The sequence below is a fragment of the Staurois parvus genome, unplaced genomic scaffold, assembly GCF_062004578.1.
Source record: "Staurois parvus isolate SC_StPar_1 unplaced genomic scaffold, SC_StPar_1.0 ptg000013l, whole genome shotgun sequence".
In the NCBI taxonomy this organism is placed as follows: domain Eukaryota; kingdom Metazoa; phylum Chordata; class Amphibia; order Anura; family Ranidae; genus Staurois; species Staurois parvus.
Window position 1 is genome coordinate 16,113,186 of NW_028317809.1, and position 1,153,433 is coordinate 17,266,618.

Below are 1,153,433 nucleotides of genomic sequence, written 5' to 3' on the forward strand. Positions count from 1 at the left end.
TATATTCTGGAGGTGGACGCATCTGAAAGTGCAGTAGGGGCAGTCTTGTGTCAACGTCTAGGCCTTTAGAACCTGGTCCATCCGGTGGCATTCTTCTCACCAAAACTTACATCAGCTGAAAGGAACTATGATGTGGGAGGTCGGGAGCTTCTCGCAATTAAAGTAGCCTTGGAGGAATGGAGGTATCTATTGGAAGAAGCAGCTCACCTGATATTAATTTATATGGACCACAAAAACCTCAAGTATCTGCAGGATGCAAAACGCCTGAAGCCACGCCAAGCCCGATGGGCACTTTTCAAGAGTCACCTTTCACATCACCTATAGGCCCAGGTCAAAAAACATCACGCCTGATGCATTGTCATGCATGTTTGAAGACCCTAAAGACATGCCAGCACCTGACACCATTCTGCCAGCAGGGAATTTCCTGTTATTTCAAACTGATCTTTTATCACAGTTAAAACAGGCATCTGTGGGTACCCCTGATCCTCTTAGGGTCACTTTACAGACAAAAGACAGATTTTTGTGGAAGGGAGATCAAATCTTTGTCCCAGAAAATGTTCGGGTAACAGTCTTGAGGTTCTGCCATGACCACTCTTTGGCAGCCCACTTTGGCATTCACAAGACAATGGAATTAGTACAGCGTACATTCTGGTGGCCTGATCTAGAGAAAGATTGTAAGTACTATGTAAACACATGTTCCACCTGCAACCAAAGTAAGAGTACCCAAAATAAGGCTTGGTGGTTACTCAGATCCTTATCTGTACCTGATAGGCCATGGGAGATGATCTTCATGGATTTCATAGTGGAACTGCCACCATCTGATGGTTGCACGGGCATTTTTGTGGTGGTTAACTATCGAAAATGGCCCACTTCCTATCTCTAAAAGGCACACCATCTGCCAAGGACATTGCCAAGGTTTATTTCACAGAAATCCTCAGGCTCCATGGGGTTCCTGCAGACATGTTATCCGACTGATGGGTCCAATTCACGTCAAGATTTTGGAAGGCACTATGTGGAACTTTAAAGATTGGATTATCTTATCCTCATCCTATCACCCTCAGTCCAATGGGCAAACTGAACAGACCAATCAGACGCTGGAGCAGTACATCCGGTGTTTTACCTCCTTTGTCCAGGATGATTGGGTATCGCTTCTGCCATTAGAGGAATTCGCTTATAACAACTCCAGCCATTCAGCCACCTAGCAGTCTCCATTCTTTGCAAATTATGGCTTTCATCCTACCTTCCTGCCTGACCTTGTTCTAGAATCTTCGGCTCCTGCTGTTCAAAGTACTTTGGATTTCTTTACCTGCAACAATAAAGTGTTACAGGAAGCTGTGACTAAAGTGCAGGAGGATAATAAGAAGGCATTTGATAAAAGAAGAAGGGGGTGCTAATTTTGCAGTCAAGGGACAGGGTATAGTTAGCCACAACAAATCTGAAGTTGGCTTGCCCCTCAAAGAAGTTGGCACCTTAGTTCATGGGTCCATTTCCGATAAGAAGGAAAATTAATGATGTTTCATATGAACTGTCATTACCAGAATCCTTAAGGATTCATCCAGTGTTCCACGTATCTTTGTTGAAACCTGTAGTGCTGGATCCTTTCCCTGATTGGAGACCAGTATCTCCTGAACCTGCAATCATTAATGGTGATGAGGAATTTGAGGTTGAGGCCATCTTAGATTGCAGGAGAAGAAGGGGTCAGATACAGTATCTCATCAAATGGAAAGGGTATAGTCCAGAAGAGAATTCCTGAGAGCCTGTACAGAATGTGCACACCATGGACTTGATTCATGCATTTTCCTGCAGCCACCCACAGAAGTGCCAGTTGGGCATCCGGAGGCTGCCCATAGGGAGGGGGCAATGTCAGGAAAGGCTTGCTCATAGTGCTTCCTGTCGCATACAAATGCGCATGTGCAAAACGACAACTGGCCGGGCAGATGTGCACATGAATGAGCACAGGCACGCGCACACACACCCTATTACCAAGACTGCCGCAAAACAGCCTATTTAAAACAGCACTACTGCACTGGCTGATTGCTGTTTCGTCTGAAGCTTCTGTGTGTGTTTATCCTGATTCCAGTGCCTGAATCCTCTCCTGCCTGCTGTTTATGCCTGATCTGCCTGTCTGTTGCTGACCCGGTTTGCCTGACCCTGTATTCTGTCATCCAGCCTGCTCCAGCTCCGTAGTCCAGTACGCTCACATCGGATACATCTACCTGCTGTCAGCCAGTCTACTACCAGCTTGCCTGCTGTGACATTTGACTGCTGCCAACCACGTGCTGTCAGCCTGCCTGCTGTGCCATCTACCTGCTGCCAGCCTGCCCTGCTGAGACATCTGCCTACCACTGGCTGCTCTGTTCCTCACGCAGCACTCATACCTCGCCGCGCTCTGGTAGTTACTGTTCCACTATTGGTGAGCCCTGAGCCGGAGCTGTGCGAGAGGCCTTCCTCTGCATGTCAGGCTCACTACCAGGTACGTGACAGGCTATCTATACCCCAACAAAACACAGAGGCCCCAAATTTGTATCTGAGTCCTCCAGTTCTCTGAGTCTTTGTGCTTCGGGGAGACATGGACTTGAATCCAAAGTAAAACTACTCCAAAGGTCCCTCAGGCAAGAGGCTAGCCTGCAGTCTCCTCCGAAAATCCTGTCCTGGTTTTGTCTGTCACAAGTACCTAACACAGTTAGCTATATCCTGGCATTTATGAGGTTTTTGACACTGCGAGGACATCACTGAAGGGATATATGTGCGCTGCTTAATCTATTTCAACACTTGGGCTAAGGGCCACCAAACTCATAGTAATGCCATCTTGAATACATGAGTTTCATTTTTGTTCTTTTAAACATAATGAAATTGAGGGAATCCTGCAGATTCTTTAATTTGACTACTGTGACATTGGCTAAATATATTTTGGTTTATCTCATGCCGGACAGTATGTATATGTTGTTGCTGGATCAGACTTCCATTAAGCCTCCAGGTTGCAGGCTGTAGAGTGAGTTCAGCTCGTCATGACAACACCAGAACTGGTGCATGGTTGGAGAATGGTTCCAGCTCTGAGAAAAATGTCTAATCATATGCTATTTAGCACCAACCATCCACCAAACCTTCTGCATTGATAGCTGTTCTAAGTCGCTGTAAAGTGGCATAGGACATATGCAAGGCCTCCAGGGAAACATCCATCAGTGGATCCAATGCTATGGTCCCTGCCCACTATCCACAGGCCCTCTGCGATCTCAGAAAGCCTTCATTGACATGACTCAATGTAGCCCACCTGACCGATGTTAGGAGCATAGATATTGGCCAGGGTTACCTGTTGGCCCAGGATGAAAACTTTCACCAAGAAGAGTCTCCCATAATTGTCCCGTAGTATATCCCCCAATGACCACGAAATACCCTTCAAGATCAGAATGCTAACCCCCTGTGCGACTTAGAGTCTGGTGAACAACTATAGCTGTGTTCCCCATTTTGTATATATTTTATATACGTATATTGTACATAGTTTACTAGTTAGGCTCTTTTACTTAGTTAAGTTGCTTGTTGGATATTTTGCCATTTAGTTATGGTTCACTTGTATCTTCCTGTTTGCCACTATGTCTATTTTACATACCATTGATAACTGGACAAGACAAATGAAAAAAGACAGGTCTTTGAGGACCCTGTTCTCTTAGAACAATCACAGTGGATGTCCCCAGCCTTACTGTTTTGAGTTGACACTCTAGGGAATGTAATTCACCAAGTCTCTAAAGTGTTCCTTTTCTCTATGCATATGTACAGGGTTCTGTGGCTAAAAGCTTGGTCTGCTGAACTTGCTTGTAAGAAATATCTTCTACATATGCCTTTTGATGGTGAATGCCTAATTGGGGAATACCTTGGTAAATTCATCAAGGAGAGCACTGGCAGAAAAGTAATTCTACCCCACAAGAGGAACTCGAAGTCTCCTGCTTGATGGCTACCAGATCTATCCAGTGAAAGAGGTCTTTTCCTTCTCCCGACTTCAACCTCAAAATCAAGACTTAATATAGTCTTTTGTTGCCGGTCCTGGAATTATAAGTTACCAAGCCTGCCCAGAAGAACTCTTTTTAATAAAAGGACTTCTGTCACCATTTGCTCCAGTATGGACCTGAGACATCCCAGACCTCTGGGTCCAAAATGTAATTTAAAAGGGTAAAAAATACCATTTCTGTTTCTGCCCCCTCTCTGCTTCCTATCCTTCAATTTGCTAGTGTCAGCTCAAAAGCAGACAGACTTAATGACCACCTTGCACCAACTTCAAGGAGTGGTTGTACCAGTTCTTAGAAGAACAATTTTACCGTTTCTGTTCAAACCTATTGACAGCCCAAAAAACAAATGGGGGCATTTGCGCAAGACTGGAATTAAAGTCTCTAAATAAATTTGTGTACTTAAATTCTGGATAGAAATAATAGCATCTGTCATAGCTTCTTTCAGACAAGGGAATTTCTGTCTTCACATCTAGGGGGGTGTTGACAGAGACCATCTGACCAATCATCCAGTCTTAGGGGTCATTGCTGGGATCCTCTGGCCTGAGCACTATATGTTTTGGCAAATCCTTGGAGAGGAGGAAAGGGTTCTGGTGATTCTTATTGCAGCAAATACGGTAAGCCCAGAAGGATGTGGCACACAGACATACTCGCACATCTGGCAGATGAGCTTTGGCCTCTTCCAAATAGACCAGGCTTACTGGTCCAATGTCCCCTATTTTACCCTGCTTCTCAATGGCTGGTTTTAACATCATGGCTGTTGAAACCCAGGTTCTGAAGAGTAAAGGTATTTCCGATTCTGTTATTGCCACCTTACCCAGAGCAAGAAAATCCAAACTCCTGAAAGATTTATCACCGCACACAAAATACTTATTTTACCTGTTGAGAGGACAGAAAGGTGAGTCCTGGAGAACACTCTATCACTCATATTTTGGCCCTAAATACCCCTAAGAGACAGGTTTCTGCCTTATCCATTGTATTCCAGAAACCTCTGACAAGGTGGTTTTGATACCAAAACCTTCCTTTCCACCTAAGGTGGTCTCTTCCTCCCACTTCAGTGAGTACTTTGTTTTTCAGCCCTACACTGCCTGGATGGAGTCAGGTTCTACCTATCAGCAACAGCCTCTGTTCACCTGTAGGTCCACACAGAAGACATCCTGCCTCCCGTTTCACTTTTGCCAGGTGGATCAGATAACGTATTTCCAGAGCTTATTTCACTAGGGCTGTTGATGTCTCTTGGGCTTTTCAGCAAGGTCACTACCTGGTCTTCTATTCATATATTCTCCAAGTTTTACCATGTAGATGTTCAGGCCTCAGAAAATGCTAGCTTCAAGCTGTCATCTGAGTGATTGGGTTCATGCAATTTTTCTTGTTGGCCTGTTTCCAGTTCTGTTTGCTATCTTGTTGCCCACCCCTCAGTTTATTGCTTGGGGACCTCCCATAGTCCATGAATACAAATCCTGTGTCTTGTGATGTACATTTAATAGGAATTTTGATTTACCTGTAAGTTCCTTATCTTGGAGTGCAGAACAGCACATAGCCTTCTCCCCTCTATGTCTTGATCACACTTTATTGCTAAAAACTGGAGTCTTACATAGTGAGTGGGGTTGCATGAGTATACACTAGAGGTGGCTCTAGCAAGTTTTTCAAAGGGTCCAAACATCTGAAGGTAGCCTGCATATATCCCATGATCTATGACAAGTCCCATGTCCTGTACTGTACTCCAAGATAAATTTACAGGTAGGTCAAAATTCTTATTTTTTTTTAAGAGTACAGGCAGTATGGACAAACCTAAAGCTGTATGAGAAACCTAAGGGACAATGATGTGCAGACTAAGAAGCTTTAAGGAGACTGTTAAAAGAATAGCTGTATTGAAACTAGAGCTATGCAGGAACGGTTTTAGACAAAATGGGGTATTTTCACATATGAGTCCAAACCCAATCCATTGATTGGTCACATTCAGAGCTGTCAGAATCCATCTGAATGCAACTGCTGCAATATGAAGAATGGACTTTCTTTTTGTCCTGCAAACAGGGTCTCATAATAAAGGACACTTTGCCTCCGAATCTACTATTGTCATTCATTGTCGGAGCCTATACTCAAAAAAGGTATGCTACCTCCTGTACCCATATGTGCTCATTATACCATATTGGTGGGGGTTTCCTAGGCATTCTGCCATCAGGTGTCTGTTGCTCAAGCACAAATCACTTTTTAGAAGAGACGCAGTCCTTGCTGCTAGTGTAGTAAATGAGCCCTAAGGCTGGCAGGGGTTCTCACAATGGTCACTTTGTATTCATACTGAACCTTCCTAAATTAAAAAAAATGTTGTTTCAGATATTGAAGCTTTTGTGGTGTTATAGTTTGCTCCAACCCCTAACACTGTCAAGTAATTCTCATGGTATAGATTGTTCCAATCCCCATCACTGTCATCTTTCCTGGAAAGCTTGGTCTACATGTAAGTGTGAATAAAAAAAAATTCAAATGAAATAAAAAAGGAATGTATACTAAGTTCTGTTGTTGCATGTATTAACTGTTTGCAGTTATCTAAAAACAGTATTTTTCACAACAGTGGTCCTTTCTTTTTCAATTTTTGTATTAGGAAAAGTTTTGTTTTTAAGAATATAACAAGCTCAAAATACGCCCTCGCAGGGGCAGAGCAGAACAATAACACATAAACAGAGACATCCTGCTGACTTGTATTAGTCAAATAACGAAATGTCCAATGAGATCAAGATGGGATGGCAAAAAAGCAAACCAAATAGCAGCAGTAACATAATATAATATATATAATCCAACATAATATCGGGAAAAAAAGAGAAAAGTAAAAAGGTTGGAAGAAAAGAAAAAGAAAATAAAACAAAAGGGAATCAGAAAGAAAACATGAAAGAAGGGAAACTAAAGGGATCACGGATCCAGGGCTATCACAGGCAGCGACTATAGGAGGCCATAACTAGTAGGAGGCAGGGATGGCAAGGAATAACATATCCAAGGTTCCCAAACCTTAAGGAATCTTGGATGAGAATCATGAAGAATTCTAGACATCTGTTCATTGAACAACATAGCATTCATCCGGGTCTTCACCCCCCTGGAAGACTACTGAAGGGGTTCTCCAAGCTTGAGCTGTAGCACGTTTGGCAAAAATGAATAGGTAGGAAGCCAATTTCTGCTGAGACCTAGACAGACCCAAAATTGGGCAATGCAGGAGGGCCACCTTTGCATCCCTACGGACCGTAAACTGTGAAGCATGATAGGGCTCAAATCCGGAGGGCGCAACTTAGGCGGGAGCCAAAGCAATGTAGTTAAGGAAAGCGGAGCACAGTTGGGTAATTCTAAGAGTACCCATAATGGGATATCTGTCGTGGCATGAAGCATAGACAACTGGGAAATCTGAGCCACCAAGTAGTATCTAGAAACGTGTGGAACTCCCAAACCTCCCTGTAATCTATGAGTATATAGAGTGGCTCTAGGCACTCTGGGACGTTTATGAGCCCAAATAAAACTGAGAATCCGGCTCTGTAGTACATGAAGAAAAGACACAGGAACATGAATAGGGAGAGTACGTGAAAAATGCGGGATCCTTGGCAGGATAGTCATCTTGACAGCATGTATCCGGCCAATCCATGATAAAGAAGGAAACTGCCAAGAATGAAGCAGGAAAGTAACAGAGCGCAATAAGGGATAACAATTAGCCGAAAATAAGGCAGAGTAGGAGGAAGTAAGTGTAATGCCAAGATAAGCCAGAGAATGGGATGCCCAATGGTAGGGAAATTGTGTCTGCAACTGTTCAACCAGGTCGGCAGGGAGCGTAATATTCAATGCCGTGGTTTTAGAAAAATTGATGCAAAGGCCAGATATAGTCGAAAAACGGTCCAATATAACCTGGAGATTAGGGAGAGTGATGAGAGGATTGGGCATCATCCGCATAAAAGTTGGCCTTGTATTGAGTGCCGGCATAGGGGACACCAGAAATATCCGGGTGATTTTGAATGGCTGCAGCTAAAGGTTCAAGAGCGAGAACAAAAAGAACAGGTGATAATGGGCATCCCTGTCTCGTACCGCTGAAAATAGGGAAGGATGAAGAAAAAAACCCTGCTGTCAGGGCTCCCAGGTGTGACCAGAGGTGTGTGACTGACGCAGGGAAACGCAGACTTCAGATATGTGATAAACAATATAATTTATTAACACTAACCATACAAACATAAACGCAGTGCAATACTAAAACATAATACAGTGCAAACAAACCAAACCAACCACCCACAGATAACAGTACATACAAGCAAGCATCGTCAGGCAGGCCGGGTCAATATCAATAGGGCAGGTAGGTACAGGGGGAGCAAGCGGAGATGGGTCGGGGTCACAGGCCAGGTTCAGCAGGTAGCTAGCAGCGTAGTACAGAGGGTCAGGCAGAGGGATGGTCAGGGTCACAAGCCAGGGATCAGAACAGGTAGCAAGCAGCGTGGTACAGAGGGTCAGGCAGAGGGATGGTCAGGAGCGAGCCGGGATCAGAGCAAGAGAAGTCAGCAGCGGTTCAGATCAGGCAGGGTCAGCAAAGGAACAGAAACAGGATGCAGGACAGATACAGGGCCCAGGACAAACACAACACCAAGGCAGAGTCTGCAAGTCTGGCCATCCCTTAAATACACCAGTATCATCAGTTCCAGGTGTTAGCTGGCTGAAAGGTTGAGTCTCTGATTGCTGGGAGCACCCGCTGGCCAGCCCTGGTACTGCAGATCAAAAGGCAGGTGAGTCCCTCCATTGCTGGCCAGTCCATTCCTGACACCTGCATATTTAACAGAGGCCGAGGGAGACGAATATAAAGTAGAGATCCAAGCCAGAAATGCGTCACCAAACCCCCATCTAGACAGCGTATATGTCAAATATTCCCAAGAAAGTGAATCGAACGCTTTATAAATGTCTAGGGATAAAAGGAACCCTGGTATCCTGCGGCCATGTAAAATATGAATGAGATGGATGACTTTACGGATGTTATCCGCAGCTTGTCGCCCCGGAACAAAGTCAACCTGATCTCGATGAATAAGTGAGAGTAGATACTTATTAATTCGGGTGCTCAAAACCTTTCCCAGTCCACGTTTAGCAGCGAGATCAGTCTGAAAGCTTGCGGTTCAAAGGCATCTTCAGTTTTCTTAGGGATTATAGTAATATGCGCCTGAAGAGACTCCAAAGAAAGCCGGGAACCCTGCTTCAAAGAATTGAAAAAGGCGATCAAATGAGGAACTAGAACGGTGGCAAATTTTTTATAGTAGAGCCCAGAAAACCCATCTGGGCCTGGAGCCTTGGAGGCCTTCAAAGATTTGAGAGATATCTGCATTCAGGGCATCTCGGGCTGCATCGGATAAAGAGGGTAGGTGTAGCTCAGCAAAAAAACGATCAGCATGTTCAGTGACAAAGGTATTCGGTTTTTGGTAAAGAGAGGACAAAAAATCCGCAAATCTATGAGTAATCTTCACAGGGTCCGAGGTAAGGCCACCGCCCCTCATTAGGAGTTGAACAGGTTTATGCGTACGACCAAGCGAATTATGTTTCTCGGCCAACATTGGCCCCGGTTTATTGGCGCATGTATAAAACCTATGTCCGGCCCAACATAAGGCCTTCTCAGCTTGTGTAGTGGAGAGAAGATCAAGTTCAGCAGCCACCACATCTCGAGCTTTCCTATTGGCCGTAGTCAGGCAGGCTTTCCAAGTAGCATCCACCACGGCCAATCTTGAGGTCAATTCCAACATCCTCTTCTCTCTGGCCCGTTTCCTGGACGAGGCAATTTAAATCAAATGACCCCTAATGGTGGCTTTGTGAGCCTCCCACAGAGAAACGGCTGAGGATACAGAACCCACATTGTCCGTAAAATAGGACTGAATGTGCAAAAGAAACTGGGAGCAAGAAGCCTGAGTGGTGAGCAGGGATTCGTTGAGTCTCCACAGAAAAGAGGGCCGAGCAATACAAGAAAGACAGTAAAAAGACCAATGGGTCATGATCAGACCAGTGTGAGGTCGAGGTGACAATCTTTTGAATTAAAGATAAATGTTGGAAGGAAATGAAAACGTGATCTATTCTACAAAAGCTCAAGTGTGGGGCTGAATAAAAAGTGTATTCCCGCAACGTAGGATGCATTTCCCACCAGACATCAACCAAACCATAAGCTTGCAGCGTAGCACGCAATTTAGATTCCTAAGAAAGGTCGTGGCTAGGGGTCCCTCCTGTCGGGTAATGGCGATCGACAGAGGAATTAAGGGCAACATTCGAATCACCCAGCAATAAGAGGATACCACATTGGTGGTGTGAAATCACCTTCAGCAAGTGAGAAAAAAATTTGTGTTGAAATCTATTTGGCGCGTAATAAGCCACCAGGGTCACCTCCTGAAACCAAAGGGTACACCGGAGGAGCAAATACCTACAGGTGGGGTCAGCTATTTCCGGGTTGCAAGTAAAGAGCAGATTGCGTCTAAAAGCGATCACCACGCCCCTATGCTTCTCAAGGGCCAAGGCAGAGAAAAAGGTCGGATAATGGTGGGAGAGGTAGCGCAGCGCGGAGGATTGAGAAAACCTTGTCTCCTGCAGGCAGACTACGTCTACGTCTTGGGACTTTAGATGATGGAACACTTTAGAACGCTTGGTCGGAGAATTAAAACCATGGATATTTTAAGAAAAAAATCTTCAAATCTTCAAAGCCATACTGAATCAAGGGAATTCAGCTGCCAAAGTACGCTAAGAAAAACGGGCCACAAATGCAAGAGACAGAAGAGGAACATGTACACTCTAAGGTAGTGTAATGAAACCACAATCAGTGGAAATTGCGTCCCAGCCGTAAGGACACACATAGGGGGTGGCTCTACCACCGGGCACATGGGTGCGTTATAAACAACATAATACAAAAAGAACCTTCATGGGGAGGGGAAGGAAGGGGGGAGGGGAAGGAAGGGGGAAGGGGAAGGAAACGGAAAGAGAAAATGGGAAGGGAAGGGAGGAGAGAAAAAAAAAAGGAGGGGGGGAACAAAACAGGCAAAAAGACATCAAGTACATTACCTTAATAATGCATAATATGCCACCATAATATATAAAGAAAATGTAAACAGATACACAGACATATCAGCAAAATGGAAATGAGGCATTCCGGGTCACGGCCCTGTTAGATCGGAAGCCGGCACCAATCATATAAAGCAAAGGACCATGAGCCAGGGAGGCCCCTGGTATATATAAAGAGGTACAATAACACCCCCCCCAAACAAACAAAAAAAAAACAAACAACCCAAGGAGCCGGTGGGAGCCGGGGATCCACACAACCAAAATCCAAGTATAACCAAAAAATTACCGGAAATAAAGAAAAAAATAAATCAAAAAATGAAAGCAAAATTCAACTTAAAATTGCACCGTGAGGAGCTGGCGGGGAACGAGGATCACCACCAGTACAGACCAGTACTGCATAGAAGAATATTTTACACTGTAAAACTAAAAATAAGCAACATCAAAAACATAGGAAAAGTTCGCCCAACAAAGGCCAGTCAAGGTCTCCGCCCCATCAGAAATGTGGAGAGTCACGGCATTGGATCAAGCCATCTAAAAAGTGAAAAGTCTTACCCATCCAACCATACTCAACCTGAATCGGAGCGGGAGGATCCGGACAACGGAGGGGTACTAGGGAGGGAGCGTTTACGGCTACCAACTTTCTCCCATATATGCCCTAGCTGAGATGAATGAGGATGGGAACTGGAGGGCCTCACCGGGCTGTAGGAGGTATCCCGCAAGGGCAGAAGGTGTAGCGCCTCCAGGGTCCACTTGGCCTCTTCCGGATTGTGGACAACATGGCTCCAACCTTGGTACACGAACGTAAGCTTAAATGGAAAGCCCCATTGGTACTTGGTGTGACGGTTCAAGAGGACTGACGTGAAGGGTTTCATCTGTCGACATTTCTGTATGGTGGATGGTGCCAGATCCGTGAACAGCTGGTACGGATGACCTTGAAAGCGAAGATCCTGCTTGTCTTGAGCAGAGCAAAGGAGCGATTCTTTCGTACGGTAATAGGTGAATTTAATTATGATGTCCCTAGGAGGACCCTCAGACCTCCTCGGACCCAGGGCCCGATGAATGCGGTCGAACTCCAGAAGGTCTATCGGTATCGCCGGATCCAACTCTTGAAAAAGCGCGGTGGCAGTGGACGTAAGGTCAACGATGCCTTCGGGCAGGCCACGCAGGCGAAGGTTACCCCGATTGGACCTATTCTCAAAATCTTCCAAGCGCAAGAGAGCCGCGTCAAGCTCTCTTCTCAGATCTGAAAGGTCCTGTTCATGATTTTCAATCACCGTAGCTGTGGCGTCCATCTGATCTTCAAGAACATCAGTGCGGCTTCCCAATTCACGAATTTCTTTGGGGAGATGATTCGCTAGTCTGGAGGTAGCGGTGTGAAGCTCCTGCTGCAGCGTGGTCTTAAACCTGGCCAGGAGGTCCGCATTCTGCAAGGGGGCTGTGGGAGGTCTGCAGCCCGCAAGGAGGGCTGTGCGTGGTCTGTGGCCCACAAGGGGGGCTGTGGGTGGTCTGCGGCCCGCAAGAGGGGCTGTGGGTGGTCTGCGGCCCGCAAGGGGGGCTGTGGGTGGTCTGCAGCCCGCAAGGGGGGCTGTGGGTGGTCTGTGGCCCGCAATGAGGGCTGTGGGGGGTTGGTGTCCCGCAGAGGGGGCTGTGGAAGGTCTGCAGAGTTGTCTGGCAGGCTTGCCATGTCCGAGAAGGCGTCCGGGCAGCCTGAGGGTAGCCGTGGGGATGCGGCCAAAATCAAGGCCGGGGATTCTGCCGATGAGTAGGCCGCATCGGCGGGCGCTGGAGGCCGCGTTTTTTTTCCCCATAGGTAACGGGGGGGTCAGCAGAGAATGAGGACAAAGGTGGGGGACGGAACCAGCTCTCCAGGTTTAATGAAGAAATGTGCCCGGCAGCGGAGGAACGCGGATGTCAGGCGGCCATTCCCTGCGCTGCTCACGAGCGCCACCCACAACAGTGGTCCTTTAACCATTTTATTGTCATGATATAACTGCCACGTCAGTGGAAGTAGTGACACGTAAACAAATTCACAGGTGGGTCTGCAGGATACCACCTAACACTCTGCGCTCTGAACAGGCGATAATGTCAATGCTACCTTTATATGGCAATAGCTCAATTTGCAAACAAAATGGATTTATATCTGTTGTGGATATTGATGAATATATTAAAATTAGAGTTTCTGTGGCTGGAGCTCAGCTTTAAATTAAGTTCCTTTATACCAAGTGCACAGCAAAGTGTATTTTAAGACTTAAAAACTTAGGGAAGGATAAGTACCCCGTATAGATTTTACTGTTGTCCAGGGCTTGGCCCAGGGACACCAGTTTTCCCAGACAAGAAGTGAGGAAAAATTTGCAACCATTGTTGTAGCCCTATACCACTTATAGTGCCGCTCAAGGTGCTCTCGTATATCTGTAAGTCTTATAGCAATACAAGGGTGCAGGCTGTTTTATGCTTGATCCAGAAAGCAAAGAAGTTTGAGGGGATGAGAGACGCTGCACTCCATTAGCTCTACAGGTGAAGAGAAATATGAACGGCCTCAGTTATGAGCTCCTCCTGATCCTCGTCTCAGGAGGAGCTCATGGCTGAGACTGTTCACATTTCTCTTCACCTGTATAGCTAGTGGCGTGCAGCGTCTTTCATTCTCTCCTACTTCACTGCTGGTGTGTCAGAGGTCACAGGGGTCATAATGGTGACCCTACCCCATGCTTCAGGGGGCTTGTGCGGCCTCCCTGTCACATTTGGTTTTTACATTGTACAGGAGGGCCAGCATATACAGGGACGGATTCTCTCCATTTTTCTCCTGAATGCCTGTTTCTCCTTTTCTCCCTCCCTCTTGCATACAGCAGCTGCAGGAAAAAAAAGGAAAGGATCGGTTCCTGTATATGCCACCCCTGCTGCCCCTCTCCAGCTTCCACCTCTCCTACTCCTGCCGGCTTCTGTGGAAATGTTTCAGGATGTAGAGTGGGGAAGGAGCCGGTAAATATGTCAAATGAATACAGTGAATGATCAGTACCAATCTCTCCTGTGTCCATTCATAAATGAAGTATAGTAAACTGTGTTTAGTCTGATTCAGTTTGTAAATTAACAGGGAGACTGTACAGAGCTCTTCCTATTTATTCACTCTGTGCAGCTGAGACTGTAAAGAATGAGATTGCGGACTGTGTTCTCAATCTCTTTTCTCTGTCTCAAAAGTGAGACATCAGGGGCCTGTTTAGACCCCAGATATTTTACCAAAGACCCCCAACAGGGCTGCTAAATGTTTTAAAAAAAATATTAAAAAATAAATGGTAAAAATTTTTTTAAAAAATAACATAAATATAAAAAACTATTGACACCATCCACTGCTCTACTGCCCCCATCCTCTGCCCTTTTTCTTAAAGAAAGAAAAAAAAAGGATGCCAAACCCTAGTGATCTTTGGCCTCTGTCATGTTGTTCAGGTAGATCTCCATCTCTCAATGGTTGCCTACCCCTGCTCTAGGGTATTCAAAAAAATTCAAGAGGCATGTCAAAATGTGGACAGTTTCTCCAAAATCTTTTGAATTACCCTCTTAATATGTAAATAAATTTCCAAAATAACGCTCTAGTTTCTTGGAATTTCTTGGCGCATAGTGGAAACTGTCGGTGATAGTGGGAGGGCCCAGGTCAACTTTTGCATCAGGGCGTACAAGCTTCAAGCTCTGCTTTAAGTGCTCCATCACACAGCATTGCATGCTAAAACACTTAGCTTTAGCGCATGGCCTGCTATCAGTTCAGGGGCAGTGAGGCTTCAGCGCAATGTGCGTTTCAGTGCCATGCACTGTTTACTTTTTCTTTTAATTTACCTTTATTTGAAATGTCATAAAGTGGCACTTTATTCATGGCTCCGCACAGCAACATGGTGTGCTGTGGTAACATGCAGTGCCTTCTAGTACGCTGCAGTAAAAGGCTACATGTACTGCAGCTCAGTGCACTTCCAGGCTGCATTACAAGGTGAAAACATTTGTTTTATGTGTGCCCTAGCAGTACCATGCAGTCACCACTCTTTGTGAAGGAGCCCTCAATGTTTTTGCCTTGTATTATAAAAAGAAATCACAATGGACTCCGATTCTTATGATAAGTTCAAAGCTTTATGGTTAGTACCATTGTTCATCATCTGATACCCTAAAGAGTTTGGTCTCCACTCAGGCGTTTCTCTGCACCCCCCCCCCCACGCAGTGTGACCTTAAGGCAGATTATGGATGCCACTCAGTCTACAGGTTCTGGTCTATAACCAACATCGGTGAGTGCTGGCCATTGACAGAGCTTGCAAAGAGAATGCCCTTATGCTGCACAGACCGATGTAGAAGAAGTTATAGGCAGCCTCAGCCTGGGCTCCACCTCAATGTGTTTCGCTCCACCCCTTGGAGTTTAGTCACGCAGTTGTTAGCTTGGGCACATTTAGCAGGTTTTACATGGCCATCATTGGAATGTCTAATTTTATTCCCTTTTTTATTGCACACTTTTACATCATCGCTTCTTTTTTGGCAAAACCCAGGTCTATGTACTCTTCTTTATCCTTCATTTTCTTCTATCCAATGGGCAATCAGACCTTTAATCCTGAATTTTCTTGTCTTCTTTCCCTTTTCTTTTGGTTTACTTCTAGTCCCAATAATACAGTACTAATTACACTATCTGAGAGGTTTCCTATCCTACTCTTGCGCATATATCTGGTGGCTATTTTAATTTTTTCCAAGTTAGATTCTGGATGTGTTCTGTCTGCACCAGGGGCGGACTGACCATTCAAGCACTCGGGCACTGCCCAAGGGCCCGGGGTCAGTAGGGGGCCCCATGAGATGCCCCAGGTACCTTTCATTGGCTATTGCCCAAGGGCCCCATGAGTTGTCAGTCCGCCCCTGGTCTGCACTATAGACTTACGTGGACTGTTACCTTGAAATGTAGATTGTACACTTGGAATTGATATTTATCCCTTTATGAACTATATTTAGACAATGTTTCATTGAATGTACATTTCTTTTCTGCTAAAATAATATTAAAGGATAAGTTCACCTTTGGGAACACGTTACATGTTCCACCCGTTCTGCCCGATCCCCCCTCCCTGTGACAGTAGTAAGGGTGATGTTCCCCGTACAAGCTGTCACTTTTTAAAAACAGCGTGGCTGTGCAGAGCTCCGCCCACGCGGCTACATCATTCACTCACAGTGTTTTGTGAATGAATGGACTACAAGTCCCAACAGCCTTAGCGGCTGTTGGCTTGTAGTCTTCAATGAACTATCATGGCGCTGTGAGCACTGTGGTAGTTCCTTGAGTCTTCCTGTCAGCTAATATCAGCTTACCCTACGGGATGTACGAGTAAGCAGTACACTGACAGTGTGCAGGAAACCTGCATGACACCAGTGATCTACTGCTCGCTGGCACAATGCTTTACAGGCTCCTGCATTAAAAAATTTACCTGCAAAAAATGTGCATTTATTATTTTAAGTCAAAAGGTGAACTTATCCTTTAAACAGAAAGAATCTCAGAATCACACTCCACTTGGCTCCTCTTGCAGTATTGTTATTCTCCACTGAAAAGGGAACCTTCCATGATGCATTTCACTACTCCTGGTTTGCTCACAAGGGGCTTCCTGTATCCTTGTGAGCAAGCCAAGAGTAGTGAAACGCATAAAGGAAGTTTGGCTTTTGGGTGGGGACATTACGGAATGCAATCAATTAATTGATTACAGTATTTTAAAAAATACTGCAAGAGGAGCTAAATAGAGCGCAGCTGAGATTCTTTCATGTTTTCAATGGAGATGGACTATGATGAACAGCACCCGCGTTGTCCATGTACAAGAGAGTTTCTTGAGTTTCTGTTCCAATAATAAAACAGATATTTGGCTATAAAGAGAAATCAATGTTACCTTTAACAGTGCACACATTCTCAAATAATTGAGGTGTTCCAAATACAAAGAAATGTTTACATAAAAAAAGGATATTCAATGTTCAATTTATGTTCTTTTCAGCTACACATGAAAGCATTTAGAAAACAACACGGGTAAAGTCTGCTCTAAACAATCTTATATTTCAAAAATGACTTCTATTTTACAACTGAAAAAAGAACCTGTTTCACTCACGTGTATCCATGGCTACATTTTAGAATTATAATGTGCTCTTTTTATAACGATTCCTTTTATAACACCACCCACACTTACCACCAGCCAGGTAACTTCTCTGCGGAAAAGTGGTATTATTGTACTGCTTTATCCATATTTATATATTAATCCCCTTTAATACTGCCAAGCATAATGCCAGCTTTGACCTATGATGTAACAAGTAGTATAAGCAAAGGTGCCCGTATGATATAGCTGCAGGTGTAGGATACAGAGATCCAATTCACTATCAATGGTCATCACTCATCAAGTACATACAAAGGAAGCAAAATAAACATACATTAGTCATTTAAAACATGCAGCATAATTATCCTTCCTACAAACATGCCATATGATGCCACCTATAGAATATATATATGTAGTATACTGTAAATCTATTCTGTATATATACTGTATGAAGCATATGCAAATAGCCTTTTTTATTATGTTTTGCTTCTTCATGCAATAACAGTGGATACAAAGAATAATAATTAAAAAAAAACTACAGTTTAAAGATAAGGGTGTACCTAATGTTTTGCACATTTGTGGCATATCTGTAATAACAGTATGTTCATAACTCGTCCTTAAGTGAAGTAGTGGATTGGGAAGCATTAAGCCAAGCAAGCTGAATTATGTCAGCTAAAGTAATGAACATAATTGACTGATCTAATTTTTTTTTTTACTCACATGCAGAAATAATACCAGCTGGGGACATTCAAGGATATGAATATTGTACAAATGTTGTCTTTGGAGTCTTTATTTCCCTTTGGATTATGATTTCACTTTGTTTATTTTCTGTTATTTTTTTTTACAATGGTGCTGATCTCTATGTAATCACCTTTAAAGGCACAGAATCCTAAAAAAAGGTTTATGCTTAACTATGTAAAAGGGAGTGTATATACAGGTTTAGGTTCTTACTGTACACAAAGTCAAAGGCTTATGACTAAAGTTAGCAATACACTATTAAAATCTTGTTTGAAAATTCAAGAACGTTCATTCCATTTTCTAATCCTATCAATGCTACTCAAAGGGGCAAGATGGAAAATATTTCTTGAACAAAGACATTTCTTACAGTGAAACGTTTTAAATACCTTTGAACGACATTTGTCAAGTCATTGAATGTACTCATGAGAATTTTTGGGAATGAATGTTATATGACTTATAAATATTTGTACGAACATTTGATTAAAAATCTACTAACGTATAGCCAACTTAAGGCTAACCTTGCTTGTGTAGATTTCTCTTGTTTAGTCCCACAGGCTGAACAAGAGAAATCAAAAGATTATCCCATCTACACTATACAATATAGATGAAGGAATCTCTATTATATTCAGGCAGTCACAGTCACAGTTGTCTGAATACCCAAACAGTGGCTGCATCTGAGTGGATGCAGTCACTGATAGGTCAGGAATTTTATACCCAGCTTAGTGGTAGTGACAGAGCCACCCATAACTTGAATTGTAAACAATTTAGCAGGAATCGACCAAAATTTGAGCTGTTTATGGCCAGCTGTACTCTTTCTGGCTCTGTCTTCGTAACATATTGGAAATCTAACTATTTAGGTCACATTACAGTGATGTCAATCAACACATTTAGTTATGTCACCTACTGTATGTAACTACAAATAACCTCCGAGTTATTGTTTTATGGGGATTATCACACCAATTAAAGAGAACTATCAGGTTTCTTGGGAGTAAATAAAGAGTATCCAAAGTTAAAAGAAGGTAATTTATTTTCACACCAGGGTGAGTTTAGAAACCAGTGCTAAAGCTTGGAAACTGGCTCAGCAATGTCACATGGAGGCAGGAAGAGCCCTCAGCCCTGTATTAGCTCTGAAAATTTATATCAGACATTAAATTGATTTAAGCTGGCCATAGATGGATGAAAACATGGGCAGTTCAGCAGACACCAGCTGAATTTCAATTCATATGTAGCTATTCCTGTTCACCGGGAATGCTGGAAAACTATTTTCGATCAGCAGCTGCAACCAATCAGCTCATGATCATTGTATTCTGACAGCAGAAAGTCCTGCACATCACCCCCATACTCAAAAAACCTTCCCTGGACCCCACCGACCTGAACAACCTTAGACCCATCTCCCCGCTGCCATTTACTTCCAAGCTCCTTGAGTGCTTAATCTACAATCGCCTAATCGCCCACCTCACTGACAATACAACCTCCTCGATCCACTACAGTCTGGCTTCCACCGAAACCGCCCTACTCAAAATCACTAATGACCTGCTAACCGCCAAAGCTAATGGCCACTACTCAGTCCTCTTACTCCTCGACCTTTCCGCGGCCTTCGACACAGTTGATCACCCCCTCCTCCTTAATAAACTACACTCCCTCAGCATCAGAGATTTTCGCTCTCTCCTGGCTCTCCTCCTATCTATCCCAACGCTCCTTCAGCGTTACCTATAACGCTGCCAACTCCCCCTCTCTCCCCCTCTCTGTTGGGGTCCCCCAAGGCTCTGTCCTCGGGCCCCTTCTCTTCTCCATCTACACCTCCTCCCTCGGCAAACTGATACACTCCCACGGCTTCAACTATCACCTCTACGCTGATGACACGCAAATCTACCTCTCCACCCCTCGCCTCACCCCTTCAGTCTCCGCGCGTATCACCCACCTACTGAACGACATATCAGACTGGATGTCGCTCCATTTCCTCAAATTGAACCTTTCCAAAACTGAGCTCCTGATTTTCCCCCCAGCCCGCGCCACCATCAGTCCCACCCCGCAAGCCAAAGTCCTAGGTGTCACTCTAGACTCAAACCTGTCCTTCCAACCCCATGTCCAGCCGTTGGCAAACTCATGCAGGCTCCACCTCCGCAACATCTCCAAAATACGTACATTCCTAACCCCAGACACTACTAAACAACTCGTTCACTCCCTTATTATCTCATGTCTGGACTACTGCAACTCCCTTCTCACCAGCCTACTTCATCACAGACTATCCCCGCTTCAGTCTATCCTGAACTCAGCGGCCAGACTCATCCACCTTAGCAACCTCTCCGCATCTGCCACCCCCCTCTGTCATTCCCTCCACTGGCTCCCGATTGCCCAACGCATTAAATTCAAACTACTAACACAGACATACAAAGCCATTCATAATGCTGCCCCAAACTACCTCACCGACCTGATACCCAAATACCACCCAACACGTACTCTTCGCTCCTCAAAAGACCTCCTACTTTCTAGGTCCCTGGTCTCCACCTCCCATGCCCGACTGCAGGACTTCTCCAGGACTTTCCCCATCCTCTGGAACTCACTACCCCAATCCATCAGACTGTCACCTACCCTCCTCACCTTTAGGCGCACCCTGAAAACCCATCTCTTCAGGGAAGCCTACCCCGCCCTCACCTAAGAGCCAATCTCCTCCACTCCTCTTACCACTCCATCCCCCACAGCTACTTCCTCCTGTACCACTATCCCCTCCCTCCTAGATTGTAAGCTCGAAAGAGCAGGGCCCTAGACCCCCTTGTGTTTTGTTTTGTTACTGTATTGTCTCATGTTCTGTCCCCCACTATAATGTACAGCGCTGAGCAAACCTTTTAGCACTATATAAATACTGTATAATAATAATAATTTGTCTTATGCAGTATTGATGGTATAAAAATAGTAGTTATGATTTTTGCATGAGGTTCACAGTATTTTTTCTCCTATTCACAGAATATCAAGTAAACATAAACTAAAGACACAAGTGTTTGTACTTTAATTATCTGGGGTGTACCCAGTTAGTTCATAAAAAGGTATGCATTAGGGTTTAAGAAGGGAAGAGTCAAAGTTGAGCAGAAAGCATATGTCTACCAAGGGCTGCCATATTTCAGTATACTTAGAATTTCCATCTTGTAGTCTGGCCTCGATTTTTTCATGTATCATAGCTTAAGCAACAATGTTTTTGGTTTTGGGAAGGCTGAGTTTAGGAGTCTTCAAGGCCTTGGCTTTGTTTGGTTGCAGTTGGGATTTGTAGTAAGAGTTTGAATTGCACGTTAGTGATATTAGGTTGGCATTAGCTGAGAAGTGCTACGGTTGGGTCCGAAGGGATAGTGGAATCAAGGAGGTTTAAAATGATTCCAAAGATGTTAGCCCAGAATATACTGACTGTTGGGAGTTATCTTATTACATAATGTTTTTTAAGCACATCTATGTTCAGGAGGTGTTATATTATTTTTTATGAGTTGAAACTCTGAAAGGTTTACACAAAAGTAAAAGATTTTTTCATGTCACATCAGTGACCTTTAGATGTGTTTTATCAAAGGAAATTATATGGATGCATATAAGGAATATGACATCAGAGAAAGCCAGAAACAAACTATTTTGAATAAAATTTTCAGTAGCTGGAATCAGGAAATGTCACTAGTAAATAAGTTCCCACTGTTTTACTGCAGTAAAGCAGGCACTATGCATGTTGGTGCACTGCCCTGTCATTCGTTCTTAATAGCACCCCAACATACATAACCAGTGCACCACAATACATGTTAACACACATTACAAATAATACCAATGCACCTCTTTTTTATTGTGTTTTGTAGTCCTCGTCACAACACACATATTAATAAAACAGCGTTAACCAAGCCAGAGTCAGTTTTCTCCATCTATCCATATCAAACTGCTGCTCTCAAAATTATTGTATACAGCTTAAAGGATAAGGCCACCTCTTCGTAATTTCAGGGTATAACATGTTACAAATGGACCGACCCCTGCTTTCCCTCCGATCCCCTATTGTGGCAGCTAGCAGGGGATCTTCTCCCCCCCACTAACTGTCACAATTAAAAAAAAACGTGGCTGAGCAGGGCTTCGCCTGACCGGTCATGTCACTCATTCACAGTACTCTGTGAATGGGAAAATGACAAGTTCCAACAGTCTTTGCAGCTGTTGGCTTGTAGTTCTCAATGATTACCACTGCAGTTTTAAGCTGTAGTTCATTAATTATTCCTGTCTGTGTTTATCTGCTTGCTCGTACGAGGTACGAGCACACAAATACACTGACAGGTCTGCAGGAGTCCTGCATGACACCAGTGATCTGCTGATTGCTGGTGCAATGCTTTCCAGGCTCCCAAAACAAAAAATAGTAAATGCACATTTTGTTTACCTGCAAAAAAAGTGTATTGATTACTTTTTGTTAAAATGTGAACTTATCTTTTAAAGTGGTTCTAAAAGGTAAAGCATTTTTTTTAACCTTTTTGCATTTCCTGAATTAAGGTCAAAACGTTTTACAATTTGATGTGCTTCCCCACCTCCCTAAATACTTACCCGAGTCATCAATCCGAGTCATCAATCAATCCAGCGCTGTACCTGGTTGCATCTCTTCTCTCCCGCTCCCGCTGCTGCCAATCAAATGCTGTGAGGAAGGAGCAGGGGGCTCAGGATCAATTCCGCATCTCTGCCCTCATAGTAAGTGGCTTGCTATGGCGGCAGACACAGAAGAAGAGAAGCCAAGATTGCCTGCGGAGGACCCCAGAAGATGAGATTCAGGGTTACTCTGTGCAATACCATTGCATAGAGCAGGTAGGTATATTATGTTTATTATTTTAATTTAAAAAAATGTGCCTTTATAAAAGCTTGAAAGGGTTAGTTTACTTTTAACCCTTCTCTCAGATGCACCCTGCTTAGGATCAGGCAGTGTTTGTGTCCATTTGGCTTCCTGCTAAGTTCTTCATATGTAACCAGGAAAACCATTATGCTCTATGGCACATGCATGACCACAGATCAGAAACAGCAGCTACTGCATGGGCAAGCTGCTACAGTAAGAAGTCTGACTTGTCAGCATCTTGCATCTAAGTCATGTACTTTGGTATTAACAGCTTCCTGTCCATCATTGCTTTACACCCCATTGACCCAAATCACTGGAGTGTTATTTCAAATTGCATACATGGCTCTATAATATAATTTAATATAATATGATTTACACCTTCTTTACTACTGTAATGCAGTCAGGCTAAATATACAGTAGTAAATATAGTTGTGCTTTTTTTTTATTCCTACTACGTGCTGCAGGAAGTGTTAAAATATTGTGTTTTGGCAGCACGTTGGAGAGTCAGACTGCTGCTCTCACGCACAGTGCAGCAGCACCAGCCCCAAGCAGTCTGCCATCCCCCCACCCCTTTCAGGCAGCAAATAGGAAATTATTACAACATACATGCAAAAAATGCACATTGCTCCAATCAGCTGAATGAGCAGAGCCACCTACTAAGAGAAGCCCTGTACAGGATTGTGCGCTGAAGGCAAAAGTTGTACAAATACCACAAAGCAGGATGCCAGGAAATCAGATTAACCGTGTTGGTTTTCCTAACCCTTTCCTAAAGTGAAATTAAACCCATTGTTTTTCCAAAACAATTACGTGCATTTTAAAACCTTCAAAGTATAGGGCAACAAATAAATGCAAATATTTAAAGCAGAACTATAAGCAAAACTTATTTACATTTCGGATAGAGTAGGGTTATAACCCCTGTCAGAATTTTTTTCACCATCTGTCCCACTGTGGAGATCTCCTTTCACTCCCTGTTCCATAGCCAAACAGGAAATAAGAGGAAATCCCTGAAAATTAAGGGAATTTCTTGGGGATCCTCAGGTCACCAGAACTAGTGTCCCCATTGGAAGATTTCACCTCTATTACGTTTCTGGGGACAACCCAACATTTGGAGTTTTCTTTACTTTCAATGATAACGGTAAACAGGACAAATAGGGAGGGTGATCTCCCTAACAGGGGCATAGACAGCAATAAAAACTGAAATGGGTTCCAGTCCCTCTCAACTCTGTCCAAAACTAAGAAACAAGTTTTGCCTATAGTTATATTTTAAATCCTGATGTGTCAAATCAATAAACGCAATACCCCTCAAAATCTCATAAATGTGTCACAAATAACATAAAAAAATATATATAATGTGAATAATCAATATAAAACTCCAGTCCTCAAAGTGCATTAAGTTCGCAATCTTCTTCACAAATGCCATGCTCTTATTATAATATCTCATGCATCCATTCACATGCATGATAAATGCTTACTCCAGAAAAAAAACCGTGTTTCACCAGTGCGATGCACCCCCTATCAATGAAGCCTCTATGAATTGCCTTCACAAGGGTAATACCGGCCATACATGGGTCGAAATTCGGCCGATTTTTCTTCTGAAAATCGGACCTAAGAATAATCAGCTGATGTTCGCTCTGTTAGTGGGTCAGGGGCACTGTCCGATTTTCGGGGTTCCTCCCCTTTTCGGTGATCGGGCATGTTGGAAAATTCGTGAAAAAACGATCGATTTTCGACTCAATGATGGTCAAATCGTACGATCGTTTTCCCGAAAAGAATATGCGCATCAGCCATGACCTGGAAAGAACAGAAGTTTCAACTGTTAGATGGGGTGAACTTTGTGACTTGGTCAGCCGATTTTCAAAATCTTTGATGGCACCAACGAATTACCGAGCGATTTTCGGAGGAAAAAGTGTTTGAAATTCGACCCATGTATGGCTTGCATAAGACCAAACAGCGCTTTCCGTTTGATCTGGGTCACTATACTACAGCAATCCTCCAATGCATCTAGAAATCAGTCTGCATACCACTCTGCTATTTCGTCCACACTCCAGCCCATTCACCAAAAAAGAAGGAATAAACCTTTTATGGTGTAGTTTAAAAAAAAACCCTTAGCTTTTATTAAAAGAAAGAACAAAAACTACTCACACATGAAGTGCAATTTAAATCCAGTGCATGTAGTTATGTGCATTGCTAACTGTCATAGGTGCTTGTGCTCTCAACTGAACTATCAAGATCATCCAATGGCTGGTGTCATGACTGATCACATATACAACACCATGGTAGATGCAGATCAAACAGAGGCTAGGATGGCTGCTTCATTGGAAGTAAAGGGTAGGAGGATTTAGTTCTATCACTTTGCCCTTAAAGCCGACCCAGCGACCCACTTACACTCACTTTTCCTGCACTCCAGTGCTCTGCCAATCAACCCTGTGTAATACCTGTGTTGGATGGTGTTGAAGCTTACGCAGGGCTGATGACGCTATTGTCATCCTAACATGAGTGTTTGGGCTTGGTGATTGCCCCTTAGACTTCAGTACAGCAGGACGAGAGGAGGTCACATGCTTCCCTATGCCTAGAAGCACTGAAAGGAGAGCATGTATGTACTTATTTGTTTTTTCTTTTAAATTTATTGGAACTTTATTAGAATTTGCTGATACAACACACAATGAGGGAAATTTATCAAAACAGGAGCAGCTGTGCGTGGCAACCAATCAGCTTCTATCTGCAGCTTGTTCAGGTAGGCCCCTTTCACACGGATGTTCCAATCGGGTCCGCCTGCCCATTTTTTCGGGTGGACCCGATCAGAACCTCTATTCTCCTTTATCTGCTTTACTGCTGCCCTGTAGCAGAAAAACTGCTACAGGGCGGAAGGGGTGCACAAAATCATATATATGATTTTGCATCTCTGGGTAGGGGGGCACACGTGAGCAGCTATTTGCGGCATTGGCTGTCAATCACCGGGTCCCGGCTGGTGATTACTCGCCAGCAACCTGGTAATTGTTGAGTAATACTAATGGGGGGAGAGAACTGTATGTAAACAATACAGTTCTCTCCCCTGTTGGCTCCTGCACACTTGCATAGCGGGGCCATGCAAAGTAGTGTGTTTACAGTGAAGCATACACACAGACAACACAGTAAAACACAGCACAGTGTTAACCCTTTCATCTCCCCAGATGTAAACCCCTTCCTGCCCAGTGCCATTAGTACAGTGTCCGTGCTTTTTTTTTTTTTTAGCACTGATCACTGTATTGGTGTCACTGGAGAAGTCAGTGACAACAAGTCATTTCCCCCCAGTGTCAGAATGCCCGTGGCAGTCCCACTATAAGTCGCTGATCGCTGCCATTACCAGTAAAAAAAATTTAAAATTCCAGTATCTATACTGCCATTTGTGAATGCTATAACTTTCATGTAAACCAATTAATTTACATATATTTGGATTTTTTTTAGCAAAGATATGCAGCAGAATACATTTTGGCCTAAATTTATGACGAAATTTGATTTTGTGTGCCCCCTACTTGAAAATGCGAAATCATATATATATATTTATACAGTTGTGTTCAAAATAATAGCAGTCAGACATCACTAACCTGATCAATCATTGTTTTTGGTAGAAATGATATTTCTACATGGCAAATCCAGCAGACCCAACAGTCATGACATGCATGCTACTGATTCTGTGTAATTGAATCACTAATTGAAAGGGGCATGTTCAAAATAATAGCAGTGTGGAGTTCTATTAGTGAGGTCATTCATTCTTTGAAAAACAGGTGGCAATTATTGCCCTTATTTAAGGAAGGAAGGCAGCAAATGTTGTACATGCTGGTTACAGTGCATTTCTCTCTGAAATTCTGAGGAAAATGGGTCGTTCCAGACATTGTTCAGAAGAACAGCATACCTTGATTAAAAAGTTGATTGGAGAGGGGAAAACATATAAAGAAGTGTAGAAAATGATAGGCTGCTCAGCTAAAATGATCGCAAATGCTTTAAAATGGCAACCAAAACCTGAAAGACGTGGAAGAAAGCAAAAAACTACCATTCAAATGGATAAAAGAATAGCCAAAATGGCAAGGACTCAGCCAACAACCAGCTCCAGGAAGATCAAAGAAGGTGTAAAGTTACCTGTGAGTACTGTTACAATTAGAAGACGCCTATGTGAAGCCAAGCTATCTGCAAGAAGCCCCCGCAAAGTCTCACTGTTGAAAAAAAGACATGTGCTGAAGAGGTTACAATTTGCCAAAGAGCACATTGACTGGCCTAAAGAGAAATGGCGCAACATTTTGTGGACTGATGAAAGTAAGATTGTTCTTTTTGGGTCTAGTGGCCGGAGACAGTTTGTCAGACGACCCCCAAACACTGAATTCAAGCCACAGTACACTGTGAAGACAGTGAAGCATGGTGGTGCAAGCATCATGATATGGGGATGTTTCTCATACTACGGTGTTGGGCCTATTTATCGCATACCAGGGATCATGGATCGGTTTGAATACATCAGAATACTTGAAGAGGTCATGCTGCCTTATGCTGAAGAGGAAATGCCCTTGAAATGGGTGTTCCAACAAGACAACGACCCCAAACACTCCAGTAAACGTGCAACATCTTGGTTCCAGACCAACAAGATTGACGTTATGGAGTGGCCAGCCCAATCCCCGGATCTTAATCCAATAGAAAACTTGTGGGGTGACATCAAAAATGCAGTTTCTGAGGCAAAACCAAGAAATATAGAAGAACTGTGGAATGTAGTCCAATCATCCTGGGCTGGAATACCTGTTCACAGGTGCCAGAAGTTGGTTGACTCCATGCAACACAGATGTACAGCAGTTCTCAGAAACAGTGCTTATACAACTAAATATTCATTAAGTGATTCAAAGGAAAGCAAAATCTTCAAACATTTTTCAGTTTATATAGTGAATGTTTGAGTTTGTAAAGAAGAATACAAACACTGCTTTTTTTTGAACAGTCTAATATTCACTTTTCTTCAATTTTTTTTAGAGGACTGGTGCCCTGTGCTTTTCACAGATGAGAGCAGGATCACCCTGAGCATGTGACAGATGTGAAAGGGTCTGGAGAAGCCGTGGAGAACATTATGCTGCCTGTAACATCATTCAGCATGACCGTTTTGGTGGTGGGTCAGTGATGGTCTGGTGAGGCATATCCATGTAGGGATGCACAGACCTCTACAGGCTAGACATTTAGGTATCGGGATGAAATCCTTGGACCCATTGCCAGACCCTATGCTGGTGCAGTGGGTCCTGGGTTTCTCCTGGTGTACGACAATGCCCGGCCTCATGTGGCGAGAGTATGCAAGCAGTTCCTGGAGGATGAAGGAATTGATACCACTGAATGGCCCCCACACTCGACTGACCTAAATCCAGTAGAACACCTCTGGGATATCATGTTTAAGTCCATCTGACGCTGTCAGGTTGCACCTCAGACTGTCAGTGATGCCCTGGTCCAGATCTGGGAGGAAATACCCCAGGACAACATCCGTCGTCTCATTAGGAGCATGCCCAGACATTGTCAGGCATGCATACAAGCATGCGGGGGCCATACAAACTACTGAGTACCATTTTGAGTTGCTGCAAATGAAATTTCAGCACAATGGATTAGCCTGCTGCATCATTTTTTAAATTAGATTTTCGGGGTGTCTTTAACCATTTGATGCCCGGCCTATGGCCAAATGGCGTCCGTAAAAATGTATTAGCTTTCCGGGAGGCCGCCATATGGTGTCCTCGCGCACATGCGCAGTTCGCGCGCTTGCAGAGCCGCGCAGCAGCGCGATCTGTCACCGGCCGTGTACCTTGGACACGGCTGATGACAGATCTGAGTAACGGCCCCCGTTGCGGGTTCCATGTGACCTGCTGTGACCAATCACAGCAGGTCACATGACAGTTGTATACAATGGATGGCTTCATTCATGCCATCCATTGTATACTAGTGTCTAGCTGTGAATGGTCACAGCTAATCACATGCACATGTCATGTGATTAGCCATGGCCAAATCACAGCTAAGCACAAAAAAAAAAACCCTGAATGAATCGATTTCATTCAGGTAAATACTTGCTTATAGCAAAGTAATTCTTTGCTATAAGCAAATTGTGGAAAAAAAAAAAAAATACTGATCACTTTCCCAAAGTAGTACAATGTTACTATGGTAACATTGTACTACTTTGGACATAGTGAAATATGAAAAAAAAATCTTAAAAAAAAGAAAACAAATTTAATAAAAAAATTAAAATGAAAAAAAAAATATATATATTTTTTTTTTTCACACTGTCACCAGTCAGTGTCCCTGATCACCGCCATGCCAGTTATATGATGACGCTGTACTGCACTGGTGACAGTATGTATAAAAAAAAAAATTGTGAAAATAATTTGTTTTATTTTTTCATTTTCCGAAAAATTATGACAAAAAAAATACAACTTCAAAAAACTCGCCATGACACTTATGAAGTACGTCGGACTGTCTACTTTGCAAAAAGTGGTCATTTGGGGGATATCTGTACTATTCTGACATTCTTGGACCTCAAGAAATTAGATTGGCTGTCAGTACTTCAGGATTGATCAATATTCAGATCTATACCATAGTTTGTGAACTCTATAACTTTCCTACAAACTAAAAAATACATCCTAATTTGGGTTATTTTCACCAAAGACATGTAGTAGAATACATCTCGGCCTAAATTTATGAAGAACAATTATTTATTTGCAAACTTTTATAACAGAAACAAAGAAAAACATGTTTTTTTTCAAAATTGTCGGCCTTTTTTGTAAATTTAGCAAAAAATAAAAACCCCAGCAGTGATTAAATACCACCAAAAGAAAGCTCTAGTTGTGTGAAGAAAATGATAAAATTTTAGTTTGGGTACAGTGTTATGACTGCGCAATTGTCATTCAAAGTGTGAGAGCGCTGAAACATGAAAAATAGCCTGGGCAGGAAGGTGTAAAATTGCCCGGTATTGATTTGGTTAAATTCAGTCCTCTGTAGGTTGATAATTTCTATCAAATGATGGGGCATCCCTATGTTCCTAACACATTACCCAGTCCATATCAGTATAGATATCCAGCATGAGATTTTTCCCAGTTGAGATCTGATGTGTTTTCAAAGTGTTCCTTTAATTTTTTTGAGCAGTTTATATACAATAGATTGTAGACTATAACTTTCCTACAGACTAAATAATAAACACTAATTTGGGTTATTTTTACCAGAGAAATGTAGCTGAATACATTTTGGTCTAAATTTATGAAAATTATATATTTGAAAAATTTTATAACAGAAACAAAGAAAAATGTGTTATTTTTCAAAGTTTATGGTCTCTGTTTATTTAGCAAAAAATTAAAAAAAAACCCAGTGGTGATTAAATACCACCAAAAGAAACCTCTGCTATGTAAAACAAAATGATACAAATTTCATTTGGGTACAGTTTTGCGTGACCACGCAATTGTCACTCAAAGTGCGACAGCTCTGAAACAACTGGCCTAGGCAGGAAGGGGGAGAAAGTGCCTGGTATTAAAATGATTGAAGTGTTACTAAACCCAGGACCCTGCATTCACTATATCTGGTCTCCCACAGTACACAGAATATGGAAATGCAAATTTTTTTGTTAATATAAGCTGCTAAATACCTTTTTTCATCAGCAGTTAGAGCAGTCTTGTGACTTCTATCAGTGTCCAGCAGAATATTGGTTAAAGCTTGGAGGAGGAGTTTTCTTTCTGCTCTAGGAGGATGCAGAAACCCTGACCTGTCTGGAACGTGCTGATTGGACCTGTGCTGATCACATGCACTTTCCCAAGAAAAAAAAAACCTCCCTGGCAATACACACCAAATTGAGCATGTGCAGTGTCTCCACACAGTATGTCTTATCAGGAGATAAGAGGAAGACAATGGAAGAAAGAGAGGATCAGAGAAGACAGGATCAAACAGCATTTTTACACAATACACAGGATTAACCCCTTAGGTTCCACAGTGAATATAATGAGCATGCTTTACTGCATATACAGACTGATTTTACTATTTTAGGTTTAGTAACACTTTAAACCATGTGTAAAAAAAACAATTTGTGTATGCCCATGTGATGACTGGCATTAATCAAATCCAGAAAAGCACAGGTCAACACATGTGAATGTACAGTGGATATAAAAAGTTTATACACCCGTTAAAATGTCAGGTTTCTGTGATGTAAAAAAATGAGACAAAGATAAATCTTTTCAGAACATTTTCCACCTTTAATGTGACCTATAAACTGTACAACTCAATTGACAAACAAACTGAAATCTTTTAGGGAGAGGAGTTAACATAAAAAACTAAAATAATGTGGTTGCATAAGTGTGCACACCCTCTTATAACTGGGGATGTAGCTGTGTTCAGCATTAAGCAATCACATTCAAAATCATGTTAAATTGGAGTCAGTACACACCTGTCGTCATTTAAAGTGCCTCTGATTAACCCCAAATACAGTTCAGCTGTTCTAGTAGGTCTTTCCTGACATTTTCTTAGTCACATCCTACAGCAAAAGCCATGGTCCGCAAAGAGATTCTCGTTGTCAAAAGCTAGAGCCCAGACCTGAATCCGATGGAAAATCTATGGGGGTGATCTGAAGAGGGCTGTGCACAGGAAATGCCCTCACAATCTGACAGATTTGGAGTGTTTTTGCAAGGAAGAGTGGGCAAATATTGCCAAGACAAGATGTGCCATGCTGATAGACTCATACCCAAAAAGACTGAGTGCTGGAATCACATCAAAAGGTGCTTCAACAAAGTATTAGTTTAAGGGTGTGCACACTTATGCAACCATATTATTTTAGTTTTTTATTTTTACTCCCCTCCACCTAAAATATATCAGTTTGTTTTTCAATTGAGTTGAACAATTTATAGGTCACATTAAAGGTGGAAAAAGTTCTGAAATGATCTTTGTCTAATTTATTTACATCACAGAAACCTGACATCGTAACAGAGGTGTGTAAACTTTTTATAGCCACTGAATGTAGAGCAGACTTTGTACTAAATATGGTCAGGTCTCAAAACCAGAGCCACTCCCTGGGACAAATCTTCACACCAGATGACACCGACATGTAGTACAGATCTTGCGTGCTCTGTGTCTTCAGCAGCAGATTAAAAGATTCTTCTTCTTTTAAACATTCCTTAACATTAGCAGTCATACTGCCGGTTTAGCTGCCTCTCTCTACGTCCCAGCACACATACACACCAGTCCCTCAGTGTCCTATGTTCGCAGCGAGTGCACTTCCTGTCTGTGTTTCCACACGGACGTTGTACAGTGTGACACCTGAGAGTTCCAGTTCCTGCTCCTAGGTCAGCCTCTTCCGGGTATGCAGCTATCACTCCTCCCTTTCCCCTGCCAGTCTCTCTCCTCCTCTAGGTCATGGCTGCTTCTATGTACTGTCTGCGTACAGGTCAGTGAACACCTCTGTAGCAGCAAGGCACATCTTGTCACAGTGCAGGGCAGCAGTTGCTCTATACAGACACATATAGGACCATTGCCTTCACCATGCATCACTGTCATCTGTATATTCTCATAGGAGATCTACCTGGGGGGGGTGCCATTACTAACCCTCTGGCTTCAGTCTTCTGATTTGGAACAACAAATGAGATTCGAATTTCTTGTCCCAGGTCAGTGAAGCTGGATCCATACAACTTCTGCTGCTATGTTAAGCAAATAACCACTTGCCTACTGGGCAGTTTTACCCCCTTCCTGCCCAGGCCAGCTTTCAGCGCTGCCGCACTTTGACAATTGCGCAGTCATGCATCACTGCACCAATAGGAAATTTCTATCATTTTAATACACAAATAGAGCTTTCTTTTTGGTGGTATTTAATCACCACTGGGTGTTTTTCTTTGCTAAACAAATGGCAGCACAGTGGCTAAATGGCTAGCACTTCTGCCTCACAGTACTAGGGTTGTTGGGTCGAATCTCAGCCACGGAACCTCCTGCCTGGAGTTTGCATGTTCTCCCTGTGCCTGCGTGGGTTTTCTCCGGGCGCTCCAGTTTCCTGCCACACTACAAAGACATGCTGGTAGGTTAATTGGATCCTGTCTAAATTGGCCCTAGTATGTGTATGAATGTAAGTTAGGGACTTTAGATTGTACACCCCTTGAGGGTTAGGGACTGATGTGAATATATATGTAAAGCGCTGCGTAAATTGATGGCGCTATAAAAGTACCTGAAATAAATAATAAAATGAAAAAAGACCCACATTTTGATAAAAAAAACACATTTCTTTGTTTCTATTATAAAATTTTGCAAACAGCTAATTTTTCTCCTTCACTGATGGGCATTGACTGGCAGCACTGATGGACCCTGATTGGCATTGATAGGAAGCACTGATGGGCACTGTTGGGGCTGCACTAATAATCAGGCCACTGATAATCAGTGCCCTGATTAGCAGCATAGATGTCCCCTTTCACACTTGCCAGTTATAGGCAGTATTTTCCTGTGATAGTGTGAGGAAAGTACTGCAAATATCCGGCAAGACCTCGGTCATACTGGATGCGAATTTGCATGCCATGCGACTTGCAAATCGCATGCCAAGTTGCAGCCTATTGTCCGCAATTAGAATAGTCATATCAGACTTGGTCAGAGCTGCATCGATTTCTAAAGTAGTACATGCGCTACTTTTGGTGCGATTTGCATTAACATCTGTATCATATGTCTTGCAAATCGCACCTGAAAATGGCATGTCATCCGACTTTGAAATCGTGCGACTTCACTGTACGGTTTTATGTGACCGGGGGTGTAAATTGTAATCAGCTGTGATTGGACACAGCTGATCATGTGGTAAAGGGCTGTCAATAGACATCCTCTCAGAACATGATGACTGAGCTGTAGCCGTCATTTGGCTTTAGCGCAGACAGCATGTGGTTAAGCAAGGAAAGAAAATTGCTTTATTGCCCCATCCTCGCATTTAGTCTAGGTCAGTGTTTCTCAACTCCAGTCCTCATGGACCCCCAACAGGTCATGTTTTCAGGATTTCCCTCAGATGAAACAGCTGTGGTAATTACTAAGGCAGTGAAGCTGATCAAATCACCTGTGCACAATAATGGAAATCCTGAAAACATGACCTGTTGGGGGTCCATGAGGACTGGAGTTGAGAAACACTGGTCTAGGTTCACACTTGTGCAGTGTGGGACACCACATGTGATTCGCAGAGGAATCGCATTGCATTCCTGTGCACATCACATGCGATGTCTGTATTTTGTATGGCTCAAATCACATTGCACCCACACCAAAATAGTGCAAGACCCTTTTTTATTCCCGACACCTGATTGGTGTTCACACCCATACAAATTAAATTCTGGCAATCGCACTGCATATTGTGATCTGTTTCAGGTTTTCGTTAATTTAACATTGACACCTCCAGCAGATTGCATGGATGCCGTGCGATTGCAATACTCTGCAGGAAACTCACATCCTGCATCATATTAGTGTGAACCAGGTCTCAGTGTTGACGGGGGAATCCTTACCGGGAAGCTTTTTTTATTCTGATAGTAGGAGGTTTCCGATCCATCAGAATATAATTATTACTGCCGGCTGCTATAGCCGCTGGCTGGCAGTGATCGAACATACAAAAAAAAAAAAAACCCAACAGGCTGGTTGTACTGAAGTCGATTGCTGGAACCGCTGAACCGGATTAATTTTGACCAGTCTATGGCTGGCTTAAAGCATAAGTTCACCTTTTGACCAAAAATAATAAATGCACATTTTTTTTGCAGGTAAAAAAATGTGCATTTATTATTTTTGGATGCAAGAGCCTGTAAAGCATTACACCAGAGATCAGCAGATTCAATGCCATGCAGGTCTCCTGCCAGTATGGGCAAGCAAATATACTGACAGGATGATTCAATGAACTACCACAACGCAGCAGTAGTTAATTGAGAACTATTTGCCAGCAGCATGTGAATGAATGATGTGGCCATGTGGGTGGAGCCCCGCACGGCCACGCTATTTTTAAAAAGTGCCAGCTAATGTGGGGATCTTCTCCCCGTATTCCTATCACAGGGAAGGGGGCGAGCAGGCAGCCGCCGCAGCATTGGAAACATATTACGTGTTGCACCCTTAAAATGGGTGGAACATGTAACATGTTCCCAAAGGTGAACTTATCCTTTAACGCATTATATTGCTTTATTTGCCTTTTTTAACACAATGTATTGATCCGTGGGTGTTTTTGTTCACAGCAAGAGACAAAATATTATTTTCTTTTTCTAAGGCCCATTACACATGGGTTTGTTGGTGCATTACATTCAGGCGGTTGAGGTGTGTTTTTAACTCACCTCAGCCGTTTGTGAAACCAAGTAGTAGCTGCCAGACAGACCCATACACATTGTCACATCTGCAAACCTGTGCTTCATGGCACTACAAAAAAAAAAACAGGGCGTGTCACATTCAACAGGCAATACTGCTTGGCATCATTCCCCATATTGGTTAATGGGACTGTGCTGCAACTGCGTCCAGGGGACATGATTATTTTCATGTAAAATCCCTCTATAGAAAGGCATGGGAGAGGTAGTATATCCCCTACCAATTGCCTTCTACCAGCAGGCCAGCTGCTGACCACGTGATCCACTGCGGATGGCCAGCAGCTAGGCCAATGTGAAAGGGGCTTTAGAGAAGAACTTCACGCATGTCCACTAAAAATCGTTTAGTAATACCACTTAACTTTACAGCTTGTTCACAGTGTATGGTTACTGGTGTTTATCTGAACTGGATAATGAATTGTTACTTTTGTCGCCTATTCACCACAGCATTGGTGTGATATGTGGTTTAGTGTGGAAAAATTCAGACATACTGCATTTTTACTTAGCACACTGGATGACACCTCACGCCACTGCAGTGCAATGCAATACACTGCTGTGTGGAGGCATGAATGAAGTGTCATTTTGTGCACTCCATATAACGCAGTATTCTCCAAACTGCTGCCCTTTGCTTGCTTTTATCTGGCCCTTGGGGCACTGTTTCATCCACGGATACCAACAGTGGGGCATAATTCCCCCCCACTGACACCAATGATGTGGCACACTTCCTCCCAATGACACCAACAATGGGCCCCACTGACACAAATAATAGGACATAATTCCCCCTACTGTCACAAATGGTGGGATGGTATTCCTCCATATGACACCAGTTATGGGGCATAATTCCTCCCAATAACGCCAACGATGGGTCACAATTTCTCCCAATGACACTGCTGATGGGGCACAATTCCTCTCACTGACACCAGTGATGTGGCACAATTCCTCCCACTGACACCAAAGATGGGGCATTGTTTTTGCTCCACTGACATCAGGACCTTTTCTACTCTTAAAGGTCACAGTCCCGCCCTCCTAAAGTCTGAAGGACAGTAAACTGGCCCTTTGTCTAGAACGTTTGGAGACTCCTGATATAAAGATAATTTCCAGGCATGGCATATTTTTACATTGGTGTAGTTTGGACCAAGGTAACTAGGTATATACCATATCTGGCTGATGCCCCTGGAAGCTGGAAATCACTCTAGTAGATTTCATTGATCTATCTCCCCTTGCTTCCGGGTCCCATGCTGAGATGTTAGCCTGTCACTTTGTGAACACAGGGGTTGCCCATTTGGCATATGTGCCATTCAGACAATACTTTGCATTTTCTGAATGAATACAAAGCATTCCCTGAATGGACAGTGTGGAGAAGTGGGGCAGTGATGAACAATCAGAGAAAACTTTGCAAAGCATTGTTTGAATGGCGCACATGCTGAGTAGCCGACCTCCTTCATTCACAACTCTGAAGAGTAGTTCCTCAGCGCAGGACCCAGAAGCAAGTGGAAATCACTGCGGTGGCAGTGTCGGCTAAAGTGATTTCCAGCTTTCAGGGTGATCGGCCAAGTATGATGCATATATAGTTGCATTGGTCCAAGCTGAAGCGGTGTAACTATGTTAAAAAATAGACCATACCTAGAATTATTCTTTTAAAAAGTGAGATGCGCTGAAATGTGTATCATTCCATTTCCTCACCACAGTTGGCTGCAGGGGAAAACTGCAGCTTCCTGTACGCTAAGCCCGGGTTCACATTGATGCAGTGCGGCACATTGCATGTGATTCGCACAGGAACCGCACCGAATTCCTGTGCAAATCTCATGCGAATTCTGTGCGGTGCAATTTGAGCCATACATTTTGTATCATTCCACTTCCTCATCATACTTGGCTGCAGGGAAAAACTGCAGCTTCCTGTACGGGTTCACACTGATGCGGTGTGGCACGTCGCATGTGATTCGCACATGAACCATACCGCATGCCTGTGCAAATCACATGCATTTTCTGTGCGGTGCGATTTGAGCCATACATTTTGTATGACTCAAATCGCACCACATCCGCACCAAAAAAGTGCAGGACCCTTTTTTGTTCGCACCAGAATCGGATTGCATGGGTGTTCACACCCATGCTATCTGATTCTGCACATCGCACCGTGTTTTGCAAAATGATTTTGAGGTATTGTTAACTTAAAATACACACCCGCAGTGGTTCGTATGAGCGGTGTGCGATTATGATGCGTTAATGAAATCACACCAATGCGAATTCCGATCCGCATCAGTGTGAACCCTGGCTAAAACTGAGGATTTAGTATATGGGCAGTGTGAATGAACCCTTAGTGTTTGTTTATCCAGGAAAAGCAAACTTATAAGTTCAGTGAATCTTGCCTTGTCCTTTTGCCTCCTGCCACTCTTCCGCTGCACATACTGTCAGCTGCCATCTTCATTTTCTTTATCATTAGGAGCCAGCTGTCCCTTCCTGGTTCATGCAGCTAGCTCCCTGATGTTGTGGCATGAGATGAATGAAGGCTCATTTGACACTGTGGGGAAGCAAATGTCTCCTGGGATATGTGTCAACAGCATCTCAAGAGTGCAGGATGATGACATGTCATTCTCACCTAGATGACATTAGGGCCTGCGGTGGGTGTTTTTTTTTTTTTTTTAAATTGTGGAGAGGGTATAGTTAGAATGCTGCAAAGTTATTTTTCTCTGTGCGAAGGTCTGCTTTAACCTGCATTCCAGCACGCAGTTCAAAGGCAGCAAGTTCTATTTTCACCCAGCATACACCAACGTAATGCCTGTTGGAATCATGAATAATGGAAAAATGAATTTTCAGCTTGAGTTGAGTAACGAAGCCCAAGGCACGTCGTGTGAATGGGCAGTGACTTGGAAAACATAAAAGCCTGTGTGGGGCAGCATGACGGCCATGAAACTAGCATTTCCAGAAGAAAGTAATGGCAGCCCCTAGATATCTCTCATGACAAGTTTAATAAAAGTCTAAATCAAGGTTACCTATGTTTAACTCACCCAGTCAGTGCAGGTATGTGAATATTCATTACTGCCTAATCTACTAGATACAATGGTTCCAATAAACTGTACATGGCACAATGCCTCTCGGTGATGACACACTGTCACTGAGTAGGGAGCAGTGTAACTATAGCTGCGTTTCCACTCTTCCTTGTGATCAGGAAGTGATCAAAACCTGTTGGCCGCCTTCTCCCCTCTGCTCAGCCAGGTCGAGGGAAGAGGCAGTTTCTCCTTTTTCAGTCTTCCTTTGGTAGGTATCTGTTAAGAGACCTGTGACTAATATCTGCACTGTTGTCGCTCATAAACTTCAATGTTCCCACAACAAATCACAATTTGCAATTTTCCAGTTTCTGGGGCACGTTGCAAATTTTCTTCAACATAGGCACACTATATTGTTTGGCGCATGTCAAATGTGCATTACCAAACGACTTTGGAAAACTATATTTTATCAGGTCTGTGTTGTTCTAATGATGCATGTCAGTTAACACTTAAAAGTTCAAATCCAGCTTCACACTAACTAGTCTTAAAATTGCCTCCTCTCCTCTTCCAACACCTATGCTAACTAACCTGTGTAAGAACAATGTATATACCCGCACACTGACGACCTAACTGGGAAAATACGTCATGTTTTTGATGTTTTATACCGGGGTTATGGCTGCACCTAGATGCCATAACTCCAGTATTATTTTTTCCTTTAGGCACCGGTCTTTCTTTTAAAAGTGTTCTAAGTGGATTCGGCGCTGGATCACTTTTAGAAGCAGCAGGAGGGGTAACCCCCCACTTTTCGGTGGTTACCGGGCTTACCTGGATGATCAGTGAGCCTGGGAACTAATCTGGCGCTGGCGGCGGCAGGGTATAGAGATGAGTGAAGGAAAGATGGCCTCTACTCATCTCTATGGCCTAGGAGTACCAGAGCGATGTCATGACGTTACTTCCAGTTCCACAGTTCCAGCCAAATGTCAACAAGGCCATCTTTTGCTTTTAAAAACTTTTTTTTTTTAAGCTTTTTTGCTTTTAAAGGTAGAGGAGAGATTTGGAGGTCTTACAGATCCCAAATCTCTCCATAAAGAGGACCTGTCATGCTGTATTGTTTTCGCAAGGGATGTTTGCATTCCTTGCAATAGCAATAAAAGTGATCCAAAAAAATTTACAGGGACAGTGTAAATATGAAAAAAGTAATAAAATAATCATACATTTTTTTAAAGCAGCCCCGTCCCCCCATGCTTGCGTGGTGAGTGTATACGTAGGTCACGCCCACATATGTTAATGGTGTTTCCACCACACTTGAGGTATCACGGTGAATGTCAGAGCGAGAGCAATAATTCTAGCCCTAGATCTCCTCTGTAAGTCTAAACTGCTAACCTGTAGGAATTTTTATAGATTCGCCTACGGAGATTTTTAAGTACCGTAGTTTGGCTCCATTCCATGAGTGTTTTAAAGCATGACACATAATGTATCTATTTCTTGGCGTAACATCATCTTTCACGTTTTACAAAAAAATTGGGGTATGTATTGTGTTTTTTTGGGGGTTTTTTATTTCATTAAATTGCTTTTTTAAAAAAAAAATTGGGTTTAAAAATCGTTTGTAAAAACCATAAGAAATTGCAAAGAGCACCATTTTACTTTCTCTAGGGCCTCTGCTAAAACTATATATATATATATATATATATATATATATACACACACACACACACAGTGGGGATCGAAAGTTTGGGCACCCCAGCTAAAAATTTGTATTAATGTGCATAAAGAAGCCAAGGAAAGATGGAAAAATCTCCAAAAGGCATCAAATTACAGATTAGACATTCTTATGTCAACAAAAGTTAGATTTTATTTCCATCATTTACACTTTCAAAATAACAGAAAGCAAAAAATGGCGTCTGCAAAAGTTTGGCCACCCTGCAGAATTTATAGCATGCACTGCCCCCTTTGCAAAGCTGAGACCTGCCAGTGTCATGGATTGTTCTCAATCATCATCTGGGAAGACCAGGTTATGTCAATCTCAAAGGTTTTAAATGCCCAGACTCATCTGACCTTGCCCCAACAATCAGCACCATGGGTTCTTCTAAGCAGTTGTCTAGAAAACTGAAACTGAAAATAGTTGACGCTCACAAAGCTGGAGAAGGCTATAAGAAGATAGCAAAGCGGTTTCAGATGTCAATATCCTCTGTTCGGAATGTAATTAAGAAATGGCAGTCATCAGGAACAGTGGAAGTTAAAGCAAGATCTGGAAGACCAAGAAAAATATCAGACAGAACAGCTCGCAGGATTGTGAGAAAAACAATTCAAAACCCACGTTTGACTGCATGATCCCTCCAGAAAGATCTGGCAGACACTGGAGTTGTGGTACACTATTCCACTATAAAGAGATACTTGTACAAATATGGTCTTCATGGAAGAGTCATCAGAAGAAAACCTCTTCTACGTCCTCACCACAAAAATCATCGTTTGAACTTTGCAAATGAACATATAGACAAGCCTGATGCATTTTGGAAACAAGTTCTATGGACCGATGAGGTTAAAATTGAACTTTTTGGCCGGAATGAGCAAAGGTACGTTTGGAGAAGAAGGGGCACAGAATTTAATGAAAAGAACCTCTGTCCAACTGTTAAGCATGGGGTTGGATCAATCATGCTTTGGGGTTGTGTTGCAGCCAGTGGCACAGGGAACATCTCACGAGTAGAAGGAAAAATGGATTCAATAAAATTTCAGCAAATTTTGGATGGTAACTTGATGCCATCTGTGAAAAAGCTGAAGTTAAAGAGAGGATGGCTTCTACAAATGGATAATGATCCTAAACACACCTCGAAATCCACGGGGGATTACATCAAGAGGCGTAAACTGAAGGTTTTGCCATGGCCTTCACAATCTCCTGACCTCAACATAATTGAAAATCTATGGATAGACCTTAAAAGAGCAGTGCGTGACAGACAGCCCAGAAATCTCAAAGAACTGGAAGACTTTTGTAAGGAAGAATGGGCAAAGATACCTCAAACAAGAATTGAAAGACTCTTGGCTGGCTACAAGAAGCGTTTACAAGCTGTGATACTTGCCAAAGGGGGCAGTACAAGATATTAACTCTGCAGGGTGCCCAAACTTTTGCAGATGCCATTATTTGTGTTTTCTGTTATTTTGAAAGTGTAAATGATGGAAATAAAATCTAACTTTTGTTGACATATAAGAATGTCTAATCTGTAATTTGATGCCTTTTGGAGATTTTTCCATCTTTCCTTGGCTTCTTTATGCACATTAATACAAATTTTTAGCTGGGGTGCCCAAACTTTCGATCCCCACTGTGTGTGTGTATGTGTATATATGTGTGTATGTATGTGTGTATGTATATATATATATATATATATATATATATATATATATAAAATATGTTTTGGGGTTCTAAGTAATTTTCTAGCAAAAATGACTGATTTTTACTTGTAGACAATGAGTGTTAGAAAAAGGCCTGCTCCTTAAGTGGATACTTGCCTATTTTCAGCTCACTCTGGTCTGGTTGTGTGATCCTTCTGTATCAGCCGGCACTGGCTGCAGGAGAGTGCACTCCGACAATGGCTGGTTATGCTCGGAGCAGTGATGTCTCTCATAGGCTTTAATAGCTCAACCCTTGATGGCGCTACCTCTTCTCCTCTGCAGCAGTGCTGGCTGAAACATGGCAGCGGGATCATGTGACTGGAATGGTGGAGCCTGAAAATAGGTAAGTATAGACATCTTTTTAATACAGCTTAGTTAACATAGATGTTAGGAATGGGGAGGGGACAGTTTTAGGAGTAGTTAGGATGAAGCTGGAATTCCACTTTAATATGACATTAAAAGACATATTAAAGTGGAATTCCAGCTTCATCCTAACTACTCCTAAAACTGTCCCCTCCCCATTCCTAACATCTATGTTAACTAAGCTGTATTAAAAAGATGTCTATACTTACCTATTTTCAGGCTTTTCACAGAACTTTAGTAAAATGCTCTTTAAAAGCATACTCTAAATATAGTTTTTTTGCACTGGCACATACTGTATGTATTTAGCTACACAGCACTGGGTCTAAATTGCTGAATCCTAGTGGGTGCGATAGTGTTGTTTGATGTACTCATTTGTCAAATGTAGCAGCCACCTTTTAATTTTACCTTATGATTGGCAGAGGCAATATTTTGCTGTCTTTACACTGTATATTGGCATCAAAGTCATATTATATGTAAATGTCATATGTGCTGCATACAGAAACCTTCATTGCTGTAGTAATATGTTTTATCTTTTAGTCATCCATGGCTGTCAAAGGCATATTGTGCAGCAGCCAAGATTGGGCATCCCATCATGCACATGTTCTAACAGAAACTGGGGAGCTTTAAGATTCTATGTAATACCAGCAGGTGTTAAAATGTAAGTATCTAGAATTTATATTTTTGGGTGTAAGTTGTAAACCAATTAAACCATTTTGTTAGGTGTATAAAAAGTGTTTAGTAAGGGAGTGTTATTAAAAACTATACTAAATCCTGGATTGGTCGAGACCAATTGTAAAGTACATGGTACCTTCCAAACTAGCTCGAACATACTCATCCAACCCTTCCTCATGCTTTTGCGGCTGCCCGGACATGGGCATACATTCTGGACCCAAGTCTATGACATTTTGCATAGCAAAAGCCCATACCTATGAGACCACAAGAAGTTCTTTTCAATTTACGACCAGCTGACATCACTCAGAAACAACATGCTCTGATGGTCCATGTCCTGACAGGATCATAGCCTATAGCGAAAGCTTGGTTGTCTGATACACTGTCACTCGCTGAGGTTACAGCCTGCAATGCAAAGGGTTTTAATCAATGAGAAACTCACAGCTAAACTGCAAGGCACTATGCTAAAATTTAGGCGAGTTTAGGACCCCTGGATTTCTCATTGTCCTTTAGGGACTCTTGATCGCCGCTTTAAACAACCAGGTTATACTGGTCGCGGTTTTCTCACTACGTCATGGGTCGTCATGGGACTGCCACCACCCCCTGTCCCTCTTCCTCCTGTGCCGTTCTTTTCTCCTTTCCCTTTTTTATCTACCTTTTCTCTATCTCCTGCTTCTTTACTATCCCATGAACACCTGTACTACTCCTATATATGATGCAAGCCCTACCCCTGGCCTCAGGTTACTGTCAATTTTACAAGCTATTATGACTCTCAATTTTGTTGCGATTGTTCATACATGTTATGTTTCACATGATAAACTAAATAAATGTGGTGCGCTATCCCTTTAAAAGTGTAAATCAATCAACCTAAATCCCAAATAAAATGGTAATGTTCCAATCCTACTATGGTGTCCAATTCTTCAAAACAAAATTCTTCCTATAGTCTATATAAGTCCATCAATTTGTGAACGGCCCCTATAAATGCAATTCTTGCTCACCTTATGACTAGACCTACACGTTAATATAGGTCAGATGCGCTGTTTTAGTTAATGGTTGCATGTCTGCTTCGAACTCGTATTGGCTACTTAATCAGATGATTTCTTCACTAAAGCCTGCCCTTGTGACTCTTAAGTGTGAAATATAACTCAAAAACAAAACAAATATCTCATAGTGCAATACCGTATATACAAATCAATAATAGAAACATAAATGTATGCACTCACTGTAGCAAAAAAAAAAAAATTGCTCTCAATCAAGTGTTCGAGTGCTCAAACGGAATCAATTCAGAAAAGTATATCCTTTATAGTGCTCAAGTGTCCACAATAACTTCCCATCACCTCCATGTGCAATGCACGGTCACCTTTTGTTCTGACCTACAATATAATAGGTCACAAGCGTGTTTAGTTGATCAGTCTATGCACCTCTGCTTCCACTCATTATCAGCTACTTCACCCATACTGTCCCTTTTAAGAGATCAGAATCTGCTGTTTCCACTGGGATAATGAACGCTCAAGAGAAGAAAGAGAGTAGTTCATAGTGCAACCCCATAAAATATACTAAACACTTTATTAAGCACAAACGTTTCACTCACATAACATAAAAGTAGAAACCTATCTCTTCAGGGAAGCCTATCCCGCCCTCTGCTAATACTGGAATCCTCTACTCTTCCAACCACTCCATCCCCTACAGTTATTACCTATTGTACCACTCACCCCTCCCTCCTAGATTGTAAGCTCCAAGGAGTAGGGCGCTCAATTCCCTCTTGTATCGAACTGTATTGTTACTGTATTGTCTCCCACTATAATGTAAAGCGCTGAGCAAACCGTTGGCGCTATATAAATCCTGTATAATAATAATAATAGAAAGGTGGGAATCAATTCCCAACACAGGGTGGTTACTGTGGGGATATGAACATCGCACCAGAGTGCCACATCCTATTCAAGTTATATTGGAAAAAAAAGACCCTTATGGACTTTATAGGCACTACAACAATGATTAATAAAAGACTATCACTTTATCATACACACATACATACATACATAGACGTAAAATGATACATACAATTATAAAATTGCTACAGAGCATATACTACCCCTGTAACATACAATAATGTATAATCAGTGCAGATTCATGTACTGCTAATAGGTCCCACAATGAAACATATACCGTAACTCAGCAAAAATGTTTGCTGAGTTTCTAACAAAACTAAAAAAAAAAAGGTTGGCTTTACATAAACATTGAAGTGTTACTAAACCCAGGACCCTGCATTCACTATTCTGGTCTCCCACAGTACAAACTACATGGAATTATAAAGTGCTAAGTACCTTTTCTAATCAGCAGTCTTGTGACTTCTATCAGTGTTCAGAAGAGCACTGGTTAAAGCTTGTAGCAGGAGCTTTCTTTCTGCTCTAGGAGGATGCAGAACCCCTGACCTCTGTCTGGACAGTGCTGATTGGCCCTGTGCTGATCACATGCTCTCTCCCAAGAAAAATAAAACCTCTGTAACAATACACACCAAACTGAGCATGTGCAGAGTGTGTCTACACGATTTGTCTTATCAGGAGATAAGAGCGGGACACTGGAAGAAGAGGATCAGAGAAGTCCGGATCAAATAGCATTTTTACACAATGCATAGGATTAACCCCTTAGGCTCCATAGTGAATATATCAAGCATGCTTTACTGCATATACAGACTGATTTTACTGTTGCGGGTTTAGTAACACTTTACGTAGGCACCTGAGCCGGCGCTCTAGCTTAGATTAAATTTGTGGGATAGGGAGGGTGATTTTTTTTTTTCTGTAAAGGTAATGTTATTACTTATGAGTATGACCAGCACACTTTGCAGTGCACTTGAAGTTAAGGCATTTTTCCATCTATGCAGTCAAGAGCTTGATCACTTACCTGTCACTGCATTTTTTAAAAAAAATTTACACAACCTGTTTATTACAAAGGATGCTTGACTTGTGTCACATAACAGAATTGGGTGTTGAATGGTTCCCAGAAGTTCTTTGGCTTCATATATTTCAGTGCTTTCAACTGTTTTCATTGTTTGTAGACGGGGCAAAAAGGTCATAAAAAAAGAAAAAGAAGTAAAGATTGTAACAAAAGAGGAGCTAGGAGAGAAAAGAAAAGACACAAGCCGCATCAAGCCCTTTGGTTTTGCAGCCTGGAAACCCACTGATGATGTTTATGTCGCTCGTTACTATCCCAAGCAAAGTATTCAGCCAGAAACGGCAGTAGAGATGCTAAAAACCTTTCAGAAGTTAGATTTTACCAGCCCAGATCAAGCAGTGTATCTCCAACTCAAATTGGACATGAAGCTGGAAAAAAAGGTAATTACTGTGTGTTAATAATCTTGGCATAGGCATTAAAAGAGTGGCCCCCAGTTGCTGCCTAGCTCTTAAATAGTATCCAATTATAATGACTTTGGTTAAAAGGTCAGTACACACAAACCTGTTTTAGCAGTAGATGGGCATTGGTGCGTAGAATCATTCAATCTGTATACCGTACAGTATGCATTGCACACAGAGTCAGTGGCCACTTTACTAGGTACACCTACTCTATTTATTATCCATAGAGGAGCACATGTAGTCTTTCATTCTCTGCTGCCTTCTGCATCTTACATCTTTTTTCTTCCATTAGGTGACCACAGATGCCCAGAGTGGGCTAAGAGCGTACACTGTACTGTGCATAATCTCTAGGCAGTGTACAAACTGCTAAAGAAAAAAGGTTTTGGGGGCAGAAAAGACATACAAGATCTCCTTTACTAAAAAATATCTACCCGCTAGTAACTATTTTTCCAATTTACCTGGCTACTTTATATTACTCTATGGCACTAAACATTTGCTCATTTGTGAGTGATAATTTTAAAGGTTAAAATTTTATTATTGATGTTTTTATAAAATCTTTACCAGTTTATGTGTCTGTGTATAAACATATACAGTATATGTGCTTAAAGACTTGATACCACACATTTTCTTGACATCTACATTTGTTATTTTTAGAAAAAGGTGGACCCTTTTGTTGGTTACATTACTTTCCCTTTCCCGTTTGAGAATAAAGTAAACAAAATCTTAGTATTTACAGAGGTAAGTGCAAAGAAACAGAACATTGCACAATCAGGTTGTATGGAAATTAAATAAAAGCAGCAGCCATCTTTATTTAATTTCCTTTATTGTTTAGTGGTTCACTTGATGCAGGTCAGATTTTTTCACTTTGAGCCTGGGTTCACACTGATGTGGTGCGGCACATGGCACGTGATTCGCACAGGAACCGCACCGCATCCTGTGCAAATCACATGCGATTTCTGTGCGGTGCCACTTGAGCCATACATTTCGTATGGCTCAGATCGCATCCGCACCAAAATAGTGCAGGACCCTTTTTTTATTCGCACCAGAATTAGATTGCATGGGTATTCACACCCATGTAATCCAATTCTGCACATCGCACCTCGTTTTGCGAACTGATTTCGGGTTGTTGTTAACTTAACATACACACCCACAGCGGTTCTGCATGAACAGGGTGTGATCATGATGCGGTGCGGAAGTCACACAGAAACCGGTGTGAATTCCATACCGCATCAGTGTGAACCCAGGCTGAATGTAATTACAAAATAACATTCCAGAAGTTCATAAACTCTATAATAATGAGAATACACACACTCTGTTATCTTTTATATGTAAAATCTTAAGTCTTCTGGATGTTTGAAGTGTATACCACTATCATTACTACACCATCTCTTTGCATTAAAAGCGTTGCAATTACCCACACAAAAAGGTTTGTCATAAGCTCTATTTATTTGATTTTATGCAGTTGTTTAGCTGTGTAGAAAAATCTTTCATATTACTGTAATTCCTTGTTCTATATAAAACCGTGTGTATCAACACTGTATAGAGGTTTTGATTAACCTTCATCAAAAGATAGTAAATAGTGTTTGTAGGAAAAGAGGAGTCTTTATCCCTTTCCCCGTTTAGAAGTGGTCTTTATGCTCCCAAGGAGAACTAACAACAAAGGTTGCTGTCCCTGACTATTCTCAGATATTAGAGAATTGTGAAGAGAAAAAAAGTGACATCTTTGTCTTATATTGGTGGTTTTTGTGTGTGCAACAAAAGAATTCTGTTATATAAAAATGAAGCAACATAGGTAAGATGTTGCACACCCTTAACTTAGCTTGACCCATATCTAATTTTGTGTGAAAACATATTGAATGGTCAACTCTCCCAAATCTCTTAAATTATGACTTCTTATATCATTATGAGTTTAGAACTGGGCTGAGAACTCAGTGCTAGAATTCCTTGTGTGCCTCATTCCTTGCCATGCCCCCCATAGCCACCAAGGGTTGTCACATTTGGGTGCAGTTAGAAACAGAGCTCCTGGGTATCTTAGCGATATCAGTTATTAGGTCATTCAACCCTCCAGCATCTACCCCGAGCTACATTTACTAGTTTTAGGTGGATAGATACTTTAATACCACTTAATCATAATAAAAAATTAAAGATGCTTGCAGGGAACACAAAGTACCTGCTCAGAGCTACATGTGTTGCCACCGCACAGTTTTATATTCCTACTTATCCGGCTGTTATGCTGATGCACTAGCTTAAATGCTTCAAATGCAGTCAGAATTTCTTATTTGCACACTACAGATTGTTGCCTTAAACTGTATTTGATTCTACAGAGTTTTGCCGCATAATGCGGAACTTCTAAAATTAATAATTGTGCCCTAGCAGTACCCTGAAAAATGTATGTTTGGTCTTGAATTCTTGAAGCATTGAAGGAAGAATATCATTGTGACAGCCAATCAACCAGCATTTTGGTACCGATTAGTCAGCATCCACATTCAGGTATAGCTGCAGTACACTGCTGCCTTCTGCCAGTAATCTAGGTTTGTACTACAGAAAAGGTGATCCAAAAAACACTCATTGTAGGCTTCCTTCTGTCTTTGAAAAACCTTTTATGTTAAAGCATCAGTAATGAAAAGTCTCTCACAGTCACTGATCAGATTTTGAATCTGATGTTGAAAGAGTGATCAGAGAAAGTAAGTTACACAGCCCAGGCTTCAGGAGAAAGATACACCAAAAACACATGGAAGAAGCTCTCTGATAGTGGATTAGGCACCATTAGCATGGGTGTTTTCCCACGATGGGAGTCTAGCAGGCACGAATAGCATCTATCTGTCAATCCCATCAGCAGGAATCAGTGGATTCCTGTCGCTGTGAATTGCAGAATGGCAAAACGCCCATGAAAGGTGCCTAATACCCGTTCACATTGGTGCGATTTGCATGCCCTGCGACCCTATTGTCTGCAATTGGAGTGGTCATATTGGTGCTGTTCCAACTTGGTCAGAGCCGCACCAATTTCAAAACTAGTACATGCACTACTTTTGGTGCGATTTGCATTGACATCAGATGTCTTGCAAATCGCACCTGAAATTGGCGGGTCCCCCGAATTTGAAATCATGCGACTTCACTGTAAGTCACACGATTTCAAAGTCGGGCTTGATGTGAACGCCACCACAAGCCCACATTAAGGTAAGTTGAGCAGACTTTCCAATTTACAGCTAGACAGCATTAGCAATTTACTACTAAGTATAATTTTTTTCACTTCTGTTGCTTTTTAAAGGCCACAGACTGTTTCTGTTGTTAATGAATGCAGATAAGCCAAGTCTTCATCCTGATTCTTGTACTTCTTGCACAGGTCTTTAGATGTTCCCCATGTCCAATGATATCCCCAACTCCATTCCTAAAATGATTCCATACAAATATCAGTGCTTTTTGTGTTAACTCATCCTTTTGAAGTATGTGAAAAAATTTCAGCCACGCAGAACCAAATAGCAAAAGATGAGTTTTACTCATTGCTCATTGTGGGCATGTAGGGTGTTCTGTGGTTTGGTTTCAGTAGTAGAGCACAGCTGCTGGTGCTATTTGGCCTTGCAAAGTCATTTTGTGACTGAGTGAATGTTGGCATTAGAAAGGTATGAGGAATGTGGAATCTGAAGAAGTGATGGGATTTCTTTACATCTGCTGTTTCTGTCAGTATTTGGAATTACAGGAAAATAAAAGGAAAGAAAATTATTTTATGTTGATACGCAAATACTGATAAGGAATTGAGATCTGAATGTTTGTTTTTTTTTTTGCTTACCTCTAACAGAATGCAGAAGATATTGAAATTGCAAAAAACAATGGAGCTGCAGTTGTTGGAGGGCCTGAACTCATCCCTGAGGTATTATTTTTTTTTTTAACTCAGAAGCGCATGTGCATAACTGATCATATAATGGCAGTAGGATTCCACTAGTAGATCTCAGAGTAATAACATTAAAACATTGAAAGAAAAAAAAGTACACTGCTTCTTTACCGGTTACCAATTGTCGCTTTCATGCTTAGCAGTTTCATCTGCTTTACCATATTAAATAAGAAAGAGCAAATTCTTCCACATACTCACACAAATCAAAAGGGAATTTCTTAGGAAAACAAACCATTGCTGTATATTGGGACAGGTCAGGGTTGTGTTCTTGCAGACTTTCAGAATTATATTTTCAAAGTAGTGCATGTGACTTACACTAAACATTCAGGGCTAGTTCACACCACAAAAACGCACTCCCAATCTGTTCTGAATGCATACCTGTTTGTAACGTGTTTTTGATGCGTTCCATTGTGTTGATGTGCTTCTGGATGTGCTCTAATTGAAATTTTTTCTTCTTTTTCTGTTTTTTTATCACTGTACTGGGTTTTGGTGCGTTTTTAATGTGTTTTTCCGCATTCCAGTACAGTTTTGTGCAGGAAAAACGCAGCATGTTCAACTTTTTTTTTTTTTTTTCTAGAACTGGGACTGCAAGCACTGGTGTGAACTATGCCATTGAAAACTATGTAATCTACTTTCTATACGTTTTTGATGCAGAAAAAAAATGCACTGGAACGCAGGTGGTGTGAACTAGCCCTCAGTGAGGGTAAATCAGTCACTGCCAATTTAAAACACATGCATCTGGAAGATTGAGCTGCAGTGCATGTTTGCTGAATGTCAGATTCACTGCTTTATAGTCCCTTTTAAATTTGCTTATCAGCCCATGATAACATATTTCAGCTGGTAGGAGAACGTAGAGAAAAATTACAGGTCAAGATACTTATTGAAGTTTTAAAAATATACCAAATGTTTATGAGCTAAATGTACTATGTACTATATGCTTGCCTGGAATTCTGTTTGCTTAAAGTTATGTATAACTTTATTATTAGTATACGGTTGGTGTTGTATATTAGGCATATGGCACTTTGGGGGTTTACCTCAAATACCTGCATATATGTGTAGAGTACAATCTGAGGAATTCAATAACGCAGTAGTGTCACTTTTCTGGTAGTATAGCCTTTTAACATTGCTTGCACCTAATTCCTAAAAGCTTTGCAACAGCTAGTTCCTAAAACCTCCACTTTATTATCTGTCCCTATGGCTGCAACAGATTATAATATAATTACCACCAGTTCTCATATAAGCAAACTGGCAGTAACGAAGACCAAGTTGAAGTTGGCATACAGAAGGAGGGGTGTGGTGTTGTGGGTTCATTACTTTAGTAAGATGATTGAATGTGTTACATTTACTTCATTGGTTGCTATGACTAAGACCACCAGCGTCCCAGCAGCCAATGATGTGGGTCATGCTGAACTAACAGTGGATGGAGCTTGATGCGGAACGTTGAGAGACTAGTTCCCCATTAGGTCTGCCTTGCCTGTGATTCACCCTGGATAGCAGTCAGAAGATATAATTGTCTCTATTCAATCCAGCAGCAGCTTTGGAATCCACCCATTGTCATCTGCTGTCAATTACAAGCAGGGCAGACCTGTCGGGGAACTAGTCTGAGTTCCTCATCAGCCTCTGCCCACCTGACAACTCAAATCTAAGGCCTCTGCACCTGTGGGATGAGCCCGATGGGGAACTCTGAGACCAATTCCCCATCAGGTCAGTTTTCCCTGTGATTGACAGCGAATGCCAGTGGACAGATTACAGAGCTGCTGCTGGACTAAATACTAGCTATGGAATACGCCCACTGCTATCCGTTGTCAGTCACTGGCAAGGAGGACCTAATGGGAAACTAGTTTCTCAGAGTTCCCCATCAATCTCTGCCAATGCCACAGGCACACACGGAGGAATCACAAAATCCAGTAGTGAATGAAGGGGCCCAACAATACACAGCCAGCTCTGCTGAACCCCAGAAGCACATCAGCACCCACAATTGTGCAGGAGCTCCCTGACTTCACTTCCCCTCTTTATCATCTAACCCTGGCCCTACACCCTCCCAAGTGCTTACCTCTGGCACTGTCCCTCCAGCAGCTATACAACAGTCTCCCTGACCTCACTCCTGTCAGTGTGACTAGCATAGTGGCCAGGGAGGGAGTGTACTGAAGAAGGGGTGTCCAATATGAACACTTTAAACCTTAGTGCTGGCCTGCGTCAGGTTCATGTAACGGTTTTTAACATTATAGTGAGGAAGCCCAATACATTTCTAAAGGGTATCTACAACACCATTCCCCCAATATCTCTTGGTCATAAACGACACTTTGTTTGCTACTGGGCACTGCCATCTTGTCCATCATGCCAGCAGCTATGGTTCTGTCAACCAAATGATACTGCACAGGGATCCTGCATATTCACATTGCTATCCCAGCTAAATGCATCTTTATTGTGCTTTCTTCTGCTTGTGCTGTTGTTCAGCCTTGTGACCTCAGCTAATAGCATTGCTGAATAATACTATTGCCAAATGCAGAGGTTCATAACATGGAAATTCAATGCCTCACACAGCTTCTGGGAACAGAAAAAACTGTAAGGACTATGAAAAGAAAAGAAAAGACCGCATTTTCTAGAGAACTGGGGGGCATGAGCAGCAGGGGTCCAGGAGGGTCCTACACTCTTGGTATTGTCAATTTCTGAAGCAGTGAAACTGTCTGTAAGTGAGCTTAAACAAATGAATCTGATAAAAGAAAGGTAGGCTTGGTTACTTCCTAGCACTTCTTGGTGGTCAAAATGAAATGTATGAGTTAGTGACAGGGTGTTTTTAAACTTTATTCAGATTTATACATTTAATGAAATGCAAAACTAATAGGTTGCTGTTTTTTCAGATTCTGAATGATGACATGCAAGCAGATTTCTATATAGCAACACCTGAAATTGTTTCAAAACTGCATCTTCTTAAAAACAAACTGAGGAAAAAATTTCCGAAGAGCAAGAGAGGTATGGAAATGAACAATCTTAGTAGTGTTAGAATCATGGTAGAGAGAGCGTGGCTACACGCAGCTTAACTTAGTAGTGAATGACAGCTACAAAAAAGAGATTTTGTAGTCCTTGTTAATTCCTTTTCTTTTGAGTGTGAATGGGACCAGGGTATGCTCAACTATTGTTCTCTTATCTAATAGACATGGCAAGCGAAAAGCATAAAATCTCCTGTATAAACGTGTGCAGCTCCTATTTTTCTTCAGTGTTATAGTTGCTGAACTAAGACACTAAAAAGCAGTAGTCAATATAATTATCCCCTTGGCGCCTGTGCCTCCTGGCCCTTTAAGGGTTTTAGAAGCCGGGAGGCGGGGCGGGGTTTATGGTCATGTGACCGCCGTGACACGCCATCATGGCGGTCACATGAGCGGGAAAGGTCCCAGTCCAAAGAGGAGATCGGGACCTTTCCGTGAGTACCGAACATGTGTGCTGGGAGCGAGCAGGGCGCGCGCTCTCAGCATATATGTTTTTTTTTTAATAGAACGCAAATGTGCGGCCGCACATTTGCGTTCGGCCGGCGCCAAGAGGTTAAGGATGAACTCCAGGTGTGGTATATTTTTACATTGTTCCAACTTGGAACAATGTACCTATGTATATGCCATACCTAGCCAATGTCCCTGCAAGCTGGAAATTACTGTAGTATTCTACTTGCTTCTGGGTCCCGTGCTGAGTGGCCAGCCAGATGCATTGTGAACACAGGAGGTCAGCATGGGCGGCATTCAGAGAAGGCTTTGCTTTTTTTTTTTTTAAATGAATGCAAACCGCTGTCTGATGGATGAGGTGGAGATTGTGATGCTGCTCTGCCTCTCCACCTTGTCCAATCAAAGAATGCTTTGCATTCCTTCAAGAATTGCAAAGCATTCTCTATATGGCACCTGTGCTGAGCGGCCAACCTCCTGTATTCACGATGCATTAGGCCAGCTGCTTAGCAGGGGACCTGGTCAAAGGAGCAGCGCTGTCTACTTCAGTGATTTCCAGTTTCCAGGGTCATCGGCCAGGTATGTTATATACATAGGTACATTGGTCCAAACCAGACTAATGTAACTATGTATAAAATATCCACACTTGGAATTTATCTTTAAGAAGCTTTCCAGATAGAAGTGCATCAACCAAAATGAATATTATGTGAGCACAACACTCCTTTTTCAGAGAACACTTAATATTATCAGATGCTTGTGACACTTTTCTGCCAAGTAGGCTGTCTCCTGAAATGAGATATTGATCTAATTGAGCTTTACAAAAATGCACCTGAGTCCCGATTATAGACCGTAAAGTTTTTTAAACACTCTTAACAAGCAGTAAATTAGCTTTAAAGCAAGTCATCACTTGCACTATTAAGTAATTCATCCGAATTATCACAAGGACAGTTTCCAGTCAGTTTCTATCAGATTAGCCTACATTCACACCTGAGCAGAGCATATTCCTGGTAATTTTTAGGGGGTTTTTTTTGCATTCTTAAAGTCTTAAAAGTTTTGTAAAATTATATTTGTATCAAGCTTCAGGCATTTGTTTTCTGAGCTGGGCAAGGGGAGGAGAGCAGTTCTAGAAGAAAAAAGTTCTTCAGGTGCGACGTGTGAAAATACATGTGTTGTGAGTTTACAGGTGATTCCGTTGATGTCTTCCAAAAACATGATTAAACTAGAAACTTTGAGCACAGAGCATTGAGCATACCAGTGACTGAGCATTGAACAGGCTTAATTACAAACACAATGATTCTGCATGGTGAGCATAGTGAGGCATAGGGAAACACTCTACAAAATGCTTAGGTGTGAATGAAAGGTTTAGAAACACCTGCTATGTGCTTACATTAGAAGGCTGACAGGCTACCCAGATTTTGTTGCAATAGAAAGTAATAGCAAAAGAGCTAAGATTTCTGTGGCTTTGTTATGAAATTTGAAGATTAATGTCTCCACAATGACTATAGCTACAGAGGTAAAGAATGGCTTGTTTTGCCATTCCAAATATGTGAATACTTTAGTGTGTATAGTCTGGGCATAGATTTACTGTGGATGGTCAAGTGGCTACTTTTGTGATTATACAGAGGATTTCTTGCTGATTAATGTATATAGTGATAAAACCTAGTCCTAGTATGCCCACATTTTTAAAAATTAAAGCAGTTTTAAAGGCATTTTATTTTTCTTAAAATAATAAACATATTATACTTACCTGCTCTGTGCCATAGCATTGCACACAGCTTCTCTTACCTGCTCTTCTGGGGCCATCTGCTGTTGCTGTCAGCTCTTTTTCTTGCACGTGCCCCCTCAACAAGCTGTGTGCTATGGAGGCGCAAGTGTGGACATGCTCCAGAGCCAGGCTGTGTGTCCATAGACACTCATCCCACTCCTTACTCACAGGATTTGATTAACAGTAGCCAATGATTCCTGCTGCTGCCTTTGTTTCCCGTGAAAGCACTGCTGCAGACGAGCACAGTGCTGGATCGAAAGATGAGTCAGGCAAGTGGTAAAGGAGGCTGGGAGGAGCTGATATTGGAAGGTTTTTTACCTTAATGCAGACAACGCAAGTAGGCAAAAACGGTATGCCTTTCAACCGCTTTCAGTGCTAGTTTTTCTATCTTGTGGAGGCCAATATTCTTTCCACTATATTATAATTTTGCTTATCAGGTAGTGTTTTGTCTTCGGGTAGAGTTTAAGAACATAGGAGACCATTTTACCTCGGGTGACAACACACAGAATTCAGGTAGCAGTTGCTGGAGGTAGCTGAAGGCCGACTACCTGAGGTAAGATTTGTCTTGGAATTTGTGGAGTGGGTGGAAAATAAATGGCCAAGGTGACCTTCAGGAAGATTAGTATGACGGCCAGAATGGGCATGGCTGTGAGCAATAGCTGAAGTAGATTTACAAGGCTGTGATTTGGTAATGTTGTCCCTAGAGGGCATAGCATGACAAAATGCTTTCTAAGAAATCGAAGCGTGAGAGCAGTGAAGATTCTCCTTAAAATGACCTAGAGAAATGATTCAGAATTGTCATGCCTTGTAGCTGAATGGAACAAAGACTAATATGAATAATGAAAAAGGCTGGTGAAATGAGAAAACAGTCCAGGGCAATCAATAATAAATTAACTGAATTTCAGTAATGGTTAACTAGTAATAGTTAAAGAAAAAAAAAAAGACAGTTGAATTGCAGCCAGAGGCTAACAATGCTAGCAGAAGATTAGCAAACAACTCGCCAGTGAGCTTTCTGCATCAGGATGCCAAAAGCTTGCTTATGTAAATTTAGCTGAGGCATAGGTGAGTTCTAAATGCAAATGATTGGCTGTGTCATATAAGTAAAGAACTTTTGAGGGTAACTTAACAGATTGTGTGTTGGTAATTAGGACCACTGGCAAGTTCAGGTGCAGGCCAAAGAGCAGTGCGGTGGCAATAGTCGTGTTGTGTCACCAAGACTGGAAATGACTGCAACATTGTACAAGCTTCTGGCACAAATACAGAACATCTGTGCAAGTCTTTCTAGTCCCACACCATGGACATAGCAAAGGGGCATTGTGGTTATGATGCTAAAGACAGAAATAAAGTAAGAATCACCAGACCAAAATTGGATAAAAGGGTCTGATAAAACTTGGATGAACTCAGAAAATAGTAAATTCACAGATCTATATCAGATCTATATTAGAACCAGATCAGACTGCTGGCTGAATGAAAAAAGAAACTAACTTTGGGTCACCAGCTTGAGTTTGGAGTTTCAGTTGAGCAAAATGAGCCTCAAAGCCAGCATCATTTGCTGTGGTTTTGTTTTCTGTTGAGCTCTGGGAATCCTTTGTATTAAATGTTTGTTTTTAAAGCAACAATTGCATACAGAAAAAAAAAGTTATATATCAGCCAGTTTAAAGCAAACTATCTTAATCATACAGAACAGGACAGCAAGTCACAGAACATGGGTTTTATGCCGCTACCTTCAGGTAATTGGACATTGCCAAAAGTTTTGCTGGGAATGCCACCAGTGCACCCTCATATAACCCCACCAACCCCTATGGAGAAGATTCTTAAACCATAGTTTTTTAATCTTTTTTGTCACTACTTCTGCTGACACTTTTATCAAGATCTAACTGCTTATTGCCTCAGGGCTCATCTACAGTTGCGTAATCCGTTGCTTTCAATGTTCATTTTGGGAACCATATCCGGATCCCACAGCAGTAAGGCTGGTCTGTAGTGTTTGTTTTGAGCACTGGATCCTGCATTCGCCACCTGTCATTTCTGCCGTCCATTTCCACCAAGAATGCAAGAAGCATACCTGCTGGTCTCCCAGTTGCCTGCAGTTCCAGAGACAAAGCCATAGAACATAGGTCAGCCCCTGAGTTATCGTGGCTTCTTTCCTGTACACGCTTAAAGCCTTTAATTCTACATTGCTTCATGAGCACTCCACAGGTGATTCTCTCACTTAGCAATGGCAGAGACAAGGCACAGAGGAGCTGAGAAAAAGGGCCTAATCGTAATCGTGCTTTAGACGGTAAAGTTTAGAAGGAAAATCAGCAAGGCGCTTGGGATGATAGCTGCTCTCCAAGAATAGTGCTGTGCTGTCCCCTAGTGACCCAAAAAACAAACTAACAACAAAGACCCTCCTGAGCATCAAATCCAATGTATAAATGAATAGATCTGTGAAACAAATAGTCAGTAGTTAATAAGAAAACTGGCTGAGCCACTAAATCCAAACGATATGTGAAACATATATCAAAAATAAAACACCATCAAGTAGCAATAAACACCTGGCCAACCTATAATCAACACCCGGCTGAGATGAGGAATATAGTGTAAAAAACAAGAACAGTATTACATTTGTGAAACGTATATCAGAAAATAGAACACAATCACAGTACCAGTAAACACCTGGCTGAGCTACAATAAACGCCTGGTTGAGCTGGAGCGCAAAGTATGAAAACTGACAAAAACAGTATTAAATAATTGTAAAACAGTCGCCTGGGTGAGCAGTCTTCCCAGCCTGGTGCAGGTCTACAATTTTGTTTCTGGAGTCCTTCAACAGCTCTTTGGTCTTCACCATAGTGGAGTTTGGAGTGTGACTGTTTGAGGTTGTGGACAGGTGTCTTTTATACTGATAACAAGTTCAAACAGGTGCCATTGATACAGGTAATGAGTGCAGGACAGAGGAGCCTCTTAAAGAAGAAGATACAGGTCTGTGAGAGCCAGAAATCTTGCTTGTTTGTAGGTGACCAAATACTTATTTTCCACCATAATTTGCAAATAAATAATTTCCAAATCAGCCAATGTGATTGTCTGGATTTTTTTTATCATTTTGTCTCTCATAGTTGAGGTCTACCTATGATGCCAATTACAGGGCTCTCTCATCTTTTTAAGTGGGAGAACTTGCACAATTAGTGTCTGACTAAATACTTTTTTGCCCCACTGTATACCTATTTTCAAAGAATTTGTTTTGCTTAGAATTCCATCCCAAGAGTTTGGAGGAAATATTCTACCGGTTTTATCCCTCTGCGATCAAGGACATATCCTGTTCTGTATAGTCCCTTGTCAAGCCACCACAAGAAGCAGTGAGGGGAGAGGTCTGGTGGGGAAGATACTTTTACTGCACAAAAAAAACAAGACTACTGCTACTACCTCCTCTCAGCACCCATGCATCCTTCTCTACAGCTGACCATCCATCAATATGGATCAAAATTAATACGGTTCAGCAGGGACCAGTCAAATCTTGATATGTCTTTGGCCATTCTTGCTCAACAGATGACGATCTAGCAAAACACACCAAGGTTTTTCACTCTACTGCCTGGTTGTGGTTAGAGCATGTAGGGTCTTCCTACAGCTGCATAATCTTCCTTCAGAAAAATTGAGTCCTGTTTGACCTCCCTTAAGGTGCCAAGAAGGGACTTCTTATTTCCACTTCTACCATTGCTAGGTGGCACAGGCAGCTAATTTCCAGAGCTTACGCCCTCAAGGAATGGTTTCCCCCTCCCCTATCAGGGGCCTTTAAGTATCAAATATCCAATTCATAGATTTACAAGGTCACCACCTGGTCTTTTTGTGCATACTTTCTCTAAGTATTACCTTGTGGAGCTTTCAGCCTTTGGGATGTCCCATGGTCTATGACTTCCTGTCCTGCATTGTACAGTTGAGATGGAATTTTGACTTAGCAGCAAATTACATATCTTGGAGTACAGTACAGGAAATAGGTACCTTCCCTCTGTTCTCTGTTTTTCCTAATTGCTTGCTACAAAACTGTAGTCCTATGGAGTGGGTGAGGTTACAGTATATGAGGATGCACTGGGGGCATTTCCAGCAACGCTTATGCCAATGTCCAGTCACTTGAAAGTAGCGGTATATAACTTTTAGTCTATGCTTCCTGTCTTTTAGTATACTTCAAGATATGGTATTTACTGGTAAGTCAAATTTACATTTAAAAAAATTGCTCAGAAATTTATGGTTGAATGAGGAGAATATAGACAGGGTCTTCCATGTTAGTAAAAACAAAAATTTTGAAGCTACAAATGCACGTGCTATACACAGCTTGATGATTTTATGGAAAACGCATGTCTTTTTAAAAAATTACTTAAATAAGACTCTAATATTAAAAAGTAAGAGAATATAAAAGTAAAACTTATTTGGATACTTTCAAAAGCAGCTGCATTCATTGGTACAGGAAATGCAACATTTACCTAGAACACCTATTGACATGAATCCTAACAGAAATGATAAAACTAATTTTAATGAGTTAATGGAGATATGGATTTGTATATTGAATTTTACGTCCTCTATTATCTGGGGAGGCTCACTATAATGGCAGAGATCTGGCCAGTAATGGAGTGCTAGTTTTAATGGCTGCTCAGGATTCCAGTGTGCTAGCAAGTTGGATTGCCAACCAGGACCATAAGGGCTTGTTTACACCATGGTTCAGAGATGTTGTTTTTTCTGCACGCATTCTGCAAGGGCACAACAAAATCAATTGTTCTCTATGTATCCTGTTCACATCACAACATTAGTATCACGTGCAGACATGTATAAAACTCATTGAAACGCGCATGAAAACTTGTAAACTGATATCTCTGCAAGTAAAATCTTCTCGTCAGTTTTCATCAGTTTTTCTGCACCATACATGCAGAACAAGGCCTACATTTTGAAGATATTACCCTGTTTGTTTTTCAGCTAGCTTAGGGTCCAGTAATAACAAAATAATTACAGGAAGCTGTACTGTTGACTAATCAATTGTTTATGAATTTGTGCTTGTTTACTGTTTGCCTGTTTTAGTTTGTTCATCATCTGTTTGTGCAATTTTTTAATGAAGCCAAAACCAGATACTTTTTGAGGCTGCATTGTCATCTGTTTTTGTTGTAGGTTCTGTGGGTATTGATATTCCCAGCATGATTAAGGTGTTTGAACACTGCTATGAATATATTGTGGAACGGGAGTGTATTATCCGGATCAAAATAGCAACAGTAAGTCCACAGAAATGTGTGCCTCTCAAATTTCACACTGCATGTTTCCTGAAGAATACCATCTCCATGTGATAGGCCAGCTGTTTCTTGCAGGATATTTTATTATTCCTAATATCTGATTAAAAATGCTTATGAATATTTATGGGAATATTACACTTAGCAGACCTGACATTTCCTTATAATAATCATAGCCTACTCTTACAACATGATATTCAAGCAATGCCTGAAACATATTGGTTTATCAAAATTACTTTAAACAATTAATTGAAGGTCTTAAAGTCCATTTCACATATTTATTTCTCATATTTATACGTATTTATGTACAGTGGTGGCATATTGCACACTTCTCTTCACAATATACATAAAATAATTTCCAATTCTTTTAGTCTGTTGCCTGTATCACTTACAGGCTCACCCACAAAAAGACATATCAAAATTAAGCTGATGCTCTGAAAGCAGACCTCTAAAGTTTTATATTTCTCCACTCTGCATCCAAAATCCCTCCAAATTCAAAGTCTCCAATAACCTGGTTTACAGAAAGCTTATGCTTAGGCATGTGCCCACTACATGACACAATCTCCCAAATGTGACATTTATGGGAACTTGCATTACGTGAAGTGACAGGTGTGTCTGAGCTTTGACTTTCTAAAATGGATGTATATGGAATTGGGGGTGGGGGTTTCATTAAGATATATATACCAGCAGCTTTCCTTTTCACTTTAAAAATGTGACAGCTGTGCTAAGTATGACTAAAGGTAAAACTTTTTTTTTAACTTTGGATAGAGTGGAGAGGGATTAGAATCCCTGTCAGTTTTATTGCTCTCTGTGCCAGCATTGTGTACAATTATCATTGAAAGTAAGTAAAACCCCAAAGTTTGGGTTTTTTCCAGAAAAGTAATAGAGGAGGATTTTCTTTCTCTTCCCATTTCCATCATCACATCCCTTTACCACACACCTGCTTTTATTTTAGCCAATGGTGCACATAAAAGCTTAGAGCGCCTGTTAGCCTACACTCCTCTGTGATCAAGCCCCGTTGGACGGCGTGAAACACGTCAGTGGGCATGGCCGGCGTGACGGCTGAGGCCATCCTCTACACACGGGACTGCATGGGAGGTGAGAGTGGTGTCTTTTCTTCTCCTTCCATGTAAGCGACTGGACTGACACTGGGGCACTGCTCCCCTATATCTGTCAGTGAGGTTATTCCTTTGACACTCAGCTTCTGAGTGGCGCCACAACGTCTCATGCTTCAGTCGTAAATTTGAGAGTCTCCATATTTACGTATACCTGAAGGCAGCCCATTCCTCCTTAAAGCGGATACCTGCTCCCACTTCTGGTGCGATCGCCTAAGGCGATCGGAAGCAGAAGTTGTCATCCCTCCCCCCCGTAATCTTCTGGGACACAAGACAGGTCCCAGAAAACTACGGGACTATTCACATAGCGCAGTGGGCACCCGGCTGTGAAGCCCACACTGAAGATGCCGCCACCTGAGAGAGAAGAAAACAAATTAGCACTGTCTAACAATTTACTTACCTTAGTGGCAGACTACCTGTAGAGTTTTTTTTTTAAATAAAATGTAGGTTTATAAATATAATTTGGTATTATGCTGGCCTATAATTGTCTATCAATGTATACTTTATTAATCTTACTGGAAATGCTTTACTGTGTTTGCATTGTTTATACCGTATATACTCGAGTATAAGCCGAGTTTTTCAGCACATTTTTTGTGCTGAAAAACGGCCCCCTCGGCTTATACTCGAGTCAACGTCTGCAGATGTCAGGGGGGGCGCGAGGCTCCGTCAAGGGGGGCGCGTACAGGGGTGGGCAGAGGGCTGCTGTCTCTTACCTGGCTCCCACGATGATCCATCCAGGAAGCGCTGCTCCTTCCGTCACTCCAGCCACTCCCTCACTCCTGCCGCTCGGCTCCGCCTCCTCACCGGTGATTGGCCGCCAGAACTGTAGCTCAGGAAAGGTACACAGGCGGCCAATCACGGGCGAGGAGGCGGAGCCGAGCGGACCCGCGAAAATCGAGTGAGGGAAAAGCCGGTAAGTGTGCAGTGCAGAGGTGCTGCTGCAACCACATATGCTGGCTGCAGCAGCACCATACTGCAACAGGGGTCAGCAAGTGTCATTGGTGTCAGTGGGAGGAATAGTGCCGCATCATTGGTGTCACTGATACTAATGATGGGGCATTATTCCTCCCACTGACACCAATGATGGGGCACTATTCCTCCCACTGATACTAATGATGGGGCATTATTCCTCCCACTGACACCAACGATGGGGCACTATTCCTCCCAGTGATACCAATGATGGGGGCACTATTCCTCCCACTGACACCAATGATGGGGCACTATTCCTCCCACTGATACCAATGATGGGGCACTATTCCTCCCACTGACACCAATGATGGGGCACTATTCCTCCCACTGACACCAATGATGGGGCACTATTCCTCCCACTGATACCAATGATGGGGTACTATTCCTCCCACTAACACCAATGATGGGGCACTATTCCTCCCACTGATACTAATGATGGGGCTTATACTCGAGTCAATAGTTTTTCCCAGTTTTTTGTGGTAAAATTAGGTACCTCGGCTTATATTCGGGTCGGCTTATACTCGAGTATATACGGTAATCTTTATTGTGCTGTCTGTGTTTTTTTGACTTGGGAACTTTTTTGCCATTGCATTGGCTGCCTTATATTGATAAATCTGCTCTGTCTTGCTTGCTGTGTATCTTCTTTTACCTACTCCCCTGAGGCAGCAAAAAGAAAGGAGTCACCTTGTGACAACATGGAGTGGAGATTAGTCTGCATCTTTGTGTTTGGCATATTGGTGTGGTTGATTGTGGGACTCTACTTCATGGTTTATGTTGCTACTTGTTACTTTGCCTGCTGCACGTCCAGAACGCACAACACTGAGATTCTGGACTCCTTACGGCATTCTGGCAATGTTATCAGTAATAGTGAAGTGAAGTGCAGCATAAAAGTTAAAATCCTAGTTTTATACCTCAACATATCCATTTTAAAGGTAGGACATTTATGTGAATACATTTTAATCATATTGATGGAGATGACCAATTAAATGTCATGTATAAGCTAACATATTCTCAACCCTTTGTCTTCTGTCTGATATAATATGCATATGTCAGCCCTGAAATACTTACCTGACAATGTCTGGGGATCGTGGTAGTGGTACTGCCGTGCAGCGTGGTATATTGGCTCTCGCTCCTGTCATTCACAACCAGTGAGCTAATGAGAAGAGAGGGGGTAGGGCCAAGATGCAGCTCTGTGTGTGAATTGACACACAGAGCAGCTGCTCGGGAGCGAGTCTGCTTGGGTGTCCCCATAGCAAACTGCTTGGTCTGGGGCAGTTGGAAGGAGGAAGCGACCAGGAGCACTGGTGGGGGACCCAAGAAGAGGAGGATCGGGGCTGCACAGAGCAGGTAAGTCTAACATGTTTGTTATTTTTTTTTAATTAATTTTCTTTAATATCAATTTAATACCTTTTGACCTAGTTTGCTTTCTTTTTTCCTAACAAAAAATAGGTACATCATTTTGACAGATATCCCATTACACATTTGCACACACAGCAAAGCATGAAATGCTGATATTGTGTGATGAGTGCTGACTTTTTATTCCTCGTTTAGACCTACCCAGTAAATACATGAGGGCACGTAAAAATGCCATGACAGGGAAAATACCCCCCAAATTGCTCCTTTTTAGAAAGCTGCTGATATTGAGGGTGTTAAAACATGGTGCTTGGTAAAAGTGCATTAGATACAACAGATACAGGTCATACACAGAGGGAGTAGATAGTGAAGGGGTTATATACATATATCCAAGATGGCGACGGAGCAACATGCCATCAGAGAGCTCCGTCGCCCCACTGCCTAATCCGCTGCCATCCGGGCGGCAACGGACACTACGAGGGCCCCGACACACCTGCGGCCCCTAGTGAAGCATCCGGGAGGGGTCCCGAGCAGTTTTGGCCCCCTCCGAAATCGCGGCCTACTACAACCGGCAAAGCCGCGGCTTCGATTAATTCGCGGGCCGACTTGCGACACCGCCGCCGAATCGCCGCCGCTCCGTCCCTCGGCTCCTGCCCTCTGACACACAGCGGGGTGGTCCTCCCCAGGCGGCCCCTGACCCTCTCCACCGTCTCCAGGGCCACAGCAGCCTGGCGCAAGGTGACAACAACCACCCCACCAAAGATCAGCCTAGCAAGGACCACCAAGCTGACAGCAGCCCAGGACCACCCCAGGATACCTGCACGGCAGCACCACCAGAACGGGTAAGCTGCCACCACCGATCCCCACCGATCTGCCAGCCTCCGCAGGGCCCTCCTCACTAGCCCTGTGTCCATCCCTGACCACCAGGAACCAGCTCAGGCCCACTGATCGCTGCTCCGCTGCCCAGCCCATACATCGGTTCTGGGCCCACCCCTGGACACCCTGCACCCAGCTACCGGGCACCCAGCTACCACCCCTGGACACCCAGCTACCGGGCACCCAGCTACCACCACTGGACACCCAGCACCCAGCTACCGGACACCCAGCTACCGGGCACCCAGCTACCACCTCTGGACACCCAACACCCAGACCACCCAGCGAATCGAGACGTCGCCCAGCGAATCACCCGGACCACCCAGCGAATCTCCAGTCACCGAGCCGCCAGCATCACCAGATGCCGTGCCTATCAACACCCCCAGACATCGCACCCTACGACCCCTCCACTCGCCGATCCACCGGACCCACTGAAGACCCCTCGGACGCCAGCATACTGCACCCACAGATTGCAGCCAGCCAGCTGCTGCCCTTTACTCCCACTCTCCCCCTACAGAAGGACTCTAGTGGACTCCTCCACGGTGATACAGACTCTCCACATCACCTCGCCCTGACCCGTATCCCTTCACCTCCCCTGACCCGAACAGCACTGCACTCACCCCAGCATGCCACCTGCACTTCTCCTCCTCGTTTTCCTCTCCTCCATCCCAAAAATCGCCTCCCTGAACCCTGGCCCCTCACCACCTCACCCCCCCTCCAGGGACCCCCCTGCTCTCTCGGTTGCACTTCTGAAAGCCCGTTCGGTCTGCAACAAACTAACTGCCATCCATGACCTCTTTATCTCCCGCTCCCTCAACCTCCTAGCCATCACCGAAACCTGGGTACAGGCCACTGACTCTACCTCCCCTGCGACACTCTCCCATGGAGGTCTCGTCTGGTCCCATTCACCAAGACTGAGCGGTCACAAAGGTGGTGGTGTCAGCCTGCTCCTATCACCGCTGAGCACCTTCCAGGTCCTCCCTAACCACCCCCTCCCTAACCTTCTCCTCCTTCGAGGCTCACTGCATCCGGCTCTTCTCACCCACCCCCCTAAGGATCGCAGTGATCTACAGGCCCCCCGGATCCATAGCCCGTTTCCTGGATGACTTCGCCGCCTGGCTTCCCTTCTTCCTCTCCTCTGAGCTACCGACCATCATCCTCGGGGACTTCAACATCCCCATCAACGACAACACCCCAGCTACCTCCCAACTCCTCCACCTAACCTCCTCCTTCGCGCTCACACAATACACTCAATCCTCCACCCACATCAATGGGAACACCTTGGACCTCGTCTTCTCCCACCTCTGTACCCTTAACCACTTCACTAACACCCCCTTCCCTCTCTCCGACCACCACCTCCTCACGTTCTCCATCTCCCCTTCCCCTAACTCCCCCCCCCCCCCCCCCAGTGCGCCCAACCATCACCAGCCGCAACCTGCACCCGGCCCCCCTCCACTCGGCTGCTGACCGCTTACACGACAGCATCCTTCCACTGTCATGTCCTGACCTAGCCACCACCGCGTACAACAACTCACTATCAGCTACCCTAGACTCTCTGGCACCCCTAACCACACGCAACATCAAACCCAGACCGCTCCAACCATGGCAGAACGACCATACTAAATGCCTCAAACGTCGCAGTCGTGCGCTGGAGAGACTATGGCGCAAAACCAAGTCCCCTCTTTTGTTCTCCCTCTACAAATCTGCCTTCCTCACCTACACCACCTCCCTCCACGCCGCCAAGCAGGCCTACTTCGTTAACCTGATCAACACCCTCTCCACCTGCCCTCGCCGACTCTTCTCCACCTTCAACTCCCTGCTCCCCCCCCCCCTCCTCCACTCAGTACCTCACTTACCGCCCACGAGATTGCCACTCATCTCCACAACAAGATTGACGCAATCCGCAAGGACATAGTCAACTTGCAATCTACCTCCCCATCTAGCCTCCCCCCTTCCATCACCCCCTCATCTCTCCCCTCCTCTGACCTCGCAACGGCACTGCCCCCCACCACACCCAAGGCCCTGCCTACCGTAAGCCCCCATCACTGCACTCCTTCAGCCCTACTACCACTGAGGAAGTCACCAGAGTCTTCTCAGAAGCCCGCCTCACTACCTGCCCCCTGGACCCTATCCCCTCTCAACTCCTCCGGTCACCCCCCTCTCCCTCATCCGCTCCCTTACCCACATTTTCAATCTCTCCCTCTCTACTGGCGTCTTCCCCTCCCCCCTAAAACATGCGCACATCACCCCCATACTCAAAAAGCCCTCCCTGGACCCCACTGACCTCAACAACCTCAGACCAATTTCCCTGCTGCCACTCACTTCCAAGCTCCTTGAGCGCTTGGTCTACGATCGTCTAAGCGCCCACCTAACTGACAGCAACCTCCTTGACCCACTACAGTCCGGCTTCCGTCCCCTACACTCCACCGAAACTGCCCTCCTCAAAATCACCAACGATCTACTAACCGCCAAAGCCAAAGGCGACTACTCTGTCCTCCTTCTCCTAGACCTCTCCGCGGCCTTTGACACAGTCGACCACCCCCTCCTCCTTAATAAACTACTCTCCCTTGGCATCAGAGACACCGCTCTCTCTTGGTTCTCGTCCTATCTATCCCAACGCTCCTTCAGCGTTTCCTACAACGGTGCCACCTCCCCTTCCCTCCCCCTCTCTGTTGGGGTCCCCCAGGGCTCTGTCCTTGGACCCCTTCTCTTCTCCATCTACACCTCCTCCCTTGGCAAACTCATACACTCCCACGGCTTCAATTACCATCTCTACGCTGATGATACTCAAATCTACCTATCCACCCCTCACCTCACCTCACCCCCACATTCTCCGCCCGCATCACTCACCTCCTAAACGACATCTCTGACTGGATGTCGCTCCATTTCCTCAAGCTCAACCTCTCCAAAACCGAGCTTCTCGTCTTTCCCCCTTCCCGCGCCTCCCCCCCATCCTTTCCATCACTACCAACAACACCACCATCAATCCCGCCCAGCAAGCCAAGGTCCTTGGCGTCATTCTGGACTCAAACCTTTCCTTTCAACCTCATGTCAAATCACTTACAAACACATGCAGGCTCCACCTCCGGAACATCGCAAAGATACGCTCCTTTCCTTACCCCAGACACCACTAAACTACTCGTACACTCCCTGATTATCTCACGCCTTGACTACTGCAACTCCCTCCTCACCGTCCTACCCCAGTGCAAACTCTCCCCGCTTCAGACCATCCTGAACTCAGCGGCCAGACTCATCCATCTCACCAGCCGCTCCACCTCTGCCACCCCCCTCTGCCACCCCCCTCCACTGGCTCCCCATTGCCCAACGCATTAAATTCAAACTGCTCACTCTGACCTATAAGGCCATTCACAACACTGCCCCTAACTACCTCACCGACCTGATTCGCAGGTACCACCCTACCCGTACCCTTCGCTCTTCACAGGACCTCCTTCTATCTTGCTCCCTGGTCTCCTCCTCCCACGCACGACTGCAAGACTTCTCCAGGTCCTCCCCCATCCTCTGGAACTCACTACCCCAATCCATCAGACTGTCACCTTCCCTCACCTTCAGGCGCTCCCTGAAAACCCACCTCTTCAGGGAAGCCTACCCCACCCTCACCTAACAGCCGCTGCCCTTCCTTCCTCCTACCACTCCATCCCCCACAGCCATTTCCTCCTGTACCTCTACCCCCTCCCTCCTAGATTGTAAGCTCGAAAGAGTAGGGCCCTCTTACCCCTTGTGTGCTGTTTGTTGTTACTGTACTGTTTCATGTATTGTCCCCCCCTCTGTTGTACAGCGCTGAGCAAACCCTTTGGCGCTATATAAACTCAATAAAATAAATAAATAAGGGGTTAATGCTCTGGGCACATACAGTAGGAGGATTAGGATTAATGTGTAGATGTGTGAAGGGTTAATATACAGGTCACAAAGAACCTTTATTTAATATACAGGTCACTAAGCTAGCTGGAGTTTAGATGTACAGGAGAGAAGCGGTAGTGAAAGGATTTAAAGCAGTATTAAGCCCAAATGCAAATGTTTATTATATTGCAGTTAATCAATTCTTGGATGTGATGGATGCATTTTTGGTTAGGGTTTCTTTCAGTTAGAGGTGAATAAAACCTGATCATTTTACCACTGACAGGTGCCTACAATGGTCAGATTTTGTTAAGTTGTGTAAAACCTTTATCCCTCAAAAATGAGAAACTGTTTGCAGTACTACATATAAAGTGTTAGCTGGAGTTTAGTCAATTCCATCTAAATCTGCCAGCCTAAGACTACCCTCTCCCCAGAATGACAATACTGCTGTCCAAAGGTGTCTGCTTTACTATTTTGTCCAGAATGCAGACACCCTAAAACAGAAAGTGTTACTGACCAGATCACCAGGTGAAATAAAGGAAAAAAAGAAAAAAAAAAAACTGTAACCATTAAATTTAAGGATTGGTAATCTGCAATACAAGGATAAATTCACCTTTTAACAAAAACTAATAAATGCCCAGGTAAAAAAAAATGTGCATTTTATTTTTTGTTTCTGGAGCCTCTAAATGCACCAGTGATCAGCAGATCGCTGGTGCCGTGCGTGTCTTCTGCAGACCTGTCAGTACATCTGTGTGCCCGTACATCTCGTACGGGCAGGCAGATACAAGACTGAATGAACTACCACGGCATTCCACAGCGCTGTGGTAGTTCATTGAGAACTACAAGCCGACAACCGAAAAGACTGTTGGAACTTATGTTCTCATTCACAGAGTACTGTGAATGAGTGGCGTGGGCGGAGCCTCGAACAGCTGCATTTTTTTTACAGATTGTGACAGCTAGTGGGGAGGGGAAGATCCCCCACTAGCCATCACAACAGGGATTGAGGCGGGTGCAGGGGCCAGTGTTACACCGTTAATATAGTTATGAAAGGTGAACTTATCCTGTACGTTTTTGTTTATGGGTTTAATACTGCTTTAATTTATGACTATGAGCTGTTTAAAGCTACACATAGAGTTAACATAAATGAAAAAATGTTTAGCAATAAATATCTAAAATAATGACCTATCTGTAACAATTTGATTATGGATCTGAATTACTACAGTTCTTGAGAATATGGCTTCAGTCAGCAATTGCAGAACAATGAATCTCCACCTTATCTTTCAGTTGGATTTGCCTCTTGAACACATAATCGCTAACATGAGTACCCTAATAAAGGATGTTTGTCAATACAGGCCACTGAACTATGGTGAGTAGAATGAAATCCCCATATTATTGTGTTCATAATATTATACACAGCTAACATTTTTTTTTCTAACCACAGTTTTCTTTATATCTCGCCAACAAATTATGGAGCACTTAAAAGATCAATTACATGCATTCATACTTAAATGTAAGGTTCATAAAAAATATATACAAGATATTGAATGTTTTGTGGCAGTTGTGCCATTTAAAATATTCAATGAAGAGGAAATCCAGCATCTCAACAGGCTTTTTTCTACTATTAGTCAGCCAGTTTGTATTAACACCTAGAACTGGTTTAGTCCACTATAGGGACCTTTTTCAAACCCTTATATAGCATGTCTGTAGTGCTCCAGATGAACAGAGACAAGGAGAAAAAGGGATAAAAAGCCACAAGAGACATCCTTCTAAGAGTAGTATTTAGTTGTAAAGATGTGAAAAGTATGGGAAAAAGTATATTAAGCATATACTTATATTCATAAGGTTGCTGGATACCAGTCCTAGAGTCAGCACCTTTGAAGTAAATGACTGTCTCAGCACAAAGTATGGCTGGTCAAACTTCGTGTTTGTCAGGGCTTTCTGGAAATTCTTGCACTGCACTAGGTTGCAGTCAGATCCTGTGAACAATGGTAAAAAAGGATGAGGCTAATTTGACTTTTCAGGAAGATTGGCATTTGTTGATCCTAAAAACAGGTTAAAACACCATCAATGCATTTCGTGGCTCTTTAGCGAGTGGCCACTTTGTAAGGAATAGTTGTACAGTACACTGGATAAAATAAACAAAAAAAAAGGACGAAAACCTTTTTAAAGTGAATCCAAAAGGTGGAAAATATGTACAATAAAAAATATGTAACTAAACAGAGAGGCACTTTAGTTATAGTAATTGTAGGTAAAATGTATAAAAATCAAAATTAGGAATTGTAATGTATGTACTAGACTAAGATGGCATAGAAGGTTTGCTAAGGTATAAAGAGTTAAAGTCTAGTGGATCTCACACACATGCAAATATACAAAAACCTCGAAAAATACTTGTCATGTTGATGGAGTAAGCATACACTGTAGGATGTGTGGCTGTGCTGGGACAAATACACTATATTGTCAAAAGTATTGGGACGCTGCCTTTACACGCACGTGAACTTTAATGGTATCCCAGTCTTAGTCTGCAGGGTTCAATATTAAGTTGGCCCACCCTTTGCAGCTATAACAGTTTCAACTCTTCTGGGAAGGCTGTCCACAAGGTGTGTCTATGGAGATGTTTGACCATTCTTCCAGAAGCACATTTGTGAGGTCAGGCACTGATGTCGGTTGAGAAGGCCTGGCTTGCAGTCTCCGCTCTAATTCATCCCAAAGGTGTCCTGGGGTCAGGTGCTGGCCATTCAAGTTGTGGACCTTGTTTTGTGCACTGGTGTACAGCCATGTTGGAAGGAAATTTCACGGATGGACTTATTGCACAGGTGGCAACCTATCACAGTACCACACTTGAATTCACTGAGCTCCTGAGAGCGACCTATCCTTTCACAAATGTCTGAATAAGCAGTCTGCATGCCTAGGTGCTTGATTTTATACACCTGTGGCCAAAGAGGTGATTGAAACATCTGAATCCAATGATTTGGAGGGGTGTCTGAAAACCTTTGGCAATATAGTGTATATTGCATATTGCCTGCATCAAACAATATTTCAAAGCTCTATATTAGTGAAGATCCCTTAAGCTGGCCATACATTATACAGTTTTCTGTACAATTTCCTTCAGATTTACCTTCAATTATGTAGCGCAAGAGCCTGTCTAACTGGATACAGTTGAAAGTGTTGTTTAGGTTTGACCTCATATTATATGGTTTTTGGTAAATCTAAAGGAAAACTGTACATGAAAATTGTATAATGTATGGCCAGCCTTACAGTACAGGCAGTCCCTGGGTTACAAACAAGATAGGGTCTGTAGGCTTGCTCTTTAGTTGAATTTGTATGTTGTAACAGGTACATTTTTTAAAGGATAAGCTCACCTTTGGGAACATGTTACATGTTCCACACATTTTTAGGGTGGAACATGTAACATGTTCCCATTGCTGCAGCCACGTCTGTCCCCCCCCCGACAGATAGTACTATCTATCAGATTTGAAAACAGCTCCGCCCACATGGCCGCATCACTCATTCATAGACTTCTGTGAATGAGTGCCTACAAGTCCTGGCAGCCTTAGTGGCTCTGGGCTTGTAGTTTTCAGTGAACTACCATCGCACTCTGGAGCACTGTGGTAGTTCATTGAAGCTTCCTGTCAGAATAACTGCTTTCTTGTACATCCCGTACGGCAAGCAGATATACTGACAGGTCTGCAGGAGACCTGCATGGCATCAGCGATCTGCTGATTGCTGGTGCAATGTTTTCCAGACTCCTGCAGACAAAAATAATAAATGCATATTTTTTTTACCTGTGTATTTATTATTTTTGTCAAAAAAGGTAAACTTATCCTTTAAGTGTAGCTCCAGCCATTACAATTATTTTAAATTTTTCTTTGGATCGCATAGGGACGGGTTAACACCCCTGTAAATGTTTGTTTTGCTGCCTATATCCCTGTTCAGAAGATTTCACCTCACTTCCTGTCCCTGTGGCAATTGGATTTTGTAAATTTTGGGTTGTTGTGGAAATAAGGATTGGTGAAAAACCTTTAGCGCAGACACATTTTTCCCATGATAACTCTTACAGGAGTGAATTTCCCTTCCTAGGGGTAGATTTCCTCTCACTTCTTGTTTCTCCCTCTGTTTGTAACTCGGGGACTACCAGTACCCTCTGTGGCAGCAGTGAGTGGATGCTTGATTGTTTTTTCCCCTCGGTAATGAGCATCTATAGTGGATATAAAAAGTCTACACACCGCTGTTAAAATGTCGGGTTTCTGTGATGTAAAAAATGAGACAAAGATAAATAATTTCAGAACTTTTTCCACCTGTAATGTAACCTATAAACTTTACAACTCAGTTGAACAACAAACTGAAATCTTTTAGGTGGAGGGAAGTAAAAATATAAAACTAAAATAATATGGTTGCATAAGTGTGCACACCCTTAAACTAATACTATGTTAAAGCACCTTTTGATTTGATTCCAGCCCTAAGTCTTTTTGGGTATGAGTCTATCAGCATTGCACATCTTAATTTGGCAATATTTGCCCACTCTTCCTTGCAAAAACACTCCAAATCTGTCAGATTGTGAGGGCATCTCCTGTGCACAGCCCTCTTCAGATCACCCCACAGAATTTCGATCGGATTCGGGTCTGGGCTCTGGCTGGGCCATTCCAAAACTTTAATCTTCTTCTGGTGAAGCCATCCCTTTGTTGATTTGGATGTATGCTTTGGGTCGTTGCCATGCTGAAAAATGAAGTTCCTGTTCATGTTCAGCTTTCTGGCAGAAGCCTGAAGTTTTTGTGCCAATATTGACTGGTATTTGGAACTGTTCATAATTCCCTCTACCTTGATTAAGGCCCCAGTTCCATCTGAAGAAAAACAGCCCCAAACCCAATGATGCTGTCACCACTATGCTTCACTGTGGGTATGGTGTTCTTTTGGTGATGTGCAGTGTTGTTTTTGTGCCAAACATATCTTTTGAAATGATGGCCAAAAAGTTCAACCTTGGTTTCATCAGACCATGACAGTTTTTCCCACATGCTTTTGGGAGACTTTAGATTTGTTTTTGCAAAATGTATCCGGGCTTAGATGTTTTACTACCCCATAGCCCAGACGTATGAAAAATACGGGAGACTGTTGTCACATGTACCACGCAGCCAGTACTTGCCAGATATTCCTGCTGCTCCTTTAATGTTACTGTAGGCCTCTTGGCAGCCTCCCAGACCAGTTTTCCTCCCGTCTTTTCATCACTTTTGGAGGGATTTCCAGTTATTGGTAATTATATAGGATAACCCACCCGCGTTACCTGCTTGTGTTATTATAAGGGGAGCTGCTATTACCTGACTATATGCCTAGATAGAACAAAATAAAATAAAATAAAATTGGTTGCAGTTATTGGTAATGCCACTGTTGCGCCATATTTACTCTACTTGATGATGACTGTCTTCACTGTGTTCCATGGTATATCTAATGCTTTGGAAATTCTTTTGTATCCTCCTGACTGATACATTTTAACAGTGAGATCCCTCTGATGCTTCAGAAGCTCTCTGCGGACCATGGCTTTTGCTGTAGGATGCGACTAAGAAAATGTCAGGAAAGACCTACTAGAACAGCTGAACTTTATTTGGGGTTAATCAGAGGCACTTTAAAGGATGGCAGGTGTGTACACTTATGCGACCACATTATTTTAGTTTTTTGTTTAACACCCCCCCCCCCCAAAATATTTCAGTTTGTTTTTCAATTGCGTTGTACAGTTTCTAGCTCACTTTAAAGGTGGAAAAAGTTCTGAAATGGATTATCTTTGTCTCATTTTTTTACATCACAGAAACCTGACATTTTAACAGGGGTGTGAGGACTTTTATATCCACTGTAGATCATGCAAGACAGCAGTTTGCATATATGCACATACATGGCCTTTGTAAGAATTGTATGCCAACTGTGAACCTCCTCTAGGAGGTGTCTAAGAATGATACAGAAAGAAAGCAAACTGAGAATATAACATGGAACCAGTGACAGTCCAGCCTAGTCTTTGCCTCTGCATGCATTCACTTGAAGTCTTTTCCTGTGAGACTCAACAGCTGCCATTGCTTTTTTTCAGTCATAGTCTGTGATCAACCTTTCCCACCAGTTTTATAATGCTTGAAGTTACCTATTACTGTACATATGATAGTATTTTCCACATTGCAGTGGTAGGATAAGGAGAGTATCTGAGAAACAGCTCATGGTGGGAGACCTGTAGGTAGATGTGCCAGTGTGGCACTGTTAGTGTATGATATGCAAGAGGGTTTAGCTGACTTGTTCATGCAGATACAACTTAAAAAGAATAATTAAAGGCTACTTTGGTGGTGTAGTTAGACTACAAGGCTAAGCAAAAAACCCCCAAAAAACAGCATACCAATAGCTCATTTCCATGAATCCTGCAAAGCTACATCTTTCAGTTTATGTGTGGAGCATTGATTTGGAGGTGTACTGGTTTTAATGATTACAGAATTATTCTGTTTCTGCTTTATAGCTGTTCTGCTATGCATTACTGCCTGCATTAGCCCAAAAGTAACTGACCACCAATTCTGCTTGCATTTCCAGGTCCTTTTGTGGAAAATGCTATTTTGGCGAGTGCTACGAGTGAATCGCTGTACATAGATTTCCAGAAATTCCTTCCACAAGAACCAGTTAATAATGAAGAAAATCCGACTGATGATTTGTAAAGAGGGCTTGTCCTGCATCTTGATTTGAAGGGGGTCAGGACATGCATCAACTTATTCCAGACACCATTTACACCGCCTGTTTGCTTTGGCTCCATGCGGATCAGAGTAAAACCTCTGCAGGTGGACACATGACATTCATGTGGACCTTAATATTTTGTAATAAACTTATTTACTGTTTATCAAATGTTAGCAGTCTAATACTTTATTTGTGTAATTAAATGCATTGGAAAGCTGCAGCAGAAAGTCTGGACTGTGTATAATTAAAGTGATCCAAAAGTGAAATTAAGATCCCATGTCACCCTGCCCACCTGTCTGCAAAAAATAAATAAAATACTTTCACTTGATGCAAAAAAACTACTACTACACTTGAATTGCTCAAGGTCCAAGGTTGGTAATGTGGACAACTGCAGAGGCATTTGATCACATGATCTCAATTGAAAGGATCCTTTGATTAAACTTTGCAACTGTTCTTCAGTAAAGATCATGTAATCAAAACTATTGTATTTGGTCATGGGACTCGCTTCTCTCGTATCCACTTTCTGCAGCCACATTATTTCCTGCTTTCTTCTGTTTAGTATGATCTTAAAGGATACGTTCACCTTTTGTAACATATTATATGTTACACCCATATTCACGGTGTACCATGCTACAATTGCACCAGTCCCCGCATCCCAGAGCCTGCGCCCCCCCCCCATCCCCCACTGAGTCCCTGTTTGACAGCGAGCAGGGGATCTTCTCCCCCCACTCACTGCCCCTATCTAAAGAAAACATAGCTGTGCCCTGCCCGGCCACGTCATCCATTCAAAGTGTTCTGTGAGTTGGAAAACTACAAGTTCCGACTGCCTTTGAGGCTGTCGGCTTGTAGTTCTCAATGAACTACCATGGTGCTGTTGAGCACTGTGGTAGTTCATTCTCCCTTTCTGTTAGAGTGTATCTGCCTGCCCAAACAAGGTATGAGCAGACACATGCACTGACAAGTCTGCAGGAGACCTACGTGGCATCCGTGATCTGCTGATAAAATGCTTTACAGATTACAAGTTAAAAAATAAATAATTAAGTGCACATTTATCTGCAAAAAGATGTGCATTTATTATTTTATTATTTTTTTTTTTTTTAAAGGTGAACTTATCCTTCAAACACTTGCCCTCCTGAGGATTTACCCCCCTTCCTGACCAGGCCATTTTTTGCGTTACAGTGCTGCGTTACTTTAACTGACAATTGTGTGGTCGTGCAACGTTGCACTCAAATTACATTTACGTCCTTTTTTTCCCCCACAAATTGAGCTCTTTTGGTGGTATTTGATCACCTGTGTGGTTTTTATTTTTTGCACTATAAAAAAAAATTTTTAATAAAACATTATTTTTGACTTTTTGCTATAAACATGTCCAGTTAAAAAAATAAATTTATGCCAAAATGTATTCTGCTACATGTCTTTGCTACAAAAAATCCCAATACATGTAAATTCATTGGTTTACGTGAAAGTTATAGCGTTTACAAATGGCGTTATATATACGGGGATTTTTTTATTTTTACTAGTAATGGCAGCGATCAATGACTTATAGCAGGACAGCGGCGGACATTCTAACACTGGGGGGAACTGACTTGGTGTTACTTACATCCCCAGTGTCACCAATACAGTGATCAGTGCTAACAAAAAAGGACACTGTACTAATGGCACTGAGTAGGAAGGGGTTAACGTGAATGGCGATCAAAGGGTTACCTGTGTGCTTGGGAGTGTTATACTAGGGGGCCGTGTCAGTGTGCTTCACTGTAATCACACTGCTTTGGATGGCTGTGCTGTGCACAGCCATCCAATGCAGTGTGCCCGAGCTGACAGGGAGGAGAACGGTTAGTAAACACAGCAGTTCTCCTCCCCGTCGGAGATCCTCCGAAATCACCGGGTGCCAGCGAGTAATCACCAGCCGGGGCCCAGTGATTGACAGCCGTAGAGGAGTTTTTTAGCTGTAAAAATGCTCTAACATGGTAAAATGCCGCAAACGCAGGAAAACGCCGCTAAACGCTAATGCAAAAACGCAAAAAAATGCTGAAAAACACTTTACACAGCTAACGTTACCAGCGTTATCAAAATGTCCAGTGTGCATGGAGCCTAAAACAAAAATAGAAAATGTTTCATTGTCCTAATTTACTTGTGAGTTTACTTGTTTAGGCCCCTTGCACACGAGCATCATAATTTACTGATGTTCACGCAGGAACTTGTGACACCCGCATGCAAGGGACCGCGATACTGGCAATGAATAGAATGCATACATACAGTTAGGTCCATATATATTTGGACTCAGGCACAATTTTAGCTTTTTTCAGGTATTTACCAAAACACATTCATGCTATAGCTCTATAATTGATATGGGCTGAAAGTGAACACTCTCAGGTTTAATTTGAGGGTATATACATTCACATTGGAGGAAGGGTTTAGGAATTACAGCTCTTAAAAGTAGCCATCCCCCCTTTTTCAAGGGACCAAAAGTAATTGGACATATACAGTTGTGTTCAAAATAATAGCAGTCAGACATCACTAACCTGATCAATCACTGTTTTTGGTAGAAATGATATTTCTACATGGCAAATAATTTACTAGCAGGTGTAGTAGAGTAATAGAAATCCAACAGACCCAACAGTCATGACATGCATGCTGCTGATTCTGTGTAATTGAATCACTAATTGAAAGGGGCATGTTCAAAATAATAGCAGTGTGGAGTTCTATTAGTGAGGTCATTCATTCTTTGAAAAACAGGTGGCAATTATTGCCCTTATTTAAGGAAGGAAGGCAGCAAATGTTGTACATGCTGGTTACAGTGCATTTCTGTCTGAAATTCTGAGGAAAATGGGTCGTTCCAGACATTGTTCAGAAGAACAGCGTACCTTGACTAAAACGTTGATTGGAGAGGGGAAAACATATAAAGAAGTGTAGAAAATGATAGGCTGCTCAGCTAAAATAATCGCAAATGCTTTAAAATGGCAACGAAAGACATGGAAGAAAGCGAAAAACTACCATTCGAATGGATAGAAGAATAGCCAAAATGGCAAGGACTCAGCCAACAATCAGCTCCAGGAAGATCAAAGAAGGTCTAAAGTTACCGTATTTTTCGCTCCATAAGACGCACCGGACCATAAGACGCACCTAGGTTTTAGAGGCGAAAAACAAGAAAAAAAAATATTCTGACCCAATGGACTGCAGACATAGTACAGGAGATGACCAGAGACTGCGGACATACTACAGGAGATGACCAGAGACTGCAGACATAGTAAAGATGACCAGAGACTGCGGACACAGTACAGGAGATGACCAGAGACTGCGTACACAGTAAAGGAGATGACCAGAGACTGCGGACACAGTACAGGGGATGACCAGAGACTGCAGACATAGTAAAGATGACCAGAGACTGCGGACACAGTACAGGAGATGACCAGAGACTGCGGACACAGTACAGGAGATGACCAGAGACTGCGGACACAGTACAGGGGATGACCAGAGACTGCGGACACAGTACAGGGGATGACCAGAGACTGCGGACACAGTACAGGGGATGACCAGAGACTGCGGACACAGTACAGGAGATGACCAGAGACTGCGGACACAGTACAGGAGATGACCAGAGACTGCGGAAACAGTACAGGAGATGACCAGAGACTGCGGACACAGTACAGGAGATGACCAGAGACTGCGGACACAGTACAGGGGATGACCAGAGACTGCGGACACAGTACAGGGGATGATCAGAGACTGCGGACACAGTACAGGGGATGACCAGAGACTGCGGACACAGTACAGGGGATGACCAGAGACTGCGGACACAGTACAGGGGATGACCAGAGACTGCGGACACAGTACAGGGGATGACCAGAGACTGCGGACACAGTACAGGGGATGACCAGAGACTGCGGACACAGTACAGGAGATGACCAGAGACTGCGGACACAGTACAGGAGATGACCAGAGACTGCAGGCAGTGCAGGGAATAACCAGAGACTGCAGACAGTGCAGGGAATGACCAAAGACTGCAGACAGTGCAGAGGATGACCAGAGACTGCTGACCTTTGGGGAGGGAGGGGAAGCGGGTACCTGAATTTGACAGGTACCGGCTCCCACTTCCGCAGAGTTGTCCTTCCCTCTTCTTCCTGCGCCGGCTTCTGTGACAGCCGGGTGCCCACTGCGCATGCGCGAGAAGCGCTGTGCTTTGTGAATGGCCCGGCGCCTTCTGGGACCTGTCATGTGTCCCAGAATACACCGGACCATTCACAAAGCGCAGCGCATGCGCAGTGGGCACCCGGCTGTCACAGAAGCCAGCGCGGGAACACTGTGCAGCGCTGGAGCGAGGAACAGGTAAGGCCCTGCAGGAGAGAACAGCTGAGCGGCCGGCCCGATATTCTGACTTGGTGGCTGCAGAAATACCGGACCGGCTGCTTTATATTCGCTCCATAAGACACACTGACATTTTCCCCCCTTTCTTGGGGGGGAAAAAGTGCATCTTATGGAGCGAAAAATACGGTACCTGTGAGTACTGTTACAATTAGAAGACGCCTATGTGAAGCCAAGCTATCTGCAAGAAGCCCCCGCAAAGTCCCACTGTTGAAAAAAAAGACGTGCTGAAGAGGTTACAATTTGCCAAAGAGCACATTGACTGGCCTAAAGAGAAATGGCGCAACATTTTGTGGACTGATGAAAGTAAGATTGTTCTTTTTGGGTCTAGTGGCCGGAGACAGTTTGTCAGACGACCCCCAAACACTGAATTCAAGCCACAGTACACTGTGAAGACAGTGAAGCATGGTTGCGCAAGCATCATGATATGGGGATGTTTCTCATACTACGGTGTTGGGCCTATTTATCGCATACCAGGGATCATGGATCAGTTTGAATACATCAGAATACTTGAAGAGGTCATGCTGCCTTAGAGGAAATGCCCTTGAAATGGGTGTTCCAACAAGACAACGACCCCAAACACACCAGTAAACGTGCAACATCTTGGTTCCAGACCAACAAGATTGACGTTATGGAGTGGCCAGCCCAATCCCCGGATCTTAATCCAATAGAAAACTTGTGGGGTGACATTATTATTATTATTATTATACAGTATTTATAAAGCGCCAATAGTTCGCTCAGCGCTGTACATTACAAAGGGAGACAGAACATGTGACAGAACAATACCAATACAATGCAAAACATGAGGGGATCGAGGGCCCTGCTCTTTCGAGCTTACAATCTAGGAGGGAGGGGGTGGTGGCACAGGAGGAGATAGCTGTGGGGGATGGAGTGGTAGGAAGAGTGGAGGAGGTCGGCAAGTTAGCAGGGGGTGGGGTAGGCTTCCCTGAAGAGATGGGTTTTCAGGGTGCGCCTAAAGGAGAGGAGAGTAGGTGATAATCTGATGGGTTGGGGCAGGGAGTTCCAGAGGATGGGTGACACCCTGGAGAAGTCCTGGAGGCGGGCATGGGAGGAGGAGACCAGGGAACTAGAGAGAAGGAGGTCTTGTGAGGAGCGGAGTGTGCGTGTTGGGCGGTACTTGGATATTAGGTCAGAGATGTAGTACGGGGCAGTATGGTGGACAGCTTTGTACGTCAGCGTTAGGATTTTGAATTTGATCCGTTGCGCAATCGGAAGCCAGTGGAGAGATTGGCAGAGGGGGGTGGTGGAGACAGAGCGGTTGGAAAGGTGAATGAGTCTGGCAGCCGTGTTCAGGATGGACTGAAGAGGGGATAGCCAGCGGCGAGGCAGGCCAGTGAGGAGGGAGTTGCAGTAGTCGAGTCGTGATATGATGAGGGAGTGGATGAGCTGTTTAGTGGTTTCTGGGGTTAGGAACGTGCGGATTTTGGCGATGTTGCGGAGGTGGAGTCTGCACGAGTTTGTTAAAGATTGGACTTGGGGCTGGAAGGATAGGTTGGAGTCCAGAATGACACCCAGTACTCTGGCCTGCGGGGCGGGTTTGATGGTAGCGTTGTTGGATGTGATGGAGAAATCAATGGGGGGTGGTGTCCGGGCTGGGGGGAAGACAAGAAACTCGGTTTTGGAGAGGTTCAATTTAAGGAAGTGGAGCGACATCCAGTCTGATATGTCGCTCAGTAGGTGTGTGATTCGGGCTGAGACCAAGGGGGTGAGGTGGGGGGTTGAGAGATAGATTTGTGTGTCGTCGGCATAGAGGTGGTAGTTGAAGCCGTGAGAGTGTATGAGTTGGCCAAGGGAGGAGGTATAGATGGAGAAGAGAAGGGGCCCGAGGACAGAGCCTTGAGGGACCCCAACAGAGAGGGGGAGTGAGGGGGAGGTGGTAGCATTATAGGTAACGCTGAAGGAGCGTTGTGACAGGTAGGATGAGAGCCAGGAGAGAGCAGAATCTCTGAGGCCGAGGGAGTGTAGTTTTTTGAGGAGGAGGGGGTGGTCGACTGTGTCGAAGGCCGCAGAGAGGTCAAGGAGTAGGAGCACTGAATAGTGGCCATTAGCTTTGGCGGTTAGCAGGTCGTTGGAGAGTTTGAGTAAGGCAGTTTCGGTGGAGTGTAGGGGACGGAAGCCGGACTGTAGGGGATCGAGGAGGTTGTTGTCGTTGAGGTGAGAGCATAGGCGGGTGTAGACTAGGCGCTCGAGGAGTTTAGATGTAAATGGGAGCAGGGAGATGGGTCTGAGGTTGTTCGGGTCATTGGGGTCCAGGGAGGGCTTTTTAAGTATGGGGGTGATGTGTGCATGTTTCAGAGGGGAGGGGAAAGTGCCTGAGGAGAGGGAGAGATTGAAGATGTGGGTGAGGGAGCGTAGGATGGAGGAGGAGGAAGGTCGTAGGAGTTGTGAGGGGATAGGGTCGAGGGGGCAGGTGGTGAGGCGGGCATCAGAGAGGATCTTGGAGACTTCCTCGATGGTAGTAAGGTCAAAGGTGCGGAGTGTTGGGGGAGCTTCAGTATGAGGAATGTAGGGTGGGGTGGAAGAGGAGGTCAGAGCAGTGGTGGGGCCGTGGGAGAGGGGTGATGAGGGGGTAGCTGAGTGAGGGTGAAGGGGGTTGGAGAGAGTTTGAGCAGCGACGAAATCCCTGCGGGTTAAGTCGAGGGGGAGTGGGGATAAGGGGGTAGCTGTGTGAGAGGGGACAGGTTGAGAGGGCGTGTGAGTTGCGGCAATGTCCTTGCGAATTGTGTCAATTTTGTTTTTGAAGTGATTGGCAATCTCAAGGGCAGTGAGTGAGGTGCTGGGTGGAGGTGGGGGTGGAGAGAGTAGAGAGTTGAAGGCAGAGAAGAGTCGGCGAGGATTGGAGGAGAGGGCCTTGATGAGGGTCAAGAAGTAGGCCTGTTTGGCAGCATGGAGGGAGGAGGTGTAGGTGCGGAAGGCAGATTTGTAGCGGGTGAAGGCTTGTTTGGATTTGGTTTTGCGCCATAGTCGCTCCAGGGCACGACTTTGTCGTTTGAGGGTCTTGGTGTGATCAGTCTGCCAGGGCTGGAGCGGTCGGGGTCTGATGTTGCGTGTGGTTAAAGGCGCTAGTGAGTCAAGGGCTGTTGAGAGCGCGTTGTTGTAGGCGGTCAAAGCCAAGTCGGGGCAGGACAGGGGGAGGATGCGGTCGTGGAGTTGATCAGCTGCAGAGTGGAGGGAGGCAGGATTAAGGTTGCGGAGGTTACGGCTGGTAGTAGTGTGACATTTGGAGGGGTAGGCGTTGGAGGACGAGGAGATAGAGAAGGTTATCAGGTTGTGGTCAGAGAGAGGGAAGGGGGTGTTAGTGAGGTTGTGGGGAGCGCATCGGTTGGAGAAGACAAGATCAAGGATATTTCCGTCGGAGTGGGTGGTGGATTGTATGCACTGTGCAAGTGCAAAGGAGGAGGTTAGGTGGAGGAGACGGGCTGTGTCCGGGTTGTCGAGGTTGACAGGGATGTTGAAATCCCCAAGAATTATGGTGGGTAGCTCAGAGGAGAGGAAGAAGGGTAGCCAGGAGGAGAAGTCATCTAGGAAGCGGGGTATGGATCCAGGAGGCCGGTATATCACAGCAATCTTCAGGGGGGTTGGGGAGAATAGTCGGAGGCAGTGGGCCTCGAAGGAGGAGAAGGATAGGGAGGGGGGGTTTGGGAGGACTCGGAAGGTGCTCTGCGGTGACAGGAGCAGACCAACCCCACCACCTTTACGACCGTTAGGCCTGGGTGAGTGGGTCCAGGTGAGACCTCCGTAGGAGAGTGCAGCAGGGGAGGTAGAATCAGTGGGCTGGATCCAGGTTTCCGTAATCGCTAAGAGGTTGAGGGAGCGGGAAACAAAGAGGTCGTGGATGGCGGTAAGCTTGTTGCACACCGAACGGGCGTTCAGGAGTGCACATGAAAACGGGGGGGAGATTTTAGGGAGCAGGGGGACAGATACTAAGTTGCGGGGGTTGCAGTAGGACGTGGAGGTGGGAGGGTGTTGAGCGGGTGAGGGAGGTGGAGGGCCAGGATTCGGGGAGATGTCCCCCGCGGCTAGGAGGAGGAGAAGGGTGAGAAAGGTGGCACGGGAGCAGGATGTGCAGGAGCGTGAGAAACTCCTAGTGGAGGTGTTGGGGTCAGTGGGAGAGAGGAGTAATAGGAGGAGGTGGTGGGTGCCATAGAGGGGTGAGGGAAGCAGTGAGGACACGATATACAAATGTTTGGGAGGGGCAGAGGGATATAGTGAATGGATTTTGGGAACGGAGGAGAGGAAAATGAGAAGGAGGAGTGGAAGAGACATTTTGGGGAGGTGAAGAGAGCAGTAGTAGGGAGATGATAGCAGTGAGGGGGAGATGTACAGGTTGTGGGGTGGAGCAGAGGGGTAGGGAAATGAGATTTGGGAACAGAGGGTAGTAATATGATGAGAAGAGGGGTGTATTATATAAAGGTACACAGAGTGGGTCTCAGGCATGTATGAGGTTTCCCAGGGTGTTTGCTTGCAGTCTTCCAGCGTGCAGGAGAGCTTCTTGCTGTTGTTGTGTCTTCCTGCTGCTTGAGTTCAACTGCTGCGTTTAACTGCTTCTTCTATGCACTTGTTCGAAGCCGCACTCAATCTGAAGCAGCACCCCATCAGAGACTATGCCCCCCATCAGAGATCTCCCCCATGAGCTGATCTAAATTTATAGGGAGATGCTCAAATGAGCATTCAACTCCACCCCAATTAGAAGCTGATAAAGATCACATGAGGAGTGGGGGATGATTCTCTCAGGAAACAGACACCAGTCGTAAAAGGGTGCAACTGAAGGTGAGAGCTGATCAACATATACAAAAATATAAATACACCATTTGTTCTGAATATAGCAGGAGTCAATGCGTTTTGGAGTTAAGAGTGGAGGTAGGAGAAAGGAGCATTTACCCAGGAGGAAGGCAGCAGGAGTCAATGCGTTTTGGAGTTAAGAGTGGAGGTAGGAGAAAGGAGCATTTACCCAGGAGGAAGGCAGCAGGAGTCAATGCGTTTTGGAGTTAAGAGTGGAGGTAGGAGAAAGGAGCATTTACCCAGGAGGAAGGCAGCAGGAGTCAATGCGTTTTGGAGTTAAGAGTGGAGGTAGGAGAAAGGAGCATTTACCCAGGAGGAAGGCAGCAGGAGTCAATGCGTTATGGAGTTAAGAGTGGAGGTAGGAGAAAGGAGCATTTACCCAGGAGGAAGGCAGCAGGAGTCAATGTGTTTTGGAGTTAAGAGTGGAGGTAGGAGAAAGGAGCATTTACCCAGGAGGAAGGCAGCAGGAGTCAATGCGTTTTGGAGTTAAGAGTGGAGGTAGGAGAAAGGAGCATTTACCCAGGAGGAAGGCAGCAGGAGTCAATGTGTTTTGGAGTTAAGAGTGGAGGTAGGAGAAAGGAGCATTTACCCAGGAGGAAGGCAGCAGGAGTCAATGCGTTTTGGAGTTAAGAGTGGAGGTAGGAGAAAGGAGCATTTACCTGTGAAAGTAGAGAAGGCATAATTAGATTGCTGCGTTTAACTGCTTCTTCTATGCACTCGTTCGAAGCCGCACTCAATCTGAAGCAGCACCCCATCAGAGACTATGCCCCCCATCAGAGATCTCCCCCATGAGCTGATCTAAATTTATAGGGAGACATCAAAAATGCTGTTTCTGAGGCAAAACCAAGAAATAGAGAAGAACTGTGGAATGTAGTCCAATCATCCTGGCTGGAATACCTGTTCACAGGTGCCAGAAGTTGGTTGACTCCATGCAACACAGATGTACAGCAGTTCTCAGAAACAGTGCTTATACAACTAAATATTAATTAGGTGATTCAAAGGAAAGCAAAATCTTCAAACATTTTTCAGTTTATATAGTGAATGTTTGACTTTGTAAGGAAGAATACAAACACTGCTATTTTTTTGAACAGTTTAATATTCACTTTTCTTCAATTTTTTTAGAGGAACAACACAAATTTGATATATTTTTCTTCATGTTTTGATTTGGAATAGAATGTGTAGTGTTCCCAAAGCATTTGTGTGTATGGAAATAAAAGCTATTAGAAGGATTTTGAGCTTTTTTTCACTTTTTTCAACACACTGTTATTATTTTGAACACAACTGTACGCACTTTGAGAAAGCAGCCAGCTGTCAGAGTAGAAGCAACTTTAAGGGTCCTTGCACACTGAATGCAGTTGGCTGCATTTTGAACGGTACTCCAACTGCATAGAAAATCCAAAATCCAGGCAATCTATGAGCACAGTTCACACCAGTGCAGTGCATTTTTCCACAACGCATGCAAATGCACTGCAGCATATCATAGTGCACATAGAAGCCAAACGGAAAGAGAGTGGCTTCACAGGTCAAATACAGTTAGAAAACGCACGTCAACTGTAGGATGCGCAGCAACTGCATACATAGGTACCAGGAAAAAATGCGCAGTTACATGCAGTTTCTGGTGTGAATGGGCCCTAAAGAAGCAATGAGAGGGAAAACACAACAGCGCTATTTGAGTGTAGTAGGTTGGTAAAACATTTTAACATGTTTAATAAAAACAATAGAGCAACTCCCAAACAGAAGTTCAAAGGCTGCTTGTCATATAAATACCTTGTCTCCCTGCAGAGTCTCTGACCAGATTGCTAAGGCTGGTGTGTCACGAAACTCGTTTGGCCGCACTGGTGGTGTCAGAGATGCAGGCATCCAGCAAGGCTGATCAGATCAGTAACTAAAGGGCTAGTTCACATTAGATGAAGTCCAGTGCATTTTTTTCTGCATCAAAAATGCATGCACAGTGTTTTCCATGTATTCCAATGGCCCTAGTTCACACCAGTGTAGAAAAAAAAAAATAGAACATACTGCATTTTTTTCTGCACAGAACTGTACTGGACATAGCAAACTGCATCAAAACTGCACTGGAAAGGAGTATGGTGTGAACTGTAAGCAAAAACGTATCCGGAGTGCATTTTTGTGGTGTGAACTAGCCCTAAGGAATCAAGAATTGGACTGAATAAGTATAAGGTTAAAATATGTTTCACTTCCAACACCAATAAATCATAAACAATGCAAGTGAAAAATAAACGTGCAAAACCCCAAATAACCTTAAAGTGGAGCTCCACCCAAAAGGACCCACTTTAAGGACTGCTCCCCCGCTCCCCATTAAGGATTGGCACCTTTGGGGGGTGGGGGGAGCGGGTACCTGTCAAATTTGGCAAGCGGAAGGTGTCCCCCCTCCCTCCCTGTAGTCTTTTGGGACACGTGACAGGTCCCAGAAGACTACCAGACCATTCAGGAAGCTCAGCGCTACTCGCACATGCGCAGTGGGTACCTGGCTGTGAAGCCCCAAGCTATCACAGCTGGTTGCCCACACTGAAGATACCAGCACCTGGAACACAGGACAGCCGGTGAAACAGGCTGCGGGGGACACACCGAGGGACAGGTAAGTGGCGTTTTTTTAAAAGTAGGTAAGTGGCGGTTTTTTAAAAGTCAGCAGCTACAGTTTTTGTAGCTGCTGACTTTTATTTTTTGACAGGATGAGTGGAACTCCGCTTTAATAACTATATACAAAATGGAGGGAACACACTTGGGCAGGACAAGGTCAGAACAGGGACAGGAGACAAGGGAAGCAGGGAGCAAGAAGGATACAGGGAACACAAGTTCTGACATTTCCCTCCCTTGAGGAGTGGCCTCCGGAGGCTCCATTCTGCCTTTAACCCGAAAGTCCATGTGGGTGCAGGATAAGTCCAAGACGTTTTCCCTTCAGTGTCGGAAGATTATCTTGAACCCTTCAGGCTGGAGTCTTTAACCTGCTGGATGGTATGCCACCCAAGTCTAGTAGCTGGTCATGCTCCCTACCCCCAGGGTCTGGAAGCTGATTGGTTACCTTGCCACTGGGGTCCAAAGGATGTCTGGGTTCCCCATAAGTTAGAGCCCTAAAGAGGTGCAACATCTGAAACTTTCACATCCCAAATGCAGCATTTGTCCCAACACTGGGACCCCCAAGGCTAGCTGAAGGCCTAACACCAGTATCCCTGATCCATACAGTTGCCCTGACACCGAGGTGTTCCATCGCAACTAGACTTTCAACATCTTGGTTGCCAGAAACTGCTCTACACTCAAACAGCCACGCAGGTCTTCCCAAGGCATTGGTCACCGAGCAAGGGTCCCCTTATGCACCTGGGATTGTAGAGGTAGCACCTAGCTTAAGACACGGCTCAGATGGAACTCTGTCCTTTCCAAGAAGACCTCTATTACTGAACAAGAGAATGCAGCTCTTACTTCCAAAGTGGGTATCTGGACTATCCGGCCTTGGCGCAACAGAAACAAATGGCCACAAGAGGGACTCAGGAGAGGCAGCAATCAGGGTCTTAGACCAATCGGGTAGCCCATGCCAGGCATGCAACAAACTTGGAAGTGCAGCAAAATTAGATGCAACAACAAATGAGATCCTATTACCAAAGACTAGCTGGGTGACGGGCACAAAACCATTGGAGGCAGACTGGGCAGCGAGCACAGGTGCATTAGAGGCAGACTGGGCAGCGAGCACAGGAGCATCAGAGGCAGACTGGGCAGCAGGCAGCGGACCATCACAGGCAGGCTGGGCAGCAGGCAGAGGATCATCAGAGACAGGCTGGGCAGCACGCAGAGGACCATCAGAGGCAGGCTAGGCAGCAGGCAGAGAACCATCAGAGGCAGGCTGGGCATCAGGCAGAGCACCATCAGAGGCAGGCTGGGCAGCAGGCAGAGGACCATCAGGCTGGGCAGCATACAGAGGACCATCAGGCTGAGCAGCAGAGGACCATCAGGCTGGGCAGTGGGTACAGGATAAGCAAGGTCAGGTGGGTTATCAGGTTCAGGAAAGATGGATCATTGGGCACGGGACCCACTGGTTGGGCATCAGAGACAGGACCCTCCAGCTGGGCAACAGGAACAAGACCACCAGGCTGGACATCAGGAACAGGACCAACAGGATAGGAATTAGGAACAGGACCCCTCAGGCTGAACAGCACACACAGGTCCACTAAGCTAGGCAACAGGCAAAGGAGCGTCAGATGCAAGCTTGGCAGAGAATAGCAGATCACCAGAGGCAGTATTGGCAGCAGGCATCTGGGCATCAGCAGCAGACAGAACCCTGTTGGCAAGCATAGAGGCTGGTTGAATTCCATCAGCAGGCAGTATAGAGGGGGACTGGATCCCATTAGTAGGCAGCATGTCATTCAGGCTGGCCAATGGTCAGGGGATAATTGAGGTCATGTTGATTGCCAGCAAAGAGTCTATGGAGCCAAACTGGATGGGGGACAGAGAACCAGTAGACTGGATAGCAGGTGATATATTGTTGAGGTTAAGCTCGGTCGTTGGAACACAGGCTGGACGCAGGGTAGCTTGGAGAAAAGCACAAGGGCCCCACTTGGTTGAATAAGGCAGTCTGTTCAAAGAAGTGATGGTACTCCTAAGACAGGTTTGAGCAGATGTAATTGCTGTAGGGTGAGGCCTGGTTGCGGAGAATCCCAGATATGAAAAGGCAGAAAGCAGGATGGAGGATAAGTCAGGAGTGAACTGGTCCACAGTTGAGGTAGTGAGAGGTAGGTCTGAAGCAGAAGGTTCTATTAACATCTGGCATGGTGGCAGGTTTGACCGGAGCAACTGGCACAGTGGTTGGCTTGCCCGGAGCAGACAGTGTAATTTCAGGCTGGATCAGAACAAGTTGCATTGTGGCAGGCGGGAACAGAGCAGCTGGCGCTGTAGCAGGCAACACTGGAATTACTGGCTGAGAGCCTGACTGGACCGGAGCAGCATGCGTGGAGGCAGAAGAAAACAGAGCCAAAATTGTATGAGTTGGGAAAATGTACCTTTTCTTTTTAGGTTTGGACAACGGAATCTTGCGAGTGATTGCAGGACTATGAACGGATTGTGCAGCAGATGGAGGGTTAATAGCACTGAGAGCAAGGGTAAAAGGAGGAGCAGTTACAGAGGAGGATTTCTTGGGGGCTGCCAAAGGATTTTCACAGGATTAAATGCAGGAAATGTGCAGCCAGTGGAGACAAGATACTGACATTACAGTTGGAAGAAAAGTATATTGAACTGAAGTTGTGGTTGTTACGGGTAATGGAGAGGGGGATCTCTGTGCAAATGTTTGTCTAGAGGCAGAAGTGGATTGGTGCATGGTAACTGAAGCTGAATAGGAAATATTGTTAGTGGCTTCTGTATTATGTCAGGGATGCAGACATCCAGCACGGGTGATCAGATTAGTAGGCTGTACCTTAACCCCTTGACGCCGACGTCACACAAATATGTGGCCTCACAGAACTGGGCTTTTTTCCGTGGGGCCGCATATTTGTGTACCTGTCTTCGTGCTGGGAGCGCACCACACTGCGTGCTCCCAGCACAAAGACCGTGGTGTCACTGAGAGTCCCAGGTCCCGTTCTAATGTTTGGGACCCGGGACTCCCGATTCCGGGTCACATGATCGCTGTAATAGCCTCTGATTGGTTGTCAGAGTGATCAGTCACTGTACAGCCCAGCCCCTTGTTTTTTTCTCTCTTTAAGAATGGAGAAGAGAGATATATTGTATCTCTCTAAATCCTGGCATAGAGAGAAATAAAATGTTTGTAAAAAAAAAAAAAAGATAAATAAATATTAAAAAATAAAGAAAAAATACCTAGATGAAGGTTTGATCTAGCTCAGTGCCAGGGTTATTGTTTGGGTCAAGGTCAGGGTCAAGGTCAGGGTCAAAGGTCAGGATTTAAAAAAAAAAATTGGTGTCAGTGTCAGTGTGTTCTAGGTAAAAAAAAAAAAAAGACTAAAACAAGATGCTCACTATTGTTTCTGGGCTGTATTACGGGTACAAACAACAAATAAAATACACATATATGGTATTGCTGCGATCATCAAGAGCTGGAGAATTTATTTTGGGTTGTTATTTGGTGGTAGCAGGAGTGCACTGACCATTCGAGCACTCGGGCACTGCCCGAGGGCCCGGGGTCAGTAGGGAGCCCCATGAAATTCCCCTGGTACCTTTTATAGGCTTTTTTGTGTGTGCTTTGAGTGTGGGCAAGGACACAGATTGCCCGGGGGCCCCATGAGTTGTCAGTCCGCCCCTGGGTGGTAGGTTATGGTAGTAACAAGAAACACACAGCTAAATAAAAAAAATGATTTTTTTTTTTTTACTATTTTACTATTTTGGGCCAGTTTTCCTTTGATAATAAAAAAAAATCAGGAGATATCCATTGCCATTTACCACCAAATGAAAGCCCAATTTGTCCTGAAAAAAAAGCGGTATAATTCACCTGAATGTACAAAGTAGTTGTAATGATATGTACGGTTTTACTAACATATGTCAACGTTACAAAATTGTGCTTAGGCATTTAGATTTGTTTTACCGGTAGGCATGAAGGGGTTAAGAAATCAGGAATCGTACTGAATAAGGTTAAAATAGGTTTATTGAGACAAATGACAGACTTCCAACACCAATAAATCATAAACAATGCTAGTGACAGAATAAATATAAAACCCCAAATAATAACCTAACTAACGATATACATTATTATTATACAGGATTTATATAGCGCCAACAGTTTGCTCAGCACTTTACAATATACCGGGAGACAATACAGCAACAATACAGTTCAATACAAGAGGGATAGGAGGGCCCTGCTCCTTGGAGCTTACAATCTAGGAGTGGAGGGAACACACATGGGCAGGACAAGGTCAGGAGACAAGGGAAGCAGGGACATGGCCTGCAGGAAGAATACTTGTCTTATAACTATCAAGACAACTGTGCTTTTCCAGAGACATCCAGCCAGCATAAATCCGGGTGAATAGTAAAGATTACAAGATGAACAATATATCCTCAAAGTCCCATTCAAGGTACTTCATATCAAGCATAGAGATACTACACCGTCCAGCATATGTCTGATCTATAATATTATTATTATTATACAGGATTTATATAGCGCCAACAGTTTGCGCAACACTTTACAATATAAGGGAGACAGTACAATTACAATACATTTCAGTACAGAAGGAATGTGAGGGCCCTGCTCATGGAGCTTACAATCTAAAGGAAGGGGGAGGCGATACAAAAGGTGATAGCTGCGGGGGATGATCTGGTGGAGATGATTCAAGTACAGTTCTTAGGTGGAGGTGGGGTAAGCTTCCCTGAAGAAGTGAGTTTAATAATATGCACCTAGGTAGCTTCCATGCATGGAATAATGTGAGTTATGATCTATACCTGTGCTCCCATATCAATGACAGGAAGAAAACTCCTTTTCCAGCTGAGGTACAGACAAGTAAGATGACAGGCAATCATTAGAGAACCTTCCTGCATCCTGTCACACTGTGTCCTGTGTTTGGTCACCAGAGACTTTTAACCCAAAAAAGCTTCCTTGATATACACATTTTTCCCATTCAGTACAATGGCAAGCACTCTGATTGGCTGTCAATGTCCTACCTTTCCTCTGGGCTTGTGCTGCTCCATGTGCTGGCATCCATCTTAGGTGTCTGCAAAGCATTGTGGGATCCTGTCTGTTGCACAACAGCAAGCTCCTGTTTAGCTACTCATTGCTTTCCTCGATACCGACTCGGCTTTGGCTAAGACTCCTCCTGGCTTCTGACCCCGGCTCTGGTGACCATTCTTCCTGGCTCCTGATCCCAGCTCTGGCAACGATTCTTCCTGGTTCCTGATCCTGGCTCTGGCGACGATTCTTCCTGGCTCTTGACCCCGGCTTTGGTTATGATTTCCGCTGTTGGACTTGCATAGACTCTTGTCTTATTTTTATATTAATAAACATACCTTTAATTGCACCTCCTTGTGTGTCTGGCTCCTCGCTCCCTGACATTGGCCACTTTTAGTAGCATGTTTGATCTTATGTGTCTAGACCTAGAATAGTTGTATGCATAGATTTTAATTAAAAAGGTAAATAGATACTACTTTCGGTCACCCTCCTCTTCCATCCTATGCTCCCTCACTCACATCTTCAATCTCTCCCTCTCTACAGGTACATTCCCCTCCCCTCTAAAGCACGCGCACATCACTCTCATACTTAAGAAACCCTCCCTAGACCCCACCAACCTGAACAACCTTAGACCCATCTCCCTGCTCCCATTTACCTCTAAACTCCTAGAACGCTTAGTCTACAATCGTCTGAGCTCCCACCTCACTGACAACAACCTTCTTGACCCCCTACAGTCTGGCTTTCGCCCCCTACACTCCACCGAAACTGCCATACTAAAGCTCTCTAATGACCTACTAACTGCAAAAACCAAAGGCTACTATTCAATACTCCTACTACTTGACCTCTACGCAGCTTTTGACATGGTTGACCATCCCCTCCTCTCCAAAAAACTACACTCTTTTGGCCTCAGCGACTCCGCTCTCTCCTGGTTCTTCTCCTATCTATCACAGCGCTCTTTCAGTGTTACCTATAACGCTGCCACCTCCTCCTCACTCCCTCTCTCTGTAGGGGTCCCTGTCTTTGGACCACTTCTCCATCTACACCTCCTCCCTTGGTCACTGGATAAACTCCCACGGCTTCAACTACCATCTCTATGCTGATGACACGCAAATCTATCTGTCTACCCCTCACCTCACCCCTTCAGTTTCCACCCGTATCGCTAGCCTACTAAGCGACATATCAGCCTGGATGGCACTCCACTTCCTCAAACTCAACCTCTCCAAAACTGAGCTCCTATTATTCCCCCCTGCCCGTGCTACCCCCACTCACTTCACCATAACTATCGCTAACACCATCCTGTCCATCCCCTCACGCCAGGGTACAAGGGGTAATTCTAGTCTCCCATCTGTCCTTTCAGCCCCAGATCCAATAGCTGATAAAATCATGTAGACTTCACCTCCGCAACATCTCCAAGATACGACCGTTCCTAACCCCGGAAACCACTAAGTAACTCATTCACTCCCTTGTCATATCACACCTTGACTACTGTAACTCCCTCTTCATTGGCCTACCTCATTGTAGACTATCCCCCCTCCAGTCTATCATGAACGCTGCTGCCAGACTCATCCACTCCACTAACCGTTCCGTATCCGCCACCCCTCTCTGCCAATCCCTCCACTGGCTCCCAGCTGCCCAACGGATAAAATTCAAAACTCTGACAATGACATATAAAGCCATCCACAACACTGCCCCAATATACAATGGGGATCGAAAGTTTGGGCACCCCAGCTAAAAATTTGTATTAATGTGCATAAAGAAGCCAAGGAAAGATGGAAAAATCTCCAAAAGGCATCAAATTACAGATTAGACATTCTTATAATATGTTAACAAAAGTTAGATTTTATTTCCATCATTTACACTTTCAAAATAACAGAAAACAAAAAAATGGCGTCTGCAAAAGTTTGGGCACCCTGCAGAGTTAATATCTTGTACTGCCCCCTTTGGCAAGTATCACAGCTTGTAAATTATTTTTGTAGCCAGCCAAGAGTCTTTCAATTCTTGTTTAAGGTATCTTTGCCCATTCTTCCTTACAAAAGTCTTCCAGTTCTTTGAGATTTCTGGGCTGTCTGTCATGCACTGCTCTTTTAAGGTCTATTCATAGATTTTCAATTATGTTGAGGTCAGGAGATTGTGAAGGCCATGGCAAAACCTTCAGTTTACGCCTCTTGATGTAATCCCCCGTGGATTTCGAGGTGTGTTTAGGATCATTATCCATTTGTAGAAGCCATCCTCTCTTTAACTTCAGCTTTTTCACAGATGGCATCAAGTTACCATCCAAAATTTGCTGACATTTTATTGAATCCATTTTTCCTTCTACTCGTGAGATGTTCCCTGTGCCACTGGCTGCAACACAACCCCAAAGCATGATTGATCCAACCCCATGCTTAACAGTTGGACAGAGGTTCTTTTCATCAATTTCTGTGCCCCTTCTTCTCCAAACGTACCTTTGCTCATTCCGGCCAAAAAGTTCAATTTTATCCTCATCAGTCCACAGAACTTGTTTCCAAAATGCATCAGGCTTGTCTATATGTTCATTTGCAAAGTTCAAACAATGATTTTTGTGGTGAGGACGTAGAAGAGGTTTTCTTCTGATGACTCTTCCATGAAGACCATATTTGTACAAGTATCTCTTTATAGTAGAATAGTGTACCACAACTCCAGTGTCTGCCAGATCTTTCTGGAGGGATCGTGCAGTCAAACGTGGGTTTTGAACTGTTTTTCTCACAATCCTGCGAGCTGTTCTGTCTGATATTTTTCTTGGTCTTCCAGATCTTGCTTTAACTTCCACTGTTCCTGATGACTGCCATTTTTTAATTACATTCCGAACAGAGGATATTGACATCTGAAAACGCTTTGCTATCTTCTTATAGCCTTCTCCAGCTTTGTGAGCATCAACTGCTTAGAAGAACCCATGGTGCTGATTGTTGGGGCAAGGTCAGATAAGTCTGGGCATTTAAAACCTTTGAGATTGACATAACCTGGTCTTCCCAGACGATGATTGAGAACAATCCATGACACTGGCAGGTCTCAGCTTTGCAAAGGGGGCAGTGCATGCTATAAATTCTGCAGGGTGCCCAAACTTTTGCAGACGCCGTTTTTTTTGTTTTCTGGTATTTTGAAAGTGTAAATGATGGAAATAAAATATAACTTTTGTTGACATATTATAAGAATGTCTAATCTGTAATTTGATGCCTTTTGGAGATTTTTCCATCTTTCCTTGGCTTCTTTATGCACATTAATACAAATTTTTAGCTGGGGTGCCCAAACTTTCGATCCCCACTGTACATAACTGATCTTATCTCTAAATAACACCCAAACTGTACACTCCGCTCCTCGCAAGACCTCTTACTCTCTTGCTCCCTTATCTCCTCCCATGCTCGTCTCCAAGACTTCTTCAGGGCGTCACCCATCCTCTGGAACTCCCTACCCCAATCTATCAGATTATCACCTACTCTACTTGCCTTTCAGCATTCAATGTAAAACCTTTCTCTTCAGGGAAGTCTATCCCGCCCTCTGCTAATTCTGGTATCCTCTACTCTTCCAACCACTCCATCCCCCACTGTGACTACCTACTGTACCACTCACCCCGCCCTCCTAGATTGTAAACTCCAAGGAGCAGGGACCTCTAATCCCTCTTGTATTGAACTGTATTGTTACTGTATTGTCTCCCACTATAATGTAAAGCGCTGAGCAAACCATTGGAGCTATATAAATCCTGTATAATAATAATAATAATAATACTTGTCTTGTTTATGGCAAATCTGCTCTCTTCACATAAACAAGCACATCATGAATATTTAAGACTTTTCCCAATCTATTTGCAAATAACCTGTTCTGACTCTCCATATATTTACCCAAAAACAGGCTAACTCAACACAACAAAGGTAGGGTAATTACCTCCTGCATACATTAACATAGTAAGGAGTCCTTTTGGTGTGTAAAGTGGCCTTGTCACTGGCCTGTCCAGTAGTCCAGTATGTGTTTCAATGTCTTCAATATATATACAGTGGGGCAAAAAAGTATTTAGTCAGCCACCAATTGTGCAAGTTCTCCCACTTAAAAAGATGAGAGAGGCCTGTAATTGGCATCATAGGTAGACCTCAACTATGAGAGACAAAATGAGAAAACAAATCCAGACAATCACATTGGCTGATTTGGAAAGAATTTATTTGCAAATTATGGTGGAAAATAAGTATTTGGTCAATATCAAAGGTTCATCTCAATACTTTGTTATATATCCTTTGTTGGCAATGGCAGAGGTCAAACGCTTCCTATAAGTCTTCACAAGGCTGGCACACACTGTTGCTGGTATGTTGGCCCATTCCTCCATGCAGATCTCCTCTAGAGCAATGATGTTTTGGGGCTGTCGCTGGGCAACACGGACTTTCAACTCCCTCCAAAGGTTTTCTATGGGGTTGAGATCTGGAGACTGGCTAGGCCACTCCAGGACCTTGAAATGCTACTTACGAAGCCACTCCTTCGTTACCCGGGCAGTATGTTTGGGATCATTGTCATGTTGGAAGACCCAGCCACGTTTCATCTTCAATGCCCTTGCTGATGGAAGGAGGTTTGCACTCAAAATCTCACGATACATGGCCCCATTCATTCTGTCCTGTACATGGATCAGTCGTCCTGGTCCCTTTGTGGAGAAACAGCCCCAAAGCATGATGTTGCCACCATGCTTCACAGTAGGTGTGGTGATCTTTGGATGCAACTCAACATTCTCTCTCCTCCAAACTGGACGAGTTGTGTTTCTTCAACATAGTGGAGTTTGGAGTGTAACTGTTTGAGGTTGTGGACAGGTGTCTTTTATACTGATAACAAGTTCAAACAGGTGCCATTGATACAGGTAATGAGTGCAGGACAGAGGAGCCTCTTAAAGAAGAAGGTACAGGTCTGTGAGAGCCAGAAATCTTGCTTGTTTGTAGGTGACCAAATACTTATTTTCCACCATAATTTGCAAATAAATTCTTTCCAAATCAGCCAATGTGATTGTCTGGATTTTTTTTCTCATTTTGTCTCTCATAGTTGAGGTCTACCTATGATGCCAATTACGGACCTCTCTCATCTTTTTAAGTGGGAGAACTTGCACAATTGGTGGCTGACTAAATACTTTTTTGCCCCACTGTATATATATATATTACACACAATATACTACATATTCCCCCAATTGAATCTGTTTTTTTTTACTCAAAAAATGATTCACAAATAGTGCACATATAATCAACTAGCAGGGTTGCATTGTGATCTGAGGTATTGAATGCTTTATAATGGCTCATATAAAATATGAAATTGAAAATTGAAACCGGAAGATGGTTAAAGAAAGCCTCCCAAAGTATTAACTTATTTTAAATTTATTTTGCCCAGTCTTATACTACAATACTGAAGCACTGAACCTCTGTTATGGGAGGGATTATATATCTCCCAACAACCCACCTCAGGTGCAGCCTAATTACTCAAACAGCCCAGCTGCTGGGAGACACCCGCTGGTGGCCTCCATAACTGCGTCCTTTAACCACCTCCCGTCCAGCTGTTGTATATAAACGGCCGGACGGTGGCAGTGCAGGGTTGGGTGGCCGTTTGTAAACGGCCTCCCCGCCCCCTGCTTGTGTGCGCGTCCTGGGAGCGCGAAACACCGCGATCCGGTGGAACACCGATCGTCGCATGGAACCTCTGTGCGAGGTCCCGATCATGTGATCACTGATTGGCCAATCAGTGATCACATTCACAGTAGTAAGCAAGATGTCACTTCTTGCATCGTTGCTTACTACGTGTGAAATCTGTGAATGATCACAGAGGTCACATGGTACAAGGCTATTCACAACAGTGTTGTACCATGTGACAAGCTGTGACCAATCACAGCTCACACAGTAGTTCTCAATGGCTGCAAGAATGCAGCCAGAGAGAAGGAGAAATGATTGCTTTTACAGCCTTTACGGGTGTAAAAGCAATCAGTGTAAAAAAAAAAAAAAATCTTCATCACTCCCCACAGGTAGTACAGTGTCACCATGGTGACACTGTACTGCTAGGGTGACAGTATGTAAAAAAAAACAAAACTAAATAATAATATAAAAATGTAAAAAATTTTTTTAAAAATCATAATTTTTGGTCATAAACTAATTTGGGTTATTTATTTTTTTACTAAAAAGATAACGGAATAAATTTTGGCCAAGATTTATGATGAAATATTATTTATTTGCTAAATTTCCTAAGAAAAACACTTTTTTCAACATTTTTGGACTTTTTCATTTACATAACAAAAAAAATTAAAATACCACCAAAATAAAGCTTTATCTGTCTAAAAAAATGCTAAAAAATTCATATGGGTACAGTGTTGCATGACTGCGCAATTGTCATTCAAAGTGAGATAGCACTGAAAGCTGAAAATTGGCCTAGACAGGAAAGGGGTAAAAGTGTCCGGACTTGAAGTGGTTAAGTTTGGGAAGCACAGTGCCACCAGCAGGTGACCCAAGTGATGACACAAGTCCTGACATGATGTCCAGAGCTCCAAGGATCATGGAACTCTCCATCGGGTCAGGACCTCACCGGAAGAGGAAGTAGGAGGAGTAGCTGATTGGCATGTGTTCGGAGCATGTGTGCTTCTTCCTCAGGCACTAGCACAGCCATGTTAGTTGTGGGCTTATATGTGGTACAGATAGGAAGCGGACTACACAGCCCAGTAACCTTACCTGATTGGCACAAAAACTAATATATCATATTCATATGGATACAGATAAAATCAGCAGTTGCTAAATCACATATGTAAACAAGTTGTAGTAATCTGACAGAAACCACCACTATTAGTCAGCAATCACCAAAACAATAATAACTTGATGCAGTTCGATACAATACAGGAAAAAAATGCAAATAGGTGGTATAAGAAACACATTGTTTTCCTACTATTTAAATTAGCTGGATACTGTCAGAAATGTAATGCCTATTATTTCCACACAGTCTTAGCACAAAAACCAGACTGCAATATCCTGTACATTATTTACAGACATGCCAATATTCCCTAAAGCTCTATTCAGCATGTATTGTGCATTGTAATAAAGTGCAATAAAACATACTTACAGTATGTATTGCTAAGCACTGCCTTAATGACGCATTTGGTTTGTTATGTTGTAGTGCTATTCAATTTGAATGTCACCACAATACCCATGGACAAAGCCATTGCATGTCCTTTGAAACCTGCATTGGAATGCATTGGCATCCTATTTAATATGAATGGGCTGCCTCCTGCCACACACAGGTAAGCACAATATACTGTAAAAGTCTAAATCAGCTCTAATTGTGTAATAATGAACTAAACATTTTTTGTAAACTAAATCTCCCACATCATGAAATCACAGGCATTTCTTTAGTGTAGTCCTTGTCTGTCCGCATTTCAATCATTACACCTTTGGACTGTTTATACCCTGAAAACAGAATTATTACCACAATTACCTTTTAGAAAGAGTCTGCACACATGTGGTAGGCATCAGTTTTACTATTGGTTGTCCCCATAGATTGCCCTTTGACATAATTCACTGTTTTCTAAACATAACCTTTTAGAATGGTTTATGCCAGTGCTTTTCAAAGTGGGCAATACCGCCCCCTGGGGAACACTGGACCAATCCAGTGGGGTGGTAGTAATCTTGGGTGCAATTGTGGTACGTTGAAATAAAATAAGGGGGCGGTGGAAACATAAGAAAAGAAGAGGAAAACTGGAAAAACTTTGTACATGTTTCATTTGTTGTATAACATAGAGTTAAAGATATACTGTGGGATTTTTTTTTCTTAGACTATGCATTGCAGGGGCAATAAAGATTTTTGCTCTGCAATGCAATGCTTGCTTTGAACTGTCATGAATGAGTGAATAAGTTCCTGACAGTTCAAAGTACAGTGTTCTGTGATTGGCTCCAGCTGGTTACATGGTACAGGGTGCTGTGATTGGCCCTGGTACCATGTGAGAGCTGTGGGACAATAACAGCTCACCAGGAACAGAATTGATTCATAACAGCTTTGCTAGCATTGTGATCATGATCATAGCAATTACATGATCACCAAGTCCCAATTACTCGGATCCGCATTCTGGGTCATAGTGGGGAATGCTGCGCCCCCAAGTGTTAGTACAGGCGTTTCTGCCAATGTTTATCAACAGCATTGCTCATCTGTAGATGAAGTAAAATAAAAAAGCTTTTTTTTTTTAAATTTAATGCTCCTCTGTTTAACCCCTTATTAACCCTTAGTTTACTCTAATCAGCCCTTATTATCTCCTCATTCTCCTTCTCCAATTATTATTATTTTTCTGGTGATATTTTTGTTAGTTTCTATTTTATTAACTAATAATATTTAAACTTTTTTTGGTTTTTGTTTGTTTTGTTTGTTAAATTTGTACACCTTTAACATTTAATGTACAAATTTCACATTTAAAAAAGCGCAAAAATTAAAAAAAAAAACCCACTTTATTTTATGTAAATAACTTTGCAATGCTTTGTACCAAAATCATAATCTTAGTGTAATTTTGAAAAGAACAAATTACAGAATAAATTTGCAATAACACTATTTATTTTTAAACTAACACTGCTCAAAAAAAAAAGTGCGTTTTGTTACGTTTTGTAATGTTTAATTGTTTAAGGATTGTGAAAAAAATAATCATTGTTGCAAGACAATATTCATGAAAAGAAGGCCTTGTTTGTCCTTAAAAAACAATATATGTATTACAGTTTTATTTTAAGTAATGGCAAAGTTATTGCCGAATAAACAGGAAAATATTATCCTTTATCTTAATGTTCTGTGTGTAATGAGAATGTTACTATGGTTGCATTAAAAAATTATTTTACAATTTCAAGCTTCAAGATGTCTTATGTACAACATCTTTCTTTACAATGGTGTAGGATGTAGGAAGACATATAGATGCATAAAAGAATGCAGCTTTGTCAATGCATCTATTTGTTCTCTTAAAGAAGGCAGATTTTGAGACAGGCACTGAGCATTCTTTCAGAAAAGGAGTGGTAGGCCAAATAAGTTTAGGAATCTCTGGTTTACACTGTGACAGATTTATGCTTCATATACCATGAGGCTGAACTGGAACAGGTCTGGTTTGTGTACTCTTCAAGCCAAACATTTAAAACCATCAGCTCCTCCTGTGAGAGGAGCTACTTGTCTTAGATAGTCCAAACATTAAAACAGTATGTTCCTACCTCATACATGATGATGTTCCAACTGTGCTTGCTCAGATCCACCTACTGGGAGAGAAGATCATGGAAGAAAGTTTCAATCAAGGTTATTTTTATGAAGCATAATCACTTTCATAAGTCCTTTCGAAAACTCGGTGCCCAAATGGTAATTTCTTTCCTGGACACAGAGACATAAAGTCTTATGTTGTACCAACAGAGCTAACAATGATGGCTCTGTGTGCGTTAAATAGTCTCAGAACCACCAAGACCACTGTAGTTATTTGATACATGGTAAACCTTTTAGGTGCCGAAATCTAATCTGGAGGACAGGAGCTTGTCTGACTCATGACTGTATCCCAGGATCCTTGAATGGAAAGCTTGATTGTGTATCTACAGCAGAGGTCTCCAAACTCTTCAAACAAAGGGTCAGTATACTGTCCTTCAGACTTTAGGAGGGCTGGATTAGGGCCAGTGAGGATAGAAACTGTCCTGGCCCCAGCATCAGTGAGAATAAACATGGCTGCAGGGTTGATGGTCAGTAGGAGGAGTAGTGTCCCATCATTGGTATTAGTGGGAAGAATAGTGTCCCATCATTGGTATTAGTGGGAAGAATAGTGCCCCATCATTAGTTTCAATAGAAGTACTGCCCCATTGTTGGTCTTATTGAGAGGAAAAGTGCCCCAAGGGCCAGATAAATGTTAGAAAAGGGCCACATCTGGCCCTCGGGCTGCAGTTTGGAAACCCCTGATCTACAGCAATAACTGTAAATCTGTAGCATGAGTTCAGCAAGAATGTTGAGAAAGGGCTTTAACTCATGGTGCATTTTCTATTTTTAGCAGAAATTTTTAATTATTTATGTGCAGGAAAAATGAAAGTGAGCTCTGACCAAATGTGTAACAGTTACACCTGGTATAAAAAATTTAGTTCAACGACATTATATAGAAAGTGGTTATATCAGAAGCAACTTCTCCAAGCACTGTTTTCAGTGATCAGATCTTCTTATAACTTCAGCCATGTTCCACCAACGTGTGTGGCCAAGTTATGCACTTTCCAGATCACATCGACTAACAGGGTAGCCAGCAAACATATAAACCAAGTCTTGTGTAAATTAGGTGGGACGCCCTGTTCGGCTATCTCCTTGGAGCCTGTTCGCTTCTACAGTATCTCCTCCATTCTACAATATCTCCTCCATTCCCAGAACAAGTCTCAGGAAAAAGCTCAGAGATGTAATCATAATGCAGACATTTTTATTAAAAACATAAATATAAGGAAACAAACTTAATGCACTCTCAGATTACATATTATAGTAATTCAAATGGTTGCACTATGATTACTTCTCTGGGCTTTTTCCTGAGACTTGTTCTGGGAATGGAGGAGATAGTGTAAGGTTGCATAAGTGGACAGGCTCCAAGGAGATAGCAGAACGGGGCGTCCCACCTAATTACACAAGACTTGGTCTTATGCTTGCTGGATACCCTGTTAACCAGTGTGATCTTGTGAGTGCATAACTTGACCACACATGTTGGTGGAACACAGTTGAAGTTACAAGAAGAGCTGATCAGTTCACTTTTCACTGGAAAACGGTGCTTGGAGACTTTACATTCATTGTTTGAATGACCTGATATAATCACCATCTATGTATATGTTGTTGTACTACATTTTCTATAATACCAGGTGGTACTGTCACACATTTGGTCAGAACCCACTTTTATTTATCCTGCATATATTTAAAGTGTGGCCTAGTTTTATTCTATTGTTATATCCATATATATCCACATATCCTCCACTCCTCCTACCACTCCATCCCCCACAGCCACTTCCTCCAATACCACTATCCCCTCCCTCCTAGATTGTAAGCTCGAAAGAGCAGGGCCCTCGAACCCCTCGTATATTGTTTTGTTACTGTATTGTCTCATGTACTGTCCCCCACTATAATGTACAGTGCTGAGCAAACCTTTCTGGCGCTATATACTGTATAATAATAATAATATTGTGTATTTCATTGTTTGGAGAGGGCATTTTTACACCCATAAGTGTCTTAAATTATTTCTGCCCACGTAAAACATTCTTATCAGTCTTGTAAAACAAGATTGCTGGTAGGCTACAAATGAGGAGGATTATAGCAAAAACTTTTTATATATCCTGCCAAGTAAATCATGATGTTTTTTAGTTTGACATTATTTTTACATATCAGGAAGAATAACTTAAAGGCTAAGTTCACCTTTTATTTTTTTTCCTAAGTTCCAGCTCCACTATGTACCAATGATTTTTAGGACAAGGCCTTACCTTAGCCCTTGCTGAATTTCTTAGAAAGCTTTATCACTTGCTGGCATGTAGATTTAGGACAGAAAAAACAGTAATACACAGAGCGGATTGCATCAGCTGACCTCATTAGTACACACCTGTGGCTTCCTTCCTCCCTTCCAGCAGATCACTATGGCTGGCCATATACTAGACAATTTCTGCCCAATTTTCTTTAGATTTTCCTTCAGCTATGTTGTGCAAGAGCCTGCCTAATTGGATACAATTGAAAGTGTTGTTTAGGTTTGACCTCATATTATATGGTTTTTGGTAAATCTAAAGCAAAATTCTCAAGAAAATTCTATAATGTATGGCCAGCCTATCACCCTTTTCCACAAGTGCAGTTTTCCAGTGCATTCAATCAGTGATCACTGTTCTCACTAGGCATCAATTTTTTTCTTAACCACTTGCCCTCCTGAGGATTTACCCCTCTTCCTGACCAGGCTATTTTTTGCGTTACGGCGCTGCGTTACTTTACCTGACGATTGTGCAGTCATGTAACGCTGCACCCAAATTAAATTTACGTCCTTTTTTTCCTGCGAATTGAACTTTCTTTCGGTGGTATTTGATCATCTGTGCATTTTTAAAAATGTTTTGCTATAAAAAAAATAGACCGAAACTTTTGAGAAAAAAAACAATATTTTGACTTTTTGCTATTAAACAAGTCCAGTAAAAAAATGTAAAAAATCAAATTTCGTCATAAATTTATCCAAAAATTTATTCTGCTACACGTCTTTGCTAAAAAAAAAAATCCCAATATGTGTAAATTAATTGGTTTACGTGAAAGTTAAAACATTTACAAATGGCAGTATAGATACTGGAATTTATTTTTTTTTCACTAGATTTACCAGAACTATGGAATAGGAGGACACACCTGAGCAATCCAATCTGTATCAAATCAGACAGGCCCTTGTACTACATAGCTGTAGGGAGATTTAACGGAGATACAATCTGTACAATCAGATTGTATAGGAAGTTGATGGAAGGTAGTATTGTAATGAGGAAGGTGTGGTCCAAAGTGGTGAACACACCCCATCACACCCTCTTCAGTGATGCAAAAAGGAAGTGAGGGCTTTTGGGAGACGTCCTACAGGAAGTGAATGCTCAGAGATGATCTACAGGAAGTGAGGGAATCTGAAAATCATTTCAAAAATTCAAATATACTGACAAGATTTTAAACCTCCTGTGGATAAGGTAAGTGAGAGAAAAGCACATTGGGATGGCTGGGCCAGAAATGGCATTGGAAAATGCTTCTTATTAGGAAAAGGTGAACTTATCGTTTAAAGCAGTGTTTTTCAACCTTTTTTCAGTCAAGGCACCTTTTAAAATTATGCACAATCTCAGGGCACCCCATTCTAAAATGGTACTAAACCCAAAACAGTAAAATCAGTCTGAATATGCAGTAAAGCATGCTTGTTATACTCACTGTGGAACCTAAGGGGTTAATCCTCTGCATTGTGTAAAAAGTCAGTTTGATCCGGACTTCTCTGCCCCTCCTCTTGCTTAAATGTCCACGTCTTATTTTCTGATAAGACAGATAGACCCGTAACCATTCTGCACATGCTCACTTTTGTGTGTATTGCTAGAGAGTTTTTTTTTTCTTGTGAGAGTGCATGTGATCAGCACAGGGCCAATCAGCACTGCCCAGACAGAGGTCAGGGGTTCTGCATCCTCCTAGAGAAAACTCCTCCTACAAGCTTTAACCAGCGCTCAGCTGAACACTGATAGAAGTCATAAGACTGCTCTAACTGCTGATGAGAAAAGGTATTTAGCAGTTTATATTTACTAAAATAATTGCATTTCCATGTTCTGTGTACTGTGGGAGACCAGATATAGTGAATGCAGGGTCCTGGGTTTAGTAACACTTTAACTAATAGTTTTATATAATGCAGCAACATCCACACATGTAGTACACCCAACATTAGAGGTGATGTATTCTTTCAAAGCAAATACACCTTTTGTAAGGGATACCAAATTAAGGTATCCAGCACGGATGACCAGATCAGTTGGCTACACTTCAAGAAATCATGAACCAGATTGAGTATATTTAAATAAATTTTATTAACATAAATAACATCCTTAAACCATTAAAAATGTAAAATTGAAAAATAAAAGTGCAACAAACCCAGAACAACCACCTGATTAACAAACACCATGTACAAAATGCTGGGAGCTCACATGAACAGGGTAGGATCAAGACTGGGACTGAATACGAGGGGAACAGAGCAGGATGCAGGGTACAGGATACAGGGAACAGGGTACTGGGAGCAGGTCACAGGATACAAGGCACATGATCAGACAGAGACACAGCTCACAGGTAGAACACTGATGCACTGATCTTCAGTCAAGGACTGGATTTCCTAGCGGCCAGACTCCTAAACTCAGCGGCCAGACTCATTTACCTCACCAAGCGCTCCACATCTGCCTCCCCCCTCTGCCAATCCCTTCATTGGCTCCCCATTGCCCAACGCATCAAGTTCAAGCTGCTAACCCTGACCTACAAGGCCATTCACAATGCCGCCCCGAACTACATAACTGACCTGATACCCAGATACTACCCTACCCGTTCCCTCCACTCCTCACAGAACCTCCTGCTCTCTAGCTCCCTGGTCTCCTCCTCCCACGCCCGATTGCAGGACTTCTCCAGGACTTCCCCCATCCTCTGGAACTCCCTACCCCAATCCATCAGACTGTCACCTACCCTCCTCACCTTCAGGCGCACCCTGAAAACCCTCCTTTTCAAGGAAGCCTACCCCAACCTCACCTAACACCCGACCTCACCTAACAACTAACCTCCTCCACTCCACCCACCACTCCATCCCCCACAGCCATCTCCTCCTGTACCACCTTCCCCTCCCTCCTAGATTGTAAGCTCGAAAGAGCAGGGCCCTCGAACCCCTCGTGTAGTGTATTATTACTGTCTTGTCTCATGTTATGTCCCCCTTGCTACTGTACAGCGCTGAGCATACCCTTTGGCGCTATATAAATACTGTATAATAATAATAATAATTTCATACCTATCAGCAGCCAGTATCAGGTGCATCCTAATTACTAGGCTAAGCTGGCTGCTGGACGACATCCACTGGTGGCCAGTGCCCTGATGATCGGTGCCCAGCAGTGCCACCCGCAAGTTCCGCCCACCTGTGCCCTGCAGTGCGCCCACTAGCTCCGCCCACCTGTGCCCAGCAGTGCACCAACCTGTGCCCAGCAGTGCACCCACCTGTGCCACTCTACAATTTCACACACCTGTGCCCAGCAGTGCCACCCACCTGTGCCCAGCAGTGCCACCCACCTGTGCCCACCCACCTGTGCCCACCAGTGCCACCCACCTGTGCCCACCAGTGCTGCCCACCAGTGCCACCCACCAGTGCAGCCCAGAAGTGCTGCCAGTCAGTGCCACCAGTCAGTGCCCAGCGGTTGTGCCAGTCAGTGCCGCCAGTCAGTGCCCAGCAGTGATGCCAGTCAGTGCCGTCTATCAGTACCCATCATTAGTGTCACCTATCAGTGCCGCCTATCAGTGCTGCATATTAGTGCCGCCTATCCGTGACACCTCATTAGTGCTGTCTATCAGTGCCGGCTATCCGTGCCACCTCATTAGTGCTGCCTATCAGTGCCCATCAGTGCCGCCTATCAGTGCCCATCAGTGCTGCCTCATCAACGCACATCAGTGAAGGAGAAAAATTACCTGTTTGAAAAATTTTATAATAGAAACAAAGAAACTTTTTTTTTTTTTTTCAAATTTTTGGCAATTTTTTATTTATAGCGCAAAAAGTAAAGCGCCCAGTGGCGATTAAATACCACCAAAAGAAAGCTCTATTTGTGAGAAAAAATGGGTAGAATGTTGCATGACCGCGCAATTGTCAATCAAAGTGCGGCAGCGCTGAAAGCTGAAAATTGGCCTGGTAAATAAGGGGGTATAAGTGTCTGGTAGGCAAGTGGTTAAAGTGATTTTTGACAAGTAGCATCACTGAAGTATGTTCCTTAATAATGCAAAAAATACATTGCACTTTTCATCCTGTACCCAAAGACAGAAAGTCATATACTGTACTCCCAGGGCTAACCATGATGAAACATGGTTAACCCCTTGACACCGACGTCACACAAATATGCAGCCTCACAGAACTGGGCTTTTTTCCGTGGGGCAGCATATTTGCGTACTTGTCTTTGTGGTGGGAGCGCGCCGTTCGATGCGCTCCCAGCGCAAAGACCACGGTGTCACTGAGAGCCCGGGTCCCGTTCTAGCGGTCCCGATTCCAGGTCACATGATCGCTGTGATAGCCTCTGATTGGCTATCACAGTGATCAGTCACTGTACAGCCTGGCCCCATTCTATGAATGGAGAAGAGAGAAAAAACAAAAAACTAAAACAAATTACTCCATCCACCCAAGTGAGGTGGGTAGAGAAATCCTTTCCACTGAGATATTGTATTTTTACTACAGGGACTACTCCACTGTCAGAGTACATTGATCAGTACTGCAGCCAAATTGTTGAAAGCACTGATCGCATGAAAATTTTCCAACATTCCCTTTCCAGAGATGTTGATAGTAGATCGACTTCTCTTAATTTGGAATGGTCATAGATGGATTGAAATTCGTCTAGTCCGGACGAATTTAGATCAATGTATGGCCAGCTTCATAAGATGGAGAGATCGTTGATAAGATAACAGAGAAATAACATCACCCAAACCGGAATTTAACCCTAGATCCGAAGAATAAAAGTCACATGTTCTAACGATCCAACAAGACAAGTCTGAATATGGCAATTGCAAAAATTGGCATCTGGAGGACTACTAGTGGGGAGATTTGTGGCCAAAAAAGGCTTTGCATCTTCCTGTGTAGATGATGTTTGCATTTTTGACATGACACAACATGACCTTTTTTTCTATTTTATCTTTTTGTTCACATTCCCAGTAATCTTGAGATAAAACCCAAAAAAGGCACTATCTGTTCCCAAACAATATCAAGATTGGTTTGTTTGCCTGCAGATGCCCTTGGGTGCCTCCCCATTGCTAGGCAGCAGGTTGACTTTGTCTGCCTTTTCTCCTCTGCTCTGATTGGCCAGTGGTGCTGTGTGGTTTTCTTAAACATCAGCAAGAGCTCTTGGCTTGTGGCAGTTTCTTTCTACACTGTTACTGTGTTCTGTTACTGTGATACTCAGTTCTGACCTAGCTAGCCTGTCTTTGATTTACCCTATTGTCTGCAGCCTGCCCTGACCTCTGCCCATCCCAAGATTACACTACACTTTGCCACTTGCACTTTTCTCTGCCTGTCTCTGGATTATGTTATTGCCCGCTGCCTACCCTGACCTCTGCTTGCCCCTGGATTACACTATCATCCACTGCCTGCCTCAACCTCTGCCTGCCCCTGGATTACACTATCATCCACTCTGCCTGCCTTGACCTCTGCCTGCCCCTGGATTACACTATCATCCACTGCCTGCCTTGACCTCTGCCTGCCCCTGGATTACACTATTATCCACTGCCTGCCTTGACCTCTGCCTGCCACTGGATTACACTATCATCCACTCTGCCTGCCTTGACATCTGCCTGCCCCTGGATTACACTATCATCCACTGCCTGCCTTGACCTCTGCCTGCCCCTGGATTACACTATCATCCACTGCCTGCCTTGACCTCTGCCTGCCCCTGGATTACACTATTATCCACTGCCTGCCTTGACCTCTGCCTGCCACTGGATTACACTATCATCCACTGCCTGCCTTGACCTCTGCCTGCCCCTGGATTACACTATCATCCACTGCCTGCCTTGACCTCTGCCTGCCCCTGGATTACACTATTATCCACTGCCTATAAGAAAAATTAATAATAGCGCCTATGGTCAAAATTATATAACTTACTAATAGTGTACCAGCTGCAAAAAATCACCATATATAAAGTGTACCAATAAATAAATAATTTTCGCTAGTAAATGTGTATAAATATATAAATATATATAAAGAAATCATCAAATCATAAGTCCAGAAAAAAATATATATATGCCAATACCACAAAAAAAAAATATAAAAAAACTTTTAAGTGCAAAAAACTTTTGTGCAAAAAAAGTGTCTAAATATGAAAAATTTCACCAAAAAACCTTGATAATATAAAGGCAGATCATCCATAAATATATCTTCAGAAACGGAAACTCTGCAACACACCGATCCTCATCGATCGAAATAACAGGATGAAAAACTTTGTAGTTAATCGAAAATCCACTTCTCCAATAGATAAAGGACCACCTTCAAACGTATCCATGGGGGGAAATGCCAAGCACTCGAGAGAAACAGAAAGACTTCATGGTGCAATATTATAAAAACCAATTCCTTTATTAGGTACTCATTGCACTTACTCAAGAGGTGTCCCAGCCGACACCAGCATCAACAGCATAACAGCAATCACATAAACGAGCCTGGCTACTCAGCACATGCGCAGTAGCTGGCAGCCAAAAACGTAATGACGTCACATCAATCAAGCTCCGCCCTACGCGTTTCATCATCGACGTCCTCACGGAGCGGATAGATGTGAGACGTCTCAACCTCCTTAAATATTCACTCACAGGAAACGAACAGCTGACATCAATGGGGAATCAAGCAAAGCAAGCCGCCCCACAGATGACAGGAGTCCACAAAGGATATACAATGTATCCAATATATTTGCCATCACAAGCAAAAAAACTTTAAAACAAGAGAACAAAAATAAAATAAAAAGAAATTTAAATAAAACACTAATGATAAATAAATTAAATAAATAAATACATTAACGGGCCAGTACCCTCTAAGACTGTGTTTCAAAAAGGGAACTTAAAGGGCCAGTAACACTTTAAACACAAATAAAGGGGAACTCTAGTAATAATACAAAAATAATGCAGAAATTGTACAAAAAGCATACAATCTCCCATATATCATCTTTAAACAGTTGCCTATATAAAAATATACTTAAAATAACATAAAAATTAAAAATTAAAAATTTGTGAGAAAACAATTCAAATCTATATCGACATTTAACCCAAATGGTTGCAAGGAATTTAGTTCATAAATCCAAAACGTCTCTTTTTTGGAAATCTCATTAACCAAATCCGAGCCCCTCCAATGGGGTTTTACCATCTCGATCCCATAAAAGGGGCATCTGTGGGGCGGCTTGCTTTGCTTGATTCCCCATTGATGTCAGCTGTTCGTTTCCTGTGAGTGAATATTTAAGGAGGTTGAGACGTCTCACATCTATCCGCTCCGTGAGGACGTCGATGACGAAACGCGTAGGGCGGAGCTTGATTGATGTGACGTCATTACGTTTTTGGCTGCCAGCTACTGCGCATGTGCTGAGTAGCCAGGCTCGTTTATGTGATTGCTGTTATGCTGTTGATGCTGGTTTCGGCTGGGACACCTCTTGAGTAAGTGCAATGAGTACCTAATAAAGGAATTGGTTTTTATAATATTGCACCATGAAGTCTTTCTGTTTCTCTCGAGTGCTTGTGTCAGGGATCCCGGGTCCTCGGCGGTGCACGCATGCGCAGACGGCCGATCTGTCCCGGCCGACGATCGCGGCGGCGGCCGCGCATGCGCAGTAGCGATCGCGGCCGCACCAATGGGAGAGCAGGGCGCTCTATTTAAAGCTGCCCTGTGCATCTCCAGGTTGCCGCAAGGTCTTGTTCCTGAACCTGTAAGTACGCTTCCTAGTTGCCAAACTCTGCCTGTTCTGACCTATGCTGACCCTCTCCTGCTCTGACCCCGGCTCGTCCCTGACCATCCTCCTGCCTTACCCTCTGTACCGCGCTGCCCGCTACCTGCTGATCCTGGCTTGTGACCCCGACCATTCTCCGCTTACTTCCCCTGTACCACGCTGCCCACACGATACCGACCCGGCTAGTCTGACCTCGCTCGCTCCTAGCTGTCACCCATCCATCCCGCTCGGATCGGGATCTGGCATCCGTCCATCCCGCTCGGATCGGAGTCTGCCATCCCATCCATCCGCTCAGATCGGACCTGTCGTCCCCTTCGCAGCAGGCTCATCCCGGGCACATACCCCCAGCGGGACCCCTCTACCACCGCCGGGGGTGCCCAGGGGCGCGACCTGGTTCCAGTCTTGCACCAAGTCCATCCCCACCATCAGGGGCCCTGGTGAAAAGGCAGACTGGGGCTTAGACTCCGCGTCCTGGGAAACCCCGTGCTGTGGACCACTAGAGATCCCGTTGGGCGGAGCCTGACAGTACCTTGCGGCCATGACTGAGCCTGGAAGGGGAACGTCCCCTCTGGATGACATCTGCCGACAGATGGAGACCCTTACATTAGGTATTAGGGGTCTACAGGAGGGTTATACTAGATTGGACAGTCGCATGCAGACCATAGCTACATCTACCGGGGGGTCTGGGGAACCCACTAGGGAGACACCAGGGTTGTTACCCGCACCTGAACCCCGTGTCCCCACACCAGAACGTTTTTCTGGAGACCGAAGTAGATTCAGGGCCTTTCGTAGCTCCTGTCAGCTATACTTTGACCTCCAGCCTCGGACCTTTTCCTCTGAATCAGTGAAGGTAGGGTTCATCATTGCCCTACTACGGGGTGGACCCCAAGACTGGGCCCACCGGCTCCTAGAGAATCAAGACCCGCTGTTGAGGTCAATGACGGTATTTTTTGAGGCTATGGCCCTCTTGTATGACGACCCGCTGCGCACCGCAACGGCCGAGAGGGCCCTATATACACTCAGGCAGGGTCAGCAGACAGTGGAGGACTATGCCGCCAAATTCAGGCGTTGGCGTAGTGACAGCCAATGGAACGAGGCGGCTTTGCACCACCAGTTCCGCATTGGGTTAGCTGAATCACTGAAGGACGAATTGGCCCGAATAGACATACCTAGTACTTTGGAGGCCCTAATAGCATTGACTATTCGAATTGACCGCCGGTTGCGGGAGCGCAGGCAGGAAAAGTGCAACCAAGGACGAGGACCAACTGAAACACCCCCTCAGGCTTCAACCCAGTTCCAGCCGGCAAGCCAGAATCAGGATGCTATGGATACACCCAAGACCGGGCCACCGGGAAGGACACGGCTGACACTTGCACCTGAGGAACGCCAGAGGCGTCTTACCAACCATCTCTGTCTATACTGTGGGGGAGCAGGCCATGTGGTACGTACCTGTCCAGCCAAGGGGGGTAAGTGTTCCGCTGTTTTTTCTACGATCAATTCTACCAGTGTGGGCAACACTAGTTATCTAGCGGTACCTGTGTCACTTCAGCTGCCGGGGAGAACGGTGGTGACCACAGCAATTGTGGATTCTGGGGCATGTAGTTGCTTCATAGATTTGGACTTTGCAGTTCAGCAACGAATCCCCCTACAAGCAAAGGAGGTGGGATTGAATATTTTCCTGGCAGATGGATCCCGTATTAAGTCAGGGGTGGTGGACCATGAAACCCCACCTATCCGTACCACTATATCGACCCATCATGAAGAAATCCTTCGGTTAGACGCCATAGCATCCCCATTATTTCCAATTATTTTGGGACTCCCGTGGTTACGAGCCCATAATCCCCAGGTGGACTGGAAGACGGGTTCTATCCAGTTCCTCTCCACATACTGCCAGCAGCATTGCCTCCCTAAGACCTCCCCGATTCCGGAGACCTTGTTGTGTCTAGAAACAGATGTGGAACTGGCGCAAGTCATTCCTTCGGCCTACCATAATTTTTTGGATGTGTTTAGCAAGCGGGGGGCGGACACTCTCCCCCCGCACCGAGGTTATGACTGCCCAATTGATCTCCTCCCAGGGTCGGAGATTCCATTTGGGCGGATATTCCCCTTATCCGAGCGGGAGTTAGGGGTACTGAGAGAATATATCGATGAAAACCTCCATAAGGGGTTTATTAGACCCTCCACGTCGCCAGCTGGGGCGGGCATTTTCTTTGTGGAAAAAAAGGACAAGTCCCTCCGGCCCTGCGTAGATTACCGGGACTTGAATAAAGTCACGGTGAAGAACCGTTACCCGCTACCACTAGTCCCCGAACTTTTTCAGAGGTTGAAGTCAGCATCTGTCTTCACTAAACTAGACTTGAGAGGTGCCTATAATTTAGTCCGTATCAGAGAGGGGGACGAGTGGAAGACAGCATTCCGTACCAGATTCGGACACTATGAATATTTGGTTATGCCCTTCGGCCTATGCAACGCTCCAGCCACCTTCCAGCATTTCATAAACGATGTGTTCAGGGACTATCTGGATGTCTTCGTCATTGTGTACCTAGACGATATCCTTATCTTTTCCCCAACCTTGGAGGACCATAGGGGTCATGTGAAGCGCGTGTTAGAACAGCTCCGCCAACACAGCTTGTATGCCAAGGCAGACAAGTGCTGTTTTGAACAGAGTAGTATTTCATTTCTGGGCCTAACCATCTCGCCCACGGGAATAGCCATGGATCCCCAAAAGGTTTCGGCCATCTTAGACTGGCCAGCCCCCACCGATAAGAAAGCGGTCCAACGCTTTATTGGCTTCGCGAACTTTTATAGGAAGTTCATTAAGAACTTTTCGGGCCTAGTATCCCCTATCACCCAGCTGACCAGGCAGGGGGTCCGCTTCCAGTGGACGCCTGAGGCACAGAGGGCATTCAAAGCTTTAAAAGAGTTGTTTACGGCAGCTCCTATTTTGAGCCACCCTGATTCGTCCTTGCCATATATCTTGGAGGTAGACGCATCCGAGAATGCGGTCGGGGCGATCCTGTCCCAGAGGAAGGGCATCAAAGAGCTTGTGCACCCGGTGGCTTTCTTCTCCAGGAAACTAACTCCTGCTGAAAGGAATTACGATATCGGGGATCGGGAACTCTTGGCGATCAAGGTGGCACTAGAGGAATGGAGATACCTGTTAGAGGGGGCGGTACACCCGATATTGATTTTCACGGATCACAAGAACCTAGAGTATTTGAGAACAGCTAAACGTCTGAGGCCACGTCAGGCCAGGTGGGCACTGTTCTTTTCACGGTTCTTTTTCCATATAACTTATAGGCCAGGGTCTAAGAATACGAAACCTGATGCGCTCTCCCGCATGTTTGGGGACCCCGAAGAGAGTCCCAAGCCAGACACTATCCTGACCCCAGGGAATTTCCTAGCCCTCCAATCAGAGCTTCATTCTCAATTGCAGACCGCATCCGTAGGTATGCAAGGCCCACCCGGTGTCCCCTTACTAAATAGGGAGGGACTCCTCTGGAAGGAGGATCAGATTGTGGTCCCTGAGGAAGCCCGTACATTGGTATTGGGATACTGCCATGATCACCCACTGGCCGGGCACTTTGGGGTACGTAAGACCTTGGAGCTGTTGCAGCGTACCTTCTGGTGGCCTAATATGGCCAGAGAGTGCGAAACTTACGTAAAAACCTGTCCCGTTTGTCAGAGGAACAAGCCTACTAGGAATAAGGCTTGGGGTCTCTTGCGTCCATTACCGATACCCGACAGACCATGGACAATGATTTCCATTGACTTTATTGTGGAACTTCCACCCTCTCAGGACCACACAGCAATCTTCGTGATTGTAGACCGCCTGTCCAAGATGGCCCATTTTGTACCTCTAAAGGACACACCTACGGCCCTTGAGACAGCACGTGTGTTTATTAAAGAAGTGGTAAGACTCCACGGAATTCCCAGGGATATTGTATCTGACAGGGGGGTTCAGTTTACATCCAGGTTCTGGAAAGCTTTATGTGATACCCTGGGAATTAAGCTGTCATTCTCCTCTGCTTACCACCCACAGACCAATGGCCAGACGGAGTGTACAAACCAGACCCTAGAACAGTACCTCAGGTGCTATACCACCTTCCTCCAAGATGACTGGTTTACTCTCCTGCCGCTTGCGGAATTCGCATATAACAATGCAAGTCACTCGGCTACTGGACAGTCCCCGTTTTTCGCAAACTACGGGTTCCACCCTGTATTCCTGCCAGATCTGATCCCGGAGGTCGCAGTCCCGGCCACGCAGGATATGTTGAACTTTTTGTCAACCAATAGTAAGGTATTGCAGGAAGCAATGGCAAAGGCCCAGGGTGACAATAAGAGGGCATTTGATAAGAAGAGAAGGGGGGAATTGAGTTTGCAGCCAGAGGACCAGGTTTGGTTGTCCACCGCAAATTTGAAAATGCCCTGCCCTTCGAAGAAACTGGCTCCCAAATTCTTGGGGCCCTTTCGTGTAAAACGTAAGATCAACGAGGTGGCATACGAGCTTGCACTGCCCGAGTCTATGAAGGTTCATCCGGTCTTCCACGTGTCCCTGTTGAAACCAGCAACTCCAGATCCCTTCCCGGATCGAAGGTCTAAACCACCGGAGGCAGTAGACGTGGATGGGGAGGAGGAGTTTGAAGTTGAAGCTATCTTAGATTGTAGGAAGAGGGGAGGCCGAACTCAGTTTCTGGTTAAATGGAAAGGATATGGGGCGGAGGAGAATTCATGGGAGCCGGCCCAAAATGTGCACGCCCCAAGACTTGTGCGGGAATTTTTTCAGAACCAGCCGTTCGGTAGGGCTCGGTTGGGCATCCGGAGGTTGCCCGTAGGGGGGGGGGCAATGTCAGGGATCCCGGGTCCTCGGCGGTGCGCGCATGCGCAGACGGCCGATCTGTCCCGGCCGACGATCGCGGCGGCGGCCGCGCATGCGCAGTAGCGATCGCGGCCGCACCAATGGGAGAGCAGGGCGCTCTATTTAAAGCTGCCCTGTGCATCTCCAGGTTGCCGCAAGGTCTTGTTCCTGAACCTGTAAGTACGCTTCCTAGTTGCCAAACTCTGCCTGCTCTGACCTATGCTGACCCTCTCCTGCTCTGACCCCGGCTCGTCCCTGACCATCCTCCTGCCTTACCCTCTGTACCGCGCTGCCCGCTACCTGCTTATCCTGGCTTGTGACCCCGACCATTCTCCGCTTACTTCCCCTGTACCACGCTGCCCACACGATACCGACCCGGCTAGTCTGACCTCGCTCGCTCCTAGCTGTCACCCATCCATCCCGCTCGGATCGGGATCTGGCATCCGTCCATCCCGCTCGGATCGGAGTCTGCCATCCCATCCATCCGCTCGGATCGGACCTGTCGTCCCCTTCGCAGCAGGCTCATCCCGGGCACATACCCCCAGCGGGACCCCTCTACCACCGCCGGGGGTGCCCAGGGGCGCGACCTGGTTCCAGTCTTGCACCAAGTCCATCCCCACCATCAGGGGCCCTGGTGAAAAGGCAGACTGGGGCTTAGACTCCGCGTCCTGGGAAACCCCGTGCTGTGGACCACTAGAGATCCCGTTTGGCGGAGCCTGACAGCTTGGCATTTCCCCCCATGGATACGTTTGAAGGTGGTCCTTTATCTATTGGAGAAGTGGATTTTCGATTAACTACAAAGTTTTTCATCCTGTTATTTCGATCGATGAGGACCGGTGTGTTGCAGAGTTTCCGTTTCTGAAGATATATTTATGGATGATCTACCATTATATTATCAAGGTTTTTTGGTGAAATTTTTCATATTTAGACACTTTTTTTGCACAAAAGTTTTTTGCACTTAAAAGTTTTTTTATATTTTTTTTTTGTGGTATTGGCATATATATATTTTTTTCTGGACTTATGATTTGATGATTTCTTTATATATATTTATATATTTATACACATTTACTAGCGCAAATTATTTATTTATTGGTACACTTTATATATGGTGATTTTTTGCAGCTGGTACACTATTAGTAAGTTATATAATTTTGACCATAGGCGCTATTATTAATTTTTCTTATTTTTAGTAATTTCTCTTTTTAGAGGGATTTTATAATTGGCAGCCATGGATATTTTTGGATATATGAAAAAAGAAAAGTTGATCTTAGTGAAGTTTTCAATCCCATGGGTATTTCAAATAGTATGAATTTAGAAGAAAATTTCAAAAGTTTAAAATATCTTTTGGAGAAGCAAATTAAAATATGGTGGGATGTGAATACTTTGGAACTCTATCTAAAAGAGAAAATTACTCCCAGGAGGTTGAGATGGGATATACCTGCCAATGATGGGATGGATGATAGAGAATTAGTAGATGAGTGGTTTCAGTTTTTTAACCATTGTGAAAGCAGTTTATTGGAATTAATTATAAAAAGGCGACAGGTTAAATTGAGGAAAGTAAACTTTAAAATTAAAGAGTTGAAGGATGTGATGTTACCTTTTGCAGATACCAATGATTACAAAGATCGATCAAAGAATTTACAGGATCATATTGTTAAAGTCGATAAGGATACTAAAAACAAAAAGGTTAAAAAATATAAAAGAGACACTGAAGATTATAGGAATAATAGAGTGTATAAATGGCAAGATAAGATCACTACAGATGGGTGTGACTCCCAACTTTCTACACCTGAAAAAATTATTATACCTAATTTAAAATCCCCAACGGTTAATCAAACCACTATATCTTCTCCTAAACAAAAAGTGACATTTCAGAATTCTGGCAATAGAACACCTGAAAATGTTCATGATAAATCACCTCATCAATATGAATATAGTGGTAGACCTTCAAGAGGTTTTTCCAACTATAGAGGTCAAGGTGGATATAGGGGTAATGGATATAGGAGAGGAGGTTATCAAAACCAAAATTTTTTTCCATCGAGGGGGGGTTTTTCATACCATCATCGGGGGTGGAATATGGCACCAAGGGGTTACAGACCACAGGAGAAAGATTGGAGAGAACAAGGGAATTATGGCAGAGAAGAGGGAACAAGAAATACAGAGGCAAAAGAGGAGGAAGGAGACAAAAAGAGAAAAATAGGGGCAGGAATCTATAACTTGAGTGATGTTACTTTTTCTGAAAGAGAAATTAAAGTTTTGGACCTTGGTTTGAAATATATACCTAGGACGAATTTAAATAAATTCGATGTTTTTATTGATTTGCAAAAATTTGTGACAAAACTTAATATTAAAAAATTTTTTGAATTGAATAAATCTCAAGGAAACAATCCTACTTCATCTTCTCATGGTTTTCAAAATAGTGGTTTAAAAAATGCTTCTACATTTAACCCTAAGATTTCTGGTAATGCTTTTCTGGAGGTATTTAAAAATATGGTAGAAAATGAGATTAAGAGTATTAATGTTAAAAATTCGTACTGTATTCCACCAGATATAAAATTGGGTATTGAGGATCTTGAAAAGAGAAAGAATATAGTAATTAGAAGTGCTGATAAAGGGGGAAGTATTGTTGTTTTAAATAAGAATGACTATGAAAAAGAAATGAAGAGATTATTACAATCTGAAGATACATATAAAATTTTGCAAAAAAATCCCACTAAGAAACTTAAATTACTACTTAAGTGTATTATTAACAAAGGAAAAGAGTTGGGGGTATTAACTGAAAAAGAAGCAAAATATTTATTGATTAAACATCCGAAAATACCTACTATATACTATTTACCAAAAATACACAAAAATAAGGAGAACCCACCGGGGAGACCCATTGTGAGTGGGATAAATTCTTTATTTGCAAGAGTTGGTGAATATGTTGATACTTTTCTGAAAAACATTGTTATGACAAATAGGGCTTTTCTGAGAGATGGTGGACATCTTATTAACATTCTTAAAGAATTACATAATGTTGATAATTGTATGTTGGTTACTATAGATGTAGAATCTTTATATACTAACATCGATCAAAATGATGGAATTAATGCGGTAAAATGGGCCCTTAAACATAAATCACTCCTGAAAAGATCGCAGAGGAAATTTGTTGTTGAATTACTTGAATTTGCGATGAATAACAATTTCTTTTGGTACAACAACACTTTTTTTCAGCAATGTAAGGGTGTTGCCATGGGAGCTAAGTATGCTCCCAGTGTGGCAAATCTGGTAATGGATAAATGGGAGGAAGAAAGTATTTTCAATAAATGGCCAGAGATGGCGCTATACAAGAGGTATATTGATGACATTATAATGGTATGGGATGGATCCAGAGAAAAGCTCGATTCCTTTATGGAATATATTAATATGAACAGCTATGGATTGAGATTCACTGTTATTAGTGATTTTGAGCAAATTAATTTTTTGGATCTGGTCCTATATAAAGATAATGGCCAAATTTGTACCAAAACTTACTTCAAGGAAGTGGACAAAAACAGCTATATACCTATTTCTAGTGGACATCATCCAAATTGGTTATATAGCACTCCAAAAAGTCAGTTTACCAGATTAAAAAGAAATTGTAGCGCTAACAAAGATTTTTTCGATCAATCTGAGGTGTTAATTGAAAGATTTATAGAGAAAGGGTATGATAAGACCTTTTTGATTAAAGAGAGAAATTCGATTAGTATTAAAGATAGGGAGACGTTTCTTGGAAATAGAAAGGCTCATTTGGGATTTGAAAATAATGTACCCTTTATTACTAACTATAATATGCAATACAAAAATATTGAACGAATTTTTAAAAAATATTGGCCCATTTTGTTAAAAGATGATATACTAAATAAATTCTTATCTAAAACTCCTAAATTCATTTATAAGAAAAATAAGTCTCTTAGGATGAAACTGGCTCGCAATGTCATCGAACCCCCAAAAAAGTTCGATCTGTTTCCAAATTTAAATGTTTTTTTTCCTTGTAGGAAGTGTAAAGTTTGTAGGACTGTAAAAGTTGGTAATAATAAAAAAAGAAAGTCATTCTGCTCTTCATTTTCCAAAAAAGAATATGATATTAAATCCCTGATTACATGCAATTCTACACATGTGATTTATGTTTTAGAATTTCCATGTCATCTGAGATATATTGGGAGAACTGGGAGATGTTTAAAAACAAGAATAGGCGAACATATAAGAAACATAGTAAAAGGATTTGATAAACATAGTGTATCCAAACATTTCAAATTGGTACATAATTGTGATCCGAGCTTACTTACCTTTTATGGGATCGAGATGGTAAAACCCCATTGGAGGGGCTCGGATTTGGTTAATGAGATTTCCAAAAAAGAGACGTTTTGGATTTATGAACTAAATTCCTTACAACCATTTGGGTTAAATGTCGATATAGATTTGAATTGTTTTCTCACAAATTTTTAATTTTTAATTTTTATGTTATTTTAAGTATATTTTTATATAGGCAACTGTTTAAAGATGATATATGGGAGATTGTATGCTTTTTGTACAATTTCTGCATTATTTTTGTATTATTACTAGAGTTCCCCTTTATTTGTGTTTAAAGTGTTACTGGCCCTTTAAGTTCCCTTTTTGAAACACAGTCTTAGAGGGTACTGGCCCGTTAATGTATTTATTTATTTAATTTATTTATCATTAGTGTTTTATTTAAATTTCTTTTTATTTTATTTTTGTTCTCTTGTTTTAAAGTTTTTTTGCTTGTGATGGCAAATATATTGGATACATTGTATATCCTTTGTGGACTCCTGTCATCTGTGGGGCGGCTTGCTTTGCTTGATTCCCCATTGATGTCAGCTGTTCGTTTCCTGTGAGTGAATATTTAAGGAGGTTGAGACGTCTCACATCTATCCGATCCGTGAGGACGTCGATGACGAAACGCGTAGGGCGGAGCTTGATTGATGTGACGTCATTACGTTTTTGGCTGCCAGCTACTGCGCATGTGCTGAGTAGCCAGGCTCGTTTATGTGATTGCTGTTATGCTGTTGATGCTGGTGTCGGCTGGGACACCTCTTGAGTAAGTGCAATGAGTACCTAATAAAGGAATTGGTTTTTATAATATTGCACCATGAAGTCTTTCTGTTTCTCTCGAGTGCTTGGCATTTCCCCCCATGGATACGTTTGAAGGTGGTCCTTTATCTATTGGAGAAGTGGATTTTCGATTAACTACAAAGTTTTTCATCCTGTTATTTCGATCGATGAGGATCGGTGTGTTGCAGAGTTTCCGTTTCTGAAGATATATTTATGGATGATCTGCCATTATATTATCAAGGTTTTTTGGTGAAATTTTTCATATTTAGACACTTTTTTTGCACAAAAGTTTTTTGCACTTAAAAGTTTTTTTATATTTTTTTTGTGGTATTGGCATATATATATATTTTTTTCTGGACTTATGATTTGATGATTTCTTTATATATATTTATATATTTATACACATTTACTAGCGCAAATTATTTATTTATTATCCACTGCCTGCCTTGACCTCTGCCTGTCTCTGTATTACACTACTGTCTACCGCCTACTCTAACCATTTTCTGCCTCTGGATTTCGCTACAGGTGATACACCTGCTGATACATGTTTCCACAACTGACACTCTAGAGGACCACATGTATTTCTTTGTTTTATCCTTGCCTAGCATCTTGTGCCACTTAGCCAGTGATTTTAGCATTGTGTAATATGACCAGGAGGCAACCAAGTACTGCAAGTCTTGCTTGCCTAACTTTGGCTTATGTTACACAACACACACTTAAGTAAAAAAAAGATGAGGCCCCAAAATGGAACCAATGTGTGGGCAGCAGAGACACTCATTAAATAAAATGATGCTTCCAAGTGGTTTTTCAGGAAGCTTAGTATTTATTGGTCATAAAAACAGGTTAAGACACCATCAACACATTTTGTAGCTCTTTAGTGGCCACTTTTTTAGAAGGTGTACTGTACATAAGTTAAAAAATAGCATAAAAACAATGTGCACTACACATGATCACCCCACATTCTCCACATACCCATCCTTATAGTGATCAATACATTTCAGGTTAATACTGTACCTGCAAATATAACCAAAATGGTGGGCAAGCCTAAAGGCAGGAGTGTGGTGGTAGAATTATTATTATTATAATACAGGATTTATATAGCTCCAGTTTGTGCAGAGCTTTACAGTATAAAGGGAGACAATACGATTACAATACAGTTCAATACAGAGGAAACAGGAGGGCCCTGCTCACAGAGCTTACTATCTAAAGGGAGGGGGAGGAGCTACAAAAGGTAATAGCTGCAGGGCATGATCTGATGGAGGTAGTCAAAGTACAGTTTTTAGGTGAAGGTGGAGTAAGCTTCCTTGAATATATGAGTTTTCAAGGTTCGCCTAAAGGTGGATAGGGTAGGAACTGCCCGGACATACTGGGGTAGGAGTTCCAGAGGAAGAGAGAGGTTCTGGAAAAGTCCTGAAGGCAAGCATGGGAGGAGGTGACGAGGGAGCTAGAGAGCAAGATGTCTTGAGAGGAGCAGAGAGGATGACTTGGGTATTATCAGACAATGTAGTAGTAGGGGTGAGAGGCTCTTTAAGCAGGTCCCATACACAGAAACAGTGGTAAGGCTGCACACAGCAGACATTAGGTGCATATATAGGGCTGCTGTTAGTAACCACGGGGCCCCATACAGCCAACCTGACAGCCCCCCCCCCAAAAAAAAACACAGTTTACTATGATTCAGTTATGAATGAACACAGTGAGTGATCGGTTCTGCTTGTGTACATTCAAGAAAGATAGGGGCTGGTATATGTGACATTTTTACCGGACCCTTCCTCCCACTCTCCATCCTGAAGGATCCTGCTTGTAGCTGTTGGTGGGAAGCAGAGGAGGGAAGCCAGCAGCACTGCAGGGTGGGGGCACACAGGGAAGCCTTGGCAGCAGGGGAAAATGTATGATGTACAGGGATGGTCATGGGTACAGTTGGGGGCAATTACGAGAACCGATCCTCTGTATGGAGAGAAGGAGCCAGCTTTCAGCTGCTGCAGAGGAAGCTATACAGGGAATCGTTCCAGTAATTGCCCCCCCCCCCCACACTGTGCTGACTACTCTCTCTGTCCACATCCTATTCACCATGCTGCCTGGGCCCCCCTGCTGACTCGGGCCCTATAAAGGAGGACTGGTGGCACCCCCTTATCCAAGGCCCTGTGCATATGCATTAAATTCTTTAGCCAGATTGGATGTCTAATCCAGATAATAATAATAATAATAATAATAATAATAGTAATAATAATAATAATAATAATAATAATGTGTCTGCAACTATTGCAATAGTAAATTAATGCTTTTAGTACATTCCTTTTCTACAGCATACCAGCTAAACGCTATCCTTGCATGCAAGTTTCTGTTTCATCAGAAGGTGGCACTGTGTACACATATTTGATCATTACAGTACTCTACAAAGGAAGCAATAGTATACCTTTGTGCTGTGTGCTCTGTAGTTTTTAGGCAAAAGATAAATATACATGAAAAGTTTTTATACATTTTTCAATAAAAAACACATGGATTAAAGGCAGCTTTAATTAAAATGTTTTGCTAAAGCCTGTTATATGGTACAAGCTTTTAAGTAAAAACACACAGTAAAATACATATCTCATGGGTAGAAATTTGCCTAGAGCGTTTCTGTGATCCCATCTGCCCAATTCACATCTGTCTTTATTTAAAACAGTTTGCTTTTTTTGTTTTCTTTTGGAGCCCCTAATGGAGACTTCAAGTAGCTGTGCCAACACCTATTACACAGACAAGGTTTATCATCATCACTATAAGAAAAAAAAAAAACAGTCCAGAACAATGATGTGAAGCCAGTGCTGGAGAAAGTGCATGTCTACACTTGCATGTAGAAGAGGCTGCAGTATACCAGGAGCACTGAAATGCAAATTATTAAACATTTTGTTTACATTTTAATTAAAAAAAAAAGTTGTTCATTATATACAGTGCTTTAGAAAACTAAGTATCACCTAGTTAGTTTACACCTACTTCACCTGTTTTAATGCAATAACATTTTCCTTTTACCTGTACATTTCCAGTTTTTTTGTTTAAAAAATGAACATGAGATCCTTCCCAAAGGTGCTAGTACAACATAAGAGCCATACAGAGTGCAGTATAATAAGCATACAGGGTGGTATTGCCATGACTGTACCACTGTTGTGCAGGTCAGTTGTCATGCTGACACCAGCTCTTCTACCCTTATACACTGGAAAGGTGCTTCAAGAAGTGGACCCTTAAAAAGTGAGCCCCCCTTTTAGGACACCAGCTCAAAAATAACATAGGCTGAGAATTTCCTTACCACTGGAGCTAAATTTTTTTCATCAATCAATTTAATACTCCATGCTACAGGTCTGTTACTATTGCAGCTGCCCCCACTGTGCTTCTATTCTATGAACGAAGACAACCAAGGTAAGTAAAGACAATATGGTGTAATGTGTGCAATACTACAACACAACAACTCCCCTGTACAATAATGTAACTAAATTGTTAGAGGTATTTATATAGTGCTGTCAATTTATGCAGGGCTTTACATATATATTGTACATTCACATCATTCCCTAACCCTCAAAGGGCATACAGTCTAAAGTCCCTATCTTACATATACTAGGGCCAATTTAGGCAGGATCCAATTAACCTACCAGCATGTCTTTGGAGTATGGGAGGAAACCCATGCAGACACAGGGAGAACATGAAAACTCCAGGCAGGTGGTGTTGTGGTTGGGATTTGAACCAATGACTCTAGTACTGCTAGCTGGAGGTGCTAACCATTTAGCCACTGTGCTGCCCTTTGGTGACACAATACACATGGAACTGTATTTCAATACACCTCCCTTAGTTGTGTCCCTGACTAAGTATTATTTATTACAGGTACTTATATAGTGCTGTCAATTTATGCAGTGCTTTACATATATTTATAGTACATTCACCTCAATCCCTAACCCTCAAGGAGTGTACAATCTAAGATCCCTAACTCCCATTCATACATATACATACTAGGGCCAATTTAGACAGGATCCAATTAACCTACCAGCATGTCTTTGAAGTGTGGGAGGAAACTGGAGTACCTGGAGGAAACCCATGCAGGCACAGGGAGAACATGCAAACTCCAAGGAGGTGGTGCTGTGGTTGGGACTTGAACCAATGACCCTAGTGCTGCCAGGTGGAAGTGCTAACCATTTAGCCACTGTGCTGCCCCTAGTTAGCCACTGTGCTGCCCCTAGTTAGCCACTGTGCTGCCCCTAAGTAAAGTGCATGTATCAGTAAAGTGCATAAATCAGTATAGTGATCACTGTGCAATATAGTGCATAAATATTATAAACAATATATTTTGTAAAAATAATATGGTATGGCACTTGCAATACTACAAACCACAACACCCCATACAATAATGTTAATACATTCCGTTCAGTGACACCGTACACATGGAACTATACTACAACGCCTCTCCCTCAGCTGCGTCCTTAGCTAAGTAAAGTGCGTGTATCAGTAAAGTGAATAAATCAATAACACACAATATTTTAGCTATACCAATCACCGTGCAATACAATGCATAAATATTGTAAACAATATAAATTTTGAGAAAAAATCAGTAACTCAAGTCTCTGTGTGATGTATAAACAGTATATCTGTGAAACAGTGTTGAGATTCAGTGTTCATAAAGTGCTCTTTAAAAAAGGTCTTGTACCCAAAGGTAGAAAATCCAGTGTCTTCACTTACTATGATCGATATGTACTCCAATTGTGAATACCGCACTCACCAGATATACATGACCCCCTATAAATGGAAAATTTTGCACTTTAACCACTTGCCTACTGGACACTTTTACCCCCTTCCTTCTCTGGATAATTATTTAGCTTTCAGCATTCAGCATGAATGACAATTATGCAGTCATGCAACACTGTACCCAAACTAAATTTATAATTTTTTGAGACAAATAGAGCTTTCTTTTGGTGGTAATTAATCAACACTGGGGTTTTTGTTTTTTTGCTAAACAAGCAAAAAAAGACCAAAAATGTTAAAAACAAAAGTTTTTCTTAGTTTCTGCTATAAAGTTTTGTAAAAAAAAGTAATTTTACTCCTTCACTGATGTGCGCTGATGAGGCTGCACTGATGGGCACTGATGGGTTGTACTGATGGGCACTGATAGGCGGCACTGATGGGCATTGATAGGCAGCACTGATAGGTGGCACTGATGAGCACTGATAAGCAACATCGATGGGCACTGATAGGTGGCACTGATGGGCATTGATAGGCAGCACGGATGGGCACCGATAGGCGCCACTGATGGGCATTGATAGGGGGCACTGATGGGCACTGATAAGCAACACTGATGGGCAATGATAGGCGGCACTGATGGGCATTGATCCATCACTGATGAGCACAGATAGACGCCACTGATGGGCATTGATAGGCGGCACTGATGGGCACTGATAAGCGGCACTGATGGGCACTGACAGGCTTTGCTGAGGAGATACTAATAGCCAGCACAGATAGGCACTGAAAGCCAGCACACATGGGCACTGAAAGCCAGGACAGAGGGCACTGATGGGCACTATTGGCCACACTGATGGGGCTACACTGATTGGTGATGATCAGTGTAGATGCCCTCCTGTGAAATGTTGCTTACTGGCTCTCCTCACGTGCTGTCAGTGCGAGGAGAGGACTACCGATAAACAGCATTTTCTATTTATACTGTGATCAACTGTGATTGGACACAGCAGGTCACATGGTAAAAGGTGGCTCCGATTGGTCCTTTACTTGGACATGTGATCAGCTGTGTCCAAAGAAAAGCCCTTAAAGAATTAAAAAAGACTAAGAATATTGTAATTAAGAGAAGTGACAAAGGGGGTAATGTAGTGATTTTAAATTAACAAAACTATGTTAGGGAGGTGAAGCGCTTATTAAGTGATTCATCTACCTATAGGAAAGTAGCCACTAATCCTTTTCATATGGTGCAAAAAAATTAAATTCCATCTTAACACTGGGAAAAGAAGTGGGTTTGTTAACTAAAAAAGAGTATGAGTATCTGAGAACTGAAGAATTTAATCACCCTACTTTTTATATTATCCCCAAAATACACAAAAATCAAGAAAATCCTCCGGGTAGACCTATTGTTTCTGCCATCAATGGTCCCCTAGATAAAACAGGGAAATATATAGATCTGTTTCTTAAGGATATGGTCCCTAATCTCTCCTCTTATGTAAGGGATACTAAAGATGTGTTGGCTAAGATTGAGAATATGACTATTAATGAAAATTCCATTCTAGTGGGAATAGATGTGGAATCACTTTACACCTCTATCCCACATGAATGTGGTGTGAGATCGGCCTCTTACTTTCTTGATAAAACATATCCTACTTTGGGAGGACAGAATGAATTTATTAGTGAGTTGTTGGATTTTGCATTACGACATAACTTTTTTCAATTTAACAATACCTTTTATCAACAGACTAGAGGTACTAGTATGGGAGCACCGTGGGCTCCGGCCTACGCATGCCTTCATTTAGGTTTCTGGGAGGAGCAGGTTGTTTTCAGATCATCAAGATTTCTTGTTAATGTCCAGATTTGGTTAAGATATATAGATGATGTGTTCCTTGTATGGCGAGGAACATCTGAGGAATTAAAACTTTTCATGGAAGAGTTAAATCAAAACTCCTTCAACATTGGACTTACATATATATCTGATGAAAGATGTATTTCTTTTCTGGACCTGGAAATTAGACTTGAGAATGGAAGACTCCTCACAAAGACATATAGGAAACCAACTGCTGCCAATACCCTATTAGAGGCTAGGAGCTACCACCCACGTTCACTGATTTCAGGGATTCCAGTGGGACAGTTTTTGAGATGTCGGAGAAATTGTTCAAACATCAATGACTTTAGGATGGAGGCTCAGGACCTCTATAGAAGATTTAGGGAAAGGGGATACTCTCACTCTCAAATTAGAAAGGCTCGGAGACGGGCATATCAAACTGACCGCAAGGATCTATTATCTCCTAAAAAGGATGAGAAGGCCAAATTAAGTGATCAACCTGTCAGAATGATAACTCAATTTGGAGCCCAATGGCAAGATGTAAAATTAATATTAGAAAAACATTGGAAAATTTTAACTCAATGTCCCAAATTGAATAAGATTGTAGGTGAACGCCCCCAGATGGTAGCAAGAAGAGCACCAAATCTTGGTGATCTCCTTATTCATTCTGATTATCAGCCGTTAAAACAAACAACATGGTTAAAATCACGTACTAAGGGGATGTTTAAATGTGGAAAATGTCAAATCTGTAAATATGTGGATCGTACGGATTCTTTTTCTGATTCAGGAAACAACACTCACTATAAAATTCAAAGTCTCATAAATTGTTCTACAGTGAGAGTGTTATATATTTTAACCTGTCCCTGTAAAAAGATGTATATAGGTAAGACCAAAAGACAACTTAAAGTACGAATAGGTGAACATCTTAGAGATATTAGATCAAATGACCCTGAAAGCAATCTTGCACAACATTATGCTAAATATCATGGAGGTAAACTGGATGGCACAAAAGTGAAAGGTTTCTATGCATTGCACTTTCCACAAAGGAGAGGTGATTTTGACAGAGAATTGCTTAAAAAGGAGAAATATTGGATATATAAGCTTGATACATTATACCCTAAGGGGTTAAATGTGGAATGTGATCTCCAAGTATTTTTGGATAAATAGATCTACATAGTTATGTACCCTTATATTTCCATATGTTGACTAACCTATGGCATTTCCCTGTTTTCACTAATAGTTGGAGTATATGCTAAATAATTAAGGTTCATCTTTTTTCGCATTGGGGAACAATATTGATGATCTCATGACATAAGTTTGAGTATATTTTCTCCAAGAATGACTATACCATAAATGGGTATTTGAAATCTGGGTATCTTTGATAAAATAACTCATAATGAGATCCCTTAGTCAATATTGCCATCTTGTGGTGGCTTTGTGGTAACTTATATTGTACTTTTAGGAACTTGATTTAATGAATAGGCCTGGTAATTCTTTCACTAATATTGCCATCTTCTGGTGAGAATGTGGTAATGTCTCTACTGATTATCATATTTAATCTATGGTCTTTCGATCTATATATGTATTGTTAAAATTGCTAAGCCTTTCCTTTCTCTGATACTTCCAGTCACCTGCTTTTTAATTGTATTCAATAATGACCAGCAGCTGTGCTAAGTATTTAGCCCCCTTTTTCTCTCCATTGGGAATAGCTGCAAGCTAATTTTTGCATAAATGGGTGGGTTTTAACCCACTATAAATAGGAAATTGAAATGCAGTTGTCTCATTGGTCCTGACGAAGCTGAGTGAGATACGCCCATCGGCGAAACGCGTTGACGTCATACGTCAGATACGTCACTTCCGGTCATGTGCATTAGGTGGAACGCACGCTGACCCACAAGGAGGAAGCCATTTTCACATGCCATGAGGCAAGCCTAGGCAGCACAGGCGCCGAGAAGAGGCTGGAACCCGCGGTATATCGGCGGATGTCAGCGGTGGTTCCTTGGCCTCCCCGGCCTTCTATGGCAACATCTATGAAGGATATTCTTTCCTCTCCTATTATCCATTGCACAGGTGGTGGGTGGACTGTTGCAGGACACAAGATATATGGTCCTATGTGACATATATGACCTATATATCCTATACAGAGTGAAAGCTCTTTCAGTGACTTTCCACATATTGTTTGTTTCACTACAGGATGGGGACATCATGGTGCTTTGTATAAGAAACAAGATATACCACATGTATTTCAACAGGCAGAAGATCTATTGGGATGTGTCTTGATTTTCTCACAGAAAGTGGTATCTAGTCCACATGCAGTGGTGAAGAAACCATTTCAAGCAGTGCGCTGCTTTATGCATCTATCCTTCCATCCTGGTAAAAAATGGGGCATATTTTTATTCAAGAGCCCTAGGAAACAGCTGGTAATAATCACAGATGAATGGGCCCCAACCACTTGTGTTGCATCATTTACATGACATTTATGTTTTGTCTCATATAGGCCTAGAGGCATGCCTTCTTTTTGACGCATACTGTGCTTGCTGCATTGCATACATGTGATATTTATATCTATGGTATAATTTTTTGAAATTCCCTGTTTGGGATATAACCATTCTGGTAGTAGCTTAGTCTACACATTTATAACACGTGTTATGGTATACCTATGGTATAATTTTTGTATACACCTCCTTTGGGAAGTGTCCACCTATGCGCCTGTGCTACAGGGACTTTAGACTCTTGTAGTCATTGTCCTTGTTGCACATGCATTTAGACCGGTCCTGGTGTCATTTTATATGGTTTTAGGTCTGTGTGTATTGTCTCATACTGAGGTGATGGTAAACCAGGGCGATTGCCCATATGTCAAATTTGTATGTGTAATAAAGCATAATTTTTGGAAATTTTTCTGAGTATCACATTCTGTTCATAATGTAGCCGCTTTCTTTGTGAATTTCTTTTCACAACCCCTCTTTTTTTGCATGCCTTTTTTGGCTACTGAATGGAGACCATTTACTGGGTGATACGGTAATTTATTGTACGACCTCTTAATAAATATCTTTAACTAATGGGCCACATGAGATGCCCCTGGTACCTTTTTCATAGGCTTTTTTGAGTTTGTTCAAGGACACAGGGGCCCCATGATCCCCTATTGCCCGGGGGCCCCATGAGTTGTCAGTCCGCCCCTGGTTGTAATATTGCAAATGCCACACTATATTGTCTATACTTACACATGTTTTTTCATGTTTATACAGTTAAATAAAGTGTAAGCATGTGGTTGCTTTATGATTCTTGTGTGTTCGCATGACTCTACAAAATAATGTCTCTGCAAAAACTCTGACTCTAAAAAAGAACTTTAAAGTAAGTGGACATTTGATAATGATAGATTGAAATGCAGTTTTTGTTTTGTCTCTGTCTATAGATTGCATAGAAAATAAAATATTTGTAATACTATATCACCAAAAGAAAGCCCTTTCTGTAAAAAAACGAAGGGATTAATCCTCTGCATTGTGTAAAAAGGCTGTTTGATCCTGACTTCTCTGATCCCCCCCTTCTTTCAGTGTCCCCCCTCTTATCTCCTGATACAACATATTTATTTATTTTATTTCAGGTCCTTATATAGCGCCGTCAATTTATGTAGCGTTTTACATATATATTGTACATCAGACATATAGTGTGAAGACACTCTGCACATGCTCAGTTTTATGTGTATTGCTAGAGAGGCTTTTTTTTTTATTGGGAGAGTGCATGTGATCAGCACAGGGCCAATCAGAACTGTCCAGACAGAGGTCAGGGGTTCTGCATCCTCCTAGTGCAGAAAGAAAACTCCTCCTACAAGCTTTAACCCGTGCTCTGCTGGACACCGATAGAAGTCACAAGACTGCTCCAACTGCTGATGAGAAAAGGTACTTAGCAGTTTATATTTAATAAATAATAGCATTTTCATGTTCTGTGTACTATGGGAAACCAGATAAAGTGAATGAAGGGTCCTTGGTTTAGTAACACTTTAAGTAATGAGAAATATATTGCCATCTATAGACCCATAGTGGAAGTGTAAAAATTGCTGTGATCCATAAGGGTTATACAAATGCACTAGATGACTTTGCAATGCTCATCTATGGAGTATTTTCAGTACAGGGGCAGCCATCTTGACTGGATCTGGATCAATTCTGGAGGACTGCAATTGGCTGATGCAGCAAATCAAGGAGAAGTGTGTCTGCAAACTGCTGAGAAGAAACGGGAGGACAATCAAAAAAAAAGCTAGCAGGGGTGTTGAAAAGACTGGGCTGCTGGTTAAATGAAACCCTGCCATAGCTGACCACAATCGGGTGAGACCTCAGAGAAGCAAAGAAACTGCTCATCGCACAGTATCTTGTCTAAGGGACCAGGATCCTTATCTCTGGGAGAGTGTAAAGTGTGATTTGGAAGCTTTGTGCTTGTACTAGAGAGCATTCCCACTGCTTGTAAGGAAGGAAAAGAGGGACTGTTGCAGCAAGATTGAAAGAGATATATCACAGCAACTCCTGTCCCTTTCTGGTGACCTGAACTGAATCAAATCACGTGTCCAGAGATCCATAAGAGGGCACCCTGGGTCTCGTAAGAAGCTAACAATGGACAAGTTAATCTCTTATTTGCTGGATGCTTTTGTGCTTTCTTCAAGGGCCCCAACTTTACCAGTGAAAGTTTTTATTTTTTCAGTGTGATAAAATGGGGGCTGCTATAGAAAGTTAGAACTGCCTTCAAATATTGTCTTCATATATGTAAAGGCATTTCAGTTCTGTTCATTACTATTAGTTGGAATACTACAGGTGTTTAACCATATTTATCACGATGTAACATTATGGTCTTACTGATTGTATAAGTACACTTGCTAATCCTTTCTTTTTTATGCTATCCTTGGCCTAATAAATTCTTTGAAATACCTCAGAGTGTGTCAGTAAGTGCTGGGTGAGCAAGGTGTATCATCTTCAGGTGTGCAGAGAAGTCATAAAACAATTCAGAGGTTCCTCTGGGGATAGTGCTACAATGTTATTTGTATTTCAGTGCATACTGTATTTGTAGGATTATAACAAATTTAATTGCCTGTTTTATGCCATTATTTCTTATTAGTTCAGCAGGGACTGGCTGAATTTTGATCCACGTGTGGCCACATCTGCTTGACAGAAGTCGATCTAACAAGCTACTTCTGTCGAATTGGCTTGTTGGAAAATTTTTCTCACTCAGCGGCTGCAGCCACTGATCAGTGTATTTTGACAGCAGAGAGTCCACGCTGTCATCATACAATATTTCAGCAGGAAGGATCCCTCTATAAAACTTGGCTGTGTGGATGGAGGAATCTGTAAATTGTTTGTCATTAAACCTGCTGGCTGGACAAATAAAATGTTCCATCTATGGTCAGGCTTAGAATTGCAGTGTGTGCACTGTCACTTGGTAAACAGTAAAGCAAGCCATAGATTATACAATGTTCTTTCCAGGGGCGGACTGACCATTCGAGCCCTCGGGCACTGCCCAAGGGCCCAGGCCAGTAGGGGGCCCCATGAGATGCCCCTGGTACCTTTAATTGGCTTTTTCATAGTATTTTTTGGGTGTGGGCGAGGACACAGGGGCCCCATGAGCCCCTATTGCCCGGGGGCCCTATGAGTTGTCAGTCCGCCCCTGGTTCTTTCCTTCACTCAGGAGTTGAAGGAAAAAAAATGACTTGATTCCCTAATCACAGCCAGTGTTGATGGAGGAAACCCTCCCACTGCGCTATATTCTGACAGCAGGCGGTTTCCCTTCCTTCAGAATACAATCATCACTGCTGGTGGCTATAACATTTTCCCACCATCCATTGCTATTTACATGTTTTATTTTTGTCAAACATTATTTACAGGCAGCTTTCATACGTTTTCATTTTTTCTTTTTTTCTTTTATAAGGCCACCCCTGCCCCAGTCAAGTAAACATGGTCAGGAGCAGCAAGGCTGAAGTGATCATACCATGGACTACTAGGTAATAAATATGTACCACAGGCTGTATGTGGTCCAGTAGTTGCCAAATCCTGTAACACTCTGCAGAATACACTGCAGTTAAAGCAGAACTACAGTGCATCTGAGCACCATAAACCAAAAGAACTATTTAATTAATTGTAATATTCAAAGCAAACCCACCCATCCATCCATGTCTCCATGCTTTATTTAGCTGAGAAATTACTTAGAAAAACACCCCTAGCATTTTTAACCACGGGAATCTTGAGTAAGAGCAGATGATTGATTTAGCATTTAATTCCTGGAATTCATCTGCCCTTAGCTTAGGCATGCAGACAGAAGGGTGTGCTTAGCTGAGAAAATCCCTCCTTCCCTCCTGAAGACTCCTGGCATGTATGACATCATTTGTCAAGGCCTGGAACCCAGGAAGTAACCAAAGAAATATGAAAAACAGTTTAAAACAAGTAAATATGATATAGTTTCCAATCTATTTATGAATTCTAGCAGCATAAGGATTACATATAGTCAATGTTGATTGTGCGAGTGAAGTTCCACTTTAAGCTATGCAGCCTGGAACAGATTCACCCTAGCCTGTGAGCAGAAAGAGAAGGACCATCCACACAATAAAATGTTTATCTCTATGCACTTCTCTCCTTTGAGCCTGTGCACTGTGCAAAACACCAGAATGTTGATTAGCTGCCCCTCCCACATCTGTTCTGGGTACTGCTGTACTGCTGTGCAGGGAATTAAAGAAGACTGATGTCAGGACAATATAATACTTACATGAAATATATGTAAAAATTACTTTATTGATTGACAAAGTACATAGTTGTTTTAAATGGTGTTTTTATATAAATGCCTTAGAAGTTTAGCTTTGATAATCTTTAAGAAATACTGAACTGTAAAGTACTGATGTCACGTGGTAAAAAATTGCCACCCACTGTTATTATGGCTGATTAATGATGGTCCAAAACACCCCTGTGTTCAGTTCCCAGATGAACGTTTGAACCTAATGAACATTAAACAGCTAATTTCGAACTCAATGCAAGTCTATGGGACTTGAACTTGTAAATTCAAAAGTGCCCATTTTGAAGGCTTATATGCAAGTTATTGGCCATAAAAGGGGTATGGGGATTGAGGTACTGCCTTGTGGGACATGAATCAGTGAAAATTTTTTTTTCAAAAAGTACAGTTTTTAAAGGGGCAGTCATTTTTCATTGCTTAAAGTAGAAAAAAAATGAAAAATTACTTTAAATATCTGCCATGCCTGGGGGGGTCCCCTTAAACTACAAGTAAAGTTGCACATCTGTACAATGTATAGAACCTGCTGCAGCAGGACATACATTTTTTTTTAATGACATTTTTATTAAAAACAAAAAACAAAAATAACAGCTGCTAATGAGCCCCCTGCCCGCAGACCCCCACAACCACTGGGCCAGTGAAGAGGTCCTTGTCCCCATTGGCATGGGAACACTGTCCCCATGCTGAGGTCACATGGCCTGGTAAACCACAGGGCACAATCACCCCCCCCCCCTCTTTTCTGCTTTGCCAGGCCTGTGCTTGGATCAAGGGCCTGGTATGGCTTTTAGGGGGAACCCCACGCACTCCCCCCCCCATTTTTGGTAGGTGGGGTTCCCCTTAAAAGTCCTACCAGGCCTAAAGGGTCTGGTAGGGCTTTAAGGGGAACCCCACGCACTTTTGAAAAAAAAATTGTACTGTGGGGCCCCTCCTAACCTTCCTACCAGACCTAAAGGGTCTGGTATGGATTGGGGGGAGGGAACCCACACTGTATCAAGTAGTCAGAGCAAAAACTACAAACTAGGAACACTTTGAAAAAAAAAATATATTAAAGATCTTTGAAATAGAAATTTCAGCATCTCTATGGATGGTTTGATTTTTGTGGTGATTTGAATGTACAGTATATGTACCACACATTATTTAAAATATATCTAAAAAAAAATCTAAAATTGTAACCCACATTATTGAAACATTCTTCTCACTTCTCCAGTGTTTGGACATCAATAACAAAATAAGCCCAAATATAATAATCTTATGGTAGGCATCACTGGAAGATATTTTACCTCAATATCTAGGCTCTCGGTGCTTGCTAAAACATCCCACCCAAGATTTACTATGCTTGCAAATAGTACATACACACTTCAAATGTATTTTATGTTTAGCAGATGCATGTTTAGGGCTTTTTTTAAATAACATGTGCCTTCAATTGCTCCCCTGCTTCATCCATCTGCTGCTACTTGACAGCTGAAATGATGTATTTTGATTGCATTACTGTGACAATGATAGAAGCTCCATTCTGTAAAACATGCTTAAAGTGTAGCTACAAGAAAACAATCTCTTCTAGGTAAACAATATATATCACAAAGATTTAACAAACATTTTTACTTTCATAATTTTCTGTATTCTGAAGCAATTGCTTTTGTTTCACCCGATTTCAAAATTAAGTGGTCAGTCTGCATTAGTATCACGTAGTGCTGTCCTATTGTTGCAATGAGAAAACCTGCAATATTGCTATCTCTTTAAAAGTGAGTTACACTGGCTATACATTAGCAGAATTTCTTACAAAAGCTTTGTTTTCCGAACATTTGTTCAATGGTCTAATCATTAGTGGGATCGATTATTGTTTTTGACCAAAGTAACAAGAAGATTCAAAGATGGAAACATTTTCTCCAACAAACTCTTTTCTAAGAATAGAGTATAGAACTGTAAGTTGTGGGATTTTCAGAGTGTGAAAACACAAACAAATAACATTTATTAAAAACATTTCTTTCAACTTTATTGGTCAATTTTAAAAATGTGGTTAAATACAGTACTGTTTAAACAACAATACAAACTTGGCTGTTTGCTGCGGCTTTGCGGGATATAACTTCCCTACATGTTTCGCCCAACATGACCTTCCTCAGGAGTAGAAGTGATAGAACCGCAGTACAGTCTACAATATATATGAAAAATATCAATCAGTTGATACTACAACAACAATCTATAATTTTTTGTACAAATGTACCTTTTTGAACTGTTCAGAACAATATAAGATTCCCCAAGATTTGCATGTTTTTTTTCTCTTTTGGTTTTGTCTTCTTTGATACACTTTATTTAATAATTAGTGATAGCTGACTTTTGTGGGGATCCATGGGCAGGATTTATGTCTAAAATGCAATCATCACAAGATGCGAGTTCATTTAGGGAAGCTAACCTTGAAAAAAATCTTCATTAAATTTACTTACATTAAATTAATAGAGAGGAAAGTACGCATAATTTGGCACAAAAAATACTTTGAAAAATATCATGATCAAATAATTATTCCCTGGGGTCTAAGAATTCAGATCTGCCCTAATCTTAGAAAGGTCGATGATACTTTAAAATGTACTTGGGAACAAAATTCACAACAGTGTACTTTGCATATGATTACCATAGTTTGCCAACATGAACAAGAAATTTTTGATTTAGATACCCAAATTCAAAAATGGTATACGGAATATAACTTCTTTATATCATCTGCTCAGTTTATTCAAAAAGAACACGAACTGAAGGAGCATGTTGAACGATATACCATAAAAATTATAAATGAAAAAGAAAATAAGTTTATACGTCACAAACTAGGTTATGACATGGGTTATGCCTATAAGTGGAATCAAAAACCTCACCCTAGGTACATACCTAAACGTAATGACCCCACGCCTAGCAATTTTGATGAATGTGCCTCTAATATGTCTTCTGTTTCCTCTGTGTCCTCTAGCCAATCTACGGTCTATCAAGATCTTACAGGTGACATTAACCCAAAAAAAACATAAAGGGGACCTTGATAATTTATCCACTGATCTCACAACACTTTGTTCAGGTCTGAGTGGCGAACGTAAACCACTATTTACACGTACCAAACAAGCACTCCTACGTTCCCATCACTCTTATTCGTCGCACTTAAAAATGTCGTCCGGCTACATTAACCCGCCAATGGGTAATGTATGCTATAGTTTCCAACACTTTGTCACATTCCCCGTCTGGTGTTTCCAATTCTGTTTCCTCTAAGGGGAATGATTTCACACTGACACCTAACTCTAATTCAGCATCTACGGATGCCAGGGTTGCATCAATTTTTTTAGCAACCCCCAATACCGATTCACGCAAAAACACCTCAGAGAATCTCCCCATACTAATGTGAATGAACAACCTCACTTTGAAATAATAAATTTATCTTCATACTCTCTTACACCAGATGAAATGTAGGTGCTCCAACAAGGCCTAACCTTTTGTCCAGATACTAATATAGATCGCTTTGAAATTATAAAAGATATACATCTATTTGCACGACGCCTAATGTTCAAAGTCTCGTATGATAAACCCTATGATAAAAATCAACTTCAGGCCATTGACCACAGTCTACTGTCTAATCTTACAATTAATGATCTTCGTGCAATGCAAGACCTTATGGAATTGTGGGAGGAGGGTCAAGTGGACTCTATAGAGGGGGAACTACTATCCCTCTGTGACTCTGCTTCCCCCCTACAAATTCAAAACCAAATCAGCTACATTCCCAGTTTTAAGCAACAATCCCAATATTTGGGCATTTGTGCAACAAACCACAAAAGAACTTGAAAAGGTTATTTGGAGAAATGAAAAAACTGACAGTTTGACCTTGGCCCACAGAAAAACACTCCCCTCTTTACAGACCAACTTTAGCATAGTTATCAAACCAGCAGATAAAGGGGGAAACCTGGTCATTCAAGATCTCCCATGGTCATTCAAGATCTACCACAATATGAACAAATGTGTATGTGAATTTTGAGGAACAAAGAATGGTATAGACCTCTTTCGAAGACCGTTATTGACAATTATGCTAGAGGATTTAGGAATTTAATTTTTAAAGCCAACCAAAACAATATCATTGACAAGGATATGTGGCTGTACTTGAATGTTAAGGAACCTATAATTCCTAAATTTATGCACTACCAAAGGTGCACAAACCCTTAAGTTCTCCTCCGGGTTGTCCAATTGTATCCAGTTGTGATAGCCTTACAGAAAATGCCAGCTGTTTGGTGAATAAGTACCTACATCCCCATGTCAAATCTCTTTTTTCTTTTGTTAAAGATAAAATTAATCTATTAATGATCATTGATGGACTACATGTACTGAGCGGCACGTGGTTGGTTGCTATTGATATTGAGAGCATATATAATGCCATTCCTCATGAGAAGGGATTAACAGTTGTGACAGAACATCTATGAGAACGTGGTCAGACAGCATGCGATCAAATACTGTTGTCCTGCAATTATTGAGATTTATTCTGACATGCAATGTGTTTACTTTTGGTTTCTCCCACTACGTCCAGGTGCAAGGAGTTGCAATGGGAACTCGTTGTGCCCCATAGCATGCTAACCTGTACCTGAGGGGTGGGAGAGGGAATTGTTTGCACGAGGGGACCTTGATTATTATCTCCAACATATAATTTTGTGCTATCGTTATATTGATGATGTTCTGATGCTATGGTCAGGTACCCAAGTAGAGCTCACCCAGTTTATGACTATTCTGGGCCTCAATGAATACAATCTTAAATTTACTATGATGTGCCATCAGAAAAGAAAAACATTCCTTGATGTTGAAATATTTATAGAACCAGACGGTTCGTTAGGCTCATCATTATACAGGAAACCATCTGCAGGTAATACTATATTATATGCCCCAAGCTCACATCCTGAACCCCTGCTAAAAAGTATCCCCTATGGCCAATACCTTTGGCTCAAACGGAATTGCACTAAGGATCTAGATTTAGCTAGAAGCTAATTTCCTTTATATTCAATTACGGCAGAGAGGGTATAGCCATAATTGTTTAAAAAACAGGAACTTTGATCACTACTCTTTGGGAAACACAAATTAAAAGATGAACATACTGTACGGTTAATAACCACTTATTACAAACAACATCAACAAATAAAGAAGATATTAAAGAAGTATTGTTAGCCAATTCTGCGGCTAACAAATATATATCCTCAAATCTGACCATTACTTATAAATGAGCACATTCAATCAAGGATAAATTAGTATGTAGCCATCACAAAAAAAAGTTAAGTCCAATTTTGTAGGCAATACAGGTACTTATTTATGCCATAAATGTAGTTTTTGTTGGTTTTTGCCCAACTGTAAAGAGGTAGATCTTCCAAATGGTTCAGTTCATTACATCAAACATAGAATTACTTGTCAAACACCAGCTATAGTTTATTTGATGAAGTGCCAATGTGGCTGCTTTTATGTGGGCAAAACCAAACGTCAGTTTTTTTGAGCGTATAAGAGATCATGGCTCACTCATCAAAAAACATAAAATGGAAACTCCCATTAGTAGACATATGGATTTGTATCCTAAATATAACCTCGGAATTATTAGGTTCATGGCGTTGGAACATATCCCGCCACATGCGTGGAGGTAATTACGATAAAAAAAACTCCTGAAACTCGAGACATGATGGATTTACAAACTTGACACTACTCATTATCCAGGCCTGAATGAGTCATTAAGTTTTAAACCATTTGTAGAATTCTATAGTCTTGCCCTGTATTATTCTTACAGTAGTGACTGAATTAATAGGAGGTCTATATTCTATTATAGATTTTTATGTAATTATCATGATTTTTACTTTTGCATATGCTATTACATCATTTGATGATTGTTGAACATGTGATTTGTTATTAATGGTTAATATTGTTCAGATTCATGACTTCTCCAGCTTACCTAATTACCTAATAGGAAGAATATTAACTTAAAAAATTACAATTTTGTGCCCTATACCAACGTCCTAAGGTGCAATTGTACGGACGTCCAGGGCGTAGCTTCTCGTAATTTCCCGATATGCTCGCCTCAATACGTCTTGCCCGTGAATCCAAGCCCCTTGTTCCAAACATGGTTCTTTAAACACTCTTTATGAATATTATCAGTAGGGTATAAAATTGGACATTATATTTGTTTATATAGAGTGAATGGAGTCTGTTCCTTTTGAGACATCAATATAATTGTCCTTCACTTTGTTTATCCACCAATGACTTGTGGATCTTTTTTAAGTATAACTTGTCACCATTAGATGGCCGGTTATGTTCATAGGATTGTGTGCACACTGAAATTACTCTGGTAACCACTGGTGGTGCTGATGTGGTTGTCTTCATTGCTTCCTTTAAGATTTTGCAATGTTGCTGGGCAGCTTTGGTTCGCGCATCCGAACCGGAGATCTTCGAGCATGCGCGGTCGTATATCGGACGTCTGCACCTGGCCAATGACATTTTACGTCGGCCGGCGTGGAGGATATAAAAGAGGGCAGGCAATAGGATATGGCCTGTATGTGACTGTATGGCCACTTAGGTGGTCTTCTATGAACTATTTCCTAAGTATCTGTTTGATTCTTTATAGCTGGTCTCCTTTGAATTGATGACTGTTACTGACATCTAGTGGCAAACTTTGAGATTGACAATCAGATCTTTCCTATCTTGGTCATTGTAAGTAACATAGAGAGGTGTTAGAAATTTACATGTCTCCGCTCTTTGCCCTCTCTTTTCTTGGGCTGCATTATGTTTATGCATATATATTATATTTAGGTGGATATTTGACCTCTCCTATATCCTCTGCAATTTCACGGATGTTTGGGCCGAAATGACGTCCAATTGTCTATATTGATATGCCTCCATAGCTTTGGGAGCTTGATGCTTATGGTAAGCTGGGGAATCTTACATTGTTCTGAACAGTTCAAAAAGGTACATTTGTACAAAAAATTATTGATTTTTGTTGTAATCTCAATCGATCGATATTTTTCATATATATTGTAGACTGTACTGCGGTTCTATCACTTCTTCTCCTGAAGAAGCCCATGTTGGGCAAAACATGTAGGGAAGTTTTATCCCGCAAAGCCGCAGCAAACAGCCAAGTTTGTACTTTTGTTTAAACAGTACTGTACTTAACCACAATTTTAAAATTGACCAATAAAAGTTGAAAACATCTTTTTAAGAAATGTTATTTGCTTGTGTTTTCGCACCCTGAACACCCCACAATTTACAGTTCTATATTCTAATCTATCAGGAATGTGGTGCAGTGTGCAGGTTTGGTCACTCACTCACCATTTTTTTCTATCCGTTAATTTCTAAGAATGTATGTGAAATTCCATTCATACCAAAATTGGTTGTTAAAAGCAAATTAAATTTTGAAGTACTATCAAAGAACATTGGTCAAGTCTCTGAAGCCACTATCGAATGTACAGACAAGATTTTTCATTTGAATGTACATTCAAAAATCTACCAGCATACGGCCAGTTTTAGAGTATCTCAAGAGATTTTGACTTCTGATAAAAGCATCGTCCCCATCACATATGCAAGAAATTGAGAAGCATTCTGTATATACCAGGACCACTTCAGAATGCCAAGGGAAAAGGTATTTGATTTTTTTATCATTTTAGAAAATTCCAGCATCTGCATATTGGAAACTTACTTATAACATTTAACTTGCCAATTGTATGCATTTTAATGAAAGTAGAATTTCTCTTTAAAGGATAAAGGAAACCCTACATGGAAAATCATGTGACAAAAAATGAGTTGCATTTCTAGTCATTTTGGAAAAGCTCAAATACATAATTTAAACTTTATGGATTTCCTATTTCATTGTCACATTAGATACTCTTAGTACAAGTCACAGATAGTCAAATCCCTGCATTTAATATTGAAACCACTTTTTAATAATTCATTGCATTACACATTTTTGTATTAAAACAAATACAGATAACTTTGCTCAATGTTAAACCCTGCATACAACAATTATTAGGAGTTCATGGTTCATTGTTAATCAGTAATCAGCTCTCTCAGCTTGAACAAGCAGGATTGTTACATATATTTGTTTTTAATACATTTTTAATGCAAAGTATTAATAAAACATGATTTTAGCAATAAATACCTGAATTTGGTTATTCTAAGAATATCCTAGTGTGACAGTGAAATTGGATATCTATGATGTTAAATGACGTATATGTAAAGTGTGGCATACTTAATAAAATCATTTTGTACAATACAGTAAAATATGTTTTAGGAATAACAAGATTGAAACAAAATAAATATCATTGTTAAAGCCCACCTCTGGCCACACTGGGGGACAGTTATGAATCATGTCTCAAAGCAAAACAATTCTGCACAGGAACAGTAAGAAGCATTATCTGTTTATAATAGAAATCAGTCCTATTTTAATAAATCTATCTTTGAACTTTGCAAATAAATAGCAAAACATTTGAAAAAAAAGTTTTTCTTTGTTTCTATTATAAAATTTTGTAAACAGGTAATTTTTCTCCTTCGCTGATGTGCGTTGATGAGGCTGCACCAATAAGCAGCACGGATGGGCACTGATGAGGTGGCATGGATAGGCAGCACTGATGGGCACTGATAGGTGGCACTGATGAGCTGGCACTGATGGGCAGCACTGCTGGGCGGCACTGATGGGCAGCACTGATGGGTGGCATTGCTGGGCACAGGTGGGTGGCACTGCTGGACACAGGTGGGTGGCACTGCTAGGCACAGGTGGGTGGCACTGATGGGCACAGGTGGGTTGCACTGATGGGCACAGGTGGGGGGCACTGCAGGGCACAGGTGGGGGGCACTAATGGGTACAGGTGGGCAGCACTGATGTTCACAGGTGGTTGGCACTGCTGGGCACTGATGATCAGTGCCGATCACTTCTCTAACAATTGCCGGTTATCTGTGACAGCGTGAGGAAAGTGCAGCCGATAACTGGCAACTGTATTTATCCGGTGATCTGCTGTGTCATTTGACACAGCTGATAATGTGATAAAAGGCCGCTGTGATTGGCCGTTTACCGTAGCACATGATCAGCTGTGCTCACCGACAGCACCACTGGGGGCGCGCAGGGGGCATGTTCTGCTTGATTTCTGCACACCTGTGCGACATCACTTCTCACAACCAGACCACACTGTTTATTTCTTAAAGGGAACTTCAAAACTACCCAGGAAAGGAAAACTTTGAACTAATAATGACAATAGCCACAAAAGATAATGAAATAAATGTGGACTTCAGTTTTCTAAATCACTTTCCAATAGTTTTATGACTACCGTTCACCTCTGTGACTTTTCTTCCCTCCCAGTCCATAACTCTCCATGCCTTATCTCACTTATCTAACATTCTGTTAAAATGTTGTGTATTAGTACTGCTTGGACCTTGAAGGAGGGGGTACAACCCAAAGGCTTGTCTTGAAAATATGGATGTTAGTGCAAATAAAAGAAGTATCACAGACTGTAGTCAATTGTTTCTGTCACAAGTGCACAAATACTGCTACAATCACCTCAAGCACAATACTTATATAATTAATTTTATAAGGTTCATTTATAAATCAATTCAGCAATGTCCCCCTTCTTCTTTGTCCTGCTGTTCTTCTCCATTAATTACAGGATTACAGATTCCCAAACAGGGTTTTGCCACCTACTACATTGGGTTCTGGCATAATGACCCTTTCAGGACTATGATCCCACAGAATACATTATATCTCACTGTCTATTTATGTACTACTGAATATCTATTTTGGTACATTGACAAAAGATACGAATAAATCTCCCTGCACTGCCAGTGACTACCCTTTGTGTATGAGTTGCAGCAAGCACCTAATTGTGTTCCCACAAATAAATGAAAAATTAGGAATAAGTTGATTGTAAATAGTAAACACCCCACAGAGCTCTTAATAAATAAAGATGATAATAGTGACAAATGAGTATTCATATATACATATTGAACCTACAGTGACAAAAATAAAATAGCAGAAATACCAATAAACATGAAATGTAAACATAAGCAGCCAGCTGAGGCACTACAAAAAAGTGTGTAAAAAAGTGACTGAACAATACAAATATCTAGAAAAGTAAATAAAGAAATGAATTGAAGTCCTCAGGGAAGTAGCGTGATTTGTGACGCAACATGTATGACAAAAGAGTGGTGATGTCATTTCTGGTTTTGAATGGCAGCCACCATCTTGATACACCCATCTCTACTATTGAAAATTACACATGCTTGTAAGGTCTGTGGACCTGAATTTTGATGTGAATAGTTTACTTTGGATTATCTTTAATAAATTAAGAACATATTACACTATGGGAAGCCCCTTGTGATTTGTTCTCTTGAGCATGGTCCACAAGAGAGGAGTTCTTTGAAGCATCACAGAGGGAACATCCAAGGATAATACCACTGAGTGTATTGATTTAAAGCATGTATGACACTTTATGGGTCTGAGCTGGAGGTGAGTGTGCTTGCTAGCCGCTGGAAGTGTACAAGAGGTGTTCACTGGTGGATTCACAGATTACTGAAGATTTTGATTTATTGCACTTATTGGGATTTTTAATGCATAATTATGTGATTTCACGCTGAGGGTTCAGTCAGACAGCTATTCATTTTGTATGGCACATTGAAGAATCTTGTTATTCTTAACCACTTGCCTACTGGGCACTTTTACCCCCTTCCTGCCCAGACAAATTTTCAGCTTTCAGCACTCTCATACTTTGAATGGCAGTTGCACGGATATGCAACACTGTACCCAAGCTAAATTTGTATAATGTTTAGACAAATAGAGCTTTCTTTTGATGGTATTTAATCACAACTGGGTTTTAATTTTTGCTAAACAAACAAAAAAAGACCCACAATTTTGAAAAGAAAAAGTTTTACTTAGGTTCTGTTATCAAGGTTTGTAAATAAGTAATTTTTCTCCTTCACTGATGGGCACTGATAGGCTGCACTGATGAGGAGTCACTGATGGACACAGACAGAGTGCACTGATAAGTGGCACTGATGAGGCTTCACTGATAGGCGGCACTGATGGGCACTGACAGGCAGCACTGATGGGCACTGTTATGCGGCACTGATGTGCACTGTTAGGTGGCACTGATGGGCACTGATTCAACTTATGGGCACTGATTCAGCTAATGGGCACTGATTGGCACTGATTGCCAGCACATGTGGGCACTAACGGGCACTTTTGGTCGCACTAATAGGGCTACACTGATCATTAGGGCAGCGATCACAAATTGTGCACAGTGCACGCCCAAGGGGGTGCGCGGGGTGTGTGGCTATAGCGCAATCGGGCACCACTTTAAGTCATTTTGATCATTTCAAAGGCTAATCTGCCGATTATATTCAATTAATTTATTTATTTACTTTTCTGGATATTTGTATTGTGCAGTCACTTTTTTGCACACTCTTTTTTGGTGGCTAAGCTGGGTGATTATGTTTATATTTCATTTTTAATGGTATTTCTATTGTTTTATTTGTATCGCTGTAGGTTCGATATGCATATATGAATACTCATTTGTCACTATTATCATCTTTAATTGCTCTGTGGGGTGTTTACTATTTACAATTTTTTGTTGTTTTAGAAGGTCAATTTTTTTAGTAGCGCAGCATCAACTTATTACAAATTTTTCTTTTGGTACATTGTTACTGTATAAGACTGTCAACCTGTTGTGTTTGTACTCACATACAGTATTTGTATCAGGGAAAATGTCCAAAAAATAATTTTAAAAATGCTAATGTGATGTCTGCTGATAATGTTATGTAATAATTAATATATTAACTTTATTCTAGAAAAGTAAATAACGGTGTTTACTTGTACTGTTTACTTTGCTCTGGTTCTTCTGAAGTTATAGCAAAATATATTAAAAATATTTTTTTTTTAAAACGACAATTTCACTTTCTTAAAGCTGAACTCCAGGACTCAACGTATTGCGATTCTGTATTTATTAATACATAATTAAATTAATTTTTTATAATACATGCAATCATGTACCTAAATTTGGCTTCCCATCAGCTTCTTACAATCCACTATTCAGCTGAGCACAGACTAGAGGAGGATAATACACCACCAGCAGCCAGCCAGCTGTGCTGCAGTGCTCCTATGCTAACAAGGAGCATGCTGATAGAAGGGGAGAGCAGAGTGACGAAAAAAATGCCTTCATCAGCAGGGGCAGACTGACCATTTGGAAACTCGGGCACTGCCCAAGGGCCCGGGGTCAGTAGGGGGCCCCATGAGATGCCCCTGGTACCTTTTTCATAGGCTTTTTTGAGTTTGGGTAAGTACAAAAGGGCCCCATGATCCCCTATTGCCTGGGGGCCCCATGAGTTGTCAGTCCGCCCCTGTTCATCAGTATGTTGCTCCTTTCACTGTCCAGTCACAAGCTGTAAGTGTCACCAGACAGGGCTGTACTGTCTGCTAGAACTGTGTAAATCTCAGGACTGTAGAGACAGAAATACAAAAAAAAACCCCTTTAACAGGTAAGATATCTACCTTATATGTATTTCATCTCTGTATTTAACCCTTTTCTGAGATTTCACTTCATATCTCAGAATCAAAGGCATTGAAATTTACCCATTCCATTGCCGGTGCCACCGATTTCTGATGTCTTCACAAGCTTCTTTGGCTGAAAAATATTATTATGATGATTATTATTATTATTGCTATATGAAAACATCAAGAGGGTGCTACCCCTAAAATGATCAGAACATGAAATAATAATACAGGTATTTTCAATATTCATAAATAATATAATAAAAAACACAAAGTTCATCAGATGTGAAAAAAAAACATTTTTGTGCCAAAAATCAACACCAATCCAGTGACTGCTCTCTATCCTGAGCCTAATTGTTCTTAAACGTGCTTCACCACTTGTGCCAATCCAATGCACTCACCACAGATCCACGACCACCTTTATTAAAAGGAAGGTCATATGGTGCTTGTTATTCCAGTCACATTGGTGCTGCTCACTTTTTCCAATCTCATTAACTCTACAGAGTCTTCACAAAGCCTCAGCCACTTTCCACCACCATCGACCATCGATCATAATAAAGGGTATCTCATAGTGTAGTATTTATTAAGATTCACAGGTAAAAAAAGATAAACAATATTGCACTTACAAATAAAGGTACCCAATACCTCAGCACCAATACATTAAACAGAACAGCACCACCACTCCACTTCCTGGATCTCGGCATGCGTTTTAATCCCAGGAAAGGGAAGTGATGTCACTTGTAAACAGGATATGATGATCGTACAACCAGTCTCTACATGTTTCGCTGATTGGCGTCTTCAGGAAACTGTCAGGAAGCGGTAGAGACCCGCTTTTATGTGTCAGTTACAGGCCTATTTCCTTCCTGAACTGTGATGTGAAACTTTCCACCAAAATAATAGCTACTTCAATGCGTCATTTCTTTAGATTAGGTGGGATTTATCAAAACCAGTGAGACCCGGGATAACACTATTAGCACCCTCATCTGTGCCTCCCATTTTTTACGGCCACAAGGTTGGCTATCGGCACATACCTTGCTTTCTAGGTTGCCGCATCCTTCTTTGAACCATTAGAGAGCTCTTCAGCTATCTCATTTTCTGTATTTGTTACCAAATCCCACACTTCTTCCTAGGAAGTTGCATCCTTTCGATAGTGATCCTTTTTCTAGAAAGCGCTACCATAAGTTCCTACTTAAACATTTACTTTCTGCGGCTTGTGCTTGTATCCCTAGTGTGTGGAAATAACAAGCTGCCCTGACGATCACCCAATGGATCGCAAGAGTGAACAAAATTGAGCAAATGGAGGACCTAACCTCGGCCCTTCGGGACAAGACTGAGGAACATAAGACCAGGTGGTTCTACTGGAACCTCTTTAATTTCTCTGACGAATACCCTCAGTCAATGGTGTATGTAGGTTTTGCACTGCCCTAGGCAACACAAAATTCAGCCACCCCCAAATACCCCCCGTGGAGAAAGCCTAACACCGACCATTGACAGCCCTGATGAAGTCACATGACATTGTGACGCAACGCGTCGGCTTGACGTGGTGACGTATTTCCGGCGTGGCGGCCATCTTGGTACACCTGTGGATTCAGCTGTACACCCAAACAGATATATCCTCATCTGAAAGCATGAGGTTTTTTTCTTGAACTGGCTGCTACGTAAGTGTAATGCAAAAAATGCTGTTTGTCCCTATGGTATAATTAAATATACTACACTATGGGAGGATTCCTTTGTCTCATTTGAGAGATTGATACTACAACTTTTCCTGGAGAAGAGCCAGTGTGGGAATATTGGTCTGAGAAAACTGCCCTTGGAGTGTTTCATTGCCTGGAGGATCCGTGAGAGGGATCCACTACTGCTCTTTGATCCGCAAGGGTCGAAGGGATGAGGTGAGAGGCTAATCCAGATGGTGGTTGGATTCTCAGATTTGGACGCACTCAGAAATTTGCACGAGTTTCACCTATGGTCACTAACAGTATTATTTGGAAGCACCATTTACTGTTTTGTCACCATTAGTATATATATTTTTTTGGACTTTGAGATTTCATTTTGTTTGTATTATTATTACCATCATTTCACTTCACAATAGGCACGTGGGATTGCACCATATATATGTGTATTTTTGCTTTATTCATATATATATGGATGGTGTTTTTCATACATGTTTTTCACCAGTTTTGAGCTATTTACTTTATTTGTGTTAATGATATTTAACGAGCACGTATTGATATGTATTATTAATGTTGCCATTGGTATCTAATTTCACTTAATTTGTTGATTTAAGATCCCTCATTCACATAGTTGCATTATTTGAATGTAGCGCTGCATCCCTTATTACTTTCATTGTATATAACACCGACCATTGCCACCCCCATGGAGGAGAGAGCCTGAGACATTGACCAACAACACCCCTGCTCCCCCACCTGAGAGAGCCTTACAATACCATTGCCCCCCCATACACCACCTTCCCCACTCCACAAGAGACAGAAAGACACTCACCTTCACAGCTCTGGGCATCCTTGGGAATGAGAGCCAAGCTCTGCATATACCGTCAAGGAGCCCACAGCCTCTCTCAGATCCCATCTGATCCCCATGCAGCGTGTTCCCTTCTTCAGTCCCTTCTTCCAGGGGACAGCGCTGCCCCCCTGAAAAAAATTTTGCCCTAGGCAAATGCCTTGTTTGCCTTGACGTAAATACTGCCTCATTCACATATATGCGGATTGGATGTGGTTTGAACCATATCCAATCCTCATGACATGTGAAATTACATTGCTTCCTATAGTGCCTAGTCACATATGTCCGGTGCACTGGCAGCACGGATTCAGTGCGGATTGAAAAAGAGTCCTGTCTGATTTCTGAGCATTGCAGTCTGGTTCAGATGCAAATTACAGGCTATTGACTTCTATGGGAACCATTTCTAAACTGCATGTCATCAGTTGTGAACAGGATAAAATCCTGACCTGAACTTGATCCAAACTTTTCCTGAACCTGATGTAAACCTGACCTGAACCGCTAAACAACTACTGTGTCAATTAGCTGTGAAACCTGAGCTTCAATCTGCACCATACATGTGTGAATCAGCTATTAGTTCATATTGGGTTGCCTACATAGTGGTAGTCCTAACTTGCCCCCCCCCCCCTCGTGATGACATCCTCCATCCCCCCCTTTCTGTTCCCTTTTCTCTTTCTTGCCCATGTCCTTTCTTGCATAATTCTAAAACAATATTTTTTGATACACACATATTCAGGCTGGTGTGGACACACTTGGCTTCTGCATACTTTTATTTTTTCATTGTAGGATACTATTTGTGCTCTGACTATTACTCTGTGACCACTATTGGATCCTTAGAGACCTTTCCCAACTTGATATATCAGGTTATATAGCTTTATTTGTTTTGTTAGAAGATTCTTTAGGATATTGGTTTGTTTGTTTGATGCATTTCTTGTGTGCACAATGATACTTCTTTGTATTTGTCAGATGCTATTGTTTACTGTCTTGTACCAACCTAGAATGCGGAATGACAACTGCATGAAGTCAGTTGTCAAGTTTATTGTTATCTGCTGCTAGCCTTTAAATAAAAAAATTTAAAATTAAAAAGAAAATAAGGGAAGGTCAGGAGATACAAAAGGTACAAAAATATTCAGTATATTACACTTACACAAATTAGATGCCCGGTCCTCCTCTGTATGCTGTGGTTCCTTCCTTTTACTCTTACATCACTACATTACACAGACCTGACACCCTGGAAAAGTCAAATGATGAAGATTGCCTTTGACTCTGAGATTTGTCACTTTGGGGTCTATATATAGAAGGTTCACTGTATAAATGTTTTAATTATTGTGAGTAATCCCACAATGGGTCTAATATGTTTATTTTGATTGTCAGCTCCATCTAGTGGCCATAATGTGATATTTCTTTACTTAACATATCTCAGGAAAATACCGCATTATGACCACTAGATGAGACAATAATTTTAGGAAATAAACATATGAGACACATTATGGAAATTATTCACCACAGCTGTGCGAATGCTAAGGCATGCTCACTGTGATTTTTTATATAAATAAATCATAATTGTGTAGAATAGTCATCTATTAATAGACAAAATTAAACATGAATACAATCAAACTTTTAGTACTTGATGTGTTTGATGTTCTTAGATAAAGGAGAGCATCAGGCACTGTGATATAAGTCCAGGTGCGCATAATAATTAATTCTAAAGATAATTAACTCACAAAACGTGTAGAAGATATAAAACAGACAAGATGATTCTGTTGCTTTTTCCTAGGACAAAATGTCATCATGAATTGCGAAAATGAAATAGCCTTGCCCTTGTAACAAATATTGAAATTGCTTTGCCCTTGTAACAAATATTTGCTACAAAGGGCACCTAATAAGTGCTCATGGCTACTTAACATTCAGGAAGACTTGTGTCTCCCTATCAGAGAGACTTACTGAAAGAGTTGAGAGAGAGGCGATGAAATGTACACTCCAGCATATGTGATTAATGTTAAGAAGCTGCAAAGAAAAAGAAAATGTTAGTATGCATTATCCATATACAGAGCTTAAGGGAAATGATAAAACAGCACATGATGGGAGGCTTTTGTGTTAAAGAGACAAAGCATCAAGCTTTGCAGGGTCACTTACAGCATGCTAAAAGTAGCACATTGAGTGATACTATCACAGGCATAATTAACACCTGGAAATACCTATTCATAAATCTTCTGCAATCTGCAAGAAAGCAATTTTAAGTTAATTATAGAGGTAATAAACCCAAAACCAAAAATGTAATATATTGCAGCTTAAAGGTAATTAGATGTGATGGCTGCATTAGTTTTATTTTATTTGGATTTTTTCCTGTTGGTTTTTTATTTTCCTTGCACGTGATTGGGTATTTTTTGCAAAGTGAAATTTTACCACATTCATTAAGCTCTGGGGTTAAGTACCTTGTAAAGTGCAACTTTACCTGCAAAATGAATAGCCTATATGTTTTATTAAATCAACCCCATTACCTATTACATGCCTATTCCTAGAAACTGTAAATGTGCATTATGAATACATATCAGAGCTGAGGAGGAGATTGGAAGATTATTCTACAACTCTGTGCCACCTCAGTTTCTGACAGATTATTATTATTATTATTATTATACAGTATTTATAAAGCGCCAATAGTTCGCTCAGCGCTGTACATTACAAAGGGAGACAGAACATGTGACAGAACAATACCAATACAATGCAAAACATGAGGGGATCAAGGGCCCTGCTCTTTCGAGCTTACAATCTAGGAGGGAGGGGGTGGTGGCACAGGAGGAGATAGCTGTGGGGGATGGAGTGGTAGGAAGAGTGGAGGAGGGAGGCAAGTTAGCAGGGGGTGGGGTAGGCTTCCCTGAAGAGATGGGTTTTCAGGGTGTGCCTAAAGGAGAGGAGAGTAGGTGATAATCTGATGGGTTGGGGCAGGGAGTTCCAGAGGATGGGTGACACCCTGGAGAAGTCCTGGAGGCGGGCATGGGAGGAGGAGACCAGGGAACTAGAGAGAAGGAGGTCTTGTGAGGAGCGGAGTGTGCGTGCTGGGCGGTACTTGGATATTAGGTCAGTGATGTAGTTCGGGGCAGTATGGTGGACAGCTTTGTACGTCAGCGTTAGGATTTTGAATTTGATCCGTTGCGCAATCGGAAGCCAGTGGAGGGATTGGCAGAGGGGGGTGGCGGAGACAGAGCGGTTGGAAAGGTGAATGAGTCTGGCAGCCGTGTTCAGGATGGACTGAAAAGGGGATAGCCAGCGGCGAGGCAGGCCAGTGAGGAGGGAGTTGCAGTAGTCGAGTCGTGATATGATGAGGGAGTGGATGAGCTGTTTAGTGGTTTCTGGGGTTAGGAACGTGCGGATTTTGGCGATGTTGCGGAGGTGGAGTCTGCACGAGTTTGTTAAAGATTGGACTTGGGGCTGGAAGGATAGGTTGGAGTCCAGAATGACACCCAGTACTCTGGCCTGCAGGGCGGGTTTGATGGTAGCGTTGTTGGATGTGACGGAGAAATCAATGGGGGGTGGTGTCCGGGCTGGGGGGAAGACAAGAAACTCGGTTTTGGAGAGGTTCAATTTAAGGAAGTGGAGCGACATCCAGTCTGATATGTCGCTCAGTAGGTGTGTGATTCGGGCTGAGACCAAGGGGGTGAGGTGGGGGGTTGAGAGTTAGATTTGTGTGTCGTCGGCATAGAGGTGGTAGTTGAAGCCGTGAGAGTGTATGAGTTGGCCAAGGGAGGAGGTATAGATGGAGAAGAGAAGGGGCCCGAGGACAGAGCCTTGAGGGACCCCAACAGAGAGGGGGAGTGAGGGGGAGGTGGTAGCATTATAGGTAACGCTGAAAGAGCGTTGTGACAGGTAGGATGAGATCCAGGAGAGAGCAGAATCTCTGAGGCCGAGGGAGTGTAGTTTTTTGAGGAGGAGGGGGTGGTCGACTGTGTCGAAGGCCGCAGAGAGGTCAAGGAGTAGGAGCACTGAATAGTGTCCATTAGCTTTGGCGGTTAGCAGGTCGTTGGAGAGTTTGAGTAAGGCAGTTTCGGTGGAGTGTAGGGGACGGAAGCCGGACTGTAGGGGATCGAGGAGGTTGTTGTCGTTGAGGTGAGAGCATAGGCGGGTGTAGACTAGGCGCTCGAGGAGTTTAGATGTAAATGGGAGCAGGGAGATGGGTCTGAGGTTGTTCGGGTCATTGGGGTCCAGGGAGGGCTTTTTAAGTATGGGGGTGATGTGTGCATGTTTCAGAGGGGAGGGGAAAGTGCCTGAGGAGAGGGAGAGATTGAAGATGTGGGTGAGGGAGCGTAGGATGGAGGAGGAGGAAGGTCGTAGGAGTTGTGAGGGGATAGGGTCGAGGGGGCAGGTGGTGAGGCGGGCATCAGAGAGGGTCTTGGAGACTTCCTCGATGGTAGTAAGGTCAAGGGTGTGGAGTGTTGGGGGAGCTTCAGTATGAGGAATGTAGGGTGGGGTGGAAGAGGAGGTCAGAGCAGTGGTGGGGCCGTGGGAGAGGGGTGATGAGGGGGTAGCTGAGTGAGGGTGAAGGGGGTTGGAGAGAGTTTGAGCAGCGACGAAGTCCCTGCGGGTTATGTCGAGGGGGAGGGGGGATAAGGGGGTAGCTGTGTGAGAGGGGACAGGTTGAGAGGGCGTGTGAGTTGCGGCAATGTCCTTGCGAATTGTGTCAATTTTGTTTTTGAAGTGATTGGCAATCTCAAGGGCAGTGAGTGAGGTGCTGGGTGGAGGTGGGGGTGGAGAGAGTAGAGAGTTGAAGGCAGAGAAGAGTCGGCGAGGATTGGAGGAGAGGGCCTTGATGAGGGTCAAGAAGTAGGCCTGTTTGGCAGCATGGAGGGAGGAGGTGTAGGTGCGGAAGGCAGATTTGTAGCGGGTGAAGGCTTGTTTGGATTTGGTTTTGCGCCATAGTCGCTCCAGGGCACGACTTTGTCGTTTGAGGGTTTTGGTGTGATCAGATCTGACAAGGCTGTCAAGGGTGGTATTTAAGAGCTGTGGCAATGTGAGCCCAGTGGGGGGTGTTGTAAAATTAAAAACACCTCTAGCATGGCTTGTAATACAAATGACTGATTATAAATGTGATTGCTACATTCACCTTCGGGAACATGCTACATGTTCCCATTCGTTTTGAGGGTGGAACATGTAACATGTTCTCGCTCCTGCATCTGCTCTGGGATGCTAGCACCTTTTGTGACAGCAGTCCATACCAGTTGCCACACGGCTGCGTCATTAATTCACAAGAGTTCTGTGAATAAATGAACTACAAGTACCGACATCCTTTGCAGATGTCGGCTTGTAGTTCTCAAAGAACTACCAGGGCGCTGTTGAGCGCTTTGGTAGTTCATTGATTCTTCCTGTCAGTGTGAAACTGCCTGCTCATATGATGTACGGACAGACAGATCACACTGACAGTCTGTTGGAGTCCTGCATGGGACCAGCAATCTGCTGATCACTGGTGCAATGCTTTCCAGGCTTCTTAAAAAAAATAGTAAATTCACATTTTTTTACCTGCAAAAAAATGTGCATTTATTATTTTTTTTAAAAGGTGAGCTCATCCTTTTAAATGGTTTTTCACTCAATGTTAAAGTTATGTGACACAACAAAGGTAAAAGATTAATTTTATCTTTCTACTGGAGCCCATTTTTCTTTTTTTGGAAAAAAACAATATTTTGTTGATTAACTACTTACCAACTGGGCACTTATACCCCCTTCGTGCCCAGGCCAGTTTTCAGCTTTCAGCACTGTTGCATTTTGAATGACAATTGCACAGTCATGCAACACTGTACCCATATGAAATTTTTTATAATTTTTTTTCACACACATAGAGTTTTCTTTTGGTGGTATTTAATTGTCACTGGGTTTTTTTTATTTTTTGCACTATAAACAAAAAAAGAGAAAAAAAAAAGGTTTTCTTTGTTTCTATTATAAAATTTTGCAAACAGGTAATTTTTCTCCTTCATTGATGTGCGTTGATGAGGCACTGATAGGCAGCACTGATCGGCACTGATAGGCAGCACTGATGAGCACTGATGAGGTAGCAGGGATAGGCAGCACTGATGGGCACTGACAGGCTGCACTGATGAGGTGGCACTGGTGGGCATTGATGAGGAGGTACTGATGGTACTGCACTGATATGCAGCAATGATGGGCACTGATGGTCGACACTGACGGGTGGTGCTGACGGCACTGACTGACAGCTCTGACTGATGGCACTGACTGGCAGAACTGATGGGTAGCACTAGTGGGCATTGGGCAGCACTGATGGGTGACACTGATGGGTGGCAGTGCTGGGCACTGGTGGGAGGCACTGCTGGGCACTGGTGGGTGGCACTGCTGGGCAGTACTTCAGGGCACTGATCATCAATGCTCTGATGATAAGTGACAATCTGCTCTGTGACAGCTGCCAGTGTCAACAGTACTTTCCTCACGCTGTGATAGCGTGAGGAAAGTGCTGCCCATAACCAACAACTGTATTTACTCCATGATCTGCTGTGTCATTGGACACAGCTGATCACGTGGTAAAAGGCCGCTGTGATTGGCCTTTTACCTCATCACGTGATCAGCTGTGTCCATAGGCACATTGTGGGAGGACATCATATGACACCATCCCAGAACTGGGTAACTGTGCTGTAGCCATCATTCGGCTATAGTGCAGTTACCAAGTGGTTAAACAGCCCATTTAGAACAATTGATTTCATATAAACAATTATTTTATTTAGCAATTTTACCAAAACTGGAGAGTGCAAAATCTGGTGCAGTTCTGCATAGAAACCAATCCACTTCCAGATTTTATTGCCAAAGCTTAACTGAACAAGCAGAAATTAGAAGTTGATTGGCTAACATACACAGCTGCATCACATTCTGAGTGTACAGTTTTAGTAAATCTTCCCCAATGTGTGTTCATACACATATGGCTAGCATAAATCTGACTATGATAAATTGCAGAGAGCTTATCTCTTGATATGGTTCAGTTCAGATAATTGTACTTCATACCAAAAAAAACCAAAGTTTCTAGAGGTGAAAAATAACTAAAATAGGCTTCATAGCTAGTCACCTAAAATCAGCTTGGTTTAGTGTGTACTTGTTCTTTTTCTAAATCAATAAAAAGAATCAAAGCCTACCAAAAGATTTTCAATATTACAGAACCACATTTCCTACTAACTTAATGAGATCTTATGGATGTGAAATCAATTAGACAGAGCTGTTAAACATTTCTGTTCCTATTAACACAGTACAGCTACTGCCCAAATGATTACATGCAAATTTTAGATGTGAACTTGGATGTTTTAACATTTAGAAAAGTGCAAGACTAATTAAATATTTGTCTTTGAACTTCAGACGTTAATCAAATTTCCCTTATCAACATACAAAACAATAAAGATCACTCTAATTTTGTTAGCTGTTTAATCTGCAAGATGTGTCCATATAATGCATTTTTATATGTGTGTTTTATATGTGTTATTTTTAGATGGACCCAGTTTTATTGCATGGCAAAGAATATGAAAGCATAACAACTAATGTTAAAGCAGTCAAAAGGGAACACGGAAGCACACACACAGGAAGGCTGGCGGTAAGATGATGTGACATATCGGCTTCAGCTTGTCTCCTCCCAAGCCACGACCCTCTAACACATTTCACCCACTTACAGACTTAATCATAGAGGATTAAGCCTGTGAGTGGGTGAAATCTGTTAGTGGGAAGTGGCTTGGAAGGAGACAAGCTGAAGCTGATCTGCCACATCATCTGACTGGGTGGTCTTCCAGTCTACACTTTTGTCTTCCCTTTTGACTTGAAGTGTCAGGACAGATGGACCCTTTGAAAGTCAGCATCCTATGGAGATTAAACTCACCGGGTGATGTTAAGTGGAGCTTTGAGCAGCACTAGATTGTGTTTTAAAGTTAAAACAGGATTACATTTACACTATTCACATGTTAGATGTTATTTCCATCATTTTCTGTGCAATTATTTTACAAAAAAAAAGAGCAAAATGCATTTTCTATTTTTATAGAATGGAGTACAGCAGGCTTGATCCTCTATAAGGTCTTCCCTGGTGTGTTGGAACCTTTTGTGGAAATTTCCTTCAGTGCAGCTGAAACATGCGATGGAGAAGTACAAAAATACATGTAGAAAGGAAAGGTACCAAATGACATCTCATTACAAATGTTACTATTAAAATAGCCTTAAGTCTATTACAAAGTCATGAAAACATATAGGATATTGATGTTTATTGGTTTGTACATAACATACAGTAACTGGAAACCTCCCCATCTAACTCACCATACCCATTAAGCAATTACTAAGGTCAAAGATTAAAAAGCACTTTATATCCTGTTAGGTGAGTTTCATGGGAATGGTTGATGGGAACATGGTGATTCTCTGTACTTTTCTTAAGCCAAAGGTTCACTTTATCAGGAGACAACCAGAGGTAATTGTCTTTAAACACATAGGTATAAATTAATCATAACATAAGTAGAAAGCTCTTGATATACACAACACAAAGTTTGTATAGTTACAAGTGCCTCAATAGAGTGTACAATAGCAAATGTTATAATCCTAGATACTGGTAATATAAGAAACAATGAGTCATATGACTGGGGCAGATGCTACAGGGGATCATAGAGGCGTGCTGTTCACCTAGTCTAAGAAATATAGATGTAATTAAACATTTTATTCTTTGCTACATCCACCAGGTTCTTTATAAATGTTTAAAATGAATTGGGCCTGATTCAGATCCTTGTGAAATACTACTACAAGCTCCAGTCCATTTGGAATATGCCAAATTGACAAGCAGCCTTTGTCTTCTTTACTATAGCCAGTTTCATACACATGTACATATATTTCCCCTTAGTCCCTGTCTATTCAACATCTGTACCAGACTTTGATTTTCAAATATGTATAGTTTTTGGAGTTCCTTGTATAATATGTTATTAAATACCAGCTCAAAAGTTACTTAATTTTGATTGCTGTTGCCCACACGTTCCTGGGTCTGCACATTTGGCATTTGGTCTACAGGATATAGCCTAATCTAGCAGAGCCTTCTATTTTACCCCTTCCCATCAGCCATCTGTATATAGATGTTGCCCCATTCTGTGGATAAGTTTATAAGTATTCGATTAGAGAAGTAGCAGTATCTGTTCTACCACAACGCTGCATCTGCCAGCCACAGAAAAACTAATTACCATGGTTCCGAATCATATAATCACTTGACATTGTTTACTGTTAAAATGTTGCCAACAAGCTGAGTTGTCTGTTATGTGCCCCATTGGCAGTCAACAAAGGCTCACCTAAGGTGGCCTGAGGTGGTCTTCACAAGAGCTCCTAATAAATCAGAGGACACTCCAAGCATCATTTCAGGAAATTCTGGAATTCCTAGCAGGGATTCTACAAGTACAGTGATACTGTGAGTGCCATTGGAAGTTCCAGCAAGGATTCTGGAAGTCCTGGACAACATTCTGAAGATTCTGAGAGTTCTGAAAGATCTCGCAGGAATTCTTAGAGGAGGAGTTCTGGAAGTCCTGGACAACATTCTGAAGATTCTGAGAGTTCTGAAAGATCTCGCAGGAATTCTTAGTGGAGGAGTTCTGGAAGAACTGTCAGGGATTCTGTGAGTATAGTAACATAGCTCCCTCCCTTTCAGGCAGCCTCCAGGTGTTCCCAGGACCGGGCCTCTCTGTATTTGCATGATGAAAGACCTTTACCAATCTGAACACATGGACATTGTTTGCAGTCTTTCAAGAAATTTCTTCCTTGCCAAATCCCTTTCACTTAATGAGGTACTGAAGCCACTCTGTGATGTGCCTGGAACCCACAATAGTCTTGACATCAAGCTCTTCAATGCCATCTATGAGAATAGGTGTAGCTGAGAAGATGATCTGTCCATAAAGAGATCTGGATTTACAGGCTTTAAACAATGGAACACGAGACAGACTGTCAATAAGTCCAGCAAAGCTTAACTGTTACTGGATTGAGAATTTCAATATTGGGAAATGAGCCAATGAACCTGGGACCCAGCTTCATAGAAGAACAATTCAGCTTCAAGTTGGGGGTGGAAAGTCACAGCAAGTCTCCCAGATTCTTGTCAGCTTCAATATTGGCCTGGGGCTGGGCTTAAGCACATACCTATAACATGAAATATAAGATAAAAAAGGCATGTCTTCCACATTAGGATAAGAGATTTTTGGAAGGCAGTTTGGCAAGGTGGCAGGATTAAAAACATAACTGGCAAAGAAATGCCTGTGGTTGGCAGCATGCAAGGTGTTGCATGCAAATTTGACCATCAGAAGTAAAGAGCCCCAACAGTCCTATGTTACTGAGGAGAAACACCTGAGGTATTGTTCCAAAATTTAGTTTGTCCTCTCGAATTTACTGTTCCTGTGTGGGTGGTACAAGGTGGAAAAGGAAACATAGATCTTCAGTTTCTTCCACAACTCTCGCAAGAACTTTGAGGTGGCGTCTTCCAGATACACAATATTAACAAAATGTTGGAAAGTTGCCAGTACATTACAAAGCCCAAACCTGATATGGGAGGATGTCTTCAATTCATCTTCCTTATGAATTCTTATAAACCCCATACAGGTCAAGCTTTGTGAACATCTTAGCAGATCTGAGGTTGTGGAAGAGCTCAGGAATGAGCAGAAAAGGGTAGTGGTCATTGATAGTGACTTTATGTAGGGCTGATAGGCGATGCATCATTGCAGGTATTATCCTTTTACTCAGCGAAGTAGTTACTTGCAGCTGCAGGGCAGGTGCAAGGTCGTATGAATCAATTTTTCAGGTTCTCATTGACTTACTCCTTAAGGGGAACCATTACAGGTTTTAGACAACAGTTATTGCAATGGAAGGCAATTTCTCCAGAGAACCAGTTGATGCTGGGGTTGTTGGCAGGTAACCAGGGTATTCCCAGGATTGGAAACAGGGGTGATAGAATAATATCGAAGCTAAGATACTCTTGGTGACCCAGAGAGGTAGGAATAGGGAGCAGAATAATCTACTGGAACAGGCCCTGACATGATATCAGCAAGCAGGGAAGTGCAAGGGTCTTAGGTTAGAGAGGCAGTCTCAAGTTATGAGCAAGGGCCACACCCAAAAAACAAGTACATATACCCAAATCTATTATGGCTCTGACTTCAGTGGTCCTTTCTCATAGAGAATGAGGAAGAGAGACATGAGTGGCTGAGGGTAATAGGGCCTGGTTCGACTAGGAGGAGTAGCTTGCTTACCAGATGGTTGCATGGGGCATTTGCAAAGAGAGTGAAGTAAGTGAACCAGGAAACCACAATAAAGACAGAGGTTGGTCTGATGGTGATGCAGGTGCTCTTCAGTGGTCAAGGTTGAACAGTCTAAGCTCAATTGGTATGGGTTGTGGCAGCATCTGTCATCACTTTTTTGTTTCCAGTCTTTAAGGGGATGATCAATCTCAGTGGCAAGTCTAGTAAGCTTATTTAGTGTGTTAGGAATTCCAACTCTAGCCAGCTTATTTTTATGTTGTTTCAAATGGCTTAAGTGGAAATGATACTTGAGAATGGTGTTGTTTCTTTTGGACACTCCACCTATAAGAGTCAGAAATATATTCCTCAACAGGCCTTCATCCCTAGTGATGGATTCTGTGAATACCATAGCAGAGATTCTGGACATCCTGGCAGGGCATCTGAGGGGAATTCCGGAAGTCCTGGCATGTATTCTGAGGGGAGTACTGGTAGTTTTGGCAGGGTTTATGCAGGTACTGTAACACTGTTATTTTGCCTCTCACAGAAAGAGGCACCTTGGCAGAAGCAGATGGTCAGCTCCAACTATTAAAGTGAAACATACACACACAAACATACATTAATAATAAACAACAGCATTAAATAAAACAGATTAATACAAGCTGGAAAAATGACAAATAATTTTTTTCATTTGTCCAATTGTCAACTTAAAATAAAAAATGTGATCAGGGAATATACCAAATAAAGGAGATATGGGTCTTTAAAAAAAAAAAAAAGTGTAAATATTTTCATGTAGGAAAATTATTCAGAGATTTATAGTCAAATGAACAGACGCATATTGACATTGCTAAACTTGGCCTGGACCAATCACCACTTGTGTAAGGTAGTTGTCTTGTAATGTGAAAATAAAATCTGTGTGTTTTACAATAACCGCTAGCTTCAACTTCAGCTCAAGTTGCTAAAATCATCTAACTCGATTTGCAGATTTTGCAATTTGTTGCAGCATTCTAACTTCAATGATGTTATTTATGTAAAGTGGTATATACCAAACTCCAATTTGTACTGAATAGTTGTTATTTTTACATGTATATTTTTAACATAATAGGTACTTGTCAGAATGATCAGACAGGGTATAACTGAAACTTACAGTTTACTAAAAAGTTACAATTTGTTTGTTGCAAAGCCCTGCGTAAACTGTTGCCGCTATATAAATCCTGTATAATAATAATAGCCAATAATGCAAAACAGGTTTAAGGTGGTAAAGAACATGCATACACTGCAGAATGTTACAAAACAGACTACTGCATAGCATAGTCTCTATAAGACTTGTATTTATCTTCATAAATATCATCCCTCTAGTGAAATCCAGGGTAGCATTTGGTAACACAGGCAAATAGCTGAAGGTATCCAAGGACCAATGGCCACCCCACTGAAATGGGGGTATTCCAGTAGCACATGGGGAGAGGCCCCCACAGTTACTGTGTTTCTGGAGAAGCTGCCTGCTATTATGCTCAAACCCAGACGCCTGCATGCTGGTTCTGACAGTAGACTACCACTTACCTGGCTGCAGATCAATTGTCCAGCTACCTCTGCCTCATCATGGCCTCTCTGAGGTGTTGAGAGGGGAAAGCTGTGGAACATGTGGAAAATGGAGTTAAAGAGATTTGCATCTGCACCTGAACATAGTGAGTAAATGGGACCTCCACTACATATTTATCTGCACAGACACCTTAATTACAGGTGATCTCAGACAAGGTTTTAAACCTTTGAACATATTCCACCATGTGACTTTATGATTTTTCTATCCATTCTAAATGTGCTGTAACTTTTCATATTAAATATTTAGCCGTGGCTTTCATCACCTCACAATTTATTCCATGTATACTCAATATATTATACTCTAGGTCTTTCATAAGTAACTGCAGTTCTACTTTGGAAGACTTTTGCATTTGCTGATATGCATTTTTATACTTTTGTTACTACAATGTATTTTCTTAGTAAAACACGAATAGGTCTGTCTATAAAAAACTGCTTTTCAAATGTCTCAAGCATTCACACAGACATCACAAATAGTTCTGTCAATTTGTGTAATATGTATACTTCCTATGATCATCATGTTCCTTCTAGTGGACAAAATGCAGCATTTTCTTGATTGAGGTATTTCAGGAAAATACTGCATTATGATCATTACATGGAGCTGATGATCATAGGAAGAAAACATATTACACAAATTATGGGGACTTTCCATAATGGCTGTGCAAATGCTTGAGACATTTGCACATCTAATTTTTTATAATTTGACCCAGTTGTATTCATTTTCTTACTGCCCTTATTAACCCTGCCCTACACATCCCTACTAACCCTTTTCTAGTCCCACTTGCTACCTTCTCAGTTATTTACATATTTTCCCACCAGATCCTAGTTACAAATTCACTCTATACTTTCCTCCAGCATAGCTGGACACTGATTGCTGATTACACAAAGATAAAACATAAGCCTGATAATACTTAATGGTGTTGTAATTTCTTCCCCTGTGTGTTTCACATTTTATACCTACAATATTATACCACTAATATATCATCCCTGGAAATCTCTAATCAGTCTTACACACACTCAATTACATACAGCTGCAAGAAAAAGTATGTGAACCCCTTGGGATTACGTGGAGTTTTGCATGAATTGGGCATAAAATGTGCTCTGAACGTCATCTAAGTCACAACAATAGAAGAACACAGTCTGCTGAACATAATACTACACAAACATTAGATGTTGCCATGGTTTAATTGCACATAACATGTAAACATTCACAGTGCAGGGAGGAAAAAGTATGTGAACCTTTGGACTTAATAACTGGTTGACCCTCCTTTGGCAGCAATAACCTCAACCAAACGTTTCCTGTAGTTGCAGATCACACCTGCACAACGATCTGGAGTAATTTTGGACCACTCCTCTTCACAAAACTGTTTCAGTGTAGCAATATTCTTGGGATGTCTGGTGTGAATCGCTCTCTTAAGGTCATGCCACAGCATTTCAATCGGGTTGAGGTCAGGACTCTGACTGGGCCACTCCAGAAGGCGTATTCTGTGCTGTTGCAGCCATTGTTTTGTTGAATTACTTGTATGCTTTGGGTCATTGTCCTGTTGCATCACCCATCCTCTGCGGAGCTTCAGTTGGCGGACAGATGGTCGTATGTTTTCCTGCAAAATGTCTTGATAAACTCTGGAATTCATTTTCCATCAATGACAACAATCCGTCCAGGCCCTGAGGCAGCAAAGCAGCCCCAAACCATGAAGCTCCCTCCGCCATGTTTTACAGTGGGGATGAGGTTTTGATGTTGGTGTGCTGTGCCTTTTTTTCTCCACACATAGTGTTGTGTGTTCTTTCCAAACAACTCAATCTTGGTTTCATCTGTCCACAGTATATTTTGCCAGTAGTGCTGTGGAACATCCAGGTGCTCTTTTGCAAACTTCAAACGTGCTGCAATATTCTTTTTGGACAGCAATGGCTTCCTCCGTGGTGTCCTCCCATGTACTCCATTCTTGTTTAATGTTTTCCTTATTGTAGATGTGTTAACAAAAATGTTAGCATGTACCAGAGATTTCTGTAGGTCTTTAGCTGACACTCTGGGATTCTTCTTTACCTCATGCAACATTCTGCACTGTGCTCTTGCAGTCATTTTTACAGGACGACCACGCCTAGGGAGAGTAGCAACAGTGCTAAACTTTCTCCATTTGTAGACAGTCTGTCTTGCCGTGGACACATGAACATCAAGGCTTTTGCAGATACTTTTGTAACCCTTTCCAGCTTCATGCAAGTCAACAATTCTTGATCGTAGGTTTTCTGAGAGCTCTTTTCTGCGAGGCATGGTTCACATCAGACAGTGCTTCTTGAATCCAGTAAACCCAAAACAGGTGTGTGTTTTTTAAGGGCAGGACAGCTGTCAGCAACACATCCAATATCATCACACTGATTGGAGTCAAGGTTGGCTCACTCCTGGCTCCAATTAGCTCTGGGAGAAGTCATTAAGCTAGGGCCTCACATGCTTTTTCCTCCCTGCACTGTGAATGTTTACATGTTATGTGCAATTAAACCATGGCAACATCTAATGTTTGTGTAGTATTATGTTCAGCAGACTGTGTTCTTCTATTGTTGTGACTTAGATGACGTTCAGAGCACATTTTATGCCCAATTCACGCAAAACTCCACGTAATCCCAAGGGGTTCACATACTTTTTCTTGCAACTGTAACATGCTGGGCATTAAATATCACTATTTTATTTGTGGCTGCGATACTTCTCTATTACCTGGTTGATACTGCCAGTGCAAGCGCACAATGTGCCTGTATCTTCTGTGGTCAGTGTAAAATCACGCCCCTAGCCAGCTGTTCCTCCTCCTCTTTGTGAAGTGTTTAGTGTGATTCCCTGAGCTCTACATGCCCACTGCAGATCTGTTAATAGTTCTGGCATGAACAGCGATCATGTGGCCTTCACTGTGCAAGCAGGAAATCAAATAATTGGCAATATTTTTTAAAAAATAAAGTTGGAAAAAATATATATTTATTTATTTAAAAATATATTAAAGAACTACTTTAAGTCTTACCTGTAAACTATATCGGTGTATGTAAGTGGGTAAAGTTTAAGTTTACAAAGGAAACAAGACTTGTGGTATCCAGCAACACAAGTCTACGTGATAAAGACTCTGCTTCTGCTTATACCAGGCTCTGGATGTGGGATCTTTGGGATTCTGTTCTCTACAGCACAACTTCTCAAAATATATTCCTGTACCTAAAGTGGAGTTCCAGTTGAATACAAAAAAATAAAAGTCAGCAGCTACAAAAACTGTAGTTAAAATACAGACACTTACCTGTCCCTCGGTCCAGCTGTGTCCTCACCATGGTTGGTTTCACTGGCCGTCTTCTCTCCCCAGCACCAGCATTTTCAGTGTGGGCACCCGGCTGTGACAGCTTGCGACTTCACAGCCGGGTGCCCATTGCGCACGTGCAAGTAGCACTGCACTTTGCGAATGGTCCCATAGTGTTCTGGGACCTGTCACGTGTCCCAGAAGACTACGGGGAGGGAGGACAACTTCCACTTCTGATTGCTATAGGCGATCACACTGGAAGTGGAAGCGGGTACCTGTCAAATTCAGGTACCCGCTCCCCCCCACTCCCCAAAGATGCCAATCCTTAACAGGGAGCGGGGGGACAAAGTCTTAAAACAGAACTTCCACTTTTGAGTGGAGCTCCACTTTGACAGAGCCTATCAAAGCAATACATTTTTCTAACAACCCCAAATGTTAATAGGGACGGGCATTGGGCTTAAAAATTACATAATGTTCTTCCTGGTTCGATGTATTATTTTCAGTTTGTGCTAAATAAAATTAGTACTGTAAAGGGAAACCAAAAAATGGTGATGATGCTTTTTTGAAATAAAAAGCTTATAAGAAATAAACCATGCTCCATTCAAAGTTCAATAATGCTGTTGAAGCAGTAAAGCAAGCCAAAGCTATCAGGTCAGTTGGAATTGGAATCCTTTTGATAATTGACTGTGTTAATCATTCCCTGTAAATTAAAATTGTTCACCACTAATTTGGAAATTGTACGAGCCAAATTTATGCGTAAGAACTCATACTTTACAACTGTTTAATTCCTTTCTTAGTATCTTGAATGTAGTAATTATTTCCCTCTTTAAATTTTACTAGTTTCCATATACTATATATTCATAGATTACAGTTATCTTAATGTCTATTGCTTCCAGTAAAAGCCTGCTTGTGTTGCACATTTGAATATAAAATTGCAAAACATGGCATAATTAAAATACTGTATAGAACTATGTAAAGGATCAGAGGGGTTGCTTAAGTAAGAGCAAATACTGGCTGGTTGATCCGTGTTTTGAATTTAGCAAAATTTGTATGGCTTTTCAAATTGTTACTATAAAATCAAAGTGAAACTATCTTCTTTTATGATTTATAAACCTTTCTTTTAGTATGTGTTATGTGTATAGGTGAATGTTACAAAACAAGGTAAAGGTTCATGTTGAGGGGTGTTCCATTTAAATGCACGCATTTTCAATTCAAACTCATGCAGCTGCATTTGAATGGAGAACACAGCGTATAAAAAGAAAAAATTTGCATTTTGTGTAAAAAAATGCGTGACTCTTGCTCATTAACAAAAATGTAATCAAAATTTTTATCTATTACAGGTACTTATTTAGCGTCGTCAATTTACGCAGTGCTTTATATATTTATTGTATAGTCACATCAGTCCCTAACCCTCAAGGAGCTTACAATCTAAGATCCCTAACTCACATTCTCACATACACATACTAGGGCCAATTTAGACAGGAGCCAATTAACCTACCAGCATATCTTTGGAGTGTGGGAGTACCTGGAGACCCAAGCACAGAGAGAACATTCAAACTCCAAGTAGGTAGTGCTGTGAGGTGGAATGCCAGCCTTTTAGTCACTGTGCTGCTAAATGGTTAGCATATCCCAACACTAATATACATCAGATAAATAATAATAACGTGTCATAATGATACCAAATTCTCAAAATATAGTACATGTGCTCACTTCCATGAATAAACTTATAACCAATAAATAAGAACCGAACAAATACGTGTCAGGTGACCTAACTTCGGATGCGAGTTCGGATATGAGAATTCAATCTCATTATCATACTTTATTTATTTATTATTATTATTTATCTGATACACATTAGTGTTAAGATATGTAATGAGTTAATATTTTGATTACATTTTGGTTAATGAGCAAGCACCACATTTTTTTTACACACGTTTTTATTTACTTATGTGGGGACACATATAACTAATGTATGCTGCTCATAGTGACATAGCTTTTCATCTGTTTACGTATCACTATTTTTGATAATTATATGCACTTTTTGGCACATTAGTGGTTAGCACATAGGTTCAATTGGTTTAGTTAAAAAAAAGCATTGCCTACAGTTCAAATGTACCCTTGTAGGATATGCTGTATCCATTAAAATGCAAGGCAATGTAAAGCAGGCCAAATGCAGCCTCTGAACTACCATGTGTACTGCTCAGTCAATATCACTTTGATGACTTGTATTTGAGGTGCGTTCCAAACGTACATCCTAATACAGTGAAATTAGGGTCATATTCTGTTTACCTGTGGCCTCCGCAACACATAGAAACAAGTTGATAGAAGTATATCATTTAGAGTAGCACTGGCCTAATCCCAATCACTGGATGAACACAGCTACTAGAAAAAAGTCTCTTGACAACAGGAACATCTTGTCCTAAAGCTTGTCCATGTCAGATAAACCACCCACCACACTTTATGAACTTCCAAGATGCAGGACGCTGACTTTCCTGTTACATGACTCTAGCTCCCACTTCCTAGTATGCGGACATTTTTATCAGAAACAGATATGACCGGGGAAGCATTTAATGATTACAGCTATGCCCTGTGGCTCTCCATTAGGTAGTCATTTAATCACTATATCACCAATGATAACAAGGAACGGGGGGTTGGTAAGGGGGTAATCTTGCAGGTGCACTTTACACATGGCTGCTATGTGCCAAAGATGTTGACCCTGCACATATGGCTGCTATGGAAGAGGGGTGACCTTACACATGTGGCTGCTATTGAGTGGGGGGATTAGAAGACATGTTGTATATGCAGCTGCTACAGGATGGTAGGAATGCTGAATTGGCTTCAAGTAGTGGGTTTGAGAACTGTATATATGCCTAGTGTGAGGGTGGAGAGAAGTGTAAATATGGCAGTGGTAAAATGTGTAACTGGCTGCTGATGTGTACCATAAATAGGGAGGAAAGTGCTCTCCCAACCAGCAAGCGTGACACAGAAATGTGGAGCGGCCTCATCCTACATGTCTCTATCAAAAATCCATGCCCCCGTCATGTTTTTATGCACTTATCGTACACATTGCTTTGGATGAGCACATCAGTACGCCTGCACCCATTTTGTTCTGCGGATCACTGGAGCAGAGTCCTTAGCTTTGAGCGGTACTCCAAGTTTACATTGAGGTGGTTGCTGATCTGTGTTTGTGTTTGATGGAGACTTTATGTATGGCTGCTGTAGGAGTGGAGGACAATGTACATCAGGTCAAAGCAGCAAAGTTCTTTAACATTCTGAGCTGGCTTTTAACCAAAGTTGTCCATGTCTAACTTAGACAGTTCACATTCCCTTACTGATATAAAGTATAAATTCTCCCTAAACGGATTCTGACCATTGTGAAATCTTTATTTAAAAAAAAATCCAATAATGCAGGGTGCAATGAATCTTGGTTGGTAAAGTGGGCACTTTTACATATTCATTTTAAAAGCATAATACATTCTGTATGTATGCAAAGAATCGGTATGTATGTAGATGAAACACCAATCTATCTTTCTAGTACTAATCTCTATTCCATAATGTAAGAGGTGCTGTGTCTTGCCATTTGTTCACCAACTCCTTTTCACTTCACAATAAATGGCCTTTTGCTCTTTACAATTTTACATGAATCACACGGAACCAGTTAACTTACTGTCATGTAAATCTACTTCTTTGCATAGCACAACTGTCATCATTGACTATATTCTAGTCTCCCAGTTCCTTAAAATAGCTAATTAGGGAGCGTCATTTTTTTAATTCTTGTCACACATTCAAGCAGTAATAATGCCCTGTCTCCTTCAGCTAAAGAACATTTCTTGCCTCCATCAGAACTACAATACTGGCACATGCTTCATCATGCTTCCCTGGTTCAGCAGGGACATGCCAAATTTTGATCAGTGTGTGGCCATCTTTGCTTGACAGCAGTCAATTGTTTGATCGACTTCTTTCAAAGCGGTAGAAACGGGGATTAATTCAGACTTTACTGGTACAGATCAGACCATGTTTATATTAAAAGTTTGAAACATAGCTTTATTTAATAAACAAACATCCCTTAAACCCAAAAGTAGATTGATTTGATCCTAAAAATAGCATTATGAATACATTACATCAGATAATCTCCATTACTAACAGAAGTGACTGCTAGTTATCTTACACAATCTAGACCTGTATTATTTACATATTATATGGTCAGTGACATATGTGGTGATGGATCCCCTTAAGTCATCACATTTCTCAAACAGCTTCTTCAGAACTGAGGACAGAGCGAGGAGGTAGCAACATTTACTAAATACAGAGAAAAACTTTATTAAAATATGCTTACAGTCAAATTGTTAGCTATCACATATTTAACCACTTCAATACCGGGCACTTTTCCCCTCTTCCTGCCCAGGCCAGTTTTCAGCTTTCAGCGTTGTCGCACTTTGAATGACAATTGGGCGTTCATGCAACACTGTACCCAAACTACATTTTTATCATTTTTTTCACACAAATAGAGATTTCTTTTGGTGGTATTTAATTACTACAGATTTTTTATATTTTTGCAAATTAAAAAAAAAATTCACAATTGTTTTTGTCACATACTGTTACCATGCAGTACAGCATCATCATATAACTGGTGTGGCAGTGATCAGGCACACTGACTGGTGACTGTGTAAAAAATATTTTTATATATATGTGGTTTTCTATGTTTTACATTTTTCATTATTACATTTTTTTTTTTTACAGTTTTGTTTTATTAAAACACTGTGACCAGAGTAATATAATGTTACCATAGTAACATTGTACTATTCTGGGGAAGTGATCAGTGTTTATTTCACTGCAATAGGCAATCATTTAACTGAATGAAATTGATTAATTCAGTGTTTTTGTTGTGATTAGCTGTGATTGGCCACAGCTAATCACATGCCACAGATGGGCTGTGATTTTCCCAGTCTGTACATTTGATCGCTGTGACCAGTCACAGCTAACAACACAATTATATACTATGGATGGCATGAAAGGAAGCCATTCATTGTTTACAATTGTCATATGACCTGCTGTGATTCGTCACAGCGATCACATGGTACCAGCATGGACACAGCTGGTGACAGATCCCGCCGCAGTGCTCCCTGTGGGCGCATGCAAGTGGAATTGATACATTTTCCCCACCGTGGAAGGGAAGCAATGTAGAATGGGTAGCAGGGAACGTCGGTGGAAGGTACTGTGGATGAATGGCAGCCAGTGGTGGATGATATGTAGAAAAACTGGTACTGAGTATCACTTCTTAAGAATGGATGTCAACTCTGTGCAGAGGAATATGAAACAGGAAGGCGCTTCTAAGTGCAGTATTCCAAGATCAATAACAGGCTCATAAGTAATCCGTCAATTGCAGAGCATTTCCTCAAAGCAATAGAGCTGCTGTGCCGACCAGCAGCTGCAGGGGGAAGTTGAGAAGAGGTGTCAAAGATTGCCACCGCTCTATCTGGACCACTGGAGCGCACGCTGGAATGCACGCTGTCCACAGACCGGAAGTTACATGAGCATGGAGCGGTAATGTGTTTCAGAGCATGCGCAGAGCTCCTTACTCAAAACCGATGTCTAGGTTAAGCAAGAGCCCATTAAATAGGGTGAAGAGGCGGGAAAGGGGTGGTCTATCAAAAGGAAGATACACGCCTCCCGAAGACCAAGCGTGGTGTGGGAGCGGAGTGGACTGTATAGAGTGACAGATGAGAAACTGGGGAGGGTGGAAAAACGAAAAAATCCAAGTGAACAAAATGAAGATGAAACAGAACTATATAAATATAAGGGCTGTGTGGAGGTGTATATCATATTAACAAATAAAAAAAATGGGGGAGAGATTATTGTATGAAAAGATATATAATAATAAAAAGAAAACGAAAAAAGAAAAAATGAGTGTACAGATGGATTACTGTTGAGGTATGATAAATGGTACATACGGGTAACATGAGACATATTCTATAATAAAGAGAATTGAATTGAATACAGGGGGTTACACTAATGGAATGTGAACCATGGTCAAGAGGTACCAGCATAATCATGACAAGTATATACAGTTATGTGAGTGATACATAAAGTAAACAAGAACCAATATAAATAGAAACCAATATAAGCATGTGCATTTGCACGCTGACACATGTACATACCTATATACAAATATATATGCCCAAATAATCCCAAATGATGATGATATCATCTTTGTACCTCCTGTAATATATGATGTGATGAATGTGGGTTATTGTTCCAAATGTATAGTGACTTCCAGTACCCCTTGGTAAGGTTAGCATTTGAAGGGGCAAAATTGCTCACATGGCTGTGCCTTGGATTTGGAGATAATAGTCACCATCAAACTGGAAATAGTTGTGTGTTAAACAGAATTGCGTGGCATCTATTATGAACTGGGCTTGCTTGGGATTAATGATGGGATCTTCAGACAGAAAAGATTGTAGAGCTCTAATACCAACATCATGTGATATCGAGGTGTATAGGGATTGTACAGCTAATGAGACCCAAAGATAGGTCTATTCCCAGAAGTACAGAGTGATTTGTTCTAACAGGTGTATGTCATCTTTGATATATGATTGTAGGTTTTGGGCCATGGGTTGTAAAAAGATGTCTATATAAAATGAGCACCCACTGGTGAAACTGTTCATAGCTGCTACTATGGGTCTGCCGGGTGGATGTGTGGTGTTCTTATGTATTTTTGGTAGATAGTAGAAGTAGGGAGTGTGATAACATTCTTTGATGAAGGAAGCTTCTATTTGGGAAATAACCTTGTCAAGGCTTGCCTGACTAACTAAATTCAATGCCTCTTTTTGGAAGACAGCCAATGGATCACTTCTTAGTTTTATGTAGGTGTGTGTGTCAGATTAAAGGCATGTGGCTTCTGTAATGTAGTCTGTTCTGTTAACCTCCCTAGCGGTATGATTATTTCAGATTTTTGGTGCTGAAAGCGGTACCATTATTTTGCATGGAAATATGTAGTTGTTTTATTGTAGGCTGTAATTTTTAGGAATAACTACCGTATATACTCGAGTATAAGCCGAGTTTTTCAGCACATTTTTTGTGCTGAAAAACGGCCCCCTCGGCTTATACTCGAGTCAACGTCTGCAGATGTCTAGCAGGGGGCGCTGCTTCTAAAGCTAAGGTTTCCATAACCGCGGCTGCAGATATGGAAACCTTTGCAGTGATGTGCTGGGCATTCCTACAGTGTGTGCTGTGCCTGTGCGAGCGGCGGGTGCTAAGTTGTCACCTGCCGCCCGCAGAAGTAGTTGTAGTAAGCATGGACCCTCCCTCCCCTCCCCGACTTCCCCCGCAGAGGTACCTGTAGTTGAGCAGAGTTGGCCCCCCCTCGAGCCCGCAGCAGCACATCCTGGACAGTGTGACAGGCTCGGGCTGTCACAGGCAGCGTTAAGGAGGCTGGCACATCACACAGAGGCACAAGCTCCTCCTCTGTATGTATGTGCCAGCCTCTCAGTGAAAACACACACATAGCCCCTGTAAATTCAGCAGATTGAGCCACGAGGAAGGGGAAAGTAAAATTAAAACGTGCTATATTACAGGTATTTTTATTTAACATGATAGTTGTGTTGCCCATGTTTAAGGTGGTTGTCCTAAGTGGGAACGTACTGTCCAGTGCCTAATGTACTATCTACTGCAGAGTGAACGTACTGTCTAATGCCAAGCGAACGTACTGTCCAGTGCCAAACGTACTGTCCACTGCCTAATGTACTGACCTCTGCCTAATGTACTGACTACCTAAGTAATATAGGGACTGATTTATAAAGCCAAATGCAAGTTAAACTTTTCAAGTGGAGAAAAAGGAGGGACGGGGCATGACGCCCCCCTCGAAATGGATCCCAATATCGGTGCCAGTACTTCTAATCCTGGACCAAAACAAAAACGCAGGTCATACGAAGCTGCTTTAAAACTTAATGTTGTGTCAAGAGCAGAAGAAAGCAATAACAGTATTGCAAGTAGGGAATTTTGTGTTGACGAAAAACAAGTAAGGGAGTGGCGGAAAATGAAAGCTGACTTGGAAAAGATTCCAAAGGCAAAAAAAGCTCGACGTGGTTTAACGACTTCATATGGGGCTCTAGAGACTGAATTGCATAAATGGGTTATGGAGTGTCGTCAAAATGGTTACTGTGTAACACGCATGGGAATTCGCTTACATGCCCTTCAAATGGCTAAAGATGAAAAATTTTAAGTACCAGGCACTAAAAAATTTGTTGCATCAGCAGGATGGTGTACCCGCTTCATGAATAGGTTTGGCCTATGTTTGCGGCAAAGAACAAAGATTGCACAGAAGCTGCCAAAAGACCTTGATGAAAAAGTGATGTCTTTCCATTCATTCATCATAAAACAAAGAAGGATCCATAACTATGACCTTCAAGATATTGGGAATATGGATGAAATGCCTATGACCTTTGATCTTCCAAGCAACAGAACTGTGGCAAGTTTAGGAGACAAAACTATTTTACTAAGAACCACAGGAAATGAAAAAAAAACATTTCACAGTCGTTCTGTCATGTTTGGCTAATGGAACCAAGCTGCGGCCTGTTATTATTTTCAAAAGAAAGACCTTGCCTAAAAAGGTCAAATTCCCACCACGAATTACAGTGCGTGCACATATTAAAGGCTGGATGGATGAAGACGGAACAAAAAAATGGATGGAAGAAATTTGGAATGGACGACCGGGAGTAGCCTTAAAGAAAAAACCATCATTGCTAGTTTGGGATATGTTCAGAGCCCACACATCTGATGACATAAAAAAATTGGCAAAGTCTTCTCAAGTTACTTTGGCCGTTATTCCAGGTGGGCTTACATCTGTATTGCAGCCCCTAGATGTGTGTTTAAATAAACCTTTCAAAGACCGTGTGTGAAAGATGTGGCATGAATGGATGTCATCTGGTCAAGCTCAACTGACAAAAGTTGGAAATCTGAGAAAGCCAGACATAGAATTGATAGCACAGTGGGTTCGTGATACATGGGAAGATATTCCAGAGGACCTGGTGCAATGCGCCTTTAAGAAATGTGGCATTAGTAATGCTATGGATGGCAGTGAAGACAGCGCATTGTATGAGAACGACAGCAGTGATGGTGATGACTGTGAAGTCAGTGATGATGACAATGTGTATGCTGATAACATCACAGGAGCTGAAGCAGCTGAAGCTCTGTTTGGACATACCGATGATGAGGAGGAGAACTCCAGTTTTGAAGGATTTTAGCTCTTGTGTGTTAGCTTGGTTGCTGATTAAGCTAAGGTTGATGTACTTTTAAAGATACGGTATTTTTGATACCATATTGTTTTTGTTGACCCCATTTTCCACTTACAGAGCTATTTTACTGTTTTTCGTTTAAATAAATATTCATGTGATTTTATTGGTCTCTATCTTTATTTTTTACATTGACTAGTAGGTGCCTCATTTCCCACCCTCGGCTTATACTCGAGTCAATAGTTTTTCCCAGTTTTTTGTGGTAAAATTAGGTACCTCGGCTTATATTCGGGTCGACTTATACTCGAGTATATACGGTAACTGAAATCTGTCCGAACAAGAGTCTATTAAACATCCCGGGTATGATAAAATTTGAAACACAAAATCATAAATTATAATTTAATAAATAATCATAAAAATAATAATATAATAATACATTTAATTCAATAATATAATTAAACAGAAAACACTGAAATTTGAAATAGAGCGCCAAGTTCCTACATTGCTGAGCAAAGTCGCAAAATCATTTTCAGTGTCTGATGACGAATTTCTCCACGAATCATTATCACTCAATTCTGCAAGTGGTTCTGATTTACTATTGCTGTTCTCTAGCTGATCTAAACCTGCTTTTGACCTAAAGGGACACTTTTTGGACGCCATGGACGTTTCTCAGTTTCCAGGCAGAAAGAACAGACAAAATGCAGGCAGGGCACAGGACAAAGCACTAGGGACAATATGTATGTGAAATGGGTTGAAACAGCAATGATTTACTATGAAAAATTTGTTTTGAAAAAAATGAAATTTTTTAAAATTTCCAAATTTACCGCCGCTGCCGCCGGCGCCCATACGTCCCGACATCACAGGGACCGGAACACAGAAGCCGGATGCCGGCATCGGCCGGAGGAGATGGCCGGGGACGCTGCAGGGGACACATCGCGGGAGCGAAGGAAAAGGTAAGCTCTGCAGGGACTCCCTATGCAGCGCCGCATGGTAAGCCCGAGTGTAGCTCGGGGTTACTGCTTTTGGCACTGACATTTTACCCCGAGCTACACTCGGGAATACCGCTAGGGAGGTTAAGGATAACTATACTGCCCCCTTTGTCAGCGGGTTTGATGACTATGTTAATGTTGTTGGTGAGATTCTGCGAAGTTGTCGTTCAGGGGTGGTAAGATTATGTACCTTTATGTGTGGGGTTTTTTCCTGCACTACCAGTGCAGAATCAAAGTAATGTATTTGATACTTATCATGCTGCAGCCATGGGTATCTTCAGTGTATCAGTGAGTGTGGATGAGCCCTTCCTGACCGGTTTCGCTGGTACAACCGGCTGCCTCAGAGGTCAGCTTAAATTATTTTGATCCTGCTCTGGTACCTTGAACTGTCTATACTTTAAAGAATCCATGCACTATATGCATTAAGGAACTGTTGCTTTTTTCCACTAATATGCCCTGCTGGTAGCCACAAGGAGACAGACCCTATATATGTAAGATGGAGGTCCTGTTCATCTGAATCCTCCCTGCAACGGTACCCCTAAATTATGGGATACCAGAGGGAGGTGAAGACTACCATCATCTATGTAATACCTTGGTTTGTTCCCTCCTCTGTGGATGAGAGAAGGAGAGAAGCGCCTCTAAGTGCAATATGTCTCTTTATTAAAGTAGATATGTGTAGGAACACTCACATAAATAGGATATATATAGGCATAAAAACCGTGGTAAAACAGTAGGGTGGTCTCCAGGGTGAAGAGCCGTCATCTGCTGCGGTGTGGAGCGGTCAGCTTGCCGCTGGAGCAGCGTGGTAGCTGGAGGAGAACAGCGGTGAGGCCGGCCGGCGTGCACGTCCTCCCCCTGAGCTTGGTGGAACGCACGCTGGAACACAGTGGCGGTGTGGCCGTGATGATGTCAGATACCCAGGGTGCACTGCGACGTGTTTCGGAGCATGCGCTGGCCGTGGAAGGCGGAAGTGCGCTCCTTTTTCAAGCAGGGGGAGGTGGAGGTTAATGTTGAACATGTAGCATTCCAAGAATTTCCTACTCTGGACGGCACAATACTTCTATTCAATATTTCTCCTTTGCAATATATTTTTCATGTGGAAAAGCATCAAGTTGCCCTTCAAGGAATGATCCTTTATGAAGACTATATTTTTTAGCACTTTGGAGTTTCAAATGCGGACTTGTACTGGTCATCATGCGACATTAGCGATGTGTATACAGAGTCTAATTATGCCCCCCAAATCCTAAGGGGGAACAGTGTGAGATCTGTGGAGTGTGTTGATGTTTTTTGTTTTGTTCTTTCATGTTTTTAATGATGTTTTCATTAAAAAAAAGTCGTTTTTGAGTTCTTTGACCATCTGCCTACTGATTCACGTTTAGATTAACATAATTATTGAAAACCTCGAATCCTGGTTGAGTCCATAACCAATTATTTTAGTGTGGTTTGTTATAGGATTTCCTGTTTGGGACTCCCGGGGTAAACATAGTCTTTAGACCTTAAGGTTCTTTTTTCTTGGGAGGTATTTTGTAATGTACACAATTAAAGTCCGGTATTAAAAAAAAAAACACATTGTACACCCTTTCATTAAGCAGAATGATGTGGTGAGAAAGGTAAATGCTAGTTGGAACTATGAGTTTTCAGGAGCCATTTACAAGCTTGGGAGATGATGAGTCTCTGGTGACACAAAGATGAGAGTTCAAGAGAAAGGGGAAGCAAAGGAGAAATCCTTGAGGTATGAGTGTGAATATTTGATCATGGAAAAAGGGAGAGAATGGGAGAGAGAGGCAGACAGACAGAGTAATTTGAACTTAACTGACTTTGGTAGTCATTTGCATATCACAAAAGTTTTATATATCAATGATTTAACATATTTTATTGGACTGCACATACAAAAGTTTATGAGCACACACTAAGGTTTAATCCAACACAGTAATTAACATTTAGTAAAAACTATTGTTGCAACAGTTTTAGGAGTACAAATTTTAGAATAAGCAAATAGAAGTTACTAATGTTTGTGTGTAGTGAATCTACAGTTTTTTTTTCTTTAATATTCCATAATTTTGGTTTAACATGTTTCCTTTTTTGTCTCTAAGAACTAGTTTTGTTCTGTTAGCACCTCTCTGATTTTAAAAGCATCCTAATTAGAAGGGTATATGCTACAGGTTTCCTACCTGCTATAAATGAAAGCAGCTGGCTAATTTCTGAACTTTTTAGCAATTACTGTTTCAAGTGGCTTCTAGTATAAAAGGGGTTATAACAGCAAGTCCTGAAACTGCAGTCATTGCACAGTCTCTAATTACAAGGAATGAGTCAGGATAATGACATAAAAGCTGGACATTTTTTTAAGCTCTTGGGCAGTCATCCTTATACTTCTTTCAGTAACTGGTGTGTCAATGACCTCATGTTCTAGGGCAGTCATCCTTATGCTTCATTTACTAACTGATGTGTCAATGACTTGGAGAAAGCATGTTCATATCAGATGATTCAACACTTCTCTGGTAGCATGCTATTTCCAGGTTAGCATCCAGTGGCATAAGTATAGCCTCTGGGGCTTAAGGATGTGAGGTTGCAGTTGACACTGACCTTAACCTCCTATGAAGTCTCCAGTCAAGGAGATATAAGTAAAAATGCAGCGCTCCAGCAGAAACAAAGTAACTACACCTGTGAAAATTATAATCCTGCCCATAAACAACTGTATCTATTAAATGTCCAATGGTATAGTGATCCCCAAGGTGATTTGTGGCCAGTCCTTCACCATACAGTATTATCTACAGATTTACAAATAGATTGTCACTAGTTAGGGCTCTCTGCTGCATGCACCATAAAAGTGATCTGTAGAGCTGCCCTGATCACTTTTACAGGAAAGCTCAGGGCCGAATGAAGTAAAAGCTCATGGCTGCTACTGTTACTGGGCTTACCGCTGGGAATGCCAGCTCTCACAGACATCCTGCACACCCGCTGAGACCTGCAGGAGCTGGCTGATCCATAGCTGACACAAGGTGCTGTTTTAAAAGGATCCTGGAATGAATAGCCACTATCCCAGTGCCATTTTAAAAGAGCACTGAGGACTCAAGTGGTCAAGTAATGATAAAGTTATTGCCAAATCCGTAAGCCCACACGCACAGCAAAAAGGGAAAACATTCTGCGATCCATACAGAGTGTGCAGGTGTGAGAGCTGAAGAAGTAAAGGGTTGAAAAGGGGTTAAATAGAGTACAATCTGTATGTAAAATAAAACATGCCAGTTGCTTTACCTAAAAAAAAGCAACAATTTTAGCGTCTCTGATCAGTTATGAAAAAAATGGGGAAATACATGTGTAGCACTACCACTGTAGATGTACATAGGTCCTTTCTCTAATCAGTGCAGAACAGCCAGGACACACTACTGTCATCCATCCATTCTGGCTCAGGAAACAGTCTAGGGGTTTCTTTTTTTGTATATTTATTGCTGGTAAAACTTAGGAGGGGAATCTGGGAGTGAAGCAGGGTACTCCATAATGGAACAGATTGCTAATGAAGGACTGCTTTATCTTGAAAGTAGCACAAGAAATCACCAAAGTGATATTAATCAGCTAGGACAGTCTATACAGGCACAGCTGGGAGCAATACACCAAAAATATAGAGGAAATCTTAGAGGACTGAGGTAGTCCACCTTCAGGGCCGGAGACCATGAAAATTTCAGCACAAGACGGGGAAATTTACTCACAGGATCCATAAGCAGGGCCCCAAAGGTATGATTCAGCATCCAGCCCAGAAATACCCCAGGCAAGCAGCCCTTGGATCCATTCCCACACGGGGGAAAGACTCTCCCATCTGGACTCCAGCCTTTTTAACAGGAACCCATCCACTATTTGAGCACACCTCCCCAGAGATTGGACAGGTCCTACTACATATCCAGGTTGGGTATTTGAATCCTCACACTCTAATCTTCAGAACCTTCTCCTAGTCAGGGGGAGGTAATCAAACTCCCAGCCTGTGGAGTCTTGAGCAGACCAAACTAAACAAATCTGGCTCCTGTGGCTACAGCAGAAGCCCCATACAAAATGTATTTAAAAACCTATGTAGGAAGGCACTACATCCACCCCCCTCTAATAAAAAAGGCCCTGTCCTCATGGGCTGTAACACAAAAAGATCTCTTAAACAAAATATGTGGCATTCCACAATAGCAAAAAAAAAAAAAAGACTACTTAAACAATGTAAAATTTTAAGGCAAACTATATACAACATAAGACAAGACTGGGTAAAAGGTCATACCAGGACCAAATCAAGTGTCAGAGCTCATACATCATCTATAGACATAAATACACAACCTAAATGGGTAGAGCCCTACCCCTAGCTAATACAAATGGTTAATGTACCTTGTAAAATATCCAAGGTGCAAATCTTGATTGCTATTCACCTGTGTAGCTCTCCTCTAATTAGCCAGGGGGAGCTAGTTAGTTTTTTTGTAGCAGAGTAGCAAACTGGGATGAGTCAGCCAGGTAACTTCAGGTAAGGGTTGAGGGCCTGTAGGTTAGTTCCCTGATACCTTCCCCTGCTCTAGCTTGAGAAGTTTCTAGAAGGCAGTGGGTGGGGTTGAGGAGGGGCTGATCTGCATACTCAAGGGATTCTGACCTATCTCCAAGCAGGAGGCTTGACATGGGTCAGAACAGCCCTCAAGTCTGCTCAGCAGGGAGAGTAATGTTGGGTGGAAGATGGAGTGAAGGCTGGAGTGTAAAGCCTGGGAGAGGGGCCTACCTACAGGCAGGAGCTGTAAGTGAGGATCTCAGAACCTCAACTGTCCCCTGAGAGAGGACTGCCTGGGAAGGAAGGAATGAGCCAGTGCAGCATAAGGCCTGAAGGCAGCCACCAACCCACAGGTTTGCAGGACAGGACTTAGTAATTACTTAGAAATCCCACACACCCTGGGCCAGATAAGGGGAAGGGGCATTCTGGTGGGAAACTTAACTAGCCCCCATCTGGGACTGTTGATTTAAAAGTCACAATTTCTGGGTCCCCTTGCCCAGGGATTCCCTTAGGCAGCTGGGTGAAGAGGAGATTTCATCTGGGGTCTGAGGTGGTACACCAGGAGGGCTGGAGAGCTCTCCAAGAAGAGAATCTTTGTCTATGAACTTGTACAGAGTTGCTAAGGAGTTGTCCTTAAGTTGCAGTTTCCTTGGGCATCCCATACACCCCTCAACCCTATCCAAGTTCAATACCCCTTAATAAAAAAACAAAAAACAAAAACAAGCTCAAGGACTGTTTACTGTCTCCAAAGTGCAAGGTATGAAAGAAATGCGTGTTGCCTGGCTGTGCAGAACTATACGGGGACCCAAACCTCAGCGACTCCTAAGGGGGTAATGCTACACCTGCAAGAGAACAGAGTTAATAGAGCAACTTAGATAGTGTGAGACAGGATTTGAGAATTATCTCTTTGAAGATCATCCTCTGGTAAAATCATTACAGTAACAACCTGTTTTTTAATACCAATATTGCGCTGCACTCCTACTATTCTATAATGTGTTTGTAGTAATAAAAATGAAAAAAAAATTAAAAGTCTAGGAATCAATCAAAATACATCACTCACAATATATGCATGCACATATACAACATTTACTAAAAAAAATGTCTGTATAATAAAGTCCCAAATGAATTTCCAATGCTTCAAATCATAAGGTTTCTTCTTAATCATATAAGTGAAAATCACCAGTCAGTGCTCTTCTTCTGTGTTAATACTGTGATTTTCCCACCTGGTTTTTTCACACCGGGACCAGGTACAATACTTACAGAATTATCTCCAATCTCTCCTCTCCTCTATTCCACATGTTGCAAAATTCCGTCACTCTTCCCTTGCTCAATTCAGCCAGATCATATAAAGGGGAGAACAAAGAGTGCCAACATAGAGCTTATATCGTTATAAAACAACCTTTATTTGCCACAAAACCATAGGAAAATAACTCACATTAAAAAGGGGCTTGCAGCGCAGCACACATATCAAGCATAAAAATCAACAGAGCCGTCAATTGCGCATATCAGATCGATATAGTTACCACTCGCATCTAATCCTAGAGCATCGTGACATCACATGCCTCTCCCTTACATGTTACGCCACAGGGTCACGTGGCTTCCTCAGGGGGATTCTATTGGACATCACCTCTCTCAGTAATATATACCCGTCTAATTAGCACCAATTTTGTAGTCTGCACCATTTTCTTATGGGTCAAAACCATTTAATGGGCATAGTAGCTTAACCCCTATGTAATATAGATTCTATTAATACCAATATGCATTATTCACAGATAAATATATCCCATAAGGATAAAACAATGATCTATTAAACCACCCTCTATAATATAAAAAATAATTTTTATACAATTTTAAAATATTAAAATACACAATAATTTCCTCTATACACTGAATCCCATTCCTCTCTGATTATATTCCCTCCCTCCTCCACAGCTCTACTAATAGTTACTCAGGAAACAAGTTAAATCAAATACTTTATTTAATCTTTTTCTGGGCAAAGAACCCATTTCATAAATCCCCCACAATAATTTTTTACTTAATTCTCTAATTTTATTACTACCCCTCCAGTGGTTCTTATTTGTCTCTATGCCCCACAATTGTAAACCCTTATAGTCTTTATTATGTACTTTACGAAAATGTGATTTTATCCTGTGGGACAAAAAGCGTTTACTGATCATGCTCTTGTAGTGAGATCAGATGCATTCAGGTAAGAGCACACCCTGTGGGTAAATCACAGTATTAACACAGAAAAGAGCACTGATTGGTGATTTTCACTTATATGATTAAAAAGAAACCTTATGATTTGAAACACTGAAGCAGACATTTTTTGAGTAAATGTTGTATATGTGCATGCATATATATTTGAGTGATGTATTTTGATTGATTCCTAAATTTTTATTTATCATTTTAGAATAGTAGGAGCACAGAACAATATTGATATTAATTTTATCCACATTAATATATGGGATTGTGTTTGGTGCTAGCAGCTTTCAAATTAGAAATAATTGTATAGCAGCTCACAAGGTTTTCACATATACAGTAACAACCTGTTAACTTAGACACATGACAAGACCTATTTTTGAACCATTCAGAATAGGTGTGATGTTCTTAACACATTGCTTTCTTCTAGAATGAAAGAAAAAAAAAAACATATTCTAACTATTTTAATCCCTATCTAACAGTGGCGCCCATAGGGGGGTACAGACTGCACCGGGTGACACCATCACAGGGGGTGCAGGCAGTGGTGTATTTATGTTTTGTGATGCCCTAGGCAACACAAAAATTGCCGCCCCCCCCAGTGCACCCCCACGGTCTCTAGTACACCAATGTTTGCTGGGTGGAACTTAGTGGTCGGCCACATCTTTCTGTGAAGGTTTCATTAGTGGTATGAGCGGCGAGAAGGTGTCATTAGTGGCATAAGTGGCAAGAAGGTGTCAGTTAGTGGTATGAGCGGTGAGAAGGTGTCATCAGTGGTATGAGTGGAGAGAAGGTGTCATTAGTGGCATAAGTGGCGAGAAAGTGTCAGTTAGTGGTATGAGCGGCGACAAGGTGTCAGTGGTATGAGCGGCGTGAAAGTGTCAGTTAGTGATACGAGCGGCGTGAAGGTGTCAGTTAGTGGTATGAGTCAGTCACCTGGCAGTCTCCCTCTGGTCAGTCTCTGTCAGCTTTCCGCCCCCCCCCCCACAATAGTATACATGGTATACAGAGTAGCAAGATGGAGATCACTCACCAGGCCTGGTGGAGGGGTGGAGACCGAGGGGGTGAGCCATGTACTGCCGGTATGTATCCTCCTCACAGCCGCATTTCTCTTCCCTCTCTGTGACAGAGATCCCTGCCTCCGCTGGACACTGCCGTCCTCCTTTATCATCACTCAGCCCTGGCTCCTCACCGCCATCCACTGTGGAGAGCTCCAACCCTCAGAGCAGCCTACAGCCTGTCCAGGCACACTGGATGCTGGGAGTTGTAGTCCTTCCCCCCCCCACACCCTGCCGGGTATGTAGTTTGCTCCTGTGGAAGCGGCAGGTCGGAGGCGGGGGAAAGACTACAATTCCCAGTATGCAGTGCGCCCGGCCAGGCTGTAGGCTGCTCTGAGGGTCGGAGCTCCCAGAGCTCTCCTCAGTGGATGGCAGTGAGAAGCCAGGACTGAGAGATGATCCCGGAGGACGGCAGTGTCCAGGGAAGGCCTGATACTCCCACTCCTCACTGGATTCCTTTGCTGTAGTGACATCGCTTGCCGAGGTGCGGCGCCGCCCCCCTGAAAAATGCCACCCTAGGCAAGAGCCTTGTTTGCTTTGCGGCAAATACGCCCATGGGTGCAGGAGCAGGATGTCAGCAGAGCTTCTGGGCTCTGTGAAGGTTCTGGCCAGTTATTGGGGTGATCCTGGATTCCAGGCACAGTGACAGCTGCCCCTGGTGTAGCAGTAAAATGAGTATCCCGTAAAGATATGTATCCCCTGAAGCAACTGCGCATGTATCGGTTTCAGGCCGAAGAAGCCGATCAGCGACTTTAGCACAGGGCTGAACCCCTTAACCCCTTACAGGATGCAAACCGCTGAAGCTGATCCTGCGGATCACTATAGGTTGCAAGATCAGTTAACCCTGTATAGGTTGAACCTACATATCTTCACGGGATACTCATTTTACCGCTACACCAGCACAGCTCCTTCCTCTCTGGAGGGGTGACACCACGTGTTACCGTACCGGGTGAACCAACCCTAGGGAGGCCTCTGCTATCTAATTCAGTAAACACATGTCCTGCTCATCAGCACAGATCCTCAAGCAAGGATATATAAATATATATACAGTATATACTTTTTTTTTAAAGTCATTCAATTTACCACTGCATGCATAGATCAAATGAGAACATTGTTCTGCCATTAGCTCTGCGAAACTGAAGTCCAATGGGCCTATGTGTTCTCTTCCAATAACTCCAGCATGCAGGTATAAGGGCAGAGGGTCCCATCTGCAGAATGATTAGGGACAGATAAAGTCTCCAGCTGAGGGTTGCCCACTACTTCAGGCAACGGTTCAGTTCAACTCTCAGGAACAGTAACCACAACTTCAACAACATCAAGAACACATAAAGCAAACAATCCCCTCTGCAGGCTTCAGTGAGGTTAGGGAAGAACTGAAAAGGTTAATTGTCCCCTTTAGGTGGACAACAGTTCAGTTCTCAAACTCAATCTTCCCTGGCAGACCACAAAACTGATGAATTGGCTTGTAGCATAAGTAACCAACTAAAGTGAAATAATATTGAAGCTTATCTTTGGAAGCTCAGGTCGGGGACCTGCTCCATCTTCCCATCAGGCCCTCACATGCTGGCTGACCCCTCTTGATCCCTGCACCCAGCTTTCTTGATAACTACCTTATCTTTATGAATAAAGTAGCCTAAACTCCAGCTGTCCTTAATATCCAGGAACGTTCTGCAATAGGGTTGCTGGGGTCTCTACAGGGCTTTGTCACACAAAGGTAATTCCATACTTCCTCCTCACAACACTCCAGTCTCTTTTTCTTCTCCATGATAGCCTTAAGCACATAAGGATATTCCAATGATACCCTCCTTTGCACTGTTCTCTGAAATCTGGAGAATCGGTGTAGATCCTCCTTAATTCCTTAGCCAGGCACTGCACAGGCATCAGGGGCCCTCCTAATCACTTCTTTGTGGGCCTCATTTTCACCAACATTAGAGTAAATGTGTGTGGAGGGGAAAGATCCAGCCTGCCAGCCAGCCTCACTGTAGGTCATGTCAGGATGCAGTCACTTAGTGCTGGCTAGGATCAGCGTAAGCATGCTCTCGGTGGCCCAGCTCCCCTGGACTTCCTCCAGGAGACAGCTTAGTTCCTTGGTACTCCTGACAATCCCCCAGGACCAATCTGAGTGAGACGACTCACCCTCACTCTATTGGTACTGCTCAACCTCCTCATTCGCAATGCCAGCTCCAAACTTGGGTGGCCCCAGGTCGGTATCTCCATCCTCCTGGTCTGTCTAGTCTTGGCTCAGCTCCTTCAGCTGTCACACATGTAAAGCCACACGTTATCACCCATAGTAGCTGAAGATCTTCAGTGTGTGTTTGCACCATATCGGAAAAAAGCAACAATGCTTTGTACACTTATCCCCTTTTATGCCAGTGTAGCGGTTACCCCCAAAGGGGCTGCTGAGAATATGCCCAGGTCCTTCCAAATAGTACAGGGTCTTGCCAGTCACACAAGCATAGTCCCACACACATCGACAACTCAGGATTAGCCTAGGGTATGCCTTTTTAGTATTTACTGCTAAAGAACTTCAACAGGAGAGTGGTTTAGGGTCACAGGATACTCCAAAATCATTAATAGCAATAATGGGGAACAAACTTATCACTAATCTTTTAACAGAAGGTAACAGGAAATGACCAGCATATCTAGGACCCTACACCAGCAGTCCATATAGCAACCTCTGGCATTTCGTTCCCTTCTGGCTCTTGCACATCTAACAGAACGGAAGGTCTGGTAAGCCGGGCCACCCTGCAGGAAAGGAGGGCTCCAGGGACATGCTTTATTATACCCAGAGGATTACAGGGTCATTGGACCCGGATGTTCAGGGGACTCCCACCCTTTCTCCCCCTGTACGGCCTACTACACCATCGCAGCAGCAACTTTTGGGAGAAGAGGTGGACATGAGGGCCAAGCAGGGTGCTGAGAAAGACATTGATAATATTGAGCAGGAACAACCCACTTTAGTGGATATCCTCAAGGCTGTGCGACACTGTACTGCATCGGTGCACTCTGTGAAGGAGCAAGTGGGGGGTCTGAGAGAAGAGGTGAACTTTCTCCGTTATGATATTCAGAAGATTAGAGACAGGACCACAGCTGTAGAAAGTCGCATAAGTGATCTGGAAGATAAACTCCCCCCGTTGCTCTCGGATACCAGCTCCACTGCGCATTTGGCTAAAGCTAATAGTGTTAGAATGGACGACCTTGAAAACCGTCTGCGATGCAACAACGTGCGTATTGTGGGCCTACCTGAACATACTGAGGGTGGTAATCCCGCGCATTTTATTGAAACCTGGTTAATTGAGCTTTTTGGCAAAGAAGTATTTTCTCCTCTTTTTGCAGTAGAAAGGGCACACCGTACCCCTACTCGATCACTGCTGGTTGGACAACCACCCCGGCCTGTTCTGGAACATTTACTCAACTACAAGGACCGTGAGATCCTACTGCATCTTGCCAGGGAACGGGCCGACATTTAATTTAATGGGGCCAAGATTTCCTTTTACCCTGACTTTTCTGCAGAGGTGCAACACAAACGGGTCAAATTCCTTGAAATCAAAGGTTGCCTCCGGAACCTTCAACTGACATATGCTATGCTGTATCCTGCCCGCTTGAAAATCATTGCCAATAATCAATCACACTTTTTTGATTCTGCTGCCACAGCCTCAGATTGGGTGGATGCGCATGAAGCTTAACTGTGTTGTCGCCCACGCAATCCGGATGATTAATCCCTGCTATTATAATCCTGCTAGTATGTGGGGATCCCTGATATGTTCTGTTCCTATCTCACCAGGAAGAGACATTTATGGACTGCCGCAATTTTGAGCTCTGATTCTGCTTATGGTACCAGTGTGTGCTCATGGTACAAGTCCAGTGGCAGTTACCATTATTTGATGTCGTCTACTCGCACTTGGGGCCGGTTGCCTGACCTGAGTGGATATGCGAGCTATGGGTTCACTAATTGTTTTTTGGATATGTTTTGTTAGGCACTGTTGTGTCTCAGTTTTAATTGATTTTTCCAGTATTTTTTCCAGTGCTCAGTGCCTTTTATGCCATTTTTTTTCTAAGAGTCATGTAGTATTCCGCAGGATGGTGTATGCCCCTTGCCTACTGTGGGGGAACCGGGGGGAATTTGCTGTGGATTTTCCCCTTATCAATAATTACCCCTTCCCTGACCCATTTACTTGGCTATGGAGGGCATCTCGTTGATTTCTTGGAACATTAGAGGCCTCATTGACCCCTTGAAGAAGATTATGATATCGACCATACTGAGCAAGCATCACCCTGTTATCTATGGCCTACAGGAAACTCATCTCACTTTGGCTTTGGAGCGGTTTTCTTGGGCTGGGCGTGTGTATCACTCCACCCACACCGCCTATTCCCGCGGGGTGTGTTGATACACAGGGCCATACCTTACAGGGAGTTGGCATGTGAAACTGATCCTGAGGGTAGATGTGTGTTTTTGTTTTGCATGATATATTCTGTTACCTGTGTGCTAGCTGTGATTTATGTGCCACCACCCTTTTCCACTGCTATTTTGAGAGGACTTGTAGAGTTTTTGCTGGACAAGCCTAATGTACAATTGTTTGTCTTGGGTGATTTTAATGTGTACCTGGACCCTATTTTGGATAAGCATCGCCCTGCTGTCACGGGCTCAGTTTTTTAACTGAGATGAGCTGGGTGGTTTTCTGGCGGATATGGTACCCGTCTACCCGTCAGTTTCCTGTTTTTCCAAAACTCATGGTACCCTGTCCTGAATAGATCTGTGTGTAGGTAACTACTTAGCAGTTTCATTTGTCAAAACAATTTCCTATAGCCCACAAAGTGTGTCTGACCACTCCCCCTTGGTGCTCCAGCTCCGTGTTGGTCATCCCTCCCTAGGGCCTCGTGGAAACAAAATGCTTTTTGGTTGCAGTTGATTCCTTCTCATGAATCGGTGACAAAACAGATTGACCATTTTTTCCAAGATAATGACCTTTCCTCTGACCCTCTACTTATATGGGATGCATTTAAGCATTTCTCAAAGGCATATTCATGTCTGAGATCTCTGCAATTAAAACTAAAACAAGGAAATTTGAGGCTCACTCATCAGGCACAGCTAATGGAGTGTGCTTATATAGATGATCCCACTGACTCTAATAAGGGTGGTTGTTGGCGCAGGAGGTTCTCCTGTGTATGACTAACTCTCAGGCTGAAAAACAACATTTCTTCGCCAAACAATCATTCTATGAGGAAGGTGACCAAACTGGGTGTCTGTTGGCTAAGCTGATTCAAACTCAAAATGCAGTGCGGCCCATCGGGTCATTGCTCTCCTCTACGGGCTCTTTGGTAAACACTCCTTCAGATGTTATGGAAGACCTAGTCCACTATTACACTAATCTCTACTCTTCTAAATCCACGTTTACTCTAGAGGCCCTAGATGAATATGTTGGAGATACCCCTTTACCTACACTAGCTAACTGTATGCTGACACCATTCTACCGCGACTTTTAACGGTGCTTCAGATGGCATATGACAGGGGATATCTACCTGCTTCTATGACCAAGGCAATGGTGGTCTTGCTACTCAAGCCGGACAAGACGGCCACTGACCCTAGCTCCTACAAACCCACATCCCTATTACAACCTGACGTAAAGATTCTGGCCAATGTGTTAGCGCTTTGTTTAAATAAAGTCATTACCACTATCATCAAACCTGATCAGGCAGGTTTCATGCCACATATGTCCACTGCTGTTAATCTACGCAGACTGTTTATTAAGATGCAGACACCGGCTGACAACAGGGTTCTAGAGCACTTCAGTCGTTGGATGCAACTAAGGTGTTTGATAGCGTGGAATGGGATTACCTATGGCGGATTCTTGTGAGATTCGGTTTTGGTGACCGGTTTATAAATTGGGTGAAGCTTCTATATCACTCTCCCTGTGCTGCAATTACACAGGGTGGAGCAATTTCCACAACTTTTCACTTGGCCAGAGGCACCCGTCAGGGATGCCCCCTTTCCCCTCTTTCGTTTGCATTGGCCATCGAGCCTTTGCCGGCACGAATTAGGGCTAGTATAGATGTACATACACCTTGCTATGTGACAGTACTAAATTATCATATAGTGCATATTCCGTGCTTCCAACATATCTCCTTATATACCATAAACTCACTTAATATCATATACATTCCCCTATTGATCATGCATTTACCAAATCTTGTTCACTGTGCATTTACATATTAACAGTATCCCAATTCAACAAAATGATATATTGTGAACTGCCACTTTAAGGCTCTGTGCTCCACGTGCTCATGTGCAATCGCTTCTCTTTAAATAACTTTGATCATACGTTTACCAAATCCTGTTCACTGTGCATTAACATAATAACAGTGTCCCAATTTGACAAAATGATATACTGTGAACTGTCCCTTTAAGGCTCTGTGCTCCACGTGCTCATGTGCAATCGCTTCTCTTTAAATAACCATCCAGTGTATTCGTGCGACCCCCAGTGTTGTAACCACCTCTGACACACTCATGTGCTCACCTTATGGTTTGACCCGAAGCGTCAGGTCAAACCTAGCCTTTCCCTTTAACCTGGGCTGGTATAATGGTATGCCAATCTCCAATTCCTCCTGCACCTCCAAACTCCACAACGCACCATTTAGAAGTGGGCCCGAACCGTTTGGTCAAAGAACGCTCCTCTCCATTTCCCCAGGTGGGTACGCTGGCACATACAATCTCCAACTCCTCCTCCACCTCCACACTCCAAAACGCACCACAGAAATGGAAAAAATGCTTACTAGATGTCTTCAGGCCAGACACATGCTGTACAGGGTCTTCACCCTCTTCGGTCTTTTCCTAGTGGTGGGCAACCAGTTTTTCATTTTGTCGAATTGGGACGATGTTAATATGTAAATGCACAGTGAACAAGATTTGTTAAACGAAAGATCAATAGGGGAATGTATATGGAATAAAGTGCATTTATGGTATATATGGAGATATGTTGGAAGCACGGAATATGCACTGTAAGATAATTTAGTACTGTCACATAGCAAGATGCATGTACATTTTGATGATTGGATTACACACTGTTGTGCTGCATATATTTTATATTATTATAAATACCATTTTTCGCTCGTTGCTTTGGGGGGGCATTCACCTAGGCTTTGACTGGAACAATTTCAGCATCCAAAGGATACAGGGAGGATAGCTTTGCCTAACCCATGGTTGTACTACCTTGCTAGTCAGCTGCAGCATTTTTATAAAGGTATTGCGCAGGGAGGGGTTGACACGGCTCCGGTTGCTGACCCTATGCTAAAAGTGATGCTGCATTGCACTGCCTCTGGCTCTTTGCCTGAGGGTCTTGAGGCCCAATCTTTTTGTAAATCTTATAAATCCTTCCCTACATATCGCCTAATGCAAAAAATTTTGCTTAAGGTTAAACAATTGCAACAGATTACTGGCTATACGGTTTATAGTCCCATATGGAACAATGCGACAGTACCAGAATTGGCCAAATTACAATATGTTGTTAAATGGAAAGCTTATGGCATTACTCACCTGAAACATATATTTTGCAATGGTCAGCTTCTCTCCTTTGATGCTTTGCGGTCTAGGTATAACCTCCCATCCACAATGCTATTTTACTATTTGCAATTGAAACATGCAGTCACTGCTCAGGGCCCATCTGCCGTCTGGCACTTCTCCCCGATCCCTATTTTTAGTTACTTATAACCTGCTACGGTGACCAGGGGGCTTATCTCTCGTTGCTATAGCATGCTTTTGACAGACTATTTGGAAAAACTCTCCTAGATTGTAAGCTCCAAGGAGAAGGGCCCTCCTATCCCTCATGTATTGAACTGTATTGTTCCTGTATTAACTGGGAATGTCCTCCTGCGCTCAATATGAATCAATCCCTATCCTAACAGCTGCTATCACTCTGCCTTAACCAATAAGTAATATAATACCACACACTGAAATAGTGAAGCGCTAAGAAAACCCTATATATACATGATAAATACCACCAAACTGTTATATTTACAGAATACCATCAATCTAAAAATATTAATAATATATCCGTGAGATATCTTAAATAAATAAATATATTATAAATAAACGTGACATAAATAACTCATAATGATATAAACCCGTGATTCAAAATATATAACAAAATTAATATTCCCTTGATTCTTCTTCAAATTAATCAGTGATATGAAATCAAAAACCGTGATTATGATATTCAATAATGCAAAAATTAATATATATATCCGTGATCAATTGTGACAGAGCTATAGATTGGAATTAATAAAACTGTGATTTTTGATCAAATTGCGTGATTATTAATTAATGTGACGAACCATATATCAAAAATTCAATAAAAAATAAATTATATATTAAATCCACTATTTACTTGTGATAAATAAATACATAAAAAAAACACTGTGTCTAAAATCAGAAAAAAAGTCCATGCAATGTTGTGAAAACACACAGTGATCTTCACTTCTAGTGCTCAAAAAGGAATCCTCCAATGGCAGAAATGCCTGCTCACCTCCCCACCTTGACCCACACAGGGCCCCAAGGCTATAACTCTCCTCAAAGGTAATCCTTTGCCATTCCCAGCTCAGAGATACGTCACTTCCGGTCACGTGGGGACGCATGTCCGGACGCAGCGGCCATATTGGTTTCCCTCCCTGTATGTGAATACACCCAAGGAAAGAGGTGGAAAGCGCTTTGTATAAAGAAATACATGTGAGTGGGAACAATATGTTGTATCGAGTGTCTTATTAAACAGTATTACACTATGGGAAATTCTGTTTGTGTCCTATATGACGTTTAAGAGGAGGTGGAGTGGAAGTCCTGTGATCCCTTGCTGAGCTGCCTGGATTAAAGGATTACCTTTGAGGAGAGCTATAGCCTTGGGGCCCTGTGTGGGTCAAGGTGGGGAGGAGAGCAGGCATTTCTGCCATTGGAGGATTCCTTTTTGAGCACTAGAAGTGAAGATCACTGTGTGTTTTCACAACATTGCATGGACTTTTTTTCTGATTTTAGACACAGTGTTTTTTTTTATGTATTTATTTATCACAAGTAAATAGTGGATTTAATATATAATTTATTTTTTATTGAATTTTTTGATATGTGGTTCGTCACATTAATTAATAATCACGCAATTTGATCAAAAATCACAGTTTTATTAATTCCAATCTATAGCTCTGTCACAATTGATCACGGATATATATATTAATTTTTGCATTATTGAATATCATAATCACGGTTTTTGATTTCATATCACTGATTAATTTGAAGAAGAATCAAGGGAATATTAATTTTGTTATATATTTTGAATCACAGGTTTATATCATTATGAGTTATTTATGTCACATTTATTTATGATATATTTATTTATTTAAGATATCTCACGGATATAATATTAATATTTTTAGATTGATGGTATTCTGTAAATATTACAGTTTTGATGATATTTATCATGTATATATAGGGTTTTCTTAGCGCTTCACTATTTCAGTGTGTGGTATTGTTCCTGTATTGTTTCCCGTTATATTGTAAAGCGCTGAGCAAACTGTTGGCGCTATATAAATCCTGTATAATAATAACACCCTTTCGAGAATGACCAGTGGGAGGCTGCTTTGCATTCTGTACATCTTAGTTCATTGACGGTTTCCCATTGCATTTCTCAATTGTATATTCTGCTTAGGGTTCATTATACCCCTGCAAAATTGTGCAAGATGGGACTTTATGAGGACCCCCTTTGTGGTAGATGCAAGCGGGACCATGGGGATCTGATCCATATGCTGTGGAGATGTCCAAAACTTCATAGGTATTGGGAGGAGGTGGTCACTACCCTTAACTTGGTGTTTTCAAACTAACTTAGTGTTGGATCCTAAGCAGTGCCTTTTGGGTATTTTATATTCGGTAACGCAGGATACATTTATATTGGAGGCCCTTTCCAAGGCCTTATTTCAGGCGCGCAAGGCTCTTCTTGTGCGCTGGACCTCGAATACTCCTCTGACTGGAAGCAGAATATGGGAATTTTTTTACAATATGATCGCGTAGTTTACCAGCATAGAGGATGTTTGGGTACATTTTAGAAACTTTGGGATGCTTGGTTGGCCACTCCATTGTTAGCCCCTTTTGATTCAATAATGCATAGGCTGTTGTAATTGTCCTTAATTGTAATTTGATTATCACTTTCTCATGGCTAGCCTATGCCTCTCCTGCATTCTCTGGTTGTGGGCGGTGGGTGGGGTGCTCTCTGTTTCCTGTGGGTCTACTGTTGTGAAGATACTCCTATTGTCTTCTGTGCGCAAACTACCATGTAATGTGTTAGCATTGTAATATGTTCTCTCTGTAATGATGCAGAAACTCTTGGATTTCTTGTCTAATTTTTCTTTATTACATTGTTCGGTTTATTAATGATTGAGTCTTTGATATCATTCTGTATTTGCTTTGTCATTTTGAGATTTGTATGACTTCAACGTTAATAAACGTAATTTCTGATTTAAAAAAAAAAGATGGAGAAATTAAATGTGGCTTAATTTGATATTCAATTCTTGATGCACTAGTGAAACAAAGCAAATCAATGAAAATTACAGCTACCATCCCCATACCCCCCATCGCACTCCTAAGAAGGCAGGAGTTTTATTGATAATAGCTGGAGTAAAGGAACAGAAGGCACATAGAAACTAGATGTAAGCTTTAGTCACCCTGCAACAGCTGGATTCTGATTGACAATGTAAACTAAAGGAGATCCTGTGATAACCTTCACAGGATCAACAGCACTCATCATACCAGCCATCTGTGAAAGCTGCCCAACCACATCAAAAGATAGATGATGAAATGAATGAAACAGGTAGTCAATAGGATAAATTGTACAAACATAGAAAAAAAATGTGTGTTTAGTACAAAACAAAGGTAATGCAGTAACCTATATTCTGGTGACCAATAGAAAAATATGTGTTTGAAAAAGTAAAGTTTACTCATAAAAAAACCCATAATGATCAGTGTGTATCAAATAAATGGTGAAAAAGCAGTCCCATGACCTATAATTCACTTATGCATAGCAAAGAAGTAAACTTCAAAGTGAAATACATAAAAGGCCAAATGTGAAATCTTGAATATGATGAAAGTACACATGTAAGAATCCCAAACCACCTTACAAGCAAGTGTAGCACTACCCCCTTAGGGGTTGCTGTTGATTTGGATCCCCCTATAGTCCTGCACAGCCAGTCAGTTAGTTTTTACAACACAAGCTTTCATTCGTAGACAGAAATCAGTCCTAGAGCATTGGTTTTGTTATTTTATTGAGGGGATTAAACTTGGATGGGGTAAGGGCTGTATAGGATGCCCAGGGGAACTGAAATTTGAGGACAAACTTCCTGGACTATTCACAGCTTCTTTTCTCTGACACAGTCTCTGCTAGTCAGCAGTTCCAGTTGTACTACCCCAGACCCTAGATGGACTGCTCTTTACCCAGCAATCTGGAAACTCTCTTCCTGAGCAGAGGATGTGGCTCCTGTTTCTTTTAAATGGGTAACAGGCACTAGTAGAGGGCTAATCTGGTTTACCACCAGAGTGCTCCTTCCCCTATATGCCCAGGGGGTGCACGTGTACTCACTCAGATCCTCTCCTGTACAGCTTGCAGAATGGCTGCTGCTACCAGGCCTATCAGCTGGGCTGCTCCTTCCCTTCCATTCAGGTGGTCCTCTTTAAGGGGGCTAGTGAGTCCTGAGTTTTCCTCCTTTTTAGCTCCAGGCTCGCAGGCAGGCCCCTTCCCACTAGGCATCCTGGCAGCCTTCTTCCTCCAGCTTCATATCTTCCTGCTTCTCACTCCTCTCCCACCACCACACTCCTGCTACTGAGCAGGCTCTTACACTTTTTAAGGGAGTCAAGCCCCTTGCCAAGCCTCCTGTTGGGGATTGTCTGATGATCCTCAAAAGTGCAGCCAACCACTCCCCAGATCCACCCACTGCCTCCAAGGCCCTCCTCTGAAAGCCTCAGAGCAGGGGGAAATTCCAGAGGGTCTGGCCTGCCGAGTCTCTTAGTCCTGACAAGATTTTGACCCCTCTGATCTGAGCTTCTAATCAGCTCCTCACTAGCCACCAGGGCCAAGCTCCCCCTAACTAAACTAGGAAGGTTCTATACAAGTGTGCCAGTTCCTTTACCAAACGCTAATGATCTCCAAATGATAAGAAATTGACAGCGCAGAAATCATCCAATTGGGGGGGCCACCACTCGGGATACCACCTCCTCCACCTCCTCCACGGTCCTTCACTGGTTATCCAAAGCCAGCACCTCAAAGTAATAATGGGTAGGAGAAAGAACTGGAGAGTAGTATGTTAAAACTAGCGATGTAAAATTTCCAGAAATTTTGAAGCCATGAGGAAAAAATGTTTGGAAAAATTTTAAAAAATTCAGTGTGGAGTAGCTTTACAAATTGAAAGTCGCTGTGTTACATTGGTATTGTGAAATGCAGTCTATATACTGTATAAGTATTATGCTTGAAATAAAAATACAGATTAGTCAGTAAATAAACTAAACTTGCTTTTTAAATTTTAATTTTTTATTACAAATGGAATAACAAGGACTGTTTAAAAACATTTCCATTCATAATAATGTAAAAGCTTCCTGCCAAAATAAATTTTCAACTATTGATAATACTGATCCAGAAGTATATATTGCTCTATGAAGAGCTTGATCAATGTTCTCCTGATTTTCAGGATTTTCATTTTATCTATAAATTAAGGGATTGTTATTTTTGTGAGGCAGTGGTTTGTAACATTTCCTTCCTTGAAGATGCTGCTGTTGTGAAAAATCACTTTGTGATGATCCAGAGGCAGCGGAAAGGGTGTTTCTGGAATGAGAACTCTGGACGGAAAAGCTACTTGCACTTTCTTTCTAGTCCTCATCATTTCAGTTCATAAGGAATTTTTAATGTCTTTAGGGCACCTCTGACATGTAAGGACGTGTTTTGTCATCCTTGTAGCATTTGGAAAAGGATATTTCTTATATTTCAAATTGCAGCTTTGCTCTAAGCAGCAATTGCACTGTGGAAATGTTTCCAAACTCTAGATGCTGGTCTCACCATTTTACTGAGAGGGGGAAAAGAAAAAACTATTTTCTGACACCACTATAGGTAATCATTATGTTGTGATCTTGGAAAACATTAACAGAAATCATTTAAATGTTATAAGATAAACTAATTTGTCAGACAAATTTACTCTCTTACTTGTCAATGAAGGCTTGAGAGAACTATAATTTACTGTATCCCAATACTCACCCAACTGTAAGAGGTACAAAATGGAGCCCACTAGCAATCTGGAGCCTTTTTTCCTGCAGTGCCCCTTAGTAGCAGAAATGCATATTTCTCTTGTCTGAGAACTGTATTAAGATGTACAGTGTTACTTGAACTGTATTCCAGGATTTGCTTGTCTTCAGCTAAACTTAATAAGCAATCATTTAAGACATATACATTACATTTACATAAAGTCTCATAAATCTTTCATTAGGGTCTTCATCTTATATAGTTTGAAACCCATGTCATAGATATATTATTTATTATTGTAAAGAACATATTCCACGCTGCTTTCTTTTTTTTCCAATTTTTCTGAAAAAAAAATGGCTTTGCAAAAAATTGAAAAAAAAGTTTTTTCAAATCTTTCTGTTTTTTTTTCCAGGCATTCCCTCTCTAGTTAAAACTACATGATTTATTAAAAGTAGATATAGTTACAAAAGTTACAGAATAACACAGGCAAAACACACCGCACCAGGGATCAACAGTGGGTGTACAACATCACAGGCCACTGGTTTTGCCCTATGCGTGTTTCGTCTGGTGCAACGGATGTCTTCAGGGGATAAAGAAAATAAAAATTGAACACAACCTGAGAACACATACAGTTGTGTTCAAAATAATATCAGTGTATTGAAAAAAGTGAATAAAGCTCAAAATCCTTCTAATAGCTTTTATTTCCATACACACAAATGCATTGGGAACACTACACATTCTATTCCAAATCAAAACATGAAGAAAAATATATCAAATTTGTGTTGTTTCTCTAAAAAAATTGAAGAAAAGTGAATATTAGCCTGTTCAAAAAAATAGCAGTGTTTGTATTCTTCTTTACAAACTCAAACATTCACTATATGAACTAAAAATGTAGAATTGAACTGAAATGAAGATTTTGCTTTCCTTTGAATCACTTAAATAATATTTAGTTGTATAACCACTGTTTCTGAGAACTGCTGTACATCTGTGTTGCATGGAGTCAACCAACTTCTGGCACCTGTGAACAGGTATTCCAGCCCGGGATGATTGGACTACATTCCACAGTTCTTCTCTATTTCTTGGTTTTGCCTCAGAAACTACATTTTTTATGTCACCCCACAAGTTTTCTATTGGATTAAGATCCGGGGATTGGGCTGGCCACTCCATAACGTCAGTCTTGTTGGTCTGGACCCAAGATGTTGCACGTTTACTGGTGTGTTTGGGGTTGTTGTCTTGTTGGAACACCCATTTCAAGGGCATTTCCTCTTCAGCATAAGGCAGCATGACCTCTTCAAGTATTCTGATGTATTCAAACTGATCCATGATCCCTGGTATGCGATAAATAGGCCCAACACCTTAGTATGAGAAACATCCCCATATCATGATGCTTGCGCGACCATGCTTCACTGTCTTCACAGTGTACTGTGGCTTGAATTCAGTGTTTGGGGGTCATGTGACAAACTGTCTCTGGCCACTAGACCCAAAAAGAACAATCTTACTTTCATCAGTCCACAAAATGTTGCGCCATTTCTCTTTAGGCCAGTCAATGTGCTCTTTGGCAAATTGTAACCTCTTCAGCACATGTCTTTTTGGGACTTTGCGGGGGCTTCTTGCAGATAGCTTGGCTTCACATAGGCGTCTTCTAATTGTAACAGTACTCACAGGTAACTTTAGACCTTCTTTGATCTTTCTGGAACTGATTGTTGGCTGAGTCTTTGCCATTTTGGCTATTCTTCTATCCATTCGAATAATAGTTTTTCGCTTTCTTCCACGTCTTTCAGGTTTTGGTTGCCATTTTAAAGCATTTGCGATAATTTTAGCTGAGCAGCCTATCATTTTCTGCACTTCTTTATATGTTTTCCCCTCTCCAATCAACTTTTTAACCAAGGTACGCTGTTCTTCTGAACAATGTCTGGAACGACCCATTTTCCTCAGAATTTCAGAGAGAAATGCACTGTAACCAGCATGTACAACATTTGCTGCCTTCCTTCCTTAAATAAGGGCAATAATTGCCACCTGTTTTTCAAAGATTGCATGACCTCAATAATAGAACTCCACACTGCTATTATTTTGAACATGCCCCTTTCAATTAGTGATTCAATTACACAGAATCAGCAGCATGCATGTCATGACTGTTGGGTCTGTTGGATTTCTATTACTCTACTACACCTGCTAGTAAATTATTTGCCATGTAGAAATATAATTTCTACCAAAAACAGTGATTGATCAGGTTAGTGATGTCTGACTGCTATTATTTTGAACACAACTGTAGGTGTCTGGGTAGTCCAACACTAATTAGGAAAAACTGATCAAGTTAAGCATGAAATGCTGTTGGGTGATCTGCAGGGGGAACTCCATCTAATGAAAGAAAGGAGAGAAAAAGGACAAAGCAAAACCTGCATAGTGTATCAAAGGATAAGTTCACCTTTGGGAACATATAACATGTTCCACTCCATTTTAGAGTGGAACATGTAACATGTTCCAGCTCCTACAGCCACTCCCTGATCCCCCTGTAACAAATGCAGGTCAGACCACTGCCTGTTTCATCAACTTTTGACAAATGACTGGCCAACCTCACACCACACGACAATGACACTCTTATCCTCACACTGCACAAATATTTTCCAGCTTGCGGGTCCACAATCTAGGTGCCAACAGATTTAGAGCGAATGTCACTGGGTTCAGTTACCTAAGCAATTAACTCTTTACACTGCGACCAACTACTTTTTTCAAAATAGTAAACATTCACAAAATTAGCAATAGCAACTATGACTTTAGAATAAACATCTGTAACACACACTGTCAGCACAGACAGGTATATTCAGAGATTTACAATACAGTGTTTTGCATTAGGGCATTGGAAACAGTTTTAACACTTTAATAATAAAAAGGTAAACAAAAGCTTTTGCTCGGGGAGGGGTGTGAACAGGGGCAGACTGACAACTCATGAGGCCCCCGGGCAATAGAGGATCATGGGGCCCCTTTGTCCTCTCCAACACCCAAAAAAAGCCTATGTAAAAAGCCAATGAAAGGTACCAGGGGCATCTCATGGGGCCCCCTACTGACCACGGGCCCTCGGGCAGTGCCTGAGTGCTGGAATGATCAGTCCTCCCCTGGGTGTGAACATGGCGCTCAGAAGCTGCAGGTGTCAGGGGCTCCAGACACCCACGGTACAATGTTGCACAGTTAGCTCTCACCCTTCCAGAATGTGCCCTGGTTGAGGAGGTCTGGCGTGCCCTGTCCGATGTGCCCTGTGCAGGTGGAGGCCCCGGTTGCTGAGAGGAGCCTGTGGGCTGCTGTGCGGCTGGAGGTGGTCCGGCAGAGGAGCGAAGTATGCCAGGAGTGCCCACATGACCGATCAGGTGACGGAGTGGTGTTCTCCATGTAGGGTGGCCCCTGAACATCAGTGGTGACCCCCTGAGACCCTTGAAGGCATACACCCAGAATCGGAAGCTCAGTCGTAGGATGCAGAGCACAGGTGGAGTGGGTGAGTCACCACAGGAGGAGGTAAATCCCCTGTGATCCTGTTGATGATGCATCCCTTTTTTTTCTCTCTTTGCTTGCTCCCCCCCCCCCCCTCACTTCTTCAGTATCCTTGTGGTGAAGGTTTCCCTCCTTGATATAGATTAAATGGAGTTCTAGGGTTCAGGAAAAAGAGAATATCAGACAGGTTGAAGGGCTGAGATAATAAGAGGAGGAGGAAGGGAGGGGAACATTTTTTGATGAAGAGAGACAGAAAACAACAGTGGGTTGTCAGGAAGCAAAACACGCTGCCGAATTTCGGACACAAAGATGAGAGATTGAGGTCTGTCTGGGTGTGTGTGTTTAGAGCCGTACCCTGGGATAGGAATTGACCGTGATAATAAATCACAACTGATTTTAAGGCAAAAATTAGACCAGTAGGATTTTAAAGGAGGGGATTTGGGGGGGGGGATGTGAAAAAAGGGGGGGAGGGGGGATGGAAGGGTGAGGAAGAGTATATGGGGCATGTTTATACCCTATAAAAAGGAATATAGATGTCAGAGCCTGGGTCCGAACTTGGGCCTTCTGTGCTGAGTGGCCATGTTTCTTCTTGCTGAGCCACCTGGAATGCTGGACAGCTCCCTTGATAATTATTTGGATGATCCTACCTTGACCTTGTTTGTCATGAACCTTGAACCCCTTGCTCCTCCCATGAGCTTCCTGATATAAGCCATGTCTCTGCACTTCCTGTTTGCCAGAATATTGTGCTCTCCAGCCAGTATCTTGCTCCTTGCCTTCTCTGCTGTTATCCATATTTTGCTACCACTCGTTACTGACCCTTGGCTTGTTCTCGACTACACTCCTGCCTGATCCCAACCTGTGACTGCTCCTTACTGACCTTGGCTTGTTTACTGATCACGCTTCTCTTTCATCCTTACCTGCTTAATACGCTACTGGACCTCCGCTTGCTCACCTCCTTTACCAATAAGATGGGCAAAAGGAGTAGCAATTGGGTTTGGGAAAAATCTAAGATTTACGGTGAAGGAACGTCTGGTGGACCCAGAGGGGTGGTCTTTATTTTTGAGAGGAAATCTGCAGGGTATGGAGTGTACTTTAGCAAATATTTATTGTCCTAATACAAATCCAGTGGTATACCTGGAAGGGATATTAATAAAACTTGCAGACTTTAAGATGGAACATCTGATTGAGGCAGGAGATTTTAATTTTTGCATGGACATAGAGATGGATGAGACATCGTGTGCACGGAGGGAGGGAGGCAGGAGTTTAAAGTATTTTAAAAAGATCTTGCATCAATGTCAACTGATAGATGCATGGAGAGTTAAACACCCAAGGGAAACAGGCTATACCTTCTTCTCCTCGGCACATAAGATGTACTCACGATTGGATTATATAATGATGGAACATAAACTTTTGGAGTCTCTGGTGAAAGCAAATATAGATGTAATATCTATATCAGACAATGCTCCTGTCACAATGAGACTACTGTTTGGAAGCGAGCAGAACACTTTTACAAGACCCTGAAATGGAAATAAGATTAAAAGAGGAAATCGAACAATATTTTAGGTTTAACCACTTGCCTACCAGGCACTTATACCCCCTTCCTTACCAGGCCAATTTTCAGCTTTCAGCGCTGCCGCACTTTGATTGACAATTGCGCGGTCATGCAACATTGTACCCAAATGAAATTTTGATCATTTTTTTCTCACAAATAGAGCTTTCTTTTGGTGGTATTTAATCGCCACTGGGGGCTTTACTTTTTGCGCTATAAATTAAAAATGTGCAAAAAATTTGAAAAAAAAAAAAAAAGTTTATTTGTTTCTTTTATAAAATTTTTCAAACAGGTATTTTTTCTCCTTCACTGATTTGCGTTGATGAGGCGGCACTGATGGGCACTGATAGGCGGCACTGATGGGCACTGATAGGCAGCACTAAAGGGCACTGATAGGCAGTACTAATGAGGTGGCACGGATAGGCGGCACTGATAGACAGCACTAATTAGGGGTCACGGATAGGCGGCACTGATATGCAGCACTGATAGGCGGCACTGATAGGTGACACTGATGATGGGTACTGATAGACGGCACTGACTGGCATCACTTCTGGGCACTGACTGGCGGCACTCACTGGCACAACCCCTGGGCACTGACTGGTGGCACTGACTGGCAGCACTGCTGGGCGGCACTGGTGGGCGGCACTGGTGGGCGGGCACAGGTGGGTGGCACTGGTGGGCACAGGTGGGTGGCACTGGTGGGCACAGGTGGGTGGGCACAGGTGGGTGGGCACAGGTGGGTGGCACTGCTGGGCACATGTAGGTGGCACTTCTGGGCACAGGCAGAGTGGCACAGGTGGGGGCACTGCTGGGCACAGGTGGGGGCACTGCTGGGCACAGGTGGGCGGGGCTAGTGGGCGCACTGCTGGGCGGAACTTGCGGGTGTCACTGCTGGGCACCGATCATCAGGGCACTGATCATCAGTGCCCTGATGATCGGTGCCGATCCCCGCTCTGACAACTGCCGGTTCTCGGCAGTACTTTCCTCACGATCTGACAGCGTGAGGAAAGTGCAGCCGAGCACCGGCACTTGCATTTCCCTGTGATCAGCGTGTCATTGGACACCGCTGATCACGTGGTAAAAGGCCGGTGGGATCGGCCTTTCACCACATCACGTGATCAGCTGTGTCCGTAGGACACAGCGATCACGGAGATCGCCGGGTGCACGCCCCCTGGGGCGCGCAGGAGAGCGCGTTCTGGGAGGACGTCATATGACGTCCACTCAGAACTGGCCGGCCGCGGTGAAGCCGTCATTCGGCTATGCGCGGTCGGCAAGAGGTTAATGAGACTGAGGGAGTTTCTACTGCTACAGTACGGGAAGCACATAAGGCCTACATTAAGGGAATCCTGATTTCGATAGAAGCGGAAAAAAAGAAAGAACGGGGTAAGAAAATCAGGATAATAATGGAAGAATTATATAAGATGGAACAATCGCATAAAAAGATAATAGATACAGATATACAGCAGGAGATAATTTCAAAAAGAGAAGAGCTAAAAGATCTCACGGAACAAGAAACTAGTTAGATTTTTAATAAGGTTTCAAAAGATAGATATCAGTGGGGGAATAAACCAGGGAAATATTTAATGAGAAAGTTAAGGGACAATAAATTGAAGAAATTTATTGAAAGAAATTAAAGCTGAAAAAGGAGAAATGGTTTATTCAACCACTGATATCGCTAATACATTCCAGAAGTATTATAGTAGTTTATATGGAGCAAAATTTAAGAACCAAAAAGAAACAGATGAAGAAAGAAAGGGGAAAAGGCAGACATATTTAAATGAAGCTGGTTTACCCAGATTGGATGAATTCAGATTAACAGCTTTAGTTAGCGTAATTTCACAAGATGAAGTCAGTTTAGCATTGAAGAGTACAGCTGCAGGTAAGAGCCCCGGTCCAGATGGATTCACAGTGAGATATTAGAGGACAACTAGTCTCTTAAATGAGCACATATATGAATGCATCAGGAGAAGAGACAGAGATGAGGGAGGCTTCACTATAGGCATACATTACAGTTATACCTAAGGAGGGGAAAGACTGGTCGGATTGGATACACTTAGATCACGTAGGATTCATTCCAGGCAGAGAAGGGAGGGATAATGGATTAAAATCATTGCTCCTCCTGCAAAAAATAGAAAAGGAAAAGTCCCGGGGGTTATCTTATCAATCAACGCTGAAAAGGCCTTTGATAGAGTAAATTGGGGATTTATGATAGATATTGTCAGGAATCAGGACTGCGCACGCGCAGATTACCTAGGTGCCGCAACATGCGGGCGCTAGGACCTAGGCACCCGTGGCAGCAATTGCGGCCACGCATGCGCACTCATGCACACGGGCGCGTGCCGGGCACCAATGACAGCGCAGTGCACACTATTTAAACGGAACCTGGCAATGCTCACATTGCAGTTTGGTCTTATTCCTGCTGTACCTGTTCCTAGTTCCTGAGATTGCCTTTGTTGCCGAACCTGCCTGACCCGGATTGTCGTGACCCTGATCCCTGGCTTGTCTGACCATTCTTCTGTCTTCTCCTGTTTGCCTGACCTCCTGTTGCTCAACCTGGCCTGTGACCCATTTATCCTTTTGCCTGCCGCTCTGTACCGCCTGCCTCCGCTGTTACCGACCTGGCCTGTCTGATTACGTTACACATCACCTCTTCACATCTGACTCTCACCTGCTACTTGCCATTGGCGGCTAGCTCTACCACAGCTGGTTGTACTCGGGGGTCGCGACCCGGTCTCAGGCTGCTTCAAGTCCATCCCCACCATCGGGGGCTCTGGTGAAACAGCAGACTGAGGCTTAGACTCCGCGCCCTGGGGAATTCCGGGCCTGTGGGTCGCTAGAGGCTACCGCCGGTCGGCTCCTGACAGATATGTTGGAGACGCTAGAAACTGGGCCCAGAATGTTAAAGTGGATTAAAGAGTTATATAGGTGCACGTCAGCTGCGGTTAAGGTTAATGGATCACTGTCAAACGTTTTTAGAATGTACAACGGAACAAGGCAGGGATGCCCACTTTCTTCCCTGTTTTTTGTAGTTTCTTTGGAACCGCTATTGGCAACTGTGAAAAATAGTGTAGATGTTAAAGGAATTTGGATAGGAGACGTTGAACATAAAGTTGCAGCTTATGCCGTTTTATATTACAAACCCCAGACTAACATTACCTAATTTAATGAGAATTTTAAAAGACTATGGAGAGTTATCAAATCTGAAAATCAATCCCTCAAAATCAGAGATATTAAATATTAACATTCCAGAGAAAGAGAAACAAATTCTTCAAAGAGTATTCCTTTTTACATGGAGGGAAAAAGAATTAAAATACTTGGGAATATAACTAACCCTGTCCTAAAAAATCTATATTAGATAAATTATATCTCACCAGTAAATGCAATAAACTTCAATGGGAATGTTGTCCTGGATAGGTTGTATAAATATGATAAAGATGATCATAGTACCAAAAGTCTTGTATAAGTTTAATATGCTCCCAATACATCTACCAGGGTCTTTTTTGTGACCCTTAACAAAATAATACTCAGATACATATGGGCCAATAAAAAAACAAGAATTAAATATGAAATTTTGTGTAATAATGACTTGAAAGGGGGACTAAATATGCTGGATTTTAGGAGATACTAAACCGGAGTTTGGATATATAACTCATGGGAGAGAAGTTAAAATGGAGAGTACACTAAGTAAGGCACAGATAGGATTATCTGGATGCCACATAAGTTTGTGCATTGGACGAAGACACTAGCACTTTGACACAGAATGTATTGAGGATTTGGGATGTATTACACAAGCAGATGGACTGGAAGTATAATTCACTTTTAATTTCGTTGGTGGGAACAAAATAGTTTCCACCCGGGAATTATAATATTTTGGGAAAATAGATAAAGGATAGTAATGCACATTTGAAAGATATTGTAGATAAAGAGGAATTATGTTCTTTACACGATTTAAAAAATAAGAAGGAAATATTTGTTACATTAGATGAATGGCGGTACTATCAATTAAGACATTTTGTTGCAATGCTTCCACAACCATTAACCTCCCTAGCGGTCTGATTATGTCCATATTTCTGTGCTCAAAGCAGTACATTTTTTTGCATGGAAATATGTATTTTTTTTATTGTAGGCCTGTAATTCTTAGGAATAACTCTAGTAAACATTCCGGGTATGTTAAAATTTGAAACATGAAATCATAAATTATAATTTAATAAATAATCATAAAAACATAATAATATAATAATAATAATAAATTTAATTCAATAATACAATCAAACCCAAAACATTGAACTTTGAAATAGAGCGCCAAGTTCGCACATCACTGAGCAAAGTTGCAAAATCATTTTCAGTGTCTGATGACGAATTTCCCCACGAATCATTATCACTCAATTCTGCAAGTGGTTCTGATTTACTATCGCTGTTCTCTTGCTGGTCTACAACTGCTTTTGACATAAAGGGACGCTTTTTGGACGCCATGGACATTTCTCAGTTTCAAGGCAGAAAGAACAGTGTAAATACAGGCAGGGCACAGGACAAAGCACTAGGGACAAAATGTATGTGAAATGGTTTGAAACAGTAATGTTTTACTATGTGATTGTAGTGAATTTAGTGAATGTCACTTTTAAAATTTCCCGCCAGTTCCATCTCTGTACGTCCTGATGTCGCAGGGAATGGAACCCAGAAGACAGATGCCGGCATCGGCTGGAGGACATTGCCAGGGACACTGCAGGGGGGACATCGCGGGAGTGCAGGACAAGGTAAGTGAAGAAGAGATCCTGGAGCAGTGCTGCAGGGTATTCCCGAGTGTAGCTCGGGGTTACCACTTTTGGTGCTGAAACATTACCCCAAGCTACACAGGAAGGTTAAGGAGAGAGGAGGATATGTATCCTTTAGAGCAGCATCACTAAATGGCAGACCGGGTTCTGTATACGGACCAAGTCACTGTCCCATCCGGACCTATGTAGTACAGCCATTTAAGAGCCTTTTCTTCCCCCAGCTGTCTCGCAGTCATCCTCACAGAGCTGACAGCAGGAGGCAGGACAGTTCTGGATGGAGGGTGGGAGCGTCCCGAGGTTAACAAGCAGGTTATGGTTGTAAGGATGAAGGGCAGTCCTAGAAATCAATCACTGTCTGTGTAAGGTAGGACAGTGGGGGGGGGGGGTGAAGTTAAAGGGACTTTGTTTGAAGGGAGGCTGAGGACTGAATGTGGTAGAGATGAGGACGGACACAGTAATGTGGGGGGCTAAGGAGTGTGGTTTGTGGGGGCTGAAGACATGGAAGTGGTAGGGGCTTAGAACTGTGATGTGGGGGCTGAGGACAGTAATGTGGGGTGGGCTGAGAACAGTAACATGGAGGGGGGTTGAGGACAATAACATGGAGGGGCTGAGGACAGTAATGTGGGGGCTGAGGACAGTAACATGGGGGGGGGGGTCTGGGGACAGTAATGGCTGGGGGATGATGTAAAAATGGGCAGGGTACTCTTCAGTGAAGGAAGGGGGCAAAGGAAAGTACTGTTGGTGGGGAGGGTTTGATGTCAAGAAAGTGTGAGAACACTACTTTGAAAGGGGTGGTGGGGGGTGATGTAAAGGGGGAACTGAGGACACTCATCAAGAGGGATTTGTTGCGAATGAGGAGGGGACTGTGGTGTGCAGTGGGGATTGAGAACACTGACATAAGAACAGGTTCAGATGTGTACATGTGCATTTGGTGCACACGTTGTGGGTAGGCCAGCACTACCTGCAAGAAACCTGAAGTCCCCAACCTTTTTTTTTTTCAAAATCGCACCACAGCAACACGTGGTTTAACACACACGAAAATGCACTACAGGAGCCTATGTGAGACCTCTGATGCAAGCAAATTTTACTGCCCGGACCTTGGTGAATGTTAATTCAATACCCCTGCTTTAGAGCATATGTTTAGTTAAAACAAAATACAAAAACATGCTACGTCTAGGATTTATAAGATCCTTACTGGATTATCTGGATCAGAGTCCCAAGTGTTCTTAGATAAGTGGGAAAAAAGAGCAAGGAACAAAATTGAATGAGCAACAAAAAAACAAAATGTTTAGATTAACACATGGGGCGGTGAATATGAATATAACTGAAATAAATTATAAATGTATTGTAAGATTGTATATTACACCTAATATCAGGGGCGGACTGACCATTTGGAAACTCGGGTACTGCCCGAGGGCCCGGGGTCAGTAGGGGGCCCCATGAGATGCCCCTGGTACCTTTTTCATAGTCTTTTTTGAGTTTGGGCAAGGACACAGGGGCCCCATGATCCCCTATTGCCCGGGGGCCCCATGAGTTGTCAGTCCGCCCCTGCCTAATATAGCACATAAGCAAAGACCAGAGGTATCACCTTTGTGTTGGAGAGGGTGTGGGAGTAAGGGAACAATGGCACATATCTGGTGGGATTGCCCTAAAATACAGGAGTATTGGCGGGCGATAATTCAATATATATAGGAGGATTCGTATACCGTTAGACTCATGAGTTTGTCTTTTTCACACACCTGAGACATCTGTGAAGCATTACAAAAATACAATACTGTTTAATTTAATAAATGCAGCCAAAGGTCTTAAATTCTGACACCCAATACAGCCCCCTAAAATAAAAGATTTGATAACTAGAGTTGATTTTATATATATATATATATATATATATATATGTTGGTAAGACTTAAAAATCAAAAAGGTATATAGAAGTGGTTAGAGTGTAAAGAATGAAGAAGAAAAAGGAAAAGAAATAAGAGTATGTAGTACGATAAGACAGAAGGAAAAGGATAAGAGGGTTGGAGAGGAGAATATTAGAAGAACAAGCAGAAAATGAAAAGAATAAGAGGATAAAGGGGTAACTGATGGGGGGGCGGTTAAAGGGAGGTAGGGAAAAAGTAACATGTAAGTGGAACTTGTGTTTTATGATGTTTGATATAAAGTGGATTTTGTATTAAAAAATTAATAAAGATATAATGAAAAAAAAATAATGAAAAGGTAAAAATGGTGCAATTAAAATATTTACAGAAAAAGATATACAAGGGTAACAAAGATACAACAATGCAACAGCAAAAAAAAAAAGGTTGAAAAAACTGAAAATACTTATCAAGTCCTGGTTTCAACAAAGTTCAATAAATGAGCAAAGTGGAAAAGTGGCTCTCCTAAACTTGACAGATCCAGGGCTGTCTTACTGAGAGGGCACCCCTTGACACTGCCCAGGGGCCCCAAGTGCTCATGGGACCCCATCAGGTCTGCTCCAATCTAGGGGGATGTAGTATGGAGATCAGGCGGCATGATAAATGTACTATCTGCGTGCCATCTTCAAGTCCATGGCTGGGAGCATATCTCAGGACTGAGCTGTCAGGGTCACCTCTTTTCGATTATTTCTAGCTTCGCCTCCTTCTGTCTCCCAGCCGGTAGTCTGTGGCTGGGAACAAGTGCACTATGCTGTTTGTGGCTGTGTCCCGCCCCCTTTTGGACTAGCCAATCCCTGCTGTGCCTGTGCTGGCAGCCAGACCAATACTCCACCCCCTGATGTGGACACACATTCAGCACTGTGCTAATTTGCAGGTGGCAAATTGGAGGACATACACACTAGAGGCTGCAAAATCTGTAATTCCAGTGCACAAATTGACACTTGGCAATGGCATATGTCCCTCCCTTTGCTACTCCGAGCCTCTGATTGAAAAAGACTGACACTCTCCTGAAAAGCAATCCACATATGGATTGCTTGTCAGAGTCATTTGACAGGAGGTGAGGAGGCAATATATTGCCTCCTCACAACCTGCTTTAACCCTCTACATGGGGGGTTGGCAACCCATCGATCACGATCTACCCGTTGATCACGGCCAGGTAATGGACAGATCGTCTATCCTGCATGGCTGACCTCTAGACTGATCCTCTCACATTGCAAAGCAGTGCAGGGAAGGAATTACCTTATATGCTGCTCTGATCCCAGTCGGCTGTGCTCTCATGTCCATCACATGCGCTTGTGTGTGACGAGAGAGGAGGCCTGGCCAGGATCAGCACACTAGGAGAAAGAAGAGTCATGTGTCTCCAGAGGTCACCTTCTCTGCACATGAGAAAAGTTTCTTCTCTCATGTGAACCACTGTACACATATCAAGCCTCTACTGACTGACATCATCTACCCTACTAACTGTCACCATCCTTTGCCCTACTAACTGTCACAATTCTCTGCCTTACTAACTCTCACCATCCCCTGCCTTAGTGTAACCATCCTTTGCACTACTAACTGTCACAATCCTCTGCCTTACTGACACCATCCTTTGCTTTACTAACTGTCGTCATCCACTGCCTTACTAACTGTCATCATCCACTGCCTTACTAACTGTCCCCATTCTCTGTCTTGCTAACTTTCACCATCCGCTGCCCTACTAACTGACACCATCCACAGCCCTACTAACTTTCACCATCCTCTGCCTTACTCTCACCATCCACTGCCTTACTAACTGTCACCATCCTCTGCACAACTGACTGACACCATCCTTTGCCTTACTAACTGTCACCATCCACTTCCTTACTAACTGTCACCATCCTCTGCTTTATTAACTGTCACCATCCACAGCCCTACTAACTGTCACCATCCTCTGCCATACTTACTCTCACCATCCACTGCCTTACTAACTGTCACCATCCTCTGCACTACTGATTGACACCATCCTCTGCCTTACTAACTGTTACCATCCTCTGCCTTACTGTCACCATCCACTTCCTTACTAACTGTCACCATCCTCTGCCTTATTAACTGTCACCATCCACTGCCCCACTAACTGACACCATGCACAGCCCTACTAACTGTCACCATCCTCTGCCATACTTACTCTAACCATCCACTGCCTTTCTAACTGTCACCATCTTCTGCACTACTGATTGACACCATCCTCTGCCTTACTAACTGTCACCATCCTCTGCCCTGCTAACTGTCACCATCCTCTGCCTTACTAACTGTCACCATCCTCTGCCTTACTGTCACCATGCACTTCCTTACTAACTGTCACCATCCTCTGCCTTATTAACTGTCAACATCCACTGCCCTACTAACTGACTCCATCCACAGCCCTACTAACTGTCACCATCCTCTGCCATACTTACTCTCACCATCCACTGCCATACTGTCACCATCCTCTGCACTACTGATTGACACCATCCTCTGCCTTACTTACTGGTCACCATCCTCTGCCTTACTAACTGATACCATACACTGCCTTATTTAACTGTCACCATCCACTGCCCTACTAACTGACCAAAGAATCTGCCCTACTAACTGACACCATCCACAGCAATACTAACTGTCACAATCCACTGCCCTACTAACTGACAACCTCCACTGCCTTGCTAATTATCACCATCCTCTGCCCTACTAACTGTCACCATCCTCTGCCTTACTAACTGTCACCATGCTCTGCCTTACTTACTGTCACCATCCTCTGCCTTACTAACTGTAACCATCCTCTGTCTTACTGTCACCATCCACTTCCTTACTAACTGTCACCATCCTCTGCCTTACTGTCACCATCCTCTGCCTTACTGTCACCATCCTCTGCACTACTAACTGTCACCATCCTCTGCCTTACTAACTGACACCATCCTCTGCCTTACTTACTGTCACCATCCTCTGCTTTACTAACTGTCCCCATCCATTGCCTTACTAACTGTCACCATCCACTTCCTTACTAACTGTCACCATCCTCTGCCTTACTAATTGTCACCATCCTCTGCCTTACTGTCTCCATCCTCTGCACTACTGTCACCATCCTCTGCTGTACTAACTGACACCATCCTCTGCTTTACTAACTTCCACCATCCACTTCCTTACTAACTGTCACCATCCCTTGCACTACTGATTGACACCATCCTCTGCCTTACTAACTGACAACATCCACTGCCTTGCTAACTGTCACCGTCCTCTGCCTTACTAACTGTCACCATTCTCTGCCCTACTAACTGTCACTATCCTCTGCCTTACTAAGGGCTCATTCACACTTGACTGTTTTTGCAACTCTTGTCAAACGCCCCTATAGCGTTTGACAAGCGTTGGTCCGGCATTTGCGGAGTGTTTTTTAACGCTCCGCAAAATATCCTCAAATGCCGCATGCACGGTTTAGCTGCGGTTGCTAGGCGTTTGCAAAGCATTAAAAACGCCCCACAAATGCCTATAATGAAGTTTGAATGGTGTTAACGCTCCGCAAACACCCAGCAACTGCACCGCAAACGCCAGCTGGGCATTTGCAGAGCAGCACCATGGACTTGAATAGGAGGCTTCAACTCCTCCTGACTCAACCAGAGGTGTCCGTTTTGCCGTAACGCAATGCGACGATAACGCTCCCGTGTGAACAGCACCATGTACTGCAATGTGCAGAATTTTCACAGGCATTTAGGAAGAGGTAAAAACGCTTCCCAAACGCCTGTCTGCCGTTTGCAAACAAGGCTAGTGTGAACATAGAAAAAAAGAGAGGGGTTGTGAAAAGAAATTCACAAAGAAAGCGGCTACATTATGAACAGAATGTGATACTCAGAAAAATTTCCAAAAATTATGCTTTATTACACATACAAATTTGACATATGTGCAATAGCCCTGGTTTACCATCACCTCAGTATGAGACAATACACACAGACCTAAAACCATATAAAATGACACCAGTACCGGTCTAAATACCTGTGCAAAAGGGACAATGACTACAAGAGTCTAAAGTCCCTGTGGCACTGGCGCAAAGGTGAACACTTCCCAAAGGAGGTGTATACAAAAACTTATACCATAGGTATACCATAACACGTATTGATGAATGTGTAGACTATGCTACTACCAGAATGGTCATATCCCAAACAGGGAGTTTCAAAAAATTATACCATAGATATAAATGTCACATGTATGCAATATAGCAAGCACAGTATGCTTTTTTAGACCAACAAAATGGAGAACTTCCTCGCACCAGTCAATTACAGATGGGAAGAGGATCCAAAAAGAAAGTAGAGGAATCCTTAAAAAACAAACATCAGGAAGACAAGGGCAGAACAAGAAGTCAGAGGAGGTAGTAGATGAAAATATTCATGATAAAAAGGTAATCAATTTGGCTAATTTTCCACTCAGAAGGGAACATATTACTTTATTAAATAAGGGTATGTCCTTTTCACCAGTGACCCCCATGGATGAGTTCGAGGTATTTAAAGATGTTAACTTATTTTTAAGAAAAGTTTTCTTGAGAATGATACATGGCAATCCCACTATGTTGGAGGATATGGCCTCCGACTCGTCCATGGAGGATCGCAAGATGCTCGATATGTTGATATCTCTCATGGAGGAAAATGAGGATGGTGATGAGAGTGAAATAGATCTGGATAATCACAGTAATGTGATTAGAAAAGTCGATCTGAATATTAGATCGACGAAAATGCCGAAAATTCGTTCCAACATGAGGATCTCGACATTTCTAGATTTTGTTGCTGATGATCTTAAAAATCTTGAGTGGAAAATGCCAATTGGTGACAATCTTACTAAAAAAGAAAGAAAAGCCCTTAAAGAATTAAAAGAGACTAAGAATATTGTGATTAAGAGAAGTGACAAAGGGGGTAATGTAGTGATTTTAAAAGAACAAAACTATGTTAGGGAGGTGAAACGCTTATTAAGTGATTCATCTACCTATAGGAAAGTAGCCACTAATCCTTTTCATATGGTGGCAAAAAAATTAAACTCTATCCTAATACTGGGAAAAGAAGTGGGTTTGTTAACTAAAAAAGAGTATGAGTATCTGAGAACTGAAGAATTTAATCACCCTACTTTTTATATTATCCCCAAAATACACAAAAATCAAGAAAATCCTCCGGGTAGACCTATTGTTTCTGCTATTAATGGTCCCCTAGACAAAACAGGGAAATATATAGATTTGTTTCTTAAAGACATGGTCCCCAATCTCCCCTCCTATGTAAGGGATACTAAAGACGTGTTGGCTAAGATTGAAAATATGATTATTAATGAAAATTCCATTCTAGTGGGAATAGATGTGGAATCACTTTACACCTCTATCCCACATGAATGTGGTGTGAGATCGGCCTCTTACTTCCTTGATAAAACATATCCCACCTTGGGAGGACAGAATGAATTTATTAGTGAGTTGTTGGATTTTGCATTACGACATAACTTTTTTCAATTTAATAATACCTTTTATCAACAGACTAGAGGTACTAGCATGGGAGCACCGTGGGCTCCGGCCTATGCATGTCTTCATTTAGGTTTTTGGGAGGAGCAGGTTGTCTTTAGATCATCAAGATTTCTTGTTAATGTCCAGATTTGGTTAAGATATATAGATGACGTGTTCCTTGTATGGCGAGGAACATCTGAGGAATTAAAACTTTTCATGGAAGAGTTAAATCAAAACTCCTTCAATATTGGACTTACACATATATCTGATGAAAGATGTATTTCTTTTCTGGATCTGGAAATTAGACTTGAGAATGGAAGACTCCTCACAAAGACATATAGGAAACCAACTGCTGCCAATACCTTATTAGAGGCTAGGAGCTACCACCCACGTTCACTGATTTCAGGGATTCCAGTGGGACAGTTTTTGAGATGTCGGAGAAATTGTTCAAACATTAATGACTTTAGGATGGAGGCTCAGGACCTCTATAAAAGATTTAGGGAAAGGGGATACTCTCACTCTCAAATTAGAAAGGCTCGAAGACGGGCATATCAAACTGACCGCAAGGATCTATTATCTCCTAAAAAGGATGAGAAGGCCAAATCAAGTGATCAACCTGTCAGAATGATAACCCAATTTGGAGCCCAATGGCAAGATGTAAAATTAATATTAGAAAAACATTGGAAAATTTTAACTCAATGTCCCAAATTGAATAAGATTGTAGGTGAACGCCCCCAGATGGTAGCAAGAAGAGCACCAAATCTCGGTGATCTCCTTATTCATTCTGATTATCAACCGTTAAAACAAACAACATGGTTAAAATCGCGTACTAAGGGGATGTTTAAATGTGGAAAATGTCAAATCTGTAAATATGTGGATCGTACGGACTCTTTTTCTGATTCAGGAAACAACACTCACTATAAAATTCAAAGTCTCATAAATTGCTCTACAGTAAGAGTGTTATATATTTTAACCTGTCCCTGTAAAAAGATGTATATAGGTAAGACCAAAAGACAACTTAAAGTATGAATAGGTGAACATCTTAGAGATATTAGATCAAATGACCCTGAAAGTAATCTTGCACAACATTATGCTAAATATCATGGAGGTAAACTGGATGGCACAAAAGTGAAAGGTTTCTATGCATTGCACTTTCCACAAAGGAGAGGGGATTTTGACAGAGAATTGCTTAAAAAGGAGAAATATTGGATATATAAGCTTGATACATTATACCCCAAGGGGTTAAATGTGGAATGTGATCTCCAAGTATTTTTGGATAAATAGATCTACATAGTCATGTACCCTTATATTTCCATATGTTGACTAACCTATGGCATTTCCCTGTTTTTATTAATAGTTGGATTATATGCTAAATAATTAAGGTTAATCTCTCTTTTTTCGCATTTGGGAACAATATTGATGATCTCATGATATAAGTTTGAGTATATTTTCTCCAAGAATAACTGTAACATAAATGGGCATTTGAAATTTGGGTACTTTTGATAAAAGAATTCATAATGAGATCCCTTAGTCAATATTGCCATCTTGTGGTGGCTTTGAGGTAATTTATATTGTACTTTTAGGAATTTGATTTAATAAATAGGCCTGGTAACTCTGTCACTAATATTGCCATCTTCTGGTGAAAATGTGATAATGTCTCAACTGATCATTATATTTAATCTATGCTCTTTTGATTTATATATGTATTGTTAAAATTGCTAAACCTTTCCGTTCTCTGATATTTCCAGTCGCCTGTTTTTAATTTTATTCAATAATGACCAGCAGCTGTGCTAAGTATTTAGCCCCCTTTTTTTTCTCCATTGGGAATAGCTGCAGCTAGTTTTTGCATAAATGGGTGGGTCTTAACCCACTATAAATAGGAAATTGAAATGCAGTTGTCTCATTGGTCCTGACGAAGCTGAGTGAGATACGCCCATCGGCGAAACGCGTTGACGTCATACGTCAGATACGTCACTTCCGGTCATGCGCATTAGGTGGAACGCACGCTGACCCACAAGGAGGAAGCCATTTTCACATGCCATGAGGCAAGCCTAGGCAGCACAGGCGCCGAGAAGAGGCTGGAGCCCGCAGTATATCGGCGGATGTCAGCGGTGGCTCCCTGGCCTCTTTGGCCTTGTATGGCAGTACTAATGAAGGATATTCTTTCCTCTCCTATTATCCATTACACAGGTGGTGAGTGGACTGTTGCGGGACACTAGATATATGGTCCTATGTGACATATATGACCTATATATCCTATATAGAGTGTAAGCTCTTTCAGTGACTTTCCACATATTGTCTGTTTCACTACAGGATGGGGACATCACGGTGCTTTGTATAGGAAACAAGATATACCACATGTATTTCAACAGGCAGAAGATCTATTGGGATGTGTCTTGTTTTTTTCACAGAAAGTGGTATGTAGTCCACATGTAGTGGTGAAGAAACCATTTCAAGTAGTGCGCTGCTTTATGCATCTATCCTTCCATCCTGGTAAAAAATGGGGCATATTTTTATTCAAGAGCCCTAGGAAACAGCTGGTAATAATCACAGATGAATGGGCCCCAACCACTTGTGCCGGCATAGGAATGTACTGCATCATTTACATGACATTTACGTTTTGTTTCATATAGGCCTAGAGGCATGCCTTCTTTTTGACGCATACTGTGCTTGCTATATTGCATACATGTGACATTTATATCTATGGTATAATTTTTTGAAACTCCCTGTTTGGGATATGACCATTCTGGTAGTAGCATAGTCTACACATTCATCAATACGTGTTATGGTATACCTATGGTATAAGTTTTTGTATACACCTCCTTTGGGAAGTGTTCACCTTTGCGCCAGTGCCACAGGGACTTTAGACTCTTGTAGTCATTGTCCCTTTTGCACAGGTATTTAGACCGGTACTGGTGTCATTTTATATGGTTTTAGGTCTGTGTGTATTGTCTCATACTGAGGTGATGGTAAACCAGGGCGATTGCCCATATGTCAAATTTGTATGTGTAATAAAGCATAATTTTTGGAAATTTTTCTGAGTATCACATTCTGTTCATAATGTAGCCGCTTTCTTTGTGAATTTCTTTTCACAACCCCTCTCTTTTTTGTATGCCTTTTTTGGCTACTGAATGGAGACCATTTACTGGGTGATACGGTAATTTATTGTACGACCTCTTAATAACTATCTTTAACTAGTGTGAACATAGCCCTACTGTCACCATCCGCTGCCTTACTTACTTTCACCATCCTCTGCCTTACTAACTGTCCCCATCCACTGCCTTTCTAACTGTCACCATCCACTTCCTTACTAACTGTCACCATCCTCTGCCTTACTAACTGTCACCATCCTCTGCTTTACTAACTGACACCATCCTCTGCACTACTAACTGTCACCATCCTCTGCCTTACTAACTGACACCATCCTTTGCTTTACTGACTGTCACCATCCACTGCCTTACTAACTGTCACCATCCACTGCCTTACTAACTGTCACCATCCTCTGCCTTATTAACTATCACCATCCACTGCCCCACTAACTGACACCATCTACAGCCCTACTGTCACCATCCTCTGCCTTACTTACTCTCACCATCCTCTGCACTACTAATTGACACCATCCTCTGCTTACTAACTGTTACCATCCTCTGCCCTACTAATTGTCCCATCCTTTGCATTACTGTTACCATCCTCTGCCTTACTGTAACCATCCACTGAACTACTAACTGACATCATCCTCTGCCGTACTAACTGTCCCCATTCTCTGTCTTGCTAACTGTCACCATCCTCTGACTTACTCTCACCATCCATTGCCTTACTGTCACCATCTTCTGCCTTACTAACTGTTACCATCCTCTGCCCTACTAACTGTCACCATCCGCTGCCTTACTAACGGTCAGCATCCTCTGCCTTACTGTCACCATCCTCTGCACTACTAACTGTCACCATCCTCTGCCGTACTAACTGTCACCATCCTCTGCCTTACTAACTGTCACCATCCTCTGCCTTACTAACTGTCACCATCCTCTGCTTTACTAACTGACACCATCCTCTGCACTACTAACTGTCACCATCCTCTGCCTTACTAACTGACACCATCCTTTGCTTTACTGACTGTCACCATCCACTGCCGTACTAACTGTCACCATCCACTTCCTTACTAACTGTCACCATCCTCTGCCTTACTAACTGTCACCATCCTCTGCACTACTGTCACCATCCACTGCCTTACTAACTGACATCATCCTCTGCCTTACTAACTGTCCCCATCCACTGCACTACTAACTGACATCATCCTCTGCCCTACTAACTGACACCATCCGCTGCTTTACTAACTGTCACCATCCTCTGACTTACTCTCACCATCCATTGCCTTACTGTCACCATCCTCTGAAAAACTGTCACCATCTTCTGCCTTGCTAACTGTTACCATCCTCTGCTTACTAACTGTTACCATCCTCTGCCCTACTAACTGTCACCATCCGCTGCCTTACTAATGGTCAGCATCCTCTACCTTACTGTCACCATCCTCTGCACTACTAATTGTCACCATCCTCTGCCTTAATAACTGTCCCCATCCTCTGCCTTACTAACTGTCACCATCCACTTCCTTACTAACTGTCACCATCCTCTGCCTTACTAACTGTCACATCCACTGCCTTACTAACTGTCACCATCCTCTGCCTTACTAACTGTCAACATCCTCTGCACTACTGTCACCATCCTCTTCCTTACTAACTGACATCATCCTCTGCCTTACTAACTGTCCCCATCCACTATCTTACTAACTGTCCCCATCCTCTGCCTTAGTTACTTTCACCATCCACTGACTTACTAACTGTCAGCATCCTCTGCAAAACTGACTTACACCATCCTCTGCCTTTCTGTTACCATCCTCTGACTTACTGTCACCATCCACTCTTTTACTACCTGTCAACATCCACTGCCTTGCTGTCATCATCCTCTGCCTTACTGGCACCATCCTCTGCCTTACTAACTGTCACCATCCTCTACCTTACTTACTTTCACCATCCTCTGCCTTACTAACTGTCACATCCACTGCCTTACTAACTGTCACCATCCTCTGCCTTACTAACTGTCACCATCCTCTGCACTACTATCACCATCCTCTTCCTTACTAACTGACATCATCCTCTGCCTTACTAACTGTCCCCATCCACTATCTTACTAACTGTCCCCATCCTCTGCCTTAGTTACTTTCACCATCCACTGACTTACTAACTGTCACCATCCTCTGCAAAACTGACTTACACCATCCTCTGCCTTTCTGTTACCATCCTCTGACTTACTGTCACCATCCACTCTTTTACTACCTGTCAACATCCACTGCCTTGCTGTCATCATCCTCTGCCTTACTGGCACCATCCTCTGCCTTGCTAACTGTCACCATCCTCTACCTTACTTACTTTCACCATCCTCTGCCTTACTAACTGTCCCCATCCACTGCCTTACTAACTGTCACCATCCACTTCCTTACTAACTGTCACCATCCACTTCCTTACTGTCACCATCCTCTGCCTTACTGTCACCATCCACTTCCTTACTGTCACCATCCTCTGCCTTACTGTCACCATCCTCTGCCGTACTGTCACCATCCTCCGCCCTACTGTCACCATCCTCTGCACAAATGACTGTCACCATCCTCTGCCTTACTAACTGACGCCATCCTTTGCTTTGCTAACTGTCACCATCCACTGCCTTACTAACTGTCACCATCCTCTGCCTTATTAACTTTCACCATCCACTGCCTTACTAACTGTCACATCCTCTGCACAACTGACTTACACCATCCTCTGCCTTACTGTTACCATCCTCTGACTTACTAACTGTCACCATCCACTCTTTTACTACCTGTCAACATCCACTGCCTTGCTGTCATCATTCTCTGCCTTACTGGCACCATCCTCTGCCTTACTAACTGTCCCCATCCACTGCCTTACTAACTGTCACCATCCACTTCCTTACTGTCACCATCCTCTGCCTTACTGTCACCATCCTCTGCCTTACTGTCACCATCCTCTGCCGTACTGTCACCATCCTCTGCCCTACTGTCACCATCCTCTGCACAAATGACTGTCACCATCCTCTGCCTTACTAACTGACACCATCCATTGCTTTACTAACTGTCACCATCCTCTGCCTTACTAACTGACACCATCCTCTGCACTATTAACTGTCACCATCCTCTGCCTTACTAACTGACACCATCCTTTGCTTTACTAACTGTCACCATCCACTGCCTTACTAACTGTCACCATGCTCTGCCTTATTAACTGACACCATCCACTGCCCCACTAACTGACACCATCCACAGCCCTACTAACTGTCACCATCCTCTGCCTTACTTACTCTCACCATCCACTGCCTTGCTAACCTGTCACCATTTTCTGCACAAATGACTGTCACCATCCTCTGCCTTACTAACTGACACCATCCTTTGCTTTACTAACTGTCACCATCCACTGCCTTACTAACTGTCTCCATCCACTGCCCCACTAACTGACACCATCCACAGCCCTACTAACTGTCACCATCCTCTGCCTTACTTACTGTCACCATCCATTGCCTTACTGTCACCATCCTCTGCAAAACTGTCACCATCTTCTGCCTTGCTAACTGTTACCATCCTCTGCTTACTAACTGTCACCATCCTCTGCACTACTAATTGTCACCATCCTCTGCCTTACTAACTGTCACCATCCTCTGCCTTACTAACTGTCACCATCCACTTCCTTACTAACTGTCACCATCCTCTGCCTTACTAACTGTCACCATCCTCTGCACTACTGTCACCATCCTCTTCCTTACTAACTGACATCATCCTCTTCCTTACTAACTGTCCCCATCCACTACCTTAGTTACTTTCACCATCCACTGACTTACTAACTGTCACCATCCTCTGCAAAACTGACTTACACCATCCTCTGCCTTTCTGTTACCATCCTCTGACTTACTGTCACCATCCACTCTTTTACTACCTGTCAACATCCACTGCCCTGCTGTCATCATCCTCTGCCTTACTGGCACCATCCTCTGCCTTACTAACTGTCACCATCCTCTACCTTACTTACTTTCACCATCCTCTGCCTTACTAACTGTCCCCATCCACTGCCTTACTAACTGTCACCATCCACTTCCTTACTGTCACCATCCTCTGCCTTACTGTCACCATCCTCTGCCCTACTGTCACCATCCTCTGCACAAATGACTGTCACCATAATCTGCCTTACTAACTGACACCATCCTCTGCACTATTAACTGTCACCATCCTCTGCCTTACTAACTGACACCATCCTTTGCTTTACTAACTGTCACCATCCACTGCCTTACTAACTGTCACCATCCTCTGCCTTATTAACTGTCAACATCCACTGCCCCACTAACTGACACCATCCACTGCCTTGCTAACCTGTCACCATCCTCTGCACAAATGACTGTCACCATCCTCTGAATTACTAACTGACACCATCCACTGCCTTACTAACTGTCACCATCCACTGCCTTACTAACTGTCACATCCTCTGCACAACTGACTTACACCATCCTCTGCCTTACTGTTACCATCCTCTGACTTACTAACTGTCACCATCCACTCTTTTACTACCTGTCAACATCCACTGCCTTGCTGTCATCATCCTCTGCCTTACTGGCACCATCCTCTGCCTTACTAACTGTCACCATCCCCTCCCTTACTTACTTTCACCATCCTCTGCCTTACTAACTGTCCCCATCCTCTGCCTTACTAACTGTCACCATCCACTTCCTTACTAACTGTCACCATCCTCTGCCTTACTAACTGTCACATCCACTGCCTTACTAACTGTCACCATCCTCTGCCTTACTAACTGTCACCATCCTCTGCACTACTGTCACCATCCTCTTCCTTACTAACTGACATCATCCTCTGCCTTACTAACTGTCCCCATCCTCTGCCTTAGTTACTTTCACCATCCACTGACTTACTAACTGACACCATCCTCTGCAAAACTGACTTACACCATCCTCTGCCTTTCTGTTACCATCCTCTGACTTACTGTCACCTTCCACTCTTTTACTACCTGTCAACATCCACTGCCTTGCTGTCATCATCCTCTGCCTTACTGGCACCATCCTCTGCCTTACTAACTGTCACCATCCTCTACCTTACTTACTTTCACCATCCTCTGCCTTACTAACTGTCCCCATCCACTGCCTTACTAACTGTCACCATCCACTTCCTTACTAACTGTCACCATCCACTTCCTTACTGTCACCATCCTCTGCCTTACTAACTGTCACCATCCTCTGCACTACTGTCACCATCCTCTTCCTTACTAACTGACATCATCCTCTGCCTTACTAACTGTCCCCATCCTCTGCCTTAGTTACTTTCACCATCCACTGACTTACTAACTGACACCATCCTCTGCAAAACTGACTTACACCATCCTCTGCCTTTCTGTTACCATCCTCTGACTTACTGTCACCTTCCACTCTTTTACTACCTGTCAACATCCACTGCCTTGCTGTCATCATCCTCTGCCTTACTGGCACCATCCTCTGCCTTACTAACTGTCACCATCCTCTACCTTACTTACTTTCACCATCCTCTGCCTTACTAACTGTCCCCATCCACTGCCTTACTAACTGTCACCATCCACTTCCTTACTAACTGTCACCATCCACTTCCTTACTGTCACCATCCTCTGCCGTACTGTCACCATCCTCTGCCCTACTGTCACCATCCTCTGCACTACTAACTGTCACCATCCTCTGCCTTACTAACTGACACCATCCTCTGCACTATTAACTGTCACCATCCTCTGCCTTACTAACTGACACCATCCTTTGCTTTACTAACTGTCACCATCTACTGCCTTACTAACTGTCACCATCCTCTGCCTTACTAACTGTCACCATCCACTGCCTTACTAACTGTCACCATCCACTGCCTTACTAACTGTCATCATCCTCTGCACTACTGACTTACACCATCCTCTGCCTTACTGTTACCATCCTCTGACTTACTAACTGTCACCATCCACTCTTTTACTACCTGTCAACATCCACTGCCTTGCTGTCATCATCCTCTGCCTTACTGGCACCATCCTCTGCCTTACTAACTGTCACCATCCACTTCCTTACTAACTGTCACCATCCACTTCCTTACTGTCACGATCCTCTGCCTTACTGTCACCATCCTCTGCCCTACTGTCACCATCCTCTGCACAAATGACTGTCACCATCCTCTGCCTTACTAACTGACACCATCCTTTGCTTTACTAACTGTCACCATCCTCTGCCCTATTAACTGTCACCATCCTCTGCCCTATTAACTGAAACCATCCTTTGCTTTACTAACTGTCACCATCCACTGCCTTACTAACTGTCACCATCCTCTGCCTTATTAACTGTCACCATCCACTGCCCCACTAACTGACACCATCCACAGCCCTACTAACTGTCACCATCCTCTACCTTACTTACTCTCACCATCCACTGCCTTGCTAACCTGTCACCATCTTCTGCACAAATGACTGTCACCATCCTCTGCCTTACAAACTGACACCAGCCTTTGCTTTACTAACTGTCACCATCCACTGCCTTACTAACTGTCACCATCCACTGCCCCACTAACTGACACCATCCACAGCCCTACTAACTGTCACCATCCTCTGCCTTACTGTCACCATCCTCAGCAAGGCAGAAGATGGTGACAGTTTTGCAGAGGATGGTGACAGTAAGGCAGAGGATGGTGACAGTTAGTAGGGCTGTGGATGGTGTCAGTTAGTGGGGCAGTGGATGGTGACAGTTAGTAAGGCAGTGGATGGTGACAGTTAGTAAAGCAAAGGCTGGTGTCAGTTTGTAAGGCAGAGGATAGTGACAGTCATTTGTGCAGAAGATGGTGACAGGTTAGCAAGGCAGTGGATGGTGACAGTTTTGCAAACTGTTACCATCCTCTGCTTACTAACTGTCACCATCCTCTGCACTACTAATTGTCACCATCCTCTGCCTTATTAACTGTCACCATCCTCTGCCTTACTAACTGTCACCATCCACTTCCTTACTAACTGTCACCATCCTCTGCCTTACTAACTGTCACATCCACTGCCTTACTAACTGTCACCATCCTCTGCCTTACTAACTGTCACCATCCTCTGCACTACTGTCACCATCCTCTTCCTTACTAACTGACATCATCCTCTGCCTTACTAACTGTCCCCATCCACTATCTTACTAACTGTCCCAATCCTCTGCCTTAGTTACTTTCACCATCCACTGACTTACTAACTGTCACCATCCTCTGCAAAACTGACTTACACCATCCTCTGCCTTTCTGTTACCATCCTCTGACTTACTGTCACCATCCACTCTTTTACTACCTGTCAACATCCACTGCCTTGCTGTCATCATCCTCTGACTTACTAACTGTCACCATCCTCTACCTTACTTACTTTCACCATCCTCTGCCTTACTAACTGTCCCCATCCACTGCCTTACTAACTGTCACCATCCACTTCCTTACTAACTGTCACCATCCACTTCCTTACTGTCACCATCCTCTGCCGTACTGTCACCATCCTCTGCCCTACTGTCACCATCCTCTGCCTTACTAACTGACACCATCCTCTGCACTATTAACTGTCACCATCCTCTGCCTTACTAACTGACACCATCCTTTGCTTTACTAACTGTCACCATCCACTGCCTTACTAACTGTCACCATCCTCTGCCTTACTTACTCTCACCATCCACTGCCTTGCTAACCTGTCACCATCCTCTGCACAAATGACTGTCACCATCCTCTGCCTTACTAACTGACACCATCCTTTGCTTTACTAACTGTCACCATCCACTGCGTTACTAATTGTCACCATCCACTGCCTTACTAACTCATCCTCTGCCTTATTAACTGTCACCATCCACTGCCTTACTAACTGTCACCATCCTCTGCACAACTGACTTACACCATCCTCTGCCTTACTGTTACCATCCTCTGACTTACTAACTGTCACCATCCATTCTTTTACTACCTGTCAACATCCACTGCCTTGCTGTCATCATCCTCTGCCTTACTGGCACCATCCTCTGCCTTACTAACTGTCACCATCCTCTGCCTTACTTACTTTCACCATCCTCTGCCTTACTAACTGTCCCCATCCACTGCCTTACTAACTGTCACCATCCACTTCCTTACTAACTGTCACCATCCACTTCCTTACTGTCACCATCCTCTGCCGTACTGTCACCATCCTCTGCCCTACTGTCACCATCCTCTGCCTTACTAACTGACACCATCCTCTGCACTATTAACTGTCACCATCCTCTGCCTTACTAACTGACACCATCCTTTGCTTTACTAACTGTCACCATCCACTGCCTTACTAACTGTCACCATCCTCTGCCTTACTTACTCTCACCATCCACTGCCTTGCTAACCTGTCACCATCCTCTGCACAAATGACTGTCACCATCCTCTGCCTTACTAACTGACACCATCCTTTGCTTTACTAACTGTCACCATCCACTGCGTTACTAATTGTCACCATCCACTGCCTTACTAACTCATCCTCTGCCTTATTAACTGTCACCATCCACTGCCTTACTAACTGTCACCATCCTCTGCACAACTGACTTACACCATCCTCTGCCTTACTGTTACCATCCTCTGACTTACTAACTGTCACCATCCATTCTTTTACTACCTGTCAACATCCACTGCCTTGCTGTCATCATCCTCTGCCTTACTGGCACCATCCTCTGCCTTACTAACTGTCACCATCCTCTGCCTTACTTACTTTCACCATCCTCTGCCTTACTAACTGTCCCCATCCACTGCCTTACTAACTGTCACCATCCACTTCCTTACTAACTGTCACCATCCACTACCTTACTGTCACCATCCTCTGCCTTACTGTCACCATCCTCTGCCGTACTGTCACCATCCTCTGCCCTACTGTCACCATCCTCTGCACAAATGACTGTCACCATCCTCTGCCTTACTAACTGACACCATCCTTTGCTTTACTAACTGTCACCATCCTCTGCCTTACTAACTGACACCATCCTCTGCATTATTAACTGTCACCATCCTCTGCCTTACTAACTGACACCATCCTTTGCTTTACTAAATGTCACCATCCACTGCCTTACTAACTGTCACCATCCTCTGCCTTATTAACTGTCACCATCCACTGCCCCACTAACTGACACCATCCACAGCCCTACTAACTGTCACCATCCTCTGCCTTACTTACTCTCACCATCCACTGCCTTGCTAACCTGTCACCATCCTCTGCACAAATGACTGTCACCATTCTCTGCCCTACTGTCACCATCCTCTGCACAAATGACTGTCACCATCCTCTGCCTTACTAACTGACACCAGCCTTTGCTTTACTAACTGTCACCATCCACTGCCTTACTAACTGTCACCATCCACTGCCCCACTAACTGACACCATCCACAGCCCTACTAACTGTCACCATCCTCTGCCTTACTTACTCTCACCATCCAATGCCCTACTAACTGTCACCATCCTCTGCCTTACTAACTGTCACCATCCTCTGCCTTATTAACTGTCACCATCCTCTGCCTTATTAACTGTCACCATCCACTGCCTTACTAACTGTTACCATCCTCTGCACTACTAATTGACACCATCCTTTGCTTACTAACTGTTACCATCCTCTGCCCTACTAACTGTCACCATCCTTTGCATTACTGTTACCATCCTCTGCACTACTAACTGACATCATCCTCTGCCCTACTAACTGTCACCATCCGCTGCTTTACTAACTGTCACCATCCTCTGACTTACTCTCACCATCCATTGCCTTACTGTCACCATCCTCTGCCCTACTGTCTCCATCTTCTGCCTTATTAACTGTTACCATCCTCTGCTTACTAACTGTTACCATCCTCTGCCCTACTAACTGTCACCATCCGCTGCCTTACTAATGGTCAGCATCCTCTGCCTTACTGTCACCATCCTCTGCACTACTAACTGTCACCATCCTCTGCACTACTAACTGTCACCATCCTCTGCCTTACTAACTGACACTATCCTCTGCCTTACTAACTGTCACCATCCTCTGCCTTACTAACTGTCACCATCCACTTCTTTACTAACTTTAACTATCCTCTGCCTTACTAACTGTCACCATCCTCCTCACTACTGTCACCATCCTCTGCCTTACTAACTGACATCATCCTCTGCCTTACTAACTGTCCCCATCCACTGTCTTACTAACTGTCCCCATCCACTGCCTTACTAACTGTCCCCATCCACTGCCTTACTAACTGTCTCCATCCTCTGCCTTACTAACTGTCCCCATCCTCTGCCTTACTAACTGTCACCATCCTCTGCCTTACTAACTGTCACCATCCTCTGCACTACTGTCACCATCCTCTGCCTTACTGACATCATCCTCTGCCTTACTAACTGTCCCCATCCACTATCTTACTAACTGTCCCCATCCTCTGCCTTAGATACTTTCACCATCCACTGACTTATTAACTGTCACCATCCTCTGCACAACTGACTTACACCATCCTCTGCCTTACTCTTACCATCCTCTGACTTACTAACTGTCACCCTCCACTCTTTTACTACCTGTCACCATCTTCTGCCTTTTTAACTGTTACCATCCTCTGCCCTACTAACTGTCACCATCCGCTGCCTTACTAATGGTCAGCATCCTCTGCCTTACTGTCACCATCCTCTGCACTACTAACTGTCACCATCCACTGCACTACTAACTGTCACCATCCTCTGCACTACTAACTGTCACTATCCTCTGCCTTACTAACTGACACTATCCTCTGCCTTACTAACTGTCACCATCCTCTGCCTTACTAACTGTCACCATCCACTTCCTTACTAACTTTAACTATCCTCTGCCTTACTGTCACCATCCTCTGCACTACTGTCACCACCCTCTGCCTTACTAACTGACATCATCCTCTGCCTTACTAACTGTCCCCATCCACTGTCTTACTAACTGTCCCCATCCACTGTCTTACTAACTGTCCCCATCCACTGCCTTACTAACTGTCTCCATCCTCTGCCTTACTAACTGTCTCCATCCTCTGCCTTACTAACTGTCTCCATCCTCTGCCTTACTAACTGTCCCCATCCTCTGCCTTACTAACTGTCACCATCCTCTGCCTTACTAACTGTCACCATCCTCTGCACTACTGTCACCATCCTCTGCCTTACTGACATCATCCTCTGCCTTACTAACTGTCCCCATCCACTATCTTACTAACTGTCCGCATCCTCTGCCTTAGTTACTTTCACCATCCACTGACTTACTAACTGTCACCATCCTCTGCACAACTGACTTACACCATCCTCTGCCTTTCTGTTACCATCCTCTGACTTACTAACTGTCACCATCCACTCTTTTACTACCTGTCAACATCTACTGCCTTGCTGTCATCATCCTCTGCCTTACTGGCACCATCCTCTGCCTTACTAACTGTTACCATCCTCTACCTTAGTTACTTTCACCATCCTCTGCCTTACTAACTGTCCCCATCCAATGCCTTACTAACTGTCACCATCCACTTCCTTACTGTCACCATCCACTTCCTTACTGTCACCATCCTCAGCCTTACTGTCACCATCCTCTGCCGTACTGTCACCATCCTCTGCCGTACTGTCACCATCCTCTGCCCTACTGTCACCATCCTCTGCCCTACTGTCACCATCCTCTGCACTACTAACTGTCACCATCCTCTGCACTACTAACTGTCACCATCCTCTGCCTTACTAACTGACACCATCCTCTGCACTATTAACTGTCACCATCCTCTGCCTTACTAACTGACACCATCCTTTGCTTTACTAACTGTCACCATCCACTGCCTTACTAACTGTCACCATCCACTGCCTTACTAACTGTCACCATCCTCTGCCTTATTAACTGTCACCATCCACTACCCCACTAACTGACACCATCCACAGCCCTACTAACTGTCACCATCCTCTGCCTTACTTACTCTCACCATCCACTGCCTTGCTAACCTGTCACCATCCTCTGCACAAATGACTGTCACCATCCTCTGCCTTACTAACTGACACCATCCTTTGCTTTACTAACTGTCACCATCCACTGCCTTACTAACTGTCACCATCCACTGCCTTACTAACTGACACCATCCTCTGCCTTATTAACTGTCACCATCCACTGCTATACTAACTGTCACCATCCTCTGCACAACTGACTTACACCATCCTCTGCCTTACTGTTACCATCCTCTGACTTACTAACTGTCACCATCCACTCTTTTTCTTCCTGTCAACATCCACTGCCTTGCTGTCATCATCCTCTGCCTTACTGGCACCATCCTCTACCTTACTTACGTTTACCATTCTCTGCCTTACTAACTGTCCCCATCCTCTGCCTTACTAACTGACACCATCCTTTGCTTCACTAACTGTCACCATCCACTGCCTTACTGTCACCATCCACTGCCTTACTAACTGTCACCATCATCTGCCTTACTAATTGTCACTATCCACTGCCCCACTAACTGACACCATCCACAGCCCTACTAACTGTCACCATCCTCTGCCTTACTTACTCTCACCATCCACTGCCTTGCTAACCTGTCACCATCCTCTGCACAAATGACTGTCACCATCCTCTGCCTTACTAACTGACACCATCCTTTGCTTTACTAACTGTCACCATCCACTGCCTTACTAACTGTCACCATCCTCTGCCTTATTAACTGTCACCATCCACTGCCCCACTAACTGACACCACCCACAGCCCTACTAACTGTCACCATCCTCTGCCTTACTAACTGTCACCATCCTCTGCCTTACTAACTGTCACCATCCTCTGCCTTACTAACTGTCACCATCCTCTGCCTTATTAACTGTCACCATCCTCTGCCTTATTAACTGTCGCCATCCACTGCCTTACTAACTGTTACCATCCTCTGCACTACTAATTGACACCATCCTTTGCTTACTAACTGTTACCATCCTCTGCCCTACTAACTGTCACCATCCTTTGCATTACTGTTACCATCCTCTGCCTTACTGTAGCCATCCACTGCACTACTAACTGACATCATCCTCTGCCCTACTAACTGTCACCATCCGCTGCTTTACTGACTGTCACCATCCTCTGACTTACGCTCACCATCCATTGCCTTACTGTCACCATCCTCTGCCCTACTGTCACCATCTTCTGCCTTATTAACTGTTACCATCCTCTGCCTTATTAACTGTCACCATCCACTGCCCCACTAACTGACACCATCCACAGCCCTACTCACTGTCACCATCCTCTGCCTTACTTACTCTCACCATCCACTGCCTTGCTAACCTGTCACCATCCTCTGCACAAATGACTGTCACCATCCTCTGCCTTACTAACTGACACCATCCTTTGCTTTACTAACTGTCACCATCCACTGCCTTACTAACTGTCACCATCCTCTGCCTTATTAACTGTCACCATCCACTGCCCCACTAACTGACACCACCCACAGCCCTACTAATTGTCACCATCCTCTGCCTTACTTACTCTCACCATCCACTGCCTTACTAACTGTCACCATCCTCTGCCTTACTAACTGTCACCATCCTCTGCCTTATTAACTGTCACCATCCTCTGCCTTACTTACTCTCACCATCCACTGCCTTACTAACTGTCACCATCCTCTGCCTTACTAACTGTTACCATCCTCTGCACTACTAATTGACACCATCCTTTGCTTACTAACTGTTACCATCCTCTGCCCTACTAACTGTCACCATCCTTTGCATTACTGTTACCATCCTCTGCCTTACTGTAGCCATCCACTGCACTACTAACTGACATCATCCTCTGCCCTACTAACTGTCACCATCCGCTGCTTTACTAACTGTCACCATCTTCTGACTTACTCTCACCATCCATTGCCTTTCTGTCACCATCCTCTGCCCTACTGTCACCATCTTCTGCCTTATTAACTGTTACCATCCTCTGCTTACTAACTGTTACCATCCTCTGCCCTACTAACTGTCACCATCCGCTGCCTTACTAATGGTCAGCATCCTCTGCCTTACTGTCACCATCCTCTGCACTACTAACTGTCACCATCCTCTGAACTACTAATTGTCACCATCCTCTGCACTACTAACTGTCACCATCCTCTGCCTTACTAACTGACACTATCCTCTGCCTTACTAACTGTCACCATCCTCTGCCTTACTAACTGTCACCATCCACTTCCTTACTAACTTTAACTATCCTCTGCCTTACTAACTGTCACATCCACTGCCTTACTAACTGTCACCATCCCCTGCTTTACTAACTGTCACCATCCTCTGCATTACTGTCACCATCCTCTGCCTTACTAACTGACATCATCCTCTGCCTTACTAACTGTCCCCATCCACTGTCTTACTAACTGTCCCCATCCACTGCCTTACTAAGTGTCCCCATCCTTTGCCTTACTAACTGTCACCATCCTCTGCCTTACTAACTGTCACCATCCTCTGCAGTACTGTCACCATCCTCTGCCTTACTAACTGTCACCATCCTCTGCCTTACTAACTGTCACCATCCTCTGCAGTACTGTCACCATCCTCTGCCTTACTAACTGTCCCCATCCACTGCCTTACTAACTGTCCCCATCCACTGCCTTACTAACTGTCCCCATCCTCTGCCTTAGTTACTCTCACCATCCACTGACTTACTAACTGTCACCATCCTCTGCACAACTGACTTACACCATCATCTGACTTACTAACTGTCACCATCCACTCTTTTACTACCTGTCAACATCCACTGCCTTGCTGTCATAATCCTCTGTCTTACTGTCACTATCGACAGCCCTAGTAACTTTCACCAACCACAGATCTAGTAACTGTCACCATCTTCTGTCTTACTAAATGACACCATCCACTGTCTTACTAACTGTCACCAACCTCTGCATTACTGTCACCATCCTCTGCCTTACTAACTGACATCATCCTCTGCCTTACTAACTGTCCCCATCCACTGTCTTACTAACTGTCCCCATCCACTGCCTTACTAAGTGTCCCCATCCTTTGCCTTACTAACTGTCACCATCCTCTGCCTTACTAACTGTCACCATCCTCTGCAGTACTGTCACCATCCTCTGCCTTACTAACTGTCACCATCCTCTGCCTTACTAACTGTCACCATCCTCTGCAGTACTGTCACCATCCTCTGCCTTACTAACTGTCCCCATCCACTGCCTTACTAACTGTCCCCATCCACTGCCTTACTAACTGTCCCCATCCTCTGCCTTAGTTACTCTCACCATCCACTGACTTACTAACTGTCACCATCCTCTGCACAACTGACTTACACCATCATCTGACTTACTAACTGTCACCATCCACTCTTTTACTACCTGTCAACATCCACTGCCTTGCTGTCATAATCCTCTGTCTTACTGTCACTATCGACAGCCCTAGTAACTTTCACCAACCACAGATCTAGTAACTGTCACCATCTTCTGTCTTACTAAATGACACCATCCACTGTCTTACTAACTGTCACCAACCTCTGCTCTACTTACTGTCACCATCCTTTGCCTTGCTAACTCTCACAATCCACTTCCTTACTAACGGTCACCATCCTCTGCCTTACTGTCACCATCCTCTACCCTACTAACTGACACCATCCACAGCCCTACTAACTGTCACCATCCACTGGCTTACTAACTGTCACCATCCACTGCCTTACTGACTGTCACCATCCTCTGCACTACTGTTTGACACTATCCTCTGCCTTACTAGCTTTCACCATTCTCCACTTTACTAACTGTCGCCATACAGTGCCTTATTAACTGTCACCATTCACTGCCTTACTAACTGTCACTATCCTCTGCCTTACTTACTCTCACCATCCACTGCCTTACTGTCACCATTCTCTGACTTACTAACTGTCACCATCCACTCTTTTACTAACTGTCAACATCCACTGCCTTACTGTCACCATCGACAGCCCTACTGACTTTCACCAACCACAGATCTAGTAACTGTCAACATCCTTGGTCTTACTAACTGACACCATCCACTGTTCTACTAATTATCACCATCCACTGCCTTACTTACTGACACCATCCACAGACCTAGTAACTGTCACCATCCGCTGCTCTACTAACTTTAATCATCCACTACCTTACTTACATTCAACACCCAGGGACCTACTAACTGTCATCATCCACTGCCCTACTAACTGACACCATCCATAGCCCTACTAACTGTCATCATCCACTGCCCTACTAACTGACAACATCCACTGCCCTACTGTCACTATCCACTGCCCTACTAACTGACACTATACACAGCTCTACTAACTGCCACCATACACTGTCCTACTAACTGTCACCATCCACTGTTCTACTGACCCCTATAATCTGTCCTACAACTTGCTGAATCTTGTACTCTGCCCTACCTATTACTGACCTCTATACGCTGCCCTGCATTCAGGCCTGAAACTAATCACTCAATGAGGTTAACTTTTGAGGTAGGCTAAGTTTATATTTTTGCAGTAACATTTAGTTAGGCCTTGCTAGTTCATTTCTTAAAAATCAAGGCTGCTGAACCCCAGTGATCTTTGATCTCTTTCATGTTATTCAAGTAGATCTCCACGTCTCAAGGGTTGCCTACTCCTGTTCTAAATGCTGCTTCACCCCCACCACAACTACATGCATTGCACATGATTGTGGGAAAGTTGCAGTGTGGACACTTTTATTTGAATGGGTTTGCGTTTGGTGAGTGGTAGTGCAGGTTGATGCCTGGAAATGGGTAGATTATTGTCCAGCATTGAATTTTGTGTCCAGAGATACTAAACACGGGGTCTCTCAGATCTCGGATAGGCCTGTCACCCAGGAGGTAGGAGACTGCTATCTTGCCTTCTTTATAGTATAGCTTAGTCATGTATGACCTCAATTTGTTTGGTATGATATTCTCCATTCAAATATATACTTAAAGCGGAGTTCCACTCACCTTGTCAAAAAATAAAAGTCAGCAGCTACAAAAGCTGTGATAGCAGAGTTCTGTGAATGAATAAACTACAAGTACCAACAGCCTTTGCGGCTGTCTGCTTGTAGTTCTCAATGAACTACCAGGGTGCTGTTGAGCACTCTAGGTAGTTAATTGTTTCTTCCTGTCATTCTGTAACTGCCTGCCCATACAAGGAACGAGTCGGCAGATACATTGACAGTCCTGCTGATTGCAGTTGCAATGCTTTCCAGGCTCCGTAAAAAAATAGTAAATGCACATTTCTTTTACCTGCAAAAAATGGCAATTTATTATTTTTTCTAAAAGCTGAACTTATCCTTTAAGTCAAATCCGGAAAATGTGTAAAAAATGTAAGAAATGCACTCACAAGGCTTAAAATGACAGATGGATGGTGGAATAATGTTTCAATATAATAGATTTGTGCAATATATATATATATATATATATATATATATATATGGCATTGAGATCTTCATGCAACCTTCACTCTGCAGGATATGTTTGTCCCAGCTGCTGAGGTACACAACTTCGGTCCCTGAGGGCTAGAAAAAGGCCAGGATCTAGGAGAGCTTCTTGGAAAATCCTACTGAAACCCTATAAAGATCTGGACCCTCATGAATTTGATCTGTGTCCTTCATAATTTGTAAGACACATATACTTCAGGGTTGTCTCGGAGGGTTGCAGGACCAAAAATCACCATGTCTAAGAACACTTATGCTGACAATAGATGGTTTGAATCTCAGCCGGTTCAGCAGGGACTGGTTGAGATTCGATTCATGTACAGGCAGGCTGATTTCCTGCATGTTATTATTGTCAGTGGATAGTGGCAGCAATAGCCACTAGCAATAATCATTGAATTTTCCCAGCAGGGATGGCTCCCCATGCTGCCAAACCACGAAAACACATTACCTCCGTGAGTGGGATTCCCCCATCAACGCTGACTGAACTGTGGTTGCAGGAAAGAAAATTGCATAATCTCTGGCCAGCCTAAAACAATGGGCACCGGATGGGTAATACAAGGGTGCATACTGTACATAACTATTAATGCACATTGCATAGCTCTGGAAATCTCTTCCACCGAAAGCACATTTCTTATCTCTATTCACTGATCTGTCCAGAGAAGCTCAGCAAGTCTGTTTTTTCATGGACGGATGACAAAGGCCCACCAAGTCAGGGGCTGCACTCTGGATTAAAGAGGACCATGTTAGTGCAAGCTCTGCTTATCTTGCAGGCCCCAAATAAAAACATTAGCTGAAATCAATAATTTAGAAACATTTGTTTTTTAATTCACACATAGTTACATAGTTAGTGTGGCTGAAAAAAGACAAAAGTCCATCCAGTTCAAACATAAAATAAAAAGTTATAATCCTTCACCCACAGTTGATCCAGAGGAAGGCAAAAAACCCAGCAAAGCACGATCCAATTTGCTCCTGCAGGGTAACAAATTCCTTCCTGATCCCCCGAGAGGCAATCAGATATTCCCTGGATCAACTTTACCTATAAATGTTAGTAGCCAATTATATTCTGTGTATCCAAAAAAGAATCCAGGCCTTTTTTAAAGCAATCCACTGAGCTGACCAGACCCAACTCTTGAGGGAGTCTATTCCACATTCTCACAGCTCTTAATGTGAAGAAACCTTCCCATATTTGGAGATTAAATTTATTTTCCTCAGGACGTAAAGAGTGCCCCCTTGTCCTCTGTGATTACCTCAGGGTGAATAACTCTACCCTGAGTTCATTATATGAACTACTGATGTATTTATACATGTTGATCATATCCCCCCTTAATCTCCTCTTCTCAAGAGAGAATAAATTCAGTTCCTCTAATCTTAACTCATAGCTGAGCTCCTCCATGCCTCTTATCAGTTTGGTTGCCCTTCTCTGTACTTTCTCCAGTTCCCCAATGTTCTTTTTGTGAATTGGTGCCCAAAATTGAACTGCATATTCCAGATGAGGTTTTACTAATGATTTGTACAGGGTTAAAATTATATATCTCTGGAGTCTATACCTCTTTTAATACAAGAGAGGATTTTGCTCGCTTTAGAATGAAACATGACAGATTTTGCTGTCTTATGGTACTCAGAAAACCTAAATGAATAATGTAATGAATAGTAAAGTTCCATCCATGTTCAATCAGCTGACTGTATTTTATATTTGTGGCAATGGTCGTGTGATTTGATGATCACAACTGTTTTAAGTTAGAGACAATATTGTCTGCAGCCCAAAAAATATAATTAGAAAGTGAAGTACTCAGATCAGTATCCGCCATTATTTTCAAACCGCCTCCAGAACCCATATCACATTGCAGCAAATTTCCACAGCATCTAATTATTCATCTTGGCACAAGTGTGTCTTCTTGTACAATAGAAATTCCACAACGGATAAAACATATGGGATTGTACACGCCATATGGTGAGAGGTCTGTTGTCTCTACATACACATGGTACACAAAGTGCTGCTATGCTTGATATTCTGGAAGCAGAGATGGCAAAAAAAAAAACAGTGTGATCTGTGCGCAAATGCTAAAAAAGGTCCATACAGGTAAGTTTTGGGAATGCTTAGTTTTCAACAGTGCCCTGCACCAGTGAAGCTTTGCCATCCTGTGGAAGAGGGTGGTTGCTGCCTCCAGTTCTATGTGAGTTGCCACTGGATACCATCTTGTCTTGCTGGGGTTGTGTATCTCCCTCATTTTCCGTCACTACTCTATTGAGCACCCATACATGGAGACCTCATCATAATCCCCTCTCTCCTCATCGCTGTAGCCAACTTGGCAGCATGTTGTGGCTGCAGGAACCTCACTACAAACTGGTTCTCCCTCCCTGGTGTCCCCACCATATACAGTGCTCAGCATAAATGAGTACACCCCTTTTGAAAAGTAATATGTTAATCAATATCTCAATGAACACAAAAACAATTCCAAAGTTTTGACAAAACTGAGTTTTATAGACCATTTGTTTAGCTCATTACATGTAAGTAAGGTTAATAATATAACTTAGATTACAAAATCTTCAGTTTTACTCAAATCAGTTGATGCAAAAATTAATACACCCAACAGAAAAAACTACTACATCTAGTATTTTGTATGACATCCATAATTTGTAAGGACAGCACCAAGTCTTCTAGGCATGGGATGAACCAGTTGGCGACATATTTCAACATCTATCTTTTTTCATACTTCAAGAATGACCTTTTTTAGAGCCTGGATGCTGAATGGAGACCAGTAGTTGAATTCGTGTTAATTAGGACTTTGTTGTCTAAAATTTAGCTTTGCTCCTAAGACTTTCATTGTGCTATATTCATTTTTTGCAACATGGTCTTGAATTAATTTGTTAGGAAAAATACTTTTTTGTGTGCGCAAATTAACAAATCTTGTTTGCAATCAATGTCCCGCATTTGTGGAAGAATTTTGTGGTATAGTGTCCCATAGAAAACATTGATTCTGAAAGGAAAGTAAAGGTTTTCTGATAAATCTGTTGGGGTGTACTCATTTATGCTGTGCACTGTAGGTTCCTGTTACTGTCGTCCTCAAACTTGGTGCCCATTAATTGTTATGCACCTTCTTGAAGCAAGTAGCTCACACTGTGCTCAAATAATATAGCAGGCTCCTCCGTGACAGTTGGAGTCAGGTGTAGCTGTTGATAAGGAGACAGAATATGGTACTTTGGCAGCTGAAGTGGACTGCAAGCTAGTCTTCACCTGGGTGAAAGAGGAAGAGCACAATGAGGGCTTGGTTTGCCGCTCCACCATCTCCTATGTGTGCTCTGACTGTATAGCTCACCCTGCACCCAAAAGAAAACGATGCTCTGCCTGCAGATTATATACGATGATGTAGGACCACAGCTTTTGCCTGTGGACACAGAGGTTGCTCGCCCCTCATAGCTACATGGGAACTTTTGTACAAAAATACAAAAAATGTAACTTTTGCCTCTCCCTGTAGGCCTGCCAAACACGATGCTGATAATGTTGGATTAACTCCCTACTATTTACAGCTATTAGAAACACTGTATGGGGGGAGGTGTTGCTTAGGTGGACTATAAACTGTGGGATTTTGGTACACTGTAAACTGTGGTGCTTGATTCCACTGCAAACAAAGGGCAGCTGTTGAGATGACACCAATGGATTCATGACGCTGTTGTTGCTACAGACCCAGTAAAAAAATGAATAAAATATCCTAACAAAATAAAACATAAATAAATCCAACCTCAGACACAAAAGAATTTAACAATAAAACCTCAAACATCCATCTGAATATACTACATGCAAAGCAAAACCTGAATAAAGGTTGGGACGTTTGCCATTTTTTGTGCAGTTGGCTAATTTGGATGCAGGGATGCACTGAATGCCTTTTCTGTCATTTTGGTATAGCTGGGTGGCATGTGCATCGCTGTACCTTTAAGGAGGAATAGGCTCCACTAGGCACACCTGCCCTTAACCTATCTATTGATATATGTGCTCCTACTATGGAGGCTTTTGAAATTTTAGAGTTAGGTTCACAATATAAAGAGGACCCTTGAGGCAAGACTGTGGCTTACACATGTATTTGCAAATGTGTGCAAACAAAACCCTCTCTTTTTAACACAAACTGTTAGACAGGGCCAAATTGGTTCTTTTGCAGGCTGGCTGGTAAGTGTTGCTGGGAAATCCTTTGTTTGTTTCTGATCACTTAAAGACAGCCAGACTAAGGGATAGCCAGACAGATTTAGGTAAAGAGTTCCAGAGGATAGGAGAGACTCTGGCAAAGTCCTGGAGACAAGCATGGGAGGAGGAGACAAGGGAGCTTGACAGCAAGAGATCATGAGAGGAGCAAAGGGGAAAGATAAGAGGATCTTAAGAGCACAACACTGGATCCGTTGAGTGGGTAAGTATGTGAACTGTGCAGAACCCACAACCCAGTAAACAGGAGTTAAAAAAAAATGAGAGGGAGGGTGAAAATCCACTTTAACCCACACTGCTTATGCATACCTTCCATTTGCTTACCTATCACTCCATTCAACCACCATAAAGGAATTGCAATACCCAGTACTTTCAGATAGGGGAGGGAGTCATGTGCTTACCCTTTCTCCCATTAAGAAGTGCTGGGTGCTTGAGCAGCTAATTACCTGGCAACAGTCAGCCCCTGGCAATAGGGAGAGAGTCCCTAGCCCTCTGTAAGCTCCGACAAGTGGGACATCACACGGTTTCTTCTGCTCATTCACATGGGTGAATAGAATGTTTTTATGTATTTCTTGGTGGAATTACATATGGGTGTAAATTACCAAAATATGATATAGATATCCTTTTAATAAAGCTTGCAAAAAAAAATATTTTTGGATACACACACACACACACACACACACACACACACACACACACACACACACACACACACACACACACACACACACACACACACACACACACACACACACACACACACACACACACACACACACACACACACACACACACACACACACACACACACACGGCCAAAAATATTGTCACCCCTGCATTTCCTGTCAGATAATGCACGACTTCACTCAGAAAAATTGTTGCAATTACAAATGTTTAGGCATTCTCATGTTTATTTCTTTTGTTTGTATTGGTATGACACAAAAAAAGTGGAAAAACAAAAAGCCAAATCTGATACAGTCCACGCAAAACCTCACAAATGGAAAAAATTATTGGCACCTTCTCAAATTTTTAATTTGTAAGTAAACTCCCCTGTATCAATTAACAGCTGCTGACAATATAGAAATCACACTTGCAACCAGTTAAAATGGTGAAAAATTGATTCAACCTTTCTGTTGTGTGTCTCTGTATGCCACATGGAGCTATGAAAAGGGAAAGAGCAGCAAAGAATTGTCTCAGAATTTGAGAACAAAAATTGTGGAAAATCATGGACAATATCATGGACAATATCAAGGTTACAAGTCCATCTCCAGAGATCTTAATGTTCCTGTGTCCACTGTGTGGAACATTGTCAAGAAGTTTACAGCTCATGGCACTGTAGCTAGTTTCCCTGGACATGGACAAAAGAGAAAAATGTATCAAAAATTGCAATGAAGGATTGTTTGAATGGAGGATAAAGAACTTCAATCAACATACAGACAAATTCTAGCTGACCTTCAGGCACAGGGTACAACTGTGTCAGCTTGCACTATACGTTGCCATCTGAATTAAATCTCTGTTCTCACTCCGCAGTCCCTTTCTGTGTCTCAAAAGTGAGACATCAGGGTCTGTATAGACCCCTGATAGACCCCCCCAACAAGGGCTTCTAAACAATATTGTAAAAAAAAATAAAAACAATTGTAAAAAATAATAAAAGTAAAAAAACTACTTCACTGCCTTATTGACACCTGTAAGCCTTGCTAGCAGCAGAGCACCACACCAGAGTACACCACACACTAGCTGGGCAGGTGAAGTCGTCAGGGGTCCTCGGTAAGGCAGGCAGACTGGCAGGTAACTGAGCAGCAAGACTGGCGACAGCAGGCAGATGAGGCAGTGGCTGGTAGCAGACTGTATATTGGCAGGAACAGCAGAGTTTTAGGCAGGTACCAGTGGGAGCATGCAAGTAGCAGAGTCAGACAGGCTGGGTCATACATAGGCAGGATGGATCAGGTACAGAGCCCAGGCAGGTAAAAGCCAGGCCTGGAAGCCGATCAGTGGAGCAGAAGCTAATGGAGCAGACAGAAGCACAGGTTCGAGGACAAGCCAAGGTCAGTGCAAGCAAAGTTCAGGAGGTAGTCCAGACAATTCGGGTCAGCAACTGGAATCAGGATACAGGGTCACAGGAACGTTTTGGCGCCAGCACCTGCGCGCACAGGTAGGAGCACCAATGTGTGTATGGGCATATTAACATGTGCCCACTTTCTGGCAACACAAGAGGGAACATGTATTAACCTGTGCACACAAGTCCATCCAAAAGAGCCATCTTGTCTATTGATATGCCCTTCCTGAAACCACCCACAGAATGTGAAATGCTGTTGTGGTGCAATGGTGTGGGCTTTGGGGGGTTAAAACAGATGGTGAGGAGGCAACATAATGTCTCCTCATCACCTGTCAAATGCCTTCTAAAGCAATTCACCGGAGATCGCTCTTCAAGGGGTGAAACATGTATAAACAAGCCCTTAGACTAGTTTTACATTTAAACACTTGGGACCAAATGTGTAATATTTTCTCCCAATCTGTACAATGGATCAATTAAGAAAGGTTTAATTTTGCATGTTACCATAACCTTTTTGACACAACCTTGTAATTTTTGAAACATACATTAATTAATATTAACATATAGAAAATCAGAAGAGGAAGACAAAGCATAAGAGAACCTTAGTCTTTAGACATCTTGTCTTTATATGTAATGCACTGCAAACTATCTCAAGGCAGCATTATGATGTGAACAGGGTGCCTGGAAAACAATGGTTCTCTATGTGCTCTATTGGTGAGCATGAGTTCATATGTGCAGATTATTGCAGGTCACCTCACATAATGTGAATGAGCCCTCAAATGTAAGATGCACTGAAATCATAATTTTTCCCCATTATTTACTTCAGAAGCAGAATCTTGGCAGCCTGCCAACTTTCTAATGTAAGCACATAGCAGGCAATTTTAATACAGCCTTTCTCAACCAGGGTTCTGTGGCACCTTATGGCTCTTCCAGAGGTTGCTAAAGGTAGTAGTTAGTAATTTCTGCCTGTAAGATAAGTAACCACTGAAACCAATAATTTTTTTAGGTACCTGTGAGTGATTTTTCCCACCACTACCAGTGTAAGGAGCATTCTTCCCAATGACCATCACAGTATGAGCTGTAGATATAGTGATTATTAGTAGAGGTTCCCTGGGGCTTGTAAGTTATTTTAAGGATTTCTCCTTGTTCAAAAGGTTTAGAAAGGCTGTTCTAACCTGTTCGAAACCAAATAAAACACAACTTTGGAGGTTTTTTTATGATCTTTGAGCATCTTTGACAATGATTACTAAACACTATATGCAATTAGAGAGGTGAGGATGGCTTTAAAGCTTTTTTACTGCTTGTAAACACTTTATTGTGCAAAGTCTGGGCATGGGTGCTCTTTAAATGCCCCACATTCTTGCTTTGCTGATTCACAATATTACGTCAACTCAGAGAAGATGCAGCTACTAGATAATTGCTCCTATAACCTATTCTTGATTTCTGCATCTCTGGTTTTTGAATACTGTATATTCCTCTTTAAAGTTTGCTTTCATTATCTGTCCATTACCATGCTTTAGCTATTGGCTTCCCTCTGGCTGATAGATCTTTTCTGATTTTTTGACTGCTCTGCACCACAAAACACTTTTACTAGGTAATACCTTCTGTTACTTTATTCAGTTACCCATGCATGACTGAAAATAGTTACATATACTGTAAATTAAATCATAACAACTTCCCTCTCCTAGAAACACTCCTGGATAAGAGTAACAGTGTATTTTTTATAACCTAGTTATGACCCTCATTTTTTATATTAAATATTGTTATGTGTACAGTACATGCCAAGTTTCATATTTGATAGTTTTAACATTTTTCTAAGCATGCATCAGTAATCTTTTTGTTATATTTTTAATTGATCAGAACTGGTTCTACAGCCTTGATGAAGAGGATGCAATATCAATATCCAAAGAATGTTACATAGGTTAAAAGAAGATACGTGTCAATTGGCTTCTGCTTATAGATTTTGTAAATAGAAGTTATATATTAACTTAAAGCGGAGCTCCACCCAAAAGGGGAAGTTCCGCTTTAAGGCTTTGTCCCCCATTCCCTGTTCAAGATTGGCACCTTTGGGAGCGGGTAACCAAATTTGACAGGTACCCGCTCACACTTCCAGTGCAATCGCCTAATGCCTGACAGGTCCCAGAAGACTACGGGACCACTCACAAAGCGCAGCACTGCTCGCACATACGCAGTGGCAGGGGTGGGCTGACAACTCATGGGGCCCCCCGGGCAATAGGGGATCATGGGGCCCCTGTGTCCTTGCCCAAACTCAAAAAAGCCTATGAAAAAGGTACCAGGGGCATCTCATGGGGCCCCCTACTGACCCCGGACCCACGGGCAGTGCCCGAGTTTCCAAATGGTCAGTCCGCCCATGTGCAGTGGGCACCCGGCTGTGAAGCCGCAAGCTGTCACAGCTGGGTGCCCACACTGAAGCCAGAGCTGGGGAGAGAAGATGGTGAAGACTTTGCTGGATCAAGGGACAGGTAAGTGTCTGTATTTTAAAAGTCAGCAGCTACAGTTTTTGTAGTTGCTGACTTTTATTTTTCAGGCAGACCCAATCAGAACCTCCATTCTCCTCTATGGAGTGGCAAGCATAAATAGACATGTATCCATTGTGGGGTTAGCTCAGGTGGGGGATCTCCTTCCCTGGGACAAAGGTAGACCGCACAGCAGGCTTTTGTCAAAATCTGACTGGTTGTCAGCTTTATTTAAAAGGTTTGCAGAAAATAAACAAAACATGAAAATAAACCCTTGCCATCCAGGCACTAACTAAACAAAAGGCGTTTCCTCTCTCAGAGGTGAAGGGCTTCTCCCTGTCACCAAAATAAAACAAAAGCAAACCTTTTCTTGTAGGTATCGTCCATACACACAGCTCTCTCAGAATACCTCTCTGAGTCCCAGGCCACGAGCAACTCCTTGCTCCAGCCCTGCCTTATTTATACCACCTGTTGGTGGTCATCAGTGGAGCCCAAACTCTGGTCCGGACCCACCTGCTTAACTGTGGCCCCGAAAACCCGGAGTGGACTCCACCTAAATGGTCAGGTATGAGCATATGCGATGTGACACATAGCGTCCCTCTATCACCTCGCCGTTCATCCTGTCATATATCCCCCCCTCTGCTCAAGCCCCTGCGGCTGAGCAACTGTCCCAACCAGACAATGGACCCGGGAGAGGGCATCTACATTACTTTGCAGTTTCCCCGCTCTGTGTTCCACTGTGAATTTGAACACTTGTAGCGCGAGAAACCACCTTGTCACTCGACTGTTTTTCTCCTTATTATCACACATCCATTTGAGCGGGGCATGATCAGTAACCAACTTGAATGGTCTTCCTAACAGGTAATATTTCAGGGCCTCCAAGGCCCATTTGATGGCCAAACATTCCTTCTCCACAATGGCATAGTTTCTCTCATGTTTGTTGAGCTTTCTACTTAGGAAGACCACAGGGTGCTCCTCCCCATCTCTGATTTGGGACAGTACCGCACCTAGTCCCACGTCAGAGGCATCAGTCTGTACCACAAACTCTGTTGTGAAATCTGGAGTCACAAGCACAGGTTGAGCACAGAGAGCTTGTTTCAGCCTTTGAAATGCGGTCTCCGCCTCAGGATTCCACTTAATCATGACTGACCCCCTACCTTTTGTCAGATCTGTCAGTGGGGCTGCAATGGTGGCAAAATTGGGGATAAACCGCCTGTAGTATCCCGTGATTCCAAGAAATGCCCGAACTTGTTTTTTATTTACAGGTTGGGGCCACTTTTGAATTGCCTCAATTTTATTGATCTGAGGCCTAATGAGACCTCGACCAATGATGTAGCCAAGATATTTGGCCTCCTCTAAGCCAATGGCACACTTTCTGGGGTTGGCGGTAAGACCTGCTTCCCGCAGCGAATCTACGACCGCTTGCAAGAGGGACAAATGAGATTCCCAGTCGGGACTGTGGATGACGACATCGTCCAAATAGGCAGCTGCATATTGGCGATGTGGTCTCAACGTCTTGTCCATCATCCTTTGGAATGATGCAGGAGCCCCATGCAAACCAAACGGCATCCGCTTATACTGAAAGGATCCGTTAATAGCTCCTTTGGAATACCTACACGACTAAACACCCGGACAAGCTCTTTGGCGATATTTTTAGCGGAGGTATTACGCAAGGGGATGGCTTCAGGATACCGGGTGGCATAGTCAAGTATAACCAGTATGTGCTGATGGCCCTGGGCAGACTTTACTACTGGACCCACTAGGTCCATGCCCACTCTTTCAAACGGTACTTCAATTATGGGTAGAGGTACTAGCGGACTGCGAAAATGGGGTGAGGGCGCAGAATATTGACAATCCGGACATGACTCACAATGCGCTTTGACGTCTCCATGTAAGCCTGGCCAAAAGAATCTCTGGGTTATTCTCTCCTTTGTTTTCTCTACACCCAGGTGTCCACACATTATATGCCCATGGGCTAAATCCAGTACCATCCGGCGAAAGGGTTTGGGGACCACTAACTGTTCTACCACCTCCTCCCCTTGCTTTACCACTTGATACAGCAAGTTATTGTTAAGAGCCATGTAGGGAAAAGACACCACTACATCATTTTCCACTGGTTCCCCATCAATCATTTTAATGTTTTCACGGGCTCTATTAAGTGTGGAATCTTTCAGTTGTTCCGTACAAAAATCCTCTTTTCTGACCTCTAGGTCAGGCACCACATTCTGTCCACTCTCACTAGAGCCAGCGATCATCTCTTGTTCTATATCCTCAGTGTCTGGGGTTGTATCCAACTCCTCCTGCTCCCCAGCCATTACAGAGAAAGGAAAAAGGTCTAAACCTTCCTTGGACACACCAACAGTTTCCCCTTCCACCTTGCCGTCAAAGGGGTCAGGAGTGAGTTCAGGAGTTTTCAGTGTTTCCCCAGCAGGGGGAGCTCGGTCCTCCTGACTCCCCTCCTTATCCCATAACTTCCAGAAATGGGGAAAATCTCTCCCCACTATGGCTTCATGAAGCAGAGAGGGCACCACCCCCACAGAATGGGTCACAGGGCCCCAGGGAGTACCAATCTCCACCAGAGCAGTCTGGTAATTACGTGTATCACCATGAATACAAATAACTCCAATAGTGCTAGGGTGTAAGCTGGCAGGGTTTACCAAATCACTCTTAACTAAGGTCACAACACTACCCGAGTCTAGCAGAGCAGTTACTGGCTTTCCATCAATGGCAATCACACACATTTGCTTTTCCATGCGTTTCTGACATGCTGCAGTACATACCACCTGTGCAAAAAGAGACATGCGTTTTCCTAGATAAGCATTTTCACATTGCATAGGTTCATCATTTAACGGACAGTTTGCAGCAATATGACCTAACGCATGACAACGATAACATATTATATGTTCAGTGCTTAGACCTCTAAACGGCTTTGGGGACCTTCCTGAACTATTTGGCCAGTCTCTAGGTCCTAAGCCTACAGTCTCATTATCTGACACAATAGTCTTATCATTTTTTCCTGAGCCTTTGGCCCATGGAACAGTCTTACCGGATCTTCCGGATAGTTTTCCACCCCTAGTGACATTGGGGTACGGCCCAGGTGAATGAAAAAAGTCCTCAGCGGCTGCATATCTCTCCACCAGGTCCACTAGCTCGTTTGCAGATTTAGGGTCTCCACGGCCGACCCACTTCCTCAAAGTGGCAGGGAGTGCACGCAAATATTGGTCCATGACCACACGCTCCACAATCTGAGGGCCTGACAATACCTCTGGCTGGAGCCACTTTTTGGAGAGATGTATCAAATCAAACATCTGAGATCTGGGTGGTTTGTCAGCCCTGTAATGCCATTGATGCACCCGCTGAGCCCGGACTGCAATGGTGACGCCCAGGCGTGCAAGGACCTCAGCCTTCAGTTTCTCATAGTCCTGGGCATCCCCTGGTTCCAGGTCATAATAGGCTTTTTGGGATTCACCTGTCACAAATGGTGCAAGCAGTCCTGCCCATTGCTCCTTTTTCCATCCTTCCCGAACAGCAACCCTTTCAAAAGTTGTGAGGTAGGCCTCCACATCATCCGCAGGTGTCATCTTCTGCAAAACATAGCTGGCCCGCGCCATTTTCTGCTCTACTGGCAGCGGATCTGCCGATTCCTTCTTTAATTCTAATAAGTGTTGGGCCACCTGCTTAAGGAGCTCTCGGTCTGCTTCCTGGGCCTCCGCAAACTGGCGATTTGTCTCCCGTTGTGCTGCATTGGCCTGCAGCAAGGCTCTTATTATTTCCTCCATCTTCCCACCTGCTCAGGAAGTTGCCCGCATCCTCCACCATATGTGGGGTTAGCTCAGGTGGGGGATCTCCTTCCCTGGGACAAAGGTAGACCGCACAGCAGGCTTTTGTCAAAATCTGACTGGTTGTCAGCTTTATTTAAAAGGTTTGCAGAAAATAAACAAAACATGAAAATAAACCCTTGCCATCCAGGCACTAACTAAACAAAAGGCGTTTCCTCTCTCAGAGGTGAAGGGCTTCTCCCTGTCACCAAAATAAAACAAAAGCAAACCTTTTCTTGTAGGTATAGTACACACACAGCTCTCTCAGAATACCTCTCTGAGTCCCAGGACACGAGCAACTCCTTGCTCCAGCCCTGCCTTATTTATACCACCTGTTGGTGGTCATCAGTGGAGCCCAAACTCTGGTCCGGACCCACCTGCTTAACTGTGGCCCCGAAAACCCGGAGTGGACTCCACCTAAACGGTCAGGTATGAGCATATGCGAGGTGACACATAGCGTCCCTCTATCACCTCGCCGTTCATCCTGTCACACCATTTACACCAGCCGACATCTGATCCGCCAAAAAGGAACAGATGGGGGTCCAATTCCCCTTCTGTCCATCAGAACGGATGAAAATGGACAAGCGGTCCGTTTTCATCCGACCGCCCATTGAGAGTGAGCAGTTCTACAGCAGCGGAGCGGACACAGAACTGTCATCCGCTTGCTCAGTGGGGATCAGTGGAGAGATCACCTGCTGAGCAAGTGAATCCTCTAAACAGGTCCACTCCATGTGAAAGGACCCTTATAATAATGAATGCTGAGTTTTTACTTTTTCTTATTTTTTTGTACAACCCAACTTGCAGCTTTTGATTATAGTATGAATATATTCAGTAAATAGGAAGTTATGAATACAAATCAGGGATTTGCTTTACACCCAAACAGCCCAGCAGGAAAAACAGATGATCTGATCAACAAATATATGAGGATTTTTTCACAATTAATCTATATTTTGCAAATACCTTGACCATTGTTCATAATCACAAGTAAATAGTCAATATCCTGCGCTCAGGACTATTATAAAGTACTTGTGATATGTGTAAAAAAAACTATGTACTTAACCTGTGTGAATAATTATTTACCATTAAGAATCCATTGGAGTCAGTGAGCTTGTTTCTTGAGCCCCAGAGGATTTACCCCCCTTAATGACCAGGCCTTTTTTTGCTGTTTGGCGCTGCACTAATTCAAATGATAATTGCGCGGTCATGCAATGGTGTACCCAAACGAAATTTACGTCCTTTTTTTCACACAAATAGAGCTTTCTTTTGGTGGTATTTTATCACCTGTGCGCTTTTTATTTTTTGCGCTATAAACAAAAAAAACACGAAAATTTTGAAAAAAACCAATATTTTCTACTTTCAGCTATAAAAAATATATCGTAAACTCAAAGTTAGTCAGAAATTTAAGCCAAAATGTATTCTGCTACATGTTTTTGGTAAAAAAAATCCCAATAAGTGTATATTGATTGCTTTGTGTGAAAGTTATAGCGTCTACAAACTATCGTATAGATGCTGTAATTTATGCCTTTTTTTGCTATACAGCGCTGCACTATTTCAAATGATAATTGCGCGGTCATGCAATGCTGTACCCAAACGAAATTTACGTCCTTTTTTTCACACAAATAGAGCTTTCTTTTGGTGGTATTTGATCACCTGTGCGCTTTTTTTTTTTTTCGCTATAAACAAAAAAACCACGAAAAGTTTGAAAAAAAACAATATTTTCTACTTTCAGCTATAAAAAATATATTGTAAACTCAAAGTTAGTCATAAATTTAAGCCAAAATGTATTCTGCTACATGTTTTTGGTAAAAAAAATCATGTGTATTAGCGGGCAAACTGGCGCTATCTAGGAGGGGCGCTAACACTATCGGAAGTTACCAGTGACACTAATACAGTGATCAGTAAAAATCTGTTCACTGTAATCAATGACACTGGTGACAGGGCAGTGAAGGGGTTAACTGGGGGGGGGGGGAGGGGGGCGATCAAGGGGTTAAATGGGATTTCTGGTGCACTAGCGGGCAAACTGGCGCTATCTGGGAGGGGCGCTAACAATATCGGAAGTCGCCAGCGACACTGATACAGTGATCAGTAAAAATCGGTTCACTGATCAGTGACACTGGTGACAGGGCAGTGAAGGGGTTAACTGGGGGGGGGAGATTAAGGGGTTAAATGGGATTACTGGTGTACTAGCGGGCAATCTGGCGCTATCTGGGAGGGGCGCTAATACTATCGGAAGTCGCCAGCGACACTGATGCAGTGATCAGTAAAAATTGGTTCACTGATCAGTGACACTGGTGACAGGGCAGTGAAGGGGTTAACTGGGGGGGTGATCAAGGGGTTAAACGGGATTACTGGTGTACTGGCGGGCAAACTGGTGCTATCTGGGAGGGGCGCTAACTCTATCGGAAGTCGCCAGCGACACTGATACAGTGATCAGTAAAAATTGGTTCACTGATCAGTGACGCTGGTGACAGGGCAGTGAAGGGGTTAACGGGGGGGGGGGGGGCGATCAAGGGGTTAAACGGGATTACTGGTGTACTGGCGGCAGTCTGGCGCTATCTGGGAGGGGCGCTAACACTATCGGAAGTCGCCAGCGACACTGATACAGTGATCAGTAAAAATTGGTTCACTGATCAGTGACACTGGTGACAGGGCAGTGAAGGGGTTAACTGGGGGGCGGCGATCAAGGGGTTAAACGGGATTACTGGTGTACTGGCGGGCAAACTGGCGCTATCTGGGAGGGGCGCTAACACTATCGGAAGTCGCCAGCGACACTGATACAGTGATCAGTAAAAATTGGTTCACTGATCAGTGACACTGGTGACAGGGCAGTGAAGGGGTTAACTGGGGGGGGCGATCAAGGGGTTAAACGGGATTACTGGTGTACTGCCGGGCAAACTGGCGCTATCTGGGAGGGGCGCTAACACTATCGGAAGTCGCCAGCGACACTGATACAGTGATCAGTAAAAATTGGTTCACTGATCAGTGACACTGGTGACAGGGCAGTGAAGGGGTTAACTGGGGGGGGCGATCAAGGGGTTAAATGGGATTACTGGTGTACTGCCGGGCAAACTGGCGCTATCTGGGAGGGGCGCTAACTCTATCGGAAGTCACCAGCGACACTGATACAGTGATCAGTAAAAATCGGTTCACTGATCAGTGACACTGGTGACAGGGCAGTGAAGGGGTTAACTGGGGGGGGGGAGATTAAGGGGTTAAATGGGATTACTGGTGTACTAACGGGCAATCTGGCGCTATCTGGGAGGGGCGCTAATACTATCGGAAGTCGCCAGCGACACTGATGCAGTGATCAGTAAAAATTGGTTCACTGATCAGTGACACTGGTGACAGGGCAGTGAAGGGGTTAACTGGGGGGGGCGATCAAGGGGTTAAATGGGATTACTGGTGTACTGGCGGGCAAACTGGTGCTATCTGGGAGGGGCGCTAACTCTATCGGAAGTCGCCAGCGACACTGATACAGTGATCAGTAAAAATTGGTTCACTGATCAGTGACACTGGTGACAGGGCAGTGAAGGGGTTAACTGGGGGGGGCGATCAAGGGGTTAAACGGGATTACTGGTGTACTGGCGGGCAGTCTGGCGCTATCTGGGAGGGGCGCTAACACTATCGGAAGTCGCCAGCGACACTGATACAGTGATCTGTAAAAATTGGTTCACTGATCAGTGACACTGGTGACAGGGCAGTGAAGGGGTTAACTGGGGGGGCGATCAAGGGGTTAAACGGGATTACTGGTGTACTGGCGGGCAAACTGGCGCTATCTGGGAGGGGCGCTAACACTATCGGAAGTCGCCAGCGACACTGATACAGTTATCAGTAAAAATTGGTTCACTGATCAGTGACACTGGTGACAGGGCAGTGAAGGGGTTAAATGGGGGGGGATCAAGGGGTTAAACGGGATTACTGGTATACTGCCGGGCAAACTGGCGCTATCTGGGAGGGGCGCTAACTCTATCGGAAGTCGCCAGCGACACTGATACAGTGATCAGTAAAAATTGGTTCACTGATCAGTGACACTGGTGACAGGGCAGTGAAGGGGTTAACTGGGGGGGGGGCGATCAAGGGGTTAAACGGGATTACTGGTGTACTGGCGGACAAACTGGCGCTATCTGGGAGGGGCGCTAACTCTATCGGAAGTCGCCAGCGACACTGATACAGTGATCAGTAAAAATTGGTTCACTGATCAGTGACACTCGTGACAGGGCAGTGAAGGGGTTAACTGGGGGGGGGGGGATCAAGGGGTTAAACGGGATTACTGGTGTACTGGCGGGCAATCTGGCGCTATCTGTTAGGGGTGCTAACTCTATCGGAAGTCGCCAGTGACACTGATCAGAAAATATCGCTTCACTGATCAGTGACACTGGTGACAGGGCAGTGAAGGGGTTAACTGGGGGGGGGGGGGCGATCAGGGGGTTAAATGTGTCCTAGAGTGTTCTAACTGTAGTGTAGTGCTTGTGTACTCACTTTTTGGATGTCTTCTTCTCTGTCTGGAACGGAATGTGTCCAGGCAGAGAAGAATGACATCATATCCTGCCATGTGTATTTGTCAACACAGGACAGGATAGGACAGGGACCGATCATGTGATTTCAGCCAGAAATCACTGGCTGAAATCTAATGATTGATCCCTTCTGGATCAAATCGTGTCACCCGCGGGTCGGCGGGAGCGTGCGCGCGCGCCCCCTGCCGGCGAAAGTGTCGGGAGCTTGGAACCCGTTTTAAAACATGGTTTTGCGCTCCACTGCCGCCCTGCACACGTATATACACAGTGGCAGGGCGGCAAGCAGTTAAAGAAGATTGACATGACCACGAATGTAGAGACTGCACCATCTGCACCAATGTTGTGGATTATTGACAAGTTATTATACAGATGTATTGTGGACTACTGACAAGTCACTTTGCAGATTTATTTATTTTGTTTATGTTTTAGGTATCATAGGTAGTGCTCTTCCACTTGTGTTTTTAGTAATTGTTCATAATTGCCTTTTTATTGAATAAGCCAGGTAAAACAAAAGAACAGATGTTACAGAGATAATATCTGCATGAACCTAAATATAGGTTGGAACAACTTAGAAAGGAAAATGGGGGTAAATGATCTGGGATCCATACCCCATCATCATTTTCTTACCTATGTTTGCAGAAGTCTTATGATTCTAGCTTTCCAACCAATTAGGGAGCTTGGCATATAGTCACACGAGCTCCTTGCAGGTGTGCTAATTAATTGTAAAGCCAGTACCACTCTCCCTTGCAGCACTCTAATGGTCAGAGAGGAGACCTTTCTGATCTGCCTGCCAGCACATTATCTCCCTGCCTGCAGATTCACAGTGAAAGAGAAGTTCTGCTTTCCACACTTCTCTTATAAGCAGAGCTGGTCAGAGGGATACACAGAGCGATAATCAGGGCTGCTGTTAAAAATCACGGGGCCCCGTACAGCCTACTTGACAGAGACCCCCTCCTCCAAAAATATCAAAATATATTTTTGCTAAAACTACTCTAAAATAACTATTAGTGGACACAAAAACAACATAATTCCTGCTAAAGCTAGGAGATAAAACTGTATTGAGTTAAAAAAGAAGTAGGGCTTTTTTTCTCTATATGCTTACCTAGGTAGATGCAGCATTAGTCCAATACTGCATCTGTCCCCAGCCAGCTCTATGTGTGAGAACTCAGCAATCACATGACCACTGATTGCTGAGTTCTCACAGCCGCTCTGAGCAAAGAGTGGTGACTGTCAATAGTGTGCAGACAATCTAAAGCTAGCTGACACTGGCTGGGAGGGGTGCTAACTGACCATGAGAATATCTGATGTTGCTAGTGGTAGTAATACAGTGATCAGTGAAAAATTATATATACCGAAACAGTACTAGTGGCACTGGCTGGTTGACAAGGGTGATCAAAGGGTTAATAGAGGTGATCAAAGTTTTAAATGTGCTAATCTAATGTATTTAAAATGTAGTGCTTTTACTCACAGTGTGGTGTTTTCTCTTCTCTCTCTGGACAGATAGGGGGCATTGGGGTGCACTCATACACTTTTACACCCAGAAATAAGGGGTACGCACTTTGCCCAGAGCCGCTGCTCGCCTGCAGAAAACCCTAAAAAAAGTAAAAAAAATGTTCTCAAAAATGTATTTACATTATTTTTCATTTTTTTACTATTTTAAAAGAATACTTTCATAAGAGTAGTTCAATGTCACCCTAATAACATTGTAATACTCTGAAGGGGGTTATCGGGGATTTTTTTTTCTTACACTTTGCATTGCAGGTGCAATAAAGATCATTGCACTTGTAATGCAATGCTTGCTTTGAACTGTCATGAATGGGTTAAGTTCACGACAGGTCAAAATACTTTGCTCTGTGATTGGCTACAGCTAATCACATGGTACAGAGTGCTGTGATTGGCCCATGTACTGCGTGAGAGCTGTGGGTAAATCACAGCTCCCCAAGAAGCGAAGCAAAGCTATTATGAATCAGATTGATTCATAACAGCTTTGCTAACATTGTAAATATGTGATGGCATAGCGATCACATGATCACTGGGTCCTGATTACAAGGATCCACATTCCGCTGTGTGCGGTGTTAGTACAGCCAGAGTGCAATACCAGTACGTTGCTTTGCCTGCCCATGCCACCAGCCCGCAATACATGCATAACAATTTTGTTTGATCATAACAAGCATGTTATGCCTTCACTTGTGCACACCATCCACTACCGCCAGAATAGGGTTGGGGGGAATCGATTGACTTGGGCACAACCAGCATGTCGGATTTTTCATTCGATTATTGCCAGCAGCTATAGCTGCTAGCAATAATCACTGGGTGTTCTCCCAGCAGGGATGGTTCCCTGTGCCCCCCTGCCAGGAAAACACAATTGCTCCACGGTAGGGATTCCCCCATCAACACTGACCCATGGTAGCAGAAAAGAGAATTGCACCATCTATGGCCAGCTTAAACCTTTAATTAAAGCATTGAAAGTAACATAAAAATATTGAAGGGTCCTAGGTTATAGGGCATATATGTTGATCTGGACAGAAATAATTCTAAAATGATTCATTTACCAGCAAAAATGTCCTTTGATTTTTTAACACGTTAATCTTCTTTGTATTATTAATAAGGTTTAGTCGGAATATGTGAAGTTCTCTAAGTTATAACAGCAATACCTGACAACATTTTGATGCCTCTATGTACAGTACTGTGCAAAAGTTTTAGGCAGGTGTGAAGAAATAATGTAAAATATGAAAACTTTAAAAAATATATATTTTACTTGTTTATTTTAAACAAATTAAATAATACAAAGTGAGCAAACAGAAGAAAAATCTAAATCAAATCCATATTTAAATACTGTTTGGCTTCAAAACAACATAAATTATTTTAGGTACACTAATACACCTGTGGGGTAGATATGCTAAAACGGGAGCGTTCAGAATCTGGGGCAGCTGTGCATGGTGGCCAATCAACTTCTAACTTCAGCTTGTTCATTTAAGCTTTGGCAATAAAACCTGGAAGCTGATTTCTATGCAGAGATGCACCAGATTTTGCACTCTCCAGTGTTAGTAAATAACCCCCACAGTCTTTGAATGAAATCAACAAGTCAGCAAAATGTTTACATTTCAAATTTGATTTGAACTCGGATCATTCGTTATTTTGGACGAAATTTAGTTTTGCTATTTCAGATTCGTTTAAATTCATTACTATTTTAATTTGGAAATTCAGATACATCTGAATCTCTGAATAACAAACATTTCATCCAAATTTCGATTCAGAATTAAACGAACCACAAATGTCTACTATGTTATGCTATGTTGACACAGGCATGTGGGTGCAGGGTATGGCCCTGAACACAGGCCACTCACCCATGCCTGCACACCTGTCAAATTAGGACCTGCAGCTGTGTTTGTACAGCCAATTCATCCCCGTAGGGCCGGTTCACACCATAGAATTGCAGTCCAGATGCTTTCTGGATGTGTTTCCGCATGGGCGTTTTTGACATGTTTTTAGTGCGTTTTCAATGTGTTTTTGACATGTTTTTAATCTGTTTTAGCTTTTCCCCTCTCTTTTTCTTCAATTAAAATAGGAACATTTGTGTTCCAGTGCATTTTTGGTGCGTTCTGGTGTGTTTTTGATGCAGGCTGTTCTACTTTTTTTCTGTAAGCGGAACACAATGGAACTGCAAGCACTGATGTGAACTATGACATTGACAACCATATAACCTACTTTCGGAGCATTTTGCTGAAATGCATGTAGTGTGAACTGGCCCTTAGAGTAACAGGTGGCTCCAGCCACATGGACAATCCTCTCATTCACACAGCCAGAGTAACTTGATGGATGAGTCCTTAGGGCTCATTCACATGTGTGTTTGAGGGGTGGTAAAACCCCAAGGTTGAGCTGCACTTTTACTGCCCACCAAGAAGCAGTAGATTTGGGTATACACAGGCTATGGCTGCGATGTTATGCTTTGCCATGGCAGAAATTATACCCCCGTCAAACAAGACCTATTCAAATGAATAATGCTGCTCTGCAAGTGCCCCACAACCACGTGCAAAGCGGCGCGCTAGTGCAGGGTTGAAGCAGGTGATTGTGAGATGATATACCTCCTCACTACCTGTCAAATGCTCTCTGGAGAGCGATCCAAATACTGACTGCTCTTCAGTGAGCAAAGCACACGTGAACAAGAACTTAATTTTTCTTTAATTATTTTTTAGATTTTTTTTAAACTTTTTTTTCAGCATTCTTGTTAATTGATTGATTTTAATTTTTTTAGCTGCCCTGTTGGGGGGCTTTGGTGAAATATAAGGGGTCTAAATAGACCCCTAATGTCTCACGTTTGTAACACATAAAGGAAATTAAGATATTCCTCAGTCCCTTTCTCTGAAGCCTCAGCTGCACAGATAAATGAATGGGAAGCACTCTGAGGCTTCCTTGTCATTCACAAACTGCAGCATAGTAAACACAGTTTACTATGCTTCAGTGATAATTGAACACAGGAGCAATCGATCACTCACTGTGTTAATTCAGTAAAGGAAGGAGTCAGTAAATTTGATATATTTACTTCACACTCTGCCCCCCACACACACACACACACACACACACATTCTCCATCCTGAATCTGATCCTCCTGTACCTTGTAGCATCCAGTGGGAGAAGAGGGAAGCTGCCAGCGCTGTGGGGAAGGAGGGGTAACACAGGTGTGGCCCGGAAAGTGGAAAACTGGCTCAGATCCCCCTGAAGCACAGCTGGATGGAGAAAAGGAGAGTTGGAATCAGGTTGTCAGCAACAAGGCAGTACATCGACAAGTGCCTATGCCCCCCTTTGGAACTAATGGGGTCTGGGCATTTTACAGGAGGGACAGCTGTACTGCCTTATCAGTGTCCCTGGCTATAATGTTAATTTGCACAGTGTTATTATGGTGTTCCCAGACACACCGGCACACCCCCTGCACATGCCTATGGATAGCTATATGAAGTTAGAAACAATTGGAGTTTGTAATCTGTCATATTTTCTACAGGATTACAAACAAAATTACCTTCTACAGTCCTTACAGAATTCAAGCAGCCTGAAATTTTTTTGCACCTTAAATGAAATGATGTTTATTATAGCTAGGCACATACAGGCTAATGGTATGTTACAGGTAAAAGCATGGAATTTATATATATCTACAAATAAAATTATAGGATAACTTCACCTTTGGTAATTTAGGGTGTAACATGTTACTAAAGAGCACCTGCCTGTGCCCCCCCATCTCCCCCTATAACGGTGGGAGCTTTTCCCCACACCTGCTGTTACAGTTTAAAAAGAACGTGGCTGTGCAGGGCTCCACCCACGCGGATCATTCTTTCACAGGTTCCTGTGAATGAATGAACAACAACCACCATCTGCCATTGTGGCAGACAGCCTGCAGTTCTCAATGTATGGGAGGTACAGGCTGAAAGCTGCAGGAGATGACACTGCAATGCACTGCAGACCTCAGAAAAAAAATTAACAATTTTTTTACCTGCAAAAATATGTGCATTTATTTATTTATTTATTTTTTAAGGTGAACTTAGCCTATAAGGAATAAAAAGAAAGCATACATATAAACAGTAAAATAAGAATTGCCAATGAGCAAAAAAATAGAAAAGAATTAGAGAACATAATAAAATATGGTTAAAAGAAAATACAAAATAACATACAGTATTTATGAAGAAAGCTTGAAACCACTGTTTACCAGCCTAATTCATATAAAAACTGTTGTACATGTTTCTGAAATACCAAATGGGAAATGACTGAGATACTGACAGCTGGATCCCTCTAATTTTAATGGCAGAGTGAGCTTGGTGAAAGGCAGGTGGATCCCTAAGGTACACTAAGATCTTTGGATTTTTTTTTGTTTTTGTGTTTTTTTATCATGCTTCTTTTGCTAAATGTAATTAACTGCTTAAGTGTGCACAAAATCAATGAAATAAGCTATTGCCACTTCCTCTTATTTTTATATAACACCAGCAAATATAGTTGGATGAGTCATTCCTATAAATAATATGCATACCTACAACAAAAGAAGAATACCATGGTAGAACATTCACTCAAACTGACAAATAAGTATATTAGCATAAATAAACAATACTCTATTCCCTTTATTCCCCCACCTTCCCCAAGACATACAAAATGAAAACTGACAATTGTCTAAACCCTAGCCGGAGACTATATCAGTTAAACAGACATAATGAGAAACATGTCCATTAAACTGTATAACAAAAAAAATAAAGAATACATAATCAAATATTTCTAAACAGATTGTTAAAATATCTATATATATTTCTAAACGGATACAGTTAACCCTATCTGTTTATGAATATTCAATTATGTGAGTAAGGGTGAGCTATAACCCCTGTCAGTTTATTTTTTGCCATTTGTGTCCCATTGTGGAAATTTCCCTTGCCTTCCTGTCCCATTGCCAAAACGGGAAATGAGAGGAAATTCCTACAAATTAAGGGAATTCCTTGAGGTCACCAGAACTAGTGTCCTCATTTGAATATTTCCCCTCTGTTACTTTTCTGGGGACAGCCCAAAATTTGGGATTTTATTTTACTTTCACTTTCAATAATAATAGCAAACAGGACAAATAGAGAGTCTGAATTTCCCTAATTGCTGCACAGACACTCTACCCAAAACTAAAAAAAAAAAGTTTTGCTTTTAATTATACTTTAAGTGTATCTTTTTTGTTAATGTTTTTCTCCCTGGTTTCTCTTGCCAGGGAGAGCCAGCAAAAAGATACATTGCAAGTGACATGGGGAGTATGTATTCAACTTATCAGATCAGGAGCAGGAGAGCAATGAAGCAGCGGAATTTCAATGCCACCAGTAGTGGTGAGTTAAACATACTTGCAAAAACATTTCAGCAATGGCCATTTTCTAGGCTAATGGGCAAGGGATTGTCAATCAAATGGCATGGAGGGCTGCCCTGGGGGATATATAATAAGCTCCAAGAAGCAGGGCCCTCCTAAACCTCTTGTATTGAACTGTATCATTGCTGTATTGTCTCCCTTTATATTGTAAAGCGCTGAGCAAACTGTTGGCGCTATATAAATCCTGTATAATATTATATAATAAAGGAAAAACATTTTTTTTAATTTAATGTTGTGTAATGGTTGTGCAATTTTTGTTCCATGTTCAGCTTTTAAATTTTGCTTGTCATTATCTTTTGCGCTGAACCAGAGACAGTGACCTTCCTTCTCCTTCAATTCATGAAATCCATAGCCTTAACTTAGTCACATTTCAAAGAGCCTGTTATCCCAACTTAGGGACAGCAGACACCAGTACACAGACATTTAGCAGAGCTGTAAATATATAAGTTCTGGCAGGATGTTTGTTAATTTCTGTTGATCATCTACAGATTAACACTTTCCTCTGACCTATCATAAAACTATAGCAAAACCCTTCAGTTGTCACCTGCGGTTTTTAGGGCAATTAAAGCCTTTAGGATATATACCATGCCATAAAATGTCTACCCAAAACTAATAGGTATTGTAAAAAGGCAGTCAGGGCCAGATTTGACCATTCAGAGACCTCTATCTCATTCACAATTTAACAAAATCTGCACACAATTCCTACCTCCTGGGTGACAAGCCCATCCCATACACTTTGTGTTTGATATCCCTGGACTTGAAATGTAATGCTGAACAATAATCTACCCATTTCTAGAATGCAACCGATACATTTTGGAAGATACTAATATTATTATAACACTGCGCGTAAGGGGGTGGGGGGGCATGATACGATCATTAACATGGTGACATGCCAGCAACCACCCCTTAGAACAGATGACTGGTCAGATGGTCTCTGTCAACACACCCTTTGATGTGAAGAAAAGTGGAATGCAACCACATTTTGACAGTTCTCGTTTAACATCAAATTAAGGAACACCTAACTGGACTTGAGAGAGCCAGTGTACCATCTTTGCTCATCTATTGGAATCTGCTGAAACTAGGACATTGTTAGGTATTCTCACCCTCAACTCCTTTTTATTTCTCTGTTGCATTTACATCTCTTTGTTTCTTTGCAATATATTTTTTTGTAAATATTTATATGCACCATTTTAACCTTTTCATTATTAAGCCCTATTTTGAAAAGTGTTAAAACTATTCCTAAGGCTTTTAATGCAAAATAAAATAATCCCTGTCTCTCGAATAGTGTTACTGTATATGATAAATCTCTAAATATACCTATCTGTGGTGAAATTGTGTGTACAGACATTTATTTTAAAATCCTGTTATTGCTAATCTTGTGGAAGTTTCATACGCTTCTGTAAAAGTCGGTGGTGACAGTTAGAAGAGTTAATTGCTTAGTTAACTAAAACTTAGTTAACTAGCGACAATCGCTCTCAGTCTGTTGGCACCTGGATTGTGGTCCTGCAAGCTGGAAAATCTTTGTGCAATGTTAGTCTGAGAATGCCATTGTTGCTTAAGTGACAAGTGGGTGAGGTTGGCCAGTCTTTTGTCACAGCTTGGTGAAACGGGCAGCGGTCTGTAACAGCTGGGAGCAGCAATTTGAATAATGCTTAAAGTGTTACTAAACCCACAACAGTAAAATCAGTCTCTATATGCAGTAAAGAATACTTCTTACACTCACTGTGGAACTTAAGGGGTTAATCCTCTGCATTGTGTAAAAATGCTGTTTGATTCTGACTTCTGTGATTCTCCCCTTCTTCCAGTGTCCCCCTCTTATCTCCTGATAAGACATATCGTGTTGAGTCACTCTACACATGCTCAGTTTGGTGTGTATCGCTAGAGAGTTTTTTTTCCTTGGGAGAGTGCATGTGATCAGCACAGGGCCAATCAGCACTATCCAGACAGAAGTCAGGGGGTACAGCCTACAAGCTGTAACCAGTGCTCTGCTGGACACTGACAGAAGTCACAAGACTGCTATATACCGCTGATGAGAAAAGGTATTTAGCAGCTTATATTTACTAAAATAATTGCATTTTCATGTTCTGTGTACTGTGGGAGAACAGATAGAGTGAATGCAGGGTCCGGGGTTTAGTAATACTTTAAAGTGCAACATTAAAAAGCAATATTTCTGTAAAAACCATGCCTGGGAGATTCCCTGATTTACCTGTATATTATAGCATCTGTGCAATGTATACAGTCTACCACAGCATCCATATATTTACAAAAGAAAAGGTGTCTTTAAACTTTCACTTTATTCTGTTTGTAAAAAAAATACAGAAAGGGATTCCATAGAACCTTATCCTAGATGAGAGCCTCATATAAACGTTTGGACAACCTCCTATACACACACACACACACACACACACGCAAATATGGCTCTGTAGATTCCTGTATGAATTTTAACCACTTTACTACTGCACTATAGCCGAATGACAGCCACAGCGTGGTAGTCCAGTTCTGGGAGGGCGTCATGACATCCTCCCAGAACACGTCCCCAGTGGCATGCACCCGGAGATGTCTGTGATTGCTGTGTACTTTGGACACAGCTGATCACATGACATGGTGAAAGGCCAATCACAGCGGCCTTTTGCCACGTGATCAGCTGTGTCCAATCACAGCTGACCACTGTGTAAATACACTTGCTGGTTATTGGCAGTACTTTCTTCACGCTGTCACAGCATGAGGAAAGTACTGTCAGTAACTGGCAATTGTCAAAGCAGACATCTGCACTGAGAATCAGGGCACTGATTACTGGCGCAGCCCCAAAAGTGCCCAACAGTGCTGCCCATCAGTGCCCCACAGTGCTGCCCAGTAGTGCTGCCAATCTGTGCCCATCAGTGCCACCAGTTAGTGCTGCCAGTCAGTGCCCATCATTGCCGCCTATCATTGCCCATCAGTGGCGCATATCAGTGCAGCCTCATCAATGCCCACCAGTGCCGTCTAATCAGTGCAGCCTATCAGTGCCACCTCATCTGTGTCCATCAGTGCTGCTTATCAGTGCCCATCAGCTCACCTATCAGTGCAGCCTCATCAATGCACATCAGTGAAGGAGAAAAATTACCTGTTTGCTACATTTTATAATAGAAACAAAGAAAACCTTTCTATTTCAAAATTTTCGCTCTTTTTTCATTTATAGTGCAAAATATAAAACACCCAGTGGTGATTAAATATCACCAAAAGAAAGCTCCATTTGTGTGAAAAAAAATTATAAAAATTTAATATGGGTACAGTGTTGCATGACTGTGCAATTGTCATTCAAAGTGCGACAACACTGAAAGCTGAAAATTGGCCTGGGCACGAAGGGGGTAAAAGTGCCCGGTAGGCAAGTGGATAATGAGAAGTGGGGGGGGGGGGGCCCTCCTCCTGAACTATACCAAGCCATGTGCCCTCATGCCCTCAGCATGGGGAGGAGCACTCCTAGATTGTAAGCTCCATGGAGCAGGGCCCTCCTAACCCTCTTGTATTGAACTGTATTGTTGCTGTATTGTCTCCCGTTATATTGTAAAGGGCTGAGCAAACTGTTGGTACTATATAAATCCTGTATTATAATAATAACTTTGCCAAGTTAGCCCCCCTTGTCCTCAACTCCACAACCCTGGCCTGGTGATTGAGGTGTCTGCGGGCGGGGGTCTTATCAATCTGGAAGGCCCCTTTACTCATTTACAAAAAAAAATGTAAAGTGTAAATAAAGACAGAGACAGTCTTTGACAAGTCCTTTAATTAAAGAAAAAAAAGTCCCACAATGTACATTCATTGTCAACTACAAGGGTTAGGCAAAAAAATGGAAACAATAGATGATTTGCAGGTGTGAAAGTAATGATATGTTTCGTGTTGAAAGCAGAAGTGATATAACTTTATTTTGCTTCTGCTGTGTGATGAGACACCTAGCTATCAGGTAGGAAGCCTCATGTTCATCACTGCTAGTAATATGGAGTCATGCTACAGCTTACTTAGCTTCAAGGAGAGCAAATTGTTGGTGCTGCTTAGCTGGTGCCTCTGTGACTGAAGTTGACAGTTTATTTGCTGTGTCGTGAGGTACAGTATCAAAGGTTATGACGGCATATACAGTTTAGGGGAAAACATTGTCTGAGTGCAGTAAACATGGTCAACTGACCAAAAAAAGGCAAAAGGACATTGTGCAGGATTGTGACCCAGAATAAAAACAACTGCTGCAAAAGTGACTGCAGAACTCCTGTGAAGACATGTCGACCACACTTATGCTTATCAGACAACGTTTTCCCGGAAACTCATGACCTGTGAAACTGTACCTCGTGATACGGCAAATAAATTGGCAACTTCAATCACAGAGGCACCAGCTAAGTGGGCACCAATAATTTGCCATTTTTGAATCTCAGTAAGTTCTGACATGACCCTATATTACTAGCAGGGCATACAATGAATGACAAAAGTGAGGCTTCCCACCTGTTAGCTAGGTTTCTCATCACACAGTGGAACCAAAAGAATGTAAGGTTATTTATGCTTCCAAAGCGAAACATGTCAACACTTTCACACCTGCAGATGTTTAGCGTTTCCATTTTTTTTTGTCTAACTGCTGTATGTCCTCCAGCAATGTGGATCCATGTCCATCACAATGCCTAAGGCCCACTGAAAAGAAAAAAACCCTGATGCTGACACATTTCTAGCCCCATCATCACAGGTTCAACAGCTGATATAAACAAAGGGAAGGTGTCTCCCAGGTGACATACGGTAATTACCACCATCTGATGCGGTTGGGCGGGGAATGGGGGGCATGGTTGAGTTCCTGCACCTATACTCAGAGAAAAGAAAAGCCCTAGATAAATTTATGCAGTCTTTTAGATACAACTGGCCCTTTGAGGGCAACCAAAATGCTGTCATTATTATCAAAAGGGCTTCTATATTTTCTAATAAGTACCCTGCCCACAGACCTCCAAAACCTCTGGGCCAGGATTGTGGGGAAGAGGTCCTTATCCTCATCAGCAGAACAGGATAAGGGTCTGGTATGGGTTTTTGGGGAGGACCTCATGCTTTTTTTTCTTGATTTTTGCATGGGGTTCCCTCTTAAAACCTATACCGGACCGCAATGACATCTTTAACAACTATTGACATTGTATAGTACCTTTTTTTCCTTCCCAAGACAGGTATTGTTTGTAAGTGACTCTGTAGTGACGGTCAATTTAACTACATGCTTAGAGTCACTTAAATAGTGTAGCGCTCCACAGCAGATTTTTAGTTGCTCATGTGTGCTTTAGCAATTGATTGCAAAACATGTAGTTTCCTATAGAATAAACTATACAAGTAGTATTTAGTAGCATGAAATAGCAAATAGTCTAGCATAAGCCCTCAAAACTCCAGCCTTGTTTAATTGATCACTTCTAAATTCTGCTGCATTCTGTTTGTGTAGCTTACTCTACAGGGAACAATTAGTTTAATCTGCTTAGCAATCTATTGCTACTTCTAGCAATTGATTCATGGTGAATACAATGCTCAAGGTACTAAAAGCTTTCATGCTGTTGCTCAGAGGACAGTAACCCCATGCAACTGCTCCCAGGTGGGCATGTGATGCCTTTTTTTCACTGCAGTTGCTGCCATTGGCTGCTATCCATTCTGCCCCAAGGACACATTCTACTGTCAGATAGTACAGCAGCACCCTCTAGTGGTGGCTCTGGCTAAGCACTAGGCCTTTAGAAGGCCATGCTGCTGGTCTTAACTTTTATTTACAGAATAAGTTAAATACGTATGTTTTGTGATATTTAGTGCTTACATTTAGTATGATTATTTACACTGTTTTATCGCATTTTTTATAGGTTTAAGCTGCTTTTACAGTGATCCGTTTTTCTTCCACTTTTGCGTTAAAAATGGGTGACTATGTATTCCCTAGGAACTCTTCACACTGATCCTGGTGCATTTTTTCAAAGTCCTGCTTGCTGCATTTTTGGTGCAGGTTCGGTGCATTTTTTTTAACCTCCACATTGAAATCAATGGAGAACACAGCAAAAACGCATAAAAACCGCACCAGGTTGCGTTTTTTGGTGCAGTTTTTGAGTCAATTGTCCTTTAAAAAACACACTGCAAAAATGTATCAAAAGCGAGGATAAGTGAAATTAGTCTAACACTACACCAGAGAGATATTGTTCTGTGAACGATGGCAAGAAAAAATATTGTGAAACTATGAAAAATTCTAGTGTGCTTCCACAGAATGATCTCTCTCTAGTGCAATGTTACAAATTATTTCCATTCCTGAGCATAAGGGTATAACATTTCCACACTGATACATTGTTGTCTTTTAACTTACTGGCCAGTACAGAGTTCCCCTCATTGTTATTTTCTACACTCCTAAAATATGGACTATGTATACCATGACGTAAATCATATATTTTTTTTTTTTGTGAATTGACTTTAATGATTTCTTTTTTTTTTGCTGTAATTACCGCACACATTTACCAAATTTGTAGTATTTACAGCAAATTCAATATTTACTTTGATTATTATTATTATACAGGATTTATATAGCGCCAACAGTTTGCTCAGCTCTTTACAATATAATGGGAGACAATACAGTAACAATACAGTTCAATACAAGAGGGATGGGAGGACCCTGCTCCTTGGAGCTTACAATCTAGGATATTCAATATTTACTTTGATGAAATGACTCCTTTATTATCGAATGCAACATTAAAAAAAAAACAATTATTGCATGCTATACTCGTTGCTGAATTGACCCCATTGTCCTAGTTAAGATCAGAAAATGAGGGGAAATGTCTGGTTGCCAGCAACAACTCACATCGGATTCATGACATGAAATGATAAATGTGTGAGAAGAAAAGTCTCTCTGGGATTTGTTCTTTAAATTAACAGATATATTGTATAGCTGTGCTTCATGGCTCCTGAAAAGAAAACTCAATTTTCCCCAAAAAATTATTATATAAATTGACAGCTCACAAGGCTACAATAGTCTACCTATTTACCTGATGTCACTGAAAGCAATTTCTAGCCGGAGGCTAAGGACATCAGTATGTGGAAGAAGGCCACCACATGTCTATATTCTTTCTCCTCCACTATTCCCTCTGTGTTTCCACATGTGCAGGGTTTGGGGCTGACATGAGGTCTGAGGGAGTAGGTTTTGGAGCCTGATCTGAAGGTGCATGCATTGGGGCTTATCAGTGATCTGAAGGGACAGGAATTGGAGCTGATATGCGGTCTGAAGGTACAGGAATTGGGGCTGATCTATGGTCTGAAGGTGCAGAAATTGGGGCTGATCTGTGGTCTGAAGGTTCAGGATTTGGGGCTGATCTGAGGTCTGAAGGTGTAACAATTGGGGTTGATCTAAGGTCTAAAGATGCAGAAATTGTGGGTGATCTTTAGTTGGAAGGTGCATGGATTCAGACTGATCTAAGATCTGCAGGCGCATGGATTGGGACTGATCTGAGGTCTGAAGAAGCATGGATTGGGGCTAATCTGTGGTCTGAAGGTACAGGAATTGGGGTTGATCTAAGATCTAAAGATACAGCAATTGAGGTGATTTGAGTTCTAAAGGTGCAGGAATTAGGAGTGACATAAGTTTTGAGGTTCATATTGAAGTCCATGAATTAGAACTGATCTGAGATCTGAATTTTATGAAATGGGGATGAACTGAGTTTTATGTACCAGGTAACAAATATAATGTTTAATGAGTTTAACTTGTCATTAGCAGTACAACTATGAGTGCAACAAAAGGACATATAACGTGGAAAAGGTTGCTAATCCCTCATTTACCATAATATGCTTACTTCCAGCAAGAGCCTACTTAGTAGCAGTGTAGCTTAGCCCTTTGTAGGGCTGCTTATGAGAACTATCAGACACTTCCAAGTTTGTCAGGCTAGTTTTCAGTCATTTATTATATATTATATTCATATATGGCATTATATTATGATTTTCAAATATTTTCTAGCCTTTAGGTTCATTTTGAGAAATGCTGGACTACATCTACTTTCAGCAAGAGTTGGGCATTATTTTACACTACTTGTATTTAAAAAGTCTGTTGTATTCCCACCTGTGTCCCAGACACAAATTATACAGTATTCATGATAACAGTCTTTTTGTTGTATTTTATTTTAAAGAACAGGTTTTTATGAAGATTTTCACTGTTCGACTGACAATACTGTAATACTGACAAGGCCATCTACAGCTCAAATTTTGCCTGAAGGAATTATTATTTTACAGGATATATATAGCGCCAACAGTTTCCGCAGAACTTTACAACATGAGGGCAAACAGGATAAGGAGGAAGTTGCAGTAGTAGAGGTGAGAAATAACCTGGGAGTGAATTAGGAGTGTCATTGGTTAGGAATAGGAGTGTTTTGGAGATGTTGCGGAGGTTGAGACGGCAAGCTTTAGAAAGTGATTGGATGTGGGGCCAAAAGGAGAATTCAGAGTCAAGGGTTACAACTAGCATCCTGGCATGGTTGGTGGTTGTGCCAATGATCTAGACAGAGAAGTCAGGGGAAGGGGCATGTGGGGGAGGAAATATTAAGAGCTCCGTTTTGGATAGATTGAGTTTGAGGAATTGGTGTGACATCTAGACTGATATGTCTGTCAGTAGGTTAGTGATGCATGAGGAGACTGATGTTGTGAGCTGAGGGATAGAGATATAGATTTGGATATCGTCAGCGTAGAAATTATATTGAAAGCCATGGGAGGCTGGTCCAGGGAAGAGGTGTAGATCGGGAATAGGAGAGGTCCAAAAGCAGAACCCTGGAAGACCCCAGAAGAGAAAGGAAGAGTACCCCCTCTTTTAAAAAAATCAGAATGCTCACCCCTCTCCCTCCATTTCCTATATCATAGTCCTCAGTAAATCAGACATTTCGCATCAGAGTTCTCAGCCTCCCCAACCCTCTCTCCCAACTTTTACATCAAAATCCTAACACATCAGGGTCCTCAGTTTTTCCCTATCTTTGCACATCAGATTCCTCAGTTTTTCCCATCTTTGCGCATCATAGTCCCCAGTTTTCCCCCACCTTACAGATCAGAGTATTTGGTTTTCCCCCCATCCTTGGACTTCAGACTCCTAAGTTCCACCCCCTCTCTTTCACATCAGAACCCTCATTTCCCACCCACCACCTTTTCAAAGTTCTACACAGCATGGCAGTGGGGTAGGGAGGTGGAGCAGATTCAAACGGAGACAGACTTCTGTCCTCTTCTAAATGCTGGGGCTGCCCTGAATGACATTCACTTTGGATAAGCATCATGGTTTTTCATGGTGTTGGTGACTGACCTGCCTGCACCATGGAAACACATGACGCTGTGCAAAGACATCCCAAACAAGCTGCTGACAATGCCTGTGCTTGTAACTCACACTGGAAAAAAATACTGTTGTAGGTCCAGATCATAGTTACATAGTTAGTCTGGCTGAAAAAAGACAAAAGTCCATCCAGTTCAGCCATTAAAAAAAAAAAAAAAAGTTATAGTCCTACATGCACAGTTGATCCAGCGGATGGCAAAAAACCCCAGCATAGCATGATCCAATTTGATCCTGCAGGGGAATAAAATGCTTGCTGATCCCCCCGAGAGGCAATCGGATATTCCCTGGATCAACTTTAGCTATAAATGTTAGTATCCAGTTATATTCTGTGTATCCAAGAAAGAATCCAGGCCTTTTTTAAAGCAATCCACTGAGCTGGCCAGAACCAACTCTTGAGGGAGTCTATTCCACATTTTCACAGCTCTCACTGTGAAGAAACCTTTCCGTGTTTGGAGATTAAATTTCTTTTCCTCCAGATGTAAAGAGTGCCCCTTGTCCTCTGTGATGACCTCAGGGTGAATAGCTCTACACCGAGTTCACTATATGAACCACTGATGTATTTATACATGTGTAAGACGTGTATCGGGGTGGGCTCCCCAGGATACTGTGAAGTCACGAACGAGGAAAGCAACCCCAACACCAGCTTTTGCCACAACAGAATTTTACTTAGATGTGGCAAATAAGCACAACCACAAATGCTGGAAACATACCATAAATTTATATACACCCAGCCCAAAGGCTAAGACCCTTGTGCTGCACAGCACGGCGCCTTCTGATGGATGAAGGTAGAAAGTGAAGTAATTTACCTACTGGCGGGCACAAATAAGCTGTCACACCTTACCTGTTATTACCCTAAAAGAGCAGGAATCAGTGTATGGGTGTACGGTATGGGCTAGCCTGCGGTGCAGCACAACAGCTTACAATCTTACACAAATCTACAGTATTCCCCCTCCCATAACTGGTCCTGTAGCACGTGCCTGAGTATTCCTTCTGAGCAAAACTCCAGTCTGGCTTGAGTTTGTAGGATTTTATCAGCTCTCCAATGTGAAATGTCACTTTAAGTTGTGGAGTCCTTCCAATAATCAGTAACAACACTTGTGGCCTGACACAAACAGAGACCCTAACTAACTAACTATAGGCATGGACTCAGTCTCAAGGTGCCAACACTGAAATGAGGTGCGTGCACCATCTTACCGACCCGGGTCTGCTTTTTATCTGCTGGTGACTCTGAACAGAACAAATGTCTCTCCAACAAACATGCGGTCTTGCTGTATATGTTGCTTAGTTCCTCTGCTCTCATCAGCCTTCCTGGCAGCAATCTCATCAGCATTCCTGGCAGCAATCTCATCAGCTTCCTGGCAGCAATTCACACGGCCCCTTATTCACCATGCTCCAAAACATGGCTTCCCCCTCTCCTTCCTGTTCTCTCCAACTCTGTGTGCAAAACCCCACCTCTTCATGAATATACAAATATCTATGCAGTCTGAGGCTGTGTTAGAAAAACAGTGACATCTTGTGGCTAAACTGCAGAATGTCAGTCAAAACATTAATTTACTTCCACGCAGTGTTCAAACAATGAGAGCTGTTTCCTCAGCTCACACATGTTGATCATATCCCCCCTTAATCTCCTCTTCTCAAGAGAGAATAAATTCAGTTCCTCTCATCTTTCCTCATAGCTGAAGAACTGTACTTTCTCCGGTTCTTTTTGTGAATTGGTGCCCAAAACTCAATTGCATATTCCAGATGAGGTTTTATTAAATTTGTACAGGGGTAAAATGATATCTTTCTCTCTGGAGCAGGGGCGGACTGACAACTCATGGGGCCCCCGGGGAATAGGGGATCATGGGGCCCCTGTGTCCTTGCCCAAACTCAAAAAAGCCTATGAAAAAGGTACCAGGGGCATCTCATGGGGCTCCCTACTGACCCCGGACCCTCGGGCAGTGCCCGAGTTTCAAAATGGTCAGTCCATCCCTGCTCTGGAGTCTATACCTGTTTTAACACAAGAGAGGATCTTGCTCGCTTCAGAAACCGCAGCTTGGCATTGCATGCCACTATTAAGCTTGTGATCTATCAGAACTCCCAGATCCTTCTCCACCATTGATTCCCCCAGTTGTAACCCCCCCCCAGTATGTATGATGCATGCATATTCTTAGCCCCCAAGTGCAGAACCTTACATTTATCACCATTAAACCTCATTTGCCACATAATTGCCCAATTAAACAGTGTTTTGAAGTCTGCTTGTAAGTTGGAGACATCCTGTACGGACGTTATTCCACTGCACAGCTTGGTGTTATCTGCAAAGACTGAAATGGGATTTATAATCCCAGACCCTATATCCTTTATAAATATATTAAAAGGTAAGGGTCCCCAACTCTAAACCTTGGGGTGCCCCACTGACAGCCCTAGACCATTCAGAGTATGAATCATTAACCACTACTTTGAATACGATCTTTTAGCCAGTTTTCTACCCATTTACATACAGATTTTTCCAAGCCTGTAGACTTTACCTTACACATAAGCTGTGTGTGGGGAACTGTGTCAAACGCTTTTCCAAATCCAAGTATACTGCGTCCACATCCAGCCCTCTGTCCAAAGTTTTGCTTACCTCCTCATAAAAAGAAATCAGATTTATTTGAGAACTTCTGTCTTTCATGAATCCATGCTGTCTGTTGCTTAAAACATTTTTTTCCAGCAAGAACTCATCTATGTGGTCTTTTATTAAACTCTCCAGTATCTTCCCAACTATAGATGTTATACCAACAAGTCTGTAATTACTTGGTAAAGATTTTGACCCTTTTTAAATAATGGCACCACATTGGCCTTACGCCAATCCAATGGTACTATGCCAGTCATTAAAGAGTCCCTAAAAATTAGAAACAATGGCTTTGAAATGACAGAGCTCAATTTTTTAAAGACCCGCGGGTGTATGCCATCCGGTCCAGGTGCTTTATTCACCTTTATTCTGTCTAAATATTTCTGGATCATATCAATTGTGAGCCAATGTGAATCATTTGGGTCTGTGTCAATACCATGCCCATTATGGACAAGAACTCCCCCATGCTCCTTTTTATACACAGAGCTGAAGAAGGTATTTCATAAATTTGCCTTCTCTTTGTTCCCAGTCACCCACTCTAGATTATTTTGTAAAGGACCTACATGCTAGAACCGGACCTTTTTATTATTAATATGTTTGAAGAATTTTTTGGGGTTGGTCCTGCTATCTTTTGCAATCTGTCGTTCATTTTCAATTTTTGCGGCCTTTATTTCCTGTTTGCATATTCTGTCATATTCTTTGTAATGTTTAAATGATGATAGCGTTCCTTCATTTTTATATTTAATAAAATCCCTTTTCTTATTATCTATAGCTTTTTTAACTTTAATCCACATAGGTTTGATTTTTAGCCTTTTAAACTTGTTGCCCATGGGAATATATTTTGCAGTGTGTTCACATACAGCCTATTTGAAGAACTCCCATTTCTGTCTTGTGTTCATTGATGCCAATATTCCCTCCCAGTCTAAGTCTTGGAGAGCAGCTCTCAGCCGTGGAAAATTAGCTCTCTTAAAATTGAGCGGTTTTATTTGTCCCATATGTGCTTGCTGTTTACAGCTAACAATAAACAAAATCATGTTATGGTCACTGCTACCCAGATGTTCTTTTATATGGACATTCATAATGAGCTCTGCATGGTTTGAGATTACCAGGTCCAGCAGAGCATCATTCCTAGTTGGGGCCTCTATGAACTGTACCATAAAATTGTCCTGTAGTAGGTTTATAAATTTTTACCCTTTAACTGTTCCAGCAGTACCATTACTCCAATTAATTTCCAGGTAGTTAAAATCCCCCATTATTATCACTTTCCCAGCCCTTGCAGCCCTTTTGACCAGAAGTTCACTTCTGGTTTGTTCATATTTTTGCCAGTCAAGCCCTGATAAAGGGGGCACTTGGACCCCTGAAACGTGTGAGCTACTTTCTTGGATTGTACCCCTAAATTTTAATGGAATAAAGTGGTATCTGGACCTCTTAGCAGTGATATGGTGCTTCAATTTCAATTCTCATTACATCCTATTTGAGAAAGGCTGACTTGGACTGAGAAGAAAGCACCCCAAAAGCTTGTCCTGAACATTTAACTGTCAGAGCAAATGAAAAAGCATCATGGGCAGTCCTTGGGTTGAGACCCTATCTGCTAATATTGACTCATTTTTTGACTCTTGACTTGTGTAGTCCTATTTTTAGTTTTGACTAGGCATGGTTTTTGTCCAGACCTTGGCTATAGTTTAGCTGCTGTGAGCATCTTGATGTATTTTTGATACTTATAACGCCCATATTTTAAAAATAATCAAGAGGTACACACATTATGTAGGCAGTATGTAAGCAATGGAAATGGCCCCAGTTACATGAGCCAAAAAGATTTAATAATCAGAAACTGATTGTTTAAACCACACAAGTGCTTTTTCAGCTTGCCTATATATTGGATTTTCAAACTATTAAAAGAGAAGTAGGGTCAAAGTGTTTTGCCACTACTTCTGTAGGTCAAAGGAGTGCACAGCGGTCAGAACTCCTGTGACCCGTATTCAGCCATCTGTGGGCTTAAGTCTGCTGCTGGCTGACATAACTCAGCCGTTCCAGACTCTGGAAAGATCTTTAATGTCAGGTTCCACCCAGACTCTTGACTGGCAGCTAGCTCAGCCTCTCAGCACAGGGCTGAGAGCCTGAGCCAGCCACTCCCACCTCCTCCACAGCCCAGCACTCCAGTGAGCTCTAGAGAGGCACAGCAGAGAGCCAGAGACTGACAGTCACTACTCTGTGCTCACTGAAGACTGAGTACTGAGTGATCAGGGGTCTTTGATCTCTCAGTTCTCAGTCTTACAGCCAGTGGGAGACAGATGCAGCATCAGACCAATGCTGCATTCACTTATGTGAGTATAAATGTTTGTTTTGTTCAACCACTTGCAGACCGCTTCTCTTAGAAGTGCAGTGGCAAAGCAGCTATTCTGCACTGGATCATGTATCTGATATGTGATCCAGCTCTTCCAGGTAGGGGGTGTGCAGACATGCACCCAATGCCTTGGCTTTAATGTGATTAGTTAAAACTGATCAGCGGGTCCTGGCCAATGAGTGATGTCTGGGAAACACCAATCAGGGAAGTGGATGACCGGACAGAGCTCTGTGATTATAAACAGCATGGAGCTCTGTCTTGACAGTGGGAATGTGCCAGTTTTTGTTTCCCTGCAAAGCAAGGAATAAAAACTGGCACATCTCTTACTAAATCAGCATTCAGTAAACAGATCAAGCATTGTTAGGCACCCAGTTAACCCTTTGATTGCCCCTAGATGTTAACCCCTTCCCAGCCAGTGTCATTAGTACAGTGACAGTATATATTATTAGCACTAATCACTGTATTAGTATCACTGGTGATGTCAGTGTAAGTTAGCCAGTTCCCACAAAGTGTCATTTAGTGTCAGATTGTCCGTTGTACTATCACAGACCCCTATAAGTTGCTGATCGCTGCCATTACTAGTATAAAGAAAAACATTCCAGTACATATCCCATAGTTTGTAGACACTATAACTTTCATGCAAACCAAGTAATATACACTAATTTGGATTTTTTTTTACCAAAAATATGTAGTAGAATACATTTTGGCCAACATTTATGCAGAAATTAGATTTTTTACAGTTTTTATTGGATATGTTTTATTGCAAATAGTAAAAAATCTTGTTTTTTTCTATATTTTGTGGGCCTTTTTCACTTAAATAATAAAAAAAAAATCTCTGGGGTGATCAAATACCACCAAAAGAAAGCTTTATTTGTGGGGGAAAAAAATTATATAAATTTCATTTGGGCACAGTGTTGCTAGACCATGTACTTTTTTAGTTAAAGTAGCATAGTGCCAAATAGCAAAAAAAGGCCTGGTCTTGAAGGGGGTAACATTTTCTGGATGGCAAATCCCATACTACTATTTGAAATGCAGCAATATAGAGGATTGATTAAAAAAGGTTTAGTGCACACATAAGACCAAACAGAGGGAGAACTGAGACTGCAGAGTGACAGAAGGATTTGGTCTGAAAAGAAGGATAATCTCTCCAAATGAGGGTCAGTTAGGAGTTACAGTCATGGCCAGAAATATTGGCACCCCTGCATTTCTGTCAGATAATGCAACACTCCGCCCAGAAAATTGTTGCAATTACAAATATTTTGGCATTCTCATGTTTATTTCTTTTGTTTGCATTGGTATCACACAAAACAGTGGAGAAACGAAAAGCGAAATCTGACACATTCCACGCAAAACACCAAAAAATGGACTAGGCAAAATTATTGACACCTCAAAATTGTAAGAAAAAATTGCATTCCAAGTTTGTGATGCTCCTGTAATTTGTAACTAAATTCCCCTGTATCAATTAACAGGTGCTGACAATATAGAAATCACACCGGAAACCATGTAAAATGGTGGAAAATAGACTGAACCTTTCTGTTGTGTGTATCTGTGTGCCACATTGAGCATGGAGAAGAGAAAGAGCAGCAAAGATTTGTCTGAGGCTTTGAGAACAAAAAGTGTGGAAAAGCATGGACAGTCTCAAGGTTACAAGTCCATTTCCAGAGATATTAATGTTCCTGTGTCCACTGTGTGCAATATTGTCAAGAAGTTTACAGCTCATGGCACTGTAGCTAATCTCCCTGGACGTGGACAAAAGAGAAAAACTGATCAAAGGTTGCAATGAAGGATTGTTTGAATGGTGGCTACAGAACCCTGATCAACTTTCAGAAAAATTCAAGCTGACCTTCAGGCTCAGGGTACAACTGTGTCAGCTCACACTATATGTTGCCATCTGAATGAAAAGGGACGCTAAGGTGACCCAGGAGGACCCCACTGCTGACACAGAAACATAAAAAAAGCAAATTAAAGTTTGCCAAAACATACCTGAGGAAGCCAAAATCCTTTTGGAAGAATGTGGACAGATGAAGCAAAATTACAGCTTTTTGGTAAAGCCCATCATTCTACTGTTTTCAAAAGCCACAATGAGGTCTTTAGAGAAAAGAATACAGTCCCTACGTCACACATGGTGAAGGTTCACTGATGTCTTGGGGTTGCTTTGCTGCTTCAGGCACTGGATGTCTTGGCCATGTACATGGCATTATGAAATCTGAAGACTACCAAAGAATTCTGGGGTGCAATGTTGGGCCCAGCGTATGGTTGCCACCTGATCCTTTTAAAACCGAACACATATTATACAAGTTCTGTGGCTGAGTAAGGTGGTAATTAAACTCACGGAATACCTTATCTGCATTAAATTAGCCCCAGAACCTGTGTAATTAATGTGTTCGATATTAAAGGGATGAGGTGGCAGCCCTAGCCCAGTGTCAGAAAGCTGGGTCTCTGCCAGAGGTCATGGGTCTTACAGCAGGATAATGACCTAAAACACACATCAAAAAGCACCCAGAAATAGTTTCAGACAAAGCGCTGAAGAGTACTGGCCAGCAATTAGTCCAGATCTCAATCCCATAGAGCCTATCCCATGGAGAGATCTCAAAACAGCAGTTTGGAAAAGGAACCCTTCCAATCTGAGAGACCTGGAGCAGTTGGTGAAAGAAGAGTGCTCCAAAATTCCAGCAGAGAGGTGGGAAAAACTCATTGATGGTTACAGGAAGCCATTGATTCAGTTATTTTTTTCTAAGGGTTGTGCTACCAAATATTAAAATGAGGGTGCCAATAATTTTGTCCAGTCCATTTTTGGGGTTTTGCCTGGAATGTGTCAGATTTGGCTTTTTGTTTCTCCATTTTTTTGTGTCATACCAATACAAACAAAAGATATAGACATGAGAATTCCTAAACATTGGTAATTGCAACAATTTTCTGGGTGAAGTGGTGCATTATCTGACAGAAATGCAGGGGTACCAATATTTTTAGCCATGACTGTATGCTTCTAGTCACCTCCATGCATTTGAATTTGTCTTCGGGTCTGTGCACACGGGCGTTCCGTTTTTTTCATCAGTTCAGTCATGTTTTTTCCAAGAAAAAACGGATCAGTTCACATCAGTTATACATCAGTTCACATCAGTTATGCATCAGTTCACATCAGTTTTCATCAGTTCACATTAGTTTTTCATCAGTTCAAGCCAGTTTTTCATCAGTTTACGTCAGTTTTTCATCAGCTCACATCAGTTTACATCAGCTCACATCAGTTTTTCATCAGTTAACATCAGATGTTCATCAGTTCACAACAGATTTTTATCAGTTTCCGTCAGTTTTTCATCAGTTCACATCAGTTTTCCTCAGTTTTTCATCAGTTTGCGTCAGTTTTTCATCGGTTCACATCAGTTTTTCATCAGTTTATGTCAGTTTTCATCAGTTTACCTCAGTTTTTCATCAGTGTGCATCAGTTTTTCATCGGTTCACATCAGTTTTTCATCAGTTTATGTCAGTTTTCATCAGTTCACAGCAGTTTTTCATCAGTTTACATTTGTTTGTCATCCATTTTTCATCAGTTTACATCCGTTTTTTTTACATCCTTTACCAATGCAAAAACCGACTGTATGTCCGTTTACATCAGTTTGTCACCTGTTTACATCTTTTTTTTTCGTCCATTTACATCCATTCCGTTCCGTTTTTTTTTTCATGGAAGGAAATTAGGGTTTTCTTCAGATCAAAAAAATCGATGTTAACGGATGCGGACATTAACGTATGTTAACAGATGATCACCCGTTTACACCTGCTAGTCCATAAAAATACATGGGTGTCCCTTTTTCATCCATAAACAGACAGATGAAAAACGGACATATGGAACGCCTGTGTGAAAGGGGCCTTACACACAGTCAGGTGAGGAACAGTCCTGTGAGTTTACCTCAGAACATAGGTGTCATTGCTGAGTAAGACACAGGTTAATGGGCGGGAAGGAGAGTCTTTGTGACCTGCACACTGGACTGTTTCTTCCTGCACACTGGACTGTCTGTCCTCCTTTTTTCCTCAGCAATTGCTTCTGTCCTCTTTTCCTCAGCAATTACTGAGGTTCAGCCCCAGCTCTGGGAGCTTTGATCCGTGCTTCACCGACAACAGCCGAGCCTGAAGTCAGCACAGCATGGATAAGGAGATCAGGTTGCTGTTCCCTGCCTCACGTGACTTTGTGGAATCTCTCCCTCAGCTCTGTGTGTCCATTTACACTGTGAGAGGGGGGAATGTGAGCAATGTACACACAGGGAGAAGTGTATATGTGTGTGCATGCCTCGTCCACACAGCACACATTCCTTCCACATAGTCATCCGTCTCAGTAAACCACCCTGACCCGGTCGGCACTTTTTATTAGGGTGTCTATTGTAGGACATGTGAGTATTGGCACCTGAGGTGAGTGTGCACCCGGCCTGCAGGCGTCCCCACTCCCTCCCTCAGAGGAGGGGAACAAGTGTAGCCCCCGGGCACGGACTCTGTGCTGGCACACGCCTCCCTATTTATAGAGGAGGGACAGCGCTGTCCCAGTCCCTGGAGGACAGGAGTTTCTTCAGTCAGTCCCCGGAGAGGGAGGGGAGAAGAGTGTCCTGGCAGTGCGGGCAAAGTTGAGGGGAGGAGGAGGAGTCCCTTTCGGAGAGTGTGCCTGGGCAGAACACACACAGGACCGGCGGCTTCTCCTCACAGCACACTGCGCTCACACCTCTGGACACACTGGGATGACTGGCTGGTCTGGGAGCCCGCACTGGACACTGCTGTGAGGGAACAAGCACCACCATGGACCCGGGGAACGTGTGACTGCTCCCATTATCTCCTCCACTGATATCTCATCGCTGACCTTTGGATGTAGTGTGCTCCTGCCTGGAGGAAGACTTCTCTCCACCATGGACTTCAGGAAGAAGGAGACCATGCACACCTTTATAGTCTATGTGTTGGCATTGGCAGCTTTCCTCCACACAGCAGAAGGTCAGTACTCTGATCACCTCCTATACATGACATCTGGATCTTCTCCATACACTCTACAATCTGATTGTACAATCTCTGCGCCGTTCCCTTTCCTGCCACAGTCCCCGCATTCAGTGTACGTTTCCACATATGTGCTTAAACGCGTCTGGGCGGCTAATCCAGCGCAAGACAAAGTGTCTCATGGTCTATTACTACATCACACTAGTATTTTTTTATGTACAGAACCATCCCCTGCACTGCACAGCGGCCAATAGAACGTCAAGGGCCAGTCTACACCTGAATCGCGCAAGAACGTGGACCGCATTCCTGTGCGAATCAGTGCGGTGCAATTTTCAGCTCATTCATTTCCTCCATTTGCTCCAAAAGTACTTTTCAAAAATGCACTGCACCAGATGTCACGATAATGCGTTACCACTGCGTTTGTAGTGCGAACAGCCTGCCCATAGTTGGATCGAAATTCGTCCAGTTCCTGCAGACTCAGCTGAATTTCATCTATGGCCGGCTTTAGGCAGCACTTTATGGGTGTGCATTTCCTCTGTACTAGTTATTTATTTATTATTTATTTCAGGTACTTATATAGTGCCGTCAATTTACGCAGCGCTTTACATATATATTGTACATTCACATCAGTCCCTAACCCTCAAGGGGTGTACAATCTAAAGTCCCTAACTCACATACATACATACACATACTAGGGGCAAGTTAGACAGGAGCCAATTAACCTACCAGCTTGTCTTTGGAGTGTGGGAGGAAACCGGAGTACCCGGAGGAAACCCACACAGTCACAGGGAGAACATGCAAACTCCAGGCAGGCGTTGGCGTGGCTGGGATTCGAACCAACGACCATAGTACTGCCAGGCGAACGTGCTAACCATTTACTGTTACTGTTAAAGTGGTGGTAAACCTCAAAAAAACAGCATATTGTGCTAGTATGCATCGCATTCAAGCACATTATGAAAGACTTACCTGAAAACGAAGCCCTCCAGCAGTGTGCTGGAACTGCTGTAGGCGCTTTCATCTTCACCTGGTCTTCCTTCTGGGTTCACGGACTTCGGCTGTTTGACTGGCTGGAGAGCTGCGGCATGGCTCTCTCAATGGAGGGCATACTGTCTATTGAGAGCGCATTACACATACGCCGGTGACATCACCAGCTGCTTACTATAGTAAATACCTCCTAAATGGTGCACATTCAGGAGAGATTGACTGTACGCACAGGTAAGCCTTATTTTAGGCTTACCTGTAGGTAAAAGTAAACAATGGGGCTTAACTACCACTTTACGAGAGATTTTCTTTCATGCAGTCTTTCCTGCAGTCATTCGATTCCCCCATCAACACAGTGTTGATGGAGGAGTCCCTCCTTTGGAGACATTGGGGGTTATTTACTAAAACTGGAAAGTGCAAAATCTGGTGCAGCTCTGCATAGAAACCAATCAGCTTCCAGGTTTTATTGTCAAAGAATTGAAAAAGCTGAAGTTAGAAGCTGATTGGCTACCATGCACCACTGCACCAGATTCTGAGTGATGCAGTTTTATTTATTTTATATATTACATGTACTTATATATCACCGTCAATTTACGAAGAGCTTTACACATACAGTCCCTAATCCTCAAGGGGCTTACAATCTAAGGTCCCCATCTACCCCATACACATACTAGAGCCAATTTAGAAACGAGCCACTTAATTTACCAGTATGTCTGGCATGTGGGAGGAAACCGGAGTACCTGGAGGAAACCCATGCAGGCACAGGGGGAACATGCAAACTCCAGGCAGGTGGTGCTGTGGAATTTTACCCTAGGTTCACATCTGTGCGGGTGGTGCCACTGCGGATCCACACGAAAATCCCTGCAGCCTCACCACCCGCACAGAGAAATGCGGAGCCCCCGGGCTAGTGCTGTTAGTTCCAATGGCATGCCGCTTGTACTAGAAAACACAACTGTACTGGGAACTGAGGTTCCTGTGCGGGCTGCATTTTCCGAGGAAGTGCAGGGACTTCTTCCCTGCGTATCATGGGCACGGGAGTCCATTCAAATGAATGGGCTCTCGTGCCCGTGCAAACCGCGGCCCACGCGGCCACATATATGTGAACCGGGGGTTAGTAAATCTACCCCATTCCCCATTGTGTTTTCCGGGGGGGGCATCTCCACCTGGAGAACACAGTGAGAACACATAGCGGCTATAATAGCCACTATCAATATCGCATGTAAAATCCAACAGACCGGTTGTATCCAGGTTGATCGATCAATCTATTTGGGTACATTCAGCCTGCCCATACATGGTTCGAATCTCAGACGGTCCCTGCTGAATCGGCCAAGATTCAAACTGTCTATGACCAGCTTTAAGCCGGCGATAGATACACATTCAACTATGTAGTGCAAGGGCCTGCCTGATTGCATACTAATTGAAAGTGTTTAGGATTGATCTCATATTATATGGTTTTGGTAAATCTAAAGAGAAATTGTACAAGAAAATTGCATAATGTATGGACAGCCTTTAGTGTGCTCATGGAAAGTCACATGAACATGAAAACTGTTGACATGTATGCAAGCCAGTTCACATCTGAGCAATTTGGAGCGTATTTCCTGAAGCACATCAGTGCTCATTTACCAAAATTCCCATTTTATTCAGTGGTGCTTGTCGCTTCAAGTTGTAAAATAGTATTTGATCTGGTTTAGGACAGAGCCATGTGTTTTTGGTCCTTATAGACTTCAAAGGGAGTGCTTGAAAAACACCTGATAATGCATGATTTCTTGCTTCTAGCAAGCAGCTTTTCATTGTCAAAAAGAAGAATGCTCATACTTGAAATTGCCTATAAATGTCCCAAAAAACAGCATGTACTAAAAAGCTCCAAAAGCATTTAAAGAAGCTCAAGTGTGAACCTAGCCTAAGCTTAATGACACCAGCCCCATTAGGCAGCATTACCCAGTGCACTCCCAACCTATAGACAAGGCAGTTTGCCTAATGTCCTGTCATTTGAGTTCACACCAACATGCTGCATGTGAGCTAAAAAAAAAGTAGGGCAGGTTGCATTTTTACACAACGAAGAACATTGCGACACGCTACAATGCATCCCAATTGCTGCAGTGCATAGTGTTGCTCGAAATTGGCATTTGAGGACATTTGAGTGAAGTTAAAAAAGGAAACAGTGGAACAGTGCATCACACTTCCCTTACACAACGCACACCAGTAAGCACACAGTATATAGAGCATAACATGCGCCCACTGGTGTGAATGAGCCCTAAGTCTGTTTTTCCAGTATGTCTGACGTCATAAGGTTGATTTACTAAAACTGGAGAGTGCAAAATCTGGTGCAGCTGTGCATGGTAGCCAATCAGCTTGTCACTTCACGTTGTTCAGTTAAGCTGGAAGACTATTGCTTTCTATGCAGAGCTGCACCAAATCCTGCACTCTCCAATTTTAGTAAATCAACCTCATACCTCACTGTCATAGTTTTCTAGGAAAGGTATATGTGAATCTGTTGAAAAATTTCTTACCTAGAGATCCTGTCATTAACAGCACTTCCCGTTGCAGGGTTACAACATTAGGCTACTGTCTTGCAGTTAGCAGCAGCATTGTCAGCCTGCCGTGCAGCATAATCAGCTTGCCGTGTGAACTTCTTTAACAGGCCACCTGTGTGAAGGACCCCAGCGGTCAGCTGATGGAGGGCATGCAGGAAGTTGACAGTGCTTAAAGTGTTACTAAACCCACAATAATAAACTCAGTCTGTATACGCAGCAAAGCATACTTGTTATACTCACTGTGGAACCTAAGGAGTTTATCCTCTGCATTGTGTGGAAATGCTGTTTGATCCTGTCTTCTCCAATCCTCCCCTTCTACTGTCCCCACTCCATCTGCTGAAAGCACAAAGCTCTATGAGTCACTCTGCACATGCTCACTTTAGTGTGTATGTCTAGAGAGTTTTTTTTTTTCTTTGGGAGGGTGCATTTGATCAGCACAGGGCCAATCAGCATTGTCCAGACAGAGGGTAAGGGGTTATGCATCCTCATAGGACAGTCAGTGCCGAATGAAAACTCCACCTATAAGCTTTAACCAGTGCTTAGCTGGACAGTGATAGAAATCACAAGACTGCTATATACTGCTGATGAGAAAAGGTATTTAGTTTATATTTACTAAAATAATTGCATTTCCATGTTCAGTGTACTGTGGGAGACCAGATATAGTGAATGCAGGGTCCTGGGTCTAGTAACACTTTAAATATATATTCACGAAAAGGCAGCAAGATGTGCTTGCAGTACCATTATTTCTTAATGACACTCCAAACACAGTACAAGGCAAAACACATAAAAATTAGCGCAAACCACGGAGTCACCAAATGTGCCTGGCTCAGTGCCAAAATTTGGCTCCTGGTCTTCTTTGGTGCGTTTGTTGTGCATCGAGCAGCCCATTCTAGTGAACGGGCTGCCCTATCTGCGATGTGCGAAAAACATGCAAAAAAAGCGAGGGATAATGCGTGTTCCCGCCACTCGAAGTGTGAAGCCTGCCAGAGGAAATGCTGTTACTGGCAGGATCTTCAGAATTAAAAACTTTAAAGTCTGCAATTCTTGCCGGCGGAGAAACTATTTCTATGCACACTCTGTTCAAAAAACAGCCGCACAGACTGATAGGTAAGCTGTACAAATCAATGGGCGGGTCCATTGCTGTTCACATGTAACTGTTCTTCCAACTCTGGCTCTGGAGGCAGATAGTTTACATTCAGGGAAAGTGGTTCTGGCCACACATAAACTGGTTGCAGCTTTCTGTCCAGTTTGTATGCAACCAGAGCATAGAGTGCTGCTGCATCCAACTCAGAACACTGCAATTCAGCTGTCCATCTGAATAAGCACTAAAATCTGTCCAAAGTGAGACATGATGTCAAATGTGCTAAAAAGTACTTTTTGGGTTTGCATACACTTTAATCATTTATTATACCCAGGGCTTTTTTTCTCATAAAATAGGTGCAGGAACTCACACTCTGCATGCAACCCCCCCTCCACTGCCCCCATCTTTTCCCTCCTTAAAAGTTCCATCATCTTCCATGCTTTACTTTTGGTGCTGTGTTAAGCTGAAGCACCCAGTCAGATTTAGTAACTCCCCTCCTACAAATGGTAGATAATCCAGTAGGGGTGTTGGCATCTGCACTGCGCCCTGGGCACCTGCATCTCCCTTGTCCCTATCCTTCACTCAGTGGGAGCCGCTCAGGGATCAGATCTATGAGAGCCCTTGGGAAACAAGCTGTCACTTGTAAAAACAGAAGACAAACTTCTGTCTTTACAAGTGATAGTAGTGAACAGGGAGCAGAGGGCCTGAGCCAGAGGAGTTCCAGCTGAAAAAAAGCCCTGATTATACTTCATTGTGCCTTTTCCATTTCTTTTGTTTTGTTGCAGTGTACTGCAGAACTGCTGGTAAGGAGTTAAAGTATTACTAGAACACAGTAGATTTTAATGTTCATCGAAATACAGTGCTGTGGCAGAGAAAGACTTTCTTATCATGATGTAGCCATGTCAGTGTAGTGATGATCTTCTCAGATTGTAAATGAAGTATAGTTAGCACTCACCCCCCACACATCTTTCTTGCTCTTCCATCTGCTGGGGTCATTTTATAGAATTCAGTTAGTGAGATCTGTGCAGCTATAAGTAGAAGTGACAGGGAAGTTGTGTATTTTATATACAAGAAGTGCTTGTTCACTATGATTATACCAGCACATTTCTTCAAGGTTATATGTCAGAGTGTGACTGTTAGGCTACTTTCACACTGAGGAGTTTTTGAAGCACTTTTGCATTAAAAAAAGCGCATGAAAAGTTCAAGAAAAATGCTTCCCTATGTATGTTTATGTATGTCTATGTATGTTTTCACAGTGGGGTGCTGTGCTTCCATTCCGTTGTAAAGTCCTGCTTGCAGCATCATTGGTGCATGTTTTTTAAGTTAAAAAAAACCTCTCCAAAAACACCTCTTCCCATTTAAATCAATGAACAATGCCTCCAAGAAGCGTTTTTGGTGCAGTTTTTAAGTCACATGTCCTTTAAAAAAAATGCTGAGAAAGCGTGGCAAAAGCTTGGCAAAAATGCATATGCGTTTTTGCCGTGTTTTTGCGGTGCATCAGTGTGAAAGTAGCCTTACATTGTAACTTTTCTGCAAGTATCAATATCATTAGTTCACTGCACCCACAATAATGTCACTCCTGTGTATACTGATCATGCAGTCAGCACTGTTCTAGAAATTGCAACCAGCTTTTGATCGTAGCAATTACTAATTGGATCAAGTCGTGGCTACCACCAACTGCACTTTTTTTTTGCAAATAAGCTGAAACATGCCCTTTGAAAGGTCAGAAATTGAGCTACTCTGGCTCTAATTGATGAAAAGTCCTTACCCTTCTACATCTCACAGCATAGAATGCATGAAGGTAAAAAACCTTCAGCTTTTACAACCACTTTAAAGCTTGTAGGAAGAGTTTTCCTTCTCCTCTGACTATCCTATGAGGCTGCATAACCCCTGACCCTCTATCTGGACAGCGCTGATTGGCCCTGTGCTGATCACATGCACCCTTTTAAAGACAAAAAAAAAACTCTCTAGCCATACTCACTAAACTGAGCATGTGCAGAGGGACTCCTAAAGCTCTGTACTATCAGCAGATGGATTGGGGACAGTAGAAGAAGGGGAGGATCAGAGAAGACAGGATCAAACAGCCTTTTTACACAATGCAAAGGGTTAACCGCTTAGGTTTCACAGTGAGTATAACAGGCATGTTTTACTGCATATACAGGCTAATTTTACTGTTGTGGGTTTAGTATCACTTCAAATGCAAAGTGTTCCATTGATTTCAATGCAAAACTGTGTCCTATTGACCTCAATGCAACATTGCTTCCCATTGACTGCAATGCAAAAACGCCCCCTATTGACTTCCATGCAAAAACGCCTTTATTTAAGTTCTTAAATTTTATATGTATTTCATTTTGTTTTTTGTCCAATTTTTGTGTGTTACTTTCAATAAAAGTTAATTTACGTTACTGGATTGTATTTTTAAAATTCATATTTATTTATTTATTTATTTATTTATTACAGGTACTTATATAGCACTGTAAATTTACGCAGCACTTTACATATATATATTGTACATTCACATCAGTCCCTAACCCTCAAGGAGTGTACAATCTAAGGTCCCAAACTTACATTCATACATACACATACTAGGACCAATTTTGACAGGATCCAAGTAACCTACCAGCATGCATGTCTTTGGAGTGTGGGAGGAATCCCGAGTACCCGGAGGGAGTACTGCCAGTTTAAATTCATAATATTAATTAAAAACTCGAATATAATACAATTATATATAAAAAATAGATATATTTTTTTAAACTGTTTATTCTGCTTTCAGTTTTCGGACACGTGCATCCTGAATTTTCGGTTTCATTCTAGATTTTTCATTTCGGTGCAGTACTAATTAGCAGTCCTGATATAAAACATCCTCTGTGTGAATTTGTCAGCATTTGCACAACTATCACAAATAATCCCCATCATATGTCTAATATGTTTATTTCCTATGATCGTCAGCTCCATCTAGTGGCCATAATGCGGTATTTTCCTGAAACACTTGAATCAGGAAAATACTGCATTATGGCCACTAGATGTTGTTGATGATCATAGAAAATAAACGTATTAAGCAAATTACAGAGGTTATTTGGAATGATTGTGCCAACGCTGACACATTCATATAGCAATTTTTTATACATAGACCCCTAAGTTTTTGTTTAGAGCAACTGCCAATGCAATACTTTTAACATATATTCATTTTGTTTTGTTTTGTAAACCAATGTCTGTTTTGGGTAGAGTTTACAGCCAGTAAACTGGTAGATGCAGATATATATAATTCCTCTGTGTGGCTGGCCCTTATGGCCACTGCACAGATGATATGGCTCCATGAATTTGCTAAGCACTCTAGGTCTGTAAAATGAAATGTGTCGAATTAATAGGCCTGTGCACCTGAAGCAATTTCTTCCCATGGTTTGCCTTGTGGAATTCTATGTTTATACATGATGCGGAGGCTGAATTGTCAGACTGTGGAGAATGTGGGTGGACCTTTTCATACATAATGCTACAGTGCAAATTTCAGGATAATAAAAAATGACTTGTCTTTTTCTTTGCGTGTCACAGGGTAATATAAATAATTTTGTTGGTCTAATTGTGTTCATCAGTAGGACAGCCGTATCTTCCTCACCATGGTCCATAGCAGCTTTAAAGAAAGTTCGGATGACAGAGGAAGAAATAATGTAGTGCAGTTGTCCAATGTATGCAGGTTTATTGCATATTTATGTATTTTTATTTTATTTGATCTATAAAAATATTTATTGTATGCACAAAAGAAAAGAGGCTTATTGCACTAGGTTAACACTTAAAGTGAAACTCTACTTTGCTCGTTCAAGGCAAGTAACAAGCTAGCAGGCCCATTCATTGTTGTTCCTGCACTCTAACTGCCTCAGTTCCCTATCAGAGCCCCAACAAAAAGGGGACTTGTGATTCTTTCCCAATCCTTCCACTATATACAGTGGGGCAAAAAAGTATTTAGTCAGCCACCAATTGTGCAAGTTCTCCCACTTAAAAAGATGAGAGAGGCCTGTAATTGGCATCATAGGTAGACCTCAACTATGAGAGACAAAATGAGAAAAAAAATCCAGACAATCACATTGGCTGATTTGGAAAGAATTTATTTGCAAATTATGGTGGAAAATAAGTATTTGGTCAATATCAAAAGTTCATCTCAATACTTTGTTATATATCCTTTGTTGGCAATGACAGAGGTCAAACGTTTCCTGTAAGTCTTCACAAGGTTGGCACACACTGTTGCTGGTATGTTGGCCCATTCCTCCATGCAGATCTCCTCTAGAGCAGTGATGTTTTGGGGCTGTCGCTGGGTAACACGGACTTTCAACTCCCTCCAAAGGTTTTCTATGGGGTTGAGATCTGGAGACTGGCTAGGCCACTCCAGGACCTTGAAATGCTTCTTACGAAGCCACTCCTTCATTGCCCGGGTGGTATGTTTGGGATCATTGTCATGTTGGAAGACCCAGCCACGTTTCCTCTTCAATGCCCTTGCTGATGGAAGGAGGTTTGCACTCAAAATCTCACGATACATGGCCCCATTCATTCTGTCCTGTACATGGATCAGTCGTCCTGGTCCCTTTGAGGAGAAACAGCCCCAAAGCATGATGTTGCCACCCCATGCTTCACAGTAGGTATGGTGTTCTTTGGATGCAACTCAGCATTCTCTCTCCTCCAAACACAACGAGTTGTGTTTACACCAAACAATTCTATTTTGGTTTCATCTGACCATATGACATTCTCCCAATCCTCTTCTGGATCATCCAAATGCTCTCTAGCAAACTTCAGATGGGCCCGGACATGTACTGGCTTAAGCAGGGGGACACATCTGGCACTGCAGGATCTGAGTCCCTGGCGGCATAGTGTGTTACTGATGGTAGCCTTTGTTACGTTGGTCCCAGCTCTCTGCAGGTCATTCACTAGGTCCCCCCGTGTGGTCCTTGGATTTTTGCTCACCGTTCTTGTGATCATTTTGACCCCACGGGATGAGATCTTGCGTGGAGCCCCAGATCGAGGGAGATTATCAGTGGTCTTGTATGTCTTCCATTTTCTAATTATTGCTCCCACTGTTGATTTGTTCACACCAAGCTGCTTGCCTATTGCAGATTCAGTCTTCCCAGCCTGCTGCAGGTCTACAATTTTATTTCTGGTGTCCTTCGACAGCTCTTTGGTCTTCACCATAGTGGAGTTTGGAGTGTGACTGTTTGAGGTTGTGGACAGGTGTCTTTTATACTGATAACAAGTTCAAATAGGTGCCATTGATACAGGTAATGAGTGCAGGACAGAGGAGCCTCTTAAAGAAGAAGGTACAGGTCTGTAAGAGCCAGAAATCTTGCTTGTTTGTAGGTGACCAAATACTTATTTTCCACCATAATTTGCAAATAAATTCTTTCCAAATCAGCCAATGTGATTGTCTGGATTTTTTTTCTCATTTTGTCTCTCATAGTTGAGGTCTACCTATGATGCCAATTACAGGCCTCTCTCATCTTTTTAAGTGGGAAAACTTGCACAATTGGTGGCTGACTAAATACTTTTTTGCCCCACTGTAGAGTTCAGTGCTTGGAAGATAAGTGCCAGCATGCTAAGGGGATGCTTGTAGTGAGCTTGTTGCTTTGGCCTTGATGGGCAAGAGGGGTCTACAATAAGGTATGAGTCGTTTCGGGGCCACCCTTCTTCAGGTGCAACTCTGCATGGACCCAAAGTGTTGTTTTTGTGACTGAATAAAGGAAGATATTGGAACTATATATTGTATAGCAGATGCCATTCATACTTCTATTGGTGGTAGTAATAAAAAAATAAGGGGAACAAGGGTCACGAGGACAGAAAAACATAAGACAGTAAAAAACTCTACAGAGGTTTTATTCTTTCTCATCACCTCTGTCCCTCAGACATAGACAGCTACAAAAACCTGTCAGAGTTCCTAACCCTTCCCAATCTCTATAAAGAAAAAATTGACCTGGAGATGTAGAACTCTATTGTATGCCACCATAGCATAAATACTGAATTTGAATATACAGTTTACTGCAATCTGTTTAAGTTTAGTATGAAATCTGGTTGCTATGGTTTTCTGCCTTATGAAGTATATTTTCCTACCTTCATCTATGACCCTGTGCCTACTCGATGAGTGAAATATTGAAATGTACGACGTGGAATGCACTCATTTAGTGTTACAGTGACATACAGGGATCACTAATTAGGAGTGTTAACTTATGTCTGTTCACTTCTATTGCATCGTCAGAGAGGAATGAAATATCAGATGAAAAAATCCAGCTCACCTGACAGTTAGCAACGCAAGTCTCCAGCAGTCTTCCGAGATCGCTGATAGTTAATATAACACAGTACTGCAACAAGAACTTGTACCCTGCACTATTTACCCACTCATAGCCAGCTAAAGTCTTCTGTTTTTTATGGCTTTGCAAATTCCTACAAAAAATCTGCTCCATGTTAGAAGTGTGCATTATTTATGTGATTATGGTAGCGAAATAGTACACTTAAAGTTAACTCATGCTTTGCCCATACAGAGCAAAGCAACAGGTTCTCATTAAAGCCCAGTTATAACCAGTGACAGCATATTCACTACATGTCATCAAAATACCTATTACTTCCAGGTATAAGGGCTCATTCACAGGTGCTTCCATGGTGGATTGCTTTTTAGAGGGCATTTGATACAAGATGAGAAGGTGATTTGTTGCCTCTTCACTTCCTGCTTTATAACCCTCAACATATCACTCCACAACTGTGTGCATTGCATGTGGCTGCAATGCAGTTGCAGTATGGGCTCATGCATCTGAATGGGTTGCATTCTGTGGCGGTACTGCCTGCTAAAGGTGACATGCATTTATTTTGGCCACAAAGCAAGGCATTGTGGCTGCAGATATTGTACTGCCCTGAGCAGCTGTATACCCTAGTTTAGGTGGGTGGTCAGGAGTGGTAAAACCACAACTAAGATTTCTTCCTACCACCCATTTTGTTGGAATGAGCTCTTAGGAAGCTTATTACTTACCCCATGTGACAGTACTTGTCTTTGCCCATGCAGAGCAAGGGAACAGGTTCTCTTTAAGGCTCAGACTTTCAGCTTATTTACTACATGATACAAAATACCTATTAATTCCAGGTACAAGGGAGCATACTCTTCATTCCATGAGACAACACTTGTCCCATGTATAGTAAGGCCAGTTCACAGCACATGCAGTTCATTGTATTTTTTTCTGGATCAAAAACACATGGAAAGTAAGTTACATGGATTCCAAAGGCAAAGTTCACACCAGTGCAGTGCATTCCAGTATAGTCAACAAAAGTAGGACAAAACTCATTAATAACACACTGGAACACATTACATCAAAATAAATAAACAGGAAACTTTTTAGGGAAAAATGCACTGGAACACCATAAAAATGCATAACAACGCACCAGAATGCATCAAAAACGTGCATGAGAAACACATCCAGATTGCAGCTCTAAAGTAGCTCACTTTATAATATAAACTGCCTATTCCTAAGGCAGCTTGTGACTCACTCTATGTGACAGCACTTGTCAGCTGTCACATGAGGGTATGGTCAACCCTGTGTACCCACAGAATGGAAATCTGACTTGAGCTTACCTACAGCTGTCCCCTGACTCTCTGCGCAGCACAGATTCACTTTAAGTAGAAACTGATGGCAAATTGTAATATGTACAGTATATTTCATGAAACATTTAAGATTGTATACCAGTTTTGCACAGATACTTAATACAGACTTATACATGCAGGTACAGTTTGTACGTATACGCATGCTTATGCTTGGAGCTGCTATTACCTGCGTACAACCCTCTACTGTAATTCATTTGTACAGGTGGCTGTACACAACACATTTAGCTCCCGGGTGCTGGAATACAGCTGTATTTTACATTACACCGCATTCCAAATTATTATGCAAATTCTATTCAAGTGTCACAAAGATTAAATATTTTTCAGTTTAACTCATGGATGGCATTGTGTGTCAGGGCTCTTTTGATCCCTGAAAACAATCTTGGACACCTGTGATAATTAGATTGGCCGGTGAGCCCAATTTAAGGAAAAACTACTAAAGGACGGTGTTCCACATTATTAAGTAGAGCACCATTTTCAAGCAATATGGGGAAGAAAAAGTATCTCTCTGCTGCCGAAAAGAGTGAAATAGTTCAATGCCTTGGACAAGGTATGAAAACATTAGATATTTCACTAAAATGTAAGCGTGATCATCGCACTATTAAGAGATTTGTGGCTGATTCAGAGCACAGACGGGTTCGTGCAGATAAAGGCACATTGAGGAAGATTTCTGCCAGATCCATGCATCGGATCAAGAGAGCAGCTGCTAAAATACCATTACATAGCAGCAAACAGATATTTGAAGCTGCTGGTGCCTCTGGAGTCCCACGGACATCAAGGTGTAGAGTCCTCCAGAGTCTTGCAACTGTGCATAAACCTTCTATTTGGCCACCAATAACCAATGCTCACAAGCAGAAACGGCTGCATTGGGCAGAAAAATACATGAAGACTAATTTTCAAACAGTCCTGTTCACTGATGAGTGCCGTGCAACCCTGGATGGTCCAGATGGATGGAGTAGTGGATGGTTGGTGGACGGCCACCCTGTTCCAACAAGGCTGCAACGTCAGCAAGGCGGTGGTGGAGTCATGTTTTGGGCCGGAATCATGGGAACAGAGCTGGCCGGCCCCTTTAGGGTCCCTGAAGGTGTAAAGATGACCTCTGCAAAGTATGTGGAGTTTATGACTGACCACTTTCTTCCCTGGTACAGAAGGAAGAACTATGCTTTCCGTAATAAAATCATCTTAATGCATGACAATGCACCATCTCATGCTGCAAAGAATACCTCTGCATCAATGGCTGCTATGGGGATAAAAGGAGAGATAGTCATGGTGTGGCCTCCATCCTCCCCTGACCTCAATCCTATTGAGAACCTTTGGAGCATCCTCAAGCAAAAGATCTATGAGGGTGGGAGGCAGTTTACATCCAAACAGCAGCTCTGGGAGGCTATTCTGACATCTTGCAAACAAATTCAAGCAGAAACTGTCCAAAAACTCACACTTGTGAAGCTGCTATCAAATAAGGGGTCCTATGTTACAATGTAACGTGACCTGTTAAAATGTTTAAAAAGCTAAAATGTTGTTAAAAGTTTGATTGAAATGGCTTTTGATTTCAGTAAATATTCTGCAAACACAACAAATGACAATTTTCAGTTCTTTACAACCTATAAAGTGTTTTGAAACTTACTGTGCGTAATAATTTGGAACGGTGCATTGTAAGTTTTTTATGTTTAACAAAAATACTGTTATCATTAGGAGGTTTGTTCAATAAAATTTGAATTGTACTCTTAATAGTTGATAACATGAGAATTATGCTGACTGTTATTTACATCAATTATTTAGGTAAATGAGAAAAATATCATTTGCATAATAATTTGGAACACGGTGTATATGTCCCAATACTCATGAGTTCTAACAGTTGCTCTAAGCAATTGTTCATGTTTGGCCTGTGTAAAGAGGGGAGGCACACTGCAGACACCCCTATTGCTGGCTTTTCCAGGAAAAGTAGAAAGAAAATCAAATATGGTCACATGTTATGAATGTTTGGAAAAGTTTAGATTAGCATTCTTAACCACTTGCCTACCAGGCACTTATACCCCCTTCCTTACCAGGCCAATTTTCAGCTTTCAGCGCTGCCGCACTTTGACAATTGCGCGGTCATGCAACATTGTACCCATATGAAATTTTGATCATTTTTTTCTCACAAATAGAGCTTTATTTTGGTGGTATTTAATTGCCACTGGGCGCTTTACTTTTTGCGCTATAAATAAAAAAAGTGCAAAAAATTTGAAAAAAAAAATTTTCTTTGTTCCTGTTATAAAATTTTTCAAACAGGTATTTTTTCTCCTTCACTGATGTGCATTGATGAGGCAGCACTGATGGGCACTGATAGGCGGCACTGATGGGCACTGATAGGCAGCACTAAAGGGCACTGATAGGCAGTACTAATGAGGTGGCACGGATAGGCGGCACTGATAGACAGCACTAATGAGGTGTCACGGATAGGCGGCACTAATATGCAGCACTGATAGGCGGCACTGATAGGTGACACTGATGATGGGTACTGATAGACGGCACTGACTGGCATCACTGCTGGGCACTGACTGGCGGCACTGACTGGCACAACCCCTGGGCACTGACTGGCAGCACTGCTGGGCTGCACTGGTGGGTGGCACTGGTGGGCAGCACTGGTGGGTGGGCACAGGTGGGTGGCACTGGTGGGCACAGGTGGGTGGGCACAGGTGGGTGGCACTTCTGGGCACAGGTAGGTGGCACTTCTGGACACAGGTGTGTGACACTGCAGAGTGGCACAGGTGGGTGCACTGCTGGGCACAGGTGGGTGCACTGCTGGGCACAGGTGGGTGATCTGCTGGGCACAGGTGGGCGGAGCTAGTGGGCACACTGCTGGGCACAGGTGGGCGGAACTTGCGGGTGGCACTGCTGGGCACCGATCATCAGGGCACTGATCATCAGTGTCCTGATGATCGGTGCCGATCCCCGCTGTGACAACTGCCGGTTCTCGGCAGTACTTTCCTCACGATCTGACAGCGTGAGGAAAGTGCAGCCGAGAACCGGCACTTGCATTTCCCTGTGATCAGCGTGTCATTGGACACCGCTGATCACGTGGTAAAAGGCCGCTGGGATCGGCCTTTTACCACATCACGTGATCAGCTGTGTCCGTAGGACACAGCGATCACGGAGATCGCCGGGTGCGCGCCCCAGGAGAGCGCGTTCTGGGGGGACGTCATATGACGTCCACCCAGAACTGGCCGGCCGCAGTGAAGCCGTCATTCGGCTATCTGCGGTCGGCAACTAGTTAAATGAGTTTATATACTCATTACTGCAAGTTGCTGGTCACAGTATAAGTATTTGTTGGGTCAGGTCAGCCTTTCTCTACCAGGGTGCCACCAGAGGTCTTCAGGGGTGCTGTGGGGAGAATGGCTGTCATTTGAGCCCAAGTTCCCGTTTCCTAGCCGCACTGTACATCAGCACTGGGAGCCGTCACACCGCTCAGCAAAGTGAAAGCAAAGGGAATGGAAGTGTCTGCTGAGCTCTCTGCTTCCCCCTAGAGTGCGGTACCCGACTGTGTGATGGAAGCTAAGATACTGTAACTTTTCATAATGCTGTGTGTGTGCACATGTGTATGTGTGTCTGTGTATGTCTGTATGTGTGTGTTTGTTTTTATATGTGTGTATATGTATTTTACTTTTAATCTCGACCCCTTATTCCTGTCCTTTCAGAATTGCTTTTTTAGGACTTGTTCGTAATAGCAGCAGAAATGCTTCTCCTCTGAAAACCAATCCATGCTCTGATCACTTTTCAGAGGCATTTGACAGGTGGTAAAAAGGCAATATGTTGCCTCCTCACCACCTAGTTTAACCCTGTAAAAAGCAGCATCAATCACCACACCACAACTGCGTGCAATGCGCACACAGTTGCGGGGTGGCTGTAGTTCAACCCTATTCACTTGGAGGTATACTTCCAGCTGCGGAAACAGCATGTGTATACCCCCAGCTGCTGTTTCTGCAGCTAAAGGGGGAGCATTCGGGGTTGGTAAAAGCAGCTTAATTGCGTGGTTTTACCGCCCTCCAACCTCACAGGTGAACAGGCCCTTGGTTCACATCTGTGTGGCTTTGTGTAGGGCAGCCCATTCATATCAATGGGCTGCCTTACCTGCAGAAATGCAGGGAAAGTCATCCATGACTTTAGTTGACACAATAAAGTGAACCAAGCCTTGAACATGGTACCTCATGACTGAAAATACTTTTCAAGGGCATCCCAAATGGGTTAGGTAATAGACTGGTACATCGCTACATCTGAGCAAATTTGTGAGGGTTTAAGCCTAGTACACACGATCAGAAAATCGTGCGAAAAATACCGCTTTTGAAGGAATCACACAATAATGTGATCGTTAATACACAGCTCTCGTCCGAAATTATTTGAAGTGACAAGCAAGAAAGTGTTTATTGTACGATACCAGTTCGTATTGTTTATGTTTAATCAGCTGAAACTACAATACAATTACATTACATTTTTGATAACTTTAGAAACCTCTTCACTTTTGATATGAGACTAGCATGCAAAAAAAAAAAGGACGATCATTTGTACAATATTCGGCCTTACAGGGGCACTTCTGTAACAAAGGGTATGAAATTTTGCCTAAAAGTTTAAAGATAAGAGCACATTGCTTCATGATTTCTATTGCCCCTTTTCTAAGTTACTCTTTGTTTTGTAATTTGTTTTCTATATTTGTCTGATATAATAAATGAGGTATAAAAGATTTTCACTGTTGCTTGCAAATTTGTTAGAATAACTAATTAGGAGCACCTTCTCTTATTGATCCACTGCAACTTGATAAATGTCTCTCATCCAATGTAGTAGCAGTCCTAAATATTCAGCTGATCAACATTTCCATAGAGTGAGCCCCTTACTGTAAAAGTATATTCCAGTCAAAAATGTAAAGTGTTGTATTTAAAAAGAATAACTTGACTTGGATAAGATACTGTGGCTCCTAATGTATGTGCTGGATTTTGTTTGGGCTAACATGGTGTTTATGTGGTTAACGCCTTTGCTTTTAGTCCTGGGTTTGTATCCTACACTACTATCTGTATGAAGCTTGTAGTGCTCCCTGTTTATGTATGGGTCTTCTCTTGTTTCTTCCCCCAAGGGAAAACATACTGACAGGTTAATTGGTTTACTTCCATATTACCTCTAGCGTGTATTACATAAGTGTGGTAGGGACTATAGGATGTGAACAACTTCAGGGGTCCTATGCAGTAGAGCCATACACTTTGCATATTATATCAGTGCTGGTGACTACTGGAAATAAATAATATTCAGTCTAAACTGCTCCTCAGTCTAAACGTTTAATTCGTGCTGATTGTGATCCTGCAAAACAGGCAAAGTGTTCCCTGGTTTTTCTCCTGCCAACTGCAGCTCTGTAAACTTTAGAGCATGGTCGGACCTTTGCAGAGCTCAGGAGCCGTGTGAACAGCCTGATTAATGTGACTGAAGTTGGGTATTATATAAAGCATACGTTGGATGAATTGCCCAGCCTTAGAGCTCTCCTCGTATTGATTTTAAGTTGCCTACTAGTATCAAGAAAAACCATGGGGTATTACCAAGAAGCGGCAATCTTTTTAGGTTGACAGGGTTTATACACTGTAATTTATGGTCACAGTGCAATAAAGTTTAATATGCATTGAATGCAGTAATTCAAATTTTACATAATAATGTATTTTAAGCAGACTTAATTATGTTACTAGAAGTTCTGTGCTTTTTATATTGACAGCTGCTGAGGAGGATAAATTTAAGATGAAGTCTATTTGTGCTGCCTGTGTGTGTGCTGCCAGGCTGTAGGAAGGGTACCACCTGTTGTGTAGTGCTCTTTAAAGCTGGAGCCAGAGAGGAATGCAGGGAGCTGTGCTTCCTGGAGATACTAATACTCCTATGTACAATCCCACACCACAATCTATGGCTGTGTTCTGCTCCACAAAGAGAAGGGATTAATGGAGCTGAATATTAGGTACTGCTAGGGCCTGCAGCTCCCTTAGCATACCATTTTCCTAACTGAGATTTCCATCCCCCAGAGAAACTAAAGGGGGAGGGGGGATGTTAAGGTCAGGTCGGAGACTGTGCTAAAGTTTTTTTTTTTCCCACCTTTTTAGAGGGAGTTCTCTGTAGTTTGTTTTGCTTGTGAATTGAAGTAGATTAAGGAAGAGATTACACCAGCATTCTAGCCTGATAATATTTCTTTCTCCTGTTTCACTGTTCTGGAGGCAAAAAGAAAAATTAATCTGTGAAAAGACATGCTTAAAAACTTCACATGATGGTGAAAAAAGTGAAAACTCTGGGTCAACTATCTTGATTATTTATCAAACCTGTAATGATATAGCCAATTCCTGAAATTTGATTTAATAGCAAATGTTTTAACATGTTTAATAGCAAAAAGTAAAAAATATTGTCTTTTTTCTCAAAATTGTCGGTCTTTTCCTTTTAATAGTGAAAAAATTAAAAAATGCACAGGCGATCAAATACCACCGAAAGAAAGCTCAATTTGTGGGGAAAAAAGGATGTAAATTTCATTTGTGCAGCGAACTGAGCTGAAAGTGGGAGCGGGTACCTGTCAAAAACAGGTATCTGCTCCTCTCTCCCCCCTAAAAGGTATCAAATATAGCAGTGGAGGAGGGGGGAGGAGGCAAATTTGCTTTTGAGTGGAACTCTGCTTTAATGGAACGAGCTGAAGTTAGAAGCTGATTGGCTACCATGCACAGCTGCACCAGATTCTGAGTGCTCCAGTTTTAGTAAATCTCCCCTAGTGCTTCTAATAATGTTTATTTGGTGACCTCTATTACTCCTGATTTTTTTTTTAATTTAGTGATTAAAGTGATTGTAATATGACTTTGATTTCAATGGTCATTGGATGTTGGGACTGGTTTGCCTTTTTAAATGCTTTCAGAGGACATGAAACAGCTGGATAGTGGTGTCCAGTAGCCACAGAAATAACATCCATTAATAAGAATATCCTGTGCATTGGGGCTCATTCACACCATGCCTGTTGACCTGCCTTTTTCTGTGTATAAAAAAGCAAGCTCAATGTTAAGGACACATTGAAAACATTTGCTATTTTTATGTGCCCTGTTCATACCATAACAGTGCATTGCGTAAAAATTCAGCATATCTGCATCTTTATGCAGCACAATGCATGTCATTGCATATCAACGCACCACGGCATGTCTCAGTGTGCTGCTGTGCATAGAGTTGACTAAAGTTTCATTTTGTGATATGCCAATAATTTTAAAAAAGAAAAAAGTAAACCATGCAATGAGTTGCAACAACACAATGCCTGACAGCATGTGCACTTTATATGAAGTATAACGTGTGATCAAGTGTTAACAAGCTCTAATGCAAACAGTTAAGAGCAGTTTTGCGCTTATTAGCATCTGTCTGTAATAAGCTCACCTCTGTCCATGACCTTTTTGTCTCCCGCTCCCTTAACCTACTAGCAATTACAGAAACCTGGCTTCAAGCAGCAGATTCTGCTTCTCCCGCAGCACTTTCCTATGGAGGCCTCCTCTGGACCCACTCACCCAGACCCAGTGGTTGGAAAGGTGGTGGAGTTGGTTTGCTTCTATCCCCACTGAGCACCTTTCAAGTCCTTCCTAACCCTCCCTCTCTATCCTTCTCTTCTTTCGAGACTCACTGCATCCGGCTGTTTTCTCCCACTTCTCTGAGGATTGCAGTGATCTATCGGCCTCCTGGACCGCTGTCCCACTTTCTTGATGATTTCTCCGCCTGGCTACCCTACTTTCTCTCCTCTGCACTACCCACCATCATTCTCGGAGATTTTAACATCCCTATTAATGTCAACAACCCGGCTACATCCCTAACCTCATCTTTTGCATTAGCACAATGTATACAGTCCTCCACTCACTCTGATGGGAATACATTAGACCTTGTTTTCTCCCGTCTTTGCACTCCCTACAACCTCACAAACACCCCCTTTCCTCTCTCTGATCACAATCTCATCACCTTCACAGTCTCCTCATCTTCAAACACCTATCCCTCCAAGCGGCAAAGAATTATCCGCAGAAACCTTTACAACTTGAACCCTGCTCCTTTCCACTCTGCAACTGACCAACTCTATGACAGAATCTCTCCCCTGTCCTGCCCTCACCTGACCACTGCTGTCTATAACAGTTCGATTTCATCCGCATTAGACTCACTTGCTCCTCTAACAACACGAAGCATCAGCCCACGACCGTTACAACCTTGGCAGACTGACGACACCAGAAATCTTAAACGACATAGTCGTGCGCTGGAGCGATTGTGGCGTAAAACCAAATCTCAACAAGCATTCACCCTATATAAATCTGCTCTCTTAACATGCAAGTCCTCCCTTCATGCTACCAAACAAGCCTACTTTGTCACTCTTATTAATACCTTGTCATCCAGTTCTCGTCGTCTCTTCTCTACTTTTAACTCTCTACTTTCTCCACCTCCACCCCCACCCAGTACCTCACTCACTGCTCACGAGATTGCAAATCATTTCAAAAACAAGATTGACGCAATTCGTAGGGGCATCGCCACTGCACAGACACCCATCCCACTTAGCATACCTTATACTAAACCTCCCTCAACACTTTGCTCTTTTGACCTTGCTACTACCGAAGAGGTCACTAAGGTTTTCTCAGAAGCCCGTCTCGCTACCTGCCCCCTGGATCCTGTCCCCTCACAACTACTACGGTCACCCTCTTCTTCCATCCTATGCTCCCTCACTCACATCTTCAATCTTTCCCTCTCTACTGGTGCCTTCCCCTCCCCTCTAAAGCATGCGCACATCACTCCCATACTTAAAAAGCCCTCCCTGGACCCCACCAACCTGAACAACTTAAGACCCATCTCCCTGCTGCCATTTACCTCTAAACTCCTAGAACGCTTAGTCTACAATCGCCTGAGCTCCCACCTCACCGACAACAACCTTCTTGACCCTTTACAGTCTGGCTTTTGCTCACTCCACTCCACTGAAACTGCCCTACTAAAACTCACTAATGATCTACTAACGGCTAAAACCAATGGCCACTACTCTGCACTCTTACTACTTGACCTCTCTGTGGCTTTTGATACGGTTGACCATCCCCTCCTCCTTAAACAACTCCACTCTCTTGGCCTCAGAGACTCTGCTCTCTCCTGGTTCTCCTCCTACCTATCGCAGCGCTCCTTCACTGTTACCTATAACGCTGCCTCCTCCTCTTCACTCCCTCTTTCTGTAGGGGTCCCTCAAGGTTCTGTCCTTGGACCCCTTCTCTTCTCCATCTACACCTCCTCCCTTGGTCACTTGATTAACTCCCATGGCTTTAAGTACCATCTCTATGCTGATGACACATAAATCTATCTTTCTACCCCTCACCTCACCCCTTCAGTCTCCTCTGGCATCACTAACCTACTAAGTGACATATCGGCATGGATGTCACTCCACTTCCTCAAACTCAATCTTTCCAAAACTGAGCTCTTAGTATTCCCCCCAGCCCGTGCCCCCTACCTGGACTTCTCCATCAAGATCAATAACACAATCATCATTCCCTCCCCTCATGCCAGGGTACTAGGTGTAATCCTAGACTCCCATCTGTCCTTTCAGCCCCAAATCCAATCACTGTCCAAATCTTGTAGACTTCACCTTCGCAACATCTCCGAGATACGCCTGTTCCTAACCTCGGAAACCACTAAGCAACTTATTCACTCCCTGGTTATCTCTCGCCTTGACTATTGTAACTCCCTCCTCATTGGCCTACCTCATCGCAGGCTATCCCCTCTTCAGTCTATCATGAATGCTGCTGCCAAGCTTATCCACCTTACTAACCATTCTGTATCTGCCACCCCTCTCTGCCAATCCCTCCACTGGCTTCCCATTGCCCAACAGATAAAATTCAAAACACTAACAATAACGTATAAAGCCATTTATAACTCTGCCCCAAATTACATCACCGATCTTGTCTCCAAATATCACCCAAACCGTACTCTCCGCTCCTTGCAAGGCCTCCTACTCTCTAGCTCCCTTGTCTCCTCCTCCCATGCTTTTCTCCAGGACTTCTCCAGAGCTTCCCCCATCCTCTGGAACTCTCTACCCCAGTTTATCAGACTATCGCCTACTCTGCTCACTTTTAGGCGATCTCTGAAAACCTATCTCTTCAGGGAAGCCTATCCTGCCCTCAGCTAATGCTGGAACCTTCTACTCTTCCAACCAGTCCATCCCCCACAGTTACTACCATTTGTACCACTAGCCCCTCCCTCCTAGATTGTAAGCTCCAAGGAGCAGGGCCCTCAAATCCCTCTTGTATTGAACTGTATTGTTGCTGTATTGTCTCCCGTTATATTGTAAAGCGCTGAGCAAACTGTTGGCGCTATATAAATCCTGTATAATAATAATCTGTGGTAATTAGTCTTTTCCATAGCTTTCACACACTTCATTGTATAAAACTCTATAATACAGGATCTTACAAAAAAAAGTATCTTTGTGTGAGCAGTGGATATGAGAAGGAATTTTTTTAATAATTAAATTCTTCATCCTTTGTTGTTTAACTGATTGCTGCATGTCACACCTATAATTATTGTCAAGCTGGATAGAAATGACAAATTCAATCAAATATAAGCAGTTTAAATAAAAAAAGCTGAAAGTGGCAAAAATTATTGAATGAGAAAGTGCAGAATGAATCAATATTCATGTTGTTACCACAATGGGAAAACCATAACAATGTATCTGCTTTTGACTGAATCAGTGTCCGGAAATAAAATTTTTATTAGATTATAGATTTTTATAATGGAGTTTTATGTTTGGCCACTGTTTTCAATAAGATCTTGATGGGTAGATTATGATGAATATGTTTTATTGACTAAATGCAGTTTTATCGTGATATCTCAATGCTTCATCTTGAAAATATAATGCTTTGCCCTGATACCATATTGTTTCTAGTTCTTTTATGATGAACATAACATGTCTGTCTATTACATTTTTTTTATTCTTTAAAAGAATTTAACCCCATACTTTTTCTTTAGGATGAAATTCTTCTCCTAGTACTAAGCTTGTATAAAGGTATTATGGCAGCCATAAAAGCATAGTTTATAAAAGCAAAACTTTTTTCTTCTGGATTGAGCATGGACGGGTTAGACACTCTGTCAAGTTATTTTCATACCTGCATCCCTATTGGGGAAATTCACCTGCTGTTTATCCTGAAGACCATTGTCTCCAAACAGCAAAGGGGGAGATTTACTAAAAATGGAGATTGCAGAATCAGCTCTGCATAGAAAACAATCAGCTTCCAGCTTTTATTGACAAAGCTTAAAGTGATACTAAAGCTTTGTTTTTTTTTTAAATAACAAATATGTTATACGTCTGTACAGTAGTTTCGCACAGAGCAGCCCCGATCCCCTTCTCTTTTGGTACCCCGCCAGCGCTCCTGGCTCCACACAGCTGCACCAGATTCTGAGAGCTTTAGTTATTATTAATATTATACAGGATTTATATAGTGCAATCAGTTTGTGCAGCACTTTACAATGTGAGGGCAAACAGTGCAATTCAGTTCAATACAGGAGGAATCAGAGGGACCTGTTCATTTGAGCTTACATTTTAAAATATTTATTAGTTTTAGTGAATCTCCCCCAAAGTGGAGGAAATTGAAATTTTTTGAATTGTCACCAGAGCAAGTTGCAGGGAAGCACAAGGTTCATATAAAATGGATGAAAGGTGAGATTTCCTGCCATTTGGTCCTAAATGGTCATGATGACAGGGTCTTTTTGATTCATACTTCAGCTCCATTTTAGGAATGCTGATCTTAAGATCATAAAGTAAAAAGCTGCTGTTGTATTAAACAAGCTTCACTGACACATGCTAAAAGCCTAAAAAAGTTTAAAAGTAGTGCATTTAGCATTCACCAGCATGAAATTAAAATAGTTTTAAGGGCGTCAAAATAAGCAATAAAAATAAGACTGTGTGTATAGGGCCTTAAGCAAGGATTTTATCTTATTTATTTTTGTAGATTAATTGTCTTAGTACACACCATGAGAATATCGGACAAATGATGGTCCATTTTTTTTTTTGCATGAAAATGAAAAGGTTACTTAAGTTACAAAAATTCTCGTACGACTGAATACAACTTTGGAATGATGTAACGTGTTGTATGGTATTGTAAGAGAAAAATGTTCGCGTTTGTCCCTTAGAATAATTTCTCATGAACTGTCATGATCAGCTCTTGAAAGCTTTGCAACTAACGATCAGATTATTATACAAAAGCGGTATTGTTCGTTAGATTTTTTTCATTATATGTACTATGCACTACTCTGTACTCATACTGTTAGATCTCTCTGCTGCCCTTGTGACAGTCGACCATCACTTCCCCACAGAAAATTCCACTCTCTTAGCCTCTGGACTCTGCTCTTTCCTGGTTCTCCTCCTACCCAGCTAAGTGTTACTTCAGTGTCACCTACAACTCTATATCCTCCTCTCTTTTTTTTCTTTATGTAGAGGTCCCACAAGGCACTACTCTCGGACCCCCTCTATTCTTTCACTGCAACTCCTCTCTTGGTCCCTTGATGACCTCCCTTGGCTTACAATACCACCTTTCTGCTGATTACACCCAGTTCTAGCTCTCTGCTTTTCACCTCACCCCATAAGTCTCCTCTCACATTACTAGTTTACTAACTGACATATCAGTATGGATTTACACCATTTCTAAAAATGAAGTGTATTTAAAACTGAGCTCATAATATTTCCTGTCCCATGTACCCCCCCCCCCCCCCTTAACTTTTCCATCAAGATTAATAAAAAAAACTATCAGTCCCTCCCCTCATGCCATGGTGCTAGGTGTAAATCTGGCTTCTCCTTTCAGTTCCATATCCAATCACTGTCCAAATTTCACCACCTTAACTTCCATAACATTTCTAAAATATGCCCCTTCTTATTCAATTAACCCAACAAGCTACTGTCTCACCTTGACAATTGCAACTCTGTCTTCATTATCCAACCTCTGCTCATCCTATACACTCCTAAATCTTTTGTAAATGCTGCTTCCAGATATCCACATTACCAACTGACTCTTCTCGAGATCTCCTGCTCTTTAGCTTCCTTGTCACCTCCTCCCGTGCTCACATCTAGGATTTCTCCAGAGCCGCTCCCATCCTCTGGAACTTCACCCCAATCTGCCTGTTCTTTTCTTACTCTGTCTGCTTTTTGACAATCCCTAAAAACTCATCTCTTCAGGGAAACCTATCCCACCTCTGCTTAAAAAAGTTAACTTTTCTTTCTTCGTTAACTCATCCCTACACTTTTGTTAACTTTTGTAACACTTAAAAGCAATAAGCAAAAAGGAACTGATTGTTTAGCCATGCATGCCCATGCCATCACACTGCCTCCACCATGTTTTACAGATGACGTTGTGTGCTTTGGATCATGAGCTGTTCCAAGCCTTTTCCACATTTTTTTCTTCCCGTCATTCTGGTACAGATTAATCTTAGTTTCATCCAACCAAAGAGTGCTTTTCCAGAACTGGTCTGGCTTTTTTTGATGTTTTTTGGCAAAGCCTAATCTGGCTTTTCTATTCTTCAGGCTTATGAATGGTTAGCACCTTATGGTGAACCCTCTGTATTTGCTCTCGTGAAGTCTTCTCTTGATTGTAGACTTTGACAATGATACACCCACCTCCTGGAGAGTGTCCTTCACTTGTCTGGATGTTGTGAATGGGTTTTTCTTTACCATAGAGAGGATCCTGTGATCATCCACCACTTGTCTTCCGTGGACGTCCATGCCTTTTTATGTTGCTGAGCTCACCTGTGCGTTCTTTTTTTCCTCAGAATGTACAAAACTGTTAATTTGGCCACTTCTCATGTTGCTGGTATCTCTCTGATGGATTTTGTTTAATTTTTGAAGCCTTACAATGGCATGTTTCACTTGCATGGACAGCTCCTTTGAATGCATGATGTAGGTTCACAGCCATAGATTCCAAATGTAAATACCACGCTTAGAATCAACTCCAGACCCTTTACCTGCTTAATGGATGAAGAAATAATGAAGGAGTAACCCACACCTGGCCATGAAACAGCTTTTGATTCCATTGACCAATTACTTTTGATTTCTTGAAAAGGGGGGGGGGGCTACTTTTAGAGCTGTAATTCCTAAACCCTTCCTCCAATTTGGATGTACATACCCTCAAATTAAACCTGAGAGTGTGCATTTTCACCCATATCCATTATATAACTATAGGTTGAATATGTTTTGGTACATACCTGAAAAAAACTAAAATTGTGCCTGTATCCAAATATATATGGACCTAACTGTATGTCTAAATAAGTATCATTAGGATACACCTGTGTACAGTATAGAAAAGTACAAGTTGTTTTTTATGAAAAAAAAACCCCCAATACCATTTCTTAGCCGCAGCGGCAATGGTGCAGTGCGGCTGGTGTGCAGTACGATCTGGCTGAGCTTAGCACAGTGAAGATCGCACTGTTTCCTTTTTTTTTTTAAATTTAAAACAAACTTTATTAAGATGTCACAGTTACATCTCATAAAGTTAATTTGCCAACCGTGTGGTGCATTGCCTTTCTGTATGCAGTACTTTTTCTCAGTGCACCATGCCCCATCAATGCACTGGTGTGAAGTGGGGTTATCCATGCCTAGAACTGTGCTGGAATAGCCACCCAGTGCAAGCCCACCGGATCTAGTGTGAATATATTCTTATATCTAAAAAAAAAAGAGTTTTTTTTTTTAATTAGTTGTTCCAGCCTTCACCCTCTCATATCTCTGGAATATCCCTAAGTATGTATGGAGTATTTTGTGTCCAATGTTAAATGAGTGTTGAATAGGAATGAGAGAAAGAAAAAGTGAGAACAATATTATTGGTGACAAATCATTTTCATTTGTTATTCTTTGAAAAGTAGTACAAAGCATCTGACTGGTGACCATGGGCAAATTCCCATTTCTTTCTGTTTTGTTATGTGTTATTTTCCGGGATATGTAGTTCTTACCTATTTATTAACAACGCAGTAATTTCTTGTTTTATATAACTATACATTACCATACTGAATATTTGAACCTGGAATATGTCCTCCTTTAGTTGTCTATTTATTTTCCATGCATGCTTTAAATAGGATGTTTTGACTAAGCTATGCTAGATAGTCATCAGGCATGTGTGAACACTATTCACATGCCCTCTCTATTGAGCATGATCAGCTCCACACAACTTATTTACATCTGCAGGGCAGGGCTTATTATGATAGGTGAAAAACTCAGTCTGGAAACCAATTAGCTGTACAGGAAATTGTTCCGGTGTACTTAAATAATGGATGGCTTTTATTGTGTTTTTATGGTTTGTATTGTGTACATTGGAATGTTGTGTTCTATGAATGAAGCACCATCGTTAAACATGTTTTCATTTGTGGTCAGGAATTGGCTGAGGTGCAATGGTGAGAATATGTGCCTTGCCTGGAGGAATAAAATTTCAGCACATACTGGACCATATCTGCATTTCATAAAACTAATCATATTATCATAACTAACTGGGTTGTTTTATAGATATGCTGCAGCAGGTGCAGTCATTAATTACACAGCCCTTTTCGTGAGTGGTTGTCATTTTCCAGTGCTTCCAGCATAAAAGATATTTGGAAGAAATTCCAGTATTATTAAATTTTTTAGATATGTTGTTGTCAGTCATGTCATTATTTCATAACATCCAAAAAAAACTGTCCTGATACTTTCTTGTAATAAAAGGCAATAGACTCGATAGAAAAAAAAAATATTCCCCCTATACAAAGTATTGGCCAAACCTCATCTTGAATACGCAGTTCAGTTTTGGCTCACATTGTTAAACAACCCTTTCAGTTTAAAATAGAAATTAAAGGAAAAACATTTGTGTATACATATAAAAAAGAGTATAAATAACTTCCCCCCCCCCTTTATATAAGTGACCACATACACTCTGTTCTCAGCTGCATAAGAAGCTCAGATAACTGGGGGAGGAGAAACAGCAGTAAACTGATCTTCCTAGTGAATAGCTGTGCATGGGAAGGGGGGGGGGCAAGCACAAGCCTAATTATTGGATTAACTCCAAGCACAGCTAGAATACTGACCATGCTGTGCTCTCACACCTAGTATAGTCAGTTTTTAATAGGAAAGCAGAGGAAGCAATACAAAGAGAACAGGATACTTTTTCATACAAGTACATGGTACAGCAGGCACATATTGGGTTTATATATTCAATAAGGAAAATAATATTGTGGAGCTGGAAAGAGTGCAGAGAAGGGCACCTTAAAGCGGAGTTCCAGTCACTCCGTAAAAAATAAAAGCAGCTACAAAAACTGTGTATTGCTAGAGAGGTGTTTTTTTTTTTCATTGAAGAGTGCATGTGATCAGCACATGGCCAATCAGCACTGTCCAGACAAAGGGTCAGGGGGTTTCACATCCTCCTAGAGCATAAAAAAAACTCCTCAGCTGGAGTCACAAAACTGCTATAACTGCTGATGAGAAAATGTATTTAGCATTTTATATTTATTAAAATAATTGCATTTCCATGTTGTGTGTACTGTGGGGGACCAGATATAGTGAATGCAGGGTCCCGGGTTTAGTGACACTTTAAGGACCCCCTAGCAACCTCTGGATGAGCTAGCAGTGTGTACAATGTATTAAACTGATGTCTGCACCTGATCAAAAATAAATTGTACTACACACTTGAAAAATTTCATATTCTTAGATCTTTTAACATTTTCAGTATGGGTAGAAATTGCAGCAAGTTCCCCAATGTGTAGACTTTTGCTGTTTACTTTAAAACCACCATTCAGAATTGCCTGATCAAGGATCAGGGACACATTTACTAGTGACATGCATGTAAGAGAATCTACCTAGGCATTTCTATCATATCCCTAATGTCAGAAGAAAGGAGTGAACTTTTGCTTATGATGTAGCATAAGACAGAGATCAAGACTGTAACTTATTTTCAAAGTACTCTGAAATCCTCCTTCTTATGTCTGTCAATATGTTGATTAGTAACACATTTTCTTGATTTCAGCATTAATGTGTAAGACTAGGCAGATTATTTGTGCAGGAAGAAGTATTATAGCTTCTACTGACATTTTAAAGTGTTACTAAACCCACAACAGTAAAATCAGCCTGTATATGCAGTAAAGCATGCTTGTTATACTCACTGTGGAACCTAAGGGGTTAATCTTCTACATTCTGTAAAAACACTGTTTGATCCTTTCTTCTTTGCTCCTCCCCTTTTTCAATAAACCACCACTTATCTCCAGGCTGAACAGTAGGCATGCACATGCTCAGTTTGGTGTGTATTGCTAGAGAGGTGTTTTTTTTCTTGAAAGAGTACACGTGATCAGCACAGGGTCAATCAGCACTGTCCAGACAGAGGTCAGGGGATTTGTATCCTTCTAGAGCACAAAGAAAACTCCTCCTACAAGCTTTAGCTAGTGCTGGACTGGACACTGATAGAAGTCACAAGACTGTTCTAACTTCTGATGAGAAAAGGTATTTAGTATTTTATATTCACTAAAATAATTGCACTTCCATGTTCTATGTACTGTGGGAGACCAGATATAGTAGATGCAGGTTCCTGGGTTTAGTAACACTTTAAAGTGTCTTCTATGTTTTTTTTTCTTTTGTGTTCTTTTTTAGGCTGGTTTTACATTAATATTTCGTATAGCTTTTTGAAAACTGAAATTGGTTGTAAAGGCTGAAGGTTTTTTACCTTGCATGAAGGTAAAAAACCTGTGTGCAGCATCTCCCCAGCCCCCTCAATACTTACCTGAGCCTCATCATGATCCAGCTGTGTGAATGACAACCTCGGCTGTCCTGGGCCTCTGCCTCCTCATTGGCTATTGGCTCCTGCTGCTGTCAATTACAGCCAGTTAGCCAATGAGGAGAGGGGGGGGCAAACTGCGGCTCCGTGTTTGAATGTACACACGTAGCAGCGGGTGTCCCCATAGCAAGTTGCTTGCTTTGGGGGAACCCGATGGACAGGAGGAGCCAGGGGAGTCTGCGGGGGACCCGAGAATAGGAGGATACAGGTTGGACTGTTTAAAACCACTGCACACAGCAGGTAAGTATAGACATAATTGTTATTTTACAAAAGAAAAAATTAACCTTTAGAATCGCTTGAAGCTTGATATCAGAGCCAGTATGGATGCAGAATACACTCCTCACTTTTTGCCAAACCTTGGCCAAGGATTCAGTACTACTCAACCTGTCCACTCCAATATATATACAAATCAATAAATAAAAGGAATGCGCTAAATAATTACAAAATAGATGTGAAAAATATATAAAAAATTATATGAAAAAATTATTATAAAAATTGTTCATAAATCATTAAATATTCAAAAAGTCTTCAAATAATGTCCATACTGTGTTGAAGCCACCACCAAAAAAATTTGAATCACTCACCAGAGCTAAATGCTGAACAATTGAACTAGCAACAAGCACTTTTTGCTCTGGGGCAATATATGGCAGTCCAATTCCTGAATATAATGCTGTGCAAATAAACGAACTCTCCTCAGATAAATAGCCACCATTCAAGGATATAGGAAATTTCCAGGGATACAGCTCATCTTTCTTTCATACACCTCCATACCATTGGGACCATGTTTAAAAGGTAAGAGAAAAAAATCATGGTGCAGCAAGTTTCACACATGTAACAAATTTTTAATGAACAAATAAAACTCTCAAGTAAGGTGTCTGCACCGACAGCAGTGTTACAAGCATGGATTTAGGCAGCGGTACACGAACGTAACTTCGTTCACCATGAATCACCTCCTTTCAGATTCATAGACTGTCTCAGACGTTGGCATCCAGTAGGCCACGTCCTACGCATTTCGTCACCAACTACGTCATCACGGGGCGGTCTTGAACAATTTTTATAATAATTTTTTCATATAATTTTTTATATATTTTTCACATCTATTTTGTAATTATTTAGCGCATTCCTTTTATTATTTGTTTGAGCAAAAAATTAATTTGTGATTTTTTGAAGTGGAATTTGCTGCTTTAGAGATTTAGGGTGTGGCGCTTTTCTAAAAACACTATTGATATATACAAATATTTTCTGGTCCCCGCACCCACACAACAACCCCCAATCATCCTCACTCTTTCTACATTCTAAAATGCTAATAAATGCGCATTCCAATGTGCCCAAGTGCACTTTTGCTAGAAAGAAAGAGTGGCACCTATTAAAATACAAATATCCAGTATGAACATGAAAGTTAATTTACTCAAATGTTTATATAGTTCTCAAAAGTTTAGTTCCAGGAGCACAATGAAATTTATGCATATGTGATACTGTACCTGATGGGCTGCTGAGCAAGTTGAAAATCACTGTGAATTTACCCCAGGAATGTTCGATTCCTATCGCCCGATGCCCAGGACATGTAGTTCCAGGCGTCAGGCAGGTAGTTTTTTTCTACCTTTAGCCCTGCTGTGCTCTCCTGGGCTCTGCTTGCCCATCTGCGGCCCGGGACTGGCTCACCCACATCAGCTAGAGGGGAAGGAGGAGAACGGACACGTCCTCTCCTCTCCCCTTCTTGTCCTGACCCGGAAATGATGTTACGATGTCACCTCCGGGTCCCAGAGAGATTCCTGGAAGCCGGGAAAAAATGTAATGCGGTGTGATGTGTACCGCATTACATTCAGTGGAGCACAGGGCAGACATGCAGGGTCTTTTAGACCCTGGATGCCTCACTAAAGAGGACCTGTCACCAAAAAATCATCACATTTGGGACTTTGTCCCCTATGTGATGAAAAAGAAAAGTAAAAAAAGGGTTTTTTTTATTGTAAAAATTGAAAATTACACCCAAGCACATACCATCCCCCCCTCCCCAACAGTCCCCTCTACATATATGCACATACAAATGTAAAAGCACACTCTGGCGCACTTATGCATGAAAACGTTGATTGCGATACACATGTTACATATCGCCGCCCACGCTAGAATGGGAGCAATAATTCTAGCACCAGAATTCCTCCATAACGCTAAACTGATGACCTATAAGGGGCTTTAAAAGTGTCTACCTATAAAAAATATAGGGTACTGAAGTTCGTCGCCATTTCACGAGCGCACACAAATTTAAGGTTTGACAAGTTGGATATCTATTTACTCGGTGCAACCTCATCTTTTATATAATACAAAAAAATAGGGTAATTTATTGCTTTTTTGTGCCCGAAAATTAAATTACTTGTATTTTTTACTGAAATTTCATGTGACATAAAAAATTGTAACTACCACTATTTTATTCTCTAGGGTCTCTGCTTTCAGAAAATATATCATGTTTGGGGGTTTTGTGTAATCTTCAGGCCTAAAATAATTTTTTAAACGTGTGCAAAAAATGCAAAACCGGCTCTGGCAGCAAAAGGGATAAAGGATAAGCCTGACACTCCCCTTTCCTGAGGAGAAGTCAATCGGTGCTCTCCCCTCCCTGCTAGTCTCCGGGTGCGGTGCAGGAGAGGGGAGGGGAGGAGGAGATAAACAGCGCAATGGTAAAAATATTAAACGTTTAAGTCACCAAAAAGCCCCCCCCTTTTTTTTTTAAAAGCCCAAGACATTCCTAAAATCACCTCCGATTTAAATATGGTTTTGGTTAAAAAAACTATTTTTATCTGGACAAGAAGATTGGGGCACCGATTTAATCCCTGGACAAGTAGTTTTTTCAAACGTTTCCACACTCCTGCACCCCCTCCCTCTCTTCACTTCATCCAAACAGAGAATGTCTGTTATTCATTGAAAAACAACAGACAGGGTATCCTGTTAATGGTGGCAGTGCCAGGCAAGTGACCTCTGTGGTCAGTGTGTAGAGGAGAAGCCACTCACATAGGACCTGGAAGATCACGGCTATCACTGTAGAGTGCTTTTCAATTTCCCCAGCAGCCCATCAGATATTACATATACATACTTTCATTGTGCCAAGTTGGACCAGTGTAACTACAGAATGTACATCATTCCTGAAGTTCAGCTTTAAGCAACCAAATAGTTTCCTTTTCCCCAGATGTGAATGACCCAGAATGAAATGATCAGCCACTAACAGATTGCAGTTCCCTGTTGTCTGTTTTACTACTGCCAAGTCAGTAAAGCAAGGATTCATAAGATATTGTGATGGTCTATCATCAGCTCTTAGTTTGCACTTTGCACTTTTCCACTGAATGAACCTAATTGTAAGCAAACCCTTACTCATATGGTTGTTGTGGTTTAGTTTTGCTCTTTCAGCCTGGGTGAACCACAAACCATTGCGGGTGTGTATTTTAAGTTAACGACACCCCGAAATCAGTTTGCAGAATGTTGTGCAATGTGCAGAATCAGATTGCATAGGTGTGAATACCCATGTGATCCGATTCTAGTGCGGACCAAAAAAAGGGTCCTGCACCTTTTTGGTGCGAATGTGTTGTGATTTGAGCCATACAAACTGTATGGCTCAAATCGCACTGCACAGAATTCGCATGTGATTTCCACAGGAATGCAGTGCGGTTCCTGTGCGAATCACACGCGGTATGTTGCACCGCACAAGTGTGAACACAGGCTCAACCTGATAAATACATGTGATATTTGCCCTAATTAAGGATTTAGCAAGCTTTCTAAGCGGGAATATGGCTATGCTTTTGGGATTTGCTCTGTGTGTCAGTATTTTTCTGTCTTTGTTTCTGCTTCTGTTAGTATAGTTCTCATCTATGACCCTGACATTGATTTCTTGGTTTTGATCTGTGTTTTAGATACCTAAAGGACAGAAAGAGCCACTTGAGTTTCACTTGTCCTTTAACTCTGATGGAGAAGTTACAGAAACAAAAGCTTCTATTTCATGCATATAGTATGTCTTTATTTACTCCATCCACAATGTTTAACCCTTTCACTGCCAGAGCCATTTTTGCACTTTTTTTTTTTTTGCACACGTTTAAAAAATAATTTTAGGCCTGAAGATTATATAAAACCCCCAGACTATATATACTATATGTACTCTCCGCTCCTCACAAGACCTCCTACTCTCTAGTCCCCTAGTCTCCTCCTCCCATGCCCGTCTCCAGGACTTCTCCAGGGCTTCCCCCATCCTCTGGAACTCCCTACCCCAATCCATCAGACTATCACCTACTCTCCTCTCCTTTAGGCGCTCCCTGAAAACCCATCTCTTCAGGAAAGCCTACCCCACCCTCAACTAATTGCTGATCTCCTCCACTCTTCCTACCACTCCATCCCCCACAGCTATTTCCTCCTGTACTACTATCCCCTCCCTCCTAGATTGTAATCAGGGCCCTCTAACCCCTCGTGTATCGAATTGTATTGTTACTGTATTGTCTCCCATTTTAATGTACAGTGCTGAGCAAACTATTGGCGCTATATAAATGCTGTATAATAATAATAATAATAATAATAATATATATTTTCTGAAAGCAGATACACTAGGGAATAACATAGTGGTAGTTACAATTTTTTATGTCACACTATATCACTGCAAAATTTCAGTAAAAAACACACTAAAGTGAATTTTAGGGCAAAAAATGCAATAAATTATCCCGAATTTTTGGCAAAATATAAAAAATGGGCAAGTGGGGCCCGTAATACATGGAGGGGGCAACGTGGGTGGTGGAAGGCAGCACCATTACCAGGGTGTGTGGAGCGGTAGCACAGCCATCTAACTGCTTCCACCTGACAGGCAGGGTTCTGTCTGTCAGTTTATACATAATCCAGATGGCCGCAGCCACCAGATTATGTGTACCCCCTGTGTTGTCAGGTTCGTAAAATAAAACTAGCAGCGAAAGGGTTAAAAGCTTCTTTTTATGCTATTTTTAAAGAGAAGCAGTCACAAATTAACATTTAAAAGGGAACTATATTGGTTTTAGGGTCAATGTATTTTAAATGTTTGCAGTCATTTTTTGTTTACATGGAACATTTATTTAATAAATAAACAGTTAAAGGATAAGTTCACCTTTCATAACATGTTACATGTTATACCATATTTAAGGTGTAACATGTTATGAATGCACCGTCCCCCGCTCCCCCACTTTGATAGCCTGCGGGGGATCTCCCCCTTGCTAGCTGTTAAATTTTTTAAAAACATGGCTGTGTGTGGCTTCGCCCGCCCAGCCGCTTCGCTCATTCACTGTGTTCTGTGAATGAGAAAATACAAGTCCCAACAGCCTTAGTGGCTACTGCTGTGTAGTTCTCAGTGAACTACCACAGTGCTGTGGAGCTCTGTGGTAGTTCATTGAGTCTTCCTGTCAGTACATCTGCTTGCCAGTATTATTTATTTATTTATTTCAGGTACTTATATAGCGCCATCAATTTATGCAGTGCTTTACATATATTGTACATTCACATCAGTCCCTAACCCTCAGGGGGTGTACAATCTAAGGTCCCTAACTCACATTCATACATACACATACTAGGACCAATTTACTTACCAGCATGTCTTTGGAGTGTGGGAGGAAACCAGAGTACCTGGAGGAAACCCATGCAGGCACAGGGAGAACATGCAAACTCCAGGCAGGTGGTGCCGTGGCTGGGATTCGAACTGCTGACCCTAGTGCTGCCAGGTGGAGGTGCTAACCATTTAGCCACTGTGCTGCCCCAGTACATTCCATACAGGCAGGCAGATATACTGACAGATCTTCAGGAGACCTTCATGGCAGTAGCGATCTGCTGATTGCAATGCTTTACAGGCTTCTGCAACAAAAAATAATAAAGGCACAATTATTTACCTGCATTTATTATTTATTATATAAAGGTGAACTTATCTTTTAATGAAGAGTGTACCCATGGGTGCCTGAGAGCCTTACGGCCCTTATTAATACAGAGGACAGCTTGGCTTCTTACTTTGAGATGGTCTTTCTCTATGTAAGTTTCTTGGAAAACATGGAGGTATGGGAAAAAGAGTCACATCTCTGCTCCTTGAGCTTAGTATTTATTTTGAGCCTCAGCTACATACATTTGTAAGCAGGCTTTTTTCAGCAAAATAGCTAGTGTATTGTGACAGTGCAAGGGTCTGTCATTGTGGCAATGGTTAGGAAAAGGACACAGAGTTTGCATATTTGCTGAGTGCAGGTCTATGGAGCATTTTTTTTTTGAGAGAGTGTCTCTGTGTGGAGATAGATGCTGTGTGCTTTAAAGGTCTCAAAGCTGTGTGCATTCAAGAAGCCCAAGACTGTGTGCATGGAATACCCAGTGGTACTGCTGACCAGAGAGAGCCAGGTGGCTTGGTATTTTCATGTGTATTTTGGCTGGAGAAGAACCCCTGTGCGGGAAAGCTTGAGTTGGACTTTTGTTTTGTTTTTTTTGCCTTTTTTTTAATAAACAGAGATTGTCAGGCTCTTAAACATAGTTCCTGTCTGCCGTGGACTCACTCTTAAAAATGCATCTACCACTGGGTTAACATCCCCCATGTCACAGCATATAAACACTAACAATAAACTTCTCTTACTCCCTCCCTTTTGGTCTGTTAAGTTTATAACTGAAATTTTATTATATTTATTTATTTATTTCAGGTACTTATATAGCGCCATCAATTTACGTAGCGCTTTATATACATATATTATATATATTATATATGTTGGATAACTTATCACAGATTACTTGTTAGTCACCTCAGAAATTTAAAGCTGTCCCGTGTTTTCTCAAGGATAGTAAATATCCCTACCTTGGATATTGGTTATAACAGAACAGTTAGTCTTTTTGTTGTGGAGATCAGATGGGTTAGTCTGAGTAGTTTGGCAATAGAAAACTGGCAATGCTGTCAACACTCAGTCCACAAAATGATGTATGTTATCAGCCCACAAAAAGACTATTAAAGCAGTATTAACCCAAAAAAGAAAAATGTAATATATTTCAGCTTATCTGTTTTTAAATGTGGCTGTAATTGTTTTTTTTTTTTAATCCTTTCCCCTTATTTTCACTTGGTGATCCAGCCAGTAAGTCTGTTATTTTTCAGTTTCCTTTAACAAAACAAACTGTCCAACAAAGGTGTCAGTTAGAATATTGAGGCAAACCATTTACCATTGACAGGGATGCTTACAATGGTCTGCTTTTATTTATGAAAAACCTTTATTCTAACTGTAATTCCTGTATATTTAGAAAGTTTGTCTAAGCTGGTGTAAGTTATTTAACCATTTGTCCTCCAGAGGATATACCCCCCGGCATGACCAGGCCATTTTTTGCTGTTCGGCAGTGCGCTATTTCAACTGGTAATTGCGTGGCCATGCAATGCTGTACCCAAATGAAATTTATGTCCTTTTTTCACACAAATAGAGATTTCTTTTGGTGGTATTTGATCACCTCTGTGGTTTTTACTTTTGGCGCGATAAACAAAAAAAAAAGACCAAACATTTTTAAAAAAAAATATTTTTCACTTTTGGTTATAAAAAATATCCAAGAAGCTCAAAGTTAGTCATAAATTTAGGCCAAAATGTATTCTGCTACATGTATTTGGTAAAAAAAAAAATCTCAATACATGTATATTAATTGGTTTGTGCGAAAGTTATAGCATCTACATGGTATATATATTGTGATTTACATAGCATTTACTTTTTGACTGCCTTTTACATTTCTTGAGGTGCTAAAATGCCAGGGAAGTGCAAACCCCCTCCAAATTACGTCTTTTTGGAAAGTAGACCTCAAGGCATGTTGAGTCCATGGAACAATTTATTTTTTGCCACACATTTTGTGAAAATGGCACTTTTTTTTGTATTACACAAAGTTGTCACTGTAATGATATATTGCTCATGCATGCCATGGATATATGTGGAATAACACCCCAAAAACATTCTTCTACTTCTCCCGAGTATGGGGATACCACATATGAGAGACTTTTTGGCAGCCTAACTACATACAGGCCCCCAAAATCCAATGACCACTTCCAGGCTTTCAAAGGGCATATTTCCTCATATCACTTCCCCACTACCTATCACAGTTTCGGAAGCCATAAAATGCCAGGATAGTATAAACACTCCCCAAATGACTCCTTTTTGGAAAGTAGACACCCCAAGGAATTTGATAAGAGGCATGGTGAGTATTTTACAGATAACATTTTTGTCACAGGGTTTTGAAAAAGAAAAGAAAAAATAACTTTTTTCCAAAAACGTGGCAACAAATGAGATCTGCAAAATACTCAACATGCCTTTTAGCAAATACCTTGGAGTTTCTACTTCCAAAAAGGGTTCATTTGGAGGGGTTGCTTCTACTATCCTGGCATTTCAGGGCTAACATTAGAAGCTTATGCAACACATCAACCACTCTTGGAAGACCAAGCCTTTTCTGACACTTTTTGTTCACATGAAAAAACAGTTTTTTTTACTAGAAAATTACTTTGAACCCCCAAACATTATATATTTTTTTAAGGCAAAGGCCCTAAAGAATAAAACAGTGGGTGTTGAATTTTTTTACCTCACACAGTATTTGTGCAGCGATTTTTCAAAGGCAAATCTTTTGGGAAAAATACACTTTTTGCACTTATAATGCACAAAAACACAATATATTGCCCAGTTGTTTGATCAAATATAAAATATGATGTTACAGCAAGTAAATAGATACCAAACGTGACATAATTTTGTTTTTAATATTGCGCATGCCCGTGCAATGGCAACAAAGTATATACATTTTTATTATCGATAGGCTACGCTTTAAAAGCCTTTACAGGTCACTGATTTATATTTACACGGGAGATCTAGTGCTAGAACTACTGCCTTCAATCTGACGTTCGCGGTGATACTTCACATGCATGGTGTACCCGCTGTTTACATACCGTCACGGAGTCAACGCTTGCACAATTTTTTATTATTATTATTATTTTTACAATGTCCCTTTCTTTTTTCTTTTTCTTTTTAATCACTTTTATTGCTATCACAGGGAATGTAAATATCCCCTCTGACTGCAATAGACATTTGCAGGTATTCTTTTTTGAGAAATCTGTGGTCTATTAGACTCTAGATATTTCCTCTGCCCTTACATCATCTGATCTAACCAAGATCGGATGCTTTCCCAATTTACTGTTTATATCCTTCGAAACTGAAGTGATGAAATGCTCGTAGCTTCCGATTTCTTAGACTATAGAGATGTTTGGAGCCATTCCGGGCTCTGATCAGCTCTATGGTCAGCCAGCGGATCTGCCGGCTGCATTCTCGGATTCCCAAGAAAATTGTGGAAAGCGGCGGGGGTAATGTCCCTTCTCACTGCTTGTAAAAACAATTCAGCAGCTAATTGGCCATTAGGATTGCTTTTACATGAAAGCCGACCGCCAGCTGAAAAAAACTATACCAGGATGATGCGTGTAGCTGCAGGCATCATCCCGATATAAAGACTCAAAGTTCAGCGATGTACCAGTACATTGTTGGTCCATGTTGGGCATATATGTGACAGCAGAGAACATGGGCATATGATGAATCGGGTCTGTGGACCAATAGGACCGCTGTTCATTCTTTTTTGTAATGCCCATGGTGAGGGTTAGGGCCAAAAAGGTTTTAAATTCAGAAACCATGATTGGTTTCTATGCGAATTGTCTGGCAAGAGCTAAATTTGGGTGGGCGGCGATGTATTGTTGTGCGTATAAATTGCTTTGGCCCACAATCAATTGCTACAAATCTTCCGTGAAAAATAGTGGAAGGGCTAAACACTAGTGCTGGCAGCGAACGGGGCCAATCCTGCTAACACTGAATTTTTGGGGTCACTATACTAAGCAGGCACTACTTCTGTTCATGATCATTATATTGATCCGTAAAAACACTATACTAGTGATGGGGGCGATCAGCAACCTATAGCAGGAGTGTGATAGTGTGGAGGCAATCTAACGCTAGCTGACCATGGCTGGGTGGGGCGTTTACTGACCCTGATGTTATCTGATGTGAAAAGTGGCAGTAATGCAGTGGTCAGGGAAAATTTTTATATACTGACACTGTATGAAATGATTTAATGTTATAGTACATACCAACTTTACATTTATACACTAGACTCGGCATATGGTCCTGTGTCTGCAAAACTGATTCCTCAAGCCATGCGGAGTGCTATTAAGCATACTCAGTCTGCCGACCAGACACAATTTTCTGGAAGCCCTAATAGGATATATTTTAATGCATTCCTATTTTTCTTCAGCAATTAGTTAGAAATCAGTTTTGCCGACACAGGACCATATACCGAGTCTAGTGCATAAATGTAAAGTTGGGTATGTACTATAACATTAAATCATTTCATACTTGCACCATGCGGACATGGAGTCTCATAATGTATGATCTCCATGCCTGGCTTCTAAAAAATGGTGCCATAGCATCCCTATATAAAGAATACGTGCGGCATGTCTTCCAGTCATTCCCCCTGATGAAGCCACATGACTGATGGCATAACGTGTAGGGGAGGGGCTTTGACGTCACAACGCTCGATGGTTCCATACTGACACCAGCTGGCATACATAGGATTTTCACAACTGCCAAAACTCAGGAGGATATATTTTCTGTACAAAACGGTTTATATACAAGATATCATGTGAGTGCACTACCTTTTATTAATAAAATGTTATCGAAGGATAAAACACTATGATCTGATTATTCCTTTATACAAACCACCATGGGAGGAGAACCTATTGATGAAGTGAAGGGGATCCCATTCAGCAGGATACCATCCCATCCACATTTGGTCCAATTAAAGGGACACAAGCCTTTTATGACCTCACTTAACGGTTTGGTCATATTTTTGAGAGCACAACCGGTGGGGTTGCACGCAGTTTTAAGTTATTTCACACAAGAGGTGAATTAAGAAGCAATTAATTTATTCTTTATTGCACTAATTGTTAATAGGAGCATGTGTGCATATATAGGTGAATAATTGATTTGATAATAATATTGTTAACAAGTGGAGCTCATCACATTCTTGAAATTTATTATTGATTAGACACACTGGTATGAGTATGTGTTAGGTGCAGGCGATCCACTAATTAACACATTGTATTTCTTAAATTTATTTGAGTAGCTCACAATTTCTGATGATATATTTTGTAAAATGTAGTGCTTTTACTCGGTGCATATAGTGCTTTTACTCTGTGCCGTGTTCTCTCTTCTCTCCCTGGACTGACCCGGGAGGGGGGGGCGCAGGCGCATTCACACCCCAACACAGGAAGCGACGTAAGATTACATCGCTTTGCCAAGAGCTGCTCGCCCGCAAAATGTGGGTAAGCGGTTGGCAAGTAGTTAAAAACAAAAAAACCTTTAAAAAATAACAAAAACAAAAGTCTCGATATGATATATTTTTTTTTTAACATTCTATTTTTTTAATACCTTTATCAGAATAGTACAATATTACCACAGTAACATTGTACTATTGTGGGGGTGATCAGGGATTTTTTTTTAAATTTTTTACACTTTGCTTTGCAGCAGAAATAAAGATCATTTCTCCTGTAATGCAAAGCTTGCTGTCTTGAACCTAACTCATTCATGAACTGTCATGAATGAGTTAAGTTTTTGACAGCTGAAGATAGTGATCTGTGATTGGCTGGAGCTGGTCACATGGTACAGGATGCTGTGATTGGCCCCATGTATCATTTGACAGCTGTGGGACAATTACAGCTCACTAGGAGGAGAAGCAGAGCTGTTATGAATGAGATTGATTCATAACAGCTATGCTTACATTGTGATCATGTGATCATATAGCGATCACACGATCACCGGGTCCTGTTCACCAGGATCTTCATTCCGCTATGTCAGCAGGGGGAGCAATGCGCGTCTGTGTTAGAACAGCCAGAGCGACATACGGGTACTTCACTTTGCCTTTAGCTGTCTCCCGGTCGCAGTACAATGCGGGCGGTTGGTCGGGAAGAGGTTAACTTATTATTGGAGACAAACATAAATTCTCAGTTAAAATAAATCTGTGGGTGGGATTTACTAAAGCTGATTCACTCAGAATCTTGTCTTGTGCACCTGTGCATAGTAGCCAATCATCTTCTTACCTCAGCTTGTTCAATTAAACTTTAGCAAAAAAAACCTGTAATTGATTGAATAAATGCAGAAGTGCACGAGATTCTGCGTGTACCAGCTTTAGTAACTAAACCCTTGTGTAAATTATCAGTTTGCTAAATTGTTGATTTTCTGTTAAGCCAGCCTTGTAATCCAGATACCCTTGCCAGACAGCACAGTCAGAACTCTGATCTTAATTTTCTCTACTGATGTTAAAGTGTGACAGCGTCTATGGAATATATATAATAAAACGTCCAATGCTGGCAACCCTCCCCCCCCCCCATCCCTTGCCAGTCTTTTATTTACCTGTCCTCAATCCAGAAAGATATTACCCATAAAGGTGCAAAACCACTTGTCAAAATCTTTATATGAGCTGTTACTTTATAGTAATAAAGCTTGGTCAAGGACTGCCCTAGTCTGTTATTGTATTATACGTTGCAGCAGCTCATTGATGAGGTCATCCTTGTGCTCTCTCCTCCTATCTGCAAGCTCACTTTGTTAGATCGACAGCCCTGCAGTAGTGCAATTCAGTAGAGCCTGTCTGGCTTAGAGTTATGCCCCTTCCTCAGCTGATCTGGGTTTGCTGTATAGCTGTATATAAAGTCAGATGAAGATAGTATTTAAAGATACATTTGTTTTTTTTCCCCAATTAATGCATAATTGCTATAAATAATTGTTTTTATATCCACCCACATAATATTGCCTTATTTTATCAGTTTGTGTATTTTAAAGTAAGTTTTGTTTTGGTAATAAAGACAGTGACACATTCATCCATAAATTCATTGCATTAATTTAGTAGCTTGAGTTAATTAAAATTATTACTATTAGTATTCGTTTTGTGTTCTCCCCCATTCTTGTTATGGCCATGATTTGTGACAGTAGCTGTGCTTCTGTAACAGTGACAACCTGAGATCAAATATATCTTTGGCTTACTGAAAGCAATTTTGAAAACAAATACCTCTTAAATCTGGATAAATGCTGTCAGAGAGGGCTCTGAATAACCCATTGATTGTGGTCTGCACCTGGCTGACTGCAGAACATAAAAGTAGTGAAATATGGGGAATATCTACTAAATGGTGATTTAGGGAATATGTTCGCATGCCGTCGTTACAGTGTCCTGTTACAAGCCAAGTCTCACCAAGGCACTGATTTTTCCATACCTTTGCCAATATATATTTTCTAGAAGATCTGCGTTTAAAAGAAAGCAAAATGAAGAGATGTCATTGTCAATTCTATATTTAACTTGTGTTTCAAATGATGTACACCACACCTTTATTGAGGAACATTTTTAACTTGTAACCATAATCCACAATCTAAATTCCCAAAAAGTTGGGACACTTTAAAATCTACATAAAAACAAAATGCAAGTATTTGAAAATCTCATAAACCCATATTTTATTCACAGTAGAAAATAGAAAACATATCAAATGTTTAAACTGAGAAAATGAACCATTTTAAGAAAAAAATAAGGTATTTGGAAATTGATGGCCACAACACATCTCATAAAAGTTGTGTAGCATCCTCTCTTCTTTTAACAACACTGTAAATATCTGGGGAACTGAATAGACCAGTTGCTGAAGTTTTGGGAGAGGAATGCTGTCCCATTCTTGCCTGATAAAGGATTTAATCTGTTTAACAGTCTACTGTCTTCTTTGTTGCATTCTTGGTTTAGGATGTATCAAATATTTTTGTTTAGTGAAATGTGTGGACTGCAGGCAGGCCAGTTAAGCATCTGGACTCTTCTACTACGAAGCCATGCAGTTTTCGTAGGTGCAGTATGAGATTTAGCAGTCTCCTTTTGAAATATGCAAGGCCTTCCCTGAAAAAGACGTCTGGATGGGAGCATATGCTGCTCTAAAACCTGGATACATCTTTCAGGATTGATGGTGCTTTTACAGAAGTGCAAGCTGCTCACTCCATATGCACTAATGCACCCCATACCACCATGCAGGCTTTTAATCTGAGCACTGATAACAAGCCAGAAGGACCCTCTCCTCTTTAGTCTGGAAGATGCGGTGCCTATGGTTGCCAAAAAGAATGCCAATCTTCAATACGTTTGACCACATTATAGTTTTCCACTTTGTAGTAGACTATTTTAAATGCACTTTAGCCCTGAAAAAGACAGCTGCGTTTCTGGACCATGTTTAGATATGGCTCCTTCTTTGCATGGTAGCATTTTAAATTGCATTTATGGATGGCACACCAAACTGTGTTAACAGACAGTAATTTTTGGAGGTATTCCTAAGCCCATGCAGTGATGTCCATCACAGAATCCTAACTGTTTTTAATGCAGGGCAGTCTGAGGGCCTGAAGATCATGGGCATCAATGGTATTATGTACTGTAGATTTTTATTTCTGTTTAGGGAATTTATTAACATTTCTAAAAACTTTTATTTTCCCCACAGCCGCCAATCAGATTCATACATGCCCTAGAAAATAACAACTGAAAGCTAAAAGTTTGAATCTGATTGAGGGCTGTGGGGAAATAATGTCGGTTCTTTGTAGTATCTTTACAGATGGAAAGAATCTGGCAAGGGTTATAACCCTCCCTTACTTTATCCAAAATGAAGAAAAAAAAAAAGTGTTGTATTCAGTTCTATTTTAAATCTAAGATGAAATATATAGATTTTATAGTGTGGGAAGCAATGATTGAATGCCAGGATGTTTGAGAGACAAAGATTTGAACGGGCTGTGCCTGAGACCCGGGACATTAGATGCTTATACTACTGAAAGAAGTGTGTAGCTCTAGTGCTGTTTATTTTATGTCTTTATTCAGTGTATGACTGTCAGTCTTTCCTCAGCACTTTATGGATATGTTATTGAATCAGCTCAAGGATGTTAATACTCTCCTTTCATTATCTTGTGCATCTTTAATTGGGTCATGTTTATTTCTGTTTTATGCAGCAGTTGTTTATTTTAGAAACAGTATTTTGTATTTTATATTTGCATTCTGAACATGAATAATGTTTTTGAATATGCAAATACAACAAATATATTTTCCTTTCCAAATAGTTACTGTACTATGGTGGGATGTAGCAGAAAATGAGTTTGGAGCAATTTATAACAAGTCATCAATGTCTTAGTTATACTTTTTCCAAACATCTTCCTGTTAGAAATACTCAAAGCCAGCATAAAGAAATAAAGGCTTATATACCCTCAGAGGGGAATGTTGTAAATAGGCTAACCAGCTAAGTGACCTTTAAATGGCAAGTCACTTTACTTCACCGTACCTTGGGGAACACACAAGATCCTTTTGTCTTGAGTGATAGTATAAGTAGTACAGAATCACAGATAAAGCTACCCATAGAAGAAAAAAAGATAATCATTTGATATAACTGATATCTATATAAACATAAATCCCATATAATGTATCCTTACATGGTCAGTCATGTTGAAAAAAGACACAAGTCTATCTAGTACAAATGACAGAAAAAAAAGAAAACCTCCATATACAGAACTCTATACCCTCAATTGATCTAGAGAAATTAAGAAAACACTGGTCCTATTTCCCCCAGCAGGCAAAAAACTCCTTCCTCATCTCCCAAAGGTAATCAGATATTGCCTGGATCTACAATCTCAGGTGTTATTACTGCCTAAATAATGCTATTATCCAGTTGTATTTTGTGCATTTGGGGAATGTATCCAGCACTTTTTAAAACAATCTTATCAAGGTGGCCAAAACTAGTTCTTGAAGGAGTCTATTCCACATTTTCACAACTCCTACTGTGAGAAAGCCTTTCCATATGTGGAGCCAATATCTATTTTTCTCCAGGCATAAGAGTGCCCCTTTGTTCTTTGTAATGAACTTAAAGTAGATAACTCAACAGCAAATTCACTATGTGGACCACCTATGTATTTGTACATGGTGATCATATCTCTCCTAATCACTATTTCAGCTAATCCAGTTCAGCTAATTTTTCATCATAGCTGATCTCCTCTATGCCTCTTATCAGTTTGGTTGCCCTTCTCTGAACTTTATCCAGTTCTGCAATATCCTTTTTGTGAACTAGTATCCAAAACTGAACTGTATATTCCAGATGAGGTCTTACTAATGCTTTGGATCATTTTTAAGCTCATCTTTTATTCATCTTCTATTAACTTGGACCACCGAACACCCACCAAACAATAGCCCACCACCAGCCTGTGGAATTCATTTCTGCTTGTGTGAGCTCTTATAGCTTTGTTAAAAAATGTTGTTTTTAGGTGGGTGTTCAGTGTTGGAAGCTAATATGTACACATTATAGCACCCTACATTACACATTGCCCTTCTCCAGCAGTGACAGGTTTACCCTCTAGTCACCGTTCTGTCCAACATTACCACCATATTCCCCACTGCTTCTTTCCGCAATGATCCTCTTTGGACAGCCATGGAAGATTTAACCCCTGTACGCATACACTTATACTTTGTCCTCTGCACCCTGCTCTTGTCTTGGCATGCCAGCAACTTAAAAACATAACAGCTATAGACAACATCTTAATTGGTAATGTGCAGCTGCTCGATGTCTCGTTAAAAGACTTTATGAAGCGCAGCACAGCCGCATGTCATTGCACTGCACAGTTGTGATGTTGTATATGGCTTTTATTGTTTTGACATTTTATTAAACACACTAGATGAGGAATTTTCTCCATGCTATTTTTTCTCACACAGCATTTTAAGTTTTACAACTGAGCATCTGACCAGAGACCTCAAGTTAGTAGCAGCTGAGAGGAGATGGAGATTGCTTGTGATAAGAGTCATGTGATCTGGAGGATTATGCTCATACATGGTAAAGTCATGGACCAGAAGATTTATGAACTGGCACTGAGTGCATTGAAACCAACCTGTAAGTAGGCTTATACCCTTGGTAAGCAGAATTTAAGTGGCAGTTTGGTGGTGAAGGATAGAAGATGTGGAGAAGCACAGATCAGAGTTTTCATTGTTTGTGGACACTTTCTTACTTTGGTGTTTCTATCCACAGTTGAATGTAATAAATCAGAGGGAAAGTACAGTGTGATACCAGTAGGGTCCCATGCACACTGGCATCAAAATACATGCATTCAGATGTATTTCAAGCCAATTTTTAACTGCATAAGAAAGCATACAATATTTTGCAATGACTGAATTCACACCTAAATGTTCAGCATCTTCAATCTGCATTCAGTTTAGCTGTGTTTACATAAAGAAGACATTTCTGTGTTCCAGGATCTTTTTGTATGGTTTTCTGCAACTAAACGCATGTAAACGCAACTACATCTTTTGTTTATCAATTTCTCCTGCTTAAATACGTGTTCATGAGGCCTAGATGAATGAATAATACATAGCAAGAAAAATAACTGAAGTTAGAAAGGGAACTCCCATCAAGATATAAATAGTCAGGAAACTTAGGTCATGTTATATAGTTATAAAGTTTTTATTTACAATGCTGTGAAAAAGTATTTGCCCCATCCTGATTTTTCTTTTTTTGTATATTTGTCATACCTAAATGATTCAGATCATCAAACAAATTTTAATATTACACAAAGATAACCTGATTAAATACAAAATGCGTTTTTTAAATGTTGATTTCATTTATCAAGAGAAAAAAGCTGTCCAAACCTGCCTGGCCCTATGTGAAAAAGTAAGTGCCCCCTAATGCTCATAACCGGTTGTGCCACCCTTGGTGACAAGAACTGCAATCACGCATTTGTGATAATTGGCAGTGAGTGTTTCACATCGTTGTGGAGGAAGTTTGGCCCACACTTCTTTGCAGAATTGTTTTAATTCAGCCACATTGGAGGGTTTTGGAGCATGAACAGCCCGTTTAAGGTCATGCCACAGCATCTCAATCTGATTTAAATCCAGACTTTGACTAGGTCACTCCAAGACCTTAATTTTGTTTTTTTTAGCCATTCAGAGGTGGACTTGCTGGTGTGTTTCGGATCTTTGTCCTGCTGCATAAGCCAAGTGTTTTAGGATTATGTGGTAGAGCGCAGAATTCATGGTTCCATCAATTATGGCAAGTCGTCCAGGTCCTAAAGCTGCAATGCAGCCCCAGACCATCACACTACCACCACCAAGTTTGACGGTTGGTATGATGTTCTTGTTATGAAATGCTTGGTTAGTTTTATGCCAGATGTAATGGGACGCACACCTTCCAAAGAATTCAACTTTTGTCTCATCAGTCCACAGAATATTTGCCCAAAAGTCTTGGGGATAATCAATATATTTTTTGCAAATGTGAGACTAGCCTTTGTGTTCTTTTTTGGTCAGCAGTGGCTTTTCCTTGGAATTCTCCCATTGTTGCCAGTCTCTTTCTTTTTGTTGAATCATGATCACTTACATTAACTGATACAAGTGAGGCTTGCAGTTCTTTAGATTATCATTATTATTATACAGGATTTATATAGCGCCAACACTTTGCGCAGCGCTTTACAAAATGACGGTAGACATTACAGTTACAATACAATTTGGTACAAGAGGAAACAGAGGGTCCTGCTCGTTAGAGCTTACAATCTAGGAGGAAGGGTTGAGTGATACAAAAGGTAATAGCTGTGGGGGGGATGTGGTTCTGGGTTCTTTTTATGACCTCCTGGATGAGTCATCATTGTGCTTTTGAAGTAATTTTGAGAGGCCAGCTACTCTTGGAAAGGATCACCACTGTTCCAAGTTTTCTCCGTTTGTGGAGAATGACTTTGAATTCCTTTAGATCGCGACATGATGTGTTTCTTTTTTAGATCTTTTTGTGTGCTTCACTTTGTCAGAAAGCTTCTATTTAAGTGATTTCTTTATTCAACAGGTCTGCCAGAAATCAGGCCTGGGTGTGGCAAGTGACATTTAACCAAAAAACGTGGTTAATCACAGTTCATTTATGATTTAGCAATGGGGTACTACTTTTTCACATAGGGCCAGGCAGGTTTGGACAGCTTTTTTCCCTTAATAAATGAAGTCATAATTTAAATACTGCATTTTGTATTTACTTGGGTTAACCAAGTAACTAAGAAAAAAAGCCAAACGATGGCTACAGCACAGTCACCTAGTTCTGGGAGGGCATCCATGGTGATTAAATACCACCAAAAGAAAGCTCTATTTTTCAAAAATAATTTTTTTCTAAAAATTTAGTTTTGGGTACAGCATTGCATGTCAGCGCAATTTTCATTCAAAGTGCGACAGCGCTAAAAGCTGAACATTGTCCTGGGAAGGGAGGGGGTTAAAGTGCCCGGTAGGCAAGTGGGTAAAATTTCTTTGATGATCTGAATCATCTAAGTGTGACAAATATGAAAATAAAAACCAGGAAGGGGGCAAATATTTTTTTCACTGCTCTGTAGAAGTGCTAAAATATGCCTGCAGTGAGGGTTGAAAAATTGGATGGATGCCGCTGCATGTGTGGATGACAAATTGTTTGATCAATCTCCATTGTGTACTGCAGCGTATAGAATTCACCATGAGGAAGAAGTCCAGTAGCACAACAGAATGATGATATAACTATATCACATATACCTAAAAACAACAGTGTTCTAGTCTACGTAAAAAGAACTTCTCAATCTGGTGCCTTGGTACAGTATACATACATAGTCTAATTAAAATTCAATTAAAGAAGAATTCCGGGCAAAGTTATTATTTTCCCATGCAGCGGGGATGTGCCCACACTGCATGGGTTAAATGCTCGTTTTTGTCTATGGGCTCGGAAAGCAAACATGTACTTGGCTAATCCTTTTTAGATTGTAAGCTCTTCTATTTCCTACTGTATTGAATTGTATTGCAATTGTACTGCCTGTAGGGGGGGGGGGTATAGTCATTTACATTAAGAACAAATGTAATTGTTCAATGTTCATGTCTAAAAAAAAGATATACTGTATAATTTAGTTCCAAAACTTATATGTCGTCTTTACTCTCTTACAGGTGCCTGTGTCTTCCAGGGATCGCTGTTTGCGGTACGTCAGCTTACATATCAGCTCTTGTCAATTTTTTGGTTTGCTCAGTGGTATGAAAACATTTTTCTGTGCTCATTATGCTAGATTATTTAGGTGATATTAAGAATATTAGGAACATTTGTTAGATTTAGATTAGAATTGGATGTAAATTCAATTCATCTGCAGTTTCTAAAGAACAGAATAAAGTCAGAGGATAAAACAATGACCTGACTGATGTTTTTAGGGAGTTGCATACCCATTTATGTGCTAGCAGAAAGCAAGTCATGTTTTGCTTTTTAATGTCCATATGACTTGGCATTCAAAGTGAACAAAGCTTCAACTAACAGTTACTTTGCAAGCGAGGTGAACAGTGACCATAGTGCTTGGGTCTATGAGACCTGCAGCATTTTCATTTGGGATAGTCAGACAGTACAGTGGCATGAAAACATATTAATGATCTGCAGGACATAGAAATATGCCTTCATGACAACGAGGTCCTCTTGAGGAATGAGAATGTTTGCCTGCCTGAAACCTGATTTAAACTGAGAAAAAATAACACAGACAAGAACTCGCCATGGACTCAGAATCAGCTGGATATAGGCTTGTTTCACCTCCCTACAATTCAGCTCATATAAATATGCAGTACTGTGTTAAAGTCTTAGGCAGGTGTAAAAAATGCTGCCAATTAAGAATGCTTTCTGAAATAGAAGTGTTCATAGTTTCAATTAACAAAATGGAAAGTAAACGAACAGAAGATAAATCTAAATCAAATCACTATTGGGTGTGACCACCCTTTTCCTTCAAATCAGCATCAATTCTTCCAGGTACACTTGCACACAGTTTTTGAAGAAACTGGGCAGATAGGTTGTACCAAACATCTTGGATAACTAACCACAGACCTTCTGTGGATGTAGGCTGCCTCAAATCTTTCTGTCTTGGCATGTAATCCCAGACTTGATGATGTTGAGATCAGAGCTCTGTGGGGGCCAAACCACCACTGCCAGGGGGTTCTTCTTTACACTGAAAGTAATTCTTAATGACTTAATGACATTGGTTGTTGTTCTGCTGCAGAATAAATCACAATCACATAAATTTATGATGGTATGGGATAATGGATAAGTATCTGCCTGTATCTCTCTGCATTGAGCACACAATTGATCCTGACCAAACTTCCAACTCAATTTGCAGAAATGTAGCCCCAAACACGCAAGTAACTTCCTGCATTCTTCATTATTAGCTGCAGGCACTCATTGTACCGCAATCCAGCGAACAAACTGCCTTTTGCTTTAGCTAAATATTTCAAATTAATTTGACTCATTGGTCCAGAGCACCTTCTGCCATTTTTCTGCACCCCAATTCCTATGTTTTCATGCATGCAGTGTCACTTAGCCCGGTTTCCATGACCTATGCAAGTTTGGGGCCGCATTTCTGCAAATAGAGTTGGAGATTTGGTCAGGAAGAATGGTGTCCTCAATGCTGAGAAATACAGGAAGATACTTATTCATCATTCCATCAGGGAGCTTGTGATTGGCGCCAAATTTATTCTGCAGCAGGACATTGGCCCCAAACATACAACCAATGTCATTAAGAACTATCTTCAGCGAAAAGAAGAACAAGGAGTCTTGGAAGTGATGGTTTGGCCCCCACAAATCTCTGATCTCAACATCATAGAGTCTGTATAAAATTACATGAAGAGACAGAAGGATCTGAGGTAACCTACATCTACAGAAGATCTGTGGTTAGTTCTCCAAGATGTTTGGAATAACCTACCTGCCAAGTTCCTTCAAGAACTGTGTGCAAGGGTACCTAGAAGAATTGATACTGTTTTGAAGGCAAAGGATGGTCACACCAAATATTGATTTGATTTCGATTTCTTTTCTGTTCATTTGCTTTCCATTTGTTAATTGATAAATAATAAACTATGAACACTTCTGTTTCTGAAAGCAGTCTTCATTTACAGCATTTTTTCACACCTAAGACTTTTGCACAGTATTATATATGTTTTATTAATGTATTAACCTGATAAAAATGTCTTTGAACTGCAGAAAATTCTGTAGTAAAACTGAAACTTGTTTCCATATTAGAAGGTATTATGTTGCTATACAAACGTTTAAAGATAGTAGAAAAATGCCAGAATTCTGTGTGCATATATATTACTTAAGGAACAACGAAAAGGTCACTTAAGATAACCTCATCAATAATTCTATGTGAAATTCATGTTCAAGGACTCTTCACATTACAGTCTTGAGAAATGACTGCCGATTAGGATAAATATTTTATACTCCCATGCATCGGCTTTGTGCAAAGTCTTTATCAAGTTTTGCCCTTTTTCAGACAGTTCCCCATGTAACAGGAAGCTGGTGTCACAGATTTTATTTGGTTTATAAGAACTCTCTCTGCTTATATGAGCATGGCCTTGTCTCACTAAACTATGGTAATATATGCTGCACTATTGGCAATACCACTTGATTTATTAAAGTGAGATGGGTCAGACTTTAAAGCTGAAAAAGTTAATGCAGTTCTGTATTCAGTAATATATAATGAAATAAATGATAAAAAATGCAAGCAACGCAAGAACCCGAATTTGGTACCAGCCTTGCAATGTTTTGCTCAGCAGCATTCAGAATGTGAGCGGGAGGAGCAGTATAAAGTGTTGTCCAGTTCTGCTGCAGTGGTCTTGTGCTAGCAAGGAACATGCTGATAGGAGGAGGAAGCAGAGTGACAGAGAGAGAATATCATTGGTCTGCTGCTTCTCCTTTCACTGCCCACAAGCTGCGTGAAGGACAAGTCCTGCAAATGTGTTAACTTCTGCAGAGAAAAATCGAGTCCCAGAACTGTATGGGCAGATATACAAATCTATTGGCAGGTAAACTGCTATTTTGTTTTTATTTCATCATTATTTATTTCTGATCTCCAACTTTTTGTGAAGTTTACCTAGTTTGTTTGGACCAAGCTGTTTCAGATGAACTATTACCTTCACTAACAGATGCAGCGGCTGTCAGCGCTCTGTATAAACTGTATGCAGCCACTGTTCTATACAGTATGCAGCACTGTATTCTAGCAATGAGACGAGAACTTTCCGTTACACTTCCAGAACAAAATCGAGTTGGGATGAGCACTGCTCAGCCATTCACAGGAACCTTTGTATTCTATAAATGAACACAATGTTTCCTCTGATTGGCTGAGGTGGAGAGGCGGGCAGATGATGTCACGTTCTCTAACTCAAACAGTCAGAGGTAGCTTTGTATTCATTCACAGAATACAAACGTTCCTCTGAATGGCCAAGTAGCACTTAGTCCAACTCGATATTGTTCCAGGAGTGGGACGTAAAGTCTGCATCCCACAGCTGGAACACAGCGCTGTATACTGTATATAGCTGGTGCTTCATACAGTTTAGAGCCAATTCACACTGACTTTCGCTAAAATGTATGGAAAATGCATGATGTTGATGTCCGTTGACATGCATGTGCAGCGTTATGGTGTGAATAGGACACACTTTTTATTTTCTTTCTGTTCTGCATCTTACAGCTGCACTAAAGCGTAGAGCAACACACTGGTTGCCCTTATACAGTGCACACAACCATTGCATCGTTAGTGTAGTAAATAGATAGTCTGGAACAGCTTGTTCCAAACAAACTATGTAGACTTCAGCTGGAGATCAGCTTTAAGAGAACAAAGTAATACATGAAAACTAATTTTATTTTCTGTGCAATCTATAGACAAAAAAATTAAAAACAAAACAAACACACACCTTTTTCTATTTTGATTACTGATAGGTCTAAACATAGCATTACTGAAGGTATATAAATTTTATTCTATAGTTTTTCCCACTTTGATGCCACTAAATTTCCTTTCTGTTGCAAAGCATTGCAAAGATAATAAAAACATTTTGAAAATTTTTTTAACACTTGTGTACATTTTGTGACTTTAAAAAAATGTGTTGAAAAAAAGGTAAAATAATATTGGTTTAAAGAAAAACTATAACTGGAAAAAACGCAGAAAAATAATAGTGAAAGGAGGAGTTACAGTGACTAGAACTGATAAGAGGTTAAAGAGAAACAGATTTTCTAAAAGAAAAACTTTTTTTTTTTTACTTGTGAGATAGTTTTAAAAGACATCATATGCAGATCAAAGATCATCCCTTTGATCTGTTGATGAATAAAACTGAGTAAATACAAAAGTAACAATAGTATATCTGAGGCCCCGTTCACATATGGACATTTGCGATCTTGGCTGCCGCGGTCCTAAAGTGTTCTGCAAAAATGAAAAATCACATTGCATGTGTTCTGGTGCCATTTATGTTCAATGGCACCAAAACGTGGTTCAGTTTTGCCATTATTGTCACGCAATAAATTGTGCTGTAATTGTGGCAAACCACATTGCGTGAAGCTTGACTCCCAGAAGAAGCTCCTTCTCCTTTTTGAGCGACAAACCTCATGCAATTCGCCATGATTGCAATGCAATTGATCGTGTGACAGTCGCATCAAAACCGCACAGCATTTTGGTGCCTTTGAAAATGAATGGCACCCAAACATGCGTGGTGCAATATGTAATTTTTGCAGAGAGGTTTGGGATCACAGGCAGAATCACTACGATTCTGCTTGAGATTGCAAATGCCCATATGTGAACAGGACCTGAATCACAATGGGCTTGATTTACTAAAACATGCATAAATCTGGTGCAGCTGTGCATGGTGCATGTTTATTTTTAACAGCAGTTAGCTGCTGTAGTTACACAGTGTATTTTGGTGAAATAATAGTTTACGTAGCACACCTATGGTACAAGACTGGTTAGGTGCATCTCTAGCAAAACTTAAAAAAAGTCAAAAATAAAAGGAAAGCTTTATTTGGAGTTACACTTTCACATGAATTTAGCTTTTCTTTAGGTACAGTCTGGAAAACGTTCAGTGTTCATGTCATGTTGAAAAAGTAATACTGGACAAAAAAACAAAAAAAACTTGTGGTGCATCTGAGATAGCAGGCCAGGACACTAGCATAAAGGCTGTTATCTCCATGGTTAAAGTATAACTGAAGGCAAAACATTTCTTTTTAGATTTGAATAGAGCGGTGAGGGGATAGAACCCCTGTCAGGTTTTGTTTTTGCTCCCTGTAATTTTCCTGATCACCATTGTCAATTTTGAGTTGATAACCAGAACAGGAATAGAAAGAAAATCTTTCAATGGGGACATATGTTCCCATGACAGCTGTTTAAGAGGGATTTTCCTGCTTTGGAAATAGGTCATCTCACCTTCTGGTTAGTATACAGGACAGCATATGAAGCTAAATATCACTACTGGGACACAGCTAGCAAAAAAACAAAAAAAACAAGTTAAAGCCCATATGTCCATCAGAATAAAGCTGTGCTTCAAGAGGAAGGTGAGATAAAAAAGACCCTCTTTTAACCACCAGGCTGGTGCTGAGGGCCTGTGCATTCCTCTGTTGTTGAGATAAAAAAAGGGGGGGGGGGCGAGGTTGCAGGACACCTTGCAGACACACAATGTCCCTGTATTGCATAGTCTGTTCAGTCTGAGGCTGTGTTTGAGCAGGGAGTGTGTTCAGTAGGCAGGCTGTGATCGATTGGTAGGGGTTGTGGTGGCTGAATAAACCATCCAATATAGGCATGCTGTCTGTCCACACAATGTCCTCCAGTATCTCTGAATGGCCAGCCAAAAGATGAAAACTGTCCATGTTAAGGCTCCAATTAGATGTGCGGCTGGGGGTGGGGGGGTGTATTTGGGGCAGTTGGGACACATTTTGCTACACCTGTCATTGCTGGTATATTAAAGTTTGTGCAAGCTAGGGATCTGCTATATATGGTTTTTCTACTTTCTCCTGCACATAATTGGATAATTAAAGCGAACACAGCCTCACTGGGCTAACTAAGCTCCAGTGAGGACATACATTGCAAAAAACCCACCTTTTTTAGTAAAACAGGGAAGCATTAGAATATCTTTGTTTTATTACTATTAAAGTGATACTAAACCTAAAAACATGTTTTAACTTAAAGTGATACTAAAGTCTTGTTTTTTTTTTTCTTTTGAAATAAACGTGTCATACTTATCTGCTCTGTTCAGTGGTTTTGCATAGAGCAGACCAGATCCTCCTCAGGTTCCCTGCAGGCGCTCCTGGCCCCTCCCTCCTGTCAGGTGCCCCCACAGAAAGCAGCTTTCTATGGGGGCACCCGAGCAGGAGCACTCCCCAGCCACAGCTCTGCTTTTCCATTCACACACAGAGCCGCTGCTTGGCCCTACCCCCTCCCTCTCCTGATTGGCTCACTGGCTGTGATTGACAACATCCGGAGTCAATGGTTCCCGCTGCTGCCTCAGCCAATTAGGAGTGACAGTCCCTGAAGAACCGAGGCTCTCGTCCTTATCGCTGGATTGGGATGGGGCTCAGGTAAGTATTGGGGGGGGGGACTTTTTTACCTTCATGCATAGAATGCATGAAGGTAAAATACCTTGAACCTTTAAAACCACTTTAATGCATTGCTTACATTGGGGTAAAACATTTTTTAGTTTCCCTGTCCTCTCCCCTCCCTGTGTGAAGGGGAAGAGATGGGAAAAAATATCAGCACTGTGTACAGCTGTATCTCTTTTCCCCTCGCTTTCTCTTCATACAGGGACTCGAACAGCATCAGGAGCCATTAGCTCTTGCTGCTGTCAATCAAATGCGGTGAAGATTAAGTGGGGGGCACTGTGTGTGTCTGTGGAGCACGGCTCTGTAGACACACAGGCTAGGAATGAGCACACAGCGCATGTCCCCATTGCAAGCAGCTTACTATGGGGATGCACAAAGAAGAGGAGGATCGGGGCAGCTCTGCAATTCCACTGCGCAAAGCAGGTGAGTATAACATGTTTGTTATTTTAATTTAAAAAAAATCTGCCTTTAGTAACACTTTAATATTATTATCTGTAGCTATCTGTGTCACTAACAGTTGATGACTTCAATGAGCAGATCTCCACAGCAAGATCTTGGACAACAATAACTGATAACAGTAAAAACTTGACATATATTTACTCTAGGTCTACCCAAAGTCTCAACAACGGTTAGTGTTGGAATTTAAAAAAGAGTATTTATTACATATATCTCATTCTTTAGTAACAGACAGTACACTTTCAATAGTTCCTGAACCTTACCCATGTTTTACATTTTCTTTTGAATTCTGTAATCAACGAGCCAACTTCTTTGCTCTGTGAACTATAGCTACTTTTATAGCAGTATGGAAATTGCAGACTCTTATGTCTGTATATATATTACATCAAATCTCTGTTATTAGAGAAGTTAATAAGAAGAGCAGCATGAATACAAAAAAATGACTTTGATGTGCAGTGTCTGGTTGTTCCTTGTGTGGTTTGGGGTTGTGTGATTTTAGACCTGCACTAGAGAACAGGAAGGTAGATGTTATACATCTGTTATACATTATAAAGGAGCTCCTAAAAGTCACAGGTCTTTCTTATCTACATTTTCTGGGATCAGACTTTTAAGGGTTAAAATTTTTTATACATGGAGTATTTGCACAAAATGAAGAGTAAATTAGAAAGGTGCAGTTGTGAATATCTGCCTTAAGAAATACACAGTGTGAGCCTTTTCTAGGTGGAAGATGTAGTGACATCTGTAGTGCCACACTGTTTAGAACTACACTGCATTCTTAATACAGCATACATTTATATTTTTGAAATATTAATACAAAACATACTGTAACTTTAAAGAAACATCTCAAGTACCATTTCCAAAAAGATGTCTATGTAAAATGTCATGCACATTTAAAAAACAATATCTGTATATTATCAGATTGCTTTCAGAAAAATTGTCGTATTTTGTACTGCTTTAGTGGATATAGATTGAGATATTTAAATGTGCTAACACAGCTGGGGTGGGAGCAATATATTAAATTACAGTAGCATCTAATTAGCAGATCAGCCTATAAAGACACACGAGAGCCTGTGAGAGATAAAATGCCGCACAGAAAAACAGCTGTCTGCAGGATATATTAATTGTAGGACCTGTTTTATATGAAGACTACACAAGGTATAGATTAGCACATACTTGTTGCTTAGGGCTGATATCAGCTGTGTGCCTCAAACTGGTATTTGAAAGTCATAATAAAACCACAGTGGAAAATTCCATACCATTGTCATAATGTTATTAGTGGGAAGACTTGCCTATATATGGGCATGCTGGGTAAGTACATGTGCTTAAAGTGATTCTAAAAGCCTAAACATTTTATACCTTAATGTATTCCCTGCATAAAGATAAAAATTTAGGTAGCAGTATGTCCTCTCACTCCCTCTTATACTTGCCCGAGCCCTCATTCGATCCAGCACTGTGCCTATCTGTAGTGGCTCTCTCCCTGCTTTGGCTTTTGACTTGCCTGTCAGTCAAATACTGTGACAAAGGAGCAAATTCCACTGCACTGAGAAGCTAAGTATAAACCTGTTTATTATTAAAAAATAAAAACTAGGGTTTACAACCACTTTAATTCATCACAACATATTTCATTCAAACTGAAATACCTATGGGCCTTATAATCATCTCTTATGACAATTTATAATCTAAAATGGAAACAGCATTTCTAAATAGAAAATCTAATACCACAATGAATGAGCTAAAATGTGCAAAATGTAAGGTATGTTTGTAAATCTGGAATTTTCCTTTTGCAAGGGAATTTTCCTTTACCTTAATGAGGTGAAGCTCTGCAGATTTCCATCATCCAGTCGTGTACTAGCAAAAATATTGTTTTATTTTTATTTGCCTTGCACATGGTATTCTTTGCAAAGTGAATTTTCACAGCATTCACTAAGCTAAGTGACAGTTCCCTTGCAATTGAAACAGCCTGTTTGTCTTTAGTAAATCAACCCTTTTTGTTTTCCTTTTGGTCACTTGTGGAATCAAATACTATGGGATAAAATTTGTTTGGCACTCCTTCTGGCCTGTAGATTACTTAATTTGTGTGACATCTTCCCCTCGTGACTGGCCCGAGTTTTGTGGGGAGCTGCTGAACCTAAGCCATCAGGCAAAGCTAAGGACTGCTATTTGCATTGGTTGGAGGTCCATGCTCAGAGACTTGCTACTACCTGTGCTGGGGATTGTTGTAATGCAAACATCATAGGAATATTAGCGCAGATCTCATGAAGGTGGATGCTTGCAAATTTTATAGTGCCCATTCCAGAATCATAAAAGCAAAGTTACCACTCTGCATTGGTAAAGCGATAGCTCACATGAAAGGTTAACCACTTCCTTACCACGCTATAGCCGAATGATGGATACAGCGTGGCTCTGTTGTTATGGGATCACGTCCGTGGACATCCTCCCGGATCCGTGTCTCCTGTGGCGCGCTCCTGGCACTCTCTGTGATCGCTGTGTCCTTTGGACACAGCTGATTACATATCGTGGTAAAGGGCCAATCAAAGAGGCCCTTTATCATGTGATCAGTTGTGTCCAATCACACTTGCCATTTATCAGCAGTACTTTCCTCACATGCTGTCACAGCATGTGGAGATGAGAGCCAGTAAGCGGCAAGTGTGATGGGCATGCACACAGATAATCAGGGCACTGATCATTAGTACTCTGATTATCAGTGCTGCCCATCAGTACCGCCTCATCAGTGCCTCCTATCAGTTCCTCATCACTGCCTCTTATCACTACCCATCAGTGCCTCCTCATCAGAGCTCATCAGTGCCGCCTCATCAGTGTGGCCTCATCAGTACCCATCAGTTCAATCTATCAGTGCCCATCAGTGCAGCCTATCAGCGCACATGAATGAAGGGAAAAATTGCTTATTTGGAAAATGTTATAACAGAAACAAAGAAAAAGGTTTTTTATTTATTTATTTTTTTTACAAACGTTTCTATCTTTTTTAATTTGGTGATTAAGTACCACCAAAAGAAAGCTCTATCTGTCTCAAAAAATGATAGCAATTTCATATGGGTACAGTGTTGCATGACCACACAATTGTCATTCAAAATAGCACACCCAAGTAAAGATTTAAAAATTTAGACAGTGTGTCTTTCGCTAATGGGCGACAAACGTGTTCAAAGGCAGTGAGTGTCAAAGGTAAATCTGTGTGTTTCAAAGTTGATTTAATGTAGTTATGAATTTGAAGATATTGAAACAGCTCCATAGCAGGGATATGATTAGATGTTCGTAGCACATCAAAACGTAACACATCTTTCAGTGTCAAGATGTTGTATACTTGATGAAAACCTGAATTGTTCCACCACTGAAATATCCCAGGATCCTCACAACCAGTAAGAAAGGAAGGGTGGTAATGTATGGTAGCCAAAAGCATGAGTGGTGACAATAGCCTACCTGAATATTTCATCTTGTCCCATATTTTCAAAGAATGTCTAATGATAAGGTTCTCTATGTGCTTTCGAGTATCATGGATAGCCCATAGAATTGTATCAATCACTATGGGGGCAATCAGGTAAGCTTCTAAACGTGCCCACAAAGGGGTATTAGAGGTCCCATGGTATGAGGCTAAAGTTTTCAAAGCATTTCACAGCTGTTTATCAGCATAGTAAAATGATTTTAATGATGCATCTCTCCTGTTTATAAACGAGTACAGTAACATTTCCACTTCCAAAATTTTGCCTATTACCTTTGATCAAGTGCTATTCATTTTAAATTAAGGAAAGCAATAGAAACAATTTTCTCAAGGTAGCGCAACCTTTTAAAAAAAATCCCTTTTTTTCATTGCTGTATTTGCCATGTCTCACTTTATAAACTAAAATTACTTCACAAATTAAACAGCCTATGGCACTAACAGAGGTTGAAATGGTCACCTATTATTCATATAAGTGTTACTATGCCCTAACCATTTAAACTCTGCATCTACCCCAGCTTTCCAGACAGATCTTGCATTAACCTCTTTTTTTCCTTGTAGATTTTTGCTGTGTGACTAGCTGGGTGCCACACAGCCACCTCACAAAAGATCTCCTGGTCAGGCTGCACATTAGAATCCATAATAATTTCTATGCAAAGGTTGTCCATAATTAGGACTGGGAGGGAGGGGTACTAAAAGTACTGTTATCCTTTAGGAAACTGGTGGTAGGTATCCATTGTTACCTCTGAAGCTATTAAAACACTTTAGATTTGTTTGAAAATATGGTAGGTACATTGGCTAGAAAAATGTTAGTAAGCACATTGGATACATGGCAATACGCATTTGTAATATTTAAATGTTTGTATTCTATTAGATAATATTACATATTAAACATTTGTATTTAATTTTTTTTCATTCCTTTTGTATTTTCCATCGCTGGTTTCCTGTAGTACAGTTTGAAATGTCAGCTGGTTTTGCCATTAATCAACATACAGTTTTGCTTTTTCATGTCATTTGCAAGAAAAGAAAAAAATGGGATTGCAAACAAAAAAAAATTAAACAGCAAAGAAAACAAAATAGAATTCAAGTGGTCACTAAGGATCAGTTCACAGAAATAATTTTTTTTATCACATTTATGAAAAATGTATGCTAATATCCCCCTGGCCAGAACTTATTAAAGAAAATAAGACATCTGCTTGTATAATTGCAGTTTTGGCAAACCCCAAGTTCCTAATTCATTTAAACTGATACTTTGTTCCAGTTTCTCCTGGGCATCTGTTCCCTGATATGAAGATAAAGTTAGATTAAGGGTTCATGTACACTGCAGCTGCTAAACTGACGTTCAGGTGCTGTTGAGTGCTTTTTTCAGCAGCCCCTGAACTCTCCTTTATGTTTTCCAATGTGTCCCTGTATACAGTCGTTTACAGGCAGTTGAGTTTACAGTCGTTTTTTTTTAATGCACCAAAATTGCATTCAGTAGTAGATTTTACTGGCGTTTCAAACGGCAAACGCTTGTAAATGCGGTTCACCGCATGTACAAGCATTCGCGTTTAGACACATTTTGATAGGTCCATATCCAGATGCTGTCCAGAGCCTATTTTCTTCATCAAAAACGCATGCAAAGCTTTTTCCATGTATTCAAATGGACCTAGTACACTAGTGCAGTCAGTACCAGGTTTCAGGTGAAAACATGCTGCATTATGCTCATGATGGGATCCGTAGTGAATACAACCAGAAAAGACATGTAATTTCAACATATACTGCTCACGCTGCTTTTGCTCTCTCTATTTCTCTCAAAATGTCTGAAATAGTAATTATTTACTATTTTTCAGTGCATTCTGGGCATTTGGGAGGGTCTCTTGCGGTTATCTTTTAGAAACAGTTCTAAACGCAAACGTAGCTAAGCGCTCACAAACGCGGTATGCAAGTGCAGCTAAACTGACGTTTTTTTAAACTACGTTTTCTAGCAGTCAGTTTCCAGCGGTCAGAAGAGTTTTCCAAATGTCCTGTGTACATGAGCCCTAAGTTAGAAGTTTTATGTTCTATGTGCTAACAAATAATAGTGTTCTTTAGCCACTTGTTGTCCAGGGTAATTCTGACATTTCTCACATGCATGCAAAAACCAGCATTTGTTTGCTAGAAAATCACTTAGAACCCCCAAACAATAAATATTTTCTGAAAACAGTCCCTGTAAAATAAAATGGTGGATGTTGCAATTTTTTATGTCACACAATATTTCTGCAGTGGATAATCAAATGCATATTTTCAGGAAAAAATACATTTTAATGAATTTTAGTGCACACAAACAAATATTCAAACTTTTTACTAAAATATACAAGATGATGTTACGCTGAGTACATAGATACCTAACATGTGGTGCTTTAAAATTAAGTACACCTGTGAAACGCTGAGAAACTATGGTTCCTAAAAATCAATATAGACGATGCTTTAAAAACATTTACAGGTTACCAGTTTAGAGTTACACAGGAGGTCTAAATCTAGAATTATTGCTGTTGCTGTTTGTGATGATACCTCATGTGTGTGGTGCAATTGCTGTATGCATGCGGGACCTACATGCACATTTACATTTGCTAGTGAGCACAGGAAAATGAGGCACTTAAAAATTTTCTTTTTTACACATTTTTTTAATTGAACTTTATTGCATAGGTCATGATGGGTCCCCTTTACGGAGAGATCTGGGGTCTATGAGAAGTATACACATACGCCAGACGGGAGGTGATTAAAAGATATTTGTAGGCTGCAGTTGCTGTGCACTTTTTTAGGAAATGCTTGTTGCCTGATTTTCATGCTGTGATGATACTTTGACTTTAATGCCTTAAAATGTGTTTTATGGAGCAAGTATACAGATTAGCAGTTTCCGTTTCATTCTAAAGCTGGCCTGTTCCAGATGAACTGGACTAAACTCACTTAGTGGGTGGCCCTGTTGACCACCTCCCACTCCCACTCAACATAACTGCCCTTCCTTTGCACGTCCCTGTTCCTCCATAGCTAACAGGTATTGGGAACTTGTGACCTTCTAACCTGTGACTGTGCCTGAGCCTGGCAGCCAGTTAGTGCCCCATGCATGATGAGCACAGTGACAGTGTTTCTTTAACAAATAAATAAAATATATTGAGTGGACTTTCTGATTTTAACACAGTTGCAGTGTTTTGTGGATATATTTCACTTGATGCCAGAAATGCTTCTTTATATAAATTCCACACACTTATGTATAAGTACTGCACAGCTGGCAGATGCGTTGGTGGTTAGAATAGATTTGCTGTGGAACTACAGATATTTAAAACCAGGCTTAGCATGCTGCAAGTAAAACCAGTGGGATTTTGTTACTTTATTTAAAGCATACCTATCTTTATAGCAGCATGCATGTAGTATTCTTATCTTAGTGGCCTATTTTTGTTTTTCATACATTACTCTGAAGCTGAACTTGTATGTTAAAGCTGGCTGCTTGGGAATCTATTTTGTGCAGATTGATACTTGTAATAGAAAACTATACATTTGCTGACATATGTCAGCATATTGGTAATTTCACGTTAGTTAGATGGATGCATGGTTATATTAGGTGTGGAAAATTATTAGATTTTCTTATTACTTGTGTATAAGATATTTATCACCTGGACCTTTGGAATTGGTTTATTAAAGGATTAGAAAATAATTACTTACTATGTTCTTCAATCACCCAATCATGTGCAAAGGAAATTTGCCCTTTCTGAAACACTCCTGCATATAATTGTGCATTGACAATGAAGACAGCTAATCTTTAGCCACTAAGCTAGGGGAACATTATCCTTTCCTTTTAGTAAACAAACCAGTTTATGTTCTTGTTGGAGGACATATCTAGCACACCTAAGCCAATGAGGTATTTTATCTCATAAGCTATACAGTACTGTTGTTTATTTTATGTTTAGTTGTCTAATATAAAGAAAGACAGCTATACGATTTTCTGTATGCATTTACCCTTATAATAAATGGAAATCCATGACTTTTAAGAGAGATTATTTCCTATAGAGAATGTTTAGCTGTTTTGTGAATATTGTCTTTATTTATTGTGGTTAGGCTAAAAATATTTTTTAATAATATATATTTTTTGTCAGATAAACATTCAACATTGCATATTAGTTTCATGTATTCTAATTTTTAGTCAGAAAGTGGTGCTTTAGGCTCCTTTTTACATGTCTGCTTATCTTCTGTTTAGAGAGCTCAGTGGCTCAATCAACGTCTCATCTTCTCCCTCATTCTTCCTTCATTTGAATGGCTCCATCCAATGCAATTTAAGATGTTACCAGAACATAAATAGACAGAAAATCTTCCAATGGGACTCTTGTGAAAAATATCTAAGAGGAAATTTCCCTCACTTTGGAGAGATTTCCTCATTTACTGTTGTGTCGGGATGGGGCGGGAAACGAAGAGTAATCTCCCAAAATGGACATACGCTCACTGCCCACTTTATTGGGTACACCTTGCTAGTACCAAGACAATATCCCCCACACCATTACATTACCACCACCAGCCTGAACCGTTGATACAAGGCAGGATGGATCCATGCTTTCATGTTGTTTACACCAAATTCTGACCCAACCATTCAGGGGCGGACTCATAACTCATGGGGCCCCCGGGCAATAGGGGATCATGGGGCCCCCGTGTCCTCGCCCACACTCAAACCACACCCAAAAAAGTCTATGAAAGGTACCAGAGACATCTGATGGGGCCCCCTACTGACCCCGGGCCCTCGGGCAGTGCCCAAGTTCTCCAATGGTCAGTCCGCCCCTGCTACCATTTGAATGTCACAGCTGAAATTGAATGCCTGTTCTCCTCTTACCTCTGACATCAACAAGGCTTTTCATCCACTCAACTGCCACTCACTGGATATTTTCTCTTTTTCTGACAATTCTGTGTAAACCGTAGAGATGGGTGTGTGTGAAAATCCCAGAAGATCAGCAGTTTTTGAAATACTCAGACCAGCCCATAAACAACCATGTCACATTCAAAGTCACTTAATTCTCCCTTTTTCCCCACTCTGATGCTTGGTTTGACTTTCAGCAAGTTGTCTTCACCACACCTGGATGCCTAAATGCATTGAGTTGCTGCCATGTGATTGACTGATTAGCAATTTGTGTTACCAAGCAATTGAACAGGTGTACCTAATAAAGTGGCCGGTGAGTGTAGACCAAAATGAAGAAAAAGTTTTGGCTTTAGATACAGATTAAATCATTTGTTTGGCCAAAATTAATTATAAACATTGGAGTTAATTTACTAAAACTGGAGAGTGCAAAATGGTGCATAGAAATCAATCAGCTTTCAGTTTTTTTTTTGTCAAAGCTTAATTGAACAAGCTGACGTTAGAAGCTGATTGGCTACCATGCACAGCTGCACCAGATTTTGCACTCTCCAGTTTTGGTAAATCAACCCCATAGTGTATATCTGCAATTTACAATCAGGTCCATATATATTTGGACACAGGAACAATTTTAGTTTTTTTCAGGTATTTAACAAAACATATTCAAGCTATAGTTATATATTGGATATGGGATACAAGTGCACACTCTCAGGATTCATTTGAGGGTATGTGCATCCAAATTGGAGGAAGGGTTTAGGAATTACAGCTCTTATGAGTAGCCACCCCCCCCTTTTTCAAAGGACCAAAAGTAATTGGACAATTAAATAAAAAGCTGTTTCATGGCCAGGTGTGGGTTACTCCTTCATTATTTCTTCATCAGTTAAGCAGGTAAAAGGTCTGGAGTTGATGGTGTGATGGGGTATTTGCATTTGGAATCTATTTCTGTGAACCTACATCATGCGTTCAAATGAGCTGTCCATGCAAGTGAAACAAGCCATTGTAAGGCTTCAAAAATGAAACAAATCCATCAGAGAGATAGCAGCAACATTAAAAGTGGCCAAATCAACAGTTTGGTACATTCTGAGGAAAGAAGAATGCACTAGTGAGCTCGGCAACATAAAAAGGCATGGAAGTCCACAGAAGACAACAGTGGTGGATGATCGCAGGATCCTCTCTATGGTAAGTAAAAACCCATGCACAACATCCAGACAAGTGAAGTACACTCTCCAGGAGGTTGTATCATTATCAAAGTCTACAATCAAGAGAAGACTTCACAAGAGCAAATACAGGGGGTTCACCACAAGGTGCATACCATTCATAAGCCTGAAGAATAGAAAAGCCAGATTAGACTTTGTCAAAAAACATCTAAAAAAACCAGACTAGTTCTGGAAAAGCATTCTTTGGATGAATAAAACTAAGATTAATCTGTACAAAATGACGGGAAGAAAAAGGTGTGGAGAAAGCTTGGAACAGCTCATGATCCAAAGCACACAACGTCATCTGTAAAACATGGTGGAGGCAGTGTGATGGCATGGGCATGCATGGCTTCCAGTGGCACTGGGTCATTGGTGTTTATGGATGATGTGACAGAAGGCAGAAGCAGCCGGATGAATTCTGCAGTGTTTAGAGATATACTGTCAGCCCAGATTCATCCAAATGCAGCAAAGTTGATTGGGCGGCGCTTCACAGTACAGATGGACAATGACCCAGAACACTGCAAAAGCAACCCATGAACTGTGGAAGGAAAAGAAGTGGAATATTTTGCAATGGCCGACTCAGTCACCTGATCTCAACCCAATTGAGTATGCATTTCACTCGCTGATGGCAAAACTAAAGGCAGAAAGACCCGGAAACAAAGAACAACTGAAGACAGCTGCAGTTAGAGCGTGGCAAAGCATCAGAAAGGAGGAAACCCAGTCTTTGGTAATGTCCATTGGTTCCAGACTTCAGGCAGTCATTGCCAGTAAAGGATTCTCAACAAAAGTATGGTGGCATACACAGCCAAAAGTATGAATATTGTGCCTGTGTCCAAATATATATGGACCTAACTGTGTCCAAATATATATGGACCTAACTGTATGCACATTTCCCCAGTGTTTTGTCTTGCTCCAAGTACAAGGGGCATTCAAATCAAACTGGGACTTTTGAGTTTATATAAATAAAAGAACAATTTTCAAGGAATGGAAACTACATTTATTTTTCCACATTACTCCCCTGCTACATCTATATACTTATCCTAGCGTTTAACCAATGCCTGGAAAGCTTTGGCATAGAAAGATTTGTCAGTACGCCTGAACCATCCTAGAACAGCCTGCTTCACTTCGTCATCATTGTGTTCACCATTCCCACAGAAAGATTTGCCTCTTGTGCAATTTCACGACAGGTTATCCATTGATTATTCAGGATTAGGTGTTCTATGCGCTGAATATTCACAGGAGTGACTGCTGTGGGCTGAGAACCACCATGGCTGAGATTGCCACTGACAGACATACGGCCATCTTTGAAACGTTTACACCATTCAAATGTCTTACTGGGGCTGAGTGTCTCATCACTGTACTGTGCTCAAAGTCTTCTGTAGATATGTTTTGTGTATGTAGTACTAGCATTCCTTTTTATACCTGTGAAATAAAAGTCCAGGTTTGACTTGAACGCCCTTCATACAAAAAATACTCGAGGGTTCTGCCAGAAATCCATTGAGCTTCAAAATTCCTATAGAGAAATGATGAAGCTGCCTCTGATGCAATGAAATCCAAAGCAGTGTTGTCAGCCCTGCTTAGGTCCTCCCTTCTGGAATACAGAACCCACTTCCTTCTTTATAACATAAATAAGGGGGGGGGGGATTATGTAGTCCAGCAGGTGAGACCTCATACAGGATTTTAATGCAGCAGGGACAGGATTGTCATTTCACCTTGGGAAGTTAGGAGCTCAGTAGATGTGACGGGCATTTTTCTGTACTTGCAGTTGTGTTAGGGACAATACTTCGAGAAATGTGCATGTATTGTATAGATGTACAGCATAGTTTTTTTAGTTTATCCAGGCATGCACGTTAAAAGAAGTATGGACTTAAAAAAACCCAAACATTTATACTTACCTAGGTGTATGAAGCATTGTTTCGATGCTGCATCTGTTCCTTTGCCGCCTCTGCAGTGAGAACTGAGAGATCAAACACCACTGATCGCTCAGTTCTCACCTCCGCTCTGAGCAGAGAGCAGTGACTGTCAGTCATGGTCTCTCTGTTCTGCCCCTCCAGCATTAACGAGAGCACTGGGCTGTGGAGGGGACAGGAGGGCTGACTGAGGCTCTCAGTCAGGATCGTTTGGGATCTTTTCAGAGCCTGGACTGGTTGAGTGATGTCAGCTGACAGCAGGGTTTAGCCTGCTGTTGGCTGAAAACCGGTCACAGGAGTGCAGAACGAAGCACTCCTGTAACCTACTGGAGAAGTAGGACCAAAATAGCTTTGGCTATACTTCCCCTTTAATGCGCACTAGAGACTCATGTGCCTAAGGCCTTATTACGTATAAATTATTTAGTTGCTTCATAAATGGTTTCAGCACTTTTCTACTAAAGACAATGTGGGTATTCAGTTGTCAAAACACAGGTCTTCTTATCAATATTCTATATGTATACATAGTTTGCAAGGTCTCCTGTCTGTTCTGAAACTAATTTTCACATACTTCAGGAATTCATTTTCAGGTTTCTAGCAAATAAATTGGAAAGCACTGATGACTCACAAACTCAGTCTTCATGGGAAATCTCTCATTTCATCTAGCAGTTTTATGATGTTTAAGTAAACCTGTTATGAGAGATGTACTGTATATGGCCTGCCATTGCTGACTTTTTTCTGAAAATACTAGCTGCCTGGCTGTTTTGTTGACTTTCTGGCTTTAGTACTTGAGCACAAATAAATAATGTCAGAGAACTTAGATGTCCATTTTAATATGCGGGCTGGTCTCTGTTGAGTGCTGGAGGTGTAGATTGGTGCCATGCATTGTTACAATGCAAGGTACAGCTTATTTTTGTTTATTTTTTATTTAATTTTACGTTATTGAAATGTAATAGTGACATCTTATTAATTTTTTTGCAAGGCAGCTGAGCTGTGGTGCTGCGGAAACAGATGTTGAATTCAGGTGAGCTCTGGTGCGTTGCAGAGAAATGTAGTAGGTCTGCATTTTTACACTATGCACTGCAGCCCAAATCAAGGCATGGTTGTATTGTGAACAGGGCAGATAGAAAACAATTGTTTACTATGTTCCCTTGTAGTGCCTGGCATTGATCAGGTGCAGAAAAATGCCAGTCACCCTATATAGAGTGAATGAGCCCTTAACCTCTTCCTGTCCAGCGCATGCCGATAAACGGCCGGAGTGCTGCTGATCTGTGCCTGCTGTGTCCACCAGACACAGCGGAACACAGATTGCTGTACAGGACCTCTGTGTGAGGTCTCGATTCATGTGATCACTGATTGGCCAATCAGTGATCACATGAACAGTAGTAAACAAGATGTCACTTCCTGACATTGTTTACTGCTTGTGAAATCTGTGAATGATCACAGAGGTCACATGGCACAAGGCTACCATGTGACAAGTTGTGACCAATCACAGCTCTCACAGTATTTCTCAATGGCTGCAGGAATGCAGGAAAATGATTGCTTTTACAGCCTGTGTGTGTAAAAAAAAAAAAAAAAAAAAAAATCTTCATCACCCACCACAAGTAGTACAGTGTCACTATGGTGACACTACTGCTAGGGTGACAGTATGTAAAAAAAAAACCAAAAACATAAATAAATATAAAAAAATAAAAATGAAAAAAATTTGAAAAATTATATTTTTTTTATAAACTAATTTGCGGTTTTTTTTTATATAGCGAAAAAATAAAAATCCCAGTGGTGAATAGATACCCCAAAAATAAAGTTTTTTAAAGAAAGCTCTATCTGTCTCAAAAAATGCTAAAAAGTTCATATGGGTACAGTGTTGCATGGCCGCGCAATTGGCATTCAAAGTGGGATAGCACTGAAAGCTGAAAATTGGCCTGGGCAAAAAGGGGTTGAAAGTGTCCGGACTTGAAGTGGTTAAGGTATTAAAGTAGGCAGGCAGGCAGTTAGCTTTTTCAGAGAGGTTGTCAGCCTACATGTCTCCCTCATGACATATTTACTCAATGTTTCTAATAAAAAATTTTGTGAGATAAACATTCAATATTAGTGAATGAACACTAGTGAATAATTTTTCAACTTGGAAAAATAACAGCTGAAGATGCACTGAGAACAAGCTTGGATTTGAGACATATAGATTCAAGTAAAAGAATATGACCCAAGGAAAACTGTGCTGAGGGAATTGAGAAGCTGCCTTCACTGACCTCTACCTCTGCATATTCTAGTTCCCTGGCTGTCATTATGATTCTCTGACCTCAGCATTTTTTAAATCACTAAATTTGGAAATCAGGAACTCATTCGCTCTGACTTCATGTGCTTTATGCTATATTCTTATCAGTGACTCAGAAAGTATGGATGTTTATTAAAGTTGGAAAGATGACTCTTGATTGATGGCAGTGATTGAGTGCACCTTCCATACTGTTGTCTGCATTACTGGATGAGCCCAGTGGTATTAATAATGGCCCAGTTTATTCTAGATATGTGTTACAATGCAATGAGGTTTATAGGCCTTGAAAATTGATAGCTACAGACACTGTGGGGTTTATTTACTAAAGCTGGAGAGTGCAAAATCAGGCTTACTTACCAATCAGCTTTTAACTTCAGCTTGTTCAGTTAAGCTTTGGCAATGAAACCAGGAAGCTGATTGGTTTCTATGCAGAAGTATGCCTGATTTTGCACTCTCCAGCTTAAGTAAATAAATCCCTGTCTGCTTTAGATGTGAAATATCACAATTTTACATTGCAGCAGTAATTCTGCTTACAGTACAACTGTGGCCAAGGTAAAAACGTACACGTATTTACATAGCAAATAAGCTTTAAAACAGGCCTTCACCGCCCTCTGTAGTTACATCCACTGTGCAGCAATTCATCCTCAAAGTTGATAATTAAAGTATTAAGTCATAAAGTTGAAAGCCAGGTGTCAGCTCTTTTTTTTGTCAGCTCTCCCCTCTTCCTGTACGGTATGCAGCTCTGTATCTATATTAGAAATGAAAAGATTGGTAGGAGGTCAGCTCACTGCTATTAGAGGGGGGGGGGGGCCTTTGAGGTACTGAGAGAAAGGGAAAGCTAAAGCTTTCACTGCAAACTGTAAAGAATAGCTCCAGTCATCAGGGGTTTTGAAATTTTTGAAAAAACTACTTGTCCAGGGTCTAAATTGGGGTTCCAATCTACTTTTTCCTCATGACAATCTACTTGTCCAGATGCCAAAAAATAATTTTGAACCAAAACCGTATTTAAATTTGCACCGCACCCGGGGACTAGCAAGGAGGGAAGAGACCTTGCAGTGTAATTAGCACCAATTGAGTGCTCCTCAGGTAAGGGGAGTATCGGGCTTATCCTTTATCCCTTTCGCTGCCAGAGCCGTATTTGCGTTTTTTGCACACATTGACAAAATCATTTTAGACCTGAAGATTACACAAAACCCCCAAGCATTATATATTGTCTGAAAACAGAGACCCTAGAGAATAAAATAGTGGTAGTTCCAATTTTTTTTATGTTACATGATTTTTCCGATATTACCGCAAAGTTTAAGTAAAAAATACACTTGTTATTTTTAGAGCACATAAAAGCAATACATTACCCTATTTTTTGGTAAAATATAAAACGAACTTCAGTACCCTATATTTTTTATAGGCAACACTTTTAAAGCCCCTTATAGGTCATCAGTATAGTGTTATGGAGGAGCTCTGGTACTGGAATTTCTGCTCTTATTCTGGCATGCACGGCGATATGTAACATGTATATCGCAATCGATGCTTTCATGCATAGGTGCGCCAGCGTGTGCTTTCACATTTGTACGTGCGTATATGTGGGGGTGGGGAGGCCTTGAATATTTTTTAGAGGGGATATTATGTGTTTGGATGTAACTTTAATTTTTTACAATTTAGAAAAAAACTAACTTTTTTTTTTGTTTTCATCACATAGGGGACAAAAAGTCCCCTTTGTGAGGATTTTTGGTGACAGGTTCTCTTTATTGAGACATCCGGGGTCTAACACCCTATATCTCCCCTTGTACTACACTGAATGTAATGCAATGCACGACGCACTGCATTACATTCTTTACCGGCCTCGATGGCTGGCAAATTTCTCACCGGGCACCGGAATTGACATCATAACGTCCCTTCCGGATCAGGACAAGAAGGGAAGGAGAGCAGATATGTCCACTCTCCTCCCTCTCTTCTAGCCATTGACGGTGAGGGGGGAGGTGCACGCAGGGGGCAGAGGCTGGCACTGTGGGCTGTGTGAAAGCAATCGGGCAGTAGCGCTGCTGCCCAACTGCTTTCACCTGACAGGTAAGCCCTGCTGATTGCCCGCAGCAGGGCTAAGGGTTGAACAAACTACCTGCCCGGCGCCAGGAACTACATGACGATATAAATTCAACATCCTTGGTCGTGTTTGTGTTTATTAAAAGTCAGCAGCTACAAAAACACACTCACCTGTCCCAGGATCCAGTGATGTGCTCACCCCAGCCATCGCTTCTCTCCCTGGCACCAGCATCTCAACTGTGGGCACCAGTTCACATTGGCAAACTGAGCTGGAAGTGGGAGCAAGTCAAAAACTAGGTACCCCTCCCCCTAAAAAAGAATAAAATAAAATTGCATGCCAAATGTGACAGAGGAGGGATACTTAAATCATAACTTCCCCTTTTGGGTGGAGCTCTGCTTTAAAGATAAAATATTCTACAGTGGCTGCAGCTACAGAGGTGAGTGAGGGCTTGTGGTTAAAGCAACCTTTGGGGTAGGGGGGTTAAAACTTAAAGCAGCAAAAGTGTTAGGTTTGAAGGAAATGATGACTCATAAACCTTACCCTCCCCTGTACTGTAGTAGTCATCCTACAGGAGATGTGCAAAGACTGCAGATATGCTATAGGTGTGTTTGGAGACTGAGGACATGATGCAGGAATATGTGAAAGATGAGGACATGTTACAAGAGACTGCTAGAGATCTTGGCTATTACAGCCTTTTTACAAGTTGGTGTTTACCATTAGAAAAGTTCATAGAAAAAAAATACACAATAAGTGAAGAAAGTATGAACAGCACACAAAAAGTAAGAAAGTGAAGGATACAAACCAAATCATTTAGCTAGTAGAAGCCAGTATAATAAATATTTTCCATTGCTGTTCCTGAGCAAGTACATTGACAAACAAAACAATGGACTACTAGTTGCAGGGTTCCAAGGGGAAAACAGTAAGTACCAAAGGACCACAGGTTGGATACCATGGCTTGAACAATTCAAGCCATGGTATCCTTTAAGGGTTTCAGAAGCCGGGAGGCTTTAAGCGTTTCAGAAGCTGGGAGGCGAGTCGGGGTATTAGGGTCATGTGACTGCCGTGATTCGCTGTCACAGCGGTCACATGATCGGGAAAGGGGAGATCGGGACCTTTCCGTGAGTACTGGACATGTGTGCTGGGAGCGCGCAGGGCACACGCTCTCAGCACATATATTTTTCTTAATTGTACGCAAATGTGCGGCCACTCGGCGTCAAGGCCCAGACGCTGGGAGGCCTCACATTTGCCTGTGGCCAGCTCAAAGAGGTTAAACATACTCTTTAACATATCTCTATATAGACATCTCTTTGTCTCCAGATTATCTCATACAACTATTACAGCAAAAATTGGTTGTCATTATTTGGGCAATAAAGGGTTTTGTGAATCCTCTGATCAGGGCTCCCCCTTAGTTGTGTTGCTAGATGTGCCCGCCTAAAATGTCAAAAGGTATTTATAAAGCAAAACTAGAAAAATAAGCTGTGTAATACTTTAGTATGTTTACAAAAGCTTGTTTGAGGGTCATGTTGGATATTTATATTTGTTTGAAATTCCCAGCATTTAAAAAAGCTTGAAAAATAGAGTGTAAGTCAAAAAAGTAGCAGAATGACCATGTAATTATAACAATGACTTTACCAGTTTAAATCTCTTCCTCCCAGTTTCTTTTCTATCTTTTTTAGGTCTCCAATCAGAATATGCTTTATAACCACTTCAAGTCTGGACACATTCACACTCTTCCAGTCAAGGGCATATTTCAGCTTTTGGCACTGTCACACTTTGAATGACAATCACTCAGTCATGCAACACTGTACTCAAATGAAATTTGTATTCTTTTTTTTTTTAGACAGCTATAGCTATCTTTTGGAGTTATTTAATCACTACATGGGGTTTTTATGTTTTGCTGTCTAAATGAAAAGAGACAGAAAATTTAGAAAAAGAGAAGTTTTTCTTAGTTTCTGCTATACAATTTTGCAACTAAATAATGTTTCTTCATAAATTTGGGCCAGCATGTATTCTGCTACATTTATTTTGGTAAAAATAACCAAGTTATAGAGTTTATAAACTATGGTATATATTTGAAAATTGATCAATCCTGATGTACTGACTGTCTATAGTATCTCACAGCAGTGAGTACACCCCTCACATTTTTGTAAATATTTTATTATATCTTTTCATGTGACAACACTGAAGAAATGACACTTTGCTACAATGTAAATAGTGAGTGTACAGCTTGTATAACAGTGTAAATTTGCTGTCCCCTCAAAATAATTCAACATACTGCCATTAATGTCTAAATCACTGACAAGAAACGTGAATACACCCTTAAGTGAAAATGTCCAAATTGGGCCTAAAGTGTCAATATTTTGTGTGGCCACCATTATTTTCCAGCACTGCCTTAACCCTCTTGGGCATGGAGTTCACCAGAGCTTCACAGGTTGCCACTGGAATCCTCTTCCACTTCTCCATGACGACATCACAGAGCTGGTGGATGTTAGAGACCTTGCACTCCTCCACCTTCCATTTGAGGATGCCCCACAGATGCTCAATAGGGTTTAGGTTTGGAGACATGCTTGGCCAGTCCATCACTTTTACCCTCAGCTTCTTTAGCAAGGCAGTGGTCATCTTGGGGGTGTGTTTGGGGTCGCTATCATGTTGGAAAACTGCCCGGTGGCCCAGTCTCCGAAGGGAGGGGATCATGCTCTGCTTTGGTATGCCACAGTACATGTTGGCATTCATGGTTCCCTCAATGAACTGTAGCTCCCCAGTGACGGCAGCACTCATATAGCCCCAGACCATGACACTCCCACCACCATGCTTGACTGTAGGCAAACAAACTACTTTTTACTCCTCAACTGGTTGCCGCCACACATGCTTGACACCATCTGAACCAAATAAGTTTATCTTGGTCTCATCAGACAACAGGACATGGTTCCAGTAATCCATGTCCTTAGTCTGCTTGTCTTCATCAAACTGTTTGTGGGCTTTCTTGTGCATTATCTTTAGAAGAGGCTTCTTTCTGGGACGAAAGCCTTGCAGACCAATTTGATGCAGTGTGCGGCGTATGGTCTGAACACTGACAGGCTGACCCCCCACCCCTTCAACCTCTGCAGCAATGCTGGCAGCACTCATACGTCTATTTCCCAAAGACAATCTCCAGATAGGATATGTGCACTCAACTTCTTTGGTCGACCATGGCGAGGCCTGTTCTGAGTGGAACCTGTCTGCGGATTGAGCATAATGGATCGGAGTCCGATCCATTATCCTCCCCAATCCGCAGATCCGATCTATCCTGCGGGGATCGTCGGCTTGCAACCTAACTGGTCTCTCCACCAGCTCCACACAAAGGTAAGTTTTAAAGCAAGCCCCCCTCCCCCCCTGCCTTCTCTCTCTCTGCCCTCTTTCTCCTCCCCCCCCTCTCACCCCTACCTACTACATGAAGCTGCAGGGCTGTCACCAGGGTAGGGGGATTACATACTTACCTGCTGCATACTCTGCCCGCCCCTCCAGCACTCCGACTTCAGCACCCATGGCAGGGATATGAACCCGCCCCTCTGCTGAAACTCTGAGGAGGAGAGGTGTCCGAAGTGCCTTCCTCACTGTCCGTCCCCACAATTCCTGCTTATTTCAAAAGCTGCACATTCATGGACGGACTGAGCCTCTTATGAGACCCTGCAGTGACCCCGGGTCTTCGAGGTAGTGTCCGAATGGTCAGTCCGCCCCTGGTGGAGGTAGGTCTTATTTTCGGGGGAGGGCTTATATTAGCGTTACGTCAAAAAGTACAGCTAGGTCTTACTTTCGGGGAAACACGGTATATATATATACACACACACATATATATATATATATTGTTCTCCCTGTGCCTGCGTGGGTTTCCTCCGGGTACTCCGGTTTCCTCCCACACTCCAAAGACATGTAGGTAGGTTAATTGGCTCCTGTCTATACTGGCCCTAGTATGTGTATGAATGAATGTAAGTTAGGGATCTTAGATTGTACGCCCCTTGAGGGTTAGGGACTGATGTGAATGTACAATATATATGTAAAGCGCTGCGTAAATTGATGGCGCTGTATAAGTACCTGAAATAAATAAATAAATTGTATATAAATTGTATACAATTTATTTATTAAAATTTTTTACTTACTGGGCACTTATGTGGTATGGTAAGGAAATTGTTGATGATTACTGCGTTTAGGACTGTGCTCTTTGTATATTTTTTTAAAAAATATGTCTGTTTATGTTCATTCATGGTATCTCTCATTAGGTGCATTCTTGGAATAGCTAACTCTGGTGGTTTCATGACCGTGTGTGGGAAGAAAGTTGTACAGAGATTAAAGAACAGTTTTCCATGTTACAGGAAGCCTTTGTTATCAGTTTTTTTCGGAAGTGTAGGTATGTTTGATGTTCTTCTAAATGCCAGTGGCTTTGATCATTGATGAAGGGTTGGGATTTCTTGCAGGTGGAACCAGGACACGTTTTAACACAAATAGAACCAGACATTTTATGTGTCTCCTGTATGCACTGAGAACAATGCATACAGGAGGCAAAGCTGTAAGACTACAACACCTGGAAAAGCGACCCTAATGGCTCAAATAAGAAAGCTGTGAGCCTCTGAAAAGACAAAGAAAGGCCTTTGTGCTTTAAGTCTTAACCACTAATTATGGTTTGATTACACTTTTAGATATAAAGTGCAAGGGGACTCCTATACCTTTGCTTGAGAACATTAACGTAAACATGAAAGGGCTCGTACTCTTCTTTCATGTGCAGCAGCATGAAATCTTCTATTAGAAAGTACTCTCAAGCTGTTATTGCCATGTAAACCTGACCTAGAATTTTTCTAGTTGATTTAAAAGAAAATCATCCAAACTTTGTCTTTTTCCCACAGTAACTTATTCTATCTACAAATGTTTGTAAGTGAAGCTAAAAGAATAACTAATACTGTAATAAAATGTTTCTCTGATACAAATGATAGTATGTGGGCACTTCCTGCCTGAAGTTTGCATGTCCTTCCTGTGCTTGCTTGGGTTTCCTACGGGTACACTGGTTTCCTGCTACACTCCAAAGACATGCTGGTAGGTTAATTGGCTCCTCTCTAAATTGGCCCTAGTATGTATCAATGTGAGTTAGGAACCTTAGATTGTGAGCTCCTCTCCTTGAGGGTTAGAGACTGATGTGAATATGTAATATAAATGTAAAGTGCTGCTCAGATTGACCACCTGTGTAAAATAAATAAAATAAATAATTGTTGAAGGAGTACAGAATGTTCACTTAGGAAGAGGATTGTTTAGTAAGCTAGTCAATAAGGTGAGGCTGTGTTCACTTTAATTATCCAGTCTATGCAAGAAAAAGATACTATTTTTTTTCCATGCACCTGTTTGGGTATTTAAAGCATACCTTTGCTTATGTTTGCAAGATACTCTCTTCTGCCTCCTACCGCACCCGCCCTTACACATTAATAAAAACAAATTCTAAAAGTAAAAAGTTTTAATAATTTTTTCTTTTCTTGACAAGTCCTGGCTTAGACCAGAATGACATTATGGTCCCCAGTTCCCTGCTAGACCAGAGGACAGGCAGATCCCAGTGACATGTCTGTACATGTGTGGGGGATTTGGCACATGTGCAGATACACTGCAGTGTCTCTGCCATGCCCCATAAATCTGGCAGAGACTTTCAGCCTTACTGTGCATGCACTGGATATACATTAAAGATTGCAGCTCTAGAGAAGAAGGGCAAAGGGAAAACTTCTGCTTCAAGCAAGACAACACTGAACTCCATGGTCTAGAACAGGGGTGTCAAACTAAAGGCCCTCCAGCTGTTGCAAAACTACAAGTCCCATCATGCCTCTGTCTTTGGGAGTCATGCTTGTAACTGTCAATCTTGCAATGCCTCATGGGACTTGTAGTTTGGCAACAGCTGGAGTGCCACCAGTTTGACACCTGTGGTCTAGAAGTATATGTTTTTTAAGAACAGGTGTTAGGGTTGTTTTTCTTTTTTTTTTTTTAAGAAGGAGGGGTAGGCAGATTGAAGTATATCTTTAATGAGAAAACATCTTCATCTTATTTACCAAGTTCAGATAATGTTCACTTTGCAAAGTGAGCATCATTTTTCTAAGTGAGCAGGCTCTAAACATTCATAAATCGACCTTTATCATTTTTTCTTCTTCAGTCCCTATGGGGGTTATTTACTAAAACTGCATGGTGCAAAATCCGATGCAGCTTGGCATATAAAGCAATCAGCTTCAAGGTTTTACTATCAAAGCTTAATTGAACAAGCTGAAGTTGGGAGCTGATTGGCTACCATGCACAGCTGCACTAGATTCTAAGTGCTCCAGTTTTAGCAAATCTCCCCCATAGCCTCTGTTCGCAGCTGCATGTGAGCTAGTGGAGGAGAAACAGCAGCACACTGATCTTCCCAGTGAATAGCTGTGCAGGGGGAAGGTAGGTGTCAGGACAATTCTAATCATTGGAGAAAAGCTTCCTGAGTTCCCAGCATAGCTAGAGAACTGACCACGGTGTGCTCTCTTGTTCAGTGTGGTCATTTTGTGTTAGGAAAGCAGAGGGACTGACAGGAACACCAGGGATTTCACACAAAGGAAGTAATACAAAGAGAGTAGGATACTTTTTCATACAAGTACGTGGTATAGCAGGCACATATCAGGAATACAAAATGTTGGGTTTACATACTCTTAAATTGTTCAGACATTTTACAAGTCAAACACCAATGCACCACATCCCAAAATATTTGTTTTTTAAGGTACAATTAAGATCACACTCATATTTAAAGGAAATATTTTAATAATACAGATTAAAAATAACAAGTATACATTAAAAAGCACTAGCTACAGTCTATATTCAGAATAAACATGTGATACAGTCTTACATATATTTCCATATGCAGGTGTCCTGTTATCACTAATGTTTTCTTGCATTGTCAGGTATTCAAACATTTAATAAAATTAGTAAATATACAAGTTTATCAAATAGCCAAATTATACAGTGGGAAAAAGAACACATCCTCTACACCTTTCACACAATTATGCTTCCTTAGGAGGTGTGGAATGAATATCAGAAGTAATAGACTAAAACTGTAGCTGCATATGAATAAATACATTTTTATTTCTAGATTTCTATTTTAAAGTGAGAACTATGAAAGTAAATTGAGATACTCTTATTCTTCTAAAATGAATGATATTTTTATAATAAAGTCGAAGAGGAAGTTTGTTACGTGCTGTTAGAATCCAAATTTACCACAAAGGAGATCCCTTGTGCAGAAAAATAGCTTATTTGTGAAAACCCTTACTACTTATTGAGGTCCCATGTCTCCAAGGGCCAGGTTCTTGTAGAAGAAATAAAACGTAAAAAATAAGACTGTGTGGCCACCTTCTCTTCAGCAATTATAGCTGAGCAAGTCTGTAGCAGGAAAAGCTCTTCCCATGATGCAGTAGGAGCTGCAAAGCTTTTCAGGATGCCAGCTCTCTGTATGTTAGGTTGGCTTCCATTGTAAATGAATAGGGGTGCTAATTTGCTTTGTCATTAGACCATAGTTTAGGATTGGACAGTTGTCCTGCTAAATGCGGTAGCACCAGTATTGCTTGTGTGAGAATCCACACTTTGGGTTGGGCTTCCAGGTGGTACAACTGCCCAAGTGAGCATTGCAATACAGTGGACTTCAGTGCATAGACGCCACACGTTCCAGTGATGCTAAACATCTAACATTTTGCTAAAACAACTAATCTGTACCAGGTCATCAGAATTGTGACCTTCTAGATTCTGTCAAATGTGTACTTGCAGCTTGGACATGCATATTCTTGGGCTGGTTTGTGAAGAATTTTGAGTTTTCTCCAGCAACCTGTGAAGTTTTAGTTTTCAAGCTACAGATTGCACTACAAAAATAAAACATAGAATCTTAGCTACTTTAGGTGAAATTGTCATGTTTTCCTTGTGCCAATTTTTGCAGAAGAACTAACTTTTCTACTATATTTATATTTTAGTGCATATCCTTTTGCCAGCCATATACTGTAGATGTTTGCCACCTTTCAAATTAGTTTTCTCTCCCTTTTCCTATTCTAAGTCTGAAAATCTGACCTTTAAAGGAGATTGGCTTTAGACATCATGCTGTGAGGATTTAGTTATAACGGCCAGGCTTAGATTATGCTACACAGTTGGAGCAATCAAAACATGTATTTACACATTAAGAATGAAATATTTAGAGACTGCTGGTTCTGTAATGGCAGAGCAGAGCTTTAGAGCAGAAAGTGGGGCACTTTGCACGTGCTTTTTTTATAGATTTATTTACAAAAAAACTGACTCCTGCATTAACACACAGTTAGCTAAAATGTGATTTTTTTTCTTGAACAGACTCTTTTTGTAAAGAATAAATACAAACCTCAGTTTGTTTAACAACACAGAAACTACTAAGAGTAACATGAATGCACTGATTGGCTGCACTCTGTACGAATTATCTTGTCCATGTGATTGGTCAAATGTTTTAAAATTGATGGTTCAAATGTAAATGGTTTCTGTACAAAAATGTGACTTGTTTGGTCATTTTATCTTCACAAAAAGTGGTAGACCATTAACTTGGTGTGCAATACATGGTAAAGCCTAAGGGTTTTACAACACAAAGCACATCTCAAGTCAATTATTAAACAACAGAGCTTATCTGCAACAACTGTTTCCTCTTGTTGGCAATAAGTAATAGAATTTAGTTATTTTTTAACCATAGCTTTAATGTAGGTTTTAGCTAGAACATAGTAGATGGTTTAGAGTGACCAAGTTTTAAACTGATCAAGCTTTAATTTATTTACAAGCAAATGAAACAGCTGTAAGTTTAAAACAAATCTGTCAGGCTGTATTAAACCACATGTATTGTGCTTAGCAGACATTGATGTGTGTTGTATGCACTTGAGTTTATATACATTAAACTCCCTTGAGTTGATGTGTGATGACATTCATTTTTTTAAATGCATTTTGTTGTTTTGATGTGTATTTTTTCCACAACAAACAAGGAAATACTTTATTCTGTTTTGCTTAACACATGCTGTGATGTGATGAGCTGCAGTGTGTTGAAGCTTGTTGCACTACGTTTAAATGCAGCATGTTTCATTTTCACCCAGCACAGAGCTATAGGATGAACTGAGACTTTTGAAAACAACAGATTTCAGCTTGTCAATTGCATTGGTAATGTGTTGCGGCACAGCCCAGAAGAACCCAATGGACATTGTGTGAATGGGCTTTCAGTTTGCCACAAACCTGTACATAGCAGCTAGGGTAGCAAATTTTCAGTAGTTGCTCTATTCTGAGGGGATTATATAGTATAGGCCTGCTAACTGGAAGACTTGCTGACATAAACAAGTATTGGAGCATGTTTGTTTCTTTTGTAAATAGCACACAGCACCTAATACAGTTGAGTGAAGTGTTAAAGCCCGGGTGGGGTAGATTTACTAAAACTTGATAGTCCAAAATTTGGTGCAGCTGTGCATGTTAGCCAATCCGCATCTAACTTCAACTTGTTCAGTTAAGCTTTGACAATAAAACCTGGAAGCTGATTGGTTTCTTTGCTGACCTGCACCAGATTTTTCACTCTCCCGTTTTAGTAAATGGACTCAGTTGTGTTTTGCAGGTACGTTTGATGCTAGATGTATGCTGATTTAGGGGTAGTGACATTAGTAAATATTTTATATGCCACTGATTTCAGAAGATGCTACTAAATATGAACCATTCAGCTTATAAACAACAGGCCTGTCCCCAGATACCCAGTGCTGGATTCTGCCATTTTGCTTTTGGCATGGTATATTGCCAGGCTGGCAACTCTAGCCCCAATGTCAAAGTCATATTTTTCCAGTCATATGTCTCTCTATAGAAAGCACACATCAGAGTTCTGGGGGTAAAGTCAGAGATAAAGAACAGGGCTAAGCTGTTGACTTTTGACAAGAAGTCAGATTTTGCTTGCCAATACCAGCGTTGTTTGATCAATCTATGCTGCACATTCGGGGGTTTAAAAAATGCATTTGAAACAGCTATAGGAGCAGATCATGAAGGTGCCACCTTGTGTAAAGTTGTCTGTATAATTAATCTGTGGAGTAAAATGGATCACGCTTGGAGGATTTTGATAGGGTTTGTCTGTACCATCACTTTTCATAAAGTTTATTGCAACACTGATTACATATAGTGAGTGGTTATACATTCTGTCTTATAAGAGATATTGTAGGAAGTTGAGACAAACCATGCAGACCAGATATCAGCCACTGCTGGTCATCATTCACTCACTTTGTGTTCGATTGGGATTACTTTGTTTATATCCTTGAGGAATGGAGAGGTTCACTTTAATGGTAAATTAATTATAAGTCTTACTGTAGTATTTTGATAATGCTGCTGGATCCAAGTAAAAAAGTAGTATCATTCACAATGATATGCCTATCTATGAAGTATAAAAGAGAAGTATCCACAAAAAAAGCTTTTTACTGTGGCAGAAGGTCAGTAAGTTATCATTTGAAAGCTGTAACATTTTTCATGCCTAATGATATGTTAGCATACTATTCTAAAATATTGAAATAAAGAAGTCACAGAAGTCAAGTCTACTCTACTTCGAATTCTGACCCATGTGACATGGTTATGTGCCTGCTAACTTATTGGCTTTTTTACCTTTGATCCAGCTGCTGATGTCAGTGTGTTTCCTGAACTACCACTTTTAAAGGAAATGTTCTTTAATGTTATTTCTAGAGGTAATGCCACACTAATGCTTAACTCCAGGCAGATATAAATGTAACAAATGAATGCAGATAGTTATTTATTAATAAATAAAGGTATTTTTCCGTTCAGTAAATGTTTATTATTTTAAAATTAAAGAGTAACTCCACTTTTGTTGAGTAAAAATTCCCCTCAGGATGGTCTATCTACATCACAAGTATTCTAACAACCTTTGCTGCAGATGCCTACCTTTTGTTATTCTGAAGAAGGGTAGTAAGGCAGAAAGAGGGGGAAGAAGAATGAAAGGAGCCGTGGGTCGGAATTGCACGCAAAATCTTTGAGGGGAACAAGACACAAGTTAAGGAGGACCTGGTAGTTTGCTTCTATAGCCAGCACGTTAGGGGAGCTTTTAGTTGCTAACAGCCACATCCTAGCCCAATCTTCCTCTAAAGTGTTGTGTTTCAGCTCAACATCTCATTTGACCTCATAGAAGGGAAGGACAGTTGCTGCCAATGCAGACAGTAAAGAATTTACCAATGAAATAGGGTCAGGGCACCCCAGTTTGTTTAGGAAGGCATGTTCAAAAGCAGTCAGCGAGGATACGTCATCAGCGTGTTGCATGCTGGTTTGCAGAAGATACTGGAAATCAGCTTGAGCAACAAGCTTATATTTATGTTTGAGGGTTTCAAAAGAAAGAAGATTGATTTAACCCTGTGTAAAAAATGAGTGACCAGGTATTGCTTGCAATGAAGCCAGTTATGGATTGCAGAGGGAAAGGTAAGTCCTGGAGGAAAGATGGGAATAAATACATGTATTTTTAAATACAAGTAAGTACTTGTATTCAACTTGGTAACAGTCCCTTGAAATCTCCTGTACAGCAGCACTCTGGGGGTGGCTGGGAGCCAAGGTTTGCTTTGTGCAAACGTGTTGCAATGGAGCAGGTTTATAGGAGGAAAGAGTCCCATGTCCCCATCATTTTGCTGCTGCCCTTTCACTGTCTAGTCTGCAGGTTGGGGGTGGAGAGAATGCACCACTGTATTCCTTATACTACCTCCCCGTAAAGAAGAAAGTAAACAGCACTCCCTGTGCCCACTCCACAGAACTGGTCTGATGATGAGTAATTACCAACTATAATCTTTATAAACCAACATTTCTCAGTGTTGATCTCCTTGTCCCCCATTGTGCCCAGTGATTTCTCCCTGTCACCCCTATGTCAATCAAGGACACAGTATTGATATGGAGTTTTGTAAGAGGAACCAATGAGTGCAGAAGGGGACCAGTAAACTAACACAGAGTTGTTTTGACTGGAAGTGGTATTTTACACCTGGTTGTGGGTGTGATCAGGCTGTGTAAATCTCAGGACCTGATGGTATGTATATCCAAAACTCAAGATCTGGGAAATACGCCTTAAGCACATGCGTGACCCTTGATGCATGGGGACATTGGTGTTTGCATGAGTACAGCCACATATAGCCATGCACTTGCATGGCTGACTGTACACGCTACCTGCCACTCCTCAGTCATGCAAAAGCCCCAGGCATGTTACACTTTAGAGTGAAATAATGTCAAAAGCTCCTGTGAATGGGTGTGGAAGACTAGGAACAGAAATATAAACGGTGGAACTCAGATGTGTGCGAAACTCGAAAGGGTGGGCCATGCCTTTCTGCTCTCATATAAGATGGGGAGTCCAGATGCAACTGCAGTAGGAATTAGACACTGACCTAGCTCATTATCCCAGATAACTGTTTATTAAAACGTGGATAAAATATTATACTCACAAAGAGGTGGCAGATCGCCTATAGGTAGATAGTTACAAGTTGCATTAATTCATAATGAGCCAAAGACTCTGAAGTCAGTGAAGTACCATCTAGGGGCCAAATCCTGCTGCCACAGTTCGAGGGAAACCCTCTTCCTCAGAGTCACTGAGGAAGAGGGTTAACCTCGAAATGCGTACGCAGCATTGTTTGTAAGTATAATAATTATTTCTTCTGCATGTTACGCTTTAGCACTCTGGAGCCTCTGAACATCTATATGTGAGGCCTAATAATCCAATCATGTTCATGCATAAATCTTTTTTTTTTAATTCACTTGCACAGTTGGGAAATTTTAACATAGCTTTACCCGATTCATTAATCTAACTGAATATCCTTTTTGCAAATTAATCATTCTGTACACTTTTAGCAAGTGAGTAAATAGGCAATATGTTTATAAATGGTAACACTTCTATCTGAAAGTACCTTGAATGGCTGTCCAATTTTTATTATTGACTGTTTTAATATTTATACTGCAAGATGCAAGACATTTCTTTGTCAGTGTAGTCTGTCCAAAGCTCCAGTGAAGAAAATATATTTGTATGTTGTGTTCTGAAAAATAAATACATGCTTTTTAACAAATCAAATGCGTGAAACTTTCTGCTGTTTTTAATCAAATATAGTATATGAATAAAAGGAGTCCTAGAAGGTTTAGTGTAAATGCTGAAAAACTGTAAATTTAAAATTTAGTTATGTGAAATAGAAAATTGGTTAATGGAAAGCACTACCAAAGGAAACATGTAGACTGCTTTAGTCTGAAAATGCTAATCATAGTCTACTTTTATACACACATTACATCTCTACAAGGATTAAATGTAGCTAGGAGCTAAGTACATGTCCTTACATGTTTAGATGTTTAGATATGTCAGTAAGTAGACTTTTATTAAATATGGAAAACCAGTAATTATGTTATGTATAAATTAAATCTTACGGCATTCTTTTAACACTCATCTCAGAAATTCAGGTGCCAGCCAATAAATTCTAATTCAAGAACTGTGCTGTGGGATTTTAAAATACTAATAGTACATACAGTGAATCCTCCGGAGGATTTCATTCATTGTTTCCTGTAGTCAACATGTCAAAACTGCAGCATGCAACATATATCTTCATTGCAGCGCTACTCAGTTCTGCATTGTGAATAGCAATGCTGACAACATTGGGCATATTTAGTTGTTTTGTGCAGCTAAACCATGTGGGAACTAAGAAATCATCAAGTGTGAACAGGGGGGCACATTTTTAATAGGTTTATTCTGTGATATTTTCTATTTGGGATGTTTGTGGGCTTTTTTTTAATGATCATATAACTTTATGAAATGTAGACACCTGAGAAGCCTAAATTCACGCTGCATGATTCCCCCATACATCATGCCCCCCCTTTCCCTTGTGGCCCCCAGCGGCAGTACTTTATACTTTGTATGTTTTAGCACTCACCGTTTCTGAAGCCCCCAGGCTGGTCACATGAAACATATGGTCTTCTTCCTTCTTCAGCCTCTGTCCCAGGTGGCCCTCACTAAGGCAGAAAGTGATCAGCACTGCTCTCTACACCACTACATTGTGAATGAAGGGCACTGTGGTATTTCCCCTTCAGAGGGTGGTGCATTTTGCCCTGTGCCCTGGAAAATTAAAGTGGTTCTAAATGCTAAAGGTAAAAAACCTTCTGTGCTCAGCTCCCCCCTGCAGCCCCTCCTAATACTCACCTGAGCACCATCTCAATCCAGTGATGTGCACAAGAGCAACGGCTCTCCCAGATCTCTGTCTCTTCATTGGCTGAGACATTCAACCAAGAAAAACTCCCTCTATGGGTGGGATTTTTTTGGCAATATATGAACAACATTTAAAAAGACAATTTTGAATACCGTATATACTTGAGTATAAGCCGAGTTTTTCAGCACATTTTTTGTGCTGAAAAACGGCCCCCTCGGCTTATACTCGAGTCAACGTCTGCAGATGACATGCCGACCCTGTCATCTGGACACACCCCCGGGATCAATCCTCGCCGGTGATTGGCCGCCGGAACTGTAGCTCAGGAGAGGCACACAGGCGCCCAATTACCGGTGAGGAGGTGGAGCTTGGAGAGGAGGAGCCGAGCGGCACCGCGAAGATCGAGCGAGTGAAGAGGAGGAGAGCGGCCGGAGAAGGAAGACATCTGACCGGTAAGTGTGTACCATGGGAGAGGGAGGGAGCAAGTGAGCCCAGGCTGGAGCAGGGGTCACCAACGATGGGGCACTATTCCTCCCCCCACTGACACCAACGATGGGGCACTATTCCTCCCCCCACTGACATAAACGATGGGGCACTATTCCTCCCCTCACTGACACCAACGATGGGGCACTATTCCTCCCCCCTCGGCTTATACTCGAGTCAATAGTTTTTCCCAGTTTTTTGTGGTAAAATTAGGTACCTCGGCTTATATTCGGGTCGGCTTATACTCGAGTATATACGGTAACTTTTATTACATAATATCTAACAGGTAAAACATAGAAGTTTCTACATATCAGACAATTATTGTTACAAAAATAGTATACAGTGGTTTGTCATACAAGCAGAGACTCTAGACTGAGTATCCAACGCGTTTCGGAGGCACTGCTCCTTCTTCAGAGGTACTTTGCATACAATACGATAAAATCTATGGCAAGATTGAAGATATCATTTTTTTAGTTGTACAAAGAAACTTTTCTCACATAGTATCAACACAAATATTTTTATACTCGCAGCACAATCAAGGTAAGAAATTATTGAGAACAGTATGACTATGTGTCACCATGTTTAATCACCCCTCCTTAAGGAGAAAAGGAGCGAGGGTAAAAATTTCCCCGTGGGAAACCACTGCAGGCGGACACTAGAATTACCTAGGAGCCAGCAATGGGAAAAAAAAAAAGTTTTTTTTTTGGTCTAATTTGATGTCTATAATTGTGAAAAAAAAGGAAACAAAAGGGCAAATGTTTAATTCATATCAAAACCCACCTAATTGATAAAAGGGAGCAGAAAAAACCCAAAATGGAAGAAGTGGAATTTTGTACATTCCACAGTTGAATAAATCTTCCTCACTATGTATCCCCCGCAATAGGGTCTGCAAATAAATACAATACAATAAAAAAATATGATAATAAATAACGTAAAAATATTCATAGGTCCAGTGGGTGATATCTCACTAAAGTCATATAATCAGTCTTATTTCCCCCAATAAATGTTCCCAATATTGAGCAAACATTCAGGCGTACATGAAAACCAAAGATATTAGACAAAAATGATCCAAATGCTCCCCCAAATGAAGAGAAGAAAAACTTTTTTACCATATCTAATGTTCCTGCTTACCTCAGTGGCATAGAGGGTTAGAGTAGGAAAGGCAGGTAAAGCTCACCGGTCAAAGAGGTAAGACAGAATTAAAGGTCTAGTTATATAGAGGTATGAGTAACCAATGTCTTGCACCTGTTGCACACCAGGGGCTGCAATTAAGGTGAATAATTTACTATATCCCAATGCCGGCAAACACACAGTGGTCCCCTGGACGAGTGGCGCGCATCAGATGTCCACCGGCACATGCAGATCCGAAAGAAGGGGGAAACATGCCGCAGAAGCAACCCAAGCAGCCGAAGGATGCCCAGCACGTCCTTGGGTCCCTCCCCCCGGAACAAAGGAAGGGTTGATGCCCAAAATAACGTCAGCATCGGCCTGTGTGTGCCGGGCGCCTCCAGCAGGAACCCGGAGAGAGCGAGACCCTTAGTGGTGAATAAGAATAATGATCACACTGATCACAACAATCATCAATGCTCACTGAAAGTCAGCAAACAACAATGCAAACCGACTGTCAACATTCATGATTCTACTACCATGATGAGTACATGTACTAATTGCCACAAACTAAAGGACATGATAGGGAGTGGATCAAAAACAAAAAGGAATAAGAGAAAACATAATAAGGATACTATAGGATAGGATCAGATAGAATAGGAGCAGATAGAATACCCCTATTGTTTTGCAATTGGCACAGTGTTTGGGTTTATATAATTAGCCATTAGGGAGTCTAATTTGTGAATTCGTACACATATAAGTACATTACTGGCAAGAGCCACATATGTACGTCCTCCTTGTGTTTACAGGCCCCCTTCTTATACTCACTTCTAGTAACTCGATACCTAATAGAAGTAGGTCTTCTAAAGGTTATTTTAAGAGTTGGAGATATGCGTTTACCAACTGAGGGATCCATGGAAAGTAAATATAAGTATTTCTGTATTATGGTGTGAATATTTTGGTGTTTGGAGAATTAGAATTATCCTAGCCAATTTTTTCCTGTTTCTTATAAAGCAGATCATGGCTATTAAAAATCAATGCTCATTTATAGGCTCTTTTTAAACATGATTTTGTGTAACCCCTTTCCAAAAGTCTTGACTTTAGGGCCGCAGCTTCTGTTTTAAAGGAGTCATTGTCTGAGCAGTTTCTCCTTACTCGTAAGTACTGGCTGTAAGAAGTGGACATAACAAGATGTGTGGGATGGAAACTTGAAGCATGGAGGATGGTGTTGCCAGCTATAAGTTTGCGAAACAAACAGCTGGCTAAAACACCATCCTCTTTTTTATCAATAACCACAGCGAGGAATGTCATCTTGTGTGTGTTGTAAGTTATAGTGAAGGCTAAATTAAAATCATTCCTATTCATTCTATCTAGACATTTGGTAAGTAAATCAACAGAGCCATCCCACACAACCAAGATGTCATCGATGTATGTGTACAACATGCAAATGTGGTCAGTATACATCACCAAGGCCTCATCCGCCATGAACATGCGCTCCCACTCTCCCAGGTACAGGTCCCCATCGCCACACCGCATTGGGAGGCTCCCACTGCTGTCAGTCATAGGCATTAAGGAGGAAGGGGGCAAGACTGAGTCATGCTCTGTGTGTCCCATAGACACACAGAGGCGGCTCAGTAGAGAGCACACACAAGGGCCCCCAGAGCAAGGAGCTTGCTCAGAGGGCACTCGGCAAGGAGGAGGGACCAGGAGCGCTGGTGGGGGACTGCAGAAAAGGAGGGTCTAGGCTGCTCTGTGCAAAACCACTACACAGAGCAGGTAAGTGTGATGTGTTTATTATCTTAAATTTAAAAAATCGAGCCTTTAGATCCACTTTAAAAGCTGTATTTTTTGCTTACACATGATTCGATGATGGAAGTCATCGGAGCTTCACCTCTTTCACTAAACTAAGGGAAAATTACCTTGCAAAATGTAAATTTCCTTGCAAAGCGAACAGCCTATTGTCTTTATTAAATCAACCCCTTTGATTTCAGTTGCCTCTAAGGGAATTTAAAAGAATCAGTGAACAAATCAAAGCTCTAAAATTACTTTCTGTGCTGGTGAACCCAAAAGTAATGAAACTAGCCAGGCAATGATCATTTTGCAAATAAGGTCAGCAATTGTAGCCAACTATGACAGGTGTCCTTTGCAGTAATTTATGGAAGACATAGTTTGTGTGATATTTTATGGATGCTTTTTTGTTTTTACATTTGGAATGGCAGCACTCCAGATGGAATGTATTCTAAAGTCTATAGTGTTATATCCTTTGTCATTCCTATATTCAGCATACAAAGTCATCCCCAAGTCCAAAAAAAAATTGGATTGATGAAAGTATTTGATGTCTCTATGATTAATGTGATTTTTGTCACCAAGCAGTAAAATATCATACTTGCTCCTGTCTTTTGTTCTGTTCTTAAACTCCTTCTACAGTTTGTACTGTGTGTTTAATGTATAAATATTTTATGCAAGAAATATAATTACATACTCTAAGAGTACTGAAGTTATTACATTTGCTCATACCATTAAGAAGTGAACTCATAACAGTACAGCTTTACATAATTTATTTGTTGAAAATTCAGATGGCTGCTTGCACAAACACCCACATCAGTATGCACCTTGTATTTTCTCTGTTTTATTTTCACATGAATAAGAAAATATGTTGAGGGCACCATCAAAATGAGTTTTCAAATGTATAGGACAAAGTATTTTTGTGCACAAAAGTTCCCTTTATCAAATGATGATTTGTTGGTTTGCTAGCCAGATGGAGAGCTTGACTGTGTAGGGAAATTTGAAATATTTGATACGTATGTACGGATTTTTGTGGTCATGAATTTTGGTTGCAGAATTCTTGTGCTTGATAGTCAAGTACATCTGGGAAATTTGCAAGCAGATCATATATATTAGGGTTTCTGAACCAGGGTTCCATGGATCCCTATGATTTCCCCGGAGGTTGCTAGGAGGTCCTTGAGCAATAATCATTTTCTGCCTCTCAGATAAGTTCCCACTGACATCATTGATGTTTTTTTACATCTGTAAGGGGCAATTCCTCCCAATGACTACAAGCGCAAGGAGCATTCTTCCAACTGACCATCACACCATCATGAGTATCATGAGTTGTAGATATAGTTATTTTTAATAGGGCTTCCATGAGATCGGACAGTTATTTCAAGGGTTCCTCTGTGTTGAAAAGGTTGAAAAAGGCTGATCTCTATGCTACTGACTTGTGTGCTGTTAGATTCATTGCTCTTTTGGTAAATTGTTAGACCTGCAGTTGGATGAACATTTTGGCAAACAGTTACAGCAAAAAATAGATGATGTACTGTATTATGAGAACTCTGTTACCAGTAGTTAGCAATCTGTGGTCATCAATTATTAAATGCTCAGTGACATGCATTCTTTATTTTATTTATACATTTATTTAAATTATTACATTTCTGCACCGCATTATATTATTCCCATCAGTTTCAGCTCCCACAATACAGATTACAATCTAATGTCCCTATTTCACAGACACACCTAAAGGACAGCTGTGCCTTTAACAAAACTAGCAATAACTCACCCTCCCTAGCTGTTTGGGACTAAATTTAAGCCCTCACCCTACTTGCTTTTATCAGCTGCGTATTTGGAAATGAGGTTGTCCAGGTGAAGTATTTTTTCTTTTTTTCATACCTATCAATCCTGCCAGCATTACAATTCCTGTCCTAGGGTTAGAACATTCACTCACTGTACTGTATAAATGGAGGAGCAGTATTGTCACCCTTGACCTTTACTATAGAATACCTCTAGAACACCTTCTTCTCTCCTGTTCTCCATAACTTAAAAGGTAGGTGTTTTGTAGTCCAGAGGGATAACTGGGAACAATGAAGCAATTAAGAGTTCATAGAGCACAGGAAGTTACTAGCTCATGAAATGTCTGGAGGAATTAGGTTGGTTCCAGCATCCAGCAGTGATCTCTGCAGGTAATCAGTGGCTATGCAAAAAGCTGCAGCCGCCAGCGATCTGTCATTATAGAGAACGAGTCTAGCAGGACACATCTAGCCGCAGCAGGAATCAGAAGATCCCTGCTACAATTAGCACCGTCCTTAATCGCTGGTGTTAATGTAACCTTAGGGGCTTTATCTTCAATATAACGGCACAAAGAGCAATGAATGTTTGCTAGAAGCCATGAACCAAAGTGACCAGTCTGAGTTTTATCTGTGGCTCTAAAATGCAGAGTTGAAATATGAAATTTGATTGCTACATTTTGTACATATGCCTTGCACTTTGCATTAAATGTGTATGCTGGTCTCCAGAAAATAATCTGAAGCTTCTTGTACATAAAAGTCTGGCCTGAATTTAGTAAAATAAATAGTTGTGAGGTTAATACATGAAGTAGGAAAGTTCTTATATAATCTGCTATCCATTTCTTTACAATTTTAGAAGGAAATTGCTTCTTTAACTCCCAGAAGATCAATGTGATACAGAAACAAAGAATCGGGCTCCAGCTGCAAATTGTAAAGATGACACAGAGAGATTAGTGATCTTTAAAAATATTGGAAGTTAAATAAAATATAGCAATACAAAGCTGTGAATTAACACTGGAGATAGTAGATCAGTCAGAAAGAATGGTTCTAAAGCGACAGAGCTGTTGGATGTTATTCTGAAAACAAACAAGAAAACATACTTATATAAATACTTGTATATATTTATTATGTTCTACAAAATAAAAAATATATATGTATGTAGGCAAGTAATATGAAATATGTTACAGACTTTTATTTCATATTTTTCATATTTACCATTTGCAGACAGCAGGTGGCACCACTTAATGTTTTCCACCACTTTACTCTTATGTCAAATATTGCCAGGTTTGACCTCTTATTGTTCACGTAACATATGCAACAGTTAGCAGAAGGGTACACCACTTTCCTCTCTAAGCTTACTTAGAACCAAACAGACAGTGCTGTGTTTTCTTAACAGAAAGCCTAGTATGTTTTGAAAAAACAATGTTGAAGACTCCTATAGTAAATTTTTTATTGTTGAACAGTTTACATTAGTAATAGAAACAGTGAAATGAAAGAGCAGTTTTAAACCTGTAAACATTAAAAAAAGAAACATTTATTATAGTTACTATTCAGAAGACGTTTGGTAGCTTCCTTTTTTTGTGTAGTAGGTGATATAAATATCCCTGCTTACATACAGAGTAAGTTATCTCTCAATTTGAGACGAAAAATAAAGCTGACGTATTTATCTGATTCTTTTACAGGATGGCCACAGTTTAGTTTTGTCACTGTAGTAAACAATCTTATGAATGTTGAATAAAACCATTTTGCCTATAAAATATGCAGAATGTACTTCCTATACAGTGACTGTACTTTACTGTTTCTTCTGTCAGTACAAGTATATCAGCCTTTTTAGGCAGATTGAAAGTAATTGTCTGTGTAGTTAGTTTTATCTAAAATAAACTGCTGATCACACTTCTTAGCATACATGTAGGCAATGTGTATGATAGCTAATTTAAAAATATAGAATTGCAATTGTGTAAGTATGAGAAAGCCATATAAAAGAGGTAACAATTAGAATAATTTAGTCAAATGTATTTACCTATTCCTATGGCATATACTATAAATTGGAATTTTGGCAATTGCATCCCAAGGAATTATTTTTATCACTAGCTGTGAGGCACAAGTACTTATCATTTTTTTAATCAATTGGTATTATGATTGATAGTGATTTAGTTTGTTTGTATTCCGAAATAGAAAACAAAGTTACAAAAGGAAGAACATAAAAGCACACTATGAAAGAGATTACAATACAGCTTTAAAATGTATAAATGCCATAGAGGTTAACAAAGAATGGTTGTACTTGCAGAGCTAACACACTACATTGACCTACTTTGTATAGATTCTCCTTCTGACTTACTCCACTCAATAACTGTGCTGTTTCCCTCGAAAGCTGTTTTTTAATGTTTTTTATTTTTTGTTAATATACCCTAGCAGTATAAATTGCATTTTACTTCCAAAGGATCTGATGTCCTAATTTATTTAGGTGGCCATATGCAATTACTAGAGTGCTGGCCATGAAACATTTGATCACCCTCCAAGTTACGGAGACTGGCCATGAATTAAATCACATGCATGTTACATGCATTGCAGACATATCCTTCCCATTTTAAGCCTGTTTCACTGACATGTTACAATGGACTGGGAAATTTCAATGTGTGATAATGAATACCTCAAAATAAAGTCTAGCTTGAAGCCCACCAGATGCTCATTTTTCAGCACATTTGTCTTTACGTGATGTCACTTTTTGTGCTGTCCATAGTCTTCATTAAGTATGGTTGTTATGTTGTAGGTATGGTGGATTGCTATTTAATCTAATGGCCATACTTTATGAAATAACCCCCCCCCCCCAAAAAAAAAAAAGAATTATAAGAGTTGCATAATAGTAACCTGTATGCATCCAAGCATAACAATACTGTTGCTATGGGGCCTATCAGCAGAGCAGATGTACAGTACAGAATAGCATGTGCAGAAGCACACCTATTAATGTTGCTCTGTAAAGGTATCAATAGAGTCGATGTGATTAACACCAACAGACTAAATCCATTTTTTAAATCAGATAGTTTTTACTGTTTTTTTATTTGTTATAGAGTGGTACAAACACTCAACTCACACTTTCCAGTTACAACAATATGTGGTACATGTACAGATCTCTCCAAATACAGCTGGTTGAAGGACAATTCACATCAATGTTGCATAGGCAGTAACAAAAGCTTGTAGATTGCATATTATTAAGTATGTTATCACTGTCATGTTCATGTTCAAAAGTAGAAAACATAATATGTAAGTAACCTATAACATGTAAGCAACCCATGAACACAATAAAGAAAAACAAAGCAAATAAACATATCCTGTCTTTCTGTGTAAAGTGCACTTTTAATTAGTCACAGACCTTTCACCAATAAGACGGTCGCCACGAGCTAATGACAAGCCAATAGTCATCAGTATGAGAGTATGCCAATCAGTTAATAATCTATGTAAGATGAGTGAAGTTGGGGCTAGGCCCGGTGTAGCTAACCACATGTCCCAATTTCAAATTTAGCAGGGCAATTCCTGTGCTGGTAGACCACCTTTTCCCTTATTAATGTATAGTTAATTTGTGTTTTAAGTTCTTCCATGGTTGGAGAGTGCGGAGACAGCCATTTTTAAGCTACTAGATTGCAGGCATGGAATAATATCCTGATAATAGCGGTGTCCGTGTTTTCTGGCAGTGTGATTTATTAGGCAAATCTCTGGATCTTCCACTTGAGAAATGCGAAGAACTGAATTTACTAGAGATAGGGCGCCTCTCCAATATCTATGGAGTTTGTGAGATTTCCATAACATGTGGCTGAGATTATTCTTTTTTTCCATTGCACTTGGAGCAGAAGGGATCTTCTTTATGATGACAAGCAAACAGGCTTTCAAGAGCAGCCTAAATCTTTGGACCATTGTTCTTTGGTTGATACAGGTAACAATGTTTGAACTTTGGTATGAAGGATAGAATAAAGTTGGGATATGTCTTTTTTGGGAGTCACCACTGGTCAGAAAAGAGACAACAGAGGACTTTTGAAGTTGCATTGTATGTGTGCAGGTTTGGGACTGTCAGTTAAAGGAATTGAGAGAACTTGGAATATTATACTCTTCAAATGATTTAAGAGTGTTCTTATTATATAATTGTGTCATGTACCTTATGCCTTTAGTATACCACAGTTCAAAACCCTTAAGTTTGTTCAGCTCCCCATAGTCTATATTGTGCCATATACGGGTATCAGAGGTGAAACCATTAATACCGTTGCTTCATATAGTTTGCCACATCTTGTCCAATAAAGCCCCCATGTAAAAGTTAGTGTGTAATTTCAGGCTTCTGGATTCCAGGACAGCCAAGGGAGGGTATCTATCAGAGTTGGCCAGCAGAACCCCCTTTATTGGATCTTCTTTATTGACTGCTTCTCACCCCTTCAAAGGCTGCAATTGGGAAGCAAGAAAGTATGATTTAATGTGGTTGACCGCTAACTCTTTTGTGTCTTTGTCCAGCATCAGCATCCTCAGTTTAATACATTGATGCTTTTTCCTCCATATCAAATCACGACAAAAGTGTATCAATTTTTCTAAACCAGGAAGATACAACCTATACAGGAGAATTATGGAGAATATACAAGAGCTGAGGGGTCAAGATAATTTTAACAAGGTTGACTCTACTTATCACTGAGAGAGGTAACCTACACCAGGTCGAACTTTTATCTTTGAATTGGTTCAGAAGTGGTTTAAGATTAAAATTTTACTAAACCAACAACAGTAAAATCAGTCAGTATATGCAGTCAAGTGTGATTGTTATACTCACTGTGGAACTTAAGGGGTAATCCTATGCATTGTGTAAAAAGGCTGTTTGATTCTGGCTTCTCTGATCCTCCCCTTCTTCCATTGTCCCTGACTCTTTTCCTGATAACACAGAGTCTTTGGAGTCACTCTGCATATGCTTAGTTTAGTGTATCTGTGCTAGAGAGTTTTTTGTTTCCTTTGGGAGAGTGCATGTGATCAGCACAGGACCAATCAGCATTGTCCAGTCAGAGGGTCAGGGGTTATGCAGCCTCATATGGCAATCATAGGAGAATGAAAAGTCCTCCTACAAGCTTTAACCTGTGCTCAGCTGGACACTGATACAAGTCACAAGACTGCTCTAACTGCTGATGAGAAAAAGTATTTAGCAGTTTATATTTAGTAAACTAATTGCATTTCCATGTTCTGTGTACTGTGAAAGAACAGATATAGTGAATGCAGGGTCCTGGGTTTAGTAACACTTTAGGAGGTACATTGAAAGTTTGCACTATGTGAATTTGTTGACCTGGTAAAGGGTCATGGATATCGCATACTGGAAGAAGAAACTATTTACCTCAATTTTTGCGGAAACCCGAAAAGGCCTCAACTGCTGTATTGAACACATTAATGCTATCATTGATTGGTGTGTTGACGCCATTCATTTTAGGTAGAACTATTGATTGGCCATGTTGCTTTTTGTGGTGGACCTCTATTGTTTCTCCCAAATGACACTTGGGCCAGGAGTGGCTGCCTCATAACCTCCCGTTCACCTCTGTGGACATAATAATATAATTTTGAATTACGGTCTCCTCATGTCTGCATGTCTATGATCTGATATCTCTGGCAAGCTTAAAATTGCATTTAGGTCTTGTGGACTGATTACTTTTATAGACCCTATCTATTCCTAAAAGGGATCTAATGGTTGTCCATGTCCACTATTTATGGTGGACCACTATTTTTGCCTCCAGTATAACTGCTGACCAGGTGACTGCTTGTTATTCACCTCTCATACCTTCCTTCACCATGGCCATGACAATTATTACTTGGATGACCTTTATTTTTAATTTTTACAATGTAATTTTTTTAAACGTAACACAATTTTGGTAGTCTTGTCACGTTTGCATGTCTATGATTTTAAATCTGTGGCCAGTTTAAGATGACATTCAAGACATGTGGCTAATATGTCTGTGTTTCACTTCTGAAGGTTTTGGGACATTGTAATTCTACAGGCAGGCTTTTGTTGTACACTACTGCTCCAGTATGTGAACTAAACATACCAAGAATCAGCAAAGCCAAAGCACAGTTATAATGAAAAATTTCATTTTTAATAATTCAATATACTTCTTGCTCTGTTACCTGCAATAGTTAAGGTGCATTATCAAGCTTATGTTCTCATGAGTCAGCTTATCCTGGATGACTTTTTTCAAGTAGTTTGGTAGTGAATATATATGTGGAACAGGCAACTGTGTTCCAAGGAAAAAAGGAAATATGTCACTACTGAGGGACCTGTTAGTTCTAATAGTAGGTAGGACCTGCCTGTTGTAATCCAAGTGAAATGTGACAGAGTGGAGAAGAGATCAGACTTTAAAGTTAAGAGCTATCACATGATGATTGAAAAATGGTTGACTGGTACCAAGTCACACTACAATGGTTCATTCAATTTCCATAGTTAAATGAAACATGGATATCAGTTTATTTTATTTGAAAATTAAATTTCAGTTTTGTTGTAAATATTTGAGACAGACTACACTGTAGTAATAGTAAACGATACATTAATTTTTAGTATGGTGAATTTTAGCTCTATTTTTTATTTTTACAGTTTAATGGTTTTGTTGCTATATAAACAATTCATCTATTTGTATGAAAACTCTGTAAAACTAGCCTATTTATTTCAAACTGCTGGATGAATAATATTCTGCATTTTCCATCTGTGGACTCTAAATGTTAGTGTTGTATAAACCCAATTGTTTGCAATCATTTGGCGTTACTGAGTACTCTGATTGGCCAACCAGGCGTCTTGCCATAAATATAATGGACATGCACTTGCCACTTCAATTTCCTCCTCATAAGTAGATTATGATTTTATTGTGCCTGTGCTATGAACTGAAAAAATGGTTCCCTTGACTTGGCATGTTACCCTTACAGAACTGTCATTTCATATTTAACAGATTGGCTACATAAATTCTAAAGTGTGTGATTATTTCCTGATTTTCACCAAGGGAGCAATATCCCCCTAAGTGCCATTAATTTCCAAGCACATTGTACAGAATTGTACAGAATAATTATCTTGTCTTCCAATAAAAGGGAACCCTTATCTCTTAGTCTCATATAGTCCTGGTGTTGTAACTGGGAGGAGAAGGTGAAACTTTGGAGGTAAAAGAATGAACCTTACAGATTTTCTCAAGTATATCACAATAGACATGTTTTGATTCTTTACAGGATTGTCGTGTACCTATAATGGTTGCAGTTGTGCTGTATATTGGTTGAATTGATAACTAATTTCAAGACTTATGGACAGAGACACTAATAATTTCTTTATTAACTTGTAACTATATATAGTATAAACATATTTCAGAAACCTCTATATGTTTGCTATAAAAGCAATATGAAATCTACGTCACTAAAGGAATTGCCTTTGTATTGGAGATATGAGAAAAGGGAGCCCTGTCTGGTTTTGAGATTGGGAGCCATCACACTGTTATGCTTTGAAAATGTTATTGCTAATTGGTTATGATGTAGAAAACATGTTATATACTGTACAGTCCAGTAGATCCATATAACTGAATCATTAAGCTTATGGGAATGTGGGAAAAATTAATAGAAATCCTGTATCCAGTTTTAAGTACAACATTGTATTGCTTTAAATATGTTCTTCTCTAAATTATTTTTCTTGATATTTTTTTTCTTCGCAAAAAATGAAGGGGGGCAGAATGAAAAAAAAAATTAAATGATGAATAGCAATGAAACTAAGTGCCATTTTGAAGCCAGCCAGAACGTTAAATCTGTTCTAAAATACTTTTATTGAAAAACAGATACAAAATACAATGTAGCAAAAAGCTGTGCACTTCTTTGAGATTAGATCTGTGTTTTCCTCTATGGTGTGCCAGACTAAAAAAGAAGTAATGTTCTGTAAAACCACAATATGTCTAGCTCTGGTGGCCCAGACACAGTAAACATTTAATGTCAGAAAATGACTCTGCACGCACATTAAACAGTGAGCAATAGAGCTTTCCAGCACATAAATCATTACTACAATGCCTGGATCATAGGACAGCAAAAGTGTAATCTTAATTGTCCAACAGCTTGCAGCAAAGGTCTGTACTTCGCAGGTTATTTCATTGAAATATTTCCATGTTGGGTGAAACCTTTCAGACATAGCTTGTCAAACACAACAGGCTGATCAATTAAAATGTCTTATTACTTATGACCAATTCACTGTTATAAATAAAGATTTGATTTTCCAGTAACCTATCCATACTCGGGAAAGAATATGTCTCCTACTGTGTAAAACACAAGCTGTTATCTTGAATACTAGCACAGGATAGGTTTCCCAGGTACGTTAAGTCTGCCTAATTTGAAACTTCATCTAAAGTATATAAATATATCTTTTAGTCGGCAAATATGAAATATAACATAAATATTTTGCATTCTTCTGTTGAGCCAGCCAGTGGGTGTTTTGGCTCCTTTCCACATTTTGGAGGCTCTCAGTTTGCTCCTTTGATGAAAGAAGCTTATTGTTTTCACAGGTCTGTGACCCATCCCTTTTACACAGCATTTATTGGAAGGTTTAGACTGAAGTTTCAGTCAAACGAGCTGTGCCTTTTTTTGTCTTTCTAGCTAATTTTTAGTGCCCTGGTAATCATTTTCATGCATTACATGTTTGTAAAATGACTGGACACCTATAGTGAAATAATATAAAACAACAGTTTATTACAATAAAACATTGGAAAAAAATAAAATAGACCCCAAACTTTTAAAGTTTTCTTTTAATATGATTAAACCCCTGCTTGTTTTTTGCTGCTAGATGCTTTTGGATATAGGCACTTCTGCTATGACATTTCCTTAGAAAGAGTGACTATTTATCTATTTTATTTCTTTTCATATTGTCACAGCCAGCAAGAAGCTGCTGGATGTTTTTGCCAGTTTAGGAAGCTTCTGGAGCGGAGTGACCTGATAAAAGTAGCCAACTAGAAATCTAGGGCAGGAACGGAAACTAGAGCATGGTGCAGAGAACAAGGTACAGGTTCAAGGGATACAGATAACAGTAAAACATAAATAGTCCTCACCAAACTTAAGAGATCAAAGGGTCCTTGTCTTTGCCAAAGCCATTTTATTGTAAGGATAGTGTGGCAGGTCAACTTCCAGCTTGCAGTCTGACAGACAGGAGCAGGCAGAGTGTCAATATATAGACAGACATAACACGTCATAACCAGGAGCAACATGGTACATATACAAACAGACAGGAACAGAAGCCAGAACCAATACAGACAAACAAAAAGAGCATACAATGTAGAGGGACCCAAAAGCAGGGCTGAAGTGCAATAGTCAGTACAGACTATCTCTTCCCCCTACACTGGGTGGTTAGGGAGATGCCCCTGATTAATATCAAACACAGGACAGACGGGATTCGGGGAAAGACATCCTAACAGAGGATCCTCACAACACGATTTGTGACATTTCTAACTACTCTTCTTTTAGTGGATACGGCCACTTCTAGGCATAAAAAATTGTGTGAATATTTACTTCTGTTATCCAGTCGTGTGCAGATGAAATAATTAAACAAGGCATTTTCTTTTACTATGAGTATATAATTGCAGCATATTTATTTTGTGAAGATTCTCAACTCCTTTAGTAAATCAGACTCATTACACAGGTCTGCAAAAAAATTTTTTTCAAGAGCTGTTTTGGTTATTCCACATAATCTTTATGTTTTTTGGTGCGCTGAATCCGAAAATGACCATTTTGTCATAGGACATCACGTTTCCTGACAATTTAGGTAACTATGTTAAAAAAGGCAATAGCTCAAAATAAATGGAAATAGACTTATAAAATTAAAGTTTTATTACAATTTTTTCATGAAAATCCTTTTTTGAACTGAAATGAGCTCACCTACACACACTAAACTTGATTCTTCTTCCCTGTGAGGCTCCTCTTGGTGCATTTGCGCTTGTGAGTAACATCTGGAATGTCTCTCTGAAGCATCCAACAGTAGTCTGTCATCATTGTAATGCTCCATTTTCCCTGGTATCTCCTTTCCATCTCTTTAATGTCTTGGTGGAATCGTTCACCTTGTTCCTCACTCACAGCTCCCAAATTTTCAGGAAAGTAGTCAAGGTGGGACTGGAGGAAATGCACTTTCAAACTCATCAGGCAACCTAAAGCTTGAAATGCTTTCAGCATTCGTCCGACGATCTTTTTGTAGTGAGGATCTTTGTTATTGCCTAAAAATTTCTGTACGACTTCTTTAAATGCAATCCACCCCTCTTTTTGAGGATCCGTCATGGTATTGACAAACTATTAGCCTTCTAATGTCTGGTCCGACGAACACACCTTCCTTCAATTTTGCCTCCGACAGGCCTGGAAACTTGGTGACCAAGTATTTGAAGCATACTCCATCTCTTGGAAGTGATTTTACGAATTTGCTTCATCAACCCCAATTTTATGTGGAGAGGTGGTAGAAGAACTTTATGGGAAGGTACCAAAGTTTCTCGGAGGACATTTTTTTCACTGACTGTTAGCACCCTCGGCTGCCAACTCTTCTTGGTCCAGTGATTTTGTCGGTCTTGACTGTCCCATAGACACAGAAAACAAGGGTATTTGGTATCCCACCCACTGGATTCTTCAGGAGAGATTAACCCCCTCTACCATTAGAAGCACAGTCTCAGGGCTGAGGCTTACACATACAGCATGCTGCTGAGTATCCCAGTAGTCAGAAATGTCACTCAGAGCAGCACTTGTTTTCACCCCCTTTGCAGGGGGGGGGGCAGAGATTGTTTACCTGCAAATAACAACAAAGGGCCAGAAGAGAACTAGGGAAATGAGGAAATAGAATTTGTTTTCCCTAAAACTTGCTTAGCTTATGTATATATTGCTGACCATCAGATTTACAGTGCTGTATTTTTTTTTACATAACTCGGACAACCCCTTTAGGGTTTTTTTTTGGCATTTTATATCTTAAATGCACTTATGTGAATTAATTTATAGCAATTTGGACTTTAAATTTGGTTAAAAACCCATAATATAAAACAAATACCAAAAATTTATATAATTTGATAAATTTGAAGAAAATTTTGCATTTTGTGGCCAATCATGACGTCTAGGAGTTTTTTCAATATTTTATTTGTTTTCAGCACACCAAAATAAATGCAAATTAGATTAAAATAATCAAACAGCTTTTTAGTCGCAGACCTGTATCTGTGTGCTTGGAGAGTCTTCCAATTACCCCATTCACAACATTTTTTAAAAAAAATGTTTTTGTTTCTGTAGATGTAGAGTACTTAAAACTGCCTTTTGTTCAAGCACGTGTTGCAAAACCAAGTCAAAAGTTGGTGTCTTAGAAATTTGAACTTGCATATACATATTAGGGACTTGATTTCTGCCCGATGTAAAAAAGCAATAGTATAATCCAGCAAATGCTTTAAATACACACTCTGCTGTTGTTTACTCGTTGCGAGCTTGTCTAATAACACTTCAAATTTGAAATACATAGATAAATTGCAGTGCATGACTTTGTTAGTATAAATCACAGTTTCATCACCTCAGTGTTTAGAGTTCCCAGTTAATTTTCTCTCCCAAGAACATATCTTGTAATTTATCTTTATCTTGTATCATCCAGAGGAAAGGAAATATAGAAGAAACACTTTGATGGTCCATTAATTCTGAAATTGTCTAGGCTTCCTAAGAGAAGCCTTCTTCCCCCCTCACTGTCGAAGAAACCGGTCACACATTTAACACAGCAAATATTATTCAGAGCACACAGCGAAATAGACCATTCGCAGGCATAGAGTGATATATCTTCTGCAAATAAGAGATGTGATAGAGAAAAGTATTACAAGAGAATGCCTACCAAATAATTATCCCCTTTTATGCTTACATTATTACCCCAATGGTAGCAATGCCACAGCAAATTATGTTTGACATTTTATCAAATCTGCATTAATCTGCAACTTTGTATAGCATTTTAATAACAATATTGTTACAGAAGTGATAGGACACCAAAAAATTCTGCATTGCAGTCAAGGCTAAACATGGCCATTTATCTCCTTGAGAGTATTTGTGGACAGATGTAACCCAAGAATAAATGTATCACAGAAACTTTTTTCATTTTATCTGCAATAGTTTACTAAGCTAACATTGGCAGTGATACACAAATATTATTGTACTGCTTGGCAACAAGCACAATTTTGTACACCAATATAAAATGGAATGCCTTATGAATTCAGATTTTTCATTTCTGGTCTGGCATTGCTAGATCTTATAGGTAAAAATATACAGGTCTTCCCTTGTCTAATTGATGTCTAATTGTCAAAGAAGCCAGTGATAATTGTTACCAGACTTCTAAATGCCAAAACAGAATGTATTGTGTGTAAAATAAAAAGGGTAAATACATAGGTCACTGTCTACCTGCAATCTACCACTGATTTGTTTACTTCTGGATTCTGAGACTCTTTAACTTTAGGGCGGTCTTTTCAAGCAGTATTAAACCCAAAGCAAAACATTTATTATTTTGCAGCTTACCAACTCTTCATGGTTGCATTCGTTTTCCTATTTAAGCTTTCTTTCCTCTATTTTATTATGTATCAGTTAGAGTGTTGATACAAACCATTTACCACTGACAGGGATGCTTACAATGATCAACTTTTCTTTATTAATGTAAAACTTTTATTCCACAAGGAACAAAACTATTGCTGTAACTGCTTCTATAACTGCAGTGTGAGCTGGAGTTTGGCTTCAATGGCTCCACTAGGTTCTCTTGCATGACAAACCGCTAGGAATGCCGACAAAGACAGAGCTTTTTCCAGCTCAAAACATCCAGTAGGAAAGGGAGTCCTAGAAGTCACATATCACAACAAAACCCTGTGAGAAAGTGTATGACAGCCTCAGCCCAGGCTCCAAACTTCCTCACAGGGTTTTGTTGTGATGTGCAACTTCTAGGACTACCTTTTCCCATTGCATATCTAAATCTCCTAGCACACATAACACTCCTTACCCCCTGGACTGACAATGCTGCTGTCCAAAGGTGTGTTACTGGCCAGATCACCAGGTAAACAAAGAGTGGAAAAGTGAAAAAAATAAAACTAATGCAGTTTCCACATCTGACAACTGGTAAGCTGCAATAAATTACACTTTCAGGGCTTTAGAATTTGGTCACAGTCAGTTTTGAACTGGTACATATCAAACATACCAGGCCATTTTTAAAACGGAAAAATATTTACATACCTTCACTTCCATGACAATGCAAAAGAAATAGGAGGCTTTTTTTTACAAATTCTATTTTTATTGAAAACAACGGAACAGCAGAAGACACGTGTCTTGTATACATATAAGCATATGTATATAAAATACAGAGGTAGACACTAAACAAAAACGATACAAACGTGGGGATTCGAGGATATGACTGGGAAGGATACCATCCCAGGACAAAATACAAAACAACTCAAAAGAAAAAGGCAGGAAAAAGGAAAGCAATAGGATAGAGCAGTGAGTCAGATAGTACCATAGAGTAAGAAGAGGAGAAAGCACAGAGAAAGAAAGAAAGAAAAAAAAAAAAAAGCGGGGGTGCACGGGAACCATGGAAAGGCCAGGAAGGAACAAATCATTCCTACCCTGTCTCAAGGAGCGATTTTCCCTCATCAGAGTAAACAAACAAGTTCCATAAGGTCTACGCTTTAGAGTAAATTTCCCTCTTATGCTGATGTGTAAGCATCAAATCCTCCATATGGTTAATTTCTTCAACTTTATGTAGCCATAGTCCCAGGGAGGGAGGATGCGGCTTCTGCCAACACAGAGCAATGCAGGACTTGGCTGCATTTAATAGATGATGTACAATCGACCACCTGTAAGCCTTAAGTGACATATCGGTGACATGGAACAGAAAAAAAAGGCAGGGGATGGTCTGTGAATTTTTGAATGATACAACGAACTCTCTTGCAGTAGTGCCCAAGCTGAGGGCATGACCAAAATATATGGAGGAGCATCCCCTCCATCTCGTGATATTTTGTGCAAAACTATTTTTTAGTGCATAAGTAATTGAAATAATTAAATCAGTGAATATAAAAATTGTCCAATTTTGAATTTCTTCAAATGTCCAAACAAATCCTTTTCAAATTCAAATGCTCTCAAAGAAATTGTGCCAAAATCCACCACCAAAGTAAAGTTGGGTAACTCACCAGAGCTCCATGCTGATCAATCTCTAGATCAGCAAAAAACGATTTTTGCTCTGGGAGCAGATGCAATAAATCAACTTCTCAGGTGTGATGATCAATAGCTACACAATCATCCATAAGGTAGGTATCCACCACTCAATATAACAGTTCCAGGAGCATTATATCACTCTCTCTTTTTATATCTCTCCACCGAGGTCATGTTTTGGAATGAAAGAAAAAATCATGGTGCAGCCAGTTTTTTTTATAAAAGTATCCAACAATTTAATAAAGATTTCCACTCACAAAAAAGGTGTCTTCACCGACACCAGTATAACAGCATAAAACAGCAAATGGTATAACAGTCTCCTGTTCCCCGCACACTCACTACAGCGCTCGTGACTCAATCCTCTCCACAGACGTCGGCATCCAGCAAGCCAAGCCCTACTAGTTTCGTCATAAATTACGTCTTCAAGGGGCTCTTAATAAGGGGTGTTTAATAAGAATCCCTCTGATCACAGCCTTATGGGCTTCCCAGGTTACTATCTGGTGTGTCATTGATGGCAAAATACATGTCAATGTCCCAAGCTACATCTGCCAAGACCACTGGATATTGTAGAAGGCTTTCGTTCAGTCTCCAGAAGGAGCATCAAGGATCCCGAGTCCCGGACAGCGAGTAACAGATCGGCATTGGAGAGTGATCTGACCAAGCAATATTACCGATAGTCGCCAAGGTTATCCTGTGTAGTTGTTTCTGGGGAATCAAAAGTAGTCACAGCCGGGTGCCCACTGCGCATGCGCGAGTAGCGCTACACTTTGTGAATGGCCCCGTAGTCTTCTGGGACCTGTCACGTATCCTTGTCTGTCAAAGTCTGCAATTGAGAAGACTTCACAAGAGCAAATACAGAGGGTTAACCACAAAGTGCAAACTATTCATAAGCCTGAAGAATAGAAAAGCCAGATTAGACTGTGCCAAAAAACATCTAAAAAAGCCAGACCAGTTCTGGAAAAGCCTTCTTTGGACGGATGAAACTAAGATTAATCTGTACCAGAATGAAAAAAAGAAAAAGTGTGGAGGGGTTGCATTTAAGGAATGGCCAGACTCACAGTCAGGGCCTTGGTGTGTGTTTTTCCATGGGCCCCTGTATCTTGTATTCCTGTTCCTGTTCCTGTCTGACTTGTTGCCGACCCTGCCTGATCCTGACTTCTCCTGTTTGATCCCTGGCTTGTGACCCTGACCATTCTCTGCCTGACCCTCTGCACCGCGCTGCCCGTGAGTTACTGAACCCAGCTTGTGACCCCGACCACTCTCCCGCCTGTTCCTGATACTCCGTTTGCCCGTTTGCTACTGGCCTGGCCTGCCTGATGACTCTTGCATTGTATGTATTGTTATCTGTGGGTGGTTTGGTTTGTTTGCACTTTGTTTAGGTTTAGTTTTGCACTGCGTTTTGTATTGTTAGTCTTAATAAACTATATTGTTTATAACATATCTGAAGCCTGCGTTTCCCTGTGTCAGTCCACACCCCTCTGGTCATACCTGGAGCCCTGACAACTACATAGTTGATGGTAAATCTAAAGGAAATTGTATAAGAAAATTGTATAATGTTTGGCCAGCTTAACAACTTGCAAGATCTTAGGTGCTTGTTAACATTAGATGGCTTGCTGGCTGCCATAATGTTATGCTACCCACAGAAAGTAAAGTGAAAGAGAAACAGATCTCTGGGCTTCTATTTTAATTTTAACGATTAAAACAGTATAATCCCCAATCAGGTCCCCATGATAAAGTCACGTGATCGGTGATGAAGCGCGTCAGTGAGGAGCTAGCATATGACGTCCCAACGCAACGGAAGGTCAGTGTTTATCACAGCAGAGGCTCCTGAACTCTGCAGATCCTGACTTGGAAAGAACAGTTTTCTTGGGTCCGTGGAGATTCTCAGTGGATGCTTTTTATATTTGGTGCGGTCTGGCACCTGTCACATGTGAGTGCATAAGTGGAAGTCTTTGTGATAAATAAAGTTTTTAAAGGGTAAACACTACGTTAAGTTTTTGTTCATGAGGATTACTACTGGTCACAGGGGTTGTTTGGAGTGAGCTATTAGGATTTACTATTCATCAAGCTGATCTTCAGAGTACAAAATTGGGACCAAAAGTGTGGTTAGACTAAGCATTATATGATGTGAGGTCACACTGCTGGAGGTGAGCACACATCTGCTGGAGGAATTGTGCACTATCTCTATGTTTTGCAGGTGGTTACAGGAGGAAGGATATTTGTTAAGAAGAAATTCATTGGGACTTTTTCATGTTTTATCGTATTCACATATCTATGCATTTATAATTGATGTGTAGCGCTGCACAGTTAAAATTTTGCTTTTCTGAAAACCTGGTAGCTTTGTAGGCTTTTTTCGTTTGTTCCTAGTAATCCGTTCAGTTACACACTTTCTGTTCTAGGGTTGCTCCAATCTGAAAGGAGGAACAATGGAGACACCTTTGGACAGCAGCATTTTTAGTCTGGGTAGAGGATAGCATTAGATGCACTAGGAAATTTAGATGGACTTGAATAATAAGTTAAAGCCACAAACCTCCTTTTTAAGCTGTTACAGCAGTTGCTTTCTTTTCTTTTGGGTTAAAAGTGTTGCAAAAATGAATAAAAGCTGACCATTGTAAGCACCCCAGGGTTCTTTAATCTCTGCATTCAGAAAATATATGCCCTATTTTTCACTCCATAAGACGCACTTTTTTCCCCCCAAAAAAGGGGGGAAAATGCCAGTGCGTCTTATGGAGCGAATGTAAAGCGGCCGGTCCGGTATTTCTGCCGCCACCATGTCAGAATATCTTCTCTCCTGAGGACCTTACCTGTTCCTCGCTCCAGCGCTGCAGTCTTCCCGCGGCGGCTTATGTGACAGCCGGGTGCCCACTGCACATGCGCGAGAAGCGCTGCGCTTTGTGAATGGTGCAGTGTCTTCTGGGACACATGACAGGTCCCAGAAGGCTCCGGGCCTTTCACAAAGCACAGCGCTTCTTGCGCATGCGCAGTGGGCACCCGGCTGTCACAGAAGCCGCCGCGGGAAGAAGAAGGAAGGACAACTCAGCGGAAGTGGGAGAGGGTACCTGTCAAATTCAGGTACCCGTTCCCCCTTCCTCCCCAAGGGTCAGCAGTCTCTGGTAATCTCCTTTACTGTCTGCAGTCTCTGGTCATCCCCTGCACTGTCTGCAGTCTCTGGTCATCTGTACTATGTCCACAGTCTCTGGTCATTCCCTGTACTATGTCCACAGTCTCTCGTCATTCCCTGTACTATGTCCGCAGTCTCTGGTCATCTCCTGTACTGTGTCCGCAGTCTCTGGTCATCTCCTGTACTGAGCCCGCAGTCTCTGGCCATCTCCTGTACTGTGTCCGCAGTCTCTGGTCATCTCCTGTACTGTGTCCGCAGTCTCTGGCCATCTCCTGTACTGTGTCCGCAGTCTCTGGTCATCCCCTGTACTGTGTCTGCAGTCCATTGGTTCAGAATATTTTTTTTCTTGTTTCTCTCCTCTAAAACCTAGGCGCATCTTATGGTCAGGTGCGTCTTATGGAGCGAAAAATATGGTACTTTTTTTGGAAGTGGGGTTTAAGATAATTTGTAACAAAAAATGCAGATTTTAACGTGTGAAAAAAAATTGAGAATTTCCCCAGTAGGCAAGTGGTTAATGTGCATAGTCTGGGAACAGATGCACTTTAAAGTCCCACTTCACTTATGTCACCAGCTTTAGTGCCTGTATCAGTCGTTAGGGTCCTTTCACATGGCCATTCCGTTTTTATTCATCAGTTCAATCATGTTTTTTCTAAGAAAAAACGGGTGAGTTTGCATCTGTTTTGTCATCCATTTACATCCGTTTTTTCATCTGTTTTACATCCATTTTTGGTCTGTTAATACCCCATTCACATCAAGCTCGATTTTGAAATCATGCGATTTTGAAGTGGCACAATTTCAAAGTCGGATGGCATGCTGATTTCAGGTGCAATTTTCAAGACATCTGAAGTCAGTTCACAAAAGGAAATATATAATTAAATGCATGCGGTAATTAAGTAGTGGTCCAGGCATGCACTATGTACTGTATTTGTCAGTACTGTCATGGGTTGTTAAGGAATGGGTGGTTGCTGAGTTCCTAACAACCTATAAGTCATCAGCTGCCAGCGGGGTTCCCCACTGACAGCTGAATGTAACGAAAAAAAAAAATTGCTAGCAAATAAAAAATAATTAAAAATGGCGTGGGGTCCCCCCCTCCATCCATACCAAGCCCTTTCTGATCTGGTTTGGATTTTGAGGGGATCCCCCACACCAACATTTAAAAAAAATGGCGTGGGCCCCCCCTAAAATCCATACCAGACCCTTATCCAAGCATGCAGCCTGGCAAATCAGGAAAGGGGGAGAGGAGCGAGTGCCCCCCCTCCTAAACCATACCAGGCCACATGCCCTCAACATGGGGGGGTGCTTTGGGGCACGGGGGCTTCCCCCCAAAGCACCTTGTTGTGGGGGCCCAGGGTTGTGGGGGTCTGCGGGCGGGGGGCTTATCGAAATCTGGAAGCCCCCTTTAGCAAGGGGCCCCCCAGGTCCCCGCCCCCCCCATGTGAATGAGTATGGGGTACATGGTATCACTACCAATTCACAAAAAAAAACCTGTAGTGTGAAAAAAAGACAGGAGACAGTCTTTGACAAGTCCTTTATTAAAATAATAAAAATAAAACAATGTCCCCCAAAGTAGATCCAACGTCAATCATGCTGCCCGCCACCGCCACCTGAGAATAGAGAAAAAAAGAGACTCTGCTCCCGATGCTGGCTCCCGCCGTCTGACTGCTCCGCTGGATTGACAGTTCTTAAACTGTAGCCCCCTACCCGCACCTCCATTCGTGGCTGTCAATCACCGGCAGTCCCGTTGTGCCTCTATAAGTCGCTGATCGCCGCTATTACTAGTAAACAAAATCCTTCCAGTATCTATACCGCCATTTGTAAATGCTATAACATTCATGTAAACCAATTAATTTACATGTATTGGATTATTTTTTTTAGCAAAGACATGTAGCAGAATACATTTTGGCATAAATGTATGACGAAATTTAATTTTTTTACTGGTTATGTTTAATAGCAAAAAGTCAAAAATATAGGGTTTTTTTTTTTTAAATTGTCAGTCTTTTTTTTATAACGCAAAAAATAAAAAACGCACAGGTGATCAAACACCACGGAAAGAAATCTCAATCTCGTGGGAAAAAAATAGCATTTGGGTGCAATTTTGCATGACCGCGCAATTGTTAGTTAAAGTAATGCAGCGCTATAATGCAAAAAATGGCCTGGCCAGGAAGGGGGGTAAATCCTCAGGAGGGCAAGTGGTTAAACTTTTCAGTAATGGTTACTAAAAATAGCCTGACACTTGTTATGTGCCAGAAATATGTCCAAAATGTAACATACTTGGTTAGCTTAAAACCAAACTCAAGCCAAAACATTTTGTTTTGTACTTAGTGGGTAAGGTTTAGAACCCCCATTTTTATTTATTGTCTGTGTTCCCATTGGGCAGATATTCCCTACATTCTTTTTGGAAACAGAAATGATAGGAAACCTCTCCAGTGGGGACATTTTTCTCAGTAAATTGGTGAGGTATAATAGACTCTGTCAGCTTATTATTACTGTCTGTGTCATCCAGCCAAAGTTACAACTGCTCCCCTTATTGCCGACACAGCGACAGATTGTAAAGTGAAATCTCCCCAGTGGGGTTATGGATAGCAAGATAATGTAAACTGACAGAAGTATTTGGTCTCACCAAGTATATGTTAAGCTAAAAAAAGTTTTTACTAGAGTTGGAATTTAGGTCTAACTGAATATAATCATATTGAATATGTTTTGTTCAGTGCTTTACCACTATTTTAAAAGGCAATCAAAGTAACAATAAAGGCTTATTGTTAAATTCATCATGGGCTAATGTGAACAGGCTAAAGGATTACTGTAACTATGAAATATTTGTTTAGACAAAATAAACACTTTTCAATGCATTGTAGAATATTTTGTTGCCCACAGCGGACAGCTCGGTGTTTGCCTTTGGATTAATCTGGAGATCTTAGTTCATGGTAAGCTCATAGTGACCTTAGGCAAATAAAATTATGTCTCAAAGCACATTATCGTTTCCAAGATTTCATCAATCTTTCTAGCATGTGCTGAGCTGCAGAATTTATCCCCGATATGCTGAGCCGTTCTAATTTATCCCCGACAGAAAGTAAACATTACACTTGCACATTGCTTCTTTCTAGTAAAAATGGCATTTTTTACTGCAGAGTTCAGAATGTCAGCAGACACCAGTAGGCTTCAGACATAAATACACTGTGGGCAGTGCCTCCAGTTGGTAAAATAGTGATGTATTAATACAGTATATGACATTGCCATTGATTATAGTCAATAAATATAAAGACATAGTAGCTGAAGTAGGGATTAATTAACAGCCTTTTCCCCATAATGTTAGATCCTTGACTCTTTATCTTGGAACGTTTAAGGGGAAACATCAGTATGCTGCAGAGCGATAGCCAAACGGAGAGCGCAGTAGATTGAAATTTAACAGAGAATAATAAAAGGTGTTAGTTGGCACCATAAAGTGTCTCATCATCAAGCAAGCCAATTATATTGACTTGAGGCCTGTAATTCTTCAAGCTCTTGGTTTGAAGTGCTTGTCAAGAGTGTCTTCTGCCCTTGCTGTATTAAAATAGATATGCTCTATTGCTGCTGGCTGCAGCCTGCAAACTAGGGGCACAGAGCACACAGGCATTTATGACACATACATGTATTCCTTACAATGACATCATTTGATACCTGCATTAAAGGGGATTCCAGGCAAAACAAAAATTACAACCAGTGCAATCAGTTGTCACTTGTATGTACTGTATATTACATTTCCAGTTTTTGAAAGAATCGTCTGTGTATTTTTGGTCATTTAGCAGAGAATAAAGCCCATATCTGATTATGTGAGTTTTGGACAACAAACAAGCCATTACCCACAATGCATTTCCATCCAGAGCAACAGACAATTTAAGCTGAACTAGATTTTAAAGAACTTTACTAAATTTACTAAAACTGGAGGGTGCAAAATAAGTCGCTGATCACCGCCATAAGTCGCTGATAGCCGCCATAAGTCGCTGATCGCCACCATTATTAGTATTAAAAAAATACAAAATTCCAGTATATATATCGCCATTTGTAAATGCTATAACTTTCACGTAAACCAATTAATTTACATTGGGATTTTTTTAGTAAAGACATGTTGCAAAATACATTTTGGCTTAAATTTATGATTAAATTAGATTTTTTTAAAAATTTAAATGTTTTTTAGCAAAAAGTCCAAAATATTTTTTTTTCTCAAAATTGTCGGTTCTTTTTATTTGTAGCTCAAAAAATAAAAAACGCACAGGCAATCAAATACCACCAAAAGAAAGCTCAATTCGTGGGAAAAAAAGACATAAATTTCATTTGGGTGCAGCTCTGCATGACTGCGCAATTGTCAGTTAAGTTAACGCAGCGCCATAACACAAACCACTTCCTGACCGCCCTATAGCAGAAATACTGCTACAGGGCGGCACTGGTGCGCCAAATCACATATATATACGTGATTCATGCTCCCTTGGTTTTCACTCCCCTCCCAGATAGCGTCACATTGCCCGTCAGTACACCAGTAATCACATTTAACCCCTTGATTGCCAGGAACATGCTCATACACAATAAAGCTCCATTGCTAGTATAGTGTCAGAACGGATCAATATATTTGATCAGAGCAGCACTATACCAACATTCAAAAATGCAGCGTTAGCGGGATCAGCCCTGCCAGAACCTGCATTTAGCCCCTAGGCTTATCCCCTCCCTTCTTCCCCAGCAAGTGCAGTATCAGTAGGTCACTGTTACTTGATACATTGCACACAAAACCACAGTGTTTGCAGAATCAGGCCTGATCTCTGTTAGCACTTGCTGGTAAATTTTGATGACTCTCATATGCAGTAGAGTGCCAGTACTAGTTCCACGCTACCTTTTAGCGAACTAGTGAGCACCAGTGGCCTAGTACATCCTGGTCTTTTACATACCAGCACTGCAGTATCACTTGGTGACGTGGCGAGTCCCATAAGCGCAGTACAAGCTGGTGCAGTGGTGAGCACAAGTCCCGCAGCCCACGAGAATTCGCAAACAGGCCTGTAGAGCCCATAGTATCCTTCCAGATGTACTTGCAAATCCCGATTGGTAGCCCACAAATTCTGCAGCACCCGTACTTCCTCCATTCACTGGCCAACCCGGAATTCAGGTGGAAACAACTAATTTAACCACTCCCCTTGATTTTTTGGAGCTGTTTTTCACGAAATGTGATGGGCAGTCAGAAAATAAAAGCTGTGTAAATTCCATTTATACCATAGTTTGTAGATGCTATAACTTTAACACAAAGTTATCAATATACACTTATTGGGATTTTTAAAAAAAAACATGTAGCAGAATACATTTTGGCCTAAATTTATGAAGAAATTTTAGTTTTTTTGGATATTTTTTATGACATAAATGAGAAAATATAAAATATATGAAAGGAAGCCATCCTTTGTATACAACTGTCATGTGACCTGCTGTGATTGGTCACAGCAGGTCACATGGTACTGGAAACGGGGCCGGTACACAGATCTGTCATCGGCCGTGTCCGAGGTACACGGCCAGTGACAGATCGCGCTGCAGAGCGGTCCTGCGGGCAGGCACACTGCGCATGCCTCAAAGGACACCATATGGCGTCCACCCGGAGGGACGAGGTGTTTTGCCAGCCGCATTTGTGCTATTGGCCGGGCGGGAACCAGTTAAACTAGTGCAGCGCTGTATAGCAAAAAAATGGCGTAAATTGTAGTATCTATACCAAAGTTTGTAGACGCTATAACTTTCACACAAAGCAATCAATATACACTTATTAGGATTTTTTTACTAAAAACACGTAGCAGAATAGGATTGGCACCTTTGGGGAGCGAGGGGGGGGAGCGGGTACCCTAATTTGATAGGTACCCGCTCCCACTTCCTTCCTCCCCGTAGTCTTTTGAGATACGTGACAGGTCCCAGAAGAATACAGGACCATTCAGGAATTCAGGACCATGCGCAGTGGGCACCCAGGCTGTGAAGTCGCAAGCTGTCACTGCCGGGTGCCCACACAGAAGATGCTGGCGCCCAGGGAGAGAAGACGGTCGGTAAAACGGGCTGCAGGGGACACACTGAGGGACGGGTGAGTGTGTGTTTTTTAAAAGTCAGCAGCTACAGTTTTTCATTGAAATGGCAGGCCCATTTCAATGAAAGCTGCAGATTCCACAATGCTAAAATTTACATGGTAAGGTTTTTTTTAGAATTTAGTAATTGGGTTTACCTATGCATTTAGTGTTCCTAAAATTCTGTGCATTGTAACTAGTAGAAATAATTGACTCTGTCTTGATATCAACTTCTTCTCTGCTGCTGCACACAGCTCACACGGTGTTAGGGAGTCCAATAATGAACAGTCATCATCTGTCGTACTTACATGTGGTAACAGTGAACATAGCAGGAGGAGAAAGAAGAGTGAGCAGAGTGATGTCTCAGAAAAATCCTTCATTGTCTACTTAGCAAACTGTTGGTTGTTTTGACCGAGGTGTTCTGCTGTAGTGAAGATAAGTCACCAGCAAAAGCATCACTCTATAGTCTAAGCAGAGTAGAGTCATACTGCCCTTCTTCCTTGTATCAGACTCTTGCTGGCCAGATGAAAATGTCTCTCTCTCTCTCTCTCCCCCCCCCTCCCCCCTCTCTCCCCCCTCTTCCCCCCCTCTCTCCTTTCATCCCCCTCTCTTTCTCCCCCCCCCTCTTTCTCTCTCTCTCTCTTTCTCTCATTCTCATTTTGCATTTACCAATTATATGGTAAAATGCCTTGAATGAAAAAACAAACATAGTACTGTATAACAAATATTTTCAGTTATCTAAACTCATTTTTTAAAAGAGGACCAGCACTGTGGAAAAAAAATTCAACAAAGAACAAGTCACCAGTATTGTTTTGTTAATCCTTTTTCTTCAGTGTATATCTGTGTGAGGGCAGCCATCTTGGTAGATGAGCAGTGAGTTAGCTTCCCTGTGTCAGAGCTGCCCCCTGATTAATAGCAATCTGATAACTAATTTTCAAAAGGCAACAGGAGAGGTGTAACAGCACAGAAACAGTGAATGAATGAGGCAGAAGAAGATATATTCTTGCACTGCAGGTCCTCAGTTACAGCTTCCTGTCCACCAAAAAGAGCAGTGAGCAGCACATTAGTAACATTGTCAAACCTCACTCCAAACCTTGTGATAATAGCAGTCAGGGGGAGCATTGCTTAACATCATCACACACTGCAAATATACAGATTTTAAAAGAACAGGGAGATTGTGTGCAGATATTTTGCAGGATGAACTCAAGACATAAGGTATTTTCTTAGGATGCTGCTTAGGCAAAATTAAAATTTCCAGATGTTTTCTGTAAGACAGAAAATCTTCACTTTTTCTTACCCTAGGCTCCATGCACACTGAGTTAAAAAAATGCCAGTTCCCTCGGCAGAAGCAAACGCTGACATAGAGAGTTTTTGTACACAGTTTAGGAGAATTTAGCATTTTTTTCTGCCAGAAAGCTCCAATCAAAAACACAAACCAGGAGGGTTTTTTTTTTTCTTGCCTGTAAAGATTGAGCTTAAATTATGCCTCTAATGTGCATGGAAACATAGGATAACACTGAGCTGCTTCTACAGGCAAAACAAAAAACTCCTGTAGAAGCAGCAATTTTTAAGCCAGTGTGCATAGAGCCTAATACAACTGAATAACTCCCTGTGTGTAATTATTATAATTAAGTGTATCTGCAACCTAACATGTTTTTATACCTTCCTTAAGACTTGGGGGGCAGGGTGGAAAGAGCGTTCTTGAAGTCCTTTTCAACAGTGCTGCTTTTGTATTGTATGATTGCTCCGTAATCCCTCCATAATATAAATCTGAGCCTGGCCTAATATAAGTAGAACGTCAAACATGATTGTGTTTCCCATTCCTTTTATTTATTCTAGTGGGGTTTCCAAATGTATAACAACATGTTACACATTTATTGAATATTAAAATTATAACAGTAAATGCATTTCATTTAGGATTCTTTTACTTTAGGAATTTGCAAACTATCAGAAAGTTAAAATTATTCATCTTATTAAATGGGTTTGACTTGCTTGAAATCTACTGAAGTAGGAATTTTAAATGGCTTGTATAGGTTACTGTATTTTGCACATTGTTTTTTTTCCCATGTGCTTTTATGTGACTTTTTGTATTTTAAAGGGAACTTACTATACAGGGATTTCATTTATATATTTCCTTTTTATTATATCAGGAAATCAATATGCAAAACATACACAGTTTGTCTTTATACTCTGTTAACTATGAAATAGTTAACTTAGCTGGCCTTCTTTTGCATAGTGTTGTAAAACATCTGCTTGCAGAGTTGAACTCTTTTGCTGCCTCCGTTGTAACTATTAAGCATAGTTCAGGTACAGCAGAATGCAGAGCTAACATTACTGGTCCAATAAACTGCTGATATCTCCCAATAGAGAACATACCACCTGCACCTGCTTGCCATCCTCCTTGTGATAACAATAAAGTTTATTTAAAAAAAACCTAAAAATAAAAAATGAAGGTTTTAATAGCCCTCCACACTCACATACAAATGTAAAGATGCATGTTGGATACACACACATACAGAAACAGCCATTTTGCCACACAAATTAGGTATTACTGTGCCCGCTGAGAGCAATAATTCTAAGATCATTCACTGTTAACTCTACAGTGATGACCTGTAAAGGGTTTTAAAGTATTGCCTATGGACCAGTTTGGGTACTGCAGTTTTTTTTGGTGATTTTCAGGCAAACAGAGTGTTTGACACATTTGGTATATATTTAAGCCACATAACCTATTCTTTTATATTTTAGTAAGAAAAAAAAAGTGATTATATTGTGTTTGCATGCACTAAAATTAACTAGTAATTAATTGGCTGGCAAAGAAGAGGTTAAAAGCCCTAGCTGACATTCCGACTCACAAGTGAATGAGTAGTGACTCCTACATTTTTAAATGGATATGTCTGAAGTTCCAGTCAGACAAAGTGAGCCTCAAGGGAGGTAGCTTCTGTGGCTTCTTTACATTTCTCCCAGTGTTCTGGGAATTCTCTGTGATGTACACAATGTTTATACAATTTAAGATTTATGAATAAACATATATATAGTGTGTGTATATAAAAAAATATATTTTTTATAGTGTATACAGAGAGAGAGCGCGTAAAAAACATATAAAGCAGCAGTTAAAAATTATAATTGGCCATAGTATAAGGTCAAAATTTAAAATCATATGTTCATTTTTTTCTGAATTTCAATTATCTCTAGCCTATGCCTAATAAACTGAATGATTTTGAAGTTTGTACTTTTTGTGAAGATCCCCACACATTTAATTATTTAAAGGAGAAGTATAGCCAAAGCTTTTTTGGCTATACTGCTCCTATGGATCACAGGAGTGCAGTTAGTTCTGTACTCCTGTGACCCAGTTGATGTCACAGAACTGGTCCAGGCTCTGAAAAGATTGCATCTATATAATCGGGATCTATCCAGAACCCTGAACTCAGCCTCTCAGTAATACACTAAAAACCTGAGCCAGTCCCTTGCATCCCCTCCACAGCCCAGCGCTCCAGTGAGTGCTGGAGAGGCAGAGTAGAGAGCCGGAGTATGACAGTCCCGGCTCTCTGCTCAGAGCAGAGGGGAGAACTGAGCAGTCACAGTCTTTGATCGCTCAGTTCTCTGTGCAGAGCCAGTGGGGGACAGATGCAGCATCAGATTGATGCTGCACCCACCTAGATGAATATAATGTTTGTTTTTTTTAACAGCCCATACTTCTCTGTTAAATTCTGTGACATGTATTCACTAGGTGCTGTGATTAGGCACTGCTATGTCACACATTTCACAGAGCCTGCCTTCTGACTACAGAGGTGATGGGGGGAGGAGTTTCAGGAGGTGGAGACAGTACAGGATTCACTGCCTGCAGGCATCAAGGTACCATGGAATATGTCATGTTTAAAAATTATTATTGTTATTCTACAGGATTTATACTATATAGCACCAACCAGGTTGTGCTTTACAACAAGAGGGCAGACAGTACAGTTACAATACAATTCAATACAGGATGAATCAGAGGGCCCTGCCTGTTAGAGATTACAGTCTGGAGGAGAAACTGTAAAGCATGCAGGGACTCCAGAAGGTTGTGGAAATATAACCAGCAGACAGGAAAAACTCCCAACTTCCCAACATAAAAGGAGATTTTTCAAATACGTTTATATTGGATTGTTTATATTTTTATTACAATACTGATGTTATAAAAAGAAAGAATATGTGGTGACTATCTGTATATTTTTATTACATACACAAATATATCCAGGTCAAGTATTACACAAGTGGACCCATACCAAAGATAGTTCTGATGGGTCATAGTCTGTATGCAAAGCGCCTACACTAAGCAGAAAGTAAGTCTTGTATTTTTCAGATAAAACGTATCTTTTGTAATAAATATAACAGACCCAGATTGACAAATGATGTTTAACGTTTCAAAATAGCTCTCTTGGTTTGCTAGAGCACCAGGAGGCTGAGTTACTGCGCAATATGCAGTACATCCTCGGTAAACCAGGCTTGTCTAAGAGTCCATTTAGTATAAAGTTAAGTCATTGTCATTGATATGTATTAATTTGTATTGTAATTAAATTGTATTGTTGTGAAGTGCTGCGTAAACTGTTGGTGCTATAGAAATCCTGTAGAATAATAATATATATTTTGTATTTTTTTACACAGTCACTATCCTTATGTTTGATAATCTAGTAGTTTGTAAAGTTGTTAAAGTAGAAATATTATGTTAGAAGCCAGCTGTCTCTTGTCAAGTGTCAGTGTTGCAAAGCACAGGCCTTTCTGTAGTGCAATTCAGCATTTATATGGTGAGGAGGATAAGAAAGTGTACAATCCAGCAGTATGCTAGGAGCATTTACATTCTCCAGCAAAGCTGAACAAAGTCATAAATCACACATGTTTCATCCTTGGGTTATAAAGTTTTACAATTTCTTTTCTTCCCTGAACAATATTTGCACCTCTCTTCCAAGATGTTTGGTAATGGAAGGCTGGGGCTTCCTTTCTGATCTCATTCTGTAAATTAGAATATGTCTCCCTCTGATCAGGACAGAAAGCGTTTACTTTTACAAGGCACTTTAACAAGGAAGAGAAATGAAGCGCCAGACCTATATATTTTCTCACCTTCTACACGCTTCTCTGCATTGAAAGCTTAGAGGTTGTATAGACTTGTAACAGATCAAGTCTGCATAAACAGATTTTCTCCTTAAAGCACTGGCAGAAAGTTTTCAAGGTCATGTGAAGCTTTAAAATACTAGAACATGGATAGTACAGTAGCTGTCAACAAGCCTTGTGTGCTTTGGAGGACTGTAGAATCTGACTGGTATACACTTCGATATCCAGTGGCAGTAACCATCATTGGCATAGAGTTTAACCAATAGCCGTTTGGCGGCCGGGAGAAGGCTATAGATTTCCGGGTGGACGCCATATGGTGTCCTCCTGCACATGCGCAGTTTTCGCGCTTGCAGAGCCGCATAGCAGCGCGATCTGTCACCGGCCGTGTACCTTGGACATGGCTGATGACAGATCTGAGTACCAGCCCCCGTTGCCGGTACCATGTGACCTGCTGTGACCAATCACAGCAGGTCACATGACAGTTGTATACAATGGATGGCTTCATTCATGCCATCCATTGTATATTAGTGTCTAGCTGTGAATGATCACAGCGATCACATGCACATGTGATTAGCTGTGGCCAAATCACAGCTAAGCACAAAAAACCCCCCTGAATTAATCGATGTCATTCAGGTAAATACTTGCTTATAGCAAAGTAATTCTTCGCTATAAGCAAATTGTGTTAAAAAAAAAAAAATACTGATCACTTCCCCAAAGTAGTACAATGCTACTATGGTAACATTGTACTACTTTGGACATAGTGAAATATGAAAAATAAATCTTAAAAAAAAGAAAACAAATGTAATAAAAAAATGAAAAAAAAAATATATTTTTTTTTCATACTGTCACCAGTCAGTGTCCCTGATCACCGCCATGCCAGTTATATGATGATGCTGTACTGCACTGGTGACAGTATGTAAAAAAAAAAATAGTGAAAATAATTTTTTGAATTTTTTCATTTTCCGAAACGTTATGACAAAAAAATACAACTTCAAATAACTCGCCATGCCTCTTATGATGTACGGACTGTCTACTTTGCAAAAGGGGTAATTTGGGGGATATCTGTACTGTTCTGACATTCTTGGACCTCAAGAAATTAGATTGGCTGTCAGAACTTCAGGATTGATCAATATTCAGATCTATACCATAGTTTGTGAACTCGATAACTTTCCTACAAACTAAAAAATACATCCTAATTTGGGTTATTTTCACCAAAGACATGTAGCAGAATACATCTTGGCCTAAATTTATGAAGAACAATTATTTATTTGCAAACTTTTATAACAAACAAAGAAAAACGTGGTTTTTTTTTCAAAATTTTCAGTCTTTTTTTGTTAATTTAGCAAAAAATAAAAACCCCGGCGGTGATTAAGTACAACCAAAAGAAAGCTCTAGTTGTGTGAAGAAAATTATAAAATTTTAGTTTGGGTACAATGTTGTATGACCGAGCAATTATCATTCAAAAGTGTGAGAGTGCTGAAACCTGAAAAATGGCCTGGGCAGGAAGGTGTAAAAGTGCCCGGTATGGAAATGGTTAAGAGGTTGACTTACTAAAACTGGAGAGTGTAAAATCTGGCGCAGCTCTGCAAAGAAACCAATCAGCTTCCAGTTTTTTTTTTTTGTCAAAGCTTAATTGGACAAGCTAAAGTTAGAAGCTGATTGGCTACAATGCAGATCTGCACCAGATTTTGCACTCTCCAGTTGTAGTAAATCAACCCCAAGGGGTTTATTTACTAAAGCTGGAGAGTCCAAAATCAGACTCCCTTCTGCATAGAAACCAATCAGCTTCCAGGTTTCATTGCCAAAGCTTCATTGAACAAGCTGAGATTAGAAGCTGATTGGTTTCTATGCAGAAGGGAGTCTGATTTTGGACTCTCCAGCTTTAGTAAATAAACCCCCAAATGTCTATTACACAATCTGGAAGTCTTGCTTGTTCACCAGATATCTGTGATGGTCACATTTGTCCATTTCTGTGTATGGACTGTTAAAGAACAGGCCTCTTTAAATAAAAATAATTTACGTCAGATCAGGAGGCCAGATCTTTTTAAACAAGTATGACCACCCTTATACTACTGACAATTGGCAACTAATTAAGTGCACACAGTAAATGCCATCATTTTGCAGTAATATGTGTAACCTGATAGATTAGCCTAGAGTATGTGATAAACTCCATCACTGAGATTGTTGGTGGAATGGTACTGCTTTGCATCTTGAGGCGTGATTCTGCTTTGAGGGTTACCTTACACCAGTGGTCTACAAACTGTGGCCCAGAAGCTGCCCTTTGCTTGCTTTTATCTGGCCATTGGGACATTTTTCCTCCCATTGTTACAAGACATTATTACTCCCACCGACACCAAAAATTGGCATAATTCCTACCATTGACACCAAAAATGGGGCAACATTCTTCCCCCTAATATCAAAGATGGAGCACTGTTTACTCCTACTTGCACCAGGACAATTTCTACCCCCACTGGCCACAGTCCGGCCCCCCTAAAGTCTGAAGGACAGTAAACAGGCCCTTTGTTTAGAAAGTTTGAAGACCCCTGCCGTACACTAAAGAGTAAGAGAGTATTCTGTAGAACCAGCTGTCCAAAACTGGGGAATAGCAATACACTTCTAGGGACAATGTAAAGATACAGATCTATAAACACAACTTCTTCACCCTCCTCTATTTTTGAAAGATTATCCAGGAAAGCTAAGGGACAGCATCAGCAGTAGTATCCCTATCCCCAGCATGTTCTTCCATTTAGAATACCTTTAAGAGCTTTCTTGAATATTCTTTTCACACACAATATATAATAATCAACTATGTGGTTAAAAGGGTGCTGCAGTGTACAAAAAGAGATGACTCCAGTACACCAACAAGCTTGTTTCAGAGTGCAAAGCTGTATATTCTTATGTGGTCACTGAGAAAAGCAATGTTTCAGGTCCGTATAGGGACTCTTCCTCATCATCACATGCCCCAGGTATGGTTCTTGCACAGTCCAGAAAAGTTACTTTTCTCTGTGATCATACAAGAATAAGGAAGGATTTTGCACTATAAAATAAGCTTGTTGGTGTGCTGGTGAAAGCTCTTATCCCTTAAGAGCTTTCTGTCTCATTATTTTCATGTCATCAATAAGAGTTCTGTGCAGAGACTGGAAGTGTTCACGCAGGGGCTTAGCATTTGTCACCACTGCTCCTCTGTGCACGTACCATTATAGATCCTGTCCCATGTTAGTTTTGTTTTGTGTTATGCAAGGTTCACTTTAAGGGCTTGTGACATTCAGGTATTTTCAGGTTACAGAAAGAAATATTACTGTATTCTAAAACAAAATGTGAATTTCTACTCTGCTAATTTATTTTGATGTTGTCATTATATTGGAAGTTTTCATTTGTTTTGAGCATATGTTTGCAAATTAACGAGTGTTGGAACAATTTCCCAAGAGCATCATTGAAATAATACCCCACTGTAAACAATGGTTGTAATAAGCCACCCCATCACTGTTATTTTTGTATCATCTCAAAAAATACAGCACGTAGCTGGGTTCTCAATTCATTTGTTTTAAATATGATAGATTTTGTGGAGAAAATATAATGTGTTAATAACAAGCAATGGCATCTCCTGCTGTATGATAAATGACTTGCTGGGGAAGAATTGGAACTTCTATTATAATCTGTTGAGTATAGTTGATGTGTGGGTGAGCTTTGTGTGCTATTTTTTCAATCAGTCATATCTGGTAATTGTCACAACTCGCAGTAAAAAATGTTCTAGATAAAACTTTTAGGACAGCATTTGTACTTATTGTATACTTACAGGTGAAACTCGAAAAAGTTGAATATCAGGCAAAAGTTAATTTATTTCAGTAATGCAACTTAAAAGGTGAAACTAATATATGAGTTAGACTCATTACATGCAAAGCAAGATAGTTCAAGCCGTGATTTGTCATAAGTGTGCTTACAGCTCATGAATACCCCAAATCCACAATCTCAGAAAATTAGAATATTACATGCAATCACTAAAACAAGGATTGTACATAGAACAATATCGTACCTCTGAAAAGTATAAGCATGCATATGTACTCAGTACTTGGATTGGGCCCCTTTTGCAGCAATTACTGCCTCAATATGGCGTGGCATGGAAGCTATCATCCTGTGGCACTGCTGAGGTGTTATGGAAGACCAGGATGCTTCAATAGCTGCCTTCAGCTCTTCTGCATTGTTCGGTCTCATGTCTCTCATCTTTCTCTTGGCAATGCCCCATAGATTCTCTATGGGGTTCAGGTCAGGCAAGTTTGCTGGCCAATCAAGCACAGTAATCCCACGGTCATTGAACCAGGTTTTGGTGCTTTTGGCAGTGTGAGCAGGTGCCTGGAAACTGAAGTCAGCATCCCCATAAAGCTCGTCTGCGGTAGGAAGCATGAAGTGCTCCAAGATCTCCTGGTAGACGGCTGCGTTGACCCTGGACTTAATGAAGCACAGTGGACCAACACCAGCAGATGACATGGCTCCCCAAATCAACACAGACTGTGGAAACTTCACACTGGACTTCAAGCATCTTGCAGTGTGTGCCTCTCCATTCTTCCTCCATACTCTGGGTCCTTGGTTTCCAAATGAGATGCAAAAGTTGCTCTCATCAGAAAAGAGGACTTTGGACCACTGAGCAACAGACCAGGTCTGTTTTTCTTTAGCCCAGGTAAGACGCTTCTGACGTTGTTTGTTGTTCAGGAGCGGCTTGACAAGAGGAATACGACATTTGAAGCCCATGTCCAGGATCCGTCTCTGTGTGGTGGCTCTTGATGCACTGACTCCAACCTCCGTCCACTCCTTGTGAAAGTCCCCAACACTTTTGAATGGCCTTTTCCTGACAGTTCTCTCCAGGCTGCGGTCATCCCTGCTGCTTGTGCACCTTTTTCTTCCACACTTTTCCCTTCCACATAACTCTCTATTAATGTGCTTTGATACAGCACTTTGGGAACATCCAACTTCTTTTGCAATTACCTTTTGAGGCTTTCCCTCCTTATGGAGGGTGTCAATGATGGTTTTCTGCACAACTGTCAGGTCAGCAGTCTTTCCCATGATTGTGATTCCTACTGAACCAGACTGAGAGACTATTTAAAGGCTCAGGAACCCTTTGCAGGTGTTATGGCTTAATTAGCTGATTAGAGTGGGACACTTTGAGCCTAGATTATGGCACCTTTTCACAATATTCTAATTTTCTGAGATTGTGGATTTGGGGTTTTTATGAGCTGTAAACCATAATCCTCACAATTATGACAAATCATGGCTTGAACTATCTTGCTTTGCATGTAATGAGTCTATCTCATATATTAGTTTCACCTTTTAAGTTGCATTACTGAAATAAATGAACTTTTGCACGATATTCTAATTTTTCGAGTTTCACCTGTATATAAAGGTCATATAGAATAAAGCTGTGTACTAAATATGATGGGCGTTCAAGTCAAACCAGGGCTTTTGAGTTTATATAATAAAAGAACAATTTTCAAGGAGTGGAAACTGCATTAACTTTTCAACATACTCCCCTGCTACATTTATACACTTATCCCAGCGGTTAACTAATTCCTGGAAAACTTTGGCATAGAAAGATTTATTAGTACACCTGAACCATCCTAGGACAGCCTAGTTCACTTTGTCATAAATGTATTCACTGTTCCCACAGAAAGATTTGTTTCTTTTGCAATTTCACGACAGGTTAAGTTTTGATTATCCAGTATAAGGCGTTCCACGTGCTGAATGTTCACATGAATGACTGCTGTGTGCTGGAAACCACCACGGCCAAGATCGTCACTGACGGACGTACGGCCATCTTTGAAACGTTTACACTATTGAAATTTCTTACTGTGGCTGAGTGTCTCATCACCATACTATGCTCAAAGTCTTCTGTAGATATACGTGGGTTTTACGCCTTCGTTTACAAGAAGTTTCATCACCGTATGCTGTTCCATGCACGCACTGCCATCTTGATTAACAGTCTCAGGACTGGTCCGTGACATGTGCACCCTCTATCAGTAGTAGGACACTAACAACTGCGTGTAGTACTGCCACTCTAGCATCCCTTTTTATACCTGTAAAATGAAAAGTCCCAGTTTGACTTGAATGCACCTGGTGGCTTTGTCTGTGTATTTTAAAGTACACTTTACTCAAATGTAATCAGATAACTATGTTTTAAACTGGCTTGCTGGAAATAAAGCTTTTGTTATCAGTGCACTTGTTCTTTTTGCCTCTTTTTCCTAACCTGAATGATCCCACCCTTCCCCTCCACAGATGTACAGTATACTTACTGAAATAAAAAAGCTGGGACCTCTGTTGTTTGTTTGAGCCCAGAGGTAAAAAAGACTTCTCATCTCGGATGCACCTGGTCAGTGCAGCTCCATCGACTTCTATGGGGCTCATCTACCTCCGTCTCCTGGCAGGAGAAATAACCCATAGAAGACTATGGGGGTGTAATGTAGAGGTGTGGCTAGGAGAGGGAGAATTTCAAAAAAGGAGAGGTTAATTGTAATGTAAGCAAGACAGCTAAATTCAAGTACATTATGCAAGACAAGTCGGCAATGATTTCAGAGTTATAACCGAATATAACCTCTTATAAAGATGTGTACTTTCTAAATGTTAACAGCTGCACAATGGTTGTTAGCTCTAACCATGGCATAGCAAGACTTACTAACTGCAACAGGTGCAATGATAAGGAAACCTGTATTTTCTCTATGTTGGCTCTCACAAAACTTTGCAGTTTATTTTAAAATGGTAATTACCTTAAAAACAAAATGTAAAATACTGCAGCCTACCAATCCTTAGAAGTGTTGGCAGCATTAGGTTTCTTTTTTAGCCTTTATTTCCTTTATTTGCACCTAATGATCCATGCAGTAACACATGTCCTGTATTAGGGTGTCCCCACTCTAAATAGAGGAGCAACGTGGACACTTTAACACCCTCCCGCCCAGCCTATAGCAGATTGACGGCTGGGCAAGACACTCACTGTTATGACGTCTTGTCAAAACGAACTGCTCACGCAGCCGCAGGGACGCACAACAGCACGATCTGTCACCAGCTGTGTCCACGGGACACAGCCGATGACATATTACTACACCGGCCCATTGCCAGTGTCATGTGACTGCTGTGACCAATCACAGCATATCACATGTCAATTGTATACACATGTTAATTGTATAAATGTTTCTATTATAAAATTTTGCAAATATATTTGCAAAATTTTATAACAGAAACATTTTTTTTAAAAAGTTTCAGGTGTTTTTTGTTTTATTCAGCAAAAAAATAAAAAACTCAGTGGTGATTAAATACCACCAAAAGAAAGCTCTATTTGTGTGAAAAAAATTATAAAAATTTAATATGGGTAAAGTGTTGCATGACTGCGCAATTGTCATTCGAAATGTGACAGTGCTGAAAGCTGAAAATTGTCCTGGGCAGGAAGGGGGTATAAGTGCCCGGTATTGAAATGGTTAAACAACAGAATTGTCAGTCTGGGAGAAGGGGCGTGGTGTACTAACAGATTTAGATGGACTTGGTTGACAAATTAAGGACTCATTTACACTTGCTTTGACTTCAACACACATCCTAATGCTTCAACGTGCTTTTTTGATGTGTTTTTGGTGCTTCAATGATGCTTCAGTGATGCTTTGATGATACTTTTTTGAAGCTTTGATAAAGCTTGGCAAATGCCCTGTGTGTGTTTGTTGATGCCCCAGTTCAGTAGTACACCCAGTCAGCAGATCCCTAGTTCTCTCTATTCAAGAGATCCACAGCTCATTGGTACCCTTGTTCAACAAATCCCCAGCTTATTAGTACCCTCGTTCAGCAGATCCCCAGCTTATTAGTACCCTCGTTCAGCAGATCCCCAGCTTATTAGTATCACTTGCTCAGTAGTGCTCCCAGCTCTGTTGAACCCCCACTTAGTATTAACCCTCAGCTCTGTTGATCCCCTGTTCAGTAGTAACTTCCAGCTCTGCCGATCCCCCACTCAGTAGTAATAACCCCGAGTTTTGCTGATCCTCTCTGTCTGGTCCCTGCTCACCTATCACTATAATGCTCCCACGCTGTGCAGCACATGTGGCATTGCTAGTTTCTCTTACTCTGGTCCCCTAGCCATGCTGATCCTCTGCCACTCAGTCCTCCCTCTCTCTCTGGTTCCTGCTCAACTTCTGCTATAGTGTTCCCATGTTGCACAGCATGTGTGCCGTTTGCTCAATTGTGGTCCTGACCCCCCACTCACTTTCCTGCGGCTCCTTGCTGCACACCAGATGTGACATCTACACTAGACACTCACAGAATATATACACATGAACTGGAAGTGACTGCTGATGACGTCTTTCTGAGAGTCAGCTGTTGTCGTACAATATTAGAAACACTTTAAAATCTCATGGGAAGCCTTTCTGAAGAATGGAGGTTGTTATAGCCACAAAGCCAGAAAGGGAAGGGGTTAACAGCAACATGCCCATGATTTGGAATGTTATGTATAGGTATTATGGTCAGTTGTCCATAAACCTTTAACTATACAGTGTATGAACTTGAAATATATATTATGCTGCTTCTGAAAGTACGACCTGTTAGGGAGACAGAATATACTTTTATTTAATATATACTGTATAAATATTGCATTTATTTCCAATCTATTATTTTCCTCAGTAGTACACATATTTTGAAATTAAAAGTCCATTAGTGGCTCTATTATCTTTGAATCTGGATGGAAAGGTTTGCATTTTGGTCTCCCATTGCTTCCTGGGATATCTCATACCTGCAATACCTCAAAAACAAAGCGAAGCGAAAGCTGAATAAGAGCCTCTCAAAACCTGCAGGTGCTGCAAACAAGCTTTGTCATAGATTTCTATGGAGGCTTCAGAGACACTTTGAAGCACCAAGAAAGCGACATGGGGTACAATTTTTTAAGCAAAGCAAAAGCAACGTGTAAACAGGACTGTAAGCTAACCATTTTATTTAGTGACAGGAGCTTTATTTGGCATTCAAGCTTTCAAAAAGCTTGTCCAATGCCACATTTTGAAGCACATGTAAACAAGCCCTAAAGGTGACCTCCAGCTAGCACTCATTAGGTAGTTACAGCAGCAGTTTTTTTTCCCCCATTTTAGGATAAAGGTTTTACATAAATGAACAAAATCTGACCAGTGTAAGTCCCTTCTGAGTGGTAAAGGGTTTGTGTCAACCCTCTAACTGCTACGTTTACTGGACAGTTTAGACTGTTAAAAAAAGGTGAAAAATAACAGACTTTCTGGCCAGATCACCAGGTGATATATTGGAAAAAAATCCTTAAAAAAAAACTAATGCAGCCACCACGTCTAAGAATAATAGTAATAATAATGGTAAACTGCAGTATAATAACTGTTTTGGGGTTTATTGCTGCTTTTAAATTGCCAGTAAATGGATCTCACTACACAACTATCACTTGTGATATTAATAAATTATATTGGAAAAATACCATGGCATATGGACAATGTAACATTTAATGTTAATCAGTACATAATAAATACAGCACCATCCTATCTTTTCTGCTAGAGTACCTTGTAAAGCTGGTATAAATGAGCAATAAAAACTATTTCTTTCAAAGGTGAGTTTCTACTCTGGTTAACGTACACCATATTTAGCTGCTGATAAGTCTTGCTTTTTCTTTTAAATTTCTTTACAGCACATCTGGCTGTCTGCAAGTCCGCAGTTTAAGGTTTTAGTTGTCAAATGCTAGACTGTGAAGCATCAATAATTAATCACTTCACACTGTTACACTGCAGTTAGCTGTAGTGCCATGTTTGTATGTATCGGTGAGGAAGGGAAAACGCAGCATCTGCTGTTTGTATAGTACATCACAGAGGTATATGTGTAAATTAGTACAGGTGGGCCACTTTACACTGCTAGGAATCACAGTGAGCTTCTGCTACATCACAGTGCATTCATATTTAAAGTCTCTAATGTTCTAGCAGATTTCACAGTGCAAGGAAAAACAATGACATGGCACACTTTGCAAGTGGTATGAAACTATAGGAACATTTTACTTTGAATTTAGGCAATAATCTGCATAAGGCGCTAAATACAGTTAGGTCCATATATATTTGGACTCAGGCTCAATTTTCATACTTTTGGCTCTGTATGCCACCAGAATTAATTAAAACGAAACAATCCAAATGAATTTGAAGTGCAGACTTTCAGGTTTAATTCAAGGGGTTGGACATTGATATCAAGTACAAATTTTAGGAACTGCAACCATTTTCATACACAGTCCCTCCATTTTCAGGGGCTCAATTGTAATTGGACGTATGAATATAATCATATTCATGTTCATTTTTTAATATTTTGTTGAGAATCCTTTACTGGCAATGATTGCCTGAAGTTTGGAACCGATGGACATTACCAAAGATTGGGATTTCCTCCTTTCTGATGCTTTGCAGTCTGCACTTCAAATTCATTTGGATTGTTTCGTTTTAATTAATTCTGGTGGCATACAGAGCCAAAAGTATGAAAATTTGGAATCTGTTGCTGTCAACTCACAAGATGAGATCCAAAGAGCTGTCACTATCAGTGAAGCAAGCCATCATTAGGCTGAAAAAACAAAACAAACCCATCAGAGAGATAGCAAAAACATTAGGCGTGGCCAAAACAACTGTTTGGAACATTCTTAAAAAGAAGGAACGCACCGGTGAGCTCAGCAACACCAAAAGACCCGGAAGACCACGGAAAACAATTGTGGTGGATGACCAAAGAATTCTTTCCCTGGTTAAGAAAACATCCTTCACAACAGTTGGCCAGATCAAGAACACTCTCCAGGAGGTAGTTGTATGTGTGTCAAAGTCAACAATTAAGAGAAGACTTCACCAGAGTGAATACAGAGGGTTTACCGCAAGATGTAAACCATTGGTGAGCCTCAAAAACAGGAAGGCCAGATTAGAGTTTGCCAAACGACATCTAAAAAAGCCTTCACAGTTCTGGAACAACATCCTATGGACAGATGAGACCAAGATCAACTTGTACCAGAGTGATGGGAAGAGAAGAGTATGGAGAAGGAAAGGAACTGCTCATGATCCTAAGCATACCACCTCATCAGTGAAGCATGGTGGTGGTAGTGTCATGGCGTGGGCATGTATGGCTGAAAATGGAACTGGTTCTCTTGTATTTATTGATGATGTGACTGCTGACAAAAGCAGCAGGATGAATTGTGAAGTGTTTCGGGCAAAATTATCTGCTCATATTCAGCCAAATGCTTCAGAACTCATTGGACGCCACATCACAGTGCAGATGGACAATGACCCAAACCATACTGCAAATGCAACCAAAGAGTTTTTTAAGGGAAAGAAGTGGAATGTTATGCAATGGCCAAGTCAGTCACTTGACCTGAATCCAATTGAGCATTCATTTCACTTGCTGAAGACAAAACTGAAGGGAAAATGCCCCGAGAACAAGCAGGAACTGAAGACAGTTGCAGTAGAGGCCTGCCAGAGCATCACCAGGGATGAAACCCAGCGTCTGGTGATGTCTATGCATTCCAGACTTCAGGCTGTAATTGACTGCAAAGGATTTGCAACCAAGTATTAAAAAGTGAAAGTTGGATTTATGATTTTTATTCTGTCCCATTACTTTTGGTCCCTTAACAAGTGGGAAGCACATATGCAAACTGTTGTAATTCCTACACCGTTCACCTGATTTGGATGTAAATACCCTCAAATTAAAGCTGACAGTCTGCAGTTAAAGCACATCTTGTTCGTTTAATTTCAAATCCATTGTGGTGGTGTATAGAGCCAAAAATGTTAAAATTGTGTCGATGTCCCAATATGTATGGACCTGACTGTACATATATTTTGGTGTGCACCTCAACACAGTCTTACCAACCATATGTTTACCTATGACAGATAAATCAGTCATCAGCAGCCAGTCAAAGAATGAATCAAGACTTATCAGCAGCTAAATATGGTGTACGTTAACCAATCAGAGTAGAAACTAACCTTTGAAAGAAATAGTTTTTATTGCTGTTGTCTTTCATGGACAGCCATGCCTTTTTATGTTGCGCTCTTCTCTCCTCAGAGTGTACCAAACTGTTGGCCACTCCTAATGTTGCTGCTATTGCTCTGATGGATTTGTTTTGTTTTTGAAGTTTTACAATGGCCTGTTTCACTTGCATGGATAGCTCCTTTGAACACATGATGTAGGTTCACAGGTTCACGGCAATAGATTCCAAATGCAAATACAACACTTAGAATCAACTCCAGACCTGAGAAATAACGAAAGAGTAGCCCGCACCTGGCCATGAAACAGCTTTTCATTCAATTGTCCAATTACTTTTGGTCCCTTGAAAAAGGGGGGATGGCTACTCTTCCTAAACCCTTCCTCCAATTTGGATGTACATACCCTCAAATTAAACCTGAGAGTGTGCATTTCAGTCCATATCCATTATATAACTATAGCTTGAATATGCTTTGGTAAATACTTGGTAAATACTTGAAAAAAACAACAATTGTTCCTGAGTCCATATACAGTATATTTATATAATGTAGGCTAATTATATATAATGTAGGCTAATGTTTACTTTAGCTGTTCACTTGTCCTGTTTTCCCATATCTAATTTGCCATAAAAAGTAGTATTGAAATATGACTTCATTATGGCCATTTTTGTTAAAGGTGAATTCTATCTTTTGTAAAAATAATAAATGCATTCATATTGAAAAAAGAAAACAAGTGTGCATTTTAGCTTTTTTTGCACTGGTGCCTACAAATCATAGCAACTGTGATCAGTACTTGTTGGGTGTGCTGCAGATGCCCCTACATGTTATACTAAGGTACTGACCTTCAGTTTGGGACCTGGAGAAAGTCATCAGTGGGCTACAAGTGTATGTATTCAGAGAATGCTTTACATTTTCTAAATAGTTGCAAATCATTCTCTAATTGGATGAGGTGAAAAGCGTGACATCACTGCCCCACCTCTCCACCTCATTTAGTAAGAGAACACTTTGAATATATTCAGAAAATTATTTCCAGATTCCGGGGGCATTGGCCAGGTATGGTTTATACAAGGTTACATTGTTCCAAGCTGGACCAATGTAACTATGTAAAAATATACCATACCTGAAGTTAATTTTTAAATGAAGTCCAGCCAGGGAAGGATATCCCTGGACCAAATAAGAGGGAGGAATGAAAACTCTTAAACTGTTGTGTGGCCAAATGCCTCTTCCTCTTTCCTGACCTTACATGCGTGGTTAAATTTGTTTTTCAGTCACTTTTGCGTGATAAGATCTACCAAAGCCAACACTTGGTTATTGAAGAGTATGTATGTGTTTTATGTACAATTATTTCTTTACACATTATTTTTAGAGATAAATAGTACAGTATCTTTTCATTTAGCCAGGTTAATGTTAAATATTGCATGTAGTTGTCATAGATTTAGGCCCCTTTTAATGGGATAAACTTAACTGTGCTGCTAAACCCCCCCCCAAAAAAAACCTGTTTACAAAATTGAATAGCTGAAGTTCAATTTACACACACAACTAAATGACTCAGAGGAATATGTTCTCCTTCCTCCCTTACCCTTCCTTTCCTGCTTTGTAGGGCTTCATTCAGAATTTCAATTTGAAAGACCGAATCTAAGGAAAAAGCTTTGATGTGTTCTCATTTTTAGAAAACTCAGAATTCTCTGAGAAGGCTGTGTTGTGAGTCACCTTGTATTAAACGTTTATTTGTTCTTGTACACATGATTTAACTGATATTTCAACTTCAGTCCTCATTGTCACGGATCGCACGATCGCCGCCCTCAACATGCAACGATCGCACGACCGTGACGTCCAATATGTCACGATCGCGGCGTCAGAACCCAGAACTTCTCACCAAACTTGTGACTGAAGGACTGGCCGATCTAAAACCATGATGTGACGTGCGTAAAAATGCTACACCCAGCTGCACCCTGCACAACGATTTTCCAGCTAATGGACAACCGATCGATGTGCCGTCAGCCTGAGCGATTGTTACTGGGTCGGGTTAATTACGCAACTAACCCTTTCACACTGCCACCACCTCCTTTTTATCAGAGAAAGAGGAAACTCGGGGTTCAGCTAATACACTATAATGATTGAAATAATTGTCTGTATAAAACGGTCTGCAGGCCGGTTATACAGAGGTTAAAACAAACAGTAGCGTTCTCTTAAAAGGCAGGGATTCGTAAATTGCAATTGAGAGCTTATAGAAACAGTTCAACACCTTCAGAAGGAAAGATTTATTACTAAAAGGGTCAAACAGGTGCAATAAAAATATTTACAGAAAAGATGTAACTAAGATATATATATATATATACATAAAAAACAACACAGCACAGCAAAGAGATAACAGGGAGAAGTTAAAGGGTTAAAATACTTGCCATTTAAGCCTTGAATGGAAGCAGATCACGTTTCAGAGCGAAAGGTCTCCCCAGGTGGTATATTGATGTTAAGAATGGGAGAAGACTTTAGCTTAACTTACTTAGGCCTGCTAGCCTTTTTTTAAAATGTCCCAGCAGGGGGGTGGCTCTGAGTAACTGACCAATACTCTGTTTAGGGAGGGATCGTCGGGCGGAACCCTAAATTAGAACCAACATCTTTCATAATTCATATTCTGGTCTATAACTTCTCAGCTGCAGGAGCGATAGTCTACCCACGGGTATATTAATAAACAGACAAGTCTGAGGATTATTTAGATATGAATTATGAAATCATGTGTTGCACGGTTCACGAGTTCTATGTTTCGGCTTCCCTGATCGCCCGAGATAAATGAGTGACCCATCAAACTGTCCGTCTGCTCATTGGCCATCTGATGAGGTGCCCGGTTTTTGTGTAAGTCTTCCATATTTAAGATATGAGACATAGGGGAAAAATTGATTTGAGAAGTGTTCATCTAATTCTGTCACCTATGCTGCTCTAGGTTCATCAGGTCAGCATTTCTTTCAACTTCTGGGAAGGCTCCTTATCTGTTTTACGATGTGTGAAACTACACAGGTTCTCCAGGCAGTGCTGCACTACGTGGCTCCCTGCTGGTATCTGGCCTGTGACACTTTTAACACACACACATCTGTCACTGTGCCTCTCAGGAAGGGAGGGGTAGGAGAGAAATGGATACCCTTAGCAAGATGGAGTCTGAAACCAAAATGGTTGAACCGCGTCCATCTCGGATTCGTGCGTTTGCGACACTCATGCACACTGGACGTTTTTACAGCTGCTGTTTTTGGCTTTTGACGTTTTTTTCTACAGTCAATAAACTCCCCAGCATGTTATCCTGTGTCCATGCACACATAGACTGTAATCAGCGGTTTTTGGCAGGGGCATTTTTTAGCTGGAAAAAACCCCCAAAAATAGTGGGTTTCTTGTGGAAGTTTTTTAGCTGTAAAAACACTCTAACGTAAATATTGGCAAACCAGCGTTTTAGATGTTTTTTTTATTTCTCTAAAAACCGCTAAAACCGCAAATGCTAAAAAATGTGGCAAAACGCTGCTAAACGCTAATACACAGCTTTACACAGCTAACGTTACCAGCATTGTTAAAATGCCCAGTGTGTATGGAGCCTTAATGTTCCAGTGTCCTAGTCAGGACTCTTGTCTTGGAATGCTATTAAAATGTCATTTGCTCCTCAAATTATCTCCTAAATTTGTGTAAGTGGGTGGTCCTAGAGCAAGGATTCCCATGTTTTAATGGACTGCATTCACATAAAGCAGTAAGCCATGTCATTTGCAAAAAAAGGACAACTTTTTTTTTTAAATAGCTCTTTGATAGTATATACATTTCCATGATGGGATTTGCTCCTAGCTTAGTCTTTTTGTGGGATACCCATTTCCCATCATTTGATTCACTTCATGCTTACGTTTGGCAAAGAGTACACTGTAGTCAGATAAATCTGTTTGTATAAAATGAACTCTGCATAACTGAACACTTTCGAGTGAAATGCTGCAAGAAACGCCAGAAAATGTTAAAACCATGTATGCTGCCAGAACCACTGACTGGAAATCACTAAGCTAGTTGTTTTTTTCAAAAGAGCCTGGCTAGTTACCTTTATTTACTTCATCATTGGTTATAGTATTAACTTTCAGTACATCTGTCATATGTAATTAGCCAAAACAATAAATTTCTTGACTTTAAATTCATGTTAGGTGCGTTATTGAACACTGTATAACATACTTAAGCGCATCAAAGATGCAGCAAGCAGGACTAAAAAAAAAAATCACCTAAAATGTGTGAATGGAGCCTTACTGTATCTTTCTGTGGTACAATTGTTTCCAGGATTTACCTGATTTTGAGGATTTTAACTTTTCTAAAATACAGTGATGTACAATATGTTCTTCTCAGCTATGATCATTGGGACAATTTAGAAGCAGAATAGCTTTTATTATTGTTACATAGTTACAAAGCTTGTCAGGTTGAAAAACAACAACAAATCCATCTAGTTAGGCCAACAGAAAAAAAAGAATGAAGAATAAATAGAAAACCCTCATATACAGATCTTCTTGTTATATCTTTTCTTATTTAAAAAAAACGAACATCAATAGAAAAACAGTAGCCTAAATGGTTTTAAAACTACAGTAGTGACTTACAGAAATTACCTAAATATTTACCCTGAAAAAGTGAAATAAAACACATTTTCTGAGGATATCATGCAAATTATAGATGTGGGTGCGATTAACTGGAATACAGGAATGGAACTAATCAGCATGCGCTGTCAAGAGGCTCTGATAGGAGACTGAGAATAAATGTCTTGTTTAGGTCTTTGGCCAGTCTTATCAGTATTTTTAAATACAAGGTCAGTAAGACACAAGGCTTTTCAAATCCCTGCTATTGGATTAAAATTATAAGGGTCACTATATGTATTTTTATATATAGATAGTCATCAGTTGCACATGCTTGTCACTGCAAGTGACAAAATAGTAACATAGACACTGTATCTCTGTGAATATATAAATATATTTATATGTATGCATTTATGTGTGTAGGTATCTGAAGGAGAAGGCAAGGTGACCCGATAATCAAAAGCAATGCTCAAATTTTATTTTGCTTTTATTGCACAGTTTATGGCCAGCCTAAGGCTGCCTTTAGACATTATGAAACAGTGGGACATGCAGGCACAATAGACTTACTGCACTTACTATAGCTACACATGGGGGGGTCCATAACATTCCCCCTACATACTCCCCCCCGACCCCAGGTAAATTTATGTCAAAGAGCTGCAGTGGCGAACTCTATACTATACAGATATGATGTAGCTCTTTGTGATTGCTGTATGTTTCCTCATGTCAAAGATTACCCCTCACTTCCTGTTCATAGAGATTCAACAGAAAGTGAAAGATAATCTTCCCAAGGTGTGGGGGATGCCTTTTTTTGACAGTGCTTTGCAGCTTTAAAATATTGGATTTCCCCTCGATGGGGAAACAGCCTGACACAGGATCTAATCCTTTCCTACTTACTTAAAACCAGAAAAGAAGTTTTGGCTGTTTATTCTTTAACGTGTTCTACAAAGCTTTATAACAATTCAGCTTATTAGCTTTCATACTCCTAAAATAAAGCAACAGTAAAAGGAATTTGGAGGTGGCGGCCACTGCTGAACTCTTTTTGAAAATGCTAATTGTGCTTGTCAATGAAAAGATTCCTGGTTTGCTCCAGAACTCTTGTCCGAAATTCTTATGCCTTTCCATCCCTGAATTCCTCTAGCCTTAGGTTTTTGTAGTGCTTTTCTTTATTTTGGACCTGAGCCCCAGGGGACCCCCCCCAACCCTTTCTTTGCTTCTCCTTACCCCACCTCTGGCCAATCTCCACCCCACCCCCACCACCTGTCCATGTTCTCTTCCATTCTCACCCTCCCAATCCTGCTTTTACCTCTCTTTCCGAATTTCCCTCCTTTATGTCCTTGTAAAAGAACTACCCCCTTAAAAGTATGCTACAGTGACTTTGTAAATTTGCCCTAGACACTAAGCCACTGTTTCATGCCATTTGTGTCTATGGTGCTGTTTTTGTATGTTTTATTGTATGCATTACATTTTTGCCTGTGCATGGGCTACACAGTTATCTTACCTCCTAAAATCAATTAAAAAAATGAAACTGAAAATACATGGTGGCCAAATGTATCTAATGATCCATTAACCCAGAACCATTATGCAGATCAGGAGCTATGTCTTTATCCAGACTTCAGTTTAGTTTTACTTGTTCTGGATAAATTACTCAGTATTGAAGTGATTTGATTAGGAGAAAAGTCAACAACTAGCATTTCTTGAAGGATCCATCAATGACAAATCCCATATTTTCGTAAGGGCAGATTGCTGAAAATGGTATTTAATAAAATGGTAACTTTTTAATTGTTTTGCAGCATTTAGTTCAGGCAGGTTTGGCTTGAAATTTGTTTACAGGCATAGTTGGACATCTTTGCAGCTCATAAAAGTGATTTCATTTTGTGTTCATAAATCTATACACAGCACATTACAATCAACTCACCCTCCGATGACCTCTGTGCACCATCTAAGGTTCCCAAAAGTAGTTTATATCAAACTCTGACTGGCCACATTTCCAATGATGCTGTCAGTGAGTATGATGCTTTAATTGGATCCTGCTACCTGCCAGCTTGTGACTGGGGAGTCACTTGTTCTCTGGAGGCTGTATTTTAGTCTTTTTCACTTCTACTAGAGAGTTTCATTTCTGCTTCCAGGATGCTTCTGATATGATAAATACCATCTCTCTGACACCTGTAGAATGCTCTCAAAAAATTTCATGACTGTAAATTAAACAGTGTCTGGTGATGCGGCCAGTCAGAATACTAAATATTTTCCAAGTGAGTGACCAGGTTTCTTTGCTTGAAAAGAGGACCTTTTTTGCTATCCTTTGTAATTTTTAATGAGGGACTGCTCATGTGAGTTTAGTAAACAAACCTAGTTAGTGCTCACTACGAGCAAGTGCACTGGCATAGTCAGAATCTCAGTATTCCAGTATCTTGGTCATTTACAGGGGTTACACAAAAAAAATTGGAAACGCTACTTGATTTACAGGTGTGAAAGTGACCACATGTTTTGTGTTGAAAGCAGAAATGATGTAACATTTTTTTGCTTCTGCTGTGTGATGAGACAGCTAGTAGGAAGCCTTACTTTCACCATCCACTGCGTGCGCTGCTAGTAATACGGAGTCATGTCAGAGCTTACTGAGCTTCAAAGAGGGCAATCCACACTGTCCAGACAGAGGATCAGGGGTTATACAGCCTCATAGGACAGTCAGAGGAGAATGAAAACTCCTACAAGATTAACCAGATTGCTATATACTGCTCATTAGAAAAGGTATTTAGCTAAAGGTATTTACTAAAATAATTGTATTTCCAGGTTCTGTGTACCGTGGGAGACCAGATATAGTGAATGCAGGGTTTAGTAGCACGTTAAATAAAAGCAGACTGTAAGTAACTTTGGAAAGAACATTATTTTACATCACATAGGCTACATGCTACCATCCAAGTGATGTTCCTAAATTTGTTCCTGAATGATCACACCCTCAGAGGACTCTTTTCCTTATCAATACACTGTATGTGGCTGGAGAACATCCCTTAGGCCAGTGGCTATCAACATATGAAATGTGGCCCCTAACTTGTCAAAGGGCAGACATACTAGAGGAAATAATGGCCTGAGACTAGGAACATGCAACAGGTGTGAAAACAGTGAACAATTAGGTGCATGTTACATGAATCTTGTGGAGATCACTGTTGTTACCGCCTTTACAAATCAATGCTCCTACAATGGGTCGCACCGCAAGTACTGAAAGATTTGACCAGCGCCTTAAGTTGGTCATAGATGGATAGAATTTCAAATGAAAATTCATTCAAGTTATTTTTCTAATCATTAGTGTGTCAAATTAGCATTCGTTTTCAACCGGAGTGATGGAAAAATTGGAAGGTGTTGGTTTGATAAAGTCCATTCATTATAAAATCAAATGTTAAAATCCAAAGAAATCTTTTGAATGATAAATTAATATTCTGAGAATGTTCTGAGAATTTTCACACAAATTATTCTAAGACTTTTCCTAAGAATTTTTGTTCAAAATTCTATCCATCTCTGACAGGCTTTAGGTTGCGGGGCCATCGCATTATGCTCAATTTGCAGAAATCAGTCAAGAATCAACATAAAAAAGCCAATACAGGGCATTTTATGCAAATGGTCCACTGGTTTACTGAAATTTTCTGATATTAGTAAATTCCATGCATAGAGTATTGCAAAAGACAGTCTGTGGTCAACTTTATTCCAAGGATTTTGAAACTTTGAGTGCGGGTTCACAGTATTGCAATGCGGGAAAGCGCATGTGATTTGGACAGGAATCTCACTGAAATCACATGCGATTCTTTGCAGTGTTATTTGAACTGTTCATTTTGTATGGCTCAAATTGCACTGCAAATCGCAACGCACCTGTAGGAAAGGTGCGTGCACTTTTTTGCACTAGAATCGGAAAGCATGGGTGTTCACATCCATGCAATCTGGTTCACCTAACCGCACTGTGTTCTGCGAACCTGCAGTAATAAGTGTAAAATAACACATTAAAGTGTAACTCCAGGCAACAATGATAAACTGTCTGTTACAAGGTTACCATTATCTATGTACATTAACATTATGTTAATTTTTTTAACATTACAGTATATAAAGTTACTATCTGAAGATCCTGCTGTTCCCTTCCATACAACCCTATTTCCCTTTGCCAGGCCAACAACACTATTCAGCCAGCAATCAAATGGCTGACCCCCCAAACATTCTCGGCATTGTTGGTTGAGCTGGAAGCAGTACGGCCTCATTTTGTATCCAAAAGTGCTGTGCACCTTGGTGACTTTCTCCAGTGCGCATGCTCTAAAATGTAGACCGAGCTCCAGTACCACTTAATCTGCAGTCTATCACATACTGATGTCAGCACTTGTGGGGAAAAGTTTTGCCTGCCACTGAAGTTGAAGGACATTTATTGAGGCTTAATGGTTATGCCACCATGGTGACCACAATTATACAGTAAAAAAAAAAGTATTTATTTGGTGAATTCATATAGATAAACACCATTGAGGGATATTAAAAACTAGTAGGTACCATATGTGCTGCTGTAAATGTAATGACTATAAATCTACTTTAAGTGTTTAACCCTTAAATGTAAGCCATAGGAGTATAAGCACTGTGCATTTAATAGAGTTAAAGCTGAACTGCTGAACTGAAGCAGATGAATGCACAGAAAACATAGCTGGGCTCCGGACATTCATTGCACAGCCTACAGATTGTACTGCGAAAGAGATTCAAAGCATACTACATATTAATACATTATCACACAGCTTGGTGTTTTTGGCATCCTCCTGGAGTTCGTCTGCAAGCAGGAGACTGACATAGCAGAATATGGATCTCCCCTGCAGTATGTTTATCCCATACCTGTGCTTCTGCATTACAGAGCTCATTCATCACCAAAGTATACCAATAATAAATCCTGGGAAAACTGCAATGTAGCAACTGAATTATTGCATTTAGGAAATGTTTTTTTTCTAAATATATGTTATTGGTCATTTCATATTTGTCATTACAGCTAAATTTATTATTTACTTGTTTGATATTTGGTTGCTGTTCATCATAAATTAAGAAAAAGGTTTCACCATGGAAACCTTCCAGAATGGCCTTTGGCACACCAAGCTTCACTACAGGGAGGCTGAGGAATGAAGGGAGCTGTATCTACTTACAAACATTGGCTTATCTTCAATGAAAAACATATCTGTAAATTATGAATGCAGTCAGAGGGCTGCAGTGTTTTATTAAATCTGAATTACAGGCAGATATAAAACACAATTAACTGTAGTTCTGTAATCAGGAATGCATCATTACGTTTATTTTTAGATACAAGCAAAGTAAGTACCTGCATTTTGCTTGATATCAGTCTCTTGTACAGTAATGCTAGTGTGTCAGAGACAGAAACACTATAAGGAGCCAATCATGTGATGACAAGAAGGATGCTCCTGGAGAGGAAAGCACTGTGTCTAAGAGATTAGCATATCAATGTGCTGCTTTTCCTTTCAATATGCTGTCACAGTCTAGAATAGTTGACCTGGTCTCAAAGGAAGTGGGATGAGTGATGCTGGCCATCAGACTGAGGACATCTAGTGGCAAAAAAACTTACTGCAGGTGAAATCTTTGGATTAAAGCTGAATTATGCAGAAAAAGCTGATTTTGATAGTTTCACTTTTAGTGAGCTATTAATTTATATCTTGGTTTTGGCTGTTGTAAGGATAGTGGGGTCCAGTATTCTGTTATGACTGATGGATATACAAATATCAAACAAGTTATTTGTAACAATATTCCTGTTCAGTATGTTCTACAGTACATTCTTTCTACCATTCAATTAAAATGAACCTACTCTATGTTTGGCTTTTTATTGTGGATTCATTAGTATAGTTTGATGTGATAAATGAGTATAACATTGTTGGCTTACTCAAATTCCTTTTTAATGAATTATTCATTGGCAATAAACCCACACAGACGAGTTGGATGGAGGAATCCTCCTTGCCGGGGCATTGTATTCTGAAAAGCAGGTCCTGATCAGCAGCTGATTGGCAGCAGCCACTGATCGACAAAAGGGTTTGGAATTTGTTTGTTCAACAGAAGTCAAACTATTGACTTTTGCTGAAAGGAACAGCAATACACGGTTGAATTTCGAAAAAAAAAAGTACAGTAGATATTCCTGAACTATATACACTTTCAAGCTATGCTAACCACTTGCATACTGGGCACTGTCACCCCCTTCCTTCCCAGGCAAATTTTCAGCTTTCAGTGCTGTCGCACTTTGAATGACAATTGCGTGGTCATGCAACACTGTACTCACATGAAATTTTTATCATTTTTTTCACACAAATAGAGCTTTCTTTTGGTGGTATTTAATCACCACTGGGTGTTTTTTTTTGTGCTATAAACAAAAAAAGAGCAAAAAATTTGAAAAAAAGGTTTTCTTTGTTTCTATTATAAAATTTTGTAAACAGGTAATTTTTCTTCACTGATGTGCGTTGATGAGGCTGCACTGATAGGCAGCACTGATGGGCACTGATAGACGGCACTGATGAGCTGGCACTGATGAGCTGGCACTGATGAGCTGGCACTGATGAGGTGGCACTGATGAGGCTGCACTGATAGGCGGCACTGATGAGCACTGATAGGTGGTACTGATGGGTGGCACTGACTGATGGCACTGATGGGCAGCACTGCTGGGTGGCACTGCTAGGCACTGCTGGGCACATGTGGGTGGCATTGCAGGGCACAGGTGGGTGGCACTGATGTGTACAGGTGGGTGGCACTGATGGGCACAGGTGGGCGGCACTGCTGGGCACTGATCATGAGAGCAGTGATCATCAGTGCCCTGATGATCAGTGCCGATAATTTCTCTGCCAATTGCCGATTATTGCAGTACTTTCTTCACGTTGTGACAGTGTGAGGTAAGTGCAGCAGAAAATTATGGAATATATATTCCTAAAAAAACAATGCAAACACCACATCTAAAAATTGGTGAGGTGCCATATATATATATATATATATATATATATATATATTTTCCCTGGGGGGGGGATGTGTTTAAAGGATAAGTACACCTTTTAACAAAAAACAATAAATACACATTTTTTTACAGTTAAAAAGGGTGCATTTACTGTTTCTTGTTTGGGGATCGTGGAAATCATTGATCACTGGTGCCATACAGGACTCCTGCAGACCTGTCAGTGTATCTGTGTGCTCGTACCTTGTACGGGCATGCAGATACAGACTGCCAGGAAGCATCATTGAACTAACACATCATCACTGTGAATGAACTGCCGGGCGGGCAGAGCTCTGCACAGCCATGTTTTTTTTTAATTGTGACAGCCAAAAGTGGAGGGGCTGAAGATCCCCACTAGCTGTCAAAATGGTTGATCAGGGATGCGCAGGGGGCAGTCCTTTTGTAACATGTTACACCCTGAAAATGGGTGTAATATGTAACATGTTACAAAAGGTGAACTTATCCATTAATACTTTAATTCTGTCTAAAATTATTTTGGAACTTCTGTTCATACCAGGTATTATGCAGCCACTCTGTGGTGTTTGTGTGCCTAAAACAGACACATGGTCTGTGATGGCTATTCTAAAGTCTGTACAAAATGATTAAATGTCATACCAGCATCTTGTATCTCTTGGGCACTCTGGCTAGCACATTTTTATATAATTTACATTGCAAAGAATGCAGCCAGAGGAGTGAGACAACCCTTGCTGTAACAGAAAGAGGAGTGATGGTCCATGGCCATAATGCAAGGATATCTCTTGGGAAGATATCACTGCAGAAGTCATTAAAGCAGAACTTCACTCTCTCAATCAACATGGACTATTTTTAATCCTTATGTTGCTAGCATTAGTAAATAGAGAGGAAAGTATGTCATATTTACTTGAACTTTTTTTTCATTGCTCCAGTTACTTCTAGGCTTCCATGCCTAGGCAAATGATGCTATACATCCCAGCAGTCTTCAGAAGGGGAGGAGGGGTTCTCAGCTCAGCCACTGCCTGAGCTAAGGGCAGATGGGTTCCAGGAAGTAAATACTACATGAATCATCTGCCCCTGCTAAAGATGGCCACTGCCAGAAATGCTAGGGAGTATTTTTCAAAGTGATTTCTCAGCAAAATAAAGCAAGGAGACATGAAGGGATGGGTGAGTTTGCTCTGAATATTAACAATGAATGAAATTCATTTTTGGTTTGTGGTTCTCAGATGCAGTGCAGTTCCACTTTAAGATATACAGTATAAGAAACCAATGGGTGACCAATGACCACCAGTAGCTGGAATATTGATTGCTATCAGATTGACATTTTAAGCCTTCACTTACAAAACATAAATAGCTACATAGTGAACTTCGCTGAAGAAATACACATTAATATCAGGTACACATATCACAACACCTTTCACAATGCAGGACAGAAAGAAAAAAAAACTCATAGGCAGCTGTTTGCTTTACAATACATTCCTTATCCCTATCCAGACTAGTTTTTGTTTCCTTGGTATTGTGCACTGTATAATATTGTGTATGGTTGTATATAGCTGAAAAATGATGGGGAGATAATGTTTTTACATGCTTTTTGGTGCACTGCCTTAAATGACAGCTGACCCCGCATTTGTCTTATGACAGCAACACAGTTTACTGCCCAGGAGAATAACACATGTGACTGACTCTGCACCTAGAGCCTCAATGTGTATATTATGCTCCAGTGGTTTGCTCAGTGGGCCGGAAGACAGACATTTTACACCAAAAATACTTTACATTTTTAGGATTAATTGGAAAGAAGCATACAAAAAAAAATAGCAGCTGCCCTGCAAGAATAAACTTAAAGTACCTGTCCTTAAACAAATTTCTGACTACAATGTCTATTCTAAGGGAAAATACTGGGTTTATGTGGTCTTTTTATTAAGAATAAAACTGTAATACTTTGGCAAAAGAAAACTATGCATTGTCAGTAAATTTTAAAGTAGATTGCTTTATAATTAATTCATGTTTTTGATATATATATATATATATATATATAATGTTTTTGATATTTTTATATATATATATGTGTGCGTATTAAAGTGTATGTATAGCCAAAAGAAAGTTAAAACTCCTGCAAGTTTATTTTTTACTGTCTGGGTACCAGTGGGAAATTTACATGCGCCTCCTATCCCAGAGGCGCAACAGAAAGTTAGAGGAAATCTCTCAAAGTGAGAATTCCCCTTTTATACTTCTTTCACACCACTGTGCAGAGAGAGACATCAGTTTTTCTGCACACGTTCCACAACGGCACAAAGAAAAAGGTTGTTCTCTATGTACCCTGTTCACACCACAACACTAGTATCACGTGCAGATTTTTTCTGTGCAGGAATCTACAACATGTATAAAACACATTGTGGCGTGCATGAAAACAGATGTAAACTGATGTCTGTGCAAGTGAAATCTGCTTGTCAGTTTCCATCAGTTTTTCTGCACGTTCGGTGTGAATAAGACCTGTATGACAGTTGCTGCTGGGAAAAAATCCCCTTACCTTTTGTTCTGGTCACAACTGTGACATTTTAAATTTGTCTCCACTCTCTTTATCAATGGCAATTGTAATGAGTACAAATTTTACTCGAATTGAAAAAAAAAATGTTTGCCTATACTTACAGATTAACATATTAAATGTTCAATATTATAGTGGTTTTGATATACTGTAAATATACACTGGCATGTGTGAATAAAATGGGTTTTAACACACTGGGGGAAAAATTACACGTATACACATATATAAAAAAGAAAGTCCCAATTACTAGCATTGCTTGGATTAGGTCTATGTACCTCTAGTGAAAGCTAAATTCTCTACGGCTAATAGAATTGTATTTATTATTTAAAGCTGAAAGTGGTTCTAAAGGCAAATGTTTTTTTTTACCTTAATGCATTCTCTGCATTAAGGTTAAAAAACCTTTCAATAGCAGCTCTTCCCAGCCGTACCATTTAAAAACATACTGAGTGTTCTAGCACTGTGCTGTTTGCAGCAGCTTTTCTCCCCTCTTCCTGGTCTCACAGTCTTTGCTGAAAGCAGCCGGAGCCATTGGCTCCAGCTGCTGTCAATCAAATCCTGTGATGAGGGAGCTAGAGTTGGGGCTGAGTCGAGCTGTGTGTGTCTATGGATGCACATAGCCCAGCTTAGGAACACGGCTGCACATGTACCCCTATAGCAAGCAGCTTGGAGAAAGGGAGGCAGGGGAATCTCCAGAAGAGGAGTTAAGGGGTCGCTGTATGCAAAATCAATGTACAGAGCAGATAATTCTAACCTCATTTTTACTTTAGGAAAAGAAATTAAGGTTTATAACCAGTTGAAGTTTAATTGGGACATTAGTTAGGTAACAAGAAGGTACCGCCAATGATGCATGGTATGTCCCACTGCTGGATTCTGCAACCAGTGGGACATACACTGGCATTCTGTGATTTGACAAGGGGACATTGTGACGTTCACACACCCACTGTCCAATCACAGAATGCCTTGAATTCCTTTAAAAGAATACAATATGTATTCTGACTGGAGGAGCTGCACAGTATGATCATTTGTGCTCCATCCTGTACTGTCAGTTTTACAGCTGAAACTTCAGTGGTGACATCACCGTCAAAGGCTGCTTGGAAGTAACATCCTTCAAGAAAGAAGAAGCAGGGCACACATAATTAGAAGTCACATTTTGGGTACCTAGCTAATGCCCCAGTAAAGTTTTTGGTTGCAATTTACCTTTAATGCTGTAAAACTTGCAATTTCAGTTTGGATTTGAATAGAAAAAATGTGATACCTCCAGTTACCTACAATCTGAACTATACTAGTATCATAAACATCACTAGCCTAAAGCAGGGCTCAGTTTAAACCTCATGCAGCCCCTGCAAACCTTAATAATGAAGTCCTTTGTATAGGCTTGACTGCTTGTCCTGTGTGATAATTTTAGTAAAAACTAGTGCTAGAATCTACTACTGGAGACAGCATACATCAGACATCATATAGCTCTGTTTCAGCTGTAGAGACCATCAGACAAGAAAACAGAGAGATGATTTTATGTTTCCTGAACTATAAAGAATAATCTGACTCCTCTTAACATCCACTGCACCCCCTTCCTCCTCATTGGGGGTACATTTCTCTTGCTGAAATTAGCAACAAGTATCTAGAATTTCACAGGAGGGAAACACAATAAGGAAAACATTAGGAAAAGGTGTACATTTTAAAGCCTTAAAAGTCTGCATCCACTGGCTTACGATGCCTTGTCGTAACTATAACCCTGGCTTCAGCTGTCAGGTTTAGTTACTGTGGTGGTAACTGGTCTTTGTTGTGATCCACAAAAACACATATGCAGTGTGTTTCAGCAGAAGTTGTCCTAAACACATATATTTCTTTTACCTGTTGCAGCATGACAAGACATGATGTATGTAGCAGGCATTATGTATGTAGCGTACTAACTAACATCTTGCACCTGCCTTCAAACAAAGGCAACTAGAATAACTATGACAGAAGTGTACGGTGATATAGGATTGTGCAGGCAGGCTGCTACATCAGAATTATACATGTTGCTTAGCAATGTGGATGTTTATAAAGCATCATTGACAGTTAAGGTCTAAAATAATACTGACAATAACTGGACCCTGTGTGAACGCATTGTTTTTTTGTTTTCAGCCCAAGGTGGTTTTCAGGTCATCCAATTGTTAGAAATCTATTACATTCTGTTTTATATGGACTGGCTTAGCAAAGACAGATTATGGAATGGAAAATGATTTTCTGAAACTGAACCTAGCTGAAAAATTGTTGAGTATCTTTCAGATTTGTATTATTTCACTGGGAAGACTTACAGCAAACCTCTGCTTTGCTTAATGCAAGGCAATGAAAGAGGATTGTGTTCTCCTAGCAGCATATGTATTTGCATTGTATTTAATCTCCTGCTTCTTCATTCAGTCACTGGGAGCATGGGACAGGATCATTATTCTGGATATTGAAGGGGTATGTGTCTCATTTCATGTGACAATGCTGGTGCTTGGTGATTGGTCCAGCACTATGTAAGCTCTAACTGGAGATCCAGCACACAGGGCTAATCAATCACACTCCAGGCAGCTGAATGGGGGCAGCAGGGTAGGAAAGAAGATAAGTATATGCTTCTGGTAAGGGGGGCATTAAAGTGGTTCTAAACCCTACACATTTTCTCCTTAATGCATTCCCTTAATGTTCCAGTACTTGTATCGCCACTTCCCCCTCTTATACTTACCTGAATCCTCACTTGATCCACCACCATGCTTGTCTGTAGCAGTTCTTCCCGCTCTCACGAGCTTTGTTCCCCAGGCCAATGGCTATCAGTCAAATCCTGAGACATGAGTGCCCGTGGTGGGGTGGGGTGGTGTAGAGTAGCCACAAACTGCTCTCTATGTCTATGGACACAGGCAGTGTGATTTGGGAGCCCTCAGGTGTGCCACTATAGGAAATATCTTCCCATGGTGGCACACCAAGAAGAGAAGCCAGGAGCACCAGCAGGGAGCCCCAGAAGAGGAGAATCGGGGCTGCTCTGCGCAATTCACAGAGCAGGTACGTATAACATGTTTGTTAGTTTAAAAAAAATTGACTTTCCAATCACTTTAAAGTGAATCCATTGTTTTATTTTGCAGTCAAATTTTGTGATGAAGGAGTAGGGATGGGGCCAATATGTGCTGTCTGTGTCTATGGACTCAAACAGCATGGCTTGGGAGCCTTCAGGTGAGCCACCGTAGGAAGCAGCTTCCTATGGTCGTACACCAAGAAGAGAAGGAGCCAAGAGCACCAGCAGGGCACCCCAAAAGAGGAGGATCGGGGCTGCTCTGTACAATTTACAGAGTAGGTAAGTATAACATTGTTATTTAAAACAAAATTTGACTTTGCTATCAGTTTAAAGTGAACCTATTGTTTTATTTTGCATGGGAAAGACATAGACTTACTTTATTGCTTCCATACTCAACATCCATTTTGCTACTCAAAACATACATAAAGCACAATTTGGATTTTGTGACAATGAAAAGTGTTGTATAGCATTGCAGTGGATGCTTTGTAGTCTTACACTTACCCCCTTTATATATTACTGTCAAGGCATTTATCTAACAGCTTAAACACACATAGCTTTCCTGCTCAGAGCACGTATGATCAGACAATTTTGTTGAATGCACATTCCTTACATTGTTCGCAGAAAGGCTTTGTTTTTTTCTGCCCACCTGGTGGCTTTATATAACACGGCTAATAGGAATATTTGTGTGGTCTTTCAGTCTGTACTGTCTGCTTGTCAATGGATCTAGAAGACTAACATCTTGTTTAAGCTTCATGAAGACCTGCACAGGTGTTGTCACTAGCAAACAACAGAAAATGATGATTAAACGCGTTTTATTTACTTTGAAAAGATATAACGATTTAAACTCCAGCAAAAGCACATGCTAATTAATTACTGATGAAATTTAGGTATGGATTTTTTTGCAGCTTGGACCAATATAATTATTTATGTGCAATATCTAGCCAATCCTTGTGGAAGCTGTAAATCACTGTAGTAGACACCTCTTCTACAGTGACAACCTCTAACTTTCAGTCCTCATGCCAAGCAACTGCCGTGCTGCTTAGTGAACACAGGGGTTGCTTGCTTTGATGGGTACCATTTAGAGAACACTTTTCATTCTCTGAATGAATGCAAACTGTTCACTTATAGTATGAGGAGAAAAGGCTGGGTGGTGACATCATAATCTTGACCTCGTTCAATCAGTGAACAATTTGCATTTATTGAGAAAATGCAAAGGATGGAATCCTCCCTCTTAGATTGTAAGCTCCAAGGAGCAGGGCCCTTCTAACCCTCTTGTATTGAACTGTATTGTTGCTGTATTGTCTCCCTTTATATTGTAAAGCGCTGAGCAAACTATTGGCGCTATATAAATCCTGTATAATAATAATAATAAAGGATGGAATTTACTAAAACTAGAGCAGGCAGAATCTGGAGCAGCTCTGCATAGTAACCATTTAGCTTGTAACCTCAGTATGTTCTGTTAAGCTATGAAAATGAAAGGGGCTTGGTCACAGAGCTACCTCTGTGACCAAGCCCTGGTGGGCGAGGCAAGATGCATCAGAGGGCGTGGCCAAAATGGTGATAGGCCATTTTTCAACATTGGACTCCTGGGGTCGGTTGAGCAGGTTCCCTCCCTTCACTTGTATTGATTGACACTGGAATCACTCGGACTCATGCTCCCCTCTTCTCACATGCCGGTGGGGTGGTCTTTTATCTTCTATCCAAAGCTTGGAGCGGCGCCATAAGGTATACTTTTGATTAAGTATCCAAAACAGCCATACTAAACTTTTCCTTTAAATGTGAATCGTTTCTAGCAGACAATGATTCCTATAATTGATTGATATGCAATTACAAAATGGGTCCATGGTATTTTATATGCTAAACCCATATTTATTTTTTTAACTTACTACATTGACTTATTTATAAGCCTAAAAAATATAATTATTCTGGAAAAAAACAGATAAATAGGAGCTGCTGTTGCTGACTTGTTTGAAAAGGTAAATTTATTGAAGCTTTCTTCCTGCTCCTGGCTTCACAATTGTGAAGTTAGTGAGTTACTAACCTGGAATGTATGCTAATAGTGTCAACTCATATGTACCTGCTTGCTCCAGATTAGAAATTCACTAAGCATTAAGGAAACTAAGGATGAAAGCCAGAAAGCTTATTTTGCGTAAAACTTCTTTTTTCTTTGTTGCTGTGATTATTTTCTAGTGCAGGTTATCAATTAAGCTCCTGATTGGTTGCTATAGGATATACCACTATGCTACTTTTTCGGATTAATTAAAACTCTGAACTCTGCATGACAATTCTATGCTAGCCTTTTGAACAGTTTAGCGTGATAAGGTTTTCTCTGCTAGAGAGGTGGTAAAACATTTCTGTATTATGAAGCTGGTGTGACTAAGTAAGATGCATTTATACATCCTAATGATGCAGAGACATGAATGTACATGGGCCATTACCATAACATTGCGTGGTGTCTGTATTGTGTCGTATTTCTGTATTATCGGCAGCCTGTGGCACAATGCTAATGTTGTCAGCAATCCCTAGATCCTAGCAGATGATAAATTTAAGCTTGTCCTGGCTGCTGAAAGCACATTATAGGGCAAAATAAACACGTGCAAAGCCTGAGCAATGGAATATTTCCTAGAATATTGTCAAGTATTTATTCAGTACTGATTGTCTGTAAATCTAATCTAGATTCCATACTAGTATACCTTTGATATTATTGTCTTATAGTCTTTTATGCCACTCACACAGGGGACTGCAAGTTTGACAAATGATTGTAGATTGTCTTCATGGCTAATAGGTTAATAGCTTGAAAGTAAAACTCATAAATGCACAATTTATTCACATGTATTTATCTTTGCAGGAAGGGTGCAATAATATCTACAAGTAGGAACGTTGCAATACCTTATTCACTAAAAGACCATATCACTCATTTATATAAAGGGAAGATAAGATGCTGAGTAATTTAACACAGTAAAAGCTTTGCTTGGCTCCTGATTTATAACTGATGCATTTTAATGGGCTGCAGTGCTCTGATTTATAGTTTTTATTGAAGGTGAAGCCCATATACATATGCATGGTACATTTTTCTATCCTAGGCTAGGGATAGATATTCTGCACTATACTACATACAGTGTGTACCTAGCCAAATGGTGCCAAGCCCACTGAAACTAAATTGTTCCATCACTAGTTGAAAACTATATATTAGTGCATAGCAGCTGAAATGGCCTCACAAATACTCTTAAACAGACCACCTTTTTGGTAAGCACCAGAATTGACAATCAATGATTTACAGTTCAACAGACATATCATACAGTTAATACAAATCTGTTCTTTATCCATGCTCAGCAAAGCAGCTCGTTCTATTTATGGAGGCTCCATCAGCAGCACATGCTCACCTCTCTTTTGGTCTCCCGCTATGGAGTTAAGCTTCTGGGAGTGAAGAGAAATGATGCTTCGTGATTGGATTCCCAGACATTCAGAGTCCTTATTCCTGTGCAAGCTTGAAGGGTTACTCTCTTTGCTGTGCAAGGAGTTTCTGAAGAGCAATGGGAAGATAAGCATTTACAGTGGATGAGATCACTACTAAACTAGATTTCTTGCATTGCCCTGCACAGGTTAGCTATTTGCATTTGACAACTGAACTACAAGTTCCTGCCAGCCTGCATACTTCCCTGATTGTAGCTGTACTCTTAAACACAGCCAATACATGATCCATAAAACTCATGCTGTGTTTAGTAGCTCTATATTCTAGCTTCATGTTCATGGAGGAACTGTTATTTCAATGGCATGATCCTCTTCTGAATATTTTGAAATATGGAAATTCACCATCTTGGCATTCATTTCTCCTTCTTTCTGTGTTTTAATTTTGATAACCATAATAGTTGACAGGCTGTAATGTATGAAAAAAGGTAACACTGGTTTTAGCCATAAGGCCCCATTCACATCTGAGCATTTTGTAGCTGGGAGCTCCAAAATGCTTGAGGAGCAAAAATCAATTATTCTCAATGGAGATGGTTCACATCTCCACTTCAAGTCACCTGAAACCAAACACCTGAAGCTCAAACAAGTTCTGGATCTTTTTTGTAGCTCAAATTAGGCAGATTTAAGCATTTTTGGCATGTTTTTATTCCCATAGAAGTGAATGGTAATGCGCATTGTGCATTTTTGCACGTTTTGTCACACGTTTTTGCGTGATTTTCAGCTCAAATGATAATAGTATATGTAGTCATAGGTAATTCAGTGCTTGTGGTCATTGGAAAGAATTGCCCCCTTAAAAATAGCTAAAAAGATCAATGGTGTCAGTGGGAACTTATCTGAGAGGCAGAAATTGCTCAAGGAACCCCTACCAACCTCTGGGGGACCCTGAGCACTTACTGATTATTTGGGAAGCTGTCTGAGGAGCGTCCATCCATGTGAGCCACTGGAACATATAATCTTCATATAGAATGAAACTGATGTGAAATTTGCAATTTTGTGTTAGACAAAAAGTCATACGGAACTATGGGGCCAATAGGAAATGCCAATGATTTGTCCCAACCAATCTGAAAACCCGAAGCCTCTCCAAATTCCTCCACCACACACATCAGACCAGAAAATGATTCAGCGGAGCCATCCAAATATACCAGGGCATCATCAGCATATAGTGAAATTTTTCCCTCTAGTAAACCAACACGAATGTCCTCGATCGCCACCACCTGTCTTATGCCCCTATGCAAGGGGAAGGCCGAAGACACATCCCTATTAGTACGGACCTGAGCCCTGGGATTGGCATACCGCAGTTGAACCCAGCGTATAAATTTGGAACCGAACCCCATCTGGGACATGGTTTCCCATAAAAAAGGCCAGCGAACTGTGTCAAAGGCCTTTTGCACATCCAAGGATAACACCAACCCACTCTGCCCCTCAACAGCAGCTCTATGTATATGTAAATATTGACGTCGTATATTATCAAAAGTGCTCTTTCCAGGCATGAATCCAGACTGGTCCGGGTGCACTAGCATCAAGATCACTCTGCAAATGGGTGGTTTATCCAAAATTTTAACATCACTATTAAGCAATGAAATTGGACGATACGACCCACACAGTAACAAGTCCTTATCAGGCTTGGGTATTAGCACTATGAGAGCTTTGTTCATAAAATCTGGAAGTGATCTATCCTCAAAAGCTGAATTAAAAAGGTATGTAAATGCATAGCCAGATCCTCCCCGTATGTTCTATACCATTCAGAAGGCAACCCATCTAACCCCGGTGTCTTATTGGAAGGCAGGAAACAAACCGCTGCCAATATTTATTCCACTGTTAAGGGCGCATCAAGGAGAGAACTTTCTAATTCACTTAAGGTGGGAAATTCAAGAGAAGCAAAAAAAACCTACAAAGGAGTCCTCAGTCAGAGCTCCTACATCCGAATATAACGTTTCGTAAAAATTAGCAAAAGTCTGGTTAATAACAATCGGTTCAGAGGAAATTGTACCATCATACAATCGAATTTCGGGTATAGAGCTATTGGCAGCCTCCGTGTGGGAGAGATAATCTAACAACTTACCACTCTTCCTACTATGCTCAAGCAACCGAGCCGATAAATAAAGTTGTTGTTTATGAGTTAAATCAACTAGATGGAGCTGCAGGGCACGATGAGCGTTGATTAAAGCACCCCGAGACTCTGGCGAGGGAGAATTATATCTATAGATTTAAACAAGCCCTAAACATTCAAACATGCGGCATGGTTGTGTGTTTCTCACGGTTCCTCTTGATCCGCCATACATTTATGACCACCTACGTAATATTGAGTAGGTCCCCTTTTGCCCCCAAACAGTTCTGACCTATTGAGGCATAGACTCCACTAGACCTTTAAGGGTTTGCTGTGGTATCTGGCACCAAGCCATCATTATCAGACCTTCTTATACCTGTAAGTTTACTGGATAGAAAGCTGGAGAATTTGGAGGCCAAGTCAACACCTCAGACCCGTTGTGTTCCCCAAATCATTATTGAACCATTTTTGCAGTGTGACAGGGAGCATTATCCTGCTGAAGGAGTCAACTTCCATCAGGGAATACCATTTCTATGAAGGGGTGTATTTGGTCAGCAACAGTGTTTAGGTAGATGGTACATATCAAAGTAATGTCCACATGAGTGGCAGGACCCAAGGTTTCCCAGCAGAAAGTATCACACTGTCTCTGCCTGCTTTCCTTCTTCTCATACCACATCCTGGTGCCACCTGTCTCCCAGGTAAGAGACGCACACATATACCGGGCCATCCACATGATGTAAAAGTAAACTTGATTCTTCAGACCAGGCCACCTTTTTCCATTGCTCTGTGGTCCAGTTCTGATTGTCATTATGGGCATTTTTGGGTGTGGTCACGGGTTAGCATGGGCACCCTGACTGGTCTGCAGCTATGCAACAAACTGTGATGCTCATTTTGTTCTGCTTTCAGCACATCAACTTCATGGACAACATGTTTACATGATGCCTAATATATCCCACCGACTTTCAGATGTCATTGTAATGAGATAATTAATGTTTTTCACTTTAACTGTCAGTGGGCATGAAGTTATAGCTGATCGGTGTATATATATGCTAAGGTCCAGATTGCCCATAACCCCTAAATTCTATATGTCCTCTGCATACAAATGGCAACATCATATTTTAATCAACTTAACATTAGCATCCTTTTAATTTGCTAAAAGTTTCAACTGTTAGGAGAGATACTGCATATTCATATTATTATTAGGTTCATTAGGTTTCCTTGAATTTCAGGCACTTCAGATTTTAAAGGCTAGGGAGCTGAATTTTTAATTTATATGTATTCATGCAATTTTTAATGTTCCCTCAGCCATTGGCAGTTTGTGGTAATACATTTTAGTGTACTAGTAGTTTTCTGCTCAGAGTTCTTGCAAACACTGATGCCTTACCCTAAAGCCATCTTTACACTAACCTCCCCATAATCTGATATATATCACCCTACCTGTAATCCTAAAATAACCCACCCTTATGTAACTCTAAGGCTATCTTTACCATAGCCTCCCCATAACCCAAAATACATCACCCTACCTGTAAGCTTAAAACAACCCCTCGCTTATGTAAATGTAACCCTTGTTTGCTTACTCATTTAGATCTTCCCTGCTGAAGACCATCCTTTGTTATGCTAGTAGATGCCAGTGCTGAAGTCTCAGTGCTGGAATCTGCTGAATTGATTTTAGGTTATGTGCATGTAGTTAAAATACATTCACTAAAATGTATAATTAAAATAAGTGTGATGAACTGTTTAATTAATATTGAAAATAGATGCAAGAACATAATTTAACAGAGGTTTTCCAGACTATTTAAAAGGTCATAGATGCTCCTGGTGGCTGTTATTGGACCCTGATTGGTGGGATATATTATTCTCTTTGATCACTGTTCTGTCTCAATTCTTCAGCATAGTCCATTGAACAATGTGAATAACACTAGGACCTTTTTCCTGCTTGGCTATAAAGCAGCTATAGGATAAGGATCTCCATATGTACAAAGTATTGAAGAGTCAGAAACAGTGTGTTTTGTTCAGTTAGTAAAGGGCTTTTTGAAAAGGGATATACAAAATTCTCCCAAAGAGAGGTTGCCTCTGTTAGCTCAGAGGAGAAACTGTGATTTGATCAGCCTCTATATTACAGTTTGTATGATTTGACTGATTGTTGCCTTCCTGTTTTACAATGCACTCCAGTTCCTATCCAGTGTGATACTTGATACCTCTTTTTTGTGTGGTGATGTTCAAGCAAGTTTGAAAAAGATGCAATTAATCCTCTTCATTCAATGAAAGAGCACAGTATATTACACTACATGCACAAATGGGGGAAGACTTTGTCAATATGCAATTCTTACAAAAATTGGCAGCTAATTTCAGTGTGTGCTAGAAGAATACATGTTCCCCCGGGCAGAGGAGAAGATTAGGCCACGTGCTGTTTGTGGCCTGCATCCAGGATTTTCTGGAAAATCAAAGACGATTAAAAAAAAGGAATAAAACTGGGAAACATATTAAGCAAGGCTGCAAGGAAGTGCTTTTTACAGGGAAAAAAGACACAGATAATTCACACCATTAACACTGATTGCTTATGTGTCAAAACAACTGCCAGGGGCAACTATTTTTAAAAGTGTAAAGTTTGCAAAAGCTGATTGGCATCATCCAGTGCTAAGGAACTCATTATTCTGATGATGCTTGATGCTTCTATGAACATCATCATTGAAAGTGTTTTTTATTACATCTATATCTATTTAGAAAAAATGTTTATTTAGTAAGGCAGAGAAAAAATGATGTGTTCCACTTCAACAAATGTTTAGCTAAAAGATACACGGTCCTGGTTCAAAAGATAAAGGGGTAGATTTAATAAATGGGGCACCCAGATTCTGATGCAAAGGTGCATGATCGCCAATCAGCTTCTAACTTCAGCTTATTCAATTAAGCTTTGACAGTAAAACCTGAATGCTGATTGGTTTCTATGCAGAGTTGCATCAGATTTTGCACTTTCCAGCATTAGTGAATAACCCCCAAAGTGTCAAACCGAATATGCCTTCAGTTTTGATAGATCCTGGAAAGTTAAACCTGACATTTTCTTATAACTCTCTGGGACTCTTATTGAGAAGACCTCTGTGCTTGAGCTCCTTGGTGGATAGTATGAGGGGTTCCTGCTGTCCCCACTGGATTTTAATTTGTTTTTGAAAGAATGAAACAGATGGAGCTGGAACATTCAGACGTGGGTAGAACATCCAAATCTTCCTGGTAGGAAAGGTCAGAATTGGGAATTATGTCAGGGCTGTTGTAATATATAAGGCATATACAAATCCAGAGGCTAACGTACCCTACCAGGAATACATCTATATCTAATAGGTCACTTTTAAGTGGACAGACCCTTATGGCTTTAAGGCTGCTAGAGGCTTAAACAGAAGATAGAAATGAAAAGCAAAGTGAAAGCAAGCCAAATGGTGCTTTATTCTTGACAGAATGCATGTGATCCCACAAATGATAAACAGGACCAATAGTTAATATACTTTGTCACCTTGACCCTATTGTCTCTGAAGTAGATATACCCTCTGTGTTACCTATGGTAGCAACTCAGATTTCTGAGTTATATATTAAGATGAGTGAAAGATGATTTGGCTGGTTGTCTTAGAATACTGAAGTTTGCTGTAAGATGCTCTTAGACATAAGGCAGTCTTTAGTAATGTACAAAAGATTTTTACTGGATCGCAAAAGAACTGAAATCAGATTTGTAAAGCTAGAATTCTCTTTCTATTTCAGTTTAATGAATCATCTTTTATTCCCTTCTTCCATTTAATTTTTTTAGAACATATGGCCCATTGACGTGCATTTTTGAATAAACATTATTTTATTGTATCTATAAGACAGAAGATGGGTCTGGAATTTAATATATGTACCCTCGGTGTGGCACCATCCCAGCATATGTCTAGAACAGAAAACAGAAAACTGGAGTATACAGTTGCATCCGGTGAAACCAGGTGGTCCTGTTCTATCTCCAGTGAAAATGGGACTTTATTTGTGTCAGCCACTGGGAGGATAAATCTGTAATGTCACATCGAACAACATTAATAAAAAATATACTTTGATTGGTTCATCATTAAAAAAACGAAGTCACACTTCTCATTTTAAAAATCAAATGATCTTTGAAGATGATATCAGCATGTGTTTACATTCAAATAGCAGTAAGATGCACAATAAGCATATAGGATCAACACATTTTGCTGCATTTGCTTCCTCAGGATCCACGCTTTAGATAAACTACTATAACAATAGAATTACACTCATAAAATACAGCAAAGCTAAGGTAAGAGTATTGAGAGAAAGCAGCATGTTCATTCTGACAGTAGAGAGATCTGTGTTGTTTACACACAGATCTGTCCCCTCTCAGCTTTAGCAATGATCAGAGAGCGCCAGCCGAGAATCGCTGGCTGGGACCCAGTGACTGACATCTGCTGAAACCAATGGCAGCACAGATAGGGCGCCGCGCACCCTCTACCCGGAACTGCAAAATCATGTGTGTGTATATATATATATATATATATATATATATATATATATATATATACACACACACATGATTTTGTGCAGAGTGGCCGCTTTGTAGCAGTATATCTGCTTTAGGGCGGTAGGCAAGTGGTTCATTTTGAGTATGCTTAGACTTCAAGTCAACCCATTATAATGACAGTATTAAATGAATATCATATTTAAAGACCTCAATACCTAAGTGAATAATTCTCTCAAATATCATTTTTCACTAAACTCGAGTCTTGAGTACCCAAGTGAAGAACGTGATCTATGTGTTCTCTCTAATCAAGGTCTCTTGTGCCTACTCTGATAAGTACAGATGCAAAAGCTGTTCTTATTAAATATGCTAACTATCAGATCATTGAAACTGCTGCTATTAGTTGACATATGAAGTCGAATGAACTTTAATTAGCAATGGCGAAAACAATTACTCATATACAGAGCTGTTGGGTTTTGCTAAATAAATTAAGAAAATTAAACTGTCAGCACAGATACTGTAAGAAATAACAGACATTTTGTTCATTAGCTAAACTGAACAGTTGTCACAAAATGTGTTTTTGTTTATGTTAAAGGGCTTCTTTCTCCAGCTGAAGATTCATTTGTCTTTTGTTTGTTTGTCTCTTGAAACAGTTACAAGATCCTCCATGAAATCTGTAAATGTTGCATTTGTCATTTTTTACAAACTTTGCCTTATGGATGTCATAGTTATTTGTCATTTAGGCTAGTCAGTGTCATAAAGCAGAGAAAAAGACAGGATCATTTGTTTTTTTTTAACCTTTGTTTTGCAACTGCAAATCTTCAGATTGCTGTCAGCTGTAAAACAGTGTCAGAATGCTGGAAGGTTTCTAAAGCTTTCTCCATACACTCCTTGAACTCCGAACATATTGTTATAAATTACTGGTCATACATTAAAATACTTGCGTTTTACCATTAATTCAACTAATCACATGAATCTTGATATGCTAAATCAGGGCTTGACAAATCCCAAGTGCAAGGTTGCCATGGCGACTAGAAATCGTGTTCTGGTGCCTGGGTTCACACACTGCCTCCCATTGACTTCAACGCAAAAACACTTCCCACTGAGTTCAATGCAAAAACTCCTCCTATTGTCTTCAATGCAAAAAGGCCTCCGATTGACTTCAGTGCAAAAAGTCCTCCAATTGACTTAAACGCAAAAACTCCTGTCAATAGCAATTCTGTGTGAACACTTATCTCCGCATGCCACTCTATCACTTGTGAGTCTGGAATGCACCTTTAAAAACTCACACAGGACCCTTTTCATAGTCACACTCAAAGCGCAATGCGTGTGGATCGCATCTGTGTGAACCACGTCAGTAGAAACATATAATATCTAGCCTGTCATGTGAATCTGTGAATTTGAAAAGGCATCCAGAATTGTATGTGTGTGAACCAGGGCGGCTCCATTAACACCTGAGCGTTTTGGGATTGCACCAGGATCGCTGTGATCACAAAATGAAGGTTCAGGTGCCATTATTTTCAATGGCACCTAAAACGTGCACTTTTGCCATGATAGTCACATGGCATATCACATCGCATGAAGCTTGTCACCAAAAAGTTGACTTATTTAACAAGATTGTTATACTATAAACACTGATTTTTGGTTTAAACTAAATTTCCATTATAAGGAGATTACAGTTAATGCTGAACTCCAGGATAAATAAATATTGTCTAAATATAAGAGGCATGTATTTTTATTGGAATCTTGATGGGTTATTTACTAAATCTGCATGCAGCTCTGCATAGAAACCAATCAGCTTCCAGGTTTTATTGTCAAAGCTTAATTGAACAAGCATAAGTTAGAAGATGATTGGCCACAATGCACAGCTGCACCAGATTCTGAGTGCTCCAGTTTTAGTAAATCTCCCCTTTGGTGTTCTTTGTGTATTGTTATCCAGATCTGTGCAGTAATCTATTATGAAACTTTACCTCTGTGAAGGAGCTTCCTGTAATAAAGACCGGTTTTGGCTCCACCCTCTCTCCTTGTACAGGGTGACTGGAATTGTATGTGCCCCCCTCCTGTAGTTTTCTGTAGGCAAGGCAGCCAATATTGGGTGGGCCTGCTGGGTCCCTCACACTGCTCTGTTCTTGCACAGTCTAATATAACACCACTGCTACTTTTTCTAAGTAAAATATGGGATTGAAAAGGCATTTGGAGCATACACAGTGGAATTATAGCCTTTGTGGAATTGAGAAATACACTTGAATTGTTGTTTGTGCCCCTAGTACAGCTTTAAAAATGAAAGCCTGTGAGACTGCGTTTGCTATCGTCATTCAATCATGCACAAGCAAAAATCTTGGCTTTTCAATTTCCTTTGTATGTGACTGGGTATTGAAAGTGTGCACAGCTTGCAAAGAGAACATTCTCTACTCCCTACTATAGCAAATCAGCCCAAGTGAATAAGATAAAGCTTAGTATGATAACCAGGCAGCTAGCATTTTCAGAAAGAATTCTGCTTTAAGCATAAGCCAGTGTTGGTTGCTGCATAGCGATTATGGGTTTCTGTACACAGGAAAAGCTATTCCCATATCAAGGGCAGCTGTCTGGGTGTATAATGCTTTTTTATATAATCTGAATGTCACTCACTAATTTATCTTCTGTTTCAACAGGCTCTGCTTTCTAGTGTTAACTAGTAGCATGGTATTGACCCTATGCTATCTGCCAAAATGAGCTGAATGATAGCAAGAGCTCAAGAGCAAGCAGCTGTACTAAGCCTCAGATCCCAGTGTTATGTCTGTCTTGTGAGCGTTATTTTTAAACATTTCACATCAAAGCTACATGAACAAGTGTGCGGCCCTCTGCAACCGGATAAAAGAAAATGAGGATTACTCAGCTCTATGCAGTAACAGAATCTAATTTTTCATGGAATATGTAGGGCCAACAACATCCTTTTATTTAGTACATATAATGAAATGATACACTATTTAGAACAAACTTTTAAGCACCATCTCACAGGAAAATTAGTAACAGTATTGTCAGGGTGGCTAATGATCAACCTACCATTTCCATTAGTTCCTCTGTTGTTCTATTTTAGGATACGTGTGGCCAGTGTTGAGCCTTTTTGAATCTCTGGGTAGATTTATATTGGGTTAGGCAGTCATTAGCCACTTGACAATCGGGCTATAGCCGAATGATGGCTACAGCATGGTTGTCCAGTTCTGGGAGGGCGTCATATGATGTCCTCCCAGAACGTGCCCTCCCAGAACCCAGAAGCCCCAAGTGCGTGCACCTGGCGATCTTCATGATCGGACACAGCTGATCACATGATGTGGTAAAAGGCCAATCACAGAGGCCTTTTAGCACGTGATCACCAATAAATGCAGTTTCCGGTTAACGGCTGCACTTTCCTCACTCTGTCACAGCAATTGTCAAAGGATGGATCGGCACCGGTCATCAGGGCGTTAATGATCAGTGTCCTGATGATAAGTGCCCAACAGTGCCACCCATCAGTGCCGCCCACCTGTGCCCAGTAGTGCCACCCAGCTGTGCCCATCAGTGCCACCCACCTGTGTCCAGCAGTGCCACCCCCAGTTCTCAACAGTGCCCCCCATCAGTGCTGCCCAGCAGTACCACCCATCAGTGCCCAGCAGTGCCGTCAGTCAGTGCCCATCATTGTTGCATATCTGTGCCGCCTCATCAGTGCCAGCTCATCAGTGCCACCTATCAGTGCTGCCTATCAGTGCCCATCAGTGCTGCTTATCCATGCCACCTCATCAGTGCCGTCTATCAGTGCCCATCAGTGCTGCCTATCAGTGCAGCCTCATCAATGCACATCAGTGAAGGAGAAAAATTACCTGTTTGCAAAATTTTGTAATAGAAACAAAGAAAAACTTTTTTTTTCTCTTTTTTTGTTTATAGCGCAAAAAATAAAATACCCAGTGGCAAGTAAATACCACCAAAAGAAAGCTCTATTTGTGTGAACAAAATGATAATCATTTCATATGGGTGCAGTGTTGCATGACCGCGCAATTGTCATTTAAACTACGACAGTGTTGAAAGCTGAAAATTGGCCTGGGCACGAAGGGGGTGTAAGTGCCAAGTAGGCAAGTGGTTAAGAAATTGGACCACTGGAGAAACGTTAACTGCAAATCAGATTTAGGTCACCATCATTGTGCTTCAGTAAAAGGGATATTATGACTTATGTGTCAGATAAATAGCCTGAATGAAATTTACCAGCCTACTGTAAAATATTTACTTGAGCGTCCATAGGTTATGGAACCTTTTTATTAAGATAATGTGAAGAGATTCAGCTTCCCAATTTCTGCCTTTTCCACTTTTTTGGTAAATTTAGCAGAATGTTTTTGCAGGTGTCTATAAATCAAAGGAAATTGGGCTATGGATTTTGTAATCTAAAGAGGAATTTAAAGAGGAACTGTCACCTGTCTATTTGAAATGTTCTGCAAATTAAGGATTGTTAGAGTGGGGGACCCAAAACATAGCAAGTTATTTGAGAGAGAGTTATATATTTGAAATTGCAGTCAGATTTAGTTCAGAAGGGAGTTTAGATATAAACACTGAATCCTGGAGATACAGTTAATGTTAGAAGTGAGCACTGTAAAAAAATCTTGTTTTCGTTTTCTGTCTACATTGCAGAACATTGTCTAATGATTTAATCAATAAATAGATTTACTTGCTGATCTTTTACAAGGCACGGGTTACTTTGTATTTTTCCCAGGGAAAGATATAACTGACTATAATCAGTGATGTTTTAACGCTAGACAGAGAAAAGCCATAATTCAAAGACATTTGTTAACCCTCTTCCAAGTGTAATGTGTGCTCTGTTCTAGCAGCTACTGTGCAAAGAAGGCCTTAAGGCTGCTTTGCACATAGGGGACAAGACAATGATCTGACCACTTAAAAGGCTTCTCTGTTTTCTACAACATTGCCATTCAAATGCAAATGCATACCCTACAAATGTGCTTGAGTTATGTGTGCATGTGATGTAGCACTAGCCCTGATCTTTATTATTGGCAATGAAAACCAAAGAAAATCTGTGCAGACATTTCCAGCCTAGATTTTTTGATGATGTTCCAATGTAGTTCTCATGAGGTTATTTAAAGTGTTTCATGCATTAAATGACTCATGAACCTCATGCCTTTATATTCCCAGAGTTGGCTTTTTTTTCCTATTCAGTGCAAAACATTATGTATAAATACTACATTCAACTGGAGTTATTTTAATCATAGTCGGCAGCTATGGATTTACTATTATATATACACCGTGTTCCAAATTATTATGCAAATTCTATTTAAGTGTCACAAAGATGAAATATTTTGTTTTTCAGTTTAACTCATGGATGGCATTGTGTGTCGGGGCTCTTTTGATCACTGAAAACAATCTCGGACACCTGTGATAATTAGATTGGCCGGTGAGCCCAATTTAAGGAAAAACTACTAAAGGACGGTGTTCCACATTATTAAGCAGAGCACCATTTTCAAGCAATATGGGGAAGAAAAAGGATCTCTCTGCTGCCGAAAAGAGTGAAATAGTTCAATGCCTTGGACGTAGTAGGAAAACAGATATTTCACGAAAAATTAAGCGTGATCATCGCACTATTAAGAGATTTGTGGCTGATTCAGAGCACAGATGGGTTTGTGCAGATAAAGGCACATTGAGGAAGATTTCTGCCAGATCCATGCATCGGATCAAGAGGGCAGCTGCTAAAATACCATTACATAGCAGCAAACAGATATTTGAAGCTGCTGGTGCCTCTAGAGTCCCACAGACATCAAGGTGTAGAGTCCTCCAGAGTCTTGCAACTGTGCATAAACCTTCTATTCGCCCACCACTATCCAATGCTCACAAGCAGAAACGGCTGCATTGGGCAGAAAAATACATGAAGACTAATTTTCAAACGGTCCTGTTCACTGATGAGTGCCGTGCAACCTTGGATGGTCCACACGGATGGAGTAGTGGATGGTTGGTGGGCGGCCACCCTGTTCCAACAAGGCTGCGATGTCAGCAAGGCGGTGGTGGAGTCATGTTTTGGGCCGGAATCATGGGAACAGAGCTGGTGGGACCCTTTAGGGTCCCCGAAGGTGTAAAGATGACCTCTGCAAAGTATGTGGAGTTTCTGACTGACCACTTTCTTCCCTGGTACAGAAGGAAGAGCTATGCTTTCCATAATAAAATCATCTTCATGCATGACAATGTGCCATCTCATGCTGCAAAGAATACCTCTGCATCAATGGCTGCTATGGGGATAAAAGGAGAGAAAGTCATGGTGTGGCCTCCATCCTCCCCTGACCTCAATCCTATTGAGAACCTTTGGAGCATTCTCAAACAAAAGATCTATGAGGGTGGGAGGCAGTTTACATCCAAACAGCAGCTCTGGGAGGCTATTCTGACATCTTGCAAACAAATTCAAGCAGAAACTGTCCAAAAACTCACAAGTTCAATGGATGCAAGACTTGTGAAGCTGCTATCAAATAAGGGGTCCTATGTTACAATGTAACGTGACCTGTTAAAATGTTTAAAAAGTTAAAATGTTGTTAAAAGTTTGATTGAAATAGCTTTTGATTTCAGTAAATATGCTGCAAACACAACAAATGACAATTTTCAGTTCTTTACAACCTATAAAGTGTTTTGAAACTTACTGTGCGAAATAATTTGGAACAGTGCAATGTAAGTTTTTTATGTTTAAAAAAAATACTGTTATCATTAGGAGGTTTGTTCAATAAAATGTGGATTGTACTCTTAATAGTTGATAACATGAGAATTATGCTGACTGTTATTTACATCAATTATTTAGGTAAATGAGAAAAATATAATTTGCATAATAATTTGGAACACGGTGTAGTGGGCTTGCGTCTATATGCAGCAGTAGCTGCGCTGATTATCCACTTTGTAGTTATTGGTCACAGATATTTTATGACATCTTTGATAAAAATGTGTTAATCTCACATAGGTTTATGTATACATTGTCACAATGTTCTAAGCCAGTTTAGGAGTGTGACGAACGCATTGTCCAACCCCTGCCCTTCTCACCAACTCGTGACAAAGGACTGACCACTCTCACACCACGCTGTCACGTAACAATGCCACTCACAGCTGCACCCTACACAAAGATTTTATAGATCTCAGGACCAAACACTAGGTGCCAGCAGTCTGTGAGTGATTGTCATGGGTTAAGTTAATTAAGCAATTAACTCCTTCAGCTACCACCACCACCTTTTGACTGAGAAGGCAGAATCTCGCAATCTTAGCAAGAACAAATATGAAAAAATAAACATCTGTACACATACTGTCACCACTGACATGTATATTTAAAGATTTATCATATACAGTAACACTCTTCAAGAGACAGTGATTCTTCTAGTTTGCATTAAAAGCCTTAGGGACAGTTTTAACACTTTTCAAAATAGGGTTTAATAGCGAAAAGGTCAAAATGGTGCAAATAAAATATTTACAAATAAACAAAGATGTTACAAAGAAATAAAGAGACAATAAAGCAGCAGAGAATTGAAAAGGAGTTGAAAATTAACAATACTTGCAAAGTCCTTGGTTTTAGCAGAGTTTAACTGATCAAGCAAAAATGGTAAAGCGACTCTCTCAAGTTTCAAGTGTGTTCTTTGGTTCAGGGGCGGATTGACCATTTGGGAACTCGGGCACTGCCCGAGGGCCGGGGTCATTAGGGGGCCCCATGAGATGCCGCTGATACCTTTTTCATAGGCTTTTTTGAGTTTGGGCAAGGACACAGGGTCCCCATGATCCCCTATTGCCCAGGGGTGTGGCAGGTGCAGCACCCTTTGGTGCCTAGTGCGCTGTGGCATTAGAAAAATTATGCAATTGCTGTTTCTTTGTTTGATTAGACTGACTTTACTCTGTAATTCCTCCAATGCCGCTCTATGGATGCAGTAGGTTTAAAGAGCACACCGAATACTTTAGTTAACTTCTTTAATAACTTCAATCTTCTTCATATAACTGCTTACAATGGCTTATTTCTTTCATATTACAATGGTTTAATTCGTATTACATTGGGTTGATTCGATAGCTTATCTCGATAGGTTCAATAGATTTGATAAATTCGTTCTGTATATTTCGATAGATTGATAAATTCACTTGGATTTATAAATTCGTTAGATTACTCTACAGTGACTTGATTCGTAAGTTCGTAAATTCAGTGGAACTACAAATAAACACATACAACAGTTTTTAGACACAGATCTACCTGCACTGTTAAACAATAGAGGAACACACAAGTGCATTAAATACCTATTTGGCCTTCTCTACTTCCATGGAGCTTCTCTGATTGGAACTTTGTCTGTTTCCTCCTCTGTCTGGTGAGCATGTGTCTCTAGAAAATCCTAGCAGGGAGTTTTACACAGGCACAAATGTGAAACTGGCTGGGATTGGTTAAGGCTCTGTACAGTGTGAGGCTGTCTGTGATTGGCTCACCTTTAACTAACTCTTAAAGGCATATTTTCCTTTTCTGCTTCTGCTAACACAATGAATATAAAAATGTCATATAACAATCAAAGACATAAATTACAGCAATGATTCTGCTTTTGGCTTTAACATATGCACATATATACTGTACTGAGGTTATTGGCAGGTTTGGTATACACATATATGTGAACCATATTAGCAACCTAGGACTGGTCTTAGCTGGCCAGCTACAAGGGGCCCCATGAGTTGTCAGTCCGCACATGCTTTGGTTGATGTTAAAACAAGAGCTGTCAAATCTGCTTGTAATCTCTTTTTTATCTGACATCAAGGGGGATGTTGACAGAAATCATCTGACCAATCATCTGGTTTAAAGGGTGGGTGCTGGGAGGTCACCTCGTTTATGACCAAGTCCCAAATACAGTTCTTATAAGTACTCATATTTCTGCATACCTACCATTTACAGTCTGCTACCATGCAGATTATTGTCCAACATGAAATTGGTTTCAAAATGGATATAGATATTGGAGATCTATTCCTCATAGGAGGGGTGTGGAGGCCTACTCCACTCTGATACCTCCTAGCATAGGAGTGTATGGGTTGAAAATGCTACCCAATAACTGATAAATGTGAATACTACTTTATTCTGGCTATACTGTAATAATTTCAGAATGTATTAAACATGCTGACATTTTAGAGTCTCCACTGATAATCAGTCAATCAGAAATGTGTATTACACAGACTTCCACTAAGGTATTTATGACCCAATGTCTGTTATTTCTCCAGATTGCTCAAGCTTGGGAGGGTGACAGTTTTACTAGGGTTTCCAGACTAGAATAGTGGATTGGGCTAATATGCATGAGAGGGCCTGTATCTGTCCTGGTCCGATAAGAAGGATCTGGCATCAGTTAACAGTTTGTGTATTGCACCAGAGGCTTCCCGGGGGATGAAGAGAACCACTGCTGCCAATCACCAACTTGTGTTACAAACTGTTATGGCTGAAGTCTGAACAACATGGCTTCCTTTCCCTTTCACACAACTTTGTGAGAGCTCAGTATGCGTTAACATTGCAAGAAGCAATAAAACAAAAAAATGTTCTTTGTACAGAACATGATGCAAATACAGCCAAAAGTTGTGTACCTAAAGGCTCCAGTGAGGGAAATCACTGGACTTAAAACAGTAAGAAACCCAAGTGCAATAATGTAGTATATTGCAGTTTACTAATTCTTAATTGTGGTGGCTGTATTCGTTTGCCTTTTTAATTTTTTTTCCCATGGTGGTCCTTAGCACCTAGCAACCACACACATGTGACCATGGGGCCTTGAGATTCTGTTCTAAAAGTGTGCTCACTGAATAATTTATTGTGAATGAAAAAAAAAGAAACCTGCAAGTTCCTGTATATGTAAAATTTTCCATCAGGCTGGTTGTACACAAGCCGGTATATAGATGGATTGAGTTTTGGCTGGTCCCTACTGAACTGTCTGAATTTCAATCAATGTATGGCATGTATAATAGGCAGGTAATTGGTTTCCTGTCAGCTTTATGTGTATCTTTTAAACTTTAAACCAATGTTTCCATGTTGGGATAGATTGTTTCTTCTCTTAGGGATTTTCTTAGAACAAATCTGGCAACTGCCTATTTTTAGACAATGTACTAAGCAAGCAAAAATTAAGCAAAATTCACAACACAACCCCTTTTTTTCAATCAGCATTTGGCATAAAATTAGAGATTGAAACAGAATGTGATCTAAATGGCTAGCACTGGCAAGAAGCCATCTCTACCATCTCATGTCTATTCTGCATCCATGATGTTGAACTCTAGGAAATCTAAGTTCTTCCCTTGCAGTGGGGGTGCACCTGCACTGTAAAGGTTTCTGTCTAAGAGGACAAGAGTAGTTCATACTTCCCAGTCCTCTGCTCCTGCAGGCTCCTTCACACTGCTAGACTGTTCCCTGAAGCATCTTCTCCACTATGGGCTGGTGGTCTAACATCCTCTGATGTCATCAAGACAGATGCAGAGACCATAGCCCTGCTGTGGACTTGCAGAAGGCGAGGGACAGTCCACCACTAGGTCATGGGGGAGTGCCATCTGCTTGGGAATGGAGAATCAGGTAAGTGGTTTAACTTGGGTAGTTAACCATTGCAGTGTGGCACAGTCCCAGTGCAAGGGAGGAATTTTAGTTTTACTGGAGCTGGGCTTTACGGTAAACACCAAGTTTATATTTCCTCTAAGACTCAAATACCAACACTGGATTCTAATTGTTGGGAATAAAAATCTTTAACTATTTGTTATGATAAAATCTTGTTCATAGCAACATGAGATGAATATGCAGATTTTAGATATTTAATTTGTAAAAATAATATAATATAATACAGCATAAATTGTTACTATTTAGCAGCCATGGGGACTCATATGCATAAGAAAAGTTGGAACATTTACATAATTTCTTTGCAAAGCCTTTGCTGGTTGCGTGTTTGATATTCAAGAAGTTACTTTGTCTTTACTATGGATCCCAGGGTAGTAGTTCTTTGTTTGACCTGGAGCCTACTGTAATTTAGACAGCCCCTGCGTAGATGTTAATAATGATTCACATTTAGAAGTACATAATAATCTGTATAATCTTACAATATTGAGTCTCTATTCAAAGCTGTGAAATAGTATTGTTCCTTACATAAGGGCTGCAGGTTTTCTCTGAAGGAATATAAACATAGTGTCCTTTACAGTGTGATTTCTGGAATGGAAATCATGATCTTGGCAATATTTTACATCTTGTGTATTCCACATTCCACATTCATATCTATATTATTATTAGACCTCGTTTCAGTTTTAAGGGAATAAAAATGACTGACTACTCTAAATGTTGACTGAGTAGGAGATACAGTATACAACCACCAGTTATGCTTAGCATAGCTATTTATTAAGATCCAGAAAAAAAATTAATATTCAAGATGATCTACAGCGGGGGTCAGCAACCCGTCGATCACGGTCGATTGCAGACAGGTGACAGGTAGATCGCAAACAGGTCTATGCGCCGATCTGGGCTAATCACAGCCCATCTGTGTCATATGATTAGCTGTGGCCAGTCATAGCTAATCACAACAAAACAAACAATTAATTGATTTCATTCAGTAAAATTCTTGTTTAGTGTCAAATTTGGCTTTTTTTTAAATCCACCTTTTTGTGTCATACCAATACAAACAAAAGAAATAACCTCCCCTACACTCCGCTCCTTCAGCCCTGCTACCACTGAGGAGGTCACTAAGATCTTCTCAGAAGCCCGCCTCACCACTTGCCCCTTTGACCCTGTCCCCACACAACTCCTCCGGTCACCCTCCTCCTCTATCCTACGCTCCCTCACCCACATCTTCAATCTCTCCCTCTCTACTGGCGTATTCCCCTCCCCCCTAAAGCACGCGCATATCACCCTCATACTCAAAAAACCCTCCCTGGACCCCACCGACCTGAACAACCTTAGACCCATCTCCCTGCTGCCATTCACATCCAAGCTCCTTGAGCGCTTAGTCTACAATCGCCTAAGCTCCCACCTCACTGACAACAACCTCCTCGATTCACTACAGTCTGGCTTCCGTCCTCTAAATTCCACCGAAAACCGCCCTACTCAAAATCACTAACGACCTGCTAACCGCCAAAGCTAATGGCCACTTCTCAGTCCTCCTACTCCTCGACCTCTCCGCGGCCTTCGACACAGTTGACCACCCCCTCCTCCTTAATAAACTACACTCCCTTGGCATCAGAGACTCTGCTCTCTCCTGGCTTTCCTCCTATCTATCCCAACGCTCCTTCAGCGTTACGTACTACGCTACCACCTCCCCCTCTCTCCCCCTCTCTGTTGGGGTCCCCCCAAGGTTCTGTCCTCGGGCCCCTTCTTTTCTCCATCTACACCTCCTCCCTCGGCAAACTGATACACTCCCACGGCTTCAACTATCACCTCTACGCCGATGATACTCAAATTTACCTCTCCACCCCTCACTTCACCTCTTCAGTCTCCGCCCGTATCACCCACCTACTGAACAACATATCAGACTGGATGTCGCTCCATTTCCTCAAATTGAACCTTTCCAAAACCGAGCTCCTAGTTTTCCCCCCAGCCTGCGCCCCCCCATCCTCTCCATTACAACCAACAATGCCACCATCAATCCCACCCCGCAAGCCAAAGTCCTAGGTGTCACCCTAGACTCAAACCTATCCTTCCAGCCCCATGTCCAGTCACTGGCAAATTCATGCAGGCTCCAAGATGCGTATGTTCCTATCCCCAGACACTTTTAAACAACTCGTTCGCTCCGTTATTATCTCACACCTGGACTACTGCAACTCCCTTCTCACTGGCCTTCCCCAACACAGGCTATCCCTGCTTCATTCTGTCCTGAACTCAGCGGCCAGATTCATCCACCTTACCAACTGCTCCACTTCTGCCACCCCCTTCTGTCATTCCCTCCACTGGCTTCCGATTGCCCAACGCATTAAATTGAAACTACTAACATTGACATACAAAGCCATTCATAATGCTGCCCCAAACTACCTCACCGACCTGATACCCAAATACCACCCAACCCGTACTCTTTGCTCCTCACTAGACCTCCTACTTTCTAGCTCCCTGGTCTCCTCCTCCCACGCCCGACTGCAGGACTTCTCCAGGACTTCCCCCATCCTCTGGAACTCTCTACCCCAATCCATTAGACTGTCACCTACCCTCCTCACCTTCAGGCGCACCCTGAAAACCCATCTCTTCAGGGAAGCCTACCCCACCCTCACCTAACAGCTGATCTCCTCCACTCCTCCTACCACTCCATCCCCCACAGCCATTTCCTCCTGTACCACTATCCCCTCCCTCCTAGATTATAAGCTCAAAAGAGCAGGGCCCTCGAACCCCTCGTGTATTGTCTTGTTACTGCATTGTCTCATGTACTGTCCCCCACTATAATGTACAGCGCTGAGCAAACCTTTTGGCTTTATATAAATACTGTATAATAATAATAATAACATGAGAATGCCTAAACATTTGTAATTACAACAGTTCTCTGGGCAAAGAGGACTGACAGAAATTCAGGGGTGCCAATATTGTTGTCCATGACTGTACAATAGGTTGTGGACTCTATGACTTTCCTACAGACTAAATAATATATACTGATTTGGGTTATTTTCATCAAAGAAATGTAGCAGTATACATTTATGCCTAAATTTATGAAGAACAATTATTTTAAAAATGTTATAACAGAAACGAAAAAAGGCTTATTTTGACAATTTTCCGTAATTTTCCATTTATTTAGCAACAAATAAAAAAGCTAGTGATCAAATACCACCAAAGGAAAGTTCTGTTTGTGTGAGCTAAATGATAAAAAATGAGTTTGGGTACAGTGTTGCATGACTGCGCAATTGTCATTCAAAATGCAACAGCGCTGAAAGCTGAAAATTGGCCTGGGCCAATGAAGTAGTTAGGTTAAAGTGATACTAAACCTAAAAATGTTTTTTACCTTAATGCATTATTTGCATTAAGGTAGAAAATGTTTTAAGTTTCCTGTGTTCCCCCTTCCCTGTGTGAAAGGGAAGAGAGGGGAGAAAAGATCAGTGCTGTGCACAGCTGCATCTGCTCTCCATTTGCATTCTCTTCACACAGGGACTCAAACAGCAGCAGGAGCCATTGGCTCTTGCTGTTGTCAATCAAGTGTGGTGAAGAGGAAGTGGGGGGCAGGGCTAAATCCCACTGTGTGTGTCTATGGAGCGCAACTCTGTAGACACAACGGTCAGGAGAGAGCACGCAGTGTTTGTTCCCATAGCAAACGGCTTGCTATGGGGACAGACAAAGAAGAGGAGGAGCCAGGATCGTTGGCAAGGGACCCGAGAAGAGGAAGGTCAAGGCCACTCTGTGCAATACCACTATACAAAGCAGGTGAGTATAACATGTTTGTTATTTAATTAGAAAATCATTTTTGCCTTTAGTAACACTTTAAGTAGATTGTTGAGCATTTGAAATTCAACACATAAATGCAATACTTATATCAGCCATATACACCATATCAGGTTTTTAGCATCTGCCCTGAGGAAAGTAAAGCAATAAATGACTTCCAAAAGATATGTTGGAAGTTTGTAGGAAAGAGAGAATCTCTCTCCTAGGAATGAGAAAGTATTATGGAAAGAATTTTTGTTCTTTCTTATCATCCTATTGCCAATTTAAGGGCTATTCCCTTCCTAAAAGTGAATTAGCAATTATAATCGCTATTATAATCTGTTGCCCTATGATTTTCCAGAGGTTGCGAGACATTTTTCAATTGAGTTCTTACTTGTAATTGAAAAACTGTAGCTGAATGCTTTTAATGTTTGTGCTCCGTGCCGTTTTGTAAGAATATTTACTCTCCCCAAAACATTGAAACCTGTAACTGTTGTCACAGAAATGATGGATTGAATAAACCCGTTAAATCATGAATGAAAGAAAACAGTACAGCTGTTCAGACTGCGCAGTATAACTATACAGAGATTTGGAAACTGTATTTTAATTTTTTAGAAGATGCTATGTGTTTTATACTGCTGGCGGGTGTGTATAATTAACCATACAGCCCCCAGACCTAGTATTTATATCATTCAATTGTGAACTAATGTCTAAAATTAGATCAATTACCGTATAATATTATCACCTTCAACATATGAGACTCCCAAAAACAACAATTATCAGTGCAATTTTACTGATGTAACCTGTGATCAGAATTAAATATTATATTAATAATATATGCCCATAACTTACAGCAATCCTACCCTCTTATGTGTTCTGCTTACCATTGTTACTTGTTCTGAACGATATAATTCAGTTTATACACATCCAAGTAGTATTGGCACACAGGGCTTTCTGCCCCAAACCCAGACATTTTTCTCCATTATGCATTCTGGGAACACTGTATGTTTCTGTATACAGTCCTATATGTGGGTACTGCACAAATGTGTGTACAGCTGAAGTATATTTCAGTTATTTTTTGACAGGCTGCTGTCAGCTGACTCTACCTTCTTTTCCTTTGGGGTTCCAAAATATGCCCCTTTTTTTTACACTTTTCAGGAGAATTCTCCCCTGTGCATTATGCCTTAAGCTGGCCCTAGATTTTTTTTTCGATCAGCCAGCTGCTGATCAACAAAATTTTCTCCACATTCCTAATGATCAACTGTCCAACAAGGACACCTACACTTGGATCTAAATTTTACCGGGTCCTGCTCAGCTAACCAAATCTCAATCCATCTATGGCCATCTTTAGAGCATAAATACAGCCAAAATATTTTTGTTAGGTTTAGATGTAGAGGATTAGAACCCCTATCACGTTTTTACTACTCTCTGGGGTCCCTTAGTGAGATTTTCTCCCATGTCAGGAACCATGAACCAGGAAGAGACAGAAAGTGCAGTTAAAATCACGCCTTTAATGAAATAGCGAATATGACATAGATCAGAAACGTAGTCAAAGCAGAAACCAGGGTATGGATGCCAGAGCAGGAAATCAGAGGAGCCAGAGTCAGGAAACCAGAAGTCAGCGTAGATGGGAGCCGAAAATCAGGAACAGGAATCAGAAGAGAAGTCAGCCAGACTGAGTAGTACACAGGAACACAGGCAGGAACACACAGGAGATCATAGACCACGCAAGGGCAAAGAGGAAATGAGCTAAGCTGCGAAAATAGCAAAAAGGGCTGGCTGTAGTCTGGACTAATGAGGCAGGTAGTAGTATCCAGGTGAGTCACTGTGGAAACAGGTGGCTGGTAATTAACTGACAGCTGTGCAGCTTCTGAGCACTGCTCGTTAAGTAGCAGGAACCCAGCCCTGACAGCCCAACAGGAAGTGAAGGAAACTCTTCAACAGCAACAGAAAAAAAATTCTTAAAGTGGTTGTAAAGGCTCAAGGTTTTTTACCTTTGGACATTCTGTGCAGCAGCTCCACCCCCAGTCCCCTCAATACTTATCTGAGCCCCACCGTGATCCATCGATGTGCTCAACAGCCTCGGTTGTCCCGGGTCTCTGCCTCCTCTTTGGCTGAGTCAGCAAGCGGGAGCCGTTGGCTCCCACTGCTGTCAATTACAGCCAGTCAGCCAATGAGGAGAGGGAGGGGGTGGGGCTAAGCTCTCTGTGTGAATGGACATATGGAGCAGCAGCTTGCGAACATGCCTGCTCGGGTTCCCCCATAGTAAGGTGCTAGCTATGGGGGGCACTGGTCAGATAGGAAGAGCCAGGAGCACTGGCAGGAGACCCAAGAAGAGGAGGATATGGGCTGCACTGTGTAAAACCACTGCACACAGCTGGTAAGTATAACATGTTCATTATTTTCTAAAAAAAAAAAAAAAGCAAACCTTTAGTATCACTTTAAGTATGGTACAGGAAGGTTAAAACCTCAGATAATTTTTTCATGCTATGCATGCCCCTGTTGTAGAATTGTCCTTCCTGTGTGGTTTTAATCAACTTGTTGTAAATGATTGCTTCATCATTTTCAGTAAAGGTGAATTTCAGGCAAACAGCTCACGACATGGTTGCAGTATATATAGCAAAACGTATTATCCTGCAACAATCCACAGCCAAAAGGATGACTCCTATATGTCCTGTGTAAGTTTACAATTTCTGTAGTCATCTTCCTGCATGTGCATTCATTCAGAGGTGTATGTGAAGCACAAAACTGGCTGAATAGAACCACCAATCTTTTGGTAGGTAAAACAGTTTCCATATACCGTATGTTTCAGTTAGGTATTTGCAGCTGTTTAAAAGCCAGCGTCTATGCATATTATTTATTCATACCTGTCAATAAGACAGTTATATTTGCTCATATTGCAATAATTTACAAGGCAAGCTTATTCTGATTACTTGTTGACACTGCGTGAATATGCATGTAAAGTCTAATGGATTTCATTGCCTCTGCAATACAGGGAGGAAGCAGAGAACAACATTGTATCCTGATTTATTTCCAATTTGTACATGAAACATTGCTCAAGTACTGTACAGTAATGCCATAGAGCAGTCAATATACATAAAGCACTTGAGACTCATAGTTTATTGATCCACTGGTGAAATATGTAGTGTGGCTTGCAATGGGGCTGATGGCCTAAGTCTTGTCTGAAATAGTGCCTCTATCTTTTGCTGGCAGAAATCCATTGTTCATTATCACAGACTTAAAGCACGGATTCCAGGGAGCACTAAGACAGGAGTACAGTACAGGACAGGGATCTGATATTTTTACAGCCAAGAAGCTTTGGTTGGTATTAATGTAGCATTTCATTATGCCACAGATACAGATAATTCCCAGTCCTTTCAGGGTTGGCTTTTTATCTAAGTTTTCTTCTTAAAATCAGATTTTTTATTTGTTTAGAGGTTTAGGAGGCACTATATATATATATATATATATATATATATATATATATATATGTACATTTATTACAATGTTTGTTCATTGTTATGGAAATTGAATTCTGCTTACCAAGCAGTTCTGAAAAATGTAATAATATTAGTGCAGCCACAGTAAACGTCAAATTGTAATGTATAGTTATTAAAACACATAACAAATCAATTTTACAGCTCTGCTGTACTTTCTTCATAAATGCCTTAGCCATTATTTAAAATACTCGAGGATGGAAATAATAGCTCCATTAACACTAGGCTTAGGGCAGAAATGTCTCCGAAGCTCACAGGAACCAGTCCTATTTTTAGTTTCATTTTCTAAGCAAACCAACTAGCCTCTCCTGGAACCTTGAAAGAGAGAATTGGATGGGTTGTTGTGAACAGGGGCGGACTGACAAATCATGGGGCCCCTGGGCATTAGGGGATCATGGGGCCCCTGTGTCCTTGCCCAAACTCAAAAAAGCCTATGAAAAAGGTACCAGGGGCATCTCATGGGGCCCCCTACTGACCCCGGGCCCCCGGGCAGTGCCCGAGTTTCCAAATGGTCAGTCCACCCCTGGATGTGAATAAAAATGTTGTGTTGTGGTCTTTATTCTTTACTGTAACTCAGTGAAAATGTGTACATTAAAAACTTAAGGTAAACCTGTCTCTAACCCAAAAAAAAATCAAACCTATTTCTCCACAGGGTCTTAACCTACTAATAGCATTGCTGACCATCACCCTGTTCCCTGTTGTCACCAGTTTTAACATTTGAATACTTCAAGGTATAGACAAAAGCATGACAATAATGTGTCCTACCACAATGATGTGCTTGCTACTTGAGCTGGCTGGAGAACAGGTGGTCATAGCTAGCAACTTCCAGAAAAATTCCATTTATGCACAAGTTAATTTCATAGACAGCCAGTGCGGCCACCTGGTTCCCTGTTGCTGCTTATTTTAGAAAACAAAGTACTTGCTTCCTGGTATAGGGGAAGACAAGACCCCTTTTTGTCCTCTTACAATGTGATGCTAATTGTTTGAGCAGCTAATTATTAGACTGCTGGAATATGGAGGGAGGTGGATGCTTAGTAGTGTTCATGAGTCGACCTTTGGGAAAGGTTCATATTTGCACAGGATCTCCGCAGGGGCAGCAGGTAGTGGCTAGTGAGTTACTGTACTGGAAGGTCCCTAAACAAAAGGATACAAAAGGCCTGCTTTTTAATACCTGCACATGAGCAAAGTATCAAGACCCTGTGCACTTTTATCAACCAAGAAAAAAAAAAAAGGAAAAACCCACCCTTTATTATGTAATAGAGTGGGTTTTTCCTTTTCTTTTTTCTTGGTTGATAAAAGTGTACGGGGTCTTGATGCTTTGCTCATGTGCAGGTATTAAAAAGCAGGCCTTTTGTTTCCTGAGCTGTACAGCTAAGCAGTTCTAAACCAGAAAAAAAAGCAGTTTTCTAGACCAGTAGAGTTATCCCATGTTCTGTGCATGCTATGTGATTAGTCAACATACTGGAGTGTAGGGGGTGGCCAGAGACACACAAGTTGATTTAGGCAGGAAGTATATTTTTTGTTTAGCTAAGTAAACCCATCATGGGAGGACTGAGAACATGTGGCCTGGGAGGCAAACAGAACTAAAACTAACTGGCCCTTTCATGGTAAGGATATTTTTGTGGGCTAAAGAAAGTGCACCACACAAAGTGTGCCACAGTGATTAGTAAAAATTATATGGATGAAATACTAAATACCAAGGCATAATAACAAATAATCCTTATCATACAACTTCCTGTAACAAATGCACACAACACATTTTTTTCTCCCATCATTGACTTCCTTTGGTTTCCTTTGGTCTGATAACATCTCAGAGCCACAAAAGACGTTGATTCCGGAAGACTTCACCCTGCCTGTTGTGATTGCAGGTCTGGACAGGGAGCAAATATCTATATAATGTTCTGTAGCTGTCACTGACTACTGATGCCACTTCAAGTGAGGTCTGAAAAGAGAATTGTGTCTACTTAGGATCCCTAGGTCAACATATATTATTTTATTTAGCCCTCTTGCTCCACTCCGACCAACTCATCTATGATTAACCCGATCCAAGGCTGCCTTTGTGGTGCATGATTTGTTTGCTTTCAGTTATCCAATGTCTTTCAAAAAGATGATTAGCATCCCTGATGTAATGTAATTAATGCATTTTAGCCTTTACCAGGTCTTTTCCAAGTTCAGCTAAAATAAAATCTATAGTAGATTTAGATGTCTTTAATCTGAATACCCTGCTCTTCCAGTTACCTTCATGTACCAATCACAACCAGATCAGTGTAGAGAAACTGGTTGTGATTGGAAACAAGGACAGTTCATCTATGGATACACAGAAGTAAAAGAAGCATCACAAAGTGCAAAGCAGCAACACTCATAAATACAACATATACCAGCATACACATATTCTGGCTGGAGTGCGATATTACCTCACTGGTTTCTAAAGCATTTATTCAAAGAATTAAAGTTCAGCTTTTTATGTTATGTCAAAGGTGCTCATCATCTTTTGAAATATATGCAGGATATGTTCAGAAATGGATATTTTCTTTGCACAATTTGACTATTTAGTTGAATACAGCATCATTGAGATAAGTACTTTATTAGGTCAAACCCAAAGGATTTATTTACCAAAAGCAAATAGAATGTTCACTTCGTCAGATAATTTTCCCTCTAGCTTAGTGAATGAGGCAAAGCTTTGCTGACTCCCATCATCCAGTCAAATGCAAGCAAAAAAAATATATATATATTTTTATTTTCTCCCTGCAGGTGATTGGGTATTCTCTGCTAAATAAATGTTTACCATGTTCACAAAGGCAGACCATACGATAGCAGTTCTCTTTCCTTCAACCACGTGCTGAAGGAAAGAAAATTGGTCTATTCTGCCATCAACACAGTCAGTGTTGATGGGGGAATTCATCCCGCAGCACTATTGTGTTCTGGGGGAGAGCCTTCCCCACCATGAGAATACAATGATTACTGCTGGTGCCTATAGCTGTAATGATCGGGCAAATTTTGATCTGTCTATGACCGACTTAAAGTGGTTGTAAAAGCTGAAGGTTTTTTTACCTTCATGCATTCTATGATTGAAGGTAAAAAAACTTCTGTGTGCAGCAGCTCCACCAGCCCCCTCAATACTTACCTGAGCCTCATCGCAATCCAGCGGTGTGAATAAAAGCCTCGGTTGTCCCGGGTCTCTGCCTCCTCGTTGGCTGAGACAGCAAGCGGGAGCCATTGCCTCCCACTGCTGTCAATCACAGCCAGTCAACCAATAAGGAAATAGAAGGGGCGGGGCCAAGCTACAGCTCAGTGTATGAATGGACACACGGAGCAGCAGGTACCCTCATTGCAAGCTGCTTGCTGTGGGGGACCCCTACAGACAGGAGGAGCCAGGAGAGCCTGCTGGGGACCCGAGGAGAGGAGGATCCAGGCTGCTCTGTGCAAAACCACTGCACACAGTAGGTAAGTATAGATATGTTTATTTTACAAAAAAAAAAAAAGTTACCCTTTAGAATCGCTTTAAGCTTTGCTAAAATTACCTTGCAAAGTAAACAGCCTACTTGCCTTTAGTAAAGCAAATCTGCAGTTGTTTTATGGAATACGCTTAATTGTTTTAGCAGTTTTTGTTAAATTTATGAAGACAGCATAACATATAGGCATTATTTAGAAGTATGCATGTGCCTAGTGGTCCCTTTTTTAATTGTGTTACACAGGTAAATTGTCATGCATTGTGGTACATACAATGATCATCAATACAATGAACAATAATATTCAGCGCTCACACAATATAGAATAGGATGGTGACGAATGGCTAAAATTAGAAGGAAAAGTTAGGACTGACTTTACAATGGATGTGCTGACGGTGGTCAAGGAGTCAATGCTTCCATAGGATGGGCAGAATGAGGAAGAAGCGGACCACGGAGACAAGGCACATGGGATCTAACCGGCAGCTCCTTGTCAGGAATGAGGCCTTGGCTGTCAATCATCAGGTCCCGGCTGGTGATTACTCGCCGGCACCCGGTGATCGATGAGCATTACCGACGGAGGGAGAGAACTGTAAGTAAACTCCAGAAACTCCAAAATACAGTTCTCTCCCCTGTCAGCTCCTGCACACTGCTATGCATGGCTTTGCATAGCAGAGCCATGCAAAGCAGTGCGCTTCCAGTGAAGCTCACACACACAGCTTACAGTAAAACAGCACACAGGTAACCCTTTGATCGCCCCACATGTTAACCTCTTCCTGCCCAGTGCCGTTAGTATAGTGTCAGTGCTTTTTATTAGCACGGATCGCTGTATTGGTGTCACTGGGGATATCAGTGACACAAAGTCAGTTCCCCCCAGTGTCAGAATGTCTCCGCAGTCCCGCTATAAGTCGCTGATCACCTCCATTACTAGTAAAAATAAAAAAAATTAAAAAATCCAGGTATATATAAAGCCATTTGTAAACGCTATAACTTTCACTTAAACTAATTAATTTACACATATTGGGATTTTTTTTTTTAGCAAAGACATGTACATTTTGGTCTACATTTATGAAGAAATTTGATTTTTAAAATTTTTTTACTGGACATATTTAATAGCAAAAAGTCAAAAATATTTTTTTTTTTCTCAAGATTGTCAGTCTTTTTTTTATAGCGCAAAAAATAAAAAACGCACAGGTGATCAAATACCACCAAAAGAAAGCTATATTTGTAGGAAAAAGGGCGTAAATTTAATTTGGGTGCAGCGTTGCATGACCGCACAATTGTCAGTTAAGGTAACGCAGCGCCATAACGCAAAAAATGGCCTGGCCAGGAGGGGGGAGGGTAAATCTTCTGGAGGGCAAGTGGTTAATAAGTACAGTATTCATCTAAAAAAAATTGAGCAAGACCATGCATGCTAAGAAAGGAAAGAATACATTACAATACAATAAAACACACTACATCACTTCTGAAGTTGTGCAAAAATTTTTGTAACTTTAGTAACCTCTTCATTTTCAATTTGAGAATAGCATGCAAAAAACTGTTGATCATTCATCCGATATTCTCATCGTGTGTACGATATTGTAACAAACTAGCTCATCAGAGCTGGAAGCGGAGTTCTTCTTTTTCTTGTTCTTTTCTGTTATTTGAGGTATTCCTCGATCATTCCTCACATCCCCCCTTTCCAGTCCTGAGAGGCAAACGTTATCTCCTGACAGATGGTGTAGGTCAGTGGTCGGCAAGCCGCGGCTCGCGAGCCACATGCGGCTCTTTACACACTTTAATGCGGCTCTTCTATGTGCCGGGCGCCCGCTCCCCTCCCTCCTCTCGGGCGGCCGCCCCAAAAGTCAGGACTCTGACGGCGAGAAGAACGCGCGGAGCAAAGGTAAGTGAATTGACACAGGGGGGACTTGGCTTACTACTTGCTACTTACTTACTTACTACTACTATATGAGGGATGAATTAATATGGGGGATGAATTACTATAGGGGGGATGAATTACTATAGGGGGGATGAATTACTATGGGGGATGAATTACTATGGGGGATGAATTACTATATGGGGGATGAATTACTATATGGGGGATGAATTACTATAGGGGGGATGAATTACTATGGGGGATGAATTACTATATGGGGGATGAATTACTATGGGGGATGAATTACTATATGGGGGATGAATTACTATATGGGGGATGAATTACTATGGGGGATGAATTATTATGGGGGATGAATTACTATATGGGGGATGAATTACTATGGGGGATGAATTACTGTGGGGGATGAATTACTATGGGGGATGAATTACTATATGGGGGATGAATTACTATGGGGGATGAATTACTATGGGGGATGAATTACTATACAAACTTATTGAAACTAAAAACAGTGTACCATCCTATGTATTTTCAGTTTTAAAAATGTGGCTCTCAAAATAAATTTCAATTGTGGTTTTGGCGAGATTTGGCTCAGTTGAAAAAAAAGGTTGCCCACCACTGGTGTAGGTCAACCAGGTTAAGACATCTTGAGTTTGCCGCCAGCCGTCTGGGAAAACTGTCACCTTTCTCACCTACGTTCTGATAAGGCAGCAATTTTTAGAGGGCTGGGAAGCATTGACCCAAAATGGCGTAAGCCCACACATTATCAAACTGACCAGAGAAATTGCACATTCCTCAGGTCAACCGTATGTTTCATGTCATGTATTATGAAGCTGTAGTTAATACAGAGTTTCCCACTGACCACTCCCAAAACGTGTAGTCAGAGCCCCTCCCTTTGAGAGGGACGTTTAAGAAGAGACAAGTGAGCTAGAGCTTGACACACACAGAGATCTCCCAGCAACATCGTAACAAAAGGAGATCAAGAAATCACCCTGCTCTACAACTTGGATCTGCAAACCCAGGCATATGGGCAAGTAACTTAACCCTGTAATCTTCTTCCTAATTATCTCTTTGCTGTGTCTTTATATACATATATATATATTTTTGTGACATCTCTTTGTAAATATTTTATCGCACCTGTTTTGACCCTTTTAGTAATAAATCTTTCTTTCTGAAAGTGCTAAACTGTTTCCAAGCACTTACTTGCAATTCACGAATCCCTGCCTTTGAGGAGATGCTACTATTTGGTATATCTCTGTATAACAGGTCCGCGGGCCGTGCTATATAGATCAATATTTCAATCATTATAGTGTATATTTGATAACGGGAGTTTCCCAGTCTCGGACAAAAGTGGTGGTGGCAGTAGAGGGTTAGTTGCGTAATTAACCCGACTCAGTAACAAGCGCATTTAGGCTGCAGGCACCGATTGTAGTCCATTAGCTGGGCAGTCGCTGTGCTGGGTGCAGCTGAGTGTGGCCTTGTTACGTGCGTCACACCGCGGTTTTAGATCGGCCAGTCCTTCGGTCACGAGTTTGGTGAGAAGGTCTGGGGTCTGACGCCTTGGGCGTGACGTATTACTGTTAGTCGCGGTCATGCGATTGTTGCATGTTGGTGGTGGCGATCGTGGATCCGTGACAGATATATATATACACACACACTATATTGCCAAACGTATTGGAACACCCCTCCAAATTATTGAATTCAGGTGTTCCAGTCACCTTCATGGCCACAAATGTATAAAATCAAGCACCTAGGCATGCAGACTGCTTCTACAAACATTTGTGAAAGAATGGGTTGCTCTCAGGAGCTCAGTGAATTCAAGCGTGGTACCGTGATAGGTTGCCACCTGTGCAATAAGTCCGTCCGTGAAATTTCCTTTCTACTACATATTCCACGGTCAACTGTTGCTGGTATTACAACAAAGTGGAAGCAACTAGGAACAGCAGCAACTCAACCACGAAGTGGTAGACCAAATAAAATGACAGAACGGGGTCATTGCTGATTGCAGAATGCTGAAGCGCACAGTGCACAGAAGTCGCCAACTCTCTGCAGGGTCAATAGCTAAAGACCTCCAAACTTCGTGTGGTGCGCTCCCAGCACAAAGACAGGTCCGCAAATTAGTGGCCCCACCGAAAAAAGCCCAGTCCAGTGCGGCCACTAATTTGCGTACGCTCGACACCACGGAGTTAAAGTGTTGCTAAATCCACAACAGTAAAATCAGTCTGTATATGCAGTAAATCATGCTTGTTATACTCACTGTGGAACCTAAGGGGTTATGTCTCCACATTGTGTAAAAGGTATGTTTGATCCTGTCTTCTCTGATCCTCCCCTTCTTGCATTGTCCCCTAAATATCTCGTGGTAGAACAGAGGTTTGGAGTCACTCTTCATATGCTCAGTTTGGTGTGTATTGCTCGAGAGTGCTCCAGTTTTAATAAATCAACCCCATACTCTTTGAGGAAGTAAACACTGATACATGAAATGTTTAGTATTTTTAAACTGATGATAAAAGGCCAATGTTTAAGCACAGCTTGTTCTAGATTTCTTGTGTACAGACAGTAAATATATTTTTATATTTTTTTCATTGCAGAATGGCACTGAATGGAAACCAGAATCTTGTCAAGATTGTATTTGCCATGACAACATAGCAATATGTGAAAAGACGTTTTGCAGGGATCCACAATGTGACTTCATAAAGGTATTGTGAACGTTTGGGAATTTCCCATTCTATTTTTGGAGTCTTTTTTCTTGAAAAAAATAGTAGTAATTTTCATAGAAAATAGCATTATGCATGTGTTCACATCCATTTGTTCAATGACTTTAGAAGTAAAAGAGAAAAATAGTCTCACTTGTTCACACCCCTCATTGAGGTAGGAATATTCATCATAATGTAACTTTATGTAATGTAACCTCCTGCTCTCTAGCTCGCTTGTATCCTGGAACTTTCTACCTTAGTCTGTCCGAGTATGTTCTACTCTGGCCACCTTTAGGCGATCTTTTCAGGGAAGCCTATCATGCCTCCAACTAACAACTGAACTTTTAACTCTTCCATCAGTTCATCCCCACAGTTTATTACCTTTTGTACCACTTGCCCCACCCTATTAGATTTTAAGCTCTTATGTGCAGGGCCCAGTTAACCCTCTTGTATCATTGTATTGTAAGCGTACTGTCTCCCTTTAGAATGTAAAGCACTGAGAAAACTGTTGGTGCTATATAAATCCTATATATATATATATCTGTATATACAGTCATGGCCGAAATTGTTGGCACCCTTGATATTTTTCCTGAAAATCAAGTATTTCACACAAAAAAGGTATTGCATTAACACATGTTTTGCTATACACATGTTTATTCCCTTTGTATGTATTGGAACAAATATAAAACAGAGGCAGAAAAGCAAATATGACATAATGTCACACAAAACCCCAAAAATGGGCTGGACAAAAGTATTGGCACCCTTAACTTAATATTTGGTTGCACACCCTTTGGAAAACATAACTGAAATCAGTCGCTTCCTATAACCATCAATAAGCTTCTGACACCTCTCACCCGGAATTTTGGACCACTCTTCCTTTGCAAACAGCTCCAGGTCTCTCTTATTGGAAGGACACCTTTTCCCAACAGCAATTTTAAGATCTCTCCACAGGTGTTCAATGGGATTTAGATCTGGGCTCATTGCTGGCCACTTCAGAACTCTCCAGCGCTTCTTTGCCATCCATTTCTGAGTGCTTTTTGACGTATGTTTGGGGTCATTGTCCTGCTGGAAGACCCAGGATCTTGGACGCAAACCCAGCTTTCTGACACTGGGCCCTACAGTGCGACCCAAAATCCTTTGGTAATCCTCAGATTTCATGATGCCTTGCACACAGTCAAGGCACCCAGTGCCAGAGGCAGCAAAACAACCCCAAAACATCATTGAACCTCCACCATATTTTACCGTAGGTACTGTGTTTTGTTCTTTGTAGGCCTCATTCCGTTTTCGGTAAACAGTAGAATGATGTGCTTTACCGAAAAGCTCTATCTTGGTCTCATCTGTCCACAAGACGTTTTCCCAGAAGGCTTTTGGCTTACTCAAGTACATTTTGGCAAACTGTAGTCTTGCTTTTTTATGTCTCTGTGTCAGCAGTGGGGTCCTCCTGGGTCTCCTGCCATAGCGTTTCATTTCATTTAAATGTCGACGGATAGTTCGCGCTGACACTGATGCTCCCTGAGCCTGCAGGACAGCTTGAATGTCTTTGGAACATGTTTGGGGCTGCTTATCCACCATCCGGACTATTCTGCGTTGCAATCTTTCATCAATTTTCCTCATCCGTCCACGACCAGGGAGATTAGCTACAGTGCCATGGGTTGCAAACTTCTTGATAATGTTGCGCACTGTGGACAAAGGCAAATCTAGTTCTCTGGAGATGGACTTGTAACCTTGAGATTGTTGATATTTTGCCACAATTTTGGTTCTCAGGTCCTCAGACAGTTCTCGTCTCCTCTTTCTGTTGTCCATGCTTAGTGTGGCACAGACAGACACACAATGCAAAGGTTAAGTGAACGTCTCTCCTTTTTATCTGCTTTCAGGTGTGATTTCTATATTGCCCACACCTGTTACTTGCCCCAGGTGAGTTTACAGGAGCATCACATGCTTGTAACATTCTTATTTATCCGCAGTTGTGAAAGGGTGCCAATACTTTTGTCCAGCCCATTTTTGGAGGTTTGTGTGACATTATGTCGAATTTGCTTTCTTTCCTCCCTTTTTTTGTTTTGTCCCAATACACACAAAGGGAATAAACATGTGTATAGCAAAACATGTGTTAATGCAATACGTTTCGTGAGAAATACATGATTTCCTGGAGAAATATCAAGGGTGCCAACAATTTCGGCCATGACTGTATATATATATATATGCCTCAGAGTTTGGAAACCTGACCATCACACCCCTATGTGAGCATTTTTCCATGTATCCCTACCTGAATCAACAGTTTGGATCAGGTAACTTTGCAGGGGGCATGTCAGACTGCGAGAGTTCTGAATCTCTGTGCTCCGTATGGGAGCTGAGGTAGGACTCTCCTGCTTATGTCAGCACAGGGCAGCATAAAGATAAACTCTGGGTGAATAGCTTAATACCTGAGCTGTTTTGCCTGCCAAAGAACTTATATTTTTGTCTGTCTAGTCCAAAGAATGGATGAAGGTAAAAACCTTGAGCCTTTACAACCATGTTAAAGTAGAAGTATAGGCAAAACTTTTCTCTTCATTTTGTATAGAGTAAAGGAGGTGTATAACCCCTGTTAGTTTATTTTTCACCATCTATGTCCCATTGGGGAGATTTACGTTCACATCCTGTTCCATAACAAAAACAGGAAGTGAGGAAATCTTTGCAAATTAAAGAAATTTCTTTGGGACCCCCAAGTCAATAGAACTAGTATCCAAATTGAAAAATTTCCCTTCTGCTACTTTTCTGGGGGCAACGCAAAGTTTGGATTTTCTTTTACTCTGACTTTCGATTATAATGGTAAACAGGACAAATAGAGAGGGAGAATTTCCTTACTGGGGGAACAGACAGCAATAAAAACTGAATAGGTGTTTCATCGCCACTTTGTCCAAAAAAAAAAAAAAGGTTTTGCCTTTAGTTATACTTTAACATTTGTGTATTAATTTATACCTAGAAAAACATTTACAAAACAACACATTTAGCACACCTCAACATATGGGAATCCTTTTGCAGCTACTTTAGGCATGGGGAAGGCCATTTTGTGAAAGTTGTATTACTGGTTAAATAATCAGTAATACAGAAAAAAAACAGAATTAAGCAGTTACAAAAAGTTTTCTACCTGTAAGACTGAGCCATCTGGGAAATTTTAAGGTGTGAATTTTACACAGAGCAATTTTAGATTTTACAACCTGCATCAAACTCAAATTTGTTTTATCTGCAGTAAATGAAATCCAAATGTGTTATATATTATTTCTGTGTAGTAAGAACGTGAAAATATACAAAACATAAGAGATAATGCATTTTTAATTCCCCTGGCTCAGAATGATTTACAAATGTTTCAAGGTATACTGCACAATGCACTGTGTATTACATTATATTTTATTATATTATATGCTTTGCACTTTTGCAACTGCATTCAGCACACCAGCCTAGCTTCTATTATTTTCAAGATCACTTTAGATGAAAAAGTTATTTCCCAAAGATTGTTTGTTATGCTTTTATTTCAGAGCATACATTGTAAAGCTAGCTGAAAATAAGTTTTTGTTGTTATTTAGGGAGAAGTCTTTCGAATAGAACATAATAAGTGCTGTCCAGAGTGTGCTTCAAGAAAAGAAGGTGCTTGCCAGTATGAAGGACAGGAATATGCTGTAAGTGCTGTTTTTTGGTTGTATACTTTAACTATCATGTTGACGCTTGATTTTATAAAGAGAGCCTGATGTCAGTACATTGGCAACACAGTGATCAGCAGGGGTAAAAGGGATCCATCTTGTCCTGCACATTACACCTTTAAAGAAGAATTCCAGGAAAAAAAATGTTCTCGTGCAGTGGGGCTGTGTCCGTATTGCATAGGTTAACTGCCCGTTTTTGTCTAGGTGTGAGGAGAGTGGAGATACACTTACCTAATGCACCAATCCACTGAGCGCAAGACCTGTCCCTGCCGTTCCTGCTCCCCATCACGAGAACGGTCTTGTGACTAGACTGTTCCTGATGCCATCACTCCCATAGACTGGCTCTGGACGTGAGGATGGCAGGAACAGTCCAAAAAAAATTTTCATGGAGTTCTGCTTTAAAGATATATTTTTTTCTTGCTTACCACCATGCCACCTCATTAGTGCCCATCAGTGCTGCCTATCAGTGCAGCCTCATCAACATACATCAGTGAAGGAATAAAATACCTGACTGCAAAATTTTATAATAAAAACAAAGAAAACTTTTTTTTTTAATTTTTTGCTCTTTTTTTGTTTATAGTGCAAAAAAGTAAAAACCCTAGTGGCGATTAAATACCGCCAAATGAAAGCTCTATCTCTGAAAAAAATTATAAAAATTTTATATGGGTACAATGTTGCATGACTGCGCAATTGTCATTCAAAGTGCAACAGCACTGAAAGCTGAAAATTGGCCTGGGCAAGAAGGGGGTAAAATTGCCCAGTAGACAAGTGGTTAAAGAAGGTTTTGCATAACCACAGACTTTTGTGGGAATGCAAAGTTCATCTGACATGAATAAAAGCTGATCAACGCAGGCCCTGAAGGCAAAAACCACGCAAGAAATCCATGTACCTATCCAGCTGCCAGTTCCCTGGAATCTTCACTCTCTTGTAGATCCGCTAACAGAATATTGTGCTATTTCCTGTGGTAATGTAATGGACCACAGCTTATGGCAGGGGAAACAGGCATTGGACACACCCTGAAATGTGTTAAATGCTGAAGATTCTGCTAGCTGCTTTCCACTGGAACAAGCAAGTATAAACACTTTTCTTTTGCTGGGTATACTTTTCATTTTTTAAATCATACTAATCTAACTAATCACACTGAAAGAAATATAGGGGGGTGCCACTGCTGACCTGCTTCTAAAAACACTAGTTATTTTCTGTCTCTGGCATCAGTACTTCAAGATAATAACTATGTTCAGGCATGCAGGTTGGTAAAGACAGCATGAAGGCAGAACCTTCTCTATATGCAATACTTGTTTTCTTGTTTCAGGTCAGTGAGTCATAAAACACTCAAGTCTTTGTCATCATGAGAGTCAGGGAAAAAGCATTCTCAAAAGAAGTGGTCAGCGTTGGTTAGCAGCAGTTCTACAGACTTATCAGAGTGCTGTCTACCTTAGTTCAATGTGTAAGCATACGTAAATGTAGGCATGCAGTCAAACACACAGGGATTTTGACAGGTGAGATGTCAGTGCTTTACAGGTGTCAACATATCAAGTAGCCAGCATTGTTTTATAGCATAGGTTAAAATTGAAGCCAATAATACTTTACCCACCCAAATGTGAAAATTGTGCTTTTTTGACCCCACTGTGGAAGGCGCAACCTTTTGTGAATCTGTAGTGTGTGCTTTCATTGGAAGTTAACAAATTGTTTTTATTTACCTTTTGAAATTGTAATTATTCTTTGGTCGAATCCAGTGCTTGCCTTAGGGAAGTGCATTTATTGTATTCTAATTACATGCATTCATCAAAATCTGATTTTAGCATTTATATGTTTGAGATGAGTACAATTAAACTGTTTTCATCAGAATGCCTGGAGAACAGAGGAGAACAGTTTTCTTGATTATAAACTAACTCTTCCTGAAAGACATACCAGAAAGGACTGCTAATAATACACAGAACTCATGGGCCTGTGCCTATGACAGTAGGGTTAGAAGGGAGAGCAGCAAGTCCCAAAAATGTACAGATTCTACAGATAACTTTTTCCTAATTTTTGTTTCTTTCTTCTGTCCACCTCTCGTCACTTGTGTGTCACTAAATTCAAAAAGAACTGTAAACTTGGGGGTTTACTTTTCAAAACAGCAAATACAGTAGATCTTGAGCCTCACACACAGTACATCCATTGACAGCAAGATCCCAAAAAACAGGTCTTAAGATTTTATTACGCTGGTACAGAGTTCCTTTACTACTCTATAATATGTTTCCAGAGTGCTCACCCCTATGCTGGAGGTATCAAGAACACAAGGGATCTTTGTTACACATATTTGGTCTTGCCCTGTGTTGCAGGGTTTTTTAAATGAAATGAAAGAGGTTTTCTCCCAACTCAATGTTATATGGTTGGGAAATGACCCAGCGGCTGTCCTTCTCCATCTCATGCACCTGTCAATGAAGTGCTGAAAACAGTCACTCTGCTCACTAAAACTCTCCTCAATAACACTCTTCTCATTAAAATTATGGAAGTCGTCTTCTGTAGTAGCAGAAACATTTTGACCTGCTAACCCATTACACCCTATTCTATTGCTTAACTCGAAGGGTAAGACAACAATTATGGGGTAAGGAGACAACTTTGCTCTATTTCCGTCCCTAGCTTTCCCTGCTCCCCCTTCCCCCCTTTCTTCTAAACTATGGTTCTTTTGTTTTGTGGATACTCCTAATAATCCTGCCTGAACCTATTGAAATGGGGCCCTCCTATGTCACCACTTCCCATTTTGGGGACTCATTAAAGTATGAAGGCATAGAGAAGGCAAACAAGAACACATTTTTAGTCATCAGGGGGGTCCTTGTATGTACTGATTTATTTGATCACATTCACTGTAACTAGGAATAATGAAACTTTCTCTCCTTTCTCTTTTTTAGTGGTCTGTACATTTAAAGAGTATTTGTGCATATAACTGAGATGCTCTAATTGCATAATTGCTCTAATTTTCTTACATTAGGTTTTACTAATATAGTCAAAAAATGCAGCAAGGAGAGCTTGTAAAAAGAACATCATTATTTCAGTATTATACTGTAGGTAGACCTGTCATGATTTGCAGAGCAGTTAAAGAAGAACTGCAGGATAGGCAAAAGAAATCACCAATTAGTACACCTTCCTACACAAAACACTAAACAGTTAAAGAAGTACAGCCAAAAGCTCTGTTCTGCACTCCTGTGACCTATTTTCAGCTGACAGCGGGCTGAAGTCCACTGTCGGCTGATGTCACTCAGCTGGTCCAGGCTGGGGATCCACCCCAGAGTCTGAAGAAGCACCTGGCTCAGGCTCTCAGCGCTTCCAATGGACACTAGGGGGGCTCAGAGTGGAGAGAACTCAGCGATCAGCAGTCATGTGATCGCTGAGTTCTCACCCTTAGAGTCGATGGGAGACAGGTACAGCATTGGACCAATGCTGCATCCACCTAGGTAAGTATAAATGGGAGAAAAAAAGCCCTACTTCTCTTTTAATATAATTTAAATCCTTACCATTTAGGAAATAAGAATTTTCATGGCCTCATCTCTGTAATTTAAAAGATAACAGCATCTGCTCTGCCAAGGAGTTGTAACAGCAGGGATTACATCATATTCTCTCCTCTCTCTCTGCAGTAAAAAGAAACTACAATTCCCATCAACCACAGGGAATTGTAGTGAATGTGGGTGGATACACTAGGCCTGCACATGTTGGGTGTGTCTGAGAGCCCTGGTCCACCCACCACTGCAAGTGAAGCTAAATGACATCACTGCTTCCTGGAGAAAGGATTACAGAAGGGATGTGCCAAGACCAGTGGCTGGGGGAATAGATGACATAACAGTCACTAGTCTTACAAACAGAAAACCAAAGAGAAGTAATGGTTTGATTTGAAAAGGAATAGGCTAATTCAGAGCAACTACTACAGTGAACCAGAAGATGGCTGACATATTCAGTGAAGGTAGGAAATCAGTAACAAGGACATGTAAAGACATTTTTGCCCGGAGTTCTGCTTTAGTTATAGAAACTTATGCCCTGTAAAGATATTTTCTAGAATCAACATATAGCTCATGATTTTAATTTGTTATATAGTCTGTATGTGTCATGAATCATGTCATTCTAAAAAAAGAAAAAAAATCAACATCTGTTAGCAATTTGTTATTTGCTCAGGTTGAATTATGGAGAGAAGAATGAAACAGTTGTATTAGTATGAGTTCTGTATTTTACATTACAGCCCCAGGCAGGTGCTCAGCAAAGAAAGGATATGAGACATTACTGATGCTAGTGTAAGTCTCAAGCATTCTGTCAGGAAGAAGATGTAAAGTGGCTGGTTTCTATATTTTAAAGTGTATTTGTTACCTACAGTGCTCAGCATAAATGAGTACACCCCTTTTGAAAAGTAATATTTTAATCAGTAGCACAATGAACACAAGACCAATTTCCAAATGTTGACAAAACTGAGTTTTAAAGAACATTTGTTTAGCTCATTACATGAAAGTAAGGTTAATAATATAACCTAGATTACAAAATCTTCCGTTTTAAATTAGTTGATGCAAAAATTAACACACCCCACAATAAAAACGACTCTCTAGTATTTTGTATGACCTCCATGAGTTGTAAGGACAGCACCAAGTCTTGGAATGAACAAGTTGGCGACATATTGCAACATCTATCTTTTTCCATTCTTCAAGAACAACCTCTTTTAGAGCTGGGTGATGCTTAGCTTGTCTCTTGAGAATTCCCCATAGGTGTTTGATTGGGTTCAGATCAGAAAACATACTTGGCCACTGAATCACTTTCACCCTGTTCTTCTTCAGTGATTCAACAGTGGCCCTAGATATGTGTTTTGGATCATTGTCATGTTGGAAAAGTGCACGATGACAAAGGGCACAGAGTGATGGTAGTATCTTCTCTTTCAATGTAGAGCAGAACATCTGTGAATTCATGATCCCATCAATGAAATGCAGCTCTCCGACACCAGCAGCACTCATACAGCCCCACAGAAGAACACTGCCACCACCATGTTTCACTGTAGGCACCATTCATTTTTCTTTGTACTCCTCAGCTTTGCGACATCATACAGTTTTGAAGGCATCGGTTCCAAAAACATTTATCTTGGTCGCATCACTCCAGGGTACAGAGTCCCAGTAGTCTTCTTCTTTTTCAGCATGGGCCCTGGCAAATTCTAGGCGGGATTTTTTGTGCATGGGCTGTAGGAGAGGCTTCCTCCGCATGCCATTCCTGCGCAGTGTGTGCCATATTGTGTCACGGGACACAATCACCCCAGTTTGGCTTGCTACTTCTTTAGCTAACTGCAGTGAACTTGCATGGCGATTTTCTTCAACCAGCATCAGATGATGCTCCTGTCGAAAATGTTCACTTCCATGGACAGCCTGGACATCTCTGAGATGGTTGAAGTTCCATCTTTGTTAAATTTTTTTATCACTTTTGCTACAGTATTCTGACTGATAAGGAAAGCTTTGATGATCTTGTAGCCTTCACCTTTCTTGTGTAAATAAATTCTTTTCTTTCTCAGGCCTTGTGACATTTCTCTTCCTTGTGGTGCCATTGCTGACAACATGGGTTTTCTTTGTTAAGTAACAACCTTTTATAATCAACTGTCTGCTGGACACCTGTTTGATGAATTGACTCACCTGTAGTTGAATTCTTGGGTTTCGTTGTCTAAAATGTAGCTTTGTTCCTAAGACTTTCATTGGGTGTATTTATTTTTGCAACATGATCTTGAATGAACTTGTTAGGAAAAATACTTTTTTGTGTGTGCAAATTAACAACTCTTGTTTGCAATCAACGGCCCGCATTTGTGGGAGTATTTTGTATTATATTGTCCCGTAGAAAAAGTTCATTCTGAAAGGAAAGTAAAGGTTTTCTGACAAATCTGTTGGGGTTTATGCTGAGCACTGTATGTTTCAATGGACACAGGCAGTTTTAAAACCTAAAATTATTTGCAGCACTCCCTCGCCCCATAATTACATGACTGACTCATATATATGCAAAATATGAATATATGAAAACATGAATATATGCAAAACAATATATGCTAATATACATATATTCAAATTATCCGAAGGGCTGAGTGCCTATGAAATCTGTGTAGACAAATTAAACTACAAGATGGCCGCATTCAGGAGACAGGTACCCTTTGAAACTGAACTCAACCTAGGCAGAATTACTGGACTAGAGCAAAAAGACTGCTTTTTAATGGTAACAGGCATGTTTTTCTTCCATTGTTTTTTTTTAAATTATTCTAGTTGCTGTATATTGTGACATGTCTGGGATGTACTCATGCAGCCTTGCAAAGTTATTGAAAGGTCCACTTTAATGTGTGAACCCTTCAAGATTAAACTAGCACAATAAATGATTGCAATAAATGTTTTTCACACAGATGTTATCTTGTACAATGGTTATTTGTCCCTTCTTATTCATTGCTCACCAAGCAGCTTTCCATCTTCTGGTTTCCAAAAGCCTTTGTCATACGCCTGTTTGAATAATCACACATTTGTCAGTAAAGGTTTTCAGAAGTGACAAATTCAAAATAAAGGATATCAATAGACCTGCACGTCACAAGCAAACAGCTGGTATGCTCAAAGCACCTTTTGTACTGTCAATAGCAAATTAAATGATAATTTATTATTTTTATATAATGTTTTCATTTGAAAGGGGCTATGAATAACAACCATAGCTTGAAAAACCTATGTTTAGATCCGTGTTCACTATTAATGAACACAATTTGTTCTATATATTTCTTAGTTCTTATTAAAAGTTATTTTTGTACTGTAAAGGCAAAAACATAGAACCATAAAAAGTTTCAAGTACATTTTGTTAAAAATATCATGTAAAAAATTACTAACATGCTTTTAAAAAGCCAGAAGTTCATCCAGTTAAACCTAAAAAAAAAAACCCAGCTACATTGACAGAGTATTCCACATTTTACCAACATAAAATGCCTGCCTGCAGTTTCCAGCTTTTCAGAAGGAGAGGAAGTTAGTGAAGCTTCATTAATGGTACTTATAATTGGAAGAGATGTGTGCTTTGCTTAGAACAAGTGTCCTTGAAATATGTGTACTTCCAAATATTTTATTATCAAGGTTTTACAGACTCTGCTATGTGTTATTTGATAAGAGGCATTTTTCAGCTGGTAAGGACATACCTCCCAAGATTTTAAAATATCATTCACAAGCATTTAGGATCTGCTCCCTACATACTCAGGTTCTGTTTCAAATTGGCCATATTTGTCCAAAAAAGAAAGGGGAAGACTGTTTTTTATCGTTCTCTACTTACCCAAGCCTATCCTTCCCCCTCTTCCTATCTCTTTTTTTGTTGCTCCCCAACCAGCCCCCCCAGCCCATCTTTCCCCCCTCTTCCTAACCCCCCTTCTTTGCCATCCCCCCTTTTTTTGTTTTTTTTCTTCTCTACTTGTTTTGTAGGTGTATTATCTTACATGTTTGCATTAAACCAGAAAATTGTGGTTCTTCTAACCAGTCAAACGTTTGGTGACCTGCACCATGATTGATGAGTACTGACTTTTTTTTGATGGATTGGCAGAGTTTCTTTCTGTTTCTGCAGATTGAATTTGGCACTGTACTATGATTCTTTCTGACCACTGTGGGGGCAGGGACACGGTCATGTGATGTGTATTTCTTTTTGGTATTGTTCGACCCTGTGTAAGGATTCAAGAAAAAGATTAACAATTTAAAAAAAAAGGGGGTGGGTGGATGTTCATTCTAAATAGGATTGGTGAGGCTCCAAATGCATCTGTCCTGTTCACAAAGACATTTCAAGTAGTGCAACGTATACAGCATCACTTGCAACAACCTGGCAATTTAGTGATTAAACACCTAGACATCTAGTTAGAAGGGTCTGTTTATAAATGTTTTCACACAGGATTCACACAACTTTCACCCAATATTCATATTTTTCTTGTTAGATTCTTGTTTTCTTTTCAGGACAGTTTGAGCTTTCATTTAGTGGTAAATGCTAATAGATATCTCCAGATTTTGTTTTATTATGAAATGAAAACTGGCCTAAACCCCTGACAATCTTGGTGATATCACATATGTGTGTTTTTTGTTCTTGTACTTATAGTAGGGCCAAGAAACAATAGTATGCAATTTGTTTTGTGTTTTTTTTCCTACCTAAACACCAAATATAAAGCCCTCTTTTTTTAACCTAAAACACTGACACTCCTTGATGCTAATACTGCCAGTAACTGACTCCAGCTCTGTGTAGAGAGAGGAGGTTAAAGTGATTGTAAACGGGGGGGGGGGGGGGGGGGCTGAATCATGGCTCAGTGAGCGGCACAGCTGAGGAGCTCTGGACGCCAATCTGTGTCCATGCTCTAAGCTGATTGGCGCCTACCTGGGCCCTGGTGTCGAGCTGTCGGTGGGTCGAGGGTCCGCTGACTGGTGCTTCACCAGGAGCTGGTGCAGCAGAGGTGCCTGAGCGGCGAAGTTGTCCGAGTGATGTCCTTGGCTTGTCCCCTGGGTCCCGCGAGGTCAGCAGAGAACTGACGGGGATTGAGGACCGGAGGCCGGAGAAGAGGCGAGGACCCCTGGAAGACAGAGGGAGCCGAAAGTGACTGGAGACTGCCTGTGCAACGGGGGCCTTAGAACCTGGAAGTAGGGGGGAAGAAGGAATCGAAGTCGGTGGCTATCATATAGAGAGAACTCCATAGTTCCCTTGCAACATGCCACAATATTTTTTTTACCAAACCTCACCTCAGGAGACATCACCAGTTACCCCAAGACCCCTGGCTTGAGGGGGACCCCCCAGCAGGTGAAGTGCAGCAAACACTACAAACCAAGAATGGCTGGAACAGCAGCACACACGCAGCACGCAAGTGAAGGGTGAGTTGCCGCAATTCACGGGTAAAAACCTTACAAAGAACTGTCATTTTCTACAATATACTAGTATATAGAGAGATTGCTGTGTGGGAAGAGAAGAACACAACTAGGGATCTGGTGGTCTTGGGGACTGGAGGGGCCATTCATCATGTACCGCATATTATCTAGTATTGATCATTTCAAAAAATAAAGAGACTGTCTGGGGCTAATAGCGATAGTAAAAGAGGGCTTTCTTGGGTGCAGTTTTCCTGATATTTAGACAAAGAGGAAAACGAACTGTAAAGTTCTAGAATAAATGAAGAGCAGATCGACTAAAGGGGGGGGGATCCAAAACCCCACAATCAAGTGCAAATACTAGCACTATAAGAAAGTACTTGCTTTCACAAGAAAAAAGCCCTGAGTCGCAAACACGCGAGAATCACTATGAAGGACCAAAAAAATCTGGCGGAGATCAATCCACATTTTCATTTGGAATACTGGAAGAGAACCAGGAGAAAGAAAGGTTAAATAGGGAAACTGCCGGAGAACAAGGAAATATGGAACAGCAAGGACTCACGTCACAATTACTTTTAAAAAATGAACTGGCGGAAATGTTTGCGAAATTAGAAATGTTCATGAAAAATTAGATCAGGATACTTTGCGCTGACCTGGGTCAGATTTTAACCAAATTGAAGAAGCAGAGGGAAAAATGGAGGGATATGCACAACATATTAATAATCTGGAATTGCAGGTGGAGGAGATGATGCAGAAAGTACAGAGAGTCATTATTTAAAGTAGAAGATCAGGAGAACCGCAACAGAAGGAACAACTTAAGGATCAGAGGACTACCAGAAGAAATAGGACAGGAAGAGGCTTTACTGCAGAAAATGAAGAGAATCTGCAATTCAATCATGGGAAAACCAGTGACAAATAAATTGTAAAACGAGAGAGTGCATAGGGTTAGATGGCCAAAAGGAATATTGGCAGAAAGCCCCAGATATGTGATTATTAGGTTCCATAACTTAGGAGATAGGGAACGAATATGGAAAGGGTTATGGGATCGCACTGAAATAAAATATGAAGAAAAACCCTAGGGAGGGTACAGGGATTTTATAATGAGAGAAGGAAGAATGTCCATATCCTGTATCTGCTTTCACCTGAAGGAAAGCCAGCAGGTCAATGTAACTATAGTAGAAATTAGCTTTATTAAGTTTATGACCTACAACGTGAAAGGGCTGAACTCCCCAAAAAAGACATAAGATACTCAGGAAAATCCATCAATACTGTCACATACCTGATTGGAGACTGAAATGACGAGGTCGGCCTCACTTGTGTTCCACTGGAAGTGGAGCAGTGGGTTTCTAGGGACCAGGGGGACAAGAGCGCCAGCAGATGTTGTTTGCAGCTCTTGCAGCTGGAGGCTTTGGAAGACTGATGAACCTCCGATTCAGGAACAGTTGTGATATGCAGAGCTGATATGGTAGGTCGCCAGGTGTGCACCAGAGTAAGACAGGAAGCTGAGATGGGAGACAGGAGTAATGTCATAGGAATAGCCGGGGTCATCAACGGGCGGACAGCGAGGTACCAAATCATAAGCAAGCCAAAGTCAGGGGCAGAGCCGAAGTCAGGAAGTATCAAGCAGGAGAGTAATCAGGTCAGGAACAAGCCGGGTCAGCAACAAGGAAATCACACAGGAAGGAGAACAGGTAAAGACCAGTCAGCACTCAGCACATGCAGAGGCACCTTTTAAATTGTCCGTCTGGCGCCAATCTTCACCGTGCGTGTGTGCGATCGCGCATTCCTTTGGGCATATGTACTTCTATTTGCTAATCGTCTCCCAGGGATTCCCTTACAATTACTCTATAGAAGTAACAATTCTTCAAGAAATACATTTAACTTAAGATACAAATGTCAAACTATACTCAAAGTATTATCCAGTGTGGTATTATGCTGACTCACCAGTTAAAGAGGCCAAAGGTGTATCAGCTGGGCTCTCAAAAAATTAAAATTTTTCCCTGGAAGGTAGACTGGAAGATCCAGAGGATCGGTTTCTATTTCTCTGGGGAATGTTACAAGGATTGGAATATACACCAGCTAATATTTATTGTCCGAACAAAAACCCTGTGATATTCTTAAAGGGGGTGCTAAGGAAACTCTGAATTTAAAAAGGGAAGTCTGGTCGTGGCTGGAGATTTCAGTGTGTGTTTGGACCCTCAGCTGGATGCGTCATCATGTACACTGAGAGAGGGGGGTAGGAAATTGAAATTATTGAAGAGATTATTATATAAATATCAACTGGCGAATGTGTGGAGAGTGAAACATCCAAGAGAAAGAGATTATACCTTCTTCTCTCATGTGCATGGTTTGTATTCAAGACTGGACTATATAATGATAGAACATAGACAGTTGGAGTCATTGGTTAGTTCCAACATAGAGGTCATGTCCATTTCTGATCATTCTCCCATCACGATGAGACTACAAGTAGGGGGAGGCGAAGATAAAACAACCATATGGAGATTAAATGAAATGCTCATACAGTATCCCAAAGTAGAGAAAAGGTGAAGACTGGAAATTGAACAATTTTTTGAGCTCAATGAGACTAATGAGGTTTTGGTAGCCACAGTCTGGGAGACACATAAAGCTTACATTAGGGGAATACTGATCTCGATAGGAACAGAAAAAAAGAAGGAACGAGGGAAAAAAATAAAGATGGTGATGGATTATAAGTTGGAACAGCTACATTAAAAAAAAGAATGGAACAGATGTATATCACAAGATAATACTTAAAAGAGATGAGTTAAAAGATCTTATGGAACAAGAGTCGAGGAGGATATGTAATAGGGTCTCAAAGGAAAGATATCAGTGGGGGAATAAACCTGGAAAATACTTAATGAGAAGGTTAAAGAGTAAGAAATCCAAAAATTTTATAGAAAAAATTAGAAATGGGAAAGGAGAAGTAGCGTATGCTACTTCTGATATTGCTAATAGGTTGCAAAAATATTATAGTAAACTTTATGATGTGAGCTGTAGTGATAAAAAGGAAATGGAAGAGGAACAGAAAAGGATTAGGCAGAAATATGTAAGTGAGGTGGAGTTGTCACGATTAGCGCAAGAACAATTAGAGACCCTTGAGAACCCTATTACCCCGGAGGAAATGAACTTAGCCTTGAAGAACATGGTTGGAGGTAAAAGCCCAGGGCCAGATGGATATACAGTGAGATTCTTTAAAAAATGTAGAGATCTTCTTGTCCATAAAATGTGTAGACATATGAACGCACTGGGGGAGGGGTTGGAAATGAGAGAGGAGTCACTGCAAGCTCATATAACAATTATTCTTAAAGATGGGAAGGATAGCTCACAGTGTGCCAGTTATAGGCCTATATCATTATTAAACATAGATACTAAACTATATGCTAAGGTGCTGGCAACGAGACTGAAGGACTTGATGGCGGAATAGGTACATCTGGATCAGGTGGGCTTTATCCTGGGAAGAGAAGGTAGGGATAATAGTTTGAGATCCTTGATTCTTCTATAAGGAGCCAAGAGAGAAAAAGTGCCGGCAGTACTTCTATCGATTGATGCCGAAAAGGCTTTTGATAGGGTTAATTGGGGATTCTTGTTTGATACACTAGTGGCACTGGAAATAGGGCCTAAAATGTTAAAATGGATAAAGGGACTATATAGTAACCCGTCAGTGGCGGTCAAGGTTAACCATTTCAATACCGGGCAATTTTACACCTTCCTGCCCAGGCCATTTTTCACGTTTCAGCGCTCTCACATTTTGAATGACAATTGCGCGGTCATACAACATTGTACCCAAACTAAAATTTTATCATTTTCTTCACACAACTAGAGCTTTCTTTTGGTGGTATTTAATCACCGCTGGGGTTTTTATTCTTTGCTAAATTAACAAAAAAAGACCAAAAATTTTGAAAAAAAAAACAAGTTTTTCTTTGTTTCTGTTATAAAAGTTTACAAATAAATAATTGTTCTTCATAAATTTAGGCCGAGATGTATTCTGCTACATGTCTTTGGTGAAAATAACCCAAATTAGGATGTATTATTTAGTTTGTAGGAAAGTTATAGAGTTCACAAACTATGGTATAGATCTGAATATTGATCAATCCTGAAGTACTGACAGCCAATCTAATTTCTTGAGGTCCAAGAATGTCAGAATAGTACAGATATCCCCCAAATGACCCCTTTTTGCAGAATAGACAGTCGGATGTACTTCATAAGAGGAATGGCAAGTTTTTTGAAGTTGTTTTTTTTTTTGTCATAATTTTTCGGAAAATGAAAAAATTAAAAAAATTATTTTCACTATTTTTTTTTTACATAGTGCAGTACAGTGTCATCATATAACTGGCATGGCGGTCAACAGGGACACTGACTGGTGACAGTATGAAAAAGAATATATATATATATATTTTTTATTTTTTTATTATTTTTAATTTTTTATTACTTTTTTTTTTTAAGATTTTTTTTCATATTTTACTATGACCAAAGTAGTACAATGTTACCATAGTAACATTGTACTACTTTGGGGAAGTGATCAGTAGTTTTTTTTTTTTTTTTTTTACACACAACTTGCTTATAGCAAAGAATTACTTTGCTATAAGCATTTACCTGAATGAAATCGATTCATTCAGGGTTTTTTTTTTTTTTTGTGCTTAGCTGTGATTTGGCCACAGCTAATCACATGACATGTGCATGTGACCGGCTGTGACCATTCACAGCTAGGCACTAGTATACAATGGATGGCATGAATGAAGCCATCCATTGTATACAACTGTCATGTGACCTGCTGTGATTCGTCACAGCAGGTCACATGGTACCGGCAACGGGGGCCGGTACTCAGATCTGTCATCGGCCGTGTCCGCGGCTCTGCAACCGCGCGAACTGCGCATGTGCGGGAGCACGCCAAATGGCGTGCACTCAGAAAGCTGAAGCATTTTTGCGGCCGCCAAACGGCTATGGGCTGGGCGGCTAATGGTTAACTGATCTCTTTCTCAGTTTTTTTGAATGTGCAACGGCACTAGACAAGGATGCCCCCTTTTTCCCTTATTGTTTGTACTGTCTCTGGAACCTGTCCTGGCAAGGGTAAGGTAGATATAGTGGGAATAAAGATAGGTGAAGTAGAACATAAGGTAGGCAGATATGCAGATGATATGTTGTTTTAAATTGTTAATTCCAGAATAAAGTTGCCTAACCTAATGAGAGTAAATTAAAACTACGGTGAGCTATCAAACCTGAAAATAAACCCGGTAAAATCAGAAATATTAAATATCAAACTTTTAATGTCAGAAGTTGAGTTTACAAAAAGAGTTCCCATTTATCTGGAGGGAGAAAGAAATAGGTTACCTTGGAGTAGAATTAACCCCCTCAACAAAAGGTATATATCAGGCAAACTATATCCCCCTAATAGATTAAATTAAGGAAGACTTGAGGAGACTTTCAAAAGAAGGAGCCTCTTGGATAGGACGTATAAATCTGTTAAAGATGGTGATAATGCCAAAAATCTTGTATAAGTTCCACATGCTTCCAGTTCACCTTCCAGGTTCTTTTTTTGGGGTAATAAAAAAGATGACTATTAAGTTTATATGGGCAAATAAGAAGCCGAGAATCAGTTACGAGGTCTTGAGTAGAGTAAAAGGGAATGGGGGTTTGGGTTTACCCAATGTGAGGAATTATTATCTAGCAGTGATTTTATAATGAGTAGTAAAACATGGAAGGGATTCTAAGTAAGGCACAGCTAGAGAAGATAGTATGGATACCACATTGGATGTTTCGCACATTGGATGTTAATAGTAATTCACTGACGAGGAAAGTTTTGAGTATATGGGATAGAGTATATAGTCAAAAAGGATGGAAATTTGATTCAATATTGACTCCCTTGGTGGGAACAGAGTATACAGGGAAGGATAATATTTGCACATTTGAAGGATAAGAATGCATATTTGAAGGATATATTGAATCAAGGGAAATTGCACACTTTTCAAAATTTTTTATATTGGGGTAAATGGAAATATGTATATGTGAATTTTTTTTTGCAATTCAGTCTTTTTTGTACTAGAAAATCAGATAAAAGTTTAAATAAAGAAAAAAAAAATACTTCTACTAACTGATACAATGACACAAATTGACACACCAACACTAGCTGACATGCCAACACTATCTGACACTACACTAAAGCTGGTCATTTTTGGATAGAAAATAATTCGAGCACAAGCGCTCTTCCAGCACAAACACTAGAACACACAGTATGTGCAGCTGCCATGTTTAAAGCCTACTTCTTGGACACCGCATATATGGGTTAGACAGTCGTAAAGGTGTTAAAAATATTGCCTAGCCCCTTTTTATACAGTATCACATATATGCTGTTTCTTTTACTAATTAGGTTTCTATAAATTATATTTAACCTGAGACCTTGCATCACAGTTAAAGGTTAGACATTTGCTTTCATGCTGCGTTCGCTCCTCATTATTGTCCAGCATGTGGTGATATTTATATTAAAACCAGAGAGATAGATTTTTATAAAGGCCTTCTTATGAAATATATGAGAGATTAGTGAGGCATCATTGTTTATCTCTCATAGATATCAGGTCAATGCAGGTTAGAGTTATTATTTCCACATGACCTACCTTTAGATGAACACTTTGCCCCAGAAGCTGTGAGGCTGGGAACTTGGCACAGTGCTGCAGAGGTTGTCATGCAGGTCATGGAAACAGCCCTAATCACTGCTGTGAATGTTATCCTCATGCTGCTAAGGTCTGTATGCAGCAGCTTTCGGAAGGCCCAGCACAAGGACCATTAATCCTTCTGTCAAGAAAAGTGTATCCAATTTAATGAAAGGGTAAGGTGACTGTAAACGTCACCTCCTCTCTTATCATGGAGGCATAACACACAATTCGTGCTGGAGAAATAAAGGCCACTGTTAATTACTGCCAACCAGCACTACCCAATACTGCTGATGGATTTTTTTAACCCCGTACTTTTAGCACACTATTGTCTTTTTTTACTTTTTAGTTTAAGCTTGAATACATGTCAGGGTACATGAAAAAGATACTGATTAGATAGTATTTGCAATACTAGAATTGGTTACTGTTTTTTGTTATCCTTCAGTTTAGGGAAAAGGAAGTTTACTAGAGGATGCTGGCAGTAGTCTTATAGACTTGAATTCAGCTGTATGTGTTTCAGTGTATACAGGTGAAACTCGAAAAATTTGAATATCGTGCAAAAGTTCATTTATTTCAGTAATGCAACTTAAAAGGTGAAACTAATATATGAGATAGACTCATTATATGCAAAGCAAGATAGTTCAAACCGTGATTTGTCATAATTGTGATGATTATGGCTTACAGCTCATGAAAACCCCAAATCCACAATCTCAGAAAATTAGAATATTACATGCAATCAATAAAACAAGGATTGTACATAGAACAATATCGGACCTCTGAAATGTATAAGCATGCATATGTACTCAATACTTGGTTTGGGCCCCTTTTGCAGCAATTACTGCATGGAAGCTATCAACCTGTGGCACTGCTGAGGTGTTATGGAAGACTAGGATGCTTCAATAGCGGCCTTCAGCTCTTCTGCATTGTTTGGTCTCATGTCTCTCATCTTTCTCTTGGCAATGCCCCATAGATTCTCTATGGGTTTCAGGTCAGGCGAGTTTGCTGGCCAATCAAGCACAGTAATCCCACGGTCATTGAACCAGGTTTTGGTGCTTTTGGCAGTGTGGGCAGGTGCCATGTCCTGCTGGAAAATGAAGATAGCATCCCCATAAAGCTCGTCTGCGGAAGGAAGCATGAAGTGCTCCAAGATCTCCTGGTAGACGGCTGCCTTGACCCTGGACTTAATGAAGCACAGTGGACCAACACCAGCAGATGACATGGCTCCCCAAATCAACACAGACTGTGGAAACTTCACACTGGACTTCAAGCATCTTGCAGTGTGTGCCTCTCCATTCTTCCTCCATACTCTGGGTCCTTGGTTTCCAAATGAGATGCAAAAGTTGCTCTCATCAGAAAAGATGACTTTGGACCACTGAGCAACAGACCAGATCTGTTTTTCTTTAGCCCAGGTAAGACGCTTCTGACATTGTTTGTTGTTCAGGAGCGACTTGACAAGAGGAATACGACATTTGAAGCCCATGTCCAGGATCCGTCTGTATGTGGTGGCTCTTGATGCACTGACTCCAGCCTCAGTCCACTCCTTGTGAAAGTCCCCAACACTTTTGAATGGGTTTTTCCTGACAATCCTCTCCAGGCTGCGGTCATCCCTGCTGCTTGTGTACCTTTTTCTTCCACACTTTTCCCTTCCACATAACTTTCTATTAATGTGCTTTGATACAGCACTTTGGAAACATCCACCTTCTTTTGCAATTACCTTTTGAGGCTTTCCCTCCTTATGGAGGGTGTCAATGATGGTTTTCTGCACAACTGTCAGGTCAGCAGTCTTTCCCATGATTGTGATTCCTACTGAACCAGACTGAGAGACCATTTAAAGGCTCAGGAACCCTTTGCAGGTGTTATGGCTTAATTAGCTGATTAGAGTGGGACACTTTGAGCCTAGAATATTGCACCTTTTCACAATATTCTAATTTTCTGAGATTGTGGATTTGGGGTTTTCATGAGCTGTAAGACATAATCCTCACAATTATGAGAAATCACAGCTTGAACTATCTTGCTTTGCATGTAATGAGTCTATCTCATATATTAGTTTCACTTTTTAAGTTGCATTTCTGAAATAAATGAACTTTTGCATGATATTCTAATTTTTCGAGTTTCACCTGTATATGAAATAAAAAATAATTGTGTATAGATATAAAAACAGTATAAATACCTTTATTCTCCTTTTTTTAAAAGTGATTACATTCCCTCTGTTCTCAGCTGCATAGAGAGCTGGGGGAGGAGAAACAACAATACACTGAGCATCCCAGGGATAGGAGGGGAAGGGGGGCAAGTCAGGACAATTCTGATCATTGGATGAGAGCAGGCTGAGTTCCCAGCATAGTAAGATAACTGAAATGTTGGGTTTACATGTTCTTTAAGCTTACACCCATATGAGGGCCGTGTTTTGCCTGCATGGAATGCACAGGTGTTTTGTGCATCCACGTGTAGGCAGTCCCTGTCATGTTAATTGAGTCACAATTTGACATTCATGTGGGTGCTTGTGGGTTTTCCCAAACTGCCACTGTCTGTGTTTTGGGACAGACACCCACACTGGAGCAGAAGTCAAATTGGGAGCAGTGTCCATGCAGCCACTGCATCTCAATTGACTTGAATGTGACTGCCTGCCTGCCTGGGGGTCCACAAAACTCCTGTGCATCCTGTGTGTGCTAAAGTGGTCCTCACATGAGTAAACGCTTAAACACGCCCATGTTAGCAAGGCCTATCAGATCTCGTTGTCAAACATGTTTACATTTTGATCACTAAATGTTAGTAAGCTATTTTGAAGGTGATTTTAAGTGTACAAGAATATTTGACATTTACATGCGATCTTACAGTTTATGTCTATATAGTAACTTGGACAAGGTCCTACTTCTTACAGCCCACTTGTTAACATCAGTGGAGCCTTTGCTGCTCTGTTAGTCCTTGCATTTGTTAGAATAAATTCAACCATTAAAATAAAATATTTGTATTTTCAAGAGTTTTTTGGATCAAGATCTTGATCTCCATTACCTGCAGCCTTTTATATAATCTCAATAGGGCTATCTTCATGCATCTTGCTGCCCTAAATGATGGCACTTTTTTGTACAAGGTCCTCTTACAAGGACCGTTCCAAAAGTTATTGGTCAAACTTAGAAGAATGTTTCTGATGTCAGTGAGTAATATTATTTTTTTAAAAACTCTCCTCCAATGTCTGCACACTTAGACCAATTGTGCTCCAGTGCTCTGAGCCCTGTCAAAAAGAAATCTGAAGTTTGGTGATCCCAAAAAAGTAGTCATGGCATCAATGCCGTCTTCGTTACTGGCAAAATGAACACCAGACAGTTACTTTTTTACATTTTTGGAAGTAATAATCTGATGGTGCAAGATCTGGTGAGTATGGTGAATGGATAACCAGAGAAAAGCAACAGGAATGGGTGGCATCCATTTCCACAGCAGATCAGTGTGGCGTCCTGATGGACCAAGAGCATACTATGTCTTTGGCCTAGACTCCCTTCCAGAGCATACCATGTCTTTTCAGTTTGATGGCATCATGCAAATGATGAATGAAGGTTTCATAGTAGTTGTCGGTGATAGTCTGTCCTTTCTGCAAATAATCGATGAGCAGCATACCCTCGGAATCCCTCTAAATCTTCTTTGGCAAAGGGGAGGATGTGTGTTTCCACTGTTTTGACTGAGATTTGCTCTCAGTTTGGAAGTGTCACTCCTTTCACATCAGGCTGTAAACTCTTAGGACACCCTTCATACAAACTAGCAAACTAGAGAAAGGAATTTTTTAACATCCCTTGTACTTTTGCTTAAAGTATAACTACAGGCAAAACCTTATTTAGCTTTGGATAGAGTTATGAGGGATTAGAGAACCTGTCAGTTTTTTTCTATCTATATTCCCAGTAGGGAGATCCCCCCTCACTACTTGTCCTGGTGACCATTATCACAGAAAGTGAATGTAAATAGAAAATCCTTAATTTTGGGTTGTCACCAGAACAAGAGGACCATAGGAGTCTTCTATTGGAAACACTATTTCTGGTAACCTTGATAATAACCAAAGATTTCTCTCACTTTGGAGGGATTTCCTCTCACTTCCTGTTGTGGCTACGGGGCAGGAAGTGAAGTGAAATTTCCCCATTGGAAAACATGATAAAAGAAACTCCCCAGTGGAAAACAGATGGTAAAAAAAACTAAAAGGTCTAATCCTCTCTTATGCTAACCAAAATGTATAAATTGCCTTTAGTTCTACTTTATTTCAGCAGTACATCACTAGAAGTTATAGAAGTGGAAAGAAAGGGCTTGGTGTCCTTTGTGTGGTTTGTATCCTAGCTGCTCTAGTCATTGGCTCGTGAGTACCATTTTGGTAAAAACAGACCTGCATCTCATTCCTTGTACTACAGTAGCAGCAAGGTTTAATGCACATCTGTCTTCTCGTGCTGTATTCTATAGGTGCAAATATCGCAATATCACAATCTCTGAATGGTATTAGAAGCTGGAAGCTAGTGATGTAATAAAATGTACATAAAACAGGTACTGACATGTTGAACTGGCCAACCCTTTCTAAGACCTTGAGTGGAAAGATAAGACTTTTATTTTAAAACATGAAAATGGACCATAGAGAATTGATGCAATATAATCTTGTGATTTCAAGCAGATAAATAAAAACATTTGGCAGCTCTGTGGAAGCTATTTATTCAAAGCTGATTCATCTAAAATTTATTTTAGTGCTAATGCATCTAGAGGTTTGGGTTTCTATGTTACTTTTAAAGATTTTAGTTTATTATGTATCAAAATCAAATACTGGTGAAGCGCTTCCAATATGACATAACAAATCAAATATCATACAACCTCATAACATAACCCTTTATCATAAACAGATCCCCCCAGTTTTCAGTATCCTTTTGTGAATGTGCAAAAAAAATAAAAATAATATATATCCTCTTAAGAGCTATATACAGTTGTGTTCAAAATAATAGCAGTGTGTTGAAAAAAGTGAATAAAGCTCAAAATCCTTCTAATAGCTTTTATTTCCATACACACAAATGCATTGGGAACACTACACATTCTATTCCAAATCAAAACATGAAGAAAAATATGTCAAATTTGTGTTGTTCCTTTAAATAAAATGAAGAAAAGTGAATATTAGACTGTTAAAAAAAAAAAAGCAGTGTTTGTATTCTTCTTTACAAACTCAAACATTCACTATATAAACTGAAAAATGTTTGAATATTTTGCTTTCCTTTGAATCACTTAATTAATATTTAGTTGTATAAGCACTGTTTCTGAGAACTGCTGTACATCTGTGTTGCATGGAGTCAACTAACTTCTGGCACCTGTGAACAGGTATTCCAGCCCAGGATGATTGGACTACATTCCACAGTTCTTCTCTATTTCTTGGTTTTGCCTCAGAAACTGCATTTTTGATGTCACCCCACAAGTTTTCTATTGGATTAAGATCCGGGGATTGGGCTGGCCACTCCATAACGTCAATCTTGTTGGTCTGGACCCAAGATATTGCACGTTTACTGGTGTGTTTGGGGTCGTTGTCTTGTTGGAACACCCATTTCAAGCATAAGGCAGCATGGCCTCTTCAAGTATTCTGATGTATTCAAACTGATCCATGATCCCTAGTATGTGATAAATAGGCCCAACACCGTAGTATGAGAAACATCCCCATATCATGATGCTTGCGCAACCATGCTTCACTGTCTTCACAGTGTACTGTGGCTTGAATTCAGTGTTTGGGGGTCATCTGACAAACTGTCCCAAAGACCCACTAGACCCAAAAAGAACAATCTTACTTTCATCAGTCCACAAAATGTTGCGCCATTTCTCTTTAGGCCAGTCAATGTGCTCTTTGGCAAATTGTAACCTCTTCAGCACATGTCTTTTTTTCAACAGTGGGACTTTGCGGGGGCTTCTTGCAGATAGCTTGGCTTCACATAGGCGTCTTCTAATTGTAACAGTACTCACAGGTAACTTTAGAGCTTCTTTGATCTTCCTGGAGCTGATTGTTGGCTGATTGAGTTCTTGCCATTTTGGCTATTCTTCTATCCATTCGAATGGTAGTTTTTAGCTTTCGTCCACTTCTTTCAGGTTTTGGTTGCCATTTTAAAGCATTTGCGATTATTTTAGCTGAGCAGCCTATCATTTTCTGCACTTCTTTATACGTTTTCCCCTCTCCAGTCAACTTTTTAATCAAGGTATGCTGCTCTTCTGAACAATGTCTGGAAGGACCCATTTTCCTCAGAATTTCAGAGAGAAATGCACTATAACCAGAATTGCTGCCTTCCTTCCTTAAATAAGGGCAATAATTGCCACCTGTTTTTCAAAGAATGAATGACCTCACTAATAGAACTCCACACTGCTATTATTTTGAACATGCCCCTTTCAATTAGTGATTCAATTACACAGAATCAGCAGCATGCATGTCATGACTGTTGGATTTCTATTACTCTACTACACCTGCTAGTAAATTATTTGCCATGTAGAAATATCATTTCTACCAAAAACAGTGATTGATCAGGTTAGTGATGTCTGACTGCTATTATTTTGAACACAACTGTATATATATATATATATATATATATATATATATATATATATACATATACAGTATAGCTCTTAAAGCATAAAAAAAAAAAACAAAATGTATAGTCCAATGTGAGAGTCTCATACACCAACCAGTCTTTATGCAATCTTCAATCGATATATTAATTCTTGTCAGAACAACAAAATGACTTTCTTCAGCGTGAACAAACAACACCGTGCCCTTCACCACACCTCATGGGTATCTCAGCACCTTATATCATGGACCCCACTGCAAAAGGAGGGTCAATTGCGCTTTCGTATTAGAGACCACGATCTTGTTCAGCATTCACTTGGTCATTACCGATCTCCCAGGAATAGATATATTAAAAGGAAGCAAAGAAACATCCAATAGTGCAGACTGCTAGTTTATTTCCATAAGAAAGTTAAAATTCCACTCTCATTTTAAAAAGTTCATAGAGGCATTTCACAGGCTATTAGCATACTTGACTTTTCAAAATGGCATCTAAGCTTTGCCCAGCGTGATGAGCTCCCTGCTGCTGACGCGTTGTGCCCCAGTCTGCTATCTCAAAGGCTCAGGCTAGTCAACAACACCATACTCTTATATATTTTAAATTATGTATTATGACACCAGAGCTTGACATTGCATGCAAGTTGATTTAAGATAGTCCATCTACTAGAAATGCTAATTATACTTTGTGTTATTGTTGTTGCAGCATGGCACGCAGTGGGCACCATCCAAGTGTACTATGTGTTCGTGTAAGCATGGCAAGGTATCGTGTGCCACCAAGCCTTGTCCCAAGACACATTGCGAAGAAGAAGAAGTAGGAGTAGTGGCTGCAGGAGAATGCTGTCCTTTATGTTTTGGGACTGGAGGTGTGTAGCATTCATTGTATAGATCTATCTGTGTGCCCAGCTTAAAAAAGTAATTATTTGTTGCAACAGAACAAATTCTACATTTGGAAAAGTTCTATTTTTTCTATGGTTAGTAAAAACAAACTCAGCAAGGTTTACAAGAAAAGTAACCAATCAACCAATCATTTGTTATTTAATAAGTATTAAAGGTAGAACTAATGTAAAAAAACCAAAACAAAACAAAAAAAAAACCTGTGAGCAGTCAGGTTGTTTATTGCAGGTGAGACATGTTATATCTCTCTTGCAATAAAACAAACTTACTTACCCATTTTCAATCTTCTTTAGAATGTATTCTTAGCTGTGGGTTCCCAGATTAGAGTACATTCTCAGCATTCCTTGGTGCTGGAATGAATGAACTCCTGTGCTTGCCCCTGGCTGGCCAATCAAGACAGCCAAAGGCCCTGCACCCAGAAAAAGCAGAGGAGAGGATGTCAGCACTGGGAAGAGTATTTAGTTCTGCTGTAGTTCTGTTTAAATACAGAACATAAAAATGTTGTCTCCTATTGGCCAAGAAAAAAGCAATCCAGGATATGAGAGAGCAGCATAAATTTAACTAAATATTGCTGCAACTAGTGGATGTGTATGGGGTCTGACCAGATTTAGATGAAGATGTCTGCTTCAGTTGCACGCAGGAAAAAAGCAAGGTTTGATTTAATTTGATTTTGGTTACATTATTGTGTATATGTTTTTAATAATATATATACACACATATACAGTGGATATAAAAAGTCTACACACCCCTGTTAAAATGTCAAGTTTCTGTGATGTAAAAAAATGAGACAAAGATAAATAATTTCAGAAGTTTCTCCACCTTTAATGTAACCTATAAACTGTCCAACTCAGTTGAACAGAAAATTTAAATCTTTTAGGTGGAGGGAAGTAAAAATAAAAACTAAAATAATATGGTTGCATAAGTGTGCACACCCTCTTATAACTGGGGCTGTAGCTCTGTTCAGAATTAAGCAATCACATTCAAAATCATGTTAAATAATAGTTCACACCTGCCATCATTTACACCCTGGTCACATTGGGTTTGACTTGGCATGCAATTTGCATGCCAGGTGACTTGCAAATCATATGCCAAGTCGCACCCTATTGTCTGCTATTAGAGCGGTCATATCGGTGCGGTTCTGACTTGGTACATGCACTACTTTTGTTGCGATTTGCATAGACATCTGTGTCAGATGTCTTGCAAATCGCAACTGAAATCGGCAGGTCGACCGATTTTGAAATTTCTTCATAAATTTAGGCCAAAATGTATTCTTCTACATGTCTTTTGTAAAAAAAAAATCCCAATACGTGTATATTAATTGGTTTATGTGAAAGTTATAGCGTCTACAACTGGCGGTTTATATACTGGAAATTTTATTAAATTTTTTTTATACTAATAGTATAATAGTGGTAATCAGCGACTTATAGCAGGGCTGCAGGACTGCAGTGGGCATTCTGACACTGGGTGGGAACTGATTAACTGCCACTTGCATCTCCAGTGACACTGATGCAGTAATCAGTGCTAATAAAAGGCACTAACACTGTACTAATGACACTGGGCAGGAAGGGTTAACATCCGGGGCGATCAGAGGGTTAACACTGTGCTGTTTTGTGCTTACTGTATGCTTTTTTACTAGGTGACTTGCTGATTTCTATCTCTTTGCTGTGCAGAGATAGAAAGCAGCACATGCCTACTGACAGGAGAGAGACCTGTGCTGTTTACACAATTTGATATTAACAATTGACAATTAATTTTTTATTTGATATGTTTCATAGCAAAAAGTCAAAAATATTTTTATTTTTTTTTAAATTGTCAGTCTGTTTTTGTTTATAGTGCAAAATATAAAAACCGCAGAGGTGATCGAATATCACGAAAAGAAAGCTCTATTTGTGGGGGAAAAAAAGACATAAATTGAATTTATTTGTGTCAGAAAGTAATGCAGCGCCGCAGCGCAAAAAATGGCCTGGTCAGGAAGGGGGGTAAATCTTCCGAAGGGCAAGTGGTTAATGTAAGTGACTTAAAATTTTAAAAAGCCAGAGGTTCAGCATCATAGCCTGGCAACTATCATTTTCAGATGGAGGTCAACAATGACAGTCTCTGTGTTATTTGGTAAAAATTAAATATGCAATATTTCATATGTAGCTGACTGTTGAATAGAAAATTAAACAATTGTTTCTAGTTAATTTTTTTTCCTGGTTATAATAAACAAAGGGAGAAAATGTACAGCTGCTAGCTGTGTTAAGCAGAATTGTTTTACAAATTTGTACAATTGGTTCGATAAACGTGTTATTGAGTTGTTGATGTTATCTATTGGATAGCCTACCCTTCATACATTAAAAATGCCACATGGAGATTTTAATATATTTGTAAGATCACATATAAAAAAAATACTTTTTAGGTTACCAAAATCTTTACTAAGATGACACACCCATTACAGATAATGCATGCTAGGCACAGAAAGATAAAGTACCAAATGTAAGTTTAAGTTTAAGGTTTAGGAACCTTATATTCTGCATCATTCTTCCCATATTTGAGCAGACAGCAACAGTGGAATTTCTTTGAACAATTGCCTATCTGATTGCAGGAATGCCCTCAGTTTCATAGTAATAAGTCTAATTTGGGCTGATATTGCATAGTATTTTGATGGTATTCATTTCATAGTATGTTTGGCCTTAGTTTTTAGGAGCTCATTCCTACCTACCAGTTTGATCTTATCGTATATCTAATCCTTTGTATTTTTTCACTAGAACCTTTTCAGCAAATGTGTCTTCACAATTCTTTGTTGCTATATCATAAGCCTTATCCTTCTACATTAAATAACTGGCCCTCACAAGCCAGCCTGTGCCTGGCAGGTCTCTAAACTATGCTGTTAGAATTGTATAATTGCTCAGCCTTAAGTGAGAATAAAAAAATCAAATTTAATACGGGAACGAGCAGGAAGAGAAGAAGGAGTTAATGTCTTAAGAGGGCAATTTTCAGAAAGAAACACTAGAAAGCTGTTTCTGACAAAGTAAAGATATGTTACAATATGCTGGTCCTTTTTCAGGAAGTGCTTCTTTTTTAGCTTGAATATATAGGAAAAAAATACACACATAGACACACACACAGTATATATATATATATATATATATATATATATATATATATATATATATATATACATACTGTAAATGTGCTATTAATATGTTACTAAACCCACAATAATAAAATCAGTCTGTATATGCAGCAAAGCAGGCTTGTTATACTCACTGTGGAACCTAAGGGGTTAATCCTCCGAATTGTGTAAAAAGGATGTTTGATCCTGTCTTCTCTGATGCTCTACTTCTACTGTCCCCAATCCATCTCCTGATAGTACAGAGCTCTAGGAGTCACTCTGCGCATGCTCAGTTTAGTGTGTATTGGTAGAGCGTTTATTTTTTCTTTGGGAGTGTGCATACAATCAGCACAGGGCCAATCAGCACTGTCCAGGCAGAGGGTCAGGGGTCATGCAGCCTCATAGGACAGTCAAAGGAGAATGACAATTCCTCCTGCAAACTTTAACCAGTGCTCAGCTAGACACTGATAGAAGTCACAAGACTGCTACATGCTGGTGATGAGAAAAGGTATTTAGCAGTTTATATTTACTAAAATAATTGCATTCCCATATTCTGCGTACTGTGGGAGATCAGATATAGTGAATGTAGGGTCCTGGGTTTAGTAACACTTTAATTGTACATGTGTAACTCTGCAACATTCACTGGAAAGCATAAAGGATTGCAGCACATCCTGCACGTCTAAGTTCAGAGTTAAAAACATTTATTGTCATATGCATAAAGCACAAGTACTGAGTACAATAAAATGCTTACTTGTGTATATTCATTTTACACAAAAGTAGACAACACAAAATATACAAACGTTATACTTAAACTGCAGCAGTTAACTAATAAATCTTAAATAATAATACATAAAAAAGAAAAATGCAATCACTGCCCATTCAAAAATCTTAGGGCCCATTTAGATTTTTCCATTCTGGTGTGTAGCATTAGCACAAATGTGTTAATGTACATTTTTCTGTGCATTAATATGCATTGTGTTTGGGTCTGCCATTTAAATGAATGGGCTGGCAATGCATCAGAATGGGCAGAAAATTGGACAAGCACCATTTTTTCCAGTGCAGCACACCACAGTGCATGGTAATGCACAACATGCTAACAAAAATAATATGCATTAATGTTCATAAAATACATTGATGTGTGTTGTGGTAACTTTCATGTTCCTGCAATGCATCACACTGGAGAGGTCTGAATAGTCCCTTATAGCTGTACGAAAAAAAGTTCCCTAAACCTAGATGTATCTGTGTTGATATACCTCAGCTGATTACAAGAAGGGAGAAAAGTGGCTGTGTGGGGTTAGAAAAGTCCCACCTTTAGACCATGTTTCATGGCACATCTAAATTCAGGTTGTAATCTGAACCATAGTCACATACAACATCCCCAAAAACAAACTGCCATCCCACTACCACAATCACAAGATGCTTCTTGATCCCTAATTCTGTTCATTTATAATTCAGTGTGGCTGTGCACACAGTCGCATCATCCAAGTACAGAATCACTAACACTAGCTCTCTCTCTGCTTCCACTCCCTCAAATGACTCCACCATATGAACATATGCAGCCAGTTGCTTGTTCGTGTGTGCCAGGTGCAGTCTAGCAGTGAGGCAGGGCTGCTAGCTGCGACCTGTCCCAGTGCATGTTCTTGGGGAAGAATTACAGTTGTGTGTCTAGGTTGGAGCCTCATAACAGATGACCCATATATTTGTATGAACCTGATACTGGAGAAAGTTTTCAAAAGCCAGAGCATTGCAAACACAATGCACTGATCAGAGTTGCAGTGCTTTGCAGGCCTCAATGCAAACATTTAGTGAATGCACATATTCTACTATTGCAATATTAATGCAATTATTTTCCTTTAAACTACTGCCTGTAAATATCCAGGATTATTGGAAACAGTATGCTGGCAATACTCTGTGCCGTTTTCACAACCTACTGCAATGCTCTGTGATGTCACTATATAGTGATGTAAAACATCCAGTAAGGATGGACTCTCCAACACACCCATAGAAGCTAGTCATGGCTACATATGACATCCAAGCCTTCCTTAGTCTACTGAAGAAATAAAGATGTTGTTTTGCTTTCTGTACAAAGTCTTCTACATTGGTTGACTACTTAAAGTTATCAGAAACTTAAAGCTGTTAATCCTTTCCACAAAATCCTCTACAATATTAATAGGGTTGTACATTGTCACCTAAGGCTATTTCTTCACACAAATCTACCATGTGCTTGAACACAGACAGTAGTCTTACAGCATCTATCTGTTAGACATATGCTTGCATTGATGCATGTACAACTATGAACAAAATATGTAATCATGGACTTTTTCCAGACTTATAGAAGATTAGGAGTGGGTTCCAGTGTACTGATTATGTCACATGAAGAAGTACTCCCGAAACGTGTTGTGTCCACATGTGAATTGTAATTGGAAACTTTGCATGTTGTGAACCCCTGTGTGGAGGGTAATTTGTAATGTTGTGTAATAGATTTTTAATAATATATAATAAAGTTGTTTTTACACTACTCAGTTTCTCTTTCCACACAAAGTCCATGACTACATATTTGTGTATGATTTGCTGGGATGTGGACAAATAGCACACACAGTCTGGGTTTCTCTCCTGTACTGATAGCATGTTTGACCAGATCTGGTGTCCAAGTCGGATGATGGCATAGTATTTTCAATTGTCTAGTATCACTATCGGTATGACCTGATAAAACCCAACAGTGCAAAGCTTGTAGTCAAGTCATTAATCACCATGCCTTTGACTATTAATATTATTTAAAATAGCTTTTTTCTAAGAGATTATTTTTGGATGGGGGGGAGGGGGGTAGTTAAGTGAGAGTGTCATTTACAGTATGAGCAGTGGAGCATTTGCACTGTTGGTAGTATCCATGCTACCTTATGTGTATCACCCACTTACCCTCCAGAGGATTTACCCCACTTCCTGACCAGACAATTTTTTTCGACACAGCGTTGCATTATTTAAACTGACAATTGTGTGGTCATGCAACACTGTACATAAATGAAATGTGTGCCTTTTTTTCCCCCCAAATAGAGCTTTCTTTCGGTGGTATTTGATCACCTCTGTGGTTTTTATTTTTTGTACTATAAACAAAAAAATTTCAACAATTTTGAAAAAAAAACAAAACAATATATTTGACATTTTGCTATAAAACATATCCAATAAAAAAAAATGTAAAAAATCTAATTTCTTCATAAATTTAGGCCAAATTTATTCTGCTACATGTCTGCTAAAAAAAATCCCAATATATGTAAATTAATTGGCTTACGTGAAACCAGAGAGATACAAAGCAGTATGTCCATTCTGACAGCAGAGAGGTCTCTCCCCTGTCAGCTTTTCCAGGTAGGCGCGCCCCCTACCTGGAAATGCAAATCATGTCATATCAGTTCTTCTGCTATAGGGCGGATGGCAAGTGGTTAAAGATGCATGGAAATTAAATTAGTGTACATTGTAACATTAACTACCTGCCGACCGCAGATAGCCGAATGACGGCTGCACTGCGGCCGGCCAGTTCTGAGTGGACGTCATATGATGTCCTCCCAGAAAGCGCTCTCCTGCGCGCCCCAGGGGGCGCGCACCCGGCGATCTCCGTGATCGCTGTGTCCTACGGACACAGCTGATCACGTGATGTGGTAAAAGGCCAATCACAGCGGCCTTTTACCACGTGATCAGCGGTGTCCAATGACACGCTGATCAGAGGGAAATGCAAGTGCCGGTTCTCGGCTGCACTTTCCTCACGCTGTCAGATCGTGAGGAAAGTACTGCCGAGAACCGGCAGTTGTCAGAGCGGGGATCGGCACCGATCATCAGGGCACTGATGATCAGTGCCCTGATGATCGGTGCCCAGCAGTGCCACCCGCAAGTTCCACCCACCTGTGCCCAGCAGTGCGCCCACTAGCTCCGCCCACCTGTGCCCGGCAGATCACCCACCTGTGCCCGGCAGATCACCCACCTGTGCCCAGCAGTGCACCCACCTGTGCCACTCTGCAGTGTCACACACCTGTGCCCAGAAGTGCCACCCACCTGTGCCCACCAGTGCCACCCACCTGTGCCCACCCGCCTGTGCCCACCAGTGCCACCCACCTGTGCCCACCCACCAGTGCTGCCCACCAGTGCCACCCACCAGTGCAGCCCAGCAGTGCTGCCAGTCAGTGCCCAGCAGTGATGCCAGTCAGTGCCGTCTATCAGTACCCATCATCAGTGTCACCTATCAGTGCCGCCTATCAGTGCTGCATATTAGTGCCGCCTATCCGTGCCACCTCATTAGTACTGCCTATCAATCCCCTTCAGTGCTGCCTATCAGTGCCCATCAGTGCCGCCTATCAGTGCCCATCAGTGCTGCCTCATCAATGCACATCAGTGAAGGAGAAAAAATACCTGTTTGAAAAATTTTATAATAGAAACAAAGAAATTTTTTTTTTTTTCTAATCTTTTGCATTTTTTTTTATAGCGCAAAAAGTAAAGCGCCCAGTGGCGATTAAATACCACCAAAAGAAAGCTCTATTTGTGAGAAAAAAATGATCAAAATTTCATATGGGTACAATGTTGCATGACCGCGCAATTGTCAATCAAAGTGCGGCAGCGCTGAAAGCTGAAAATTGGCCTGGTAAATAAGGGGGTATAAGTGCCTGGTAGGCAAGTGGTTAAAGCAAGAAGCACTATAAAGCAATGGAGTTGATTTACTAAAGGCAAATATACTATGCACTGCAAGTGGACTTGCTCCAGAGCTTAGCAAATGAGGTAAAGCTTCACTTTACAAAGAATACCCAAACACATACAAGGAAAAAAAACAAAACAACATTTTTGCTTGCCCATGGTTGGATGATAGAAATCGGCAGAGCTTCCCCTTGTGACGATTGCGGCGTCAGACCCCCAGCCCTTCTCACCAAACTTGTGACCGAAGGACTAGCCAATCTAAAACCGCGCTGTCACGTGCGTAACAATGCCATGCCCAGCTGCACCCTGCACAACGATTTTCCAGCTAATGGACCACAATCGATGCACCTGCAGCCTGAGCGCGATTGTTACTGGGTCAGGTTAATTACTCAATTAACCCTTCACACTGCCACCACCTCCTTTTTGTACAGAGAAAGAGGAAACTTGACAGTATCAGCAATAACACTATGATGTTTGAATAATCGTCGATATACCACTGTCACCGCAGGCAGCGATATACCGACGTTTAAAACACACACACAATAGCCCTTTTCAGAGGCAGGGGTTCTGAGTTTACATTAAAGAGCTTTAGAAACAGTTCAACACTTTCAGAAAGTAAGATTTATTACTAAAAGGTCAAAAGGGTTCAATAAAAATATTTACAGAAAAAGATGTAGCCAATATAAATATATAAATATACAGAAAGCAATAGCACAGCAAAGAGATAACAGAAAGGAATTTAGATAGATAAAGTACTTGCCAAAAGCCTTGGGTTAAGCAGCTTTCAAGTTTTCTGAGCAAAAGGGCGTTTTCTCCCAAAGTTGGTTCCGATGTTAAAAAGGGAGAACTCTTTAACTCTTGTCAACTCAGCTTAGCTTAGCTTTTCTAGGAACTCCACAGGGTGTCTCCCTGACTCAGAGAACCAATCACCTCATTTGGGGAGGGGGTTGTGTAGGCAGGGAGCTCAGGCTTTGACCAAAGCCTTCTCAAATTATACTATGGCCGATAACTTTTCCTCGGTACATATAACATTCTATCCACGAGTAGATTAATACCCAGAATCATCTGCTGAACGGTTAGATATGAAATATCTGCTTGAATGGTTAAGGAGATATAATTTTCTGCTCTCCTGTGTATGTCAGATAGGGGGTGTAATATACCCGGTTACTTGTCTTACAGTGAGCCATCCGAATATGTGTACCATGTTTGCGTAATTATTTCCTATTTGGAGATATAAAATTATATGGAAAACTGGGTTTTAAAATGTAAGTCTGTTTTTATGACCACCTGGAATATCTGTGAACTCAGTGAAGGACTTGGTTTATGGTTTTACGATATCCCAGATGGCGAAGCTAACAGGCATCAAACACAGCTCGGCTGGGGGTTTTATAGCCATTGAGCTCTCCCACTGGGGCCTGTTGCCTTTTGAACTCTGCATTAAACAGACCACATGTCACTCAACAGAGAGGGACGGGGGATATCGGAGGAATCTGATTTGGGAGAGAGAGATACAAAATGGAGGGGTTTGGAGCAAAATGGATGATCGCGCCCATCTCTGTGTGCATGATTGCTATACCCCTCATTTCAAAGCTCCCCCTCAGATCTAGAGCAACTGCACTTGCAGTGGATAGACTATTTGCCTTTAGTAAGCCTTGCTGCTGTGTATTCTGAGGACTGCAAATGGTAAGTATTTTTGTACTTCTGATATTCATCAACATTAACTTGATATCACATTTTTTAATAATCATAATGCTGTAACATAATGTCTTTTTTATATGACCGTATTAATAGTTTGGAGTATCAACATTATTTGATTGTATTTCAGTTTTTCAGTATTTCAGTCAACATTTTTCAGTCAAGGCACCCTTTAAAATTATAGACAGTCGGGAGGCACCCTTTAAAATCTATGGACAGTCTGGAGGCACCCCATTCTAAAATGGGGTGCCTCCAGACTGTCCATAATTTTAAAAGGGCACCCCAATCTAAAATGTGACAAACTATTCTAATAGTATTATGTAAAGCAGCAACATCCACACACGTAGGACACCCAACATTAGAGGGGATTTATTCTTCCAAAGCAAATATACTTTTGCACACTAAATAGTATTCCAGTGTTTCTCTTCTCCCTCACTGAGCTAATGTGACCCCAACACTGATGGAGAGGGGCAGGGGTGGGTCAAACTAAGATACAGTGCAGGCAGCTGACATCCTCCTTAGCAACTGAAGATGTCATTAGTTGTCAGGACGCCGGCAGCTAGAAGGTCATATTGGTGCACAATGAAAACCTGTGGCTTTGTGTAACTAAAAGGCAGGCTTGTTCCACTCACTGGCTTGTATGCAAGTTTTGGGCAATTTTTAGACACTTTGCCAAGGCACCCCTGAAGAAACCTTAGGGCACCCCAGGGTGTCTGGGCACCCTGGTTGAGAAAGGCTGGTCTAATCTACCCATTCCTTTTTCTAGTAGTTAAAATCCATCCCCTATTCAGTGCAAGACAGTGCTTATTTAACAGTGTTTTTTTTTTTTTTTACAAGTAGGACAGCATTGTTTTTTTTAGGCCAGCTGCTTTTTGTACTAGCATGATCACAACCATGGTCATATCTCCAGACCCTTTAAAGGAGAAGTACAGCCAAAGCTCTTTTGGCTGTACTTCTCCTGTGGATCACAGGAGTGCAGTTCATTCTGCACTCCTGTGACGCGTTTTCAGCTGGCTCGTCCGGGTCAGGCTGGGAAAAGATGCTGACTTTAAAGTCAGGATCCACCCCAGAGTCTGGAGCGGCACTTAGCTCAGCCTGTCAGCAATCTGCTGAGAGTGTGAGACAGCTGCTCCCTTCCCCTTCACAACCCAGTGCTCCAATGAGCGTGGGGTGGAAGGGTGGGTGGGGGCAGAGCAGACGGCGGTGACTGACAGTCACTTCTTTCTGCTCACAGCAGCGGTGACTGCTGATCTCTGAGTTCTCACACTTAGAGCTGGCAGGGAACAGATGCAGCATTGGACCGATGGTGCATCCACCTAGGTAAGTATAATTTGTGGGAAAAAACCTATACTTCTTTTTAAGGCTGTAGTGAACTGCAGTCGCGGACTGCTTATTTTGTGCTTCCTCTTATTGCAGCTGGCTTATGCATCTGTAGGCAGTTCCACTATCTGCTGTGTGTGGACCCACTTCAGTAACTCACCTTAGAAAAGAACTTAAAAAAAAGTTGGTGAGCGTAATAAGCTCCAAGCTTGAGAATCTTATAGCCACAGAAGATTTTAATTTATATAAGCTATTAACCAATTTGTATTTTTTTCAAAACAGCTCCATTAAAATGTTAAATAAGCCTATTAGAAGTAAAATATTTAATTTAGTGTGCTTTTCATACATACCTAAGGGCTTTCTGTTTTTTCTACTAGAGTATTTTCAATTTTGCATATACACAGTATCAGAAAATATATGCCAGTTCTTCTCTATGACATTGTTGATGCAATGTGAAATTGAGTGTCATTGCTTTATATTTACAGATATGACTAGGAAAACAGGATAGAGTGCGCACTGCAATAAAAATAATTTGAGTGTTTATAGAGTCAGAAAAAAAAGCATCTCATGGGTGAAAGTATATAGTTTAGAATTCTGCTGACTGCTTTTTTTTAGCTCTCCACATAATTTGGGGAAGTTAAATCATATCCAAGTGAAGTATCCACATCATTCCTTTGAATTAAATCTGTAAATGACTCAACTGCCAGTATAAATTTCACCTTTATTTACTAGCAAGCTGTAGCTATTGCATTTTAAGGTAGAGAGGCCTGTATTTAAACTTGGTTCCTTGTCTACCCAAGGAATACAAAGCAAGAATCTCTAATTAAAATGTTTTCTTTTTGTTCAATTTTATAATTTCACCTTGCTTATCTGGTCAAGTCAGCGTGATATTTGACAGCGCTGTCTAATTAGGGACACAGGAAAAAGCCCAATTGTTCAAATGAGACTGTGAATCCAATTAAGTACATTTAGTGTGATGCCTTTACTGACATTTACTATCAGCATAAAAAGACTGTATTCAATGGAAGGGGTCTAGTGTGCATTATTTCAAGTGGCTTTAATGAAAGCTTAATTTGCTATACAATGTATCTGGGGTGCATTATTTGATTTGGCACTAATTGGTCGCAGTATTACATGCCCTTAACTAATAGAAGCACATTAAATCCAGTGCAGTAGAGTGTAAACAGGGATTGATTTACTTTACAATTAACAGGCTATATTTTAACATGCCCATAGACAGGAGATGACTGTTGCCCAATCTGGGCGCCGGTTGACTGCTCCCTCAGGGAGCGATTGATTGGTTATAACTTTTGGTTTAAATAGATAATATAATGTATGTCACATGGGTGTAACTAGAGGGGCCTTGGAGGGTGCAACTGCTTCTGGCTCATGAGGTTGGGGGACCTGACCATTACTACTGCTTTCCCTTACTTGAGTGCTGAGGAGTTAGCAGGATTGTAAGTAGTCAGCTTTGTAAGTTACTTGTATTACCAGCTCCATTATGATTTCTCAGGTTCCTGAGTTATTAGTTGTGGGAGATGAGAAATTATGTTGTTTGTTGTATAAACAATGTTCAACTTTGCCCACAAGTCTATCCATTGTGAGCATTAGACAAAATGGAGAATACAAACATTTTTCTGAGGAGACACTGAACTAACTGCTTTTTGCTTCCATTTATATGTTTAAAATATTTTATAAATATGTCTTTGTATTCCATTTTTTAAAAGTAACTGTTAAAGGAAGAAATTCCACATTTGTAAGCCTACAGTACATTCTTCTCATTAATTCCTAATTTCAAAGATATCTGACAATACGGAAAGGGGACCTTGATTTTTCCTGAACCAGAAAGCCCCTTATTGTTTATCCTTGCTGTTGGGTAGGAGTGAGAAGATGGATGACTGCTCAAGTCCATGAACAGCCATGGTTAAGTCTTCCTCTCTTTGTATTGCAGAATCTTGCTCTCTTAATGGTCATGTGATGAAGGATGGAGCAGAATGGAAGCTGAGTCAGTGTTCTAAATGTACCTGCAAGAATGGGGTGACTCAGTGCTTCACAGCAGACTGTCTCCCCATGCTGTGTGATAAGGTAAATACCACTAAGCTTTTAATGTTGAGTGATTTATGTGTGTCTATGATGAGTAGCCAGGTGCTTAAAACATATGTTATACTACAAATAGCAAGTTAATGGCAAATAAATCAAACCGATAAGTAATAGATAAGCTACCAAACACTTAAAGGGAATCACATAGTATTCTCTAATAGAGAAGAAAATCAGCGTGCAGGTATTTTTTATCCATATCTCAAAGTCTATAGTGTTTTTTAAATTTTGCTGCTTATTACCTTGCTTAGCTTTTTTTTTGTGTTGGGCATTAGGAGTGAAAGAAAAAAAATTCATGTTGTTGCATGTCACCTGTTGCATAGATTGGTCACACAATTTCATGTGCCTAAAAAAAACCCAGCAATATTTCACATTTTTTCATGCATACCAATGGAATAAGTGAGCATGCATTTATTGACATATCTGAGTACAAACATAGACACACACAGACACACCCAGTGGAGGCTTGGTGTTTGTATACCAGCGTGGCTTATATTGTAAGTTCATTCAGATAATTCAGCTATGAGATAGTTGGCTAAAACTGCTCATTTTAGTGTTTACTCCATCCCATTGGAATGTATTTAAAGAAAATTGAATTTAAAGGATTAGTCTATCCAAAATGACTATATACGTTTGGTGGATGCTGATGAATTGAATTGTCACTTGAGACATCTGTTAATTTGCAAGGTCTGCCCATTTCCACCAGTCATATCTAGTACAAAAAAGGTGTTACTCTCCCTGTTGTATTTTTATTTTTTTATGCTTTAAAAGATACAGTCTGAGATGTCAGAGAGAGGGTTGACTAATCTTTTGAAATGAGTGACCTGAAGCAAATGAAAGCTTTCCCTTTAACCCTAATCTCAGTTCCAGCAAATTTATATTTTTATGTACATTATGATTATTTATTTTGCCACTTCACCTAGTGGCTTAGTGATACTGAGAGACCTTTGTGTTGTGAAAAGCTGTTAAGGGTGATATGGATTACAGGAGGTTCTTGGAATTTGCTGGGCCTCCCATCATGTGTGTGTGTAGTAAAAAAAAGTATGTCACTCTAGGCCTGTCTACACAAGCCTGATAGTCAGTTGCTGATTGAAAAAGTGTTTTTGTCTGCATCTCTTCCTTTCTGTAGCTGAAAGGTAAAACATATAATTATATTTTTAGGATGAAATTTTGGCTGTTGTTCCTGGAAAGTGTTGTCCTGAGTGCCTTCCAAAGTCTTGCACTGTGGCTGGAAAGATATATGAGGTAATTTCTAAGTTCATTATAGTAAAACAACTTTATGACTCATATCTTCTGAATGTTCAATAAACTGAGACTGTTTAATGGTAAAACAAGTGTAATGGAGAAAATAGCTGTTGACAGCTGGTTGTAGGCAGGTGTTAGCTTCAGTATTATGACCGGAACTAGAACATTGAATTACATTGGCTTTTAGAGGCAGGATCCCAACCACATTTCTTAGCACAAGGATGTTAACACCAAAAGGTGTGAACTAAAATGTGTGCTCCTATGCAATCTATCTGATCATAAAATTAAGGGCTAGTTCACATTAGATGCAGTTCAGCGCGCTTTTTTTCTGCATCAAAAATACATGCACAGTGTTTTCCATGTATTCCAATGGCCCAGGTTCACTAGTGCAGTCAGTTCCAGTCAGTTTCTGATGCAGAAAAAAACTTAGAAAATGCTAAATTTTTTCTGCACAGAACCATATTGGAACATAGCAAACGGCATCAAAACTGCACCAGAATTGCGTGTGATGTGAACTGTAAGCAAAAACGTATCCGGAATGCATCTGGAGTGCATTTTTGTAGTGTGAACTGGCCCTAAGGGCTAGTTCACATTAGATGCAGTTCAGTGTGCTTTTTTCTGCTTAAAAAATGCATGCACAGTGTTTTCCATGTATTCCAATGGCCCTAGTTCACACCAGTGCAGTCAGTTCCAGTCAGTTTCCAGTGCAGAAACAAAAGTAGAACATGCTGCATTTTTTCTGCACAGAACCATACTGGAACATGGTAAACTGAATTGAAACTGCACTGGAACAGCGTGTGGTGTGAATTGTAAGCAAAATCATATCTGGAATGCATCCGGAGTGTGTTTTTGTAGTGTGAACTGGCCCTTAAGCCTATGCCACCTGCAGGGCACCTGCCCTTGCAGGGCAAATCAATAGGTTCACTTAACGTCTGTCTTTCTGAACTGCATCTCTCTACCTTCCCACCACTCTGACTGTCCAGAGAGGGGAGAAATACCCAGTACTTCTAGAAAAGGAGAGCATGTGATTCACTTTTTTTCATTGTGATAGAATAGGTTGATTAATTACAATGTAGTTGATTAGTTGGTTTATTGGTGAGGCAAGCATACAGCACATATGGAAAAGAGAGCGATAGTGTTAAGCCCTGTGTAGGCCTCACATTGTGACTGAGAGCTTACACAGGGCTACTTCTCTATGCTTTTAGCCGTTGAGTGCAAAAGCTTTTATTTTTTAAGGGGGGGGGGATTCAGTGGAGTAAACCTGTATGTTATATTCACCTCTGCTTTCATGTCACTGAGTACTTTTCATGAGTCAGTAATTTAGAAAGTATTAAAGCCATTAAGAGCCTGGCAGCTAGCATTTTTCAAGATGGTGAGAAATGGTTGTTTCAGTATTTCTCTAATGCAAGATCATTTCATGATTAAAAGAAATCTTTAAAAGAATCCTTAAATTCAAACCTTTAAAGAGTTCAGTTGGCCAAAATAAGAAAAGGTTAATTAATTAATGTTGTGCTATACTGCACTTTCCCCATGTTTTGTCTCATTATAATTGCTGCAAGTACAGAAAAATACCTTGTTGATCAGCCAGAAATCCAGTGAACTGTTAACCTCTGGTTGTGAACTGACAACATAGTACATCTGCTGCATTAAAATCCCAAGCAAACAAATTATCAGCCCTCACTGAGTTCTTCTCTGCTAGACTACAGAATCCTCCCTTCAGCCCATCTCTATAACACAAGGATGGTGTTGTGTAGACAAGCAGGGGAGCAAGGGCAGTGTTGTCAGCTCACCACAGGCACTTCAGCACTGCACTGGATTTTTGGCAGACGTGTAATTCTGTACTTGCAGAGTTTATAAAGAGACAAACATGGGAAAATCATTTTCTTTTGGGTTAAAGGTCTAACTTAAATAAATGAATCATTGATCAGTTTAATCCCCCCTGTCAGTGGTAAATGGTTTGTCTCATCCCTCAAACTGTTACATCTGCAAGATAGCATGTTATTCTGAGAAACAACAAACTTACTGGCCAGATTACCAGGAGAAAATAATTATTATACAGGATTTATATAGCGCCAACAGTTTGCTCAGCGCTTTACAATATAACAGGAGACAATACAGTTCAATTTAAGAGGGATAGGAGGGCCCTGCTCCTTGGAGCTTACAATCTAGGAATAGAACTCATAAAAAAGAAAATTAATGGGTGTTACCATATATAAGAATTGTTAACGTGCAATATAACTGTTTGCTTTTAGGTTTAATACTGCTTTCAAGTGTAAACTTTAAGTAATGAGTTTACCATAAGCTTTCCCCTAAAATTAACTGTTGACCATAAATCTAACCAATAACCCTTAGCCTACTCCCTAATACTAAATTTTAACTTATAGTGCTGGCACCGAAAGCTCACATTACCCACCCACACTGAGATGTGACAGAAGGGAGATTATGGTGAAGATAGTAAGATAATAATTGTTGCAAGATACATAACAGCAGAATTCTGGCAGCTAGGGTTTGATTACGGTAACTAAAAATTGTTTTGTGTCTTATACTAAGAGTCAATTAACAACCATATCCATTAAGATATATATGTGTGTGCGAGAGAGAGAGAGAGAAACAACCTTTGTGTGAAAAAGGTCCCTGTCTTGCATGCATATACACACAAGGGACAATTTAGACATAATTGTTAGCTGTTGTATCTGGCTATTCTTCCACTTCAGGCTGTCACCATTGACTAAATCTGAGTCAGAAAAAATATTGTAGCTCCCATCACGTAGGCTGTGTTGCCATTCAGCTTGATTTAGTGGAGAGTTTGTACATAAAGTAGGAATTGCAATCACTTGGGGTGAACATAAACATTAGACATGTAGGTATTATCCAGCTGCCATCAGGCTAAACACTCTGTAGGGCACTGCAGAAAGCAGCATAAATATGTACATTCAGCCGAATGTACCTTTTTATGTTAGTGGAGAGGGGAGGGAGACAGCAGAGTGAGGAGCAGACAGATGTTGCCTGTGCCACTTTTCACTGGGGAAATAATATCTATCATAAAAGGTTTCCTCACCTGTCACATTGATCATTGCCCCTGAGATCTGGCCAAAAATGGCTGGATTGGTAAGTGTCATCTCATGTACAAATGGCTTTACTGAACTGAAAATGACCTGTCCTTTCATTACAGGTAAAATAGATAGAAATGATACATGTTTATATCACTGATCTCAACATGACATTTCCAAAAATATCCCTTTCTAACCACAGATTTTAATTCATTAATTAGGTTAGCATTTAACATCACACTAAACTCTGATTTAAAAAAATATATATTCAAGTATGTATTCTTACCCAGAGAAGTCCCTTCTATTGCACTTAGTCTCCTATAAATCTTCATATTCCTTTTGTGCTGTTGTGATCTGGCTTAGAGGGTAGCTACGTTCATTCTGCATTGTCACACCGTATGAAGGAATGTAGCCACCCTCTTTTGCTTGCTCCCGAAATGAACTAGAGACTATGGGATTTGTATTATGCATTGAGCAGTGCATATTAGTAGCGGTCATGTGCACTGCTCACTCCAAACAAACAAAAGTAAGTTGGTGAAGGAGAGGTTCAGGATCTTTCAAAGGACAGTAAAAGGAGGCAGAAAAACACAGTGGAATAATTTTCATACAAAAGTAGATTACAGGGCCATAAAGTAGTGGATGTGTATGGATTATTTTCGAAGAATGAAGCATTGTTTAGTGGCACTTTAACTTAAGCTGTCCAAAATTTCAATTCATGCATGGGCAGGCTGGCTGCACACAAGTTGATTATTATTTTTATACAGGATTTACATAGCGCCAACAGTTTGCGCAGCATTTTACAAATGGAAGGTAGACATTACAGTTACAATACAATTTGGTACAAGAGGAAACAGAGGGCCCTGCTCGTTAGAGCTTACAATCTAGGAGTTGATCTATTGATCAACTATTGATCAACTGTGTACAAATAGCCTGTCAGGTTTTTGATAAAAGATCAGTGCTGCCAGCTATAACCGGCAGCACTAATGACTGTATTCTGACATGTATAACTGGCTTCAGTAACATGTGAGCATCATTATGTGTAATTATATTTTACTTAGTATCTTAGCTTTGAAAAAGTTTTGGGGGATATATATATATATATTCACTTAGGTCCATATATATTTGGACACAGGCACAATTTTAGCTTTTTCAGGTATTTACCAAAACATATTCAAGCTATAGTTATATAATGGATATGGGCTGAAAGTGCATACTCTTAGGTTTACTTTGAGGGTATATACATGAAAATTCGAGGAAGGGTTTATGAATTACAGCTCTTAAGAGTAGCCATCCCCCCTTTTTCAAGGGTCCAAATGTAATTGGACAATTGAATATAATCATAAATAAAATGTTAATTTATAATATTTTGTTGGGAATCATTTACTGGCAATGACTGCCTGAAGTCTGGATATTACCAAAGACTGGGTTTCCTCCTATCTGATGCTTTTCCAGGCTCTAACTCCAGCTGTCTTCAGTTGTTTTTGTTTGTGGGTCTTTCTGCCTTTAGTTTTGCCTTCAGCGAGTGAAGTGCATACTCAATTGGGTTTAAATCAGGTTATTGACTCGGCCATGGCACAGTATTCGACTTCTTTTTCTTCAAAAGCTCCTGGGTTGCTTTTGCAGTGTGTTTTGGATCATTGTCCATCTGTACTGCCCCATCGTATCAATGTTGCTGCATTTGGCTGAATCTCTAAACACTGCAGATATCATCCGGCTGCTTCTGTCCTCTGTCACATCATCAATAAACACCAATGACCTAGTGCCGCTGGAAGCCATGCATGCCCATGCCATCACACTGCCTCCACCATGTTTTACAGATGACATTTTGCTTTGGATCATGAACTGTTCCAAGCCGTTTTCCACACTTTTTTCTTCTCGTCATTCTGGTACAGATTAATCTTAGTTTCAGAACTGGTCTGACTTTTTATTAGATGCTTTTTGGCAAAGTCTAATCTGGCTTTTCTATTCTTCAGGCTTATGAATGGTTTGCTCCTTGTGGTGAACCCTCTGTTTTTGCTCTTGTGAAGTCTTCTCTTGATTGTAGACTTTGACAATGATACGCCCATTTCCTGGAGAGTGTCCTTCACTTGTCTGGATGTTGTGAATGGGTTTTTCTTTACCATAGAGAGGATCCTGCGGTCATCCACCACTGTTGTCTTCCGTGGACGCCCATGCCTTTTTATGTTGTTGAGCTCACCAGTGTGTTCTTCTTTCCTCAGAATGTACAAAACTGTTGATTTGGCCAATCCTAATGTTGCTGCTATCTCTCTGATGGATTTCTTTTTTGAAGCCTTACAATGGCCTGTTTTACTTGCATGGACAGCTCCTTTGAAAGCATGATGTAGGTTCACAGCAATAGATTCCAAATGCAAATACCACACTCAGAATCAACTTCAGACCTTTTACCTGCTTAATTGATTAAGAAATAACAAAGGTGTAGCCCACACCTGGCCATGAAACCGCTTTTGATTCAATTGTCCAATTACTTTTGGTCCCTTGAAAAGGGGGAATGGCTACTCTTAAGAGCTGTAATTCATAAACCCTTCCTCTAATTTGAATGTACATACTGTCAAATTAAACTTGAGAGTGTGCACTTTCAGCCCATATCCATCATCTAACTATAGCTTGAAAATGTTTTGGTAAATACCTGAAAAAAATTAAAATTGTGCCGGTGTCCAAATATAGATGGACCTATACAGTATATCCCAAACAATTTTTGTTAAAACCCCTTTCATTTTATTAACTGCTGTCTTTGTCCTTTGGGAAAATTTCACTTTATATATATTTTTTAAATACAACAGGCAGCAAGAGAACATGCATTCTATTCATAAAAAAATTTGTTTTCTATACATCTACTTTTATACTTAGACCCCCCCCCCACCCTTGAGATGTGAGATACCTTAAGGCAGGGCAGTAATGTAACTCTGTAAGTAATATTATGTTCAATTATTTTTCTGGAGGATTTTGGAATACGTATTGCCATTAATCAAGTATTAGCACAGCTGCGTGGTGAGAAATGTTCCTATAAAACTTTGACATCTTGGTTCCCCAGCACATAACAACAGACAATTTCTTGGCCTTAATTGAAGGACTGGCAGTGTTAATGTGTACGTGTGTTTGTGATTAATATATCATTCAATTAAAAGTATAAACTAGGACAGAGTACTCCCTTGCTGCCATCTTTAATTTAGGATATTTGGAAATATTACTGTGATGAGATTAGCCAAGTAGGATAGCCCTTTGAAAACTGCATTCCCTGGCAAGCTGCATTTTTAGAGATAGGAATGCAGTGGGGGTATGTGGTGTCCACAATGCCCTCACAGCTTCAAAAGCCTTGTGTCGTTTGCTGATAAAGGTCATATTTCTAGCTATTTTATCCTCCCTAGAAAATATTTAGTGTATTTGTGCTCTGCAATGATGACTTCTGTATTTCACTGCAAAATGCAAGAGATGCCAAAGTATCAAGGAGAATGATAAGTAAGTCACCTGAGATTTCAAGCTGAAAGTGTATTTCCACTTTTGCAGTCAAATTTGAGACCCCCCAACACACACACACTATGGTTGTTATGTTTTCCCATTCAAACATCATACCTACAGATAATTTAAATATAAATATCTCTTATCTTTCTTGTTCTTAGGAGCGGGTTTTTACATAAGACTCTATAGGCAGCTTTTATTGTTTGGAATAGCTATAAATAAGAGACAGATTGAGTATGTACAACCACTTCTCTTTGTTAGGACAGACAGTGTGAACATCTAATTTACACCTGATTATAAAGTTCTGCCAGCACAGTAAAGATGAGGTTAATTATGGTAAACATAACAGCAAAATTGGAAACACACCTAAAGCAGAATTACGCTCGGCTAACTTTTTTTGAATGAGACCTCAGGGAGTTTATGCCGTAATGTGCTAATATGCCCTGCATTTAGAAGCTATGGTCTTTAAAAAGTTTATATCTACTTTTTTTGTTCAGCATGGTGTACAGTGGAAGAGAAATCCTTGTTCTACCTGTATTTGTGATAAAGGAGAAGTCAAGTGCCACACTAAGACCTGTTCATCACTTACATGCTACAAGGTAATGCACCTCAATGCTTTTTAGTGAGAACTTATTACCATGGCCTGGAGACATGGATTGTGAATTTTGATTTGTAATGTAAATGTGTGCCCTGGCCCTATGAAATCCTAAAGTTTTCATAATTAGTTGAACTAAAGTTACAGCAAATGGGTGTTTTTATCTGCAGTGTCATTGGAGCTGAATAAAAAAAACATTGTATTTAGTTTAGTGTAGAAAAGATACAGTGATCTTATTACAAAACCCAATAAAATGTTCTATAGACTCAATTAAGTCAAACAGCAACAAAGGACGGTAACAGACAGCGATGCATCAGAAGCTGCAAATCGATAATTGTTTTTCGCACATTATCATCGCTGTTTATACATTCTACATTATAAGTAAGTGAAATAAATAAAATACATTCAGATAAGCCCACTAATGTGTGTAATTAATCCATCTAAAGGTATCCGTTACCTTGACTATGTTGGTGGACTGTTACCCAACATTCAACTGCAAACACACCTTTTTTCCCTCCAAATATTGTGCACACACACACATGTATAGGAAAAAACGATCAGCACATCATTACCTGTGTACTGACTGAGATCCATGTCCATTCCCTGGATTGAACTTTCCTACGCACTGATGTCCAAAGTTCATTGGTTAATTTTTGCCCACTTACTGCCAGACAATCAAGTCAACGCATTAGAAGAAGCTTACAGACATTTTTTTGTGTATGGGTATTCTTAGCTTCAGTCAGGGAAGGCCACATATATGGCATACTGCCAATATTAATGGTCATTAATAATATATATTCATTATAAAATTTGCCTTGGGAAAAAAGTTCCACAGCTCAATTATTGCTGAACTGTCCCAAATTCAAGCTTGGCTTGCCCTATAAGCAGGGTAGAAAATTGTTGGCCCGAACAATCAGATGCTGTCACATTTGAGGCATTCAAGCAGTTGCAGGTGTTGTGGCAGTTTGAATAGATGAATGGACAGCAGAGACACCTTCATCCACGCTGTTTAGTGAGGTTGGGAGAATCTGTCGATTTCAATTTATTATGATTTATGACTGGCATAACATCAAAATGCCCATTTATTAAAACTGACTATCATGAAGTCGGTGAGTTTGATGTACTTTATTATTATTATTATACAGGATTTATATAGCGCCAAAAGTTTGCTCAGCACTTTACAATATAAAGGGGGACAATACAGCAACAATACAGTTCAATACAAGAGGGATAGGAGGGCCCTGCTCCTTGGAACTTGCAAGGTCATATATATATATATATATATATATATACTCATGTTGTGGTTTGTACATGACACCAGTTATTTTTCATTCTCTTATGTTGTTAGGGTCAAACCAAAATAAAGCAACCAGGCCTGTGCTGTGAGGAGTGTGTGTCCACAAAAGGGAGCTGCACAGTGGATGGATCCATCAGGCACCATGGAGAGCTCTGGAATGGAAGTCACTGTGACTACTGCTTGTGTGACCGAGGGAAAGTGCTTTGCTATTCAGCACAGTGTTCCAAAGTAGAGTGCTCATGGGTAAGTTTGATTTTGACACCTAAAGACCAACTTTAAAAAACAACATCAGAGGTAGCCAAAAGTGCAATATACACTTGCATGGCAATGCTGTAAATCTGTGCAAATATGTTGTCATAACTGTTTGCCATGTTGTGATTTAGTATGACAACAAACTCACTTGTCTTACAACCACAATAATCAGATGCACATGCATAAAGAATAACTTGTCTGTAAGGAAAAGTGTTGCTACATGTAAGCTGGCACCCTCAGCATTCCTGTTACAACATTTTCCCCTATGTTATTCAGATCATATATTTCCTTTAAGCGCATCTTCTAGTGGCTGAATGGGACAAGGATAGCTTATCAATCTTGGAAGGGATGCAGGGAAAGCCAGATTTCATATACAGTATTTTGTGTGACTCAGAAACTCCAGCTATGACAAGAAGAGGATGAAGAGCAGCCATACAATAACTGTCATAAGAATATGGATCCTTAACAGCAAGTGTTTTAACACAGACGATTGTTGTTTTGTATGAAATTGTGTTGAGATTCTTTATAGATAGAAATAATCCTTCTTTCTTTAAAGTGTTAGTCTACCAGAAATAAATGAAAAGGCGGCGATGCGCTTTCAGTGTCCACACATCCGTTGTAGAGTTCTCAGGATTTAAAATTCCTGCTCCTCTCCCTCTTCATTCTCTAGGGCTTCAGGGATAGATTAGTACACTTTTGATTGGTCAGTGCCAGATCAGCTTGCTGAGCCATCCTGGAAGCCTTGCGGAATGAAATCTTCAGAACACTACAGCGGATGCATGGGCATTGACAGGTCATCACCCACGGAAGGAAAGGACAGTGGGGCTGAGGGGTGGGGAGGGTGTAGAGTATAAGTTCACCTTTTCTTTTTTTCTGAAAAGCTTAACTAACACCTTAAGAACATGTTTCTTATTTGTATCTGGTTATGTTAAATGCTACATTTTTGTGCTGATTTAACAAAGTGCAAAACCAGGTAAACTATGATAACCATATTTTCAACCACCCAATCACTACGCAGTAGAGTACCAAAACTTCCCAAAATATGTATATAAAAATGTTAAGAAAAATGTTTTGTAAAGACAAAATGACTTATCTAAAAAATAATAAGCAATAGCGTTTGCATTAGGCTCTGTGTCCCCACTCCTTCCATACAACTTCCACGCAGTGGGTCGAGGCAACACGCACTCGATGGTAAGTTCTATTAGATAGTGAATACTCCATAAAGGACAGAAAAAGACCAATAGTGTAACTCCACTAAAAACAAAAATTTATTCAAACTCCAATAAAATGCTACACACAAACATATGTAATATATAAGAATGTGAATGGTCACACAGACATCCCCGAAATGTACAAGTGCCACATCTGCGGTGTCTCACCCGGTCCCCCTCGCTGGACACGTGCAGTACTTCTGGCGGAGACTGTGAAGTTACGTCCGGTTGCCATAGGGTTGGGTTCACTGAGTGGGTGAGTATGCTATTTCAGCTGAACCCAGCAGATAAGGTAACAGAAGGATGAGATCAAATTTAATAATGGAGGTTGGGGTGTCGGTTACATTTTTAAGTAACAACATTAAATTAAGTTTGGCTGGTTGTTATGGGTTATCACTTCTTGTACAAAGTCACCCTTTGCACTAAGTGTTTAGTTAGAATACAGCTTTCGTTGCTAAGTAAACATTTCTCAGTAAGTTGTGTCAGATTGTGTAGCAATTCTATGCAGCTTTATGTAGTTATGAGAATAATGCCAATTTTAGCATAGCATAGGCAGCATTCATAGCTTGCCTTCTCTGCAACTCTTTAAAAAGAACAGCGGTCCTCTGAGCAGCTTGCCAGAAATATTTTAGGTAATATGTTGAAGAAATACTTCCCCACAGCTGTCAAGAAGGATTTTCTATTAATATTTTATAAATGAATGATTACCATGATATCCTAATGATGGTATAGGAGGACATCTGTACACACATACTATACAGGTTGTGTTAAATTCAACAGCTTATAATGTACAGGGTGTCCCTGAAGTCTGGACACATAAGCAAAATGCCTATTGAGAAAAAAACATATACAGTCATGGCCGAAATTGTTGGCACCCTTGATATTTTTCCTGAAAATCATGTATTTCTCACGAAACGTATTGCATTAACACATGTTTTGCTATACACATGTTTATTCCCTTTGTGTGTATTGGGACAAAACAAAAAAAGGGAGGAAAGAAAGCAAATTCGACATAATGTCACACAAACCTCCAAAAATGGGCTGGACAAAAGTATTGGCACCCTTTCACAACTGCGGATAAATAAGAATGTTACAAGCATGTGATGCTCCTGTAAACTCACCTGGGGCAAGTAACAGGTGTGGGCAATATAGAAATCACACCTGAAAGCAGATAAAAAGGAGAGACGTTCACTTAACCTTTGCATTGTGTGTCTGTCTGTGCCACACTAAGCATGGACAACAGAAAGAGGAGACGAGAACTGTCTGAGGACCTGAGAACCAAAATTGTGGCAAAATATCAACAATCTCAAGGTTACAAGTCCATCTCCAGAGAACTAGATTTGCCTTTGTCCACAGTGCGCAACATTATCAAGAAGTTTGCAACCCATGGCACTGTAGCTAATCTCCCTGGTCGTGGACGGATGAGGAAAATTGATGAAAGATTGCAACGCAGAATAGTCCGGATGGTGGATAAGCAGCCCCAAACATGTTCCAAAGACATTCAAGCTGTCCTGCAGGCTCAGGGAGCATCAGTGTCAGCGCGAACTATCCGTCGACATTTAAATGAAATGAAACGCTATGGCAGGAGACCCAGGAGGACCCCACTGCTGACACAGAGACATAAAAAAGCAAGACTACAGTTTGCCAAAATGTACTTGAGTAAGCCAAAAGCCTTCTGGGAAAACGTCTTGTGGACAGATGAGACCAAGATAGAGCTTTTCGGTAAAGCACATCATTCTACTGTTTACCGAAAACGGAATGAGGCCTACAAAGAACAAAACACAGTACCTACGGTAAAATATGGTGGAGGTTCAATGATGTTTTGGGGTTGTTTTGCTGCCTCTGGCACTGGGTGCCTTGACTGTGTGCAAGGCATCATGAAATCTGAGGATTACCAAAGGATTTTGGGTCGCACTGTAGGGCCCAGTGTCAGAAAGCTGGGTTTGCGTCCAAGATCCTGGGTCTTCCAGCAGGACAATGACCCCAAACATACGTCAAAAAGCACTCAGAAATGGATGGCAAAGAAGCGCTGGAGAGTTCTGAAGTGGCCAGCAATGAGCCCAGATCTAAATCCCATTGAACACCTGTGGAGAGATCTTAAAATTGCTGTTGGGAAAAGGTGTCCTTCCAATAAGAGAGACCTGGAGCTGTTTGCAAAGGAAGAGTGGTCCAAAATTCCGGGTGAGAGGTGTCAGAAGCTTATTGATGGTTATAGGAAGCGACTGATTTCAGTTATGTTTTCCAAAGGGTGTGCAACCAAATATTAAGTTAAGGGTGCCAATACTTTTGTCCAGCCCATTTTTGGGGTTTTGTGTGACATTATGTCATATTTGCTTTTCTGCCTCTGTTTTATATTTGTTCCAATACATACAAAGGGAATAAACATGTGTATAGCAAAACATGTGTTAATGCAATACCTTTTTTGTGTGAAATACTTGATTTTCAGGAAAAATATCAAGGGTGCCAACAATTTCGGCCATGACTGTAGTTAGAGATATTTCCTATGTGCCCAGACTTTAGGGACACCCTGTACAGGTGAAACTCGAAAAATTAGAATATCGTGCAAAAGTTCATTTATTTTAGTAATACAACTTAAAAGGTGAAACTAATATATGAGATAGACTCAGTACATGCAAAGCAAGATAGTTCAAGCCGTGATTTGTCATAATTGTGATGATTATGGCTTACAGCTCATGAAAACCCCAAATCCACAATCTCAGAAAATTTGAATATTACATGCAATCAATAAAACAAGGTCCTTGGTTTCCAAATGAGATGCAAAAGTTGCTCTCATCAGAAAAGAGGACTTTGGACCACTGAGCAACAGACCAGGTCTGTTTTTCTTTAGCCCAGGTAAGACGCTTCTGACGTTGTTTGTTGTTCAGGAGCAGCTTGACAAGAGGAATATGAGATTTGAAGCCCATGTCCAGGATCCGTCTGTGTGTGATGGCTCTTGATGCACTGACTCCAGCCTCAGTCGACTCCTTGTGAAAGTCCCCAACACTTTTGAATGGCCTTTTCCTGACAATCCTCTCCAGGCTGCGGTCATCCCTGCTGCTTGTGCACCTTTTTATTCCACACTTTTCCCTTCCTCATAACTTTCTATTAATGTGCTTTGATACAGCAATTTGGGAACATCCAACTTCTTTTGCAATTACTTTTTGAGGCTTTCCCTCCTTATGGAGGGTGTCAATGATGGTTTTCTGCACAACTGTCAGGTCAGCAGTCTTTCCCATGTTTGTGATTCCTACTGAACCGGACTGAGAGACCATTTAAAGGCTCAGGAACCCTTTGCAGGTGTTATGGCTTAATTAGCTGATTAGAGTGGGACACTTTGAGCCTAGAATATTGCACCTTTTCACAATATTATAATTTTCTGAGATTGTGGATTTGGGGTTTTCATGAGCTGTAAGCCATAATCATCACAATTATGACAAATCACAACTTGAACTATCTTGCTTTGCATGTAATGAGTCTATCTCATATATTAGTTTCACCTTTTACGTTGCATTACTGAAATAAATGAACTTTTGCACGATATTCTAATTTTTAGAGTTTCACCTGTATATTAGATACAGAGCATACAGTGTGTGACCTTTTTCACAGGTGAATGTACATTTCAGATGAACACTGAACTCCTGATTTGGGGGTAAATTGAGTTGAACTACTCAGTACATCCTGTGCATAGGGAATAATTCAATAAGAAGAATGTATCAAAGCAAATTAGTGGCAAATTTAGATACAAATCAGGCTGTCAGTAAACAAAGCCTATGCAACAGTTTTTATTTACATTTTGATAGTTAGGCTCCATGCACACTATCGTTCTTTTAAGCTCCTGGAAGCTTTTATTAGCATTTTTTTCTGCTCCTAGAAGCTAAATAGTGTTATCCTATGTGTCCATGCACACTACTTTAGGCTATTAGTGTTTTTTGAGCTTCAGCATCTAGGAGCAGAAAAAAAAATATGTTTTTGTAGTTTTATTGAGCTAAATATTACTAAACGCTACTAAAACACACTTCTAACAGCTTTTTTTTTTAGCTTTTTCTTACATGTACTGTAAAAATGCTAATAAAACACTAATGCTCCTAAATGCTACTAAAATGCTACTAAAAATGCTATTACCAGCATTTTTTTATCCAGCATTTTTTCCAGTGTTTTTTTAGCTTAAAAAAACACTAGTGTGCATGGAACCTAATCCTGTGCAGCAAACTATAACACAATTTCACAGGTTTATCACTGAAGATAGAATAGATTGTTATCGGCATGAGACAATTTTCACTCAAAACAGATGCACAACTAAGAAGTGGTCAGGGGCGGTTCTTATTCTTCTCAGTACCATTTTAGAGCAGATGAGAGGAAACGTATTAATTAAGTTCCCTAATTATACTAAATCTGCCTCACTGCTCCTGCTTAGCATGATTTAGCTGTGATGGAATTGATAAATGTGTTTTATGCTGCCTGGTGCATTACCTGCAACAACTGGCTTGCAATGGACATCGCAAGCTCATTGAATGATTTGCTGTCTCTGAGGGACCAATGACAGAAGATCATTTAAAACCAGGATGGAACACTGCCTAAAATCTCATAGGTGCTGATTAGGCTTAACCTGTCTAAACAAGGCGTTAAATGTCAATCAAACTTTTATCACCTTTCTAACAAATTTGAAATTGTGTGGTAGGAGTATGCAATACGTTTGAAAACAGCATTTATTACCTGTTTTACTTCATTATACTTGGAATAGTACATGCTAATAAAAGGTGTTTAAGAATTTCTTATTTCTGTGAGGATCAAACATATGCATCTTCCAACAGTTGTCAATAAATTGTTTATATAAACATAAAATGGCATTTAAAGATTTTACATGTTAGTAGGTAATTCTTTAGCATGGGATGTATTGGATTATTCTAGGGAGCACAGCCCAAATTCTGGAAAGATTCATGTTATACTTTAACAAACAGTTTTTCCTATCAGTTATTACTATACAGTATGTATGTGCTGATGATGACTCCCATAGAAGAGCACAAACTACACAACGTGTAACTATTTTCTCTTGAGCCATCAAGGTCAGTTTTAGCAGTTCCAGAATTATACTGACATAGCAGAGGAATATCTCTAAAAATACATAGGCTCATTAAAGCATTTCCTAACTTTACTTGACACTATGGTTTATTCAGTGGAATATCAAATTGTAGTTATTTTAACCACAAATTCTAGATTCACAAATATGAGTTTCCATAAGGGGTAAATGATATTGACTTCCAGGATGAGAGTGGCAGGCCATTCATGACACATTGTTACCATCTGAGTTTGTGGTTCTGTTTTCCTAAAACGATTGTATCTTGTTATTTTGTATATTGTTTTATTTCTTTTTGTTCAACTATAAAATTACATTAACCAGTTCAGTTCTTTATACCTGTATACCCCATATAGACTAGAGCAATTTTAACATTTCTGCTTTGAGATTGTTGATTCATCAATATCTTTGTTATTGCAATATATATATATATATTTTTTTTTTTCTTTTTTTGGGGGGGGGGTTCTTTTGGTAATAATGGGGGATATGTACTAAAACTGGTGCACACAGAATCTGGTGGAGCTATGTATAGTAACCATTCAACTTATAACTTCAGCTTGTTCAATTAGGCTTTCACAATAAAACCTATTACTTCCTAATATTTTCTTCCTAAAGACTTAATAAGAAAAATAATAGAACAAAGGGCATGCTAATGCTCCCCAAAATTTTACCAGGGCCTGAACAAGAGGTGAGCAGGAGGGACGGCTGCCCTAGGCACTGTGGTATCATGTGAGGTAGGGAGGGTACCACAAGGAGATTGGGGGGAGGGGACTTGTGTTGGTGGGGAATTTGGTGGAAGGCAGGAGCTTAGAATTGTTCTAGGAGGGGAAATTTGGGAAGTGTTGATTTGGGGGAATTTGTCTTGGGAGGGGGTAATGGGGGAAGAGGATTTGTGCTAGGAGGGAGGATTTGGGTTGGTTATGCTAGAAAAGGTGATAGTAGAGGGGGAGGGGATTTGTGCTGGGGGGAAATTTTTTTTGAGGGGGGGGTTTGTGCTAGGATGGGGGATAGATGGAGAGGAATTTGTGCTGGGATGGGGATTTGGAGTAGGGGTAGAGGATTTGTGCTTGGAGGGAAAATTTGGAGGGTAGAAGATTTGTGCTAGGAGGGTTTTTTTTGGGAGAATTTGTGCTGGGAGCATATGGGTAGAGAGAGGATTTCATCTGGGGGGAGGGGGGCAAAGATTTATGCTAGGAGGGGGGGATTTCAGTAGGGGGGCATATTTGTACTTGGAGGAGAGGGTAATGTACTGTAGGCTTAGAGGGTAAGCATGCATATTATTGCTTGATTTTTTTTTTGTGGTCAGATTTTTGCTGACACATAATGCTCATACATCTTGGAGGGGGGCGCAATTTGGCATGTTCACCCTGGACTCTAGATGACTTTGTCCAGTCACTGCATTTACCAATTTAGGCCTCTAACCTATGTTGCTTTTTCAGAGATCTGGGCCTGTATGCATGGCCTATTATTTCATTTCTGAAACATAAAGAGGAACTTCACCCTACCTAGTTAAAATTTGTTTCTTGATAATTGTCCCGGTATGTAAATGAAAAAAACATAGTTACTTCTTTAAGGAGTGCAGCATTGTCTTCCTTTCAGCCCAAAATTCTTCTTCACCACTCTGCTCCTGTACTGCCATTTTGAAACAAGAACCCACATATGTGCAGACACACTGCAGGTCTCTGGCAGGTCTCCCACTGATCTCTGCTAGTATCCAAAGGCTGGCAGAATTAAATGGTTATTAGTACACCATCACAGGGTAGTACTGGGGGTGTAGCAAAATATATACAGTGCCACGTCCTAATTCATATGTGGATAATGGCAAGGACTAAGAAAACACTTTATAGGCACCTAGTACATTAGAAGTATACATTTTATTGAACTACATATATAATTAAAAAAATCATTTGTATAGATACAATTTAAAAGACAGATATTTTCAAAGCATCAGGTTTAGAAATTGTTGTTTAGCAAGGGTCAGGTAAACCCAAATGTATCAGTAGTTGGAACGATGAATGCTTGGGGTCTAGTAAGACCCAGACTGACGTAATGGCAGCCTGATGTGGCTCAACATGTTTCGTGAGTGATCACTTCTTCAGGAGCTTGGATACAATTTCTAAATAGATAGATACATACAGTTATGGTAAAAAATATTGGCACCCCTGCATTTCTGATAATGCACCACTTCACCCAGGATATTGTTGTAATTACAAATGTTTAGGCATTCTCATGTTTGTTTCTTTTGTTTTTATTGGTATAACACAAAAAAAGTTGAGAAACAAAAAGCCAAATCTGACACATCCCACGCAAAACTCCAAAAATGGAAAATGATTGGATCCCTCAATTTAATACTTCGTAGCACACCATTCCATCTGCTGATGGTACAGAGTTCTAGCTCATTTTGCACATTAGTGTGTATGACTAGAGATTTTAATTTCTCTTTGGGAGGGTGCGTGTGATCAGCACAGAGCCAATCAGCACTGTCCAGGCAGAGGGTCAGGGGTTATGCAGCCTCATAGGACTGTCAGAGCAGAATGAAAACTCCTACAAGCTTTAACCAGAGCTCACAAGAGTGCTGCAACTGCTGATGAGAAAAGGTATTTAGCAGTTTATATTTACTAAAATAGTTGCATTTCCACGTTGTGTGTACTGTAGGAGACCAGATATAGTGAGTGCAAGGTCATGGGTTCAGTAACGCTTTAGGTATTGTGTAACACTTAACCCTTTTTCCTTCCCTAATCTGAACCCATGCAGGGCAGAACAACAGGTTCACTTAACTTCTGCCTTCCGGAAATGCACATACTTACTTTCCCTTCACTCCACCACTGTCCCGAGAGAAGAGAAATATTCAGTATTTTTGGGAAATGTGATTCATTCCCCTACCATCAAAGTGACAGCACTGGTTGATAGTGATTGTCTAGCCAGGCACTCAGCACACGTGAAGACGAGAGTCTTCTTCTTTGCCCCAAATTGCAGCGTACATGGGGCTTTTTCTCTTTGCTCCATCAGGTAAATAGATGTGCGGGGTGAGTAAAAGGAAGATAAGTATAGCCATCATTGGCCTTTATCTTTTTTTTTTTTTTTTTAAGGTAACAATAAGCTTTCCATTTGTGATATATGCACAAACTGCACTTTATTTCCCTCTGCTAATCATAAAGCCAGTACCATTTGTTTATGTTACGTGAAGGCACCTTTATGTATGTGGAAAATTGGCTTGGTGCTAATGTGCTGAACTTGCTCATTTTTCGTGGCGAGTCTAGCAGACAATTCTTAAGACGGGTAAAGTGAAATCTTTACATTCCACAATTTAAACACTGTTTACACAGTGAATAGCATTACCTCAGCAAAAGTACATTCTTTATACTACAATAATCTGCCTTTCTTTATCAGGGTGAAGAATTAGTCCATTTTGAGGGCAAGTGTTGTCCAGAATGTGTATTGAGCACTAGCTACTGCCTGCATAAAGAACATGACAAAGAGGTGAGAATTACAGCTTTTGCTGAATCAATATTACACAACTATGGTGGAAATTAAATATTACAAAAATATATTTTAAAGTAAACTTAAAAAAAGGGGACTCTTTGGTGTGTTTTGTATGTATTTATGTGCTTGAGAAATATTTTATGAGTAGTTTCAAAAACTATTTATTCTAATTTTTTGCACACACATTGAACTATTTATATTACTGTTTTTATTGTTTTAATAGGTAATTTTGTACTAGATGATGAAATATAAGGGCATATTTATAATTCATCAAATGTAACATTCACAGCACATACAGTATGCCAAGACATTAGGCATTTATAAAGCACATTTGCCACTTACATGTGTAGAAGAACTTCAGCAATGTCTGTTAATGTGAAATAATGCTTACTTTATTAGTTGCCTTCTTTATAAGTAGCAAATGTCACATCTATGGCAAGTATGCCAGACTGAATTATCAAATACATGCATTTTACTTGCTTTCTAAAGTGCTGTACCTATGTTTTAGATTATGGGAGCAGCAGATAGTATTTTTATTATATCAATTTATACATACATGTCACACTAGACATATGGGGTGATGTACCCAGACCAAAACACAGACAATGTGCAACACCCTACCATGCTAATACCAGCCTACATACTCTTTAGTTTTTGTGGTTTATAACTGCTAGCAGGTCCATGGTTCCAAAGCTCTACCTGTTTCCCATTCATCACTGTGTCCAGGTCTAGAAAGTGTTAAAAAAGTGTTAAAATTCACAACCATTAGTTAAAATTTATATTACCAATAACATCCTGTGACATCCCAAGTAGGATCATCACCGGGTCCCATGTTCACCTGTCACCCTCTGAAATCCAGTATAGATGGTTCATGCTCAGTAGTGCTGCACTGTGGTTGTGCCTTGGTAATCTTGATGTTAGTCTTTTATATGAGCCTTTTTGAAATCAATAGGCTTTCTGCAGTCTCTAATCATGTCAAATATCTACATTGTTCCTGGTGGACAGGCTTTAGCTCACAATGGAACTTTGGAATCAGCAGTTATATTATTCAGGACAAGGGAGGTTTAATTTTCATTGAAATAGTATGTGATATGTATTGATTCTTGGGAAGTGTGAATTTTACAGATAGGTCCACTTTAACATGAAGTATTGTAATTTTATGCTATTTTAATCCTGACATTTTACAGCTGTATTTTTTAAGCAAGACGACTAATCTTTTACTTTTTTGTTAATTTGACTGCGTGTATGATTCCTAAATCTAGATTCATGTAAACATTATGTCAGGAGACCTTTAAATCCTGCCAGGCAGCTAAAATGGCTGAGTTTTGTAGCTCTTGGGACTGAGTATTAGATAACGCTGGAATGTGCTTTATTGGAATGTTTGTAATACATCTGATAACCATGCTTACAGAACACAATCTACTCATAGAGGTATTTTTTTTTGTGTGCAGGAATCTCCTTCAGATTTGAGTGGAGTTAAACATTTGATGGTAAGTAGTGATACTATAAGGATCCATTTAAATTCAGATTCAGCACAGATTACCCAATGTCATAAAAGCATAAAGTGAAACTTGGCTGCTGTTTGTTTTCAGTATGCTACTGGGATAGTTGAACATGATCTCTATACCTGCTAAGGATTCAATGATGTTTTTAAAATGTAAAAACATACCTCAGTAGACTTTAACAAGGCTTAGTGAAATGAAAAATCAGATAGATATTGGATAAAAGCGATAAAATAATGTTTCAGAAAGAGTAATAAAATAGCTTTAAATAAAACAGATGGCAGTGGAAACTTGTAGTGGCATATACCCTTAGCTTACTGGTATCTCTAGAACAGTTGTACAGAATGCAGTCAGTTTAGACAGAGACAGCAAATATCTGTCAGTGCTGCTCATAGCTATTTAAAGTGTCAGAACTAGAGCTATTCAGACAGATCTGGGTGTTTGAAGCTAGGGGAGGAGTCTTTAGGCAATGAGATTCAATGAAGAATGGTACCTTGTTTTATGTGAGCAGCCTTTCCAGAGCAAATCAGCTTGTTGAGTAGATTTGGTTTTTCTACCCAAATAATTGCTGAATTTCCAGCACCTCTTGATGTCTTTCTGGTGGATTGCAGTCCAAAATAATGCATTGTCTCCCCCCTTCAAAATTACAGTGGTCATTTTCAGTGTACTGATCAGTACTAAGACAAAGTCATCTATAAATATTTGACACAGATGCTTTACCACCTGTGATATTTTGGTGCATGTTTTTCTCATTCAGTCTAATATTAGAGGCTTAGCCATTGTAAGGACTCATTCACACTGGCAATGCCAAACCAATTTATATGCATTTAGAAGACATTTCAGCATTTCAGGAATAAATAACATTTCCAGTTAGTGAAGATCCCCTCCAAATCGTATTCCATAATACAGTAATTCCAGTTAAAAAGTACAGGAATAGCGTATTACTTTTTCTCTTAAATGCAGCGAAAAGCCTTATACTGCAATATTAGAGGAGCGATAAATGCCCTACATTGCTTGATTGGAGGTTAGAGGTAGATTGGATTATGGAGGCAGAATGTTGGGTTCACAAATGCAAAGGAAGTTATGATAAATTATTTAAGACATGGCCTACATGGATCCATTATTCTTCACAAATGTAACTTAGAGAGAATGCATAAAATAGTTGAATTTTATTAATGATCGTTTATACTCCACCAGTGTGGAAGTTACTTGTAGGGGTTAAAACAGCTGTTTGTATACCCCCACAATTGGTGGAAAGTGCAATATATCTATAATGAAAAAAATCTAAAAATTATGTATTAGCTGACTACATAGTGGTAGTTGTAAATCTTTATTTTGAAGACGAGGAGAGAAGACATCTTTTCTGTTTTTACTGCTATCAAGGGCTCCATTAGAGAGGTATTCACAGAGTTGAAATGACAGACTGTGGTTTTGGAAAGTGGTGTGCAAGACGGAACAGCAGACTGACATGATTACTTTGATGAAGTAGTAGTAAGGACAGGGTTTCTGTAAAAAGATCCTGGTACACATTAAAACTTATCAGCAAAGGGCCTATCTGGAAAGAAGAGACTGAATATGTAGCCCTGCTGCAATCTGCACAACTGAATGCTGCTCCATTGCAGAGAATTTGCCCTTGAATTAGGAAACTGACACAACTATAAGTGTTGATCTCCATGGTCCGCAGCAGCTCTCACTGGTTCCTTCTAATTCCTCCATGTCATTGTAGTAACATTGAGATCAGCAGGAGGAACCAGTGAGAGCTGCAAAGGACACAGGAGATCAAATTCTTTATAATTAAAATGTGAATATATTTGTTTTCTAATATATATGGATTAATACATCTTATTTTAGTATATTATGAACTGAAGCCTTTCTGTATTTATACTGTTTTGTGAATGGGTAGGTTTTTGCTGTATTTTAATTCTGTCTGACCCAGAAGCACCTGAAGCACATTGACTTAAGCAGAACTTCTGTAGAAAATTGCAAGACCAATTAAAGCCCTTTGTAAGTCACATGACACTTGCCCTTATCAGTGATGTGAGAAAAATTAGGCCCGTGTTGCATTTAATAGCGTTGTGTTCTTTTTCTTAACGCTTTTTGAGATAATTATGTTTAGAAGAATTTTCTCCTTTATTTAACAAGCTTTTTGCCTCGCCTCTTGACAGTCATGAAGTGTTTTAGGCAGCGAGGGAAGGAGAGTTAATTAACATTCAGTTAAATCGCATAGAGCAAATGGGACCATTAGAAACACCAAAGTACACAAACTCATTATATCTCTAATAGAGGTGTTATTTTAGTGCTGAGCACAAATCAATTTTCCTGGAATTTGCTTGATTAAGAGAAAGTTCATGCTATATTATATATAAAAACAGATGCCTTCTGATGCATTTATTCATTAACGGAAAGACAGGTGCATAGTGTTTGTGTAAAGGGAAGGACATTAGGAATCTTGCTACCTTTGCATCTTTTCAGGGTTGGCCAGCCCACTGAACCTAATCACAGTCGAAAAAGTGCCGGATGAGAAATCTTTGTGAAGCAAAATCTTTTTAGAAGGCAAATTGTTTCTTCTTTTATACCTTTTTAATCAGAACCATATAAATATAAATATAAATATAAAGGTAATGCCCTACCAAACAGAAGTGACGACCCCAAATAAGAATATGAATCAGTAATCAATGTGATAATAAGTAAACACCTTACAGCCCTTCAAACCCAATAGGGTGACCACACTTGAATTCAAAGATATCTCATAAAGAGATAATTAATAACTGAATAAATATAAAATCTGTAGCCAAGGTGCTAGCAGGGCTGTCAGATTTTTATTGCCTTTTGTTCAATCTGATCACCTAATCTTTATATATATATATATATATATATATATATATATGTATTTTTTTTATCTATATTTGTTTATTTATTCATTCATTCATTCATTTGATTTGTCTCATGGATTATTGGACTGTTTATGCTATTTACTTACTTACACCTTGGCTACATGTTTTATATTTGCTCAGTTATTAATTTTCTTTTTATGTGATATCTTTGAATTCAAGTGTGTCCACCCTATTGGAGGTAAGGGGTTGTAAGGTGTTTACTTATCACATAATTTATTGATTCATATTCTTATTTGGGGTTGTCACTTCTGTTGAGATTTGTTTGGCAGCATATCATCTTTTTATTTATATGTTTTTTGTTTATGCGGGAACACAGTTGGTGTTTGCAGCAGCCTCTGATTTTTATTATTATGGAGAGTTGGCAGCGCACTTGAGTCTTTTGGTTTATTTTTTAATCAGAATGTATCTGCCTGTCTCACATATAAAAATCCAAAAATTAAGGAATTATTCCTCAGGATAGTGGGTAGAATCATGTACAGTTGCAAGAAAAAGTATGTGAACCCCTTGGGATTACGTGGAGTTTTGCATGAATTGGGCATAAAATGTGCTCTGAACGTCATCTAAGTCACAACAATAGAAGAACACAGTCTGCTGAACATAATACTACACAAACATTAGATGTTGGCATGGTTTAATTGCACATAACATGTAAACATTCACAGTGCAGGGAGGAAAAAGTATGTGAGGCCCTAGCTTAATGACTTCTCCCAGAGCTAATTGGAGCCAGGAGTGAGCCAACCTTGACTCCAATCAGTGTGATGATATTGGATGTGTTGCTGACAGCTGTCCTGCCCTTAAAAAACACACACCTGTTTTGTGTTTACTGGTTTCAAGAAGCACTGTCTGATGTGAACCATGCCTCGCAGAAAAGAGCTCTCAGAAGACCTACGATCAAGAATTGTTGACTTGCATGAAGCTGGAAAGGGTTACAAAAGTATGTCCAAAAGCCTTGATGTTCATGTGTCCACGTTAAGACAGACTGTCTACAAATGGAGAAAGTTTAGCACTGTTGCTACCCTCCCTAGGCGTGGTCGTCCTGTAAAAATGACTGCAAGAGCACAGCGCAGAATGCTGCATGAGGTAAAGAAGAATCCCAGAGTGTCAGCTAAAGACCTACAGAAATCTCTGGCACATGCTAACATTTTTGTTGACACATCTACAATAAGGAAAACATTAAACAAGAATGGAGTACATGGGAGGACACCACGGAGGAAGCCATTGCTGTCCAAAAAGAATATTGCAGCACGTTTGAAGTTTGCAAAAGAGCACCTGGATGTTCCACAGCACTACTGGCAAAATATACTGTGGACAGATGAAACCAAGACTTAGTTGTTTGGGAAGATCACACAACACTATGTGTGGAGAAAAAAAGGCACAGCACACCAACATCAAAACCTCATCCCCACTGTAAAACATGGCGGAGGGAGCATCATGGTTTGGGGCTGCTTTGCTGCCTCAGGGCCTGGACGGATTGTTGTAATTGATGGGAAAATGAATTCCAGAGTTTATCAAGACATTTTTCAGGAAAACGTACGACCATCTGTCCGCCAACTGAAGCTCCGCAGAGGATGGGTGATGCAGCAGGACAATGACCCAAAGCATACAAGTAATTCAACAAAACAATGGCTGCAACAGCACAGAATACGCCTTCTGGAGTGGCCCAGTCAGAGTCCTGACCTCAACCTGATTGAAATTCTGTGGCATGACCTTAAGAGAGCGATTCACACCAGACATCCCAAGAATATTGCTACACTGAAAAGTTTTGTGAAGAGGAGTGGTCCAAAATTACTCCAGATCGTTGTGCAAGTGTGATATGCAACTACAGGAAACGTTTGGTTGAGGTTATTGCTGCCAAAGGAGGGTCAACCAGTTATTAAGTCCAAAGGTTCACATACTTTTTCCTCCCTGCACTGTGAATGTTTACATGTTATGTGCAATTAAACCATGGCAAGATCTAATGTGTGTGTAGTATTATGTTCAGCAGACTGTGTTCTTCTATTGTTGTGACTTAGATGACGTTCAGAGCACATTTTATGCCCAATTCATGCAAAACTCCACATAATCCCAAGGGGTTTACATACTTTTTCTTGCAACTGTACAACCTGAAACAGCTGTATACAATTTGAAATAAATGTCCCTGTACTAATATGTTGTATCTTTACTATAAACTAGTAGTTCTCAATGCACACTTGGCCACAGGGTAAAAAATGAATGATTGGCATGGCTCCACCCACTATCCTAAAAGTATGAATAAACCCCTTGTATTTAAAAAATGTCAATTAGCACCAAAGGCACTGGTTCTTTTACATTGGAATCATGCCTTAACTCTTTTGAGTAGTCTCATGCAACTTCGTTTTATACTTTGGCATTTTAAATACAGAGATGTTGAGGAAGGGAGATACTGTATTTCACAGTTACGTTTTCATGTGAAAAGTACTGTACATGTGACAGTACTATATATTTGACACTTTAAGATTTACATTGTGCATTGTGTAAATTTATACCACCTTTGTAAAGATAGCTGTGTGTAAAGGCTAGGTGCTGTTTATATAAATATATTGACTCTATATGTGAAGCAGATCATTAGGTAGAGGAATTATTGGCAATTTACAGAGGAGGAATTATGACTCAGAACACTACATACAATAAATGACCTGGAATCCGGGTAAAGCCGATGACACGATAAAGAACAACACAATAAGCCATTCTGTCTGCAGGCTGATGATGTTTGGAAGCTGTTAAACTTATGTCAAGCTTCTTGATGCATGGATATATCTCTGACTTACTGTTTCACATTAAGGGATTTATCTATTTTACACTTGAGAACTGCATTTACCCACGTTTTCTGTACCTAAATTAACTATTTTGTTGTAGACTTTACACAACCATTGCCATCAGGTGCCAAGACTTTACAGATACAGATATGCTTTGACATAAAAGTAGCAGGACATAACTATTCAAAACACAAATCATGCAATGCATAAAGCAATGCTGCAATAAGGCCTATTTAAAAAAAAGGTATTATAAAAGCAGCAAAAAATTCCTTTTCTCCTGGCAGGAGAAAAGTAGCATACAAAAAACGCCTACAGCCGCCATTTGCAAATGCATTCAGACACGTGTTTGGGCATTCATTCGTTTCATTAGCCAGAATATTAATTATTAATGTTTCTCTCCTGAACACGCAAGTGATATGTTTTTTTAATGCCTCTAAATGCTTCTACCTGTAAATGTCTATGTGTGCAAGGACACAAAGGCTAACATGGGAGGTTTAGAGGCAGAAAAAAAAGGGCTTTAAAAATGGGGTTTTTGATGCCTTGTGTGCATGAGGCCTCAAAGTGGTTGATACTGCATATCAGATAACTAGGTAGTTGCTTGAACCTAAAAAGGGTATAATTGGTGATCTATATGCAATTTTATTGAGGGCAGATAGCTCTAAACCAGGGGTGGGCAAACTTTTTGACTTGAGGGCCACAATGGGTTCATATATTAGACCCGGGGGCCGGACCAAGAGTAGATGAATGATGTGTATGTGTCATCCATAGTAAGTATAGTAATATTCCCCCATAGTAAGCATAGTAATTAATCCCCCATATAGTAATTCATCCCCCATAGTAATTCATCCCCCATATAGTAATTCATCCCCCATATAGTAATTCATCCCCCATAGTAATTCATCCCCCATATAGTAATTCATCCCCCATATAGTAATTCATCCCCCATAGTAATTCATCCCCCATATAGTAATTCATCCCCCATAGTAATTCATCCCCCATAGTAATTCATCCTCCATATAGTAATTCATCCCCCATAGTAATTCATCCCCCATATAGTAATTCGTCCCCTATATATTAATTCATCCCCCATAGTAATTCATCCCCCATATAGTAATTCATCCCCCATAGTAATTCATCCCCCATATAGTAATTCATCCCCCATAGTAATTCATCCCCCATATAGTAATTCATCCCCCATATAGTAATTCATCCCCCATAGTAATTCATCCCCCATATAGTAATTCATCCCCCATAGTAATTCATCCCCCATATAGTAATTCATCCCCCATAGTAATTCATCCCCCATAGTAATTCATCCCCCATATATTAATTCATCCCCCATATAGTAATTCATCCCCCATAGTAATTCATCCCCCATATAGTAATTCATCCCCCATAGTAATTAATCCCCCATATAGTAATTCATCCCCCATAGTAATTCATCCCCCATATAGTAATTCATCCCCCATATAGTAATTCATCCCCCCTATAGTAATTCATCCCCCATATTAAGTCCCCAAGTCCCCCCTGTGTCAATTCACTTACCTTTGCTCCGCACGTTCCTCTCGCCGTGTTCCCGCGCCGTTGGGGTATGGCATGAAAATCTGTCTCCTATGAGGATCTGTCCCCCTCGACGTATCTGCGCATGTGCCAGTTTCAGGCATTAGCAGCCGATCGGCGATCTCCGGCACATGCGCAGATACGTCGAGGGGGACAGATCCTCATAGGAGACAGATTTTCATGCTACACCGGTCTTCAGGGCGGACTGTGAGAGGAGCCTCGCGGGCCGGATTAAAAGGTCTGCCGGGCCGTAGTTTGCCCATTGCTGCTCTAAACCCTTGATTAAATGCAGGCAGATATGAAGTCAAGATATAGGCGATCTAGATGAGGATCAGTGGATAGAGGCATTCCAGTGGATAGCGGCATTCCAGTGGAGAGCTCTGTCCAGAAGTTTTGCTTCCCCCTCTCACAAACTGAGATAGCTTTTTATACTCCACAGAGTCTATTATACTCTTCAAAAATTGCTTTCTTGTCGTCAACCTTCATCTCGTTGTAGCATGCAAACAGGCACATTAATTCATATGTTATGGCATTGTTGTAAATTATTTCAGGATTGGAAAGATATATTTCGAATCCTATCAGAATTTTGTTTAATCGAATTGACTCCTGACCCTAAATTTTGCTCTGTTGGGCATATTTCTGGAGGATTGGCCATTATTTACCCAGAACATTTTATTTACCCGTTTGTTATTTCTTGCCCGTAAGTTGATTTCTCAACATTGGCTATCTCCTAATGGTGGTGAAAGCTGTGCTGGATAGAGATAGACGTATTTATAAGCACAAGGGTTGTGTGAATAAATGTATTAAGATCTGGTCCTCCTGACTATCTTCCCTATATTTTGCTTTCACTAATGTGGATGATCTCCCTAACTCTGTCACTAGTTTTGCTACTCTATGATGGGTCTTTGGTGCACGGAACCTAAAGTGATACTATACCTAAAAATGTGTTTTTACTTGGGATGCACCGATACTGAGTCATGATACTTTGCGGTGTGATTTACATTAATGGACACAAATTGCACTGCAAAGATTAGCATGTAATTTAAACTGAAACGCAATTCCTGTCCAAATTGCATGTGGTTTCCCCACTGCTCCTGTGTGAACCCAGGCTTTTCATAGCCCAAGTTCACACAGGAGCGGTGCGCGAAACCTTCCTGCAGGCATCCCATGCTTAGTGTCAGTGGTATGAGAGGAGAGAAATCCCCGCCTCTTTCTTACCTCTACTTGCAGCGATGACAGGTTGGGCTAGCAGGCATGTGACTGGTCAACTGTTACATATTTTTGCTGACCTACTGATTGGTCAGCTGCGAACCGGCTTTCTCTCCTCTCCTACCACTTTCACTAAGCATGGGATGCCTGCAGGGGGGTTTCCCGCACTCTCCTGTGTGAACTCGGGCTATGATAAGCCTAGGCTCACACAGGAGCAGTGGGGAGATTGCATGCGATTTTGACAGGAATCTCATTACTGTTCAAATTGCATGCTAATCTATAGTCCATTAACGCAATTCGCACCGCAGGTATCAGTGGTATTTTCAGGAGCATGAGCACTCATGAAAATACTCGGTATTGGCACCAATACTAGTATCGGTGCATCCCTATTTTTTACCTTAATACATTGCTTGCATTAAGGTTAAAAAACATTTTTAGTTTCCCTGTACGGAGGGTATGAGAGGGGAGAAGAGATCAGCGCTGTGCACAGCTGCTTCTCTTCTCTCCTCGCTTCCTCTTCACATAGGGACTCGAACAGCAGCAGGAGCTACTGTCAATCAAATGTGGTGAAGAGGAAAGGGCGGGGCAGGGCTAAGTCCCGCTGTGTGTGTCTATGGAGCGCAGCACAGTTTGGGAGCGAGCATGCAGCGTGTGTCCCCATAGCAAACAGCTTGCTATGGGGACACACAAAGAAGAGGAGGAGCCAGGATCTCCTTTGGGAGACCCGAGAAGAGGAGGATCGGGGCTGCTCTGTGCAATACCACTGCACAGAGTGGGTGAGCATAACATGTTTGTTATTTTAATTTTAAAAAAATATCTGCCTTTAGTAACACTTTCATTGAATTACTGACTGCGCAGTAATGTTAAACATTTCTCAGCGATGACTGCTATATGCCGGAATAAATTATTGTTATATTTATTTATTTTTTTCCCCTTGTTCTGTATAGATATTTGTGTCATGTTTTGTCTGTAAATGTGTAAAAAAAAAAAGGTAGTTGATTTTGTATACAATGATTAGTATGTTTTGTTCTACTTATTTCTTTTCCAAATACTTGCTACCTGAAGAATGGAGAGAAGTGGAAAGAAGGCCCATGCACTGAATGTGAGTGTCAGAATGGTCAGGTGACCTGCTTTTCTCCGTCTTGCCCCACATGTCCTGTTGGAATGCTAGCATTGAATGTTGAAGGCCAGTGCTGCCCAGAATGCAAGCCAGGTATGTTTGGGTATTATACTTGTGTTTTTTTATTGAAAATAACCTTACGTGAATGCTATTTTATTACTACATTTGGAAGTTATTTAAAAAAATGATTTGCTTTATTGATTTCAAGCAAAAATCTCGCCAGTGGCTGGCGCAGTGAAGTAAAGTAAACAGTAAACTCTGGACAGGAGAAGTGGCAGCAGTTCAGGCTGAGCTGTGCTCTCTCTCCTGTCATAACAGCGATCCTTCATCATACAGCAAATAACACTGGATTGCTCTAACATCGGACTATGCACTGTATGATTACTCACCCAGTCTCCTCAACGGACTGCTGTTCTCTGGCAGCAGGAAATGTGGATAAGTAATCATACAGTGCACAGTCCAATATTAGAGCGATCCAGTGTTATCTGCTGTATGATGAAGAATTGCTGTTATGACAGGAGAGAGAGCACAGCTCATAATACAGAACCATGTAATTACCATTTGTAATTTTTATAATATGAATAATGATATAAAAGAATATGAATACAAAGTAGTTTCTGGTAAATTAATGCTGGCAAAACTAATGCTGGTTTCCAAAGCTGGCCAAAGATGGATCATTTTTTTTTGTTCAGCGTCTGAACAAAAGAAAAGGAATTGATTGTTCTGTCCACATATTCAAGGTGGAAAGGGGAATCTTCCCCACTGGGTCATTGCATTCTGACAGCAGGGACTCTCAACTGTCAGAATACGCTGGTCAGTGGCTGCGGCTGCTGATTGAGAAACATTTTTTATCATGCCCATTTGACAGAAGTCAATTGTTAGATCGACTTCTGTAAAGCAGGAGCAGCCACACACAGATCAAAATTTGTTCAGTCCCTGTTGAACCAGCCAAATTACAATCCATGCTAGCTTTAGACCACACTGCAAGTGATAGGTTAAAATTGTGATACAATGATTGTAACCATGCTTGCTTTTGCTAACACATTTAAAGTGTTTGCTAGCCAATCTTTTATATCATTCATAAAAAACAGAAATGTTGTAGCTATTGTGTATATCTTATAGCTAAGAATTTTGTTATAGACAGTGTGCTATGACAAATAAGACACCACTTTTTCTTGTAATCACTGTTTTCCTTTTGCAGAGTCATGTAATCCAGACTGTTTAACCTGCTCTCAGTCCGCTGACCACTGCGACCTGTGCCATGATGAAGCTTACTTTTTGCAGATGGGACGCTGTGTGCACAGCTGTGATCCTGGATTCTTTGTGGATGGCCAAACATGCCTGGGTAATGCACTCTCTGACGGCACCAAATAAAATGTGTCTTATGTTTATTCCACATTAAAAAAAGATACAGCAAAATTGACAAAGCACAGTCTTTCAGGTTGGCTGCTGTTGTAGAAATTGTTTCTTTTTCATTGTTCCACACAAGGTGAATATTACAGCAACCATAAAATATATTCTGTAAAAAATATTTACTGCATTTTATACTGACTGACTATATTAATTCTGACCAAAGACACAGCATTTTGTTCAGTACTGTTAACTAACAATGGCACCTGTGGCCAATTTTGTCACATAACAGCCAGAAATGTAGAGGCAATAGGGTTGTTTTACTAAAGGCACATAGGTTGTTCACTTTGCTAGGGAAGTGGCACTGTGCAAGGGAATTTTCCCCAGAGGTTAGTTAATGTGGTCAAATTGCACTTTGTATGCAATACCCAATCAAATGCAAGGAAAATAAACAAAAAAAAAACATTTTTGCTTGCACATGATTATTTGATGGAAGTCAGCAGAACTTAATTAATTAAACTCTGGGGAAAATTCCACTGCAAAGTGTAACTTCCCTTGCAACATGAATAGTCTATTTGTCTTTAGCAAATCAATCCCAAAGTAACGTTTTACATCTTTAGATTATCTTTTCAGTATGATGGGCATTTATTTATTTACCGTCACTTATTTTTCAGCTGTGTACTGTAGGTCCAATTTAACCAATGATACTTAAATCTAGTTGAATCTGGTTGGCTGGAAATGAGACCTTAGTACAAGATCATCAGCCTACCATGTATAGAAAAGATGGTTTTAAAACATTCATTTATGCAGTGCTACTTATGTCAGAACAAGCCTTCTGAACTACCTTTATTACAAGTGCATGATCATGAGATCAAATTCTTATTTGGCTTATATCAGCCAGACAAGCTATATTCTCTTGGTGCTCCACCAACAGAGTTCACTAAACCTTATGACCGGTACCTATGCTCTTGCCTTGTGTTCATTGTGGATTATACATTTTGGTAAAAAGAATTACAAACCCTTTGACTGGTACAATGTGCATGTATTTATACTGTGTATATCACTAGAATTCTGCTTTAAACCTGTGCCATCGGAGGCCATTGAAACCTAGATGATTAAGTCATATTTATCTGTGTCAGTAAGCTTTGTCTAACGTTACTACAACGCTATGAATAATTTGCCCATTCATACATATTTTTAAAAAGTGTTTCCCCTCGAGTCCCCATGCCACTTTCTTCCTAAACTCTCTTGAGTACTTTAGCATACCTTTAGCGTTTGTAGTCTGTTTTTGGGAGCAATAGGGCTTTAATTTGGTTCCAGATTTGGAATATACAGGTGAAACTCGCAAAATTAGAATATCGTGCAAAAGTTCATTTATTTCAGTAATGCAACTTACAAGGTGAAACTAATATATGAGATAGACTCGTTACATGCAAAGCAAGATAGTTCAAGCCATGATTTGTCATAATTGTGATGATTATGGCTTACAGCTCGTGAAAACCCCAAATCCACAATCTCAGAAAATTAGAATATTGTGAAAAGGTGCAATATTCTAGGCTCAAAGTGTCCCACTCTAATCAGCTAATTAAGCCATAACACCTGCAAAGGGTTCCTGAGCCTTTAAATGGTCTCTCAGTCTGGTTCAGTAGGAATCACAATCATGGGAAAGACTGCTGACCTGACAGTTGTGCATAAAACCGTCATTGACACCCTCCATAAGGAGGGAGCCTCAAAAGGTAATTGCAAAAGAAGTTGGATATTCCCAAAGTGCTGTATCAAAGCACATTAATAGAAAGTTATGTGGAAGGGAAAAGTGTGGAATAAAAAGGTGCACAAGCAGCAGGGATGACCAGAGCCTGGAGAGGATTGTCAGGAAAAGGCCATTCAAAAGTGTTGGGGACTTTCACAAGGAGTGGACTGAGGCTGGAGTCAGTGCATCAAGAGCCACCACACACAGACAGATCCTGGACATGGGCTTCAAATGTCGTATTCCTCTTGTCAAGCCGCTCCTGAACAACAAACAACGTCAGAAGCGTCTTACCTGGGCTAAAGAAAAACAGACCTGGTCTATTGCTCAGTGGTCCAAAGTCCTCTTTTCTGATAAGAGCAACTTTTTCATCTCATTTGGAAACCAAGGACCCAGAGTATGGAAGAAGAATGGAGAGGCACACATTGCAAGATGCTTGAAGTCCAGTGTGAAGTTTCCACAGTCTGTGTTGATTTGGGGAGGCATGTCATCTGCTGGTGTTGGTCCACTGTGCTTCATTAAGTCCAGAGTCAACGCAGCCGTCTACTAGGAGATTTTGGAGCACTTCATGCTACCTTCCGCAGACGAGCTTTATGGGGATGCTGACTTCATTTTCCAGCAGGACTTGGCACCTGCCCACACTGCCAAAAGCACCAAAACCTGGTTCAATGACCGTGGGATTACTGTGCTTGATTGGCCAGCAAACTCGGCTGACCTGAACCCCATAGAAAATCTATGGGGCATTGCAAAGAGAAAGATGAGAGACATGAGACCGAACAATGCAGAAGAGCTGAAGGCCGCTATTGAAGTATCCTGGTCTTCCATAACACCTCAGCAATGCCACGCCGCATTGAGGCAGTAATTGCTGCAAAAGGGGTCCAAATCAAGTACTGAGTACATATGCATGCTTATACTTTTCAGAGGTCCGATATTGTTCTATGTACAATCTTTGTTTTATTGATTGCATGTAATATTCTAATTTTCTGAGATTGTGGATTTGAGGTTTTCATGAGCTGTAAGCCATAATCATCACAATTATGACAAATCACGGCTTGAACTATCTTGATTTGCATGTAATGAGTCTATCTCATATATTAGTTTCACCTTTTAAGTTGCATTACTGAAATAAATGAACTTTTGCATGATATTCAAATTTTTCGAGTTTCACCTGTGTGTGTGTATATATATATATATATATATATATATATATATATATACATATACACACACACACTGTGTATACATATATATATATATATAAAAATAAAAAAACCTTTATTGGATTTACTCATGGCATTATCACAATTCAGCATTTACGTGATTAGCGTGCCATGATCACTTCAATACACCCATTGAGGAAGTCCTGCTCTGGGAAGAAATGCATTAGGAGCATGCGAGATTGTGTGTGCTCCGAGCTTCATCCCTAACCTATTCAATACCTCAATGAGCGTAGAGACTTTGACTCTTATATCGAAAAACAGTGCAGTTGAGTACCATGGGATTTACGTCCTTCAGTTTTCTACCTGTCTTGATTTTTTTTTTTAAATGGCCTGGTGCTTGTATTATATATGACTCTGTATGTCAGTGAGACACATATCTGAACTACCCTAATGATCAGTATAAGGCTACATTTGTACCAGCGATTTAGGCCAGTGCAAATTGTAGCAGCAGGAATTTTCTTACTTCTGGTTTTCCTGTGGGTGCATTCACTACAATGACAGAGCTCTGGTGGGTGCAGCTATAGTTGCAAGTCTCCAGTGGCCGCAGCTATTCGCAGCTCTCCGAACAGCCAGTGATTAGCTCCAACGATCACTGCTGGCTGCTCCTTTTCGCTCACAGCAGCAGCAGGATTCAGAAGATTCCTGCCAGGGCAATTTTGCATTGGAATAAATCGCCTGTGTGAATATAGACTGTGAGCTGATTCACACGTGTGGTGTGGATTGAAGCTCAGGTTTCACAGCTAATTGATACAGTATTTGTTCAGCGGTTCATGTCAGGTTTACATCAGGTTTAGGACAGGATTACCTCAGGGTTTTATCCTGTTCTCACATTTGTGGTTTAGAAAAGTTAGTAGCTTGTAATCTGCACCTGAACCTGAAGGCACTGCTCAGAAATCATACATGACCCTTTTTCAAACCGCACTGAATCTGCACCACCAGTGCACCGGACATATGTGAACAAGGCACCATAGGAATCAATGTTTTTTCACGTCATGCGGATTGGATGCGGTTCAAACTGCATCCAATATGCATACATATCTCTTTGCATACATATCTTTCTGTGTATGATGAATCTTTATAATATATGAGTTTCACGTTTTGAGTTGAATTACTGAAATAAATTAAGTTTCTGGTGATATTCTAATTTATTGAGATGCACCTGTATATGTAAACCAGCACTAAATCATTTAGTGATTTTTGAACAAGATACGTTAGCAACTAGTTGAGTGTTATAAGCGTCTATGATACATTGTAACATTTTGGCTCTGAAAATACTTTATCCTCGTGCCATGTGATGCATTTATAGATGGCAAGTATTCATGGAATTTTAGCCACACCTAAAGGGCCATACAGGTGTGTTATGGCACAAGGTCCACATTATGCTTCAATGATCTACCATGGATATTATCAATTGATAAATGTGGATTATGCTCTTGAGCACATCTGATTGCCTATAGTGCCTCTGGAAAATAGAAGCCTGTACTGCTAGAGGGTTTATGTAGGAAGACAGGACAGAACCATGTAAAGCAGTGGCAGTTTTTCCTGGCAGGCTTCTGTTATTGTGAATATGGTCCACAGGTTTGTTACCAAAGGAGAAGCATGGTTGTAAAATCTGATTAGCATAGGGTGCTGCTAAAGTGTAGTGCGACTGCATAGTGAGTTTTCTCATTGAGGTCAATTAACCTTTCAGTTCCCTTTCTGCACAATGTGTCTATTTATTGCAGTGTTTTTCTCTTGTGATATTCATTTTTATTTGTGTTTACTTGTGCTAATAGCTTGTAAAGACACATGTTCCACCTGTAACAATGGATTTGAGTGCACATCCTGTACGGTATCTCTGTTACTCAAAGAAGGACAGTGTGTGACGTCTTGTGGATCAGGATATTTCGAAAATCATCTCGTTTGTTCAGGTACAACGTCAAACTACTGTATGTGAAATAAATTGCATTTAATTATACGTTTTGTATTTTATTTTAATCGTATTATCATATTCTGTAACACTTTAAAGTGAATGGACTGAAAACATACATACATTGTATCAACACAGAACCACTTTTTCTCACTTTTGGCCTGGTAAATACAGTTGTGTCCAAAATTATTCAACCCCCACTGAAATTGAGTGTTTTGGCCAGTTTGACATTGCTTTTGATCATTCAGTCATCTTGCTTACATTTACATTAAAGAGGCACTTGTAGGTCAGACAAATATAACATAACAGTTATAATGAAATAACCACAAATGTCTTTTCTGTGCTCACAGCATTATCAGTTTTATTCAACCCCCAAGTGACATTCAATCTTAGTACTTAGTACAGCATCCTTTTACAGTTATAACAGCTTTTAAACGTGAAGCATAGCTTGACACAAGTGTCTTGCAGCGATCTACGGGTATCTTCGCCCATTCTTCATGGGCAAAGGCCTCCAGTTCAGTCACATTCTTAGGCTTGCGCACTGCAACTGCTTTCTTTAAGTCCCACCAGAGGTTCTCAATCGGATTTAAGTCTGGTGACTGCGATGGCCACTCCAAAATGTTCCAGCCTTTCCTCTGCAACCATGCTCTAGTGGACTTGGAGGTATGCTTGGGATCATTGTCCTGTTGAAAGGTCCAACGTCTCCCAAGCCTCAGGTGTGTGACGGACTGCATCACGTTTCCATCCAATATCTCCTGGTACTGAAGAGAATTCATGGTACCTTGCACACGCTGAAGCTTCCCTGTACCTGCAGAAGCAAAACAGCCCCAAAGCATGATTGACCCTCCACCATGCTTCACAGTAGGCAAGGTGTTCTTTTCATCATAGGCCTTGTTCTTCCTCCTCCAAACATAGCGTTGATCCATGGGCCCAAACAGTTCTAATTTTGTTTCATCAGTCCACAGAACACTATCCCACAACTTTTGTGGTTTGTCCACATGGCTTTTGGCATACTGCAGTCGACTCTTCTTATTCTTTGGAGACAGCAAGGGGGTACGCCTGGGAGTTCTGGCACGGAGGCCTTCATTACGCAGTGTGCGTCTTATTGTCTGGGCTGAAACTTCTGTACCCACATCTGACAAATCTTTTCTCAGTTCCTCAGCAGTCACACGGGGACTTCTCTCCACTCTACGCTTCAGGTAGCGCACAGCAGTCGAAGTCAGCATCTTCTTTCTGCCACGACCAGGTAGCGTTTCAACAGTGCCCTTTGCCTTGAATTTGCGAATGATGCTTCCTAAGGTGTCTCTTGGTATGTTTAACATCTTTGCAATCTTCTTATAGCCATTGCCCTTCCTGTGAAGAGAAATCACCTCTTCTCTTGTCTTCCTGGACCATTCTCTTGCCTTCACCATGTTTGTAACCACACCAGTAAATGTCTAGAAGGAGCTGAGTATCACAGTCATTTTAAAGCTGCCTAATTGGTGCTTATTATGCTTGATTGCTGCTCGGTGACATCCACAGGTGTTTTCAATACCTGATGGAAAGCACCTGTATGAACCTCTGTTCTTCAGAGTGGTAGTCTTTAAGGGGTTGAATAATTGTGGCAATGAAGAAACCACATAAGAACCATTTACTACTGTATTACATAAACAATTGATGTCATTTTAGTTGCATTTGGGTAGTTACAACGTCCTTGTAGGATTTGATTCTGAATACAATTCCAAATGTACACTATAGTCCCTAAACCCCTTTACAGCATTGGGGGTTGAATAATTTTGGACACAACTGTATACCATTGAAAGCATTTTAATATATCTGTTCAATAACTGCAAATAAATATCTATTGTTCATGTCAGAAATTTAGAGATGTCCTATATATACTTCCTATGTTATCTCAAGGAGAGTAATTAGCCTTCCTAGTTCTTATTTTTGGACCACAGAATGATTTGCCTCTGTGTTTTGGAAACGGAAAAATCAGACTGAGTTTTTAGGCCACAGCATTAGGAGTTGAACTCAGTTCTGTCAGATCAACAGGTTTTTTTCTGCAATAATTAAAAGGTTAATAAAAATGCAGAAATGGATATGTATTGCAGAGATATAGTGCATATGTTTTTATCTTATTTTATCTACACTTTACATTGATGATAATAAGAATAATAATCTAGATACATCATTGAACGCTTTAATTGTTTTTTTTAGCTCCCCAGGGGGTCAAGTGTATATAGCATTTGGTTCTGTTAAAATCCATCACCTTCAATTCTAACCAGTGTGGTCTAGCACTTCCCCCCATATGACCATGCTGCTAGGAAGAAGACAGATTTGTGATTGACAGCTCTGCTCTCTGGTAGTAGAGGCCAGTGCTTCAATTCACAAAAGCAGATAACACTGCTGGCAGCACTGTGTGTAACCGCAGCTGTACACATACCCAGCCTAACAGATGGATGACAGTACCGTGTGAGCTGTCAGTTTTATGAATGAGCGGTCAGCAAACTTATTTATTTCAGGTACTTATATAGTGCTGTCAGTCTACACATATATATATATATATATTGTACATTGACATCAGTCCCTAACCCTCAAGGAGTGTACAATCTAAGGTTCCTAACTCAGTCATACATACACATACTAGGGGACATTTAGAAAGGAGCCAATTAACCTATTAGCATGTATTTTGAGTGTGGGAGGAAACCCATGCAGGCACAGGGAGAACATGCAAACGTCCAGGCAGGTGGTGCCATGGTTGGTATTTGAACCAACAACCCTTGTACTGCCAGGTGGAAGTGCTAGCCATTTAGCCACTGTGCTGCCCATCTTGGGTTGTGTTATACACAGCACTTGACCGACATCACTGATTGCTCATTAATAAATAGTGAAAGCTCACAGAGCAATGCAGCACTCTGTGATCCATCAGCCGGGTTGTGGATATGTACAAGCAGCCCTGATACACAGAGAGTTGCAACTCTGAGTGATCTGTCACTGTTGTGAATGAATGAGCAGCGCTGCTTGTTCATTCATAATAGTGCTGTGTCTCTGTGTAATTTATCTGCAGCTGCTTGTACACAGACAAGACAGATACTTTAAACAAGGCCAAACCTCTGAGGGATTTTGGCTTCAAAATGGGTTGGAGCAACATCTAGCATATAAAGGTGTTTTTATAGGATAGTCACTGAACAGAACAGGACCAAGTGCTTTATGCACTTGGTCCCCTACGAACTCAAATAAATAAATAAACAAATGATAGTTCTTTTTTAAACTCAATTTTTAAAAAAATTAATTTAAGGAAGTCCAGACTTAATAAGACATAAGATGTAGAGTCTTCCGTCTGGAAAATGCGCCTTTCTTTGTTGTCCTCGAACCACTGACCCTGCCTCCCTGTTTTCGGATGTCTTCTGTAGCTAGCCAGCTGCTAAGGAGGCACCTGTGCATGCTGTCAGGAATCAAGGAGTGACCAGAAAGGTGTGGACTGACACAGGGAAACGCAGGTAATATAATAGTTTATTATTAGCCACCCAGATATATATCTATATAAACGCACAGTGAACAAACCAACCTTCCACTAATCTTTAGGAGGTGCAGGAACACAGGCGTAGTCAGGGCTGGAGAGGTGGAACGGTCAGGCCGGCCGTAGGGTTCTGTAATGACCGTTTGGTGGTACCTCTAGCGGTCCTCAGGGCAGGATTCCCCAGGGCGCGGAGTCTAAGCCCCAGTCTGCCTTTTCACCAGAGCCCCTGATGGTGGGGATGGACTTGGCGCAGGACTGAGACCAGGTCGCGGCCCCTGAGTACACCTGCTAGTGGTAGAGGGATCCGCCAGAGGTATGTGCAGGTACGACTGGATCCGTGCAGGATGGATGGATGGCAGAGTAGTTAGCGTGGTCAGACAAGCCGGGTCGGTAACGGTGGAGGCAGATCAGTACAGAGCAGCAGGCAAAGAGTAAACGGGTCACAAGCCAAGGTACAGTAACAGGAGGTCAAACAGCATAGGAGTAGGCAGAAGAATAGTCAGGGATGAGCCAGTAGTCAGAACAGGAGACGGTCAACAGAGATCAGGATCAAGCCGGGTCAGCAACGAAGCAGGAACACAGGGTACAGAAGCTCATGGGAAAACATACACCAAGGCCCAGAGCACACGCCAGGTCATGCCTTATATACACCTTTCTACAATCAGCCCCAGGTTTGGCTGATTGTGAGCTTCTGGCTGCTAAGAGCACCCGCTGGTCAGCTCTGGTACTGCAGCCCACACGGCAGGTGAGTTCCACCACCAGTGCTGAGAGCACCCGCTGGTCAGCTCTGGTACTGCAGCCCACACGGCAGGCGAGTCCCACCACCAGTGCTGAGTCCATTCCTGACAGTACCCACCCCTCAAGGAGCGGCCTCAGGACGCTCCAAACAGTCCTTAGTGGGCAAAATGTTCCACCGCCCGGGTCAGGTAACTGGCTGAATATCCTACTGCCGGAGTAAACCGGCTGGCTGGGTTTCCTGCTGGTAGACTTCTCTTTGTGTAGGAGAACCCAGGAAGGCAGGTCACAGGGCACAGGATTTCCAGGAGCAGGCTGGGTATCAGTTATGGGCCAGTTTAACTGGACATCAGGGGCTGGCATGTCGGGCTGTGCAGCGGACAGAGGCACGTCAGCGGGAACCAAGCCATCTAGCAGAACCGTGGGTACCGGGTCACCAAGCTCGACAGCAGGCACCAAATTAACTGGCACAACAGTGGGCACTGAATCAACTGGCACGACAGCGGGCACCAAGTCATCAGGTATCAGGTTATGTGGCTCAACAGCGGGCACTGGGTCCTCAGGCATCAGGTCATCTGGCTCGACAGCGGGCACAGAGTCAACTGGCATGACAGCGGGCACCGAGTCATCAGGCATCAAGTCATCCGGCTCAACAGCGGGCACCGAGTCAACTGGTACGACAGCGGGCACCAAGTCAACTGGCACCGAATCATCAGGCATCAAGTCATCTGGCTCGACAGCGGGCACCGAGTCAACTGGTACGACAGCGGGCACCGAGTCAACTGGCACCGAGTCAACTGGTACGACAGCAGGCACCGAGTCAACTGGCACGACAGCGGGCACCGAATCATCAGGCATCGAGTCATCTGGCTCGACAGCGGGCACCGAGTCAACTGGTACGACGGCAGGCACCAAGTCAACTGGCACGACGGCGGGCACCAAGTCAACTGGCACGACGGCGGGCACCAAGTCAACTAGCACGACGGCGGGCACCAAGTCAACTGGCATCAAGTCATCTGGCTCGACAGCGGGCACCAAGTCAACTGGCACCGAGTCAACTGGCACGACAGCGGGCACCGAGTCAACTGGCACGGCAGCGGGCACCGAGTCAACTGGCACGTCAGCGGGCACCGAGTCAACTGGCACGGCAGCGGGCACCGAGTCAACTGGCAGGATGGTACAGTGAGTGGGAGCAGGGTACTGACATGTGGTAGATTGCTGGGTATACTGGGCTGTCACTGGGGGGGCTGTCACTGGGGGTGCTGTTGGGAATGCAGGAAAAGAGCTTTGAGCAGAGGACAGATGAGAAACAGGACTGGTTCCATGCAAGCTGATTGAGGCTGGGTGTAACAAGTCTGACCATGTCTGCAGTAAGGGTTGGACAACGCTCAGCTTACACAAGGCCTGTCTGGTCAAAGATTGCACTGCGTTTATACACTTCTCTAGCACATGTGGTGAACATGCTGAATAATGCTCCAAGAAGCAATCCGGATCATCTTCCAACAACCATACCAGTGATATTATTTGACTCGCCCTGAATGGAGGAAGAAATTCATCCCTGCTTTCAGGGGTACTAGATGAAGCCAACTCAACACAAGCCTGAATCAATGGTTGCACCTCAGAGAGCTCTAGGTCCTGACCTACTAGGGAATGAGCGACCCGTATGCACTCTAGCAGCTGATCCCTGGGATACTCCCGCAGAGTCTGATAGGCATATTCCCTGTCATCAAAGACTAGCATAGACAAATATATAACCTCATCAGGATACATCCTTCACAACAAGTCAAGATGGCTTCCCTGTGCAGCCACTTCTGGTCAGGAAAGGCCTTGGTGTGATGTCAGGAATCAAGGAGTGACCAGAAAGGTGTGGACTGACACAGGGAAATGCAGGTAATATAATAGTTTATTACACTGTTCAACAAATTTTTATTTTTTGCCAGTTTTGGAAACAAAAGGATCCATTTGTTAATGAATTTCACATTCTGAGTTCAAATATAACAATGAAATTTGTCAATTGGCTCTAGTTTTTCTGTAAACGGAAAGTTTTCTACTATAGGCATAATGACTACATAATGCACAATAATTATATAGATAGATGTCTTTCCACAAATATAAAGCAAGTGATATTGACTACATAACAAAGCCTAAATGGCATAATATATTGCATAGGATTACCAAGAAAAATTATAGCCATAAGCTAAGTTGAATCATTTTAATACTTAGGATTCTCACTAGTTTTGTCTTCAGTTTGTGTTGGTTTTGCTTCTCTTGGCTTTTCTCTTGTATTCGAGGAAAGGGCTATCTCTTACAACTGCACGTGACTACACGCTTCAGGTTCTTCCTCACTTGACTCAACCACGAAGGATTCTGGTGCTTTAGGAATTGGTAGCCCCTCTCCATGAGGAACTGGACTTATTGCCGATGGAATATTTGGATAGTGCACAGATAACTTTTTCTTCCTATTTAGCCCTTTTACAATTGGAGGCACCATACAAAAGTAACAATTACTAACATGATCTGTTGGCTCTCTCCAAATCACTGGCACAGCGAAAGGCATAGATGCCTTTTTTCCATTCAACCATTGCTCCAGTGCCGTCCCACAAGAATTGCAGCATATATGTGGTGCCCAGCTCTTGTCCTGGTCTCCTATCTTGCAGCCAAAATACAAGTTGTAGGCTTTCTTAATCATTCCTGTTATCCTCCTTTTTTGTGAGATAAAAGTTATTTCACCGCAGATATAGCAGAAATTATCTGCTTTATTCACACAAGTTCGAGGCATTACTGAGTAGCCTATATAAGCATAAAACGAAATGTAAAGACGCTGTCGAACTACAATCAGCTACAGATACTGCAGCTTTTATGCAGTGAAGTGATGCAATTAAAGGCTAATATTGCATCATCTCAGTATACATGCAATTTTCTATTGGTCACCAGTATCAATTGCGCAATATGCAGCTGAAGTTGCATCATAATTTTGAATGGCTTACGTCATTAGATGGGTGAATATATCATGGAAACTAGAGCCAATCAACATTTTTTAGGGTCATTTTCGTTTTCAGCACCCCAAAATTATGTAAGATTAGTTAATTTTATGCCCAAAACTTTTTACCTGTTGAACAGTGTTATTAGCCACCCAGATATATATCTATATAAACGCACAGTGAACAAACCAACCTTCCACTAATCTTTAGGAGGTGCAGGAACACAGGCGTAGTCAGGGCTGGAGAGGTGGAACGGTCAGGCCGGCCGTAGGGTTCTGTAATGACCGTTTGGTGGTACCTCTAGCGGTCCTCAGGGCAGGATTCCGCAGGGCGCGGAGTCTAAGCCCCAGTCTGCCTTTTCACCAGAGCCCCTGATGGTGGGGATGGACTTGGCGCAGGACTGAGACCAGGTCGCGGCCCCTGAGTACACCTGCTAGTGGTAGAGGGATCCGCCAGAGGTATGTGCAGGTACGACTGGATCCGTGCAGGATGGATGGATGGCAGAGTAGTTAGCGTGGTCAGACAAGCCGGGTCGGTAACGGTGGAGGCAGATCAGTACAGAGCAGCAGGCAAAGAGTAAACGGGTCACAAGCCAAGGTACAGCAACAGGAGGTCAAACAGCATAGGAGTAGGCAGAAGAATAGTCAGGGATGAGCCAGTAGTCAGAACAGGAGACGGTCAACAGAGATCAGGATCAAGCCGGGTCAGCAACGAAGCAGGAACACAGGGTACAGAAGCTCATGGGAAAACATACACCAAGGCCCAGAGCACACGCCAGGTCATGCCTTATATACACCTTTCTACAATCAGCCCCAGGTTTGGCTGATTGTGAGCTTCTGGCTGCTAAGAGCACCCGCTGGTCAGCTCTGGTACTGCAGCCCACACGGCAGGTGAGTTCCACCACCAGTGCTGAGAGCACCCGCTGGTCAGCTCTGGTACTGCAGCCCACACGGCAGGCGAGTCCCACCACCAGTGCTGAGTCCATTCCTGACACATGCGCTCTGCCAGCCGGGATTGTGTGCATCCATTCTAACATACATCTCCCACCAAGCCTCTCTCCTGCTCCCTCCTCAGGGAACGACATAGATCCTCCCAGACCTGACAGCGGTGACAAGGGTTAGTAGGGGGAAGCGTTTAGGGATGGCAAGGGGGTGGGAGGAGAGGTTATAAATATTATGGATAATTTTTTACTCTAAAGAGCCTTGGCATAATTAAACTTTAGCAGCTACAAATACCGAAGCTGCTGCGTTTTAATAAACAGATACCAGCCCATGAAGTCCACCACTGTCTTCCCAGTGCTGCAGATTCATAGTCATCTCCCCACTGTACATGTGTGAGATCGAGCAGCGCAGTGATACTGCAGCCTCCCCGGATGTGTGACATTATCCCAGAAGGCTGTGCGTGGCTGAGGTCATGTCATCCTCACCTAAGCAAAGAACAAGGAAATGGAAGAGGGTACTTCTCTCTCCCACCAAAAAAAAAAAAAAAGAAGAAGCCGTAAGAGGGAGGAAGAGGATGAAAGTAATTTTAAGTTTGGGGTAAAAGTCTTTATTGCTATAATTTATTAAGGTAAGAAACGCTAGTACTACTTTCACTAAAAACATATTTCTAATCCTAACAACCGTTCCTTTTTAGCACTTAACTCCCTTAACATTTTGTTCAATAGTTAAATTGTGTTGAGAATCCACTTAAGGTTAAAGTTGTTGTAAACCTCAGATAGTGTGTACTTGTCTCAATTAGGAGCACTAAATGTCATTTCTGTCTGCTGCTTCGTTCATCTGCTATCAGCATAAATCACTTCTGACCAATTTCCCTGACACCAAGAGAAAAATTATGACAGGGAAGGGAGCACCAGTACACAACCTGTGAGTGATAGCCTCAGTTCTACTCCTGTGAGCTGCGTGGAGGGGGTGTGTCTCTTTCATCTAATCAGCTCTCAAAGCTCTCCTTACTGAGCTCTCTGTCCCCTTTTTCCTGACAGCAGTGGCAAAGCATTATAAATTCTGGACTTTGAACAGATGTAGTGAAGAGGAGACTGTAGATAATCAGGTACAACATATTTAGGAGGATTTTTTTCATCTCTGTGTGTCATCTGAGGCCAGTCACTTCACTGGGTATATGTAAGGAGGTTTACAACCACTTTAAAGGGAAAATAGCAGAAATTATCTCCAAAATATTTTCTGCTGCCTTCCCTCTTTAAAAAGTCATATTTTGCATGTAAAGTATATAATAAACAATTTCAGAGATGGTTGTGCTAAAAACCAGGTTTACACTTTACGTGAACAAGTAGAGCACATATCGGTATTACAGAAATACTATTATACTATTACTATTATTATTTGGCTGAATATAAAATCTATTGTTATCACCCCCACCCCCCGCAGAGGCAACCTAGATCACATCACATGGCTACTAGTCATTACTGCAGAAAGTCTATCGTTTTCAAATAGTATAAAAATAAAATAAATCAGGCTCTGTAGGAATAAATAGTTACAGGCCATACCAAGATACAATGCAGACGAATCTGTAGTTCTCAATGGAATAGGAGTGCAACAACCAGTGCTCTCATGGTCCATTGACACTTCCTCCAGATCTCCAGTTGAAATCCTGTACAGATATACGTGATTCTGCTTAGAGTGGCCGCCCTGTAGCAGTAGATCTACAGGACCCTGTCAGCATCTGGTTATATGGTACTGTCCACAGAATCAGCATAAGTCACATTTCTTGAGTTACACAGAACAGTACTGGGCATATACAGTTGCGACTTTGGGACAAGGGCACAGGCCCCTGATAAAATGGTGCTTTTACAGGAATTGTCTCATTTGGTGTCATGGTGACATGTCTGGGAAAGGAGTCACATGGAGAGGATGGTAGCTGTGGTGTGTCTAGCCACAGGGATCCTCCTGCTGCTGCTGGAGCCCACACATAGGTCTTCCCTGGCTCTGTGTGCCTTGCTCCCCTCAGACCCTGCCAGGCTCCCTGTGTACCAATATGACTGGGATGCTCTGCCCTGTCCGTTTCAGTGTGGATTGATCTGTGCATGGTGGAATCACTGGATATTCACTGCTGTGAAATCCTTATAGTAGAATTGCCATGTGCCTCTTCTTTCACCAGCACTGCCAATCACTGTACCAATGTATACTACTGTCTCCACCACTGCACCAATACACATGTCTTCTCTCACCACAGCTGCACAGACACACACTGACTTCTCTCTGTACCACTGCACAGATGTGCACTTGTCTCACTGACCACTGCAATGCATAGTTTTCTCATTACTACTTCCATGACATGCACTTCTCTTTTATTGCCCAACCATCTACATTCAGTGTAAAAAAACTAAACCATCTAAGACTGCAGCAACCCAAGATACACAGAACTTATTAATAAAAATGGATGCGCTGTCACCTTAAATCATCTGTAAAAAAAGTGACAACTCAATGAATAAAACTCAATGCAAATATATATGTGACAAATCAGTAAATAATAAATTCTGATGTGTAATGTGACAACATAATATATAAATGATTAAAATCAATGCAAATTCATAAACCTCAAAACCACATGTGAAAATAAATAAATAATACATTTCATACACTATATAACATGAAAAAGTGCTCAAGTGCATGAATAAACATTCAGTTAAAAGTCCAACCAAAAATTCATAGTCCACAAAATATGCCAAGCTAGTGCTGTAAAATTTTATTAACTTTGTCAAGTGCCTCTTGAAGTACTCCACCACCTAATTCTCTGGACTTCTCTTGTAACTACAGCACTGATGCGCACTACTTTTTTCCCACCACTGCACAGATGCAAGCTTCTCTCACCACCACAGTACTGATGTACTTCTTTTTGCCACCACTACATTGATGCACATGTACAGTATGTTGCCACCACTGCATTGATGCACACTTTTCCCCTTGCAGCAGCTGCAAAGATCCACCCTTTTTGTTTTGCCACTGCTTCAATGCACACTTCTGTTCTTGCCACCACTGCACAGATGTACACTACGCCTCTCAGTAGCACTGCACTAAAACACACTTCTTTAGCTTCCACTGCACTGACACTTTCCTCCCTTGCTACCACTGTACCGACCTGCACTTCCTTTCACATTGTTACTCCAACGATGTGCATTTATTTTCTTGCCAGCACAGCGACTTGCCATTTAGCAAAGAGGCACATTTATATATACAGTGGGGATCGAAAGTTTGGGCACCCTAGCTAAAAATTTGTATTAATGTGCATAAAGAAGCCAAGGAAGGATGGAAAAGTCTCCAAAAGGCATCAAATTACAGATTAGACATTCTTATAATATGTCAACAAAAGTTAGATTTTATTTCCATCATTTACACTTTCAAAATAACAGAAAACAAAAAAATGGCGTCTGCAAAAGTTTGGGCACCCTGCAGAATTTATAGCATGCACTGCCCCCTTTGCAAAGCTGAGACCTGCCAGTGTCATGGATTGTTCTCAATCATGGTCTGGGAAGACCAGGTGATGTCAATCTCAAAGGTTTTAAATGCCCGGACTCATCTGACCTTGCCCCAACAATCAGCACCATGGGTTCTTCTAAGCAGTGTCTAGAAAACTGAAACTGAAAATAGTTGACGCTCACAAAGCTGGAGAAGGCTATAAGAAGATAGCAAAGCGTTTTCAGATGTCAATATCCTCTGTTCGGAATGTAATTAAGAAATGGCAGTCATCAGGAACAGTGGAAGTTAAAGCAAGATCTGGAAGACCAAGAAAAATATCAGACAGAATAGCTCGCAGGATTGTGAGAAAAACAATTCAAAACCCACATTTGACTGCACGATCCCTCCAGAAAGATCTGGTAGACACTGGAGTTGCAGTACACTATTCCACTATAAAGAGATACTTGTACAAATATGGTCTTCATGGAAGAGTCATCAGAAGAAAACCTCTTCTACGTCCTCACTACAAAAATCATCGTTTGAACTTTGCAAATGAACATATAGACAAGCTGATGCATTTTGGAAACAAGTTCTGTGGACCGATGAGGTTAAAATTGAACTTTTTGGCCGGAATGAGCAAAGGTACGTTTGGAGAAGAAGGGGCACAGAATTTAATGAAAAGAACCTCTGTCCAACTGTTAAGCATGGGGTTGGATCAATCATGCTTTGGGGTTGTGTTGCAGCCAGTGGCACAGGGAACATCTCACGAGTAGAAGGAAAAACGGATTCAATAAAATTTCAGCAAATTTTGGATGGTAACTTGATGCCATCTGTGAAAAAGCTGAAGTTAAAGAGAGGATGGCTTCTACAAATGGATAATAATCCTAAACACACCTCGAAATCCACGGGGGATTACATCAAGAGGCATAAACTGAAGGTTTTGCCATGGCCTTCACAATCTCCTGACCTCAACATAATTGAAAATCTATGGATAGACCTTAAAAGAGCAGTGCGTGACAGACAGCCCAGAAATCGCAAAGAACTGGAAGACTTTTGTAAGGAAGAATGGGCAAAGATACCTCAAACAAGAATTGAAAGACTCTTGGCTGGCTACAAAAAGCGTTTACAAGCTGTGATACTTGCCAAAGGGGGCAGTACAAGATATTAACTCTGCAGGGTGCCCAAACTTTTGCAGACGCCATTTTTTTGTTTTCTGTTATTTTGAAAGTGTAAATGATGGAAATAAAATCTAACTTTTGTTGACATATTATAAGAATGTCTAATCTGTAATTTGATGCTTTTGGAGATTTTTCCATCTTTCCTTGGCTTCTTTATGCACATTAATACAAATTTTTAGCTGGGGTGCCCAAACTTTCGATCCCCACTATATATATATATATATATATATATATATATATATATATATAATTTATTTCTTTTTTTCTACAGAATTCCATAGGGTTAAAATGTCAATTAACAATAAACAGTTTCTACAACTAAAAACAATAGGCATGCAAAGTCTAATTGGCTATGTTAGAAATCTTCAGATTCATAGTACTCCACCATTTAAAGTCTGTTCATTAATGTAGAATGTGAAAAGTTGTCCCGCAAAAGGTTGACATAAGATTTTACTCATGAGCAAAGACTCTGATAACTGTAGCAAAAGGTAGAAAGAGTAGCTACGTTTAGGGTTATGAATGTTTTTTTTCAGATATTTGAAGAAATGTAAACAGCAATGACATCTGGCCCTTACTTAAATTTTTTTATTGTTTGAGCCATATTGGATGTTTTTATGAGTGCCTTCTACTATATTGCTTTTACATTTGTGTGGGCAAATTCTCCTGTTACAGTAAGGTTCTGGGAAAATGTCTTCATTGGTTCTCATGGGAATAAATCCAATTTTCTTTAGTTCAGCCTGGCTGCACTGATTGCCTAATACAGGGCTTGCGGAGAGAGCTTCAGATTTCACTGTGTCCATAATTCATTTGCAACATCCCAAAGAAAAGTACATCCGGTTAGTGCCTTGTAGCTTTTCATAGGAAAGATTCAGTGAGCATTAAGTGGCATTTCTTGTTAAGGCCCAGAAAACATCAAGTATAAATAAATGATTTACCATATGATTAGTTCTACGTTGTGTTTTACTGCACACTTGTAAAGATACCCATACATTATGGATTCTGTTCCCTTTTTTTTTATCTGATATCTGATAGGGTAACTCAGAGAAAATGTACATGCTGAAATATGTACAATTCCAGTTTAATTCTGCTTAATCAATAGAGAACATTAGAAGTTGTCTGATGACATTTCAGTTCAGCGCATTAGTGTCTGCTGTGGTAGTTTTCTACCCATATATGCTTAAATTGGCACACAGCTGGGTCTGAATGGGCACCTTTAGATTTATAGCCCATAATGACTTTGTTTGTCATGGCTAGTCTTACAGCATATGAGCTAAATTCTAAAATCTACTCCTATAGATAATCAAAATTATATATTTTCATCTTACATTCTTGGAGCTACTAAAATATGTTCATGGTACTAATTTTGGGCTAAGCTTGGATGGTATACAAAACGAAAAAAGAAAGAAAAACAGTGCCACTTTAAGATCTCTGTATGCTTAAAAAACTACTACGGGAAAGGCTATTTATATTTACCCTATTGCCTTGACAAAAGAGAAACAACAGACTTCTCTGCATAAAAACATTTAGGCTCCATTCACACTTGTACGACTCCAAAGTTGCGCGACTTTGGTGCAACATTGATGCAACTTTGTATGGGTGCAACTTGGATGTTACTTGTCCCTCTGCATATTCAGACCCACTGTTACTCCACTGTTGAATGTAGAACATTCAGGTATGACTTTCATGCAACTTTTGAGGGTTAAGCTTGAAGTCTGTAGCCTTCACGTTACATGAAAGTGGGACCAAAGTAGTGCATGAACTACTCTGAAGTTGCAACAACTTTAAGGCACACATATATGAATGGTTATCATTGGAAATATGGGGGTACAACTTGTCATGCGACTTTGATGTCCAAAACCACATGACAAGTCGCAAAAGTGTGAATGGGGTCTTAGACCTCATGCAGACAGTTGCAAGATGGCCATACAGTGTACATTCCAGCCTAATGCTCTGCATGGGAGTCACGGGGCAGCGCATGCATCCCTGTATGCATATACTGCTTGTATGCGCTTATATCTGCGTAAATCTGCTACTGCTTACATCAGCCTGGCATTGATTTTGTCAGGCTGCTGGCGGTGGGCTGTATGCTGTACCTGTGACTTCTGGTCAGAGAATTATATCCGGATGTACGCTATAAAGCCCTCTTGGGGCCATGTGCATAAAGCCTTATTGATTTGTGGGTCCTCATGGCTCTAATGGGTCTATTTATAAAGCAGAGAGGGTCGCCTTTACCACATTTTGTAAAAGAGAATCAATCACTGTCATTTAATACACATGGATCTGGAAGAATCTTCACCAGAGAATGTTTGGTGAAAGTCACATTCTCTATTTTATGAGTAGACTAAAAATTGACTCTGAAATGCAGAAAAGTTCAAACATGCTCATATCTGTCTGTTTCCCCCTCAATTTTTTTAAGGCCCTTCAGATAGATCTACAAACCCATTATAAACCTGATATGCCTTGCTTCCTTACATATGGGAATTTCTCCTTTAATCTTTAGATGCTGCTATGCATATACCACATACATACCTCTGAAACATAAATTAAAAACTAGCATATACTAGATATGCTGGGATTTTACTGTACATGACTCTCGTTCTTCATCTCCCAAGAGAGAAGCCATGATTTATATGCCAACTACTACTTGTTCTGGTTGGTGGGTTTGTTAGGGGATCTCATTTGCATACTTAGCACTTTGACAGTTTGATAGCTTTAAACCAAGGCATATTCATACTTATTTACAACATGGTAATATAAATGTGTATCACATTTTGGCTGAATCTGGAGTTAAACTGTAAAACAGAGGCTGTATTGGACAGAACACATACAGTTAGGTCCATATATATTTGGACACAGGCACAATTTTAGTTTTTTTCAGGTATTTACCAAAACATATTCAAGCTATAGTTATATGATGGATATGGGATGAAAGTGTACACTTTCAGGTTTAATTTGAGGAGATTTACATCCAAATTGGAGGAAGGTTTTAGAAATTACAGCTCTTAAGAGTAGCCACCCCCCCCCCCCCTTTTTCTAGGGACCAAAAGTAATTGGACACATGAATATAATCATAAATAAAATGTTCATTTTTAATATTTTGTTAAGAATCCTTTACTTGCAAAGACTGCCTAAAGTCTGGAACCCATGGACATTACCAAGGACTGGGTTTCCTCCTTTCTGATACTTTACCAGGCTCTAATTGCAGCTGTCTTCAGCTGTACTTTGTGGGTCTTTCTACCTTTAGTTTTGCCTTCAGCAAGTGAAATGCATGCTCAATTGGGTTGAGATCAGGGGATTGACTTGGCCATTGCAGAATATTCCACTTCTTTTCCTTCAAAAGCTCCTGGGTTGTTTTTGCAGTGTGTTTTGGATCATTGTCAATCTGTACTGTGAAGCGCCGTTCAATCAACTTGGCTGCATTTGACTGAATCTGGACTGACAGTATATCTCTGAACATTGCAGAATTCATCCGGCTGCTTCTGTCCTCTGTCACATCATCAATAAACACCAATGACCCAGAGCCACTGGAAGCCATGCATTCCCATGCCATCACACTGCCTCCACCATGTTTTACAGAGGATCATGAGCTGTTCCAAGTTTTCTCCACACTTTTTTCTTCCCGTCATTCTGGTTCAAATTAATCTTAGTTTCATCCATCCGAAGAATACTTTTCCAGAACTGGTTTGGCTTTTTTAGATGTGTTTTGGCAAAGTCTAATCTGGCTTTTCTATTCTTCAGGCTTATGAATGGTTTGCACTTTGTGGTGAACCCTCTTTATTTGCTCTCGTGAAGTTTTCTCTTGATTGTAGACTTTGACAATGATACTCCCACCTCCTGGAGAGTGTCCTTCACTTGTCTGGATGTTGTGAATGGATTTTTCTTTACGATAGAGAGGATCATGCGATCATCCACCACTGTTGTCTTCTGTGGACGTCCACGCCTTTTTATGTTGCTGAGCTCACCAGTGTGTTCTTCTTTCCTCATAATATACCAAACAGTTGATTTAGCCACTCCTAATGCTGCTGCTATCTCTCTGGTGGATTTGTTTAGCTTTTGAATCCTTACAATGGCCTGTTTCACTTGCATGGTCAGCTCCTTTGAACGCATGATGTAGGTTCAGAGCAATAGATTCCAAATGCAAATACCACACTTAGAATCAACTCCAGACCTTTTACCTGCTTAATTGATGAAGAAATAACGAAGGAGTACCCCACACCAGGCCATGAAACAGCTTTTGATTCAATTGTCCAATTACTTTTGGTCCCTTGAAAAGCGGGGACTACTCTTAAGAGCTGTAATTCCTAAATCCTTCCTCCAATTTGGATGTACATACCCTCAAATTAAACCTGAGAATGTGCACTTTCAGCCCATATCCATTATATAATTATAGCTTGAATATGTTTTGTTAAATACCTGAAAAAAACTAAAATTGTGCCTGTGTCGAAATATATATGGACCTAACTGTATATATCTGTTATATGTAGAAATATATCAAGGCAAAGTCCACCACATGCTGGACATTTTGATATATTTTGGCAAAATGTGTCTTAAAGCAGATGTTTACTTTTGAGGTAACTGTGTCAAAATCCATAATTTAAGGTTCCTAATATGTGCACACCACTGCCACGGCCCTTACTGATACATGCTGATTTCCCTAAAAAAAAACAAATTCTGTCATGTCCAGTTTGAGACTAACAGTAATGAGAAGCACAGTGGCTACGTGGTTTGCGCTTCAGCCTAGCAGCACTGGGGTCATTGGTTCTAATTGTAACCATGTCACTACCTGCCTAGAGTTTCTATGTTTTCCCTGATCCTGGTGGGGTTTCTCCTGGGTACTCTGGTTTCCTCTCACACTCCAAAGACATGCTGGTAGGTTACTTGGCTCCTGTGTAAGTGTGCCCTTGTATGTACAGTGAGGAACAGAAGTATTTGAACACCCTGTGATTTTGCAAGTTCTCCCACTTAGAAATCATGGAGGGGTCTGAAATTCACATTGTAGGTGCATTCCCACTCTGAGAGACAGAATTTAAAAATTCAGGAAATCACATTGTATGATTTTTAAAGAATTTATTTATATTGCACTGCTGAACATAAGTATTTGAACACCTAAGAAACAGCAAGAATTCTGTCTCTCAAAGACCTGTTACTGTGCCTTTAAACATTCCACCTTTACTCCACTCATTAATCTAACTTAGTATCACCTGTCTAAACTCTTTAAAGACACCTGTCAGACGCCAACTACTACCATGGGCAAAACCAAAGAGCTGTCAAAAGACACCAAAGACAAAATTGTGGACCTCCACAAGGCTGGAAAGGGCTACGGGGCAATTGCCAAGCAGCTTGGTGAAAATAGATCAACTGTTGGAGCAATTGTTAGAAAATGGAAGAGGCTAAAGACGACTGTCAGTCTCCCTCGGACTGGGGCTCTTTGCAAGATCTCACTTTGTGGGGTATCACTGATGATAAGAAAGGTGAGGAATCAGCCCAGAACCACAAGGGAGGAGCTGGTCAATGGCATGAAGAGAGCTGGGACCACAGTTTCAAAGGTCACTGTCGGTAGAACACTACGCCGTCATGGTTTCAAATCATGCATTGCACAGAAGGTTCCCCTGCTCAAGTCATCACATGTCCAGGCCCGTCTGAAGTTTGCCAATGACCATCTAGATGATCTAGAGGATGCATGGGAGAAAGTCATGTGGTCAGATGAGACCAAAGTAGAACTTTTTGGTCTAAACTTCACTCGTCGTGTTTGGAGGAAAAAGAAGGATGAGTTGCATCCCAAGAACACCATCCCTACTGTGAAGCATGAGGGTGGTAACATCATGCTTTGGGGTTGCTTTTCTGCTTTTCTGCGAAGGGGACAGGACGACTGCACTGTATTAAGGAGAGGATGAATTGGCCCATTTATTGTGAAGGTTTTGAGCAACAACCTTCTTCCCTCAGTCAGATCATTGAAGATGGGTTGTGGCTGGGTCTTCCAACATGAAAACGACCCAAAGCACACAGCCAGGATAACCAAGGAGTGGCTCCGTGAGAAGCATATCAAGGTTCTGGAGTGGCCTAGCCAGTCTGCAGACCTAAATCCAATAGAACATCTTTGGAGGGAGCTGAAACTCCGTGTTGCTCAGCGACAGCCCCAAAACCTGACAGATCTAGAGGAGATCTCTGTGGAGGAGTGGGCCAAAATCCCTGTTGCAGTGTGTGCAAACCTGGTCAAGAACTACAGGAAACGTTTGACCTCTGTAATTGCAAACAAAGGCTTCTGTACCAAATATTAACACTGATTTTCTCAGGTGTTCAAATACTTATGTTCAGCAGTGCAAGACAAATTAATTCTTTAAAAATCATACAATGTGATTTCCTGAATTTTTTTTTAATTCTGTCTCTCAGAGTGGGAAGGCACCTACAATGTGAATTTCAGACCCCTCCATTATTTCTAAGTGGGAGAACTTACAACATCGCAGGGTGTTCAAATACTTCTGTTCCTCACTGTATGAATGTGAGTTAGGGACCCTAGATTGTACCCTCAAATCCTTGAGGGTTAGGGACTGATGTGAATGTACAATATATGTAAAGCAGTGTGTAAATTGCCAGCGCTATATAAGTACCCATAATAAAATATATGTGATCGATAGAACTCTGAATGGGCACTATGCAACATATGATATTCCTCCAAATTCAAAATTTACAATGTTTGATCCATCCTTATGATGTATAAGAGAGTACTGTGACTAGTGGGTTGATGGCACCATTATGCTTAGTTTAAAATCATATCCTTTAGCATTATACATTGGTACCATGGTGTGATTATTGGAAACCTTAGCAGTCACATTGCTTACACAAGAAAGCCTTGTTGACTTCCCTACAGTAAAGATATTGGAAGAAAGGGGGTCCCTCTTCTCACACTGTAATAATGTGTGTTGGCTTACTGCCTGTACAAGAAATGTGTCAGAACAGGCAACTTGGCAACATGGCATCTATCCAGCACTTAGATCCTAGTTTGTCTATTAACACTACTGTATGTTCTATACATTTCAAAATGCAGTTTGTTCACCCTTAAAATTCTCCCCATGTGCCTGACCATATTAACTACATCTTTTTATGCCCAGTTACTGTATTTCTGAAAGGACCTACTCCTAAAAATATATTGGGTGCCATTGCTGACATTTTGAAAATACTTGTTGCCTGGCTGTTAATCCACAGGCTTCAGCATTTTCAGAGTCACTAAGCTGGATGCAGGAGTAAACACTTTGCTAACATCAGTGGCTGCATGCTACATCTGTGCCAGTAACTCAAAAAGTCTTGAGGCCAGAGTCAACTAGGCGACTAGTATTTACAGAAAGAGGTCAAAAATGGATTCCTCCTAGTTTCTCCCAAGGTTCCTAGATGTTTAAAGTGTTCGGTATGCTGCTTTCTATACAGAATTTGCAAATACAACTTGGCATTGTAAATATTGCTGACATTTCGCTGTAGACCTGTCTTGGTGAACAAGATATAAGCCTGAACTTAAAGTTTTCACTATGTAAGCTAGAGCTGACAGTCATCTTGTCAGATAAATCAATACAAGAAATGGCCAAGTCCATGATTAATGTGAAAATTTAAATGTCCTCTATCTTTCAATAAAATATAACATTCAGTTGAAGTCATAAGATATGCCAGGCAGTCACAAGTATTATTTTGTTCCAGTAATTGAAACTTCATATGTGAAGCCTGTTTATAAAATGCAATGTTCAGTACTCATTTTAGCAATAGATCTCCCATCATTAAGTGCCTGTGAATTTTACAGGTTTAATCAAGCAATGTGTTGCATACAAGCACTAAACACACCTTAACACACCTTGTACAGAACCACAGAAACATGATGCTCTCCTGCGCACTTCTGAATTATAGCTCCCATTTGCTATAACTTCTTCCCCTTGCATAGTCTGATTATTTTGCTTATTATTAATGCTAGATTGTCCATTTCGGGACAGTATGTCTTGATTTCGGTTGTAGAGACGAAAAACAAGTGGAACCAGAGATATTTCAATGTTTTCTGAACTATAGTGCATCTTCTAACTGTTAAAAACAACCCTACCCCCCCCCCTTTTCTTACAGTTTTCTTCCTTAACTTATTGTATAACTAAAGGCACATTTCTTTATCCTTTTGGGGAGGAATTTGAACCCCTGTCAAATCTTATTGCTGTCTCTGCCACCGTTAAGATGATTCAGCATCTCTATTTGTCCTGTTTACTGTTATCATTGAAAGTGAAAGTAAAAGAGAAAATCTCACATTTTGGGTTGTCCCCAGAAAAGTAATTAAGGGAAATCTTCTAATGGTAACACAAGTTCTGGTGGCATGGGAGTCCCGAAGGGATTACCTGAAAGTGATATTAAAGGCAATTTAAAAGAGATAACAATACTCACCTCTGTGCAGTGGTTTTGCACTGAGCAGCCCAGATTCTCTTCTTCTTGGGACCCTTTCTGGCACTCCTGGCCCCTCTCTCCTGGCGAGCGCTCCCAAGCCCCTGCTCTGCGTGTCCATTCACACATGGAGCTGTGGCTCGGCCCCCCTCATTAGCTCACTGGCTGTGATTGATATTGGCTCCTGTTGCTGTGTGAACCAATGAGGGAGTCTCCCGAGAGCCAAGGCTCTCATGCACATCGCTGGATCGCGATGGGGCTCAGGTATTACGGGGGGCTGCTGCACGCAGAGGATTTTTTACCTTCAGCCTTTTCAACCACTTGAATTTGCAGGGATTTCCTTTCGCTTTCTGTTTGGCTATGGGACAGGAAGTGAAGGGAAATCTCAGAAATGGGACACAGATAGCGAAATAAAAAAATCTGACAGGGGTTTTTACCCTCCCTTGCTCTATCCAAAATGAAGAGAAGAGTGAATGAAGAGTTTTGCCTACAGTTCTACTTTAATCACAATTATATCTGCTGCCCTGGGCACTGGACCACAAGTTTAAATATGGTAATAACAGTTCCGACATTGAGTAGAGCTCAGCCAGAGCAAATTTGGCTGCTGTATTAGAAAATATTTCTGCAGTCCTTCCCCTCTGTCTTTGTCACAACATTCTAATGTCTACGGATGCATTATATCCCTACTCAGTTTCACAATCCCATTCCAGAAAATGGTTATTTAATAATATAACATGGTGAAAATAAGGTTTAAATACATGGCTGTACTTTTTTTTTGCTGATATAATTTGATATGTCACAACTGACACAGCCAATAATTAACCATTAACCTCAAAGACAAAAGGCAGAATTATTTTTTGTTAAGTTAGTCATGCACATTAGGGGGAAATTTACTAAAACTTGTCCACACAGAATCTGGTGCAGCTGTGCATAGCAACCAGTCTGCTTCTAGGCTTTATTGTCAAAGCTTAAAGAGATACTAAAGGTTCAGTTTTATTTTTTATAACAAACATGTTATACTTGCAGTGGTTTTGCACAGAGCAGCCCAGATCCTCCTCTTCTCGGGTCCCTTGCTGGCGCTCTTGGCTCCTCCTTCCTGTCGGGTGCCCCCAAAGCATGCAGCTTGCTATGGGGGCACCTGAGCTTGGGATATCCCGAGCTGCTGCTCCGTGTGCCCCGCCCCCTCTGTCTCCTTATTAGCTCATTGGCTGCGATTGACAGCAGTGGGAACAAATGGCTTCCGCTGCTGTCTCAGTCAATGAGGAGGCAGAGACCCGGAACAACCGAGGTTCTCGTGCGCATCGCTGGATCGCAGTGGGGCTTAGGTATTAGGGAGGCTGGGGGGAGTGCTACACACAGGTTTTTTTTATCTTGATGGCATAGAATGCATGAAGGTAAAAAAAAACCTGGAGCCTTTACAGCCACTTTAAAGTGATTGTAAACCCTCACCTTATAAAACAACCCATTCAGTTTAACCCTTTCGTTGCCATAACCAATTTTGCATTTTTAGCACACATATTTAAAAAATTATTTCAGGCCTAAAGATTACACGAATCCCCCAAACATTATATATTTTCTGAAAGCAGACAACACAGAGAATAAAATATTTTTTAGGGGGGGGATGTTGTGTGTTGTGATATGGGGGATGCATAGCTCAAACAGTAGATGTGTTTTTTAGTGAGTTCATGCCAGACAGGAACTAAACCTAAGGGCCTGGTAGCTCACTTTTATTAAGAAGTAACTAAAAAGTCCTTTCAACACAAGGTTTCCCACGCAGGGGGTTTCAACTTCACTCAAAATAATACACAATAAAATGCAGAGCCCCTAGCTCTCTGGTTATCAGTACCTCTGCTTGGCTTGGTCTCCCAGACCATTGACTATTCAAGATCTCTCAGCCAAGGTAACAGCTCCTTGCTGTTCAGGCCCCACATAGCCTCTTGACAGAGTTTTCCCTGTACCTCAGCTTGCTTCCTCCAGAGACTCACGGATTCCCTCCAGCCCCTTGGACTCACTGGCCTCTGCAGCTTCCTCAGCCTCCCAGACCCTCTCTTGGTCCCCCAGTCTCTCGTAGCCAGCCAGACTTTCCCAGTCCTTGAGCCCAGAATCCCCCTCACAAGGGTTTTAGTCTCCACCAGCTCTCCTGACAGGGCTCTGTTTTCAGGCTTGTAGCAATAGTAACTGCTATTCTACCTTCACCACTTTTATCAGATCTGCTATTATCAGATCTGCCTTATAACGAGTGTGTGCACCTGGACACACACACACCCTTCAGAACTTCTGAAAAACCTGGACACAAGACTGAAGACTCCATCCCACCCAATACTCTTTGGAGCCTTCAAGCTTACAGCCCCGATCCAGACTTACCAAATCCAGGGAAAGCTTAAAACATAACTTTCTCTGCTTGCAAAACATTTGTTGGAGCCTCTCAAACTGAGTGTTTGAGAGTCCTGTGTCCTGTTCAAACACATTTCCACAGTGACAGAGTCTCGCACTGTCACAGTACCTGAGTGTAACTTTATTTTTTTGCAATAAAAAAATATTCTTTTACTTAATTTTTTTTTTCATCACACAGGGGACACAAAATCAAATGTGATTATTTTTAGGTGACAGGCCGTGGAAGCGTTTGGGCAGCCACCCAACTGCTTCCACCTGACGGGCAGGAGTCTGGCTGTCAGTATTATACACAACTCTGGTGGATTCAGCCACCGGATTGTGTATAAAACCCCCTGCTGTCAGGTTCGTATGATGTATAGACCTGGTGGTGAAAGGGTTAAAATAGAAATGAAAGGTAAAAAATTTATGTACAGATATACACTCACCAGCCACTTTATTAGGTACTTGCTAGTTCCAGGTAAATATCCCCCACACCGTTACACTACCAGCCTGAACCATTGATACAAGGCAGGATGGATCCATACTTTCATGTTGTTTACGCTAAATTCTGATCCTACCATCTGAATGTTGCAGCAACCAGTCTTCCCATTCTACTCTGACCTTTGACATCAACAATGCATTTTTGTCCACACAACTGACGCTCACTGGATATTTTCTGTTTTTCGGACCATTCCCTGTAAACCCCAGAGATGGTTGTGCGTGAAAATACTCATACCAGCCCGTCTGGCACCAACAACCATGCCACGTTCAAAGTCACTTATATCCCCTTTCTTCCCCATTCTGATGCTCTGTTTGAAATTCAGCAAGTCGTCTTCACCACGTCTAGATGCCTAAAGGCACTGAGTTGCTGCCAAGTAATTGGCTGACTAGCAATTTGTGTTACCAAGCAATTGAACAGGTGTACCTAATAAAGTCGCCGGTGAGTGTAAAAACATTATAAACCTATAATAAATTATAAACCTAAAACCTAATATTATATACCTTTTCCCCCTTTTTTGTAAGTGATCACATTCCCTCTGTTCTCAGCTGCATAAGAGCTGGGGTAGGAGAAACAGCAGAACACTGATCTTTCCAGTGAATGGCTGTGCGGGGGGAAGCAGAGAGACTGGCAGGAACACCAGGGATTTCACACAAAGGAAGGAATACAAACAAAGAGAACAGAATGCTTTTTCATACAAGTACATGGTATAGCAAGCACATATCGGGAATTTGAAATGTAGGCTCTACATATTCTCTAACCATTTACAGGCTGGGCCAATTTTGACATTCCTCTTCTACATGTAAAAAACATATTTTTTTAGCTGTATATTTAAATTTATTTTTTATCTGTTTTATTGCTATCAGAAGGGATTAAACACATCCCTTGTGATAGCATGGACTATGGACTCCAGATCTCTTGTTCAAGCCAGTAGCATGAGACCAAAACCGGAAGTGACTAAATCTTTGTTGCTTCCTGTATCTGATGTCACACAGTGAGAGGAACAACATTAGTAATGTGTCCTTACCGGGCTCCCTATTCACAGGAAAACCTAGTAAAGGCAGTGGGAGGGGGGCTGAACCCTCTTTTGCTGCCTGTAAAAGCAATTCAGTGCCTTCTTAGCCACTAGGATTTCTTTTACATTGAAGAGAATTGTTGGCACTAAAAGATTATATCTCGATCATTGATGCAGCTGCGGTATTAGAGCTATTACTCATCCTATCCAGTGCCTTACCAGTAGGTCCCTGGATGGGAAGCGGTTACTTGAACAAGTTCCAAGCTGATTAGTTACTATGCACAGCTGCACCAGATACTGTTTGACCCAGTTTTAGTAAATCTCCCTCTAGATGTCCTTGATAATTACAAAAAACTTTCTAGCTTGTTTCTAGTTCCAGCACTTACATATACATGCATTCTTTTTCCAGCAAGTATAGCAGGTGGCACAAATCTCCTAAGGTTCCCACTGTAGTTTTTTGCAGTTCAAGCCCAATCCATGTTTCCTATGAACCTGTCAAAGTTACAGGTATCCTACAATATACATTGTACTGTACTGAGTTATTTCATAAAACTTTAGTAATGTTTTTCAGTCTCTGGTTTTATGTGAAGAGCTACTAATTTTAAATATACCTAGGTCATTTTCACATCATACAGCTAATAGCTTTCTAAAGTGATAACTTTTTACATTAGTTTTTTGGTGACAGTTGGTAAAAATGTGGATTTTTCATCCCCTTATGTCTTAATGACAATAGACACCAGGAAACATAAGGTTTGATTTACTAAAACTGGAGAGTGCAAATCTAGTCCAACTCTGCATAGAAACCAATCAGTTTCCAGGCTTTATTGTCAATGCATAATTGAACAAACTGAAGTTAGAAGCTGATTGGCTACCATGTACAGCTGCACCAGATTTTGCACTTTCGAGTCTTAGTAGGTCAACACCATAGTATAATAAACAGCAAAACAATCCTGACAGAAATTGTAATCGTTCACTGCTCTGTACAAAAATTATAAAACAATCATGCATGATAAATTCTGTGCTCTCCTGCATAACCCCTGCTGACCGCTGCCCCAGGAAAGACCAACATCTGCCTTATGATAAATACAGCCATAATGGGATGCAGAACTATTGTAAGTCTGTTCAATCTTATGTATTCTTCTAATAAAGAAGGACTTGTATTCTGAGTTTGCACATGAGAATATACAGTATGTTTTCTTAAATCTAAATCTCACTACTTGCTTCCATATGGTTATCCGTTGTTAAATTATAGCTCCACCATCAATATTTAAGGCCTTCTATTTATAGGTAGGGTCAAGTGTACTTTCCTGACAAGAGTAAAATATATTTATAATGTATTCAGATAATAAGCTATTTCTGAGTGTTAGGGGAAAAACATGAAAACTCCTCTAAGCCTCAATAAATGACATGTCAGCAACATTGATACACTTCTTCAAGCACAGGCCATTATGTTATAAAGACTAAAAGTCTACATCATTTTGATCTCTTTAATACCACTTGAACAAGAAGGTGCACGTTTGCCATCTTGTCTCACTGAGGTGTCACGGCAAGAGTGTGCATGTTTTTTGTATGATATTGCAATGGAGTTAACTGAGGACAAGCTAGTAAGATTATATTTCAGTAATTTAAATGTTTTTTTTTAAGGTCTGCCAGCTTTTGTAGTAGAGTCACTGAATGAAGAGCTGACTACCTACTTGAGATTTGTAAAATGGGTTTCAACCTAGTCAGCTTTTTTTAACACTGATCTGTTTCCAACTTGAAATATTTAAACTTAGCTTCCATAAATTGTTCAGAAAAATGGACTGCTTATTATGGATAGTAGAATAACTTTTTAAACACTGTCTTTACCTGGGGATTGAAGGATACTTAAATATGATTATTACAGTGTATGATTTTGTAGACTAATGATATATGTTAGATTGATGGATTAATATGTTATTTTCAGCTAGTCTGATTCAGGAACAACGTACTAATCTTTTAACCCTTATAATGAATTCTTTTTTTCATTTCAGCCCAAAAAAACAGTGTCTTGTGTCCAATACCTTTGCATACATGCCTAGTCTGGGCATTAAATGAATGTCAAGTGGGGGTCACATGAAATAAAGGGGAGGGGAGAAATTGTGTTTGGCATTGGGGGTTTTTTCATATCTCCTTCCAACCCACATACCTCTTCTGCTCACCTCCATTCTAGGAACCTTCCAAATCCTTAACAACCAACATGCCCTGTCTTATCCCTACCTTTAGACACACACCCCAAGTGTTCCTCTCCACTTTTCAGATGAGCTGTCTAAAGTGACTTTCCTTTCTGTCAATGCAAATGACTGAACTAGTGTGACTGAGGCATGTGTTGTATAACCACCAGACTGTGCTTTCCAAACTGTTCTTTACATGTCACTAACATGCCATATTTTCATTACTTCCATGGAAAAACACAGAACTTGTTTTGTATAGGACAGTACTGAAGAGAAAAATGTATAGTGTGCATTTCCTTTCTTGGCACATACCTGGTAGGAGAGTCAATTGATGAGATTGGCCTCTCTTGTATGTCCAGCCTAGACCCCATTGAAGGTGAAACAGATGGTTCCCAAGAACAGGAGGAACATGAGTGCCAGCATGTGTTGATAGCAGAACTTTCAGCTGGAGGTGTAGGCTCAGAAGGTCAGGCAGGCCATCAGGTCAAGAACAGAGACGATGCAGGGCAGACCAGCTGAAGTTAAAGATGCACTCTGCAAGAATTGCAGGTGTGGGTTGTCGGAGATCCCAGCAGACTTGAAGCAGCAACACACTACACACTATGAGGTACAGAAGCATCAGGCAGAGACATGGTCAGGAATAAGCCAAGGTCAGACACAGATGAGCAGTAGCATAAACAGGATCCAGCGTCAGGTCAATAACAAGCTGGGTCAGCAACGGATATAATGTAGGATATTAGCAAGACACACAGGAATAGCTGAACACCAGTCAGCACTAAAAGTGAGCAGGAGCATTACTTCAATAGCTCCGTCTGGCGCCAACAGGAACTGTGAAAACACTCTTGCGGGCACACATGTGTACACATATCTGTGTGCCCAACGTCTGTTTCCTGACACATAGCCCCTCCAAAATTGCACACATTCCCAAAAGCAGATATTGGTAATTTTTACTCATTTTACTAATTTTTACATTTCTAATTTAGAAAAAAATGGAAAGTCTAACAATGGAATTGTATAGAGTAATACCATCTTTTGCTCTGGGGACTCAGCATCTATTTCAGTTTATACAATGTGATGAGAAATAAAATTATGATATTAACAATGATATATATAAAGTACGCATAGTGTCAGGAATGATACAACATGCTAAACATACAGTAGGCCTTTGTACATACGTGCCAATAGTGTGTGTGTCTGTGTGTGTGTAATATTTAATCATGGTCTCTTCTGTTCTAGTATGTCTTGAAACCTGCTCAGAGTGTCACGGGCCTTCCGAAAATGACTGTGTAATATGCAAGGACCCACTGCAGGTGAAACATCAGGGACGTTGTGTAGCCAGCTGCGCCCAAGGATTCTTTGAACAGAATGGAATTTGTGAAGGTAATTCTGCTCCTGAGCCATGTTATCAGTTACCTTATATGACCTCAGTAAGGAAACATGGGTATGTGTGTGCAATAGCTGATTGCATCTCCCAAGAATAAATAACACCGTTAATAGAGCATGTTGCAACATATTGAAGTTGAAGGAGAGTGCCAAGACAAAAAAAAAACTGTTGATGTATTTTTGGTTGACATTAACAGAAAAATTTTCACTTCGTGTTCTGACCATTTTCCTAGCTACAGTTGGGCTCTGAAAGGTGATTTTCAGCCTTGTGGGAGGACAATGCTGGAAAAGCAGAAATGACTGTGATGGCTGTTTGATGAACAATTTATGGGAACTGTACAAAGCAAAATGGGTCATTTATATGGTCCATTATTATACAATATCACCATTGATGCATATTTCAATAACATAATAGTTTGCATTTTATTACTTAGTGATTTTCATTTAACATATTATAAGCATTTTTAGCTAGCCATTTATAATTTTATAGAAGAATATAGAACATTGATTCAGTGATGTGTCTTCACAGAGTCACCTGTCTAGAAAGACTAATGGGCATTGCCCCACTTAAAAGTCATATGCTAAACATGAAAACTGTGTAAAACGTCAAACAGCATCAATAACATACAAAACAAAATCTATATATCAAATTAATATGGACACGTATGACAGCAACAGACTGTATTAATCTAGCGGCTATATTAAAGTAATTTGAGCACTGTGCTTGGAATTTGCAATCAATAAAGGCTAATCAACACTATAGCTAGCCTACTAATGTTGTACCTAATGCTTTCTGCTTGATTCATCTAAATGTAGTGTGTACAACAGAACCTTTTCATGCAAATGCCTGTGCGTTGCCTATGATTTCAACTTACCTCAGGTCTAAGTGGTGTAGTACAAACAATCAGAAGATTCTGTTGATATTCTTTAAAACCAAACTCCTGGCCGATATAATAGACACAAATAAATACAGCAACTTTTTGGTAGGAAAAACAGTTTTTGAATATGTATTTCATTTGTGTATTTAAATGTTTGCTTAGAGTTCAGCTTTTAGCTTTTTGACTCCAAGACCTTCTTCTTTCTTTATTTTAGAGAATTCCATGAAGTTGTCAACAAAACAATAGTTGCTATTATATAGCTGAAAAAAATGGACTACTACTAAATTGCTTATAAAGTTGGGAAGATGCTAACATGTAGTTTTGTACTGACATTATATTTATACATGAAAAGTTTGTAGCATACAACTTCCACAATTTGTGTGGATTATTTTGCAGTCATTATGTTTTCTGAGTATGCTGTACTGGACATTTTTTGTTGACTGCAAAGATCGCAAAATATCTGGCCTGCACAATATTTTCCTGCACCAGATGTCAACAATAACAGCATGCTAACAAAATTTCTTTCACGTAAGGTTATTCATTTTAAAAAAAAGAAAATTGTTACCAAAATTTCCTGTTGTGTCAGTGTTTCTCCAGTATCAACAGTTAAAATACTAAAACAGGCTTCGAAAAAAACAAGCATTTCACACAAAATCATATTTTGTCTAAACCTACAATTAGATTAAATTAGTTATGTGAACTAGGATTGGATTGCTTCCATTAAGTTTAAAAAATCAATTTCTCACTCTTCTGGGCCCATTAACCCTAAAAAGTAATGTATATGTACGCTTAGGAAGAGCTGGTGTTACTGAGAAATATAGGTGATATTTAATCACACATGAACATTGCACTCTCTATTGCCAAAGCACTTTCAACAGATGAAGCAATTACTGTACTAAAGTACTTGCTTGAGTATGTTGCTCACAGAAAATGTTTTGTATTTATTCCTTCTGCCTTTGAAAGTGAAAAAATAAATGCCTGATATATTGCTTTGCTCTACGCTTAGCAGTGTAATGGCCCTTGTATATGAGTTGCAATGCCTTTTTCTACTGGTAACACTTTAACTGCCTGGACACACTTAGCCATAGCTGTTCATACACCTTGACATGTAACATAGGTACCAGAGGACAATATAAGTTTTTGACTATCAAAAATCAGGACATCTAAGTCTTAATTTGGAAGAACCAAACCACACTGCAGATATGTTTGTAGTCATGACAATTCTACTCCGCCAAAGTGGCAAGTTCTTACCCCTGACTGGATATTAGGGATGCAGTGCACCTAGTGTAATAATTGGTAGTGAGTGGTTGCCGCAGTGCTGAGCTGGATTGCCAAAAGAGACATACAGGTTGGCAGTTAGTAAAATGAGAACCAAAGGTAGTCAAGTAAAGGTAAGGTAATATGAATTTAATAAATGTCTGTTAGTTAGATACACATTCTTTTGACTGTGCTTATGTTTTGAATGGGTGCTAAATGACACAGGTTTCAGTAGTCAGCTTATTTTGGATAGTAATTCATTTATCTTTAAAGTGGAGATTGTGTAGACATAGGGTCCTATAATAATTGTTCTACTGAATTTTATGATATAATAATATTATTTTTGGATGTGATTGAGTATTCTTTGCAATGTGAATTTTCAATAAAATCACTAAACCAAGGGAAACTTTTCCCTTGTAAAGTGAACAAATTATTTGTCTTTGGTAAATCAAATCCTAAATGTTTAATTTTGACCCTTTCAAATATTTTTGTGGAAATTATACTAACATTCATGTGTGACTAGATTGTTTAAAGAAACCTCAAGCCAGTTTGCTAGCTAAGAGCGATAATAGACTGGGAGCATTTTGTCTTCTTTATGGCTATTATTTGGCTCAGTAAGCATACAGCTCAAGACTGAAAAGATCCAGAAAACTGACACAGCCACTTGTCTGCAGTAAAGGAGGCAGCATGTGCTGGCTGATTGCTTGATACTGTGGTGTAGTCCATCAGCTGAGCGAATGAACCATGCTGCCAAACAATAATGCTTCATGGAAGCACTTAATTTCCTGCTCTATGGGCAGAGCTGACAGGAGAAACTCTCCTGAATTTACAGAGGCAGCAGGTGCATTCATAGAGAAGTTTTGTGGTTCTGTTATAGGTGTTTTCAGCTGTTAGACTTACACTAAACATTGGAAACATGAGAATTACTCTAAACATTGGAAACAAGAGAAAGGCGAGAAGTGACTTAGGTGGCTAAAAGCTAAAAAAAAGTGTAAGCCAATTCAAAAGTGCTATTTCAGTTACAGGTGACATTGGATGAGCTTAGTCACCTGTTAGCTTCTTAGGCCTCATTCACACGTAAGTGCGTACTACAGCGTATACCCAAGCGAGGGCTATGTTTACATGCACAGGGATACACTGTTGTTCTGTGAATCCCCATGCAGGCAGTTCCATTCATGTCATTTGGGACGCAATGGCTGCACAGACACAGTGCTCCCAAATTGACACCTATGCAGGTGCAACTGCACAGCACCAAATGCAGATAGTGTGGAAAAACATGGCCCTTGCACAGGTGTATACAGTAGGTGTACACAATGTGACATTGGGGCAGGTACATGTCCCCAAACACACTAGTAAGCAGAGGCAGATTTGTTTCCTCTGAATTTAGCTTTTACAGAGATTTGCGTAATGCTTGTTACACAAATGGATATAGAATCATTTTGGTGTACTGAAAATAAAAACAAGGAGGGAAAAATGTGTTGGCACTTTGATAACATTTACTTTTATGGTCAATTAGCTATATTAGAAACTGACACTCATTTCTTCATTTTCTCTAACTTATTACTACGTGTTAACAGCAGGAGTATCTCACTGTTACCTACTGCACTGGCTATGTAACTAAGGCCTCATTCATAGGAGGTGTACTGCTGTGCATATAGAGTGTGTATCAACATGCATTTTGAAACTTTGTACCAAATACACATGTTGATACACATTTTTAACATTGTTCTATAAATACTGTAGTAAAAATGCAAGTGCAAATACGTTTCATGCATTTACTCAATGTATGAACACAAATTAAAAAATAAAAGTGAAGCAATCAAACTGATCCCACTATCCGTTAATCAAAAATCTATATAAATCCTAGTGTAAATCAGTGACAGATCTGTATAAAACAAATATTATGCAACAAATATGCAAAGTAAACAGGTGCCACATATAAATGATATAATTCACATTCATAGAAATTCATCAGCCCCAAAAAAATGTGTATTCTTAGTTAATATGTGCAATTGTTCAGACACGATAATATCAGTTCCAATATACCATCCAATCTTCATGTGATAAAAGGCATACAATTTCTTCAATGCATCACCAGAAAATCACACTTTTCACCACTTTGAAAACACTGTTGTGACCACCACTAACATACCACTTGTTACAGATGTATCAGAGCTTGCATCCAAAAGACTCTGTTAGTGGTCACTAGTTTCCCCAGTATAGGTATCATGTAAGGCATAAAGTGAAGAACACGCAATGCAGATCGCAAACCACTAATTTTATGAAAAATATCCAATATATACTTACATGATGAAGACATCAAATATGCTTGTAAAAACACACAATGAACTTCCAACAAGATGGTGTCCTAGCTCTGCCCTGCGTGATGATGTCACTGCCCGTTTGATGCATTGCATCCAGTCGGCTTTCTCAAAGGCTAAGGCATGGGACTGTCATCAGCTTTAAATACACTGCTAACCAGTATCCATAGTAACATATAAACCACAGCATAAAAGTCAAGTAGGATATTTGGCGCACTCCGAGACAGAGTAAAGAGATAGATGCGGCATACAGTAGTATGTATAAGCATATATGGTGATGGGATTAGGGAAAGTAAATCATGAACAATATACTGTGATAAATATACAAATAAAATGTCCTTAGAAAGAGTCCTATAGGTAATTCTGATGCACCATGGAGTGGAGGCAGCTGGCCAATACAGAGCTAGAGAGGCCCTGTGGAAGATCAGGAAGAAAGAAGCAGCATCCTCTAAGTGCAGTATGAAAGCTTTTTAATGGATAAAAAGTAATATAGGCCACTCACAAAGCATAAGTAGGTTTGTACTTGTAAATTAATCAGCATCCACTGTAGTGAAGGAGTGTGAAGCCTCTGGATGAATGGTGGTCACCAGCATCTGGCGGTGGTGCTGGTGGCTTCCAGCATGTCCTAGTTCCGGGATTCCCTCAGTTGAGACGTCACTCTGGTCATGTGATGGTGGGGGTTGGCGCGCATTCGGAGCATGCGTGCTCCCTCATCAGGCCGTTGACCACCATCCATCAAAAGGCTTCACACTCCTTCACTAAAGCAGTTGCTTATTCATTTACAAGCACAACCTACTTATGCTTTGTGAGTGGCCTGTATTACTACACTTTTTATCCATGAAAAAGCTTTCATACTGCACTTAGAGTGCGCTGCCTCTTTCTTCCTGTAAACCACAGCAGCCATCTTATTGAGGATCAGGAACGTATAATAAACCGTGCTCGGATTACAGATCACTAAAAAGACATTAATATATAAATACACTGTTTGTATAGTCACTAACTTTTTTGGTAACCCCACAGAATTCACCGTCCTTTATAAAAGCATAAAAAACAAAAAAGAGTTGAAATGCTTATATATATATATATATATATATATATATATATATATTTATTGAAATATATTTTGAACTGTATTGAATATGGCCAAATTTGTAGTAGTTTAATTATGTCAATATATTTGGGAAGAATATTTTTAAAATATATTTCAAATATATTTTTCTTCCATGTGGGATCTTGAAATATGATTTTATTATGACATATACATTTAAGCTTGGCCTTGCCCTATGCACCTCCTGGTTTTTAATGTAACAGGTATCCTCACTGACTCTGGATGTGAGAAAGGAAGGTCCAAGCTTGACTTTGATAGGAAAAGTAAACATTTGCATTTGGTTATAGGTCCACAGATCTAAGGTAAGTATATATACTTACCTGAACATAACCTCTGGAATTGATCACCAACTATGTTGGAATATGCTGTACATTAAACTATACATTAGATTTTGTATTAATATATTTTTTTGTTTTTATGAATAAAGATTTACATATGTGGCTGAAAATGTCATACATACTGTACATTTTTGGATGTAGCATTCTAATTTTGTAAATGCCTGTCTTGTAGTCCAGAAAATAGCTAATCAGCAATTTAAACCATCACGTTTTTAAATCACATTGTACTACCTCCCAGGATAATTAATCTTAGTTGCACTCCAGCAATTACATTTCATATAGAACTACCCTCCTCTTTCATTATGAGGTTTAATTAGCAGAACATTGTTTAGATTAAACAAGATTGAAATGTGGCATTTCTCTGCACATGGAAAGGTGTTTCGTCTGGTAAAACATTGTAAATGAATGGACTGAACAGTTATGACCTGATTTTATGGTAGCCTGGCCAGTTCTCTGTATTCTTTAAAGTGGCCATCTGTCGCATTGCCTAATGCCAAGTGCAGATTGAGACCCAGGTGAAGTGTTCACATTTGGAAAAGAACAAAGTACAGTTCTACTTTATCTATAAGTCTGATCATGTTTGTGAGTATTGGCTGCCTTGTATTTATGCATTTTTTTTATTTCATGTATTCTCTTTCTTTGTTTAAGCCTGTGATGCTTCATGCCAGACATGCTCTTTGGACAACAGCAGATGTGTAACCTGTTCCAAAGGCAGAAAGTTTCACCATGGCAAATGTGTCCCACAGTGTCCGGCTGGCTATTATGCTGACTCCGATGCAGTGTGTACAGGTAAGATGTATTGTCTCACTGGCCATCTTAGTCAAGATAAGTGACAAACACACAAAATAAATCTTACCACAGATGTTTTACATATACACAAGGGGGAGATTTGCTAAAACTGTAACACTCAACTTCTAACTTCAGCTTGTTCAATTAAGCTTTGACAAAAAAACATGGAAGCTGATTGGCTTCTATGTAGAGCTGCACCAGATTTTGCACTCTCCAGTTTTAGTAAATATCCTCCCTAGATGGTTAAAAAATAAATTTAAGGTTAAGTAGACTTTTTAAACTTTGTAGCGGATACTGATAGACTAAAGCAGTGGTTTTCAAACTGTGGCCAGGGGCCAGATGTGGCCCTTTACTTGGTTTTATCCGGGCCTTGGGGCACTATTCCATTCACTGACTCCAACATTGGGACATCATTCCTGCCACTTAAACCAACAATGGGGCATTTACACGAATGATAGTATACAATTCCACCCAGTATCACCAACAATGGGGCACTATTGCTCCTAATGACATCAACGATGTGGCACCATTTCTTTTGCTGGCACCTACAATGAGGCACAATTCCTTCCAAAAACATAAACAGTAGGACACACTTCCTTCCACTGACACCTACAGTAAAGCACAATTCATCTCACTGACACCAGTGTTGGGATACAATTCCTTCCAATGACACCAACCATGGGGCACCATTCTTCTTATTAACACCAATGTTGGGGCACTGTTCCTCCCACTGACACCAATGACAAGATACTGTTCCACCCACTGACACCAGTGATGGGGGGCACAATTCCTCCTACTGATACCAATGATGGGGCAATATTCTCCCACTGGCACCATTGATGAGGAACTATTCCTTCCACTAACAACAACGATCGGGTAAGATTCCTCCCCTAATTGCAAAGATTGGGTGTTGTTTACTCCCAGTGAAGCCAGTACATTTTCTTCTCTGACTTTCCGCAGTCTGCCCCCCCCCCCCCCCAAGTCTGAGAGACCGTTAACTGGCCCTTTGTTTAGAAAGTTTGGAAACCCCTGGACTAAAGTGTTAATAATCCCCAAAGAACACAAATGTATTATATTGCAGTAAACCAATTTTTAGATGAGGTGGTTTCCTTAGTTTTCTTTTTTCCCCTTTCTTTTACCCATCGAGCTGGCAAGTAAGTCTGTTGTTTTTTATCTTCCTTGAACAGACCAAGCACACACGCAAAATGGAAGGTAGAGGCTGGAGACAAACCAGAATGTTACTGGCCCGATCATGCATGTTCTGTGCACTCTGTTTTACTCCAATGAAAGCTGGTCCAGAGTATAAAGTTGTACTCTGTTGCTCTCCATAGACATGAATTAATGTTCAGAGCACATGCAGGGGGCTGCTAGATAGATTTTAAAAAGCAGCTGGGTGTTGGTGATGAGGTAGTACAGCAAATTTCTCACTGGATGTGGCAGAGGTGACTGAAAGAATATGTGGCAAGGTTGGGGGGAACTACAGAATACCACTCTAACACATGATGTCATGGTGTAGAGGCTGTTAGTGTTAGACTGCATTGACCTGATCTTTTCAGGATTGAAAACAGAATAAAATGGTTGAATTTGTCAGAACAATTGTTTATGGGACGAAACCCTGGGTTATGCAGTTAAGTGGAAGTCAAGAGATTATGCACGGCAAAGAATTTGAACAGTTTTGTTGCTGGTATCATACATTGCAGTAGATTAATTTCAGGAAGATGTAATGAGTACAGTACTTATATGATTTTCCACACTTTCTAAATGGTAAACAACTTAATACTGGGGAAAATGCAAAAATAAGCAAATAAATGTACTGAACATTTAATAGGGAGACAGTTTCATTTAGTACATTTTACAGATGTTAAGCAGCCATTATGTATTGATATTCATATGACCAGATAGTACTTAGAGCTTATTATTAAACTGCAATCTGCATTATGAGAGTAAAGGGACTAAGTCAGCAAGAAAAAGGGACATTTATTTCTCCTTCCAAACTGCTTCACGTTCAATCTTTGTGTGAAATAAAGTACTAGCTATCTTGTATTTCTTGAGGCATGATTATGCTAGAAAGGAAAATAGTATCCTAGATACACAGCTCTTCAAAAACACATGGACACATTCTCAGCCAAGCTTATACCTGACTTTGTAATGGAAGCGATATATTGCACCGCTGTGGCAATCATTCTGTAGTCTAAATAGGCTCATTTATACCCTCACTCTCTAACATCTTTCCCTAAGCACTTTCTTGTTTTCTATGTCTAATTAGAAGCAGGGGTTATAGGGAACAATATATTAACATTCAGTGTAAATGAGGCTCAGGGATATTAGAGTCAGAGCGCCACACTGTACTCTGGCTGCATGTTGATGGTAGCATTAGGTCTCTGTATGAAGAATGTGAGACGGTAATATTTATCCTGCTAAATTGAGGATTCTTGAGTAGCAGTCATTTGAGTCCTAGTCGCTTTTTATTAAATTCCTTTTTTTTTTTGAAGAGTAGGAGTAGAAATCAAATTCGTGGAGATAAGATTGTGATTGACAAGCAATAAACACCAGCTATTACCTCTAATTTAATGTCATCTGTAAAGATGTAAGTGACAAGGCACAGCTAACATAATTTGAGTGTTACATGAAAGGAATTTATGAGAAGTAGATAGTTTTTTAGTACCATAAAACTTAAGTTTCTATAGTATCTTTAGTTGAGATAATCTCAGCTGTTTGAGAATATGAAAGTGCAATATTCAGTTCATGTGGAAAATACATGAACATTATAGCCTTTTTTGCCCATTAAGTTACATTTTCTGGTATAATAGCAGATCTGTTCAGTTTGACATGTAACAGTGCACATGGCTGCACATTGCATGAATTAGATTGGTTTCATACATATGCATTTCTTAAAGTTTAACTTTGCCTCTCACACCTCTCTGGACTCTCTCAATATTATCTGCTTACATCTGGTAATATGGAGAGATAAAAAGATGAAGAAACATTTGATGAGAGTTCCCAGTGGCTGTTGATATTTGACCATTCCTTATTTATGAGATTAGGCATCCTTATTTTTAGATTAAGCATACAAGCATTTTGGGGGGAAATACGTGCTTAATTCATAGGACTGCAGTAAGTGTCTGTTTTATTCAGTTCTATATTCTGTGAAGATTTTTCACTCACATGCATTTTTTCTAAATTCGATCAACTTATGAAATACCTGCAGTATTTTCCAGATGTTAAGAACACCTTTATAGAGAGAAAAGTGTATAAAGATTTTTTTAGGCACCAATATGACTCTGTGTGAACAAATACATTAGCCTCTCCTGAGTTTCAAGGAGAAGTGTGGGTAGAAAGAAGAAGCGTATATGTTTTATAAGTTACAAGGAGAGCAGAGGAAATAAAAAAAAAAAATCTAAGCATCTGGCTCAATGTACACGAGCCTACCCTGACCGCCGGCCGTGGGAAAACGCAAATCGTGGCAAATGCGGTACAGCAGTTTTGCGGCGTTTTGTGTTTTTCCACGGTCAGCATTCAAAACATTCCTATCCTGAACACGATTCTTCCGTGTTCAGGAGAGGGAGGTTTAACTTCACCTAAAAGCGGCAGCTCCTAAACTCTGCTAAAAGCCTATCTGTACTTGGACACATAGACTTTTATGGAGTTGAGTTTAGGAGCTTTGGCAAAAAAATACCAAAAGCTCCTAAACTCGAGCTTAGCAGCTGCTCGTGTACATGAAGCCTAAAAGACGTTTCATAAATTTGTTTAAATAAATGTGTTGGCTATTACAAGAATGTGTGAGGGGGGTTGACACACAGGGTATGCTCCATGCTGCAGCTAATTTAGCGTGTCCTAGCAAGACACTACTAAAATGCTGGGGAGTACTAGGCCATTGATTAACAATGGGAATGAATGCTGTCTCTGCCTGAGAGAAATTGAGCTGTGTGCTGTAGGCTTGAAACATAAAATGCACTAAAATAGTTGAATGCATATATTTAAAGTGAGACTAAATGATATACTTATTTCCCATTAATAATTCATGCACATTCACTACTTACTGGCTCTGTAATCTATTTTTTAGAGATAATTTCTTACTGTGTTTTTTTGTCTCTTGCAACATAAGCCCTCAGACCTCTTCTTTCCCTCTCACTTCCTTTTGTTTGGAACAAGCAATGCACTTTAGTTGCAGTCATATGCACTGCTCTATGCACACTACAGATCCCATAGTCCATTGTTCCTAGTTCATCTCAAGCAAGAATGGGTGACCACATTCCTTCATACAGCGGAACCACGGAGAACAAATGTAGCCACTCTGTAACAGGAAGTCGGTTCAAAGTAGTATAAAAAAGAATTTGGAAATTTGGAGGAGGCTGAGAGCAATAAAAGCTACTTTTCTAAGCTAAAAGAGAAGAACAGCCAAAGGTCGTTTGGCTGTACTTCTCCTGTGGTTCACAGGAGTGCGGTTTGTTCTACACTTCTGTGACCACTATTCAGCCAACAGCAAGCTAAAGCAGAGTTGATCTAGGCTGGGTAAGGATCACAAACATATGGTCGGGATCCACCCAGGAGCCTGGAGCGTCATGTGGCTCAGCCTCTCAGCGTGCTGCTGAGAGCCTCAGCCAGCCGCTTTCGCCCCCTTCACTGCCCAGCACTTTAGCGAGTGCTGTGGGGACAGAGCAGAGAGCCAGAGACTGACAGTCCTGACTCTAAGCTCAGAGCTGTGGGGAGAACTGAGTAATTAGCGGTGTTTGATTGCTCAGTTCTCAGGCTTAGAGCCGACAGGGGACAGATGCAGCATCGGATCAACGCTGCATCCACATAGGTAAGTATGATTTAAAAAAAAAAATCCAATACTTCTCTTTTAAGAATACATATTTGAATAGACTTTTCTTTTATTTTAAATCAGAGTTTAGTGTCATTTTAATATACATTTAATATCCACAGCTTTTTTGCTAACAGTAAGGGCTCATACAAATGTTAATGGGTGCAGCCATTCCCATTCAAGTTTTGCAGAATTTGGCTCACCCGACTCCAAAAAAACCCCCAAAACATTCAGACATGGTCATGAGTTTAATTTGTTGTGGGAAATGCGTGTAACCCTCTTGTCCTGAGAAGGGGCTACTATAGTGAATTTATGTAAATATATACTGCTGGAACCATACAGAACGGCACCAACATCTCTGCAACTTTAAACAAAAGATACACAAGATACACAAGAAGTGGGATTTTTTAGGTGCATAACAACATATATATGTAATAATATACACTGCTATTAAAAGTATACAAATTTATTCAAAAAATACAATGCATTAGTGCCACACAGGGCTTATTTACAGATCCACAATGTATCGGTGAAATCACTGTTTACTTCCATGTGTGCTTCCTATGTACACATTTCCATTAGTGGGTGTGTGCAGGGTGATGGAGTGCTTTTGAAACTTTTTATTGTTACAAATTTTATTTTTTTTTTCATTTAACTTTATTGCGTTTACAAAGGGAGACAGCATAAGTATCATAAAAGTGATCCAGTGGCTATACAGCTGCCTGGATCACTTTTACATTACAACCAGGAGCCCAAAACAGATACAAGCTCATGGATTCTACTGCAACTGTGAGCTTGTTTTAAACCTTTCACACTCTGGACATACTACATAGATCCAGAGAGCTGGAGTAGTTAACAAAAGTGTCAGGAAGTCCACAACTGCTCAATCACTCTTTATAATAGTGGTGTGTGAGGGGTATCTTGGAGAACAAGACATGTCAGTCATTTTAAAAAGATAGCAAGAACACCATGCCAGGTTCCACTCTTTTCAGCTTAGAAAAAAAATGTGACAACACCAAAACTGAGCAGCTGCATACCGGGCTGCTAAATTTCTATTTCTGCTGCAACATGCAGAGCACAGTGCGATAATGTTGCATATATATCATAAATCCTTCATAATGAGGTGGAAAGGAAGGCTTGCAGTATGAATGTTTAGGCAAAATTGTGCAGAAAATGTGAATCAGCTTGGACCAAGATCCCCGAGAAACATTTCCAGCACCTTAGCGGATCCATGCTACAATGCATTCAGTCTGTCGATAAGGGAGTCCTACCCAGTACTAGATATGTGTACCTAATACAAAGACCACTGAGTGTGTGTTCGCCTTTCTTCTTTTTTCCTCTTATCTTTTCTTCTCAGTAGTTTTATGTTAGGTACTACTATTTCTACACAGAACACATATTGAATAATACATAATACATACAGCTGATGTATTAGAGTAGTCTGCCAGTTTTCAGCTATATAGTACATTCCGTTTCTAGTTTTCTTCAAGTACAGAATAAATCAAGCACTTGCACAACCATTTTTTATATCTCTGCTGGAATACTGTAAAATCTTTTTCTGTAGTTTTTAAGGGAGTTTATCTAACCATCGTTTGTTATAAAGTCTGAATACTTATAGACTTGGCTGGTCAGGGGTTGTAGAGAACTCTGCAAAAGTTAGGTCCATGGGAGATAAAGTTCATGTAAACAATAGCACCAGGGCTGCATATAACAGTCGTCTTGTTAGTTAACAAACATTATCTAAAAGCACAGCTGTACCTATATTATTTATACATGTACAATGGGGGAAATAGTTATTTGATCCCCTGCAGATTTTGAAAGTTTGCCCACTTACAAAGAAATTAAGGGTCTATAATTTCTATCATGGATGTAGTTTAAATGATAGAGACAGAATATCAAACAAGAATCCAGAAAGAAACACATGATACAAATGTTATACATTGAGTTGTAGTTCAGTGAATAAAATAAGTATTTGATCCCCAAGCAAAACATGATTTAGGAAGGATCTCAGGAAGGATTTTGGCCCACTCTTTTTTTACAGATCTTCTCCAAATGCTTAATGTTTCTTGGCTGTCTCTTGGCAATTCGAAGTTTCAGCTCCCTCCATAAATTTTCTATAGAATGAAGGTCTGGAGACTGGCTAGACCACTCCATGACCTTAATGTGCTTTTTCTTGAGCAACTCTTTTGTTGCCTTTGGGGTATGTTTTAGGTGATTGTCATGCTGGAAGACTCATCAACGACCCATCTTCAGTGTTCTGGTAGGAAAGAGGAAAGAAGGCTCCCATTCAAGATTTTACAATACATGGCCCCATCCATTGATCCCTCAATGTGGTAAAATCGGCCTGTACCTTTAGCAGAGAAAAAACATATTTTGTTAATGTTTCCACCTCTGTGCTTGACTGTAGGGATGGTGTTCTTAGGGCCATAGTCAGCATTTTTTCTTCCTCCAAACATGGCAAGTTGAGTTAATGCCAAAGAGCTCAATTTTGGTCTCATTCTTCCAATCCATCTCTAAATCATTTAGACGTTTATTGGCAAACGTCAGGCGGGCTTGTACATGTACCTTCTTGAGGAGGGGGACCTTGCGGGCAGTAAACGGTCTCAAAACCTCTACAAAAACTTTTTTTTTGCATAACTTTATTAGCTTCTAGGAAAAAAAATGCTCATAATAGATTCTAGGAGCTTTAAAAAAAGTTTGTGTGCATGGAGCCTAAAACTGGTACTCTCAGAATCTGTTCATGGTAGCCAATAATCTTCTAACTTCAGCTTGTTTAATTAAGCTTTGGCAATAAAACCTGGAAGCTGATTGATTTCTCTTTAGAGCTGCACCAGATTTTGCACTTGCCAGTTTTAGTTAATATTCTCCTATTTGTCGACCAATTTATTTTGTAGCTATATAGGCTCTTATTCCTCAGAATTAGAATTGTGTTCACATGTGCACCCAAAGATAATACAGGAAAACCATCTTTATGTATTGATATATCATCACTTCTGAACATAGTGCATATCATGAGTGTCCCCTTATATTTTTCTGCTTTGTTTCAAACTTAAGACAAAAGTTCCCACTAGCTCCATAACATTATGTTTCTAAATAAATAGTCTTCTGTTATTTAGAGTGTAGTCTGCTGATTTTCCCAACTAATTTAATTTGTGTAATTATTATTATTATTATATACAGTATTATTCTTTGTGGTCCTACGTGACATTTCATTAGGTTATCATCTTGATAAGGGAATGAACTGAAGCATATAGCAATATAGTCTTGATCATGAAGCATCTGTTCTAATGTTCCTTGTTTCTACAGCTTGTCACAAAGAATGTGCATCATGTTCCGGACCACTAGCCAACCAGTGCACCTCCTGCTCCCCTCCATTGGCCTTGCTGAAAGGACAGTGTATCAGCAGTTGCGGCATAGGATATTATTTTGACGGAACAGTCTGCAGTGGTATGAATACCTTTATATATTTGTGGTTGTGGAGATTTGTACAGTATATAGCATTGCAGTGATGTATCTCTGTATATTTACATATTGGTTAACTGCATTACACTTAGTAATTGTATGCAAAATCTACTTTATTTCGTATATTAACCACTCGACCAAAGGTTTCCTGACTGTCAGATGGTATTTTCCTTTTCTGACCTTAACCACTTCCCACCTGCAATGTACTGTGACCAGGTGGCAGCTACAGGCAAAGCGACGTACCCGTACATCGCTCTGGCTGTACTGACACAGGGGAGTGCTGCACGCAGTACTCCCCCCCTTGCGACTGCTGTGTCCAGTAGACACAGCAGAATAAAGATTCCCAGTGAACGGGACCCGGTTGTCATTTGATCGCTATGCGATCACATGATCACAATGTAAGCAAAGCTGCTATGAATCAATCTCATTCATAACAGCTCTGCTCTTCTTCCTAGTGAGCTGTGATTGGCCCACAGCTGTCAAATCATACATGGGGCCAATCACAGCACCCTGTACCATGTGACCAGCTCCAGTGTTTAAAAAAGGTTTTGCGTTAGATACTCTAATTGGTTACAGTAGTGCATCATTGCCTCTCATAACTGCCTATAAGCCTTTTGTCAGAGCAGAAATGTCATCTCACTGGCAGGATGTGAGGGCCTCATTGAGAATAACTTGTCTCCTGCCTGGGCTCAAGGCTGGTGACTGACACTCTTCCTGGGATACTGAAAAACTGTCATTTAACAAATAATTTAGTTTTTTTTAACGCAGTCCTAGCAGAACCTTTGTGATTTGCTCAAAGCTCAAGCAGGAGATAGGACAGCATTACAGCCTTATACTCAGCCAAACAATTTTGCTCTGGCTTAAAGAGAACAGAAATAAATAATAAAAAAAATGTTAATTTATAAGATAACATGAATTGAATTAGCAATAATTTCTGAAAAACTAAGACTACAGTAATAAAACATTCAAATTAGAAATTTAGATTACTACAAATTCCCGTTGGTGACTTGTTCTGTTTAAGGTTGGTATACAGTTTAAATGCAAAGGTTGGTTAGTAAAAATATGTATAAGTGACTCAGTGCCTCGCAGTGCCAAATCTTCCTAGTGGTAAATTCACATGGGCCATACATTATCACATAAAATCATATAATAAAGGGAATTAGGTGGACATGCTTATAGCCTATGCGTTTATGTCCAAACATAGAACATGCATAGAACAATAACTAAACTGAACCTTGTAATAAGGTATGTTCTGTGGACATGCATGTATCATAGCTGTATATGTCAAAACATAGAATCATAAAATATATGCATTTAATTCATCACCATATATCTGAAACAATCCACACCCATAACTACAAAACATAAAAACCCCCATAAAACTAGATCTTATAATAAAATATGTTCAGTGGACATGCGTGTATCACATGCGTCTATATAAAAACATAGAATTATGCATAAAATATATGCGTTTAAATCATTATATATATAAAACTATCCACACCCATAACTACAACACATTAAATAATGGTAAATTCTAAATGTCCATATATATTCATAAGAATCCTCTTTGTCCAAAAATCCCACCATGCAATCAATCAAATATGTACTACATGTTATGCTCTTCAATTCTAAAATCTTCGTTTATATGATCACCACATGTAGACACCCATCCACCGACAGTAAAATGCTCTCACCTTTTTGATAGACCTCACAACAAGGTCTCATGCACCTGCCCCTTTTAGTGGGGTCACCTGTATCACAAGAGTAATGGTTTCCTCCAAGTCACTGGGGCTTCGCAAAGCATCTCCATCCTCAGCAATCCTTGGTGGAATCAGGGGTTCCCTGATGAAGTCACATGACTTAATGATGTAACGCGTAAGGAGGAGCTGTTGACATCATGCTGCACAAACAGGAAGTACACAGTCGGCCATTTTGTTGGTTGGTTTTAACCACACTAGCCTGTATTCCATGTGCACTAAATCTGTGCACCAAAATAGCTGAGTGTATTATTTTTTTTCAATAAATAGTGAGTTTTGAGTGGAGAGCACTATATTTCCGTCTTTGTTCCAAATTATTGAAAACATTCCACCAAGGATTGTTGAGGATGGAGATGGATTTAGGAGCCCCAATGACCTGGAGGAAACCATTATTCTTGTGATATAGGTGACCCCACTAAAAGAGGTTGTTGTGAGGTCTATCAAAAGGGTGAGAGCATATTACTGTCAGTGGATGGGTATCTACATGTGGTGATCATATAAACAAAGATTTTAGAAACGAAGAGCACAACATGTACTATATGGACACTTAGAATTTACCATTATTTTATGTGGTGTAGTTATGGGTGTGGATTGTTTTATATATATATGAGGATGAGTTAAAACGCATATATTTTATGTTTTGATATATACGCATATGGTACACTCATGTCCATTGAACATAATTTATTATAATACCTAGTTTTATGTTTTTTTATGTTTTGTAGTTATGGGTGTGGATTGTTTCAGATATATGGTGATGAGTTAAATGCATATATTTTATGCATGATTCTATGTTTTGAGATATACGTATATGATACATGCATGTCCACAGGACATACCTTATTATGAGATTCAGTTTAGGTATTGTTCTAGATATATATGTAACCAGGCTGCATTGAATAGTCTGATATAAAATATGCTGCCCCACAGTAGCATTTGCAGTTATTTATCAGAGAGTTATGTATGTGTTAAAATATAACTTTGCATTATAAGAAGAATGATGGTGTTATGAGACACTGCACTTTAAGAATTAAGCTTCATTTATTATCATTTTTTTAACTGTTTGATTTTATTAAATTGCCGACAGACGGAAAATATAGCTATGCATTGAAAAAATTATGTTGTACAATTAATTTATAAGCTTTTTTTTTTAGATCCAAGACTTAATTTGGACTACATTCTATATAGAAATATAACTTGTGTCAAATCCAAGTCCCCAAACCTACACATTTCTTAATTGCTACTTGTCATGTAAAGATTGATTTTCATATATCTAACCCTTGGGTAAGAAAACTGACAGATTCTATTTAGCATTACTGACCCATGGAATGATCAGAGAATGATTTGGCAGCATAGGAGACTGCCATTTATCAAATATACGCTTAGGTACATAATTAAAACGCACATTGGTATATCTTCATCAAACATCTCGAAGTAAATGAGGTTGGCTTGGGAATCAGTAATTCATGGCCAAGCAGGCCTTTAAGAAGTTAGCTAATCTGTTATATAAGATATAAGCATTAAGATTTGGTATTAGGAAACTTGGTATAAAGAGCAGGCTGGAGCACTGGTCTTTTAGCTTATATTTTGTCGCAGAAAAATGTGTGTGGAATTAGTTTAGCAAAGAGGCAATTTTTATTGGAACTGATTTGTTTTAATTTATTTGTAGTTTTGTATTTTTTAACATTCAGTCGACCTCACTAAATTCTCTTTTTCACTTCTAATCCCTCAGGGCCAGAATAAGACATTCATTTTCACTTAAACTTGAGATCCCCTTTAACATTTTGTGGGAGCTTTACTAAAACTGGAGCACTCAGATGCTGGTGCAACTGTGCATCGTAGCCAATCGGCTTCTAGCTTCAGCTTGTTCAATTAAGATTTGTCAATAAAACCTGGAAGCTGATTGGTTTCTATGCAAAGCTGCACCAGATTTTGCACGCTCCAGTTTTAGTAAATCTCCCCCTTTGTGTCATTGAGCCCAGTGCACCTAAACTACAGCTTATTGTATATAAAAATACTATGATCAGCCAGAATTGATAGCGGGACAGAGCGAACCTTCTGCAGGGAACTAGCAAGTCAGATCTTTCCTGTTAATGCTCATTTATATAGGCATAGAGATCTGTACACCCAGGTAGAGTGCCGTGTTTTTTTGCCAAGGAGGAATGGGTGGTCTGTGCAGTAAGACTGTTTTTGAAACGGTATTGGTCCTGCATAGGTGCACACTCAGGGATGTGTGTGAAGATCTGAGCAGCCACTTGGCCTGTCATTGATTTTAACAGGCTCACTTCATGCAGCTACATGGATCACCTTTGCCTCCCAGGCCGATCAACATGGTTATCTGCACGCGTTAACAGATTTGTGTACTCCCGTTATGACCCCTCAACGTTTATATTGAATGTTTATATATTTTTATAACTATTTAAAGGAAGATCTTTAAAATAGAGAAGAGGTCATATAATTGTATGTATTTGTGTGTGAGATCATTTATTCAACATGTACAATCCAAAGAAATCTAAAGTAAGAACTACTACAAAACCTGAAAATTTTTTAGCGACATTTATAGTGTTACTTGACCTTAAGAAAGTTTATGCCTACTGGCCACTCAGTAGATAATGATCACTAATGACTCCAGGGACACACGAAGAATTGCAATTACTTACTGCTGTTTCTGTGCGCAGTAACAAAATGAAATGACCTACATTTCAGCCCTTCAGTATAGACTTGTGAAGAAAATAAAGTGGGCTAAATTACCACAGATACTTATCAAATTATGTTGAATGCTGTGGATGTAATCATAAGGACTAAACAACACCAGTACTTCCTAATGCGTTATATACTGGACACTTATTTACTGAAACTGGAGAGTGCAAAATCTGGTGCAGCTCTGCATAGAAACCAATCAACTTTCAGGTTTTATTGCCAAAGCTTAATTTAACAAGCTGAGGTTAGAGGCTGATTGGCTACCATGCACACTAGATGCTGAGTGCACCATTTTTTGTAAATCTGTGTGTGTGTGTGCGTACATGTGTGTGTGTGTTTGTGTGTCTAATGAAAAGTAAATGCGGACTAAACAACTGTAGAGTACTTCAGTTATGTTGAACAGCTTGGATGTGCTAGAAATAATCAGCTGCACGACTGTAGAGCACGTTCTCAAAGTTATATTGGACAGATTATTTGTATCCAATAGGTGTTAAATGAATTTAGCAATTTTGAACAGCATTGTATTGAAATAGAGGACAGGAAAAAAAAAATATACTTTTTGGAGAATTATTGGCTGGTTGTTTTGCAGAGCAGGGGAAACAGATTAGAAAAAAAGATGGGAGGGGTGGTGGAAACTGCAAGAAAAACAGGAGCAGCAGATTAGGCCCAGGGTTAGCTAAACCTAAATTACATTTCCACATTTGCAGCCAGATTGGGATATCACCTACTTTTTTTGTCACATGTTCTCATTTACTTTGCATAACGTTTAAATCATTAAAATTGCTGTTTAGGCTTTTATTTGCTTAAAGCAGATTTACACATAAAGGAAACATTTATTATATTGAAGCTTACAAATTCTTAAATGTGGTGACTGCATTAGTTTTCTTTTTTAGTCCTTCTTTATTCTGGTGATCTGGCCAGTAAATCTGTTGTTTTTCAAAAGAAAAAGCTCTGTTGCAGAAATATCACTTATAGGGACAAGAAAAAACATTTAACACTGGCAGTTGTGCTTACAATTACTTGCTTGCTTTTATTTATGTAAAGACCTGTATCCCAAAAGTAAAACGTCTGTTTGCTGTAACTGCCTTCAAAGTGTGAGCTGCAGTTTGGCTTCAGTTTGTTAGTGTATTCAAATCTGCTAGTACATCTAACACTCCCCTCCCCCTAGACTGACAATGCTATTATCCAAATGTACCCATCCTGTGCTCATTCATCCAGAGTGGGGCACTGTAATAAAGGAATACTGATGCTGTCACCACTTCTAATGATTAAGCTGTAATATAATACATTTTTGGCTTTGGATTTAACACAGCCTGAACTAACTTCTTTTTTTCACACACGTTAAAATCTACAGTTTTGCTATAAAAGTACTTAAAGTTCCTAGAAAAGTAATTATTTTCTGAAAGCAGAGGGTTTCTGTACAATAGCTGAAATTTTTGCATAAAATCTGTGCAGCTGTTTAGCAAATCTATATTTTCAGTTAAAAATGCACTAAAATTAATTTTATTGCACTCAAACACAACTGAATCCCAGATTTCATGCACATAAGTCCTTGACACTCACTCATACCTTTGGCATGTGTTGAAGGATTTAATAAAAAAAATAAATATATATATATATATATATATATATATATATATATATATATATACAGTGAGGAACAGAAGTATTTGAACACTCTGCGATTTTGCAAGTTCTCCCACTTAGAATTCATGGAGGGATTTGAAATTCACATTGTAGGTGCATTCCCACTCTGAGAGACAGGATTAAAAAAACAATTCAGGAAATCACATTGTATGATTTTTAAAGAATTTATTTGTCTTGCACTACTGAAGATAAGTATTTGAACACCTAAGAAACATCTAGAATTCTGGCTCTCAAAGACCTGTTACTGTGCCTTTAAAAAGTCCACCTCTACTCCACTCATTAATCTAACTTAGTAGCACCTGCCTGAGCTCTTTAAAGACACCTGTCCACCCCACAGTTAGTCAGACGCCAGCTACTACCATGGGCAAGACCAAAGCTGTCAAAAGACACCAGAGACAAAATTGTGGACCTCCACAAGGCTGGAAAGGGCTATGGGGTAATTGCCAAGCAGCTTGGTGAAAATAGATCAACTGTTGGAGCAATTCTTAGAAAATGGAAGAGGCTAAAGACGACTGTCAGTCTCCCTCGGACTGGGGCTCCATGCAAGATCTCACCTCGTGGGGTATCACTGATGATAAGAAAGGTGAGGAATCAGCCCAGAACTACAAGGGAGGAGCTGGTCAATGACATGAAGAGAGCTGGGACCACAGTTTCAAAGGTCACTGTCGGTAGAACACTACGCCGTCATGGTTTCAAATCATGCATTGCACGGAAGGTTCCCCTGCTCCAGTCATCACATGTCCAGGCCCGTCTGAAGTTTGCCAATGACCATCTGGATGATCCAGAGGAGGCATGGGAGAAAGTCATGTGGTCAGATGAGACCAAAGTAGAACTTTTTGGTCTAAACTTAACTCGTCGTGTTTGGAGGAAAAAGGATGAGTTGCATCCCAAGAACACCATCCATACTGTGAAGCATGGGGGTGGTAACATCATGCTTTGGGGTTGCTTTTCTGCGAAGGGGACAGGACGACTGCACTGTATTAAGGAGAGGATGAATGGGGCCATTTATTGTGAGATTTTGAGCAACAACCTCCTTCCCTCAGTCAGATCATTGAAGATAGGTCGTGGCTGGGTCTTCCAACATGACAACGACCTGAAGCACACAGCCAGGATAACCAAGGAGTGGCTCCGTAAGAAGCATATCAAGGTTCTGGAGTGGCCTGCAGACCTAAATCCAATAGAACATCTTTGGAGGGAGCTGAAACTCCGTGTTGCTCAGCGACAGCCCCGAAACCTGACAGATCTAGAGGAGATCTGTGTGGAGGAGTGGGCCAAAATCCCTGTTGTAGTGTGTGCAAACCTGGTCAAGAACTACAGGAAACGTTTGACCTCTGTAATTACAAACAAAGGCTTCTGTACCAAATATTAACACTGATTTTCTCAGGTGTTCAAATACTTATGTTCAGCAGTGCAAGACAAATAAATTCTTTAAAATCATACAATGCGATTTCCTGAATTTTTTTTTAAAATTCTGTCTCTCAGAGTGGGAATGCACTTACAATGTGAATTTCAGACCCCTCCATGATTTCTAAGTGGGAGATCTTGCAAAATCGCAGGGTGTTTAAATACTTATGTTCCTCACTGTGTGTATATATATATAGAAAGATACCAAGTGTGTCAAGCTTGAAAAATAGTGAAAATTACAGTACCCAAAATTATCAGTAGGCAATGGTTTAAACCATAAATGATGGTCCTAGAGTTATTGAGCAGATTGTGCTTGATTAGCTGTTTCCCCCGACCACAGCAGTTGGGGGAATGGCAGCTCTGGAACTGTAAATGCTCAGAGATATACACTTCTGTCTTCATAGACAGCAGAAGAGATATGGGAATGGATGTTTCCCAATCTCACGCTTTCCATCCTGAGCACATTTTGTTTTGTAGCCTAAGGCTCTCAGGACAACCAGGAGCTGGTATAAGAAATCAAATACAAGGTCATGGCTACTACTGCAGCCGGGAGCTTATTGTAAACCCTTCTTACTCAGAGCATACTTCTAGAGTGGTGAAGTGGTTAAACATCCCACTTAACTTTCTCCTTCTACGTAATGTTAAGCAGGAGCCAAGTGAATTTTTTTTTACCGTAATTAACTTATCTGTATTAGGCTGGAAGATCTTCATTGTCAATTTTAAACTACATGTGCATTCTGTCTGTCCTAACAAATGGTTAAAGATCTAAATACTTAGGTGGTACATTGTATGTTAATGCACTGCCACTTAAAAAAAACTTCCACTATATCTGTCCCCTAAATGCACAATTTAAGCTATTCTGAGCCATACAAGCTGTCCTATGTAAAAACCTTCTCCAAAGAAAAAACTAGAAAGGTAGGGAAATGTTTTTAATTATTTTTAGGTATGCTGTATGAATGGGAACACATAACAAACATTTAATGGGAGGTTTCTCAAATCTGAGCGCAAAAGTAAAAATAGACTTTAACACCGGATTCACATTAATGTGGTGCAGGACATGGTATGTGTTTCACACAAAGACCCTTTTTTTTGGCGATCGCATCACATTTTCCGATCTGTTTCTTGGTGTCATTAATTTAATATTGATACACGCACCGCATTGCAGTTGCATGGCAAACCCACATGATTTGCAGTGTTTCCCACACCGCATCAGTGTGAACCCAGTCTAAGCAGAGAAGTAGAACTAGAAAAGTAGAAAAAGAAAATATACTTTTAAGGACTGTAGGCCTAATCACTTGACCAGGCCAATTCTGGCACTTTTTGTTTACATCTAAAAATCTATATTTTTGCTAGAAAATTACTTAAAACCTCCAAACATTATTTTTTTTAAGCACCTAGAGAATAAAATGGTATGTGTTGCAATTTTTTGTGTCACACAGTATATGCGCAGCAGTATTTCAAACACAATTTTTTGGGAAAAAATACACTTTAATTAATTTTAATGCACAAAAACAGTATATAATACCCAATTGTTTGGTAAAAAATAAACAATGATGTTACGCTGAGTAAATAGTTAGCTAACATGTCATGCTTTAAAATTGCGCAGACTCATGGTATGGTGACAAACTATGGTACTTTAAAATCTCCATAGGCGCAGCTTTAACCGCTTCCCGACCACCCTATAGCAGAAATACTGCTACCCATGCAGCCATTCACAGCCACGGCTGTCAATCATCGGGTCCCGGCTGGTAATTAACTCAACAGCGCCTGGTGATTGCCAAGCATCTTCAACAGGGAGGAGAACTGTTTGTAAACAAAACAGTTCTCCTCTCTGTCAGCTCCTGCACATTGCTTTGGAATACAAAGTGAAAATCCCTTCAATGTAATACTGTTTGTAGCATTGGAAGGCTGGAGAAACAACAACTATAAAAAAAGAGGGAACACATGAAAACCACTTAAATTGGGAGCTGAAGTGATCCCCAAAAAAAAGCCAGGGTCAACAAACTGGGGGGATACAAACAGCAAGGCAAAAAGGAAGCACGATCATTTATGAAATACTTACCCACACCAAAAAGATCCAATATTATAAGAATATGGAGAGAATGCACCCAGCGTTCAGAAAGTAGATAGAGTCCAGCAATAAATTGGAAATAATTATTAGTAGAAAAGTGTTAGATGGTCAATGCCTAGATGCCCAACAGACACGCAGACCTACCAAAAGTGGAGAGCCATATTCAAATTAACAATCTTAGTATCCAATAAAACATACATTACAGTGAAAATTCAAATGAATACTGAGATAACTGCCCCAAGGCACTTACCGAGTAGAATAACACTCATAAGAAAACCAACTAATTTCAAAGCATAAGAATATAAGTAGACTGATAGAGAAACAGCCCCTGTCAGGCAGTAATAATATGACATAGGTTGGATGGAAGCCTGTTCAGCTGTGGATCAATAGAAAAACAAAGATCTTCATTTTCAAATTCACTGAACTCTATATGAACTTTTTTTGATTTTACTGATTTTTATGATCACATCATTTTTAATATATATAAAATAGGTTTTATGTCTTACTTATTATTACTTTCTTTTTTTTGTGTATTTGGGCTCAAAAATCCCCATTCTCCACACCTCTTCTTCAGAGGGAGATTGTGATATTTCCCTTTTGATCAATGATTCTTATTGGGGATTGTGCCATTGTTATTTGAGTAACAAGTTCTCCCACCCAATATTCGTATTTAGTTTCTTAGTGAATGTAATCAATCAGCACACTATATCCCTCCCCCATAGTGTTTAGCAATAGGAGGTCACGTAGGAGGAGGGAGGGGAGTGTCATTTGCCACTGTGTTGGACTCTATAGTGGCTACACAGATAAGAAAAAGAAGGAAATGATGAGCTTAGAAAGGATCTGAAATTAGAGTATGCTCAGTAGAGGACACCAGCTGGTCTATACAATCTCCGGCTGCAGTGGAGACAAAGAGAAGATGGGAGGGACAGCTGAAAGAAAGATCAACCAGGTATTTTTCACTCTACACAAACTGAATGTGTTAGTGGCTTTGTGAGTATGCACACTCTCTTATACAGCATGTAATGAGAGTTTTCATAGTCTGTAATCAATGATACTGTAAAATTATGATCTCCTGAGGTATGTCCATAATAAATGGAAATAGTAAATTGTTCTAATTAGTAAATCCCTTAGCTGTGAGATGACAAGGCTCATCATTGTTAGAATGAATAACATAAATGAACAGGGAATAGGCTAAAATATTTTACAAAAGGCACAGTGGGGGTTATTTACTAAAGCTGGAGAGTGAAAAATCTGGTGCAGCTCTGCAAAGATATCGGTTTCCAGGTTTTATTGCCAAAGCTTAACTGTACAAGCTGAAGTTAGAAGCTGATAGGCCCATGCACAGCTGCTCCAGATTCCGAGTGCTCCACTTTTAGTAAATCTCCCCCAGTGTGTCTAATAAAATATTTATGTTATACTATGAAGCTTGTTTATATACAGTATGCTTCTTTTCCTGATCTAAAGGAATGATCATTTGTTTTCAGTAGTGCCATATCATGAAGTTAATATTAAATTTGTTTGTTCTTTTCTTAAAATCATCTTGAAACCTCACTGAGGCATTCTGTTCTCTGCTTCTTACATCACCAGCTTGCCATCCATCTTGTCGTAGCTGCCTGGGCCCAGAGGACTCCCACTGCACACAGTGTATAAAACCAGTGGACTCGCTTCAGGCAGTTCAGGAGTACAGAGGAAAGCCTTATGGGACATGTCAGTCTCATTGCAAGCCTCAGTTTTTTGTGGACAGTACCGGAATATGCCAGGGTAAGTATAACGGTATAATCCAAACTTTCTCATTCCTTGTTTCCATAATATGACCATGCTGAGGTAAAGCTGCTGATTAGAACAACTGGTAATCAAGATAACGATTTGGTTAATGTTTTCTAGGGCTGCTTGCACAAGACATGAATTAGTTATGTGTGCACCTGAGTATTCATTAATGTAGTCCACAGTGTTATTTCAATTCCTTTTGCTCTGCTACTGTATATTGTAATAGATATGATAAGAAAGGTGTAGCGTGAATAATAGGGGTTGTACAAGATACTGTTATTTTCTTATAGAAAATCAGTACATTTCTGAAATATACTGGCTTATTTACAGTATACCTATCACCATACCTCCCAACTTTTTGAGATGAGAACGAGGGTCACTTATTAGCAAAAGTGTGTAGGCATAGGACACACACCTCTGCCACATCCCCTTAAAGGAGAATTATACAAAAAAATTTTAGTTAAGTGCTTTTTTTAAGCACTGCTGTACCTTTATGTTGGCTTTTGAAATGTACAAATGCAACAATTTAGAAACTGGATGAAAGGTTTAGCACAATGAAACACTTTTAGAAAGATAAATAGTGCATTTTATATACAACTATATAGATCGGTCCAAAATGAGGGACAAATGAGGAGTAAAGAGGGACAGAGGGACTTTGTGCCAAATCAGGGACAGTCTCTCGAAATCAGGGACAGTTGGGAGCTATGCTATCACAATGGAAATATGCTGGCTACCATCGCTAACCTCCTTTAAAAGTGCTAGTTGTCTGGCTGTGCCTGGCTTCAGTATTCCTGAGTCATAGGTAGGAAACAAGCCTGTAGAAAGTTTAAGCCAGGAAAGTCAGAGTCCCTTACCTTTAAAATTGTTCCAGTGACCCAGACAGTACTGATGCCATTGAATCAGCATGACAGTAGGGAAAATTAGGTGCACGTCTGCATAGAAACCAATCAGCTTCCAGGTTTTATTGCCAAAGCTTTATTGAACAAGCTGAAGTTGGAAGCTGATTGGCTACCATGCACAGCTGCACCAGATTCTGAGTGCACCAGTTTTAGTAAATCTCCTCCAATATCTGCTGTGGCTGATGAAAAGTGAAATGTAGTTTGAATGGTTTTATTAAATATACCTGACTGTGCCTTGTGATGGGAATAATTTCAATGATTTTCCCCCTTAATCCTTTTATATACTGCCCAATAACCACAGATGTTTATGATTACATAGTTCCATACACATGCTACCGTATAAAATAAATCTATAATTGTTCATGTAATGAATTAATAAGCTTTAATCATTTAATTAATGCAAATCATTCATAAGAAAGTAATATGCTAAGATAATCAAAAAGGCAGCCTAGCTAAAATGTTGCCACCCTATGCCTTATTGTATGTTGCTTTTCCACAAATTCAAGCCTAGTCATATACTGTTTCTGCACCACAGTTATACATTGATAAGCCAAGCCATTCTGCTTCTCTTGTTGGTGTGCCATCAATTTAAAGCTGTTCATGTTGCTGTTAATTTGTGTTTGCAGTCCGTACCTAATAAAGCTTTGATCGTCCTATCTCATGATTAGAGAATTTGCAAAAAAAACCTGAAAGTGAATCTGTGTCCAGGCTATAGGAATTCAAGTATTTACATAATTTTAAGAAACAATAAATAAGACTATCCTAAAGGAAGATACCTTGGAAGAGAAGAGATATTATATGCACCTCTCTCCGGAGGCCTGTGTGTCCTACTTTCCTTTCTCCGTCTCCTACATCTCTGTGCAATCTTTTAGTGCTAACGGGTCAGAAGGTGAATCATGGCATGCAAGGAGGAACACAGGCATCCGACACTCCTGGAAATGTTCAATACCAAAGAGACAAACATTATTGGAATGGATGTAAATTAAGAGACACAGGTCCCCAGAGAAGTTAGTATAATGCCCCTTCTATTGCAGGTCACCTTTCTTTAGGATGGTCTTTTACAATTGCCTACACTTTAAAACAAACCCTGACTTCCCGCTGCAGGACTGAGAAGCAATTCATTTTCAAAGTTCATAAAACAGCTAGTCGAGCAGCTTTATTTCACTGTGTTCTCTCCCATCAGCAGTTTGGCAGCCTTCAAATGTAAGCATTGCGCACCTGCTCTTTGTTTACATTAGAAGGCTGGAAGCCTGCCAAGTGATCGCTGGGAGAGAGAATACAGGTTTGCCAACCATATTATGCAGTAAATGGTCAGAGGCAAAGGGTAGAGCTGAATGGTTATGTGCATTAAAGTAAGCAGGTCAGCCAAACACCAAGGCCTAGGCAAAAATTAGTCCCTGGGTGAGGTAACGCTATTAAAAATCTGATTATTATTCCACCACCGTGCTGTTAGGATTATGGAGGATGAATGGATGCACAGTGCCTGCTGCTAGTTATATGTCCATAGTATGGCCACAGATTTACTTGAAGTTCTAAAATACACATGAAAAAATAATTCAGGTCACCAGAATCATTGGTGGTAACCCCCATAGCAATCAGATGTTTACTTCCAGAAGAATAATCATTGGGGTCATTTTTCATGTTAGCATCACCAACTTTTTATTTTCCTACTTTGTGTGTGTCATCTGCCTTGTCAGATTTATATTTTTCCTTTTCATTGTTTGGGGCATTTTATCTAAGTAGTTATTTTTGACTATTAGAATGAGAATCTTTAAGAAATAGAGATTTGTTTGCACAGTACATTTTTTTCTAGAAACAGTGGTGTGATTCTTTATGCTCCTTTTGAAAGATCCCTGCATTAATATTTGTAGAAATCATGCAGTTTTTAGAACACACAATCAAGAGATTTCAAAACGACCCTAAGGACAGTTTTCTGGCGGTAGTTCCCATTAAGTATTACTAAGCCCAGGACCCTGCATTCACTATATTTGGTCTCCCACAGTACACAGAACATGGAAATGCAATGACTTTAGTAAATATAAACTGATAAATACCTTTTCTCAGTAGTTAGAGCAGTCTTGTGACTTCTACCAGTGTCCAGCTGAGCACTGGGTAAAGCTTGTAGAAGGAGTTTTCACTCTCCCCTGATTGTCCTATGAGGCGGCATGACCCCTGCCCCTCTGTCTGGACAGCGCTGATTGGCCCTGTGCTGATCACATACATCTCCCAAGAAAAAAAAAACTCTCTAGCAATACACACCAGACTGAGAATGTGCAGCTTGCCACAAGGCTTTGTTCTATCAGCAGATGGATTTGGAAAAGTAGAAGAAGGGGAGGATCATAAAAGACAGGATCAAACATTCTTTTTACACAATGCAGAGGATTAACCGCTTAGGTTCCACAGTGAGTATAACAAACATGCTTTACTGCATATACAGACTGAATTTACTTTTGTGGGTTCAGTAACACTTTAAGAATTACCTGTGCCTAATTCAGGAAAGTATTTGTGCCAGTGTTGGTAACATTACCATCATGTAAAGCAAATTCTGATGGTTGTTACTACCGTCACTTTAACCTCCTTGGCGGTATGATTCTTTCCGATTTTTGGTGGTGAAAGCGGTACCATTTTTTTGCATGGAAATATGTAGTTTTTTTATTGTAGGCCTGTAATTTTTAGGAATAACTCACTGAAATCTGTCCGAACAAGAGTCTAGTAAACATCCCGGGTAGGATAAAATTTGAAACACGTAATCATAAATTATAATTTAATAATCATAAAAAATAATAATATAATAATAATACATTTAATTCAATAATATAATCAAACCAAAAACACTGAAATGTGAAATATAGCACCAAGTTAGCACATTGCTGAGCAAAGTCGCAAAATCGTTTTCAGTGTCTGATGACGAATTTCCCCACAAATCATTATCGCTCAATTCTGCAAGTGGTTCTAATTTACTATCGCTGTTCTCTAGCTGATCTAAAACCGCTTTTGACCTAAAGGGACACTTTTTGGATGCCATGGACATTTCTCAGTTTCCAGGCAGAAAGAACAGACAAAATGCAGGCAGGGCGCAGGACAAAGCATTAGGGACAAGATGTATGTGAAATTGGTTGAGACAGCAATGTTTTACTATGTAAAATGTAAAAAAAAAAAAAAGACATTTTTTAAAATTTTTAAATTTCCCGCCGCCAGCGGCGCCCGTACGTCCCGACGTCACAGGGACAGGACACAGAAGCCGGATGCCGGCATCGGCCGGAGGAGATGGCCGGGACGCTGCAGGGGACACATCGTGGGAGCGCAGGGTAAGGTAAGTGAAGAACAAATGCCGGAGCAGTGCCGCATGGTATTCCCGAGTGTAGCTCGGGGTTACCGTTTGTGGTACTGAAATGTTACCCCGAGCTACACTCGGGAATACCGCCAAGGAGGTTAAGAATCTATCACTATAGCAGCGACAGATTCCTAAACAATTACCTCCAATTGTCAGTGCAGGAAACTGGCAGTAATCAAGACCATCTCTTGTCTGGGGTACAAAGGTAAGCCAGTACTCAGAGTGGGACGTGCCCATATATATTTATGACAGCTCCCCGCACAGGGCTCCATCCCCTGCCTCATTTAGCTGTCAGCCAGGAGATTCCCCAGCAGAAAGCTAAATGTAAACAACAGGGTGGGGACAGCTGATGTCGTTACCTAAATATGGGCGATGCCCATATTTCGATAATGACTTGTCACTGGTTTGGCAAAGCCTGATGGTGAACTGAGAGACTGGTTCATCATTGGGTCCACACAACTTTTGAGTGACAGTGCACAGCAGTGGGTGGATTCAAAGTCGGCTATTGGACTGAATAGCTGCTATGAATCCACCCCCTCTTCAGTGCGCTGTCAGTCAGAAGTAGAGTAGACCTGATGCGGGACTAGTCTCTCAGTTCATCATCAGGTTCTGCCCTTCTCTAGTATAAAACTCTTCAGCCATGTGCCCATCGGTGTTATGGGTGCAGTGGCCAGGTAGGGAGGGCTAGAGTGAGCGCACTGGGAAGGGAGTGTCCAGTGTGGATTAATTTATCCTGTCTGTTACAGGTACATGATTTAAGAGCAAACACCAACACTTTCAGATCTGTACCCCAACGGAATTCTAAAGGGTGTATAGAATATAAGTAAAGTCTACAGTTAGGAGGCAGACATATAATACTAACAAGGCAGGTATATATACTGCTAAGAATTGATTGTAGTGGGTATCTGTTTATTGCATTGACTTGTAATTCAACAGCACTTAGAAATATATTGATGAAAAATGTACTTCCCTGGGAATTCAGCCAAAAAAGAAACACATATCAGATGGCAAAATCATATACCGTCACCAGACCCAGAGTAGCTTTACACAATAGCTTCCTCTGACACTTACTGGCAATAAATACCATTCCTACAAATCCTAGTGGGAACAGAAATACAGTTTCAAAAAGTAAACTGAAAGGTGATAGGCACACACATTTATTTCACACATTTATTTTGCACCTTTTCAATGTGTGCGTAATACATAAAACATGTTTGAATAAATTAATGATTATGTCAGTGCTTCAAAATATCCATTCTGCCTAAATTATTAAGCTCAGGGTTACATCAAAGAAACGTATATACAGTGGGGATCGAAAGTTTGGGCACCCCAGCTAAAAATTTGTATTAATGTGCATAAAGAAGCCAAGGAAAGATGGAAAAATCTCCAAAAGGCATCAAATTACAGATTAGACATTCTTATAATATGTCAACAAAAGTTAGATTTTATTTCCATCATTTACACTTTCAAAATAACAGAAAACAAAAAAATGGCGTCTGCAAAAGTTTGGGCACCCTGCAGAGTTAATATCTTGTACTGCCCCCTTTGGCAAGTATCTGTCAAGGTCCTACCTTTTCCCTGAGGTTATGTTACTCCATGTGCTGGCGTCCATCTTGGATTCTGCTGTGCATGATGGGAATCCTTTTTATGCCTTCAGGTCTCTGAGGTCCACCCCCCAGAGGGGCGTGGCTGATGACATATAAGCCTGTGGCCCGCACATGCTCTTGGCACTTGTGTCTTTGTGTTACTATTACTCTGTTCTGACTCTCGTGTCTCTCCTGGTATTCTGATTCGGCTTGTGACTTGACTATTCTTTGTATTCTCCTTTGATCTGACCCTCTGTTGCTGAACCCGGCTTGTGACCTGTGATTCTCATCTGCTGTCCTGTACTGTTTTGTCCTGTTGTTGTTGACCCCGGCTTGTCTGACTACTCTTTTGTTTCTTCCACCAGCTACACGCCATTGGCGGCGGCCATTACCGCAGCTGAGGTGTCTCGGGGGCCGCGACCTGGTTCCTGGCTGCGTCAAGTCCATCCCCACCATCAGGGGCCCTGGTGAAGGGCAGCCTGGGACTTAGACTCCGCGCCCTGAGGGACTTCGGTCTGTGGGTGGTGGTTGTCGTCAGCCAGTGCGTTACATTGTTAGGCCAGCCTGTCTGTTCCTCGGCTCCTGCCCTGACATTACACAAGTGCCATGAACCCTGACGGTGCAGGCACGCCTTCGCTCCCAACGCTAGTCGCCAGACTCGATCAACAGGATCACCTGTTGGATCAGTTCGCTCAGGCGTTGCAAACTCTGCTTGCACGCACTGCACACCTTGCTCCTGGTGCTATTAGGCCGGTAGTCACTCCGGTGGTCTCTCCCGCTGCTTCTCCGCCTATTGCGTCCACCACCTCGGTGGCTGCATCAGCGGCACCCAGAGGTATGACTGGCTCTGCCCCTCTTCCACAGCGCTTTGGGGGTGAGCCGAGTCAGTGTCGTTGGTTCCTCAACCAGGTGGGTATTTATTTTGAATTAATACCCCACGCCTTCCCGTCTGAGAGGTCAAAGGTTGGGTTCCTAATTTCACTACTCGCAGACAAGGCCTTGGCCTGGGCAAATCCCTTATGGGAGAGGAACGACCCGGTGATTCAAGATTTTTCCGGTTTTGTCGATGCCTTCCATAGGGTATTCGATGTACCGGCTCGTTCCGCCTCGGCGGCCAAGCTGCTCATGACCATGCATCAGGGTTCACGGACCGTGGCCGAGTACGCCATAGAGTTTCGTACCCTGGCGGCAGAGGTCGGTTGGAACAATGAGGCTCTGGTGGCTGCGTTTTCCCATGGTCTTTCTGACACACTGAAGGACGAGATTGCAGCTAAGGAACTGCCTGTGGTGTTGGAGGAGCTCATCTCTTTCCTGATCCTGATTGACACCAGGCTCAGGGAGAGGCCTTCACTCAAGGAACGCCTGCGGAGGCCTTCCTATCGACTGGCACCTGCGTTTTCTGTCCCACCCGTTCCTCCCTCTCCTCCCACGCCTCCTGGGGATGGATTGTCTGGTGGTGAGCCCATGCAGCTGGGGTTTGCTCGCCTTTCCGAGGGGGAGCGGGCCGCTCGGCGTCGGGAGGGTCGCTGCCTGTACTGTGGTCTTGGTGGGCACTTTCGGCAGTCCTGTCCGGTCCGTCCGGGAAACGCTCGCACCTGAGATCCTGTCGGGGACAGATCTTGGGTGGAGTCTCCTCGTCCCCGGCGTTCCGCAGAGATAAGCCACTGATCACCGTTGTCCTCTCTTGGGCGGAGGGCTCGGTGACGGCCCAGGCGTTGGTAGATTCTGGGGCCAGCGGGTTGTTTATGGACAGCTCGTTTGCTGCCCAGCACTCCATTCCCCTGCAGGCTCGAGTTACCCCATTGGTTCTCGAGGCGATAGATGGCAGGCCCCTGCAACCACCGCAGGTTACCCACGAGACTGTGCCAGTGGAAGTAGCTATTGGGGCTGTTGACAGGGAGTTGGCCTGTTTCCAGGTGATTTCTTCTCCGCACTATTCGGTGGTTTTGGGGTATCCCTGGCTCCAGAGGCACAATCCAACCTTCAATTGGCAAACAGCCGAGATTCTCTCGTGGTCTCCACAGTGTGGGGCCGGGTGCATCAGTGGGCCGGTTAAGGTGTTGTGCTTCCTCCTCGGACTCTGCGTTGCCCTCTGATTATGGGGAGTACCAGGACGTGTTTGATAAGGTATGCGCTGGTGCCTTACCTGCTCATCGTCCTTACGACTGCGCCATATCCTTGCAACCTGGTGCCACTCCTCCGCGTGGCAGGGTGTATCCTCTCTCGGTTGCGGAGAATAAGGCCATGGAGGAATACGTTGCGGATGCGCTTTCCCGGGGGCACGTTCGTAAGTCTACTTCCCCAGCAGGAGCGGGCTTTTTCTTTGTAAAGAAGAAGGGTGGTGAATTGAGGCCTTGCATTGATTATAGGGGTCTTAATCGAATCACCACTAAGAATGCCTACCGGATTCCCTTGATTACTGAGTTATTCGACCGCCTTAAGGGGGCAACAGTCTTTACCAAACTTGACCTTAGGGCGGCGTACAACCTTGTACGGATCAAACAGGGGGATGAGTGGAAGACCGCGTTTAACACCAGAACCAGTCACTACGAATACCTGGTGATGCCCTTCGGGTTGTGTAATGCGCCCGCAGTTTTTCAGGAATTCATAAATGATGTCCTTCGTGACTTGTTGCAGCAGTGCGTGGTAGTTTACTTGGATGACATCCTGGTTTACTCTGCCTCCATGGAGTCCCATATCCAGGATGTCAAGCAGGTGCTGCAACGATTACGTGAGAACGAACTTTTTTGTAAACTTGAGAAGTGCGAATTCCATCGATCCCAAGTTGCCTTTTTAGGCTACATCATTTCTGCGGAGGGATTCTCCATGGACCCTCAGAAGGTTTCGGCGGTTCTGCAGTGGCCTCGTCCCAATGGTCTTCGGCCCATTCAGCGCTTTTTGGGTTTTGCCAACTACTATCGGAAGTTCATCCGGAACTTCTCCACGCTGGCAAAGCCTCTCTCAGACCTAACCAAGAAGGGCAGTAATCCTCACGAGTGGCCACCCGAGGCCATCGTAGCGTTCGAGGCTCTGAAATCCGCCTTCGCGTCGGCTCCGATACTGTCTCATCCCAATCCTGGATTGCCCTTCGTCCTTGAGGTTGATGCATCCGAGACGGGAGTAGGCGCTCTCCTGTCTCAACGTCGGTCGCCCGATGGACCCCTACTTTCCTGTGGGTTCTACTCCAGGAAGCTTTCCTCTGCAGAGTGCAACTACCAGATTGGAGATAGGGAGTTGTTGGCAATCATTCTGTCTCTCAAGGAATGGAGGCACCTGCTCGAGGGCTCCGCGGTTCCAGTCCTCATTCTTACCGATCAGAAGAACCTGACTTATCTTTCGGAGGCCAAAAGATTGACACCCCGCCAGGCCAGATGGGCTCTGTTCTTGTCACGCTTCAACTATGTGGTTTCATATTTGCCTGGTTCCAAGAATGTCAGGGCTGATGCGTTATCACGGCAATACTCTGAGTTGTCCAGGGAAGACTCTGAGCCAATCTCAGTTATTCCTCCAGATCAGATCCTGGCTGCCATTCGCACCAGTCTGACCTCTCCTCTTGGGGAGCAGATTTTGGCGGCTCAATCTGATGCTCCCTCCGGGAAGCCGGAGGGTAGATGTTTTGTACCCGAGGGATTGCTCACCCGCCTACTGCGTACCTACCATAACGCCAAAACTGCCGGGCATCCGGGGAAGAACCAGCTGTGTTGGGTCGTCTCTCGCTTATTCTGGTGGCCAACCCTCCATGCCGACATTGCCTCTTATGTAGCGGCATGTTCGATCTGTGCCCAGAATAAGTCTCCACGGCATCTCCCTTTGGGTCTTCTGCAACCCATTCCCAATGGGGAGCGTCCTTGGTCACATCTAGGGATGGACTTTATTGTAGACCTCCCGGTGTCTCGGGTCATACGGTCATCCTCATGATCGTCGATCGGTTTTCCAAGATGTGCCATTGCATTCCACTCAGGAAATTACCAACAGCGCAAGAACTGGCCACGGTCTTTTCCAGGGAGATTTTTCGCCTGCATGGGTTGCCTAAGGTGATTGTCTCGGACCGCGGGAGTCAGTTCGTGTCCAGATTCTGGCACGCCTTCTGCTCCCAGTTGGGTATTAGTCTCTCCTTTTCCTCAGCCTACCACCCGCAGTCCAATGGGGCTGCGGAGCGTTCCAATCAGGCCTTAGAACAATTCCTTCGATGTTATATTTCAGACCATCAGGACGATTGGGCCGATCTCCTGCCTTGGGCAGAGTTTGCCAGGAACTCGGCGGTCAACTCCTCCTCCGGGATGTCGCCCTTCACGGCCAACTATGGGTTCCAACTCGCAGTATTACCTGAGAGGTTCTCACCACAGGACATTCCGGCTGTGGAGAACCATCTTGCTGCCCTGCGTTCTTCATGGGGGCAGATCCAGAGGGCCTTGAGGGACTCAGCTCAGCGCCAAATGTTCCAGGCTGATCGCAGACGGTTGCCCGCTCCTTCATACCAGGTCGGCGATCGGGTGTGGTTGTCTACTCGCAACTTCAATCTTCGGGTGCCCACACCCAAACTAGCTCCCCGTTTTGTCGGTCCTTTCCGCATTCTCCGCAAAGTGAATCCGGTGGCCCATGCCCTTGCCCTTCCGTCTGGGATGCGGATCTCCAATATCTTTCATGTTTCCCTGTTGAAACCTCTGATCTGCAATCGCTTCACTACCTCTCTGCCTCGGCCCCGTCCTGTCCGGGTTGACGGTCATGAGGAGTATGAGGTGAGCCGGATCCTGGACTCTCGATTGGTGCGCGGTCGATTACAGTTCCTGGTTCATTGGCGCGGTTATGGTCCTGAGGAGCGTTCCTGGGTTCCTTCCGCGGATGTCCATGCTCCTGCCCTCCTCCGCGCTTTTCATACCCGCTTTCCTCAGAAACCTTTTGTTGAGCCGCGGAGGGGGAGGGGCCCTTGAGAAGGAGGTACTGTCAAGGTCCTACCTTTTCCCTGAGGTTATGTTACTCCATGTGCTGGCGTTCATCTTGGATTCTGCTGTGCATGATGGGAATCCTTTTTATGCCTTCAGGTCTCTGAGGTCCACCCCCCAGAGGGGCGTGGCTGATGACATATAAGCCTGTGGCCCGCACATGCTCTTGGCACTTGTGTCTTGTGTCTTTGTGTTACTATTACTCTGTTCTGACTCTCGTGACTCTCCTGGTATTCTGATTCGGCTTGTGACTTGACTATTCTTTGTATTCTCCTTTGATCTGACCCTCTGTTGCTGAACCCGGCTTGTGACCTGTGATTCTCGTCTGCTGTCCTGTACTGTTTTGTCCTGTTGTTGTTGACCCCGGCTTGTATGACTACTCTTTTGTTTCTTCCACCAGCTACACGCCATTGGCGGCGGCCACTACCGCAGCTGAGGTGTCTCGGGGGCCGCGACCTGGTTCCTGGCTGCGTCAAGTCCATCCCCACCATCAGGGGCCCTGGTGAAGGGCAGCCTGGGACTTAGACTCCGCGCCCTGAGGGACTTCGGTCTGTGGGTGGTGGTTGTCGTCAGCCAGTGCGTTACATTGTTAGGCCAGCCTGTCTGTTCCTCGGCTCCTGCCCTGACAGTATCCCAGCTTGTAAACGCTTTTTGTAGCCAGCCAAGAGTCTTTCAATTCTTGTTTGAGGTATCTTTGCCCATTCTTCCTTACAAAAGTCTTCCAGTTCTTTGAGATTTCTGGGCTGTCTGTCACGCACTGCTCTTTTAAGGTCTATCCATAGATTTTCAATTATGTTGAGGTCAGGAGATTGTGAAGGCCATGGCAAAACCTTCAGTTTACGCCTCTTGATGTAATCCCCCGTGGATTTCAAGGTGTGTTTAGGATCATTATCCATTTGTAGAAGACATCCTCTCTTTAACTTCAGCTTTTTCACAGATGGCATCAAGTTACCATCCAAAATTTGCTGAAATTTTATTGAATCCATTTATCCTTTTACTCGTAAGATGTTCCCTGTGCCACTGGCTGCAACACAACCCCAAAGCATGATTGATCCAACCCCATGCTTAACAGTTGGACAGAGGTTCTTTTCATTAAATTCTGTGCCCCTTCTTCTCCAAACGTACCTTTGCTCATTCTGGCCAAAAAGTAAACTTTTAACCTCATCGGTCCACAGAACTTGTTTCCAAAATGCATCAGGCTTGTCTATATGTTCATTTGCAAAGTTCAAACGATGATTTTTGTGGTGAGGACGTAGAAGAGGTTTTCTTCTGATGACTCTTCTATGAAGACCATATTTGTACAAGTATCTCTTTATAGTGGAATAGTGTACCACAACTCCAGTGTCTACCAGATCTTTCTGGAGGGATCGTGCAGTCAAACGTGGGTTTTGAATTGTTTTTCTCACAATCCTGCGAGCTATTCTGTCTGATATTTTTCTTGGTCTTCCAGATGTTGCTTTAACTTCCACTGTTCCTGATGACTGCCATTTCTTAATTACATTCCGAACAGAGGATATTGACATCTGAAAATGCTTTGCTATCTTCTTATAGCCTTCTCCAGCTTTGTGAGCGTCAACTATTTTCAGTTTCAGTTTTCTAGACAACTGCTTAGAAGAACCCATGGTGCTGATTGTTGGGGCAAGGTCAGATGAGTCTGGGCATTTAAAACCTTTGAGATTCACATCCCCTGGTCTTCCCAGACGATGATTGAGAACAATCCATGACACTGGCAGGTCTCGGCTTTGCAAAGGGGGCAGTGCATGCTATAAATTCTGCAGGGTGCCCAAACTTTTGCAGATGCCATTGTTTTGTTTTCTGTTATTTTGAAAGTGTAAATGATGGAAATAAAATCTAACTTTTGTTGACATATTATAAGAATGTCTAATCTGTAATTTGGTGCCTTTTGGAGATTTTTCCATCTTTCCTTGGCTTCTTTATGCACATTAATACAAGTTTTTAGCTGGAGTTCCCAGCCTGGACAACTACTTAATTACCGCATTCATTTAATTATTTATTTCCTTTTGTAAATTGACTTTAAGGTCTTTTTATGTGGTATTTATGTAGTGTTTTTTCTATTTTCAGTAAATACCACTGTGACGGAGCAAAGGCAGGACAGAACACACAGAGTAGATCTCAAATGCACAAAGCTTTATTGAGACAAACAGACGGCAGTCCTTCAATAAGGGGGTTGGCAGAGAGGGTGAATACGCCACTAAAAGGGGTAACAAGGGGGCCCCACCCACTTATAGTCCACCAGGAGAGCCAAGGGGGTGTTCCTGTAACAGGGATAGTCCGACAAAGGAGGGGGGTGCGAGGGGTCACCACAGCAACAGTTCAGGTAACACAGGGGGGAAGCAGGTACTCACGGATCCAACAGGGTGCCTGGTCTCCCAGGGTTAGAAGCAGAACACAGGTACCTGTGGAGTCCGGATCAGGTGGGTGGTCTCTGACAATGGCAGGCAGACTACGATAGTCTCTCCCCCTTCTGTAGGGTCTCTGGCAATGGCAGGCAGGCTGTGATAGTCTCTCCCCTTCTGTAGGGTCTCTGGCAATTGCAGGCGGGCTGTTATAGTCTCTCCCCCTTCTGTGGGGTCTCTGGCAATGGCAGGCGGGCTGTGATAGTCTCTCCCCTTCTGTGGGGTCTCTGGCAATTGCAGACGGGCTGTGATAGTCTCTCCCCCTTCTGTGGGGTCTCTGGCAATGGCAGGCGGGCTGTGATAGTCTCTCCCCTTCTGTGGGGTCTCTGGCAATGGCTGGCTCTGGCCATCTCTCCCCTCCTGTGGGGTCTCTGGCAATGGCAGGCGGGCTGTGATAGTCTCTCCCCCTTCTGTGGGGTCTCTGGCAATGGCCGGCAGGCTGTGATAGTCTCTCCCCTTCTGTGGGGTCTCTGGCAATGGCAGGCAGGCTGTGATAGTCTCTCCCCTTCTGTGGGGTCTCTGGCAATGGCAGGCAGGCTGGCTCTGGCCGTCTCTCCCCTCCTGTGGGGTCTCTGGCAATGGCAGGCGGGCTGTGACAGTCTCTCCCCCTTCTGTGGGGTCTCTGGCAATAGCCGGCAGGCTGTGATAGTCTCTCCCGTTCTGTGGGGTCTCTGGCAATGGCAGGCAGGCTGGCTCTGGCCATCTCTCCCCTCCTGTGGGGTCTCTGGCAATGGCAGGCGGGCTGTGATAGTCTCTCCCCCTTCTGTGGGGTCTCTGGCAATGACAGGCGGGCTGTGATAGTCTCTCCCCTTCTGTGGGGTCTCTGGCAATGGCAGGCAAGCTGGCTCTGGCCGTCTCTCCCCTCCTGTGGGGTCTCTGTGAGGCTGGGGGTGGGCTGGCAGAGTCTAGTCACAAAGGTCCCGCCATAGCTGGGGATCCTTTGATGCCTGCACAATGGAATGCGCCCAGAGCGCCCGGCACCAGCCTCTTAAGCTCGTGCGGGACGCTTCCGGTCAGGCCAGCGCTGGCGCCAGCTAGACTCTGGAGCCTGGGCCATCCCTGTGGGAGGTTTGCACTTCTCCTGGAGAGGTGTGAATCTTGCCACCTCCTGGCTGCCAGAGAGGAAGAGACAGGAAGGGGTGGTGGAAGTCTCACCTCTCATCCTGTGGCCACAGGATGAGAGGGGGAGGGGTGAATGCTAGACCCCAGGGATGAATCAGGCTGGTGACAGGGACATCCTGGAGGCAGGGATGATGTCGACCTAGATGAAAGGCAATTTGGGAGGTGTGTGGCGAGCTGGCAGGGCAGCTGGCCAGGAGGGAGGGGGGCCCACAGTAATTGAATTAGGCCATTGAGTTAGGCCATTTGGCTGAGGGACACAGGGGACAATTGGAACGATACAGAGCAGGATGCTGAGGGCATGTGATACAGGGCATTAATGGCATTAATAAGGGGATTAATAATTGGCAGGCCCCTATACCGTGACAACCGCATACTAGCAAATAACATTTATTTGTCTGACTAAAACCTTTAGAACAAGCAGTGCACGTTAGTTGCAGCCATGTGCACATGTATAATAACTGCAACTCCCCACCACCACCACTATCACCAAAAACAAAAAAAAGATTGACATGTGGTTCAAAATGCAGAACACTGCAAGAAAAAAGACACTAAAAACACATATGAATTGTTGGTATGCTCAGAAATGTGCCATTTTGAGGTTTTTTTTTTTTGGTTTGTATTTCTGTATTGTACTTTTGCACCTGCTTTATATTTGTTACATGTTCTCATTTACATAGCATAACTTAGAAAAAAATGCTACTAGTTTTGTTTGTTTAAAAGGGGGCTGGGGAGCTGTGTTGAGCTTCTCTATTGTGTGGTATTTTAATATAAAAAAGGTATGCTGTGTAAATAGAAACATAAAAAAAATATGGATTTTTCTCAAATTTGACTGCAAAAGTGAATATATAATTTAAAGTGGTTTTGTATGAAGGTAAAAAACTTTCAGTGTGCAGCTCCTTCCTCAACCTGAGCCCGATCGTGATCCTTCAATGTGCACAAGGGCAAAGGCTGCAACAGCACTCTCTCTCCTTACTGGCTGAGACACAGCAGCGGGAGCCACTGGCTTCTGCTCTGTCAATCAAAACTAGTGAGGAGGGAGCCGGGCCGAGCCACGCTCTGTGTGCCCTATGAATACACAGAGCGTGGCTCAAGAGTGAGCATGCACGAGTGCCCCCAGAGCCACTATAAGAGAAGGATCGGTGCTGCTCTGTGCAAAACCATTGCACAGAGCAGGTAAGTATCATATGTTTGTTTGTTTTTTAATTTTTACCTTTACAATCACTTTCAGCACGGAAATAGGACTGGGCCCTAAAAAAGCACATTGCCTCTCTTCCTGCTAATGCTTGAGACATCCTTCTTACTTGTCTTTTCTAGGCATTACTTCTTTCATGTTGTGCCAACTCTTTTTATTACTGTGGAATTTACTTGAAACATATTCTTGATCTAAAACGTGACAAGAAAGTGGTAAATAGAAATCTTATAAAAATATTATTTTTCAAATGTGTGCGTGCTGAAAATACACTATAGTTTCTGTTGTAAACATGTTTAGATCACTGTCTATTAAAACAGTACATTACAGTACATCTTGGTACAGTATGTTACAGTAATATTTGTTACAGTGGTTCCAAAGCTCACATCCTATTATTCGTGTATGTGTCTTCAAAAATTGTTAATGCCAAAATATCAGAATAAATCACTGAAAACTGCATCCAGGAGCATAAGGCCTCATGCACACGTGAGCTCATAAATGCTGCTTTTGACATTTCTTTTCCCTGCCTCTAATCTCCCCTTCATGTTAACATATGTGTCCATGCACATTATAGGCGGTTAACAGGAGTTTAGAGGTATAACTCTTGTATGTTCAAGAATGGAGGGTTTTGGCAGAATAAAACTCCTGACATGTATAAACGCACATTAAAGTTAGGCGCTTTTAACACAAGTGTTTTATTTTTTCATTTCAATGACCAGAATAAATTAATATTCTGGCCAATGAAATGGCTCAAGTGCTTGACATACCTAAATGCATCTGACAAAAATTCTTATGAGCGTTTTTGTAGCTGCTTTTCTCCTGCCAGGAACAAAGAATTTAGAAGAGCCCCAGTGTGCATGAAGCCTAAGTGTTTTATTTTTTTTTTAAATTTAGTTTCACATTTTAAGAACTGTGCTAGCTTGGCTCTATCACTCATTTACAATATTTTATTGGATTTTGAGAGAGAAAGTATACTGGTCATGGTACAAATATGGGGCATGTGTGCATAATTGTAACACCCATACAAATGAAACAGTCATTTATGCTTATTGTTATTGGCAATAGAGTAAAACTTGTTATAGCACCTGTAGACATTTCAGTAAAGTGAGCATGTGCTAGTTTTGTATTTTATATATATACAGTGGGGCAAAAAAGTATTTAGTCAGCCACCAATTGTGCAAGTTCTCCCACTTAAAAAGATGAGAGAGGCCTGTAATTGGCATCATAGGTAGACCTCAACTATGAGAGACAAAATGAGAAAAAAAATCCAGACAATCACATTGACTGATTTGGAAAGAATTTATTTGCAAACTATGGTGGAAAATAAGTATTTGGTCAATATCAAAAGTTCATCTCAATACTTTGTTATATATCCTTTGTTGGCAATGGCAGAGGTCAAACGTTTCCTGTAAGTCTTCACAAGGTTGGCACACACTGTTGCTACGCTCTTGTGATCATTTTGACCCCACGGGGTGAGATCTTGCGTGAAGCCCCAGATCGAGGGAGATTATCAGTGGTCTTGTATGTCTTCCATTTTCTAATTATTGCTCCCACAGTTGATTTGTTCACACCAAGCTGCTTGCATATTGCAGATTCAGTCTTCCCAGCCTGGTGCAGGTCTACAATTTTGTTTCTGGTGTCCTTCGACAGCTCTTTGGTCTTCACCATAATGGAGTTTGGAGTGTGACTGTTTGAGGTTGTGGACAGGTGTCTTTTATACTGATAACAAGTTCAAACAGGTGCCATTGATACAGGTAATGAGTGCAGGACAGAGGAGCCTCTTAAAGAAGAAGGTACAGGTCTGTGAGAGCCAGAAATCTTGCTTGTTTGTAGGTGACCAAATACTTATTTTCCACCATAATTTGCAAATAAATTCTTTCCAAATCAGCCAATACGATTGTCTGGATTTTTTTTCTCATTTTGTCTCTCATAGTTGAGGTCTACCTATGATGCCAATTACAGGCCTCTCTCATCTTTTTAAGTGGGAGAACTTGCACAATTGGTGGCTGACTAAATACTTTTTTGCCTCACTGTGTATGTATATATATATATATATATATATATATATATATATATATATATACAGAGAGAGAGAGAGAGAGATGTTTTTTTCTCAAAATCATTCAACAGTTTTGTATGTGTATAGCTTTGCAGAAGATTTGGCTGAACTAGGTGTTCATTTTTTGATGAGTTACTTGATCGACTGCAGGCATTACAGTTGAAATGTCAGACCTGTGTGATTTCAGCTAGAACTTAGAATTTTGATGTTCCGTTCTTGGAAGCACATTTTCTGACAGGGAATCATATAGTAAGCATAATGTTATTCTGACAAATGAAAAAATACTATACTTATTCCTGTTTCCCAAAAGAGAACTGCAAGAGCAGTAAGAATCAGAAATTCTTACATTCTATGATATAGCAAGTCAAAAGATTTTGGAGTGCTTGGTCTTCTAAATAGTGTAAGTGTTTGAAACTTTAGAACCCAATTTCAGGAAAAACATATTTAGTTTGTTTTAGTTAAACTAGAGAAAATATAGCTGTCTATAACTCGTCTGATGAAATGTAAATCCAAACTTTAGGAAGTCTGAAAATTCTCCCGTTGCAAGGGTAAAAAGCTTGTTTAGGTCTAGGTGACAGAAAAGCATTTTTCCATACCATACAGCACTCCTCCATGGACTATTCCTTGGCATCCTCACATAGAATGTGAGTCTGTGGACTCTGTATTGGTCTTGATGATGTCAGGACCTTAGACGACTGAATTGCAGTAGAGAAGATGCTGTGGGAACAGGCCTAAAATTGTGGAGGAGCAGGGAGTTGGGTAAGTAAATCTATTTTTCCGTGCCCCTAGACCTACATGGGCACTCATCCCTTGCAAGTTTCTTCGAGTTGGCCTTTAAAGCTGAATTCTAGGTATTAATTTTTTTGCATATTTACATTGATCCAGCTTGGACTAATGTAAGTGTGCATGTACTATACCTGGCCAGATCACCAGATGCAAATGGAGGGGGAAAAGGTCTAAAAAAGGAAACTAATACAGCTACCACAACCAATAATTAGTAAGGTGTAATATATTATATTTATGAATTTGGGTTTAATAACGATGTAGAAACTGACTTCCCAGTGATTCTCCCTGCAAGGTAGTAGTAAAAGATTTTTCTTGTTACATGAAAAACATAGAAAAATGTATCAGGATCATGTCTATATAAATTCTTTAAAGGCCAAGTAGTATTTTTTGAAGAAGGCCAACAATGGCAGCCTTTGTATTTTTCTTGGTTACCTTCTTTTTTTTCATCGGCACCAGGAAAGTTACTTACAGCGAATCAAAACTGTCTCTTGTGCTGGTGGCTGCTATGTTTGTTGAAACCTTCAGTCCTCTGCCCCCCAGGTACCCCTTCAGCTTTTTGATCTTCCAGTGCTGCAAGGATTAATATGAATGGCTGGACTTGTTACAGACACTCGTCTAAAGTACCCACTATGCTTGCTCTTTCCACCAATCTGCTCCATTCATAAAAGCTGTGCTATGATTTCCTGAAATGAAAAGCTTCCTATGAATGAAAGAGGTGGACCTTTCATTCATTCATCCATCATTCATTCTTTCATAGAACACTTTTCATTATTGGAAGCAATAGTATAGCTTTTGTGAATGAAGCAGGAGTTAGGAAAAGGCAGGCATAGTTAGCTCTTTTGAGAGGTGCCTGTGCCAGGTTCAGTCGCTCATATTAATCCCCAAAAGCCTTTTTAACTGAAAAAAAAAAACATAATATGTACTAATTTGTTATCTAAGGTTATGTAAACATTGCAAAGAGAACTGCCCAAAAGGCGGGCAAAAAGTAGTTACTATGGTGACATATCATATAAGCTGGAGATTCTAAAAAAATCAATCCTTGATACCAAGTATCTTAAAACATCAGTTTTATTAATATTATTATTTTATTTTGGAGTGGAATTTCAGTGTGGACTTAGACAACTTACATCGTGAGATCAATTTGTGTAAACAACACACAACGCACAAAAAATTCAAAAGTAAATAAAAATATCCACGTCCGGACTCTTATTTGTACTCATATAAAAGCAGCATACCGCGGCAATTTGCTGCCTAGTAGTGTAACGTATACAGATCAAGGTAGCCCTTATATATGGGTGTGGGATCCCATGAGGACCTAAACCATGAATGCACATTAACTCATAGGCTCAATAAAAATGGAGTAGCATAAAACAATTTCCATTATGGGCTGGACCCTATATGAGTCAGTGAGGCATATTAGTAAACGGATGATGTATAAAGGGTTAGGTCCAATTCGAAGAGTTGACAAGCCTCAGAGAGGACAGATATCCCCGGTAGTCCGTTGGCAGATAATGAAAGCCACAATTGGCATGTAGAGAGTTCAAGTAAGGAACTTTGAGTAGCATGGAGGTTGAGACATGAATGCAGCAATTAAAGTTATTAAAGATAGATGTGTTGTGGAGAGCTTGGTTCCAAGAAATTAAATACTGTTGACACTGGACTTATGGCTCCAAATCTCTTCAGGTCACATGGACCTATGTTGTGAAAAGGAGAGAGAAAGTCCCAGTGTCTCCTAATAAGTATAACACAGCAGAATGCGACTCATACATTACCGCCACTACACTGCAGCTCCGTTCATCCTGATGTCACTCTGGGTCATGGAGTGGAGTAAATGCTGCTTCAGACCGATGGTAGATGCTGAATTGGTCTCAGTGGGTTAGAGTTGCTGCTGTTGGCTGGACCTTGTGGGTACAATGTCTCTCCGTGCTTCTAACTCAGTGATTAGGGTACCGTCACTATGTACAGAAGGCGCCAACTCAGTGGATTCCCGGATGGAAAAATGGCGTCACTGGACGTGCATTTGATGTCAACGTGTTTTGCTGCATGATAGCATAGCTTCATCTGGACGTCGGATGGTGTTCAGGTGGTCCCTTTTATCTACATTTACTCCACCTACAGGCCACCTTTTTAATTGATTAAAGGTAACGTGTCATGTTTGTCATTCAAACAGTAATCATGTTTAAACTATATGGTTCATTAAAGCATGGATTAAGGCCTATGTCATAGCTTAAAGGATATCAAATTTTACAGCATACCTATATCATCAAAAACCCGGCCTACAATAAGGATACTTAAGTAGAGAGGATAATCAGGAATATAACTAATATAACTTATTCACAACCTGCTCTACTAGCTTGTTTGTCCAGAAATACTTGTAAACTAATTTCAACGTGGAACCTCAGTGGTATTAAAGCTTGTAACTTATAGATCCAACTTTTGTCCTTTTGTAACAAAATGCGGTCAAAGTCCCCTCATCTTTGGGGGATCTTGAGCATATAAATGCCTTTTACTTTCATACCAGTCAATTTACCCTTATGGTAGAGGGAAAAATGTCTAGCTAAGTGTTTTTCAGGGTTCTGTTCTCTTATTTCTTTCATATGTTCACCTTTTCAAAATTCCAAGCGGCGTTTTGTTTTTCCTATATAGAATTTATTGCAAGGGCACATTATCATATATACAATTCTTGTAGTATTACAATTAATTAAATCTTGAATGAGAAACTTGCTCTTCCCCAAACTGTCGTAAAATACATCTTCCACAAATGGACAGATTTGGCATTTCCCATAGGCAAACATGCCTTTTGAATGTGGATGTTTAGTAAGCCAGTTTGGAGTAGGATTTTTAGTAAATGCTGATTGCATAAGGATTTCACCCAGATTATTTGCTTGGCGTGCAGTCATTTTTGGTGTGGGTCCTACAATTTGCAGCAAGCTTGGGTCATTAATTAGTATTCTTCAATGCTTCTGAAGAATATCTCGTACCACATTCTGTTGGGCTCCAAATTGAGTTATTAAATGAACAGAGTTTCCTTCATTATTAACTTCTTCTTTTTCCCTAGTTTGTAGGAGGCTTTCCCTATCGCGTTCAGCAGCATTTTTCCTTGCTCGTCTGATTTGTTTGTGGGAATATCCACGTTTACAAAATCTTGCATTGAGCTCTCTTGCCTCTTCCTTATACCTCTCTGGGTCTGTGCAGTTGCGCTTAATACGCAAGAATTGCCCTACTGCTATTCCATTCTTTGTCCAGTCTGGATGATGGCTGTCTGCTTGCAATAACGTATTTGCAGATGGCTCTTTCCGAAAAGTATGCGTCTCCAATTTTCCGTCTTTTACACCAATGCACAAATCCAGAAAGGGAATTCGGATTTTAGTAAAGGAATAGGTTAACCGGATGTTTCGCTCATTAACATTTAATAATGCAATGAACGTATGTAATTCATCTAAAGAACCACTCCAAATCATGAGCACATCATCAATGTACCTTAACCACGTTTTTACGTGGTTTTTAAATATTGGAGAGATGTATACTTCATCTTCTTCCCTGCATCCTAGATGGAGGCATGCATATGCTGGTGCCCAAGCTGCCCCCATGGAGGTGATGTCTACAAGATTTGGACAGTGAATGGATTTGGGGCTGAAAGGACAGATGGGAGTCTAGGATTACACCTAGTACCCTGGCATGAGGGGAGGGACTGATGATTGTGTTATTGATCTGGATGGAGAAGTCAGGGGAGGGGGCACGGGCTGGGGGGAATACTAAGAGCTCAGTTTTGGAAAGATTTTGAGGAAGTGGAGTGACATCCATGCTGATATGTCACTTAGTAGGATAGTAATGCGAGAGGAGACTGAGGGGGTGAGGTGAGGGGTAGAAAGATAGATTTGTGTGTCATCAGCATAGAGATAGTACTTAAAGCCATGGGATTTTATCAAGTGACCAAGGGAAGAGGTGTAGATGGAGAAGAGAAGGGGCCCAAGGACAGAACCTTGAGGGACCCCTACAGAAAGAGGGAGTGAAGAGGAGGAGGCAGCATTGTAGGGAACGCTGAAGGAGCACTGCGATAGGTAGGAGGAAAACCAGGAGAGAGCAGAGTCTCTGAGGCCAAGAGAGTGGAGTTTTTTGAGGAGGAGGGGATGGTCAACCGTATCAAAAGCTGCAGAGAGGTCAAGAAGTAAGAGTACGGAGTAGTGGCCATTGGTTTTAGCTGTTCGCAGATCATTAGTGAGTTTTAGTAGGACAGTTTCAGTGGAGTGGAGTGAGCGAAAGCCAGACTGTAGAGGGTCAAGAAGGTTGTTGTCGGTGAGGTAGGCGCTCAGGCGATTGTAGATTCTAGGAGTTTAGAGGTAAATGGCAGCAGGGAGATGGGTCTTAAGTTGTCCAGGTTGGTGGGGTCCAGGGAGGGCTTTTTAAGTATAGGAGTGATGTGTGCATGCTTTAGAGGGGAGGGGAAGGCACCAGTAGAGAGGGAAAGATTGAAGATGAAGAGAAGAGACAACAAGGACTGGATGACAAGGTATTAATAAGAGTGACAAAGTAGGCTTGTTTGGCAGCATGAAGGGAGGAAATGTATGTTAAGAAAGCAGATTTATATAGGGTGAATGCTTGTTGAGATTTGGTTTTATGCCGCAATCACTCCAGCGCACAACTATGTCGTTTAAGATTTCTGGTGTCGTCAGTCTGCCAAGGTTGTAATGGTCGGGGCCTGATGCTTCGTGTTGTTAGAGGAGCAAGTGAGTCTAATGCAGATGAAAGTGAACTGTTGTAGAGAGTAGTGGCAAGGTCAGGACAGGTGAGAGATTCTGTCATAGAGTTGATCAGTTGCAGAGTGGAAAGGGTTCAAGTTGTGAAGGTTTCTGCGGGTAATTGTTTGCTGCTTTGAGGGATAGGTGTTTGAGGGTGAGGAAAGTAAGATGGGAGTGGGATGTACACGAGTGCACACGCCTTCCAGTCCTGGTGTTTGGGTCAGCAGGAGAGTAAAGTATCAGCAGGAGGTGATGAGAGCAGTAGTAGGGAGATGGTAGCAGTGAGGGTGAGATGTACAAGTATTGGGGTGGAGCAGAGGGGTAAAGAAGTCAGATTTTGGGAACGCAAGATAGTAATATGAAAAGGAGTGGAGTGGGACTCAGACTTGTAAGAGATGTTTCCCAGGGTGTTTGCTTGCAGTCTGTCCAGCGTGCAATAGAGTTTCTTGCTGTTGTTGTGTCTTCCTGCTGCTTGAGTTATCCTGCTTTAGTTAAACTACTGTGTTCAACTGCGCCCATCAAAAGCAGCACTCACGCAAAAGCAGCACCCCATCTGTGACTATGCCCCCCCTATCTGTGACCATCCCCCATGAGCTGATCTAAATTTATAGGGAGATGGTCAAATGAGCACTCTTCTCTGCCCCAATTAGGAACTGATAAGGATGACATGAATAGGGGGGGGGGGGGATGTTTCTCAAACACAGACCAGACACAGGCCACAGTCATAAAAAGAGTGCAACCATAGGTGAGGACTAATCAACATAGACAAAAATATATATACACTATTTGTACTGAAATTAACAGGAATCTAAGCATTGTTACAGTTTAGAGTGGAGAGCAGATAGCAGCATTTACCCAGAGATAGCAGGAGTCTATGCGTTGTTACAGTTTAGAGTGGAGAGCAGATAGCAGCATTTACCTGTGAAAAGCAGAGAAGCCATGATTTGACTGCTGTGTTCAACTGCGTCTTAGCACTCCATCAAAATCAGCACTCATGCAAAAGCAGCACCCCATCTGTGACTATGCCCCCCCCCATCTCTAATCCACATTTATGTGGTATTGAAGTATAGAGTGACTCTACGTCTACCCCTACCAACCAATTACCTGTCTCTATTTTAAGTTCATTGATTTTAAGGAGTACGTCCCTACTGTTCTGCACATCAGATCTTAATTTGACTACCATATCTTTGAATAATGAGTCCAAATAACAGCCAATCCTTTCCAGGGGACCTCCTATTGCTGAAACAATAGGCCTCCCTGGCGAATTTTCACAATTTTTATGTACCTTTGGTATTATAAAAAAGGTTGGTATATTGTACTGATTGATCAGAAGGTAGTCAAATTCATATTTAGTTAACAATCCTTCTTCTTTTCCCCATTTTAGTTTTTCATTAAGAGCGCTAGCTAGTTTTGGAAATGGGTTATGATCGAGACACAAATAGGTAGTTTCATCACCTAGTTGTCATTTTACTTCTCTTTCATAAGCACTCTCAAGAGTATGACATTTCCCCCCTTATCACTCTTTTTAATTACTACCAACGACCACCTGAACACTGCCCGACGTCCAGATGAAGCTACGCTATCACGCAGCGAAATGCGTTGATGTCACCCACACGTCCAGTGACACCATCTATCCATCCGGGAATCCACTGAGTTGGCGCCTTCTATCATAGTGATGGTACCCTGGTCACCGAGTTGGAAGCAAAGAGGGACATGGTACCCACATGGTCCAGCCAATAGCAGTAACTCCAACCCACTGAGACCAATTCAGCTTGTGCCATAGGTCTGAAGCAGCATTTACTCCTCTACGTGACCCGGAGTGACATCAGGATGAGCTGAGCTGCAGTGTAGTGGCGGTAATGTATGAGCCGCATTGTGCTGTGTTATACTTATTCGGAGACACTGGGACATTCTCTCTCCTTTTCACAACATTCACGACACTGTCAAGGTCCTACCATTCCTCAGAGCTTGTGTTGCTCCATGTGCTGGCATCCATCTTAGGTTTCTGCAAAGCATGGTGGGAGCCTTTATGCTTTCAGGCCTCTGCGGCTCCTCCTCCAGAAGGGTGTGGCTGATCACATTTAAGCCTTCTGTCTGCAGTTGCTCTTTGCATTCGTGTCCTGTATGTTACATTGCAGCAAGCTCTCGTTCAGCTCTCGTGACTTTCCTGGAAACCGACTCGGCTTTGACAAGACTATTCTTTGCCTTATCCCATTACCTGACCTCCCGTTGCTGAACCCGGCCCGTGACCTGAGTATTCTTGCCTACCGTCTTGTACTGTCTGTTCCGCTGTTATCGACCCGGCCTGTCCGACCACGCTATACGTCTTCCCATCTGGTCCCACCAGCTATACGCCATTGGCGGCAGCCGTTACCGCAGCTGGGGTTACTCGGGGGCCGCGACCTGGTCTCAGGCTGCATCAAGTCCATCCCCACCATCAGGGGCCCTAGTGAAAGGCAACCTGGGGCTTAGACTCCGCGGCCTGAGGGACTCCGGTCTGTGGGTGGTGGCTGTCGCCAGTCGGTGCTTGACCTTACCATAAGGCCTGCCTGCCCATTCCACCGCTCCTGCCCTGACAGACACAGAGATTTGGAGCCATAAGTGTCAACAGTACTTCTTACATTCTTGGAACCACGCTCTCCACGACACATCTATCTTTAATAACTTTAATTGCTGCATTCATGTCTCAACCTTCATGCTACTCAAAGTTCCTTACTTGAACTCTCTACGTGCCAATTGTGGCTTTCATTATCTGCCAACAGATAACCGGGGATATCTGTCCTCTTAGAGCAGTGGTTCTTAACCTGGGTTCGATCGAACCCCAGGGGTTCGGTGAGTCAGTCTCGCGGGTTCGGCGGAGGTGAAGACCCACACCCGACTCATATGATTCGTGATGACATGCCCCGCTTGTGCATCATTGGCTGCAGGTGGTCACGCAACATCGCTTAGCCCAGTAGTCGGCAAGCCGCGGCTCGCGAACCACATGCGGCTCTTTACACGCTTTAATGCGGCTCTTGTGTGCCGGGCGCCCGCTCCCCTCCCTCCTCTCGGGCGGCAGGGACTCTGCAGCGTGATCCAAAAAAGAAACCAGCCAGGGCAGCGCGCTCAAATGCAATGATTGGCCAGTCTCGCTGCCACTCACATCCTGATAGCCAGTGATTGGCTGTCAGGATGTGTGTAGGCGGGGCAGCGTGACGAACGTGAGAGGAGCTAGGCTCCTCTCACAGTCCGCCCTGAAGACCGGAACGGCGCGGGAATACGGCGAGAGGAACGCGCGGAGCAAAGGTAAGTGAATTGACACAGGGGGGACTTGGCTTACTACTTGCTACTTACTTACTACTACTATATAAGGGATGAATTAATATGGAGGATGAATTACTATAGGGGGGATGAATTACTATATGGGGGATGAATTACTATATGGGGGATGAATTACTATGGGGGATGAATTACTATGGGGGATGAATTACTATATGGGGGATGAATTACTATATGGGGGATGTATTACTATGGGGGATGAATTACTATATGGGGGATGAATTACTATATGGGGGATGAATTACTATATGGGGGATGTATTACTATGGGGGATGAATTACTATATGGGGGATGCATTACTATATGGGGGATGTATTACTATGGGGGATGAATTACTATATGGGGGATGAATTACTATATGGGGGATGAATTACTATGGGGGATGAATTACTATATGGGGGATGAATTACTATGGGGGATGAATTACTATATGGGGGATGTTTTACTATGGGGGATGAATTACTATATGGGGGATGAATTACTATATGGGGGATGAATTACTATGGGGGATGAATTACTATATGGGGGATGAATTACTATGAGGGATGAATTACTATGGGGGATGAATTACTATGGGGGATGAATTACTATATGGGGGATGAATTACTATGGGGGATGAATTACTATGGGAAATGAATTACTATATGGGGGATGAATTACTATGGGGGATGAATTACTATATGGGGGATGAATTACTATGGGGGATGAATTACTATATGGGGGATGAATTACTATAGGGGGGATGAATTACTATGGAGGATGAATTACTATATGGGGGATGAATTACTATGGGGGATGAATTACTATGGGGGATGAATTGCTATATGGGGGATGAATTACTATAGGGGGGATGAATTACTATATGGGGGATGAATTACTATATGGGGGATGAATTACTATGGGGGATGAATTACTATATGGGGGATGAATTACTATAGGGGGGATGAATTACTATGGGGGATGAATTACTATATGGGGGATGAATTACTATATGGAGGATGAATTACTATGGGGGATGAATTACTATAAAACAGTGGTTCTTAACCTGGGTTCGATCGAACCCCAGGGGTTCAGTGAGTCAGTCTCGCGGGTTCGGCAGAGGTGAAGACCCACACCCGACTCATATGATTCGTGCAGTAAATATTCATTATTATGTTTTTGTTTTTGTGTGAAAATCATGTTTTAATGGTTTTGTTCTTTGTTCTTAACGGTTTTGTTCATTTTGTGCACCTATGTATAAATATATACCTATGTTTTGAATTTTAAAAATCATATTTTTTTTTTCCAATTAAGAAGGGTTCGGTGAATGCGCATATGAAACTGGTGGGGTTCAGTACCTCCAACAAGGTTAAGAACCACTGTCTTAGAGGCTTGTCAACTCTTTGAACGGGACCAAACCCTTTATACATCATCCGTTTACTAATATGCTTCAATGACTCATATAGGGTCTGGCCCATAATGGAAATTGTTTTATGCTACTCCATGTTTATTGAGCCTATGAGTTAATGCGCATTCATGGTTTAGGTCCTCATGGGATCCCACACTCTGGTATAAGGGCTACCTTGATTTGTATATATTACACTACTAGGTAGCAAATTGCCGCGGTATGCCGCTTTTATATGAGTACAAATAAGCGACCAGATGTGTATATTTGTATTTACTTTTGAATGTTATGTTTGTTTTGTGCATTCATGTTGTTTATACAAATTGAACTCACAATGTAAGTTATCTACGTCCACACTGAAATTCCACTCCAAAATAAAGTAATAATATGAATAAAATTGATGTTTTAAGATACTTGGTATCAAGGATTGATTTTTTTAGAATCTCTAGCTAATATGATATCTACCACCATAGTAACTACTTTTTGCCCACCTTTTAAGCAGTTCTCTTTTCAAGGTTGTACCTTGGTTATGGTGACAGCGCTTGCAATTAAGCGATAAAATATGCTGGTATATATTTACATTTGCCTTAATTATTATTATTGTAATATGTAAACATTGCAGCCAAATTGTTAGGATCTTATCTGAAATGTAAAAATTATTGTGGTCGGTAACAGGAAGGAAAGCACAACTAGTTAATGACCATGATCATTTGGATCTTTTACCACTAGAGAATAAAAGAGTGTTCTATTTATATAATATAATGGGATTTATCATCACTATATTACTTTTTACAAACCTTATAGTTAACCTACCTAATAATCCAACTGTCCCTGGAAATGGTTTTGTATTACTGGAATTTGATGTTTAGCTTTACGTTAAAGATATGCTAATAATGACCCTTTAACCTACATGATCATATTTGCATATTGATGTTAATTAAAATTAATTACATCATTAAAATTTAATTAAATCAGCTCTGCTGATTTCTTTCATCCAATCATGTGCAAGCAAAAACACTTTTTTTTAAATTTTCCTTGCATGTTTTCCTCAGATCTAGAGAAAATGCACTTTCAGTGCACTTCTGAGTGCACTTGGAGTGCATGTGCAGTGCACAGCCTGTTTGCCTTTAGCAAATCAACTCCTATAAGTATTGCCTGCACTTATGTATTAAAAAGTCAATAAATATGTAGGCCACTACTCTCGATGTTAGTCAGAGTCCGACTCTACAGTCACTTTCATTTAGACCTTGGATGTTTGTTACAGCATACAATAGGACAATTTGTAAATTGTCCCTGTCAGCCACTCCAATCGACAGTTACTCAATATGAGGGCCTACGGTATGTTGACCCACATCAGGCCACTTTTCTTTTTAACAGCATTACCCCACTAATATGCCTCTCTGCTCAGGCTCTCCAAGAGGTGGCTTCTCCAATGTTGTCACAAAAGTTAAAAATATGAGGACACGTTTAGTCTACAACTCCTCTAGTCTCTCCTAAGTTAGCATGTATACAGTAGCATTACCAAAAAAGGAATACATTTATTTCAACTTGCATTTATAAATCCAAATGCATCTCTGTGTAACTGGAAGGCTAAGCAGACTTATATCTTTCTTACCTATATTCTTCCTGAAGAGGTCCAGTAACATTGGATAAAAACAAAAGTATTCAAAGGGAAACCAAAATTATATTAATATTTCAAAGATTTTTGCATTACATTGTTTCACTGCTTCCCTGTGTATTTGATATTGGACGTTGGTTTTGAAATTGATGAAATAGAATAAAAAGACAGATGTGAAACTCGGCATTTGCTTTATGAACTGTGGAGAGCTAAACACACAAAAGACCAATTAAAAATTAGAGAGATACAGTGGCAAGTTAAACATTTTGCAAGAGAAGTTATACTTTCTTTTTCATGATAATTTGCATGCACAATCTCATTGCTACATATCTACTACTCATCTACTGTGCAGATGGTCAGGTACAAAATGAACTCATGTTTGTATTCTTTGAGTAATAAAATGCATCAACCACTTAGTACGTTGGAAGACACTTGCATGTACTCTAAAGTAACAAATTCTTCACTTTTTAATGTAAATGAATGCTAAAATTGTTTTTGCATTGGATGATGTAAATACCTAGAAAGTTAATTCAGAGCATTGCAACTACAGTAGGTACAGATTTGTAGTAAATTAAAATAGTGTGGCATGTAGTGCATAGTACAGAAGATCATAATTATTTATTAGTTTCTCTTATATGTTGATGGTATAATCTTCTTTATATTTACCAACAACTAAGAAGTATGAATGCCCACTTTAATGGATTTACATTAAAAGGAAGTTTTGCTTTTGCACAACATAATTAATGGTAACTATAAAGAAGACTGTAGATTATAAATTCGGATTTTAACATACAGTGGAGCAAAAAAGTATTTAGTCAGCCACCAATTGTGCAAATTCTCCCACTTAAAAAGATGAGAGAGGCCTGTAATTGGCATCATAGGTAGACCTCAACTATGAGAGACAAAATGAGAAAAAAAATCCAGACAATCACATTGGCTGATTTGGAAAGAATTTATTTGCTAATTATGGTGGAAAATAAGTATTTGGTCACCTACAAACAAGCAAGATTTCTGGATCTCACAGACCTGTACCTTCTTCTTTAAGAGGCTCCTCTGTCCTGCACTCATTACCTGTATCAATGCACCTGTTTAAACTTGTTATCAGTATAAAAGACACCTGTCCACAACCTCAAACAGTCACACTCCAAACTCCACTATGGTGCAGACCAAAGAGCTGTCGAAGGACACCAGAAACAAAATTGTAGACCTGCACCAGGCTGGGTAGACTGAATCTGCAATAGGCAAGCAGCTTGGTGTGAACAAATCAACTGTGGGAGCAATAATTAGAAAATGGAAGACATACAAGACCACTGATAATCTCCCTCGATCTGGGGCTCCACGCAAGATCTCACCCCGTGGGGTCAAAATGATCACAAAAACGGTGAGCAAAAATCCCAGGACCACACGGGGGGACCTAGTGAATGACCTGCAGAGAGCTGGGACTAATGTAACAAAGGCTGCCATCAGTAACACACTATGCCGCCAGGGACTCAGATCCTGCAGTGCCAGACGTGTCCCCCTGCTTAAGCCAGTACATGTCTGGGCCCGTCTGAAGTTTGCTAGAGAGCATTTGGATGATCCAGAAGAGGATTGGGAGAATGTCACATGGTCAGATGAAACCAAAATAGAACTGTTTGGTAGAAACACAACTCGTCGTGTATGGAGGAGAGAGAATGCTGAGTTGCATCCAAAGAAAACCATACCTACTGTGAAGCATGGAAGTGGCAACATCATGCTTTGGGGCTGTTTCTCCGCAAAGGGACCAGGACGACTGATCCATGTACAGGACAAAATGAATGGGCCATGTATCGTGAGATTTTGAGTGCAAACCCCCTTCCATCAGCAAGGGCATTGAAGATGAAACGTGGCTGGGTCTTCCAACATGACAATGATCCCAAACATACCGCTAAGGCAACGAAGGAGTGGCTTCGTAAGAAGCATTTCAAGGTCCTGGAGTGGCCTACTCCAGGACCTTGAAATGCTTCTTACGAAGCCACTCCAGATCTCAACTCCATAGAAAACCTTTGGAGGGAGTTGAAAGTCCGTGTTGCCCAGCGACAGCCCCAAAACATCACTGCTCTAGAGGAGATCTGCATGGAGGAATGGGCCAACATACCAGCAACAGTGTGTGCCAACCTTGTGAAGACTTACAGGAAATGTTTGACCTCTGTCATTGCCAACAAAGGATATATAACAAAGTATTGAGATGAACTTTTGATATTGATCAAATACTTATTTTCCACCATAATTTGCAAATAAATTCTTTCCAAATCAGCCAATGTGATTGTCTCATAGTTGAGGTCTACCTATGATGCCAATTACAGGCCTCTCTCATCTTTTTAAGTGGGAGAACTTGCACAATTGGTGGCTGACTAAATACTTTTTTGCCCCACTCTATGTGGCAAGATAGCATCTCTTTATAAATGTTTTTTTTTACATGCAAATTTTTTTTCTAGTTATGTTTGACATTCATTTAGTATTAATTAAAGCCTCTTTAAAACAGCATCTTTATATGAAAGGGTACCATAATACCCTAATTAGCACCCTGTTTTTCCAGAGCTTGCTGGACCTGTGTAGGTTTCTTATTATTAGTAGGGACAAAGAAATTCCTTGCAAACCTCTCTAAACTGAGCAATAGCATATGTTGGCTACCATTTAATAGCAGCAACAGTCTAATGAACAGTGTGTTTTGAGGCTAGATTAACCATTCTCCTGCCTTACAAGATCACCTTAATGTGTTGGGCTATGGATGCAAATTCTACTAAAGAGTACTATAAATTTAGATTGGGCTATGTTTTTTGGCCTAAAGTATATATAATCTCTTACCTTGTAAAACAATCCATTCAGTTTAAAAGAAAAGCAAGGTCAAACATTTGTGTATAGATATAAAAAATTGTTTGATTAGAAAAAATTTCACTCTTTTTTCATTTATAGCGCAAAAATGAAAAACCCTATGGTGATCAAATAGTACCAAAAGAAAGCCCTATTTGTGTGAAAAAAATGTCATTTGTGTACAGCATTTCATGACCATGCAATTGTCAGTTAAAGTAACACAGTTCCAAAATGCAGAAGGGGGGGGGGGGTATTGTTAAATCTTCCGGATCAGCTTTTATTTATTCATGTAAAACCTTTATCCCAAAAGGAAAAATAAAAGTTTGCTGTTTATAAAGTGTTTTAAAGTGTTAGCTGGAGTTTGGCTTCAATTTGTTATTTGTATTCTGCTAATACATTTAACACTGCCATTCCCCAAGAATGTCAGTGCTGCTGTGTCCTGTACTCATTTCTCCAGAGTGATGTCTCACTAAGGCCTGGTTCACACCAATGCAATTTGCGTTTTGCTTAAGTCTGTTAAACCAAAAACGCAACGTTTTCCGTTTAAAAAGTCCCTGACCCTTTTTAAAAACGCTGCGGCTGAAAAACGCATAGATGTGACCGTTTCCCATCGGAAACTACGTTAAGTGGACTGTAGTGCATTTCTGCAAAAGCACTAAAAAACGTGTTGGAGTGAACCTGGCATAATAGAGGAGATGTGTTACTGGCCAGATTACCAGGTGAATACAGAGGGAAAAAAGTCATAGAATTAAAACTGATGCAGCCACCACATCTAATGATTGGTAAGCTACAATTTAATACATTTTTGGTTTGGGATTTAATACCGCTTTAAAGTATTGTAGGAATAAGTTATGTTTACCACCACTTCTTTTGTCAACTTTGAGAAAACTGAATCAAAATCTCCTAATATATGGCAAAGGTGTAATATATACAGTTGCAAGAAAAAGTCTGTGAACCCCTTGGGATTACGTGGAGTTTTGCATGAATTGGGCATAAAATGTGCTCTGAACGTCATCTAAGTCACAACAATAGAAGAACACAGTCTGCTGAACATAATACTACACAAACATTAGATGTTGCCATGGTTTAATTGCACATAACATGTAAACATTCACAGTGCAGGGAGGAAAAAGTATGTGAGGCCCTAGCTTAATGACTTCTCCCAGAGCTAATTGGAGCCAGGAGTGAGCCAACCTTGACTCCAATCAGTGTGATGATATTGGATGTGTTGCTGACAGCTGTCCTGCCCTTAAAAAACACCCACCTGTTTTGGGTTTACTGGTTTCAAGAAGCACTGTCTGATGTGAACCATGCCTCGCAGAAAAGAGCTCTCAGAAGACCTACGATCAAGAATTGTTGACTTGCATGAAGCTGGAAAGGGTTACAAAAGTATCTCCAAAAGCGTTGATGTTCATGTGTCCACGGTAAGACAGACTGTCTACAAATGGAGAAAGTTTAGCACTGTTGCTACTCTCCCTAGGCATGTTTGTCCTGTAAAAATGACTGCAAGAGCACAGCGCAGAATGCTGCATGAGGTAAAGAAGAATCCCAGAGTGTCAGCTAAAGACCTACAGAAATCTCTGACACATGCTAACATTTTTGTTGACACATCTACAATAAGGAAAACATTAAACAAGAATGGAGTACATTAGAGGACACCACGGAGGAAGCCATTGCTGTCCAAAAAGAATATTGCAGCACGTTTGAAATTTGCAAAAGAGCACCTGGATTTTCCACAGCACTACTGGCAAAATATACTGTGGACAGATGAAACCAAGATTGAGTTGTTTGGGAAGGACACACAACACTATGTGTGGAGAAAAAAAGGCACAGCACACCAACATCAAAACCTCATCCCCACTGTAAAACATGGTGGAGGGAGCATCATGGTTTGGGGCTGCTTTGCTGCCTCAGGGCCTGGACGGATTGTTGTCATTGATGGGAAAATTAATTCCAGAGTTTATCAAGACATTTTGTAGGAAAACGTACGACCATCTGTCCGCCAACTGAAGCTCCGCAGAGGATGGGTGATGCAACAGGACAATGACCCAAAGCATACAAGTAATTCAACAAAACAATGGCTGCAACAGCACAGAATACGCCTTCTGGAGTGGCCCAGTCAGAGTCCTGACCTCAACCCGATTGAAATGCTGTGGCATGAGGTTAAGAGAGCGATTCACACCATACATCCCAAGAATATTGCTATACTGAAACAGTTTTGTGAAGAGGAGTGGTCCAAAATTACTCCAGATCGCTGTGCAGGTCTGATCTGCAACTACAGGAAACGTTTGGTTGAGGTTATTGCTGCCAAAGGAGGGCAACCAGTTATTAAGTCCAAAGATTCACATAATTTTTCCTCCCTGCTCTGTGAATGTTTACATGTTATGTGCAATTAAACCATGGCAACATCTAATGTTTGTGTAGTATTGTGTTCAGCAGACTGTGTTCTTCTATTGTTGTGACTTAGATGATGTTCAGAGCACATGTTATGCCCAATTCATGCAAAACTCCATGTAATCCCAAGGGGTTCACATACTTTTTCTTGCAACTGTATGCTGACTTATGCTGGTGAAAGCACTGTAGTTTAAAGTGCTGCTAAAGGCAAAAGGGTTTTTAATTAAAATAATAAACATGTTATATTTACATGCTCTGTGCGAAGTTTTGCACAGAGCAGCCCAGGGCCTCCCCTTTTGGGGTCCTCCACTGACAATCTTCCTTCTCTTCTCCATGAGCTCCATAGCAAGCCACTTGCTATGGGGGAACACAGTGCATGTTCCTCCCGAGTTGTGTGTTTTTATGGAGCTGTGCTGTATAGACGCACACATCAGGACTTAGCTCGGCTCCCCATTTCCTCCTCACAGAATTTGATTGACAGCAGTTGGAGAAAAAGTCCCTGTGTGAAGAGGAAGAAAGGGGGGCGCGAAGAGATGTTGGTCAATTGAGGTAAGTATTTAGGGAGGTGGGGGAGGCAGCTAGCTGTAAAACGTTTTTTACCTTAAAGTGTTACTAAACCCAGGACCCTGCATTTACTATATCTGGTCTCCCACAGTACACAGAGCATGAAATTGCAATTATTTTATTAAATATAAACTTCTAAATATCTTTTCTCACTGGCAGTATATAGTAGTCTTGTGTCTTCTATAAGTGTTCATCAGAGCACTGGTAAGGCTTGACTTCTGTTTGGACAATGCTGATCACATGCACTCTTCCAAGAAAAAAAAAACCTATCTAGCAATACACACTAAACTGAGCATGTGCATATGGTTATGGGTTCAGTCTGTCTTATCAGGAAATAAGATGTGGACATTTGAACAAAAGGAGGGGCAGAGAAAACAGGATCAAACAGCCTTTTTACACAATGCAGAGGATTAACTCCTTAGGTTCCACAGTGAGTATAACAAACATGCTATACTGATTTTACTGGTGTGGGTTTAGTAACACTTTAAAGCAGGGAATGCATTAAGTTAAAAAAACATTTTGGCTTTAGAACCGCTTTAATGACCTAAAGCAACCACTGCAATTACTGTAGATATATTAGATATATAAGTGGGAAAGCATATTTATCAACATACACATATGTTGATAAATAAATAAAAAAATCATGTTTCAATTGGTTGTGGGGATTTGAAAAGAAAGGTTTGACTCCCTGCAGTAGGTAAAGTTAAGTCAAGGCTTGTTTGTTCCATCTACCTTTGTTGTCCATTATGTCTCTTTTCCAGTGTATAAACACCAGCGCCTTTTTGTATTCACACACTTTTATGTAGGATGTTTGCTCAAGGTGAGTTTGAATCAATTCCTGTCATAAGTAGATGATTTGATATCCTTATATTTACTGCTTAAAAGCCTGAAGGTATCATATGTGATTCAATCATTTCATAATAAAAGGGCACAATAACCTTCAGCCAATTTGCTTGGAGATGAGGTTAATGTTTCATTCACAACTTTAATTTCAATATGCTATTGCTGGAAAATTACTAAATAGGAAAAAAAAACACTTGAATTTGAACAAGTTGGGTAGTAAATGCATTAATTAATGTATATTTAAAGCAGAACTTTACCCATAGCAGTTTGATAACAATTAATGTTCTTTAACAAAAGAACACACATTTCACATTATGCTACCAAAATTAGTGAGTGCTTGAACACCTTCCCGCCCGGCCTATAGATTGACGGCCGGGCAGAACACTCGCCGTTGTGACTGGGCATCATATATGAGGTCCTGTCAAAACGAGCCGTTCGCGTGGCCGCGTAGCGTCACGATCTGTCACCGGCTATGTCAACGGAACACAGCCGATGACATATCACTACATCGGCCTGTTGCCAGTGTCATGTGACCACTATGACCAATCACAGCAGATCACATGTTAATTGTATACAATGGATGACTTCTTGTCATGCCATCCATTGTATACAATTATGTTGTTAGCTATGACTGGTCAAAGCAGTCACATGATACAGACAGGGCCATTCACAGCCCATCTGTATCATATAATCAGCTTTGCCCAATCACAGCTAATCACAACAAAAGACTGAATGAATCAGTTTCATTCAGTAACAATGATTGCAAATATCAATGAAATACACTGGTATTAGCAATCATAATGTGTTTAAAAAAAGAGAAAAATCCTGATCACTTGCCCAGAGTAGTTCAATGTTACTATGGTAACATTGTATTGCTTTGGTCGCAGTGTGTTGAAAAAAAAAAGTAAAAAAAAGAAAAAAATAATAGAAAATCTGAAAAAAAAATACAAATTAAATTATTATTCTTTTTATTACTTTCACAAAAGAAATGTAGCAGAATACATTTTGACCTAAATGTATAAAGAAATGTTATTTATTTGCAAAATTTTATACCAGAAATGAAGAAAAGTGTGTTTTTTTTTCAAAAGTTTCAGGTGTTTTTTGTTTTATTTAGCAAAAAATAAAAAACACAGTGGTGATTAAATACCACCAAAAAGTGAAAAAAATGATAAAATTTTCATATGGGTACAGTGTTGCACGACCAGACAATTGTTATTCAAAGTGCGACAGCGCTGAAAGCTGAAAATTGGCCTGGGCAGGAAGGGGGTATAAGTGCCTGGTATTGAAGTGGATAAATTACCTCCAGTATTGCTCCTGTTTCTTTTTTCTGGAAGGTGGCATTTTGTTTGCTAAAAAATAAACTTTGCAGTTTCGACCAAAGTTGGATAATGCCCTTGCCCTAGCGCTAGGCCATATACATGCCTCCCAAAGTCTGGCTGAAAAACTGCCTGGGATGGCACCCCCCCCATCGTGTTTTATTGCTAGGAGGTTGCCAAGACACTGTAAACCACTATTGCACACCCTCATCATCACAGGAACAAGCTCTCAAACCCCCATACACACACAGTTCACTGTCTCCTCTGTCACAGCATTGCTAAGCTCAGATCTTCTACAAAGGGGGGGGGGGGGAGAGAGAGCATGTGTGAGGGAGTTTGAGTTGGAGAAAGAGCTCATTCCTGTGAGAGTGAAGGTGAGCAGTAATTGCTGGTAGTTTTTTTTTTTTTTTTTGCAACATCCTACCAACAAAGCAGGACTGGGGAATTCCATCTCTGGGAGTATTTCAGCCAGGCCTTGGGGGGTATTTAAACGACCTACAACTATAGCAAGGACATTATTTAGCTTTAGTCAAAGCTGCACAGTTGGTTTACTCTAGAGGTGCCCCTTAGCTGCAGTGGCAGTTTTTTGTAAAGGTGAACTAACCCTTTAAAATCCATTTTTGCGCCATCATTATTAGAATTATAACATATGTGTTTGATTAGTAGTCCAGCACATAGCACTGACTCTTAAAACCTTGAAAATACTAAACTCCTGATATTGCCATCACCTTTTGGATGTACTATATAGCTTTAAATATTTAGAAACATTTGAGACCTTTTGTATTTTTGGTGCTAATATAATGATGGGTAATCCTGCAGACTACATCTGATAATATGCATCGGTAGGTTATTTAGAACTTCAGGATATAACATTAAAAAAATTAGAATGAGTCTTATTTGACAAATACACTCAGTTTTGCAGCAAAGTGTGATAGATGTATTCTGTGTTCACGGCCTGGCTGTTTAATGGATGCATATTGTGGAAAGTACGCAACAGCAACTGTCTAAGTCTCTCATCCGTGGCAAAATACACAGTTGGTATACAGTAAAAATGGTGGGAAGGGAATGATAAGCTGATGACAAACACGTTGTGCACCATAATGTTATACTAGCCTAGATAATTACACCCTAAACGCCTCATTTGACTTCAGTGCACAGGAATGAAAAGATGGTGAAAGCCATAAAACGCATGAACTCTTTATAAGGGCACCTCTGTGCGTGTCTCTCCCAAAATGGCTTCTTAAATGGCTGAATATTTTATGTGAGGTTTTGAAATTAGCATTTTTGATTAACTGCAGCAAAACTGTAGATAGAAGGTAAAACTGATGAAACATTGCAGGGAAAATGGTTGATTTTGTGAATTGAAAACTTTACTTTCCAGAAAATACTTTCTTATGGATGGTTCATGATGTTTCATTGTGGCTTGGATAGTAAACTTTTACCTTTTACCTTGAGTAAACAGTACTGTATCCTGCTTGTCAACTTACCAAGTAAGGGCCCAGCAACTGTTCAGAACACATATACAGTTGTATTTTTGACCAGGTACTGCTTGGACTTTGAAAAAGGGGGCATACACTGAAAGCTTGTACTGAAACATTGTGTTAGTGCAAATAAAAAAGTATCATGGACGGTACTGTTATTTTTGACTATAAACATAAAAACTACAAAAAAAAGTCTATCAGGCTTTAGTTCTGGACTTTTCAAAAAATAGTGACAGTCATTTGAAGATTAAGCCTAGATCAGTGGTATATGAGCGGCTTTTAAGGTCTAAAAATATGCTGTAGATAAACTTGGGGACTACCATGGATGGGTAAAGGGCTAGCAGTTAGTCTGGCATCTTTGGAAAAAGACCTTTCATATTTTCAGTTCAGAAACAATTGTTTTTGTGGCTCACAATGTGAGGGTGTACACAACATCAGTCGGGATGGCACTTGTCATCCAACCCTTGTCTTATATATAAATACATTTATCACTTGAACCTAGCAAACTGATGCAAATGTATGTAGTCTGCTGGTCATTAAATGATGATTTTACGGGCCTATGTATGTAGCTGTACTTTTTAATTTCTGTCTTTGCAGAATGCCACTCCTCGTGTAAAAGCTGCAGTGGAAAAAATCATTTAAATTGTACTGGCTGCACTACTCCAAATGTTCTGCATTATGGGGCATGCTTGTCAGTCTGTCCTGAGGGATTCTACAAAAAGGATACCGTTTGTCATGGTAAGTAATTTCAGAAGCCTTAAGTGAAGCCATGCAACATATTATAATATTTTTATATTTAAAGTCTCGGCTGGATTGAGCCCTCTTTCCAGCCTGACCAAACTTCCCCTGTATGGGCATTCCGTGAATTAAGTAAGTTCCATTTAATTTTTTGTGCAACATTGGTGTCTATGGGCTCCATTCACAGAAGCAGATTGCATGCAATATTTAGGTGTCCAGACACATTTTGCCTAAGTATTGCATGCGATCCTGAAACTGTCAATTCCCTATACCGTTTTGTGGTATTTACCTCAAAACACTCAGTAAATACCGCATTACAAAGGCGTTAAACTCAGTTCACAGAAGAAACGAAATAATTAAATTTTTGCAGTAATTAAGTAGTGGTCCAGGCATTCGATATTTAAGAAATGTAAAAATATAATAGCCAATTTTTATTAGTTTCTGCCTTTTTGGATCAGTTCTCTCAACAGTAATGCATAGAAATTTAAATTGAGGTTGATTTAGTAAAGAAAAAACTTTTTTTTAGTCTTGGATAGAGTGGAGGTGGTTTAAAACACCTGTCAGGTTTATATTGTTGTCTGTGCCTCCATTAGACTGTCTGGGGTTGTCCCCAGAAAAGTAATAGAGGGGACATCTTCCAATGAAGACACAAATGGCAATAAATTTAAAAAAAAGAGCTGACAAGGGTTTATAACTCTCCCTTATTCTATCCAAAATGAAAAAAAAAACTTAGCCTTTAGTTCTACTTTAAGGCAAAAAGTCTTTTTTGTGAATATACAAAAATATACATCATTTGCTTCAAAAACCTCCCAGTCACGCCAAACAATGTCCATGTGTGTAACCAGGCATGTCACAATGGTCTAATCCCTTGTAAAAACATATATGTAGTGGGGATACTTTACTTGTTATCACAATTATTTTTAGAGATTTCTTCCAACTGACAAGTTCCCACTGACATCATAGATCTTATAACTATAAAGGGGAGATTCTTCCCAGTGACCACAAGTGTAAGGAGCATTCTTCCCACTGACCATCACACTAATGTTTCATGAGTTATAGATATAGTAATTTTTAGGGGTTTCCTGAGACTGGAAAGTTGTTTCAAGGGTTCCTCTGTGTTGAAAAGGTTGAGAAAGGCTGCTTGAAAGTGTAACTAAAGGCAAAATGTTCTTTTTCATTTTGGATAGAGTAATGGAGAGTTAGAATCCCTGTCAGCTCTTTTTTTTTAATTTATTGCCATCGGTGTCCCCAGTGGAAGATGTCCCCTATATTACTTTTGTGGGGACAACCCAAAATTTGGGAATTTCTTTTCATTTTACTTTCAATGATAAAAGTAAGCAGGACAAATAAAGAGGGTGAATCTTCCTAATGGGGGCACAGACAGCAATAAAAACCTAATAGGTGTTCTAATACCTCTCCACCCTATCCAAAACAAAAAAAAAATGTTTCCTTTAGTTTTACTTTAAGTAAATACAAAATGTCTTTATAAATACCAAAAATTGCAAGAAAATAGTATCAAAAATCACACACATTTATAAATACCCTTCTTCCACCAATAAAAAAAGACTGCATTGTAGAAGAAAGGTATTTATATATTGTGTGATTTTTAAAAAATTTTTCATTCGATATTTGACATTTATTAAAATATTTTGTATTTACTTCATTTAACATAGTTATTTTGATACACCACGTGTGTGTTGTGAAAACATCTTCCCTTTGACTGATATTTCAGTCACCTTTTTTCTTTTGTATTAATACATATGCTACAAGGACCACTCGAGTTGGCATATTTCTACGGGTTTAAACCATTTTACCTCTTTATTAGCAATAAATCCTGATAGAGGTTCTAATTCTTCTCCACTATATCCATCCCACTGTGAATACAAAAAAAAAATGTTTAAAAAGCACGGAGCCTTTTTTTTTTACTATATTTCTTAGAGTACCACGATACGATATGATACGATACGATAAGATGCCACTTTGTGAATGGAGCCCAATATTTGTATAAACAATAGTGAAAAGTAAATTTAGTAATCAATATATTATTCATCATAATGTGTGTTTTTTTCAGCAAGTTATAAAAACAAGGGAACCTAGGACTGATTCGGCATTTATAGTTTTGAAGAACTTGGGAAGCAGCCATGGCTTTTTATTTGTTTTGAACCATACCACACGTCAGTGTCTGCCACCTATATTTAAAAATTATCCATTGTGCTCCCATCCATTTGGCTACAACAGCTTCAGATAAAGTATGATGAAGAAGAGCACTGTGCAAGCAAACATCAGCTGTGGCCAGCCAGAGCTGCTTTAGTGCCGGTTCATATATATGCAGATTGCATGTGGTTTGAACCGCATTCAATCAACATGATGTGAAAAAACATTGCTTCCTATGGTGCCTGTTCATATATGTCCAGTGCACTGGCGGATTCAGTGCAGTTTTAAAAAGAGCCATGACTGATTTCTGAGCAGTGCGATCCAGTTCAGGTGTGGATTACAGGATGTTGACTTCTATGGGAACCGTTTCTAAACTGCATATGTGTGAACAAGATAAGATCTTGACTTAATCCTGTCCTGAACCTGATGTAAACCTGACATGAACCAGTGAACAACTTCAGTATCATTTAGCTGTGAAACCTGAGGTTCAATCTGCACCACACATGTGTGAATCAGCTCTAAGGCTCCAGAACAACACATACAAGTAGCTCAAACCATAGAAATACATCACAAAGCACCACGCACAAACCGAATAAGTGTTCAAGATCAATTTAATTATTAAAAACATCATATAAAAATATGCAACGTATTTTGGAAGCCAGTATTATACTCTGCTCATGGAATAACAATGTGACAACTGGTTGCTGAGCAGCAATAGATGCATCAATTGCTGCTCAGCAGCTAGTTGTCACGTTACTTCATGTGTTGAGCTCTGTTATCCTGTGTTAGGCTTTTATGAAAGGGCAGTGTTGCCTCCGAGAAGCGGTGCCTGTTTTTATATAACTTATTTAACCTCCCTAGCGGTATGATCATTTCATATTTTTGGTGCTGAAAGCGGTACAATTATTTTGCATGGAAATATGTAGTTTTTTTATTGTAGGCTGTAATTTTTAGGAATAACTCACTGAAATCTGTCTGAACAAGATTCTAAATCATACATTTAATTCAATAATATAATCAAACCAAAAACACTGAAATTTGAAATATAGCGCCAAGTTCGCACATCGCTGAGCAAAGTCGCAGAATCGTTTTCAGTGTTTGATGACGAATTTCTCCACGAATCATTATCACTCAATTCTGCAAGTGGTTCTGATTTACTATCGCTGTTCTCTAGCTGATCTAAACCCGCTTTTGACCTAAAGGGACACTTTTTGGACGCCATGGACATTTCTAAGTTTCCAGGCAGAAAGAACAATCAAAATGCAGACAGGGGACAGGACAAACCACTAGGGACAAAATGTATGTGAAATGGGTTGAAACAGCAATGTTTTACCATGTAAAATTGTTTTGAAAAAAATGACATTTTTTTAAAATGTTCAAATTTCTCGCCGCTGGCGGCGCCCGTACGTCCCGACGTCACAGGGACCGGAACACAGGAGCCGGATGCCGGCATCAGCCGGAGGAGATGGCCGGGGACGCCGCAGGGGACATATCGCGGGAGCGAAGGACAAGGTAAGTGCTGCAGGGACTCCCTATGCAGCGCTGCATGGTAAGCCCGAGTGTAGCTCGGGGTTACCGCTTTTGGTACAGACATTTTACCCCGAGCTACACTCAGGAATACCGTTAGGGAGGTTAATAAGTATTACAATTATCTTGGACCATTTCATCTGGTTTTAGTCTGGTGCTCCTTTCTGTATTTCTATGTTTAGAGCTTTAGAGGCAGTCTTGCTCTCTTGTTTACATAGCTGCTAGTACAAGCACTGTAGAAGCAGAACTTCGGCTGTAATCAGGTAGTCATGATCTGTATACCTAGCTGCGAGCACCTTTACTCTTCTTCTAGTCACTTTGGCATTCCTCAGTGGTTAGAGGAAATTCCATTTTAAAGATAACTTGAGTGTATACTCAAGATGTAAGCGCTCTCCTGGTTTCGTGAATAGAATTGGCAGTTCACAGTGCATTTTACTTTCTGGCGTTCCTCTTTATGTACACAAAGTAAAACCTGCAAGTATATTTGTTTCACCTACGTTAATTACAAAATCTTTAAACAATGGAAAATAGATTAATAGTAAGTAACTATATTTTTACCAAGACATTGAATTCTTATGAATCTTTATTTATGCATGTTCACCTGTTACTTTTGCTAAAAACATCCTGCTGTTCTATTTTATCTGGTACTGGGTTATTGAACAATCAACTTTATGAATAGCATAGCATGGGCATTGTTTGTAATGTTTTATGGTGTACTATTACTCACCACAGTTTTTTCTCCATTGCTGCAGCATGCCACCCATCATGTAAGGAGTGCAGTGGTTCTTCTGATGCTGAATGTCTAACTTGCCACCCTCATGCTAGTCTTAGTGCTGGTAGCTGCAAAACCTCATGTTCTGATGGACAGTACCTTAACCTAGTAGGCTATTGTGTTGGTAAGTGTTATTTCTCATATATCTCTTTAGTCAATAAGACCATCAATTGCAAACAAAAGTGTATTTTAGTTTTGCAAGGTTGCTTGCCTGACAGCTTCTCAGAAGCAAGTTATTTCCACCAGAATCCCCACTTATGGTTGATTACTACTTTTCATTACAAAAACAACTGATGCTATCATTTGCAGGATTCTTCATAATTAAGGATAGAAAAGCCCACTTGCCTCTCAAGAGCAACGTTTTTATTATAGCTTAGTGGAAGGAGATGGAGACATAACCACTGCAAGGGAAAAGAAGCAGTTGAATATTAAATAATTCAACTGTCTGTTTGCCATTTAAAGTAAATCTATCAGTGCGCATGCGTGGGCGGCCGGTTTCCATGTCCCGGGACTAGCTCCGCACACCCCCCAGCACTAAGAATGGCCCATACAGGGCACCGAACCCCCACTGCTCCCGGGACTCACCCCGGACCTAGCCCGGACCCCGGGGCTCCGAACAAATGCCGGGACGGATAGCAGGGAGGAGCCACGGTGGCTCCCAGCCCTCTATCCCTGCGGGCAGCAGAGGATCCAAAATGGTGCCCTGCTCAGCGTCCACAGCCCCTGCCACCCTCTCTGCCTCCACCAAATCAGCAGCTCTCCCTCAGAAGGCAAAATCGGGCCCTACCCTCGCTCCTGGCTGGGTCCGGACAGCGGAGGCTCCACCATCTGGGGTGAGTTATTCACCATGGCCCCCCCCCCCAGTCACCCTCCAGCCCTGCAATGCCTGAGTCCAAGGCTTCAGCGTGTTCTTTAGGCCACGATTCCCCTGCTTCCTCCCCTTTGGATGGTGAGATGGCGGCCATCTTTTTTAGCCAGAGTAGCAGCCTGGAACCTGCACCTGAATCTGACAGCCCTGCTCATTCACCAGCAATCCTTCCGGATCCACCACAATACTTAGGTGGTGCAACCCTAATAGCTCGGTTTGCTGATTTACTGCAACTGGATTGGATAGAGCTACAACAAAATTGGCGGCTGACCTTAAACAAGAAAATTCAGGAATTAGGCCAACGCCTGGACAATATCGAGTCTAAAGTTGATGCGACAGTCCATAGTGTATCCCAAAATTCTAATATGATTACCGACTTGCAAGATCACTTGGAGGAAGCTTATTCTAAAATTGATGATTTGGAAAATCGGGCCCGGCGCTACAATTTCCGCATTCGAGGGCTCCCTGAGTCAGTTAAGGAGCTCACTAGCTGCACACAAACCCTCATGCGGTCTGCAGTACCCGATATTGACGATCTTCATACAGAAATTGATCGTATACACAGAGAATTGATCCTCCCTAGACAGGGAGGCCCTCCTAGGGATATCATTGTCAAGCCACACTTCTTTCAGGTCAAGGAAGCGGTTATGAAGTATAGTAGGGAGACTCTGGATTTGGAATTTGCGGAACCTAAGATACAAATATTTGCAGATGTCTCTCCGACCACTATCCAGAAGCGGCGATCTCTTAAGCCACTACTTTCCCACTTAGTGCAGAAGGATATCCAGTATCAGTAGGCCTACCCTTTTCACCTACAATTTCAATGGAAAACCTTACGGGTTCTCTACATTTCAATATGGCGAAGAATTGTTACTTCAACTGGGCATTATTTCCCGAAGCCCTAGATCCCATTCCCCAGCAAGGTCTACATCTTGGCCTCCGCTGCTTTCACCATTGTGGACTGCTCCAAATTCTGGGAAGACGAAGTCACCGAGATCACCCAGAAAGAATTCTTGAGGTTAACACTTAATTTTGTGGGGGGTTTTTTTTTGTGGTTTTTTGACATGTGGTGGCTTTTCAGGGGTTCCCCATGAACATTGGCTACTACTACTCGGGTGCTTTGGGAGGATTGGGGGGGTGAGGGCGGGAGGGGTGCGAGAGGTATTATCTTTATGTACATATCTGTATACTATAACAGGGGGGGTTTGTTTTTTTGGGTTTTTTTTATCTCTTCCTCTCCCCCATGCCGTCCATGAGGTTGCATCAGACCCGTCTGCTGACTACAGTATGAGAGGGCTCGGTTATTCTTATATTGCACTATGTTATTAATGGGTTATTGTTCTTGTTGGTGTCGGGGAGCGTCAGTGGGCCCTGACTCTCCCCTGAGTTGTCTCTTTGGGTAGATCCATTCCTTTACAGGGCTATAGCCCTGATACTACTGGTATATTGTTTGAATTGATTATATTATTATGTTTATTACCATTGGTTACTCGACAAGTAACCATTGGTTACTTTTTACTTCTTTTTTTTGTTTGAACTCTCTTGCTTTTTTTTTCTTTCCTTTTTTTTCAAGGGTCAGCAGTCAGTATCCCTGGATTCTTTGGACTTTTCTTATGCTCCGAGAGCGGATGGTTTTCATTATATATAGTTCCTTAGTTGTTGATTATGTCTTCTCCACGGTCTAATAGCAGATCTATCCATTTACTATCTCACAACGTTCAGGGGCTCAATTCCCCCTCCAAACGTATAAAGGCCTTTAATTCATACCGCTCTTTTGGGGCCGACATTGTTGCCCTACAGGAGACACATTTTCCCCCTTCATTCACCCCAAGCTATGTTCATAAAGATTACCCTGTTTGTTATTTTGCTAATGCTACAGAGAACAAACGGGGGGTTGACCTTTGCTTGTCTCGCCATCTGTCATTTGCTGAATCTAAAATTATCCGGGATAGAGAGGGGTGATATCTTCTGGTGAAAGGTCACTTAGGAGGACACCTATTCACTTTTTAAATTTACTACACTCCAAATACCAATCATGTGGACTTTTTTTCAATTTTTATTGAGCTCCATGGCCTCTGAATTTGAAGGTGACGTTATTTTGGCTGGTGGCTCTAATTTAGCTTTGGATCAGATTTTGGATCGATCGTTCCCGAACCACCATGCTTCAGCCCCCTACTAGACAGAGTCATAAGTTTGCCCAGCTATTGTATTGTTATGATCTTGTTGATGTTTGGAGAGAAGCTAACCCAACTTCTTGAGATTATTCCCATTACTCTAGGGCTCATACTTGCTACAGACTCCTTAAAGCTAAAATTCTTTCCACACCTTGGTCTGACCACGACCCGATTTCTATAACACTTTCATCCTGGATTCATGGTAAGACTGCTTATAACTGGCGCCTTAACGAATCTATTTTGGGCAATGTTTCATATTGTCAGGACATTTCCTCACATCTACAAACTTACTTCCTACTCAATAAAGCAGAGGATACGAACCCGGCTATTAATTGGGCAGCCCATAAGGCATTGGTTAGGGGGTTTATTATTCAACTCTCTTCATGACTCAAAAAAGCCTGAAATGATCTGCTTCTCACTAAAACTCAAGTATATACTGACCTGGTTACCCAGCATAAACGGAATCCCAATCCAGACCTGTTGGTTAAACTTGATCAAGCCCGATTGGAACTTAATCTATGCCTTACTACTACCGCTGACATACAGCTATGATGGTCCAACCATAAATTCTTCACTTGAAGGGATAGACCAAGCACTTTATTGGCACGCAAGTTAATCCCTAAACACTCCCAAACGTCTCTCCCTAAACTCAGACTAGATAATGGCACTTTATCTCAAGATCCCAGTAAAATTCTCCAAAAATGTCATTCTTTTTACAAGGATCTGTATTGCTCATCTCAGAGAGATGTTTCTTCTTCTCCCGACAACTTTTTGAGCTCTGTTGCGCTTCCTTCCCTTCAGGAGGCCCATAGGGAGTCGATGGAACAGCCTATCTCTTGCGAGGAGATTCGGAATGCCTTGAAAACTCTTGCCCCTCATAAATCCCCAGGACCAGATGGTCTTTCTCATAACTATTATAAAGTCTTCCCTGATATCGTGATTCCACATATGGTCCATTATTTTAATTTACGGAATGGGGGACTTGTGCCTCCTGACGAAAACAAGGCATTCATCAGTGTTATCACCAAACCCCATAAGGATGCTACTTTTAGTCTCCAATCGACCTATCTCATTAATTACCTGTGATCTAAAGATTCTTACTAAAATCCTGGCTTTACGCCTCCACAAATTTTTGGCTCTTTATGTTCATGACGACCAATCAGGATTCATCAGCGGTCGACAAACATCGGACCAAATTCGTCGGACTTTGGCTTTATTGTCAGCTGTACAATCCAATTGGGATAAATCCTTACAGAGGGAAGTCTTATTGTTATCACTAGATATTCATAAACCATTTGACAGTTTATCATGGGACTATTTATTTCAGATGTTGGGTAGGGTAGGGTTTGACCCTTGTTTCACGACATTGATACGGGCTCTATATTCTAACCCTTCAGCTCAAGTTTCCATTCGTGGATATAAATCAGCCTCCCTGTCTATAAAGCGAGGTACTAGACAGGGATGCCCCCTTTCTCCCTTACTATTTGCTTTGGCAATGGAACCACTCGCGATTGCTATCTGCGCTGATCCCACTATTTCGGGCATCCTCCGTGGTCAACGAGATCATAACTGTGCCTTATTTGCTGATGATGTCCTCATGTATATATCTAACCCTTGAACGTATTTACCTGGTCTCCTCCACTTGTTTCATTGTTTCTCTGTGGCCTCTGGTCTCACTCTTAATTCCTCTAAAACAACTGCTTTATATATATCTCCTTACCTGATTCGGAGGTCCAATATCTGCGGGACAACTTCGACTTTCAGTGGGCCTCTCGTTCTCTCCCTTATTTGGGGATTCACCTCACGAACTCTATCTCGTCGTTATATAGGACCAATTATCCCCCGCTATTTAAACGACTCAAAACTGACCTACAAGACTGGGAGGATCTTCCCCTATCCTGGTTTGGTAGAAGTAGCTCTATTAAGATGACCTTTTTACCGAGATTGTTGTACTACTTTAGGACGTTTATGATCATGGTACCCAAATGGGAATTGTTGCTATTACAAGCAGCAGTCTCTAGATTTATATGGAAAGGAAAACGTCCTAGGGTTAACAAGTCAACTCTATTTTCCCTAAAAAAGTATGGCAGTTTGGGACTTCCTAATCTTTTGATTTTTTTTCAGGTGGCTCAAATGGCACAGCTATCTTGCACTACCGCTAGGGGTTATGTTCCCCAGTGGGTTGGCATCGAGGCCTTATCTTGTCACCCTTACGCTATTGGTGCTCTCATGTGGCTCCCTAGTCGATTGCGTTCTCCTATCCTATGTCCTACATTGTCCTATTCATTAATCGTGTGGGATAGATGGCGGGCACGCAAACCTCTCTGCCTCTACATACCCCATTAGCTCCAGTTTTTTATAACCCTGAATTTGTTCCTGGCTTATCACCATCTGCATGTCAATAGTGGATGAATAAGGGTTTACTGCGTATTGGAGATTTCCTGAATGGACTTCGTCCTCATTCTCTCCAATGCTTTTTGACAAATTATCAGATGCCCTCCAGTGAATTTTTCTGCTACCATCAACTTATATCTTTTATTACTAGTAAACTCAAATTACTCGTAGAACCTTGCACACTTACTCCTGTAGAGATCTCCTGTGGGGCTACTGGGATGATGAGAGGTCGTTTGTCTATTATCTATGCTTCCCTTGTCGATCCACTTACTAAATTATCTTACATGACTCAGTGGGAAAGGGATTTGAATAGCTCACTAGACCTGGACATTTGGCGGAATATGGCCCATACTCTATCAAAGATTTCGATTAATGCTGCTCTTATCGAATCCAATTATAAAACACTACTTCGCTGGTATCTAGTTCCTATATGCCTTGCTAAAATGTTTTCATCAGTATCACCTAATTGCTTTTGAAATTGCGGACAAGAGGGCACTATGCTCCATATCTGGTGGAAATGTCCGGTAGTGAATAGATTTTGGATCCGAATGTTTAACTTCATTTACTCGGTAACAGGAATTAACATTCGTAGATCACCGGAAGTAGCTTTATTTCATTTGCTCAAATTATTTTCTCCAATGAATAAGAAGACTAATAATTTCAGAAAAAAATTGTTTTGCATAATAGAATTTAGGTTTACATAAATATGTAAATCTAAAAAATGAATAAAACAAATAATCCAGGATTATTTCTAAAAAATAAGGTGCCATAATCAACCTTTTAAAAAGGTTATCCTGGTTTTTTAATTTGTTTTTCATTTGCAGTAGTAAACAGACATTGTGCAAGGACAGTGCCATTTTATGCAGATGTATGCTAATCACACTTTTTCTCTTTTAATGGGAAAATAATTTAATCTAACACTTCTATTATAGACAAATTAGCCAGATCTCTTAGCCCTCTCATAACTAAGTGATATAAGCTTTCCAACCACCTTACCCAGGCATGCCATGTGTTTACCAGCTAACACTGTATGCTATAGATGTGCCTTTCTCAGCCTTTTCAACACAGAGGAACCCTTGAAATAACTTTCTGGTCTTTGCAAACCCCTGCTAAAAATGACTATGCTTCTTACACTTGTGGTTATTGGAAAGAATTTCCCCCTTACAAATAACTAAACAGATCAATGGTGTCAGTGGGAACTTATCGGAGAGGCAGAAATTGGTCAAGGAACCCCTCCCAACCTCTGGGGGAACCCTGAGCACTTACTGATTATTTGGGATGCTGTCCGAGGCGCGCTGGAACATATTATCTTCATATAGAGTGTGTTTTGACTTCTCAAAGGCTAAGAGTCACATTCATTGTGTTTAAGCACATAAATGTGCCTTAGTTGAAGGAGCGCTTGGGAGTTTTACATGTTTCAAGAGCACCCTCTTTTGGAAAGGATTACACAGTGGTGGAAATGTTTGCATGGACTTTGTATTTATGTTGGACTTTCATTTATATTGATCACTTTATTAGCGTGGCATATGTTTTATATTGTTTAGATATGTAGGGTATACCCTGTACCCCTAACAGTGTCTTGATAGAGTATTCATACCCCTTGAAATTTTCCACATTTTGTCATGTTACAACCAAAAACGTAAATGTATTTTATTGGGATTTTATGTGATAGACCAGCACAAAGTGGCACATAATTGTGAAGTGGTAGGAAAACGATAAACGGTTTTCAACATTTTTTACAAATAAATATCTGAAAAGTGTGGCATGCATTTGTATTCAGCCCCCTTTACTCTGATAAATACAGTCCGCCCGTGTGCAATTTAATCTCAGTATAAATACAGCTGTTCTGTGAAGCCCTCAGAGGTTTGTTAGAGAACATTAGTGAATAAACAGCACCATGAAGGCCAAGGAACACACCAGACAGCTCAGGCTTAAAGTTGTGGAGAAGTTTAAAGCAAGGTTAGGTTATAAAAAAATATCCCAAGTTTTGAAAATCTCACGGAGCACTGTTCAATCCATCATTCAAAAATGCAAAGAGTATGGCACAACTGCAAACCTACCAAGACATGGCCATCCACCTACATTGACTGGCCAGGCAAGCAGAGAATTAATCAGAGTAGCAGGCAAGAGGCCCATGGTAATTCTGGAGGAGCTGCAGAGATCCACATCTCAGGTGGAAGAATTTGTCCACAGGACAACTATTAGTCGTGCATTCCACAAATCTGACCTTTATGGAAGAGTGGCAAGAAGAAAGCCATTGTTGAAAGAAAAAATTATATTATGACTGTAGATTTAGAAGTATAATTCCACTTTGACTGAGAACGAGCTACCAGCGTAATTTTAATTCCCTAATTTCAGAGTTACTGCTGAAAGATTAATAAAGGGGGGTATTTTTTTACTGGGTGTAATTACATATTCTATGTGAACTAGACAGTTTAAAAAATTTAAACTACCTTTCAACTTTCAAGGCAAAGCAATTTTAGTTTTGCAGCATTTTGTTTACTAAGCTTTATATCATTTTAGCTTGGTTATTACTAATAAATGCTGTGTATTACATTACAAATGAAGTGGATTTGTGTATGCCAATATTTGAAATTTATTTCATTAAATTGATGTACTTGTCTAGAGTACTGTATACCAGCGCAAGTGAGCAATCTGCTAATATGCTGTGCATTACGTTTTATGCACGCACATTACCTCTCTCATATCTGTCATTATGCCTTCAGTGATAATAGGAATTACTTTCTTCTGCTTAGAAGATGTGAAAGTCTTGGTTCCTTTATAATGTAATCCATAGGGGGAAGTATTGGAACTGATGACAGTAATCTTGCCTTCTGGAATAAATTCTAATACAAGCTGTAATTTTTCCAAGCACTAGCAAGATGTCTTATATCAGCATGCATATTCTCTGTGAATGGTTGCATGCTAAAAGAAAGAATACTATAAATTACATTACATTTACCGTCACTTAAATTGTATCTCTATGCAAATTATTCTCTATGTTTTGGATAGTGAAGGCATGGGTTAGACCTTCTGTGAAGGTTTTATAGCTTTTTGTGTCCATACTGGGGAAATTGACCCATCTTTGTGTACTGGTGACCATATTTAGAAAGAAAATAAGAGGAAATCCAAAACTTTAAAGCTTTCCCCAGAACAAGAGGAACAGGGAAAACCAATAGGGACACTTGATCCAAGAAGTTTTGAAAGAGGGGAATTCTACTACCTTTGGGAAATTTCTTCTACCTTCCTCTGGGACAGTAAGTGAATGGATATTTTCCCAAAGGTACACAGACAAACAAAAAAAACTGTCAGGTATTTAAACATTTCTCTACACTATCCAAACTTTAAAAGTACATTGTGACATTACATACACTTTAATAGATGGTTTTATTTGCCTTTCTGTACAAAAGTAAAATTTATTGAATGTTAAACTAACTTTCTATTTCATGACTACAATACTCCACTGACTGGGGATGCTGGCACTCATAACTGAATAACAGCACGTCTTCACTTTCAGTGAGATTTCCAAATCATTAGTTCATCTTTATGAACACAATTATCTAAAAAATCATTTTACTATTGGGATTTTTTTAACTTATAAACTTTTCTATATGTGAAAATTGCTTATGCTTTCTGGCATCAGAAATGTATTTGTTAACACCAGAAGACCAAGAATACACTATAGATATGATGAATACAAGCTGTGTTGATTTTATTTTTTCTTATAGTATCCTGCTCGAGTAATATTTCTTTTTTCTAATAGTCATTACATATATTTTTATGTATTTTTATTGATATTTCAAAAATAGCAAAAACAACAAAAATACAACTTGGCATGATTAACATAATGTAGTACAGTGCTTACATAAGGGCATAAGCATGAAGAAGATGTGTGAAAATGACACTAAAAGTATGAGTATTACCATTTCTCAGGCAGTGCATTTTACACATGCTCTATCTGACGTGTTAACGTGGGAACAAAAATACATAAATAATACATAACTAAATGGTTCATGAATTAAAATACAGAGAAGTACAATGTTTATGTTTGTTGGAACTTGAAACTACATGAATGAAATCTGATGAAATCTATCAATTTGATAAATATATCCATTCCAGCAGCTATGTATTGAACTGCTTGCACTGGTTCTTTCCCCCTAAGGGCCTTATAAGCTAATCTCCTTTCCACATGTACATATGCACACATAAAGTGTGAATAGTGGGATGGCCTTGTTAAAGAGAAACTACGCTGTTGCCATAATGTACAAGTTTGTACAGCATAAATGCACATTATGGCATTACCTTCAAGTGTGCCCTTATCCAGCAATGCAGCATCCTCAACCTCATCCTCAGTATGCTCATCCTCACAGCATCCACGAACACTGACATGTTCTGCCAGTCATCTTCTGAATCTGTCAGCTTCTGATTCCATCATTGAGCAGCCACTGATAATGTAGGTCCTGTGCATTTTTGTTGGAGTTGCCTGGCACATTTCTCAGTGTCTTACAAGGGACTGTGAAAAAAATTCTGATTGTTCTTGAAATAACACACAATTTTGAATTTTTTCCCTTACTGAACAAAGTACTGAAAGACCAGCCCTATAAAAAAATTATATTTCAAACTTGAAAATGATTCTGGTTCCTAATATATGTTGGGAACTCCAGTGCCCCAGTATCTCTATTTCCAGTTTTACCAACAACCATAACCATTACAAAGGCAGTTAACGGTGTTGCCTTTTCCTGATATTCTTCATTATACACATAATAAAGAAATAATCCCTAATAGCAATGAGGAGGGGGATAGAAAAAAAAACTTCATCAACCAGTGAATACAAAACACTAACAGCCTACTTGCACATTTTCTGTGTGCTTGTGCCTATCTCAACTACACCTTGAGGAGTGAAAGCTCAGTTTACATATAACAGATTTAAAGTGTAAGTCGATGCAAAGAAAAAAAGAGAAAAAAAACATATGCAGTACATCTCTGCATTGCGTGCGCTTTGTCCTGTGTTCTGTTAAAAACCTTTCAAGTACAGTACCTGTGGATCTGTCAAAAATGAACCCAACTTTTAAAGCTGAAGTTTAGGCCAGTAATGACGTTTGTACCTTGTCATGCAGACAGCTGGATTGTAGAGAAATCTTAACTGTAGGACTTTCAGTGCCATTGGATTAATAGCTTCAGGCTGCCCCTCTGTCCTTTCCCTCCATTGAGAAAACAATGAAAGAACTTTCTTAATGGAGGAGAAGCAGCAGCTCAACCCAGTGGCCATAGACACACAGCATGTCTTGGTCCCATCCCCCTCTCCCTCCTTACAGGATTTGACAGTGGCTCTCTCTGCTCTCAGTCAAGCCTGTGATGTAGGACTCAGGTAAGTATTTAGGGGGGGAGGAACAGCTATTGAAATTTTTTTAACCTTAATGCATAGAATGCATTAAAGTGGAGCTCCATCCAAAAGGGGAAGTTCCACTTTAAGGACTGTTCCCCCTGCTCCCTGTCCCCCACACATAACAGGTCCCAGAAGACTATGGGACCATTCACAATGCGCGGCACTACTCACGCATGCACAGTGGGCACCAGGCTGTGAAGCCACACGCTGCCACAGCTGGGTGCTCACACTTAAGATTCTGGCGCTGGGGAGAGAGGACGGCGTGTGCGAACACAACGCTGGATCATTGGACAGGTAAGTGGCGGTTTTGTAAAAGTCAGCAGCTACAGCTTTTGTAGCTGCTGACTTTTTTTTTTTTCTTCAGAGACTGGAGCTCCGCTTTAAGGTAAAATAAAACCTTTTGACATTATAACCTCTTTAACAGTTCTTGGGTGGGGTTTGGAGCACTCACACTACACAAACAACCTGGACTAAGGGGGTGAACCCTGCCTGGACTCATTTAAAACTTCTAGTGTTAGTGCATAATTAGTTTTCTTCTTTGACAAAGTAAAATCAATACTGTTACTAAAGGACCATCTGTTTTTTGCGGAGAGATCTTCAGTAAGGGTCCAATTAGTATTTACATCGGAAATTCCATTTCAGGTGAAAAAACACTAGATTGCAATCAAAGTGTGCCATGTTATATCTTGTAAAAGAAAACTCTGCTATGGTAATAAACATGATATACAGTGGCATGTTGCAGTGTCATTCATTTTGATTGATGCCCCAAAACACTAATACAGTAGTGGACAATACACCTGCTCTGCAGTGCACCATGATGCACAAACTGTGCATTGTGTTGTTCAGAAAAAATTGTGCTTATCAGTTTTTTGGCTGCTCTGTGGTATGTTGGCAGACCATTTAAAAACACCACAATCCAAAAATAAAGTGAATGTGTCCTAAAGGTAACCTGTAGGCAGAGGTTGTTGGAGGTGGCACTGCTGGCCTTCTTCTAAAATTATAGACTAGTGGCTTGGCTAGCACCGATCTGAAACAAGCATGTAGATCTGAAAAGTCAAATCAGTTCGTCAATGGCTTAGAAAGTACTGAAGGCACAGAGATCAACAATGACAGTCTCCATCTTTGTTCAAAAGCTATTCAATAACCCACACTATATACATTTATGTTTTCTAGCACAAACCACTTTTCACTTCACTTTGCATATAAAGAAGTTATGTATGAAGTAAATTTACATAAATCTGAAAATTATAACTGCTGTTTTCTTTTAGATTGTCATCCACAGTGTCAATACTGTGTTGCCAATTTACATGATACTGGAAGTGTATGTTTAAAATGCCAGTTCTCCCGATATTACTTTCTTGGAGACCGCTGTATTCCAGAATGTCCTGCTGGGTTTTATGTAGAGGGAAGAAACTGTAAAGGTAAGACACAAATGTAAAATGGCCATTCATCTTATGTATACCTTCAGTGAGCCCTACAGACATGAGAATCTTAACTACTTCATCCGGTCCATTCCCCCTGGACTTCAGCTTGCATAGAGCACAAAAAGTTCCAGCACTGATAAAAGAAAACAATTATGACTCTGGGCATGGCTAAGGCCTCAAGTACACAGATGTGTAAAGGCTCCAGAGTCCTCTAGTATAGAATCCCTGGTAATCTTCAGGTGCCTTAGACAGATACATATGAATGGCTATACATGGCCATACTTGTATAAATTGAGATGGTTTCTGAATTAGCATTTGTTTGTGCATGCATGTAAAATCCATATTTCCCCAAGAGCACAAGCGTCATACTTGGTGAAATACATCGAACATGCTTGCATTGGTTAACATGGATGGATTTTATGCTGGAGAACTTTGAAGCCTCTATAAGTCCATGTGCCCTTTGACAATACATTACTATTCTGCACTTTGCACTATCTGTATACACTGTGTGCACAATTATTAGGCAAGTTGTAACTACATTGCTCTCAATCAATCCAAAATGTTAATAAGCCTCAAACCTGAATACTTAAGAAAGTAAAAGTGAGATTTTGTCTTACTTAGGAGAATATCCATGTGTGCACAATTATTGTGCAACTATTAGCATGCACAATTATTAGCAGAATTATTATGCAACTAAATCAAAAACTAAAAATTTTCCCATCTCACTTGTTTATTTTTATCTGTTAAAGTGAGAATAATAAACAATTCAAAATTTACAGATAAACATTCCTGATATTTCAATAAAACAATCAGTGACCAATATAGTCAACCTTCTTTTCAATAACAGTCATAAGCCTTCCATTCATGGAGTCTGTCAGTTTCTTGATCTGTTAGTGATCAACTTTTTGTTCAGCAGCAACCACAGCCTCCCAGAGACTGTTCAGAGAAGTGTGCTGTTTTTTTCACCGTAAATACCCCATTTAAGAAGGGCCCACAAGTTCAATAGGGTTTAGGTCACGTAAGGAAGGGGGCCATGTCATTATTCTTTCATATTTAAGTCTTATAATACTTTGATGCATACGATGGAGCATTGTCCTGCATAAATACCATGGTCTTCCTGTACAACTTCTTGAAGAAAGTATCTTCTATAAACTAGCAGTAGGTTTGGGAGTTGATTTTGAGTCTATCTTGAACCCAAAAAAGTCAAACTACCTAATTTTTAATAATACCAGCCCATACCAGTACCCCACCTCCACCTTGCTGGTGTCTGGGTCGAAGTGGAGCTCTGTGCCCGTTACTGATCTAACCACGGGCCCATCCATCTGGTCCGTCAAGAGTCACTCTTATCTCATCATTTCCTAAAACCTTCTTCAGATATTTCTTGGCCTAGTCTTGACATTTCAACGTATGTGTCTTGTTCAGTGATGGTCGGGTTTCAACCTTCCTTACCTTGGGCATGTCTCTGAGCTCTGAACACCTTGTTCGTCTGGGCACTCCAGGTAGTTTGCAGTTCTGGAATATGACAGCACTGGAAGATAATGGGTTCCTGGTAACTTCACGTTGATTCTTCTCGAATCTTTAGCAGTTAATTTGCGTCTCAATGCATTTCTTGTGACCCCATTGACTATTTTCAACAAAGCGTTTGATGGTTCTGTGATCACACCCCAATATCTTAGCAGTTTCAAGAGCTCTGCATCCCTCTGAAAGACTTTTTACAATTTTTGACTTTTCGCAGTCAGTTAAATCTTTTTTTTGGCCCATTTTGCTTGAAGAAAAGAAGCTGGTTAATAATTATGCACACCTTCATATAGGGTGTTGATCTCCTTAATCCACACCCTCCCTCATTAGACAAATACACTTCACCTGATATGCTTAAATTCAATAAGCATTCAAGGTTATACAGCTTGGAGTTGGACAACTAAAATGCATAAAAATGATGAATTGGTCAAAATTTTCACTTGCTTAATAGTTGTGCACAGAGTGTAGTTTAAAATATACCTAACACATTAAGCTTATGTTTGTATAACATAAACACCATTTGACTATGTAATGAGAATATCAAATGCTGTGTGTTACAGGTGTTAATTGCAATGCAGATGCAATTGCTTAATTATAATACATCTAACCTGTTTAACCACTTGGCAACCGTGCTATAGCCAAATTACGGCTACAGCATGGTTGTCCAGTTCTGGGAGGGCGTCCTATGAAGTCCTCCCAGAACGCGCCCCCAGTGGCGTGCACCCGGCGATCTCAGGGTAAATACAATTGCTGGTTATCAGCTGCCTTTTCTACTGCCGATAACTGACAATTGTCAGAGAACAGATCGGGACTGATGATTAGTGCCCTGATGATCAGTGCCCAGCAGTTCTGCCCAGCAGTGCCACCCACCAGTGCCCAGCATTACCACCCACCAGTGCCCAGCAGTGACACCCACCAGTGCACAGCAGTGTCCCCTATCAGTGCCACCATCAGTGCCGCCCAGAAGTACCTAGCAGTGCCACCCATCAGTGCTGCCCAGCAGTGCCACCCATCAGTGCCCAGCAGTGCCACCAGTCAGTGTCACCCATCAGTGCTGCCCATCAATGCCACCTATCAGTGCCCATACGTGCCGCCTCAACAGTGCTCCCTCATCAGTGCTGCCTATCAATGCCCATCAGTGATGCCTATCAGTGCAGCTTCATCAACACACATCAGTGAAGGAGTAGAATTATCTGATTGCAAAATTTTATAACAGAAACAAAGAAAAACTTTTTTTTCAAATTTTTTGCTCTTTTTTTTGTTAATAGTGAAAAAAATACAACACCCAGTGGTGATTAAATACCACCAAAAGAAAGCTCTATTTGTGAGAAAAAAATTATAAAAATTTCATATGGGTACAGTGTTGCATGACCTCGCAATTGTCATTCAAAATGAGACAGAGCTGAAAGCTGAAAATTGGCCTGGGCACGAAGGGGGTATAAGTTCCCAGTAGGCAAGTGGTTAAGTAAACTCTTGACTTGCTCAGTCTACAGAATAAGAGCAGAGTCTGAGAGTAGAAATAAGAATGCAAACTAGGTATTGACCCTGTAGCTGGTCAATAAGAAATAACAGAGCCTATGGCACACACCAATCAATGAGGAACAAATCATTAATCAAAAATCATGCTTGTGCAATTTAGTGTAATTTGCCAGGTCTAAAGGGTGGAACTGATATGTTTATGCAAATATCATAACTAGAATGTATTTTTGCTAATTAGTATCTTTATTGCTTAAACTTCATTTTCTTGATTGCATTTTTGTCTTCTTGCATCTTGGATTTTGGTGATACTTTATCAATTATTTGTCTCTGTTTGCTTCAGGTTGTCACCTGTCTTGTAAAGCCTGCAGTGGTCCAGACCTAAACTCGTGTACTTCCTGTGAGGATGGTCTTGTTTTGTCTCACAGTGGCATGTGTACTCAGATTTGTGCTCAAGGTTACTACCAGGATGGAAATGTGTGCAAGGGTGTGTATCTCTGCTGTTATTAGCAGCCCAGATTTAAATAATTTTGTAGACAGTATTTAAATTAAAAGACTCATGCAGGAAAAGGTAACTGCAAAATGTATCTTAGCAGCCAATCAGAATTCTTTTAAGTACATTTGCTTAGAATACGGACATTAATCTACTTAAATATTCATGTTTTAAAGGGGAACTAAACTGCATCTAAGCACCACAAACTAAAAATGCTATTTAATTTGTTTTTAATATTCCATCCATCCATGTCTCTTTATTTTGTTTTGCTGAGAAATCACACTGAAAATCACCCAACTTAGCATTTCTGGTTGATGCCATTTTGAGTAAAAGAGCAAATGATTCATGTAGCATTTACTTCCTGGAATCCTTAACTCAGCCCTTAGCTCAGGCATGCAGGCAGGAGAGTGTGCTTTAGCTGAGAAAACCCCACCTGAAGATTCATGAGATGTATGACATAATTTTGCTTAGGCCTGGAAACCAGGAGGTAACTGAAGAAATCTAAACGAAAGTTTAAAAGAAGTAAATATAGTATACTGTACATACCTATCTACCTACAAATGCTAGCAGCATAAGGACTAAAAATAGGCAATGTTGATTGAGAGAGTTTAGTTCCGCTTTAAACAGTAAAAGAGACCATTCTCTGCACAATCTCTCTGGCTTCTTGTACTGCAAAGTAATTTGTTCTCAAAAATCCTCAGATGACACATCAAAGAATTAAAGTTAGGTTTTGGTTGGTGTATAGCAGCACAGAAACACCTGCTGGAGAATGAATTAAGCTTCCTACACCATTAACTGTCAGGAGTAGCATGAGCCACATTAGCAGAGCATACAGACCTGTTTCAGAGTAAAATAGAAACTAGGTCTGCACCTGATTAAAGAAAAGAATATGGCAGTTTTCTATATAGAAAAACTGATGCAGATTCCCACCAGATAAGACCCTGTGGTACAGGATGAAAGCTGTCAGCAGACAGCTCATATCCCTCTCTCTCTGCCTGCCTGTGATTACACAGCATAAGTAGAGACTACAGGGTTAACAAACCTCTTTCTCCCTCTGCTCTGAGCTGAACGGGAGGTTATGGCAGGGAGGTTGGAGCAGGCTGCTTCAGCCACAGAACAGAGAACTGAACGCTGCTTATAAACAAAGGGGCTCTGCTCCATGTTCTAAATTTAGAAGAGTTGTGCAAGTTTGTGCTTGCACGACTCTTTGTTAATCCCCCCTAGTGATTATTTATAGTAGAAGGCTGTCTGGCTGACTAGATTCTGGTTCAATAGAAGGTTATGGGGGAAAAAAACTAAGATTTCAGTGCCTCTGTTGTCATCTTTAAAAAATAATTTCTCCGCCATGCCTATAGCTACAAAGGTAAATGAGGGTTTTTTTTTATAGTGCCTTTATAGTTTGTTTATAATATGTAAATATTTTATTGTACATAGTTTTGGCACAGATTCCTTTTAACTGAAGTGATAACAATTTTCTGTTTGACCCTGATTGTCTGCTGTTGGCAAACTTTGCTTTCTACAGATTTATTGCTTGAATCACAGCTGCAGTCAGCCTTTTTTATTATATTTAGTGAAGGAGAGTGAGCAATAATACAAAACCCACATAACCAATTACTTTTTTCCTCTTTATGTAAGAGCAGTGCCACTTTTTAGGTAAGGAAATGAAACTTAGCACCAGGCTAGCAGCAACAGTAGTAGATTTGTACAATTAAAAAAATTAATTCGCTTTGTACATATATGACATTAATATTTTGGAATCTTCCTGTAGATTCAGCCAGTAGATTGAGCTTCAATCTCCTCTTCACATTGCTAAGCTGCAAATAGCCCCTTGATTACAGGACTCAAAGTAGTTCATTCCAGTGGTTCATCCTTTATGAGACAGTAAGGAGGTTTCACTCAGATAAACAAAGCCTTAAAGGGTTACTTTGTGTGTAAAAAATAGCATATAGAAAAAAGTAATATAACATATACAATTGCTACACAAGCCATATTGTAATTTATGTTATGAAAAATCCTCTTTCCTTTTCAACTTGCAGTGCCTTAGTTTTCTGTAAAATTCAATGCAGTATGGCAACCAGGAGGTGTTCTTTACACAATGCCTCCATACATGTAATTTCCAGCTTGCATGATTAACTCTGCTTTAAGTCATGCTTTGAGTATTTTCTTCAATAAAAATTTCATTTTTGGTGAGATACTCCCTAAGGGATAATCCCTTCAAAAGGGATGTAGACATTGTAACTTTTTTCATCAGAACACAAAGTGCATCAACAGATTCAAATGCATTAGTCACTCCCATGCAGAATTACTCTGTTCCGGACATAGTCTAACATAGAACTATTCTTTTAGAGCAGAAACAGGTAGGAATCTACAACAAAGTTTGTTAAAATCCTTGCAATGTACATTGATAACCCACATGGGATTGTTGTTTCTATAAAAAAGCAAGCTATGCTTTTTGTCACTTTAGCTTGTTTCACAGTCGTAATTATTGTGTTGCGTCTTTGAGAAAATTGTGCATCAATTTTGTCTTTAAGTTCTTCTGGAACAGATATTTAATACATTTCCTTTACTCTCCAAACTTCTCCAAATATAATATCTTCTCTGTCTGTAATACTCTGCCACTTTGTAGGAGAGGTGCTTGCACCATTGCGCACCTCACCAACACATACATAATTCTGTCACTCTGTTCTGCCATATGCCAAAAAACAAAAGGACACAGCGCCTCTAAGTGTAAACTGTGTGACAATATTTAATAAGAAGGTAAGTATAACAACTCACATCTTGGATAATAAAAACAGGCTCATAGAGAAGTAATGTAAAATGTCTGTAGCCAGATGTAGATGACTGATCCAGAGAGGATTGAACCTTGGTCCGCCAGTAGGTGGTGCTTCATCAAGTAGAGCATGGATGGTGAAGCCTGGCTGGGTCTCCAATATGTCCGGAGTTAGTCACGTTGGGCGTCTGATGTCATCGGGGTGTGACACGTTTCTGAGCATGAGCGGGACCAGAGTCGGCCGGCGTGCTCTTTCCTCAGGCAGGCAGACGTCTACAGAGGTTTTACATCACTTCCCTATGAGCCTGTTTTTATTATCCAAGATGTGAGTTGCTATACTTACCTTCTTACCTCACAGTTTACGCTTGGAATTGCAGTGTCCTTTTGTTTCTTCTATTGCAGAGTTTTCTTCACTCCATCGCAGCCTGCCCTTAGTGCCTACTGGATTACCCCTGCCCACATCGGAACTTATCTTACTATATACATGGACTGCTGAACCATGTGCCTGTCATTTTCCTTGTACAGACTTTTTTTATGCCATATGTCACACTACCACATTTCAATGAAATTTCAATGAAATTGGAAGAAAAAGTAAACAGTGCAACTCATCATTACGACATCGGAGCAGCTCCTTTATGGTGCACACCGACAGTTGAGGTATAACGCAGGTGTGAACAAGTCCTAATACACATTGATAGGATTATTCCCATTGAGTTAGTATTTTCAATATATTCCTTTGAATGTCTATAGTTCCTTTGAACCAAAAACATTTGAATGTCTGTAGTTCCGCTTTCAGAAAACCTTTAGAGATCTATAGTTCCCCTTTCAGAAAACGTTTGAATGTCTATAGTACCCCTTTCAAAATAACTGTCCAGCCCTAAAGTGTTTCTAAAGGTCCAAGTTTTTTTTTTACCTTAATGCATTCTATGCATTAAGTTAAAAAACCTTTGGCAAGCAGTTCTTGGCCTCCAGCACCCCTTATACTTGCCTGAGCCCGATCTCGATTCCACAATGTGCACGAGAGCAAAGGCTCTCTTCATTGGACAGAGAGGCAACAGCGGGAGCCATTGGCTCTTGCTGTCAGTCACAGCCAGTGAGGAGAGATCAGTAAGAGGGTCCAAGCTGCCTCTATGTGTCAATGGACACCCAGAGCCGGCTCAGGAGTGAACATGCACAAGTGCCCTCATAGCAAGCGCCTTGCTATGGGGGCACTCATCAGAGAACAGGAGCTAGGAGCGATAACAGGAGACCTGAGAAGAGGAGGATAATGGTTGCTCTGTGCAAAACCACTGCACAGAGCAGATAAGTATGACATGCTTGTTTTTTGTTTTTTTGTTTAATTTACCTTTAAAATTACTTTAAATTCAGTAGCATCCAGCCATTATGCCAGAGAAAACCTGGGATATAAAAGACCATTAAAAATAAATTAAAACTTAGTTCATTAAAAGTATTATTTTCTGTGCATTCTGGAGGATTTTCACATGTATTGTATGCAGCATGTCAGTCATAGTTTTTCACATAGAATTACCTTATTGTTTTATGGTCTTTAAAGGGCTGACTGAATCCATGCCCTGCTTCCCGTATATATTGAAGTGTACTACTTTGGGTTGTGATTTTTTTTTTTTGGAAGATTTTTAGTAGCAAATCAACAGTAAATATGACTTTCTGCATCTTGTATTGTAGTCTTGCCAATAAAGAATACTTTATTGTAAGACATACCGTGACTCCTACCTGGAACCTTTGTTATCTGTTTCTTAACAGTGCAGCTTATTGTTGCCTGAAATAAAAGATTTATGTTTTTTTTTTTCTGAACTGCTGTTTTCAGGTTTGTTCTTTTAACTGAAGTGTTCTTCCATGAACCATTAGTTCTGAAATACCTTTTTGTCGACAATGAGAAATGTGGAGTATGAAGTTAAGAGGAATAGCCAGATCTTATAGTGTTGAAAGACAAACCAAGAATTTCATCATAGAAAACCAGTTACTGCACGGATTTAGATTAACAGTGGCAGACATCTGAAAGACTCCAATATTTCTGTTTGCTATATGACTGCAGATAATTGTTAGTTTGTTCTGTGGCTAATCTAAGAAGCAAGGTAACCTTTGGCTGATTTGCAAAGTTCTTAAAAAGTGAACATTTTTTAAAGTTAATTTCTGAAATATGTTTCAACAATATCATGTTTTATGGGAACGGTTGACAGCTTGGTCCCAGGTTCCATGTCTTTACATGCAGAGCAATTCAATTTCTGTCCCCTGTTATATTCTGTCCTCACGTTAGATTTCTGTGCCATGCATTTCAGCTTAAAGAGTAACTCCACTTTTGTTCATCAAAAAACATTCCCCCTCTGAGAGACCAATGTACATTGCAGGGATTTTAACAAACTTTGTTGCAGATTCCTACCTTTTGTTGCTTTGAAGAAAAGCCATCTGTGTCAATGTGCACAGTGAACATGAATGGAAATGACTTTTTCATTATTAATCAGCTGATGCAGTTGCAGATGAGGAAAGTTGCGGGGTCTAAATTTGTTTGGATTTGATTAACCGTTTGGGAATATTTCACCAAAAATGAACTATGTGCTGCAAAGGATGCGTAAAATCTGACTTGAATCTTAGTGCAGACTTCTGGGAAAGCAGCAAGCCAATCACACATGCAGAAAATTACATTTCTGAGGGGCATTCTGTACACCAACTCTCTGGAACGTCTCTAGGTCGCCATATTTTATTGAATTTTAGAGAAATTTACATGCTGCAGATTGAAAAGGAAAGATAATTTGTAATAACATTAAATAACAATATGGCTTGTGTAGCAACTCTATATTCTATACAGTATATATATTTTTAATTTGCTGTTTTTTTTCCCAAGGAAAGTGGCATTGCCCTTTAAGGTATAAGCACCCATTGCCTTTATGCTTTTGTTTACCCTGTTTGCTCATTTTATAGCAATGTTTTATATCTGTTCTTTATTTCCATCACCCCTTTTCGCTGCTCTGGCATTTTGTTTTCCTTTTATTTTATCTTTTCTTTATCATCTGATTGATTTCTTCTGCCTCCACCATTATTCTTCTTTGATACCATGGTGATGGTGTGTCGACTCAAGATGGTCTTACATGGGCAGATTGGCTCATACTGAAACGTCTGCATCTAGGTTGTAGGATCTACTGCTGGTTTGTCCATCCTTTGTGATGTCTGTATCTGACAGATATGGTCATTCTGTGGGTATGTTAAATGTTGTTATCATACTGGAAACAACAGCAGTGATTGTTCAGAAATGAACAATAATACATACAATGAGAAAATTGGAAAAAAAATAACGCTTTCGAAGAGATCATCTGATAACCCCATCATTAGTACACGGCTTTAGGGAGCCGATCAGGATATTTCATGCGAAATTATCCAAAGGCACAAGCATGAAAAATTTTCATGTGTGATGACAGAACAATTTTTGTTTAATTAGTAGAGTATTTGTCCATAAAAATTGAGGGACCAAGACCGCCCATGCTCATAAATGAAAGAACACATTACAATACAATATAATACATTGCATTACTTCCGAAGTTGTATACTCTCTTTCGAGAATTTTCATAACTTTAGTAACCTCTTCATATTTGATATGAGACTAGCATGCAAAGAAAAATGGCCGTTTTTTCGTCCGATATTCTCATCATGTGTATGAGGTTTAAGGAACCATGGTTAAACCATAAATAGTTTGTTCTACCATCTTAGCTGTTTGATATGTGGGTTCAATTCATTAAAGGATACCACATGCGATATAAAGGTCATGTGACCCTGTCAAGAGAACCGGAGAGCGCACAGAGGCAGATTGCACATAACCCAACATGCTTTTATTGGGGGGGGGGGGGTTTGGGGCTCAGACAACAGTTCCTTTAATCCACAGATCCACACCAGACACAGCAACACAGTACAGTTCTCTGGAAGGCAATATGGAACAACAGGGGTATTTTAATCCACAGGGTTAGTCCACACAGGAGGCTCCAGGCAGGGATGGGTTAAGTCCAGGCAGGTTCACGGAGAACAAGGGGTTAAGTCCAGGCAGGTTCACAGAGAACAAGGGGTTAAGTCCAGGCAGGGGATAGATCCAGGCAGATTCACGGGGACAGCAGAAGATTCCTCCACAGTGCAGGGATTCCAGGCAGCACAGACAGTCCGGGAGATGATGAGGAGGACGGGGGATGGTCGGGGAATTGTCAGATGAGAGAAACTGGCACTCCGCACAGCCTTCCCTCACATACGCAGCCAGGAGAACACACGGGGGTTTTCCTTGCTCTCTCAAGTATAGAGCTATGTGCCTTGTTGGTAACCGGAGATTTCTTGTCGGGTTACCATGGCAACGGGCCCTGTCTCCCAGGTCTCCATACCTGCCCAGGGAGCTCAGGAATTTGTGCATGAGGGGGAAGGGAGGAGGGGGCCTGTTTATGGATTCCTTCAGCAGGAGGTCAGACTGCAAGCCAGGGGGGTGAAGGGCTGCTGAGGGCTGCCTGTGTCAGGGACACGGAGGACTAGAAGTCCCAGCATGGACAGGACAGACGAGTGAGGGGCTGCTGAGGGGTGGGAGGTGGCAGCCAGCAAACCTGGAGGATGGGGAAGGAAGGACCAGCTCCGTGACAGACCCATTTTTCAGAAATATTGCATGAGATAATAAGAGTCAATTCATCAAAGTAAAATATCAGATGTGAGAAATCATTAAACTCAATTCACTAAAGAACACACACATTCATTATCACCTGACAGTAGGCAGTCAATAGTTCAATGTACAATGTACAAAATAACAATGAGGGTAACTCTGCACTGGCCAGTAAAAAAAGCATACAATGTATTAGTGTGGAAATGTTCTTTCCTGAGCTCAGGAATGAAAATAAATTGTAACATTTCATGAGGGAGATCATTCTGTGAATGAAAGCACACTAGAATGTTTTCAAAGTTATATTTCTGTGTGTATTTATTTCTTTCTCTGGTGCAGTGATAGCATGTAAAAAAAAATTGTGAAAAAACAACACCAAAAATAACACTACATTTAAGTGATAAATATAGCAAAACATAAATATATAATGCATTCCCTAAATAATGCATTTTTGCTACTTTTGAGATAAATACCGTATGAGATATTTCAGTGTTTTTCAACCTTTTTTGTGCAAAGGCACACTTTTTTCATGAAAAAAATCACGAGGCACACCACCATTAGAAAATGTTAAAAAAATTTACCTCTGTGCCTATATTGACTATATATAAAGTAATTCTCTTGAATAGGAATCAAACACAAAGAAATTATTTTATAATTACTTTATTATGAAATAATAAAGTATTTTATAATTGGACCCGGGGGCCGGACCAAGAGTAGATGAATGATGTGTATGTGTCATCCATAGTAAGTATAGTAATATTCCCCCATAGTAAGCATAGTAATTCATCCCCCATATAGTAATTCATCCCCCATAGTAATTCATCCCCCATATAGTAATTCATCCCCCATAGTAATTCATCCCCCATAGTAATTAATCCCCCATATAGTAATTCATCCCCCATAGTAATTCATCCCCCATATAGTAATTCATCCCCCATAGTAATTCATCCCCCATAGTAATTAATCCCCCATATAGTAATTCATCCCCCATAGTAATTCATCCCCCATAGTAATTAATCCCCCATATAGTAATTCATCCCCCATAGTAATTAATCCCCCATATAGTAATTCATCCCCCATAGTAATTCATCCCCCATATAGTAATTCATCCCCCATAGTAATTCATCCCCCATAGTAATTCATCCCCCATATAGTAATTAATCCCCCATAGTAATTCATCCCCCATATAGTAATTCATCCCCCATAGTAATTCATCCCCCATAGTAATTCACCCCCCATATAGTAATTCATCCCCCCTATAGTAATTCATCCCCCATATAGTAATTCATCCCCCATATAGTAATTCATCCCCCATAGTAATTCATCCCCCCTATAGTAATTAATCCCCCATACAGTAATTCATCCCCCATAGTAATTCATCCCCCATATAGTAATTCATCCCCCATAGTAATTCATCCCCCCTATAGTAATTCATCCCCCATAGTAATTCATCCCCCATAGTAATTCATCCCCCATATAGTAATTCATCCCCCATAGTAATTCATCCCCCATAGTAATTCATCCCCCATATTAATTCATCCCCCATATTAAGTCCCCAAGCACCCCTGTGTCAATTCACTTACCTTTGCTCCGCGCGTTCCTCTCGCCGTTCCGGTGTAGCATGAAAATCTGTCTCCTATGAGGATCTGTCCCCCTCGACGTATCTGCGCATGTGCCAGTTTCAGGCATTAGCAGCCGATCGGCGATCTCCGGCACATGCGCAGATACGTCGAGGGGGACAGATCATCCTGACAGTATCACGCTCCGCGGGCCGTAGTTTGCCCATTGCTGTTCTAATGATTGGTCTATTTGTGAGCCGAGGCCACATGTTACGGATGAAATTGCAATTTTTCCCACGGCACACCAGACAATATCTCACGACACACTAGTGTGCCGCGGCACAGTGGTTGAAAAACGCTGAGATATTTTTCTCAAAAATTCATCCAGTATTTATCGCTTAGTTGAATTGACACCATGATTAGGTATCTAATCGCCTTGAATATCAAATGCAACCTATTTATCGGCCAACTACTAGCATATCTTCCATGTAAGACCTTCAGTTCTGCACTTCCTTGTCTTTTAGCCCTTTGTACGTCCCTTGTGTTGTATAGGGAAGATTCCAAGAAAATTAGAAAGATACCCTTTCAGAAAAGGTCGCAGATATAAACTATGTAGCTTATACACAACTTACCAGCGCACAACCAATGAACAAAAACCCTACTCGTCTATCCCCAGAGGGGAGCCATAGTTATTTCTTCATTGGATACTTCCATATTACCTCTTGTACAGCATAGAGAAATTAAAGCCAGACTTCCAATCACAGCCCACACTTTAAATACACTTTAGCTCCTGTAAAAGTTGTGTGTCTCAACACTTTACATGTCAGTGGCTTTTAACAAAAGTTGAAGCGCGGGTTGCTTTCTCTACTTTGCTTACACTATGCATATTCAAGGAGACAAGGACTAAAGCAGTGTAACTTTGAAAGATCGGGAGTCATGATAAAGTATAATTGCAAACACGTAAGTACAAAAAATGCATTAGAATATTTTGGTCTGAATAAATATCTTTCACAAATGTATTAGTGAAGTGATAGACACTAGGAAACCTCTGTTTGACTTTACTGATATGCTAATTCAGGTTTTTAGATAGATGTCTGCTGAGACGATGCTAGGAATCACATCAAAGTGATCGAACTGAGACGTAACTCCTGATCCAGCAGTTGGTACCCACCACTCTATAGCATGCAGTATTTTTAATTAAAGCATAAAGTTTTAATGGATGATTTGTTATTCTGTTAAGTAGTCTGTCGTTAACTGTCATGTTTCCTCTCAAACAGCGTGTAACAGCCAATGTTTAAGTTGCAATGCAGCAGAGGGATGTTCTACATGTAAAGACCCAAATAAAGTTTTGCTGTTTGGAGAATGCCAGTATGAAAGCTGCACACAGCAGTATTATCTTGACTACAGTACCGGATCATGCAAAGGTAAAATTAGTATATTAAAGTCTTTTGAAAATATACTTGAGACTGCAATGCACTGATCACTGATTGTTTCTGCTGTCTTGCTTAAAGTATAACTATATAAAAACTTTTTTTTTTTTTAGTTTTCGATAGAGTGAAGAGGGATTATAACTCACCAGTTTTTATTGCTGTCTGTGCCCCTGTTAGTGAGATTTACCCTCTCTATTTGTCCTGTTTACCATTCTCATCAAAAGTGAAAATAAAATAAAATCCCACAGTTTGAGTTGACACCCTAACACTAAAAGAGGGGAAATCTCCCAATCGGGACACTAGTTCTGGTGACCCTGGTGACATCCCTGGATTCCCACACTTTAGAGGCATTTCCACTCACTTCTTCTTTTGTCAGGGCAGGAAGGGAAATCTCTTCTATGGGACACAGACAGGGAAATAAAAAGATATGGGTATAGGCCCCCACCATAAGGCCCCTTTCAGACGGGGTGGATCTATCAGAGTAAGATAACAATAAAAATGAGCGCTCTATACATAAAACCTGCTGAACATTCGAGGAAACCAGATAAAGCCTTGTGCAAATAATGTAAACAATAATATGCAGCGCTGATAGTCAATGAAAGATGCCTGATAAGTAACGCAGTAAATAATGGTGAGTATCAATCAGTCAGTGACAAATAAAGTTGGTAGTGAAAACACATTAAATTCCAGTCCTGTGATGGTGCTCCGCGTGCATATGATACAAATGCGCACTAACCAGAAACGTATTTGAAATATGCAATGGATATAAATCTCATGAAAATCCCTCTTCTCTGGTCAAGGACTGGACTGGAACTTATGGTGAAGTACTGAGATCTATCAGAGTGATCTCTCCGCTGATCCCCGCTGAGCAGGCGGATAACAGGTGTCTGTCCACTAATTTCAATGGGACGGTCTTTTTCATCTATTGTCTGCTGACACCCGCCGGTCCAAAGAAGTCTATGGATGGACCAATTGGGTCTGCCTGAAAAACGGAAAGCCGAACCCCATCGGTCCGCTAGTATGAAAGGGGCCTTAAAAAAATTTGACTTTAGTTCTACTTTAATAGCTGAAATTTGTGAAAAGTAATTTTGTTTACCCTCAGAAGAACAGCTGCCTTACCTGTTCAAATAATTTTATAACTAATCCGTATGATACATTTAGGAAGGCATAACAAAAGCCAGATTTTATCATAAAGCAACAGTAGTTACTAGTTGAGCTCAAATTAAGGTAACCGATAGTTAGGCATGGGCTGACAAACATATGCCAAAAGTAATTTTGTGTTTGTGAGGTTTTTTTTGACCGTCATGAGTCTTTGAGAACTGCTTAGTCACAGTCACCTGCCTTTTCAATAATAGTAAAATTGACAAGCGTATATACACTTTCCAAACCTAAGCTGTAATTCTTTAATGAATAGGCTTTGGTGATTATACATGAGGATTATTGTGTAGGCGAAGTTGTCAAAGCCTCATAATATAGTTAAATGTTGGATGGAAAGCATTACAGCTTAGTTTATAGATTTTGTTAAGAGTTTCTGAAACTAGCCTATGATATTTTCCAGATAAAATTACTTCAGGTAGAAATAACTCAGTAAACAAATCATTCAAATCATTTTGAATTCTATATTTCCATGTTTTTTTAATACCAGTACCTGTATCAGGCTGTGAAACCAGAGGCCTAAAGAAAAGGTGGACAGGTTCAATTTATAGTGTATCTAAATCCCAAAACAGAAATATAATATACTGAAGCTAACCAGGCATTTCTTCCTTTATTTTCACCCAGCAATCCTGCTAGTAACACACTTTCGGTCTTAGGGTGAGAATATTCACTCACTGTGAGTGCTACTGGAATAGCAGCATTGTCAAACTTGGACAGCACTAAAGTATACCTCCCCATTTCCTCTTCTCCATAATATTGGAGGAGGTGTTTTGTAGTCCACGGAGATAACTGACAACAGTGTAATTGAACAGAATGCAGCATAGACAGAATTAACAGGAAGTTATCAGCGCAAAAGATTTAGTTTTTAGCTAGACATACAGGCATTGTTGCACTTCTTAACCGCTTCCTGACCGCCCTATAGCAGATATACTGCTACAGGGCGGCACGGGTGTGCAAAATCACGTATATATACGTGATTTTGCATTTCTGGGTAGGGGGCGCTGGCGCCCTACTTGCGCCGCCATTCGCAGCTGAGGCTGTCAATCACCGGGTCTCGCTGGCACCCGGTGTTTGCCTAGCATCTCCGACGGGGAGGAGAACTGTTTGTAAACAATACAGTTCTCCTCCCTGTCAACTCATGCACATTGCTTTGGATGACTGTGACCTATTAGTTGTTTCCCTCAGAGAAGACTCAGCCAGTGGTGAATGCATGTGCCATAAACAAGAGAATGTTGTCTAGTCCAGCTTAAACTGATTATTTTTCTGCTGTCAGAGGGGGTGGTGGAAATCAGAATAATTAGAAAACCTTGTATAATTACTATTTTCCTTGAGTTAGGCCAGCACAAGTGTTTGCTGCCTGTTTTTCCACCTCCCAGACAATTTAAATGTAATTATTCTAAAAATTGCAGTATCTCTTGCAACAATCAAGCTGTGTAGGATGTGCTAATGAGCATTTTTTGGAAAGTTTCTGTGACCAATCCACATTTATTACTCCCTTTTTTTCAAATAAAGGAGCAAATATGTCACCATGCATGCACTGAATTTTGAAGTCATGAACCAGGAAAGCTTTGTCTTTGTCCAGGTAGATGAATTGAGAAAAGGTTTTTTTTTTTAAAATATATATTTTTTATGACAATATTTTAGAAAATCCTGCAAAGTAACCTATTACTTTTTAATAACAGGATTTGCTTCCATACAGAAAGTTTTGGTAAAATGTCAATGTAATTAAAGTAAGTCTACTGTACTGTAGTAGTAATCATCAAACGTCTTCAACTTTTGCATGTATACCAACTATGTGCTTGACCTTCATTTACCATTTGGCTTATTCACATATCACTTGCAATAATTAGCTAGTGTATTGAAGATCAAACCTAAACATTTCAATTTGTGATGTTCTGGTCAGATAAGTTCCAGTCTGACATATGCTGGAAATGCTACTCTGAAAAATCTGGGCTTGGTCTGGCAAAAAAATCAATCTGCAAACCTTTATAAAAGTCCACTGTTTGCATGCAACCACTCATCTGAATCATACAGCAGCTCTATTACGTGTATTGCAGGTCAGTTGCATCTCGACCCATTGATCTCAATGGGTCAGTTTGACAGGCAGTGCCTCTTGTCAAACTCTGCAGTCGGAGCAGCTCTGGCATGTGAACAGCTCTGTCAGGCTGTAATGTTAGGATTTGGGTGGGTGGGAAATTATTAATATCACAGCTCAGTGATGGACCTAACAATTAAATAAAGGTCAAACAAGCTTTTTGCACTGTTGGGAACATTGCTCAAAAAATAAAATGTATAACAGCATGGTTCTTCTCTGCTTTAATATAAATTGATTTAAAAAAATAAATAACACCACTCACATTTTTCTGTGTACTCCACATGGTTACAGTAAACAAGGCTCAAGTAATATAAATCTTTAATAAATCTGGTGAGTGCTGTATTGTGGCTAGACAAGGACTTTAAAGATTGTTACCTTCTCCTGTTTTATGTTCTACTAGGTACTAATTAGTAACGTGTATGTCTGCAAGGGGATTCAGTCAAAGATTGCCTTCTGGAGCAAAACTCCAGTTTGTGAGTACTGAGATTCAGTCATGTCAAGTTAGTAGGTATGTTCACTACCTGAGGAGCCCAATGATATTGGAGAGGCATGGCCAGACTCAACTTTTACAGGCAAAGTTGAGATTCACTTATACATTTACCAGATTGTATTCTTAGATTTACTGATAGTTTTCACACAAGGATTTTATTGAAGAGGCAATCTGATTACGATTAAAAAAGATAATCAAAAGATTACATGCTCAGTTTGAATTGCCTGGGATTATTTTTAACACTGACAAAATGGTTAACTCTTACATAGTGAGATTTTAGTTGCAGGAGGCTTGCACACCATGTGTCTACTTAGTGGCATTTGCAGAGCGTTAGTAATCTGCTAAGGCAAATTGAAGGTCTTTATTGAATATGATTGCAGTTTTTTCCTATGTGACTCTACAAAGGAAATGAAAAAAACATGCAGTGTTAAGAGGACTACACAAACTGAAGTTGAACAACACTGGATTCAATACAAGTTTACTTTTAAACATGTAAAAAAACTGTAATTTTCCCCCCAAAAATTCCTCAGAAATGTCCATGGTTCTTTTTAAGTATAATTTAGTTTTACCTGTTATATATCAAATATGTGTCTTAGATTTGAAATACACAATAAACAACCTATATAGTCTGTACAAATCCGGCTTTTGGCCTATAGTTTTTACAGTACCTGTTATATATGCAGCAATACATCTTCTAGACTGTGAATCTAAGTTTTCATACTGTACATATACAATATATACAGCAGGCCTCAAAATTTCCACTCGCCTGCTTGCATTGGCGAGTGGAAATAAGGTGGGGGCGAGTGTGTCTCCCAGGGCGGTCTTGCTGAGCAGGCTGGGAACTCAGGGCCGGCTCAGTCACTCGCACTGGGAGTCGTCAGACTGCTCAATAGTTGAGCAAAGTGAAAGCAAAGGAAGTACTGCAACATTTTATAGGGCTGTATATATGTGTGTGTATGTGTGTGTATGTACATGTGTCTGTGTGCATGTACATGTGTTTGTGTGTATGTATCTGTGCGTATGTACATGTGTATGTGTGTGTATGTACATGTATCTGTGTGTATGTATCTGTGTGTTTATGTACAGTACATGTTCCTGTGTGTAAGTACATGTATCTGTGTGTATGTATCTGTGTGTGTATGTACAGTACATTTGCCTGTGTGTATGTACATGTGGGTGTGTATGTATCTGTGTGTGTCTATGTACATGTGTATGTATCTGTGTGTGTATATACATGTGTCTGTGTGTATGTATCTGTGTGTGTGTGTGTGTGTGTGTGTGTGTGTACATGTGTCTGTGTGTCTGGGTACATGTGCATTCTGGCCTTCCTGCAAATAGGTCTTGACCAGAACTTGGCCATAAGTAGTTTTAAAGACTAGGTCTCTGCCTCATCCATTCTTTTATAAAGGTCCCCACTTCACTCTCTGTTATAAGAACCTTTCTTCAAGGCATATCTCGTTTTAAGCACCCCTTGCAGCATCATGTGCTTCCTTGGGATCTCACATAGTTATTTCTGCCTTGCATAAACCACACTTTAAAACTATCAGGAATATTCTTTTGGCAGATCTCTCCTACAAAGTGGTCTTTTTTGTAACAACCATGTCTGTCAGACAGCCGGGTGCCCACTGCACATGCGCATTCTGATTGGTCAGGAGACTGCGGGAGGAATTAGGGGGCCGAACTTCCAGCTCAGTTCGCCGTGGTGAACTGAGCCGGAAGTGGGAGCGGGTATCAGTCAAAACCTCCACTGTCATATTTGGCACCTGTTGGGAGGGAGGAGGCAAACAAGCAGAGCTTCCACTTTTGAGTGGAACTCCGCTTTAAGACAAATTCCTTTTGTCTTTTTTTTCGGACATGGAAGGTTTTGGAAAAATGTATCTGTATCTGATCTCACTAAGGTTGAGAACCAGTAAGGTAAGGAGTTTAAAATACTGATGCTCTTAAGTGGTGTTTTTCATGCTTGGATACTTCCATATGATAATTATGCATATGTGTGTGTGTGTGTGTGTGTGTGTATATATATATATATATATATATATATATATACAGTTGTGTTCAAAATAATAGCAGTGTGTTGACAAAAGTGAATAAAGCTCAAAATCCTTCTAATAGCTTTTATTTCCATACACACAAATGCATTGGGAACACTACACATTCTATTCCAAATCAAAACATGAAGAAAAATATATCAAATTTTTGTTGTTCCTCTAAAAAAATTGAAGAAAAGTGAATATTAGACTGTTCAAAAAAATAGCAGTGTTTGTATTCTTCTTTACAAACTCAAACATTCACTATATAAACTGAAAAATGTTTGAAGATTTTGCTTTCCTTTGAATCACTTAATTAATATTTCGTTGCATAAGCACTGTTTCTGAGAACTGCTGTACATCTGTGTTGCGTGGAGTCAACCAACTTCTGGTATTCCAGCCCAGAATGATTGGACTACATTCCACAGTTCTTCTCTATTTCTTGGTTTTGCCTCAGAAACTGCATTTTTGATGTCACCCCACAAGTTTTCTATTGGATTAAGATCCGGGGATTGGGCTGGCCACTCCATAACGTCAATCTTGTTGGTCTGGAACCAAGATGTTGCACGTTTACTGGTGTGTTTGGGGTCGTTGTCTTGTTGGAACACCCATTTCAAGGGCATTTCCTCTTCAGCATAAGGCAGCATGACCTCTTCAAGTATTCTGATGTATTCAAACTGATCAATGAGCTGTAAGCCATAATCATCACAATTATGACAAATCACAGCTTGAACTATCTTGCTTTGCATGTAATGAGTCTATCTCATATATTAGTTTCACCTTTTAAGTTGCATTACTGAAATAAATGACCTTTTGCACGATATTCAAATTTTTCGAGTTTCACCTGTGTATATATATATATATATATATATATATATATATATATATATATTATCTCACAGAAGTGAGTACACCCCTCACATTTTTGTAAATATGACAGCATTGTGACAACACTGAACAATGACACTTTGCTACAATGTAAAGTAGTGAGTAGTTTAAAGTAGTGAGTGTACAGCTTGTATAACCGTGTAAATTTGTTGTCCCGTCAAAATAACTGAACACACAGCCATTAATGTCTAAACCGCTGGCAACAAAAGCGAGTACACCTCTAAGTGAAAATGTCCAAATTGGGCCCAATTAGCCATGTTCCCTCCCTGGTGTCATGGGATAATGTTACAAGGTCTCAGGTGTGAATGGGGAGCAGGTGTGTTAAAATTGGTGTTATCGCTCTAACTCTCTCATACTGGTCACTGGAAGTTCAACATGGCACCTCATGGCGAAGAACTCTCTGAGGATCTGAAAAAAAGAATTGTTGCTCTACATAAAGATGGCCTAGGCCAGGGGTAGGCAACCTGCGACTCTCCAGCTTTTGCAGGACTACAAGTTCCATCATGCCTCTGCAAGTCATAGCTATAACTGTCAGTTTTGTAATGTTGCAATGCCTCATGGGAAATGTAGTTCCACAACAGCTAGAAAGCTGCAGGTTGCCTACCCCTGGCCTAGGCTATAAGAAGATTGCCAGGACCCTGAAACTGAGTTGCAGCACAATGGCCAAGACCATACAGGGGTTTAATAGGATAGGTTCTACTCACAACAGGCTTTGCCATGGTCGACCAAAGAAGATGAGTGCATGTGCTCAGTGTCATATCCAGAGGTTGTCTTTGGGATATAGACGTATGAGTGCTGCCAGCATTGCTGCAAAGGTTGAAGGGGTGGGGTGGTCAGCCTGTCAGTGCTCAGACCATACACTGCACACTGCATCAAATTGGTGTGCATGGCTGTCGTCCCTGAAGGAAGCCTCTTCTAAAGATGATGCACAAGAAAGCCCACAAACTGTTTGCTGAAGACAAGCAGACTAAAGACATGGATTACTGGAACCATGTCCTGTGGTTTGATGAGACCAAGATAAACTTATTTGGTTCAGATGGTGTCAAGCGTGTGTGGCAGCAACTGGATGAGGAGTACAAAGACAAGTGTGTCTTGCCTACAGTCAAGCATGGTGGTGGGAATGTCCTGGTCTGGGGCTGCATGATTGCTGTCGGCACTGGGGAGCTACAGTTCATTGAGGGAACCATGAATGCCAACATGTACTGTGACGCTGAAGCAGAGCATGATCCCCACCCTTTGGAGACTGGGCCGCAGGGCAGTATTCCAACATGATAATGACCCCAAACACACCTCCAAGACGACCACTGCCTTGTCAAAGAAGCTGAGGGTAAAGGTGATGGACTGGCCAAGCATGTCTCCACACCTAAACCCTATTGAGCATCTGTGAGGCATCCCTCAAATGGAAGGTGGAGGAGCACAAGGTCTCTAACATCCACCAGCTCTGTGATGTCGTCATGAAGGAGTGGAAGAGGACTCCAGTAGCAACCTGTGAAGCTCTGGTGAACTCATGTCCAAGAGGGTTAAGGTAGTGCTGGAAAATAATGGTGGCCACACAAAATATTGACAGTTTGGGCCCAATTTGGACATTTTCACTTAGGGGTGTACTCACTTTTGTTGCCAGCGGTGTAGACATTTAAGGCTGTGTGTTGAGTTATTTTGAGGGGACAGCAAATTTACACTGTTGTACAAGCTGTACACTCACTACTTTACATTGTAGCAAAGTCATTTCTTCAGTGTTGTCACATGAAAAGATATAATAAAATGTTTACAAAAATGTGAGGGGTGTACATATATAGTTAGGTCCATATATATTTGGACACAGGCACAATTTTAGTTTTTTTCAGGTATTTACCAAAACATATTCAAGCTATAGTTATATAATGGATATGGGCTGAAAGTGCACACTCTCAGGTTTAATTTGAGGGTATGTACATTGGAGCAAGGGTTTAGGAATTACAGCTCTTAAGAGTAGCTATCCCACCTTTTTCAAGGGACCAAAAGTAATTGGACAATTGAACCAAAAGCTGTTTCATGGCCAGGTGTGGGCTACTCCATTATTTCTTCATTAATTAAGCAGGTAAAAGGTCTAAAGTTGATTCTAAGTGTGGTATTTGCATTTGGAATCTATTGCTCTGAACCTACATCATGCGTTCAAAGGATTTGTCCATGCAATTGAAACAGGCCATTGTAAGGCTTCAAAAATGAAACAAATTCATCAGAGAGATAGCAGCAACATTAGGAGTGGCCAAATCAACAGTTTGGTACATTCTGTGGAAAGAAGAACGCACTGGTGAGCTCAGCAACATGAAAAGGCATGGACATCCACGGAAGACAACAGTGGTGGATGATTGCAGGATCCTCCCTATGGTAAATAAAAACCCATTCACCACATCCAGACAAATGAAGGACACTCTCCAGGAGGTGGGCGTATCCTTTTCAAAGTCTACAATCAAGAGAAGACTTCACAAGAGCAAATACAGAAGGTTCACCACAAGGTGCAAATCATTCATAAGGCTGAAGAATAGAAAAGCCAGATGACTCCAAAAAAAATCTAAATAATCCAAACCAGTTCTGGAAAAGCATTCTTTGGATGGATGAACAGCGCATGATCCAAAGCACATAACATCATCTGTAAAACATGGTGGAGGCAGTGTGATGGCTTCCAGTGGCACTGGCACTGGCTCATTGGTGTTTATTGATAATGTAACAGAAGACAGAAGGAGCCGGATGAATTCTGAAGTGTTTAAAGATATACTGTCAGCCCAGATTCAGCCAAATGCAGCAAAGTTGATTGGACGGCGCTCCACAGTACAGATGGACAATGATCCAAAACACACTGCAAAAGCAACCAATGTTGAAGGAAAAGAAGTGGAATATTTTGCAATGGCCAAGTCAATTACCGGATCTCAACCCAACTGAGCATGCATTTCCCTTGCTGAAGGCAAAACTAAAGAGAAAGACAGACCCACAAACAAAGAACAACTGCAGTTAGAGCCTGGCAAAGCATTAAAGGCTGGAGGAACTTGAATGGCCTGCACAGAGTCCTGACCTCAACCCGATAGAACACCTTTGGGATGAATTAGAGCGTCGACTGCGAGCCAGGCCTTCTCATCCGACCTTCACAAATGCGCTTCTTGAAGAATGGCCAAACTTTCAGGTCAGGCACTGATGTCGGACGAATACCTGGCTTGCAGTCTCCACTCTGCTTCATCCTAAAGGTATTTCAAGGGGTTGAGGTCAGGAGTCTGTGCAGGTCAGTCAGGTTCCTCCACCCCAAACTCACTCATCCATGTCTTTATGGATCTTGCTTAGTGCACTGGTGCACACTGTCGTTGTGCTAATCTGAAGGACACACAAAGTTTGGAGGTCTTTAGCTTTTGACTGCAGAGAGTTGGTGACTTCTGTGCACTGTTCGCTTCAGCATGTCCTGACCCTACTTTGTCATTTTACGTGGCCTACCACTTCGTGGCTGAGTTGCTGCTGATCCTAGTTGATTCCACTTTGTTATAATACCACTAACAGTTGACTCTGGAATATTTTGTAGCAAGGAAATTTCACGGATGGACTTATTACTAAGATGGCAACCTATTACAGTACCACGCTTGAATTCACTGAGCTCCTCAGAGTGACCCGTTCTTTCACAAATATTTGTAGAAGCAGTCTGCATGCCTAGGTGCTTGATTTTATACACCTGTGGCCATGGAGGTGATTGGAACACCTTAATCCAATGATTTGGAGGGGTGTCCCAATACTTTGGCAATATAGTGTATATATGGTTACCCCCTATAATACTGTTAACTAACAATTTATGTGCAATTATTTCATGTCTTAATACCTATATTTGTAGTGCAATATAGATTTAATGTTATATGGTGCAAATGTATGTACTTTGTCAAACATATTGGCAATCCAGAGCTCTAAAACCTTTTTAAGTTTGGCACTTTTATAATTATGATCCGGAAATATCTTAACAAAAGTCTGTTTTGGCTTTTACTGTATTTCGAAATAAAAAAAACCCCCTACATTCTTCAATTTCTATTTCAGTTGTTATTTGTAGGGAATTTCTATATAGTGAGTATATAGTGGTGTACTTTTTGAGTCCAGTGTATGATGGTGTCGACTTCATTCTCAGATCTCTATTGATAGGAATAGGAACCGGGCAGAGGCTCTATCTCTTCCCTACTCTATCCAAAGCTAAATATGTTTTGGCTGGAGTTTAAAGCTTTCCAAATATATTTGATGTATAACTCAATCACTTTCAGTAAGATTAGAAAACAATTTCTAGGTTTCAGCAGACGGCCAGTGTCACAAGAGATTGGTATGTTACAAGAAAGAGTGCTGTGTTTCCTGAAAGACTGCTTTAAGAGACTTCTGAGTTAACATAAAGATGCTCTTCTTAACCATGTGTCACTCCATATTAATGAGAACTTTTATTGAAGAAAGCATGCAGATGACTGAACACAAGTAGGTAGTATAATTTGATATGTTGGGCACAATATGAACTTGTCTGTTTGTGTCAAACTCTAGAATGTTGTATCTGCTAAAATACTGAATTTGCCTGTCTAGATTTGCTCTCTGAATTCTTGTATGTGCTGTTATTGAGGACTACTTAGAACAGGCTTCATCTTATTTTCCACCAAGAGAGGTGATTACTACTGAACTTCAATATGTTCAATCAATAACAACAAAGTAAAACGGAGCCTGATGCCCAGGAGTACACATGGAATTTGTCTTATTTTTATTTTCTTGTAATACTAAAAAATGTTCTTGAATTTAGTTTTCTTCTATATTATTTATGGTATTTGTGTTTTTCTTACCCTCCCTTTCTTCATTTTTCAGAAATAAAACAACTGTTTACTGTAAATTAATTCACCAATGAAAAAACTGATTTACATAGTTTCCCCATTTAAATTAACAGTGTTGTTCTTTTGTATGTGGATACATTGTTCTACACATAATCCTTGCCACATTATATACAACATTGACAGTGGCACTGCAGTAATAGTGGTTTGAATTATACTGTATGCAGTATCATTTCCAAGCTAAAAATATATATTTTTCAGAACTTTGGCTTCCTTTATCATATCACAGTATTATAGTGCCTTGAAAAAGTATTTAGCCTTAGAGACAATTTCAACACTTTTCAAAATAGGGTTTAAAAATGAAAAGGTCAAAATGGTGCAAATAAAATATTTACAGAAAAAGGGTGTTACAAGGAAATACAGTGCCTTTAAAAAGTATTCATTACCCTTTAAATTTTCCACATTTTGTCATGTTACAACCGAAACTTAAATGTATTTCATTGGGATTTTATATGATAGAGCAGCGGTCACTAAATGGCGGACTGCAGTCTGAGAAAGGCCCCAGCAGCGCTCCCTTCTGGACTGCCAGCCTGCCAGTCCGCAATGAGAGATCAGCCGCTGAGCAGGGCGGTCGTCACAGTAACATGACATCACGTGTGCGCCCCCACCCCTTCGAGCTCACTGCCTGCCTGTACACAAGCATCCTTCAGTGAGGATCCCGGCACAGCTCCTGTCTGCCCTCATGGTAGGGTATAGTCTTAAAGGGGCCTGTCCCAAAGCAATAAGAAATTTGAGGGGAGGGTGACACCATGATAGCCACCATCAATAATACCTTAGGACCTACTCAGCCACTCGTAAAACACTTCAGAATCCTCTGCGGTTATGACATCCACCTGGTAGAATCTTGTGCATGTCTGAACCGAAGACCATGTAGTGGCCTTGAAAACCTGAGCCACTGACACTGATGGCGGATTGCCCAAGATGCACCCACACTGTGTGTGTGTATGTACGTGTGTGTGTGTGTATATACATGTGTCTGTGTGTGTATGTACATGTGTCTGTATGTGTATCAGTGTGTGTGTATGTACATGTGTCTGTGTGTATGTGTGTCTGTGTGTGCGAGTATATGTGTGCACGTGTGTCTGTGTGTGTGTATGTACATGTGTCTGTCTATGTATGCGTTTAAGCATACATGTATGGGTGGTTTGGTGTGTATGTACATGTGTGTACATGTGTTTCTGTGCATGTGTGTACATGTTTCTGTCTGTGTGTGTGAGTGTGTACATGTGTCTGTATGTATGTGTTTAAGCATACATGTATGGGTGGTTTGGTCAGGTTCAGGACGATGTGGTTATGATGGGTGGTAGAGGATGGGGCATTTGAGATATTGCTGGGTTGAATAGAAGGTAGGCTATGCTTGGTAGAGTTATGGTTTGGTGAGTGAGAGATTATGGGGGGTTATGGTTGTATGCGGTGCATGGTCTAAGTATGATGTAGTGCTTAGGGGGATATTGGAGGCCCTGATGTAATATGGGGGGACTTTGGGGACCCTGATGTAATGTGGGGGGACTCTGGGGACCCTGATATAATGTGGGTAACATTTAACAGTGTCATTTCGTGAGATAATTTACGAGAGCATGTTTAGGGGCAGAATTAGGGGCGGGAGAGGGTAGGGGTTGGGTGGGGCAACTGGTGGCGAGCAACTCCTAAGGCCTGGCTAGTAGCTCAGGACTTGAAATTTTGAGCCTTGCTTTGGGACATCCTACATGTCCTGAAGAGCCTGCTCTGTGAATTGGATTTTTTCTACATACTTACCGGTAAAACCCACTCCTCTTTTGGGAATGTCATTGCTTGCTACAAAAACTGAGGTACTTCCTGTATAAGAGGGGTTATATAGGGGAGGACCTCTTATACAGGGGAGGACCTCTTATTGGTAACCCACATAGTCATGAATATCCTGCTCTGTATCCCGTGATGTGCTCTGAGAAATGGATTTTACAGGTAAGTATGTAGAAAAATCCAGTTATTTGCAGGATTACCAGGTACAAATAAATTTGAGAAAATCCTGAAAAAAAAATATCCTAGGACTGGAATGCTGTAACGTGAAATTTCTGTTTTTGGTTTTAAATATGCTTTAATGGTTGCAAGAAGGTACAAACCAGTCTATATTTATAAAAGTGCTCATGTGCTATTGGATGTGCTATAAAAAGCTAAACAAAAAATAAACTATTGCAGCAGTCTTATACTTGTGTTAAATACCACAATGCATATAAATTAAAAACCAGGTGGACCGCGCATAAATATAATCATGTGCATCGTACAACAAAACCAAAAAAAAGTCCCAAATTAGTGAAGGTGCACGTGCTTGTGCTCAGCTCAATTGCAATATCTTGATTCGTAAATTATCTCAAGAGTGCACCACTGTCCTCCCACCAAGGTCCACCATTTTGGTGATGGTATTTATACCCGTCAACCGGATATTAATTTGATATATGAAAACCGCAACATTGCTGAGTACATTCGGTGTTACACATTAATGGGCTTCATAGTACTTATGCTGACATTACTATGCCATACACATGTGTTTAATTTTTAACAAACCAGTCTATGTCAATCCACCCCTGCTTTAGGGGTCTCTAGGTGCTTGGTAAGTTAATGAAGGTTATGCGCATGACTTAAGAAAGCTTCTTTTAATACAGATAATAATTTAATGATCTATTTACAATTAAAGTGATTGTAAATGCATTTTCTTTATTTTGTTTCTAAATAATAAACAGGTTTATACTTACATTGCACAGATCAGCCCTGAACATCTTTTTTTCGGATCCCATGCTCTTGGCTCCTCCTCTCTGGCTAGTGCCCCCATTGGAATATGCTTTCTTTGGGGGCACTTGTATGAGCTCGCTCCCAAACCTCGCTGTCTGCATCTATAGACGCAGACAGTGGGACTCGGCCCTGCCCCCTCATCCCTGGCTTTGATTGATGGCAGCCAATGGCTCCTGTGGCCTCAGCAAAGCCAGTGAGACTAGGAAGTGAGGGGAGAGCAGAGCTGCAGGCAGGCATAGCACTGGATTGAATGTGGGTTTGTGTAAGTATAAAGGGGGGGGGGTTGAGGGGGTGATAGCATATGAGCATATCCTTGAAAATATGAAAACATAATGTATAAATATATATATAGGATCAAAGTGGCCTTTTTTCTACGTGAGCTTACACTTTAAAGTGTTATTAACCCAAAACCAAAAATGTAATTTATTGCAGCTTACCAATCATTAGATGTAGCTGCATCAATTTTCTTTTTTTTTGTCTTTTTCTGTCTGTTTTCATCAAGTGACCTGACCAGTAACACATCTGTATTGGTGAGACACCAGTCTGTAGCAATGAGGACAAGTGGCACAGCAGACAGCAGCATTATCAATCTTGGGGGTGGGGAGGGGAGTGTTAAATGTATTAGTAGATTTAAGATCAGTAACTAAATAAAGCCACACTCCAGCTCACACTTCATAATCAGTTACAGCAGTTGTTTTCCATTTGGGATAAAGATTTTACATGAATAAATAAAAGCTGATCATTTTAACCACCCTTGCCAGTGTCAAATGGTCTGCCTTATCCCGGTAACTGATACATTCTGCTGGAGAGTTTGAGCTTTTATAAAACAACAAATTTGTTGTCCAGATCGCCAGATGGAAGTAGAAGAAAGCCTAAAAAGAAATTAATATAGCCATCACATCTAAGAATTGATAAGTTGCAATATAATAAATGTTTGCTTCGGGCTTTATGCGATTTTAACCTAGTGCACTGGATCTTACTTTCCATATGGATTCATTTTCAGCCAGTCCCTTTATCTGCCCCTGAGCAACTGTTGTCAGTGTTTGAGGTTTCCAAACAAAACATGTCAGAGGCATAACCTAATGTTGAGGGATGTATGAAATCAGTGTGGGCACAAGCTCATTTAGGAATATAAGCAATGTGCCTATTCCCTTGGATACAGTGAGTGATTCATTTGATATAATATTTAGTCTGTTTAGAATATGAAATTCCAAATTAAAACGAGAACTGAAGGTTTTCACATTGTTAATAATATTTCCTTTATTAATGCAGAGTGTGACTGGAGCTGCAATGCCTGCAAGGGCCCTTTGAACACTGATTGCCTGCAGTGTATGGAACACTACATCCTTCATAATGGAGCTTGTGTTGAGCATTGCCCACCTTCCTACTACAAGCATCGGGACACGTGCAGAGGTACGTTTTTATGTGTGCCTTGTAATTTTTGAGGATGGAGAACCAGCCAAACTACAGGTACAGGTTGTTTGTGATATGATATAAGAATTTTCTGTTTCTTACAATGGAAACTTAGAAAGATATAGAGGCTGCCATTTTCTGAACTGATTACTGTTGAATATTTGTTGAAGCCCAATGGCCTAATGTATTAAAGACAAAGACAGACAGACAATAGGCATTTTTAGAAGAGGACAGCAATGCCATGATTTGAAACAATATCCAATACTTATAAGTGCAGGGAACATGTGACCCTTTCTATCTCCTTCCACATTGCATCAATGTCATGTGGTGGTGGGAGGAAGGTCCTTAGCTTTGTATAAGCCCCCACCAGACTGATTTGGAGCCTATACAATTGTTTTTTACTTTTCTCCAGCGGCTGAATGGGTCAGCAGGGGTAGCAAATATATCTTGAGTACATTTAAGCAAGGGGGGGTGGCTCATTAACTACTTGCCAACCGCAGATAGCCGAATGACGGCTACACTGCGGCTGGCCAGTTCTGGGAGGGCGTCATATGACGTCCTCCCAGAACGCGCTCTCCTGCGTGCCCCCGGGGGCACGCACCCGGCGATCTCCGTGATCGCTGTGTCCTACGGACACAGCTGATCACGTGATGTGGTAAAAGGCCAATCACAGCAGCCTTTTACCACGTGATCAGCCGTGTCCAATGACACGCTGATCACCGGGAAATGCAATTGCCGGTTCTCGGCTGCACTTTCCTCACGCTGTCAGAGCGTGAGAAAAGTACTGCCGAGAACCGGCAGTTGTCAGAGCAGGGATCGGCACAGATCATCATGGCACTGATGATCAGTGCCCTGATGATCGGAGCCCAGCAGCGCCACCCACCAGCTCCGCCCACCCGTGCCCACCAGTACCACCCAGCAGTGCCATCTACCTGTGCCCAGAAGTGCCACCTACCTGTGCCCATCAGTGCCGCCCACCAGTGCCACCCAACAGTGCCCATCAATGCAGCCCAGCATTGCTGCCAGTCAGTGCCACCAGTCAGTGCCCAGCGGTTGTGCCAGTCAGTGCCCAGCAGTTGCGCCAGTCAATGCCTAGCAATGCCACCAGTCAGTGCCACCTATCAGTGCTGTCTATCAGTACCCATCATCAGTGCCACCTATCAGTGCCGCCTATCCGTGACACCTCATTAGTGCTGCCTATCAGTGCCACCTATCCGTGCCACCTCATTTGTGCTGCCTATCAGTGCCGCCTATTAGTGCCCTTCAGTGCTGACTATCAGTGCCCATCAGTGCTGACTATCAGTGCCGCCTATCAGTGCCCATCATTGCTGCCTCATGAATGCACATCAGTGAAGGAGAAAAATTATCTGTTTGAAAACTTTTATAATGGGGACAAAGAAACTTTTTTTTTCAAATTTTTGGCAATTTTTTTGTTTATAGCGCAAAAAGTAAAGTGCCCAGCAGTGATTTAATACCACCAAAAGAAAGCTCTATTTGTGAGAAAAAAATTATAAAAATTTCATATGGGTACAATCTTGCATGACCGCACAATTGTCAATCAAAGTGCGACAGCGTTGAAAGCTGAAAATTGGCCTGGTAAAAAAGGGGGTATAAGTGCCCGGTAGGCAAGTGGTTAAAGCTAAACTGAAGTCTTCAAATATTGCTAGTAGACAGAGTTTTTGGTAAAGGAGAATATCGGGTTGATTTACTAAAACTGGAGAGTGGAAAATTTGGTGCAGCTCTGCATAGAAACCAATCAGCTTCCAGGTTTTATTGTCAAAGCTTAATTTGATTAGCTGAAGTTATATGCTGAGTGGCTACCATGCACAGCTGCACCAGATTTTGCACTCTCCAGTTTTAGTAAATCAACCCCTGTGTGTGCCTCATCTGCCCAAAAAGTCCTTTCCCTTTTACTAGTTTTTTTTAATACCTACATTGCCTGTAACCCACAAACCTTGGCATCTGTTAAATTCCAAAGAGTGAAACGTAGTAATGATATAATTCTGCTCCATCACAGTTATGCAGGAGTTGTTTTATCACTGGTAGCCCTATGGCTGAAAAAGGAAGACGCTGGCAGCAAAAAGATGTTCTGTAAAGATGGCAGTGGTGGCTGTTGAGTGGTGAGGGAAAGTTTGGAACAATCTTCACTAGAGGATGGCAAACTGAGAGTTGAGTTGTAATAATGTGCAAGTATGCCATACATAATTGCACACTATAGCAAGTGCTCCTGATGAACCCCGATCTTTAAGTTCCACTGTATGTAATCTTGCATGGGTACAGAGCAAGTACTTTAAATTATGCTGCATAATCATATCATTACCCTCTTTATCCTTACACACTGTCTTTGGCACACTTACATCTGTCCAGCTCCCCACATACTCTATCAGTTTATGACTGCTGATTATATGTTTCTATTGCCATTGGGACCTCTTTGGACTTTCTTACTGTACACTGCAGTATTCCCCTTAGTGTTTGACACATGTGGTTTCAGTTTATTTTCAATCTGGAATTGAAAAACAGTGTATATTACCACACAATAATATGGTTATAGCCAGGTGTGCAGCAGAGAGCTTTAATTTGTTTATATGTACCTCCATTCCCGACAGCGAGTGCCACATTTCACGGCCTCCCTCTTCATTCCTGTATGTATAACTGACTGCCAGAGCAACTCCATCTGTATAGCTAACGTACTGGAAATTGAATTTGCATACATTTATTTACTACGCAGAGAAGTAATGATGCTCTCGTTCTGGAAATAAACATGAAATACTAGATTCACAGACGTTTTTACCTCCCGCAGATATAACCTTGGCTGACTGACAATCCATTATTTATTAACTTCTCATTGATGACCTTTTACAATGTACTTCTTCTTTCCCCTGTTTCCTCCCTAGCCATGAGATAATCAGGTCATCAGCATCTCCTATATAAATATTAATGCATTCCACTGTCATCTAAAGGCTCATTTCTTCCCTCCTTCTCTGTTATTTTCATTCATCTTAACATCCTCCTCATATTACTATTGTCTCTTGGTAGATTCATCATTTTTTAATATGCTTTAGCTCTGCTTTATTCTGGTCTCCTCCCTAAGTTGTTCTTCTTGTTAGTTCTAAGTGTATCCCACGTGCATTATAATTATGATCATGTGCTGATATTTTTTATGTGGCTCTGTTGTCCATATAGTAAACATAGTACTTGAAATTGTATATTGCCTAATAAAAAGATTAATATCAATGGAAAACTTATAGAAGGAATTTGAGCAGGGAATTTATTAAAACACTATAACAAATTAAAGTCTTATATGTCCCTAAAGTTTAACTGAGCCCTCTTGATATACAATGTATTAGTGTAATGCTCCAGGACAGCATATAAAGTAATAAATATGCTTCCCTTTTAAATTTTTTTTAACTGCTGACTGCTTTAGAAAGGTTTCAAATACTCTGTGCTGGCAGCTCGTCAGAGTTGGATCAGTGCTCAGGTGAACATGGCAGACCTCTGGAGATTCAGGTTGCTGCACTGTGTGTGAAAACAGCGATATGACTCTCATATGTGCTGCCAGCACAGGGTATTTTAACACTTACTGTGACACCTAGCGGCAATCTGCATTTTGAAATAACAGGATGACAAATGGTAAAACTGCGGTTTTATATTTTTTACATTTTTATTTTTTAAAAAAGCATGTTCAGTACATCTGTACAGTACATGACTGTTTCCCTAGGTTTTATCCAAATACAGAAAATTACCTGTTTATGTCAGAAATGCACTGAGCTCCTACTTGTGGGCTGATTGCAAACAGCTTTGTGGATTAAGTGGTGCCAGTCCTGCCCCGCTGTCATTTGCCACACTACTCAAACCTCCCCCCTATGCTATTCCCAACAACATACATGCAGTCCTAAGATATGAACTGGAAGGAGGCTAAATGGGCTCTTTGGGATATCACAGGAAGTGTATACAGATTTTGTACCTCTGATAAGATCCACAGGTATTTTGTTGCATTTATCAAACAGATATAACAAAATGTTTGAGTTATGTTTGTGGACTGAATATTGCCAGCCCTGCCCAGTGGTCTTTTGCTATACTGCTACTAAAATTTTGTCCTATCCTATTTCTCCTAGCATAGAGGCTGTTTGTTCTATAGTTCCATTATAACAACTGGGAGGACTAACTGGGCTGCTTGAGATAACAACATAAGAAGTGTACACAGGTTTTGGATGTTTGTCGAGACCAGCAGATATTTTATTGCACTTATCAAACAGATACAACAATACTTGTGTGTTTAACCATTTGCCGCCCGCCCTATGGCCGAATGGCGGCCGGCAAATGTCATCAAGATTGCTGTGATATACCGGCCTCCTGGATCCATATCCCGCTTCCTGGATGACTTTTCCTCCTGGCTACCCTTCTTCCTCTCCTCTGAGCTACCCACCATCATCCTTGGGGATTTCAACATCCCTGTCAACTTCGACAACCCGGCCACATTCCATCTCCTCCACTTAACCTCCTCCTTTGCACTTGCACAGTGCATACAATCCACCACCCACTCTGACGGTAATATCCTTTATCTTGTCTTCTCCAACCGCTGCGCTCCCCACAACCTCACTAACACCCCCTTCCCTCTCTCTGACCACAACCTGATTACCTTCTCTATCTCCTCGTCCTCCAACGCCTACCCCTCCAAGTGTCACACTACTACCAGCCGTAACCTCCGCAACCTTAACTCTGCCCCCCTCCACTCTGCAGCTGATCAACTCCACGACAGCATCCTCCCCCTGTCCTGCCCCGACTTGGCTATGACTGCCTACAACAACTGCCCTTGACTCACTAGCGCCTTTAACCACACGCAACATCAGACCCTGACCGCTCCAGCCCTGGCAGACTGATCACACCAAAACCCTATGCGTCTATGGCGCGAAACCAAATCCCAACAAGCCTTTACCCGCTACAAATTTGCCTTCCACACCTACACCTCCTCCCTCCACGCAGCCAAACAAGCCTACTTCCTGACCCTCATCAAGGCCCAATCCTCGCTGACTCTTCTCCACCTTCAACTCTCTACTCTCGCCACCCCCACCTCCACCCAGCACCTCACTCACCGCCCTTGAGATTGCCAATCACTTCAAAAACAAGATTCACACAATTCGCAAGGACATCGCCGCAACTCACACGCCCTCTCAACCCGTCCCCTCTCACACAGCTACCCCCTCATCCCCCTTCTCCCTCGACATAACCCGCAGGGACTTAGTCGCTGCTCAAACTCCCTCCAACCCCGTTCCCCCTCACTCAGCTACCCCCTCATCCCTCTCCTACGGCCCCACCACTGCTCTGACCTCCACTTCCACCACACCCTACATTCCTCATACTGAAGCCCCCCAACACTCCGCACCTTTGACCTTACTACCATCGAGGAAGTCTCCAAGATCCTCTCTGATGTCAGCCTCACCACCTGCCCCCTCGATCCTATCCCCTCACAACTCCTACGACCTCCCTCTCCCTCCATCCTACGCTCCCTCACCCACATCTTTAATCTCTCCCTCTCCTCCGGCACTTTCCCCTCCCCTCTGAAACATGCACACATCACCCCCATACTTAAAAAGCCCTCCCTGGACCCCAATGACCCGAACAACCTCAGACCCATCTCCCTGCTCCCATTTACACCCAAACTCCTCGAGCGCCTAGTCTACACCCGCCTAAGCTCTCACCTCAACGACAACAACCTCCTTGATCCCCTACAGTCCGGCTTCCGTCCCCTACACTCCACCGAAACTGCCTTACTTGAACTCTCCAACGACCTGCTAACCGCCAAAGCTAATGGCAACTATTCAGTGCTCCTACTCCTTGACCTCTCTGCGGCCTTCGACACAGTCGACCACCCCCTCCTCCTCAAAGAACTACACTCCCTTGGCCTCAGAGATTCTGCTCTCTCCTGGCTCTCATCCTACCTGTCACAACGCTCTTTCAGCGTTACCTATAATGCTACCACCTCCCCCTCACTCCCCCTCTCTGTTGGGGTCCCTCAAGGCTCCGTCCTCGGGCCCCTTCTCTTCTCCATCTACACCTCCTCCCTTGGCCAACTCATACACTCTCATGGCTTCAACTACCACCTATATGCCGACGACACACAAATCTATCTCTCAACCCCCCACCTCAGTCTCTGCCCGAATCACACACCTACTGAGCAACATATCAGACTGGATGTCGCTCCACTTCCTTAAACTAAACCTCTCCAAAACCGAGTTTCTTGTCTTCCCCCAGCCCACACACCACCCCCCATTGACTTCTCCATCACATCCAACAACGCCACCATCAAACCCGCCCCACAGGCCAGAGTACTTGGTGTCATTCTGGACTCCAACCTATCCTTCCAGCCCCAAGTCCAATCTTTAACAAACTCATGCAGACTCCACCTCCGCAACATCGCCAAAATATGCACGTTCCTAACCCCAGAAACCACTAAACAGCTCATGCAGTCCCTCATCATATCACGACTCGATTACTGTATCTCCCTCCTTACTGGCCTGCCTCGCCGCTGGCTATCCCCGCTTCAGTCGATCCTGAACACGGCTGCCAGACTCATTCACCTTTCTAACCACTCCATTTCCTCCACCCCCCTCTGCCAATCCCTCCACTGGCTTCCGATTGCGCAACGGATGAAACTCAAAATTCTAACACTGACGTACAAAACTATCCACCATACTGCCCCAAATTACATCACCGACCTAATATCCAAGTAGCACCCAGCACGCACACTCCCCTCCTCACAAGACCTCCTTCTCTCTAGTTCCCTGGTCTCCTCCTCCCATGCCCGCCTCCAGGACTTCTCCAGGGTGTCACCCATCCTCTGGAACTCCCTGCCCCAACCCATCAGATTATCACCTACTCTCCTCTCCTTTAGGCGCACCCTGAAAACCCACCTCTTCAGGGAAGCATACCCCACCCCCTGCTAACTTGTCAACCTCCTCCACTCTTCCTACCACCCCATCCCCCACAGCTATCTCCTCCTGTGCTACCATCCCCTTCCTCCTAGATTGTAAGCTCAAAAGAGCAGGGCCCTCGATCCCCTCATGTTTTGCATTGTATTGTTGTTGTTCTGTCACATGTTCTGTCCCCCTTTGTAATGTACAGCACTGAGTGAACTATTGGCTCTTTATAAATACTGTATAATAATAATAATAATCAGCATTCGGGGTGGATGCCATATGGCGTCCTCCCGCACATGCGCAGATCGCGCTCCTTCACAGCCGCGCAGCCTGTCACCGACCGTGTACCTCGGACACGGCCGATGACAGATCTGAGTATCGGCCCCCGTTGCCGGTACCATGTGACCTGCTGTGACCAATCACAGCAGGTCACATGACAGTTGTATACAATGGATGGCTTCATTCATGCCATCCATTGTATACTAGTGTCTAGCTGTAAATGGTCACAGCTAATCACATGCACATGTCATGTAATTAGCTGTGGCCAAATCACAGCTAAGCACAGAAAATAAAAAACCCTGAATGAATCAATGTCATTCAGGTAAATGCTTGCTTATAGCAAAGTAATTATTTGCTATAAGCAAATTGTGTAAAAAAAAAAAAAAAATACTGATCACTTCCCCAAAGTAGTACAATGTTACTATGGTAACATTGTAATACTTTGGTCATAGTGAAATATGAAAAAAAAATCTTAAAAAAAAGAAAAAAAAATTAATAAAAAATAATAAAAAAAATATATATTTTTTTTTTCATACTGTCACCAGTCAGTGTCCCTGTTCACCGCCATGCCAGTTATATGATGACGCTGTACTGCACTGGTGACAATATGTAAAAAAAAAATAGTGAAACTAATTTTTTTAATTTTTTCATTTTCCGAAAAATTATGACAAAAAAAATACAACTTCAAAAAACTCGCCATGCCTCTTATGAAGTACGTCGGACTGTCTACTTTGCAAAAAGGGGTCATTTGGGGGATATCTGTACTGTTCTGACATTCTTGGACCTCAAGAAATTAGATTGGCTGTCAGTACTTCAGGATTGATCAATATTCAGATCTATACCATAGTTTGTGAACTCTATAACTTTCCTACAAACTAAAAAATACATCCTAATTTGGGTTATTTTCACCAAAGACATGTAGCAGAATACATCTTGGCCTAAATTTATGAAGAACAATTATTTATTTGCAAACTTTTATAACAGAAACAAAGAAAAACATGTTTTTTTTTCAAAATGTTCGGTCTTTTTTTGTTAATTTAGCAAAAAATAAAAACCCCAGCGGCGAAAGAAAGCTCTAGTTGTGTGAAGAAAATGATAAAATTTTAGTTTGGGTACAATGTTGTATGACCGCGCAATTGTCATTCAAAGTGTGAGAGCGCTGAAACCTGAAAACTGGCCTTAGCAGGAAGGTGTAAAATTGCCCGGTATTGAATTGGTTAACAGAGCATGTACGAGAAGTTCATTGTTCATCAAGGTGATCATAAACACAAGCATTTAAAAAAAATAAGAAACAGGTCTATGCTTTCCTGTTCTGTGCAATAGAATTGGACAGAGCGACCCCAAACATCCTCTTCTTGGGACCTGAGCCGGCACTCCTGGCTCCTCCTCTTCTCAATGGAACCCTTGGGGGCTGTTCCCAAGCCCCGCTGTCTGCATCTGCAGACACAGACATCGGGGCTTGGCCCCTCCGCTTTCTCCCTCATCACCGGCTTTGAATGACAGCAGCGGGAGCCAATAGCTCCCACTGCCTTTAGCAAATCCTGTGAGACTAGGAAGTGAAGAGAGACAAAAGCTGCAGATGTGCACAGCGCTGGATTGAATGAGGGCTCAGGTAAGTGTACGGGTGGGTGAGGGGGCAATTATCATGCCTTAGCATTTTTTACCTTAATGCAAGGAATGTAATAAGGTAAAATTGTTTAGGCTTTATAACCACTTTAAAGCTTAACTCCAGCTTTCTGCACTTTAAAATAGTTTGTTTTGACTAAGCTGATCCGAACGAACTATGACCTTCACAAACAGATGTGACTGCTGTGAGCGCTTTATAAACTTTTTGTAACCTCAGTTACATACAGTATACAGTTTTGTGTTCCGGAAGCCATTCAGAGGAAGCTTTGGATTCTCTGAATGAGTGACACCATTCACTCGCCTCTCCATCTCAGTCAGTCAGAGGAAAACTTGAAGCGCATTGCTGAGCCTGGCCCAATTATGTTTTGGCAGCCTGAAATTTGCTGCTTCCTTGTATATATTTATTCACCAATATAACACAGAAATTAAAGTTTTTTTTTTTTCAAGATCAAGTAGATGAGACTGGTGAGAGAAAAGTGATCTGGGAGGCATAAAAATTGTTTATACTTCCTAGATGACTTATCTTGCGCTTAGAAAAGCTTAACTCAGGAAAGCCAGTGTAAATGAAGACTAAGGCAGCCCACAAATGAGACAATTTTTCTCATTCAACCAATGAATTGAACATAAAACTGACTTGATTCCCCCATTCTCACACTTGGTGTGGTATGGGGATTCCTCCCACTGAACTATTGTTTTCTCACAGCAAATATACTTTCCTGCCTTCAGAATACACTGATGAGCGGATCTTCCCTGAGTGGAGAGAATTTAACAAGGTAGCTTCACAGTGCCCATACATGGATCGAAATTCAGCCCGTCCTTGCTTAACCGGATGAATTTTGATCCATGCATGGCTGGCTTTGGAGTGCTTTTTAGCAACCTAGGCCAACACAGTGGAGTTGATTTGCTATAGGCAAATAAGCTTTTCACTTTGCAAGTGTAGTTGCACTTTGCAAGGGAATGTACCTCAGAGCTTAGTGAACTTGTTTATGATTTGGTATTCTTTGCAAAGTGAAACTTCACCAAGTTAAAAAAAACTGCATTTTTTTGCACAGGAGTAGATAATGGAAATCAGCAGAGCTTCACCTCATTCACTCTACTCTGGGGAAAATTCCCTTACAAAGTGAACAGCCTAATTGCCTTTAGTAAATCAACTCCACTGCATGCACATTTTATTTAAAGAAAAAGCGTCATAATAACATTTGTGACATCTGCACTTAGAGTAGCCATATTTTAGAAAAGAGCTGATCTGACTTCCCAGCAATAGATTACTATAATAGTGATCTGTTATCTGCTGATAACAATGAGCCACGCATCACTAGTATAAGCCTCTTTTGCAGTAGACAGAGGTCAAGGGGGGGGGGGGGGGGGGCAGGAACTGGTATTTTCTGATCTAATCCTCTGCAGAAAAAAAGTGAAAAAACAAATATTAAAAATGTAAAATCAATATACAACATCTCCTCTCTGCATTAGCTCCCGGGCCTCAACAAATACGCTGGATGCTTTGGATGACATTTGTGTTTTTAATGCCTGAGCTTCACACATATTTCCATATACAGTGTTTGGAGTTTTACTTATCGCAAACCTACAGTATATGCTTATTTGTGTCAGCACAAACTCAGCTTTCAATTTACAAAACAGATTATTTCCAATATACATTGCAATGTAACGTCAAAAATCATAAATTAAAAAGTGAATATTGGCTTTGTATTTTACAATCTTGCTGTTACAGTACAAAACGATGTGATATCCTTTTAGTCAGAAGGTTTTGTCAGTTATAATTTTAGGTAAATATGTGGACTTGCAGGAGTGAAGTAAATGTTTGTATTACAAAACATTACAGAAAAATGCAATTTTTTACCTTAAACTTAGGTAATAAAAATATGTATCTGTCTCAAAAAAAGTAAAATATTGTAATAAAGTAGGCTACAAAAGTTAAAAAAGTATAGGGTACAAAACTGAGGCACCTTTGAAGTAAAAAAAACCTTGGGAAAATTATTGTATACTATTATTATTATTTATTATAATATAATATTCTAGACTGATAGATGAAAACAGTTTACTTGTGCTCAAACCTTTTTTAAATCCTTCTAGTTTGTTTGTGTTTTAGGCTCCATGTACACATAGGCGTGATTCTTCCCCCGATTCCAAATCACACAAAAATTGCAGCAAAAAAAGGCATCTTTGGCACCCAAAACGTGGTGTAATTTTGCTACGATTGTCACGTGACAAAACGCATGGCAATTAAGGCAAAACACATTTGTAATAACTTGCATGGCTCAGGGCCAAAATTTGGCCCTTGAACTTCTTTGCTGCAATAAATGAGCATATTGTAGCCCATTCAAGTGAAAAGTATATGATGCTATGGCATATGTAAAATATTTATTCTCTTGTTTTGTTTATTACAGAGTGTGGAGAACACTGCCTGTTCTGCACTGATACTAGTCATTGTAGTCAGTGTGAGGCCCCATTCTACCTGCTTGATGGACAGTGTGTTACTGAATGTGGAAAGCACCATCTTGTGTCATACTCTGATCAAAGATGCCTTGGTAAGGACACTTTTATTTTATCCACATATATAGTGCTGATATATTCTACAGTACTTTATGAAGACCATAATCCACTCATATAAGTCCCTGCCTCCGTGGAACTAACAATCCAATTTAATTTTTTACAGTTAAAGATTTTGTTCTAAGCCATTTATGGTAGAGAGTTTACCTACTGTATGTTTTTGGATTATGGGAAAGAACAGGAGCAACCTACTCAAACACAGAGAGAGCATTTACCCACATGTAGCTTGCCTGGTGGGAAATGGATTGGTGACCCCAGTAATGCAAAATCACACTGTTAACCACACTGTTAACCACTAAGAATGGGCATACACAGGGAAGATATCTTCCTCAGAATCATTTCCCATCTATATCTGCATTAGGATCACCACTGTACTCGTGCAATTCACCAAACAGTTTGAATCAGCACATGTGCTTTTCGCTACCTTCTTTTCCAAGTATAGCTGTGCTATCATTTGTGTTGGTGAGAAATATAGTGTCTCGTATCAGTGGGAGGAATAGTGAGGCCCGGATAAAGGCCGCATGAAGCCCATAGACCACAGTTTGGAGGCCACTGGCTTAGAGGACTAACATTTAGGCATAGAAACACATTATATTGCTTTGTCTGAACTCTATTACTCCCCCTTCAGCAGAGATTAATGACCAGTATTTGTGCATTTTGTCACAATGGATTTTATATAAGAGAGATAAATATATCAGGGTTTATCTTAACACCTACCATTTAAAAAGGGTGTGTTTGCTATTTTGCTTTGTATTTCTGTTATTAAAATGAAATCAACACATTATTCTCAATGTAAAAAGTTAACAAACCTAGATAAGGACACTTATTTTCAACAGTTTTTTAGTTTTCAGATTTGAAAATTACAGTCACATAGCAAAAATTAAGAATCTAGTCAATGTGTTAAAGGGTTTTCACTGCCATACATGGGTATTACTAAAGTATCTTTATTTTATAGACTGCCCTTCTGGATGTCTTGAATGTGATCACTCACGGCAATGTAAAATCTGTGACAGCCAGACATTTTTAAAGAACCACCACTGTGTGCCTCACTGTGGGATAGATTTTCTGGGAAATATTAGGACCAGAAGATGTGAAGGTGAGAAGCTAAATGTTCACATTTATTCATTACAGAGATATTGTTCTTAGTTTTTACACAATGTCTTTCAGCAGCATGATTCACACACATTTGATATGGTATACCTGTTATTAAGCTAGTGGTCGGTCTGCTTTGCACTGAAAGCATAATGTCTTATTTTATAAATGGTATGTAGTGATGAAAACTTTGAGCTAATTACGTAGGCTGTATTTAAACCTATCCATTCGCTTGACAACCCAGGTTTTTGCACAAAATATTATAATGCACTCAAATTCACAAAATATTTGCATGAAAACAGCAGGGTGTAGGGCTTATAAGAAAGTGTAAAACACTAATAGTCGTGATATGATAAAAGAAACCATACATCATATATCACATATCGAGACTTAGTAGCAACTTATAAACATGACGTTTAAAAGCATCAATATATTAGATGACAGTTCCAAAATAAGTGACAAAAGTGACATAGTGCAAATGCATGTAAAATAAATAGGTGTAATGCGTCACTAATCAGTGACTCGCCATGTGCACGGTGTCAGATAGAAGTCCAAATATTAAGGTGCCTAAAAGTCTTCTGAATCCAAATTGCTGGTCCTAATGATTGGTGATGAGGAAAAGTGTAAAGGCTGCGCACTCACCAGATACGCAATCACACTGCGCATTTAGAGATATCAATCTCAAAGAACCAGTGTGTCCCCTTTAAAGGTCTGGTCAGGTCTGGTGCCCCTCTTAAATCGACATCAACTGCCCATGGATGGCTCGCCTCCTCTGTGGATTGTAGGACCTCGAGGAGCTCAGAAAAAAGGAGGCCCATAGCGTGATACCGTATGAACAGAGGGTGCTTTATTAGCCAGGTAAATAAACAAAAACCACTGACCAGTATGGTGATCCAAGATGGCTGCCGGGACCGATATGGTGCCGGCAGCGTGACGTACTAGTGCTGTAGCCCCTTACTGACGCGTTTCGTGCGATGGCACGTACTCATAGGGGGGCCTGCATAAAATATTTGCATTGCTACCCATTATGAATGACACCCCAGCACACATATACAATGTTATCTAGATGCCTGCACTTCAGTATACTACAATGCATGTATGTAAATGTACAGCCCTGGCCAAACGTTTTGAGAATTACACAAATATTAATTTTCACAAAGTCTTCTGCTTTAGTGTTTTTAGATTTTTTTGTCAGATGTTACTATGGTATACTGAAGTATAATTACAAGCATTTCATAAGTGTTAAAGGCTTTTATTTTAATTACATTAGATTTATGCAAAGAGTCAATATTTGCAGTGTTGACCCTTATTTTTCAAGATCTGTGCAATTCACCCTGGCATGTTGTCAATCAACTTGTGGGCCACATCCTGACTGATGGCAGCCCATTCTTGCATAATCAATGCTTGGAGTTTGTCAGAATTTGTGGGAGGTTTTTTTGTTCACCCGCCTCTTGAGGACTAACCACAAGTTCTCAATGGGATTAAGGTCTGGGCAGTTTCTTGGCCATGGACCCAGATTCGATGTTTTGTTCCCCAAGCCTCTTAGTTATCACTTTTGCCTTATGGCAAGGTGCTCCATCATGCTGGAAAAGGCTTTCTTCATCACCAAACTGTTCTTGGATGGTTGGGAGAAGTTGCTCTCAGAGAATGTTTTCGTACCATTCTTTATTCATGACTGTGTTCTTAGGCAAAACTCCCTTGGCTGAGAAGCAAGCCCAAACATGAATGGTCTCAGAATGCTTTACTGTTGGCATGACATAGAACTGATGGTAGCACTCACCTTTTCTTCTTCGGATAATGTTTTTTCCGGATGGCCCAAAGAATTGGAAAGGGGATTCATCATAGAAAATTACTTTACCCTAGTCCTCAGCAGTCCAATCTCTGTACCTTTTGCAGAATATCGTTCTGTCCCTGATGTTTTTCCTGGAGAGAAGTAGCTTCCCTTCTTGACACCAGGCCTTCCTCCAAAACTCTTCACCTCACTGTGCGTGCAGATGCACTTATACCTGTCTGCTGCCATCCCTGGACAAGCTCTGCACTCTTGTCAACTTATCTTTAAATTTAAAGCGTTACTAAACCCACAACAGTAAAATCAGTCTGTATATGCAGTAAAGCATGCTTGTTATACTCATTGTGGAACCTAAGAGATTAATCCTCTGCATTGTTTAAAAATTCTATTTGATCCGGACTTCTCTGACCCGACCCTAATTCCAGTGTCCCCCTCTTATCTCCTGATAAGACATTGTGTGGAGACACTCTGCACATGCTCAGTTTGGTATGTATTGCTAGAGAGGTTTTTTTTTTTTCTTGGGAGAGTGCATGTGATCAGCGCAGGGCCAATCACCACTGTCCAGACAGAGGTCAGGGGTTCTGCACCCTCCTAGAGCAGAAAGAAAACTCCTCCTACAAGCTTTAACCAGTGCTCAGCTGGACACTGATAGAAGCCACAAGATTGCTCTAACTGCTGATGAGAAAAGGTATTTAGCAGTTTATATTTACTAAACAAACTTGCATTTCCATGTTCTGTGTTCTGTGGGAGACCAGATATTGTGAATGCAGGGTCCTGGGTTTAGTAACAATTTAATAATTGGTTTGAAAATGCTGGCTAGCACATTTTCTCTTCACTTTTGACTTTTTGTACAACTAAAAGTACAAATGTCCCTTAAATTCTGTAAGTAGCAGCAACCTTTTGTAAGGTTTTCTTTAGTAAAGTTTTGATGTGAATTTCTAGTCTTATGACTTTAAAATATAGAACAGCACACTCAAAATGATTATTATTTTATATATATATATATATATATACACAATAATCCTTGGAGCTTACAATCTAGGAGGGAGGGGATAGTGGTACAGGAAGAAAAGCTGTGGGGGATGGAGTGGTAGGAAGAGTGGAGGAGGTCGGCAATTAGCAGGGGGTGGGGTAGGCTTCCCTGAAGAGGTGGGTTTTGAGGGTGCGCCTTAAGTAGAGGAGAGTAGGTGATAGCCTGATGGATTGGGGTAGGGAGTTCCAGAGGATGGGTGATGCCCTGGAGAAGTCCTGGAGGCGGGCATGGGAGGAGGAGACCAGGGAACTAGAGAGAAGGAGGTCTTGTGAGGAGCGGAGAGTGCGTTTTGGGTGGTATTTGGATATTAGGTCTGTGATGTAGTTTGGGGCAGTATGATGGACAGCTTTGTACGTCAGTGTTAGGATTCTGAATTTGATCCGTTGGGCAATCGGAAGCCAGTGGAGGGATTGGCAGGGGGGAAATGGTGGAAACGGAGCGTTTGGTGAGGTGGATGAGTCTGGCTGCCGTATTCAGGATCGACTGAAGCGGGGATAGCCTGTGAGGAGGGAGTTGCAGTAATCAAGTTGTGATATGATGAGGGAGTGGATGAGCTACTTAGCAGTTTCTGGGGTTAGGAATGTGGGTATTTTGGCGATGTTGCGGAGGTGGAGTCTGCATGAGTTTGTTAGTGATTGGACTTGGGGCTGGAAGGATAGATTGGAGTCAACAGTGACACCAAGTACTCTGGCCTGCGGGGCAGGCCTGATGGTGGCATTGTTGGACGTGATGGAGAAGTCAGTAGGGGGTGGTGTGCAGGCTGGAGGGAAGACTAGGAGCTCGGTTTTGGAGAGGTTCAGTTTAAGGAAGTGGAGCGACATCCAATCGGATATGTCGTTCAGTAGGCTTGTAATTCGGGCGGAGACTGAGGGGGTGAGGCGAGGGGTCGAGAGATAGATACAAATGCTTCTCTACAGTGAAGGTCTGTTACATGGATGAAAGGAATCCCAGTGACAATATTTGCACTGGAGACATTGAAGTGTTGTATACATGTTTGTTCTTCTGAGAGGAAGAACTTAAAAGAGATGCATGGCTTTTAAAAAACAACAACAATATATTCACCTAGGTGAATATATCTGTCTCCCGCTGACTCTGTAATGAGAACTGAGCGATCAAACACTGCTGATCACTCAGTTCTTCCCTTCTCTCTGAGCAGAGAACCGTGACTGTCAGTCAGCGGTTCTTTGCTCTCCCCTCCAGCGCTCACTGGATTGCTGGGCTGTGCAGGGGGCGAGAGGGACTGGCTTAGGCTTTGAGTGGATTTCTGAGAGGCTGAGACAGATGCTGGTCTAGGCTTCTGGGTGGATCCCGACCATGATCATGATCTTTTCAGAGCCTGGACCGGCTCTCTGACTACATCCGACAGCTGGCTTCAGCCTGCTTTTGGCCAAAAACAGGTCACAGGAGTGCAGAACGAACTGCACTCTTGTGATCCATAAGAGAAGTAAGAAGTATAGCCAAAAAAGCTTTGGCTATACTTTTGCTGTAAAGGAAAACTACAGTTTTTAATTATGGACTTGTTTTTAGTTATTACTATGCTGGAAGTAGAACCTACATCTGTAATAATGCTGCTTCCCTGTACATACATATTTACAAATTATACACCAAAACCATCAGATCTTTATTACTTCTAAGTTCATGCAGTGCACACTCTGGCAGTCCAGCTCCATCTTTGTTCAGGCATCGTCCAGCGTCGACGTCTACTGCTGGACTTGGATGCTGGCACACAGATAACAGAGTAATGTCAGTCCTGCTATCTCTGCATTTCTTAGTTTTGTTAACAAATGTCCCACACAAACCGGCTCCCTATTCCTGCTTAATACCTAATGAACTACTACCGAGTTACAATGCCACAGTGTCACGTACCTGATTGGAGACTGAAATGATGAGGTTGGCCTCACTTGTGTCACTAGCCCTGACCCCACTGGAAGTGGAACAGAGGGTGTCTAGGGACCAGGGGGACAAGAGCGCCAGCAGATGTTGTTTGCAGCTGTTGCAGCTGGAGACTTTGGAAGACTGATGAACCTCCGATTCAGGAACAGTAGTGATATGGTATGGTATACCTACCTACTGGTATGGCAGGTCGCCAGGTGTGCACCAGAGTAAGACAGGAAACTGGGATGGGAGACAGGAGCAATGTCATAGGAATAGCCGGTGTCATCAACGGGCGGACAGTGAGGTACCAAATCATAACCAAGCCAAAGTCAGGAGCAGAGCCGAGGTCAAGAACAAGTATCAAGCAGGAGAATAATCAAAGTCAGGTCAGGAACAAGCCGGGTCAACAACAAGGGAATCACACAAGATCGAGCAGGAAACGGGGAACAGCTGAAGACCAGTCAGCACTTAGCATAGGCCGAGGAACCCTTTAAATAGTCCGTCTGGCGCCAATCTTCGCCGTGCGTGTGCACGGTCGTGCATTTCTGTGCGCATGCGCACGACCGATCACTCTTCTCCGGACATTTCTATGTGCATGCGCATTTCTAGTCGCCAATCGTCTCACCGGGATTCCCTTACACACAGTCTGATCATTGAGAGAGAGGAGATTGAGACAATGTTTCCTCCTGCCTGCAGCAGAGTGATAGTATTCCAGTATAGGTACAGTCATTGACTAGGATTTAAAGACTGCCTTTAAATGATGATAGTGCGCTTGATCCAGCATAGCCTGTATATCATAGTTTTCGACAATGGTGGACTATGCCTGCATGATGTGTGTCCATACTGCTTTCTGTAGTTTGAATTAAGGGTGCATGGGGCAGGGTGACAATGTAGGAAACATTTACAGACAGTTGTCTCCCTGTTACAGGCAGTGACTTAAAAACATTTCAAAAGTAATTTTCAATGATTGTAAATATGCAGCTTTCATTGAAATGATATCATATTAACTTGCAATGAACAACCTTTTTAACACATTAAAGTGACACTAAACAATATTGCTGTTCTCCATAAATATTACATACTTTGCCACTACTTAATGGTCCTGTAATCTATTTTTCATGAAATTGCATCTTAGGCCCCTTTCACACAAGTGGTCCGATAGGGTCTGTCCGTCCGTTTTTCAGGCAGACCCAATCAAACCCTATATTCTCCTCTCTGGAGCGGCAGTTGTAAACGGACTTGTGTCCATTCACACCTGCCTACCTCCTATCCGGTCCACCAAAAACAAACGGAAGGGCATCCATTCCACTCCATCTGGATGGATTCGATTGGAGGGCAGTAGGGTGTAAATGGACAGCTGGTCCGTTTACATCTGACTGCACATAGATAAGAGTGGGCTTTGTCCGTGTCCGCTCTGCATAAGTGGAGTGGACACAAACTTGTCTTCCACCCGCTCCATTCTGCTCAGCAGGGGATCAGCGGAGAGATCCCCTGCTGAGCTAAACGTATCTGCCCCATGTGAAAGGGGCCATGCTATTTTTTCTCCCTCCTTGTAATGTCCTCCCTGAGCTCTAGAACCTTTTCTTTTCACCCTCATTTCCATTTGTTTGGAATGAGCAGAGGATGTTAGTTGTGGTCATGTGTACTTCTCTATGCACACTAATAATCTAATAGTCCCTAGTCCATCTCAGGAGCGAGCAAGAGAGATTAGCTATAATCCTACATAGAGTGGGACCATGAAGAATGAATGTAGCCACCCTTTAACAGCAAGCCAGATCACAGTGATAAATAGAATCAGTTACCAAACTTGTATTTTCAAAAGCAATCTCAAGATTGTCTATAGAATAAGCAGAAATCAGGACAGGCAACCCAATGTTTGGGGCCATGCACCTGCACAGATGTCGCATTGGGTGCAGCAGCTGTGTCTGTGCATCCCAATTGACAGCTGTGGGACTGCCTGCACGAAGGTGCACGCAACAACTGTGCATCCCTGTGTGGCTATATATGGCCCTGCATAGGGCATGGATTGAAACACCCTATATGAATGAGGCCTGTGTGCAGAGCTGTGTTGTTCATACAGCCACCAATACAAGTGAATGGCTGTATGCAGCCATGTTCAGGCAGACACCAGTGCCTTTGCATCAGCATATAACTTGGTATGCTTGTACAGTGCTACTTCCCAGATGCACCACTTTTGCATTCATGCTCAGATATGTTGATGCAGAAGCCATCAACATTTACCCAAGCATGGCCACATGCAGCCATTCACTTGTATTGTCAGCTGTACATGGCTGGTAAGCCTCTGTATGCATGAGGCCTAAAACTGAAACATTTGTAAAACTGCAAGACCAAAAAGGACAGGATGAAAAATTTTGCTAAGTGAGGGCCTAGTGGCAGCATGTGGGTTTGAATCACCAAAAAAGGGCATGAAAGTTTTCTTTGGAGAAATGAGAACCCTTTTTAGGTCTATAACTTTTTCTGTCTACAGAAAAATTAGCAAACTTGTTTTGGATGTTATGAGGATTCAGAATCTGTGTAACTACTTCAGTCACAGAGCCTCCCTTTCCCCCACCCCATAAAACCAGATTTTCTCTTTTGTTTTTAGAGATTTTACACCATATAACTTTTTATATCCTAAAAGCTGTACATTTTAATATATAGGTTTTTAATTTGGTTACATATTTTATTTATCTAACAGTTCTTCAGTATCTCAGTGATAATGTTTCAGATCATGGTTGGTCATGTAATTGGTAATGGTCTTATGAGCTAACTAGTACTGCAAAAGAGTAATATACAATACATTGGGGTTGATTTACTAAAGGCAGATAGACTTTTCACTTTGCAAAGTGCAGTTGCACTCCGCAAGTTCAATTGCTCCAGAGCTTAGCAAATGACCAAAAGCTCTGCTGACTTTTATCATCCAATCATATGCAAGCAAAAATACTCTTTTTTTATTTTCCTTGCATGTGATAGGGTATTCTTGGTAAAGGGAAACTTTGCTTCATTTACTAAGGTCTGGAGCAACTGCCCTTTTCAAAGTGCACAGTCTATTTTCCTTTAGTAAATCAACCCCATTGCATGCTACTTAAAGCGGCGTTCCACTCGACCTATCAAAAAATAAAAGTCAGCAGCTACAAAAACTGTAGCTGCTGACTTTAAAAAAACAGCCACTTACCTGTCCAAACAGCCACTTACCTGTCCCTCGGTCCCATGGTGTGTCCCCCGCAGCTCATTTCACTGGCCATCCTGTATTCCAGGAGGCCCTCATCTTCAGTGTGGGCACCCGGCTGTGATAGCTTGCGGCTTCACAGCCGGATACCCACTGCGCATGCATGAGTAGCACTGCTCTTCGTGAATGGTCCTGTAGTCTTCTGGGACCTGTCACGTGTCCCAAAAGACTACAGGGAGGGAGGACACCTTCCACACCTAGGCGATCGGGCCAGAAGTGGGAGCAGGTACCTGTCAAATTGGGTACCCGCTCCCCCCTCCCGCTCCCCAAAGGTGCCAATCCTAATGGGGAGCAGTCCTTAAAGTGGAACTTCCCCTTTTGGGTGGAGCTCCGCTTTAAATATTTCCAAATACATATTTTTGCAGTTATATGGTTTATATTTTTTTGTAGGTCTGCTTTAAATAAAGTTATTAATTCTTTTACATCCAGATTGCTGAAAATATATTTATTTTGATGTTTTGGTATGTTAAAACAATTCAGTTTTCGTTGTTGCAATGAACTTGTATATAACTATACAGTCATGGCCGAAATTGTTGGCACCCTTGATATTTTTCCTGAAAATCAAGTATTTCACACAAAAAAGGTATTGCATTAACACATGTTTTGCTATACACATGTTTATTCCCTTTGTATGTATTGGAACAAATATAAAACAGAGGCAGAAAAGCAAATATGACATAATGTCACACAAAACCCCAAAAATGGGCTGGACAAAAGTATTGGCACCCTTAACTTAATATTTGGTTGCACACCCTTTGGAAAACATAACTGAAATCAGTCGCTTCCTATAACCATCAATAAGCTTCTGACACCTCTCACCCGGAATTTTGGACCACTCTTCCTTTGCAAACAGCTCCAGGTCTCTCTTATTGGAAGGACACCTTTTCCCAACAGCAATTTTAAGATCTCTCCACAGGTGTTCAATGGGATTTAGATCTGGGCTCATTGCTGGCCACTTCAGAACTCTCCAGCGCTTCTTTGCCATCCATTTCTGAGTGCTTTTTGACGTATGTTTGGGGTCATTGTCCTGCTGGAAGACCCAGGATCTTGGACGCAAACCCAGCTTTCTGACACTGGGCCCTACAGTGCGACCCAAAATCCTTTGGTAATCCTCAGATTTCATGATGCCTTGCACACAGTCAAGGCACCCAGTGCCAGAGGCAGCAAAACAACCCCAAAACATCATTGAACCTCCACCATATTTTACCGTAGGTACTGTGTTTTGTTCTTTGTAGGCCTCATTCCGTTTTCGGTAAACAGTAGAATGATGTGCTTTACCGAAAAGCTCTATCTTGGTCTCATCTGTCCACAAGACGTTTTCCCAGAAGGCTTTTGGCTTACTCAAGTACATTTTGGCAAACTGTAGTCTTGCTTTTTTATGTCTCTGTGTCAGCAGTGGGGTCCTCCTGGGTCTCCTGCCATAGCGTTTCATTTCATTTAAATGTCGACGGATAGTTCGCGCTGACACTGATGCTCCCTGAGCCTGCAGGACAGCTTGAATGTCTTTGGAACATGTTTGGGGCTGCTTATCCACCATCCGGACTATTCTGCGTTGCAATCTTTCATCAATTTTCCTCATCCGTCCACGACCAGGGAGATTAGCTACAGTGCCATGGGTTGCAAACTTCTTGATAATGTTGCGCACTGTGGACAAAGGCAAATCTAGTTCTCTGGAGATGGACTTGTAACCTTGAGATTGTTGATATTTTGCCACAATTTTGGTTCTCAGGTCCTCAGACAGTTCTCGTCTCCTCTTTCTGTTGTCCATGCTTAGTGTGGCACAGACAGACACACAATGCAAAGGTTAAGTGAACATCTCTCCTTTTTATCTGCTTTCAGGTGTGATTTCTATATTGCCCACACCTGTTACTTGCCCCAGGTGAGTTTACAGGAGCATCACATGCTTGTAACATTCTTATTTATCCGCAGTTGTGAAAGGGTGCCAATACTTTTGTCCAGCCCATTTTTGGAGGTTTGTGTGACATTATGTCGAATTTGCTTTCTTTCCTCCCTTTTTTTGTTTTGTCTCAATACACACAAAGGGAATAAACATGTGTATAGCAAAACATGTGTTAATGCAATACGTTTCGTGAGAAATACATGATTTCCTGGAGAAATATCAAGGGTGCCAACAATTTCGGCCATGACTGTAGCTGTGTTAATGGAAGAGAAGTAATTCACTGTAAGAAAAGGTGACAGTATAAATAGGCCACCACATCCTTCCACTGAAGTATTCCCACCACATAAAATATTAATCTGTAGAGGAATCTATGGTAGAAATTCCATCTTGTCTAGTGTATGTATAATGTGGGAATAGCTGAATCACTAAGCAGAATGCAAAGGAGACATCTTCACATGCCGTAATTAGTCTTTCATCTTTATTGAGTTCTCATTATACAATAATGCTCCTTCAGTGGTCAGATTTGTTTTGAGTGCACACCAAATTATAGTATGTATGAATCAATTGCATATTGAGTGATTTAATTATACTGATATAGTTGTTCCATCGGAGAAGGCATGTATTATACAACATAAAGTCTTTAAGGGAAATGAAGGTTAAAGTATATTGATAAAAGAGGATTGGCACCATTTGAGCATAAGCAATGTTACTTTACACGTAACCTTCATTTTGTACAACACTTAGCCACTTTTATTTAACCACTTCAAGACCGGACACTTTCACCCCCTTGCAGTCCAGGCCAATTTTCAGCTTTCAGCACTGTCACAATTTGAATTAAAGTTACTATGGCATGCAACACTGCATGCAAATTACATTTTTATCATTTTTTGAGATAGACAGAGCTTTCTTTTAGTGATATTTATTTACCACTGGGTATTTTATTTATTGCTATATAAACTAACAGATACCGAACATTTTGAAAAAAAAAAAACATTTTCTTAGTTTTTGTTATCACATTCTGCAAATAAATATACTTTCTTCATACATTTTGACCAGATGTATTCTGCTAACCTTTTTTGGTAAAAATAACCCAAAAAGTATATATTATTTAGTCTGTGTGAAAGTTATAGAGTACACAATTCATGGTATATATATTTGAAAATTGATCAGTCCTGATGTAATGACTACCTATATTATTTCTTGGGGCCCTAAAATGCCAGGACAATAAAAAAATACCCCCCAAATGCCCCTTTTTGGAAAGTAGACAGTCTGAGGGATTTTTGCCAACATATTTTGGAATATGATGAAAGCCAAAAAATCTTCTTTTTCACAAAGTTGTCATTTTAACAAGTTATTTCTCTCACACAGCGTAGGCATACTTACAGTTGCACCGCAAAACACATTCTCTAACTCCTCCTGAGTATGGGGATGACACGTGTAAAACTTTTTCACACGCTAGTCACATAGAAAGGCCACACGTCCAATAAGCACCTTTAGGCGTTCTAGGGGCAAAAATTACATATCTAATTTTTTATTACCTAACACATTTTTGGAGGTCTTGGAGCACCAGGACAGTGGAAACATCCAAAAAATGGCCACATTTTGGAAAGAAAACACCCCAAGGTATCTTCTAAGAGGCATGTGGGGTCTTCTGAAGGCTTCATTTTTTGCCACAAGTTTTTGAAAAATGGAAAGAAAATGAAAATGTTTTTTTTTTATGCAAAGTTGTCGATTAGTAAGATATTTCTAATACACAGCATAGGCATACTTAAAATTACACCTCAAAACACATTCTGCTACTCCTACTGAGTATGGCTATACCACATGTGTGACAATTTTTTACAGCCTAGCCACATAGAGTGGCCCCAAATCCAATAAGCACCTTTAGGCACCTTTAGTAGTCCTAGGGGCAAAAATTACGCATCTCATTTCTTGACCGCCTATCACATTTTTGAAGGCCATGGAGCACCAGGACAGCGGAAACACTCATAAAGTGACCACATTTTAGAAAACAAACACCCCAAGGTATCTCAAAAAAGGCACGGCGAGTCTTCTGAAGAGTTCATGTGTTTGCCACAAGTTTTTGGAAAATGAATGAAAATGCATTTTTTTAACGCAAAGTTGTCAATTAATGAGATATTTCTAATACACAGCATAGAAATCTTTAAATTACACCTCAAAATACATTCTGCTACTCCTCCTGAGTATGGTGATACCAGATGTATGATACTTTTTCACAGCCTAGCCACATAGAGGGGCCCCACCTCCAATAAGCATCTTTAGGCTCCCTATGGGCATAAATTACACATCTAATTTCTTGACTACCTACTGTTATGTGACTGCCCCCATAGCACTATGTTCACTGCCCAGAAAGTACAAGAGGTTGAACAAAGAGTAAACTAAAAAGTACCTGTGGTTTCAGTAGTGTAGTTGTCTGCAGAGGATAGGTGGCACTGGTGCTTCGCACGAACATAGCCTGCGGGATGTGCAGAAGGGTTAGTACTGGTGCCAAGCAGAGACATGGTCAAAGGATTGGTCCAGACAACCCTTGTATTGTCTTAAATCATACTACTACAGTGGCAGGGCAAAAGATCAGTCCAGGCGTCAGGCAAAAGTCATGGTCACTTAACAGGCCGAGGTCAGTTCAGATGGCAGGCAGAGGCATGGTTGGTTAACAGGCCGAGGTCAGTTCAGGAACAAGGCAAAAACTTGGTGGATAAGCAGTTCAGGTGTCAGGCAGAGGCATGGTTGATTAACAGGCCGAGGTCAGTTCAGGAAGAAGGCAGAAACTTGGTGGCTAAATAGTTTAGGCAGCAAGCAGAGGCGTGGTCAATTAACAGGCCGAGGTAATTTCAGGAGGAAGGCAGAAACTTGGTGGATAAACAGTTCAGACGGCAGGCAGAGGCATAGTTGGGGAACAAGCTAGGGTCAGTTCAGTTGGAAAGCAGAGGTAGGCAAATGGGTCCAGGCATCAGGTAGAAACATGGCAGGGAAATGGCAGGTAGTACTAAGGGAAATATCATCACCATGACTACACCAATATTAAATTGAAGTGTGATATCGACGGAAGCACTCTCCTGTACAGAGGCCAGGCTGGTCAGGGCATTTGGGACAATAGTATCGGGTGTCACAGCAAATTCTGTTTTTGGAAGAAACACAACATCTTCTTTGGGGTTTGCAGACTGTTCGGATAGGGGGGGATAATATTTTGGAAAATGTCTTTCGTGTAGTCTACTCACTGCATCAGAGCAAATTTGTTGAGGTGCAGGTCTCTCCTGATAGATGAGGGATATGACAATCTCTTCCTGTTAGTGTAAGAAGGTGAGGGAATTCTAATAAACTACGTAAGAATTGTACAGGGCCAGGTGAAAAAGGTATATGGATACTTTTTTTTACCAGTGGATTGATCTTCTGGTGGCTAAGTATGGCTGTAACATCTGATCATTTAAATCCACTCCCTCATGAACTGGTTGTAATCATGTATCCACTGGGGTTTTTGGATGGGACCCTGCCTTGTTTGAATTTCCAATGAGCTGCTGTTGTGAATAGAGGAAAGGACATACACATCTCGTTTGTCTCACCACTTAAGAGCCAAGATTTCATCATTCCTCAGACTAGCTGACTCCCACTTGTTCAGCCTGGTGGCAGCTAGTTGCGGGAAGCCCTTCCGAGTGGGTCGAACTGTACCGCAGGCTACAGTTTTGTTGAGGTAAAGGTGGCGGAAAAGGGGAAAGCTTGTTTACAAATTGTCCACGTAAAGGTGGTCACCCTTCTTGAAGAGGGGGAATACAAGGTCCCAGACAATTCTGCTGCTGGTCCCCATATAGGTTGGGCAGTCGGGGGTTCAGCTTGGTGTCCTTTCCTTCATAAACCTGGAAATAGTTTCACAGGATTTGTACATCTTTTCCCCATATCTGGCCCGTTTGCTTGGGATGTATTGTTTTATGTCCAGCCTCTCGGTGAAGTGGATTAGTGATTCATCCACATAGATGATTTTGGCAGGACAATATATTTCAGGAAATTTTTGGTTAAAAAAATTGACCAGTGACCCTAATTTTATTAGGATGATTTCTTAGAGGGCACTGGGAATTATCTCTAAAGTGTAAAAATCGCGTAATTATTTTATAGCATGTTCGGAACATAGTGGCAGAATAGATTGGCATGTGTTGTATGGGATTTGTGGACCAATAAGCGTGCAGTAAATTTTTTTTTGTTAGTCCCATATTTAGCGTGAGGCCAAGAAACTCTTGTATGGCCAAGGGTTTCCACTCAAAGGGATGGGCATAAACAGAGCTGGGATTTTGGGTAATATACTGCTGGGCATAAAGGTTGCATTGATCTACAACTGAATTAAAAAAAGCTGCTGTGAAAAATACATTTAAAAAATCAATGAGACCAAAATTTTGAGTTTCTACCTGAATGCCTGACTGGACTATAAATGGGGGATTATAGGTGCTCTTGAATCTGAAGGTAGCCACACAGAGTTTAAAAGTGCCTCTGGGACAGCCGTATGGGCCCTCATCCTTGATGGCTGATGTGGATTTGGTGGATGAACTGCACTACTAGTGCTAGCCATGTTACAGGGATTTATTGAGCTGCTGAATGTTGCTTGCTGCTCCTTGGAATGATTCATTCTTTTAGTTGGAGTCTGTTCTTCTTCTGAATCAAATTCTGAACCGCTGCCGTCTACAGGTTCATATTCTGAATCTGAGTCTGACAGTGAGAGTTCCCTGCTACTCTCATCTGTCATGCTCAGAATTTGGAACGCCTCCTCACTGGTGTGGGTTTTTTTTACATGGTGTTGACACTAGTGTGGTAGTGATTAGGACCCACTGGTATGGCGATGATCAGGACCTGCTGGTATGGTTCACACTGAGCACTGTTGACAGGGACACCGTGAGCTGGTTGGCAATGTTTTGTGTGTGTGTAAACTGTGTTCAGAGGCTGAAAATTACTCACAGTTAGCTGTAATCGCTCTCTGTCATCACAGAAGATAGTGGTGATCAGGTATGCAGTGATCAGGACCTGCTGGTATAGCGGCGATCTGGACCCACTGGTATGGCGGTGATACCTGCTGGTGTGGTTCACACTAGACACTGTTGGGCAAAGATCAGGGGTACCATGAGCTGGCTGGCAAAGATTTGTGTGTGTGTGTGTAAACTGTGTGCATTGGCTGAAAATTACTCACAGTTAGCTCTAATCACTCTCTCATCACAGACAATGGTGTTGATCAAAATCTCCCAGATATGGCAGTGATAGAACCCCCTAGTATGGCGATGATCAGGACCCTCTGGTATGGTGGTGATCAGAACCTGCTGGTATGGTGGTGATCAGGACCTGCGGGTATGGTTCACACTAGACACTGTTGTGCAAAGATCAGGGACACCATGAGCTAGCTGGCAATGTTTTATGTGTGTGTAAACTGTGTGCAAAGGCTGAAAGTTACTCATAGTTAGCTGTAATGGCTCTCTATCATCACAGACGAGGGTGTTGATCAGGACCCCCTGGTATGGCGGTGATCAGGACCCCCTGATATGGCAGTGATCAGGACTCGTTGGCATGGTAGTAATCAGGACTCATTCACACTAGACACTGTTGGGCAAAGAACAGGGCCACTGTGAGCTGGCTGGCAATGATTTGTGTGTGTGTGTAAACTGTGTGCAGAGGCTGAAAATTACTCACAGTTAGCTGTAATCACTCTCTCATCACAGACGAGGGTGTTGATCAGGACCCCCTGGTATGGCGGAGATCAAGACTCCCTGGTATGGTGGTGATCAGGACCCGTTGGTAATGTGGTGATAAGGACTTGCTGCTTTCGTTAACACTAAGCACTGTCGGGCAAAGTTCAGGGCCACCGTGAGCTGGCTGGCAATGTTTTGTGTGTGTGTGTGTGTAAACTGTGTGCATTGCTCACAGTTAACTGTAATTGCTCTCTCTCGTCACAGAAGATGGTGTTGATCACATATGGCGGTGATCAGGACACACTGGTATAGCGGTGATCAGGACCTGCTGGTATGGTTCACACTGGACACTGCTGGGCAAAGATCAGAGATACCGTGAGCTGGCTGGCATTGTTTTGTGTGTGTGCAAACTGTGTGCAGAGGCTGAAAATTACTCACAGTTAGCTGAAATCATTCTCTTTTCAGATGATGGCGGTGATCAGGACCCCCTGGTATGGTGGTGATCAGGACTCACTGCTTTCGTTCACAATTGACACTGTTGGGCAAAGATCAGGGACACCGTGAGCTGGCTGGCAATGTTGTCTGTGTGTGTGTGTAAACTGTGTGCAGAGACTGAAAATTACTCAGTTAGCTGTAATCACTCTCTCATCAGATGATGGAGGTTATCAGGATCCCCTGGTATGGCGGAGATAAGGACCACCTGATGTGTTGATCAGGACCCAATGGTATGGGTGGCGATCAGGACCTGCTGGTATGGTACACACTAGACACTGTTGGGCAGAGATAAGGGACACCATGAGCTGGCTGGCAATGTTTTTGTGTGTTTGTGTGTGTGTAAACTGTGTGCAGAGGCTGAAAATTACTCACAGTTAGCTGTAACGGCACACAGATGATGGTGGTGATTAGGAGCCAGCTGGTGTGGCGGTGACCAGGAATCCGCTGATGTGGTGGTGATCAGGAACCGGCTTTCGTGGCGGTGATCAGGAATCAAACTGGCGTGGCGGTGATCAGGAACTCGTTGGCGTGGCGATGACCCACTGGCGTGGCGGTGATCAGGAACCGGCTGTCGTGGCGGTGATCAGGAACTGGCTGGCGTGGCGGTGATCAGGAACCCGCTGATGTGGTGGTGATCAGGAACCAAACTGGCGTTGCAGTGACCAGGAACCGGCTGGCGTGGTGGTGATCAGGAACCGGCTGGCGTGGCGGTGATTGGAAACTGGCTGGCGTGGTGGTGATCGGAAAGTGGCTGACATTATTATTATTATTATTATACAATATTTATAAAGTGCCAGTAGTTTGCTCAGCGCTGATCACATGGCAGTGATCAGGAACCAAGCTAGCCTGGCAGTGATCACGAACCAACTGACGTGGCGGTGATCAGGAATCGGCTGGCATGACGGTGATCAGGAACCAAGCTGGTGTGGCAGTGATCCGGAACCAAGCTAACTGATGGCTACAGCGCAGTTGCCCAGTCCAGGGAGGGCGCCATTGTCAGGGCAGGGGCCGAGGAACGGACAGGCAGGCCTAACAATGTAACGTACTGGCTGACGACAACCACTACCCACAGACCGAAGTCCCTCAGGGCGCGGAGTCTAAGTCCCAGGCTGCCCTTCACCAGGGCCCCTGATGGTGGGGATGGACTTGACGCAGCCAGGAACCAGGTCGCGGCCCCCGAGACACCTCAGCGGCGGTAATGGCCGCCGCCAATGGCGTGTAGCTGGTGGAAGAGACAAAAGAGTAGCCAGACAAGCCGGGTCAACAACAACAGGACAAAACAGTACAGGACAGCAGACGAGAATCACAGGTCACAAGCCGGGTTCAGCAACAGAGGGTCAGATCAAGGGAGAATACAAAGAATAGTCAAGTCACAAGCCGAATCAGATACCAGGAGAGTCACGAGAGTCAGAACAGAGTAATAGCAACACAAAGACACAAGTGCAAAGAGCATGTGCGGGCCACAGGCTTATATGTCATCAGCCACACCCCTCTGGGGGATGGACCACAGAGACCTGAAGGCATAAAAGGATTCCCATCATGCACAGCAGAATCCAAGATGGACGCCAGCACATGGAGTAACATAACCTCAGGGAAAAGGTAGGACCTTGACAGTACCTCCTCCTCAAGGACCCCTCCCCCTCCGCGGCTCAACAAAAGGTTTCTGAGGAAAGCGGGTATGAAAAGCGCGGAGGAGGGCAGGAGCATGGAAATCCGCGGAAGGGACCCAGGAACGCTCCTCGGGGCCATAACCGCGCCAATGAACCAGGAACTGTAATCGACCTCGCACCAATCGAGAGTCCAGGATCCGGCTCACCTCATACTCCTCATGACCGTCAACCCGGACAGGACGGGGCCGAGGCAGAGAGGTAGTGAAGCGATTGCAGATCAGAGGTTTCAACAGGGAAACATGAAAGATATTGGAGATCCGCATCCCAGACGGAAGGGCAAGGGCATAGGCCACCGGATTCACTTTGCGGAGAATGCGGAAAGGACCGACAAAACGGGGAGCTAGTTTGGGTGTGGGCACCCGAAGATTGAGGTTGCGAGTAGACAACCACACCCGATCGCCGACCTGGTATGAAGGAGCGGGCAACCGTCTGCGATCAGCCTGGAACTTCTGGCGCTAAGCAGAGTCCCTCAAGGCCCTCTGGATCTGCCCCCATGAAGAACGCAGGGCAGCAAGATGGTTCTCCACAGCCGGAATGTCCTGTGGTGAGAACCTCTCAGGTAATACCGCGGGTTGGAACCCATAGTTGGCCATGAAAGGAGACATCCCGGAGGAGGAGTTGACCGCCGAGTTCCTGGCAAACTCTGCCCAAGGCAGGAGATCGGCCCAACCATCCTGATGGTCTGAAATATAACACCGAAGGAATTGTTCTAAGGCCTGATTGGAACGCTCCGCAGCCCCATTGGACTGCGGGTGGTAGGCTGAAGAAAAGGAGAGACTAATACCCAACTGGGAGCAGAAGGCGCGCCAGAATCTGGACACGAACTGACTCCCGCGGTCCGAGACAATCACCTTAGGCAACCCATGCAGGCGAAAAATCTCCCTGGAAAAGACCGTGGCCAGTTCTTGCGCTGTGGGTAATTTCCTGAGTGGAATGCAATGGCACATCTTGGAAAACCGATCGACGATCATGAGGATGACCGTATGACCCCGAGACACCGGGAGGTCTACAATAAAGTCCATACCTAGATGTGACCAAGGACGCTCCCCATTGGGAATGGGTTGCAGAAGACCCAAAGGGAGATGCCGTGGAGACTTATTCTGGGCACAGATCGAACATGCCGCTACATAAGAGGCAATGTCGGCACGGAGGGTTAGCCACCAGAATAAGCGAGAGACGACCCAACACAGCTGGTTCTTCCCCGGATGCCCGGCAGTTTTGGCGTTATGGTAGGTACGCAGCAGGCGGGTGCGCAATCCCTCGGGTACGAAACATCTACCCTCCGGCTTCCCGGGAGGAGCATCAGTTTGAGCCGCCAAAATCTGCTCCCCAAGAGGAGAGGTCAGACTGGTGCGAATGGCAGCCAGGATCTGATCTGGAGGTATAAGTGAGATTGGCTCAGAGTCTTCCCTGGACAACTCAGAGTATTGCCGTGATAACGCATCAGCCCTGACATTCTTGGAACCAGGCAAATATGAAACCACATAGTTGAAGCGTGACAAGAACAGAGCCCATCTGGCCTGGCGGGGTGTCAATCTCTTGGCCTCTGAAAGATAAGTCAGGTTCTTGTGATCGGTAAGAATGAGGACCGGAACCGCGGAACCCTCGAGCAGGTGCCTCCACTCCTTGAGAGCCAGGATGATGACCAACAACTCCCGATCTCCAATCTGGTAGTTGCACTCTGCAGAGGAAAGCTTCCTGGAGTAGAACCCGCAGGGAAGTAGGGGTCCATCGGGCGACCGACGCTGAGACAGGAGAGCCCCTACTCCCGTCTCGGAAGCATCAACCTCGAGGACGAAGGGCAACCCAGGATTGGGATGTGAAAGAATCGGAGCCGAAGCAAAGGCGGCTTTCAGAGCCTCGAAAGCTATGATGGCCTCGGATGGCCACTCGTGAGGGTTACTCCCCTTCCTGGTTAGGTCAGAGAGAGGCTTTGCCAATGTGGAGAAGTTCCTGATGAACTTCCGATAGTAGTTGGCAAAACCCAGAAAGCACTGAATGGGCCGAAGACCATTGGGACGAGGCCACTGCAGAACCGCAGCAACCTTCTGAGGGTCCATGGAAAATCCCTCCGCGGAAATTATGTAGCCCAAAAAGGCAACTTGGGATCGATGGAACTCGCACTTCTCGAGTTTACAAAAGAGTCCGTTCTCACGCAATCGTTGCAGCACCTGCTTGACATCCTGGACATGAGACTCCATGGAGGTAGAGTAAACCAAGATGTCATCCAGGTAAACCACTACGCACTGCTGCAACAAGTCACGAAGGACATCGTTTATGAATTCCTGAAAAACCGCGGGCGCATTACACAATCCGAAGGGCATCACCAGGTATTCGTAGTGCCCGGTTCTGGTGTTAAACGCGGTCTTCCACTCATCCCCCTGTCTGATCCGTACGAGGTTGTACGCCGCCCTAAGGTCGAGTTTGGTAAAGACTGTTGCTCCCTTAAGGCGGTCGAACAACTCAGCAATCAAAGGAATCGGATATGCATTTTTAATGGTAATCCGATTGAGACCCCTATAATCGATGCAGGGCCTCAATTCCCCACCTTTCTTCTTTACGAAAAAAAAACCTGCTCCTGCTGGAGAAGTAGACTTACGAATGTGCCCCTGGCAAAGCGCATCCACGACGTACTCCTCCATGGCCTTATTCTCCGCAACCGAGAGAGGGTACACCCTGCCACGCGGAGGAGTGGCCCCGGGTTGCAAGGATATGGCGCAGTCGTAAGGACGATGCGGCGGTAAGGTACCAGCGCGTACCTTATCAAACACGTACCGGTACTCCCCATAGTCGGTGGGCAACGCAGAGTCCGAAGAGGCACACAATACCTTAACCGGCCCCCGGATGCACCCGGCCCCACACTGTGGAGACCATGAGAGAATCTCGGCTGTTTGCCAATTGAAGGTTGGATTGTGCCTCTGGAGCCAGGGATACCCCAAAACCACCGAATAGTGTGGGGAAGAAATCACCTGAAAACAGGCCAACTCCCTGTGAACAGCCCCAATGGCTACCTCTATCGGCAGAGTCTCGTGGGTAACCTGCGGCGGCTGCAGGGGCCTGCCATCTATGGCTTCGAGAACCAATGGGGTAGCGCGAGCCTGCAGGGGAATGGAGTGCTGTACAGCAAACGAGTTGTCCAAGAACAACCCACCGGCCCCAGAGTCTACCAACGCCTGGGCCGTCACTGAGCCCTCCGTCCAAGCAAGGACCACGGTGATCAGTGGCTTATCCTTGCGGAACGCCGGGGACGAGGAAACTCCACCCAAGATCTGTCCCCGACATGATCTCAGGTGCGAGCGTTTCCCGGACGGACCGGACAAGACTGCCGAAAGTGCCCACCGAGGCCACAGTACAGGCAGCGACCCTCTCGACGTCGAGCGGCCCGCTCCCCCTCGGAAAGGCAAGCAAACCCCAGCTGCATGGGTTCCCCACCAGACAAGCTATCCCCAGGAGGCGTGGGAGGAGAGGGAGGAACGGGTGGGACAGAAAACGCAGGTGCCAGTCGATTGGAAGGCCTCCGCAGGCGTTCCCTGAGTGAAGGCCTCTCCCTGAGCCTGGTGTCAATCAAGATCAGGAAAGAGATGAGCTCCTCCAACACCACAGGCAGTTCCTTAGCTGCAATCTCGTCCTTCAATGTGTCAGAAAGACCATGGGAAAACGCAGCCACCAGAGCCTCATTGTTCCAACCGACCTCTGCCGCCAGGGTATGAAACTCTATAGCGTACTCGGCCACGGTCCGTGAACCCTGATGCATGGTCATGAGCAGTTTGGCCGCCGAGGCGGAACGAGCCGGTACGTCGAATACCCTACGGAAGGCATCGACAAAACCGGAAAAATCTTGAATCACCGGGTCGTTCCTCTCCCATAAGGGATTTGCCCAGGCCAAGGCCTTGTCTGAGAGTAGGGAAATTAGGAACCCCACCTTTGACCTCTCAGACGGAAAGGCGTGGGGTATTAATTCAAAATAAATACCCACCTGGTTGAGGAACCCACGACACTGACTAGGCTCACCCCCAAAGCGCTGTGGAAGAGGGGCTGAACCAGTCATACCTCTGGGCGCCGCTGATGCAGCCGTCGAGGTGGTGGACGCAATAGGCGGAGAAGCTGCGGGAGAGACCACCGGAGTGACTACTGGCCTAATAGCACCAGGATCAAGGTGTGCAGTGCGTGCAAGCAGAGTTTGCAACGCCTGAGCGAATTGATCCAACAGGTAATCCTGTTGATGGAGTCTGGCGACTAGCATTGGGAGCGAAGGCGTGCCTGCACCGTCAGGGTTCATGGCACTTGTGTAATGTCAGGGCAGGGGCCGAGGAACGGACAGGCAGGCCTAACAATGTAACGCACTGGCTGACGACAACCACTACCCACAGACCGAAGTCCCTCAGGGCGCGGAGTCTAAGTCCCAGGCTGCCCTTCACCAGGGCCCCTGATGGTGGGGATGGACTTGACACAGCCAGGAACCAGGTCGCGGCCCCCGAGACACCTCAGCGGCGGTAATGGCCGCCGCCAATGGCGTGTAGCTGGTGGAAGAGACAAAAGAGTAGTCAGACAAGCCGGGTCAACAACAACAGGACAAAACAGTACAGGACAGCAGACGAGAATCACAGGTCACGAGCCGGGTTCAGCAACAGAGGGTCAGATCAAGGGAGAATACAAAGAATAGTCAAGTCACAAGCCGAATCAGATACCAGGAGAGTCACGAATGTCAGAACAGAGTAATAGCAACACAAAGACACAAGTGCAAAGAGCATGTGCGGGCCACAGGCTTATATGTCATCAGCCACACCCCTCTGGGGGATGGACCACAGAGACCTGAAGGCATAAAAGGATTCCCATCATGCACAGCAGAATCCAAGATGGACGCCAGCACATGGAGTAACATAACCTCAGGGAAAAGGTAGGACCTTGACAGCCATATGACGTCCTCCCGAAACATGCCTTCCCATGTGTCCCCAGCTGCGCGCACCTGGCAATCTCTGTGATTGCTGTGTACTACGGACACAGCTGATCATGTGATGTGGTAAAAGGCCAATCACAGCGGCCTTTTTCCACTTGATCAGCTGTGTCCAATGAAACGGCAGATCACCGGGTAAATACAGTTGCTGGTTATCGGCTGCACTTCCTCACGCTGTCGGCTACCGGCAATTGTCAGAGAACAGATTGGCACTGATGATCAGTGCCCAGCAGTGCCACCCACCAGTGCCCATTAGTGCCACCCACCTGTGCGTAGCAGTGCCACCCAACCTGTGCCCAACAGTGCCCCCCATCATTACCACCCATCAGTGCTACCCATCAGTGCTGCCCATCAGTGCCACCCAGCAGTGCCGCCAGTCAGTGCCCAGCAGTGCCGCCAGTCAGTTCCCAGCAGTACTGCCCATCAGTGCTGTCTATCAGTGCCGCCTATCAGAGCGCCCATCATTGCTGCATATCAGTTCAGCAGCATCAGTGCCAACTTATCAGTGCCACCTATCAGTGCCCTGTAGTGCTGCATATCTGTGCCATCTCATCAGTGCCTATCTGTGCCACCTCATCAGTGCTGCCTATCAGTGCCTATCAGCGCAGCCTCATCAATGCACATCAGTGAAGGAGAAAAATTACCTGTCTGCAAAATGTTATAATAGAAACAAAGAAAAACTTTTTTTTCAAATTTTTTGCTCTTCTTTTTTCTTTATAGTGCAAAAAATAAAACACCCAGCAGCGATTAACATATACTGCTGCAGGGCAGCACCGCTGCGCAAAATCATGTACATATTCGGTGTTTTTGCATATTGGGTAGGGGGCGCACGCCCACCCTACCCGCGCCGCCGATCACAGCCGTGTGTGTCAATCACCGGGTCCCGGCCAGTGATTACCCGCCAGAGCCAGGCGATTACTGGCAATCACTGACAGAGAGGACAGCTGCAGTGTTTTCACTGTATCTCTCCTCCCTGTCAGTTTCCAGCACACTGTTCCGGAGAGCTGCTTTTTGGACCAGTGTGTTCCTGTGAAGTGCACCCCCCCTGCCCCCTAGTGAAACATTCCCCTCACACAGTTAACTCTTTGTGCCATTAGTACAGTGTCAGTGTTTTTTTTTGCACTGATCACTGTATTGGTGTCACTGGGGATGTCACTGACCCTAAGTCAGTTCCCCCCCAGTGTCAGAATGTCTGCCGCAGTCCCGCCATAAGTCGCTGATCGCCGCCATAAGTCGCTGATTACCGCCATTGTTAGTATAAAAAAAAATTCCAGTATATATATCACCATTTGTAAACGCTATAACTTTCACATAAACCAATTAATTTACACGTATTGGGATTTTTTTTAGCAAACACATGTTGCAGAATACATTTTGGCTAAAATGTATGACAAAATTAGATTTTTAATTTTTTTACTGGATATGTTTTATAGCAAAAAGTCCAAAATATTGTTTTTTTTCTCACAATTGTCGGTCTTTTTTTTTATAGTGCAAAAAATAAAAAACACACAGGCGATTAAATACCACCAAAAGAAAGCTCAATTCTTGGGGACAAAAGGACGTACATTTCATTTGGGTGCAGCATTGCATGGCCACGCAATGGTCAGTTAAAGTAACGCAGCAACGTAACACAAACCGCTTCTGTAACAGCTTCCTGACCGCCCTATAGCAGAAATACTGCTACAGAGTGGCACGGGTGAGCAAAATCACATATATATACGTGATTCGCACTCCCGTGGTTTTCACACTCCTTCCAGATAGCGTCAGATCGCCCATCAGTACACCAGTAATCACAATTAACCCCTTGATTGCCAGGAACACGCTCATACACAATAAACCTCTATTGCTAGTATAGTGTCTGAACGGATCAATATCTTTGATCAGATCAGCACTATACCAACGTTCACATTAGTATAGCGTCCCCAAAAACGCAGCGACGCAGGGACAGTGTAAAAATAATAAAAAAAAATCAAAATAACTTTAAAAAAAAAACCTCCCCCCGCGCGCACACCTGGGTGCACAAGCGTTGACCCTGTGCCGGTTTGTAAACAGCAGTTGCACCATGCATGTGAGGTATCACCCTAAACGTAAGATCAAGGGCAGTAATTCTAACACTAGATCTCCTCTGTAAATCTAAAATGGTATCTTGTAAAAGTTTTTAAAATGTTGCCTGTGGATATTAAAAACGTATGCAGTTTGTTGCCATTGCACGGGGCATGTACAGTTTTAAATCATGTCATGTTTGGTATCTATTTAATCGGCATACCATCATCTTTTATATTTTACCAAATAACTGTCCAATATATTGTGTTTTAGTGCATTAAAAGTAAAAAAAATTAACATTTTTTTTTAAATTTGCTTTTAAAAAATCGCTTCGCGAGTACTATGTGGCATAAAAAATTGTAGCACCCACCATTTTATTCACTAGGGTGTCTGCTTTAAAAAAATATATAATGTTTGGGGGTTTAAATTAATTTCCTAGCAAAAAATAAATAAAAAAAATAGACCTAGAAAAAAGGTCAACAAAAAGTGTCAGAAAGGCTTGATCTTCAGGTGGTTAGAAGAGTGAGTGATTTATGGCATAAACTTCTAATGCTGGGCATAAAATGCTGCCACCCCCCAAAACTACCCCTTTTTGGAAAGTAGTTAAAAAAAGTTATTTTTTTACCACAAGTTTTTGGAAAATGACATTTTTTTTTTTTTTACACAAAATTGTAACTTAAATGATTTACTGCTCACACATGCTATGGGTATATGTGGAATTAATCCCCAAAATACATTCTGCTACTTCTCCCAAGTATGGAGTACCACATGTGAGAGACGTTTTGGCAGTCTAGCCAAGTACAGGACCCCAAAATCCAGTAAGCACCTTCAGGCTTTTAAAGGGCTTTATTTCCTCATTACACTTCCTGACTACCTATCACAGTTTCAGAAGCCCTGAAATGCCAGGATAGCACCAAACCCCACAAATGACCCCTTTTTGGAAAGTAGACACCTCAAGGAATTTGATAAGAAGCATGGTGAGTATTTTTCAGATCTCATTTGTTGCCACAAGTTTTTGGAGAATTAAGAAAAAAAAAAAAAAACATATTTTTTCTTTTCTTTTTTTATATTTCAAAATAAACAAATAAATGCTGCTGCTCATCAGTGCGAACCCACACCAAATATTTAAACCATAAAAACAGCGCAAAAAAATATATAATAATAATATTAAAAATATATAATATAAAAAATATCTGTATATCACCCCAAAATATTGTAATAAAAATGAAATATATATATACATGAAATTACATTTTTTTTAATACCTCAAGGTCCTCTCCAGTCAGATAGATAGATTCCCTGTTTGTCCTGTTTTTTCAATCTCACAAGGGGCACCCTGCTCTAAAGTCCATCATTGCACAATGGATATGAAATCTGGTTGCATGAGCTTACATTCTGGGCATTTCAGCACCAAGCCTCTGTAGCACATTTATATAAGGCTGGCATTCTGTTCATATTTTTTCAAAGTTTTGCCAGGTGGAAAGCCAATCCTCTGCTGATTCAGTTTTTAGCTGCAGGGTTCTTCCAGTGGCTTTCTGAAAATAGGTCTGTTAGCACAGTTCTGTTTACCTCATTGTTGTTCATCCTTCCTATTCGTTACTTGATGATGTCTCATGGTGTATGAATATTCTGCCTGTTCCCTGTACTGTATGATTACCATAAGATGAATTTTGACTTACCTTTAAATTCTTTTTTTTTTTATACCATAACTTTTATTAGAATCAAAAAGACAAAACAAATCAAAATTACAACATGAAGGAGATAGCAGTAGGATCGCAATGATCAAGTTAGATAGAAAGACACCATGTTTTAGATGGTACAATTTGTCCGAAGTTCACAAAAATGAACAAGATGGGATAATGGGGACTGAAGGGGATTACCTCCTGAATAACATAGATCAAAGGCTATACCTAGTTGCAGTTTTGGGTGAGGGGTACTCGAGAAGGCAAGGATCTCTAACTGATCTAGACCCAGTATACCCTAGAGTCGATAAAAGGTCAGTGAGCGATGGAGCGTGACACAGATCCAGGTAAATCTGTGTAGGAGGGGATTGCGGATCAGGATCTATAGTGGCCTTATAATAAGTCAAGGAGTATGTGTCTTGTTTACCATAATGATATATGTGTATATCAGGATCAGCCGATAAAAGTAAGTGAAAAAGTGCAAATGATAGTGTGAGTTGATGGGGAAGGAAGAGAAATAGGAAGATAGCAGAAAGAGGGAGAGGTGGTGGGAAGAGTCGCAGGCAGAAGGTGACTAAGAAAAAAAAGGGGGGGCAGGGCGTAGGGATAATTCAAAGGGATCGAGGCTGTAATCAGATCGCCAGGGGCCAGGTAAGTGGGCAAGTAACGTTTCCTTTATCCAATATTAAAGAGAATGGCACTCAGTACCAAGGGGGGAAGTCAAGTAGGTAAGTCAATCGAGAAAGCGGATAGGGGTTCCAAGGTCGAGAGCTGTCAAGGAGGAGAGACCAAAATTGAGCGGTTTTCCGAGGTCGATTGGAAGTGGAGTGTTGGATTTTCTGAGACAGTTTTGCAAAAGAAAGAGCCGGTGAGATAAAAAATAAAGTGTGATTTTATTTTATCACACAATGGCTTAAAATAACAATGTAAAGTGCATCATGAACAGTTCCATGTAAATGTCAAAGCAGAAGTTATAAAGATGTGTCACCATTATGTCCGTTGTCTCATGTGCTTTTTGTCCTGTTCAGTGCAGTTGAGTCTGACCACGTGGTGCTTGTCCTTCATGTAGTCTTGTCTTGTGAAGCTTCTTCTTCAGAGTCTTTCCGGAAGTAGACGTTAGTGACTATTTCTTACAGCATGCACCTGTTCCAGCTTCTCAGAATGTGCTTGTGTGTGTCTGTTTGGACAGATGTGTGTGTCTGTGTCTCTGTGTGTGTATGAGTGTGTGTCCCCCAGACTGTCCCTTAGGGCCATTTTATGAAGCAAGTAAGCGTCATAATTTGTGATCTTAAGACCTTTTATGGCAAACAATACTGCTTAGCAGAGCAATTTAATTTAAGGGAGGGAACGCTACATATATGGTCTTTTGATTGACAGGTACATATGTAGTTACCATAAATTGACCATATTACATCGGCCTGCTCATATTTAAATGATAATATAAATTAAGAATGTATCTTTACAACATCTCAATAATGTTGTATAACCACAAATCTACATATGTTACATTACCAACATATAAAACATAAGCCAAATACACACAGATACTATTAGTATACATTATGTAATACTCATTCTATTCTAATTCACTTCTAACACCCTTAACATTCTACACCAGAGTCCTTTAACTAGCTATGCCCTAATATAGAATACTCAGCTCTCATCTGGTTAGCTAGCTCAGCTTAACTCCCGTCATATTTTTCTGTCTCAGCTATAACTGAAGAAATGTAACACTATCATTTGTCCAAGGCCATTCACACATATTAATATTAATTATGATTAATCATAAAAACCAAATATTTAGCAAGCTTGCCATCAATATAATATAAGTGCCGAATTATGAATTTGATATAATTAATATTTATCATGGAGCCAGCAGGCCCACCTTTAAATTCTGTATTATGAAGTACAGTACAGGACACGGGCCACCCTCCCTTCCATTCTTTGGTTTACTCTCTATTGCTTGCCACAAAATTGAGGACTCACAAAGTGGGGTAGAGTTATAAGGGAGGCACCCAGGTAGTATGTCCCTAAAACGTTGCCAGTCTCCAGTCACCTGAAGGTACAGGCCTATAACCCATGGTGTATGAATATTCTGCCTGTGTCCAGTACTGTATTCCCAAGCTATGGAATTTACAGGTAAGTCAAAATTCCTTGTTTTTCAGTGGCCAGTTTAAATTGTTATTACCATATATTTTAATCTCATTTGGTTTTCTTATGGGGCCAATTTCAGTTATATGCCTCTAAGGCTACTTAATTTGGCTATTACCATGACTGCAAGTCTTTGACTGCACAATTGTAACACTCCGTGTAAAAAAAAAAAAGGTAAAGTACATATAACTGAAACGATAGCAGTTTCTGTCTTATTCTTACAAAACAGTTAAGTAAAGGAGACTCTAGTCTCATTGAACTTTACTTGCCTAGGCTGAACCTAAATGGCCTATCCCTGATTCTAGACTTGTTTATTGAGGAAATATTTTTTAGCAGTGTGTTATGTATGTAATTAAGTCATATAGTGTTATTACGAATTTTACACCTATGCAGACTTGATAAGATCCCATAGTTGTGCACTGCATAAACACAGTATTCCTTTTATCAACATGTCTAAAGGAAGATCAGATGTTATGGCTTGCAGCAAGCATTTAAATTCCCCTTTAATCCTGCCATTTTATAGCAGATGAAAGTAAGGGATAACCTGATTGGTTGTTTTAGTCAATTCAGACAATTCTTTTTTTCTTTGATAAATAAGCTGTCATATTGTTTAAAAATACCTAGCTTTGATCTTGTTTTCTTTTTTATTTAGTTTTTTTTTTCACTAAGCAGAGGAAATCTTGTTGATCATAAATACTAATGCTGCAACAATCAGCACATGTACAGTATATGTACAATATACAGTATGTCACCACACACCATTATTCTTGCTTCACTTTCCTGTACATTTGATTTCCTACAGTGCATACATTTGTATAAATATGATGGTTTCAGGTGTCCCTGTTCTTTATCAGGTACATAGGTAATTTGTAAAATTGCCAAGACTTGTAAATATGTAAATTGAAGTATATCTACGTAGTTGCCAAAACACCCAGGTGCCCCCTTAGCAAACCAACTTCAATCATAACTTAGTCCATCACAAAATATATATATATATCATTAGTCCAACTTGCGGAAAGGAAACTACTGGAAGGTAAGTTTAATGATCTGGGAAATTAAAAATGAAGTAGCAAGTATGAAGAAAGTAATGGTTACATAAAAGCTACAGATCAAAATCCTTGTTTAATCCATCTGGACGAAGAGATTATAATCTAATAATTTACACCACCTTTCATTTTTTAAGGGATATCATTCTATATATTTCCCTTCTTTTTATGAGCACATCATCTAAAACTCCAATCCTGTGAAGTGTTTAGATATGTGCAAAGGTATCGGTCATTTTTGGATTTAGTACCTGTGCTGTTTATAGACTTGGTTCTTGATTTTTTGGGTCCTTTCCCCTACATAGATAAGTTTGCAATATCACATTTATTGCATACTTGACAAAGGATGACTGACATGTGAAGTGTTGTTTAATGGAGTAATTTTATCCAGTGATAGGATGCAAACAGCTTTTTGCCTTTAATCATCAGGGAGCACTAAATACATATCAGACATGGGTAAGAGCCTGTACACTTATGGCCAGAATGGAATGTTTAACATCCAAAGTCAGAGTCCCAAACACTGATTTAACCAACCAGTTTCTTAGGCTGGGATTCCATTGAAAAGCCTGAAGTGGTACCAATTGTAGCTCGGGAATCTCTGAATACATTTGAGCCAACTTATGACAATGTTTTTTGATTAGATGGAAAATTCTTTCACTGCGCGGATGGTATTGGGATAAGAAGGGAATCCTCATAGGTTTAACCCTTCTTTTTTTGCAATATTTGCTTGCCTTTGTCTAAATTAGGGATATGCTCCAGGTTAAGCTGCCCAGAATACGCTTTTGGGTGTTCAGATGTTCAGAGAATGGCTAAATTAAATGGGTAGTCAGCTGTGCTGATTTTCTGGCTGCAGGAGGAAGTGAAACATTTAGCCTTGGTATTACTACCACTGCTAAGGTCTTTCTCAGGCCTCAAAATGAGGAGGGTACCTATGAGGGAAAAAGGGGGGCTGTCAAAGCACCTTGTCTCCATGTTGATAAGGACAAGGGCCTCCTCCCCACAATCCTGTTGTGACTGTGGGATCTGTGGATAGAGGGCTTATCTGGATATGGTAGCTGCTTTCAAAAATAATGCAACCCCCACATATCACATCTTTTACATGAATAAAAAAGAGGCCCACAATACCCATACTCATTCATAAAAAAAAAAAAACGATTTAAAAAAAGACACACTTTTTGAAATAAGTCAGTTTATTACAAAACATTAAAAAAAGGATCAAGGATAAGGATTTGGTTTGTATTCCTAGGGGGAACCTTATGCATTTTTTGTCTGGTTCCCCTATTAACATCTGTATCAGGCCCTCATTTAGAAGAAGTATCCCTGGCTGCTATGTTTATAAACAAGGCAAATCAACACGGAGCTGCCATTTACTGGCAATGTATTATAAATAATTTATTTAGACCAATTACCAGCAATTTAAACTGCATTTATTTCTTTGTAAATGTCAGTTTTGTTGTAGTAGGTATACAAGATTTATATACAGTGCCTTGAATAAGTATTCATACCCCTTGAAATTTTTCACATTTTGTCATGTTAAACCAAAAACGTAAATGTATGTTGCAAAAATTAGAGTTATTCAGTCTAAAAATGTATAAAAGGACTATTACAGGGGAATTGTGGAGAAAGTAAAGTAATTGAGGCATACATACGGTGCCTTGAAAAAGTATTCATACCCTTGAAATTTTTCACATTTTGTCATGTTACAACCAAAAATGTAAATGTATTTTACTGGGATTTTACGTGATAGACCAACACAAAGTGGCACATAATTGTGAAGTGGAAGGAAAATGATAAATTAATATCTGAAATATCTGAAAAGTGTGGCCTGCATTTGTATTCAGCCCCCTTTACTCTGATACCCCTAACTAAAATCAAGTGGAACCAATCGCCTTCAGAAGTCACCCAATTAGTAAATCGAGTCCACCTGTGTGTAATTTAATCTCAGTATAAATACAGCTGTTCTGTGAAGCCCTCAAAGGTTTGTTAGAGAACATTAGTGAACAACCAGCATCATGAAGTCCAAGGAACACATCAAACAGGTCAGGGATAAAGTTGTGGAGATATTTAAAGCAGGGTTAGGGTATAAAAAAATATACAAAGCTTTGAACATCTCACAGAGCACTGTTCAATCCATCATCCAAATATGGAAAGATCATGGCACAACTGCAAACCTACCAAGACATGGCTGTCCACCTAAACTGACAGGCTGGGCAAATAGAGCATTAATTAGAGAAGCAACCAAGAGGCCCATGGTAACTCTGGAGGAGCTGCAGCGATCCACAACTCAGGTGGGAGAATCTGTCCACAGGACAACTATCGTGCACTCCACAAATCTGGCCTTTATGAAGGAGTGGAAAAAAGAAAGCCATTGTTGAAAGAAGCCATAAGAAGTCCTGTTTGCAGTTTGTGAGAAGCCATGTGGGGGGGGCACAGCAAATATGTGGAAGAAGGTGCTTTGGTCAGATGAGACCAAAATTTAACTTTTTGGCCTAAAACCAAATGCTATGTGCCGGAAAACTAACACTAAATATAATCCCAAACACACCATCCCCACCGTGAAACATGGTGGTGGCAGCATCATGTTGTGTGGAAGCTTTTCTTCAGCAGGGACAGGGAAGCTGGTCAAAGTTGATGGGAAGATGGATGGAGCCAAACACAGGGCAATCTTAGAAGAAAACCTGTTAGAGTCTGCAAAAGATTTGAGACTGGAATGTAGGTTCACCTTCCAGCAGGACAATGACCCTAAACATACAGCCAGAGCTACATGGGAATGGTTTAGATCAAAGCATTTTCATGTGTTATAATGGCCCAGTCAAGGTCCAGACTGAAATCCAATTGAGAATCTGTGGCAAGATTTGAAAATTGCTGTTCACAGACGCTCTCCATGCAATCTGAAAGAACTTGAGCTATTTTGCAAAGAAGAATGGGCAAAAATGTCACTCTCTAGATGTGCAAAGCTGGTAGAGATATCCCCAAAAAGACTTGCAGCTGGAATTGCAGCAAAATGTGGTTCTAGAGTATTGACTCGGGGGGCTAAATACAAATGCATGCCACACTTTTCACATATTTATTTGTATAAAATTTTGAAAACCATTTATCATTTTCCTTCCACTTCACAATTATATGCCACTTTGTGTTGGTCTATCACATAAATTCCCAATAAAATACATGTATGTTTTTGGTTGTTACATGACAGAATGTGGAAAATTACAAGGGGTATAAATGCTTTTTCAAGGCATGTTATTTTTTAGGAATTTTGTACTTTTAATGTTGCCCTATATGCATTATTACAATTGCTGCTCACTGCCTAGTGGAATTTTTTGGAAAAGAATGTTGTATTGGTAAATGTGTAGCCAGGTGCTTGGCTAGAAGCAGAGAGTAATTTAGGACACTCTCTGTGCTCCCAATGAAGTTCAGCTGAATGGGTCAACACTACCTCACCTCCATACACCAGGAGTATCTGACAAGCACAAGGAGCTCAAGAGAATTGATGGTTGGCAGGATTAACTCATGGGAGATGAAGTTTGGGAAATAAACTTTACCATGGCAGCCTTTAGACCATTGGACTACAATTCCCCATGCGAGCCAAGTATAAAGGGAAAGAGAGAACTGTATTTTCACAGGCTAAATTTAATTAAGCCTGGGGTAAATAATTGTATAAAACACAGAAGATCATATAATGGTAAATGCAGATTAGAAATTTTACTTAAAGAAATATTTCTGTAATGGCCTGTTTAAAGAATGTTACAGAATTTATTCATGGATACAAAAATCCCAGCATTTTTCTCTTTATTTCAGCTAACATTCATCACCCAGTTCTCCTTGTGCATGGATCATTTACGGTTGGTATTGGGGCAGTGAGACCACTGGATCTCTCCTTTATGAGTGTAAAAGATGTGGACACTGAAGAGGTCAGTCTTACTTTTCATGTTGTGAATGCTCCAACCAATGGCCGCCTTGTGAAAATATTACATGGTAAGGAGGTTCTTCTCAACAAAGACACATATTTCAACTGGAAGGATCTGATTGAGCAAAGAGTGAGGTTCAAACACAGCAAAGAGAAGTCAAGGTAAGAGAAGACACAAGACCAATTACCCTTTTAATTCAAAAAGTGTTACCAATTAAACCTGGTTTATAAAGCAATAGTACTGTTTTATTACCTAAAATACATTTGCCGAGATGTAGAATTATTTTGACTGGCCTCAGAAAGCAAAGGCAGGTACCCCAAGTGCCTGCATGTGCCTCTGTGGAGCCTGATTGACCCAATGGCCATGATATACACATTATCACTCTTCTTCCTAGCAGCGTAACAAGCTAGGTTGCAGTCTCTTGCACCATGTTTCTGACTCATCACTATGTTAGGTAGCCTTCCAATCCATTAGGATGGTTTGGAACGTGGGTAGGGATGAAGCAGCCTACAGCACTGTAAAGAAGCATGCAATATTTCATGCAAGAAACCCAGGGTACCGCTGAAGCTACACAGTGTTCTGTAGTATTCTGATTTCCAGGGCCAGTTTATCTGCTTGACCATTAATAAAGGTGTACTTTAAAGGGGAAACTTCACTTTTCTTAGTTATTTTTAATAATAACCTTTTTTAAAGTGCTTGCTTTTCTATATATTTATGGTGTCAGTGTAAGTGGTAGTGGCAGCCATCTTAGTCCCATAACCAATGCTCTTAAAAATACTATAGTAAGGTCTTCTTTCTCTAATAGCTGCAATTGCAATTTGAGTAATCAGCCTCAATGGAGGATGTACAGTGATTGGACAAAATTATGGAAACACCAGGTAAAATAACAAAATTGTTACCTAATATGGTGCTGTGCAGCCTTTGGCATTCAAGATGGCCTGAATTCTCCTGGCAATTGACAAATATAAGTCTTGGATGGTGGACAATGGAATCTCATACCACTCTTCATGTAATTGATGTAGTTGTTCCAGATCTCACAGAGATGCCAGAGGAAAAATACAAGCCCAAAACTTGTTCTCCAAAATTGACCATAGTGGCTCTATAATGTTGAGATCCACGGCTGCGGGGCCCAGGGAAGGTGCAAGACTTTGCATGCTCGTCAAACTACAATTTGACAATGCCAGCTGTGTGAATCAGAGCATTATCATCTTAGTAGATAGTGCTGTCTTTGGAAAACAATGTCTGCACCATGGGGTACACATGGTCAACCAAAATTTACTCTACCTTTCAAGGTGATGATGGGGCCTGCAGAATACCAAGATATGGCTGCCCAAACCATGATTGCGATGCCACCATGCTTTACCGATGGCACAAGACAGTCCTTTTGGGATGGTGTTCATCACACGTAGTTGGTTGGGAACCGTGTAAAGCTCAATTCATCGGAACATGTTCCATCAATCGATATTCCAGGATTTATGGGTGATGTGTCGTTCTCTCCTCTTCTGAGCATTAATATCGGTCACTAGTTAGTTGGCAATTGCAGCTCCTCCGTGAATGTTTTGCTCATGGAGATCCCTCCACACAGTTTTTGTGGACACAGACTTTGGAAGATTGAGATTGAGCTCTGCAGTCACTTTTGCAGCAGTTATTTTCTTATTCCTGGTCACAATCCTGTGCAATGTCCTTTTTTCTCTTTCAGTCAGTTGACCAAGTCGACCACGCTTATGCTTATCAGATGAAGTTTTCCCGGTAACTGTATATGGCGTCATAACCTTTGATACTGTACCTTGCAACACGGCAAATAAATTGGCAACCTCAGTCACAGAGGCACTAACAGCTAAGTTAGCACCAATCATTTGCCCTCTTTGAAACTCAGTAAGCTTTGACATGACTCTGTATCACTAACAGCACACCCAGTGAATGACCAAAGTGAGGCTTCCCACCTCTTAGCTAGGTGTCTCATCACACAGTGGAAGCAAAAAGTGTTACATCACTTCTGCTTTCAATGCGTAACATGTCACTTTCACACCTGCAAATCATGTAGTGTTTCCATATTTTTGTCCAACCCCTGCATGTTCATTTACTACCGTTCTTGATATTATAAATCCAACAAACGTTTGTTCTGTTTATACAAGTCTGACATAGAACATACTTTTTTAAAGACTCTTCTGTAAGTAGTGAGCGGCAAAGCATTTGATTAATTTGTTTCTATGCATAGTAAATCCTGGCAGATTAAATTGATTAATCACAACCTTACATTTTAATCCTAATTTTACATAATTATTCTCACATTTGTATTTTCTCTTAAATCTCGTAGCTGTCAAATCTGCATTTAAGTGCTTTTCACTTTCATCATAATATTACTTTAAGCTCAACAAAGGAATTAAGTAAGCATTCACAATGTCGCGGATTTTATGAAGCATGTAAAATGTCTCTGCTGGAATGTCCACTTCAGATAAAATTGTTATTATTTCTAAACCAGCTAATATACTTTGCACTGTCTGGAAGGCTTGCCTGATCATTTTATAAAGCATACAATAAAACACTCCTGTGCTGACCATAGCAGAATGTCTGATTAAGAAACAACACTCTGGGTGAATAAAGGAATTTCCTGAAATGAAAAGCAATGCTAATCATACAGCATGTAAGGAGGGGCGACTGCTGTGCATATCCTAAACATTGTAATTTAATAAAAACTATGACAAAGATCACTTTTTTCTTGTAACCTATTTTAATGAAACATTGTACTCAAAGATACATCAAATATGTGCGTATGATTTAAAGGTATTCTTGTTTCTGTTTTAACTAAATCTGGTCAAACGGAAGTCTGAAACTCTTGAGCTCTTGGTATAACACAAATAATAAATTAAATATTCTGCTTGAGGGGTTAGTTGAGTTTTTAAAGGTATCTAAACCCAAAAACAAAAATGTATTATATTGCAGCTTACTGTTCCTTAGAAGTTGAGACTGCATTGGTTTTCTATTTTTTCCAATGTTATTCTCCTGTGATCTGCCAATAGCACATCTTTGTCCTTGTGACCTAGTCTCCACCCACTTTGCTGTATCTATGTATGTATGGAGATACAGGGTCGTCACCCTAGACCGATCTCCTGTTTTGGACTACAACCCCCCCCCCCATGGTTACTACATAGAGAAGAGATGTTTTATAGTTCACAGAAGATAGCTTTGAAGGCAGGTAACATTGTTCAAAATTTCAGTTCGATGCATAGGAACTCACAAAGGAAACACATTTTCTAGCAGGATCAACATGGATTAGTACTTGTAGAAAAAAAATACTTCAGCCACCACCTTTGGTCTGGTAAGCTGCTACATGGTAAAGGTTTTGTTAATGGGTTTAGAGAAATTGGAAAAATTATTTTAAAGGGTTGGGTTATCTTAGTGTTTAAAACAAGGTTATATGGGTTAAATTTAAATGTTAAGGTTTATGAGTTTCTGGTTTGCAGGAAAAAAAGTGGAACTTAAGGAAAAAGTGGATCTTAAAGTATAGCTAAAGGCAAAACTTTCATGTGCACTCCTGAACGCCCGATCGGTGTGCAACAAGCTTACCGCCATCCACGACCTCTTTGTTTCCCGCTCCCTCAACCTCCTGGCGATTACGGAAACCTGGATCCAGCCCACTGACTCTACCTCCCCTGCTGCACTCTCCTACGGCGGTCTCACCTGGACCCACTCACCCAGGCCCAACGGTCGTAAAGGTGGTGGGGTTGGCCTGCTCCTGTCACCGCTGAGCACCTTCCGAGTCCTCCCAAACCCCCCCTCCCTATCCTTCTCCTCCTTCGAGGCCCACTGCGTCCGACTATTCTCCCCAACCCCCCTGAAGATTGCTGTGATATACCGGCCTCCTGGATCCATACCCCGCTTCCTGGAAGACTTCTCCTCCTGGCTACCCTTCTTCCTCTCCTCTGAACTACCCACTATCATCCTTGGGGATTTCAACATCCCTGTCAACCTCGACAACCCGGACACAGCCCGTCTCCTCCACTTAACCTCCTCCTTTGCACTTGCACAGTGCATACAATCCACCACCCACTCCGACGGTAATATCCTTGATCTTGTCTTCTCCAACCGCTGCGCTCCCCACAACCTCACTAACACCCCCTTCCCTCTCTCTGACCACAACCTGATTACTTTCTCTATCTCCTCATCCTCCAATGCCTACCCTTCCAAATGTCACACTACTACCAGCCGTAACCTCTGCAACCTTAACCCTGCCTCCCTCCACTCCGCAGTTGATCAACTCCATGACCGCATCCTCCCCCTGTCCTGCCCCGACTTGGCTATGACCGCCTACAACAATGCGCTGTCAACAGCCCTTGACTCACTAGCGCCTTTAACCACACGCAACATCAGACCCCGACCGCTCCAGCCCTGGCAGACTGATCACACCAAAACCCTCAAACGACACAGTCGTGCCCTGGAGCGACTATGGCGCAAAACCAAATCCCAACAAGCCTTCACCCGATACAAATCTGCCTTCCACACCTACACCTCCTCCCTCCATACTGCCAAACAAGCCTACTTCCTGACCCTCATCAAGGCCCTCTCCTCCAATCCTCGCCGACTCTTCTCCACCTTCAACTCTCTACTCTCGCCACCCCCACCTCCACCCAGCACCTCACTCACTGCCCTTGAGATTGCCAATCACTTCAAAAACAAGATTGACACAATTCGCAAGGACATTGCCGCAACTCACACGCCGTCTCAACCCGTCCCCTCTTACACAGCTACCCCCTCATCCCCCCTCCCCCTCGACATAACCCACAGGGACTTCGTTGCTGCTCAAACTCCCTCCAACCCCCTTCCCCCTCACTCAGCTACCCCCTCTACACCCCTCTCCCACGGCCCCACCACTGCTCTAACCTCCTCTCCCACCTCACCCTACATTCCTCATACTGAAGCTCCCCCAGCACTCTGCACCTTTGACCTTACTACCATCAAAGAAGTCTCCAGGATCCTCTCTGATGCCCGCCTCACCACCTGCCCCCTTGACCCTATCCCCACACAACTCCTACGACCTCCCTCCCCCTCCATCCTACGCTCCCTCACCCACATCTTCAATCTCTCCCTCTCCTCCGGCACTTTCCCTTCCCCTCTGAAACATGCACACATCACCCCCATACTTAAAAAGCCCTCCCTGGACCCCAATGACCCGAACAACCTCAGACCCATCTCCCTGCTCCCATTTACATCTAAACTCCTCGAGCGCCTAGTCTACGCCCGCCTATGCTCTCACCTCAACGACAACAACCTCCTCGATCCCCTACAGTCTGGCTTCCGTCCCCTACACTCCACCGAAACTGCCTTACTCAAACTCTCCAACGACCTGCTAACCGCCAAAGCTAATGGCCACTATTCAGTGCTCCTACTCCTTGACCTCTCTGCGGCCTTTGACACAGTTGACCACCCCCTTCTCCTCAAAAAACTACACTCCCTCGGCCTCAGAGATTCTGCTCTCTCCTGGCTCTCATCCTACCTGTCACAACGCTCTTTCAGCGTTACCTATAATGCCACCACCTCCCTCTCACTCCCCCTCTCTGTTGGGGTCCCTCAAGGCTCTGTCCTCGGGCCCCTTCTCTTCTCCATCTACACCTCCTCCCTTGGCCGACTCATACACTCTCACGGCTTCAACTACCACCTCTATGCCGACGACACACAAATCTATCTCTCAACCCCCCACCTCACCCCCTCGGTCTCCGCCCGAATCACACACCTGTTGAGCGACATATCAGACTGGATGTCGCTCCACTTCCTTAAACTGAACCTCTCCAAAACCGAGTTTCTTGTCTTCCCTCCAACCCGGACACCACCCCCCATTGACTTCTCCATCATGTCCAACAACGCCACCATCAAACCCGCCCCGCAGGCCAGAGTACTTGGTGTTATTTTGGACTCCAACCTATCCTTCCAGCCCCAAGTCCACTCTTTAACAAACTCGTGCAGACTCCACCTCCGCAACATCGCCAAAATCCGCACGTTCCTAACTCCAGAAACCACTAAACAGCTCATCCACTCCCTCATCATATCGCGACTCGACTACTGCAACTCCCTCCTCACTGGCCTGCCTCGCCGCTGGCTATCCCCGCTTCAGTCCATCCTGAATACGGCTGCCAGACTCATTCACCTTTCCAACCGCTCCGTTTCCGCCACCCCCCTCTGCCAATCCCTCCACTGGCTTCCGATTGCGCAACGGATCAAATTCAAAATCCTAACGCTGACGTACAAAGCTGTCCACCATACTGCCCCGAACTACATCACTGACCTAATATCCAAGTACCGCCCAGCACGCACACTCCGCTCCTCACAAGACCTCCTTCTCTCTAGTTCCCTGGTCTCCTCCTCCCATGCCCGCCTCCAGGACTTCTCCAGGGTGTCACCCATCCTCTGGAACTCCCTGCCCCAACCCATCAGATTATCACCTACTCTCCTCTCCTTTAGGCGCACCCTGAAAACCCATCTCTTCAGGGAAGCCTACCCCGCCCCCTGCTAACTTGCCGACCTCCTCCACTCTTCCTACCACTCCATCCCCCACAGCTATCTCCTCCTGTGCCACCATCCCCTCCCTCCTAGATTGTAAGCTTGAAAGAGCAGGGCCCTCGATCCCCTCATGTTTTGCATTGTATTGGTATTGTTCTGTCACATGTTCTGTCCCCCTTTCTAATGTACAGCGCTGAGCGAACTATTGGCGCTTTATAAATACTGTATAATAATAATAATAATAACTTTTTTTTAGTTCTGGATAGAGTGGAGAGGTATTGGAACCCCTGTCAGGTTTTATTACTATCTGTGTCCCCATTAAGAAGAATCGCCTTCTCCATATGTCTGGTTTACTGTTATCAGTGAAAGTAAAAGAAAATCACAAATTTTGTTTTGTCCCCAGTAAAGAGGGGAAATCCTCTAATAGAGACACAAGTTCTGGTGACCTGAGGGTCCCAAAGGAATTCCCTTAACTTGCAGGGATTTCCTCCCACTTCCTATGGCTATGGGACAGGAAGTGAAGGGAAATCTCCACAATGGCAAAAAATTTCAATCTGACAGGGGTTATAACCTTCCCTTGCTCTATCCAAAAATGAAAACAAAAAATGTTTTGCTTATCGTTCTACTTTAAGGGAAAAAATTAAAAACCTGCAAACACTCAGCCTCTGTATTGTAGAAGAGAAGTGCTACGTCTTTTCTGCAATAAAACATGCGTACCTGCCTGTTTGGAATGTTCTCCAGAATATACCCTGAGCTTTACATGCACAGCTAAATGTATATTCTCAACACCAGAATGAGTATACACTCATGCATATGCACACAACTTGTGTCATTCTCCAGCCAGCCAGTCAAGATGGCCAAAGACCCAGCCCCTAGGGGAACCCAAGGGAGAAGATGTTGTTGCTACCAAGGGACATTCTCATACTCACCTACGATCCTGCGATGCACTGTCCCTGAGCTTCCTGCCCGGCCGCTAACATCTTTGGGCGGTTGACTTCCGGGTCCCAAGCTCCGGCCAGGTGGGGATGACGTCACTTCTGTGCATGCATGGAAGTTCCGTCAAATTCAGCATTGACAAATTTGTATAGTGAGCTTCGCCTGCATGGCTCACTGTATAAGGGTGGATAGGCAGGTTGGTAGCTTTAATGCAGAAGAGACAAAGCATGTCTGCATTAAAAATCCTGCCTGTTTGCCCTTTTTTATGTATTACTTAATGTTCCACATTAAGTTTTAAGGGTACATTTTTTTAGTATTGGTCAGTGTTAGGTTTGGGTAAGGGTTTTAATTTTTTTTTTTAATGAAATAGGGAATGGTTAGAACCCTTGCCTGTTTTTACTGCTATCTATTACTGAGATTTCCTCTCATTCACTATCCTCTGGCAAGAAGCTCTGCAGAGCCTGGGCAACCATCCAGCAATAAAGTATTATTCTAATTATATTTTTCTTGTATACAGGAGTGGCTTCTTCTCATTAAAAGTCAGCGATGGTCAGCTGTTATCCCAAACAAAAGCCATCAGTGTACAAGCTGTGTCAACAAAGGTGATAAAAAAACACTTAAATACTAATATAGAGCAACCATCTTAACTTTCTCTCATTTAAATTATGTTAGCTCAGAACCTTTCAGCTCATTGTTTAAAAAAACGCTCAGTGAAAGCCATAAGGGCTCATGCACATGGAAAATGTATTTGCAGGTGTATGCGTGTATAGCCGCTGTGTAATTCTGACCATTGGAAAGATTACAAAATATGCTGTATGTGGGTTTTCTCATGTAAACACCAATATTTCCGCTTACAGTTGCACATGGATTTGGGATAATAGGTCCATACATTTGTATCTGTAAGTGCAAGCATATTTTTAATTCTTTCAAATAGGCAGATTTACGCTAAAATTGGGGTTTCTGGGTGTTGCAAATACAGACATAATTTAGGCAGTACAGCCATATGTGCATAAGCCCTAAAATAAATGTAAAAAACCCCACAAAACTTGCCTTACCCCATCTTCCTGTAGCCTCCTGTAGGCACTTGAGTGATGTTATTGCAGGATTCTGGGAAAGCTTGGGATCCCAAATCTTACTAGAAGATGCTCCTAACACTGTGCAGGAACACATTCTCGTAGAATCCTTAGCCTTCCCAGGACACTTCAAGAAGGCCAGGGAATATCCATAGCTGGGATGTAAAGTATTTTTTATGTTTTTCTTTCAGTTTTCGTTTTTAACCCCTTTCAGTTTAGCTATTTATATTGTATTATGGGGGAATAGCAAGATAAGCGGACCTTGCATTGTCATGTGTATGTAGCATATAAGCAAACTATACAGTATATCCAAGCTGTATAGTTTTTTTCTTTAAAGGCTAAGTTAGCCTTAATGTAATACTTTGTATTAGTATATTCATTCACAGATCTCTGTAAATAAATGACATGGCTGTGCGTGCTATTGGGGAAAGGGGGGGGGGACTTGGAACCATGTTACATCCTAAATATGAGAACAACATGGTCTTATAGCTGGAGTTATCCATTAAAATCTTATCACTGTTGTGTTTTATGGTTTATAATCTCTCAATTGCTGATTATGTTGCATTTTGTTTTACATTAGGCACCATACATACTGCGAAAGGAGGTAATGCTAGTTGGCAGAGGAGAAATTGGAGCTCTTACCAGTTCCGTTCTAGACCTGAGAGATGATGATAATCCCCAGGATGTTGTAGTTGTCGTTCTTGAGTCTCCTAAGCATGGACAGCTGGTTATCCCCCCTGGGAATACACCCATCCATAAATTCCGGCTTGATGATATTAAAAATGGAGTGCTACATTATAATCATGATGGCTCAGACAGTCAGGGTGATATCATTCTCTTTCAATTTAATGATGGATACTACTTTCAAAATATTCTCTTTCATATCAGAGTGGCTGAAAAGGTATTTGTTTTAGGAAAATAAAACTGACTTGTACTACCAATGCAATTTAAATATATTTTTAATATATATTCTTAAATATATTAATGTTTAATTTTATATAGTGACATCGAGAAATCTGAAAAAAGCTAAGCAGGTGAAATCTGTGCAAGAACTACATTATAGGGCTTATTTAAAGTGGAACTGAACTCAAAAAGTGAAGACTTGCTATGTTATAAAAGTTGGTATTTTATTTTTTGGAATTGCTGTGTTATGTAGAATTGTTAAGCAGACCTCTAAAAATGTACGTTTTTCTGGAATGCCTCCTAAAAAATAGCAGTGCACTTCCTGGTATGTGAGGGTGCCTAGGCATTCCTGTGCCTACTGTATTTATGCTGTGCATCTGCAATGTGAGATGTAAAGTACTGATGTCTCTGACAGCTTGTATCAGAAGATTTAAGTAAGATTTAGTGTCACTACTGTGCTGCTCATTCTTATTTTTTGCTGGAGACTCCAACATAAGGAAACAAAAATACTTTTTATCAAGATGGCCGCATCCACACAGAGACACAGTGTTGGAATAGGGCAAAGATTACCTGTAGCTGCAGGGAGACCACAGGCAATACTGGTTACTAATCCCTTGCTCCCCCCAACCTTATTTGAATTTAGGGCACAGCTTCCAGAGTTCAGTTCCATGTGCATTCAATAGTCTAACTGTACTAATTTTAATATACTTTAATTTTCCATTTACTGTATTCTTTGCTTTAGATACAGGAGACATTTAAATTTTGGCTGGTACTTTTGTTGACAGGCTTTTGAAGGTGTGTACTACAGCATTGTTATCCTTATCATGGCAACTTCACATGAGTACTGGCACCTGATGTGCACGTGTTTAGTGAGTGATGCAGCAGTGAAGCAAGGATAAGGATGACCACACTAGAGGATGCACCTTCATAAATAAGTCAGTAATGGCAGCTCCCATATATCTATGCTTTAAAAAAAAAAGACATAAAATCTTTACAAAGTAAAAAAAAATACAGTTTATGATATGACTAATGAAGTGCTGAAATGATTCATCTGTAGTATTTATGTTCCATATTTCCCAGAGGCACGTTTTAATGGATAAAAGTAAAAACTTTTCGTTTATTCCAGGCATACTTTTCCTTAATAATATAATCTTAAACCATGGCATGGATTGTGACTACTTGAAAGAAATTGGATTTATACTCAGTGAACTTGAAGAGTACTTTCAGTTGATAATGGTTTAATGAAGGTTTATGAGTGTGTCACTTGAGAAAAATCTGGACAGAGCACTGTATATTCGATGGTGTTCTTGCAGAGTGTTTATGTTTCACATTTATAGATACTGTTACTGGGTTAAGCTCAGATGCACTGAAGCAATCTATCAGGATTTTAGAAATGAACATACAGGATAATCAATCCATGCGTTCTACACTATATTGTTTACTGCAACGGTAATAGAAACTTGTAATAGCATCAGTTATGATGATGGAAATATCCTTTGTTTCTGTTCATAACTGTCAGGTACCCCAGTGCATTGCTGTTTGTTTTAGTGTAGATCAGTATTACAAAGTATAGGGCTAGGGCATCTAACACAGCTTAAAAATATACGGTAATTGTTTGGGTACTTCAATTGCGCCAGTTTATTGACCCCTTTGTGTGTAACCTTGATTCCCCTAAAACACTTATAGGATTTGAGTCCCTTTGCAAGGCGTCTGCTACGAGTAAAGGTACTCTCTCACATTTATTTGTCAATTCGTAATCGTATAGCTGAATCTCTACTTACCTATTGTACCCAATGGAGTCGGACTTACTCAGGGGTCGCGACCTGGTCTCAGTCTGCTCCAAGTCCATCCCCACCATCAGGGGCCCTAGTGAATAAGCAGATTGGGACTTAGACCCCACGCCCTGAGGAAATCCGTGCTGTGGACCGATAGAGACACCGCCAGGCGGATCGTGACAGTACCAAACGTCCAGATGTCGGAGTCTGGAAGAGGACCATCCCCGTTGGAGGACATATGCCAGCACCTGGCGGCACTAACCCAGGCAGTAAAGACTCTGCAGGAGGGGTATACCCACTTGGGAGGGACGGATCCAGACCGCGTCCGCTCCGGCACCCCAAGATTCGGGTGTTTCCTCGTCGGTTGAGAGTCTTCCGGAACTTCCTGCCGGAGCCGCGGCCTCTATGCCCTTACCGGAACCCCGGGTACCCACACCAGAACGGTTCAATGGGAACCGCACAAAGTTCAGGGCCTTCCGCAATGCCTGCCAACTTTACTTTAAACTGCAGCCGCGGACATTTTCCACAGAACCTGTGAAGGTGGGGTTTATCATCTCGTTGCTACAGGACGAACCCCAGGCTTGGGCTCACCGGTTACTGGAGACCCATCAACCACAGCTGGAGTCGGTTTCAGCCTTCTTTGAATCAATGGCACTCCTCTACGATGACCCACAGCGAACAGCCTCGCCCGAATCGGCCCTACAAACACTCAGGCAGGGTCGTAGAGCGGCTGAGGAGTATGCGGCAGAGTTCAGGCGCTGGATGGGAGACACGCAGTGGAACGACGCGGCCCTGTGCCACCAGTTCCGCATTGGTTTATCTGAGCCTCTGAAGGACGAACTAGCCAGGGTAGGCATACCAGCCATATTGGATTGGAAGAACTCATCACTCTGGCCATCCAAATTGATCGGCAGTTGCGGGAACGCAGGATGGAAAGATCCGGCCAGAGTCAGAGGCCTACATGGGTTTTGCCCCGTGTGCCAGTGCAGACCACCTTGCCTACTGTGAACCGCTACCCAGAGACAGTGGACGCACCCGAACCTATGCAAGTAGGGTTAACCCGTCCCTCATTAACGCCCGAGGAACGCCAGAGACGTCGGGTCCACAATCTATGCCTGTACTGTGGGGAAGCGGGACACATGGTTCGTTCTTGCCCAGCAAAATGGGGTAAGTGTTCATCTGTTTTTTCTGCCACATCTTCCACTGACATTAATAGTTCTAGTTACTTAGCAGTAACTGTCTCGTTCCAGCTTCCCGGGAGGTCCATATCAGCGACAGCCATCGTTGATTCCGGGGCCTGTAGCTGCTTTATTGATCTAGGGTTTGCGAAACAATATCAGATTCCCCTACAATCCAAAGAATGTGGATTGAACATCTTCCTGGCTGACGGGTCTCGAATCAAATCAGGAGTGGTAGACCAAGAAACCCCACCTCTCTGTGTCACAGTGGCAGGGCACCACCAAGAGTTCCTTCGTTTGGATGCCATTGCATCCCCTTTGTTTCCAATTATTCTGGGGCTTCCTTGGCTACGGGCACACGATCCCCAGATTAGTTGGAAAACCAGAACGCTCCAATTCAGCTCTCCATACTGTCAGGAGAACTGCGCTCTCCCGGCATCTTTGATTCCACGCTCCCTGTTATGCTTAGACACTGACACAGAATTGACGAAACTGATTCCCCCGGCCTACCGCAGCTTTCTAGACGTGTTTAGCAAACGAGGAGCGGATAACCTTCCCCCACATAGGCCCTATGACTGTCCGATTGACCTGCTCCCGGGATCTGAGGTACCCTTTGGGTGAATTTTTCCCTTATCAGAAAGAGAATTGGGGGTACTCAAAGAGTATATTGAGGAGAATCTGCAGAAGGGGTTCATTCGTCCCTCCACGTCCCCGGCCGTGGTGGGAATCTTCTTCATTGAGAAGAAGGACAAATCCCTGAGATCCTGCGTGGACTACAGGGAACTCAAAAAGATCACGGTAAAGAACCGCTACCCATTGCCCTTGGTACCAGAATTATTCCAGAGGCTTAGGACAGCGTCCATTTTTACTAAATTGGATCTAAGGGGGGCCTATAATTTGGTCCGCATTTGGGAGGGAGACGAGTGGAAAACTGCCTTCCGGACGAGGTTCGGACATTTTGAATGTCTGGTAATGCCTTTTGGTTTGTGCAATGCCCCAGCAACCTTTCAGCATTTCATTAATGATGTGTTCCGAGACTTTCTGGATATCTTTGTGGTCATCTATCTAGATGACATCTTAATTTTCTCTGCGTCCCTAGAAGAGCATAGGGGCCACGTTAGAAAGGTGCTAGAACGGCTCCGTCTACATGGGCTATATGCAAAAGCAGAAAAGTGTAGTTTTGAGCAAGAAAGCATTTCTTTCTTGGGGCTTATCATTTCCACCACTGGGGTCGCCATGGACCCCCAAAAGATCTTTGTGATTCTGGAATGGCTGGTGCTGGTGGACAAGAAGGGTGTGCAGCGATTCATTCGCTTTGCCAATTTCTATAGAAAATTTATCAAGGGCTTCTCCGGCCTTGTATCCCCCATCACCCAACTCACCAAACAAGGAGTACGTTTTCGGTGGACACCTGAAGCACAGATAGCCTTTGAATCCTTGAAGAGGCTATTCACTGAAGCCCCCATATTGAGCCATTCGGACTCGTCACTACCTTACATTCTGGAAATGGACGCATCCGAAAATGCAGTAGGAGCTGTGATATCCCAAAGGAAGGGCGTCAAGGAATTGATGCACCCCGTGGCATTTTTCTCCAGAAAACTGTTGTCTGCAGAGAGGAACTATGATATTGGAGACCGGGAACTTCTGGCCATCAAGGCAGCTTTAGAGGAATGGAGGTACTTACTGGAGGGGGCTCTGCATCCAATTCTGATCTTCATGGACCATAAGAATTTGGAATACCTGAGGACGGCAAAACGCTTAAGACCACGTCAGGCTAGGTGGGCACTCTTTTTCTCTAGATTTGTGTTCCACATAACGTATAGGCCTGGATCAAAGAACACTAAACCTGACGCCCTCTCGCGTATGTTTGAAGACCCTGAGGAACCCCATAAACCAGACACCATCCTGTCTTCTGGGAATTTCCTCGCGTTACAGACCAAGCTACGGTCCCAAATACAGGATGCATCCGTCGGAATGTCGAACCCACCAGGAGTATCGCTACAGAATAAGGAAGGACTTTGGTGGAAGGAGGGACGGATCATGGTACCCAAAGAGTCCTGCACCGCAGTTTTGGGTCACTGTCATGATCATCCTCTGGCGGGCCACTTTGGGGTACGGAAGACATTGGAACTGCTGCAACGTACGTTCGGGTGGCCCAGCATGACTAAGGATTGTGCAGCGTATGTAAGGACTGTGCGGTTTGCCAGAGAAACAAGCCTTCCAGAAGCAAGGCCTGGGGTCTGCTACGACCTTTACCCATACCTAAGAGACCATGGGAGATGATCTCCATCAATTTCATTGTGGAGCTCCCACCATCCCAAGACCATAACGCCATTTTTGTGGTGGTGGACCGCCTGTCTAAAATGGCCCATTTTCTGCCCCTGAAAGGTACACCATCAGCTACCGAGACAGCACAAGTCTTTATAAAGGAAGTAGTAAGACTTCATGGGATTCCGAAGGACATCATCTCAGACAGAGGAGTTCAGTTTACCTCTAAATTCTGGAGAGCACTATGCGAGACTCTGGGAATCAAACTGTCATTATCATCAGCATACCACCCGCAGACCAACGGGCAGACGGAACGTACAAACCAGACCCTGGAGCAGTATCTCCGATGCTACACTTCATTCCTCCAGGATGATTGGCTGACTCTCTTACCACAGGCTGAATTCGCTTATAACAATGCGAGTCACTCCGCTACTCAGCAATCCCCGTTCTTTGCCAACTACGGATTCCACCCTACGTTTCTACCTGACTCTCTTCCTGAGAGTCCAGTACCGGCTACACAGGATCTGTTACAATTCTTTTCAATAAATAACAAGGTGCTTCAGGAGGCGATCACAAAGGCTCAGGAAGATAGTAAGAGGGCCTTCGATAAAAGAAGGAGGGGCAAACTTGTTCTGCACCCAGGGGACCAGGTCTGGCTGGCCACAACAAATTTGAAAATGTCTTGCCCATCAAGGAAATTAGGACCAAAATTCATGGGTCCAATTAAGGTGAGACGGAAAATCAACGAGGTGGCATACGAACTCATACTCCCCGAATCCTTCAGAATACACCCAGTGTTTCATGTGTCCTTGTTGAAACCCGCGGCACCGGATCCATTCCCGAACCGGAGATCTAGACCTCCGGAGGCCATAAACATTGATGGGGAGGAGGAATTTGAGGTGGAAACAGTTCTAGATTGCAGGAAAAGGAGAGGCCAGACCCAATTCCTTATTAAATGGAAAGGTTATGGCCCGGAGGAAAACTCGTGGGAACCTGCCCAGAACGTTCATGCCCCTAGACTGATCCAGGAGTTTTTTCGTAATCACCCACACAGGAGAAGACAGTTGGGCATCCGGTGGCTGCCCATGGGGGGGGAGGCAATGTCAGGGATCGGTGTCCCTGCCACAATACGCCGGGCGGCGCATGCGCAGGACACCGATGCGTTTCGAATCAGCGGGACCCGGGCGATCGTGATGGCCGCGCATGCACACTCGCGAACGCGGACACGCGCCTGGCACCAATGACAGCGCAGGGCGGGCTATTTAAATGGGAATAGAGGTATGTCAATTGCCGTTTGGTCTTTTGTGCTCTGTTCCTGATACCTGATCCTGTGTTACTCCGTTGCTGACCTCTGCTTGTACCTGACCCTGCTGATTGTATCCTGCTTAACCCCTGGCTTGCCTGACCATCCTTCTGCCTGACCCCTTGTACCGCGCTCTCCGCTAGTTACTGAACCCGGCTTGTGACCTCGACCATTCTCTGCCTTCTCCTCCGGTACCTCGCTGCCCACACGTTGCTGACCTGGCCCGCCTGACTACGCTTCCAACCACCCAGACAATCCATCCATCCCTCAGGGATCGTCCCTGGTTACCAGGTCTACCAGCCTCTTCACAGCAGACTCCTTACCCTGCACTCCTCTGACGGTGCTCTCTACCACTGTCGAACGTACTCAGGGGTCGCGACCTGGTCTCAGTCTGCTCCAAGTCCATCCCCACCATCAGGGGCCGTGGTGAATAAGCAGATTGGGACTTAGACCTCGCGCCCTGAGGAAATCCGTGCTGTGGACCGATAGAGACACTGCCAGGTGGATTGTGACAAGTGTAAAACAGTATTTGGGAATTGGTCGTAAACGTAGTGACCTCCCAGCACCCATCCCTTAAACCGGATTATTGGTTAGTTGGTCTCTGTACACACCCCCTTGATATCACAGAAAAGGGACTGACAGGACTTGTTAAATCTCTCATTCAACCAAGGAACACCCAAAAGAGCCACGGCAATGTTTTTGCTCGGACTATAGTACTCTGCTAAAACCAAGGACTTTGCAAGTATTCGACCTTCTTAACTCCTTTCTTTTATTTCTCTGTTGCTTTATTGTTCTCTATATTTATTTGTAACATCCCTTTCTGTAAATATTTTAATTGCACCATTTGACCTTTTCATTAATAAACCCTATTTTGAAAAGTTAAAATGATCTCTAAGGCTTCTAATGCAAACTAAAGAATCCCTGTCTCTTGAAGAGTAGTACTGTATATCATAATCCTCTGAATATACCTCTCTGTGGTGACAGTGTGTGTTACAGTCATTTATTATTAACATTTCTTCTTGCTAACATTGTGAAGGGTTGATAGTCCCAAAGCTGTCTGGTGGCAGTTTGGAGTTTGAAGGGTTAATTGCATAAATAACCTTTCCCAGTGATAATCGCTCTCAGGTTGCTGGCACATAGATTGTTGTCCTGTGAGCTGGAAAATCTTTGTGCAGGGTGAAACAGAGTGGCATTGTTACGCAAGTGACAGCGTGGTGTGAGATTGGCTGGTCCTTTGTCACGAGTTGGTGAGAAGGACAAGGGTCAGGCATCTCGTTTGTCACAGTGTCTGTTACGTAGACCCTTGCACGGGTCATTATTCATGCTATGCAACTGGATACTTTTTCCTCGGCCATTGTATGTATCTCTCAAAATCCCATGTCTTGTCAATCCTTTAATTAAAGCTCTTTTGGTACCAAAAATATACAGTAATTGTTGCATTTTATATCCTGTAGTTATGTCATGCTGTAATTGGAATTGGACTCATATAGATATATAGATACATAAAGACAAGACTAATAGCCCAAAAGTATGCACACTTAAAAACAAGTCAGCAACTTAGGTTCTGGTCTCAAAGGTTTATAGATGTCAACAGGGAAATAACAGGGAACCTCTGTCCAACTGTTAACCACTTGAGCCCCAGAGGATTTACCCCCCTTAATGACCAGGCCTTTTTTTGCTGTTTGGCGCTGCACTAATTCAAATGATAATTGCGCGGTCATGCAATGCTATACCCAAACAAAATTTACGTCCTTTTTTCACACAAATAGAGCTTTCTTTTGGTGGTATTTGATCACCTGTGCGCTTTTTATTTTTTGCGCTATAAACAAAAAAACCACGAAAATTTTGAAAAAAAACAATATTTTCTACTTTCAGCTATAAAAAATATATCGTAAACTCAAAGTTAGTCATAAATTTAAGCCAAAATGTATTCTGCTACATGTTTTTGGTAAAAAAAATCCCAATAAGTGTATATTGATTGCTTTGTGTGAAAGTTATAGCGTCTACAAACTATCGTATAGATGCTGTAATTTATGCCTTTTTTTGCTATACAGCGCTGCACTAATTCAAATGATAATTGCACGGTCATGCAATGCTGTACCCAAACTAAATTTACGTCCTTTTTTTCACACAAATAGAGCTTTCTTTTGGTGGTATTTCATCACCTGTGCGCTTTTTATTTTTTGCGCTATAAACAAAAAAACCACAAAAATTTTGAAAAAAAACAATATTTTCTACTTTTAGCTATAAAAAATATATCGTAAACTCAAAGTTAGTCATAAATTTAAGCCAAAATGTATTCTGCTACATGTTTTTGGTAAAAAAAATCCCAATAAGTGTATATTGATTGCTTTGTGTGAAAGTTATAGGGTCTACAAACTATGGTATAGATACTGTAATTTATGCCTTTTTTTGCTATACAGCGCTGCACTAACTCAAATGATAATTGCGCGGTCATGCAATGCTGCACCCAAACGAAAATTACGTCCTTTTTTTCACACAAATAGAGCTTTCTTTTGGTGGTATTTGTTCACCTGTGCGCTTTTTATTTTTTGCGCTATAAACAAAAAAACCACAAAAATTTTGAAAAAAAACAATATTTTCTACTTTCAGCTATAAAAAATATATCGTAAACTCAAAGTTAGTCATAAATTTAAGCCAAAATGTATTCTGCTACATGTTTTTGGTAAAAAAAATCCCAATAAGTGTATATTGATTGCTTTGTGTGAAAGTTATAGCGTCTACAAACTATGGTATAGATACTGTAATTTATGCCTTTTTTTTCTATACAGCGCTGCACTAACTCAAATGATAATTGCGCGGTCATGCAATGCTGCACCCAAACGAAAATTACGTCCTTTTTTTCACACAAATAGAGCTTTCTTTTGGTGGTATTTGATCACCTGTGCGCTTTTTATTTTTTGCGCTATAAACAAAAAAACCACAAAAATTTTGAAAAAAAACAATATTTTCTACTTTCAGCTATAAAAAATATATCGTAAACTCAAAGTTAGTCATAAATTTAAGCCAAAATGTATTCTGCTACATGTTTTTGGTAAAAAAAATCCCGTGCATTAGCGGGCAAACTGGCGCTATCTAGGAGGGGCGCTAACACTATCGGAAGTCACCAGTGACACTAATACAGTGATCAGTAAAAATCTGTTCACTGTAATCAATGACACTGGTGACAGGGCAGTGAAGGGGTTAACTGGGGGGGGGGGCGATCAAGGGGTTAAATGGGATTTCTGGTGCACTAGCGGGCAAACTGGCGCTATCTGGGAGGGGCGCTAACACTATCGGAAGTCGCCAGCGACACTGATACAGTGATCAGTAAAAATTGGTTCACTGATCAGTGACACTGGTGACAGGGCAGTGAAGGGGTTAACTGGAGGGGGGGTGATCAAGGGGTTAAACGGGATTACTGGTGTACTGGCGGGCAATCTGGCGCTATCTGGGAGGGGCGCTAACACTATCGGAAGTCGCCAGCGACACTGATACAGTGATCAGTAAAAATTGGTTCACTGATCAGTGACACTGGTGACAGGGCAGTGAAGGGGTTAACTGGGGGGGGGGGGGTGATCAAGGGGTTAAACGGGATTACTGGTGTACTGGCGGGCAAACTGGCCCTATCTGGGAGGGGCACTAACACTATCGGAAGTCGCCAGCGACACTGATACAGTGATCAGTAAAAATTGGTTCACTGATCAGTGACACTGGTGACAGGGCAGTGAAGGGGTTAACTGGGGGGGGGCGATCAAGGGGTTAAACGGGATTACTGGTGTACTGGCGGGCAAGCTGGCGCTATCTGGGAGGGGCGCTAACTCTATCGGAAGTCGCCAGCGACACTGATACAGTGATCAGTAAAAATTGGTTCACTGATCAGTGACACTGGTGACAGGGCAGTGCAGGGGTTAACTGGGGGGGGGGCGATCAAGGGATTAAACGGGATTACTGGTGTACTGGCGGGCAAACTGGCGCTATCTGGGAGGGGCGCTAACTCTATCGGAAGTCGCCAGCGACACTGATACAGTGATCAGTAAAAATTGGTTCACTGATCAGTGACACTGGTGACAGGGCAGTGAAGGGGTTAACTGGAGGGGGGGGATGATCAAGGGGTTAAACGGGATTACTGGTGTACTGGCGGGCAATCTGGCGCTATCTGGGAGGGGCGCTAACTCTATCGGAAGTCGCCAGCGACACTGATACAGTGATCAGTAAAAATTGGTTCACTGATCAGTGACACTGGTGACAGGGCAGTGCAGGGGTTAACTGGGGGGGGGGCGTTAAAGGGGTTAAACGGGATTACTGGTGTACTGGCGGGCAAACTGGCGCTATCTGGGAGGGGCGCTAACTCTATCGGAAGTCGCCAGCGACACTGATACAGTGATCAGTAAAAATTGGTTCACTGATCAGTGACACTGGGTGACAGGGCAGTGAAGGGTTTAACTGGGGGGGGGGGGCGATCAAGGGGTTAAACGGGATTACTGGTGTACTGGCGGGCAATCTGGCGCTATCTGGGAGGGGCGCTAACTCTATCGGAAGTCGCCAGCGACACTGATACAGTGATCTGTAAAAATTGGTTCACTGATCAGTGACACTGGGTGACAGGGCAGTGAAGGGGTTAACTGGAGGGGGGGGGGGCGATCAAGGGGTTAAACGGGATTACTGGTGTACTGGCGGGCAAACTGGCGCTATCTGGGAGGGGCGCTAACATTATCGGAAGTCGCCAGCGACACTGATACAGTGATCAGTAAAAATTGGTTCACTGATCAGTGACACTGGGTGACAGGGCAGTGAAGGGGTTAACTGGAGGGGGGGGCGATCTAGGGGTTAAACGGGATTACTGGTGTACTGGCGGGCAATCTGGCGCTATCTGGGAGGGGCGCTAACTCTATCGGAAGTCGCCAGCGACACTGATCAGTAAAAATCGCTTCACTGATCAGTAACACTGGTGACAGGGCAGTGAAGGGTTAACTGGAGGGGGGGGGGGGGGCGATCAGGGGGTTAAATGTGTCCTAGAGTGTTCTAACTGTAGTGTAGTGCTTGTGTACTCACTTTTTGGATGTCTTCTTCTCTGTCTGGAACGGACTGTGTCCAGGCAGATAAGAATGACATCATATCCTGCCCTGTGTATGTCAACACAGGACAGGATAGGACAGGGACCGATCATGTGATTTCAGCCAGAAATCACTGGCTGAAATCTAATGATTGATCCCTCCTGGATCAAATAGTGTCACCCGCGGGTCGGCGGGAGCGCGCGCGCGCGCCCCCTGCCGGCGAAAGTGTCGGGAGCGCGGAACCCGTTTTTAAACGTGGTTTTGCGCTCCACTGCTGCCCTGCACACGTATATACACAGTGGCAGGGCGGCAAGCGGTTAAGCATGGGGTTGGATCAATCATGCTTTGGGGTTGTGTTGCAGCCAGTGGCACAGGGAACATCTCACGAGTAGAAGGAAAAATGGATTCAATAAAATTTCAGCAAATTTGGATGGTAACTTGATGCCATCTGTGAAAAAGCTGAAGTTAAAGAGAGGATGTCTTCTACAAATGGATAATGATCCTAAATACACCTCGAAATCCACGGGGGATTACTTCAAGAGGCGTAAACTGAAGGTTTTGCCATGGCCTTCACAATCTCCTGACCTCAACATAATTGAAAATCTATGGATAGACCTTAAAAGAGCAGTGCGTGACAGACAGCCCAGAAATCTCAAAGAACTGGAAGACTTTTGTAAGGAAGAATGGGCAAAGATACCTCAAACAAGAATTGAAAGACTCTTGGCTGGCTACAAAAAGCGTTTACAAGCTGTGATACTTGCCAAAGGGGGCAGTACAAGATATTAACTCTGCAGGGTGCCCAAACTTTTGCAGATGCCATTTTTTTGTTTTCTGTTATTTTGAAAGTGTAAATGATGGAAATAAAATCTAACTTTTGTTGACATAATATAGGAATGTCTAATCTGTAATTTGATGCCTTTTGGAGATTTTTCCATCTTTCCTTGGCTTCTTTATGCACATTAATACAAATTTTTAGCTGGGGTGCCCAAACTTTCGATCCCCACTGTAGTTTGCTCCTAAGACTTTCTTTGGGGTGTATTCATTTTTGCAACATGGTCTCAAATTATTTTTTTAATAAAAATACTTTTTTGTGTGTGCAAATGAACAAATCGTGTTTGCAATCAATGGCACACATTTGTGGGAGTACTTTGTAGCACAGTGTCCCATAGAAAATGTTGATTCTGAAAGGAAAGGAAAGATTTTGTGACAAAGACAATATACTCTGTAATCTGGAAGGATATGAAACATCCTCCAGTGCTCCTGGTTGCAGAGACCATGGATCCTAGCCCAGGGTGAGAGAGCTTGGAAGCTGAATTTTAATAATAGGTCCGCCATCTACTTTAGCCTTATTTTAGAGCTTGAGTTTTGATTAGTATTCATATAAATTGAAGCTTAAAGTTGTCCTTTCACAAAGAAGAAAGTACTAAGGACAGTTACAAGTTATTTTAATGTATTTACTGGAACTTGCTATGGCTGTATTAGCAAGGATTACAGAAAAATATTATAATTAGCATTTTAATGAATTCATTTTTTATATGTAGAAATGCCTGAATCAGCGAAGTTAACATAGTTAAATGTGAATGATGAACTGATTTCTCTTTTTCTCTTTTTCTGACAGATAAATGGAGGACTTCAACTTGTATTAAACTCTGCTGTATGGGTTCCAGAGGGAGGAATGCTTCAGATTTCAAATAGACTGCTGCAGTCTAGGGCATTTGGTGCTGCTGACTCTGAAATCTTATACACAATTACAAGTGAACGCCCAAAATATGGTAACTACTGATTGTGAAGTTAATGGAAGATTTCAGGGATCTTCAAGTGTATTCATACATACCGTATTTTTGAGGTAGAAGTATAAGCAAAATCTATTTCTCATTTTGGATCGAGTAAGGAAGGACTCTAAGCCCTGTAAGGTTTATTTTTGCCCTCTCTGTTCTATTGTGGATATTTACCTTCACTTCCTGTCCTAAAGCAAAAATAGGAAGTGAGAGGAAATCCCTGCAAATTAAGCGAATCTCTTGGGAACCCCCAAGTCACCAGAACTAGTATCCCCATTGGAAGATTTCCCCTCTATTACTTTTTTGGGGACAGCCCACAATTTGTGAATTTCTTTTTCTTTCACATCTAATGATAATGGTAAACAGGACAAATAGAGAGATTGAATCTCCCTAACGGGGACACAGACAGCAGTACAAACTTACAGGTGTTCTAATCCTTCTAACCTAAACTAAAATAAGTTTTTCCTTTAGTTATACTTTAAACCAGCCTCAACAACATTGTTACCCCTGAGGAACCCTTGAAATAATTGTCAGGTTCTCGGGGAACCCCTGCTAAAAAAAATAATGTCTACAATTCATGATACATTAGCATGATTAACAAGTCAAAGAAAGTTTTAGATATAAGAATAAGTATTGTAGCATACTTAGTGTTCATTCTAACATTAGTGGTCAGTTTAGAAGCAGTGGGAAATTACCCCTTGCAATGGTGATTAGTGAAGGTGGGAGTTCAATCCACCATTGCTCTAAGTTCAAGGAACCCCTAGCAACCACAGGATGAACCCTGGGGTTCCATGGAACCTTGGTTGAGAAACACTGCTTTAAATGTTAGTAACTAGAGATGGGTGAGTGTGCCTGTTTTCAGCTTGCAGGGTGTTCATTGACTCCTGCACAAATGCAGAAAATTCCAAACTTAAAATCAAACCCCTTTCAAGTCAGTTTGGGGAGGGGGCAATCTTAAAAATCAGTTGTCATTTACAAGGCTTATAGGCAAGTTATTTGCAACAAGGGCGTGTAGAGTTGAGCACTTCAAGCAACTTGGTAAAAACAGCACACCTATAAATTACATACTTAGGAGATTCCCTTAAGCTGCTTTTTATGTTACAGAACAGAAAGATTCTTATGAAGAGCATCAGCAACACTGTATTTTGGCATCACAAGTTCTGGATGCGTAATTGATTTTTTTCACTTTTACATTCTTGCTTGGCTTAAATACAGCAACATCTCCTCAAAATGGCTTTTTAGGTAGTTTTAACTGCTACAGCTGCATGGTTATCTAGCAGTAATCAGCCTACACTGAACAGTAAAAATAGCAGTCACAATAGATCTTAAAGCTACAAAAAGTGTACTTTTAAAAAAACAAAGCTGTAAAAATATAGTTTGTGAGCTTCTTTTTTGAAGTACCACATTGTGTTGTCGTAAACATTTGATAAAATGTTAAAACAGAGTGCACAAAAACACTTTAAAACCAAAACCTCACATTCTCCAAACCCCCTCCCCATCCCTCTATCCCTAATTATTCTCAAAATATTTAAGAAATAGACTTATGGTATGTGTTTGGTAGGAATTTGCTAGCGTCAGGACAGTATACAAGCACTTGAATAGGCAGAAAATTAAGAAGGACAAGGCAGTTTTTGTCTTGCAATAAAAATTGAAGTGTATTATATGAGAAACAGTAATCACATACATTGTACAGTGGCTGGACAGTATGTAAACAGCTTCCTTAGGCTGCACTATAGGAGGGAGAGGCGAGACAGGTTGCATCCTGAAATAAACATTAGAGCGTATTATTTTAGAGACATTAGCCACACGTATTGAACATTGGTTGGTTAACCCCTTGTGTAAGCCACAATAGGGAGAGGCACGTTTTATCCTGAAATATAAATGAAAGTATAGCCACATATTTTGTACAGTAGAAAAACACCTTGGTTAGGCCACAGCTTAAAACGTAGGGACAAGGCAGGTTGTATCATTAATTAGGAATTTGAGTGTATTACTTCAGAGACAATAGACACAAATAGTGTACAGTCACTGCACAATATGTAAGCACCTACTTTGGGCCACAATATAAGGAGAAGGAATGAGGTAGGAGTGTATATTGCTTCGGCCACAAATAGTCTACAATGGCTGGATAGTAAGGATACAGCTTCTTTATGCTACAACATTATAAATAAATAAAAATTAGAGTATATATTTTTCTGTGGTTAGGCCAAAATGTAAGAGAGAGTTAAAGCAGGTTGTATTCTGAAATAAACCTGAGGGTGTATTTTTTTACAGACAACAGCAACACATATTGTACAGTGGCTGGACAATATATAAGCAGTTTCTTTAGGTCACAGTGTAAAAGCAAAAGACAAGACAGATTTGATCTTGAAATAACAATCAGAGTGTATTGTTTCAGAGAAAAGAGCCACAAATAATGTACAGTCTCTGGTCTGTATGTAAGCAAAAGGGAAATATGAGGCAGGTTTTATCTTCAAACAAACATTAGGCTGTATTATTTCAGAATCAATAGCCAGACATAATCTATGGTGGTTGAAGAATGTGTAACAGATTGATAAGGCCACATTGCAAGAGTGAGAAATGAAGCAGGTGCAAATAAGCATTAGAGTGTATTATTTCATAAGACAATTAGGTCACGTATTGTACAGTGACTAAACTGTATGTAGACAGCTTGGTGTGGCTGCAATACAGGAGGGAGAGTCAGTTGTTCTTGAAATAAATACTATAGTGTATTATTTTAGAGACAGTAGCCACACATTTTTTTTGGTTGCTAGAGCACTGGACTAGGCCTCAAACTTGGAGACACAGAGCATGACTAAACCTGCAGCAAACATTACCTTTTTTGCAGCTGTGGAAAGATTATATTTGGCATCTTAAAGTGCTCAAGCACCATAATAGGCCATACACTTTATTATGTAATGCAAGATTTACCATGCAGCAAAAAATACATTTTTTTTCAGCTGAGGTCCTGCTACATTACCATATATTAGTGTGGCATAATTACAGTGCCAGAGCACCAATGTAGATCAGAAGAGATGGCAGGAGCTATTAATGGTTGCAGACCAACAGAAGTTCAGTAGCTGGTAATGAAGAAATGCCAGCAGGGATGGCAGGAACAGGTAATGGTGACAGGCCAGCAGAGGTGGCGGAAGCTGGTAATGGTGGCAGGCCAGCAGAGGTGGCAGGATCTGGTAATAATGGCAGACAAGCAGAGGGGGTACAGTTGATAATGTTGGGAAGCAAGCAGAGATGGCAGTAGCTGGTAATAGTGGCAGGCCAGCAGAGGCAGCAGCAGCTAATGATGGTGGAATGTACTATTTTCTGTGGGGGGACTGGATAAGAAAGAAATATTAAGTTGCTAATATCAGCTACAGGAGTTCGTAATCATTGCTGATCTAGGACTGGTTCATTTTTATGAAAGTCAACAGTGTTAGGTTACAGGCAGGCCTGTATCACTATAACAAAACCACTTGCTGCGCTGAAGACTGCCTCAGACAGCACACAGCATACCAGAAGATTCAGTATGTGCTGGACCCATAGGGTTATCTCACTGGCATTATTACCTTAATGTATTGATGTTGATGTAAACAATCTGGTTCCCGGGCAGGCAACTTCTACACCCCAGAGGATCTCCACAGTCTTCTTGGCTTGTAGTCTAATATAACAAAAATTGAAATTGAGGTACCACACCACTGCTAAGAAGTCCAGATACAACTTCCGATAAAGTTCAGGGATACAACCCAAAAAGTATGTAACACATTTTCGGGGTCCAAAAATACCCCCTTCATCAGGACTTGATTGACAACAATTTGAACAAACCAGAAGTGAGCTGGACCTACGGTGGTATTTGTTGCAGTGTGAATTACATACAGGACTTGTCAGCAGCCTATTTGGCAGCCAATTTTTTCGTTTTGCCATCATTGCTTAGTCAATCCTACCAAATAGTTGTTCTCCTAGAGGGATTTAGTTGCTAATTCCTGCCTCATTACTGCTCACCCCTCTGGTTGCCTTTTCAAATGGTAACAAGATGCTGCATGTGTCCTGAAATACATATAGTTAGGGTACATAGTTGGTAAGGTTGAATAAAGACACCAATCCATCTAGTTCAACTTGTGTGTGTGTGTGTGGGGGGGGGGTGTATATGTGTGTGTGGGTAGGTGGTAGAACACTACCTGCCTGGAGTTTGCATGTTCTCCCTGTGCTCACATTTTTCCACCTAAACTACAAAGACATGCCAGTAGGTTAATTGGCTCCTGTATAAATTAGCCCTAGTATGCTTAAGCATGGCTATGTGGTATGTACCTTAGATTTTAACTTTAGATTTTAACTTCCTTGAGAACAGAGACTGATGTGAATGCACACGATGTAAAGTGCTGTCTTAATTGCTGGTGGTATTTGAATACCTGTAATAAATATTTTTTATTCAAAAACGTTAGACCCATAGATGATTTGTGAAAATTATTTTTGGTAAGGAATTCATATAAATTAGAAGAACATTGTTTAAATTTATCCTTGTGAGCGGTACAAAATATAACAGGTGTTTAAAAATGCAGAAATTAGGAAGCTGGTGTTCCAAGGAACTAATACATAACAGCGGATAAAGTAATACCAGAAAACAGCACTCCCATCCATCACTACATTCAGGTAAAGTGGTTAAGTCTATAAAGAATGGGAAAGGCAGGGAGGAAATACAATAATAGCAGTAAAATGTTCACTCTTTCCCTCATTGGGTAGGCAGTAGCATCAGACCAGAATTCTATCTAGCACCAGGTCAGTAAGAACAAAGCCTGGGACAGCTAACCAATCCTCCTATAATTTGTTGAATTTTCCTGGGCATCCCCTTTGTTTAAAAATACTTTTTTCCAATTTAACGGTGTCACCTATGTGTGTGACCCATTCTTTAGGTGGGAGCTCTGTCAGACTTCCACTGTTGGAGGATAAGCTGTCGAGCTCGACGCAAAGCTCTTTTGACAGCAGCTTTCTGAAAATCAGTGGGAGGTCATCCAGTTTACCCAAAATACAGTGATTGGGTTCAACAGGGATATCAGTTTGGAAGATTGAATTAATGGTAGTAACAATGTGTGACCAATAACGATGGAGCTTTGGGCAGTGCCATTAAAGGTGAATAAGGCCACCCTGTGCAGCAGCACACTTAGCATGGAGGAAGGACTGCAAGGTACCCATCAAATGGAGTTTAAGAGGTGTATAGTGGGCATGTAGAACTATATATAACTGCAAGAGCCTTTGACTGGTATTAAGAGTAAAACTGATTCTAAGGCATCCTTATCCAATTGACCTACGTCCTGCTCCCATTGTTCTTTAGCTTTAAAAGGGTACCCCTTTGTGTCCTGCACTGATTGAATGTAGTGGAAAATGGGTGTAGGAGATAAAAACCAATTAGTCATGGGGCCTTGAGCACGGCCAGCATGGAGCAGTTGAAGGACCCTGAACTGTCCTCGCCCACAGCCAGACCTTCTGAATTAAAGAGTATGCGAGGTACATCCTATTGGAAGACTTCAAAGAGGAGGATTCCAGGGTGCCAGGAATGTCTAATGTTTTCATATGGTTTTGCTTTATAGAGTGGGCAGACGAAGATATCTGGTTGGCAGCATTTGCCCGTAGAGTAAAGGCACCAATAAGATCTTGCAATTGGGCAGCCAAATAGTATAGCCATGCCATGGGTTGAGCAGAGCTACTTCTCCTCTATAGTATAGTAGAGTGCGAAAATTAGAGTTAACCAGTCTAAAAATGTATAAAAGGATTATTACAGGGGAATTGTAGAGAAAGTAAAGTCAAGATGCATACATACAGTGCCTTGAAAAAGTATTCATACCCCTTTTTTCACATTTTGTCATGTTACAACCAAAAACGTAAATGTATTTAACATGACACTTTTCAGATATTTCAGATATTAATTTATCATTTTCCTTCCACTTCACAATTATGTGCCACTTTGAGTTGGTCTATCCCATAAAATCCCAAGAAAATAAATTTACGTTTTTGGTTGCAACATGACAAAATATGCAAAATTTCAAGGGGTATCAATACTTTTTCAAGGCACTGTATTTTAATAAGGTTGGCTCTGCCAATTAAAGACAGCCATAGCTTATTCCAAATCTTAATGTGTGCCCTTAAAATGGTGAAGAAAGGGTATAATATTAAGCAGTAATCTGTGATAGATTGGGATATATGTATTCTCAGGTACTTAAATGACTGTACCGCAGGGACAGGACATCTAATGGTAAGAGGGCAGGTTTGGTCCAATTAATCGTTAGACCTGAATATAGGCCAAAAGAAGTTATTACAGCTATGACCTCTCTGAGAGAAGCATCTGTGTCACATAAAAATAGGAGCATGTCATCAGCATAGAGGCTTACTTTCTCATGCAGTTCCCCATACCAAAAGCCCACTATCTTATCATTTGCTTGAATCATCGCCACCAAGGGCTTGATAGCAAGAGCAAATAATAGAGGGTATAGAGAGCACCCCTGCCCAGTCTGGTTTGTGAGGTCCTGCCTCCCTCCCAAATGGAAGCAACAGGTGTGTGGTATAACAATTTGACCAAGGAAATAAAAGTGTGCATGTTCAAAAACTCTCTGAATATTAATGGCCATGGACTTTAATGGCATAAAGCCAGATTGGTCAGAATGTATCATATTAGCAATGTATTTATTTAGGCGAGTAAGGAGTATTTTAGCCAAGATTTTAACATCTGCTGGCAATAAAGAAATGGGCCTATATGAGCTTGGGTCTGTGGCAGATTTACCAGGTTCTAATAGTAACACAATGTTCGTTCTAGTCATCTAGTCATAGAATCAGGAAGGCAGTCCTTTTCTAGAGCAGTCTGATGTACCTTCAGTAACTGCAGAGCTAAAGTGTCAGCATAAAGTTTGTAAATCTCAATGGGAATCCCATCCTCTCCCAAGGCCTTACAATTTGGAAAAGAAGCGATGGCTTTTACTATCTCCTCCTCTTTGATAGGGGTGTCCAGAGAACATTTGTGTGCCATGTAAAGTTTCAGGTGGGTAACCTGATCTAGGAAATTCAGGAGTTCAGGCAGAGAGGGTTGTGCCTTAGGCTGGTTTAAATCTGTATAGAAACGCACCAGTTCGGTCATGATCAACTCTGGACAGTTGGGCAATGTGCCATCGACGGTGCATAATGCAGAGATAGGAGATACCCCAAGTTGTGCATTAACAATACAATTTTAACCAGAAGGCATTCTGTCTGCTCACCCTTCTCATAATAAGTCAATTTTTTTAACCACCTCCCACCCGCCATATAGTACAATGACGGGCGCAAGGTGGTTCTCTCGTTCTAGGAGGATGTCATATGACGTCCTCCCATTCTCACCGCGCATGCGCAGCTCAGAGAGTGCGCAGCGCGGCTATCAGCGGTGCGCTGTGTCCCTTGGACACAGCGGATAACCGATCCACAGAAAGAGCCGAATATGTCGGCTCGGTCATGTGATCACCTGTGTCCAATCACAACTGATCACATGTAAACAGGGAAATGCCGGTTATCAGCATTTCTCTCCTCTCAAGCTGTCACGCTGACAGCTCGAGAGGAGAGGAGAGCCGGTAATCGGCATTCCGCGGAGGGGGCATGTACACTGATCATCAGGGCACTGATGATCAGTGTAGCCCCAGCAGTTCCACCTGTCAGTGTCCATCAGTGCCACCTGTCAGTGCTCATCAGTGCCACGTGCCAGTGCCCATCTGCCTCAGCAATGCCACATATCAGTGCCTACCAGTGCACATCAATGCCACATATCAGTGCAAATCTGAGCTGCCTTTCAGTGTCACCCGTCAGTGCCACCTATCAGTGCCAGTCAGTTCCGCCTGTCAGTGTGCATCAGTGCCGCTTATCAGTGCAGCCTATCAGTGCCAGTCAGTGCCACCTAACAGTGCCCGTCAGTGTCGCCTATCAGTGCCCGTCAGTGCCGCCTATCAGTGCCATATATCAGAGCTGCCTTTCAGTGCCCATCAATGATGCCTGTCAATGCCCATCAGTGCCTCCTACCAGTGCTTCCTCATCAGTGCCACCTATCAGTGTCCATCAGTGCAGCCTATTAGTGCCCATCACTGCAGCCTCATTAGCGCACATCAGTGAAGGAGGAAAATCGCTTATTTACAAAATTTTATAGCAAAAACTAAGAAAAACATTTTTTTTCTAAATTTTCAGTGGTTTTTGGTTTGTTTAAGAAAAAATAAAAAACCCAGAGTTGATTAAATATCACCAAAAGAAAGTTCTATCTGTCACAAAAAATTATAAAAATTTCATATGGGTACAGTGTTGCATGACCGCGCAATTGTCATTCAAAGCGTGACATGACTGAAAGCTGGAAATTGGCCTGGGCAGGAAGGGGTATAAGTGCCCTGTGGTTAAAAAATCTTTTCCACTCCGCTGCAGTGACCTGTAGTTGTTTAAGCACATTTTGGGATGCCAATCATGTCTCCTGGTGTGTTTAGAAGAAAGTTTATCTAGCTTAGGGCATGTATTGTAACAGGCCCAGACTGTACTGTAGTGGGTAAATGTCTTCTGTCTCGTTGCAAAACGACCATGCTATGGCTTATTGGAGCGGTAGAACCTAGATAATTGTTACAATCAGCTTTGAATATATTTTATATGGCCCTTAAACACTTGCTGCCCCGCCGCTGTACATTTATTGTGGTCATGAAGGGGGTAAAACCTTCCAGAACTCAAGGGGTTATTGTAATGCCAACAATTATGTGTATACTTTAGAGAGCTGCATGCTATGGCTGATCAGTCCACAGCCCCTGTTCCTTATAATGTATCCCTTATACCAGTGGTATTGAAATAAAGTGAATTTCTATTTTCTCTTCAACCAGTCAATTAACATAGTATTGATTTTTCAGGTGAAGTTGTGCTTTTGTCCCCAATGTCTGCTGATGGACCAGCAGACAGCTGGCAACGTTTGCCTGATGGAAGATTTGCCACACCAACCACTTCCTTCACACAAAAGGACATCAATGAGGGCCTGGTATGGTATCGGCACTCAGGGTCCCACTCACAAGGAAGAGACTCATTCAGCTTCCAGGTACATAATAATGTGGGGTTCATAGAAATATGATACATACATCTCTTACCAATATCCAAGGTTGATATCTTTGTACATATAATGTATTTTGGTACTCATAATTCTTGGAAAGGCTCCAGTCTTTTCAGGGGGTGGTGCTAAAGCCTAACTTTGTAAAGGAGGTGGAGTTAGGAGTGAAGCAGTGGGGGTGCAGACAGGTCCCACTCTGATGATGTATGCTGGTCCATACAAGCAGCTTTGACATGCCTCCATTGCCATGGATGTGGTGTACTCCTATGTGTGAGTGTAGTTACTGAAATTTCACTCATGTCTGTTATCCCATGTGTTCGGGAATTCAAATCCTGAGGACACAGAGTATCCAGAATAATGGATCCAATATATTTTATATGGGAAAAAGAGTATCAATGATCAAATGATTATGATGATTATATAATTATAGGTAATTGAAAGGGAGTATCTTACTGAGGCATGTTGGGATATGGAAGACAGTTTAAAGGTATTCCCAGTGTGGGCGAGTTGACTGTTAAAAAGGTTACCCCTTGCAACACATAAGCCTGGATGCAGGATTGAGGTAGTGCTTATGTTAAAGGTCTGATGAAATGATGAGCAGAAAACTGTTCACACTGGTTGGAGAAATTTTGTGTTTTATGTTGGATTTAGGTAAAAGACATTAGGACATCATGCGCACTAGCTGTTTTAACAACGCCAATATCGTTAGCTGAGTTTTTTAGTGTTTTTGCATTAGTGCTTAGCCACGTTTTGCAGCTTTAGTGTTTTTTAGCATTTTTTAATTAAACGTTTTTGTTTACGTTTGGCTCAAAAACACCGGTTTGCTACATTTTACCACTTTTTACCAGCATTTTTACAGCTAAAAAAAAACTCCTCTTGAAACCCACTAGTTTGGGTTTTTTTCCAGCCAGAAAACTCCCCCTGCCAAAAACGCTGCCTAAAACCTATGTGTGCATGGACACATAGGGTAACATGCTGGGGAGTTTACTGGCTGTAGCAATAAACACCAGAAGCCGAAAACAGCAGCTGTAAATACGCCCAGTGTGCAAGAGGCCTAAATAAAATTACAATGTTATTGGAGATTATACACTATTGGCAGTGTGCTCTGTGTTCATATTGCTCCATCACTGAGTTAACTATGTTTGGATCTGACTGAAAATGGTTATATCTTGTGAAATACCTTTTTGCTTTCCTGTGCAATTGAATTAAATGGTTCTGTACCCTTACAGTATATGACTGCATGTTCATTTCAACTCCTAGCCAGCAAATTCTCGATCCTCCTAACTCACTCAGTTAGAAAGTTCAAATTCAGCAATTGTCACTATCATAACATGCAAAACTACTGTAATTGTAAAATCAGGTCATCATATAAACTACAATCGTTATAAATCAAAATATGTAGAGCCTTTAAAAATTACCTTTGAAAAACTAGAATATCGTGCAAAAGTTCATTTATTTCAGTAATGCAACTTAAAAGGTGAAACTAATATATGAGATAGACTCATTACATGCAAAGCAAGATAGTTCAAGCCGTGATTTGTCATAATTGTGATGATTATGGCTTACAGCTCATGAAAACCCCAAATCCACAATCTCAGAAAATTAAAATACTACATGAAATCAATAAAACAAGGATTGTACATAGAACAATATCGGACCTCTGAAAAGTATAAGCATGCATATGTACTCAGTACTTGGTTTGGGCCCCTTTTGCAGCAATTACTGCCTCAATGCGGAGTGGCATGGAAGCTATCAGCCTGCGGCACTGCTGAGGTGTTATGGAAGACCAGGATGCTTCAATAGCGGCCTTCAGCTCTTCTGCATTGTTCGGTCTCATGTCTCTCATCTTTCTCTTGGCAATGCCCCATAGATTATCTATGGGGTTCAGGTCAGGCGAGTTTGCTGGCAAATCAAGCACAGTAATCCCACGGTCATTGAACCAGGTTTTGGTGCTTTTGGCAGTGTGGGCAGGTGCCAAGTCCTGTTGGAAAATGAAGTCAGCATCCCCATAAAGCTCGTCTGCGGAAGGAAGCATGAAGTGCTCCAAAATCTCCTGGTATATGGCTGAGTTGACCCTGGAATGAAGCACAGTGGACCAACACCAGCAGAGGACATGGCTCCCCAAATCAACACAGACTGTGGAAACCTCACACTGGACTTCAAGCATCTTGCAGTGTGTGCCTCTCCATTGTGCCTCCATACTCTGAGTCCTTGGTTTCCAAATGAGATGCAAAAGTTGCTCTTATCAGAAAAGAGGACTTTGGACCACTGAGCAACAGACCAGGTCTGTTTTTCACTGACTCCAGCCTCAGTCCACTCCTTGTGAAAGTCCCCAAAACTTTTGAATGGCCTTTTCCTGACAATCCTCTCCAGGCTGCGGTCATCCCTGTTGCTTGTGCACCTTTTTCTTCCACACTTTTCCCTTCCACATAACTTTCTATTAATGTGCTTTGATACAGCACTTTGGGAACATCCAACTTCTTTTGCAATTACCTTTTGAGGCTTTCCCTCCTTATGGAGGGTGTCAGTGATGGTTTTCTGCACAACTGTCAGGTCAGCAGTCTTTCCCATGATTGTGATTCCTACTGAACCAGACTGAGAGACCATTTAAAGGCTCAGGAACCCTTTGCAGGTGTTATGGCTTAATTAGCTGATTAGAGTGGGACACTTTGAGCCTAGAATATTGCACCTTTTCACAATATTCTAATTTTCTGAGATTGTGGATTTGGGTTTTTCATGAGCTGTAAGCCGTACTCATTACAATGATGACAAATCACGGCTTGAACTATCTTGCTTTGCATGTAACGAGTCTATCTCATATATTAGTTTCACCTTTTAAGTTGCATTACTGAAATAAATTAACTTTTTCACGATATTCTAATTTTTCAAGTTTCACCTGTATATGCAGTAGACAAGTACATAGATTTGTAACAAACTAGGGTATAATTATACCCTAGTTTGTGATTTATTTTCATATTTTGCTGAACTCCTTTTTTGGATTTAACAATTTAGACCAGGGGCCTCCAAACTTTCTAAACAAAGAGCCAGTTTACTGTTCTTCAGACTTTAGGGGGGCCGGACTGTGGTCATTGGGAGTAATAAATGTCCTAGCATCAGTTGGAGTAAACAATGCCCCATTGTTGGTGTCAATTGGTAGTAATTGTTTCCCATTATTGGTAGGAATTGTGCCCCAAAATTTGTAGGAATTGTGCCTCACTGGGCACCATTGTTGGTGTTATTGGGAGGAATTGTGCCCTATCACTGAAGTCAATGCGAGGAATTGTGCCCCATCACTGGTGTCATTGGAAAGAATTGTACCCTGTCACTGATGTTATTGGTCCCCATTGTTTGTGTCATTGGGAGGAACTGTGCCCCATCACTGGTGTCATTCGGAGGAACTGTGTCCCATCGTTGGTGTCAGTGAAAAAGCAGTCCTCCAAGGTCCAGATAAAAGCGAGCAAAGGGCCACATTCGGCCCCCAGACCGCAGTTTAGACACCACTGATTTAGACTATCCTGTCAGTTGGCAGTATGTTAAAAGCAATGGTCCAGATAAACTATTGTCGGTGAGTCACATATTTGGTGCAGGGAAATTAGCTTTTTTTTTGGATGTGCCAAATAATAGTTTTGATTGAAGGGCTTGAAATGAAAGATGTGAATAGTGCGGCAATTGTATTAAAAAAAAAGAAAAAAAAATTCAACGTGAATCTACACCAAATAAATAATGGCACACAATATGTCAATATTTATCAAAAAAGAGCTGTGCAGTAGTGTGCCAAGAGGATGATACCAAAAAGAAAGTACAGATTCTACTATGTGCCAAATAAACTATATGCGCTGTGACATGATAGCTTAATTGACAATTTGGCTAAAATAAGATGACACATTCAACAATTCACATTGCACAGCCATTGCCAATGTAAATTTATCTGGTCCCCTTTTTTTATGGCTGGGTTTTGGTTTTAGCTGGGTACTTATTTAATTTCATGGAAATATATTTGCCTTGTCGTAAGTGCTGCTTTTGCTTTCTCTTCACTTGAAGACAGCCCCATGTAGAGGATTATTTCCTGTTTACAAAAAGCAAGGTTTTTATGGAGCCTTGACAGCCCACTTGTTCATTGCTAAAGGGGTATGAGTAATTTGCTGTAGAACCCAAATTAATCTATTTCGATTTTACTTGTAAACTAGAAGTTTGCTATGTTGTGGTTGTGGAGTATGGACGTGAACAGTGACTTGCAGGCTAAAAGGGTATTACTTTTTTCTAGTTATTTAAAGTTAGCACTTAGTTCCATTTTGATTATTGTCTTGTGACCACATTGGGGAAATTTCTGCTCAAAATGCACCCCATGGAGTTTCTTGCCAGTTCTACTGCAACTTAGTGTTTTGTTGCTGTCTGCCCCCATGGAGATTTTCCATTGTCTCCTCTTCAAGCTAATATAATCTTCAACACTCAGGCCGTGAGTAGATAGCTCTAGTAGGTTCTAACACTGATCTACTGTATTCAAAACTAAAAAAAAAAGTTTAGGATAGGCTTGGGTTTTAACTCTGCATGTGAAAATACATTGAGATTCCTTTGCAATTTACACTGAGAAGAAGGGAGAGATATATACTTGGCTCTTGTGCCTTCGTTAGTTCATTGCAAGTATTAGAAAGAGATAAGTGTGTTTGTTCCAGAAATTGAAGCACACAGAGTTCAACCTAGTCATTATCACAAGGACCTTTTTGATTATTGTACTCTCATAATCCATCAGTTTGGGTGATTAAAGCATTCTGCAAAGTAACGCACTAGATAACTCCGACAGATAAGGAGTGACCTGGGAATGTTTCATGCAGATGTAAGCAAATCTTCTGTAGAGTGCCCCTAAATTACTGCTGTCTTCTCTTAATGAACTTACTACCCATTGCTCTCAGAGGAAAATTATCTTTAAATGAGAACATAAAATCAACTTGCAAAACACACCTGCCACTATGTTTTCTAAATAACTTGAGGTTGGCTATTTTATTATTTAAATAAAGCTGGTTAATTTAAATGTCAAATATAAAACATGTCTGGTTCCGTGATAACTCATAGCTCCTGTCAGGCGATGCAGGAGCATCTTTCTCTCTTTTTGTCCTCAAGCACTCTTTCTCTTTTTTGTCTTACATCCAAATTATACACGCTTTCACAGAAAAAAGTACTGTTTTCATTGACAAAGCTGTATGTTTTGATGGTAACTCTATGTGAGCATGTAACCAGTAAATTAGTTTGTAGCTTAATTTTCAAACACTAGTATAAAAGTGAATAAGTGACTTTGCTCATTGCAGCTGGTCAGATGTGTGTGTTTTTTTCATGCATATATCAGCGATAGCACTGATTTGATTTTTTGTTATGTTATTGCTACTGGAAACACAGCTTTTAAAGCCCCAAAAACTGTTTCTTTGTTATACACACTTATGGCACTTACAGTTTAACACCAAAGTGTGAACATATTGGCAAGGGAATCATTTGACAGTAGATCCTAACTCGCTAAAGGCTGGTTCTCTGTTGTGAATAACTCTCCAATGCTATGAGAGGGAAACCTTCTTCATCATGGGTCTGTAAGGACATGAAGATTTGTACAGGAAGCAAGCCAGTGTGACTGTTTTCCCTTTTCTGTATGTAACAAGGTACATATAAATGAATTCGTGGCATGTTTTTTCCAAGACATTTTGGCTCTTATTGTTTTTCTTTTAAGGATTTGCTTTACAGTTGTAGGCTGCATTCACACTTGAGCGGAGTGGATTTGTTTTGCAGGCTTTTTTTATATACAGTATTATATATAAAATGCCTGGTCTGTGCGGTTTCCTGCATTTTTTTACACATTTTTTCACTCATTTTTTTTCAGGTGCTCCTAGTCTTTTGGGGCAAAACATTAATGTTTGAAGCTGGTGGCTCCAAAAAAGCTCATATACCTTTTGGAGCTTCACGCGACAGCTAGCGATGCCTAGATGAAAGCAGATTCAATTTAAAACCATGTGATTTTGGATGTTGAGAGTATATAGCATATAATATATAGACAGCACCTACAATTCTATGCTGGATGAGGGTGCGTGTCCCTACGCACCATCTGGCCAATTGATGAATCTAAAATATAACCTTTATTCACATATATAAAATGTATGCTCAGCTGTAATTAATGCCTATTGGAGTGGAATGTACTGCGCACAACAATCTGACTGGATACCATTGCAATTATTTACCTTACATCCAAATGGTTAATAATACCAGACCAAAGCAAGTACCATACCGTTTTAGATGAAGTGACAGCAGAAAAAGAATCACTGTAGTTTGATCATAAGCCTATCAGCTTGAATATATAATCTCTATTAAGGAAATGGAGTTACCCCATGGACAAAACTAATTAGATAGTATAATCTGTCTTGCTACAGATATGTAATACGGGTACACTCATCCACGGGCTTGAATGTCAGCCTCTCATGGACAGCCCCATACATCACCATATCCAGACAAAAATATCTCACTCTCTTGAGGAATGCAAATGATGCACTGTAAAACACAGTACAGACCTCTGCAATAAAAGAGAAGGGGAGAGGAATGAATACCATGTGCATTCAAAAAGTGCTCCCAAAGAAAGACCCAAAAGAAAAAAAGAGATTCTGCATATTTCGCTCCAAAAAAACAGAGCTTTGTCAGGAGTATAAAAAATGTAAATAGTGGCTGGAAGTTGTGCTTAGCTTCACATGGTGGCAAAATGGCACCTATCATTTGTTTCACCTCTATATATAGAGATGCTGGCCATCAAAATGGCCCCCACACATGCTCAGTTCCTCAACAGACGCCATGTTGTGGAAAAAACCTGCACATGCTCAGTACCTCAACAGACAAACATTTGTTTGACATACAATTTAAAAACCCAGTGATGATTAAATACCACCAAAAGAAAGCTCTGTCTCAAAAAAAATTATAAAAATTTCATATGGGTATATGACTGCGCAATTGTCATTCAAAGTGTGACAGAGCTGAAAATTGGCCTGGGCAGGAAGGGGGTGAAAGTGCCCAGTATTGAAGTGGATAAAGTGAGATGGAAATTAAAAGTAGTCTAATTTAGTTATACTTTTTCTGGGATATCACTGGCTGCTTGGGGCAATACCTACATTGTTGCACTCTATCATTTGAAAAATAGTTCTAGGGTACGTCAGTGTATAACTGAAGAAGCACTGTATAGCATATGTGAAATAATGTAATTTCCTGACTGCTGTTGGGTATTAGGCACATATATTCATGGACTTTGAACTAATCCTATTATTGGCTCAACACCCAACATGCTGACTGTGCTGTTTATGTGCCATTAAAACTGGCAGCATATTAAATAGTTTAAAAACAAAAAGTAGCCAAAAATACTTTCTCTGTTGACTTTGTTTCTTTCTTTTTTGAAAATACACAATTCACGCAGATATGCTTAAAAACAAGATACAGTTCACACATAACAGTATCATAAATTATTTCCTTAACAGTTAATACCTTTTTAGTAACATTTTTAAATTTAATGTAAGCAGTGTTAAGTCATTCTCGCAAGGTATTATCATTAGGAAAATGTCTTAAGTAGACTTTTATTTTTAAATATAAAAAAGTAATTCTTTTTTTCTATATATTGTATTATAGAATATTATTTTAAAAGGCTATGCATTCTAAAGTTTATTAGATCATGCTGTGGTAACTTATAAGCTGGTAATATATACTGCAGTTTTTAGACAACTGAAAAGGCTTTCAAAAAGCTTTGATTGTAAAAGCGGCAGAATAGATCAAGCAACCTATAACCAAGAGCATAAAATAGAAATAGTTGATGAGACCTTGAATAGACCATTTTGTTGTTTATGCAATCAAAGCTGCTTAAAAGAGATTGAAAGTGTATGAGAGTGCCTGGATTTTTGTGTGTATGGTCAATATACGTCATGTCATGTTTTGATACCCAAAAGCTGGCAGGGCTACAGGATGCCATAACTGTCACCCAGCACACTACTAGCCAGTTACAATGTGTTAGCTGCTCATTAATAATGAAGGCTGTTATAAAAGTGCCCATCTTTAGAGGATACGATCACTGGCTTTATAATTTATTTTTGGTGTATTTAAATAGCATTACTAAATACAATCATGTTTACCTTACAAAACTGAAAACAATTGTTCTTCAAATATATTTTTGTTGTATGTTATGCAGTAACCGCATCTGTTTTAATTGATGTGAAAAATTATGATTATATGCATTTCTATCGACTTTCAGATTTCCAGTGCCACAACAACTCAGGCACCCCAGGATAGGCACATGTTTAATATTGGCATTCTACCAAACCACCCTGGTGCACCACAGCTTTCTCCTGGAGCCTCCCTTCACATGACTGTAAGTTAAAATAAACCTTCTCAAAGAGAAGATAGTCTTTAGATAAAATATAAATTATGAGTGAGGTTGGATTAGGAGTCTTTTTAAAAGATGGAAATGGGACATATGCGCCTCCTATCAAAGCACATAGAGTACCTAGAGATCAAAAGGCCGCAAAGCAAAATATTTATGGGTTCCCATCAGAGGTAGCCAGCCTATAATTTACCCCTGTAGTACTTCTATTTATGTCTCTTAAAGTGTTACTAAACCCACAACAGTAAAATCAGTCTGTATATGCAGTAAAGCATGCTTGTTATACTCACTGTGGGACCTAGAGGGTTAATCCTCCACATTGTGCTAAAAGGCTGTTTGATCCTGTCTTCTCTGATTCTCCCCTTTTTCCACAGTCCCCAATCCATCTGCTGATAGTACAGAGCTCTAGAAGTCACTCTGCACACTCTCAGTTTGGTGTGTATTGCTAGAGAGGTTTTTTTTTTCCTTTGGGAAGGTGCATGTGATCTGCACAGGGCCAATCAGCACTGTCCAAACAGAGGGTCAGGGGTAATGCAGCCTCATAGGACAGTCAGAGGAGAATGAAAACTCCTCCTTCAAGTTTTAACCAGTGCTCAGCTGGAGACTAATAGAAGTCACAAGACTGCTCTAACTGCTGATGAGAAAAGGTATTTAGCATGTTCTGTGTACTGTGGGAGTCCAGATATAGTGAATGCAGGGTCCTGGGTTTAGTAACATTTTTACATTGATGGCCACTGTAATGGAATATTCATAGGTTGTAAACAGACAGCTCAAATGATATTTTAATGCAGGAAAAACTAATTAATATAATAACTCTATTTTTTACAATCCCTTTCATGCCAAACCCCAAATGATAAGCTTCTTGAATCATCTTGCACTCATATACAAGGATAATTAGTCTAGTACAGACTCAATTTGTAAATACAGTATATATAATCAAAATTATAATTATCATTGCAATATTACTCAAGTATAACAGGATTCCTCGAGGCTAAAAATGTAATGAGCTAATTTTGGATAATATTTTATTATAATTTGAAAGATATTTGAAACAGAATGCCCATTTTTTTAAGTCTAATTCTAGAGAGGTTAGGCTGAAGAAAACTATTGCATGTCCAGCTGATAAAGAGCATTTGTTCTCCAAGATTTATTTTTTTAAGTGAGTACCAGAATGTTGCTGGATTTAATTGAGTAGTGCCCAGATTACATTCTAATACAATACTCTGGCATACAGGCAGTATAACGGAACAATAATTGATATTATGTTATGAATATGACACATGATTGGTTCCCAGCATCAGCTTCAGGGCAGAGGAGGAACAGCTGACAATAGATGCCCCATAGTAAGCCTATGGGTGACATCACCACATAGGCATTACAGCTGTCAGTGCTCTCTCCTCTTCACTGAAGACAGCCGCTGGGAAGATTACATGACCAGACCGGAGCACCCAGGGAATAGGTAAGTATACTTATCTTTCCTCTACAAGCTAGTTAGTATAGGGCTTAGAGTGGGGATAGGAGCAGGTTTAAGTTTATATAGGATGTGAATGGACTTCTAAGTTTATCAGTTGAAATATAAAACAACTTGTGTGTTAAAAGGTGTTTTTGTCACCTACCTTGACCAAATCATCGAATAGATTGTTTTACCTACAAAAAAGTTATGCTGCTCTGCAGGAATCCCTGACTGGAAGGTCTCAAAGCAACTTTATCCAACAAATTAGTAAAAGAAAGACTTCCTGACTTGAGTTGAGAATGGGTATTACTAGCTAAAAAATATCAGGCCTGTGAAATATTGTAGGCTAATGAGATTCATCTTTATAGTTGAAATTTAACAAGCAGATTCTGAAATGAATGCATGAACTTGTATGATATAGCACTGCCTGAATTGATTATATACAAGTAACTTAATCTTTCCTGCAGCCTTAGAGAACTTGATCCACTAAGTGAAAAAATAACTGTAAAAAAGGAAACTTCTATCTTACGAACTTGGAGTAAATAACCTGAAATTGTTTGCCAAGCAACAATATATAAATATATATATGTATATATTACAGGCCCTTGAAGACCGCATGACAGTGATTGGATCCCATTATCTTTCATTTGTTGATGCTGAGAGCCCAAGTGAAAAAATAGTCTATAATGTAACTGTCCCTTTACAGTCACATGAAGGTGAGTTCAGAAATGACTGTTTACCTATCAAGTTGATTTCTTTCTACTGCATTCACTGGAACTAATCATCCTTAAATGGAAACTCTTGTAATTGGAGGAATGGAATAACTGTTTTGTAAATATCACGCTTATGTCATCCGTTTTCTGTGTTGGGTGTCCAGTATGTAAATCTAGGTATTGTTTCCAGCATCTAAGCATTATATTTAAAGTGGTTCTAAAGCCTTAACATTTTTTACTTTAATGCATTCCCAGCAATAAGGTGAAAAATGTTCTTGCACCAGTATTGCCTCTTATACATACCTGAGTCCTCACTCAATTCAGCACTGTGCCTGTCTGTAGTGGCTCTCTCCTCTCTTCCCACTCTCACAGGCTTTTTTGAGGTCAAGGCAAATCCTGTGAGAAGGGAGCGGGGATCAGTGCTGAACCACGCTGTGCGTCTTTGGATGCAGGCAGTGTGGCTTGGGATCGAGCTTGCATGAGTGCAAATATAGCAAGCGGTTTGCTGTGGGGCACCTGTAGAAAAGGAGGACCCATGAGTACCAGCAGGGAAACCCAGAAAAGGAGGTTTAGAGCCACTCTGTGCAATTCCATTGCACAGAGCAGATAAGTATAACATGTTTGTTATTAAAAAAAATAATAATAAGACTTTTTAAATTACTTTAACACTTCCTAGACCTAGATGATAGCAATTTGTTGCAGATATGTACAGATTGTACAACTGCTAATTAATATTTACAGTCAAAACTCTGAAAAAAATACTTCCATTCTTATCACCACGAACCTAGGGATATCTGGACCTATTAGCTAGGCACCTGAGTCAAATCTGTAATCTGACCTGAAGTGTGTTTGCATTCAATTTCAGTTGTTATAATAACCACCTAAAGAACATTAGTTACCAGCAAGCTCATCCACATGCAAAGAAAGATAAAACAGTTAAATATATCCTCCCTCAACTATTGTATAATAAAACTTAAAAAAATTAAAATTGCACAGAAGCAGTTATTAAAGACTTTGATATTTTCAGAACTGAATGCCATGTATTAGGCTACGTTCACACTAGCGTTGTATGCAGGCAGCAGAGAGGCGTTTGGGAAGCGTTTTTACCGCTTCCCAAATGCCTCTGCTAGAGATGAGCGAATCGAACATGACGAAGTGGAATTCGTTCCGAAAATTTGGAAAAATTCTAATCGCGACGAATCCGAAGATTAGCAAACTTCGGATGCACGAATCGAATTTTCCCAAAAATGGCGGCGACATGTGTGGCGACAGGAGAAAATGGACAGAGAAGATGGGGCGGGGATCTCTGGGAAGGCGCGCAGACAAGGCGTGCTGATCCATAATGCATTCATGAGTCATGAATCATGACATGTGATCGCATTAGCCAATCAGCAACCAGCCAGCCAGCACTGTGTAATGGTGGAGCTATAAATCGCGGCCATCTTAGAATTCTCCATTAGCCTCCGGTCATTCAAGAGAGACAGACCTCTGTGTATTGAGGGACAGAGTTAGGGCCACAGAGACTTTAGGGCCACAGAATCGTTACTCAGGGACACAGAATTGTTACTCAGGGACACAGAATTGTTACTCAGGGACACAGAATCGTTACTCAGGGACACAGAATCGTTACTCAGGGACACAGAATCGTTACTCAGGGACACAGAATCGTTACTCTGGGACACAGAATTGTTACTCAGGGACACAGAATCGTTACTCAGGGACACAGAATCGTTACTCAGGGACACAGAATCGTTACTTAGGGCCACAGCTATCAAAGAATCGAAAATTTAAAGTGACATACACCCTTTTTTTTTTTTGGTGGCTGTCGTGCACAGTTGGTGCTGCAGTTTGCCGATTGTGCAAAATAAACTGACTTTCTGCTTCACAACCACTATTGTACGTTCAAAGAGTTAAATCCATTTACACGCCGGCTGGCGGTAATATTTTTTGGGTGATTAGTGCATTCCAGTGACACAAACGTACAGTTTCCAGCCAACGGCAAGCTGCAATTGACGGATTGTGTACAATAAACTGACTTTCTGCTTCACAACCACTATTGTACGTTCAAAGAGTTAGATCCATTTAGACGCCGGGTGGCGGTAATATTTTTTGGGTGATTAGTGCATTCCAGTGACATAAACGTACAGTTTCCAGCCAACGGCAAGCTGCAATTGACCGATTGTGCTAAATAAACTGACTTTCTGCTTCACAACCACTATTGTACGTTCAAAGAGTTAGATCCATTTCCACGCCGGGTGGCGGTAATATTTTTTGGGTGATTAGTGCATTCCAGTGACATAAACGTACAGTTTACAGCCAACGGCAAGCTGCAATTGACCGATTGTGCTAAATAAACTGACTTTCTGCTTCACAACCACTATTGTACGTTCAAAGAGTTAGATCCATTTACACGCCGGGTGGCGGTAATATTTTTTGGGTGATTAGTGCATTCCAGTGACAGAAACGTACAGTTTCCAGCCAACGGAAAGCTGCAATTGTCCGATTGTGTACAATAAACTGACTTTCTGCTTCACAACCACTATTGTACGTTCAAAGAGTTAGATCCATTTACACGCCGGGTGGCGGTAATATTTTTTGGGTGATTAGTGCATTCCAGTGACATAAACGTACAGTTTCCAGCCAACGGCAAGCTGCAATTGACCGATTGTGCTAAATAAACTGACTTTCTGCTTCACAACCACTATTGTACGTTCAAAGAGTTAAATCCATATACACGCCGGGTGGCGGTAATATTTTTTGGGTGATTAGTGCATTCCAGTGACATAAACGTACAGTTTCCAGCCAACGGCAAGCTGCAATTGACCGATTGTGCTAAATAAACTGACTTTCTGCTTCACAACCACTATTGTACGTTCAAAGAGTTAAAGCCATTTACACGCCGGCTGGCGGTAATATTTTTTGGGTCATTAGTGCATTCCAGTGACAGAAACGTACAGTTTCCAGCCAACGGCAAGCTGCAATTGACCGATTGTGTACAATAAACTGACTTTCTGCTTCACAACCACTATTGTACGTTCAAAGAGTTAGATCCATTTACACGCCGGGTGGCGGTAATATTTTTTGGGTGATTAGTGCATTCCAGTGACATAAACGTACAGTTTCCAGCCAACGGCAAGCTGCAATTGACCGATTGTGCTAAATAAACTGACTTTCTGCTTCACAACCACTATTGTACATTCAAAGAGTTAAATCCATATACACGTCGGGTGGCGGTAATATTTTTTGGGTGATTAGTGCATTCCAGTGACATAAACGTACAGTTTCCAGCCAACGGCAAGCTGCAATTGACCAATTGTGCTAAATAAACTGACTTTCTGCTTCACAACCACTATTGTACGTTCAAAGAGTTAGATCCATTTAGACGCCGGGTGGCGGTAATATTTTTTGGGTGATTAGTGCATTCCAGTGACACAAACGTACAGTTTCCAGCCAACGGCAAGCTGCAATTGACCGATTGTGTACAATAAACTGACTTTCTGCTTCACAACCACTATTGTACGTTCAAAGAGTTAGATCCATTTACACGCCGGGTGGCGGTAATATTTTTTGGGTGATTAGTGCATTCCAGTGACATAAACGTACAGTTTCCAGCCAACGGCAAGCTGCAATTGACCGATTGTGCTAAATAAACTGACTTTCTGCTTCACAACCACTATTGTACGTTCAAAGAGTTAAATCCATATACACGTCGGGTGGCGGTAATATTTTTTGGGTGATTACTGCATTCCAGTGACATAAACGTACAGTTTCCAGCCAGCGGCAAGCTGCAATTGACCAATTGTGCTAAATAAACTGACTTTCTGCTTCACAACCACTATTGTACGTTCAAAGAGTTAGATCCATTTAGACGCCGGGTGGCGGTAATATTTTTTGGGTGATTAGTGCATTCCAGTGACATAAACGTACAGTTTCCAGCCAACGGCAAGCTGCAATTGACCGATTGTGCTAAATAAACTGACTTTCTGCTTCACAACCACTATTGTACGTTCAAAGAGTTAGATCCATTTACACGCCGGGTGGCGGTAATATTTTTTGGGTGATTAGTGCATTCCAGTGACAGAAACGTACAGTTTCCAGCCAACGGCAAGCTGCAATTGACCGATTGTGTACAATAAACTGACTTTCTGCTTCACAACCACTATTGTACGTTCAAAGAGTTAGATCCATTTACACGCCGGGTGGCGGTAATATTTTTTGGGTGATTAGTGCATTCCAGTGACATAAACGTACAGTTTCCAGCCAACGGCAAGCTGCAATTGACCGATTGTGCTAAATAAACTGACTTTCTGCTTCACAACCACTATTGTACATTCAAAGAGTTAAATCCATATACACGCAGGGTGGCGGTAATATTTTTTGGGTGATTAGTGCATTCCAGTGACATAAACGTACAGTTTCCAGCCAACGGCAAGCTGCAATTGACCGATTGTGCTAAATAAACTGACTTTCTGCTTCACAACCACTATTGTACGTTCAAAGAGTTAAATCCATTTACACGCCGGCTGGCGGTAATATTTTTTGGGTGATTAGTGCATTCCAGTGACAGAAACGTACAGTTTCCAGCCAACGGCAAGCTGCAATTGACCGATTGTGTACAATAAACTGACTTTCTGCTTCACAACCACTATTGTACGTCCAAAGAGTTAGATCCATTTACACGCCGGGTGGCGGTAATATTTTTTGGGTGATTAGTGCATTCCAGTGACATAAACGTACAGTTTCCAGCCAACGGCAAGCTGCAATTGACCGATTGTGCTAAATAAACTGACTTTCTGCTTCACAACCACTATTGTACGTTCAAAGAGTTAGATCCATTTACACGCCGGGTGGCGGTAATATTTTTTGGGTGATTAGTGCATTCCAGTGACAGAAACGTACAGTTTCCAGCCAACGGCAAGCTGCAATTGACCGATTGTGTACAATAAACTGACTTTCTGCTTCACAACCACTATTGTACGTTCAAAGAGTTAGATCCATTTACACGCCGGGTGGCGGTAATATTTTTTGGGTGATTAGTGCATTCCAGTGACATAAACGTACAGTTTCCAGCCAACGGCAAGCTGCAATTGACCGATTGTGCTAAATAAACTGACTTTCTGCTTCACAACCACTATTGTACATTCAAAGAGTTAAATCCATATACACGCAGGGTGGCGGTAATATTTTTTGGGTGATTAGTGCATTCCAGTGACATAAACGTACAGTTTCCAGCCAACGGCAAGCTGCAATTGACCGATTGTGCTAAATAAACTGACTTTCTGCTTCACAACCACTATTGTACGTTCAAAGAGTTAAATCCATTTACACGCCGGCTGGCGGTAATATTTTTTGGGTGATTAGTGCATTCCAGTGACAGAAACGTACAGTTTCCAGCCAACGGCAAGCTGCAATTGACCGATTGTGTACAATAAACTGACTTTCTGCTTCACAACCACTATTGTACGTCCAAAGAGTTAGATCCATTTACACGCCGGGTGGCGGTAATATTTTTTGGGTGATTAGTGCATTCCAGTGACATAAACGTACAGTTTCCAGCCAACGGCAAGCTGCAATTGACCGATTGTGCTAAATAAACTGACTTTCTGCTTTACAACCACTATTGTACGTTCAAAGAGTTAGATCCATTTAGACGCCGGGTGGCGGTAATATTTTTTGGGTGATTAGTGCATTCCAGTGACATAAACGTACAGTTTCCAGCCAACGGCAAGCTGCAATTGACCGATTGTGCAAAATAAACTGACTTTCTGCTTCACAACCACTATTGTACGTTCAAAGAGTTAAATCCATTTACACGCCGGGTGGCGGTAATATTTTTTGGGTGATTAGTGCATTCCAGTGACACAAACGTACAGTTTCCAGCCAACGGCAAGCTGCAATTGACCGATTGTGTACAATAAACTGACTTTCTGCTTCACAACCACTATTGTACGTTCAAAGAGTTAGATCCATTTACACGCCGGGTGGCGGTAATATTTTTTGGGTGATTAGTGCATTCCAGTGACATAAACGTACAGTTTCCAGCCAACGGCAAGCTGCAATTGACCGATTGTGCTAAATAAACTGACTTTCTGCTTCACAACCACTATTGTACGTTCAAAGAGTTAAATCCATATACACGCCGGGTGGCGGTAATATTTTTTGGGTGATTAGTGCATTCCAGAGACATAAACGTACAGTTTCCAGCCAACGGCAAGCTGCAATTGACCGATTGTGCTAAATAAACTGACTTTCTGCTTCACAACCACTATTGTACGTTCAAAGAGTTAAATCCATATACACGCCGGGTGGCGGTAATATTTTTTGGGTGATTAGTGCATTCCAGTGACATAAACGTACAGTTTCCAGCCAACGGCAAGCTGCAATTGACCGATTGTGCTAAATAAACTGACTTTCTGCTTCACAACCACTATTGTACGTTCAAAGAGTTAGATCCATTTAGACGCCGGGTGGCGGTAATATTTTTTGGGTGATTAGTGCATTCCAGTGACATAAACGTACAGTTTCCAGCCAACGGCAAGCTGCAATTGACCGATTGTGCTAAATAAACTGACTTTCTGCTTCACAACCACTATTGTACGTTCAAAGAGTTAAATCCGGTTTTATTTTTGGGGTGCTTATTGAATTAAAGAGTATGTCAGACAACACGCAGAGGAGTGGCAGAGGAGGCAATGTTTCAGGAGCGAGCAGACGTGGCAGCAGAGGAAGGGGTCGAGGCAGCACTAGTCGCAGCCAGAGGCCAGTGCTCCCGGTGTCATCCAGCAGTCGTGTCTCCACCGACAACCCTGCCGTCATCGATTGGTTGACTCGGTCGTCTTCCTCTTCCCAGGTCACCTCTGACACCTACAGCCAACGGTCGGTGGGTACGTCAGACACAACCGTTAGTTGGCATGGCCCGGGAGCAAGCCCACTGAAATCACGTGTCCTCTACCTGCCCCTGTCCTTTGGTGTTCCCTCACCAAGCGAAGTATCGCATGCTGGGGGCTCAGCCCCACTGTACAGTGAGGAAGAGCTAACAGAGGGCGGTCAGGAACGGGGGGAGACATCCGCCTCTTCAGCAGCCAGGCGAAGAAGTACTGGCGAGGAGAGTGGCTCGGTAGCCGGTCTAGAGACAGGTCTGTCTCCTGACCCACACGCAGCCGAGGGGGCTAGTAGTGACGCGGAGACCCTAATTGATGATGATGAGGCTGATCGCACTTGGCAGCCTCGTCGTCATCAGGCTATTGCTTCCGCATCATCAGGAGAAGAGGGTGCCAGCTTGCCAGCGAGCAAAACAGTCGGTGGGTTGCCCAGGAGGCAGCAGGGTCGCAGCAGTGTCAGTGGAGCCAAACGGCCACGGAGTAGAGCACCAGCTCCACTGCAGCCTACCACCACGGCCAGTAGTGGTGCCGGTGTGCACGGAGGAAGTAGCAGTCAGCCAGTGAGGAGTAGCGGGGGCAAAGTTTCCTACTCGGCGGTGTGGCAATTTTTCGTCAAGCCGCCCGAGGAAGTAAACGTAGCCGTATGTCGACTATGTGGCCAGAAAGTCAAGCGTGGCCAGGGGGCCAATGTTGGGACTACAGCGTTGCGTCAGCATATGCAGCGTCGCCATTCGGTGGCCTGGGAAAACCGTGATAAAGATACGGCGGTTCTGCCTGCCCCAGCCCCCGCTCCATCACCCGCTCCGTTACTTGCTCCGTCACCCGACGTCAATCGCCCTCTATCAGCCAGTCAAGGCTCCAACACCTCTGCTGAGGGGAGTTGTCGCTTGTTGGCATCTTCCGCTCGTTCAGATGCTCCTTCTCCTGCTACTCCTCTTCACGGATTCCGTCAGCAGTCTTTCTTGGAATCCGTTTCCAAGAGACAACAGTTTGCGAGCACGCACCCGACGGTGCAGAAGCTGAACGTCCTCCTGTCCAAGTTGCTGGTGCTGCAGTCCCTCCCTTTCCAAGTGGTGGACTCAGCACCTTTCCGAGAAATGATGGCTTGTGCCGAGCCGCGGTGGAGAGTGCCAAGCCGGCATTACTTCGCCAAAAAGGCAGTGCCAGCCCTGCATTCACATGTAGAAGAGATGGTGGGCCAGTCTTTGAGCATGTCGGTCTCTGCCAAAGTGCACGGCAGCGCCGACGTGTGGAGCTGTAACTACGGTCAGGGACAGTACATGTCATTTACGGCCCACTGGGTGAACGTGGTGCCGGCACAGCCGCACCAGCAACTTGGACAGGTCACGCCGCTTTTGCCTCCACGTTTGCACGTCCTTGGTCCAACAAAGATGTCCGCCTCTACCACCTCTTCTTCCGCCGTGTCCTCAGCCGCCACCCCCGTGCCAAGTCCCATTACCCGACCGGCATATCACATGTGCAGGGCGCAATGGTGTCACGCTGTGCTGCACCTGGTATGCCTTGGGGAACGTAGTCACACAGGGGAGGAACTTCTGAGTGTAATGAACAGAGAAATCGACAGATGGCTGTCTCCGCGCAAACTGAAAATCGGAACCATGTTGACCGACAACGGAAAGAACATGGTGTCTGCTCTGCGTCAAGGAAAGTTGTGCCATGCGCCATGCATGGCTCACGTGTTCAATCTGGTTGTCAAGCGGTTCCTAAAATCCACCATCCCACTGCAAGACATCCTTAAAATGTCACGTAAACTTTGCATGCATTTCAGCCATTCCTACACCGCAAAGCACACCCTCCTTGAGCTGCAGCGGCAGAACGGAATTCCACAGCATCGCCTGATCTGCGACGTTGCAACAAGGTGGAATTCAACCCTACATATGTTAGACCGCCTTTACGAACAGCGAAAGGCCATCACCGATTTCCTGATGTTACAAGCGGATAAAGGTACTCCCCTGTGTAACTTAGATGTCAGCCATTGGCAGCTCATGCGTGACACCTGCCGCTTGCTCAGGCCCTTTGAGGAGGCCACGCTATTCGTGAGTCGGCAGGACTATGGGATGAACGACGTCATTCCTCTGTTGCACGTCCTGGAACAAATGCTGTTAACAATGGCTGGTCAGGGTGCGGTAGACGTGGCGCACAGATCTCAACGCCACATGACCCCTGTGGGGGCAGGACAGGAAGAAGAGGTGGAGGTAGAGGAGGACATTGGTGCTCAGGAATTATTGAGTGAAATGGGTGGTTTTTCCACTCAGTGGACAGGAGTGGAGGAGCAGGAGCATCTGGTAGAGGAGGAGGAGGAGACAGAGGACCCAGACGCACCGTGGCAGTATGCTGTGGAGATGGAGGCAGGGAGTCCCTCGCATTCCTTGGCACAAATGGCCCATAGCATGCTCGCTTGCTTGCGTAGCGACAGCCGAATAATAACCATCAGACAGAGGGATGACTTTTGGCTGTCCACCTCGTTGGACCCTCGCTACCGTTCAAAAATGGTGGCCTTTTTCACACCTGCTGAGAGGGAGGCCAAAATAAAGTACTATAAAAACCACCTATGTAGTCAGTTGGTCTCTGCCTTTCTGCGCCAACGTCCATCCTCAGACACTGTGGGCCCTGTGCGCTCGCGTTCCGCTGCCATGGCAGCAGGGGAGGGGTGGGGTGGTAGGAGCAGTGGCAGCTCCACCAGCAGCGGCTGCCTCAGTCTGCAGTCGATGATGAGTAGCTTTCTTCACCAGCGCAGTGAGGAAACTACCAACCAGCCGCAGCAGCAGCAGCAGCAGCAGCATCAGGTGGACCTGGAGCAGGACCTCAAACAACAGGCTTGGGCCTACTTGGACAGCACCCTGCCAACCGAGGTAGACAATCCCCTTGACTACTGGGCAACAAAACTTGACCTTTGGCCCCAACTAGCTGAATTTGCCCTTGAAAGGCTGTCATGCCCGGCCAGTAGCGTGGCATCGGAGCGCGTGTTTAGTGCGGCAGGAGGTATTGTAACTCCGCGGAGGACACGACTGTCCACCCAAAGTGTAGAGAGACTCACGTTTGTGAAAATGAATCAGGCGTGGATTAGTCTGGATTTCAAACCACCAGTTCCTGACACAACTGACCTAATAACCTAGCCGTTCAGTCCGCTCCCTGAACACCTCGGGAATTGCTTTGTATATCTGTCGCCTTAGAGGCCGCTGTCTGAACAGCTCATGAATTGCTTTCTATATGTGTCGCCTTTGAGGCCGCTGGCTGGACAGCTGATGAATTGATTTGTATATACAGTTGCAAGAAAAAGTATGTGAACCCCTTGGGATTACGTTGAGTTTTGCATGAATTGAGCATAAAATGTGCTCTGAACGTCATCTAAGTCACAACAATAGAAGAACACAGTCTGCTGAACATAATACTACACAAACATTAGATGTTGCCATGGTTTAACTGCACATAACATGTAAACATTCACAGTGCAGGGAGGAAAAAGTATGTGAGGCCCTAGCTTAATGACTTCTCCGAGAGCTAATTGGAGCCAGGAGTGAGCCAACCTTGACTCCAATCAGTGTGATGATATTGGATGTGTTGCTGACAGCTGTCCTGCCCTTAAAAAACACACACCTGTTTTGGGTTTACTGGTTTCAAGAAGCACTGTCTGATGTGAACCATACCTCGCAGAAAAGAGCTCTCAGAAGACCTACGATCAAGAATTGTTGACTTGCATGAAGCTGGAAAGGGTTACAAAAGTATCTCCAAAAGCCTTGATGTTCATGTGTCCACGGTAAGACAGACTGTCTACAAATGGAGAAAGTTTAGCACTGTTGCTACTCTCCCTAGGCGTGGTCGTCCTGTAAAAATTACTGTAAGAGCACAGCGCAGAATGCTGCATGAGGTAAGGAAGAATCCCAGAGTGTCAGCTAAAGACCTACAGAAATCTCTGGCACATGCTAACATTTTTGTTGACACATCTACAATAAGGAAAACATTAAACAAGAATGGAGTACATGGGAGGACACCACAGAGGAAGCCATTGCTGTCCAAAAAGAATATTGCAGCACGTTTGAAGTTTGCAAAAAAGCACCTGGATGTTCCACAACACTACTGGCAAAATATACTGTGGACAGATGAAACCAAGATTGAATTGTTTGGAAGAACACACAACACTATGTGTGGAGAAAAAAAGGCACAGCACACCAACATCAAAACCTCATCCCCACTGTAAAACATGGCGGAGGGAGCATCATGGTTTGGGGCTGCTTTGCTGCCTCAAGGTCTGGACGGATTGTTGTCATTGATGGGAAAATGAATTCCAGAGTTTATCAAGACATTTTGCAGGAAAACGTACGACCATCTGTCCACCAACTGAAGCTCCGCAGAGGATGGGTGATGCAACAGGACAATGACCCAAAGCATACAAGTAATTCAACAAAACAATGGCTGCAACAGCACAGAATACGCCTTCTGGAGTGGCTCAGTCAGAGTCCTGACCTCAACCCGATTGAAATGCTGTGGCATGACCTTAAGAGAGCGATTCACACCAGACATCCCAAGAATATTGCTACACTGAAACAGTTTTGTGAAGAGGAGTGGTCCAAAATTACTCCAGATCGTTGTGCAGGTCTGATCTGCAACTACAGGAAACGTTTGGTTGAGGTTACTGCTGCCAAAGGAGGGTCAACCAGTTATTAAGTCCAAAGGTTCACATATTTTTCCCTTCCTGCACTGTAAATGTTTACATGTTATGTGCAATTAAACCATGGCAACATCTAATGTTTGTGTAGTATTATGTTCAGCAGACTGTGTTCTTCTATTGTTGTGACTTAGATGACGTTCAGAGCACATTTTATGCCCAATTCATGCAAAACTCCACGTAATCCCAAGGGGTTCACATACTTTTTCTTGCAACTGTATGTACTTATTGTCCGCTGTCCGGACAGCTCATGAATTACTTTTTGTATATAGCCTTCCAAACCACTCTCAGAATAAGTCATGATATTCATGCTGTGTATAGCCTTATAGGCCAATGGTCAATCAAGTCATGATTGTTATTATAGTGTGTATAGCCTTATAGGCCGCTGTCTTTAAAACTTTATAATTCCATGCAGTATATAGCCCTATCGGCCACTTTCTGGCATCCAGTTGCTGTAGCCCCCATCACCACACTGTGCCACGGGCCCCTGTACCGCCTTCTCATACTGCTGCCAGATCCATCCTCTGCCATGTGCATCTTTGTCGTCTGCTCACGCTGCTGGGTTCCAGTTTTAAACCTAGGCCTGTGTATGGCTTCCGAATACTGCTGCCTCCACCGCCACCCTGCGCCATGTGCCTCTGTCGTCTGCTCACGCTGCTGACGGCTTCCGCTTTTTAACCGAGGCCTGTGTTTGGCTTCCGAATACTGCTGCATCCACCGCCACCCTGCGCCATGTGTCTCTGTCGTCTGCTCACGCTGCTGACGGCTTCCGCTTTTTAACCTAGGCCTGTGTATGGCTTCTGAATACTGCTGCCTCCACCGCCACCCTGCGCCATGTGCCACTTTCAGGTCTCCTTACACTGTTGGTGGGTTCCATTTTGTGATAGGGTGCTGTATGGCCTTCCATTGCTGCTGCCTCCACCGCCACCCTGCGCCATGTGCCTCTGTCGTCTGCTCACGCTGCTGACGGCTTCCGCTTTTTAACCGAGGCCTGTGTTTGGCTTCCGAATACTGCTGCATCCACCGCCACCCTGCGCCATGTGTCTCTGTCGTCTACTCACGCTGCTGACGGCTTCCGCTTTTTAACCTAGGCCTGTGTATGGCTTCCGAATACTGCTGCCTCCACCGCCACCCTGCGCCATGTGCCACTTTCAGGTCTCCTTACACTGTTGGTGGGTTCCATTTTGTGATAGGGTGCTGTATGGCCTTCCATTGCTGCTGCCTCCACCGCCACCCTGCGCCATGTGCCTCTGTCGTCTGCTCACGCTGCTGACGGCTTCCGCTTTTTAACCTAGGCCTGTGTATGGCTTCCGAATACTGCTGCCTCCACCGCCACCCTGCGCCATGTGCCTCTGTCGTCTGCTCACGCTGCTGACGGCTTCCGCTTTTTAAACTAGTCCTGTGTATGTCTTCCGAATACTGCTGCCTCCACCGCCACCCTGCGCCATGTGCCACTTTCAGGTCTCCTTACACTGTTGGTGGGTTCCATTTTGTGATAGGGTGCTGTATGGCCTTCCATTGCTGCTGCCTCCACCGCCACCCTGCGCCATGTGCCTCTGTCGTCTGCTCACGCTGCTGACGGCTTCCGCTTTTTAACCGAGGCCTGTGTTTGGCTTCCGAATACTGCTGCATCCACCGCCACCCTGCGCCATGTGTCTCTGTCGTCTGCTCACGCTGCTGACGGCTTCCGCTTTTTAACCTAGGCCTGTGTATGGCCTTCAATTGAAGCTGCTTCTACTCCGCCACTCTGCCATTGGACTCTTGATAGTCGTCTCCCCACGCTGCTGCTGGGGGGACTTTTTAACATAGGCCTCTGTATGGCCTTCAATTTTAGCTGCTTACGCTCCGCCACTCTGCCATGGGCCCCTGTACCGCCTCCTCATGCTGCTGCCAGGCCCGTAATCTGCCATGGGCCCCCGTACTGACTCCTCATGCTGCTGCCAGGCCCGTAATCTGTCATGGGCCCCTGTACCGCCTCCTCATGCTGCTGCCAGGTCCAGAGTGTGTCATGGGTCCTTGTACGGCCTCCCATTGCTGCTGTCTCCATCGCCACACTCTGCCATGTGCCACTTTCAGGTCTCCTCACACTGCTGGTGGGTTCCATTTTGTCATAGGGTGCTGTATGGCCTCCCATTGCTGCTGCCTCCACCGCCACACTGTGGCTCCACACTCTGGTTTTGGCCCCGTGACTGCCCAAATGAGTGAAGTGTGCGGTGATTCTAAGATCGACGGCACTCATCTGCATGTCATACTGACTGACAGTATTATTTCTCTTCCCTAGCAGACTCCAAGGGCATTTAAATTAAAGGTACAGTGTTCTGCACTAATATAAAGGCTCTCTGAAGCCTAGAAACACCCTTTTTATAAGTTAAATTTGCAGCGAATATATTCGGCTCGAAGCGAATTTTTTCCGCGAATTCGGCGAATCAGCCGAACCGAATTTTTGAATAATTCGCTCATCTCTAGCCTCTGCCAATTCTGCACATTACAACACATGGTGCTGTTCTAACGGAAGCGTTTGCGTCGTGTCGCGGCAAAACGGACGCCTCTGGTCGAGTCAGGAGGCGTTGAAGCCTCCTATTCTAGTCTATGGTGCCACTCCGCAAACGCCCGGCCGGCATTTGCGGTGCGGTTGCGACGCGGTTGCGGGGCGTTTGCGGAGCAGTAACACCATTCAAACTGCATTATAGGCATTTGTGGGGTGTTTTTAACGCTTGGCAAACGCCTTGCAACCGCCGCTAAACCGCGCATGCGGCATTTGCGGAGCGTTAAAAAATGCTCCGCAAACGCCGGACCAACGGTTGCCAAACGCTATAGGGGTGTTTGGCAAGCGTTGGTAAAACAGCCAAGTGTGAGCGAGCCCTTACAGTGTATGTTGCCAGTATAAAATAATGACTTCATGACTGATTCAAATACTTAAGAGAAAATCCCTGCAACAACATAGTTTTTTCAGAGCTTTGTGGCAGTGGAGTCAGGCAACATAACGTGTCTGTAAGCAACATCTAATAACAAGGATTTATACAAACTCATTCTTTATTAAAGTTAATTAAATATCTGCCTAAAACATAGGGGATTAATAAAGTTATGGAGGATCACAGTAGGAAGTTTATAGGATATGTCATTCATGTGTCAACTGAATTAAATTCTTCTCACATATCACATTCTCCCATTAAAGCCTCACCAAAATAACCTTACGCTTAAATTAACTGTTTCTCTTCTGTGTCATCACTAGCCGAACCTGTCACATAAGAAACATAGTCAAGGGAAAAAAACGTATTGGCTTATGGTATATTACTATTATCACAAGTTGTCAATAATGATATGTTTTCTCTTTTTTTGCGGTGGTGGCATTAGCATAGGTGCAACGGATGCAGTTGCTGTTAGACCTATAAAGGTGGATGATACTTGTGCAGTGCCCCCTTTGCTATATTTATTCAAAACTCCAATTTACTACAGTAAATTGCCATCAATATCCATTTGTATTCAGTAACCCATATCAATTGATTCTTTTGGTAACAATATAAGGGCTGATGGAACAAAGAGCAAACTTTATAGATAGTACCTTAAGGTAGATATTCTTCATCGCTATACAAACCTTATCTATGGGTTTCAATCTAGGAGCCTTTCGCCAATGTTGATTGGCAGATTGTTTGTGCCTTTCGACTGCTTTCAGTTGTACTTGGTTCTGTAGCTATTCATTTCCCTCTGCATGGAATTCAGAGCCTGAATTTCTGGAGGCGAAGGTATTGACAAAGGTATACATGTGTGTGCTGTATACGATGAAGACTGGAGACTCCAGGGTGCTGGCATTCTGATGATTGTTATGGACAAACTTCGTCCAGAGCAGAAGAGAGACCCAGTTGTCCTGTATATCTGACACAAACACTCTTCCAGTCTACCCATTAGATTGTGGGTGATAGGCAGAGGAAAACTGTAAGGGAGACTTACAGGGATTTGCAGAGGCCTCTCCAGAATTGTGAGGTGAATTGGACCCAGCTATCGGAAACATGGGAAGTGGGTATACTTTGAAGATCACTCGAATAACAATGACCACCAAAGTAGCAACTGAAGGTAGCAAGGAGAGAGGTACAAAATGTGCCAATTAGTGAAGGCCCCTACCTTTTCAAGGTCCATGGAAAGTCCATCCTTAGAACACAATGTAGACTAGAAAGGGTACTTGGAGAAGTTCAGAAGGATGGTTCTGTGCCTTAGCATAAAGGTCATTATCCCAAAGGCCCTGCAGAACTGCACAGATATGTTTCCTGTGTGTAGGGAGAAAAAAATTGGTATGTCATCCAGGTAAACAACTACACAGATGTTAAGAAAGGTCATGAAAGATCTCATTCATGAAGTACTGAAAAAAATGCAGAGGCCAAAAAGTAATCACCAAATATTCATAAGGCCAGCCTTGGTGCTAAACGCTGTTTTCCATTCATCACCTTCTTTAATGCAAATGAGAATATAGGTCCTGTGCAGACCTAGCTGGGATCCCCAGAGTTGGTCAAATACCTCTGTAGTGAGTGCTAAAGGGTAGCAGTTCTTCATGGCAATGGCATTCAGGCCCTGATAGGCTATACAAGTTTGAAGAGAGCCATCCTTTTCTCAAAAAAGAATCCTGCCTCAGGAGGAGGATGCACAGATGAACCCCTTTTGAAGATTTAACGCTATGTTTTCCGACATTTCCTTGGCTTAAGGGATACCCCTGACCTCATTGTATGCTGGCATCCAGAATGAAGTCAATAGTACAATCATAGGGTCTGTGGGGTGGTAGCTGGTCTGCCTTGTGTTTGCAGAAGACAATTAAGAAGTAGGTGCTATGTTCTAAGACTCATAAGCAATTAGGAGTAAAGGGTTCACTGGGTTTACCTCGATGAGTCACCTAGAGTGGCAAGTCCTCAACACTCATTGGACTAGGGCGGGTGTCGGCAACCCGCGGCTCCAGAGCCGCATGCGGCTCTTTTTCACCTTGGCTGCGGCTCCGGAGCACACTGCCCACCAGGTGACAGGCAATAGGGCAGCAATGGGCAAACTATGGCCCGGCGGACCTTTTAATACGGCCCGCGGAGCTAGGCTCCCGCTAGGCTCCTCTCACAGTCCGCCCTGAAGACCGGTGTAGCATGAAAATCTGTCTCCTATGAGGATCTGTCCCCCTCGACGTATCTGCGCATGTGCCGGAGATCGCCGATCGGCTGCTAATGCCTGAAACTGGCACATGCGCAGATACGTTGAGGGGGACAGATCCTCATAGGAGACAGATTTTCATGCTACACCGGAACGGCGCGGGAACACGGCGAGAGGAACGCGAGGAGCAAAGGTAAGTGAATTGACACAGGGGGGACTTGGGGACTTAATATGGGGGATGAATTACTATAGGGGGGATGAATTACTATAGGGGGGATGAATTGCTATGGGGGATGAATTACTATGGGGGATGCATTACTATATGGGGGATGAATTACTATATGGGGGATGAATTACTATGGGGGATTAATTACTATATGGGAGATTAATTACTATGGGGGATGAATTACTATATGGGGGATGAATTACTATGGGGGATGAATTACTATATGGGGGATGAATTACTATGGGGGATGAATTACTATATGGGGGATGTATTTTCAGTTTTAAAAATGTGGCTCTCAAAATAAATTTCAATCGTGGTTTTGGCGAGATTTGGCTCAGTTGAAAAAAAAGGTTGCTCACCACTTGCCTAAGGCTATGATTGTGATTATGACGATACACTGTGGCCCTGATTAACCCTTTGCTTACTGGGCCCTTAAACCCCCTTCATGACCAGAGCGCTTTTTGCAATATATGCAGTGTCGGATTTGTTTTAAATGTTGCAATGGTTTTGCGGCTCCCAGTCTTTTTTTCCCTCTCGGAAACGGGTCCAAGTGGCTCTTTATGTCTTAAAGGTTGCAGACCCCTGGACTAGGGAAATTCCTGACCGCTGAGGGCGATGTTTAACCACTTCAATACCGGGCACTTTTACCCCCTTCCTGCCTAGGCCAATTTTCAGCTTTCAGTGTTGTTGCACTTTGAATGACAATTGAGCGGTCATGCAACACTGTACCCATAAAAAAAAAAATATGATAATTTTTTTCACACAAATAGAGCTTTCTTTTTGTGGTATTTAATCACCACTGAGTTTTTTATTTTTTGCTAAACAACAAAAAAAACAACTAATTTTTCTTCGTTTTTGTTATAAAATTTTACAAATAACATTTCTTCATAAATTTAGGTCAAAATGTATTCTGTCACATGTCTTTGGTGAAAATATCCCAAATTAGTGTATATTATTTAGTCTGTAGGAAAGTTATAGAGTCCACAAACCATGGTATATATATCTGACAATCGATCAATCAATATACTGACAGCCAATCTCATTTCTTGAGGCGCAAAAATGCCAGTATAGTACAAATACCCCCCAAATTACCTATTTTTGGAAAATAGACAGTCCAAGGTATTTAGTAAGAGACATGGTGAGTTTTTTGGAGGTGGTTATTTTTTGTTACAATTTTTTGGAAAATTTAGAAATTGAAAAAAATAAAAAAAATCACAATTTGTTTTTTAACATATTGTCACCAGTCCAGATCAGGGACACTTGACTGGTGACAGTATGTAAAAAAAAAAAATAATAATAATAATTACTTTTTGTTTTCAAAATTCTCTATTACATAATTTTTTCTTTTTTTACTATTTTTTTCTTCAAAACACTGTGACCAAAGCAATACAGTGTTACCATAGTAACATTGAACTACTCTGAGCAAGTGATCAGGATTTGTTTTTACACATTATGATTGCTAATATCAATGTATTTGCAATCATTGTTACAGAATGAAACTGATTCATTCAGTCTTTTGTTGTGATTAGCTGTGATTGAGGAAAGCTCATCACATGATATAGATGGTCTGTGATTGGCCCTGTTTGTACCATGTGACTGGTTTGAGCAATCACACCTAGCAACACAATTGTATACAATGATTTGAATTACTTTATATTGTAAAGCGCTGAGCAAACTGTTGGCGCTATATAAATCCTGTATAATAATAATGACAGGAAGCCATCCATTGTATACAATTGACATGTGATCTGCTGTGATTGGTCACAGCGGTCACATGACACTGGCAATGGTCCGATGTAGTGATACATCTACACAGCCAGTGACAGATTGCGCTGCTGCGTGAGCTGCTGCTTTTGACAGAACATCATATGACGCCCAGTCACAACGAGGAGTGTCCTGCCAGGCCATCAATCTGCTATAGGCCTGGCAGGAAGGTGTTAAAAAAGTTTTATTTTTTGGCTGCAGTAAATAGAGACCTTGAGAGCTGGTTCTTTCCCCTAAAAAAAGCACAGGCAGCCCAATTGTATAGAATGCTCTAGGGGATGCAGAGGGGTGACCTTAGGTGGTTTGAAGGGACACTGGAAATTTGGAACCAAACAAGCCATGTAGGCTTTGCACTGCTGGGCACACACTTGGAAGTGATTGTCAATCTGGATACCCAGAGAGACAAGATTATCCACATTGGTAGGAATTTCTTAGTCTGCCAGTTCATCCTTAATGCATTCTGCTAGGCCTTGCCAGTAGGTAGCTGTGAGAGCTTCATTGTTCCAGGAGAGCTCTGCCACAAGTGTGAAATTGAATGGCAGACTGCCCCACTGTAAGGGGACCTTAACGGAGCCGAAAGAGGCACTTGTTGTGGAGGAGGCTCAAGCAGCTTCATTGAAAACTTTCCTGAAGGAAGTTAAGAATGCTATTATGCTGTTAGCAACTGGATCAAATCTTTCTTATAATGGAGCAGCCAAAGCATCCCCAGAGAGCAGGGACACAGCATAAGCCACCTTAGTATGGTCAGAATGGAAATGCTGTGGCTGTAGTTCAGAGTGGATGTTGCATTGGTTCACAATTTCGTGACAGGCCTTCTGATACCCACAAAAGCATGGAGGTGACACGCCATCTGAACTTGGGTGGTCTCATAGGCAGAAAGTCTTTAGAAGCGATTGGTGTTTGGATCCGCAGGTTGATGTGAAGACTTAAGCATGTTGGTCTGAGAAAACTGTAAATACTTGGGAATCTGCTTCCACTAGGGGGCAACAGAGCAGATAGTGGCAACAGCTACAGAGATGACACAGAGGGGGATATTTACTAAAACTGGAGCACAGAAGATCTGGTGCAGTATGTTCAATTAAGCTTTGGCAATAAAATCTGAAAGCTGATTGGTTACTATGCACAGCTGCACCAGATTCTGTGTGCACCACTTTTAGTAAATCTCCCTCATAGAGTTCGGCATGCATGCTCACTTAGCAATAGTGAGAGTCCTGAAAAGGACCGAGGTGCAGAATCTAAGGTACAACCTGGTCTTCAGTAGAGCTCCTAGAAGTGGAGATGTTACGGTGCAGGTGACACCGATGTTGTGGTTCTTCAACTCACCCAAGCTGGCCACAGCTATGCAGGTGAAACTCCCTTGCAGCACTGGAGAACAGGATTCACAGGGCAGGAAGCGGGCTGGGACACACTTGGAACACACTAGAAAATGTAAAAGATAACTGGAAGCACAGGAAAACACTTTAAAAGAACACTGGGAGTCCTGCTGCTAGTGTGTAGATGTGTTGCATAAACAGCCCATGCCCACTCTGCGATCAGCTAGAGCCTACGGCTACACACAGAGGGAAAATCCTGGTACTTAAGCATGGAACAGGTAAGTGAGTCAACAATCAATCAGAATTCACTTTAGTGCTCTTTCTTGATTTTTTTGCAGGATATTCAGTCAGTTTTGTTTATTGTATGGTGCTAGCATTTACAGGGAAAAGTCATGACAAATATAATTTTCTTCTCTGGCAATCCTATTCCCCACTCAATGTACTTTACTATTTATACTGTTCTATTCAGCCAACATTCTTGGTGTCATTCTTAGTAGCATTTCCTGTGGCGTTTACCTGTGGCATCATAGCCATTCTGCCAGTTCCAGTGTTGCAACAGCTCAAAGTGTGTATGGGAGGTGCAGTCCCTGTAGTAACTTTAGCAAGTCTTGTTCTGATTGGCTGCAGAATTCCTGCCTGTGACATTTTTGCAGAGAATAAACTCCCAGTATCAAGTAACTATATCAAGTTATAAACTTTTGATATAGGAAGCAAATCAAAAGAATCAATTATAAAAATAAAATATAGTATTACAGCGCAAAAATCAAACAGACAATGGTGATGAAAAAATTAAAAATTAGTAGTGATGAAGCAATAAAAAGTTCACTGTCCCAAATAAATGGTGATTAAGTGCTCCAATAAAAAACAGTGCCAAAACGAAATGTGTTCTTTAAATGATATCCCCACACCATCCGTGATCACCTTCCAGTACAATCCACATTCACCAGAGTCAATGGACTTAGCTTGTAGGGTTTAAGAGTCAAACAAGCTTTTATTGGTGAAGTGTGTTCCCAGGAATAAACCAGATTCAGAGTAGAAAATGCTTGCTTTATAATCTCCAAGGACCATCACATGGACAGATGAGATGCAAAAAACAAGGGGGACACTAATAGTGTAATACTCTTTTATTCGGTTAAAACAAAAGTATTATTGCACTATTATTATTAGACCGGCAACACTTTGTAGTTCCCACATCAATAGGAAATAGACTGGCAACTGTGTGATTCCCAAATCAATAGGTGATAGACCGGCAACAATGGCTCCGGAGCTCCACTGATGCATGCATTCCACTCACCGGACGTGACGTCACAAAGCCCTCGCCAGAACCAGAATTATGTCGACGCGTTTCTCCCCTCCGCCAGGGCGTTCTCACAGACAACCATCTCCGGTTCCTGCTCACAAGATCTACCCAACCACTAATCTTCCCACCTTTGTGACTCGCTTCTCATTAACTATAACGGCTTCACAACCTCCCACCCTCACGACTCCCTTCCTATTTGAGCATACCGGCTTCAAATCCTAAATTAAACATCACTTCCTGACACTCTCACTATGGCCAATATACAAAAAAATATATACAAAGAGTATATACTTTTAAAATACATAAATGAATATAAAAACTACCAATTAATACATGAATTAATATAAAAAAATGAATCAATCATAAAACTAAATTAAAATTAACAAATTAAATTAATATATATTACCAAGAAATAAGAATAAACCCCCCCCCCCTACTATTTTATTGCTAAAATTATGTATACTCCAACAAAGATATAATGAATAAAATCAGACCTTAAACATAATTCAGGTACACATAATAATTTGATTACCAATTTGACAAAAAACTATTTAAGTCTATATCTACATTTAACCCCTTACGGGCTAAAGTATCCAATCTGAGGATCCATTTTATTTTATTCTGCGAGATTGCCTTCCTTAACCGCTTGCCTACAGGGCACTTATACCCCCTTCCTGCCCAGGCCAATTTCCAGCTTTCAGCGCTGTCACACTTTGAATGACAAATGCGCGGTCATGCAACACTGTACCCATATGAAATTTTTATAATTTTTTCGTGACAGATAGAGCTTTTTTTTGGTGGCATTTAATCACCCCTGGGTTTTTTATTTTTTCTTAAACAAACCAAAAACCGCTGAAAATTTTGAAAAAAAAAGTTTTTTCTTAGTTTTTGTTATAAAATTTAGTAAATAAGTGATTTTTCTCCTTCACTGATGTGCGCTAATGAGGCTGCAGTGATGGGCACTGATAGGCTGCACTGATGGACACTGATAGGTGGCACTGATGGGCACTGATGAGGAGGCACTGGTAGGTGGCACTGATGGGCATTGACAGGCATCACTGATGGACACTAAAAGGCAGCACTGCTATATGGCACTGATAGGCGGCACTGAAAGGTGGCAATGACTGGCACTGATAGGTGGCACTGACTGGCACTGATAGGCGGCACTGACGGGCACTGATAGGCGGCACTGATGCACACTGATAGGCAGCACTGACTGGTACTGATAGGTGGCACTGATTGGCAGCACTGATAGGTGGCACTGATTGGCATTGATAGGTGGCACTGACTGGCACTGATAGGTGACATTGATGTGCACTGGTAGGCACTGATATGTGGCATTGATGTGGCACTGATGGGCACTGGCACGTGGCACTGTTCAGCACTGAAAGCTGGCGCTGATGGACACTGACAGGTGGCACTTCTGGGGCCACACTGATCATCAGTGCCCTGATGATCAGTGTACATGTCCCCTCCGCGGAATGACGATTACTGGCTCTCCTCTCCTCTCGAGCTGTCAGCGTGACAGCTCGAGAGGAGAGAAATGCCGATAACCAGCATTTCCCTGTTTACATGTGATCAGCTGTGATTGGACACAGCTGATCACATGACCGAGCCGACATCTTTGGCTCCTTCCGTAGATCGGTGATCCGCTGTGTCCGAGGGACACAGCGCACCGCCAATCGCCGTGCTGCGCGCTCCCTGAGTTGCGCATGCGCAGTGAGAATGGGAGGATGTCATATGAAGTCCTCCCAGAACGAGAGAACCACCTTGCGCCCGTCATTGGAATATATGGCAGGCCGGAGGTGGTTAAATCCCCACCACGCCAGTGAGGTTCAATCCTGTCTATCCCACAAAATTTCAACAAAGATGGATCCCTATTGTGGAATTTCCTACAGTGATAAGAAAGGCTATGGTGTTTAAAACCTTTTTTTGATGTTCCATGTATGTTCACTAAGCCGTGCAGCAAGCTTTCTAGTAGTTATCCCTACATACTAAAATTGGCAGGGATATTCTAGAAGGTAGGTGACGTGAGTACTTGCACATGAAACACATTTTTTTATTTTAAAAGTTTCACCTTCGGTATAGGACTGAAAATTCGTTTTTGTTTTTTTTTTAATTATTATTATTCCTCAATGTGCTACACGTAGACACCTCCCACATTTAACGAAACCCACTTGATCTAAAAAAGTAGCCTTTTTACATGGAGGATCAGGGACATTTCACAGGTTTATTCCTAAGAGTGGGTGGTTATTTATAGATGAACCTGGGTTTTTTGGGCAAAATCCTTCCCAGTATATAATTCTGCAATAGAATCGGCCAATGATTTCTAAATATATTTTCAACTAGCCTATATTGTTTAGAAAATCCTGTAATAAAGGCCAACCCATAATCATCTCCTTTCTTCTTTTTCTTTTTTAACAGTTCCTCCCTATCTATATCTTTTACCTGGTCTCTTGTTTTCCTAAGATTTATGATTGATTCATTTTTTTATATTAATTCATGAATTAATTGGTCATTTTTATATTCATTTATGTATTTTGTAAGTATATACTCTTTGTATATATGTTTTGTATATTGGCCATAGTGAGAGTGTCAGGAAGTTATGTTTAATTTAGGATTTGAAGCCAGTATAGGAAGTGAGTCGTGAGGGTGGGAGGCTGTGAAGCCGATATCGTTAATGAGAAGTGAGTCACAAAGGTGGGAGGAGTAGTGGTTGGGTATATCTTGTGAGCAGGAACTGGAGATGGTTGTCTATGAGAACGCTCTGGAGGAGGGGCGAAACGCCTCAACGTAATTTCTGGTTCCGGCGAGGGCTTTGTGACGTCACATCCGGTGAGTGGATTGCATGCCATCAGCGGAGCTCCGGAGCTATTGTTGCTGGTCTATCACCTATTGATGTGGGATCACACAGTTGCCGGTCTATTATCTATTGATGTGGGAATCACACAGTTGCCGGTCTATTTCCTATTTATGTGGGAACTACCAGTCTAATACTTATTGATGTGGGAATCACAAAGTTTTATACCATTTAAAGCCCTTATTGTCTTATGACATGCGAGTGCAATAATACTTTGGTTTTAATTGAATAAAAGAGTATTACACTATTAGTGTCCCCCTTGTTTTTTGCATCTCATCTGTCCATTTGATGGTTGTTGAAGATTAAGCAAGCATTTCTGCTCTGAATCTGGTTTATTCCTGGGAACACACTTCACCAATAAAAGCTTGTTTGACTCTTAAGCCTTACAAGTCCATAAAAGTCCATCAAATCTGGTGAGTGTGGATTGTACCAGTAGGTGATCACGGATGGTGTGGGGATATCATTTAAAGAACACATTTCTTTTTGGCGCCATTTTTTATTGGAGCACTTAATCACCATTTATTTGGGACAGTGAATGTTTTATTGCTTTATCACTATTGGTTTTTAATTTTTTCATCACCATTGTCTGTTTGATTTTTGCGCTGTAAAAGAATCACTTGACCAGATTTTAGAAGACGATTTTATGGCACTTTCCTCAGTTTAAAACAAAAATAGTGCACAGTGCTGATATAAATGGGAGTAAATAATACTGGCAATAAACACTGGTAATGATGAAGAATTTTACTTGTCTACAGTATACTGTTTTGTACCTTTATGCACAATTACTCAACATTATTCAAGTTCTTTACACACAGTTTTTTTTAGTAGATTATCTTGAAGCTTTATCCTCCTGTAGTCGTGAATGTGTCTGATTGCCTATAGATAGGTACTTTCAGATTATTTCCAAGTCTTTTAGGTTGATTTACTAAAACTGGAGAAAAAAGTGGTGCAGTTCTTCATAGAAACCAATTAGCTTTCAGGTTTTATTGACTAAACTTAACTGAACAAGCTAAAGTTAGAATGTGATTGGCTACCATGCACAGCTGCAACAGATTTAGCACTCTCTGGTTTTAGTAAATCAACCACAGTGTCTTCCCACCTTCACAGAGCAGATTTGTCTAAATATGTCTATAACTTGACCTAAATGTTGAATTCTTTCACTACTCTCCACACCTGCTGTTTACAAAGCTCAAGAGAAGCATTTTAAAATAAATTAGGAATACTGACTAATTTAAAACATGTTAGGACTTTATCCTTTCAGAATGTTACCACTATGTGTGGTAAATGATGAATTCTCCTTCCTTTCAGTAGGGTATGAATTTTAGAAAAAGGCAGTCATAATAAAATATTCAGATTTCAAGCTGAAAAGGATTGATTAAAAATGTTCCCTTCTCTTTCCTATCAATTTGAAGGTACCTTGGAGCACAAAGAGAGGCCACAATTCCCTGTAAGGTACTTTACACAAGCTGACATAAATCAAGGAAATATTATTTACCGACCACCAAGAGCAGCACCACACATGAGAGAGATTATGGACTTTTCTTTCACAGGTAAAATTACCTTTCTGTTAACCTATGAGGCATGTGAGTACTATTAAGCATAATACAGCAGATTGTGATGACTTCTGGATCCAGAACAGTAAATCCAGCAAGCTCCTATCAGGCATCACAAAGTTCAGAGTCTATGCCAAACTAGTAGTAGAATTAACCTTTTTCAGCACAATCTACAGTCAAAAAAATTGGAGTATTGGTAATAAAAAAAGAAAGTTTGTTTCCTGGCATTTAATGGTTTGTAATATGTTGTAACTGAAGGGAAAACAGCTCATTTTTTATCATTGCTTACTGAAGTTACTGAGATGATCAGACAACACTGGAAAGAGTTGCTCACATAGCTCCATACCTCCTTAAGCTGGCCGTGCATTATACAAATTTTTCATTCAATTTCCTTAGATTTACCTTCAACGATTTAGTGCAAGGGCCTGCCTGATTACATTCAAATTGAAAGTGTTTAGGTTTGACCTCATATTATATGGTTTTGGTAAACCTAAAGGAAAATTGTACAAGAAAATTGTATAACGTATGGCCAGCCTTAGTTACAACACTACAATTTAAAGCGTTAGTTCACAGAAAAAATGTAAAGGTGTACTAACACCAGACACCCTCTCCCCTCCAGGTCCCTGCTGTACTTGCCTACAAGGATTTGAAATACCTGCTGTTCTCCCTTTTTCTCGTGCCACAGCACCAGGGATGGGCCGGATTGATTAATTGTGACAGCGCTAGCCAGTCAGAATCAATCTGGTGCACCCGCTGCATGGAGAAGATGAAGAAGGGCAGGGATTTCACAGTCTCTGGAACACTGGACCAGCTATGGAGATGCTGACAGCCTGGAGGCAAGTACAGCAGGGACCAGGGGGAGAGTTGTCCAGTGTCCATGTTTTTTCTGTAAAGGTGAACTACTTCTTAGCGAGTTGCCATTTCAAAGCCTAAATCGTTGCCGGTGTAGACTTTAAAGAAGCAAATCACTGAAAAGAGGTTATCAGTAGTTGGAATTTTAAATTGGAATTTGAATATAGACTGTGTCTACTGTGAGTTCTTAAAAGGTAGGCTGATATAAGCTGAAAGATTGTGTTTGTAAGTAAATAGACTCCACCCATTATTATAGTTTACGCCTCATTTCTTTATTTATTTCTACTATGTTTTCTTTTTGCATGATTGTATTGCATACTATAGCTTTTTTCACTTCTGTTGCCACTCTAAATCTAATGTCTGTATTTTGTATATTGTAGGACTCCCAGAGACTGTCAATTTCTTCTTCACAGGTAATTCAAACAGTGCAATATTATTAAAGTTAAGGGTTCTTTTACATTGGAATCCTCAGTTCAATCATGTTTTTTTGCTTACTAAAAACGGATGAATACTTACACATCTGCTTTTTACATGTCTTTTGTTTTTTTGGGGTTTTTTTTGTCATAGTTGAATAAAAGTATAAAAATAAATGTTTTTGCATAAAAAAAAATACAAAAACAGAATGGAAGTAAACGACGACATCAGTTTACATGTGTTTATGTCCCCAAAAAATTAGGCAGACCTTTTCCATTTGTTTTCTGCGGACATTAACGGACTGCCTGACTCAGATGTAAGCCATGCCCATTTACATCTGCCTGTCCATTTGCATCTGCCTCTCCGTTTACATCTGCCTCCACATACACATACATTATGGTATAGTCTAGATCTGTCTGAAAAATTGACAGACAGAACCAGACTGAATTCACATCTGTAAAGGGCCTTAAAGCTTAATTTAAAAAGCTTTAGCACAATGATAAGGCTCTTTGTTTTAGCCATGTGCCGGATATTGCAAACCTTAATTTACTCCGCAGATGTTTTACCCATGTAAATTGTGTCTATAGTGTTTAAAAAAATCATAGTTATTAGCAAGGAAACTGTTGACATAAACTTCCACAATAGGAAATGAAAGGGAACCTTGGAGGATAGATGTATTAAAACTGCAATTGTAGATTTGGCTTTTAAGTGTATAGCTACAGGACCTCTTGATCCTTTTAAATTAAATATTACTTGTGAGCCACTTGTTATAGTTATATGAGGTTCTCTGACATCAAACACATCCTCTGACCATGTGTGTATACAGTACAAAAATATATTGAGTGAATGTCGCGCCCCTAATCTTTTAGTGATAACTGAATAGTAATAGTCCCAAACACATAATGTGATCAAAAAAACAAAATGTGATCAAAAAAACATATATCGTGAATACAGAAAAAAAAAGTCTCTGGTGATGAAAAACTTGACAAATCCCAATAATGTGATTCAAGATAAATAATTGCAATTTCCAGTGATTCCTTATTGTGATTAGGTTATGCGCTCACCTCCTTTTCAGCTTATAAAAGGCTCACTGCGCTTTTTGTTCACACATGGAACTTTGAATCCTGTGTTGCACCGTATGAAGAGTGGTGGGTATCTCTCAATTGTTTCCCAGTACTCCTTTCCTCATTTGCCACTATCCCCGCAGGGATTTCTCACTCCTTCTGCTACTCTTTACCTCCTCCTTAGATGTTCCTCAGTAGGAAAGAAATATAAAGATAGTGCCTTATCCTTTTAAGGTTTCAAATGCTTTATTTTGTGCCCAAATGCACTCACATTAAGTCAAGTATAAAATCGCTTTTGTTAAAAACAATATAGATCACTGTGTGCGCCGCACAGAGTGTAAACTCGCCGTCCACGGGTGCTGAGTGACGTCGTAGCCCCTCCCCTACGCGGTACACCGCAGGTCACACGGCTTTATCGGGGTTGTGATTGACAACCTCCTGATGAAGCCGCGTGACCTGCGGCGTAACGCGTACAGTGCAACACAGGATTCAAAGTTCCATGTGTGAACAAAAAGCGCAGTAAGCCTTTTATAAGCTAAAAAAGGAGGTGAGCGCATAACCTAATCACAATAAGGAATCACTGGAAATTGCAATTATTTATCTTGAATCACATTATTGGGATTTGTCACTTTTTTCATCACCAGAGACTTTTTTTTTCCTGTATTTATGATATATGTTTTTTTGATCACATTTTGTTTTTTTGATCACATTCAGTTATCACTAAAAGATATTATGTTCTATTTTTTCAATTTTATTAAATTGCTTTAGTGATAAATTGTGTTTGTTCATATTTGCAATAACTTTACAATAATATTAATTAGGGGCGCAACATTCACTCAAAATATAATTTTGTACGTTTTGATCCTTATTTTACCACCTAGCAATTTATTGGCCTAAAACAGGTGCTAACACAGCAATGGGCAAACTACGGCCCGCGGGCCGTATACGGCCCGGCGGACCTTTTAATCCGGCCCGCGGAGCTAGGCTCCCGCAAGGCCAGTGGTCGGCAAGCCGCGGCTCTTTACAATAGATGCGGCTCTCCTGTGTGCCGGGCGCCCGCTCCCCTCCCTCCTCTCGGGCGGGCGGGCGGGCGACCTCCTCTCCTCCTCTCCCCTCCCCTCCTCTCGGATGGCCGCCCCCCCTCTAGGATGGCCGCCCCCTCCCTCCTCTCGGGCGTCAGGACTCTGCAGCTGTCAGGATGTAGGCGGGGCAGCCAGGATGTAGGCGGGGCAGCGTGACGAACTCTTCTCTCACAGTCCTCCCTGAAGACCAGAACGGCGCGGGAATACGAGAGGAACGCGCGGAGGAGCAAAGGTAAGTGAATTGACACAGGGGGGACTTACTATATGGGGGACTTACTATATGGGGAATGAATTACTATATGGGGGACTTACTATATGGGGAATGAATTACTATATGGGGGACTTACTATATGGGGAATGAATTACTATATGGAGGACTTACTATATGGGGAATGAATTACTATAGGGGGGACTTACTATATGGGGAATGAATTACTATATGGGGGACTTACTATATGGGGGATGAATTACTATATGGGGGTCTTACTATATGGGGAATGAATTACTATATGGGGGACTTACTATATGGGGAATGAATTACTATATGGAGGACTTACTATATGGGGGACTTACTATATGGGGAATGAATTACTATATGGGGGACTTACTATATGGGGAATGAATTACTATATGGGGGACTTACTATATGGGGAATGAATTACTATATGGGGGACTTACTTTATGGGGAATGAATTACTATATGGGGGACTTACTTTATGGGGAATGAATTACTATATGGGGGACTTACTATATGGGGAATGAATTACTATATGGGGGACTTTATGGGGAATGAATTACTATATGGGGGACTTACTATATGGGGAATGAATTACTATATGGGGGACTTACTATATGGGGAATGAATTACTATATGGGGGACTTACTATATGGGGAATGAATTACTATATGGGGGACTTACTATATGGGGGACTTACTATATGGGGGATGAATTACTATATGGGGGATGAATTAATATGGGGGATGAATTACTATGTGGGGGATGAATTACTATGTGGGGGATGAATTACTATGGGGGATGAATTACTATATGGGGGATGAATTACTATGTGGGGGATGAATTACTATGGGGGATGAATTACTATATGGGGGATGAATTACTATATGGGGGATGAATTGCTATATGGGGGACGAATTGCTATATGGGGGACGAATTGCTATATGGGGGACGAATTACTATATGGGGGATGAATTACTATGGGGGATGAATTACTATATGGGGGATTATTTACTATGCTTACTATGGGGGAATATTACTATACTTACTATGGATGACACATACACATCATTCATCTACTCTTGGTCCGGCCCCCGGGTCCAATATATGAACCCATTGCGGCCCTCAAGTCAAAAAGTTTGCCCACCCCTGTGCTAACACCTTTCTGACTTCATGTAAGTTCCAGGTCATTTACCCACTAGTCAATAAAGTCAGGATAATGATGACAACTCTGAAACTTGGATCTTTACAAACCAGGTTATGGTAGCTACCAAATTGCTATCCTCACAATTTCTCTTTCAATCCAAAATGTACAGAAATACATTACCTGGCCTGTGCTGTATCTAGAGATAGATTGATACATGGGTACCCTCTCCCCTTACACATCTACTGCATTTATATTCAATAATACTACAATTGCGTCAAATCAATGATATTTCTTTTACTTTTTTACTCTCTCACTTAACTTTTATGCCATTCGCAAAGTCCAGAGAAAAAAAACATGCTTACAAATATAGGACCATAGTTATAAATGCATTTACTGCCTGAAATGTATGCTTAGGCCCAGTTCAATAACAGTGACACTTTTAAATGTCATATATTGAAATATTTTATTGCTAGGAGCAGTGAAATAAAATATAAAGCACATTGTTTTGCAGCGTTGACCAGAATGAATTATGTTTTGTATGCTGTCATAGTATAAATTAAGTACATAAAGTGAGATAGTCTGACATTTATATTGCATATTAAATCTTTTGAGTGACATTAAACATTCTTCCCTTCAGTTTCAGATGGAGAGTTTACTACAGCTGAGATGCCATTTACTATCCATTTGCTTTCAAATGATCAACAGCCTCCGGTGTTCCAGATCACTGCTCCTTTTCTTGAGGTCACGCAAGGAGGAAGAACTCCTATTGGTTAGAGACAAACAGTTTACTTCTAAATTCCTCTACGTCCTATCAGACATGTGTTTAGCCTGAAAGGGTGAAAAGAGACACATACAGTATCTCATAGAAGTCAGTAGACCCCTCACATTTTTGTAAATATTTTAATATATCTTTTCATGTGACAACACTGTGACAACACTGAAGAAATGACACTTTAGTACAATGTAAAGTAGTGAGTGTACAGCTTGTATAACAGTGTAAATTTGCTGTCCCCTCAAAATAACACACAGACATTAATGTCATAACCGCTGGCAACAAAAGTGAGTACACCCCTAAGTGAAAATGTCCAAATTGGGCCCAAAGTGTCAATATTTTGTGTGGCCACCATTATATTCCAACACTGCCTTAACCCTCTTGGGCATGGAGTTTCGCAGGTTTCCACTGGAGTCCTCTTCCACTCCTCCATGACGACATCACAGAGCTGGTGGATGTTAGAGACCTTGTGCTCCTCCACCTTCCGTTTGAGGCTGCCCCACAGATGCTCAATAGGGTTTAGGTCTGGAGACTTGCTTGGCCAGTCCATCACCTTTACCCTCAGCTTCTTTAGCAAGGCAGTAGTTGTCTTGGAGGTGTGTTTGGGGTCATTATCATGTTGGAATACTGCCGTGGCCCAGTCTCCGAAGGGAGGGGATCATGCTCTGCTTCAGTATGTCATAGTACATGTTGGCATTTATGGTTCCCTCAGTGAACTGTAGCTCCCCAGTGCCAGCAGCACTCATGCAGCCCCAGACCATGACACTCCCAGCACCATGCTTGACTGTAGGCAAGACACACTTGTCTTTGTACTCCTCACCTGGTTGCCGCCACACATGCTTCACACCATCTGAACCAAATAATCTTGGTCTCATCAGACCACAGGACATGGTTCCAGTAATTCATGTCCTTAGTCTGCTTGTCTTCAGCAAACTGTTTGCAGGCTTTCTTGTGCATCATCTTTAGAAGAGGCTTCCTTCTTGGTCGACAGCCAAGCAGACCAAATTGATGCAGTGTGCGGTTTAGACATTAATGGCTCTGTTATAAGTTATTTTGAGGGGACAGCAAATTTACACTGTTATACAAGCTGTACACTCACTACTTTACATCGCAGCAAAGTGTAATTTCTTCAGTGTTGTCACATGAAAAGATATAATAAAATATTTCCAAAAATGTGAGGGGTGTACTCCCTTATGTGATATACTGTATATATTAAGCCAGATAAACAAAAAAACATCATAGCAAAAATAATTTCTTCTGTGTCACAGACTCTTGTATAAGCATACAGAATTTAATAAAGTAAGTCAAAGGAAATTAAATTGAGACTGTCCATAGCATTCACTTAGATCCAAGCTGGCACTTTTCATTGCAGGTTTGGAAATTAAAGCCATAATCTGATGTGTGTCTGTATTTCATCCATACAGTTTTGAAAACATTTTGCTCTTTAAAGAAGTAAATTCATTTTGTACATTATACTGACTGGCATCTGTACCTGATTTTATTTTGGTTGTTTTTAATTTTTTTTTATTCTTTGAATGCATGTATAGTTGAGTGAGTAAAAGGAGAGCCCCTGTGCTGCTACAAACTCTCCTATATCCCACGAGAGAAAAAAGAAAAACACTGCTGCTATCACCAACTTGTGACTCTTACAATTGATTTCTACCTTAATATAAATCACTACGAAGAACTAACCAAATTAATTTGGGCAACTCACATAGTGACCCAACACCAGTGAAAATACATGTACTCCTCTTGCGAAATAAATAAATCTTATGAAATCCTAATAAATAAAACATTTACCTAAATAGCAATATATATATATATATACACACACATATCTTTATACTGTATATATACACACTATATTATATTACCAATATATAGTGGTGTTCCAATCACCTCCATGACCACAGGTGTATAATGTCAAGCACCTAGGCATGCAAGCTGCTCCTACTAACATTTGTGAAAGAATGGGTTGCTCTCAGGAGCTCCGTGAATTCAAGCGTGGTACCGTAATAGGTTGCCACCTGTGCATTAACTCCATCAGTGAAATTTCCTTACTACTACTGTAAATATTCCATGGTCAACTGTTAGTGGTATTATAACAATGAGGAAGCAACTGGGAACAACAGAAACTCAGCCACGAAGTGGTAGGCCACATAAAATGACAGAGTGGGGTCAGCGCATGCTGTAGCGCACAGTGCGCAGAAGTTGCCAACTTTCTGCAGAGTCAATAGCTAAAGAACCTCAAACTTCATATGGCCTTCAGATTATCACAAGAGTGTGTAGAGAGCTTCATGGAATAGGATTCCATGGCTGAGCAGCTGTATCCAAGCCTTACATCACCAAGTGCAATACAAAGCATCAAATGCGGTAGTGTAAAGCACACCGCCACTGGACTCTAGAGCAGTGGAGATGTGTTCTCTAGAGTAACAAATCTTGCTTCTCTGTCTGGCATTCCGATGGATGTCTTTGGGTTTGGCGGTTGCCAGGAGAACGGTACTTGCCTGACTGCATTGTGCCAAGTGTAAAGTTTGGTGGAGGGGGGATTATGGTGTCAGGTTGTTTTTCAGGGGTTGAGCTTGGCCCCTTAGTTCCAGTGAAAGGAACTCTTAAGGCGTCAGCATAGCAAGACATTTTGGACAATTTCATGCTCCCAACTTTGTGGGAACAGTTTGGGGATAGCCCCTTCCTTTTCCAACATGACTGTGCACCAGTGTACAAAGCAAGCTTCATAAAGACATGGATAAGCAAGTTTGGGGTGAAGGAATTTGACTGTCCTGCACAGAGTCTTGACCTCAAACTAATAGAACACATTTGGGATGAATTAGAGTGGAGACTGCAAGCCTGGCCTTCTCATCCAACATGTGCCTGACCTCACAATGGCAATAGATTATTATTATTATTATTATACAGTATTTATAAAGCGCCAATAGTTCACTCAGCGCTGTACATTACAAAGGGGGACAGAACATGTGACAGAACAATACCAATACAATGCAAAACATGAGGGGATTGAGGGCCCTGCTCTTTCGAGCTTACAATCTAGAAGGGATGGGATAGTGGTACAGGAGGAGATAGCTGTGGGGGATGGAGTGGTAGGAAGAGTGGAGGAGGTCAGCAAGTTAGCAGGGGGTGAGGTAGGCTTCCCTGAAGAGATGGGTTTTCAGGGTGCGCCTAAAGGAGAGGAGAGTAGGTGATAATCTTATGGGTTGGGGAAGGGAGTTCCAGAGGATGGGTGACACCCTGGAGAAGTCCTGGAGGCGGGCATGGGAGGAGGAGACCAGGGAACTAGAGAGAAGGAGGTCTTGTGAGGAGCGGAGTGTGCGTGCTGGGCGGTACTTGGATATTAGGTCAGTGATGTAGTTCGGGGCAGTATGGTGGACAGCTTTGTACGTCAGTGTTAGGATTTTAAATTTGATCCGTTGCGCAATCGGAAGCCAGTGGAGGGATTGGCAGAGGGGGGTGGCGGAAATGGAGCGGTTGGAAAGGTGAATGAGTCTGGCAGCCGTATTCAGGATGGACTGAAGCGGGGATAGCCAGCGGCGAGGCAGGCCAGTGAGGAGGGAGTTGCAGTAGTCGAGTCGTGATATGATGAGGGAGTGGATGAGCTGCTTAGTGGTTTCTGGGGTTAGGAACGTGCGGATTTTGGCGATGTTGCGGAGGTGGAGTCTGCACGAGTTTGTTAAAGATTGGACTTGGGGCTGGAAGGATAGGTTGGAGTCCAGAATGACACCAAGTACTCTGGCCTGCAGAGCGGGTTTGATATTGGCGTTGTTGGATGTGATGTAGAAGTCAATGGGGGGTGGGGTTCGGGCTGGGGGGAAGACAAGGAGCTCGGTTTTGGAGAGATTCAGTTTAAGGAAGTGGAGCGACATCCAATCTGATATGTTGCTCAGTAGGTGTGTGATTTGGGCAGAGACCGAGGGGGTGAGGTGGGGGGTTGAGAGATAGATTTGTGTGTCGTCGGCATAGAGGTGGTAGTTGAAGCCGTGAGAGTGTATGAGTTGGCCAAGGGAGGAGGTGTAGATGGAGAAGAGAAGGGGCCCAAGGACAGAGCCTTGAGGGACCCCAACAGAGGGGGAGTGAGGGGGAGGTGGTAGCATTATAGGTAACGCTGAAAGAGCGTTGTGACAGGTAGGATGAGAGCCAGGAGAGAGCAGAATCTCTGAGGCCGAGGGAGTGTAGTATTTTGAGGAGGAGGGGGTGGTCAACTGTGTCCAAGGCCGAAGAGAGGTCAAGGAGTAGGAGCACTGAATAGTGGCCATTAGCTTTGGCGGTTAGAAGGTCATTGGAGAGTTTGAGTAAGGCGGTTTCGGTGGAGTGTAGGGGGCGGAAGCCAGACTCTAGGGGATCGAGGAGGTTGTTGTTGTTGAGGTGAGAGCATAGGCGGGTGTAGACGAGGCGCTCGAGGAGTTTAGATATAAGTGGGAGCAGGGAGGTGGGTCTGAGGTTGTTCGGGTCATTGGGGTCCAGGGAGGGCTTTTTAAGTATGGGGGTGATGTGTGCATGCTTCAGTGGGGAGGGGAAAGTGCCGGAGGAGAGGGAGAGATTAAAGATGTGGGTGAGGGAGCGTAGGATGGAGGGGGAGGGAGGTCGTAGGAATTGTGAGGGGATAGGGTCGAGGGGGCAGGTGGTGAGGCGGGCATCAGAGAGGATCTTGGAGACTTCCTCGATGGTAGTAAGGTCAAAGGTGTGGAGTGTTGGGGGAGCTTCAGTATGAGGAATGTAGGGTGGGGTGGGGTGGGAGTGGAGGTCAGAGCAGTGGTGGGGCCGTGGGAGAGGGGTGATGAGGGGGTAGCTCAGTGAGGGGGAACAGGGTTGGAGGGAGTTTGAGCAGTGACGAAGTCCCTGCGGGTAATGTTGAGGGGGAGGGGGGATGAGGGGGTAGCTGTGTGAGAGGGGATGGGTTGAGAGGGGGTGTGAGTTGCGGCAATGTCCTTGCGAATTGTGTCAATCTTGTTTTTGAAGTGATTGGCAATCTCAAGGGCGGTGAGTGAGGTGCTGGGTGGAGGTGGGGGTGGAGAGAGTAGAGAGTTGAAGGTGGAGAAGAGTCGGCGAGGATTGGAGGAGAGGGCATTGATGAGGGTCAGGAAGTAGGCTTGTTTGGCTGCGTGGAGGGAGGAGGTGTAGGTGCGGAAGGTAGATTTGTAGCAGGTGAAAGCTTGTTGGGATTTGGTTTTGCGCCATAGTCGCTCCAGGGCACGACTGCGTCGTTTGAGGGTTTTGGTGTGATCAGTCTGCCAGGGCTGGAGCGGTCGGAGTCTGATGTTGCGTGTGGTTAAAGGCGCTAGTGAGTCAAGGGCTGCTGACAGCGCGTTGTTGTAGGCAGTCATAGCCAAGTCGGGGCAGGACAGGGGGAGGATGCGGTCGTGGAGTTGATCAGCTGCAGAGTGGAGGGGGGCAGGGTTAAGGTTGCGGAGGTTACGGCTGGTAGTAGTGTGACATTTGGAGGGGTAGGCGTTGGAGGACGAGGAGATAGAGAAGGTGATCAGGTTGTGGTCAGAGAGAGGGAAGGGGGTGTTAGTGAGGTTGTGGGGAGCGCAGCGGTTGGAGAAGACAAGATCAAGGATATTACCGTCGGAGTGGGTGGTGGATTGTATGCACTGTGCAAGTGCAAAGGAGGAGGTTAAGTGGAGGTGACGGGCTGTGTCCGGGTTGTCAAGGTTGACAGGGATGTCGAAATCTCCAAGAATGATGGTGGGTAGCTCAGAGGAGAGGAAGAAGGGTAGCCAGGAGGAAAAGTCATCCAGGAAGCGGGGTATGGATCCAGGAGGTCGGTATATCACAGCAATCTTCAGGGGGGTTGGGGAGAATAGTCGGACGCAGTGGGCCTCGAAGGAGGAGAAGGATAGGGAGGGGGGGTTTGGGAGGACTCGGAAGGTGCTCTGCGGTGACAGGAGCAGACCAACCCCACCACCTTTACGACCGTTAGGTCTGGGTGAGTGGGTCCAGGTGAGACCTCCATAGGAGAGTGCAGCAGGGGAGGCAGAGTCAGTGGGCTGGATCCAGGTTTCTGTGATCGCCAGGAGGTTGAGGGAGCGGGAAACAAAGAGGTCGTGGATGGCGGCAAGCTTGTTGCACACCGATCGGGCGTTCAGGAGTGCACATGAAAACGGGGGGGGAGATTTTAGGGAGCAGGGGGACAGATACTAGGTTGCGGGGGTTGCGGTAGGACATGGAGGCGGGAGGGTGTTGTGCGGGTGAGGGAGGTGGTGGAGGGCCAGGATTCGGGGAGATGTCTCCCGCGGCTAGGAAGAGGAGAAGAATGAGAAAGGTGGCATGAGAGCGGGATGTGCAGGAGCGTGAGAAACTCCTAGTGGAGGTGTTCGGGTCAGTGGGAGAGTGGAATAATAGGAGGAGGTGGTGGGTGCCATAGAGGGGTGAAGGAAGCAGTGAGGACACAATATACAAATGTTTAGGAGGAGCAGAGGGATATAGTGAATGGATTTTGGGAATGGAGGAGAGGAAAATGAGAAGGAGTAGAAGAGGCATTTTGGGGGGTGATGAGAGCAGTAGTAGGGAGATGATAGCAATGAGGGGGAGATGTGCAAGTTTTGGGGTGGAGCAGAGGGGTAAAGAAATGAGATTTGGGAACAGAGGATAGTAGTATGAAGAGGAGTGTATTATATAAAGGTACACAGAGTGGGACTCAGGCATGTAAGAGATGTTTCCCAGGGTGTTTGTTTGCAGTCTGTCCAGCATGCAGTAGAGTTTCTTGCTGTTGTTGTGTCTTTCTGCTGCTTAAGTTCAACTGCTGTGTTTAACTGCTTCGCACTCTTTCGAAGCCGCACCCCCATCAGAGACTGTGCCCCCCATCAGAGATCTCCCCCCATGAGCTGATCTAAATTTATAGGGAGATGCTCAAATGAGCATTCAACTCCACCCCAATTAGAAGCTGATAAGGCTCACATGAATAGTGGGGGATGTCTCATAGGAACCAGGCTACAGTCGTAAACTGGGTGCAACTGGAGGTGAGGACTGCTCAACATACACACAAATATAAATACACCATTTGTTCTGAATATAACAGGAGTGAAAGCGATTTTGAGTTAGGAGTGGAGGTAGGAGAGATGCATTTATCCAGGGGGAAAACAGCAGGAGTCAATGCGTTTGAGTTAGGAGTGGAGGTAGGAGAGATGCATTTACCCAGGGGGAAAACAGCAGGAGTCAATGCGTTTGAGTTAGGAGTGGAGGTAGGAGAGATGCATTTACCTGTGAAAGTAGAGAAGGCATAATAGATAGATATATAATGAGCTAAACAAATGATCTATACAACTCAGTTTTGTCAAAATTTTGAAAATTGTTCTTGTGTTCATTGAGATATTAATTAAAATCTTACTTTTCAAAAGAGGTGTACTATATATATACAGTGCTCAGCATAAATGAGTACACCCCTTTTGAAAAGTAAGATTTTAATCAATATCTCAATGAACATAAGAACAATTTCCAAAATTTTGACAAAACTGAGTTTTATAGATCATTTCTTTAGCGCATTACATGAAAGTATGGTTAATAATATAACTTAGATTAAAAAATCTTCCGTTTTACTCAATTCAGTTGATGCAAAAATGCATACACCAGTATTTTGTATGACCTCCATGATTTCTAAGGACAGCACCAGGTCTTCCAGGCATGGATTGCACAAGTTGGTGACATATTGCAACATCTATCTTTTCCATTCTTCAAGAACGACCACTTATAGGCCTCTTGCACACGGTATTGACATTTGAGCATCTGCTTTTTTTTTTTTAACGTAATTTCAGGTGCTTGTTTTGCATGTATTTGTGGTCATAGGCAGTCGCACAGTTGTGCGCACAAGATATTCTTAGGGAAAATTAATTAAATTATTATTCATTCTGATTTGCGTGCTTTTGCATATACACGGTGTAAAGTACTGACCAAAAATGCAGATTTTCCTATTTCTTTTTACTGAGGGATATCCTTATCACTTATTTTTGCACCTGTGTGCAAAGGCACATTGTGAATAATGGGCTATATTTTACCTCAGTAAAAACAACCGCTGTGCTGAGCTTTTTCAAGCTGCAGTGTGCAAGAGGTCTTAGAGTCTGTATTCTGGATGGAGTGTTATGCTCGACATCTCTCTGTAGAATTCCCCATAGGTGTTTGATTGAGCTCAGATCAGGGAGACATACTTGGCCATTGAATCACTTTCACCCTGTTCTTCTTCAGAAATGCAACAGTGACCTTAGATGTGTGTTTTGGATCATTGTCATGTTGGAAAAGTGCACAATGACCAAGGGCATTGAGTGATGGTAGTATCTTCCCTTTTAACATAGAACAGTACATCTGTGAATTCTTGATACCATCAATGAAATGGAGCTCCCAGACACCAGCAGCACTCATGCAGCCCTACAGAAGGACACTGTCACCATCACTGTAGGCTCTATACATTTTTCTTTGTATTCCTCACCTTTGCGACGCCATACAGTTTTGAAGCCATCAGTTCCAAAAACATTTCTCTTGGTCTCATCACTCCAGAATACAGAGTCCCAGTAGTCTTCTTGTTCAGCATGGGCCCTGGCAAATTCTAAGCAGGCTTTTTTGTGCATGAAGTTTAGGAGAGGCTTCTTTTGTGGACGACACCCATGCATGCCATTCCTCTGCAGTGCACACCGTATTGTGTCACGGAAAACAATCACCCCAGTTTGGCTTTCTACTTCTATAGCTAACTGCAGTGAATTTGCATGGCAATTTTCTTCAATGCTTCTCATCGGAAGACGCTCCTGTCGAGGTGTTAACTTTTGTGGACAGTCTGGACATCTCCATGAGATGGTTGCAGCTCCATCTTTGTTACATTTTTGTATCACTTTTGCTACAGTATTCTGACTGAAAGGTAAAGCTTTGCTGATCTTCTTGTAGACTTCACCTTTCTTGTGTAAAGAAATAATTTTCTTTCTCAGACCTTATGACATTTCTCTTCCTTGTGGTGCCATTGCTGACAGCATAAAATAGGAATGGGTTTTCTCGGTTAAGTAACACCCTTTTATAATCAACTGTCTGCTGGACACCTGTTTAATGGCCTGTAGTTGAATTCTTCTTAATTAGGATTTAGTTGTCTAAAATTTATCTTTGCTTCAGACTTTCATTGGGGTGTATTCATTTATGCAACATGGTATTGAATGAATTTGTTAGGAAAAATACTTTTTGTGTGTGCAAATTAACAAATTTGTGGGAGTATTTTGTAGTATAGTATAATATAGTATAGTATAATATAGTATATAGTATAGTTATTTGGCCACCCCATTTAGTTTTCAAGAACTTTTTTGTTGTTGATGATTCCTCTTGTTCTTTTTCATTTCTAAAGAGAAAATGGTACAGTTTATTTTAACAAGGCTATCTTTCTGTTAATGAATGACTCGGTCAACCAGACATTTACACAGGTCTTATGCTGTTTGAGCCCCATTCTTTCCACCAACTGCTGCCTTTGATAGCTATCACAGTTAGATCTCTATTCATCTCTAGGAAAATGGGAGTTTCTGCATAGCACATTTGTCCTAACACTCAGACATAAGTGAATACAAAATGCAGACAGTTGTATTTTATGTCAGTGAACATAAGGCCAAGTACCTACTCTGTTTTCCATGGAGTAACCTCTGTTCCTTACAGACTGGAAATGTGGCATAAACTGTTTTGTATTTCCTCTCTCTTGAAACAAAAAATGGTAAATAAAATCCTGTAACATGAGAGTAAAAAGTTATGGTTTGAAGATGGACAGCATGCCAGTAATCTTTTTTTATATATGATAGGGCATGATCCCAGCTAACCTGAACTGACTACATTTTATACTGGTAATATAAGAAGATAAGGCCTTACGAATAGAGAAAAAAAAACTGCATGATTGATGTTATGCATAAAATATTAGCTTACTAGAAATTACAATGAATTGGATTAGACCAATATCTTAATCACTGGAGTCTGTAGGTACACCACCTTTGGTGGCCCAAGCATCACCCCTCTTCTGGATCACATCATTGTCCTTAAACAAGCTTGATATATTGTGAAATGTGTAGTTGAGCTTATTTGTATTTCTACTGATAGTGGAAGAAAATGTGTCCAGTAACTATGCAGGGTAAAGCCTTTTGCTTCAGCTGTCAGTAGGCACAGTTCTGCAGTATCTAATAGTAAACACAGCCCTACATAAAAGACCTTGTAATACAATGTAATTTCAAATTTAATTTTGCACAGGAATGCAGCTAACAGTGAGTGATTCTGACACTGCCCCTGAAGATCTCTTGTATGAACTGGTGGAAACTCCTCGCTATGGGATTCTTATGAAGTCTGAAGATGGCATACAAACCTCTATGAGTGCAGGTAGACATGCAAAATATGTTACATGAATACACTGCATGTTTTGTCATTTCATATGGTAACACTGGTGTATAACACAGTGCGATATTATGATATTATATGCAATATTAGGATTTTATAATTGATTATATAGGTAGATGGTCCTGCATTTGTGAGAACACAAAGGTTTGGGTGTAGTCCTGCTGGATAGTCAGTGGTACATCCCTGGTGGGAGTGACTGATTTCCCATACATCTAAGCTTTGATATGTGCTATTTCACTGCTGATAAGTAGGCATGCAAGGGTTAAATTGTGGAATCAGTCCTTCCCTAGTGCCTTCAGTATTAGTAATGCAACTGACTAAATGAAATAACAGAGAGAGACATTATTTCTAGGTCATTAGCCTCTTCAGTACCAGGCACTTTTACCCCCTTCCTTCCCAGGCCAATTTTCAGCTTTCAGTGTTGTTGCATTTTGAATTCAATTGTGCGGTCATGCAACACTGTACCCATAAAAAGATTTTATATTTTTTTCAAATAGAGCTTTCTTTTGGTGGCATTTAATCACCACTGAATTTTTTATTTTTTGCAAAATAAAAATAAAAATCTTTAAAAAAAAACGCGTTTTTCCTCGTTTCTGTTATAAAATTTTGCAAATAAATAAAATTTCTCCATAAGTTTAGATCAAAATGTATTCTGCTACATTTCTTTAGGGAAATACCCCAAATTAGTGTATATTATTTAGTCTGTAGGAAAGTTATAGTGTCCACAAACCATAGTATATATATAGATCTGGCAATCAATCTATGTACTGATGGCCCATCTCATTTCTTGAGGCCCGAAAAATTCCGGGATAGTACAAATACCCCCCAAATTACTAATTTTTGGAAAATAGAGAGCCAAAAGTATTTAGTAAGAGGCATGGTGAATTTTTTGGAGGTTGTAACTTTGTTACAATATTTTGGAAATGTAGAAATTTTTTTTTTTTTAACATATTGTCACCAGTTCAATACAGCATTATTATATAACTGGTGTGGTGGTGATCAGGAACACTGACTGATGACAGTATGTAAAAAAAAAATTTTTTTTTTTCAGCACACTGTGACCAAAGCAATATAATGTTACCATAGTAACATTGAACTACTCTGGGCAAGTGATCGGGATTTTTTTTTTTTTTACACATTATGATTGCTAATACCAATGTATTTCATTGATATTTGCAACCATTGTTACTGAATGAAACTGAGTCATTCAGTCTTTTGTTGTGATTAGCTGTGATTGGGCAGGCTCATCACATGAAACAGATGGGCTGTGACTGGCCCTGTCTGTACCATGTGACTGCTTTGACCAATCACACCTAACACAATTGTATACAATGGATGGCATGACATCCATTGTATACATTTGATATGTGATCTGCTGTGATTGGTCACATGACACTGACAACGGGCCGGTTTAGTGATATATCAGTGGCTGAGTCCTGTGGACACAGACGGTGACAATTAGCGCCACTGCGCCGCCCCACGGCCGTGTGAGAGGCTCCTTCTGACAAGACATCATATCTCCCCAGTCAGAAGGGGGAGTGTCCCACCGGACCTTCAGTCTGCTATAGGTCGGGCAGGAAGGTGTTAAAGACACCACTTGAGATGAGCAGGACCTGTAAAAATAAGTATAGGTGTAAAACCTATGTACTGATCCATCTCAATGTCACAAACATTTAGATTAAATAACATTTTAACAATCTTTTTTTAGGTGACACATTTACATACGAAGATGTCAACAGAAATGCATTACAGTATGTACATGATGGTTCTGCAACTACAGAAGACAGCATGGAGATAGCAGTCACTGATGGTGTTACCTCCACCACAACTCTTGTGAAAGTTGTCATATCACTGGCAAATGATAATGGTCCTCGTCTTGTCCCTGGTTGCCTGTTGTCCATCACTGTGGTTAGCAAAAGTTCCGCTATTATCACAAGGACAAACCTTGCTTACATGGTTAGTTCATTTTTTTTAATATTTTTGTACAAACATTTTGTAACACACTATAATGCTATAAAGAGAACAACTAACAATGAAACCTTAGTAAAAATATATACTTTATCTGTGCTAAAAATCCACAAACATAATATGCATTGACATTAATTGAGAAGAGCTGCTTTTTGTCATACATAAAATCTACATAAAACCCCCAGAAGAGTACAGCTCTCTCAATTCAATTCAAAGAGCAAATATCATGCAACAATCACAATAAAGCTGTTCATTTGAGTTTATAAAGTGTCCAACAAATAAAATGCATAAACAATAGGTGAGTTAAAAAACATAAAATTTCCAGAGGAGTAACAATCTCTCATTTAAATTGAAAGTGCATATCATGTGCAACAATCGCAATAGGCAGTACAGATGTGCTCATAAAGTGTCCATTTTAAAAAATTGGTGCTCCACTCCAGAGAAGAAGGTATTAACTCCCCCACCACAGACACTCTTCTTCATAGACAGAGACCTGCTGATCCAAAGTGACCTCCTAACCTAATAAGTAGGTCTTAGCAGGCTTCTGTATGAGTCTTGAGGGGAAGGAAGAAGAAGACCATCATAGCGCAACCACTCTTTTGAGTTAAAAACAAAATCACTCACTCAGGATAAGTGGCCATCTAGTACTAAAGTATGTCAGCTCATTCTCTTCCAGACTGCACACACAATGCGTAAGACATCACAGTACTGTAGTTCTGCCCAGGGGCGGACTGACAACTCATGGGGCCCCCGGGCAATAGGGGATCATGGGGCCCGTGTCCTTGCCCAAACTCAAAAAAGCCTATGAAAAAGGTACCAGGAGCATCTCATGGGGCCCCCTACTGACCCTGGGCCCTCGGGCAGTGCCCGAGTTTCCAAATGGTCAGTCTGCCCCTGGTTCTGCCCAACTAGTTTCATCAAAGCCAGACTTCCATTTTTGAATGCTGTATTTTATGGCTCAGTGTGCAGTCAAAAGAATACTGCTGGCAGGCAAAAAGGAGACAAACAGAGTTTCAATGATAAAAGCCTGCCAGCATTTTGTAACCAGCAGCTAGTTCACGTTTTGGCTTTCTTTACGTGGGCATTGGGGGTGTTAAAAACAGGTGGATAAACCAGAGTTTTACTGTCAAGCATGCAGCCCCTGAGGGTTGTACACAGGCAAGGCCACAATGCTTTTGCAGCTGGCAAACATTATACCCCCTGCCACGTTCGTTAGGCAGTACCGCCACCAAACGTGCAATTTAAGTTAATGGGGCTGTGCTGCAACTAGAAGCCAAATGCTTGGCACAGGGTTGCAGGGCAGTATTTACATGCACAATCCACATTCAGCTGTGAAAATCAAAAAAAGGTGGCATTCACAAGGCTTCGCTATTTCTATATTGTTTCTTAGCGAAAGAGAGCTAAGATTTCATTGGTTTGATGTGTGATATCCTTGCTCAGTTTGCTAAAAATCAATCCTGTTATTTTCCTGTCAGTTTTCAGTTTTTTTGGCTCTGCGACCAAGCATTCACAAAATAATCTGCAAAAGAGTGAGAAAGTAAGCAGTGATAAACAACACAGTTGATGTTGGTTGATTTCAGGCCATTATTTATGACAGGCAAAAATGTGTTTGAAGCAAAGACCGCAAACCAGAAGTAATTTAATCTGATATTTATTAAAGCGGTTTTGTTGTTTGCTCTTGAAAGTGTTTGTTACGTTAAAAGTGAAAGTTCCATCATGTTTGACACTAAAAACACACCTATATGTCTTGTTAACCTTTATGTCTTGTTAAGCAGAATTTAGATTTAAAAAGATAATAAAAGCAATGGCATTATTTATTACATTGCATCACCTCAACACCCATTTGAGACACATATAGCAATTAAATTCTAACAAATATTCTAAAGCTGGCAATATACATTTATATTTCTTTTGTTCAGCTTGTTAACAGTGTGGGTGGATAAACCCCCTTCCTAGGCAATTGTATTCTGAAAGCCACCAGTGCCTTGATTGGATCTGCATCTGATTGGATGCAAGTGCTGTTTGGCTGACAATTTTCAGACAGGCTCCTTTGACAAAAGTCAATTAAACAATCTACTTTTTTGAATGTAACAGTGCTAGGAGGGCCATACACTGCTTAAATTCCTGCTGATTCTGCCGAAATTCAAGCAGAGTATAGTCAGCTTAACACTTGCTTGCTTAATCCAAAAAAAAAAAGTTTTGACTGGAGTCTGCAAATCTTTCTGCTTTTCGTATCTGTTAGACACCATGGATATGGACTTTTAGCAGCTCCTGTTTTGAAGCACAAAATCCCTGATGCTTTCCTACCCCTGGGGAGCATGTGCCACATACAGCCACCAATACAAGTGAATAGCTGTATGCGGATGTGCTCAGGTAACATGGTTTTCTGCACTCCATCCCCTCCCCTTATGCGAAGCACCCCATGCATGCTTGCTCAGGTAAACGCCAATACAAAAACAATTGCATTTACCCGAACATGGCCCTGTGCAGCCATTCATTTGTATTGGTGGCTGTGCATGTCACATATTACTTACAGGGTGAAGGAAAGTACCAAGATTTTTACACTTCAGCATACAGGAGCTGCTATACATCCATGTGCATGAGGCCTTAATCCACTGAATGTTGCATGGTGGTTTCTTGATAATAACCTTTATGTATTTTTGCCATCATATACAGGTTGAAATATTGAATTGGTTTGTCACTGGTTTAGGACTTTGGATAAATGCATCCTGCATATGTAAACCTATTCTCAACCTATTTGAAAGTACAAAAGCATATTATTGTCAAGCATGGAAGTTGACTTCCCATGCTGCTGGATGGGATTGCTTTAACACTGTGCTCTAAGGCTGAATTTGTGCTGAGCTGAGCATCTTTGGTCATTTTGGAGCATTTGTACAGGCATTGCTGTGGGCATCTGAGGCTTGAATTTCTTTTTTTTTCAGTTTTTAAAAGCTAGTTACTAGAGATAAGAAACAAGGGGAAGACTTCCAAAAACTGGAGTGTGCAAAATCTGGTGCAGCTTTGCTAAGAAACCAATCAGCTTCCAGGTTTTTTTAATTGAACAAGCTGAAGTTAGAAGCTGATTCGCTACCGTGCACAGCTACACCAGATTTTGCACTCTCTAGTTTTAGTAAATCAACCTTAATATGTGATATGTGCATTTTTGCACATTTGCTCATTTTCTGGCATTCCAAATGAAATCTATTGGGGCCAAAAATGTGTGAAGCTTGAAGTCTGTAGCTCACAAAAAAACTCATATACTTTTTCAAGCTACAAACTTCAAACAACATTACACTCAGGTGTGAACAGGCATAACTGAAAACCATGGGATTTTGGATGGTATGCATTTTGAAGCTGCAAGCTACAAAACACTCAGGTGTGAATAGGGCCATAAATTCAAAGACTGACTGGTGTACAAGAAATATATGTAGCAAACAGTTTATTTGCAGAAAATAGTAAGAATGCTGATACATTTGTTTAAGTAATGCAAACGAAGTGAAATGGAAGTTGTTTCCAAACAGGACAAAAACTCTCAAGATTCCAAAATCCGAATCCAGCTGATTTCCCTTCCAATGTACGGCGTTCTTACAAAGAGCAAGTCAGGACAAGCAGCAGAGGAGCTCTCAGAGTTCTCCTTTTTTACCATGGAGGATATCAACAACAGAAAGATCAAGTAAGCTGTGCATTACACAGACAGTGCATGCTCATTGTTAAATCTTTAAGTGTAACACTAGGCATGTTAATAAGTCAACTTTTTTTTATACATATTTGTTTCTCCTGCCAAAAGATTTGTACAGTAATTCTATAACTCCAAATACAAACAAGATTAGTTATGGACTCAACCAGGATGTGTTTTTTTTTATATTTCTAACAGCTGTAAATAATAATAAATTAGGTTAGGACATATAAATTGTTCCTTTATTAGCACAAAATTAGACATACAGCATATTTAAAAAACATCCCCATGAATCTCCAACATTCTTCAAATGCACACTTATTGAAAATCTTAATGATGCCACTACTCAACATACAGTTGTGGCCAAAATTATTCAACCCCCAATGCTGTAAAGGGGTTTAGGGACTATAGTGTACATTTGGAATTGTATTCAGAATCAAATCCTACAAGGACGTTGTAACTACCCAAATGCAACTAAAATGACATCAATTGTTTATGTAATACAGTAGTAAATGGTTCTTATGTGGTTTCTTCATTGCCACAATTATTCAACCCCTTAAAGACTACCACTCTGAAGAACAGAGGTTCATACAGGTGCTTTCCATCAGGTATTGAAAACACCTGTGGATGTCACCGAGCAGCAATCAAGCATAATAAGCACCAATTAGGCAGCTTTAAAATGACTGTGATACTCAGCTCCTTCTAGACATTTACTGGTGTGGTTACAAACATGGTGAAGGCAAGAGAATGGTCCAGGAAGACAAGAGAAGAGGTGATTTCTCTTCACAGGAAGGGCAATGGCTATAAGAAGATTGCAAAGATGTTAAACATACCAAGAGACACCTTAGGAAGCATCATTCGCAAATTCAAGGCAAAGGGCACTGTTGAAACGCTACCTGGTCGTGGCAGAAAGAAGATGCTGACTTCGACTGCTGTGCGCTACCTGAAGCGTAGAGTGGAGAGAAGTCCCCGTGTGACTGCTGAGGAACTGAGAAAAGATTTGTCAGATGTGGGTACAGAAGTTTCAGCCCAGACAATAAGACGCACACTGCGTAATGAAGGCCTCCGTGCCAGAACTCCCAGGCGTACCCCCTTGCTGTCTCCAAAGAATAAGAAGAGTCGACTGCAGTATGCCAAAAGCCATGTGGACAAACCACAAAAGTTGTGGGATAGTGTTCTGTGGACTGATGAAACAAAATTAGAACTGTTTGGGCCCATGGATCAACGCTATGTTTGGAGGAGGAAGAACAAGGCCTATGATGAAAAGAACACCTTGCCTACTGTGAAGCATGGTGGAGGGTCAATCATGCTTTGGGGCTGTTTTGCTTCTGCAGGTACAGGGAAGCTTCAGCGTGTGCAAGGTACCATGAATTCTCTTCAGTACCAGGAGATATTGGATGGAAACGTGATGCAGTCCGTCACACACCTGAGGCTTGGGAGACGTTGGACCTTTCAACAGGACAATGATCCCAAGCATACCTCCAAGTCCACTAGAGCATGGTTGCAGAGGAAAGGCTGGAACATTTTGGAGTGGCCATCGCAGTCACCAGACTTAAATCCGATTGAGAACCTCTGGTGGGACTTAAAGAAAGCAGTTGCAGTGCGCAAGCCTAAGAATGTGACTGAACTGGAGGCCTTTGCCCATGAAGAATGGGCGAAGATACCCGTAGATCGCTGCAAGACACTTGTGTCAAGCTATGCTTCACGTTTAAAAGCTGTTATAACTGTAAAAGGATGCTGTACTAAGTACTAAGATTGAATGTCACTTGGGGGTTGAATAAAACTGATAATGCTGTGAGCACAGAAAAGACATTTGTGGTTATTTCATTATAACTGTTATGTTATATTTGTCTGACCTACAAGTGCCTCTTTAATGTAAATGTAAGCAAGATGACTGAATGATCAAAAGCAATGTCAAACTGGCCAAAACACTCAATTTCAGTGGGGGTTGAATAATTTTGGCCACAACTGTATCTGATTATAACATTTGGGATTATCAATTGACCAATTGGACATGTCTTGAAAGATCAAACTTTTAAAGTCTTGATGCTATTCAAGAGATACAGCTTGATGATGATGACAGGAATCGCCATGCAAAATGTGAAGGTGTGTAATCCAGGGGAGGATGTTAGATTTCATGTTATATTGTATTCATTTCCATACTAAACCTCCCTCATCCAGACAAAAAAGTGATCCAGGGGAGGAAACCAATATGACATAAAGTCCCTTCACCTCCCTCCAGCGTCTACTGTATGGGCACCATCCAGGGGAGGATTCAGCACATCTGACCTCCCTTACACATTAAGACGTTGTGAACAGTCTGGGATGCTTGCCTCGAGCTGTATTCCCCTAGATGGGTATAGGCCACATAACAAGATAAACAGTCTACAGTTCAATGGCCAAAACTCCCTCCAAAGTTATAGTGGTTGAGGTGGTCAAGATCGTGCTCTGATAGAGTAGGCATATGTATACTTATTGTCCTTTGGCACCAATAGGTCATCAGGCTGAGAGGTCATGGGGAGTGAAAAAGCCATCCTGACTGGTTTTGCCAGGAGACCCGGCTGCCTCAGAGGTGGGCTTGTGTTCGATGACCTATTGGTGCCAAAGGACAATAAGTATATATATTTCACACAAATGCGGTTCACCTAATAATAATCACGCTAAAAAACCTAAATCTCCCTAGACGCAAAAGTTCCACTTTCACCCCTGAAAGTTCAAAAGTCAATATAATAATCTTCCAGCTTCTGTGATATCCTCAAAAACTTTTTTATAAACGTGCTCTCAGATTTAATCCACCTTCATGAAGATATTCCTTTAATCTGTGAAATCCTCAAAAAAAGAAAACTCAATATAGTGCATTATCCCACACAAATGTAAAATAACATATAATCACCCTGTGGTTACTGACGTGCCACCCCACTTAGTGTCCACATCTAAATGGCTGTACCCTTACCCTATCAAAACTTGCTTAAAGCTCTCAATATCATATATTCCAAAACCGTGTTCCACTCCGTCTTTTCTTTCTTCAATATTTCCTCAAAAAAAAAACAATAATAGTGCAATGTCCAGATAAAACACTTTAATAAGCATGAAAAAGCTCTCCTTATCCGACCATCCCTGCTCAGATCACTCTCCATGTGGTAGCATATTAAGGTGTAGTATATCATATTCAAAGGAATTAATTTTAATAAAGTTATGTTTACAATAAAATGATATAGAAAAAAACTTTGTGATCCTTCTTTATAGTAAAAGAATTTGAATCCTCTGTAAAATCTTATTTTGTGAATGAAAAACCTCAGTCAAGATGGCCGCTGCGCAACTTCCGGTTGTGCATCTACATTCAACGTCACTTTCTTGACGCATTTCGTCACTTCCAACTTCTTCACAAAAAAAGTATACATATGTCTACTCTATCATAGCGTGATCTTTACCACCTCAACCACTATAACTTTGGAGGGAGTTTTGGCCATTGAACTGTAGACTGTTTGTCTTGTTATCTGGCCTATACCCATCTAGGGGAATACAGCTTGAGGCAAGCATCCCAGACTATTGACAATGTATTAACTAGTTGCCGACCGCAGATAGCTGAATGACGGCTGCACTGCAGCCGGCCAGTTCTGGGTGGACGTTATATGACGGCCTCCCAGAACGCGCTCTCCTGCGTGCCCCAGGGGGCGCGCACTCGGCGATCTCCGTGATCGCTGTGTCCTACGGACACAGCTGATCACGTGATGTGGTAAAAGGCCGATCACAGCGGCCTTTTACCACGTGATCAGCGGTGTCCAATGACACGCTGATCAGAGGGAAATGCAAGTGCGCTGTCAGATCGTGTGGAAAGTACTGCCGAGAACCGGCAGTTGTCAGAGCGGGGATTGGCACCGATCATCAGGGCACTGATGATCAGTGCCCTGATGATCGGTGCCCAGCAGTGCCACCCGCAAGTTCCGCCCACCTGTGCCCAGCAGTGCGCCCACTAGCTCCGCCCACCTGTGCCCAGCAGATCACCCACCTGTGCCCAGCAGTGCACCCACCTGTGCCACTCTGCAGTGTCACACACCTGTGGCCAGAAGTGCCACCTACCTGTGCCCAACAGTGCCACCCACCTGTGCCCACCAGTGCCACCCACCTGTGCCCACCCACCAGTGCTGCCCACCAGTGCCACCCACCAGTGCAGCCCAGCAGTGCTGCCAGTCAGTGCCACCAGTCAGTGCCCAGGGGTTGTGCCAGTCAGTGCCACCAGTCAGTACCCAGCAGTGATGCCAGTCAGTGCCGTCTATCAGTACCCATCATCAGTGTCACCTATCAGTGCTGCATATTAGTGCCGCCTATCCGTGACACCTCATTAGTGCTGTCTATCAGTGCCGCCTATCCGTGCCACCTCATTAGTACTGCCTATCAGTGCCCTTTAGTGCTGCCTGTCAGTGCCGCCTATCAGTGCCCATCAGTGCTGCCTCATCAACGTACATCAGTGAAGGAGAGAAAATACCTGTTTGAAAAATTTTATAATAGAAACAAAGAAACTTTTTTTTTTTCAAATTTTTTGCAATTTTTTTATTTATAGCGCAAAAAGTAAAGCGCCCAGCGGCGATTAAATACCACCAAAAGAAAGCTCTATTTGTGAGAAAAAAATGATCAAAATTTCATATGGGTACAATGTTGCATGACCGCGCAATTGTCAATCAAAGTGCGGTAGCGCTGAAAGCTGAAAATTGGCCTGGTAAATAAGGGGGTATAAGTGCCTGGTAGGCAAGTGGTTAATGTGTAAGGGAGGTCAGATGTGCAAAATCCTCCCCTGGATGGAGTCCATACAGTAGGCGCTAAAGGGAGGTGAAGGGACTTTATGTCATATTGGTTTTCTCCCCTGGATCACATTTATGTCTGGATAAATTTTGATATTGCTTGGGACTCTTGTCTTGTTTAGTCTCTATTGGAGCACTGTACATTTACATCAACTCCAAGAATATCAAGTTTAGTGTCACTTTAAATTACAGTAAAAGCAGTTGAACAATGACCTTGGGGTTGTCTTAGAAAGACTTAGCGATCTATGTAGAAAAAAATGTGCTTTGCGAATGTATCAGCATTCATGCAAAAGTCATAAATAATACCCATAATGTCTGTAATATTCTCGTAATGTTAGTTTCTATTCGTTGCCTTTTGCCAGGCTAATGTAACATTTCCTAACATTGTTCCTATAAGAGAAGAGCCCCAAGAACATTCAACCAGAAGAGTTACAGAACATTCAACCAATAAAGAAAATACCCTAGCACCAGAGGCTAAGAATATTCGACCAAACGATGAAATAAAATGAGGGAGGCCTCTGCAATATGTGCAAAGTGCATGGAAATTCCTGTGTGAACAGCCAAAGAATCTCCAGTTTCAGTGGGAAGAGAAATATTTAGCAACGTTTACTACCCTTGCTAAATGTGAGCTTCCCATCTAGGGCTCCTGGGTGTTAGGGACCCGTTACTCACCGATTAGCTATGACTATGTTAGGTCAGTGACATTGTGGGGATCCCTGTGACATTAATGACATTGTGGCAGGGACTGGGAGATATAATTCAGTGGGAGTGAATTGACAGGATCAGATTTCTTGGTGGGTGGTGGTATTTTTCTTTCTGCAGGTCAATAGGTGTTGTTCATTGTGATTGATCTGCATCGCTGGGCATCAGTGTATTTACAATATGGGACCTCTTCTGGGTTTTGTGTCTGTGTGTTTATTTACTACTTAAATTTTTTTGTGAATGACTAGGTGTAGTATGTACCCCATACTTATTCATATTTGAGTGGACCAGTATCTGGGGGCATGTTATTTTTAAAAGGGGCTTCCACATTTTGATAAACCCATTGACTGCAGACCCTCACAATCCCCAGGCTGGGGTTGTGGGGAAGAGCCCCCTGTCCTCATCAACATGGGGACAAGGTGCTTTGGCAAGGTACCCCTCCCCCATGTTGAGGACATGTGGCCTGTTTCGGGGACAGAAGCTTATTCCCCCTTACCTGGTCAGCCAGGCTGCATGCATGAATTAGGTTTGATATCGATTTTGGAAGAACCCCGTGCTTTTTTGTGTCCTTTTGCATGTTTTTCTCCCTTAAAACCCATACCAGACCCCTCCGCATTTTTTTTACTTATTCTTGTTATTCTGTTTACATCCATCTGTCATGTGGGGAATCCCTCACTTACAGCTTAGTGTGCCAGGCAGGGATTCACTGGTTGTTAGGACTGTGGTGGGGGGCTGGCTTTTCTTGCTCTGTAACAGATAGGAGCTCTAAGCAGGAACATTTAGCAGAGGTACAGTATATACAGTATAGTGTTACACTATTTCTCTAATGGTTGAATGTTCTTCACCTCTTCTTGTTCAATATTTTTAAAGCTATTTTCTCTTAGGATCGATTGTTTGAGAATGTTACATTACCCAACGAAAGGCAACAAATGGAAACTGACGTCACACATATATTACAAACCTTACAAATATTTGTGACTTTCATGTAAATGCTGAAACATTTGCAAGGCAAATTTATAGACCCCTATTTTCCTGCTTTATGGAAAAATACTTTTACCTTTAAAGTGTATCCAAAAATAAAATAGCACTCACTAATGAAAGATTATTCAAATTAAGTTTTTTTTTCGTTTTATTTATAGTTTTTGCCTGATGCTTTTTAAACTTTAGCCATTTGCTTATATTATGTATTTTCTGCAAGCGAAATATTAAAAAAAGTGTTTTTCCCCAAGTTCCCTGACCTCAAACGTTAACATAGCCCCTATGACCTAACTATATCTACATTCAAACTCTGAACGCATGGTCCCTGGTGTGCACTTTTGTTCAGGAACTTTATTAAAATGTCAAGTGAGTTTTATTCCTCACGCCAGCATTGTGTTGGGCGTTGCAACCTACTGCATTGCAAAAGACTAGGAAGCAAGGCATTTTGCTTTGTCTGTGTGTTGGAGTGCACTAGAAAAGCTGCATCTGGTCTGAATGGTCCCTTAAACCTAATATAACCTCAAAATGACTGCAGGGAAACCCTCTCCTTGTGGTGCAATCTCCCAGTTTGTTTCCAGATCCCCTTCAGAGAAGCATCTTAAGCTCTAATTTTTGACTGCATTCAGCTGCCAGTTCAAAGTCCTAGCCTCACATATACACTATATTGCCAAAAGTATTGGGACACCCCTCCAAATCATTGGATTCAGGTGTTCCAGTCACCTCCATGGCCACAGGTGTATAAAATCAAGCACCTAGGTGTGCAGACTGTAGACAAACATTTGTGAAAAAATGGGTCGCTCTCAGGAGCTCGGTGAATTCAAGCATGGTACCATGATAGGTTGCCACCTGTGCAGTATGTCCATCCATGAAATTTCTTTGCTACTAAATATTCCACGGTCAACAGTTAGTGGTATTATAACAAAGTGGAAAACTCTGGGAACAACAGCAACTCAGCCACAAAGTGGTAAGCCACGTGACAGAGCGGGGTCAGCGCATGCTGAAGGGCACAGTGTGCATAAGTCGCCAACTGTCTGCAGAGTCAATAGCTAAAGATTGCCAAACTTCCTGTGGCCTTCAGATTAGCATAACAACAGTGCATAGAGAGCTTCATGGAATGGGTTTCCATGTCCGAGCAGCTGCATTTAAACCTTACATCACCAAGTGCAATGCAAAGCATCAGATGCAGTGGTGTAAAACACGCCGCCACTGGACTCTAGAGCAGTGGAGACGTGTTTTCTGGAGCGATGAATGACGCTTCTCTGTCTGGCAATCTGAAGGACGTGGCCCCTTAGTTCCAGTGAAGGGAACTCTTAAAACATCAGTATATGAAGACATTTTGGACAACTTCATGCTCCCAACTTTGTGGGAACAGTTTGGGGATGCCCCTTCCTGTTCCAACATGACTGCGCGCCAGTGCACAAAGCAAGGTCCATAAAGAGATGGATGAGTGAGTTTGGGGTGGAGGAACTTGACTGGTCTGTGCAGAGTCCTGATCTCAACCCAAGAGAACACCTTTGGGATGAATTAGAGCAGAGACTGCCAGCCAGGCCTCCTCATCTGACATCAGTGCCTGACATCACAAATACACTTCTGGAAGAATGGTCAAGCATTCTCATAGACACACTCCTAGACCTTGTGGACAGCCTTCCCAGAAGAGTTGAAGCTGTTATAGCTGCAAAGGGTGGGCCAACTCAATATTGAACCCTACAGACTAAGACTGGGATGCCATTAAAGTTCATGTGCGTGTAAAGGCAGGCATCCCAATACTTTTGGCAATATAGTGTATCTCGCATCACGCTTAAGCAGCCTGCAGCTAGGAGATGAGAGTAGGCTTTCTCTTTTTTAGATTGAAGCCCTCCCCACACAGGATATCTTGAGCAGCATCCATTAATGTAATTTCCCAAAAACCACATCGCATGTTAGAAATTCATTCATTCAAGAAAAGTTTCTATCCTGCTCCTTCAAAGTTTCTTGTCGTTGTTTAAAACAAACAGCAGTTTGACCCCACTAAGGATTTGAAAATCAATCAAATGTTCCTGAAGCAAAAGTTTTCGACAATAATTGACTTTAACACTTAAAGTGGTTATAACCCCTTACATATATGCAGTGAAGTGACTGGTCTGAAGTGATACACAGAGGTGAAACAATTCCTCCTACATAAGTTGTACATGTTTCTCTTCTCTACAGCTGTTCAAAGTCCAGTCTGTCACCTTTTTTTTCCTTGGTGTCAGGAAAACTTGGTAGAAGTGACTCATGTAGATAGCAGAAGAATCAAGCAGCAGACAGAACTTACACGTAGAGCTCTGGATTGAGACAAGTGCACACTATAGAGGGATAAGCTTTGTTCATATTTCATGTCAGAGGTTTACAACCACATTAACCTTACCTTATCCCTAAACCAATTGATCCCTAATTCTCCCTAGGACTGCACTTACTTTATTGTTCTAAAAAGTGTCCTGTACCAAATCAAGACAGCTCCAAAAATATAATTATTCTGCTACAAATAGAGTCAATGCATACCATTTAGATTAAAAGTTTCCCTTTTCTTAGAGTGTCTTTGATTTCCATTAATATTGTTTCTCTCTACTTGATCTAGGTATTCTACGATAACAGAAACAGATGCCCTGGCACTTACTGACTTCTTCCATTTCACTGTCTACAATGTGGACAATGACCGTCTGGACAACCAGATCTTTACAGTTATTATTACATCTGTTGAAAAAAGTCTTCCTATCATCAGTTCTAGAGAAAAGATTTCCATACGTGCCCTGAAGGTATGCATATAATAAAGTTATAAAAATACTTGTGGAACCACACTGCATCTGAATATCACAAACCAGAAATAATGTTTAATTCACTTTTAATATTCAAAGTAAACTCCCCCATCTATCCATGTCTTCATGATTTATTTTTCTTAGAAATCACTTTGAAAAACTCCCCTAGCATTTTTGGCAGTGCCCATCTTAACCTCCCTGGCGGTATTCTCGGGTAAACTTTCAGTACCAAAAGCAGTAACCCCGAGCTACACTCAGGAATACCCTGCAGCGTTGTTCTGGGATCCCTCTTGCACTTTCCTTGTCCTGCGCTCTCGCGATGTCCTCCCTGCAGCGTCCCCGGCCATATCCTCCGGCCGATGCTGGCATCCATCTTCCGGGTTCCGTTCCCTGCGAGCGTTGGGATGTATGGGGGACGGAACCGGCGGGAAATTTAAAAATGTTAAAAAGTGACATTCACTAAATACACTAAAATCACATAGTATAACATTACTGTTTCAAAGCATTTCACATACATTTTGTCTCTAGTGCTTTGTCCTGTGTCCTGCCTGCATTTTTACTGTTCTTTCTGCCTGGAAACTGAGAAATGTCCATGGCATCCAAAAAGCGTCCCTTCAGGTCAAAATCTGTTTTAGACCAGCTAGAGAACAGCGATAGTAAATTAGAATCTCTTGCAGAATTGAGCGATAATGATTTGTGGGGAAATTCGTCATCAGACACTGAAAACAATTTTGCGACTTTGCTCAGTGATGTGCGAACTTGGCGCTATATTTACAATTTCAGTGTTTTTGGTTTGATTACATTATTGAATTAAATTTATTATTATTAAATTTTTTTTTTTTCTTTTTCTTCCAAAATATTTTTATTAGAAAGTAAAGTATAGCAGTATACATACAAATACAGATCACAGTCCGAACATAGACACATCATGTAGCATCCCGTTACACAGACGGGTCATGGGTTTAAACAAAAGTACACAGCTGGTTGAAATATATCCTTAATGCAAATGTATATGGCAAAGAGTATAGTAGATAAATCAAAATGGGTATAAGGATTACTGTCATATGTACTGGTGAGCCCTTATGTCGGCCGAATGTGAAGTGTTGGGTAGTGCTAGCACAGGATGACTTATATGACAAAATTTGTGTGTCCATTTCGGGAGCGGTTGAGCCATGTGAAAGCAGGCACATCTGTATGAGAGATGAAATGCCATATTTGTTGGGAGTATATGAATAATGAAGTCGTAAAAAAAAAAAAAAAAAGCTTGAGAGGAAGAAAAGTCATAAAAGAGAAGAGCTAGCGAAAGAGATGGGAATGTAACGTGAGGTAGTGGGGGGGGGAGGGGGGGAATAAAACAAAAAGGGGGGGATAGGGGGAATGGGTAGGGAGGAAAGGGGATGTTAAAGTGGGTAGAATAATTTGTATAATTTTGTACAAGCCACAAAGATAGTCATATATGGTAGGATGCAATACATGCAGGATCGGTCAAAAGGGTAGGGCGTGAATCAAGAATCCGAGACGAAGGCCACGATGCCGAGTCTCAGCCCATCCAAATATACACGAAATGTGTCTTCGGAGAACAGGGCGTTCCCTAATATAGCATAGTGTCTGGTCATTCAGTCGGGGGGTATAGGCTGTTCATGAACTAAGCAACGATAGGTAGTGGTGGTTTTGAAATGGCTCCAACAAGCCCAAGTTTTTCTGAATCTCTCGGGATGTTCTTTTGATACAGAGATCAGTTCCTCCATTTCCTAATTATTATTTTTTATGATTATTTATTATATTATAATTTAGGATTTTGTGCTTCAAATTTTATCTTAATCGGGATTTTTACTAGACTCTTGTTTGGACAGATTTCAGTGAGTTATTCCTAAAAAGTACAGGCCTACAATAAAAAAACAACATATTTCCATGCACACAAATGTACCGCTTTGAGCACAGAAATATTGACATAATCAGACCACTAGGAAGGTTAAGTAAGGGCAGATGATTCATGTAGAATTTACTTCCTGGAGTGCATCTGTCTTTAGCTCAGGCATACAGACAGGAGGGTGTGCTTAGCTGAGAAAACCCCTTCTCCCCTTCTGAAAACTCCTGGGATGTATGACATAATTTTCCTAGGTCTAGAAACCAGGAAGTAACTGAGTAAATATGACAAGTAAATATGACATACTTTCCTGCCTATTTACTAATGCTAGCAGCATAAGGTTTAAAACTAGTCAATGTTGATTAAGAGAGTGAAGTTCTGCTTTAATACTGCAGCCCTTAACTTCCTAAAACAGGGCTGTTTTATTGTCTTGGGTACCAGGGCAGTTCATGCAAGAGGTTATTTATGATGACTTGTTTCTTGGTCAGAGGCATAGGGGTCTACTTATAAAAAAAATGACCCGTGTGAATGCCTCAATTGCTGTAAAGTGTCTAATATGTTTGTTCCTTATGATTGTCAGCTCCATCTAGTGCCTATAATGCAGTATATTCTTAACATAGGAAAATACCACATTATGGCCACTAGGTGGAACTGACAATCATAGGAAAAAAACACATTATGCCAATTATTTGTGAGGACTGTGTGAATATTTGAGGCATTGGCACAGCAAATGATTTATAACCCATAGTGTCTAAAGTACAACATAGATTCTAGACATTAAGGGTGACCACAGAAATAGGAGTCTAACACCAACTAACTACAATCTTTCTTACTGACTTGGCCAATGTTTTTTTTCAGCTTTGACTCCTTTCTTGGCACACTGAATTGGTGTTTGCTTTCGAGCATATTAAATGGCTATTTATATGAAGAAGAGACAGTTCTTTTTCTTTTTAAAGAAGCAGTACATTTTTGGGTGCTCACTATTATAGGACAATTGTTAACAGCCATGAACCAGTGTAACTGGTCCCTAAGTTTTAACACAGTTTATTATGCAAAGATACTCAACTCCTTTAGTAGGCTATACTTCTCCTCCTCACAAAGCAAGACCACAAGCCCACCGACTCATTGAATACAATGACACCCTATATGACTAATATCTTAAGAATGAGTCGGTGGGCTTATGGTCTTGCTTTGTGAGGAGTAGCAGTAAAGCATAAACAGCACTGCAAAGTTGGAAACAGAAGTTGCATATATAATGAACACATTTGGTTTGTATATTGAAACAAGTTTTTTTTAAACATTAAAATGTATTTTATATATATATATATATCTCTAAATATGTATATCTAAAAACAAGTATGTACGTTCTTCAGAGCTTCTGATTTCCTCGATAGAATGTTGTCCCTACTTCATTTAGCCATTAAATTATTCTGTGCTGGTAATACTATGTGACAAGATTATACTTCATTCTCTGCAACTGATGATCCATAGCTGAGGCTTTTCCCTAGCCTTATTTTACATGCAGGATGGCTCATATAATTAAAAGCCACCTTTCATTTCACCTCTCACATCTTGGTAAATGTCTTATTCTTATGTTGTGGTATTTTAAGCTGGGAAAGCATGTTGATCTATTTTTTTTGTAAAGTAACTTTATCTGATCTAATGTGCAGGTGGAGGAAGGAGGGCGAATTTCTCTGTCTTCACGTGACTTGTTGCCCCTAGACCCTGTAACTTTAGGACCTCGACTCAGGATATATATAGTTGCTGGGCCAAAGTTTGGTTATCTGGAGAACATTAAAAATGGTAATATTTTTTCCAAATTCTGTAAGGACTGAAACCAGATGGAGATGTATAAATTTCTTTTTATCAGTATGGATCTACCCCATGTTTCCTTGTTGAAAGTGCCTAAGGGTAATCCTTAACTTTATTTGTACATTGCCACATCAATATTAAGCTGGTGTGTACATATTCTTCATGGAGTACAGTTAGGTAAAAAAACATCTTCTATGAAAGATTGTTCTAAACCAGTCTGAGGCAACATACTCTACTTGTGCCATGTGCTAGCTTTGACAATGAGCAGAGTACCTGATAAATATATTTTACGGTAGAGAGATCTGTATGTTGCACTGGTAAAATCACTGTAAGATCAGCCTTGCCTCCATGTAAAACTGCAAAGTTTTCAAAAGTACTGAGAGAAGGGTTAAAATATAAATATTTATTTTGTAAATCATAACACTGGGCAAATAGCTAAGAACACATTGTTATATATTTAGGAGCTGATTTACCTGTCAAATGATTGGTTTATTTTGTCCAGCCAGACCTGAGATTTACATATCCTGGTCAGACAACACTTCCTTTCAGACCTGACAGTTCTATGTTGCAGTTAGGCAAATTAGCCTGGTCACCTCACTGCTCCCAGTCTGTGATTTAACAGTGCAGTAGCTGCAGGAAATGTATGTTCATGAATGCAAGTTCATCTCTCTCCCTAAACTGAACATACATGGGTCAGTTTTTTTCGTTCAACCAGTGACCTGAACAAAAAAATCTGATTCACTCATCCACAGATTCGATGTGGATGCAAAAATGCTCCCCGCTGTGTCATTGTATTCTTTCTGACAACAGGATCCCCCTGCCGTCAGAATACACTGATATATTGAATGGATGTTTTCCAGCAGGACCATTCATGAGAAGTCAATCGATAGATAGATTGACTTCTAATAAGCAGGAGCATTCATAGATGGAACAAAATTTGTGCAGTTCCTGGCGAACCGGATGAATTTCAATCCATGTATGGCCAGCTTTACTTTAATCTTTCCTTTTTCTTCTAACAAATTGTGATGCATGTCCCCCTTGATTTAGAAAGTTAAATATAGCATCTATTCCAATCAATAACAACACCAGTAGCTTGTGACAGCTAAGTCAGCCACATAATATGTAGTAAGTCTGTTTAGATGGTATATAGTCATTTTCAGATATGATTCTAAGGTACTGTACTATGACTGCTTTGTCCTTTCATGAAAAACTATACAGTAAAGATGAATGCACATAAATGTATTTGGGAACCAAGGCAATTCAACGTTTAATGGCATTCATTGAATAGAAGACATAAATAAATAAGTAAAGGCAATTTACAGCAGACTGCCAGAGGGGGTGCAAGCATTCATGGTCAATCAAGCTCTACTGCATGCAGCTGTGCTGACGGGACATGCAAAGAAAAAGGGAAAAGAGAGAAGAGAAGAAAGAAGCAGAGTGGACAAAGGAATGACCTTGGTCTTCTGCTGTTCTTCATTGTCAAATCAGCACGCTAGGGGAGTGTTCTTCAATTTTCAATAAATTGTGTTGTTGCAGTGGACGTTAAGGGCATGATCTGATGCTGTCTTTGGCAGCTAATACAACTACAACATTATGTGTGTAGAGGTAAGCTTTAAACAAATTTCTTTTGTTGTTAACAGTTTTCCTGAGGTGTGTGTGCATTCTCTTCAACAGGTGGCCGAACTTCTCTGGGAGGTCAGATTGGCTCAGACTCTTCATTTCCAATTCAGGATATCATAGAAAACCATATATATTATGTGCAAAGTGTTCATGACAGCGTGGAGCCAACTGTTGACTACTTTAGTTTCTTTATGACAGATGGAAGCAGCCAGTCTGAGGTTCACAATGTCACCATTACTATAGAGGTTGGTGTTATACTGCTGTTTGTAACAATGTTAATTGCAGTCTGTTGTAAGGTGATATACACATAAAAATGTAATCTCAATTAATTATAACAAGTAGTACAATTATAAAGAATAATAATATTATGTATACTTTAAAGGAGAAGTCACTTACTCACAACAGCACATTAAACACATATTTGACTAGTCTGTGTGCAGCTCTATTCCTGCTAGCAGGGACCAAAGTGAAACAGCATAGGCATTCCAATTCTGAAATTCCTGAAAGAGGGAGCAGCAAGAGGCTAGGAAAGCACCTTGTCTCATGCCATCCCTAGAGATACTGACTCCAACCTTGTTTGTTGCACTGTCTGAGTTTGTTATTTGATTCTTTATTTAGTTGCCTCTTACAAGTTTGTAAAGTACACACGTTTGTCATCAACTAGACGAATATGAACATTAAAATGCCCACCCAATCAAACCTGATTTTTCATTCTTGGATAAATACCAACAGATTGAATCAACTTTATGAATCTTATATGCATCGACAAGACCTCTGCTACTGAATTGCTTGATTTACCCATTTGCCATAGGTATTTTGCTTGGGTTTTACCCTCCAGCAAGGGCTTTTAATTTGTTTTCATTTTTAGAGGATGCAGCTGGAGTAAGAGTTACTGGAGTAGAGGGCATAGCTGAAAATATGGTGAGAGTTTAAAAAACATATAAGGGCTCTTTCACACTATAAAACCTGTGCATGGTAGCCAATCAGCTTCTAACCTCTAAACTTGCGTTCAGGAGTAGATTTTACCAGCGTTTCAAACGCCAAATGCTTGTAAACATGGCTAACCGTGTTTAGAAGCGTTTGCGTTTAGAAGCGTTTTTTGACTGGTCCATATCCATAGCACAATTCACTAAACAGTATCCTACCACATCCGAGTATGTGGTAGGATACCGCATAGAATTTTTAAAAAAGAACCCATTTGAATCCACTTACAAAGGCTACTAAAATACCGCATGATTTTATCAAGTCATGCGGAATTTTAGTAGTGAAAAGCATGCATCATGTTTCGGCTGTCAGCGGATTTCCCACTGACAGCTGAATGTAAAAGAAAGAATTGCCGGCAATAATACTTTGGGGGGGCGGGGGGAGCCCACCTGCCAGGCTGCATTTTCGATTAAGGGTCTGGTATGGATTTTGGACGGAACCCCACACCATTTTTTTTTTGTTTTGGCGTGGGGCTTCCCCCAAAATCCGTGTCAGACCAGAAAGGCTTGGTATGGATGGAGAGGGGGACCCCACAAGTTTTTTTTATTATTTTTTAATTGCCGGTAATTCTTTCTTTTACATTCAGCTGTCAGTGGGAATCCTACTGATAGCTGAAACATTAATGCATGCTTTTCACTACTAAAATTCCGCGTGACTTGATAAAATAACTTGTGGTATTTTAGTAGCCTTTTTTAGTGAATTTACTATTTTTCAGTGCATTCTGGGCATTTGGGAGGGTCTCCTGAGGTTATCTTTTAAAAACGCTTCTAAATGCAAAAGCGTATAAACGCAGCTAAACGCGTTACGCGAACGCGGGTAAACTGACGTTTTTTAACCTACGTTTTCAAGCAGTCAGTTTCCATTATTCAGAAGAGTTTTCCAAACGTCCCGTGTACATGAACCCTTACAAGTAAAATGATACATGTTTTAACTTTTATTTAAGAATGTAATAATAATAGTGGATGTACAGTGTGTAATGGAATATAACAGTGTGAAACTGTTCAGTAATTATTGTTTTCCTTTTGCTTTGCTTTTATTTGTATTTTAGGGCAAAAATGATGAACCACCAAAAATATTTTTACTTCCTGTAAGTGTTCAGGATAATGCGGGAGCTGTTATAAGGAACACTTGCTTAAGTGTTCAGGACATAGATACACCAGATAATGAGCTGATTTTCACAGTGACTAAAACACCATTATATGGTAAGCCTGTAGCCATAATGATGTATATGTTACATACTGTTACAGCTGAATTTCACACTTTAATTAGTATTTTAAAACTTTTCTTGTATTATTTATTCAGGTTGGAATCTGATGGCTGGCTATAAGACAACAAAATTATTGTTTGTGACACATTGATAAGTAGGCTTAAAGTATGACTAAAGACAACATTTTTTTTTAGTTTTGTAAAGAGTGGAGCGGGATTAGAACATCTGTTAGCTTTTATTGCTCTCTGTTTCTCCTGTTTATATTATCATTGAAAGTGAACGTAACAGAAAATCCCAAATTTTGGGCTGTCCCCAGAAAAGTAATAGAGGGGAAATCTTCCAATAGGGACACTAAGTCTGGTGACTCCAAGGAATTCACTTAATTTGCAGGAATTACTTCCTGTTTTGGCTACAGGATAGGGAGTGAAGGTAAATCTCCCCAATGGGATACTAAGCTGTAATGGATGTGCAATTTGTTAAAATATTCAGTAACTTAAAGTATAACTAAAGGCAAGACTTTTTTTAAAGTCTTTGATAGAGTTGAGATGGATTAGAACACGTCAGGTTTTTATTGCTCTCTGTGCCCCATTAGAGATACTCACCGTCTTTATTTTTCCTGTTTACCAATATCACCAAAAGTGATATTTAAAAAATCCCAAATTTTGGGTTGCCACCAAAAATGGGGACACTGGTTCTGGTGACTCAGATGACAACCATTATCAAAAAGTCAAGTATCTGGTTGCTCGTCCCTAATAGATGTATGAAAGAAAAAAAAACCCTATAGGACTTTCATGCAGCAAGCTACAGCATTACACATTTAAGCAAAGATCTTTCTTTAGAAAGGAATATACTTTATTAAAAAGATATACTCATGAGAATACATGATCTTTATATTTGCGAAAAATACATAATCTTTAAAAACACGCTCTGAGAAATATTGCAAGAAAACTTTCTTCACAAAATGAAAAACCACCCATAAAGGGAGGAGGTTATCCTGACGCGTTTCTATCATTCCACATTTTTGATCTTCTTCAGGAGTGTGGATACAAAGAGAGTTTCTAATGAGCACATAGAAAGGGAGTGATAATATGCATATATAAACAGTGCTCAGTAGCATTTATGCCATTGCTATAATGATACTTGCAGAAAATCAATATTGATCAGAGCAATTGTAAAATATGGACATCCAGGATGAAACCGCATGGACTGAGGCCCCAACGTAGTGGACTCAAGGAGAGCAAGAGTGGTCAGATGTCAACCCCATGGATCCAACAGCACCTGGGAAACATCAAATCACCCTCTAGGGTGATTTGAGAACAGGAAATTCGTGCTCACCAAACCAAGGAGATGAAATGAGAGACCATCTTCAAGGCAAAAAGCCAGAAGCCAACTGCAATAATGCATCCAATAAATAGGGTTCAATGTAAAGTAATTGTCTCATCAAAGGGTGATCTAATGAACCTGTGCCATCAGCTCAGAGGAAGGGGCAGCAAAAAATAACAACCAGGGATTTCCTCACATTGGAGGGATTTTCTGTTTCTGATTTAGCTATGGTACTGGAAGTGAAGGGAAGTCTCCACAAAGGGACACAGACGGCAATAAAAATGACGGGTTATATCCCCACTTACTGTATCCAAAACAAAGTTTTGCCTTTAGTTATTCTTTAGGTCATATGACCCTTATTTTTAGGACTCAATAGGACATGTTTCCTTAAAGTCTAAAAGGTAAAATTGTTAGTGTTAGATACACCTGTGTTGTGTTAGTGTTAGATACACTTGTGCATATGCCTGGAAGGATGAAAACCTGTTATTGTTTAATATTAACAAAAGCAAAAAAACTATCTATTACTCCAATCAAGGGTATCTGCTGACATATTCTACTTTAATTTTTTTCCTTTGATAAATTAATAGCATTAATAAATTATCTACATATCAGTTGTGTTTTTATTTTTGTTTCAAACCTGTTTTCTTTCTTTTAATATGGATACTGTGAAAGTAACTGTTTCTGTGTTGCACGTTGCCATAGGGAACTTACGGAGGAGGCAATTCTACTCTGAACCACTGGATAATGGCCGTATCCTGTTTCAAGACTCCTTCTTTACTTACCAAGATGTACTGGATGAACTGATTGTATATATACCTGAGGTTGGAACTACACATTCAGATGAATTTAGGTTCTCTCTCTCAGATGGTCGCTACACCGAGAGTGGAAGACTGCAGTTTAATATTGAGCCACAGAGGAAGGCATCCCCAAGGATGGCAGTAAACAGAGGCCTGCAGATCTCAGCAGGTATCTCAACTTTTTTTTCCTCAGACATACAGACATTAAAGTCAACAGTATACTAACTTTATTTGAGGAGGTAAATCCAATCTGAAAGTTTTTAAAGTTGGGATGCTACCATACAATCCAAACTATTACTACTATACATTCCAAAATACATTTCAGTTAAATGTTTGATAAAACTAATCTTGGGGCCCATGACCTGTTCTAAGTAGACTTCATAACAATGAAGTGATAACATCTTAATATGTACTTTAAATTGCTCATATGTTTTATACAGCAACCTAGAAAATGAACTGTCTAGTTAAATCATTTTAATTTACCTTGCCATATATTCTAACTTTTTCAAGTTTGACCTGTTTTCTATTTTGTGTTGCCTTGGCTAAACATAATATAAGAGTAATATCATACACACCCTGTATGCCTATGCCTGTTGTTCTACCTATAAAATATTTATATATACAATATGTTCTGATGTCAGAATACCATCACACACTTTGTCATGATGTGTCCCAATTTGCTGTAGTCTGTGAATCTCAACATCAGTCAATTAATGTCCATCAATGTCTGTCAAAGCCCCTGTGTATTATGTTTACTCTCATAGCAAATTTTTAAGGATGTTTGAAATACCCATACACTTTCCTGTAGATATACATTCAGTCCTAAGTGACTGAAAACATGTAAAAAATACAGCTATTTATTAAATGATCCTTTTTTATAATGGCATCGTTTGTTGCAAAACCAGATAGCTCAATAACTTACTTTTTTCTGTTTTCCTGTCAAGGTTCTACAGCTACCATAACTGAGAAGAATTTAAAGGGAACTGACACAGATTCAGATAATGAAAAACTGCGATATGACATCAAGAAAGACCCTGCTGTGGGACAACTGCTGATATCAAAGAACAGTAATCTGCTACCCATTTCTGTAAAGGGACCAATTGCCAGTTTTACTCAGTCAGATATTAATAAAGGTGATAAATAATTAAATATGTAGTATAACATTTTATATTACATTTTTAAAGATTTTAAATGTGCACTAATATTTACTTAGACAAAGGAGCATGTGTGTCCTAAGATATGTTGCTGTAATTATAGTATAAAAAAATTGTAGGAGGCTACCAAGTCACAGTGCAAGGCTTACCATAATGATACTATTGATTCAGATCCTAGGAGGTCAGTCTGAGAGGGCATCACAAAGTCTTAACATTTTCAAACCATGATAACCTTTTCCTTTTTGTTTCTTTCTTCTGGCTTTTTCTGTAAATGTGTTATTCAGTTCAGAAAGAAATCTGTGGGAAGGGTGGGGGAACCTCTAGGTGTACATTTTATTAAACATTAAGTGATACGTTCGCTACGTAGACTATAAGCTAAGCTTTAAATACTGCAAATGTTGACCAAAACATAATGGGGTTTATTTACTAAAGCTGGAGAGTCCAAAATCAGACTCCCTTCTGCATAGAAACCAATCAGCTTCCACGTTTCATTGCCAAAGCTTCATTGAACAAGCTGAGGTTAGAAGCTGATTGGTTTCTATGCAGAAGGGAGTCTGATTTTGGACTCTCCAGCTTTAGTAAATAAACCCCAATGTGTCAGGTCGCAAATGTACAGCAAAATCCTTCATAAACATGTCTCTAGTCTATTTTCATTCTTTATATAAGTAATATAAACACATTGACTAAAATTTTAACAAAGTGACAATAAATTGCCCACTGGCATTATGAATGCTGTATGTTGTCTTTCATAACTGGATATATTTTCTCCAGAAACCACATATTGGGGATCAGTGTTGTTATAAAAAGGCACCAATCTTAATTATTTTGCATTCTTTTAATAAATGTGCCCTTCTTCTATGATTTTCTCTCTCCTTTATCTTGTGACTAATGTTGTCTCATCTGATTTTAAAATAAATTGTTCGATTAACAAAGCACATCTGTAATGCTGTATTTATCTTGCAGTAATAAAGAAAAGCAATTGTCTGAAATATGCCACTTGCCAAGTGATTACTTTGCAAATACAGCAACAGTATGGTTGTGTGATAGAATTCTTAAAGTTTATTTATAATTTTGATGTTTTTAGGATACATTCAGTACAAGCACAAGAAAGGAGAATCGGGTGGGAGCTTTGCTTTAAAATTTGATGTGGTTGATACAGAAGATAATGCATTGATAGACCAGTCTTTCTATATAAGCATATTAGGTAAGTTATGTTTATGATAATATCCTGTTCTTGTCCTATCCTGTTCTCTAACAGTATCCAAAGCCCTAGCATTTCTTGTTTTGGGTAGAGAGGGGAAAGATTACTGGGACAGAAACCAATGTGAAATTCATCATTATACATTTGTCACCGGAACAGGAAGTAAAAGAAGTCTTTCATTGAGGACATTTGTTTGAGTGACAGCTGTAAAGGAAGCCATTTTACCCTATTTTGGGGAGATTTCCTTGCGTTATTGGGCGTTGTGGTGCACTGCATTGGAAAAAAAGGGCCAGGTCTGGTTTTCAGTATGTTGAAAATCTATTTGAAATAAATAGGTTGCCTATATGCAGTGCAAGGTAATGTTCAAGCTCATTAACGAGGGTGTAGAAATATGTGGAGGGACAATAAGTGTTTTTACCCATGTGACTAATCTACTATGTAAATAGGTTTTGTGACTCCTTGCTCACATTGGTTGCATATGGATTTGATAAAGCCCACTGTTTTCAGTAAATTGTGTTCACACCAATGTTTTGTGTTACAAAAAAAACCTGAAGGTTGCCATTCAAGTTAGTTCAAATTAAGTATTTAACAACATGAAAAACACCTCTAAAGGACTTCAACAAATGTTAAAACAGTAAGTATTAACATGTGCACTTTGGATAGGATAAGGAGTGCTTTTTCATGACTAGTCTGGAGACAGTTATCTGCCATCATACACATGGAATGGATTAGAGTCAGTTAAAAACTATTGTATTTTTTTTTTAAATACAAAATTGTATTTTACTATGCATTTCATTATGTTTGAAATAAAATGCTGCTCTACTTTATCATACAAAAACCCTCAACTGAAGCATAGGATCTGTTTTCAAAGTAGCTACATTTGCATCCTGTCTTATTTGAACACAGGTCTTTCGGAGGGGGGTATAAGTTTAGCAAAAAAATGCAGAGGGTAATTAGAGGGGGATAGACTATGGGGTAGCTGAATAAAGGGGGGGGCAGAGTTTAGGAATTAAAGACTAAGGACCTATCACACCTAAGGTTTTAATGCATGTACACATTTTAGCTATTGTCTTAAAATGCGATAATTCACATCTGTGTGATGCATTGTTTTGTTATTTTTGGGGCCTTGTATAGATTATTGAAGACAATAGCAGTGCATAAAATATGTAAAAAACTTTTTGTGCTGCTACTAGAAAAGATGGGACTATAGGAACAGCAGCACACACCTTGCTTTACCACTAGCAAAAAAACAGCAAACAGAAAATTGATGTTGCGCTAATCACAATAATGCCACAGACATTCCAAAATAAATAATGAGATGAGAAGACAATAGATAATACACCATAACATAATCAGTAAATGGAAGGAATATGGGAGTAAAGGGAAAGGTGAAATAATAAAGGTCCAAAAAGAGGACCAAAAGGTGTAACAGACAATAAATCGTGACCGTGGGCAAAACGCACAGAAATGATCAGGGAGAAATAAAATATTAACTAAATCACAGTAATAGTGGGACATATGAGTCCGTCACAACATAAATGAAATAACGTGAATACAACTGGTGAGAAAGTGGAGCAAAATGTGAAAAATACAAAATGAAGTGCTGAATATTAAAAGTGGACAAACCACTTATCACAGAAGAATGACAATAACAACGCACAGTGAGGCCAAAAATTGTGACCATGTGACTAAAGAATCATACCACAATGTGCATCAAAAGGCCGTGTAACATAAAACGACTAATAAGTGACCATATAAATACTATAAATAAATGTGGCAAACATATATAGAGTGCAACTAGTATAAAACAAAATGGTGATATAAACGCACAGTGAAACCAAATGAATATATTACTGTGCAACGTAAAATACATAAGAAATAAATAACGTGACTAAAAAAATTGTAAATACGACATAAAGTCCATGTGCAAAAACGTCCAACAAAAACGCATTAAAAAAAAAAAAACACAACGTGGATAGGTAAATGATTGTTGAATCCCACACCAGCTAAATTGCCTCCTCATCTCCACTCCCAGACCCCAAGGGGCCAAAAGGCTTTCAGGACACTCACGGCAAGGGCTCTTTAAGTGGAATCCCAAACGGCAATGTAGGGATGATATCTCCCTCAATGGAGGACCACACTGTTCAGCGGTGGTAATATATCTTTCACCTTTGGACACGGAAATCCGCCATCGCACAGAACTCCTTCCAGGGGTTCGTTGGACCAGAAAAAACAGCCAGCTCTCAGCACTCCCAGGGAGACAAGAAAAAGTGCTTCCATAGTGCTATATTGTAAATGAATCAAATGTAAAGACAAATGCGCACTTACATAGGAACAGATTAGGGGGTGAAGTCACGTGACAGTGATGTAACGCGTAGGTCGGAGAGTGGAATGTGATGATGTCATTTCTGACACAAACGGCTGCAGCCATATTGGTACACCCAGTACACCCATATCAACACGTGATTGATGCCTTGTTTGATCTGTTCCCATGTAAGTGCACATTTGTCTTTACAATAAATTTGATTCATTTACAATATAACACTATGGAAGCATTTTTTCTTGTCTCCCTGGGAGTGCTGTGAGCTGGTTGTTTTTTCTGGTCCAACGAACCCCTGGCAGGAGTTCTGTACGCTGGCGGATTTCCGTGTCCAAAGGTGAAAGATATATTACCACCGCTGAACAGTATGGTCCACCAGAGTGGGAGATATCATCCCTACATCACCGTTTGGGATTCCACTTTAAGGGCCCCTGCAGTGAGTGTCCTGAAAGCCTTTTGGCCCCTTGGGGTCTGGGCGTGGAGGTGAGGAGGGAATTTAGCTGGTGTGGGATTCAACAATCGTTTTTTTTTTATGCGTTTTTGTTGAACGTTTTTTTTAGTCACATGTTATTTATTTCTTCATTGTGTTATTGTATTTTACGGTGCACAGTAATATATTCATATGTCCCACTATTACTGTGATTTAGTTAATATTTTATTTCTCCCTGATTATTTCTGTGCGTTTTGCCCACGGTCACGATTTATTGTCTGTTACACCTTTTGGTCCTCTTTTTGGACCTTTATTCACGTTTCCCTTCACTCCCATATTCCTTCCATTTACTGATTATGTTATGGTGTATTATTTATTGTCTTCTTATCTCATTATTTGTTTTGGAATGTCTGTGGCATTATTGTGATTAGCGCATCAATTTTCTGTTTGTTGTTAATAGCGGTGCATAAAAATTATTTATAACGCACACAAAACTATGAATTCAACCTAACAGGTTTTCAGTGACATAGTGTGGGGTTAAGTGTTAAAATGGATCTAAAGGCAGAAGTTTTTTTTTTACCTTAATGCATTCTATGATAGGAAGGTAAAAAAACCTTCTGCAAGCAGTTCCCCCTTATACTTACCTGAACCTGATCTCAATCGAGTGATGTGCACGGGAGCAGAAGCTCTCTCAGCTCTCTCCTTCCTCAATAGCTCACACACAGCAGCAGGAGCCATTGGAATCAGCCTGTGAGGAGGGAGCAGGGGTCCAAGCTGAGCCGTACTTATGGACACAGAGAACTGGCTTGGGTGCGAGCATGCACAAGTGCCCCTATAGCAAGCAGGTTGCTATGGGGGCACTCTGCAGGGAGTAGGGGACAGGAGAAGATGATCAGGGCATTTTGCAAAACCATTGAACAGAGCAGGTAAGTATGACATATTTGTTATTTAAAAAAAATAAAACTGTGCTTTTGGAATCACTGTAAGAAAGAGACAGAATAAAAAACTAAGAGCTTGTGGACACAATGTGAAAGATAGATAGCTGCTGTGAAGTTTAAGGGACAAGTGACAGTGAGGCCTGAAGTTATTTTTTTAGGCAGGGCATCATTTGCTATGGCTTGCGAGGCATAGTGTGGGTTTGGTGTTCTAAGTGACTTTTACTCTGATTATGACAGGTTCCCTTTAACATTCAAGCACATTTCCAAGAGGTTTCTGAAAAGTTAAAACACCCTGCAAACTATGCCGATAATTTAAAATGTAACTTTTTTAACCTTTAGCCAGCCAAGGCATTTATTGAGTGGCTTGTAAATCTGACTGCTAAGCATGCTTTGTTGTACTCATTATTCTTACAGAGGACAGGCAGCCTCCATCAATTACTGCCAACAAAGGTCTCACCTTGGATGAAAACTCCTGGAAGAAAATCACCACACAGCAACTGTCAGCCACAGATCAGGACAGCGAACCCAGAGAGCTTCTGTTTCACATCACCAGACAACCTAGTCTGGGACGCCTGGAGCACGTGGGTTCCCCAGGTACAGTTTCTCCTTTTCAGGTTAAAGCAGGGGAATGCGAAACACATTCTTAAAATGAGTTGTCTTAAATTCTAGATGATTTATTTGGTCTTAGTTGATTTTAAAGGCCAGCTCTATTCAAAACGGATACTGTAGTTGATGCAGTGGTTTAAATCACCTACAGGTAAACTATGTCATACAGATTCTAGTAATTATTATTATTATACAGGATTTATATAGCGCCAACAGTTTGCTCAGCGCTTTACAATATAAAGGGAGACAATACAGCAACAATACAGTTCAATACAAGAGAATTAGGAGGGCCCTGCTCCTTGGAGCTTACAATCTAAGAATTGTTATTATCTTCAGCATTTAGTATCTCCACCTCATCCCATATGGCCATAACAAAGATGCCTGTAGAAGTTGGAAATCCAATGATGTGTTCATGCTGTATTATAGAGAATACATCGAGCAATCATATAGCTGTAGCAGGTTTGTGGAACTGTAAAATCTGCCCATGTGCAATTCAACTAAAACAACAATATCACTTTTAGGTAGACATGGCCATGTAAAATGTGAATAAACCTAGTGAAGATATAGTGTAGTTCCTGTGCGCTACCACTTAGGTTGGAGGAAATAATTGATCAAAATATTTATACACTATACTGCCAAAAGTATTGGGACACCTACCTTTACAGGCACATGAACTTTAATCCCAGTCTTAGTCTGTAGGGTTCAATATTGAGTTGGCCCACCCTTTGCAGCTATAACAGCTTCAACTCTTCTGGGAAGGCTGTCCACAAGGTTTAGGAGTGTGTCTGTGGGAATGTTTGACCATTTTCCAGAAGCGCATTGTGAGGTCAGGCACTGATGTCGGACAAGAAGGCCTGGCTCAGTCTCTACTAATTCATCCCAAAGGTGTTTTATCGGGTTGAGGTCAGGAATCTGTGCAGGCCAGTCAAGTTCCTCCACCCCAAACTTGCTCATCCGTGTCTTTATGGACCTTGCTTTGTGCACTGGTGCGCAGTCATATTAGCACAGGAAGGGGCCATCCCCAAACTGTTCCCACAAAGTTGGGAGCATGAAATTGTCCAAAATGTCTTCATATGCTGATGCCTAAAGAGTTCCCTTCACTGGAAATAGGTGCCAAGCCCAACCCCTGAAAAACAACCCCACACATAACATCCCCCCTCCACCAAACTTTGCACTTGGCACAATGCAGTCAGGTAAGTACCGTTCTCCTGGCAGCCGCCAAATCAAGACACATCCATCGGATTGCCAGACAGAGAAGTGTGATTCGTCACTCCAGAAAACACGTCTCCACTGCTCTAGAGTCCAGTGGCGGCGTGCTTTACAGCACTACATCCAACGTTTTGCATTGCACTTGGTAATGTAAGGCTTAAATGCAGCTGCTCGACCATGGAAACCCATTCCATGAAGCTCTCTATGCACTGCTGTGCTAATCTGAAGGTCACATGAAGTTTGGAAGTCTATAGCTATTGACTCTGCAGAGAGTTGGCAACTTCTGCGCACTGTGTGCTTCAGCATGCGCTGACCTCACTCTGTCTATTTACGTGGCCTACCACTTCGTGGCTGAGTTGCTGTTGTTCCCAGTTGCTTCCACTTTGTTATAATACCACTAACAGTTGACCGTGGAATATTTAGTAGCAAGGAAATGGACATACTGCACAGGTGGCAACCTATCACAGTACCACACTTGAATTCACGGAGCCCCTGAGAGCGACCCATTCTTTCACAAATGTTTGTAGAAGCAATCTGCATGCACAGGTGCTTGATTTTATACACCTGTGGTCATGGAGGTGATTGGAACACCAAAACCCAATGATTTGAAGGGATGTCTTTTGGCAATATAGTGTATATGGATATGAGGGAATGTTAAAGCGATTCTAAGGGCTCGTTCACACTTGACTGTTTTTCCAACTCTTGCCAAATGCCCCTCTAGCATTTGACATGCGCTGGTACGGCGTTTGCGGAGCATTTTTAGCGCTTCGCAAACACCGCATGCACGGTTTAGCGGTGGTTGCTAGGCGCTTGCCAAGCATTAAAAATGCCCCACAAACACCTATAATGAAGTTTGAATGGTGTTAGAGCTCCAGAGCGGCACCATAGACTTGAATAGGAGGCTTCAACTCCTCCTGACTCGACCAGAGTTGTCCGTTTTGCCGTGACGCAACGCGACGCTAACGCTCCCGTTTGAACAGCACCATGTGCTGCAAAGTGCAGAAGTTTCCCAGGCGTTTGGTAAACGGTAAAAACACTTCACAAACGCCTGTCTGCCGCTTGCAAACAAGGCTAGTGTGAACGTAGCCTTATGGTTAGTTTTTTTCTTTTTGTAAAGTAACAAACATATCTATACTTATCTGCTGTGTGCAGTGGTTTTGCACAGAGCAGCCTGGATTCTCCTCTTCTCGGGTCCCCTGAAGGCTTTCCTAGCTCCTCCTGTTTGTGGGGTGCCCCCACAGTAAGCAGCTTGCTATGAGAGCACCCACTGCCCTGTGTGTCCATTCACACATGGAGTGTGGCTTGGCCCCGCCCCCCTCTCTCCTCATTGGCTGACTGGCTGTGATTGACAGCAGCAGGAGCTAATGACTCCTGCTTGCTGTCTCAGCCAGTGAGGAGGCAGAGACCCAGGACAGCCGAGGCTGGCATTCACATTGGTGGATCGCTATGGGGCTCAGGTAAGTATTGAGGGGGCTGGGGGAGCTGCACACAGAAGGATTTTTACCTTCATGCATAGAATACATGAAGGTAAAAAACCTTCAGCCTTTACACCCACTTTAATCTTTGGAGTAGGTGCTCACATCAAACGTGTTCCCAAATGGAAATTTTATATACAGGTGACTGTGGCGCTCGCTCCTATATGTGTCATTCTACTGTTGTTAACTAATTAATTGACATACTAATTAGGTGCAAATAAAAAAAAATTGAAAAACTAATAATAAAATATTTTACCCCTAGGGTAATAGCATCAGGATATTGCTATTTGTATATCACTGTATAATTTTTATGATTTACAGCTTCATTGTTGTTCACAGTACCCAGTAGGGATAAAATATTTTATTCTTAGTTTTCCTTTTTTTTTTTTCTTCCACCTAAACAGTATGTCAATTAGTTAACAGCATTAGGATGACACAGTGAGCTAATATAGGAGTGAGCACCACATATACCTATTTATAAGAAATCCTAGTTAAGGCTTATGTTTTAAAAATATTGTAAGTATATCTACACATATACCATATTTGTATATCTGCATCTTTACAGTCATAAAATTAACCCTGAATGGCAAAAACAAGGTGTTCACTTTAATGCTCAATCCCGCAACATCACCTTATTTCTAAAGTCTTTAACCACTTGCCCTCCTGAGGATTTACCCCCCTTAATGACCAGGCCTCTTTTTGCTACTCGGCGCTGCACTAATTCAACTGATAATTGCACGGTCATACAATGCTGCACCCAAACGAAATTTACGTCCTTTTTTTCACACAAATAGAGCTTTCTTTCGGTGGTATTTGATCACCTGTGCGCTTTTTATTTTTCACGCTATAAACAAAAAAAGACCGAAGATTTTGAAGAAAAACAATATTTTTTACTTTCAGCTATAAAAAATATACAGTAAACTCAAAGTTAGTTATAAATTTAGGCCTAAATGTATTCTGCTACATGTTTTTGGTAAAAAAATAAGTGTATATTGATTGCTTTGTGTGAAAGTTATAGCGTCTACAAACTATGGTATAGATCAGCAATGGGCAAACTACGGCCCGCGGGCCGTATACGGCCCGGCGGACCTTTTAATCCGGCCCGGCGGACCTTTTAATCCGGCCCGCGGAGCGTGGCAAACATCAGCTGTCAGAATGTGTGTAGGCGGGGCAGCGTGAGGAACGTGAGGGGAGCTAGGCTCCTCTCACAGTCCGCCCTGAAGACCGGAACGGCGCGGGAACACGGCGAGAGGAACGCGCGGAGCAAAGGTAAGTGAATTGACACAGGGGGGACTTGGGGACTTAATATGGGGGATGAATTAATATGGGGAATGAATTACTATAGGGGGGATGAATTACTATATGGGGGATGAATTAGTATGGGGAACCCATTGCGGCCCTCAAGTCAAAAAGTTTGCCCACCCCTGGTATAGATACTGCAATTTACGCCATTTTTTTGCTATACAGCGCTGTGCTAGTTTAACAGACAATTGTGCGGTCATGCAATACAGTACATAAATGAAATTTATGTCCTTTTTTTTCACACAAATAGAGCTTTCTTTTGGTGGTATTTGATCACCTGTGCACTTTTTATTTTTGCCGCTATAAACAAAAAAATGTTTGAAGAAATTTTTTTTAAAAAAAAAACAATATTTTCTCATTTTGGTCATTACAAATATTCAAAAAAACTAACATTTTGCCATAAATGTAGGCCAAAATGTATTCTGCTACATGTTTTTGGTTAAAAAAAATCCCAGTAAGTGTATATTTATTGCTTTGTGTGAAAGTTATAGCGTCTACAAACTATGGTATACAGTCAGGTCCATAAATATTGGGACATCAACACAATTCTAACATTTTTGGCTCTATACACCACCACAATGGATTTGAAATGAAACGAACAAGATGTGCTTTAACTGCAGACTGTCAGCTTTAATTTGAGGGTATTTACATCCAAATCAGGTGAACGGTGTAGGAATTACAACAGTTTACATATGTGCCTCCCACTTGTTAAGGGACCAAAAGTAATGGGACAGAATAATAATCATAAATCAAACTTTCACTTTTTAATACTTGGTTGCAAATCCTTTGCAGTCAATTATAGCCTGAAGTCTGGAACGCATAGACATCACCAGACGCTGGGTTTCATCCCTGGTGATGCTCTGTCAGGCCTCTACTGCAACTGTCTTCAGTTCCTGCTTGTTCTTGGGGCATTTTCCCTTCAGTTTTGTCTTCAGCAAGTGAAGTGCATGCTCAATCGGATTCAGGTCAGGTGATTGACTTGGCCATTGCATAACATTCCACTTCTTTCCCTTAAGAAACTCTTTGGCTGCTTTTGCAGTATGCTTTGGGTCATTGTCCATCTGCACTGTGAAGCGGCGTCCAATGAGTTGTGAAGCATTCGGCTGAATAAGAGCAGATAATATTCCCGAAACACTTCAGAATTCATCCTGCTGCTTTTGTCAGCAGTCACATCATCAATAAATACAAGAGAAGCAGTTCCATTGGCAGCCATACATGCCCACGCCATGACACTACCACCACCATGCTTCACTGATGAGGTGGTATGCTTAGGATCATGAGCAATTCCTTTCCTTCTCCATACTCTTCTCTTCCCATCACTCTGGTACAAGTTGATCTTGGTCTCATCTGTCCATAGGATGTTGTTCCAGAACTGTGAAGGCTTTTTTAGATGTCGTTTGGCAAACTCTAATCTGGCCTTCCTGTTTTTGAGGCTCACCAATGGTTTACATCTTGTGGCGAACCCTCTGTATTCACTCTGGTGAAGTCTTCTCTTGATTGTTGACTTTGACACACATACCCCTACCTCCTGGAGAGTGTTCTTGATCTGGCCAACTGTTGTGAAGGGTGTTTTCTTCACCAGGGAAAGAATTCTTCGCTCATCCACCACAGTTGTTTTCTGTGGTCTTCCGGGTCTTTTGGTGTTGCTGAGCTCACCGGTGCGTTCCTTCTTTTTAAGAATGTTCCAAACAGTTGTTTTGGCCACGCCTAATGTTTTTGCTATCTCTCTGATGGGTTTGTTCTGTTTTTTCAGCCTAATGATGGCTTGCTTCACTGATAGTGACAGCTCTTTGGATCTCATTTTGAGAGTTGACATCAACAGATTCCAAATGCAAATAGCACACTTGAAATGAACTCTGGACCTTTTATCTGCTCATTGTAATTGGGATAATGAGGGAATAACACACACCTGGCCATGGAACAGCTGAGAAGCCAATTGTCCCATTACTTTTGGTCCCTTAACAAGTGGGAGGCACATATCCAAACTGTTGTAATTCCTGCACCGTTCACCTGATTTGGATGTAAATACCCTCAAATTAAAGCTGACAGTCTTCAGTTAAAGCACATCTTGTTTGTTTCATTTCAAATTCATTGTGGTGGTGTATAGAGCCAAAAATGTTAGAATTGTGTTGATGTCCCAATATTTATGGACCTGACTGTAGATAATGGAATTTACACAACTTTTACTTTCTGACTGCTCATCACATTTCTTGAGGTGTTAAAATACCAGGATAGTACAAACACCCTCAAATGACCCCTTTTCGGAAAGTAGACACCCTAAGCTATCTGCTGAGAGGCATATTGAGTCCATGTAAGATTTATTTTTTTCCAAAAGTTTCTGGAAAATGACAAAAACTTTTTTTTTTTACACAAAGTTGTCATTTAAATGATTTATTTCTCTCACAAGCCATGGGTATATGTGGAATTACATCCTAAAATACATTCTGCTACTTCTGCCGAGTATGGGTATACCACATGTGTGGGACTTTTTGGGAGCCTATCCACATACAGGAGCCTGAAATCCAGTGACCACTTTGAAAGACTGAAGGTGCGTAACTTCACTTCCTCAATACCTATCACAGTTTTGAAGGCCCTGACATGCCAGGATAGCACCATCCCCCCCAAATGTCCCTTTTCTGGAAAGTAGACACCCCAAAAAATTTAAAAAGGCATGGTGGGTATTTTGAAGATCTCATTTTTTCTCACAAGGTTTTGAAAAAAAAGAATAGAAAAAATGTTCTTGTTTTTTGTTTTTTTTCTTCATTTTGCAGAAACTTGTGGCAACAAATGAGATCTGCAAAATACTTACCATGCTTCTTATCAAATTCCTTCGGGTGTCTACTTTCTAAAAAGGGCTCATTTGGGGGGGGTTTGGTGCTATCCTGGCATTTCAGGGCCTCCGAAACTGTGATAAGTAGTCAGGAAGTGTAATGAGGAAATAAAGCCCTTAAAAAGCTTGAAGGTGCTTATTGGATTTTGGGGTCCTGTACTTGCCTAGACTGCCAAAACGTCTCTCACATGTGGTACCCCCATACTCGGGAGAAGTAGCAGAATGTATTTTGGGGATTAATTCCACATATACTCATGTCATGTGTGACCAATAAATCATTTAAATGACAATTTTGTGTAAAAAAATAAAAAAAATTTTGTCATTTTCCAAAAAATTGTGGTAAAAAAATATATTTTTCTATTGATTCAACATGCCTCTCAGCAAATAGTTTGGGGTGTCTACTTTCCAAAAAGGGGTCGTTTTGGGGTGGGGTGGGGACGTTTTATGCCCAGCATTAGAAGTTTATGCCACACATCACTCACTCTTCTAACCACCTGAAGATCAAGCCTGCTCTGACACTTTTTGTTCACATGAAAAAAATCTGTATTTTTGCTAGGAAATTAATTGAAACCCCCAAACATTATATATTTTTTTAAAGCAGACACCCTAGTGAATATAATGGTGGGTACTACAATTTTTTATGGCACATAGTACTCGCGCAGTGATTTTTCAAAAGCAATTTTTAAAAAAAAAATAAACTTTTTTTTACTTTTAATGCAGAAAAACACAATATTTTGGCCAATTACACCCTGTTCCAAATTATTATGCAAATTATATTTTTCTCATTTACCTAAATACTTGATGTAAATAACAGTCAGCATATTTCTCATGCTATCAACTATTAAGAGTACAATTCAAATTTTATTGAACAAACCTCCTAATGATAACAGTATTTTTTTTAAACATAAAAAACTTACAATGCACTGTTCCAAATTATTACGCACAGTAAGTTTCAAAACACTTTATAGGTTGTAAAGAACTGAAAATTGTCATTTGTTGTGTTTGCAGCATATATCAAAAGCTATTTCAATCAAACTTTTAACAACATTTTAACTTTTTAACATTTTAACAGGTCACGTTACATTGTAACATAGGACCTCTTATTTGATAGCAGCTTCACAAGTCTTGCATCCATTGAACTTGTGAGTTTTTGGACAGTTTCTGCTTGAATTTGTTTGCAAGATGTCAGAATAGCCTTCCAGAGCTGCTGTTTGGATGTTAACTGCCTCCCACCCTCATAGATCTTTTGCTTGAGGATGCTCCAAAGGTTCTCAATAGGATTGAGGTCAGGGGAGGATGGAGGCCACACCATGACTTTCTCTCCTTTTATCCCCATAGCAGCCATTGATGCAGAGGTATTCTTTGCAGCATGAGATGGTGCATTGTCATGCATGAAGATGATTTTATTCCGGAAAGCATAGTTTTTCCTTCTGTAACAGGGAAGAAAGTGGTCAGTCAGAAACTCCACATACTTTGCAGAGGTCATCTTTACACCCTCGGGGACCCTAAAGGGGCCGAGCAGCTCTGTTCCCATGATTCCGGCCCAAAACATGGCACTATTACCGCCTTGCTGACGTTGCAGCCTTGTTGGAACAGGGTGGCCGTCCACCAACCATCCATCCATCTGGACCATCCAGGGTTGCACGGCACTCATCAGTGAACAGGACTGTTTGAAAATTAGTCTTCATGTATTTTTCTGCCCAATGCAGCCATTTCTGCTTGTGAGCATTGGTTAGTGGTGGCCGAATAGAAGGTTTATGCACAGTTGCAAGACTCTGGAGGACTCTACACCTTGTTGTCCGTGGGACTCCAGAGGCACCAGCAGCTTCAAATATCTGTTTGCTGCTATGTAATGGTATTTTAGCAGCTGATCTCTTGATCCGATGCATGGATCTGTCAGAAATCTTCCTCAATGTGCCTTTATCTGCACGAACCCGTCTGTGCTCTGAATCAGCCACAAATCTCTTAATAGTGCGATGATCACGCTTAAGTTTTCGTGAAATATCTAATGTTTTCATACCTCGTCCAAGGCATTGAACTATTTCACTCTTTTCGGCAGCAGAAAGATCATTTTTCTTCCCCATATTGCTTGAAAATGGTGCTCTGCTTAATAATGTGGAACACCCTCCTTTAGTAGTTTTTCCTTAAATTGGGCTCACCTGCCAATCTAATTATCACAGATGTCCGAGATTGTTTTCAGTGATCAAAAGAGCCCTGAGACACAATGCCATCCATGAGTTAAACTGTAAAACAAAATATTTAATCTTTGTGACACTTAAATAGAATTTGCATAATAATTTGGAACAGGGTGTATTTGGTAAGATATAAAAGATGATGGTATGCCGAGTAAATAGATACCAAACATGACATGCTTTAAACCTGCGCATGCCCCGTGAAATGGCGACAAACTGCATATATTTTTAATATCCATAGGCAACACTTTAAAAGCCTTTAAAATCTACCATTTTAGATTTACAGAGGAGGTCTAGTGTTAGGATTACTGCCCTTGATCTGACGTTCACGTGTCATGCTCACATGTATGGTGCATCCGCTGTTTACATACATACCGCCACAGTCATTTTAGTCATTTTGATTTTTTAAATTATTTTTACACTGTATCTTTCTTTTTTTTTTTTTTGATCACTTTTAATGCTATCACAGGGAATGTAAATATTCCCTATAACTTCAATGGACATTGTCATATATTCTTTTTTCAGAAATCTGGGGTCTATCAGACTCTAGATATCTCCTCTGCCCTTACATTATCTAATCAAACCAAAATTGGTGTGATCAGATGCTTTCCCAATTTACAAATGTTTATATCCTGCAAAACTGAAGTGATGAAATGCTCGTAGCTTCCGAATTCTTAGACTATAGAGATGATTGGCACCATCCTGGTCCACAATCAGCTCCATGGTCAGCTGGCAGAAACACCGGCTGCATTCTCAGGTTCCCCCGATGGCGCAAGACTGCCCAAGAAGGCTGTGGAAGGCAGCGGGGGAGGGGGGGCATCATTTCCCGCTGCTTGTAAAAGCAATCCTGCAGCTAATTAGCCAATAGGATTGCTTTTACATGAAAGCCGATCGCCGGCTGAAAAAAACGATACCAGGATGATGCCTGCAGTTGTAGGCATCATCCTGGTATAACCATTCAAATCCAGTGATGTACCAGTATGTCGCTGGTCCTTGTTGGGTGTATATGCTATGTTCTTTTTTTTGTATGCAGCCTGTGGGCTGAATGAAAAAAAGAGAAGAAATTTCTGCCAGAAAAAGTGTGTGGTATGCCCACCATTAGAATATACTGCCTTGCATCCACCCACTTCTAATGGTGGGCACACATTAGGTCACACTTTGCCACATGCGTCAGTTCCAAATTGTACAAATGTCTAAACAGTGGCACGCTTGAATAAAAATTGTCCACGTATAAGTGGTACCCCGTATGGAAAAAGGATGACACCAAGTCCCAAACTATCTTGCCACTACTCCCCATGTAGTCTGGGCATCCGGGGGGCTCCACGTGACTATCTTTTCCCCCATAAATCTGAAACTTATAAGTATAGCCTGTTGCCCTCTCACAGGTCTTCTACATCTTGACCCCATATCTGGCACGCTTGCTGGGGAGAAATTGTTTGAATGCAAGGCGGCCAGAAAAATTTACTGAGGGACTCATCAACGCAGATGTTTTGCTGGGGAGTATAGACATCTGTAAATTTTTGGCTAAGGTGATTTGCGAGGGGCTGAATTTTGTGGAGCCGGTCAAATTCAGGGTTACCCCGAGGATGACAGAGTGTGTTGCTGAAATGCATAAAACACATTATACTCTCATATCTATGTCTGGCCATGGCAGCGGAGAACACGGCATTTGATGAATCTGGTCTGCGGACCAATACAACTGGAATTCATTTCTTTTAGTAATGCCCATGTTGAGGGTTAGGCCCAAAAAAATGTAAATTCGAAAACCGGAATGAGTTTCCATGCGACTGGTCTGGCAAGGTTTGAATTTTGGTTGGCGGTGATAAAATGTTGTGCATATAAATTGCTTTGATCCACAATCAACGCATACAGATATTCTGTGAAAAACAGCTCCAAAAATCAAGGGGAGTAGTTACATTTGCTATTTCCACCTGAATTCCAGGTTGGGCAGCGAAGGGGGGAAGTACGGGTGCTGCAGAATTTGTGGGCTGCCAATCGGGATTTGCAAGCACATCCGGAAGGATACTAGGAGCTCTATGGGCCTGTGTACGAATTCTTGGTGGCTGCGGGACAATACTTGTGCTCGCCACCGCACCGGCTTGTACTGGACTTATGGGACTCGCCACGTCACAAAGTCATACTGCAGTGCTGGTATTATTATTATAATACAGGATTTATTTAGCGCCAACAGTTTGCTCAGCGCTTTACAATATAACGGGAGACAATACAGAACAATACAGTTCAATACAAAAGGGTTAGGAGGGCCTGATCCTGGGAGCTTACAATCTAAGAGATATGTGAAAGACCAAGATGTACTAGACTGCTGGTGCTCGACAGTTCACCAAAAGGTAGCACGGCACTAGTACTGGCATTCTGCTGCATATGATAGTCATCAAAATTTACTGACAAGTGCTAACAGAGACCAGGCCTGATTCTGCGAACACTGCAGTTTTGTGTGCAATGAATCAAGTGACAGGGACCTACTGACACTGCACTTGCTGGGGGAGAAGGGGGGGGTAAGCGTAGGGGCTAAATGCAGGTGCTGGCAGGTGCCGGGGCTGATCCTGCTAACGCTGCGTTTTTGGGGACGCTATATTAATGTGAACGCTGGTATAGTGCTGACCTGATCAAAGATATTGATCCGCTCAGACGCTATACTAGAGGATTATTGTGCATGAGCGTGTTCCTGGCAATCAAGGGGTTAAATGTGATGACTGGTGTACTGACGGGCAATCTGACGCCATCTGGTAGGGGTGTGAAAATCATGGAAGCGCAAATCATGTATATATATATGTGATTTTGCGAACCCATGTCCGCCCTGTAGCTGTTCTGCTATAGGGCGGTCAGGAAGCGGTTACAGAAGAGGTTTGTGTTACGGCGCTGCGTTACTTTAACTGATAATTGCACGGTCATGCAACACTGCACCCAAATTAAATTTACATCCTTTTTTTCCCACAAATTGAGCTTTCTTTCGGTGGTATTTGATCGCCTGTGCATTTTTTATTTTTTGCGCTATAAAAAAAAGGCTGACAATTTTGAGGAAAAAAAAACAATATTTTGGACTTTTTGCTATAAAACATGTCCTTTAAAAATCAAATTTCGTCATAAATTTTGGCCAAAATGCATTCTGCGACATGTCTTTGCTAAAAAAAAAACCAATACGTGTAAATTAATCGGTTTACGTGAAAGTTATAGCGTTTAGAAATGGCGGGAAAGATACTGGGATTTTTAATTTTTTTTATATACTAATAATGGCGGCGATCAGCGACTTATGACGGCGATCAGCAACTTATGGCAGGACTGCGGGACTGCGGCGGACATTCTAACACTGGGAGGGAACTGACTTGGGGTCACTCACATCCCCAGTGACACCAATACAGTGATCAGTGCAAAAAAAAAAAAACACTGACACTGTACTAATGGCACTGGGGAGGAAGGGGTTAACTTTTTTATTCAATGAAAGGCTGAACTGTGTGAGGGGAGTGTTTTACTAGGGGGCGGGGGTGTGTACTGCATGGGAACACGCTGATCCGGAGAGATAAACTCTTCTCTCCTGATCAGCATGTCAGGAGCTGACAGGGAACTGACAGAAAGCAGAGCTGCTGCAGCCATGCTCTCTGTCGGTGATTGCCACTAATCGCTGGGACCCGGCGACTGACACCTGCGGCCGCGATCGGCGGAACAGGTAGGGCAGAGGCGCGCCTCGTGCGTGCCTCCTACCTGTTTTGCAAAATCACGTTTTAAAACGTGGTTTTGCACAGCCGTGCCGACCTGCCACCGTATTTCTACAGTGGCTGGTCGGCAAGTGGTTAATAAAATACATCTCCACAATAAGGCTACACAGCATCCACAGCTTACTGCTCTGTTGAGCTGCTGGGAGTAAAGAAAATACAAAGTAATTCCAAGCATGTAGGAACATGTGACTCACTTTCTTTTCTCTTATGTGCCAACATTGGTTCTTGGTGATGGGCCCAGAGTGTTTTTGTAATGGCAGATAGTGAGTCCTCAGCCTTGCTTATGCTGTGAGCTACTTTGGCTGCCTTTGTTCACACCTGGTGGCTGAACAGAGTTGCAAAAGAGAGCAGCAGAATGAAGGAAGGTGAGATTGCTTTTACCCCTTCTTGGCACCACCTCCTGGCCCTATAAATTAATTGGGGATTCCAATCATGTGACCACTGTGATTGGCTGTCACAGCAGTCACATGATCGAAAGCTCATGATTGCAAGTATGTATCGGGAGCTTTCCATGACAGTTTAGTTACTGTGCTTTAAGCGCGATTTCAGCACAGTAAGCTGTGTACAACTAAATGCATATATGCCATTGGTTAAGCAATGGATGCTAATCATGTTGCTCAATATACTAATTAACTTCAGAAGGAGCATTTATATATCTGTAAATGGAATACAGCAAATACAATTTGGAAGAGCAAGCAAGCTAAAATGTGAAGTCACAATAAAAATTTCTTTCACATAAATTCTACAATAATATTTAAAAATACTGTATGTACACACTGAAAATACAGTACTATGGCTTCCATATGAACTCATTTGCTGTCCCTCACCCTCTAAGGTTTAGATCAGACATTTTGAGGGTTCTGAATGTTCCAATGCACAAGCCCAGGCAGAGTTTTAATCTTTTAGATGTCAGTGTCAGTGAGTATTGAAACCGTAAGCCATCCAAAGTCAACTTTTGATGAATAGGACTAAGATTATGGAATATGTTTAACAAAAGTACAGTGTTTCTTTAAAGCAGAACTCCGGGCAAATTTTTTTTCCATGTCCTTGCTGCTGATCTCCTACCTTCACTAAATATGTCCTCCATCTTCTGGTTCACTCAGTAGTTTCTCTGAAATAAGCTGATGATTTTCAAATAAAACTGTTAATCCCCTGTGGTTTCCTGTTTGTAAGACTGGTGGCTGCTATTCCTCCTATTCCCCCAGCCACTGGTCTTGGCACAGCTCCTCTGTAGTTCTTCTTCTAGGAAGCTGTGATGTATTTCCTCCCTGCTCACTGTAGTTGGAGGAGTCAGACTCCTGGTCTTTACCTCCCACCTAGGCAGTGTTCTAAGAATTGCAGCTCAGGACACTCAGGACAATCAGCTTCTAACCTCGGCTTGTTCAATGAAGCTTTGGCAATGAAACCTGGAAGCTGATTGGTTTCTATGCAGAAGGGAGTCTGATTTTGGACTCTCCAGCTTTAGTAAATAAACCCTTTGGGTCTGTCCTGCCTCCCATAGCTTCAGCTAAGAGTCTCTGCAACTCCTCCACTAGTAACAGTGTATACACTATACATATTAGGGATGCAACAATATATCGGCCAATATAATGGCCACCGAAAATGCAATTTTACACAGGAATTTACCTGCAATTTTGCTGTGTTTTTACTCCTGATTTTCCCACAATTTTACCCGTGATTTTACCGTCTATTTTTCCTCATTTTTACCTGTGATTTTACCCCCGAATTTTCAGCGATTTTAACCAGAATTTTGCTTCAATTTTACCTGCGATTTTGCCACAATTTTACTCATAATTTTGCCAAGATTTCACCCGTAATTGTGCTGCGATTCTACCTGGAATTTTACGACACTTTTACGCTGAATTTTGCCACTATTTTACCTGTGATTTTGCTGCTATTTTACCCAGAATTTTGCTTTGATTTTACGTGTGATTTTGCTGCAATTTTACAAGCAATTATGCTACAATTGTACCCGGAATTTTGCTGCGATTTTACCCGGAATTTTGCCCATGATCTTGCCATGAATTTAGTAATTGCAGTAATTTTACCCAGAATTTTGTCACGATTTTACCCCCGTTTTTGCTATGGTTTTACCTGCAATTTTGCCATGATTTTACCCGCAATATTACCATGTTTAGGCTGCGTTTTTCATAGGTCATGTGATTAAACAAATGCATAAAAATTGCAGCATGTGTGTGTTTTTCATGTGTTTATCCTGCCTTTTTCAATGCAGTTCAGGCCTGGTTTACACCAATGCAGTTTGCGTTTTGTCTGATTTGCAGTGCGTTTTGCATTTTTGTACGTCCGTTTTGACACATTTTTTGATGCATTTTGCGTTTTTGTAATTTTATTTCATTTTGCCCAACTTGCTGGGAAGATAAAAAAACGAGCATTGAGCCTCCCTCTTTCCCTGGTTGGCACATCTGTTTGCTTTTCCTCATGTACCTTAAATGCATGTCATCAGTGATTTGCACTGCCCTAGCCTCTCCATCAGTTACCCAGTGTTGAGTTATCACTTCTCTGTAATGCTTCACATTTTGGGCCCAGCCATAGAGTATAATGGCCCCCCTGAGTACCAAGTTAAATAAGATGCAGCTACTTCACACTATGGCTCTACATCCAATGTCTAGGCTGGGTCAATGCATCTAAGGTCTAATTTCCTGATATGCAAAGGGCTGATTCTAATTTCTATATTTTTTCCATAAAAGTACAGGACAAAAAAAGGACATTCAGCACTGTCTATGACAAAAAAAACACATGTCCTACAATTATTTAGTTACAGTTGTGTTCAAAATAATAGCAGTCAGACATCACTAATCTGATCAATCACTGTTTTTGGTAGAAATGATATTTCTACATGGCAAATAATTTACTAGCAGGTTTAGTAGAGTAATAGAAATCCAACAGATCCAACAGTCATGACATGCATGCTACTGATTCTGTGTAATTGAATCACTAATTGAAAGGGGCATGTTCAAAATAATAGCAGTGTGGAGTTCTATTAGTGAGGTCATTCATTCTTTGAAAACCAGGTGGCAATTATTGCCCTTATTTAAGGAAGGAAGGCAGCAAATGTTGTACATGCTGGTTACAGTGCTTTTCTCTCTGAAATTCTGAGGAAAATGGGTCGTTCCAGACATTGTTCAGAAGAACAGCATACCTTGATTAAAAAGTTGATTGGATAGGGGGAAACATATAAAGAAGTGCAGAAAATGATAGGCTGCTCAGCTAAATGAACGCAAATGCTTTAAAATGGCAACCAAAACCTGAAAGACGTGTAAGAAAGCGAAAAACTACCTTTCGAATGGATAAAAGAATATCCAAAATGGCAAGGACTCAGCTCCAGGAAGATCAAAGAAGGTCTAAAGTTACCTGTGAGTACTGTTACAATTAGAAGATGCCTATGTGAAGCCAAGCTATCTGCAAGAAGCCCCGCAAAGTCCCACTGTTGAAAAAAAGACATGTGCTGAAGAGGTTATAATTTGCCAAAGAGCACATTGACTGGCCTGAAGAGAAATGGCGCAACATTTTGTGGACTGATGAAAGTAAGATTGTTTTTTTTGGGTCTAGTGGCTGGAGACAGTTTGTCAGACGACCCCCAAACACTAAATTCAAGCCACAGTACACTGTGAAGACAGTGAAGCATGGTTGCGCAAGCATTATGATATGGGGATGTTTCTCATACTACGGTGTTGGGCCTATTTATCACATACCAAGGATCATGGATCAGTTTGAATACATCAGAATACTTGAAGAGGTCATGCTGCCTTATGCTGAAGAGGAAATGCCCTTGAAATGGGTGTTCCAACAAGACAACGACCCCAAACACACCAGTAAACGTGCAACATCTTGGTTCCAGACCAACAAGATTGACGTTATGGAGTGGCCAGCCAATCCCCGGATCTTAATCCAATAGAAAAATTGTGGGGTGACATCAAAAATGCAGTTTCTGAGGCAAAACCAAGAAATAGAGAAGAACTGTGGAATGTAGTCCAATCATCCTGGGCTGGAATACCTGTTCACAGGTTCAGAAGTTGGTTGACTCCATGCAACACAGATGTACAGCAATTCTCAGAAACAGTGCTTATACAACTAAATATTAATTAAGTGATTCAAAGGAAAGCAAAATCTTCAAACATTTTTCAGTTTATATAGTGAATGTATGAGTTTGTAAAGAAGAATACAAACACTGCTATTTTTTGAAGTCTAATATTCACTTTTCTTCAATTTTTTTTAGAGGAACAACACAAATTTGATATACAGTGGGGATCGAAAGTTTGGGCACCCCAGCTAAAAATTTGTATTAATGTGCATAAAGAAGCCAAGGAAAGATGGAAAAATCTCCAAAAGGCATCAAATTACAGATTAGACATTCTTATAATATGTCAACAAAAGTTAGATTTTATTTCCATCATTTACACTTTCAAAATAACAGAAAACACAAATAATGGCGTCTGCAAAAGTTTGGGCACCCTGCAGAGTTAATATCTTGTACTGCCCCCTTTGGCAACTATCACAGCTTGTAAACGCTTTTTGTAGCCAGCCAAGAGTCTTTCAATTCTTGTTTGAGGTATCTTTGCCCATTCTTCCTTACAAAAGTCTTCCAGTTCTTTGAGATTTATGGGCTGTCTGTCACGCACTGCTCTTTTAAGGTCTATCCATAGATTTTCAATTATGTTGAGGTCAGGAGATTGTGAAGGCCATGGTAAAACCTTCAGTTTACGCCTCTTGATGTAATCCCCCGTGGATTTCGAGGTGTGTTTAGGATCATTATCCATTTGTAGAAGCCATCCTCTCTTTAACTTCAGCTTTTTCACAAATGGCATCAAGTTACCATCCAAATTTTGCTGAAATTTTATTGAATCCATTTTTCCTTCTACTCGTGAGATGTTCCCTGTGCCACTGGCTGCAACACAACCCCAAAGCATGATTGATCCAACCCCATGCTTAACAGTTGGACAGAGGTTCTTTTCATTCAATTCTGTGCCCCTTCTTCTCCAAACGTACCTTTGCTCATTCTGGCCAAAAAGTTCAATTTTAACCTCATCGGTCCACAGAACTTGTTTCCAAAATGCATCAGGCTTGTCTATATGTTCATTTGCAAAGTTCAAACGATGATTTTTGTGGTGAGGACGTAGAAGAGGTTTTCTTCTGATGACTCTTCCATGAAGACCATATTTGTACAAGTATCTCTTTATAATGGAATAGTGTACTGCAACTCCAGTGTCTGCCAGATCTTTCTGGAAGGATCGTGCAGTCAAACGTGGGTTTTGAATTTTTTTTCTCACAATCCTGCGAGCTGTTCTGTCTGATATTTTTCTTGGTCTTCCAGATCTTGCTTTAACTTCCACTGTTCCTGATGACTGCCATTTCTTAATTACATTCCGAACAGAGGATATTGACATCTGAAAACGCTTTGCTATCTTCTTATAGCCTTCTCCAGCTTTGTGAGCGTCAACTATTTTCAGTTTCAGTTTTCTAGACAACTGCTTAGAAGAACCCATGGTGCTGATTGTTGGGGCAAGGTCAGATGAGTCTGGGCATTTAAAACCTTTGAGATTGACATCACCTGGTCTTCCCAGACGATGATTGAGAACAATCCATGACACTGGCAGGTCTCAGCTTGGCAAAGGGGGCAGTGCATGCTATAAATTCTGCAGGGTGCCCAAACTTTTGCAGACGCCATTTTTTTGTTTTCTGTTATTTTGAAAGTGTAAATGATGGAAATAAAATCTAACTTTTGTTGACATATTATAAGAATGTCTAATCTGTAATTTGATGCCTTTTGGAGATTTTTCCATCTTTCCTTGGCTTCTTTATGCACATTAATACAAATTTTCGATCCCCACTGTATTTTTCTTCATGTTTTGATTTGGAATAGAATGTATAGTGTTCCCAATGCATTTGTGTGTATGGAAATAAAAGCTATTAGAAGGATTTTGAGCTTTATTCACTTTTTTCAACACACTGCTATTATTTTGAACACAACAGTATGTGCCAGGAATGGCAATTTCAGATAAAAACAGGAGAACAAGGTAATGCGAAAACCTGACTAGTATTTCTTTGTATCTGTTTGTAGATATGACTTTTGCACGTAAATATGAAACAGTAACATTCCATTGCTTCTCTTTTTCCAGGTATAAAAATTAGCAGCTTTAGCCAGGCGGACATAGAATCACGAAGCATCCAGTACATTCACACTAGCACAGAGGAGAAACATGCAGATGACTTCACATTCACTGTCTCAGATGGAGTCAATGAGGTAGAAGCAAGTTTTGTATTTCTTGGTTTTGTGTTTGTGATATCATACAGAATATGTGAATATAGTCTAAAAACGTATTTTGAGGCAGATTTCCCTAGGCGCATACATGTACTACACAGTCTCACTTTTTCTAGTTTTTTTTTTTTTTTAGTATTTATGTCTACACACATTATGTGGACTCAGCTAAACACATTCAATTTTATTTATAAGCTATCTGCCTTGTAAATTATTATGCTGCTATTCATGAATATTAAAAGGTATACTTAAAACAGCCTATAATCTTCCTGGCTTTATAAGATGTTATTTGTCCAGGTACTGGTACAGTTTAAATAGACTTTATACATACAGTTTATTTTTTTTCTCATTTTAATGGTGGTTCATTAGTTGCCTTTCCTTCACTTCCCAAATGCTTCATTCAGTCACTGTGAGTGAAGAAAGGAAGCCCTGTGTGAACTGAGGACTCTCCCACAGCCCCTTGTGAATTACTTTATGCCTAAGCATGCATTTGCAAGCATAAGTACGGTAATGTGGAAGTGAAGGATAGTAGTAACCTACAGTGCATCCAGAAAGTATTCACAGCACTTAACTTTTGCCACATTTTGTTATGTTACAGCCTTATTCCAAAATGGATTAAATTCATTTTTTTCCTCAACATTCTACAAACAATACCCCATACTGACAACGTGAAAGAAGGTAATTTTGAAATCTTTGCAATTTATTAGAATAAAAACCGAAAAAGTGCATAAGTATTCACGGCCTTTGCCATGACACTCAAAATTGAGCTCTGGTGCATCCTGTTCCCACTGATCATCCTTGAGATGTTTCCACAACTTGATTGGAGTCCACCTGTGAGAAATTCATTTGATTGGACATGATTAGGAAAGGCATAAACCTGCTATATAAGGTCCCACAGTTAGTGCATTTCAGAGCACAAACCAAACCACGAAGTCCAAGGAATTGTCCGTAGACCTCCGAGACAGAATTGTATCAAGGCACAGATCTGGAGAAGGGTATAGAAAAATTTCTGCAGCATTGAAGGTCCGAATGAGCACAGTGGCCTCCATCATCCGTAAATGGAAGAAGTTTTGAACCACCAGGAATCTTCCTAGAGCGGGCCACCTGGCCAAAATGAGCAATCGAGGGAGAAGGGCCTTAGTCAGGGAGGTAACCAAGTACCCAATGGTCACTCTGAAAGAGCTCCAGCATTACTCTGTGGAGAGAGGAGAACCTTCCAGAAGAACAACCATCTCCGCAGCACTCCACCAATCAGGCCTGTATGGTAGAGTGGCCAGACGGAAGCCACTCCTCAGTAAAAGGCAAATGGCAGCTCACCTGGAGTTTGCAAAAAGACACCTGAGGGACTCTCTGGCTGTAATTGGTGCTAAAAGTGCTTCAACAAAGTATTGAACAAAGGCTGTGAATACTTATGTACATGAGGTTTTTTTATTTGTTTTATTTTTAGTAAATTGCAAAGATTTCAAATGAACTTGTTTCACGTTTTCATTATGGGGTATTGTTTGTAGAATGTTGAGGAACAAAATGAATTTAACCCAGTTTGGACTAAGGCTGTAACATAAAATGTGGCAAAAGTTAAGCGCTGTGAATACTTTCTGGATGTATTGTATGTACTTCTTTGTAAAGTTAGGTACCAGATATTCCTCCCCGTTACTCCCACAGCCATATGTGATTCTGGTGGGAAAGTTATCAAAGTAAATCCAGTTACTTTGCCCTGCAAGTATAACAGGGTTTATAAACCAGATTACATTTTTATAAAAAGATGTTTTGAATATTTCGGAATAATAAAAAGTATAGCAGGGTCAGACAAATAAAGCAGAATTCATGAGCTAGGCATGGCAATTTAGGAGCCAGCATGAACTTTCAAAGGATATCTGTGTCAACAAGAATATGTAGTCTTCCAATGCTGATCACTCTCTTTAAAACCAGGCTGCCATGCTGATCCCATAGTTTCAATATGTTTTGATAAACTGGAAAGAAGTATGCAACCCCTTCAACCCTGTATTGTAACGGTAGTCTTAAAGTGTTACTAAACCCACAACAGTAAAATCGGTCCGTGTATGCAGTAAAGCATGCTTGGTATACTCACTGTGGATCCTAAGGGGTTAATGCTCTATATTTGTGTAAAAGGGTTGTTTGATCCGGTCTTCTCTGATCCTCTCCTTCTACTGTCCCCAATCTATCTGCTGATAGTACAGGGCTCTATTATTATTATTATACAGGGTTTATATAGCGCCAACAGTTTGCGCAGCGCTTTACAACATAAGGGAGATAGTACAATTACAATACTTTCAGTACAGAAGGAACAGGAGGGCCCTGCTCGTGGAGCTTACAATCTAAAGGAAGGGGGAGGTGATACAAAAGGTGATAGCTGTGGGGGATGATCTGGCGGAGGTGATTCAAGTACCGTTCTTAGATGGAGGTAGGGTAAGCTTCCCTAAAGAAGTACATTTTCAAAGATCGCCTAAAGGCAGCCAGGATGGAGGCTGACCGGACATGCTGTGGTAGGGAGTTCCAGAGGATGGGAGAGGCTCTGGAGAAGTCCTGGAGGTGAGCGTGGGAGGAGGTGATGAGGGAGCTAGAGAGGAGGATATCATGGGAGGAGCGGAGTGGGCGATTTGGGCGGTATCTGTGGTATCTAGAAGTCACTCTGCACATGCTCAGTTTAGTGTATGGCTAAAGAGGTTTTTTTTTTGGGGGGGGGGGGGTGCATGTGATCAGCATAGGGCCAATCAGCAAAGTCCAGACAGAGGGTCAGGGGTTATGCAGCCTCATAGGACAGTCAGAGCAGAATGAAGAATGATAAAAGGTATTTAGCAGTTTATAGTTAATAAAATAATTGCATTCCCCTGTGTACTGTGTACTGTGGGAGACCAGATATAGTGAATGCAGGGTCAAGGGTTTAATAACACATTAAAGGATAAGTTCAGCTTTCTCAACGTTACATGGTATTCTTATATTGAGCTCAACATGTTTGAGCACCCAGCACCTCACCCCCCGATCCTCCCCCCCCCTTGTAACAGCGGGAAAGGAACCTTCTCACTCGCTAATACAATTTAAAAACAGTGCAGCTGTGCAGGACTCTGCACACACAGCCAATTCATTAATTCACAGAGTCATTGTGGCTTGAAGTTGTCAGTGTCAGGGGGTTGGTGAGCACTCTCAAAGTCCATTGAGCTACCTGGACACCAGTAACTCCCTGCCAGAATGAAAGGTACGGGCAGCCAGTGTACTGACAGTCTTCAAGAGCCTGGCACTGCACCTGCGAACTGCATATCGCTGGTGCAATGCTTTATAGAATCTCAAGAAGAAGAAAAAATAAAAACACATTATTTTACCTGGAAAGACTCTCAGAAATGTGTGTATTTAAACAAAGGTGTTAACAGGGAGTAGCCAATTCATGAAACAGCTAGGATCCAATGCAGAAAATATATTAAATATTACCACTGTCACTTTTAAGCTTTCTTTAGTCTAAACGGCATCTGAGACAGAGGATAAAATGAAGATAATGTTCTTAAATTTAGTGTTCTGTACAGGTCTCAATGTCTAAAAATTGGGAATGTTGTAGGCATTTTTACACTTTGGAGGGGGATTAATAAATTCTTTTGAACATACCAATATGAAACAAGAGCAGGTAAAAAGATTGGGGTTGATTACTAAAACTGGTGCACTCAGAAGCTGGTGAAGCTGTGCATGCTAGCCAATCAGCTTCTAATGTCAGCTTGCTCAATTAAGCTTTGGCAATAAAACCTGGAAGCTGGTTTATGTGCAGAGTTGCACCAGATTTTCCACTCTTCAGTTTTAGTAAATAACACTCATTGTGTGACATATGTTTGTAAGATTACAGTTTGATTCATAAATCCCCCCTGACCATTTCTTAATTCTGTCTGCCTCATCCACAGTGGTAAATTTGTCACCTGCCTTTGCTGAACTTTCTCAATTGGCTTTCCAGGATTTCACGTGTATGGCTACAATTACACAAAAAATGTTGGATATGCTTTGTTGTTGGGCAGCCTGATCAGCAATTGATGTTCATAAGTTTGTTGCTAATTTTCAGGAAATACTAATGTTTACCAGAACATCATTTTATTATTATAATCGTGTCCTTTATTCATAAGTGCAAAGTCCTGTGATGCCTGTTGCTTTATGTGAATAAAGGACAAGACTACCAAGCTGTTCTGGTGAAGAATTGTATTTCCTCCGGATTGCATGGTGGTTCTGTCCACCCGTTCACTACAGCAACCTGCGTGAAATAAGGGCAGGCCTGAAGAGTGTGAAACGAGCACAGTACAGCTGTGCCAAAAATTTTGAAAAAAAAACAATATTTTTTACTTTCAGCTATAAAAAATATATAGTTAACTCAAAGTTCGTCATAAAGTTAGGCAAAAATGTATTCTGATACATATCTTTGGTAAAAAATCCCAATAAGTGTATAATATTGATTGCTTTGTGTGAACGTTATAGCTATACAGCACTGTGCTAGTTTAATTGACAATTGTACGGTCATGCAATACTGTACATAAATGAAATGTACCGTATTTTTCACTCCATAAGACGCACCTAGGTTTTAGAGGTGAAAAAAAAGAAAAAAAAATATTCTGAACCAATGGACTGCAGACACAGTACAGGAGATGACCAGAGACTGCGGACACAGTACAGGAGATGACCAGAGACTGCGGACATAGTACAGGGAATGACCAGAGACTGCGGACACAGTGCAGGAGATGACCAGAGACTGCGGACACAGTACAGGAGATGACCAGAGACTGCGGACACAGTACAGGAGATGATCAGAGACTGCGGACATAGTACAGGAGATGTCCAGAGACTGCGGACACAGTACAGGGAATGACCAGAGACTGCGGACACAGTACAGGGAATGACCAGAGATTGCGGACACAGTACAGGAGATGACCAGAGACTGCGGACACGGTACAGGGAATGACCAGAGTCTGCGGACATAGTACAGGGAATGACCAGAGACTGTGGACATAGTACAGATGACCAGGGACTGCGGACATAGTACAGGGAAAATGCCAGGGACTGCGGACATAGTACGGATGACCAGAGACTGCAGACAGTACAGGGGATGACCAGAGACTGCAGACAGTACAGGAGATGACCAGAGACTGCAGACAGTACAGGGGATGGACAAGAGACTGCGGACCTTTGGGGAGGGAGGGGGAGCGGGTACCTGAAGTTGTCCTTTCTTTAGTGTGGGCACGCTGGCTTCTTCCCGCGCCGGATTCTGTGACAGCTGGGTGCTCACTGCGCATGCGCGAGAAGCGCTGCGTTTTGTGAATGGCCCAGCACCTTCTGGGACCTGTCATGTGTCCCAGAAGTCGCCGGACCAATCACAAAGTGCAGCGCTTCTCGCGCATGTGCAGTGGGCATCCGGCTGTCACAGAAGCCGGCACGGGAAGACTACAGCGCTGGACAGAGGAACAGGTAAGGTCCTGCAGGAGAGAAGAGCTGATCGGCCGGCCCAGTATTCTGACACGGTGGTGTCGGCGGAAATACCGGACCGGCCGCTCCATATTCGCTCCATAAGACGCACTGACATTTTCCCCCCTTATGGAGCGAAAAATACGGTATATCCTTTTTCACACAAATAGAGTTTTCTCTTGGTGGTATTTGATCACCTCTGTTTTTTTTTTCTGCGCTATAAACAAAAAAGACCGAAAATTTTAAAGAAAATGATACTGTATAATTTCTGTCATAAAAATATCCAATAAACTCAAATTTCATCATAAATGTTGGCCTAAATGTATTTTGCTATATGTCTTTGGTAAAAAAAAAATCCAATTGGTGTATATTAATTGGTTTGTTTGAAAGTTATAGCATCTGCAAATGGTGGTATAGATATTGGAATTTACGTCATTTTTTGCTATATGCAATACTGTACAAATATAAAATTTATGTCCTTTTTTCACACAGATAGAGCTTTCTTTTGGTGGTATTTGATCACCTCTGGGTTGTTGTTTTTTTTTTTTCAGTAAAAACAAGAAAAGACCAAACATTTTGAAACAAAAATTATATTTTCTCATTTCTGTCATAAAAAATATCCAAAAAACTCAAATTTCGTCATAATATAGGCCAAAATGTATTTTGCCTAAAAATTCCAATAACTGCATATTAATTGGTTTGTGTGAAAGTTTTAGCATTTACAAACTATGGTATAGATACTGGAATTTACACAATTTTTACTTTCTGACCGCCTATCACATTTCTTGAGGTGTTAAAAATACCAGGACAGTACAAACACCCCCAAATTATCCCTCTTCAGAAAGTAGACACCCTAAGCTATCTCCTGAGAGGTATGTTGAGTCCATGGAAGATTTATTTTTTTTCCACAAGTTTTTGGAAAATGACCAAAATCATTTTTTTTTTTTGTTTACACAAAGTTGTCACTTAAATGATATATTGCTCACACATGCCATGGGTATATGTGGAATTACACCCAAAAATGCATTCTGCTACTTCTACCGAGTATGGGGATACCACAGGTATGAGACTTTTTGGGAGACTAGCCACATACAGGAGCCCGAAATTCAATGACCACTTTGAAAGACTGAAGGTGCGTAACTTCTTTATTTCACTTCCTCACTACCTATCACAGACCCTGAAATGCCAGGATAGCACAAAACCCTCCCCAAATGACCCTTTTTTGGAAAGTAGACACCGCAAGGAATTTAAAAAGAGGCATGGTGAGTATTTTGCAGATCAATTTTTTTCTCACAAGGTTTTGAAATATAAAAAAAGAAAAAATATGTTTTTGTTTTCTTTCTTCATTTTCCAAAAACTTGTGGCAACAAACAAGATCTGCAAAATACTCACAATGCTTCTTCAAATTCCTTGGGGTGTTTACTTTCTAAAAAGGGTTCATTTGGGGGGGAGGGATCGTACTATTCAGTTATTTCAAGGCCTCCGAAACTGTAATAGGTAGTCAGGAAGTGTAATGAGGAAATAAAGCCCTTTAAAAGCCTGAATGTGCTTATTGGCTTTTGGGGTCCTGTACGTGGCTAGATTGCCAAAAGGTCTCTCACATGTGGTATCCTCATACTCGAGAAGTAGCAGAATGTATTTCGGGGAGTAAATCCACATATACCCTTGGCATGTGTGAGCAATAAATCATTTAAGTGACAATTTTGTGTAAAAAAAAAAAAATATTATTTTTTTGTCATTTTCCAAAAACTTGTGGTAAAAAAATAAATTCTTCTATTGACTCAGCATACCTCTCAGCAAATAGTTTGGGGTGTCTACTTTCCAAAAAGGGGTCGTTTTGGGGGGTGGGGGAATTTTATGCTCAGCATTAGAAGTTTATGCCACACATCAGTGGGAAACTAAGTATGGCTTCATCATCTGGTCATTGAAGTCCACCCCTCCCATGTTAAAATTTTAGTAGTGGACACAGAGGGGCTTCTCAACAACACCAGCTGCCGTGGCAATATGGATGGTCGTGTCTGCATGAATGGAAGACAGAAGGAAAACATCCCGTTTGTCCTTCCACTTCACTGTGAACAATTCATCATTTCTCAAGCAGGCTTTTTCCCCCTTTCTAAGACGGGTATTTACAAGGCGTTGGGGGAAGCCACGGCGATTATGTCGCAGGGTGCCACATGCGCCAATTCCAAGATTGTACAAATGTCTAAACAGTGGCAAGCTTGAATAAACATTTTCCAAGTATAAGTGGTACCCAGTATGGAAAAAGTTACATCAAGTCCCAAACTATCTTGCCACTGCTCCCCATGTAGTCTGGGCAACCGGGGGGCTCCACGTGACTAGCTTTTCCCTCTTAAATCCAAAACTTATATGTATAGCGTGTTGCGCTCTCACAGATCTTATACATCTTGACCCCATATCTGGCACGCTTGCTGGGGAGAAATTGTTTGAATGCAAGGCTGCCAGAAAAATTGAGGGACTCTCAACACATGTTTTGCTAGGAAGCAGGTCTGCTGTTAGAAATCATGGGGCCCTGTACAGCCTACCTGACAGGGGCCCCCAAAACCCTGCCCCTGACCCCACCCCCCTGACCCTGCCTACCCACCTAAAAAAAAATGCAGCTTAGTCTTTATGGGATAGTTTTTTTCCCCCAGCCTGTTTTAGGCAGGCCATACATGATGTCATGTTCTTTCCTACAACCATGGGTTGCCGGAAAGAAAATCGCTCAATTCCCCCATCAACATCTGTGGCTGGCTTAGGGATGCATCTGACTGTCCTTCCTTCAGCCCTGGCTCACACCAATGCAGCTTTGAAACTGCGCTACCTCAGCGCAATTTCAAAGCAGCAGATCAGAGAGATTTGTAACTACGATTTTACTGCGGCTTGCGACTCCATTTAACAAAAGTCAATACAAGTTGCAATGAAATGGGAAAAAATTATTGTAGGAACCTTTTTGAAAGTCGCTGTGACATGAGTCGCAGCAATTTGAACGGTTCCATTGCCAGCAATGTGGTGTCACTTGTCATGCGATTTGGAACTGTCAAGTCGCAAATCGTACTGGTGTGAACCAAGGCTCAATAATCATCATGATTATCATGATCATCACACAATGCAGGTGCTGCTCCTCAAAGCACCTGTACTGTGTGACTATCATCATAATGATAATAATTATCACATTTGGCTGCTCCCTGCTGTATAATTGCACGTAGCAACAGGCAGGGCATGGGGAAAGGTGTGTATGTGCTGTCATTTCATTACTGTACCTTTCCTGTGACTTCTGCTGCTGCTGGGATCCCTGTCTTTACAGTGCTGGGCTGGCTGCTGAGCTGAGTAGAGGGACATAACACATGGACTCTGCTGCCTGCACAGGTCCCTTCCAGTTGCAGCCAGCTGCCAGCTCTCTTTTTCTGCCTGATTTCCTCAGCACTTACTTGCTGAAGGAGGCAGGCAGTGTGCAGGGCAACTTAGGCAAGCTGAATTACTCCGCCAGCCAGCAGCAGGGACTGAGAGAGCCGGGACTTCATCTCCTCAAATGTGGACCAGCCCAGGATAGTGCAAGTCCGCAGGTGCCCACAATAGAAAAAAAAGTCCCCTTTGTCTCCTGGCCCTCTGGATGAACTGATGGGGCCCCCCACAGCCCGGGAATAATGTTACCACCACCCAGGAGCCATGTACACAGGGGAACTGTATGTATGCACTGACTGTAAACATGATCCTAATACATGATCCTACATGAAGACTGAAGCTGCTGTCCGGGCCCCCCTGTTCTGTGATGGTGGCCGGGCCCCCTACAAGAGGTCCGGTCGTACCCCCTTATCAATGGCCCTGCTGGGGAGTATAGACATCTACAAATTTTTGGTTAAGATGATTTAAGAGGAGCCAAATTTTGTGGAGCTGGTCAAATTCAGGGTCATCCCGAGGACAACACAGTGAATTGTCATTGAAATGCATACATCACATTATATTCTCCTATATATGCCTGGCCATGGCAGCAGAGGACACGGGCATCTGATGAATCGGATCTGTGGACCAATACAACTGCAATTCATTTTTTTTAGTAATGCCCATGTTGAGGGTTAGGCCCAAAAAAACTTTCAATTCGGAAACCGTAATAGGTTTCCATGCATATGGCCTGACAAAGTTTGAATTTGGGTTGGCGGCGATAAACTGTTGTGCATATAAATTGCTTTGATCCACAATCAATGCATACAGATCTTCCGTGAAAAACAGCTCCAAAAAATTAAGGGGAGTAGTTAAATTTGCTATTTCCATCTGAATCCCGGGTTGGGCAGTGAATGGGGGAAGTACGGGTGCTGCAGAATTTGTGGGCTGTTAATCAGGATTTGCAAGCACACCCAGAACGACACTAGGGGCTCTACAAGCCTTTGTGCAAATTCTTGGTGACTGCGGGACACTACTTGTGCTCGCCACTGCACCAGCTTGTACTGCACTTATGGGACTCACCACGTCACCAAGTGATACTGCAGTGCTGGTATGTATAAGACCAGCATGTACTAGGCCACTGGTGCTCGCCAGTTCACCGATGGGCGTATCTCACTCAGCTTCGTCTGGTCCTGACGAAGCTGAGTGAGATACGTCCATCGGCAAAACGCGTTGACGTCATATGTCAGATACGTCACTTCCGGTCATGCGCACTGGTGATACGCACGCCGACCTATAAGGAGGTAGCCATTTTCACATGCCATGAGTCATGCAAAGGCTGTACAGGCGCCATAGAGAGGTCGGAACCCGCGAAATGTCGGCTGACGTAAGCGGTGGTCCCCTGGATCAACACGGCAGTACCTATGAAGGATTTCTCTTCTTTTTTCTACTATCCATTGCACAGGTGGTGAGTGGACTGTTACAGGACATTTGAAAAAGGCTCCTTGCGATCTATATGATAATATATATCTACTATAGAGTGAAAGCTCTTACAGTGACTATCCTTATATCGTTTGTCTTATTACAGGATGGGGACATTATGGTGCTTTACATAGAAACAAGGCATACTACATATATTGCAACAGGCGGAAGATCTACTGGGCCTTATCTTGTTTCTAACACTAAAGTGGTTTGCAGTCCACATGCTGTGGTGAAGAAACCATTTAAAGCAGACTTCTGCTATTTGCATCCATTTTTCCATCAAGACAACAATAGGGACTCTTTCAATTATAAGAATCCTCACAACTATTCACGTTTATTACAGATTAATGGGCCCCAACCACGTGTGCCGGTATAGGGTTGTACTGCATATATATTATGTTTTACCCATATTGCCTTTCATAGGCTCAGGGTTATGCCTCTCTTTAGACGATTACTGTGTCCGTCGTTTTGCATGCATGTGATATGATATACCCTTGGTATAATTTTTGGAAAATCCCCTTCATGGGGTGTAACCCCAACGGTAATGATATATGCTTACATATTTAGCATGTGATATTGCATACCTATGGTATAATTTTTGAATATACCTTCTTTAGGAAGTGTTACCTATGTGCCAGTGCTGCAAGTGCTTTAGACTATTGTGGTCATAGCCTTTGTAGCACATATACCTAGACCGGTCTTGGTGTGATTTTAATGGTTTTAGGTCTGTGTGTATTGTCTCATACTGAGGTGATGGTAAACCAGGGTGATTGCCCATATGTCAATCATTAATGTGAAATAAAGCATAATTTTTTGGAAATTTTTCTGAGTATCGCATTCTGTTCATAATGTAGCCGCTTTTTTGTGAATTTCTTTTCACAAACCCCCTTTTTGTCTGCATGTTTTTTGGCTACTGGATGGAAGCCATATATTGGGTGATACAGTAATTTATTTTTGAACCTCTAAAATCTACCTTCCCCTTCACTCTCACCTGACATGTAGGCCTCTTCACTAGAGTACCTTTCATTGGACATTTTGGCCACAAAATTTATAGGTACCTATGTGACTCATGGGAAAAGAGCAACTGGTTGGAGGTTTATTGTGTATGTGAGTGTGTTCCTGGCAATCAAGGGGTTAACTGATGACTGATGTTGTGACGGGCAATCTGATGTTATCTGGGAGGGACGCTAATGCTATCTGAAGTTGCCGGTGACACTAAAACAGTGATCAGTAAAAAAATCTGTACACTGTACGAATGACACTGGTGACAAGGCAGTGAAGGGTTAACTGGGGGGGGGGGGTGATCAGGGGGTTAAATGTGTCCTAAAAAGTGTTCTGTGTGTGTGTGCTGATTTTACTTTTGTGGATCTGCTTTCTTCTCTCTCTGGGACAGAATGTGCCCACAAAGAGAACATTTCATCATTTCCTGTACCTGTGTAAATGTAAACACAGGTACAGGAATATCTCTGATAGGGCAGGGATCGATCATCAGATTCAGGGCCAACATCACTGGCCTAAATCTGATGATTGATCCCTTGGGCAATAAATCATGGCACCCGCGGGTCGGCATGTGCGTCCCCGGCCCAAGGTCACCGTGGGAGCCCAAATCATGTATATATATGATTTTTGTGCACCCGTGCCACCCTGTAGCAGTATTTCTGCTATAGGGTGGCGCGAAAGCGGTTAAATAGCCCTCTAATTATTTTTCAAAATTGTCTGCCTTTGACGACATGGAACCTTACGACCAAGTCTTTCTGAGTTCTTGCATTTTGTTTATATTTTTTTTAGGTGTCACAAACATTTTACATCACTATCAATAAGGTGGATGACTCATTGCCTGTGGTCCAAAATTCAGGAATGAGGGTACAAGAAGGTGTTCGGAAGACTATCACAGAGTTTGAGTTGAAAGCTGTTGATGCTGATACTGAGGTATGAGAATGTTGACTGCTACAATTATAACCTGTGGCATGATAGCAGTAAGCGGCTTGAGACACTGTATCATTTTATATTATGTAAACCCTTATTACAGACTGACACAATAATTTTATGTTTTACAATGATTTGTAGCAATAATTTAGTTCTTCCTTATCTTTAATTTTCACACCAACTTTATAAATGACAGCCTGAATCTGAAAAATCATTATGGGCAAACTTTGCTCTTTAAACATACTGTATATAACAGTGGCAGTGACAGGCTCACTTCTGAACAAACAGAAGCCATATTGCAGTATTTGGTATTGCAAGATGGATGCGCCTATCTGAAAATAGGCTCATGGAAAAGGTCCATCCTCATAACTAGATACTGAGGTAGGAGCCAATGTATAGTATAAATTGTGGCATTAGGAGTTTAAAGTATATAAGAAAAATAAATGTCCCCAAGCTACATCTATAGGATCATTCTTTCACTTTTCTCAACCTGCTATATTACTGCAAAAACTGTAGAAAAAAATATCAGGATAATGATAATCTAATAAAACTAGCAAATATGTGCCCATTCATGATAGGTCTTTGTTTAAGTGGTTGTGTTAATGAAAGGCTGCCCATAATCCAGCAGTTGCCCACTCATAAAACTGTGGAAAGGCAGCATTTGGAGAATAGTCTATTACTGTTCGGGAACTTCAGTACATTGGTGTCCTAATGCATGCTATTAAAATGCTCAGAGACATCATGTGACAGAGTAAATTATTTCAGGACACTGGTAAAGAGCAGTTCTTGAACAGTGATCCAATTTAAATGGATTGTGTTTTGTGAATGGGCATCCAATGTATTATGGATTGCACTTCTCCTTTGACTTACCATTGCACTAAATAAGAAATACTTTGACGTCACTATTTACTATTAGTTACTATTCGTTATCAACTTTAATGCTGAATGACTGGGAATTTGAAGTGTAAATCATTATATATATATTCAGTGAAAGTGCAGATGTAGTTTGATCAAGAGAAATGTGGCAGGTGTGTATTCATTTTGAACTGGGAGACTATGTAAGCTGCATAGGGAAGGGGCACTGAGGACAGTAAAAAGTAGCAGTTTATTCCTGGACAATATAGGTGAGATCACTATTGACATGAAGTGAATACAAGACTGATGTTTGGAAAGTTGCATTACATAGGAGTGTAGGTGGTGGTGGTGGGGGCACAGTAGGTGATGCTGTGTTTCATGGTAGAGATTGTGTGAGTAGGACTGGGGTTGCATAATTGTAGACACAGGAGGAGTTGTGGAGGCAGGAGGTAAAAACATGTATTCATTATGTGGATAGTAAAGTTTTGAGCAGAAAATGTGAGTAACAGCTGCATCTGATAGCATCTGCCCAGTTAGCATAGGGGTGCTGGTACATAGGAAGGAGTGATATTAATATTAGAACATGCATAACAGAGAAAATATCTGGACTGGAGGCACAATCCCCCCAAAAAATCCAAATGTGACAATCTGACTTTAATATATAGGATATATCTGTATACAAGATACAGATGTATGATTTGATAAAACATATAACATAAAGGAAATGTTCAGTAGTTCATAGTGATCTATCAAGGCTTTACAACATGACTAAACATTTCTAAAAATGTAACTTCTGGAATCTGATTATTTTCTACCTAAGGTCCCTTCACTTTTCCTTTCCTACAGTTTCTGTGCATTATCTCATAATTCTCTTTTACATTTACAGTATTCTCTTTTCTCAGATCCAACACAGTCAGTATGATATATTTTCATTTCAGACTTTGTTGGGTGCCATGGCTAGTAATGTTGCAGAGGTTGGTGTTATATCATAACTGTGGTATCTACTTCAGTTTCCTGACAGTGCTCCTGTTTTTCGCTAACAGGCAGAATCAGTCACATTCACCATTGTCCAGTCACCTCGTTATGGATTGATTGAACGTAGCAGCAATGGGCAGAGCTACCGTCAGACCTCTACTTTCACAATGGATGATATCTATCAGAATCGTATCAGTTACAATCATGATGGAAGTAATACTCTCAAGGATAGATTCTCCTTTACTGTGTCGGATGGAACCAACCCATTCTTCATTGTAGAAGAAGGAGAAAAGGAAGTAAGAACTGTAATTAACTATTAATATTTGGGGAAAATGCCTGTGCTTTCATTAGTATTTTTACCAATATTCTTTTAGATCATACACCACACAAGTGACAGCTTTCATTGGCTATTATTTTCTGTGAGAATGAAATTAAAATAATACAGTATCTAAAAAATTAATTTTATGAAGTAATTTTGCATAGCAGTAAAAACCTTCTATTTTGCTTTTTTGACCTTTTGGGAATCAGTGTACTTTATAGCTACTTTGTCACTCTAGATTGCTTCTACAGTTTGTTTTTCAATTGAGTTGTTTACATTTCTGTATGCTTTTCATGCTGTCTATTCTTCATGGCAGCAATCAGTTTCCATTCAAATAAATAAATAGTATTAATTTTTGGTTTCAGATAGTAACAGCAGCTCCTCAAAGATTTAAAGTCGATATCCTCCCAGTGGATGATGGTACACCTAGAATTGTCACCAATTTGGGTCTCCAGTGGCTGGAGTACATGGATGGCAAGGTAATATTTAAAGATTTATTTATGGAATTGGTGGCTCATGAGAGATTAGGTGTTATTCTGGGGTAATGGGTTCATGTTCCCAATGGACCTGTTTGTCTGTCACCTTATGTTGGTGTGGATTTCTTCTAGGTGTTCTTTTACGGTCTTAGAAGTATTAGATTTTAAGTTCATTGGAAGAAGAGACTGCTGAACGCAATTTTGTATATTCAGTAAATGTAACTATAGAAAATAGAAAAATAATAGATGAGCATATGTCTTTTATACTTTTGAGTAAAACTGTTTGTATGTGTATAGACGAGTGAAACTTTATATGACTAAAATGTAATTTTCTGACAAAGCGGCAGATGCCACTATACACATGGAGTCTTTGTCTACTTGCCCAGCTCTACACATTTGGCTTATTTGCAGACCTAGGAGTAGCACCACCTTTAATAGCATGCATATAGTTGTAATACACAGGTTGTACTTCATGCTCACTTAGAGGAATATAGCTCACAGCACACATTTTATTTTATATTCATACATTTTACATTTCACTGATCTTTCTAGTATTTGTTGAACCATTTATGTATTTAGTGTTGTGGGTTTCTTTAACTGTAGATTATTTTCAAAGAAGGATTTATTTTTTGTTTTCATTTACCATATATTGTTTGTTTACTACACACCTTCTTTTACTACACACCCACTGGTGCTGGTCTTTTTTGTCTTTAGTTAAAACTTCACATTGCTGTTCAGAGATACAATCATACCTTAGTATGCAGCTACATACTGCTCAGGTTGTTGGAGTTACTGTATATTCTTGTTGTTCCTGTGCAGCAACTTGCACATAAACTAAACCTGATAGGCTTAGGGTGTGCAGCTGTGATGATGTTCTTGTGGTCAACATGAGGAGCAGCATATGATAGTGGTCATTGCAATGTTATTGTGGTATTTGGGCACAGAGGATGACAGTCTTCCCAGGATAGGTCTGTGAATGTACCTTTAGTCATGAGATAACTGTTGTGCACAAGGTATGATCTCACACTGAAGAAGATCCATTGCTAAGCATCAACTTTTCCTGGTCCATTGAGCATGGGTTTAGGTGTTTGTTTTTTCCACAGGCCTCTAATTATATTACAAAGAAGGAACTGATGACGATAGACCCAGACACAGATGACAAACAAATTATTTATGAAATTTTAAGTGGACCTAGCCATGGTTATCTGGAAAACAAGCTAAAGCCTGCTGTTATCCTTTCATCCTTTACACAAGGTATTAGGTGTGAAAGAGACAATACAGTGTACTTTGAATGACAGCACATTTTGTAGCAATATTACAAAATGTACCTAAAAGTAATCACTTTCATATGCATTTCACATTTTTACATCCCCACCATGCTTTACGTTTATTATTGTATTTCATATCTGTATAACTTGTGTAATTTAGGTTTTTGTTCTAGTTCCTGACTGTTTGCTGTCAGACGAGACAAATAGATTAAAAAAGAAATAACAGTAGAGCAGCAAATGCTGTGTTGCACTGCTAAGAATGCACAACCTGAATATGTAATGAGCAAATATGGTTGCTCACATGGTCAGATTATTTATATATTTATACGCTTTATACATTTACTTCCAGTATTAGGATTGTGAACAAAGGGGTATTATACTCATCTGAGGATTTAGTTGTATTCATATCATATGAAAAGGATCTGCACGTGTGTTTTCTTGTTTTTTTTACATATTCTACTGTTTTTTAAATTCCTAAAATTAATGATTATGGATATTTCCTGCCAGAGGAAATAAACCTTGGCCTGATCCGGTATATTCTGCATGAAGAGAAGTACAAAGAAACAATGGATAATTTCAAGTTTCTTGTGAAAGACAGTAAACCAAATGTGGTCAGTGACAACATGTTCCACATCCAGTGGTCTCTGATGAGCTTCAGTCATGTTAGGTAAGTCTGTTCCTGTACCTTCTTCTCACCACTACACATTTGCTACATTACAGTTTTGCTTGATAATTTTCCACACTTTAATAAGAAATGAGATGGGAAAATCTGCTTGTGCTTTGCATTGTTAATTTAGGGTTTTGTGTATTAAATGATTGGTACTATTGGAAGGATAACTTCTCCACGTACTTGTAGGCACTGCTTATCACAAGCTGAAATATTTCAGTAGCTAAAAGATCCCCTATTACTTATAACTTCGGACCATATATACTGTATATGCAGTGATTCTTCAAAATACTAAATATTTTAATGGAATCCTGGGAAAATCCTAGTAAAAAGGACCTTTTATTAACATATACAGTTGTGTTCAAAATAATAGCAGTCAGACATCACTAACCTGATCAATCACTGTTTTTGGTAGAAATTATATTTCTACATGGCAAATAATTTACTAGCAGGTGTAGTAGAGTAATAGAAATCCAACAGGTCCAACAGTCATGACATGCATGCTGCTGATTCTGTGTAATTGAATCACTAATTGAAAGGGGCATGTTCAAAATAATAGCAGTGTGGAGTTCTATTAGTGAGGTCATTCATTCTTTAAAAAACAGGTGGCAATTATTGCCCTTATTTAAGGAAGGAAGGCAGCAAATGGTGTACATGCTGGTTACAGTGCATTTCTCTCTGAAATTCTGAGGAAAATGGGTCGTTCCAGACATTGTTCAGAAGAACAGCATACCTTGATTAAAAAGTTGATTGGAGAGGAGAAAACCTATAAAGAGGTGCAGAAAATGATAGGCTGCTCAGCTAAAATGATCGCAAATGCTTTAGAAAAAGGCAACCAAAATCTGAAAGACATGGAAGAAAGCGAAAAACTACCATTCGAATGGATATAAGAATAGCCAAAATGGCAAGGACTCAGCCAACAATCAGCTCCAGGAAGATCAAAAAAGGTCTAAAGTTACCTGTGAGTACTGTTCCAATTAGAAGACACCTATGTGAAGCCAAGCTATCTGCAAGAAGCCCCGCAAAGTCCGACTGTTGAAAAAAAGACGTGCTGAAGAGGTTACAATTTGCCAAAGAGCACATTGACTGGCCTAAAGAGAAATGGTGCAACATTTTGTGGACTGATGAAAGTAAGATTGTTCTTTTTGGGTCTAGTGGCCGGAAACAGTTTGTCAGACGACCCCCAAACACTGAATTCAAGCCACAGTACACTGTGAAGACAGTGAAGCATGGTTGCGCAAGCATCATGATATGGGGATGTTTCTCATACTACGGTGTTGGGCCTATTTATCACATACCAGGGATCATGGATCAGTTTGAATACATCAGGATACTTGAAGAGGTCATACTGCCTTATGCTGAAGAGGAAATGCCCTTGAAATGGGTGTTCCAACAAGACAACAACCCCAAACACACCAGTAAACGTGCAACATCTTGGTTCCAGAGCAACAAGATTGACGTTATGGAGTGGCCAGCCCAATCCCCGGATCTTAATCCAATAGAAAACTTGTGGGGTGACATCAAAAATGCAGTTTCTGAGGCAAAACCAAGAAATAGAGAAGAACTGTGGAATGTAGTCCAATCATCCTGGGCTGGAATACCTGTTCACAGGTGGCAGAAGTTGGTTGACTCCATGCAACACAGATGTACAGCAGTTCTCAGAAACAGTGCGCATACAACTAAATATTCATTAAGTAATTCAAAGGAAAGCAAAATCTTCAAACATTTTTCAGTTTATATAGTGAATGTTTGAGTTTGTAAAGAAGAATACAAACACTGCTATTTTTTTGAACAGTCTAATATTCACTTTTCTTTACTTTTTTTAGAGGAACAACACAAATTTGATATATTTTTCTTCATGTTTTGATTTGGAACAGAATGTGTAGTGTTCCCAATGCATTTGCGTGTATGGAAATAAAAGCTATTAGAATGATTTTGAGCTTTATTCACTTTTTTCAACACACTGCTATTATTTTGAACACAACTGTATATTTTTAAAATAAGTAAATAAGTGAATTACTGTGTAAGTGAAACACTTACAGGTAATTGTGAATACAGCCAAGAACTATGCAGGCACCAGGATTTAAATAAGTATGTCATCTTTGAGCCAGCACCTTCACCAGGAGGTAGTTGCTGTCTCTGAGTGATGCTTGAACAACTATGGTTCTGTCTTTCAGGAGAAGGCATTGTTAAGGGTAGAAAAAATAAAAATATCCAGTGCAAAGACTTGTAGTGTAGAAATGTAACACAAAGAAATGTATTAAATCAAATAATAAAATGCCCTCACAAACTCTGTGTAATACAAAGGTATTTAATCTACAAATGGGGTGGCACTTGGATTACTCAATCCACATGAGCACAGGGATACTTGAAGAGAGACTGGCCAGGCTGTGGTTGGATTGCGTTGTAGTGCACTGTGGAGATGCTGGTTGTTGCAGAGGGGGAATGAGGGAGACAGCAGCCTCTGTCATTTGTGGACTTACCCACCTGGGTGATGTCATTGAATGGATATGCCAATCCCCTTTCATCAGGTTTTTTATTGCTATCAGGGGCTACATTAGAGAGACTTCCCCTCAGTTTCTGTCCTGCTGACAATGGTGTCACCAGACAGAGTGAGGGATAATCTGAGACAGGGACACAGACAAAATTAAGTTAAAAATCTGACAAGGTTTCATGCCTTCCCTTAAGCCGGCCATAGACGGTTCCAATCTCGGCAGGTTCAGCAGGGACCGGTTGAGATTCAAACCATGTATGGGCAAGCTGAATATACCCAAGTTTGATCGATCGACCAGCTTGGGTACAACCAGCCTGCCAGATTTTACATGCTATTATAGCCGCCTGCAGTAATCACTGTGTTTTCCCAGCAGGGACGGCTCCGCTCCACGCCGGGAGAACACAATGGCTCTACGGGAGGGATGCAAGAAATAAAATTGCTCCTTTTATGGCTGGCTTTACTCTACTAAAGAAAATCATTTTTATATCTTTATGTGCTGCTGTTGCAGAATTATTCTCACTTCCTGTCAGAACAGAAATTGAGAATAAATCTGTCTAACTGAGCCTTGTCAATTTTTACCCTTCTCCAATGTATTACAAAAAGTTTTGGCTGAACATACACTTCAACAAGTTAAAATATACCTGATTTTTGTATGACTTATTCTTGAGAACTGTGGGATGCCCATTCATCATAAGCTAGTGCCGTGTAGCATATTACTCCAAAGACCATAATAAGCTTATCTAACAAATAGTAAATAATACTGGGTGAAGAACAGACATCTCATGGTTTCAAGCTTTCCCATTTCTCTGTGAATGGTTAGTATTAGAAGTACACTACAGGTACCCAATGAGGAGTTGGGAAAAAAAAAAAAAAAAAGAGTAATCATCATAGATCATCATAGATAGAAAATTTTGTAAGCTGTGCACTGCTTTTGTAAGAAATATTTACATACTTATTAGTCCATGGGAGATACATAATGCAATAATACCCGCTGTTGTTATTCTGCATCGTCCTTCGCCTCACCTTCTTGCATTTTCCTCTTCTGATAAATCCAGCAACTTGTTAGGAATCACAATATGTGCTTCTGATGCTTGAATCAGTCATTTGTCAGGGAGATAAGACAGAATGCAGAAAACAAAGTAGCAGTTTAATAGAGATGTCTGCCTTACTCTTTAGTAGAGTCGTGCACACACGTCTAACTATTTACATTAGTTGCAGCAGAGGCCATGTAGATATTGATAAATAGCTATATATGCACTACCAAACAACAGAACACAGATGAAGTTTTATACTGTATATTTAAAAGATAGAATATTGAGTTGTTTTACATCATTGATTTACTACAAGGGGAATTTCATGCAGATCTCAGGCTGAAGTCACTCATATCTGCTGTCACTTAGTTCAGTAGTTCATTGAAAGCTTCCACCCTACTTACTTATAACTCACTGTCTATAACATGAAATACTTCAGTATAGTGGTATAAGTCTTAGCACATACTATAGCTGTGTGGAACTAGATGACAAGATTGTGCAATGTGCTCATGCTGCCAGCTCCTGTATTAGGGGCTGAGAATCTGATGTTATACATTTGCCTATTTATTTAGTTTTTTTGATATACACAGTAAATCAAGCAAATATGGCTCTGGCCACCAGGACCACATGTCTGATATATATTCTAAGCTCATTTACACACATGCATTTGTGATTACCTAGTGTTCATAGGATTTTACCATGAGCACATCTTAAGGTTTTCTAAAATATGCAGCATATTTGTCAAAAAAGTTCTGACACTATAGATACATATATTATTTTATCTGAATATGAATGATGTTGTATATCTCACTTTTAATAGTATAAAATAACTCATAATTAGATGTTTTTGTGTGAACACAGAGGTTTCTTTCTATTAACAGCTACAATGTGAGTGAAAAGGCAGGGTCAATCAGTGTGACTGTGAAAAGGACTGGGAACCTCAACCAGTATGCCATAGTATTGTGCCGAACAGAACAGGGCACTGCCACATCCAGCTCAGGTGTGGGCTTCCAACCAGGACAGCAGGATTATGTGGAATATGCAGGCCAGGTAAATATTTGCAAAATCTTGTTCATGTTTTCTACCTTCATAATTGTCACCACTGTGGCAAGCTAAGTTGTTTAGCCTTAACAGGGAAACATACTGATTGCATATAGATAGTAAAAACAGCATAAAACAACAGGTAAAATGTATAAACATAAAAAATAAAATAAATTTGATCCAAATGTATTATGTTCCCCTTTCATTATTTTAAGGATTTCAGAGAACTATAGGTTATCTAGAGAGACCGCACAAAAAAAAGCAGAGAAGCTTCCTTTGCAGCTTCCATTATCGGAAACCTCAGACTTAGCTATGTGAAATGAAAAGAAGTCACTGCTCTGATGTTTCATTGGTTTACTGTAAGCAATAGGCTACAATCAGCACAGCTGAAAAGTAATCTTCCTATGATCTGAAAAGTAGCATAGAGCACCACCTGCTTGCTGAGTAGAAAACTGCATAATATAGTGATGTGGTTTTTTGTTTAAATTATTCTTGATAAAGAGATTGATTTGCTGCAAATTTACCATTTTTGCCCTTGCTGAAATTGCCATAATATTAGCCTCTTACTTGACCACCTGGCTTTCTTAGCGAATTTTGCTTTAAAAAATGATCTAACATTAAGAAAGTCTTCTCATATTGCTTTGGAAACCCTGTGATGCCCCTAAGTCACTACCTAAAACAGTGGCTTAGGGGCAATTGTGACAATATGTAAGCAGTTGGTGCAATACATGGGCAAGAAACAAGCAAATGGGTCAATAGGCAGGCATCTAAATGGTCAATCCTTTCATAATGTAGGCAACAAACTGGCAATCATTATAATATGTAATAAGCAAATTGTCCATAGCTACAAAATTCCAAGTTCATTACAGTATCTGAAGTCATTTTCCCAGCAAACGAGGGGCATTTTTTGCACAAGAACAGGTCAAGGTTAGCAAACCTCAATTGCGCCCTTCAAAACCAGTAAAAAACAGATTTTTGCCTTCCCCATCAACATCAATGCTATTCATTATATGGTTAAATTTGAGTGGCCTGAATCAGTGGCCTGATTTTCTGGTGAATTTTTGTGTTTCACATCCCTAAAAACAATGATAAACAAAGTAGGAAAAAAAGAAAATATGCGGCAACAAGTTGTTATCTCCTTTAAAGGATGTTTACCAAACTTATGTTATAGATAAGGTAATGCATAAAAATTAATAAAAGAAAGGGTTTAAAGACAACTTCACCTTTAACAAAAACCCTGAAGTGCAGCTCACCCATCAAAAATCAACCCCTACAGCAATCTTTGCTCCGAGTTATACAGCCTTTGCTGCATCCTCATCACACTGTGCACCCATGCCATGGCCCCATTTATCCTTATGAATGAGCTGTACTCTGCTGGATAGTTGAATGCCACCATAAGTACTTCTCATCCAAAGGCTGGCCATACATTACACAATTTTCTTGAGAATTTTGCTTTAGCTTTACCAAAAACCATATAATATGAGGTCAAACCTAAACAACACTTTCAATTGTATCCAATTAGACAGGCCCTTGCACTACATAGCTGAAGGTAACCCTAAAGGAAATTGGGCAGAAATTGGACAGAAAAATGTAAGAAAATTGTATAGCGTATGGCCAGCCTTAGGAATAATTATAGCTTTATAGGGAGAACAGGAGGTAACACAGGTATGGTACCCGATTAAAGGCTGAGGTAGCTGACTGTAAAAGAGTTGGCATTATAAAGCCTTCCGGCCATCATATGCAAGTGTGGGTAAATACCAGAGGCATAAAGGTGGTGGCTATTGAAACACAAGCTGCTGGCTGTTGAAGCATAGTGTCACCAGGTGATAAAAATGGAACAGTAGGTTTGTGTAATGGTAATAACAAGTTTCCACTATACAATGGTGAAAAATGTCCCTCCAGCAGCAAGGATCCTACCTTGGCTAGGGCAGGATCTTGCTGCTAGAGGACCTCCTTTCATACGGTACAGTTCACTATCCATTACCCTGCTTTAGCATTACTTTACATGAGTGCAATCTATGATGATTTTAGTTAATAGCTGTTTCTAAATATACTACACTATAGATGGTTTCTGTACTACTCTTTTTAGGGAAAGCTCTGTTCACTTTCAATGTCTGATTTAAAAAAGGAAAATTGAAAAGAGGATTTTTTTCCTACACTTGACTGGATAATTGTGAAGTAAACACAGCTTCACCCTATTCATTTTGCTAAGTGAACAGTCTTTCCTCCTTTACCACATTAACCCCAGTATGTGAGGGTTTTTACTCATTTCATTTGGGGTTCTAGAATAATAGGACACTCACTGTCAACTGCTATCGCAAATGAAAATAAAAATAAAAAGGACAGTTGTGCTCTTTACTAACATTGACCTTCGATTTGTGCAGCAGTACAGCAGTTTCTATTTTCCATCTCGTGTCTAAAGTGTTTGTACTTGCTGCAATGTAATTTTCTCTTTTTTTGCCATATCAATGGAAGAAAACTATGAAGTAGATTGCTAAGGAAAAATAATATAGATTTTTGTGTGGGTGTAATTAGAAGAGTTAACAATAGTAGTGAAATTGCAATGACAAGTAAGCACAGAATGAGATAATTGAAGTAGCCCTGCTGTCTCTCTTAGTGGTGAATATTTTAAATACGATAAAAGAAATCTATGTTAATGCAGAGTGATGTATCTAATATGTTTAATCCCATCAGGTGCAATTTGATGAGCGAGAGGACAGCAAGGCCTGTACCATTATCATCAGTGATGACCAGGTGTACGAGGGCATTGAACACTTCACAGTGGAACTGAGTATGCCAGCCTATGCACTTCTGGGACAGATCACTAAAGCCACTGTTAATATTAATGACACAGAGGACGAGCCCACTCTACAGTTCGATAAGAAGATATATCGGGCCAGTGAGAGTGCAGATGTTCTGTCTATTCCTGTTGAGAGAAAGGGTTAGTCAACTTTTCTGCTAATAACTGTGTTTATGCTTCATAGTTTGTACGTGTAAGAAATATATTTCTGTAAACCCACATATTGTTAGACATGTCCTTGCATATGAATAGCAGACACTTTATTTTGTACCTTGTTGGAACTATCACATTGTGGCAACAGATTTGAATTCAAATGGTAGCAATATCGTTTTAACAAACAGCAGTAGCAATTTTACCAGTTTTTGAAACAAGATGTAAATTGATCATATCAAAAGTGTACATCAGACTAAAAGCTAGGCAGTTGTCCCACAGAGGTATTCAATACCGATTTGCAAAGCATGGAACCTGCCTGTTTAGAAGTATGACTTTGTTATTGGTACAAAATCTGGAGCAATGTTCCTCATGCTTGCTTTACTACTGAGTCACTGACCCATTACAAGTTGAAGAGTAAGGAAGGCCATAGACTATGCAATTTTGTTTCCTTCCACCACACAGCATTATGTTCTGCTGGTGGGGAGTTTTCCCTGCTGGAAAACACGACTAGTTTCACCGGCAATAGCCGACAGCACTAATCATTCAAGAAAGACCCGAAAGTCTGGTTGTACACAAGTCGATCAGTAGAGATGCCCATGCATGGATCAAAATTAAGCTGAACCGACCAAATTTCGATCCATGTATAGCCAGCTTAACTTTCAATTCTTTAGCATTGATTCCCATACTTGATAACAGTCGCTGCTTTCTAATTTTTCTGACAGGTTCCCTTTAATTCAGTACTGGAGGGATATTATAGTGCATATTTTGATTTCATTTTGTGGTGTTTTCTTTAAAACAGTTTTTGACATGCATCTTAAAAGCTTGTGGTTCCATATTTTTGTTATTAAAGAATAATTTGTTATTGAAGGATAACAGTACATTTAGGCCGGCCATACATGGGTCGAAATTTGACTGATTTGTCATACGAACATCAGACCTAAGAATAATCGGCTGATTTTTGCTCTGTTAGTGGGTCAATGGCACCGGCCAATTTTCGTGGTTCCTCCCCTTTTTGGTGTTTGGGCATGTTGGAAAATTCGTGAAAAAAGACCGATTTTAGACTCAATGATGGTCAAATTGCACAATCATTTTTCTGAAAAGAATATGCGCATGAGCCGTGACCTAGAAGGAACAGAAGTTTCACCTGTTATATGGGATGAACTTTATCACTTGGTCAGCCGATTTTCAAAATCATTGATAGCACCATCGGATTACCGAGTGAACGTTTTCGGACGAAAAATCGTTCGGAATTCAAACCATGTATGGCCTGCATTAGTATAGTTATCTTTTATATGGCTGTCTCCACCAACACAGAGTATTTGTGAAAACTCTTTTTAGTGGCTAATCTTCAAATCACTAATTGTACTTTGAGTACAGTCAGTCTTTATAAGCCCCCATAATCGACACCAAATCTTACACTTACCTTTCCCCGCTTCCACAAAACTTTCTGTGTGTGGCCCCCTGGATGCTGCACACAGCATTTTAAAAAAAATTTCCTCGCTGGTCCCTGCTTCTTCTGCGCATGCTTGTTACAATCTGAAATAGATTTTTTCCTAATTTGTAACTGAACGTCAGATAGCCTGTCCAAAGAAATTTATGAAGCTTGCAGTGCACATTCAAAAACGCACAGCCTGTGGTTTTTTCCAAAACACAGCAAGTTCTGCTTAATTTTCCCTTCATACAATCAGAAAATGTTTGCCAGCTGCCCTCTAGTGGATGGTTGGAAGAATGACATTGCAATCTTCACAGACTAGACATGCTAGCCAGCAATGAAATGCGTATGATAAAAACTAATTACTGTTCATATAAGACTTTAATTGAAATATGTTTGTAGGCATGACAGCAAGTAATTGGGCAATTTATACATAACATATTCAATATGAATGCAGATTTGCAGGAAAATCTGATGACACAGCACAACCACAGTGCACATTAGTCTATAAAACATGGTTTAGCTTTGGATTGCATTTCCAAACAGCTTGATTTGTATATTTTTGTAATAGAGAAATGATTTATTCATCTTTCCCAGCCAGAAAATTCATAAGTGATTGGGGCTTGTGCCAGTCAAGGAAACCAGTGATGTACAATATCTTCAGTAATAGCCACTTAACCGCCATTATTGTGTACTTAAGTGGCTACATTTCTGAATGGAAGTCCAAAAGATTCACAATTCAGTTACTGCTTTTCATCATTGCCTAAAATGTCAGCATTGCAGGTGTGCAAAAATGCAATTCCCTTCAAAAGCAGCAGTTTGTATGGTGTAGGTGTATACATTTTAGAGATTCAATTTTAGCATATATTGGGAAGTAACATACAACAAGAGCAGCAATCAGTCAGAGTTTGACTTTCAGCAGTTGGTTGTTTTTGATTACTGCACACATTTTGAACTATGCTACTGTTTGGATTTACAAAGTTGGGCTTTTGACATGAAGGCACTATATAAAGTGTTACTAAACCCAGGACCCTGCATTCACTATATCTGGTCTCCCACAGTACACACACCATGGAAATTGAATTATTTTAGTAAATATAAACTGCTAAATACCTTTTCTCATCAGCAGTTAGAGCAGTCTTGTGACTTCAGCAGAGCACTCTTTAAAGCTTGTAGGAGGAGTTTTCTTTCTGCTCTAGGAGGATGTGAAACCCTTGTGTCTGGACAGTGCTGATTGGCCCTTTGCTGATCACATGCGCTCTCCCAATAAAAAAAAAAAAAAAACCTCTCTAGCAATAAACACTGAACTGAGCATGTGCATGTGACTATTCCAGGTACTTTTTTTTCCAGGTACTTTTATAGCACCATCAATTTACGCAGTGCTTTACATATATATTGTACATTCACATCAGTCCCTAACCCTCAAGGGGCGTACAATCTAAGGTCCCTAACTCACATTCATACATACACATACTAGGGCCAATTTTGACAGGAGCCAATTAACCTATCAGCATGTCTTTGGAGTGTGGGAGGAAACCGGAGTACCTGGAGGAAACCCACGCAGGCACAGGGAGAACATGCAAACTCCAGGCAGATGGTGCCGTGGCTGGGATTCAAACCAACGATCCTAGTACTTCCAGGTGGAAGTGCTATCCATTTAGCCACTGTGCTGCCCTATGGATTCAGTCTGTATCAGGTGGTCATTTCAACAAGAGGAGTGGCAGAGAAGAAAGGATCAAACATCCTTTTCACACAATGCATGCTTACTGCATATACAGACTGATTTTACTGTTGTGGGCTTAGTAACACTTTAAGCACTTTTAGATTTAGATTATACCATATATGCAAAACCCACAGACATGTGATGGGTAGAGAATGTTCCTGATGTCTGTGAATAGTGGTAGATATTCTTGGCTAACATTTCATGTGGGAATAAGTGATCGGTTAGGTTGGGTATTAGGGTCAATATCTGTTTCCCCAACAATATCTCTCTATTAAACTATTGTGCCCCTTCCAGTGATAGAATTGTGTAGGTTACAGTGATGATTGTATTTATGTGTGTATATATATATCTATCCATTCAGTTGTATCTGACCCTTGGCGATTGCATGGACTGTCACTCGTAAGTGACTTTTTCCATGAATTCTGTCAGCAATTATTTTTATAGGGTAGGTTGCCAGGTCTTTCCCCAACCCCTACCATGCAGGAGATCCCACATGGCCAGGGATGAAACTAGGACAATTTAGAGAGAAGCCATTTAACCTACAAGCATGTGTTTGGAGTGTGGGAGGAAACCGGAGTACCTGGAGGAAACCCACGCGAACACAGAGAGAACATGCAAACTCCATGCAGGAGGTGCCATGGTTGGGAATTGAACCCATGACCCAATTACTGCAAGGCAGAAGTGCTAACCACTAAGCCACTGTGCCTTATCAGACAAGTTATACCTTGCCAATACTGGGTTTGAACCCCTTTTGCCTTCAGAACTGCCTTGATTCTTCGTGGCATAGATTCAACAATGTGTCAGAAACATTCCTTAGAGAATTTGGTCCATATTGACATGATAGCATCACGGAGTTGCTGCAGATTTGTTGGCTGCATATCCATGAACCATTGATACAAGGCAGGATGGATCGATGTTTTCATGTTGTTTACGCCAAATTTTGACCATCTGAATGTCGCAGCTGAAATCGAGACTCTTCAGACCAGAACGTTTTTCTAATCTTCTGTCGTCCAAGGTTGGTGAGCCTGTGTAAATTGTAGCCTCTGTTTCCCATTCTTAGCTGACAGGAGTGGCACCCGGTGTGGTTTTCTGCTGCTGTAGCCTATCTCCTTCAAGATTCAACATGTTGTGTATTCATAGATGGTATTCTGCATACCTTTGTTGTAACAAATGGTTATTTGAGTCACTGTTTCCTTTCTATCATCACAAACCAGTCTGCCCATCTTTCTCTGACCTCTGACATCAATATTGTGTTGCTCTCATGTGATTGGCTGATCAGCAATCTGTATTACCAAGAAATTAAACAAGTGTACCTAATAAAGTGGCCGGTGAGTGTGTGTGTGTATATATATATATATATATATATATATATATACACACACTGACCGGCGTGTGTGTGTGTTGATTTACTGAAGGTAAATAGACTGTTCACTTTGCAAGTGCAGTTGTGCTCTGCAGGGGGATTTGCTCCAGAACTTAGTAAATGAGGTGTATCTTCTCTGTGCAAAGAATACTTAATCACATGCCATAAAATTTAAAAAATGCATTTTTGCTTCCAAATGATTGGATGATTGAAGTCAGCAGAGCTTCCCCTCATTTACTAACCTCTGGAGCAAATTCCCCTGTAGAGTGCAACTGCAGTTGCAAAGTGCACAGTCTATTTGCCTTTAGTAAATCAAACTCATAATGTTATTGCAAACACTCCAAGGAGAATCTAGTTAATCTAAAGCTGGATACCATACTGTGTATGTATTTTTTTTACATCCGTCCATAGCTGTTAATTCTTATCCATTTGACCCATACCTATATATACTGTACATAAATATTCTGTCAAAAAGAAAAAAAAGGAAAAGCACAATATTTTACTTTTTTAGTTTAATAAATTAAAACATGTCATGAACTATCTCATATTTACCATTTTGCAGCCTACAGGTACAAACCTAGTATTCTATGGTCTCTGAGAACTGTTTTACTGTTGAGATGTACAGTAACTACAGACCTGATAGAAGAATCTCAGGTTGTTGTACAAACACAGATAAATGATTTAGTGGAGGGGACCCCCCCCCACTCTCCTATAGGAATGATGCGGTCTAGACCTTCAGTCTGCAGGATACAGATACAGCCCGGGATGCACTACTTACATTTAAACTTATAATTGATGTTTGTAAAATGTATATTGTATACATATAGTAAAAATGCTAAACATATTCCTTTTCATAAGCGGGAATGTATGAAATAATCCGCAGAGATGGTCGCAACATTTTACCAAAACAGTGAAACAGATGGTAGTGTTAGCCCACCCAATGTGTTTGATATTGGACTTCAAACCTCTAGATACACATTGATGTTGCACTGTCTTTTTTTTTTTTTGTGTCGTTTTCACATGTTTCCGTGCGTCTCATATAGAGCAGCCCATTCAATTGAATGGGCTGCCCTATGCACGAAAAACGTGCCAAAAAGGCACCAGAACCTTTTTTCGGCATGGAGCATTGTGCTTTTTTTCAGCACGTGTTTTGGCTGGTTTGTAGTGAGTTTGCCACACAACAAAATGCTCACAAAGCGCATGTCTCTTAACTTTGTTTGGGATGCCATTAACAGTTTTTGGCACCGCAAGCAAGATGTGTGTTTGCAGCGCAATCCCAAAATGCACAGCAAAACACGTTTCATGTGCGCTTCTGAAAAACCCAAGTGCAAATGTAGCCTAAGAGTAGGGAGTCCAATCTCTTGTGGAAAGTCTGGATTGTCCAGATTGGAAGAAAGATAGATGCATGGTTGTTCAACATACAGCAGGTACAAATTTTATGCCATGAAAGCCAGCTAGTATATAGGAGGGGGTTTATGGCCACAGGCAACAAGGAGTTCGTAGTCATAAGGAAGAAAAAGCTCCTTGTGCATATAGAGAACATATAATAAATGAATGTGAAGTAACTTATTCTGATTGAGAACTTTTATATAGATGAAACATCTTACTTTCATTGCTAGAGATAAATACATTTGTACAAACAAGAATGGTACATTACAAATAAAAACAGCTCGATTCAGACCACATAGATACCAATCTAAGTACATTTTCTGCACATATATTGCAAAGGTTTTCATTCTGTTTTGTGATACTTTCCAAATAAAATAGAAGTGCTTTCTTATATAGATATCTCCTATGGGACTTCTATTAAAGTTTGTAGATTATGGGAACTCCACAACTTCACATCTTGCTGAATCCACATCAATAAACAATTCTGTGATTGCTTTGGCTGTGCCTCTCATTTGTTTGACTATCTGTATCCTGGCGATTGTCAGATCTAATGGAAATTTCTAAACAGGCAGCCCACGGCAGTATTCCATTATAGATATCTACACCGCTGCAAGCAGAGACCTTTTTAATCTAAAAATGTACTGTGGTCTAAGACAATAATATCTGGCACCTAAACATCTACCTGCTATTTTCTCCTTTAGTTTTTCTTATGATATGTCTGTGTATGCAAATTTTTCACGTCATTGTTTATCTTTAGAGTCTTCTAAATTACTTTGATTACTGCTTTTCTTCACAGGATTGCTTTGTAACCTACAATGAATTTAAATAAGATTTTAAAAGTAAACAGTTTGCAAACTATATACAGCATTTTGCTTTTTCATATATTGGGCATCATGGTAAAATATTTTGGGAGGGCCCAGTAGGCAAACAATGCTACTGTACAAGGGCCTGGTAATAATTAGAAACATAAATTACTGGTGCTATGGGAATATTTATTCAGAAATAACTGTCAATACTTAAGATAGCAACATGCATACATACTGTGTGTTGTTGGTTTTTTCTTTTGGTGATTTTATCTTGCAGACGTTTTATATTTATGTAATACAATAGACATAACAAAACTACAAATTATTTCTTTTTCTAATTTGATCAGTGTTAGTTTAAAATAAATACTGTTGATAAAAAAGTATGTTATTCTTTAATTTGTGCTGTTTAAAATGATGCTACAATTATGATTCTGGCAAAAGTGTTGCAAAGTTATGTACAAATAAAATAAAGGTTTTTTAAAGTAATTCTTTGCTATAAGCAAATTGTGTAAAAAAAAAAAAAATACTGATCACTTCCCCAAAGTAGTACAATGTTACTATGGTAATATTATACTAGTTTGGTCATAGTGAAATATGAAAAAAAATCTTAAAAAAAGAGAAAAAATGTAATAAAAAATTATCAATTTTGTTTTTTTCGTACCGTCACCAGTCAGTGTCCCTGTTCACCGCCATGCCAGTTATATGATGACGCTGTACTGCACTGGTGACAGTATGTAAAAAACAAATAGTGAAAATTATTTTTTTTATTCATTTCCGAAAAATTATGACAAAAAATTACAACTTCAAAAAACTCGCCATGCATGTTATGAAATATGTCGGAATGTCTACTTTGCAAAAAGGGGTCATTTGGGGGATATCTGTACTGTTCTGACATTCTTGGACCTCAAGAAATTAGGCCATCAGTACTTCAGGATTGATCAATTTTCAGATATATCCCATAGTTTGTGAACTCTATAACTTTCCTACAGACTAAATAATAAATACTAAGTTGGGTTATTTTCACCAAAGACAAGTAGTAGAATACATTTTGACCTAAATTTATGAAGAACAATTATTTATTTGCAAACTTTTATACCAGAAACAAAGACAAACGTGGGTTTTTTTCAAAATTGTTGGTCTTTTTTTGTTAATTTCGCAAAAAATAAAAACCTCAGCGGTGATTAAATACCACCAAAAGAAAGCTCTAGTTGTGTGAAGAAAATTATCAAATTTTAGTTTGGGTACAACGTTGTATGACCGCGCAATTGTCATTCAAAGTGTGAGAGCGCTGAAACCTGAAAAATGGCCTGGGCAGGAAGGGAGTAAAAGTGCCCGGTATGGAAGCGGTTAAAGATAGGAGAATAGAGAGATAGATTGCCAAAAGTATTGGGATACCTGCCTTTACACGCACATGAACTTTAATGGCATCCCAGTCTTAGTCCGTAGGGTTCAATATTGAGTTAGCCTACCCTTTGCAACTATATCAGCTTTAACTCTTCTGGGAAGGCTGTCTACAAGGTTTAGGAGTGTGTCTATGGGAATATTTGACCATTCTTCCAGAAACGTATTTGGTAGGTCAGGCACTGATGTCAGACAAGAAGGCCTGGCTCGCAGTTTTCACTCTAATGCATCCCAAAGGTGTTCTGTCGGGTTGAGGTCAGGACTCTCTGCAGGCCAGCCAAGTTCCTCCACCCCAAACTCACTCATCCATATCTTTATGGACCTTGCTTTGTGCACTGGTGCGCAGTCATGTTGGAACAGGAAGGGGCCATCCCCAAACTGTTCCCACAAAGTTGGGATCATGAAATTGTCCAAAATGTCTTGGTATGCTGACATCTTAAGAGTTCCCTTCACTGGAACTAAGAGGCCAAGCCCAACCCCTGAAAAACAACCCCACGCCAAACTTTACACTTGGCACAATGCAGTCAGGCAAGTGCAATTCTCCTGGCAACCGCCAGACCCAGACGCATCCCTCAGATTGCCAGGTAGAGAAGCGTGATTCATCGCTCCAGAAAACATGTCTCCACTGCTCTAGAGTCCAGTGTCGGCGTGGTTTCCACCACTGCATCTGATGCTTTGCATTGCACTTGGTGAAGTAAGGCTTAAATGCAGCTGCTCGGCCATAGAAACCCATTCCATGAAGCTCTCTACACACTGTTGTTGTGCCTAACTGAAAGCCACACAAAGTTTGGAGGTCTTTAACTATTGACTCTGCAGAGTTGGCAACTTCTGCTCTGCACACTGTGCACTTCAGCATGCGCTGGCCCCACTCTGTCATGGTGGTTTAGTTGGTTTGTGGTTTAGTTTCTGTTGTTCCCAGTTGCTTCCACTTTGTTATTATACCACTAAAAGTTGACTGTGGAATATTTATTAGCAAGGAAATGTCATGTATGGAGTTATTGCACAGGTGGCAACCTATCACAGTACCATGCTTGAATTTAGTGAGCTTCTGAGAGCGACCCATTCTTTGTAGAAGTAGTCTGCATGCCTAGGTGCTTGATTTTATACACCTGTGGCCGTGTAGGTGATTGTAACACCTGAATCCAATGATTTGGAGGGGTGTCCCAATACCTCTGGCAATATAGTGTAAGTCACTCCTCTTATTTACTTCTTTTTGTACATGTCAGATTAGGCTGTTGAGCTATGTAAACAGGCTGTACACCAAAGGGTCAGACTGCAATACAGAGCAGATATGGATAGCATGTAAAACACCAAGAAAGGAGCTAAGGATAATCCTGACATACAGTATACCCATTGGTGGATATCATTACAAAATGGGGTTATACACTGCTGTACATCTCTAACTTCCAAGTGGTATTTCCACCCTTTAAGGGGTAACTTTTTTTATTGCAGCAATTTAGCAATTTCAAAGTGAATTCCCATAAATCATTTGTGTTAGACATCACCCTACCCCAGGGTAAACAATAGCACCTGGCCAACTCCTTCCCCTTCAATGGGCCTTCACCTTTATTCCATACCTTGGAATTTATATTCTTGTGAACCTGTGTGACCTTTATTATTTAAATTTGTGCCCCCCCCCCCCAAGCAGATACACTTAGTAAACTCAAGATCTGGTCCCTTAAACGTCACTTGTGATTTTGATTGATTTGTAAGATGGATGTTGTGTCCCATTTACTCTATTTCTATTTCTTTCAAACAATTCTTATAACTTTGCTCTGGCATTGTTATGCTACACCTGGGCAGTATGCTTCAGCTAGATTATGCTATAATGTCTGGTACTATGGAAATAAGCTGATGGTTTGAGCCTTACACATAGCGAATTATACCATAAATCATCCCTTTTAACGCACACTTTAGACTGGATATTCCATAGCGAGGATAAAGTATGAGTATCCTTGGAAGAATCTCGATCGCCTTTTTTGCATTGCAGTAACCAAGGAATCACAGCTGTGAGCCCATAAGTAACTTCATACAAGTCGCTTCTGAGTTTATTAGTTGCAGGAGGGGTGGGTTAACGGGTGATCCTTGGTCACTTCCTGCTCTTAGTTACCGCCATTGGCCGTGGTCCTGGGCTCCCTGGAGGAATAGGAGTGCCTGGGAACCACCTCTGTAACCTGTGAAAGGGGGAGGCTCTAGAACCACACAGAGCAGAGAAGGGTTAAAGATCACTTTTCATGTTAACTCATTAACACCGATCCTAGGGAACCCAATGTTCACCTTAGGGCTGATTTGCACTCTCTTTCTTACCTGGTCCCAGAGATCACTATCTTTAGTCTGAAATGCACTTTGCAATGCCTAACTGAAATAGTTATATGCCCTTACCTCTACTTTTGCCTCTTTCCTAAACACTTGCAGTACATACAAATTTGAGCATTTGCCACATCCTTTTCCAAGCTGTTTTCATATAGAAATCTCACCTCATTTAAAACCCTTATGTCTATATAGAGACAAACCTACACATCTTGCTTTATAACTATACACCATCTTGTTGTCTCACACATTCCCCAATGTGCCCTTCTTTGCATAGGAAAAAGATATGCATAGGAAAAGGAATTAGGCCACAAGTTTTCTGAAGACAACCTGGTAAAGACATTCGTCTTGATCCATAAAGCTATGAACAAGAACTATAAAATTCTCACGCGCAGATACCGCTATTGTGCTACCATTCATACCAGTTATTCATCTGTATCAAGGCTTTCCTATAGATACTACTGAGAACCTGGGACCATGCTACAGTATATATATGGTGGGATTGCCCCTGATCAATCTGACCCCCTCTCAGGATTGCCCCTGATCTGATTGACCCCCTCTCAGTAGCCAAAAAAGGACTCCTGTGCTTCTTTCTTTAGGCTGCTAGGAATGTAATTCCAAGACACTGGAATTCTACCTATGCCCTTACCATGGTCGAGTGGAGTGCTCAATTGGCCCGCTTACAGCACTTGGAAATACAAACAGCAAAACATCATGGTACTCCGCATACATCGTTATATGGACCATTTGGATTGTCTTCTTAAGTTTGTTGTGTTTTTGTGACATTATTTCTTAAGTGAACATGCCAGAACTGATGGAAAGGGGCTGTTCGACATTACTTACCCACACTATGCCAACAATATCTCTGCTCAAATGTACAACATAATTATGCCACATCAAGCATCGATAGCTGTATCTTGTACTGTGGCTCCCAATTTTACTTGGGTGGCACCCTGTTTTCTATAAAAAGGAGCTAAAAAACGTACCCGGTGACTACATAGAACTATTTATATGGAACATTTTATATTTACCTGATTTATTGTATTTTTAGTATCCAATAAAATAAAATAACAAATACAATCCCCATTGAAATCACCTTAATTTTGTCATTAGCATTACATTAGATAAACTGCATGGAATATAACACAATTGTCTCTTTACTACTGTGAGCTAGAAGGCAGGACTTTGGCTGCTTAGTAATTGCCATTTAACACCTAACATTTAATTTTTGATGCTTATGAACCATGTGTACCTGTTCATCAATGCTGGCATGTATGCTTTATCTCAATGTTTTTTGTTTTTTTGTAAAGATTTTTTATAGGTTAAAATAGCAGGGGAAACTGTGGAGTGTCCTCTTGTGTGTTTTATATGGGTTATTAATTTAACTAATTGCGTGCTTGTTCTTTATTGTAAATAGGTGATCCTGGAAGTGTTGTTTCTGCTATTTGCTACACAATACCAAAATCCGCTAAGGGGAGCAGCCCTTATGCTCTTGAATCAGGCTCAGACTTTAAATCTAGGGCAATGACCAGTGAAAATCGTGTCGTTTTTGGGCCTGGAGTTACAATGTCCACCTGTGATGTCAAAGTGATTGATGACAGTGAATATGAAGATGAGGAAGAATTTGAGCTAGCCCTTGCTGATACGTCTGAAAATGCAAGAATTGGCAACATTGCTGCAGCCAGAGTTGTTATCGAAGGACCGAATGATGCTTCAACAGTCTCATTAGGAAATGCCACCTTTACTGTTAGTGAAGACATAGGTATAAATATGCTTTTGTACACTGAAATTATTTGGTTTCTCTTAATAAATATCAGTATTTGCTGGGATTTCTATCCTGACTACCTTAAAAATGTACAGTTTAAATCTATACATACTAGTAATCCCCCTTTGTATATTGTTTATATAGCTTTATTGGGGGGGAATAGCTTTCCAATATTCCAGAAGGTTGTGGAATGACCTTCATGGTAGAAGTGAATCTTCCTGCTTTCTTTTTAATTCTTTCCTGCTTTCTAATATTTTCTTGCTGTGGATGCCAGTTTTATGGTGTAATGGAGATGCCTGCTCAGATGCGGCCTAGGGAATGCCAGAGAGAGGAATTTTATAGCTGAGTGAAGTACCCTACAAAGATGTCTTTTAGGGGTTCTACTGCATTACAGTGTATACCAGTGTGTTTCTCCTTGTATTAGTAACTGCACAAGGGAAAATTATGCAATGTCATAGATTATGCTGTTGAGCATATTTGACCTGCTGCATGTCACAATTATAACTGAGCTGTGTTCTGGTTGTGTCATTTTATATGTTTCACTCTCTCTATTTTGTATGTAATATCTTACAGAATTCTGCTAATGGCCAAAAATGTACTCTTCTCCTACAGGCTCTATTGACATTCCCGTTCTTCGAAGTGGACCTGACCTTTCAGTGCCAACATCAGTATGGTGTGCCACTCGCCCTTCAGATCCACCCTCGGCTACTCCAGGCATTGATTATATCCCTAGCTCCAAGAAAATTGAATTTAGACCTGGTAAAACAATTGAGGTATGTAAAAACAGTATCTTTTAAGATTTTGATAAATTCATCTGAAAAAATAGTAGATACATTAGAAATAAAAACATACAAAAGGAATTATTTGCACAAAGACAGACTTGTTGTGTACATGTATCTGGCACTACTGTGCATGGTTCTCAAGGGCATGGAACCTGTCAAAGCCACCATTACAACAAACAAATTGAAATTTCCATGGCTGCAACTATCATTCTCCTCAGAATGCTTCCATAGTCTTTCTTCTACACTAACTTCAAGCCTGGGAGAGATGTTGCAGCTGAATGAGGAAGTGGAGCCAGATTCTGCAGAGCAATTAAATTTAATCTAGTTCCAAAATAAAAAGCCCTTTAAACATACATTTGAAGTTATTTTATGCAAAAATGTTCACAAAATTCTTAGATATATGTTTAAAAGTTGCAAAATATTTTGTATTAAGGCTATCTATGTCCAATTGGGAATATGTTCCTTCATTTGTCCCAAAACCACAACAGGAAGACAGTGGAAATCTCTCTTAAGTGAGTGGCAATCTCCTTTCAGATGGTTTTCAGCAGAACAGGTTTCCTCACTGGAAAATTTCCCCTCCTAGAACGGGACTAACAGAGAGGGTGAATCTTCCAGTGGGGAACTAGACAGTAGTAAAAACCTGAAGGAGGTTTTATTATCCAAAGCTAAAAAACAAAAAATGAACATAGAGATACAATTTACATGAATTTAGTTTAGTAGAGAGCATAGCTTAAAGTGGAATGCCAGTCAAAACCTCACTAACGCTAAACCTACTCCCATCTCCATTCTAAGCCTATTCTATCTAACCCTGTTATGAAAAGATCCCTATACTTACCTCTTCTGATGCCACTTGTGTCCAGTCCCAGGCTAAGCTGTCAGCAGTGGCTGCTGTGTAGAGGAGAGGCAGTCAACAAAGGATGCCCCATAGTATGTCTATGGGTGATGTCATATCCTAGGCATTTCCCAGCTGATGTCGGCTTTCTCCTGTACACAGAAGCCACCAATGAAGACAGGACTGGAGCAGCTTCAGAATAGGTAAGTATTGCAATCTTTTTTTTTTTTTACAAGCTTAGATAGAATAATCTTAGAATGAGGGTGGGAGTAGGTTTAGCATTAAGTGAAGTTTTGACTGGAATTCCATTTTAAGGAAGCTACCAACTGTTGCTTTTGGCTACCATAAATTAGATAAGATGGTTCCACTAGAGTTATAGAAAAGTTAAATTTTTCTTTTTTTTCTTGGGGTGGGAGTAATTTTACATGCATACCTATTAATATTATTGTAACCTTGATAATTCACATTAAAAGATAATTTCACCTTTAAGAAAAATGCAATCTCAGGCCCCTACAGACTCCGCCTGCAACTTGCCTGCCCATACCTCCATACAGGCAGTTACAAAGCTGGAGGAAGTGTGAATGAACTATGAGAGCCCTCTCAGTTCATTGAGAACTACAAGTCGTCTGCCACAGTTGCTGGAAGGAATAACGCAGCTGTGTAAGTGGAGACCCGCACAGCTGCGCTGATTTTGAAAATTGACAGCAGGTGTGGGAGGAAGATCCCTGGGGAAGGACATAGAGTGTGTTCCAAACATTCATTATATTGCAGCTTAACAATTCTTAGGTTTGGTGGCTGCATTAGCTTTCTTTTTAGGCTTTCTGTCCTTTATTTTTATTTGGCAATCCAGCTAGTAAATCTGTTATTTCTCTACAGAACAGGCTGTCCCCAGATGTATCAGTTTAGTGTTGAGACAAACCATTTACCAGTGAGAGGGGTGCTTACAATGATCAGCTTTTAGCTGGTGTAACTGCTTATAAAGTATTGGCTGGAGTGTGGCTTCAATTTGTTAGTTCAAAAGACTGCTGTCCAAATGTGCCCCTGTGCTCCTTCATCTAGAATGGGGGCACTCTAATACAGGAGCTGTGTTACTGGCTACATCATTAGTTGAAAACAGTTGAAAACAGAGGGAAAAAGCCTAAAAAATAAAACTAAATCAGACACCAACATTTAAGGATTGGCAAGCTACAATATATAAAATTTTGGTTTGGAGTTCAATACCCCTTTAAGTTTAATGGTCCTTTAGGTTATTTTCTGGTTAGTCTAATTTTTGTAATGGATTATAAGCTTCCCTACTTTTAAGGAATAAGGTCTCTTTAAAGAAAAAATCCATTACACTATGAGTGTGTTCTTGTAAACCTCTAATTTGTTTAGAACATTTAAAGAATACAGTAGAGACATGCCTAGCTTTACTCTATGACAGCTTTAATTAAAGTGTCCACATTAAAATGCTGTGGAGGTGGTTAGGAAAGCACTGCACTTTTTGTATAGCATTAACATTTTTATTTTAAAGTTATTTCATCTGGTAAAGTTATTTTGAATTGTTATGTGTACAATCAAATACAGTTGTTAGGTTTTAAACCTGTTCACAGTAGGTGAGTACTGGTAATAATGTAATGAATAGAATATATGTGACTTTTACTTATTTCTGTGTTACAGCACTGCACTCTAACAATCCTTGATGACACGCAGCACCCAGTTATTGAAGGACTGGAAACCTTTATTGTATTTTTAAGCTCTGCACAAGGGGCTGAACTGATCAAACCATTTGAAGCCACCATTACCATTAACGATACCTTTCAGGATGGTATTATACTTTGTTTTGTTGTTTAAATTAATTATTTTTATCTCACTGGATATTCTGTTGCTGTTCACAGAGCACATAGAACCACTTAGATCACTCCTCACCCTGGAGGCTGATTACAATATATGCACCTATCACAAACAGAGGGCAGTTTTGAATAGAAACAAATCATCATATGAGTAATTCTTTGAACTGAGGGAGGCGACGTGGCTAGAACAAACTCCATGCATATCGTACCACTGGTAGAAACTGCAAGCCCACAGTTTTAGCCATACAATCACTACACTACCCATATCAAAAGAATGTCCCTGAGATTGTGTGAGAAGCAGAGGTGGACTGACAACTCATGGCGCCCCCGGGCAATAGGGGATCATGGGGCCCCTGTGTCCTTGCCCACACTCAAACCACCCCCAAAAAAGTCTATGAAAGGTACCAGGGGCATCTCATGGGGTCCCCTACTGACCCCGGGCCCTCGGGCAGTGCCCGAATGCCAGAATGGTCAGTCCACCCCTAGTGGGAACATGTAAAAAACAAAGAATGTTATCTGGGACAGCATTTCTACAGTGGACAAGAGAATTATTAAACAAGAGGAGTATTAAACCAAATGCTAGCTAGCTTTACAGTTAGTTGAATTACATCTTTTGGTTCTCTCCCCTGCCTCTCTCCTATCATGACAATCCTAGTTAGCTCTGCCACCAGTGAAAACGTGGTATTTTGTTGTCTTTATATCCTACTCAAAAGAATAAAATGATGTACCAAATGATTGTCCATACTGTTAAAGTAGATGTAGGCTTAATCATTAAGGTCCATAAAGGCTTTATGTTATGTAATTTCAATGCTGAGTATCTAAAATCTTGCAAGATGACACTTTAAAAGAGAAGTATTGGATTCTGTAAAAAAAATTAATTTTATATATATGTATATATATACACACTCTCACCTAAGTCAATCAATCCAATGTTGCATCTGAACCCCCCCCCCCCCCCCAAGACCGCTGATCTCTCGGTTCTCAGTCTTCACTGAGCAGACAGTCGGTAACTGTCAGACACTGGCTCTCTGCTCTGTCCCTTCAGTGCTCACTGGAGTGCCAGACCAAGGAGGGGACGGGAACAGCTGGCTCAGGCTATCCGTAGCATGCTGAGTGACATAAGTGCACTCCTGTGATCCATAGGAGAAGTGGGGCCAAAAAAACTTTGGCCATACTTCTTTAAATTATTAAAAAATTATTATTTAGCTACAGTTTACATGTATTGTATTGATACTTTTAGTATTTATTATCATTTTAATTCATTTCATAATGACAAATGATAATTTAATATACGTAGGCATGCAAAGTTTAGGCATGCCAAATAGGACATTTACTACATTTATAAAGAAATGGTGTTTTTTTTTTTATATGGATGCAATCCACACACAACTGCTTGGTATCTTTTAGACTCAAGTTAGAACACATAGTTAGAATAAAACCCTTTACCCATGTTAGGCTGTAGATAGTGTTCCATTTTAACTTCTATGTTATCTTTTGCACTTGAACCGCTTTTATCCTCACTTTTTAAGAAATTTTATGTTATTTGTTTGGTTGTTATGAACACATTTTTATCTAATTTTTGGTTTCCTTATAGTCCCCAGTATGCAGTTCAGTAAGGATGTATTGACAGTGAAGGAAAAGGATGGATTGCTTCATGTTCCTATTATACGTACTGGGGATCTGAGTTATGAATCCTCGGTGCGTTGTTACACGCAGTCTCAGTCTGCACAAGTGATGGATGACTTTGAAGAGAGAAGAAATTCTGATGATTCCCGCATTACATTTCTTAAAGGAGAAAAAGTAAGCATATAAATGACTGCTGGGTAATCAAGCCATCCTTGTTTGTATGCCACACCATACCATAGCCCTATTCATGTAACTGTTTTGAGATTATTTATTAAGGCAAAGAGCATTGTGAAAAGTAGAGTAACCCATAGCATCCAATCAGAATTCATCTGTTATTGTTCTGACTAAAGAAAACTGAATTGTTCTTTGCATTCAAGTATTAAGTGTGCTTTTGTTGAGGTTAACAACTCCATTGTTCCTTAGTCATAGCAACTGTCCTTTATAAGCAGATGGAATGACCATAATGCTTGTCACAGTCTATGGTTACGTGCATTCTTTTACATGAGACAAAGCAGCAAGGGTGCACTAGTCTAGTAGTTTACCAAAGGCACCATTTATTAAAAGAATACTTTTTAAAGCAGCAGTTGCACCTTTAAAACTTTATACAACCTGTGGCACAGACATATATATTTTCTTGATCTAGTTATTCAAAGGGTTAGAATCAATATACCGTATATACAGTCAGGTCCATAAATATTGGGACATCGACACAATTCTAACATTTTTGGCTCTATACACCACCACAATGGATTTGAAATGAAACGAACAAGATGTGCTTTAACTGCAGACTGTCAGCTTTAATTTGGTATTTACATCCAAATCAGGTGAACGGTGTAGGAATTACAACAGTTTGCATATGTGCCTCCCACTTGTTAGCGGACCAAAAGTAATGGGACAGAATAATAATCATAAATCAAACTTTCACTTTTTAATACTTGGTTGCAAATCCTTTGCAGTCAATTACAGCCTGAAGTCTGGAACGCATAGACATCACCAGACGCTGGGTTTCATCCCTGGTGATGCTCTGCCAGGCCTCTACTGCAACTGTCTTAAGTTCCTGCTTGTTCTTGGGGCATTTTCCCTTCAGTTTTGTCTTCAGCAAGTGAAATGCATGCTCAATCGGATTCAGGTCAGGTGATTGACTTGGCCATTGCATACCATTCTACTTCTTTCCCTTAAAAAACTCTTTGGTTGCTTTTGCAGTATGCTTTGGGTCGTTGTCCATCTGCACTGTAAAGCGGCGTCCAATGAGTTCTGAAGCATTTGGCTGAATATGAGCAGATAATATTGCCCGAAACACTTCAGAATTCATCCTGCTGCTTTTGTCAGCAGTCACATTATCAATAAATACAAGAGAACCAGTTCCATTGGCAGCCATACTGCCCACGCCATGACACTACCACCACCATGCTTCACTGATGAGGTGGTATGCTTAGGATCATGAGCAGTTCCTTTCCTTCTCCATACTCTTCTCTTCCCATCACTCTGGTACAAGTTGATCTTGGTCTCATCTGTCCATAGGATGTTGTTCCAGAACTGTGAAGGCTTTTTAGATGTCGCTTGGCAAATTCTAATCTGGCCTTCCTGTTTTTGAGGCTCACGAATGGTTTACATCTTGTGGTGAACCCTCTGTATTCACTCTGGTGAAGTCTTCTCTTGATTGTTGACTTTGACACACACACACACCTACCTCCTGGAGAGTGTTCTTGATCTGGCCAACTGGTGTGAAGGGTGTTTTCTTCACCAGGGAAAGAATTCTTCAGTCATCCACCACAGTTGTTTTCCGTGGTCTTCCGGGTCTTTTGGTGTTGCTGAGCTCACCGGTGCGTTCCTTCTTTTTAAGAATGTTCCAAACAGTTGTTTTGGCCACGCGTAATGTTTTTGCTATCTCTCTGATGGGTTTGTTTTGTTTTTTCAGCCTAATGATGGCTTGCTTCACTGATAGTGACAGCTCTTTGGATCTCATCTTGAGAGTTGACAGCAACAGATTCCAAATGCAAATAGCACATTTGAAATGAACTCTGGACCTTTTATCTGCTCATTGTAATTGGGATAATGAGGGAATAACACACACCTGGCCATGGAACAGCTGAGAAGCCAATTGTCCCATTACTTTTGGTCCCTTAACAAGTGGGAGGCATCACCAGGGATGAAACCCAGCGTCTGGTGATGTCTATGCGTTCCAGACTTCAGGCTGTAATTGACTGCAAAGGACTTGCAACCAAGTATTAAAAAGTGAAAGTTTGATTTATGATTATTATTCTGTCCCATTACTTTTGGTCCGTTAACAAGTGGGAGGCACATATGCAAACTGTTGTAATTCCTACAACGTTCACCTGATTTGGATGTAAATACCCTCAAATTAAAGCTGACAGTCTGTAGTTAAAGCACATCTTATTTGTTTCATTTCAAATCCATTGTGGTGGTGTATAGAGCCAAAAATGTTAGAATTGTGTCGATGTCCCAATATTTCTGGACCTTTCTGTATGTGATTTACAGTTGCAAGAAAAAGTATGTGAACCCCTTGGGATTACGTGGAGTTTTGCATGAATTGGGCATAAAATGTGCTCTGAACGTCATCTAAGTCACAACAATAGAAGAACACAGTCTGCTGAACATAATACTACACAAACATTAGACGTTGCCATGGTTTCATTGCACATAACATGTAAACATTCACAGTGCAGGGAGGAAGAAGTATGTGAACCTTTGGACTTAATAACTAGTTGACCCTCCTTTGGCAGCAATAACCTCAACCAAACGTTTCCTGTAGTTGCAGATCAGACCTGCACAACGATCTGGAGTAATTTTGGACCGCTCCTCTTCACAAAACTGTTTCAGTGTAGCAATATTCTTGGGATGTCTGTTGTGAATGGCTCTCTTAAGGTCATGCCACAGCATTTCAATCGGGTTGAGGTCAGGACTGTGACTGGGCCACTCCAGAAGGCGTATTCTGTGCTGTTGCAGCCATTATTTTGTTGAATTACTTGTATGCTTTGGGTCATTGTCCTGTTGCATCACCCATCCTCTGCGGAGCTTCAGTTGGCAGACAGATGGTCGTACGTTTTCCTGCAAAATGTCTTGATAAACTCTGGAATTCATTTTCCCATAAATGACAACAATCCATCCAGGCCCTGAGGCAGCAAAGCAGCCCCAAACCATGATGCTTCCTCCGCCATGTTTTACAGTGGGGATGAGGTTTTGATGTTGGTGTGCTGTGCTTTTTTTTTCTCCACACATAGTGTTGTGTGTTCTTCCCAAACAACTCAATCTTGGTTTCATCTGTCCACAGTATATTTTGCCAGTAGTGCTGTGGAACATCCAGGTGCTCTTTTGGAAACTTCAAACGTGCTGCAATATTCTTTTTGGACAGCAATGGCTTCCTCCGTCGTGTCCTCCCATGTACTCCATTCTTGTTTAATGTTTTCCTTATTGTAGATGTGTCAACAAAAATGTTAGCATGTGCCAGAGATTTCTGTAGGTCTTTAGCTGACACTCTGGGATTCTTCTTTACCTCATGCAGCATTCTGCGCTGTGCTCTTGCAGTCATTTTTACAGGACGACCACGCCTAGGGAGAGTAGCAACAGTGCTAAACTTTCTCCATTTGTAGACAGTCTGTCTTACCATGGACACATGAACATCAAGGCTTTTGGAGATACTTTTGTAACCGTTTCCAGCTTCATGCAAGTCAACAATTCTTGATCGTAGGTTTCTGAAAGCTCTTTTCTGTGAGGCATGGTTTACATCAGACAGTGCTTCTTGAAACCAGTAAACCCAAAACAGGTGTGTGTTTTTTAAGGGCAGGACAGCTGTCAGCAACACATCCGATATCATCACACTGATTGGAGTCAAGGTTGGCTCACTCCTGGCTCCAGTTAGCTCTGCGAGAAGTCATTAAGCTAGGGCCTCACATACTTTTTCCTCCCTGCACTGTGAATGTTTACATGTTATGTCCAATTAAACCATGGCAACATCTAATGTTTGTGTAGTATTATGTTCAGCAGACTGTGTTCTTCTATTGTTGTGACTTAGATGATGTTCAGAGCACATTTTATGCCCAATTCATGCAAAACTCCACGTAATCCCAAGGGGTTCACATACTTTTTCTTGCAACTGTATAACACATAACACACTGGTATGGGGTGTAGCCTACTTGTCAGTTTTAACTACCTACATAATATATAAATCAGCAATGGGTAAGCAGACATTCAGATCTGAAGAGGGGTTACCATCAAAACACATCAGCGTCTGCTACACATTTATGTGCGATGCCATTTGTGCCAATCTGGGGCCATAAGCAGTGGCTTTAGTTGAAGCTTCTTCTGCTTAATATTAAAAGCATAAAACTCATTTATGCTTGTGTTCATATTTTATCTATTCATTTTTATTAAATAGTGCCTTTGGTGGTGCACTAGGCTGGTTCACCCTTCTTGTTTAGAGTCATGCAGTGTTTTGGATTGACCCTGTCTGATGAGGGCTGCAAGGTGTAGTGGGTACCTGGTAACCTACAGAACGTCTAAGTCAATAAGAGCAGTAGTGGTGAACATTGATTGTCATTCATCTACCACACACACATCACGCTTGAGTGCAGAAGAGTTTCTTGTATTTTTGACATGCATGCAGAAACATCTGTTGACATGCTGCAAAAAAGTATATATAATATCTTACAGTTTTTAATAGCAGTAAAATAATAAATGAAAAAATAAATAGTATTTTATGCATAGGCTTAATCCACACCCCATAATGTCGTGTTGTAGTCAAATATGTACCCCTTGGTTTCATGGGCCCCTTGCTTTTGCACACATATAATAACTAACATAGTTACGTATTTTTGTGAATAGGTGAAAAACTGCACAGTTGTCATCAATGATGACTCAGTATTTGAACCAGAGGAACAGTTTAAGATTTATCTTGGCAATCCACTTGGCAGTCATTGGAGTGGAGCCAGGATCGGGAAGATTGATATGGCCACCATTACTATCTCTAATGATGAGGACGGTAAGTGCTGAATATAAATGGAATCCATTACTAATACAGGTGTTTAAGTTATATGCAGTAAATAACTGTATTCCTAGTTAAAATAAACATAACCCTTCTGTGCCAAGTAAAAATAAATACCCCAAAATGAAAGTGTGAGACACATAACTAATCAGCAGCTATATATATATATGTATAAATCAAACCTAAAAGATATAAATAAAAAAACAATACAGCACTAATAAAAACAAATAATGAATAAAGAATCTATAAACTCCTTAAGTGATGCGTTTAAATGTGAATGCAACATGCACAGAAAAAAATATATGTATGTGCAACAAACGTCTAATGGTGTACAGTCCTTAAATTTCCTCCACTAAACAAATTAAATAAATTAATACTGTATGTGCATCGATAAAAAACATTAAATGTTGTATAGTCTTTAAATTTCTTCCATCACGTGATAATGCAGGAAAATAATATTCAACACCAAGTGCCCTCCACCGCACTCTGGAAACACACTTACCGAAAGTGCATCACTTAAGAGTTTATAGATTCTTTATTCATTACTTGTTTTGTGACCACTGTATTGTTGTTATATTTATATATTCCTAGTTAGATACTGCTTAGCTTATCATTAATCTGTTATAGTAGACACACAGAAGACATTGGGGTTGATTTACTAAAACTGGACAGTGCAAATTGTGATGCAGCTCTGCATAGAAGCCAATCAGCGTCCATGATTTTTTATCAAAGCTTATTTGAACAAGCTGAAGTTAGAAGCTGATTGGCTACAAAACACTGCTGCACCATATTCTGAGTGCACCAGTTTTAGTAACCCCCCCCCCCCCCCCCATAGCCACAAGCCCTATTCAAATAACACAAATCAAAACATTGTGGTATAGCAAGGCTACCCTCATTGTTTTTCATATATGTACCACACAATGGGCTTTGCCAGAATGTGCTATAGTTATATTATGAAAGTACTAAACTGTTAAACAAAATGTAGGTTAGATTTTTGCCAAAGTTTCTGTAGATGTGTTAAATGTGTAGTAAATGATCACTAAATCTGCTTATAAATTAATAATAATGAATCTCAATATGATTTAAACTTTAATATTCGTAGCACCAACTATTGAATTTGAAGAGTCTACTTATCAGATTCGTGAGCCTCAAGAGCCAGATGGAGTGGCTACTTTGAACATCAAAGTAATCAGAAAGGGAGACCAAAATAGAACATCCAAAGTCCGCTGCAGCACACGAGATGGATCTGCTCAGTCTGGCGTCGATTACTATCCAAAAAGCCGAGTTCTTAAATTCAGTCCCGGTGAGTTTTTTGCCAAGAAATTATGGCAACAGGTGGCAGTAAACTTGTAAATTAAATAAAGTTTACATAATTCTATAGATCTGTGTTCAGATGAAGTAGACAGCTGCAGGAATGCAGGGGGGATCCAGGGTCAGAAAAAAAAGTTGGAAGTAATGGACAAATTTAAATGTGTCCAGAAAAGTTAATGTGGCCAGCAATAAGCCCAGCACTCCTTTCGGAACTGTGGAAATCTTCAGCCACTAATTATGCACAGGGTTTCCCTTAGATGTCATTGGGCTGTACAGTTCCTTTGCACTTTGCTGGAAAGATGCTGCGCTGCTGGAATGATGCTGCACTACAGCAGAGTTGCCAACCATGCAAAACTTTTGTTCTTCAAAAAATTTACTGACAGAGCACTGACAACCTGAAATATGACACATTTTATCAGACACTAAGCAGATTAGGCCTCTTTTATGTGGCCAAGTAGCTGTGGCCGCCGGATTCCTGGAAAAAGGACCAGCTGCATACAGCTATCTGTATGCAGCTACAGTTGGAAGTTGCACGATTTCAAAACCGCATGTCAGTGAGACTTGGCAGACATCTGTGCGACCTCATGCACAAATGTCTGTGCAAGTCGCACCTGAAATCGCAAAAAATAGTGCAGGACCTTTTTTTCAAATTGGTGCAGCACCACAAAGTCAGAGTCCCACCCATTTGAATGATTCCATAGCTCACAATAGGGTTCAACTTGTCATTCGATTTGAAACTGTCAAATCAAATAACAAGTTGCACTGGTGTAAACAACCTTTAATGTTTAAACAGTATAAACTTTGCAACATTGTAACAGATACCCTTAACAAGTAATCTACCTAGCTTTACAAATAAACAGTCAAATTAGTATGACAAAATGTAAGCATGACTAAGGCTGGCCATACAAGGTTATTTTTTATTCTTTTTAGCCAAGGAACAGATTCTTCAATCCACACAAACAAGGTGGATGGGGGATTCCCCCCGCACTTAAATGGCTGATTGTCCGAAAATATTCTAATATCTTCTAATAATCAATTTCTATCGAGCAGGGGTGATCACACATTGATCAAAATATGTTTCGTCGCTGATGGACCAGCCAAATGTCAATCAGTGTATGCCCAACTTAAAGTAGAACCAAAAGAAAGCAAAACTTGTTTTTATCATTTTGGATAGAGTAAGAGAGGGATTTACCGCTATCGATTTTGATTGGGGGAGATTTCCTTTCACTTTCTCTCTCAGCCAAAACAGTAAAAGGAGAGTAAATCTCTCCAAAGTGAGGAAACCCCTGGATGTCACCAGAGTAATCAGGACTAGTGTTGCTATTGGACGATTCCCCCTCTATCCCTGTTGTGGTGACAACCCAAAATTTGGTATTTTATTTCATTTTCACTCAGTGAAACTCATAGGAAGCTGCTGCAAATGGCGGGCATGGTCTAATTTCACCTAAAAGTGGGAGTGCCTTAAATCAGGATGATTAAACAAAACATGTACACTGCATGTGAACCACAAAATTACTGTGCCAGAAGTGACTGTCAAGGACGTATATAAATCTCAGGACAAAGGATAATTTTTAATGCTTTCACTACATATGCTCTTCTGCACAAAAAAAATCAATAACTTTGTCGAAGCCTGTCTTAAAGAATAATTTAATGAAATCCAGCAGCTGATGGGACAATTAACACTATAGTCAGAATTGTGTAACGTTCAATATAGCATACATAGTGCAGTTGTCAGCAGGAGTTGGTCACATACAATAGGGAATATGTACAGCAACAGTCAAGATTAAGAGAGGAAAGTGAAAGTGGGAGCAAGAGAAAGTGAAATGGATTGAGGGAGGAGGGGAGTGAGAGAGAGGAAGGGAAAGAGAGCATAGCAGGGAGGGAGAGAGAAAGTAAGATAGGCAGAGCCCACCTTTCACATCAAAGCACCATTCATATAAGAGTTTCCCCTATACATTGGAGTTTCCCCAATACATTGGAGTTCCCCCTTAACATCAGAATCCCCTATACAGTACCTTTAAGCCCCACATACATCAGAGTCCTCCTTTTCACATCAGTAACCCCACTTGACATCAGATTCCTCCCTTTCACTTCAGGACCTTGTTGTCTTATATCATGTGGAGGTCCACACAGAAATAGTCCATAAGACAGATATGTTGTCATATATCACACACGGATGATGACGAGTGCATTTATAAATGTATTTTCCTGCAGCAACAAGTCCAACAGTTCTTTTCCAGAGAGATGTGTTTAATCAGAAGTATACAGTGAGGAACATAAGTATTTGAACACCCTGCGATTTTGCATGTTCTCCCACTTAGAAATCATGGAGGGGTCTGAAATTGACATTGCATGTGCATTCCCACTCTGAGAGACAGAATTAAAAAAAAAATTCAGGAAATCACATTGTATGATTTTTAAAGAATTTATTTGTCTTGCACTGCTGAACATAAGTATTTGAACACCTGAGAAAATCAGTGTTAATATTTGGTACAGAAGCCTTTGTTTGCAATTACAGAGGTCAAACGTTTCTTGACCAGGGTTGTACACACTGCAACAGGGATTTTGGCCCATTCCTCCACACAGATCTCCTCTAGATCTGTCAGGTTTAGGGGCTGTCGCTGAGCAACACAGAGTTTCAGCTCCCTCCAAAGATGTTCTATTGGATTTAGGTCTGCAGACTGGCTAGGCCACTCCAGAACCTTGATATGCTTCTTACGGAGCCACTCCTTGGTTATCCTGGCTGTGTGCTTCGGGTCGTTGTCATGTTGGAAGACCCAGCAACGACCCATCTTCAATGCTCTGACTGAGAGAAGGAGGTTGTTGCTCAAAATCTTACAATACATGGCCCCATTTATCCTCTCCTTAATACAGTGCAGTCGTCCTGTCCCCTTTGCAGAAAAGCAACCCCAAAGCATGATGTTACCACCCCCATGCTTCACAGCAGGGATGGTGTTCTTGGGATGCAACTCATCCTTCTTTTTCCTCCAAACACGACGAGTGAAGTTTAGACCAAAAAGTTCTACTTTGGTCTCATCTGACCACATGACTTTCTCCCATGCCTCCTCTGGATCATCCAGATGGTCATTGGCAAACTTCAGATGGGCCTGGACATGTGATGACTTGAGCAGGGGAACCTTCTGTGCAATGCATAATTTGAAACCATGACGGCATAGTGTTCTACCGACAGTGACCTTTGAAACTGTGGTCCCAGTTCTCTTCATGTCATTGACCAGCTCCTCCCTTGTAGTTCTGGGCTGATTCCTCACCTTTCTTATCATCAGTGATACTCCACGAGGTGAGATCTTGCATGGAGCCCCAGTCCGAGAGAGACTGACAGTCGTCTTTAGCCTCTTCCATTTTCTAACAATTGCTCCAACAGTTGATCTATTTTCACCAAACTGCTTGGCAATTGCCCCGTAGCCCTTTCCAGCCTTGTGGAGGTCCACAATTTTGTGGTGTCTTTTGACAGCTCTTTGGTCTTGCCCATGGTAGTAGTTGGCGTCTGACTGACTGTGGAGTGGACAGGTGTCTTTAAAGAGCTCAGACAGGTGCTACTAAGTTAGAATAATGAGTGGAGTAGAGGTGGACTTTTTAAAGGCACAGTAACAGGTCTCTGAGAGCCAGAATTCTTGCTGTTTCTTAGGTGTTCAAATACTTATGTTCAGCAGTGCAAGACAAATAAATTCTTTACAAATCATACAATTTGATTTCCTGAATTTTTTTTTTAAATTCTGTCTCTCAGAGTGGGAATGCACATACAATGTGAATTTTAGACCCCTCCATGATTTCTAAGTGGGAGAACTTGCAAAATTCGCAGGGTGTTCAAATACTTCTGTTCCTCACTGTATATATGATTTTGCATCTCCGGGTTGGGGGCGTGTGCAGCTGCATGCCGCTATTCACAGCCACGGCTGTCAATGGTGATTACTCGCCGGCGCCCGGTGATTACCGAGGATCTCTGATGGTGAGGAGGACTGTTTTGTTTACTAACAGTTCTCCTCCCTGGCAGCTCGGGCACACTGCTGTGGATGGCTGTGCACAACACAGCCATCCAAAGCAGTGTGCTTACAGTGAAGCACACTGACATGGCCCCCTAGTAAAACACTCCCTGTACACAGTTAACCCTTTGATCACCCCTCATGTTAACCCCTTCCTGCCCAGTGCCATTACTACAGTGTCAGTGCTTTTTTTTTGGTGTCACTGGGGAGATCAGTGACACCAAGTTAGTTCCCCCCAGTACCAGAATGTCCGCCGCAGTCCCGCTATAAGTCACTGATCGCCGCCATTATTAGTTTAAAAAAAAAAAAATTCCAGTACCTATACCGCCATTTGTAAACACTATAACTTTCATGTAAACCAATTAACTTACACGTATTTGGATTTTTTTTTAGCAAAGACCTGTAGCAGAATACATTTTGGCCTAAATTTATGACGAACTTAGATTTTGAACATATTTTTGCTGGGCATGTTTAATAGCAAAAAGTATCAAAATTGTCTGCCTTTTTTTTTTATATCACAAAAGATTAAAAACCGCACAGGCGATCAAATACTACCGAAAGAAAGCTCAGTTCGTGGAAAAAAAGGAGGTAAATTTCATTTGGGTGCAGCGTTGCATGACCGTGCAATAGTCAGTTAAGGTAATGCAGCGCCGTTACGCAAAAAATGGCCTGGTCAGGAAGGGGGGGTAAATCCTCAGGAGGGCAAAAAAGGGTGGTTAAAAAGGCTATTTCTCATAAGCAAGAGACTCATGAATATTTAAGACCTTTACAAATCTAATCAGATAAACTTTCATTTTACAATGCTGGTAGATTTACAAATAATCTGCTCTGAAACTCCCCCTGACTCTCCACATATTTATCTAAAAACAGGTTAGCCCAACATCACAAAGGTAAGGTAATTATTTACCTTGTGCATGAATTAACATAGTAAGGAGTCCTTGGCTATCATTTTGGTCAATAACATGAAAATGCACTATATATACAGTGGGGCAAAAAAGTATTTAGTCAGCCACCAATTGTGCAAGTTCTCCAACTTAAAAAGATGAGAGAGGCCTGTAATTGGCATCATAGGTAGACCTCAACTATGAGAGACAAAATGAGAAAAAAAATCCAGACAATCACATTGGCTGATTTGGAAAGAATTTATTTGCAAATTATGGTGGAAAATAAGTATTTGGTCAATATCAAAAGTTCATCTCAATACTTTGTTATATATCCTTTGTTGGCAATGACAGAGGTCAAACGTTTCCTGTAAGTCTTCACAAGGTTGGCACACACTGTTGCTGGTATGTTGGCCCATTCCTCCATGCAGATCTCCTCTAGAGCAGTGATGTTTTGGGGCTGTCGCTGGGCAACACAGACTTTCAACTCCCTCCAAAGGTTTTCTAAGGGGTTGAGATCTGGAGACTGGCTAGGCCACTCCAGGACCTTGAAATGCTTCTTACGAAGCCACTCCTTCGTTGCCCGGGCGGTATGTTTGGGATCATTGTCATGTTGGAAGACCCAGCCACGTTTCATCTTCAATGCCCTTGCTGATGGAAGGAGGTTTGCACTCAAAATCTCACGATACGTGGCCCCATTCATTCTGTCCTGTACATGGATCAGTCATCCTGGTCCCTTTGTGGAGAAACAGCCCCAAAGCATGATGTTGCCACCCCCATGCTTCACAGTAGATATGGTGTTCTTTGGATGCAACTCAGCATTCTCTCTCCTCCAAACATGACGAGTTGTGTTTCTACCAAACACTTCTATTTTGGTTTCATCTGACCATATGACATTCTCCCAATCCTCTTCTGGATAATCCAAATGCTCTCTAGCAAACTTCAGATGGGCCCGGACATGTACTGGCTTAAGCAGGGGGACACGTCTGGCAGTGCAGGATCTGAGTCCCTGGCGGCGTAGTGTGTTACTGATGGTAGCCTGGTCCCAGCTCTCTGCAGGTCATTCACTAGGTCCCCCCGTGTGGTCCTGGGATTTTTGCTCACCGTTCTTGTGATCATTTTGACCCCACGGGGTGAGATCTTGCGTGGAGCCCCAGATCGAGGGAGATTATCAGTGATCTTGTATGTCTTCCATTTTCTAATTATTGCTCCCACAGTTGATTTGTTCACACCAAGCTGCTTACCTATTGCAGATTCAGTCTTCCCAGCCTGGTGCAGGTCTACAATTTTGGTTCTGGTGTCCTTCGACAGCTATTTGGTCTTCACCATAGTGGAGTTTAGAGTGTGACTGTTTGAGGTTGTGGACAGGTGTCTTTTATACTGATAACAAGTTCAAACAGGTGCCATTGATACAGGTAATGAGTGCAGGACAGAGGAGCCTCTTAAAGAAGAAGGTACAGGTCTGTGAGAGCCAGAAATCTTGCTTGTTTGTAGGTGACCAAATACTTATTTTCCACCATAATTTGCAAATAAATTCTTTCCAAATCAGCCAATGTGATTGTCTGGATTTTGTTTCTCATTTTGTCTCTCATAGTTGAGGTCTATCTATGATGCCAATTACAGGCCTCTCTCATCTTTTTAAGTGGGAGAACTTGCACAATTGGTGGCTGACTAAATACTTTTTTGCCCCACTGAATATATATATATATATATATTCATCAGGCTTCTCCCCTTCACATCAGGAGGAGCCCCTATACATCAGTTATCTCCTTCACATCAAAAACACCCCAATACATCAGAATCCTCCCCTTCACATCCTGAGCCTCCCCATAATCAGAGTTCTTCTCTTGATATCAGGATCTCCCATTTCAATCCCCTTTGCATCAAGAGCCAACCTATACATCAGCGTTCTAATTTTCACATTGTGAACCGCCTATACAGCAGATTCATCCACATTACAACAGAAGCCCCCTTTACATCAGAGTCCTCCCCTTCACATCAGATGCTCCCTATTCATCAGAGGTCCCCCTTCACCTCAGGAGCTCCTCTATACATCAAAGTCCTTCCCTTCACATCAAAAGCCCTCCTATACATCTAAATCATCCCTTCACACCAGGGGCTAATCTATACATCAGAGTTATCTCCTTCACCTCAGGATTTCCCCAAAACATCATAGCCTTCTCATTTGCATCAAGACCATTTCTTATACATTAGAGTTCTTCACCTGACATCAGGAATTCCCCTATTCTTCAGAGTCCTCCCCTTTACATTAGGAGCCCCCTATATTTAAGAGTCCTCCCCTTCAACTCAGGAGCTCTCCTATATATAAATCCGAGTTCTCCACTTCAGATAAGGAGCCCCCTATACATTAGAGTCTTCCCCTTCACTTCAGGAGCTCCCCTATACATCAGAGTCCTCAACTTCACTTCAAAAGCTCCCCTATATATCAGTGTCCTTCACATCAAGAACCTACCTATAGGATATATTCACAACAGGAGCCTCTTATACATCAGAGTACCCCCTTCACCTCAGGAGCTCTCCTATACATCAGAGTCTTCTCCTTCACATCAAGAGCTTCCCTAAACATCAGAGTCCTCCCCTTCACACCATGAGCCCACCGATAGATCAGATTTCCCCCCTTCACATCAGGACCCAAAACATAATAACCCTCCCCTTAGCATAAAAAGCCCCCTTATACAACTGAGTCCTCCACCACATATCAGGAGCCCGTCTATACTTCAGAGTTCTCCCCTTCACATGAGAAGCCTACTGTATATCAGAGTTCTTCCCATCACACCAGAAGCCTACAATATATCAGAGTTCTTCCCTTCACATCAGGAGCCCCCCTATACTTCAGAGTTCTCCACTTTACATTAGAAGTCCCTTGTATATCACAGTTCTCCCCTTCAGCTCAGGAGCTCCCTTATACATCAGAGTCCATCCCCTCAACTCAGGAGCTCTGTACATCAGGGTCAGTCCCTATAAAATGTTCTCTGGCTGAAATAGGTACGGGTTTCCACAGACACACTCCAGAATCCTGTGAAAAGTCTTCCCAGATGAGTGAAGGCTGTTGTAGCCATGGATTTGAAATGGAATGTCCAACATGCTCATCTAGGCCAGGTGTCCAAAAACATATGGCCATCTAGTGTAAATTTAATTACTTATCTATTTAAAACAATATATTTTGAATGAAACGTGCTTTATGGAATTTATTCTTAGAACTTATTTCAGTCATCTGTGCTTTTATACTGCTATGCATGGGTATTTTGAATAAAAAGTTAAATGAAAGGAAACCTTTCATTTTAAAAGCTATGACGTGTAACATTATAGAGTAGGACAAATTAACTTGATGTAATCTGTTGTTTCCAGCATCTCATGGTAATATTTTTGCTTAATGCATCATGGATATTTTTATTTGGTAAGGTTAAATTACATAACATTTCTCATAAAAGACACAAACACATTTATTTGTCAGAAATAAAATACAGAAATGTATTAATTAACCAGTTTATGGTTTATCTGTCACTATTTGCAGGTGTTGACCACATGTTTTTTAAGGTTGAGATCCTATCAAATGAGGACAGGGAATGGCATGAGTCCTTTTCAGTAGTTCTTGGTCCAGATGACCCAGTTGAGGCCATTCTTGGTGATATCACAACTACAACAGTAACAATTCTGGATCAGGAGGCAGCGGGGAGTTTGATTTTACCATCACCACCTATAGTAAGTACTGTTATAGTTAGTAGTGAAATATATTTTAGTTTAAATATCTTTTCAGGTAATTTTGTAACTCATACCATAGGAGCGCAAAGTAATTTGATCATTTTTCCCTAAAGCTGAACTTCAAGCAAATAGCTAAATACAGTTGGAATATGTTTATCTTATGAGAATCTCTTAGATTGTAAGCTCCAAGGAGCAGGGGCCTCCGAACCCTCTTGTATGGAACTATATCATTGCTGTATTGTCTCCCTTTATATTGTAAAGCGCTGAGCAAACTGTTGTTCTATATAAATCCTGTATAATAATAATATAATAACATTTTTTATCTGTCAAAGGATATGCAAATATGTTTAGGCAGTCTAATGATACACACACCCCAACCAGATAGCACATCCAGGTCCTGGACCTTTCTCTAGACTACACTGCATATAAGCAACAGAGCCTGGCCTAGAAACCTGCATTAATTCACTAGTGACCAGAATCCATATGTTCTTCTTTCTTGTGTGTTCAGTGTTAGACTTACTGCACTGTGCAAAAAAGAGAGCCCCAGTTGGCTCAGAGTGCTGACTTGTACTGATTTAGTATGAGTGCTGCTACAGGGGTTTACTTGAAGCTAATATTAAGATACAGTAGGATTTTTATACTTGTCATAAAATTATTTTCTTGAAGTCCATAGAGAGACACTAAAAGTATTTAACCTTTGGGTTATACTGCTGCCTACAGAATATTGGACATGGACAAACAAAAAAAATCTGTTTTTTACCAAAGTAGTATAATTATGATAATAAACACATGGGTGGGACCTGTATCACCAAATAGATTGCAAGAAAAGGATTTTTCAGAGAATACATATTCTTATTTTCTTGTCTACTGAGGGACACAGGAAGTCTTTAACCTTCAGGATATCCAACAGCAGTCCAACTGAGGGGTGGACAACACAGCAAACAAATACTAACCGGCCCAAAAAATAACAAAATAAAACTGGGCACTATCTGCAGCTCAAAGACCTGCTTAAAGGACCTTACATTTGAAGCTGGCATAGATGAGACTGAAACATTTGCCTGGTAGAACTTAAATAAAGTGTTGTCAGAAGACTGGGTGGCACTTATGCAAATCAGAGAAACAGATGCTTGATGCTGAAAAGCACAAGAATCACTTGCAGATCTAATACAGTGTCCCTTGACCGGCAAGGGTGGTATCCAATCTTTTAGGCGATAAGCTTGGCCTTGCTGAGCCACATAGAGATGGTCAAGAGAGAAGCTGGCCATCCTTTTGGGGGCCATATGGGATGACAAATAGGGAATCATATTTTTCTTAAAGAAGTAGTAGCTAAGAGACAGACTTCCACAGCCTGAACCACATCCAGAAAATGGAGGGAAATTCAGAACAATGTCCTGCAGAAACTACTTTAGGCAAAAAAGGACACCACCTTACCCTTTTGCAGAAACAGAAATGATTCCTTGTAGGATTTGGGTGCCAGTTCAAACACACAGCTTGCAGTTGTGGTGGGTACAAGGAAAACCATGTTGTGGGTGAAAGTAGAGAGGAATATATACAGTATCTCACAGAAATGAGTACACTCCTCACATTTTTGTAAATATTTTTTTATATCTTTTCATGTGACAGCACTGAATAAATTACACTTTAGTACAATGTAAAGTAGTGAGTGTACAGCTTGTATAACAGTGTAAATTTGCTGTCCCCTTAAAATAACTCAACACACAGCCATTAATGTCTAAACAGCTGGCAACAAAAATGAGTACACCCCTAAGTGAAAATGTCCAAATTAGGCCCAATTAGCCATTTTCCTTCCCCAATGTCATGTGACTCCTTAGTGTTACAAGGTCTCAGGTGTGAATGGGGAGCAAGCGTGCACTCACTACTTTACATTGTAGCAAAGTGACATTTCCTCAATGTTGTCAGATTACCAGAATGGCTTCCATCTTAATCCTGAAAACCAGACAAAAAAGAAGTTTCAGGGTAGAAAAATAGATCAGGGTGTACTGATCTCAGGGAGCCACCAGAGCGTTTGCTAATGGATCCCTGTATCTGGAGACAAACTGCTGCTTGTTGTTGAAACTGGAGGCCATGAGGTCTACATCTGGTTTCCACCACTAGACAAGGCTGGAATGTGAAGTTCTACCCAGCACAGGATCCGATCTACCCTTCTTACTATGGGGAGACTTCTGGTTCCTCCATGATGGTTTATGTGCCCCACCATTGAGGCGTTTACAGACTGAATCCGTATTGAATGACCTATTAGCATGGCAAAATTACCTGAAGCTCCAGGATGCTGATCAAGATAAAAGACTCCTCTAATGACCAACTTCACTGCACCAACAAGGTGCTCAGGACTCCTCCCCAGCCCGACAGGGTGACATCCATTTTGAGGCCCCATCTAAAAAGATGAAAAGGAAGACTCCCCTGATTCCTGAGCCAGGCACAACCTGGTCTTCAATGTAAAACAAATCAGTCTGTCCAGGAACCTGTTTGACTTATCCTTTGACAGCAGACCATATAGAGGTCCAGAGTGAACCTGGACATATGCAACTGCCTCAAAGGAGGCTATCATCTAACCCAAGACCCTAATGCAAAAGCAGAGTCAAGCAGCTCCTGGACTGAAGAGCTCAAATCTGTTTAAAGAAACACTTTGGTTTGAGCTGTGTGCAGGACATGACCAAGATATTTCAAATGATGAGTCAGTTCCCGGAGGATCTTGAGGTGCAGGGTCACAGACCAGTAGTGTAAGGGCCACACAGCAAAACATAGAAAAAATATGTCATTGCAGGTGTGCAACCTTAATGTCCACAGAAGCCTCCCTGGTGAAGGAAGGCAATGACAGATTAGGTGGATTCCATGTGGAATTTCTGTGCTTAAATGCAGACCTAAAGAGTTTTGAGAACCAAGATGAGACAGATGGCTTGTTTGGGCGTTTGTACACAGTGAACCTGTTGGGGTAAAATCCTTGAAAATTGTCTGCCAAAGGAACTAGGGTGATGACATTCTGGTCCAGAAGACCTGTGTGGGCTCAATGGAGATCTTCTAATCTGTGTTGTGATACAAGAAAGTTGAAGGTGAGAAACCAAAGAGGGGCCAGGGAACAAAACATGTTTATAGCCCTGCGATACCCCTGCACCCAAGCATCAGAAATGCATACTATTCAAATGTCTATAAAAGTTAACAAACATCCCTCCACTCTGAAAAGTGGAGATGCACCTTCATGCAGAGGAAGGCTTGTTTGAAGATTTTGATGAAGAGTCAGTCCAAAGAGATGTTGTCCCTCAAAGACCATATGGATCAGTGCTTTCTGCTCAAGGGCTCCATACTCCAGCAAGCACTTCAACCAAAGTTCCCTACACATGTGTATGGAGCTCCATGTGAAAGATGAGACAGGAAGCTTTCTGAAGACTGTTGCAGGTTAAATTTAAAGCTTCAGCCATTTGCTTCATACAGTTAGTATTCTACAGATTATCCTCAGCAATGGAAAGTTCTCTTTTTGGATTTTGACCAGCTAGCCATGATTTCACAAAGTAAAGTCATGGCTTGAAAGGGTTAAAAGGACAGAACTCACCAGCGGGAACAGAAAAGGCTTCTAATTGTTTATCTGTTCTGCCTTAAAGACAGGCACATCTTTTGTTAGAACAGTAAGTATCTTGTTAGGCCACAGTGGGAACAGTCTTGCACAAAATACTCCAAAAATTGGTACAAGGCTAATAAGCCTTATCAGGTTGTTCCCAATCTCTGTATAGAAAGAGTTGAAACTGGTGCAAGGGTAAAGTCCTGGGAGCTCATTGATGCTTTAATGGATCTGAAACTGGAAACAGCACTGGCAGAAGCAACAGAGCGCTGCACACCACATCAATATTGATCACTCAAATCAATAAGAACAACAATGGAGTAATAGTGGTAAATTGTGACTTTTCAGGGGAAAGCAGTCTCAGATGCTGGAATGACTCAGAATCAGACAAAGTCACTGTGGACAATGGTTAGCAAGCTTCTAAGGCCATGGGTAAATCACATACTGAATCTGTGAGAGAAGGCATGGGAGCGTGTATCTGACCTCTGCTACAACCACAATTGATGGGGCTAAAAAGGATTCTGATGATGGGATAAACTTTTTGAGGTCAACATGATTCCAGGTAGCAGACATCAGCCAAATTATTAGGCACCCTGCAAGCAGCCCTTGAGCCCTTAGTAAAGTGAGAGCTTCGGACAACCGATAGTGGTACTGTTCCCGCTACGTATGTCTACAATCAGACCACGTGGTATTAAAGCAATGTAAGGCTCACAGTAAGAGGCAGAACCCCAGATACTCAAGAAACCCATAAAGCTGGTAGCAGATGAGAACCAGATGGCAGGAGGTGACCAAGGTCACTGTAGGTAGGTAGCAGGAATGGATTGAAGATTGAAGTTCAGCATGGCTCTTTGCAAGCAGGAGTAGCAATGCAAAAATGTTTCTTTGACAATGTATTGAAAGAAAGCAAGCATGAAGTGTGCACACGCAACACTTCGCACAGTGGCTGATACCAGCGCTCAGTTCCACAGTGTTAACGGTTTACATGGTAGAGACCATGGAATAAGGAATTTAAATGTCCTGGGTGACCTATGCAAATAGGGCAGCTCCTGGAACTTGGTCCAATTTCTTTACTCAAAAAGTGAATCTTCAGAGGTGAGGTAAGTGCTTAGGTAATGCTGGCAGCTCCACAGCTAACGTTTAGCAGAACAGAGTTTGCCCCTTGCAGAACCCAGTGCCTGAAGGTGCCTTTCAAGCTAGCCTTGCAATTTCCTGTCCAACAGGGTCTGCATACAACCCTCCTGAGGTCAGGTTGAGATACCTGCATTTGAATTAGAAAAAAAAAACTCTGCCAGGGATGTAGAGAAGATAATTAAAGAAAGAAATCAAAGAGTAAGAAAAAAGTGCCAGCAAAAAAAAAAAAAAAAGGTTAGTCTTTAACACAGCAGCTGAAAATAAGTAGTTATCCTGGCCTGGCCTAGCCTACATTTTTTTGTTTTCCAGTGTCCAATCTTTCTGTAGGTGGCAGTATAACCCAAGGGTTAAATACTCTTTTGTGTTCCATAATATACACTAAATAAATTGTGTTTTTATATCTGCCTGTAGTTTGGCTTTAACTTTGGACGCAGTCTTCCCTATTGAGCTCTAGTTCATGTTCAGCCTTTCCTCATACATCTTAGCCTCTTTAGATTGATGTCACAGTATTTATAAATGCAGTGTTACGCAGGCTGAGAAATATATAATTTAAAAGCTAATTTAGCAGGCTATTCTCTCCTGTGGAGAACTATGGTCCAGATCTATTTAGGCTTATAGAATGAAGCCGAATTTGTGTTAAGCTATTTTAGTAAAGAAGCTATGCATTCAAATTGCATGGCTACTAGTCAGATTTCAGCTTATTAGTCAGATCAATAGAAAACTAATATCAGATTAGTTGCTATGGGTTACTGAAATTTGAACAGTCATAGTACTTTTTACTTATATGTAATGTCCTAGTAAATATGCCTGGTTGTTGCTTTCCACTGAAAGTCTGTAGAAAGTCTGTATTCATACAGTTGAGTGAAGAGTGTAAGTGAGATTTACTGTGCAAATTTGATTATATGGTCTGTTCTTCTGATCTTTTATTAGAAAAGTATATATCACTTCTGAGCCATCAGCCTGTATTACAGTTTCAGTAGCTACTGGTAATCCCTCAGTTCTAGCAGTCTGACATGTTATGAAATCAGAAATACAGACTAATAGGGCTCGGATGTACAACTGTACTGAAATTTTCACTCAAAAGTATTAATATTATTATTATACAGGATTTATATAGTGCTAACAGTTTGCTCAGCGCTTTATAATATAAAGGGAGACAATACAGCAACAATACAGTTCAATACAAGAGGGTTAGAAAGGCACTGCTCCTGGGAGCTTACAATCTAAGAGGGAGGGACTGGCGGTACAAAAGGTAATAGACCAGATGCGATTTCTCCTGCGCTCTAGGACCCAAGTCAGTGGCGAGTGGATGGAACCAAAACCAGAAAAAGCGACCACCAGTTCATAAAAGGTTGTGCAGCTCCAAACAAGGCAGGGGAAGCCCGACCAATACTGCAAAGTAAAACAAAAAAGAGAAGCGCACCAACCTTGTGCATTACCTCAGTAACTAAAATGTATTAATTAAAGAATGGTACTCACAAACAGCGAATAAAATCAGGCGTGTAAGTCCTCTGAGGGACTTCAGAGATAAGCAGCCAGCGAAATACAGTTCAATACAAGAGGGTTAGAAAGGCACTAATCCTGGGAGCTTACAATCTAAGAGGGAGGGACTGGCAGTACAAAAGGTAATAACTGTGAGGGATGAACTGATAGGAGAAAGCTGAAGGCAGGATAGGCTTCCCTGAGGAGATTTTCAGAGATCACCTAAAAGTGGGCAGAGTATGTGATAGTCGGATAGGTTGGGGTAGAGAGTTCCAGAGGATGGGGGAGGCTCTGGAAAAGTCGTGGAGACGAGCATGGGAGGAGGAGACAAGGGAGCTAGAGAGCAGGAGGTTGTGGGAGGAGCAGAGAGGACAGTTTGGTTGATATTGGAGACAAGATTGGTGATGTAATTTGGGGCAGAGTTATAAATGGCTTGAAATGTTATTGTTAATGTTTTGAATTTTATCCGTTGGGTAATGGGAAGCCAGTGGAGGGATTGGCAGAGAGGGGTGGCTGATACAGAACGGTTAGTAAGGTGGATGAGTCTGGCAGTAGCATTCATGATAGACTGAAGAGGGGATAGCCTGTGATGAGGTAGGCCAATGAGGAGGGAGTTACAATAGTCAAGGCGAGAGATAACAAGGGAGTGAATAAGTTGCTTAGTGGTTTCCGAGGTTAAGAACGGGCGTATCTTGGAGATGTTACGGAGGTGAAGTCTACAAGATTTGGACAGTGATTGGATTTGGGGCTCAAAGGACAGATAGGAGTCTAGGATTACACCTAGTACCCTAGCATGAGGGGAGGGACTGATGGTTGTATTATTGACCTTGATGGAGAAGTCAGTGAAGGGGCACGGGCTGGAGGAAATAGTATAAGCTCCATTTTGGAAAGATTCAGTTTGAGGAAGTGGAGTGACATCCATGCTGATATGTCACATAGTAGGTTAGTAATGAAAGAGGAGATTGAAGGGGTGAGGTGAGGAGTAGAAAGAAAGATTTGTGTGTCATCAGCATTGAGATGACAGCCATACAAACCATGGGAGTTTATCAAGTGATCAAGGGCAGAGTTGTAGATGGAGAAGAGAAGGGGTTCAAGGACAGAACCTTGAAGGACCCCTACAGAAAGAGGAAATGGAGAAGGAGCGTTGCGATAGGTAGGAGAACCAGGAGAGAGCAGAGTCTTGGAGGCCAAGAGAGTGGAGTTATTTGAGGAGGAGGAGGGGATGGTCAAAAGTATCAAAAGCCGCAGAGAGGTCAAGTAGTAAGAGTATGGAGTAGTGGCCATTGGTTTTAGAGTAAGTAAATCAGTGAGTTTTAGTACGGTAGTTTCAGTGGAGTGTAGTGAGTGAAAGCCAGACTGTAAAGGGTCAAGAAGGTTGTCAGTGAGGTAGGAGCTCAGGCGATAGTAGACTAAGCATTGTAAGAGCTTAGAGGTAAACGGGAGCAGGGAGATGAGTCTTAAATTGTTCAGATTGGTGGGGTTCAATGAGGGCTTTTTAGGTATGGGAGTGATGTGTGCATGCTTTAGAGGGGTGGGGAAGGCACCATTAGAGATGTGAGTGAGGGAGCATAGGACAGAAGAAGAGGATGACCGTAGTAGTTTTGAGGGGACAGGATCCAGGAGGCAGGTAGCGAGACGGGCTTCTGAGAAAACTTTAGTGACCTCTTCAGTAGTAGCAAAGTCAAAAGAGGAAAGTGTTGAGAGAGGTTTAGTATAAGGTTTGCTAAGTGGGATAGATGTCTGTGTAGTGGAGATGCCTACTCCACACTCCAGTATTTTATGGCGAGTGCATTCTTCCTATAATGTGACTTTTATGCAATAGCACTTGATATTCATTTTTTACAGCTATAATTTTTTTTCCAGTACTGGCTTATAAATATTATGCTCTTGTGGGAATGAAAGGAGGACTGGTTGACTCCTTAAAATATGAATTACTAGTAGAAACTGCTCTGCAATTAGATATGTGTTACCTGTGCCAAAAGTAATTACATGAAAAGTATGTTTATTTTAGTGTATTTAAAATTTCAGTATGAAATGAGCCTGCTAAATTTTTGTTGGAAAAATAATTAAATAAAAGGCCGTGATTTAACATGATATTGTCACTGTCAGACAAGCTTGGTCACCCTTTGCAGGTTCTATTTTATAGCTGACATGTTAGTTAACTAGTAAAATTGTTTTTGTGTACAAAACCAGCTTTCTGTAAAAAAAATTAACACAATTTCACTAAGTGGTGAGCATCACTGCAGAACAACATTTTAGAGCTTTCTGATATGTGAAGTGAAACATACTCCTGGCAAATATTATTCAGCCCTGAGAGCATTGGAAGGCATTTATCAAGCAATTTAGCACCAAAATTAGTTGCAAAGTAGCCTGGGTCTCAGTCATCAAAGTCTGTGTGACAGCTTTAGAGACCTGTTCGTCTGTGTTTCTGAATAGCTAAGTGCAACAGTTTGAAACTTCAAAGACAGATTTATTATTGAAGATGAGACAGATTTCCACTCTAAACAGACACATAATTAAGAAGTGGTGAGGGCAGGTTTCATTCAGTTGCAGTGCTACTTTAGAGCAGCCAAAGGAGGAATTTATGACTAACCAATGCTGTAACCTTGTAATAAATCTGTCTTACAATGCGTCTCAGTGCTCCTGTTTAGGATCACTTTGCCTTAGGACGGGATTGATAAATATACCCCATTGTGTTTATAGTTGCCAAATCATTTACCTAACTTGGATCTGGCTAGTCACCAGCAACAAACTGTTTTCATATACGCCAAATCCAACAACTGTCCACAGGCAGCCAGAGTCTCAGTGCAACTCATCCAGTAACTCAAATATGGGAAAAAATCAGTTAGTGCAGTTACTGTATATAATGATGATGAAACCAAAAACAGTGAATGCTGCTAAAACATCACCCAGTGTTTTTCACTACAACTCTACATACATATATCATACATTTCGATGTAGTGCAATGCAAATAAACAAAAAGTGAACAAAAAAACATCTTCAAGTAATATCAAGTGTCCATAAAAAATCCTCCACTATTGTGGTGTGATCTTAATGCTCCCTCTCAACTTCTAAAGAATCCCATCCAGGTGTCACATGCTCCACCCTGTGCTCCATTCACATGCTTATCTCCTTATGTTGACCCCAATAATAAATTAAGGTCATAACACACTTTTCACCCCACCATGGGCTATTAGGTATCTGCTCTCCTTCAGGCTTTTGTTCCCCATTAGCAATATTTCACTCTCCAATAATTATACAGGCAAAAACAAAATGGGACCAGAAATAGTGCTCTCTGTATACTCTTATTTTATTTCATTAAGAACTCACACATAAATACACCCATATTAAAAAAAGCACCCCAAGTGCTATGGTAACGGCATAAACCGGCCAATGTATCCGCATATCCATAATGATCTATCTCAACAGTGTGGCTTCTGCTCCTATAGTATCACCCAGAAACTCAGTTCCATTATACTCCACCTCACACTCCAGTGGTACTGTATGATGTGTGAGGTAATGGCACTCAGAGCCATTCACAGCCGAGGGCAGATAAGGGTAGTATGTAAATGCCCATGGGGGGAGGTGCAGTTCTGGCAAGAGGATCTATATGTGAACCTACTTAAAGTGGAAATTTAGTCAGAAATTTAAGTCCTGGGTAAAGTTCTACTTTAAGAGCTAAATAAAGCTGGTAGTGTTGGAGGCTAGTCATCTTTTCTGGTGGCAATGACACCCTAGGGCACAGCCCATGTGGCCTGTGAGAAATCCTTTCCTCAACCTAATCAACATGTCTGTAATCGTGTAATTCTTTTTAAGTGTTATGAATACCAAGAACATGGGCCTGGTGGTAGCTACAAACAGTACTTTTGCTAATTTGCAGTCTGTTTGTAAGTGCAAGTTTACATTAATATTTGCATTGCTATCTTCAATCCATCAAGTACTTTATTGAACTATATTTTGTTTGTCTTTAGGTGGTATCTTTGGCTGACTATGATCATGTGGAGGAAGTCAACAAAGAAGGTTCAAAGAAATCCCCATCTCCTGGGTACCCATTAGTATGTGTCACACCATGTGACCACCACTTTCCTAAATACTCTGTAATGAGGGAGCGATGTGAGGAGGCTGGCATCAACCAGTCCACTATCATGTTTAGCTGGGAGGTGGCAGCGCCCACTGATTCAAGTGGGGCCCGATCTCCGTTTGAGACAATAACTGATACTACCCCTTTCACAAGTGTCAATCACATGGTGAGTACCCACAGACAATTCCATCCTCATATGGTTAAACATGAAGTGATAGGTGACAACAAAATGCAGTAATGGAGTTTAAAACTTTATTAAACACAAAAATGTAATATTTTGGAGCGTATATATCATTAAATGTGGTGAATGCATTTGTTTTTTCTGTTTAAGGCTTTTTGTCTTTATTTCACCTGGTGATCCAGACACTACGGGGTTTATTTACTAAAGCTGGAGAGTCCTAAATCAGACTCCCTTCTGCATAGAAACCAATCAGCTTCCAGGTTTCATTGCCAAAGCTTCATTGAACAAGCTGAGGTTAGAAGCTGATTGGTTTCTATGCAGAAGGGAGTCTGATTTTGGACTCTCCAGCTTTAGTAAATAAACCCCTACGTGTCTTATGATGTCTGCATTCTAGAAGATATGGTACAGTAAGCACCTTTGGAGAACAGCATTGTTAGTCTAGGGGGAGAGTAGTGCTATACTAGCAGATTTAGATAGACATGACCAACAAATTGAAGCTGAACTCCAGCTAACACTCTATAAGCAGTTACAGCAAACAGTTTTGTTCCTTTTGGGATAAAGGTTTTACATAAATAAAAAAAAGCTGATCATTGTACACACTCCTGTTAGTGTTCAATGGTTTATCTCAACCCTCTATAGCTACTTTGTCTGGACAGCTTGGGCTGCTAATGGAAGTTGAAACATAACAGATTTACTGGCTGGGACACCCGGTGAAAATTAAAGAAACGCCTTAAGTGATTCTAAATGCTTATTTTATTTTTTTATTTTATAAAAACAAACATCTCTATACTTACCTGCTGCGTGTAGTGGTTTTGCACAGAGCAACCAGGATCCTCCTCTTCTCGGGTCCCCCGCCAGCACTCCTGCCACCTCCCTCCTGTCGGGTGCCCCCACAACAAGCAGCTTACTATGGGGGCACCTGCTGCTCCGTGTATCCATTCTCACACAGAGCCGCGGCTCAGCCCCGCCCCCCTCAATTCTCATTGGCTCACTGGCTGTCATTGACAGCAGTGAGTGCAAATGGCTCACACTTCTGTCTCAGACAATGAAAAGAGGGAGTCCCAGGATAGCTGAGACTCCAGTGCACATTGCTGGATTGACAGGGGGCTTAGGTGAGTATTACGAGTGGCCAGGGGGGATGCTGCACCCAGAAGGTTTTTCTATGCATGAAGATAAAAAACCTTGTGTATTTAAAACCACTGTAAAGTGTTACTAAACCAACAACAGTAAAATCAGTCTGTATATGCAGTAAAGCAGGCTTGTTCACTGTGGAATCTAAGGGGTTAACCCTCTGCAATGTGTAAAAAGGCTGTTTGATCCTGTCTTCTCTGGTCCTCCCCTTCTTCTACCATCCCCAATTTGCAATAGTTAGAGCAGCAGTGGCAAGTCTTCATATGCAATATATATTCATTGACTTAAACCCAAAAACCCACAATTATAGTGAAAAGATCAAAACCCAAAGAGATTACCCAAAAAATAAAAAATATCAAATATATATAAAAGAACAAAAATAAATAAAGTCCCAATATGCAAAGTGTCCAAATAATGTGTCCAAACAAAGATCAATTTCTTGATAGGAAGACGCTTCCTACTCCACTGAAGAAGATGCAAATCAATCACAGGTGCTCTTCAAATACATATAAAAACGATAAGATCAGCAAGACAGCATCCAACTCCTCATGCCCAGTATGCGATCCCCTTTCCGTGTGTAGAGGGTCTCCCGATCACCAGGTAATTCCCCCTTGCTACTCCTATCCAGCACTATCACTTTGTAGCTCTGGGGGACACCTGAAGTGCACCGTTATTCTCCAGACCTCCAACACACAGGGATTCCAGAATCCAAAATGGCTGCCGCAGCACTTCCGGGAACGTCACGTGCCCTGGACACGTTTCGTCTCTTCTGGACTTTGTCAACAAGGATACGGACATAAGGTTCCAGTTCTTTAAGTACCCACTCCTAACCTGGCGGAAATACCTCAGCGGCCATCTTACAAAGTGGAAAATTGAGATGAATGACTACCACAGCTGATATACCATGCTAGATAGTCATCCCCACCCCATAGCTCTCATCCCTAAGTTAACCTCAAGCCATACTTCAGTCCCAAGGATAATAAAACCACCTGCAGCCATTTTGGAAACTGAAAGAACAATTTTAAATAACCATAAGGTCGGGGGTAACACCACCCCTTCACCATTGATTACAAAAATCTACAAATAATAAAATCATTCACAAAAATTATAAAATATTAAAGAATATAAGAAGTACATGCTAAAAAATCTAAATAAAAATAAAAATAAAATAAAATGAAGATAAAAAAAAAAAAAACTAAAAAAAAAAAAAAATTCATTTCATTTTATTTTATTTTTATTTTAATTTAGATTTTTTAGCATGTACTTCTTATATTCTTTAATATTTTATAATTTTTGTGAATGATTTTATTATTTGTAGATTTTTGTAATCAATGGTGAAGGGGTGGTGTTACCCCCGACCTTATGGTTATTTAAAATTGTTCTTTCAGTTTCCAAAATGGCTGCAGGTGGTTTTATTATCCTTGGGACTGAAGTATGGCTTGAGGTTAACTTAGGGATGAGAGCTATGGGGTGGGGATGACTATCTAGCATGGTATATCAGCTGTGGTAGTCATTCATCTCAATTTTCCACTTTGTAAGATGGCCGCTGAGGTATTTCCGCCAGGTTAGGAGTGGGTACTTAAAGAACTGGAACCTTATGTCCATATCCTTGTTGACAAAGTCCAGAAGAGACAAAACGCGTCCAGGGCACATGACGTTCCCGGAAGTGCTGCGGCAGCCATTTTGGATTCTGGAATCCCTGTGTGTTGGAGGTCTGGAGAATAACGGTGCACTTCAGGTGTCCCCCAGAGCTACAAAGTGATAGTGCTGGATAGGAGTAGCAAGGGGGAATTACCTGGTGATCGGGAGACCCTCTACACACGGAAAGGGGATCGCATACTGGGCATGAGGAGTTGGATGCTGTCTTGCTGATCTTATCGTTTTTATATGTATTTGAAGAGCACCTGTGATTGATTTGCATCTTCTTCAGTGGAGTAGGAAGCGTCTTCCTATCAAGAAATTGATCTTTGTTTGGACACATTATTTGGACACTTTGCATATTGGGACTTTATTTATTTTTGTTCTTTTATATATATTTGATATTTTTTATTTTTTGGGTAATCTCTTTGGGTTTTGATCTTTTCACTATAATTGTGGGTTTTTGGGTTTAAGTCAATGAATATATATTTTATTAGTACTTCAGGGGAAGGATATTGATATGACTTTAAGGGATTCTTGAGGATTTTATATATATATGTGTGCTGAGTTATATTTATTAAGTCTTCATATGCTCTGTTTGGTGTGTATTGCTAGAGAGGGTACATGTGATCAGCACAGGGCCAATCAGCGCTGTCCAGGTAGAGGGTCAGGGATTATGCAGCCTCAAAGGACAGTCAGAGGAGAATGAAAACTCCTCCTACAAGATTAACCAGTGCTCTGCTATAGAAGTCACAAGACTGCTGTAACTGCTGATGAGAAAAGGTATTTAGCAGTTTATATTTACTAAAATAATTGCATTTCCATGTTCTGTGTACTGTTGGAGACCAGATATAGTGAATGCAGGGTCCTGGGTTTAGTAACACTTTAAGTGGCAATAGGCAACGGATGGGACTGATTACATGCCATGGCCACGATGCTTACAAACAAGGTACAAACATGTCCATTTACATAATGGTCTGCTACTATTTCCTTCACCAAAGGTGCACAGATAAGTACTTGGTGCCTGGGCACAAAAAATGACATTGGTGAGTTAAGCATGCAGTCCTACTTTTCTTAAGCTTAATGCTTCATTTGTGTTCATGTACTGGCACCCTTACTAACTCAGAAATGTATCCAGGACCAAGTGAAGAATGAAGCGACACTGAATCACCTTTAGAAGTTCTCATTTGCCTATATACTTCCAGTAATATCATCCACCCCTCCCCCCAGCTAATGCCAGAGTTGCCGTATAGCCAGTCTATACATGTAGGCATTACTTTATTTTTTGTTACTATTCTCTTTCCACCCATTAACAATAATATTGTTTTCCTCATTTAACTGACAGGCAACAACTATGACATTAACGTGTTAATAAATGTATACAATTTCTGTTGCAATGTTTTCATTATATATCGAAGAATACCTTAATGGATGCGTTATTTAAAAGTGATATCTATCTTCTGTGTCCTCCCAAGGTGCTGGATAGCATTTATTTCAGCAGGCGTTTTCATGTACGCTGTGTAGCCAAAGCTGTGGATAAAGCTGGACATGTGGGCACACCACTGAGAAGCAATATTGTGAGCATAGGAACTGACAGTGCCATCTGCCATACACCAGTAGTAGCAGGCACAGCTAGAGGATTCCAAGCTCAGTCTTTTATTGCAACTTTGAAATATTTGGATGTCAAACATAAAGAACACCCCAACAGGTATGTCCTATACTCCTGTAATTTTATTATAAAATTAAATTAACCCAAAATAAAATATTGAAAAATATCCAGTTACAGCTAAAGAAAGGAATCCTTGGCCTTCATTCCATATCTTTACTGTGCATTATTTTTTCCCATTAGAATTCACATCTCAGTGCAGATACCACATCAAGATGGCATGCTACCTCTCATCTCTACTATGCCTCTGCATAACCTGCACTTCCTTCTCTCTGAGTCTGTTTATCGCCACCAGCATGTGTGCTCCAACCTTGTCACTATCCGTGACTTGAGAGGCATTTCAGGTATTGTATGCACTTTAATCGAAAAGCTAGAGAAATAACATTCCAAAAACATTGGAGAACCAATCTATATATTTTAATCATACAGTACAGAACACAAGACTTGTATTCATAGACCATGGGTTATATGCATGCTACCTTCAGATGATTGGACACTGGCAGAAAACTTGCTAGAGCTGCCCCTAGCTTACACTCATAAAATCCAGTCATTTCCATGAAACGTGTACTTAGCTGCAGGTTTCTATACAGGTCCAGCGCTGTGGTCTATTTCTGTGGTTCCCTGGCCCTGAAGAGCTCTTTGAGGCTATGCCCACCATGTTGGACGAAGCCTGACTCAGCATTGTAGTTAAAGCAGAGTTCCACCTGGAAAAAAAAAAAATAAAAGTCAGCAGCTACAAAAACTGTAGCTGCTGACTTTTACAATACAGCCACTTACCTGTACCTCGGTCCAGCAGTGTCCTCGCCACCGCTGCTTTCACCGGCCGTCTTCTCTCCCTGGCGCCAGCATATTTAGTGTGGGCACCCAGCTGTGACAGCTTGTGGCTTCACAGCCGGGTGCCAACTGTGCATGCGTGAGAAGCGCTGCGCTTTGTGAATGGCCCCATAGTCTTCTGGGACCTGTCACGTGTCCCAGAAGACTACGAGGACAACTTCCGATTGCCTAGGCGATCACAGCAGAAGTGGGAGCAGGTACCTGTCAAATTCAGGTACCCCCTTTCCCCCTGCTCCCCAAAGTGTCAATCCTTAGTTGGGAGTGGGGGACAAAGGCTTAAAGCGGAACTTCCCCTTTTGGGAGCTCTGCTTTAACTTAAAACAGGGTTTCTCTATATGTTGCCACTGGTTCATGGTTTCCTGGCCAAGCTGCAGTGCTTATCACACAACACAGTTGTATAGGTGGAGGAATTGCCAGTTATTCACCTTATTGTGGTACCCCCTGCCATTTTGCCTCCAACATATTTCAGTGAGAGAAACATTTTCTTCTCCTCCTTAGTCTCTGGAGAATGATGCAGTTAGTGAAACACCTTCTAAATGTGCCGAATAACATGCATCCTGCAGACAACTTACAGGAAACTCAGAACATTGCTTAGATTGATAGCTATTCCCTTGTTTCAGAGCAATGCCCTATTATAATAATGCAAGTGTGCACCATGTAGCCTCTTTGACAAAAGCAGATTTCTATTCTATTATGTCTGACTTTTTTTGTAAAACTTTCAGGGCTTCTTGAACCTTTGGTTTCCAGAGGCCAGAAAGCCTACACTTCTCCTATCCCCCTGACCCTCTTCAGGAATTGAGGACACTGAATTTGTAGCAGAGATAGCAGAGGTTTTTCCTTACCCTGGATTTTAAGAGGCGCAAGCTAGCAAACACCTAGCAAAGCATCCTAACAATGGATAGTATGGACAGTGGACAGAGCTGTTCACATTTGAAAAACATTTAGTCTTTGCATTGCTTTGCGTTACTGTGTGGCAGAAATGAAGCTACATGTTGAGTTTGCAATGAGTTAAATCTGGTCACTTCCTTCGATTTAAGTCTATGGTAATATGCCATAAACACGCCTAAAGCGTTTACATCATATTTAACAAGCGTTTACCATATATCAGGTGGAAAAAAACACTTCCCCCTTAGGCTACGTTTAGATGTGTGTGTGTGTGTGTGTGTGGTGGGGGGGGGGGCAATAAAACCTTCCCCCTTAAAGTGTTACTAAACCCACAACAGTAAGATCAGTCTGTATATGCAGTAAACCATGTTTGTTATACTCACTGTGGAACCTAAGGGGTTAATCCTCTGCAGTGTGTAAAAAGGTTGGTTGATCCTGTCTTCTCTGATCCTCCCCTTCCTCTACTCTCCCCAGTACATCTGCTGATAGTATAGAGCTCTAGGAGTCACTCTGCACACGCTCAGTTTGTGTGTATTGCTAGAGAGTTTTTTGTTTCTTTGGGAGAGTGCATGTGATCAGCATAGGGCCAAGCACCACTGTCCAGACAGAGGGTCAGGTGTTATGCAGCCTCATAGGACTATCAGGGGAAAATGAAAACTCTTCCTACAATCTTTAACCAGTGCTTGGCTCGCTAAACATCACAAGACTGCTATATACTGCTGATGAGAAAAGGTATTTAGCAGTTTATATTTACTAAAATAATTGCATTTCCATGTTCTGTGTACTTTGGGAGACCAGATATAGTGAATGCAGGGTCCTGGGTTTTGTAACACTTTAAGCTGCAATAGGCAACGGATGGGGCTGATTACATGCCATGGCCACGATGCTTTGCTTAGCGTCTGCTGCAAAATCTACCATATAGTGATCAGCAGCAAGATAAGGAATTTATAGGCCAGTCAAAATGCCTATTTTTTATCTACACTATTGACCTAATTTTTTTAATTATAAGACAGTGCCTCTCATTATTCTTCCAGCATACTACTAGGCTTATATCATTTAAGATCTTAAACTAGCAATGAGTAAAGTAGGTGAAAACAGTCTCTCTACAGCAGACATACTGGACAGGAAAAAGCTTGTGTTTGTATAGAGAACCACAACATTTTTCTTTACATTTTTTTGTTGGAAGAAGCACAAAACTGTGTCTAGGATATGCTCTCCAATTTTTTAAAGTTGGGACAGACATCTTATTTTTATTGTGTTGATAAATGTGCCTTTATATAGGCTGTGTTGAGATATTCAAGTCCCTTATCTAATACACTGAGTTTGTTTTTCAATCTGTTAAATAAATACCCTATGACCGCCTTCTGTGCAAACTTTGCGACAGTCAACCACAGGCAACTAAACACAGCATTTCATAGTCAACGTTTTTTTATCACTTGCAGTATGTCATTATTTCAGGTGCCTGTGCACCAGGTTATAAATAAATCAGTAAGTAGTAGTATATGTAGACTATGTTCTCTGCGCTTATTACTATATATCGCTTGATTGATATATTATATGAAAGGCTCAATACTAAGAGGTAACAAAGCTTTTATTTTTGGTACCTAAATATTTTTATATGTTTTCAGAGGCAGGATTCTTAGATGAGGTGACATATGACAGCATTGCTGTGGGACCTGGCTATGACCGACCTTACCAATTTGATCCTAATGTAAGAGAGCCAAAGACTGTGCAACTATATAAACACCTGAACCTGAAGAGTTGCATTTGGACCTTTGATGCCTATTATGACATGACTGAACTCATTGATGTTTGTGGTGGTGCTGTTACAGCTGACTTTCAGGTATTGTTCTGTCATGTTGTTGTACATATGTGCAGCAGTATACACTAGGAATGCATGTGTCCAGAAATGCAAGCATATACATATATTGAAAGATATTATTTCTCATGTCTCCATAGCGAAAAGTCTATTTTGTGTTCAGGTTTGCAATGTTAGTGTGGTTCCCCCACCTCCCTCCACCAGATTTATTAGGTTTAGATACTTTAAAAAGTGTAATGTGAGATATGCCGATTGCAGCTCTGAATGGGTTTATGTAACCAGAGGGTGGGGGTACACCTGCCAGCCACTCTGCTCTGCACCAAGTGAAATGTGCTGTGCTACGTAATGACAGTTAATAATTACCGTTAAGTGATTCACTAAGGGCCCATTCACACCTCAGAGTTGCAGTAAAGAATGGTAAAATGTGCAAAGCATATGCACTTTGTGGTGCCGTTTATTTTGAATACATTGAATACGTTGTGGTTCATTGGAGGCCCATTCAAAGTAATGGACTGCCTTAACACATGTCAGTGCAGTACAGTAATACAATGGAAAAATATGAACATGCCCTTACAAATTACTTAGCATGCACCTAAATTTACAAAAAAAAAATAAAAATATATATATAGTATTTCTGATGTTTGGTTCATTATATGCTAAGGCCCTATGCAATAAAATGAAATATGGTTTTACAAGTTGTTTCTTCAGCTTATGTGATTTATTAACATATGCTATTACGATATGGTACTAAAAATATAGATTTGCATTTTACTTCTGCTGTTCTGTAACCTGTGTCACAAGTAAATTGTAATATTAGATTATATGTTTAATGCCACAATTGTCTTTATTCATAACCCTTTAAAGGTGAGAGACTCGGCCCAGTCCTTTTTAACTGTTCATGTTCCACTGTACGTATCATACATATATGTGACTGCTCCGAGAGGGTGGGCATCATTGGAGCACCACACAGAGATGGAATTCTCATTCTTTTATGACACAGTCCTCTGGAGAACTGGTAAGATTTATTGTCACTATGAAGGAATATTAGGATGAATGTTGACTACTCTAGAGCCCAAATCAGGTTATTAGCAATGCAGTGTTTGTGTTCAGCTAGTTTGAGAAAAAAAGAAGTATAACACAATGCATATATGGGTCTTTACAGAAGTACTGGGAATATTCAAATACATTTTTCTGCCTGAATTTGCTTCCATTTTCTGGCATTAAAGGGTAAATGCAATGAAGATATTGGTGAATGTGATGTGAATGTTCAGTGATTGTGCTTTGGAAATGAACAGTGTGGACATTGATAAGGAATTATTTGAAATTACTGAATGCAGCAGTTTACAGTGCCAAAAAGTTAACAGGGGATATTGGCAGAAATCATAACATTTTCTACTCTGTAAATATTGACACTTGTTTTTGATTTAACTTACAGGTATACAGACAGACAGTGTTCTGTCTGCCAGGCTGCAGATCATTCGCATATATATCCGTGAAGATGGACGTCTGGTGATAGAGTTTAAAACTCATGCCAAATTCAGAGGTAACACTCATATTAATGTAAAATGTTATCAGGGTAAATTCACAAAGCTAACATACCAGAATAAGGATCCTTTTCTGCAAAAGTTGCAAATATTTTCAATGAGATTTGAAAAAAACATCACAGGGCTGGAAAAAAAGATCCTTATTCTTGAGTTAAAGCTTTGTGAATTGAGTATCTAAGCTCAAATGTTTTATCTACGGTATATATACGTGATTTTGCACACCCGTGCCACCCTATAGCAGTATTTCTGCTATAGGGCGGACAGCAAGCGGTCAAAACAAGCCCTCACCTACCCCGCTAGCTGCATGTGCTGTAAAGTAAAGAGTCCATAAAGATCACCACAAAGACTCAAAAAGCTGGTTTCAGTTGGGTTCTAACTGTGATTACATTAAAAGGCTGGCAGGCTGCCAAAATTATGGTGTAATAGAAAGGAATAATACGATTTCTGGGTGAACATTGAAGATGAATTTCTCAACAATGCCTATATCTACAGAGGTGACTGAGAACATGTAAATACTATTGTGTGCACAGTCAGGGCACCAAAGAATGTGTGAGAAAACAGATTTGTTGTACCTTCAAGAGTAGGCGATATAATAAAGGAATTGAGAATCATCATTCAATAAATAGAGTAATGATCCAATTTAAATATCTAATCATGTGAAAATCTAAATATTGCATAGTTATTTAATCTGCACACGATTGGGTATGCAAAGTGAATACGGCTTCAATTTATTGAGTTAAGATTTTCAACTGCTTTAGTTAACCATCCTCAACGTGTCTGCCTTCCTTCTCTTTCCTTCTTTCTACTGACATACACTGATTTTAAGGCCCATTTCACCTATGTATTTTATTGTGTGTGTTGTAATGCAAAGGTTGGCCATTGTTTTAAATGATGATAGTTCACATTTATGTAATGCATTGTTGACCATTATAAGGCTTGCTGAAGACAAAAAGGACACATTTAAATGCACTATTGTTGATAATGTACATGAAAACACATTAAAACTTGTAAAGAAAGGTATGAATCCAGCAAATCTATCTGCTCACGGTGATGTCATACCCTCTTACTCTTCCCCAGCATTTGATTTTAAATTTACATCCTAACATTTTATATTGTGAATAGAAAATATATGCATACTCCAGAACAACCAAGGGGGATATTACAAATAATACTGGGCAGATGGATAACATCACGAATAGATGAGAGACATGGATTATGGAGAAAGAAAGATAACTTTAGAAGTATACACACTGCATCTTACAAGTATACAAAGTAGGACAATCATGCAATGGGAAAGTGTTCTAAAATAAAAGTTAAAAATGTGGGAAGTGGTTGTCCATTTTGCCACGCAGGGAAGAAAATCTTACCTGGATCAAAATGTTCCCGTATTTTCCTTTAACAAATAAAGGCTAACTGTGGATATCATTAGTTGTAAGAAAATCACTCAGTCCTTTGTTAAATTCTGTGTTTGTGCACAGTCTAACCACTCTTAATGTAAAAATCTTCTCCCCATGCTAATGTAAAAATCTGCTTTATATGTATTACCGCTGCTCAAGGTAGAGAGACTCCCAATCTCTAAGCACAACTCCTCCTGTAGGTGCTAGCCCAGCTCGTGTGCTGCATAGATGAGCACAAAGGATGTCCGATTGGCTGTACTCCAAACAATCCACTTTATTGAACCAAGATACAGATAGTGGAAATACAGAGGGGGGACTGGCAGGTAACGTTTTTCACTCAAAAGACAGCGCTTATTCTTTACCCCAATATGGTAATGAATAAGTTCTGTCTTTAGCGTGAAACGCATTTGCCTGCCAGTCCCCCTCTGTATTTCACTCTCTGTATTAGTTTTATCTTGGTTCAATAAAGTGGATTGTTTGGAGTGCAGCCGATCGGACGTCCTTTGCTCTCATAAAAATCTGCTTTCTTCCATGCACAACTGATGTTTACGTATCCTTATCAAATTACGTTTCATTTTTTCCACAGGTCAGTTTGTTATGGAGCATCACACATTGCCAGACATTAAATCTCGTATTATTGCACCTGATCATTTGGGCGGCATTGAGTTTGACCTTCAGCACTTGTGGAGCGCCCAGACCTTTGACTCACCATACCAGTTGTGGAGAGCAACCAGCTCCTATAGCAGGTGAAAACAATAGTATAATGTAAATTAGATACAACTGCATGTTTTAGGCTGTTAACACTTATTTTGTTTCCAGGAAGGACTACTCAGGGGAGTATACCATCTATCTCATCCCTTGCACAGTACAGCCTACCCAGCCTTGGATTGACCCTGGAGATAAACCTCTGGCCTGCACAGCCCATGCTCCTGAAAGGTCAGAAAATGCATCTGATATTGCTTAAATATTCTCTTAAAGAATTTGCTGGAAGAATCTTTTACTCTTCAAGTGGTTTACGGAACTGTGTTATTACATTGTAATAGTACAGCTGTAGGGACAGAGATTCACATTTTACTGAGTATTGTGATACTTGGAAAGGCATATGTCAATATCATGTTCAGGAACTGTGGGAGCTCACGCATTCAGCAGTTTGGGAGGTCTTTGCAGAGGGTGCAGTGATTGGCATTCTTCAAGGATGCTTGCCATCCCTGTAAATCCTTACTTTGGAATCTGCAAGTCCATTTGACCCACAGTTCTAAAAGCCACATAAAGATAGCATGGAAAACAGAAATGTTTGTTACAATATGTAGCTGCGTAAAAAATGTACAGAAGCTTTCCTGACAAATTCCTTTGTAACTTAGTTCAACTCTGTGCTACCTAAAGAGGTCTTAGTCGCTTGGCTACCAGTCATTAGGAATACTCTGATAACTGCACACCAGGTCACTTTTCTGTTCTGTACACAGAATTACAGGCAGGTAGGTCAGCCTATTAAAGCTTTCACTTTGTTTTGAAATGTCCACTTTAACTGTTCCTCTCTTAGCTATTTCCCAAGTCTGTCCCTTTCCTTTATGTTTATTGCAGGTACTTATATAGTGTCATCAATTTGTGTAGCACTTTACACATACATATATATTTTGTACATTCACATTAATACCTGCCCTCACAAAGCTTTTAATCTAAGGTCCCTAACTCATGTTCATACACATACTGGGGCCAGTTTGAACAGGAGCCAATCAACCTACCAGCATGTCTTTGTAGTGTGGGAGGAAACCCACACAGACACAGCAATAGTGCTGTGGTTGGGATTCAAACCTATGACCCTAGTGCTGCTAGGCGGAGGTGCTAACCGCTTACTCACTATGCTGCCCATTTTTATTTGTTAATTTGTGTTCTGTCAGTTTCTGCTTTGGTTGGTTTGGGGATACGAATTTATAATTTTTTTCTTTTTTACTGCTTTCTGTATCCCTGTTGAGGGAATAAAAGTATTACCATCTGCCGGAGAGTTTCCTTTTATTTTCTGTGTGGTACCAGTGACAGAAAAAAAAAAGTATAAGCTTCCCATTGAGGATTGAGACAACAAACGGATTCTAAACCTTATTCACTCTCTGCAAAATTAAAAGAAAAAGTTGTTGCTGATTTTACATCTAAAATTAACCTCATAAGAAGTTTTGCTGTGAATCATAGGTTCACATTTTTCCTCTCCATTTTTCATGTCTCAAGTACATAGTGTATTAACTGTGGATTTTAACCACTTGACCTCCATAAGCTTTTACCCCCCTTCATGGCCAGGGCATTTTTTGCAATTCAGCACTGTGATACTTTAACTGGCAATGGCACAAGTAGTGATCAGAGACTTTTAGTGGGACTGTGATAGTGTGGCCAGCAGTCTGGCGCTAACAGGCCCTCGCTGTGAGGTACACTGACTAACACTGACATCAATAGTAAGACTAATACAGTGATCAGATATAATACTGTACACTGCCACTGTACTAATGACACTGACTGGGAAAGTGTTAACATCAAGTGGCAATTAAGGGGTCAACTGTGTCTAACAAACGTATTGTGTGTAATTTGTGCTGCTTTTAGTTACAGATTTGGCTGTTTTTTCTCCCTGCTTTGCAAGGAGAAGAAACAGCCAGATTACTCCTCTGTGTACAGAGCCCTGTGTGTTTGTAAACACAGGACTCTGTGCTGTGATTGGACACTGCAGATCAGCAGGTCTCAGTCATAAATCATTAGCCGAAACCTGTTGGCAAAACTGCACTGTGCCCAACCACAGCACGGGTCAGCAGTATTTACATTGCTGAGCTTTCAGCTGCCTCTTGGTCACAGTAAATCTACTGTGACTGAGCAGCAAATGGTTAAAGGATAAGTTCACCTTTAGTAACATGTTACACCCATATTTAGGTTACTAAATACAGTATGTGTTACTAACTGAGCAGCCCCTGCACTGAATCTGTTTAGTTACGGTTTATATTTTGAGTAGATCTAATAAGAATATGTAATGTTATATGCATAAATAACCAATGTCTTTCAAATTTTGCCGCCTTAGGTTTCTTATTCCCATTGCATTCCAGCAAACAAACCGCCCAGTCCCAGTGGTATATTCATTAAACACTGAGTTCCAGCTGTGCAATAATGAAAAGATCTTCTTGATGGACCCAACTAAGACTGAAATGTCCTTGGCCGAGATGGATTATAAAGGGGCCTTCTCCAAAGGTAACAGTGTCTGATATGCAAATATCATTTTTGTGAGTAGTATATTTAACATGGGCGGCACAGTGGCTTAGTGGTTAGTAAGTCTGCCTTGCAGTAAATGGGTCATGGGTTTGATTCCCGACCATGGCGCCTCCTGCATGGAGTTTGCATGTTCTCCCTGTGCTTGCGTGGGTTTCCTCTGGGTACTCCGGTTTCCTCCTACACTCCAAAGACATGCTGGTAGGTTAATTGGCTCCTGTCTAAATTGTCCTAGTTTCATCCCTGGCCATGTGGGATTTCCTGCATGGTAGGGGTTGGGGAAAGAACTGGCAACCTACCCTGTAAAAATAATTGCTAAGAGAATTCATGGAAAAAGTCGCTTATAAGTGATAGTCCATGCAATCGCAGATAGATAAATATTTAACATGCCGCTGTGCAATAGTAATACAAATATCAAAATGAGTATAATCAAAACTATAAACATGATCCAAAATATACAGTAAGGCCTTGTTCACCCTGGATGATTACATGTGCATCCTCTTCAGGGCTGTATTTTGCTGGCATGCTGTTTAATACATCCCCGTGCCAGCTGTCCCATTGTTGTCTATTGAAACGCAGTAGCTGCATGGACACAGCTGTTGTGTCCCAATATGACATCCAAGTGGGTGCGGGCATGGGGATGCATGCAGTACATGTTGCGTGCATCCCCATGTTGCTGACAAAAACGCAGCCTTGCACGGGGCACGCATATAACTGCCGTGTGTGAATGACACCTTATAATCTTGTTGAAATCAGTGGGACAATTTTCTGACATGACGGGAAATGCTAACATCAGGCATTTATCTTTTTGTACACTAATCTTGCACAAACATATCTCTGTTTAGAGGAGAGGAAAATCATCTCAGCCAGTTCATCCACACACAGGTGATTACACAGAACCTTTAGCAGAATGAGATGGGCAGCTGTTGGGGGGATTCATCATAAATTCCCAGTTCAAGCCAAAACAATGTACGCAGTGGATAACATCCACCAATCTATTATCTTGACGTTTACTGAGAAGAGGTTCATCACAAGCCACATACATAGTGAACTGGTTATCAAAACTCTCGAATTTAACAAGTTCTTGAGTTTGATTAATTACTCATACTTTAATGAAAATGCAGTACTCCATCAATTATGTTGTGCCAAAATATGAAATCTTGCTATCCATATAGGCACAGCATGGGGGATATTGCTTCCACTCATGCAGAGTAGTTAAAGTTTTCTTGCGTGTTACATATTTACATTTTCATTTGTTTCTAAGTAGGGCATGTTTGATTTTAACCCATTGGTATGACATGTTAGCTAAGAGGTTTACTGCCTGTGGAAAAAAAGGAAGATTGAAGCATGTTATGAATCCAAATGAAAGGAACCTGTCTGAAACCTAGACATTGCAAACTAAACATATAATGGCGAATATATAGAGGCTACCTTCAGTGAAAAGTACATTTTAAAACTATTCATACAGAGAGGTACAGATAAAGGCAGCTTAATTATCTTCAAATCTTATATACAGCGAGTATAGAAATGAATTGCCCCCCTTTACAATAATCACATTTTGATGCTTTGCAACCTGAAATGAAGACAGACACATGTTTTGTTTTATCCAGTTGTATTTACTTAGTGCAACTTAGAACATCCAAATTAAAGATATAATACCAACATGTCAGAAACACATTTTAAAAAATCAAAAACAGACACACTGATTGGGAAAAAGGATCAACTCCCTCCTAAAAAATTACTTGTAAACTCAATCAGGTGTAGCTAATCACCTCAATGGTATACAAAGCCATTTGACTTTCAGCTGTGATCAGCTGTGGTAATTTTGATTAGCTCAGCATGAAAAGAGCTTTCCTGGAGCATTTCAGTCCCTGGCAGTGCAACTGAGGCAAACAATCAACAGTGGGTAGCAAGGCACTATCAAAGATATGCAGGGTAAAGTTGTGGACAGGCACAAGGAGATGGATACAAAAAAATTCAAAGGCTACCTCAATGCCTAGAAGCATAGTGAAGTCTATTATTAAGATGTGGAAGGTATTTGATACAGACCCTCCCTGGATCAGGATGTCGCTCCAAACTGAATGAATGAGTCAGAAGGAAACTGGTCAGAGAGGATACCAAAAGGCCAATAGCCCTACAGAAACTCTGAAGCAGTTGCAGGAATTTTATTGTGTGCATGTGACAACAATATCACAAATTATCCACAAATGTGGCTTGTATGGGAAGGTCACAAGAAAAATGCAACAAGAAAGGCCAAATGCAGTCATGATTAAGCTTTGCCAGAATGCACCTTGAAGATTCTGGGGCCATATGGAAAAAGGGGTTATGGTCAGATGAGACTAAAATTGAATTATTTGGCCTCAACACGAAACAATATGTCTGGTGGAAATCCAATACGGCTCACCATCCAAATAACACCATTCCTACACATGGAGCTGGTAATATCCTGTTATGGGGGTGTTTCTCTGCAACAGGGACTGGAGCACTTGTTAGGATAAAATGAAAAACTGATGGGGCAAAATACTGTCAAATTATTGAGGAAAATCTGCTGCCCTCTGCCAGAAAGTTGTTAATGGGTAGAAGGTTTACCTTTCAACATGACAGTGACCCAAAGCACATAGCAAAAATAACCACACAGTGGTTGAAGGAGAAAAAGGTGAATGTCCTTGCATGGCCTAGTCAGAGCCCAGACTTCAACCCCATTGAAAATCTGTGGAATGACTTGAAGACTACAGTCCACATATGGTCACCATCAAATTTACCTGAGCTTGAGCAGTTCTGCAAAGAAGAATGGGCAAATATCGCAAAGTCTAGATGTGGAAAGTTAGTAGAGACATATCCCGACAGACTAAAGGCTGTAAGTAAAGCAAAAGGTGATTCAACAAAATACTGACACAAGGGGATGGTCCCTTTTCCAACTCAGTGATTCTATTTTTTTTTTGTTCCTGACATATTGGTGTTATATCTTTCACTTGGATGTTATAAGCTGCACAACTTAAATACAGCTGGATAAAACAAAAACTGTGTCTGTCTTCATTTCAAAGCAACAAAATGTGATAATTTTAAATGGGGGGGGGGTGATTATTATCTATGTTCGCTGTATACCGATAAATCAAGCTTGGTCCCACCTCTTCTACCAATTAATCCTCTCTATTAGTTCTTTAATGTAAAAAAATGCCTTCCCGGTTAATAGGAGCACTTGTAGGGTAGAGAGATCAGGGCCAAGATAAGATTTGACTAGAAATTCAGCTGCCCTTAGCTTTTGATGTAGGGATCATTTTGTTATATGGTTTCACTTGTTTCCTACTATTACTCTCAGTTTGTATTGCTCAGGTTTGTGAAACAATTAGGTTAAAAGAGTCCTGAAGCACTGGTATATTGAACATATGTAAAAAAAAAAACACTTAAATTCCTTGCAAACCACTGCTTTTCTTTAGTTTTAATGCATAATGTATTGTAGGGCAAACACTTTATGGAAGGGTACTATGGAATCCTGACCAGAACCTCAATTCTGCCTACAAACTGCAGCTGGAGAAGGTCTACCTTTGCACTGGGAAGGATGGATATGTACCTTTCTTTGACCCAACTGGAACTATTTATAATGAAGGGCCTCAATATGGTTGTATTCAACCTAATAAAAACTTGAAGCACCGGTTTTTGCTCTTGGTAAGTAGTAGATCGTATACATACAATTATTATAATGGGTTTTGCAGAAGTCTGCTTTTATAGTATGTTTGTTAAGTTAGGTTTGACACGGGAGAAGTATGTATAGTAAGGCTGGTTTATTAAAGCAGAATAAAAATAAATATACTGTAGGTGTTCCTGACACTGAAAAAATATGGAATATCACAGGTTGCTATTGACAACAGCTCCACTTTCTCAATGAGCTATGAAGTGGAACTCTAGACATATTTTATAGATAGAGTGGGTAAAATTTAACAACATATCCAGTCGCAATGATACACTGAAGGAATTAACATGAAATCTCTGCAAACCGAGGATAAATCCTACCTTTGACAGCTGTTACCAGATTTCCCCATTGGAAAATATGCTTTCATCTCCTGTTGTGACAACTACTGGCAAGTTCAGGATTTTCCCTATTACAGTAGTCACTGGTAAAATTCTGTAAATGCAGGGGTAATGTCTTCAAGTGGAGATCTTGTAACAATGTTGTGACTATATGAGATTAGGGAGCCATATATTCCTTCTGTTTAGCAATCAATTGTACACATAGCAATTATTCTCCAGCTATTATGGTATTGTGATAGAGCTAATAAAATTCCCATGTGTAGCTCTGTGCTAATGAGGGGATTGCCATGAAGTGGTTCAATCTTATTAGTAACAGCTTAAAACTGATTGTGTAGGTTAGCTCTTACTATTCATTGTACATTGTATATATATTATCTTGTATTTATTCAGTATGTCTAGGTTCACACCTATGCAGTTTGCCTTTCATCTGTTTCTGTAGTGCTTTTTGAGGTGCGTTTTTGCACATGCGTTATTTATGCGTTTTGCGGGTTTTTTTCCCAACTTGTTGCTGGGCAGATTAAAATGCAAAATGCATCAAAAATGCATCAACATCTACATGCTTTTCTGCAGCGTCTCCATTGAAGCCTACAGAACTAAAAACGTAACAGGTGAAAATGTGGAGATATGAACTTGTCCCATAGCAAATCATGTTAAGTGGACTGCTGTACATTTCTGCAAAATGCAATGGAAAACATATAGGTGTGAACCTAGACTTATGCAGTGGAAACTGTTTTCTGTTTTCCAAATGTACACTGCTCAAAAAAATGAAAGGAACACATTGAAAACACATCAGATCTCAATAGGGAAAAATCTCATGCTGGATATCTTTACCGATATGGACTGGGTAATGTGTTAAAAACGTAAGGATGCCCCATTGTTTGAGGGAAATGAAAATTATCAACCTACGGAGGACTGAATTCAAAGACACCCTGAAAATCAAACTGAAACAATGCTGCAGCAGGCTAATCCATTTTGCTGAAATTTCATTGCAGCAACTCAAAATGGTACGCAGTAGTTTGTATGACCCCTACGTGCCTGTATGCATGCCTGACAATGTTGGGGCATGATCCTAATGAGACGACGGATGGTGTCCTGGGGTATTTCCTTCCAGATCTGGACCAGGACATCACTGAGCTCCTGGACAGTCTGAGGTGCAACCTGGCGGCGTCAGATGGACCGAAACATAATATCCCAGAGGTGTTCTATTAGATTTAGGCAAGCGTGGGGGCCATTCAATGGTATAAATTCCTTCATCCTCCAGGAACGTCATCCCAATACCTAATGGCAGTCAGGGTGCCATTCTCTAGCCTGTAGAGGTCTGTGCATCCCTCCATGGATATTCCTCCCCAGACTATTACTGACCCACCACCAAAACGGTCATGCTGAATGATGTTACAGGCAGCATAACATTCTCCGTGGCTTCTCCAGACCCTTTCATGTCTGTCACATGTGCTCAGGGTGAACCTGCTTTCATCTGTGAAAAGGATAGGACACCAGTGGCGGACCTGCCAATTGTGGTGTTTAGTGGCAAATGCCAATTGAGCTCTGTGGTGCTGGACAGTGAGCACAGGGCCCACTAGAGGATGTCAGGCCCTCAGGCCACCCTTATGAAGTCTGTTTCTGATTGTTTGGTCAGAGACATTCACACCAGTGGCCTGCTGGAAATAATTTTGTAGGGCTCTGGAAGTGCTCATCCTTGCTCAAAGAAGCACCTTCTGCGGTCCTGTCCAGCTCTCCTAGAGTAACTGTCTGTCTCCTGGAATCTCCACTATGCTCTTCAGACTGTGCTGGGAGACACATATAAACCTTCTGGCAATGGCACATATTGATGTACCATCCTGGAGGAGTTGGACTGCCTGTGTAACCTCTGTAGGGTCCAGGTATTGCCTCATGCTGCCAGTAGTGACACTGACCCTAGCCAAATGCAAAACTAGTGAAAAACAGTCAGAAAAGATGAGTAGGGAAAGAAAATGTCAGTGGCCTCTGTGACGGGTGTGGCGTCAGACCCCAGTCCTTCTCACCAACTTGTGACCGAAGGACTAGCCAATCTAAAACCGCGCTGCCACTTGCACAGCTGCACCCTGCACAAAGATTTTCCAGCTCACTGGACCACAATCTATGTGCCCGCAGCCTGAGAGCGATTGTTACTGGGTCAGGTTAATTACGCAATGAACTCTTCACACGGCCACCACCACCACCTTTTTAAAGAGAATGAGGAAACTCACAAATCTTAGCAGTAACACTATGATATTTGAATAAGCATCTGTATACACACTGTCACCACAGGCAGATGTATACAGAGGTTTTATAACACACAGTAGCACTCTTCAGAGACAGGGATTCTTAGTTTGCATTAAAGAGCTTTAGCAACAGTTCAACACTTTTCAGAAAATAGGATTTTTTACTAAATAGGTCAAAATGGTGCAATAAAAATATTTACAGAAAAAGATGTAGCCAATATATAAAAAATTGCAGCGCTAAATACTAACAGATGTCAATATTGGTGATATAATGCAACAGCGATAAGATGGAGCGCAATAGGAAGTGATCAGTGCAACGTCCTGAATGGCCGAAAAGGTTAATGACATAAACGCACAATATAAACGTACATAGTACATAAAACTTCTTCCATAAATAAGTGGCTATTTCATCCAATGCGTGCAGATGGTACGTGGCTCCTCCACATACTCAATAAAATATGGTGCTCGTGACTCCTTGTGGTATAGGCAAAGAGTGGTGTGCTTATATTGTGCGTTTATGTCATTAACCTTTTCATCCATTCAGGACGTTGCACTGATCACTTCCTATTGCTCTCCATCTTATCGCTGTTGCATTATATCACCAATATTGACATCTGTTAGTATTTAGCGCTGCAATTTTTTATCTGGTATTTTGAAGGATTTAGAGTTTTTTTCCTTTTGCTAGCTGCTCTGTTTATGATTAATTTATATTAGTGCTGGCTTTATACTTATATGTAGCCAATATATGTTTTACTGCCACTCGGGAGTGCTTTCATGTCCAGTGACTGACTGGTTCATAGCTTTACGACCCGGCCAAGGCAAGGGTCTGTCAGACATCACGGAACCAGCTAATTGGGTTTACAACCATGAAGCGTACCCAGCTGTGCCCAATGTCCTTGTGACCCCAGTATACACACACACCACATGCCATTCAACAAAAGGGAGGGGGAACTGATTTGGAGTAAGAATGACATTTGCAGAGTATGATCCAAATTATGGTTGTCATTGTCCATATCTGTGCACACAATTATCACAGCCTCCACCTATAAAACCATTCCAGTTTTGGGGGTTGTCTCATTGTTGCCCATCTAGTGCACCTGTTGTTAATTTCATTAAAACCAAAGTAGCTGAAACTGATTAAGAACCCCCTTTGCTACATAACTGACCAGATCAATATCCCAGGAGTTTAATTGACTTGATGCAATACTCTGCTTAAAAAGTGTTCCTTTAATTTTTTTGAGTAGTGTATATGCCAGTATGGTGTATACAGTATATTTATATCATGTGTTTTCTTTTGTGTAATATGCATTTCTTGTTGCCTTAAAAAATAGAGGCTAAGATCAATCCCCACTCTATACAAACCATGACAATTGGCAGTTCTACAAATAAATAACAATAATCTACTATTTATAGGCACTGGTAATTAGTTAATTGTTTAAATTAAACTGTTGTTAGCTTGTAATTTCCAATAACATGATAAAATAAATGAACATTTAATGCTACAGTCCATGTTAAAAGTGTATACAAGCATGTAATGACGTGTGCTTGTAATTTTGCTTATGTCTTGTAGAGTTTGTTAAACAAAAGATTGTAATAAACAACTTATTTCCTATTTACTCTAAATTCTGCAGGATCGAAACCAGCCAGAAGTTACTGATATATACTTCCACGACGTTCCGTTTGAAGCTGGCTTTGCTTCAGATCAACCGGATTTCCATGCTATGGGTGGTTTGCCAGGAGTGGACGGGTTCACTATGAAAGTTGATGCCCTGTATAAGGTGGGCTATTTTCTATTATTATTATTATTATTATTGCTACTGGCAAAAGTACACATTTTTACATCAACCTCAAAATAAAATAAACCAACTTTATTCAGAAAACAGGTGTTTTACCCATCGAGCTTAACAATACAGGGTAGTTAAGACATTTATAGCAACACACCTAAATTAATCCTTTTGTATACCGTATTTTTCGCTCCATAAGACGCACTTTTTTCCCCACCAAAAAATGGGGGGAAATGTATGTGTGTCTTATGGAGTGAATATGGAGTGGCCGGCCCAGTATTCCCCCCGTCGCCACCACCATGTTAGAATACCGGGCCGGCCGCTCGGCTCTTCTGTGGCAGTCAGGGCCCAAAGCAGCTGCCCCTTAAAGCGGAGTTCCAGCTGAAAAAAAAAAAGTTAGCAGCTACAAAAGCTGTAGCTGCTGACTTTTAAAATACAGCCACTTATCTGTACCTCGGTCCCCCGGCTGTCTTCTCTCCCTGGCGCCGGCATCTTTAGTGTGGGCACCCAGCTGTGACAGCTTGCAGCTTCACAGCTGCGTGACCACTGTGCATGCACAAGAAGTGCTGTGCTTTGTTAATGGCCCCGTAATCTTCTGGGACCTGTCACGTGTCCCAGAAGATTATGGGGGAGGACAACTCCCCCTTCCAGTCACCTAGGCGATCGTAGCGGAAGTGGGAGCGGGTACCTGTCAAATTCGGGTACCCGCTCCCCCCCTTCCCAGGTCCCCAAAGGTCTGCAGTCTCTGGTCATTTCATGTACTGTGTCCGCAGTCTCTGGTCATCTCCTGTACTGTGTCCGCAGTCTCTGGTCATCTCCTGTACTATGTCTAGTCTCTGGTCATCTCTTGTACTATGTCTGCAGACTCTGGTCATCTCCTGTAGTACATCTGCAGTCTCTGGCCATTTCCTGCACTATGTCTGCAGTCTCTGGTCATCTTTTGTAGTATGTCTTATGGAGCAAAAATACGGTAATTTACCTATAACTAGTGCTGTGGTATCTTACATCAAATATGATGAATACACTTCAGTCATCCAACATGTAATGTACCAGACACACAATGTTGCTTTATAGCAACAAAATAGTAGCAGAGTGCCCTTTATTTCATTATGTTGACACATTTCACTCCTAGGTACTCATGCAAATATGACACAAAAGGAAATCTACTCTTTTATATTGATTTCAATAATATGCATACACTTAAAGTGATACTAGAGTCTTGTTTTGTTTTTTAAATAACAAACATGTCACACTTACCTGCTGTGTGCAGTGGTTCTTCTCGGGTCCCCCGCCAGTGCTCCTGGCCTCTCCCTCATGTTGGTTTCCCCCACAGCAAGCAGCGTTCTATGGGACACCCGAACAGGCACGCTTCTGAGCTGTTGCTCTGCGTGTCCATTCACACACAGAGCTGTGGCTCAGCCCGCCTCTCCCTCTCCTGATTGGCTCACTGGCTCTGCTTGACATTGGCTCCCGCTGCTGCCTCAGCCAATCAGGAGTGAGAGTCCCCAGAGAACTGAACATTGGATCGGGATAAGACTTAGGTAAGTGTTGGGGGGGCTGCTACACACAGACAGTTGAGCCTTTAGAACCACTTTAATTTATGTACACCTGCTAAATACATTTGCAAAGGAGGCAGCTAGGGTTGCTTCAGGGTATCTTAAAAGCTAGGAGCACCCTGGGAACAAAATGCCAGGGGCTTATCTAATTCCAAAGTCATCCTTAGCCACACCTAAAACATCTCCTTCCAATGCATCACTATAGACCCAAAACTCTGACTAATGGACTCACGGACCAATAGTTAAATCTGATGACATAGCTTTTGCAGATCTCTAATGGTATGCGTTGGAACCTTGTGTGCATTAGAGTAATGTTAGCCATAGTTACAATTACCACCAGCCACAATTGAAGTAACCAGTTTGCCGCAGGTTGAGAAATGTGGCTTTCAGTGTTGACGATAGATACCTTCAAGCCTAAGTGCAGCCAAAATAAAAAAACACAAAAATCAGCAAAATGGACATAACTTACAGTCAGCAGAATGTGCATATTGTTCTCATTTGTACTGATGCCTGTTCTGTTAGGCTGTTAGGTGAAATCCCCCTCCTCTGCAATCCTTAGATACAGTGGGGGTTATTAGAACTGTGGTGGTTGTGACAGGCCTTTATGCCCAGCTCCACTATTCATAGAAACCGTACTACAGCTTCTATGAATGGAGGATGGGTGGATGATTTATAGGTCTGCCTTCAATTCATAGATCACATTTCATTAATAGAAGTTGTAGTATGGCTTCTATGAATGAATGAGTTGCTGGGTGGACAGAATGCTTGATGAGAGCCTTTGACAGTTCCTAAAAGTGTTACTAAACCCACAACAGTAAAATCAGTCAGTATATGCAATAAAGCATACTTGTTATACTTACTGTGGAACCTAAGGGGTTAATCCTCTGCATTGTGTAAAAAGGATGTATGATCCTGTCTTCTCTGATGCCCCTTTTATTCTGTCCCCAATCCATGCACATGCTCAGTTTGGTGTGTATTGCTATAGAGTTTTATTTTTTTTTCTTGGGAGAGTGCATGTGATCAGCACAGGGCCAATCAGCACTGTCCAGACAGGGTAAGGGGTCCTGCAGCCTCATAGGACAATCAGGGGAGAATGAAAACTCCTCCTACAAGCTTTACCCAGTGCTCGGCTGGACACTGATAGAAGTAACAAGACTTCTCTAACTTCTGATGAGAAAAGGTATTTAGCAGTTTATAATTACTAAAATAATTGCATTTCCATGTTCTGTGTACTGTGGGAGACCAGATATAGTGAATGCAGGGCCCTGGGTTTAGTAACACTTTAATTCTAATAACCCCCACCACACTGGAAGATCATGTCAACGGGGGTGGGGAGAACTCTGCATACAGCTCCAAAACATGATTATTTTCCCCTTAGGGTCAGCGGAATATGACACAAACAGAACATGGTATATGTGCCTTTGTGTATGTGCTCTTATATAATTCACAAATGATGCAACAATTTGAAAAAAAATATTTTTTTATTTGAAAGGTTGAAACTGGGCATCAGTGGTACCTTCAAGTTATCTACATTATTGGACCAGAGACAATGGCAGGACCCAGAGTGCAGAGATCTCTAACCTATCAGCTGAGACGTGGCCGCAGGGATCTAGTGGACAAGAATGGGCGGCTGACACTAGATGACTCTTTGATCTATGACAATGAAGGAGATCAAGTTAAGAATGGCACAAACATGAAGACTTTGAATTTAGAAGTGGAAACAGCTGCTACAGCGGCATCACAAACAGGCGCTTCCATTGGAAGTGCATTTGCAGCCATAATGTTATTAATGCTTGTTTTCTTGTCTGTGTGCCTCATAGTACAGAAATGCAGGAAGAATAAGAAAAAGATGCCGCCAAAGGATTCCACAGAAGAATATCCACTAAACACCAAAGTGGATGCTTCAAGGAAAAATATAGAGCGTGTGGAAAAGAACTTAAACAGACAGCATTGTACTGTAAGGAACGTCAACCTTCTCAATGAAAGTAAAGATAGCTATGAGGTCAAAGGTATCAAGATCAAACAGATGAACTTTGAAGTGAAAGTTCACAATAACTTACATGATGGGACAGAAGTTTGATGTTCTATGGGCTAGCACAAAAATATATTTTGATACAAAAAAAATCTGCTCTTTTATAAGCATTAAACAAGAGAATGGAGCACCAGTATTTTTCTATTCTTAGTGAAAAGGGAAAGTAATAGAGTGATGAACGGATGTGCAGTATGTACTTTGACTCACAACTGAGCTACCTCTTTACGCCCATGCGTGTGTGAGATATTAGGGGAAGAATGTGACAAATATTATGTCTTTTTCCCCTAGTGATGCACTGCACATATAAAAAAAAACACTGCCACCAAAGGTCAATCACATGTCATTGTATTATATTTAATAGCTTTATCTGCACTGCATTCATTTTATAGCAAGCTGAACTGAACACACTATTTTATGTTTTTCGTTATGTCATTATTGTATACCTTCAAAGTCTTCGTCTCTAGGATGCAAATAGTTTCCATATGCCATTTTTACATTTTTTGATACTTTAATATAATTCAGAAAATATTAACATTTAATTTTATGAAGGTTAATAGGGAATCCATAATGATATGCTTAATTTATTAAGTTCCCTGTAGAACATTATTTTAGCATTAAGAGGACAATCTCCAAACAAAGTCATTAGACAGAATATAACCAATGTTTTAACATTTACATCTCTATCAGGAAAGTAAACTCTTAAAGCAGAACTAAACTTACAGATTTAACGGTTTAACAAAACAGTTGCTTTCAAGGCATGAACTATGCCTGTGACAGTTACTAGAGTGCTTATGTTAGCTCTAAACTGAACTGTCAAGCCATCAAATGGCTGCTGTCTTAGCTGATCACTTGTGCAACACCATGGTGGCTGCACATCAAACAGTGGCTAATATTGCAGTTTCCTTAGGCTTTAGTCCCGCTTTAAGTGCATTTCTGGGAAAAATTAATACAAAAAACATGTATGATTCATATCTGCTATACGTGCACTATTCCTTATGTTTTGTCTTTTTAAAAATGCTGCACATATAGAAAAATATCCATTGATCTGCCAGAAATCCAGTGAGCTGCCAACATACTGTACTGAGTTGGCCACTTTCTTGTGCTGGAAAACAAAATACCTCCTTTCCTTGAGGCATGAAGATGAGAAGATAGGGAGAAGGGAAAAACATAGACAGGACTGCCTGAGATTTAAGTGCAGCAGGAATACTGGATTTCTGGTAGATGAACAGGTATTTTTTTTTGCATTCTTTATTTACAGCGTTTTATCTTTTGCAACACAAAACAAAATGGAAACAAATAGAAAAATCCATTGCATAGCGGTTTAGGTTTGACAGAGAGCAGACTACAGTGGCAATCTGAAAAACATTCCACATTATGAAAATTTTACAAAAATACATACAGGAATGATTATAGCGTTCAACAAGGAACAGTCCAGGGCTCCTGAGGTATAATATTAGAACGGATAGTAGTAACCAAGGAGGTCCCAGGGCCCTTAGTAAAAGGAGTTAACGCATTATGTCTTTTGTAAGGTAGAGATCTTTCGCATAAGGGGGCCCAGATGTGCTATACTATGGTTAGAGCCCATATAGTCCAGAGTCAGAGAAACTTAAGGAGGGAATCTAAATTAAGGAATATATAATAACCTGTGGTGAGGTCTATAAAGAGAAGATGGCGTCAGATGGGTAGTATAGAAGACAGTGAGGAGGAAGGAAAATAAGTTGAAAAGGGGAGGTGCCTCTGTTGGGGGGCATATGAGCGGAGCAAGGAAAAAGGATCTTCAGTGGTCCTGATCAAAGTGTTGAAGGGGGGCTTATAGTCTCCCACAGGCCATTCGCATCAGAAGGTGAAGGTGATGGAGCTATCCTGAAGGAGTCAAAAGCTATATGGCATGCTTTCCAAGTTGCCCCTATAGTAGAGTGCTTATGTACTGTACTTCCGGCTTGGGCATTTTGGGGGACCACAAAAGTACCTCAAAGGTTGTAGAGGAAGCTGCCTGTTCTAGCAATACCCACTATTTCAAGGTTTGATGTTTGGAGCAGTCAAGTGCCCTTGTCAGCTGGGTGGCTAGATAGTACAGTCAGGCAGTGTCATCCCTCCAGACTTTTTCATCCTTTGAAGAATGGAATGTTTCAGGAGTGCTGGTTTGTTAGACCATACAAAATCATTTAGAAGGGATTTGGAATATTTTATAGGTATGAATGGGCATTGTCTGAAACAAATAGAACATGCGAGGAAGGATGTTTTGCTTAATAGTGTTGCACTTCCCCATCCAAGAGAGGTTCTTGGCCGACCAGGACTACAATTATGTCTGTAATGTTGAAATTAAAGAAGCAAAATTGAAAGAGAATAATTTGAATAAAGCATTGGGGAGATGAATACCCAGCTATCTAAAATGAGAGGAAGCTCATTTGAATGCAAATTCTGCTTGCAGCTATTGTTTGGGGTAAAGTTAGATTCAGGAAATATTCACCATATATTTTGAACTCTAAAATAAGGTTTGGGAGAATTACAGCCGATTACTAAGGAAGAAAAGTAGATTGTCCATGTATGCTGAGATTTTGTTGATTTAAGATCCTATCGTAATGCCACTAATATAGGGGTTGGCCTGCACACAGCATAGGAAAGGCTCTAGAGTTAATAGTGGCGAGAGAGGGAAACTCTGACGTGTCCCATTCCCAATGAAGAAAGACTCCTACAGGATCCCATTAATGCTGACACAGACTGTGGAGAAGGAATACAGGGAGTTTATCCAAAGCTGAATATGGGAACCCAACCCAATTGCCTTTTAGGTAAGACGAATGAAGGTGCAGTCGACCCTATTAAAAGGCCTTCTTGGCCTGTGGACAATAGAAAAGTACAAGCAGGAAGTGATCGGGCCCTGCAGCTTTTCTAAAGAGGCAACATTTGAAAATGTGCACATATGCCAGCTATGTACTAAATATTTTTTATTTTATCCAGACTTACATTTCAGTGGTGACATAGATACGTATTCTATAGCATTCTGGCTATTTTTAATTCATTTTATAAGTTCAGCATATATCTGAAGGCTATTTATTGTGCTTACTACTGAGCATAGATATAAAGTGGTGGCAGGAAGGATCAGCCTGCAGACTGAAATGGGCTGAATTTGTGATATTCTAGAAGGAATGAAGGTTATACACAAAGTATTACTTTATGAGGTAGAACACCACTGTAATATGTATATGGTTGCCTATAAACCTGCATTATTGCAATTTTATGGAAATAAGCTTATTTGTTTTTAAAACACTGGAGAAAGCTACACAATTAAAATGAGTTTGCAGAAGCAACATCAATATTTAAAATGACAAATAATATTTCAAAGAAAAGAACTTAATTTTGCAATATATCAGTCTGCATTTAGACATTGAGACTTCAAACTGCTGTCCACTACTGTCATTTTTATTTTACTTCAAGAAATCTTTTTTTTTTTTTTGACAAGTAATCAACTCTGCATAGATCAGTGGAGAGCGAAGCTCTTGCCAAGCTCTATTAATCAAGAATATTAAAACTCATGATGTTCCAAATAATTGATCATTAGACCTCAGTACTGATTGGCTTTGCTCTCCTGTGTGGCTTTGCTCTCCTGTGTAGCTAACATCTAGAAATGATGGAAAGTCTATAGACCTAACAAAAACATTTTTCGTATGTCAGTTATGAGTGGCCTGGTTAGGCTACACTGTCTACAAACTATCTAGCACATTTTTGTACAGGGAAAAAACTACTGCAAAAGTAATTGATGCAGGTACACTGGGATACATGGAGCATAAAGGGGCTTTTTTGTTTGTACATCTCACAAAACTACTACTGAAAACACACCTTACAAAAATTCTCCTGGAATTTAGTGGTAACAAATGATCACTTTATCAGAATTCTAAGATTTTTCTTTTGGTGAGAAGTAAATGTTCTCCATTGAAAACTTCTGGAATTGCAGTTGGAGCATATGCACTGAAATATAGAAAATGGGCCCCTCTACTAAATTCTATTTTTTTCTTAGTGAGAGAGATGTAGAGCCCGTGTTATGTCAAGCACCAACTTGGCTTCACTTTAAAAAGGCTCCCTATTATCATATTATGGTTCTCACTACCAAAAAATATTAAATATATTTTTATAGTCAAGAATACGTGACAGGTTATTTTTATACTTGTTCTATGCAATATGTGGTTTGCCTTTAGAAAGAAATGTAAACTTCTAGATTGGTATGTTTCTATATTTATTTAGACATGGAAACCTAACTCAACTATATCATCTAGCTAGTCAAAACAAATTAATAATAATAAATAATAATATCTGATTACCTAGTTTGGGAAACATCACTGCATTATTTTTTGATTATTACATTTATATAAATTAATCCCTGAATCAGAATAGAAAAAAAAGCCTAAACAGCAAAGATGGACATAAGTATGTACTAAAGTTGAAGGAAATCACATAAAACCAATGAAAAAAAATCGCCTGGATGTTCCACGTTCCTCTAGGTTCATAATGTTGTATTTATATATCCAACAAACATTCATTTCCTTTTATATAAATTAGAGAATATAGTGAGACTCTATAGTATGCATTAGAGCCATTATTTTGTGCCATTTAACATTGTCTAACTTATTGCAATTCCAATCTTTTGAATGCCTTATGTAGAAAAACTGAAAACAACCTGAAAGCATTATGTTGTCTCTTATTTTTAGTCTAGACTGAACCCAGATATTATAGCATGTCATTTTGCCTTTCCTGAAATGCTGGGGAGGTTGCTTTGGACAGTTGTGCTGTAGGAATAAAAAATGCTGGATAATGAAGTGAGTGTGCACAGAGCGAAACGCTCACTAGGAGAGTGCTGAGCTCCTTTCACTCACTGTGTGCACAAGACGAGTCTTTGTATGAGATGACTCGTATCCTAGTTATGGTGCTGTAAATGTAGGAATACCAACTTACCTATTGTTTTTATATACATATATATTGTATCTGAAATATATGTGCCATGAAACATTTATATTAATAAAGAGAATTTTGCTAATATTGTCTAAATTGTCTGTAGTTTGTAATTTGCCAGATGTGCAATGGCATAGATACTGATAGTGGCTGTCACTTTTTTCTACAAGTACAGCCAATGCCACCATAACCACTCCTCCATTTTGTCTGCAGCAACAGTGCTGCCACATGTATCTCTATAAATACTGTGCGAACTCGCTTCAACGTGGTAGAGCTTTTAAACGCACACAGCTACTCGCTTATTTTTCAAGGCCTTTTTTAGCCCACTTTTATTTAAATGAAAATGTCCCATAACATAATGCTTCCCACGCAGGGGTATCCACCAACAAAACAATGATTCAGCCTCCTGGCTTACACACAGTTCAATGTCTGTCTCCTGCAGACTCTTCCCAAATTATAGCCACTAGCACACAGCTAGTCTGGCTTCCACCTGACTCCAAGGCAGAGACCTCCCGTCTGCCAGGGTGGAGCCCTGCTGACTCCTAGCTGCCGGGGTGGAGCCCTCCTGACTCCTATCCAAAGGCCTGCACACACCTGTGCAATCAGCCTCCTGGCCATTCCCAAAACCTGGTCCCAGGATTGGAGATTTCATCCCTCCCAGATCTCTTTGAAATCTCCAGGCACCAGATCCCAAAACAGACCTTACAAACAAAGGAGGAAAGTGAAAAGCCACTTTCCTCCGTATCAAACACTTACCATGGAGCCCCTCAACCTGCCTAGTTGAGAATCCTGGGTGACAGATAGTCACACTGTCACATATCCCCCCCCCCTTTGTTTTGATCCCGTAGGGGGCAGAACACACAACTTATAGCTTCTGGCACCTCTGTGCCAGCTCTCACTTACAGGTGTCCAATCTGGTCTAACCATACCTTTCCTAAAGGGGAACTCTACCCAATGACTCCTTTGGTGTCTCTCCCCAAGCCCCATTGTCACTCTGCTATTGGCTCTACTCAGACCTTCCCTACTCTTTTTCCGGGTGCACTTCCATAAACACTTTCTCTCTTGAAATCCTAACAGGGTCCCCCTGGCCTGTCTACCGACCTTTCTGCCCCTTTGCTTCAGGTGCTCAGGTTTCCTAATACCTCCCTCAGTATTCCTGTCCCAAGGCTGTAGGGGAACTATTTCTACTGTATTTGTACCAGGACCACCCCCCTGATTTCTTGTACCTCTAGCTATCAAACCTGCATGACTAATCACCACAGCATTCAGTTTACCATGAACAGTTACATTCCAGTCAATATTACACCTTTCAATACCTTTTCCAGCATTTGATAGGACAGTGTCTGCAGATGGCACACACACCATAGGGCAGCCATCACCCACGTGAACCTCACAAAATGCCACTTCACCTGGTGTCATGCACTCTGCAGGCGGCTGTCCAACCATTTTAACTTTTCCTACACCACTTGGATCTGTATCCAAACCTGGTACAGATGAGCTCTCTTTTGATCTATTTTGCCAGTTTTCACATACCATTTGTCCCTGTATTTCAGGTGTCTTATCAGAACTGCTACATAAACCTCTTTTTGGCCCAATGACCCTGATTTCTTGATGCACATCCATTTGAGCCCTGGTCAGGATCTCTGCTGTTCTCTGGTCCATGCTCGGCTCTTCCATCTCATGTGGTTTGTCCAATGGTGCAGTCAACACGCCCTTCACTGACAACTGATCAGCACCATCCTGGACCATAGCAGCAGAAATGCTTCCCACCTGGCTGTTAGGAGGTGAAAGCTTTGACTCATTTTTCATTTCTCCAAAACATTTCTCATCTATCACATTTACAGGTAATCCAGCGGCATACCCTGATACAACTTTTAACACCATCAACAAATTCAGAAATAAACCACTTTCTTGTTCCCGTTTGATATGTACAGCCAGCCATTTGGTGCTCCACCTAGTGGTCCTCCGCAGTACCAGACCATCTGACTGTGGAGGAGACACCCCAGTATACATTGGTTGTACATTCCAAAGTTCAAGCATCTCCTTTAATACTTTGGTTACAACCCAACCACTTGACTCTAAACCTAAGACCTTCCTGACCATACTTAGGGCACTGGGAACGCTGAGAGACTCACCTGCTGAGACTTGAGAAGTTGAAATTTTTAAAGGGACCTCCTCCAAGCTGGAGATAACCACAGCCTGGTGCTCCACCAGAGCGCTGCCATGTGCTGGGCTCACTCTCAACATCTCAGACTCAGCATCCACAAGCTGCCCCTGATCATTCCCCGTGACAACATCATTTTGACACTCCATGCTAACATCACTTTTGTGGGTCACAGACAAAGTCTCTGCTGTATACACGCCCTTATCTATAGGCTGTTCTATAGATCCTCCTGCTGGCACAGCAGAAACAGTGTCCACCTTATTTTTTTGCATAAAATCCTCATCTATCAATGAGATTAGCCTTTTACCCCAACTATCCCAATCCATTGTATATGTGCTCAATTCACCAGTGCTCCTCAGCACCGATCCATCCGCCCAAGGAGACACAAGAATAGGCGGGCTTAGTTGCAGATCCATTGCACAAATCACTCTGGATCATGTCAGACTTGGGTAACACCTGTTTTCCAACTGCAGGTTGCAATACCTCACATCCACCACTTTGCTCTGGTGATACTTCCTGAATTACACACACATTTGTATTTTTGCCAGGCTGCATTAACCCGCTGTTCACCTGAACACTTTCAGTATTATTAGGCTGCACCAACACACTCCTATTACAAGGTGCAGTTCCACTCTGCTCCACCAGAGTGACATTGCAGTTGTCCAGGGCAACCTCTGGCTCCAATACACGGAGAGCCCTGGAGATGTCCAAGGACACCTGTGCTGTCTTACCACCAGTTGCTATGGGAAATGACCCATCTTTAATTACAGATTTTGCACTGCAAGAGCTCAGGGTTTTCCCAAACAGAAGTACATTTCACATCAACATCATTAGCATTTTTAGCTCTTGTGGGCTGTACTAGCCCACTACCAACCTGTGACTGGCACACATTAGTGACATCACTTTCTTTTTGAGAACCATGCACAGGTTTTACTTTAACCCCTAACTCCCCACTGTACAAGGCACTGAACAGGGAAAAGTCACTCTCAAAAACACATTCAGTGGCCCAACTAACTGGGGTCACCCCTACATCAGAATGGACAGTCTCATAACCAGTCCTTCTCAACATGACAGTCCCAGCCATGTTTTTATCACACACAGTCTTACCCACCACAGTAGTAGGTGTCACCATCTTCATTTGAGTGCGTCGTCTCATAAACGCATCCTCAACTGCACTTTCCTTGGCAACTTTTCCCTTGCCCCAAGGTGAAGTAACAGATGCCCCCATAGGCTCCATGGACTCTCTGGCACCCCCTGCAGGCCCAACAGGAACTTCCTCCCTGTTGCCAGAGGCGGCTGCCAACATTTTCAAACAAGAATCTGGGCTTGATGTTGTAGACATTTGCCCAGTATCAGCAGTATTCCAGAGTCTGGGACAGGAAAAGATCCCATGCCCCCACTGACCACATTCCAGGCATGGTACATTTCCACTGTTATCTTTTTTGGGACACTGAGCCACATCTCCAATGCAGCTCCTCCTTCCAGGCAATACTTTTTCTCTGGTCGCCATGGGAGATTGCACTCTCCAAGCAGAACTTTGCTGGCTCTTTCCAACACGCTGTATTGGTTCCTCTTGATGCCACTTGCCATGATCCCTGTACGACATAGCCCCCCGTACACAGACAGCCCGACTGGCCTCCTCTGTGTTGCTATGGGCCTTCACTCTTGGTCCTGGCCTCCGGTCAGCTCCTCTCCTTGCACCTAGCATAGGCTTCTCTCTGCTGGACCAACTCTCAAGCCGTGACACATTCACATTTTTCACAACAGCTACTGGTTTAACTGCAGCAGCGTTGCCAGGGGCAACAACACCCCTCTCCCAGGTACGGACATCCTGCAGCTCTCTCCTTGCACTGAAGGTTGGCTTGCTTTCCACTGTAGGTTGGTTCAATGCTGCCAGGTGCCGCTTGCACCAGTCCACAGCAGATTCACCCACATCTAAATTTCCCAGCTTGGCTGGGGCATGCGGTATATAACCCCCTAGCCACAGGGCTCTCTCTCTCATTTCAGCAAACATTGCCTCCTTTTTCTGTTTTGACCGCCCCATCTTTGCAGTCATGCACACAGCAGTGTGTTACACAGTTCAGCAACACCATGGAACACTGTCTCTTTAAGGCAAAGTCCTTTTCACTAGCAGGTTCTCCTCACCTGCACACACAGATAGTGCAGACTTATGCACCAAACAGTTCATATAACTGATGAACTTACTTCAATCGCTGGGATCTCCAATTCTGCCCACTGCATCCTCAACCATATGTGGGAACTCGCTTCAACGTGGTAGAGCTTTTAAACGCACACAGCTACTCGCTTATTTTTCAAGGCCTTTTTTAGCCCACTTTTATTTAAATGAAAATGTCCCATAACATAATGCTTCCCACACAGGGGTATCCACCAACAAAACAACAATTCAGCCTCCTGGCTTACACACAGTTCAATGTCTGTCTCCTGCAGACTCTTCCCAAATTATAGCCACTAGCACACAGCTAGTCTGGCTTCCACCTGACTCCAAGGCAGAGACCTCCCGTCTGCCAGGGTGGAGCCCTGCTGACTCCTAGCTGCCGGGGTGGAGCCCTGCTGACTCCTAGCTGCCGGGGTGGAGCCCTCCTGACTCCTATCCAAAGGCCTGCACACACCTGTGCAATCAGCCTCCTGGCCATTCCCATAACCTGGTCCCAGGATTGGAGATTTCATCCCTCCCAGATCTCTTTGAAATCTCCAGGCTCCAGATCCCAAAACAGACCTTACAAACAAAGGAGGAAAGTGAAAAGCCACTTTCTTCCTTATCAAACACTTACCATGGAGCCCCTCAACCTGCCTAGTTGAGAATCCTGGGTGACAGATCGTCACACTGTCACAATACATATAATAAGTGTGCTTCCCAAGCAAGCTATTTGTTAAAATGAATCTTCAATAAATGAACAAACAAAAGTCTATAATAGTTATAACATCATGCAGTCCAATAAATGTGAATATCATCCACATGCTATGAAGCAAACCAGGAATAGTTCAAATCAAGTGGAGCTTGCAACTCTTCACCCTCCAAGTGATTAAATATTGAATGGACGACCAAACGCCTTGTGCCCTTCACCACAAGAAACAATGGCCTCTTACTAAATCTACAAGTAAATGATCCCTATGACAGAGATCAGATCAGCATGTTGGTATTAGGCTTCTGGGCATTCATCATTGATCAGAGTACATCACCAGTATAAACTTCAATGACTAGATATACAGTTGCAAGAAAAAGTATGTGAACCCCTTGGGATTACGTGGAGTTTTGCATGAATTGGGCATAAAATGTGTTCTGAACTTCATCTAAGTCACAACAATAGAAGAACACAGTCTGCTGAACATAATACTACACAAACATTAGATCTTGCCATGGTTTAATTGCACATAACATATAAACATTCACAGTGCAGGGAGGAAAAAGTATGTGAACCTTTGGACTTAATAACTGGTTGACCCTCCTTTGGCAGCAATAACCTCAATTAAACGTTCCCTGTAGTTGCAGATCAGACCTGCACAACGATCTGGAGTAATTTTGGACCACTCCTCTTCACAAAACTGTATCAGTGTAGCAATATTCTTGGGATGTCTGGTGTGAATCGCTCTCTTAAGGTCACGCCACAGCATTTCAATCGGGTTGAGGTCAGGACTCTGACTGAGCCACTCCAGAAGGCGTATTCTGTGCTGTTGCAGCCATTGTTTTGTTGAATTACTTGTATGCTTTGGGTCATTGTCCTGTTGCATCACCCATCCTCTGCGGAGCTTCAGTTGGCGGACAGATGGTCGTACGTTTTCCTGCAAAATGTCTTGATAAACTCTGGAATTCATTTTCCCATCAATGACAACAATCCGTCCAGGCCCTGAGGCAGCAAAGCAGCCCCAAACCATGATGCTCCCTCCGCCATGTTTTACAGTGGGGATGAGGTTTTGATGTTGGTGTGCTGTGCCTTTTTTTCTCCACACATAGTGTTGTGTGTTCTTCCCAAACAACTCAATCTTGGTTTCATCTGTCCACTGTATATTTTGCCAGTAGTGCTGTGGAACATCCAGGTGCTCTTTTGCAAACTTCAAACGTACTGCAATATTCTTTTTGGACAGCAATGGCTTCCTCCATGGTGTCCTCCCATGTACTCCATTCTTGTTTAATGTTTTCCTTATTGTAGATGTGTCAACAAAAATGTTAGCATGTGCCAGAGATTTCTATAGGTCTTTAGCTGACACTCTGGGATTCTTCTTTACCTCATGCAAAATTCCGCGCTGTGCTCTTGCAGTCATTTTTACAGGACGTTTAATATATCTATCAATGTAGCGCTCCTTATTACCACAATAACAAATTAATATATCCCTTCTGTGATATAATATACCATAAATTTAAACTAAGAAATCAATTGTAACAAGTGACAGTGTTACATAATCAAAATATTGTGACACAAAACAACCGATCACAACCCCCTGATGAAGCCATGTGACCTGTGGCATAACACGTAGGGGTGGGGCTATGACGTCACTCAGAAGGAGAAAGAGCAAAACGGCAGACGGCAAGTACATGCCTCAGCGGCTTGCACAGGCTTTCATGATACTGAGCGCTTTTTATACATTTTAAATGTGAGTGTGATTTACCTGGATTGTGGAAATAAAATATATGTTTTAAGGATAAAGCACTATGTGTCCACTTTCTTTTTGTATGCTGAGGAACGAATAAGGAGGAGTAGCAGGTGATATATTACATCTGAAGGAGGGATCAATCCCTGCAGGTATAAGCAGCTCACACAGGATAACTGCATTAATCCATAAGAAAGGATCTTACAACTATTCTATAGAGAAATAATTCTGGCAGGTTCCAAGGATGGTGAACCACAAGTGTGTATAGCCTAATTTTAGGCATTAAAGGAGGTGAGCATACATCTTTATCAGTTGGAGGATTCACGGAAAGTCACAAATTGATGATTACTGATCACCTTATCACTAATATTGGACTATATTGATTGATGGAACTATTATTTAAAATTTCAAATTGTTTTGTGTCACAATATTTTGATTATGTAACACTGTCACTTGTTACAATTGATTTCTTAGTTTAAATTTATGGTGTGTTATATTACAGAAGGGATATATTAATTTGTTATTGTGGTAATAAGGAGCGCTACATTTATAGATATATTAATTTGCACAGTTGAAGTTATGTGTTTAATGTTGGCGATCCATTGAACTAATTTAGTAGGTTTGGCTCGCAAGTCACACATATATAATTTTTACAGGACGACCACGCCTAGGGAGAGTAGCAACAGTGCTAAACTTTCTCCATTTGTAGACAGTCTGTCTTACCACATGAACATCAAGGCTTTTGGAGATACTTTTGTAACCCTTTCCAGCTTCATGCAAGTCAACAATTCTTGATCGTAGGTCTTCTGAGAGCTCTTTTCTGCGAGGCATGGTTCACATCAGACAGTGCTTCTTGAAACCAGTAAACCCAAAAGAGGTGTGTGTTTTTTAAGGGCAGGACAGCTGTCAGCAACACATCCAATATCATCACACTGATTGGAGTCAAGGTTGGCTCACTCCTGGCTCCAATTAGCTCTGGGAGAATTAATTAAGCTAGGGCCTCACATACTTTTTCCTCCCCGCACTGTGAATGTTTACATGTTACATGTTATGTGCAATTAAACCATTAATTAATTAAGCCGTTCTCCCCCGTGCAATCACTAAATCACAGTATAAAGAACAATCAAGAAAAATAGTGCAGGGCTTCCTAAATCAATAAATACTGTACCTATACTATAAAATACATTTTCATATAAAACATATACAGTGAAGGAAAAAAGTATTTGATCCCATGCTGACTTTGAATGTTTGCCCACTCACAAAGAAATGATCAGCCTAAAAATCGAATGGTAGGTGTAAGACAGAATAGCAACAAAAAATTCAAAAGAAATGCATGTCTAACAAATTATGCACTGATTTGCATGTTCATGAGGGAAATAAGTATTTGATCCCCTTCACAAAACATGACTTAGTACTTGGTAGCAATTCCCTTGTTGGCAATCACAGAGGTCAGACGTTTCCTGTAGTTGGTCACCAGGTTTGCACACATCTCAGGAGGGAGTTTGGCCCACTCCTCTTGGCAGATCCTCTCCAAGTCATTAAGATTTGCTGGCTGACATTTTCCAGCTCGAACTTTCAGCTGCCTCCACAGATTTTCAATCGGATTAAGGTCTGGAGATTGGCTAGGCCACTCCAGGACCTTAACCACTAGCCTACAGGGCACTTATACCCCCTTCATGCCCAGGCCAATTTTCAGCTTTCAGAGCTGTCACACTTTGAATGACAATTGCGCGGCCATACAACATTCTACTCATATGAAATTTTTATAATTTTTTTTGTGACAGAGCTTTACTTTGTTGGTATTTAATCACCTCTGGGTTTTTTATTTTTTCTTAAACAAACCAAAAACCACTGAAAATTTTGAAAAAAAAATGTTTTTCTTAGTTTTTGTTATATAATTTTGTAAATAAGTGCTTTTTCTCCTTCACTGATGTGCGCTAATGAGGGTGCACTGATAGGCACCGATAGGTGGCAATGATGGGCATGGATGAGGAGGCACTGGTAGGTGCCAAGCATCACTGATTGGCACTGAAAGGCAGCACTGATACATGACACTGATAGGCGGCACTGACAGGTGGCACCGACTGGCACTGATAGGTGGCACTGATGCGCACTGATAGGCAGCACTGACTGGCACTGATAGGCGGCACTGATTGGCATTGATAGGTGGCACTGACTGGCACTGATGGGTGACACTGAAAGGCAGCTCAGATGGGCACTGATGTGTGGCATTGATGTGCACTGATATGTGGCACTGATGGGCACTGGCACGAGGCACTGATGAGCACTGACATAATGCACTGATGGACACTGACAGGTGGCACTGCTGGGGCTACACTGATCATCAGTGCCCTGATGATCAGTGTACATGTCCCCTCCGCGGAAAGCCAATTACCAGCTCTCCTCTCCTCTCGAGTTGTCAGCGTGACAGCTCGAGAGGAGAGAAATGCCAATAACCGGCATTTCCCTGTTTACATGTGATTGGACACAGCTGATCACATTACCGAGCCGACATCTTTGGCTCTTTCCGTGATCGGTGATCCTCTGTGTCCGAGGGACACAGCGCACCGCCGATTGCCGCGCTGCGCGCACCCTGAACCGCACATGCGCAGTGAGATTGGAAGGATGTCATATGATGTCCTCCCAGAACGATAGAACCACCTTGCGCCCATCATATTACTATATGGCGGGCGGGAGGTGGTTAATGTGCTTCTTCTTGAGCCACTCCTTTGTTGCCTTGGCCGTGTGTTTTGGGTCATTGTCATGCTGGAACACCCATCCACGACCCATTTTCAATGCCCTAGATGAGGGAAGAAGGTTCTGACCCAAGATTTGACGGTATATTGCCCCGTCCATCATCCCTTTGATGCAGTGCAGTTGTCCTGTCCCCTTAGCAGAAAAACACCCCCAAAGCAGAATGTTTCCACCACCATGTTTGACAGTTGGGATGGTGTTCTTGGGGTCATAGGCAGCATTCCTCCTCCACCAAACACGGCGAGTTGAGTTGATGCCAAAGAGCTCGATTTTGGTCTCAACTGACCACAACACTTTCAACCAGTCCTCCTCTGCATCATTCAGATCTTCAGTGGACAGGTGTCTTTTATACAGGTAACAAAATGAGATTAGCAGCACTCCCTTTAAGAGACTGCTTCTTAGCTCAGCTTGTTACCTGTATGAAAGACACCTGGTAGCCAGAAATCCTGCTGAATGATAGGGGATCAAATACTTATTTCCCTCACGAACATGCAAATCAGTGCATAATTTGTTAGGCATGCATTTCTTTTGAATTTTTTGTTGCTATTCTGTCTCTCAGTCTTACAATACACCTACCATTCGATTTTTTGACTGATCATTTCTTTGTGAGTGGGCAAACATTCAAAATCAACAGGGGATCAAATACTTATTTCCTTCACTGTATATATATTTCATATATACAATTAATATACTGAAGTAGTTCTCCCCTATTTATATTTGTGATTCTAACCAATAAAAATAATGCTACTTAATTAAAGTGTTTTTTAAACCCAGGACCCTGCATTCACTATATCTGGTCTCCCACAGTACACTTACATGGATATTCAATTATTTTAGTAAATAAAAACTGCTAAATACCTTTTCTCATCAGCAGTTAAAGCAGGCTTGTGACTTCTATTAGTGTTCAGCAGAGCACGAGTTAAAACTTGTATAAGGAGTTTTATCTAGCAGGATGCAGAACCCCTGACCTCTGTCTGGGCAGTGCTGATTGGCCTTGTGCTGATCGCATACATTCTCCCAAGAAAAAAAAAAAAACCTCTCTAGCAATACACACCAAACTGAGCATGTGCAGACTGTCTCCACACGATATGTCTTATCAGGAAATAAGGGGGACACTAGAAAAAGGGGAGGATCAGATAAGTCAGGATCAAACACCATTTTTACACAATGCAGAGAATTAACCTCTAAGGTTCCACAGTGAGTATAACAAGCATGGTTTACTGAATATACACATGATTTTACTGTTGTGGGTTTAGTAACATTTTAATGTAAAAATAATAAACAAAATTGTGACACTTAACTTAATACCAAAGTAGATAAAATAATAAAAGATAAAAGTGTACTACTTTATTAATACAAGAATAAATCAATAACTATAAAGTAGTTATTTTATAAGCTTCAAAGTGTCTCTGTGCTCCTTTAATATATATATATATATATATATATATATATATATTGTGGGAACTCGCTTATTAGTGGTAGAGCTTCTTCAAAGGACACGGCAACTCGCTTCTTTTTTAAGGGCCTTTTTGCCCAATTTTATTTAAAGGAAAAGTTTCAGAAACACAAATGCTTCCCACGCAGGGGTATCCACCATCACACAAAACAAAATTCAGCCTCCTGGCTTGTACACAGTTTTAACTCTGTCTCCTGCAGAGTCTTCCCAAAATATGGCACTAGCACACAGCTAGTCTGGCTTCCACCTGTCGCCAAGGCAGAGACCTCCCGTCTGCCAGGGTGGAGCCCTCCTGACTCCTAACTGCCGGGGTGGAGCCCAGAATCATGGCCTGGCCTCCACAAAAAGGCCTGCACACACTTGTGCAATCAGCGCACTGGCTGCTCCCAAAATATGGGCCCAGGATTGGAGATTTCATCCCTCCCAATTCTCTTAGAAATCTCCAGGCTACAGGTCCCAAAACAGGCTTTACAAACCAAACCACTGGTTTATCAGTTTCCTCTGCATTATGAGATCTGCCTGGAGCCCCTCAACCTGTATAGTTGAGAATCCTGGGTGTCCATCATGATTTCCAACGTGGCAGGATACCGTACTGCCACAATATATATATATATATATATATAAAAATATATATATAAAGTGTCATTTTACTTGAAAGTGCTTCACATCAAACCATTAAGCGTTCCCCAAAATATTCCACAGCAAAACAACTATCTCTAATTATCTCTTTTTAAATTGTGAAAATCAGTGCACCTTCTTCCCCTCTCTCCACTGTGCTCTCAGCACCTCCCATTATTTTTTTATTTCAGGTACTTAAATAGCGCTGTCAATTTACGCAGCGCTTTACATATACAGTCAGGTCCATAAATATTGGGACATCAACACAATTCTAACATTTTTGGCTCTATACACCACCACAATGGTTTTGAAATGAAACAAACAAGATGTGCTTTAACTGAAGACTGTCAGCTTTAATTTGAGGGTATTTACATCCAAATCAGGTGAACGGTGTAGGAATTACAACAGTTTGCATATGTGCCTCCCACTTGTTAAGGGACCAAAAGTAATGGGACAATTGGCTTCTCAGCTGTTCCATGGCCAAGTTTGTGTTATTCCCTCTTTAGCCCAATTGCAATGAACAGATAAAAGGTCCAGAGTTCATTTCAAGTGTGCTATTTGCATTTCGAATCTGTTGCTGTCAATTCTCAAGATGAGATCCAAAGAGCTGTCACTATCAGTGAAGCAAGCCATCATTAGGCTGAAAAAACAAAACAAACCCATCAGAGAGATAGCAAAAACATTAGGCGTGGCCAAAACAACTGTTTGGAACATTCTTAAAAAGAAGGAACGCACCGGTGAGCTCAGCAACACCAAAAGACCCGGAAGACCACGGAAAACAACTGTGGTGGATGACCGAAGAATTCTTTCCCTGGTGAAGAAAACACCCTTCACAACAGTTGGACAGATCAAGAACACTCTCCAGGAGGTAGGTGTATGTGTGTCAAAGTCAACAATCAAGAGAAGACTTCACCAGAGTGAATACAGAGGGTTCACCACAAGATGTAAACCATTGGTGAGCCTCAAAAACAGGAAGGCCAGATTAGAGTTTGCCAAACAACATCTAAAAAATCCTTCACAGTTCTGGAACAACAACCTATGGACAGATGAGACCAAGATCAACTTGTACCAGAGTGATGGGAAGAGAAGAGTATGGAAAAGGAAAGGAACTGCTCATGATCCTAAGCATACCACCTCATCAGTGAAGCATGGTGGTGGTAGTGTCATGGCGTGGGCAGTATGGCTGCCAATGGAACTGGTTCTCTTGTATTTATTGATGATGTGACTGCTGACAAAAGCAGCAGGATGAATTCTGAAGTGTTTCGGACAATATTATCTGCTCATATTCAGCCAAATGCTTCAGAACTCATTGGATGACGCTTCACAGTGCAGATGGACAATGACCCAAAGCATACTGCAAAAGCAACCAAAGAGTTTTTTAAGGGAAAGAAGTGGAATGTTATGCACCGGCCAAGTCAATCACCTGACCTGAATCCGATTGAGCATGCATTTCACTTGCTGAAGACAAAACTGAAGGGAAAATGCCCCAAGAACAAGCAGGAACTGAAGACAGTTGCAGTGGAGGCCTGGCAGAGCATCACCAGGGATGAAACCCAGCGTCTGGTGATGTCTATGCGTTCCAGACTTCAGGCTGTAATTGACTGCAAAGGATTTGCAACCAAGTATTAAAAAGTGAAAGTTTGATTTATGATTATTATTCTGTCCCATTACTTTTGGTCCCTTAACAAGTGGGAGGCACATATGCAAACTGTTGTACTTCCTACACTGTTCACCTGATTTAGATGTAAATACCCTCAAATTAAAGCTGACAGTCTGCAGTTAAAGCACATCTTGTTTGTTTCATTTCAAATCCATTGTGGTGGTGTATAGAGCCAAAAATGTTAGAATTGTGTCGATGTCCCAATATTTATGGACCTGACTGTATATTGTACATTCGCAGCAGTCCCTAACCCTCAAGGGGTGTACAATCTAAGGTCCCTAACTCACATTCATACATACACATACTAGGGCCAATTTAGACAGGAGCCAATTAACTTACCAGCATGTCTTTGGAGTGTGGGAGAAAACTGGAGTACCCAGAGGAAACCCACGCAGGCACAGGGAGAACATGAAAACTCCAGGCAGGTGGTTCCGTGGTTGGGATTTTGAACTGGCGACCCCAGTACTGCCAGGCAGAAGTGCTAACCACTTAGCCACTGTGCTGCCCATTCAGGTGGACTCTCATCTTACTAGAAGGACCTTCTGTTTTCAAAGGTCAGTATCATTCCAATTGCATATGACTCCTCCTGGAATAACGTCTCTCTCTCCACCTGGCTCCTTGGTTTTTTTTGCTTCCAATACATGAGTGCACTGGTGCAAGAGGTTCTCAAGGTAGCTCATAGGGACAAAAGAAACTTCATGATGCATACCACCTCTATTTTTATATGTAAAATAAAACTGCACTTCACTTTGCGAAAGTCCAGAGGACGCAACGCAACAGAGAGGCGTGGCTTAGGATGCAAGGGCAAGTGAGAATGTGCAGCGACTCAGGAGCTTAGAGGCTTGGCAGCCCCTGTGACGCAGTCTACTCTGGAATGTTAACATCCACAACTTTGTAAGAAGGATACAAAGAAAGATACAGCAGGCTGAGTGGGAAAGTATGCACAGCCTTTATAATCAATGGCCTGTCTGTAGTTTAGGGCTGTCGACAGGAGGTCCCCTGCCCAGAGGCCAGGGCATGGATTCGAGCAGCATGGAGCTTCAAGAGAAAGCCAAGAGGTGCAGAGTTGCACGTGAGCACAGTGGTGCTGAGAGACGGTCTGAGGGACAAGACCCAGGACCTAAGCTTGAGGCCTGAACAGTGGCGCTGCTAGAGGAAGCCAGGAGGCTTGATGTCATTTTTTGTTATGTTTGAAGTGATGATGGAAACCTCTGTGAGGGTAACTATTTTGTTAAAAAAAAATATCAAAGTGGGCCAGTGGGTCAATAAGCTCTAAAACAGTATTTTCTGGCTGGACTGAACATTTGAGTGAAACCCCCACAAATATCATAGTACGTAAATCTAATTTAGAATAAGCCTCTTGCAATCTTTTGTATAGTTTGTACAACAAACTTAGAAATGGGGAGGGAGAAGCAGTACAAACAGCCAACCAGGTGTGATGCAATACAAGCAGAATGTTGATAGGAGATGCCAGATAACCAGAGAGATGAGCTCCTCAGTGTACTGCTTCTCGTTTTACTGTACAGTTACAGACTGTGGGTAAAAAGGGGACATAGTGTAAGTCAATGTGAAATTGCATCAGGTCTCCTACCCTGCCAGACAGGTCTATGCTATGGGTCAGAGGTGTGAAAATCTGAGGACTGTGGTTTATGCATTTCATCTTTGTATTTAGCTATTTGCCTGGAGTTCAGCTCTAAAGAGCAAAAGTAACTAGAAAATCTACAATTTCTGGGGAAATTGTGTAAAGTGTTCTTGCGGCATCCTTTACCAAGTAATGATGACATGTAAGCAGTGCACATTACAAGCCTGACAGAGGGAGAAATGCATTTCAGCTTGTATTTACCATCTCACAGTCCAGCCTGTGTGACTCAGCTGCGTGTGAGTCATGTTTGGTTGCTAGAGAAACTCACTCTGTCAGGAATGTCATTAGCTGTGCTCTGAACAGGCTTTTTAAACTTGGCAAGTTCACTGGCGATTGCCATCTTCAAACGCTTGTAGTTTTAAAAGTATAAAAGCTACCGTGAAAAGGTTGATAGTGTGACAATCACAAGAAAAATACCTACAGTTTGATGTATAGTATGTCTCTGAAAGATAAAAAATGAAGGCACAGTCGCAGTTTAAAAACGTCCTTTAAAATGTCTGGTGTCTACAGTGGAGTTTCAATGAAAGTCAATGGGAGGGGTGATGTGCAAACAAATGGTCATATTCTGAAAACTATCAAGAGTATGTCCTAGCCGTGAAAATTTTTAGTGACAGCAGGGTTAGCTGAACGTTTTGATATAAGATATGTGTAGGTGGGCTTGAAAATGAAAGAGTGATGGCAGTTTACAAATCATGTTCTGATTTTTCCTTACACCCTGTAGCTTTGTCATTTCTCACTCTAGTTGCTCAATGCATTCCTATGGGAAAATTTTGCCACAAAAACCGCGATATTTCGTGAACGATTTGGCGAAACGTTCCACAAAGTAATAGCAATCCGATCGGGAACAATCCGCACGTTTTGATATATTACTTGTCTTTGTAGTGTAAAAACTGTGGGAGGAGTTAGCGTGGCAAATTTGCTATAATAATAAGAATATACTTGTGAGATAACAATAAGTGTTCCTTGCTATGCAAGAACACTTAATGAGCAACCTGTAATACAATCCTGAAATATGTTACAGCAAGCATGTAAACAAGTGAAAGTCACATGAAAAAAATTAATTTAGCTGAACATTATATTAAACACTCAAGCTGTATGCTTACTAAAAAAAATTTATAGCAATGATTTAGGTTTTGCATACGATCTGTGGGACGTAAATTATTTCAGCTGCACAGTTACAAATGGTCAAACCATAGACTAGAGCATTTTTTGTTATCAATGATTAAAAATCAATGGCAAGACTTTCTTCTGGTGTTATTACCTTTTTGTTTATACTGACAACAAATAATGTTTCTGGTACAAATCAGAGCAAGTTATTTACAGAAAAAATGCTTTTTTTTGCACTACATTGCTACAAAAAAGAGCAATTGAAATGAACAAAATCAATTTTCTTCTAGCAATGAAGGATGGAAGCGACAAAAATTAAAACTAATGCAGCCATCACGTCCAAGGATGGGTAATCTGCAATACAGTACATTACATTTTGTTTTTGAGTTCATATACACTTCAAGATGGTTAACTTGCCCTAAAGAAGCATGGGTATAACTTCTATTAGCTCTTCAAATCTCTATAGTACTCATCAATGCATGCTGATTTGGATAATAGCAAACAATGGTACAGCTATTTCTATTTCTTTCTGTAGAAAAAGAGAATCTAAAATATCCATCTGAGGCTCAAACAGAGCTAGAAGGAAAATTGTATTCAAACATTTTGAATGCTCTTTTGTGAGTTATTACATTTCTGCATGATAAAAAGGGGGGGGTCTCAAATATGTTGAGGACACCAACTTGGTGAGCACTTATGATTTAAGATTTTCTGTAGAAATGTATTCCAGCAGCTTCCCACATTTTCTCCATGTTTTTAAAAAATGCAGTTTTTTTCACCCTTTTGCATAGTACATTGCAATAAACAGTCAACTTCTAGCAGATGTACAAGAGAGGAGATGTGATAATAGACAGAGATAAGTATTTCCTTGCATCTGCATAATTGGTTACAAATTCAAAAAGCATCTCAATGGAATTCCACATTCATAAAAAAGTTATAGGTACAATAAGATGAACCTATGAGAGATGATGTCATGCACAGATTGTGTTAGGTGCATCAAACTTGCTTCAGTTGTCTGACATAGGGATTCATGTCTGATGCTGTATACAGTGCTAGGAACTTTACCTTACACCATCAGGGATCTCAAAAGGTTCAGAGTAGCCGAGCTGCAATTCAAGAGGTGTCAAGCTATCTAGCCCACAATTTTTCATTTCTTGGGTACTTCCTAGTTGGCATAGATATACAGTATTTTGCCATTCTAAGCATATTGTTGATATGTTGTTTCCATTTCTGCAGAATGGAGGGTTCAGAAACCTAAAACAACGCAGGATTAATTTGTGGGTCTGAAATGGTGTTCTTAGCATAGCCATTTTATATTATTCTAATAAGGTGTTCTGTACAATCTAGAATTCATATTAGTGGGTCCCTAGGAAAATCAACTTGAAGTATAGTATTAAAGTAGTTGTAAAGCTAAACTCACCAAACAAGCCATTGTCAGTTAATCAATTTTGCCTTTATTTATAAAATAACATAAATCACTAAGTTTGGAAGTCGTTTCAACGCAGTCACAAGACAACTATTTCCAGGCAGGTCCTAAAACTGGGTGGCCAGTGGGTGTATGGAACTGAGCAGCTTTTATGTTACTGCTGCAAGTGACATTTGCCGGGTGATTTCAAAGCAACACAAAGCCAAATTTTAAACAATTACAGCTAAACAGCTCCTAAATAATTACAGCACATGCAATTTTTAAGAAGCATCCAAAGTGTGCAGCGACTTTTTCATGCATAATGAATTATAAATGTTTACTTGTTTTAGGAGTCGGTGTTCGGTCACCTTGGAAATGCAAGTCACTTCTGGGCAGTGACACCAAAGCTACTCTGATAAACACCAACCAGCTGCACACTGTTAGCGATAAAGAAATGTGGTGTAACTTCTGGGTTCTGACAACACTTTGAGGATAAGCCATTTGAATAGTGACTCAACAGTGTCAGGGTCCTTTCACATGGACATTCCATTTTTTTCATCAGTTCAGTTGATTTTTTTTTTTTTCTTTTCAAAATCGGAACTAAATGGATCAAGACTTTACTTTTTACCTCCGTTTTCATATCCATTTACATCCGTTTACATCAGTTTTTTCATGAGTAATGGAAATTTCCTAAGGCACTCTAACCCAGCATGCATTGTGCTTCCCATTTTGCTTTGCGGTCCCAGTGAATGTCTCAGTGTACATCACAGTCTTCCTGTGTGTTCCTGTGTCTTTCCTGTGATTTTGCGGTTTTTAATTTTTTAATTATTGTGTTATTATTTTTATTAAAATTATTTTTTTCAATTATTTTTGTTTTATTGAAAATATTTAAAAAATATGCCAATTTTCAGAAAAACGTCTGTTAGCGGATCAGATGTAAACGAATGTCGTCCCCTAACATCCATGTTTTGTCCTTTCCTTTTTTTTTACGGAAGAAAAATAGGATTTCTTCTCTTAAAAAAAAAACGGATGTTCATGGATGTGAACATTAACCACTTGCCCTCCAGAGGATTTACCCCCCTTAATGACCAGGCCTCTTTTTGCTACTCGGTGCTGCACTAATTCAACTGATAATTGCGCGGTCATGCACTGCTGCACCCAAACAAAATTTACGTCCTTTTTTTCACACAAATAGAGCTTTCTTTCGGTGGTATTTGATCACCTGTGTGCTTTTTATTTTTCACACTATAAACAAAAAAAGACCGAAAATTTTGAAGAAAAACAATATTTTTTACTTTTGGCTATAAAAAAAATATAAAGTAAACTCAAAGTTAGTTATACATTTAGGCCAAAATGTATTCTGCTACATGTTTTTGGTAAAAAAAAATCCTAATAAGTGTATATTGATTGCTTTGTGTGAAAGTTATAGCATCTACAAACTATGGTATAGATCAGTGATGGCGAACCTTTTTGAGCCCGAGTGCCCAAACTGCAACCCAAAACCAACTTATTTCTTTCAAAGTGCCAACACTGCAATGAAACCTGAATATCGAGCTTTTGGTTTAGAAAAAACAACTCGTACAGTAGTGCAAACTAATTAACAGTACAGGGATGACCAGAGACTGCGGACAGTACAGGGATGACCAGAGACTGCAGACACAGTACAGGGATGACCAGAGACTGCAGACATAGTACAGGGGATGACCAGAGACTGCGGACACAGTACAGGGATGACCAAAGACTGCAGACACAGTACAGGGATGACCAGAGACTGCGGACACAGTACAGGGATGACCAGAGACTGCGGACACAGTACAGGGATGACCAGAGACTGCGGACACAGTACAGGAGATGACAAGAGACTGCGGACATAGTACAGGAGATGACCAGAGACTGCAGACATAGTACAGGAGATGACCAGAGACTGCAGACACAGTACAGGAGATGACCAGAGACTGCAGAAAGCACAGGGATGACCAGAGACTGCGGACAGTACAGATGACTGCTGACCTTTGGGGAGGGAGGTGGGGAGCGGGTACCTGAATTTGACAGGTACCCGCTCTTACTTCCGCAGAGTTTTTTTTATCTTACCTGTTCCTTTATCCAGCCGCGCGCTGTCTTCCCAGCTTCTGTAGTGTGGGCGCTCGTCGGACAGCCGGATGCCCAGTGCGCATGAGCGAGAAGCGCTGCGCTTTGTGATTGGTCCGGCGGCTTCTGGGATCTGTCATGTGTCCCAGGTACCGCCTTACCATTCACAAAGAGCACTGCTTCTTGCGCATGCGCACTTGGGACCCGGCTGTCACGCACACTACAGAAGCCGGGAAGACAGCGCACCGCTGGATAGAGGGACAGGTAAGGTCCCACTGCAGAGCTGAGCGGCCGGCCCGGTATTCTGACACGGCCGCGGTGGAAATACCGGACCGGCCGCTCTATATTCTCTCCATAAGACGCACTGACATTTTCCCCCCTTTTTTGAGGGAAAAAAAGTGCGTCTTATGGAGCGAAAAATACGGTATTCTCCTGGCGTGCCCACAGATAAGGCTCGGCGTGCCGGCTGTGGCACGCGTGCCACGGGTTCGCCATCACTGGTATAGATACTGCAATTTATGCCATTGTTTTGCTAGACAGCGCTGCACTAGTTTAACGGACAATTGCGCAGTCATGCAATACGGTACATAAATGAAATTTATGTCCTTTTTTTCACACAAAATAGAGCTTTCTTTTGGTGGTATTTGATCACCTGTGCACTTTTTATTTTTGGCGCTATAAACCAAAATTTTTGAAGAAAAATTAAAAAAAAAACCAAAACGATATTTTCTCATTTCTGTGATAAAAAAAATAAAAAAAACAAACATTTCTTCATAAATTTAGGCCAAAATGCATTCTGCTATATGTTTTTGTTTAAAAAAATCACAGTAAGTGTATATTTATTGCTTTGTGGGAAAGTTATAGTGTCTACAAACTATGGTATAGATAATGGAATTTACACAGCTTTTACTTTCTTACTGCTTATCACATTTCTTGAGGTGCTAAAATATCAGGATAGTACAAAAAAACCCAAATGACCCCTTTTTGGAAAGTAGACACCCTAAGCTATCTGCTGAGAGGCATATTGAGTTCATCTGCAAAATACACACCATGCTTCTTTCAAAAAAGTGGTCATTTCTTTTTTTTTGGGGGGGGGGGGGGGTTGGTGCTATCCTGGCATTTCGGGGCCTCCAAAACTGCGATAGGTAGTCAGAAAGTGTAATGAGGAAATAAAGCCCTTTAAAAACCTGAAGGTGCTTATTGGATTTTGTGGTTCTGCACCTGGCTAGACTGCCAAAACATCTCTCACATGTGGTACCCCCATACTCGGGAGAAGTGGCAGAATGTATTTTGGGGAGTAATTCCACATATACCCATGGCATGTGTGAGCAGTAAATCATTTAAGTGACAATTTTGTGTAAAAAAATAAATTCTTCTATTGATTCAACATGCCTCTCAGCAAATAGTTTGGGGTGTCTACTTTCCAAAAAGGGGTCATTTTGGGATGGGGGCATTTTATGCTCAATATTAGAAGTTTATTCCACACATCACTCACAAAAAAATCAGTATTTTTTTGCGAGGAAATTAATTTAAACTCCCAAACATATTTTTTTTTTAAAGCAGACACCCTAGTGAATAAAATGGTGGGTACTACAATTTTTTATGTCAAATACTCGCGCAGTGATTTTTCAAAACCAAATTTAAAAAATATACACTTTTTTTACTTTTAATGCACAAAAACACAATAAATTGGCCAATTATTTTGTAAATTATAACAGATGATGGTATGCCGAGTAAATAGATACCAAACATGACATGATTTAAAACTGCGCATGCCCTGTGCAATGGCGACAAACTGCATACGTTTTTAATATCCATAGGCAACGTTTTAAAAGCCTTTACAAGCTACCATTTTAGATTTACAGAGGTCTAGTGTTAGAATTACTGCCCTTTATCTGACGATACGGCACAAGGTCAACGCTCGTGTGTGTGTGTGGGGGGGGCGAGGGGTTTTTTTTTTTTTAAGTTATTTTTATATTTGTACCCTGTACCTTTCATATTTTTTTTAATCACTTTTAATGCTATCACAGGGAATGCAAATATCCCCTATAAATTCAATGGGCATTGTCATATATTCTTTTTGAGAAATCTGGGGTCTATCAGATTCTAGATATCGCCTCTGCCCTTATATTATCTAATCAAACCAAGATCGGTGTGATCAGATGTTTTCCCAATTTACAAATGGCGCTGTTTATATCCTGTGAAACTGAAGTGATGAAATGCTCGTTGTGACGATCGCGCGTCAGACTCCTGACCTTCTCACCAAACTCGTGACCGAAGGACTAGCCAATCTGAAACCGCGATGTCAACGATTTTCCAGCTAATGGAGCACAAATCGACGTTCCGGCAGCCTGAATGCGATTTTTACTGGGTCAGGTTAATTACGCAATTAACCCTTCACACTGCCACCACCTCCTTTTTGTACAGAGAAAGAGGAAACTCGGCAATATCAGCAATAACACTATGATGGTTGAGATAATCGTCTGTATACCACTGTCACCGCAGACAGGTTATACAGAGGGTTAAACAAACACAGTAGTGCTCTTTTAGAGGCAGGAATTCGTAAATTGCATTAAGGAGCTTTAGAAACAGTTCAACACTTTCAGAAAGAAAGATTTATTACTAAAAGGTCAAAAGCGTGCAATAAAAATATTTACAGAAAAAAGATGTAACCAATATATATATATATATATATATATATATATATATATATACACAGTGGGGGAAAAAAGTATTTAGTCAGCCACCAATTTTGCAAGTTCTCCCACTTAAAAAGAATGAGAGATGCCTGTAATTGGCAACATAGGTAGACCTCAACTATGAGAGACAAAATGAGAAAAAAAATCCAGACTATCACATTGGCTGATTTGAAAGAATTTATTTGTAAATTATGGTGGAAAATAAGTATTTGGTCAATATCAAAAGTTCATCTCAATAATTTGTTATATATCCTTTGTTGGCAATGACAGAGGTCAAACGTTTCCTGTAAGTCTTCACAAGGTTGGCACACACTGTTGCTGGTATGTTGGCCCATTTCTCCATGCAGATCTCCTCTAGAGCAGTGATGTTTGGGGCTGTCGCTGGGCAACACAGACTTTCAACTCCCTCCAAAGGTTTTCTATGGGGTTGAGATCTGGAGACTGGCTAGGCCACTCCAGGACCTTGAAATGGTTCTTACGAAGCCACTCCTTCGTTGCCCCGGAAGTATGTTTGGGATCATTGTCATATTGGAAGACGCAGCCACGTTTCATCTTCAATGCCCTTGCTGATGGAAGGTGGTTTGCACTCAAAATCTCACGATACATGGCCCCATTCATTCTGTCCTGTACATGGATCAGTCGTCCTGATCCCTTTGCGAAGAAACTGCCCCAAAGCATGATGTTACCACCCCCATGCTTTACAGTAGGTATGGTGTTTTTTGGATGCAACTCAGCATTCTCTCTCCTCCAAACACGACGAGTTGTGCTTCTACCAACAAGTTCTATTTTGGTTTCATCTGACCATATGACATTCTCCCAATCCTCTTCTGGATCATCCAAATGCTCTCTAGCAAACTTCAGACGGGCCCGGACATGTACTGGCTTAAGCAGGGGGACACGTCTGGCACTGCAGGATCCAAGTCCCTGGCGGCGTAGTGTGTTACTGATGGTAGCCTTTGTTACGTTGGTCCCAGCTCTCTACAGGTCATTCCCTAGGTCCCCCCGTGTGGTCCTGGGATTGTTGCTCACCGTTGATGATCATTTTGACCCCACAGGGTGAGATCTTGCGTGGAGCCCCAGATCGAGGGAGATTATCAGTGGTCTTGTATGTCTTCCATTTTCTAATTATTGCTCCCACAGTTGATTGGTTCACACCAAGCTGCTTGCCTATTGCAGATTCAGTCTTCCCAGCCTGGTGCAGGTCTACAATTTTGTTTCTGGTGTCCTTTGACAGCTCTTTGGACTTCACCATAGTGGAGTTTGGAGTGTGACTGTTTGAGGTTGTGGACAGGTGTCTTTTATACTGATAACAAGTTCAAACAGGTGCCATTGATACAGGTAATGAGTGCAGGACAGAGGAGCCTCTTAAAGAAGAAGGTACAGGTCTGTGAGAGCCAGAAATCTTGCTTGTTTGTAGGTGACCAAATACTTATTTTCCACCATAATTTGCAAATAAATTCTTTCCAAATCAGCCAATGTAATTGTCTGGATTTTTTTCTCATTTTGTCTCTCATAGTTGAGGTCTACCTATGATGCCAATTACAGGCCTCTCTCATCTCTTTAAGTGGGAGAACTTGCACAATTGGTGGCTGACTAAATACTTTTTTGCCCCACTGTATAAATATACAGAGAACAGCACAGCAAAGAGATAACAGAGAGAAGTTAGAGGGTTAAAGTACTTGCCAAAGTCCTGGGTTAAGCAGATCAAGTTTCAGAGCAAAAGGGCTTGCCAAAGTCCTGGGTTAAGCAGATCAAGATCAAGATCAGAACCAAGGTGGTTCTGATGTTAAAAGGGAGAATTCTTCAACTTACTTCTCTTAGGCCTGACAGCCCATTTTGTAGTTCCCCAGCAGAGGGTGTCTCTGAAGCCAAGGGTCAATGCCTCGTTTGGGGAGGATTGTCTGGGCGGAGACCTAAACTAGAACCAAAATATCTCGTAGTTCATATTTTGGCTCATAACTTTTCCTAGGCACAAGTAACCTTTCAGCCGCGGGTAGATTAGTATGCAGACGCATCTGAGGAACGGTTACATATGAAATATGAAATACATATTTGAAGGGTTCAAGAGATGTAATTTTCTGCTTTCCTAGGTATTCCAGTCAGGGAGTGTGACCTATCAAACTTTTTGTCTTCTCGTGGCCAATCTGAAGATATTCCTGGTTTTTATGTGAGTCTCTCATATTCCAAGATATGAGACATAGGGAAAAAATGGATTTTAAAAGTGTAATCTAGTCTCTACCCCTCTGGAATGTCTTTAAACTCAGGGGAAGGCTTGGGTTATCTTTTTATGAGGTGCCAGATTACTCAGCTTCCCAGCCCGCCCGGCACCCAGCTTAAAAATGGTTTATAGCTCGGAGCTTCCTGCTGTGCCCTGGCCAGCCTGTGACACTTCCAACACACACACACCGACCATATGTCATTGTGACTCTCAGAGAGGGAGAATGATGGGACAACATTGAGAATGCTTAACAAAATGTTTGAACCGCGTCCACCTCTGGGTGTACGCTTGCTACACTCGTAGCTTCTGATTTCTTAGGCTATAGAGATGATTGGCACCATTCTGGTCTCCAATCAGCTCTATGGTCAGCTGGCAGAAACGCCGGCTGCATTATAAGGTTCCCCCGATGGCACGGGACTGCCTGAGAAGGCTGTGGAAGGCAGTGGGGGAGGGGCATCATCTCCCACTGCTTGTAAAAGCAATCCTGCAGCTAATTAGCCACTAGGATTGCTTTTACATGAAAGCCAATCGCCGGCTGAAAATAATGATACCAAGATGATGCCTGCAGCTGTAGGCATCATCCTGGTATAAGCATTCAAAGTCCAGGGATGTACCAGTATGTCGCTGATCCTTGTTGGGTATATATGCTGTGTTCTTTTTTTTTTTTGTATGCAGGCTGTGGACTGAATGAAAAAAAGAGAAGCAATCTCTGCCAGAAAAAGCGTGTGGTATGCCCCCATTAGAATATACCGCCCTGCATCCACCCACATCGAATAGTGGGCACACATTAGGTCGCATGGTGCCACATGCGTCAGTTCTAAGATTGTACAAATGTCTAAAAGTGGCACGCTTGAAGAAAAATTGTCCACGTATAAGTGGTACCCCAAATGGAAAAAGGATGACACCAAGTCCTAAACTATCTTGCCACTACTCCCCATGTAGTCTGGGCATCAGGGGGGCTCCATGTGACTATCTTTTCCCTCATAAATCCGAAACGTATATGAATAGCCTGTTGCCCTCTCACAGGTCTTATACATCTTGACCCCATATTTGGCACGCTTGCTGGGGAGAAATTGTTTGAATGCAGGGCGCACAGAAAAATTAATGAGGGACTCATCAACGCAGATGTTTTGCTGGGGAGTATAGACATCTGCAAATTTTTGGTTAAGGTGATTTACAAGGGGCTGAATTTTGTGGAGCCAGTTAAATTCAGGGTCACCCTGAGGATGACAGAGTGTATTGTTGTTGAAATGCATAAAACACATTATACTCTCATATCTATGCCTGGCCATGGCAGCTGAGAACACGGGCATATGAAGAATCGAGTCTGTGGACCAATACAACCGCAATTCATTTTTTTTTAGTAATGTCCATGTTGAGGGTTAGGTCCAAAAAAACTGTAAATTCAGAAACCGTAATGGGTTTCTGTGTGAATGGCCTGACAAGGTTTGAATATGGGTTGGCGGCTATAAATTGTTGTGCATATAAAATGCTTTGATCCACAATCAATGCATACAGATATTCCATGAAAAACATCTCCATAAAATCAAGGGGAGTAGTTAAATTTGCTATTTCCACTTGAATTTCAGGTTGGGCAGTGGATGGGGGAAGTACGGGTACTACAGAATTTGTGGGCTGCCAATAGGAATTTGCAAGCACATCCGGAAGGATACTAGGGGCTATATGGGCCTATGTGCGCATTCTTGGTGGTTGCGGGTCAATACTTGTGCTCGCAACCGCACCAGCTTGTACTACACGTATGGGACTCGCCATGTCACCAAGTGATACTGCAGTGCTGGTATGTGAAAGACCAGGATGTACTAGGCCACTAGTGCTTGCCAGTTCACCAAAAGGTAGTGCGGCACTAGTACTGGCACTCTGCTGCATATGAAAGTCATCAAAATTTACCGGCAAGTGCTAACAGAGATAAGGCCTGATTCTGTGAGCACTGCGGTTTTGTGTGCAATGTATCAAGTGACAGTGACCTACTGACACTGCACTTGCTGGGGGAGAAGAGGGGGGGTAAGTGTAGGGGGTAAACGCAGGTGCTGGCAGGTGCCAGGCCTGATCCCTCTAACGCTGCATTTTTTGGGGACGCTATACTAATGTGAACATTGGTATAGTGCTGATCTGATCAAAGATATTGATGCGTTCAGACACTATACTAGCAATGGAGGTTTATGGTGTATGATCGTCTTCCTGGCAATCAAGGGGTTAAATGTGATGACTGTTGTACTGATGGGCAATCTGATGCTATCCGGGAGGGCGTGAAAACCATGGGAGCGCGAATCACGTATATATTTATGTGATGTTGTGCACCCGTGCCGCCCTGTAGCAGTATTTCTGCTATAGGGCAGTCAGGAAGCGGTTACAGAAGTGGTTTGTGTTACAGCGCTGTGTTACTTTAACAGACAATTGTGCGGTTATGCAACGCTGCACCAAAATGAAATTTACGTCCTTTTTTCCCCACAAATTGAGCCTTTTTTGGTGGGATTTGATCGCCTGTGCAGTTTTTATTTTTTGCGCTATAAAAAAAAAGCCCACCAATTTTGAAGAAAAAAAACTATATTTTGGACTTTTTGCAATAAAACATGTCCAGTAAAAAAAAATTAAAAATCAAGTTTTGTCATAAATTTTGGCCAAAGTGTATTCTGCGACATGTCTTTGCTAAACAAAATCCCAATATGTGTAAATTGGTTTACGTGAAAGTTATAGCATCTACAAATGGCGGTATATATACTGGAATTTATTTTTTATACTAATAATGGCGGCGATCAGCTACTTATGGAGGCAATCAGAGACTTATGGTGGACTGCGGCGAACATTCTGACACTGGGGGGGAACTGACTTGGGGTCACTGACATCTCCAGTGATACCAATACAGTGATCAGTGCAAAAATAAAACACTGACACTGCACTAATGGCACTAGGGAGGAAGGGGTTAACATTTTTAGGCAATCAAAGGGTAACTGTGTGAGGGGAGCGTTTCACTAGGGGGGGGTGTACTTCACACTAACATACTGATCCGGAAAGCTATGCTCAGCGTTCTGGACCAGTGTGCTTAAACTGACTGGGAGGAGAGCTGCAGTGTCCTTCCTGTCAGTGTTTGCCGGTAATCGCCGGGCTCTGGTGGGTAATCACCGTCTGCCCCCTAACCGAAATGCAAAATCATGTATGTATACATGATTTTGTGCTGCGGTGCCACCCTGCCGCAGTAAATGTAATGTGGCTGGTCGACAACCTGTTAGCGGATGTAAACAGATGATCATCCATTTACATTCGTTAGTCCACAGAAATACATGGGTGTGTGTTTTTCATCCGTAAATGGACGGATGAAAAACGGACATCCGTATATGGGTGGATGAAAACAGGGCAAAAGGACCTAAAAAAATACAGGTGGTAAGCGGGGAAATTACAGATTCACCAGGTTATTTACTTAAACTAATTTATGCCAAGTTAAAATAGCATATTGTGAATAGAAATATATTAGAGCAACTTTGCAGATAATGTTTAATTTTTGCATAGATTGACACTTAAAAGGATGCGTTTATGGAAAAAAATAGCATAGCATTTCACCCATAAAAAAGTCAATGTACATTCGTTCTGCATGAATGAAGCAAAAAACAAATGTTCACTTTTTTCCTATGCTGGCAGAATATCTTTCAGTGATTTAAAACAGAGGATACTGCATTGGAAATTCCATGATGCTTAGTGCCAATTAGTGACCAAATATAGCATTTGCCATTTAAAATCAATGCAAAAAAAATGTGTCAAGTTCACAAAATTGCCTCATACAATTTGTCTTTTTACACAGAACAAATATATATACACTTCAGCTGTGTGAATTGCTGATTAAATTGCATTTTTTAAAAATAAATAATATAAAATAAAATAATACTATAACATAAAATACTAATAAGTGTATTAGTAACTCAATCCCAGCAACATATCAACGTCTCCACCGCATATTCAATACGTTTCTGTGGTTCCTTTTATACCTTTAACAGCACAGATCTGCTGTGTTATAAAAATCATATAAACATTTTGGGGTATAATAAGGTTTCATTACAATACATAACTAGGACCATTTTTCAGACATATTCAACAAGATCTTGTGAATTTTGTATTTCAATGGTTTTTATTAATTTTTAACAGTTTAACACAGGAGCAACAAATCACGCCCACGCAGGGGCTATCAATGGCACATAAAAAATTAGAAAAAACAGTGCTCTAACACCAACAAAGCAAAAGGTGCGCCCACGCACGTCAATGACAGAGCATTAGTATAACACCGATAGTAACTCAAACTAAAGGCAGCTATCCACTGCCACACCAAAAACAAACCCCCCAAAAAAAGGGAAAAGGAAGGAGTACAAAAGAAAAAAGATAAAACCAAGAGCAGGGGTCCAAGAACGCCAATACCAAACACCATCACATCCCCAGTGTCACGGAGCTGGTCCTTCCTCCCTATCCTCTAGGTTTGCTGCCTGCAACCCCCACTCCTCAGCAGCCCCTCACTCTTCTGTCCTGTCCATGCTGGGACTTCTAGTCCTCCGTGTCCCTGACACAGGCAGCCCTCAGCAGCCCCTCACCCTCCTGTCCCTGGCAGTCTGGCCCCTGCTGAGGGAATCCACAAACAGGCCCCCCTCCTCCCTTCCCCCTCATGCACATCTTCCCAGGCTCCATGCCAGAGGCCGTGTTCCCTGGGTGGGTCTGGAGACCTGGGAGACAGGACCCGTTGCCATGGTAACCCAACAGGAAGTATCGGGTTACCACTGCAGCAGCAAGGCGCCCAGCTCTCTCTAAGAGAGAGCAAGGAAAACTCCCCTTGTGTTCTCCTGGCTGCGTGTGTGAGAGAAGGCTGTGCTGAGCGCCAGCTTCTCTCATCCGACCATCCCCCGTCCTCCTCATCTCCCTGGCTGACCGCACTGTCCGTCTGCTGCTGGATCCTCTCCGGTGTGGGGTGAACTCTCTGCTGCCTGGAACCTCTTCCTTGCCTGTGAGCCTGCGGGCTGGACATTTTCCCTGCCTGGATTTAACTCTTTGTTGGCCGTGAGCCGAACAGACTTAACCCTTCCCTGTCTGGAGCTGCCTGTGTGGATAAACCCTGTGTTGCCTGTGTGGACTGTAGCCCTCTGTGTCCAGCTCCCCGCATCCAGTAGGTGGACTAACCCCGTGCTGCCCAAAAGACTGAGCCCAATTCTCCCCAGAAACCCGAAGTCCCACAAAGCCACCCCGCCCTTGCCTTACTGAACCTTGTGGATTACCAGCCCCCTGTTGTTTCATATTGCCTTCCAAAGAACTTTACTGTGTTGCTGTGTCTGGTGTGAATCTGTGGACTAACGGAACTGTTGTCTGTGCCCCAAAAACCTCCCCAATAAAAGCCTGCACGTTGGGTTCCGTGCAATCTGTCTCTGTGTGCTCTCTGGTTCTCCTGACACCCAGACTAGCCGGAGGGAGCGTGGGAAAGGCATACTGCAACCACGGCTCCCATATTTTCAAGAATTTACGTTGGGAGTCTTTGCAGATACTCGACATCTGTTCATTGAGCTTCATAGTGGTCACACGGTCCTGCACGCCCTGAAGACGGACAAACAGGCTCTTCCAGGCCTGAGCAATTGTTCTAGTGGCTGACAAAAACACATAGGAAGCCAACTTCTGCTGATGAGCCAAGAGGCCCGGTATGGGACAATGAAGCAAAGCATACCGAGCATCTCAGCGTATAGAGAGATGGAACAAGGTGAAAAGGAGGCCAAACACACGAGACCAAAAATGAAACCGTCTAGGGCATGACCACCAGATATGCAATACATCACCACGATGGCCACAACCCCGAAAGCATTGATCACTGCAGGCAGGGTTCGCCTGGGCCAAACAAGCCGGAACCCAATACCAACTAAACAATACTTTGCATGCCGCCTCCAGCGTGGTCATATTAAATGAACATTTAGGTATAAGCAACCAGGCCCTATTCCAGTCCTCCAGATCCACAACTGCCCCCAGGTCACACTCCCACGGAACAACATATGAAAGAGAAGTATGCGTCGTGCGTCTGTTCAAAACTGTATAAAGAAGGGAAATAAGGCCCGGGGAGCCCGGACAATGTTGGCAAAGCAGTTCAAAGGCAGATTTCTGGTAAGGGAAAGCAGAAGTGCCCCGCAGTGAGATCAGCCAATTCCGCAATTGAAGGTAACGAAAAGATTCTGCCGGAGGGACATCCCGTGACTCCCAAAGAAAATTCCAGGTAGGGAAGGACCGAGAAGTCAAAAAGTGTCGCACCTGCAAAAAACCATTGGCCACCCACCAAGAAAACGCCCTTGGTTGATCCAAACCCAGTGGAAAGAGCGGGTTGTTAGTAATTGGAAGCAAAGACAAGAAAGGTGACATCAGGCCACTGGAGTAATTTTTTTTTTTTTTTAATCAAAAAATTTTTTAATCGAATTTTTTAATCAAATTTTTTATCGAATTTTTTTTTTTTTTTTTTTTTTTTTTTTTTTTTATTATCCAATTTTTAGTTTATTATTTATAACCTTTTGTTCATTATTTATATTTTATTCTATTTTTTACAATTTTTTACAATGTAATTTACTTTTTATAATGTCATCTGCATGTATTATTACCAATATGTTTATCATCTTGCAATCATGCTGTATCATCTTGCAATCATGCTGTATTACCACTAAATATCTGCTCACTACTGTTACATAATTGATGTGCCAGTGCTGCAAGGTGAACATTTTACCCCACTAATCTCCCAGAACATAATTTTTTTTTTTTTTTTTTTTTCTCTTTTTCTTTCGTCTTCCGTTTTCTTATTTATTACATCCTCTCTTTTTTCCATTTGGTTTCCTTTTACCCCCCAGTTAACATCCATGACTTTACACTATTCACCTGACAGCAATGGTCAATCACTGGTTAATTGGTTAATTGATCAATTAGACTCACGTTCCCTATATATTCACCCCTGTTCATCCACTTCCCCCTGCTTGAAAAAGGAGTGCACTTCCGCCTTCCACGGCCAGTGCATGCTCCGAAACGCGTCGCAGTGCACCCTGGGATCTGACGTCATCACGGCCACGCCGCCGCTACGTTCCAGCGTGCGTTCCATCCGGCTTTGAGGGAGGACGTGCATGAAGGCTGGCCTCACCACTGTTCCCCCTCCAGCCACCACGCTGTTCCAGCCGAGAGCTGACCTCCCCACATCGCAGAGAGATGACGGCTCTTCACCCGGGTTACCACCCCACCGTTAACTATTGTTAACCACGGCTTTTATGCTTATGATTACTTCACACATGTGAGTGTTTCTACATTTAGACTTGAATTAAAAGACTTATTGCACTTAGAGGCGCTTCTCTCCTTTTTCTCACTGGAGTAATGTACCGAGTCCCACACTTGTAAGCCAGTGCCGGACTCAGTGCCATAGGGTGCAGTGCAGGGGGAGCCATAGAAGCATCGATGTCGCAATAGGGGCACAATTAGGTAGTCCCAGCAGGACCCAGAGAGGAACGTCTGAGGAAGCGTGCAACATAGGCAATCTGGCTCGCCTGATAATACTTAGATACATTAGGCACCCCAAGACCACTCTGGAGTCTATGAACAAAAGCGTACTTCTGGAGATTCTGGGGTGCTTATCGACCCAAATAAAACGCATAATCTTTGCCTGAATCAACCGAAGAAAAGGAGGAGGGACCTACACTCGGAGGGTGCAAAAACAGTATAACAATTTCGGCAAGATGGTTATTTTCACTGAATTAACCCATCCTATCCAAGACAGGTGCGGAAATTGCAAAGAATGCATAAGAGAAGAGACAGAGTGAAGTGTCACGATCATAAGATCGCTGCCACCAACATGCGACAATCCCATGATTGCGACGTCCAATATGTGACGATCCCACGATCGCTGCCACCAATATGTCACGATCGTGGCGTCAGATCCCAGACCTTCTCACCAAACTCGTGACCGAAGGACATGCCAATCTAAAACCGCGATGTGATGTGCGTAACAATGCCACACCCAGCTGCACCCTGCACAATGATTTTCCAGCTAACGGACCACAATCGATGTACCGGCAGCCTGGGCGATTGTTACTGGGTCAGGTTAATTACGCAATTAACCCTTCACACTGCCATCACCTCCTTTTTGTACAGATAAAGAGGAAACTCGGCGTTATCAGCTATAACACTATAATGATTGAGATAATCATCTGTATAAAACGGTCATAACATAGGCCTGTTATACAGAGGGTTAAACAAACAGTAGCGTTCTCTTTAGAGGCAGGGATTCGTAAATTGCAATACAGAGCTAAAGAAACAGTTCAACACTTTCAGAAAGAAAGATTTATTACTAAAAGGTCAAACGGTGCAATAAAAATATTTACAGAAACAAGATGTAACTAAGATATATAAATAAATATACAAAGAAACATAGCACAGCAAAGAGATATCAGAGAGAGGTGAAAGGGTTAAGGTACTTGCCAAAGTCCTGGGTTAGCACATCCAAGTTTCAGAGCAAGAGGACACGTGTCTCCCCAGGTGGTATTGATGTTAAAAATGGGAGACGTCTTCAACTTCTTCTCTTAGGCCTGACAGCCCAATTTGTAGTTCCCCAGCAGGGGGTGTCTCTGACGCAACGGACCAATACCCCGTGTAGGTGTGGAGGTCTGGGTGTCGACCTGAACTAGAGCCAAAATCTCGTGTAGTTTCTATTTGGGCTCATAACTTTTCCTATGCACAAGTGAAATTGCACCCGCGGGTAGATTATTATGCAGACAAGTCTGAGGATTGATTAGATATGAATTATGAGAGTGTACACTGAACAGTTTGCGAGATCTATTTTTCTGCTTTCCTGTGTGTCCGAGACAAGGCGAGTGACCCATCAAACTGTTCGCCTGCTCATCGTCCATATGACGATATGTTCGGTTTTTATGTAAGTCTCTCATATTCCAAGATATGAGAAATAGGGGGAAAAAATTTTAACTGAGGTTATCTGATTCTGTCACCTACGCTGAGTTAAGTTTTATGAGGTTGGAATCTCTCTCAACTCTGGAGAAAGTTTGCCTTATCCCTTGTGAGTTCTTGGGACAGTGAGGCACCTCGTGGCTACCTGCTGGGATCTGGCCTGTGACACTTTTAACACACACACACATCTGTCACTGTGCCTTTCAGAGTGAGGGGGGGGGGGAGAATGAGGAAATAACATGGCTACTCTTAACAAAATGGCAGACTGCGCCAGTCTCTGGTGCGTACGTTTGCGACATCTCCCCCTCAGGTGGTTGCATGGGAGGGAACTACAATTTCCTTCCTGACGCAACAGACCTCTGCCCAGAGGTTCACCATGCGTCGACCTGGTACCAATGCACTGTGGGAGAACCAAGTTCTGTCTGAACAGGAACACTGCTGTGCCGACTAAATGAGTGATCATGGGTGGGCACCAGTCGGCTGTGGCTATCCAAATACCGTGGCGACGAGCCTCACTCACCGCGATATCACAGCCGACAGCCTACGAGGAGCGTCCAGACGTCACATCCAAAAGAAGCCCCACCCTACTATGACGAAACTAGTACGGCGGGGCTTCTTTTGGATGTGACGTCTGGACGCTCCTTGTAGACTGTCGACTGTGATATCGCGGTGAACGAGGCTCGTCCCTGTTTTCTTGAGGCTGTCATTGCTGGTGTCGGCTAGACACCCCGTTTGTGAGTGCATTTCTGACGTTTTAATAAAACATTTTGGTTTTACACGTACTGCACCAAGATTTCCTTTTTTGATTCCCCGAACATGATCTATGGTATCGAGACGAGATGACTACCTGCTGTTAAGGCTATTCCATATTGTGCTGACTGGCTGCTTGCAGTATATTGCTCCCAGTTTGGATTACTTCTGCTGATCATCGCTGCCAGAGCAAACGCTATTTTTACTGATTTACAATCTGGTCAGCATGGAGCTCTGGTGAGTGTACCCATTTAATTCGGTGGTGGATTTTTTTTGCACAGTGTTTGATTTATATAAGATTTCAGAACTGTTTAATTACTTTGTTATGGTGGATGGACTTTTATATATAAAAAAACCAAAAATTTTCTATCACGGACATCATTATTTTAAACTAATAATTTTTGTATTTACTTATATTTAGCGCACTCTTTGATTTATTCACATTTTTACCTTTTTTTGGTTAGGAGTGCAGCTTTTGTTCTATTTAGTTTGTGGCGCTTTTTTTTTTTCTCTATTTCTCTTATTAGAGAAGGAGATTTCCCTCTCCCATCTCCTTCCTCAGGCCTAGGACTACATCTGGCCCGAAGGTAGTGGCGACTGTGTGCATCGGAACCGGACAGGCGAATTCTGGAACTCGCCTCCCTGATGGGTCCACAGGTACCTCCATCCAAGATGAACAGTCTTCGTTACCTGCTAGCATCCAGGACACCAGTTCCGCCAGCTTCCTGTCTGTTAGGTCAGTCACAGGTCCGGCTGAGCCATGATGGTTGCACCCAGGCGCCTTACCGTAGTCAGCTGCACCCATGACTGACGTAACCTGTTGTTTGGCCAGGGGAGTAGGCCAGGCCACAACTGCCTCAGGCTCCCCATGCCCAGACCTCTGGGGGTCTCTTCCTACCGGTGGTTTCCAAAACTGAACCCCTGACATGCCCCTCTGACAGTTACCATTCTCGACTGTCAGACTAGGCACGGGCGATTGGTTCCTGACTAGTGACATGGACCCAAGTTGCTCTTCCCAGACAGGGCCGAACACCGCAAGGCACCTAAAGCAGGCAACTGCACCCAGTTCCATTCCGTATTGCAGGTCATTCCTGACCCCTGGGGAGGTGGTTGGTGCTTTCTCAACCCCAACTAGCTTTCCCGTAAATTCAGGCAAGCCACATGGGGTAGTGAAGGCTGACTCGTCCTGAACCACTTGGGTTGAAGATGGTAGCCCATACCCTCTGCTCAGGTCCATGATGGTTAGACCATGGGCCCCTTCCGGAAGCTCCATTACCTCATGGCTCCTGGGCATGGGGTAGTCCACAACCACAGGGCTGGCGCTCAGTTTTCCAAGGTCCTCAAAAAGCCGGGGTCATCTGATCCTGTTTGAAGACCGAGACTACCGGGGATACCCAGACTCTAGCTGACCCCTGGATTCCGGACTGCGCCATTCCCTCTGTCTCTTTGGCCCATTCAGCCTGCACCTCCTGGGAGATCAGGTTGGCAGAAGGCAGGAGGGGGGCATGCATTTTGCCGTCCACCTCCTGAATGACATGGTGAGCTCTCCCCGGGTTTCCCAGAATCCAGACACCATCTATCATAGCATTGCCAGCAGCTTCGGGACCTGAGCGGAAAGGAGAGGGGATTGGGGCTGAGGGCCACAGCCCCCTCTCTGAGATCCGAGGATCAACCCCAATAAGGCCTCTCGCACTCCCCCTCCAGGTGTGCTGTCATCGCCTAGGGCACATGTTTGTCTGCCTGTTGACAGACCATGACAGGTCAGCTCAGATGACATAATATATGTGAATTTTACGGTATCCCTTTAATAATTCAGTACAATAAGGCTATAAATAGCATAAAGATACACTTTTCCCCAAAAAGTGTAAAAACTGTGAATATAAATATGCTAATACCAATATTCTTAAAAGTATATATCACACAAATATATTAAAAGAAAAAAAAAATTCAAAATGTAACAGTCCAAAAATAGATAAGAAATAAAATTAAATAAATAATGTTATAAAAAGGCACTCTGTGCCAACTTCAATCATCAATCTTCATATTCAGCCTTTCAATGGCTCAAAGAAACCGCAACATAAAAAGAAAAATCACATAGTGCATTATCTTAAATAAAATATAAATGAAACAGATGTGATAAACGCAAACAACCATGCGTGATCACAAATAGTGAAAAAAAGTGAAAGTGTCAAAATAGTGCCAGTGAAACAATCGAGTGAAAAATATGCATCCAAAAACAACATGTGAAACACTGTGTCCACTTCTATAGTGTAAGGAGTGAATACCCTTACCAAAAATATGTAAATAATATGCCTTTACACCTCCCGGCGAGGGTATTATCACAAATTCTGCTTCAACCAAAGGATCATCACAGCCTCATGGATCAGATCAAGATGTCATCCAGATATAGCAGCTTTCAAGTATAACCATGAATCTCCACCAATCCACCGATGCCCCCATATATAGAATAAATCATAGCTTAAACCCGCATATACAATTTAAAATACTTTATTGAATATGCTTACATCATGATTCCTCTTTAAAATAGCCTTTATCAGAATATCCAAACCTCTCAGAGTTCCCTGGTTCCTCCACTTGGACTTCTATGAGGTTTTACCAGATTCTAAAATGGCCGCCGGATCACTTTCAGTTCCTCTATGCGTCTGACATCACTTCCCTTGACATGTTTCGTCACCTGACTTAATCATAAGAGATGAAGATGCCAGACAGGAAGGATCAATTTATACCCCTCTCCAGCATGGTGCCGAGGCCAAAACTGCCATGTTGGAGTGGGGAAACACCGCCACCAGTACATAGTGCATGGTTTACATAAATTATCATTGCAGCACAATAGTAACTTTACATAATACTCAAAAAACAATCATCCTACAACCAGAAATAAACATATTATACATAAAATACCCAGCACTATATACAAGATTATACTAACTACTTTATATGCCTATGTATACAAACTATTAAATACACTGGGCTCCCTCTAGTGGGTATTTTGCATATTACAAGTAACATGACTTTATATCCACAATTAATATATAATAATAATATATAATAAACCTAAAACCTTCCTATTGTGTTATACTTCTCTCGCTTTTACCTGGACAAATATTTAAAATAAGCTATAAAATATTAAATAAATAATGTAAGCTTAAACTCCACTACTTAATCCTAAAACCAAAACAATCCTAAAATACTGAATAATCTGATACCGATACTAAAATATAATATAAATATAATAAGAATTAATAAACTACCTCGGATTCTCAATCCCACTTCATTATTAAAAAACTCCATAAAATCCTCTATAAACATTATATGCTAAAAATAAAATTAATTATTAAAATATATTGAATTAAAATTATAATTACATTTATAAATATAAAACAGCCATCATTATATATAATCAAAAATTGGAAATAAATGAATTTAAATCCAGATCCACATTTAAGCCATGCGACCTTAACGTATGAAGCTCAAAAATCCAGAAAGTCTCATTCAGAGAGATGGCTTTCAATTTATCTCCACCCCTCCAAGGAGCTTCTATCCTATCTATGCCGCAAAATTTCAGGACACTAGGGTCACAATCATGGTGATCCCTAAAGTGTCTTGAAAGGCAGTGATCCTTCTTTCCTTTTTTGATATTCGCTATATGTTCACCAAGTCTAGTCTGTAGTTGCCTGGATGTTCTGCCCACGTACTGGAGTCGGCAAGGACATTCCAGTAAATAGGTAACATATTGGGTGGGACAGGTAATAAACTTCTTAACCTTATAGTTATTACCTGTAACACATGACATAAATTCCGATATAGATTTTTAATATTGGTGACCTTACATATTCTATACTTTTTACATGGGTAGAACCCTTTAAGATCAAACATATGTAATTTACTATGTTTGGGAGGAGATATAATACTTTTCACCAAAATGTTTCTCAAATTACACATTTTCTTATAGATAAAGGAAGGCTTTTTTGGTAAAACAGGACCTAATATATTATCCTTCATCAATAAAGGCCAGTATTTATAAAAAATAGACTCAATTTCTTTGTACTGACAATTAAAACCCGAGATAAAAGCATATTCCACCTGATTAGTTTTTTTCAGATTTTTCTTCAATACCATTTTAATTTTCTTATCTCCAATATATCTTTTACTAACTTTAAATCTTGTGTGTTCTAATACTTCCGGATCATACCCTTTTTGTACAAATCTATTTTTTATTATCTCTGTTTGTTCTATGTACTCTTTTAATCTTGAGCAATTTCTAAGAATTCTAATAAACTGTCCTTTAGGTATGCCATTAATCCAGGAAGGATGATGGCAACTATTAGTCGGGATATATCCATTCTGGTCTGTCTCCTTAAAATACGTTTTTGTGAATAAAACACCACTATCCTTAAAAATACTCAGGTCCAAAACTGATGTTCTGTCCATATGAATAGAAAAACCTAATTCAGCTCATTATGCTTTATAACATTTAAAAAGGCTTTCAGTGAATCCATCGAGTCCTCCCATATGACTAAAATGTCGTCTATATATCTTTTCCAAAGGGTGAGCCCTGACCACTTTTTATTAAAAATCTCCTTCTCCTCCCATTTACTCAAAAAAAATATTTGCCAGGCTGGGCACAAATTTTGCACCCATTGCCACACCTTTCTTCTGTTCATAGAATTTACCATTGTACCAGAAATAATTTTTATCCATACAGAATTCCAATAATTTGATAATAACTTTCCTCTGCTTGATATGAAGATCTGTATAATTTTTCAAGGCCCATTTGATTGCTTTAATCCCATCTTCATGTTTGATATTAGTATATAACGAATTAAGATCTATGGTCACCAATATTGTGTCATCGGAAACCTTCATGTATTCTATTAGATCTATCACATCCTGCCCGTCCTTAAGATAGGAGGGCATCTGTTTTACTATTGGTTGAAGATACCAATCAATATATTCACCCATTCTAGAATGTATAGAACCTATCCCATTAATAATGGGTCTACCAGGGGGATTTACTAGACTCTTATGAATTTTCGGCAGATAATATATAATAGGCATTTTACAATGTGATGGTATTAGATATTTTGCCTCTTTGGCATCCAATATCCCATCCTTTTTAGCAATATTAATCAATTCCTGAAGCGATTTTTTTGTACTTTACAATAGGATTATTTTTTAATAAAATATAAGTATCAGTATCATTTAAAATATCATTCATTACTCCCTCATAGGCTAATCTATCTAAGATCACCACCCCCCCTCCCTTATCCGCCGGCCTAAACACAATATCATTTTCTTTCTTTTAACTACCTGCCGACGGCTGCACTGCGGCCGGCCAGTTCTGGGTGGACGTCATATGACGTCCTCCCAGAACGCGCTCTCTGGGGCGCGCATCCGGCGATCTCCGTGATCGCTGTGTCCTACGGACACAGCTGATCACGTGATGTGGTAAAAGGCCAATCACAGCGGCCTTTTACCACGTGATCAGCGGTGTCCAATGACACGCTGATCAGAGGAAAATGCAAGTGCCGGTTCTCGGCTGCACTTTCCTCACGCTGTCAGATCATGAGGAAAGTACTGCCGAGAACCGGCAGTTGTCAGAGCGGGGATCGGCACCGATCATCAGGGCACTGATGATCAGTGCCCTGATGATCGGTGCCCAGCAGTGCCACCCGCAAGCTCCGCCCACCTGTGCCCAGCAGTGCGCCTACTAGCTCCGCCCACCTGTGCCTAGCAGATCACCCACCTGTGCCCAGCAGTGCACCCACCTGTGCCCAGCAGTGCACCCACCTGTGCCACTCTGCAGTGACACACACCTGTGCCCAGAAGTGCCACCCATCTGTGCCCAGCAGTGCCACCCACCTGTGCCCACCCACCAGTGCCCACCTGTGCCCACCCACCAGTGCCCACCCACCAGTGCCACCCACCAGTGCTGCCAGTCAGTGCCACCAGTCAGTGCCCAGGGGTTGTGCCAGTCAGTGCCGCCAGTCAGTGCCCAGCAGTGATGCCAGTCAGTGCCATCTATCAGTACCCATCATCAGTGTCACCTATCAGTGCCGCCTATCAGTGCTGCATATTAGTGCCACCTATCCATGACACCTCATTAGTGCTGTCTATCAGTGCCGCCTATCCGTGCCACCTCATTAGTACTGCCTATCGGTGCCCTTTAGTGCTGCCTATCAGTGCCCATCAGTGCCGCCTATCAGTGCCCATCAGTGCTGCCTCATCAACGCACATCAGTGAAGGAGAAAAATTACCTGTTTGAAAAATTTTATAATAGAAACAAAGAAAATTTTTTTTTTTTTTTAATTTTTTGCAATTTTTGTATTTATAGCGCAAAAAGTAAAGCGCCCAGTGGCGATTAAATACCACCAAAAGAAAGCTCTATTTGTGAGAAAAAAATGATCAAAATTTCATATGGGTACAATGTTGCATGACCGCGCAATTGTCAATCAAAGTGCGGCAGTGCTGAAAGCTGAAAATTGGCCTGGTAAGGAAGGGGGTATAAGTGCCTGGTAGGCAAGTGGTTAATGATTTCAAACCTATTTTAAACACTGCTTCTTCTTTAAAATTCTTATTCTGGATATCCCTTATTTCTGCAGTAACCATCTGTTTAAACACCTCAACAAATTGATTTTTATTATTCACTGGATTAAAGACCAAATTATTCTTCAATCCACTATGTAGGAACATATCTAAGGGGCTCCTAATATTAGCAAGTGTATTCGGCCCTGGTAAAGGGGAGAAGTACTTCTTAATATTTAATTTTCTAATGTATTTGTTCACATCTACAAAAGTAAAATAAAGTATTTTATTTAAGATAATGCACTTGATTTTTCTTTTTATGTTGAGGTTTCTTTGAGCCATTGAAAGGCTGAATATGAAGATTGATGATTGAAGTTGGCACAGAGTGCCTTTTTATTACATTATTTAATTTTATTTCTTATCTATTTTTGGACTGTTACATTTTGAATTTTTTTTTTCTTTTAGTATGTTTGTGTGATATATACTTTTGGGAATATTGGTATTAGCATATTTATATTCACAGCTCAGATGACATGCTTTCAGGCTTCCATCCCCCTGTGGATAGGCCAGTCATTCCAGCCTCCCTGTCAGGCCTTTGTTTACTCTCCCCAGTAGGGGAGTGCACATTTAGCCAGAGGCTGAAATTCCCATATGAATGGCTTTCCAGGGCTGCCTTACTCCTGGAACTACAAGTCCCAGCTGGCTGTTTACCCTTCTCAGCAGGGCAACTCATAGCCAGCTGACCTCTGAAGCTCCTCTGTGAATCGTTTTTCAGTGCTGCCTTAGGCATGGAACTACAAGTCCCAGCCGGCTGCCCAATACCATGCAAGGCCAACGGCTGGGAACTTATCAAAGCACGATCTTTTAGGCCTGGGCAATGAACAGGCCTATCCAGACCATCCTTTTGCTCAGCCCCCTGTGCCTCTTTCGCAGCACTGTGGGTGACCCCCAACACTGAAAATGCATAATTTGTTTCATCATGAATATCATAATCATTGTTAGCATTACCAGCATTATCATCAACATTACTGACATTATCAATGACAGTGTCCTCGTCATCATTATCATTACCATTATCAACAGTTACGTTTATAATACCAATGACACATGAGTTCAATACCTCCCCAGGCAAGGGGATTTCTTCCCGTCCTCCAGCTAATGGAGAATCCTGTAGCCCCACTCCATTCCCAGCCCCCTCCCTCTGTCCATCCACAGGCTGCCCAGACATTACCCCAATATCTGCACACAGTACCTTGGCATGTCCAGAGAGTTCCAGAGGGCCCTTCCGGGTATTCTCGGCAGGGGCATAATAAGAAACAAGAGTGCCTAGATCAGCACCCAACAAAACAGGTGTGGGAATTTCCTCCGAGACCCCCACCTCCCTCATCCCCCTTCCCGCACCCCAATCTAGGAATACCTTTGCACAGGGTATGCGTGAACGGGTCCCTCCAACTCCTGTGAGGGTAAGGAACTTTCCTGGGATGAGGTTCCTTGCCTCAATTACCTCTGGCCGGATCAAGGTTACTTCTGCCCCGGTGTCCCAGAAACCAGTTACAGACCGGTTGCCCACAGTGACTGGCTGCAAGTTGGCGGTGGTTATCCGCACCTTCCTGCGAACGAACAGCACGGAAGAAGAGTTGCTGGCCGGCTGTCTGCTTCTGCTCAGGACACTGTGCCCTGAGATGTCCGGCTTCCCCACAGTTGAAACATCTGCGGTTGTCAGGCGGGAATGACTTGACTCACCGATGTAGGAGAGGTTGCTAGGGGTGATTTCCCCCCCTTTCCAGCCATTCAGAGGAGCCTTGTGATGGTCAGACACTCGCGTATGAACGAAGGTATCGGCCAAAACGGCTGCAGCTTTAGTAGATGCTGGCTCTCTCTCCAAGACAAACTGTCTGACATCGGCCGGGCAGATGTGCAACAGTTGATCTCGTATCATGAGATCTTCCAAAGACTCGTAGGTGTCAGCTTTAAGTCCCTTAGTCCACTGTTGAAATGTGGTGCGTAAGCGACTCGCCACTTCCGTGTAAGAGTCCCCAGGTCCCTTCTGCATGGACCTGAACCGCTTGTGGTACACTTCTGGGGTCACCTGGCACTTCCGGATGATGGCTTCTTTTAAAACTTTGTAATCATCGTTTTGCCCCTCTGGCAATTCAACAAACGCGTCCAGGGCCTTGCCTCGTAGCCCTGGTGTCAGGTACTGAGCCCATTGAGCTGGGGGCACATGGTACTGACGGCACGTTTTTTCAAATGACAGTAAATATGTGTCAATTTCACTATCTTTTTCCATCACTGGAAACTTGGCTGCGCCCCCGGCCAGAGTGGCGCCCCTGTGCTCTAGGGACCCGGGGTTCTGAACCTGTCGCTGCTGGAGCCTTGCCATCTCCAGCTCGTGCCGATGATCAGCTTCCCTCTGCACCGCCTCTCTCTCAGCCGCTCTTTCAGCTTGGCGTTCCGCAGCTTCTCTATCAGCCGCAGCTTAGCGTTCCGCAGCTTCTCTGTCAGCCGCTGCTTGGCATTCCGCGGCTTCTCTGTCAGCCCCTGCTTGGCGTTCCGCAGTTTCTCTGTCAGCCTGGCGTTCAAGGAACCACAGGTATGCCTCAAGATCTGTCTCCATGAGGTGTTTCAGGGCTTCCTGCATCTGAGGAGAGTTTCTGCTGGTTACAGGCACTCCAGTGCTGACTCGCTCAGGCAGTGGTGCTGCCACCAATATGTCACGATTGCGGCGTCAGACCCCAGACCTTCTCACCAAACTCGTGACCGAAGGACATGCCAATCTAAAACCGCGATGTGATGTGCGTAACAATGCCACACCCAGCTGCACCCTGCACAACGATTTTCCAGCTAACGGACCACAATCGATGTACCGGCAGCCTGGGCGACTGTTACTGGGTCAGGTTAATTACGCAATTAACCCTTCAAACTGCCATCACCTCCTTTTTGTACAGAGAAAGAGGAAACTTGGTGTTATCAGCTATAACACTATGATTGAGATAATCGTCTGTATAAAACGGTCATAACACAGGCCTGTTATACAGAGGGTTAAACAAACAGTAGCGTTCTCTTTAGAGGCAGGGATTCGTAAATTGCAATACAGAGCTTTAGAAACCGTTCAACACTTTCAGAAAGAAAGATTTATTACTAAAAAGTCAAAAGGGTGCAATAAAAATATTTACAGAAACAAGATGTAACTATGATATAGATATATATATATATATATATATATATATATATATATATATATATATACACAAAAAACCACAGCACAGCAAAGAGATATCAGAGAGAGGTGAAAGGGTTAAGGTACTTGCCAAAGTCCTGGGTTAGCAGATCCAAGTTTCAGAGCAAGAGAGCATGTGTCTCCCCAGGTGGTATTGATGTTAAAAATGGAAGACGTCTTCAACTTCTTCTCTTAGGCCTGACAGCCCAATTTGTAGTTCCCCAGCAGGGGGTGTCTCTGACGCCACGAACCAATGCCCCGTGTAGGCGTGGAGGTCTGGGTGTCAACCTAAACTAGAGCCAAAATCTTGTGTAGTTCTTATTTGGGCTCATAACTTTTCCTATGCACAAGTGACATTCCACCCGCGGGTAGATTATTATGCAGAGAAGTCTGAGGATTGATTAGATATGAATTATGAAAGTGTACACTGAACGGTTCGCGAGATCTATTTTTCTGCTTTCCTGTGTGTCCGAGACAAGGCGAGTGACCCATCAAACTGTTCGCCTGCTCATCGTCCGTCTGACGATATGTTCGGTTTTTATGTAAGTCTCTCATATTCCAAGATATGAGACATAGGGGGAAAATGGTTTTAACCGAGGTTATCTGATTCTGTCACCTACGCTGAGTTACGTTTTATGAGGTTGGAATCTCTCTCAACTCTGGAGAAAGCTTGCCTTATCTCTTGCGAGGTGTGAAATGGCACAGGTTCTTGGGACAGTGAGACACCTCGTGGCTACCTGCTGGAATCTGGCCTGTGACACTTAACACACACACATCTGTCACTGTGCCTCTCAGAGTGAGTGTAACGGACCACCCGACAGCACCTCTATCAGTCCCCTGATAGAGCCTCTCCAGAGTGCGGAGTCTAAGTTCCGGAGCACTTGTTCACCAGGGCCCCTGATGGTGGGGATGGACTTGGAGCGCCCCGGGACCAGGTCGCAGCTACCGGATATCTCTATCAGTGGTAGAGGAGTCTGCCGGAGGATCCTGCAGGGTGAGAGTCTGATGTGAGGGGACCCGGGGATCCCTGAGGGATGGATGGATGGAGGAATGAGCAAGGGCAGAGTTAAACAAGCCGTGTCGGTAGCCAGGGGGGTCGGTGCAGTACAAAACAGTAGGCAAAGAATGGTCGGGTCACACGCCGGGTCAATAACAGGAGATCAAATCTAAAGGGAAACATCCAGGAGCAGAGTCAGGCAAGCCAAGGGGTCAGGACCAGAGAAGGCAGCTAGGTCAGACAATCCGGATCAAAGTACTCACAACACAGGTAACAGGATATGCAGAAAGACCATTCGGCAACAAGTGTCTGTGCAGGGCTGGTTTAAGTAGCCCGTCCTGCACCTGACATGCGCAGCCTAGGTCCTAGTGCCTGCCCAGCATAGACGACGGGTGCACCTGGGTCCTAGTGCCCTGCTGCCTGCATGTCTTGACAGACACCTACGCATGTGCAGACCCATGCGTCGTGATGGTCCCTGACATTGCCCCCCCCCCTATGGGCATCCTCCGGGTGCCCAACTGATCTCTCCTCCGTGGGTGGCTACGATGGAACCCCCGGATGAGTCTAGGGGCATGGACATTTTGAGCAGGTTCCCAAGAGTTCTCCTCAGGACCATAGCCTTTCCACTTAATCAAGAACTGGGTCTGGCCTCCCCTCCTTCGACAATTTAGAATTGCTTCCACTTCAAATTCCTCTTGTTCCTCAACAGTAATGGCTTCAGGGGGTCTGGATTCCCGGTCTGGGAATGGATCTGCAACAACTGGTTTTAGCAACGAGATGTGAAACACTGGGTGAATCTTAAAGGTTTCTGGAAGGACAAGCTCATAAGCTACCTTATTAATCATGCGTTTAACATGAAAAGGCCCCGAAAATTTTGGTCCTAGCTTCTTCGAGGGACATAGTAGCTTCAGATTTGTTGTTGCCAACCAGACTCTCTCCCTTGGTTGCAGCACCAGTTCCCCCCTTCGCTTCTTGTCAAAAATCCTCTTGTTATCCTCCTGGGCCTTAGCCATGGCTTCCTGCAGTAATTTATTATTAGAAAAAAAATTGATCATACTTTGGGTGGCTGGAACTGCGCTCTCAATACAGGTAACAGGATATGCAGAAAGACCATTCGGCAACAAGTGTCTGTGCAGGGCTGGTTTAAGTAGCCCGCCCTGCACCTGACAGGCGCAGCCTAGGTCCTAGTGCCTGCCCAGCACTGTCATAGACGACGGGTGCGCCTGGGTCCTAGTGCCCTGCTGCCTGCATGCATGTCTTGACAGACACCTACGCATGTGCAGACCCATGCGTCGCGATGGTCCCTGACAGTGAGAGGGGGGGGAAGAATGAGGGAATAACATGGCTACTCTTGACAAAATGGCAGAATGTGTCAGTCTCTGGTGAACCCGTTTGCGACACGAAGCAATGGATAATAATTTGCAGCAAACAATGAGCCCTAGGTGGGGGTCAAGTGAATGCCTAGGTAAATCTGAGGCCAAGGTAATATTGAGAGCGACAGTCTTATCCAAATTAATACGGAGACCGAAAATCAAGGAGCAGCGCACAACAATCTGTTGCAAGCTTGGAAGCGTCATTAGGGGATTAGTGAGAGTCAAGAGAACATCGTCCCCAAAAATGTCCCGCGTATGGAACCCCCGATACATTACAATTGGTCCAGAGCGCCAAAGCCAGTGGCTCAAGTGTCAGGACAAAGAGCGCCGGGGACAGGGGGCAGCCCTGTCTCGTCCCTCGACAAATAGGAAAGGGATCTGAGAAATACCCAGCGTACTTAACAGAAGCCGAAGGGGAAGAATACAAAGCTTGAATCCAAGAAAGAATAGAATCCCCAAAACCCCAACGAGACAGCACAAACCGCAGATATTTCCAGGATAGGGAATCAAAGGCTTTATATATGTCTAAGGACAGTAAGAATCCCGAGATTTTCCGCTGTTGTAGAAAATGTATAAGATGGACCACCTTACGAATGTTATCACCCGCCTGCCTCCCAGTGACGAAACCCACTTGGTCCCTGTGGACCAGACTACGCAAATATTTATTGATACGAAAACTAAGAATCTTGCCCAATAACTTCAGGTCTTCATTAAGAAGAGAAATGGGCTGGAAGGCTTGCGGTTCCGGCACATCGGTCGTTTTAGGAATCATGGAGATATGAGCTCTAAGTGCGTCTGGAGAGGGCAAAGAGCCCTGTCGTAACTCATTAAAATAGTCAGCCAAGAAAGGCGCTAACCGGGTTTCAAATTTCTTATAATAGAGACCGGAGAAGCCGTCGGGACCTGGGGCCGGGGTGGACCATAGAGATTTGATAGGTTGGAGCACTTCTGATATGGTGACACCGGCGTTGAGGGCCATCTGCGCTGCCTCGGATAATCCAAGTCAGAGATCTTGGAAGAATGACTCTACCTGAGCCACAGGGACGGGATCTGGTTTAGCATAAAGGCGCAAAAGGAAGTCTGCGAAACGGGAGACAATCTACTGGGGATTAGAAGTACAGCCGCCAACAGGAAGTCGCAATCGGATCGATTTATGGGGTTTTCCCACAGAATTGAGTTTCCTGGTCAGCATCAGACCGGGCTTATTAGCACAGGAATAAAATTTGTGCTTGGGCCAACGCAGGGCCCGTTCCGCCTCCGAAGAGGCAAGTAGGTCCAACTCTGCTGCCAGAGCGTCCCGTGCGCGTTTATGGGCCGCGAATGGAGATGACTTCCAACGAGCATCCGCAGAGGCCAGTAGAGGATGAAGCTCCAAAAGTCAGCGCTCCCGCTTCTGAACCACTGCCAGCTGTATAATATGACCCCGACCTTGGTTTTATGCACCTCCCACAGGGGCACTGCCGAAGAGACAAATCCTGAGTTTTCCGTGAAGTATGTGCGTAAGAAAGATTCTATTTGTTGGCAGGTAACCTGAGTGGTCAATAAAGAATTATTATTGCGCCAGTGAAAGGGGTGCCGTACCGACCCAGAGAGGGTAAGGAAGAGTACCAGGGGATCATGGTCCGACCAGGCGGAGGAGGGAATAGCTATCCGCCTGACCAAGGGAAGCTGCTGAACATGCATGAATATCTGGTCAATTCTACAAAAACTGTCATGAGGGTTGGAATAGAATGTAAAGTCGCGCTCAGTTGGGTGAAGTTCCCTCCATACGTCCGCCAGCCCCGCCGTCTGCAAGAGAGAGTGCATACGTTCCTCTAGCACTAATTCATGAGAAGGGGCCACCCCCCGGGCATAGCGCCTATCCAATGTGGAATCCAAGGTAACATTTGAATCTCCCAAAAGATGAAGAAGACCCTTGGAGTGTCGGGAAAAAATGGTGCAAAGATGAGAAAATAATTTATGCTGAAAGCAATTGGGCGCGTAGTAAGAGACAAAAGTAACCTCCTGGTCCCAGAGGGTGCACTTCAGAAGCAAATACCTGCCCGTGGGGTCCGCTATATTCCTAGCACAGACAAAAGGAAGATTGCGTTTGAAAGTTATCAGTACACCACAGCGTTTCTCAGGAGCCGAGGCCGTGTAAAAGGTGGGATAATGAGGCGAAAGATACCGTGGAGCGGAGGACTGAGAAAACCTTGTCTCCTGGAAACATACCACATCGATTTGTTGCAATTTGAGGTCATGAAAAACTTTAGCCTGCTTCTGAGGCGAATTGAAGCCTTGAACATTTTGTAAGTGTACTTTCAGAAGGTGTGAGGCCATGACTGTATCAGCACAGCACGCTCAGTAGAACAAGCATAAGTCGGCCAACAATTTCCACTCCCAATGTTGCTCGGACCATGACGCCCCGAAACCCTGCATAAAAAAAACAAAAAAACAAAACAGAGATGAAAAGAAAACAACAAAAGAAAAAAAGAAAATTACACAAGAAGTATATACAACAGTACAAATGTGTCATGCCAATGGTGACATGCATCCTCCTACATTTGAAGGATACCAGTTGGGGGTGGTTCTACCACCGGACACATGGCTGCGAATGAAAGCATCAAAAACAAAAGCCCTCAGGGGGCAAAAAGGAAATAAACACAATTTAACGGGGTACCAAGGTAATAAAATATAAGTCCCAGAAGTGAGAACATCTGCGGTAACCTCCCCATAGAAACCCAGCTAATCTTGGGGGCCAACCCCCTTCAGGAGGATGACTACAGGCCGCCGTGGTACCCTACAACACAGCCCAAGTGGTCCCCCACTCACCTCCCCGTAGGACCGACACCCAACCCAGGCCCACCAGGCCAACCTCCCACCCCGGAGCCCGGGGGAACCATCACCCCATTCCACCAACGGGAAACTGAACAACGGCACCCGGACCCATGGTAGGCCACAACAGCAAAAAGTCACAATCAGTAAGTCCATGAGGAGACCCCCCCCACTCAGGGATGGAACCCAAGGGAACAGGCCGGATCAGGCCCAACCCGGAATGCTAACAAACTGGAAAAGCCCTAAGGGCCAAACTCACAGTCCCATCAGGAAAGTCCAAGGGTGAATCCAAGATCATCTTCAGCCCGGAGAAGAGCAGGTCAGACTTGATCGTAGAGGGGTCTGAGGGAGAGCCCTCTTCCTGTTGGAAAACTGCTCCCAGGGGCGGCCCAGAGGAAGCGGCCTTGCCGGGGATCCGAATGAATGAGCTGGGCTCTGAATAGCGGCTTCTGGCGAAAGAAGGTGTAAGGATTCCAGGAGAGAGTGGGCTTCCTCTGGCATGGCAACAGAGTGACTGTGGCCCTGGCAGTTGAAGGTGAGGCGGAATGGAAATCCCCAGGCGTATTAAATTCTGTGGTTCACCAGGACCGAAGTGAAGGGCTTCAACTGGCGACGCTTCTGAAGAGTGGTCTGGGAGAGGTCCGTGAAGAGCTGGTAGCGATGCCTCTGGAATCTGAGGTCTGGGTTGTTTCTGGCTGCCAAGAGGATAGTTTCCTTAGTGCGACAGTAAGTGAACTTGATGATAATGTCCCTCGGGGGCCCATCCGGTCTTCTGGGGCCCAATGCATGGTGTATGCGGTCAAATTCGAGACCATCAATGCAAATGGCGAGCGTCAGCTCCTGAAACAGAGCAGTAGTGGTGGAGGTGAGATCTGTGACCGTTTCTGGGATACTCCTTAATCACAAATTACCGCAGCGGGAACGTTTTTTGAAATCCTAAAGCCGGAGCAGCGTGTCCACTAATTCTTTCATGAAGTCACACAAATCCTGTTCGTGACTTTCATTACCGTGGCCGCAGCATCCATTTTATCCTCGAGAATGTTCGTCCGATTGCCCAACTCCCGAATTTCTCGCGAAAAATGGTCGGCCAGCTTGGAGGTAGCGGAAGACAATTCCAACTGCAGCACGGCGCAGGAGCTCAGCATCCCTCAGAGCTGGAGTGGAAGACTGCAGGGATGCCTCTGATGCCAGGTCGTCATCACTGCTGGGATCTGGCCCACCCGCGGGTAGTGGCGGCAGGGGACCCGAAATCAAGGCCGGGGCTTCAGTTGCGACCTCCTGCGGAAGACGCGAACTCGCGGCCAGGGCCCTGGAACCCTCTGGCGGCGGACCTGAAATCGAGGCTGCGGCTTCAAACACGGCCTCCAGCGGGTAGGCCGCAAATTCCAGCACAGCCTGCCGGGCGCTGGAGGTGCGGGTGGCCACTGACTTCTTGCTCATCGGGGCACTGGGGGACAGGGGGCCAGGAGGGGTTGGAGGGAAGGCCAAACCCCCCCCCCCAGGGCCAAAAAATGGCCGATGTGACGGCAGCCGAGTAGCAGGCTTAGAATGCAGCCATCCCTGAAGCTGCTCACAAGCCGATCTTGTGAATTTTAATCAGAATATCCCACATTCCTTCCTCTTTCTGGCCTATATCCTTTTCCTACCTGGATCTTGCCTTACATGGATATAAGCGTACATTTTCCTGCATGACCAGAAAAAAAAACCTTTGGGTCTGAGTCATTTGGCTGACTAGTCTAAGCTGAACTCCAAGTATAATCCTAATTGCATACTTACATTGGTTCAACTTGGAACAATGTAAATAAGCATATATCATACCTGAGGGACGGTTGTGGAAGCTGACAATCACTGTGGTAGTCAGCACTGCTTCAATGATTGGCCAAGTCTTCCGGGTTCTGTGCCGAGTGGCTGCCCCACTGCACACCAACCACAGGGGTTTGCTCACTTGACACAACTGCAATTCACAGAACAACTTGTATTTTCTCAATAAATAGAAGACAGGAGGGCAGGGATGTCACAATCTCTACCTCATCCAAACAGACAACACCCTATAGTCAAAGAAGAAATACCAGGCTTTTTGTGAATGGCAGTGCCGAGTGGCAGACCCAGAAGATCGTGGGGATCACTGTAGTAATGCTGACTACTACACTAGATACCAACTTCCACAGTGGTCCCTCAGGTATGAGATATGTATACCTACATTGGTTTAAGCTGGATCAATATAAGCAGGGAACTAAGTCCATACCTAGATGTTCAGCTTTACCACTTGCCTTCCAGAGGGTTTACCCCCCCTTCCTGACCAGGCCAATTTTTGCAATACGGTGCTGCATTATTTCAACAGACAATTGTGTAGCCATGCAATGCTGCACCCAAATGAATTTATGTCATTTTCTTTTTCTTCCCCCAAATAGAGTTTCTTTTGGTGGTATTTGATCACCTCTGTGGTTTTTACTTTTTGTGTTACAAACGAAAAAAGAACGACAATTTTTAAAAAACCCAATATTTTTTATTTTCTACTATAAAACATACCCAATAAAAATTATTTTCAAAAATCAAATTTCTTTAAATTTAGGCCAAAATGTATCCTGCTACATATTTTTGTTAACAAAAATCCCAAAAAGCGTATATTAATTAGTTTGCACAATAGTTATAGTGTCTATGAACTGGAAAAATACTGGAATTTAAAAAAAAAAAAATGTATACTAGTAATGGCTGCGATCAGCGACTTAAGTGGGACTGTGATATTGCAGCGGGCATTTTTACACTATCTGACACTTTGAGGGAAGCAGTGACACTAATACAGTGATCAGTGCTAAAAATATACACCACCAATTACTGTACTAATGACACACGGGTGGGAAGCATTAAGATCTAGGGTGATCAAAGGGTTGAGTGTGTGCCTAGCTATGTGCCTGGTGTACACTAGGTGGTGCTGGAACAAGAGTAAGTGATGGATAGTGTTCTCAGCTCTTCAGGGACACAGGATTGATCACTTTCCCCTGTCACAGAGCTGTGTAAACATACTGTAGGTACAGCTCTGTTCTTCCTCCCTGCAGGGAAGTTTCCTGTTTCCTTGTTACAATGAAGAAGCAGAAAAACACATGTAGACTATGCACTGTTTTTTCTGTAGAGCTATATACAGAATTTCTAACAGGTTATGGGCCCAGTCCTATTCCTTCCTCAGAAGGAATAGGAGATGGCTTTCTTTACTCTCCTATTTCCCAGAGTGTCTCCAGAAAGTTACTTGTGAAAAATGTCCTGTATGTCCCTGATCTTGAGACTAATCTTTTGTCAGTGAAGAAGCTCACAAAGCAAGGCACTGTAGTGACCTTCCAAGGTGACAGTTGTGCCATCACAAAAAGGGAAATCTCATTTGCAAAGGCTAAATTTACAGATGAACTGTATATGAACTACAATGAGGTAGTTAATACTGCCAAGGAGGAAAAACTTTCAGACTGCATTCATGCATAGCACAGACGACTTGGGCACAGAAGTGACAATGACGAGAAAAGCTTTTCAAAAGCAGAGCAACAGCAGAGCTAAAAAACCTCTGGACTAAAAAGCATAAGTTCATCTTTTGAACATGTTACATGTTCCAGCCGGTTTTAGGGTGGAACATGTAACATGTTCCCATAGCCACTGCCCCCACTCCCTCTGACAGATAATACAGGGAGAAGTCTCCCCATACTGTCTGTCAAATTGGAAAACAACGCAGCTGTGAATTACCAGAGAAACTTTAACAGTATTTCAGAATCTGGTTGTGAAGCATCATGTTATCACAACAGCCTTTCGTAATGGTGAAATTGAAGAAGAAATATATAGGACACAGCCAGAAGGATACGTGAAAAATGGAGAAGAGCATCTTGTGTGCAAGTTGCAGAAATCTCTTGCTAGACAAAGGATTCATAAGAAGCAGGGCTGACCCATGTCTATACTCAAAATGTGTAGATTATGAATATATGTATGTGGATGACTTGATTGTTACTCACAAAAAGGATGAGGACGTTGCAAAATTGAATGCAGTGCTTAGCCAGCATTTTGAGACTAAAGATCTTAGGGGTGTGACATGTTACTTAGGAATTAATGTACAGTGTAAAGAAGATGGCAGCATCCTGTTAAATTAGAAATCTAAAATTGAGGCAGTGCTTCAAAAGTTTGGCATGACTGAAGTCAAAGAAGCAAGAACGCTCATGGACACAGCATATCTAAAAATGGAAGAGGATGAGAATCTTCTTCCTACTAATGACCAGTACAGACAAGCAGTGGGGCATTGCTATATATTGCAGCCACTACACAACCTGACATCGCAGCTGCCATGTTGCTTCTTTGTAGACGTGTGAGTGAATCACATAAAAGAGACTAGACATCAATCAAGAGAGTCATGAGATATCTCATACAAACTAAGAACTTGAATCCGAAGCTGTCTGCAGTTGGAGATTTGAACCTCATAGGATATGTGAACTCTGGGCAACTGACCTATGCACTTGCAAATCCACAAGTGGTTACTAGTTAAAATTAGGAAACAGTCCTTTATCTTGGTCCAACAAGAAGCAGATCTCAGTATCTTTGTCTTCTACAAAGGCAGAATACATTGCTGCTGCCTATGCCAGTCAAGAAGCTGTGTGGTGACGTCAAATGATTGAAGATCTTGGAGAACCAATGTCTCAGCCTACAGCCTTCAAATTTGCCACCAACAAGAAGATCAGTGCAAGAACAAAGCATATTAAAATCAGACATCATTACATTCATGATCTGTTTGAACATAATGTAATTGTGCTTACGTACTGTGAAACGAATAACAAGATTGCAGATGCTTTGACAAAACCGCTTACAAGAAACAGATTTATAAAACGGAGATTCGAACTGGGACAAATATAAGGCTCAGTTGTTGAGTGGGAGGTATTGGAATACAGTGTTCATGTATTTTTGTGCAGTAACAAAATCAGTATTCAGTAGAGATATATTCTTCAACCAATAGATGGCAGTGTTTATAAGTTTGTAGCTGCATCTATGGTAATCTCTGTCTTTTCTCTGTATAAAGTTTCCCGTTTCCTTGTTGCAGTGAAGCAGTAGAAAAGCACATGTTGACTGTGTATATTCTGTTCTATAGGGCTATATACAGAATTTCTAACAGTCCCCTTATCTGCTCTTGAATCTGGAAGGCATACTGCAACTTTGTATAAAGAAAACACATAGTTTGGGGTATAATAAAATTGTTGTTGTACAAGCTAAATGTTTTCAACTCTCTCTCAAATATCTTTAGTGAGAGCAATAATAAAGCAGTGAGAATGATATATAATAAGGCACTTTGTACATGGGGCTGTCTAGGTACAGTGCATCCCTCCTGGCATTTACATTTTGCTCGGGAAGGACAGGTGCAGTCCCACTATCAAAGTCTATGGCAGGCTGTGGCTGAATGGGGCTGAATGCTGTAGCAAGCGGTACCCACATTTAGGGTCCTGTGCTTTCAGGAATGAATGAACAGATTCTAATAAAAAAAAAAAACAACATATGTACTTTCAATATGCTATTGTTCTTAGTTTTATATCTCAGTAGACAGTAGAGGCACCTACACTGAATGTACAGGGGTTGAACAAAAAAATGGAAACATTACATGATTTGCAGGTGTGAAAGTGACAACATGTTTTGCATTGAAAGCGAAAGTGATGTCAGATCCTTTTGCTTCGGCTGTGTGATGAGACACCTAGCTAACAGGTGAGAAGCCTCACTTTTGTCATTCACTGTGTTGCTAGTAATAGGGAGTCATGTCAGAGCTTACTGAGCTTCAAAGAGGGCAAACTGTTGGTGCTGCTTAGCTGGTGCCTCTGTGACTGAAGTTGCCAATTTATCTGCTGTGTATGCAGTCATAACCTTTGATACTGTACCTCACAACATGGCAAGTAAACTGGCAACTTCAGTCACAGAGGCACCAGCTAAGCTGACACGAACAATTTGCCCTCTTTGAAGATAAGTAAGCTCTGACGTGACTCTCTATTACTGGCAGCACACACAGTGAATGACAAAAGTGAGGCTTCCCACCTGTTAGCTAGATGTCTCAACACACAGCGGAAGCCAAAGAATGTGACATTACTTCTGCTTTCAATGCAAAACCTGTCCTCACTTTCACACCTGCAAATCATGTAGTGCTTCCATTTTTTCATCTAATCCCTGAATGTGTTGGGAAGGGGTACTGGGATGTGCTTGGAGGGTCTATTGAAGCTCGGTACTGGTGGATCTTTTGTTACTTGGGAAAGTAATGTTGCTGAAAGATGTACTGTTGTGGGGGGGTCTTATGTTGCTGGGGGGTCTACTGTTGAGGGGGTCTATTCTAGCGTGTTGCTGTAGGGTCTGTTTATAATGGCTCCTGGAAGAACTTTTGTTTCTGGTGGGGGATCTACTGTTGCTGATTGTTTTTTGTTCCTGGAGGGGTTTATTGTTGCTAGAGGGGAAATCTTTTATTGCTGGGGCATCTATTGTTGCTTGGGGGGTCTATTGTTGCTTGCTGCAGGGGATCTATTTTACTGCTTTACTTATTAACAACTTTCGTTCAAAATACTTATATTTCTGTATTTTCTAACGTGGACTGTACTGGGAGGTGGGTATGTGGCAGAGACAAGGGGTGACTAGTAAAACCTGGATTGGTTCTTGGAGTCCAAAGGCTTCGTAGAGACTTGGGAAGTCTCGAATCCTGGGTCCAGGTTTTGTGGTCAACCAGCACACTGATATGCAGTTTATATGTATAAGTATACATATTACCATGCAACAAATAGATTAAATACATTTAAATTAACCAGAGATTGCTCCCATCAACATGTGTTTTACACTATTACACAAAATTCAAATATTAATAATAAATCAAAATAAAAGGGTAGTGCTCCTCCACTCCATCATCAACAGAAGCCAAACACATGTGTACCTCTTCACTCACCTTGAAGAATCACCAATTATATAAATATTTAAGTTTTAAATCTCAGAACTCCTTCTGTATGTACAATAATTGCATATAATAAAAATTGTGCAAATAATTATACTAATCTCAAAAAGTATATATGATCATAGTCTGAAATAACAATAAACATGTCCTTGATAAACCAATAATAAATCTTCACAAGAAAAATGTGCCCAAGAAATCTTCACCATAAGAAAATGTCCTTATCTGTAATATACTCCAAAATAAAAAAATTAAAAGACATGATGAAAATAGTGTGGGCAGTCCAGTGGCTAAGTGGTTAGCACTTCTGCCTAGCAGCACTAGGGTCATTGGTTTGAATCTGAAGCTCGGCACTACCTCCCTGGAGTTTGCATGTTCTCCCTGTGCCTGCGTGGGTTTCCTTCAGGTACTCTGGTTTCCTCCCACACTCCAAAGACATGCTGGTAGGTTAATAGGCTTCTGTCCAATATGGCTAGTATGTGTATGTATGAATTGTGAGTTAGGGACTGTAACTTGTACGCTCCTTGAGGGCAGGGACTGATGTGAATGTACAATATAAGTAAAGCACTGCGTAAACTCACCACAGCAAAAAAACAATACCTACGCTTGTGTGCTGACAGCTGGACGTTGCCCTCATAAATGGACCCCTTGGATTACAGGATGTCATATAACGTTGTTTCCCAGTCAACAAGCCACCATAATGGAAGGTAGTTTTACAGTCACTTTCCTCTCACTGGCAAACTGCCCCCTCCATTTTCACTGCTTTCAAAAAAAACTGACCTATCCTTCCAGAGCAGAAAAGGAACATCTAGTATTCTCTGCTTTAAAATGGTTTATTGTGCATTAACATTGCACTTACGTCTCCAAACACACAAACACTCTTATAAGGCAAAAACAGCATCCGCAATGGTCCATTTGCTCCTATTTGCTTCTGTCCTCCCGAAGGGTTTTCAAGCAGTTCTGCTCACCTGCGTGATGAGGTCACAAAGGCCACCTTGATGGTGAGGAGGTATCCAAGAGATTTTGCTTCTGTTGATGATTTAGAAGTAAGATGGAGCGCTGCACTTATATTCTGATTTAATATATGCATAATGTATGTGCAGGTATGTAAAGGTTTTTGTAGAGATATGACAGGGATCCACTGTGACGTTGTGCGGAGGTCATTGCTTAGGAGTAAGAAGGGCTTTACCTAGGAGACAGGTGGGAGCCACTGCAACAGGAAGATGCTTGTTGCATGCAAAGCATTTGTGTGAGAAGACTGTCCAGAAAATACAGACAAGGGCCTGAGGATTGAGGCCAGGGCAGCAGCACTGCAAGTGTAAGACAGGAGGCTGATGAGCATTTATTTTGTGGCAGAAAAATACTGAATACACTTGCAAGGGAAACCTGTGTGATGTTTTGAACTTTGTTTTAATAAAAGTAAGCACAAAAAGCCTTTATAAAGAAGATTTAAGTGAGGGGCTGCATCCTTAATGCTCTATTTTTCTCCTTATTTTCATTGTCGAAGACATTTGGTAAGCTATACATATTTTGCTACGAATAATGTTATTTCCACTAATGTTTCAGATGATATAAAGAAAATTGTTCTAAATCCTGGCCAATCAGCAGCATTCAAAGCCTAGTACAGCCCCCACAGTCACAGTGAGTTAGCTATGTGAGGAATGTTGGAATGATTCTTCAACTCTTACATGCTGTACACACTACAGAAGGGGCCAGGCACAAGGGAAATATAACAGTTTGTACATCTATATATATAAAAAACGTATTGTTGAAAAAGCTATATATGCAAGGAAATGTTCCCTTTTTGTTCTGCTGTCCTAATGTCTACATCAAGATTACCTGTATTATGAGATTATTTGGACTATTTAAGGAGCGGTTTACTTGTCAAAAAAAATATTTCCAACAATATGATTTACCCTGTGGCCTGCTCGTTATGTTTCTGGAAAGTAGAGTTTGGCTGTTCCCTGCATATTAATTAAAGACTGCAGCTCAGCAAAACTCCCTGGGTGATCACTATGTAATACATTGTGGGTGCTTTATGAAAGGCAAACAGGCTGTCCACTTTGCAAAGGAATTTTCTCTTAGCTTAGTGAATGAAATAAAGCTCTGCTGATTTCCATCATCTAATCATGTGCAAGCAAAAATATTGTTTATTTTGTTTTTTATTATCACATTCACTAAGCTAAGGAAAAATTCCCTTGCAAAGTGAACAGCTTATTTGCCTTTTGCTAAATCAACCCCATTGTGTCAATGATCCCTCCCTGCAAAGCTGCTGTAATGCCTCAGTGTGTCTAAAATCTCATTTGTTTCTGAGTCTCAAAAAGCAGTAGAACTATGACAGTAATCTCTCTTGATACAGTCTAATGTTACACATATACACTATACTGCCAAAGTATTGGGACACCCCTCCAAATCATTGGATTCAGGTGTTCCAATCACTTCCATGGCCACAGGTGTAAATAATCAAGCACCTAGGCATGGAGACTGCTTCTACCAACATTTGTGAAAGAATGGGTCGCTCTCAGGAGCTCAGTGAATTCAAGTGTGGTACCATGATAGGTTGCCACCTGTGCAATAAGTCCATTCGTGAAATTTCCTTGCTATTAAATATTCCACAGTCAACTGTTAGTGGTATTATAACAAAGTGGAAGCAACTGGGAACAACAGCAACTCAGCCACAAAGTGGTAGGCAATGTAAAATGACAGAGAGTGGTCAGCGCATGCTGAAGCGCACAGTGTGAAGAAGTCACCAACTGCCTGCAGAGTCAATAGCTAAAGACCTCCAAACTTCGTGTGGCCTTCAGATTAGCACAACAGTGCATAGTGAGCTTCATGGAATGGGTTTCCAACTGCATCAAAGCCTTACATCACCAACTGCAATGTAAAGCGTTGGCTGCAGTGGTGTAAAGCATGTCACCACTGGACTCTAGAGCAGTGATGTGTTCTCTGGAGTCATGAATCACATTTCTCTTTCTGGCAATCCGATGGATGTGTCTTGTCACAATCATGCACACAGAGATGGGCGTGGTCCTTCCTTTTGCTCCTAAACCTCTGCATTTTGGTATTTCTCTTAAACTCCTATGTGAGCACCTGGAGGTTTCATGTATCTCCTCATTCCCCTCCCTCAGGAATGCAAGCAGTATATGACGCTGAGCCTGCCTAATAATCCCTTTTGCCAAATAAGGTATTGGTTTGGCTGTGATAGGAAAATTCCAGTGCGATTGTCTTAGATAAGGGGAGCTTTCTCCCTTCTTGAAGTTAGTTAGAGAGATATAACGGTCTGTGTTACAAGATCTGCAGACAAAAAGCAACGCCTCCTGCCATGAGTCACCGGAATTAGCAGTAGAGAGAACGCAAATCACCCTGGAGCTCATGAAACCTGAAGCTGCTTAACACCAGGCATTTATTTGGCAAGTACTTACTTACCTAAACTTCTTTCTGTTATCCGTTTGCTGTGCTGTATTGCTCTGTATATTTTTATATATATATATATATATATATATATATATATATATATATATATATATATATATATATCTTAGTTACATCTCCTCTGTAAATATTTTATTGCACCTGTTTGACCCTTTTAGTAATAAATCTCTCTTTCTGAAAGTGCTGAACTGTTTCTATAGTTCTTAATTGCAATTTACGAATCCCTGCCTTTAAAGAGACGCTACTGTTGGTTTAACTTTCTGTATAACCGGCCTGTGTCAATGACCGGGTTATGCGGACGATTATTTCAATTATTATAGTGTTATAGCGATATTGCGAGTTTCCTCTTTCTCTGAACCAAAAGGAGGTGGTGGCAGTGTGAAGGGGTTAATTGCGTAATTAACAATCGCTCCCAGGCTGCCGGTACATAGATTATGTTCAATTAGCTGGAAAATCGTTGTGCAGGGTGCAGCTGGGCGTGGCATTGTTACGCACGTCACATCGCGTTTTGGTCACGAGTTTGGTGAGGAGGGCTGGGGTCTGACGCCGTGATCGTAACATGTCTGGTTTGGCGATTGCCAGGATAACAGTGGCCAGCAGGTACAGACACAGTATGTAAAATATCGTATTGTCTCGATATTCTATTAACTTGTATTGATGAGAAATGTTTATATAGAAAGTCCTTCCACTTCTTGCATAAACTCAAAAAGATGATTTAATAATAATGTTGCATAAAATTAGAAATAAAATATTGGAATACAGAATGTTTAAATAATGTCCAAAAAATATAGTTAAGTTCTTGATAATAAGATTGTATATATGTGTGTGTGTGTGTGTGTGTGTGTGTGTGTGTGTGTGTGTGTGTGTGTGTGTGTGTGTGTGTGTGTGTGTGTGTGTGAAGTGTATCGCATCAAGGCTTCTAGCAAAGTGTGTTAAACTCAAACCTTTGTTCTGCTCTTGAAAGAGCAATCCAGCCCCCACCATCTCCTAAAAATGGGCTGATCTTCTCTTGTGTTCCTTGTAGTCCCACCAAGATAATTGGAAACAGATGTGTATATATAACAAACCTCCAGTCTACTTCTCCTCCCCTTGGAGTCTGAATGTAACTTTAGAAGGTCTAGACAAAACTTCACTGACATTCCATCAATTAGAATTAGATGTATAACACATACATATAAATATATATATATTCTCCTAAAAGTAATCGTAATAAGAGTGTCAGGAATGGACTTGCCAATAGTGGTGGGACTCACCTGCCTTGTCGGCTGCAGTACCAGGGCTGGCCAGCAGGTGCTCTCAACAACCAGAGGTTCACTTCGGCAATTAGCCATCACCTGGGGCTGATTGCAGGTGTATTTAAGGGATAGCCAGACCTGCAGTCTGTGCCTTGGTGTGTGTTTTTCCATGGGCCCCTGTATCTTGTAACCTGCATTCCTGTTCCTGCCTGACTGGTTTCCGATCCCCTGCCTGATCCTGACCTCTGCTGACTTCTCCTGTTTTGATCCCTGGCTTGTGACCGTGACCATTCTCTCCGCCTGCTCCTCCTGTACCTACCTGTCTGATAGTTATCGACCCGGCCTGCCTAACTACGTTGTGCTCTACATGTATATGTACCTGGGTATCTGTATCAGTTTAGGTTTGGGTTTGTTTCACCTTGTTGTATGTATTTGTGTTAGCTTGGGGTTTGGTGCACTGCGTTTATATTTGTATTGTTAGTCTTAATAAATTGTCTTGTTTATACCATATCTGAAGCTTGCGTTTCCCTGTGTCAGTCCACACACTTCTGGTCACACCCGCATCCCTGACAAAGAGTTATCTCGTATATAAATATCTTAATCAAGAAATATTACTGTATAAATCTTGTAGACCTAAAATGTATGAAATAGATTTTTAAAATTCTCTAGTTATTGAAACATAATCTCTTACATAGATGGGGGAGGATGGCTAGACCAATTGCTACCAGATGTCGCTTGAATGTAGAAAAAACCCAAGATATATGTTCATATATATATTCACAGACTATGAAGTCTAATTAACATACTTTTCCCAATCTAGAATAGAAATATAATAACTCAATTATTCTATTAAGATCCAACTCATCCATACATATGTTAGTACTGTTAATAAGCAAATATTAGATATTAGGTTAAGTAAAGCTTCTAACACAGTACCTGTTCATGAACGGCCTTCTTCCATGTTTGGGGTGTGCATACGTGCACCCCCTGCCGACTCATGCTGTGTTTGGACACAGCGCAACTTTGGCAGCAGATTTTTGCCAATGATTTTTGGATGAAACCAGCTGATTGTCTGTGTCCAATCACACACAGAGATCTGTGTTTACAAAACACACAGAACTCTGTGTAAATAAGAACAGCAATCTGGCTGTTTCTTCTCCCAGAAAAGCAAGGAGAAAAAACAGCAGGAGTAGTAAAAGCAGCACACATTACACTTGTTAGGCACACAGTAAACCCCTTGATTGCCCCTAGATAACCCCTTCACAGCCAGTGTCATTAGTACAATGTCAGGGTGCAGTATTATCACTGATCACTGTATTAGTGCCACAGCAATGTCAATGTCAGTAAGTGACCCTCTCAGCCAGTGTATGTTAGCACCACATTGCCTATCACAGTCCCTATGTGAGTCACAGATCACCGCCATTCCAGTATGTTGTCTATAACTGTTTAAATTCCAGTATATATGCTTTATACAAACCAATTAACATACACTTGCTGGGATTTTTTTTTTATCAAAGACATGTAACAAGAATACATATTGGCCTAAAATTTTGCAGAAATTAGATTTTTTTATTGAATATTTTTTTAGAACAGAAAGTGGAAAATATATATTTTTTAAATTTTTGGTCTTTTTTCATTTATATAATTAATAAAAAACCCAGTGGTGATCAAATACCACCACAAAATGTGAAAAAATGAAATACATTTTTATTTGCATATAGTGTTGCATGATTGCACAATTGACAGCTAAAGTAGCACAGTGCTGAATAGCAAAAATACTCTGGTCATGAAGGGGGTAAAAGTTGGTGGAGGTTAAGTGGTAAACATAAAAAATATATAAACAGACACTTTTTCTGTGCCTACCATAAATAATGACTTTGTTAAAACAGATTTAAACTACATGACAACCAGCCACTGTGTAGACACTAAACACATTGGTCAGATGTATGTATTGAATAGCCCAGCTTACAGAAGTCAGTCAGCACTTTGCATTTGCAAAATGCAACATACTGCAGTTTTCAGCAATCAAGAGTAGCAATCAAGAGTAGCGATGAGCCAAACGTCTCTGAGTGTGGTTCACAGGACGTTTGCCATACTGCTTCTAAGTTTTGAATGATAATCTGAACCCCACTAAAGTAAAAGAGTGTAACCTTTCAAAATCAATTCTGGCCATTTTTAAGGCAAATAGGCAAGTGATTGTCAAACAAAGGCCATGGGGAACTGGGCACAACCCTTTTCCCCAATATAATCAAATCTGAAAGAAAACATTAAGATTGAGCTTCTATTTACCTTCTTTCCTTTCCTTATAGGCTTTTCTGGTGGAGTCAAGACAACATTCAGCAGAGGCGATCCATGAAGAGATTGTGGTGGAGGTGGAGCAGATTGCAGACTTGGCTCATTCCTGCTCTGGGAGAACAACACCAAAGGGACAAAATGAAGGACGATTCAGATGGTTCCTTCAACTGTTCTGCAATCTGGGCACAAATGGACCACCAAACTAAGTACCCTTTCATGTTATACTGAATAGGTAGATGCATGGTTAACTAGACTGAAGAAAGAGCTATAGCTATATATATATATAGATAGATATATATATATATATAGATATATAGCTATATCTATATAATGTCTGTCACAAACTGTACCCATTTTGGATTAGAGGAAGGAAGAACAAAACCCTCTGGCTTGCTGGAGGCTGTTTCTCTTCATTGAATGTCCATTTCCTAGTGAGCATTGATCGCAGACTCGACATGTGCATTCCATTTTGTTACGATTAGTTTTTTGGATGAAAACGTCATTTTTGGAGATTTGGATGTATAGGATTATCCAAATGGACAGAGTAACGAATGCCAACAAATATGAAAAAAGTTATAACTAAATTAACTGCTTCCCATCCACCCTATAGCAGTAACACTGCTACAGGGCGGCACGGGTGTGCAAAATCACATATATATATATATATACACACATACATACACACACACACACGACTTTGCATTTCCGGGTAGGGGGCGCCCCACCCGCGCCGCTATTCGCGGCCTCGGCTGTCAATCACTGGGTCCTGGCTGGTGCTTACTTGCCAGCACTCAGTGATTGAGGAGCATTACTGATGGAGGGAGAGAACTGTAAGTAAACAATACAGTTCTGTCCCGTCAGCTCTTGCAGACCGCTATGCATGGCTCTGCATAGCAGAGCCATGCAAAACAGTGTGCTTACAGTGAAGCACACACAGCACACAGTAAAACAGCACACAGTTAACCCTTTGATCACCCCACAATCGCTGAGAGCGCTCAGAGTGTTCTCAGAGTGTTCTGTCAGAATACAATAGCACAGCAGGGGAGGATACTGTACTAACATCGCATAGTTAGTACAGCGGCTCCTTCTGAGCGGTCAGGTTTTTTTCATTCAGCTCACTGGGTTGAACAAAAAATAACTAGTAGCTTGTACCAGGCTATAGAGGAAGGATGCTCTTGATAAATAAAAGCTCATGTGTTAGATTTTCCTGTAATTCGATTTTTCTATCATTCACAGTTTTTCTAGCTGTTCTGCTGTTGTTCAGAAATCTTTGGATAGCAGCCATCAAGTATGTAGAAAGAGAAGTTAAATTTATAGCAACTGCCAAGCTTATGGACTCGGTTCTACAGAGACATTATTATAGAAACTGCCAAACATATACCCTGTTTTACAGAGAAGTTATTTTGATAGAAGTCAACAAGCTTAGGTACCATATTCTACAGAGAAGTTATATTTATAGCAACTGCCATGCTTATGTACCCTGTTCTACAGAGAAGGTATACTAAATATAGCAACCACCAAGCTTATGTACTCCATTCTACAGAGAAGGCATATTTATAGCAACTGCCAAGCTTATGTATCCTGTATTATAGAAACCACCAAACTACCCTGTTCTACAAAGAAGTTATGTTGATAAAAACCACGTAGCTTATGTACCCTGTTCTACAGAGAAGTTATTTTAACAAAACCATCAAGCTTATATACCCTGTTCTACAGAGTCATATTTATAGCAAACCGCAAAGCTTATGAACTCTACAGAGACGTTCTACAGAGACGTTATTTTATAGAAACCACCAAACATATACCCTGTTATATGGAGAAGTTACTTTGATAGAAACCATCAAGCTTAAGTACCCTGTTTTTCAGAGAAGGCATATTTATAGCAAATCCAAAGCTTAAGTACCCTGTTCTACAGAAAAGTTATTTTACAGAAACCAGCAAACTACCCTGTTCTACGGAGAAGTTATTTTGATAGCAACCACGAAGTTTATGTACCCTAAAATTTATATTATTCTAATAAATGGTCAACAGTACCTTTTGATTTTGTGTTTTTTTTATTTATGTATTTTTATTTTTTTTTTTACTTATGTGAAGCACAAATTCTGTATTCTTGAAATGTTCACTCATGTCCCTTTGTGACCTATTGACACTGGGACAATACATTCATTGGGGAATGTAAATATTTTTACTTAGCATGAATTGTGGAGCATCACAGATCAGGTATTAAACTTGAGACAGGTTCAGCTTACTCCCCACATTAGAGTTATTCCGTATGTAGACATAGCTCCGTTGTGATCACTGAAAGGGTAATACCAACTCAGAAATACAGTTGCAAGAAAAAGTATGTGAACCGCTTGGGATTACGTGGAGTTTTGCATGAATTGGGCATAAAATGTGCTCTGAACGTCATCTAAGTCACGACAATAGAAAAACAGTCTGCTGAACATAATACTACACAAACAGATGTTGCCATGGTTTAATTGCACATAACATGTAAACATTCACAGTGCAGGGAGGAAAAAGTATGTGAACCTTTGGACTTAATAACTGGTTGAGCCTCCTTTGGCAGCAATAACCTCAACCAAATGTTCCCTGTAGTTGCAGATCAGACCTGCACAACGATCTGGAGTAATTTTGGACCACTCCTCTTCACAAAACTGTTTCAGTGTAGCAATATTCTTGGGATGTCTGGTGTGAATCGCTCTCTTAAGGTCATGCCACAGCATTTCAATCGGGTTGAGGTCAGGACTCTGACTGGGCCACTCCAGAAGGCGTATTCTGTGCTGTTGCAGCCATTGTTTTGTTGAATTACTTGTATGCTTTGGGTCATTGTCCTGTTGCATCACCCATCCTCTGCGGAGCTTCAGTTGGCGGACAGATGGTCGTACATTTTCCTGCAAAATGTCTTGATAAACTCTGGAATTCATTTTCCCATCAATGACAACAATCCGTCCAGGCCCTGAGGCAGCAAAGCAGCCCCAAACCATGATGCTCCCTCCGCCATGTTTTACAGTGGGGATGAGGTTTTGATGTTGGTGTGCTGTGCCTTTTTTTCTCCACACATAGTGTTGTGTGTTCTTCCCAAACAACTCAATCTTGGTTTCATCTGTCCACAGTATATTTTGCCAGTAGTGCTGTGGAACATCCAGGTGCTCTTTTGCAAACTTCAAACATGCTGCAATATTCTTTTTGGACAGCAATGGCTTCCTCCGTGGTGTCCTCCCAGGTACTCCATTCTTGTTTAATGTTTTCCTTATTGTAGATGTGTCAACAAATATGTTAGCATGTGCCAGAGATTTCAATAGGTCTTTAGCTGACACTCTGGGATTCTTCTTTACCTCATGCAGCATTCTGCGCTGTGCTCTTGCAGTCATTTTTACAGGACGACCACGCCTAGGGAGAGTAGCAACAGTGCTAAACTTTCTCCATTTGTAGACCGTCTGTCTTACCATGGACACATGAACATCAAGGCTTTTGGAGATACTTTTGTAACCCTTTCCAGCTTCATGCAAGTCAACAATTCTTGATCGTAGGTCTTCTGAGAGCTCTTTTCTGCGAGGCATGGTTCACATCAGACAGTGCTTCTTGAAACCAGTAAACCCAAAACAGGTGTGTGTTTTTTAAGGGCAGGACAGCTGTCAGCAACACATCCAATATCATCACACTGATTGGAGTCAAGGTTGGCTCACTCCTGGCTCCAATTAGCTCTGGGAGAATTAATTAAGCTAGGGCCTCACATACTTTTTCCTCCCTGCACTGTGAATGTTTACATGTTATGTGCAATTAAACCATGGCAACATCTAATGTTTGTGTAGTATTATGTTCAGCAGACTGTTCCTCTATTGTTGTGACTTAGATGACGTTCAGAGCACATTTTATGCCCAATTCATGCAAAACTCCACGTAATCCCAAGGGGTTCACATACTTTTTCTTGCAGCTGTATCTCCCAGGTCCCTCTATTGTTAAACAGATCAGACATGAAGATTTAGTCATCTGCTAATCCCCAACTTGGGAGAGCTGAGTTTTTTGGAGTTAAATAACTCTTCAACGCTGGCTAATAATCGCCTGCTGTTTTTGGGGAAACTGACGTCTAAGGAGAACACATTTAAGCTTCAGGCACACTACTGTTTTTTATAAGCTCAAAAAATGCTAGAAATAAAATGCTGGATGAATACAATAATAATAGTGTTTTTGTGTCGACTCCTACTAGCGTTTTAGTAGCATTTAAAGGATTTAGGATCGTTAGCGTTTTATTAGCACTTCTACAGTTCATGAAGGAAAAAAAACACTCCAAAAGCTGTTAGAAGCATTAGGAATTTTTTTCTGAATGAAAAATGCTCCCAAAACCTCTACAAAATATTTTTTTCTGCTCCTAAACGCTGAATCTTGAAAAACACTTCTAGAATAAAATAGTGTACATGGGCACATAGGATAACACTATAAGCTTCAGGGAGCAGAAAAATGCTCATAATAGCTTCTATGAGCAAAAAAAAAACCATTAGCATGCATGGAGCCTAAGGCTCCAAACTATCTGCAAATGATTGTCTTTTTTTCTTTGATCAAAAGGGATTATGTTTCTTCTGTAATAAAAGTTCAAAATATTAGTTGTAGGAAGACAAAAACGATTCCTTCTGATAATATGCATTAAGAGTTACATTCAGATGCAAAAATGGTAAATCCTGGCCTTAGGGAACATCCTAGGTGCTGACAAAATAGTTAAATGAACCCCATTCACAGGCGCCATATTGTGTTTGGAACTACTGTGTCTGAGATGGTCCATATACCTTACTACCAGTCAGCTTACAAACTGCAGGTTGTGGCATGCTACTGTAGATTGTTTGTCTGTTGAGTGTGAGTGTGTGTGGGCAGGGCCGTGGATAAGGGGGTAACACCAGTCCTCCTGTATGCGGCCCAAGCCAGCAGGGGAGCCCAGGCAGCAGGGTGAATTGGATGTAGGCAGGGAGGGGGATCAGCATGGTGGGGGGGTTAATTATTGGAACCAATCCCCTGTATGCCTTTCTCTGCAGCAGACGAGAGCTGGCTTTTCCTCCTCTCCCTCCTGCTGGCTTTCAGCTGCTGCAGAAAGAGCCATACAGGGGATTGTTTCCAGTAATTCCCCCACCAATCACCCTCCCTGTGCACTGTATGTTTCCCCTGCTACCCAGGCCCTCCTGTGTTCCTGCACCCATGCAGTGCTTCCGGCTTCCCTCCTCATATTTACCAGCCATTTTTTCATGAATGAGCACAATGAGTGATTGGCACCGATCACTCACTGTGTTCATTCATAACTGAAGCATAGTAAAGTTTGTTTTCTTTGGGGGGCCCTGTCAGGTTGGCTGTATAGGGCCCTATGGTTTCTAGCAGCAGCCCTGTGCGTGAGCAGTAGGAAAGATAAAAATGTGCCCTAGGATTCCAGCTCAAAGGATAAAAGTGTGTGGGAATTACCTAGCTGCTTAACAACCCTTAGAATGCACCAGATTATATGTAGGATTTGTATGTGCGTGTGTGTGTGTCCAGCCAGATTTGGGATTCATTTATTTTTAATACTACTCCACCAGCCGCACTCCAATATATGTCAGTTAATTTCAGTAAAAATCATGAAATTAATTGAATACTAATAACTGGCAATAATCATGTTGGTAGAAAAAACATAGTTCCTATAGGCCATGTTCACACATTGAAATGCATTAATATAAAAAAAAATGGATGTGCTTTGCCTGCCATTGACGTGCATTGACATGCATTATAATGCACACTATGCGCTGAAACGCGTTTTTAGCTTAAATGTATTTTCCAGGTTATTTCCTCTGACTTCACATACTTTATCCTGTTTGCTGGTAGCGAGAAGGAATCAGGGAGAAATAACAAGAGACAGAGACAAGAACATTTTTAGTTTTGGAGAGGCATTGGCAAATGTGATGTCTAGTGAAACAAGCCTAGTCATTCTGACTGCGCAAGCTATATTGAGTGGGAGAAGGCAGATGAGGAGATTGGGGCAAACCAAACAGCACTACTGAGTGCATCTAATACTCACACAATGTGAGAATAAAGAGTAGTTTTAGACCTTATACCAGGATTTATGACGCCACTCATTTATTTCTATATACCCTGCCACTGAGAAACCTCACTAGCCAGCTTTCCACTGTATGCTCTCAACTTCCCCTCTAAGATGGCTGTCATATTGTTCTTGTAAGGGACCAAAAAATAAAAAGCATTTTGTTTCCTCAATAGACGTGTGATGCGTTGCCATGCATTTAAATGCATTTACGTGCACTGTGTTGCAATAAAATGCATATATTTAGCATTTTAATGCAACACACCACACTGCACTTACCCCAGAGTTGTGGTGTGAATCATTTTCTATGTGTCCTTGCAGCGATCTGCATTCTTCTAGTTGGATAAAACACAAGTCTCTGCAGTATGCGTGAATAGGGTCTAATGGTTTGCTAAAATAAAATAAAATTCAAGGTTTTAATAGTGGCCCAGACAAACATGATGGTGCTAAAAGCTTGCAAAATAAAATAAAATGTAAGTATAATATAATATATTAATAAAGGATTCTTATATTCTAATATATTAATAAAGGATTCTTAAAGTAGAAGTTCACCATTTTAAAATAATAAATGCACATCTTTTTGTAGGTAAACAAATGTGCATTTACTATTTTTTTTTATTAGGAGTAATCGCGGGGGCAATCTCAGGCTCCTGGTAGACTGTCAGTGTAGCTGTCTGTAAGTACTTTGGATGATCAGGCAGTTACTGAATGGCAGAAAGAATCAATTAACTACCTAGGGCGCTCATCAGTGCTCTGACTGTTCATTGAGAACTACAAGCCATGAGCCACAATGGCTGACAGTAGTTGTAGTTCTCCCATTCACAGATCTGCTGTAACAGCGTGTGCAGGGAGAAGATCCTCGGCCTGCTATCAAAATGGGGGTTCGGGGGAAGAGCTGCTCATTAAGTAACATGTTACATCCTAAATATGTGTGTAACATGTTACTAAAGGTGAAATTATTCTTTAATGATACCAGCTGGGAAATTGTGGAATGGAACAGAATGTGGAATGGAACTGAAAACTATTCTAGCAGATCCAGTACATTGAGCTGGATGCTATAAGAAAATAATGCAATATAAAAGGTTTAAAAAATTGCAAAGTATATTGTTAATCTGTTGCTTAGCCTAATTGCCATTAAAGTTTTTTTTTAGATTTGTTTGATTGTGATGACCTTATAGTGAGCAGTATTTCATGTAATGCTCTTAGATGGGATGAAATTATATGAATAATTATAGAAGGTGGCAGTGCTCTCCTTAATTGCCTCTTCTCAAGGATAAATACATTCAGTTCAGTTATCCTTTCCTCATAGGTGAGGTCATTCATGTCTTTCAAGCTGATTTAGGATATTACCTGCGCTGACATGTGCAAGCAGCAAGAAAGGTCTAAATGGGGCAAGATGAGTGATGGAGCTTGGATTCATGGGATATGTATAAACAACATGATATAAAAACAAATACTTACACCACATAGCACTCATCTACATAAAACAAAGAAAAAAAGGCTCAGAGCAAAAGAAAGAAGGAAACATAGGTTACTTGAAAGGCATTAAAGGGGCCGATCAGTGTGAATGTGGCCTAATACTCTGTTATTTCTATGTTTTGTTAATAGAAAGCTGCTATGGCCAGTAAACTCAACTTTCAGTCTTGTGTTGATTATGCTGCTTGATGTCTTGTGGAGCAATAGTCAGGCAATCCAGGAGATATATTATATTGAATACCCTAGTCGTGCAGGGAAATAAAATGAACCCTTTATATGCAAAAAGTCCCAAGTGAAAACCGCTAAATACATGTCAGCATTATACAAAATATTCAGATAGTGAAAGTCCACAAATCAGAAATTAACTTAGTCCAGTATGCATTCATGCAAAAGAAGTTTAAATCCAACACTTTCAGTGTAGATTGGTGTGAAAATAATGCACAGGAGGAGAGGGGGTTGTAGTCCTAGCACACTTCCTGTCCAAGAGTGACAATGCTGCTTGTCCAAATACAGTGCATTGAATGAGAACACTCCCACTAGGACAGGAAATGTGTTGGCAGGATCACCAGGAAAAAAAAAAGGAAAAAAGAAAGCCTGAAAAAATGAATGCAGCCACCATATCTAAGGACCAGTAAGCTGCAATGTATTAAAAAAAAAAACAAAAAACGTTTATATAGCCAATATTTATTACGGCTTCTATCAAGATCAGATCACAGAATCCTGTGCCCTGTTACACTTGTTGTGTGAAAATATAATACAATGCGCAGTCATGGTTAATGTTCAAATTTCCTCTCTAGCAATGCACAGCAAACTGAGCATGTGCAGAGGGACTCTGCACGATATGTCTTATCAGGTAATAAAAGGAGGGCACTGGAAGAAGGGGAGGATCAGAGATGTCAGGATCAAACAGCATTTTTACAGATGCAGATTGTTCTGTCTTGGCATTGGTTGTACTTGTGGCGAGATTCGTTTAGACCCAGTCTGTCAGAATGTGTGCAGCAAGTTGAATGATCGCCTTAACAGATAGTTTACTCAATGAATAACAACTTCAGAGGTATTTTCCAATGCTTCTTTATGCTTCAAGGTAGCAAAGGTATGAACATAAAAGGTGTTTTCATAGGTAAATTTCCAGTAATGTACATAGCCTCCTCACTCTACAGCATCTTGATAACCACTAAACTAAAATGGAGTTACACCAGGAAATGAAGGTGGAAGCAACCAACTAGTCAGAAACAGCAGGGGTGTGTGGATGATACCAAATAACATTATAACATAACATGTAAATAACAACAGCTAAACAGTAAAGCTGCGTGGCAGCACACTCCCCGTCTGGTATCGAGAGATACCACTACACAATTATTTTCTTCCTTATAAAATACTATAAACATTGCATACAGTAAAATACTATCTAACCTTCTCAAATCTGCAAGTTAGCTATATTAGAGGTCTTAAGTGACTCCCTCACATAACACTGAATCAGAATTACTAGAAGCAGGCATAATTAGGACAATCTCAGTGACTGGTCTGAGGAAGGTTTTTGAGTCTCCGTCCTTAACGATCCTGACTTCCACACTTCGGACTCTTCCATCATCACTGGCAATGGCTTTTGTAATAAGTCCAACTGGCCACTGGATTCGGTGAGTTTGCTGGTCTTTTAGCAGGACTAGGTCCCCTTCCTTTAAGTTGGGCTTCTGGGTTTGCCACTTTTTACGTCCTTGAAGAAGTGTGAGGTATTCCTTCCTCCATCTGTCCCAGAAACGATCTGCAAGGTATTGAGCGTATCTCCACTGACGTTTATATACGTCCTTTTCATCGAAAATACCTTTTGGCGCTTGAATCTGTCCAATCTTCCTGCTCAATAATGTAGCTGGAGTTAAGATAGTCAGAAATTCTGGGTCTGTAGATACGGCAGTCAATGGTCTTGAGTTGATTATTGCTGCGACCTCAGCAAGGAATGCGGTGAGCACCTCATGGGTAAGGCGTGAAGAACTTACGTCAAGCAACATTGAGTCCAGTATGCGCCTTGCCATCCCAATCATGCGTTCCCATGCTCCGCCCATGTGCGAAGAGTGTGGTGGGTTGAATTTCCATACGCAGCCTTGATCACTCAAATAATTTCCAACTTGTTGTTGGTCTATCTGTAACTCTCTGCAAGCACCAATGAAATTAGTTCCACAATCTGATCTCAAAAACTTCACAGGACCTCTTAGAGCAATAAATCTCCTTAGAGTGTTGATAAAACTTGAAGTGTCCATTGACTCAATCACTTCGATATGTACAGCTCTTATATTTAAGCAAGTGAACATTACAGCCCATCTTTTGCTGTTGACTTCACCACCACGAGTTCTTCTGGCCATTACTATCCATGGTCCAAACACATCGATTCCAACATATGTAAAGGGTGCATCTTCACTCAGTCTGTCTGCGGGTAGGTCAGCCATCTGTTGATACTGCTGTCTACCTCTCAACTTCTGACATTTGACACAGTTATGAATAATCGTGGCTATTTGTCTTTTCACTCCAATTATCCAGAACCCTGCAACTCTGATGGCACCTTCGGTATAGTGTCTTCCTTGATGTCTGACTCTCTCATGGTAATGCCGGATAATCAAGGTTGCCAAATGGTGGTTTCTTGGTACTATCAAAGGGTTCTGTTCCCTTCTTAGCAGGTTTGACTTATTGAGTCGTCCCCCAACTCTAAGCATGTCTTCATTGTCAATTATTGGGTTCAGTTTGAATAGTGGGCTACCCTTTGAGACTGGTCTATTGCCTCTCAAACACTTAATCTCTTCTGCAAAGACTTCTTCTTGCACACGACGTATGATAAATAACTCTGCCTTCTCATACTCTAACGCATTGGGTGACTCCTTGCAGGTGTGCCATCCATGACAAGATGATGTCTGGTTGGACTTGTGGAAAATCTGTGCAATATGACTCAGTCTTGCTATAGTCTTCACCAATCTTTTCCAAGAAGAGAAACGTTCAAAACGTCTTACCTCCAAGTTTCTTCTTGAGCAGATGTTAGAACTCAATGTTATAACTTCAGGGCGGATTTCCTGATCAGTATCTGGATCCACCAGGTAGAAATCGATATCTTCTTCTAAGTTTGTAGAAGACTGATCTGTTAAAAACTTGGGTCCTGTAAACCAAATGGTTTGCGTGAGGACAACTGCTGGCACTGACCTCGTGGCAATGTCAGCGGGATTCAAACCAGTCGGGACATAGTTCCATTGTTCAGGTCTACTGATTTTTCTTATTCGTTCTACCCTGTTAGCCACGTACACATAGAACCTTCTTACACTGTTGCATATGTAGCCAAGTACGACCTTGCTGTCAGTGTAGTACTTAACCTGATTAATTTCAGTGTCCATTTCATTTTGCAGGAATTCTGCAACTTCAACAGCTAGGGTTGCTCCACACAATTCTAATCTTGGAATAGTGTGAGCCGGTTTTGGAGCTAACTTGGCTCTTCCTAGAAGAAACCCGACATGGGATCTCCCAGAGGGATCTATGATTTTGAGATAAGCCACGGCCGCTATAGCCTCGGTGGACGCATCACAAAAGATATGAATCTCTTTCCTCTGACTTCTTGAAGTTGAAGTAGGTGAATAGCAGCGTGGGATATTAAGTTCTTCCAATACTTTCAAGGAGTCTCTCCATTTCTCCCATTTAGGTAGTAGGTCTACTGGTAGAGGGGCATCCCAATCTGTCACTCTCTCAGTAAGCTGACGAAGTATGGATCTCCCTTGGACGGTAACTGGAGTCACGAAGCCTAGGGGATCGTAAAGGCTATTGACAGTTGACAGGATTCCTCGTCTGGTGAATGGCTTCTTGGTGTCAGAGACCTGAAAGGTGAATGCATCTGAAGTTACATTCCAGAGAAGACCGAGACTCCTTTGCGTGGGTAGGGCATCTACTCCCAAATCCAAATCCTTCAAATCTTTAGTATGATCTTCCGGATTAAAAGCCTTCATTACTTCACTGCTATTAGATGCGATCTTATGAAGCCTTAAGTTAGCAGTCAACAGGAGCTGTTGAGTTCCTTTTATCAGATTGATGGCTTCTTCAGGTGTTGGGAAGGATTTCAGACCATCATCTACATAGAAATCTCTCTCAATGAATTGCCTGGTGGCAAATCCAAATTCCTTTTCACCTTCCTGTGCTGTTCTTCTCAGTCCATAAGTTGCCACGGCAGGAGATGGACTATTGCCAAAGACATGGACTCTCATGCGATAATCTATCACCTGATCATTAATATCATTGTTGCGGTGCCACAAGAATCTGAGATAATTTCTGTGGTCTTCTTTGACTACGAAACAGTGGAACATCTGTTGGATGTCAGCTGTCACGGCAATGGGTTCCTTCCTGAACCGTATCAACACTCCTACAAGATTGTTCGTTAGATTTGGACCTGTTAGAAGAACGTTGTTTAAAGAAGTTCCCTTGAACTGAGCGCTTGAGTCGAAGACGATTCTGATTTGCTCCGGTTTACGAGGATGGTAGACTCCAAAGGATGGAAGGTACCAGCATTCCTCACCTTCTTCAAGGTCTGGTGCTGGCTCGGCATGATGGTTATCTAGAATCTTCTGCATGAATGCTAGAAAGTGCTCTTGCATCTCAGGTTTGTTGCGTAGAGTTCTCTTAAGTGCAGCAAATCTGGCTAAAGCTTGTTCTCGATTGTTAGGGAGAGTAAGCCTTGGTACACGAAAGGGTAATGGAGCTACCCAACTGTTGGAGTTGTCCTTGAAGAACTCTTCATTCATAATCTTGATGAACTCCTTGTCTTCGACCGAAGGAGCAATCTTGTTGTCATCACAAGTAGTCTGGTACACTGCATCACCAAGATCCTTGTGAGAAGTGAGCTTGCAAGTAATGCCTTGGAGTACTTGATATGGAACTTCAGGACTGAAATCAAGTCTTTCCTTCACATAATAGTGCAATGGACATTTCATCGATCGATAGGTGTATGATCCCTCCACATTAGTTTTGTAAGAAGCTACATCCAAGAGCTTGTGAGATCGATCTAAACAAACTTCTCCTATTATCACCCATCCAAGATCAAGTTTCTGGGCATAAGGAGCATCATCTGGACCGTTGCATAACTCTCTTATTTTATGAACCCTAGGAATGTCTCTCCCTAGAAGAATCAAGATCTTCGCATCCTTGCTAAGTGTAGGAATGCATTTAGCAATGTGGCTCAAATGAGGGTGATGATGTGCAACCTCAGGTGTGGGGATCTCTTCTCTGTTGTTCGGTAGTTGATCACATTCGATTAGAGTAGGAAGAGGAAACTCTATGTTCTCATATTCTGATGCCACTATAAAGCCATGGGCTCTTCTTCCAGAAGTATTGACCCTTCCTGCGCATGTCTGCAAGGTATAGGACCAGGCCTCTCCACGAATGTTGAATAAGTCAAAGAATTCTGTACTTGCCAACGAGCGATTGCTCTGATCGTCGAGTATGGCATACATTTTTATGGCATTTTGTGGACATCCTTCAGGAAAAACCCTTACAAGACATATCTTGCTGCAAGACTTGCTATGAAGCCCTTCTCCACACACCTCTGTACATCTTGTGGTTACGGGGTCGGCATGTTGCTCGGTTCTCTCCCCGCCATCATCTGAGGTGGTCTTGGGGTTGCTGCCGGGTGAAGGTTTCCTTTTGAACAAGTCTGAATGAAGAGCGTCCACATGCTTGGCACTGTTACACAGGGAACATCTGATGGCGATCTTACAGTCTCTAGCGAAATGATCGGAGGATGCACAACACTTGAAACAGATATTATGTTCTTTGAGAAATGTCTTGCGTTCTTCAATAGGCTTGTCCTTAAATGCACGACATTTGGAGAGAGAATGTGGTGCATTATGAATGGGACACTGTTGATCAAGCTTGCTTGCCTTGGTATGTTGTAATTTAGTGTCTGTAGCCAAGACGTTGGACGTGATAGCGGTCTTCCTCACGGCAATAGGATGCCTTAAGTCCCTGAATTTACTGTTGGTGGCAATACCCTTTGAAGTAGTTGAAGGAAAGATGGTTGTATCTGGATACAGGAAGCTTGGGTCATTATTGGTTCTTGCAATCTTCCTGATGAACTCTGCAAAATAGGAAAAGGGGGGAAAAGAAACATGGTGTTCATATTTATACTTTGATCCTACACTAGTCCACTTTCCCTGGAGATGACTAGGCAACTTTGCTACAATAGGATTTACGCCCTGAGCAGTGTCTAAATAGCTAAGACCTGGCAAACTAGGATCTGACTTAGCAATTTCAAGTTCATGAAGGAGGTCACCTAACTCTCTAAGCCTATGATTGTCCTTAACAGAAATCTTAGGAAAGTCTTTTAGTCTCTGGAATAAGGCAGATTCAATGACTTCGGGGCTCCCATAGTCTTGTTCCAGACGTTCCCAGGCAGCATTGAGGCCTGCTTCAAAGTTATAAATGTAGACAGATTTAAGTCTCTTTACTTGTTCTGAAGATTGACGCCCCAACCACCTTATCAGTAAATCAAGTTCTGCTTGAGGTTCAATATCCAAGTTCTTGGTTACCGCCTTAAATGTAGATCTCCAACTCCTATAGTTCTCTGGGTGATCGTCGAATCTAGACAGTCCAGTAGTAATTAACTCTCGCCGAATCATGTACTTGCTGAACTCTGCAATATCAACCCTTTCAGTTTTTACATCCACAGGTGATACTGATGGTGCACCATCTTGAATCATGGTTGGTATCTGATGCTGGCTGATAGGTGGAGAGAAAGGTATTGCAGATGGGTTCAATCCAGGTAAGGGTCTGGTGTCTGAAGATCTCTGTGCGTTTGAAGTTGAAGTTAACTGTATTACAGGAGGTATAGAGTTCACTCTGTAGTCTTCTGTTGTGTCCTTGTAATCTCTATTCACATATGTTTGTGGTGGCACATGAGCTGGATAAGTTGGTACACTTAATTTTGTGGCACGTGGTAGTTGTGGAGTGTCTCTGTTGGAAGGTGCGTCTGGTTGATCAGCTTGCTTTGACAACATGTTACCTTCTGATTGACTTGCTGGATGATTATGGGAAGAATCTCCAACTGTAGGTGGAACTGTATCATCGTGGTTCTGGGTTAAGACAAACTGTAGGGTCCTTTCAACAGGGTCTTGACAAGCAGCCAAGCTGGGACAATATGCTCCTTCTTCTTCTAAAAGGGCTTGTTCCAAGACGGATAATTCCGCTAAGGCTACTTCCTTTTCTCTATTTTTCTGAAGGATTTCTAGCTGGGCCTCTGATTCTGCTTGTATTCGTTTAGCTTCTGCCTTGAAGGCTGCTTCCTTGCATTTAGCTTCTGCTTCCTTGCATTTAGCTTCTGCCTTGAAGGCTGCTTCTCTTTCAGAACAGGTGGCTTGAACCTGGGCTACTGCAACCTTTTGGCGAGCTTTGAGTATTTGGTCGCTCAATGTTGACCTTACAGAGCAGGACCGCAATGACTTAGAAGATGATTTATGATATGAGCGGGCAGATCTATTTGATTTTCCTGAGTGTCTGGAAGAAGCAGATATACAGGATGTAGTTTCATGTAGTTGTGCTAATCTACCCTCTATCTGTGTCTTTGCTTCAATATAAGTGATATGTCTCTGCTTGTCAGTAGCAATAAAGTTCTTTAATTCTATTGAAGCTTCCTCTACATTGGAATGTGACAAAAGGGAAGAGTACTTTTCAGAAAGTCTTTTATAATTCTCAAATGCCTTCTTAACCCTTGAGAGGGCAGTGTTCAATTGCTCAGAATTGTTGCTAGTTTCATTACTGGCTGTTATACAACTTAAAGTTTTCTCCCATAATGCAGTCAGGTTACTGCATGTCTCTTCCTTACTTGCATCATAAGCCTCCCTTGCCTTCAAAGATGGATGAGGGGCTCTAACAGAACGAGCAGAATGCAGCATGGTGTCTGTTTTATCTTGATTACATGCAGGTGACTCATAAGTGGGATCTCTGTCAGACATAATGACAAGTGCTGTAGTTTTAATGTCTTGTTGGAAATCTGCAGAAATCTGTAGTTACTTTTATTTGCAAGCAGGCTGAGCTGGGGAGCTGAATGTCTATTGCAATGAGGCAGCTAGAGCAGCAGCCTGGCTCACACTGGATGCTTCACTCAGTGCACAGACAAGATTACTGTTCTTCATACAGGAGAATGGTTACTCACAGTTCTGAAGCTGCAGAGATGGCTGTGTGATGGATTCTCATTGAGATTTATTGGAAATTTACTGTTCTGTCTTGGCATCGGTTGTACAAGGCCTTGTTATGTTGGATGTGGACTCTGTAAGGTGCAAGCACACCCCAATGTTTACAACCCCAAAGATATAATTACAAAAGCAGGAGCAGGAGGTTGTGGGAAGAAAAGAGCTGCAAGAGATGATAAAGAAGCGCAAGCGATGGAGGAGGGATTACTGGAACGTGAATATGGGATAGGTAGCATTAGAAAAGCCCATTTGACGGTTAGGGATACACCCAGAGCTGTTGTTAGCGGATTCAAAATCAGATAGATGAAAAAAAGTATCTTCAGACAGAATCACTGATCACTTGCTTGACTAGTTATAGTCTAGAACAGGGGTCAGCAACCCATAGATCGCGATCTACCAGTAGATTGCAGCCAGGTGACTGGTAGATCGCAGTCTGGGTTTGCTGACCCACCATCCCAGAGCATTAAACAATGCAGAGGGACTACTTGTAAAGTTGAAGCCATAGTATGGAGAAAGAGCCGCATAAGCCGATGCCTGCTCTGTAGTGCTGGCTCTTGTGCCATGTGAAGTGATACCAATTGCACTCTTACCATGACTAGCAGTCTACAGAGTGGTGCCAGTAGCAGGAAAGAAGAGATCTTCAGGTTAGTGTGAAGAGATACACTGGGCATAATAGTATAGAGCTGCTTTAACACTGATGTGCTGCAGTTTACTCACACTGTGGGTGCAGTGCAGTGTACCTGCAGCTTTCCTGCGGGTTTGCTGCACTTAGCTATAGACTTCTGTTATATCCTGAATTCAGGTGCGCTTTCAGAATGTGTATCACACCTGCAAGATATAATAGAAGTCTTTGGCAAAGTGCACCTAACCCAGGAAAGTTGCAGATCACTGCGCTGCACCCATGATGAACCGCAGCACATCAGTGTAAAGGCAGCATTTTGGGGGGCTCAGAACAGTAAGGGTTCATTTACATTTGCAGTTTGTGGGGTGGTAAAACCCCAAAGTTAAGATGTGTTTTTACCACCCCAACTGCACCCTCTTTAGCTGCAGTGGCCAGGGGTGTACACAGGAGTTATACGTCCTTTCAAGGTTGGTGGGTGTAGCACCTGCCAAGCATGACCCATTCAAGTGAATGAGGCCCTTCTGCAAGTGCCCTTCAACCTTGTGCAGTACAGCAAAAAAGGGGTAAAAGTAGGCAATGCAGTGTTGCTTTTTCACCAGCTGCTCTAACCCATTGGACTCCAAAGAAGCATGCAGTTGCGGGGCACTTGCAGAACGGCCCTATTTATTGAATGGGTCACTGTTGGCAGGCAATAGCACCTACAAAAAACAAGAGGGGGTTTAATTCCTGCTGCAGCATGTGTACACCTACACCTTTAGCTGCTGCCTCAGCAGCTAAAGGGAGTAGGGATTGGGGACGGTAAAACCCTGACTCAACCACAGGGTTTTACCACCCCACCCCCCCAACTTTACTTATGACTGAGCCCTAAGAGTGTCACTGCCGAATGCAACCAAGGGCTCATTCACAAGTGCTCCTCTGAAAAGCGATCTATGCTTGACAGATGGTGAGGAAGCGATATGTTGCCTTGTCACAATCTGATTTAAACACATGATTGCCATGCAATGCCCTCGATTACGATACAGTATTACGTAAATTAGAGGTTTAAATCAGGTGTGAGGAGACGACACTGTGCCCGGTGATCTTTGACTTGACTGACTCTCGAGTTGTTCAAGCAGATTTCCACCTCTTTAAGGCTCCATGCACACTACCATTTTTTTAAGCTCTTAGAAGCTGTTATTAGCATTACTTTCTGCTCCTAGAAGCTAGATAGTGTTATCCTATGTGTTCATACACACTACTTTAGGCTATTAGTGTTTTTTGAGCTTCAATGTCTAGGAGCAAAAAAAAAAAAAAATTTGTTTTTGCAGAGTTTTTGGAGCGTATTTCTAAATACTCCTAAACACTGCTAAACTCTACTAAAATGCTCATAATAGCTTTTTTCTTTCTTTTTTTGGACATGTACTGTAAAAATGCTAATAAAATGCTAACGCTCTATTACCAGCGGTTTCTACTTTTTTTTTTAGCTTAAAAAATGATAGTGTGCATGGAGCCTAAGGTTGCCTACCCCTGGTCTAGAGTTTCATCAGATAAAAGACATTATTAAGAGATATCAACCTGTATTAAAGGGTGATGTTCATTTGAAGGGTGCCTTGTCACAGGGTGCACAGTTTGTAAGCAAAAGAGCGCCATTATTATGAAATATTCTATCTATGAGCATATTCTAATGGCACAAATGAAGGGATGAACTACTTGGCTTAATACCACTGGTATGTACAGGCTTGTGTGTGGGCGGGTCCAAGACACAGGACAGAGTCCCTGCCTCACTTCTTGCCATAAAACCACCAAAAGTAACGGAGCTAGTTTGTTCAGGCTTAACTCAGGCCATATTGTCAGTATACAGCCCCCTAAAAGCTCTTCTCCGTGTATAACCTTTTGCACTTGCACATATGGTGTACCTAAGACAAGGTGCAATCTGTTATTCACCATTATCACACTCTCACCATACTCTTGGTCCTCCTTGGAAATCACGCCACTCTTACTGGGGACATTCACTGCGCCACGTTCGCTGACTTAAGCACGTTTACAGGGCAGGCTCCCAATTCCCTTGTCCTCCATCATATCCCCTATCCTGACCAGGTTTTCATACAGTTATGTACACCAGGTTCCCTCTTCACGAAGTGGGTACGTGATGAGGTGTACTGCTGCATAAAAGTCATATTAGTAATCGTAATAGGTGTGTACATAATCATTCTAAAAAGAGTCTGTTAGAAGACCAAATGTCCTATTTATCTGAAAAACAGGGCATAGTGTCTGAAAGGATATGAAAGCTATTGGTGATTGTTTGTGATTAAACAACTAGTCGGCTGTGAAACAAATTACATTCTATATGTGTAACGTTACGCCCGCAGGGACCGCTTGACACTGATTGTCCCCAATGGTTGCCCTGACCTTGCAAACCTCCTGAAACATCTAACACTCTGGGTTCAAATATATTTCAACAGTATAGAATAATAATGCAAGAGACACAATTCTCGTAACATTTCTATATTAGACTTGTTCAAAAGAGTAGGCCACAAAAATAATGGGTTTAAGATATACAACCCCAGTGAATGAATAAAAGCAGAGCACTGGTAAAACAGAAATAATCAATTAGCAATGTTTAACAGAAAGCTTCAGCTATTTAATTGCAATGCCAGCAGCAAGAGGGGGAAGAAAAGGCTTGTTGACTTGTCAACTCTCTCTGGACTACTAGTGCCACAATGGGGAATGCAGAGAATTATGTAAATGTATACTCTGACATGAATAGATATAACTACGCTAATTTGTATAGCAATGGCCTTAAAAGTGAAGAGGTCCCTTTAACTACAGATTGCAACTGTGATGTTTAAAGCTTCTGATATGGTGGCATCTGTTGTCTTCTGCTAGCAATGGTGGGGTTCATAAACATTAGTGAATACTGATAATTCAATGAAGTTAAACAGATAGAACGTGGTCCTGTTCAAAGCAAAGATCTCCAGGTACTGAGATGTAAAGGTGTCTACATACATGAGCAGACGGATGCCTAACCTATTTCTGTCATCACTCTAGAGACACTTCTAGAGTGATGACAGAAATAGGTTGGGAATCCGTCCGCTCATCAATCCTATGGATAGTATGGCCTCCTAGGAACAGAGTTCTTGCCCAGGCTCTTAGCTATTTGCAGGTATGTGCAGAGCTACCACCTGATGCCCTGTCAGCGTGGCAAGCAAAGATATCTGTGTGAAGACTGGACAGTGACAGTCCCGGTGCAGAGAAGCTGATGCAATCCCAGTGTGGCGATCAGTATCACTGCTGTACTGAATTAATGTGCAGAGTCCTGCAGCAATAGACCAGCAATCTGTCTCTGGAGAACGGTAGTCCCCCTGTGTGCAGCTCTGAATCCTGTGCCAAGACAGAGCAAGTCAGTTCCTTGCTGTAGACTATATATGCTTTCCCAGCATCCTTCTCATTCGCAAGCTCTCTGGTAGTTGTAGTTCAATCAGCACTTGGGAATACAGTATGTATTGGCTATATGACTACAGGTCCCAAGATCCTCTGTTGTCAGAAGAACTGGATCCACTCTGCTAACAGGAGATGATGTAGCAGTCATAGTACTGGGCACTAGGGGCAAAAGGAATAAGCATAGTCTCATCTGTAAATGTCCCTTAATGGCATAATGATATAGCCAGCACCTGGCTACATATGTCATATCTTGAATGAATCAGTAATTGAGTGCACCTTATATAGCAATGGTAATGAAATAGCAATCGTAATGAAAATGAACCAAATAAATGGTGTGTGTATCCCACTCAGTATTTATCCATTGGGAACATTACCTTTTAATGTGCATATACACCAAATGAAAACTTACAGTTTTCAATGCATGAATATAGCAATGACTCCCCAGTATGACATCAACAAAATGTGCTCAACCACTGTACAAAGTGGCCTCTCATCGCTAGTATTGACCTAAAAATCCATATAGGTCAAATGCGCTTTGTCTGCTAAATCCCCAAATGGTGTATACTTGCTCTCTTTCCACCCTTAACGGAACACTCTAGTAGATGCTTCCTGACTGTCAGTTTAAATGAGCGAATGCTCAGGAGAGATAATAAACAGGGTCGTCCATAGTGTAGTAAAACTCACAAAATGTTTATTAAATAAAAGAATGCCACTCACATATTATAAGTGCAGTACAGGCTCACATGCATTCCACGTAAATAGAATCAATTCCTTCCAGTCTCGGCTGTGTTCTAAACAATATGTTGGAAGAACAAAAAGAGCCATATAAGGACCTGGCAGACCTCCTACAGCATTAAAATACAAACAAGTGTCTTCAGCAATAACTGGGCCCTGAATTTCTTTACACTTACGAATTGAGATTTCATCTGGTTCTCCTTGATCCTTGGTAATATACTATTATCCATTGGTGCCTTTATAGGTGACTTTACAGGTTATTACTTTAGATTTACACAGGTCTGGTGCTAGAATTACTGCCCTTGTTCCGACGTTCGCAGTGATACTTCACATGTGTGGTGCGATTGCTGTTTACACATGCGTGCATTCACCCTTGCACGTGAGCACAGGGGGCACTTAAATTTTTTTCTTAAGCTTTATATTTAATTTTTATCACTTTTAATGTTATCACAGGGAATATAAATATCCCCTGAGATAGTAATCGGCAGTGACAGGTACTCTTTACTGAGAGATCTGCAGGTCTATTAGACCCTAGATCTCTTCTCTGCCCTTCAAAGCTTTGGATCATACAAAGATTGGTATGATCTGTTGGTTTTTTTAAACCACTAAGGGTTTGTTTACATCTGACAAAAGTGGAAGAGAAGAAATGCTCATCGCTTCCAGTTTCTTTGACCATAGAGATGCCAGGAGCCTTTTCCGATCAGCTCTATGGTCATCCCGGTGATATGGTATCCCAGTGGGTTGGGAGGACCCGGGAGAAAAGCAGAAGACAGCAGAGGGGGATGTCCCTAAGATTGCTTTTACAAGAAAGCCAACCGCTGACTGACAAAAACAATACGAGGATGACACCTAAAGCATTAACCAGTGCTCAACTGGACACTGATAGAAGTCACAAGACTGCTATATACTGCTGATGAGAAAAGGTATTTAGCAGTTTATATTTACTAAAATACTTGTATTTCCTCGTTCTGTGTAGTGTGGTCATGGGTTTAGTAACACTTTAACCTTTTTATTTTCAACCCACAGGGGAAAAAAATCTTCTATGTGATGATATTTTTGGTGGCAGGTTCTTTTTAATGAGACATCTGGAGTCTTTTAGTCTTACCTGTCCTCCATTGAATCGAATAAAGTGCAGATCACACTGCATTAGATTCTTCCCCAGCCATGCAGGTCTAGGAAAGAGACACAGGGACCCAGAAGTGATGTTCAACACGTTGCTTCTCCTCCCCACAAAAAAGGGGAGGAGAGTAGACACACGCTCTCTACCCTCTACCCAGATGCACCTGCCATGCTGGTCGGCTTGTCGGATATACACACACTGTGATATACCCCCCTTCTGTTGCTGTTAGGTTCGTATGGCATACAGACCTGGCAGTAAAAGGGTTATAGTAAAACTAAAAGCAACATTTTTTTTTTTTTAATTTGGCTAGATCAGTGTTTCTCAACCTTTTTTCGGTCAACCTCTAAAATTATGAACAGTCCTGAGGCACCCTCTAAAATAATGAACAGTCTTGAGGCATGCTATTCTAAAATGTAAAAACACTATTCTAACAATCTTGTATAACGCAGCAACATCCACAGACGTAAGACACCCAACATTAGAGGCTATTTATTCTTCCAAAGCAAATACACTTTTGCACACTGGTACGAAGTAATATTCCAGTGTTTCTCTTCTCCGTCACTCAGCTAATGTGACCCCCAGCACTGACAGAGAGGGGCAGGGGATGGGCAAACAAGGATGCTGTGCAGGCTACTGACATTATCATTATGAACTGATTATGTCATTGTTTGTTAGGACAGCAGTGGCTAGAAGGTCGTAAAGGCGCACAATGAAAACCTATGGCTTTCTGTAATTAAAAGTAGACTTGTTCCTCCTGCTGGCTTATATACAAATTCTGAGAAATGTTTAGATATTTTTCCAAGGCACCCCTGAAGGAACCTTGGAGCACCCTGGTTGAAAAAGGGTGGGAGAGTACAGGAGGGTTAGAATCCCGTGTCAGTTTTTTGTCCTTTTTCCCTTTCATTTCCTGTCACATAGCCAAAACTGGAAGAGACAGAAAATCCCTCCAAAGTGAGAGAATGCCTGGTTGTCACCAGGACTAGTGCCCCCTTTGAAAGCTTTCCCCTATAGTACTGTTCTGAGGACAACTCAAAATTTGGCATTTTCTTTTACTTTTATTACTTTTAAACAGGACAAGTAGAGGCTAAGGCTCTATGCACACTAGCATTTTTTTAAGCTCCTAGAAGCTATTAGCATATTTTTTTCTGCTCCTAGAAGCTAAATAGTGTTATCCCACGTGTTCATGCACACTACTTAAAGCAGAGTTCCAGTCATTTTTGTGTTAATTACAGCTTACCAGCCAAAGGATTTACCCTCCTTCCTGATCAGGCCATTTTTTGTGATACGGCGCTGAGTTACTTTAACCTCTTCACGCCGGCCGAACGCAAATGTGAAGCCTCCCGGCCGCACATTTGCATTCTATTAAAAAAAGAACATACAGGTGAAACTCGAAAAAATAGAATATCGTGCAAAAGTTCATTTCTTTCAGTAATGCAACATAAAAGGTGAAACTAATATATAACATAGACTCATTACATGCAAAGCAAGATAGTTCAAGCCGTGATTTGTCATAATTGTGATGATTATGGCTTACAGCTCATGAAAACCCCAAATCCACAATCTCAGAAAATTAGAATATTACATGCAATCAATAAAACAAGGATTGTACAAAGAACAATATCGGACCTCTGAAAAGTATAAGCATGCATATGTACTCAGTACTTGGTTTGGGCCCCTTTTGCAGCAATTACTGCCTCAATGCGGCATGGCATGGAAGCTATCAGCCTGTGGCACTGCTAAGGTGTTATGGAAGACCAGGATGCTTCAACAGCGGCCTTCAGCTCTTCTGCATTGTTCAGTCTCATGTCTCTCATCTTTCTCTTGGCAATGCCCCATAGATTCTCTATGGGGTTCAGGTCAGGCGAGTTTGCTGGCCAATCAAGCACAGTAATCCCACGGTCACTTAACCAGGTTTTGGTGCTTTTGGCAGTGTGGGCAGGTGCCAAGTCCTGCTGGAAAATGAAGTTAGCATCCCCATAAAGCTCATCTGCGGAAGTAAGCATGAAGTTTTCCAAAATATCCTGGTAGATGGCTGCGTTGACCCTGGACTTAATGAAGCACAGTCGACAAACACCAAAAGATGACTTGGCTCCCCAAGTCAACACAGACTGTGGAAACTTCACACTGGACTTCAAGCATCTTGCAGTGTGTGCCTCTCCATTCTTCCTCCATACTCTGGGTCCTTGGTTTCCAAATGAGATGCAAAAGTTGCTCTCATCAGAAAAGAGGAGTTTGGACCACTGAGCAACAGACCAGGTCTGTTTTTCTTTAGCCCAGGTAAGACGCTTCTGACGTTGGTTTGTTGTTCAGGAGCGGCTTGAAAAGAGGAATACGACATTTGAAGCCCATGTCCAGGATCTGTCTGTGTGTGGTGGCTCTTGATGCACTGACTCCAGCCTCAATCCACTCCTTGTGAAAGTCCCCAACACTTTTGAATGGCATTTTCCTGACAATCCTCTCCAGACTGCGGTCATCCCTGCTGCTTGTGCACCTTTTTCTTCCACACTTTTCCTTTCCACATAACTTTCTATTAATGTGCTTTGATACAGCACTTTGGGAATATCCAACTTCTTTTGCAATTACCTTTTGAGGCTTTCCCTTCTTATGGAGGGTGTCAATGATGGTTTTCTGCACAGCTGTCAGGTCAGCAGTCTTTCCCATGATTGTGATTCCTACTGAACCAGACTGAGAGACCATTTAAAGGCTCAGGAACCCTTTGCAGGTGTTATGGCTTAATTAGCTGATTAGAGTGGGACACTTTAAGCCGAGAATATTGCACCTTTTCACAATATTTTAATTTTCATAATCATCACAATTATGACAAATCACGGCTTGAACTATCTTGCTTTGCATGTACTGAGTCTATCTCATATATTAGTTTCACCTTTTAAGTTGCATTACTGAAATAAATGAACTTTTGCACGATATTCTAATTTTTTGAGTTTCACCTGTGTGTGCTGAGAGCGCGTGCCCTGAGCCCTCCCAGCACACGTCCGGTACTCACGGAAAGGTCCCGATCTCCCCTTTCGATCGGGACCTTTCCCAATCATGTGACTGCGTTTTTCCAGCAGAAAAAAAAAACGCTAAATGCTACTTGTAACGGAAGCATAGGCAGGACAGAGCACACGGAGAAGATGGGGAACACACAAAACTTTATTGAAGCAACAAAATGACAGACACTCAATGGGGAAATGGCAGGGAGGGGGATGTGTGCGCAAACCAGGGACGATTCCAGGCACGGGGGGTCTTCAGCAACAGGCAGGCAATCTCCCCCCTAGGCTTGGGGCCTCAGCTGAGCTCCCTCCGTGACTGGACAGCGGATTAAAGACTCGGGCAACAGGCGGCAATCTACCCCTGGGCAGGGGTCTCGGGCAACAGGTGGCAACCTACCACTGGGCAGGGGCCTCGGGCAACAGGCGGCAACCTACCACTGGGCAGGGGCCTCGGTCAACAGGCGGCAACCTACCACTGGGCAGGGGCCTTGGGCAACAGGCGGCAACCTACCACTGGGCAGGGGCCTCGGGAAACAGGCGGCAACCTACCCCTTAGGCAGGGGTCTCGGGGACTCAACGGGACTCTAGCTGTGAAGTCTGGCCTCAGCACCGCTCCCACCCAGCGGGGACAGTTCAGAACACGGGTGGTCGGTGCACACAGCGGGAGAGTTCAGAACACAGGTGGTCGGTGCACACAGCGGGGGCAGTTCAGAACACGGGTGGGCGGTGCACACAGCGGGGACAGTTCAGAACACGGGTGGTCGGCGCACACAGCAGGCACAGTTCAGGACACAGGTGGTCAAGTGCACACAACAGGGACAGTTCAGGACACGGGTGGTCGGTGCACACAGCGGGGACAGTTCAGAACACGGGTGGTCGGTGCACACAGCGGGCAGCGGGGACAGTTCAGGACACAGGTGGTCAGAGCACACAACAGGGACAGTTCAGGACACGGTTGGTCGGTGCACACAGCGGGGACAGTTCAGAACACGGGTGGTCGGTGCACACAGCGGGCAGCGGGGACAGTTCAGGACACAGGTGGTCAGTGCACACAACAGGGACAGTTCAGGACACGGGTGGTCGGTGCACACAGCGGGGACAGTTCAGGACACTCACGGTAAGCAGCTTGCAGACCCTCAGCGGCAGGCGGCTCCAGACAGGGACGACCAGCGGTCAGCGTTCCAGGGACAACCAGCGATCAGCAGACAGCAGCAGCTCCCAGGGCATTCAGCAGCAGACAGCTTCCAGGGACATGCAACTACGGACAGTGTGCAGGGTCCCTCAGCAGCAGCTCCCAGGGCACTCAGCAGCAGACAGCTTCCAGGGACACGCAGCCACGGACAGTGTGCAGGGTCCCTCAACAGCAGCTCCCAGGGCACTCAGCAGCAGACAGCCTCCAGGGACACGCAGCCACAGACAGTGTGCAGGGTCCCTCAGCAGCAGCTCCCAGGGCACTCAGCAGCAGACAGGGTGCAAGGGTGCCCAGTAGACAGGCTTACAGACTGGCAGGGTCTCAGCTGTGGGGTCTGACCTTTGAGGAGAAGGCTCATGCAGAGCTGTGGAGACTCCCAACCCTGGGGTATTGCAGAGGGCTACAGTCCTGACCTTTTGGGGGTCTGCAGAGTGTGCAGGGGGGATGGCTGGGGAGGCTCGGTCCCGTTCACCCGAGCCTCCCAACATCTTTCTGGGAGCAAGATGATTCCAGCAGCATGGACAGGAACAGGGAGAGGAGGGCTGCTTCCTGTGCGGGTCTTTTGAAGACCAAGTGGAACGTGGCTAGGTTTCCTCGGCAACGACCGGCCCAGCCCTGTCCATGGAAGCCCCACAGACATCTGAATGTGCAAGGGGGAAGGGAGGGGTGGAAGGATATGGCGGGGGATGGAAGAGGCACTGGCAGTCCGTGACACTACTATAATGCTTCTAACAGCTTTTTTTGTCCTCTACAATGCTCCTAAACGTTTCCGGATGTTACTAAAAAAACGCTATTACCAGTGTTTTTTTATCCAGCATTTGTTTTAGCTTAAAAAACACCTGCTAGTGTGCCTAAGGCTCCATGTACACAGGACACTTCAGAATGATGGAAACTGACTGGTGGAAAACATGGGTTAAAAAATGTCTGTTTAGCCGTGTTTGCATAACGCATTTATGCGCGTTTGGAAGCGCTTTTTAAAGATAAGCACAGGAGAACCACCCAAATGCCCTGAATGCACTGAAAAGTGGTAAATTATTAACTATTTCAGACTGTTTTAGAGAAATACAGAGAGTAGAAGCAGAAACAGCAGTATGTGTTGAGATTAGTTTAGGTGTGAGTTGCTCATTAACATTTCTTTGGTTTCCAAGGGTGGGAAGTTGTCTGCTGGAGTCATTAGGGTCACCTGGCAGGAGGTCTTCATGAGGAATTTGAGGTGTGAATGGTCATTAACATATCTTTTGTTTCCAAGGGTGGGAGAGGTCTGAGGTGTGAATTGGTCATTACTGTGTGACAAGCTTGGTAGGGATATTCCCTGTTTTGTCCATTTGAGTACCTGAGTACCTTGAAAATGCTTTGCATGCATTTTTCATGATGAAAAAAGGCTCTGGACAGCATCGGGAACTGGAACAGTTAAAAAAAAATTAAACCGCTTATAAACATGATTTGCTGCGTTTACAAGCGTTTTGCTTTTGAAACACAGATAAAATCAACTGCTGAACGCAAGTTTCCTGCGTTCAAAAAAACAACTGTAAACTCAAATGCCTGTAAATGCAGATGTGTACATGGACACATAGGAAAACATTAGGGAGAGTTCAGGGCGTGCTTGAAAAAAAAACGCTGAACAGCTCCTGAACGTAAGTGCAGTGTACATGAGCCCTAATGCAGGCCATAGACGGGTCGAAAACTGGCCATTTTTTTATAATTATATCGTAAAGCGCTGAGCAAACTGTTGGCGCTATATAAATCCTGTATAATAATAAAAAAAACGAAAAATCGGTCGTTCGATCGGCTGACGTTACCACCAACAGTAAGGAGGAAAAAAAAAAACGGCTGATTTTCGTTCCGTCTACGGCCAGCATTTAACTTGTTGCCGACCGCAGATAGCCGAATGATGGCTGCACTGCGGCCGGCCAGTTCTGGGTGGACGTCATATGATGTCCCCCCAGAACGCGCTCTCCTGCGCGCCCCCTGCGATCTCCGTGATCGCTGTGTCCTACGGACATTGGTAAAAGACCAATCACAGCGGCCTTTTACCACCTGATCAGCGGTGTCCAATGACACGCTGATCAGAGGGAAATGCAAGTGCCGGTTCTCGGCTGCACTTTCCTCACGCTGTCAGATCGTGAGGAAAGTACTGCCGAGAACCGGCAGTTGTCAGAGCGGGGATCGGCACCGATCATCAGGGCACTGATGATCAGTGCCCTGATGATCTGTGCCCAGCAGTGCCACCCGCAAGTTCCGCCCACCTGTGCCCTGCAGTGCGCCCACTAGCTCCGCCCACCTGTGCCCAGCAGTGCACCCACCTGCGCCCAGCAGTGCACCCACCTGTGCCACTCTGCAATTTCACACACCTGTGCCCAGAAGTGCCACCTACCTGTGCCCAGCAGTGCCACCCACCTGTGCCCACCAGTGCCACCCACCTGTGCCCACCCACCAGTGCAGCCCAGCAGTGCTGCCAGTCAGTGCCCAGCGGTTGTGCCAGTCAGTGCCGCCAGTCAGTGCCCAGCAGTGATGCCAGTCAGTGCCGTCTATCAGTACCCGTCATCAGTGTCACCTATCAGTGCCGCCTATCAGTGCTGCATATTAGTGCCGCCTATCCGTGACACCTCATTAGTGCTGCCTATCAGTGCCGCCTATCCGTGCCACCTCATTAGTACTGCCTATCAGTGCCCTTTAGTGCTGCCTATCAGTGCCCATCAGTGCTGCCTCATCAACGCACATCAGTGAAGGAGAAAAATTACCTGTTTGAAAAATTTTATAATAGAAACAAAGAAACTTTTTTTTTTTTTTTTAATTTTTGGCAATTTTTTATTTATAGCGCAAAAAGTAAAGCGCCCAGTGGCGATTAAATACCACCAAAAGAAAGCTCTATTTGTGAGAAAAAATGATCAAAATTTCATATGGGTACAATGTTGCATGACCGTGCAATTGTCAATCAAAGTGCGGCAGCGCTGAAAGCTGAAAATTGGCCTGGTAAATAAGGGGGTATAAGTGCCTGGCAGGCAAGTGGTTAATTACTTCTGTCCCTTGCAGAGAGCTCCGCTATTATATTTTATATTAAAAAGTATTGCGCTTGCAACAATGTATCCATGATGGTTTTATTCGGATACAAATAGATACATTGTTGCAAGCGCAATACTTTTTCATATAAAATATAATAGCGGACTGGAATTCTTCTTTTTCTTTCAGGTCACGGCTCATTTGCAGATTTTTTTATCGGTAAAACGATCGGCCGATTTGACCATCATTGCCGGGAAAATCGGCCGAATTTTTTCCAACTTTACCGATAAAAAAATGTGCCAAAACCCCGAAAAGCGGCCAACCAATTAGCCAATAACGGTGTGAAAATCGGCAGATTTTTTTTCGGCCGAAAAATCGGCTGATTTTCGACCCGTCAATGGCTTGCATAAGGCTCCATGTACATAAACCTACCCTGACTGCTGGACGAGTGAAAACACAAATTGCATTGCCACAATTTGCAGTTCCCCGTGGTCGACGATTAACCATTAGCCGCCCGGCCAATGGCCGTTTGGCGGCTTCAGATGTGTATCTGCATTCCGGGTGCACGCCATTTGGCGTGCTCCCGCACATGCGCCGTTTGTGCTAGTGCAGAGCGGCGCAGCAGCGCGATCTGTCATCGGCCGTGCACCTCGGACACGGCCGATGACAGATCCGAGTACCGGCTCCCGTTGCTGGTACCATGTGACCTGCTGTGACCAATCACAGCAGGTCACATGACAGTTGTATACAATGGATGGCTTCATTCATGATGCCATCCATTGTATACTAGTGCCTAGCTGTGAATGGTCACAGCTAATCACATGCACATGTCATGTGATTAGCTGTGACCAAATCACAGCTAAGCACAAAAAAAAAAAAAGCTGAATGAATCGATTTCATTCAGATAAATGCTTGCTTATAGCAAAGTAATTCTTTGCTATAAGCAAATTGTGTAAAAAAAAAAATACTGATCACTTCCCCAAAGTAGTACAATGTTACTATGGTAACATTGTACTATTTTGGTCATAGTAAAATATGAAAAAAAAATCTTAAAAATTAAATATAATAAAAAAATAAAAAAAAATTAAAAAAAATATATATTTTTTTTTTCATACTGTCACCAGTCAGTGTCCCTGTTCACCGCCATGCCAGTTATAGGATGACGCTGTACTGCACTGGTGACAGTATGTAAAAAAAAAAATAGTGAATATAATTTTTTTCATTTTTTCATTTTCCGAAAAATTATGACAAAAAAATACAACTTCAAAAAACTCGCCATGCCTCTTATGAAGTACGTCGGACTGTCTACTCTGCAAAAAGGGGTCATTTGGGGGATATCTGTACTATTCTGACATTCTTGGACCTCAAGAAATTAGATTGGCCGTCAGTACTTCAGGATTGATCAATTTTCAGATCTATACCATAGTTTGTGAACTCTATAACTTTCCTAAAAACTAAAAAATACATCCTAATTTGGGTTATTTTCACCAAAGACATGTAGCAGAATACATCTCGGCCTAAATTTATGAAGAACAATTATTTATTTGTAAACTTTTATAACAGAAACAAAGAAAAATTTGTTTTTTTTTTTAAATTTTTGGTCTTTTTTTGTTAATTTAGCAAAAAATAAAAACCCCAGTGGTGATTAAATACCACCAAAAGAAATCTCTAGTTGTGTGAAGAAAATGATAAAATTTTAGTTTGGGTACAGTGTTGTATGACCGCGCAATTGTCATTCAAAGTGTGAGAGCGCTGAAACGTGAAAAATGGCCTGGGCAGGAAGGTGTAAAATTGCACGGTATTGAAACGGTTAAAATATTACACGATTCTTCCATGTTCAGGAGAGGGAGGTTTAACCTCACCTAAACGCGGCAGCTCCTAAACTCTGGTAAAAGTCTGTCTGTATATGGACACGTAGGCTTTTATGGAGTTCAGTTTAGAAGCTTTGGCAAAAAAATGCCAAAAGCTCCTAAACTCGAGTTTAGCAGCTGCTCGTGTACATGAAGCAAAATGCGGACAGAGATAGCAATAAAAGAAAAACCTGACAAGGGGTCTAGTCCCTCTTCACTCTCTCCAAAACACACAAAAAAAAGGTGTGCCTTTAGTTATAATTGAAGTTAGTTTATAATGTCACCTGTATTACCTAATGTGAAGGTACTCTTGTGTGAGGAGAATGGCGCCCTTTTTGCTCTCAGTGCTCTGTGTGGAGTGAGTCCAATCAATGTGTGCACAGCCAGCCTGTGTGAGGTAAGAGACTTCCTGACGTGCAGTGCGCATATGCCGGGGAGAGGAGACAGGAGGAGCGCTGACTGGACCTCTGCCACTCATCACCATCCTCCCTCCTATGACTGAGGCCGGCTAGGGTGCGGCTTGTTCACTTTGCTCAGTCTGAGCCCAGAGGGGAGAGCAGTGCAGTGACTGGAGCGCACAGGTCGGTGAGTAGTACATGGAGAGTCAGGGAAGTGTGCTGTGCTGCTTCTATCTGCAGGGGTAATCATTGTCAGCTTGGTCTGCTGGCTCTCATTGTACTGTCCTGTGCACCCTCCTCAGCAGCAGCTCTTGTATCCCCCTATGAAGGCTCACTCCCTGTACTGTGGTAGTTTTCCTTGTATAAGTGGACTGATTTATTTAATGGCTTACCCTTGATAGTGTGTTCCCTATCTGCTGCATGCAATACTTTGTGCTTTCAGTAAAGTCAGCGTTCTCCTAAGGCTTGGTTCACACTGCTGCGACCTGCAGTGCGATGTTCCCAGGCGACTGGAGTACTACTTTGAAGCAACTTTCAGAGAATGCCTGGGTAAGCTTCCTGTAATGTCGGATCCAAGTCACCTCAATATAGATGAGGATCTGACTTGGAGGTGACTCTATTAAAGTCTATGGGCACAAGTCTGATAGAAATCGCCTTGCGTAGTACAGAAACATTTTCTAAAGTCGGAGCGACTTCAGTTTTGCTAATTAAGACAGCTCTCGTTGACTAACATGGGATTTCACATGCCATGCGACTTGGGGGTTCACAAGTCGGATCCCAAGTCGTGACAGTGTAAACAGAGCCTAATGCAGGCCATAGATGGGTCGAAAATTGACCGATTTTTCAGGCGAAAAAAAAAAAAATCAGCAGATTTTTTTTTTTTTCTGCACCATTAGTGGGTTAATTGGTCGGCCGTTTTTTGGGATTTTGGCACTTTTTTTTTTATCGGTGAAGTTGGGAAAAAATCGGCCCTTTTTTTTTTTTTTTTTTTTTTTTCCCGGCAATGATGGGCAAATCGGCCAGTCTTTTTACCGATAAAAAATCTGCACATGAGCCGTAACCTGCAAAAAGAAGAAAAAGAATAAGAATTCCAGTCCGCTATTATTATATTTGACATGAAAAAGTATTGCAGTTGCAACAATGTATCTATTTGTATCCGAATAAACACATCTGTATCCGAAATGGATACAAATAGATATGTTGTTGCAACCGCAATACTTTTTCGTGTCAAATATAATAGCGGAGCTCTCTGCAGGGACAGAAGTAATTAAATGCCGGCCGTAGACAAGACGAAAATTGGCCATTTCTTTTTTTTTTTTTTTTTGGGGGGGGGGGGTTTGTTTTTGTTTTTTTTCTTTTTAAACAGCCGGTTTTCGACCCATCTATGGCCTGCATTGGTCTTGGTTCACACTACTGCGACCTGAAAGTGCGACTTTTCCAGAGGACCTGAGTACTACTCTGAAGCAACTTTCAGGGAGTGCCTCGATAATCTTCCTGAAATGTCAGATCCAAATCACATCAATATAGATGTGGATCTGACTTTGAGGTGACTTCTATTAAAGCCTATGGGCACAAGTCGTATAGAAGTTGCCTTGAAGTAGTACAGGAACCTTTTCTAAAGTAGGAGTGAGTTCAGCAGTGCTAAGACAGCTTTCATTGACTAACATGGGATTTCACGTGTCATGTGATTTGGGGTCTCACAAGTCAGATCCCAAGTCACGACGGTGTGAACCGAGCCTTAGTCTTGGTTCACACTACTGCAACCTGAAAGTGTGACTTTTCCAGAGGGCTTGAGTACTACTCTGAAGCGACTTTCAGAGAATACCTGGGTAACCTTCCTGTAATGTCAGATCCAAATCACCTCAATCTAGATGAGGATGCAACTTCCATTAAAGTCTGTGGGCACATATCAAATAGAAGTCGCCTTGCGTAGTACAGGAAACTTTTCTAAAGTCGGAGCGACTTCAGTAGTGCTAAGACAGCTCTCATTGACTAACATGGGATTTCACATGTCATGCGACTTGGGGGCTCACAAGTTAGATCCCAAGTCGCAACAGTGTGAAACGAGCCTTAGGGTCACCATACATCATACAATCTTTGTACAATCAACTTTAGATTTACCAGAACTGTATAATATGAGGGCCTACCTAATCTACCCAATCAGTGTCTATCTAGTCTGGCAGGGCCTTGCACTACACAGTTGTGTGTGGATCTAACCATGGATAGAACTGAACGTTTCATGTTTGATTTGGTAAAACGCCCGGATTGAATCGAGACAAAAATGGCATGGGTGAGCAATAGAGAAGGATGGTTTTAATTGATCCAAATCAATCCGTTTTGGTAGGAAAGAATCATATAGCGTTTTCTCACAGCCCATGGGACGTGTTGGTTTACATGTAGATCAGTTATAAGTGATTCACATAAACACCATGGATTGATCTAGTATATGTGTGTGTGTATATATATATATATATATTTTTTTTTTTCCCACCGCAACTGATCATCTTGGATTAATGCAGGCCATAGACGGGTCGTTTAGCGGCCGAATTTTTGTCCGCACGAAAAATCGGCCGATATTCACGCCATTAGTGGGGCCAGCCCGTCGGCTGTTTTTCCCGGATCTTCACATTTATTTTTATTGGTCATGCTGGAAAATCCACGAAAAATGGCCATTTTTCATGGACATTGGTGGCAGCAACGGCACCGACTTATTTTTCGTTTATCAGCGGTCAATGGCCTGCATATCCATCACTCTTTGTTGCTGACTTCTCGACTATGCCATTTTTGTCCTGCTTAATCATTTACATTATTTTATCAAATTGGACATCAATTGTTGAGGAATGTGTAGTCACGTAAAGGGCTTGTTCATAGGTGTGACAGGGGCCACCACTCCTCTGAAAAGCGATCCACACTCTGTCGTTTGATAATCTGGGACATTTCACCTCCTCACCATCTGATTTAGTGTTAGTTCACTTATATGCGGATTGGATGCGATTTGAACCACATCCAATCCGCATTACATGTAAAATAACATTGCTTCCTATGGTGCCTGTTCTCATATGTCCGGTGCACTGGAAGTGTGGAGTGTAAAAGAGTCATGTCTGATTTCTGAACAGTCTGGTTCAGGTGCAGATTACAGGTTATTGACCTCTATGGGAATCGTTTCTAAACCGCATATGCAGTGGCATCCCTAGACGGGTGGGAGAGGGGGTGCGCGCGCCGTGCCGGGTGACATCGGACCCTCTCCACGAAGAGGAAAGTTTTAAAGCAAGCCGACGATCCCCGCAAGATGGATCGGATCTGCGGATTGAGCATAATGGATCGGAGTCCTATCCATTATGCTCTCCGATCCATCTTGTGGAGATCGTCATCTTGCAACCTATACGGGGTTAACTGATCTGGGTAAGGCTGTGCAAGATCCAGGACTTGTCCTTAACCAGGAAATGAGGCCAGGATAGCAGGAACCGCCTCCATCTGACATCACTTCTTGAGCATGTGCAGACCAGACCGGTGTTGAAAGATCAGTTAACCCCATATAGGTTGCAAGCCGATGATCCCCGCAAGATGGATCGGATCTGCAGATTGGGGAGCATAATGGATCAGACACAGATCCGATCCATCCTGCGGGGATCGTCGGAGGGGTGACACCATGTGTTAGTGCACCGGGTGACACCAACCCTAGGGACGCCCCTGCGCATATGTGTGAACAAGATAAAAATCCTGAGCTGAACCTGATGTAAACCTGACCTGAACCGCTGAAAAACTGCTGTATCAATTAGCTGTGAAACCTGAGCTTCAATCTGCACTGCACATGTGTGAATCGGCTCTTACACTTTAATTTCCATACTACCAAACCACAAATAATTGCATTGCATGCGATAGTAATGCAGTTGTGGCATGGCCCCACTGAATTGTATTAGTTTTGTTGAGTATCAGCACTGCCCACCAATAGAGACATGCTATTTAAATTCTGCCATGGATTGTACAGCTGTGAGCGGCTGTATGTTAGTGTTCAGGCAAGCATTCGAGGGGCAGTAAAACCACGGCTCAACCACCATGCTTTTTGCGTTTTCATTTTTTCACGTTTTTCATGCGTTTTTTTTTTTTTGGCCCAACTTGCTGCTGGGCAGAATAAAAACGCATCAAGATGCACTACATGCGTTTTCTGCACTGTCTCTGACGTCTATTGAACCAAAAATGCAATGATTTGCATTTAAAAGATTCCCTGACTCTTTCCAAAAATGCAGCATCTCAAAAAAGCATAGATGTGAACCATTGGAAACCATGTTAAATGGGCTGTAATACGTTTCTGCAAAAAGCGCTAAAAAACACATTGGTGTGAACCAGGCCTAAGACCCATAGGGCTGCAGCTCACCCTCTTTTTCCCCACACACTCGCTCCTCATTGGCTCACTGTCTGTGATTAACAGCCGTGGAAACCAATGGCTCCTGCTGTTGTGTCTCAGCCAATGAGGAGAGGGAGTCGTGGGACAGATGATGCTCTCATGCACATCGCTGGATTGAGAGGTGGCTCAGGTAAGTATTAGGGGGGCTGTGGGGGGAGCAGCACACAGAAGGTTTCATTACCTTCATGCATAGAATGCATGGAGGTAAAAAACCTGCAGCCTTTACAACCTCTTTAAGGGGGGCAGTCAGAGGGCGGTAAAAAAGCAGCTCAAATGCAATTTTTTTTTTCTTTTAATGACCCCCCCCCCCCCCTTTCCTCCTGACTGCAAGTGTAAGTGACCCCTGTAGTGTGAATGGGGCATGTAGAAAACAATTGTGCTTTGGCGTTGAGCCTGCTTTGCATATATCATTTTCATGTGACCACAAAGATAATATAGGAAAAATGCTTCTACCTCTGTTCCAGTCTACTGCCTGATCCCATTTTTAGATTGGAAGCATATGAAAGTTGGCCATTCACTGGAATATACAATTGTTTTTCTATGGTAATTCCCAGGACGGAGCTTACACCTCCAGGCTCCATGCATTTGACCCACACTCCACTATGTTTCTTGCCATCATTTCTATGGAACGCTACAACATTGCACTAGACTGTATTGCATGTATTCTTTTAAAGATGAAATTCTGCTTTAACCCTTTTGCTGCCAGTCATTTTTTTTAACTTTTTTTTTTTTTTTTTTTTGCACTCCAGTTAAAATGCACACTTAAGATTCCTTCAAAACCTCCAAGACCAATTTTCTGAAAGCAGAAAATGGTGGCAGTTGCATATTATTATTTTTTCTAATGTGATGTTTGCACAACCACACATGTGACATTCAGTGCCCATATTTTTTTTTTTTAACAAATGTAGTGCCCATATCTTTAGTGAAAAAATACACTCAAATTAATTTTAGTGCACACAATGGCAATATTATATCTTTTTACTGGTGAAAATGTAAAAGATGAGGTTGCATGGTCATTAGACTTGAACTATGTAAAAAAAACGTTGGTACCCAAAATAGTCCATAGGTGACACTTTTAAAGCATTTATTTAACAGCTCAATCATATTTATACAGGAGCACACCCAACATTTGCATTCTTGGGGGCATTTAAAATTATTTTATGTTTCTTTTATCTTCTTAAACTTTAATTTTTTAAACTTTTTTTTTTTTTTTAAGTCTTTATTCAAGGAAAAGCAAAGCTGACAAACGGAGACACAGAAAAGAACAGCTAAAGTGTAGCTGGGGAATGTATGTGCACCAAATAAACATGAGCAATGAATACAGTGTTATAAAATTCAGTGACCATCCCTCCTCCCCCCACACCGGTCGCAGCCACAAAATTATAGGATAGAAGATTGTGTGGTAACAAAGAATAAAGTGCTCAACCAAATAGTACATATACTTCTGTGGCCTGCCACCAGCTGTAGTTTCCGATATGGTTTCAGATGCTTACTCAGTTTTGCAAATTGGGGTAAGGAGAGAGGGTCTATGAACAGAAAGGGGGAGGGGAACCCAAATCCTATAAAGATGGGAAGGGCTAGAGAGAATATATTGAGGACCAGGGAAACAAGGATGAGCAGGAGGCCTAAGACATCCCTTTGAAGTACTAAATGGTAAATCCTCAAGATGTAGCCAGTCATGATGAGCCATGGGGTTGATGGGTGACCGAGCCATATCAGAGGGATGCTACAACTCCTACTAGGCAGATGAGCAAGAGAACATAGACCATGGACAACATCCCGGTATAACCACTCAAAGTCCTCAACATACTGGTACGTCACTGGAGGCCGATATGGATAATTTAGCTTTATTGCTGTCACTATTTGACCCCTGGTGTCACCTCTCCACTCTTGAAGTCCATGCACTGACTGCCCAGCTTCTTCTCCAGGCAGAAAGGCAAATGATTGACAGCAGTGAACCCAGAAATGATTAAAATTAACACAGAAGCGATAAATTTTGAACAACATGGATGGATGAATCTGCAGTCAGCAATATACCTCGTTCAACAAAAACCAATTAGAAAATCAACCAGGCCACCAGAGGAACAAATTGTGGTTGGTTCAGGAATTGGCTGAAATTCAGTCTGTGTTTGGTCAGCTTCACTGTCTATGGTAAACAAACTCTCCATCTGCTATAGTCTGTGAAAATATTGGTGTGCTGCCAATGTAATGCTTACTTCAGTGCTAGTGAAGGGGTTAGGCCTCATTCACATGGGCATACTCAAAGAGGAGCTCCAGTCTCCCCTCAAAAAATTAAGTCAACAGCTACTAATACTGTTTACGTTTAATATAAGGACACTAATCTTTCCAGGGATCTAGGGGTGTCCTCATCTGAGCCGATTCTTCAGTGGGGCTTCAGGTCAAGGCCATGGCATCTTAGGTAAGGGACACAGGCAGTGAAGCCTTGCGGCTTAACAGCCGGTTTCCCACTGCACATGTGCGAGCTGCATTTTGTGAATGGTCCCACAGTCTTCTAGGACCTGTGATGTGGCCCATAGGGCTGTGAGGGGGGCCCTCTACTCATATTGCCACAGTGATCTGCTCTAAGTCTTCATGCACACTAAACATTTTTACAGCGGCTGTTTTTGGCTTTTGACATATTTTTCTACAGCCAGTAACCTCCCCAGCATGTTATCCTATGTGTCCATGCACACAGACTGTAATTAACGTTTTTTTGGCTGGAAAAAACCCCCAGAACTAGTGGGTTTCTAGAGGAGTTTTTAGTTGTAAAAACTCTCTAACGCTGAAAAACGCGGTAAATCAAGGCAAACCAGCGTTTTTTAACCAAACATTTTTTTTGGGGGAAAATAAAATAATAAACACTAAAAAGCGGCTAAACACTAATACAAAAATGCTAAAAAAAACGCTGAAAAACTCACGTTTTTAACGTGACTTTACACAGCTAACCTTACCAGCATTATTATAACGCCCTGTGTGCAGGGAGCCTTAATGAGGCCTTAAAAGGATTTTCTGAGTACAGACTGTAATTATCTTTGTTCCTCTTATCTCACTGATGATTGAAAAACAGAGACTCTGCAGTATTGATATGGTGGCCAGAGACCATGTGGTTGTATGCTGGGGAATAGCTTGTTTATGGCAGAATAGATACTTTTATTGCTAAAAATAAAAATGTGATTTGGTAATGCCCAACTGTCCAATTGAAGTGTGAACGTTAAGAACAGGTCCACTTAAAATCAGGACATTGTGTGCATCTGATAAATCTGTATAGGGAGATCAATTATTACAATGTTAAACAGGTATTTAACAAAGCCTTTCTGAACGTCTAAAACATGAGATTGAGTGAGCGAGATGGAAATACCAGAGCCTTGGAGAATAACACTCTGGTGTTAGGAAATATGCTTCTTCAAAAATCCCTGCTGGTTTAGGGTGTGTTTCTCAGGTTTAGGAGTGGTAGTTTTCTTGCATCACATCCTGAATGGAGGTTAAACACAACAAAGCAGGATTACAGGCATTTTCCTAAATGTAGTAGTAAAAATTCTGGCCTCTAGGCAGAACTTTCAAGGTGCTGAACCACACTACACCCAGTTAGACTGAGAAACCTAAAGCACAGTTTTGCCATATCAGACATTCCAACTGTGAAATATTTGATAGTGCCTACTGTCTTTGATTTACAAGAACAGTCCTAGTGTTTTATATGAGCCTCTGGAGATGTTGACGCTAGAAATATCCTTGGTTTTAGTTTCTGAACACAAACACACACATCAAATGGCATTAAAGGCCGTTTCACATGCTCCGTTGAAAAAACACAGTAAAAACGTGTATGTGTTTTTGGTGCATTTTTCTGCTTGCCTAAATCCAATCATGCCCCTGTGAAACATGGACATGTGACTCAAAAAGCGCACCAAAAAAGCAACCGTAGTGTGTTTTTTATTTCATGTCAATGGGGGATGTGTTTTTGGTGTGATATTTTTTTTTTTTTTTTTTTTTAATGTCATTGTATCACGGTGTAATTCATGAACAGCAGGCTTTTAAAGGTAAAGTTCAATTTTTGCACCAAGTTTCACAGGTACTGTCTAGGGATTGCTAGAGAGCTATGACGTGAGAAAATGAGCAATCATAAAAATAAAAAAACACCTCTTGGAGCAGCTACTGTTAGAAGGGATAAAAAACATCTGTTTGGTCACGTTTTTTCAAAGAAAAAAATGGATTAAGTTAAAATCAGTGTGCACATCCATTTTCTGTTCATTTTACATCAGTTTACATCCGTTTTTGCAGAGACCAATCAGAGGTGACAAAATTATAAACAAAAAATATTTATTGACTAAAAACAGAAATAACTAGAACTGATGTAAACGGATGGCATCTGTTCCGTTTCTATGGATCTGGTCATTGGCTGTTCCATTTAACCACTTCCCGCCCACCATATAAGGTAATGACTGGAGGGCGGCAGTTCTCTTGTTCTGGGATGACATCCTCCCACTCTAACTGCACTTGCGTGCCCTCGGGGACGTGCTGTGCGGCGATCAGTGGTGCGCTGTGTCTCTGGGACACAGCAGAACACCAATCACTGTAAAGAGCCGATGACGTTGGCTCTGTCATTTGATCAGGTGTGTCCAATCACAGCTGATCACATGTAAATTGGAAATGCCGGTTATCAGCAGTCCTCTCTTCCTGCTGACAGCTCATGAGGAGAGCCGTTAATCGACATTACTCAGATCGGACATCTACATTGATTATCAGGGCACTGATGATCAGTGTCACCTGTCTGTGCCCATCAATGCCACATACCAGTGCCCATCAATGCCACATACCAGTGCCCATCAGAGCTTCCTGTCAGTGTTGCCCGTCAGTGTTGCCTATCAGTTCCAATTTGTGCCGCCTATCAGTGCCATCTATGAGTCCTGCCTTTCAGTGCCCATTAGTGATGCTTGTCAATACCCACATACCTGTCCATGCCCATCAGTGCTGCCTATAGGTGCCTATCACTGCAGCCTCATTACCACACATCAGTGAAGGAGAAAAATTACTTATTTACAAAATTTTTATAATAGAACCTAAGAAAAAAAATGTTTTTTCCCAAAAGTTTCAGTCTTTTTTAGTTTGTTTAGCAAAAAATAAAAACCCCAGTGGTGATTAAATACCACCAAAAGAAAGCTCTATCTGTCTCAAAAAAACTATAAAAATTTTGATTGGGTACAGTGTTGCATGACCGCTCAATTATCATTCAAAGTGTGACAGTGGTGAAAGCTGAGAATTGGCCTGGGCTGGAAGGAGGTAAAGGTGCTCGGTAGGCAAGTGGTTAAAAAAAAAAAAACGGGCCTTAACGAACACGGATGTTAACGGATGATCATTGTGACAGGAGTCACTTTGGGTGGGGGCCCATGGAACCCAGCTCACTTTGACGAGGTGGGGAGACCCCTGTCTCTGCTCCCCATATCCCTCTTATGTGTAAATCACCCTGTGCCTGTTGGGGGTACAGGGTGATCTGTCCTCATATTGTGTGGGCTTTGTCTCAGACTGTGTAGACATGTTTAGGAGATAGGTGGGGTGGGGGTTGTTGCTTGTTTAATGCCTTGTGGCTGCATCCCATTGTTCTATTGTTTGTCTGGCTTGGGAGCACACTATTATGGGATGTATGTGTTTGTGTATTAGCTTAGTGGTGGGTGTCTCCTGCAGCCCTCCCTCCTGATGGGACTGTCTGCTGGTGTGAAGTTTGAATACCTGTGTGTCTCTTGTTACTAAATGTAGATTGACCCACCCTGTGTCATTATGCAGGGAGGGGGGATTGTCCCCTGAGTGTATATATCTTGTATCTGTGTTCAAATAAAGTGTCCTCCTCTGGTTTACTTCAAGACTGGTGTCGTCAAGTCTTGTATGATCAGCTATGGTGTCTGTTGTCAGTGGAGAAGCGGTATACTAATGGAAGTACTCAAGTGCAGTCTGGGTTGGTTCCGTTACAATAATCAGTTTACATCCGCCCACCTGTAGACATATATTGTGGTTCAGTTTGGATCTGTCTGAAAAACTGACAGACCTACACTGAATGCCCATGTGAAAGGGGCATTAAATGTATGGTGTTGAAAAAGTAAATTTTGTCTGTGACAGTTGAACTGCAAAATTTTTAGGAAATTATTTTGAAGTTGTGGTTACCAAAATTTCTCCACCATATTTAACATTGACCATCAAGAAAGAAAGAAGTTTATTACCATTCAAAAATAAAAATAATTGAATATAATATAGTTGTAGTCCCATCCAGTGCTACACATGACAAATGATACAGAAAAACAAATCTAATCAAACAAAACATATAGAAGTAATAAACACGTACACCCCCTCCATCTATATTCTATTGGTATCCCCCTAGAATTTAAGTCATATATTTTCACTTTTTACAGTTGCTTCTATGTAGTGTTCTTTCTCTATTCACTTCTCTGGTTATCTACATACACCTACTGTAGTTCCCTTGTATTTACAAACAAAATGGCTAAAGAAATTGCTCTAACCTGACTGTCACAGTTATCCATATGCAGCTAACAGCTGCCTCAGGTGAAAAGAGGTCTTTTGGGGTACCCAGTCTTGCTGATTATGATACAAATGCCTTTTTTTACCCTTCTGTATTTAGAAACCCATTTCTGTTGTGTTGTGCTGAATGTGAAAAGAAGTAACTGTTTATATTTTAGTTAATGCGTGCAATATATTAGACTCGATTAATGTAAAGTTATACAGTATATAAACATAAGTTATAAAGTTTACAGCTCTTATTTTTTCAACAGGTCAATCCTACTTCAAAATGGCATCCGTGTGGGTATGTACAGTTTAACTTTTAATCGAGCCTCTTGATTGTAAAGGCCTACATACCGTAACGTCCTAATTCTATGCATCAGTGAACCATGTTGTCAATACTCATTTTTTTGCCTTCCAGTCTTTAGACTTGCAACTAGAGAATGTAAATCCTACCCTTAAATGTTCCCATAGCAGGTGTTGTGCAAGTGGTTATTGCATTATACTCTTGAACCTCAGTTCACCAATAAGAGATGTAATAAAATGTAATGATGGAAAAGATGAGGAGCACCATGTTCCCTGGTAGTCTCCAAAGCTATTCCACTTATAACACCAACTTCATTCCTAAGTAAAGGAATGTGCTGTACCTGTGGGATCCCCCTGGAAGCTGAACATACAGTAGTACATTGCTGCTACCGTCATCTCTACTCGCTTCTGGGTCCCATGTCGAACTGCTGCTTAGTGAACGCAGGAGGTCACTCGCTTGGCACAGGCACCATTCAAAAATTAATTTCATTTGCTCAATGAATGCAAATCTCTGATTGGATGAAGTGGAAAGGTAGGCTAATGATGTCACAATCCCCACCTCAATAAATCAGGACACTTTGCATTCATTAACCCCTATTGTGCTGAGAGTACACAAATATGCTGCCTCTCCGCGGGTTGTTCTAGATGCCAAGATGCTGCATATTTCCACACCCAAATGTAAATAGACCTGTGCCAAGTGCATGCAGCCTGTACAGTTACTGGTGCTGAATGGAAAGCTCCCAATTGCTACTTGCGATCAGGAGCTTTCTGATCATGTGACCATTGTGGCCACCAATCACAGCGGTCACATGATCCTAAACCCCACCTTCCAGCATCAGAAACCTCTTAAGGGATGAGAGGCATGGCATTAAGGGGTTAAAAAATTAATGGCGCCCATGCCGTGTGAGTAACCTCCTGTGTTCATTAACTATCAGGGCAGCGCCTCTCACCATACAAGTCAATGGGAATACAAAAGCTTAAAGTATGGTGGTATTGTTTAGAAGAAAGATGCATCTGTCAATGAACTGTGAATGATCCCAGAAGCATCTTGATCCTAAAGCCCCTTGAAAAGGACCTTTATAACTCCATGAATTAAAATGTATATTAAACTCAGGAATAATGTTATCTACATGCAACCATATTCATTACTATGGAAAGTACAATTTCTGGAAAGTTCTCCATTTGGAAGTTCATTACTGTAACACTAGGAAAAGTCATTCAGAATGTTCCATATGCAGTAGAGCACACTCAATGCTAAATAGTTTTTAAAGTGAACATGTGCTTTGCCAGTGCAGGGTAAAGCATTAGTCTCATTTTCATGGCTGTCACACTAGCTGCACACAACTATCTTTCCTTTAACCCTTGCTGCTCCATGTGGCACCTGACAACATAAGAATGACCTGGTATGGTGAGCATGTGATTCAAGATGCTGTCATATTGGAGCAGAGAAAGAGTCATTACCCCTTTGCCAGTTCCGGGTCACAACGTGACACTGGTAGCTGCTAGGCTGAACCAGGAAATTGGAGATTTTTTCTACCTGACTATGCAAAGTGGCAGAAGTGTGTGAATCACAGAACTGCTGTAGAAATTCATGCAGACGTAGATTTACTAACGTCTATTGTCGAGCAACAGAAACAAAATTACCCTTGTAGTGTGGCCTCCCCACAATGCAAGAGTTAAATGCTCATTAAGTCTAGGGGTAGAGGAATAAGGTGTAATACTTGCCTTATTCCTGACCCTGCCAGGCTTCCTCCATCAGAGTGATCAGACCTCCTAAGCCTCCTTTCTAAGGCACTCTGTACAGAAGTTGCCTCAAGTATAAGGCCAGACTACATTGTATATGAGAACACTGAAGGCCCTCCAACAATGAACATCTCTTGCTCCAGCTCTTATTTACACTGACATGGTCATAGTGTACAACTATATATGACTGTATGGAAGACTGGCACTGGTATCACAGTGTCCCTTCCAATTGATATACCTTCTATACCATATAGTGGTCTTCCATGATTATCTCCAGTGTTCCAATAGTGTAGAAATAGCAGTTAGTAAATAAAGGTAGACTAGTGAACTCTAAAGATAACCCCAGCTGTTAGAAGGGAAAAAAGTTTGAAACACTTTGATTTTATTGTTCTCTACAGAATGGTAATGTTTGGACATTTACCTTCTCTTTCTGTAATGACGATGCCTGTCCCTTGTCAGGAAGTGAAGGTATTCTGGTTGGGATATAGACATTCACAGTTCTAACCATTTTCCCTTTACGTTGGGCTTACTATCTGAGCGTGGGTATCATTTTGTTTATTGTAAAGCAAAAAGAAAGAACAGTTCCAAGTGTAATGGATAACTTGGAGGAGATCATTTTTGTTTGAGGCCTGGTTCAAATCTATGTGGGTGGTTGCGGGAATCGCAGTGATTCCCATACCCGCAATCCCTCGCAGTCAAAATGTGCTGCTGTTTGAAAACGTGTGGGGCTGCAATTCATTTTAAATGGCACCCTTATGCATTCAAAAATGCAGAGCAGGTGCGGGAACTGACGGGAAATGCAAAAGCGCCATGCTATTTCCTGGCTTCTGTTTTTATAGAAAGGTGATGGAACCTTTTTCCTGTGGGAATCACAGGCACGGCAGCCCATTCAAATGAATGGGCTTCCATGCCCATGCAAACGTGCGCCACAAACCCACATAGATGTTAACCAGGCCTAAATAAAGGCCCAGTGTGTCTAGATCAAAAAATGTTTACCAAAGAAAGTTTGCTTTTAAACTAGATGGATTGATGATCTGTGCAGAAGCAAACGAAGTGTTGAAATATTGCTTAGTCAAGCTGTATACAGAACGCAGCATCTTGTCAGGAGAGTGGAGATGTGTAGGCACATCGTTTTTTAAAAACTGCAGGCTAGACAATGTTGCTGTACAAAAATTTCACATTTACTAAGATAAAAAAAAGCTATTAAGCTTTTGATTGATTTTTATTTATGGTTTTACACTTCACTATAAAATATTCCATAATTTTTTTTGGCCCTTCGCGGCCACGGATGTCAGTCACCGGGTCCCAGCCGGTGGTTACCCGCCGGGGCCCAGTGATTACCAACAATCACCGATGGGGAGGAAGACTGTTTTGTTTACAAACAGTTTTCCTCCCTGTCAGCTCGGGCACACTGCTGTGCACAGCCATCCCGATCAGTGTGCTTACAGTAAAGCGCACACCCCCGCCCCCTAGTAAAACAATCCCTACACACAGTTAACCCTTTAATCGCCCCTCACATTAACCCCTTCCTGCCCGGTGTCATTAGTACAGTGTCAGTGCTGTTTTTTTTTACCACTGATCACTGTATTGGTGTCACTGGGGATGTCCCGCTAAATATCGCTGTTCGCCGCCATTACTAGTAGGAATTTGTTTTTGTTTTTTAAATCCCAGTATACCGCCATTTGTAAATGCTATAACTTTCATGTAAACCAATTAATTTACACGTATTGGGATTTTTTTTTAACAAAGACATGTAGCAGAATACATTTTGGCCTAAATTTATGACGAAATTTGATTTTTTACATTTTTAATATTTTTATTTAATAGCAAAATGTCCAAAATATTGTTTTTTTTTCTCAATATTGTCGGTTTTTTTTGCTTATAGCACAAAAAATAAAAAATGCAAAGACGATCAAATACCACCAAAAGAAAGCTCAATTTGTGGGGACTTAAATTTCATCTGGGTGCTGCATTGCATGACCGTGCAATTATCCGTTAAAATAACAACGCCGTAACGCAAAAAATGGCCTGGTCAGAAAGGGGTGTAAATCCTCTGGAGGGCAAGTGGTTAAAGGTGGAAAAAGTTCTCAAATTTATTTTGTCTCATTTTTGTACACCACAAAAACCTGACGTTTTAACAGGGGTGTGTAAACTTTTCACATTCACTGTACACTACCTACTTCTGTACGGATTACCTCCCTTTAGTATCCCTTGCACTCATCTTCTGCACATTATTCTTCCCATAATGCACTCCTTTATTGCACATACTGCCTGCTGTCTTACACTCCACACTCTCTTCCTGCATGTTTTGCCTCCTGCCATACCATCAGCATTCCTCAACTGTACCTACTGCCCGCTTTTATACCCCTCACTCTCCTCTCCTGTTTATATTGCCCACTGTCACACTTCTTGCACTTCACATTCACACCTCTGTCCAATTATCATACTTTTCACACTCCTTTTCCACACATACTGCCGGCTGTCATATGCTTCACTTTTCTTTCCTATACATGCTACCCTTTTGCACTCCCCTGCTGCATATAGTGCAGTTCTTTAGCATCGTTGTTATAGTCCAAATTTTTCCTGTTCTGGAACAGGCCCACTTTTGCTAGGTACCGTGTTAAAGCTGATATTTTATTGATTGGGTTTATGTGTACTTTAAATATGGTGCAGATGCAACTTGATTTTGTAAAGTTACTGGTAATATGTGTGCTATAAATAACCTTGAGATCCACATGAAATGTTTGTGTGTGTATTAAAGCAGCCACCTTCCCGGATCTACATCTCCTCCTATGCTTATTTTGGCTGTTTCCTTCATAGTGTGGTTTATGAGACCGATCTGAATTATTTTATCAATAACATTGTTGCTATTAAAGTGACAACCTTGGAGAGTTGAATAGTTATAAAATGTTACACTTTTTATGGTATGACTGTGCAGCTGTACATATATTGCAGTAGAGCTAGTTTTTCCAGTTTCTAGCAACCAACATTCATAATATTCATGTTACTAGTATTCAAACACACAGTCCCTGTACTTCCAATCCTTTTCAGGGCTATTTAAAAAGGTATGGGGCAGTGTGAAAGTGCTGTGATCCAATGCAACTGCCAGAAGTCTCCAGAATTTAACCGTATACTGCCCTTTAGAGAGAGAGAGAGAGTGTGTGTGTGTGTGTGTGTGTGTGTGTGTGTGTGTGTGTGTGTGTTTGTGTGTGTGTGTGTGTAAATTGTCCTGGTGTCACTGGGAGTAAACAATAACTTTTGTTGGTGTCAGTAGTAGGAATAGTGCCCCTTCATTGGTGTCAGTTGGAGGACATATGCCCAATTGTTGGTGTCAGTGGGAGGAATAATGTCCAATTGTTGGTGTCAGTGAGAAGAGTTGTGTTCCATCATTTGGTGTTATTGGGAGGAATTGTGCCCCATTGTTGATGTCATTGGGAGGAATTGTGCCCCTTCATTGGTGTCAGCGGGAGTACATATGCCCAGTTCTTGGTGTGAATGGAAGGACACATGCCCAGTTGGGGTCAGTTTATGGAATAATGCCCAAAGGGCCAATATGAAGAATTATTTTGGGCCATTTGACACACCATCATTGCACTCCATCTCCTATATTTATACTACATTTATTGACTGTAGTAGGGTAGAGTAAGAATTTCTGTTACTTTGGGTTCACTTCCCAGTAAAGAAGTAGTGAAAGGTGTTCCTCCAAGAGGGTCACAGGCAGCAATATAAACCACTGTTAGAGCCTCTGTTTTACCCATTCAGGTGCTGTGTCCCTGTGAGACTGATTCTGACTGCTTTCTGCCCCAACGAACACAGAAAAATAAGGCATATCGTAACGGTTATTTATCAGCTCATAGATTATGCAGTTTTATGTCCTTCCTCCGTGTGTGAAAGGAGAGAAAATTGCTCAGTTCCTCCAACAGAGTCAGTGTTTGATAGGGGAATCCCTCCCACAGTGCTATTGTGTTCTGCTGGTGGGGAGCCTTCCTTCCAGCAGAACACCATGATCACTACTGGCGGCTATAGCCACTGGCAGGGATCACATGGAAAAAATCAAACAGGCTGGTTGTACTGATGTACTGAAGTTGATGAATGGATCAACTTCAGTACAACCAACCTGCCCATAGGTGGATTGGATCTTGGATGGTCCCTGCTGAACCCACAGAGATTCGATCCATCTATGGCTGACTTTGGTACCAGTTGTACGAAGTTAGGTATTAGTATTAGGTCCTTGCACTCGTGTGATAGAATAATTTCTCCTTTTACAAAAACAATATATTTCCTACAGTGTGTCATGTTGATGTGGCCACAAAACATGGCTTTTGAGGTTGTTACAAAGTCTGTGCGCTGTAATTCAGCCAGTATTGCGGCCAATACCCTGGAGGCCAGGACAATAGATCATTGCAGTGCACATTGTAGTGAGGTGGTGGGGGAAAGCCTGGAATGTGACTGTATGGAAAATCTTTTGTGAAAACAAATCAGAACTTCCTGATACAGAGGATGTGCAATGGCTATGTTTCAACCTACTGTAAATCATTTGAGTTTGGAATTTGTTGAGACAGTGTAGGAGAAAATATGTGGCTTTGATTAACTGTGTTTCATGCTCCACTGCTTTGTGGTAAGGCAGCTTTTTATTGTGGCAGTAATTAACACTGGCACAGAAACATATGTGATGGGTGGATACTAAGCCAATATGATCTCAAGTGACTCAGATGTTAAAGGTGAATCCTAGATAACACTATGCTGCTTTACAAGCATTAGAAACTGTGGGAAAAAGGACCATACCTTTTAAAGTGTTTGTGCGTATCCAAAACCTTTTTATCTAGTTCTGAGTAGCTTGGAGACGGGTTAGAACTACTGCCAATTTTTACTTCTATCCTGGCCTATTTTGGAAGAGATTTAGTTTAATTTCCTGTCCTGCTGACAACAATCTTACCAGACAGGAAGTGAGGAAAATCTGCAATAGGGACACACAGGTTCTCTCTAGCCTTCCCCTACTCTGTGGGGGGGAAAAAAAAAATTGTCTTTGTTGGAGCGTTGCCTCTGTTTCTTATCTAAAAAAAACATTGAAGGACAGGAAGTCAGGAGAAATCTCATTACATAACCTGACAGTGGTTCGAATCCTTCCCCACTCTATCAAAAATCCATATCAGCTGATTATTTTAAATAAATCTTTAAAGTGGTGCTCCACCCAAAAGGGGAAGTTCCGCTTTAATGCTTTGTCCCCTGCTCCCCATTAAGGATTGGCATTTGGGGGGGGGGGGAGCGGGTACCCACTCCCACTTCCACTGCAATCGCCTAGGCGATCGGAAGTAGACGTTGTCCTGAACTTGATATCTGTCTGTTTTACCCTTATTAACTAAACCATTTTTAAACCCACTTCAAGCTACGATTGTAAGCTCGAATGAACAAAGCCCTCTGATTCCTACTGTATTATATTGTCTGCCATTGTGTCGTAATGTGCTGTGTAAACTGCTGGCGCTATATAAATCCTGTATAATAATACATAGTAAACTGGGCTGATAACACAGGTAAACAATTTAATACTCACATAACAGACTATTTTATTTGAATCTAAATTTAACTAAGTGCTCTGAATTATTTTCAGAATTATGTCCAATTATTTTTTTTTTTTTATATATATATTGTAGCTTGAATTTTAGTAAAGTTTCATTTGCTTTTAACCAGTCATGTGCAACAGTTTGTTTGATCTGTCGCAGGTTGGCAGCAGAGGAACTGTTAAAGATTTCCCTGGATTCAGTGCAGGCAGGGATGCTGATGCTATCAGGAAAGCAATCAAAGGCCTTGGTAAGTGTTTTTTTTTTTTATTTTATATTCTGTGAAGCATAAATGTGAGCAAAAATAAAATAGTTAAAATTATAATGTCCCTCCTTCCACTGAAGAATATAGTTCTTATTTATCTAGGGAATGATCTAACACAGAATAATACTTGCCTACATGGCTCAGAAACAGCCAGCAGTCTCTCTGCACTCAAGTGCTGGAATGTGGGGTGGACAGCCCTATGTCATAATGGACAATGCAGGAGCAGCAGCAGACATTTCATTAGGATAGGACAGGGCTGCTCATCCTGCATTGTTCATGGTGATGTTGGTGAGCGAAGCAATGATAAGGGCAGCTTTGAGGGACTGGTCATTGAAACTGCAGCTGGCAGGGAGGAAGACTTTGGGACTGTAGATCACATTCCAAATCCCCAATATGTGTGTGTGTGATAGCACTGGACTGATAATAGTCAAAATTGGTTTTGATTGATATCCTGTAAGATGGGTTTTCTGTCAAAGAATCTATGATGAAAATATAGTGTAGGTGGGACCTGTTCTGGCCCTAGGCTGCTGCCTCTCTGATAGCAACTAAGCAAGCATTTGCTGGATGGTAAACTTTTGGATGTGTACAGAGCAGTGCCTGGTACAAAAGATCATCTCACTTAGTCTAGTTTCACACTAGAATGTGGTGTGGGAAACCCACGATCTGTGCACGTCCCGTCCCCCCCCCGTCCCCCCCCCCCCCCCCACTACATTCAGATTGCACTGCCCACATAGTACTAAACGGCAATGGTTTGGTTGCAATGCTGCTTTAAAAATTGCTGAATGCATGACTTTGGTGCAATTTGAGCCCATTCAAAATGAATGGGCTCAAATCGCATTACACTGAATCGCACAGGATTACGGTGTGGTTCCTATGTGGTTCATATCAGTTCATAGTGTGAACTGAGGCTCAAAGTACTTTAAGTTGGATTATCCATTGTACCAGGTGCTCTTCTGTACACATCCAAGAAATTATTGCATATTCCATATCTGAAAGAAAAACAGCCTGCCATCTGTCATGAGAACATGGAGTAAGGTAAGTTATTATGTTGTGTTAAGTAATACCCTAAAAAAACAAGCATCGTATTGTTGATCATATGGGGGTGGGGTACATTTTTAATTATTTTATTACTGCGTAGAGTTGGGTATTAAATTTGTCCTAATTCTTACAGTTTCTGACTCGGTCTTCACATTCATGTTGCATCAGGTTTGTCTGTGTCAAAAACGCAAGTTTATTATTGGTGTTTTATATTAATTTGACCACTGCAAAATAAGGAAGCTAGCATATATAATCAGTGGACCTTTATTGGACATATTGAATATTAGCCCTGAAGATTAGCATTACCAGTCCAAACAGTAAATCCTGTGCCCGCTAACCTAGCCAGGAAGTTCAGCTGTTTTTTTTACCCAAATATTTGAACTAGTAGTATGTACATGTGATCTAAGCAACTGTAGTTCTGGAAGGATATGCTAGACATGGTGATTGCAGCATCCCAGAAACTTACTTCTGGTATGTTCATACACTGCAGAGTTTACAGAATGCGCTGAGGAAAATGAAACAATATCTAGTGTGTAGCATTTCAGTGGGTGACAGTACCTTTTGGTAGTGAATGGTCAGGTGAGAATGGTCAGATATGTAAAAGTTGAAAGGAAGTTCCCAAGTTAGACCTTGAAGTTTATGGGCTATAATGGCAGAGGACCACACCAGGGTCCCCTGCTGTCAGCTATGAGCTGAAATATGGTGGTACAGAGAGGACGTGGACCGTGACTGATGCTTGAAAAGTATTGCAAGGTCCAACAAATCTCAAATGTTACAGTGAAATTCAGGGGGTAGAGTCAGACTTTGGATTATACAACAAAAATTCAAGGACCTATTTTTTTTTTTTTTTTTTCTTCAGTAACTTAAATTGTTGGTAAAGGGAATGGCACAGAGGTCCTAACTCTGTCTTCAGCATACAGACCATGGTGGCCTATTGTTTTTTTTATGATTGCCCCCAGTGGACCCCCCCTGGCTATGAGAGCAGCTCTGTTGCACACAAAAAGTAGCCAGCAAAAAGACACTGTGCTGGGTGTTCATTTGCATTGAACATACTGTGAATAAGGCCTTATGAAGCCATATCATTGCTAATCTCACACTTCTCTCTGAATAGCTTTAGTTTTTGCACTTCAGTCATTTGCCACTTCATCATTTTTATGAAAGCCTTTAAGAATTGTCGGAACAGTGACTTCTTTGAGCCTGCAAAGGAGGAAGCTAATATCTGTAGCAAAGCACAGTCAATGTGAGACAATTCTGCATTTAAACCCTTTATAAACAAAGTCCATTGTCTTGGTTATGAACAAATACAGCTACTTCACAGAGCTGGGTCTTGGAAAGGCAGTCCATGAAAGGTCTCTTTCGCAGCAGAGATTTGTGGTCTGATTGCAAAGCGAATGAGTTCCAGGAGTTTTAGCTGCACAATCTCCAGGTTCAGTAGCCACTCATGTTCTGTAATTCAACTACTAGTTAGTGTCACATCAGGGATTGTAACTACAGCTAGTTACACCTGTAACAGTAATTAAAGAAGGCATTTAGCTGCATAGAAAATGTTAGCTGGAGTGCGGCTTTAGTGTAGATACGTTGCTTTTAAACCAGTCACAATAATTCATCCAAGGGAATCAGAAACCAGTGTATAGAGGATAAATAAGCTCTGACAATGTATATTATTTCCTGTCTTAGTAAGTCTAAGTAACAACCTCATGCCCCCTTTTTTGTATGGGCATCACAGGGACAGGAAGTAGGAATGTTTTGCCAAATTTGTCTAAAACTTAAAATAAATAAAACTGGCATTAGGCTTTAAGGAGTTTGCACCAGATTCTGAAATCTCTTTGATCTGGTAAAGGTTAGTCTGTGAGATGCATTTAAATCAAATTGTGTGCACTCTCAGGCTAGCTTCAGAGTCCCCATAGAAAATAATCCAAAAGAGATTTGTATCCGTTCGATATCTGCAGCAAACCATGCACTAGTACAGTGGTCGGCAAGCCACGGCTCGCGAGCCACATGCGGCTCTTTACAAACTTTTATGCGGCTCTTCTGTGTGCCGGGCGCCCGCTCCCCTCCCTCCTCTCGGGCGGCCGCCCCAAAAGTCAGGACTCTGCAGCTAGCCCAGCAATGGGCAAACTACGGAGCGTGGCAAACAATGGCTGTCAGGATGTAGGCGGGGCAGCGTGACTAACTCCTCTCCTTTCCATATCGGGGGATGAATTACTATGGGGGACGAATTACTATGGGGGATGAATTACTATATGGGGGATGTATTTTCAGTTTTAAAAATGTGGCTCTCAAAATAAATTTCAATCGTGGTTTTGGCGAGATTTGGCTCAGTTGAAAAAAAAAGTTTGCCCACCACTGCACTAGTACTACATCAAGGAGAATGAGGTCCCTGTGGATTAGTTGTCCTGTATGGACAGCCTAAACATGTCAGATATAAAAGTCTTCTTTCTGGAGAGATGAGAAAGATATGAGACTTGGAGGCAATCCAAACCTTTATCTAAAACATTAAAGAATATGTAAACTCAACATTTCCTGTTACTGATATGTGCCTGCTGTACCATGCATTTGTATGAAAAAGTATCCCGTTCTTTGTATTGGTTCCTTTGTGTGAAATCCCTGGTCTTCCTGCTGGTCCCTCTGTTCACACTATGCAGGAGAACACACTGTGGTCGGTTCTCTATCTGTGCTGGGAGCTAATCCAATGATCAGACTTCTGCCCACACATTTCTCCCCAGCCCCTGCACAGCCATTCACTGTGAAGATTAGTGTTCTGCTGTTTCTCCTCCACTAGCTCCTTATGCAGCTGAGAACAGGGAGCATGTGATCACTTATAAACAGGAAAAACTGTATTTATAATTTTTTTTTTATAACTACATTGGGTGTAAACAAGAACAATTTCCTCTTTAAAATCGATTTTTTTTTCTTTTGCAGCCTGAAATGAAAACAGTGTTTTGTTTTTTTTTGTTTTTTTTTTTATTTCAGCTGTATCTACTCAGTGCAACTTATAACATCCAAGTGAAAGATATAACACCAACATGTCAGGAAAAAATAAAACAAATTCAAAAACAGAATCCTCAAGTTGGAAAAAGGATCACACCCTCCTAAAATTTACTTAAATCTCAATTGAACACAAAGCCATTTGACTTTCAACCGTGATCAGCTGTGGTAATTTTGATTAGCTCTGCATGAAAAGAGCTTTCCTGGAGCATTTCAATTCCTGGTAATGCAACTGAAGCAAACAATCAACTATGGGTGGCAAGGCACTATTAAAAGATTGTGGACAGGCACAAGTCAGGAGATGGATACAAACAAAAATGCAAAGGCTTTATCAATGCCTAATAAGCACAGTGAAGTCTATTATTAAGAAGAGGTAACGCAGACCCTTCAAACTGGATGAAATCGCCAAGAGGAAACTGGTCAGAGAGGATACCAGGAGGCCTACGGCAACTCTGAAGCAGTTGCAGGAATTTCTGACAGAGTATTCATTGTGTGCATGTGACAACAATATCACAAATTATCCACATATGTGGCTTTTATGGAAGAGTTGCAAGAAAAAAATACCACTCCTCAAGAAGGCCACATGCAGTCATGAATAAGCTTTGTCAAAATGCACCTTGAAGATATGTAAAAAGGTGTTATGGTGAGATGAGACTAAAATTGAATTATTTGGCCTCAACACGAAACGATATGTCTGGGGAAAATCCAATACAGCTCACCATCCAAATAACACCATTCATACAGTAAAGTATGGAGCTGGTAATATCCTGTTATGGGGTGTTTCTCTGCAACAGGGACTGGAGCACTTGTCAGGATAGAATGAAAAATAGGTGGGGCAAAATACTGGAAAATTCTTACAGAAAATCTGCTGCCCTCTGCCAGAAAATTATCAACGAGAAGAAGGTTTACCTTCCAACATGACAGTAACCCAAAGCACACAGCAAAAATGAGCACACAGCAGTTGAAGGAGAGAAAGGTGAATGCCCTTGCATGGCCTAGTCAGAGCCCAGATTTAAATCCCAATGAAAATATGTGGACTGACTTGACTACAGTCCACAAACCATCACCATCAAATTTAACTGAATTTGAGCAGTTCTGCAAAGAAGAGTGTGCAAATATTGCAAAGTTAGTAGAAACATAACCCAACAGACTAATGACTGGAATTAAAGCAAAACGTGGTTCAACAAATACTGACACAAGCAGATGATCCTTTTTCCAACTCCGTGATTCTGTGTTTGATTTTTTTTTTCTGACATGTTGGTGTTTTATCTTTCACTTTGATGTTATAAGTTGCACTGAGTAAACACAGCTGGATAAAACAAAAACTGTGTCTGTCTTCATTTCATGCTGCAAATCAACACAATTTCATTATTTTAAATGGGGGTGATTCTTTTCTATACCGACTGTATACACAAATGCTTTGCCTTTCATTTATATTTTAAGCAGGAGCCATTTCAGATATATTTTGAAAAAAGAGGTTTTAGTACCTTTTTAAGTCACAATGTGAGCAGCATTTAGAGAGACTGGTTTAATAAAGGATATGCATTATTGACTTGCTATTGAATTAGTTGTCAGAAACTAGGAGATTCTAACTTAGATCACCTGTATAAACCACAATGGTGGTACATTTCTGATTCTGTTTTACTCAGGAACTGATGAAGATTCCTTAATCAACATACTGACACAACGATCCAATGCACAGAGACGGCTAATTGCAAAAGAATATGAGGCAGCCTGTGGAAAGGTATTTTTCAGATATGTTAATTCTTAATTTAAGAATTTCAGAAAAATGTGTTTGTGAAGATCTGTATGAAAGTGGATAATCTTTTCATGTGAACCTCCTGTACACCAAAAGCGTACTTGTGTCTTGGGCTTGCCACACACATTAAGATTGCTGTCATTCAGGAAAAGCCAGTTGGTAACCCCATCCATGCTAAATAACATGGATGGAGGAATCTTCCCTACCTGCTATTGGATTCTCATAGCTGGTACCTATAGCTGTCAGCGACTGTGTTTGTTTGATGAGCTGCAGTCACTGTTTATCTGAGAATTGTTCACCTGGCTCCTTCAATTTTTCAGATTGAAATTTCTTGAGCTGGGTGATGCTGAGAGGACCACCCACAGCTTGAATTTTTTTCTGATTCAGTAGAATCAGCCAAAATTCAAACCATGTATGGGCTAGCATTACATTTTACGCTGTGAGGTTTCCAGGGCTTGTCCACTGCAACAATGCAATGCTGCAGTCTTGCATATTGTCAGACCTTTTTATGAAACTATTAGGCATATTTTATCATTTTTTTATTTTTGGGTTGTTTGAGACCAGTTTAAACCAAGTCAGATAATGCCTTCATTTTAAAGTGTTACTAAACCCACAACAGTAAATTCAGTCTTTATGCAGTAGAACATGCTTGTTGTACTCACTGTGAACCCTAAGGGGTTAATCCTCTGCATTGTGTAAAAAGGCTGTTTGATACTGTCTTCTCTGATTCTCCCCTTCTTCTACTGGCCCCCGATCCATCTGCTGGTTGTACAGAGCTATAGGAGTCACTCTAAACATGCTCATTTTAGTGTGTATTGCTAGAGAGGTTTCTTTTCCTTTGGAAGGGTGCATGTGATTAGCACTCTCCAGTCAGAGGGTCAGGGGTTATATAGCCTCATAGGACAGTCAGAACAGAATGAAAACTCCTCATACAAGCTTTAACCAGTGCTCAGCTGGACACTGATAGAAGTCGCAAGAGGCTTATTCCTTCTGCAGGGGAATAAGTTGAATTCCATAAAACACAGAGTATAATTATGTTACAGAGAATTTTGGAACTTTTATGCAAATTATCTTGGTGTCTATGTACATCAGAAACAGGCTATTATATTGTGTTTTGTAAGAGACTTGTGTGAATAAATCATTTTATTTCATAATCTGGTCCATACTCGCCCAGATCTTGTTTATGTTCCTAAATTTTGTTTGGCTAAAAATTTAACTCAGAATAATTAAGTCAGTTAAATTATTTTTATAAATGTTTTATATTTGGATGCACTTTTTGCTGACTAAATTAATTTTCCAGGTGTTCCTTGGCATAACAATATAAAACTGATTTCTAGATCAATAAATATAGACATTTATTACCAAGATAACCAATGGATCTTGAATTTAGGCCACAGTTCATAAAGTATGGTATAGGAGCTTGTGCACAGGATATTTTGTTGTATATTTGATTGTGTTAAATCACAAATTACCAGTAATAATAAGATTCAAACTCCATGTTGGTTTAAAAAAAGACCTGATATTTAGTTAAGACATATTAGGCTGTCCGTATACCATGTTCAGACAATTCCTGATAAACCAGCCAAAATTCACAATGTGGGCGGCCCTGTTGGCCACCTTTTTGCTCAGCATCCTTCAAATGAAAAATTGAAGGAGCCAGATGGAAAATTGTTGGTCAAACAGTGGCCCTTTCTGATTGGAAGCAGTCACTGTTAAGTTATTCAGATAACTGCTGTACTGTGGCTATCAGGATACAACCGTTGGCAGAGAGCTACCTCCATCCACTCTGTATAGAGAGATACCTTGATCGTTATGGTTACCTGTAGATATTGTCTGCCATTAAAATTGATTGCTGCTCAAAACAACCACTGGAATCTAATTTACTTCATCCTATGGTAAAGTAAAAAAAAAAAAAGATGCTTTAGCTGGCCAACAACTAATAGATTTTTTTGATCAGCCTGAGGGGCCATTCCAATTGTCCTGTGGCATAAGAAGGTTTAGGTGCACTGACTTGTAACTACTTATGATGCATCAAGGTACTTTAAAAAAAAACAAAAAAAAAACCATTGATTTGTGAATGTGAGATTGCAGTCTAATATCTATTACCTGTTTTATTAGTTTGCAGTGTAGTTTGACTGAAATTAGCTAGTAACCATAACATGTTCTACTTTTTTTTTTTTTTTTTTTATTAAGGAATTAAAAGATGATTTGAAAAGTGACTTATCTGGCAATTTGGAACATCTTCTGGTCTCCCTCACACTGCCTCCTGCTGTGTTTGATGCCAAACAACTAAAGAAAGCAATGAAGGTATACTGCAGATAGCAAACACTACAACACAACCTAGATGCATTCAGTTTTTGTGATGTTGCTGTTTTCTTAGGTCCATTTTTTTTATATTTCAGCTTTTTATAGTATCATGGTTTTTGGTACCAAAGGCAGCCTTGTGCATAGGGTTGATAAATGTTCCTAACTGACATTATGTATAGTGTTTGTATAGTTGTATGAGATGGTTGCAAACGAAAACAATGGACGGTGGGCAGGAGAAATTGGTGACAGATGTGTGACAAATTCTCATCCTGCCTGCTTTATCACACATTGCTTTCTCATATCAAAGTGATTGGTTTACCTATCCTTCTGGACTGAAAATCAATTCTAAATCATTTTTTAACTCTGCATTGCTACATAAATGTACAAATGGAGATGGTGGAAATGACCTTGTAAATTCATACACAGTGGATATAAAAAGTCTACACACCCCTGTTAGGTTTCTGTGATATAAAAAAAATGAGACCAAAATAAATTATTTCAGAACTTTTCCACCTTTTAATGTGACATATAAACTGTACGACTCAAATAAAAAACAAACTGAAATCTTTAGGGGGGGAGTAAACATAAAAAACTAAAATAATGTGCTTGCATAAGTAAGCACACCCTCTTATTACTAAGGATGTAGCTGTGTTCACAATTGAGCAGTTACATTCAAAATCATGTTAGATAGGAGTCAGTACACACCTGCTATCATTTAAAGTGCCTCTGATTAATCCCAAGTAAAGTTCAGCTGTTTTAGTAAGTAAGTATTGTAATTTTTTTAGTCGCATCCTACAGCAAAAGCCATTGTCCACAGAGCGCTTCCAAAGCATCAGAGGGATCTCATTGTTAAAAGGTATCAGGAGAAGGGTACAAAATAATTTCCAAGGCATTAGATATACCTTGGAACAGAGTGAAGACAGTCATCAAGTGGAGAAAATATGGTGCAACAGCAATATCAAGAACTGGAAGTCCCTCCAAAATTGATGAAAAGACGAGAAGAAAACTGGTCTGGGAGGCTGCCAAGAGGCCTACAGCAACATTAAAGGAGCTGCAGGAATATCTGGCAAGTACTGGCTGTGTGGTACATGTGACAACAATCTCCCGTATGCTTCTTATGTGTGGGCTATGGGGTAGAGTGGCAAGACGGAAGCCTTTTCTTAAGAAGAAAAACATCCAAGTCCGGCTACATTTTGCAAAAACACATCTGAAGTCTCCCAGAAGCATGTGGGAAAATGTGTCATGGTCTGATGAAACCAAGGTTGAACTTTTTGGTCAGAATTCCAAAAGATATGTTTGGCGCAAAAACAACACTGCACATCACCAAAAGAACACCATACCCACAGTGAAGCATGGTGGTGGCAGTATCATGCTTTGGGGCTGTTTTTTCTTCAGCTGGAACTGGGGCCTTAGTCAAGGTAGAAGGAATTATGAGCAGTTCCAAATACCAGTCAATATTGGCACAAAACCTTCAGGCTTCTGCTAGAAAGCTGAACATGAAGCATGCCAACAACCCAAAGCATACATCCAATCAACAATGGAATGGCTTCACCAGAAGATTAACATTTGGGAATGAATATACAAAAAATCCCCCTGCGCTCCACAGAACCTAGTGATCAAAAGTAAGCTGCTATCACCTATTCTTTATACCTCCAGATATGTGCAAACAAATAATATAAATGATGAAGCGCTCAATTTATATCCTTCAAAATTAAAAAATAATCAATCTACAAAAATCTAGTGCAAAATCCCCCACATAAATTATACACCCCCTAGTGGTCAATAGTGATATTCAACAGAATGACACTTAAACTGTGCAAAGTGATAAGTATTATACAAAATAAAATGCAAGATCAAAATTCAAAATTATTAGTGATGCCACACTGTGTAAAATAATAAAAGTGTTCAATACACTGTGGTAATGCTTTCACTCCATGCTGCAATTGTGCTCTTCGTGACTCTTGAAGTGACTCCCCTCATAAATAGCCAAAGTGCCCCCTCACCTTCAACATTCGACCCTTGTGGGTCACAAGGCTTTATATATATAATATATATCTGCCAGGATATTGATACTCCACTGCCTCCACCGACTTAAATCAAGATCCTCCTCCAAGCAATGGGTTCCTCTCAAATACCTTCCCTCACAATACGGGATCAAAACAGGGCGCATATGCAAGAGAAGAACAGACCTCCGTAGTGCAACACTATTTTAATGCACTCAAGGTTAAAATGACAAAAACACACTCACATGTCCTCCAACAGAGAGAAGCAATTTCCCATGTGCTATGGGTATACTCAGGTGTACGAAGATGGCGTCCGAACCCGGAACCACGTCACCCCTATGACCGGAAATACGTCGACGCGTTGCGCCACGATCACGTGGCTTCTTCAGAATGCCGCATTGGATGACAGGACTCCCTTTTAAGCTCTTGGAATAATTTACAAGGGGCGTGTATAATCTCCATTTTCTTGGAGCCCGATCTACACAGGACAGCCGTATGCCGCCGCTACTCCCCCTGGTTCTCCCATTATACCTTCTCTGCTTAAACTGATTACATTTACTCCTCAAACATAAATTACTTTATTTCAACAAATCGGTTTATATAAAATATTAAAATTATATTTAATTATAAACTATATATAAGTATAAAAATGAAAAGGGGGGAAAAAAAAAAAATTTAATTAATAGATGTATAAATATATATATGTAACTAGGGGATTAATAGATATATGTATAACATATATCCATATAACATATATCCACTTGTAGATTGATTATTTTTTAATTTTGAAGGATATAAGTTGAGCGCTTCATCATTTTATATTATTTGTTTGCACATATCTGGAGGTATAAAGAATAGGTGATAGCAGCTTACTTTTGATCACTAGGTTCTGTGGAGCGCAGGGGGATTTTTTGTATATTTATTTCTGTCTAGTTGTACCAATTTACCTCCCGCAGCAAACATGGATGTATTTGGGTTTTTAGAAAATAGGACCATTAATTTAGAAGATGTATTTAATAAGGATGGAGTCAGTAAAAATGGAGATTTGGATACTCTCTTTAGAAAATTGGGCCACCTAATGGAGAAAAAGGTTACCACATGGGGGGATATGGCCACTCATGAAAAATACCTAAAAGATAGGTTGGTCCCCAGAAGATTAAGATGGGATGTTCTCATTAGTGATGGGCTCACGGATACAGATTCTGTGGAAGAATTTTTACTTAAGAGAAAACAGAAAAAAAAATGAGGAACTTGGAAATGCAAATAGAGGATATAGGAAACAAATAGAACCATTTAAAGACACCCCACAAATGGTAAATTTGACTAAAAGATTAAGTAAAGACCTTGAAAAAGTTGATACGGAAGTGAAATTTAGGAAAATGAAAAAATATCACAGGGATATTTAATGATTTTAATGATTTTTCCAAAAATTCAGTATTTAAGTGGCAATCCTCAGCTCCCAACCCAGATGTAGGATCCACTAATTCTACACCAGTTAAGTCTGTAGTGGTGAATAAAGCTCCCACTCCACATGTGGCATATAAGGAACCAGAGAGGGGTATCTATAATGAGAATCAGCAATATAATTCGCAATCTTATCCTACTCCTAATAATGGGTGGAGACCTGTGAAGAGAGGTGGACCATATAATGGACCACCAGGGAGAGGTAAAAGAGGGAGACCATATTACCAACCGTATAGATCTAATCAGTCTAGGTCAGATTATCAACAACCGAAGAACTATTACCCACAACAAGGGATGAATTATCAACCATACTATGAGAGAAGCCCTAGGAATGGGGATTGGTATCCACCTAGGTATGATAATCAGGGTCCCGTCCCAACTCAAAATAGGTTTGAACCTTTAAATTATTATCCCAGTAGAGATTTTTTAGAGAGGGGCAAAGGAGAGAAGAGTCCAATACCAGGGAAACAGAAAAGCCCAGGAAGAGAAGGGGCTGCAGAGGAAGTAAAAAAACAAAAGGAAAAGAGATCAGTAGGGGAAGGGATCTTTAATATTCGTGGGACCTCGCTTTCAAGAGAAGAAATTATGGTCCTTGACAAAGGTCTAAAATTTGCACCCCCTAAGAATATGGATAAGTTCAGTACGTATATAGATACGCAAAAATATATCGGGAAATTAAATCTGAAGAAATATTTTTTAGGGCTCACAGGAGCCAAGGATAGTGCTTTTAAGAATTCTAATGATAAATTTACCCATACCTCATTGAAGAATAAATCTGTTTTTAATCCTCAAATTTGTAGTAATAACCAAGTGGAAGTTTTTAAAAAAATGGTTAATAAAGATTTAGAGAATCTAAATATTCCGAGTAAGAAGGGTAACCGTGGATTCCAAATAGGTATGAATAAATTGATTAAAAGGAAAGATATAGTAGTAAGACCGGCAGATAAGGGAGGAGGGATCGTTGTACTCTCTAAGGATTACTATTGTAGTGAATTGCAGGCGCAGTTGGATGATGTGAACACATATCAGAAATTACTAAAGGACCCCACAAGGATATACAAAAAGGAATTGGAACAACTAATTAAAATAGGTGAAAAGAAGAAAATACTAAATAGTAAAGAGGGTAGATATTTGGTACCGGAATGTTGCCGTATACCTGTAATTTATACAATTCCTAAGATGCATAAAAATTCTGTGAATCCACCGGGGAGACCAATCGTCAATGGGATCCAATCGGTATTGGCCAGATTAGGCCAATATATAGATACTTTTTTACAACCATTGGTCCAGAATACGGTATCATATTTGAGGGATACCAAACATCTAATTCAACTTTTGGAAGCAGAAAAAGGGAGTTCTGATATAATACTGGCCAGTGCCGATGTATCCTCGTTATATACGATTATTAACCATGAAGACGCACTAGAAGCTACGGGGTGGGGTCTTAGGGAATTAAGCAACCTCAATTGGACACAGAGAAGATTCATTACACAATGTCTTGATTTCAGCCTAAGCCACAATTATTTTTGGTATGATAAAGTTTTTTACAGACAGATTAGGGGTGTAGCTATGGGAGCTCGTTTTGCCCCGAGTGTGGCAAATTTGTTCATGGCCCACTGGGAGCAAGAATCAGTATACAAAGATAAACCTGTTGAACTGGCAATGTATAAGCGATATATAGATGATGTATTCATCATATGGAAAGGAGATGAAACAAAATTAATGGACTTTTTAAAACAATTAAATAATAATAAGAAGAATATAAAGTTTATATGGAAATGCAGTAATCAATCCATTCAATTTTTGGATTTGGATATTCGAGTGCAAGGGGAAACTATTAGTACTAAAACGTATTTTAAAGAAGTTGATAAGAATGGCTACATTCCGATAGAGAGTTGCCATTTTCCCCCTTGGTTACTCAACATCCCAAAGGGCCAGTTCATCAGGTTGAAAAGGAACTGTACATATAAAGATGATTATGATACTCAGGCTAGGATTTTGGAAAAAAGGTTTATATCTAAAGGATATATGGTGTCGGATCTTGAGAAAAATAAATTGGAGGTGGCTAATATAGATAGAGAGAAACTTATTGCAAATAAAGTAGAAAATAGAGATAAGAAGATGGTTGATCAAGTAGCGGTCATTTTGGATTTTAACCACTTGCCTACCAGGCACTTATACCCCCTTCCTTACCAGGCCAATTTTCAGCTTTCAGCGCTGCCGCACTTTGATTGACAATTGCGCGGTCATGCAACATTGTACCCATATGAAATTTTGATCATTTTTTTCTCACAAATAGAGCTTTCTTTTGGTGGTATTTAATCGCCACTGGGCGCTTTACTTTTTGCGCTATAAATTAAAAAAAGTGCAAAAAATTTGAAAAAAAAAAAAAAGTTTATTTGTTTCTTTTATAAAATTTTTCAAACAGGTATTTTTTCTCCTTCACTGATTTGCGTTGATGAGGCGGCACTGATGGGCACTGATAGGCGGCACTGATGGGCACTGATAGGCAGCACTAAAGGGCACTGATAGGCAGTACTAATGAGGTGGCACGGATAGGCGGCACTGATAGACAGCACTAATTAGGGGTCACGGATAGGCGGCACTGATAGGCGGCACTGATAGGTGACACTGATGATGGGTACTGATAGACGGCACTGACTGGCATCACTTCTGGGCACTGACTGGCGGCACTGACTGGCACAACCCCTGGGCACTGACTGGTGGCACTGACTGGCAGCACTGGTGGACGGCACTGGTGGGTGGCACTGGTGGACAGCACTGGTGGGTGGCACTGGTGGGCACAGGTGGGTGGCGCTGGTGGGCACAGGTGGGTGGGCACATGTGGGTGGCACTGCTGGGCACATGTAGGTGGCACTGCTGGGCACAGGTAGGTGGCACTGCAGAGTGGCACAGGTGGGGGCACTGCTGGGCACAGGTGGGGGCACCGCTGGGAATGGGTGGGCGGGGCTAGTGGGCGCACAGCTGATCGGAACTTGCGGGGGTCACTGCTGGGCACCGATCATCAGGGCACTGATCATCAGTGCCCTGATGATCGGTGCCGATCCCCGCTCTGACAACTGCCGGTTCTCGGCAGTACTTTCCTCACGATCTGACAGCGTGAGGAAAGTGCAGCCGAGAACCGGCACTTGCATTTTCCTGTGATCAGCGTGTCATTGGACACCGCTGATCACGTGGTAAAAGGCCGGTGGGATCGGCCTTTCACCACATCTCGTGATCAGCTGTGTCCGTAGGACACAGCGATCACGGAGATCGCCGGGTGCGCGCCCCCTGGGGCGCGCAGGAGAGCGCGTTCTGGGAGGACGTCATATGACGTCCACTCAGAACTGGCCGGCCGCGGTGAAGCCGTCATTCGGCTATGCGCGGTCGGCAAGTGGTTAATTTACAATATAAAAAGATCCAAAACATTTTTAAGAAACATTGGCCAATTTTAAAGATGGACCCCATATTAGGTAATCTATTGCCAGAACAGCCCAAGTTTATTTACAGAAGAGCTCCTACATTGAGGAATAAAATAATGAGGAATGTATTGGATCCACCGAGGGTGAATAGAGAAAATACCCTGTTTAGTGTTACCGGTTTTTTTCCCTGTAAAAAATGCAGTGTCTGTAAAGCTACAAAAGGGCAGAATCAAAAAAGGAATGCATTTATATCTAAGAGCAATGGGAGGTCATTTGAAATCAAAGATTTTATTACGTGTAAAACTGAAGGGGTTGTCTATGTTCTAGAGTGCAACTGTGGTCTGCAGTTTGTGGGACGCACTAAAAGAGCTTTGTGGGTTAGATTGAGAGAACATGTGAAAAATATACAAAAGGGTAACCCAAAACACAGCGCTCCAAACATTTCGCCAGTCATCATGGGAATGACCCCTCGGGATTGAGATTCTGGGGGGTGGAACGATATAAAAAACATTGGAGAGGGAGCCATAAGGTGAGAACAATAAGTCAGGCAGAGTCGAAATGGATTTTTCTTATGCAAACGCTGACACCTAGAGGTTTAAATATTGAATTTGACCTTAACTGCTTCATTAATGATTTTTAATACTGCTTGGTTTAATTTATAATGTTTAATGTAAAAATTGGTGGCGTATAATGGTTTAGGTATGTATTTATTTATGTAAACATGTGGTATGGGTACTACACAGGAGTTTCATTGGAATAGGTTTTTTTAAATTTTATTTAATTAATTTTAATTAATATTTCTTCAAATTTTATAATATGTTTTAATATAATCACAATACATATAATTAATTTTTAAATAAAAAATATTTTTTATGGAATGGGGTAGCTTCAATAAATTTATATAGGGGAGCGGAGTTAATTTTAGTGGATATATGTTATACATATATCTATTAATCCCCTAGTTACATATATATATTTATACATCTATTAATTAAATTTTTTTTTTTTTCCCCTTTTCATTTTTATACTTGTATATAGTGTATAATTAAATATAATTTTAATATTTTATATAAACCGATTTGTTGAAATAAAGTAATTTATGTTTGAGGAGTAAATGTAATCAGTTTAAGCAGAGAAGGTATAATGGGAGAACCAGGGGGAGTAGCAGCGGCATACGGCTGTCCTGTGTAGATCGGGCTCCAAGAAAATGGAGATTATACACGCCCCTTGTAAATTATTCCAAGAGCTTAAAAGGGAGTCCTGTCATCCAATGCGGCATCCTGAAGAAGCCACGTGATCGTGGCGCAACGCGTCGACGTATTTCCGGTCATAGGGGTGACGTGGTTCCGGGTTCGGACGCCATCTTCGTACACCTGAGTATACCCATAGCACATGGGAAATTGCTTCTCTCTGTTGGAGGACATGTGAGTGTGTTTTTGTCATTTTAACCTTGAGTGCATTAAAATAGTGTTGCACTACGGAGGTCTGTTCTTCTCTTGCATATGCGCCCTGTTTTGATCCCGTATTGTGAGGGAAGGTATTTGAGAGGAACCCATTGCTTGGAGGAGGATCTTGATTTAAGTCGGTGGAGGCAGTGGAGTATCAATATCCTGGCAGATATATATTATATATATAAAGCCTTGTGACCCACAAGGGTCGAATGTTGAAGGTGAGGGGGCACTTTGGCTATTTATGAGGGGAGTCACTTCAAGAGTCACGAAGAGCACAATTGCAGCATGGAGTGAAAGCATTACCACAGTGTATTGAACACTTTTATTATTTTACACAGTGTGGCATCACTAATAATTTTGAATTTTGATCTTGCATTTTATTTTGTATAATACTTATCACTTTGCACAGTTTAAGTGTCATTCTGTTGAATATCACTATTGACCACTAGGGGGTGTATAATTTATGTGGGGGATTTTGCACTAGATTTTTGTAGATTGATTATTTTTTAATTTTGAAGGATATAAGTTGAGCGCTTCATCATTTTATATTAACATTTGGGAATGGCCCAGCTAGAGCCCAGACCTGAAATATTGCCAAGTCAAGATGTGCCATGCTGATAGACTCAGACTCATACCCCAAAAGACTGAGTGCTGTAATAAAATCAAAAGGTGCTTCAACAAAGTATTCATTTTAAGGGTGTGCACACTTATGCAACCATATTATTTTAGTTTTAGTGGTGCGTAGACTTTATATCCACTGTAGGCAGTAAAATGTAATTAAAGTTGTACATGCTGTCAATTTTACTTCAGGGTTTGTTCAATAATGCACTGCACAAATATTTAATTTATTTATGCATAAAAAAAAATGCAGTACATACCCATGTTTTGTCTCTTGTCTTCATTATCAGACTGTTTTACAGTTTGTTGTGCTGTGATACTTTGACCATTACACAAATTAATTTATTGTTTTTAGAAAGTTAAAATGAAAAGGACAAAACATTTTGAAAGAAATATTTACAGGGCTTTCTGTTAGAATACATATGCTGGGTCAGTACAAACACCCCACAATGACCATTTTTGTGCCAGTCATGGAGCTCGAGAATGGGGCACTTTATACTTCCTGTGCAGGTCATTTCCAGAAGGAGGAAGAGGTGAATGGGTACTGGTCACATACAGTGAGGGTATGCAGATGAGGAGGTTAATTTGTAGATGGGCAAAAAAAAGGGATGTGAAGGGTAATCTGTAGGTTTACATAGATACAATAGAGATCAGATGTGTAGGAGAGAAGTGGGCCATGAAAGGGTTAAAAAAAAAAAAAAAAATCTCCCTCAGTGAAAAATTAATACTTGGTTTAGCAACTGCTGCTAAATCATTCATTTCTCATTCGGAAATGCAATTCCTCTACTTCCTTTGTTAGAAAAGGAGGGAACAACACTGTTTTGTATATATTTTTCATTGCTGTGATTGGTCATCACAACAATTACAGGATACAGAGCTATTGGAATGGGCTCTGTACACAGTGCCTGTGTACCAAACTATCCAATGACCGCAAGGTACACAGCCATTAACAAGTGCATTGACCACCTAAGGGTTGTTTATGCAACAGCTCTGCCAAAATACCTGTCCACCAATCTGCCATTTAATAACATACAGTGGTAGAAAAGCAATCTAAAATGCCACAAATACAAAAGAATACCTATAGATCGTGCTAGCAATGTCTTTGTTGTACTAAAATCCCTAGCAGTGTTGTCATTCTTGCCTGCGTTTTCCCCTGTTGGATTGCAGAACACCTCCCCCTTATGTTATGAAATAGAGAGGGGGTGTTCTGTAGTCCAGCAGAGAGAACTTTGGCAAGGCTGTCGGTACTGATAGATATTTCAGTGCAGCAAAGGCGATGTTCTGTCCGCTCACTGTAGGACATTAGGAACTTACAGGATTTCTGGCAGAATTAACAGGCATTTTTCTGGAGACAAAACATAGGAAAATAGAAAACGCGTGTGTTGCAGAGATGTACTGAATATTTTTTCCAGACATACACTTTAAGTACAATGCATGCTTTTGATTGTTCTGTCTGCTCTGCACTGGTGAGAGATGAAGCCTGGATGGCTGTGGTAGGTTGCTCTAATTTCTCTATGTACTCTTGTAATTCATTTTAAAGTGCAGAATTGTTAGGAACTTGTTGGTGTTATATTGTTGCTATTGGCTGTCTACCCATCCGCTGTCAAAATCACCAGTATGCTAAGCTTCCCAAGTAAGACCACCTTCGAGGCTCAAGAAGCTCACACAAGATTGTTTTCCACTGTATACATGCTAAAGTCGTGTACACACTACAGAAAAGCACTGGATGTTGCAACATTATATCGGATACATTAGAAGAGGTGTCTTGATTGCCATTCTTTCCCTATTACGGGCAGAATCCATGGAATTTGCTTATCTTATCCCCATTTTCCTCCCTGAGCCAAATATTCTGTTTGTTTACCTGTCAGTGGACAGGAGTGCCTGAGGGTAGCTTGATCAAATCTGCAATGCAAGTGCTTTTTGTTTATTTACTTTATCAATATGCTGTACAAGCTTGGGCTTTCTTATAAACTTGCTGTACATTTACTTTCTCTTCTGAATTCCAGGGAACAGGGACAACTGAAAGTATCTTAATTGAAATCTTCGCATCTAGAACCAGCAAACAAATGAAAGAAGTTGGAGATGCTTTTTACACCGGTATGTTATACAGTAGTTTTGGCTGCTTGTTTGCTTTATTTTCTTTAAAGGGTGCAGGCATACAGGTTTTTTTTTTTTTTTTTTTTTTTTTTCCCCAATGATCATGGATCCATGTGTTCTTATTGAGGACCTGAAAGCTGCCATTTGCTGGTTTCAACACTAATCTGGAAGGAGAATGTGCATATTGCCCTTCCTGGCACCCAGTATGTTATACGCTATATTGCCAAAAGTATTGGGATACCCCTCCAAATCATTGGATTCGGGTGTTTCAATCGTCTCCATGGTGTCACAGGTGTATAAAATCAATCATCTAGGCATGCAGACTGTTTCTACAAACATTTGTGAAAGAATGGGTCGCTCTCAGGAGCTCAGTGAGCTCAAACATGGTACAGGGATAGGTCACCACCTGTGCAATAAGTCCATTTGTGAAATTTCCTTGCTACTAAATATAGAACTGTTAGTGGTATTATTACAAAGTGGAAGCAACTGGGAAAAACAGCAACTCAGTCACAAAGTGGTAGGTCACATAAAATGACAGAGCGAGGTCAGCGCATGCTGAAGCGCACAGTGCGTTTGAAGTCGCCAACTGTCTGAGTCAAAGCTAAAGACCTTCAGATTAGCACAACAACAGTGCGTAGACAGCTTCATGGAATGGGTTTCCGTGGCCGAGCAGCTACATCACTAAGTGCAATGCAAAGCATTGGATGCAGTGGTGTAAAGCACACTGCCAGTAGACTCTAGAGCAGTGGATATGTGTTCTCTGGAGTGACGAATCACGCTTCTCTGTCTGGCAATCCCATGGACGTGTCTGGGTTTGGTGTGAACTGTAACAGTTTGGTGAACTGTACTTGCCTGACTGCATTGTGCCAAGTGTAAAGTTTGGGGGAGGGGGGATTATGGTGTGAGGTTGTTTCTCAGGGGTTCAAGCTTGGCCCTTTAGTTCCAGTGAAGGGAACTTTTAAGGTGTCAGCATACCAACACATTTTGGACAATTTCATGATCCCAACTTTGTGGGAACAGTTTGGGGATGGCCCCTTCCTGTTCCAACATGACTGCGCACCAGTTCATAAAGCAAGGTTCATAAAGAATGGATGAGCGAGTTTGGGGTGGAGGAACTTGACGGGCCTGCACAGCGTCCTGACCTCAACTCGATAGAACACCTTTGGGATGAATTAGAGTGGAGACTGTGAGCCAGGCCTTCTCATCCGACATCAGTGCCTGACCTCACAAATACACTTCTGGAAGAATGGTCAAACATTCCCATAGACACACTCCTAAACCTTGTGGACAGCCTTCCCAGAAGAATTGAAACTGTTATAGGTGCAAAGGGTGGGCCAACTCAATATTGAACCCTATGGACAAAGACTGGGATGCCATTAAAGTTCATGTACATGTAAAGGCAGGCGTCCCAATACTTTTTGGTAATATAGTGTAGGTCAGTGACTCTGGTATTGAAGCAAGGAAAAAGGTGGCAACCCCAGAAAATGTACCTTCAAAAATAGGTCATCAGTTGCACTTATATTTATATTGATTCCTTTTAAAGAATGATTATGGTGCTTTTTAACAACTTCCTTATAATTTTGCAAGTTAACCTCCCTGGCTCGGGGTAAAGTTTCAGCACCACAAGCGGTAACCCCGAGCTATACTCGGGAATACACTGCAGCGTTGCTGTGGGATCCGTTCTGCATTTACCTTGTCCTGCGCTCCCACTACTTCCCCCTGCAGTGTCCCTGGCAATGTCCTCTGGCCGATGCCGGCAACTGTCTTCCGGGTTCCAGTCCCTGCGACGTCAGGACGTATGAGGACAAAATGTGACATTCACTAAACACACTAAAATCACATAGTAAAACATTACTGTATCAAACCATTTCACGTACATTTTGTCCCTACTGCTTTGTCCTGTCCCCTGCCTGCATTTTTACCGTTCTTTCTGCCTGGGAACTGAGAAATGTCCATAGCGTCCAAAAAGCGTCCCTTTAGGTCAAAAGCGGTTTTAAACCAGCTAGAGAACAGCAATAGTAAATTAGAACCACTTGCAGCATTGAGTTATAATGATTTGTGGGGAAATTCATCATCAGACACTGAAAATGATTTTGCGACCTTTGCTCAGTGATGTGCAAACTTGGCGCTATATTTCAAATTTCAGTGTTTTCGGTTTGATTATATTAATTAAATGTATTATATTTTATGATTTTTTTATTAAATTCTAATTTATGATTTCGTGTTTCAAATTTTAACATACCCGGGATGTTTACTAGACTCTTGTTCGGACAGATTTCAGTGAGTTATTCCTAAAAATTACAGGCCTACAATAAAAAAACTTCATATTTCCATGCAAAAAAAATGTACCACTTTGAGCACAGAAATACTGACTTAATCAGACCGCTAGGGAGGTTAAAATCAGTTCAACAAACAGGATGGACGGCCATTCAGTCCTGAGAATGGAAGTATTTTGCTGTGTGGGTTTACAAGCTTGTTTACCCTACTGTTCTGTTGTCAGAGTACTGTGAAGGTCACCACTTTGCTTCTACCAAGTTTCTGTCCCTCTGTAATCCACTATTTTCTGCTGGCGGTCACTTTGATGGAGTGTCTTTACTAAGGCACAGACACAACTGCTGCATGTTATACCCCACTAGCAGTAGTAGTGTTTTTGTTTTGTTTTTTTTTTTTTGTTTTTTTAAGGCAGCAGCAGCCCTTCTCCTGTTACTATTTTGATCGCTAATTTGTATTAGCAGAGCTGGATCATCCACAAAACAACGCAGGTAGGAGATGTCCAGGGGACTCCGATACAACCTTCACGCTCATGCATGAACCAGGGGGATAGTACAATTAGTCAAAGCTTTTACTACATAGCGTGTTAATGCTTTATATTTTAACTGTAATCTTTCCAATAGTGCCCCAGCTCTAGAGATGTTTAGATTAAATGTCAGTTTCTGTTGTCTGTGAGGCTGATCATGGACAGGCACACTGTATTGCTAAGAGTGAGAGCATCTGCCTATCTTTGTTCACATACTAGGAGAATTGAGACTTTCCACAGTCTTCACTTGGATTCATTCAGTGTGTTGATGTGGCAAATACAGCCAAAGCTTGTTTTTCTGTTCCCCATAGAAAAGCGAATGGCTTTTAGGTTACAATAAGGTCTTCCAACATGCTGGAAGATCTGTAGTAATATGAACTTCGAGTGCTGGTTAACATATATAATTTAATTCAACATTATATCGTACACTGAGAACAGAAAAAAAGGGGGTGAGGAAAAGGTTGAAAATGACATGTTTTATTCACATTTAAGCCCCATATTTCAAATTGACTCAGAATCATGAAAACTTTTAACCAACTAAATAAAAAATGTATACTACCCCTGGTGGCCCAATGATGAATATTTCGTAGCACTTCTTTTGGACACAAACATATTCACTAATATAGCAATCTCCATAACCAGAGCCAAAAACTGCTTATTATGCACCATAAGGCCAAATTATGAAGAAAAATAATAACTTACATTTTTGCAGGAAAAAAAAATGTGCATTGCACCTGCAGTCAGTGGATCACTGGTGCAATGCCAGGCTCCTGCACTCTTCCTCCAGCGTCCTACCTGTACTGAGGTACGGACTTTCTGTTGCAGAGCTGGAGGAAGTATCAATAGACTACAAGTTTAGTGATCACACTCATGTTCCATTGAAACTACAAGATCTGCCAGAAATCACCTGCTTCTCTCCTCCTTATTTGTTCCTCAGCAATAAAGGGAGATAGGAGACATAGTGCTTTATCCTTAAAACAATGTGTTTTATTCCAAAACCAATCTCTATTACACTCACATTTTAAGATAAGATAAAATTGCTAGATAACAATAAATCCTCTGTCAGCTGCTTAGGCATGTACTTGCCGTCTAATCTCTTCTGGTGCCGAGTGATGTCATAGTCCCACCCCTACCTGTTAAGCCATAGGTCACGTGGCTTCATCAGGGGGTTGTGATGGCTATCACAGGGAGGGATTAATCCCTGCAGGGATATCCAGCTAACTAGGGGCTAGCCGTGTTATCCATAGGAAGAACCACATATCCATGGTATACAACTATTCTGGCAGGTTCCAGGTTGTGTGAACCACAAGCGTGTGTAGCATATTTTTTAGGCATAGAAGGAGGTGAGCGCACAATTTTACTGGTTGGAGGATCACGGAAAGTCACCATTTGATGATGTATAAGTCACTACGTCACTATTGTTGGATCACTTATTGATTGATGGGACTATTTTTCAGAGTAAAATAATAACCACATTTTTTATTTTGAAAATTTTTTTTTATTTACTTAGATCATGGTCACTGTAATTGTTTTATAAAAAAATTGTTTATGGTATGTGTTTATCACAAATTACAAGTATATATTTATTTATTTTAAGGTATTAAGGAGCGCTACATTTCTAAATGTATTATTCGATTGCACAGTTTGAGTTATGTGTTAAATGTTGGCGATCCATAGAAACACTTTGAGTTTATAGTTTGGCTTGCCAGTCATATATATTTTTACAGCTTCCAGGTTTTATTGTCAAAGCTTAATTGAAGTTAGAAGCCTATTGGCTACCATGTACAGCTGCATCACATTCAAAGTGCTCCAGTTTTTTTTATTTTGTATAATCGCATTTTATTAACGTTTTCAAACAAACATACGAAGGTCTGAGGACATCAAGAAAATTACAATCATATAACATCTATGTCTGTACATCAGCAAAATGGTTCTATAGGTACAGTCTGCAAGCTGGGCAGAGTCGTACAATACATCCAAATTATTCCTAGTTAACCAAAAATTCACACCTCCTCCAGTATTCTGTAATGGCATACACCATGTCAATGACCTCTGGAATAGAGATATCAGACAATAATAGAAAAGAAAACTCACAAAAGCAAAAAGAAAAGAAAAAAAGTGTTTTAACAGACTTTCAGTATTCAGAAAGTCACATATGCTTCAGCCAAAGCATTCTTATATTCCTATAAACAATCTTGGAGGTATTTCACCTAACCGTACCTGAATACTAACTAGCAATCTCCAAATGTAAGAGCCAGAGGAGAGAGGGAAAGAACAGCCCTCCACGTCCCTAAGATTTTACATTTTGCAGTAAATTGTGAGAATAATAGATCCACCCTGCCCATATGTCTTTAAACTGTTCCAGTGTATAACTGGAAGCATGGACCCATCTTTCAGCCATAGTCTGAAACACCTCCCTCCTCCAATCAGCAAGAGTAGGGCAGATTGTTTCCAAAATCGTGGAATTAAATATTTAGCTGCACTAAGTAAGTGTAAGTGTGGGGTCTGAGTGCTCCAGTTTTAGTAAATCTCCCCCATTGTGTCTGAAGGTGAATATTATGAAGTCAGTAAAGCCCTCTGTTATAAGCGGTGGTAGTGCACATTTTGTATTTGGTTGATCCCCTATGCCCAAATGTTTCTCACCTGTCACACATAACACCTGGAACAGTTATAGTACTGGCAACTCTTTGATTATCTGTGGCCCAACACTTTGCAGAATTAAAGATGTCTGCAGCTCCCTATTACTGCATTGTTCTTGTGGTGGTTTATGTAAGGATATATATTATTTATAAAGGGCGTGTCCCTTTCCCTTAGATGAAATATTACAGTGCCTCCAGCCGTTAAAATACGGCAAATATTTAGTGAACCAATAATTTGGACACCTTGATAATTTGATCACCACTTATTATTATACCTTGAATTCTTTTAGCCAATATGATTTCGTACCATACACACAAAATTTGCCTTATAATAGATAAATATAAAAATTTATTTATGTACAAAAATTATATATATATTAACACAAAACGCAAAAGACTGGTGATAAATGAATATTGGTACACACAATCAAAAACATATCCTACCAATGTAAGACACAATAATAAGGTTTCTAACTAATTACATCAATATCACAATTTTTAAATGATCTGATTATTTATTAAATTTATTAATAATTAATAATTTCGAGTATCTCAAAGGTTATATTCTCACAAGCCGTGGCCATAGGATTGCAAGAAGCTAGCCCTTGATATTTTATACTCTTGATTATTAATATTCAATAAATTATGAAATATGGGAAAAAAATTATAATATGGCAACAAACAATTTTTAACAGTAAAACAGGATCTCTCTACATATATCTAACTACCCAATATTGTTGTGATACACTAAGGTAATTTTATGATTCCACACAACAGAGAAAATAGGTAATACAAAATCAAATAAACAATCTCACCGCACCCGGCATTCAGACTAGGCAACTCTCCCGTGGATTTAGCTGGCAGTGGAACGCCTTTAGAAATGATATTATAGGGCAAGTGATAGCTATTCAGTATGGGAGAATGTAGGAAGTTATAAGGATAGAGGTTTAGAAATTTAGTTAAAGTTTTAGGAAGTTTGAAAGTATGGAAGAGTAGTTATTCAGAATCAGGTTTTTCTTCAGTCAGGTTTTCTTTTGCTGAGGTCTTTTCTTTTGATGAGTTTTTTCTTGATGAGGTTTTTTTTTTTTTAAAGGTGCATGGGCTTTTTATATCCACTAATCCATTGTTCTAAGATACCTTCCCACCAGGCTTCCTGATTGGCTAGTTGAGAAATGTGTGTACATAAGCTATTTCTCACCTGCCCGCCAGGTGGCGGTCATGTATCATAGAACAATTTGAGTATTTGAGATGACTCATACCTCGGGTGGAATCTTAAGGTAATTTCAGGGATCAAATATACGTCTTTTTCCAGATATAAGTGATCATACCTATAATATTCTAAATAGGGACCATGGAATATAGGTGTATATTCAGTTATTCCTTCTTAAAATACCATCCTGTTTGTTTCCTGATAAGACATGTAACTAATGCTAGTTTATAATACATCTTACTTTCCATCATCTCAATACTCAAGTTAGTGATATATAGTTCCCATTGCTGAATATTTAGTGGTGTGTAAAACCTATCCTTTATAACATCTCATTTATAATATGTTTTTGTAGTATATCTTTGTAATTATATACAGTCAATTTTTAGACTTAAATGTCCTGAATTTCACTTCTTTGTTTTAGAACCAACATTTTCTATGTGTAGGGAAAAACTCTGTTTGCCTGGCTCTTGTATTGGAATCACGGTAAACAACTGTTAATGCTTTCACCCTTGGTGGACAATAGTATATTGTGATAGTTTCAGAGGTCTGTTGGTTTATCACACTCTCTACAAGGTTTGGGTAAGCTCTCAGACAATCAGTCTGGTTCCTCTATTGTCATGTCCAGACCTTGTATATGTTTACCTGCTTATTGAAGTCTGAATAATGGTGTTTGACCACCTGTAGAACTTCAAAATAGTATTGTCTCTAGGAGGAAAAAAAAAATCCCTTCACCCACCGTCTACATCTCTCCAGCCAGATGGTCATTCGACTTTCCAACCAAGACAAATTAACCCTTAACATCCGGCTATGCTGACTTGATGTTATATAGGATTATGTCTTGATAAAATTATGTTTTTGAGACATAATTTCAAAAGCCCACAACAAATCCCCCTTTTTTTGGGGGTACAGGCACGTGTAGATGGGTGTCTGTGTTGCAAAACATGAGTGGGACTTTTGGCTAGAGTGATCGTTCGTCTTCTCCGGTGAAGTGAATGAAATACAAAAAAAAAATTTTTTTTTTTTTTTTAATAATAAAATGGCAGCGGTGATGCTGGTTGGTCCTCAACTTGACTCGGCGTCTTTAGATGGACACTTCTGATGACGATCCTGGTCTTGTGATGAGGCCGGCCTGGCCTGGCACATCCACCTTGGGGTCCATGGGTCCTCCGCACGACAGGTCTCTTAGACGGTCTCCTAGGCGGGTCTTTTCCTCTGGACTGGCCCTTGGTGGCCTGGGACATCAGGTTATCGTCTCCGGATCGATCTCTGGCATCTGGTCTTTCCCACAGGACATTATAGCTTCCTTCTAGGGTCTGGTCATTGACACCTCCGATCGCCGGTCTGGTCATTGTCTGGGCCTTCCTTTCTAAATTATTAAAATGAACAGTTTAAGTATTGGATATACATAAAATTATATTACTGGATCCTGTAAGGAACAAGATGAATTATATGTTTAAAGGAAATTTAATAATGATCTCAATATCTCCAGATAGGAACTGGTGGGTTAGTCTTCCAACAACTGCAATTGAGACTTTGGATGGCAAGCACGTAATTGGTTGATGTGCACCCATCTATCACTGATTTCACCATACCGGGTAACCTGCAATTTATATGCGACCGGAGAGATTTTATCAATGATAGAGAACGGACCTTTCCAAGATGGAAGGAATTTCCGTTCCTTGATCTGGTCTCTTGCAAAGTTGTATAGATAGACTTTGTCACCAATCTCATATTCCTTCTTGGAGGTTTTGAGATCATAGTATGTCTTAGCACTAGTTGCAGCTCTTTCCAAATTTCGCTGGGCAAAGGCAAAAGCATATTGCAGATGTTTACGTAAATCCTCTATGTACTGGTGTGTGGTGGTGGCATTGATCAAATTTTGATCTGTAGTGCGATACAATAAGTACTGGGGCAGTACCATCCGTCTACCTGTCATCAGTTCAAAAGATGACATTTTTGTAACTGTATTCGGAGTAGCCCTCAACGCCATCAGGACCAGCGGGAGTTTGACATCCCAATCCTTGCCTGTTTCCTTAACAAATTTCTTAAGGACGTTAACGATGGTCTGATTGTATCGTTCTACCCCACCACTAGAGGCTGGCCGATAGGCAATATGCAATTTCCTTTTAACCCCCAAAATTTTCCACAATTTGGCCATCACTTCGCTAGTGAAGTGCGATCCTCTATCAGACTCTATCCTCTGTGGTAGACCAAAACGTGAAAATACATGATTTATTAGCAATGCAGCACATGTCTTGGAGCTATTATTTGGTGCTGGTATACATTCGACATACTTGGTGAATAAACATGTAACTGTTAACATATACCGATTTCCTCGTGAAGATTTTGTTACGGGCCCAATAAAATCCATTTGAAGGTCTGACCAAGGCATACATATCCCCCTCTTCTGGAGAGGTGCTCTGTGAGTTGGCTTGGTAGGTTGAAATTGGGGACATATTAGGCAACCTTGGCAGTACTCCTTCACATCACGTAACATATGAGGCCAGTAGGCATAATCCCGCAGGATCTCATACGTGATCTTCTCTCCACGATGACCGGAAGTGGGAGCATCATGGGCATGCTGTAGCATCAAACCTCTAAATTTAAGTGGGACGACCCATTGTTGTACGCCACCCTTTGAGGTTCGTATCAACAATCCCTGGTATAAAGAGAATTGGGATTTGGATTTCATTAAGATACGTAAATCCTCCTTCCCACTACATACTTCCTTATTTATGGGATTTTGGTTGGGATCTTCTATATGACTATAAAACAAGCCAATTATTGGGTCTTCTTTTTGGGCAGTAATTAAATCCTCACTAGGAGAATCGTGACTCCACTGTATTGTATTCGGATCACCAGCTGTTCTGGCCTGTTGCCTGGTGACAGCTTCAACCTGTACGGTACCTAAAAATTGATCAATGTCTAACAGTTCACCGGTGATTGCCCCTTCCTTGGCTAAAGAATCGGCCAGATCGTTCCCTTCTTTCTCGGCACCTAGAACCTTGGAGTGGCCTTTGGTCTTCTTGAAGTGCAGGGTGAGATCATTGGACCTTACCAGTTCATCGATGTGACAAAAGAGCTTACCATGTTTCACGGGTTTGTGATTACTCTTTTTCATGTTATTTCGCTTCCAGCTAGGGAAATACTCCACAAAACTATTCCTGACATAATTGGAATCGGTTATGATGGCACACTCTTTAATGTTGAACTCTATAGCCATCTCAACTGCTCTAAGAATTGCAGTAAGTTCAGCAACCTGACTGCTTTTTGGTCCAAGTTTGTATCCCACAGAAATTGGGGTGACACCTTGGGTCCAAACGATTCCAATACCTGCCACTAGTTGGAGCTGTTCCCCATCCTTGTGATGAAAAGCACAACCATCCACATATACACACGGCAGCTGTTTACAGTATTCTTCATCATAAACCTTGTAGGGAGAGAACAGTTGTTCTTCCAGAAAGTCAGTGTCCGGGGCCTCCATAGCAGGCGTAGTTGCGGAACAATCATGGAGCTCGGCTAGGCCCTGGGCTACTGGACTTTCCTTGTTCTGTTTGTACCGAATTTCAAGAGGCCACCCTTGCAAAGACAAAGTCCAAGTAGTGATGCGGCTATTAGACACATTTCCTCCCTTGATACGTTCACTCTTTAAATACTGTAAAGGCTGGTGTGCCGTTTCAACAATGATTCTCTCTCCCTGAATGTAACTGCGGAAATTCTGTAATGCCCACACGGTGGACAATAGAGCTTTTTCACAGTCACTGAACTTTACTTCAACCGGGGACAAAGTTTTACTGGCATAGGCAATCACCTTACTGACATCATCACGTTTCTGGTAAAGAACGGAACTCATACTTACCTGCGTAAACCCTGTCTCTAGATAGAAATTTTTACCCCCTTCGGGATATCCGAGACACGGCGCTTGTGTAAGACGTTCCTTTAATTCCTTCATGGCGTCCTCCTGTTTCTTACCCCACGACCATCCGACATCTTTCTTCAGTAGGTGAAGCAACGGCTTGCTTATCTCGGCGTAATTATCAATAAACTTACGCGAGTAGTTTACCATACCTAGGAATGATCTCAATTCTTTAAGGTTAGTAGGGACTTTACAGTTCAGAACCGCCTCAACCTTCTTCTTTTGTGGGTTCAAACCTTCAGCAGTAACTTCATGGCCTAGGAAGTTTACCTTCGTGCGACACCACTGGGCTTTTTGTAAGGACAGTTTAACTCCTGCTGCTTTTAATTGGCCCAGGACATGCCGAAGTTCTGTAATGTGTTTGGCCATATCAGTACTTTTGATCAGGATATCGTCCACATATGCCAACGTCCCCCTTTCGAAGGCGTCTGGCATGGCCTTGTGCATGAACACAGCAAATTCATGTCCGGAATTTATGAATCCGAAAGGCATTCGTACCCAACAATATTGTCGATTCCCAAAACTGAAGGCCAGTTTGTATTGGTCTTCCTCACTCACCTTTATGGTCCAATACCCCTGTGCACAATCCAAGGCTGTAAAAACCTGGGATCCTTGGAGCTGGGCTAGACACTGGTCTATGTATGGGACAGGCCATCCTGACATGTACACACGTTTGTTCAGCTGACGGAGGTCAGCGCACAAACGCCATTGTCCATTGGGTTTTAAAATACCCAGGATCGGGTGGTTGTAGGAGCTGTGGATGGGCCTAATTATACCCCTTTCATGTAACTTCCTGATAATCTCAGCTAGAGATTCATAGGAAGCTAATGGTAACCTATACTGTCTTACGAATACTGGTGGGGCATCTGGATCTGTTTGGATCCTAGCGATGTGTAGGTCAGTAGTCCCACAATCGTAAGAATCCTTGGCAAAGATCTCTTGGAATTCAAGGAGAAGCTCTCGGAGCAATTGTCGGTCGAGATCATTGGAACACGCGTCGGCGAGGGCCACCATCTCTTCCACTAACTCCTTGAATCTAGGAAAGCTTTCCGGCTGACCTATCTCATATGCTTCTTCAAGTTTTGTGGTGAGGTCATTGGGTATGTGATGTGTGTGTGTGTTCTCCTGCCATCCAGGTTCTTTGGGGTACTCTTGTTCTTTGATTGGGTGATCAAAGACAATTGATGTCTCTTCGATTCGACAGGTGCCATCTTTAGAATCGAATGGATAAATGGACTCTATGGTGAAAATACCCTCTGGTAATGAATGGAATGTTTGTTCAATTAATTGTTCCTCCGACAAATATTCATCGGGGATGAGTCCAATCACCTGGTTAGTGACCCCAAAGGTATAATATTCAGTCTCTACCGCTAGACCAATAAGGGTCTCTTTGGGTAAGATGATGTCCTGATTGGACAGATTATGTATGTAAATGTACATCGGGGATTGATGTGTGTTGACTAGGGGCGTGTGTGTGTAATGTTCAGTCCTTCCCCCTGCATTTTATGGGAGAGGCATACTAATGCATCTGACCCCTTCAGTCTATGTCCCTTTTTAACTTGGATGGGGAGTATGAAATTATTTATGCCCTTAGGAATTGTAATCTTTTGGGCTACCTGGACTTCAACAGCATAAGGCATCTGTTGCTGGGATTTTAAAGCTAAGTCCAGATTTTGGTATTTTTCGGGGTCCCCCTTTAGTCGACTCCATAAACAGTCATTAATTAGGTCGACTTGCATTGCAAATCGATGTAACACATCGTTGCCAAAATAAATTTTAGTTTGGGGATTATCCAAGACTAGGAACACATGGGTGGCTGTTTTGCTTCCTACAGTGACGTTTAAGAGACACCTAGCCATTGAATTGTGATCATCAGAGTCATCAAGGGAGTCTGAAATCCAATGACGCTGAGGTGTGGAGAAACGGATCATTTCCATTTCGGTCAGGTGTTTTATCAGCCCATGGCTTACAAAGCTGTGTTCCTGTCTCAAATCTAGTTTGGCATATTTTGACCTATTAAGACCATTTATCCGGATGGGGATAAACAAGTCGCTGTTAACCCTTTCAATACCTGTCAAGAATTGGGTATGATCTCCCCCTTTTCTTGGTTTATCCTCCTGATGAAAAGATATCGTAAGGATGTCATCTTGGAGGGAAATATCTTTTATTTTATCTTGGGGAATTCTAAAAATGTGTTCATCTCTTCTGATAGGGTTATAGTCATCAGGTTTGATAACCGTTACATCAGGAAGTTGGCTATTCCTGAAATGGATTTCTAATGATCCAGGCCTTTCTTCCACCAGGTGGCAGTGTTGTCGGGAATGGGGAGTTTTAAGTTTCCCATACTTAATCGGGGTATTTACCTGTGACCACAGTACTTGGTTCACACAGTCAACTATTGTGTTCAGCCTTTTTAGAAAGTCCATCCCAATTATCATGTGGTGCTGGGATATGCTAGCAATGATGATGGGGTGTCTCAGTTCCTTATTACCCAGTTTCAGTTTAAGCCAGGCAGTACCCATGACTTGTAACGGGTCTCCACCTACACCAATTAATGAGCTGTCAAAGCTTTTAAGTCTCGGCTTGGTGGGCATGACATTAGCCACTTTATCAAAATGTCCCTGTGACATGATGGTTGCTTGGGATCCAGTGTCTATTAGGCCGACAATAGAAAGATCACTGGCATCCTGCACCTGTACTGTGGCATAATATCTCCCATCAGATTCAGTCAGCTCACACATGAAATTGGTGTGGTTGAAGATCTGTGGGCCCTTCAATGACATATGACTAGCTCTTGTGTCACCGCATGTGGTGGACACATCACCCTTATCCTCCCTGGTGGGATTCTTGGACTGTCTCAAGACAGAAGCACAACTAGAAGTTGGTGCTCCGTCTGGCTTGTCAATCCCGACGACTTCCGATGCCGCGACTATATTAGGGGCAATAGATGGACACTGAAAAGCAGGAGAATCGTTAATAACCAACAAATGGTCCCCCTTTGCCTGAGAACTAGATTCTCTATTAGTAGGCGTGTCAGGGACGGTACACACATCTCCTATCATTCGACTCAGTGTTCTCCCCTGTTGGTTTAAGGCTTGGTTGCATGTTAATTCTGTGACCCTTGGTTGGTCACAGGAGCTGCTCCTAAAAAAGGATTGGATGGAAATTGAGTGACAAGCCTGTCCATTTGTTCAGCCATTTTGCTGACCTGTGCCTCTATTTGTCCAATACGCTCAGAGGAATCATTCTGTTGATTCTCCCTTTTCCTATACTTACGCTTATATTTTGGCCGGGACTGGTAATGAGACTCAGAGTCAGAACTACTGCTCTGGTCCCGACGCCATTGTTCTCTCTGAGGTTTTGGGGTCTCCCTGTTATTAAAGGGAGCCTGGGGTACTGTTTCCCCCCTTTGAGCTTGAGGGTGTTCTTGGCGTGGAGGAAATCTTTGGAAGTCGGAGTTCTTATTAAAATTGGGATTCTTATTGTAATTATGGTTCCTGTTGAAATTGGGGTTCCCATAAAAATTCCCATGTTGGTTTTGGCGAGGATAATAGAACCTCCGAGGATACCATTGACTCCTTTGATTCTCATCACTGTACTGGCCCTTACCATACTTTTTATTCTTCTCACTTCCACTACCGTAGTTCCCTAGCTTTTGTCTATCCTTTCTCACCCACTGGTTTTGGGGTGCAAAGTTATGGACCTCCTTCACTTGCTGGGTTTGAGGTACAAATCTAGGGGAACCATTGGTTTTACCCCCACGGACTACTTCCGCATATGATTTCTTCTCTGCCTGCAAATTTGGATTTGGAGGGGAAACGGTAGTGGTTGCTACTATCTTGGGGCTATTTTTGGGTTCTCTTTTTATCCCGCCCTCACTGGACTGTTGGATTGAGAATAAATAGTCACTCTCCCTCACCCACCAATCAAGAGAGCATCCCTTTCTGTAATCCTTTGCAAGTCCCAATTTTATGTAAGCAGGTAATGCTTCATAGAATAGGGTTTTGAATTCTGGCTGGTTAGGATTCCTTTTCAGCCAGGAAATAGGCATTTCTGAGGACAGCCAGAAATTCTGCAGGGCTTTGGTGAGGACCACACTTTAAATTGTAGGCCGCAGCCTTGGCAGAGGTTACAGTTTTATAAGGCCCAAATTCCATGTGGCACTTATGTTTAACCTCTCTCCAGGACTGATTGGAATAGGCCCTCAAGGTCTCAAAGAATTGCCGGTATTTCTCTTCAAACACCCATGGCAGCAATTCTATTTTGGTGTGGTCATCTCTAATGCCCAGAATCTCTAACGTCTGTTCATATGTTTTCATGTGTTCGGTGATCTCAAGGGACCCTTTCTTAGAAAACATAGGAATAGTGTCCTTCAGGAACTTAATGACCTTTGGGGTGTCCTATCTCCTGAATGACCCCTGGGATTTCCCTTCCTGTCTATATGAAACCTCATACTTTTCTTCTGAGCGCTCTGGAGTGTATCTTAAAAGCTTAGGAGGTGACCTAAATTCTGACCCTGCCTCACTATCCGATACTTCGCTGTGATGCGGGTATCTCCGCTCATCAGCCTCCGGCTTGACTGGGTTGGTCCGGTTTTGGACCCCAGAATTTATTTGGGCCGTCAACCTCATAATCTGCTCCTCCAGAGTTTTCTGCTCAGATTTTATCAATGTAAGTTCTGACTGGTCATGCTTATCCCCTGGGTGAACTTTAATTTTGACAGGAGATAACCTTTCTGATCTGAAGTACTCCACCTCATCTTTTAAGTCCTGATACTTCTCTTGAAGTTTGTTTTAATTCCTGAAAGTTTCTTTCATACAGGTCCTGAGCACTTCGAAAGTCTCTGACCAATCTATCATAATATTTCTGGCATTCGTCTAAACGAATACCGGCATGACCAAGCTTCCCTTTCAAAGACTCAATGTCCTGATTTTTGCTTTCTAACAAGAGGCGGGCCTCTGACAACTCTTCCCTTAAAGTCATGGTTCGCTGGGCAGCTCCAGCGGTCATAAACCATAACATGGGCCAAGCTTCCAGGAGAAGTCTGTCACGGCTTCTATCACTTTCTACTCTAGCAAATGCCATTAAAAACTCAACAACCTGGCCCTTTTGGTTGAACAGGTCCTCAAAGGTGCTCATAGCCTGCCTTTTCTCTTCATCCACGAATTCATTATTGCTATCCCCCAAACTTAATCTCTTGCGGAGGTAATCTATTACTTCACATTCAACATACTTCTGCCAAGCACCGGCAGCTTTCCGAGCTGGCTTCAGAGCTTCCTGCTCAATGCCTTGAGCCGCCATATTTTCCTCGTTATGCTTGGAAGAGGTGGATCTGTGATTACTGGATGCCATTTTGATACAAAATATATGTTTGATAAAGTGTACAAATATCCAATCACCAGTGCGTTTTGTATTATGGTACGATTTCTATGGATCTCAGCAGTGCCTCCAAATTTATCCTGTGGTGGTTTATGTAAGGATATATATTATTTATAAAGGGCGTGTCCCTTTCCCTTAGATGAAATATTACAGTGCCTCCAGCCGTTAAAATACGGCAAATATTTAGTGAACCAATAATTTGGACACCTTGATAATTTGATCACCACTTATTATTATACCTTGAATTCTTTTAGCCAATATGATTTCGTACCATACACACAAAATTTGCCTTATAATAGATAAATATAAAAATGTATTTATGTACAAAAATTATATATATATATTAACACAAAACGCAAAAGACTGGTGATAAATGAATATTGGTACACACAATCAAAAACATATCCTACCAATGTAAGACACAATAATAAGGTTTCTAACTAATTACATCAATATCACAATTTTTAAATGATCTGATTATTTATTAAATTTATTAATAATTAATAATTTCGAGTATCTCAAAGGTTATATTCTCACAAGCCGTGGCCATAGGATTGCAAGAAGCTAGCCCTTGATATTTTATACTCTTGATTATTAATATTCAATAAATTATGAAATATGGGAAAAAAATTATAATATGGCAACAAACAATTTTTAACAGTAAAACAGGATCTCTCTACATATATCTAACTACCCAATATTGTTGTGATACACTAAGGTAATTTTATGATTCCACACAACAGAGAAAATAGGTAATACAAAATCAAATAAACAATCTCACCGCACCCGGCATTCAGACTAGGCAACTCTCCCGTGGATTTAGCTGGCAGTGGAACTCCTTTAGAAATGATATTATAGGGCAAGTGATAGCTATTCAGTATGGGAGAATGTAGGAAGTTATAAGGATAGAGGTTTAGAAATTTAGTTAAAGTTTTAGGAAGTTTGAAAGTATGGAAGAGTAGTTATTCAGAATCAGGTTTTTCTTCAGTCAGGTTTTCTTTTGCTGAGGTCTTTTCTTTTGATGAGTTTTTTCTTGATGAGGTTTTTTTTTTTTTAAAGGTGCATGGGCTTTTTATATCCACTAATCCATTGTTCTAAGATACCTTCCCACCAGGCTTCCTGATTGGCTAGTTGAGAAATGTGTGTACATAAGCTATTTCTCACCTGCCCGCCAGGTGGCGGTCATGTATCATAGAACAATTTGAGTATTTGAGATGACTCATACCTCGGGTGGAATCTTAAGGTAATTTCAGGGATCAAATATACGTCTTTTTCCAGATATAAGTGATCATACCTATAATATTCTAAATAGGGACCATGGAATATAGGTGTATATTCAGTTATTCCTTCTTAAAATACCATCCTGTTTGTTTCCTGATAAGACATGTAACTAATGCTAGTTTATAATACATCTTACTTTCCATCATCTCAATACTCAAGTTAGTGATATATAGTTCCCATTGCTGAATATTTAGTGGTGTGTAAAACCTATCCTTTATAACATCTCATTTATAATATGTTTTTGTAGTATATCTTTGTAATTATATACAGTCAATTTTTAGACTTAAATGTCCTGAATTTCACTTCTTTGTTTTAGAACCAACATTTTCTATGTGTAGGGAAAAACTCTGTTTGCCTGGCTCTTGTATTGGAATCACGGTAAACAACTGTTAATGCTTTCACCCTTGGTGGACAATAGTATATTGTGATAGTTTCAGAGGTCTGTTGGTTTATCACACTCTCTACAAGGTTTGGGTAAGCTCTCAGACAATCAGTTTGGTTCCTCTATTGTCATGTCCAGACCTTGTATATGTTTACCTGCTTATTGAAGTCTGAATAATGGTGTTTGACCACCTGTAGAACTTCAAAATAGTATTGTCTCTAGGAGGAAAAAAAAAATCCCTTCACCCACCGTCTACATCTCTCCAGCCAGATGGTCATTCGACTTTCCAACCAAGACAAATTAACCCTTAACATCTGGCTATGCTGACTTGATGTTATATAGGATTATGTCTTGATAAAATTATGTTTTTGAGACATAATTTCAAAAGCCCACAACATTCTTTTGTCTTACAGTATATGGCAAAAGCCTTGGAGATGACATCAGTTCGGAGACCTCGGGTGACTTTAGGAAAGCCTTGCTCTTTTTGGCTAATGTAAGACTTTTACTAATATTTTAATTCATTTATATCAGTACCTGTTTAAGTTCAAACATAGTTAACTATATTTTTAACATTATAAGACTACACGTGCCATAGAGGATATTACAAACATTTCACAGGAACTTCATGTGCATCTTGGAATTCACATAATGTTATAACAGCTGTACGTTTTCATGTTCACAGAATCGGTAGCTTGCAAAACTATGAGCATTTTAAAAAAAAGTCCAATAGCAGTGCAACATTTTAACTTAGATGTTAATACTGCAAGCCTTTAACCACTAGCCTATAGGGCACTTATACCCCCCTTCCTGGTCAGGCCAATTTCCAGCTTTCAGCGCTGTCACACTTTGAATGACAATTGCACGATCATGCAACACTGTACCCATATGAAATTTTTATAATTTTTTTGTGACAGAGCTTTATTTTGGTGGTATTTAATCACCTCTGGGTTATTTATTTTTTCTTAACCACTTGAGCTCCAGAGGATTTACCCCCCTTAATGACCAGGCCTTTTTTTGCTGTTTGGCGCTGCACTAATTCAAATGATAATTGCGCGGTCATGCAATGCTGTACCCAAACGAAATTTACGTCCTTTTTTTCACACAAATAGAGCTTTCTTTTGGTGGTATTTAATCACCTGTGTGCTTTTTATTTTCGGCGCTATAAACAAAAAAAACACAAATCTTGAAAAAAAAACAATATTTTCTATTTTCAGCTATAAAAAATATATCGTAAACTCAGTTAGTCATAAATTTAAGCCAAAATGTATTCTGCTACATGTTTTTGGTAAAAAAAAAATCCCAATAAGTGTATATTGATTGCTTTCTGTGAAAGTTATAGCGTCTACAAACTATGGTATAGATAATTTGAAATTTACACAGCTTTTACTTTCTGACCGCCCATCACATCTCTTGAGGTGCTAAAATACCAGGATAGAACAAACACCCCCAAATGACCCCTTTTCGGAAAGCAGACACCCTAAGCTATCTGCTGAGAGACATATTGGGGTTTATTTACTAAAGCTGGAGAGTCCAAAATCAGACTCCCTTCTGCATAGAAACCAATCAGCTTCTAACCTCAGCTTGTTCAATGAAGCTTTGGCAATGAAACCTGGAAGCTGATTGGTTTCTATGCAGAAGTGAGTCTGATTTTGGACTCTCCAGCTTTAGTAAATAAACCCCATAGTGTCCATGGAAGATTTATTTTTTTTCCACAAGTTTCTGGAAAATGACAAAAACGTGTTTTGTGTTTTTTTTTTTTTTTTTGTTTTTTTTTTTTGTTTTTTTTTACACAAAATTGTCATTTAAATGATTTATTTCTTGCACAAGCCATGGGTATATGTGGAATTATACCCCAAAATACATTCTGCTACTTCTACCGAGTATGAGGATACCACACGTGTGACACTTTTTGGGAGCCTAGCCACATACAGGAGCCTGAAATCCAATGAGCACTTTGAAAGCCTGAAGGTGCGTAACTTCTTCATTTCACTTCCCCACTACCTATCACAGTTTCGGAGGCCCTGTAATGCCAGGATAGCACCAAACCCCCCCCCCCCCAAATGACCCCTTTTTGGAAAGTAGACACTCCAAGGAATTTAAAAAGAGGCATGGTAAGTATTTTGCAGATCTCATTTTTTCTCACAAGGTTTTTAAATATAAAAAAGAAAAGAAAAAATATATTTTTATTTTCTTTCTTCATTTTCCAAAAACTTGTGGTAAAAAAATAAATTCTTCTATTGATTCAACATGCCTCTCAGCAAATAGTTTGGGGTGTCTACTTTCCAAAAAGGGGTCATTTTGAGGGGTGGGGGCATTTTATGCCCAGCATTAGACATTTATGCCACACATCACTCACTCTTCTAACCACCTGAAGACCAAGCCTTTTCTGACACTTTTTGTTCACATTAAAAAAAATCTGTATTTATGCTAGGAAATTAAAGTGAACCCCCAAACATTATATATTTTTTTAGAGCAGACACCCTAGTAAATAAAATGGTGGGTGGTGCAATTTTTTATCTCACATATTACTCACACAGCGATTTTTCAAACGCAATTTTTTTTGACAAATATACACTTTTTTTAATTTTAATGCACAAAAACACAATATATTGGCCAATTATTTGGTATGATATAAAAGATGATGCTATGCTGAGTAAATAGATACCAAACATGACATGCTTTAAAATTACACCTGCCCTGTGCAATGGCGACAAATTGCATACATTTTTAATATCTATAGGCAACGCTTTAAAATCCTTTACAAGCTACCATTTTAGATTTACAGAGGAGGTCTAGAGCTATAATTACTGCCCTTGATCTGACGTTTGTGGCGATACCTCACATGCATGGTGCAATCGCTGTTTCCATACTGGTAAAGGGTCAACGCTCACGACCGCAGGTGTGCGCGGATGGGCGAGGGTCCTTTTTTTTTTTTTTTTTTTTTTTTTTTTCCTGATTTTATTATTTTTACACTGTCCCCTTTTAATTTATTATTTTTTTTTTAATCACTTTTAATGCTATGAGGGGGAGGGGGGCATTTTCTCCCGCTGCTTGTAAAGGCAATTCTGCAGCTAATTAACCACTAGGAATGCTTTTACATGAAAGCCCATTGCCGGCTGAAAAAAATGATACCAGGATGATGCCTGCAGCTGCATATATAACCATGTATAACCATTCAAAGTCCAGTGATGTACCAGTACGTCACTGGTCCTTGTTGGGTGTATATGCTATGTTCTTTTTTTTTTTTTCTTTATGCAGCCTGTGGGCTGAATGGAAAAAAAAGAGAGGAAATCTCTGCCAGAAAAAGTGTGTGGTATGCCCACCATTAGAAACCTCCCTCAATCCACCCACTTCTAATGGTGGACACATATGAAATGTGCCAACAAATATAAAATATGCCGAAGCATGGGGCCCATCCACCCACTGGCCACCCCAGGCCCCCATGCTTTGGCATATATTCTTTTTTTTTTTAACTGCGGATGAAAAATCTCATCCGACAGCACTGCACACACCTACTTATGTCTATTCTGAAATCAAGACCCTGTTGCTGTCAGAATAAACAGGTCAGTGCTGCAGTTTGACGTTCCTGCAAAGAAGTTAACAATAAAACATAAACTCAATAAAACAACTTTATAAGGAAAAGTGTGTGGTGGTATGCCCGCCATTAAAAACCTCCCTCAATCCACCCACTTCTAATGGTGGGCACATATGAAATGTGCCAACAAATATAAAATCTATATGCCGAAGCATAGGGGCCATCCACCCACTGGCCACCCCAGGCCCCCATGCTTTGGCATATGTTCTGTTTTTTATAACTGCGGATGAAAAATCTCATCCAACAGCGCTGCCCACGCTGACTTATGTCTATTCTGAGAGCAAGTTCCTGTTGCTGTCAGAATAACATCTTTCGAGACCCTGTGTAAATGTGCCCTGATCTGTGCCGTGCTGTACCCTATACTAATAGTTCACTAGTGTATGGTAGAGGCGGAAGCAGGGCTTGACGCAGAGGCCAGGTTGGCCAGGACAGGAGGGACAACAATAGCGGCTGTCATGCCTAATTCCACGTTTGCTGCAGACACGACATCTTTTTTGGGGTCTTCTTTGGGTTGGGGTACCAGGAATGGTATCGGGAAAATGTCTCTCATGCAGACGGCTAACTGCATCTGGGAGAGGGATTTGGGGCGCAGCACCTTCTGGATACAAAAGGGCCCTGATGTTCTCTTCGGGAAACGAAGTACGGCTGCATCATCTGGTCATTGAAGTCCACCCCTCCCATGTTAAGGTTATAATCGTGGACACAGAGGGGCTTCTCAACAACACCAGCTGCCGTGGTAATTTGGACGGTCGTATCTGCGTGAATGGAAGACAGGAGGTAAACATCCCGTTTGTCCTTCCACTTCACTGCAAGCAATTCTTCAGTTCTCAAGCAGGCTTTTTCCCCCTTTTTAAGATGGGTATTTACAAGCCGTTGGGGGAAGCCTCGGCGATTAGATCGCACAGTGCCACATGCGCAAATTCCCAAATTGAACAAATGTCTAAATAGTGGCACGCTTGAATAAAAATTGTCCACGTATAAGTGGTACCCCATATGGAAATAGGATGACGCCAAGTCCCAAACTATCTTGCCACTGCTCCCCATGTAGTCTGGGCATCCGGGGGGGCTCCAAGTGACTATCTTTTCCCTCGTAAATCCGAAACCTACATGTATAGCCTGTTGCCCTCTCACAGGTCTTATACATCTTGATCCCATATCTGGCACGCTTGCTGGGGAGATATTGTTTGATTACAAGGCGGCCAGAATATTGAATGAGGGACTCAACGATGCAGATGTTTTTCTGGGGAGTATACACATCTGCAAATTTTTGGTTAAAGTGATTTACGAGGGGCCGAATTTTGTGGAGCCGGTCAAATTCAGGGTCACCCTGAGGACGACTGAGTGAGTTGTCGTAGAAGTGCATAAAACGCCTTATCGTCTCATATCTATGCCTGGCCATGGCAGCAGAGAACACGGACATGTGAACAAGAGGGTCGGTGGACCAATACAACCGCAATTGATTTTTATCATTAATGCCCATGTTGAGGGTTAGGCCCAAAAAAACTTTAAATTCGGAAACCGTAATGGATTTCCATGCGAATGGTCTGGCAAGGTTTGAATTTGGGTTGGCGGCGATATATTGTCGTGCATATAAATTGCTTTGATCCACAATCAATGCATAAAGATCTTCTGTGAAAAACAGCTCAAAAAAATTAAGGGGAGTATTTAAATTTGCTGTTTCCACCTGAATTCCGGGTTGGGCAGTGAATGGGGGAAGTACGGGTGCTGCAGAATTTGTGGGCTGCCAATCGGGATTTGCAAGCACATCCGGAAGGTCACTAGGGGCTCTACGGGCCTGTCTGTGAATTCTTGGTGGCCGCGGGACACTACTTGTGCTCGCCACCGCACCAGCTTGTACTGCACTTATGGGACTTGCCACGTCACCAAGTGATACTGCAGTGCTGGTATGCATACGACCGGGACGTACTAGGCGGCTGGTGCTCGCCAGTTCACCAAAAGATACTGCGGCACTAGTACTGGCACTCTGCTGCATATGAGAGTCATCATGCATTTGTACCACCTCAGCAACCTGTGAATGGGATCGGGTACGCCTGACCTTAGCAGGGACCACTTCCCTGTCGTCTGAGCTACCTGTCAGGGTGCCGCTGCTGTCTATAGGTTCGTATTCTGAGCCTGATTCTGCCAGTGAGTCTTCGGGGCTAAACGCAGGTGCTGGCAGGTGTTGGGGCTGATCCCGCTAACACTGCGTTTTTGGGGATACTATAGTAATGTGAATGCTGGTATAGCGCTGATCTGATCAAAGATATTGATCCAATCAGACACTATGCTAGCAATGAAGGTTTAGTGTGCAAGTAAGCGTGTTCTTGGCAATCAAGGGGTCAAATGTGATTATTTGTGTACTAGCGGGCAAACTGGCGCTATCTGGGAGGGGCGCTAAAACTATCGGAAGTCACCAGTGACACTAATACAGTGATCAGTAAAAATCTGTTCACTGTAATCAATGACACTGGTGACAGGGCAGTGCAGGGGTTAACTGGGGGGGGGGCGCGATCAAGGGGTTAAATGGGATTACTGATGTACTGGCGGGCAAACTGGCGCTATCTGGGAGGGGCGCTAACACTATTGGAAGTCGCCAGCGACACTGATACAGTGATCAGTAAAAATTGGTTCACTGATCAGTGACACTGGTGACAGGGCAGTGAAGGGGTCAACTCGGGGGGGGGGGGGGGGGGCGATCAAGGGGTTAGACGGGACTACTGGTGTATTAGTGGGCAATCTGGCGCTATCTGGGAGGGGCGCTAACACTATCGGAAGTCGCCAGCGACACTGATACAGTGATCAGTAAAAATTGGTTCACTGATCAGTGACACTGGTGACAGGGCAGTGAAGGGGTCAACTCGGGGGGGGGGGGGGGGGGTGATCAAGGGGTTAGACGGGACTACTGGTGTATTAGTGGGCAATCTGGCGCTATCTGGGAGGGGCGCTAACACTATCGGAAGTCGCCAGCGACACTGATACAGTGATCAGTAAAAATTGCTTCACCGATCAGTGACACTGGTGACAGGGCAGTGAAGGGGTTAACTGGGGGGGGGGGGATTAAGGGGTTAAATGGCTTTATTGGTGTACTGGCGGGCAAACTGGCGCTATCTGGGAGGGGCTCTAGCACTATTGGAAGTCGCCAGCGACACTGATACAGTGATCAATAAAAATCGCTTCACTGATCAGTGACACTGGTGACAGGGCAGTGAAGGGGTTAACTGGGGGGGCGATCAGGGGGTTAAATGTGTCCTAGGTGTGTTCGAACTGTCAGTGTAGTGTTTTACTCACGTTTTAAATGTCTCTTCTTCTCTGTCTGGAACGGAATGTGTCCAGGCAGAGAAGAATGACATCATATCCTGCCCTGTGTAAATGTCAACACAGGACAGGATAGGACAGGGACCGATCATCCGATTTCAGCCTGAAATCACTGGCTGAAATCTAATGATTGATCCCTCCTGGATCAAATCGTGCCGCCCGCAGGTCGGCGGGAGCGCGCGCGCACGCCCCCTACCCGCGAATGTGTCGGGAGCGCAGAGCACGTTTTAAAACGTGCTTTTGCGCTCCACTGCCGCCCTGCACATGTATATACACAGTAGCAGGGCGGCAAGCGGTTAAACAAACCAAAAACCACTGAAAAATTTTGAAAAGTTTTTTCTTAGTTTTTGTTATAAAATTTTGTAAATAAGTGATTTTTCTCCTTCACTGATGTGCGCTAATGAGGCTGCACTGATGGGCACTGGTAGGCTGCACTGATGGGCAATGATGAGGAGGCACTGGTAGGTGGCACTAATGGGCACTGACCTGCACTGATAGGCGGCACTGACTGGCATTGATAGGTGGCACTGATGGGTGACACTGAAAGGCAGCTCAGATGGGCACTATGTGGCATTGATATGCACTGGGAGGCACTGATATGTGGCACTGATGAGCACTGGCATAAGGCACTGATGGACACTGACAGGTGGCACTTTTGGGGCTACACTGATCATCCGTGCCCTGATGATCTGTGTACATGTCCCCTCGCGGAAAGCCGATTACCTGCTCTCCTCTCCTCACGAGCTGTCAGCGTGACAGATCGAGAGGAGAGAAATGCCGATAACCAGCATTTCCCTGTTTACATGTGATCAGCTGTGATTGGACACAGCTGATCACATGACCGAGCCAACATCTTCGGCTCTTTCCGTGATTGGTGATCGGACACAGCGCATCGCCAATCGCCACGCTGCGTGCTCCCTGAGCCGCGCATGCGCAGTGAGACTGGGAGGACGTCATATGACGTCCTCCCAGAACGAAAGTACCACCTTGCGCCCGTCATATTACTATATGGCGGGCGGGAGGTGGTTAAAGATTATTTAGATTTTTTAAAGTAGCATATTAAAGCTGAATTTGAGGCAGATAAAAGACCAATTCATGCAGTGTGATTTTAGGTGGTGAGATAGTGCTCTTTTTAAAGGAAGAAGCATGGAAGCTGCCACTGCTGACCTCTACTCCTTTAAAGTACTAGATCTCTGGCTGTCATATTGTTTGAGTGGCTCCAGCATTCTTTAATCACTATAGCATATAGATTAGGCTCTGACTTCACAGGGCATTTCCCCATCTGCATGTTTTTTTTTTTTTTTTTTCTGATTATTGTCTCAAAGTATAAACCGAAAGTATAATTAACCGCTTTAGCATCGCCCCATAGCAGATATACTGCTACAGGGCGGCAGCGGTGCGCAAAATCACGTGTGTATATATTCGTGATTTTGCATTTCCGGGTAGAGGGCGCACGCGCCCTACCCGCGCCACCATTCACGGCTGTCAATTACCGGCTGGTGATTGCTGAGGATCTCCAACATAAACCCATAAACAAAACAGTTCTCTCCCCTGACAGCTCCTGCACACTGCTTTGCTTGGCTGTGCACAGCCATGCAAAGCAGTGTCCTTACAGTAAAGCACGCACACAGTTAACCCTTTTATTACCCCAGATATTAGCCCCTTCCTGCCCAGTGCCATTAGTACAGTGTCAGTGCTTTTTATTATCACTGATCACTCTATTGGTGACACTGGGGATGTCAGTGACACCAAGTAAGTTCCCCCCAGTGTCAGAATGCTCGCCGCAGTCCCGCTATAAGTCACTGCTCGCCGCCATTACTAGTAAAAAAAAAAAAAAAAAAAAAAAAGGTCCAGTATATATACCGCCATTTGTACACGCTATACCTTTTCACATAAACCAATTAATTTACACATATTGGGATTTTTTTTTCTTAGCAAAAACATGCAGCAGAACACATTTTGCCCTAAATTTATGACTAAATTAGATTTTTTTTTTTTCACTAGACCTGTTTAATAGCAAATGTCAAAAATGTTGTCTTTTTTCCTCAAAATTGTCAGTCTTTTTTTTTTTTTTTTTTTTTTTTTTTTTTTTTGTAGCGCAAAAAATAAAAAACACAGGTGAACAAATACCAGCGAAAGAAAGCTCTCTTCGTGGGGGAAAAAAAAGGACATAAATTTCATTTAAGTGCAGTGTTTTATGACCACGCAATTGTCAGTTTAACCCAGGGGTGGGCAAACTTTTTGACTTGAGGGCCGCAATGGGTTCATATATTGGACCCGGGGGCCAGACCAAGAGTAGATGAATGATGTGTATGTGTCATCCATAGTAAGTATAGTAATATTCCCCCATAGTAAGCATAGTAATTCATCCCCCATAGTAATTCATCCCCCCTATAGTAATTCATTCCCCATATTAATTCATCCCCCATATTAAGTCCCCAAGCCCCCCCTGTGTCAATTCACTTACCTTTGCTCCGCGCGTTCCTCTCGCCGTTTTCCCGCGCCGTTCCGGTGTAGCATGAAAATCTGTCTCCTATGAGGATCTGTACCCCTCGATGTATCTGCGCATGTGCCAGTTTCAGGCATTAGCAGCCGATCGGCGATCTCCAGCACATGCGCAGATACGTCGAGGGGGACAGATCCTCATAGGAGACAGATTTTCATGCTACACCGGTCTTCAGGGCGGACTGTGAGAGGAGCCTAGCGGAGCCTAGCTCCGCGGGCCGGATTAAAAGGTCCGCCGGGCCGTAGTTTGCCCATTGCTGGTTTAACCGGTTCCCACCCAGCCTATGGCCAGATGGCAGCCGGGCGAGCACCTCGTCCCTCCGGGTGGACACCATATGGTGTCCTTTCAGGCTTGCACAGTTTGCCTGCCAGCAGAGCTGTGCAGCGGTGCGATCTGTCACTGGCCGTGTACCTCAGACACGGCTGATGACAGATCCGTGTACCGGCCCCAATGCCAGTACCACGTGACCTACTGTAACCAATCACAGCAGGTCACATGACAGTTGTATACAATGGATGGCTTCCTTTCATGCCATCCATTGTATACAAGTGTGTCTAGCTGTGAATGGTCACAGTGATCACATGCACAAGCTGGGCCAATCACAGCCCAGCTGTGTCATGTGATTAGCTGGCCAAATCGCAGCTAAGCACAAAAACAACCCCCTGAATGAATCGATGTCATTCAGGTAAATGCTTGCTTATAGCAAAGTAATTCTTTGACATAAGCAAATTGTGTAAAAAAAAATAAATAAAAAAAATACTGATCACTTCCCCAAAGTAGTACAATGTTACTATGGTAACATTATACTACTTTGGTCATAATGAAATATGAAAAAAAAGAGAAAAAAAGTTAATAAAAAATAAAAACAATTATCAATTTTTTTTTTCGTACTGTCACCAGTCAGTGTCCCTGATCACCGCCATGCCAGTTATATGATGACGCTGTACTGCACTGGTGACAGTATGTAAAAAAAAAAATAGTGAAAATCTTTTTTTTTTTTTGTTCATTTCTGAAAAATTATGACAAACAAATTACAACTTCAAAAAACTCGCCATGCCTGTTATGATATACGTCGGACTGTCTACTTTGCAAAAAGAAGTCATTTGGGGGGGATCTGTACTGTTCTGACAGTCTTGGACCCCAAGAAATTAGATTGGCTGTTAGTACTTCAGGAGTGATCAATATTCAGATCTGTACCATAGTTTGTGAACTCTATAACTTTCCTACAGACTAAATAATAAATACTAATTTTGGTTATTTTCACCAAAGACATGTAGTAGAATACATTTTGGACAAAATTTATGAAAAACACTTATTTATTTGCAAACTTTTATAACAGAAACAAAGAAACGTGTTTTTTTTTTGTTTTATTTTTCAAAATTTTTGGTCTTTTTTTGTTAATTTAGCAAAAAATAAAAACCCCAGCGGTGATTAAATACCACCAAAAGAAAGCTCTAGTTGTGTGAAGAAAATGATATATGAAGAAAATGACTATTAGTTTGGGTACAGCGTTGCATGATGATTGTCATTCAAAGTGTGAGAGCGCTGAAACCTGAAAATTGGCCTGGGCAGGAAGAGGGTAAAAGTCCCCTGTATGGAAGTGGTTAAGCAATGCAGCGTCGTAACGCAAAAAAAATTGCCTGGTCAAAAAGGGTGTAAATCCTCTAGATGGCAAGTGGTTAAAGACAAAACTTTTTTTTTTTTTTTTTTGTTTTGGATAGAGTGTAGAGGGATCAGAACACAGCAGGCTTTTATTGCGGTTTGTGTCCCCATCACCCTAATTGTCCTGTTTACCGTCATCACTGAAGGTGAAAGAAAATCCCAAATTTTGAGTTGTCACCAGAAAAAGAATATATAATCTTTTAATGGGGACACTAGTTCTGGTGTCCACCAGGGATTCCCTCGCTTTGGAGGAATTTCCTCTGACTTCCTCTTTTGGCTATGGTATAAAAAAAAAAAAAATTGCCTATAGTTCTGCTTAAAGACAGACGAGCATCATGTATTTATAGATAAGAGTCAGCAATGGCAGCCTACATACAGAATTTCTCTTGGTATATAGAAACTAATATGAATGGTGAGTTGGGTATAAAAGCATGTCCATCTATTGGTCTAGAAGACTGGCATCTGATTGACTGTGTCTGTTAATATCAGCCTGGTTCTGATCTAATGCATGTGAACATACAAACAGTATACATATTCATGTTTTTACACTTATGAGTCCTGTAATTATTTATATTAAACTATTTGGGAAAAATGTCTGATATACATTATGATCTTCACTAGAACACTGCAATAATTATTAGAGTTTCATCTTCTTTAAACTTGGTCTTTGTTGGAAGGTTCTGTTATGGATCTAAAACCTAATGGAGATGCTGTAATGATAGGTGAGAACACACCGAAGTCTTTAGTGAATGTTATGGTGAAATTTACCTCAGTGTACGGATTGAGGCCTTTAGCTTTGCTTACAAAACACAATCAATCTCCATATACTTAATCTATAAAAATTGATTCTCCTTTCTTTTTTTCTGTAGGCAAGACGTGATGAAAGTTCAAAAGTGGATGAACATCTTGCTAAAAAGGATGCCGAGGTAAATTAAGCTAGACAGGCCTCCCCTGCAGCCCTGTGCCACTGACACCTGATAATGATATATACGGCCTGCCACCCGCACTTAGCATACTAATGACTTGTAATTTCTGCCTCTTAAACAGTCCTATTTATCAAATAGTCATTTTTAGTCAATGTCTGATGAGCTATGTGCATATTGCAGCTCAAAGAATAGGTAATTTAATGCAGCTGGTAAAGAACTGAGTAGAGGGGTTGATGGTACTTCATGGGAGATCTAGCTGATAAGCAAGTCCAGCAGAGGGATAACTACTATGTCTTTGAAGCCAGAAATGGGTTGGACACATTTAGGTACAATAAGGCTGTTTACATAGTTGCTTTAAGATGTAGGCAGAGCCAGTGCAAAAATGATTACACCATTTAGGGTATCTAGCGTATACCTCAGAATTATTGGAGTTTATATCTGAGTTATGTTAGGAATCATACACTGGTTAGACATTGATTTCAAAAACAGAAAATTACCCTAAATTAAACACACAGTGGCCATTGCTGCACTTTTGTACTTCCACATTAATAAATGAACTTGCATTAATTTATTTGTTGTCATGAACGATGTCTTTAATATAGTATATACATTATCTCACAGAAGTGAGTACACCCCTCACATTTTTGTAAATATTTTATTCTATCTTTTCATGTGACAACACTGAAGAAATGACACTTTGCTACAATGTAAAGTAGTGAGTATACAGCTTGTATAACAGTGTAAATTTGCTGTCCCCTCAAAATAACTCAACACACAGCCATGAATGTCTAAACTGCTGGCAACAAAAGTGAGTACACCCCTAAGTGAAAATGTCCAAATTGGGCCCAAATTAGCCATTTTCCCTCCCCAGTGTCATGTGACCCATTAGTGTTACAAGGTCTCAGGTGTGAATGGGGAGCAGGTGTGTTAAATTTGGTGTTATCGCTCTCACTCTCTCTCATACCAGTCACTGAAAGTTCAACATGGCGCCTCATGGCAAAGAACTCTGAGGACCTGAAAAAAAGAATTGATGCTCCACATAAAGATGGCCTAGGCTATAAGAAGATTGCCAAGACCCTGAAACTGAGCTGCAGCATGGTGGCCAAGACCATACAGCGTTTAACAGGACAGGTTTCATTCAGAACCGGCCTCGCCATGGTTGACCAAAGAAGTTGAGTGCACGTGCTCAGCGTCCTATCCAGAGGTTGTCTTTGGGAAATAGATGTGTGAGTGCTGCCAGCATTGCTGCAGTCGTTGAACGGGTGGGGGGTCAGCCTGTTAGTGCTCAGACCATACGCCGCACACTGCATCAAATTGGTCTGCATGGCTGTCGCCCCAGAAGGAAATCTCTTCTAAAGATGATGCACAAGAAAGCCCGCAAACAGTTTGCTGAAGACAAGCAGACTAAGGACATAGATTACTGGAACCATGTCCTGTGGTCTGATGAGACCAAGATAAACTTATTTGATTCAGATGGTGTCAAGTATGTGTGGCAGCAACCAGGTGAGGAGTACAAAGACAAGTGTCTTGCCTACAGTCAAGCATGGTGGTGGGAGTGTCATGGTCTGGGGCTGCATGAGTGCTGCAGTCAGCGAGGAGCTACAGTTCATTGAGGGAACCATGAATGTCAACATGTACTGTGACCTACTGAAGCAGAGCATGATGCCCTCCCTTTGGAGACTGGACCGCAGGGCAGTATTCCAACATAACGACCCCAAACACACCTCCAAGATGACCACTGCCTTGCTAAAGAAGCTGAGGGTAAAGGTGATGGACTGGCCAAGCATTTCTCCAGACCTAAACCCTATTGAGCATCTGTGGGGCATCCTCAAATGGAAGGTGGAGGAGCGCAAGGTCTCTAACATCCACCAGCTCCGTGATGTCGTCATGGAGGAGTGGAAGAGGACTCCAATGGCAACCTGTGAAGCACTGGTGAACTCCATGCCCAAGAGGGTTAAGACAGTGCTGGAAAATAATGGTGGCCACACAAAATATTGACACTTTGGGCCCAATTTGGACATTTTCACTTAGGGGTGTGCTCACTTTTGTTGCCAGCGGTTTAGATATTAATAGCTACGTTTTGAGTTATTTTGAGGGGACAGCAAATTTACACTGTTATACAAGCTGTACACTCACTACTTTACATTGTAGCAAAGTGTCATTTCTTCAGTGTTGTCACATGAAAAGATATATAAAATATTTACAAAAATGTGAGGCGTGTACTCACTTCTGTAATATACTATATATACACTATACTAAAGATACATTTCATGATAACAAATAAATTAATGCAAGTTCATTTATTAATGTGGAAGCACAAAAGTGAAACAATAGCCACTATGTTTAATTTACAGTCATTTTCTGTTTTTGAAATCAATGTCTAACCAGCTTATGATTCCTAACATAACTCAGAGATATATATAAATGTGTGTGTGTGTGTATATTATTTTGTGTGTGCAGATGATACACTCTAGCTGTAAAGAATTGTATCTTTTTTTTTTTTTTTTTTTTTTGTCAATTGTGTACGGTTAAATATTTTTATGCATTTTGTCCAGTATTAAAGTCACCCTTCAGAGGCTTTCTCCCAAAGATTACCTCTCCAGGGGACCGGACACCTGTGTTTGCTGTATGTGCAGGAGGGTAATTGGTCCCATCAATGCCCCTATGTAGTTTTTTCATACTTTGGTCCAGTCTAGACAGGTTCTACCTGCCTGTCTCTGCCCACCACCAACCTTGTGTACCTCTTTTTTCAGCTCTTCCTCACTATATTGGCACATGCAGGATGCACTGATCTGGGGTCTGTTTTGCAGTGGGTTCATGGGCGAGCTCTGATACAAAGGCAGACTGTCAGATTACTACTGTGCTGCCCTGAAGGAGTGTGCAATCTGTAGCTTGCTGTAGTATCATCATAAGGATCTCGCCCGCCGTCCGAGGCAGCAGAGTAGTTATCTGGCAGAAATCAAAGCCCATCTTTCCCCATCGCTCCAACTATTTACAACTCTGCTTCACTGGGATTTCTTAAATTAATCTCTAAACAACTCATCTTTGGGGAAAGGGCAGACTGTTTTCTGCCAGATCGCTACTTTGCTAACAGCAATCTGACATAACAAAGCCTGCTTTTCTCAGCTACTGCAAGTTGCTTTTCTGTTTGCTAGAACAGGCTGAAAAACGCTTGGTTTTGGCTAGACTGCGTCTCCCACAGTGACACCATTTTCAGCAGGGAAATAGATGCTGAACTTATGGTTTTGTGAGTGTTGGTTTGTTAGAAATTTTTCTCAGTGCACACGATCAGAGAACATTGCTAGAGGACCATCCACAATAGCTGTATCTTTAACGGCTTCCTGACCACCCTATGGCAGGGCTTCGCAAAATCACGTGTGCTTACATAGTAAAGCACAGCACACAGTAAAACGCACACAGTTAACTCTTTGATCATCCCAGAGGTTAACCCCTTCCTGCCCAGTGTCATTAGTATAGTGTCAGTGCTCTTTATTAGCACTGATCACTGTATTAGTGTCACTGGGGATGTCAGTGATGGTCAGTGTCTACCCCCCCCCCCCAGTGGCAGAATGCCCGCCGCAGTCCTGCTGTAAGCTGCTGATCACGGCCATTACTAGTAGAAGAAAAAAAAATATTTGGAAATGCTGTAACTTTCACGTAAACCAAATAATTTACATGTATTGGGATATTTTTTTTTTTTTTTTTGCAAAGACATTTAGAATACATTTTGGCCTAAAGTTATGACGAAATGTGATTTTTTTTTTTTTTTTTTTTCTGGAGATGTTTAATAGCAAAATGTAAAAAATATTTTTTTTTTCTAAAAATTGTCGGTGTATGTATATGTGTGTATGTGTATATGTGTATATTGTTCAAAGGGGTTGTAGAGGTTGTTGTTTTTTTAAAGTTATTCTGTTTTGCCTAGAGATCAGCTTTAAAGCATATCTCAACCCCTAAACAAAAATGCAATATATTGTAGCTTAAGTGCTTGGATGTAGTGGCTGCATGTTTTCCAATATGTTGGGTTTAGAGTTCCTTTAACCAAGCACAGTGTGAATTATTATTGCTGAAGTTCGTTTTTTTTTTTTTTTTTTTCGAAAATACCATGGACCTCAGTGTCTATTTGATGCTCGAAAGATAAGGAACTTAGTGGGACTTTTGAGGTACAAAAGTAATGCAATATAAATTCTAAACTTGCGATGGCAAGAGGATAAAGGACACCACTGTAACCACCCGTGTAATCCTATGTATGGGGTGATGGCCTTAGGCTTCATGCTGGCCACGCCCTCTGATGCATTTTGCCCTACCCACTGGGGCCTGATCACAGAGGAGTCACTCCTCTGTGGTAAAGCCCAGGTGGGCTGGGCAAAATGCATCTGAAGGGGTGGCCAGTGTGAGGGTTGAGGCCATCCCCCATACATAGGATTACACGGGCGGTAAGAGCGGTGTCCTATGTATGGGGTATGGCCTCAACCCTCACACTGGCCATGCCTTTTGATGCATTTTGCCCAGCCAACCTGGGTTTGACCACAGGAGTGACTCCTCCTGTGAACAGGCCCCCAGTGGGTGGGGCGAAATGCATCAGAGGGCGTGGCCAGCATGATGCCTAAGGCCATCCCCCATACGTAGCATTACACGGGCGGTTAGAGCGGTGTCCTTTCTCCTCTTGCTATGGCAAGTTACTGGACTTTGATGCGGACACCTTTCCCCTACATATGCCGGTGAGGTGACTGTTTTGATAACTTAAGACAAGACACTTCACACATCAGTTTATAAATATTATTCTGTTAAAATTACCCATATTTTATGTGAATAAATATATATAAAATTTGGTGAAAATGTTATACTGTAAGTACTGAACTGCTATCAACACCTCCTTCTCAGATCTCCACATACTCCTCTGTCTCCCCCCCATCAGGACTTGTGTGGTACTTTCTGGTGAAGAGAGTGCAGTAGCTAGTGACCTGACCATTGTGTTCATAAGTACTTTGAATCTGTTTCATTCCGCCTGTGATTAATAAGTGTTTCATTCTATCAATGCTTTGTGAAGTGGAAAGTGGGCACATTAGCATGATGTCTGAGTACCTGGGATGGAAACACTTTGAGACCTTTCTATTTCACCTGGTATGATTAAAATTTAAAGTGATTTGTAAACCTCAGACATGAAATATGAACAAAGCATATCTCTCTATTGTGCGTACTTGTCTTATCTCAGAGCACTAGCTATCATTTCTGTCTGCTTCTTCATTCCTCAGAAAAACATGTCAGTAGTGACATATGCAAATATCAAACACCAAAAGGTAAAAAGGCAACAGGGGAGGGAGTTCCAGCACACAGCTTGTGATTGGCAGCCTCAGCTATGTTGTGTGAAAGTGGAGTGTCCCTTCCCTCCAATCAGCTCTCAGAACGTTTCTTCCAGAGCTCTGCACTGTGTAACTTTAGCTCCCTGCCTCTGGAAGCTCACACAAGCTGTATAAATTCTGCACTTTATCTGGAGTCTTGTCCTCTCTACATTAGATCAAACAGGATTCGTTTAATCTCTGCGTATCACCTGAGGCCAGTCACTTCACTGGGTATATGTGAGGGTTTACAACTACTTTTTAATACATTATTCATATTAGCTATGCTTAGTTTATCAAATTGGGGTTGTTGGTGATTGATGTGAGCTTAGATATATCTATTATCCAGATTAATTGCCAGCCAAGCAGAAGAGAGCTGTATCAGAAGTCCCCAAACTTGTGGGTGCAGGAATGACATTTCAAATATACCAAGATATGTTAGGCCACGCTAAGTATTAAAAAAAGCAGTAATTTTGCTGTAAATGTTATACAGTTTGGTTAAACGTATCTGAAAATGTACTGTCATTCACATACATATGTTGGAAGTGTATAATGTAGTATGTGTTCAGATACACAGGTATTGAATACCTGCTGGGGGTCTGCTGTGAGCAGTTGTTTGTATTAAATTTTCTGTTTGTTTTTTTTTTTTCTTTCATACCTAGATTCTGTATAATGCAGGAGAGAAAAAGTGGGGGACAGATGAGGACAAGTTTATTGAAGTTCTTTGTTTGAGAAGTTTTCCACAACTCAGACTAAGTATGACATTTGTTTTCTTATTGAGAACTAAAACTTCGTGGAAGTTTAATAAAATTATTTCCTTTTTGGTATAAAGTGGAGTATAGGCCGTGGTCCTATGCAGTCTGGCACCAAAACACACTACTGAAAGCTCACATTTCCCATAACACCTCAGGGTTTGTAGAGCACATGCATTGTAGTTTTAGCTATTTATTATACTAAAACGTGACTAGGTTTCAGCACAGTAGACTGTCAATAACCAGAGTCTGGATGGTGGGAAAAGATCCAAGCCATTGTCTTCTAATTGCCTGCTCCTGTAGTGGATTGTCTTTTTGGCTGTGGCAGACAGGAAACCATAATCACGTTGCAGTCATCTGCTCTAACAACCCAGGTTTACATGGCTATGTAACACTGCAGTTTACACTTCTTTGCAATCCTTAGAGGCATTCATGGTGCAATGCCAATGGACTGGATGATTTAGTAGAGGTCAACCTTCACTCCTAAGAAATCAGTGGTGATGCTATAGTGATGTACAGTATTCACCTGCATGTGGGAATAGTGTGAATGAGATGAACTATGCATTGTGTGAAATGTTATGTTTTGTTTATCCTTGGATAGTGATCTACACAGCACGGCTTAATTATCATAGTTTAGCTATGACCATCAACTAAGTTGATAACTAGTTTCACCTTTTCCCAGAAAAGGGCCCCTTCAGATTTTTTGGGGAATGTTGAAAACTGTGCCTCTTTAGCAATCTTATGTTCATACCTGTGTGGGTTATTTTTTTTTTTTTTCAACATTAGCCATCATATGCTTTTGGTTAAAATTCAATATGCCTATTTAGAAGAACAGTTGAAAGAATGATGATATATACTGTACAGTATAAGGTGTATACCTAAAGATGGAAAGGCCTGGAAAAAAAAACAGAACAATTGGGAAAAAGACAGGCTTTTAATTTTTTTTTTTTTCTGGAAAATTGGAGAAGAAAAAAAAAGAAATATGTGGAATGTGTTTTTTTTTTACAATGGTAAATATATCTATGAAATGGTATTCAAACTACAGGCAGTCCCCAAGTTACAAGATGGGTAATGATGCACCAATACCAATACAGGAGTACTTGTGAAAATGCTTCTGATACTGGAGACCGATACTTTGTGGTGAAATTTGTGTCAATACAAAATTCAAAGTGCAGCGCAAAGAATAGCATGCAATTTGAACAAGAATGCTATTCCTGTCCAAATAGCATGCAGTTTCCCCGCCGTTCCTGTGTGAACCTGGGCTGGTCATAGGCTGAGTTCACACAGGAGCTGTGCAGGAAACCTCCCTGCACTGATCCCATGAGTGGCGAGTGAGAGAAGGGCATGTGGGGATGTATACCTTGGTGGCAGATGCTCCGGATTCTCAGCTGTAGGAGAGGAGAGAGAAAGCCATGGGGATTTGAAATCCCCACTGCTTTCTCTCCTCTCCTTGTAGAGATGATAGTTCAGGCTGGAGGGCTTTTGATTGGTCAGCACTGTCACATGGACATGTTCAGATAACGTCACCTCACTTTCTGTCCCTGTGACAACTGGATTTTGAACATTTTGGCTTGTCGTGGAAACAAGAATTGGTGATAAAGCTTCAGTGCAGACACCTTTTTTCCTATGATAAGGAATTTCCATTCCTTATGGGTAGAAGCCCCCTCACTTCCTGTTGTCTCCCTCTGTTTGGAAGTATGGGTCGTATGTAAGTCGGATGTATTCACTTGGGGCTTGCCTGTATATAACATGAAGACGTTAATGAAATAATTTAAAACTTTACATAAAGTCTCAGAAATCTTTCAAGTTCTTTCAGCTGAAGACAAGCAAATCCTGGAATACAGTTCAAGTAATACTATACTTCTCAATGCAGTTCAGACAAGAGAAATTTGCATTTCTGCCTCTAGGGGACACTGCAGGGAAAAGGCTCCAGTTTAGTTTGCTTGTGGGCTCCATCCTGTACCTCCTACAGTTGGGTGATTGTTGGGATACAGTAGATGATAGTTTCTGTCCACTCAAGCCTTCATTGACGGTTAAGAGTGAAATTTGTCTGACCAATTAGTTTATCTTTATAACCTTTAAAAGATTCCTATTAATGTTCTCCGCCATCACAGCATAATGTTTCCCTATAGTCTGGTCAATAAATTGTTTTTCCTTTTCCTCTTCTCAGTAAAATGGTGAGACCAACTTCTAGAGTGTGGAAACATTTTCACAGTACAATTTCTGCTGAGAGCAAAGCTGTAATTTGCAAATATTGTGAGAAGAAATATTCTTTTCCAAATGCTACAAGGATGACAAGACATCCTTACATGCCAGAGGTGCCCTAAAGACATTAAAAAAAATACTTTATGGACTGAATGATGAGAACTAGAATGAAAGTGCAAGTAGCTTTTCCTTCCAGAGTTCTCATTCCAGAAACACTTTCTACTGCTTCTGGATCATCGCAAAGTGATTCTTCACCAGCAGCATCTTCAAGTAAAGAAGTGCTACAAACCACTGCCCCACAAAAATACACAATCCCTTAATTTATAGATAAAATGACACCTGAAAATCTGTATTTTTATATCGTGCATAATACCTTTATATATACGCTGCACTTCAACTTACTTTTTTTTTTTTTTTTTTTAATTTTTTCCAAAATTTCAATTTTTTTTTTTTTTTTTTTTTTTTTGCCCAGGAAGGGAAAAATTTTTTTTTCCCATGGTTTCAAAATTTCTCGGAAATTTTACATCTCTAGGTATACCTAACATCAAGTAATTGTATACATTTTCCAAGCACTTTATCATGAATACTATAGTAGAACTGGGTAGATAGTCTCTTTGTTCTCAAAACATCCTTAGTTTTTTCATTAGTTGTGCTTGTGCATTTCTAGAATAATTTTCTGCTTATCACAGTTGCAAAGGGTGGTTATCTGAGATATGACCTCTCTCATCAACAATCCCTGAATGTTTTCCCACCATCCTGAGTAAAACAGTAGAGACTGTTGAGTGTGAAAACCCCAGAAAATCAGCTATTACAGAAATATGCTACTGACAAAAGATTTTGACAGTTGTTCTGGTGTTTTGATGTGCACATTTAACTGAAGCTTCTAGCCTGTATCAGCATGACTATTTGCATTGGATGTTGCTGAATTATTGTTGGTTTAGATAATTGCATGAGCGAGCAAGTATACAGTTGTTATTTAAATCAGTTTTGAAGTGAAGTTAGGCCAGTATGTTACTGCATGGTGGGTGAAGGATGATATTCAGTAACCTTTACCTAAGGGTGGCTTTTTTTCTTTTTAAACAGTATTTGATGAATATCAGAAAATCTGCACTAAAGGTATTGAGCAAAGCATAGCTGGTGAAATATCTGGTCACCTTGAAGATTTGCTTCTGGCCATAGGTAAGACAAGAATTCTGCTTGCTGAAATCATTATTTTGCAGGTGCGAGGGCAAGTATGGGTGTACCTGAATATGGGTATAGCATGTAACATGTTACAGAAGGTGAACTTATGCTTTTTAACATTTATGCTCTTTGGTTGTCATGAACTCCCCCATGCTAGATACACCAAGAAGATAGACAATGAAAGTGATTGCATATCATGGATTGTCAAGCATCATGATTAATTGCAGAAGTCATAAAACTAAGGTGCCCATAGACAGCAGATAACTTTTTGGGGCAGATTTGATAACAATCTATTGTCTGTTGTGCAGTGCATAACAACTCTGGACGTTTTTGGAGAACAAAGTGCTTGGGCAGAAGAGAGACTTTGCCTGATTTGTTAACACTCAGTGTCAGCACGAGCTGTACACAGCTCTGTGTTCTCCATTGCCCTAAACTGGAGCATTCATATGACCAGATAACACCAAATTTATAGAAAACAATTACCAAGAAGACATAACATAGTTTGATCATAAATGAATCATTATATCATACATACTCTACAATACTTTCTAAGTTACTCAGAACCTATATCTAGATCTGGGGTCCTGCAGTTTCACTTCAATAGCTGCATGCTTGTTTCAGGTGAGTGACTCGGATCAGTATAACAATGCAAGAAACTAGAATTTTGAAGCTCCTTCCATGGTTGCTGCATGTCAGTGGTTTTTAGAGTATCTGTTAAAACTAGTGGATATAGAATGGACATTTGAAAGGTAGCAGCAGTGAAAGGAAGGGATCTTCAGGACAACTGTTGTACTAACTTTTCAGATTATGTTAGAAGAGCAGGTGTCGGGTAGTTTAATACCCCACTATCTTAAAGCAGTCTGCTATCACTTGCCATATTAAAGAACACTTAATTATGTAGTTTTGTTGCATAATGTATAAATTATAGAAATGCTTTTAATTTGTGCATAAACAAAGTTCTATTTAATCTTCATTGGAATTAAAATCTGAAATGTATTTAATGTACTGAAATCATCTAAACTGTAATGCTAACATTATATTATTATGTCATGCAGTAAAATGTGCAAGGAACACCCCTGCTTTCTTTGCTGAAAGGTTACACAAAGCCATTAAGGTATTACTATGCATTGTTTTTTTTTGTTTGTTTTTTCTTCAAAAAGTACTTCAAGGCCATTTACTGACCTGACCACAAAATAAATATTTTATCTTTAGTACTTTTGAGTTGCATTAATACTAACTTGTTTGTGTATGTGCCTTTTAGAGGATGTTCCTTATTCTGTAATGTGAACTATATTTGTGTGCTTTAGTCATATCTGTATTATTTACTTTAACATATGCAATCACCTGGGTTTTATTTTGAATTTTCCTTTGCATTGTAGGGTGCAGGAACAGATGAATACACTCTTACAAGGATCATGGTCTCCAGATCAGACATTGATCTCTTGGATATCCGTAATGAATATAAGAAGCTTTCTGGGGAATCCCTGCATTCAGCAATCAAGGTGATTGTTATGTTAACAGTAACATGTTTTGAAAAGATACCAAGGTCCAACCTATTTTAAATCTGATCCAGAACAAAACAAAACACAGGCATCTTTAGATCATTGCTAATGGGTTATATGCAGCTTCAGGTTACTGGGCACAGGCAAAAAATAAGCTGTGAGCATTCCCTATATAACCCTTCCCACTCCCACCTGGCCCAAGTTTTGTAGCAAGCAAAATCATAAGAGCAGAGGGGAGGAATATGTTTTCTGTACTCTACTCCAGGAAACCGTTCACTGGTAAGTCATATCTTATTTTACTAATTATACAGTACAGGACACGTGCTTCTTTAACCTCTTTAGGATTGCCTGCTCGCATTGTACTGTGGATGGGTAGCTCCTACAGGTACAGCAACGTACCTGTAGGTCGCTGTGTGGTTCTGGGTTCAGGGTATGTGCAGTTCCTCCGTCATCGACTTCTGCGGTTATTAGATACAGCAGGATTTTGTCAGCAGGTCCTAGCCACAGAGAAGAAACAAAGACTTTTTTTAGTGAAAAGCAGCACACATTAATATTTGTTAGGCACACACTTAACCCCTTGATTACCCCAAGGTGTTAATCCCTTCATAGCCAGTGTCATTAGTAAAGTGACAGTGTATAGTATCACTGTATTAGTGTCATTGATTATGTCAGTGTCAGTGTCAGATTGCCCACTGCACTATCACAGTCCCACAAATAAAAATTCCAGTATATATTCTAGATTGTAGTTGCTACAACTTTCACACAAACCAATTAATGTGCACTTTTTGGTATTTTTTTTTTTTTTACCAAAGACTTATAGCAGAATACATTGTTGGCCTAAATTTATGAAGAAATTTGATTCTTTTTTTAATGGATAGGTTTTATAGCAGAAAGTTTGGTTTTTTTTTTTTTTTTTTTTTGTTTATATAATAAATATAAAAAACAAGTGGTGATCAAGTACAACTAAAAGAAAGCTCTATTTTTATGAAAAAATGATAAATGATTTAATTTGAGTACAGTGTTGCACGACTGCTCAATTTCCTGTTAAAGTAGCTCAGTGCTAAATAGCAAAAAATGGCCTGGCCATGAAGAGGGTAAAACCTTCCTGAGCTCAAGAGTTAAATGACTGGAATGACCAAAAGCAGTCCAACTGAGGGGTGGATAACACAGTTAACAATGCCAACAGACCCACAGAACAAAAATGGTTTAAGAAGCCTTTGAAGCAGCTTGTAGCACCGTATGCCCTAAATTGACATCAGAAGGGGTCTGAACCTTCCCCTGTTTAAAAAAGGAAGGCCGATAGCAAGTACAAGTATTAGGAGGTGATATTATGCTCTCCACACCATTCAATCAGAGAATGCCTAGTATTAATTGAAAAAAACTACAAGGCGTTCTGTAAATGGTGGCAATGCTGAGTGAGGGGAAGTCACTTCACACATGACCCTGAAGATCACAGCTATCACTATAGTAACACCCACTATTACTGTGATTGCCAGATTTCCCATCAGAACCTAAGATATGTAATATTTGTACCTGCGTTGATCCAAGCTGGACATCTGCGAATATGCAATAAACCTCATACCCAGAGTTCAGCTTTATGTTCGTTAATAAGAGGCGTCACCTAAACTCCAACCTTTCTACACGCATACAATCTACAAATGAACAGTTACGGTGTATAAAGGCTAACTGTAAATAGATGTTTTAGTCATTATAATTTTTAAACCTGAACACGGTTATAAGCAATTCATATATGTTTTTATTCTGTTATATATACCTTGTTAGTTGTCAGAAATCCAGTCATACTAGCCAGCCTTATGAAAGGGAATATTAAAGTCATAACGAAAGAGCCTCCCATATGCATTGTTTTCAGTCTTCTGCCTCTGATGACAGCTAATTATAAAGGTGTGCTTTAAACACAACATTGTTTTATATTTGTTGTCTTCAGTCGGATACCTCTGGGGACTACGAGGCAGCGCTGCTGAAACTCTGTGGAGGAGATGATTAGAGGAAGAAATTGGTGAAAATATTACTACTGTGAAGAAATGACATTTTTAGTATCAGAGTTATATTTGTTTTGCCTCTGCTAAATGTTAACACACAAAACTACAGAACAGCTGCTAATAAAGAATACATTGCTATAAATGTCATATTCTTATTCTGCTCTTTTCTGCTGGGACAGGGTGAACTGATGCTGTAAGTAGGTCTAATGTAACATGATGTAAAATATAAATGCATCTTTAGTCAGAAAGCAAATGTGTGACAACAGTCTATATGGTTGGTATCAGAATTTCTTCCCATTTCATTTCTCTCTCTTCCCAAACACAGTAAACCAAGCAAATACCTGGGTGTTTTAAACTGAGAAAATTAATTAAAATGGATAATTAGACCTCTTGTGCACTAGGCATTTAGCCTTTGTTCATATGATCCTGGTGATTAAATGTGCCTGGAAAGCACAGGTGCAGCGTCCAGCTCCATTGCCTGTTAAAGGACATACAGCTAACAAGGGCAAATCCTATATTTCTGGCCTGACCAGTTTCCTTTTAATTCTTTATTTTTGAACAAAGGAAATACATACAATACACGTGCATATATTGAGGTAGAAAAATATTGTGAAGACAAAATATCATGCAGAGACAGGTGAGTACAGATGCATTACAAATATGCAGTAAAACTAGTGAGGTTTTTAGGTGGCACAGCGTATTCAGATTACAGAAAAAACAGGTGCATACTTCCAGTATTAAGAAGCATAAAGAAATTAGAAAAATGTAAAAAGAACACAGTAATCAACGGCCAAGTGGAAGAAAAGCAAAGGGAGAATGAACTAGTGGAGGAAGATAGGCAGAAAAGATAGGATAGGCTCTCCCCGTCACCAGACCAGCTCAGGTCCATAGAGTATGAAACAGTAGATGGTCTCATGTAGACTCTGTGAAGGTTTTGTAATCATCAGAGTACATGAATTAATGCCAATAGAACCATTTTTTTCTGGTCATGGGAGTCTTTTTCAGTAGAGACCACATCTTAAAAAAAAAAAAAAAATGTAAGACAAAGCGTCATCTTAGGTTTGGCATGATGATGTAAGCGAAAGAAGGCCGGTTCCAAGGGAATCAGGAAATTGGTGCATTTTTGCATTCTACTCCTCACCATAGACCAGGAATTATGGAGTTTGTCACAATTCCAGAAGATATGCAGGACGTCTCCTTGGGTGGCACCACATCCCCAGCAAAAGTCTGATGCATGTGGAAAGATTTTGTGAAGCCTACAAGGTGTGAGATACCATCTTGTCAGAATTTTATAGTTTGAATCTTGATGTTTGGTGCAGGTTGAAGCCTTATGGGTGAAAAAGAGTATTTTTGTCAATTTATTCCATGCAGAATGTTATATGAAGGTCTCTTTCCCCTTTGGCTAGATACAGTGGCTTGAGGACTTCAGAAGGGGGCATTGATTCAATTGTACAGGAGAGAAACTTTATGCCTAAGGAATTGAGGATGTGCATACGTTCTCCAATAGTATTAGATACTGACCGGTTCTTTTTTAAAGTACCTATGTTGGCAGGAATGTCAGAAAGAGGGAATGAAGTATAAATCTGCGTTATTTAGCCTCTGCCAGGTCAAAATCTTTAGTGATGGGCAAGCATGTGCAGCAAGATTTCATGGACTTGACTCCCAAGACAAGAGACACTGGAGTATGACCTATTTCAAGTCAACAGGAGCTCACTACACAGGCATGACCAGCAGTGATGAGCTGGGCTGGGGGTTGCTAAGTTATTGGGCTAGGAATGGTGGACCAAATTAGTTTTTGCTAAAAGTGAACTTGCCCTTTAACACCATCTCACACTTCTTAACCCTGCCAAAGCTTGTTAGTGAAAGGGAGAAAACCCACCATCTCAGAATACATGGCTTTTCTTACCAAAACCGCCAATTGGGTAGCACTGGTCTGTATTTATCAAGTATGTGAAACGGGGATATTTACTAATGATTTATTGATTAACATTTTTGTATATACTTAAAGCGGTATTAACTGCATCCCTACCACCCTATAGCAGAAATACTGCTGCAGGGCTGTGCAAAATCACATATTTTATATACGTGATTTTGCATTTCCGGGTAGCCATTGGCGGCTACAGATGTCAGCCACTAAGTCCCGGCCAGAGATTCCCCGTCAGCACCCGGCAATCGCCAAGAAACAGTGCCGTGCCAGGGGAGAGACCTGTGTGTGAACAACACAGGTCTCTCTCCTGCTAGCAATAACATGCTGCTGTGTATTTCTTTGCACAGCAAAGAAATACGCAGCAGCATGTTTCCCTAGTAAAACGCACACAGCACACAGTAAAACAGCACACAGTTAACCCTTTGATCTCCCCAGATGTTAACCCCTTCCTGCCCAGTGTCATTAGTACAATGTCAGTGCTTTTTATTAGCACTGATCACTGTATTAGTGTCAGTGGCATTTATGTACACATGAGGGTCAAAACTTCCGGAGGGAGCTGTCCGCTTCCTCCTGTGACTTGATGCTGAGTTAGTGTGTGTGTCAGAAATATCTTAGACCACATGCACTGCCATCTCGGGCCTGGGCACGGGCTTACATCACAGTAATCAAATAAGAAGGTAGCCACGTTTGTTGGATGAATTGTACCAAAATATAGTGGTGTCACTTATTTCGGTGATAGCCACCTGTTGAGCCTCTGTCAGACTCATTAGAAAAGATATACAACATAGTTGTCATGGTGTAGATGACGCCCTTTCCTCAGGGGTTGGGACTTTCTTGCAGTGGAATCCAAGTGTTCTTCCCGGCCACCTTGACAGAAATGGCTGTGGTCAGCAGAACTTGGAATGGACCATCATATCTATTTAAAAAAAAAAAAAAAAAAAAAAAATATTTCCTCACAAATTTCTTTACGAATACCCAATCTCCGGGTAATAGGCTGTGAGTTCCTGTATCTGACTCAGGATCTGGAATGGAATAAAACACTTGGACATGGATATGGGTTAACGTGATAATGCAGTCACATAATTAGTTAACACATCAGATTGTAATTGCAACTGTTGTGGAAAATAACAACCAAGTCTGGGGGCTGAACCAAACAAAATCTCATAAGGGGACAGGGCATGTTTCCCCCGGAGGGTGTGTCTGACACTAAACAGGGCAATGGGCAAACTGTCTGGCCAACTCATGTTAGTCTCTTGGGCTATCTTTAGCATCCTGTTTTTTAAAGTCCCATTCATCCTTTCTACTTTCCCACTGCTTTGAGGGTGGTATGGGGTATGTAGGGCCAACTGAACCCCCAATACTGTCCAAATCCCTTTTGTAAGGGTTGCTGTAAAGGCTGGACCCTGATCACTCTCTATCACCTCTGGGACCCCAAATCTACAGACTAAGTCACTCAGTAGTTTCTTAGCCGTGGTTTTGGCTGTCATGTTTGTAACAGCATAGGCTTCCAGCCAACCAGAGAACATATCCACCACCACTAGGGCATATTCATATCGGCCACTTTTTGGCATCTGTATATAATCAATCTGTACCCTCTGGAATGGATAGAGGAGTTTTGCCAGATGTTTCTGCGGTGTCTTTTCTGTCCTCCCCGGGTTGCATTTTGCACATACTACACACGAAGCGCAGTAATTTCTGGTTAAGGTGGTTATCCCTGGAGCCCAGTAATACTTGCTGATCAGTGAGTTCATTAAGTTCTTAGAGAGATGTGCATGTCCATGTGCCCATTGGACGACTGCTGGGTACATATATTTTGGTAAACAAGTTTTTCCTTTCATCGAATACAACTCTCCATTGTAGTCTGCTCCTTTATCAATCCATTACAGCCTTTCTTCTGTGTAAGCAGCCATTTGCATAGAGACTAGATATTGCTTGTCAGATGGCACATGCACCACCAAAGGCATCTGTGCTGAGGTCTCTCCTCTTTGGCCACCTCGGCCGTTTTTCGTTGATTTTTCGCTGCTTCTTTGGCAGTTATATCCGCCAAATGGTTCCCTCTGGACTCTTGAGAATTCAGTTTGCCATGTGCTTTAACCTTCAAAACAGTCACTTGGTCAGGCAGGAGCAGTGCATCCATTAAATCCTTGATGGCTGGGCCGTGTTTCACCGGTGTTCCAGCCACTGTCAGAAACCCTCTGGCTTTCCAGATGATACCGAAGTCATGAGCTACTCCAAAGGCATACCTTGAGTCTATGTAAATGTTGGCTCTTTTTCCTTCTGCCATCTTACACGCTGTAGTAAGGGCTTGAAGCTCTGCTTTCTGGGCAGATACAGTTGGTGGTAATGCTCCTCCTTGTAGAATTTCAAATTCAGAAATCACAGCATAACCTGTGTGGTACTTGCCTCCTTCATCTGCATATCTGGATCCATCCACAAAAAGTGTGTAATCAGGGTTTTCCAGAGGAATTTCACTCACTGTAGGGAGATGTGTGGTTTCCATGTGCATCATTTCAAGGCAGTCATGTGGAGTAGTGCAGGGGTCTCCTTCACCTTCTCCCCCCTCGAAAAATGGCAGAAGGGTTGGCCAGGTTGAGGGTGAGACACCTTTTGGGGGGTCACATTGTCAGGAATGAGAAGGGAGATTTGCAACCGTAGATATCTGGCCGTAGAGAGGTGTCGGGGTTGTACCTGGTTCAGGATGGCAGCAATGTCATGCGGTGCCAGAAGAAGCAGGGGGTGTGCTAAACCAGGTCTTAAGTTTTGTTCAACAGTGCTTGAGCAACGAAGACAGCTCTTAGACAGGAGGGGCCACCCCTAGCTACGGGGTCCCCCAGTCCCGTTCAAGGACACTGCCATAAGGGGTGACACCGGTTTGCCCATTTCCTAGCGAGAGTTGGGGCGTGGTGATGATGTTCGTGCTGCCCTTCCCAGGGGTCCGTCTTGTCTGGGATGTCTTGGAGCTCTGCATTCTTTTCTAAAGTGTCCCCGTTTTCCACAGTTGTAACAGGTGATCCTTTCCCTAATATTGGGCAGTGGTGGTGGACGAGTGTAGGTGGGATCTTCGTCATTGACCACCATGAGGGGCGCTGGTTTTTTTTCCCTTTTTGGTTTTCTATGCCTCTGGCAACCAACAGTAAATCGAACATCTTCATAGAGCGGTACTCAGGGCGGGCCACCATCAGACCTTTTCTGATTTCCTCTTTGAGCCCTGAGACAAAAGCAGTTGAGAGAGAGAGAGTGTGAGTGTGAGTGTGTGTGTGTCTTTTTTCATATTGGTGAAGCCCAGATCATCAAAGGCCTGTATGAGTCTGGCATAATACTTCTCCACAGACTCCCCTTTATCTTGGGTGATGTCTTGGATCGTGGTAGTCTGATCTGCCAATTTCTCCTTTTTCCAGTCGTAGAGCTGGACACAGAACTCCACGCCTGAAGAATAGGAAGTGGCACTTGTCAGGCAGGCATCATTGAAGGCCGTCTGCATAACTGGCCAAAAGACATGGCCTGCTTTAATTTGGCATAGACTGATCAAGTCTTTTCAGACTGCTGAGTAAGTTTCTTGTATCTGCACTACCCTGCGGTAGAAGGGCATTGGCTGTTTCTCTGGGTCAGGCAGACACGTCACTAAGGCCGCTGCTTGTGATGGGGTAAAAGCGACATACATTACCGGTGCCCCTTCCGGTAATCTTGGATATCGGGGCTGTCCTGTGTACTGTTCCTGTTTAAGTTGTACTCCACTGTGTGTGGGTTTGGGAGTCAAATCTATCGGCGCCCTTGTCGTTTGCGGCTGTGGATCATCTGACTCGAATGCATTGTCATTCAAATGTCTGGCTTGTGAAGGTGGCACGTCCATATTGGGGAAAACGGGAGTTTGGTAGGAACCATCCTGGTTTAGAACAGGAAAAACTGGGTATATGCCTTGATTGGGCCTTCTGGGTGTGCCAAGATGGCCGCCAGGCGGAAGTGCACTGGGCTGGACAGGAAGTGACAATACAGGTGCAGCAAGATGGCTGTTACCAGGAAGTGTACTGGGCTGGGCAGGAAGTAACAATACAGGTGTAGCAAGATGGCTGCTAGTGGGTTGTGCTTGGGCTGGTGGGAATAAAGTGGGCGTTAGATGAAGGGCAGGGCTGTCCCTTCCCTCCTCCGCCCCACATTCCAACATAGGGCGGTGGTTTTAGCACACTTCCATTTTCAATCTTGTGATACACATACAATGTACAATCGCCATTTTTCTGGATTTCTTCTATCCAGCCTTCTTTATATAATGCTTTTGCAGTTCTATACCAAGCTTCTGCCACATTTAGCAAACCTTTATCATATAAAATTCCTGTCTGTTCCTTCAATAATTTACGCTGTAATCGGGCAGCGGCGTCCTTGAGCTCACAAACTTTCGCTACTTTAGATAACTTTTTAACTGCTTCACTTCCTTCTCTCCTCTTCACAATATCACGTGCTAGTAATCCTTTTTCTGGCTTGGCTGTCCTCTGACCCATTTTCCCTTCCTCTCTCTGGGTCACCCAACTCTTATCCAAGCTCTTCTCGCTCTGTTCTGTTCTTTCACCGTAGTCTCAGCTAACGGCTTCAGGGGCAGTGCGGGCAACTAATAGGTTAATATCTCTCCTCCGCTGCTTTCTGTTTTATCTCAGAACAAACGGTAATCCACAAATACACTCAGAACAGGACATTACACCTGCTGCCCCTCACTCCGTGAAGCCTCAGCAGCTGAGCTAAACCCTCAGGGGTCTCCCACACTGTGAACCCCGAGTCACCGTTCATAGACGCTTGTTGCAAGGTTCTGTCTCCTCAGGGCCCAACAGCTCACCTGGCCGGACACCCAATTGCAACTTTTCTTTCAGTCTGCTGAGTCGTCACAGTCGCTCAGGATGACAGACACTGAACAAATAATACACAGTCAGCAGAGATCCAGTGGCAGGTTCGTTAAACTGCCCCAGGCGAGGAATATGGGTTACCTGCCTCTAGATGGCCTCCGGAAGCCGACAAGACCGGCGGCCAGACCAGACAGAAACAAATCGTACAGTGGTTAGTATAAAAAGTACCTACTGTACTTAGGGTTGCGCAGGCCCTTTGGTCTGTCCCGGGCAGCCGCTCAGTCCCTCGCGTGGTCTCCCGATGGTCAGAACCTGGGGCCCCACGTGGGCGCCAGCTAAAATGGTTGTGAGAACCACAATCGGGCTCAGGGTAGGATTTCTGCTGCTGTTCCTAATTTTTAGAGAAATTAATTGCACGTGCAGGCCGGAAAGTGATCACACTGACAACTGTGCAGTATAACCACATCCTTATCTCTGTTTATTGCAGAGCGGTGCTTAACCTTTTATACATAGAAAACAATAGAGTATACGTCATTATTATGTGAATATGATCATAGTCTAAAAAGCACATTTTGGTTGGCTGAAATATAGAAAGAAGTCAGGAACTCGAAGCTTGTCGCCCTTATCTCTTCACTTCCTCACATATTTAAGGCCGTAATTGCAAAATCCTCACAGCGCGACGGGAGGGGTTGAGAACATCCCTGAACAAACAAGTTAAGGAGGACTGCAAAGCCCAGCAGACAAGATATATACAGTCAGGTCCATAAATATTGGGACATCGACACAATTCTAACATTTTTGGCTCTATACACCTCCACAATGGATTTGAAATAAAACGAACATGATGTGCTTTAACTGCAGACTGTCAGCTTTAATTTGAGGGTATTTACATCCAAATCAGGTGAACCGTGTAGGAATTACAACAGTTTGCATATGTGCCTCCCACTTGTTAAGGGACCAAAAGTAATGGGACAGAATAATAATCATAAATCAAACTTTCACTTTTTAATACTTGGTTGCAAATCCTTTGCAGTCAATTACAGCCTGAAGTCTGGAATGCATAGACATCACCAGACGCTGGGTTTCATCCCTGGTGATGCTCTGCCAGGCCTCCACTGCAACTGTCTTCAGTTCCTGCTTGTTCTTGGGGCATTTTCCCTTTAGGTTTGTCTTCAGCAAGTGAAATGCATGCTCAATCGGATTCAGGTCAGGTGATTGACTTGGCCATTGCATAACATTCCACTTCTTTCCCTTAAAAAACTCTTTGGTTGCTTTTGCAGTATGCTTTGAGTCATTGTCCATCTGCACTGTGAAGCGGCGTCCAATGAGTTGTGAAGCATTTGGCTGAATATGAGCAGATAATATTGCCTGAAACACTTCAGAATTCTTCCTTCTGCTTTTGTCAGCAGTCACATCATCAATAAATACAAGAGAACCAGTTCCATTGGCAGCCATTCATGCCCACGCCATGACACTACCACCACCATGCTTCACTGATGAGGTGGTATGCTTAGGATCATGAGCAGTTCCTTTCCTTCTCCATACTCTTCTCTTCCCATCACTCTGGTACAAGTTGATCTTGGTCTCATCTGTCCATAGGATGTTGTTCCAGAACTGTGAAGGCTTTTTTAGATGTCGTTTGGCAAACTCTAATCTGGCCTTCCTTTTTTTGAGGCTCACCAATGGTTTACATCTTGTGGTGAACCCTCTGTTTTCACTCTGGTGAAGTCTTCTCTTGATTGTTGACTTTGACACACATACACCTACCTCCTGGAGAGTGTTCTTGATCTGGCCAACTGTTGTGATGGATGTTTTCTTCACCAGGGAAAGAATTCTTCGGTCATCCACCTCAGTTGTTTTCCATGGTCTTCCGTGTCTTTTGGTGTTGCTGAGCTCACCGGTGCGTTCCTTCTTTTTAAGAATGTTCCAAACAGTTGTTTTGGCCACGCCTCATGTTTTTGCTATCTCTCTGATGGGTTTGTTTTGTTTTTTCAGCCTAATGATAGCTTGCTTCACTGATAGTGACAGCTCTTTGGATCTCATCTTGAGGGTTGACAGCAACAGATTCCAAATGCAAATAGCACACTTGAAATGAACTCTGGACCTTTTATCTGCTCATTGTAATTGGGATAATGAGGGAATAACACACACCTGGCCATAGAACAGCTGAGAAGCCAATTGTCCCATTACTTTTAGTTCCTTAACAAGTGGGAGGCACATATGCAAACTGTTGTAATTCCTACACCGTTCACCTGATTTGGATGTAAATACCCTCAAATTAAAGCTGACAGTCTGCAGTAAAAGCACATCTTGTTTGTTTCATTTCAAATCCATTGTGGTGGTGTATAGAGCCAAAAATGTTAGAATTGTGTCGATGTCCCAATATTTATGGACCTGACTGTATACATAACATATATTTAGAAATATAGAAAAGTAAAAATGTATATATTAGACAGGAAACCAAATATGCATTTTACCAAATCCATCACACCACTCCAGTTTATCTGCTGCTATATTCAGTTCCTGTTCCTACTTGGAAAGAAATGAGGGCAGCCCAGGTAAGATTCCCATAACAAAAGTTGGAATATATGAGAAAGTGTCTGATTGTGTCTAATGGACCCGGCGAGTAATGATGCAAACTCTCATCAGAAGAGGGGTACTGTCTAAGGTAATGTTGCATCTGCTTGTATTTAAGCCACGCCTTTTACAGGTTATGACCGTTTGAGAAAAACTGGGAAAGATGTAACAATTTTTCCCTGCTTAATGTCACATAATAGATTATTGCTCTTCTGCCAGGACAGGGGTTTTACCACTAGTAAACATTGGAGGGAAGGAGTCATTACCAAAAAAGGGGTCAGAGGAGTCAATCTCGAACCCAGATACGTATCGTGGCATTAACAAATATAGGCAAAAGGTCTTTCAAGGGCATAAAGGGCCTATGAGCAGGATCTGTCCAAAGTACAGTGGGGCAAAAAAGTATTTAGTCAGCCACCAATTGTGCAAGTTTTCCCACTTAAAAAGATGAGAGAGGCCTGTAATTGGCATCATAGGTAGACCTCAACTATGAGAGACAAAATGATAAATATATCATGCTGGATATCTATACTGATTAGGACTGGGTAATGTATTCAGAATGTAGGGATGCCCCATCATTTGATGGAAAAATTATCTACCTACAGAGGACTGAATGCAGACACCCTGAAAATCTGTAAGTTGAACCGATGTCCGATATAGTTGTAAGTTGAACCGATGTCAAAAGGGCCTCTTAAATAAAACACAGATGAAGCTCCAGGGCTGTAAACTGCTAATTAGTCTGGTGCAGGAGGTCTGCTTTGAAAACCACTTTCCTCTGCCCGATCATAAAACAATAACTAAGTCAGCATGATCTGTTAGGCCAGTGGTGGGCAACCTTTTTTTCCAACTGAGCCAAATCTCGCCAAAACCACGATTGAAATTTATTTTGAGAGCCACATTTTTAAAACTGAAAATACATAGGATGGTACACTGTTTTTAGTTTCAATAAGTTTTTATAGTAATTCATCCCCCATAGTAATTCATCCCTCATATAGTAGTAGTAAGTAAGTAGCAAGTAGTAAGCCAAGTCCCCCCTGTGTCAATTCACTTACCTTTGCTCCGCGCGTTCCTCTCGCCGTGTTCCCGCGCCGTTCCGGTCTTCAGGGCGGACTGTGAGAGGAGCCTAGCTCCTCTCACGTTTGTCACGCTGCCCCGCCTACACACATCCTGACAGCCAATCACTGGCTATCAGGATGTGAGTGGCAGCGAGACTGGCCAATCATTGCATTTGAGCGCGCTGCCCTGGCTGTTTTTCTTTTTTTTGGATCACGCTGCAGAGTCCCTGCCGCCCGAGAGGAGGGAGGGGAGCGGGCGCCCGGCACACAAGAGCCGCATTAAAGCGTGTAAAGAGCCGCATGTGGCTCACGAGCCGCGGCTTGCCGACCATTGTGTTAGGCCATTAGGGCTCTAGGATACAGAGTGTGCCATAAAATGTCCATTCCACATGTAGACATTTTGCGTACAATTCATAAAGTTCAGCAGCAACTGGGCGCATTATTGTTAGGTGTATATTTGGATAGATTATTTTAATGTGAGGCAAACAAGGCCTTACGTGACTATATTAGCACTTAGGAAGGGAAGATAGCAGTCTCTTCCCTCCTGGCTGACAAGGGTACGCTGTGTTTGGTATCCTTGGGTTTAAAATATAATTCTGAATATTAATCTGCCAGTTGCTAGGATGCCTCCTGCACCTATTGGAGGTTATTAACCTTAGTATGAAATTTGTAAGGCGACTTGGTCATAACCTTGGTTACCTCCTAGCACCCCATCCCCAAACTGGATGATTGGTCATTTGTTCTCAGGCGACACCCCTTTAATATCGAAAGGACTGACAGCTCTTGTTTAATATCAATCAAGAAACATCTAACGGACTTGAGAGCCAAGGCAATCTTTTTGCTTGGACAATTGGACTCTGCTTAAACCAAGGACATTGCAAGTATTCTGCCTTCTGAACTCCTTTCTTTTATTTCTCTGTTGTTTTATTGTTCTCTTTACATCTTTGTAACATCTTTTTCTGTAAATATTTTAATTGCACCATTTTGACCTTTTTAGTAATAAATCCTATTTTGAAAAGTGTTGAAACTGTCTCGAAAGCTTTTAATGCAAACTAAAGAATCCCTGTCTCTGGAAGAGTGCTACTGTATGTAATAATCCTCTGTAATACACATTGTCACCACAAACAAGTATATTCAGACGCTTATGCTAATAGTGTTATTGCTAAGATTTGTGAGTTTCCGCCTTCTCTGTAAAAAGGTGGTGGCAGTGTGAAGGGTTAATTGCATAATTAACCTAACCCAGTAACAATCGCTCTCAGGCTGCTGGCACATAGAATGTGGTCCCCCGAGCTAGAAAATGTTTGTGCAGGGCGCAGCTGAGAGTGGCATTGTTACGCAAGTGACAGCGTGGTGTGAAATCGGCTGGTCCATTGGTCACGAGTTGGTAAGAAAGGGCAGGGGTCGGGTGCCACGTTCCATCACACAGGACATCACTGAGCTCCTGGACAGTCTGAGGTGCAACCTGGCGGCATCGGATGGATCGAAACATGATATCCCAGAGGTGTTCTACTGGATTTATGTTAGGCGAGCATGGGGGTGATTTAATAGTATCAATTCTTTTATCCTCCAGGAACTGCCTACATACTCTCGCCACATGAGGCAAGGCATTGACGTGCACCAGGAGGAATCCAGAACCCACTGCACAGCATAGGGTCTGACAATGGGTCCAAGGCTTTCATCCCGATACCTAATGGCAGTCAGGGTAACATTGTCTAGCCTGTAGAGGTCTGTGTGTCCCTCCATGGATATGCCTCCCCAGACCATCACTGACCCACCACCAAAATGGTCATACTGAATGATGTTACAGACAGCATAACGTTCTCCACAGACTGAAGCAAACCTTCCGGCAATGGCATGTATTGAAGTGCCATCCTGGAGGAGTTGGACTGCCTGTGCAACCTCTGTAGGGTCCAGGTATCACCTCATGTTACCCATAGTGACACTGACCCTAGCCAAATGCAATATCTGTTCTCCCAAAGTACACACACCATAGAAATGCAATTATTTTAGTAGATATAAACTGCTAAATACCTTTTCTCATCAGCAGTTAGAGCAGTCTTGTGACTTCTCTCAATACCCAGCAGAGGGCTGGGTAAAGCTTATAGGAGGAGTTTTCATTCTCCCCTGATTGTTCTATGAGGCTGCATAACCCCTGACCCTCTGTCTGGACAGTGCTGAATGGCCCTGTGCAGATCACATGCACTCTCTCAAGAAAAAAAAAGTCCTCTCTAGCAATACACACCAAACTGAGCATGTGCAGCTTGCCCCCAACTTTCTGTTTTATCAGCAGATGAATTGGAGATAAAACTGATTTTACTGTTGTGTGTTTAATAACACTTTAAGTATTGGCAGATAATACAGGTTTGCAGTACAAATTGTATTTGAATAAGTGCATCCAAACTCGTACAACCTGAATATTATGAGCAAAATACAATATTGAGCAAAAACAGTGTTAAACAATGGTTATGAGACATAGATGAGAGATATACTGTCAGAACATTCCAGTCTTCAGAAGCCACTGAACTACGTTAAAGTAACAGCAGATATAAAAGAAATAGATAAGCACCATGTGGAATACCAAACCGCAAAATCCAGTTCAATTGGGGGTAAGCTATCTGGGTTAGCAGGCAATATGCTAAAGCCAGCCATCAATTGAAGAATACAAAGCAGAAGTAGTAAAAAGGACAAAGAGGGTGGGGGGAGTAACATAGGATCATGAAGAGAGAACATGGAAGGAACCCAAAAATTATGGGGACTTCAGCCCTTAGCAGATATAAAAATAAAAGTCAGAAGAGTATCCAAAATGGGACCATACTGTCCACATACGTTTGAACGAGTCAGATTTATTTTCATCCCATCTGCTCCATTCCATGAACTCAATCTTGTCTACCTCACAAGCCCATTCATGGAATGATGGAGCTTCGGTCTGGCACCAATGCCTGGCTATCACAGAACAAGCAGCTGTGATAAAGTGTCTAACCAAGCTTCTTTTGATTTGTCTACATGAGCCTGGCAACATGGACAATACAGTAATCTGACATGTTGGTTGGGGACAAAATCCCAAATAAACCTCAAACAAGTGTAATATTTTATCCCAAAATGGGAGAATTTTTGGACAGGTGCCCCAGATTTGAGTCATGGTGCCAGGCTCCTGCAAGCATCGACAGTAGAACTATAGGGCAACAATGCCACCTAGATAAGATCTGATAACTGCACTCATTCATGTGAGAAGATAGACAAATTGTATGGAACCGCCAGTATTTTGTCCCAATCCATATCATCCATCGATACCTGCAGTTCTTGTTCCCATTTAGAAAGGAATGGAGGTGGGTTTGGGTATGACTCTGTCAACAAGATCTGGTATAACTGCAAAAGTGTATGGTTCGGTCTAGAAGATTGGGATAGCAGAGATTCAAAATTCGTATAAGGCTGTACGAGGTCTGTAGAGTTGTGTACTCAAATAATATTTTAACTGTGTATACTCCAACCTTGCAAACAATGAACTATGACAAGTGAGGAGTATATGGGAAAGAGAGTCCAACCACAAAGGGGAAAGGTTCAAAAGAGGACAGTCTCGGCAAAGCAAGTGAAGGGGTTTAGAGCTAGTCTCAGTGGGACAGAAGGAAACTAGTTCAAACAACGGGGTCAAAGGACTTTGTCTAGAAGAAAGTAAGCACTTACGTAGGCAAGTATCCCATACTTGCAATTTTGCGTGAACCGTAAGGGGTAAGAATGTGTGGTCAGGGAAGAGAAGATTATTCTCCAAATGAGTCCACAACTTGAATTTTAGCCAATAACTTAGGACCGACACTAATTGTTGTAAAGGTATATTTAGAGCCTCAGTCTTATCTTAGTTCACTTTACAGTTGTTTACGGCCCCAAATTCTTGAAATGCTCCAATGATGGAAGAAAGGGAGATGTGATGGTTACTAACATACAATAGTAGATCATCCGCGCAAAGTGAAAGCTTATATTAGTTTTGTCCTATCGGAACACCATGAATATCTGAGTCTTGTCACAAGGCTATGGCAAGGTGTTCCATAGATAGTGTACATATAGTAAGGGAGAAAGAGGGCACCCTTGCCTAGTGCCGTTACGGATCCAGATAGGGTATGAAAAAAGGCCATTTGGCCTTCTTGTGGAAGGGCAACTGTAGAGGGCCATTCTATCAGATACACTAACAAATTTTACCTAGTAGGGGCTTCTATGAACTACCATAAAATTGTCCTGTAGTATGTTTAAAAATGTTTGCCCTTTAACTGTTCCTGCAGTACCATTACTCCAGTCATTTTCCGGGTAGTTAAAAACCCCCATTATTATCACTGTCCCAGCCCTTGCAATCCATGCAAGGAGCTGAGTTTCCACCTCCTCATTAACACTGGGAGGCCTATAACAACCTCCAAAGATTACCTTTGTAGTACGCACCCCCACCACATCTAATGGAGGGCACACATGAAATGTTCTGTTTTTTTGTTCAGCCCATTGGCTGAACGAAAAAAAAAAAAATCCTAACAGATTCCAAAATTCACATCGATCGATGTAGATGCAGAAATCTCTGCCATAAAAATTTTTTTAAATCTATGCCGAAGCATGTGTTCTTTTTTTGACTGCAGATGGATGGAGATCGCATCCGACAGCGCTGCACACATTTGCGTATATTCTGAGAGCAAGACCCTGTTGCTGTCACAATAAACAGATTGGTGCTGCAGCTGAATGTTATTCCTGCAACGAAAACAGGAATGGTTAACAATAAAACAGTAACTTGACAACAATAAAAACACAAAGTACGGTTTCATCATCTGGTCGTTGAAGTCCACCCTTCCCATGTTAAGGTTATAGTCGTGGACACAGAGGGGCTTCTCAACACCAGCTGCTGTGGAAATTTGGATGGTAGTGTATGCGTTAAGGGAAGACAGGTTAAAAACATCCGTTTGGCCTTCCACTTCACTTCGAGCAATTCATCATTTTTCAAGCAGGCTTTTTCCCCCTTTCTAAGACAGGTATTTACAAGCCATGGGGGGAATCCCAGGCAATTAAGCCGCACAATGCCACATGCTCCAATTTCAAGATAGTACAAATGTCTAATTAGTGGCATGCTTGTATAAAAACTGGCCACGTATAAGTGGCACCCCATTCGGAAAAGGGGGGACACCAAGTGCCAAACTATCTTGCAACTGCTCCCCATGTAGTCTGGGCATCCGAGGAGCTCCACCTGACTATATTTTCCCTCATAAATATGAAAATTAAATGTATAGCCTATTACCCTCTCAAAAGTCTTGTATATCTTGACCCAATATCTGGCACGCTTGCTGGGGAGAAATTGTTTGAATGCAAAGCGGCCAGAAAATCTAATGAGGGACTCATCAACACAGATGTTTTGCTCGGAATATACACATCTGCAAATTTCTGGTTAAGGTGATATACGAGGGGCGCCGAATTTTGTGGAGCCAGTCAAATTCAGGGTCACCCCGAGAATGACAGTGTATTGTTGTTGAAATGCATAAAACGCATTAAATTCTCATATCTATGCCTGGCCATGGCAGCAGAGAACACGGGCTCATGATGAATCGGGTCTGTGAACCAAAACATCCACAATTCATTTTTTTTAGTAATGCCCATGTTGAGGGTTAGGCCCAAAAAAACCTTTCAATTCAGAAACCGTAATAGGTAATATGCAAATGGTCTGGCAAGGTTTGAATTTGGGTTGGTGGTGATAAACTGTGGTGCGTATAAAAATTGCTTTGATCCACAATCAATACATACAAATCTTCTGTGAAAAACAGCTCCAAAAAATCTAAGGGAGTAGTTAAATTTGCAGTTTCCACTTGAATTCTGGGTTGGGCAGTGAATGGGGCAAGTATGGGTGCTGCAGAATTTGTGGGCTGCCAGTCAGAATTTGCAAGCACATCTGGAAGGACACTAGGGGCTCTACGGGTCTGTGTTCAAATTCTTGGTGGCTGCGGGACACTACTTGTGCTAGCCACCGCATCAGCTTGTACTGCACTTATGGGACTCGCCACATCACCAAGTGATACTGCAGTGCTGTTATGTAAAAGACCAGAATGTACTAAGCCGCTGGTGCTCACCAGTTCACCAAAAGGTAGAGCGGCACTAGTACTGGCACTCTGCTGCATGAGAATCAGGCCTGATTCTGCTAACACTGCGGTTTTGTGTGCAATGTATCAAGTGACAGTGATCTACTGACATTGCACTTCCTAGGGGGTGAAGGGGAAGGTTAAGCGTAGGGGCTAAATACAGATGCTGACAGATGCCAGGGCTGATCCTGCTAACGCTATGTTTTTGGGGACACTATACTATTGAGAACGCTAGTATAGTTCTGATCTGATCAAAGATATTGATCCGTTCAGACACTATACTAGCAATGGAGGTTTATTGTGTATGTGAGCGTGTTCCTGGCAATCAAAGGGTTAAATGTGATGACTGATGTAGTGACAGGCAAACTGACGCTATCTGGGAAGGATGCTAACACTAGCTGAAGTCTCTGGTGACACTAATACAGTGATCAGTAAAAAAAATCTGTATACTCTACTACTGACACTGGTGACAGGGCAGTGTAGGAGTTAACTGACGGGCAATTAGGATACATAGATCTGTTTTCTTCTCTCTTTGGAATGGAATGTGCCCAGGGAGAGAAGATTGCATAATTTCCTGTGCCTGTGTTCTGTAAACACAGGTACAGAAAGATCACTGATAGGGCAGTGATCACAAAGCAGATCCAGGTCGATCATCACTGGCCTGAATCTGCTGATTGATCGGTGCAGCACTGAATGGCACCATAATCACAGTGGGAGCGTGGATCACGTATATATATGTGATTTTGTGCAGGGAGTCTGCCCTGTAGAAGTAATACTGCTATAGGGCGGAGTTTAAGCGGCCCGTAAATAAAAGCTGATCATTTTAAGAACCCCTGCCAATGTTAAATCCATGTAAGCTGATGCATTCTCATGGAATGCTTGTGCTGAAAAACAACAAACTTACTAGCTGGATCACTAGATAAAAAAAAAGTAAGCCTAAAAAAGAAAATAAATGCAGTCATCACATCTAAGAAATGGTAAGCTGCAATATATGCAATAAGTGTTTGCTTTTGGGTTTAAAACTGCTTCAGCGAAATGTAAATTGTATATAATATGCAAACCTGTCCCTGTTTAAATGTGCACTGAGATAACAATTTAAAAGCAAAGCTGTGCTAAAAAAAATACAGATTTTATCTTAAAATGGTTTAAAATGCTACTTTCCCCAGTACGTTTGCTGCTCTTTTGACTTACGTGCTTTACCTTACAGACCCAAAACCAGCATTCAACTGAGTGAACCCATATTTGCATTCTTGTTGTGTCAGTAAGAGTATTAAACCTATTAGGTCACCACGACTCCTGCTCTCTAGCTCATTTGTCTCCTCCTCCCATACTCATCTCCAGGACTTCTCCAGAGCCTCCCCCAATCTCTGGAAGTCTCTACTCCAATCTATTTGACTATTGCCTACTCTGCCCACTTTTAGGCATTCTCTGAAACCCTCTATCTTCAGGGAAGCCTATCCCACCTTCAGCTAATAACGGAATCTTCTATTCCTCCTATCAGTTCTTCCCCCACACTTATTACCTTTTGTACCACCAGCCCCTCCCTCTTAGATTGTAAACGCGAAGGAGCAGGGCCCTCCTAACCCTCTTCTATTGAACTGTATCGTTTCTGTATTGTCTCCCATTATATTGTAAAGCGCTGCGCAAACTGTTGGCGCTATATAAATCCTGTATTATAATAATAATGACAATCAGACAAGCATTTCCAAATGGAGGGTTTAAAAAAGGAAGCCCCTGTATTTTCTTCAACAAAGGTTTCCTTTAATCCACAATCCCTATTTAGGTACTTCCACACGCTGACCTATACTGAGGATATACGTCCTCACATTTGAGACTTACAAGCTGACACTTTGAGGTGTATCTATAAAATTGCATAGCAGTTTTCCTAGTAAAAGTGCATGTACGAGTATATTCTTTCTGTGCAAATAGGGCCCAAAAAGAAATGTTAGGCTATTTGCTGTGCTGATTAAATGTTGATTCGTATAAAACAAGAAAATACCACATTTATCTTCTACAGTGTATGACACTAAGCATCTCTGGAATCTTCCATGGCACTTAGTGCCATCTATTGGTCCAATGTGGTATTTTACATTTTATGTTACCTATTTGATAAATTCAAAGAATTCCTGTAGATCTTGCCAGAAATCTTGTGCGCTAACAACTTCCTGTGCTACACTCTTAAGGCCCCATGTACACAGGACACTTCTGAATGATGGAAACTGACTGCTGGAAAATGTAGGTTAAAAAAAAGTCTGCTTAGCCGCGTTTGTATAACGCGTTTAGAAGCGTTTTTTGAAGATAAGCACAGGAGAACCTCCCAAATGCCCAGCATGCACAGAAAAGTGGTATATTATTAACTATTTCAGACTGTTTCAGAGAAATACAGAGAGTAGAAGCAGAGACAGCAGTATGTGTTGAGATTAGCTTAGGTGTGAGTTGCTCATTAACATTTCTTTTGTTTCCAAGGGTAGGAAAGGTGTCTGGTGGAGTGAGTCATTAAGCCCACCTGGCAGGGGGTCTTCATGAGGAATTTGAGGTGTGAATGGTCATTAACATATCTTTTCCAAGGGTGGGAGAGGTCTAAGGTGTGAATTGGTCATTACGGTGTGCAACAAACGTGGTAGGAACATCCTGTGTTCTGTGTTTTGTCCATTTGAGTACCTTGAAAACACTTTGCATGCATTTTTCATGCTGAAAAAAGGCTCTGGACAGCATCGGGAACTGAAAGAGTTAAAAAAACATTTCAACCGCTTAGAAATGTGATTTGCCACGTTTACAAGCGGTTTACGTTTGAAACGCAGATAAAATCAACTGCTGAATGCACGTTTTCTGCATTCAAAAAAAGACTGTAAGCTCAAATGCCTGTAAATGAAGATGTGTACATGGACACATAGGTAAACATTAGGGTGAGTTCAGGGGCTGCTGAAAAAAATGCTGAACATCTCCTAAAAGTGAGTTTATCAGCTGCAGTGTACATGAGCCCTTATATGCAACACTGTTCTCTGCTATCTTTGAGGACCACAGAGCTGCTCCTCTCCATGCAATGTAAAAGAGGAGGGGGTGTTCTGTAGTCCTATCCTAAGGTGACAATGCTGCTTCTCCTTAGATGCAGTACGCTGAGTGAACATTTTCACCCTCAGTCAGAAAGCGTGATACTGGCAGGATTATCAGACAAACATACGGTAATAGGAAAGGAACTAGTAAATGCAATATTACATTGTTATTCTTGGATGTGCTTGAAAGCATCCAAAGATTACCCTTCCTGCACAAAAGCTGTAAGCAGACATAATGGGGGGTAAAGCTATAACTGTACATTCAACATACGTTATTTACAGTCATTTCTGTAAATAATACAGAACACAAAAAGAGCACCTGAATGTAAAGTTATCAGCCATGCCAACAATCATAAAGCATGCACATCTCTAGAGGGAAAAGGAAATCTCTGCTAGAACAAGAGGGTAATGAGAATAGGGAAGTCAAAGGAATAAAGAAAAAGAACAGTTTTACAAATGACTTGTCTATCCACATCAAATAAAGTTTTTATAGACTTTTCACAGCCCTAATTAAAAGAAGACTGAACTAGTTTGGATGTCTTGCGGAGGTTAAGTACTTTGTCAGCATTTCCTCCACTCTTGTCCTATTTTGAAAAAAAAATATTATAAAAGTACCCTAAAAATATGATGTTGTACTGTTCTGCTGTAAATAAGCATAACAGGGCCTAGCATAAAACAACCCAGTCAAAATAAAGACAACTTGAACACAGCAAAAGTGTCTGCTCTTTAGAACTGCAAATGCATGTAGGTCCTAATATCAGTGACAGAAGAGACTTGGAAAGAGGATATGTTATGTGCACAATAAGCTACCGTATCAGCAGACACCATCACTATGAACGTTTACTGAACTGCACTCTGTATATGTATGTACTATGCATAGCAATTCACCCAATTAAAGTGCTTGTACATTTGTTCTGTACAAATGGGTCAATAAACAAATGTTATTAGGCTATTTCCGTGCTGGTCAAATTTCTCATTGATTTAAATTGAAAATTACAAATTTGGCCACTAGATAGCACTAAGTATCATAGGAAATTCTAGGCCTCATCCTAAGCCCCCTTCACAATGAAGAGGTACCCTCACTGTGATGAGTGTGGAGGCATATGGCCTTTGCAAAGGTCTTCTGCCAGGACATCCTGGACTCCTGGGTAATTTACAAACTGGAATTCAAACTCGACTTCCTTCTCATGTTTGTCAGTCAAATGTACCTTCATCTTCTCAACACAGGGAGGATTTGTTCAAAGCCATTTCCCAACTCCAGTCTCAGGAAGTTGCTGTTTCCAAGGGAGATAGGAATCAGGTTTACCATACCCCAAAATAATGGAGAGGTCAGACCTATCCTGGACCTCAAGTCACTTAATCACTTTCTGAAAGTCAGGAAGTTCCAGATGTAATCTGAAAAATCTGTGATAGTATCCCTTAGGCCAGAAGCATTTTTGGCTTTAATCGATATCAAGGATGTGTTCTTACACATCCTGATATTTCCTCTACACCAACATTTTTCTTGCTTTGCAGAGGAGCACAGCCAAATTCAGTTTGTAGTTGTACCCTTTGGATGAGTAATGGCTACCTGAGTCTTTACAAAAGTCTTGGCTCTGGTGCTAGTTCTCTTATAATATGAAAGGATTCACATCCTAGGTTACTTACATAATCTACTCTTGCAGGAGAGGTCAGCTCTTGCCTTATGGAAGAACCTACATTGGATGATACACATCTTTCAGGATACAGATTGGATCCCAACATCTGGAATACCCAGGATTAGTATTGGATACCATCCAGAATGGGATCAGGCCCAGATCCACTGTGACTCCCTTAGTGAGGACCTCGCATAGTCCTAGGAATCAGGGTGGCTTCATTGAAGTCAGTCCCGTACACTCTGTAGCATTCTACACCTTGGGAAC

The 1,153,433-nt window shown here is 41.4% G+C and overlaps 3 protein-coding genes, 1 long non-coding RNA gene and 2 pseudogenes across 5 annotated transcripts; 5 read left to right on the forward strand and 1 right to left on the reverse strand.

Annotated features, from left to right (window-relative positions):
- Nucleotides 1-31,952: 31,952 nt before the first annotated feature.
- On the forward strand, nucleotides 31,953-75,079 carry MRPL1 (mitochondrial ribosomal protein L1). The gene is made up of 9 exons (XM_089676201.1): nucleotides 31,953-32,079; nucleotides 42,247-42,367; nucleotides 45,434-45,710; nucleotides 46,383-46,466; nucleotides 49,525-49,596; nucleotides 52,479-52,590; nucleotides 59,941-60,041; nucleotides 69,506-69,587; nucleotides 74,774-75,079. The coding sequence occupies exons 1-9, from the start codon at nucleotides 32,049-32,051 to the stop codon at nucleotides 74,893-74,895; spliced, it is 1,002 nt and encodes a 333-aa protein (XP_089532327.1). The 5' UTR covers nucleotides 31,953-32,048; the 3' UTR covers nucleotides 74,896-75,079.
- Nucleotides 75,080-136,402: 61,323 nt separating this feature from the next.
- On the forward strand, nucleotides 136,403-137,051 carry LOC149473646 (uncharacterized; annotated as a pseudogene).
- Nucleotides 137,052-157,273: 20,222 nt separating this feature from the next.
- Nucleotides 157,274-161,903, reverse strand: LOC149473647 (uncharacterized). Its single transcript, XR_016312575.1, has 2 exons — nucleotides 161,830-161,903; nucleotides 157,274-160,854 (listed from the first exon to the last, which is right to left on the reverse strand). It is a non-coding gene; the product is annotated as an uncharacterized LOC149473647 (long non-coding RNA).
- Nucleotides 161,904-276,646: 114,743 nt separating this feature from the next.
- FRAS1 (Fraser extracellular matrix complex subunit 1) lies at nucleotides 276,647-957,542 on the forward strand. Its single transcript, XM_089676214.1, has 74 exons — nucleotides 276,647-277,136; nucleotides 327,102-327,133; nucleotides 462,285-462,392; nucleotides 465,950-466,042; nucleotides 488,810-488,969; nucleotides 501,735-501,868; nucleotides 503,042-503,125; nucleotides 510,150-510,251; nucleotides 511,596-511,787; nucleotides 521,472-521,561; nucleotides 523,016-523,054; nucleotides 532,569-532,716; nucleotides 533,825-533,968; nucleotides 538,716-538,850; nucleotides 567,376-567,519; nucleotides 574,073-574,213; nucleotides 582,324-582,464; nucleotides 593,649-593,822; nucleotides 633,250-633,390; nucleotides 637,824-637,967; nucleotides 649,934-650,086; nucleotides 653,427-653,570; nucleotides 663,819-663,965; nucleotides 679,527-679,667; nucleotides 690,895-691,035; nucleotides 692,013-692,153; nucleotides 725,493-725,763; nucleotides 733,551-733,635; nucleotides 734,687-735,007; nucleotides 748,209-748,362; nucleotides 757,248-757,429; nucleotides 765,696-765,812; nucleotides 767,879-767,993; nucleotides 793,549-793,686; nucleotides 794,922-794,954; nucleotides 799,121-799,252; nucleotides 809,465-809,590; nucleotides 811,317-811,564; nucleotides 815,098-815,249; nucleotides 824,328-824,505; nucleotides 828,043-828,175; nucleotides 829,859-830,049; nucleotides 831,837-831,990; nucleotides 834,021-834,284; nucleotides 835,060-835,248; nucleotides 836,354-836,473; nucleotides 840,573-840,752; nucleotides 859,644-859,768; nucleotides 871,877-872,017; nucleotides 873,913-874,140; nucleotides 874,529-874,642; nucleotides 875,743-875,893; nucleotides 876,415-876,574; nucleotides 880,981-881,149; nucleotides 883,835-884,081; nucleotides 895,935-896,279; nucleotides 896,895-897,055; nucleotides 899,556-899,703; nucleotides 901,323-901,528; nucleotides 906,197-906,353; nucleotides 907,459-907,659; nucleotides 916,085-916,272; nucleotides 926,431-926,706; nucleotides 930,966-931,198; nucleotides 931,340-931,500; nucleotides 934,504-934,718; nucleotides 935,559-935,709; nucleotides 936,130-936,237; nucleotides 938,222-938,381; nucleotides 938,455-938,571; nucleotides 940,688-940,854; nucleotides 944,333-944,538; nucleotides 948,773-948,919; nucleotides 951,974-957,542. Exons 1-74 carry the CDS (start codon nucleotides 277,055-277,057, stop codon nucleotides 952,559-952,561), a joined length of 12,048 nt encoding a protein of 4,015 aa, XP_089532340.1. The 5' UTR covers nucleotides 276,647-277,054; the 3' UTR covers nucleotides 952,562-957,542.
- A 53,149-nt stretch (nucleotides 957,543-1,010,691) lies between these two features.
- Nucleotides 1,010,692-1,011,409, forward strand: LOC149473649 (uncharacterized; annotated as a pseudogene).
- A 40,140-nt stretch (nucleotides 1,011,410-1,051,549) lies between these two features.
- On the forward strand, nucleotides 1,051,550-1,132,141 carry ANXA3 (annexin A3). Of its 2 annotated transcripts, none has more exons than XM_089676226.1 (13): nucleotides 1,051,550-1,051,676; nucleotides 1,062,668-1,062,699; nucleotides 1,070,165-1,070,252; nucleotides 1,075,943-1,076,037; nucleotides 1,078,246-1,078,359; nucleotides 1,089,324-1,089,414; nucleotides 1,107,432-1,107,511; nucleotides 1,118,966-1,119,022; nucleotides 1,125,021-1,125,114; nucleotides 1,128,399-1,128,494; nucleotides 1,129,553-1,129,611; nucleotides 1,129,877-1,129,999; nucleotides 1,131,945-1,132,141. In XM_089676226.1, the coding sequence occupies exons 2-13, from the start codon at nucleotides 1,062,685-1,062,687 to the stop codon at nucleotides 1,132,002-1,132,004; spliced, it is 972 nt and encodes a 323-aa protein (XP_089532352.1). In that variant the 5' UTR covers nucleotides 1,051,550-1,051,676; nucleotides 1,062,668-1,062,684; the 3' UTR covers nucleotides 1,132,005-1,132,141. The 2 variants fall into 2 exon arrangements, with proteins under 2 accessions (XP_089532352.1, XP_089532361.1); XM_089676235.1 differs by having other exon boundaries at nucleotides 1,051,554-1,051,672.
- The last annotated feature ends 21,292 nt before the right edge of the window (nucleotides 1,132,142-1,153,433 follow it).

Excerpts from the sequence above, each read along its gene's own strand:
- MRPL1 (XM_089676201.1), top strand. The coding sequence starts at position 32,049 with ATGGCTGCTTCTATGTACTGTCTGCGTACAG. Across the intron at positions 32,080-42,246 it reads TATGTACTGTCTGCGTACAG|TCATCCATGGCTGTCAAAGG; the intron begins GTCAGTGAACAC and ends TTTATCTTTTAG. Across the intron at positions 46,467-49,524 it reads AAATCTTAGTATTTACAGAG|AATGCAGAAGATATTGAAAT; the intron begins GTAAGTGCAAAG and ends TACCTCTAACAG.
- FRAS1 (XM_089676214.1), top strand. The coding sequence starts at position 277,055 with ATGGACTTCAGGAAGAAGGAGACCATGCACACCTTTATAGTCTATGTG. Across the intron at positions 663,966-679,526 it reads CAGTACCGGATCATGCAAAG|AGTGTGACTGGAGCTGCAAT; the intron begins GTAAAATTAGTA and ends TTATTAATGCAG. Across the intron at positions 815,250-824,327 it reads ATCAACAACAGAAAGATCAA|GTATTCTACGATAACAGAAA; the intron begins GTAAGCTGTGCA and ends TACTTGATCTAG.
- ANXA3 (XM_089676226.1), top strand. Across the intron at positions 1,119,023-1,125,020 it reads TTGCTAAAAAGGATGCCGAG|ATTCTGTATAATGCAGGAGA; the intron begins GTAAATTAAGCT and ends TTTCATACCTAG. Across the intron at positions 1,130,000-1,131,944 it reads CCCTGCATTCAGCAATCAAG|TCGGATACCTCTGGGGACTA; the intron begins GTGATTGTTATG and ends TGTTGTCTTCAG.